General features: G+C 46.7%; 1 protein-coding gene, 1 long non-coding RNA gene, 1 other non-coding gene and 1 pseudogene across 3 annotated transcripts; 1 reads left to right on the forward strand and 3 right to left on the reverse strand.

The window, feature by feature from the left end:
* Positions 1–67,869: 67,869 nt before the first annotated feature.
* On the reverse strand, positions 67,870–905,476 carry LOC140391630 (protein diaphanous homolog 3-like). The gene is made up of 28 exons (XM_072476316.1): positions 905,181–905,476; positions 865,865–865,897; positions 833,831–833,998; positions 785,623–785,727; positions 751,048–751,184; positions 673,026–673,100; positions 672,857–672,926; positions 671,764–671,900; positions 663,463–663,568; positions 638,248–638,358; positions 637,484–637,602; positions 630,185–630,301; positions 628,036–628,154; positions 627,851–627,915; positions 626,056–626,160; positions 610,383–610,685; positions 574,992–575,106; positions 397,497–397,589; positions 397,300–397,394; positions 394,564–394,665; positions 356,673–356,912; positions 344,525–344,654; positions 273,207–273,332; positions 233,547–233,710; positions 232,850–232,985; positions 194,670–194,765; positions 194,124–194,183; positions 67,870–69,941 (listed from the first exon to the last, which is right to left on the reverse strand). The coding sequence occupies exons 1-28, from the start codon at positions 905,328–905,330 to the stop codon at positions 69,682–69,684; spliced, it is 3,537 nt and encodes a 1,178-aa protein (XP_072332417.1). The 5' UTR covers positions 905,331–905,476; the 3' UTR covers positions 67,870–69,681.
* LOC140391408 (small ribosomal subunit protein eS17-like) lies at positions 393,133–393,545 on the reverse strand (annotated as a pseudogene).
* On the reverse strand, positions 396,788–396,951 carry LOC140392186 (U1 spliceosomal RNA). The gene has a single exon (XR_011935258.1). It is a non-coding gene; the product is annotated as a U1 spliceosomal RNA (small nuclear RNA).
* Positions 818,809–850,075, forward strand: LOC140391631 (uncharacterized). The gene is made up of 3 exons (XR_011935140.1): positions 818,809–818,935; positions 835,870–835,984; positions 849,244–850,075. It is a non-coding gene; the product is annotated as an uncharacterized lncRNA (long non-coding RNA).
* Positions 905,477–1,014,627: the final 109,151 nt, after the last annotated feature.

A 1,014,627-nucleotide genomic window follows, 5' to 3' on the forward strand; every position in this document is an offset into this window, starting at 1 on the left:
TTCTTATCCGTCGGCTTCTGCATGGCCGTGATGGCTGCCACCTTGTCCGCATCCGGCCGCACGCCCAACCGGGAGATGTGGTCTCCTAAAACTTGAGTTCGGTCTGGCCGAAAGAACATTTGGCTCTGTTGAGGCTCAGGCCTTGGTCCCGTATTCGCTTAAAAACGCGTTGGAGGCGACTGATATGCTTCTGCGGGGTGGTGTACCAGATGATGATGTCGTCCACATAGACGAGCACACCCTCGATGCCCTCCATCATCTGCTCCATGATGCGGTGGACCACTTCAGATGCTGATATGATTCCAAATGGCATTCTATTGTAGCAGTATCTGCCAAATGGGGTGTTGAAAGTACACAGCTTTCTGCTGGACTTGTCCAATTGAATCTGCCAGAAGCCCTTTGATGCATCCAGCTTGGTGAATATGTTGGCTCGAGCCATCTCGCACGTGATCTCCTCACGCTTGGGGATAGGGTAATGCTCCCGCATGATGTTACGATTTAAATCCTTCGGGTCGATACAGATCTGGAGCTCGCTGGAAGGCTTCTTGACGCACACCATGGAACTGACCCAGTCGGTTGGTTCCGTCACTCTGGAAAGCACTCCTTGGTCCTGGAGGTCCTGCAGCTGCTGCTTGAGGCGGTCCTTGAGGGGTGTTGGGACTCTGCGAGGTGCATGAACCACAGGCGTGGCGTCCTGTTTGAGCAGGATTTTGTATGTGTAGGGAAGTGTGCCCATGCCTTCGAAGACATCTCGGTGTTGAGTGATGATGGCACTTAGTTGCGCCCTGAAGTCCGCATCTTGGAAGTCAGACGTGTCCTCTGGAGAGAGGGAATGTACGTGCTGCACGAGGTTGAGGAGCTTGCACGCCTGTGTGCCTAGCAGGGAGTCCTTTGAGGAGCCCACGATCTCGAAGGGTAGGGTGACTTTTCGCGAGTTGTGCGTCACCTCGAGTTGGCATGACCCGGTGGCGGGGATAACGTTACCATTATAGTCATCCAGTTGGCAATTGGATGGAAGAATTGTTGGGTTTTTTAAAAAATATATATTTTATTCAAATTTTTCGGCCAAACAAAACAATACAAAGGGTTTTCCCTTTTTACAACAATAAAACAATATAAATAACAGTGACCGTTTTTAACAAATAAATAAATAATATATAAACTAAATGGCAACTGCCATAACAAAAATAATAACTCTCCCAGATAATAAAATCAAACAATCCAATATACATAACCAAGTACAAATATCTATACAAAAACACCCCTGAGGACCCACCCGAGCCCTCCCCCCCCCCCCCCCCCCCCACCTGGGTTGCTGCTGTTACCTTCCCATTTCCTTTATCGTTCTGCGAGGTAGTCAATGAACGGTTGCCACCGCCTAGTGAACCCTTGAGCCGAAACTCTTAGTGCGAACTTTATCCATTCTAGTTTTATAAACCCTGCCATGTTGTTTATCCAGGTCTCCACGCCCGGGGGTTTGGCTTCCTTCCACATAAGCAATATCCTTCGCCGGGCTTCTAAGGACGCAAAGGCCAAAACATCAGCCTCTCTCGCCTCCTGCACTCCCGGCTCTTCTGCAACCCCAAATATAGCCAACCCCCAGCTTGGCTCGACCCGGACCCCCACCACCTTCGAAAGCACATTCGCCACCCCCACCCAGAACCCCTGCAGTGCCGGGCATGACCAAAACATGTGGGTGTGGTTTGCTGGGCTTCTCGAGCATCTCCCAAACCTATCCTCTACCCTGAAAAATTTACTGAGCCTTGCTCCGGTCATATGCGCCCTGTGCAAAACCTTGAATTGTATCAGGCCTAGCCTGGCGCACGAGGACGAAGAGTTTACCCTACTTAGGGCATCTGCCCACAGCCCCTCTTCAATCTCTTCCCCCAGCTCTTCTTCCCATTTTCCCTTCAGCTCATCCACCATGATCTCCCCCTCGTCCCTCATTTCCCTGTATATATCCGACACCCTACCATCCCCCACCCATGTCCCTGAGATCACTCTATCCTGAATCTCCTGCGTCGGGAGCTGCGGGAATTCCCTCACCTGTTCCTCGCAAAAGCCCTCAGTTGCATGTACCGAAATGCATTCTCTTGGGGCAACCCATATTTTTCCGTCAGTGCTCCCAGACTCGCAAATGTCCCGTCTAAGAACAGATCTCTCAGTTGCACAATCCCAGCTCTTTGCCATGCTCCAAATCCCCCATCTATTCTCCCCGGGTCAAACCTATGATTTCTTATCGGGGACCGCACCGAGGCTCCCGTCCTTCCCCTATGCCGTCTCCACTGCCCCCAAATTTTCAGTGTTGCCACCACCACTGGACTTGTGGTGTATTTCTTCGGGGAGAACGGCAACGGCGCCGTCGCCAGTGCTTGTAGGCTGGTTCCTTTGCAGGACGCCATCTCCAATCTCTTCCACGCCGCTCCCTCCCCTTCTCCCATCCACTTACACACCATTGAGATATTGGCAGCCCAGTAGTACTCACTTAAGCTCGGTAGTGCCAATCCCCCCCCATCCCTGCTACGCTGCAAAAAAACCCTCCTCACTCTCGGGGTCTTCCCAGCCCACACAAAACTCATGACACTTTTCTCGATTTTCTTGAAAAAAGCCTTCGTGACCATCACCGGAAGGCACTGAAACACAAAAAGGAATCTCGGGAGGACTACCATTTTGACCGCCTGCATCCTACCCACCAGTGACAGGGGCACCATGTCCCATCTCTTAAAATCCTCCTCCATCTGTTCCACCAATCGTGTTAGGTTAAGCCTATGTAAGGTTCCCCAACTCCTGGCTATCTGAATCCCTAAGTACCGGAAATCTCTTGTTACCTTCCTCAGCGGTAAATCATCTATTCCCCTGCTCTGCTCCCCCGGATGCACCACAAACAACTCACTCTTCCCCATATTCAATTTGTACCCCGAGAATTCCCCAAACTCCCTGAGTGTCTACATTATCTCAGGCATCCCCTCCACTGGGTCCGCAACATACAGCAATAAATCATCTGCATACAATGATACCCAGTGTTCTTCTCCTCCCCTGAGTACTCCCCTGCACTTCCTGGAGCCCCTCAGTGCTATGGCCAGGGGCTCAATTGCCAATGCAAACAGGGGACACCCCTGCCTCTATAAAGACGGACGTAGTCAGACCTCTGCCTGTTCGTGACCACACTTGCCACCGGGGCCCTATATAGCAGCTGTACCCATCCAATAAACCCTCCAAAACCAAATCTCCACAACACTTCCCACAGATAGTCCCACTCCACTCTGTTGAATCCTTTCTCGGCGTCCATCGCCACCACTATCTCCACCTCCCCCTCTGGTGGGGGCATCATCATCACCCCTAGCAGCCTCCGTATGTTCGTGTTCAGCTGTCTCCCCTTAACGAACCCAGTTTGATCCTCGTGGACCACCCCCGGGACACAGTCCTCTATCCTCGTCGCCATCACCTTGGCCAGGAGCTTAGCATCTACGTTTAAAAGGGAAATGGGCCTGTAGGACCCACACTGCAGCGGGTCTTTTTCCTTCTTCAAAAGGAGCGATAGCGTCGCCTCCGACATAGTCGGGGGCAACTTCCCCCTTTCCCTGGCCTCATTAAAGGTTCTCGTCAAAAGCGGGGCCAGTAGGTCCATATATTTCCTATAAAATTCCACCGGGAATCCATCCGGTCCCGGGGCTTTCCCCGCCTGCATGCTCCCAATCCCCTTTACCACTTCCTCCATCTCAATCTGTGCTCCCAATCCCGCCCTCTCCTGCTCCTCCACCTTCGGGAATTCCAGCTGATCCAGGAAACACATCATTCCCTCCTTCCTTTCCGAGGGCTGAGCCTTATATAGCCTCTCATAGAATGCCTTGAACACCCCGTTCACTCTCTCCGCTCCCCGTTCCATCTCTCCCTCCTCATCTCTCACCCCACCTATCTCCCTCGCCGCTCCCCTCTTCCTCAATTGGTGGGCCAGTAGCCGACTCGCCTTCTCTCCATACTCATACTGTACACCCTGTGCCCTCCTCCACTGTGCCTCTGCCTTACCCGTGGTCAGCAGGTCAAATTCCACATGTAGCCTTTGTCTTTCCCTGTACAATCCCTCCTCCGGTGCCTCTGCATATTGCCTGTCCACCCTCAGAAGTTCTCTCAACAATCGCTCCCTTTCTTTACCCTCTTGCTTCCCTTTATGTGCCCTTATGGATATCAGTTCCCCAAGAATTGTTGGTTTAACTCCCAGGGTTTGAAATGCTGACCATGCGAGGAGATTGGCGGAAGCACGAGTGTCCAGACGGAATCTGATCTGGGATCGGTTGACCGTCAGGGTGGCATACCACTCGTCGTCTGGATCAATGCTGTGCACCAACAGCGGCTAGTGCTTTCGATTTGGGGACAGCCTGTTCTTGGTTATGACAGCAACACGAAAAGGCTCCCTGTCCTCGGTGTCACTGGTCTGCATGAAGTCAGGATCGGACTCGGTGAAGGTGGGTTGGATTGCCCGAACAGTCCTGCGAAGCTGGTTAAATCGTTGCAAGTTGGCAGGCTGGGCTGCTCGACAGCAGGCATCATAGTGGCCAAGCCTGCCACAGCATAGGCACTGTCGCGATTTTGCATGGCATTGCCGCTTTAAGTGGGCGGAGTCACAGTTGTCGCACGTCGTGACATCAGTGCGTTTGTTGCGCCACCGCGCATGCACGGTACGGTCTTGCGTGGTGCGGGCCTGCGCATCGCATTCCTCCACGTCACCGTCCCCTCGTTTGCCGCGTACAAGCGCGGGAGGCCTCGGAAAGCGTGCAAAATGGCCGCCCTCCTCCAGACTGCGGCCCGGGAGGTGTTCGATCGTTTGGACCCATTCCGCCTCATGGGGCCCTTGCCGCGCCGTTTCAGCTGCCTGTGTGTAGGAATACCGGCTGTTGGCATTCTCATGCAGGACACAGGTCTCGATGACAGTCGCTCGGGCTAGTTGCTTAACTTTAAGGAGCTGCTGACGCAGGGTGTCCGACATGACCCCAAAAACAATCTGGTCGCGTATCATGGAGTCGGAGGTGGGTCCGTAGCCGCAGGATTGCGCGAGGATGCAGAGGTGTGTTAAATAGGATTGGAAAGGCTCGTCCTTACCCTGCAAGCGCTGCTGGAACAGGTACCTTTCGAAGCTTTCGTTGACTTCAACACTGAAGTGTGTGTCGAATTTGAGGAGCACCGTCTTGTACTTGGTCTTGTCCTCGTCGTCCGTGAATGTCAGGGAGTTAAAGATGTGGATGGCATGTTGCCCTGCCGTGGAGAGAAGAAGGGCTATCTTCCTGGTGTCCAATGCATTCTCCCTGTCCGTTGCCTCGAGGATGAGCTGGAAGTGCTGTTTAAATATCTTCCAATTTACCCCGAGATTGCCAGCGATGCGGAGCGGCGGCGGCGGGTTGATGTTCTCCATGCTGTAGGATGCCAGAATGCTGAGAAGTTGCAGGTAGGTCTCACAAGTGCTGGATAGCGGCCACTCCTTGTACCATGTTGTGTTGGGTGTTCTGGTTCACAAACAAGCCAACAATGCTGGAAGTGGTGGAACGCTATTTTATTAACTGTTCAACTATGCTAACATACTGTAAACGTGGGTATAAGCAATACCAGCTTAACTGTGAACCCTTTCCTATCACTAGCTATGGTGAGGCACTCAGCACATGGTGAATGTCTGTGATGCAGGCTGTGAGCTCTGTGCTCTGAGCTGGCGGCTGCTAGAATGAGCGGGAACTCTCCTGTCCCCTGTCTTTATAGTGCGTGTGCTCTCACTGGTGATTGGCTGCGGTGTTGTGTATGCTGGTTGGTCCTACTGCATGTCCATCAGTGTGTGTATGTGATTGCACCATAATGCACTAATGTATATTATGACACCCTTGACATCAAGGCAACATTTGACCAAGTTTGGTATCAAGGAGCCCTAGCTAAACTGGAGTCAATGGGAATCAGGGGGAAAACTCTCCGCTGGTTGGAGTCATACCTGGCACAAAGGAAGATGGTTGTGGTGGTTCGAGGTCAATCTTCTCAACTCCAGGACATCACTGCAGGAGTTCCTTAGGGTCGTGTCCTAGGCCTAACCATCTTCAGCTGCTTCATCAATGACCTCCCTTCCATCATAAGGCCAGAAGTGGGGCTGTTTGCGGATGACTGCACAATGTTCAGCACCATCCAGGACAAATGGATTGCTTGGTTGCGCCCCCTTCCACATAACCGGACGAACAGTGGCAGCCATGTGTACCATCTGCAAGATGCACTGCAGTAACTCACCAAGGTTCCTTTCAAACCCATGGCCACTACCATCTAGAGCAGCAAATACCTGGGAACCCCACTACCTGGAGGCTCCCCTCCAAGGCACTTACCACCCTGACTTGGAAATATGTCACCGTTCCTTCGCTGTCGCTGGGTCAAAATCCTGGAATTCCCTCCCTAACAGCACAGTGGGTGTATCTACACCTCAAGGACTGCAGCGGTTCGAGAAGGCAATTCACCACCACCTCCTGAAGGGCGACTAGGAATGGGCAATAAATGCTGGCCTAACCACCGACGTCCACATCCCGTAAATGGATTAAAATAAAAGTTTGGAGGAGTCCAGGAGGCCATGGGCGCAGATGTTGCATGGCATCGAGGCCAACACTGCTAGAGTGATGACCACAATGGAGAGGCCGGTGCACGATGTCGGCAACATTAGTGAAGGTATGCAAGGTGTCGTGCAGTGGGTGATGGCCACTGCTGACTGCCCCTGCAGAATGTCCATCTCACTGGGGGACATGACCCAGTACCTGGCTAACCTTGATAAGGTTCTGTGGGACATGTCCCACTCTCAGATGGGAATGGCCGAGGCGCTGCGGAGCCTGACCCAGTCGCAGGTGGGCATTGCCGAGGCGCTGCAGAGCATGTCCCAGCCACTGAGGAGCATCACCAAGGGCACCAGCACAATGGTGCGGGCCATGGGGAAACCCCAGGGCTGGCAGAGTCAGATGATGCATGGGCAGCCGAGGCTCAAACCAGCCGTCTCTCCGTCCCAGGGTGAACCCCACAGCCCTATGGGCACCGACCGTGTGGAGGGCGCACTGAGTGCCAACACGGACCCTCAAGCGACGGCCGTCAGGGGCATCAAAGGCCACAAGGTTGGCTGCCTCCACCTCTGATGTCCATCCTGGGGGCACACGTAGATGTAGCGGTAGAGCAAGGAAGGCTAAGCATATTGAGGGTCACTGAGGGCACCGGAGGAGGTGGGGTGGAGAGGAGGTCTAGGTAGGGGGCGGGGTGGGGGGTGAGGGACCGGTGGGGAGAGTGGGAGGCACCATCAGAGAATGGGGCATTGCTGGGCACCTGTGACACATTAAAATCCCTTCACCACAACTGGTACGACGCCTCTGACACTTTCTTCTGCAATCCGACTGACCTCCGAACCCTTGGCCCACCTCTCCAGGCATCAACTTCCCGCAACCGCCCATCGCTGCCCGGGCACACCACATTCAGGTGATGGGTGTGAGCACTCAGCAGACAGCCAGGGGTCAGACTATGGCATAGATTGAGGAACACCAGTGCTCAGCTCTCTGCGGGTTATCATCACCCCCCCTGCCCTCGGCAGTGACCCGCTGACATTGCCGACACAGTACCAGCACCCTGAGTGATGTGACACAGGCCGTGGGAGTGTGGGGGGGTTGGGGATGGACAGATGGGGAAAGTAACGATTAGAGACCAGGCCACGTCCTGTATGAAGTGGGTGAGTTTGAGGGCCTCCCTGGCTCTCCAGGCTTGCCGGACGCTCGCCGCTGCTGCCTGTCCTGCAGCCTCCGGCAGGCCCTCCAGTACATCCCCGGGATAATCCTCTAGCCCCTGTTGGACTGGCACGTCCTCATTATCCTCGTCCTCCTCCAGCATGTCCCAACCTCCAGCATGTCCCAACCTCCAGCATGTCGCCCTGCTGCTGCGCCAGCTTGTGGAGGACGCAGCAGACCACCACAAAAGCGAGCGACCCTCCGGGGGGGGATGTACTGCAGGGCACCACCGGAGCAGTCGCTGCATCAAAACTGCATTTTAAGCAGTCTGATGCACCGCTCAATGACAGCCCAGGTGGCCACATGGGCCTTGTTGTATCGGGTCTCCGCTTCGCTCTCCGGCCTCCATACCGGCGTCATTAGCTAGATCCTCAGCGGGTAACCCTTATCGCCCAAGAGCCAGTCGCCCAACCTGGGGTGGTCCTCAAAGGGGCTGGGGGTGACTGACTGCACCAGGATGTAGCTGTCGTACGCACTCCCTGGGAAGCGTTTGATCTTCATGTGGTGGTCACACACGAGCTGTAAGTTCAGGAAATGGAATCCCTTCCTGTTAGTGTAGGGCACTCCCAGATGGCCCGGTTAGTGCAAGGCAACATGCGTGCAGTCTATCAGCGCCTGGACCTGGGGCATCCCGGCAATGGCAGAGAATCCTGCTGCCTGAGCAGCCTGTTGGGTTTGGTCCATGACAAAGTTATATAGTTTCCACTCGGGCAAACAGAGCATCCATGACCTGTCGGATGCACCTGTGGGCTATGGCCTGCGAGATGTCACATAGGTCCCCGCTTGAGCCCTGGAATGACACGAGGTGTAAAGCTTCAGGGCTGTGGTGACCTTGACAGCCGTAGAGAGCGGGTGTCCTCCTCCACGTGGTTCCAGGTCCACAAGGATATGACACAGGTGCCGCACTGTCTCCATGTTGAGACGAAGCCTCCTGCAGCACGCGCTGTCCGTCATCTGTTCAAAGGACCAGTGATGCCTGTACACCATGGGCCATTGTGGGCCTCCCCCTCTGGGTAACTTCCTGGCTTGATGTCCAGCCGAGTCTTCAGGGTGTGGGGTGGGTCCCTGCTCCATAGGCCGCCACCTTGAGCCCCTGTCGACACTGCTGCTGCCGCCATCTCCAACGTCTGTCCACCCGGCCTACCTGCAGCACCACGAGGTACAGTTCTGCAGTGTCCAAAATATAGTCAATAGCGTTCAATATCTGTGAGGAATTGGGAGAGAGTGTTAGACTGACAAACTGAGGTATCTTCCACCCCGGGATCCTCATTCACCCATTAATTCCCTTGTCTCCCTCTCTCCCCCACACCCAGAATGCCCTTGCCGCCCACTCCAGCCGTGGCGGGGGTGGGGCACCCATATGGCTGGTTGCACTCTCGGAACCAGGGGCCAAGGTGGGTGGTCAGTGGGTACGCAGCAAGATGGTTGCCCTGCAGGCCGTGGCAATGGCGGTCCGTGCCTGGACACCGTCCCAGTCCTGTGGGGGGTCATCCCGGCCCCATGGCCCTTTGCCCGTCACCGCCCCCACAACTCAGCCGTGGCAGGGCCACCCCTCCCCCCTCCCCCCAGCCAGCCCGGTCAGTGTCTGGCCCAGCAGCCCACCGTCATGCCCCACTGTGTCCTACCCCCTCTCTCTCCCTCATCAGCCACAGCACCAGTTTCTTGATTTTTAAAAGCACAAGTGAACCTCGCCGTCGGGAAGGCAGAGAATCGCGGATGCCCGGAAGAATACAGGGTCAGGTCCCTAATGATATGCCAAAGGTGTTTACTGTAGGTGCTAATGAGGCACTGGAGAATTGCTGTGTGGCGTTAAACCGGCGCCCACCATGGGCCGGGATTCTCCGCCGGGGTGATTCTCCGTTATGCCGGCACCCGGGGGTTTCCCGACGGCGTGGGGCTGCCCCACAAAGGGAAACTACAATGACCTGCTGGCCTAACGGAGAATCCCGCCGGCCGGTCGGAGCAGAAATATGGCGCAGCGAGGCGGAGAATCCCGCCCATGATTTTAGCATGAAAAGCGATTCTCCGCCCAATCGCATTTCCTGATTACAGCATCAGCCGACGGAGAATCCCACCCCTCATTTTTGGCCTCCTGTTATTCACGGGACAGAACGGGATCAGCGCCGGATGCAATGCAGCCGGAAAATTACGGCCTAAGAGAGAGCGAGAAAAACCAGAAAGGAACTAAGATATTTTGGTTTAAAAAAACTTCAACAATTAAACCTGAAGGAATGAACTCCACACATGTTCATTTCCAGTACTACAGGAGTTCAGCTAGCAGTAATTAACACATGGCATGACGTTAAAAAGGCACTTAGACTTGAAATAGCTTCTATCAAATCAGGTACAGAAAGAGATCTAAAGTTGACAAGTTTACTTCATAACTACAAACCAACTATCGGAAATTCATTTATTTTGAAATGGGAACCAGACGGAAGGTCTGAGCTAATGTTTTAGCAAATCTAATAGCGGAGCAACATATCTCCACCGAACACTTCTCATTTTCTGTATTTAACCACACACCTGCCCTCGCCTGAAGTTACTGTACATAAATAGTGGTGAGTGCTATCAGTCTTCTTATTACTTTGACAGCAATTTTCAGGGCATTATATTATGATCGCTGTAATGTGATTGTTGTTCTGGGGACAAGATTTATATGATGGAAGTGTTTTCAAATTGGAGTTTGCTTTATAAAATAGCAAGCTGTTGATTTTATGATTATGCAATAATAACATATTTCACAATAGATGGGGGAGACGATCTTTCTGGTCCTTTTGACGTGTGCGCAAATCTCGTTATGGCCATTAAATCTCACGAGTGAAGTGATCAGGTTCATGCCCAGAAAGGACCTGAGCCTGATTTACATTTATTTAAATGCATTTCAATGTCATTAAAGGGATTGGCACCATATCTTCCAGCCCTGTGTGATGTCCCCCCCTGGCGCCGTGACATCACGCTGGCATGAATCACTACTGCTTTTCAAATTCGAAAACCAGTCATGGTGACCGCGCTGGGGGGGGGGGGTGTAGGTGCCTGGAGGCCCCGGGGTTGAGGGCTGAGGCTGGGCAGTGCCCTGACACCCTGGCAGTGCCAGGAAACAGTGCCTGGGGGCAGTTCCTGGGAGCACTGCTGGGGGCACCTCCAGGGGACACTGCAAAGGGGCACTGAGATGGGGCAAACCCTTCTCCATTGGGGAGGGGGGGACACCCCCTTATGTGTGGTGGCGGGGAGCGAAGTGAAGAACGTGCGGAGGTGGTGGGCTAAGGGGGTGAGTGCCCCTGATACTGCCATGGTGGGGGGGTGGGTCACCCCAAAGTTGTGCAGGGATTCCCCATGGCCGTGGGGCGGGGGGTGGGAGGTAGTTCAGTTTTCTCGCTGATCGTGTCCCGATCACGTGTAGCCCGGTTTGCCAGCTCCAACAGGCCCCACCCCACAAGAGCGATGGCCACCAATTTCTTTCTGACAAAGTGTCAGAAGATCGAGAGAGAACACCTGGCTGTGTTTCTGGAGAGAAAGACACCTATTTTCAGTCAGAACCTGACATTTTGCCATATTATGGGTAAATTCCGCCTGGTATAACTGTTGGTCCTCATTCAAGTTTTGTAAATATTACAGCACCCAAATTGAAATAGGTGAATTCAGGCCGGAAGGGTAACAATAATAGTGTTCTGGTTCATAATTCTTCTTCTGACATGAATATTCTTCTTTTACACGCCATGAGGTAAGAATTTCATACTTCACTTTCATTTTGTTTGTGATTTTCACTGTGTTAGATTATAAATATAGTTCCAAGATAATGTATCTGAGAGCTGCAGCTATCCCTCAGTTTAAGGAATATGTCTATTCAGGCTCATGGGTTTTGGGTCTTCCTATAACTGAAGAGGTAATTCTCGATCCATGCAGAACCAAGGGCACATGAGGCAAAATGTTCCACAAAGTAGTGTGATCCAGAGTGCAGGTTTCGCTTCATTTTCTTTCCTTAATTCTCTGCAAACCCCTCCACGTTATCATTAAGGCATTTGGACTCGTAGCATGATGTAGCCTGGGGACAAACTATTACCATTTTGAACAATTTATAACAAGTTCCTCTCAGTCAATGTTCAAGGAGAGCTTCAAAGTATCTTTGGACACTTTTCTTTGTCCTCCCCTAGGATGCTGGACATTTGTGAGTTGAGGAACAGGACATGGCAGGAAAAATACACTTCAACCATCCGGACACCGTGTCCCATCCATCAAAGTTGATTTTGAAGGAGTTTTGCATGAATGCTCGTGGAAATGGATTCAAGAGGTCACTAGCATTTGTTCAATGGTTTGAATCTAGAGGATGCAGTGGAGGTACTGCTGAGGGAGTTCCTCTGGCGCTCATATTTCTTTTCTCTATATTCGTTCACAAGGTGTGGGTGTCGCTGGCAATGCCGGCACTTTTGGCCCAGCCCCGAATTGCCCTTGAACTGAATGGCTTGCACGGCCATTTCAGAGTACAGAGTCAACTGCATTGCTGTGGGCCTGGAGTCAGATGTAAGCCAGACCTTGTAAGCATGGAGATATCCTTCCCTGAAGGATATTGGTGAGTCATATGATAATCAATGATGGTTATTATGATCCCATTACTGGTGTCAAATGCTTTGGTCAGGTTGAAGAATGCAATGAAGAGTTCCTGATGTTGTTCTCGATTCTGGCTGTGAGCAAAAGTCCACCAAGTCTGAAGGCCTCAGCGGGAATACTATTGGGGATGCAGGGTTTGTCGTTTTTCATCGATTTAATTGCTTGTTGCAGCTTTCCCATCGATGGTAGTTCACCCATGGATTTTACCACAGGGTATATAGGGATAGCCTGGAGAATATCAGCTGCCCACCGTGGATTGATGATTGAGCAGTTGTTGAAAATGTTTATTTCAACGTTGCTGGATGGCGCTGTCATCCCTCAGAAGAGGAACACCACCCTGTGAGCGAAGGAGATTTCTGCCCATTTGATCTTGGGCTATAGATGGGCCTGGTGGCTTCAAAAGAGCTTTGGATGTCATGCTGGTCAGCATTGTGCTGAACTTTGGGGCTTTATCTTCCTGCTATGGGCTGGATTCTCCCGCCCCACCCGCCGCAAGAACGCCACGGGTGAGACGCGTACAATGGAGAACTCCATCGACCTCGGGCGGGATTCTCCAGTTGACGGGCGAATGCGGCCGGAGAATCCCGTCCTATGTGTCCATTATCTTGTGAATTTGTCTTTGTATTTCAGCCTTGAACTGTTGAAATGCTCGCTTTAATCTGGTATTAAATAGAAGGAAATCACCTCAAGATTGTTCACAAAAACCTTCAGGCATGTAAATAAAACTTAGGATTTGATTCAATTATAAATAGGTTAACTGGTCTTTTGTGGGTTTATAAAATGCAAGGAGGCATGCATTGATTTTTTAAAAAATTAATTAAGCTTATTCTAACTTGAGTGTAATTATTTATTTTCATTTTATATTTTTTTGAAATAGATGCCATATAAAAATTAACTAATATTAGAGACTGTAACTTGTCAATATATCAGAGAAGGTGATTGTAAAAAATATATCGTGAATAAAAATTGAACAGGGCAATTCAGAGTTCCTTGGTCATCATTGACATATGATGAGATTCACAACACATTGTGGTACAAAAGTCCCTGTAAATATTCAGTGAATGACAATCGGCTTCAATTAAACTTGCTCTTATCCATTTCATCTCCATGGCATTTTGCCCTGAAAACTGCTGGAAATGCCAGGTGGAAGTGTTTTTAAAATTTATTCTTGGGATGTAAGTGTCACTGGCAAGGTCAACATTTATTGTTTATCCCTGATTGCTCCTGAGAAGTTGGTGGCAAGCTGCTTTCTTGAACTGCTACAATCCATGTTGGATAGATACACTCACAATGCCGTAAGGAAGGGGGTTCCAGGATTTTAACCCATCGACATGGGAACCTGGAGATGGTGGTGTTCCCATAGATCTACTGCCTTTGCCCTTCTGGGTGGTTAAGATCACAGGTTTCAAAATCATTACCCAAAGACACTTGGTAAATTGCTGCAGTGCATCTTGTACACACTGCTACCACTGGGCATCAGTGGTGGAGGGAATGAATGTTTGTGGGAGGGGTGCCAATCAAGGGGGCTGCTTTGTCCTCGATGCTGTCGAAAAATTAAAGCTCAGCCTCCAAGACTTTGGACCCCCAGGTCACTCAGTTAAGACCATCAAGGGAGCACCGAGAGGCTGGGGCTGGGTCAGGCGGTAGCTCCCCTCGCAGCCGACAGCCAGCTGTTGAATGTCATTAGAGCTGCACTCATCCAGGCATGTGGAGAGTATTCAATTACACTCCTGACTTGTGCTTTGTAGATGGTGGACAGGCTTTGAGAAGTCAAGAGGTGAGGTACTAACCACAGAATTGTCAATATGTGACAGGCTCGGGAGCCACAGTATGTATATGGCTAGTCTAGTTAAGTTTACAGTCAATGGTATCCCCCAAAGATGTTGATGTAAGGTAGGGAATTCAGCAATGGTCATGTCATTAAATGCCAAGGGGAGGTGATTAAACTCTCTTGTTGTAGATCGTCATTGCCTGGCATTTTTGTGGCACAAACATTACTTACCACTTATCAATCCAAGCTGTTGTCCAGGCCTTGGCACAGGTTGCCATGGACTATATTAACATCTGATGAGTTGTGAATGATACTAAACACCATGCAATCATTAGTGAGCATCCCTACTTCTGACCTTATCATTGATGAAGCAGCTGGAGATGTATGGGCCTAGGACAAAACCATGAATAACATCTGCAGCAACATCCTGGTTGAGATCATTGGCTTCAAACATCTTCTTCTGTGATAAGTATGACTCGAACCAGAAGAGCTTTCCTTGTATTTATGTATGTCCTGTGTTATTTCATGTATGGAACAATCTGTCTGGACTGTTCACGGAACAATACTTTTCACTGTACCTCGGTACATGTGACAATAAATCAAATCAATCCTGATTCCCATTGGCAGTCATTCTCACCTCACCTCTGGAATTTAGCTCTTTAGTCTGTGTTTGGCCAAGGCTGTAATGCAGTCTGGAGCTGAGTGGTTGTGAAAGAATCCAAACTGTGTATTGGTGAGCAGGTTGTTACTGAGTTAGTGCCATTTGAGGGCACTGTGAACCATCCCTTCCATCACTTTGCTGCTGTTCGTGGGGAGACTGATGGAGCGGTAAGTCAGATTGTATTTTTCCCGCTTTCTGTGGACAGGGGCACTTTGCCACATGTCGGGGAGATGTCAGTGTTGCAGCTGGACTGGAACAGCTTGACTCGGCTAGTTTTGGAACGCACATTTTTAGTACTAAGGTCAGGATATTATCTTGGCCCTTACATAAGAAGGGTGTTCAAGGATTTTGATCCAGTGACAGTGAAGTAATGGTGATATGGTTCCAAATCAGGATGGTGTGGGTTTGCAGGGGAACTTGAAGGTTGTGATGTTCCCATGCATTTGCTGCCCTTTTCCTCCTCGGAGAAAGAAGTCACAGGTTCGGAAGGTGCTGTTGAAGGAGCCTTGGTGAGTTGCTTCAGTGCATCTTGGAGATGGCCACACTGCTGTCAGTATGAATTGTGATGGAGGGATTGAATGTTGAAGGTGGTGGATAAGATGCCAGTCAAGCGACTGTTTTGCCCTGGATGGTGTCCAGCTTCATGGGTGTTGTTGGAGCAAATGGAGAGTTTTTCATTACACTCCTGACTTGTGCCTTGTAGATGGAGGGCAGACTTTGGGGAGTCAGGAGGTGAGTTACTCGCTGCAGGATTTCTCGCCTCTGATCTGCTCTTGTTGCCACTGTATTAATATGTCTAGCCCAGTTCAGTTTCTGATTAATGGTAACCATCAAGATATTCATAATGGGACATTCAGCAATGGTAATGCCATTGAGCATCAAAGGGAGCTGGATAGATTGTCTCTTGTAGGTGGTCATTGCCTGACACATGTGTGTCATGAATGTTCTTTGCTAGCTATCAATTTAAGTTCACATAAATCAATATGGGGAGAATGGGGATGAGAAACATATCAGCCATGATTGAATGGCAGAGCAGACTCGATGGGCTGAATGGCTTAATTCTGCTCCTACGTCTTATCGTCTTCTGGTCTAATAGAAATTAGCTTAAACAAAACTTCAAACCCAGACCACTCTACTGCTGATGGACGATCATTGACCTGAAACATTAACTGGTTCACTCTCCACAGATGCTGCCAAACCTGCTGAGTATTTCCAGCATGTTCTGTTTTGATTCCAGTAGATTGCTCCTTTGTCTTGAAATTTTTAGTTTTCATTCAATTAGCCACCATCAGGGACAGCATTTTACGAACCCGCAATTGGGAAATGCTTCAATTTTTAATGTAAGTTATGCCTTAAAATTCATTAAAAGAAAGAGAAAATACAAGAGCAGTGAGGATAATTGAATGCCCAGAAGTTTACCTTTGTTTCCTGCTGCCCATGAAAACCTGCTTGGATGGTAGAGAGAGTGCCCAAAGAATTCCAATTAGAGGAAAATTGTATTTGAGAGTTTGGGGCGGGACTAGTTTTGTGGGTGAGGATTCATCCACATGGATAGTTTGATGGACAGTAAAACGCCAAGGAGATGTCATGGTAACACAGTTCCGCAAATAACTCTTTCCCAAAAAATTCCTAGTTTTTAAATCGTGTAATTTGCTTGGACAGTGGCAAAGCAGAAAATCTGTGATAAGTGTTACAAATTAGGGCCCTCAGCACAGAACTGCAATTGATTGGATTGCACATTGGCAATTTGGACATTAAGGCCAATATGTGATTTAACACTCATATAATTCTCCAAACCATTTAATTTTAATGGACGGAAAATCTTGCAGGCTGTAAACCTGTGCCAAATTCCTGATGTGCATTTCCGACACATGTATCTTGGCAGCAGGAACAGTAATTGGTAAAAATTCCCCTTTGACACTGCATTTGTCAAGCTGAAAAAATGCCTTCGTCAAGCCACCACTTGGGTTCTGGCCACTGAGGCACGAGAGAAGCAGAAACGACTCTGTAGTAATGCAAAGAAAGCACAGTGAGTCAAGATGCGCACTGGAAGAAGACTTAATTATGACGACATCTTAGAAAAGCTCAGACTCGGAGTTTGAGAAAAGAGGGCACAATTGAGATGGCACCTTGTAGATGGATACAAATTAAGTGAAACAGAAAAGGCTAATCCTGAACATATCTGGTTTTCACCCACAACTGCAAGACAAGTAAGCCTAGTTCAAGACAAATGCCAGAAAGCACTTGTTTATGTGAAGGGCAATGACTACTTAGTATGATTTGCTGGACAGAGATGGTAGAGACAAAAAAACCCTGGAATGCTTAGCCACTGCCATAATAGCCTCATCTTTTCTCATTTTGTCAGGTAATGTTAACTGCAATGTTTTTACCAAATCTGACAGTTTGCTTTTAGTCTCTGTCCGTAAGGTACTGCGTGTGACCGTCTCCACCCCCAAAATCTTCTGAGCCTCTGAAAGAGCCATTGTCCACAACACACTCCCTACTGAAACTAGAATACCACACCTGAAAAGCACCCACAATATGCTCACCCCTCACTGTCTTTAAGTTCACTAAGCCAATCCAATAGATAGACTTTTCTCCCCCTCGAGCCCCTAATTTGTTATGGGCCAGTGTTTAGAGAACCCCAAAGTGTATCATGGAGTTCACCTGACCCACAATTTTTACTAGATTGTGGTATTGTGGTATGGGGAGCACACGGCCCACTCTACAGGTGTGGCATGAAATAGAAAATTATTTTTTAAAGCAAAACGATGTTTATTCTATGAACTCAAGTTAACCTTTTTAAAACACACAGTGAACATCTTAGCAACCATTAATTCAAATACAACCACCAAAGATGCAACACTAAGTAAACCTATAAGCTTTCCTTTTTAACATCCATACGACATAAAAACAAAACCTTTATCAGAAGCACATCAGGTTAAAGTCACTACTGAAAACATTTATAATTCTGAATTCACAAAATGATCAAGAGATAGTCTTTTGATGGCAGAGAGAACAGCAGTACACCTGCTTGGTCTGGCTTCAGCTCCAACACTGAAAACGAAACTAAAACACACCTTGCAGCCTGCTCAAAAACGAAAGTAAAAAGCTGATGGACAGGCCAGCTCCACCCACTCTCTGACATCACTGCCGTATTAAACGCCCATTCCTTATAGGTACTCTCATTACAGATATTTATAAACACACCCATTTATAAACACCCATTCCTTAAAGGTGCTCTCACATGACAATCTGATGGGAGATAATAAGGTGACTGTACCTCAGACTAAAAAAGAAATCTAGGAGGGTGGAAAAGAAATGAAAAGCTTCCAATGTCTTCACTGTAATAAACTACGCCATGTAAAGTCACAGTGTTGGTGGTTGAAGAAAAGCACTGGGAAGGCTGATGTGGTAAAACAGGATAAGACAGTGGGATTTGTTAAAGTGGTAAAGGAAAACCCAAGTGAAGCGAAGGAGGTGCAAAAGATTGTACAGCCAGATCAAGAGATCATTGATAAGAAGGTGCCAGATCTCTTTAAAGAATTTACTTGTGTGGGTAAAGTTTACTCATGTGTATCAGGAAGAGTAGGTAAAGAAGTCACAATTTTAAGAGATACGGGAGCTAGTCAATCTTTAATGGGAAGAGATGAGGAGTTATGTAGTTTGGGAAGAATATTGCCAGAAAAGGTGGTAATATGTGGAATTCAAGGTGAGAGGTGTAGTGTTCCATTATATAAGGTAAGGTTGGAATGTCCAGTGAAGAGTGGTGAAGTGGTAGTAGGAGTAATAGAAAAACTATCTTGTCCAGGAATACAGTTTATCTTGGGTAATGATATAGCTGGATCGCAGGTGGGAGTGATGTCTACTGTGGTTGATAAGCCAATGGAAAATCAGACAACTGAAGTGTTGAAGGACGAATATCCTGGGATTTTTCCGGATTGTGTAGTAACAAGGTCGCAAAGTCATAGGTTAAGACAAGAGGAGAAATCAAAGAGTGAAGGTAAAGTTGAAGTGCAATTATCAGAAACGACTTTTGATCAGATGGTTGAAAAAGACCAAGAACAGGTGGAGGATGAGACGGATATTTTTAGTTCAGGAAAATTGGTGGAGTTACAATAGAAAGATATAGAAATAAAACGGATGTATCAGAAAGCATATATGGAAGAGGAATCTGCGTGTATACCAGAATGTTATTACCGTAAAAGTGATGTATTAATGAGAAAATGGAGACCTTTACATATGCAGGCGGATGAAAAGTGGGCAGAAGTTCTTCAAGTAGTATTGCCGCTGTTGCGAGTTGCACGAGGTACCAGTGGGAGGTCATTTGGGAATAAAGAAAACTCAAGCTAAAATCCAAAAACATTTTTATTGGCCTGGACTACATAAAGATGTAGTTACATTTTGTCAATCATGTCACACATGTCAAGTGATAGGGAAACCTCAAGCATTGATAAAACCAGCGCCCTTAATACCCATTCCACCATTTGAGGGATCTTTTACAATGTTCCTAATTGATTGCATAGGACCGTTTCCTAAAACGAAAAGTGGGAATCAATATCTTTTGACTATATTGGATGTGTCTACTAGGTTTCCAGAGGCAATTCCAGTCCGTAATATTACAGCTAAAAAGATTGTGGAGGAGTTCATTAAATTCTTTACTAGATACGGACTACCCACAGAAATACAATTGGATCACGGATCAAATTTTACCTCAAGGTTATTCAAAGAAGTTATGGATAACTTAGGAAAAAAACAATGTAAATCAACTGCGTACCATCCAGAATTGCAGGGAGCGTTGGAAACGTGGCATCAGACATTAAAGACAATGTTGAGGGCTTATTGCCACGATTATCGAGAAGACTGGGATAAAGGCATTCCATTCGTACTGTTTGCAATTCGGGATGCACCTAATGAGTCAACCAAATTAAGTCCTTTTGAACTAATTTTTGGTCATGAGGTAAGAAGACCACTTAAATTGATTAAAGAAAAATTGGTGAGTGCGAAATCGGAAATTACATGATTGGATTACATGTCAAATTTTAGGGAATGATTAAATAGAACAGGTGAATTGGGTAGACAACATTTAAAAGTTGTGATGAAACGGGTAGCGGACAAGAAATCCAATGTTCGTAATTTTGCCAGTGGAGATAAAGTTTTAGTATTGTTACCAGTATTATGTGAACCTTAAAAGCTAGGTTTTGTGGACCTTAACAGATTGAAAGGAAATTAAGTGAGGTAAATTATGTGGTTGAAAACACCAGGGGCGAAATTCTCCGGAAACGGCGCGATGTCCGCCGACTGGTGCCCAGAACGGCGCCAATCAGACGGGCATCGCGCCACCCCAAAGGTGCGGAATGCTCCGCATCTTTGTTGTCCCGCCAGCTGGCGCGGAAATGACATATTGGGGCGGCGCATGCGCGGGAGCATCAGTGGCCACTGAGTTTCCTGCGCATGCGCAGTGGAGGGAGTCTCTTCTGCCTCCGCCATGGTGGAGACCGTGGTGGAGGCGGAAGGGAAAGAGTGCCCCCACGGCACAGGCCCGCCCGCGGATCGGTGGGCCCCGATCGTGGGCCAGGCCACCGTGCGGGCACCCCCCGGGGTCAGATCGCCCCGCGCCCCACCCAGGACCCCGGAGCCCGCCTGCGCCGCCTTGTCCCGCCGGTAAGGTAGGTGGTTCAATTTACGCCGGCGGGACAGGCAATTTATCGGCGGGACTTCGGCCCATCTGGGCCAGAGAATCGAGCGGGGGGGGGCCCGCCAACCGGCGCGGCGCCATTCCCGCCCCCGCCGAATCTCCGGTGCCGGAGACTTCGGCAACCGGCGTGGGCGGGATTCACACCAGCCCCCGGCGATTCTCCGACCCGGCGGGGGGGTCGGAGAATGTCGCCCCAGATAGAAGACAGACTCACTGAGTGTGTCATGTGAATATGCTTAAAAGGTACTTTGAAAGGGAAGGAGAGAAAAAGGAGGCGATTTTAATGATTCTAACTCAAAGTGATGAACCAAATCCAATGGCTGTGAATTTGACATACCTCAAATTAAATTGGAAAATGAGGATGTTCTTAAAAATTGTGATAAATTGTTGAGTTACCTTCCAGAGGAAAAACAAACTGACCTGAAAGAGTTATTGATATCACATGGGCAAGTTTGTAGAGATAAATTGTGAAGTACTAAAATGGCTATACATGATGTAGATGTGGGAAATACTGTTCCAATCAAACAACATCCATACAGACTTAACCCTTTAAAATTGGCACAGGTTAATAAAGAGATTGAGTGTATGCTTAAAAGTGGCATAATTGAAGTGGCTTACAGCCAATGGAGCTCACCCATAGTGATGGTACCTAAACCAGACGGTAGCCAACGGTTGTGTGTGGACTATAGAAAGGTTAATGCAGTTACAAGAACGGACTCTTATCCTATCCCACGTTTGGAGGGTTGCATTGAGAAAGTGGGACAATCAGCTTTTATTTCCAAACTGGATTTACTTAAAGGTTACTGGCAGGTATCTTTATCCGAAAGGGTGAAGGAGATGTCAGCTGTTGTGACTCCAGATGGTATATACCAATTCAAAGTTATGCCATATGGCATGAAAAACGCCCCAGCCACATTTCAACGGTTAACTAACAAAGTTGTTTCAGGAATACGTAATTGTGCGGTATACACCGACGATCTGGTAATTTTCAGTCAGACATGGAAAGAACATTTAAAACATCTGATGGAGTTATTCGATCGACTTCATGAGGCGGGTTTGGTGATAAACCTAGCCAAAAGTGAATTTGGAAAAGCCCAAGTCACTTTCCTTGAGGAGTTTCCGATACCCTTGAGACAAAGGGAAATAATGCGATTTCTTGGCATGAGTGGATTTGATCGAACATTTGTGCAAAACTTTTGTGGCGTAATTGCTCCATTGATGGACTTGCTGAAGATACGTCAAAAATTTCAGTGGAAAGCGGAGTTTCAACATGCATTTGACTGCCTGAAAGCTGTGATAACCAATGCTCCTGTGTTGGAGAATTGCAAGGGACTCTGTGATCAGATTAAGCTAAAGCATCTGACTTTAAAGAGAAATGCCGAGAACATAGAACATAGAAAATACAGCACAGAACAGGCCCTTCGGCCCACGATGTTGTGCCGAACCTTTGTCCTAGATTAATCATAGATTATCATTGAATTTACAGTGCAGAAGGAGGCCATTCGGCCCTTTGAGTCTGCACCGGCTCTTGGAAAGAGCACCCTACCCAAACTCAACACCTTCACCCAACACCAAGGGCAATTTGGACATTAAGGGCAATTTATCATTGGCCAATTCACCTAACCCGCACATCTTTGGATTGTGGGAGGAAACCGGAGCACCCGGAGGAAACCCACGCAGACACGGGGAGGACGCGCAGACTCCGCACAGTCAGTGACCCAAGCCGGAATCGAACCTGGGACCCTGGAGCTGTGAAGCAATTGTGCTATCCACAATGCTACCGTGCTGCCCTTGAGAACAAATAAATCTACACTATATCATTTTCCCGTAATCCATGTACCTATCCAATAGCTGCTTGAAGGTCCCTAATGTTTCCGACTCAACTACTTCCACAGGCAGTGCATTCCATGCCCCCACTACTCTCTGGGTAAAGAACCTACCTCTGATATCCCTTCTATATCTTCCACCTTTCACCTTAAATTTATGTCCCCTTGTAATGGTTTGTTCCACCCGGGGAAAAAGTCTCTGACTGTCTACTCTATCTATTCCCCTGATCATCTTATAAACCTCTATCAAGTCGCCCCTCATCCTTCTCCGTTCTAATGAGAAAAGGCCTAGCACCCTCAACCTTTCCTCGTAAGACCTACTCTCCATTCCAGGCAACATCCTGGTAAATCTTCTTTGCACCTTTTCCAAAGCTTCCACATCCTTCCTAAAATGAGGCGACCAGAACTGTACACAGTACTCCAAATGTGGCCTTACCAAAGTTTTGTACAGCTGTATCATCACCTCACGGCTCTTAAATTCAATCCCTCTGTTAATGAACGCGAGCACACCATAGGCCTTCTTCACAGCTCTATCCACTTGAGTGGCAACTTTCAAAGATGTATGAACATAGACCCCAAGATCTCTCTGCTCCTCCACATTGCCAAGAACTCTACCGTTAACCCTGTATTCCGCATTCATATTTGTCCTTCCAAAATGGACAACCTCACACTTTTCAGGGTTAAACTCCATCTGCCACTTCTCAGCCCAGCTCTGCATCCTATCTATGTCTCTTTGCAGCCGACAACAGCCCTCCTTACTATCCACAACTCCACCAATCTTCGTATTGTCTGCAAATTTACTGACCCACCCTTCAACTCCCTCATCCAAGTCATTAATGAAAATCACAAACAGCAGAGGACCCAGAACTGATCCCTGCGGTACGCCACTGGTAACTGGGATCCAGGCTGAATATTTGCCATCCACCACCGCTCTCTGACTTCTATCGGTTAGCCAGTTCGTTATCCAACTGGCCAAATTTCCCACTATCCCATGCCTCCTTACTTTCTGCATAAGCCTACCATGGGGAACTTTATCAAATGCCTTACTAAAATCCATGTACACTACATCCACTGCTTTACCTTCATCCACATGCTTGGTCACCTCCTCAAAGAATTCAATAAGATTTGTAAGGCAAGACCTACCCCTCACAAATCCGTGCTGACTATCCCTAATCAAGCAGTGTCTTTCCAGATGCTCGGAAATCCTATCCTTCAGTACCCTTTCCATTACTTTGCCTATCACCGAAGTAAGACTAACTGGCCTGTAATTCCCAGGGTTATCCCTAGTCCCTTTTTTGAACAGGGGCACGACATTCGCCACTCTCCAATCCCCTGGTACCACCCCTGTTGACAGTGAGGACGAAAAGATCATTGCCAACGGCTCTGCAATTTCATCTCTTGCTTCCCATAGAATCCTTGGATATATCCCGTCAGGCCCGGGGGACTTGTCTATCCTCAAGTTTTTCAAAATGCCCAACACATCTTCCTTCCTAACAAGTATTTCCTCGAGCTTACCAATCTGTTTCACACTGTCCTCTCCAACAATATCGCCCCTCTCATTTGTAAATACAGAAGAAAAGTACTCGTTCAAGACCTCTCCTATCTCTTCAGACTCAATACACAATCTCCCGCTACTGTCCTTGATCGGACCTACCCTCGCTCTAGTCATTCTCATATTGCTCACATATGTGTAAAAGGCCTTGGGGTTTTCCTTGATCCTACCCGCCAAAGATTGTTCATGCCCTCTCTTAGCTCTCCTAATCCCTTTCTTCAGTTCCCTCCTGGCTATCTTGTATCCCTCCAATGCCCTGTCTGAACCTTGTTTCCCCAGCCTTACATAAGTCACCTTTTTCCTCTTAACAAGACATTCAACCTCTCTTGTCAACCATGGTTCCCTCACCCGACCATCTCTTCCCTGCCTGACAGGGACATACATATCAAGGACACGTAGCACCTGTTCCTTGAACAAGTTCCACATTTCACTTGTGTCCTTCCCTGCCAGCCTATGTTCCCAATTTATGCACTTCAATTCTTGTCTGACAACATCGTATTTGAGGCGTAGAGAAATGGACGGATCATGCAAGGACCTTCTTGTTCAAAGAGACTGTCAATTGAGAAGGATTCCAGTCGGAGGAAGAAGAACAAAATGGACTATATTATTATCCCTGTTTGCGTGTGTTGTTTTTTTGAAACGAATAAGTATATTTACTATGTGCATTTCTTAAAGGATGGTGAAAAGGTGAAAAATGAAAGCATCTTGAAGTTGATGGTTTATTTTTGCTTCTTGGGGGAGGTGTCATGTGAGAGTACCTTTAAGAAATGGGTGTTTAAGAAATGTACCTTTAAGAAATGGGTGTTTTTCAGTGATGTCAGAGTGTGGGTGGAGCTGGGCTGTCTGTCAGCTTTTTACTTTTGTTTTAGGCTGGTTGCTGCAGGGTGTGTTTTAGTTTTGTTTTCAGAGTTGGATAGCTGCACTCACAGCCAGAAGCTCTATTAGAGTCTCTCTCTGTAATCTGAAGACTATAAATCGATCCTTTGGTGATTTAAAACTAATAATTCTCTCAGTAGTGACTTTAACCTTATGTGCTTCTGTTAAACTTTTTTTTAAAGTCTTATGGATGTTAAAAGGAAAACTCAAGGATTACTTAGTGTTGTATTCTTTGGCGGTTGTTTTTGAATTAAAGGTTGCTAAGATGTCCACTGTATGTTTTAAAAAGGTTAACTTGAGTTTATAAAATAAACATCGTTTTGCTTTAAAAAATACTTTTCCATTTCTGCTGCACCACATCTGTAGACTGGGCCGTGTGCTCCCCATAGCACAATCTATTAAAAGTTGTGGGTCAGGTGAACTCCATGATACACTTTGGGGTTCTCTAAACCCTGGCCCATAAGAATCCTAAATTGCCTATGGCTTGCTGGGTCATTTCGGAGGGCATTGAAGAGTTAACCACATTGCGATCACACATAGACCAGACCATATAAGGATGATTTCCTTCCCTAAAGGATATTATTGAACCAGATGGTATTTTCTGACAGTCAACAATGATTTTGTGGTCGTCATTAGATTTTTAATTGAACTCAAATTGCATTATCTACATCTAATGTGGTGGGATTCCCAGATCCCCAGAACTTTACCCTGGGTTTCTGGATTTCTAGTACAGTGAGAATACCAACCACCTGCCCTCAAAGCGTGCCATTATCCTGAAGACGGATGACCATTTGGGATCTGTCGTAACTTAGTTCCACCAGTTGTGAACGAACTATAACATTTATTAATGCAACACTATTTACAGAATGATATAGATTCAATGCTTCCAGTCATGTCTCTAAATGAGCAAAAACCTGCACTCCGCTTGGGTGATGCCGTACGCTGTTGGACGGGCGAGTCACATGACCTTTCAGAAGACCATCCCTTAAAGGGGTTAGCTACTACATCAATCCCCCTCTAAGTTCCTTACTAGAGCGGAAAATAATTAACTTATACAGTTCCCATAATTTACAACAATGATTATTTTTAACCATCACAACCTCAGTCCCTCTGGTGGCTTCCGTTTCCTCGTAGAGCAGCACAATTTCACCGACTGGGTGCTTCTGTTGGGGTATTTCCTATACAAACTGTCAAACTAGCTCTGTCTTCTGGCACTGTTGCTTTAACCTCCCCTGTTTCAGTCGGAACAGTACTCTCGCCTGCCGCAGACTGACGGGACATTTCACTTCTCGGGCTGCCAACTACACCTCCAGCTGGCATCAATGAATCAGGCTGTAACACTGGCTCCTGGGACGCTTCTCGCCCACGCAGATGGTCCACATGTTTCCTCGAAATTCTTGTCTTGTACATTCACTTCGTAAGATAACAGGTGCTGTCTTGGTCACAAAGATTCAGTTTGGGCCACTCCCAGAATCCCTCACATAAACTGGGTCATCTACTTGGAACGATCTTGCATCTTTACTCGAATCATGGTTACTCCTTTGCTGCACTGTCTTGCCTCGCCTCTCCCTGTCATGATATTCAAACACACACATCATGATAGACAGACCAACAGACCAATTAGCACACATAACACGACAGCCAATCACAGACAACGACAGAGACAGTATAAGACAAGAAACACGACACCTGGTGGTCAGTAGATCTGGAGACCAGGACAAGGACAGGACCTGATTAACAACACACTCAGAGAGTCACCCCGTGCTGAGTACCAGGAGAGATCTGTAAATAACAAGTTGAAATAAAACCGCATTGTACCAATTGCAACCGTGTTGGTTCATCTGTACCTCAGAGCACCCAACACCACATGTGTCGTGTTATGTGTGCTAATTGGTCTGTTGGTCTGTCTATCATGATGTGTGTGTTTTAATATCATGACACTCCCCACTAAATTTGCATATACCAGGCTTAGCCTGACCCTTAAACGTCGACTCATCAATAGTTCAGCCGAGATATGCCTGTGGTTGAATGTCGGGTGTACGCTCAGAGGAACCGAGCTATTTTTGTTTGCAAAGATGCAGTTGATTGTTTCTTTAAGCCGGCCTTGAAAGTTTGAACTGCCCGCTCAGCGAGTCCATTGGATGAGGGATGATACGGTGCAGTTCTGATGTCCTTTATCCAATTGGATGACATGAAATTTTGAAATGTGATGCTTGTTAAAGCCTGTATTGTGCACTGCCGTCCTGTTAGCTCTGTGTTGGGACTGCATTGTTGGATCTTTATTTCACACCAGAGGAACTCCACTCGCCGGAACTCCTCAGTGTAGCGAGAGATCAGGCAGGCACTGCCAAGATGCCAGACTGGCACTGCCTGGGTGCCCAGATGGCATCAGCCATGCCAGGATACCACCCTGCCCAAAGTGCACGCACCTGGGGGCCTACGAACACCTGGGAGATCCCCACGAATGCTGTCCATGCCGCCTGGTCCCTGTTTTTGGAGACCATTACTGAGCGGCATTCAACCAAAGTCTCCGAGGCAAAGGGGATAGATCCCAATACCTGGGGAAACTGCACATTAAAGGGAGCCTTACTTTGACATGCAGATTTGCCTAAAACGATTCCGTCCACAATGGGCAGGATTTACATCACATCTCACAACATTGCGCTAGAGCTCGTGAGCCGGGTAGATCCTGGGGTCTCCCGGCATCTATTGGCCATGCTGCGTCGCGGCGAGCTGCTTTTCAGGCGCAGCGTGGCTGTTCCATCGTGCCCTTAATCTATTGATATCCCTTTGCAGACTCTGTTTTACCCTCTTGCAATTTGCATTCCTACCTATCGTTATACCATCAGCAATTTTGGATACAATGCACTCCATCCCTTCACCCAAGCAGAACTCACCCCTGTGATACTCTACTAGTTACAGTTACCAATGTGACAATAACATATTTCTTTGGCTGAAAAAATAAAAAGGCAAGTTGGAAAGCTGATTCAAAATGCGAATGGGCAGAGGGGTCTGGGTGTCTTTGTTCATGACTCGCAGAAAGTCGATATGCAGGTACAGCATGTAATTAAAAAGGCAAATGGAATGTTAGCATTTATTGCAAAAGGACTGGGGTATAAAAGTTGAGAAGTGTTGTTGCAATTGTATAGGATACTGGTGAGACCACATCTGGAGTATTTTGCCCAGTTTTGGTCTCCTTATTTGAGGAAGGATGTGGTGGCATTGGAGGCAGTTCAGAGGAGATGCACCAGATTGGCCGTGGGGATGAAAGGGTTGATGTATGAGGAGAGATTAAACAGTTTGGGCTTATACTCTCTGGAGTTTAGAAGATTGAAAGGGGATCTGATCGAGGTGTATAAAGTATTAAGATGGGTTGATGAAGTAAACGTAGACCAAATGATCCTCCTTGTGGGACAATCTAGAACAAAAGGTCACAGATATAGGTTGAGAGGCAGTAGATGTAGGACTGAGATTTAGAACTGAGGAACTACTTCTCGCAGAGGGTGGTGAATTTGTGGAACTTGCTGCTCCATGGTGCAGTCGAAACTGAGTCATTAAATAGTTTCAAGAAGGAGATAGATATATTTCTGATTTTTAAAACGGTTTAAAGAAATATGAGGAACAGGTGGGGAGATGGATTTGAGACCAGGAAGAGATCAACCATGATCTGATTGAATGGTGGAGCAGGCTCGAAGGGCTGAATTGCCTCCTTCTGTTCCTAATTCCTATGTTCCAACTCTCTGTTTCCTGTTAGTTAACCAATCCTCTATCCATGCTCATATATTACCCCCCAAAACCGCGAACTTTAATCTTGTCCAACAACCTTTTATGTGACTTTATGGAATGATTTCTGTGAATACAAATACATTACATCTACTGGTACCTCCTTATTTACCCTACTTGTTACATCCCCTAAAAGCTCCAAATGGTTTTTCAAACACTACTTCCCTTTGATAAAACCACATTGACTCTCATTGGCTGTATTATAATTCTCTAAATGTCCTGCTACTTTTTTATTTATTTGTGGGATGTGGACATCCCTGGCTGGGCAAACATTTGTTTGCTAGGCCGTTTCAGAGGGCATTTAAGAGTCAATCTCATTGCTGTGGGTCTGGAGTCACATATGGCCAGACTAGGTAAGGATGGTGGATTTCCTTCCCTAAAGGACATGAATGAACTAGATGGATTTTTATGACAATGGTTTCAATGTCATCATTAGACTTTCAATTCCAGATTCTTGATGAATTCAAATTCCACCATCTGTCGTGGTGGGATTCGAATCCGGGTCTGCCGGGCATTACCCTGGATCACCACTCCAGCGACAATACCACCAGGCCACCGCCTCCCCTCATCTACCTTAATAATAGATTTGAGCATTTTCACCTCAACAGATGTTAAGCTAACTGGCCCAGAGTTTCCTGCTTTCTATCTTCCTCCTTTCTTGAATCGAAGTGTTATATTTACATTGTCCAGTTCGCTGGAATATTTCCAATCCAGGAGAGTTTGGAAGATTACAACTAAAGCATTCACCATCTGTATTTCTTTTAAGACTCTTTGATGCAGACTATCAGGTCCAGGGGACTTGTCAGCCTTTAGTCCCATTAGTTTTCCTAGTACTTTTCTGGTTATAGTGATTGTTTTAAGTTCCTCCCTGCCTTTCTCCCCGATTTTCCACTTTTCTTGGATTATTTTTGTTTCTTCTATTTCTTTGTTTCCCATCATTAATTCCCCAGTCTCATCCTCTGAGGAAACCATGTTTACTTCAGTTACTCTCTTCCTTTTAATATACTTGTAGAAGCTCTGTGTTTTTAAGGCCGGAATTTTAGGGGGCATTGTATTCCCCGTAGTCCCCCTGACTTAAAAGTAATTTGGGAGCCTCTTACCAAACAGAGGCTGCCCCATGGCAATTTAACCTTGGGAGCAGCATTAATTAACTAAGCGCGAGATTTACATCCCCATTTGAGGAGAAAGTCCTGCCTTAGAGAGCTACTAGCCAATACAGGCCGACCCAGGCGAAGAAGAGATTATGGAGGCTGAACCTCAGTTAGGTCCAAGGTATCGGCAGGGCCTGCTAGCAGGGCAGACCTCAGCCAGTGTGGGTGTGAGGGGTGGAGACCAGACTTGAGAGGCTTGGGTGGAGGGTTAAAGGGAGGGCATGATCTTGGGAAAGGGTGTGGTGCCTCTGATGGGTACAGGGGACCGCCAAAGAATGTCTCCCCAACCCTTGCCTGGCACCAGCTCAATTAGTAAAGGCTGCCATGCTTTCACATTATGTGGGCCCCTCCCTGCTTCAGGGAAAATTGTGATGGTGGGGCACTGAAGTGATCATTAATTAGCCGCATAATGGCCTCAATATGCCGAGGGGCCGGTGGGCTGTCTGATGCCTCCTCTCTGCCCTGTTAAATAGGAGGAAGGCAGTGGTGAGGGGAGGTGGGGGGGGGGATGACCACGCACTGCATTTTACCAGTGACCCAGTCTTCAAACACACTGGCAGGGGTTGTAAAATGCAGCCCCATATTTCTTGCAAGTATACTGGATTCTAATTTCTCATAATTATTTATGTATTTTTAGTCACCCTCTGCTGGTTCCAAAAATCCTCCCAATCCTCTGCTCGATAATTAACCTTCACAGCATTGCATGTCCATTTTTTTTGTAATTTGACATCATCCTTAACATCCTTAGTTATCCATGGATGGTTCACCTTTCCGGTCAAATCTTTCTTTCCCAGTGGAGTATATCTTTGTTGAGAATTATGAAATCTTTTTCTTAAATGTCTGCCACTTCTTAACCACTGTATTAAGTTTTAACTTAATTTTCCTCGTCCACTGTAGCCAACTCTGTCTGTATACTTGTGTCATTGCCTTTCTGTAAGTTTAAGACACTATGTGCAGATCAAAGGGCTAGATTTTCCACTCACCTGCCATAGAGTTGAAGGGGGGGGTGACACCGATAATCCTCACACCACCCCAACTTGTATGAGATTTTACAGGGGGGTAGAGGTGCCAGCAGCCCACCTAGGCCCAGTGAGGCTCTTAAACAGAACTGATTCCACATCTTCATCTTTCAGGCCAAGATTATTTCCCATTATTGACCTCATCCTTTCTTAATTAAACTACCCTGCCTCATGTCTTCCTATCTTTCCAAAATGTCCTTAAATATTAGATTCCTAGCATTCTAACCATATCACTGCAATGACAATTTTATCAGATCATTTATTTCTGTTCATAGTATCAATTCAATCATCTTGTTATGAATATTGCATGGATTCTGATAGAAAACCTTTAATGCAGTATTTTTAGCAATTCTCCCTCTTCTGGCCCTATTTGCTGGTACATTCTTATGTTTGAAGGCTCGGTGCTTTCCCGTCACGTTATGTTGTTCATTACCTCTATTACTAATCTTCATTATTGTCTTGTCTTTTCTCATTAACATTCGAAATCTCCCCACATGTGAACCCCCGCGTACCTGTTAGACAAGTACAAAGATGGAGATTGCTCCAGTGCTACCTTCGGGATTTCCAGATCTGTCTCACTCATAGTCACACCCTCCTGTCCTTGACCATGGACAAAATCTGAAGAACCTTTCTGAAGGAGTGTGACCGCTGATGTGTTTGGTCTTCTATACCTTGCAAAGGACTCCACCAAACACCTTGACTTGTCCAAATCAGGATCGTTATTGAATCACACGTGTTAAGATAGCAATCTGTTACAGAGTGTTGCTCTTTTTAACCTTAGTTTTATTCCCTCTGATTATGTCACCTTTGCTCACGAGTCGCCAGGTATCTTTCTGATACCACCACGTGGTTCAAGCTCGAGTTATGCTTAATAAGTCAGCACACCGCTTAGTAAGATTGAAATCAACGGTCATTTATTATATACAACAATTAATGCTTACACAATAAACCTACTATCTATATCGAAACCTACCACTACTGGCCAATACTTAACTTTAGGAAGGGCCCACCAGGTCAGGGAAACAAATGGCTTATCGAATCGGATCTGGCCCGCGGGATTCAAAAGGCTGATACAGGTCGATGGCTAGGAGTCTTTATCGGGTAGCGATCGCTGGAGTCAAACTTACAGTTCTTTGTTGAAGGTTCTTGCGAAGGTCGCGAGCAGGCGAAGAAGGGAGAGAGAGAGAGATCTGAACTTGGCCCCTCACTTTATAGGGCCCAGGGGCTTCCCGCCTCTCGGGGCGGCCCTTGACCCTGAGTCCCAAGTGATTGGACTTGTTCCCAATCACTGGGTTCAATATGCTCCAATAATGGGGCGATTCCTCGATCGGGGGGTGGTCGTTCACCTGTCTTTGTTTCGGCCACTGCAGGCGCAGACAGGTCTGGCTCAGCATTCAATTGCTAATATGTTGCAATTGTTCCCGGGGATAGCCGATTAAACTGCAGATGTCTGGGTTGATGTGCTGCTAATAGTCCTGAGTATCGATCTGGGCCGACTTCCCCAGAGCCGAATACGCTATTCTGTCTGCAGCTGTCCGTTTGTGTCCTGTTGGCTGCTTTTCCCATCAGCCTTTTCGGTTAGCCATTTTAAATCGGGTTTTGGCCAAATTAATAGGGAATCAGCCATTTTAGGTGGCTACAAGAGCAAGAGTGGAGTTTCCTTGTACTCCTCTGGAACTACACCTAACACGACTGTTCACCTGTTTGTCTTACTGCCATCTCCTACAACCATCTGGTGATGGCCGGATGTGTCTCCACTTATATGGGAGTCCCCGGTCACATGACCACGGTCTTGAGACCGCATGGTGTGGCTGCACTGCCGCCTGTTGGTTGGAGGTTGCACAACATGATATGGCCTACAGGCATATCACCACATCCCCCTTCCTCACAAAACATTAAGATTTGTTTACAAGCAAGATTGATTTTTTTTTTTACTTTATGCAATCATATTTGTCTAACAATGTGAATAGGTTTTACTAGGGTGCCCACAACATGATATACCTGAGACTTGGAAGTTGGTGGGGTACCTTCAAACCATCCATCACACACATCACCGTCTTGTGTTGCGTGGAATCGCAAATCCTTGGATCACCAGGTTGGTAGAGGGGTCGTTTGTTTAGTTTCTTCTATTCTGCCGTGTGGTTTGTCTTGTCTGAGGTTACCTCTAGTTCTTCAACATGCCTGGTACCATGTTGTGTTCGGTCTTCTATACCATGCAAAGGACTCCACCAAACATCTTGACTTTCCAAACTAGGATCTTTATTGAATCACACGTGGTAAGATAGCGATCTGTTATAGAGCAAGTTACCATGGAGTTTCTTTGTACTCTTCTGGAACTACATCTAACACGAATGTTCACCTGTTTGTCTTACTACCATCTCCTACAACCATCTGGCGATGGCCGGATGTGTCTCCACTTATATGGGCGACCCTGGTCACATGACTATGATCTTGGGACCACATGGTGTGTCAGCACCGCCACCTGGTTGGAGGTCGGACAACATCCATCTACAGGCACATCATCACAACCGCCTCTAAAAACAAAGGGTGGGATTTTCCCACCAGCCTGCTGTGTGTTTTTCGCCAGCGGAGGCAGCCCACCAGCAGGATCTACCAGTCCGGCCGTTGTTAACAGGATTTCCCATTTACAGCAACCCTCATCACCAGGAAACCCGTGCCAGCGTGGGACCGGAATTTCCCGCCGGGATGAACAGCCAGTAAATCCCACCCAAAACGTCCAGTGACGTTCTTCGTCCCAGATGTCTGAAGTTTGGATACAAGTTCATGAACTCTGCTCCAAATTCCTCGAGCTGCAGATCTGATTGTTGTGGATCATACATGCAACACAGAGCTCCTGCTGTACAATGCTGATCGCATTTGTTTGACTAATTAGGATTTCAAGGTTAGAACTTCCACTCAGGTGATTATTTGTGGTTAATGAGTTAAACTATAAATTTAATACAGTACTTGTATCTCCCTGACGATAGTTTAAACTACTGCCCCAGCTTATAGAAAAAAGAAACCTTACAACCCACCAAACAATTACCTAACTGTTTACTTAATTAATGCTCCAGGACTTCAGCTCTCAGGTCTCACTGTGCCCCGCTCCCTGTCAGATCACTCTGTTAAAAGTTGTGTTCCGTTGAGCTGGCCTCAATGCTTATTTAACCTGGAGCTACTCCTCCTCGAGGTGAAAGAATGGGAAAGGTTCTGTTCCTAGTGGACGGGAGGCAAGCCTAATGAAGAAGACAATGCTGGACGTAGCTGAAGAGGTCAGCAGCCGTGTGGTGGTTGCATGAGCAATGGGTGCAGTACCAGAAGCAATTCAATGGCCTGTTGGTTCTGGAATACATAAAGACAAACCCTACATGTCTTGCATTATGCCCATGAGATGTGACCCGTGCATAGGAAATGACCACCATGCATAATGAGGTGCTTCATATTACAGATCAGATCAGCCAGAGGTGGTCATATCTATCTCACTTGCAACTATCTAGCCACCTTGCAACTGGCCTCCAAGTGGTGTGATAATGGATTTTTATAGTCTTATGAGCACAGCTGGAACATAAGATGAGTGGGACAAGGTGCATTTCTATCCTTGTAGCAGAGACGTTGCCATAATGCTAGGGAGCACAGAGGAGCCGGTGGGGTGATGTGCTCTTCATTGTATAATCTGTGGCCTTCGTATAGGCGTCATCAGCCACAACGTCAATGGGTAACCTATGTTGCCCAGCGACCAGCTCCGCAGCTGGGGAGGGGTGTCGGGGAGGGGTGTCCCTCAAACATGTCGGGATCACAGATTGTGCCAACACGAACAAGTCATGCACACTGCCCGGGAATCGGGCCCCATCTGATGGTCACAGACCAACTGAACGTTCATTGAGTGGTAGCCCTTCCTGTTCATGAACAGCAGCCAGTTATCCTCTGATGGCCGCAGGCCAACATTTCACCCCATCGATGACCCCCTGGACATCGCATTCTGGCGATGCAGCAAACCCTGCAGCCCGGGCATCCTGGTCAGTGCGGTCCACAGGGTACTGTAAGTCCCAGTCCGCAAGGGCATACAGGGCGTTGGTGATGGCACGGATGCACCTGTGCGCTGATGCCCACGAGATGCCGGACAGGTCACCACTCGCCGACTGGAAAGACCCCGTTGCATAAAAGTTGATCGCCACCGTCACCTTGCCGGCCATTGGGAGCTGGTCTCCTCCCCCACTCCCCTGCGGTGCCAGGTGTGTCATCATGTGCCAGAAATGTCGGACAATCTCCCGGCTCATCCGCAATCTCCTCCAGCAGACCCGGACCGGGAGGTCCTCAAAGGACATGTGGTCGCGGTAGACCCGTAGCCTCATGCGGCGCCTCCTTGGCACACCTCTTCCTCCTGCTCGTCCTATTGGGCAGCCGCCGCTCCAGCCTGAATGGCTGTCACCTGCCCCTCTGCAGCCGGCTCCTCTGCTGCAGACTCACCTCCTCTCTGAGTCACCACCGCTCACGCTGCCACAGGGCTGCATGCAGGGCAGCGACCGCCGCCACGGCAGCCAGCATCGCTGGGTGGTGACCCAACATAATTATCTGCAGGGGTTGAAAACATGTCATCATGGTGCATACACTCTTTTTAAAAAAATATATATTTTATTGAAGTTTTTCAAACAAAGATTTTCCGTTTTTACAACTTAGTAAAGGAATATACATTAAACGTTATTTAAATAATATATTAAACTAACAACAGATGGAAAAAGAAATAAACAAAAAGCAAATATCAACAACTAACTAAGAAAAACAAAAACACGGAATAATCCTCCCCCCCCTCCCCCCAAGGTTGCTGCTGCTCTCTTTTCTGTTTTTCCATGATCGTTCCGCGAGATAGTCAAGGAACGGTTGCCACCGCCTGGTGAACCCCTGAGCCGATCCTCTTAATGCATATTTTATTCGTTCCAGTCTTATGAACCCTGCCATGTCGTTTATCCAGGCCTCCACGCCCGGGGGCTTCGCTTCTTTCCACATAAGTAGAATCCTTCGCCGGGCTACTAGGGACGCAAAGGCCAAGACGTCGGCCTCTTTCACCTCCTGCACTCCCGGTTCTTCTGCAACCCCAAATATAGCCAACCCCCAGCTTGGTTTGACCCGGACCCCACCACCTCTGAGATCACTCTTGTCACACCCTCCCAGAACTCATGCAGTGTCGGACACGACCAGAACATGTGAGTGTGGTTCGCCGAGCTTCCTGAGCACCTCCCACACCTGTCCTCCACCCCAAAAAACCTGCTCAGTCTTGCTCCCGTCATATGCGCTCTATGTAGAACCTTAAATTGAATCAGGCACACGAGGACGAGGAATTTACCCTACTTAGGGCATCTGCCCACAGCCCCTCCTCAATCTCTTCCCCCAGCTCCTCTTCCCATTTTCCCTTCAGCTCCTCTATCATCGCCTCCCCCTCGTCTCTCATCTCCCTGTATATTTCGGACACTTTGCCTTCTCCAACCCATGCCCCCGAAATCACTCTATCCTGGACCCCCTGTGTCGGGAGCCGTGGAAATTCCCTCACCTGTTGCCTCGTAAATGCCCTCACTTGCATGTATCGGAAGGCATTCCCTGGTGGCAACTTATATTTTTCTTCCAATGCTCCCAAACTCGCAAACGTCCCGACCACAAACAGGTCCTTCAGCTTCCTAATTCCTGCTCGCTGCCAACATTGAAATCCCCCATCTATCCTCCCCGGGACGAACCTGTGGTTATTCCTTATCGGGGACCACACCGAGGCACTCGTCACTCCCCTATGTCGTCTCCACTGCCCCCAGATCTTCAAGGTCGCCACCACCACTGGGTTTGTGGTGTACCTTTTCGGGGAGAATGGTAGCGGCACCGTCGCCAGCGCTTTTAGGCTCGTTCCCTTACAGGACACCATCTCCAACCTTTTCCACGCCGCACCTTCTTCTTCCCTCATCCACTTACAGACCATCGACACATTGGCGGCCCAATAGTAGTCACTCAGACTCGGCAGTGCCAATCCCCCTCTGTCCCTACTGCGTTGCAGGAACCCCCTCTTTACCCTCGGGGTCTTTCCCGCCCACACAAAGCTCATAATGCTCCTGTCTATTTTTTTGAAGAAGGCCTTTGTAATCAGGATGGGGAGGCACTGAAACACGAAAAGAAACCTCGGGAGGACCACCATTTTAACCGCCTGTACTCTGCCCGCCAATGACAGGGGCACCATATCCCACCTCTTAAAGTCCTCCTCCATCTGCTCTACCAATCGCGTCAGGTTAAGTTTATGTAGGGTTCCCCAGTTCCTGGCCACCTGTATCCCCAGGTATCGAAAATTCCTTGCTACTCTCCTCAGCGGCAGAGCATCTATCCCCCAGGGTGCATCACAAAAGGTTCGCTCTTTCCCAGATTTAATTTGTATCCCGAGAACTCTCCAAACTCCCTGAGTATCTGCATTACCTCTGGCATCCCCTCTAGCGGGTCCGCCACATATAGCAGCAAATCGTCTGCATATAGTGATACTCGATGTTCCTCTCCCCCTCTAAGCACCCCCCTCCACTTCTTAGAGTCCCTCAGCGCTATGGCCAATGGTTCAATTGCCAACGCGAACAGTAACGGGGACAGGGGGCACCCTTGTCTTGTACCCCTATGTAATCGAAAGTATCCCGATCTTTGCCTGTTTGTAACGACACTTGCCACTGGGGCCGCATACAAGACCCATTTAATGAATCCCTCCCCGAACCCAAATCTCTTCAGCACCTCCCACAAATAGTCCCACTCCACCCTATCGAATGCCTTCTCTGCATCCATCGCCACCACTATCTCTGCCTCCCCCTCCGGTGGGGGCATCATCATCACCCCCAGCAACCTTCGTACATTCACATTCAATTGTCTCCCCTTAACAAACCCTGTCTGGTCGTCATGTACCACCCCTGGGACACAATCCTCTATCCTTGTCACCATCACTTTGGCCAGCAGTTTGGTGTCTACGTTTAGGAGGGAGATGGGCCTGTATGACCCGCACTGCAGCGGGTCTTTGTCTCGTTTCAGAATTAGCGATATCGTCGCCTCCGACATTGTCGGGGGTAATGTCCCCCTTTCCTTAGCCTCATTAAAGGTTCTCGCCAAAAGCGGGGCCAACAGGTCCAGGTACTTCCTATAAAATTCCACCGGGAACCCATCTGGTCCCGGGGCCTTCCCTGCTTGCATGTTCCCAATTCCTTTGATCACCTCATCCACCTCAATCTGCGCCCCAAGATCTGCCACCTCCTGCCCCTCCACCCTCGGGAACTTTAGCTGGTCCAAAAAGTGTATCATTCCCTCTTTACCTCCGGGGGTTGGGACTTATATAGCCTCGAACAGAATGTCTTGAACGCCTCGTTCACTTTCCCTGCTCTCTGCTCCATCTTTCCCGTTTCGTCCCTAACTCCTCCAATCTCTCTCGCCGCCCCACTCTTCCGAAGTTTTTGGGCCAGCAGCCGGCTCGCCTTTTCCCCATATTCATATTGCATCCGCTGTGCCTTCCTCCACTGTGTCTCTGCCTTTCCCGTGGTCAGCAGGTCAAACTCCGTCTGTAATCTTCGTCTTTCCCTGTATAGCCCTTCGTCTGGGGCCTCCGCATACTTCCTATCCACCCTCAAAATTCCCCCTACTAATCTCTCTCTTTCTTTACCCTCTTGTTTCCCCTTGTGGGCCCTGATGGAAATCAGCTCTCCTCTAACCATACTACCCCCACCTGGACCTCCCCATCGTCATTGACCTCTAGGTATCTTTCGATACATCCCCTCACCCTTCCGCATACCGCCTCGTCCGCCAGTAGTCCCCTGTCTAATCGCCAGAGTGGGCCCTGCTCCCTTTCCTCTCCCAGTTCCAGATCCACCCAATGCGGTGCGTGATCTGACACGGCTATAGCCGAGTACTCCGTTCCCGCCACCCTCGGGATCAGTGCCCTTCCCAAAACAAAAAGGTCTATCCGGGAATATACCTTGTGGACGTGGGAGAAAAAGGAAAACTCTTTACCCATCGGTCTGGCGAATCTCCACGGTTCCACTCCCCCCATTTGCTCCATGAATCCCTTAAGCACCTTGGCCGCTGCCGGCCTTCTCCCGGTCCTGGATCTGGACCGGTCCAGCCCTGGGTCAAGCACTGTCTTAAAGTCCCCCCCCCCCGCCATTAACAAGTTTCCCACCTCCAGGTCCGGGATACGTCCCAGCATTCGCTTCATGACTCCCGCGTCATCCCAGTTCGGGGCATATACGTTCACCAGCACAACCGCCTCACCCTGCAATCTGCCACTCACCATCACATATCTGCCCCCACTATCCACCAGCATGGTCTTAGCTTCGAACGATACACGTTTCCCCACCAGTATTGCCACCCCTCTGTTTTTCGCGTCCAACCCTGAGTGGAATACCTGTCCCACCCATCCTTTCCTTAATCTAACCTGATCCGCCAACTTCAGGTGCGTCTCCTGGAGCATAACTACGTCCGCCTTCAGTCTCTTTAAGTGCGCAAATACCCTTGCCCTCTCAATCGGCCCATTTAAACCTCTCACATTCCACGTGATCAGCCGGATTGGGGGGCCATTTACCCGCCCCCCCTCGTCGACTAGCCATCCCCTTTTTTAAACCATCTCCTCACCCAGGTCTCACGCACCCGTCTGTCCCCCAGACGGCGCCCTCCCATCCCGACCACCTCGTCTCGTATCAGCTCCCCCTTACTCTCAGCAGCAGCAACCCAGTTCGTCCCCCGCCCCCCCGATCCCACTCCAGCTTGATTACTCCCCCCATATTGCTTCCGGAAGTCAGCTAACTCTGGCTGACCTCGGCTTCCCCCGTTCATCCTTTGACCTCCCTGCGTGTGAGGCTCCCTTCCTTCCTGCGCCCTTTTTCCCCCCCATAGTTTCCATAGCGCGGGAAAATACCCGCGCCTTCCTCTCGGCCCCGCCCCTAATGGCGCAGTTCCCTCATTCCCCTTCCCTGTCCCCTTTTCCACCGGCGCCCACATTTCTTCATGTCCCCCACCTCGGGGGGAGAAAAATTCCCCGTCCAACATTATTATACATTAGCCCTCCCCTCTCCCCACTTTATATTTCTGTGCCACCACCTCGCTACTCCTCTCCGGGCATCAATTTCTCAAATCTAGTCCAATTTCTCTTCCTGAATGAATGTCCATGCCTCCTCCGCCGTCTTGAAGTAGTGGTGTTTGCCCTGATGTGTGACCCACAATCTCGCCGGCTGCAGCATCCCAAACATGACTTTCTTCCTATGGAGCACCGCCTTGGCCCGGTTGAAACTCGCCCTCCTTCTCGCCACCTCCGCACTCCAGACTTGATACACGCGTATCACCGCGTTCTCCCACTTGCTACTCCGTGTCTTCTTAGCCCAGTTCCGGACCATCTCCCTGTCCCTGTAGCGATGGAACTTCACCACTATTGCTCTTGGTGTTTCCCCTACCTTTGGTCTTCTCACGAGGACCCGGTACGCTCCCTCCACTTCCAGAGGGCTCGTTGGGGCCTCAGCTCCCATTAGAGTATGGAGCATCGTACTCACATACGCCCCAGCATCTGCTCCCTCAGTTCCTTCGGGGAGACCTAAAATCCGTAGGGTCTTCCTCCTCGAGCTGTTCTCCAGGGCTTCCAGCCTTTCTATGCACCTCTTGTGTAGTGCCTCGTGCGTCTCCGTTTTTACCACCAGGCCCTGTATCTCATCTTCGTTCTCGGCTGCCTTTGCCTTCACTCCACAGAGTTCCATCGCCTGGACCTTTTGTGTTTCCTTTAGTCCCTCGATTGCCAGTAACATCGGCGCCAGCACCTCTTTCTTGAGCTCCTCCACACATCGTCGGAGGACCTCCTGCTGTTCCGGGCCCCATACCATCTGGGCTCCCTCGGCCGCCATCTTGCTTCTCCCTTCTCTTCTCTGCCGCTGCTCCAAAGGATCCTCCGCAATCTGGCCACTACTGTCGCTCCTTTCCATCCACACCCGGGGGGACTCCTTCCTTTGTCACCTCACACTGGGTTTGGCCGCAAAAAATTTCCGTTGGGGCTCCCGATAAGAGCCCAAAAGTCCGTTAAAACGGGAGGTGCCGAAACGTGCGGCTTAGCTGGTCATCGCCGCAACCGGAAGTCGGTGCATACACTCTTGCACAACCAGGTACCATGGGCTGCACGGTGGCCCCTGTTGTCACCGCGCTCCCCAGCCACACATGTCCCCCATCCCCGCACCCGGCCCTGTCCGTACCCCCGGTCCTGGCTCCCTCCCTGCTGCCAGGGCCACAGTTGATGGCACAGCCCTCACTGGGAGCTGCCGTCGGTGTGGTCCCTCGGGGTTGTCGCCGGGGAGATGGGGGTGGGGTGGCTGGGGAAGAGGGGGGGGCGATGAGGGAGTGAGGGTGCAGGGAGGGGGGTGCAAGGGGTGCCGTTTCCTTGGCGTCCACCCAGGGGTTGGGTGGGTGGCTAACAAGATGGCCGCTGTAATGAGGCTTGGTGCTTGTGCACCGCCCTGTCATGTCGAGGGCTCCCCTGCTGCTAGGCCTGCCCTTCCCCTTTCACCGCCCCTCACCCGGCCCTGGCAGCCCCTCCCCCCAGGATTTTGTTCACTTGGTATTAAATCAGATCCCTATCAGTGGATGTTTTTTGAGGCCGTTTTGGTGAGCGATGTCTCTCTATGGTAACTTGGAATGAGCTATTTTACTTTTGAAACAAAGGATAAAGTGGAGAAATTGCTTGTGATCTTTAAAACTAATAAAGAAGATTCCAAAGTGGGTAGTACATAAAAGCTATATAGAGTATGTACAGAATATATGGTGAGAATGGTTTTGATATCTGCTTTTATTTGACAGCATGTGATGTCTGGGGTCTTGGATTCATTGGTCCAGGAGGGTAAATGATCTGTAGGTATCAGCATGTCCTGTAGAACTTTAAACTGTAGAGTTACAAAAGCTAATCACAGAACTTAAATCTAAACTTAAAAAATTAAAGATGGTTACATACTACGAAAGAAAGTGACTTCTTAATTTAAACATCACACGTCAAACTGCACACATTTAATGCACAAGGCTGAATGTTTCAACACTTGTATTTGAATTTTTGAATTTAGAGAATGAAATGAAAATCGCTTCTTGTCACGAGTAGGCTTCAATGAAGTTACTGTGAAAAGCCCCTAGTCGCCACATTATGGCACCTGTTCGGGGAGGCTGGTACGGGAATTGAACTGTGCTGCTAGCCCGCCTTGGTCTGCTTTAAAAGCCAGCGATTTAGCCTAGTGTGCTAATTTTAATTGCTAGGGAGGTGGATGGTTCACCTCCAATAATTGTTCAACCGTGACATCTTGCATCATTTAAGGGTCATATATTTTTTCTCCCCTGTGGCGTATGAATGTGATGCTAAGACCAAGCCAGGTAATGAACTAGTGTCCTAGAATTCAGCATGAAATCATATTGGGTTGACATACTTTGATTATTTGACTAATATCCATAACTAAACTAAAATTAATTGTAAATAATTAGAAACCTTTTCTACAATTACAAAGGATGTGATAACTAATAGCAAAATTGGAAAAGTTAACATCGTGGTTTTTTTAAAGGATAGGATAGACCACGAAGATACAAACACACTAGAACTTTATTGAAAAGGTGTTTTCTCACAGGCTGCTACAATAGACTGACCGTTAGCTTGTCCAAACTGCCAACGACAGCATCAATATGTTACGTGATCAAACTCAAAGTTATCTTGTTCCAGCTAGGAACAAACAAGAATACACAACACTTCGCTCCCCCTTTTTTTACATTGTAGAAACCTGCAATGAAACATAGTATGGTGTCAACAATCAAAATTTACAATATGGACAATTAACAAACTCAACAGTCAATAAGTTTCACAGGACGTTCATTGCTGTGTGGTTGTCAGTGAACCTCAGGTGTCTGCCTTTTTGTGTTTGCAGTAAGTAACCTCTGGTGTTTTAGGTTGTCTGTTGTTGCCTCAACTGGTGTCGACATAGAATTTGGAGGTTGATTCGGTGTTGAAATGTCCTCAACTGAGATACTGTCTGCCACAGTTGTTTCAGGTATTGGCAGGTTCTCAGGTATGTACAGGCCTTTACTTTGGTACAGTGTGTGACAATCTCGGTTGATTCTGTCTCTGGCAAACTTGTTCTAGCTGCTAAATGTTGGTCAGCGTGTTTTCTCCACACAACATCAACCAGAGTTTGAACAGTGTAGGAGACTGGTCCTGTGTAATGCTGATATGATGAAAGGTATCCACTTCTCACTGGTGGTATAGTTCCTTGCCAATACTTCTTGGCCTTTATGAAAAACATGGGATCGGGATTCTCCATTGCCCGACGCCGAAATCGTGAACTGCGATCAGGCAGGGAATGGCTCCCGATGGCGAAATCAGGGCAGGCGCCGGTTTGACGCCAGGTCGTGATGCTCCGCTCCTCCAAATTGGCGTCATCGGGACGCATGCCTAGCGCAGTCACAACCCCGTTGGAATGTCCTTGGCTGGCCCACCCACAAAGATCAACCTCCAATGTGCTGAGACCACACGTGGCCCGCGCTGCCGAAAGACTGGCATGCCAGCTGTGGGGAGAGCGCGAGGGCGTGCGGATAGTGTCCAGTGACGCCACGTTCAGCCGAAATTCATGCTGCTGGCCAGAGGGGTTTCTGCCAGGGCTGGAGGGGTGGGGGTGGGGGTGGGGGTGGGGTGGCCAGGAGGCAGGCTGTGGGGTCGGTGTGGGTCCAGCATAGCCACCCCATCATTCCCTGCGCAAGTACAGTACGGACCCGGCAATTCTCCAAGCGTTTTCTTTTTTGAAAAAAAATATATTTTATTCAAGATTTTTTGGCCAAACATAACAGTACGTAGTGTTTCTTTTAAACAACAATAAAGCAATATAAATAACAGGGGCCAGTTTTAAACAAATAAATAAATAATATATGAACAGAAACAAAAACCAAACTAAATGGCAACTACCTGGTCAAGAATAAATACTCTCCAAAGATACAATCCAACAGTCCAATATACATTACCTAAAACAAGTGCCTATACATATACAATAACATCCCTGAGAGTCCGTCTGATTCCTCCCCCCCCCCCCCCCCCCCCCCCCGAGTTGCTGCTGTTGTCTTCTTCTTTTCCATTCCCTCTATCTTTCTGTGAGGTAGTCGACGAACGGTTGCCACCGCCTGGTGAACCCTTGAGCCGAACCCCTTAACACGAACTTAATCCGTTCTAACTTTATAAACCCTGCCATGTCGTTTATCCAGGTCTCCACACCCGGGGGTTTGGCTTCCTTCCACATTAACAATATCCTGCGCTGGGCTACTAGGGACGCAAAGGCCAAAACATCAGCCTCTCTCGCCTCCAGCACTCCCGGCTCTTCTGCAACCCCAAATATAGCCAACCCCCAGCTTGGTTCGACCTGGACCCCCACCACCTTCGAAAGCACCTTTGCCACCCCCACCCAGAACCCCTGTAGTGCCGGGCATGACCAGAACATGTGGGTGTGATTCGCTGCGTCTCTCGAGCATCTCGCACACCTATCCTCTACCCCAAAAAATTTACTGAGCCGTGCTCCAGTCATATGCGCCCTGTGTAACACCTTAAATTGTATCAGGCTTAGCCTGGCACACGAGGACGATGAGTTTACCCTACGTAGGGCATCAGCCCACAGCCCCTCCTCCCCCAGCTCTTCTTCCCATTTCCCTTTCAGCTCATCTACCATGATCTCCCCCTCGTCCCTCATTTCCCTATATATGTCCGACACCTGACCATCCCCCACCCATGTCTCTGAGATCACTCTATCCTGCACCTCCTGCGTCGGGAGCTGCGGGAATTCCCTCACCTGTTGCCTCGCAAAAGCCCTCAGTTGCAAATACCGAAATGCATTCCCTTGGGGCAAACCATATTTTTCCGTCAGCGCTCCCAGACTCGCAAACGTCCCATCTACGAACAGATCTCTCAATTGTGCTACCCCTGCTCTTTGCCATGCTCCAAATCCTCCATCCATTCTCCCCGGAACAAACCTATGGTTATTTCTTATCGGGGACCGCACCGAGGCTCCCGTCTTTCCCCTATGCCGTCTCCACTGCCCCCAAATTTTCAATGTAGCCACCACCACTGGGCTTGTGGTGTATTTCTTCGGTTGTGGTGTATTTCTTCGGTGAGAACGGCAGCGGCGCCGTCACCATAGCTTGTAGGCTAGTCCCACTGCAGGACGCCCTCTCCAATCTCTTCCACGCCGCTCCCTCCTCTTCTCCCATCCACTTACACACCATTTAAATATTGGCGGCCCAGTAGTACTCACTTAGGCTCGGTAGTGCCATCCCCCCCCGTCCCTACTACGCTGCAAAAATCCCCTCCTCACTCTCGGGGTCTTCCCGGCCCACACAAAACTCATAGTACTCTTCTCGATTCTTTTGAAAAAAGCCTTCGTGACCACCACCGGGAGGCACTGAAACACAAAAAGGAACCTCGGGAGGACCACCATTTTGACCGCCTGCACCCTCCATGCCAGTGACAGGGACACCATGTCCCATCTCTTAAAGTCCTCCTCCATCTGTTCCACCAACCGCGTTAAATTAAGCCTATGTAATGTACCCCAATTCTTGGCTATCTGGATCCCCAAATACCGAAAGTCCCTTGTTACCTTCCTCAATGGTAAATCCTCTATTTCTCTGCTCTGCTCCCCTGGATGCACCACAAACAACTCACTTTTCCCCATGTTCAATTTATACCCTGAAAAATCCCCAAACTCCCCAAGTATCCGCATTATCTCTGGCATCCCCTCCGCCGGGTCCGCCACATATAGCAACAAATCATCCGCATACAGAAATACCCGGTGTTCTCCTCCTCCCCTGAGTACTCCCCTCCACTTCCTGGAACCCCTCAATGCTATGGCCAGGGGCTCAATCGCCAGTGCAAACAATAACGGGGACAGAGGACATCCCTGCCTCGTCCCTCTATGGAGCCGAAAATAATCAGACCCCCGTCCATTCGTGACCACGCTCACCATCGGGGCCCTATACAGCAACTGTACCCATCTGATATACCCATCTCCAAAGCCAAATCTCCTCAGCACCTCCCACAAATAATCCCACTCCACTCTATCAAATGCTTTCTCGGCATCCATCGCCACCACTATCTCCGCTTCCCCCTCTGGTGGGGGCATCATCATTACCACTAGCAGCCTCCGTATATTTGTATTTAGCTGTCTCCCCTTCACAAACCCAGTTTGGTCCTCATGGACCACCCCCGGGACACAATCCTCTATCCTCGTTGCCATTACCTTGGCCAGAATCTTAGCGTCCACATTCAGGAGGGAAATAGGCCTATAGGACCCGCATTGCAGCGGGTCTTTTTCCTTCTTTAGGAGGAGCGATATCGTTGCCTCTGACATAGTCGGGGGCAGCTGCCCCCTTTCCCTCGCCTCATTAAAGGTTCTCATCAGTAGCGGGGCCAGCAAGTCCATATATTTCCTATAGAATTCAACTGGGAATCCGTCTGGTCCCGGGGCCTTCCCCGCCTGCATGCTCCCAATCCCTTTCACTACTTTCTCCGTCTCAATCTGTGCTCCCAGTCCCGCCCTCTCCTGCTCCTCCACCTTAGGAAATTCCAGCTGATCCAGAAAGCACATCATTCTCTCCTTCCCATCCGGGGGCTGAGCTTCGTATAATCTTTCATAAAATGCCTTGAACACTCCATTCACTCTCTCTGCTCCCCGCTCCATCTCTCCCTCCTCATCTCTCACCCCCCCTATCTCCCTCGCTGCTCCCCTTTTCCTCAATTGGTGGGCCAGCAACCTGCTCGCCTTCTCCCCATATTCGTACTGTACACCCTGTGCCTTCCTCCATTGTGCCTCTGCATTACCCGTAGTCAACAAGTCAAATTCTACATGTAGCCTTTGCCTTTCCCTGTACAGTCCCTCCTCCGGTGCCTCCGCATATTGTCTGTCCACCCTCAGAAGTTCTTTCAACAACCGCTCCCTTTCCCTACCCTCCTGCTTTCCTTTATGTGCCCTAATAGATATCAGCTCCCCTCTAACCACTGCCTTCAGCGCCTCCCAGACCACTCCCACCTGAACCTCCCCATTATCATTGAGTTCCAAGTACCTTTCAATACACCCCCTCACCCTTAAACACACCCCCTCATCTGCCAATAATCCCATGTCCATTCTCCAGGGTGGGTGCTGTTCTTTTTCCTCCCCTATCTCCAGGTCCACCCAATGTGGAGCGTGATCCGAAATAGCTATAGCCATGTACTCCGTCCCCGTCACCTTTGGGAACAGTGCCCTTCCCAAAACAAAAAAGTCTATCCGTGAATAAACTTTGTGGACATAGGAGAAAAACGAAAACTCCTTACTCCTAGGTCTACTAAATTTCCAGGGGTCGACTCCTCCCATCTGCTCCATAAAGTCCTTAAGCACCCTAGCTGCAGCCGGCCTCCTTCCGGTCCTGGGCCTCGATCTGTCCAGCCCTGGGTCCAGCACCGTGTTAAAATCTCCACCCATTACCAACTTCCCCACCTCTAGGTCCGGGATACGTCCTAACATACGCCTCATAAAGTTGGCGTCATCCCAGTTCGGGGCATATACGTTCACAAAGACCACCGCCTCCCCTTGCAATTTGCCACTCACCATCACGTATCTGCCCCCACTATCCGCCACTATAGTCTTTGCCTCAAACATTACCCGCTTCCCCACTAGTATAGCCACCCCCCTGTTTTTTGCGTCTAGCCCCGAATGAAACACCTGCCCCACCCATCCTTTGCGTAGTCTGACCTGGTCTATCAGCTTCAGATGCGTCTCCTGAAGCATAACCACATCTGCCTTGAGTTTCTTTAGGTGTGCGAGTACCCGTGCCCTCTTTATCGGCCCGTTCAGCCCTCCCACATTCCACGTGATCAGCCGGGTTGGGGGGCTCTTTACCCACCCCCCCTTGTCGACTAGCCATCTCCTTTTTCAATCCAGCTCCTCACCCGGTTCCCACGTAGCCGTATCTCCCCCCAACGGCACCCTCCCGCCCCGACCACCCCACCCCATACCAGCTCCCCCTTCTCCCCAGCAGCAGCAACCCAGTTAACCCCCCACCCCCCCACCCCCCCCCCCGCTAGATCCCTCACTAGCGTAATTGCACCCCCCAAGTTGCTCCCAGAAGTCAGCAAACTCTGGCCGACCTCGGCTTCCCCCAGTGACCTCGGCTCCCACTGTGCGAGGCCTCCTCCTTCCTGCTTCCCTGTTCCTGCCATGACTACCATAGCGCGGGAACAAAGCCCGCGCTTCCCATTTGGCCCCGCCCCCAATGGCCGGCGCCCCCAGCTCCTCATCCTCCCTCCCCCCCTCCCCCACGACATGGGGAAGAGAGAAAAGTTACAGGGTCGCAGGATTGACAACTTGGGAAATCATCTCTTCCCCCTTTTCCCCCTCTTCACCCCACATATTCGCCCCACCACTTTGTCCCAAACGTTCTTTTTCTAGCCCGCTTATTCCAGTTTCTCCTCGACAATAAATGTCCATGCCTCTTCTGCCGTTTCAAAGTAGTGGTGTTTCCCTTGATGTGTGACCCACAGTCTTGCCAGCTGCAGCATTCCAAATTTAACCTTCCTTTTGTGCAGCACCGCCTTGGCCCGATTAAAGCTTGCCCTCCTTCTCGCCACCTCCGCACTCCAATCTTGATATATGCGGATCACCGCGTTCTCCCACCTACTGCTCCAAGTTTTCTTTGCCCATCTGAGGACCATCTCTTTGTCCTTATATCGGTGAAATCTCACCACTATGGCTCGAGGAATTTCTCCAGCCCTCGGTCTTCGCGCCATAACTCGATAGGCTTCCTCCACCTCCAACGGGCCCGTCGGGGCCTCCGATCCCATTAACGAGTGCAGCATCGTGCTCACATGTGCCCCGACGTCCGCCCCTTCTGCACCTTCGGGAAGACCAAGAATCCTTAAATTCTTCCTCCTCGCATTATTCTTCAGCACCTCCAGCCTTTCCACACACCTTTTGTGTAGTGCCTCGTGCATCTCTGTCTTCACCACCAGGCCCTGTATGTCGTCCTCATTCTCAGCAGCCTTTGCCTTCACGACCCGAAGCTCCTGCTCCTGGGTCTTTTGCTCCTCCTTTAGCCCTTCAATCGCCTGTAATATCGGGGCCAGCAGCTCCTTCTTCATCTCCTTTTTAAGTTCTTCCACGCAACGCCGCAGGAACTCTTGTTGGTCAGGGCCCCATATTAAACTGCCTCCTTCCGACGCCATCTTGCTTTGTGCCTGCCTTCCTGGCCGCTGCTCTAGAGGATCCACCGCAATCCGGCACTTTCCTCTCCTTTTTCCATCCGTGTCCAGGGGGGATTCCCTTCTGGTTTACCGCACAGTGCTTTTAGCCGTTAAAATTGCCGTTGGGGCTCCTATTAAGAGCCCAAAAGTCCTTTCCACCAGGAGCTGCCGAAACGTGCGACGTAGCTGGTCATCGCCGCACCCGGAAGTCCTCCAAGCGTTTTCTGCGCGTTCCGCGGGTGTTTCACGCGGCACTGGTTCTAGCCCCCCAATGGTTCGGGAATCGGTGAGGGTTTTGCACCGATCTTCCTGTCGTAAAACACCACGGATCCACTTTGACATCGACACTTAGCCTCAGGAACGACGAATCCAGCCTAAGGTGTTTAGCCCTGTTCTCATGTCACAAACCTGATTCGGTTGCTTTTCCAGATCTTTCACTTCAGAGGCTAGTTCTTTAGTTCTTGCTCCAGATTGTCAATCTGCTTTTTGATTACCAACTGCTGCCCCTCCAGGCTGCATAGCAGGGTTCCCTTTCTCTGAATCTCGTGGCAAAGCCTCTGCGACACCTTCGCCAGATTGTTTTTTTTTGTAAATATTTTATTGAAAATTTTTGGTCAACCAACACAGTACATTGTGCATCCTTTACACAATATTATAACAACACAAATAACAATGACCTATTTTATAAACAAAAAATGAATGAATCAATAATAAATAACAAAAATGAAAACTAGCCCTAATTGGCAACTGCCTTATCACAAGTAACACTCTCCAAAAATATAATTTAACAGTCCAATATATAATTATCTGTAGCAACGACCTATACATATTATACAGTATATATTCACAACCCTGAGAGTCCTTCTGGTTCCTCCTCCTCCCCCCCCCCCGATCCTGGGCTGCTGCTGCTGCCTTCTTTTTTCCATTCCATCTATCTTTCTGCGAGGTATTTGACGAACGGTTGCCACTGCCTGGTGAACCCTTGAGCCGACCCCCTTAGGACGAACTTAATCCGCTCTAGCTTTATAAACCCCGCCATGTCATTTATCCAGGTCTCCACCCCCGGGGGCTTGGCTTCTTTCCACATTAGCAATATCCTGCGCCGGGCTACTAGGGACGCAAAGGCCAAAACATCGGCCTCTCTCGCCTCCTGCACTCCCGGCTCTTGTGCAACCCTAAATATAGCCAACCCTCAGCTTGGTTCGCCCCGGACCCCTACTACTTTTGAAAGCACCTTTGTCACCCCCATCCAAAACCCCTGTAGTGTCGGGCATGACCAAAACATATGGGTATGATTCGCTGGGCTTCTCGAGCACCTCGCACACCTATCCTCCACCCCAAAAAATTTACTGAGCCGTGCTCCAGTCATATGCACCCTGTGTAATACCTTAAACTGAATCAGGCTTAGCCTGGCACACGAGGACGACGAGTTTACCCTGCTCAGGGCATCTGCCCACAGCCCCTCCTCGATCTCCTCCCCCAGCTCTTCTTCCCATTTCCCTTTTAGTTCATCTACCATAGTCTCCCCTTCGTCCCTCATTTCCCTATATATATCTGACACCTTACCATCCCCCACCCTTGTCTTTGAGATCACTCTGTCCTGCACCTCTTGTGTCCGGAGCTGCGGGAATTCCCTCACCTGTTGCCTCGCAAAAGCCCTCAGTTGCATATACCTGAATGCATTCCCTTGGGGCAACCCATATTTCTCGGTCAGCGCTCCCAGACTCGCGAACTTCCCATCCACAAACAGATCTTTCAGTTGCGTTATTGCTGCTCTTTGCCACATTCCATATCCCCCATCCATTCCCCCCGGGGCAAACCTATGGTTGTTTCTTATCGGGGACCCCCCCCCCAAGGCTCCAGTCTTTCCGCTATGCCGTCTCCACTGTCCCCAAATCTTCAGTGTAGCCACCACCACCGGGCTTGTGGTGTAGTTCCTCGGTGAGAACGGCAATGGGGCTGTCACCATAGCCTGTAGGCTAGTCCCCCTACAGGACGCCCTCTCTAATCTCTTCCACGCCGCTCCCTCCTCCTCTCCCATCCACTTACTCACCATTGAAATATTAGCGGCCCAATAATACTCACTTAGGCTCGGTAGTGCCAGCCCCCCCCTATCCCTGCTACGCTGTAAGAATCCCTTCCTCACTCTCGGGGTCTTCCCGGCCCACACAAAACCCATGATGCTCTTTTCAATCCTTTTAAAAAAAGCCTTCGTGATCACCACAGGGAGGCACTGAAACACAAAGAGGAACCTCGGGAGGACCACCATTTTGACCGCCTGCACCCTCCATGCCAGTGACAGGGACACCATGTCCCATCTCTTAAAGTCCTCCTCCATCTGTTCCACCAACCGCGTTAAATTAAGCCTATGTAATGTACCCCAATTCTTGGCTATCTGGATCCCCAAATACCGAAAGTCCCTTGTTACCTTCCTCAATGGTAAATCCTCTATTTCTCTGCTCTGCTCCCCTGGATGCACCACAAACAACTCACTTTTCCCCATGTTCAATTTATACCCTGAAAAATCCCCAAACTCCCCAAGTATCCGCATTATCTCTGGCATCCCCTCCGCCGGGTCCGCCACATATAGCAACAAATCATCCGCATACAGAAATACCCGGTGTTCTCCTCCTCCCCTGAGTACTCCCCTCCACTTCCTGGAACCCCTCAATGCTATGGCCAGGGGCTCAATCGCCAGTGCAAACAATAACGGGGACAGAGGACATCCCTGCCTCGTCCCTCTATGGAGCCGAAAATAATCAGACCCCCGTCCATTCGTGACCACGCTCACCATCGGGGCCCTATACAGCAACTGTACCCATCTGATATACCCATCTCCAAAGCCAAATCTCCTCAGCACCTCCCACAAATAATCCCACTCCACTCTATCAAATGCTTTCTCGGCATCCATCGCCACCACTATCTCCGCTTCCCCCTCTGGTGGGGGCATCATCATTACCACTAGCAGCCTCCGTATATTTGTATTTAGCTGTCTCCCCTTCACAAACCCAGTTTGGTCCTCATGGACCACCCCCGGGACACAATCCTCTATCCTCGTTGCCATTACCTTGGCCAGAATCTTAGCGTCCACATTCAGGAGGGAAATAGGCCTATAGGACCCGCATTGCAGCGGGTCTTTTTCCTTCTTTAGGAGGAGCGATATCGTTGCCTCTGACATAGTCGGGGGCAGCTGCCCCCTTTCCCTCGCCTCATTAAAGGTTCTCATCAGTAGCGGGGCCAGCAAGTCCATATATTTCCTATAGAATTCAACTGGGAATCCGTCTGGTCCCGGGGCCTTCCCCGCCTGCATGCTCCCAATCCCTTTCACTACTTTCTCCGTCTCAATCTGTGCTCCCAGTCCCGCCCTCTCCTGCTCCTCCACCTTAGGAAATTCCAGCTGATCCAGAAAGCACATCATTCTCTCCTTCCCATCCGGGGGCTGAGCTTCGTATAATCTTTCATAAAATGCCTTGAACACTCCATTCACTCTCTCTGCTCCCCGCTCCATCTCTCCCTCCTCATCTCTCACCCCCCCTATCTCCCTCGCTGCTCCCCTTTTCCTCAATTGGTGGGCCAGCAACCTGCTCGCCTTCTCCCCATATTCGTACTGTACACCCTGTGCCTTCCTCCATTGTGCCTCTGCATTACCCGTAGTCAACAAGTCAAATTCTACATGTAGCCTTTGCCTTTCCCTGTACAGTCCCTCCTCCGGTGCCTCCGCATATTGTCTGTCCACCCTCAGAAGTTCTTTCAACAACCGCTCCCTTTCCCTACCCTCCTGCTTTCCTTTATGTGCCCTAATAGATATCAGCTCCCCTCTAACCACTGCCTTCAGCGCCTCCCAGACCACTCCCACCTGAACCTCCCCATTATCATTGAGTTCCAAGTACCTTTCAATACACCCCCTCACCCTTAAACACACCCCCTCATCTGCCAATAATCCCATGTCCATTCTCCAGGGTGGGTGCTGTTCTTTTTCCTCCCCTATCTCCAGGTCCACCCAATGTGGAGCGTGATCCGAAATAGCTATAGCCATGTACTCCGTCCCCGTCACCTTTGGGAACAGTGCCCTTCCCAAAACAAAAAAGTCTATCCGTGAATAAACTTTGTGGACATAGGAGAAAAACGAAAACTCCTTACTCCTAGGTCTACTAAATTTCCAGGGGTCGACTCCTCCCATCTGCTCCATAAAGTCCTTAAGCACCCTAGCTGCAGCCGGCCTCCTTCCGGTCCTGGGCCTCGATCTGTCCAGCCCTGGGTCCAGCACCGTGTTAAAATCTCCACCCATTACCAACTTCCCCACCTCTAGGTCTGGGATACGTCCTAACATACGCCTCATAAAGTTGGCGTCATCCCAGTTCGGGGCATATACGTTCACAAAGACCACCGCCTCCCCTTGCAATTTGCCACTCACCATCACGTATCTGCCCCCACTATCCGCCACTATAGTCTTTGCCTCAAACATTACCCGCTTCCCCACTAGTATAGCCACCCCCCTGTTTTTTGCGTCTAGCCCCGAATGAAACACCTGCCCCACCCATCCTTTGCGTAGTCTGACCTGGTCTATCAGCTTCAGATGCGTCTCCTGAAGCATAACCACATCTGCCTTGAGTTTCTTTAGGTGTGCGAGTACCCGTGCCCTCTTTATCGGCCCGTTCAGCCCTCCCACATTCCACGTGATCAGCCGGGTTGGGGGGCTCTTTACCCACCCCCCCTTGTCGACTAGCCATCTCCTTTTTCAATCCAGCTCCTCACCCGGTTCCCACGTAGCCGTATCTCCCCCCAACGGCACCCTCCCGCCCCGACCACCCCACCCCATACCAGCTCCCCCTTCTCCCCAGCAGCAGCAACCCAGTTAACCCCCCACCCCCCCACCCCCCCCCCCCGCTAGATCCCTCACTAGCGTAATTGCACCCCCCAAGTTGCTCCCAGAAGTCAGCAAACTCTGGCCGACCTCGGCTTCCCCCAGTGACCTCGGCTCCCACTGTGCGAGGCCTCCTCCTTCCTGCTTCCCTGTTCCTGCCATGACTACCATAGCGCGGGAACAAAGCCCGCGCTTCCCATTTGGCCCCGCCCCCAATGGCCGGCGCCCCCAGCTCCTCATCCTCCCTCCCCCCCTCCCCCACGACATGGGGAAGAGAGAAAAGTTACAGGGTCGCAGGATTGACAACTTGGGAAATCATCTCTTCCCCCTTTTCCCCCTCTTCACCCCACATATTCGCCCCACCACTTTGTCCCAAACGTTCTTTTTCTAGCCCGCTTATTCCAGTTTCTCCTCGACAATAAATGTCCATGCCTCTTCTGCCGTTTCAAAGTAGTGGTGTTTCCCTTGATGTGTGACCCACAGTCTTGCCAGCTGCAGCATTCCAAATTTAACCTTCCTTTTGTGCAGCACCGCCTTGGCCCGATTAAAGCTTGCCCTCCTTCTCGCCACCTCCGCACTCCAATCTTGATATATGCGGATCACCGCGTTCTCCCACCTACTGCTCCAAGTTTTCTTTGCCCATCTGAGGACCATCTCTTTGTCCTTATATCGGTGAAATCTCACCACTATGGCTCGAGGAATTTCTCCAGCCCTCGGTCTTCGCGCCATAACTCGATAGGCTTCCTCCACCTCCAACGGGCCCGTCGGGGCCTCCGATCCCATTAACGAGTGCAGCATCGTGCTCACATGTGCCCCGACGTCCGCCCCTTCTGCACCTTCGGGAAGACCAAGAATCCTTAAATTCTTCCTCCTCGCATTATTCTTCAGCACCTCCAGCCTTTCCACACACCTTTTGTGTAGTGCCTCGTGCATCTCTGTCTTCACCACCAGGCCCTGTATGTCGTCCTCATTCTCAGCAGCCTTTGCCTTCACGACCCGAAGCTCCTGCTCCTGGGTCTTTTGCTCCTCCTTTAGCCCTTCAATCGCCTGTAATATCGGGGCCAGCAGCTCCTTCTTCATCTCCTTTTTAAGTTCTTCCACGCAACGCCGCAGGAACTCTTGTTGGTCAGGGCCCCATATTAAACTGCCTCCTTCCGACGCCATCTTGCTTTGTGCCTGCCTTCCTGGCCGCTGCTCTAGAGGATCCACCGCAATCCGGCACTTTCCTCTCCTTTTTCCATCCGTGTCCAGGGGGGATTCCCTTCTGGTTTACCGCACAGTGCTTTTAGCCGTTAAAATTGCCGTTGGGGCTCCTATTAAGAGCCCAAAAGTCCTTTCCACCAGGAGCTGCCGAAACGTGCGACGTAGCTGGTCATCGCCGCACCCGGAAGTCCTCCAAGCGTTTTCTGCGCGTTCCGCGGGTGTTTCACGCGGCACTGGTTCTAGCCCCCCAATGGTTCGGGAATCGGTGAGGGTTTTGCACCGATCTTCCTGTCGTAAAACACCACGGATCCACTTTGACATCGACACTTAGCCTCAGGAACGACGAATCCAGCCTAAGGTGTTTAGCCCTGTTCTCATGTCACAAACCTGATTCGGTTGCTTTTCCAGATCTTTCACTTCAGAGGCTAGTTCTTTAGTTCTTGCTCCAGATTGTCAATCTGCTTTTTGATTACCAACTGCTGCCCCTCCAGGCTGCATAGCAGGGTTCCCTTTCTCTGAATCTCGTGGCAAAGCCTCTGCGACACCTTCGCCAGATTGTTTTTTTTTGTAAATATTTTATTGAAAATTTTTGGTCAACCAACACAGTACATTGTGCATCCTTTACACAATATTATAACAACACAAATAACAATGACCTATTTTATAAACAAAAAATGAATGAATCAATAATAAATAACAAAAATGAAAACTAGCCCTAATTGGCAACTGCCTTATCACAAGTAACACTCTCCAAAAATATAATTTAACAGTCCAATATATAATTATCTGTAGCAACGACCTATACATATTATACAGTATATATTCACAACCCTGAGAGTCCTTCTGGTTCCTCCTCCTCCCCCCCCCCCGATCCTGGGCTGCTGCTGCTGCCTTCTTTTTTCCATTCCATCTATCTTTCTGCGAGGTATTTGACGAACGGTTGCCACTGCCTGGTGAACCCTTGAGCCGACCCCCTTAGGACGAACTTAATCCGCTCTAGCTTTATAAACCCCGCCATGTCATTTATCCAGGTCTCCACCCCCGGGGGCTTGGCTTCTTTCCACATTAGCAATATCCTGCGCCGGGCTACTAGGGACGCAAAGGCCAAAACATCGGCCTCTCTCGCCTCCTGCACTCCCGGCTCTTGTGCAACCCTAAATATAGCCAACCCTCAGCTTGGTTCGCCCCGGACCCCTACTACTTTTGAAAGCACCTTTGTCACCCCCATCCAAAACCCCTGTAGTGTCGGGCATGACCAAAACATATGGGTATGATTCGCTGGGCTTCTCGAGCACCTCGCACACCTATCCTCCACCCCAAAAAATTTACTGAGCCGTGCTCCAGTCATATGCACCCTGTGTAATACCTTAAACTGAATCAGGCTTAGCCTGGCACACGAGGACGACGAGTTTACCCTGCTCAGGGCATCTGCCCACAGCCCCTCCTCGATCTCCTCCCCCAGCTCTTCTTCCCATTTCCCTTTTAGTTCATCTACCATAGTCTCCCCTTCGTCCCTCATTTCCCTATATATATCTGACACCTTACCATCCCCCACCCTTGTCTTTGAGATCACTCTGTCCTGCACCTCTTGTGTCCGGAGCTGCGGGAATTCCCTCACCTGTTGCCTCGCAAAAGCCCTCAGTTGCATATACCTGAATGCATTCCCTTGGGGCAACCCATATTTCTCGGTCAGCGCTCCCAGACTCGCGAACTTCCCATCCACAAACAGATCTTTCAGTTGCGTTATTGCTGCTCTTTGCCACATTCCATATCCCCCATCCATTCCCCCCGGGGCAAACCTATGGTTGTTTCTTATCGGGGACCCCCCCCCCAAGGCTCCAGTCTTTCCGCTATGCCGTCTCCACTGTCCCCAAATCTTCAGTGTAGCCACCACCACCGGGCTTGTGGTGTAGTTCCTCGGTGAGAACGGCAATGGGGCTGTCACCATAGCCTGTAGGCTAGTCCCCCTACAGGACGCCCTCTCTAATCTCTTCCACGCCGCTCCCTCCTCCTCTCCCATCCACTTACTCACCATTGAAATATTAGCGGCCCAATAATACTCACTTAGGCTCGGTAGTGCCAGCCCCCCCCTATCCCTGCTACGCTGTAAGAATCCCTTCCTCACTCTCGGGGTCTTCCCGGCCCACACAAAACCCATGATGCTCTTTTCAATCCTTTTAAAAAAAGCCTTCGTGATCACCACAGGGAGGCACTGAAACACAAAGAGGAATCTCGGGAGGACCACCATCTTAACCGCCTGCACCCTCCCTGCCAGTGACAGGGATACCATATCCCATCTCTTGAAATCCTCCTCCATTTGTTCCACCGACCGCGTTAAATTTAATCTATGCAATGTGCCCCAATTCTTGGCTATCTGGATCCCCAGGTAACGAAAGTCCCTTGTTACCTTCCTCAACGGTAGGTCCTCTATTTCTCTACTCTGCTCCCCTGGATGCACCACAAACAACTCACTTTTCCCCATGTTCAATTTATACCCTGAAAAATCCCCAAACTCCCCAAGTATCCGCATTATTTCTGGCATCCCCTCCGCCGGGTCTGCCACGTATAGTAGCAAATCGTCCGCATACAAAGATACCCGGTGTTCTTCTCCTCCTCTAAGTACGCCCCTCCACTTCTTGGAACCCCTCAACGCTATCGCCAGGGGCTCAATCGCCAGTGCAAACAATAATGGGGACAGAGGGCATCCCTGCCTTGTCCCTCTATGAAGCCGAAAATATGCAGATCCCCGTCCATTCGTGACCACGCTCGCCATTGGGGCCCTATACAACAGCAGCACCCATCTAACATACCCCTCTCCAAAACCAAATCTCCTCAACACCTCCCACAAATAATCCCACTCCACTCTATCAAATGCTTTCTCGGCATCCATCGCCACTACTATCTCCGTTTCCCCCTCTGGTGGGGCCATCATCATTACCCCTCACAGCCTCCGTATATTCGTGTTCAGCTGTCTCCCCTTCACAAACCCAGTTTGGTCCTCGTGGACCACCCCCGGGACACATTCCTCTATTCTCATTGCCATTACCTTGGCCAGGATCTTGGCATCTACATTTAGGAGGGAAATAGGTCTATAGGACCCGCATTGTAGCGGGTCCTTTTCCTTCTTTAAGAGAAGCGATATCGTTGCTTCAGACATAGTCGGGGGCAGTTGTCCCCTTTCCTTTGCCTCATTAAAGGTCCTCGTCAATACCGGGGCGAGCAAGTCCACATATTTTCTATAGAATTCAACTGGGAATCCATCCGGTCCCGGGGCCTTTCCCGCCTGCATGCTGCTAATTCCTTTCACCACTTCTTCTACCTCGATCTGTGCTCCCAGTCCCACCCTTTCCTGCTCTTCCACCTTGGGAAATTCCAGCCGATCCAAGAAGCCCATCATTCTCTCCCTCCCATCCGGGGGTTGAGCTTCATATAATTTTTTATAAAATGTCTTGAACACTCCATTCACTCTCTCCGCTCCCCGCTCCATCTCTCCTTCCTCATCCCTCACTCCCCCTATTTCCCTCGCTGCTCCCCTTTTCCTCAATTGGTGTGCCAGCAACCTGCTCGCCTTCTCCCCATATTCGTACTGTACACCCTGTGCCTTCCTCCATTGTGCCTCTGCAGTGCCCGTAGTCAGCAAGTCAAATTCTACATGTAGCCTTTGCCTTTCCCTGTACAGTCCCTCCTCCGGTGCTTCCGCATATTGTCTGTCCACCCTCAAAAGTTCTTGCAGCAACTGCTCCCGTTCCTTACTCTCCTGCTTCCCTTTATGTGCCCTTATTGATATCAGCTCCCCTCTAACCACCGCCTTCAACGCCTCCCAGACCACTCCCACCTGGACCTCCCCATTATCATTGAGTTCCAAGTACTTTTCAATGCACCCCCTCACCCTTAGACACACACCCTCATCTGCCATTAGTCCCATGTCCATTCTCCAGGGTGGGCGCCCTCCTGTTTCCTCCCCTATCTCCAAGTCTACCCAGTGTGGAGCGTGATCCGAAATGGCTATAGCCGTATACTCCGTTCCCCTCACCTTCGGGATCAACGCCCTTCCCAGCACAAAAAAGTCTATTCGCGAGTAGACTTTATGGACATAGGAGAAAAACGAGAACTCCTTACTCCTAGGTCTGCTAAATCTCCACGGGTCTACACCTCCCATCTGCTCCATAAAATCTTTAAGTACCTTGGCTGCTGCCGGCCTCCTTCCAGTCCTGGACTTCGACCTATCCAGCCCTGGTTCCAACACCGTATTAAAATCTCCCCCCATTATCAACTTTCCCATCTCTAGGTCCGGAATGCGTCCTAGCATCCGCCTCATAAAATTGGCATCATCCCAGTTTGGGGCATATACATAGAACATAGAACATAGAAAATACAGCACAGAACAGGCCCTTGGGCCCACGATGTTGTGCCGAACCTTTTTCTAGATTAATCATAGATTATCATTGAATTTACAGTGCAGAAGGAGGCCATTCGGCCCCCTGAGTCTGCACCGGCTCTTGGAAAGAGCACCCTACCCAAACTCAACACCTCACCCAACACCAAGGGCAAACGTTTACCAAAACCACCGTCTCACCCTGTAGTTTGCCACTCACCATCACGTATCTGCCCCCGTTATCCGCCACTATAGTCTTTGCCTCGAACATTACCCGCTTCCCCACTAATATAGCCACCCCCCTGTTTTTCGCATCTAGCCCCGAATGGAACACCTGCCCCACCCATCCTTTGCGTAGCCTAACCTGGTCTATCAGTTTCAGGTGCGTTTCCTGTAACATAACCACATCTGCCTTAAGTTTCTTAAGGTGTGCGAGTACCCGTGCCCTCTTTATCGGCCCGTTCAGCCCTCTCACGTTCCACGTGATCAGCCGGGTTGGAGGACTTCTAACCCCCCCCCTTGTCGATTAGCCATCACCTTTTTCCAGCTCCTCACCCGGTTCCCACGCAGCTGTATCTCCCCCAGGTGGTGCCCCCCCGCCCATCCCCTCCCATACCAGCTCCCCCCTCTCCCCAGCAGCAGCAACCCAGTAATTCCCCCCTCCCACCCCCCCCCCCGCTAGATCCCCCGCTAGCGTAATTACTCCCCCCATGTTGCTCCCAGAAGTCAGCAAACTCTGGCCGACCTCGGCTTCCCCCCGTGACCTCAGCTCGCACCGTGCGACGCCCCCTCCTTCCTGCTTCTCTATTCCCGCCATGATTATCATAGCGCGGGAACCAAGCCCGCGCTTCTCCCTTGGCCCCGCCCCCAATGGCCAACGCCCCATCTCCTCCACCTCCCCTCCTCCCCCCATCACCACCTGTGGGAGAGAGAAAAGTTACCACATCGCAGGATTAGTACATAAAACTCCTCTTTCCCCCCTTTTTAACCCCCCTCTTTGCCCCCCACATTCGCCCCACCACTCTGTTCAAACGTTCTTTTTAATAACCCGCTCATTCCAGTTTTTCTTCCACAATAAAAGTCCACGCTTCATCCGCCGTCTCAAAGTAGTGGTGCCTCCCTCGATATGTGACCCACAGTCTTGCCGGTTGCAGCATTCCAAATTTTATCTTCTTTTTATGAAGCACCGCCTTGGCCCGATTAAAGCTCGCCCTCCTTCTCGCCACCTCCGCACTCCAGTCTTGATAAACGCGGATCACCGCGTTCTCCCATTTACTGCTCCGAGTTTTCTTTGCCCATCTAAGGACCATTTCTCTATCCTTAAAACGGAGGAATCTCACCACTATGGCTCTGGGAATTTCTCCTGCTCTCGGCCCTCGCGCCATCACTCGGTATGCTCCCTCCACCTCCAACGGACCCGCCGGGGCCTCCGCTCCCATTAACGAGTGCAGCATCGTGCTCACATATGCCCCGACGTCCGCTCCCTCCGCACCTTCAGGAAGACCAAGAATCCTCAGGTTGTTCCTCCTTGCGTTGTTCTCCAGTGCCTCCAACCTTTCCACACATCGTTTCTGATGTGCCTCATGCGTCTCCGTCTTCACCACCAGGCCCTGTACGTCGTCCTCATTCTCGGCTGCCTTTGCCTTCACGACCCGAAGCTCCCGCTCCTGGGTCTTTTGTTCCTCCTTTAGCCCTTCGATCGCCTGTAGCATCGGGGCCAACAGCTCTTTCTTCATTTCCTTTTTGAGCTCTTCCACACAGCATTTCAAGAACTCTTGTTGTTCAGGGCCCCATGTTAAACTGCCACCTTCCGACGCCATCTTGGTTTTTGCTTGCCTTCCTTGCCGCTGTTCTAAAGGATCCACTGCAATCCGGCCACTTTCTCCTCCTTTTTCCATCCGTATCCAGGGGGGATTCCCTTCTGGTTTACCGCACAGTGTTTTTAGCCGTGAAAATTGCCGTTGGGGCTCCTATCAAGAGCCCAAAAGTCCGTTTCACCGGGAGCTGCCGAAACGTGCGACTCAGCTGGTCATCGCCGCACCCGGAAGTCATCTTCTCCAGATTGTTGAGTGCCTCTGTCAGGCCCTGCATCTCTCCCCTTGTGGTTTCATTCTCGCTGCATTCACCATTGCATTTTAGGTCTTGGGATAGATTCTCTATTACCTGATGCCGGTATTGGGGTTCCCGATCAGACATAAAATGGTGGGCCGCCGGCGCTAGACCCATTGCAATGCTGAGCATTCCTGCCGCTATAAGGGGTTTCCCAGTAAGCCAGCCACGCTTCCTGTCTAAACCCGGCAGGACCATGCAAATAGCTCATTTGTGGTACAAACAACACAAGAGCTTTATTGGAAGGGTGCTTTCTCACAGGCTGCTGGAATAGACTGCCCAAATTATCAATGATATCATCAATGCGTGATATGATCAATCTCTTTAGTGGCCTTGTTCCAATTAGGGACCAAACATGAAAACACAACTAACATGGATTTATGAATGGTTGACAAACCTGTTGGAGTTTATTGAGGATGCTTTTTGCAGCATAGATAAAAGTGAACCAGTGGATATGATGCATTTGGATTTTCAGAAGGCTTTTGATAAGGCCATACACAGGAGGTTAGCTAACAAAATTAGAGCATATGGGGCTGATATATTAGTATGGATTGAGAATTGGTTAATAGACAGAAAACAGAGAGTAAGAATAAACGAGCCATTGTCAGGATGCCAGGCTGTTACTAGTGGAGTACAGCTGTTTACATTCTATACAAATGATTTGGATGTGTGGACTGATTGCAATATGTTCAAACTTGTTGATGAAACAGAACTAGGTGGGAATGTGAGTTGTGAGGAAGATGCAAGAGGGCTTCAAGGGGACTTAGACAGGCTAAGTGAATGGGTAAGAACATGGAAGATGGAATACAATGAGAATAAATGTGAAGTTACCCACTTCGATAGAAAAAACAGAAAGAATATTGAGGTTGAGGAGTGTCCAACAGACCCGAGTGTCCTTGTTCACGAGCCACGAAAATCCAGTATACAGGTGCAATAACACTAAGGAAGGCAATAGCTATGTTGGCCATCATTGCAAAGGGATTTTAGTTCTAAAGTAAAGGTGAGGGGTTGGATTCTCCGCCTTGTCACATTTCTGCTTTACCCCGCCGGCGGGATGCTCCGTTACCCCAGCCGGTCAATGGAGTTTCCCATTGTGGGGCAAGGGAAACCCCCGGGCTGCCGGCACAATAGAGCATCCCGTGGTGGAGAATCCAGCCCGTGTTTCTGCAATTGTGTAAAGTCATGGTGAGACCACTCCTGGAGTATTCTGGACAGTTTTGTTCTCCTGATCTAAGGAAGGATATACTTGCCATACAGGGAGTGTAACAGAGCTTCACCAGACTAATCCCTGGAATGGCAGGATTTTCTGATCAGGAGAGATTGGGAAAACAGGGCCTATATCCTCTAGTGATGAAGAATGAGAGGTGACCTCATTGGGAGTTACAAGATTCTGACAGGGTAGTGACAGTGTGGATGCATATAGAATCTTTCCCCTGGCTGGTGAGTCTAGAGCCAGGGGACATCATCTCAGAATCAGGGGCAGGCCATTTAAGACTGAGATGAGGCAAAATTTCTTCACTCAGAATGTGGTGAATCTATGGAATTATCTGCCCCAGATGGCTATGGAAGCTCAATTGTTAAATGTGTTCAAGACATCAATAGACATCATATGGAGATAGCTTGGGAAAGTGGCATTGAGGTAATGACCAGCCATGATTTAATTAAATGGCTGAGAAGGCTAGACAGGCTGAATGCCCTAATCCTGTTCCTATGAATGTTTATGGTGGTGGATTGGGTGTCAAATAAGCAAGATGCTTTGTCCTGGATAGTCTCAAGCTTCTGAACTGCTGGTGAAAATGCAATTATCCAGGTAGTGGAGTGTATTTAATCAACTGACTTGTGCCTTACAGATTGTGGATAGACTTTGGGAAGTCAGGACGCGAGTCTCTCACTGTGGAATTCCAAGCCTTTGATTTGCTCTTGTCGTCACAGTATTTATATACCTGGTTCATTAAAATTTTGGTCAAACCCCCAGGGTGTTGATGATGGGGGTTCATTGACGGTAATGCAGTTGAATGTTAAGGTGAGATAGTTCAATTCGCTCTTGCTGGTGGTGATCATTGCCTGGCAAATCTGTGGCATGAATGTTACTTGCCAATTAGCAGCACAAACCCGATTGTTGTCCAGGCCTTGCTGCATGCAAGCATGAAGAGCTTCAGTATGTGAAGAATTACGAACAATACTGAACACTGTGCAATCATCAATGACCATCCCACTTCTGACCTTAAGTTGGACGGAGGTCATTAATGAAGCGGTTAAGATGGTTGGGGCCAAGGACACCACGCTGCACGCTGGGGAACTCCTTCAGCACTGTCCTTGGACTGTGATGATTCATGTCCTGTCCAGGAGACAGGAAGGAAAATTTCTATACATCGACATCAGCCTGGTTACTTTATAAAGTGTTTCTCCAAAAATGAATAAAGGTTTTACCCTGACATGCCTGACTATCTGTAACTCATACCAGAGGAATTTCTAGCCTTCAGAAAATCAGCAGGGACCTCGTTATCATTAAATATACGCCAATGCCCCTGGTGACTGCAGAATAAAATTCCAAATAACTGCACCAACACCCTTTACATTTCAAGGCAGAGCTCTGGCCCATGGAAACTGGATGCCTGCAAAGGGCAAAAGGGACTCTGACTCATCCATTAAACATCTCAAGATTCTAGACCTGGAAAATTGCATCCTTTATCCAAAACCCAGGACAAGTGGGAAGTGTGCAACATGGACTCCCCAAAGCTGCGAGAACTTGTAAGATTGCTATGTGGAACTGAGCCCAGGCAATCTACCATTTGATCACAGGTAGTGACAAAAAGAGCTCTGTCCAGCTGTGTCCCCTAGTTATTATCCTTCATCTCTTACTGGTTCTTTCAACATTCCTGCGTGCCCAGATTATGAGATGTCGTTCAGGACTTAACCAGTTCAGTTGGTACTGGTGCTACCGAGATACTCTTGGTGATGACCACTGATATTCTTACCCAGAGTACATCTGTGTCCTTGCTCTGTGCCTCTTTCTAGTGATGTTCAACAGGGAGCAGTAATTCCTCAGCTGAAGGAAGGTGATAAGTGGTAATCAGCAGCTTTCCTTGATCATGTTTGATCTGAATTAATGAGAGTTCATGGGGAGGGCAGCACGGTGGTGCAGTGGTTAGCACTGCTGACTCATGGTGCCGAGGACCAGGATTCAATCGTGGCCCCGGGTCACTGTCCGTGTGGAGTTTGCCTATTCTCCCAGTGTCTGTGTGGGTCTCACCCCCACGACCCAAAAAGATGGGCAGGGTAGGTGGATTGGCCACGCTAAACTGCCCCTTAATTGGAAAAAAAAATGCGTACTCTAAATTTATTTTAAAAAAGAGTTCATGGGGTCCACAGTCAATGTTGAGGACTCCCAGGACCACTCCCTTCCAACTGTACATGACTGTCACCAAATCTGCTGGCTCTATCCTGATGTCTGCCAGGTAGCTGTTTCAATTTTGTCAGAAGTACCCAGATGTTAGTGGGGAGGACTTTGCAGGTTTGACTGGGCTAAACGCACCTTTGTTGTGAGATCAATGCCAGATGATCTATCCCGTCTCATTTGATTTTTCTTCAGACGTTTGATGCAACCAGGTGGCTTGCTAGGCCATTTCAGGTGGCAGTTAAGAGTCAACCACATTGCTGTGGGTCTGGGGTCACAGGTAGGCCAGACAGGGTAAGGATGAGAAAGTAGAGTTGGGGTTGAAGATTAGTAATGATCTTATTATAGGCAGAATTGAGGGGCCATAAAGCCTATCCCTGCTCCTATTTCATGTGTCTGTGCTCATGTTCTTTGGTAAGGTCACATCTGCTGTGCTGTGTACAGTTTTGGTTTGCTCACCTGAGAAAGGGTACTTCTCTTGGGCGCAATTGTTTCCTGGGATGAGGGGCTTGTCCCGAGAAGAGGTGAAATAGAACGGGTCTCTATTCTCTGGACTTTAGCAGAAGTAAAGGTGTCATTGAAACATATAAAATTAGCAGAAGACGTGCCAGGGTAGATGCTGTGAGAATTCTTCCAATAGCTAGGGAGTCTAGAATCACAGAATTTACAGTGCAGAAGGAGGCCATTCGGCCCATCGAGTCTGCACTGGGCTCTTAGAAAGAGCACCCTACCCAAGCCCACACCTCCACCCTATCCCCATTACCCAGTAACCCCACCTATCCCCATTACCCAGTAACCCCACCCAACACTAAGGGCAATTTTGGAACTAAGGACAATTTAGCATGACCAATCCACCTAACCCGCACATCTTTGGACTGTGGGAGGAAACCGGAGCTCCCCGGAGGAAACCCACGCACACACGGGGAGAATGTGCAGACTCCACACAGACAGTGACCCAAGCCAGGAATCGAACCTGGGACCCTGGAGCTGTGAAGCAATTGTGCTAACTACAATGCTACCGTGCTGCCCAAACTAGAGAACTAAGTGTCTTAGCTTCACAATAAGTAGTTGGTCAGTAAGGACTGTAACAAAGGGAAATTTCATCACTCGTTGAGCTGTGAATCATTTTGTAATCCTCTACTCCTCAGGGCTATGGTTGTACTGTCAATTAATGCATTTAAGACCGAGATTGCTTGATTTTGGGGCACTGAAGGAATCAAAGGATAAAGGGACAAAAGCAAGGGGAGCTATAGAAGTTCAGCCATGAACTTACTGAAAGGCAGAGATGATGCCAAGGGCTGCATAGCCGATTCCTGCTCTTATTTATGTTCTTCAATATCAGTATAAGTATCCTTTTAATGATATGATAATAGTTAATGACTTCCAAGCAACCCTCTTTTGTCTAAAAAGCGTATGCAAGTGTGGACTCTCACTCCTTCAGATTGCTCATTGCTTTGAGAACTTTTTAAAAAGTCAGTTTCTCGATTAGCATCTGATTTGGCATAAGTTCAGACTCTAATTCACCCTTATCAGACTGTTTATTTCTCCAGTTTTAAAACCAATTGAAGTGCTCTTAATTTTTGAAGTTAATAACTTCAGCGTTGGGCTTGGGTTTGAATGTGACTCTATTTATGACTGTTTGGAATCAAGAGGAAGTATGCCACTTGTTTGTCATGAAATGTTTTCTTCTAGAGTCTGTGGAAGTAACTGAGGAAACTGTGTCTCATTTAACAACCCTTAAAGCTGGGGTTGCAAAGGTGGGGTAACATGAGATGATTTGAATTCAATGGCCAATAGGATTGAATTTGGACCATTTCCAAATCGCTGAGTGCTGGATAGTGAGTTGTGGGGTAAAAGTTAGGGAATTGGTGCACTCGTTGGCAGTTTTACCATAGTTTCAATGGTATACTTTTTCTGAGACAGTTCATCATTACTTCAGAGGCAGAAGGAAACAGAGTTTGCCAGTGCTGTTAGCATTCAAGGAATCCTGGACCTTTGTGGATAGAGTATCCGAGCTGTCTTCAATGTTTTTTGTTAAATATAGACATTTTACTCAATAAATTCTGTTTAATTCACAAATACTAGTCTTTCATACGCTGTAGATCAAGCATTACTGAAGACCCTAGTTTTAAGAGTCAATAATTTGGACCTTAAAGTTTGTTTAAATTAAAAGGGTTTTATACCTCAAAACCCTACACCTTGCAATATACCTCTTTGCTCTGTCAGTTCCTATGTCTTCAGCAATACTGACAGTGCTCTAACCATGCATTAGGCTGTACCATGCCTAGTTACTCAAAACAGCACAAACATTTATCTGAAACTGTAGGTCACAACATGTATTAACTTTATAAAATTGAAATGCACAATTATAACTATGACTTTGTTTGCTATTAATGGCTGAAATAGTCTAACGCCATTGCAAATATCAAACTTATTTAACCAGAAGCAACCATGGGAGCAAAATTATATGTAATTGATCCTTAATGTAACTTGATGATTTGGATTTTTTGACAATGTATTCCTTCATGCAATGTGTGTATCACAGATTAAGCGAGTTCCAGGATTTTGACCTAGTGACAGCGAAAGAACGGCAATATAGTTCCAAGTGAGGATGGTGTGTGCCTTGGTTTGAATAACTGGAACTCAGGGTCATAGAATTTTACAGAACAGAAAGAGGCCCTTCAGCCCATCACATCTGCGCAGGTCATCAAACACCAATCCATTCTAATCCCATTTTCCAGCATTTAGTCCATAGCTTGGCATGCTGTATCATTTCAAGTGCGTACCTAAATACTTCTTAAATGTTGTGAGGGTTCCCACCTCTACCACCCTTTTGGGCAGTGAGTTCCAGATTCCTACCACCATCTGGGTGAAAATGTTTTTCCTCAAATCTCCCCTTAATCCAAAAACAATTCTGGTTTATGATTTTTTTGCAATCAATCTGTAAAAAGGAACAAATGTTTCTGTATAATTCACATTTTTATTATAGAAATATTTCAACCCTACAAAATATGCCTTGTTCCTTATTCTACGATTGAGAGACAGGAAATCAGAGCATCAGGTATCATTTTAAAATGCAACATACTTAACATTTTAGGTTGTTCCACAGTGACATTGATACAAATGTTATACATTGGACCTTTTTAATACATGCGTGAATATGTTGTAAGGCGTGTTTAGATAATATAAAATTTCCATGTGAAGTCATTTGTTTGGTAATGCCCATCTAACACAGAAAGAATCGCATAATTTCCCAGATAACGCACTAACATTTTTAAACAGATTTAAGTTATGAATTGATTTGCTGGTAATATTTACCAGTAAAATAATGAATGACCAGACAGAGTTTTATATATATATGGATGTGGTCCCATGTTAGTTCTGGTATATCAACTGCTCGTAAACAAACCCAAAGCCAAAATGGACTTTTATTCCTATCCCCCATGCATTATTTGATCAACAATTACTTTTTAAAAACCATTTACAAGGTATTTTGTTCCCATTAGCACCTTAAAAGTGGACGGTGGTGAAAACAGGATTAGTTGACAGTGGAGGGAGGGATGGGCAACATTCTGGGATGAGGAACAATACACTTGTTATGCAAAATAACAAGGGACATGAGAAGAAAATTAATTGGAATTCAGTCTGCATATGCATATGTACATGTAGCACAAAACTGAGAATGCTGTGAAAATATAGGCAACAAATTACCTTGTAAATATTATACGTTAAATTATAATTGATGCCAAAAGTGTTTATACAATGATGCTAAGCAACATCTTTCACTCTATCTGACTGGAGCACACGGAGGATAAAAGCCCTGGAAAAATCCAAAATAAACTTCTGTCCAACAATCAATCAATATAATAACGAATACAAAGAATGTATAATATGCACGTTTATGTACATACAGAAACTTTTTAGGGAAAACCACATAGTTTTAGAAATAATATATGCGGTTTATGTTTTAAAAAGCAGGTTATGATATTCTTTGGTACATAAGCAATTTTCTACTGTGCAATATTTGGTCAGCATACATTCCACTGGAGTAGAATTAGTATTGTGATAGTTTGGTAAGAAAATAAGATATATTTGGTACTGAGTTTCTATTGTTGAATGTTTGTTTCAGTACTGTTAAAAACACAAATTGCCTTCCATTGTAAATCAAAATGGTAGCAGTGTGAACAATAAAAATAATCTTATTCAATGGCAAAGACCAAGTTAGTTCCATATCTAATTTGCAGCTGTTATGAATTAAAATACATTGGCAAAGAATTCACTGTGGTGGTAGAATCAAAATTTTCTTTGTAGTGATGGTGTAGGAATTATTTAAAATAAGAAGCATCGGAGAAGTAGTCATACAAATAGTCTGATTTGAAACCCTGCTGATTTTCTGCAAAGGCACTGCATGTGTTACATTGTGAATTGAAAACTTTTGATGCATATATAACCTGATTTAGGGATAAGCTATTGTGTAAACAGCAAAGCAGAGGGAAGTCAATTTGGATAAGCAGATTTCCAATAGAAATGGGGCAAATAAATGCAGCACACAAAGCAGATTCTGGATTCCTGCTGCTTTGCTAGTATTGAGAAATAGCTTCTGTACCTTAACCTCATTTTTTTTGTTACAGGTTTATCTTTAAAATCACAAAGTGCTTCTCCCAATTCTTTGGAAATTTGCATCCAATAGTATTCACTGGAATATGTTAAAACAGCTTTAACATTTCTGCAGCTTGTAAGTATTGGGTTAGACCTCCATGTTAACCTCGAACCTACAGAGCACGTAACCTAGCCAGTAGCGCTTCTACTTCAGGAACAGCATCACCCTCAGGTGTGGAAATAACAGTTCCCATCTCCTTCTCCCTTACGTCCAGAACAGCATGCCCCTCTCTTTTCCTGACAGCTTTACTCCTTGTAGTAAATGAATGAGCCTCTGTTTCATAACTGAGTTCCTTGCCACTTGGAATTCTTGCTGCACTCAAGTGGATATTCTGGCCAGAACGTGACCTTTCCAGTTGTGCCTTCTGATTTTCTGCAGTGGGAAAAAATATATGAAGGGGAATTAAGTTGCAGAATAGAAGTTGAGTAGGCTTTGAAAATTAACTGTGTAAAGAAATTTGGGGCAAACAGTATGCAGGTAGCAGGGATGTAAAGTAAAGTTGACAGAAATTACAGGAAATGTCACTTGGGCAAAGAGGCACATAAATATTACCAGTTAAGCAGAGGATTGATGGCATAAACCTGATGCTCCCAATTTAGAAATCATGTTTTTCCCCTTTAGCAAATTTTGCTCTGGGGGGAATGATGCCAGTGAAAGAGAATGCATCTTTAATAAACTGATTAGCATTTACATGTCAAGTAAGGCAGGTAGGATGAACACAATAAAGAAGTGAGAGCACCAACTGCCATTAATACAACAAAACCTTTCCGTTTTCAAACTGCTATGCTTTGAGTCTTATCTCAAATCTTTAAATCTTAGAGGTACAGCAAAAGCACAAATTAATTTTCAAACACAATCTATTTTCCATCAATCTGATATCTTTGCTGCATGTTACTAATAAATGACAGTGATCTTGACTTATCACACCTGCTGTAGTAGTCAGCTGTACAGTCAATTATTAAATGGCTTTGGCTGATAGGAGCAAGAGGCAGAAATGTTATCAGCCAGGTTGCAGACATCTAGCAAACATTATGAATTATCCTCTCCCACATCTTCAACTATAAAAAAGAGACACTCCATATTCATGTAACCTTGAGCAAAGCCTCAACAAACTTGACATGACATTTAAAGTTTTTGGTTATTCGTTGAAAGATGTTCTATCATCCAAACAGTAATGACTTTGGAACAGAAGCAGTCACTCATGACTGTGTGTTTTATGTGAAAGCTGAAAATTCCTACAGAAAACAGCTTGTAGTTTAAAAGGCTTCTGCTGAAGATATTTACTGCACTGTCATTTCATGACCAGGGGGCTCACGGTGATGGATGAGTACTTTACACAGTAGCTTGGACAATCTCAGCAAACCTCTGTAGTATGATCACCTTTAGACCAGAGGCAAGAAAATAAATGTTTTTTCCCAAACCTAGTGGCTTTGCTGGCTATCAGCATTTTAGAACTAGTTTTTGAGAAACGGTATTAGCCAGTAGGGGTGACATGATATATTGGTCTGTGATGTTTGTTGTCTGCCAGTATATCGTAGCAAAGCTCCACCCACAACCTTAATAATAGTCCGCCTCTTTGCATTGAGGCAGGAAGGAAATGCAAACTATTTGTACACACTAATATATTCAAGTTTACTGACCCCTGACTTTGAGTATTTAATGTCAGTTTGTATATCTGGAGTTCTTTTGAGGCACCTCCTGTTTGATTTATCTTAAACAGTTTTGTCGAAAAAAACAAGTTCGTGAAAATATTGAGGCATTGATACCAACACTTCAAAATGTCTGTAAAGTAGCCAGCTGGACATTGATTATATATTTTTTTAAATCAAGGTTTCCATTTTGCATTCTGAATATTATTTAATTCCAGAACAACACAATGTTTTAGACTAGATTTTCATGGATTTGGGCAACCTCTATGGACCTTAAAGATGGTGAGCAAGTCCTGGGTGCAGACGTCCCGCTTCTATTTCCAACAGGTCCAATTATTGCCAATAGTGGAAAGGGGGCAGGGTGTGATTCACACAGGAGAAAAACCTGAACTCAGCAGTCATTTGAACTCAGTTTCAACATTCCCCATTTTGGCCTTAACCGACAGTGTGAGTCACGAAGTGATGGAGTAGATGTAAATGCTCTTGAAGGGTGAAGAAGATCTCTATAACTGTCATGACTTTTAGGATGTCTTTTAAATCCCCTGCTCTATAAGTTTTGAAAACATAACAGCTTTCAACTGTCACTAAAAGTTAAAGATAATCTCTGCAGGACTACTCTGACTGACAAGCCATCTATCGCAAGTTAGAAAAAGCAATAGCTGCTGATCGTGAAGCTTCAAGAGTTTTTTGTTGAGATTTCCCCAAGGGTTATCATTATGTCGCTATGAATGTTTCGCTGCATTTTAAAAGCTACAATTATAAGAGCAAGGGGTCTGGTTCACAGTTTGATTGACAGTTGTCTTTGCTGTGGGATCTGAATAGAAGTTTGTTTTTAAGAGAGATTAATCAATTTAAAAGCTTTGAATTGATTTTCTGAATGGGGAAAATTTGCTTTATCAAGTATGTAAAAGCTGCATTTGATTATTCAAAGTATTGCTTTCATCTTCATATAATTTCTGAGGTCTGCCCATTGTGGATACTTGTTGAGCAGCCATGGAGGCGCCAAGGAGGGGAGGGCCATGGGAGTATTGGTGGGGGTGCATGAGTTGGCATGGAGGGTATGCAGGCTATGGGAAGTGGGTGGGAAGTGGGTAGAAAGGTGAGGAGTGAAGGATAGAAGGCCTAATAATTTCTAAAATAACTAGTCTGAAGTCCCAGATAACCGAGTCAGACTTTCTAATCAGCCTGCCTTGGCATTCGCCCCATTCCATGTTCTGCTTCCAGGGCTGGTGGGCCCAACTCTATCTTGCACCCAACCTTTTCCCGTCGAAGAAAAACAATATGCATTTTGGTTATCCATAGAATCCCCACAATGCAGAGGGAGACCATTTAGCCCATCGAGACTGCACCAACGCTCTGAAAGACCACTTTACCTAGGCTCACTCCCCCACCCTATCCCCGTGCATTGGTAATGGCCAATCCATCTAACCTGCATATCTTTGGACTGTGCAAGGAAACCGAAGCACCCAGCATAAATCTACACAGACACGGGGAGAATGTGCAAACTCCACACAGTCACCCGAGGCCAGAATCGAATCCGGTCCCTGGTGCTGTGAGGCAACAGTGCTAGCCACTGTGCCAACCCGGTTACCTTTTTACTGAGACGAGTCCGGCAAGTAGAGACATTTCCTGACCCGAGCTACCCACCTTCATAGCCAAAATCCAGACCTTTGTCTCAAGAGTTATTCGGAACTGAATCAGAACACTGTAATTTTCCAAGCAGCAAAATGTTAGCAGAAAGAAATAACAGAAATGACCTTATGAAATGGCACATGGCATGTGATGGAGGAAGAACAAAATAACAGTACATTGTTCGCTTCTACAATTCATGCACAGAATGCTAATTATTGGAAATGAGGAGATTGCGTAAAATCTATTTCAATTTCTCTTCACATATTACATGCTGATTGTTCAGACTGGCATGGATTTTGCCTCGACCAACATTCGATATTAAAAAGAAAGGTTAGGTATCATCAAGGGATGTTAATTATGCAAAAGCAAGTAAAACGAGTTTGATCAGAAACAGATAGGAAGCTTTTATTTCTCTCCGACAGCTGAGGTTAGAAAAACATTTATGTTAATACTGGAGCATCTGCTGATTACATCTGAAGCTGTGGGATACCGACATTAAATCACTGAACCATTTTGGCAGCTTCTAGGTTCTTTGGCTCTACAGGGGCCTCATTTCACTGGTAATTTGAAAAGAATTTCACCAAAGTTTGATAGATGGCCAAAAAACTTCATCATAGGAAGTTATTTTTGATTGTTTAAATATCACATGACAATTAAAATAAGGCATTTTAAACCAACCATAAGTAATCACCGGATTCCATTCCTCATAAATTGTAGTGCTTTACAAGTGTGTGGAATATTAAAACCTTAGGTTTTTAAAAGCTGTAATAGCCATTTTGTTGGTAGCTACATTTATTTTTATGACGTGTTTGCGTCAAGTAATTTCAACATTGCTTTGAAAAGGGCCGTTTCTCAGCATTTTACTGATCAGCTGTTTTTGGGAGAGGCTTGTGACATCAGAGGAAGTTGAAATCCACAGGCACTTTCACTTTCAAAAGAATAGAACTGAATTTGGCATTGCAGTTATCATTTTAATGGTTGCTTTCATATGCTTAACACTGTGGGGAAGCATGGTTGAGACCTGCAGACAAAGTTTTATACTAATCAACAGTGGAAATATGAATTTAAAGCTGAAAGGTTAAACAGGCAATGTTCACTGATGTAACTTTTTAATATACTAGATATAGAAAACCAAGTCCAAAATAGGATTTTTATTTTACAGCTTTTGCACTGAGGCAAAGCAGTTTTGGACATGCATCAGTGAGAAAACATGAGTGTAACTTGGAAATTAGGCTGGTTATCTGCCTTCTGATTTCACTGAAGCCAAGCCACATGAAATCTGTTCCAGCGCATTGTCACACCGCCTGGACTTCACATGGAATTGGTGTATACTTCCAACCTTGTGTGAAGCCAACTTTAACAAGTGCTCCAGCTGGCCAACTGGACCCATCAGGAGTTTTTTAAACTTGGTATGATCTTTGTTTAATGTTTAGAATTTACCATATTTCAATGGTCATGTTCCTTAACAATAAAAATAAATATTTGATAAAATATCACTCTCATTTCGGGCATTCGAAGAATTAAGTAAATATGAGTTATACGGAGAGATTGGACAGGCTAGGACTGTTTTTTTTGGAGCGCAAGAGACTGAGGGGTGATCTTATAGAGGTGTATAAGATCATGAGAGACATGGATAGGGTGAATGCACTCAGTCTTTTTCCCAGGATTGGGGAATTGAGAACTGAAGGGCATAGGTTTAAGTTAAGGGGGGAAAGAATTAATGGGAACCTGAAGAGCAACTTTTTTTACACAGAGGGTGGTACCTATGTGGAATGAGCTGCCGGAGGAAGTGGTTGAGGCAGGGACATTGACAACATTTGAAAGGTATTTGGACAGATACATGGATAGGAAAGGTTTGGAAGGATAAGGGCCAAATGCAGGCAAATGGGGTTAGCTTAGATGGGTTTTTTGGTTGGCATGGACCAGTTTGGGCTGAGGGCCTGTCTCCGTGCCGTAGATTCTATGATCTATGTTAATTAAATATGCATTCAATGGAAACTGAAGTAAAATACTTGCAGGATATCTGAGAGTATGCTCTCTTATGGGTTGTGCAAGTAGTTGTTTGGAAGTATTATCCAATATATCCACTAATATCTGGCTATCTATTATTTGCCTCAGCTAGCTCACAAATAACATGTAGGCAATAGTCTGAATGTATTTTGATATGTGATGAGCAAAACAGAACCAGCAAACAATTCACAGTACAGAAAGCGCCCCTGCAAATGAAAAGCCACACATTTTCATTTATTACCTGCAGTAGCTTTGAGGTTTTAATGCAAACCTAAAATACGTATTTTTCCCAGTTCTTGACATTTTATGAATCGCAGAAACTAAGCAGCTGCCACAAAGGGCTAATGCATATACAGCCAATAATCAATAACCTAAGGAGCATGCACATTTATGTCAATTTAGGTTTTGTTGGCATCTGTGTTTATTGACGGAACAAGTGATCAGGCATAATCTAATAGTGAAGAAGCAATATCTCAATGAGAAAAACTGTTTCGACACATTTGACAGTTTTAAATTACTGAGGGGGCAAGTTAAAATTTAAGTGTAGAGTGTTAAACTGCAACATGTTCACCATGAGATGATTCAATACTGATGCTTCCTGGCATGCTTAGCTTTATTTCAAGGAACTTAAGTCATGTGAGAAGAAATCATATTACTGTTCAAATAAAATTACAAACCGTGTTCTTAATGTATTCTAATAGGCAGCCAAATGGGATGTGTGGGGCCTAATGCATTTTTATTTTTAAAGGAATTCTTTATTATCAGAGATGCAGCATGTATTATGTTATGTATTGTATTTGCAATGCAGCTATTGATCTCTGACTAGTAACTGGCAAGAATTACAGTGAGAGATCAACATTTTTATGCTGCTGGTTAGAACTTTGGTTCTCAAATTCATAGAGCATATTGTGCATGTGTGGTTGCATTTAATACCTCAGCAATTAAGATGCAGCATCTGTATTGCCTGAACATTTGAATTAATGGAAGTAGGTTTACACAGTTGTCCAGAAGGTCAAAGGTAGCATATGATTACTTTTCACACCATTTGTAGTTATACTCCTAGCAGTGCCAAGCCACAGTGTTGTGAGACTGCTCCCTTCAGGGTATCTTGCACTGCTTCTCGCCCAATCACATGTGGTTCCAATTCAAGATTTACACCGCAGGAGTCATTTTAAAATGCTGGCTGTGCATTTCTTGCCTGAAAATGGGTGTGGAGAAAAACTGATGGACAGATTAACATCCATTTGGCAGAGGTGAAGTTAGCAAAGCAGCTACCTGAAGCCAGCTTCAGGAATCACTTTTAGGTTTGAGTATTAACTAAATGTAGCCGGTGAGCTGTAGTAATCAAATGGATGCTCTGCTGCAGATCAAAGGCTTTGAGAAGGAAGAGAATCTCGACACTGAATCAGCTGCTGGGTCCAGAGGATGGAGGTGATCCCAGGTTGGGTGCAGGGCATGCTATTTTTGTGCATCAAAAGAAGTTTCCATGCTTCACATGGCTCCACAAAAGAAAGGATTAAAACATTTGTGGCTCCTTTGGGGACCAGTCACCAGTGTTACTTTACAGATTGCTGGCTCTTCTGCTGATAGACTGGGTCTCCTGCTTCTCCATGTTAATACCAACATGTGGCATCATTGGACACTAGGGCCAGAATGATATGTTCCTTGGGCAGGCGCTTGCCTGACCCAGAAGTGTGTGAAATCGCATGAGAAGGCGTCAGGTACATATCTCAACGTCATCATGCACCCACGCAATATTTTGGTCAGCGGTTGCGCACAAGAGTCAGACGTGTGCCCACTAACAATCAAGCAGGCAATTTAGCCTGTTAAGGGGCCAATTGAAAGCAATTTTACATGGACCTTCTGCTTTTATGGTTGGTGGGTGGGTCGATTAGCCAGGAAGCCTTTATGTTTTAGCTGCAACCTTTATCGAGGGTGGGCTGAACTGTCCAGGCTGAAATAAAATTTAAAAGGTGTCTGGGGACTGAGGTTTGTGCTTGAATGTGCTTCCTAGACACTGCAGCATTTTTCCATCGGAATTTATTTTGTGCAGGTCTGTAGCACTCCATGACAGCTCTGGAGAAGCTGTTCACATGAGGGAGCCCATGAGAAGTGCCAGCCTGCACCCTCCCTTTTATTGATACTAGCCCTCTTCCCATCCCCACCAACAGTGCTCAGCCTTTCCCAGTACATGTTTCACGCTGCTGCCCATTAATTGGCCAGCCAGCGCAAAATTGCATTCTGGGGCTGACTGTGGCAGGAAACATGTTTTTTGTCCACTTCCAGACCCACTGAGTGTGCGTGCCCGACGAGTGAAAAATTCTGTCCTGGAGTAGATTTTAAGAAGGCAGGTGATTGTAAAGAAAAGAACTAGGGATTTGTCTTTGTTCTCCAGAATGATCTGGGAGCACTGGAAGGTTTGGCAGAAGAGTGAGGTCCAATACCACTTGATGTGGTCCAGCTCGATCTGGTGATACATGGTTAAACCAGTTGTGCACCAGACTGACTCAAGTGTGTAAGCCTTGAGGAAGCAATGATGAGTGCCATACGACGGGAAGGAGCCAAGATAGGAGACAGTGGAGGTTTTGCTGTGGTCAGGAAAATCAGAAGTCGAGGTGGATGAGTGGTTGATCTTTGGAAGTATTGTGGCGATTGGAGATTTTCAAGACCAAACAGTCAGGAGTTTGAAAGTACAACTGTAAGTGACCTGAGGTAGCTTTTTGCTGGGATATTGTTGAAAAGGGGTAATGAACAATACATGAAAACGACTGTTGATCATGACCGAGGGGGGTGGTCGAAGTAGCCCAGGAGATGGAAAGAAGGAGGTTGTGAATATAAGACCATGAGACACGGGAACAGAATTAGGCCGCTTGGCCTATTGAGTCTGCTCAGCCATGATTGAATTGATATTTTTCTCATCCCCATTATCCTGCTTTCTCCCCATAACTCCTGATCCCCTTATTAATTAAGAACCAATCTCTCTCTGTTTTAAAGACACTCAGTGACTTGACTTGGCTCCATGGCCTTCTGCGGCAAAGAGTTCCACAGATTCACCACCCTCTGGCTGAAGAGATTCCGCCTCATCTCTGTTTTAAAGGATCCCTTTAGTCTGAGATTGTGCCCTCTGGTTCTAATTTTTCCAACTAGTGGAAACATCCTCTCCACGTCCACTCTATCCAGGCCTCGCAGTATCCTGTAAGTTTCAATAAGATCCCCCCCCCCCCTCATCCTTCAAAACGCCAACGAGTACAGACCCGAGCCCTCAACCGTTCCTCATACGACAAGCTCTTTATTCCAGGGATCATTCTTGTGAACCTCCTCTGGACCCTTTCCAAGGCCAGCACATTTTTCCATAGATACGGGGCCTAAAACTGCTCACAATACTCCAACTGGGGTCTGACCAGAGCCTTATACAGCCTCAAAAGTATATCCCTGCTCTTGTAGTTTAGCCCTCTCGACATGAATGCTAACATTGCATTTGCCTTTCTAACTGCCGGCTTAACCTTCAGAGAATCTTGAACAATGCTTATGAAATCAGAAGCTTCTGATTTCCTAAGCATTTTCCCATATAGAAAATAGTCCATTCCTCCTCCCAAAGTGCATAACCTCACACTTTTCCACACTGTATGCCATCTGCCATCTTCTGCCCACTCTCCTAGCCTATCCAGGTCCTTCTGCAGCCCCTCCTGTTTCCTCAATACTACCTGTCCTTCTACATATCTTTTTGCGTTAAGCATTTATATACAGCAAGAGTTGAGTTTGTAGAATATAGGGATTGCTCATCAGAAGGCAGTGATATGTACTTCAAAAGCACCCTTTATGAGAATGCTAGGAGGGAGACAGAGGATGGCCAAAGGTTTATTCAAAAGTGAATCAAGCCTGCAGCAAAGCAGAGGGATAACTACAGAGTACAATGCCATTCTCTGTGCAAATATTCAAAGTGGGATCTGTGCATGCTATCTTTAGCAAGTGGTGGCATAAGAAAATTATGCATCCATTGCTCCCCAACAAAGAGGCCTCCAGGCCAATCAATTATTTCAAAATAAATGCTTTCAACATTGGACTTTAGACCTTAGGAAATCATTTCAAGAGATTAGTGGGTAGTTGTTCCAGGGCAAGAAGCATGGCTAGAGTCAGCCTTTACAATGCCACCCTCTCTCCTGATACCTGTTTATATCGCTATGAATATATTCACTAAACATGACCAGACTGCAAATACACCTGCAAAAGGTTCCTCTTGGGATTCAGACAATCTGAGACAAATGCCAGTTTGCGCAGTCCTCTGGTTCTTCATCTTTTTTTTTTTCCTGGCTTACTCCTCGTTGTTGGCCTCGAACAGGTTTTGGAACAGGCCGACGAACTGCCCTCAAGTATCCAGGAAGCCTTCCTCTGACCCTCGGATGTCGTACTTAATCTTATCCAGTTGGAGAAATTCTGAGAGGTCAGCGAGCCAGTCTGCAGCTTTGGGTGGTGCTGCCGATCGCCAGCCGAGCAGGATTCTCCGGTGTGCGATTAGGGAAGCGAAAGCAAGGGCTTTGGCCCCCTTCCCCATGTGTAGCTCTGGCTGCTCCGATACCCCGAAGATTGCCACTATTGGGCATGGCTTCACCCTCACCCCCACAACTTTGGACATTGCCTCGGAGAAGGCTGCCCAGAACCCAGCAAGCTTGGGGCAAGCCCAAAACATGTGGGTGTGGGTGGCCGGGCCCCTCTGGCACCGCTCACATTTGTCCTCCACCTCCAGGAAGAACTTGCTCATTCGGGCTCTGGTCAGGTGAGCTCTGTGCACCACTTTGAACTGCATTAGGCTTAGCCTTGCGCAGGAGGAGGTGGAGTTCACCCTGTTGGTCAGTGCTTCGCTCCAGGGTCCCCATCCTACCTCTGTCCCCAGTTCGTCCTCTCACTTTTGTCTGGTCCCGTCCAGTGGTGTTCGAGCTCTGTCCAGTAGCTGTCTGTATATTTTCCCACATAGTCCCCCTTCTCGCTGCTTGCGCCTATCAGGTCCTCTAGTAGTGTGCTTTCCGGGGCCCCGGGGTACCATACTGTCTCTTTGCGGAGGAAGTGCTTTATTTGGAGGTTTCTCAATTCCTGTCCTCTTGCTAGTTTCCACTTCCTCGTCAGTTCATCCAGTGTCGCCAGTCTGCGCCCCACGTAGAAGTCCCCGACCGTCAGTGTGCCCCCGTCCCACCTCCATCTTTTGAAGGTGGTATCTAGCATGGCTGGGGGGAATCTGTGATTGCCGCAGATGGGGGCCATAAGGGAAATTTTGGTTATCCCGAAGTGCCATCTCAACTAGGTCCACGTTCTCAGCGTGGTCGCTACCACTGGGCTCGTTGTGTACCTTGTTGAGGAGGATGGGAGTGCTGCTATGGCCAGGGCCCGGAGGGTTGTTCCTTTACAGGATGCCTCCTCCATTTGTACCCAATCTGTGTCGGGTTCTTGTACCCATCCCCTCACTTTTTCTGCCGTTGCTGCCCAGTGGTAGTATTGTAGGTTCAGTAGAGCCAGGCCCCCTCTGACTTTCCCTCCTTGCAGTGTCGGCTTGGGAATTCTCGGGTTCTTGCCCCCCCACACAAACGCCATGATTAGCCTGTCTATGTTTTGAAAAAAGGCCTTGGGGATTAAGATTGGGACGGATCTAAACAGGAAAAGGAACCTTGGCAGTACGTTCATCTTGATCATCTGCACTCTTCCTGCACCACCGTTGAAGGTCTTTTCTTACTTCCTCCACCAGGCTGGTCAGGTTCCACTTGTGGATCTGTGTCCAGTTTTGCTTCCAGAAGATTGACGATACTACAGCACCACTATGCAGTACTTGGCCCTCAGCTTGCACCTCAGTGAAGCACCCAGATAAATTTAACAGTACAAGATAGTCACCAGGAGTAGCCCAGTAAAATACGTTTTTGATATGAAATCCATTGTTCAAAATTATGTCTTTGTTTGTTTATGGGGATGCTTGAAATCCACTTTATGACTTTAAACAAATCTTTCAGCAGGCATTCTTCAACAAGCAGTGTGGTTATGCATACTCTGGTAAAAGGGTACCTTTAGTTGGTTGTAGCGTTTGGTGGAGCCTCAATGAACATGGCTCACATTTCCTTTTTATCCTTCCCTTGTGTGTCTCTATTAAAAGAGCATATATGGAATGTCACAGCGCATTCCATCGTAAGGGGATCTTAATAAAAGGCTGGAAGCAAATGAATGTCCTGCCTGGAGTAGCTGAGAGACCAATTGAACAACTGCTTTTCGGCAGCAAAATTTTAAAAATTACTTCAATCAAACCGAAATTTCAGACAAAAGTGATCACTCAATTCCTGGTTTGACAAGACATACAGGTAGCTGCTGTGTGTATCTTACAATGGGTGTAATTTTGATGCATCTGACCTACACCTCAAATTCCAATATCCGGCTGCAGCATTACCTTCATTGCAGAATTTCCTGCCCTTCATTTTTTAGTTTTGAAAACAATGGCCTGGATTTTTGCTCCCTAGATGGTGAACATTCGGGAGAATTCCCAGCTCCGCTACCCGGCCCTTTAAAAATTCCCAGTTGCGCATTGGACTTTCAGTCTGGGAGGGTGGGCTGAATTAGAAGTTGGGGCAGGTGACCCTGGAAGAACTGCGGAGACTGCTGTCGTGTTAATCACCCTGGGGTAACACGGACTGCAACTGGATGCAGTTGTACTTGAAAGTAGACTCCAAACTTTGGTGTTGGTTCAATACACTTTACTGAACTTGTTAAGCAGTGCACACAGTTCGCTGTGGGTTTGACACTCTACTAATCTAAGCGTGCTTGTTATAACTAACTAGACCAGACTAGCTCTGAGCCACATGTAGAAGGTGCGAACTGATATATACACCTTGACTGTCACTCCAGTTGTCACCAGTGGAAAGAGGCAGAGTGTTGATGCCTCATGTGTTTTATAGCGGGAGCCCACCTTCTAGTATTCTGCCTGGTGATTGGTTGTGTTCTGTTCTGTATGTTGATTGGCTGTACTAGGTGTCTGTCACTGCCTGTTTGTATCTCATTATGTGCATGAGTGCATATCATGACAACTGCTGAGTGCAGAGGTGAGCTCGGCAGAGGGTCTGCCTCGGGGATTGGGCACTGTATGCAAAAATTAAAAATACAGAATAAAACATTAAGCACCATTCGTACCCTCAAACTCCCACATGTTCCATCGATGCCACCTCATGCTCAATACCAGCCCAATTACTTCTCATGCCTTCCATGCCAATATGTATACTGTACCCACATTCCATGGCCCTCGCAGGGCAAGATCCAGATTAACATATTTAAATGAGTCATGAGGTTCATTTAAATACACCTTGGCAATGCCACCCAGGCACCCTGGCAGTTCCATCCTGGCAGCATGCCAGGCTGGTGGAAGCACTGCCAGAGTGCCAGGTTGGAAGTGCCATGGTGCCCGGTTGCCCGTGCCAGGGACTGGGTCCGGGGGTGCCCTGCCCTTAAGAGGTGGGGTGAGAAGGAACTCGAGGACCGCCTAAGAGGTATGTTGGGGGATCTGGAGGCCGCGATGGGGTTGAGTGATTGGGACGGCATTTAAAAAATGGCACCCCGATCTCTTCCTGCACCGACAAGCTCAGCTTATTTGTGCAGGAAGTGTGGCCTTGGTGAGGCGTTCCTTTGCAGAGGACCCCCCCAAAAAGTCTGTCCCATTTGATAGTTGGATAATTTGCGCCGAGAAACACCCCGCTATTCACACCCAAAGTGGGACTCTTTTTTCCGTTAAATTTTGCCCCCTCTCTCACACAAACTCTCTTTCACACAAACTCACTCACACATCTCTCACACACATTTCTCTCCCCACACCAGCAGCCAGTTCCCCCCCCCCCCCCACCAGCAGCCAGTGCCTCTCCCACCCACCAGCCAGAGTCTTTCCCCCCACCAGCAGCCCATTCCCCCCCCCCCCTAGCAGCCAGTTTATCTCCCCTAACCAGCAGCCAGTGTCTCTCCACCCACCAGCAGTCAGTTTTATTCCCACCAACAGCCAATTTCAATCCCTCCACCAGCAGCCAGTCTCCTCCCACTGCCCGATAGTTGCTCCCTTCCTCCTGCTTGGCAGCCACTCTATCCCTGCTTGGCAGCCACACCTCATTCCCCCTCACTGTGGCCACTCTATCCTGCCCCCTCACTCGGCAGCCACAATTCCCATGCCGTGTCGCTATGTTGACACTTCGCCGCCACTTTAATGCTACCTCTCCCATCCTGAAAGCCTCCCGCCCTCCCAGCAGACTCACCACTGCCGTTGCAACATATTTCTGGGCTTCAGAGTGAAAAAAGCTGCTCATCCAATTAGAGGCTGGTTCTCTCCCACACTTACTACTTATTGGTTCCCTAGTGATCCCAGCAACAGCAGATGTGGGGGAGAAATGGCCTGTGATTGGAGGGGCAGTTGTTTGAAAAATGCACAAATTCGCTTACTGACATTTTGAACATGGGTCCAAGGGTCGGATAGTGGCCTGCAGGTTGTGTGTGGGACAGCCCGGAAATAAGGGCTCATAACAATAAACATTTTCATTCAAGTGCTCTATCCCTTCCAACAACAAACATTGAAAGTCAAAGTCCCCTTTCGAAGAGTCTATAGCCACTTGTAGCTGTCAATCAAACTGAAATGTCAGATATTCTCCTATGATAATGGATAGTTGTGAAATCAGTCATGCAGCAGTAGTTCAGTAATGGAAGCCCTCAGGCTTATGTCAATAGATAGAGCAGGCAATTATTTTATTAACACTCCAGTCATTTTTTTTTTTACAAAGATTTAAAGGGCAGAACATTTAAATGCCTTGACAGCTTGGCAGCATCTTTTGACAGGTGCTTTTGACAAATTGACAGGTCTCTTTGACAGGTGTTTCTGACGGTTCTGACAGATGATTTTGACAGATCTGTTGACATTTCTTAGATTTTGGATCCAGGGATCATAAAATAGCTAATATAACACCTTTATTCAAGAAAGGAGGGGGGTAGAATGCAGGAAGCTAAATGCTAAATCTGTCATCGGGAAAATGCTAGAAACCATTATTAAGAAGGGTACAGCAGGATATTTAGATAATTACGATTTGATCAGGCAGCGCAAAAATAGTTTTGTGAAAGAGAAATCATGTTTGTAACAATTGTGTTAATAAATCTTTTGACAAAGTAATATTCAAGATGGATAAAGGGGAACCGGTATATGTGGTGTACCTGGATTTCCAAAAACATTTGATAGGGTACTACAGCCACATCAAAGGTACCACGTAAGAGCATATGGTTTAGGGGGTAACATATTAACATGGATAAAAGATTGGCAAGCTGTAGCTAGTGGAGTGCCACATGGATCAGTGCTAAGTCCTCAACTATATCAATTACTGGGATAAAAGGGAGAGAATTTATGGTAGCTAGATTTGCTAATGACTCAAAGTAGGTAGGAAAGTATATTGTCAAGAGGAAGTAGACAGTCTGCAAAAGGGTATGGACAGGTGAGGTGAGTGGGCAAAAATCTGGCAGATGGGAGTATACGGTGGGTAAATTTGAATTTGTTCATTTTGGCAGGACGAATAGAACAATAGTATACTATATACATGGAGAAAGACTGCAGAACTTAGTGGTGCAGTGGGACATTTGTTCCCTGGTACATGAATCTCAAAGTTAGTATGTGCTTAGGAAGGCAAATGGAATGTTGCTATTTATTGCAAGAAGAATGTAATATAAGGTAGGGATATTTTACTCCAGCTATACAGGGCCATAGTGAGACCACATTTGGAGTACTGTGTGAGGTTTTGGTCTCCTTGGGCGGAATTCTCCGCAATCGGCGCGATGTCCGCCGACCAGCGCCAAAAACGGCATGAATCAGTCCGGCATCGCGCCGCCCCAAAGGTACGGAAGTCTTTGCATCTTGAGCGGCCGAGCCCTAACCTTGAGGGGCTAGGCCCACGCCGGACTGATTTTCTTCCCGCCAGCTGGCAGGAAAGGCCTTTGGTGCCCCGCCAGCTAGCGCGAAACTGACTTTGCCCGGCGGCGCATGTGCGGGAGCGTCCACTCACGGCATCCCCGCGCATGCGCAGTGGAGGGGGAACTCTTCCCCCAACTCCAAAGAGTTGCTGATCTGTGGAAATCTCGTCCCCAGAATGTAGAGGAGGCTGGGTCTTTGAATGTATTCAAGGCAGAATTTGACAGATTTTTGTTAGGCAAGGGAGTCATGGATTATGGGGGGGGCGGGAGGCAGACAGGAAAGTGTAGCTGAGACCAAAGTCAGATCTTACTGAACAGTGCAGCATACTCAAAGAACCAAATGACCTACTTCCTCCTCCTCCGATGTTCCGAGTTCCAATTAGCTTGACATTAATGAGTTTATGCATTTTATGCCAACTTTTAACAATTCCAAAAGGCACCTTACATCCCCAAAACACTCCTGACCTATACCAAAGGAGTCTGGGACCAGATCCAAAGGGGTTCCTCGCCTCTCCAATGAGGTGCCCTAGCTATCTAAACAAATCCATAAAATTCAGACCTGCTCTTAGCTGGTCTAATCTGCACACTTCAGGTTTTGCACTCCAAGGCTACCACATCCCACTTCAATGGAAGATGCCGATGATTTAAATGGCCAGCTGCCTTGACAAACTGTGAATGTGTGAAATGCGGCTTGCCCCCATTCCCATCCATGCAAAAATGGGAATTCCCATGTTTGGGGTACTCTGCCATGGCAAATATCTGTCTCTATGCTCCACTTGAGCCTTCTCCCACTTTATTTTCTTTGACTTTCCCTATCAACATATCCTTCTATTCATTTCTTCTTGGTGTACTTACCCAGCTTTGGGGTGGCATGGTGGCACAGTGGTTAGCCCAGGTTCAATTCCTGGGTTACCGGTAACCGTCTGCGTGGAGTTTGCACATCCTCTCGTTATCTGCATGGGGTTCCTCCGGGTGCTCCAGTTTCATCCCATGGTCCAAAGATATGCAGGTTAGGTTGATTGACCATGCAAAATTGCCCTTTAGTGTCTAAAAAGGTTAGTTGGGATTACGGGAATAGGGTAGGGTTGTGGGCCTAGGTAGGATGCTCCTTTGGGGGGTCGGTGCAGACCCAATAGGCTGAATGGCCTCCTTCTGCATTTTAGAGAATCCATGACTTCCCAGTGGACCAAAAAGAATCAATATTATGCAAATATTTCCTCTTTCCTGCCATGCTACAAAAATGAATTGTTCTGATAATGTGGCATGATTTTACACTAATCCATTAAATTGTTGTCATGTGTGACAGGTCAGCCTAGAGGCAGTTGTTACTGCGCATCTCTTGAATATTGTTGCTGCAATAAATTTGTACAGGAATATTTAAGTAGTTGCTGCTCAGCCTAAATGGCACCTTTTTACTTAACTGAGTTATGCATCTATTTTTACAACATTCAGCACCATAAAATGCTTTAAATACATTCACTGTCCACCACAATTATCCTGAAAACATTCAAGGAAATGCAATAAAAAAACACTAAGATGTTAGATGGCTTTACATAATGTAATACTCTCTAGTACAATTTATAAACACATTTAATTTTTAAATTTATCTTTCACAGAGTGTGGATGTTATTGACTACGCCAGCGTTTATTGCGCATCCCTCATTGTCCTCGAGGAAGTGGTGAGCCACCACCATGGCCTGCTGCAGGCCAAGTGGGGTAGGTATATCTACAGTGCAGTTAGAAAGGGAGTTGCAGGATTTTGACCCAGTGACAGAAAGGAATGGTTTATAGCCCCCAGTCAGGATGGTGTGAAACTTGGAGGGGAACTTGCAGACGGTGGTATTCCTATGCATCTGCTTCATTTGTCCTTCTATGTGCGAGAGGTCGTGGATTTGGAAGGTGCCGTTGAAGAAGCCTTGGTGAATTGCATCTTGTAGATGGTACATACTGCTGTCGCTGTGCGTCGGTGGTGGAAGGAGTGAATGTTGAAGGTAGTGGATGGGGTGCCAATCAAATTAGCTGCTTTGTCTTGGATGGTGTTCAGTTCTGGTCAATGGTACCCCTCAGGATGTTGGTAGAGGGGGATCCAGTGATGGTAATGCCATTGAAAATCATGGGGAGACGGTTAGATTTTGTTTTTATATTATGGTTTGATTCTTTCTTGTTGAAGCTGGTATTGCCTGCCACTTGTCTGGCAGAAATGCTACTTGCCGCTTATCAGCCCAAGCCTGAACGTTGTCCAGATCTAACTGCGTATGGACACAGGCTGTTTCAGTATCTGAAAAGTCGTGAATGGAGCTGAGCATTGTGCAATCATCAAGAAACATCCCCATATGATGGAAGGAACCGACGGTGTAAGAGCTGAAGGTGGTAGGACCCAAGACACTGGGGAACTCTAGTAGTCATGTTCCGGGACTAAGGTGATCGAGATGAACAATCATAACCATCTTTCTTTGTGCTACCTATGAGTAAAACCAATGGAGAATGTTGCGGCCGACACCCATTCTCTTCAATTTTGCCAGGGCTCCTTGATGCCGCACCCGGTTAAATGCTACCTTTCTGTCAAGGGCAGTCACTCTCACTTCCTGAATACAATTATTTTGACTATGTTTGGATGAAGGCTGTAATGAAGTCAGGAACTGAGTGGCCCTGGCAAATCCCAAACTGAGCGCCAGTGTACAGGGTATTGCTGAGTAAGTGTCATTTGTAGGAATGTTGACAACACCATCCAGCTGTTTGCTGATGATCGAGAGTAGACCTGATGGGATGGTAATTGGTCATGTTGAATTTGTCCTGCTTTTGTGGACAGGCCAAACCGTGGCAATTTTCCACACTGCCGGTAGATTCTACTGTTGTAGCTGCACTGGAACTGCAGGGCTCAATTCTTCTGTACCATTACTAGAATGTTGGCAGGGTCTATAATCTTTACAGATTACATCTGCAATTACACAGTGTAATTTAGAGAGACTTTACGAGGAGTTATTAACCAGCTACTTCTGAATGAACTAAATTTCTGAAATACTTTAAAACAAAAATTTAAAAACTGTACCTATTTTAGTTTAATGCTATATTGTAATCTAAGCTGTAATTAAAATTGGATGAACACAAAATTTATGAAGTAAATTATGGAATTTCCAAACCCCTGTTGAACATATAGTATTGGGATATTGATAACTGTTGCTCTTACTATTTTTAAATGAATTTTACTTGTGTGAATTTCTAAACATTAGAGGGAATATCTCAAATGCCTTCTGTGGCCCTCTTTCATACTCCAAAGTTGCTAATGCTGTGGCTCACAAACTTTTATAATGGAATTATCTGCTCCTTGAATGCAGGCATCATCTTCACTTATTGTCCAAATATACAATCCTAGGAGTGGAATACACATTGGGGGCAGGCGTCAAAAGCAGGCAAAGAAATTCTACAAAATATTTTCTCCCCAATTTCCGGTTTTAAAGTGGCTTCCCGATCTCTCGCTACACTGGGAAGTTCCAGCGAGCGGCGCTCCCCAGTGTACAAAACCGGCGGGGGGGGGGGGGGGGGGTGTATTCGAAATCAAAAGAGAAAATGCTGGAAAATATCAGCAGGTCTGGCAGTATCCGGAGGGAGAGAAAATAACTAATGTTTTGAGTCCAGGTGACCCTTTGTCAAAATAAAAGACATAGAAAGAGGGAGATATTTATACTCTAGGATGGGGGAATGAAAGGTAAGTCATAGCCACAGAAACCAAGGGGAAAGAATGCTAATAGCCACAGAAACCAAGGGAAAAGATGGCAGTCCCCAGAGAGAACAAAAGGTGTGAAAGGCTAGACAGCAGAGAAACTAAGATCAGAGGGTAAGTTGTGACAGGTGTAGATGTGGTGGGAATGAGAAAATGGGTGGGAGAGAGGGGTAGGGGAAGTAAAGGGGAGAAAAGGTAAGGAAAGGGGGGATAAGTTAGGGGGGGAGAATATATATAAAAAAAGACAAAATGGAAATAAATGGTAAAAGACAGTTAAAATGAAATGGAATGAAAACAAAGGGGTCGCGATGGGGTAGAGTTAATCATCTGAAGTTGTTGAATTCGATGTTGAGACCGGAAGGCTGTAGTGTGTCCAACCAGAAGATGAGATGCTGTTCCTCCAGTTTGCATTGAGCTTCACTGGAACATTGCAGCAGGTCAAGGACAGACATGTGGGCAGGGGAGCAGGGTCTTTTGTTAAAATGGCAAGCAACGGGAAGGTCAGGGTCCTGAATGTGCACAGACAGAAGGTGCTCAGCAAAGCGATCACCCAGTCTGCGTTTGGTCTCTCCGATATAGAGACCACCACGCTGGGAGCAGTGAACGCAATAGACCAAATTGACAGAGGTGCAAGAGAAATGCTGCTTAACCTGGAATGAATGTTTTGGGCCTGAGATGGAAGAGATAAAGGGGTAGGTGCCCCACTCTACAGTATAAATATCTCCCACTTTCTATGTCTTTTAGCTTTGACAAAGGGTCATCTGGACTCGAAACGATAGCTCTTTTCTTTCCCTACAGATGCTGTCAGAACATCTGAGACTTTCCAGCATTTTCTCTTTTGGTTTCAGATTCCAGCATCCGCAGTAATTTGCTTTTAGCTGTGTGTATTCGGCCGCGCATTTTGCGCAGAGGTCCCTTATACAATGCGAATCGTGTTAGCAATTAGTTGCATTAAGCCCACAATCTGAATCGTTGAAATTAGCTAAAATTCAAATACAAATGAAACAACTAGAAATGCAGAAAAAAGAAAGAGTTTCTCAAAAGGCGATTGAAATGAGGAAACTTGTTGTGGAAATGGCAAGATTAGCAAGGGGCAATCGTGGAAGAATAGGAAAAGAAGGAGGCAAAGGCAAAATAAAAGGAAATGGAGAAAGTAGCATTGGTGGAGGAAAAAGACAAGGAGAAAGATGTTGAACTTTGGATAATGGAACTGCAAAGAAATGATCAACTTAAAAGGTTGCACTGAAATGCAGACGTTTAGGAAAGTCTAGAGGAAGGGGTTCTTAGCCAAAAGCCAACTAGGGATATGTTTAAATATATTCAAGCATTGCCAAGTGACATGACAGATGTGGAAACCTTTTTTAAAATTTCATTTGAAAAAATAGCTAACAATTAAAGTGGCAAAAACCATGTGGGCATGTCGGTTCAATTAAAGTTGATAGGTAGTGCCAACAATGTGTTTGCGTCACTATCAGAGGAGGTACCTAGAGATTATGATGTGGTGAACAAAGCCATTTTAAGTGCATATGAACTACTACCAGATGCCTACAGGCGTAAGTTTTGAAATCTAAGGAAAGAAACAGGCCAGACATTTATATAGAATTTAAAAGAGTCAAGGAGGTTAAGATCTTAAGGGATACAGGAGCAAGTCAATCTTTAATGGTGAGAGATAAGGAGATATGTAGTTCAGAAGTAGTATTGCCTGAAAAGGCAGAAAACATGTGGGATTACTGGTGAAGTGAGTAGTATTCCATTATGTCAGGTAAAATTAGAGAGTCCGGTGAAAAGTGAAGTGGTAGGAGTAATAGAGAAATTACCTTCTTCGGGTGTACAGTTTATCCTGGTTAATTATATAGCTGGATCACAGGTGGTAGTGATGATTACTGTGGTTGAAAAGCGATTGGAAAGTCACACCGAGGTCTTGTAAGAAGCATAGCCTGGGATGTTTCCAGATTGTGTGGTAACAAGATCACAACGGCACAGGTTGAAACACGAGAAGACATCAAGGGGTAAAGATAGGGAAGCTGAGGTTCAGTTATCAGAAACAATTTTTTACCAGATGACTGATAAAGAACAAGAGCAGATGGAGGATGAAACAGGTATCTTTAGTTCAGAAAAATTGGTTGAATTACAACAGAAGAATTCAGAGATAAAAGCAATTGTATCAGAAAGCATACACAGAAGTAACATTTGAGGGAATACCGGAGTGTTATTACATTAGAAATAATGTATTAATGAGGAAATGGAGACCTTTACATTTTCAGGCAGATGAGAAATGGACAGGAGCTCATCAGGTTGTATTAGCGATGGGTTATATAAAGCAGGTTTTGTGGGTAGCCCATGAGGTCCCAGTGGGGGGTCATTTAAGAGCAAGGGAAACTAAAAAAAAATCATTTTTAATGGCCTGGACTGCATAAGGATGTTTTGAATTTTGCTACACATGTCAGGTGATAGGAAAACTTTAAGAGATAATCAAACCAGCACCCTTAATACCCATTCCAGCATTTGAGGAACCTATTACTCGGATCTTGATTGATTGTGTGGGACCCCTTCGTAAGACAAAAGAGTTGGAATCAGTATTTGTTGACTATAACCGATGCGTCAACTAGATTTCCAGAGACCATTCCATTATGAAATACTCCAGCTAAGACAGTTGTAGAGGGGCTAGCTAATTTGTTTTACCAGGTGTGGACTCCCAAAAGAAATCCAATCAGATCATGGATCCAATTTTATGTCGATGTTATTCAGGGAAGTTATGGATAGCTTAGGAGTAAAATAATTTAAATCAACTGCGTATTTTCCAGAATCAGAGATAGCATTAGAAAGGTGGCATTAAAGACCATGTTCACAGTCTATCGTCAGGATTATCCAGAGGATTGGGATAAAGGAATTCAATTTGTACTCTTTGCAATCAGGGGTGCACCTAATGAATCAATTAAATTCAGTCCACTCAAATTGACTTTTGGTCATGAGGTAAGAGAACCACTTAAATCGGTTAAGGAGAAATTGGCGAGCCAGCATTCTGAGACTACCCTATTAGATTAAATTTAGATTTTTTTGTCACGGGTACGGAGGTACAGTGAAAAGTATTGTTCTGCGTACAATCCAGGCAGATGAGTCAAAAGTTAGGGAGAGATTAAATAGAGCTGGTGAATTGGCCAGAAAGCATTTAAAATTGTTACAGCATGTCATGAGAAAAGAGCCAGATAGGAAATCTAAAACTTGCAGTTCTGTTAGTGGGTAGAAAATATTAGTACTATTACCAGTAGCAGGTGAATCATTAAAAGCCAGATTTAGTGGGCTTTATCAAATCAAAAGGAAATTGAGTGAGGTGAATTATTTGATAAGAATGCCAGGTAGAAGGAAAGCTCACAGTGTATGTCATATTGACATGCTCACAAAGTATTTTGAAAAGGAAGGAAGAAAGGAGGATTTGTTAGGCAATCCAGACAATTCTAAATCTGATATTCCTCAAATTAGATTAGACATAGAGGAAGTAGTAAGAAATTTGGATAAATTACTGAGTTACCTTTCGGAGGAAAATCAGAATGAACTGAAGAGTTATTGCTGTCACATAGAGCTATATGAGGGAACAAACTAGGAAGCAGAAAAGTATTATACAAGAAATAGATGTAGGAAATACTATTCCAATTAACCAACATCTACATAGACTCAATCCACTAAAGTTGGCACAGATTCAAAAGGAGATTGAAAGCATGCTTGAGAATGATATAATTGAAGTAAGTTGCAGTGGATGGAGCTCACCTATTGTGATGGTACCAAAACCAGATGGAACGCAACAATTGTGTGTGGACTATACAAAAGTGAATGCAGTTATGAAATCTGTTTTGTATTCTATTCCTCATTTGGAAGACGAAAAGGTGGAATGAGCAAAACCTATTACCAAAATTGACTGACTTAATGGATACTAGCACGTACCTTTATCAGGAAGGGCAAAGGAAGTTTCGGCTTTTGTAATGCCAAATGGTTAATTTAAAGTTATGTCATTTGGGATGAAGAATGCGCATGCAACATTCCAAAGACTAATCAACAAGGTAATTTCTGGACCAAAGAATTGTGCAGTATACATTGACGATCTGGTGGTGTTCAGTCAAACGTGGAAGGACCATTTGGAACATTTAAAGGGATTGTTTGATCGACTACAGGAGGTTGGCGTCGTGGTAAACTTAGTTAAAAGTGAATTTGCGAAAGCTCAAGTCACATTCTTAGGCCATACAGTTGGACAGTCAGGTGGCTTCACAGAATGTGCAAACTAAAGCTATTGGGGAGTTTCAAATACCATCAATGAGAAGAGAAGTTCATGAGTAGTTTCTGCAGGAAATTCATTCCAAATGCGCCATGAAAAAAAGCACAAGAAAATTCATTGGACGTCAGAATGTCGGGAGGCATTTGGCAATCTGAAAACTGTGTTAACCATTGCACCAGTTCTGGCGACACCGAATTATGCCATGCAATTTAAGGTGACAGTTGGTGCAAGTGATATGGGCGTTGTTGCTGTACTTTTACAAGAAGATGGTGAAAGGATTGGAAGACCTGTTGGTTATTTAAAAAAAAAACTAAAAGTTCATCAAAGGAAGTACTCAACTATCGAGAAAGAGATGTTGAGTTTGGTATTGGTATTGCAAAATTTGACATTTATGTTGCTAACAATTCATCAGACAATTATTTATACAGACCATAGTCCATTGAAGCTTCTGGAGATGTTTAAAGATCGAAATGCAAGACCGTTTAGATAGGGTTTATTGCTATAAGCATTTAACATGAAAATTATATATGTAGCAGGAAAAGGAAATGTGATTGTAGATGTTTTAACTTGACTTTGAGATTTAAGAAAGATGGAAAGTTAAAGGTTGGAAAAGAAATCTGAAATTGACTATATTATTGTTTAAATTTCCATGTCTAAATATAATAAGACATGTATTTTGTAGAGTAGTAATGGTGTTTAAAGTTGAAAAGACCTCTTTTCATGTTGCTGGTTCATTTTTAAAAAGGGGGGGGGAGGAGTGATGAATGTAGGAAATTTATATATATATTATATATATGTCTGTTGCAGTATGTTATTAAAATAACTTAGGTTAAGGTATACAGATTATGAGCAGGTTTCTCCGTCCTCCGGCTGGTCAATGGGGTTTCCCATTGTGGGTCAGCCCCACGCCGTCGGGAAACCCCCGGGCTGCTGGCAAAATGGAGAATCCCGACAGCGGAGAATTCAGCCCTATATGTCTGCTGAAGCTGTGATTAATGGGTTAACAGCTAGATAGGCTGTGATGTCACTCATGGGAGGGGCTGGGTCTGTTTTTAGTTTCAGTCCTGCCCTGTGCCTGTTTTTAGTTTGATTTCAGAGTTTTGCTCTGGGTTCTGAGGAAAGGAGTGGAGTTTCTCAAACTGACTTCTGAAAGCTTCTCTCCAAGGATATTGTGACTAAATCTGGAAGCCACTATGTGTTAACTTTATTAGTAAGTGACATTTGACCTGGCTGTGGATTTTGCTTAATTGAAATTTCAGAAGTAGATGGGAAAGTAAGCTCAAGGACTTTTCTTTTTTTTTTAAAAGAACGGTTTAAATGCTAATTGAAAAGCTGTTATTTTCTTGGATGTTAATGAGGTGAATGAATCCTGTGTTGATAAAGTTTGATTTTAATAAAAAATATGCCATTTGTCAGCAGAGTCACTCCTGGGGATGCCCTCATAGTTTACAAATTGAAAAATTATTGGGGTTTCTCATCTGAGTCTGCGACTATAAATTGGGTGTCTGGTCCGGTACTGTAAAACACTTTTGATATCACCCTTAAAAATTGAACACCTGGAGGGATAAGATTCCGTACTTACAACTATTCACTTTCAGTACCTGTGAAGTTCATTGGAAACAACCAAAAATTATCATTTCACTAATAGATCAATAAAATGCTCCTCATTACTAGCCCTAAATATATGTGGCTAGCTTAGTTCATATCTCCTCACCTGAATTTGGTGTGTAGTTAGTCATAAATTATAGCGCCGATATTTGCCGCCTTGTTATTTTACAGCAGATTCTGGCTGACCATGTCACCGGCTGGAAATAGTGTGGGTTCAGGCCCGTAAGTGGACTCGGCTGATCTTAAGCCTTTGCACATATTAATCTCGATGGACATGGGGATTAGAATGGAGGCCATGAGGTCTTTTTCAGGACACATAAAACAACTTTTTTTTAACGAAACATAAAGGTCACACACACTAAATGCTACATCTTGGAAGAGTTTGTAGCTATTTTGCTTCACTCATGAATCTGATTTAATTACCCATGAAATGTGGAAAAATCGTAAAACTGTAACCAGATCAAAATTTTATCCAGTATAATATGGGATAGCATATCAGTGTAGATATCATTTCCATGAGAAATTGGGGCAGGAGTCACCGTTTATAAAACTAAGTGTTGATGCCAACGCAGGATTTGTGGACTTTCACGACAGTAAAAATGGCATCCTGAAGCTCAGAAGCTTCCTACGAAAGGAGACAAGGACTTACACACAATCGCCACAACAGGTATTACTGGAAGAGTTACTGGACGCAAGCATATTAGAGAGAGGAAACTGTAGCGACATGTACGACCAACGAGTAGAAAGGGCCGACACCGTACTGGGCGCAACAAGGAGGAAATGGGAGTTGGACCAGGGGATTGAGATAGGGTGGGGACTCTGGAGCGAAGCATTGCATAGGGTCAACTCCACCTCCACCTGCGCAAGGCTCAGCCTGACGCAACTAAAAGTGGTACATAGAGCCCACTTAACAAGAACCCATATGAGTAGGTTCTTCCCGGAAGTGGGGGACAGATGTGAACGGTGCCAAGGAGGCCCGGCCAACCACGCCCACATGTTCTGGTCTTGCCCCAGACTTGCGGGGTACTAGACAGCCTTCTTCGAGGCAATGTCAAAGTGGTGGTGATGAGGGTGGAGCCATGCCCGAAAGTGGCGGTCTTCGGGGTTTCAGACCAGCCAGATCTATTTCTGGGGAGGAGGGCGGACGCCCTTGCCTTTGCCTCCCTGATCGCTCGACGTAGAATCCTGTTCGGCTGGCGGTCAGCAGCACCACCCAAAGCTGCAGACTGGCTGTCCAATCTCTCGGAATCTCCCCAAATGGAGAAAATTAAATTCGCCATCTGAGGGTCAGACGACGGCTTCCACAGAACGTGGGAGCCATTCACCCGATTGTTCCGGGACTTGTTTGTGGCTAACAAACAAGGAAAGGCGAACCGCTGGGAGGAGGGGAGAGGAGGGAAGAGACAGGGAACAATAGAGGAGAGCCAGGGAGGTGGGGGGGGGGGGGGGGGGGAACGTTAACCAACCTGACATCCACAGGAACAGAGAAAAAGGAGAATACAGGCGGGGGACGGGAGGGCCGGCTGAAGCTGCAGCGTGCACGAGAAGACAACGGCGGCGAAATCCGACTGGGAGAAGCGAGGGGCAACACCGGCACCAGACCCACTCGAGGATTGCCCTCCGGAAGTGCCCCGCCGGCACAAACGGATGCCTACTTACATATATACAGATATATCAGATCCTGTGTACATAACGGCAAAATATACTCTGTGCAAAAATCCAATAAAAAACATTAAAAAAAAAAACTGGCATCGAACCTGGGTTGATTCAGCAACTGTGGAGGGGCTACCACCAGTGCCACATGGAATACAATAGATTCTAATGAAAAACGGTGTGGGATTCACCGGGTCCGTGATTGACATTTGGGAGGCTGACAAGCTGCAGCCGCATATACACACTTCACTCCCCAAACACCATCCCAGCCAACAAGATGGCAATGGTTGTGCTGGAGCGCACCCATACAGCTGATGGGTCGACTGGGCCAGAAGGCACCTAGCAGGGTGGCCTGGGGGAACACCTATATGACCTGTGGCCCTACGTTCACAGTGGCCTGTTAGCAGCATGCACAGCGGTATGGCTGCCTTGCAGGCTTCTGCAATGGTGTTCCATGCCCATCCACCCCAACCCCACAGTCCACCTCCTGGCCACCCACCGCTACTCCCCCCCGACCCTCGCAGAAGCTCCCTGGCCAGCGGCACAACTGACAGCGAACTATGGCGTTGTCGGACACTTTCCCTACCCCCTCTCCCTCAGCAGCCATGACACCGGTTTCATGTGTTTTAAAAGCACAAGTGAACCACGCCGTTAGGAACTCGGCCCATTGGAGACGGAGCATCACTGGGGCTCTGGAGAATACCGGGTCGGGCCAGCTAATGACATGCAAACGGTGTTTACTATACGTGCGTTCCGGACTGCATTGACGCCGCTGTTGAGGTGACGGAGAATTGCGATTTGGCGTCAAATCGGCGCAAACTGTGATTTTGGCGTCAGAACCTATTCTCGCCCAATCGCGTATCCCGATTTCGGTGTCAGCCAACGGAGAATCCTGCCCTCGTTCTTTTTAGCAATCTCTAATTCAATTGGTCATCAAAAGATACCTGTGGTATTTTCTACAAACCTACTATCCATATATTAGAGTAAATGAATGGAATAATGGGATTGCACCAAATGCAAAACAAAGGGCTGGATCCTCCGTTCCTGAGACTAAGTGCCTGCGCGAACGGAGAATCCCTAGGGGTTTCACAACAGGAAAATCTGCACGAACCTTTCACCGATTCCGGTGAGGAGCTAGCACCGGCGCCATATGAAACGTCCACGGATCGCCCCAAAATGGCTGGAGCATCGCCGGGTCCCAGGCAGCGCATGAGCAGGGCTGATGACCTGCACCGGAAAGCATGGCACTGGTCGTGCTCGAACCATAACCTGCCAACCGTGATGACCCCACAACCCACCCCCTGTCCATGCCCAGCACTCCCCCCAGCCCTCGCAGAAGCACTCCCGGCCAGCGGTACGGATCTCGGACAAGTGTGGTGGCGCTGGACACTGTCTGCAGCCAGCACAATGTTTCCCGACCGCTGGAACCGCATGTGGCCCGTGCCGTCGGGAACTCGGATCATCGGGGGCAGAGCATTGCGGGTGGACGTCTGATGACACAGCAACGGCGTTGCAACAGCTTGCGTCCCGTGCCAGTTTGGAGGGGGCAGAGCATGGCGAACCAACGTCAGACCATCGCCTGCCCCGATTTTGGCATCGGCATCCATTCTTTGCCCGATCATCAATCCCGATTTCAGCGTTGGGCTATGGAGAATCCAACTCACAATCTTTTTGTATTCCTTGAGAATATTCACTCCAGTGACAACACATGGTTAACTATCGGTGTTTTAAGGTTCAAGCTGTATTTCAGCTAGCCATTAGTAAAGGATCATTCGGGTGTGCTCTCAAATCAGTCCCTGATCAAAGGTTTGCACAGCAGAGAATGATGAGCTGGTGAAGACCTATGAACGTATATGCACTTGCATTCAAAATAGCATTCCTCATAAAACATAAAATATGTCTCAGCATGCTTCCCCTATTACAAATAGTTCTTCTTGTGCAGACTAATGGAGGATAACTGAACTGTCTCACAATATCTGAATATTAGAGTCGACTGAAACTTTAAAAAAGATATAGGTTTTGAAAATTATCTTCTTCCAAGCTTAAATAAATGAAACACATCTGACCCCAATTAGTTCAAATGGTTATATCAGTCTCTCTATCTTTCTTTGCTCAAAAGTGCTCCACTCCCTGCAACTCGAGATGAAGCACCATGGAAGAGCTATAAATTAACCTGGACCTGTATAATATGGATTTAAGACTTATGGAGAAGTGTGGTGGGCCGTAGGTAGGGGTGCAGAATCCCAACAGAGTTCCCACATCCCTGTCCTTCAGAGGCACCTGGTATAACTGTCAATGGGTGGAAGTGAACTCCACCTGAGTGCCCTGGCTGGAATCATGGGCTGGGTCCCTGCACGGGCATTGTGTTGATTCTATGTTGCACGATGACCTACACCATTGCTGTGAACTAACTTTATCATTAACACATTTTCAGAATTTGAACACAGAACTGCAAGGCAAGTCAGGTTACAATCTTTCCCAACAAGTGTTATCTGGCCTTCGACCAGAGTGTGCCGTATTGTATCTAATACTGGAATCCACTACCACAATCACCCTAATCTCATGACAGGCATTGCTGATTTTTTTTGCAAAGCTGGAGGGGAAACACCCCTCCTGCAGTCAGACACCGACTAATTGCTACAATTTGCAGTATCGGTGGTTCTAAGATGGCTTTAGTGTGCGAGTGTCTGCTATTGGCATGGAAATCAATATATTTTCCCTGCATCCTTTTAATTTTGGCAGGGTTTGTGGTGGAAGCTCTGGTCAGCCCATTTTTCTATGAATACCAGGATATATGCTGCCCACAACAAATTTTCAGGGTTTGTTCAAAGATTGGATGCTTATAATTATGGTAATTCAGTTGGTCCACACCAAAACATTCATCAAAGTTTATTTCCTCAATGGGTAAATAGTCCCATGCCTCAATTCTTTTTCAAAAACTAGTTAATTTTCATATACAGCAACCCAGGTTTTGCAACTATTATGGCTTAGCTGCACACTTCAGCACATAATCTAGGCTGACATTGAGAGACTACTCCACAGACAAAAGTGTTGTTTTTCAAATAAAATATTAAACCGAGTTCCTGTTGATATGTTCAAGGTGAAAAATGTATTGTGGCACCAATTAATTTCTCCAGTACTACTTTGTTTCACTAATACTAATTTATTTATGTTCCTCATTCCCAGTAGTCTCTTGGTTCTCTGGGAGGTTTTTGGTATCTTCTTTTTCTGACGTCAAACACAAAGTAATTATAGTTTCACTGCCATTTCCCTATTCTCCATTATAAATTCTCATATCTTTGCCTTTAATGGATATTTGACTTTCCTAATTTTGCCTTTTTATATAGCTCTTGAAGCTTTTATAGAAGTTTCCATATTTCTTACTAGCTTACATTCATTTTCTATTCTCCCTTCCTTTATCAGCTTCTTAGTCCTCCTTTGCTAAATTATAAAATCCTCCCAATCCTCAGAATTATTATGCTTTGGCATCTTTATGAGATTCTTCCTTTGATCTAATATAATCTTCAATGGGGCGACACGGTGGCACAGTGGTTAGCACTGCTGCCTCACAGCTCCAGGCTCCCAGGTTCAATTCTGGCCTTGGGTGACTGTGTGGAGTTTGCACTTTCTCCCCGTGTCTGCGTGGGTTTCCTCCGGGTGCTCCGGTTTCCTCCCACATTCCAAAGGTGTGCAGGTTAGGTGGATTGGCCACGCTAAATTGCCCCCTAGTTTCCAAAGATGTGCATGTGAGATGGGGTTACGGGGATAGGGTAGGGAAGTGGGCCTGGGTAGGGTGCTATTTCAGAGGGTGCGTGTAGACCTGATAAGGTTCTGCACAGTGGTAATCTATGGTTCTTCTGTGGTGTTCCACATTACCCTCTTTACCTATCTGAAGGCAGACTTTTCTCTTTTTGGCTTTATCCAACAAGTGAAGGGTGACATATAAAAAATGTAACAGGTTGACTAAACAATTACTTTTCAAGCAGATTGAGAATTTAAATGTATCAACTGAAAAGATATGCAGCAGTGATCCTTTTTAAATAAATATATATGCTCCACTTTTATATGGAGATTACACCAGATATAAAGAGAAGTTTAAAGAGCCAACTGAAAGGGATTTGACCTTTTCTTTTTGTGCAGTAACTAACATCACAACATTACAAGTTGAATTTACTTAATGTAGAGGAAACAAAATCAATTCTAGATTTAATTACTTTCATTCTAATTACCGCTTCCCATTCAGAATAATCATTTTGGTCAACCTTATCTTTCTTCTTTCAGACAAATGGACTCTGGGGGAATATGAACAAAATGAAATTTCATAAAGGACAACAATATTTTGGTACAAATTTAATTTTCATACCAATTAAACAGGAATCATATTTAGCAGCTTTATGTTAATTTGGTAGCCCAGTAGCACTTAATATTTCTTACTTAATTGAAAAATTCCAGTGCAAAAATGAACTGAGAAACATAATGCTGACCTTGTGAACAAGTATTCTCAGTAAATGACTGAAGATGATATATTGATGAGAGTATGCAAAAGGCAGGATTGCAATCTCTCCATATTGTACGTAGCCTCTTTAGATTTTTCATGTATATTTCCACATTTCCAAACAGGAAGTTTTGTATATATTAGATGCAGTGGGCAGGATTTTACGTCAGGCTTTGTGACCCTAATGTCAGTGTCAACGGGGGTTCCCAAATCCACACCAGCTGCCAACGGGACTGGATCAGCAGGTTTACTAAAGACGTTCTCCTAATTGGCTGCGTTTGGGCTCACCAACCAATTAGGGACAATAGACAGGATATAGATGCTGTCGGCCCAGTCAGAGGGCTGGCAGCTCTGAAGCTTTGGGAAGTCTTAGCAGGAGAGCTGGGTGCTTCTGAGGCAGATATTAGTTATCAAGAGGATGCCCTTAGAGAGATAAGTAAAACATTTAAAATTAGAATGTTCAAGAAGGCAGAACCCTTTCGACAGATCTTTGGGGACTGAGGTGGTGGTCTTCCCTGTCCTTTTCGGGGTATGGGGTAAAGGCTCAAGTGAAACAATAATTCTTACTTTGCCTGTGGTCTTTGCCCTGAACCTTTCTTTCCTTTATCCCTCTTTAATGTATGAATGTACTGGGGCCCACGTAGCAACATCCCCATCTGGTTTTTGAGTGTGTGTAAAATAAACTATCCCTCTGATTTTATCCTGTCTTGAGTTTGCTGTGGGGTTATTAATAGAGGATTGGATCATTCCAAAACAGAGGGGTTGAAAATACGCCACCACTTTAAAAGGGGAAATCAAAAACTCCTTTCTGTTTATGGATGGGCGGTCAGGGGAGAAATCAGGGTTGTTTTAAATTAAACCCCCTCCAGTCCATAACAATTGCATGGGTGAAAAGGAGGCCACGTTGCCAACCTCCTGCATTTGAGTGTGCAAATAAACTAACCCTCTCAAGTTTGCTGTGGGGTTATTAGTAGAAATTGGATCATACCAAAACTGAGGAGTTGGGAAATACACCTCCACTGATAAAGGGGAAAATCAAAATATTTTTGTGCTTACGGATGGGTGGTGAGATGAAAAATCAGGATTGTTTAAATTAAATCACACCCCCGTCCATAACTATTTTTAAAAACGTAATAGAATGAGAGAGAATCTAATTTCATGTGATGCAGAAGTGTCACAATGCTATGCCCCTTATTTTTGAAAGTATAATTTTTAGCTGACCAGAAATGTTGCAATTTGCAGTGAGACAGAACAAACTACTTAAAAATGCAAGGTCACCTTCAAAGGTGAAAACAGCCTCAGGGGTGCAGAGAGTGATATTTCCTATAATTTAGAGACCCACTGAAATACTTCATCGTCTGAGGAAAGCACATTCAAATGTAAAGTTCTGGATATTGAAACAATGGCTGCCACAGACAGATCCATCCACATCTCCCAGAAATACCAGCGCATCGAGATCTTGCAAAAATTGCCACATCCGTTAGATCTGACCGCATCCACGAAACCAGTTAATCCAAATTGGCGGAAATGGTTAAAGATCTACAGCTTAAAGACAATCATAGAACTCTTAACATATATTCTTTTTAAAAAATTTATTTATTGGATGTTAACTTCCCTTATTTCTGATACTTGCATGTGATGTCACGCTTTTATTATTATTTTTTGTCTTGGGTTTAGTGGTTCATGAATTTACTCTTTCTTTCGCTCAAGAAAACCTTGTTCAATTGATTCCTTATTGCTCACTGCTTAAATAATTAAATACATTCTGATTCGGAAAAGATATATCCTTGTGAAAAAGAAACTTAAACCTTTACTGTGACCGCCCAAGGAGGTTGAATGGTGGCAGGCCGAGGAGTATATTAGATCAAAGGAAGAGGCTCATTATATTAGATCAGAGGAAGCTGCCATTTCCCGCCTGCCATTTGCCTTTGCCGATTTCTGGGACATCTTACCGTGTGTGCTTATTTGGGCAAAATTAAGAGGTGTGAAGTGAGGTAAAGCTTCTGTTATTGACACCATGAGTGGTTCTGTTTGGTTGACACTTTTCCAAGGTTTTAAGGGCAGCAGTTTTTTTCAAGGGATGTTTGAACTAATTTTTTTAAAATAAACATTTCAAAGACATCCCACTATTTTTATATTGCGTATTGGTTCTACACATAATACATATCAGGAGACTGAGTATGGACGATATGAGTGGGGAAATGGACACAAAGGGTGGGTGGGGGATGAGGGCCAGAGGCCTTAATCGCCTTTGATACAACCGGGCCAAAGTGCCGAGAACCGTGGCAGGTCTTTTAGCTCGTCTGCCTTGGCACTCGGCTCCCTGTGAAGGCAGCAGGCCCAACTCCACTGCATCCCTGAGATGGAAATGGTGGTTGGGGCCCCATCCCGTTTAAAGGACGTCGGTTTGCTGGGTTGGGAAGGTTCTCAACTCAACCTTTCCATCCCTTGGCGAAAATCTGGCTATGTGTCAAAATTATGTAAATTATTAAAATAACAGCCTTCAATGTGACAAATGTCCAGCTCAGATTATTTCAAACTTTACAAATAAAAAGATCTCCTGTACACAAGTTCAAATGACAGAAAAATGAGATTTCAAACGATAAATAAAAATAAAAATTCCATAATCTGTGACTGGAAAGAGTTCTCTTCCTTGACTGAATAGACAACATTCATGCTATGAAATGCAATACATACTAAATGAATTTGATTAATCTGACTGGAAGCTGCAAAATAGTAAAACCAATTTCGTTGGTATTTACTGAGAAATGGTAAATAGGGTCCATGTCCACAAGTCCTTGGATCTAAGAAATAAAATTAACTTCTTTATACTGTCTACTCCTCATAATTCAAAGCCTCTGAATTCAAATGATTTGATAATTCAGATTTACTTTCTGAACTACCCATGAAGATATGCTTTATGCCAAATAATGATTTTTAATCCACCGGCTGGAAACATGAATTGAATTTTTAAAAATCAGACTTTAAAAATACAGACTAAAGTGACATGAACACGCAGTCAAGATGGCTACCTAATTGGTATGACTGTACATTCCACCTCATTTGAGGTGGAAACCCCATGTCGACAAAAGCCCATCAATACAAAGACCTCAGAGGAATGTGAATGAACCATATTTCCTATTCCATTAACATGACTTCCAGATACTCAGCACGATCATGTAATATTACTGATCATTTGGAGAGGATGAGTACATGACAAACCGATCTTTGTACGTTTTAAGCACATGTTTTCTCAGCAGAACTGGAGACAAGCATTTGAGAAGCAAAGTGAGTTTGTTCCTCTCTCTCTCTCGCTACTCAATTTCAAGCTTTTGGACCCTATCTGTGTCATGATATTCAGGTAAACATCATAGTGCAAACATACATACATACTGGTGGACAGATCAACGGACCAATCAACACATACACAACACCACAGCCAATCACAGGCAAGAGCATACACACTACAAAACAGGGAACACGACACTTCCCGCTCATTCCAGCAGGAGACAGCTCAGGGCACAGAGCTCACAGCAAGCCACTCAGACATCCACCATGTGCTGAGTGCCACTCCAGGATAGTGTTAGGAATAGGTCCACAGATTCAAGGGTTATGATCTCAGTAACCAGTTTACCACTGTAAATATATGTCAGTAATAAAACTGAGTTGTACCATTTGCAACCTTGGTTCGTCTGTGTAGCTGAGCACCCAACACATCATAGTACCAGGCTTGGAACCCAGTAACTGTGGGACCTACCTACGAATCCTCAGGAATCTGCCATCCTGCACCATGGACACCGTCAGCACGCCGCAGCCGCCACAAGTCGCTGGAAACCTCTGCGTCAATTGGAAGCTGTTCAAACAGTGCTTCCTGCTCTTCCTGGAGGCCAGCGAAAAGGAGAGCGCTTCGGACACCAGAAAGATCGCCATCCTCCTCTCCACGGCAGGTCAACACGCCATCCATGTCTACAACTCCCTGGTGTTCGTGGAAGGTGAGGACAAGACCAAGTACAAGACGGTCCTTCTCAAACTCGACCAACATTTCAGCATCGAGGTCAACGAGAGTTTCGAGAGGTATCTCTTTCAGCAGCGCCTGCAGGTAAGGATGAGCCCTTTCGATTCTTCCTTACACACCTCCGTATCCTCGCGCAGTCCTGTGGTTACGGCACCACCTCCGATTCAATGATTCAGGACCAGATTGTTTTTGGGGTCACCTCGGGCACCCTACGCCAGCAGCTCCTAAAAATTAAAGGCCTCACCCTAGCCTCCGCAATCGAAGCCGGTGTCCTGCATGAAAACGCGACCGGTCACTACTCCCAATTTCAAGCGGCCGAATCGGCGCGGCAGGGGTCCTACGCGGCCGGATCGGCGAGGCAGGCATCCTACGAGGCCGAACGGGTCCAGGCGATCGAGTTCCTCCCGGCCCGTGGCCCAGACGAGGGCGGCCATTTTGTGCGCTTTCCGAGGCCTCCCGCGTTTGTGCGCGCCAAAAAAGATGTCGACACAGAGGGACGTGATGCGCAGGTGCGCTCGACGCAAGACCGAACTGCGCATGCGCGGTGGCGCAACGAACGCCATGACGTCACGACGTGCGACAACTGGGGAGCCGCACATTTAAAGCGCCAATGTCCGGCAAGAAACCGACAATGCCTCCGCTGTGGCAAGATGGGCCACTATGCTGCCTGCTATCGAGCAGCTCAACCTGCCACTGTTCCCTAATTCCGACAACCTCGCAGGGACGTGCGGACCATTCAGCCTCCTTACTCCAAGTCGTGCCCAGACGATATCCAGACCAGTGACACAGACGACCGGGACGCCTTCCGTGTTGCGGTCATTGATGGGAACCGGATGTCTCCAGCCAGGACCCACGAGCCGTTGCAAGTGAACACTGTCAATCCGGGTGATGAATGGTGTGCCACCCTAACGGTCAACCGATCACCGATAACATTCCGTATGGACACTGGCGCCTCCGCCAACCTCATAGCATGGTCAGCCTTTTACGCCATGAAGGTCAGACCACCAATTCGGCCATCCCGTTGCAAGATGGTCGACTACAATGGAAATGTTATCCCGGCTATGGGATCCTGCCAGCTCCAGGTGACACACAACACACACACGGCCACACTCTCATTCGAAATAGTCGGATCATCAAAGGACTCCCTGCTAGGCGCACAGGCATGCAAGGTTCTCCACCTCGTGCAACGGGTCCACGCTCTTGTCTCCAGAAGGCACATCTGACTTCCCGGATGCAGAATTCAGGGCACAGCTTCAATCGCTCCTCGCCCACAACCAGGAGGCATTCGAGGGCATGGGAACACTGCCCTACACCTTCAGAATACGTCTCAAACTGGCGCAACCCCGGTCATTCACGCACCTCGCAGGGTCCCAGCGACACTCAAAGACCGCCTCAAGCAGCAGCTGCAGGATCTCCAGGACCAAGGGGTGCTATCCCGGGTCACGGAGCCCACGCCATGGGTCAGCTCCATGGTGTGTGTTAAGAAGCCCACTGGCGAGCTCCGGATCTGCATTGATCCAAAAGACCTCAACAACAACATAATGAGGGAACCCTACCTCATATCCAAACGTGAAGAGATCACGAGCGAAATGGCCCGGGCTAAAATCTTCACAAAACTGGATGCCTCGAAGGGTTTTTGGCAGATCCAACTGGATCAGTCCAGCCGAAAGCTGTGCACCTTCAACACCCCTTTCGGCAGGTTCTGCTATAACAGAATGCCATTTGGCATCATCTCGGCATCCAAGGTCTTTCACAGGATCATGGAACAGATGATGGAGGGCATCGAAGGGGTGCGTGTCTACGTGGACGACGTCAACATCTGGTCCACCACACCACAGGAGCACATCAATCGGCTCCAGCGCATCTTTGCGCGCATACGGGAAAACGGCCTGCGCCTCAACCAAGCCAATTGTTCTTTCGGACAAACTTAGCTAAAGTTTCTGGGGGACCACATATCCCGGTCAGGGGTCCATCCGGATGCAGACAAGGTGAGCGCCATTACAGCCATGCCGGATCCGGCAGATAAGGCGGCTGTCCTACGCTTTCTAGGCATGGTCAACTTCCTGGGGAAGTTCATTCCCAAATTTGCCTCCGTCAAGACGGCTCTGGGCCACCTAGTCAAGAAGTCCACGGAGTTCCAGTGGCTGCCCATACACCAGAAGGAATGGGAGGAGCTCAAAAGTAAGCTCACCACAGCCCCACTATTGGCGTTTTTCGACACATCTCGTGACACTAAAATTTTGACTGATACCAGCCAGTCCAGTATTGGGGCGGTACTCCTCCAGCGGGATGACACTGTGTCATGGGCCCCGGTCGCCTATGCCTCGCGGGCCATGACCCCCACAGAACAGTGCTACGCGCAGATTGAAAAGGAGTGCCTGTGTTTGCTAACCGGAATAGACAAGTTCCATGACTACGTGTATGGTCTCCCCCAGTTTACCGTCGAGACTGACCATCGCACCCTGGTCAGCAACATACATAAGGACCTGAAAGAGATGACCCCTCGCCTCCAGCGCATCCTACTCAAACTCAGAAGATATGACTTCCAACTGGTCTACACCCCAGGAAAGGACCTTATCATTGCGGATGCCCTATCTAGAGCAGTGAGCACACCGCCAGATCCGGAGGGGTTCGTCTGTGAAGTCGAAGCGCAGGTGGCCTTCACATCGGCAAATCTTCTAGCTGACGACTCCAGTCTGGCCCGTATTCGCCAGGAGACTGCGGCTGACCCCCTTCTACAAAGGGTGATGCGCCACATGACGGGAGGGTGGCTCAAAGGACAGTGCCCGCAGTTCTACAATGTCTGAGACGACTTGGCCGTCATTGATGGTGTCCTCCTAAAGCTGGACCGGATTGTGATTCCGCACAGCATGCACAAACTGGTCCTCGACCAACTACACGAAGGCCATCTGGGGTCGAGAAGTGCAGACGGAGGGCTCGAGAGGCAGTATACTGGCCGGGCATCAGTGATGACATTGCCAATATGGTGCTCAACTGCCCCACCTGTCAAAGGTTTCAACTGGCGCAACCTCCTGAGACGCTTCAGCCCCATGAGCTGGTGACGTCCCCCTGGCGAAGTGGGTGTGGACCTTTTTCACGCGCTCGGCAGGGACTATGTAATCGTCATTGATTACTTTTCAAACTATCCAGAGGTCATACGCCTGCACGATTTGACATCGTCCGCTGTCATAAGGGCCTGCAAAGACACCTTCGCTCGCCATGGCATTCCGATTACTGTCATGTCGGACAATGGGCCCTGTTTTGCCAGCCAGGAATGGTCGTCCTTTGCTGCTTCGTATGGCTTCACACACGTGACGTCCAGCCCTCTGCATACCCAGTCCAATGGAAAGGTGGAGAAGGGCGTTCACATCGTCAAGCGGCTCCTTTGCAAGGCTGCTGCTGCCGGATCGGATTTCTGCCTAGCCCTGCTGGCCTATTGCTCGGCCCCACAAGCCACTGGCCTCTCACCAGCCCAGCTGTTGATGGGTCACGCCCTCAGGACCACTGTGCCATCCATTCTGGTACCCACAACCAACCATGCTCCGGTACTACACAGAATGCAACAGCAGCGCGTTTGCCAGAAGATGGCATATGTCACACGGGCAACTGATCTTCCCGCCCTGGCGCCTGGAGACGACGTCCGCATCCACCTACCAGAAGGTGGCTGGTCAGCACCTGCCAAAGTTCTCCGACGCGTGGCTCCCTGCTCGTTCCTGGTTCGCATGCCTGATGGATCCATTCGCAGGCGCAATCGCCGGGGTCTTCGCCTACTTCCACGCTCGCTACGGGCACTTACACCGGTACCACGCCCTCCTGTTGTTCCTGATGTCGACTTTGTGGAGCTTCCTGCCACCATGCCCCTTCCGTCGTCGCCCGTGGCCAGGCCCATTCCTCAGCCGGTGGGTCCTGACCCACCCTTGAGGCGGTCAACCCAAATTCGTCGCCCACCTACTAGACTGGACTTATGAGCCTGTTTGTACATTGAACTCATGATACCACTGTGTTAATATGTTTCTGTTCTTCCTTGTCGTTACAGGAGTTCGTTTTGTCGTTCAACATTTCCCCGTCCTTTGTTTATGGTACAACCTCGTTGCCATGTCGCACCCGTCATCGCCCCTTGTATATAGTTTAGACCCATGTACATGCTGTAGATATTGCACACACACACATTCAGCTGCACTCAGTACACATCTCTATTTATAACCACATAGGCACATGTTCTTGTAAAAAAGGGCAGATGTCATGACATTCAGGTAAACATCATGGTGCAAACATACATACATACTGATGGACAGATCAACGGACCAATCAACACACACACAACACCACAGCCAATCACAGGCAAGAGCATACACACTACAAAACAGGGAACACGACACTTCCCGTTCATTCCAGCAGGAGACAGCTCAGGGCACAGAGCTCACAACAAGCCCCTCAGACATCCACCATGTGCTGAGTGCCACTCCAAGATAGTGTTAGGAATAGGTCCACAGATTCAAGAGTTATGATCGAACCACAGTAACCAGTTTACCATTGTAAATATATGTTAGTAATAAAACTGAGTTGCACCATTCACAACCATGTTGGTTCGTCTGTGTAGCAGAGCACTCAACACATCAGTCTGCTATTGTTTGATTCTTTCTACGTGCAGCAGACAAAGGTTTGAAAGAAAGAACTCAATTACTCAGCTGTGACTCCAGAAGAACAGATAGATTATCCACCTGTAGTTTTACCTTCCTCACTGCTGAAAGCAGAAGACCACCAAATTCATCTGAAGCCAGCCGAGTCACCAAACAATAGACTGTGAATACTTTTGAACTTTTATGGACCAACATATCCTTGCCCACTCCTTAATCTGTATTTGCGCGTGTGTGGACATCGAGTGTGTACGCGTGCATACAAAAGTCAATGCGTCATTTTTACTTAGATTGGCTGAGGTATAATAAAGATATCCTCTTTCTTTGTTAAACTCAAGAAAATGACCTTATTTTATGATCGCAGGATGTAAATAGTTAAGTACTCTCCGTATACCTTAAATCTGTAGCAGTGAAACAAGGAAAGGACAAAGAGTGGACCATTTAACCCCTCCTCACTGGGTCATAAACACGTTTAGATTTTTCTGTAATTTTACATAGCTTAATTCAAATTTTGGGGATAAACCAATCTATTTTATTCATAAATAACTTTAAATGGATCAGAAATAGGCTGTAACATATTGGGAAATTAAATCAAATATATGGGACATGCAATTAAATTTATTTATGACAATAAACATAAGTCTACTTCTCCTTGAAAGGGAGATAATTATCCAAGATTATTGAGGTTCTGAATAGAAGCACTGCCAAATACAGCAGAGTTCAATAGGTCAAAGTGCTTCTCTGTGTGAAGCACTCATAAAGGGGGCGGAGGGATATCAACTCTAAATAGTCATTAAGAGAGTGGTTAAGAGTTTTTTTAATGTAGAGAGGTGCAAGAAACTGGAATATTTTCCTACAGAGTATGGTTGCAACAGAGACCCTTCTATCTTATAGGGAAACTAAAGACTTGAAGCAGAGGAAGATATATACCCACCCGAAGAGGAAGCAGGGAATGAAACTAGTTTGGATTAGCTCAAAGGGCAAAACAGACTTGCTGAGTAGAATAACATCTTTCCGTGCTTTAAACTTTGACATTTCTGTACTGTTAATAAGCAATCCAATTTATTTATGGCCCACTTTGATTCAAATAGAAATAATAGAATAGAATCATAGAATTATCTTTGAAGATTGCAACTTATCATGGAAAGAATGAGAGGTAGAAATGGGGAGTATCTGCCTTGCATTATTTTCTCAAAGGCCGTATTTGTTCTGATATAATCCTATCATGTTCTGTTTCCCCAACAATTAAAGCCCAGAGTTTTATGAGGGGAAAGCATTGACGTTTTGTAGGTCCTATTCTTGAGGAGACCATTGTGGTGCTGAAAAGAATTCTGATAAAATGCTGCCTGAACGCTTGTGGAAGAGTTAACCCTTTAGGAAAAATATCCCTGAAAATTGTCAGCTTCAATCACTCTGAGTTTCTGCTGGTCTATTTAAAAAAAACTCTAATGTACAGTGAGCCAATTATGCAGGCTGTCATCAGCGTAAGGGAACATTCAAAGATCTAATGATATATTGCGGTTTGTAGGACAGGATATCGGAACAGATGAGATTGTACTGAATATAGACATGCCCACTGTTTCCACAGTTCATACATTTGGAGAAGTGTTGGCTTCATTGAAGACCCCAGAGAATTAGCCCATATATCTACTGTTTGATGCAATCAGCTGGTGACAAAGTTGGCCCAGTAAAACATGCGAGAAGCCATTTTTTATTTTTTCACAGGATGTGGGTGTTGCTGGCTAGGCCAGCATTTGTTGCTCACCCCTAATTACCCTCGAGAAGGTGGTGGTGTATTGTAGACAATAATATGTCAATGCAAACACATTTAAAGTATCTTTAAAAATATGATATTTAAATCTGCATAATATTTACTGCTCACAAATAGTTCTGAAAGAATATTCCATGATTTTAACAGTAACATCTTCCATCTGATTGCACTAAACTGTACTTAAATTCAAAGAAATGCCCCTTGAAAGTGCACATATGAATTGGAACAGCTGGGGAGAGAGGCCCAGGATGATTTCCACACTGTTACCATCAAATTCTGTTGCAGCATTGAGTCTTGTGAAAATAAATCTTGGGATTTCAATATACCATCTAATTATCCTTTTCATGTTACAGAGAAAAAAAGGAACAGGTCCCTCGTGAGCAATGTCAACAGAGAGGACTCATTTAAATTCATAGTTTAGAATATCTTGAAACCTTATTCCAACCTACTCTGTTCCTGTATTATTCCTTTTCCTTAAATTTTGTGTGGTCTTAAGAACGCATAAAAATTGTTACTATAAAGTAGGACAATGAAAATGGTTAAGAAATTCATAATAAATCAATTTAATATATTCACATCTAATCCCATGGTGTTGCTACTAATGAGATTTGAATTATTACTCTCCGCAAAGTGATCTTTCCATCCTCAAACTTAAATATTCTGCTAAAAATATTACAAATAGCAATCCTGTAGTGTTGCCTCATTTCATCTGACATCATATAGTTAATTAATTTCAAAAATCCTGCTGATTTCATTATGTATGATCTTCTCTATGCTCCATTATCAGTCCCATTCAGAGAACTGGAACATTTGCTTCAATGGCTGGATAACATGTGTACCTATTTTATTGTTTGTAGGAAACCTCTTTCTTTCCTCTGGCAGTGTATGGCTGGGGTAACAAGTTATTTCTATTTGAAGGCTGCAGAGATATGCAATATGGAGCTTCTGAGCTCACCCATAAGGTGTATACCTATTAATCTGAAAGGATTTCAAGCTGCAGATACTAATAAAATTTGGTGTTTTGAATTGAGACTTAACCATTAATGAGGTAACAACACAGAACAATTGTTTCCAAATCATCAGGCCCATCATATTGAAAAAGGAGAAACCCACAAATATGAAGTATGCACAAATATGAGTAGTTTGTGCTCTGGGGCGGGATTCTCCGACCCCGCCCCGCCGGGTGGGAGAATCGAAGGGGGCTGGTGTGAATCCCGCCCCCGCTGGTTGCCGAATTCTCCGGCATCGGATATTCGGCGGGGGTGGGAATCGCGCCGCGCTGGTTGGCGGGCCCCCCCCCCGGCGATTCTCCGGCCCGCAATGGGCCGAGGTCCGCTGCTGGAATGCCTGTAACGCCGGCGAGAATCAAACCACCTCTCAATGGCGGGACAAGGCGGCGCGGGCGGGCTCCGGGGTTCTGGGGGGGGCGCGGGGCGATCTGGCCCCGGGCGGGGAGGTGCCCCCACGGTGGCCTGGCCCGCGATCGGGGCCCACCGATCCGCGGGCGGGCCTGTGTCGTGGGGGCACTCTTTTCCTCCCGCCTTCGCCATGGTCTCCACTATGGCGGAGGTGGAAGAGACCCCCTCCACTGCGCATGCGCGGGGATGCCGTGAGCGGCAGCTGACGCTCCCGCGCATGCGCTGCCCGGCAAAGTCATTTCCACGCCAGCTGGCGGGGCACCAAAGGCCTTTCCCACCAGCTGGCGGGGCGGAAATCAGTCCGGCGCGGGCCTAGCCCCTCAAGGTGAGGGCTCGGCCCCTCAAGATGCGGAGAATTCCGCACCTTTGGGGCAGCGCGATGCCGGACTGATTTGCGCCGTTTTTGGCGCCGGTCGGCGGACATCGCGCCGATTACGGAGAATCCCGTCCCTGGTAGCTTAATAATATATTAATACTATTCTGGTAGTTTAATAGTACTAATATTACTATATATATAAAAATATTGTGTAACTTGCGTAGAAGGTAAGAATGACCTATGAGAGTCGGGAACAATGAGATTTCTAGAAGAAACAATTGGTTATTTTTAAAATTAGATAGCATCTTCTATGATACTGATTACAGAAGGTAAACCTAGGAGCACACAGCAAGTCAAGTACAAGGAAAAGTGGGAAATGGATAGGAAGCAAAGTCAAAACCCTTTCAAGATTAGAAATCATGAGAAACAAATGGTAAGGAGATTGAATGAGCGAATGGGTTTTTTTCTAGGCCAGTGCTGGTGTTCAGGGATTAGCAAGATGGAGATGCTATTGGAAAAGAGATATTACGTCAGCTTTTGAGGTAATTCCATGATAGTTAAAAGATAGTGCTATCTCTGCTGTTTCAATGATCTGAATTATGCTCATTCTAAGTTCCCTGTATACATATTTTTCTCACCTTTCTGGGGGAGGGTCATTAGGTTTGCTCTGATTATTCAATTTTCAGGATCAAAGCTTTTGAAATGTAGTCTTTCTTCAGACCTATCTGTCCCAATATCCCTGCCTCTACTCTCACCCTGATCACAGTTTCTGCCTGATCCTCACTTTTGATTTTATTAACTGTTGCATTTTATAAATCCTCTCCAGCCATTTGTTTCCAATTACAGAATGGTCTCAGAAAGTACATCTTTGTACCCATTCCTCACTTTCTGGAGGGCCAGATCCCTCCGGAATACATGGAATACTTCAAATTCCAACTCTCTTTTCTCAGGACCTTCCTGTTGTTAGGAAAACAAATGTAGTTTTAAGGGAATTAATTTTGTATTGGTAAACATTAGAAATAAGGTCTTGTTTTAAGTGTGTTTATTATAATGTTTCTCTGTTTGGAAGCATAAAACTGTACAGAGGGAGGACAACATGGAAGAATCAAGTAACGAGGCACTGTGGGTAGAGCTCAGAAACAGGAAGGCGGCAGTCACTATGATGGGAGTGTACTACAGGTCTCCCAACAGCCCACGGGAAGTTGAAGAACAGATATGTAAGCAGATTCTGGATAGATGTAGAAGTAACAGGGTTGTTGTAGTGGAAGACTTTAATTTTCCTCACATTGATAGGAAATCCCTTAGGGCTAGGGGTCTGGATGGTGAGGAATTTGTTAAGTGTGTCCAAGAAGGTTTTTTGGAACAATAGGTGGATAGTCCGACTAGAGAGGGGCTATATTGGATCTAGTATTAGGGAATGAGCCCGGCCAGGTCATCATAGTTGCAGTGGGAGAACATGTGGCAAACAGTGACCACAATTCCGTAAGCTTTTGGATACTCATGGAAAAGGACGAATGTTGTCCGAGGGTTAAGGTGCTAAATTGGGGAAGGCTAACTACAACCAGAGTAGGCAGGATTTGGAGGCTGTTGTTTGGGAGAGGCTGTTTGAGGGTAAATCCAGATTTGGCATGTGGGAGTCTTTTAAGAAGCAGTTGATGGGAGTGCAGGACAGGCATGTGCCGGTAAAAAGGAAGGACAAGAAAGGCAGGATTCGGGAACCATGGATGACCAGGGAAATTGAGAATCTTGTCAAAAAGTTAAAACATGGATATGTGAGGTACAGGCAACTAAAAACAGATAAAGCACTTGAGGATTACAAGGAAATAAGGTATTGTTTTAAGTGTGTTTATTTTAATGTTTCTCTGTTTGGAAAGTGGAAAAGAGCTCAAGGAGTTAGGAGGGCAAAAAGGGGTCACAAAATGTCCTTAGCAGACAGGATTAAGGAGAATCCCAAGGCATTTTATACGTATATTAGGAACAAGAGGGTAGCTAAACAAAGAGTTGGTCCACTCAAGACAAAGGAGGGAAATTATGTGTAGAACCAGAGGAAGTAGACAAAGTCCATAATAAGTATTTTGCATCGGTATTCACAAAGGAGAGGGACCCATTGATCGGTGGTGTCTCAGAGGGATGTGTAAGAACTTTAGAACAGGTCGTTATTGCGAGGGAGGAAGTGTTAGGCATATTAAAAAGCATTAAGGCAGACAAATCCCCTGGGCCAGATTGCATCTATCCCAGATTACTGTGGGAGACAAGAGATGAAAAAGCTGGGCCTCTGACAGAAATCTGTGTGTTCTCATTGGCCACAGGTGAGATCCCAGAGGACTGGAGGATAGCCAATGTTGTACCGTTATTTAAAAAGGGTTGCAAGGATAATCCGGGTAATTATAGGCCAGTGAGCTTGACGTCAGTGATAGTGAAATTGTCGGAAAAGTTTCTTAGAGATAGGATCGATGCACATTTGGAAGTGAATGGTCTTATTAGCGACAGGCAGCATGGTTTTGTACGAAGGAGGTCATGTCTCACTAATTTGATTGAATTTTTTGAGGAGGTGACAAAAATGATTGATGAGGGAAGGGCTGTGGATGTTGTCTACATGGAATTTAGTAAAGCATTTGATAAGGTCCCTCATGGCAGGCTGGTGCAAAAGATTAGATCACATGGGGTCAGGGGTGAGCTAGCTGGATGGATCCAGAATTGGCTTGGCCATAGAAGACAGAGGGTAGCAGTGGAAGGGTGTTTTTCCAAATGGAGGTCTGTAACTAGTGGTGTTCCGCAGGGATCAGTACTGGGACCTCTGCTCTTTGTAATATATATAAATGACTTGGAAGGAAACGTAGCGGGTCTGATTAGCAAGTTTGCAGATGATATTAAGATTGCAGGAGTTGCGAATAGTGATGAAGATTGTCAGAGAATACAACAGGATATAAATAGGCTGCAAAATTGGGCAGAAATATGGCAGATGGAATTTAACCCAGACAAATGCGAGTTGTTGCATTTTTAGTAGATCCAATTCAGGTGGGAGCTATAAAATAAATGGCAAAACCATCAGGAGCATAGAGACACAGAGATTTGGGCGTGCAGGTTCACAGATCCTTAAAAGTGGCAGCACAGGTGGAAATGGTGGTAAAGAAAGCATATGGCATGCTTGCCTTCATAGGATGGGGTATCGAGTATAAAAGCACAAAAGTTATGTTACAATTATATAGAACATTGGTTAGGCCACATTTGGAATACTGTGTCCAATTCACAGCACTACCAGAAGGACGTGGAGGCTTTGGAGAGTCCAAAAAATGTTTACCAGCTACGAGGGGAGATTGAATAAACTGGGATTGTTCTCCCTAGAGAGACGGAGGCTGAGGGGCGACCTGATAGAAGTTTATAAAATTATTAGGGGTATAGATAGGGTGAAGAGTTGGAGGCTTTTTCCCAGGGCGGAAATGACAATTAGAAGGGGCACAAGTTCAAGGTGAGGGGGGAAGGTTCAGTGGAGATGTGCAGGGGAAGCTTTTTACACAGAGGGTGATAGTGGTCTGGAATGCACTGCCAAGTGAAGTAGTTGAAGCAGATACGTTCATGACCTTTAAGACTTATCTGGATAGGCACATGAACAGACGGGGTATAGAAGGATACAGGAGGTTGGTCTAGATAGGACACGTGATCGGCGTAGGCTTGGAGGGCCGAAGGGCCTGTTCCTGTGCTGTATTGTTCTTTGTGTATAGTTAGATTCATGCTGGACAAAGGTGTTTGTATGTGTGGAGATTGGTTAAGTTCGAATTGTGTTTCTATTGTGTTTAGAGAGGGTTATGGTGTGAAGGATAAATAAAAAGCATAAGCATATGGGTGCTGTTGGGCAACTGGGGCCTTTAGGTTTTAGTTTAGCTAAATTGATTGCAGTGGAATTGGGGGTAGGTGGATTGGCCACGCTAAATTGCCCCTTAATTGGAAAAAAAATAACAATTGGGCACTCTAAATTTATTTTTAAAAAGAAATTGGTGACTGGATCTCAGAGTTTGTGTAAAAGCAGTTAAGACAAAGAAAACCAAACAAGTGGTGGTGTAAAATCCTAGACTGGATTCGCTTTGTTTAATTTGTTTAAAAATTGCAGTAGCTGGCCCCTTTAAGGGGCAATCTCTGAGGGATGAGTCATGTGACCCACTAGCCCAATCAGAGAAGGAGTTGGTATTTCATTGGGACGTGTTGGGACTTATCCCCCCAGCTGGACCCGAAAGCTGAGTGTGTAAAGACCGTTTTAAGCAGTCTGTAAATAATTGTCTAATGTTGTAATACATTGTGTTTTAGAAATTAACTGGTGGAGCCAATTCTTGAAGTTATTACATTAATGATGAGGTAAAGACCAGCGATTTAGATTGCAAGAATTTCTGAAAAAAGGTCCGATTGCAAAGAGTTGCAAGACAAGTCTGGCCTGCCAGGAAGAGAACAGTCGAAATGCCTCTTTTTGGTAAACTAGAGCAGTTAAATCCTGCTACAGAAGATTGGGTACAGTGTGGGGAACACTTCAAAATCTTTATCCGTATGAATAAAATAGAGGGGGAGGAGAAGTAGAGAGTCATTTTTAAACAGCATGTGAGGCACAGGCATTCAGTCTGATTCGATTGGGGGCACTACCCCAAGCCCCGAATAAATTTACAGCATCACAAGTTTAATTCAACTGGGAGAGCCCCAGTAGAAGCCATTGCAGCCTTTGTGGCAAGGTTCAAGAAGACTGCAGAACAATTTGGGGACTACATTAAATGAAATGCTATGAGATCACTTAGTATGTGCTGTTAATGATGAAGCCATACAAAAGAAGCTTTTGGCAGAATTGAAGTAGATTTTACAAAGGGGCTGGAGATTGCTTTAACATGGACAACATGGAGAAGGGTGTCCAGAAGCTACAAAGTGCTCTGAGCTGCGCTGTCCAACAGTTAGGGCTGGAAACCGCAAGCATGCAGTGGCACCAGGAGTGAAAGCACTGGTCCAAGCAAGGAAATAAATATAGGAATTGGAAGATATAGAAGACTAAACTCACAGCCCACAGGATATACCTAGAGTATGGAAAGTCTTACAGATGTGGGGAAGCCACCTCCCCAGGAGTATGCAGATTTAGTGAATCAGAATGCTTCAAGTGCGGAAAAAAAAGGACATTTGAGACATGAGTGCAAGCATAAGCAGACCCTGCCGAGCGCTAGTAAATTGATCAGTACAGCACCAGTATGTAAGATGGTCCTGAGGCGGAGCAGAAAGTTGTCTGTCAATAATGTAAAAGCGGGCAAAGTGGCCCTGATCACAGTGGGGTTATTGGTAAATAGAAGGGCGTTAGAGATGGAAGCAGACACTGAGGCCTCAACCATCATGATGGGGGAAGCAGATATATTGGCACATTCAGAAGGGGACCACCTCCTGATCTTGAAGAACACCAGGGTGATGGGGGATGCCATAAAGATAATAGACGCAATGATTACTCCAGTGAGATAGCCACAGCAATCCGCACAGCTGCCTTTAGTCATGGTGGCTGGTCAGGGACTGAGTTTAATGGGGCAGGACTGGCTGTTGGTGATCAAATTAAATTGGCTCGAGATTTTTAGCACCAAAGAAGGGGGTTTACACAAGATCATCAACACGTACCAAAATGTCTTCAGGAAGAACTGAGAAAAATAGTTAAGGTGAGAATTCATGTGAACCCAGAAGCCAACCCAATATTTTTCAGGGCTAGACCTGTGACCAATGTGTTATTGGAGAAAGTTGAAAAGGCTGAAAGACCTAGGCATCATTCAACCAGTGCAATTGAGCAAGTAGTGAAACCGGATAAAACCATTTGCATCTGTGGGGATTACAAGCTGACTGTGAACCAGGTCACGAAGTTAGACAAGAACACCATCTCCAAAATCAAAGATCTATATGCGAAACTGATGAGAGGTCAAACGTTCACTAAGTTAGACATGAGTCTAACCAAGAGGGTAATGCAGACTTTCAAGACTGGCTTTGAGAAGCAATCACCCGCATCTTTAAACACCGAGTTGATTAGGTTCCTGCAATCAAATAGGATCACCCTGTGATTGACTGCTGGAGTCTCTCCAACTGAGCCACTGATGGGTCGTTAGCAGAGGACCAGTTTGAGCCTGGCATTCCCAAACTTAGCAAGGAGGGTGGATCCAAGCCAGAGGAACAAGAAGAGGAACTATGATTTGTTTAAAAGTGCAAAGAGCATTTGAGATAGAGAATCAAGTATTTGTGAAGAATTTTGGTATCAGACCAAATTGAGTTGTTGTGGCTAGAACAGGACTGGTGTCCTATGAGGTTAAAGCACAGGAGAAGATTTTAAAGAAACATGTAGACCACTTGCATGAGTGACAGTCGTCCCAAGCCAGTGTTACAACCTTATCCAATTGTGCCAGCAGGAAGCGGTGTGGGTTCCCAAGGAGTGAACTGTCAGATCAGTTAGTAACAGACAGGGTGTTATCCCCAGGAAACAGAGGAAGTTGAAAAGTCGGTACAAGGAGCGAGATAAGGAAAAAAGTAATGACCTCAATAGCCACTTAAAATGGCCAACTCCCGATTCAAAATGGCGAACAGCAAAGGCTGATGGGAAGGTCAGCCAACAGGACAAAAACGAGCAGCTGCAGGTTGACTGTGTATTTACCTCTGGAAAGGCCAGACAAGATTGATACCAGCAACCATCAGCATAACAAAACACCAGCCATCTGCATACTAATGAGCAATCCCCGGGAACAATGAGCAACATTTAGACACACAAAGCAAAACCAGACTCTTCGGCGCCAGCAGAAGCCTACACAAAAGGAGGTGAACGACCACCTCAAGACCGCCCATCGATCAGGGAACCGCTCCAGCATTGGAGAAAATCAAACCAAGTGATTGGGACAAAGTCCAATCACTTGGGACCAGGTACAGGGTCCGCCCCGAAAGGCGGGAAGCCCCTGGGGACTATAAGAAGTGAGCCCCAAGTTCAAGGCGCTCTCTCTTCCAGCTCTCGTAACTCTTCAACAGCCGCTCAAAACTGGAAGTCTTACTTCAACGCTCGCTACGAGATAGGTGCTCCTAGCTACCAATCTGTGCCAACTTCGAATCCCGCAGGCTCAGAACCCGAACGAAAGGCCATTTGTTTCCCTGATCTGGTGGGCCAGTTCCAAGTTAAGTATTGGCCTGTTAGCTGTAGAAGTAGCTTAGACATAGAATTTGTACATGAGTAGTGATTACTGTGTACAATAAATGTGCTTTGATTTAAATCTAACTAAGCGGTGTATTGGATTATTGATCATTACTCGGACTTGAACCACGTGGCGGTATCAGAAAGATACCTGGTGACTCGAGAGCAAAGGTGATAAAACAGAGCAATTAAACTAAGGCTAAAGTTAGCAACAAACCTTAGTCACTGGAGTTAAACTCTTTTAAGAGAAAGAAGGGGCAGCACGGTAGCACAAGTGGATAGCACTGTGGCTTCACAGCGCCAGGGTCCCAGGTTCGATTCCCTGCTGGGTCACTGTCTGTGCGGAGTCTGCACGTTCTCCCCGTGTGTGCGTGGGTTTCCTCCGGGTGCTCCGGTTTCCTCCCACAGTCCAAAGACGTGCAGGTTAGGTGGATTGGCCATGATAAATTGCCCTTAGTGACCAAAAAGGTTAGGAGGGGTTATTGGGTTATGGGGATAGGGTGGAAGTGAGGACTTAAGTGGGTCGGTGCAGACTCGATGGGCCGAATGGCCTCCTTCTGCACTGTATGTTCTATGTTCTAAGTCATCACTGGACAGACTGAGTTATTGATGGACGAGTGTAAAAATTTTCAATATCATTACTGTTTTGGCAATTGTGTAATTTAATTATTCCAATGTGTAAAAAGGGACTTAAAGATGGAGGGATGTCGTCGCTAGTCCCTTTTTGGGATGTCTTTTGAGGGAGGAGTCATGTGACCCGCTAGTTCAATCAGAGACGGAGTTGGGAATTCACTGGGATGTGTTGGGACTTGTTCTGGCAGTCAGACTCTAGAGCGGAGTATGGAAAGACTATTTCTATAGTTGTAATAAATTGTGTTTTGTAAGTTAACTGGTAGAGCCAACTCTTGAAGTTATTACAAAAGTGTCATTTGCTCCGCAGCCCCGCACCAAAATCGCGTTCGACGGGGGGGGGGGGGGGGGGGGAGAACGGCCGTTTACGAGGAAATCGGGACCGGCGCCAGCGAATCGCTCACAGGCGATCTACGTGGTGCGGCTAGGGGGCCACTGACAGAGGCCCCCCCCACTGCGATTCTCCGTGCAAAACTGGCCAAGTTCCCGACGGCGTGGTTCTAACCTTGGGTAGATCGATCACCGGGGGGGACGTGGGGAGGGCTCATGGACGCCAGGGGAGCGATCGGGCAGCCCGGCACCGCAGGCGTGCACGATCTCGGGGGAGGCCTACATTTTGGATGATGGTCCGAGTCCACCATCACGCACGGCCGCTGCAGGCCACCCCTACGGGTAGAAGAATCGCTCAGGACTTTAAGGAAAGTCAAGAGTGAAACACCAGCATTTTTATGCTGGTGTGGGGACATAGCCCCATTTTTGGAGAATGCAGCCCCTGGTCTGATTTCAAAATGCAAACTGCGAAGGGAAAGTATTATATTGAGAGAACATTTTAAAGCATGTTTTTGGGAGTGGAGTTTGAAAACTTTCATGTAATCATCATCTGGGGGATTCTGAGGAGAAATCCACAGACACTAAACTTGGGCTCAGAGTGGAGAGTATATTTGACCACAGTCAGCCTGTGTGCTTCACAATGGGACAGTGTGTTAATGAGACCATTGTAGTTTAAGAAAAACTGTGTATTCCGTGTTATTCCGAAAGCCTACACGTAATTGTTAAGCTAAGAACAAAGAACAATACAGCACAAGAGCAGGCCTTTCGGCACTCCAAGCCTGTACTGGTCATGATATCAACCTTTGCCAAAACCCTCGACACTTCCTTGAGCTGTATCCCTCTATACCCATCCAATCCATGTGTTTGTCAAGATGCCTTTTGAACGCTGTTCATGTATCTGCTTCTACAATCTCCCCAAGCAACGTGTTTCGGGCACTCACCACCCTCTGCGTAAAAAATGTGCCTCGCACATCTCCTCTAAACTTTGCCCCACTGACCTTAAACCTATGCCCCTGGTGACTGAACCTCTACCCTGGGAAAGAGTGCCTGCCCATCCACTCTATCCATGCCCCTCATAATCTTGTAGACCTCTTATCAGGTCACACCTCAACCTCCGTCTTTCTAATGAAAAAGTCCGAGTCTATTCAGCCTCTCCACATAGCTAACACCCTTCAGACCAGGCAACATCCTGGTAACCCTCCTCTGCACACTCTCCAAAGTCTCCACACATCCTTCTGGTAGTGTGGCGACCTGAATTGTGCGCAATATTCCAAGTGCGGCCGTATCAAGGTTCTATACAACTGTAGCATGACTTGCCAGTTTTTATACTCGATGCCCTGTCCAATGAAGGCAAGCATTCTGTATGCTTCCTTGACTACCTTGTCTACTTGTGTTGCCACCTTCAAAGATCTGTAGACTTGCACGCCCAGATCTCTCTGACTTTCTATATTCCCAAGAGTTTTGCCATTTATGGTATATTTCCCCTTTGTTAGACCTACCAAAATGCATTACCTCACATTTGTCCGGATTAAACTCCATTTGCCATTTCTTTGACCAAGTTTCCAACCTATCTATGTCCTTCTGTATCCTCTAACAATCCTCAACACTATCTGCCACTCCACCAACCTTGGTGTCATCCGCGAACTTACTAATCAGACCAGCTACATTTTCCTTCAAATCGTTTGTAAGAGGACAGTAAATGCGTATCGTATCATCATCTAAGTTTTTCCAATTTACTAAATGTTTTTTTCTTGTTATCAAATTGAATTAGTGGTGCCATGAGTCGGTTTGTCCACATTCTATCGAAACAAAATAACTGTTATGGTCTTTTGAAACAATGTTCCACTCTGGGATCTTCCCATCTAGTTATAACATCAACTGGGATTGTAACACTGTGAAATTGCAACAGATGCAATATCTGCTGTTAATTACTTCAAAGACTATTGATCAGGGTCTTGTAAAATAAAATTTACTTTCAATTTTTTGAATTGATTTTTAAAAATTAGAATATTTCTGAAATGCAAGATTAAGAAGTTGTCAATGTAATCAAATTACAAGGTGTCAACTCGCAACACTGCACCCAGCATTTCCTTTCTCACCATTAAACAAACAGACACAACGCGATTCTCCGGAAAAATTTCGAAGTTCATTTGTGATCGGTTTTTCAGGGAGTTTCCTGCTGGCTCTGCCAGTGAGTTCCCCATTGCTATTCAATTACACTTAGCCATTTTATTTGGGCCCTGGGGAGTTTCTCACCGGTTTAGCACACACTTAGAATTTCTTTTAGCACAGGGGAGTTGAACGCGGAGATAGGGCTGCCATTTTGAAAGGGTGTCCCAATCTCCAAGTGAACTTGTGAGCCCCACACACCCCCCCATCCAAAGGCAATGTCACTCCCATATACATGGGCACTACCCCTAACCACCCCAAGTAAGGATACCCCACTATGGGGTCCCTGGGAGCACCCCCTCTTCAGCCCCCACCAAAGCCCCCTTACAGGACCCCTACTGGTCCAACCTCTCAGAGTCCCCTACGTATTTGCCGTGCACACCCCTACCCTTCAAAACCGCCTCCACCCTCCTTTCATGGGCTCTGACCCTTGGCAGTGCCACCCAGGCACCCTTCACTAGCACCCTGACACCCAGGCAGTGTTCCAGCCAGCTTGGCTGTGCCACCTGGGCACCTTGGCAGTGATAGGATGGCAGATCCAAGGTGCCAGCTGGGCAGTGCCAAAGTGCCTGCATTCCAAGGGGAGGGCCAGTGAGCCACCCTGCACTTACCCTGACCAACCAGGCGGCTCTCCGATGGCCTGGGAGATACCCCGGGTGCCGTTCCGCCTGGTCCACGTTTGTGTGGACCAGTGCTGAACGGCAGCCAGCTGCTGCCTCCCTGGGGAGGCCAGAGAATCGAGGGAGGCCAGTGTATCCCAGGTAAGTCTTCAGTTTGTTTAAGATCTACTTCCACAAGCGCATTTGGTCACTCCTCTTTTGCGCGGAGTTCCGACTCCGGCGACTCACGAGACTAGGGCGAATACCGTGAGGTGCAGAGGCTGCCTGTCGGCCCACTGGAAGGCTCTCCCCGCATTCTCCGGCTGCGTTGTACTCTTGTTTGAGCGCAACACGGCCAGAGTATCGCGCCCCAAATCCCAACCATAGTGATTTGGAACACAGGTTGGTTCGTATTTCGCAACGTCCTGTATGTTGGTCATTTTTCCCTTCGTCAAGACCAGCAAAACAACTGCAGAAACGATCAATAATTTCAAAAAGAATATTGGATGGACATTTGAAGGAAATAAACTTGCAGTGCTGCAAGGATTGAGCGAGGGAGTGGGATTGACCAGATTCCGCAAGCAGCTAGCATGATCTCGATGGAAGGAATGGTCTCTTTCTGTGCCATCAATTACTTTGACATCTTAAATATTCCTGTTTTCCTCCTACTTAGCTAGCTGGCCCTCAATCCATGGTGTGGACATTTCTCATTGCTTTTAAACATGATAGATATCTGCCGCTTCAGGTATTTCCTCGAATCTTTCATACCAGCTGCTTTTCTATCATAGACAATTAAAAAATATATTTTTTTACTGAGGCATTTATAAATATATACATAAAACACAATCAAAACCAAAAAAAAAAAGAGAACAGGAAATCTCATAACAAATAAATAACACACCACCACCCCACTCCACGCTGTTCCCCTCCATTCACCCCTTGCCTCCCCCCATTTTTACCCCCTATAATCCCCAACATCTTAACTATCTTTGAAGAAGTCAATAAACGGCTTTCATCTCCAGGCAAACCTCCCCACAGACCCTCTCAAGGCAAACTTGATTTTTTTTCCAGCTTAAGGAATTCTGCGAGGTTGCTCACCCACACCTCTGGCTTCGGCGATCCTGAATCCCTCCATTGCAGCAAAACGTCGGCCTCTTCCACCCCCTGGACTCCCGGGTCTTCCGGCACTCCGAAAATTGCCACTTCTGGCCTTGGGACAACCTTAAGCCTCAGACATGTCAGCGAACCCCCGCCAGAATCCTTCCAGCTTCGGACAGGCCCAAAACATCTGGACATGGTTCTTGGGCCCCCCTGCGCACAGCCCACACTCCTCCACCCACTCAAAGAACCTGCTCATTCTGGCCACTGTCATATGCGCCCTATGGACCACTTTGAATTGAGTAAAAGTAAGCCTAGTGCATAAAGAGGATGCGTTTGCTCTCCTCAGAGCCTCCCTCCCATAACCCAGACTTCACTTCCCTCCCCAGCTCTTCCCACTTCCGTTCAACTTCTCCTGTTGGGGCTCCCTCCCAATCCATTAATTCCTTATAAATCTCCGACACCCTACCCTCGCCAACTCCTGTTTTCGACACCACCTTGTCCTGCAGCCCCGGGGACGATAGGTCGGGAAAAGATGGCACCTGCTTCCTAACATAATCATGTACCTGTCAGTACCGGAACCCATTCCCGCTGGGCAACTCATACTTTTCCTCCAATTCCTCTAGGCTCGAGAAGCTGCCTCCACAAATATGTCCCCAAACCGCTCGATACCCGCCCACCGCCACCCCTGGAACCCCACGCCCCATCCTCCGAAACAAATCTAGGATTCCCACAGATCGGTGCCCAGGCCGAGACACCCCCAACCTCAGGTGCTGTCGCCATTGTCCCCACACCCTCAGGGCCGCCACCGGGTTTGTGGAGTACCTGGCTGGCGAGAATGGCAGAGGTGGCGTCAACAGTGCCCCTAAGCTTACAAGAGACTGCACCCATCCGCTCCCACCCAGACCCCATCCCCACTACCTAACTATGGCTATATTTGTTACCCAATAATAGTTCATGAAGTTTGACAAGGCCAGCCACTCCCCCCCCCACCCTACGTCGCCGCTCCAGCAGCACCTTCTTTACGGGGGGGGGGGGGGGGAATTTCCCCGCCCAAACAAACCCCAAAATCAGGGCATTAGCTTTCCTACAAAAGGCCTTCGGGATAAAAATCGGAAGGTTTTGAAAAACGAATAAGAATCTCGGAAGCAACGTCATTTTCACGGTTTGCCCCACCAGCGACAGCGGGAGTATGTCCCATCTCTTAAAATCCCCCTTCATCTGCTCTACCAACTGCGCCAGGTTCAATTTGTGCAATTTTTCCCATCCCTGCGCCACCTGGATGCCAGTATCTAATGTTAGTCCCCGCCACTTGAAATGGCAGCTCGCCCATTCTGCCCTCCTGTCCCCTTGCTTGAATCGGGAAGACCTCACTCTTCCCCATGTTTAATTTATACCCGGAAAACCGGTCGAATTCCTCTAAAATGTTCATGATCCTCCTAACGGGTCCAAATGTAAAGTAACAGATCGTCCATATATAGCGAAACTCTATGTTCCACACCCCCCGCACTATTCCTTTCCAGCTCCTTGACGCTCTAAGTGTCATTGCCAATGGCTCTATCGGCAGTGCAAAAAGCAACAGGGAGTGTTGCCATCCCTGCCTTGTCCCACGGTGCAATCCAAAATACCCGACATCACCTGATTCGTTCTAACACTCGCTCCGGTGCCCTATATAGCAACTGGATCCAATCCACCAACTCATGCCCAAACCTGAACAATGCCAGTACTCCCACGGATATTCTCATTCTACCTGATCAAAGGCCTTCTCCGCATCCATAGCGACCACCACCTCCTGTCCCACCTGGGGCACCATAATCACATTCTATAAGCATCCAACGTTCACTGACAGATGCTTCCCTTTTACTAACCCTGCCTGGTCCTCCCCTATCATGCCTAGCACATAGTCCTCGATCCACAAGGCCAAGAAGTGCGGTCTTGGACCCAGTGGGGGTGAATGGAGTGTTTGAAGAATTTTATAAGAGGTTATATGAATCAGATCCCCTGGCGATGGGAAATGGAGTGCGGCGGTTTCTAGATGGGTTGGAGTTCCCTATCAGAGAAAATGAGCTGGATTTTATGAGAATGGGCATGGATGTCATCGAGTCTGTAAAATGGTGATGGAATAAAGTATTGGAATACCCGCCACAATCCCGCTGCAAGAGCTTTTCAACAGCGGTGGGGAAGGTGGATGATGGACCCTCCCCAGTGGGAAGCCGTAGGGTCCCCACTCGACACCCTACCACCTGATTAAATTCCAGCCTCCAAACCTACCTCAGGGGAGCGTAAGTTCTGACCACTGGCTGTGAGGCTAGATCGCATGCTCTCTACTACGTGCAGTCTGAGCAGTGGCCAACCCAGTCAATGGCACTACTGAAACTGCTGAGCTGCCGATTGACTGGCAGCTCTTGGAGTTGGGCTCCTGGCCTTTAAAGGAATGAAAGCCCTGATGGCAATGAATTATTTTTTGGATTTACAGAATAGGCAGCCGAAAATTGTCCCCAACTTTCAGGCCAGGCCAGTTGTCAGGATCCCTGCTGCACTGACCAAATTCTGGCTATGTCTCCAGATGGTGGTAATTAGTAAGAAGGACTTACTGTCCTAAAATTAGAACCAGGCCATTCAGGAGGGAAACTAGGAAGCACTTCTCCACACAGGAAGGCAGACAGCATTATCAGAGACCCCTCCAACCCAGGCATTTCCTTCTTCCAGACCCTTCCATCAGGCAGAAGGTACAGAAGTCTGAAGACTCGCACATCCAGGCATAGGAACAGCTTCTTCCCCACAGCTATAAGACTCCTCAACGACTCCCCCTCGGACTGATCTGTTCCCTGTAAGGACACTATTCACGACGTCCTATGCTGCTCTTACTGATGTATTTGCTTTGTTTGGCCCCTTGTTCCACACTGAAACCAATCACTGTTTGTCGATGTACCATTTGTCAATGTTCTCTGTTGATTATTCTTTTGTCTACTATGTACGTACTGTGTATGTTCCCTCGGCCGCAGAAAAATAATTTTCACTGTACTTCGGTACATGTGACAATAAATCAAATCAAACAAAGGGTAGCGGAAATTTGGAATTTCCTCCCCCAAATGGCTGTGATGGGACAATTAGAGTGTTTAAGACTGATCAATTGATTTTTGTTTGGTAAAGGTATGTTAAGGAAGGCAAATGAAGCAAAGGTGCAGATCAGGTAGAGGTGCAAACCCGAGAGGCTGATTTCCTTGGGCGCAATTCTCCGGAAAGATTTCTAAGTATTGTAGCGAGCGGGAATTACCGCAAGCTTCCGGCACTCGGTCCAGTGAGGCCGGCAACGCTATTCAATGTTAATTGGTCCACTTAACGAGGCCTCACGGGCTTCTCGCCACAAATAAAGGCTCACCAGCTGATTCGCCGGCACTGCGCTCACCAGCCCCCAGCTAACAAGGTCGGGCAGCACTTAAGCTGCACTTGCTCAGCCAACCCCAGAGAGCTTGCAACAATGGCGCACAGGAGACCGGCCCCCAGATGCGGGGAGGCAGATCTGGGGAGGATGCTGGACGCTGTGGAGGCTAGGAGGGATGTCCTGTTCCCCTGACGTTCAAGGAGGGTCAGCCATAGGGCAGTCAGTGCCGCCTGACACGAGGTGGCGGCGGCTGTGAGCTTGGGGAGTGTGAACAGGAAGACTGGCCTCCAGTGCAGGATAAAGGTCAATGACGTGCATCGGACAACACGACTGAGTTGACACCAACGCCCCACTCCCACCCCCACCCCAAAAGACCTATCTGCACCCAGGGGAGCATTCACCCCTCCCCTTCAACCCCACCAACCCTTCCTCCACTCCCCCCAACCCTTCCTTCACACCCCCTGCTCCCACCACTGTAAACCACGTGCGTGACTAATGATGCCCCCTCTATGTCTGCTCAGGAAAATCTCGTCCACAATCGCCGGGAGAGGGCCCAGACTGGCAGTGGTGTGGGGACATTAGAACCCTCGCCACCCTAAGGAGCATGCCCTTCTGGTGACCGGTGTGGCTGAGGACTGGGTGGTCACCAACGCAAAGGCTGGCGGATGCCGTAGAGGTGAGGAACCAATGGGCTCCACCCGGGGAACCTGTCAAACATGAGTTATTGCCTTACTGACTGACCAATCCCTCCCACTGACCACATGTCCGTTTTCCCGCAGGTTTTCCAGCCAACGACGCCGGCCCCTTCTCTAGTCTCCCATGAGACCACCTCGGAGGAGAGCTTCGAGGTTGCCACCATAATAGCTGCGTCACAGCTGTCATCCCCATCCTCCACAAGCGCAGATACATGCACCTGGGTGGGAAATGTTAGTGGTCAACCTTCTGAGACATAACACAATCTGGTGAGCACCACACTGCTGCTGATGTCCATCAGGCGGAGGCATGAACCTTTAGGCGAGACAGCAGTCGGTGGTCTGCTGGATCCCAGAACTCAACTGGGTCCCAGCCTGATGCTGAGCCTGTGGAAGAGGTTTTCCCGAAGTTGATGGAGATGTTAGGGTGGGGCCAGGACATTCAGAGGGTGATGTCAGCTTCACTCCAGCAGATCCATAGTCAATTGGAGGAGTCCCAGAGGCTACGGGCGCAGGAGCTGTCACCAGCAACGCGTGGCACCGAAGCCAACCCTGCAAGGGTGTCGACCGCAGTGAGAGCCTGGTGCCCCACATCAGCACCATTAGTGAAGGTGTCCAAGGATAGCGAGGTCGGTGACGGCCATGGCTGAGGGTCTAGGCAGAATGTCTGCCTCGCTGGGGGATGTCACGCAGAACCTTTATGAGGTTCTGTGGGACATGTCCCAATCTTAGATGGGAATGGCTGAGGTGCTGAGGAGCTTGTCCCAGTCTTAGATGAGCATTGACAAGGCGCTGCAGAGTATGACCCAGTCACTGAGGAGCATCGCCGAGCGTGTCGACACGATGGTATGGACCATGGGGAACCACCAGGGCTGGCAGTGCCAGATGATGCAGGGCAGCCAGGCTCGGACCAGCTGCCCCTCTGTCCCAAGGTGAACCCCAGGGCCATATTGGCACTGAGCAGGAGGAGGGGGTGCTGGGTGCCAATCCAGACCCGTCCCATGGAGTGGCGACGGTGGCCACCAAATCCCCCAAGTTCCACCCCTCTGATGAGGCTGTTCATGTGCCGTCGAATGAGCCGGGGCCCTCCGGCCTCAGAGCCACCAGAGGACGCCCGCCAGGTGTATTGGAGGCCATGGGACGTGGTAAGAAGCTGGCTGCCTCTACCTCTGACGTGCATCCTGGGGACACACCTAGATGTAATGGTAGAGCTAGGGGGGCCAATCACATCGAGGTTCACTGAGGGCACCGGGGAAGGGGTGGATAGGTAGGGGTTGAGGGGGCTGGGGTTGGGAGAGAGGGCATCACCATCGGGAATTGTAAAACACAATAAATACCTTTGTGCGCAATTAGTACGATGCCTCTGTCACTTTCTTCTGCAATGCGGGCTGACCTTTCATAGAATTTACAGTGCAGAAGGAGGCCATTCGGCCCATCGAGTCTGCACCGGCCCTTACAAAGATCAACCCACTCAAACCCACATATCTACCCTATCCCCGCAACCCCCACTTAACCTTTTTGGACACTAAGGGCAATCATCATGGCCAATCCACCTAACCCGCACATCTTTGGACTGTGGGAGGAAACCGGAGCACCCGGAGGAAACCCACGCAGACATGGGGAGAACGTGCAGACTCTGCACAGACATGACCCAATCGGGAATCGAACCTGGGACCCTGGAGCTGTGAAGCAATTGCGCTAACCACTATGCTACCGTGCTGCCCCCGAACCCTTGGGCCGTCTCTCCAGGCAGGTCCCCCTCCCTGTGGCACTCACCCATCTTTTGGCCGTGGACATGTCTCCGGAGCTGTGTCCCATTCCCTGGGTGTTTGGATATTGGCCGCTGCATGTGGGGTGTTGCCTCCCGCAATGTTAAAGCACAGTGGGCGGGATTCTCCGAAATGGAGGCAGAGTGTTCGTGCCGTCGAGGTTCACAACGATTCAGGGCCCGATAATGTGCTAGGAGCGGCGCCGCGTCATTTACACGCGCCAGGCCTTGGCGCCGCGTAAAGGCGGCACCGCATACATGACGCGGCTGGCGCCGCATAACTGGCGTCACCCGCGCATGCGTGGTTGCCGTCCTCTCCGAGTCCGCCCCGCAAGAAGATGTCAGACGGATCTTGCAGGGCTGCGTAAGGAGGTCCTCCTTCAGAGAGGACGGCCCAACGATCGGTGGGCACCGATCGCAGGCCACACCCCATTTGAGGCCACCCCCCCCCCCCCCAGTGCAGGACCCCCCCCCCCCCCCCGCAGGCCGCCCCCCCCAGCGTTCCCGCGCTGTTCCCGCCGGCAGCGACCAGGTGTGGACGCCGCCGGGGGGAACCGCCGTTTTGGGCTGGCCGCTCGGCCCATCCGGGCCTGAGAATAGCAGGGGTGCCGGAGAATCGCCATTTTGGGTGTCTCGGGCGATTCTCCGGCCTGCGCTGCGCGGAACTCGACGGGGCCGTTCTCGGCGCTTGGGAGAATCGCGGGAGGGCGTCGGACCGGCGTCGTGGGAAAATTTGGCGACCCAGGCGATTCTCCCAACCAGCGCGGGAGTGGAGAATCGCGCCCATTATCCATGATGAAGGTGAGATTGGGATGCTAGGCAATGAGTCCCACATACTCCATGGCCCACCTAGCCATGGCGATCCATTTGGATTGTGAAGTGCTCATTTAACCACGATTCCCAATTAGCAATAGCCTTCAGCCGCACAACCAGAGGCCTCGACAGTCGGTGGGGGTTATGGGTGGTCGGTGGGACAGACGGACAGAGACTGTCCTGACTAACCCTGAAGGGGTACACACAGTCCAGGGGTTGGCATGCTGGTCCCGCGCTCGTTTGCCCCCGCCCCTTTTATGGCAGCCCACCCCTGTGGAGGGTCCCCCACCCCAAGTCGAGGGTCCCTCACCCTTGACAAACACTGGGGTGGCAAGTCCAGCACCCTCGGGCTCTTTGCCTGTGAGCAAAGATAGATACTCACCTCGGTTCCCCACAGAAGCCCTTCCACCAGGTTCACGTTTTTCAAAATGTGTATTAATCGGCCCCAGCGTGACCACTTGCTGGGGAGGCCGCTGAATGACGGGAAGCTGTTGGATATGGGGTGGCTCTCGTTAATTGTATGGAAATAGGGCTTAAGTGGTGATACTTGGTTTCTCGCCACGCTACGGCGAGATCCCGATTTCACCTATGGGAGCGGGCCGGTTGTATCGCAAACGGTTTGTCGCCTGGCGCGGTTCACGTTTTCTGCCTCTCCCGCTATTCACCGGCCTCATTTCGCTTGAGCGTGAGCGTAACGAGGCTGGAGAATCATGCCCCTTGTTCCTGTTTCTATTTATCAGTTTACATTCAATCTGTTAGCTTCCTCCAATTTGTTTCAACCCCACTCAAGAAGCTGGTTTAGCTCAGTGGATTACACCGCTGGCTTGTAATGCAGAACAAGGCCATGCCGGCTGAGAATTCTGAATTCTCCCTCTGTGTACCCGGACAGGGGCCGGAATGTGGCGACGAGGGGCTTTTCACAGTAACTTCATTGCAGTGTTAATGTAAGCCTACTTATGACAATAAAGATTATTATTTCTTATTCTTCCAACTGACTTGGTTCACACCGGTCTCAATTCTGACAGAAAGACCCTAAATATCCTTTTACATATGTTATCTTTACATATGTTAGCAGACAAATTGTATTTCCATCATTTGCAATTCTAATTCTCTTCCTTTGTAGATTTTGTCTACGATTTGATTCGGTTAACCAAAATAAAAAGGTAGTAAGACAATATTTTCCCAAATATATGTACAATATATGGCACCTGAGCGATGGAAAAAACCGTGGAGTTCAAAACATGTACTATCGGGGGCAGAGAAAGAGATAGAGAGAGTGGAGCTAAGGGGCAATTTTACATATTTATATATTCAAAAAATTCAAAACAACAAAAAATATCAAGGAGTGATGCCACAGGATAACAGGCAAGTGATAGGTTGATGAATACTATTGTTTTTTTTGGCTCTTTAAGCTACGGAAGTTAAATTCAGAACTGAGAAATTATAATTGTTATGAGTTTATGAAATAAATAACTTAAACTAGACAAGTAGATAAGCTAATTAATGAAAGAAATTAAAACAAAAATAATCAAATATCCGAAATCTTAATCTATTTCTGGTAAGGTTAGATAGTAGTGCAATAAATAGAGGCTTGGCAAGAGATGTCGATCCTGTTGAATACTATTCCTATCCTTGACAACCACATGTGTAGAAAGCATAGTCAGAAGGAGGAGCTCCAGCTCCAGGTTTCTAAACTTGAACAGCAGCTGGTATCCCAGCAGTGTATCTGAGACTGAGAACTGAGGAGTAGAGCCAGTGCTAAGTCCCCCACACCAAGGGTAATACAGCTGTGAAGAGGGCTGGGGAATGTTTGTGAGCCAAATGCTAGTTAGGGGTTCAATAGTTAGACAGCCAGAGGAATTTCTGCAGTCAGAGATGCAATTCCAATCTGGTATGTTCCTAGGTTCAAGGACGTCAACAAGTGGATTCAAGGTGGTTTTGTGGGGGAGGGGGTGAACAGCCTGAGGTTGTGCTACATGTCAGTACCAATGACATAGCTAGAAGGCGGGATGATGTCTTGCCGGCAGTTTTTAAGAAGGCAGGAAAGAAATTAATAAGTAGGACCTCACAGGGTAGTTTTTTTCTATTTCATGGGAGGTGAACGTTGCTGGCAACACCAACATTAATTGCAAGAAGTGTAATGTATATGATTCCAGTTAGTTCAACCAATGAGAGCACTAGGACATTAGCTTGCATTGGACCAACACAACAGTTTAGACATAAACCTAATGTCAGTGTTGATGGATGGAGTTATTATTAGTTCCTGGTGTACACTGTTTTCTTTTTGGACAGTATTTGCAGCACAGAAACAAAGAGTCATAGTGGGGCCTGTACTGTGCTTGGGCCTGCATTTTGCTTTTTCATTTAAAAAAGCATTAACCCGAGCCTATTTTGTGTACTTCTGCATTATTTAGGAACCTTCTTTTCAGACTTATAGGGCGAGATTCTCCACTCCCGCACCGGTTGGGAGAATCGCCTGGACCGCCAAAATTTCCCGGGGCGCCGGTCCAACGCCCTCCCGCAATTCTCCCAAGCGGCGGGAACGGCCCCGTCGAGTTCCGCGGGCCGCAGAATTGCCGGAGACACCCAAAATGGCGATTCTCCGGCACCCCCGCTATTCTCAGGCCCGGATGGGCCGAGCGGCCAGGCCAAAACGGCGGGTTCCCTCCGGCGCCGTCCATACCTGGTCGCTGCCGTCGGGAACAGCGCGGGAAGGCTGGGGGGGCGGATCCTGCACCGGGGGTACCTCAAATGTGGGATGGCCCGTGATCGGTGCCCACCGATCGTCGGGCCGTCCTCTCTGAAGGAGGACCTCCTTCCTTCCGCGGCCCCGCAAGATCCGTCCGCCATCTTCTTGCGGAGCGGACTCGGAGAGGACGGCAACCACGCATGCGCGGGTTGGAGCCGGCCAACCCGCGCATGCGCAGGTGACGCCAGTTATGCGGCGCCGGCCGTGTCATGTCTGCGGCGCCGCCTTTACGCGGCAACAAGGCCTGGCACATGTAGATGACGCGGCCCCGATCCTAGCCCATTATCGGGCCCTGAATCGGTCGGGATAGGGGCCGTTTCGCGCCGTCTTGAACCTCGACGGCGTGGGCACTTCGGCGCGGGAGTGGAGAATCCCGCCCCTAATTCTTACAAAGGACCTGCTGTATTAGCATAGTTCTTTTGATTTAATATTGCATGTTTGGTGCTGCTGCATTGTCATCCGAGGTGCAGATATAACACCAAGGCCTAGATGTCAGGTTCAAGCTCAGTAGTAAACACAAACCACCACACTGAAACTGATGAGCAGGACGATTACATGAAATCACGGGTTGAAAATGGGACTGAATTAGGATGTAGGCCCCTGGTCTGCACAGGAAATGGAGATTAATGCTTGTTTCAGCTGAGTTCCTTGGAGCAGAGAGCCATCTAACTTCTATGCAGCACGCGTGCATGTTCACGTCACACATCATACTGGACCCTTCAGTGACTATTTTTCTCTTGAAAATGTAACACGAGTCACAATATACTACTTCCAAGTTGGGTGAATTCAGAGGTGCTAAAGTCCAATGTAAAATAAGCAAATACATTTAAGAGAACATAATCCAACACAGATAAGGATGGGCATTCACTGAGGTATTGGATGGAATTCTTCCTTCTAGGTCCAAATCCCATGGGGGAAACTGGGAATGGGAGAATTTCCCACTGTTGAGGCTTTTGGGGATGTGTGTTGCATTGTGCAACCCCAGCTTCATTAAACATGCATGGGGGGGGTCACTTCCGGTAGCGGCCATGGTGTGAGTGGTCGCACAAAAGATGGCTCCTGCCTGAGGATTATTGTTTTGGCCCTTCTTGCCCGTTTTATGGGGGTGGTGCAGGTGGGAAAGTGATAACGTTGAAGAGGTAGGATTCCTCCTCCGGTGGGTGATGTCAAACAAACATCAGACGTGAAGTGTGTCAAGCAAGGGCATTCTTTGGACTTGGAGAACACGTAGCCCAGAAGTGGAAAGATGACGGAGGGACTTGTGGCATTGTTGCCCGCACAGTGGTCAACAGAGTAGTTGGTCAAGTTCCTTTTGGCCAAATTCAAAAAGTAAAGGCTGGCGGTCACTGAGGACATGTCGAGAGTGGCGGAGCCAATTCGGGCTGCCCTTAAGAGGGTAGAATAGCGGCCGGAGATGCAGAATGCGTCAATCCAGAAGTTGGAGGAGATGGTTGCTGACCACAAGGATTGGATTGCCTCTTTGCAGGCAGAGATGTTGATGATGTCAGAGGGGCAAAATAAGCTAAAGACGAAGATCGATGATCTGGAGAACCAGTCAAGGAGGCAGAACTAAAGGATCATGGTGCTGCTCAAAGGCAATGAATGGACGACAACCACGGAATATGTGAGCGACCTGTCAAACATTTTACTTTTGGAGAAGATAAAGTTTGCCATTAGGGTGGGGGTCCTACTCGAGGTGGAAGCTGTTCATCTCCTTCTTTAATAGTTGGTAAGCATCAGCAGCTTGGGGGGGGGGGGCAGGGGTGCTGTTATGCATTATAGTTATAAAACGGGGCATGTGGGGTAAAATAGTGGATGGGCTGTTTATAATGAGAAATGTATAATGATGGTTGGAAAGTTCTGTGTACAAAATTAAAATGTCCCGAATAAAAATATACTTTTTAAATACATTGGGGATTTTGTGACATTTCACATGGTGGGGTGGACTGGAGGGCTCAGACCCCCATCATCATATCTGGGTGCTATTTTTAAAAAAGCGGCCAGACATAACTGAGCACCATTGAAGAAAAAAGGTAGACCTCCAGGAATACTCTGAGGAAAGAAGATAGACCTCCTCATGAAAGAAATGGACTTCCTCAAGAAAGAGATGGACATCCTGAAGATGTTGTACCTCCTTAAGAATGAAAATGGACCTTCGGGATGGAAAGTATTTCATGGTTTTCTGTTGCCCTCCGCAGCAGGAAACATTCTCTGTCTCTTCCCCAGCAGGGGACTCAGTCCCAGATGGGAGGATTCTGCCCACTGTGAAAACAGAGTCACTAAAGCATCTTTCAGGGCAATATAAAAGTGATATTTTCCTTTTTTATTACTTTTGGTGACCTGAGAGGCATGAACATGGTATTCTACCCAATCTGCTTTGCGAATGACTGTCAGTGTTTCCCTGACCAACACTAGGTGTACTTGGCATTGTATTCAAATGGCATGCTCCGTGATAAAAAAACGCTCTGCGCTGGCTTGTTCTCTGTGATGAGCACTTTGGTCCACTGGCCCATTGCATGTATGAAAAGTACTCAGCTTCACAGGCCTGTTCTGGGACTGAATTATTATGTTCCAGAGTTTGAATTAAATGACCTTCATTAAATTTCATTGACATTTGTGATAACTGGCAAGCTGCTCATATCTGTGCCGTGTGTGAATGACACGCTACTGCACCAACTTGCTTTGTAAGTGGCTGGCACGCTGCCCAACTGACCTGCTCTTTGGCGCATTGACACTGGAGTAGCCAGTATCTTAAACCATCTTTTAGTTATTCTGCAAAGAGTCAGAAGTATAGATAAGGCTGCATATCTCTACTGCTCTGCTACAAGTGATTGGCACTGTGCCTGATCACCTGTTTAGTAAAGAATTGGTGTTCTGTAAAAGTCATCATCTTCATTCACCCTAGTTGTTCTGTGAGGCATTAGAAGTGCAGATAAGGCTGCAAGTGTACTTACCTGCTTTGTAAGAGATTGCCATTGTCTCTTGACTACCTGCCCACGAGGGATGATATGTGCACAAACCTGTCATGCCCAATCACCTGTTCTGTGAGGGACTACTGGTGGGGAGAAGCCTGCATCTTCACTGCTCTAGTTACTGTCAGTACTACAGGGAAACCTACATTTCTGTTCAACTCCATATTATTAAACAAAAAAATACCCAGCAGGGTTAGGTTGCAATTTATGTAAAAGAATGAAAGACGTAAGTTGCATGTGGGTCACAGAGCACAATGCTAAATTTACTTTGAATCTGCCTTGTGAATTCTGATCAGCACTTCATTTTGGGAAAGGACAATCATTAATATACTTAGAATCCAGCTGCTAACTTGCATATTTAACCAAATAACCTTCACACAATATAATGGGGTGGTTTATGATCTTTGGTTAAAAAATGTCACCTGTGCTTACATACATATCTCATCACTCTTTTATATTCCTTTGCCCATATGTTCTTTCAGAATAAGATCCACATTAGAAATGTTGTTAACTCTTTTCCAGTGTGTATCTGAGAACAGTTGCAATGCTGATACTGTGCTCCACTTATTTCAGTTTGAATATATTTACTTGCAGAAGCTGCTTTATATTTGTGTTGCAGTTGCCCATTTCCCATCAAGTAACTATTCACAGGCATGCTGACTAAATTCTTCCAATTAGTTGGCGTTAACAATTATAGCTATTTATTTCTGAGTTCTTTCTCAAAATAATTTTTCATTTCCCTCTTTCCCATTAAGGACAATAAACTAATTATTTGCCGCTGAAGAAAAATTTCAAGTTTTTTTTCTGCCACTCCTTTGCACTAAAATGATTGCGGTTGACTGCAGTCACTACTGGGTCAAGCATTCAGTAAATTATTATAGATTTAAATTGTCTTGGAGAGATATTACATCACAAAAAACAGCTTATTCTTGGCTGGTATGTAACGACAAAACAGTCATTAGGTGTACTGACATTTGTCATATATCAATCTCATTTTTGTCAGTCAGAAAGAATCTGTCAGCCTTACTCACTCTATCTGTCCCAAAACAGATCGTGAAAGCTCTTGAATATAAATGTCCCAGTAAGTTACTCTAACAAAATAGCTGTATTAGTGGGAAATTTGTTAACATTGATTTATAAACACTTTTAAACAAACATCATATTAAACACAATGTTTTCATGTTAAGGTTTGTTCTGGTAAGCTGCAATGTAATTAATTTTTGTATTGCCGTAAGGTTGACCCAGTGTAACCCCAGCAAAAACATGGTTAAGGTGATTAATGTATATCTTCCTGGAGAGGAATTTTCCTGGTGCCAACTAAATTAATTTTTTTTTGCCCTGGGAGTACTTCAATAACCGGAACTAACACTGGAGAGACAGGATATCCATGGCATCTGCACTTAAGCCCTCTCGGGTGTCTGTTGTGTTTACTGCCGTGCTGATTTCTCCTAAAACAGTTGTTCAAATTTGACACAGACTCATCTCAGAGGGGCTGGTGTCAAATTAATCTTCCTGTCATCAGTCTCTTTTCCCCAAAAGATTCCAGACAGCATCCGTTTTTAAGTCCCTAATCAACAATTGGCAGTACTAAAGCCAGGATGTACTTCTGCCCACACAGCAGCACTGCAAGCAATGCCGGCTGCTCAAACAATTTTGAACAGAGCAGCCGGTTGCCTTCAGCAGAAGTGCTTTTGGGGGCAACATCATGCTGTTAGCCTGGAGACTCAGGCAGCTCTGCAACTGTGCAAGTTAAAGAACGACAGAAGGAACAACAAATGGCTGCAATTAGCATTTGCCCTGTTTCTGCGGCAGAATTTCATCACCATGGCAACTAGAGTAGCCAAGTCATACAGGACCCTAGCTGAGACTAGGGTACTTCTCAGACATAATGGTTTGCATAATCTTGATGTATGAGCTGGTAACGTTGTGATACAACTCAGATGATAGAGATGTGGTCATTCATGCTCTGCTTACAGCAACTGGAATTTGCTTTCAAGGAGCCATAAAATGAAGCATAGAGATGCTAATTGTCATGGCTGGGAGCAATTTGATACCCCCATCACATCTGTCGCATGAACACAAAGTAGGTTTGGCTTTTAGCCAATATGCCTGATGTAGTAGAGTCCTTCAGAATAGCAAAATCATTTCAGGTGGTGTTTTCAACAGTTTGGGAGAGGCACAAATTGATATGAAAGAGCCAGAGTCACCTAATTCAACTGTTAGCAGTGACACAACCCACTTGATGTATGTGGGTGGGCAATAGTCTTCATGCTAAGTAAAGATAAGAACTGAGTACAATTTAATTATCCCGAGGCAAAGGCAGCAATTAATTTGAAATAAAATGTAATTGCCTACAAATATTTTCGTGGCTTTTGAAAGTGGATTTGAAATTCATCAGGCTGTGAAGCTTTACACCAAACAAGGATCTGAATTTTAGGGGAAGTGGTCTTCTTGAACACATAAGAGTGTGAATTGTTTCATAGAGTTTACAATGCAGAAGGAGGCCATTTGGCCCTTCGAGTCTGCACCGGCCCTTTGAAAGAGCACCCTACTTAAACCCACGCCTCCACCCTATCCCCATAACCTGGCAAACCGACCTAACCTTTTTGACACTAAAGGGCAATTTAAGATGGCCAATTCACTTAACCTGCACATCCTTGGACTGTGGTGAAAACCGGTGCACCCATATAGGCATTCAACTGAAAAACATTGTTATTTTAAAAATATGTTTTTAGGGTCTACTGTGGTATTCTGGGAAGCATGTCTGTGTATGTGTATGCCTGCGTGTGACTGATTTAATTAAACTGAAGACAGAGAGCGGAATCTTACCAGAATTTAGCAAGTGTCAGGCTCAGACTGAAAACTGGCATGTAACTTTCCAGTTGCACAGGCAGGTTTTCTCTCCAGATCTTAGGGGTCTTTAAAGAGAAAAAATGAGTGGGCATGGTTTACGGCATCACTCTGGCGGGGTGGAGCCTGATGCGTGCAACCGGGTCCACAGAGACCTGGGTGCCATCTTAAAAGAGCGCCTCATTCAGCACTGAAACCTAACAGTCCCCAGCCCCTGCCACGGAGGTATCGGGGGCTCTCCCCGCCTATATTCCCCCCCCTCCCACCACACATAAATGAACTCCCAACCCCATGGGGCTCTCACTAGGTCCCGCCCCTAGCACTGCCCCGCAACAGATTAGCAGTGCCAACCCGGGAGGCTATACTTACCTCTGCGACCGGAGGGACCCCTCGACTGATTCTCACTTAGCTGAACATATTGTAAACCTCACCAATGTGACGTCATGTTGGTGAGGTATGAATATTTAGCGAGGGAGGGATCATGTGGCAGGGGTCACAGGGTTAATAATACTTCATTCATTAAAATCTATTTAAATGAGGTTCCTGCCCTTTGCGCCCGTGAACCTCATGGCGTCGTCAGCGAGGGGCAGGGAAAATTGGGAAACACGATCTCTCTGGAGAGAATCACGTTTTACGATTCTCTCCGGATTTTGTGCTCACGTCGCCGATCCTGCACATGGCTAGTGCAAGCTCAAAGTTGCCCCCAGAATGTCTACAGAGTTGAAAACATCAAAGGTATGAAAAGCAGGCACTTGGAGTGAATACGACAGCACTTGAAGTGAATATGGCCAAGTTGGATGTTCTTCATCGAAATAAGACATGGGTAGAAAGTGCTTGGATTTCACTTGTTAACTTTCAAAGGGAACCAAAAGGTTTTACAACTTGGGAAAGGTCGCAAGTAAACTTGAAAAAGGTTATTAAGTTGTACTTGGCCCAAGAGAACATGAAGGATTTTTATATTTAAAAAAAATAAATTTAGAGTACCCAATTCATTTTTTCTAATTAAGGGGCAATTTAGCGTGGCCAATCCACCTACCCTGCACATCTTTGGCTTGTGGGTGTGAAACCCACGCAAACACGGGGAGAATGTGCAAACTCCACACGGACAGTGACCCAGAGCCGGATTGAACCTGCGACCTCAGCGCCGTGAAGCAACAGGGCTAACCCACTGCGTCGCCCCAGATTTGTATATTTTAACGGCAGTTAAGTTCTGAAAGACGTTGTAAATAATTGCTTTAAAGGTGAAAGAGAAAAAATATATTCAAGGAAAGGTTGGGAAGCTGTGATGAGGGAGTGACCATGTAAGACCTTGGCGTGCATTTCGTGCTGGAATAGATCTGTGAGAAGTACAGTGAGCTGTTTACAGCCATCCCAGAAGATGGTCTTATTGTTTTCAAAAAGCTGAGTTTTACTCTAAAGCTTTTTGGAATTCGCTACAGCGGAGGGAGAGAAGTGCTGTGACTATCTTCCCTATAGCAACAATGGATACCTTGTGATTATATTACTAGAGCTTTTATAGATTAAATAAATATAAGGACTGTTGCCTAAGGGATGTTTATTTGTGAATCCAACCAAGTAGAAGTCTTTTGGGGAGCCCTGGGTCACTGTCCATGTGGAGTTTGTACATTATCCCCATATCTGCATGGGTCTCCCTCCACAACACAAAAAAGGTGTGCAGGGTAGGTGAATTGGCCACGTTAAATTGGCCCTTAATTGGGAAAAAAAATTGGGTACTCTCAATTTATTAAAAAAAAGGGAAAAAAATAAGATTTGGGGGGAATGTTTTGCAAGACTAATTTTATATTGTAAATGTGCCCTTGTGTGTTTGTTTTCTTTTCTTTTGTTAATAAAGGTTTTAACTTATTAGTTTAAATAAACAGAAGCGTGATTGGAATTTGTGATTCCTGACTTCAGCTCACTTTTCTTCTTGTAGTCAAGTACATGTTGAAAATTGCCGTGATAGCTTGCCAAGTTTCCCTCTCGATATAGTTAGCATGGCAATTACCACCTGCCAGAACATAATAATGATCTATGAGTCTTTATTATTGTCACAAGTAGGCATACATTAACACTGCAATGAAGTTACTGTGAAAATCCCCCAGTCGCCACACTCCAGTGCCTGTTCGGGTACACTGAGGGAGAATTCAGAATGCCCAATTCACCAAACAAGCACATCTTTCGGGAATTGTGGGAGGAAACGATAGTGACATTTAAGGGGCATCTTGACAAATACATGAATAGGATGGAAATAGAGGAATACAAACCCAGGAAGTGTAGAAGATTTTAGTTTAGACGGGCAGCATGGTCGGCACAGGCTTGGAGGGCCGAAGGGCCTGCTCCTGTGCTATACTTTTCTTTGTTCTTTGAAACGGGAGCACGTGGAGGAAACCCATGCAGACACGGGGAGAACGTGCAGACTCAGCACAGACATTGACCCAAGCCGGGAATTGAATCCGGGGCCCTGGCACTGTGAAGCAACAGTGCTAACCACTGTGAAGCAACAGTGCTAACCACTGTGCTACCGTGTCACCCAAAACCTGCGTTTGGCCAACATCAAAGGGCTCATCCGGGATATGAACCTGGGACCTCTCACAAACTCGTGGTATTGTAGCCATCTGGGATGGCCACTTACAAAGGATCCTGGGAAATATGGCCACCTGCAAAGGACCGTGGGAACTATGGTCAACCCAGGACTCAGACGTTCAGAGCTTATGTATATTGGCCACTCACTTTGCTCAGGGAGCCCAAAAAACCAAGGTCAGTGACCGCTCAGGACACGCCCCGCCATCAAGTCACCTTTATTGGCCAAAATCGAAGGCAGTAATCGAAGCCTGCTGAATTATTGGGTCCAAAGCTAAGGACCACCCAAAAGAGCGCAAAACCCCAGAAGGATAAAGAGAGACACTGCCATGGGTTTGGTCTCTCTTGGCCCCGGCGCTCGGTGTCTCTTGGCCCCGATCTATGCTTGAAACCAAGTGTAGCATCACGACCAGAAGACAAGTTCAAGACCAATGATCGCTACCAGACGGATGAGCCCAGCAGAAACCAAGTCACTTCTCCTGACCCAGCCACGCAAGATCCGAACAAAGGCCTTGTTCTTCTGCATAAAAAATGAAATGAAATGAAAATGAAATAAAGCCGGGTGCCTGAAGTTAAGTACAGGTTGTTGTGGTGTTAGGTGTAATTTAGCTTGTAATGTGTTATGTTGCATGTCAAAGTAATTCTTGTGTGTAAATAGACTATCAATGAACTTGAACTAACTAACTGGTTGTTTGGTCTTTGATCGATATCCGGTAAAACCTTGTGGTGGTATCATTTGATACCTGGCGACTCTGAAAAGCAATATCATCATTTATAACTGTCATATCAGTATCCAGTTAAAAAGAGCAACATTATTGGCGTCTCCGGTGCGAATTGGCAACAGTATCCAAGCCCCGAAGCGAGAATTTTACCCTGAGACCAATGAGCCTACAACCTGTAAAATTTTAATACCCTCCCGCATGTCGGGTTTGATGGGGTGGGAGGAAAAGCATCTAATCAGACAGGAGGGTGTGGGTGGGAACCTTGCTACCTTCCTCCTCCAATTAATTCCATGATGGGAAGCCTGTGAATGGCCTTTCAGCTTCCCAGCCAAGTGGACTATTAATGTCCACTTAAGCGGCTAATCCTGGTATTAACTGGTATTAACCCAGTGGTGGGTGGACAGCTCCTGTGGGAAGAACAACAATAAAACCTGTGAGGGGTTTCTTGTCAGCGCCTGGGAGGCAGTATGGACATTCAAAAGCACTCAATGCCTGATCTAGGATCTAGCATCGGGAAAAGAGGGGGCCCGCTGCTGACATCTTAACCCTGCCCTTGCCAAAATGGAAAGACCCTCCTGCTATCACTCGGCTGTGAGCGTGGTCAATCCATGATGCAAGGCCTCGGCTGGGTATCGTACAGGCAGCAGCCGCCAGCTCTCCGGTTACATGCTGTTGTCACCAACTGCGCTTGATAGTTAAGAATGTTCAAATTACACAAATGTACATAAGCAATTAATCGTGTCAATGAATGCCCAATTAAAGCATTAATCCTCTGTTGCTCTCATTTTTAACAGGTGGTGGGAGAGGTTGGCAGCTTTAACCCTGCGAGCTGCTGGCCAGTTAAAGGGTCGGGGAGTGCCTCTTGTCGGGCTTCTGGTGTCAGAGGCCCAACCCAAACGTTTGCCTCACCACTTCCACCATTGATCATGAGCCTGTCCAACATGCCCTCCTCGCCAGGTCTGCCAACCTGGCCCCAGAAAGGTACCAGATATATCCGGGTCCATTGCTGAAACCCACCTCTTTGGTCTATCTGCGACGGCTATCGCTTCTGGTGGCTCTATCTATCTCTCTAAATTTTTTGGGCACCTTGGGCGGGATTCTTCACTCCCACGCCAAAGTGGCCGCGCCGTCGTGAACGCCGTCGAGGTTCACGACGGTGCGAAATGGCCCCGATCCCGACCGATTCAGGCCCTGACAATGGGCTAGGATCGGGGCCGCGTCATCTACACGCGCAAGGCCTTGTCGCCCGGGTAAAGGCGGCGCCGCATAAATGACGCGGCCAGCGCCGCATAACTGCGTCACCCGCGCATGCGTGGTTGCCGTCCTCTCGGAGTCCGCCCCGCAAAAAGATGGCGGACGGATCTTGCGGGGCCGTGGAAGGAAGGAGGTCCTCCTTCAGAGAGGGCAGCCCGAAGATCGGTGGGCACCGATCGCGGGCCATGCCACATTTGAGGTACCCCCCCGGTGCAGGGTCCCCCCTACCCCCCCCCCCCCCCTGCAGGCCGCCCCCCCCCCCCCCCACAGCATTCCCGCGCTGTTCCCGACGACAGCGACCAGGTGTGGACGGCCCCGGGGGGAACTCGCCGTTATGGCCTGGCCGCTTGGCCCATCCGGGCCTGAGGGGGTGCCGGAGAATCGCCATTTTGGGTATCTCCGGCGCTTCTCCAGCCTGCGGAACTGAACGGGGCCGTTCCTGCGCTTGGGAGAATCGCGGGAGGGTGTCAGACCCGCGTCCCGGGAAATCTTGGCGGCCCAGGCGATTCTCCCAACTGGCGCGGGAGTGGAGAATCTCGCCCCTTGTCTTCCCTTTCTACTATTACAACCTGGTTTCTGTGTCTCTGCCAAGTTAGTTAATCCCTCCCAATTGCACTAGCAATCGCCTAGCAAGAACATTCGTCCTGGCTTTGTTCAGGTGCCAGCCATTTGGTCGGTACATGTCCTGGGCGGGATTCTCTAATCCCGCGGCAGAGTGTCCACACCGTCGTAAACGCCGTCGCGTTTACGACGGCGTGAACTGGCCGCTGCCAGGACTATTTCTAGCTCCTACAGGGGGCTAGCATGGCGCTGGAGCAGTTTGCGCCGCTCCAGCTGCCGATCCCGGCGCGAACTGTGCGCCACATGATCCGCGCCTGGGCAGTGGTGCCGGCACCAATGCGCACATGCGCAGTGGCCTCCTTCAACGCTAGAGAGGTCAGCCCGCCGATTGGTCGGCCCAGATCACGGGCCAGGCCATATCGGAGGCGCCCCCCCCCCCCCCGGGGGTCGGACCCCCCCCTCTCCCCCCACAGGCCACCAGCCGACCCTTCAACGCCGAGGTCCCGCCGGCTCAGAGCAGGTTAGAACGGCGCCAACAGGACTCGTTTTTTTTTTCATGGCCACTCGGCCCATCCGGGCCGGAGAATCGTGGAAGTGCCGTGTACAGTGGCGCGCCAATCACGCGGGCGCCAATTCTCCGCTCACGTGCGGGCGTCGGGGCGGTGTGGCCCAGTCGCGGGGATTCTCCGGCCCGCCCCAGGGCTGGGAGAATCCCACCCCTAGTTTCCCCAGACGAAGGCGCAATGACCCAGGAGTCTGAAACCTTCCCCTTTGCTCCATCACACCAGCCACTTATTCACCTAATCTATTCTCCTATTTCTCTCTTTAGTGGCGCACAGTACTGGGAGGAACTGAAGATGACTAATTTTGAAATCACTTGTTAGTTTCTATTCTCACTTCATAAAATCTGCCTGCAGGTGTTCATCCTTCTTTCTACTTATGTCTTTGATACCGATATTGACCACGGATACTGGCAGTTCACCACCCCCCCCTTCAGACGTCTCTGCCACCTCTCAAGACACCTTGGTTCGGACACCAGTGAGGCAACATACCATCCTGGATTCAAGGTTGTGACTGTACAAATACTTGTCTGTTTCCGTAACTATTCAAGGTCATGCTATTATTACTTCCACAATCTTCCTGCTATGGTGTATTAAATATTGAATTGGACACTTTGTCCACTTGAGGCTACCATACACACATGCACCAGCAGAGAAGGTCTGCAAGGAAAATGTGATAAAGGATCTATGTTTAATAGGTCATGCAGTTTTAATTCTAAATTTCTCTGATTGAATATATAACCATTTCTGTCCCAAGAACTTCACAATGGTGACAAGATGGTGAAAAGTTGTTTTCAGGTGTGAAACGTTCGGAAATTTTGTCTATTTTCTGTCAGCAGCACTTTAAGTTGGCGATTTTGGGACGCACTGAGGATGTGTCAGATACACACAAGAAGCACTTCAGTCTGTTTTTAGCAATAAGAAAGTGGTGTACAAATCAAAAACAACCTTGAATCATTACAGTGAAGCTTCATTACTGTGTTGCTGTTCAAAAAGGCATTGCCTATGCCCAATCTACCATTATCTGTATTTCTACGTTGGCAAAAGTGGGTGGGATATTTTCATGGCATGATGTCAGGTTTACTTCTCCACTATGGCAGTGTAGAATTGGAAGCTTTTTGAGGCACACAGGCCTGACAACTCAGCAAACTATTTCACATCAAAGAAAAATACAATATATGAAACAATGTTTTTTCAATGCATTGAGCGAGAAGCAAATGAGACAACTGACCAATTTTGCACTTTTGAGGCAACTAGCAACCAAATGTGACTTTGGTGATGTTTAACATTTCGAACAGGAAATCAAAACACAAATACTCAAAGGCTGTCTTTCTAGTCAACTATGCCAAAAAGCATGCGAGATAAACAGAAAACTGCCAGAGCTTTTGGAGTTAGCAAGGTCACTATTGCTTTCAGAATTTATAGCTACTGAAGTTGAGGTTGCCAAAAGTAACAATCACACTCCAAATTTAATTCCTCTGAACATTATTCATCACTCAATTGCCAGGAAACCACCTGCAAAAGCAACAGCAGCAGTCTCACAAATAGAGTTGTGACTTGCCCAAACTTTGTTTCCACTGTGCCGATGTTGACCCACTAGACAGATTGTCTTTCTATTGGCAAACAATACAAAACCCAATCCTAAAATTGAAAAGCTAAATTGAGAAAATCCATTAATTTTGCTTTTGTTTGTCATTCATCACAGAAATCTACGACAAAAACCAATACCAACAAATACACTTAGACCTATCACAGAAAAAGGTTGAGAGAATGTAGCCAGTGTAGAGGTGAATGACCCTGAATATATTTTTGTGTTGTTTTTCCAGACACAGCAACAAGCCACAGGTGACAGTGACCTTTGACACAGATTCTTCATAAATACAGGAGCCTATGTCAATGTCCGGGGGTCTACTAATAGGAAAAGATGTCCACCATACTTCAGTGTTTATGGTTCTGAAGTGAACTATTTTCAGTTGAACAAATATTTCGTCTTATTGTATGTGACAGAGTGCATTGTTCACTCAATACAAAAGTTAAAATATGTAATAAGTTCAATATACAAGTTATACTGATGTTTAATGTTTACATTTTGGGTAACAAATCATTACAGCTGTGAGTTTGAACTTTATGGGGGTGGGGTGTGCTCTCTGACCTCCCCATCGTCGACCCCAAAACCTGGCTGACCTGCAGAGGTATTATACTGGAGGCAGCCTTAATTGAGTCAGGATTGGACTTCCGTTCCCATTTGGGAGGAAAGTCCACCTAAGAGAATTGCCAGCCAGTCAGATTGGCTGACAGCTCTGTAGTACCAGCAGTCAGAATTGAGTAGTGTCCACTTCTGGGACTACAGCCTGTCCCCATAGAAGGAGTTTCATGGATCCTGGACTTCAAGCAAGTCAAGGGATTTTGGATGGCCTATAAGGAGGGTTGGGTTATGGCACAGAGGTGCTGGTGGAGGAAGGGGGTATCATGTTTTAGAGGCTAAATGGTGATGCTTAAGGGGGAGAGGTGCCTCTGGTGGGTACAGGGCAATCCCAAAGGAGGCAACTTCCTTTTTGCCTGACAGCAGCCTTCGCAGTGAACAGTGAAAGCCTCCAGACTGCCCACCTTACATCCAATTGTCCATACCACATGTTATATAGCAGCAGAGGCAGAATGAGGCTCAAAGGCAGACTTCCTGATGCCATAGTATGGGAGATAGGTTGGCGAGGGATAGTAAAACGGTGGGCAGGCCACCCATTGTAAAACATAAGAACATAAGTACCCAGAGCAGGAGTAGGAAATTCAGTCCCTCGAGCCTGCTCCACCGATCAAGAAGACAGTGGTTGATCCCCTCTCAGTCTCAGCTCCAGTTTCCTGCCCATTCTCCATAACCCTTCAACCCATTACTATTTTTAAAATTTAGAGTACCTAATTCATTTTTTACACTACGGGGCAATTTCGTTTGGCCAATCCACCATCTGCACATTTTTGGGTTGTGGGGGTGAAACCCATGCAAACACGGGAAGAATGTACAAACTCCACACGGACAGTGACCCAGAGCCGGAATCGAACCTGGGACCTCGGCGCCGTGAGGCAGAGTGCTAACCACTGCACCACCATGCTGCCCCCTTCAACCCATTACTAATTAAAAATCTGTCTATTTCTTCCCTAGGTTTACGCAATGTCCCGGCATCCACCCCACTCTGGATGGATTGCAGAGATTCACGACCCTTTGAGAGAAGTAATTTCTCCTAATTTCTGTTTTAAATCTGCTGCTACTTATCCTAAAACGGTGACCTATTTTTCTAGATTGCCCCGCAATCTGATAAGACCCTGCTTTCAAATATGCTGGTGAGGTCAGGGGATAAAATCCAGCCCTATGTTTCCCAGCTACTAAGAAAGGGAGGATGTCATGCATTGAAAATTGCATTGTGTGTTGTGTTCAGTTGAGGCTATCATCCATACACATGCGTACCAGCGCAGGCAATCCACCAGGAAAAAGTAACAAAGGATCCATGTTTAGCAACAATTTTAATTCTAAATATCTCTGGTTGAATATGTAACTGTTTCTGTCCCAGCTATTTCACACCCTCCTGTACAGCTGAGCCAGTATGGTGCCATGGACTAGACTGCACTCCTGAGAGGAACAATCATTCTCACCAGTTTTCAGAACTAAATGTTGGTTGGGGAGTGAGATGGATTCTGGGCGATGGGGCAGACGTGTGCGCTACCTGTCTGGTCCTCCTTGACTGTTTGGCAGTCACTCAATTCTTTCGCTGCCTACACACCTCCAAGTTTTAGTGGGGTCACATCCATAAATATGCTATCCACCAAATTCTGCCTTACAGAGGTACCACAGCAATGCCAGTTGCTGCCCAAGCTTTGAAACCCAGAGCTTGAGCTTCTGCAGCTGACTACATGAGAAGTGTCCTGAAGTTCCGAAATGATGTGCATTCCATGGGACTTAGATGCCTTGCTATGCCTCTATTAAAGAATATTACATTTACAACTTAATTAAATAAGGACACACCAGCTATTCACCGGACAGCGTCAGGCTTTCCATGGGATCTAGGACATCAAGGAAGGAAGTCCCAACCTGTCTCAGCCAATCAGAGGCTGGAGGTTCTCCATTGTCGGCAGCGCCCGAGGATCGCCTGAGGATCCCAGGATACAGGTTGCAGCGAAGGGGTCCAGAGACTGGGACAGAGGGTGGCTTTCCTGATGTGCCAACCCTCTTGATGCCAGGTCCCTCGAGTGGCTACAGAGTGCCTGTCAATGAAGGAACCCCTCCAGTCCCCACGAGGCTACAAACAAGGTTTGCTGGACAGCGTCGTGAGCCATGGGAGTAAGCTGTGCCTCTCCCACCATATCTCCTGAGCCACTGAATTCCTGTGGGTTCAGGAATAATTGGTGCTGAATGGCTCATTAATTAACCTCATTCACATCTCACTGCCGGCCGGTGTATTGCTCAAATCAGGCTCTTCCCACCTCTCACCTGAATCTTCCATCCCCCGCCACAAATGCCAACTCTGGGGGCTCAACTAAATTCTGCCGACGGTGTTGGAAATCAGAAAATTATTTAAAATTTAGAATGCAATGAGTTGCAAAGGCCTGAGCCTGATTTGAACAATCAAAAGACTCAGTTAGGGCTGATTTCAGCAGATTTGTCTTCATACAGGATGATCAATACAGGGAATGAACTTTGCTGGTCGTGCAGTGGAAGCATAAACCGTGCAATCACTTCAGAAACAGTCAGACCAAGCTCAGGGTGATTAGGTTTTGCTGTTTAGTCTCTGCAGGGCATTTGCAAATACTCTGCAGAGACGAAGAAAGAAAATAGATACCTGACCCATGATTGGTCTCTAAAGAAATACATTTCACTTGCATCAATGATACTGTGCAAGAATAAAAAAATAAATCCCTATGCTCCACATTACTTCAACAAATCTGCTTCACTTAATGTACCACCATGAGGCTTTCATTTGGTTTAAAATACAGGGATTTTAAACAATTGCACAAATGTAATGAAATAAATGCACAAGGCATACACAGAGAACCATTGATAGTGGCTGAATTTCCTCTTTGAAGGGAATAAAATTACTGCAGGAAACAAATTTTTCACCTTAATGCAGATGCATGTTTCAGTGTGTACATGGCCACACTTTTATTTTGGGGGGGGAATCTATTTTCATCCACATTCGTGACCCTGTGCTATTTACCTCTGGTGTGTTTGTGGGTCAGGAATGCCTAGAGTGGAAAATACAGACACAACCTGCTGAGGTTCCCCATTTTAAACAGGGAGGAAACTTGGAAGCCCATCAAAAGCATGCTGGATTTGAGAGCTTATGAAGAAAATGGATGGAAAACCTTCTGAGGATTGGGGAGCACTGAAAACTAAGCGTAAAATCTTCAAGTGGCACTATATTGTAATGTAAATCTATTTTTAATGCGGTGATTCATCATACGGCTATGTCCTGAAAAGTTAGCCCTTATATTAATTAGCATCGTGCAATTTTCATGTACATTCCAGTACTTTTCCAATAAAAAAAGTACTATAATGTATTAAAAAATTTATAATAAAATGCCCCATAGTCACATTTTTCCTTTGATTTAATTGGACTGGTATTTATAGCTGTTTTTAATAAAATAAACTCTGATGCTGTCGGCATTAAAGAATTGTCTGCACCTTCTCTCCCTCCAATTTTTTTAAATAAATATTTTTATTCAAGTTTACTGTACAGGAGATGTTTGAAACGGTTATTATTTGCAATTTATATGCTGTTCCTTTTTTTGGCACCTCCCCTCCCCCTCCTTTTGCCCCCCCCCCTTGTTCCTGTCTGCTTTCTGTGGTCCTGGTGGTTCCCATGCGTCCCCTCATCCCCTCTCTTTCTATCCGTTGTTGGCTTCAAAAGGACCTGGAACAGGTTGATGAATTTCCCCCATGTTTTGTGGAAGCCATCGCCCGACCCTCGGATGGTGTATTTGAGTATTTGGAGAAATTCTGATAGGCCTGCCAGCCAGTCTGCAGCTGTGGGTGGTGTTGCTGATCGGCAGCTGAGCAGGATTCTCCAGCGGGCGATTAGGGAACCAAAGGCAAGGACATCAGCCCTCTTCCCCATATAAAGTTCTGGTTGGTCTGATTAAGATCCGAAGTCTGCCACTCTTGGGCACGACTCCACCCTCACCCCTAAAACCTTGAACATCACCTCGAAGAAGGCTGTCCAGAACCCGACAAGCCTGGTGTGTGCCCAGAATCTGTGGGCATTGTTGGCCGGACCTCCCTGGCACCGTTCACATTTGTCCTCCACCTCCGGGAAGAACCTGCTCATTCGGGCTCTTGTCAGGTGTGCTCTGTACACCACTTTAAGCTGCAAGAGGCTGAACCTTGCACAGGAGGAGGTGGAATTGGCCTGACTTAGTGTTTCGCTCCAGAGCCCCATCCTACTTCCGTCCCTAGTTCTTCCTCCCACTTCTGCCTTGCTCCGCCCAGTGGTGATCTTGCCCTTTCTAAAAGTCTGCTCCCCCTCCAATGACTGACAGGCACTCTATTTTGAAATGGAAATGATATCTGTTTTCTCAGTGAAGTTGAAGATTTTGTTATGGCAACAGTTCCATTATGAATGCCTGGCTGGAGGCAGCACAGTAGTGTAGTGATTAGCACTGCTGCCTCACAGACCTGGGTTCGATCCTGGCCCCAGGTCACTGTCTGTATGGAGTATGCACATTCTCCCCGTGTCTGTGTGGGTCTCACCCCCACAACCCAAAACAGATGTGCCGGACAGGTGGATTGGCCATGGTAAATTGCCCCTTAATTGGGGAAAAAATAATTGGGTACTCTAAATTTATTTTTAAAAATGAAAAAAAAAAATGAAGGACTGGCTGGGTTTAAAATGCTTCAGTTCATTCGGTGGCTTTATCAATCCAAGATCTATTGAAACCGTTACAAGCCCATAATAACAGAATAATGCCTTTTCTATATGTTTACAAACCTAAATAGCACTTAAAAGAATACAACTTTTCTTTCCTCCTTGGGCTTTTTGGTCCGTATCAATGGTGGTGGATTTTAATTCAGGGTTTTGTGAGAGGTTTAATAGCTTTCCAATGATTTTATAATAAGTCCTATTACAATTCTCGAGAACTGTACATAATACATACTGGATGACTGCATGAAGGGGTATAGAGGATGCACGATGAACATGGGGAATGTGAAGCGGTAAGGGGAATATGCGATAGCATTGCATGTGAGATGGCACAGCATATATGGTAGCGTGTGTGGTTAAGGTGACCTTTAACTAATGTTGCAGGACTACCCGTTGCGGGAATGTGCTGAGTAGTTGCATGAAAATTGGTTCTCCACCTAGAAACTTAAACCTAGGTCCTTTTTGACCCGAAAATTGATCAGTAAGCGAGCAATCCACCTCCCCCTCTTCCACCCACCCAGAAACGCCAAACATCCAAGGAAACACCCTCAAACCAGCAAAGAGGCTGAAAAGACAATAAGAACAGAGCGAGAAAAGGGGATCGAGACTACAGACATGAGGAACGAGGCAGAGAAGGATATAGCGGGTCGAGAGGAATCAACAATGCAATCGGCTCTCCTGAGGGACTCCATTAAGCAGGACCTCATGGTGACTGTGAAGTCGGTGGGAGGTTGGTGGCGGCCCAGGGATTGCTCAAGGTGGAGGTGGAAGACCAAGAGAACATGTCTCGCCGTCAGAACCTTTGGATTATTGGACTGTCCGAGTGCATAGAGGGTAGAAACCCAATGGACTGCGTGGCACAGATACTAGGAAAGCTGGTTGGGGGAGAAAACTACCCAGCCCCAGAGGTGGACAGGACCCAAAGATCGCTCTGGCAGAGGCCCAAGGCAGGAGAAGCTCGGCAGGTGATTATTGCCAAGCTCCACCGATCCCAGCACAATGGGCAGATCCACAGGAAGTCCTGCAACATTATTTAACTGGGCAAGGAACACTTGGTCCTGCAAATGGTAAGGGCACACGATTCGAATATACTAGGACATTTGGGCCAACCTGGCAAAGCGCCAGGCCAAGTTCAATGGGGCTAAGATAGCTCTATTCGGGAGCAAAATACGGTTCAGAATGCTGTACCCAGCAAGACTCTGGATGACTTACGGAAATGGGGAACACTACCTCACCATGCTGAGAAAAGCAGAGGGGTTTATCCGCAAGAACGGGCAGGGGAAACAGCAACAGTAATGGACACATATGGAACACTGATGATGATAGTGTTTATTAGTTTCCTAATAACTACGTGTCCTTGGAGGGGGTGGGACAGTCTCCTGGGGGGGAACCGCCACAATGGTGAGCGTGCTGCTTCAGTGAAGTAAGATGGGCCACGGTGCAGCTCCTGAATGGGAGGGAGAGCCTGGCAGAAGGTGGGGTGGGCACGACACTAGGTCAGGGGGGGGGGGGTTGAAAGGTAGGGGTGAAACAGCCACAGGGAAGGGGGGGGGTCATGTAAGGGAGGGGCCCGGGAAGGGGGGGGGGGGTAGGGAATAGGTGGTGGGAGGGAAGGAGGGTAGCACATTGGTTACAACAGGTCGCACATGGGGACGGATGTATCAAGGAAGTGAACGGTGGCCATCTTGGATGGCCCCCAAACAAAGGGAAACCCTTTGCAGGGGCACGTCTGCATAGTGAGTGTGGCTGACCTCTCAGGAGTGGGGGGTGGGGGTGGGGACTGAATCCCCCCATCAAGATAGTCAACTGGAAGGTCAGGCCACTCAATGGCCCCGTGAAAAGATCCAGAGTCTTCACCCATCTGAAAAGCCTGAGGGCCGACAGAGTCTTCCTCCAAAAGAAGGGGAAGGACACACTTTTGGTAAAAAAGAGTTGGATCGGACAGACATACTGTTCAGTAAGAGGATGATATTTACTGCGACAAACACGCTGTATGACCCGGGAGGATGTTATGTAGTCAGCAGTGTCCTGTGTAGGAATATAATCAGGACCTAGTTTTAAGGCCGATCACAGTGGATATCTTAAATTAAAGAATTGGGCACTTTAAAAACCACAGTCTGCAGAATCCGAATATACAGAACTCAGACAGGCTGCAGGGACATGTCTGGAGCAGCCTCTGTTAACCCATCAAATAATTATCGCTGCTCCTTGAGATGCAATGGCCTATTGTCCACAGTTCCTGATACCCCATCAAGTGATCATCGCTCCTACTTAAGATGCATTGGCCGATTGCCCACAGTTCCTGATAACCCATTAAGCAATCATCGCTCCGCCCAGGGAGGGCTCAGGTGCCCTGTCAACAGATCATCAACCAGACCATTGGGCTCTGAGACCCTGCCTCCTGAGACTCCACAAGGGCAGGTGGGTGTCGACGGGGGAATAAAAATAGGCATTCCAGACATCTAGGGAGCAAAGACTGGAAGCAAAAGACTCGAAGCAAAGACTAGAAGCTTGGTGTGTGACGTGACCTTGACAAGGCCAGAAGGAAGAAATCAAGCAAGCAACAGCCAGCGAGAATCACCTTTACAAAGAGGAACCAGAGGGCCTCAGGGATCAGATCGGCAGCTCACCAAACCACCTTTACAGGTAGTATAGTCGTGTTTCTTTTTTGTACAGCGGGTAATTTATGGGTTAACTATATTTAATAAAGTGTGTTGCATTTCATCCGTGTCCTACTTTGTTCTACTCATAAATAAAGACACCTGGGTAAACTTGAAATTTCTGAATTGAACAGATACAACACCTGTAAGGGGCAGCTGTAGTGCTGGTGAATATATACACCTCCTAACTGAGACGATGCAGACTTTATCAAAAAGACCATGACAAAAATTCCCGATTTAGACTGCCACCGACTCATCATTGGGGGGGGGGGCGGGGGGGAATGGGGGTCAGGAGGTGAGTTACTCACCATACAATTCCCAGCCATAATTTTTTGGCTGGTCCACTTCAGTTTCTGTCATTGGTAGCACCAGGATATTGATACTGAGGGATTCAGCTTTGGTAATGCCATTAACAAGGAGATATTTAAGACGCCCTCTTGTTGGAGAAGATCATTCTGACATTTGTGTGATGCAAATATTACTTTCCCTGCATCGTCTCAAACATGTTTATGTCAGGTTTTACGCTATATCGGGGCATGGCCTGCTTCAGTATCTGAGTTGCAAATGGTGCTGCAACATTGTGGAATCATCTGTGAATTTCTGCACATCTGACCTTATGATGGAGGGAAGGTCATTGATGAAGCAGCTGAATATGATTGTGTCAAGGGGCGCGATCTTCCCAAAAGGGAACAAAGTCCCTGGGCGAGAGTGTTTAGCCACGTGTTTTCCGGCACTCGCAGTGACTCGCTTTGAACAAGGGGCCTGAACGAGAAGAGCACGGCTGAGGCCGCACATAGTCCCGTATTTTACAATGGGTCCGCTCGCCGGAATTTCCCATTGTAGCGAGACATCGGGATGCCATTTTTAAATGGCAGCCCCACCTCCGGGGCCCCCAAAGAATGCCCGACCTCCGTCCCCCCTGCCCCGCAGCCTGAATGCAACATGTAGGGTCCCCCAGCTGTGGTGTTCTTTGTGTTGCTAATTTGAGGATGGTTGGCGTTGTTTTCACAAAGACCACAAAATAGCTCGAACTTAAACAAATCTATAAATTTATTAACACGACTAATTTGGATTCGACCCGTAATCCTAAAGAATACACAGTTGAGTATTAACATTTAAACCACATTCATCTACAGCTAATCTTACTCCTGATATAAATACTGATCTGCTCTCAATTATACTATCTGTCCTTCAGACTCTCTCTAGTTAACTCCTGCACACACTCTCCCACAAGGCTCAGCATCACTGCCTTATAAAGTTGTAACTGTAGCTCCCTCTAGTGACTACTCTAGACACTTCATTAACCCTTGCATGTTCTTACAGCTATGATACCACACCGGCCATACCCTCCAACACCCATGCTGGGCAACCCCAGCCCAATCACGCGTGCGTGCAAGAAATGCCAACTTGGCATCTTGGCAGTGCCCCTGCCAACTGGCAGTGCTATCTGGACACCTTGACAGTGCCAGGCTGGCACTTAGGTGGCACTGCCATGGTACCAAGATAGCACCAGCAGTGCCAGGGCACCACCAATGCAGCTGGGGGCCTCCGATCCCCTTGGAGAACCCCACGAGTGCCGTTCCGTCTGGTCCCCATTTGTGGGGACCAATAACAAATAGCGCTCACCCGAGGTCACCAAGGTGAAGGGACTGAATCCTAAAGCCTCAGGTACCTTGGGAACCTGCACATGAGAGTAAGGCATTTGCCTTGCACTAATATGCAGATTTGTCAAAAAGTGATCCCGCCCATTGAGGGCGGGATTCACCTGGCAACATCACGCAATATTGCGTTAAATCTCACGAGGTGGTGCGAGCCGGGTGGATCCCGGGAGCAGGGCCTTCCAGCTGTCATCGGCCACGCTGCGTTGCGGCAAGCTGCGTTTCCGGCGCAGCATGGCCGGAGGATCGCCCCCAAAGATGCTAACCTGCAGCAATGTTCCGGGGTTGGGATGATTGTCCTCCAATAACCCGAACAACTCCCTGTGTGCTAGGTATGACCCCAACCAGTAGTGTTTGTTAAACGTTTAGCTGCTGTTGTAAAAAGAGTCAAAGGTTCTGCTCCTTTTCCCAAACACCTTTATTTCACTTTAACAGACTCAGTTGCCCAATTAAACTTCGCAGTTGCTCTTTTTCCATCTTTGAAACCATTGCGTCTTTTTGTGAAATCCGGCCACGACTAATTGCTATTGGGCTGATGCTTTCCAAATAAGATTGTTGATGTAAAGTTGCCCCTAACTTAGTCTGTCCAATTTCCAGTCCAATATATTTAAATGAACCGGAAGCCTGACTTCCAACCCTGAATTCTTTCCTCAAACCAGAGATTACAATAGCTTCGAAATCACTAATCCCACCCCACAAAAAGTCATCGACATGCATCATAAAGATGCCAGAAAGATTTCCTTTACAGTGCTAGTAAAACATTGCCGGATCTGCTTTCAACGGTCAACAGCCTAACTTTAACAAAACTGATCTTACCGAAAAATACCAGACTCTAGATGCATCATTTAATCCATATACACATTTGTTCAACTTCCAGAGTACCCCTTCTATGTTAGCTGCCTCTTTAGCAGGACAAAGAAAAATGTCTCTCTGGAGCTGATGCCCCTGCAAAAAGGCAGCTTTTATATCTATAGATTTGCATTCCCATGCCTTTGTGGCTAATAGAGCCAAGAAGATCTTTAAAATAACCTTTCCTGCCGTAGGTGAATCTGCCCTTAAAGCCTGATCTTCTAAGTTTTCTTCAAATCCCCTTGCCACAAGCCTGGCCTTTGCCTTATAAGAACATACAGTGCAGAAGGAGGCCATTCAGCCCATCGAGTCTGCACCGACCCACTTAGGCCCACACTTCCACCCTATTCCTGTAATCCACTAACCCCTCCTACCCTTTTTGGTCACGAAGGGTTATTTTATCATGGCCAAGCCATCTAACCTGCACGTCTTTGGACTGTGGGAGGAAACCGGAGCACCCGGAGGAAACTCACGCAGACACGGTGAAAACGTGCAGACTCCGCACAGACAGTGACCCAGCGGGGATTCATACCTGGGACCCTGGCGCTGTGAAGCCACAGTGCTATCCATTTGTGCTACCGTGCTTTCCACCCGGAAGAACCTTTTCCGTGCAAATCCATCTGTGGGACAGAGCTCTTTGTCCCCTATCCGGGACTTCCGTGTATATCTCAAATTCACTCCAACTATGCAATTCTTGCTGTTTGGCATCTTTGATAACTTATTCATCGAATTTATTGGAAGCCACCAAAATCTCACATGCATGTAGGCTTCTACTCCTATTAGTATTTGTAGTCTTACTCATGTTCCGAGACCTTGATAATCTACGTCCCCTGCCCGTCTGGTATCTCGTTCTGTACTGCTACTGCTTGATCTTTCCCTTCTGCTGTGGGATGTCCTTTCAATAGTTCTCGACCTTTTCCTGCGAACCTGTTCACTACCCGATGTACTATCTGAACTGGCACCTCGTTCTTGTGCCCTCCATTTTTGAACTTTGTGTTCCCAATCCATTGTCTTGATTCCCTCCCCTGAATGCTGTACATTCAACCAATGTCTATACTTTCCAGTGGCCTTCCCTGCTCTACTAATAACAGTTGCATCCTTTCATTGACTAGACCCTTCAGGCAAGTATGTCATTTTTGTACCAACTATTGGCAGTTGTCCTTTCGGAAAAACTGTTGCTTTATCCTGTTCCATATCCAGTGTCATGTGTGCTTTCTTCATCGACGGTCTGCTCAGAAGCAAAGGTATCTCACTTGATACAACATCCGTGCTAATGAAATGATTCACTCCGGCAATATTGCAAGGGATCAGCACTCTTTTCAGCGACTTCAGAGTATTATCAGCCCCAAACCTGAATTTTGTGGAACTTTCAAATTCCTTAACCTTGTTACGATTTTCAGCATTCAAGGAGTCCAGGTAACATTTTAACCAGTCAATTCCACACACAGTAGATGTGCCGCCACTGTCCAATACAGTACAATTGAAGGATTCTGCAACCAACACCCTCATTACCGGCATAAAACTGCTTGTTAGTAGGACAATGCCTTCTTTCTGGTCACTATCTTTTTCCTCTTCTAACTCTTTCGTGTCATGTGTCGCTTCAAAAAATCTATTATAACGTGTTGGGCAGTTGAAAGCATAATGGTATTGAGAGTCACATCGAAAACATTGATTTATCACACCCCGGGCATTTCTGGGGTTCATCTTCCTATTGTGGGTTCTAACTGGGTTTCAGTCTTCATAATTTCCGGGTCCCGATCTCCTTCTATAGTCTTGGAACCTGTTCGTAATCGTGCGATTTCGCCATACTGTTAGTTGTGTATCTTCCATATTCTGCTTTACTGCAGACTGACCAATTTGGGTCATCAGAGCTATTGGAATTGAATGTATCCCCAGAAACGTTTTGAAAGCTTCTGTCATCTGATCGAATAAGGTATCCTTATCCGCAAACTGAACTCCTGTCAAAACCAGGAGCCTATCCATGTTGCTCACTCTAGCACAGTCAAGTAATTTAAAGGCCACCACAGACTGTAGAAATTCCAGATTGTGTTTCTGCAGCCTTTTATATCGTCTTCCAAATTCTATTATATAGTCTTCAATGGAGAAATCCTCTATTTTCCGGAACCTATCAAAATCCGACCATGCTTCATACACACTTAACAAGTCATCCTTTTTATAAATCTTATCCAGATAACGTAACAGAGTCTCTAGACCTTCTTCTGAGTCTAACTCTTCCAATTCCAGCTCAGAAAACACTTTGCTTCGGATTTTACTGTCATAAGGTAGAGAAAGAGCCAATTTCATACCTTGTTTTCTCTTTCCCAAGGCAGTTACCTTAGTCCACATAACTACGCACTTCTCCAGTGGTCGTACGATCCCCTTTCAGAAAATAAGGGGGGGGTAGTCATATCCAGCCATCTTTATCCCCGGTTCAGCCATATATCTTTTTTTTTCTTCTTCTCACTCACTCCTTGGTTTGGTCTGGAAATGTTGGATCTTTCAATCCTTCACAATTTCACAGAAACCATCCTCTGCTACCATTTGTTGGACGTTTAGCAGTTGTTGTATAAAGAGTCAAAGGTTCTGCTCCTTTTCCCAAACACCTTTATATCGCTTTAACAGACTCTACCCAAAACTCTATCATCACATCACCTGACACCAAGGCCACCTGAAGCCTCTTTACATATCAGTGTCAATTAATGGATACTTAACATAAATAAGACAACTAATTGGAATGTCTCTTAACCCATTACTTAACATGTTTGTTTCCCATTAACTTCACTTTTGCGAGGGCTCCTTGACGCCATACTTAGTCAAATGTTTATGTCGAGGACTCTCACCTCATGCCTTGAATTCAGCTCTTTTGCCAATGTTTAAACCAAGGCTGTAATGTGGTCTGGAGTCAAATGGCCCTGGTGGAACCCAAACTGAACATTGGTCAGCAGGTTATTAGAATTAGAATTGTTACAGTGCAGGAGGAGGACATTCGGCCCATCGAGTATGTACCAATCCTCCGAAACAGCACCCTACTGAGGCCCACTCCCCCGCCCTGTCCCAGTAACACTACCTAACCTGCACATCCCTGGACACTAAGGGATAATTTAGCATGGCCAATCTACCTAAAACCAGACAACTCGGAGGAGAATGTACAAATTCCACAAAGTCAAAGGCTGGAATTGAACCTGGGTCTCTGGAGCTGTGAGGCAGCAGTGCTAACCACTGTGGTACGGTGCCATCCTATTGTTGGCTAGGAAAACAACTTGTTTTGGAGCGCATATCTTCAGTAGAACAAATGAGATGTTGTCTTTGCTGTATCCACTGCTTTTAGCTATATCGGTTGAAGACTAGGGCTTCAGCATTAGGCTGAGATGGATGAAACATTTTCCAATTCTCACTGAAGATATTAACAAATGTTTCAACCTTTGACATTCTAGCTTCCACATCTCTGAGGGTAAGGTATTTCTGGAGTATCCTTCTCCATTTAATTGTCCCCCACCATTTACAACTGGATATGGTAAGACTGCAGAAATTTGGCTTAATCAATTAGATTTGGGATCACTTTGCTCTATTTAGCATGTATTTAGTCGTGTTGTAGCTTTAGCAGGCTAGCATTTCATTTTAAGGTATGCACTCCTCACTGAACCAGGGTTGATCTCCTGCCAGAAATATTTTAAGGGATATGCAGGCCATGGATTATTCTGGATGAATACAATTCTGCAGCTTTGATGACCCAAGCACTTCATGGACTTCCTAGTTTTAGTTGTTAAGGTTGGTTCTGACATTATTCCTTTCAGCCCGACGGTAGTATCACAATGGAAGGTATCCTCAGTTTGAAGACGGGATTTTGTCTTCACAAGGGCTGCATGGTGATCAGTCCAGCAATACTGCCATGTACAGATGCAGATGCATCTGCGACAGGTAAATTGGTGAGGACGGGATCAAGAGGGATTTTCCCCTCTTGTTTTTCTCAACAACTACCAGCAGCTCAGTCTGGCAGATATGTCTTCAGTGCTCGGCCAGCAGTGGTGTTACTGAGCAACTCTTGGTGGTGAACAGTGAAGTATCGCACCCAGAATACATTCTGTGCCCTTGCTACCCTCTGTTACTGTCAAATGGTGTTCAATATGGAGGAGTACAGCTGAGGGAATGAATGAACAAAAATGTAGTAAAATAATTAAGTAAAATTGAGAAATTATCTTTTGTTAAAAAATTAGGATTAGGCCTGAAGACATTGCTGTTCTACATGAGTAGAAATCAATTACAGTAGCCGAGAGCATTTGCACTTTTCTTGCTGAATTAATAGAAATAAAAGGACACCTTCAAGTTATTACTTCAGGTTGTAGGTAGAAATGAGTTGAAAGGGGGTCTAATACTGCAATAAAAGCAGAGATCAAAATAGCAATACTGAAGTGCATAATTAAAGATCACGGATTTCAAGGAAATATTAAATGGAAAGACAAAGCAATGCGGAAGAAAAAAAAGCACTTGAATGGTGCGGCACGGTGGCGCAGTGGTTAGCAGTGCTGTCTCACGACACTAAGGATCCAGGTTCGGTCCCAGCCTCGGGTCATTTTCCATGTGGAATTTGCATATTCTCCCCGTGTCTCACCCCCACAATCCAGGTTGATTGGCCATGCTAAATTGCCCCTTAATTGGAAAAAAGAATTGGGTACTCCAAATTTATTTTAAAAATAAAATCACGGGCTTTTAAACTGTTTACTGATAATACCTGACAGGTATTGTTTCCTATTCAGCAGTAATAGTCCCTCCGCCCTACACCTCTTGCAGCAGTTTGGCTATTTAAATGCAAATATTATGCTTCTCATGGATCACACTGAGAAAGTGCTTTTGATTCTAGGAACTGGATTTGAGGGGACATTGAGATTGAAGGTCAGTCACCTCAGTCTTGAGACATCACTGCAGAGTTCCTCAGGGTAGTGTCCTCGGCCAACCATCTTCAGCTGCTTTATTAATGACCTTGCTTCCAAAACAAGGTCAGATGTGGGGATGTTCGCTGATGATTGCACAATGTTCAGCACCGTTTGTGATTCCTTAGACACTGAAGCAGTCCGTGTCCAAATGCAGGAAGACCTGGACAATATCCAGGCTTGGACTGACAAGTGGCAATTAACATTGATGCCACGCAAGTGCCAAGCAATGACCATTTTCAATAACAGAGAATCAAACCATTGCCTCATGACATTCAATGGCATTACCATCACTGAACGAACTCTCACTATCAACGTCCTGGGGTGACACTGACCAGGAACTGAACTGAACTAGCCATATAAATACTGTGGCTACAAGAGCAGGTCAGAGGCTTGGAATCCTGTGGTGGGTAATTCACCTCCTGATTCCACGTAGTCTGTCCACACCTACAAGGCTTTGAGGAGTGTGATGGAATACCCCCCCACTTACCTGGATGAGTGCAGCTCCAACAACACTCAAGAAGCTCAACACCATCCAGGACAAAGCAACCTGCTTGATTGGCACCCCTTCCACAACATTCACTCCTCCCATCACCTCCGCACTGTAGAAGTGTGTTTCATCTACAAGATGCACTTCAGGAACTCACCAAAGCTCCTTAGGCAGCACCTTCAAAACCCATGACCACTAGAGGCTGATTTAGCACAGGGCTAAAGAGCTGGCTTTCAAAGCAGACCAAAGTAGGCCAGCAGCACGGTTCAATTCCTGTACCAGCACCCCCCGAACAGGCGCCGGAATGTGGTGACTAGGGGCTTTTCACAGTAACTTCATTTGAAGCCTACTTATGACAATAAGCGATTTTCATTTCATTTTTCATTTCATCTAGGACAAAGGCAGCAGATACATGGGAACACTATCACCTGGGAGTCCCCCCCCTCCAAGTCACTCAGCATACCGACTTGGAAATATATCACCATTTCTTCATTGCTGCTCGGTCAAAATCCTGCAAACTCCTTCCGTAATAACACAATGGGTGTACCTACACCACATGGATTGCAACGGCTCAAGAAGGCAGCTCACCATCACCTTCTCAAGGGTAATTAGGGGTGAGCAACAAATGCTGGCCTAGCCAGTGATGCCCACCTCCCATAAAAGTTATTTTTAAAAAAAGAGCCCTTCCATGGCCATTAATTGCTCGATTTGGGAAAATCTAGCAGGGTGACTGTTCCGCACACAGTACAGGCTTTTGATCCCAATTTGATCATGATGGGAGGATTCCAAACCCATCAAGAAACCCTGCCCTTGATTCCCCATCATTGCTGGAATGCTTTGCATCTATCTTCACAGTAGAAAATCCAAAAAGGCTGGAGCCGGGTGTATTGTGGTGTCAGAAACTCACCTCTGATGGAAAACGGAATTTTAAGAGGCGAGCTCTTAATTAATATAGAGATGGCTTTCTTGTCTGTTTAAATATAGTCGAGGCAAGAATATAGGTTTCAGGCATGCAAGGCAGTCATCACAGAGGCTGCTGGTTGTTCTAAGGGAGAGAAGTTTTGCCAAAGCCTGCTACCGCACACCACAGGGAAGCAAGTTGTTGCAGGATGGCATCCATGAAGAAGAGAAGGCAGCTGATCTTCTCAGAGGGTGGCAGGAGGAGGCCAACTCATTGTGAAGAATAGGTGCCTTTCTGTACAACATTATGTCCCTTCATTTCCAATTCTTCCTCCTCTGTTAGCTCCTGCATCTACCCCAATGAGCTGTCTTCTTCTAGGGTCTGAGTGTCCTCAAAGTTCATGTTTCTCTGGAGGGCCATGTTATGGAGAGCGTGGCAGACCACCACAATGATCAAGACCCTTGCATGAGGGTTTTGTAGGGTATCACCCGAGTGGTCCAGGTGCCTAACCCAATGCCTCCTGGGCCTGTGATGCAGCATCAGTTGGGTCTTGGTATGTTATCAAGCCTCAGTAAAAAAGGCATTTGTCACCTTGGTGATGCAGTTGTAGAGCCACCAGTGAGATGCCAGAGGTCCACACTAACAAGGGCATAGATGTTTGCGATCATATCCATAGAGAGTCATAGTTTACTCCAGCACTGGCTCTCAATCATGCCCAGGTCTCGTCCTTTGCTTGTAGAACCTGTGTTCAGGTTAGCATCACCTTTGTGCCCCATGTCCTCCTTTACATCCTGATGCCCAGCAATCTGCCCTCCTTATACAGACTGCAGCTCCTCGATTTCAATTTCTGAGGGTGCGTCAACCATTTCCAGCTGAAATCTTCCAATGCTCAGATGGGGTCCAAACAGCCTTACCCACTGCTCCAATGACCACACAATGACAAACGATACCAGGAGGGTGACGAACCCCTGAACTGGCAAACTTCTTAATGCTGGCTCCTCCCCTGATCTGTAATGGGCGTTGCAACTTTAACTTCAAAGGGTTAAGTTGTTTAAACTTTGAAAAGCATTTTACAAAGAACAAAGAAATGTACAGCACAGGAACAGGCCCTTCGGCCCTCCAAGCCCGTGCCGACCATGCTGCTCGACTAAACTACAATCTTCTACACTTCCTGGGTCCGTATCCCTCTATTCCCATCCTATTCATGTATTTGTCAAGATGCCCCTTAAATGTCACTATCGTCCCTGCTTCCACCACCTCCTCTGGTAGCGAGTTCCAGGCACCCACTACCCTCTGCGTAAAAAACTTGCCTCGTACATCTACTCTAAACCTTGCCCCTCTCACCTTAAACCTATGCCCCCTAGTAATTGACCCCTCTACCCCGGGGAAAAGCCTCTGACTATCCACTCTGTCTATGCCCCTCATAATTTTGTAGACCTCTATCAGGTCACCCCTCAACCTCCTTCGTTCCAGTGAGAACAAACCGAGTTTATTCAACCGCTCCTCATAGCTAATGCCCTCCATACCAGGCAACATTCTGGTAAATCTCTTCTGCACCCTCTCTAAAGCCTCCACATCCTTCTGGTAGTGTGGCGACCAGAATTGAACACTATACTCCAAGTGTGGCCTAACTAAGGTTCTATACAGCTGCAACATGACTTGCCAATTCTTATACTCAATGCCCCGGCCAATGAAGGCAAACATGCCGTATGCCTTCTTGACTACCTTCTCCACCTGTGTTGCCCCTTTCAGTGACCTGTGGACCTGTACTCCTAGATCTCTTTGACTTTCAATACTCTTGAGGGTTCTACCATTCACTGTATATTCCCTACCTGCATTAGACCTTCCAAAATGCATTACCTCACATTTGTCCGGATTAAACTCCATCTGCCATCTCTCCGCCCAAGTCTCCAAACAATCTAAATCCTGCTGTATCCTCTGACAGTCCTCATCGCTATCCGCAATTCCACCAACCTTTGTGTCGTCTGCAAAGTTACTAATCAGACCAGTTACATTTTCCTCCAAATCATTTATATATACTACAAACAGTAAAGGTCCCAGCACTGATCCCTGTGGAACACCACTGGTCACAGCCCTCCAATTAGAAAAGCATCCTTCCATTGCTACTCTCTGCCTTCTATGACCTAGCCAGTTCTGTATCCACCTTGCCAGCTCACCCCTGATCCCGTGTGACTTCACCTTTTGTACTAGTCTACCATGAGGGACCTTATCAAAGGCCTCACTGAAGTCCATATAGACAACATCCACTGCCCTACCTGCATCAATCATCTTAGTGACCTCCTCGAAAAACTCTATCAAGTTAGTGAGACACGACCTCCCCATCACAAAACCATGCTGCCTCTCACTAATACGTCCATTTGCTTTCAAATGGGAGTAGATCCTGTCTCGAAGAATTCTCTCCAGTAATTTCCCTACCACTGAAGTAAGGCTCACCGGCCTGTAGTTCCCTGGATTATCCTTGCTACCCTTCTTAAACAGAGGAACAACATTGGCTATTCTCCAGTCCTCCAGAACATCCCCTGAAGGCAGTGAGGATCCAAAGATTTCTGTCAAGGCCTCAGCAATTTCCTCTCCAGCCTCCTTCAGTATTCTGGGATAGATCCCATCAGGCCCTGGGGACTTATCTACCTTATTATTTTTTAAGACGCCCAACACCTCGTCTTTTTGGATCTCAATGTGACCCAGGCTATCTACACACCCTTCTCCAGACTCAACATCTACCAATTTCTTCTCTTTGGTGAATACTGATGCAAAGTATTCATTTAGTACCTCGCCCATTTCCTCTGGCTCCACACATAGATTTACTTACCTTTTTATACACTACCACCTCTATAATCTGCCCTCGACATGGTCCTCAACTCCATCCAGCTGGCCTGACACAAACAATGCCGAACACTAGCTGCCTCTGGGTATATTGCAAATGTTTTAAGAGACAGGCTATTATCAACACTCAACAATCTTAACTGACCTCATAATAGGTGCAGGCAGGTTTGGAGGCCCACACTCTTGCCCACCATTATATACAAAACTATCAATGCTTTAACACAAATTCCCATCAGTATTTTTCTGCTGGGAAATGGTAATTTGAGAATAAGTCTTTTGTTGTTTGCTCTCTGTAGCCAAATCTGCAACGCCGACACAAAGAACACGTTTATGATTTCAAACCAAATAAAGAATGGTGAAAAATGTTTTCAATTCAAAGACCTAACCTCTGATTAACTTGCGACAATATTCTGAGTAAATTCAATCCAAATCAACCTCCTTCCTTTAACAAAAATCCTTGTCTCACTCCATCCGCACACAGTAAAAACTGAGCAGTGCATTCAGAACAACCTGTTAAATGCTGGGAAATAAAAGAAGAATGTTTGATTCCATTAGTTTTGCAGATTGAAAGAAGAATTATTTGATACTTCAGAACCATTACTGTGTAAAGCACAAAAAAATGACTGGTCAAATTGAGCTTTAAGGCAGTCAACAATTGCTTCTAATTCAGAAAGGAAGATGATACAAATTTGTGAGAGGAGAAACGAGCTAAACTGAGCTCCAGACACAAGCTGAAGACAATTGTAACCTAAATTATTATTTTAAAGTTAAGCCGAATTAAACGGAGGGTGGAATTTTCCGATGTTTATTTACAGGTGTCAGTCTCGGAGAAAAAAACAGAGAGAATTACACTGGTGCTGTTGGAGGGAAACGTTGCTATATATTCAGCCTCTTTAGGAATAAATGTTTTTACATAAGTTTCACGCGGTGCCTGTGGCGGCCTTTCTTTGATTCACTCACCTCGCTACAACGTAATCGCTGCAATCAGTGGGGTGCACAATTTAAATGCCTGCCCAGCGCTTGTTCCATGTCCATTCGGGAGGATGGCTGTCAGAAAGACTGCATAAAGTTTGAATGAGGGAACCTGAGCAAGCTGCTGGATGGGGCTGGGCAGGGGCGGGAGACCCTCTACCACAATTGGGCAGTTATCCAGCCAGCAAGATGACCAACCCCGCCTGGGAGGCCGTGGCTGCGATTGTGAGCGCTAGCTCACTGCAATGCCTTCTTTGTGCAGCCATGGTAAGTCTGCCTCCTCATGTCTCCTGCAGCATCCCTTAACATCCCTCACTTTCACAGTCATCTCACTCCCAGCCACCTCGTGGAGTCCCAGCACTTGTCATGCTCCTCACGTCCCCGTTCCCACTCACTTCCCACACATGCCGGTTTTCATTGCCATCTAACCTGGCACGACTCCTGCCTACACTCTCCCCTTCTGTATCATTGCAGGGTAAACTTGAGCACAACTGCCGTCAGTTGGCACAGCCAGCCCGAGTGATGCCGGAGCTCAAAACTGTTACCCCCTACGAAGAATGACCCTTGGGCTTGTCGGTGACAGCCGACCTGTGCACCTGTGCAGAGGACGAGGTGGGGCCAAGAGATACAAGTCAGAACCCTCAATGCATCCCGCCATGGTGCAAGCCTCGTATGAGTTATCTTTCTCCTATCAATATTCCCCAGTCCAGCACTAATGCCACCTTGCTTCCCTTGTAGGTCGATCAGATCAGCCCAGCCCAGATGATCCTCGTGGCCCCTGGATGTCACAGACCTGAGCAGCTCCGATGGAGACATCTGGAGATCAGCATTGAAAAGGCATCATACCTGTCACCGTACCCTCCACCAGCACAGATACTCACACCTCGGCGGGTATGTAGTATTGAGGTTCCAGGTCACTCACTAGTGAGTACCTCACAACTAATGAACCACAGCAGCTGGAGGCAGGGACATCCCAGGGATCTGGCACTTGGAGGGATGCCATAGTCCAGGGGTCTGCTAAGCACCAGTCCAATGACACGCCACTGGGTTTAGTCATCTCAGAGCTGTTGGAAGTACAAAGGCAGAGTCGCGAATATCAGGAAGGGATGGCAGCATGAGGGTAGCACGGTAGCATAGTGGTTAGCACAATTGCTTCACAGCTCCAGGGTCCCAGGTTCAATTCTCGGCTTGGGTCACTGTCTGTGCAGAGTCTGCACGTTCTCCCCGTGTGTGCGTGGGTTTCCTCCGGGTGCTCCGGTTTCCTTCCACAGTCCAAAGATGTGCAGGTTACTTGGATTGGCCAAGCTAAATTGCCCTTAGTGTCCAAAATTGCCCTTCGTGTTGGGTGGGGTTACTGGGTTATGGGGATAGGGTGGAGGTGTGGGCTTGGGTAGGGTGCTCTTTCTGCACTGTAAATGCTATGATTCTAATTCTTCCTTAGACTGCAAGGCTGACTGGAGGAATCTCATTGCCTTCTGTCTGAGCAGATGGTGTCGTTATTACGACACAAGGTGACCAACACTGCGAGGGTAGCGATTGCAGGAGAGACCTTGGTGCAGGATGTGCACTCCATGGCAGGTGGTGTCCATTCCATGGTACAGCTATGACCTCCATGGCTGAGGGCATGAGCTGTATGGTTCAGGACTAATGATGCAGGCACTGATGAGAATCCATGAGTTTCAACGACAGAGGATGGCATGACTTCTGAATCTCAATCCTGCTGCCCTTCTATCCCGTGGAGGCATCTGAAGAGAAGAGAAACGGCAGGATCCACTCAGGAGACCCTGGGGATTTCCAGTGATTTGACCCCCCCCCCCCCCCCCCCCCCCCCCCGCCACTGTGAGTGACACACCTTCAGCCCTGCACACCAAGGAAGGCAGCGCTGCAACATCCGTGATTGCCAAAAGCAGACCCAGAACCTCAAGGTCCCCCCAAGGCCATCTATTGCAACAGGGTATGGAAGTCAGCAGGCTGCCTCATCCTCAGCTGTGGGTCCTGGGGATAAACCAAAATGTAGCGGGAGGTTGAGAAAGGCCAAGAAAAGTTAGGCATATTGTGGGCACGGGTGAACCTAGGCACTAGTAACGATAAGTCACCAGTGTAATAACAAGCTTGTATGAAAAATAATGTTGATCACCCATAGTGCCCCCTCATGTCATCGTGCCATGTTCTGCCAACCCCTGCGTAAAGTCAGCACTAGCTCCCTCAGCATTGAGAGGATGGCAGCACTGTGGCTCTTCCACCTCCAACACCGACGACGCAGTAATGTCACTCTGCTTCTGTCCCAGCTCCTCTCCGCTCCCCCGCCTCCTTCCCACCCAGGGAAGGATGCCCCCCCCAATGCCATCTCCCGTCTCCCCGACCCCCCAGAGTAACTCTCATGTCTGCCAACATTCTTTAGTAATGAGAATGCCACGGGCTGAACGCTTGTGAGAGTCTGTCCATCTGTCAGTAGGTGGAGATGTCCACTGGGATCCCTGACCTTGGGGGAGGCAGTAGCAGCTGAGATGTGTCAGTCAGCTTCTCTGCACCCCGTGATCACCCCATTCAGTGACAAGTCGTTCTCAGCTCTCCGTCAGGCATGAGTCAGACATTCACAGCAGATAAGGGGAGCATCACTCTAGCCTCACTGCAAATCATCATCATTCTCCAGTAGCGTCTGCTAATATCCCTTTCGTGACCTGCCCATGAATGGTTCGACCATCTTTACAGCCTGAGGGTGGGGGCTCATTCTGACTGCAATCATTATCCCCCCCCCATGTGAGGGTCTTCTGTCCTCATGTAGCTAGTAATCACCCTTTGTCAGGGTCCCCACTCTGCCCATGCAACCTGACATTTCACAGGACCTCACACAGACACCAACACAGTCACCCCTTGTGCTGAGCCTGTAATTTCATCTGTTCCCACCCAGTTTCCAACTGCCACTCCAGAAGGGCGATCCCTCAGCGGACATATCAACAGAAGCCCAGCAGGGGGAACAGAGAAGCACTACCTGCACACCAGCTGCTAGACTCCTCGAGACCTAGAGGCAAACAGCAATGAAGGGCCACCAAGGCCTGAGAGCTGCCCCCCCCCTGAACTGGAGAGACTGAACCCCCTCCCCGCACCTCGAATTTCACTTATCTGGGTCATCCACTTCCTTGCTGGTGCCCACTCACCAACTGACAACTTGGAGAATGATGGTGACCCGAGTGCTCGCCTCCAATATCCCCTTCGGAGGTGAGGTGGCCAGTTTCTATTCTTATACAGCTGTTATAAATCACATCAGCGTGACCTCACGCTGGTGCCTGATAATTATTCAGGAAGGTGGTGTGGGGGAGAGAAAAGTCCTGGCGGGCGAACTCGCGAATTATATGCTAATGTATTTAAATGAGGTCCCACGCCTTCCTAGCTGGATACCTCATTACGAGGGCGTGGAAAATTGGGAAACACGATCTCGCTGGCGAGATTTGCATTTCCCACTCTCGTGGGATTTTTGCCCGTATCGCTGTTTTCGCTGATGGCTAACACGGCCTCAAAACTCCGTCAAATGTATAATAGGGTGTGAAAAACCTATGGCACTATTCACATCACGTGATAGAATTCCAATGGGATACTACTCAGTTTGATCATATTTCCTTTTCAAGATCCCAGAGCAAAGCTTAATAATACCTGACTTAGTTCAGTTACAAAAATCCAATATAGCTCAGATGGCGTGACCACTAACTACAATACGAAGTGTAACTAGTTACTGAATCACAACCTACCAGACCATTGTTTGATTTCCTACTGAGTCAAGTGTTTTGAATCAAATACCAGAGGGGCAGGCTAGTATTTAAATACACAGTATTAACATTTTGTATTTATTGGGATTAGACAAAAGCCCCAAAATTGAAAAATTCCATTGTAGATGAGGGAGGCATGTGTGAGGGTCAGGGTATTTCATCTGTGCAACGCCCCAACTTTCAATCCTTCAAATCAATTGCAGAAAAATCAAGGAGAGCTGTGAATCAGACATGTAAACCTTTACATGGAATTCTTCATCAGTCAAGCAAGGCGTCCAGTTTTGAGTAAATTATTATAAATTCAGAGTAATTGGTCCAGAATTTGCTGGATTGCACTTAGCCAGAAATTAAACAGAAATTTACACTGATTGTGCGAATGAGAATTTATACCAAAATTTCTGGACCTTATTTGCGTAACCTTTAATAATAAAAAGGAATATCATAACTGGTATTCAACATTGAAAATCTTTGCTGGGTTATGTGTAATACTTCTTGTCCCAGATCTGACTGGTTCATTTTAGTTTCACATCGGGGCGATCTAACCAAATTGGTAGAGCCCCATGACGAGCGCATTTAGTCGTGTGTCTCCCGGCACTCGCAGCGCCAAGAAACATCACACTATCTATCGGGACTCTGTTTCAAATCAGGGCCTCAGCAGGGTGCCCTTTTCCTGCACTGGGGAGCTCTGATTGCCAGGGTGCCAGTGCCAAGGTGCCTGGGTGGAACCAACAGTGCCAGGGTGCAACCAACAATGCCAGGGTGCCACGTTGTCCAGAGGGCAAGCACCTGGAAGCCTCCGATCCCCTGGGAGATGCCCACAAGTGCCATTCTGCTGGTCCCCGTTTGTGGAGACCAGCACTGAACGGCACTTGCCCGAGGTCTGCAAGGTGAAGGGGTTAGATCCCAACGCCTCGGGTAGATCAGGGGAGTGAGACCAGCTGTCTCATTCTAATATGCAGATCTGCAAAATAGTGATACCACCCACAATGGGCGGTAGATCGGGTAGATCCCGGGAGCGTGATTCTCCGACCCTCCGCTCCGGAATCACGCCCGGCGCAGGGGCGGAGAATAGCCAACACGGGGCTGGTTTAGCTCACTGGGCTAAATCGCTGGCTTTTAAGGCAGGCCAGCAGCACGGTTCAATTCCCGTACCAGCCTCCCCGAACAGGTGCCGGAATGTGGCGACTAGGGGCTTTTCACAGTAACTTCATTGAAGCCTACTCGTGACAATAAGCGATTTTCATTTCATTTCATTCACGCCGGAAATCCGGCACGCGGTGCTTCCACAATTCTCCGCGGACCCGCCATCCCCGCACGTGCGGTTGACGCAGCGCTGGTCGGGGGCCACTGGAACAGGCCCCCGCGGCGATTCTCCGCGGTCGACCAGCCGAACTCCCGCTGGCGTGGTTTACATCTGGTACGACCCGGCGGGAGCTTGGACCTGCGGCCGCGGTGGCAGTCCTGGTGGGGGGTGGGGGGAATCTGACTCTGGGGGGGGGGGGGGCCTCAGCGGTGGCCAGGCCCACGATTGGGGGCCACCGATTGGCGGCCCATTGCGATCTGGCAGGGACCTACCTTACTCTCCGTGGGCCCGCTGTGTGGCATGCGCGGTCTGAACAGCAGGGCCCCGCTGGCAGCCAGAGGTGTGGGATGCACGCTGGGGCCCTGCTAGCCCCCTGGAAAACGGAGAATCACCCCAGACTTTTGAGGAAAAAGTCCGGAGTGATTTGGGGAAAGGGAGAATCCCGCCCTGGAAGTGGGATCTCCCGGCATGGCCGCTTTTCAGGCACAATGCGGCTGGTAGATCACGCCCATCATCTCCTCTCTGAGATTCAGTGTGCGTCTTGATTGCTATGCTGATAAAATGCAACACAATAAATGTGATGGAAGATTTTACGCCCCACTTTACCTACTGTTCAGGACTTCTCATAATACCTGGCCCATGACACAAATAATAGATCAGTTAGATCAGTGGCAACATTCAGTTTCATACTGTTGTGGTTTCAACTTTTAGTTCTGGCATGTGTGGACTCAATCTTGGCTGTCACATCGGTGCAGTACTGAGGAAGAGTGCTGCACTGCTGCAGATACTGTCTTTCAGAGGAGACATTAAACTGAGGTACCATGCTCAGGTAAACATAAAATATATGAAGACATAACTCTGGAGTATCAGAGCAAATATTTTGCTCCACCAACAGTGATAAAATAGATCACCTGCGTGCATATTGCCTACAATAGTAACTACACTTCCTAAGTAATTCATTGGCTGTGAAGTGCTTTGGAAGATGGGCTGCAGGTCAGAAGATTGGACAGAATATAAAGAACAACAAAAATGACTAAAAGATTGATTCGGAAGGAAAAATTAGAGGATGATAGAAAGCTAGCTAGACATATAAAGACTGATGGTAAGAGTTTATGTACACATTTAAAAACAAAAAGAACTAACAAAGTGAATGTTGGTCCTGTAGAACATAAGTCTGGGAATTAATCAGGGAAAATGAAGAGATGACAGATGAATTGGACAGGTATTTTGCATTAGTCCTCACTATAGAGGATACAAGTAACATCCCAGAAATAGCTGTAAATTAGGAACCAAAAAGGAGCAATCACATTGCTGGGAGTGTTCTATAGGTCCCCGAACAGCCCGAGAGATATAGAAAAGCAGATATGTCGGCATATTTCAGAGAAGTATAAAAGTAATAGGGTAGTGATAGTGGGTTTGACCTTCCGCAATGTTAACTACGGTAACCATAGTGTAAAAGGTAAAGGGAACAGAATTGTTAAAATGCATCCAGAAGAACTTTTAAAGCCAGTACGTAGAAAGACCTACAAGAGAGGCGGGGTCTTGGACTTCATTTTCAGTAACAAAGCCGGACAAGTCATTGAAGTATCAGCGGGGGAGCATTTTGTAGACAATGATCATAACTTAGTTAGATTCAAGATTGTTATGGAAAAGGACAAGGATGGGCTTGAGATCAAATTTCTAAACTGGGGGAAGGCTGATTTTAATAAGATCAAAAATCATTTGGTCAGAATGGACTAGGAGCAGACACTTTTAGTTACATCTGGGACAAAACAGTGGGACGCATTCGAGAAGTTACTAGGGAGGGTACAGGGCCAACATATTCCAATCAAGATAATGAGTGGAACCAACAAATCCAGTCAACCCTGGATACCAAGGGATATACATCATTGGACAAAGAGAAAAAGGGATGCTTATGGCAGATAACGAGGGCTCAAAACAGCAGAAGCCCGAGCGGCATATAGAATGTGCATGAGGGAACTTAAAGGATACTGGCAGGTAAAATAATGGAAAACCCTACGTTATTCTCTAAGTCCAAAAGGGTAAAAGGTAAAGGTTCATGGTGGAAGATATAGGAGGGATGTCAGAGGTAGATTCTTTACTCGGAGAGTGATTGGGGCGTGGAATACACTCCTAGCTATGGTAGTGGAGTCGGACACTTTAGGAACTTTCAAGCGGTTATTGGATAGGCATATGGAGTGCACTAGAATGATTGGGAGTAGGTTGATTTGATCTTAGTTTCAGTCTAGTTCGGCACAACATCGTGGGCCGAAGGGCCTGTACTGTGCTGTACAGTTCTATGCTCTAAATAGAGTAGGGCCCATTAAGGACCACAGTGATAATTTGTGTGTGGAGCTGGAGGATGTAGGTAGGGCTTGAAATTAATATTTAAGTATCAGTATTAGTTTGTGAGAGGTTCAGTGCGGTTATAGAAATCAGGGAGATGGATTGTAACAAAATTAAAGAGATTAACATAGTCAAAGGGGAGGCACTGAATGGTCTGGCAGGCTTAAAATTAGACAAATCTCCAGGGCAAGCTGAAATGTATCCCAGGCTGTTGAGTGAGGTAAGGGAGGAAATAGCAGGGGCGCTCATAATAATTTTCAATTCCTCTCAGGCCACAGAGGTGCCGGAGGACTGGAGGATAGCAAATATGGTGCCATTATTCAAGGAATGAAGGAAGGGTCAAACCAAGGAATACAGACCAGTCAGTCTGACCTCAGTGGTGGGGAAACTACGGGAAGCAAGTCTGAGAGACAGAAGTAATCTGCATTTGGGGAGCCAGAGATTAATCAAGAACAGTCAGCATGGTTTTCTTAAGGGGAGGTCATGTCTGACCAACTTGCTTGAATTTTTTGAGGAGGTGACCAGATGTGCAGATGTGGAAAATGCATTTGACATACTCTGCTTGGGTTTCAGCAAGGCTTTTGATAAGGTCCCACAAGACTGATAGCGAAGATAAGAGCCCATGGGATCCAAGGAAATTTGGCAAATAAGTTCCAAAATTGGATGAGTGGTAGGAAGCAGAGGGTGATGGTCAAGGAGTGTTTTTCTGACTGGAAGCCTCTGTCCAGTGGGGTCCTGTACGGATCAGTGTGGGGCCCTTGCTGTTTGTAGTTTATATTGATGATTTACACTTGAATGTGGAAAGGTTGATCAGTAAGTTTGTGGATGATACGAAAATTGGTTAGATGGTAAATAGTGAGGAGGATAGCCTTCGATTACTGAAGGATATAGACGGGCTGGTCAGATGGGTCGATCAGTGGCGAATGGAATTCAATCCGGATAAGTGTGAGGTGATGTACTTGGGCAGGACAAACAAGGTAAGGGAATACATGAGAAATGGCAATACCCTGGGAATCACCGAGGATCAGAGGGACCTTGGTGTACTTGTACACTGGCTCCTTAAGGTAGCAGAACAGGTGGATACCGTGGTTAAGAAAGCATATGGTATACTTGCCTTTATCAGCCGAGACATAGAGTTTAAGAGCAGGGAGGTTGTGCTGGAACTGTATAAAATATTGGTTAAACCACAGCTAGAATATTGTGTGTAGTTCTGGAATCCACATTATAGAGGGTTGTGATACCACTGGAAAAGGTGCAGAGGAGATTTACCAGGATGTTGCCTGGGCTGGAGAATTTTAGTTATGAAGAGAGATTGGATGGACTTAGATTGTTTTCCATGGAGCAAAGATGTCCTTTCCCCTTGGTGGAGGGATCGATGGCCAGGGGGCATAGATTTAAGGTAAGGATCAGGAGGTTTAGAGGGGATATGAGGAAAACCTTTTTATCAAGAGGGTGGTGGAAGTTTGGAACTTTCTGCGTGAAAGGGAGGTGGAGGCAGAGACCCTCATAACATTTAGTAAGTATTTAGATGTGCACTCGCGATCCCAAGGCATACAAGCCTATGGACCAAGTGCTGGAAAATAGGATTAGAATAGTTAGGTGGTTGTTTTTGACTGGCGCTGAAGCGATGGGCTGAAGGGCCTTTTCTGTGCTGCATGACAATGTTTAATCGCTTCTTTGAAGTAGTGAAATGTTTTGTAGATAAAGGGTGGCTGTCCTATACTAACGATTTCCAAAGCTTATGGCATAAGAGGATAACATACTGATGTGGATAGAAGATTGGTTCACTACCAGGAAACAGAGAGTAGGCATAAATCGGTCATATTCTGGTTGGCCAGATGTTACATGTAATGTGCCGCAGGGATACAGGGGCTTCAACTTTTACAATTTATTTAAGCGGCTTAGATGAAGGGACCAAAGGCTTGGTTGCTAAATTTGCTGATGACACAAAAGTTAGGTGGAAAAGCAAGTTGTGAAGAGGGCATAAGGAAGCGCCAAAGGGATATAGAGTGGTTAAGTTAGTGGGCAAAGATCTGGTAAATGGAGTATAATGTGGGAAAATGTGAAATTGTCTCTTTTGGAGGGAAGAATAAAAAAGAGCATATTATCTAAATGGTGAGAGATTGCAGAGCTCGGAGATGCAGAAGGATCTGGGTGTCTTACTGCATGAATCATAAAATATAAGTATGCAGGTACAACAAGTAATTAAGAAAGTTACTCTAATGTTATTTTGTATTGCAAGGGAAATTGAATACAAAAGTCGTGAAGTTATGCTCCAATTATACAAGGCATTGATGAGACCACATCTGGAACACTGTACAGTATTAGTCTCCTTACCCAAGGATGTAAATACATTGGACGCAGTTCAGAGAAGGTTTACTAGACTAATACCTGGATTGGGAAGGTTGTCTATTAGGAAAGATTGTACAGGCTTGATTGAAATATATCCTAAGGGGGTCTTGATAGAGTGGATGTGGAAAAGGATGTTTCCATTTGTCAGAGAATCCAGAATTTAGGGCCGCTGTTTAAAAATAAGGGCCTTTTAAGGCAGAGATGAAGATAATTTCTTTCTCTCAGATGGTCATGAATCTTTGGAACTCTCTTTCTGAACAGGCAGTGAAAGCAGAGTGTTAAAATATTTTTAAGGCAAAGGTAAATGGATTCTTGATAAGCAAAGGGGTGAAAGGTTATCGGGGGTAGACGGGAATGTGGAGTTGACGTTACCTCAGATCAGCCATGTTCTTATTGAATGTCGGAGCAGGCTTGAAAGGACGCGTGGTCTACTCCTGCTCCTAATTCTTATGTACATATGCCTATTAAACATCTATAGATGTAAAAAGGTACAATTTAAATGCAAGCTCTTTCTTTTGTTTATGAGGCAGATGTATATAACCTTGGCTTTCCTTCTGTGGAGCTATTATCCAGATTACATTACTGCATAAAAAATAGTTCCAGGTAAATCATCCATTGATATATTGATCAAAGTAATTATATTCTATTGTTATGAAGGTTGAGAGGAAGATTTCAGCTCTGAGACTTTACTGTTAGATGCTGGAAGTCTTGCACTATGAGAGAATGCTTAGCGAACTACAAAATTATCCCTCTTTACATTAGTAATTTCCTCATTGCTCTGGATGACAGACACACAAGAGATTTCAAGGCAACAGAGACCAAACTCGACCCCCATCCTAGGGGAGACCCCTGACTTGCACCTCCTCACCCCCAGCCCGACCCCACCCCCACCACTCGTGAACAATCCCCGATCTGCAGCTGACCTGTGCTCCCTGGTACAAAGTGGAAAGGGTTACTCACCTCCTTCCTCCCACACAAAGTCCATGGTGCCTGATCCATGTTTCTAAAGAGCAGTCGTAATTCGTGCCTGCGCGACATCACGCTGATGGGCAGGAAGATTCAACAAGGCTAGTACATCTGACTTAAACCTCGCTAATGATATTACAATGATATTTCTTGCCCTTTCTGGGTGTGAGCCTGATCAGTTCAGTGGGACGGTCTCAGGAAGATCACATTTGGAATTCTCGCTGGAGCAAATTCCATTTTTGGCTTCTCACGAGAAGTAGCAGCCATTGTGTGATTTGTGCCCGCGGCGAACAGGCCCAGAAAATCAAAGCCAAAACTTCACCAGCACGTAATGTTAAGAAATTATACATATCAGTCTTTTCAAGTATCGTGGCAAACTTTCATTGCCTATGGCGGCCTTCAAGAGGCAGGAATAACATTAAAATCCTCAGCGCACTCATGGCAGTGTGCCTGGAGCATTACAAGGTGTTTCAATGAACACAATTATCAATCGCTGGTTCTTGCATTAACTTCTGAGAACTGATCTGAATCCAGAATGTGTTATTAATGCATAGACCATCCCTCATAGAGGAACAGATTGTTCTTTAGGACACTCTGAACTGTCACTCTCAGTCATGGATGAGAGACTGTGAGTCAAGTCACTTTTGTAAACACAGAGGGAGCTTCAGTAGCACATTCATGTGATCACTGACAAGCACTCATGACCTCCCCTTTGTCTGCAGCACCCCGGGTTCACGTCCAGCATTGCCTTGGCATCTGGGTTTGAGGTGGCCCAGTCAATCTCGACACAGCATTTCGTATTACTTAGCAGCATTGTTGATGATAAAGAGTACATATCAGATGTAGTGGAGCATCACTCTGATCCGATCTGAAGTTTCCACCTTTTCATCCCAGCAGTTTCAGATATACACGAGGAAACCTGGGACACTGATGGCACGGACACAATCTGAAACCATGTTGATTGCCGACGGAGAGCTAGTTCAGGAATTGTTAAGCCATGCCAGCCAGACCTTCAGTTCCAAAGCAGCACCCTCCCATGTAAGAGTCTGGCATCAGGAGCCTAAACACACACTTCTAATCTCACGCAGACGTGGCAGACATTTCAGGAATCACCAAGTGTTAGCTGGGTCGATAGCCCTAGTCTACATCATGCAGGTAGAATGTGGGAACTATGAGTTGTGCATGCGTTCACAACATCAGGCTACAGGTTGCCATGAGCATATATTATTTGAAATATAACCCACTCAAGCCTGACAGATATTAAATGGAGACCATTTAAAGATATACCGAGGTAGAATGATTCCAATGTGGGTCACCATTAAAATCTGTAAGATCCACATTGAGTAGACTTCAGTGCAGTAGCATCAGCAGAATAAACAAAACTGCAAGCTTTATACTCATGAGGCCACTTGATACGATCAAGATATGCATTGTCCAACCACAATGTTGATGGAGCAAGATGCTTTACTCTTGTTGTTGCTGTGGATAGAAAGATGGCTCAATCTACTGAGATGGTGCAAAATAACATAGACCTGAGAGACAAAGAAAAGTACAGCACAGGAACAGGCCCTTCGGCCCTCCAAGACACAGTGGGTGATAAGTGAGGGGGGGGGGGGGGGGGGGGGCATCAGTAACGCATTACCTTGGAGCATTTCACCAGGTAGAAGAGCCATTCACTAGATGAGACTTTCAGCTAAGCAAAAATATATTCACAAATGTGCAAAGAATATATAGTGAGTGCCCTTGCCACCATTATGTTCTCAATTTTTCATCCCCCACCCCTATTTCTAAGTGTATCACTGACAAAGAAACTCTACAGTGCAGAAGGAGGCTCCTCGTCAGGCCCGGACCCTGGCCTCCAGCAGTCAAAGAACAAAGAAAAGTACAGCACAGGTACAGGCCCTTCGGCTCTCCAACCCTGCGCCGACCATGCTGCCCGTCGGAACGAAAATCTTCTACACTTCCGGGGTCCGTATCCCCCTATTCCCATCCTATTCATGTATTTGTCAAGATGCCCCTTAAACGTCACTATCGTCCCTGCTTCCACCACCTCCTCCGACAGCGGGTTCCAGGCACTCACTACCCTCTGTGTAATAAACTTGCCTCCTACATCTCCTCTAAACCCTGCCCTTCGCACCTTAAACCTATGGCCCCTAGTAATTGACCCCTCTACCCTGGGAAAAAGTCTCTGACTATCCACTCTGTCTATGCCCCTCATAATTTTGTAGATCTCTATCAGGTCGCCCCTCAGCCTTCTTCGTTCTAGTGAGAACAAACCTCATAGCTAATGCCCTCCATACCAGGCAACATCCTGGTAAAACTCTTCTGCACCCTCTCTAAAGCCTCCACATCCTTCTGATAGTGTGGCCACCAGAATTGAACACTATACTCCAACTGTGGCCTAACTAAGGTTCTATACAGCTGGCCAATTTTTATACTGAATGCCCCGGCCAATGAAGGCAAGCATGTTCTATGCCTCCTTGACTACCTTCTCCACCTGTGTTGCCCCTTTCAGTGACCTGTGGACTGTACACCAAGATCTCTCTGACTGTCAATACGCTTGAGGGTTCTACCATTCACTGTATATTCCTTACTAGACCTTCCAAAATGCATCACCTCACATTTGTCCGAATTAAACTCCATCTGCCATCTATCTGCCCAAGTCTCCAAACGATCTAAATCCTGCTGTATCCTCTGACAGTCCTCATCACTATCCGCAATTCCACCAACCTTTGTGTCGTCCTCAAACTTACTAATCAGACCAGTTACATTTTCCGCCAAATCATTTATATATACTACGAATAGCAAAGGACCCAGCACTGAACCCTGCGGAACACCACTAGTCATAGCCCTCCAATCAGAAAAGTACCCTTCAATTGCTACTCTCTGCCTTCTATGACCTAGCCAGTTCTGTATCCATCTTTCCAGCTCACCTCTGATCCCATGTGACTTCACCTTTTGTACCTGTCTGCCATCAGGGACCTTGTCAAAGGCCTTACTGAAGTCCATGTAGACAACATCCACTGCCCTACCTGCATCAATCATCTTTGTGACCTCCTCGAAAAACTCTATCAAGTTAGTGAGACACAACCTCCCCTTCACAAAACCGTGCTGCCGCTCGCTAATACGACCCCTTGCTTCCAAATGGGAGTAGATCCCTGTCTCAAAGAATTCTCTCCAGTAATGTCCCTACCACTGACGGAAGGCTCACCGGCCTGTAGTTCCCTGGATTATCCTTGCTATGCTTCTTAAACAAAGGAACAACATTGGCTATTCTCCAGTCCTCCGGGACATCACCTGAAGACAGTGAGGATCCAAAGATTTCTGTCAAAGCCTCAGTAATTTCCTCTCTTGCCTCCTTCAGTATTCTGGGGTAGATCCCATCAGGCTCTGGGCACTTATCCACCTTAATATTTTTCAAGATGCCCACCACCTCATCTTTTTGGATCTCAATGTGACCCAGGCTATCTACACACCCTTCGCCAGACTCAACATCCACCAATTCCTTCTCTTTGGTGAATCCTGATGCAAACTACTCATTTAGTACCTCGCCCATTTCCTCTGGCTCCACACACATAGATTCCCTCCCCTGTCTTTCAGTGGGCCAACCCTTTCCCTGGCTACCCTCTTGCTTTTTATGTATGTGTAAATAGCCTTGGGATTTTTCTTAACCCTATTTGCCAATTACTTTTTGTGACCCCTTTTAGCTCTCCTGACTCCATGCTTAAGTTCCTACTTTCCTTATATTCCACACAGGCTTTGTCTGTTCCCAGCCTTCTAGCTCTGACAAATGCCTCCTTTTTCTTTTTGACGAGCCCTACAATATCTCTCGTTATCCAAGGATCGCAAAATTTGCCTGTGTCGGTGAACTTAGCTGTCACTGTCTGCCTGCTGTGGACTATAATCTGTTCTATGCTGACCAGACGGTGACCCCAAGCTCACTCTAAAACTAGGTCTCACTGCGGTGTGTCTCTCTGTGCTGGTGGGGTGCAGGTGAAAGTAGTGATGATTCTACACTCAATGGGTCCTCAGGATCCTCTTCTGAGATGGTCTGGGGGCTGGCTGGTAGTGTGCCTACTCCTTTTCCTACTGGTGGCTGTAATAGAGAGAAGAGATTTTTTCGAAAATATTTTATTGAAACATTTGTCATTTTTACACTTTAACATTTCTTAAACAACCGCGCGGGCCGACACACGCAAAAACCCGAAAAGAAAAAACCCAGAAAATAACGTCCTCTATTACCTCGCCCTATTCCCCAATTACCCGTATACTAAGTTCCCTGTCCTTATCTAACATTGCCATGCCTCCTGTTTTCCTCCCCCCACCTTTTCCCCTCCTGCCCTTACTGCTGACGTTCAATTTTCCTTGAAGAAAACGATGAACGGTTGCCATCTCCGAGCGAACCCCTGAGTTGATCCTCTCAAGGCAAACTTGATTTTTTTCCAGACTGAGAAACCCTACCATAATCGCTGACTTCGGGGGCTCCGAGTCCCTCCATCCCAGCAAAATCTGTCTCCGGGCCACCAGGGAGGAGAAAGCCAGGACATTGGGCCCCCTCCACCTCCCTCCGGCCCTCGGATCTTCCAATACTCCAAATATTGCCAGTTCTGGATTCGGAGTTACTGTCCCTTCCAGGACTTCTGACATAACGTCCGCAAATCCCTGCCAGAATCCCCTCAAATTCGGACATGCCCAAAACATATGTGCATGGTTCACCGGGCTACCCCCACACCGCCCACATATGTCCTCCACCTCCTCAAAGAGCCTGCTCATCCGGGCTGCCATCATGTGCGTCCTGTGGACCACCATGAATTGGATCAAGCTAAGTCTGGCACACGACGAGGATGAATTGACTCTCTTCAAGGCTTTTTCCCACAGTTCAATTTGTAGCTATCCTCCCAGCTCCTCTTCCCACTTCCACTTCACCTCTATGACGGGGGCCCCTTCCCACTCCATCAACTCCTTATATATATCCGAAACCCTTCCCTCTCCAACCCTGTTTTTGACATCACCTTGTCCTGTAGTCCCCTCAGGGGAGGCGAGGAAAGCTTGGAACCTGCCTCCGTACAAAGTCCCGCACCTGAAGGTACCAAAACCTGTTTCCACCTGGCAACTGGGGCTGGTTTAGCACAGTGGGCTAAATAGCTGGCTTGCAATGCAGAACAATGCCAGCAGCACGGGTTCAATTCCCGTACCGGCCTCCCCAAACAGGTGCCGGAATGTGGCGACTAAGGGCTTTTCACAGCAACTTCATTGAAGCCTACTTGTGACAATAAGCAATTATTATTATTAACTCAAACTCCTGAGAAGAGATAATTATTGATGGCTGCATAGTGACCCACACTGAATCGCACTCACAGTTCCAGTGGGTGAGAGGACCAGTTTCACAGGCCTGTTGGGAGCTGTTCTCTCCTTCAGCACTGGAATGATCCATGCTCTCGCTCATCAGCCAGCTCTGCCACCTGCTCGTCAAAGTGGATGAGTGGCCTGAATTCTGGCATCTCGTTTCCTGTTGGGGATCTCCTCCTGTTGTTGTGAGTGATCCTAACCAGTATAAAGTCAGATGAACTGACTGTGAGCGGGAAGATACCAAAGCAGATGGCATCTTGCTTGCCTACTGCGTGTGCTCACTGTAAGGGGTGAAGACATGATTTATGCAGAATGAAACAAGTGATGAGATGTAAAGGTGTGTGTGAGAGAATCAGTGGTGATGTCCCATGTGCTGGTAGAGTGAGAGTTGAGAGCGACAAGAAGGTTGACTTACCCTGGCAAAGATGATCAGATCATTCATTATTTTCTGGCACTGGAGAGCAGTCCTCCTCCGCGGACTACAGGTGCTGACCACCCTTGTTGACCAATTCCCAAGCCTTGATGGCGAGGCTGGTGGATCTCTGGCTTCCATCACTGGTATAAAAAACCTTTTGCAAGTCCTCGACTGCATGGAGGATTGCCGCCAGCCGTTTGTAGCTAATTAAGCATGGTTTGACTTTCTGGCGGGAATTCTAGTGTTTACCACAAGAAGTCCTGGGCTGCAGAGAATTAATGTATGTCCAGGTTCCGCTTAAATATAGCATATGGAAATATAACGGCAGGGCGAATAAATCCTAGTCCACCCCAGGTATGATGTGATGTTTGTTACGAATATATGTATGCATACGTAATGCTGCGAAAAGCGAATAAAAAGCAACCTGTCAGGCTGGCCAGTGGGAGCCACACCGGCTTTCCCGCCCGCCACTGCACTTAGGCTGGCAACTTCCTTGGAATCGGCAAAATCCAAAAGCAGGCAGCAAAATTGGCATTTGGCTTGTCGCCGGCAATAGTAGCTTTTCACTCCGTATCATTGCACAACTTGGTGGAAAAAATTGAGAGACACGGGTTTCACATGGAAATGCTAGTGGGGCAGCCCTTGATTTGCTTGCCCCATCACAACCTCAGGTTGCCTGCCCCATCACAACCTCTGGTGGAAAGCCATGGTTTCCAAAGGGAGGAAATACGCTGCCTCCAAATTTGGTGAGGCCTCTCTCTCTCGAGCACCTACCCGACATAGTGGAGGCCTGCCGCAAAGTCCTCTACTTATGGTCTGGGTGAAGAACGTCAGAAAGTTGGAAGTGAGAATGTTCGCTGATTACTGCACAATGTGCAGCACCATTCACAACTCCTCAGGTACTGAACAGTCCATGTCCAAATGCAGCAGATAATAAAGTGCCTAGTAACATTTCTGCCAGACAATGACCATTTCTTTGACATTTGAAAGAATCAACCCATTACTCCTTGACATTCAATGGCATTTACATCACTGAATCCCCCACTATCAACAGCTTGGAGATTATCATTGATCAGAAACGGAACTGGACTAGACATATAAATACTGTGGCTACAAAAGCAGGTCAGAGGCTAGGAATCCTGCAGCGAGTAACTCACCGCCTGATTCCCCAATGCTTGTCCACCATCTGGATGGGTACAGATCCAACAACACTCAAGATGTTTGACACCATCCAAAACAAAGAAGCTTGCTTGATTGGGACCACATCCATAACCATTCTTTCCCTCTACTACTAACACATGGTGGCAGAAGTGTGTACCTTCTACAAGAAGTCCTGCAGGAACTCACCAAGGCTCTTTAGACAGCACCTTCCAAACCCATGACCACTACCATCTAGAAGGACAAGGTCAGCAAAAACATGGAACACCACTACCTGGAAGCTCCCTCGAAGTCACTCATCATCCTAACTTGAAAATATATTGCCATTCTTTCCCTGTCACTGGGACAAAATCCTGGAACTCCCTCCTTAAGAGCGCTGCGGGTGTATCTGCACCACATGGACTGCAGCAGTTCAATAAGGTAGCTCACCTTTTCCAGGGCAATTAGGAATGGGCAATAAATGTTAGCCTAGCCAGCGAAGCACACATTCCATGTATGAATAAATAACAAATCGACACACACACATGCAAATTCATAGCACACCTTGAGGAAATATCTTTTACATGGTCGTGACAGTGTTAAGTTGACTCAATATATCTGTACCCAAAATATAATGATTTACTGCTTTTTATAGTAAAGAATAATAGTATCACTATGAATAGGACAGTTTTGAACTTTGTTGGTCGGTACCAGAATCTTGCATTCCACATCAAGTATAGCAAGAATCCAGTGCAGATGAAGAAGATTATCACTTGTGCTGCCCCAATAATTTACTTTCGCCCAACCTTTGAATAGCATACCTTGCTCCACAGAATTAACCATTGCCATATTTTTGCTTGCCATATAACCTACATCTAAGGTTTCTTGTAATGAGGCTTTCAGTCAATGTGTGTTTAAGTATGTGCCGCTTTGAGAAGCATGTAGTTGGGAATTGGGCTGAATTAATTCCCTGACACAATTTCCTTGGTGTGCCGACAGCAAGCAACAATGAGAATGTCGCCCTATTGAGCAGGACGCAGGCTCTGATGAGATTCTGCTCTTAAGTGAGAGCAAATTGCAACACTTACTCCCCATAGCTCCACTCATTTTGGTGTACTTCCTGTTAAGGATTTTGTGCTGTACCTTTTTATTAAATTAACAAGTTATGCAAAACACAGAGGTAAGAATGTTGGCTTAAACCAAACAATTATAAACATGCATCAGGACAATTTCCAACCTTAATTTATCTGATAGATTAAGTAAATTAAAAAATGATTTACTCCAAATATTTAGCATTTTTTTTCTTTTAAATTATATAAATTTCAATGTAATTCTAACAAAGGAAGTAACACAATAAATTCAAAATACAAAATACTGGCACGTTTTCCTTAATACACTAACTGGGCAAAAAACAAGTGAACACAAAACTATGGGCGGGATTCTCCGGCAATGGGCAGGGTGACCCCGTACCGGCGCCAAGAGAGGTATGAATTGTTATCCGTTTTAGTTGCTGTGATATGAAGAGTCTAAAGTTCTTGTTCCTTTTCACCAAACACCATTTATTTCACTTCCGCAGCCTCTGCACAAAACTCTTAACAACACACTACCTGACAGAGGCCCCTTTACATATGTCAATTAATGGATACTTAACATAAATGAGACAACTAATTGCAATGTCTCTGAACCCATTACTTAACAGTCTCCCCTTCCTTGGAGAAAAAAAAAATTAGGCGAAAACAAAATTTCAAGAAACTCAAAAACACGCATGATTTCCCCCCCTTTTTTTTCCTCGTTTGTACGAGAAAGAAAAAAAACAGTCACAGAAACAAGCGCCCTTCATTAACAATATCCAAAAGTTTCTGTGAACTCGCCCCTCTATTCGTAAAACAGTCTGACAGTTGATAGCTCCTGTCGACCCATTTAATTTTTGTTATTTCCCCTCTGTCCAACATCTGCTTCAAACTTGCGATGTCTATCCATAACCTCTTTTCATTGACACTTTTTGTAGAGTGCACATTTTCCCACAGGGATTTATTGTCAATGTGACAGTCAATAGGTATATTACCCAAATCCCCTAATCCCAAAATTTCTGTTAATATCATACTTGTATAAAAGACCATATCCACCGCCACTACAAGGCTTAACATCTCAGCAGCCAAAGTGCTTTTTACCACTCTCCTTATTTTCTTTGTTTCCCACACAAGCGGACATTTACCATTGTTCCCCAAAAGGAAAATTATAAAACCTCCTGCGCTTGAAACCCCATCACATAAATTTGCATAGGTCGCATCACTATAAACTATGAGTTTCAAGTGCTTAAGGTCACCTAAAACCGGGAACTTCAAAACACACTCCTGCATTTTTAGTTTGGCCAACGCTTTATTTGCTCTTATTATGTCTTCCACTTTGGGATCATTCATTTTTGTACTCAACTCTAAGACATCAAAACTCACATCCGGTCTAGTCTGTCTACCTAACCAGTTCAGTTGCCCAATTAAACTTCGCAGTTGCTCTTTTTCTATCTTTGAAACCACTGCGTCTTTTTGTGAAACTCGGCCACGACTAGTTGCTATTGGGGTGATGCTTTCCAAATAAGATTGCTGACGTAAAGTTGCCCCTAACTTAGTCTGTCCAATTTCCAGTCCAATATATTTAAATGCACCGGAAGCCTGACTTCCAACCCTGAATTCTTTCCTCAAACCAGAGATTACAATAGCTTCAAAATCACTAGTCCCACCCCACAAAAAATCATCGAGATGCATCATAAAAATGCCAGAAAGATTTCCTTTATAGTGCCAGTAAAACATTGTAGGATCTGCTTTCAACTGGCAACAGCCTAACATTAACAAAACTGACCATACCGAAAGATACCAGACTCTAGATGCATCATTTAATCCATATACACATTTGTTCAACTTCCAGAGTATCCCTTCTGTGTTAGCTGCTTCTTTAGGAGGACGGAGAAAAATGTCTCTCTGGAGCTGATGCCCCTGCAAAAAGGCAGCTTTTATATCTATAGATTTGCATTCCAATGCCTTTGTGGCTAATAGAGCCAAGAAGATCATTAAAATAACCTTTCCTGCTGTAGGTGAATCTACCCTTAAATCCTGATCTTCTCAGTTTTCTTCAAATCCCCTTGCCACAAGCCTGGCCTTTGCCTTATAAGTTCCATCCGGAAGAACCTTTTCCGTGCAAATCCATCTGTGGGATAGAGCTCTTTGTCCCCTATCCGGTACTTCCGTGTATACCCCAAATTCACTCCAACTATGCAATTCTTGCTGTTTAGCTTCTTTAATAACTTTTTCATCTAATTTATTTGAAGCCACCAAAATCTCACATGCATGTGGGCTTCTACTCCTGTTAGTATTCGTAGTCTTACTCATGTTCCGAGATCTTGACAAACTACGTCCCCTCTCCCGCCTGGTATCTCGTTCTGTACTCTACTGCTTGATCTTTCCCTTCTGCTGTGGGATGTCCTTTCAATAGTTATCGACCTTTTCCTGCGGACCTGTTCACTATCCGATGTACTATCTGAACTGGCACTGCATTTCTGTGCCCTCCATTTTTGAACTTCGTTTTCCCAATCCATTGTCTTGACTCCTTCCCCTGAATGCTGTACATTTAACCAATGTTTATACTTTCCAGTGGCCTTCCCTGCTCTACTAATAACAGTTGCATCCTTCCATTGACTAGACCCTTCAGGCAAGTATGTCACTTTTGTACCAACTTTTGGCAGTTGCCCTTTCGGAAAAATGGCCTGTTCTAATTCACCAGAAGTGTTGCGTTCCTCCACAGAAACCCTGTCTATATCAGTTAATTGGTCCTCATAGTTCTGTAACACATGCGTACCAGATGACTCTGGTTCCTCGTCATGTCTGTCTGCTCTGTCTAAATTTGAAAATTTGTAATCTGTACCCATTATCCTTGATGAATGGACCCGAACAGTTTGATTACCATGTTTGAGATTTCTACCAAACACTAATTGATAAGGACTATAGCCCCCAACCATCTGCAATGAATTCTTTGCATGTACTGCCCATGCTAAAGCTGAATTTAACCTGCAATTTGGTCGATTTGCCAAAATTTTCCGAAGCGCGTCATCGATGACAGCATGATTTCTTCCACAGACACCATTACGAAATGGGCTTTCTGCAGCCGTATTCATAACTCTGATATTCATGTTTTCACACATATCCCTAAACTCATCATTAGCAAATTCTCCCCCATTGTCTAAAGCCCCTTTAGATATATGTCAATTAATGGACACTTAACATAAATGAGACAACTAATTGCAATGTCTCTTAACATCAACCACTCCGGCATCGGGGCGCCCGGAAGTTGCGGAGTCCTCCCCACTTCCGGGGGCTAGGCCAGCGCTGTAGGGGTTGGTGGCGCGCCAACCGGCGCCGAAGGGCTGCCGTGAGTTGGTGCATACGCAGGACTGCTGGCTTGTTCTGGCGCATGCGCAGAACCGCCGGCGTGCTTCCTGCGCATGCGCAGGGGGTTTCTTCTCCGCGCCGGCCATGGCGGAGCCTTACAGAGGCCGGCGGTTCATTGGGTTGGAGAATCCCGCCCTATGATTTCACAGAAATTCACAAAAAGTCACACTTTAAGCTTAAAATCTGATTTTGAAGTTTCAATAACTTTCAAATTAATGATAGTGTGGCACAGAAGGTTAAATGGCCATTGTCAGGAGATTTGATAGAGGTGTTCAAAATCTTGAGGGATCTGGACAGAGTAGATAGGGAGATGGCATATTCCACAATGACAGAAGGGTCGAGACTAGGGGACACCAATTCAAGGTAACTGGCAAAGGAAATAGTGATACGAGGAAAAACATTTTTATGTACCAAATGGTAAGGATCTGCACTGTCTGAAAGTGTAATTGTGCAGATTCAAGTGTAGCTTTCAAAACAGAATTGTGCATTTACCTGAAGAGAAGGAAATTGTTGAGTTGTGGGGAAGAAGCAGTGGATTGGGGCTGGCTAAATGGCTCTTAAGAGAGGCTGGAGGGACACCATGGGCTAAATGTCCCCCTTATGTTCTGTAACTATTCTAGGATTCTATGCATCCCTGCAGGACAGGACGCACCCTATGTCCACTTTTCATATTGCCAGTAATCCAGTCATAGAGTCCTCTCAGCGCTGAAGGAGGATAGTTGGTCCATCGATTCTGCAACGACCCTCTGAAAGAGCACCCTACCTAGGTCCACGCCCCCACCCTATCCCTGTAACCCAGTAACCCCACCTAACTTTTTTTCTCACACAGTGAGGCAATTTAGCATGGCCAATCCACTTAACCTGCATATCTTTGGACTGTGGGAGGAAACCGGAGCACCTAGAGAAAACCCACACAGACACAGGGAGAATGTACAAACTCCATACAGATAGTTACCCACGTCCGGAATTGAACCCAGGTCCCTGGCGTTGTGAGGCAGAAGTGCTAACCACTGTGTCACTGTGCTGCCCAATGGGTGAGCTTCCGCCCGCTCAAAAGGGAAGTTCATATTCCACAAAGCCCACGCTGATATCTAATGCTGATCGTCATGTCCTTTGTGGCAGCATAACATCCCCTCCCCCCTTAAGTCCATTTCTCCCCCAGTACCTCAGTTGCCAGAAAGTCCTTTATGCTGCTTAACGATTGGTCTGAGGTCAGTTTGTGGTGTTATGGGCCAGGGTTTAGAAAACTCCAAAATTTATCATGGAGTTCACGTGACCTACAACTGTTTATTGAATTTGGTTACAATGAACACAAGGGCCTAACCTTCAGGTGTTATTCAACAGAGGTCTTGGGTGCTTTTAATCAAAAAACAAGCTTTATTCTGCGAATTTAGTTAACATTTTTATAAACACACACAGTAAGCATTTTTATCAACTACAAACATAAACACCGCACACAGCTACAGTAATCTATGTATAACACTAATGAATACCCCTTAACTGTTCCAATTTAATAACAAGATCCAAATAAAAACAGAACCCCCTTTTCAAAGGTGTGGCCCAGCACAAGGCCCTCTTATTGATATAAGACTTGGTATTGATACTCTTCCTTCCTTTCCAAACAGCAGATTTGAATTCCTTCCAGAAAGCAATTATCTCTTTAAGTTACCAAGCAGTCTGGAAACAGCTTTTAAAATGAAGATAGAGAAACCCTTCTGTTCAACCTGTGTTGTACAAAACCAGTTCAAACTCCAAGCAAAAGTAAAACTCAGAGCCACCGCCAGCTCCCAACACAAAACGAAAATAAAAACTCGAGCCACAGCCCAGCTCCACCCACACAATGACATCACTAAAGCCATGTGATAAGACAAAAACATCTCTTAAAGGGACACTCCCATGACAATGGTTGGGCTGGATCTGGTGGTGTGAACCAAATTAGAAACCTTTGTTTCTGGAGGGAGTGCAGAAGAGTTAATGACGCAGGTTCCTCTTCAGTCGAGGCACCATCTTCCCCTGCTTCCACTTCAGAGTCTCTGTCCCCATTATCCGGAAGGATGGGCACTGGGTCGGCCTGGAGCCGTTGCTCGGTACTGGCAGCAGCCACCTCCATGGCTGGTAATGAGGCTTGCTCGGGAGTGGACTCCCTGCTCCTTAGGTGTTCCAGGTGTTTTTTTACGACCTTCACTCTGTATGTCACTTTCTCTATTATGATCCCAGGGATGCAGCTGGGACCATCTCCTACGTTCCTAACGTAAACCTGATCGCCTGTTTTGAATATTTGTCGCGGTTCTTGCAGAGTTGTAATTTATTTTCTAGTTCTCTTGTTGGGACTCTACCTTCCCCGCGAGGGTTGGGCATAGTAGGTTTAGTCTCATACAAAGCTGCCACCCTATGAGCAGTTCTGCTGGGGCCATTCCTGTTGTTCTGTGAGGTGTGGTCCTACAGTCAAATAAAAATTGTGCCAATTTGGCCTCTACGATAGCTGTATTTGCTTCTTCATGCCAGTTTTAAAAGTCTGCATTCCCCTGTCCGCCACTCATTTGACGACAGGTGATAAGGTGCTGTTCTGGTGTGTCTGATGCCATTGGATAGCATGAAGTTTTGGGACTCTACTGGGGAAGGCAGTGTGATAATCGGAAACCTTGACTTCTTGTATTCCAGAAGTGTAGAAACTATGTTGTAATTCCTCGATCCTAGCAAGGGAGGTAATGGAGCTCATGCGGTGTATTTCCAACCATTTGGAGATTACATCTATCAGGATCAAAAACATGGAACCTATAAAAGGCTCGGCAAAGTCCACGTGCACTCACACCCATGTGCAGGCACTCCCATGGATGGAGGGAGACTGAGGGAATGAGCATTTTCCAATTAATTTGGGTTGATTAATCCAAAGTAACACAAACTATATTGCTAAAACCTAAACTATCATAGAAAATAGCTAACACTTCCGGCTGACAATTATAGAAAAAGCTGATCTAAATGAGCAGCAAAAGAGACAATGGGCGTGATCCAGATTTGCATATTTTGGTGTGCGGCTAAACTAATTTAAATATATTCGCGCCGGATCTAACCAGCCTCGCCTCGAAGATCCCGAGTGGACGCTGTATAGTAATGGTTTCCACAAATGTGGACCAGGCGTACCACACTTGGGGGGTCTCCCAGGTGATCGGGGGCCCCTGCCAGTCCGACAGTGTCACCCAGGCACACTGGCAGTGCCAAGTTGCCCAGGTAGCATATTGCCCATGCTGGGGAGCGGGTCTGGGGATGCCCTGCCCTTATGAGGTGGGTGAGGTGGGGGGGGGGGGGGGCCGACGACTCAAGGACACCCAATTAGTAGGTTGGAGGGTCTGGAGGCCACGGTGAAGGGTCCAGAGAGCGGGGCGACATTTTATCTCTTCCTGCACTGGCGAGCTGAGCCTAAGTGCAGTCTCAGCAGGGCGCTCCTCGCCGATGTCCAGAAATGTAGCAGAGGCCTGTTTAATAGCGGGATAATTCTCGGTGCTGCAAGTGCGGGGAAAGACTTGGCTAAACCTGCCCAAAACGGGATTCTGTTTCATTTCCGTTAAATTGTGCCCAATAGTCACAAATACCCATGCATAGCATGTCAAATTATAAAAATGAAAACTCTTACATGTACAGAAAGTTGGGACCAAATCTAGGTAATTGGAATATGAGATTAAACAGAAGATGTAATGATAAATGGGCTTTGTTGATCAGAAGATGAAGCCTACTTCACAAAAATATATTATCCGTGAGATCAGAAGAGGTTTGAAAACAGCATAATAATACACTGACATAGATTTTTACTCTCAATCTTAATTTAAAATCTTCAAGATTTTTCTTTAGCCGACTTGTAGACTAAAGTATTTACTAGACCTTACTGACATGATAAAAGAAATTACATTAAATCATATACAATTTGGGTGCGTTTTCTGGCCCTTCTCACCGGTGGGATCTTCCGATCTCACCGAAGGTGATCCCCCATGGCTGGCTCTCTGGCAGCCGGACGGGCAAGCCACGCAATACTGCGTCGACTTTGGCGGGACAGGCAGATCCCACTGGCAGCCAATGGCTGAAAAGTCCCATCCTTTATGTCTAAAGGTAGCTTTAAGTGAGTGCCTCCTGTGTGCAAAAAATTAAATGAGAGTATGTGGAAAATACAAAAGTCCGCAAATAATTCACATGAATGAGGCACAATTAAAGAAAGAAACATGCATATTAGAAAGTTAGTTTTACCCTGATTCCAAGTCTTCAAAACAGGCCACTGAGAATTTGGACTTGCACTTTGTCGATTATCTGTAAAAGCCAAAACATAAAATAACGAAACTGGACTAGCAGTTAATAGTAAAATAAGTCAAAATATCGAAAAACGTATACTTTTTAGGAAATCTCTCCAGTGGTTACAAATAGCAGGCACACAAATTAAACACTTGATTCATTGGGAGACTTTGTGAATTTTGATAGTTAATTGTATCAAGGCAACAGGGATGAGTTACATATGTTTCTGAACATGAAACCTGTCACAATGAGCATGCAAAGTTTACTTCACAGCATTGATTTGCAAATAAGTACTGACAACAGCCAAGTGGAATTAATATCTTTCTGACATGAGCCATCAGAAGAGTAAGATTAATGCTCCTGGCATTGACAGGCTCTGTGTCCCACATTACTATGACTCTCTATTTTAGTCTCTTTTCTAAAAAGTTTATTTTCTGGGGAACAGCATGAGCACTATCCGCCTTAACCCCCTTAGAAGCAACATTAAATAGGTACAGAATTCACCTTTAGGCCTTGGTGTCCGTTTTCTTCGGTCTCGGAATGCAGCACCTGACTGCAGGGCCTCCAGCAGGCTATCCATCACGCCTGTCTCATCACCCTCTGTGGAAAAGGATTGAGGGAATTTTATCAGCCTCGAGGGTTACCATAGCAATGTCAAAGAGAACAGGGAAAGATCACTATGTTATGACTAAAATCAGCAATTTCTGAACTAGACAAACCCTTAAGTTTGTCATAAATCAGCTTTCTTTTTTTATCAAGATTAGTCATGTTTTAGATTTGCTCATAGCCATTAAATAAAGACCAAAGTTGAATTGATTCACCTGTGGCTATTGCTTTCAGTGGGGAAGATCAACAGCTACCATTGAACAGATTTTGTCACACAATGAGATGCTGAACAACTCAAACTGCCTGCTAGATTTTGCAGGTTAAAGAGCTTCACTACTAATAGACAGCAGTGCTGATTGAACAATTGTCATGGAAAATGAAAAGACTTATTCCACGTATCAGAAATAAAGGTCAATGCAATCTACTATTTATGTCACATTCTTGTCATGTTCTCTCTCCACTCCACTAGTCTCATAGAGATGATGAGGCTGGCATTAATGCAATCAATCATTCTTTAACACATCTCAAAAGCTAATACTTCCTGTATTGGCAATTTGTTTTACAGAGAAGCTGGCTTTTATCAGAAAACAAAGGTTTTATCTAAACAAGTCAGCTGCAAAAGGTTGAGAACATTGTTGACCTTTATTTATTGTATGTAATTTTAAAAGGCCTTGGGAGATCATCTATCATTTAAAGCAAACAAATTATCTAAATATTCCTTGAATTCAATGTTATTTAATTTTACCTGAAAAACCTATACGTGGAAGCAAGAAAATCAAATGATTATGAATGCATTTCCTGTATGATGTAGCAAGTGGTCTGGTCAATAACCAACTGAATAAGAAATTATAATAGAAACTTAATATTGATGCGTTAGTTTTGTGCAAATATTTGAAGGTAACACAACACAATAAATCTTAAATATTTTATTTAAACTATGTTACCAAAAAGACTCTATCATGTCGAGTACAATGTACATCTGTATTAAAAGCATTACAAATATTGTGGCCTGAACCTTCACTATGTTCTATGTTTTTTCTATGACAGAGATGTTCTATCCAAAATGGCATCAGAGACCAAATCTGGAAGATTTGTTCCTGAATTTGGCACCTACTCTTTCCTTGGGGCGGGCGACGCAAACAGGGGCGGCTTGTAGTTTTCACATCCATGGTTCACATAGTGAAGTGCAACTGCTTTTAAACAGATCCAATTTTCATAACTGGGATGTCCAAAACATGACTTGTTGGCTTTGGACTGTGCAGAAGGTCATAAATACCTGAGTTCTTTGCAGAGGTGGGGTACCCTTTTGGAGAGATAAGATACTCTTTTTTTAAATATAGATTTAGAGTGCCCAATTCATTTTTTCCAATTAAGGGGCAATTTAGCGTGGCCAATCCATTTACCCTACACATCTTTGGGTTGTGGGGGTGAAACCCATGCAAACACGGGGAGAATGTGCAAACTCCACACGGACAGTGACCCAGAGCCAGGATCGAACGTGGGACCTCGACGCATGAGGCAGCAATGCTAACCACTGCGGCATTGTGCTTCCCCCAAGATAAGGTACTCTTAGGGATGGATCCAGGAGCATTTATGGGAGAGGTTAGATGCCTTTAGAGAAGATGCCACCCGCGCCAGCTAACTAAAGTCGGCGAGTGAACGGAGGCGAGGTGAGAGGGCGGCTGCGGACATTAGAGCATGGTTAGCAGGTTTCAATGGGCCTACGAGGCGAGCGAGGGGCAGGGGGGGGGGGGGGGAAGCGATTGGTGCTGGGAGATGTTTTTTCAAGAGGAAATGTAGCGGGGGTTTTTAGGAGGGGGGGAAGGGGTTCGATGTTAATAATGGATAGGGGTGGGTCAGGCTCATGGGGCAGGGCCCGGTAGAATGATGATGGTGGATAAGAAGGGTGGGGAAGGGTGAGAGACCCCCAGTTAGGATAGTCACGTGGAACGTGAGGAGGTTAGGAGGTCCGGTCAAGAGGTCAAGGGTGTTTGTGCATCTTAAAAGTTTGAAAGCCGATGTAGCAATGCTGCAGGAGACTCACTTGAGGGTGAAGGACCAGGTGAGACTTAAAAAGGGCTGGGTTAGTCAGGTGTTTCACTCTGGATTTGACGGAAGGGCTCGAGGGGTAGCGGTAATGGTCAGCAAAAGAGTACGCTTCCAGATGGAGAAAGTGGTTACAGATCAGGCGAGTAGATATGTGATTGTGACAGGGGCGCTGGAGGGGAGGTTAGTGGCGCTGTTAAATGTATATGGTCCCAATTGGGACGATGTGGGATTCGCAAAGAAGTTGTTTGGGGCCATCCCCGACTTAGACACACACAAAATGATATTAGGGGGTGGGGGACTGGAACTTGGTGCAGGAGCCAAGATTGGCCGGGTCACGGCCGTGCTCGCTGGTCCCATCAGGGGGGGCAAAAGAGTTGGCTGGGCTAATGGTGGAAATGGGAGGGGTGGACCCTTGGAGCTTTCTGCACCCGAGGGAACGGGAGTACTCGCGTTTCTCAGCAGTCCAGAAGGTATACTCGCGGATCGACTTTTTTGTGGTGGGGAAGGCTTTGCTGGCTGGGGTTAATGGGTCGGAATACTTGCCAATTGTAGTGTCAGATTATGCTCTGCATTGGGTGGATATGGTGCTGGAGAAGGGGGTAGCGCAGAGGCCGGGGTGGAAATTAGATGCGGGACTTTTGGGGGACTAAGGGTTCTGTGACAAGATTGAAAAGGTAATTGAGGAATATGTATGTTTCAACTGTACGGGTGAGGTGTCGAAGGCAGTTGTCTGGGAGGCTCTAAAGGCAGTGGTGAGGGGTGAGGTGATTTTGTTTCAGGCAAGGGTGGATAAAGAGAGGTTGGAGTGGCAGAGGGTAATAGATGAGATGTTGGAGGTAGATAGGAGTTATGCAGAAGATGGGGACCCAGCGAAGTTGGAAAAGAGGAAGGAACCACAGGCGAGCTTTGACCGACTATCTACCAGGAAGGCGGTGCGCCAACTGAGACGAGCAAGGGGTGCAGTTTATGAACATGGAGACAAGGGTATATTAGCAGGTCAGCTCCGGAGGGAGGCAGCGGTAAAGGAAATTGTTCAGGTGAGGGATAGGGCAGGGACGTTGGTGGTGGCTCCGGATCTGATTAACAACGTTTTTGAGGAATTTTATGAGAGGTTGTACGGGTCAGAGCCACCTGGGGTAGACCATGAGATGCAGGAATTTCTAGATGGGTTGGAGTACCCAAGGTTAGGGGAGGGGGACAGGGCTACATTAGGAGCGATAGTGGAGCAGGAGATAAAGGATGCGATTGGGAGGATGCAGTCGGGGAAGGTGGCAGGGCCGGATGGGTTTCCGGTGGAATATTATAAAAAATTCAAGGATAAGCTGGCACCCCTGATGGTGGGAATGTTTGAAGAGGCGATAGGGAAGGGGGTGTTGCGACAAACATTGGAGCAGGCATTAATTTCCCTATTGCTAAAAAAAGATAAGGACCCGATAGGCCCATATCACTTTTGAATGTGGACGCAAAAGTATTGGCGAAGGTACTGGCGGGTAGGCTGGAGGAGTGCCTCCCAAAAGTGATAGGTGAAGATCAGACGGGGTTCGTGAGAGGGAGGCAGCTCTTTTCAAACGTTAGAAGGGTATTGAACGTCATTATGGCACCGGCGGAAGGGAAGGAAACAGAGGTGGTTGTGGCATTGGACGCTGAGAAGGCGTTTGACTGGGTAGAATGGGGGTACTTGATGGCAGTTCTGGAGCGGTTTGGGATTGGACCAAGATTTGTGAACTGGGTAAAGCTACTATATAAGGAGCCGAGGGAGAGTGTCTGCACAAACAACATCAGCTGGAGATACTTTTCTCTCCACCGTGGGACGAGGCAGTGATGTCCTATATCCCCCCTGCTGTTTGGACTCGCGATTGAGCCGTTGGCCATCGCATTAAGAGGTTTGGGGGTATGGAAAGGAATAGTGCGGGGGGGGAAATAGAGCATAGGGTGTCCTTAAATGCCGATGATTTGCTGATATACGTTTCGGAACGAGTGTGTCGATAGGGGGAATATTGGAGCTACTTCGAGTGTTTGGGTCTTTCTCAGGGTACAAACTAAATCTGGACAAGAGTGAGTATTTTGTAGTGTCTCAGCCGGGGGTGGGGGGGGGGGGGGGGGGGGGGTCTGCCATTCCGTAGGGTAGGGACTCACTTTAGGTACCTGGGGGTGCAGGTTGCCCAGGAGTGGGGGGAGGCTCCGCAGGTACAACACTTCTAGTTTGGTGGGGAGAGTGAAAGCTAATCTGGCAAGGTGGGATGGTCTCCCTCTGTCACTGGCGGGTCAGGTACAGACGGTTAAAATGAATGTGTTGCCGCAATTTTGGTTTATTTTTCAATTCCTGCTGATTTTCCTGCCAAAGGCTTTTTTCAGAGAGATTGAGGGCAGGATCACATTGTTCACATGGGGAGGGAAGGTGGCCAGAGTTAGAAAGGTGCTGTTACAGAGGGGAAGGCAGGCAGGGGGGTTGGGTCTTCCAAACCTAATGTATTACTACTGGGCGGCGAATGTGGAGAAGGTGCGGAGCTGGGTCAGAGGGGTTGATTCCCAGTGGGTCAGAATAGAGGAGAGTTTGTGCAGTGGGTCGGGATTGAAAGCACTAGCAACAATGCCGCTCCCGATGGCCCTGGAGAAATACTCAGGGAGTCCGGTAATAATAGATTCATTGAGAATTTGGAGACAGTTTCGCCAACACTTTGGGTTGGGGGCAGGGTCAAGGGAAATGCCGATTCAGGGGAACCACAGATTTGAGCCAGGAAAGTAGGATGGAAATTTTCGGAAATGGGAGGAGAAGGGGATTAAGACACTAAAAGATTTGTTTCTTAGGGGTCGGTTTGCAGGACTGAAGGAGCTGGAAGCGAAGTATGGGCTGGAGCAGGGGGAAATGTTTAGATACATGCAGGTTCGAGATTTTGCCAGAAAGGAGATACAGAGCTTCCCAGTGGAGCCGGCCTCCATATTGTTGGAGGAGATGCTGACGACAGGGGGACTGGAGGAGGGGGTAGTGTCGGCGGTTTACGGAGATATTTTGGAAGAGGAGAAGGCACCACTGGAAGGGATCAAAGCAAAGATGGAGGAAGAGTTGGGAGAGGATATGGAGGTTCTGGTGTGAGGTGCTCCGGAGAGTGAATGCATCCACCTCGTGTGCGAGGTTGGGGCTGATACAGCTGAAGGTGGTATACAGAGCACACCTCACAAGGGCGAGGATGAGCTGATTCTTTGAAGGAGTAGAAGATGTGTGTGAATGTTGCGGGGGGGGGGGGGCTAATCACGTACATATGTTTTGGTCCTGTCCACAGCTAGAGGATTACTGGAAGGAGGTTTTTAGGGTGATTTCTAAAGTGGTGCATGGGAGGCCATATTCGGGGTGTCGGACCAGCCAGGGTTGGAAACGGGTGCGGAGGATGATGTTGTAGCCTTCGCCTCGTTGATCGCCCAAAGCGGATCCTGATAGGTTGGAGAGCAACCTCTCCACCCTGTGCCCTGGCGTGGTGGGGGACCTGTTGGAATTCTTGACTCCTGAGAAAGTTAAGTTTGAACTGAGGGGAAGGATGGAGGGGTTCTATAATTCATGGGCGTTATTCGTTGTGCACTTTCAAGAACTGGATAACATTGAACATTAGTTGGGGTGGGTGGCTGGGAGAGTTGGGGGGAGGAGGGCTGGGTGTGTTAATGGTGACTATGGGTGATCCCTAATTCCTTTTTGCCATTTGTTTGTGTGAATATGCGGGCTAATGTTTGGGGTTTGGTGGGAGGATGGGATCGTTGTTATTGATATGGGGATTGACATATTTGTTAATAATTATTGTTTATTGTTGGTGAGTGTAAATTTGAGAGAAAATGTGCAAAAGGAGGAGAATAAAAAATATTCGAAAGAAAAAGAAAAGAGATGCCTTTCGGGGTTGCCAACTGAGTATGTGTTAAAAGTGGATAAACTTATTGGAACTGTCAGGCTGATTGTAATTGTCAAGCTGTCAAGGGAATTGTAAAACTGAGGAGGAGTTTAAATCTCCTGACCATTTTTTAAGTCTTTGCTGTGTCGAAGAAAATCAGTGCTTGCTATTTTATTCGCTAATGTCTGTTTCCATTAATCTGCAGGTCATCATTATAGGATTTGTGCTGCACGACTGATTTCACAACCTATTGTTATCGGAGTGGGGTGCCTCTCAGTTCAGTTTGAATGACAGCTTTAAATGCTTATAGTCTTTGAAGTGGGGCAATGGATATAAATGTATTTCTATAAGAGATTTAGTAGCTGACAGAAGGTAAATGTAGTGAAGGGGTTTTTAAAATAGTGACTTCATCAGTCGACAATTAAGAACTTTATTTTATTTCATCCTGGTATGGGTTGTGAGGTCTGCCCTCCAGTGGATACTGGATGAGATGGCATGGAGAATGTGGTGATAAAGGGTGGTGGGCAGTGGACATGTGTTGGCATGAAGAGTATGAAGGGCCAAGGAGGCCAGTTCATAGACTCTTATTATAGAATTTACAGTGCAGAAGGAGGCCATTCAGCCCATTGAGTCTGCACCGGCTCTTGGAAAGAGCACCCTACACAAGGTCAACACCTCCACCCTATCCCCATAACCCAGTAACCCCACCCACCACTAAGGGCAATTTTGGACACTAAGGGCAATTTATCATGGCCAATCCACCTAACCTGCACATCTTTGGACTGTGGGAGGAAATCGGAGCACCCGGAGGAAACCCACGCACACACGGCGAGGATGTGCAGACTCCGCACAGACAGTGACCCAAGCCGGAATCGAACCTGGGACCTTGGAGCTGTGAAGCAATTGTGCGGTCCACAATGCTACCGTGCTGCCCTTAGAGGAGCAAAAGCTGGTATAGAGGGAATGAGGGGCCATGGGGGAGTGAGACATGGGATATGGGTTAGCACGGAGTGTGAAGGGTCATAGGTGGTGGCGGTGGCATAAGTTGACATGAATGAGGCATAGGGAGTATGTGGGGCAGGCGTGGTGAGGACTGGAGGACGGTTTCTGGTTGTATTGTGTTTTTTTAACAGCTGCAACAAAGTGCGGGAGTACCAAGATGGGCCTTTTCCACAGCCTGCCTGCCTCTGCACCCAATAGCTCCTTGTGGCAAGCCTGCAAGAGTTTTCTGGGGAGGTGAGCGTGGCTTCAGCTATTACCTGCACCCCCACCCCTCGAACCTGGGATGAAAATCCGACTATCCGGGGCACTTTCTCCCAAGTTGAGTTTGCAGAGCCAGAAATTTTCCTTTCTGCAGTTTAGAATACATAAATAATGTTACGATAAGCTACAGAAGGCTGAGAATTAATGGGCTTCTCCAACTTGAAGATGGAATCAAGTTATAAAGAAACACGTATTGGCTCATTAATATCATGACCTAGGTAACAGCTACAGCAAAGGTTTTTTTTGTGGCTGTTTTCAACAAATGCCACTGAATCCCTGGGGCGAATTTCAGCCCGCGATCGCTGTCAGAGAGAATTGGGAAATCCAACACGCGTAAGAGACCTTCCTGTTTACTTCCCTTGTACCTATTTCTTTTATTTTGATATTTTAGTCCGTGGACCCATAATCGAGATGTGCCTTTATGCAGAAGAGTGCTTGCCAGGACACTGTATTCCCAGGCTTCGTGTTTGGAGAGGTGAGGCTAAACTCGGGCACCAGGTGAATCTTAGGTACTGGTTTTGCAGGAAGTCAGTTCGATTGGTTAACCGGTAACTGGTGGGTTGGCAGGGACGCTGTCAGTTATTTTTGGCAACCCCGAAAGGCATCTTACTTATCTTTTTTTCTTCAAATATTTTTCTGATCTTTCTGAGAGAACTAGGCAGAAGTTTTTTTAGACCTTCGAAGTGAAAGGAACTCTTTCTCTGTTTGCTGAAGTGAAAGAACTGCTCTATTGTTCTAAAACCAGTACACATCTGGCACATCTTTGTTGTGAACGTGAAATGATCCTGAATGCAGTGAAGGTAGACAACCTTGTCAGAGAAAACCATCTCAAGCCTAGAAAGTAGAAATACCAGTACAAAAGCCTAAACTTCAGAAAAACACTAATCGGAAATCACAGTGCATTAAGGATCTTTATCCTTTTATTTTATGAATATTTTATTTCACCTTTCCTCTCTCTGTTGTATGGCTGTGTGTATGTGTAGAGAGTGATTGTAGTTAGGAAATGGGGATTGGGAAAGGGGTATTAAGTAGTCAGTTACATTTTCTGCCCATTTAATTAGAGTATTGTACTCAATAAAAGGTTACTTTTTATAAAGTTACAACCTGGTAACTGTAGTTCATTGAGCTCAACCAAGGACAATCATCAGATATACTGCATACTCTTCTGCATAAAGGCACATCTCGATTATGGGTCCACGGACTAAAATAACGAAATAAAAGAAATCGGAACAAAGGAAGTAAACAGGAAGGTCTCTTACATGGATTTCATTGGGTATTTTAAATGAAATTTTATTCACCTGTTTTGCGACTCCGGGTCAAGTGGGGCTGGAATTGACCACGCACTGGCCCAGGGTGTTGTTACATAGTTTGGGGGCTCATCCGGGATCTATAGAACGGTAGACAGCGACGATGTAGAGCACAGTATATCTGATGATTGTCTGGATGGAGAATAAAAGTTCAGTTCTGATTGGGGTGCCCTCTGTGGACCCAGGTGCCGCAACCTCTCCCCAAGTGACACCGTTAACCACTACTTTTTTTATCATTGAAGAGGCTCAAGATCTGGAGTGAAAACTGCTCTGTGCAACTGGAGAGCAACGTACTCGTTTTTATTCTGAGCCTGACATACATGGGAGGCAAGCAGCATCTATGCAAATCTGTGAATTGTATGTGCAAGCAAATAGATTTAATCTATATTTCATTATTAGATTATAGAATTCATGGTATAATATTGAAAAGATTCAATGAAGGAGCAGCAATGTAATAATTTGAACCCGAGGGGTATAGACTAAATTGTAAAGAGTTGAGTGAGGGAAGCCCATCAATAGAGAACACTGGTTGCCCCACTGTTATTTAAGTTGGCTGTTCATAGGCTGCACATGGGTCTGCGCCCTTCTGAATCAAGAAGTCTCACCTCAGAGACCTGCCGGTCAATCAGAGGCCACTGGCTTTTCAGAACTATGGAGGCATGAGGCATGTGGCATTGGATCAGGATTTTGCTATGTGTAGGGGGCAGGGGCGGGGGGTTCTCGCCATGTGCCAAGGTGGCAGGCCACATCGAAGGCTGAGAGGAGCTGGGAGCTGAGAGGCCACAGTGAATGGCAACCTGGGTGGGGAATAACAGCTGGGGAGACCTCCAATGGGTCCAACTCGCCCATTTAGGAGAGACCCCACCCAGTTCACCATCAACATGCTCAGGAAATCTGATGGACACTTGGTGTGTGTGCCTCTCTAGCTGTTGGTTAAATCCAAGTGTCGGGGTGAGGCCCTTAAGTTGGCAGCAATTACTACTCAAGTGCCTCAATTGGCTCACTGGCAGGCGAGCCACCTGATCTACCCTTGCTGCAGGTATAATTACAGAGGATGCAGGGCTGAATAGGTAGTGGGCAGGCAAGTTGCCCACTGGATTTAATGAGCCTCCCCAAATTCAAACCCATTGGTGGATGGGCATTAAATCCATCACATAGAGATGCAATAAGCAAAATTAGGTTCCTCCTAAAAAAATGGTATTTTCACAGGCTGAGCGTGCTAACTTGGAAGAAAAATATTAAGAGTTGTGAAAAAAAACCAGTAAGAGGAACCCTGTGTTGAATATGGTCAACAATTGGGGTTGGTTTAGCACAGTGGGGCAAACAACTGGCTTGTAATGCAGAATAAGACCAGCAGCACGGTTCAATTCCCGTACCGGCCTCCCCGAACAGGCGCCGGAATGTGGCGATTAGGGGTTTTCCACAGAAACTTCATTGAAGCCGACTTGTGAACATAAGCAATTATAATTGAGCAGGCACAGCTTTCTGGTGTAGAGAATTTCAAAAATTCACCTCCCTTTGAATGGAGAATTTTCTCCTCATTTCAGTTCCAAATGGCTGACCCTTTATTCGGAGTCTGTGACCAACTAATTCTCGACTCCCCAACTAGGGAAACATCGTCCCAGCAGCTTCATTGTTGTGTCCCCGAACAATGTTATAGTTCAATCCATTCACCATTCATTCTTCTAAATTCTTGGGAATATAGGCCAAGACATATATATTGATGGGATATCAATCATTCCCCCTCCCCCACATTGTGTATCAATCACCTTGTCTCCAACCTATTATGTGGACAATGGGGCCACATTGAAATCATGTGACCAAAACTAGCAGGAGAGGGGTTTGGCACATTATTACCCCACAAGAAAATCTAGCAAGACAGTCGAGGGCTAGCACGGAAGTCATCATCCAATAAGAAGAAAGGCACCTTGCCTTGAACAGTCATTTCAGGCAATGAAAAGCAGGACTAATCTGTTTTCATCTGCAAGATTATATTTCTTCTCTACAGAAGCTCAACAACAATTTTGTATGAAAAACATGGAAACTTCCAACCTCAACTTGTTTTCAAAGTACCAACAAAAAGAATCCTTCAGGCCGGCAATGCTTTTCATCTTAAAGGATTGCTTAAGAATACAGAGTTTCTTGTTACTCTGTTAGTAATCTAACTAATAACCTAAGTGTTTGTTTCATTTCTAGAATTAATTTCTTTTATGTTAAAAGCAAATTACTACGGATGCTGGAATCTGAAAAAACAGAAAATACTGAATAATCTCAGCAGGTCTGACAGCATCTGCGGAGAGAGAAGGGAGCTAATGGGCTGGATTCTTCCGCCCCGCCAGCCGCAAGATCACCACGGGTGAGATGCGGACAAGGAAAAGTCCACTGACCTTGGGCAGAATGCTCCGGTCGCCGGGCGGGGCGGAAAAATCTAGGGCAATGTTTCGGATTACTTCTTTGCATGATTGAGGGAGTGCGTTTACTTTTTGATTGTTGAATAAATAAACATTTGTCCTTTCTTCTGATATAAACTGACCAGCAAACCTGTTTATCTCTATTCTACAAAGTCACAACACTCAAAATATTGAAACATTCCTTCTCTATATATCTTGTTGTGGTCAACCAAGAGGTGAAAGAAAAAGAGAAGAGCTATCCCACCATATCGCCCTGTCCGTATCTATATTAGTGGTTTAGGCTTGGGTGCAGAGGCTATAATTTCAACATTTGCAGCTGACACAAAACTTGGAAGTACAGTAATAACGTATGAGAGGTAGATGGTGATAGACTTCAAGAGGATATGGGTTGGTGGAATGGATGGACATTTGACAAATTAAATTTAATACAGAGAAATGTTGAGTAATTAATTTTAGTCAGAAAAACGAGGAGAGGCAATGGAATGGATTCTCCATTACCCGACACCGGTAACAAGTTTCCTGATCGGATGGAGAATGGAGCGCAGCCGAAAACGGGATGGGCAAAATCCCGTTCCAATGCTCTGGTACTCCACCGGTGAGAACAGCGAGCTACATGCCCCGTGCTAGCAGGACAATGCAAATCACCCGATTTGCATCCATTTCCATCTGATTAACAGGCTGGAAGCCTGAGTCTCCACCCCCCCCCTTCCCCAGCCCATTATGCACGATCCCCACAGCGTGGTCCTCACGAGGTGGACCATGCAGTAGATCGAGGCGGTCAGTGCATTACTGAGGTGGTCCCCAAAGTCCATCAGAAGGCCCCACTCCCCCCACAATGGAAATCTCGCCTCCTGCCCGAACTCCCACAGAGATCTCTGTTTGAAAGCTGAAGGGCAGACCAGGCAGTAGAAGAAATCACTGCATTTTCACTTACCTGTCCCTAACATCTCCTGCCTCAGACAAAAGTGCTTAAAGCAGCAGCTGTTACTGAGTCTTCCTTAAAAACCAAGTAGACTTCAAAGGGTGCAAATCCCTTGACAGCCTTTGAAATACAAATATTCCACTCATTTTCAGATAGTACATTGCATCAGCCAGTGATTGACAGTTTTATTACTCCAGCGATAGATGCTTAGTGGATTGTTGATCTATCCTTCCCTTCACGCTTGGATGCATCTCAAGTACCCTGCTTTGATGCTAACCAGAATGTTTCTAACCTCTCTTGCTATGAATGACTGTTCCTCACCACATCAAAAGCAGCTAAGTGCTTTCACTTTATTTTTTTCACAGCAGAAAGCACCTATAGTTACGGGGATTGATTGGAGAGGTCAGGGCTGTTCTTCGACGAGAGGAGAAGGCTAAAAGGAGATCTGATGGGAGGCATTCCAAATCACGAGGACTCTGGACAGAGCAGATAAAAGAGAAACTGCTTCAGTTGGCCGAAAGGTTGAGAATGAGAGGATGCAGAATTAAGGTGAGTGGCAAAAAAAAACAATGGCCACACAAGAAAACTTATTTTTATGCAGTGAGTGGTTACGATCTGTAATGAACTGCCTGAGAGGGTAATGACTTTCAACAGGGACTTAGGAAGCAGCCAAAGAGAATAAATGGGTAGGCTTATGAGGAAGGGGCAAAGAAGTGGGACTAGTTAAATTGCTTTTCATAAGAGATGGCAGATACCCAACTGGTCCAATGGTCTGTTTCTGTGTTGTAACCGTTGTGATTCTATAACTTACTGGATAGATTTTCGACAGGACTTGGGAGATTTTATGCACAGATTTACATCAATGGTGAATGGGTTGGTGGGTATGTTATATGCTGTATTATTGGGTGTTTAGTGTCAGCTAACCAAGAAAGCAATATGTCTGTGAAAAAATGTTTTAGCAACAGGATTCTTTTAACAGTTAATTGTCAGCTTTGAATAAATTGAGTGATTTCATTGCTGAGTTATTTGTGAGATGCTGGTTTGCGATTGTTGGATATTCCTACCTGTCTGTTTGATTAACTCAACAGATATTGGTTATTTGATCAATCAGATGTGATAGGCACTTTTGCACAAGCAAAGTCGAGGAAAATATGCTTATGATAGATTAATAATATTTTCTAGGTCCAGACAAACTAATTAAATCTCACTCTATTATTTTTATTAGAGAATCTCACTATGTGAACTAGAATTTTCAAAATTATATCAAAAACATCAAAATTCACATGTATGTAAACAGATAATTCAGAATAATTCACTGCCATTTCCAGTGGCCATTACCCATGTTATCCTCAAAGTGTATGACAAAGGAGATGCCACAATGATTGATTTTTCAATTATGTTACAATATATTTTCTCTATGTTAACAGCATTATAAGGTTATTTACACTCTGATAAAATCAAACCAATCGATTAGTATTCTCTGCAGAGATCTTCAATGGCACATGTGAAATAAAATGAGTCACTGCCTACTAATATTTTGTAAAGAAGTGATTTGCATTTACCGAAAGGACATCAATTGTGTAGGTTTTTAATCCAAGAGCTGATCTGACATTCCAGCACTGAGCTGCAATGAAAGGCTTGGAAAACAATTTGATGTGCTAGCAATTAACCAAACTTTGAAATAAGTTAGAAAAATGTACATGACAAGATCCTTTTCTATGCTAATGCTACTGTTTTTTGGTGAAGCTGCATTTCAATTTTTCCCTTACCAACTGTCCTTATAACCACAGTATTGGGATGATATGGAGGTAAAATTCTTCTTAAGGGTCTTCCATTGCTTAATTCTAATCTAAAGGTCTAACCGTTCCAACAGGCTAGAAAATTGATTTGATAAAAGTTCCATCCCTTAAATATTAACTTACTTGTTCTCTCTCCACAGATGATACTTGAACTTCTGAGTGTTTCAAACATTTTCTATTTTTGTTTCAATTTTCCAGCTTCTGCACCATTTTTGTTTATTTGTACATTTCTAGCCATTTCTGCTCTCATTCCCCTGCCAATCCTACTTGCTATTGATCTCTGCAAGATGCACAAGAGCAAGTTAAGAAAATTGGCTTTTAAAGTTAGTTGAGTAGCTACCTCAGATAGTTGGAGCACAATGTTAACAATGCCAAAGCCGTGAGTTCAAGCCTTGCATTGACCAATATGGCTTTGCATCCTACAAGCCAATGAATGCTCATTGCCACTGTTCCAGGGGCATAGGCAGGATAGTAGAATTGAAGCTGCGATCAGATCAGCCATGATTCTATTGAAAGATGGAGCGGATGCGAAGGGCCAAATGGCCTACTCCTATCCCTCATTTTCTTACCTCGCTTTCCATGTAAAAATGCCGAGTCACCAGGATAATAGTGTTACGTTAACATCTTTGACAAAGGTGCCTTTTCGAATTATTTACTGATAATTAACAAAGACGATTTGCTGTTGATAAAACTCTGGCATCATTCGGTATTATTCAGCAATTTTGATAATATTTAATGCAATATATGTTTGTTTTGTTCTACTATTAAGCTGGGGTCCCTCTCGCAAGTGTTAATTGATTATCAGATGAATTATACAAATTATGCTGTCATACAATTTGTGCATATATTACTTTCTGAATCGCTCACGTACTAACTTCATAAAGGTTAAAGTCAATATTTTTCTTCCTCTGTAATAGCTTTCTCTGAAAATTATTTTGAAATCTGCTATACTTCAGGTTAGACAGCATCATAAAAAGAATGAAAGCTGGCCAACAGTTGGTTGACTAAAATATGCAACACAAAAATGATTTTTTGCAGCTAACAAACAGTTTGTGTAAAAAGATTTATATTGTGGAGAGGACTTGAATATGCCATAACTGTATTCCTGAGATAATGGGTAATCAGTAAATTAAAAGGCACTGCTGATTTCTGTGTTAATTAATCTTTGCAAGCAGATTGTTATACTTATTAAAAAACAACCATGTATTGATGTAACAGATTTTCCAAAATCGTATTGAGATTTAATCAGGTCATACAGATAGTCTCAACTGAAAATGCAATAACCCAAAAGCTTGAAATCTGAAAAAGAAACAGAAAATGTTGGAAATACTCAGCAAGTCTGGCTGCATCGGTGGAAAAAGAAACAGAGTTAATTTTTCAGACTGTGACCTTGTATCTGAACTGTTTTTGGATTAAAGTGAATTGTTTTAATTTCTAGACTGTTTGTCCAGCATTACCATTTTGCAGTTATGCCAATGTTGCTATTTAATAAATAACTAATTTTTAATACAGGAAACATACTTAAATAGTAGGACTAAGATGTGGGGCGAAATTCTCCCGAAACGGCGCGATGTCCGCCGACTGGCGCCCAAAACGGCGCCAATCAGACGGGCATCGCGCCGCCCCAAAGGTGCGGAATGCTCCGCATCTTTGGGGGCTGAGCCCCAACATTGAGGGGCTAGGCCGGCGCCGGAGGAATTTCCGCCCCGACAGCTGGCGGAAACGGCCTTTGTTGCCCCGCCAGCTGGCGCGGAAATGACATCTCGGGGCGGCGCATGCGCGGGAGCGCCAGCGGCCGCTGACAGTTTCCCACGCATGCGCAGTGGAGGGAGTCTCTTCCGCCTCCGCCATGGTGGAGACCGTGGCGGAGGCGGAAGGGAAAGAGTGCCCCCATGGCACAGGCCCGCCCGCGGATTGGTGGGCCCCGATCGCGGGCCAGGCCACCGTGGGGGCACCCCCCGGGGTCAGATCGCCCCGCGCCACCCAACCCCGGAGCCTGCCCGCGCCGCCTTGTCCCGCCGGTAAGGTAGGTGGTTCAATTTACGCCGGCGGGACAGGCAATTTATCGGCGGGACTTCGGCCCATCCGGGCCGGAGAATCGAGCGGGGGGGGGCCCGCCAACCGGCGCGGCGCGATTCCCGCCCCCGCCGAATCTCCGGTGCCGGAGACTTCGCCAACCAGCGGGTCGGGATTCACGCCAGCCCCCGGCGATTCCCCCACCCGGCGGGGGGTCGGAGAATGTCGCCCTTGATGTCTAACTGAACATAATTATTTATCTTAATTTGCCCATGAAGGAGGGAAATTAGATAGGGAGCTATTGAAATGTGTGACTGGAAAAAGGGTCTGGTAGCAGGAGATGTGCATTCTGAAAGGAACAATTAATGGAAACTTCAATCCCGCTTTCACACCCACCATTGGCCTTTGCCGATTTGCAGGAAAGAAGTTTAGGCCTTTAAATTTCACAGGTTTTTTTTTTTTTTTAATCCTAATTTTTCTGTATGAATTGGAAAGTGGAGGAGAATGCACCATGTGTAACCAAATAAAAAATCTATTCTTTACCAAGTTGAAAGGACAGCACCTACGATACAAGAAATGCAGGTGGAAAACTTATAGACCACACAGGTAGCAACTTGATATTTTTTGGACTAACATTTAATTCCCATTGTAGTTGCCCATTGAACCATTGAGTTTCTAAATACAACTTGCTGATTAAATCAAAGTTGTGTGTGCTCGGAATTTTAAATGATTCAATATCCAATTTGATCACAGATTTATTTTTGAGTCATATTGACGAAGAATAAATATTTGCCGGGAGGCTGGGGATAACTCCCTTGTTCTTCTTTGAAATAGAGTAATGTAATCTCTTATGTCTACCTGAGAAGGCAGATGGCACCTTGATTTAATGTTTCATCAAAAGATGACTGGGGGTGCATCATTCCCTCAATACTGCACTGGAGCATCAGCCTTGAATTTTGTGCTTGCTTAAACTTTGCAATTGGGCATGAATCTACAATCTTTTGATTCAGATAAGAATGCAGCCAACTGAGCAATGGCTGACATTTTAACTAGAGAGAGATTTGGTGGACCCCCCAAGAGTGAATATGCCACAAAAAGGCCAGACAACATGCTACAAATTTCTCTGATTCAGGTCTGCAGGCTTTAGTGCTGGACTCGAGCAGAAGAGAGGTCCTCTACCTGCAGAAGGCCAGGATGATTTCCATGGAGAAACCGAGATGGCATTGAGAGCAGAAAGCCGATGGGGTCAATGCCAGCAATCTAGCCCTGCGGGCATGGATGCATTGCATAAGAAATTCAGTGACCTCATAACAAGAAATCAAGGTCAATGAATGCACCTTCAAAAATGAACCACTAGCCTCCCGAGTGCTCCATTCACCCCACTCTCATCACTCACCCCTGACATTATCGAGCATGACACATACTTCACATTCATAGCTTTACCCGACCCTTAGACTGCTACAATCTTCATACCCACATCTCACAGCTACCCAATCATGACAGCCTCATCACCAAACACAGTGTACCACACTCACTGACAAACCTCCTTCTCTCTGGCAGCACCAGCTAGTTTATAACCACAGGTAGCAGCACCTAAGTGGCATGGGCAGGCATTTCCACATCCCAATGGAGGCGAGTGTATGGGTTATCATAGCAGCAGCCATGGTTGAGGCTGTGACCATCAGCAGGGCTGAACATGACGATATGTTCCCAATTGATCCATGTTCGAGTACAATAGATGGGTCGTTTTTTGTACAGTGTGTGCAGGAGGGTTTCCTGAAACAATATGTTGACAGGCCAACAAGAGGCGAGGCCACGTTGGATTTGGTTTTGGGTAATGAACCAGGCCAGGTGTTGGATTTAGAGGTAGGAGAGCACTTTGGGGACAGTGACCACAATTCGGTGACGTTTACGTTAATGATGGAAAGGGGTAAGTATACACCGCAGGGCAAGAGTTATAGCGGGGGGAAGGGCAATTATGATGCCATTAGACGTGACTTGGGGGGATAAGGTGGAGAAGTAGGCTGCAAGTGTTGGGCACACTGGATAAGTGGGGCTTGTTCAAGGATCAGCTACTGCGTGTTCTTGATAAGTATGTACCGGTCAGACAGGGAGGAAGGCGTTGAGCGAGGGAACCGTGGTTTACCAAGGAAGTGGAATCTCTTGTTAAGAGGAAGAAGGAGGCCTATGTGAAGATGGAGTGTGAAGTTTTGGTTGGGGCGATGGATAGTTACAAGGTAGCGAGGAAGGATCTAAAGAGAGAGCTAAGATGAGCAAGGAGGGGACATGAGAAGTATTTGGCAGGAAGGATCAAGGAAAACCCAAAAGCTTTCTATAGGTATGTCAGGAATAAGCAAATGACTAGGGAAAGAGTAGGACCAGTCAAGGACAGGGATGGGAAATTGTGTGTGGAGTCTGAAGAGATAGGCGAGATACTAAATGAATATTTTTCGTCAGTATTCACTCAGGAAAAAGATAATGTTGTGGAGGAGAATGCTGAGCCCCAGGCTAATAGAATAGATGGCATTCAGGTACGTAGGGAAGAGGTGTTGGCAATTCTGGACAGGCTGAAAATAGATAAGTCCCCGGGACCTGATGGGATTTATCCTAGGATTCTCTGGGAGGCCAGGGAAGAGATTGCTGGACCTTTGGCTTTGATTTTTATGTCATCATTGGCTACAGGAATAGTGCCAGAGGACTGGAGGACAGCAAATGTGGTCCATTTGTTCAAAAAGGGGAGCAGAGACAACCCCGGCAACTATAGACCGGTGAGCCTCACGTCTGTAGTGGGTAAAGTCTTGGAGGGGATTATAAGAGACAAGATTTATAATCATCTAGATAGGAATAATATGATCAGGGATAGTCAGCATGGCTTTGTGAAGGGTAGGTCATGCCTCACAAACCTTATTGAGTTCTTTGAGAAGGTGACTGAACAGGTAGACGAGGGTAGAGCAGTTGATGTGGTGTATATGGATTTCAGCAAAGCATTTGATAAGGTTCCCCACGGTAGGCTATTGCAAAAAATACGGAGGCTGGGGATTGAGGGTGATTTAGAGATGTGGATCAGAAATTGGCTAGCTGAAAGAAGACAGAGGGTGATGGTTGATGGGAAATGTTCAGAATGGAGTACAGTCACAAGTGGAGTACCACAAGGATCTGTTCTGGGGCCGTTGCTGTTTGTCATTTTTATCAATGACCTAGAGGAAGGCGCAGAAGGGTGGGTGAGTAAATTTGCAGACGATACTAAAGTCGGTGGTGTTGTCGATAGTGTGGAAGGATGTAGCAGGTTACAGAGGGATATAGATAAGCTGCAGAGCTGGGCTGAGAGGTGGCAAATGGAGTTTAATGTAGAGAAGTGTGAGGTGATTCACTTTGGAAGGAATAACAGGAATGCGGAATATTTGGCTCATGGTAAAGTTCTTGAAAGTGTGGATGAGCAGAGGGATCTAGATGTCCATGTACATAGATCCCTGAAAGTTGCCACCCAGGTTGATAGGGTTGTGAAGAAGGCCTATGGAGTGTTGGCCTTTATTGGTAGAGGGATTGAGTTCCGGAGTCGGGAGGTCATGTTGCAGCTGTACAGAACTCTGGTACGGCCGCATTTGGAGTATTGCGTACAGTTCTGGTCACCGCATTATAGGAAGGACGTGGAGGCTTTGGAGCGGGTGCAGAGGAGATTTACCAGGATGTTGCCTGGTATGGAGGGAAAATCTTATGAGGAAAGGCTGATGGACTTGAGGTTGTTTTCGTTGGAGAGAAGAAGGTTAAGAGGAGACTTAATAGAGGCATACAAAACGATCAGGGGGTTGGATAGGGTGGACAGTGAGAGCCTTCTCCCGCGGATGGATATGGCTGGCACGAGGGGACATAACTTTAAACTGAGGGGTAATAGATATAGGACAGAGGTCAGAGGTAGGTTCTTTACGCAAAGAGTAGTGAGGCCGTGGAATGCCCTACCTGCTACAGTAGTGAACTCGCCAACATTGAGGGCATTTAAAAGTTTATTAGATAAACATATGGATGATAATGGCATAGTGTAGGTTAGATGGCTTTTGTTTCGGTGCAACATCGTGGGCCGAAGGGCCTGTACTGCGCTGTATTGTTCTATGTTCTATGTTCTCACATCCCATTTCCCCTTCATCCTACAATCTTTTCTGATTTGTAAGCTGTAGAGGGTCGATGTATCCACTTCTTGCTTCCCCACCACTTCCCTCATAGGAACTCTACTTTTGTGCTTTTCTCGTTCTAGAAAACCAAGAACTGCCACCTGGACAGGCAGCAGTGTGGCAACATGAAGTCCAAGAGGAACAAAAGACTGATGGAACATCATAATTTGATCTCACACTTAGTCACTAATTCAGATACTGGCACTGTAAGACTATTTTTCCTTTTTGCAAATTCAGTACTGTAACATCCCAGAAATAGTTGAACATCAGGAATTGGAATGGTGGAGAATCTCCAGGAATTTACAATTACCAGGGAAGTGGTACTGAACAAATTGTCGGAGCTGCAGTCTGACTAGCTCCTGGGTCCTGATGTTCATCCTAGGGTTTTGAAGTAAGTGGCTAGTGGGACAGTTGATGCATTGGTTTTAGTTTTCCAAATTGCCCAGATTCAGGGACGGTCCCATTAGATTGTAAAATAGCAAATGTAACTAACTCCATCATTCAAAAAGCTAGGGAGACAGAAAGCAGGAAACTACAGGCCAGTTATCTGCACAGGGAAAATGTTAGAGGCTATTATTAAAGATGTTAGTGGGGCAGAGAGAAATTTTTGGTAATCAAGCAGAATCAACATGGTTTTGTGAAAGGTAAATTATGTTGTTTCATCAATTTATTGGAGTTCTTTGAAGAAGTAACACGTGCTATGGATAAAAAGGTGAACTCCCAGACTGAAGGGACGATCGTTTAAAACTGAGATGAGGAGGAATTTCTTCAGCCAGAAGGTTGTGAATCTGTGGAAATCTTTGCCGCAGGAGGCTGTGGGGGCCAAATAACTGATTGTCTTTAAGACAGAGATAGATATGTTTTTGATTAATAAGGAGATCAGGGATTATGGGGAGAAGGCAGGAGAATGGGAATGAGAAACATATCAGCCAGATTGAATGGCAGAGAAGACTCGATGGGCCAAATAGCTTAATTATGTTCCTATGTCTTATGGTGAATGCATTGTACTTTGATTTCCAGAAGGTATTTGGTAAGGTGCCACATCAAAGGTTATTGCAGAAAATGCAAGCTCATGACGTGGGGGTAACAAACTGGCATGGATAGAAGACTGGTTAGCGAACAGGAAACAGAGAGTAAGCATAGAGGAGCCATTTTCTGGTTGGCAAGATGTCATAAGTGGTTTGCTAGAAGAATCAGGGTCGGCGCCTCTACTTTTTAGTATTTATATAAATGACCTGAACGAAGGGGCCAAAGGTATGGTTGCTAAATTTGCTGATGACACAAAGATGGTTGGAAAGTATGTTGTAAGAAGACGTAAGAAGGATACAAAAGGACATAGATAAGGTAAGTGAGTGGGCAAAGATATGACAAATAGTGTACAATGTGGGAAAATATTCAATTGTTCATTTTGAAAGAAAGAATAAAAAAGCATATAATCTAAATGACGAGAGATTGTAGATCTCCATGATGCAGAGGGATCTTGATGTTTTAGTGCATGAATTGCAAAAAGTTAGTTCGCAGTACAGAAAGAAATTGGGAAAGCTGATAGAATGTTTTCATTTATTGCAAAGAGAATCGTATACAAAAATAGGGTGGTTACGTTTCAATTATACAGGCTATTGGTGAGACCACATCTGGAGTACTGTGTACAGTATTAGTCTCCTTATATAAGGAAGGATGCAAATGTGCTGGAAGCAGATTAGAGAAAGTTTACTATACCTGGAATATGCGGGTTGTCTTATCAGGAATGATTAGACAAGCTCGGCTTATATCCACTGGAGTTCAGAAGATTAAGAGGCGACTTGACTGAAACATATAGCCAGAATTCTCCAGCCCTTCCCACCAGTGGGATCTTGCAGTCGTAGCGATATCGACACGGGTTCCCCAATGGCAGCATGGGCAAGGAATGTAAATTCCCGTCGACTTCAGTGGACCTGTTGGCAACCCACAGCGACCCTCCTCTGCCTCAGGAAAACCCACCATGAGGGGGCTGGAGAATTCTGCCCAAGATCCTGAGGAGCTTTGGCAGGGTGGATGCGGAAAGGAGAATATTATGGGAGAATTTAGAACTAAGAGTCGCTGTTTAGAAATAAGGGACTGGTCATTTAAGAGAGAAATGAGGAGAAACCTTTTCTCTCAGAGGGTCTCCAGTCTGTGGTACTCTCTTCCTCAAAAGGTGGTGGAAGCAGAGTCTTTGAATATTTTAAAGGGAGAGTATATAGATTCTTGACAAGCGAGGAGATATAAGAATATTGGGGGTAGGCGGGAATGTGGAGTTGAGGTTATAATCAGATCAACCATAACTTTAACGAATGATGGAGCATTTGAGGAACGAGTGGCCTACTCCTGCTCCTAATTCGTATGTTTGCATCAGCTCAGTTGAATATTTACTAGAGTTTTGTACACGTGATATGAAATGCTGAGAAGCAATGTAAAATGGCCAATTCAATTAATCCAAACTTTACTGGAAATGTTGTAAATTATGGACAGCCTCAAGGAAACTTCCAATCCTTTGTTCAATAAAAAATACAACCTATCCGGCAAAGAGCTGGAGACACACACTCTGCACATATTGACCCTATTAAGCTGCCTTGTTAGTTAAATGACCATGGAGCCACTGCAGCCTCCTGCGATCTTTCAGTCTCAAAGCTTTAAAAGACAAAAGGCTTAAATTGCATAGGATTAACAGTTTCATAAACGTGTGCAACAGAAATCCCTGCAAACAACAGAGACACAAATCATACGGTCATGAAGGTATTGAATTACATGCCAGCTCAAGGTATAACCTTGGCAGAACAACTAAGTATTTACTGATCAATCAGATGGTCAGAAAAGGAATTTTCACTAATATGTAACAGAGCCAAGCTGGAAACAAGTGTATAAACTAAGGATTTAGAAGACACTTTGTCCATACATCATCAAGGAAAGACTGAAATCCATCAATGGACGAGAATTACGAACACTTACAAGTTGAGGACCATGTTCCACAGCGAATATGGCTGCTTAACTCTGCCTGTTATTCAGTATTATATCATTGTGTTATTTTGATTAACATAATGAATTTTGTGACATCTTTGAAAACATATTCGTATTGAGTGTGGTTTGTAGCTCCACTGAAGGGACAGTCCCTTTTAGATCACCTCACTCAACTTAATTTGTAATCGTAAGTCTTACAATGAAATTAAAAGTAAACCCCAGATCTTAAAGGGCCTTAACTTTCATCCTCGAGGCAGGAATCCTAAGTCAGGTCATTTTCTGACAGTGTGATCCTGTCTCCTACCTGGCAGTACCCACCCATGTTGTTTTCATGGTGGGGGAAGGAATGGGCTGGAGTCAGGGCTGTTGAGTCTGGAAGCAGGCCATGGGATGGGAACTGAGGTGCTTACCTGTTGAGGCAGCCAGAGTAGAAGGCCCACCTCTATTCACTGAGACATCAGCCCAGTTGTACAAGCCAGCGTTAAGCACTCAAGTCCTCAACCACGCCCACCTTCCATGTCCCCTTTTAAATCCATGCCTCCTCGTATTTACCAGGCTCTCTCCAGGTCCTCATATCCCCTCACTCGGTATCCACTATGAACAGAACTCATGTGGCCTATAATAGCAATCGGAAGTCTTTGAATCCCTCATGAAATAATCAACATTCAAATTTCACCTTGGAAAACATTGTTGGTAGCTCAGAAAATATCACAGAGTCATTCATTCCTTCTTAATAATATCACACTCCCTTTAAGCACTAATAAATCTGTCAAACTAAACAAATATTCATTCAAAACTTCTTCAAAATATTAATATCATATAAGGAAATAAAAAAAAGTTTAATCCCCTTCACTGCTGTGCAAACAGCCCATACTGCATTAATTCATTACCACAGGAAGTAGTTGATGCTAAAACACTTGGGCGAATGGGATCAAAGATTATGGGGAGAAAACAGAGGGGCTATTGAGTTGGATGATCAGCCATGATCGTGATAAATGGTGGAGCAGGCTCGAAGGGCCAAAAGGCCTCCTCCTGCTCCTATCTTCTATGTATCTATATAAATCCTTTAGTGGGTCTTGGACCTTAGCCAAACATTCATAATAAGATTCCATTACACAACTGTATAAACAAACCCTCCAAAGCTCAATACCTATGAAATTACCTGAACAGATGGCTGTTTATTATTTTCATAGGCTCCATAGATATCTGAACTTTATCAAAGTAAAAATCAAAGTGCAGAGTTCAGATAACACATTATTATCTGATTCTTAATACTGTTGAATGCAGAACAGAACTTTATCTGCGTAGGTCTGCATGATCCACTAACTCAGAGGAGCAGTTATTTTTCTAACTGCAGCTTTGTTTTTTAAAGAGGTGTCTCTTCTGCAGAGTTATATAAATGAACAATTGTCATCCTCCCTTTGAAACTACCTGGACCTGTCAATCAGAAAGCTTGCAAAAGGCAAATGTCTGTGAAATCGAATGTAAACAATGCAGTTCAAAGCTTTTAGGCTTTTAAGCTTGCAGAGAGGCTTCAATACTTCAAAGCGCAATGACATTGACTGTGAAAAAAACCACATCAAAGGTTCTCACCACGTTAAGGGGAATACCTTTACCTTCATCTCACAAATCTTTGAACTTGGCATGCCGACACTGTTAACATGGTTTAGGGGTGCAGATGGGAACACTTTCACTTTATTATTACAGAACTGTATTTTTGAGATACTGACAGACAGAAAAAAGAACAAAGGAAAGTACAGCACAGGAACAGGCCCTTCGGCCCTCCAAGCCTGTGCCGACCATGCTATCTGCCTGAACTAAATTCTTCTATACTTCCGGGGTCCGTATCCCTCTATTTCCATCCTATTCATGTATTTGTCAAGACGCCCCTTAAACGTCACTATCGTCACTGCTCCCACCACCTCCTCCGGCAGCGAGTTCCAGGCACCCACTACCTTCTGTGTAAAAAACTTGTCTCGTACATCTCCTCTAAACATTGCCCCTCGCACCTTAAACCTATGCCCCCGAGTAATTGACCCCTCTACCCTGGGAAAAAGTCTCTGACTGTCCATCCTGTCTATGCCCCTCAACCTCAGTCGTTCCAGTGAGAACAAACCAAGTTTATTCAACCTCTCCTCACAGCTAATGCCCTCCATACCAGGCAACATCCTGGTAAATCTCTTCTGCACCCTCTCTAAAGCCTCCACGTCCTTCTGATAGTGTGGCGACCAGAATTGAACACTATACTCCAAGTGTGGCCTAACTAAGGTTCTATACAACTGCAACATGACTTGCCAATTCTCATACTCAATGCCCCGGCCAATGAAGGCACGCATGCCGTATGCCTTCTTGACTACCTTCTCAACCTGTGTTGCCCCCTTTCAGTGGCCTGTGGACCTGTACACCTAGATCTCTATGACTGTCAATACTCTTGAGGGTTCTACCATTCACTGTATATCCCCTACCTGCATTATGAAATGAAATGAAAATCGCTTATTGGCACAAGTAGGCTTCAAATGAAGTTACTGTGAAAAGCCCCTAGTCGCCACATTCCGGCGCCTGTTCGGGGAGGCTGTTACGGGAATTGAACCATGCTGCTGGCCTGCCTTGTCTGCTTTCAAATTAGACCTTCCAAAATGCATTACCTCACATTTGTCCGGATTAAACTCCATCTGCCATCGCTCTGCCCAAATCTCCAAACGATCTAAATCCTGCTGTATCCTCTGACAGTCCTCATCGCTATCCGCAACTCCACCAACCTGTGTTGTCCGCAAACTTACTAATCAGACCAGTTACATTTTCCACCAAATCATTTGTATATACTACGAACAGTAAAGGTCCCAGCACTGATCCCTGAGGAACACCACTAGTCACAGCTCTCCAAACAGAAAAGCACCCTTCCATTGCTACTCTCTACCTTCTATGACCTAGTAAGAAGTCTTACAACACCAGGTTAAAGTCCAACAGGTTTGTTTCGATGTCACTAGCTTTCGGAGCGCTGCTCCTTCCTCAGGTGAATGAAGAGGTATGTTCCAGAAACATATGTATATAGACAGATTCAAAGATGCCAGACAATGCTTGGAATGCGAACATTAGCAGGTGATTGAATCTTTACAGATCCAGAGATGGGGTAAAACCCAGGTGAAAGAGGTGTGAATTGTGTCAAGCCAGGACAGTTGGTAGGATTTCGCAGGCCAGGTAGTGGGGGATGAATGTAATGCGACATGAATCCCAGGTCCCGGTTGAGGCCGCACTCATGAGTGCGGAACTTGGCTATAAGCTTCTGCCCGGCAATTCTGCGTTGTTGCGCGTCCTGAAGGCCGCCTTGGAGAACGTTTACCCGGAGATCAGAGGCTGAATATCCTTGGCTGCTGAAGTGTTCCCCGACTGGAAGGGAACATTCCTGCCTGGTGATTGTCGCGCGATGTCCGTTCATTCGTTGTTGCAGCGTCTGCATGGTCTCGCCAATGTACCACGCTTCGGGACATCCTTTCCTGCAGCGTGTGAGGTAGACAACGTTGGCCGAGTCGCACGAGTATGTACCGCGTACCTGGTGGGTGGTGTTCTCACGTGTAATGGTAGTATCCATGTCGATGACCTGGCACGTCTTGCAGAGATTGCCATGGCAGGGTTGTGTGGTGTCGTGGTCCCTGTTCTGAAGGCTGGGTAGTTTGCTGCAAACAATGGTTTGTTTGAGGTTGCGCGGTTGTTTGAAGGCAAGTAGTGGGGGTGTGGGGATGACCTTGGCAAGATGTTCATCTTCATCGATGACGTGTTGAAGGCTGTGAAGAAGATGTCGTAGTTTCTCCGCTCCGAGAAAGTACTGGACGACGAAGGGTATTCTGTTGGTTGTGTCCCATGTTTATCTTCTGAGGAGGTCGGTGCAGTTTTTTGCTGTGGCGCGTTGGAACTGTCGAGTGATGAGTCGAGCGCCATATCCCGTTCGTACGAGGGCATCTTTCAACGTCTGTAGATGTCTGTTACGCTCCTCCTCGTCTGAGCAGATCCTGTGTATATGGAGAGCTTGTCCATAGGGGATGGCTTCTTTAATGTGTTTAGGGTGGAAGCTGGAGAAGTGGAGCATCGTGAGGTTATCCGTGGGTTTGCGGTAAAGCGAAGTGCTGAGGTGACCGTCCTTGATGGAGACGAGTGTGTCCAAGAATGCAACTGATTTTGGAGAGTAGTCCATGGTGAGTCTGATGGTTGGGTGGAACTTATTGATGTCATCGTGTAGTCGTTTCAGTGGTTCTTTGCCGTGGGTCCAAAGGAAAAAAATGTCATCGATGTACCTGGTGTATAACGTCGGTTGAAGGTCCTGTGCGGTGAGTAGGTCCTGTTCAAACTTGTGCATGAAGATGTTGGTGTATTGGGGTGCGGGTTTGGTCCCCATGGCTGTTCCATGCGTCTGGATGAAGAACTTGTTGTCGGAGGTGAAGACGTTGTGATCCAGAATGAAGCGGATGAGTTGCAGAATTGCGTCTGGAGATTGGCAGTTGTCGGTTTTGAGTACTGAGGCTGTTGCAGCAATGCCGTCGTCATGGGCTATGCTGGTATAGAGTGCCGAGACGTCCATTGTGACGAGGAATGTTCCTAGTTCAACTGGTCCATGGGTGCTGAGTTTCTGTAGGAAGTCCATCGTGTCGCGACAGAAGCTGGGCGTATCTTGTACGATGCGTTTCAAGATGCCATCGATGTAGCCAGAGAAGTTCTCACACAGGGTCCCATTGCCTGAAACGATAGGACGGCCTGGTGTGTTGGCCTTGTGTATTTTCGGGAGGCAGTAGCGATCTCCAATGCGGGGAGTACGTGGGATGAGAACACGTAGGGTGCTCTGAAGATCTGGATCCAAGGTCTTGATCAGTCTGTTAAGTTGGCGGATGTGTTCCTTGGTCGGATCTGCGGGTAACTGACTGTAGTGTTCTTGGTTGTTCAGTTGTCGGTATACTTCTTTGCAGTAGTCCGTTCTGTTCAGTATGACAGTGGCCCCTCCTTTGCTGGTTTGATGACGATGCTGCGGTTGGTCTTGAGAGCGGGGATGGCATTGCGTTGTGCTTGGGTGACGTTCGGGGCTGTCTTGTGAATGCGACTGATGAATCTGGCATTGACGCGACTCCTGACGGCTTGAGCATACATGTCGAGTCTAGGGCAGCGGCCTTCTGGAGGGGTCCAATTCGACTCTTTCCTCTTCGGTTGCCACACCGCAGATCTCTCGGTCTGCTGTTCCGGTTCATTGATAGTCTGCTTGGGTTCGCTGTTGGCCTCTTGGGGTCTGTGGAAGAATTCCCGGAGCCTCATTCGCCTGATGAATTCCTCCGTGTCTGCCGTGAGACTGATGGGGTCCATTTTGGTGGTGGTGCAGAAATTGAGCCCTCTGCTGAGGACTTCGATTTCGTCTGGTTGAAGGGTGTAGTCCGACAAGTTGACAATAGATTTCCCTGTATTGTTTTCTACTGTGGTACCGGGGGTGGCTTGGTTGCTGCTGGTGGTGATGCCGAGTTTCTCAAGCTTCCTGTTCTTGGTATGCATATAGGTGGCATAGTATTGTTGTCTCAGCTGTTTGGCGGTGTTCCGCAGCTGGTCTGGTGTGTCCTGAGCGCAAGTTGAAAATATGGCCTCTATCTTGGTTTCCAGGTTGCGTTGTCTGCTGTAGAGCTGGCGTACGAGGTGGTTGAGGAGTGTGAGAGAGGTGCGACGGCAGAGTCTCTCAGCATAGTCTGTGTTGTAGGTCGACTTGAGTGGGTTTGTGATCTGTAGCCCTTTCGGGATCTTGTCTGTTTTCTTGCATTTTTGTAGAAACTTAATGTCAGTGTCGAGATGCGCAATCTTCCTGGAGATCCTCTCCACTTTGAGTCAGCAGTTTGCGGTGTCGATGGTAGCCATGATGTGGAGATGCCGGCGTTGGACTGGGGTGAGCACACTATGACCTAGCCAGCTCTGTATCCATCTTGCCAGCTCACCTCTGATCCCGTGTGACTTCACCTTTTGTACCTGTCTGCCTTGAGGGACCTTGTCAAAGGCCTTACTGAAGTCCATATAGACAACATCCACTGCCCTACCTGCATCAATCATCTTTGTGACCTCCTCGAAAAACTCTATCAAGTTAGTGAGACACGACCTCCCCTTCACTAAACCAGGCTGCCTCTCGCTAATACGTCTATTTGCTTCCAAATGGGGGTAGATCCTGTCTCGAAGAATTCTCTCCAGTTATTTCCCTACCACTGACGCAAGGCTCACCGGCCTGTAGTTCCCTGGATTATCCTTGCTACCCTTCTTAAACAAAGGAACAACATTGGCTATTCTCCAGTCCTCTGGGACATTATCTGAAGACAGTGAGGATCCAAAGATTTCTGTCAAGGCCTCAGCAATTTCCTCTCTTGCCTCCTTCAGTGCTCTGGGTTAGATCCCATCAGGCCCTGGGGACTTATTTACCGTAATATTTTTCAAGACGCCCAACACCTCTTCTTTTTGGATCTCAATGTGATCCAGGCTATCTACACACCCTTCGCCAGACTGAACATCCACCAATTCCTTCTCTTTGGTGGATACTGATGCAAACTACTCATTTATTACCTCGCCCATTTCCTCTGGCTCCACACATAGATTTCCTCCCCTGTCCTTCAGTGGGCCAACCCTTTCCCTGGCTACCCTCTTGCTTTTTATGTACGTGTAAAAAGCCTTGGGATTTTCCTTAACCCTATTTGCCAATGACTTTTCGTGACCCCTTTTAGCCCTCCTGACTCCTTGCTTAAGTTCCTTCCTACTTTCCTTATATACCACACAGGCTTCGTCTGTTCCCAGCATTCTCTCCCTGACAAATGCCTCCTTTTTCTTTTTGACGAGGCCTACAATATCTCTCGTTATCCAAGGTTCCCGAAATTTGCCGTATTTATCCTTGTTCCTCACAGGAACATGCCAGTCCTGAGTTCCTTTCAACTGACATTTGAAAGCATCCCACATGTCAGATGTTGATTTATCCTCAAACATCCGCCCCCAAACTAGGTTCTTCAGTTCCCGCCTAATATTGTTATAATTAGCCTTCCCCCAATTTAGCATATTCACCCTAGGACCACTCTTATCCTTGTCCACCAGCACTTTAAAACTTACTGAATTGTGGTCACTGTTCCCAAAACGCTCCCCTACTGAAACTTCTACCACCTGGTCGGGCTCATTCCCCAATACCAGGTCCAGTACAGCCCCTTCCCTAGTTGGACTATCTACATATTGTTTTAAGAAGCCCTCCTGGATGCTCCTTACAAATTCTGCCCCGTCCAAGCCCCTAGCACTAAGTGAGTCCCAGTCCATATTGGGGACGTTAAAGTCTCCCATCACAACAACCCTGTTGCTTTTACTCCTTTCCAAAATCTGTCTACCTATCTGCTTCTCTATCTCCTGCTAGCTGTTGGCTCGATGTAGTAAACCCCCAACGTTGTGACTGCACCCTTCTTACTTCTGATCTCTACCCATATAGCCTCGCTGACCTCTGAGGCGGCCTCTCGCAGTACAGCTGTGATATTCTCCCGAACCAGTAGCGCAACTCCTCCACTCTATCCCCCCTGAAACATCTAAATCCTGGAACGTTTAGCTGCCAAACCTGTCCTTCCCTCAACCAGGTCTCTGTGATGGCAACAACATCATAGTTCCAAGTACTAATCCAAGCTCTACGTTCATCTGCCTTACCAGTTATACTTCTTGCATTAAAACATATGCACTTCAGGCCACCAGTCCTGCTGTTTTCAGCAACATCTCCCTGTCTGCTCTTCCTCAGAGCCATACTGGCCCTATTCCCTAGTTCTCACTCAATTTTTTCACTTCTGACCTATTGCTCCGGTACCCACTTCCCCTGCCATACTAGTTTAATCCCACCCGTGTGAGTTTAAAGGCTACAGGAAGTGCAGCCAAACTGCCCTCATCCCAGGAATAACACCTGACCTGAGCCCTTCTAGCCCAGCGCAAGACCCCCTGACCCCCACCTCACATGAAGAGCCCCTTCTCAGGATCCTGGAGGAATTTGTAGGGCGGGTACCCACCCCCTTGCCACTCCTCAAACGACAAGGTGCCAGGTTGGCAAATCTGAGGAGCTGGGCCTGAAGGGGGGGAAGGAAATCAAGGGGGAGCTGAAGGGGGGACGGTGGGGGGGCAGAAGGGAGAGACTGAGGGGGAGCCCTTGCCAGCAATCTGTGGGGAGCTGCAGCAGCATTCTGAGATTGGAGCACCCTTTAGTCTCTGAGGAGTTGGACCTGTCAGAGAGATTAGGTCCCACCCCTCTTAGGTCCAGCAAGAGCCCATCTTGGTGTGCCATTGAATGACACTTGAAACCCGATTAATGGTAAAACCTTTTTGAAGTGCCGTTGAATGGCACGTTGGGGATCGCTCTTAGTGCCAGCGGGAATCACTCTAGTTTTCCTGCTATCAGGGGCACTTTGTCTCCGATTGGGAGAATCGCACCCACAGAGTTCAAAGTCGCCCAATCCTCAGAGAAACAAATTCTCTTCATCTCTGCCCGAACAAGGCAATGTTAATTTTAAAACAGTGTCCCATAGTTCTAGATTCAGCTACAAGAGGAAACATCCTTTCCAGAAACACCTTGTCAAGACCTTTGAAGAACCTATATACCCCTTTAAAAACTGATAGACCCCTCACTCTTCTCAGCTCCAGTGGAAACAAGCCCAGTCTGTCTAACCTTTCGTCATAAGACAATCTGCTCATTCAAGTATCAATCTAGTCGACATCCTCTGAATGACCTCCAATGCATTTACCCCCTTTCTTCAGTAAGGATACCAAAATTGCACACAGTATTCAAGATGGGGTCTCACCAATGCCACATAACATCCTTTCTGAAAGAGGAGCAGAGAGGTTTAGAGGTCTAAGTACAGAAATCTCTAGAAGCTAGTCAACAAGTACAAACAATAATTTAAAAGACCAACATAATATTGGTCTTTATCTCAAGTGGGAACACAAAGGGTAGAAATTATGCTTAGGTTATAAAACACTCTGGTTAGACACCATTTGGAATGCTTTGTTCATTACTGGGCACTGCGGCCCAACAGGATATACTGGCCTTGAAAGGGGTGCAGTGCAAATTTTCCAAAAATATACTAGGGTCTAAAGGATTGAATTTTGAGGACAGGTCAGGCTTGTATTCCCCTGTGTATATATGATAAATGAAAGGCCAATTTCTGTTAAGATGATTAAATAAATTGGTAAGTTTTAGATAAAGCTATTTGTTCTGTTGGGGAATTTCAGAACAAGAAATAACTCAGACATCCAGACATATGAACAGCTTCTTCCTCACAGCTACTAGACTCCTCAACGACTCTCCCTTGGACGATCTGTTCCCTGCAAGGACACTATTCACGGTGCCATATGCTGCTCTTGAAAGATGAAATGAAAATCGCTTATTGTTACAAGTAGGCTTCAAATAAATTACTGGGAAAGCCCCTAGTCGCCACATTCCAGCACCTGTTCAGGAATTGAACAGTGCTGCTGGCCTGCCTTGGTCTGCTTTAAAAGCCAGCTATTTAGCCCTGGGCTAAACCAGCCCTGTTTGACCTTGTTCCGCACTGTAACCACTGCAACCACTATTTGTTGATGCACCACTGTCAATGTACTCTGTTGATTATTCTTTTGTCTACTATGTACGTACTGCGTATGTTCCCTTGGCCACAGAAAAATACTTTTCACTGTACTTCGGAACATGTGACAATAAATATCAATCAATCAATCATCAGAAAGCATAACCTTCAAATTAGAGCTAGGTTATTCAGGGGTGATGTCAGCAAGCACTTCTTCACACTAAAGGTAATGGACATCTGGGAACTATTTCTCATCAAAAAGCTGTTCAAAATGTCAAAACTGAGATTTGATGGATGGCAAGAGCATTACGCGTTGCTTAGCAAGGTGGGCAGATAAAGTTGAGAACAAATAACCCTTGATTTAATTGAATGGAGGAAAAGTTTGAGAGGCTGAATTGTCTTTCCCTATTTCTATGTTACAAAGACACCAGATAGCCTTACAGAAGAAAAATATATGTATTAAAATTTACAAAGGATGAAAGAACCATGTGACAGTGATAGAATGCAGAACCAACGAAAAGAATCGATTCACATGGCAAACAGCAACTAAATGCAGCAGAAAAGAAATGTGCAATATGCTAACAGAAATAGTAAGCTATTCTGATCTTGTTAGTTCAATAAAAAGGAGCTTGTTCGTGATGGAAGTGAGTAGTTTGCTGACTATTATTGATATGTTTCTTATTCGCTTCCACTTATTCAGAGTTTTTTGGTATAACCATGTAATGTAGAGACACAAAGGTTTTCGCAACAGAAGCTGAGAGAAAGGTGTAAAACATAATTATTGCAATGAGGATTTGGATTCAAAGGTTTTGTTTATCTTACTATTAAAACATGTTATAGTCTCCCGCACCAGAAAGAATAAGGCGGGAAGACAGGCGCAAGGCGGATGGGAGTTCCCCACATGGGGGGGGGGGTCGAGGAGTGAGCAGGAGTAGCCGGGGTCAGTTGAAGTCAGCTGACTTACGGAAGTAATATGGGGGGAGCAATCATGCTAGAAAGAGATCTAGCGGGGAGGGGGGGAGGGAGGGGGAGGGGGGGGGGGGGGACAACTGGGTTGCTGCTGCGGAAATCCAAAAGGAAATGGCCAAAGAGTGGGTGGGCGGGGATGGTGTGCGACGCTGGGGGAGCGAGCGGGAGCGCGGAGGCGGGATATGGGACTGGCCTAGAGAAGGTAATGGCTAGTCGACACGGGAGGGGGGCAGGTAGCCCCCTAGTGAGGCTGATCACGTGGAACGTGAGAGGCCTGAACGGACCGATAAAAAGGGCCAGAGTGCTCGCGCATTTGAAAGGACTAAGGGCAGACGTGGTTATGCTCCAAGAGACGCACCTAAAGGTGGCGGACCAAGTCAGGCTAAGGAAAGGATGGGTGGGACAGGTGTTCCACTCAGGACTGGACGCAAAGAATAGAGGGGTGGCCATTTTGGTGGGGAAACAGGTCGCATTTGAAGCAAAGAACATCGTAGCAGATAGCGGAGGTAGATATGTAATGGTGAGTGGCAGGCTGGAGGGAATGGAGGTCGTGTTGGTTAACGTGCATGCCCCAAACTGGGACGATGCGGGATTTATGAGACGGATGCTGGGGCGTATACCGGACCTGGAGGTAGGAAACTTGATTTTAGGAGGGGACTTTAATACGGTGCTGGACCCGGGGCTAGATAGATCCAGCTCAAGGACCGGAAGAAGGTCGGCAGCGGCCAAGGTACTTAAGGGGTTTATGGACCAAATGGGGGGAGTGGACCCATGGCGATTTCTTAGACCTAGGGCTAGGGAGTTTTCCTTCTTCTCCCATGTCCATAAAGTGTACTCCCGGATAGATTTTTTTGTTTTGGGAAGGTCGTTGATCTCTAGGGTGGAAGAAGCTGAGTACTCAGCCATAGCGGTTTCGGATCATGCCCCACATTGGGTGGACCTGGAATTAGGAGAGGAAAGGGAGCAGAGAACACTCTGGCGATTAGATGTGGGACTGATGGCGGATGAGGGAGTGTGTGCAAGAGTGCGGGGGTGTATTGAGAGATATCTGGAGGTCAATGACGACGGCGAGGTCCCTGTGGGAGTGGTATGGGAAGCACTAAAAGCGGTGGTCAGAGGAGAGCTGATCTCCATTGGGGCCCACAAAAGGAAAACAGAGGCCAAGGAAAGGGAAAGGTTACTGGGGGAGATTTTAAGGGTGGATAGGGAATTTGCAGAGACCCCGGAGGAGGAATTGTACAGGGAGAGGAGACGACTCCAGACGGAATTTGACCTTCTGACCACCAGAAAGGCGGAGGTACTGTGGAGGAAGGCACAGGGGAGGAGGTATGAATATGGGGAAAAGGCGAGTCGCCTGTTGGCTCATCAATTGCGAAAGAGGGCAGCAGCGAGGGAGATAGGAGGAATTAGAGACGAAAGGGGAGACACGGTGCGAAGGGCAGGAAAGATAAATGAGGTGTTCAAGACCTTCTATGAGGAACTGTATAGGTCTCAACCCCCAGAGGGAGAGGAGGGGATGCGGCAGTTCCTGGACCAATTGAGGTTCCCGAAAGTGGAGGAGCGGGGGGGTGGTAGGCCTGGGGGCACCGATTGGGGTGGACGAGGTTATTAAGGGACTGGGAAGCATGCAAGCAGGGAAGGCCCCAGGACCAGACGGGTTCCCGGTGGAGTATTACAGAAAATATGTGGACTTGTTGGCCCCGCTGATGGTGAGGACGTTCAATGAGGCCAGGAAAGGGGGGACTCTACCCCCGATGATGTCGGAGGCGACGATATCGTTAATTTTGAAGAGGGATAAAGATCCGTTGCAGTGCGGGTCCTATAGACCCATTTCATTGTTGAACGTGGACGCCAAATTGTTGGCAAAGGTACTGGCATCGAGGATAGAGGACTGTGTCCCGGGGGTGGTGCACGAAGACCAGACAGGGTTCGTAAAAGGGAGACAACTGAATGTTAACGTGCGACGACTATTAGGGGTGATAATGATGCCCCCAGTGGAGGGGGAGGCAGAGATAGTGGCGGCAATGGACGCAGAGAAGGCATTTGATAGGGTGGAGTGGGAGTATTTATGGGAAGTGTTAAGGAGGTTTGGGTTTGGGAACGGGTTTATTAGCTGGGTTAGACTTCTTTATGGGGCTCCAACGGCAAGCGTAGTTACAGGTCGACATAGATCGGAGTATTTCCGACTATATAGGGGAACAAGACAGGGATGCCCGCTGTCTCCATTGTTGTTCGCGTTGGCAATTGAACCTCTGGCCATGGCGTTGAGAGACTCCAGAAAATGGAGAGGGGTGATTAGAGGGGGAGAAGAACACCGAGTCTCGTTATATGCGGATGACCTATTGTTATACGTGTCGGACCCAGCGGGGGGAATGATAGAGGCTATGCGAATTTTGAGGGGGTTCGGGGATTTCTCGGGGTATAGGCTAAACATGGGGAAGAGTGAATTATTTGTGATACATCCAGGGGACCAGAGTAGAGAGATAGAAGGCTTGCCTCTAAGGAAAGTGGAAAGAAACTTCCGATACCTGGGGATTCAGATCGCTAGGAGCTGGGGAACCTTGCACAGACTTAATCTGACACGGTTGGTAGAACAAATGGAGGAGGACTTCAAGAGGTGGGACATGCAGCCTCTATCGCTGGCGGGCAGGGTGCAAGCAATTAAGATGATGGTCCTCCCGAGGTTCTTATTTGTATTTCAATGTCTCCCTATACTAATCACTAAGACCTTTTTTAATAAAATAGACAGGAGCATCACGAGCTTCGTGTGGGCAGGGAAAGTTCCGAGAGTAAGGAGGGGGTTCCTTCAGCGTAGTAGGGACAGAGGAGGATTGGCACTACCGAACTTGGGCGATTACTATTGGGCCGCCAATGTGGCAATGATACGTAAATGGATGATGGAGGGTGAGGGAGCGGCGTGGGAAAGACTGGAGAGAAAGTCCTGTAAAGGGACGAGTTTAGAGGCGCTGGTGACGGCGCCGCTACCGATCTCACCTAAAAAGTTTACCACGAACCCGGTGGTGGCGGCAACATTGAATATCTGGGGACAGTGGAGGCGACAGAGAGGGGTGCGGGGAGCCCTGGTGGGGTCCCCAATCAGGAACAACCATAGGTTCGCCCCAGGAAGAATGGATGGAGGATTTCAGAGCTGGTTCCAGTTGGGAATTAGGAGGGTGGGAGATTTATTTATAGATGGGACTTTTGCGAGCTTGGGAGCATTGGAGGAAAAGTATAAGTTGCCCCGGGGAAATTTCTTGAGATATATGCAGGTGAGGGCATTTACTAGACAACAGGTGAGGGAATTTCCGTTGCTCCCGACACAGGGGATACAGGACAGGGTGCTTTCAGGGGTGTGGGTCGGAGAGGGCAAGGTATCAGAGATTTACCGAGAGATGAGGGAAGAGGGGGAGGAGTCGGTGGGCGAACTAAAAGGAAAGTGGGAAGAAGAACTAGGGGAGGAGATAGAGGAGGGTATGTGGGCTGATGCCCTAAGCAGGGTAAATTCCTCTTCCTCATGTGCCAGGCTTAGCCTGATTCAATTTAAGGTGCTACATAGAGCACACATAACGGGAGCAAGATTGAGCAGGTTCTTTGGAGTGGAGGACAAATGTGGGAGGTGTGGCGGGAGCCCGGCAAACCACGCACATATGTTTTGGGCATGCCCGGCACTGGAAGGGTATTGGAAGGGAGTGACGGGAGTGATTTCGCGGGTGGTGAAGGCCCGGGTCAAACCAGGCTGGGGGTTAGCTCTATTTGGAGTTGCGGAAGAGCCGGGAGTGCAGGAGGCGAAAGAGGCCGACGTTGTGGCCTTTGCGTCCCTAGTAGCCCGGCGCAGGATCCTACTCATGTGGAAGGAGGCGAAACCCCCCGGACTGGAGGCCTGGGTAAATGATATGGCGGGGTTCATTAAACTGGAGCAGATAAAGTTTGCCCTGAGAGGATCGGCTCAAGGGTTCACCAGGCGGTGGCAGCCATTTCTCGACTACCTAGGGGAACGTTAGAGGGAAGACAGATGACCAGCAGCAGCAACCCAGGGGGACGGGGGGGGGGGTTTAGTTTAGGTCAAAGATAAAGGGGTTTTGTTACTTGTGTATTGTTTAAAATTTCTGTATTGTTATTGTTGCGTTTGCTTTGTAAGAGGGGAAAAATTGTTGTTTGGGAAAAAATTTTCAATAAAACATTTATAAAAAAAAAAAAAACATGTTATAGTCCTCAGTCAACATCACTGGTTATAGCTATGGAGAGTGTTTCTCATCACAAACATGAGACTTAAAAATGCTTGCTTTTAATCATTATGATTGACAAAATGGTCAGATGATTGGATACAAATTGACTTTTACGAATCAAAATACTATTGGTTTCTGCTTGGGTTGAGTTAGAATCAGCCCAAATTGGGCTTTGGAAAGCTTCCTAATCGTTCATTTACATCGAGCACAACATTCTCAATGGATTTCTCCAATTTACAATGCCTGTAATTGAATGAGAAATGGCTATGGAGTATTGCCAAAGCAGATGCGCATTATGTGATTTGAGAAAACTAAATAAAGTAGAATTTGTGTGAATTATTAACAGAGTCCCACAAACATGCAGTTAATCTACAAATAGGAGGAATTCAATCTACTTTTTCTTGATGATCAAATCATTGGGATGTATGGTGCATTGCCAGCAAATTAGTTGATGACAGCCTAAAAGAACTGAATTATTCCTTTCTTTTCCTGTTCTTTTTAATGGTTGAATGTGTTTTTTTTTATACCTGAATTCTTCTCCAGGAGATGCCTTTTCTTTTGTTGCCGTTCCCGTTTTTCTTTCTCGACTTTCTCTTTGGCCAATTTGGCGAGTCTCAGTTTCTCTGTTGCCTCTCTCCGCTTTACATTTTCTTTCATGGCTTGCTTCAGTAAAACAAATGAAGATTAAAAGATGATTGTATTGGATGGGGAGCACGTTTGCAGGGGTGAATGGCCTACATCACCTGTTTCTTCGGAGGTGTGTCAAAGAATAAAATTATGAACAAAAATGGAGATAGCATTCTTTGTGATTTCATTTGTGAAGAAAGAAACACCTCTGTCATAAATATTGGTTTCTGGTACTCAGTATGCTGAAGGGAAAACCATATTTGAATCTGATTAATACCTGAAGGCAGGCTAGTATTTTATACTAGCGCTTAAGTGCCAAGGTAACTTAACCTTCTGAAGATCTGAAATACATTCTTACATCTTTTCTTTTCTGAGCACTGAAAGCAAAGTAACCTAATCTGATAAAACTCTTTAGTGAGCAATACTTGAGCGTTACGTTCATATCACACACAAACTAATTAGTTCATATGGTCTGAAACAATCTTGTTAATAAATAACAAAACGTTGCATAATGCTATCACAAAATAACTTTTCATAAGATAAATCTGAAGTGCTTGCTTCTTTCTTCTCACAGTTTCATATACCATATGAACATACCATGAACATGGATCTGAAGTTACTGATATCACTGAAAAGCTCCTCTGCTGTCACTTTCTTTGGATTGATAACAAAATAGTGCATCAACTCATGGTAAAGCTTCTCCATGCTTCTGTGCATGTTAGCCAGTTTATGGTAATCTTCCCGGGCATGACTGGCAAATCTGTGATGTATTGTTAAGGAAGTGCACAGTTACTATGTCAATGTCAAAGAGAAAAAACATGAGAAATAAACAAAATTACATGTTTGGAATTTTAATAATTTGCAATCACCTCCAAATTTCTATTTTATGTAACCTTTTTGGAATGAGAGAAAAAACAAACACAGATTTAATAATATTGACATTCCAAGATTAGGTTCAGAGCATTTCTATGTCTTGAGCATTTTTTAATAAAGTAAGATGCACTCTTTTTAAATGAATCTCCACCACTTTTCTTTCTGAGGTTCGTTGTTTCAAAGAGACTGCGACAGTCAACTTGTTCAAGACTTTGGTGGATGATAATCTGAAACCAGTCAACTGGGATGTTTATCAGAGTTGCTACCTCTCTAATTTGCGCCAATATGGTGTCATGTGAGAGTAAGAAATGGGTGTTTATAAATGGGTATGTATATAAATATCTGTAGAGAGAGTACCTTTAAGAAATGGGTGTTTATTACTGCAGTGATGTCAGAGAGTGGGTGGAACTGGGCTGTCCGTCAGCTTTTTACTTTCGTTTTAGGCTGCTTGCTGCAGGGTGTGTTTTAGTTTTGTTTTCAGAGCTGATAGCTGCAGTCACAGTCAGAAGATGTATTAGAGTCTCTCTGTAATCTAAAGAATGTAAATCAATCCTTTGGTGATTTAAAACTAATAACTACTCTCAGTAGTGACTTTAACCTGATGTGCTTCTGTTAAAAGTAATTTTTTAAGTCTTATGGATGTTAAAAGGACAGCTTAAGGATTACTTTGTGTTGTATTCTTTGGGGGTTGTATTTGAATTAATGGTTGCTAAGATGTTCACTGTATGTTTTAAAAAGATTAACTTGAGTTCATAGAATAAACATTGTTTTGCTTTAAAAAATACTTTTCCATTTCTGCTGTACCACACCTGTAGAGTGGGCCGTGTGCTCCCCATACCACAATCTAGTAAAAGTTGTGGGTCAGGTGAACTCCATGATACACTTTGGGGTTCTCTAAACCCTGGCCCATAACAATGGGAAAGCACGTACGTTTTTCTCAATACAACTTAAATTGCAGACTCAATACACAGGACATTAAAAATGCAGTCTGTGGTGTTACAGATTTGGATTGCAATGGGATTTGCCAGGTTGGTAGGTTTGACATAATTTTCTGGGACTTGATCCAACACAGTTTCGGGAGCTGGGGTCAGGGGAACATCTCAGCACGGTAGCAGGGCAGCACGGTAGCACAGTAGGTAGCACTGTTGCTTCACAGCCCCAGGATCGATTCCCGACTTGGGTCACTGTCTGTGCGGAGTCTGCACGTTCTCCCCGTGTCTACGTGGGCTTCCTTCGGGTGCTCCAGTTTCCTCCCACAAGTCCCGAAAGACGTGCTGTTAGGTGAATTGGGCATTCTGAATTCTCCTTCTGTGTACCCGAACAGGCGCCGGAGTGTGGCACTAGGGGCTTTTCACAGTAACTTCATTGCCGTCTTAATGTAAGCCTACTTGTGACTATAAAGATTATTACAAAGCATCACCAGAACAAATCATTCTGCTGTCCCTTTTTAAATATTACAAGCTTTAGCTTGAACAAAATCAGCAACAAAGGAGAAAAAAAATACAGCATTAGGAGAACACTGACACATATTAGCCATTACTAACAAATAGATCTAAATGATTGAAATAAGGGACACAGTATTTTTCAAGACATTTCTATGTTACACAAAGAAACAAAAAGAATGGGAAAACACTAAGGGCGGGACTAGCCACGAGCCACGCGTGCCGGGTGAGAACGAGCGGGCAGGTTAGATAGCAGAGGCTGAAATCGAAAACCACGGCGGGCGCCGATCGGTTTACCATCTAACCAGCCCGCTTCTGTTGGTGAGCTGCAGATCCTGCCGCAAATAGACGAGAAAACAATAATTAAGACCAATCTCCATCCGATTAATGGGAAGGACCCCTATTGAATGGCCTCCTGTGATCTAACCGCCTCCCCATTGAGTGGTCACGCGGGCACTGTTTAGTACACCTATTTAAAAACGTGAAGCTAGTGGAATGGCAGCAGTGGGGATCCAAGGAGGTGAGTAGCCATCTTCGAACTTGGGCATTCAACCCGGGTGCGCAGGGCCACTGCGGCCGGGGGTACATGTGCAGGGTAAGTAGACTGGCACCCTGAGGGTTCAGTTAGAAGTCTGACAGCACCAGATTAAAGTCCAACAGGTTTGTTTCGAATCACTACCTTTCGGAGCACAGCTCCTTCATCAGGTGAATGAAGAGGTGGGTTCCACAAACACATATATAGACTTATTCAAAGATGCAACATGATACTTTGAATCCGAGTCTTTGCAGGTAATTAAATCTTTACAGGTCCAGGCGATGTGATGAAGAGAGAGATAATCACAGGTTAAAGAGGTGTGAATTGTCTCAAGCCAGGACAGTTGGTAGGATTTTGCAAGTCCAGGCCAGGTGGTGGGGGTGAATGTAATGAGACATGAATCTAAGCTCCCGGTTGAGGTTGTACTCATGCATGCAGAACTTGGCTATCAGTTCTACTCGGCAATTCTGCGTTGCCGCGCGTCCTGAAGAACGCTTACCTGAAGACTCTCCACCTGAGACCCAGAGGTTTTCGAGGAAGTGACGAAGATGATTGATGAGGGTAGGGCAGTGGATGGTGTCTACATGAACTTCAGTAAGGCCTTTGACAAGGTCTCTCATGGCAGACTGGTACAGAAGGTTAATTCACACTGGATCAGAGGAGAGGTGGCAAGATGGATACAGAATTGGCTCGGTCATAGAAGACAGAGGGTAGCAGTGGAAGGGTGCGTTTCTGAATGGAGGGCTGTGACTAGTGGCGTTCAGTGCTGGGACCCTTGCTGTTTGTAATATATATACATATATGAATAAATGATTTGGAGGAAAATGTAATGGTCTGATTAGCAAGCTTGCGGACAAATTGCGGATAGCGATGAGGACCGTCAGAGGATACAGCAGGATATAGATTGGTTGGAGACTTGCGTGGAGAGATGGCAGATGCAGTTTAATATGGGCAAATGCAATTTGGAAGGTCTAATACAGATGGGAAATATACAGTATTGATTTGCAGAGGGATCTGGGTGTACAGGTACACAGGTCACTGAAAGTGGCAACGCAGATGGAGAAGGTAGTCAAGAAGGCATACGACATGCTTGCTTTCATCGGCCGGGCACTAAATTAAAAAATTGGCAAGTCATGTTGCAGCTTCATAGCACCTTAGCTGGGCCGCACTTGGAATATAGTGTTCAATTCTGGTCTCCACACTACCAGAAGGATGTGAAGGCTTTGGAGAGGGTACAGAAAAGATTTACCAGGATGTTGCCTGGTATGGAGGGCATTATCTTGGAGGAAAGGTTGGAGAAACTTGGTTTGTTCTCACTGGAACAAAGGAGGTTGAGGGGCGACCTGATAAAAGGATTCTCCGCCGCATCGGGAACTCCACTACTGGCGACAGGGAACATAGTGGCGTAGTGGTATTGTTGCTGGATTAATAATCCAGAGACCCAGGGTAATGCTCTGGGGACCCAGGTTCCAATCCCACATGGCAGATGGTGAATTTTGAATTCAACAAAAATTTGGAATTAAAAGTCTAATGATGATCATTAAATAATGTCCTTTCGGAAAGGAAATCTGCGTCTTTACCTCGTCGGTTTCTATGTGATTCCAGATCCACAGCAATGTGCTTGGCTCTTAAATGCCCTCAGGGATGGGCAATAATGCTGGCCCAGCCAGCGATGCCAATATTCCTTGAACAAAAAATAGGCAGCACAGAATCCAGCCCTATATCTGGAGATTTTGCAGAAGGAATAAAAGCAAAGCTATAGTACTCACTGTTATTAAGAAGTAAATTGGACAGCAACTTCGAGCAGCTACATATGCATAATTAAAGGTGAAAATCAGGAAATTGCTCTTTGGCTTGTGCTGCTCTTCATTAATCTTTAATGTACCAGTACTTGCCAAAATATTTGTCATTCAAATGCATGAATGAAATGAATTTGTTACATAGCAATTTCTGTAATTTCTAAACTTACTTCCCTCAGCAACTATTTATCCAGATGAAGGTGACGTATCCACTTTAAGAACTGCCAGCCTTTCAACTGCCTCCTATTAATATATCTTTATCTCATCCAGTATCCCAGCAACCTCCTTGTTTAACATACCTTTGACAAAAAGCTTTTCCTTGGTAAACAGGGGTAGATACACTGCATACATCAACCCGTTCTGCCAGGATCAGTAGGGACTCTGTTCCCTTTCTGTTGTATCACTAAAGTAGGTTACTTTGTATTAAAGCACAATACATTTCAAAAACATCTCTGCGGAGGCATAGGTTAGAAAAAATGTTAAAGGGTGGAATTCTAGGATCAGAAAGCTGGTGTTCTGTCACAAGTTGGAAATTTCTCATCCCGGCAAGAACTAGCGGGATAGAGAAATAAGGTTTTGGGCAAGAGATGCAATATGAGGGAGAACTTTGTTTTACATAGCAAGTGGTAGTGACTTAGAACTCGATGCTCACGAGGGTGGTGAAACTGCAGACGATTAATGATTTAAAAGGTAAATTAGATGGATACTGAAAGGAAATAAACTTTCAGGGATATGGGATAGAGTGGGGTTATGAGACTGACTGGATCGTTCTGCGCAGAGCCAGCATGGACTCGATAAGCCAAAGGCCCCATCCTGTGCTGTAAATGTCTTTATGAATCTATGCAATGCACAGGGACACTTTGCAGAATGCATATTCTTTTGGCACGTCATGGCATGATGTTAATGCGAGTGTTTAAGTGGTCATTACAAGAATGCTTTTCTCTTACAGTACTACGAAAATAGCTGTCGTTTGTTCCAAAAGGATAACTGGTTGGAAATTGTAGACAGTATCATCAGTGCACATTTAAAAAAGCTTATCATTTTATACCTGTTGACTTTAACTAACTGAAAGGAGTTAAGGAGTCTGACATTGTTAGACACACCATCATTAACCCTGGGTGCTTCAACAATAATAACAATATTCTTTTCTTTTTTTTTTAATTTAGAGTGCCCAATTCATTTTTTCCAATTAAGGGGCATTTTAGCATGGCCAATCCACCTGCACATCTTTGGTTTGGAGGGGCGAAACCCACGCAAACACGGGGAGAATGTGCAAACTCCACACGGACAGTGACCCAGAGCTGGGATCGAACCTGGGACCACGGCGCCGTGAGGCAGCAGTGCTAACCACTGTGCCACCATGCTGCCCATAACAAGAATCTTTATTAGGAATAATAATAATCTTTATTCATAGAATTTAGTGCAGAAGGAGGCCATTCGGCCCATCGAGTCCTTGGAAAGAGCACCCTACCTAAGCCCATACCTCCACCCTATCCCCACACCTCCACACTATCCCCATAACCCCACCTAACCTTTTTTGACACGATGGGCAATTTAGCATGGCCAATCCACCTAACCTGCACATCATTGGACTGTGGGAGGAAACCGGAACACCCGGAGGAAACCCACGCAAACATGGGGAGAACGTGCAGACTCCGCACAGACGGTGTCACAAGTCGGCTTACATTAACACTGCAATGAAGTTACTCTGAAAATCCCCTAGTCGACACACTCCGGAGTCTGTTCGGGTACATCGAGGTAGAATCCAAGATGGCCAATTCACTTAATAAGCACCTCTCGTGGGAAGGAACTGGAGCACCTGGTGGAAATCCACTCAGACACGGGGAGAACGTGCAGACTCCACAGACAGTGATCCAAACCGGGAATCGAACCCGGGTCCAGGTGCTGTAAAGCAACAGTGCTAACCACAGTGCTACCGTGCAGCCCTAAATAATTCAGTTTCAACTGCTTGTTAATTTAGGTCCTTGGCAGAGTTTGACTTATTTCTCTTATGCATCAGTCTGTTATCACCAATACTATATTAAAAAAAGGCACCTGCAAAAACAGGTAGAGGAATTAACAAAATGAAGGTAATCGCCATTCTCATCTCAATTATTTATTTTTGGAAGGTACCAAGATCCTAAAATGGTGTCTGTAAAGGAGAACTGAAAAGTAACATTCCATAAGAAATTCTACTACATTAGGAGGAAAATTATTCCTTAAACAAAATGAATGAGTAGACATGGGCTTCAGGGCTAAATGATGGAATGACAAGTTCTGTATGACTATGCCTGTGATTCAGACAGAAGCCATCCTATGTGAACTTTTCATAACTCTCATTTCAAGCAATGGAATTTTTGCTCCTTAATTTATAGTTTTTACATAGTAAATTATCATTTTTTCCCCAGGGCTACTACACCTACAGGGACAAGGCGACCTAGCTTTCACCAACTCCATGAATGTTGCTCTGAGCATGAGGCACCTGGGAGCTGATTCTTCCCTTGAGATATGTTGCTGAGCTTGGGTCTCAGTGATATGGGTCTGCATCTACATTACACCTCTGTCAAACTGCAGGCGTCATATTAGTGTTATAAAATATGGTGGTAAGAAAACTAAACGTGGAGAGTTTTTTTCCTTGAACTCTTGACCACTGCAGAACCTTGCCTTAATAATCTTGCTTCAAAGGGGGAAAAAAAACTTCTTCCTTGATCTGACTTCAGCCAATAATATGTTGCTGGATTCAGTTGCTTTAAGTGATCTGAGCAATAAGCCGCTGAAATATAGTGCTGAGCTATTTCGTTACTTGCTTAATAAATAAAAGATTAGATAGAATGCTGCTTGATTCTTTACACAATTATCATGCAACCATGGGATACCAGAGTGGATGATCTTCCCTCAAATTTTGTGAAATTAATTTTTAAAAGTGAATGAATCAAGTTTTTTTAAAGATAATAATTTATACATTATTATATTTTATTAGAAAACCTTAATGTTTAAATGTGAAAAGCCATTGAATATGATTAAAGATAAATGTTGTTCCATTACCTGTGTTTCTGGAGATTCTGTTGATCTGAATCATGCCAAACTCTTAATTTCTGACCTGTATACTACTTATCCACATTTGAAAATGTGTTGTTTCTGTTTCGTTTGTATTCTGTCTTGTTTCCTTCGATACTTATACACTCCACATTTACTGATAGATTTTTGAAGTTGGATAAAGTCAATAACTGTTAATTTCACAGTAACGTCATTGCAGTATTAATGTAAGCCTACTTGTGACACAAAAAAGATTCTTATTAAATTGATTTTTTAAAAATTCAATATACTTTTGTCTTCTATTTGGGGGTGGGGGATGGGAGGGGGTTTATCTTCTGTGAGCTATCTTCGTGGCGACAGTGAGTGCTTAAAGACAGCTCCAGTTGGCAGGTTCTTTGGCACTAACTCTGGCCCCAGAGGTTACAACACCTGCTGGGCCGGGAATTCTTCTGAATTCGCGCCGCCAGTGTTGGCTCATTTGCATGCCCTGACATGCTTACCGAACAGCGCCCCCAACAATTGCATGCTATTCAGTCCCGGTGGCAACGCAAACTGAGCAATCTGGCCCATATTTCAGTACAAATTCCCTCGTGCTGGCAGTTTTGATGCCTTCCCAGAATTGCTGTTTGTGAGCCTAAAGGAAGTTAGAAGGTGTTAAGATACTGGAGTAAAAGGAAGATTCAAGAATTGAGTACAATCAAGATTAAAAATGAAACCGAGATAAAAGGAGAACTAATTAGTGCAGTTGGCTGAAGGGGTGGTTTGATATGTGAATTTGAGTAGCTGGAGGAAAACAAGTGCCTCCCTAAGTGACTGGGGGAAAACAATAGTAGAGAGAAAAAGTTGTTAGAACTATGGAAGAGGTGAGTTCAAAGTGGAGAGAGAAGAATATTGTTATTTATTTTTTGCCGCAAAGAGAAAACATATGGAGGTGCCCACACTGGATTCCTGTAAAACACGATGAGAGTTTTATTAAGGGTGTTGCTCAATCAAGATGGTGAACTGCCCAAAGCCCGCACAGACATTGCTGATGTCACTATGCATCACGTGATGCAGAACCAGCAGGAATGTATTCCCAGATACATAACACTCATCCCTCTTCATTAGTGCAATGACAATAATTAACATTCATACAAAACATCCCCTGATATGCTATTTCGATAAGTCAGCCTTTGTGGTGGAAGTCTTTTTCTTTTTGGTAGAATTGGACGGTCTTGCTTGAAGTTGGCTACTTATGACCTCAGAAATGTCCTCGTTCCTTTCTGTAGTTGGTACTTCTTGAGTAGTTATTTAAGTCTCTATCACTATAGGTATTGAAAAGTCCTCAGAAACAGAATATGAATTTGTCAATGTCTGGTCTCTGCTCCAAAGTATAGTTCTCTAGACTTCTAAAGGTAGAATCTCTTGACAAGTTACTGCAAAGTCACTTCATGCAGCAAATAACTAATCAGCAAGACGTCCCCAAACTTTTCCAGTATCCGTTTGTATGGTGTATGATACTGGACCTTTGCTAGGATCCTAGCTGGTACCCATTTCTTGTTAGTGATGTAACTCCTAGATAGCACTCATCCCCCGGTTGAATACTTGCTTTTTAGAGTCCTGCTCCCTCCTAGCAATTTGTGTGTTGTTGTTGTTGTTTGACAATTTCTGAAGTATCAGGTGGAATTAACAAATCAAACAGTATTTGTAGCTTCCCCCTTAAACAACAGCATTGCTGCTGAACTTTGCATGGTAGCATTCTTGCTAATGTTCCCATGTCCTTCGATGTTTTGATAGAATGTTTTAGTGATTGCATAAAATGTTCAGCCAATCCATTTGTTGCTGGATGATATGGAGCTGACTTGATATGGTGTATACCGTTCCCTTTCAACTAGTCCTCAAACACCTTTGAAGAATACTACATACCATTATCAATGACAATCTGCTCCAGTGTTACAAATCTTGTAGCTTCACCACGTGCATGGTGCCTACAGCCCAGACTCTGACTGTCGGCCTTGTTACTCACAGTCGTGGTCAAAAGTTGTGTTAAACATTCACATCCATGGTAGTGCTTCACCAGACGTGTGAGCTCGTGCGCGGGTCCAGTCCCGAGAATCTTCCATTGTTCCCGATGCCTTCTCACAGTTAGTCAATGACAATCTTCTTTACAGCAATGTTTCTGCCTCAATCCTCATTGTCAGTTTTCTCTTCTGTTATATTTCTTTGTTGCTGCATAGAAAAAATGGTAGGGAGGTGCCTATACTCTGGATTCTTGTAAAACCCGATGAGAGGTTTATTAAAGGTGTTGCTCAATAAAATCAAGATTGTGATCAGCTCAAAGCCGCGCAAGCACTCTGCTGACGTCACTCCTCAGCACGTGCCGCATAACCAGCAAGAATATATTCCCAGATACGTAACAAATATAATTTGCACATAGAGCTAAAGGCCTGGCCGATAGCATAATATCAAAGGGAAAGGACAATGTCACCATAGGAAGATAGCTGAGTACAGCAGAAGAGAAGCAGTTACCATTATATCGACACTCAGCTGGAGAAAGCAGGCTCTCCCGAAAACACACAGTTGCTTGAAGCTGTTTTTAAAACAAATTCGAACAAATAAGAACTGCTGCGCTGAACTGAAGTTCAAACCTGGAAAATAACCTGCGGTGGTAACTATATGCTGGATTTAGCTCATTGTGTTACATAATATTGGATGTTCTTTGGGAAAAGTGCTCCGTGCATCATGTGGTCAATATTAATGGGATGTGGCCTCTTTAAGGGGGAGAGCTCCATGGTCCACGTGAGCAGCTCGGGGTCAATCGCATGGGAGGGCACACACACACTGGCCAATGGAGAGTTTGTGCGGGGTTCTGGGAGCAGGACCCCAGGCATTGTGGACCAGGGAGCTGAAGTGAAAAGACCTGCAGTGTTCTGTGCTTGTTATCTAACTACCTTTCAAATTCCTTTTGTTACCTACTGGAAGCCCCCTGTATATGTCTCGAGCCACCAAGTAGGTTACCCATGCTTTAACAAACAGATCTTCCGAATGGAGGCAGGTACAGAGTGGGGAGCCAGCCATGGTTGCTGTGTCAAAGGCAACTGAATGGCCAACTGCTCAGAAGGAAGGCCCCAGCTAGCAACAGGGACTTAGCTCTTAGATTTTAGGAGGAGTGGTGATGATGGGCAACACTCTTTTTAGGATTCACCATATAAATATGTGGCTACAAGAGGTCAGAGGTTCGGAATCTTGTGGTGAATAATTCACCTCCTGACTACACATAGCTTATCCACAATCTACAAGGCACAAGTTAGGAGTGTGATGGATTACTCTCCACTTGCCTGGATGAGTGCAATTCCAACAACACTTATGAAATTTGACATGATCTAGGACAAAGTGAACCAATTGATTGGCCCCTCATTGTTAGTTCAACTTACCTAATATATCAAGAGGGATATTAAAAATGTAGCTATTTCTGATAGTTGATGGTGCACACTCACAAATACATTGCACTCATCACAGCACATATATCTGAAATAGGCCTACCACTGGAAAAAGATAATGCTTACTCCATAATGAGAAGGCTTATGCTGTTTCACAGATGTCAAACGCTAGATATAAGGTTCCAGGGATCAGTCTCAGAGATCTGGTTCAATGTTAAGTATTCCGATATTTGGTCTTCAATGCGATAATCCCTGAAAATCCTATTTCGCAAAGGTAAGTTGCAGGATAAGATATCAAAAACTTTACTGCCTGTGGGACAGTTCTGGGTATTCTGAGGCAACTGAAAGCCAAACGTCAGTCAGGTAGTTCTGAGGCAAATCCAGCTTTAAAACAGTTTTCACAGAGAGTTCCACAAGGCTGTCTTGCTCCCTCGCTCTCTCTCTCCCGAGGTCAGACCTGCAAGGATGTCATCATCAAGGCTTAAAAAAGGATGTGTCCAGTTGAACTTTGTGTCGGTAACAGGCAAGCACTCGCATAGCTGTGCTTTCAAACTTTGCAGGTGCTCTCTGATGCCTTGCTTCACACTGTTTGGAAGCTGCACTTCTGCCGTGACCAAAACATCTGCAGATCTGCAAACAAGTCCTAATTTGGCTGCTCAAGATGAATGAAATGAAAATCGCTTATTGTCACAAGTAGGCTTCAATGAAGTTACTGTGAAAAGCCCCTAGTCGCCACATTCCGGCACCTGTTCAGGGAGGCGGTTACGGGAATTGAACCTGCGCTGCTGGCCTGCCTTGGTCTGCTTTCAAAGCCAGCGATTTGGCCCTGTGCTAAACAGCCCCTGTTTGGCCCACAGCTCTATTTTCTTGATCATTGCTTCCATTTTGTCCGGCACGTGAAAAATTGTCACAGATTTTCCATGAAGACTCAGAATGAATCCATTTAAGTGACCAAAAATATCTGCCAGATATGCCAATTTGGCAAGCCACTGAAAATTACTGAAGCATTGTGAGAGTTCAACCTTTGAATCAAGTAAAAACTTGTCACTTCACCATGCAACTCAAAAAGACGTGCGAGTACCTTTTCTCGGGACAGCCAGTGGATGTCGATGTGCAGAAGTAGTTGACGCTGATCATTGCCATCTCGTCACACAAAGCTACAAATATTGGTGAATTCAGTGGACGGGCCTTCATATAATTAACTGATTTAATCGTTTCTTCCACAATGGCCATAAGATCAGCAGGCAATTTCTTTGCAGCTAATGCTTCCCTATGAATGTCGCAGCGAATGAAAGTTGCCAGCAGAGTTACTGCTCTTACCCGTATATTACAATCCCAGACCAGACCCCAACAGTGACTAGGAAATTGGACAGAAGCCCCAATATTTTATTTTAGTTTTACAAGACTATGAGGAAAGAATACCTCACTCCAGGCGTGATTGCATGAAGAAATAGGGATATGGCATATTAAAACAAAGTTTACTACTAACACAGTATTAAAATATTTAACATAACACCAGAAAATAACTTACAATTACCCTTAAACAATATTATTCAAGGGCAGCACATGGCACAGTGGTTAGCACTGCTGCCTACAGAACTGAGGACCCGGGTTCGAATCCCGACCCTGGGTCACTGTCCGTGTGGGGTTTGCACAATCTCCCGTGCCTGCATGGATTACACCCCCAGAACCCAAAGACTTGCAGGTTAGGTAGATTGGCCACGCTAAATTGCCCCTTAATTGGAAAAAAAAGAATAATTGGGCACTCTAAATTAAAAAAAACAATATTATTCAATTAAGTGAATACAATGCCCTTAATTACTTTCTCTAGTCCAACTAAAAAAATAAGAAAAAAAAGCTCAGTTTTGCCGGCAGCCCGGTGGTTTCCCGACGGTGTGGGGCTGCGCCACAATGGGAAACCCCATTGACCAGCCGACAAAACAGGGGATGCTGCCGACGTGCTGAACCAGAAATCTGGCACGGCAGGATGGAGAATCCAGCCCATGTTCTTTGAGAAAGAGAGGTCTCTTGATACTGCTTGAAAGACAAGATCTGTCTCCTGTCAGAGCCATGCAGAAACTCTGGCTGTATGTTTTCAGAAGCTGTTTCTCAGCTTGTTTCGTCTCCTCCTTGTTCTCAGACAAGCCTGCACTACTTTAAAGACTGTTAATCTCTTCTTTTTTTTTTTTGTAAACATTTTATTGAGGTATTTTTGGTTTTACAACAACAACAAAATAAACAATGTACATGAATCTATAAACATAGTGCAAAAGCCATCTCCCTCCCTTACAGGTCCCACCTCTATTAACCCCCTACTCTAAGCTAAACTAACCCCCCCCCCCTTCTGCTAATGATTAATTTTCCGCAAAGAAGTCGACGAACGGTTGCCATCTCCGGGCCAACCCTAACATTGACCATCTCGTGGCAAACTTAATTTTCTCCAGACAGAGAACGTTAGCCATGTCAGATAGCCAGATCTCCGACTTCGGGGGTTTTATGTCCCTCCAAGCAAATAGTATCCGTCTCTGGGTTGCCAGGGAAGCAAAGGCCAGAACGTCTGCCTCTTTCTCCTCCTGGATTCCCGGATCTTCCGACACCCAGAAAATCGCCACCTCTGGACTCGGTGCCACCCTTGTTTTTAACACCGTGGACATGACATCTGCAAACCCCTGCCAAAATCCCCTAAGCTTCGGGCATGTCCAGAACATGTGGACATGGCTCGCTGGTCCACCCGCACACTTTGCACACCTGTCTTCCACCCCAAAGAATCTGCTCATGCGGATGACTGTCATGTGAGTCCGATGAATGTCCTAGAATTGTATCAGGGTGAGCCTGGCACATGTTGTGGAAACGTTGACTCTACTCAACGCGTCTGCCCATAGACCATCCTATATCTTTCCTCCCAGTTCCTCCTCCCACTTGAGCTTCAGCTCCTCAGTCTGTGTCTCCTCTGACCCCATAAGTTCCTTGTAAATGTCAGAGACGCTCTCTTCTCCTACCCATCCTCTGGAAACTATCCTGTCCTGAATCCCCTTTGGTGGTAGGAGTGGGAAGGTTGAAACCTGTCTATGTCGGAAGTCCCGCACCTGCAGCTACCTGAATTTGTTTCCCATCGCCAATCCAAACTTCTCCACTAGCGCCCTCAAACTCGGAAAGCTCCCCTCTATAAACATGTCGCCCATCCTCTCAACCCCTGCTCTCCGCCATCTCCGGAATCCCCCCATCCATACTTGCCGGGGCAAACCGATGATTATTACAGATTGGAGACCAAACCGATGCTCCATTTGCTCCCACATGCCTCCTCCATTGCCCCCAGACTCTCAGGGCCGCCACCACCACGGGGCTGGTGGAGTACCATGCCGGCGGGAACGGCAGAGGCGCAGTTACCACCGCCCCCAAACTGGTGCCGTTGCATGAAGCATCCTCCATACGCTCCCATGCAGCCCCTCCCCCCACCACCCACTTCCTGATTATGGCTATATTCGCCGCCCAGTAATAGTTACTAAAATTTGGCAGCGCCAGCCCGCCCACTCCCCGATTCCGCTCAAGCATTACCTTCCTTACTCGCGGGTTCTTGCCCGCCCAAACAAAGCCAGGGATAACTGTTAATCTCTTTTAACCGAACTGCAGAGCGCAAACTGCTTCAAATCTGGACACAGCTTCATTCAGATTAGATCAGACTTGATTTCTGCAAAATGCCTGATACCTTAGCTCTACTCAGCAATGACATCATTTTACCAAGCTGAAATCTAATTAACTCCACAGAGAATTCACCCCAGGTTCCCAGGGCAGGATTCTCCGTGAATCGGTGCGATGGCCTGAACCCAGCGCCAAAAACGGCGCGAATCACTCCAGTGTCGGGCCCCCGAAACTTCGCAAATTCTCCGGCCGGGAAACGGCTAGTAGCGGCATGATGCCATTCGCGACAGCGCCACCCGTCACGGACGCGCGCGCTGTCATTGACGCCGCGCGGCGTCACTGCACAAAAGACGATCCTCCCTCCCCCTGCCGGAGACCCGGCAAAATGGCTGCACGCCGCCCAGCGCCAAGTGAGACCCCCCACTGCCTGCACCACTTTCCCCCTTCCCCCATCGCCCCATATCTCCCCTCCCCCCCCATATCCCCTTCCCCCATATCCCCCCTGATGTGTTGGGTGCCTGGATCACATACAGGTCACCAACACTTGAAATAGTGCAACACTATTTTATTGAATCATTAACTGTTTAAACAGACTCAGACTGTGGGTGAATACGATACTAGCTTTAACTAAAGACCTTTGCCTTGTCCTAACCAGTCGATGCACTCAGCACATGGTGAATGTCTGTGTTGCAGGCTGTGAGCTCTGTGCTCCTAGCTAGCTGCAAGTCGAATGAGCGGGAACTCTGATGCCCCCTGTCTTTATAGTGCGTGTGCTCTCACTGGTGATTGGCTACGTGTGTTGACTGGTCCCACTGTGTGTCCATCAGTGTGTGTCTGCACCATGATATACTGGTGTATATTATGACACTCCCTTCCCCCATATCCCCCTTCCCCCATATCCCCTTCACCCATATCCCCCCCACCCATATCCCCTCATATGGGGGAAGGGGGATATGGGGGAAGGGTCGGATATGGGGGAAGGGGGGGATATGGGGGAAGGGGGGATATGGGGGAAGGGGGGATATGGGGGAAGGGGGGATATGGGGGAAGGGGGGATATGGGGGAAGGGGGGATATGGGGGAAGGGGGGATATGGGGGAAGTGGGGATAGGGGGAAGGGGGAACAGACCCGACCCATCAGGCATACAACCCCCCCAGGACGTTCCAGAGCGGCCACGGGCCAGGGACAGACCCGGAACACCAGGCGGATGCCACCCCCAGGACATGATATACACCATGATATACTGGTGTATATTATGACACTCCCTTCCCCCATATCCCCCTTCCCCCATATCCCCTTCACCCATATTCCCCCACCCATATCCCCTCATATGGGGGAAGGGGGGATATGGGGGAAGGGGGGATATGGGGGAAGGGGGGATAGGGGGAAGGGGGGACAGACCCGACCCATCAGGCATACAACGCCCCCAGGACGTTCCAGAGCGGCCACGAGCCAGGGACAGACCCGGAGCACCAGGCGGATGCCGCCCCCAGGACATTCCAGGGCGGCCACGAGCCAGGGACAGACCCGGAGCACCAGACGGACGCCGCCCACATCTAGTGCGAGTGCGGCGACGCCGGCGGGCCACACCCAGCGACGAGGAGGGCAGCCACAGCAACAGGCCCCCGTCACAGCTGACTCAGGACACTGACGCACAGGACACTGATGCACAGCACACTGACACACGGGGCCCTAACACACAGGACACCGACGCCCAGGACACTGACGCAACGACACCCACACACCGGAAACGGATGGACAGGAATCACCACTCAAGGGGACCCCGGACTTCGGGTCGGATGAGGAGCACGCCATTACGCCACTGCTATATCCTACACCCTCCACCATCGCAGAGACACTGACCTCAGTTGGGCACTTTAACGATGAGGCACCTGGGACATAACTGGTGCGCACAACACAGCCGTCCCAGTACAGCAGGTGGAGGCAGGAGCGGTCGGAGCGCAGCCCGGCGCAGGCAACCATCTGCCGCCCAGACGGGTCCTGGGTTCCTGGAGTTACCACACCCACCCATAGACACAATGCAGTCACGGACCAAGGGATGACCGAAGGGGGTGACGGCCGGCTTGTGGCAGCTGCAGACAAACGTGGAGGAGTCCATCCGCGTGCAGGAGCAGGTAGTAGTGCCGGTCATGCGTGCCACCCAGGCTGACACCGCATGGGTGGTGCCCGCGGTGGAGGCAATGGATGCGACAGTGTCAGACATGGGTTGCAGTGTGCAAGGTGTGGAGCTTTCCGTGCAGGCGGCGTCCGTGGCCCAGGACATGGCTACCCTCTCACAGGCAGCCATGAGCCAGAGCCAACAGTAGATCGCAGAGGCGCTCAACACCGTGGCCCAGTCCCAGCAGGCAATGGCCCAGTCTCTGGAGGCCAGCGCTGAGGGCATCGGCGCCATTGCCCAGGTGCTGGCAGCCGTCGCCCAGACAGAGACAGGGATGGCCAACTCCCTGAGCTCCATGGCTGCAAACCTGCAGACCCAGCACGGGCCTCCAGGACTGGCAGCGCCAGGTGTCGGGGGGGCGTTGGGTGCTCGGTCCGTTCGCATCCCTGACCCAGTTAGAGGCCCAGGGGGCCATCGGGCACCCCGAAGGAGGAGGAGGTGCTGGGGCCAGTTCCAGGTCACTCTGTAGGGGAGGTCCCGGAACACCACAACACCTCGGACTCCCCCCCACCCCCCCCCCACCCCACCTCCCCACCTCCCCCACCACCACCCCACCCCACCATCCCCCCCCCCCCCCCACCACCCCACCCCACCCCCCCCCCCCCCCCCACCCCCGCACCACTCCTTCCGCCCCAGGTGAATCTGGTGGCAACGGTTAGGACAGGCTGGCAGCTCGCCATCCCATCGCCCGAGTCGCAGCCTGGCCCATCTAGGCCGGGCCGCCCCAGGAAACGGGCGCCAAAGGGTCCCTAGTCACAGGGCAGGAATCACAGGAGTCCACCTCCAGTTCTGCTGTACCGGCTGGGGAACGCACCTAGACATAGTCATAGGGCCCGTAAGGCCAAAATATTAGACACTGAGTAAGTTGGTACGGGCGCAGGGCACAGATTAGTTCTGGGGCTAGGATACGTGTATGAACTGTTTGTTATTAAAATCACTTTCACACCTACAGAGGCTGCCATTGTGCTCTGTCCGATGCGTGCGGGGGTGTGGTGTGAGGTGAGCGCCAGTGTGTGTGTGAGGGGTGATAGAATGTCGGTCTCAGATGAGTGTGCCCCCCCCTCCCCCCGGGTCGCCCACGCCATCCCCCCCCCGGTCAGACGACGGGACCGTGCACTGCAGTGTCACGGCCTCAAGCAGGGATGGTCTGGATGGAGGGTGGTACTGTGGCCATGGGTCAGACATTGTCCAACGATGTAGAGCCCAGAGTTCATCGCAGAGCGGGTTGTCATCATCCTCCATGGCGACCTTGTGAGCCCGGCCCGTTGTGCCGCAGGTGGATGGGCAATGGAGGGCTGGTGTGCATGCGGGAGGGGTGAGGGTGGTTGGTGTTGTGTGGGTGGAGTGAGGGTAGTAGGCTGGTGCCGTAGTGTGCAGTCTGTGCCCATATTCGGCGATTCCCCCCTCGTCCAGCTATCAGCCTGTCCCGTGCCCGCTGGCCCAGCCGGTAAAGGTGGGCAGCCTCCCGTCCATGTCCAGCCCGTCTGTCCTGACCATTGCCCCCATCCTCCTCATTTGGGGAGGTCTGTGCCTCGTCTTGCTGCTCCTCCCCTTCCCCCCCCTCTGCCTGCAGCACATCGCCCCTCAGCTGGGCTTTGTTGTGTAGGACGCAGCAGACCACAACGATGCGGCCGACCCTATCTGACGGCTACTGGAGGGCCCCTCCAGAGCAGTCCAGGCACATGGAATGCATCTTCAGTAGCCCAAAGCACCTCTCTATCACACCCCTGGTCGCTGCATGGGCATCGTTGTAGCGGTTCTCCACGCCAGTCTGTGGTCTCCTTATAGGCGTCATCAGCCACGACCGCAACGGGTAACCCCTGTCGCCCAGCAACCAGCCCCTCAGCCGGGGGGAAACTTCCCTCAAAAATGATGGGGATGTAAGATTGCGCCAATACGGATGATTCATGTACACTGCCCAGGTACCGAACGCAGACGTACAGGATCCTCATGCGGTGGTCACAGACCACCTGCATGTTCATGGAATAGGTCCCCTTCCTATTAGTGAACACGGCCCTGTTATCCGCAGGTGGCCGCACGGCGATGTGCATCCCATCGATCGCCCCCTGGACCATGGGCATCCTGGCTTGCCCGGTCCACAGGGAACTGGATGTAGTGGTCCGCAATGGCATACAGGGTGACCGTCACTGCACAGATGCACTGGTGCACCAACGCCTGCGAGATGCCGGACAGGTCCCCACTCGATGCCTGGAATGACCCTGTGGCATAAAAGTTCAGGGTCACCGTAACCTTGACGGCCACAGGGCGAGGGTGTCCTCCCCAGTGCCACGCGGTGCCAGGTGTGCCATCAGGTGGCAGATATGGGTGACGGTTTCCCGGCTCATCCGGAGTCCCCCCCCCCTGCATGCCCGGTCCGTGAGGTCCTGGTACGACAAGCGGGGCCGGTACACACGGGGCCTCATCGGGCGTCTCCGTCGCCATGGCACCACCACCACCTCCTGCTCCTCCTCGTCCTGTTGTGCAGGCGGCCCTCTAGCCTGGGCAGCTGCCACCTGCCTCCCTGCAGCACGCTCCTCTGCAGCAGCCTCCGCCGACTCCCTGGCACGCTCCTGCTCCAGCTCACCCAGGGCAACATGTAGAAGTGCGGCTCCTGCCACGGCGGCCAACATTGCTGGGTGATGACCAAACATAATGGCCTGCAGGGGGTGGGGGAGATAGACGACATGTCATCATTGCCCATCACCCCCCCCCCCCTTCAGCCAGGTGCCATGGGCTGCATGGTCGCGACTGTTGCCAGCTGACATGGCCAGGCGGACCCCCCTCCCCGGCACACACTCTCCCCAACCCACTCCCTCTCGTCACTGGCACGCACCCTCCCCAACCCCTTCCCTCTCCTCCCCAGCCCCCCTCTCCTCCTCAGCTCCCCCCTCTCCTCCTCAGCTCCCCCCTCTCCTCCTCAGCTCCCCCCTCTCCTCCTCAGCTCCCCCCTCTCCTCCTCAGCTCCTCCCTCTCCTCCTCAGCTCCCCCCTCCTCCCCAGACCCCCTTTTTCTCCTCAGACCCCCTTCTCCTCCTCAGACCCCCCACTTCTCCTCAGACCCCCCTCTCCTCCTCAGCCCCTCCCCCCCAGCTCCTCCCTCCCCCCCAAGCTCCCCCCCGGCATGCACACTCCAACGGCTCCTGCGACTCCCCCCACCACCTGTGGCCGTGCCGTCACTTCTCCGGCGGTCGCCCCACGCCGACCCCTACCTCCGCGCTGGCCTGCTTCAACAAGCACGATTGACGCCGGTTGACGCCGTTAAATAGGTGGTTTGATTTACGCCTGCGTGACCTGTGGTCACGTGACTTCGACCCATCCGGCCCGGAGAATTGGGGCGGCCCCGGGCCCGTTGCGTCGCGCCAGTCCTCGACATTCTCCGAGGCGCATGGTGCGATTCACGTCGACGGGATTTTCGGGGGGCCGGAGAATATCGCGGGACGGCCAGGCGGGATTTTTGCCGCCCCCCCGCCAATTCTCCGACCCCAATCTTTCAAACTACGATTTAAAGCATGACAAAGCAGTCAAACACATTTCATCCCAAGTTTTTAACCCTTACAGCACCAAATAACTATAATACAATCCAACTGAAATTCCTGAACAGGTAGCACTCCCATTTGTGTTGGCCTAGTTTTGTAAGGGCCCCGAAGAATCCAGCACGAGTTTTAAGGATACAAAATAATAATGTTTATTTACTATAACAATATATGCATAACAGTAGCAGTAACTTCCCTTGCTACCTTCTCCTTTCTCCTGGTTCCTGGACTGGCCAGCTTATTTATAGTAGGAGTTTCTCCACCCCCCTCATTGGGGAAGTTCATACTCCCATAGGATTGTGGGATAGTCATTAGTCAGTAGGCAGGTTATAACATCCCTCCCCCCCCCAAAGTCCAAGGAATCCACCGTAGGCCCTGGCGAAGCAAGGCGTCAAACTCGTTTGGCCGCAGGCCGGACGCCATTTGAACGCGGTGCTGGATCTGGCGGCGTATAACGAGACGGAGACCGGCGCTTCCGTGATGAACGGCGTGGTTGTACATCCACGGCCTGTGGACCCGAGGATTCCCCCTCTGATTCATCCTGTGTCTCCATCTCGGAGTCAGAGTCTGCTGCCTCCGTCATGTCAGCGTCTCTATCCCCATTCGGTCCCGTCACGACCTGCGCAGGCTTCGAGTGAGGCACCAGTGGAAGATTTGGAGGACTACCTTCCCTTGTTTCTGGTCTTTGCCGCTGTTGAACTGAGCTCCGGGGGCGGGGAATCTTTTGCGGGGATGATCTTCTGGACCGGACGTGGTCTAAATGTTTTTGCTGGAGACGGCCCTGGGCTTGCACTTGGTACGATATAGGGCCCGTTTGGCGAAAGATTACACCAGGAACCCATTGGGCACCACCAGCAAAATTCCGCACGAATACTGGGTCACCGGGCGCAAACTGCCGAATCGGACGATGCCGAGACAATCCCGGTCCCTGCTGTTCTTGTGTGCGGCGTACTTTTGCGCCAATGTCCGGGAAGACCATACTAAGGCGGGTGCGAAGTCTCCGGCCCATTAGGAGTTCTGCGGGAGCTACCCCAGTCACTGTATGGGGAGTGGTCCTGTACGTAAACAAAAACCGAGCCAGTCTTGTGTCCATTGATCTGGAAGACTGCTACTTTAGGCCTCTTTTGAATGTTTGCACTGCACACTCTGCCAACCCATTTGAAGCCGGGTGGTAAGGGGCAGTGCGGATATGGCGGATGCCGTTCGTCTTTGTAAACCTAGCAAACTCCTCATTCGTGAATGGAGTGCCATTATCCGTGACCAGCACCTCGGGGAGGCCATGCGTACTAAATGATAAACGCATTTTTTCAATTGTTGCGCAGGACGTTGTCCCCTGCATCTTATGCACCTCCAGCCATTTGGACTGGGCGTCAATTAGCAGAAGGAACATGAATCCCTGAAAAGGGCCTGCGAAATCTGCATGTAAGCATGCCCAAGGCCGCCCTGGCCATTCCCAGTAATGTAGGGGCGCGGCCGGCGGAAGCTTCTGATGCTCCTGGCAAATGGAGCAGTTTTGGGCCACCTTCTCAATGTCGGTGTCGAGGCCTGGCCACCAGACATAACTCCGGGCCAACATTTTCATCTTGGTCACGCCCGGATGCCCATTGTGCAAGTCTGATAATATCAGCTCCTGGCCTTTTTCTGGGACAATCACACGCGTCCCCCACAAGAGGATGCCGTCTTCCACGCTGAACTCTGACAGCTTGGAGGAAAATGCCCGCAACTCGCCTGGGAGCTGTCTATGCTGCCCACCATACAGGACTATGTGCCGAACCTTTGACAAGACTGGCTCCGTCTGGGTCCACTCACGGATCTGTGATGCCGTGACAGGCAAGGTGTCCATAAAATTTAGGGTTGCGACCACCTCACCGGTTGTGGGGGTCGACATGGGGCCGGTCGATAAAGGCAATCGGCTCAGTGCGTCGGCATTTGCTATCTGCGTACCTGGTTTGTGCTCCAGAGAATACTCATATGCCGCAAGCAACAAAGCCCAGCGTTGGATCCGTGCAGAAGCAATGGGCGGTATTGGCTTATCCTCTCTGAAGAGTCCCAGCAGGGGCTTATGATCAGTCACGATAGTGAAATGGCGGCCGTACACATACTGGTGGAAGCGTTTCACCGCGAAAACCACTGCCAGGCCCTCCTTCTCGATCTGCGCGTACTTTTTCTCCGCTGCAGTCAATGTGCGGGAGGCGAAAGCTATCGGTCGCTCGGCCCCGTTCTCCATCTTGTGGGACAGGACAGCCCCAATACCATACGGGGATGCATCACATGTGACGAGCAAAGGCTTTCCCGGATCATAGTGGGTTAGTAACCCAGATGAGGACAATTGTTGCTTTACCCGCCGGAAAGTGGTTTCTTGCGGCTGACCCCAAACCCAGGTGTGATTTTTCTTTAGCAGCAGGTGCAAGGGGGCCAGCGTAGTTGCCAGATTGGGGAGGAACTTCCCGTAATAGTTTACAAGACCGAGAAAAGAACGAAGATGCGAAGTGTCAGTCGGGGTGGGGCATGTTGAATTGCACGCACCTTCTCTGCGACGGGGTGCAGACCCTCGCGGTCCACCCGATAACCTAGGTAGGCTACTTCTTTTGCCTGAAATACGCACTTTGTGTGACGTAAACGGACTCCAGCCTCCGAAAGGAGTCTAAAGACAGCCTCCAGATTTTCCAAATGCTCTTGCTCCGACGTCCCTGTAATCAACACGTCATCTAGGTAGACGGCCACACGTGGTAAACCTCTCAAAATGCCCTCCATAACACATTGAAAAATTGCGCAGGCAGAGGATACTCCAAAGGGCAACCGTGTATATTCATACAGGCCCTGGTGTGTGTTGTTACATATGGTCGGGAGGCAGGGTCCAGCTCCAACTGCAGGTAGGCGTGACTCATATCTAATTTTGTGAATGAGAGTGCACCTGCAAGTTTCGCGTAGAGATCCTCTATGCGAGGCATTGGGTATCGGTCGAGTCGGGAAACTGTATTCACTGTAAGTTTATAGTCACCACACAAGCGAACTGTGGCATCTGGCTTTATTACAGGTACAATTGGTGCTGCCCAGTCAGCAAAACGGACGGGCCTGATAATACCCAAATTCTCCAAACGAGTGAGCTCCCCTTCTACCTTCTCGAGCAAAGCGTAAGGCACTGGGCGCGCCCGGAAATAGCGCGGCGTGGTTCCTGGTTCAACTTGGATACGGGTTACGGCCCCTTTTATTTTCCCCAAACCAGGCTGGAATACCTCTGGGTATCGTCCTAGCACCTCAGTCAACCCTCCAGAAACTGTTTGGAGGATGTGCTGCCATTGCAACCGCAAATGGCGCAACCAGTCCCGACCCAACAGGCTGGGCCCATGGCCACGCACTACGATAAGTGGGAAATGCCCCTCCTGGCGTCCATAGACAACAGGGGTCATTGTAGTTCCTGCAATGTCCAGTGGTTCCCCCGTGTAGGTGGCCAACCTGGCCTGTGAGTCAGTTAATGTAAGGGTCTGTATACCCTGCTTGATGCGGTCGAATGTCCTCTGGGCGATCACGGAGACCGCTGCACCAGTATCCAACTCCATCTCCAGCGGGTGGCCATTGACCGTTACTGTCACCTTAATGGGGGCCACACGGGGAGCTGCCACACAATGCAGCTGCAGGCAGTCGTCCTCCGTCTCCACGTCCTCAGGAGTGGTCGCCGCAGGTTCATCCACATGGAAGGTACGGCCTCTGGGCTGGTCTCAGTTACGGCCCCTGGGCTGGTCCCAGTTTCGGTCGGAACGACGGCGCCACTGGAGTCCCCAGGACCGCCGTCCGCGACGGGGTCGGCGCCTACAAGTCTGACACGGACATGGCTCCTCATCCATTGGCTCTGGAGAAGGCTCCCTTCAGGGAGGAATGTCCGATGGCCACTGGCGTCGGTCTGGTCGTTGCCTCGCCCAAGGTACCGCAGGAGTGCGGGGGGACGTTTTTGGGCGGAAAGGGTTGCGCCCCAAGGCATGCACTTCCATTCCCTGTAGCTCCTGTACTCCTCGCTCTGCGCTCTCTCGGGACAAGACTATTTGTATTGCCTGTTGAAAAGTCAATGTTGGCTCCGCTAACAACTTTCTCTGGGTGGCCGCATTGTTAATACCGCAAACCAAACGGTCGCGTAACATTTCTGACAAGGTCTCACCATAGTCACAGTATTCCGCAATCCCGCGTAGCCTGGAAAAATAATCGGCAAGGGATTCTCCAGGGGTCCTTTCAGCGGTATTAAACCGGTAACGCTGGACTATCGTGGACGGGGTTGGGTTAAAGTGTTGCCCCACTATATTCACAAGTTCGTCAAAAGTTTTGGTGTCCGGCGCAGCTGGGTACGTAAGGCTCCTAATCACCCCAAACGTATGCGGCCCGCAGGCGGTGAGCAATATGACCAGCTGGCGCTCGTTTTCAGTGATATGGTTTGCCCGGAAATAGTAACGCATCCGTTGTGTGTACTGGTTCCAGCTTTCCAGCGCAGCATCAAAAACATCCAAACGTCCATACAGAGGCATGGTATAATAGAAAACAACTTCCAACCTGTATCCAACAAAAATCCAGGGAGGTGGCTTCAGCAGTGTAGACAGCTATTCACTTTTACCTTCGTCGCCAGTTTTGTAAGGGCCCCGAAGAATCCAGCACGAGTTTTAAGGATACAAAATAATAACGTTTATTTACTATAACAATATATACATAACAGTAGCAGTAACTTCCCTTGCTACCTTCTCCTTTCTCCTGGTTCCTGGACTGGCCAGCTTATTTATAGTAGGAGTTTCTCCGCCCCCCTCATTGGGGAAGTTCATACTCCCATAGGATTGTGGGATAGTCATTAGTCCCCAGCCAATCGTCAGTAGGCAGGTTATATCACCTAGTGTCACACGTTTTGCCCAATCAATAACAAAGCCTACATGTGACTTCAGACTCAATGTGATTGACTCTTAAATGCCCTCATAAGAGATTGGCAATAAATGCTGGCACAGCCAGCGACGCCCACGTCACATGAACGAATAAAAATAAATCACAACCTTTAAGCTCTCCTCCAAGCCAGCCTTAAACAGCCTGATATTCATAGCAGTGTCCTCATATATTCATAGCAACCTCCTCATAGCACCTGAAACGCACTTTGAATCCACCTTCTCTGCTACCGCCTGTTCTGAAAAGAGCGATAATGGCACTGTATTGCTAACTCCTCTGTTTCGAGCATGGCCATCATCAGCTTTGTTGGGGATTTCACACAGGCGGTGATTTCACATCGGCACCCAACTGCCTTAGGCAGCTACCAACATTCAATAATCCAATCAGAGTCCTTTAATATACATAGGGCCCTGACACAATTTGGAGGTACCAATAGGCAGAATTTGCTGTGCAATGCAGTCGCCCAACTAGCAGGTCTTAGAGGAACTGCTGCACGCCACTCAGAAAAAGCACAAGTTGTCTTTTTAAGAGAGATTTTAGTAGCGTCAAGAGGAACACAAACATTTTCAGCCCACTACACACTTCATGTGTGCCCTCCCCCCACCACACCACAATTTCATACCCCAACCATCTTTAATTCATGGCTCTGTGAAGGAGATTCCAGATTCTGCAGTCACCCCCAACAGGTGAGCTACTTTCAGTATTCACAAATCAATAATAATGAGGCCTGGCTCTCAGTTTCCTGTGACTGGTTGTTCTGTTGTGCATTAAGTTACAACGAGGCATTATGAATACAATTGGAGTTTCGACAAGTATACTAACAAATACAGGACATATTACTGTCTCCGCGCCTGATAAATTGGATTAATCTATTATAGATCAATGATCAATAAATAAACAAGGTTCGAATTGACATAGGTAAAAACACTTACATGTCCCTTCCACATTCGAAAGGTACCTAGTCATACATCCAGCACTATGAATACATAATTAGGTTAACCCTGTAAATTTATGGATTTCTGGTCGCGCTATGTGGCGGAGAAGTCGCACAAATGGTAGTTCCCACCAGAGAACTTTATTTAAGTCCTTTTCGCCTGATTTTTGTCGGAACTTCCTCCCAAGGATTTTATTTTTATTTCAACGCCTTCCAATTTTCTTATCCAAATCTTTCTTTGCGACAGCCAGTAAAATGTTATCTTCTTTTATTTGGGTGAGTAAGACCCCACGGATTCACAAGGTGTTTTTGCAAAGAGATAGGCAGTCAGCTGGGTGGGGGTCTGGCTTTGCCCAATATATTATTTGGTTATTGGTCGGCGAATATTGAGAGAGTGCGGAGGTGGTACAGGGGGTCAGAGTCTGTGTGGGAACGGGTGGAGGGAGGTGCCTGCAGAGGCTTCAGTTTGAGAGCCTTGATACACTTCCTCTTCTGTTCTCCCGGGCTAGCTGAACTTCCAGTCCAGTAGTGGTGGCCATCTTGAAAATATGGAGACAATTTAGGCATTTTAAGCTGGGTGCTATGTCATTGTTGGCCCCAATCTGTGAGAAACATCATTTTATACCAGCCGCCATAGACTTGTTGTTTGTGACATGGAGAGAGGAAGGGTTGGAGCAGTTCGGAGATTTGTTTGTCGATGGAAAGTTCGCTAATTTTGAGGAGTGGGTGGGTATATACCAGCTTTCAAGAGCTAATCTTTTATCGGTATTATTAGGCACGTGCCCTTGTACGCAGGAAATTTCTTCCTTCCCTATGGCACCTCCACCCTCGTTAATGGATAGGATTCTTTCAGCGATGGATGTAAAAACATTTTTAAAAATTAAATCCAGTTCTTAATTTTTCCAATTAAGAGGCAATTTAGCGTGGCCAATCCACCTATCCTGCACATGTTTGGGTTGTGGGGGTGAGACCCACGCAGATACAGGGAGATTGTGCAAACTCCACACGGACAGTGACCTGGGACCAGGATCGAACCCGGGTTCTTGGTGCCGTGAGGCAGCAGTGCTAACCACCGTGCCGCACTTCGGTGATGGATGTAGGTGAAGGGAAGATATTGGACATTTATAGTCACCCTCGTGTCAATGGAACAAGTTCCACTGGATGAGGTTAGAAGGAAGTGAGAAGGGGAGCTGGGCCAGGTGTTTGAAGTGTGAGGGGGAATGTGGAACGGGGCTCTACATTGAGTCAACTCCACCTCCTCGTGCTCTAGGCTCAGCCTAAATCAGTTTAAAGTGGTGCATAACGCACATCTGACCAGGGCACGATGAGTCGGTTCTTCTCGGAAGTAGATGATAGGTGTGAGCGGTGTTCTAGGGGTCCGGTACACAAACGCACATATTCTAGTCTTGTTCTAAGCTTATGAACTTTTGGGTCTCCTTCTTCAGTATCATGCCGGGAATACTTGGGGTTGAGTTGGAGCCTAGCCCTTTCGTGACTACCTTTGGGGTTTCAAATTTACCAGAGCTGCAGACGGGGGTGAAGGCAGATGCTCTCGTCTTTGCTTGCTAACAGCCCGAAGTTGACTGTTGTTTAGATAAATGTCTTCGGTCCTGCTCAGTGACACGGTGTGGTTAAGTGGCCTGGTGGAGTTCTTGCATTTAGAAAAAACGAAGTATATCCTGAGAGGGTCGACAGAGGGGCTCGGAGGTGGCAGCAGTTCATTTCCGACTTCAGCAAGCTGGTCACCTGTCAGATGTTGGGGGCGGGGAAAATCGGGTGGGAGGAATTGGTTTTCGCTCTTTTTGGGTTTGGGGGCTGGGGTGTTGAAATACTGTCATTGTTCACCTGAGGAAGGAGCAGCGCTCCGAAAGCTAGTGATTCGAAACAAACCTGTTGGACTTTAACCTGGTGTTGTAAGACCTCTTTACTTGTTTGAATATGGTTGAGAAGGCGTTATATTTGAAAAAACCTTTCTTAATAAAAATATATTTTTTGAAAACCCTGTAAATTTATAACACTGGAACTTGCGACTGCTTCTTTCTCTTGTTTTCTGTCTATTAAAAGCAAATAAGTTGTACAGTTCATAATAAATGAAGTAAATTACATTTTAATTGATGTTTCACATTGATTGCCTTGTGTGAAATTAGCTAATAAATGATCATATCACATTCAATATTTCCTAAAATATTAAGTATGACTACATTATGGTAATTAATACTTAACCAAATGCAGCTGCAGATCACATTACATTTCGTGGCCACCAATCTGCAAAGTGCACTGTGCAAAAGTAGCCAGACCTGATCAGAGGAAGCCACTGTTCTAAAGGTGATGAACTATTTCACTAAACTAGTCATCTTTTTCCTTTCCTGATTTTGTTTTGAGTTCTGTTGGTTAAATTGCCTTACAGTTATCTTTTCTTGTCTATTTCAATCAGAGAACAGTTTTTTGGGTTAAGTTTTAGTTAAATAGTGTTGACCTACTGATCTAAATATTATTAATTTAAAGAGCATGCTCCTCAGCAGAGTTACAAAACATTAGTGTAATTTGCTACATAAATTGTTTATGTTACATCGCTTCATCTATAGGAAACCGAATTGAACTGAAATTAATTCTTTTTTGAGCTGCAACCTTTTATGATTGTTACAGCTACAATTATGAGATTTATCAGATGAATATATTTTGGGACTGTAGTTTTAAATGTAGGGTAAATGAAGGTGATCATGTGACCTGCCCTGTTATCTGCCCAACAGTAAACCTGGGTGGTTTGATTGCGAGAGATCAAAGGAAGACTTGCATTGTTGTACTGAGAAGAAGGTGAAAGGTATTTATGCTTGGAGACAACAGCAGCAGTGTCTGAGTTTACAATGAGTAGAACATAGAACATACAGTGCAGAAGGAGGCCATTCCCTTACCAGTCTCCCCGAACAGGCGCCGAAATGTGGCGACTAGGGGCTTTTCACAGTAACTTCATTGAAGCCTACTCGTGACAATAAGCGATTTTCATTTTTTTCATTTCACTCGGCCCATCGAGTCTCCACCGACCCACTTAAGCACTCACTTACACCCTATCCCCGTAACCCAATAACCCCTCCTAACCTGGACACTAAGGGCAATTTAGCATGACCAATCCACCCAACCTGCACGTCTTTGGACTGTGGGAGGAAACCGGAGCATCCGGAGGAAACCCACGCAGACACGGGGAGAACGTGCAGACTCCACACAGACAGTGACCCAAGCCGGGAATCGAACCTGGGACCCTGGTGCTATGAAGCTAAAAGGCCCAAAAAGGTGTTATAGGTATTGGGTTGTAAACGATTGTGCTGTAAATTGTCCACTTACTTTTAAGACGAAAGGGAGTTGAGGTCAAGAATAGCTAATTCACATTTCCACATGAATCCAAGGTTAATGTGTTTCACATTGCCATGGGGAAAGAATGCTGAGGAAGCCATTTTTTAGTTTTGGTCACAGGCTCCCCCCTGCAAATCAATTAATATCTCAGACAGCAGTAGTACGTAGCTACCACAGCAGGTTGCAGGAGGGGGACGGTCTCTAGTGGATCAGGCACACCCTGCAGCCGTCTAAAGCTTCCTGGAGATTTAATAATCATTGGGAAACGCTTTATTTATAATTGTTATTGTAAGTAGGCTTACATTAACACTGTAATGAAGTTACTATGCAAAGCCCCTAGTCGCCACATTCCAGCACCTGTTTGGGAAAACACAGAGGGAGAATTCAGAATGTCCATATTACCTAACAGCACGTCTTTCAGGGCTTGTGGGAGGAAACCGGAGTACCCGAAAGAAACCCACGCAGACACAGGGAGAACGTGCAGATTCCACACAGACAGTGACCCAAACTGGGAATCGAACCTGGGACCCTGGAGCTCTGAAGCAACAGTACTAACAACTATGCTACCGTGCCGCCTATACTAGCTTTACTGCTAATGGATTTAAGAAACTCTGTGAAAACATTAATGGCCATTCAAAGTTACTACTCGCGAAGTGGGAATAAGGGAACCATTTGGAAGCAACTGTAGACTATTTGCTATGAGGGCTGAAACTCATGGGGAGTGTGATGTGCGTTAAGCGTAACAGATGAATGTTATGTTCTGTAGTTCGAAGTACAAGTTGCCTACAAAAAATAAAAAATGCTCAGTCAAAGGTATTTTTAGTCATTTGCGACCACAAATGTTTTAAAACAAAAACTCAATGTGCCATTCTTTCAGCTTTTAATTGTAAGATTGATTGTTTAAAAAATGTATTGGTCTCCACAGAGATCGTAACATTCCTTGATTCCAGTAAGGTATTATTAAATTGTACAGGTGCATGCATATTATGGTTTTTAGATAAATATTTGATAATATGCTTACACTTTGTGAGTGTGGTGTGTATGCGTGGTATGCCTGGTAGGAGTGTTGTGTGTGATGTGTGTGTGTGTGGTGTGCGGATGGGGTGTATATTTCTATGTGATATGTGGAGAATTTTGAGGCGCAGCAGGATCCAGGTGTTCTAGTGCATGAGTCACAAAAGGTTAGTATACAGGTACAAGAAGGAATTAAGAAGGCGAATCGAATGCTATTGTTTGTTACGAGAGGAATGGAGCATAAAAGTAAGGTGTTATGCTTCAATCATACAGGGCATTGGTTATACCCCGGGTGAAATTATCCCAATATTTGTCAGCGGGTCAGATCCTGACTGAAAACAAGCATGTGCCTCTCCAGATGCACAGCTGAGTTTTCAGTCCAGATTTTCTGACACTCACTGCACAGAAAATATGGGGAGCATGGTTTACGCCGTCAGTCTGGTGGTGAGGGGGCCTCGCCAGCAAGGCCGACTCCACAGAGATCAGGACACAATCTTTAAAATGCGCTCCGCTCAGCGCTGGGAATATACGTGCCCCCCCCCCCCCCTCCCCCAACAAGCATTGGGGCAATCCTCCAAATACCATGGAGGTATTGGGGGTTCTCCAACCCCTCCCCTACCCAACAACATAAGAAGTATCGGGGGCTCTCCTCGCCCTCTCTGTTACGATTCCAGACGAGACCCTTAGGATACTGGACAGAAACCCAATATTTTATTTCAATTTTATAAGACTGTGAGGAAAGGATACTTCAGTCCAGGAGTGATTGCATGAAGAAATAGGGGTATGGTATATTAAAACTAACTTGATTACCTACACAGTATTAAATTCTTTTACATCACACCTGAAAATAGCTTACAATTACCTGTTGAACAATATTACTCAATATAATGAATACTATGCCCATAATTGCTATCTTTATTCCCACTTAAATAACAAGAAAATAACCTTCTCAGTTTTCAATCCACCTTAAATATCAATGTCACTGAGGAGTATTTGCTTTACAGTTACTTTTTGAGAAAGAGATCTTTTGACACTGCTTTACAGAAAAGAACAGACTCCTGTCAGAAATTCTGATTGTATGTCTTCAAAAGCTACTTCAACTGGCTTGTTTCTGCTCCCCCTTGTCTTCAGACAAGTCTGCATTGCTTTAAAGACTGTCAGTCTCTTTTTAACTAAACTGCAGGGAGCAAAACCTGACTTCCGGTCCCTGCTTCACCCAGAGCAGAACGGAACTGAAAACGCTTTCTTAAAAAGCGTTATTTACACCCAGCAATGGCATCATGTCACAAAGCTGAAAACTAATTAACTCTCCAGGGAATACCCCTAATCTAAACAAAACTGCATTAGCCCAAGCATTTTATGATGGTTAATGCACCTCTGGCTCCTAAAAGCTTTGTTGTATTTCAACCTAAGACTCTAACACACCAACTATCAACCCAAGTTTTTAACCCTTACTTCACCAAACACTTATAATACAATATATCTGAAATTCCTACATTCATCACAACCCCCCATCAAAAGTATCGGAGCAACCCACTTCCCCCAACCTACTCACAGGTATCAGCCCTTCCCCTAAACACACATAAGTCGAACCCCTCCTCTGCCCAAGGGGCTCCCCAAAGACCCACCTCTGACACTGCCAACCTGGCACTGACCCCGCAACCTGTGCCAGGGCATGTCCATCTCCCCCTGGGGCTATATTTACCTTGGCACACCCGGTGGCTTCCCCTTGACAGATTCCCATTTTTATAAACCTGGTGTAAAACCTTGCCAACATGCATGAATATTCAGTGAAAGGCGATCACGTGGCTAGGAAGCCCTTTAATATGATTTAAATATCTCAAAATATATGGAAATGAGGTTCCCAAGGGCGGGAACCTCGTTACGCCGCTGGGGAGATGTGGGGAATATCAGGAAATTAGAACTCGTCATTGAGGTCTCCTTATTTAAGGAAAGATATAAATGCATTGGTGGTGGTTCAGAGGAGGTTTATTGGATTGATACCTGGAATGAGCAGGTTGTAAAACTGTGACATCACAGCTAGCAGGTAAGTGACTGGCTGGTGACTGGATAGTCTTTATTTTTTTTTCTATTTTCTTTTCTTTTATTCTCTCTTGGCATTATTGTAAAGTTAACATAAGGGTTAAGACACGGCAGGAGTCCCAGACCCATGTAATACTCCACCTGTGCGATGTGGGAATTCAGGGGCCCTTCTGGTGTCCCTGACTCCTTTATATGCAGTAAGTGTGTCCAACTGCAGCTCCTGCCATACTGCTTGATGGCTTTGCAGTTGCTGGTGGATTCACTTTGGAGTCTCCGCGATGCTGAGGAAATCGTGGATAGCATGTTCAGTAAATTGGTCACACCGTAGATAAAAATTACTGAGGAAGATAGGGAATGGGTGTCCGCCAGACAGAGGAAGAGTAGGAACGTATTGCAGGGATCTCCTGCAGTCATCTCCCTCCAAAACAGATATACCGTTTTGGATACTGTTTTTGGATACTGTTGGGGGAGATGGCTCACCAGGGGAAGGCAGAGCAGCCAGGTTCATGGCACCGTGGCTGGTTCTGCTGCACAGGAGTGCAGGAAAAATAGTGGTGAGCTATAGTGATAGGGGATTCAATCGTAAGGGCAATAGATAGGTGTTTCTATGACCTCAAACAAGATTACAGGATGGTGTGTTGCCTCCCTGGTGCAAGGGTCAAGGATGTCTCGGAGTGGCTGCAGAGCATTCTGGAGAGGGAGGGTGAGCATCCAGCTGTCATGGTGCATATAGGCGCCAACAATATAGGAAAAAAATGGGATGAGGTCCTACAACCTGAATTTAGGGAGTTAGGAGTTAGATTAAAAAGCAGGGCCTTAAAAGGTAGTAATCTCAAGATTGCTACCAGTGTCAATGTGCTGGTCAGAGTAGAAATGGCAGGATAGCTAAGATGAATATGTGGCGTGAGGAGTGTTTGAACTAATATGGCAGGGCGATGGGAACCGATGCAGAATGTCGGAGGGAAGTGAGGTGGGGACAGAAATAAAAGGCAAAGGGAAAAGGGGAAGGCAGAGAAACCAAAGACAAAAACCATAAAGGGCCACATTACATCATTATTCTAAAAAGGCAATAAATGTCAAAAAACCAAGCCTGAAGGCCGTATCTCTCAATGCGAGGAGCATTTGTAATAAGGTTGATGAATTAACTGCGCTGACAATCATTAACAGAAATGATGTAATTGGGATTACGGAGACCTGGCTCCACGGTGACCAAGGATGGGAACTCAACATCCAGGGGCATTCAATAGTCAGGAAAGATAGAAGGAAAGGAAAGGGAGGTATGGTAGTGTTGCTAGTTAAAGAGGAGATTAACACAATAGTAAGGAAGGACCTTAGCCTGGACGATGAGGAATCTGTGTGGGTGGAGCTGCAGAACACCAAAGGGCAAAAAACATAGTGGGAGTTGTGCAGAGACCACCAAACAGTAGTTGTGAGGTTGGGGATGGCATCAAACAGGAAATTAGAAATGCGTGCAGTAACGGTTCAGCAGTCATTATGAGTGACTTCAATCTGCTTATTGATTGGGCTAATCAAACTGATGGAGGAGGATTTCCCGGAATGTATAAAGGATGGTTTTCCCAACCAATATGTCAAGGAACCAACGAAAGAGTAGGCTATCCTAGACTGGGTATTGTGCAATGAGAGAAGATTAATTAACAACGTTGTGGTGAGAGATCATTTAGGGAAGAGTGACCATAATATGGTAGAATTCTTCATTAAGATAGAGAGTGGCACAGTTAAGTCTGAGACTAGAGTCCTGAACTTAAAGAAAGCTAACTTTGATGGTATGAGACGCGCATTGCCTAGGATAAGCTGGCAAAAGTCACTTAAGGGGTTCACGGTAGATAAGCAATGGCAGACATTTAAAGAACACATGGATTATCTTCAACAATATTATATCCCTGTCTGGCACAAGAGTAAGATGGGGAAGGTGGCTCAACCATGGCTAACAATGGAAATCAAGGGTAGTGTTAAAGCTAAAGAGGATAAAAGGATATTTTTCGGAATGGCAACCGGTGACGAGTGGTGTCCCGCAGGGTTCAGTGTTGGGGCCACAGCTGTTCTCTTTATATATTAACGATCTAGATGATGGGACTGGGGGCATTCTGGCTACGTTTGCCGATGATACAAAGATAGGTGGAGGGGCAGGTAGTATGGAGGAGGTGGGGAGGCTGCAGAAAGATTTAGGCAGTTTAGGAGAGTGGTCCAAGAAATGGCTGATGAAATTCAACGTGGGCAAGTGCGAGGTCTTGCACTTCGGAAAAAAGAGAGGCATGGACTATTTTCTAAACGGTGACAAAATTCATAATGCTGAAGTGCAAAGGGACTTGGGAGTCCTAGTCCAGGATTCTCTAAAGGTAAACTTGCAGGTTGAGTCCGTAATTAAGAAAGCAAATGCAATGTTGTCATTTATCTCAAGAGGCTTGGAATATAAAAGCAGGGATGTACTTCTGAAGCTTTATAAAGCATTAGTTAGGCCCCATTTAGAATACTGTGAGCAATTTTTGGCCCCACACCTCAGGAAGGACATACTGGCACTGGAGCGGGTCCAGCATAGATTCACACAGATGATCCCAGGAATGGTAGGCCTAACATACGATGAACGTCTGAGGATCCTGGGATTATATTCATTGGAGTTCAGGACGTTGAGGGGAGATCTAATAGAAACTTACAAGATAATGAATGGCTTAGATAGGGTGGACGTAGGGAAGTTGTTTCCATTAGCAGGGGAGACTAGGACCCGGGGGCACAGCCTTAGAATAAAAGAGAGTCACTTTAGAACAGAGATAAGGAGAAATTTCTTCAGCCAGAGAGTGGTGGGTCTGTGGAATTCATTGCCACAGAGGGCGGTGGAGGCCGGGACGTTGAGTGTCTTTAAGACAAAAGTTGATAAATTCTTGATTTCTCGAGGAATTAAGGGCTATGGAGAGAGCGGGTAAATGGAGTTGAAATCAGCCATGATTGAATGGTGGAGTGGACTCGATGGGCCGAATGGCCTTACTTCCGCTCCTGTGTCTTATGGTCTTACATAAATTTGCCGGAAAAAGCAGCAAGCTGGAGGACTGGGAGAAATTTAAAATTCAGCAGATGAGGACAAAGGGTTTAATTTGGAAGGGGGAAATAGAATACAGGAATAAGCTTGCAGAAAACATAAAAACTGACTGCAAAAGCTTCTATAGATATGTGAAGAAAAGAAGACTGGTGAAGACAAATGTAGGTCCCTTACAGTTAGAATCAGGTGAATACATAATTGACAACAAAGAGGTGGCAGATCAGTTGAACAAATACTTTGGATCTATCGTCACTAAGGAGGACACAAATAACCTTCCGGAAATACTCGGGGACAAAGGGTCTGGCCTGAAGGAATAATTGAAGGAAATCCTTATTAGTATTGTATTGGAGAAATTGATGGGATTAAAACCCGATAAATACCCAGGGCCTGGTGCTCTGCATCCCAGAGTACTTAAGAAAGTGGCCCTAGAAATATTGGACGCATTGGTGAATATTTTCCAGTATTCTATAGACTCTGGAAGAATTCCAATGGATTGAGGGTAGCTAATGTAATCCTTCTTTTTAAAAAAGGAGGGAGAAAAATAACAGGGAATTATAGACAGTTAGCTTAACATCGGTGGTGTGGAAAATGCTGGAGTCAATTATTCAGGATGAAATAACTAAGCATTTGGAAAGTGAGGATAGGATTGGTCCATGTCAGCATGGATTCACTAAAGAGAAATCTTGCTTGACAAATCTTCTGGAATTTTTTGAGGATGTGACCAGTAGAGTGGATAAGGGTGAACCAGTGGATATTGTGTCTCTGGACTTTCAAAAGGCTTTTAACAAGGTCCCACACAAGAGATTAGTGAGCAAAAATAAACCTCATGGTATTGGGGTAATGTATTGATGTGGATAGAGAACTGGTTGGCAGACTAGAAGCAGAGCGTGGGAATAAACTGATCCTTTTCAGAATAGCAAGCATGACTAGTGGGGTACCGTAGGGTTCAGTGCTGGGACCCCAGCTGTTCACAATATACATTAATGATTTGGATGAAGGAATTGCATGTAATATCCCCAAATTTGCAGACAACACTAAGCTAGGTGGCAGTGTGCTGTGAGGAGGATGCAAAGAGGCAACAGGGTGACTTAGTTAGGCTGGCTGAGTGAGCAAATACTTGGCAACTGCAACATAATGCGGGTAAATGTGAGATTATCCACTTTGGTGACAAAAACAGGAAGGCAGATTATTATATGAATGGTGGCAGTTTAGGAAAAGGGGAAGTGCAACAAGATCTGGGTGTCATGGTGGACCAGTCGCTGGAGGTTGGAATGCCGATACAGCATGCGGTGAGGAAAGCTAATGGCATGCTGGCCTTCATAGCAAGAGGGCTCGAGGATAGGAGTAGGGATGTCTTGCTGCAGTTATACAGGGCCTTAGTGAGGCCACACCTTGAGTATTGCGTGCAGTTTTGCTATCCTAGTTTGTGGAAGGAAAATTCTTGCTATTGAGGGTGTCTAGCGAAGATTAACCGGACTAATTCCCAGGATGGCAGGACTGACATATGAAGAAAGACTGGATCGACTGGGCTTGTACTCACTGGAGTTTAGAAGAATGAGAGGAGATCGCCTAGAAACATATAAAATTCTGATGAGACTGGACAGGCTAAATGAGGGAAGAATGTTCCCGATGTTGGGGACATCCAGAACTAGGGGTCACAGCCTAAGAATAATTGGTAAGGCATTCAGGATTGAGAGGAGGAAGAATATCTTCTCTCAGAGAGTTATGAACTTGTGGAATTCTCGACCACAGAATATTGTTGGGACAAATTTGTTGGATATACTCAAGAGGGAGCTCTACATGGCCATTGCGGCTAAAAGGATCAAGGGGTAGTGGGAGTGGGATACTGAATTTTCATGCAGCCAGGAAATTGTACTGTGGAATTTAATGGGATTAATACCCGATAAATCACCTTTGAATGGTGGTACAGGCTCGAAGGGCGGAATGGCCTACCCCTGCACCTTTTTTCTATGTTTCTATGTCTTATAAGGATAGGATCGACAGATTGGGCTTGTTTCCAATGGTTCATTTTGGTTGGCACATTTCATCATTTGTCGTATCCGTTCTATTCTTCCTGCATCTTCCGATCTTTCTAGGTGATTTACTTTTGTGCATTCTTCAGAATTTGGAGTTGTTTTCCGTTTCTTCCTCTTTTGAAGTTTAGAAGAGTTCAGAAGAGTGAGGGGTGACTTAATTGAAGTATACAAGACACTGAAAGGTCTTGACAAGGTGGGTGAGTCCAGAACCTGAGAGCACTGTTCTAAAATTAGGGGTCACCCTTTCAGGACAGAGATTAGGAGTTTTTTTCTCTCAGAGATTTGTGCACCTTTGGAACTCTCTACCTCAAGGCACTGGTGGGGCAGGGTCACTGAATATTTTTAAGGTGGATGTAGGTAGATTTTTGTTAGGTAAGGGAATCAAAGGTTATCAGGGTAAATGGGAATGTGGAATTGGAAACAGATCAGTGATGATCTAATTGAATTGCGGAGCAGGCCCAATGAGCTGAATAACCTACTTTTGGCTCCTTTTTCGTTATGTTCATATGTGTGAAGATAAAATCATTGTGGAAGATAAAATAGTTTTTGTAAGATTTTGACCTTCTGGTCCATTCTCTTTAGTGCTGAAGAAACGTGGACAGGTCCAGGCATCAATAAACTGTATAGGTTAATCTCATGATTACAAGCTATCCACAGGATTTCCTCCACTTCTGCGGTATTTGTATATGTCATCTGTGAAATAAGCCTTACACAACATTCAACGCTTAAAATGAAATTAGTTTTGAAACATACTTTATCTGTAAATCATATTTAGACCAATTAGAATCACCATTATTCTGTGGTTAAATGTATTTTTAAAATTCTCCCCGGAGCGGAGAAACTACGTCATCTTCTTCACAGCCTTCAACACGTCATTGATGAAGATGAACATCTTGCCAAGGTCATCCTCACACCCCCACTACTTGCCTTCAAACAACCGCGCAACCTCAAACAAACCATTGTTTGCAGCAAACTACCCAGTCTTCAGAACAGTGACCACGACACCACACAACCCTGCCATGGCAATCTCTGCAAGACGTGCCAGATCATCGACATGGATACCACCATTACACGTGAGAACACCACCCACCAGGTACGCGGTACATACTCATGCGACTCGGCCAACGTTGTCTACCTCATACGCTGCAGGAAAGGATGTCCCGAAGCGTGGTACATTGGCGAGACCATGCAGACGCTGCGACAACGAATGAACGGACATCGCGCGACAATCAACAGGCAGGAATGTTTCCTTCCAGTTTGGGAACACTTCAGCAGTCAAGGGCATTCAGCCTCTGATCTCCGGGTAAGAGTTCTCCAAGGCGGCCTTCAGGACGCGCGACAACGCAGAATCGCCGAGCAGAAACTTATAGCCAAGTTCCGCACACATGAGTGCGGCCTCAACCGGGACCTGGGATTCATGTCGCATTACATTCATCCCCCACCATCTGGCCTGCGAAATCCTACCAACTGTCCTGGCTTGACACAATTCACACCTCTTTAACCTGGGGTTACCCCATCTCTAGATCTGTAAAGATTTAATCACTTGCTAATGCTCACATTCCAAGCATTGTCTGGCGTCTTTGAGATTGTCTATAATATGTTTCTGGAGCATACCTCTTCATTCACCTGAGGAAGGAGCAGCGCTCCGAAAGCTAGTGACATCGAAACAAACCTGTTGGACTTTAACCTGGTGTTGTAAGACTTCGTACTGTGCTCACCCCAGTCCAACGCCGGCATCTCCACATTAAAATTACTTTGTAATGGTCCCCCTATGGCCTAGTGGTGTAGGTCACTGAACTGGTAAATCACAAACCTAGAGCAATGTTCTGGGGTTCCAAGTTTGAATCTCGGTCCATGTCAGCATGGATTCACTAAAGAGAAATCTTGCATGACAAATCTTCTGGAATTTTTTGAGGATGTGACCAGTAGAGTGGATAAGGGTGAACCAGTGGATATTGTGTCTCTGGACTTTCAAAAGGCTTTTAACAAGGTCCCACACAAGAGATTAATGAGCAATCTCACCATGGTAAATGGTTAAATTTGAATTCTAAAATAAACCTCTTGTGAGCTGATTATTTTATGGAACTCACTGCTTGAAAGAATGGTAGAGGTGGGAACCCTCACAACATTTAAGAAGCATTTAGATGAGCACTTGAAATTCCATAGCATACAAGGCTATGGTCCAAGTGCTGGAAAATGGGATTAGAATACATAGGTGCTTGATAGCCGGCACATACACAATGGAGTGGAGGGCTTCTTTCTGAGCTATTCTATGACTCTAATCTTATAATACTATATGATTCATTTCTTCATTCACTCATTTATGAAGGCCCCTCAGCTTTTGAAAATTATTAACATCCGTGATGAAGCAGCAGCTTCACTGATGCACTCAAAAAAATATAAACGTATGTAAGACTTAACTAAATACTGCTCCATGAGCTGTGCAGCTGCCAGGAAGGATATGGACATCTTGGTCACAAACTTGTCATGTCGGTCCTCCGGTGGAGGAAAAGTTTCCAAATCCTTTTCAAGCTGTTGAAGCTGTTTCTCCATCTGCTTAAGGTTCTTCTCCAAGTTTTCTGCACATACTGCAAAAGGAAGACAATACAAATATTAAACCTTTTAACCTGCACGATATGAGAAAAATAAAGTCAGCTGTTTCACTTATTGCAGTGACAAATTCAGTTATACTTTTAAAATTGTGCAAAGAGTATAGCCAATGTGACTGCCACCCAGATTGTAGAAAAAGCGATTTTTGTGAACATGCCATGGTGCTCACATCAGTGCTGCAGCATAATTTAACCCTTAAAAACAGCTGGGCGAGTGAGAGGATCTCCTTTGGACAACCATTCGAGTTTGTTTGCAGCTGATAGATTGAGGCACTGAACTGAGCATCCGTATCATATTAAAACCACTGAAACATCAGGGACAACTTTATGACCATACATACTAACTATAAAATTACCAAACAGCTAAAACATTATAATGTACAAAACATTTAAACATTTCATTTGTCAACTATATTTTATCTTGTTAAACATTCCAATTTTCCTCAACATTTACTAACACATCTTCTGAGATTATATCAATTTAAAATGCAGTTTGTCCACCCTCTCTCTTCTTTGGTGATCACTCACTGACAAGTATGATTGTCCACCAAAGAAACTCTGTCTTACTGGTCATGGATTCTGTGGGGTCTTGCATGGCTGATGAGCCCGATCCTAGAGCCACATCTTTAACCACGGTTGCCAATCTGCATTTCATACTTTGAACTGTATTACCAATGTCAACACCTGGAGACTCTTACTCAGAAGAGACCTACTTGAAGGAACCCCCTGATGAAGGGACACAATTCTTCGAGGACACCCGCCGGCAAGAGGAGGCCGGAAAAGTAACTTGCATTTTAAATTGATATGGAACATAGAACATACAGTGCAGAAGGAGGCCATTCGGCCCATTGAGTCTGCACCGACCCACTTAAGCCCTCACTTCCACCCTATCCCCATAACCCAATAACCCCTCCTAACCTTTTTGGGCACTAACGGCAATTTAGCATGGTCAATCCACCTAACCTGCACGTCTTTGGACTGCGGGAGGAAACCGGAGCACCCGGAGGAAACCCATGCAGACACGGGGAGAACTTGCAGACTCCACACAGACAGTGACCCAGCGGGTAATCGAACCTGGGACCATGGCGCTGTGAAGCCACAGTGCTAGCCACTTGTGCTACCATGCTGCTCAAGCTATATAAGCTAGGAAAAGATGCAAAATGAGTTAGTAAAGTTGAGGAAAATTAGAATTGGATTGGATTGGTTTATTGTCACGTGTACCGAGGTACAGTGAAAAGTATTTTTCTGCGTGCAGCTCAAACAGGTCATTTTAATCCCACCAGTTATTTTATTTTATGTTTGGTTTTTTTGGTATGTTTGTGTGCTCTTCTCTTCTATATATATATATATATATCTTATTCTGTATACATAACGGTAAATATGCTTTGTTCAAAAACCCAATAAAAAAACATTTATAAAAAAGCCCAGATAATTTAGTACATGAAAAGAATATACGTAATAGGGCAACATAAGGTACACAATGTAAATGCATAGACTCAGGCATCGGGTGAAGCATACAGGAGTGTAGTATTGATCAGATCAGTCCATAAGGGGGTCGTTTAGGAGTCTAACAGGATAAAATATAGTTGACAAATGAAACGTTTAAATGTTTTGTACATTATAATGTTTTAGCTGTTTGATAATTGAATGTTTCCAGAAGGTGGGATCGGTCCTTGGACTTTAGATCATGGGTATTCCTTTCTCAGGTTCTTTTTCCGGGCCTCCTCTTGCCATTGGGTTTTCTCGAAGAATTGCATCCCTGCAATCAGGGGGTTCCTTCAAGTAGGTCTTGTCTGAGCAAGGGTCTCCCAGGCATTTATGTGGTGATGCATTTCTTGAAGTAAGCCTTCAGGGTGTCTTTGAAGTGCTCCCTTTGTACACCATTAGTAAAGGTGAAAAATACTCAACGAAAATAAACAGCAAAAAAACCTTGCATTTCCAAGAAATTGGTTTTGAAGATTAGTTTTCAGAAAATGAAGATACCAAATTGTGAAGATTGGGCATGCGGTTAGATGAGGTCAATCCTGAACAGGAAAATTGTATAAAACCTAGGAAATATTGGACACTGACAACTAATCGGGGCATGTTCCTGCTCAACAGCTACCTAAACTGCAGCACTGAGAGTTAAAGGCCATGTCCACGACAACATTATTGAAAATGGTGTGTAAATGGAGAAACAAACAGATCTCTGTACCTTAGATTCTAAGGAAAGGTCGCTATTATAAGCAAAGGAAAATTATTTATTTGAATGTTACAAAATAATATATTTTAAAATAAGCTCCCTGAATGTTTGTATATATATTAAGAACCCAAGTAGACACTTGCAAATAACATACTTTTCTTCCTCACTATGGAATACACAATATATACCTGCATACACAATAGTAATTTTTATGAATTGCAGAGTGCAATGCAACAATAAATCAACAAATATTTAATTTCCATTTTTCTTACATGATTTATACAATGCCACCTGCAGGATACAACAACTACTTCTATGATCTACTGACAATACTCCAACACAAAATAACAATAACAGTAAATATTCAAAGTATGAAATGCAGATTGGCATTAATGCCAGTCCAGGAGAAGCTGGTACATTTCACCTCACTCCTCCAGCAGACATGAAATATGAAACAGAGCTGGAGTAGGTCAAGCAGGTTAATCCTCTACCTCAGCTCCACCTTCCTGCATTATTCCCATATCCTTTAGCCTGAGCACCCCAAAATCTATCAACCATTTGTCGTGAATATACTCAATGGCTGAGCATCTACAGATCCCTGCGGTAAAGATTTCTAAAGATTCACAACCCTTTAAGGGAAGAATTGTCTCCTCATCTCAGTCCTAAATAGCTGACCCCTTATTCTAAAACTCTCATCCTGTGTTCTAGATTCCCCAGTCAGGCGAAATATCTTTTCAGCCTCTAACTTATCAAGTTCATTAAGAATTTTATATGTTTGAATCTCATTCTTCTGAGCTTCAGGGAACATAGACCTGGTCTGTTCAATCTCCTCTCATAGGACATCCCAGGTATCAGTCGAGTGAACATTTGTTACAATCCCTCTAGGGCAAGTTTTGTTCTTGGGTAAGGAGATCAAAAATGCACACAATACTCTAGATATGGCCTCACCAATGTCTAGTATAATTGTAATAAGAAGACTTAATTGTTATTTTATTCCAATCATGATGTAACAAAAAGAATATGCTATTTGCCGTCCTAATTGTCTGCATATTAACTTTCTGTGATTCATATACAAGAATACCCAGGGTCCCTTTTGAGTGCAAACCTTTCCCTATCCCTCAGCACTCAAAAAGTATTCTGCTTTTTATATTTCCTGCCAAAGTGGATAAATACACTTGACCCCATTGTTATCTGACCACCATATTATCGCTCCTATCTCACTATCCCGCTCTGCAACCTCTTTGTGTCCTCCTCATCACTTATTTTCCTAACTAACTTTGTATTTTCAGAAAACATAAGATACATTATACTTAGTCCCCTCAGGTGACTCATTCCTATAGTTTGTAGATGGCTGAGGCAGAGGTCCTGATGCTGCTAGTTACACCCTGCCAATAAGAATATGTCCCGTTTATTCCCACTTTCTGCCAATACAGCCAATCCTCAATCCATGTTGATTACATCCAATTCCATGAATCCTAATTTTGTACACCAACCACTTGTGTTGCACTTTATTGATATTTGAAAATCCAAATGCACTACATCCACTGGTTCCTCCTTATCCATTCCACTAGTTACATCCTGAAAAACGCCAAGATTTGGCAAAAACAAATTTGTCTCCAAAAGGATACGTTGACTCTATTTCATAGAATCATAGAATTACAACGCAGGAGGCCGTTATTTGGCCCATTGAGTCTGCACCCTTTCGAAAGACCACCCTACCTAGGCCCAATGCCCCACCCTGTAACCCCACCCGAAGGGGCAATTTAGTATGGCCAATCCACCTAACTTGCACATCACCGGAGCACCTGGAGGAAACCCACGTAGACACGGGGAGAATGTGCAAACTCCCCACAGTCACCCAAGGCCGGAATTGAACCGGGGATCCTGGAGTTGTGAGGCAGCATGCGAACCACCGTGCCACTGTGGTATGATTTTCCAAGTGCCCTATTCTCAAGTTTCTAATTAGAGATTTCAGCACTTTGCTAACTACTGATATGAAGCTAAGTTTTTGCGCTTCCTCCTTTCATAAGTAGGCAACTCAGCCTTGAAATGCAGCAATAGAACTAGATACTTGGAACAGATTTGCAACCATGGGAAACAGATTTCTAACTACTTCTCAGAACATTTATAAGAGTATATCACTAGTAAAGTTGATGCTCATTTCTATTTGTGCTCATTTTCCTGCCTACTAAATTATTGCATTTGAATGTTGTTGGCAAAACCTTTCAGAAGGTCGATGTTTAACACTTGTGGTATCTTTGGCGAATAGATCCTTGTTATGTATCAGAGAATGCATCCCTGCTGGTGGAATTTTTAAAAATTCGCTCATGGGATGGGGGCGTTGCTGGCTGGGCCAGCATTTATTGCCCAGCCCTAACTGCCCTTGAGGGGGCAGTTAAGAGTCAACCACATTGCATCACGTGTTCTGTAGTGACATCAGCAAAGTGTATTGCCCGGGATTGCAATTCTCCATTTTAGATTGTATGAGCAACATCCCCTCATAGCCTCTCATCGTGTGTATAAGTATGTGACACCTCCATACCTTTTCTCTTTTGGGCACTCAGAGAATATAACAAAAGAGAAAACTGGAGATGAGGATTGAGACAAGAAAAAAAAAAAAAAAATTGTGGGCACGAATATGGAGAAGACGTCGCGAGCGGAGAAAAGACTCTTGGGACTGGAATTATATGTTGGGCGCAGCAAAAGCCATCAATGTTGGAGGTTTAAAAAAAAAAGGAACACAACCGTAAGAAAAACTACTGTTTGAAATCTTGCTTGCTATTGAAGTGGATAGAGTTGAGGCTGCAGGGACCACGCACATGGCATAGCAAAATGGGGAACAGGGATTCTGAAGTCTTCCGACACTGTGGCCCAGCACACTCAGATCTGGTATAGGTATTGCTTGTTTCCTGTTCAAAACAACAGGATTGAATTCCTTCCAGAAAACAGTTATCACTTTTAAGTTAGCACGTAATCAGGAGACCGCTTTTAACATGCAGAGAGAGAGAGAGACTCCAAGATCCTTGTCAGTCTGAATACAGCAGCCAAATGTGAAAGCGAAAACAGAAAAATTCAGAGCCACACAACAGCTCCCAGTCAAAATGAAAGTAAAACTCAGAGCCACAGCCAAGCTCCATCCACATAATGACATCACTGAAGCCATTTGATAAGACAAAATATTTCTTAAAGGGACACTCCCATGACACTTTCCCCATCTCCCTACCATTAACTGAGTAGATCTCGCCCTGACTAGATCTACCAAAATGCATCACCTCACATTTATCCAAATTAAACTACATCTGCCATTCATCGGCCCTCTGGACCAATTGGTCAAGATCCTTTTGCAATATTATAAAGCCTTCTTCACTGTCCACTATGCCACCAATCTTGGTGTCATCTGCAAACTTACTAACCATGTCTCCTACATTCTCATCCAAATCATTTATATTATATATATATATATATATATATATATTACATAACAAATAACAGTGGACTCAGCACCGATCCCCGAGGCACACCGCTGGTCACAGGCCTCCATTTTGAAAAACAACCCTCTACAACCACCCTTTGGCTTTGATCGCCAAGCCAATTTTGTATCCAATTGGCTACCTCACCCTGGATTCTGAAAGACTTAACCTTTTGCATCAACCTACCATGCGGTACCTTGTCAAGGGTCTTGCTAAAGTCCATGAAGACAACGTCAACTGCACTGCTGTAATCTACCTTTTTGGCTACCCCTTCAAAAAACTCAATCAAATTTGTGAGAAATGCCTTTCCCCTTACAAAGCCATGCTGATTTCCCCTAATTAGCCCTAGCGTATCTGAATGCGTGTAGATCCTGTCCCTCAGAAACCTTCTAACAACTTACCCACTACAGAAGTAAGGCTCACCGGTCTATAGTTCCCAGGCTTATCCCCACAGGTCTTCTTAAACAAGGGCACAACATTTGCTACCCTCCAATCTTCAGGCACCTATCCTGTGGCTGTCGATGATTCAAATATCTCATCTAGGGGTACAGCAATTTCCCTCTTCGCCTCCCGCAATGTCCTGGGATACATTTCATCAGGTCTTAATGTGCTTTAATACCTCCAGCACCTCCTTCTCAGTAATATGTAGACTCCTCAAGACATCACTGTTTATTTCCCCAATTTCCCTAATATTCTTGCCTTTCTCAACAAGAAATATTCATTTAGGGCCTCTCCTATGCCTTGTGGATCTGCACATCGATGACCTTTTATATCCTTAAGAGGCCCTACCCTCTCCCTAGCCCTTTATATATCAGAAAAAGCTCTCAGGATTGTCCTTTGCTGTATCTGCTAAGACAATCTCATGAGCCCTTTTTGGCTCCTGATTTCTCTCTTACCTCTACTCCCACAAGTTCTATACTCTTTAAGGGATCCACTTGATCCCAGCTGTCTATGCATGTCATATGTCTCCTTTTTCCTTTTGATCATGGCCTCAATATCCTGAGTCATCCAGGGTTCTCTACTTCTACATGCCTTACCCTTCACTCTAAGAGGAATATGCTCACATTGAACCCTAGTTAACATCCTTTTGAAAGACTCCCACTTTCCAGCTGTCCCCTTGCCTGTAGACAGGCTACCCAATCAACTTTTGACAGTTCCCGCTTAATACTATCGAAATTGGCCTTATCGCAATTTAGAATTTTAACTTTTGGGCCAGAACTACCATAGCCATCTTAAAACTAATGGAATCATGGTCACTGGTCCCAAAGTGATCCCTCTCTAACATTTTCGTCACCTGCCCTTCCTTATTCCCCAAGAGAAGGTCAAGTTTGCCCCTTCGCCAGTTGGGCCATCCACATATTGAATGAGGAATTCTTCCTGAATACACTCGACAAATTTCTCTTCAAACCCCTAGTGCTATGGCTGTCCCAGTTAATGTTGGGAAAGTTAATGTCCCCTACTATTACCACCCTATTTTTCCAACAGCTATCTGTAATCTCCTTACATACTTGCTTCTCGATTTCCCTCTGACTATACAGCCCTATCAAAGTGATCTCACCTGTCTTATTTTTCAGTGAGGCGAACCTTTGGATATATCCACTCTCTGTACTGCCATGATGTCGTCCCTAATCAAAAGTGCAACTCCTCCTCCTCTCCTATCTCCTGGTCTATCTTTCCTATAGTATCAGTACTCTGGAACATGGAGCTGCCAGTCATGCCCCTCCTTTAACCATGTTTCAGTAATAGCTATAATATCCCAGTCGCATGTATCTATCCATACCCTGAGTTCATCTGCCTTGGTCGTTAGGCCTCTTGCATTGAAATAAATGCAGATAAATGGGTTTCTCTGTCTTCCACTTTTCTCCTGACTGGCATTTGTTTTAATCCCCTCTTTACTACCCTCTGACTTCCTGTTTGATGTCTTATCAGAACACCAGAGTTCACCAGCAATGCTGCTGTTCAAACGGAAACTGAGAACAGTTTGGTTTATTGATACAACCTGACAATTCAGAGATTGTCAAGTGACAACAAAAAGCACAGATAGCTAGGAGGGAACAAAACTCTAAAAAATTGAGTATTCACTCAAAGAGAATGAGTGCTAGCCAGAATCTACACTGCCAATGAGAAATGGATACCTGCTGTCGTCCTGGTAAAAACAGGTCCAAAGACGGATGATAGATAGATAGATAGAATTTACAGTGCAGAAGGAGGCCATTCGGCCCATCGAGTCTGCACCGGCTCTTGGAAAGAGCACCCTACCCAAGGTCAACACCTCCACCCTATCCCCATAACCCAGTAACCCCACCCAATACTAAGGGCAATTTTGGACACTAAGGGCAATTTATCATGGCCAATCCACCTAACCTGCACATCTTTGGACTGTGGGAGGAAACCGGAGCACCCGGAGAAAACCCACGCACACACGGGGAGGATGTGCAGACTCTGCACAGACAGTGACCCAAGCCGGAATCGAACCTGGGACCCTGGAGCTGTGAAGCAAATGTGCTATCCACAAGGCTACCGTGCTGCCCAGTGATGCAGGAGTTTGGTGAAGTTATACTGACGAACTACTCACTGAAACTTCTCAAGAAACATTTCCATAGGAAAATCTAAACAGTGATACTTCTGAACAGAGACCAAACACAGAAACAAATTCAGATCCTGTTTCTGAGGACTTTCCAATACCTAGAGACAGACACTGGAGTAACTTACCAGGAAGTGCCACCTACAGAAGGAACAGAGGACACTTCATAAGTCTCGCGTAGCCAGATTGCAGAACGTTGATGGACGTCCACCTGAGAGACTGCCTTATTAAGTTGTATAGTGTCCAGGGAGACTATCTCATCTGGTCTCCTCTCCCCGGATGTGGTCATTATTATATTCAGCAGGCATCTGATGTTTGCTGTTGGCTGTCTGCACTTGACAAACCCAGTTTGTTCTTCTGTGATGACTTCTGACAGGCAGCTCTCCAGGCGCCTCATCGGTGCTTTCGCAAGGACTTCTGCATCAGTGTTTAAGAGAGAGATGAGTCTGTATGCTCCACACTCTGTCGGGTCTTTGTCCTTTTTGGAGATCAGTAGATCGAGACCTGGGCCAGCGCTGTCGTAAAAGTCTACCGTCAACCCATCCGATCCAGACGCTTTCCCTGACTGCATGGAATTAATGCATTTTACAATTTCGCTCAGCTCTAGCGATTCTTCCAGGCCTAGTTTCCTGTCCTTCCCCACCACTGGTATACCCAGTCTGTCGAGGATCTGTTCCATCACCGAGTCTCCCTCTGGGGGTTTGGAGGAATATAGCCCTCGGAAGAAGTTGGCAAAGGCCTCATTAACCTCATTTGGGTCTGCTATGATCCTCCCACTTCCGCCCCTAACTTGCGCTATCTCTTTTGCGGCTGCCTGTTTTGTCAACTGTCGTTGACCCAAACCAGGAGCGAGAGAGAGATCGAGAGCAAGAGAAATGATGGACAGGCTCTACATAGGGTACCACATTATCTAACATTTGGAGACCACATAATTTAGCCGTGATGACCCAAGATTATTTGGTATATTACATTTTGTTTCAGAGATAAAATGCTTCCAAATATAAATATACATAGTAATGTGTCAAAGTACATTACCCTAGTTTGAACAATGCTGTTAAAATGAAATAAATTGGAAAAGCAAAAGAGGAAACTTGGAGCAGTGGCAATGAGCAGGCACTCAGAGGAACCGACTGTGAAAGTTTCTTGGGTTCAATTAAATATATGAGCAAGAATTTACGTATTCAAATTCTGTTCATGATAGCCTTCATCTCCCACCTGTAAATTGAGATCAACAGCATTAAAAAAAAATTCCAACTGGTCTAATCTATTCTATAGTCCAAATAAAACTTGTACAACTTGTACATTGTGGAACAAATCCCAATTTTGTTTGATGATTTTATACTAAATATATATCTATTAAGGTACAGCACACGGTTTAATAAAGACCCAAAAATTCATAAATTGAATGAAGGCGAAAAAAAAAAAACGAGATCCAATTATAGGACAATTCAAAATGAACTACAGTAAAGGTCTTAATATGTCCACAAAAAAATCTTCATAACCCGCAAGAAAACACTTTGCGAGTTATGAATAATCAGGCTTTTTGCAATGAGAGTGATGACGAGAAGAAAGTTCCAAGAGCAACAGCATGGAAAAGTAATATGATTTCTGAAATTGTCTGTGAATCAGCAAGAAAAGAAAGATAGGATTGGAAGTGGGTGCTCTAATCCAATCTCCAAATCTCATTGAGATTTCATGCCGGCTGGCCAATTAATGGTGAGCAGATGGGCGCCAGATCATCCAGCAGCTGGAGGTGGGCATTGAGGCAGTGACCGTGTTGTCAACTAACACAGTCCAATATGCTGCTGCCATCATCAGAGGGCTATCAGCACTAGAATGTTGGTTCAGGTCTCCTTTGCAGAGCTGCTTGATACCATCCCCTTCAAGCCAGCCGGCAGAGCAGATTGGGGATTTGGGGGAAAGTCAAGAAGAGAGGCATAATGAAAACCGAATGAATGAAACACTTGTGGCATGACAGGTGGCCCTGAGGTTCAGTGACAACTGATGGTTGATGCCTCAGATTCCACTGCAGCACAGGCAGAAGCCACACAATGTCTGGGTGCTACAGTAGAAGCTCATACTGAGGTCGTGAGATGACATGCATGACATGCCCAGTTTGGTGCCATGCAGGTTCAGGTTGCTGTCATATTGACTGCAGATACCAATGCTCACAAGGGTTTTCATTAGAATCTAGCAATCTGTGCTCCAGCAGATTGCTACTGGTGCTGAGGAGAGTCCTGAAGGAACGGCCATTGGCTTCATGATGCACAAACCTATTGTCCTCTCTGAGGAGACTTACCATGCTCCTACCAGTACAACTCTGCTAATCCTCCCATTGCTGCCTGACAGTCAGACAGCTCAGATTAAAGTCGCCCATGTGAAAATGGTACAGTCCAAAAGCAGGCCCCCAAGATCCAGAGTTACTCAAGGCTTCCTGCAAGGCCATCTGACTTACGTATTGAAATTAAGCAATCTTCTACTAAGTGTACTGCAGACACTGGAGTAGCATTGGGCAGAACTAGGCGAGACAAAAGAACCTGCAAGACAGAAGCTAAGGAATGAATAGTTGAGTATTATACATTTATTTGAAGTGTTGTTGGAGAAAATGGAAATTGAAGGATCAAAAAATAGTCTAGCTTTAGGGAGAAGGCAGCAACTGTTCCAGTTAATAAAAATGTAATTAATATAATATAATTTTTATTAGTGTCACAAGTAGACTTATATTACACTGTAATGAAGTTACTGTGAAAATCCCCTAGTCGCCACACTCTGGCACAGGTTCGGTACACAGAGGAAGAATTCAGAATGTCCAGTTCTTTTTTTAAAATGTTTTATTTAAAACAAATTTGTAACACTTCAAGAGAGAAAACAGGCCCTATGCAAAGAGCCTTAAAATAGGTGAAAACAAACAGTGGGAAAGAATAAACATGTTAATAAAGCACTTCCCCTGTCAGCTCTGTTTGCCCTGCCCCACGTGTTCAACTAGACTAACGTGGCTCCAACCCCCACCCCCCTCCCTCAGGTGCCGCTGCTGTCGGTTTCCTGCGCTGTTCCCTGAGAGTCTACAAGCGACCTTCTCCCCCGGGAGATCCCTAGACAACTTCCCCCCCCCCCCCCCCCCCCCTTGGCCACTTAAGTCTTCTCTGCTCTCCTTCCCGGCTGCCCCCCCCCCCCCCCCCCCCCACTACCCCCGAGGCCTGATCTGCCAGGCCAGCCCTGCGCTTGGCCCTAGACCACTCCTCCTCCTCCTCTCTCTGGGGCCCACTGACCTACACTAGCTACGCTGACCCCTGCCCTTGGCGCCTGTCTGTCTCCCACCCGGGCCCTCGGGCCCTCCCCCCACACACCAAGGAGCCATTAACCTGATTGTATCTCACCGTGTCCTTTCAAGTCCCTTAACCAGCCCCTAGCCCATCCCCCTCTCCGAGGTCCCGATCTCCCACCAAAAGGTACCAAGCGCAGGGCCCCCTTTGCAGGGCCCCTCTCTCTACCCCCCCCCCCCTCGATGCTATCCCCCAAGAACCCCCTACACAATGTGCCCTCCAGCCCCCGCTCCCTGTCCCGGCTGAAAACAATCTTGGTTAGAACATTACAGTACAGGATAATTTAACAAACCGCAAAAGCTTTGAGAGCCCAAAGTCCTTCAGTTCAAGTCCAGCTTCTTTTAATAAATGTCCACATCTAGTCAGAGCAAATTAGGTTAACAGATCGCTGTCACTGTGCAGCACTGAGAAAACTAAGTGCCCGTTAGTTCAAGTTCAGCTTCTTTTCTTTAATAAAAGTCCAAACCTGTTCTGGTGTCTCAAAGTAGTAGTGGAGTTCCTCAAACGTAACCCAAAGCTTCGCAGGATACAGCATTCCAAACCTCGCCTCCTTTTTGTGGAGGGCTGCCTTTACCTTGATGAATCCTGCATGCCTCTTGGCCAGCTCCTTTCCAAGTCCTGGTAGATGCGCACCTCACAATTCCCCCATCTGCTGCTCCTCTCCGCCTTGGCCCATCGCAGCACACGTTCCCTGTCAGCAAGCCGGTGAAAGCGGACCACCAAGGCCCTCGGTCGGTCGCCCATCCTGGGCTTCCTTGCAGGGGCTCTATGTGCCCCATCCAACTCCAGGGGTCGGGGGAAGGCCTCCGGCCCCATCAGCGCCTCGAGCAAACCTTTCACGTATGCACCCACATCCGACCCCTCGCAGCCCTCGGGGAGGCCAACGATCCTCAAATTCTGCCTCCTGGATCTGTTTCCCAGCTCTTCAAGCTGCTCATGCATCCTCCTGTGGCGGGTGTTCAGCTCTTCCACCTCGTGCTCCAGCTCCGCCACCATGTCCGCCTGGCTGGAGAGCTTCACCTCGACCTCCCTGAGCGCCGTCTCATGAACCGCCTGCCCCTCGACCATTCGGTCCATTGCCGCCCTCATCGGATCCAATGTGTCCCTCTTCAATTTGGCAAAACAGTTCTTAAAAAGGTCCATCTGCTGATCCCTTGGCCAGTGAGCCTCCGCTCTCTGGTCCCTGCTGTCCGCCATGTTTTGCCGCCTGGCCTGGGATCCCCGCTGCTCCCACTTCAAGCCCTGCCGCTCCACTCGACCACTTCTGGTCCAGCTGCTCATACCCTGGGGTGGGGGGGGGGGGGGGGGGGGGGGGGGGGGGGGGGGGGGGGGAGAGCCTCTTCCCTATCATCCCCTAAACCTAACCAGGTCACCAAGTCGCGCAAAAGTCCATTCAAAAGGTCCGTTTGCCCATCGCAGGCGGGAGGGACCCGATCTGCAACCTGCTTCCTCGAGGGCGCCGCCGGAAGCACAGAGTGTCTAGTTCATCTAACAAGCACATCTTTCGGGACTTGTGGGAAGTAACCGGAGCACCTGGAGGAAATCCACGCAGACACGGGGTGAATGTGCATACTCCACACAGACACTGACCCAAGTCAGGAATCGAACCTGGGTCCTTGACGCTGTGAAGCAACAGTGCTAACTATTGTGTTACCGTGCCGACGGTCGGCACGGGCTTGGAAGGCCGAAGGGCCTGTTCCTGTGCTGTACTTTTCTTTGTACTTTGTTGTTAGTATGGAAAATAAAAATGATGTAAAGAAGCTGGTATGCTTTAATTGTCAGAAGACTGGGCATATAAAAATGGAATGGTAAACTGGCGGTTGCAGTAATAGGGACACGAGGAAGTCTTCAGAAAAGGTTGCACCAGAGAAGAAAATAGGTGTTAAACCAGTGGCTATGGTATCAGTGAAACATGTTCCCTTAGAACCTCTAGAATGTGGAATGCAGTGCGGGATAGTTGAGATGATTCTTTCTTGAATACTGTTGAAGTGAATCAGATGACTTAAGATTATGGAGGTTTTATCTTTAAAAGAGAAGTTTTCCCTTACTCCTCTGATGAAACAATCAAACAATTTTTTGAGACACACTGGGTAAATTCAGTCATTGACGATGGCTGATTATACGATTTCTGTTCTAGATGATTTGATGAAGTAAAAAGTATTAATAGGGGGTATTCATGGGATAGACGAGTCTGTTTCCTTATGTAAAGTCAATTTACAAAGTAACTTAACTGGAATTGTTCCTCACTTACCCATGAAAGGGATAGATTTTATATTAAGTAATGATTTGGCCAGCATGGACAGCAACACAGTGAGTGACAGTGTTGCAGCAGTTGCTTGATCATGCCAATATTGCCAATCTCCTCAAAAATTAATGTTCCCAAGTAGCTCATTGCCAATCAGGCACAACTCAGTGTAGAGATTCAACTTTTGTACAAGAAAGATGAATTTGCTAACGAAGAATGAGAACTCGTAATAACACTGGAGTGAGAGTCACAGGAAGTAGAACGGACTTAAGAAGCCCACATGATAAACTTGTGGAAGCAAATTCAACAAAGATAAATCTTCAATTAAAACTTGAACTTCATGCATCAGAAATTTTGATTGAGTATCGTAAGAAACGTCTTGAATATAACAAGAACAGTTGCATCAGAACAGTTGGTTGAGTACAGAAGTAAAAACCAAGACTAATCAACTATGGAAACTTCATTGCGGAAAGAGAAATTAACTTCTTAAACTCTGATGCGGTTTGGTGAACAAGATGTGATGTGCTGAATGGAAGATCTGATTCAGATTTTTAAAAGTAGATGAGGAAAATGTTAAGAGACATTTTGAAGATTTAATGCAGAGGTGAGCAACCTGCAGCCCGCGAGACATTTAGTTGAGTCTGTGAAAATGACGTTTGTGAGTGTGAGGGTGGAACTGGGAACTAAAAGAGTATGAGAAAGATCGAGAGGGTGTTGATTGGTTGGTGACCATTTTACTTGTTTTCCTCATTTAGCTTATCAATACTGGTTCAATTTAATGGTAACTCTAAGGATTTCTTCATAATAAGGTTTTTATAATAGCAGCAGTAAAATTTATTGGGAGCAATAGGTTTTGATAATTAAAATAAAGATAAATAAAAAATTAAGTAAACACCTAAAACACATTCCTGTGTAATTAAGAAAGGTAGAACCTTTAATTGTAGATGGTACTAACATTGATAAGCACAGTAAATTGTAATCTAAGTGTGGCAAGTGTAAATATTTCATTTGTTTTTCCCGTTTGAAGTTGATGACAGTTCTGTTAATACATGAATGATTAAGCAGTTTATATAACTCGTTATGAAGTACTGGGCATGTATTAAACGCATTTAGTCTTATTCATGGTTAGTGCACATGACCAAATTCAATCATGTGGCTCACTGAGATGGAGGAGGACCGCTCTTGAGGCCCACTCATGAGCCTAGCCTGCCCATCACTAGACCTAGCCAGGCCTAGCGTGCCCATTACTAATCTAATGAGTGAATTGAAAAAAATCTAAGGAGCAGTCCAGTGCCTATGGAAGAAAATTTTCAAAATGAATGTAATGCCCTTGTGATGCTGTTAGGCTGGTATAATTTATCATAGAATTTACAGTGCAGAAGGAGGCCATTCGGCCCATCGAGTCTGCACCGGCTCTTGGAAAGAGCACCCTACCCAAGCCCACACCTACACCCTATCCCCATAACCCAGTAACACCACCCAACACTAAGGGCAATTTTGGACACTAAGGGCAATTTGGCGTGGCCAATCCACCTACCCTGCACATCTTTTGACTGTGGGAGGAAACCGGAGCACCCGGAGGAAACCCACGCACACACGGGGAGAACGTGCAGACTCCGCACAGGCAGTGACCCAAGCCGGGAATCGAACCTGGAACCCTGGAACTGTGAAGCAATTGTGCTAACCACGGACAAATGAATTCACTAGAGCAGTTGAGCTGAATCAAAGATCAATAAGATTGGAAAAGAATTGGAAAATAAGAGAGTAAACAAATATTTGGATTAAATTGTGAAAATGTTTAAGCACCAGTGAGAAGGAAATAAATGTGTACAGAGAGCTGCAGTACATCTCTTTGATAAACTAGAAAATGACTTGTAAAGACTTGAGTAATGACTTGAGTCAACATCTGATGTTGATCAAAACCATGAAACGACAAAATCTGTTGTGGAGGAAGTGATTGAGGAACATAATTTTGAAGCTAGCTATCAATCACGCATGCATGCTTTCCATAGCAAACTTAAAGAACCGATTGAAAGCATGTTTCCATTAACAGAGAAGAATAAGAAAAAAAAACATTTTCTTCTGTATCATGTTATGATTCACTATTCATTCACTGAGAAAGGGAGGAATCTGGAGTCATTTCCTCAAAAGAGGTTTATTCACAAAGCCCAGAGAACATAGGCTCAGAAACAGGTTCTAATATATACTTAGGCATAATGCCCTACCCTTTCCCCAGTTGGTAACAGATTCTCCCTCACAGCAGCGAGGACTCAGCTTCAAACCCAGCCCTGGGTCACTGTCCATGTGGAGAATGCACATTCTCCCCGTATCTGAGTGGGCCTCACCCCCACAACCCAAAGATGTGCTGGGTAGGTGAATTGGCTAAGCTAAATTGTCCCTTAAATGAAAAAAAAAATTGGGTGCTCTAAATTTATTTAACAAACTAACAGTTTCTCTCACTTACAACTAAAGCGTGTACTTCATTGTTGCAGAATTGCAACATTAATGTGACATACCGTAACTAATATGAATCCATCTGTGCAGAGAGGATGATCGACAGAGTATTGCATTGCCATTAAACAAGAGATACTGAAGACCCAAGGTACAAAAAAGAAACACATGCTGATCACAATGTTTCTAAATAAAACTTTAATGTATCTTCATTACCGTTGGTTGACCATGAAAAGATTATGGGAGGGGGGACGGGGGACGGGACCATGTAAAGTTGATATTCTATTCAGAGTTTACAAAAAGGGTAGAGGAGAAAAGGAAGGTTCAGATTTATGATAATTACTTGATGTTTAAAACTGATAATCCGACTCAAGTGTATTGATTTGTGTTTCGGTAAAGCTATTAACTTCAGAATCGTAAGAAGTCTTACAACACCAGGTTAAATTCCAACAGGTTTGTTTGGAATCACTAGCTTTCGGAGTGCAGCTCATTCATCAAGTGAGTGAAGAGGTGGGTTACACAAACACATCTAGTCAAAGTCAATGATGCAAGATTATACTTTGATTGTGAGTCTTTGCAGGTTATTAAGTATTTACAAGTCCAGCCGGTGCGACTGGAGAGAGAGGTATTCACAGGTTAAAGAGGTGTGAATTTGTCAAGCCATGACAGTTGGTAGGATTTTGCAAGCCCAGGCCAGATGGTGGGGGGTTAATGTAGTGAGACATGAATCCAAGGTCCCGATTGAGGCCGTACTCAGGTGTGCGGAACTTGGCTATCCGTTTCTGCTCGGCGATTCTGCGTTGTCGTGCATCCTGAAGGCCGCCTTGGAGGACGCTTATCCGAAGATCAGAAGCTGAATGCCCTTGACGGCTGAAGTATTCCCTGACTGAAAGGGAACATTCCTGCCTAGCGATTGTCGCGCTATGTCCGTTCATCCATTGTCACAGTGTCTGCATGCTCTCGCCAAGGTACCATGCCTTGGGACATCCTTTCCTGCAGCGTATGAGGTAGACAATGTTGGCCGAGTCGCACGAGTATGTACCGCATACCGGGTGGGTTGTGTTCTCACGTGTAATGGTGGTACCCATGTCGATGATCTGGCATGTCTTGCAGAGGTTGCCATGGCAGGGTTGTGTGATATCGTGGTCGCTGTTCTCCTGAAGGTTGGGTAGTTTGCTGCAGACAATGATCTGTTTGAGATTGCATGGTTGTTTGAAGGCAAATAGTGGAGGTGTGGGGATGGCCTTGGCAAGCTGTTCGTCTTCATCGATACGTGTTGAAGGCTGCGAAGATGTCATAGTTTCCCCGCTCCAGGGAAGTACTGGACGACGAAGTGTACTCTTTCAGTTGTGTCCCGGGTTCGGCTTCTGAGGAGGTCGGTGAATTTTTTTTTTTTGCTGTGGCGCGTTGGAACTGTCGATTGATGAGTCGAGCTCCATATCCCATTCTTACGAGGGTGTCTTTCAACGTCTGTAGATGTCTGTTACATTCCTCCTCGTCTGAGTAGATGCTGTGTATAGGGAGGTCTTGTCCATAGAGGATGGCTTCTTTAATGTGTTTACGGTGGAAGCTGGAGAAGTGGAGCATCGTGAGGTTATCCATGGGCTTGCGGTAGCAGATCCATAGCCGCTTGAACGAGTCCCAGAGGCTACGGGCGCAGGAGATGGCACCGGCAGTGAGTGGCACCGAGGCCAAAACTGCTAGGTGGCTACCACAGTGGAGAGCCTGGTGCACGGCGTTCCATGAGTGAAGGTGTCCAGGGCGTCACCATGGGTGACGGTCATGGCTGAGGGTTTCGACAGAATGACTGCCTCGCTGGGGAATGACATCCAGTAATAATAATAATAATAGCTTATTGTCACAAGTAGACTTCAATGAAGTTACTGTGAAAAGCCCCTAGTCGACACATTCCAGCACCTGTCCGGGGAGGCTGGTACTGGAATTGAACCCGCGCTGCTGCCTTGTTCTGCATTACAAGCCAGCTGTTTAGCCCACTGTGCTAAACCAGTCCCTACCAGGCTAACCTTGATGAGGTTCTGCAGGACTTGTCCCATGCTCAGGTGGGAATGGCCGATGCGCTGCGGAGTTTGTCCGTCACAGCGGAGCATGATTGAGGCACTGCTAACATGTCCCATTCACTGAAGTGCATTGCTGAGGGCATCGACATCATGTTGCGGACCATGGGAAACCGCTAGAGGTGGCAGAGCCAGACGATGCCGGGGCTCGAACCGAGCTACCCCTCCATCCCAAGGTGAACCCCAGGGCCCTATGGGCACCGATTGTGAAGAGGGGGCATTGAGTGCGACGGTGGCCATCAGCTCCCCCGAGGTCCACCCCTCTGATGAGGTCGCATCTCACAGGCAACACAGGGCGGCACAGCTATGCGTGTGTTGCCAAGTGAGACGGGGTCGGAATAAGGCCGATGTTCTGACTTTTGCTTCACTGATAGCCCGGAGGACAGAATTTGTTGTGTTGGCGGTATTCGGAGCCCCCGCCGAAGTCGGGTGAGTGACCTGACAAAATTCCTGCAGCTGGATAAGGTCAAGTTCACTTTACAGGGGTCGGCAGAAGGGTTCAGCCGGAGCTGGAAACCTTTCATTGATTTCCTCAAGGAGGATTGAGGGGTCAGCGAGGGAGGGGGGAAATAAGGGGGTAAAAATTGGGAAGTTGGGATGTGGAGGGTGTTGCTATTCGGGGGAGGTTGGGGAATAATGGTTGTTTGTTCACGTTGATATTTTTGTGTATTTTGTAAAAAGCCTTGAATAAAAATATTTTGATAAATGACTGGAAATTGGCTGAATTTTGGACTACAAATAACAGGGAGGTTTCTAATGCTCACCATTATTATGGAGTAAATCGAACAGCAAAACAATTGCAGAAATCCAGAAGTTGATGCATTTCCACATGCTTTGCTAAATAGTAGATTTAGCATTCAAGGACATGAAGTCCCTGTACTTACCCAGTAAATATGTCAGAAGAAGTTAATGTTGATGCATTCTGACGGAAATGAAATTTTTAAGTGTATTATAATTACTGTCAAACAACTTCTCTGGCATGAAAATATAATTTTACAAGTGCATAATCTAATTTACCGATATTTTAATTATTGTTGCAGATCGGGTACTTGTTTCTACCTTTTTTGGTTCTTTTCTCTCTTAATTTCATCTCTCTTTCACTCTTTACTTTGCATTTATGCATAATTTTACATTGAATTAAATAGTCTAATTCATATCTTATTAATATAATCGTACAGCTGCTGGGACTATTTAGACTCTGCATGGCTTAGTGATGATTCTTTAACCTGATTGATTGAAATGGCCGCACACACGCCACTGATCCCCTGTGGAGGGCACTATGTTGAAAAGGCTCTCTAAACACTGTAAGTTGCCACTCAAAAGCCAACAAATATCCGTGGGCAGCTGTAGGTGTAATAAATGGTACATGCTATTCCTTTGCCATTGGTCACAAAATCTGGGCCATTATTTTCATTCGCTTAACACCAGAGTCAGCTTTCGAGTTATTTTGTACAAAGTCCAGAACAAATATTTAGAATTTGTGCAACAGCAGTTAAATATAGACTGTGTTGAGTAATTTGCAATTCAGAGCAATTTCATCTATGTCCTGAAAAAAGATTAACTGGACATGTGCTCCCAAAAATCATTTTTGGAACCCGCTCTGAGGATAATTTAACTCTTAAATTGAAATTCTTTAATTCAGACAAATAACTAAATTTTAACAGCACCAATAAAAAAAATTAAATAGGTGTTGCACTTTGTCACTCGATACTGTATCTATAAAAAAGTATGTATTTTTCTCTTCCTAAATTTTATTTATTATTTTCTTTGTCTGGTTGATCTCCTGTACAATGTATAACTGCTAACCAAATGGCTAAGCCCATCAATGGATTACTGTAATCAATCAGTAGGGATGAATGAAACAACTTGATTCCCCATTCAGATTTTCCTCCTTGCTTCAATATCCCAGACACTATCATTTGAGAATGGAAAATTCCGGTGGATGTAAACTCTTTTTAAAAAAAATATATATTTCTTAAACTTTTTTACCAACACAATTTTTTCCCCTTACAAACAATAACCCCCCCCCCCCCCCCCCCCCGTAACAAAATAACACAAAATCGCACTGAGCAAGATATATACATGACAAAATGGTATATTTACATAGCTTTATACACTGGCCCTCTCCCGCACGTGCCAGTTTCCCCCATCCTTCATGTTATCTCCTGCTCTTCCATCCCCCCAAGCAATCCCCCCCCCCAGATGCTGCTGCTGCTGACCGACCTTCCTCTAACGCTCCGCGAGATAGTCTAGGAACGGTTGCCACCGCCTGTAGAACCTCTGTGCAGACCCTCTCAAGGCAAACTTAATCCTCTCCAGCTTTATGAACCCAGCCATGTCATTTATCCAGGCCTCCAGGCTGGGGGGCTTCTCCTCCTTCCACATTTGCAAGATCCTACGCCGGGCTACTAGGGACGCAAAGGCCAGAATGCTGGCGGTGGATGTAAACTCAAATTCAAAGTCAACACCTCATATTCCATGACATTTCAGTATTTTAATGTATACCATTTTATAATTTTGTTTTTAATAAAGCAGACTAAAGATAGCTGATGGCCAGCATTATGAAAAGATAAATTATCTGCTTAAGTGTGCATTAAACTGAGCCTCAGGATAATTAGCCTTTCAACTGTCCATGACACATCCTTGTTCTTTTCATATCGGGGATATATTAGTACAGCTATTGGGGCAGGTTTTCCAATAGTTCATCATGTCCTCCTCCAAAACCCGACTGAGTAGGCTTTAGTTGGTCTTTAACATAATCCAATGTTATATGCTTTTTCCCCTAGTGGTGGCTCACAGTTCAAGTTAATTACACCTTGTTTGATAACTTAAGCAGAGTCAATCAAAGATTCAAATTGATGGTTACTACCAGCCACCGCACAGAAAAAGTGTGTTTGCGTGTAGAACAAAGCAGAACTGAAGTGTTTATCAATTAAAAGAATAGAGCACCCTTTGTGACAATAGTACTACACTTATAACCTGCTGAATTAAACTGCAGCATAGGTTTGGGCACAATCTTATGGAGGTGACGGGTCTTTGCCCGTGACTGGAGAGCTGGTGAGACCCCTGCATTATTGCTTTTCAGGAAGGCCTGTTGCATTAAATGTCAATCAAGCACTTGACTGAATAGTGGTTGGTATTCCCACAAGAATAAGGACCCTAGAAATGGATTGCCTCGCAGCTCAACTGAATGGCAACACGAGGGGGAGAGCTGGCTACTGTCAGCATGGTACCTACCTTGTGGTGATATGCATCAATGTAAATGCATGTAGGCTAGCTAGACACTAGAGGGAGCACCAGAAACATCACACACACACACTCAGCCAATAGATCAGTTGGATAGGAGATGACCAATGGACATTCACGATACAAAAGGAGGTGACACGACCACAGGGGGGCATTACACCAACCCATATATAAAGGACACCACACACATGATCTGCCTCTTTCCAGTGGAGACAGTCAGTGAGTACAGACACAGGGTTGATTCAATATTAGACCCACCACGTGGATTGCAGCAACTGGTTAGTCAATCTGGGTAGCTATAGTAGGATTAGCAGTAGTGTCGAACCCGAGTAATAGAAGTGTAAATAGTTTAATAAGCGTGTTGAAGTTATCTCCACGTCTGAACCTTCCTTTGTCAAGTGCACCACAAGGAAGCCACTTATGTTACACCAACAACATAACAAATCATACCGAATGTTTAGGATTATTGCTAGAACCCAGGTCAGGATTATTGCTTGAACCCAGATCAGAGATGAGTGATGGAGGGAATCAGGGTCAATGGGGGGGCAGTGTCATAGAGGAGATGAAGAGGGGGACATTGACAGAAAAGGTGGGAGTGGCTCTTGACAAGCCCAACCCTTTTCCCAATTCCACATCTTTTGTCTTTCACGGAGTGTTTTTGAATCAGGGTCTCTCCTCCCTAGCCCCACTCAGAGGAGCTCGCAAGCAACTCCATAGGAATTGATTTGTCGTGCTCCCTGCATGGCAAGTCCCCTGCCCGCTACTGGGTGAAATGAGGCACTTAAGTGGGCATTAATAGGCCACTTAAGTATCTCAATTGGCAGCATCCAAGGGCACCCCTGCTTAATTAGGGCAGAGGCAGCACGGTGGCAGCTCTCCACCCATACCCTCCAGATTAAATGTCCCTCCGCCACCATAGTCAACCATGGGGAAGGGCACAAAATTCTACTGTGCACTTAGTTTTGTATAGGAGCCAACAATGACTCATCATGAATCAGGTTATTCTGGAGCTGAAACAGCCCTGCAAATTCATATCTTAATCCCTCCTCCGGAGATTCACAAGATGGCAGCCAGACATAATGAGAAGGATTAAAATGTCCTTCACTCGATAAGAACCATTCTAATTAGTTACAATAAAGGGATATTTGTCAATGTGTCAGACAAGATAGTCTAAACTGTGCACACTCTGAAAGGCAGAGAAAAAAACGGTCATTAGATTTAATTCTGTGACTTTGTATCATATATGTACCTCTGTATGGTTATTGAACATAAAGAAGATGGATTAAAGTTGTTTTGTAATATACCAGGTGGTAGAGAAGATACAGTAAATATATCAAATTCTGGACAAAGGAAAATAAATCCTTTGGGCACTGAATACCTTTATGGCTTTAAATAAAGTAAACATTTTTTCTGTATAAGTGCAAAAAATGTTTCTTCAGCAGATTTTTAGAATTGTACAGCAAAGGTGGAACAAGAGAAAGATTTCACAATGATTACTGACCTATTACTGAAAGTATCCACTTAATATGAGCTGTGTTCAACAAGGCTAATCAAATACTATGATCCATCTCACAGGCATGCGGATAATTTGAAACAGATTACTTTAAACCCTCCATAACATTGGGAAACCCACATTTCGACACTCTACCTTTAAAAGGTGGAATAGTGCATCCATATCGCATGGATTCCACTGGTTCAAGAAGCACCTCTTCTCAAGGGCACTGGGAAATAGCTGGCCAGAGATGCTCACATCCCTTGAAAGAATAAAAATGGAGAAAACCCCAATGTGATTCAGAGCATAACACTCTGATGATGAAAGTAATGAAGGTAGAGCTCAGAAACAATTATCAGCGCTATAGCTATGTCATTTCTGGAATTTATATAATGAAGAATTCATTCGCCCTGACACCAATTAAAACATTTCCAAAGCTTTTTAAAATTCTAGGGAATGCTTTTTTCACCCTACACACGTCCACTTCTGCTTGTGACTTTTCTGCGGGATGTCAATTAAGTGAAGAACCATCAAAATTCTGCACGTTGACAGTGGGTCATTATTATTTTATGAGTTTTCCAAATGTGTCGAGTAGCATATTGGCATGGATAGAAGATTGGCTAGCTAACAGGAAACAGGGTAGGCATAAATGGTTCCATTTTCTGGTTGGCAGGATACAACATGTGGAGTGCCATAGGGATCAGTGCTGGGGCCTGAACATTTTACAATTTAGATGAATGACCTGGATGAAGCCACCACAGCTTTGGTTGCTAAATTTGATGAAAAACTTAGGTAGGAAATTAAGTTGTGACGAGGACATAACGAGGCCACAAAGGGATATGGATAGGCTAAGTGAGTGGGTAAGGATCTGACAAATGCAGCATAATATGGGAAAATGTGAATTATCCACTTTGGAGGAAGAATAAAAATGCATGTTAACTAAATGGTGAGAGATTGCAGAGCTCTGTGATGCAGAGGGATCTGGGTGTCTTCGTCCATGAATCACAAACTGTCAGCATGCAGGTACAACAGGTTATCAATGAAGCTAATATTGTTAATTATGAGGGTAACAGAATACAAAAGTAGAGAGGTTATGCTTCAGTTATACTGGCATTGGTGAGACCACCTCTGTATACAGTACTGGTCTCCTTATCCAAGGAAGGAGTAAATGCATTGAAAACAGTTGAAAGAAGGTTTACGGAAAAAATACCTGGAATGGGAGGGTTCTCTTCTGATGATAGGTTGGCCAGGCGAGGCTCATAGCCGTTGGGAGCTTAGAAGAGCAAGAGGTGAATTGATTGAAACATAAAAAATCCTGAGGGGTCTTGACAAGGTGGATGTGGAAAGGATGTCTCCTCTTGTGGGAGAATCTGGACAAGGAGTCCTTGTTTAAAAATAAGGGGTCGCCCATTTAAGACAGAGATGAGAAATGTTTTCCCTCAGAGGTTAGTGAGTCTTTGGAACTCTCTTCTTCAAAAGGTAATGGAAGCAGGGTCTTAGAATGTTTAGATAGATTCTCGATAAGCAAGGGGGTGAAAGGTTGTCACCGGTAGGTTGGATTGTGAAATTGAGGTTAAAATCAGCCAAGATTTTATTGAATGGCGGAGCAGACTCGAGGGGCTGAGTGGCCTACTCCTGTTCCGAGTTTATGGGAGGGATTCTCCATCAGGTGATGCCGAAATCAGGAAAAGCTATCAAGCGGAGAATCGGTTCCGACGCCAAAATCGTGGCGGGTGCCGATTTGACATCAAATTGCAACTGTCCGTCGCATCAGCAGCGGCGTCAATACGTGCCGGGACGCACGTACAGTAAACACCATTTGAAAATCATAAGCGGGGTTCATTTGTGCTTTTAAAAATCCTGAAACTGCCGTCGTGGCTGATGTGGGAGAGAGAGGTAGGACGTGGAGAGGAGCTACTGCGGCCTGTTGTGCTTTACACTGGACGGGCTGGCTGGGGTGGGGTTCTGCCAGGGACGGGGAGGAGGAGGGGAGGTGACGGGGGAACGGGCCGTGCGGACGGGTGACCCCTCCACGGGACTGGGTGGTCCAGGCATGGACCGCCATTAACGCGCCCTGCAAGGCAACCATCTTGCTGCGCACCCCACTGACCATCCACCTTGGCCCCTGGTTCTGCAGAGTGACACCGGCAGAATGGGCGCCCCCACAGCCACACCCTACCCTCCGCATACCCCCCATCCCACCCCGCTGCCACCCGCCAGATCATCAGGCGGCAAACCCAACCCAGGGTAATGCCAACAGTAGCCCGATGGGGGTGCCGGGCGGGGACCATGGAGCGTACAGCTGGCAAGGGCAGCGCCAGCCAACTGTATCCCTGGCATCAGGGACAGTTGCCAGGGCCAGAGACCCCCCAGGTACCGGGTATCGACGGGGTCAGGGATGCGGAATTGGGGTGGGGTGGTGGGGAGAACATGCCGGGGCAAAGCCAACTGGGGCCAACCCTTGGATCTGGTTGGTCATGAGGGGTGCGCACCGTGCTAACATGATGGCCTTTCACCCCCTGCAGACAATGGACATTGGAATTCAACCAGCAATGGTGGCCTTCCTGCTCGTCGCCGCAGCCCTGGGGGATGCCCTGCGCCTGTACGAGCAGGAGCTGCTCCAGGTGGAGGAAACTGAAGGGTGGAGCAATGAGCAGCGCAGCATGCAGCAGAGGGATAGCAGCCAGCCGCCCAGGATAGAGAGCTGGCCGGCCAACTGGCTGAGGAGGAGGAAGCGCCGCATGAGGCCTCATGTGTACTGGCAGTGTCTGATATTCGAGGACCTGCTGGACCGGGCATGCCGTCAAAGGCCCCGGGCTGGGCAAAGAGACAGTACTACATTGGAGAGGTGATGGTCGCCCTGAACCTTTACGCCACGGGGTCCTTCCAGACGCTGAGTGGGGACGTGTCCGGGATTTCACAGACCTCAGTGCACAGGTGCATTCGTGCCATCACGGAGGCCCTTTATGCCCAGGCGGCACAATGCATCTACTGCAATGTGTACCGAGCCCACCAGGGTGCCCAGGCAGAGAGGTTCATCGCCATCGACGGGATGGCCCAGGTCCGGGGGATGACTGACAGGATGCACGTCCCCCTAAAAGCACCTGCAGATGACTGGTTGCTCTACACAAACCGAAAGCCGTTCCACTCGATGAACCTGCAGCTGCTATGTGAAAATCAGCTGCATATCATACATGTCCACGCCCGATGCCCAAGCAGTGTGCACAACGCCTTCATCTTGTCACACTAAACGATTCCTGACATGTTTGAGAACCCCACCCCACCCCCCCCCCCACTGTTATCCACTGCAGTCGTGGATGATACCTGTCCGGAGGTCACAGACTAACAATGCCCATACAGCAACCAGGAGCGTGATCGAGCGGTGCTTTGGCTTCCTGAAGATGCGTTTCAGGTGCCTGGACTGCTCTGGAGGGGCCCTCCAGTATAATGCTGAGAGGGTCACCCCCATTGTGGTGGCCTGCTGCATCCTCCACAATATCATGCAGCATGGAATGGAGGATGATACAACCCGCTCTGCGATGAGCGCTGGTGTTCTGCATCGCCTGATAAGGTCTGACTCCTGCCCATGGTAGCACTTTCCACCATCCACCTGGGTGATCTCTGTATGCGAGCTGGTCATTCCATCACACGGTCACATCGGAGTGACAGTGGTGGCGACGGAGGATGGGGAGAATGGGCCACCCACAACGTCCACCCATTCCCTCCCTGCACCCTCTCTGGCCGGCCCAGATCAGCCCACCCCTCACACCATCTGAGAGAGCACCGAGGCAGGTTGTAACAGGTGTTTAATGTTCACAAATATATACAGATTTGTGCCCCAGCCCCTATAACTAAACTGTGCCCTGCACCTGTGACCTGGGTCCTCGTTGGCGGGCAACATCTGAGGCGACCGGGCCTAGATGGGCTCGGCTGCTGCTCGGGTATCCCAGGTGAGGTTGTGTTCTGCCCGCTGCCCACCAGATGCACCAGGGTCAGGAGTGTGGGGGTGGTGGGATCCGAGGCACTGAGATGTTCTGGCACCACCCCTGCATGAGTCACCGGTAAGGACCCCATCACCACCTCCTCCTCCCTCAGAGTGCACGATGGCCCCGGGCTATTCCAGGAGACGGGGGTGAGAGCAGAACTTTCCCCTGAGGCTCCCCCGACACCTGGCGCTGCCAGTCCTCGAGACCACTCTGGCCTCGACCAGGGTCTGCATGCTCGCAGCCATGGAGCACAGGGTGTGGACCACTCTGTCTGGGACTGCACCACATCACGCTGCGGCTTGCCACCACCTTCTAGGTTTGTGTCACATCTGCCAGTGACTGCGCCATCTCCCTCTGGGATTGGGCCACCTCCCTCTGTGTCTCTGCCATGCCGGCCAGTGCCTAGGCAATGCCACCGACATTCCCAGCCTCGGCCTGCTGTGATTGAGCCATGGTTAGGAGTGCCCCTGCGATTTCCAGGTGGGTCTGGCACACGGCTGCCTATGAGGCAGCAACCCTGTGCTGGGCCTCGGCCAGAGCCTGCACAGAGTGCCGCAGGCCTTGGACATGCTGATCCATAGCCAAAACTGGCTGTCCAATGAATGCCACATACAGTGTTGGCCTCGGTGGCACGCATTGACGGCACCACCTCCTGCTGCTACATGCGGATGAACTCCTCCAACTGCACCTGCGGGTGCTGGATGCTCGCCGACAACCCCTCATGTGGTCCCTGGCTCTGCGACTGCATCTCCACAATCGATGGGAATGCCTGTTCCAGAAACCCAAAACCCGTTTAGACGTTAGACCCTGGGGTCGGCCTGCCCTCCAACCGTCCGCCCTCTTGGGTGTTCCTACCTCCACCTGCAGTACCGGGTCAGCTGTGTGTGATGCGCACCAGAGTGCGTCTCAGGAGCCTCTTCACTAAAGTGCCCAACCGAGGCGAGTGTCTCTGGGATGGTGGAGGGTGTTGGAGACAGTTGTGTCGGAAAGTCAGTCTCAACTCGAGCTCCGGGGTCTCTTGAATTTTGGGCGGAGGGCTGCCATCCGAGCTGCTCTCATCGCTGCTCAGCTCACGACGGGGCTCCGCTGTGGCACTTGCTGGGGACGGGGACGGGGGACGGGGGACGGGGACGGGGGCTGATGGACCCACCCCATTACCAGCAGCTTCTGCAAGACACAAGACAAGATTCATGATGAGACCGCGGGCCAGGGGGTGGTGGGAGTGAGCGTGTGGGTAGGGGTGTGGTGTAGGGCGAGAGGGTGGGGGTGGTGCAGGGTGAGGGTGGTATGGGGGTGAAGGTGGTGTTGGATGGGAGGAGTTGACAGACGTGGCATGGGGAGCCGGAACTAAGCGATGTCTCACTTCCTCACCCGCAGTCGAACTCCAGCTCGGCGACTTCCCTTTCCTCCGGGCCATCGACCACATCTAGGGCCTTCTTCTCTGCCATGATTAGGGGCCGCAGGTCCGGCGGTCCCCCTCCTGTCTTATCCCACTCCCGGCGGTTGTAGGCGGCCTTCTCCTGGGAGGGGTGGGGAGGGACACAGAAAACTACAGTGTTAGATACAGCTCAGGGGGAGGGTAGCTGGTGGCCTCAGTGGCCATGTTACCCGGTAGGGGTGCTGGGGCGGATTCTGCCACCCTCTGGGTTTGGGGGGGGGGGGGGGGGGGGGGTTTGGGGTAACGGGTGTGTGGGACAGGGGTTGGTGCCAGGAGCACAGTGCTGCCTACTCACCCTGAGGAGGTTGTGCAGTTTTTTTCGGCACTGCTGGCCCATCCGGATGGCGTTGCCCACTGCGCTGTCCGCCTCTGCCACCTGCAGTCAGGCATGATGAATGGCGGCAGCTGGCAGCCTCCTTCCCAGACTGGCGTACAGGGTAATCCGCCTCTCCTCCAACGCGCCAAGGAGGGTCTCCGGCTCAGCGTTGCTGAATTTTGGGGCTGCACATCTTGCTGCCATCTTGTTGGCTGGGATGGTATGTGTGGGAGTGAAGTGCGTATATGTGGCTACAGCTGGTCAGCCTCCTGAGTTTCAATCGCAAAACCGGCAAATCCGGTTTCTTAATGGAATCGATTGTGTTCCACGTGGCGCCGATGCTAGCTCCATAACAGTAGTGGAATCGGTCCAGGTGCGGCGGCAGTTTTGCTGTCGTGGAATTCCATGAATTCTGCGTCAACATTTAGTCTCAGAAACGGTGAATCCCGCCCCATATCTTTGCACAAACCCGCTTCCCGAGCAGTTGCTTTAGTTTAGATGTTAGGAGATTGGTTTCTGTGTGCTGCTTCAAGGAGAGGAACAGGCCACCAGGCAGCCGAAAGATTTTCGCAACCTCTGCTTTGCTTGTTAACGTGAACATAGCTTCATCGCAGCCACAAATCACCTGGTGGCATGATTCAGGATCGGCTATCTGCAGCTCTTGGAGAAGTGGTACCTGAGAATGCTCAGGCTAACTAAAGAAGTTAAATTTGATGAGAAGTTATTGATTTGAAATGTTAACCGGTTTCACTCTCCACAGATGTTGTCAGGCCTGCGGAGTAATTCCAGCATTTTCTGCTTTTGTTAAACAAATCATCACATACGTATGCCACCAACTGCATACAAATTGCAGAATTCAGCAAGTTAAAATTAATCTGACTAGTAATTAAAGGTTCCTAGTCTTGAATCTACACTTTAATGGGCTTTGCCAGGATTGCCAAAGTACATATTTGCTGTTACTTAATTTGTAGCTCACTGTAGCATTACAAACCTTGGTCGGGATTCTCCAAAATTTCGGCTAAGTGTTGACGCCGGCATAAATACTGGAGTGTTTCACGCCGGCATTAATCGGCCTCTTGGCCCAGCGATTCAGTGGCCCAGAGGGGGCCAGCACGGCGTCGCAGTGCTCCACGCAGCTCCGGCACCGATACGCGGCCCTGCACTGTCAGCGTGGGTCTGTACATGTGCGTGGTGGCCCTTTCCGCGCCAGCGCCGCGCAACATGGCGTAGCGACACAGCGGGCCAACGCAGTAGAAGTTAGGCCCCCCCCGGATCACGCGTACCCGCCAATCGGTAGCCCCCGATCGTGGGCCTGCCTGTCGTGAAGGCTCCCCCGGAGTCTGATCACTCCCGCCTCCCCACCAAGACATCCACCGCGGCTGTGGATCCGAGCTCCTGCCGCCTGGTACCATATGTGAACCACGCTGGCGGAACTCGGCATGTCGATCGCGGAGAATCGCCCTGGGGGCCTCTTTCAACGGCACCCGACCAGCGCCGCGCCGACGGTGCGCAACTGGTGACGGTTGCCGGAGAATCGAGTCCCAGCATCGGAGCGGCGTGGTGGGAATTTTCGGCGTCAACGGCGATTCTCCAAGCCCACGCGGGCCACATGTGGCCATTTTGAGACGGTTGCTGAAAAGAGAAATGTGCTACTGAAGCTTTTCACCCTGCACTCATCTGGATAAATGCAAGAATGCCAAATTACAAGCTATCATGACAATTTATACGACAAGAGAAAAGCGGTGCTGATATATTGGCAAGCCAACTCTGATTGGCTGAGTCATTTCCATGGAAAAAGCAACAACAACTATTGGCTCCCCAATTCCGTGGTAAATTGAAAAAGGCATCAAGGTTGAACATGTTCCTTGAATTTACAGAGATTAGATCCTTATCATTACCAATGTCTCTTCCTCTCTCTAGCAGTATAATAATAATAATAATAATAATAATAATAATAATAATAATAATAATAATAATCGCTTAAGTCACAAGTAGGCTTCAATGAAGTTACTTTGGAGTGAGGAGAATACTTACATCGGGTCAGTGACAAGAGCTTATGCATGACGCTTTTAACAGGGGATACTGTTGTGCTGCAGCTGATACATGATTCTGACTGACCAGGAACTTTCCTGGACTTACCATCTGCCTTTCATATATCAGAAGTATTTATAGGTTGACAATCAAACTGCTTGCACACGCCATGTGCACACATAGGTTCTGTGGCCATCAAGTCCTGGGGTGGGACCCAAACCCAGAAATCTTGGCTCAGAGATAGGAATGCTACCCACTGTGCCACAATACCCCTGACAGATGAATGTGTGTCGCTTCTAGCAAATATAAATAAGCCACGTTTGATGTTTGACAGATGATCTTCAATTGGTTGTTAATGTAGTTACACTCGGGATTGTTCAGCAACTGCTTCCCATTCATACAATCACAGCTAGCAGTAGGAATTTTGTTTTTGGATGTGGCAAGCATTTGCAGGTTGAGTACAGTCCACACCAAGCCTATTACAAACAACCAAAGAAACTATGTTGGGATCTACGGCTCACTGTTGCTTTTTCTATGGCAACACTTCAGCCAGAATTCACTAGCTAACCCATCAGCACCCTTTTCTCTTGTTTTGAATGTCTGAAATTTGGCATCCATGCGTTTATCCTGATGAATGCAAGGCAAAAGCTTTTGCAACCTCTTTTCAGCAATATTCAAGTTCTGTACTACCAAACAATTGTCTGTATACAGTTCCGTTTCATTCATAGCAGCAGCAGAAAAGACAGCTATTTTTCATCTGAGCTGATTTTTCTAAAATTTAGAAAATATAATTTATTGATTCCAAGCAATTGTGATCTACTTTTCCTTTGTGACTGTGAAGACACAGATGGTAGGCAAATACATGGACTAGAATTATGCACATCAATACTAGATATCCAATGAATTAATATGATTTTTGCATCCTCAGATAATCATATGTGGCATGAATCTTTGAAGGACAGGAAAGATTAGATGGGTGCTTCCTGGAAGATTTGCAATTCCCATTGCAACACCACTTTTTATATCACTACACAAACACCAGACTCCAAAGAACAGGTACATTACAGGTATTATGACAAGTAGGAGAATCATAGTGAGGCATGCTACCAAACATCATACTGGGTCCCTTCAGAAATCATGCATTTTTATAGCAATGCTATTTTTGGATCCATTTATATCTATCGCGATGACGACACTGCATATTGTTGACTTCTGGGACTCACATTGGACCTGCTCCCTGCTTCCAGCTCTAAAAAAACTACTTAAGACTTTTCTTTCTCAATTATTCCTTTTGCTTTGCCTCTACAAAAACTCAGAAAGCCGAACGGTAGGGTGAACGCTTGTTTATTCACGGTCATAAGAAATCTATCTAAGGCAGTACATAAACACACAGAGTAAGACCCATTGGGACAAGCAACATGCCGGTCCCTGTCCAAGCCGGCCTTTATACTATATTATAAGCCTGCTGGGCAGGCCCCTGACCACTAGCGGGGAAGCTCATATTCCATGAGTCCCACGGGGAGATCAATCAGGGTATCCCCATGGGTCTTGTGGGGGTCATTACAGCCACAAAATACATTCTGGCTGTTTTCATTTCCCTCCTGCTGCATTGTAAACTAAAGTACTTCTGTGGTGACACGGTGGCACAGTGGTTAACACTGTTGCCTCACGGTGCTGAGGACCCGGGTTGAATCCCGGCACTGGGTCGCTGTGTATGTGGGGTTTGCACACTCTCCCCGTGTCGGTGAGGGTCTCACCCCCACAACCCAAAGATGTGCAGGCCAGATGGATTGGTCACGCTAAATTGCCCCTTAATTGAAAAAAAAATAGAATTGGGTACTTTAAATTTATATTTAAAAAATAAATTACTTTCCTGCACACCATCAATGATGTAGCAATTGTATTGACAAGTACTAATGCGATCTCTGGTATAGAGAAGGACTATCTCATAGATGCACTCTATGGTTCTTCCAGGGCATGCAAGACATATTTAAGACTACACAGACCAGTTTTTATGTGTTACAAGACCAGTTGCAGGCAGTGTTCTACTTCATATCGCACTGACAAAAATGCAAAGCTTTGAACATTGCCGCAGCACAGGAGTGGGTGCCTTTTGTGTCAGTGCCATGACTGGGACTGTGCCACTATTCCTTTCTCCTCTTTATAATGTTATGACCACACGAGGAGACTTAAAATAACTGCTCTATCAGACCACTTCAAGTCTGACTGTAACAGAGTTTCTTCATAAATGTAGTACTTATTCACCACCATTTATACATCACACACATTTCTTGGGCCAACACACACACTAGTACAGATGGTAGAATAAGAGGATAGCCTTAAAAATGTTTTACAGTTCGCGAAGATAAGCAATTAAAGAAATATAGGATTAACTGCACTTTGGTGGTCACAGTGTTGTGATTCCATATTGTGGCCATTTTTTATTAGTTGTCCTCTTGGGTGTAGTTGTATGGAGACGTTTCTATGATCTTAGTTTACAGAAGATTTCAATTCTTAGGATGGTGAGAGAGAGAGAAACAGTTCTTTGTGGCTTTTTAAAATGTTCTTACAAGTCCTGCTGGCTGTATGTTCCTGAGGAATTCAATTACAATGTCTGTTGTGGTTATTCTTTTGTAGAACAGGTTATTGCATTTTGATGTTTTATCTCAAAGTTTTGAAGGGTTTTGAGGTCATGTGAAAGCCAATAGGAGACGGGGGTCTTGTATGCTCCTGCAGTGAAGGCAAGAGAGAAGAGGAGAGGAGGAGGAGAAGTTGGCATTGGATTCCTTTTGATCCCAATTTTTAAGTCCATAGATTCCCTACAGTGCAAAAGGAGGCCATTCGGCCCACTGAGTCTTCACCGACCCTCTGGAAGAGCACCCCATCTAAGCCCACTCCCCCACCCTATCGCGTAACCCCATTTGGACACTAAGGGGCAATTTAGCATGTGTTATGGGCCAGGGTTTAGAGAACCCCAAGCTGTATCATGGAGTTCACCTGACCCACAACTTTTACTAGATTGTGGTATGGGGAGCACACGGCCCACTCTACAGGTGTGGTACAGCAGAAACAGAAAAGTATTTTTTAAAGCAAAACAATGTTTATTCTATGAACTCAAGTTAACCTTTTTAAACAAATAGTGAACATCTAAGCAACCATTAATTCAAATACAACCTCCAAAGAATACAACACTAAGTAATGACTACGCTGTCCTTTTAACATCCAGAAGACTTACAAAAATCATAACCTTTAACTGAATCACATCAGGTTAAAGTCACTACTCAGAACATTTATAATTCTTGTTATGGGCGAGGCGTTTTCTGAACCCCAAAATGTATCATGGAGTTCAACCAACCTCCCCCTTTAATGGATTTGTTGCTTTTCCTAGCACACGGCTTGTTTCCTAGGTGTGGGGTTACAATTATGGACACGTGGATTTTTAAACACAAAACAATGTTTATTCCATGAGCTCAACTTAACATCTGAAATAAACATTGGATCTCTTAACACCCCTTATTTCAAAGATAACTCAGAAAATATTGCAACAATAAATAATTCCTTAAAATGTTCCTTCAAACTTCCAAGAGACTTAACATCTTTAAACAGAATCACATCAGGTTAAAGGCTTTACTATTATGAGTTTAAATCACCCAAATGATCCAAAGATAGTCTTTCATGTCAGAGTTCCAGCTCACTGTAAACACACACTCCCAAGCTCTTTTCAAACTGCAAAACTAAACTGCAAAATGGCTGACCTGACCTCAGCTCCACCCACTCTCTGACATCACTGTTTTCTTGAAGGTACATTGCTTAAACATCCATGTCTTAAAGGTACTCTCACATGACATTCTGAATTCACCAAATGACCAAGAGACAGTCTTTTCATGCTTTGTCTGGCTTCAGCTCCAACACTGAAAACGAAACCAAAAAGACACAGACACACCCAAGCTTTTCTCAAAGTGAAACTAAAAAGCAGAGCCAGAGCTCAGCTCCACCAACACTCTGACATCACTGCAGTAACATGAGCAGCCAAACATTTCTTAAAGCGACATTCTCATGACACCTCCCCCACAAGAAAAAAATAAAGAAACCATCAACTTCAAGATGGTTTCATTTTTCGCCTTCTCACGATCCTTTAAGAAATGCACACAGTAAATCTACCTTTTTGTTTCAAAAAGCATCACACGCAAACAGGTATAATAATATAGTCCATTTTGTTCTTGCTCTTCTTCCTCCAACTGAAATCCTTCTCAATTGACAGTCTCTTTGAACAAGAAGGTCTCTGCACGATCCATCCATTTCTCTACGCCTCGGCATTTCTCTTTAAAGTCAGATACTTTAGTTCAATCTGATCACAGAGTCCCTTGTAATTCTCCAACACAAGAGCATTGGTTATCACAGCTTTCAGGCCGTCAAATGCCTGTTGAAAGTCCGCTGTCCATTGAAATGTTCGACGTTTCTTCAGCACGTCCATCAGTGGAGCAATTACGCTACAAAACCTTTGCACAAATGTTCGATCAAATCCACTCATGGCAAGAAATCGCATTATTTCCCTTTGTCTCGAGGGTATTGAAAACTCCTCAATAACTGTTGGTTTCACATCCCTTGTGACCATTCGACCCTGTCCAATTGTATGGCCAAGGAAAGTGACTTAGGCTTTTCCAAATTCACTTTTGGCTAGGTTTATCACCAAACCCGCCTCCTGAAGTCGATCGAATAACTCCATCAGATGTTTCAAATGTTCTTTCCGTGTCTGGCTGAAAAATACCAGATCGTCGATGTGTACCGCACAATTGGGTAATCCTGAAACAACTTTGTTAGTTAACCGTTGAAATGTGGCTGGGGCGTTTTTCATGCCATATGGCATAAATTTGAATTGGTATATACCATCTGGAGTCACAAAAGCTGAAATCTCCTTCGCCCTTTCAGATGAAGGTACTTGCCCGTAACCTTTAAGTAAATCCAGTTTGGAAATAAAAGCTGACTGTCCCACTTTCTCAAGGCAACCCTCCAAACGTGGAATAGGATAAGAGTCTGTTCTTGTAACTGCATTAACCTTTCTATAGTCCACACACAACCATTGGGTACCGTCTGGTTTAGGTACCATCACTAAGGGTGAGCTCCATTGGCTGCAACTCACTTCAATTATGCCACTTTTAAGCATACACTCAATCTCTATTAACCTGTGCCAATTTTAAAGGGTTAAGTCTGTATGGATGTTGTTTGATTGGAACAGCATTTCCCACATCTACATCATGTATAGCCATTTTTGTACTTCCCAATTTATCTCTACAAACTTGCCCATGTGATATCAATAACTCTTTCAGGTCAGTTCGTTTTTCCTCTGGAAGGTAACTCAACAATTTATCCCAATTTTAATGAACATCCTCATTTTCCAATTTAATTTGAGATATGTCAAATTCACAGTCATTGGATTTGGTTCGTCACTTTGAGTTATAATCATTAAAATCGCCTCCTTTTTCTCTCCTTCCCTTTCAAAGTACCTTTTAAGCATATTCACATGACACACTCAGTGAGTCTTCCTTTTATCTGGTGTTTTTAACCACATAATTTACCTCACTTAATTTCCTTTCAATCTGACAAGGTCCACAAAACCTAGCTTTTAAGATTCACATACCACTGGTAACAACACTAAAACTTTATCTCCACTGGCAAAACTACAAACTTTGGATTTCTTGTCCGCTACCCGTTTCATCACATTTTGTGCGACTTTAAAATGTTGTCTAGCCAATTCACCTGCTCTATTTAATTGTTCCCTAAAATTTGACACATAATCCAATAATGTAATTTCCGATTTCTCACTCACCAATTTTTCCTTAATCAATTTAAGTGGTCCTCTTACCTCATGACAAAAATTAGTTCAAAAGGACTAAATTTGGTTGACTATTTAGGTGCATCCCTAATTGCAAACAGTACGAATGGAATTCCTTCATCCCAATCCTCTGGATAATCTTGACAATAAGCCCTCAACATTGTTTTTAATATCTGATGCCACCTTTCTAATGCTCCCTGCGATTCTGGATGGTACGCAGTTGATTTAAATTGTTTTATTCCTAAGCTATCCATAACTTCTTTGAATAACCTTGAGGTAAAGTTTGATCCTTGATCCGATTGTATTTCTGTGGGTAGTTCATATCTAGTAAAGAATTTAAATAACTCCTCCACAATCTTTTTAGCTGTAATATTACGTACTGGAATGGCCTCTGGAAACCTAGTAACACATCCATTATAGTCAAAAGATATTGATTCCCACTTTTCGTTTTAGGAAGCAGTCCTACGCAATCAATTAGGACCCCTGTAAAAGGTTCCTCAAATGCTGGTATTAAGGGCGCTGGTTTTATCACTGCTTGAGGTTTCCCTATCACTTGACATGTGTGACATGATTGACAAAATTTAACTACATCTTTATGTAGTCCAGGCCAATAAAAATGTTTCTTGATTTTAGCTTGAGTTTTCCTTATTCCCAAATGACCTCCCACGGATACTTCATGTGCAACTCGCAACTCCTCCTTTCTATACCCTACCGGCAATACTACTTGATGAGCTTCTGCCCACTTTTCATCCGCCTGCATATGTAAAGGTCTCCATTTTCTCATCACGACATCACTTTTATGGTAATAACACTCTGGTATACACTCAGATGCCTCTTCCATTTAATTCTATGTCTTTTTGTTGTAACTCCGCCAATTGTCGTGAACTAAAATTACACCCCTCATCCTCCACCTGTTCTTCTTCTTTTTCAACCATCTGATCAAAAATAGTTTCTGATAATTGCACTTCAACTTCACTCTTTGATTTCTCCCCTTGTCTTAACCTGTGAATTTGCGACCTTGTTACGACACAATCCGGAAAAATCCCAGGATATTCATCCTTCAACCCTTCAGTTGTCTGATTTTCCACTGGCTTATCAACCACAGTAGGCATCACTCCCACCTGCGATCCACCTATATCATAACCCAAGATAAACTGTATTCCTGGACAAGAAAGTTTCTCTTTTACTCCTACTACCACTTCACCACTCTTCACTGGACTTTCCAACCTTACCTTACATAATGGAACACTACTCCTCTCACCCTGAATTCCACATATTACCACCTTTTCTGGCAACATTCTTCCCAAACTACATAACTCCTCATCTCTTACCATTAAAGATTGGCTAGCTCCCGTATTTCTTAAAATTGTGACTTCTTTACCTGCCCCTCCTGATACAGATGAGTAAACTTTACCCACACAAGTACATTCTTTAAAGAGATCTGGCACTTTCTTATCAATCACCTCTTCATCAGGCTGTACAATCTTTTTCACTTGGGCTTTCCTTTACCACTTCAACAAACCCCACTGCCTTATCCTGCTTTACCACATCAGCCTTCCCAGTGCTTTTCTTCAACCACCAACACTGTGACTTTACATGGCCTAGTTTATTACAGTGAAAACATTTGAAACTTTTCATTTCTTTTCCACCATCCTGGATTTCTTTTTAAATCTGAGGTACACTCTCCTTATTATCTCCCATCAGATCACCTTTACCTTTACCACTTGAGTATTTCTCATGTCCCCAGTTTCTATTCCTCGCCGGCTGAAACTGATGTCGGAAACAAAGCTTTGATTTATTTATTAAAACATTATTTTTTTTTAAAGGTTACATGGTTTTATTTTCATTGTCATTGTAGCTTTCAGAGAAACTTTATAATTTAAAGCACCTTGTGCAATATTAGGCACAATTAATTGAAACCATTTACTATGTCTGAAATTTACATTTCACAAAGGATATATTCAGCCAATACCTGCTGCCACACCCGAGAAATATGAAACAGCAACTGCTCCAAACTAACTTTCAGAACACAAAGAAATGTTTTAAGTCATGCTTAAGAATTCTGAGTAGGCAGCCCAAAGGCGAGAAGAATATAAACTCAACATTCTTAATGAGGACAACGAAGTTCACCCTATCAATCAAAATATGAACGTATCATTGTGAAGCTGCCCAGAAATAGTGTCTTTTGTGAAGACTGCAGGACGGCTTTCATGACACTCATGTCGATGTGATCATAGAACCTCTTCAGAAAACTGGTTCAATTTAGGAATAACTCCTTTTCTCTCTGAGTGCCATTTAATTTAATAATATCATGAAGCAGTTTGAAACGTCACATAATGTGGGCTAATTGTTTATGATCAGTTCATAGAAACTTTGTAATTTAAAGCACCTTGTGTAATATTAGGCACAATTAATTCAAACCATTTACTATGCCTGAAATTTACATTTACTCCGTCTGAAATTTACATTTTAAGCTTTGATTTATGAACTAATTCATAAACATCTGTCATTTCTGCTGCTAATCTTGCAGTTTTAACCCTCTGCTCTTCCACGCGAGTTCTCACTACATCAGGAATTGAATTTTTAAACTCCTCCAAAAGTATAATTTCTCTGAGAGCTTCATACGTTTGGTCTATTTTCAAAGCCCTTATCCACCTATCAAAATTACTCTGTTTGATCCTTTCAAACTCCATGTATGTTTGACCAGGTTCTTTCCTTAAATTTCGAAGCCTTTGTCTGAAGGCTTCAGGCACAAGTTCATATGCACCGCAGATGGATTTTTTCACCTCCTCATACGTCCCAGATACCTCCTCCGGTAGTGATGCAAACACTTCACTAGCCCTACCTACCAGCTTTGTTTGAATCAGTAATACCCACATGTCCTGTGGCCATTTCATTTGTTTAGCCACCTTCTCAAATGAACTGAAAAAGGCTTCTACCTCCTTCTTGTCAAACCTTGGCAATGCTTGGGCATATTTAAATAGATTCCCTCCAAGCCTTCGACTTTGATGCTCTTTCTCACTATCCTCATCACTATCATCCAACTGTACGTTTCCCTTTACGTCTGCCAATTTTAACTGACTGTTATGTTTCATGGCCATTTTCTGAAGTTCAAACTCTCTCTCTTTATCTTTTTCCCTGATCTGTATCTCCATTTCTCTTTCTTTTTGTTCTGCTTGGGCTATTCTTTCTGTTTTCCTTTCTTCTCTCTCTTTTTCCTCTCTCTCTCTCTTTCGTATTCAAGCTGCTTTAATTCTCTCATGTTCCATTTGTTTAATTTGTAACTAAATTTTTGCCATTTCCAATGAATCAAACTGTATCTCAGGCAACTTTAAATGCTTAGCCACCACCATAATTACCTCACCTTTTTGCATTTTGTCAGATAATGTTAACTGCAATGTTTTTGCCAAATCTAACAGTCTGCTTTTAGTCTCTGTCCTTAAGGTACTGCATGTGACCGTCTCCACCCCAAAAACCTCAGAGCCTCTGAAAGAGCCATTGTCCACAACACTCTCCCTGCTTAAACTAAAATACCACACCTGAAAAGCAACCACAATATGCTCACCCCTCACTGTCTTTAAGTTCACAAAGCCAATCCAATGGATAGACTTTTATCCCCCTCGAGCCCCCAATTTGTTATGGGCCAGGGATTAGAGAACCCCAAAGTGTATTATGGAGTTCACCTGACCCACAACCTTTACTAGATTGTGGTATGGGGAGCACACAGCCCACTCTACAGGTGTGGTACAGCAGAAATGGAAACATATTTTTTAAAGCAAAACAATGTTTATTCTATGAACTCAAGTTAACCTTTTTAAAACAAACAGTGAACATCTTAGCAACCATTAATTCAAATACAACCCCCAAAGAATACAACACTAAGTAATGACTACGCTGTCCTTTTAACATCCAGAAGACTTACAAAAAACATAATCTTTAACAGAAGCACATCAGGTTAAAGTCATTACTCAGAACATTTATAATTCTGAATTCACCAAATGATCAAGAGACAGTCTTTTCATGGCAGAGAAACACTGAAAACGAAACCAAAAGATACAGACACACCCAAGCTTTTCTCAAAGTGAAACTAAAAAGTAGAGCCAGAGCTCAGCTCCACCCACACTCTGACATCACGGCAGTAACATGAGCAGCCAAACATTTCTAAAAGCGACATTCTCATGACACATGGCCAATTCATCCAAGCTGCACATCTTTGGACTATGGGAGGAAATCCGCGCACGCAGACATGGGAGAGTGTGCAAACTCCACTCAGTCACCCAATGTTGAATCAAACCCAGAGTTCCTGGCGCTGTAAGGAAGCAGTGCTGACCAGTGTGATGCCCAATTTTGTGGAATGCTCTTGTATGTTATGGCTGGCTTGCAGTCCTCCATTGTCTTAATAGGATTACAGTATACTGCATTAGTTCTAAAATCCAGCCAATAAAAGGAGAATTGCAAATTGTATCCTTTTTCAAAATAAAATGTTTTCATAACAATGTGCAACATCCTCTGGGATCCCTTTCAGTTATCAAGCATAGTTAAGAGGGTGCCATCAAGATATCCTATTACCAGCTTTAGGATCTTGTTGGCAATTGATTTGCTTTGGTACTAAAGGGTCAACAGATGCAGAAATCACCTGTATTGTTGACACCACATTTAAGAGCACCATGCGACAATGTTGCAGAACCCCGTGCTGCCATCATTTTGGCACCCATATGAGACACGGATCCCTTCTCTTGCGATGCTGCCACACGGCACTGCTGAAGGTTGGGCATTGTTGGCATTGTTGTGTGTGCAGAAGGTCTTTAAATCCCTAGATTTGAGATAGAGGTGTTTGGATTTAGCAGTTGATAAATGCAGAGTTTTAAACTTGGCCCCTCAACATAGCAAAATGTGCAGCAAGGGGAAATGGGCCGTCTGTATGATTCATATGTATAACAGATGTGCCATCTGAATGTCATATTTCCAGAAGTTTAATATCATCGTGTGGGGTAAATAATTGCCTCTGCAATATACCAAGCTCATTGTTTATTGTGGTAGATCTCTCCACATCATTTTTCAACATTTGATGCATGGGGAAAATTAATTGACTGGTTTGTTTTAATACATGCAGCATTCACCTCTTGGAGGTGGTCCTGAAAATGTCTGATTGGGCTTTGGGTTGAATTTTCGTTCTGGGATTCTGCTTCCTTCATCGGGAGGGAATGCTCATAAGCAACCCGCAAAAACTGCCGTAGGAATACAGACGGCAATTTTTGAGGAAGTAGCCAATTATATAGACTCCTTTGGGAACCCAGTCCAATTAAAGATGGAAGATGGGCTCCAAAGGCTGGAGAACTAATAGAGCTTTAGCACTGAAGGATCAGCAGGTCCAGTGTCAAAGATGGGAGCTGTTAATGGAGGTAGGAGAAAAGAGAGTGCCTCAATGTGGAGCTGTCCTCTGAAGAAGGTGGGGAGTGAATGCCAAGGTTGTGCCTGGACAGTGCAAGGGTGGTGCCCGGGCATGAACCTTTCCCCCCCTCCATGAGTATTGCACTGACCAGAGCTCTCCTGGGAGGCTTGCTCGCGAGGAGTATGTCTTGAGAGACTAGTCAGGCTTCACGCCATTCTGCCATTACAGGAAATGTACACGTTCACTGACAATGGGAGGGGACAGTCATGTCATTGCTCACGCCAACACAAAACGTGACTTTGCATTTCTCGCGATATATTCCACTCCTATTGCCAAACCCCCACGACGTGAACGGGAGCAGGAAATCCTAGCCAGTGGGCTGAATTCTCCCAAGATCACAGAGCAGGTTAGGAGGCAGGATTGAGGACAAAGTTGGAAGATAGCACTTTGGATTCCTGTCTGTATGATCTTGCCAGAGGCAGGATCAATGTGTCAGAGGTTATCCGCTCAGCGGCATTGGACAGCCAATTGGGCCCATTAATGGTTCAATTGGGAGAAAGTTGATGGCAAGCCAGGACCTTCCTGACGATCGATAGGTTTCCTGTTGAGGCCGGAACCTGACAATCAATTGGAGGCAGTCATTGATGCTTCCTCTTAATACGCTCTTACAACACCAGGTTAAAGTCCAACAGGTTTGTTTCGATGTCACCTCCAAGGCGGCCTTCAGGACCCGCGGCAACGCAGAATCGCCGAGCAGAAACTTATAGCCAAGTTCCGCACACATGAGTGCGGCCTCAACCGGGACCTGGGATTCATGTCGCATTACATTCATCCCCCACCATCTGGCCTGCGAAATCCTACCAACTGTCCTGGCTTGAGACAATTCACACCTCTTTAACCTGGGGTTACCCCATCTCTGGATCTGTAAAGATTTAATCACCTGCTAATGCTCGCATTCCTAGCATTGTTTGGCATCTTTGAATTTGTCTATATATGTGTTTCTGGAACAGACCTCTTCATTCACCTGAGGAAGGAGCAGCGCTCCGAAAGCTAGTGACATCGAAACAAACCTGTTGGACTTTAACCTGGTGTTGTAAGACTTCGTACTGTGCTCACCCCAGTCCAACGCCGGCATCTCCACATCTTAATACGCTGTCATGACCACTGAGATGCAAAAAAATAACAACTTCCTGGCCATCAGAGAGCTGCCTATGACCACAGCATGGCTGGGTAGGCACAGAGGGCCTTAAAGATTACCTGGAGCACTGCTTCTCCCATGGTCTGCCACTGGGAGGCTGGCTCTAGCCAACTGGCATCTTCCCAGTATTATCGGGCACCCACAGGCCAATTAGTAAAATCCAGTCATCGTCAGAGAAATGGCCCATTACCAACTTTAATTACCTACCCATTGCTGCTGCCCCTGATTCAGCCTCTAGAAAAATCATTAGCAGGCCGGATAGTACTGATAAACCAGCATTCTACCTGGTAGTGCAATATTATTCACTGCCTGACTGTTCTTATCCCCACATCAGGGTGAAAATTCTGTCCTTTGTAATTGCCGTTAATACACATAATTCAGTCCCATGAATTATGGGGTAAAAACGCTACAAAAAAAGCCATAGTACCAAAACTTGCAAAATTTGCATAAATGATTGTAAATTCTAGTTATAAAAATCTACATAAAGTGGGCTTCCTGTGTGCTGTTTATGCATATTTACAAAAGATGTCACATAAGACATGCATTGATAATTAATATTTTGCACTTATTTATTTCATCCTTAAATGTTCCTTAAGATCCAGTAACTTCCAGGGAAATAACCAACATAGGCCTTGAAAGCTTTCATAAAAATAAAATATGGCTTGTTTTTGAACTTTTGTTTGCCTTAGTGCGATATGTTCAGTGTGAGGTCTCAGATACTGCTTAAGCATAATTCTAAGTTATTAGTAGGGGCAACTACAGCAGTGGAAGAGATGGGAAATTGTAAAGATTTACCTATATATGAAAAAATAATCAAACAGTATTAAGCCAAGAGCATTGCAAGTGGAGTGGGAATAAATGACACCCAATGCAGCTCTTTCTTGCTAGGATAAACTGTCTTCCTCCTTCAAGGAAATCAAGATATGAAGGAAAACCCTGGGCAATTTAGAAGCTGTTGGGCATTGAATCAGTGTTGCGATTGTTACAACTGCAGTCGCCATTATCAGTGAACATGCCCTTTCCTCTGAAAGGGAGAAGCAACTTTAATTGGAAATATTTTCAGGTATTTTCAAAAATAGAAATCTAATTTAAAATAACATACTTTTTCAAAATATGCCTGGAAAAAGTATTAAAAAAGATCAAACGTAATGTTGCAGATGAGAACTGTAAATGTACATCAATTTTTAATGTAGTCAGTCACTTGAGACTAAAATAAGTAACTCAATAAAGCTTTGCATTATTGGGCATGATGCACACTTATAAATTTAATTTGACAGCTCCTGGTCCAAATACAGAAAAGGCCTGTGATTCACAAAGAAAGTTACACGTAAGATATCTTTGGGAAATGATTTATTTTGTTTAGATGGCAAATCTAAGAGGGGTGCAGTTATATTCTGCACTGAAGCAAAATTGACAGTAAAAGTCAAGAGTCAAGTTGGTAGGTGTAATGAAGCTAACAGATGGGAGACTTACTTATTTAGGATGGTTGGTGTAGTGTTCCCCAAAGACCACAGTATAGCTTTTACTTAAACAAAGCTATGATTTTATTTACACTACTAAACTCGGTTTTGACACTTCGTCCTTTTAGAATACAGAATTGATCAATAACATCTAACTACAATCATCTACTTCTAATCTCACTACTGGTGTAAATTATAATCTAACCTTCTCACACTAACTGCTCTTATGGTCTTCACTAGCTGTCTCCTGCATATACTACTCCCCCAAGGTTTAGCCTCACTGCTTTATACAGTAGTAACTGCAGCTCCCTCTAGTGGCTATTCATGGTACTACATTAACCCTTGCAATGCTGATAATTATGATAATACCACACATCTGAAGTTGGATCATATGTGGTGTAACTATATCATGGTTCACGAGACCACCAAGAAACATTGTAAATGTCCTTTTCAATATTTGCTTGTGAACATAAGGTCGAGATCCTGGCCTTGCCTAACATTAAAAATTAGCTGCCTTCAAAATGAACCACTGCACATGCATCCAAATCATGCATGCATAATGCTCTCTTGTCATTAAGCGTGATAATAACTAGTGCTGTTTCCCCTTGTTGAAGGTTGCACTGTGGAAATATGGACGGCACGATGACACAGTGGTTAGCACTGTTGCTTCACAGCAGCAGGGACCCGGGTTAGATTCCCGGCTTGAGTCACTATCTGTGCGCAGTCTTGCACGCTCTCCCAGTGGGTTTTCTCCGGGTGCTCCGGTTTCCTCCAACAAAGTCCTGAAAGACTTAGGTGATTTGGACATTCTGAATGCTCCCTCAGGTGTGCCGTAGTGTGGCGACTAGGAGATGTTCACAGTAACTTCATTGCTGTGTTAATGTAAGCATACTTGCGACACTAATAAAGATTATTATTATAACATCGGCTGGAATTTTCCCTTATTTTTGCAGAGCATTAGGTTCTGACTGAAACCCGGCCTGTAGCTCGCGAGCTGCACAGACGAGTTTTCAGTCCAAATTTTGAGCCTTTCTGGAGAAAATTTCAGTGGCATGGTTTACACCATCATTGTGGTGGGGTGGGACCTGAGAGAATCTCCTCCACCCAACCGCCTCCTGTAGAAGTTATAATCTTTCAATTGCCCTCTAAAATGTGCTGAATTAATCAGGTAGGTCAATAGGTTTTCACTATGATTAAATAGCACCAATGTATAAGCATATAAACATGCTGATATGTAAGATTTCCATAGAATGACAATTACATGTAGAATATTTAATGTAGCAAAACAACCTTGAATGCAGTTAACTGAGGGTGCCTGATTTTGGAACTGCTCGAAGTTGAAGCCAGGCCCAGCTTTAGGCTAGCCTGTTTAGGTCAGCCTGTCATCACATTTCTGAGTCCTAGACAAAGATAAAAATCACTGAAGTTTCTAACAGACGCCCTGTTTCACTCAAAATGATTTTGTTTAGCCTATGACAGTTCACTCTATAAATTTGGTAATCAGAATACTTGCACAATCATCTTGGGATAATCAGCCATTTTGCACTTTTAGATTTGATTGGTCCCCTTTTTCCTAGTATAGTTGCAGTGTTAATGTAAGCCTACTTGTGACAATAAAGATTATTGTATAGACTGTTGCATAATCAATAGAAGTGCACAGTTCCCCTATTGATCTGTGTAGATTTGTACAGCCTACAGTACTGTACTAACTTGTAACAACTTTTAATAGCTGTCAAGGGGTACATGTAATAAAGGTTTGTTTAAAAAAAACTTTTAAAAGCTTGCTGAATAAATTACATAATTCACAACAGGTTTGCACCTGGTCAACAGCCCAATATCAAAGGTCATTTCCTTCAGAATATTCCAGCTGACAACATTTTTCTCGTTATTTATGAAAAGCATGATTTGTAGTACATTTTAGTCATTTTTGTTGTCATTGTCACTTGACTGGAACAGTTTTAAGTGAGGAAAAAAAGTTTTAACCTTGAAATAGTTGATATAGTGCTTTCTTTCTACCTCTGATCATTAGCCTTGGTCTGCCCTATATCCCACCGCAGCTTCCCAGAATGTCTAGTATGTCATCACTATGATGACAGCAGTAATTGTGAGATGGAACTCTAGATTGACTGACTAATTTAGTACAATGGTATGACAGGCAATAAGAAATATGTTTGGAGCATTATTATTGTGGGTGAAACAGTCAAATGGCCATTGCTTGGTATTAAGCTGCTCAACAATTTACTTGAACACCAAGTGTAGGAGAAACAACTGTTTAAAGAATACAAATCATACTTTTCTCAACACTTTTTTCCTTAAAAGTACTACGATTTAATTAAGATGAATACCAGGTCGAAGCAAAAAAAATGGAACCAAGTAACACAGCTCACTGACGAAGCAGAATGTACACAATCAAATACATGCTATCATACCAGTTTTCCTTGTGACTGCGTAGGTTTCCTCCGAATGCTCCTATTTCCTCCCACAGTCCAAAGATGTGCAGGCTGTTGTGTTAGGTACACTGGTATAATACTGGCTGCAACTGGATGCAGCATAGATCAAAAAGATACTCCAGACCTTGAAGTTAGTTTAATCAGGTTTCTTGAACTCATAGCACAGTTAGCACAGTTCTCTGTGAGTTCGACTCTCTGCTAACTTAAGTGTGGTTACTCTGTCTGACTGAACCAGACTAGCTCTTAGCCACGTGGTGGGGGTGTGAGATTGTAACAACACCCTTGACTAACTCTCTAGATGTTCATCAGTGGAAAGAGGCGGAGTGTGAGTGCCTCGTGTCCTTTATCGTCAGATGCCACCCCTGAGTGATTAACCACTTTCTTACCTTGCAGGTCAGCTGTTCGGGAGAGAGAGGGAGCCGGGACCTTGGAAACAGCGCGGGAGTTTGAAAAAGCGCGGGAGCTGCGAGGCAGAGGGGACAGATTAAAAGGTCGCTGCTTGGGTGAGGTAAGTACTGATTAACCACTTTCTTACCTTGCAGGTCAGCTGTTCGGGAGAGAGAGGGAGCCGGGACGTTGGAAACAGCGCGGGAGTTTGAAAAAGCGCGAGAGCTGCGAGGCAGAGGGGACAGATTAAAAGGTCGCTGCCTGGGTGAGGTAAGTACTGATTAACCACTTTCTTACCTTGCAGGTCAGCTGTTCGGGAGAGAGAGGGAGCTGGGACCTTGGAAACAGCGCGGGAGTTTGAAAAAGCGCGGGAGCTGCGAGGCAGAGGGGACAGATTAAAAGGTCGCTGCCTGGGTGAGGTAAGTACTGATTAACAACTTCCTTACCTTGCAGGTCAGCTGTTAGTTTCGGGAGATCAGTTTCGGGAGCAGGCCTTTGGCTGACTGTAAATCAGGAAGGATACAAAAGGTGTGTCTGAAGTGCCTATAGAAACAGAGTGCTGGAGGCAAACAGAGTGTATCTAAGTTTGGGTAAGGCTGAGTTCGGGTAAGAGGTGAGTGAGGGCTGTGTTTGTTTTTTGGAGTTTGGTGTTTGGGGTTGAGTCCCCCCCCCCCCCCCCCCAAAAAAAAATCCAATTAATTAAGTAAATTAATTAACTAGTTAAGGGAATTTGGTGCTCATCTTAAGGAGGTGCAGAGAAGCACACCTGTGAAGGAGTCTCGGGAGCAATTACATCACAGCCAGCAGGTAAGTGATTGGCTTGTGACTGGTAAGTGATTTCTCTCTCTTTGACTTTCTCTTAGCTGTGTAGTGTAGTTCAAATTTAACTTCAGGTTTAAGTCATAGCAGGAGAGCTCAGACCCGTGTCATGCTCCTCTTGTGAGATGTGGCAAGTCAGGGACCCTTCTGGTGTCCCTGACTCCTTCATCTGCAAGAAGTGTGTCCAACTGCAGCTCCTGTTAGACCGCTTGACGGCTCTGAAGCTGCGGATGGACTCACTTTGGAGCATCAGCGATGCTGAGGAAGTTGTGGATAGCACATTCAGTGAGTTGGTCACACCGCAGATTAAAATTACTGAGGCAGATAGGGAATGGGTGACCAACAGACAGAGGAAGAGTAGGAAGGCAGTGCAAGGATCCCCTGCGGTCATCTCCCTCCAAAACAGATTTACCATTTTGGAAACTGTTGGGGGAGATGGCTCACCAGAGGAAGGTGGCAGCAGCCAGGTTCATGGCACCGTGGCTGGCTCTGCTGCACAGAAGGGTGGGAAAAAGAGTGGCAGAGCTATAGTGATAGGGGATTCAATTGTAAGGGGAATAGACAGGCGTTTCTGTGGTTGCAAACGAGAATCCAGGTTGGTATGTTGCCTCCCTGGTGCAAGGGTCAAGGATGTCTCGGAGCGGCTGCAGGGCATTCTGGAGGGGGAGGGTGAACAGCCAGCTGTCGTGGTGCATATAGGCACCAACGATATAGGTAAAAAAACGGGATGAGGTCCTACAAGCTGAATTTAGGGAGTTAGGAGTTAAACTAAAAAGTAGGACCTCAAAGGTAGTAATCTCAGGATTGCTACCAGTGCCACGTGATAGTCAGAGTAGGAATGACAGGATAGCTAGGATGAATACGTGGCTTGAGAGATGGTGCAAGAGGGAGGGTTTCAAATTCCTGGGACGTTGGGACCGGTTCTGGGGGAGGTGGGACCTGTACAAATCGGACGGTCTGCATCTGGGTGGGACCGGAACCAATGTTCTTGGGGGTGTGTTTGCTAGTGCAGTTGGGGAGGGTTTAAACTAATGTGGCAGGGGGATGGGAACCGATGTAGGAAGTCAGTGGGGACAGAAACAAAAGGCAGGAAGGGAGAGTGTGTAAAGCATGACCTGAGAAAGCAGGGCAGAGAGCAAGGAAGGTCTACATTAAACTGCATTCATTTCAATGCAAGGGGCCTGACGGGCAAAGCGGATGAACTCAGGGCATGGACGGGCACATGGGACTGGGATATTATAGCTATGACTGAAACATGGCTAAGGGAGGGGCAGGACTGGCAGCTCAATGTTCCGGGGTACAGATGCTATAGAAAGGATAGAACAGGAGGTAAGAGAGGAGGGGGAGTGGCGTTTTTGATTAGGGAGAACATCACGGCAGTACTTAGAGGGGATATATCCGAGGGTTCGCCCACTGAGTCTATATGGGTGGAACTGAAAAATAAGAAGGGAGAGATCACCTTGGTAGGACTGTACTACAGGCCCCCAAATAGTCAGCGGGAAATAGAGGAGCAAATATGTAAGGAGATTACAGATAGCTGCAAGAATAATAGGGTGGTAGTAGTAGGGGACTTTAACTTTCCCAACATTGACTGGGACAGCCATAGCATTAGGGGCTTGGATGGAGGGAAATTTGTTGAGTGTATTCAGGAGGAATTTCTCATTCAGTATGTGGATGGACCGACTAGAGAGGGGGCAAAACTTGACCTCGTCTTGGGAAATAAGGAAGGGCAAGTGACAGAAGTGCTAGTGAGAGATCACTTTGGGACAAGTGACCATAACTCCATTAGTTTTAAGATAGCTATGGAGAATGATAGGTCTGGCCCAAGAGTTAAAATTCTTAATTGGGGCAAGGCGAATTTTGATGGTATCAGACAGGAACTTGCAGAGGTAGATTGGGGGAGACTGTTGGCAGGCAAAGGGACAGCTGGTAAATGGGAGGCTTTTAAAAATGTGTTAACCAGGGTGCAGGGTAAGCACATTCCCATTAGAGTGAAGGGTAAGGCTGGTAGAAGTAGGGAACCCTGGATGACTCGAGATATTGAGACTCTGGTCAAAAAGAAGAAGGAGGCATATGACGTACATAAGCAACTGGGATCAAGTGGATCCCTTGAAGAGTATAGAGATTGTCGAAATAGAGTTAAGAGGGAAATCAGGAGGGCAAAAAGGGGACATGAAATTGCTTTGGCAAATAATGCAAGGGAGAATCCAAAGAGATTCTACAAATACATAAAGGGGAAAAGAGTAACTAGGGACAGAGTAGGGCCTCTTAAGGATCAACAAGGACATCTATGTGCAGAGCCACAAGAGTTGGGTGAGATCCTGAATGAATATTTCTCATCGGTATTCACGGTGGAGAAAGGCATGGATGTTAGGAAACTAAGGGAAATAAATAGTGATGTCTTGAGAAGTGTGCATATTACAGAGGAGGAGGTACTGGAAGCCTTAAAGCGCATCAAGGTAGATAAATCCCCGGGACCTGATGAAATGTATCCCAGGGTGTTGTGGGAGGCTAGGGAGGAAATTGCAGGTCCCCTAACAGAGATATTTGAATCATCGGCAGCCACAGGTGAGGTGCCTAAAGATTGGAGAGCGGCGAATGTTGTGCCCTTGTTTAAGAAGGGCAGCAGGGAAAAGCCTGGGAACTACAGACCGGTGAGCCTAACGTCTGTAGTAGGTAAGTTGCTACAAGGTATTCTGAGAGACAGGATCTACAAGCATTTAGAGAGGCAAGGACTGATTCGGGGCAGTCAGCATGGCTTTGTGCGTGGAAAATCATGTCTCACAAATTTGATTGAGTTTTTTGAGGGGGTGACCAAGAAGGTAGATGAGGGCAGTGCAGTAGATGTTGTCTACATGGACTTTAGCAAAGCCTTTGACAAGGTACGGCATGGTAGGTTGTTGCAGAAGGTTAAAGCTCACGGGATCCAGGGTGAGGTTGCCAATTGGATTCCAAATTGGTTGGACGACAGAAGGCAGATGGTGGTTGTAGAGGGTTGTTTTTCAAACTGGAGGCCTGTGACCAGTGGTGTGCCTCAGGGATCGGTGCTGGGTCCACTGTTATTTGTGATTTATATTAATGATTTGGATGAGAATTTAGGAGGCATGGTTAGTAAGTTTGCAGATGACACCAAGATTGGTGGCACAGTGGATAGTGAAGAAGGTTATCTAGGATTGCAACGGGATCTTGATCAATTAGGCTAGTGGGCCGACGAAAGGCAGATGGAGTTTAATTTAGGTAAATGTGAGGTGATGCATTTTGGCAGATCGAATCAGGCCAGGACCTACTCAGTTAATGGTATGGCGTTGGGGAGAGTTATAGAACAAAGAGATCTAGGAGTACAGGTTCATAGCTCCTTGAAGGTGGAGTCGCAGGTGGACAGGGTGGTGAAGAAGGCATTCGGCATGCTTGGTTTCATTGGTCAGAACATTGAATACAGGAGTTGGGACGTCTTGTTGAAGTTGTACAAGACATTGGTACGGCCACACTTGGAATACTGTGTGCAGTTCTGGTCACCCTATTATAGGAAGGATATTATTAAACTGGAAAGAGTGCAGAAAAGATTTACTAGGATGTTGCCGGGACTTGATGGTTTGAGTTATAAGGAGAGGCTGGATAGACTGGGACTTTTTTCCTTGGAGCGTAGGAGGCTTAGGGGTGATCTTATAGAGGTCTATAAAATAATGAGGGGCATAGATAAGGTAGATAGTCAACATCTTTTCCCAAAGGTAGAGGAGTCTAAAACTAGAGGGCATAGGTTTAAGGTGAGAGGGGAGAGATTCAGAAGGGCCCAGAGGGGCAATTTCTTCACTCAGAGGGTAGTGAGTGTCTGGAATGGGCTGCCAGAGGTAGTAGTAGAGGCGGGTACAATTGTGTCTTTTAAAAAACATTTAGATAGTTACATGGGTAAGATGGGTATAGAGGGTTATGGGCCAAGTGCGGGCAACTGGGACTAGCTTAATGGTAAAAACTGGGCGGCATGGACTGGTTGGGCCGAAGGGCCTGTTTCCATGCTGTAAACTTCTATGATTCTATGAGTGTCCTGCCTGCTTATTGGTCATGTCCTGTTCTCTGTGTCCATTAGCTGCTTGCCTGTATATCATTATGTGTGTGTCCGCATATCATGATACAGGCTAGGTGGATTGGCCATGCTAAATTTCCCCCGAGTGTCCAAAGATTAGGTGGGGTTACAGGGTTGTCGGCCTAGGTAGGGTGCTCTTTCAAAGGGCCGAATGGCCTCCTTCTGTAGAGATCCTATGATTTCATAGAATTTACAGTGCAGCAGGAAGCCATTCGGCCCATCGGGTCTTCTCCGGCCCTTGGAAAGAGCACCCTACTTAAGCCCACATCTCCACCCTATCCCCGTAACCCGGTACCCCACCTAATGTTTTTGGACACTAGGGGCAATTTAGTATGGCCAGTCCACCTAACCTACACATCTTTCGACTGTGGGTGGAAACCGGAGCACCCAGAGGAAACCCATGCAGACACGGGGAGAACGTGCAGACCTGGCACAGAGTGACCCACGCCGGGAATCGAACTTGGGACCCTGGGCTCTGAAGCAACAGTGCTAACTACTGTGCCGCCTCTTTATGTCGCATCCCATTGTATGGCTGTTTGCTAATTCTACATTAGAAATATGAATGTGAATTTCAGACGGTGGAATGGAGGTGATTTTGTCAGTATTTGCAAATAAAATACATGCATGGCAAGAATTGTGTGAAAGCATGCATATGCATGGAGTGGGAAAATAGAACAGTAAATGACTGAATTAAGTAAAAGAGCAAACCATAATATTAAACTTGATTCCCATACAATACAGAAACCAAGAGAAAATATTGTAGTTTTCTGCTTTAATTCTTAAAGAATATATTTTCTCTTACAATACGGATTGTAAGCGGACTATACGGTCAATGGAAGAGTCCTGAGGAAAATTGATGTGCAGAGAGATCTGGGAGTTCAGGTCCATTGTACCCTGAAGGCGTGAAGGGGTTTTAATTGTAATATGAGTTTTCTTTTTCCTCACATGCAGGTTTAAATGTACAACATTGAAATAAACTCCCATCGTGTATTACTGTGTAACGGTGAAGGAGATTTTACAGGCTAACTTATCAATCTTGGCCGTCAACAGGCCATCTCCACTCCTGACGTGCAACCTGAGGATCACCGAGAAGGAGGAGGAGGCCACGGAACAGCGGATTTTAGACAACACTTAAGTTGGTATGGAAGTTGAACATAGTGACCTGACCCCTTGGTCTTCCAGGATTCCCATCAGACGAGGCCGAGCTGCCCGAGTTCGCAACTCCCCCTACAGATCCTCAGAAAAGTCTAGAGCAGACCTCCAGGGAAGACACCGACTTCTCGCAACTGCTTTCACTAGCACCATCCAGCAGCGCAGAGACTATGACTTTGGTGGGACATGTTAGCGGCCAGGTTCCTGGGTCCCCATCTGATGAGCACCACACACATGATGCAGCACACATCAGGTGGAGGCAGGTTCTCTCGAGGGAGCGGCCATTCAGAGGGTTGCACGATCCCAGGGAACAACTGCCCTCAAGACAGATGTCTTGCCTCTGGAAAAGATTATCCCATCACTGGTGCAGATGCAGATACAGAGCCCGAATTTACAGGAGTGAGTGTCAGCAATATTCCAGCCCCTGCAAGAACAACTGGAGGAGTCCAATCGCCTTCAGTCTTATGCGATGCTGCTGACAATGCGTGGCATCTAAGCCAACAATTAAAGGGTGGCGCCTTTTAAAGGGTGGTAGAAGGCCTGGGGCCAGAAGTCAGAGCCATGTGTCAGGTCATCCAATGCTTGGGGTACACTGTGCTCGCCATGGCTGAGGCAGTGGACATGAGCGCCCAGCCACAGGCAGATTGGTCCTAGGCGCAGATAGACCATTCACAAATGGCAATGATTGAGAGCATTGGCTGGGTGCAAGTGACCTTACCTTCACAGAGGGATAGGACACAGTCAGAGAGAGAAATGACCGAAGCACTGAGGGACATGGCCCAGACACAGAGCACCATGACAGAGGACATTTACACCATGGTTCAGTCGAGGCAGCACAAATGATGTTGAGGCCTCTGGAGCTCACTCCGGTTGCCCCTCTTTCCCATGGAGTAGCCTGGGGGCCAGTGAGCACCCCAAAGGAGGAAGGGATGGGCCCATCCCGAGGGCTCCAGCAAGGGAGGTGCTGGAACACTGAGGCTCTTCTGTATCTATCCCCCACCTGACACATCTAATGGGCAGCAGGCAGAATAAGGTGACATTACTCCAGCTGTGGCCTACCAAAGTCCTGTACAGCTCCAACATAATCTCCCTGTTCTTATCAACTCCCTCCCCCTCCCCTCTGCATTTTCTTCTGTACCTTTTATACATACCACAAACAATAAGGGACCCAGCACTGAGCCCTGTGCCATATCACTGGACACAGGCCTTCAGTCACATAAACAGCCTTCTACCATCATCCTTTGTCTCCTGTTACTTTTTGGATCCAGCTTGCTGCGTTACCCTGGATCTCATCTGTGTTTCTCTTCTTTATCAGTCCCCCATGTGGGAATTTGTCAAAGGCTTTGCTGCAGTCCATATAAACCACATCAACTGCACTACCCTCATCTACACACCTGGTCATGTGCTCAAACAATTCAAATTTCAAACAAACAAATCAAATTTGCTTGGCATAAATTCCCTCAGACAAAGCCAAGTTGACTGCCCTTGATCAAACCTTGTCTCGCCAAGGGAAGATTGATTCTGTCATTCAGAATTTTCTCCAATAGCTTTCCTACCCCTGCTTTGAGACTCACTGGTATGTAATTGCCTGGTTGATTTACAAGGGCCTATGTAGATTTGTACCCTTTATATCTGTTAAAAGCTTCTCTTTTCCTTCCCATCCAGTCCTGAATATTCTTAGATATCCAGGCTTATTACTCCTACATTTCACCCTAAAAGGGTGCATTTTGTACTCTTGCCAATTCCATTTTGAACGCCTCCCCCACTGTTCTGCTATAGATTTACCCAGAAGTAGCTGCTCCCAGTCTACTTTGCCCAGATCCACCCTTATTTTAATGAAATCAACCTTCCCCCAGTCCAAAATCCTGTTTATGCAGACCATCTTTTTCCTTTACCATGACAAATTTAAAATGTATGGTACTGTGGTCACTATCACTAAAATTCTCCCCCACTGCTGCCTTCAACATCTGTCCAGCTTTGGTCCCCAGAACTAGGTCCAGCATTGCACCATCCCTTGTTGGGCCGTTGCCATGTTGCTTTAAAAAGCTCTCTTGAATGTATTTCAAGAAATCTGCTCCCTCTAAACCCTTTACAATGTGACTATCCCAATCAGTGATGGGGAAGTTGAAATCCCCTAATCTCACTACTCTATTATTGTTTTTCCACACCTCAATAAATTGTTTACATATCTGCTCTTCTGATGCCCGCTGACTATTTGGTAGTCTATAATACACTCACAGCAGTGTGACTGCTCACTTTTTATTCCTAAACTGTACATACAAAGCCTCATTAGAAGCCCCTTCCAAGATGTTGTCCCTCCTTACTGCAGTCACAGACTCCATAATTAACAGAGCAACACTATCTCCTCTTTTACACCTTCCCCTGTCCTGCCTGACGATCCAATACCCTGGAATGTTGAGCTTACTGTCCTGCCCCTCTCTCAACCACGTCTCTGTGATAGTAATACCATCACAACTCCACGTGCCCTTTGTGTGGGGTTTGCTCTGTTAATCCCCTGCTTCCTCTGCTGTCCAGGGATTGAGCATGGCCACGCCCATCCTCTTGATCATACTGCAGGCACATGAGGGTTTCCAGATGGCAGGTTAGATGGATATTTACATGATCAGGACACCTGAGCATTTCAAGGATACTGGCAGCAGTCAACAGTTTAAACAATCAGAAGCCTGCAAGTAACACTGAAGTGCTGAGTTGCAAGTGTTTTACAGCAGCAAAGGGAGGTTCAGCCACGCCGCCCCAATCCCAAGGGGGACACCCCAAGTCCACACCCTTGCCACCAAGTCGGTCCCTGCCATTCCCAGAGCTCAAGGAAAGCCCACAGACAATGAAAAACATTGCTCCCCTCAAAGGCCATGGACCAGGACCAAATCATGCCCATGTAACTCCTGCTGGTGAGGATGGTGCATAATGGTAAGTAAGGATTCGGACTTCCAGGCCGGTAATCACATTCAGTTGAATGCCATATGAACTGTTTGCATGTTCCTACTGGTTCTGACAGGAAGTCTGTGGGACAGGACCAGAGACTGGGGATAGTTCTGCCACTCAGTGCCAATACCATTTTTGGGCCGACACGGAATTCTCCGCCCGATCGAGATTCCCGATCTTAGCGGCGGAGTGGAGAATACCGCTCAAAATCAAGTTTAAAGAAAGATTAAGCTAAAGCATGCAAATTGGGAAGGGAGATTAGGGACTGAAATAGTTGAATTTAATGTTGAATCCAGGAGGTTGTAAAGTGCCTAACTGAAAGATGAAGTGCTGTTCCTGGAGCTTGTGTAGAACTTTAAGGAAATACTGCAAAAGGCCGAGCGAGAGCAAAGGGGTCAGCATGGGAACAAGGATAATTAAAATGGCAGACCACAGGAAGGTTAGTGTTCTGCTTGTGGACTGAACAGAGGCGTTCTGCAAAGCAGCCACCCAACCCATGTTTGGTCTCTCCAGTGCAGAGTAGACCTCCGTGAGCAGAGAAGGCGGTGTACTAAATTGAAAGTACATGCAAATCGTGAACTGAAAGGAATGTTTGAGACCTTGAATTGTGAAGAGACAGAAGGGAAAAGGGCAGATGTTGCCTCTCCCGTGCTTGCATGAAATGATGCTGTGGGAAGGGGACAAGGCACTGGGAGTGATTAAGGAGCGGTCATTGACTTGGTTTCACTTTCCGCATACTGTCAGGCCTGCTGAGTATTTCCAGCATTTTCTGTAAGATTTGTTTTCAATCATGGTTGATATGGCAGCATTCTTGAAGGTTCTAGGCTCAAATCTCACTCCAGAATTCCAGCACAACAATCTCGTCTGGCAATCCAATACAGTACTAATAAGATAAAAGCGAATTACTGCAGATGCCTGAAACTGAAACCGAAGAGAAAGGGTCAGCTTTGACAAAGGGTCATCTGGACTCGAAATGTTAGCTCTTTTCTCTCCCTGCAGATGCTGCCAAACCCACTGAGATTTTCCAGCATTTTCTCTTTGGTTTCACTACTGATAAGAGCGTTGCATTGTCCGAGAAGCCATCTTTCAGATGACACATTAAACCAAGGCTCTTGGTTGGATATAAAAGATCCCATGTCACTATTTCAAAAAAGAGCAGGTGAATTATCCCTGGTGTCCTGGTCTATATTTATCCCTCGGCCAAGATCACAAAGACAGGTTGTCGGGTCAATATCACATTGCAGTTTGTGGGAGCTTGCTGTGTTAAGATTGACTGCTACATTTTCTACATTACCACAGGAACTACACTTCAAAAGTGCTTTGTCAGCTGTAAAGCACTTTGAGACAAACGATGGGTGTGGAAGGTGACATGGAAATTAAGTTTTGTTTTATATATAGCCACTGGAGACGATGGAAAGAAAATTAAAAGGATGATAGCAGAAATGCATGGATATAGTTATCAGAAGAGATTCAAAAGAGAAAGCGGAGTGGTGACTTCATGGAGATGTTTATGAAACGCGAATAGATGCAAAAAGAAATGCAAAAATAGAAGCCATCAATACAAGGTAGAAATCAAATAGGGAATTCAGAAGAAACCTTTTGGCCCAGAAAATGGTGTGAATGTGGAATTTGTTACCTCAGGAAGTGGTTGAAGTGAATAGTATAAGTACACTTAAGGGTGAGCTAGGTAAACATGTGGGGGTGGGGGGTGGGAATAGAGATTGTTTTTCAATTTCTTCTTTCATGGGATGTGGGTGCCATGTGCAAGTCCAGCATTATTGCCCATCCCTAATTGCCCTCGATGTGATGGTGGTGAATCACCTTCTTGAACCGCTGCAGATCATGTGATGTAGGCACTCCTACAATAGGGAATTCCAGGATTTTGATCCCGCAACAGTGAAGGAATGGAGATTTAGTCCCAAGTCAGGATTGTGTATGGCTTGCAGGGGAATTTGCAGATGGTGTTTTCCCTATGCACCTGCGGCCTTTGGCCTTCTAGATGGTAGAAGTTATATGTTTGGAGTCTTGGTGAGTTGTTGCAGTGCACCTTGTAGATAGTACACTGCTACCACTGTATGTCGGTAGTGGTGGAAATGAATGTCAGATTGATGGATGGGTTCAGATCAAGTGGACTGCTTTGTCCTTGATGGTGTCAATGTTCTTGCATGTTGTTGGAACCACATTTATCTAGAGAAATGGGAAATATTCCACCATACTCCTGATTTGTGCCTTGTATATGATGGACAGGTTTTTAGAAGTCAGGATGTGAATTACTCGTGTCAGATTTCCCAGACTCTGTCCTGCTCTTGTTGGCGTAGTAATTTAGATGTCTGGTTGTGGTCGTTGTCCTTTTTTAAATAAATTTAGAATACCCAATTATTTTTTTTCCAATTAAATGGCAATTTAGCATGGCCAATCCACCTAATCTGTACATCTTTGGGTTGTGGGGGTGAAACCCACGCAAACACGGGGAGAATGTGCAAACTCCACACAGACAGTGATCCAGGGCCGGGATTCGAACTCGGGTCCTCAGCTCCGTAGTCCCAGTGCTAACCATTGCACCATATGCCACCCTATGGTCGTTGTCCTTTTAAGGGCAACACTGCAGCTGACCTTTAATTAAAGGTCAGATGGCCTGGGTGACCAATCGGGACTCAGTGTGAAAACACCCCATGGTGAGAGAGGCTCCTAGGCAGGGAGGTTTTTGGGAACTAGCTACAACCATGCTGCTGCTGTATAATTCTTATTAATAAATAACTTTTGTGCTCACTAATGAAGTCTATGAAAGTGCCTCATTACATCGGTCCAGTTCAGTTTCTGGTTAATGGTAACCCCAGAATGTTGACAGTAGGGGATTTAGTGATAGTAATCCTATTGAATATCATGGGAATATTGTTATATTCTTTGGTATTGGAGAAGTGTGACTTGAGCTTTACATGTCACTTATCATCCCAAGCCTGAATATTGTACAGGTCTTGCTGCATGTGGCCATGGACTGCTTCAGTATCTGAGGAGCTGCAAATGGTAGTAAACATTTGACAATAATCACCGAACCTCCCCACTTTCTACCTTATAATGGAGGGAAGGTCCTTGATAAAGCAGCTGAAGATGGTTGGGCCTAAGCCACTGAGCTCAGGAACTCCTGCAGCGATGTCCTAGGACTCAGATGATGGGCCTCCAACAACCATAACCATCTTCCTTTGTATGGTATTATTCCAACCATGGGAGAAACTTCCCTGCTAATTTCCAATTTTCCCAGTGCCCCTTGATGCCACATACCATCTCTATTTCAAGGACAGTCACTCTCACTTCAGGAATTCAGCTCTTTTGTCCATGTTTTGACCAAGGTTGTAATAAGATCTGGAGCCAAATGTCCCTGGTGGAACACAAACTGAGTGTCAATGAGCAGGTTATTGTAGTCTAAGTGCAGCGTGTGTAAGTGTCGGCTCCACCTTCCTTTTCTTTGCTGATGACGAACAAAGGTCTGATGGGTGGTAATTGACGGAATTGGATTTATCCTGCCTTCTGTGGACAGGACATACCTGGGCAATTTTCTACACTGTCGGGTGTCATCATATCCACTCATATAATGAGATACAGACAGGCAGTGACTGACACACAGAACCACCAATAAACACACAGGACACAGAACAACCAATCACCAGACAGGACACTGCAGGGGACACCACCACTATAAAACACACGAGGCATCAAGACTGTGTCTCTTCTCACTGGATTCAGCTACAGAGATAGTCAGGGTGCACAGTGCAGTGAGCACCATCTCCATGTGACAGAGAGCCAGTCTGTTCAAGCCAGACAGAGGTTATCAGTTTAGATTAATAGAGTGTCAACCCACAGCAGATTATGTACAGCAACCAGCAGGTTCAATAAAACAGTGTTGAACCATCTCCTGTGTCGGAAGCCGGTTTCTCGTCTTACTGCATCCAGTTGCAGTCAGTGTTAAACCAACTCATATAACACATCATGGTACCAGGAAACTATTAATTCTAACGAACCTACCTCGAGTGAATCTGCAACGACCAGCAGGCAACCATCCAGCGGCATTGAAAAGATTGAGCCCCCTCCGCAACTCCGGTAACCTCGGCGCCAACTGGAAGGTCTTCAAACAGAAGTTCCTCCAGTATATCGAGGCCTCCGACCTAGAGGCAGCATCAGATGCCAGGAAGATCGCGCTTTTCCTGTCGACTGCGGGCGATCACGCCATCCACATCTTTAACTCGCTCACGTTTGCCGATGGCGAAGACAAGACGAAGTTCAAGACAGTTCTGCTGAAATTCGACTGCCACTGCGAAGTCGAAGTGAATGAGAGCTTTGAACGGTACATCTTCCAACAGCGGCTTCAGGGTAAGGATGAACCTTTTCAGATCTTTTTGACCCATCTCCACATCCTAGCGCAGTCATGTAATTATGACTCGACTGCTGATTCCCTGATCCGGGATAAGATCGTTTTCAGGGTGACCCTCTCCATTGCCATCGAAACATGCGTTGTCCATGAACTTGCCAGTAATCGATACTCCCACATCAAGGCGGCAGAAAATGCAAAACTGGCCTCCCACAAGGCAGAAAGGGTGCGGGCCGTCGCAAGAATGCAAGGCCTGAGCATCACGGAGAGTGGCCGTTTCGCCCGCTTTTCCCGGGTTCCTACGCATGCGCTCCACGACCGGGAGGACGAAAACCCTACTGCGCATGTGCGAACGTCGACCCACCGCACTGCGCATGCGCGAAGGCGCACGGAACGCGCTGACGTCAGATTCATGACGTGTCAAAATTGTGTATCCGCCCATTTAAAGCGGCAATGTCCAGCCAGAGACAGGTGATGTCTACACTGTGGAAAGCCTGGGCATTATGCGGCCTTATGCAGGTCCGCTCCACTGATCAACAGCCAGCGATCCCAGCTGCAGCGCAGACATGTCCGCTGCGTACAACAAGGCATGCAGGATTCCAATCCCGAAAGCCCAACGGACCCCAATGGATCACCACACGCGAGCTGGTCTCCTCCGCTCCTGCAAAACACCTTTCAATCCTAAGTGTGGATCTTGACGACGAATGGTGTGCTGTCATCACGGTCAACCAGTGTCACATCCGGTTCAAATTGGACACTGGCGTGTCTGCGAATCTTATATCCCAGTAAGACCTCGACAGCATCCGAGACCAACCTAGAATTCTTCCACCAGCCTGCCAGCTCCTTGACTACAATGCCAATGCCATAGCTGCTAGTGGATCGTGTCAGCTAAGTGTCCCTCACAAGGCAATCAAGGCGACGTTAAGATTCAAGATCATCCAGCCTGACAAGGCATCGCTGCTCGCGCATGCAAACTCCTAAATCTGGTCCAGCGAGTCCATGCCATGTCCTCTACACCTGCGACTGCCTCGCCCAATGCGAATCTACAGGCTGAGATAGATGACATCCTCACACAATATCACAATGTGTTTGATGGGATGGGCACGCTCCCGTATCGCTATAAGATACTACTCAATCCGAATGCCACCCCAGTCATCCATGCACCACGCCGGGTGCCGGCTCCTCTCAAGGATCGTCTGAAAACGCAGCTGCGAGAGCTCCAAGACCAGGGCATCATTTCAAAGGTCACGGAACCAACAGACTGGGTCAGCTCCATGGTCTGCGTCAAGAAACCCTCTGGTGAACTACGAATTTGCATCGATCCCAAAGACCTGAATCGCAACATAATGCGAGAGCACTACCCGACCCCGAAGCGGGAAGAATTAACCTGTGAAATGGCTAATGTCAAATTCTTCACCAAGCTGGACGCCTCACGTGGCTTCTGGCAGATATAATTAACACTCCGTTAGGCAGGTATTGTTACAACCGTATGCCTTTCGGTATCATTTCAGCTTCCGAAGTCTTTCATTGAATATTGGAGCAAATGATGGAGGGCATCGAGGGGGTGCAAGTCTATGTGGATTACGTGATCATCTGGTCCGTGACGCCCGAGGATCGCTTAGCTCGCCTCAGACAAGTTTTTCAGAGGGTCCACGAGAAAGGCCTCCAGCTAAACAGGGCCAAATGCTTATTTGGTCGGTCTGCGGTCAAGTTTCTAGGTGAACACATTTTCCAGCAGGGCGTGCAACCTGATGCTGACAAGGTGCTGGCAATCAATGCCATGAAGACCCCAGAGGACTAAAAGGCTGTCCTACGTTTCCTTGGGATGGTAAATTTTCTAGGAAAATTCATTCCTAACATGGCATCCCACACCACAGCCCTCCGGCATCTCGTAAAAAAGTCCACAGTGTTCCAGTGGCTTCCCACGCATCAAGCGGAGTGATTCGAGCTGAAGGCGAAGCTCACCACAGCCCCAGTACTGGTATTCTTTGACCCGACCAAGGATACCAAAATATCCACAGACGCAAGCCAGGACGGCATTGGTGCGGTGCTCCTCCAGAAAGACGACTCCTTGTCCTGGGCTCCAGTCGCATATGCATCCAGGGCCATGACTCCGACCGAACAACGGTATGCCCAGATGGAAAAAGAGTGCTTGGGTCTCCTGACAGAAATAGTCAAGATTCATGACTACGTATACGGTCTGCCAAAGTTCATGGTGGAAACAGACCACAGGCTCTTAGTCCACATTATCCAGGAGGATTTAAATTATATGACACCTCGGCTTCAGCGAATTCTTCTTTGTCTCCGCCGCTATGACTTCGAACTCGTCTACACACCGGGTAGGGAGCTGGTAATCGCGGATGCCCTATCCCGATCTTTCACCACGACGTGTGAACAGGTCGACTTCATTCACCACATTGAGGCACAGATGCAGTTGTGTGCCAGCAACCTCCCAGCCACTGATGAACGAGTTGTTCAAATACGCGAAGAAACTGCCAAAGATCCTCTACTGCAGCATGTGATGCAACACCTCGCCCATGGCTGGCAAAAGGGGCAATGCCCCCAGTTCTTCAACGTTAAGGATGAATTAACGGTTGTGGAGGGGATCCTTCTTAAACTGGATAGAATCATCATTCCCCAAAGAATGCAAACCATGATGCTCAAACAGATCCATGAGGGTCACCTTGGGGTCGAGAAATGTCGACGCAGAGCTCGGCAGGCAGTTTACTGGCCTGGCATTAGCCAGGACATTGCCAACATGGTCCTCAACTGCACCACATGCCGGAAATTCCAACCATCCCAGCCCAAGGAAACACTGCAACAGCATGAGATCGTGACCTCTCTGTGGTCTAAGGTGAGGATAGACCTCTTTCATGCAAATGGGCGTGATTACGTGCTTTTAATCGACTACTTCTCCAGCTACCCTGAAGTGGTGAAACTGTCGGACATCACGTCAAAGTCAGTCATCAAGGCCTGCAAGGAGACGTTTGCCAGGCACGGTATACCACTCACAGTAATGAGTGACAACGGTCCATGTTTCTACAGCCAAGAGTGGTCCACTTCAGGCATGTCACATCCAGTCCCCATTACCCGCAATCAAACGGGTAGGCCGAGAATGGGGTCCACATTGTCAAGCAGCTGCTTTGCAAGGCTGCGGACTCAGCATCTGACTTTCACCTGGCGCTGTTGGCATACACGACAACCCCTCTGTCGACTGGTTTGTCTCTGGCTCAGCTACTCATAAACAGCAACCTGCGGACGACTGTTCCAGCCATCATGTTCAAGACCTTGACGACCTCACGGTGCTGCAGAAAGTGCAGCGATCCAGGAACCAGCAGAAGATCATGTATGATGCTCATGCCACGGATATGCCTGCGCTGGCTCCAGAAGATGTTGTTCGCATCCAGTTGCCTGAGGGAGGCTGGTCAGCCCCAGCTGTTGTGTAAGGCAGGCTGCCCCCAGGTCTTTCGTTGTTCAAATGGCTCCATTCTACGGCGCAACAGGAGGGCGCTGCACAAAGTAGCCTGCCTATCACCTGACCGCACTTCTCTGCACGTCATCATGCCTCCTCCGGAAATCTCGCACCACGTGGCCACCGACATGGCAGCAAGCCCGCCTGTCCAGGTGCTGGCGTCCCCCCCTCCACCTCTGAGGAGGTCGACAAGAATTTGTTCCCCACCCCAAAGACTGAATCTATAGACTTGAATCCTTTAAATTTTGTTCAGTTTGCTCTGTATCTGCACGCTAGACACCTTCCCATGTAGATATGTTCATTCACCCACCATTTGTACATAGTCATACATGTATATACAGCCACATTCAAAAAAAATTATTTCAAAAAGGGGAGATGTCATAATATCCACTCATGTATATAACGAGATACAGACAGGCAGTGACTGACACACAGAATAACCAATAAACACACAGGACACAGAACAACCAATCACCAGACAGGACACTGCAGAGGACACCACCACTATAAAACACACGAGGCATCAAGACTCTGCCTCTTCTCACTGGATTCAGCTCCAGAGATAGTCAGGGTGCACAGTGCAGTGAGCACCGTCTCCATGTGACAGAGAGCCAGTCTGGTCAAGCCAGACAGAGGTTATCAGTTTAGATTAATAGAGTGTCAACCCAGAGCAGATTATGTACAGCAACCTGCAGGTTCGATAAAACAGTGTTGAACCATCTCCTGTGTCGGAAACCTGTTTCTCGTCTTACTGCATCCAGTTGCAGCCAGTGTTAAACCAACTCATATAACACATCATCAGGTAGATGCCAATGTTGTAGCTAGACTGAAACAGCTTGGCTAAGCGTGCAGCTAGTTCTGGACCACAAGTCATCAGTACTATTGTTGGGAATTTATCAGGGCCTTTGGTTATGCTGATATAATTAGATGAGGAAAGATGTGAAGAGGGTCTAGTGGAACATAGAAACAAAGACCAATACAGCACAGGAACAGGCCCTTCAACCCTCCAAGCCTGTGCCGGTCATGATACCACCCTTGGCCAAAACTCTCAGCGCTTCCTAGTGTCCTATCCCTCTCTACCCATCCTATCCATGTATTTGTCAAGATGCCTTTTGAACGCCGTTAATGTATCTGCTTCCACAACCTCCCCTGGCAGCGTGTTCCAGGCACTCACCACCCTCTTTGTAAAAAAACCTGCCTCGCACATCTCCTCTAAACTTTGCCCCACGGACCTTAAACCTATGCCCCAGGTGACTGGCCACTCCAACCTGGGAAAGAGTGCCTGCCCATCCACTCTATCCATGCCTCACATAACCTTGTAGACCTCTATCATGTCGCCCCTCAATCTCCATCGTGAAAATAGTCCGAGTCTATTCAGCCTGTCCGCATAGCTAACACCCTCCAGACCAGGCAACATCCTGATAAACTTCCTCTGCACCTTCTGCAAAGCTTCCATATCCTTCCGGTAGTGCGGCGACCAGAATTGTGCGCAATATTCCAAGTGCGGCTTTATCAAGGTTCTATACAACTATAACATGACTTGCCAGTTTTTATACTCGATGTCCCATCCAATGAAGGCAAGCATTCTGTATGCTTTCTTGACTACCTTGTCCACTTGTGTTGTCACTTTCAAAGATCTGTGGGCCTGCACGCCCAGATCTCTCTGACTTTCTATATTTCCAAGAGCTTTGCCATTTCCTGTATAATTCCCCTCTATGTTAGACCTACCAAAATGCATTACCTCACATTTGTTTGGATTAAACTCCATTTGCTATTTCTCTGCCCAAGTCTCCAACCTATCTATGGTTGCATCCTCTGACAATCCTCAACACTATTTGCCACTGCACTAACCTTGGTGTCATCCGCAAACTTACTAATCAGACCAGATACAATTTCCTCCAAATCATTTATGTATACTACAAACAACAGGGGCAGCACGGTAGCATTGTGGATAGCACAATTGCTTCACAGCTCCAGGGTCCCAGGTTCGATTCCGGCTTGGGTCACTGTTTGTGCGGAGTCTGCACATCCTCCCCGTGTGTGCGTGGGTTTCCTCCGGGTGCTCCGGTTTCCTCCAACAGTCCAAAGATATGCAGGTTAGGTGGATTGGCCATGATAAATTGCCCTTAGTGTCCAAAATTGCCCTTAGTGTTGGGTGGGGTTACTGGATTATGGGGATAGGGTGGAGGTGTTGACCTTGGGTAGGGTGCTCTTTCTAAGAGCCAGTGCAGACTCGATGGGCCGAATGGCCTCCTTCGGCACTGTAAATTCTATGATAATCTATGAAACAGAGGCCCAAGCACAGATTCCTGTGGGACACCACTGGTCACAACCTTCCATCCAGAAAAACACCCTTCTACTGCTAATCTCTGCCTTCTGTGACTGAGCCAGTACTGTCACAGAATACCTCACCTCTGATTCCGCGTGACTTCACCTTTTGTACCAGTCTGCCAGGAGGCATCTTGTCAAAGGCTTTACTGAAGTCCATGTAAACAACACCTACCGCCCTCCCTGTATCAATCATCTTTGTCGCCTCCTCAAAAAATTCAATCAAGTTAGAGAGGCACGACCTCCCCTTCACAAATCATGCTGTCTATCGCTAATGAGTCCATTTGTTTCCAAATGGCTATAAATCCTGTCCCTGAGAATTCTTTCCAATAATTTACCAACTACTGGCGTGAGGCTCACTGACCTATATTTCCTGGATTATCCCTGCAACCTTTCTTAAACAGCGGTAACATATTAGCTACTCTCCAGTCCTCTGGAATCTCATTGACACCAATGAGGATACAAAGATGTCAGTCAAGGCCCCAGCAATTTCCTCCCTTGCTTCCCTCAGTATTCTGGGGTAAATCCCATCCAGCCCAGGAGACTTATCTACCTTAATGTCTTTTAATACACCCAATACGTCCTCCTTTTTGATGTCAATATGACCCAGACTACCCTACCCAAGAATCATCTTCCACACAGTCCTTTTCTTTGGTGAACTCTGATGCAAAGTACTCATTTAGTACCTCACCCATTTCCTCTGGCTCAACACAGATTCCCCCCACTCTCTCGAAGTGGTCCAATCTTTTCTCTGGCCACCCTCTTGCTTTTTACATATGAATTAAAAGCTTTGGGAATCATACTTGCCAAGGACTTTTCATGGCCCCTCCTAGCCCGCTTAAGTACCTTCCCACATTTTTTATACTCCTCAAAGATTTTGACTGCCCCCATCCTTCTAGACCGTGCAAAAGCCTCCTTTTTCTTTTTGACAAGGTTCACAATATCCCTTGTATTCCAAGGCTCCCTACACTTCCCATACTTACCCTCTGTTCTCTCAGGAACGAGATTTTCCTGAATCCTAATCAACAGTCGCTTGAAATACTACCACATATCCAACGTTGATTTACCCTCCAACAGCTGCACCCAATCCAAATTCTTCAATTCCTGTCTAATGTTATCATAATTTGCCTTTCCCCAGTTTAGCACCTTAACCCGAGGGTTACCCTCATCCCTATTCAAAAGTACCTTCAAACTTACGGAATTGTGGTCACGACTCCCAAAAGGTTCCCTTACTGACAGTTCAACTACCATCCAGGCTCATTCCCCAATACCAGGTCCAGTACTGCCCCTTCCCTAGTCAGAGTATCTGCATATTGCATCAAGAAGCCTTCCTGGGTGCACCTTACAAACTCTTCCCTATCCAAGCCACTAGCACTAAGTGAGTCCCAGTCAATATAGGGGAAGTTAAAATCACCCACCACAACAACCCAGAAAATCAGCAAAGGCACAATGGGCCAAACAGCCTCCTTCAATGATGTACGATTCTATGAGTTCCTGTTGAAGTCATTTGTTTTAAATGCACCAGCTGAAAACGAAACACAGTTGCACAATTTCTCTACAAAACATTGAAATTTACTTCCAGTTTTCAATCGGATATAGTATTCAGTAGGATACAGAGAGACAGAGACCCCGTGTAGCTGCCCTTTATACCCCTTTTGGTCCAGCCCTCTGGTGATCATGTGGTGCTGCTATCTACCCATTAACCCCTTGTGTGCATGCACCTAGAGATCACCACATCTCCCCCTTTTTAACGTGCTACAGGTTTTCTGTATGGTGTAACAAAAACTAAACAAACATAATGAATTAAGTCAACTGGGAACAGATAAAACAGCTTTAAGTCAGTGAGAAAGCTGCTGAATGATTCTCCTGGTCTTTGTATACGCCTGGTGAACTTGAAGCGTTCAAATGTTTCATTCACCTCCGATTTGCAGTGGGTATCGAATGTTTTTATAATTGTGTCCCACTTATTCTTGTCCTCCCCTTCGGCATAGGTAAATGAGTTATATATCTCCATGCTGGTTTCCCTGCCGCAGCTAAGAGGTATGCAATTTTATTTTTATCTGGCGCAGCGGTAATGTCCTTAATTTCCAGAAACAAATTAAATTGTTGCAGGAAAACCTTCCAATTATACTGGAGATTACCAGACGTTCTGAGGTGTTCTGGAAGTGATTCCATCTTCCCGGTTTGTGCCCAAGAGATCCGAGTGTAGCGATGCCTTCCTTGGCCGAATATCTTATCCGAGTTTTTTCTTTTTCTTTTTCTCTTGTCTGTCGAACCTAAGCTAGCTAGTTTCTATTTTCGTTGTTAAGGCCAACACACTCCGTGGTACCATGTAGTGTTACCTGCGTGGTCGATAACACGTGTTACTCAATCCTTGGCTGATGGTGAGGTCCTCTGAATCTTGTTGAAGACTCGAACTCGTCCAGTAACAACAATGGTTGACTGAGTAACTATAACTATTAATGCGTGAGTTCTTTACCTTAACATGAGAACTAGGAATTGGATAACAAGATTTAACAATTGTAACTAAATGTAACTCCACTAACTATCTATGTGATTCTGATGTTTCCCTGTTCACAGCACACCCAAGAGGGAGACAGGGACCCCGTGTGGCTGCCCTTTATACCCCTGTTGGTCCAGCCCTCTGGTGATCATGTGGTGCTGCTATCTACCCATGAACTCCTTGTGTGCATGCAGCTACAGAGATTACAACTACAAACTCCATTCCCTGGCCCCCAACTCCATCCTTCTCCCGAGCATCTATCTGTGGTTGAACCAGACTATTTGCAATCTCGGTGTTGAGCGAGGTGAGTTTATGATCATATATCCACACCACCCTTAAGATTGCCTGTTTCAATTCTGTAACATTGCCCAACACTGCCTCTGCCACAGTTGATTTGCTACTCAAACCCTCATCAATCCCCTTTGTTACCTCTAGATTTGACTATTGTAATACAATCATGGCCAGTCTCCCACATTCCATCATCCAGAAGTTTAAAATTCATCCAAACCTCTACTCATCATGTACTATGCACCAAGACCCATTCACCCAATGGACCTGTCTTTGTGGATTTACATTTGGCTTTTAGTTAAGCAGCGCCTAAATTTAAAAATTCTTGTCACTACTTTTAAATTTCTCCGTAACCTGCTCTCACTCCATAATCCTCAGATAGTTGTGTTCTTCTAATTCTGACCTCTGAAGGAAAAACCTTTTCATAAAGAGGGTGGAGTTGGAATCTGGAACTCACAGCCTGAGAGGGTGGTAGAGACGGGAAACCTCACAACATTTAAGTAGTATTTAGATGAGCATTTGGAATGCCATAGAATACAAGGGTACGGACAAAATGTTGGAAAATGTAATTAGAGTATATAGGTGCTTGATGGCCGGCATGGACACAATGGGCAAAAGAGCCACTTTCCCTGCTGGAAAAACTCTATGACTCTATCTCCGAATTTAATTGTTGCTCTGTTGTTGGCTGTGCCTGTAGTTGACTTTGTTCTAAACTTTGGAATGTATTCCCTTAAACTCCCTGCACGCCTACATCTCTTTCCTCCTTTCAGTTCTCCTTAAAACTTACCTCTCTGTTCAAACTTTTGGTCACGTGAATTAATACCTCTTAATGTGGCTGAGTGTCGAATTTTGTTTGCCTATGTTTTTTGAAGCACTTTGGAACATTTTATGATGTTAAAGGTGCAACATAAATTTCTCCTGCCATTACCCCTGTCATAATATACACATCAGTATATGATGGTGCAAAGACACACACTGACTGACACACTGCAAGACCAATCAACACACACAACACAGCAGCCAATCATCAGTTAGGGCACGGTCACTATAAAGACAGAGGGCACTAGTTTTCCCGCTCATTCGGGATGCAGCCTCGGAGACAGACAGAGCCCGCAGCCAGTAGCATAAACATCCACCATGTGCTAGCAGTATAGGCTGGTCAGGTTAGGCATAGGTCTTCAGTCAATCTAACATTGTGTCGACCCACAGTGCAAGTATGTTTAACAGTTCTTAGTTAAATAAAATAGAGTTGTACTATTACAAGTGTTGGTAGCCTGTCTAAGGTAAATGCAGTCTCCACAGATCCAGAGTACCCAACACATCAACCCCCAGACCCCCATCACAGACCTTCTGTTTCATCTTTTTTCCCCACCCTGCCCACTTTTGCTTGTTTAAAACCTATTACATCCTAACTTTTCCCAGTTCTGGTAAAAGGTCATTGAGTTGAAACATTAATTCTATTTCTCTCTCCATAGACTTTAAACATTTCCTGTTTTTATTACATGTTGCTGCAGTTGTTGTACTTCGATACTTAAGCATACGTTTACTGCACATAGTTTTGCAGCCACAATATACATTCATTATTCCATTTGAAGCAGATATTTCATAATCTAGTTGATGACATTTTAAAAAAATTTTGGGAATGTAAAAAATAGACATGTACCTTTGCTAGCTTTGTCCACATGTTGCAGATCATCTGTAAACTTTAATATATCTGGATACTTCTCCTCACAAACTTGTGTCAGAAAATGCAGAAATGTGACTTTTTGATCTGCTGATTTGGTATCATTCAGCTAAGGAACATAAAAAAAACATTCATTTAAGAACGCTTCAATCAAGTGACATTCCATTTTCTTTCATAAATCATTTTCAACAAGTTAACACTTTTGTTTTTATTTTCTTTATATCCAAGAAAGCAATAAGAAGGAACACATACAGAACTTCAGCTTAATTTTTAGGTTTTGATTTTGATTTGCAGCTTTCAGTTTTCCTACCGGTGTTACATTTTTCATTTGGCGATCAGAACTACTATCATACATTTTGAATTTCACGGGCTGAGCAATTACTAAAATGTGCTAAAGGTTACATTTTCTGCTGCTTTTCTTGATTTACAATACACATTTCTACGACAACAAACAATAGTTCAACCAATATGAACACAAATTATATTCTCGTTGTTTGATCGTATTTCCCATGAATATCAGAGCTGACATTATGCAAAAATTATTTTTGAGAAACGTGCATTAATTTGGCAGTTAATCTAAATTTATGATACCAGTATCCAAAACAGAAGACTGGCTGTAAAAAGAAAATGCAAGGGCGGCACAGTGGTTAGCATTGCTGCCTCATGGCACCAAGGACCCAGGTCCAATCCCGGCCCCAGGTCACTGTCCATATGGAGTTTGCACATTCTCCCTGTCTGCGTGGGTCTCACCCACACAAGCCAAAGATACGCAGGATAGGTGGATTGGACATGATAAATTGCTCCATAATTGGAAAAAAAAATTGGTTAATCTAAATCTATATTAAAAAAAGAAAATGGAACACACACTTTTTCAAGCACACATTTCATCCCAGTTACTATATTCATCTACCACGGCATAATTACCAGATTCTGAAGCTTTACACGCTTCTTCATCTATGTCAAATCAAAGGAAGACGTTTATTTACAGAGCACATTATACAGCATGTCCCAGGGAGCTTCTCAGCGAATGATGTACTTTTGAAGTGTAATCACAGGTGTAATGGCAGTAGCCATTTTGTTTACACCAAGGTCCCACAGGAATAAGAAGATTACCAAATAATATGTTTTATGTGTTGAGTGAGATAAATATATATATTGGCTAGGTAATAACTCCCCTTCTCTTCTTTAAATAGTGCATGGGACCTTTTACATCGACCAATAAGGACAGTAGGCCCTTGGCTTAGTGTCCTGGAGGGCCAGCCAAGATTTTATGCTCAAGTCTCTGGAGCAGAATTTAAACTTGCAATCTTTTGACTAAGAGGCAATAGTGCTAACACTGAATCATGGCTCTCACTTAACCTACTGAAGTCTCTTCACAACTGAAGGAAGCTCGATAAGCACATAACAGTTGATATGAAAAACAAAAGCTCATCTTTCAAATAAAAACAAATCCAATAATTATGCAATGTTCATCTTCCAGTTATGTCAACATGGATATGCAGGTAGGTATTTACAAATACATAAGTCAAAATAGCAGGATTTATTTGCATGAGACGATGCCCTGAGAGGAAGGGACCACAAATTGTATTATTGTGATAAATAAAAACATCAACAGTGTGAAGGCTTTATATATATATATGCCCCGAGTTATCTTAACACAAAATCTAATTTTGCTAAAACATACATGATTCAATGACAACCCTTGAATTACAAAAAATGAGGCATCAAAATGTTGCGATTTAATCTTTTCTCTTATTTGCTCCATTCAGCTGCAGATTTCACAGTACCACGATTTAGTCATATATTTAGGAATTGTTATGAAATTTACTGTTTCACTTCTAAGTTACCAAACTTGAATTACAAACCTGTACACAGTCAAGAAATTGACTTATGATCATGGATGTATAGCTGTTCACAAAACAAGACCAAAAAACTACAAATCTTATAATATAAAGGCACAATATACATATATATTTAAAAAAGTTACATATTTCTTTTTTTGGTTGAATTTAAAACGAGGTTGAGCTGAGTTGCATTTTGTTGCTTCAGTGGGGAGAGAAAGGAGGCTACTGAGCAGAAACCTATCACTACCTGAGGTTTAAATATAAATAGAGGGTGCATTGTTTCTTCTGTATAGCCAGTATTTTTCTTAAGAGTTGGTCTTCAGAGGCCTGGAACAAGTTTGAAACCGGTCTAGAGCAAGCATATAATCCTAGAGTTCTGGGTGGTGCAGGGAGGGGTTGGAGGTGACTGGTTGGCATAATGTGTTAGAAAACTACCCTTTGACTTCTGGGACCCAGCCTCAGGTTCATTCAAAGTGTTGTGATCAAGTTTCCCATCTTTAACTAAATGTTTTAGCAAACACTCTAGCATAGAAACTGGTCCTTTGGCCCATGTAATGGTTATTTCCTCTGTGTCGGCTGTTACTCTAATCCCACTATTATCTTTACTTTCTATGCCCTGCAATCAGAATCATAGAATAGTTACAGCACAGAAGGAGGTTAATTGGTTTGTCATGTCTCTGCTAGCTCTCTGCAAGAGTGAATTAATTATGTAAATCCATTGTAAAATAGATTTTGACTCTGCCGAAACAACAGCTAGTGGTTTGTAAAATTCTATCCACCTTATGTGAAAAGATTTTCTTTTAATTTCCCCTTTGATACTTTGCGATGATATTAAGTTTGTCTCTCCTTGATATTGTGTCAACGCCTAATTTGGAACCAAGTCATTCAACAATGGCTTTATTCAGAATTTTAAAGATCTTTATCAGGTAAATCCGTTAATCTTTTAACAAGTTTGGGTTAGCCTTAACGTAGTCTCTGGTAGGGTTAAAGCATCACACAAAAATGGTCATAAATTATTTGAAGAGCCAATCAACACAGCCATGTGGGGTTGGAAAACATTTTGTTGGCCCATGGGTGTGCTGGGTTACTTGGCACATCTAATACAGCAACATGGATGGTTTAAAGTGAACAGTCAGAAGAGGGCCAGTTACATTTTTGGGTTTGTTTAAATTAATGGACAGAGAAATTATGATGACCCCCCTCTGCGGTCATAAGCCTGAATTGGTGTATTCCACTTCCTCAGCTGAGCCAGCAGAGCCAAGGGTTGGAATTGAAAAATCTCCCCTTTATTGTATCTCCTGGGGTTGATATTAAGACATTATCAATGGAATAAAAAATTAAGTAATCTCTCACAATAACATTTCCACCTTGCTTTCAGCCGGGATGTTGAAACCGATAAGCCTTTTGCTTGTTCAAGTGGATGTAAAAATCTCATTGTACTATTGGAAGAAAAGCAGGAAAATTCTCCGGCTGCTCTCTTTGACATACTATCATCCAACTTATTTTATGTACTGAAGGTGTTGAAAGAAATCAAGCAAAACTTCTGGGATGTTTTACAGAGCAATAGGATTAGCAATAGGGGCTGGTTTAGCTCACTAGGCTAAATCGCTGGCTTTTAAAGCAGACCAAGGCAGGCCAGCAGCACGGTTCAATTCCCGAACCAGCCTCCCCGAACAGGCGCCGGATTGTGGTGACTAGGGGCTTTTCACAGTAACTTCATTGAAGCCTACTCGTGACAATAAGCGATTTTCATTTCATTTTTGTCATTTCATATCTGTTCTGATATCTGTTCTTTAGTGACAGATTTATCAATTGTGTATTTCTAAGAACACTTGAATCGATTTCCAACCTTGTTCCATTTATCCTACATAGCAATACAAAGTTCTTCCCACATACCCAATAAATGGTGGTCCACTTTGCATTTACGGGGAGCAGGGACAAAATGTAAAATAATGATTTCTTAAAAGGTATAGAATTCAGATATGAGTATTAGTAGGAACTTTGGATGTGGTTTAACGAGTAATTAGTGGTTACATCATTGGAGCAAATTTAGCAGTGTGCCCACATAAAAAATTTCATAGAATCCCGACAGTGTAGGAGGAGGTCATTCGGCCCATCGAGTCTGTATCGCTCCTCAGAAAGAGCACCCTACTAGTCTCACACCCTGCCCAATATCCATAACCCCATCTAACCTGTACAACCTTGGACACTAAGGGGCTTTTTTATCATGACCAATCCAACTATGCTGCACACCTTTGGGCTGTGGAAGGAAACCGGAGCACCCGAGGAAACCCCATGCAGACACAGGGAGAACGTACAATCTCCACACACTCACCCAAGGCTGCAATCAAACCCGTGTCCCTGGTGTAGTGGGGAAGCAATGCTAACCCTGTCACCCACAGGTTGAATAGGAATATTTCCCTGGCCTTTGTATGACCATATTTTTATCAGATGCTGAAATTGTAAAGCTGTGAGGTAACTTTGTGTTTCATCCTCCTGCACTAAATGTAGTTATAAAAATTTATTTCACAATTTGGTTTCCTGACAAACATCCAACTCAGGGTAGGAATGAATTAAATAACAATCTTTATTAGTGTCACAAGTAGGCTTACATTAACACTACAATGAAGTTGCTGTGAAAATCGGCGCCTGTTGGGGTACACAGAATTTAAAATGTCCAAATTACCTAACAAGCATGTCTTTCGGGACATTAGATCTTAACACATTATACATAACATGATCTTAGGATCTCAGCTCATATTTTTGTTGTACGCATCTTTATTTTCACTTTGCTGGCCATACACGCCTCTATTCCCACTAAACTGCTGACCGACTAGATCCCCAATTTCAGACCTTTCTCTGTACCCAATTTTATGTTTTTTTTGCTGGCTTGTTTTTGTTCTCTAATTTCTTTCTTAATTCCTTTAACTTTGTGTTCAGATGGTAGTTATCATCTTCAAGATACATCTTTACTTGTGCAATTGTCAATCACTTCAGCATTGCACCATGAAACGTTTTGTGATTCCATCCTTTCTGCCCTTACACAGACCCACCTTTCTGTTCTTCTTCCCACCTTCCCCCTTTCACAAACTCAATACCTATTACATTTATCTTCTCTCAGTTCTGATGAAAGGTCAGAGCCTGATATGTTAGCTCGCTTACTTCGCTATAGATGGTGCCAGGCGTGTTGAGCATTTCCCACATTTGCTGTTTTCAGCAAATACAGAAGGCAGGCATGCTTATCATCTGCTGTGGCATCCATCATGCACTGTTAATCGATATTAATGCAAGAAATTATCAACCATAACAACAGGAAGGGATCTCAGATCTACAAGGTGAAGGTGGCAGAATTGACTGGTGAACATTAGGATCGTGCCTGCAGTGAAGGCGATATTGGCACCCCCCAACATTCTAGTGAAGCCCCATCTATTCGTCTTCACCCATCTGCTGAAATTGAGTGTCTTTTAAACTTGGTGACTATCCAGCCAATTACTAATTTTCTCTTCTTTCTATTACTGGCATCAGCAACAAAAGGAGGAAAACCGTCAGCTAGCCTGTCAGCCGCAGTTCCCAAACCACCTTGGATGAGGATCCTGCAGACCCACCGGAGAGCTGTCACTGCATTCACCCACACTTCCACCAGTTCAGAGACCTTGCCTTTTCTGTCTGTCACCCAGCAACTCCAGCTCCTCAGACCGAGGAGGGTACATCTATTCAACAGCAGAAGATCCAAAGCAGGCTGGGGCCCTCCAGTTCTCTGCCGTCCAGAGGATGTCCACCATGGTAATCATGGAAAACAGGATATATCAGTCAAAGGGCTGCCTCCACCTCTGCTGCAGATGTTGGGGAAGTGACTAGGTGCAGTGGTATGCTAAGAAATTTCGGACAGTTTGAGAACATATAAAGGTGACACTGGTGTTCGCTAACTATATGTACTTTGCACATCTGTACAAATATTATGTTTCCTCTAACATTCTCATTGAGTGAATGGCTCTTCTATCTGATGCAATGTTCCAAAGTCAGACAAGTGAAACTGGTGCCTTCCTCTCCTCACATATATTCCATTGTGTCCTTCAGGTCCATCGTGTCTTGTGCAATCTCATTTTAGTGAGTCGCCTTTTCGTCCACAGCTGCGACATGAGCAAAGCCTCTTGCTTTAACAACATGGTGGTTGGGCAATACCTATCTTGAACTTGCGCCAGAGGATCATATATGTGGCCTCATGCTGGTTTTACAGTTTACTTTATTCTCCTGATGCTGTTGCACTGAAGACTGGTCAATGTGCGTCTTGTAGGTTGTAATAGTGACCCACATTGGAGTCAATTTAATGGTGCAGCTTTCTATATCCTCCATGTAAGTCGAAGCGTGGGTAACATTTCAAGTAACAGTCAAAGATCTTAAGTGCTCATGGCAGCCTGTAATGTGACGTTGTGAATGCGTGAATAGCTAGATATCACCCCTTTCTTCCATTCACCACCTGCATGATGCAGATCAATGGACCTAGCTAGCATTTGATGACTCTTGAAACGTCAACAAGACAGCAATGACTGTGGAAGAACAGAGCTATGTCTAGGCTCTTGAAGGTCTGGCTTTTGTGGCTTAACATAGTCCCACAAGCTTATGCCTTTTATTTATTCTTCACGCCACAGCCCTCTCTAAGTATAATAGAATCACAGTTTCTAACCAGCCCCCACACATACAAACATATTTGTCCAACATAAACCTAACTATAGGTTTTACCCTTCCAGGCACAGAAAAATTAAATTAAACCCACTTAGAACTATACCTTATTTCTAATATTCCCCAATACAAATATAAATCGCTTAAAACTACCTTTACTTTCCTAACATGAGTGCTTGTCAACGAGGTCACGATGGTGCTACTGAAGCTCTTTCTGTGCACGTATAGACGACCTGACTCGCAGGCCTACCTCCATGACTGTGACAGATCACTGCGTTCTAAAGAACAATTTTATGCTGGGGATCTCTGTATTAGGATGAGGCCAGAACATTATTCGTGCATGAGGGATGGCCAGTGAAGAGATGCTGCAGTCCAGATTCAGAGCTGACCTCAGACATTAAAGAGAGAACCAGCTATTGATGATTGTCCTCCTTGAAGTGCCCTGCAACGTTCCAGGCCTACTGCCATGAGTGTGCTGAGCTTTGCCAAGCGGCTCCTGCCCCTTGAAGGTTGCCACAGGCAGTGAAATGCTGCTGTGATGCTCGAAAAGACTGCACCATGTCTAATTTTTCAACAGTGAATGCCGGTGAAGTTCTTATCCCATAACAGAACAGCAGCATGCCCCAGAGGCTGCCTAGATCTTCCAAAGATGAGGCCATTGTCATGCAAGATTGTAACTACTCATTCAGAGATTGATGTTCTTTGTTGAGATACTGAAGACAGGAAAGAAGGTGTTAATGTTGAGTTTGCATGGAGGGCACAGGGGACTGTCACGCTGGAACCTTGTATTTTGATGATTTCAGGGCATGTCTGCAACCAGCCTCTGCCATGGCCTCTTCTTCGGAGGCCTCAACTTTCTTGCCATTGTCAAGCTCATCCCTATTGATAACCTCCTCATTGGATGTAACGTGCAGCTCTTCCATCTCTCCAATTGGCAACTCACCCTGCCTTTGGTACGCCAGGTTCTATCGAGCGTATGAAGCCACTATGATGTGGGAAATAATTTGGGGAGAGTATTGGAGAGTGCCACCTGACCAGTCTAGAACCTGAAACGCATCTTTAATGTGCCAATAGCTTGTTCAATCAAGGAGCAAGTTGCAGAATGAGCCTCATTGTACTCTCTGAAGCACCTTCTGGCCTCTGAACGGGTGTCATTAATCCCATATTTTGCCTTTGTCACCAATGAGCCAACTCTGGAAGTGCTGAGGTCCTCAAGCATTTACGGCACATGTGAATGACTCAAGATGCAAGAGTCATGCAAGTACCCAAGGTATCTAGCAGAGGCCTTCAAAATCTGCTTCTGGTGGTTACAGATCATCTGCACATTGAGAGCGTTGAAGCTTTTACTGCTGGTGAAATGTCGAGGCTGCTGCCAGGGAGCTCTTAAAGCTACATGAGCTCAATCAGGGGCATCCTGCACCTGTGCTAATCTAGAGGTCACAGCAAATCCGCAAATCCCACTGCTCTGAAAGCCTGGCTGTCATCATCCAAGGAGAACTGGACGTAATTGAGGGCAAAATAGGGGGTCAGTAATTTTTCAGATGCATTCATGAGCAGAGGATTGTGATATTCCGCAGAGGTCCCCAGAGGAGCCAGACAACAAGCCATTTGGGAGCCCTAGAACAAGCCATTTGCAAAAGTGTTATGTGCAGTGGTCACCTTGAGAGCCACTGGCAATGGATGGCTTCCCAGTCCCTGCAGTTTCAGTTAATTCGGATGTATGTGGCAGATGTAAGCCAACACATACCTTGGCAAGCAAAGGCATCTAAAGCACTGTGTTTCTCGCTTATCTGGAGGCATGAGAAGCACTTTTAGTACACCCTTGGTCATGTCAAATATCTCTACGTAATTAGTCTCTCCGCCTCAGCTTCTGAGTGTTGAAGGAACCTACTGGGCCATGTTCCTCAGGATGAGGTACTTCCTTTACCCTACCTGACTGTGATGGCCCTTTCTTCACGTCCTCACTGCCTGATTGGCATGAAAAAGCCAATGTTGCTTGCTCCATCTATTCTATCCTCTTCCTTGTCTCTGCGGGATATTGAACAGAACCCTGCAATCATCATCTTCCATTGCCAAGTTAGGGCATTTAGGTCAGCCATTTTGCAGGTTTTTAGTTTCAGTTTTAAAAAGTGCCTGGCTGGTTTTGCTGAGAGCAGTTTAAAAGTGCCTGGCTCTTTTGCTGTGAGCTGATTAAAAGGAGAAAGCCAGTTTGAGACAGCAGCTTGAGAAGTTCTGGTTTGGAAAAGAGCTGGGTGTGTGTGTCTGTGTTTTGCAGTGAGCTGGATTCCTGCCATGAAAGACTATCTCTGGATCATTTGGGTGATTTAAAGTAAAGCCTTTAACCTGATGTGATTGTGTTTAAAGGTGTTAAGTCTCTTGGAAGTTTGAAGGAACATTTTAAGGAATTATTTACTGTTGCAAGATTTTCTGAGTTATCTTTGAAGTGAGGGGTGTTAAGAGATCCCATGTTTATTTAAGATGTTAAGTTGAGTTCATGGACTAAAATGTGTTTTGTGTTTAAAAACCCACGTGTCCATAATTGTAATCCCACACCGAGGGAAAAAGCCTTGTGTTTGGAAAAGCAACAAATCCATTAAAGGGAGAGGTTGGTTGAACTCCATGATACATTTTGGGGTTCTGAAAACGCCTCGCCCATAACAATATACTGGTGAGATCACATCTAAAGTACTGCCATCTACTGTTTTGGAATCCTTATTTAAGAAAGGATGTAATTGCATTAGAAGCAGTTCAGAGAAGGTTCAGCAATTAATTCCTGGAAAGAGGGGGTTATCCAATGAAGAAAGGTTGGACATGTATCCACTGGAGTTCAGAAGAATGAGAGACAATTTTGTTAAAACATACAAGATCCTGTGGGGACTTGACAGCATGGATGCTGAAAGGATGTTTCCCTTTTGGGAGAGTCTATAAATAAGACGGAGCTCAAAATAAGGGCTATTCCATTAGCTTAAACTAAAGAGTATTCCATTTGAGACGGATATGAGGAGAAACTTTTTCTCTGAGGGCTTTGAGTGTGTGGAACTCTCTCCCAGAGAGCATTGAAGGCAGGGTCATTGAATTTCAATTTGGATTTATTATCACGTGTACCAAGGTACAATGAAAAGTATTGTTCTGCGTACAGTCCAGACAGATTGTTCCATACATGAAAAAAACATAGGACATAAGATAGGTAAACAATGTATATACATAGACACAGACATCGGGTGAAGCATTCAGAGTGTAGTACTACTCAGTAGAGAAGATGTGTGGAAAGATCAGTTCAGTTCATAAAAGGGCCATTCAGGAGTCTGGTAACAATGGAAAAGAATCTGTTAGCGCTTGTTCTCAAACTTTTGCATCTCCTGCCCGATGGAGGAGGTTGAAAGAGAGAATAACCTGAGTGGGAGGGATCTTTGATTATGCTGCCCGCTTTCCCAAGGCAGCGGGAGGTGTAGACAGAGGCAATGGATGGGAGACGGGTTCGCGTGATGGACTGGGCTGTGTTCACAACTCAGTAGTTTCTTACGGTTTTGAGCTGAGCAATTGCTATACCAGGCTGTGATGCAGCCAGATCGGATGCTTTCTATGGTGCATCTGCAAAAATTGGTCAGAGTCAATGCGGACATGCCTAATTTCCTCTTAGCTTCCTGAGGAAATATAGGCGCTGATGTGCTTTCTTGGTCATAGTATCCTTGTGGGTGGACCAGGGCAGATTGTTGGTGAAGTGCACTACCTAGGAATTTGAAGCTGTCAACCATCTCCACCTTGGCACAATTGAAGCAGACATGAAGTACATGATATTTTGTTTCCTGAAATCAATGACCAGCTCCTTAGTTTTGCTGACACTGAGGGAGAGATTGTTGTCATTATACCATGCCACTAGGTTCTTTATTTCCCTTATGGTCTGTGACTCATCGTTGTTCGAGATCTGACCCACTACTATCATGTCATCAGTCAACTAGTTGGAGCCACATTTTGTCACACGGTCGTCTGTGTATAGGGAGTATAGTAGGGGAGTAAGTATGCAGCCCTGCAGGACCCTGGTATTGAGGAATATTGTAGAGGATGTCTATGTATTTACATTGTGTACCTTATGTTGCCCTATTATGTATTTTCTTTTTCTTTTCATGTACTTAATGATCTGTTTTGAGCTGCTCAAAGAAAAATACTTTTCACTGTACCTCGGTACACGTGACAATAAACAAATCCAAATCCACAAGGAGTTGTTTATCCTTACTGATTGTGTTCTATGGGTCAGGAAGTCGAGGATCCAGTTGCAAAAGGAGGAGCCAAGTCCTAGGTTTTGGAGTTTTGAATGAGCTTGGCTGGGATTATGGTGTTGAAGGTGGAGCTGTAGTCAATGAACAGGTGTCTGACGTAGGAGTCAAGATGTAGGATGAATACAGGGCCAGGGAGATAGTGTCTGCTATGGACCGGTTGTTGTGGCATGCGAGTAGCAGTAGAACAAGGTATTCTAGGAGTATGGAGTTGGTGTGTCTCATGACCAACTTCTCGAAGCACTTAATGATCGATGTCAAGGTCACCGGACTGTAGTCGTTGAGGCACGTTGCCTGGCTCTTCTTTGGCACCGGTATAGTGGTGGTCTTCTTGAAGCAGGTGGTAACCTTGGAACGGAGTAGGGAGAGGTTGAAGATGTCCGCGAACACACCCGCCAGTTAGTTCGTGCAGGATCCGAGTGCATGATCAGGGACTCCGTTTAAGTATGAGTTTAGGTAGATTTGTGATTGACAAGGGAGTAAAAGGGTATAGGCAAGTGGAGTTGAGGCCATAATAAGATCAGCTATCATCTTTATTAAATGGCAGACTGAGCTCGAAAGGCCGAATGGTCGACTTCAGCTCCTAATTCAAATGTATGATCATAAGGAAGAAAGACCTCAAATTGTGAATCACATGAGGTTGCTAGATGATTTGCCAGAGTTCTGCTGTTACATTTCACATTTAACCTCCCCGGTGACATGTACATGTTGCATTTAGGCATTAGCTGACTATTAATATTCACCGCAGAATGTTACATCCATTAATTAATTATGTACCCTTTTAACTACATGATCACTATTACCCAATGCAAATCAAACTCTCTGGCCCAGTATGAATTTTCATTCCTTCAGGTAATGAATTGTTTTTGGAGATTTTAAAAACGTGCAAGTTTTACAATTATATTCCTATTTTACCTTCCAGTCCCTTTTTTCTTTTTCTTAATCAAATCTTTCTGTCTTCTTTAGTTGACAATGGTTTCACCCTCACTCTCAAGTCTCTCTTATTTTCTAATCCTATCATATCATTGGTTAAGGAGATACATTTTTTGTTTCACTGTTCACCAAGGTCTCAGACGCCCTGTTGCCCAGAAAGGTATGTCGCAAACATTTTTGTACTGAAGGATGCGGGGAAAAGTCTTTACTGGCCATGATGTCAGATCTCCTGCTGCAGCTAATTTTGCATTATGTTTTGTTTCACGAGCTATATTTGGTGAATGTATGAATTGTAATTATAACTTTTTAATCCTGATAAATCTGTATACCATTGCATTGAAAAAAAATATTTTTCATCTCAGTGGTTCTGACTGAATCTTAGAGACATGGACTCACCTTGCATAGGAAGTTGATGTTGAAGCCATATGTTTGAGCATTTCGAGACCCAGCATTCATGTAGTTTCCTATGAGCAACACCAGCTCCAGTAGGTTTCCAAATCTTTTACTCTTCTTTAACTCCTCACAGGCGGTGGTAACAGTCATAATATCAGGTCTGATGTTATTCACCTGTTCCTCAAATTGCAGCTTGAACAGAATAGCATTCAGTCGTGGACGCAGCTTCTTGATGCTGCTCATCTGATAGGGAGAAGAAAACAAATGTAAGCTTCAGTCTCATTTTGGTAGCAAGTAAATTAATGAAATCAACAATGATTTATTGATGTTGGTTAGATATCTTATAAAGTATGAGAAAAATGGACAAGCAATTGAAATTCTATTTGTGGTTGCTAATAATGTTTCTTTTACAATAACTAGTGTGTAAGTAATAAAAAGTACAGTTCTATCAAAGATCAATCCAGTCAGCCAATACACTAAAATAATATGTGCTTCTGACCCAGAGTAGCAAAGCAATCAATGTGGTAAACCATCTGGGTTACAAAGATATTGCTTAGTGTGGCATTAAATTGTGACTGAATGCAAGTAAACAAGACATCACTAACACAGAAGTAAAGAAATTAAAGCCAATTATTTCAAATCAGGAAATGTTTGGGACCAAAACTTCAATTGTGCTAACTTTGCCAAGAAAAGATAGAAGGTCAAATAAACCAATGCAAACAGTTATTAAATCAATGTAAGATAAGTGGAAATCTGAAAAAAAGAGAATGCTGGAAATCCTTGATAAGTCTGATGGCATCCAACGAGAGAGAAAAGCAAAAAGATGTACTTTCTCCCTATTATGGTGGGGGGGGGGGGTGCGAAAACCTCCTGGAGGTGGGATTGGGATCACAAAGGCTGCCTAACTGCCTTTTGAGATAAGCGAATGGTCAATTAGGACCAATTGTCAGAGGCTGATTGAATTTTCCCATCAGCCTACGGTCACAATGTGGCACACAAGCGTGCAAGCTTCCTCAAGACTTCCTCCCAGCAGCAGACCTAGATAGCAGTGCACTCGACTGTTATAAGGTCCTCCCCACCTGCCTGGTCATAGCAGCGGTCAGTCAATTTCGAAAGTCAAAACCATTAGAAGTTGTAGAGAAGGCACTTTAAGGTGGAGGCATTCTCTCTCTTAGTTAAAGGCAGGTGGGTTTGCTGTCTGAGCTGGAGGGCCTCTCCTACATTCAAGAGGCCACCCAACCTCCTTGATTGGATCACAAATCCATCCTCTGGCCAATCATTGTCCAACTTGGGATAAACCAGAGCTGGGGACAGTTCAGGGCCAGCACCCAATTTGAACACAGCATTGGTCACCTGACTCAAAACCAAAAGGTCAGTGAGTATGCTTTGGACATTCAGCATTTCCTCATTTTTATAGCACATAACTGTGGTATTATCATAACTAACAGCATTACAAGGAATAATGTAGTACCATGAGTAGCCACTAGAGGGAGCTGCAGAGAGTGCTCTTTAAGGCAGTCATGCTAGACTTTAAAGGAGGATTAAGCAGGAGACAGCTAGAGCGAGGTCATCAGTGCAGTTATTGTGAGAAGGTTAGATTAAAGTTATACCAGTAAGTGTGATTAGCAGTAGGTGAGTGTAGTTAGATGTTACTGATCAATTCTGTATTCTAATAAGGACTATGGGCGGGGTTCTCCGGGAATCGGCAGGGCGGGCCGAAACGGCGCAGTGGAGTGGCAGGAACCACTCCAGCGTCGGGCCACCCCAAAGGTGTGGAATCCCCCGCACCTTCAGGGGCGAGGATGGCGCCGGAGTGGTTTGCGCCCCGCCGGCCAGCGTGGAAGGCCTTTGGCGGCGCGCCAGCCGGGGCCGAAGGGACTCCGCCGGCCGCCGCGGGTCCGCGCATGCGCGGGAGCGTCTGCTGACATCATCCCCGCACATGCACTGGGGGGTTTACCTTCGCGCCGACCATTGCAGAGGCCTACACGGCCAGCGCGTAGGAATAGAGTGCCCCCACGGCACAGGCCCGCCCGTGGATCGGTGGGCCCCGATCGCGGGCCAGGCCACCATGGGGGCACCTCCCGGGGCCAGATCCCCCCGCGACCCCCCCAAGAAACCCGGAGCCCGCCCGCGCTGTCAGGTTCCGCCAGTAAGGGACCAACTCTAATTTACGCCGGCGGGACCGGCATAGAACGGGCGGAACTTTGGCCCATCGTGGGCCGGAGAATTCGGTCAGCCCCGCCATTCTCCGAGGCGGGCGCCGTGACTCACGCCACGCTGGTTTTTGGGGGGGCGGGAGAATTGGGAGGACGGCGGGGGCGGGATTCACGCCGACTCCCGGCGATTCTCCCATCCGGCGGGGGGGTCGGAGAATCCCGCCCATCGTGTTTAATATGAGTGGCCTTCCAGAACTGGAAAACTTTACAGATGTACCAGGTTTTATGCAAGTACACAGGCAGAGAAAGAATGGGGAGGGGAGTAAGCAGCGAAGGAAGGTGGTCCATGCTCAGGTGGAAAGTAGGCAAAATTAAATGGAGGCATGATGATAAACGGGGTGGTAATGGGATAAATAAAGAAGCAAAGGCAAGTCTAGAGAATTTGTAAATGGCAACAGCAGAATTAATACCAGAACCTGCTATCCAAAATAAAGAACAATGTGAAGAATAGTTTTGTTTTAACATGTTGAGCACTTCTATCCAGAAACAAAATTATTTATGCAATGTCTGCGATTGTAACTTTCATATGTTTTAATATAACATGCAAGTAATTCAGTTCTGGCATCGGTGGAATTAAGAAACAATAAAATAGTCTAATCAAGGCATGTCCAACCTTTCCATGTGGCGGGTGGGGGGGTCACCTTTCAAAAATGTTTGCTTATTAGCAAATTTTGGAATGATAAAGTTTGGCACAATATTAAACATGAATTTCAAAAGAAAACCTGAGGTTGGAAGAGAAAGAACTTGCTGAACAAAAAAGCGATGACTCATAAAGTTGAATGTTAGAGTGGAACAGGGTGAGAGAGTGTGTTTGCGGCTAATTCCAAAGCTCAGAGCACTCAATCAGCAACCCTCAGTGGATCAGAGTGCATGATGGCATATGTGGGTGAGGGACAATGAGAATCCCAAGACTGGAAGTCAGCCAGACTTGAGGACCCATTCTGCCCCCGCTCTTGTCCATCACCTCTACACTCATTGACTCACATGGCCTCACTCCCCAAAGCGCTCTCACCCCAGCGACACACCCCACAATCACCATCTCTTCCCCACCCCACCACACACTCACCATCTCCCCAATCGCAAACTCTCCATCTCGCCTCCCGCTCCACTCTCCATCTCCCCTCCCGCTACTCTCCATCTCCCCTCCCCCTACACTCTCCATCTACCCTCCCTACACTCTCCATCTCCCTTCCCGCTGCACTCTCCGTCTCCCCTCCCCCTACACTCTCCATCTCCCCTCCCCCTACACTCTCCATCTCCACCCCCTACACTCTCCATCTCCCCTCCCCCTACACTCTCCACCTCCCGTCCCCTACACTCTCCATCTTCCCTCCCCCATGACTCTCCATCTCCCCTCCCCCTACACTCTCCATCTCCCCTCCCCCTACACTCTCCACCTCACCTTCCGCTACACTCTCCACCCCTACACTCTCCATCACCCCTCCCCCTACACTCTTGTCATGTGAGAGTACCTTTAAGAAATGGATGTTTAAGCAATGTACCTTTAAGGAATGGAGATGATCATATTACTGAAGTGATGTCAGAGGGGGAGCTGAGCTCACTTCTGCTTTTGGTTTCAGTGTAAAAAAGCAGCTTGTGTGTGTCTGTGTGTTGCCATAGAGCTGCAGGAAGAAAAGCAAGGTGCTGGAGCTGAAGTCAACCAAGCTGATATATCTCTGCCATCAAACAGAAAATATATATATTCTGTGACCCGGTGTGTTACTGTTTTGAAGGTTTGAAGCTTTTTGGATGTTTGAAGGAACATTTTGAGGGATTGCACGGTAGCATTGTGGATAGCACAATTGCTTCACAGCTCCAGGGTCCCAGGTTCGATTCCAGCTTGGGTCACTGTCTGTGCGGAGTCTGCACATCCTCCCCGTGTGTGTGTGGGTTTCCTCCGGGTGCTCCGGTTTCCTCCCACAGTCCAAAGATGTGCAGGTTAGGTGGATCGGCCATGATAAATTGCCCTTCGTGTCAAAAATTACCCTCAGTGTTGGGTGGGGTTACTGGGTTATGGGGATAGGGTGGAGGTGTTGACCTTGGGTACGGTGCTCTTTCCAAGAGCCAGTGCAGACTCGATGGGCCGAATGGCCTCCTTCTGCACTGTAAATTCTATGATCTATGATTATCTAGTGTTGTATTATTTTCGGGGTTATCTTTGAAGTAAGGGGTGTTAAGGGATCCAATGTTTATTTAATAGGTTAATTTGAGTTCATGGAATAAACATTGTTTTGTGTTAAAAACCACGTGTCTATAATTGTAATGTCACACCTGGGGAACAAGCCCTGTGCTTCAAAAGCAACAATCCATTAAAGGGAGAGGTTGGTTGAACTCCATGATACATTTTGGGGTTCTGAAAACACCTTGCCCATAACACTCGCCAGCCCCTACACTCTCCATCTCCCCTACGCTCTCCAGCTCCCCTCCCCCTACACTCTACTTCTCTCCCACCTACACCCTCCATCTCCCCTCCCCTACACTCTACTTCTTCCCCCACCGACACTCTCCATCTCTCCACCCCTACACTCTCCATCTCCACCCCCTACACCCTCCATCTCCCCTCCCCCTACACTCTACTTCTCCCTCCACCGACACTTTCCATCTCTCCTCCCCCACACTCTCCATCTCCCTCCCCCTACACTCTCCAGCTCCCCTCCCCCTACACTCTCCATCTCTCCTTCCTCTGCACTCTCCATTTCCCCTTTCCCAACACTCTCCATCTCCCCTCCCCCTACACTCTCCATCTCCGCTCCCCCTACACTCTCCATCTCCCCTCCCCACACTCTCCATCTCCCCTCCCCCACACTATCCACCTCCCCTCCCCTACACTCTCCATCTCCCCTCCCCCTACACTCTCCAACTCTCTTCCCCTACACTCTGCACCTCCCCTCCCCTACACTCTCCATCTCCCCTCCCCCTACACTCTCCATCTCCCCTCCCCCTACACTCTCCATCTCCCCTCCCCCTACACTCTCCATCTCTCCTCCCCTACACTCTGCACCTCCCCTCCCCCACACTATCCACCTCCCCTCCGCTACACTCTCCATCTCCCCTCCCCCTACACTCTCCATCTCCCCTCCCCCTACACTCTCCGTCTCCCCTTCCTCTGCACTCTCCATTTCCCCTTTCCCTACACTCTCCGTCTCCCCTCCCCCTACACTCTCCACCCCCCTCCCCCACACTATCCACCTCCCCTCCCCTACACTCTCCATCTCCCCATCCCCTACACTCTCCATCTCTCCTTCCTCTGCACTCTCCATTTCCCCTTTCCCTACACTCTCCATCTCCCCTCCCCCTACACTCTCCATCTCTCCTTCCTCTGCACTCTCCATTTCCCCTTTCCCTACTCTCCATCTCCCCATCCCCTACACTCTCCATCTCCCCTCCCCACACTCTCCATCTCCCCTCCCCCTACACTCCCCATCTCCCCTCCCCACACTCTCCATCTCCCCTCCCCCTGCACTCTCTATCTCCCCTCCCTGACACTATCCACCTCCCCTCCTGTAACACTCCCCAGTTCCCCTCCCCCTACTCTCAATCGCACCCCCCCCCCCACCACTCTCAATCCCCCCCCCCCCCCCCCCCCCACACACACACACACACACTCCACCCTGCCTGGGCACAGCTCTCCAGTTCTTCCGCTCTTTGGGCCACTTTGACATTTGCATTTTCTGGGCCTTGCTCGCCAACCCCGCTCCCTGGCTTCCCGGATCCAGTCTTGCAACTGGGCACCGCTCCTAGGGCCAGCAGAATCCTGATTCCTCCCTGGTGGGAGCACATAGCCACCAGAATAGAGAATCGAGGCCAAGGGTATGCAAAAAGACCAAGATAAGTTGTGAAGGAATAATTGTTTTCTGAATGAGTGGTGAATCTTTCGAATTCTTTACCCCAGAAAGCTGTGGAGGTGGAGTCACTGGACGTGGCCGGTAGCTCTGATAGAACGGGGTCCAGACTTGCAAAGTTAAGTGAGCTTAACAGGCCACTTAACTATGTGTACACCGGATTGAATGGCCACCTGACATCTACCGTCCTCGCCAAGGAGACCACAACTGGGGGCTGTTTAGGCTTGCTACCCACAACTAACGGGGACCAGGTGGAACAGCACGTGGGGATGGGGATGGGGGGGGGGGGGGGGGGTCTTCCAGGCAAACGGAGGCCCCCGGGTAGTTGTCCTCTGGCCAGGCTGGCAGCCTGGTACTGTTGGTGCCACCCTGGCAGTGCCAATGCCCAGGTGGCACTGCCAGGCTAGCAGTGCCAGGGTGCCAAGATGGCATTTTACCCACACCGGGATCGGCCTGGGGGTACCCTGCCCATGGAACTCAGAGGGCCCAAGGACCCCCTTATAGGTGAGTTGGGACATCGGGGAGAGGGGGGGTGGGGTGTAAAGAGTGTGGCGTCAGGAGGGACGTTCCCTGATGGGGGCCAAAATAGCAACAAAGTGCCTTAAATAGTGGGATCGTTTCCGGTGCTTAAAAGAAATCTGATTTTTTTTAAAAACTAAATTGTGCTTATGCTCTGGGAAAATGTGAAATTGTCCACTTTGGAAGGAAGACTAGAAAAGCAGCATATTATTTAAATGGCAAGAGATTGCAGAACTCTGACGAGTCCGAATACATGAATTAGGAAATGTTTGCAGATAGAGCAAGTGATTCAAAGACAAAGGGAATGCTGTTATTTACTGCAAGGGGAATGAAATATAAAAGTAGGGATGTTTTGCTACAGTTGTATAAGACGCTGGTGAGACTACACATCTAGAGGACTGTGTACAATCTTGGACTCCTTTTTCAAGAATGCGGTTCACTCGACTGATAGCTGGGATTCGGAGGGTTGTTATTTTCTGAAGAACAGTTGGACACGCTGGACTGAAATATATTGAAGTTTAGACGATTGAGAGGCGATTTACTGAAACTTATATGATCCAGAGCAGAGGTGACAGGGTGGATGCTGAAAGGATGTTTCCCCTTGTGGGAGATATTAGAAATGGGGACAGAGTTTAAAAATAAGGGGTCTCCCACGCAAGATCCTGAATCTTTGGAATACTCGTCTTCAAAGAATGGCGGAAGCAGAGTCAAATGTATATTTTTTTAAGGCAGAGGTAGATTGACTCCCTTGTTCGTTAAGAATCTAAGGTTTTCAGTGATAGGTAAAACAGAGGCCACAATCAGATCAGCCACGATGTTATTGAATGGCAGAGCAGGCTCAAGGGGCTAAAATACCTACTCCTGCACTAGTTTGTTTTTCATGTGCATAATATCAGTACAAAGTTACCAATTTGCATTTCCATCAGTTTGCAGCATGAAAATAACTCAAACTGAATGATGAAGTAAAATATCCAATTTGGATATTTTAAGCATTTTGGTATATCCTGATGATGTGCTGAGAAACCATTTCTTCCTTTCTCTAAAAAAAACTGGTTTCCACTTTAAATTGAAATTTTATTTATTTATTGAATGCAAGTCCCCAAAGCCATTATTCTGCCACTTGGCCTCGGTAATCTTCACCATTGTTTGTGCCTTTCCACAATTGCATTAGGGTTTGTACTGAGGCCCCAGTGGTAGAAGTTGGCTGCACAGGTGCCCTGGCCTGTCCTGAACTGATTTAGCAAGCACCACTGTTCAAAGATTGTCATTTGACAGATGGAGTTTGTCACAAGGATCTGGTTAGTGACTTCTCATGTTTCCTAATCCTTGATCAAAGGATGTCTGTTGGTAGATCTAGCTCACAAAGGGTGATCCATATGGGCTTAGAGATGGAAGGTGGGGAGTAGGTGGTTGAACAGTTCATCATGGAGTGGTGAGCTGCAGCTTGGATAGTTTCAACCAGCTTGTGGGTTTTCATCAGTTGACAGATGTATGGGGGAAGTGATGTTTGCAAGGACAGTGTGCAACACTGTATCATAGGCAGCTGTGAGGTACAGTAGCACTATGCCAGTCTTCACATTCTTTTGGAAGCCATTTTTGATGTAGTTGTTCAGTGCCAGAACTTGATCACGTTTTTGCACTGTTAGAATTAGACACAGTTTAAGCAATTTATATTTGTATTGTGTATTAGGATAAGGTATAAACTGAAGATTAATTAGCATTTCTGTATTTGTGTGCTAAGGGTTAAAACTTCAGTTTAGCTTCATGTTGAACAAAGGTGCCAACAAATCTAGGTTTAGTTTTACTTTAAACTTTGCCTGCAATGTAATTGAGGTTTTACGTCATAAGCGCAATAATAGGGTTTAAGAAAACTGTTAGAGTCTGCGCAAGGTCATGCTGCAAAAAGACCTTTTGTCTCACAAAGAACTTGGATGAAATCCTAGTTTTGTTTCGATGCTAACAAGTCAGCACATAGTGATAATTGGTGGGAAAGGTTTTCTTCGAGTGGAAAAATACAGAAATTGTATCAGGCCTTTATCTCTTAATTTGACAGACAGACATTTGCTTGAATTGAATGAATTATAAATTATTTAAACCCAATCACAGCTGAAAAGGGGACAGAACTTTAAAGCTTTAAAGAGTTCAGTTGTTGGGATGAGTCCTCACCTCTTTTTCTATTGTTACCTAATTTCTGAAACGTATTGCTAGTTTTGCAAACCGTCATTTTCTTTTGTTTCGTTTTTGTATTGTACATTTTGATCCGGAGCTGAATTACCACGAACTATAATTGTATTTTAAATTCAATTCAACTTATCTGTATTTGCTAAGGACAAACAATCAATACATCTGACTAGCTTCCTGCAGGGCTAGTCGTACCTTCCTAAATTCTGTACCTGTGTGAAAATTGAAGCTTACCAGAAGACACTACTAGCTGACAAGTAGTGCTTTTAACCCAAGAAGCCTGTCTTGAATCTCTGTTATTTGGTATATGGTACGGAGTTACAGGTATATGAATAGACAGAGATCCCAAACTTAGCAACACTGAAAAGCAGAAGCTTTTGGTGTTCTGTTGGCGTGGCTGGATATCTGAAAGATTGTGTGGAAGCTTGAATGCATGTGGCAATCCAAGGCTCAGGAATACTGAAAGCAGAGGCTGAAATCCTGGAAGTGATTCCTTGGTGAAGGCATTGGAGAGAAAGCATTGCTTGGGAGAAGATTCCCAGGTGTGTTCTTTGAGAATGGAGTTTGGAAACACTTGTGTGAAGGTCAGAGCTCCAGAGACACCAGTTGGCTCACAGTGTAACAAGCATCCTTGGGGATTTGATGAAAAATCCACAGTTGTTGTTTTCAATGGCATCTGTCACTTGGTTTCAGAGTGTGGTGTTTTGACCACATTTCACCTATTGGTTTGCATGGACTGTGCACTTACTGAGAATATTAGAGTGTAAGGTAAATTTTGTAACTTGTGTTATCCTTATAAATCTGTATATATCTGTAAGGTATAGCTGGGGTGAAGGAGTAGTGTATTATAGTTAATCTTTTCTTGTTCAATAAATGTTTTTTTATTCTTTTGTTAAAAGTTAATTGGCAGTACTGTGACTGTTCATCCATGTCTCTAAACAAAAAATAAAAGCTAGGATCTATCAGGTGCCATCTTGGGATCTGACTTGTCCAGCAGTAACATCAGCTGGGATTGTAACATGCGCTCCTTCTGGAAACCAGCTTGGTCGACATTAAGGCTGGTCTCTAATTCAGTTTTTTTAAAGTATGTTATAGGTAGTATGTTTCATTTTTCATTTCCAACAGTGGCCTCACTTCATGGGGCAAAAATGACTGGCAACCTGGTTCGGGATGACTGCTGGATAATTTGATGCAGATGATTTTTGGGCTGCTTCAAGGCAGCAGCGAATCAGGCTCCAGCGAATCAGGCTGCAACTCTTCAGACTTCAGTGAGTGAAATTGAGCCCTGCTGTCACTTCCTCCCATCTGGCATGATGGGAAACATTGAGAAATTCGATGAGGTGCTTTATTATATCAGGGTCACCAGATGATTCATATTCTTTTTTAAGTGCAGTACTCTCTGCATCATGGCATGGGATGGAGAGAGGTCAATAGCAATGAGAGAAAAAGGCACCTATGAATAGGTATCATGACAATGGTGCGGTTCTAGGTCGCACTGGATTTTAGCCAATCTGCTTTATTGAGGTTCTGCCGCATCAGCTTTGCACAGGTGATGACTGGAAGGCAAAGGCCAATGTGAATGATCGGTGCCTGTGTGGGAGATCGGTGCCTATGTTTACTACGTGGGGGATCGGTGCCTATGTTGACTATGTGGGAGATCAGTGCCAATGTTGACTATGTGGGAGATCAGTGCCTATGTTGTCTATGTGAATGATCGGTGTCTATGTTGACTATATGGGAGATCGGTGCTTATATTGACTATGTGGGAGATCGGTGCTTATGTTGACTATGTGGGGTGCCATCCAGGAATAGGCACTGTTCTGGTTGGGTGTGAGCATCAAGGGAACTACCCAGCAAAGGTCAGGCGAGTAATTCCTTGTTCTTTGGGGTTGTTTGTCAGGGAGAGGTCGTTTCTGGAGACCTACTTTAGGAACTGTTCTGGTGCTGAGTAACGCCAGCACTGTCTCGTGCTGAGTAACCCCAGTACTGTCTCGTGTTGAGTAACCCCAGCTCTGTCTCGTGCTGAGTAACCCCAGCACTGTATCGTGCTGAGTAACCCCAGCACTGTCTCGTGCTGAGTAACCCCAGCACTGTCACGTGTTGAGTAACCCCAGCACTGTCTCGTGCTGAGTAACCCCAGCACTGTCTCGTGCTGAGTAACGCCAGCACTGTCTCGTGCTGAGTAACCACAGCACCGTCTCGTGTCGAGTAACGGCAGCACTGTCTCGTGTTGAGTAACCCCAGCACTGTCTCGTGCTGAGTAACCCCAGTACTGTCACGAGCTGAGCAACCCCAGCACTGTCTCGTGCTGAGTAACCCCAGCACTGTCTCGTGCTGAGTAACGCCAGCACTGTCTCGTGTTGAGTAACCCCAGCACTGTCACGTGCTGTGTAACCCCAGCACTGTCTCGTGCTGAGTAACCCCAGTACTGTCACGTGCTGAGCAACCCCAGCACTGTCTCGTGTTGAGTAACCCCAGTACTGTCTCATGCTGAGTAACCCCAGCACTGTCTCGTGATGAGTAACCCCAGCACTGTCTCGTTCTGTGTAACCCCAGCACTGTCTCGTGCTGAGTAACCCCAGCACTGTCACGTGTTGAGTAACCCCAGTACTGTCTCGTGCTGAGTAACCCCAGTACTGTCACGTGTTGAGTAACCCCAGCACTGTCTCGTGCTGAGTAACCCCAGCACTGTCTCGTGCTGAGTAACCCCAGCACTGTCTCGTGCTGAGTAACGCCAGCACTGTCTCGTGCTGAGTAACCCCAGCACTGTCTCGTGCTGAGTAACCCCAGCACTGTCTCGTGCTGAGTAACCCCAGCACTGTCTCGTGCTGAGTAACCCCAGCACTGTCTCGTGCTGAGTAACCCCAGCACTGTCTCGTGCTGAGTAACCCCAGCACTGTCTCGTGCTGAGCAGCCCCAGCACTGTCACGTGGAGAGTAACCCCAGCACTGTCACGTGTTGTGTAACCACAGCACTGTCTCGTGCTGAGTAACCCCAGCACTGTCTCGTGCTGAGTAACGCCTGCACTGTCTCGTGCTTAGTAACCCCAGCACTGTCTCGTGTTGTGTAACCACAGCACCATCTCGTGTCGAGTAACCCCAGTACTGTCACGTGCTGAGCAACCCCAGCACTGTCTCGTGCTGAGTAACCCCAGCACTGTCACGTGCTGTGTAACCCCAGCACTGTCACGTGCTGTGTAACCCCAGCACTGTCACGTGCTGAGTAACCCCAGCACTCTCTCGTGCTGAGTAACCCCAGCACTGTCTCGTGCTGAGTAACCCCAGCACTGTCTCGTGCTGAGTAACCCCAGCACTGTCTCGTGCTGAGTAACCCCAGCACTGTCTCGTGCTGAGCAGCACCAGCACTGTCTCGTGCTAAGTAACCCCAGTACTGTCTCGTGCTGAGTAACCCCAGCACTGTCACGTGCTGAGTAACCCCAGCACTGTCTCGTGCTAAGTAACCCCAGTACTGTCTCGTGCTGAGTAACCCCAGCACTGTCACGTGCTGAGTAACCCCAGCACTGTCTCGTGCTGAGTAACCCCAGCACTGTCTCGTGCTGAGTAACCCCAGCACTGTCACGTGCTGTGTAACCCCAGCACTGTCTCGTGCTGAGTAACCCCAGCACTGTCACGTGCTGAGTAACCCCAGCACTGTCTCGTGCTGAGTAACCCCAGCACTGTCTCGTGCTGAGTAACCCCAGCACTGTCTCGTGCTGAGTAACCCCAGCACTGTCACGTGCTGAGTAACCCCAGCACTGTCTCGTGCTGAGTAACCCCAGCACTGTCACGTGTTGAGTAACCCCAGCACTGTCTCGTGCTGAGTAACCCCAGCACTGTCTCGTGCTGAGTAACCCCAGCACTGTCTCGTGCTGAGCAGCACCAGCACTGTCTCGTGCTGAGCAGCACCAGCACTGTCTCGTGCTGAGTAACCCCAGCACTGTCACGTGTTGAGTAACCCCAGCACTGTCTCGTGCTGAGTAACCCCAGTACTGTCTTGTGCTGAGTAACCCCAGCACTGTCTTGTGCTGAGTATCCCCAGCACTGTCTCGTGCTGAGTAACGCCAGCACTGTCTCGTGCTGAGTAACCCCAGCACTGTCTCGTGCTGAGTAACCCCAGCACTGTCTCGTGCTGAGTAACCCCAGCACTGTCTCGTGCTGAGTAACCCCAGTACTGTCTCGTGCTGAGTAACCCCAGTACTGTCTCGTGCTGAGTAACCCCAGCACTGTCTCGTGCTGAGTAACCCCAGCACTGTCTCGTGCTGAGTAACCCCAGCACTGTCTCGTGCTGAGTAACCCCAGTACTGTCTCGTGTTGAGTAACCCCAGTACTGTCTCGTGCTGAGTAACCCCAGTACTGTCACGTGCTGAGTAACCCCAGTACTGTCACGTGCTGAGTAACCCCAGCACCGTCTCGTGCTGAGTAACCCCAGCACTGTCTCGTGCTGAGTAACCCCAGCACTGTCTCGTGCTGAGTAACCCCAGCACTGTCTCGTGCTGAGTAACCCCAGCACTGTCTCGTGCTGAGTAACCCCAGCACTGTCTCGTGCTGAGCAACGCCAGCACTGTCACGTGTTGAGTAACCCCAGCACTGTCTTGTGCTGAGTAACCCCAGCACTGTCTCGTGCTGAGTAACCCCAGCACTGTCACGTGCTGAGTAACCCCAGTACTGTCTCGTGCTCAGTAACCCCAGCACTGTCTCGTGCTCAGTAACCCCAGCACTGTCTCGTGCTGAGTAACCCCAGCACTGTCTCGTGCTGAGTAACCCCAGCACTGTCTCGTGCTGAGTAACCCCAGTACTGTCTCGTGCTGAGTAACCCCAGCACTGTCTCGTGCTGAGTAACCCCAGTACTGTCTCGTGCTGAGTAACCCCAGTACTGTCACGTGCTGAGTAACCCCAGCACTGTCTCGTGCTGAGTAACCCCAGCACTGTCTCGTGCTGAGTAACCCCAGCACTGTCTCGTGCTGAGTAACCCCAGCACTGTCTCGTGCTGAGTAACCCCAGCACTGTCTCGTGCTGAGTAACCCCAGCACTGTCTCGTGCTGAGTAATCCCAGCACTGTCTCGTGCTGAGTAACCCCAGCACTGTCTCGTGCTGAGTAACCCCAGCACTGTCTCGTGCTGAGCAACGCCAGCACTGTCACGTGTTGAGTAACCCCAGCACTGTCTTGTGCTGAGTAACCCCAGCACTGTCTCGTGCTGAGTAACCCCAGCACTGTCTCGTGCTGAGTAACCCCAGCACTGTCACGTGTTGAGTAACCCCAGTACTGTCTCGTGCTGAGTAACCCCAGTACTGTCACGTGTTGAGTAACCCCAGCACTGTCTCGTGCTGAGTAACCCCAGCACTGTCTCGTGCTGAGTAACCCCAGCACTGTCTCGTGCTGAGTAACGCCAGCACTGTCTCGTGCTGAGTAACCCCAGCACTGTCTCGTGCTGAGTAACCCCAGCACTGTCTCGTGCTGAGTAACCCCAGCACTGTCTCGTGCTGAGTAACCCCAGCACTGTCTCGTGCTGAGTAACCCCAGCACTGTCTCGTGCTGAGTAACCCCAGCACTGTCTCGTGCTGAGCAGCCCCAGCACTGTCACGTGGAGAGTAACCCCAGCACTGTCACGTGTTGTGTAACCACAGCACTGTCTCGTGCTGAGTAACCCCAGCACTGTCTCGTGCTGAGTAACGCCTGCACTGTCTCGTGCTTAGTAACCCCAGCACTGTCTCGTGTTGTGTAACCACAGCACCATCTCGTGTCGAGTAACCCCAGTACTGTCACGTGCTGAGCAACCCCAGCACTGTCTCGTGCTGAGTAACCCCAGCACTGTCACGTGCTGTGTAACCCCAGCACTGTCACGTGCTGTGTAACCCCAGCACTGTCACGTGCTGAGTAACCCCAGCACTCTCTCGTGCTGAGTAACCCCAGCACTGTCTCGTGCTGAGTAACCCCAGCACTGTCTCGTGCTGAGTAACCCCAGCACTGTCTCGTGCTGAGTAACCCCAGCACTGTCTCGTGCTGAGCAGCACCAGCACTGTCTCGTGCTAAGTAACCCCAGTACTGTCTCGTGCTGAGTAACCCCAGCACTGTCACGTGCTGAGTAACCCCAGCACTGTCTCGTGCTAAGTAACCCCAGTACTGTCTCGTGCTGAGTAACCCCAGCACTGTCACGTGCTGAGTAACCCCAGCACTGTCTCGTGCTGAGTAACCCCAGCACTGTCTCGTGCTGAGTAACCCCAGCACTGTCACGTGCTGTGTAACCCCAGCACTGTCTCGTGCTGAGTAACCCCAGCACTGTCACGTGCTGAGTAACCCCAGCACTGTCTCGTGCTGAGTAACCCCAGCACTGTCTCGTGCTGAGTAACCCCAGCACTGTCACGTGCTGAGTAACCCCAGCACTGTCTCGTGCTGAGTAACCCCAGCACTGTCACGTGTTGAGTAACCCCAGCACTGTCTCGTGCTGAGTAACCCCAGCACTGTCTCGTGCTGAGTAACCCCAGCACTGTCTCGTGCTGAGCAGCACCAGCACTGTCTCGTGCTGAGCAGCACCAGCACTGTCTCGTGCTGAGTAACCCCAGCACTGTCACGTGTTGAGTAACCCCAGCACTGTCTCGTGCTGAGTAACCCCAGTACTGTCTTGTGCTGAGTAACCCCAGCACTGTCTTGTGCTGAGTATCCCCAGCACTGTCTCGTGCTGAGTAACGCCAGCACTGTCTCGTGCTGAGTAACCCCAGCACTGTCTCGTGCTGAGTAACCCCAGCACTGTCTCGTGCTGAGTAACCCCAGCACTGTCTCGTGCTGAGTAACCCCAGTACTGTCTCGTGCTGAGTAACCCCAGTACTGTCTCGTGCTGAGTAACCCCAGCACTGTCTCGTGCTGAGTAACCCCAGCACTGTCTCGTGCTGAGTAACCCCAGCACTGTCTCGTGCTGAGTAACCCCAGTACTGTCTCGTGTTGAGTAACCCCAGTACTGTCTCGTGCTGAGTAACCCCAGTACTGTCACGTGCTGAGTAACCCCAGTACTGTCACGTGCTGAGTAACCCCAGCACTGTCTCGTGCTGAGTAACCCCAGCACTGTCTCGTGCTGAGTAACCCCAGCACTGTCTCGTGCTGAGTAACCCCAGCACTGTCTCGTGCTGAGTAACCCCAGCACTGTCTCGTGCTGAGTAACCCCAGCACTGTCTCGTGCTGAGCAACGCCAGCACTGTCACGTGTTGAGTAACCCCAGCACTGTCTTGTGCTGAGTAACCCCAGCACTGTCTCGTGCTGAGTAACCCCAGCACTGTCACGTGCTGAGTAACCCCAGTACTGTCTCGTGCTCAGTAACCCCAGCACTGTCTCGTGCTCAGTAACCCCAGCACTGTCTCGTGCTGAGTAACCCCAGCACTGTCTCGTGCTGAGTAACCCCAGCACTGTCTCGTGCTGAGTAACCCCAGTACTGTCTCGTGCTGAGTAACCCCAGCACTGTCTCGTGCTGAGTAACCCCAGTACTGTCTCGTGCTGAGTAACCCCAGTACTGTCACGTGCTGAGTAACCCCAGCACTGTCTCGTGCTGAGTAACCCCAGCACTGTCTCGTGCTGAGTAACCCCAGCACTGTCTCGTGCTGAGTAACCCCAGCACTGTCTCGTGCTGAGTAACCCCAGCACTGTCTCGTGCTGAGTAACCCCAGCACTGTCTCGTGCTGAGTAATCCCAGCACTGTCTCGTGCTGAGTAACCCCAGCACTGTCTCGTGCTGAGTAACCCCAGCACTGTCTCGTGCTGAGCAACGCCAGCACTGTCACGTGTTGAGTAACCCCAGCACTGTCTTGTGCTGAGTAACCCCAGCACTGTCTCGTGCTGAGTAACCCCAGCACTGTCACGTGCTGAGTAACCCCAGTACTGTCTCGTGCTCAGTAACCCCAGCACTGTCTCGTGCTCAGTAACCCCAGCACTGTCTCGTGCTGAGTAACCCCAGCACTGTCTCGTGATGAGTAACCCCAGTACTGTCTCGTGCTGAGTAACCCCAGCACTGTCTCGTGCTGAGTAACCCCAGCACCGTCACGTGCTGAGTAACCCCAGCACTGTCACGTGCTGAGTAACCCCAGCACTGTCTCGTGCTGAGTAACCCCAGCACTGTCTCGTGCTGAGTAACCCCAGCACTGTCTCGTGCTGAGTAACCCCAGCACTGTCTCGTGCTGAGTAACCCCAGCACTGTCTCGTGCTGAGTAACCCCAGCACTGTCTCGTGCTGAGTAACCCCAGCACTGTCTCGTGCTGAGTAACCCCAGCACTGTCTCGTGCTGAGTAACCCCAGTACTGTCTCGTGCTGAGTAACCCCAGCACTGTCTCGTGCTGAGTAACCCCAGCACCGTCACGTGCTGAGTAACCCCAGCACTGTCACGTGTCGAGTAACCCCAGTACTGTCTCGTGTCGAGTAACCCCAGCACTGTCACGTGCTGAGTAACCCCAGTACTGTCTCGTGCTGAGTAACCCCAGCACTGTCACGTGTCGAGTAACCCCAGTACTGTCTCGTGTCGAGTAACCCCAGCACTGTCTCGTGCTGAGTAACCCCAGTACTGTCTCGTGCTGAGTAACCCCAGCACTGTCTCGTGCTGAGTAACCCCAGCACCGTCACGTGCTGAGTAACCCCAGCACTGTCACGTGTCGAGTAACCCCAGTACTGTCTCGTGTCGAGTAACCCCAGCACTGTCACGTGCTGAGTAACCCCAGTACTGTCTCGTGCTGAGTAACCCCAGCACTGTCTCGTGCTGAGTAACCCCAGCACTGTCTCGTGCTGAGTAACCCCAGCACTGTCTCGTGCTGAGTAACCCCAGTACTGTCACGTGCTGAGTAACCCCAGCACTGTCTCGTGCTGAGTAACCCCAGCACTGTCCCGTGCTGAGTAACCCCAGCACTGTCTCGTGCTGAGTAACCCCAGCACTGTCTCGTGCTGAGTAACCCCAGCACTGTCTCGTGCTGAGTAACCCCAGCACTGTCTCGTGCTGAGTAACCCCAGCACTGTCTCGTGCTGAGTAACCCCAGCACTGTCTCGTGCTGAGTAACCCCAGCACTGTCTCGTGCTGAGCAACGCCAGCACTGTCACGTGTTGAGTAACCCCAGCACTGTCTTGTGCTGAGTAACCCCAGCACTGTCTCGTGCTGAGTAACCCCAGCACTGTCACGTGCTGAGTAACCCCAGTACTGTCTCGTGCTGAGTAACCCCAGCACTGTCTCGTGCTCAGTAACCCCAGCACTGTCTCGTGCTCAGTAACCCCAGCACTGTCTCGTGCTCAGTAACCCCAGCACTGTCTCGTGTTGAGTAACCCCAGCACTGTCTCGTGCTGAGTAACCCCAGCACCGTCACGTGCTGAGTAACCCCAGCACTGTCACGTGTCGAGTAACCCCAGTACTGTCTCGTGTCGAGTAACCCCAGCACTGTCACGTGCTGAGTAACCCCAGTACTGTCTCGTGCTGAGTAACCCCAGCACTGTCTCGTGCTGAGTAACCCCAGCACTGTCTCGTGCTGAGTAACCCCAGTACTGTCTCGTGTTGAGCAACGCCAGCACCGTCTCGTGCTGAGTAACCCCAGCACCGTCACGTGCTGAGTAACCCCAGCACTGTCACGTGTCGAGTAACCCCAGTACTGTCTCGTGTCGAGTAACCCCAGCACTGTCACGTGTTGAGTAACCCCAGCACTGTCTCGTGCTGAGTAACCCCAGCACTGTCTCGTGCTGAGTAACCCCAGTACTGTCTCGTGTCGAGTAACCCCAGTACTGTCTCGTGCTGAGTAACCCCAGTACTGTCTCGTGTCGAGTAACCCCAGTACTGTCTCGTGCTGAGTAACCCCAGCACTGTCTCGTGCTGAGTAACCCCAGCACTGTCACGTGCTGAGTAACCCCAGCACTGTCTCGTGCTGAGTAACCCCAGCACTGTCTCGTGCTGAGTAACCCCAGTACTGTCTCGTGCTGAGTAACCCAGCACTGTCTCGTGCTGTGTAACCCCAGCACTGTCTCGTGTTGAGTAACCCCAGCACTGTCTCGTGCTGTGTAACCCCAGCACTGTCTCGTGTTGAGTAACCCCAGCACTGTCTCGTGTTGAGTAACCCCAGCACTGTCACGTGTTGAGTAACCCCAGCACTGTCTCGTGCTGAGTAACCCCAGTACTGTCTCGTGCTGAGTAACCCAGCACTGTCTCGTGCTGTGTAACCCCAGCACTGTCTCGTGTTGAGTAACCCCAGCACTGTCTCGTGCTGTGTAACCCCAGCACTGTCTCGTGTTGAGTAACCCCAGCACTGTCTCGTGTTGAGTAACCCCAGCACTGTCACGTGTTGAGTAACCCCAGCACTGTCTCGTGCTGAGTAACCCCAGCACTGTCTTGTGCTGAGTAACCCCAGCACTGTCTCGTGCTGAGTAACCCCAGCACTGTCTCGTGCTGAGTAACCCCAGCACTGTCTCGTGCTGAGTAACCCCAGCACTGTCTCGTGCTGAGTAACCCCAGCACTGTCTCGTGCTGTGTAACCCCAGCACTGTCTCGTGTTGAGTAACCCCAGCACTGCCACGTGCTGAGTAACCCCAGCACTGTCTCGTGCTGAGTAACCCCAGCACTGTCTCGTGCTGTGTAACCCCAGCACTGTCTCGTGCTGAGTAACCCCAGCACTGTCACGTGCTGAGTTACCCCAGCACTGTCTCGTGCTGAGTAACCCCAGTCTGTGTAGTAAATGTTGGGGTCACCTATATACGTAGCTGAATGAGGCAATTTTTCTTTAAAAATGCATTTTATTACAAACATGTATCAAAACAGCTTAAAGTGAATAAACACCCAGGGAAACATTCTTCCCAACAATCAACTATACAGTCTGTATAGATGTTTCCCCTTTTTCACCCCCCCCCCTCCCCGCGTGAACAGCCCCTCAAACATGGTCACAAACATCCCCCACCGTTCCTCAAACCTCTCTGAAGAGCCCCTTAACTCATACTTTATCTTCTCTAATCGCAGGAAGTCGTACAGGTCACCCAACCAAGCCACTACCTTCGGTGGCGATACTGACCGCCACTTCAGCAAAATTCGCTGCCGTGCAATCAGAGAGACGAAGGCCAAGACATCGGTCTTCCTCCTCTCCATAAGCTCCGCCTTCTCTGAAACCCAAATATCGCCACCAAAGGGTCCGGGTCCACCGCCTCCTCTACTATCCTGGCTAAGACCGCAAACACTCCTGCCCAGATCCTTCCCAATTTTTCGCAACCCCAGAACAGGTGCAGGTGATTCGCTGGTCCCCACCCACACCTCTCACACTCATCTGCTACCCCCTGAAAGAACCCACTCATTCTCACCCGAGTCATATGCACCCTGTGCACCACCTTAAACTGTATCAAGCTCATCCCTGCACAAGAGGTCCCGTTTACCCTGCACAGTGCTCTCGCCATACTCCCCAATTGATTTCCCCTCCCAACTCCGCTTCCCCTTTCTCCTTGATCTTCACCATCCTTGCTCCCCAGCCACTTGTATGTATCCCCAATTCTCCTCTTCCCTTCCACATCCGGAAGCAGCAGTCACTCCAGCAGGGTGTATCCCGGCAACCTTGGGAACCCCCTCCAGACCTTTTGTGCACCAGCCCCACTTCCCTCCATGTCCTGTATACACTATCCATCTCTCCCGGCTCAAACCCATGATTCTCGCACAGCACCGTTAGCACCCGGATGGGGCAATATTGGCATGACTTGCTGTTCCCAGCTGGCACTTGGAGGCTTGTACGCATTTACAATATGGAAACTGATGACCCAAATTATGTCATAGGGGGACAATGGATCAGCTTCACATCAGTATGCAGGCTGCCCTGGGGAAGTTAAAGATCCTGCCTGCAGAATGAATGCCAAGAGAAAATTAAAGGACTCTGAAACAGCCCACTTGCTGAATCCCAGTCCCCCCAGACTCAAAAATGATCAAGTTCTGGCTGTATAGCAATAGAGAATGCTCTCCGAATCTTACAACTTAATGTTGTGGGACTATCAGCCACCAGGTTAAACCTCATACAATTTAATTAATTTTCAAAAAGGTAGCATGTTGAATTGTAATTTGTGATGCCAAGACATCCAATGAAATCTGCTTGAGACCTGCCCTTTTTCATGTGGCAAGTTTCTGAAAGTGCGAGATGATAAAGTCACGGCTAGGGAAATAGGATACTTGGAATATGTGTTAATAGCGTAAACAATTGTGCATCTCCTTAACCTACAAGGTTGAAAGATTGTGAAGTTAACAGCACAATGACTGAGAAGGAAGTGTAAATTAGAGTGAATAAATTTGAGTGAGTGAATTCAATGTCACATCAGGTACAGAAAAAGAAATACAGAAAGAGAAATAAAGAATGGGAAAGAAAGATTTTGTTTTATTCTTTCATGGGATTTGGGTGTCACAGGGCTAGCATTTGTTGCCCATCCTTAATTGTCCTTGAGAGCAGTTAAGAGTCAACCACTTTGCAGTAGATGTGGAGTAACATGTAGACCAAGCAAGCAGATAGCAGATTTTCTTCCCCAAAGGGCATTTTGGAGAATTGTTTGAAGAAATAGTGTGAAATAACATCAGCTATTAACTATGAACTGTTTCTGCTTAATTCTGAAAAATATTCTACATCCAGGGCATTTTTCTTTTCAGATATTAAAAGAGCTTTTCAACAAAATCTCCTATTTTCTGTTTTAATTTCAGATTTCCATTTTTTAATGTATTTATCCCTGAAAACCTTATTGAGGCATTAACAAATAAGCTGCCTAAATTGTTATGATTTATTTGATCTTACACAATCACCACAGGCTGTCATGATGAAGGTTTTATGAAAACTGCAATGCTGTGGTACTAACTGGAAAATGGAATCGGCCCAGTTCTATGTAGAAGAGCTGCCTCTGGGGCCATTTTAAATTCATATTAAAGCTACTCCAAGATGCACAAGTACAAATTCTGCTATCGTTAATAATTATTGACATTTTTTGCTTTCATTTCTAGGTATATTCATGAACTGTCATGATGTTGTATATGCCCAGCTGGTGTAATTTAATGCCAAAGTGTTCAGAAAGTCCATAGCTTAGCTGATCTGTAAACCTAATGTGGTCGATTTGACGGCAAAGAAATAAATACCAACCTCATTCACTGTTTTAAAGGCAAAAATCACACCTGCTGTTGATGTACAACCTTTTCTCCAGAAACGCCTGCCGTTATTGTTTGTGCTGTATGCAGCAGTTTCTAAATTCTGACAAATGGAAGTTCATGATTCTGCTATTTCTCATCATTTCTATGACATTGGAAAAGTGAAAACCTATTTTTATGTTCATTTATACTTTTTTTCCATTCATGGTCTCCACAGCTAAAACCGACTGCATTGTTTCTTTCAGCAATAAGGGCACAAATGTCTGGGCCTTGAACCTTCACTGACACTGCTGCCTCAACAAACACAAGCTGCATTTTCAGGTTTGCAATGCAGCCTTTACTTCCACTCATATAAATTGTTTACATAAAGTGCTCCTATGATGTTAAAATTGGAACAATAAGTGTTTTTGTTGTTACTTCTGATAATTTAACATTATTTGCGGTTATGTTATAATAACAAAGTGTAAATATATAAGATCATGACAAATGAATGGTTCTTTCTGGAAAGCATATGCCAAAATGTCAACATGTTCCCACATATGGCATTTAGGGAAAACAAATAAACTGAAGTCAAATTAAGATGAGGTGCATGTTCGTAATCGATCAAAAGACACTTAATTTAGCTTCAAGATGTTACTTTCTTTGGTTTGTTCATGTATTTTCGCAGTGCAGCATTGAACTGCCTCAAAAATATTTCATACGGTTTGTGAATTTTGATCATGAGTTGAACAAAAAGATCAAGGAACTAAAACCACTGCAAGCCACATTATAAATAAACAGGTACGATGATCTTTCACGTGGAACATCAACCCTCAACAATTATTTCTTGGCTTCTTGTTTTTATTTTTCACATCTTTTACTGTGAAAAAGCTGTTCCAAAGACATAAATGTACATCAGTGCATAAGCAACAGAGAGATGGCAAACTTTGTGCAACATCAATAATTTTATATAAACCCCTTGAATTGCTCGTTGGTGTTTGCAGACATTTTGAATGAAACATGATGGTTAAGATAAGGACGGGTATGGGTGGGCAAGACAATTTTGATCCGGCAGAAATATTCAGGGTGGAATTTTGCCATTTTCATCATGGGTAAGAAAAGCAGAGGGTAGCCCGTCGGCTGCACTGCCGGCGTTTCCTGCCATATTTTGAGACACTTTGGCAGAAAAATGCAAGGGGTGGAGCCCATGAGATCCCGTCCCGCCAGCAATTGATGTCTGTGAAAGATCCACCCTCTGGAATTTTTTCTCTTCCCCCCCCCGCCCATCACCTTGACGCCCCCCCTCATTGCCCCTGATTTGTACACATATACCCCTATGTCCGTCTGTTCCTTAACCCACTTTAGAATTGCGCTGCATTTCATATTGGCTCTCCTCATTCTTCCTGACAAAATGAGACACTTGACACTTCTCTACATTAAATTTTATCTACCACTATGCGCATTCTATCAACCTGTCTACATACTCTTGAAGTTTGTAATCACTATCCTTCTCATAGTTCACAATCCTGCCAACTTTTCTATCATCTGCAAATTTTTAAATTGCTCCCTGTCCACCAAACACTACGTTATTAATATAATTCAAAAGCAGGGGTCCTAACACCAACCCATGTGGAACTCCACCAAATACCTTCCTCCAATCCGAAAAACAACCGATCACCACTACTCGGTTTCCTGTCACTCAGCCAAATTTGTATTCATGCTGCGAGTGTCCCTTTTATTTCATGGGCCCCAGCTTTGCTGACAAGGTTGTTACGTCGCACTTTTTCAAATATCTTTTTGAAGTCCACATCCACCGCATCAACTGAATGACCCTCATTAACCCTCTCTGTTATCTCATTAAAAGCACATTCACGTTGAACGAAGATCCGTGCAAGTTTTCTTCAATTAATCCAATCATTTGTATAAGTGACTGTGATATTTGTTCTTATATAATTTCTATTACCTATCCCACTATCGAAGTTAAGATGGCTGGCCTGTAGCTGCTGAATTTATCCTTGCATCCTTTTTTGAACAAAGGTGTAATATTTGCAATACATCCAATTCACTAGAATTACTCATATATCTCTTAAAAATGGAAGATTATGGTCAGTCTGCAAATTTCATAGAATTTACAGTGTAGAAGGAGGTCATTCGGCCCATCAAGTCTGCACCGGCCCTTGGAAAGAACACCCTATCCAAGTCCACACCTCCACCCTATCCCCATAACCCAGTAACCCCAATTTTGGACACTAAGGGCAATTTAGCATGGCCAATCCTCCTAACCTGCACATCTTTGGACTGTGGGACGAAACCAGAGCACCCAGAGGAAACCCATGCAGACATGGGGAGAACGTGCAGACTCCGCACAGACAGTGACCCAAGCCGGGAATTGAATCTGGCACCCTGGAACTGTGAAGCAATTGTGCTAACCACCGTGCTGCCCTTATCTATACCGCCCTTATCTCCCTCAATGTACTAGGATGCAACACACCGGCCCTGGTGACTTATTAACTTTGAGCACAGCTTGCCCATTCAATACTTTTTTTATCAATTCTGTAATAACCTGTAGTAACCTGCACAGGACTCATCGTGCTGGGGTGATTGTCCCCCGTGCTCAATTGGATTAAGTTAACCCAGTACTTGTATAAAAGGCCGGCAGCTGTAGAGCCAACTAAGAGGGAACGAGGACCCGGTGAAAGATAACCGGGCCCTGTGCATGTATGATGTTGTTGCTGAAATAAAGGACTTTTAAGAAGCTCATTGGATTCCTCTGGCTTTATCACAAATTCTTAGTCCATCCAATGTCTTAACTACCTCCTCCTTCACTATGACTTAGGAAGCATCTTCTTCCTGAGTAAAGAGAGGTGCAAAAAATAGTATCTCAGCCATGCTTCTGTCTCCTTGCATAAATCTTCATTTTGATCCAGAATCAATCTCACAACTCCTTTTACCACCTTGTTACTATTTATAATCCGATTGAAACTTTTGGATTTCCCTTTAAGTTTCCTGCCAGCCTCTTCAATCAGTCTCTCTTTGTTTCTTTTCTTTTTTCAATTCCCTTATAAACTTTCTATTATCAGCCTGCTTGTCAATTATAATGTGCATCTGAAAGCTGTCACATTTACTGCATCATTGTACTCTCTATCACTGTCGTCATCCAGGGAGCTATGGATTAGTTTGTCCTATTTATCTCCCGTGTGGGATGTACCTCAACTGTAGACAAACCCCTCTTTGAAGATAGTCCATTGTTAGGGTAGTTTTTCCAAGTCGATCTTTGATTGCAACTTATTTGAGGCCTGGTCAGTTTTCACCCCAAATTAGTTGGCTTTCGCCTATCTAACTATATTTACTCTGGATTATACCTCGTCCTTTACCATAACTAGCCTAAACTTTCACTGGACATGGGTATCACTGGCTAGGAGAGTTTTATTTCCCATCACTACTTGCCCTCAAGAAGGTAGTAATGAACAGCCTTCTTGAACGACTGCAGTCCATGTGGCCGACATACATCCATAGCACTGTCAGGAAGACAGTTCCAAGATTTTGACCCAGGGGCAGTGAAGGAGCGGCAATACTGTTCCAAGTCAGGATTGTATATCACCTTATTTAAGGAAGAATGTAAATGTGTTGGACGCAGTTTGGAGAAGGTTTAGCAGACCAATACCTGGGATGGGTGTGTTTTCTTCTGATGAAAGGTTGGACAGGCTAGGCTTGTATCTGCTGGAGTTTAGAAGAGAAAGAGATGACTTGACTGAAAAAAGAAGGATCCTGAGGGGTCCTCACAGGATGGTTCCTCTTGTGGGAGTCTCTAGAACTAAGGGTCGCCCATTTAAAATGGCTATGAGGCAATATTTTTTTCTCTCAGTGCTGAAAGTCTTTGGAACTCTCTTCCTGAAAGGACAGTGGAAGCAGAGTATTTGAATTCTTTTTATGGCAAGAGGTGGGCAGATTCTTGGTAAGCAAGACGGCGATAGGTTATCAGGGGTAAGTAGGATGCAGATTTGAGGTTACTATCAGATCAGCCATGATCTTAATAAATGGCGGAGCAGTCTCGAGGGGCTGAAAGATCAATTCCTGCTCCTTGATCATATGTGACTTGGAGGGAAACGTGCAGGTGTTGGTGTTCCCATGCCACCCTTGTCCTTCTACGTGGTAAAGTTCATGGGTTTGGAAGATGCCATCTAAGGGTGAGTTGCATCAGTCCATCCTGTAGATTGTAATACTGCTGCTGCCATGCGTCGATGATAGATTGTGTAAATGTTAAAGTTGGTAGATAGGGAGTCAATCAAGTGGGTTGCTTTGTCCTGGATGATGTTGAGCATATTGAGTGTTGTTTGAGGTGCACTCATCCAGGCAAGTGGAGAGTATTCCATCACACTCCTGACTTGTATCTTGTAGATGATGGACAGGCTTTGAGAAATCAGGAGACAAGTTGCACTCCACAGACTTCCCAGGCTCTGACCTGCTTTAGTAGCTACAGTATTTATATGGCTGGTTTCATGCAGTTTCTGACCAAGAGTGTTGATTAGTGGGGGGTTCAGTGATGGTAATGCCATTGAATATCATGGGGAAATGGTTGAATTCCCTCTTGTTGGAGATGTTCCCCTACTGAAGGGCAGCAGGGTAGCATAGTGGTTAGCACAATTGCTTTACAGCTCCAGGGTCCCAGGTTCGATTCCCGGCTGGGTCACTGTCTGTGTGGAGTCTGCACACTCTCCCCGTGTGTGCGTGGGTTTCCTCTGGGTGCTCTGGTTTCCTCCCACAGTCCAAGGATGTGCAGGTTAGGTGGATTGGTCATGCTAAATTGCCCTTAGTGTCCACAATTGCCCTTAGTGTTGGTTGAATGGGGTTACTGGATTATGGGGATAGGGTGGTGTGGGCTTGGGTAGGGTGCTCTTTCCAAGAGCCAGTGCAGACTCGATGGGCCGAATGGCCTCCTTCTGCACTGTAAATTCTATGATGAATCATCTTTGCAATCCTTTCCTATGCATCTCTGGAACTTTTCGGAGGCCTATAGAAAACCCCCAACAGGGTGACCTCTCCTTTCCTGTTTCTAACCTCAGCCCATACTACCTCAGTAAACAAGTCCTCATCAAACATACTTTCTGCCAATGTAATACTGTCCATTACTAACAATGCCACACCTCCCCCTCTTTTACCACCTTCCCTGAGCTTACTGAAACATCTAAACCCTGGAACCTGCAATAACCATTCCTGTCCCTGCTCTATCCATGTCTCCGAAATGGCCACAACATTGAAGTCCCAGGTACCAACCCATGCTGCAAGTTCACCCACCTTATTCCGGATGCACCTGGCGTTGAAGTAGACACACTTCAAACCACCTTCCTGCCTGCCGGTACACTCCTGCGACCTTGAAACCTTACCCATGACCTCACTACTCTCAACCTCCTGTACACTGGAGCTACAATTCAGGTTCCCATCCCCCTGCTGAATTAATTTAAACCCTCCCGAAGAGCATTAGCAAATTTCCCCCCCAGGATATTGGTACCCCTCTGGTTCAGGTGTAGACCATCCCGTTTGTCATTCTACCCCAGAATGAGCCCCAATTATCCAAGTATCTGAATTCCTCCATCCTGCACCCTGTAGCCACGTGTTCAACTCCTCTCTCTCACTATTCCTAGTCTCGCTAACACGTGGCACGGGTAACAACCCAGAGATAATAACTCTGTTTGTCCTAGATCTAAGTTTCCACCCTAGCTCCCTGAATACCTGCCTTAAATCCCCATCCCTTTTCCTACCTATGTCGTTGGTGCCTATGTGGACTATGACTTGGGGCTTCTCCCCCTCCCCTTAAGGATACCAAAAACACGATCCGAGACATCACAGACCCTGGCACCTGGGAGGCAGCACAACAACCGCGAGTCTCTCTTGTTCCCACAGAATCTCCTATCTGTCCCCCTAACTATGGAGTCCCCAATGACTAATGCTCTACTCCTCTCCCCCCTTCCCTTCTGAGCAACAGGGACAGACTCTGTGCCAGAGACCTGTACCCCATGGCTTACCACTGGTAAGTCCCCCCCCCACCAGTATCCAAAGCGGTATACTTGTTACTAAGGGGAACGACCACAGGGGATCCCTGTACTGACTGCTTCCTCCCAGCCCCTCTCACCGTCACCCATCTATCTTCATTCTTCGGAGTAACTATATCCCTGAAGCTTCTATCTATGACCACCTCTGCCTCCCGAATGTTCCGAAGTTCATCCAGCTCCAGGTCCAGTTGCCTAACCCGGTTTTTGAGGAGCTGGAGATGTGTGCACTTCCCACAGGTGAAATCAGCAGGGACACTGAGTGTCCCTCCCCTCAAACATTCTGCAAGAGGAACATTGCACTGCCTTCCCTGCCATCCCCTCTAGATAACTTGCGGATAAAACAAGAAAAAGAAAGAAAGAAAGAGCTTACCTGATATTCACGACATAGACGGTCGATATAAACGGCTAACTGGAGGCTGGTTCACCCTCGACATTTACACTGGGTTGTGGGGATCCTGCCCTTAATGAATAATTGGGTCCTTTATCCACTTGACATATCTCATCACCCAGAAGCAGATCTAGTGGTGTCTCCTTGCACGTTGGGCCAGAAATATACCGTTACCATAGGTTTCCTACAGTGCAGAAGGAGGCCATTTGGCACATTGAGTCTGTACTGACCCTCTGAAAGAGCACCCTACCTAGGCCCACAACCCCGCACCATCCCCACCTAACCTGCACATCTTTAGACACTGAGGGGCAATTTAACATGGTGAATCCATCTCACCTGCACATCTTTGGACATTGTTTTAGGAAATTCTCCTGAATGCATTTCATAAACTCTTTGCCATCTCTGCCCTTTACACAATTAACATCAGTCAATATTAAGATAATTGGATTCTCCATCGTAAATACTTATAGTTCTTGCACCTCTTTATAATTTCCTTGGAAACTTGTTCCTCTATATTACTCCCACTGGACAAGTGGTCTATTGAGTACACATTTTGTGTAAAAGTGCCTCTATTGTTGCTTAGCTCTAACCAAACAGATTCTGTTCCCCACTGGGACATCCTCTCTCTCCAGCACTGTTAAAGTTCTCTTTAATCAGTACTACAATCCAACCTCCTGTCTTTCATTCCTTTTCTTTTCTGAATACCTTAGACTCAAGAATTTTGGGGGCGATTCTCCGAGCCCCGCGCCCGGCCGGAGAAACGGCGCAATCACGCCCCGACGCCCCTGTCATAATATACACCAGTATATCATGGTGCAGACACACACTGATGGACACACAGTGGGACCAATTAACACACAGAACACCGCAGCCAATCACCAGTTAGAGCACACGCACTATAAAGATAGGGGGCATCAGAGTTCCCGCTCATTCGAGCTGCAGCTAGCTAGGAGGACAGAGCTCACAGCCTGGAACACAGACATTCACCATGTGCTGAGTGCATCGACTGGTTAGGACAAGGCAAAGGTCTTTAGTTAAAGGTAGTATCGTATTCACCCACAGTCTGAGTATATTAAACAGTTAATGATTCAATAAAATAGTGTTGCTCTATTTCAAATGTTGGTGACCTGTATGTGTTCCACGGATCTAGAACACCCAACTCATCAGCCCCGACGCCGGCGCGCGATTCCCCGAGGTGCGGACAATCAACGCCATTTGCGCCGCCGCGTTTGGTGCAGCGCCGGCAGCGGGCCGCTGGATTCTCCAGCCCGGATGGGCCTAGTGGCCGCGCCGATACGGCAGAGTCCCGCCGGCGCCGTTCACCCCTGGTTGCTGCCAGCGGGAACTCTGCGCGAACAGTCGGGGGGGTGGCCTATGGGGGGGGGGGGGGGGGGGGGGCTCCTTCACCGGGGGGGCGTCCGATGGGGTCTGGCCCGCGATCGGGGCCGAACGATCGGTAGGCCGGTCTCTGTCCCCCCCCGGGCCTACTTTCTGGCGCGGCCGGTCCCTGAACACCGACGCCATGTTGAGTCGGGGCTGGCGTGCTAAAGAAGTTCCCCGCGCATCCGCAGGATGGCACGGCCCAACTGCGCATGCACGGGTTGGCGTGGCACCCGTTTGGCGCCGCGAAAGGAGGCGGCGTGAACCGCTCCAGCGCCGTGCTGGCCCGCGGGGGCCAGAATCTGTCGTACCCGGGCCCGGTTCGCGCCGTCATGAAACTCGATGGCATTCACGACGGCGCGAACACTTGGGCTCCATATTGGAGAATCGCCCCCATTGTGTATTCAGTCCTGCCCTTTACTTGTGAGGCTGGACTCCATTATGGCCATAATATCGTATTGCCACATGGCTATTTGCACCTCACTAACTTTCTAACCTTGTTTACCACAATATTCACATGGGGCTCTACCAGTGCCCTTTTCAGGAAATGGGTAATTTCAAAAATTCGTTGAAATATATACACATAGCCATGCACAGGAAACTTGATGTTTCCTTATTTAATTCCTTATTGCTTTGATCGCACTTAATATCATATAATTTCCTACTGCAGTGTTATCAGTCTCTTACAATTGTTTTTTCACCTTGTCTTTCCTCATTAATAACTTCTGCCACCCACACATTTGCCTAGTTAGTTCAAGCCCTCCCTAATAACATGAGGGCAGCACGGTAGCACAGTGGTTAGCACAGTTGCTTCACAGCTCCAGGATCCCAGGTTCGATTCCCGGCTTGGGTCACTGTCTGTGCGGTGTCCGCACGTTCTTCCCGTGTCTGCGTGGGTTTCCTCCGGCTGCTCCGGTTTCCTCCCACAGTCCAAAGATGTGCAGGTTAGGTGGATTGGCCATGCTAAATTGCCCTCGAGTCCAAAAAGGTTAATTGGGGTTACTGGGTTATAGGGATAGGTTAGAAGTGTGGGCTTAAGACTTCCGCTTGTGAGCATGGAGTGACTGGTCACATAAAGGGTTGCTCCTGTTCAAAGTCACAGAAAAGGGCTCTTCTAACCCAGATCCGGGTGGAGTTTTGATGAAAAGGCGTAGCTGAATGTTAGAGGAGTAGTTTACCCCTGGAATGGTATGTCTTCTGATCACCGGACCCGGCAGAAAACAGTGACAGGTTTGGCTGGAAAGTTGAAACAGTCCTGTGCTTCACAGTCTCTTCCAGATGCAGGCGGGGGAGGGGCAAGCTGTAAGGCCCCAGATACAGGAACTGATGACTTTCATCAAGGAGGAATTCCATAAACAGAGGAAAGAAATGCATGAGGATCATGCAAAGGCCATTGCAGAAGCTGTGGCACCCCTGAAGAATACTTTGGAGCAGATGGAGATGTGTTTGGAGGTGCAGGGGTCACAGATTCGGGAGATTGAAGGAGTGATCTCAGACCACAGCAATCGTGTGGTGGCTCTGGAGGCAGAGGTGGGGCTCCTAGGAGACCTTTGTAAAACGCTGAGGGCAAAGGTTGAGGAGCAAGAGAATACCTCGAGAAGACAGAACCTGCGAATAGTGGGCCTGCCTGAAGGAGTGGAAGGTGTGAGTGCCACGAGGTACGTCTCGAGGATGCTGGCGGGAATGGTGGCAGAAGTGGTGCTAGATAAGGCACCTGAAGTGGACCGAGCGCATAGGTCTCTGAGGTAAAAGCCTAGAGTGGGGAGCTGCCGCGGGCGGTGATCGTGAGACTCCATAAATTTGTGGAGAAAGAGAAAATTCTACGGTGGGCCAGGGAGAAGCGTAGCTGCGACTGGGAGCGAAATAGCGCCCGGATTAATCAGGACATCGGAGTTGAGTTGGCAAAACGGCGGCAGGTTTCAACAAGGCCAAGGCGGTGCTGTACCGGCGGAATTATGGGTGATGTTCGGAGGCCGGGAGTATTATTTCGAGACCCCAGAAGCGGCCAAAGACTTCATTAAGGAGCATAAACTGGGGGAGAACTGAGTGGACAATGCTTGGTAACCGGGATGCTGGCACTATGTAATGGTCGGGAGCATGTTTGAAGTGGGTGTAGGGATTGGGGGATTTTTGCCTTTTTTGGTGGGGGGAGGTTTCTATTCAGTGTTGAGATTGTAAGGAGTTGTAGGGGTGAAAGGTTTATGTGGGGATGGTGTTCCCATCCCCCCTCCTGTTTTATGGGATTGTTTGTGTTTAACATCTGTTTGTTTGCTTTTGGAGAAGGCTACCTGGAGTTCAGGAGAAGTCCTTGTTTGGGTGGGGGAGGGTAAGGCTAGCAGGAGGCCTTCTTCTTTGAGCTGAGGAGTGTGGGGGGGGGGGGGGGAAAGAGGGAGGGGGTGGTCGTTAGGATGTGCCTTTGGGAAGGGGCAGCCACGCTAGCAGGTTATGCTGGTGAACGGAAGCGAGGTGGTGGGGGAGAAGGCCAAGAAGGGTGGCCGGGGGGAGGGGGGAAAGGGGAAGTGGGGGAGAAGAAGGGGAAGGGTAAAAGCGAGGGGGGGGGGGTTTCTGCGACGCGGCAGGGGGTGAGGGATGACATGGTCAAGGGCGAAGAAAGGGGCCATCTGGGATGGGCTAGGTACAGAGTGGAATTAAAGGGGCAGGAGTTAAGTGGGGAAGATAACTGACGGTAGAGCGGATTGGAGGCGCAAGCCTCCGGTAAGGTTGGTAACGTGGAATGTCCGGGGACTGAATGGGTCGATTAAAAGGTTGTGGGTGTTCGCGCACCTCAGGAGCTTGAAAGCGGGTTGTCTTTTTGCAGGAGACACACCTCAGTGTGAAGGACCAGGTTAGGTTAAGGAAGGGGTGGGTCGGGCAGGTTTTTCACTCGGGGCTTGATTTGAAATCGAGGGGTGTGGCGATTTTAATGAGCAAAAAAATGGGATTCGTGAGTGCGAAGGAGGTGAGGGATCCAGGTGGGAGATATGGGATTGTGAGAGGGGTATTGGAAGGGGCACCGGTAGTGTTGGTAAATGTGTATGCCCCAAACTGGGATGATGTGGGGGTTTATGAGGGGGTTGCTGGCAGCAATCCCGGATTTGGCCACATACCAGTTGATCGTGGGAGGAGATTTTAACTGTGTCCTGGGGCCGAGGGTGGATAGATCAAGCCCCAGGTCGATGGGTAGGGTACGAATGGCAAGGGAGCTGAGGGGGTTTATGGAGAGGATGGGTATGGTGGATCCATGGCACTTTCAGAACCCAGGGGGAAGGGAGTATTCCTTCTTTTCACACGTCTATAAGGTGTCTTCGAGGATTGATTACTTTGTAGTGAGTCGGGAGATTTTGGTTGGGGTGGAGGGGGCAGAGTATGCGGGGATAGTTATCTCGGACCATGCACCCCACTGGCTGGATATTCGGTTCAGTACGGGACGAGAACAGAGGCCGGGGTGGAGGTTTGACTTGGGGTTGTTGGCAGGTGGAGGATTTTGTGATAAGGTGCGGTTGACGATTAGGGATTATGTGGAGTTCAATCAGAATGGGGGGCAGTCGGCGGGCATTTTTTGGGAAGCACTGAAGGCAGTGGTCCGGGGAGAAATGATCTCATTTACGGTTCGTGCGAATAAGGAAAGGAGGGCGGAACATGACCGTCTAGTGAGTGAGATAGTGGAGGTGGATAGGGAATATTCGAGGGTGCCCACCGTGGAGGGATTGGCGAGGAGGAAAAAGTTGCTGGGGTAATTTGACAGGCTGACAACGGGGAGGGCGGTAGGGCAACTGCGTAGGGCAAGAGGGGTGCAATGCGAGTATGGGAAGAAGGCGAGCCGCATGCTGGCGCACCAGCTGCGGAGGCAGGCTGCGTCCAGGGAAATATAAAGATCTGGACTGGGGCTGGGATGTGGTGTCAGAGCCAGGGAAGATAAATGAGGCATTTAGAGAGTATTACCAGGGACTTTATGAGGCAGACCCAGGAGAGGAGGGGGACATGGGGTGGTTCCTGGACGAGCTGGAATTTCCCCAGGTGTTGGAAGCAAAGAGGCAGGCGTTGTAGGAGCCCCTGGGGCTGAAGGATGGTGCTGGATAGTATCAGGGGTATGAAGTCGGGGATGGCCCCGGGGCCGGATGGGTACCCGGCAGAATTTTATCCGGAATTTGCGGCGGACCTGGGACCACATCTGTTGGGGGCACTGGAGAAGGGGGAGTTGCCGGAGATGATGAAGCAGGCAGTAATCACACTAATCCCCAAAAAAGGGAAGGATCCGGTGGAATTTCAGTCGTATAGATCCATATCACTATTGAACACAGATGTGAAAGTATTGGCTAAATAGTTGGCGGGGAGGATGGAGGACTGTGTCCCGGAGGTGGTTGCAGAGATCAAACAGGCTTTGTGAAGGGCAGGCAGCTCGCGAGTAATATAAGACGGCTGTTGAATGTGGTGATGAATCCGTTGAGAGCTCTGGTACCGGAGGTGGTGGTGTCCATGGACGCGGAGAAAGCATTTGATTGGGTGGAATGGCGGTACTTGTTCGAAGTTTTGGGAAGGTTTGGGTTTGGGCCGAGATTTGTGGCATGTGTGTGGTTGCTGTATGTGGCGCCAAGAGTGAGGGTGAGGACGAATTATATGAGCTCACAAAACTTTTAACTTACACAGGGGTATGAGGCAGGGGTGGCCGCTGTCGCCACTGCTGTTTGCGCTGGCCATAGAGCCATTGGCGATGGCTCTCAGGGGGTCGGCAGAGTGGCAGGGGATAATGAGGGGACATAGGGAGCTCTATGCCGATGACCTTTTGCTGTATGTTTCGGATCCGTTGGAGAGTATGGGAAGGATTATGGGCCTGTTGGGGAGGTTTGGAGGGTTCTCGGGATACAAGCTGAATGTAGGGAAAAGTGAGGTATTCCCGGTAAATGAGCTGGCACAGCGGGCTAATTTAGGGGGAGGATGACATTTACGGTAGCGAGGGATAGGTTTTGGTACTTGGGGATTCAGGTAGCGAGAGAAAGGACAGGGCTCCACAAGTGGAACTTAACGAAGCTGCTGGAGGAGGCCAGGAAGGATCTTACCAAGTGGTGAAAATGAATATTCTGTCGAGATTCTTGTTTATCTTTCAGGCTCTTCCGATCTTTATACCAAAGGCCTTTTTTCGGAAAGTGGACACAATCATCTCTGACTTTGTATGGGCGGGGAAAGTGCCGAGGGTGGGGAGGACCCTGCTACAGAGGCAGAGGCGTTGCCAAACTTGCTTCATTATTATTGGGTGGCGAATGTGGACAAGGTGCGGCAGTGGTGGGAAGGAGAAGGGGTAGAGGGGGATAGGATGGTGGAGGAATCTTGTAAGGGGTCTAGTTTGAGGGCTATGGTGACGGCAGCATTGCCAAAGGCTCCGAGTAGGTATTCAGGGAGCTCAGTGGTGCAGTCCACGGTGAAGATATGGAATCAGGCATTTTAGGGTGGAAGGGATGTCGGTGCTATCGCCGCTGTGCGAGAATCATGGATTTGAGCCAGGGGGGAATGGATAGTGTATACAGGAGGTGGAGGGAAGTGGGGCTAGTCAAGGTGAGGGATTTGGATTTGGAGGAAGGGTTCGCCAGTCTGGAGGAGCTAAGGGAGAGGGTATAGCTGCCGAGGAGTAGTGAGTTCAGGTATCTACAGGTTAGGGACTTTGCACGAAAGGTCTGGAAGGGGTTCCCTAGATGCCGGGATACACCCTGCTGGATCAACTGCTGCTTCCGGATGTGGAAGTGGAGGGAAGAATTGGAGATATATATAAGTGGCTGGGGGAGCAGGGAGGCGAGCAGGTGGTGAAAATCAAGGAGAAATGGGAAGCGGAGTTGGGAATGGGGATCAATTGGGGATCAAGTGAGGCACTGCGAAGGGTAAACGGGACCTCCTCTTGAGCAAGGATGAGCCTGATACAGTTTAAATGGTGCACAGGGTGCATATGACTCGGGCGAGAATGAGTGGGTTCTTTCAGGGGGTAGCAGATGAGTGTGAGAGGTGTGGGCGGGGGCCAGTGAATCATGCGCACATGTTTTGGGGTTGTGAAAAATTGGGAAGATTCTGGGTGGGAGTGTTCGCAGTCTTAGCCAGGATAGTGGAGGAGGGAGTGGACCCGGACCCGGTGGCGATATTTGGGGTTTCAGAGAAGCCTGAGCTCATGGAGAGAAGGAAGGCTGATGTCTTGGCCTTTGCCTCTGTGATTGCACGGCGACAAAATTTACTGAAGTTGCGGTCGACATCGCCACCGGGGCTAGCAGCACGGTTGGGTGACCTGTAGGACTTCCTGCGGTTAGAAAAGATAAAGTTGGGGAATTTGAGAAAAGGTGGGGGATGTTTGTGACTGTGTTTGAGGAGCTGTTCGTCGCAGGTGGGTGGGGGGGTGGGGAGATGGGTGATGGGGGGTGAAAAAGGAGAGAAATCTGTACAAACTGTATGGTTGATAGTTGGGAAGAATGTTTCCCAGTGTGTTTATTTGCTATAACCTACTTTGATGCAAGTTTGAATAAAATGCGTTTAAAAAAAGTGTGGGCTTAAATGGGGTGCTCTTTCCAAGAGCTGGTGCAGACTTGATGGGCCGAATGGCCTCCTTCTGCACTCCAAATTCTATGATTCCATGATGATTAACAAATCACCCCATAAGGATACTGGTCTTAGCTCTGTTCAGGTATAGACCATCTGGCCTGTACAGATGCCACCTCCCAAAGAACTCAAAAGCCCTTCCCTCCTGTACCATCTCCCAGCCATGCATTCATCTGTCCTAACTTCCCATTTCTTTTTTTTTCTCACTTTTGTTGTTTTTTTAATGATAGAGCCTTGTAGTACAAATAGAGTTTAGACTCTTGGACTCCTGAAGGCCACTCCTACCGAAGGCTGTGTGACCTGCAGATTGGACAAGCTGCCAAAGTCCAGCAGCTTCAGCATCTCCTTGGTATCTGGGTCCACTTCAATCATCTCCTGATCCAGAGCAGAAACCTCTGGGACATAGTTATCCCTCCTCTCCCGCTCTTCTTCCTGCATTTTGATGGGAGATGGCTCTGACAGGCCCACCCTGAATTTGCTTCATTAAGTGTGTCACATACCCGTCAATTTTGTTGACGTTTCTTGCTGGGGATGATGACAATCTTCTCGCAGACCCTCTTGGTGCTGTGGAAGTCATTGCCGAGGTGTGTGTAATACTTTTCGGTGATCACTCGGGCGGCTTTTTTTACCGTGTTAGTCCTGACACGACCCATCTTGGATGCTGACCCAGACCTAACTTCCCATTTCTATACTCACTGTGTACGGTAATCTGGAAATTATCCCCTTTGACATCCTGCTCGCTAATGTCTTTCCTCGTTCCCTAAAATCTGCCTGCAGGTCTTTGTCCCACTTTCTAATTATGTTGTTAGTACAGGTATGGCCATGGCAGTTGGCTGTTCACCATCTCCACTAAAAACTTTGTAGCAATTCAGGGACATCCTTGACCCCAACATCAGGGGTGTAACTCCTTGATGATGCTATGGGCATGATAGAGTAGACAGGAAGAAACCTTCCCGCTTGGTGAAGGGATCAATGACCAGGGGGCAGGAGGTTTAGGTGGGATGTGAGGAAAAGTTTTTTCACACAGGTGGTGGGAGTCTGGAACTCACTGCCTGAAGGGGTGGTGGAAACAGAGGCCCTCAGAACATTTAGTTGTATTTAGATGCGCATTTGTGATGCCATGACATACAAGGCTGTGGACCAAGTGCTGGTGAATGACTGGTGCAGACTGCTGTTGACCTCTTCGACTCTTAACATACCATTCTGGATTCATATCTGCACCACAGAAAAGCCTGCCTGTTCTCCTAACAATCGAATCCTGATCATTGTAGATTTCCAAATCATCCTCTTGCTTTTGCAGACAGCTAAACCAGCCATGGTGCTATGGATTTGGCTCCGGCTGCATTCCCCAGAGGAACCTGCACTCATAATTATTCAGAATTGAACATTGGTTGGAAAGCGAGATGCACTTAGGGAATCCCTCTATCACCTGCCGGATCAAATTTGTCGGCAAATTGCTATTTGGTATTACAAGCAAAAATGTCACAACAGACATTCATATCATGAGCAAATAATGCAGCTTTATATTAATGAAGTTAAATATAACATAAAACAAACATTAAATATGAATGGAAAACTATTTTCTATGGGGAATGACTCAACAGTTTGTGAAAATCATTCATAGAAGCTTAATGGGACAATTTTGGAATTTCTGGTGCACAGAATACTCACCACTACTCCAAATTGCTCGGGTTCAGACAAGCTATTGTAATCATTCTTAAAACGTGCCAAGGTAAGCACCTGCTCTTGTTCTGGTAAGTGGCTCACCAAGTTCTGTTGACATATCAAAGAGCTAGAATAAGGCATGTTTTAACAATCACACTTTAATGCATACACTTCATCTGATATTTTGCACTTTTTTCATAAACGTTTCATACATAGGAATCAAATCATGGGAAAATCCAGAAAGGTGAGCCAATGATTTATTAAAATATGTCAATACAGTTGCAATGACAATGCTTACTGTAAATTCAGTAGAGTGTGGCGCCATAGAATTTATAATAAACAAATCAAACATCTGTAATAATTGAATTAATGTAATTATACCAGTTCAAAAATACAAGAAACCAACAACAATTTCACCTTTGACATGAGACTAAGCAGAATCAGTGCACGGAGATGCCTCAATCTACAACACAAAATTGTATTCAGCATATTTAGCGGCTTGCTCAAGCAGAGGAGCATTTCTAGGAACTTAATCAGGCAGCATTGCAAACATACTTGAAAAAAGGAGAATCGGGGGCCATTCTGGCAGCAGAGAAGAACTGAAGCCCCATATATGGTAAGCAGTATCATTGGGGAAATAATATTTGTAGCCAACAAACAACTACATGCAACTTCAGCGTGGAAAAATTGTGCTTGTCATATGCTGAATTGACAGTATAAATTTGATAAATAAATGAATAATGTATATATAACAAAAACTACTAAAGGGAAAAATCTTCTTGTACAGTTTATCTGGAACTGATGGTTCATCAACAACTACTGAATGTTTAATTGAAGTGAAAATGTTGTGTTAACCACCAATCAAGTGTGGTCCCTGTGAATCAATAACAATTCTCTTTATTAGTGAACAGATGCTTTAATTTCAAGTTAAAAATCTGTTTTGTATATGATGCCAACAGTTAGATTTCATTCATGGGTCATGGTATGGGCAAAGGCTAAAGATATTCATGACACAGCAGAGGCCTTGGAGCATTCCAGGACAAAATAATGGTTGATTTGAGTTTCATTTTTGTTTGCAAATATGATATTGTTGAGGTCAGATTTAGAAAGAAGGTTTTTGGACAAAAGGTACCCATTGGCTTAGATGCCTGTATAAGAGGCAATTTGTAGGAATAAATAGCGTATAAACTATGCGTGTGATTTTCTAACCAAGAATTACTGATAACAGTTTAGGATAGACATACAATTAAAAGAAGTTACACAAAATGGCTGTTAGCTGAGTCAGCAATACTAAAGACACAAAATGGCCTTTAGCTGAATTAGCCACATTCCTGAACAACCATTAGCTGGGTTAAGTTGCAAACTGGTATAAACAACATAATTTAATTACAGACAGCAGAGTTAGTCAGGGAGACAAGAATGATTGATATCAAGGCATTGAATGGGAAACATACATGGGAGATTCTAGGGAGTACTTCACCAACAAGTGGTAACAGCTCCACAGGACAAAGAGCATTATGTATCCTCGCCAGCCCAAGGTCTCCAGGTGCAGGCAGGACAGTTAGTATGAGTGACTTCTTCATGAAGTTAGGGGCTGCTAAGGTACCAACCCACTTTACGTAATGTCAAATTTAATTGGATATATAACTAATGTATGTAATGTGTAACCAATATTATTGGACAAGGTCCAGCTGAAATGGGCTGTGTAGTTGTTTTGAAAAATGTATAAGAATGGATGTTTTCCTTTGATCGGTGGAGAGACGGTCTGGGACTTTAACAGACGCCATCTACAGCCGGCGAAATAAACCTTTTGATGCGAGAAGCAGCAGCCCTGAGCGTTGAGTGATTTCTTTGAGGTCCTCTCCCGCTAACAATATTAATTCAGAAAATACTGTCCAACATAATTTTGCAATGCACAACATTGAAATAAATAATCCTTTATTCGATTAATGCAACCTTCTGCTTTCAGTTTAATTTACATAACTTTTTTGCTAGTGAGGTAGCTACATTGAAAAGTTATTGTTTTTATATTTATAACTGATCAATACATAGCTCATACATGCAGTGCGTTTTTAAAAATAATTTCCAATATTTGTGCTTTGGCACAAACTCTAATAGACTAAAAGTTAATAATATTTATGAAAATGTGACAGGTTAATAATGACTGATATATTGCATTACATTTTCAATTGCCAACCTGCCTCTGGCATTACTCTTTTTTTTTCTTTTTCAGGGGAGAGCGCGAACGCAGTCCCCCACTACCACAAATTTTGCAGTCAAGTATCCCGCATTTGGGGACATCGCAGGCGTCAGCACACCCGAAGTGCAATGGGCTAGCCTCGTCCTGGGCGAACCATCTTTTTGATCATGGTTTCACCCCTGCCAGGTAAGTATTCTGGCGTTACTCTTATAAGCTGCTCCATACATTAAGACGTTTTACCACATAATTACTATAACTGTGACTAAATTAACAATATTGTTACTCGCTAACAAACTTTTTCAATTCTTTTAACAGACCCAGTATACATTAATTTCAAGAAAAATATGAAGAGATGCAATATTTTTCTCGTATAGTTTCAAAAGTATACCAACTTTCATAAAACCAAAAGTCTATTAAAAGTAATGCTTTGCATAAATGATCAGTGTTAGAATCAAACATGTCATAGGTAACGTGAAATTATGCTCCGAAGGCAAAGTTAAAACTGAACTCAGGAAATATTGAAGAAGACTTAAAAGAAATACCTGGATTATAGATTCAGTCAATTGTTCTTCATCCACTTCCAAAATAATCGTTTTGATTTCCTCATAAGGCATCCGAAAAGATCCAAGAAAGATGGCTACAGAAACAATTGTTGGAAGTGTCAAAGATATGTGCTTTGTTATTTTGAAACAGACTTTAAATTATGAGGTGATTAAGCATCATGCAGGCTCACACTTACAGAGGTTCTGTGCTGTCTTTGGATCTAAAACTTTAAGTTCTTTAATTCTCTTCTTGATATCTTTTTTCTCTTCATATTCCTCATCTTTTTTGCCTGCAAGATACAGATTAGTGTTTTTTTAATTCTTAAATTTCAAAAATACGAGTTCCACTATTTTGTTTGTAGTGCACATCACCAAACTACAAATGGGTTTATATTATACTGAAATAGATGCCAACAAATGTTTCAAAAAACACAAAAGTTATGACTCAAGTATGTTTCCCTTCTATCTGAAAATCGAGTTACTGGAAGGAGGAATAGCACATTCAAAATTAATTAAACTAATGATTACTTACTTTGTACAAAAAAAATAATCAAATTATTAGAAAGCAGGCTAAAATCATATTGTTAGGTAGAAATGTAGCAAAAAAAAGTCCAGAATAAATAAAACACAAAACAGTTCTTTAAATGGGGCAGATACTGGATCAACAAAAACTAACACTTTGTGATACTATTGAAGTGGGAAATGGTTCAAAAGGGCACTTGGCACAGAAGATGGCTACCTGACACACAAGATGGAGACACAGAGAATAAAGCAGACATAACTGATGCCTGGAGCCCAGCGGGGTGCCAGTGGGACAGATAGGAACAGATCCAGGACAAAGGGAGCCAGACAGGAAGATTAAGAAATACATAAATGCGGGACACCACTTGAATAAAGCTGACTTCAGCCAAGGTGTACACAATGATATGCTAATACAAAGGTCTTGGGCCATTTCCTAAAACAAAGGGACAATCGATACTACCTTCCTGCCGCTGCCTGTAACCTGTTAAACCTCTCTGACTGTGGCCATGTGTAAATGGCAAAATGCTTACAAATAGCGATGTACAATCAATAAAATGTTTAAAGATAACAAGGTGCTAATTGTTTTGTATCTGGGCTCTTTGTGAACCCAAAGTATAAAATGAATGACTGCCATTCAAACCGGGAGAAAGGCTGGCTACTATACCGCGGGGTACATACGCTTTCTCCCGAAGCTTTGTGTAACAATAAAACTGCATTTATCTGATCACAGCAAGTCTAACTCTTCAAGTGGTTGACTTTTCCCACAACACTATAAAAGTTGCTGGGAAGTACACCAAGGCATTGTCAAATATGTTTCTTATTCTTTCAGAGGTTGTGGGTGTCACTGGCAAGGCCAGCATTTGTTACTCATCCATAATTGCCCTTAAGGTGTGGTGGTGGTGAGCCGCCTTCTTGAACCACTGCAGTTCAACCAGCGCAGATACGCCAACAATACTGTCAGGGAGGGCGGCATGTGGCGCAGTGATTAGCACTGGGACTGCGGCGCTGAGGACGCAGGTAGACTCCCGGCCCTGGGTCACTGTCCGTGTGGAGTTTGAACATTCTCCTCATGTCTGCATGGGTTTCACCCCCACAACCCAAAGATGTGCAGGTTAGGTGGATTGGCCACACTAAATTGCCCCTTAATTTGAAAAAGAAATAATTGGGCACTCTAAATTTTTTTTAAAAACAATACTGTCAGGAAGGAAGGGAGTTCCAGGGTTTTGATCCAGCAATAATGAAGGAACAGTGATTTAGTGCTCAGTGAGGGTGATGTGTGGGTGTTCCCATGTGTCTGCTGCCCTTGTCCTTCTAAGTGGTCGAGGCTGAAGTTTGAAAGGTGCTATCGAAGGATCTGCAATGCATCCTTGTCATAGCGCAGACCATGGGTGGCACGGTGGTTTGCACTGCTGTCTCACAGCGACTAGGTCCCAGGTTCGATCCCGGCCCTGGGTCAATGTCCGTGTGGAGTTTGCACATTCTCCCCGTGTCTGTGTGGTTATCATCCCACAACCCAAATGATGTGCAGGGTAGGTGGATTGGCCACACTAAAGGTTGCCCCTTAATTGGGAAAAAAAAAGTGGTAGCGCAGCCCAGTTAAGGTGGCGGGCTCCAGGGACCATGTGACCAGCTCGGGCTAATCTCACAGGAACCCTGGCCAAAAAGGAATTTGCCCTGGGAGCATAGACCAGGGAGCCAAAGCGTTAAGACCTATTGTTCTGTACCCGTCACTTAACTGCCTTTGCCTTTCATCAAGAAACCCCTCTGTTAACTACTGAGAGCCTCCAGTGTATGGCTCGAGCTGCCACAATCCTGTATATGGAACACATTGCTGTCAGTGGTGGATGAGTTGCCAACCAAATGGGCTGTTTTGTCTTGGATGGTGTTGAGCTTCTTTACTGCTGTTGGAGTTGCACTCGTCCAGCCAAGTGGAGAGTATTCCATTGCACTCCTGACGTGTGCATTGTACATGGTGAACAGACAAGGAGGAGGTTTAGGAGATGAGTTACTTGTTTCAGAATTCCCAGCCTTGGACCTATTCTAGTGGTGGCAGTGTTTATATGGCTAGTCCAGTTCAGTTTCTGGTCAATGGTAACCCCCAGATATTGATATTAGGGAATTCAGCAATGGTAATACCATTAAATGTCATGGGACGATGGTTAGATTCTTTCTTATTGAAGATGGGCATTGTCTGCCACTTATGTAGTGTAAATGTTACTTGCCAGTCCTCATCCCAAGCCTAAATGCCGTTTGGGTCTTGTTACATATGGACACAAATGCTTCAGTATCTGAGGAGTTGCAATTGGTACTGAACATTGATAGCAGGAATGTCATTGGTGAAGCAGCTGGACATGGTTGGGTCTCGGGCACTAATCTGAGGAACTCCTGCAGCAATGTCCTGGGACAGAGATGTTAGGCCTCAAATAACCACAACCATCTTGGTCTGCGAGCTATGATTCCAATCAGTGGAAAGTTTTCCCCCCATGATTTGCATTGACTTCAGCCGGGATTTTGTCAACAGCATGTTAGTCCCGACTTCGTAACAGGACTGTGTGAACTTCTGCTTCCTCTCCTTTTTGTGATTATAATAAAATTCAAAGTGCCAAGGGAACGCATGTGAATGTGCAATTTAGCAGTAGGAAGAGCTTTTCAGTGGTTACAACTGCCATCAGCTGAAAATTAACTATCTGCTATTAACTAACAGCCGAGTGAGGAGCCTCCTGTTTAAACAGGGAGGATGTACATTCTTTCCAAGATGTTCCACTGGCTGAGAATAGCATAATCTTTGCAGAAATATTTTACTCTCAAGACAAACCTGCCCCACAGTTCAGCCATGCTTCCCTGCAGGATCTCCTTGACGCCGTCAGGGAAAGATGGGAAGTCCTCTTTCTTAAAAATGGCATCAAGAGGCCATCCCACCAGGCAAAGACAGCCCCGAAAGTGCCTGTGTCGCTCCTTCAACAGGAGTCTCTAGTGTGGTCACAAGAATGTTTATGTGCAAGTTGGCAGCTATGCCAGAAGATGAATGCATGATCAGCCTTATTGCAACATGGCAATTGAGGTCAAAAAGCTTGGTAGTTTGCCTTTGGTGTGCACTTGGATGCAATGTTCAAGAGGCAGGCCCATATTTGTGATTGGGATGTATGCAGACAAGGGAGTTAGGAGTTACTTGACATGTTACTAACTTTGCACTTTGTCATACAGGACAAGCAGACCCACAGTGCCAGGGAGAGGAGATGCACAGGAGAAGGAGATCCAGACCTGAGGCTCCTTTCAGCCACCGAGGAGGAGGCGATGGAGATTACAGTGAAGGAGGGAGTGTGATCGGTGGCAGACGGCGAGGCTGGACCTGCCAGAAGTGAGGAGGGTGAGGCGACCATCCTGCTGTTGGAAAATGGGCACATGGAATGAATGTGTTAAAATGTGAAGGGCTCAAACTGTGATGATTCTTAATCCAATTCTTTTTGCTGTACAGGTCATCTCCATCCTAGGACCAGACGTCACCAGACTCCCCAACTAGGAATGAAGCAGCCATTTCCCCAGAAGATGCATTGTCATCTGCCTCTTCACCCATCTCCTCCAGCACAGTTACACGTTACACCCCACAGTCCACAAAGGGGTCACGTATAGATTCAAGGGAACAATCTGGTGAACACACCACAGGCACATTCCAGCAACTGAGGGTGAATGGGACAGCTGGGTTCCCAAACGATCGGAAGACTGCTGGGACCAGACACCTGCTGAGTCCGGGCCTCTCTGGATGTGGCCACAAGAACCCTGCTAGACATACAGCAGAAGCTAGGGGAACATAAGGTTGAGGCATGAGCACATGGCTAATTCAGGAAAGAATGGCAACTGCCAGAGAGAGCCAGGTCGAGTATTTGATCCATTTGCGCTCTGACCTACATTCCATTGATCTAGTCATGCGGTCAGTGCAGCAGTGGGGAAGGTGCCAACAAGGCACCTGAAACTCCCGTCAGGAGCCCCCTGCTATCAGGGAGACAAGGAGGTGCCATCATGCATGCACATGGAGGAACATGTGGCAACAGCACCAGGGCCTTTATCTTAGGACAACCCAGAGTTAGCTGTGTTTCCTCATTCCCCTCCACCATTGACCCCAACAGCTTCAGAAAGCAAGGCGGGAAGGGATGCCCCTGCACTAATGCAGGATACTTCAGTAGGCTGGAGCCCTCATGGCCCCACACTTCCAGAGGACACCGACCACCTTGAACACTGCCTCTAGCTCACCTTTTGATCTCAGGGTAGCACTTAGACCATAGTGGGGGGAAAAAACTGAAAAGGGTGGCCTAGGCGAATTTTCAATTTTTCTGGCATCGCCTCTGCCATCTGGAGATAGTTTGATCGTGTCCTCTTGCTGTGTTGATTCGCTAGTGGCAATCTTTGATGATGCCTTCCCTGGATATCTGTATCCAGACAGCCCCCTCTCAGGTTCTGCCTGCTGATGTGGCCTCTCTGTTTTTAGACAGAAAGAGCTCTCCTTCTTTGCATTCTCTCCTTCTGCTTTTGAGGTCGCAGGAAAATCGGGTGAAAGAGACCTATGTTTATAGCAGTAATTGCACTGTGAAAAGAGGGCAGCCATAGATACGACAGCAATTATGCATAACGTGAACTCCACCCAACAAAAACCCTTCTCCCATTTCAATCTGCTTTCCTTGCATACGAACGTACTTTTACAACGAGCCACAGGCAATGGTGTGAGTCACATTACAAACCCGATCCTTTACCTTCTACCCCTCCCATTATCCAAACACTTGCTCCAATCATCATTTACCCACCCAATTTAACTTTTCCTCCACCCCTTCCATCTCTGTTGCCCTGGAGTCTATCTGCATTTTCCCACACATGCAGTTTCTCCCCGGTGTCTCCACCTGTGTCCTTCCCAATCCCCACTTTGGCCCTGGATTCTCCGGTTATCCTCCTCTATGATTTTCATCACATCCGTAACCCTCCATGAGGCCTTCCAATATCCGAACAGGACTCTGGACCTGCCCCGGTATGGAGTATAACATTCCCTATGGGCTGTGACTGTTCCCTCTGCCACCCAGCACTTTAGTTCGACCCTACCATCGACAGCACCAACCCCGCCCTTTAGGCCTTTCATCCATCTTTCAATCCCTGCATGAACCATCACCCACGTCCTCTTATAGGCCCACCACTCCCAAGATGCAAAACTGCATCTCCCTGCACCCAAACACCAATCTTTCAACACCCTGTGTCACAGAGGTCAACACGGAAGCCTGCTTACCTTTGTCACAACTGCATAAAGCTGACTGCTGCATGTTATCTTTATATTATCGTGAACTGAATGCCATGAGATTCTCATGTGCTGCAGACACTATCCCTAAGATTTTATTGAAAACTGTTCCAAGTCACAAACAAACCCCTGTCTTTGTCACAGCTTCTCAACCCGCTTTCAGGAAATCAATATTTTTCACCCTACCTAATCACCTGTTTCCCAGTTTTGTGTGCTCCATAAAGATTCCCGCTTCGATTTTGCCAAGGTTTCCTAATGCCATACTTGGTCAAATGCAGCAATTACTCTCACCTCAAGTTCAGCTCTTTTGTCCATGTTTGGACCAAGGCTGTAATGACCTGGAGGACAGACTGCAGAAACTGTACTAAAATTGTGACATATGCAAAGAGAATGGTTGCTATTTCAGCATTTGATATTCACAATAACTGATAGGAATATGACTTGTTTGATGTTGTGCTTCCCATCTTTATTAAACAGTAAGTATAAAAACACATCTATTGATTTATTAACTCTTTGAACACACTGGAAAAAATATCAGTGCCACATAAGTAAATCTGGTACTCAAAAGGAAAATTGAAATTAACATTTATATTAATAAATGGCATGCTAATAGGAAATAAATAGATGACGACTCTGGGTTGGATTCTCCGCCCGTGGGATGTTCCATTTTGCCGGCAGCCCGGGGGTTTTCCGACGGCATGAGGCTGCCCCACAATGGGAAACCCCATTGACCAGTAGGCACAACAGAGCATCCCTCCGGCGCGCTGAAACAGAAATGTGGTGCGGCAGGACGGAGAATCTAGCCCCATACATTTGAGCATATTCAAACTTGTGTAGATCTAGAATTGTTAAAAGACACCCTGGGATGGATTGTCCGAGCCAAAATCACGTTTGGCACGGGGCGGGGGGGGGGGGGGGGAATGGCCGTTTACCCAGAAATCGGGACAGGCGCGCCAGGAGTCTCTCCCATGCGAACTACGTGGTGCGGATAGGGGGCCATTGACAGAGGCCCCCCCCCCCCCGTGACTCTCCGTGCAAAACTGGCCGAGTTCCCGACGGAGTGGTTCTAACCACCTGTCGGCCGCCGGGAACCTCGCGTGGTGGCTGCGGACTCAGTCCGCATCTGCCCTAGGGGGGGGATTGATCACCGGGGGGGGTGGCATAGGCGTCACGGACCCGCGGGCGCGCACGATCTCGGGGGGATGCCTACATTTCTGATGCCGCTTCGCGGTCCCACGGGGCGGCCGCTGCAGGCCATCACCGTGCGCATGCGTGGTCTCCCGACTGGAAGTGTGGCAGCCTGTATCCGCAGCCAGAGCTGCGAGGAGCACTCTGGGGTCCTGCCAGCCCCCTGCAGGTTTCTTAAGGAAAGTCCAGAGTGAAACACCAGCGTTTTTACGCTGGCGTCAGGACATAGCCCCTTTATTGGAGAATCCAGCCCCCTATTCCTGTTGAATTCAGTGAATATCAAATACAACACTACAGCCTTTATCCCCAAAATCTAGAAGTACAGAAAAAAAATCTTTCACCTAAATAATTCCACAGTACATCATTGAATCTGTCTCATCGAGATCAGAAGACTTGTTTAACATTCATTTGTTTTCAGAAGGACATCTTCTTCTGTCAACTTCTCCCATTTTACTTGGGGTCACCCGAATGGTGGTCAATCACCCATTTTCATTTCCACCTGACAGCCACCCATTCCACTCCCTGTCCCAGTGTGTTCAAATCTCCCCCCACATATTTCCATTCTCATTGCCTTCTTCCTGCCAGTGCCATTCCATTATGCAACTGACTACATTTCGTTTCTCTCTGCGCAAAAGGTGACGATACCATTTCAATCTCTTCTCAATTACCTTTTTAGATGCTTCCACGGTATTGACCTGATCCCCTGTTGCTTATTTCCTGATTTTGTCCTTTCTCATTACTTCCCACATCTACTTCAGTATCCTCACCTCATTAGTATCTAGTCATTGTTCCTTTCTTCTTGCTATTGCCCAAGTTTCTGCACTGCATATCTCCCAGACACGGCATCCGGAGGGGCGTCCCATGGACACCGGCAGCCGGAGGGGCGTCCCCAAGACACCAGCAGTCGGAGGGGCATCAGCTGGGGGGGCATCATCTGGACACCGGCAGTGGGAGGGGGGGTCCCGGAGGGGGGGTCCCCCGGACGCTGGCGACCAGAGAGCCATCCCCCTCACCCTTCTTCCATTTCTCAAAATCTTTCAACTTGGCTACTTTACGGCTGCTTGTGCCTAAAAATGGTGCGTGGCTTCACTTCCCCTGACACGGCTACACTGCACAGAAGACTCCCAGCAGCCTGTAGGCTGCACAGTTCTTAGCAGACCTGAATTGGAAGGTCAGGCAAGAAATGTTCAGCTTCCAACTAAGGGAAGTGAAAAGGGGCGGACTGACAATCTGACTGTGATTGCCACTCCATGGAAGACCTTGTTCCAAGCTTTAGACATCTAAACTCGATCTATGTTTATTAATATGTTTAATAGCTGCCGGGATTGCTAGAATAGTGCAAAACTATTAATAACAGAATTGCCTGCTCTAAACATGCCAAATCTAAAATACAAACTAGCCCCAAATTAATTTGGTTGTCAGGAAAAATTTTCAATATCTCTAGCTTCCCGCTTTAATGATCAAACTAGCTTTAAGTCACATAGATTGTCAAAGAAAAAGCAAAATTAAAACCAAGTATACTGTAATATAAACAGGCTACTTCTAATTAATTGTCCAGTTCTTTTGCCCAAGGCTAAAAATGTCCTCTGTTAAAATAGAGCAGCTACAAGTAGATGGTTTTCTTTTGTTCACATAACATGAGACACACAGTACAAATTGCAGTCAGCTTTGTAACCTAATAACTCATCTATCTAGTAGAATGGAAGCAGTTCATTATTCTAATTACAGCAAAGTAAGGAGCATAGGTCTTTAAATAACCAACAGCTCTCTGCAGGCAATTTACTTGATCAAAGATACAATGCTAGAGATTAAAGTTCTTTTGGCAATTCAGATGATTCCAACTGAAAGCATTTGGTTGTGTTTTGCGAATTTCAAACAAAAAATTGGAAGCACAATCTCTAATTGTGGCATTTATCATGTTAAACAGGCCTGGAAACAGTTTTAAAAACAAGGCATAAAACAACTGGAATTTAATAGATCAAATGTCCAAATACTAAGCAATTTCATATTTATGAAGCACAAAGGACTCTAGAGAATTATTTAACTTTTTGTGCACAGACTAAACAATAAACCATTCATATTTAGGAACAGCAAATCAGGCAGGATTTTCCCTCTGGGGCAGGAAACAGAACTTAGGACAGTGTTCAGGTCCCACACCAGCTCCATTAAAAAGTCTGTTTCATAGGGCATCTTTTTAATTGGCCTGGAGACAGGTTTGGTGGCTAATTAGTGAAGTCGGGACCTGTTTTATCGAAACACAGGAGCTATTACTGTTTCACTGCTATACTGTCTGTTTGAAATATAACACCGTGGAAAGTCTCAGGAAAGGCAGACAGCTGGAACCCGGACAGGGTAAGCTCTCAATTCGCTGATGGCGATCTAGAAGTCCTCCTGGAGGGTGTAAGGGAGAGGAAGGAGGTTTGGTTCCTGGAGAGCAGCAAGAGGAGGCTACCTTGAGAGACTAAGCGGGCCTGGTTTGAGCTGACACAGTGAGCAGGGTGCACAGAAACTGGATGAGGTGCAGGAGAAGATTTAATGATTTGATACATTTGGGCAAAGTAAGTGCATCCCCAACTCTCAGGATTAGCCACTGGATATTCACCCTCCAGATGAAACAATAACTCAGGAGGCTCAATGCACACCCTGAGCACAGGAGGGGTGCGTGTACAGGCCACTGTGAAGCAAAGTGCGAGATTCCAGAATGTGTTGCCTGTCCTGGTGCCAGGGTTAGGGATATCTGCTCAGTGCTGGAGAGGAACTTAGAGTGGGAGGGGTGGATCCAGTTGTGGTCCAAGTAATAACATGTGTAGGACAGGGAAAGGTAGTCAGTATGAGGATGTCCACCTGAGGCATGCTCCACAGCGCCTTGGCAAGATCCACCGGAGACTGGGACATGGTCCGCAATAACTGGGACACATACCGGAGTGTCTCGGCAAAGACCACCTGCATCAAGGACATGTCCCCCAGCATCTGGACATGCAGTTGAGGCCCTCAGTCATGGCAGTCACTGACTGAGCAACACCTTGGACACCACCAGTCATATTGCCAGTAATGGGTGAGGTGTGGTGGTGGGTGCCAGGGCTTGCTGGGGCACAGATGCGGTACTGTACTCTGGGGGGGGGTGCCAACTGCTGGTTAGTAGTGGGGGAGGTGGCCGGGGCTGGCAGGTAGGACCACTGACAGGGGGCCGATGTCAACTCACCCGTGCGGCCCGGCGCAGGTCGTTTAGCTTCTTGGGGCGCTGGGTGGCCGCCCTCCGTGTGACACTCCCCGCGCTGTCGCTGCCACTGCCTCCCAGGCGGCACTGGCTTCCATGTGACGGACCCTTCGACCCCCTTGGAGGAATCTGGGCCGGGATTCTCCGAGCCTCCGTGCTGAAATCGCGCTCAGCGCAGGGGCGGAGAATCGAGCCTCAGACACGCGGCGCCGGGACGCGATTCTCCGCGTTCCGGAGAATCTTCGGCAGCCGCGAACGCGCAGGTGGCACGTGTCGGCGGCCGTTGAAAGAGGCCCCCGCGGCAATTCTCCGCCATCGACCGGCTGAGTTCCGGCCGAGTTCCGGCGGTGTGGTTCCAACCTGGTCCACCCGGTGGGAGCTCGGACTCACGGACGTCCTGGTGGGGGGGGGGGGGGGGGGGGGGGGGGGAGATCACACTCCGGGAGAGCGGGGGGCCTCCACGAGGGACGTGGCCACGATTGGGGTCTACCGATCTGCGGGCGCGCGTGATCCGGGGGGGCCTATCTTTTTCCACGCTGGCCCGCTGTGCGGCTCCACCATGTTGCGCGGAGGCCAGTGCGTAAACTACCGCCGCGCGCATGCGCGGCCCCGCGGCCAGAAGTGCGAGGTCCCGTATCGGCAGCAGGAGCTGCACGGCGCACGCCAGGGCCGTTCTCCCTCTTTAAACAGGAGAATCACTCTGGACTTTTTGAAAAAAGTCGGGAGTGATTTGTGCCTGTTTTCCGGCGGGCGTGGAGACATAGCCCCATTTTTGAAGAATCCTGGCCACGGTATTTTTCTGGTTGGCCGGATGTGACAAGTGGTGTGCCACAGGGATCAGTGTTTGAGCTTCGACCTTTTACAATTTATGTAAGTGGCTTGGATAAAGGGACCAATGGATGAGTGGGAGGTGTGTGCTGGTCTGGCTCAGACCCAGTCACCCTCATCCTCACACCAACACATGTTCACCACTCTCAAAGTGGGTGAGAGTGCGTGACGTAATACCCTGAGACTGGGAGTGAGCTGGACATACACACACTCCCCCTTTTGCACTCAAATTATTATTTTCATTAATCCCCTTTTTTATATTCAATGATTAATTTTTTGATTTGACATTGTTTTATTTTTGCTCAGCAAGTGGTTTCTTTTTGTCATGCTCAACCATTTTTTGTGACATTCATATATCTTACCAAAATCTGCTCATCGACCTCGAGTGAGAAAGACATGGAAATGTGCCCCACGCACTGGGAACTCCAGATTTGGTCATATTTGGCTCAAAATGTTAGTTCTGTTTCACTCTCCACAGATACTACCAGACCAGCTGAGTTTTTTGAACACTTTGTTTTTATTACTTTATACAATATAGACTTGGATACATCGGATTATATGGGAAATAACCCAGAACAAGCCATTCAGTTGAACCAGTTCATGTTGGTGTTTATGTTCCACTGGAGCCTCCTCACATCTTTCCTCATATAAATCTAACATCATAACCCTCAATTCATTTCCTTCATTTGCTTGTCTAGCCCTCACTGAAATGCATCCATACGATTTGCTTCAACCACTCCCTCGGGTAGCAAGTTGCACATTCTCACCACCTTTGGCGTAAAGAAGTTCCTTCTGAATTCTCTGTTGGATTTCTTGGTGACTATTGATCACTTTTAGTTATGCTCTTTCCCACAAGAGAAAATATTTGCTCTGCATCCATTTTATCATAACCTTTCCTTTAAAAAATAACAGGATAGTAGGAACAGTGTAAATGGCAAAGGGGGAAAGGAACTCCTGAAATACATACAAGAGGTTTTTTTGTGATCTTTGCATTTCCAGCCTAATGAAGGAGGAAACATTACTGCATCTAGTTATAGGTAATGAAATGGGGCAAGTGAAGCATGTTTCTGTGGGTGTATATTTTGGGGGACAGTAATCATAACTTGAAGTTCAGAATGATTATAGAAAGGGACAAGGTACAAGCAAGAATTAAAATACTTAATTGAAGGAAGACTAACTTCAATCAGTTGAGAAGGTATCTGGCCCAGGGGGCTGGAATAAAAAATTGGTGAACAAAACAGTAATCAAACAATGAGCAACCTTCAGAGAGGTGGTGCTTCAGGTGCAAAGTAGACAAATTCATATGAGGGGGGAAAAGAAGGCCTTTCAAAGCTCGGGCTCCCTGGATGATTCAAGACAGAGGTTAAAATTAAATGGAGAAAGCGAGGCTTATATCAATTATAAGGCTCATAATAGAGTATAGGACAAAGCTAAATAAAGTACTGCAAAGATCTTAAAAAAGGAGTAAGGGGGCAAAAGAGGGATTGTGTAAAAATCAACTAACTAACTAGCTTAAATTGAGTACATGAACAAATTACGAGTAAAAGGGTAGGCAAAGGAAGAGTGGTGCCAAAGAGGAATAACAAAGAAAAATTTATTGTGAAGGTATCGGGATTAATAAGTGTTTTGCATTTGTTTTATCGAGACAATGCTACCAATGTAAATATAAAGGAGGAGACAGGAATGATAAAATAAAGAGGAAAACTTAAAAGGTTATCAGTGGGTTAGTGAGAAAAACTACCTTGTAAATTGAGGAGGCTCTGATCAGAATTTGATACAACCCCCGCGGAGCTCCAAGGAATACACTTACCCGGTAATGGAACGGGGCTTCCTCTTTAATGGGGGGAGACCTCATGGTTTAAAAACCCCGATCTGGCTGCAGGTTGAGGAGGGAGACCTTTTGGGGAGTGGCGAGTATTTGTGTATTGCGACTAAACCAGTATTTGTTGCATTCTACCGACCGTTCCATGCGTGTTCGCTCTGTGTGGATTCTACACTGGCGATGAGGGTTAAGTGGAGCTGCCATCGCCGCTGAGCGCTGCGTACCAAAATCACTTCATTTCGGCCTTAAAAGGTCTCCCACCTACCAGCAGAGATGCTTCACATTGGAAAACTGCAGCCATACGATGCAAGTACTGATGATTGGGAGCAGTATATCAAAGGCAGTATTTTTTTCGGACCAATGCAATCATTAGGGACAAACGGCAAACGATAATGCCACTCACTGTTTGTGGTGGACCAACCTACAGTATCATAAAAAGTTTGAGCCACCCGGATCCACCAGATCTACGGTATTTTGCCGCCTTAGTGGCCCTTGTGGGGGAACATTTTAAACCCAAGCCTCCGATAATCGTTCGCTGGTACATGTTTCATACAGCCACCCAGGCCCAGGGCAAATCTACTGAAGACTTATTGGCCTAATTGCGCAAACTGGCTGAAGCTTGCGAGTTGGAGCAATGTTGAATGAAGCCCTGAGAGACGGCAACGCAACGAAAACCCCTCGGAGATCCACCTGGATTCACAGTGGGCGGACGAGATAGCCATTTCCCGCAAACGCACTGAGCAGGGAGTCCAGGAACTCCAAGTCAGTCCTGAAAGTAGGCCGTTCGACCAAATGTTGTTCGGCCTTGCCAAGATACAAAGAGATGGGCCTCCGGCAAGGGGGCCATTACCGCAGACCACTGCTGCAGAGGGCCAGAGAGCCTCCCTCACCCAAAAGGACCAGGAATTTGGGTAAGGGCAGGCAGCAGCAGGCCGCTAAGACCGAGGTAAAAGATGGCCCCGTGCAGGCCAAACACCCACCCACCGGACTTTGCCACGCCCCTCGTGACCGGGCTTACTATGTGGACAATGAAGACGCATTCTACCAGCAGTTACACTGTGTAGTGGTATCATGGGTGGCTCCAATCCAAGTTACACTGCAGGTAAATTGTTAATCCATTATTTTTACATATTTTTATTGTAGTTTTGACATTTTATATCACAAGATAAAATCAAAACATATATCTACAAGAGTTTACAGCAACTGCAGTTTTAGCTACTCTACATAGGATGTATCCTTCCGCTATGTGGAGTTCGTCATATAGGGTGTGCTAGCTACAGTCATAAGATAATCATGCACGATACAGACAAAGGTAATTTACAAAGAAAATGCTGCTGAACGTTTGCTGGGCCAGACCTTGGTATACTCGCTCAGTCGTGTGGGGCCGATAGCTGGCTCTGCTTCCCTGAGAGGGAGCTTTTGTATAGTTCCAGGGAGGGGTCCCTTTTGGATACTCCCAGTGGTCGACCCACTGTTGTGTGACGCACTGCGACCCACCCCCAGTCCTGGTTGCCTACTGGCACTTAAACATGCTGGGGGTGGGGGGGGGGGGGGGGGGGGGGCGTGTCCGTTGGATGCGCTCTTTCTTTTGTTGCCCTGTGTCCCTTGCAGCTCTTTCCTTTATTCTACCTGTCCTGCTTTTCCCTTCGGTGCTTTTATTCCCATCTCCTTCCTGCTCTTCCCTTCCCCCTTTCTCTTCCTTATTTCATTCCCTGTCCTGGGTCTCCCCATCCCCCCTACTTTACTGGACGTTGGTTACAAACAGGTCCTGGAACAAGTTGTCGAACAGCCTCTCTGTTTTGTGGAAGACTTCCTCTGATAATTTGGTGGGACATGTTATTTTCTCTAGCTTGAGACATTTGTGCCAGGTCAGTCAGTCTGCAGCCTTGGATGGTGCTGCCGATCAGCAGCTGAACAGGAGTCTTTGGCGGGCGATCAGGGAGGCCAAGACCAAAGCATCAGTCTCTCATCCCATGAAAAGCTTTGACTGTTTTGATACCCTGACGACCGCCACCAGTGGGCAAATTTCTACCCTCACCACCACAACCCTGGACATGGTCTCTAAGGAAGTCCAGTACCCAACAAGTCTGGGGCAAGATCAGAGCACGTGGGTGTGGTTGGCCGGGACTCCCTGGCACAGTTCATATTTGTCCTCCACCGCCGGGAAAAACCTGCTCATCCTCATCCTGGTTAGGTGTGCCCTGTGCACCACCTTGAATTGCGTTAAGCTCAGCCCTGTGCACATGGAAGTGAAGGTTGCCCTGTGCAGTGCTTCGATCCAGAGTCCTTCCTCGATCTCCCTGCCTAGTCCTTCCTCCCATTTCTCCTTGGTCTCGTCCAAGGGTGAGGATGTCTCTTCCAATAATCATCCTACATGTCCGCACAGTTTACTGGCAGTCAGTAATCTGTCCAGTAGCTAGTGTCCTGGTATTAGGGGGAATATCATAGTTTCTTCGCGTGGGAAGTTTTTGATTTGTTGTACCTCAGATCATTCCTTTTTGGCAGCTGGAGCTTGTCCGACAGTTCCCCTAAGGGTGCTACTCTGTCTCCTACTGTCAGTGTCCCTTCGTCCTGTCTCCACTTTTTGAAGGAAGCATGCGTTGTTGCAGGGCTGAACTTGTGATTTTTGCAGATTGGGTCCATGGTGGACATCTCGGTAAGACCGAAGTGGTGTCGCATTTGGTTCCATGTTCGAAGTGTGGCTACTACCACTGGGCTTTTTGAGTACCTGGTCAGGGGGGATGGGAGTGCTGCCGTGGCCAGTGCTCAGAGGGATGACCCTGTGCAGGAACTCCCTTCCATTCTGCTCCTGGTTCCTTGACCCATCCCTGCGCCCTTTCTACGGTAGTCGCCATTGCTATTTGCGCTGGCCATAGAGCCGTTGGCGATGGCTCTCAGGGGGTCGGCAAAGTGGCGAGGGATTATAAGGGGACAGAGGAAGCATCGGGTGTCACTCTGTGCCGATGACCTCTTGCTGTATGTTTCGGATCCATTGGGGAATATGGGAAGGATTATGGGCCTGTTGGGGAGATTTTGAAGGTTCTCAGGGTACAAACTGAATGTCGGGAAAAACAAGGTATTCCCAGTGAATGAGCTGGGATAGCGGGCTAATTTAGGGGGGATGCCATTTACGGTAGCGAGGAATAGGTTTAGGTATTTGGGGATTCAGGTAGCGAGGGAATGGATGGGAATCCATAACTGGAACTTAACAAAGCTGGTGGAGGAAGCCAGAGTGGATCTAAGCAGGTGGGATACACTGCACTTAATGTTGGTGGGGAGGGTCCAAGTGATGAAAATGAATATTCTGCCGAGGTTCTTGCTCATCTTTCAGGTTCTCCCAATCTTTATACCAAAGGCCTTTTTTCGGAAAGTGGACACGATCATCTTGGAGTTTGTATGGGCGGGGAAGGTGCCGAGGGTGGGAAGGACCCTGCTACAGAGGCAGAGGCAGCAGGGGGGGTTGGCGTTGCTTAACTTGCTTCATTATTATTGGGCGGCGAATGTGGACAAGGTGCGGCAGTGGTGGAAAGGAGAAAGAAGGGGTAGAATGGGTTAGGATGGAAGAGGAATCTTGTAAGGGGTCTAGTTTGAGGGCTATAATGATGGCAGGGTTGCCAATGGCTCCGAGTAGGTATTCAGGGAGCCCAGTGGTGCAGTCCATGGTGAAGATATGGAATCAGCTGAGGAGGCATTTTAGGATGGAAGGGATCTCGGTGCTAACGCGGTTGTGCGAGAATCTTGGGTTTGAGCCGGGGGGGGGATGGATAGTGTATATAGGAGGTGGGGCTGGTCAAGGTGAGGTATTTGGAGGAAAGATTTGCCAGTCTGGTGGAGCTAAGGGAGGGGTAGTGAGTTCAGGCATCTGAGGTTAGGGACTTTGCGTGAACGGTTTGGAGGGGGTTCCCTAGGTTGCCGCAATACACCCTGCTGGCGCGACTGCTGCTTACCGATGTAGAAGGGGAGGGAAGAATTGGGGGAGCAGGGAGGTGAGCGGGTGGTGAAGATCAATTAGAAACGGGAAGTAGAGTTGGGAGGGGAGATCAATTGGGGAGTATGGAGTGAGGCACTGCGAAGGTACAAGGATGAGCCTGATACAGTTCAAGGTGGTGCACAGCGTGCATATGACTCGGGCGAGAATGAGTGGGTTCTTTTAGGGGGTAGCAGATGAGTGTGAGAGATGTGGGCAGGGGCCAGCGAATCACAGGCACACGTTTTGGGGTTGCGAAAAATCGGGAAGATTCTAGGCGGGAGTGTTCGCGGTCTTAGCCTATTTGGGGTTTCAGAGAAGCCGGAGCTCATGGAGAGGAGGAAGGCCGATGTCGTGGCCTTCGCCGCTCTGATTGCACATCGGCAAATTTTGCTGGGGTGGCGGTCGGCATTGCCACCGGGGGTAGCAGCATGGTTGGGTGATCTGTACGACTTCCTGTGGCTGGAGAAGACAAAGTATGAGTTAAGGGGCTCAGCAGGGGAGTTTGAGAAAAGATGGGGGATGTTTGTGACCGTGTTTGAAGAGCTGTTCATCGCGGGGGGCTGGGGAGTGAAAAAGGGGAAAAATCTGTACAGACTGTATAGTTAAATGTTGGGAGGTATGCTTCCCAGGGTGTTGTTGTTTATTGGCTGTAACCTGCTTTGATACATGTTCATAATAAAATTTAAAATTTTTTAAAGCACTGCTGCCTCAAGGCACCGAGGTCCCAGGTTCGATCCCGGCCCTGGGTCACTGTCCATGTGGAGTTTGCACATTCTCCCCGTGTTTGTGTGGGTTTCATCCCCACAGCCGAAAGATGTGCAGGGTAGGTGGATTGGCAACGCTAAATTGCCCCTTAATTGGAAAAAATGAATTGGGTACTCTAAATTTATTTTTAAAATAAAAAAATACTCCTCTGCCTTTGCTACATATTTGCCTAATTTTTGAAATTTTACAAACACCTCAGAACTACCAGGGGGTCGACACACAACACCTATTATAGTTTTATGTATTTTTGTTCCTCAGTTCCATCCATATGGTCTCCACTAGATGCTTTCCCCTCATTATATCCTCCCTCATGATTGAGGTAATCGTATTTCTAATCAGCAAGGCTGCTCTACTCCCCTCTGCCATCTTCCTTGCCCCTGCTGTAAACTTTATAACCAGGTATCGTTACTTGCCAGTCCTGACCATCTTGCAGCCAAGGCTCTGTAATAACCACTACATCATAATCTTAAAATTGCATTTGTGCCTGCAGCTCACCTAGGTTATGTCTTACACTCCACGTGTTAGTATATAGAACTCTTTTAATTGGCTATACCCCCTAATCTGTTCCTCAGCACTGATGGTTTATTTACTTATTTGTTATTTTTCTCTTTTGGTTGAATCAGTGTATTTGTGGTTTTGCCATTAGCCTGGTCTCGTCCAGTGGTGTTCAGGCTCTGTCCAGTAACTGTCTGTATATTTTCCCACATAGCGCGTACCGCCCCCCCCCCCCCCCCCCCCCCCTCTCGCTGCTTGTGCCTATCAGGTCCTCTAGTAAGCGTGCTTTCTGAAATCCCTGGGTACCCTACTGCCTCTTTGCGGAGGAAGTGTTTTATTTGGAGGTGGCTCATTTCCTGTCCTTTTGCCAGCTTCCACTTCCTCGTCAGTTCGTCTAGTGTCGCCAGTCTGTGCCCTACGTGGAAGTGCCCGACCGCCATTGTGCCCCCGTCCCGCCTCCAGACAAAAATGGGAGGACGAACTGGGGACAGAGGTATGGTGGGGACTCTGGAGCGAAGCACTGAGCAGGGCTAACTCCATCACCTCCTGTGCAAGGCTAATGCAGCTCAAAGTGGTGCACAGAGCGCACCTGACCAGAACCCGAATGAGCAGGTTCTTCCCGGAGGTGGAGGACAAATGTGAACAGTGCCAGAGGGGCCCGGCCAACCACACCCACGTGTTTTGGGCTTGCCCCAAACTTGCTGGGTTCTGGACAGCCTTCTACGAGGCAATGTCCAAGGTTGTGGGAGTGAGGGTGAAACTGTGCCCAATCTTCGGGGTATCATGGGGAAGGGAGCTAACACCCTCGCTTTCGCTTCCCTCATCGAATGCCGGAGAATCCTGCTCAGCTGGTGATCGGCAGCACCACCCACAGCTGCAGATTGGCTCGTTGACCTTGAGGAAATTCTCCACCTGGAGAAGATTAATTATGCCATCTGAGGGTCGGAGGAAGGCTTCCTGGATACTTGGGGCAGTTTGTCGGCCTGTTCCAAAACATGTTCAAGGCCAGCAACGAGGAGTAAGTTAAGAATAAAAAACAAAGATAGATGAGGAACTGTGCAACCCGGGGGACGGGGGCAAGACGGAAGGAAGGTGAGGAAACTACAAGAGAAGAGGGGGGGGGGGGGGGGGGGGTGTAACGGGGAGGAAGGAAGAACTATAGAACGATCCAGAGGGCGGCGAAATGTATATAGAGTCAATTAAACGAAGGACAAAATAAGTCTCTCTGTACAATAAAGCAAACCAGCGCGGGTAAGAAAAATGTGATGTACATATACAATTGTTAATAAATATGAGAAATGCCAATAAAAAGATTTTTAAAAAAACGTTTTGCCATTAGCTATAGTTCCAGAAGTTGGGTCCCTGACTATTTCTTTCCTCTCTGCTCTGCTACTTGTTTTTGAAACTGTATTGATTTTACCTCAGGCCACCCCTAACTAACATGTGTAATTAGGCTTGTGGCCCATACAATTACCCCAAACCCTTCAAAATTATCTCCCAATGTCTTGCTTATATTTCAATCTTCACATCCAGAGATTCGCATTGACCAAATGTAGCATTTTATTAATCCTATTCTGCTTTCAACAGAGATGTTTTTTGTTCGAAAGAGGTTTGACATTTTTGAGAAGGTTTAGTTCCAAGAATTATAGGCTTCCTGACACCTTGATCACTTCTCCCATCAGATGTTACTAGGCTGATAAGGTAAAAAAATGATTTGCTTTGTTTGAATTTTGTTGATTCCACTGTTATCTAGATGTAATATTTTTCTTTGACATTACCATGCATAACTACTGTTTAGTTGAATGATAATCCATGGACGGGATTTTCTCAGCCCGGGGCCGGGCCGGAGATTCCCTGCAACCAGGCAACGCTGCCCCGACGGCGGCACACTCTTCTCCACAAAGCGGAGAATCGGTGCCAGTGGCATCGGCGTGTTTGGCGCGGCGCTGGTTGCAGGTCGCTCTACACGGCCAGTCCGGCCGATTCTCGGACCGAGTGGCTGCAGTTAAAACGCGGAGTCCTGCCGGCGCCGTGCACACCTGCTCGCAGCCGGCGGGAACTCTGCGTGCAAGGGTTGGGTGGCGGCCTGTGGGGAGGAGGGGGGCTCCGACCCCGGGGGGGCCTCCGATGCGGTCTGGCCCGCGTTCGGGGTCCACCGATCGGCGGGCTGGCCTCTGTTCCTCGGCCTCTTTTCCTACGCGCCGGCCCCTGTACTCCTGCGCCATGTTGCGATGGGACCGGCGCGTTGAAGCAGGCCACTGTGCATGCACGCATTGGCGCTGGTGCCACTGCGCATGCGCGGATCCCGCGGCGCCCAGTTCGCACCGGGATCGGCAGCTGGAGCGGCGTGAACCGCTCCAGCACCGTTCTGGCCCCCTGTAGGGGCCAGAATTACTCCTGGCAGCGGCCCGTTCACGCTGTCGTAAAACGCAACGGTGTTTACGACGGCGTGAACACTCTGCCGCGGGATGGGAGAATCCTGCCCCCTATTTTTTACAATTGTATCTCAGAACCTTTGCAGATTTTCTTCTGAATCTGTCATAATTACGGTTTCATCCACGTATCTCTGATTATTTCTATTTGATCCACTGACTGAAATTATTGCAAATTTGACATATGTTTTACAATCATTTCGCTGTAAAGATTGAAACGATCTGGAGACGGTACACAAGTTTGTCACACTGCTCTTTTTTGACATACATATTCATGGGTCTATTCTGACTGCTGCTATTTGGTCTCAGAATAAGTTCTGGTTAATGACAAATAATTTTTAATGCAAGTAAGATTGCTGTTCTTGATTTTCTCTCAGGCAGGAAGAATTAACTTTGTAGAATCTTTTCTCATGGGATTAAGTGAATTGGATGAAAACTATGGTTAAGCAGACAATAGTCAGTCTGTACTAAATAGGAACTAAATTTACAGTCCTCTCATAGGTCCTGAACTAAAGGAGGGGATTGTGAGGATTATCAGAAATTTATGTCAACTAAAACAAGAATGGTTTAATATCCTAATATTTGCACCAGTATCATTCTTTCTGTTGTTTTAATTGGATTTCACATATCCTGAAACAATATTCAACCAAATAAATGTTAGGCCCTGAATAAGCATGCCAATAGATTTGTTAAATGAATGACCAATAAAGCTAACAGTTTATGCAAGAAGCATAAAATCACTGAAAAGTGGGCTTCTATTTACTGAATGGTTTGCCCATCCCACTGTAAGGTAATATGCGGACTGATTTATTATTATGTAATGACTGTGTTTGCCTATCTATGCTGAATCCATACTGAACATTGAAACGGGTAGATCTGGCTCACTTGTTCATTACAATAAGTTTTCCTCAGTCCTTATTTGGTCAATGCAAAATATCAGTACAGCAGCTTCAGAACTGCAATGGGTAAAACATTCATGGGTTTCAGACTGGCCTTCTCAGTCGTGTTGTAAACTTGAACAGCCTTGATACTGTGGATAACCAAAAACTGATAATCATAAAGTTATTTGGAAAGCTTTGGAAAATAAATTTCAAGCATGGGAGGTGGTAGAAATCTACTTTTCTTATAGGTAATAAAAGTTTAAAGGAAGAAATGATTTAGTGACATTATACTATTCAAAATCATATATTAGCCATGACAACAGAAAAGGCTGAGAGAGCATGGGAAATGATCTGATAAGGAAGTCAGTTTGAAAACTGACCATACACTACAAGGCCATGTTGCAGAGTAAACTCATTGTTATCATTACTGGGCAAACATCCCAGTTCTAGAAAACATGGTGGGGAAACAGGTGGTTTGATCACACCATATTATGGAAACATATAGAAATTCTCTCATGCCACATTATCTCTTCAAACTTGATAGACAGACATTTCGATCAAATTAGATGAATTATAATTATAACCCAATCACAGTCAGAAAGGGGACAGAACCTTAAAGATTATGATTTCCTTGAGACTGGGAGAGAACCTTTTTTCTCTCGCTCTCTCCAAAATCATCTTTAATCTAACCTTTGAGACCTATTCTTTACTTTGCTTGCAAACTGCTATTTCCTTTTGTTTCATTTTTGTATTGTGCATTTTGATCTGAAGAAATTACCACAAACTGAATTGTATTTTGAATTCAACTCAACCATCTGTATTTGCGTTGGACAAACAGACTTTCTAGATTCTGTACTCTCATTTAATTGACTTGATCAGTAGACTTTTAAAACTGACACAAATAAAGCTATACTTTACTTCACCCAAGAAGCTCAGTCTCAAGTTCTGTCAATTAATATATAGTGCGGCGACACAAATATATTAACAGAGTACAGATCCATCAGGAGACAATGGCATTATTTACTTTGCTGAAAAAATAATTATAAGCAAATAAAGTACCATTGCCATGATAAAATTTCAGCAATCTAGTAACAAGGTACAAATGGAATGATTACGTTCGGACTTGTATACAGCAGCGACAAACCCTCCCAACCAAATGACCGCAATTATGCTTTAGCAAAGCATTAGTAAAGACAGGAGTGAGGTCAGACTTATTTGTAGCATTGCTGTCATTTTCCTACAGTGAACTAATGTAGTGGTCTAATACTTCAATCCTGAATTAGTACCAATCAAATAAGGCTCAGCGAAACACTGTGCACAGCTGCAAATTAAAAGTTAAGAAAAGTACTGTCAATGATAGACTATAATCAAATATTAATCCTTATTTGTAAGATACAAATAAAATAATGCAATTATCTTAATGCTTTGTGAATTGCTATTCTGATTGGTGATTTAAAATGCCAAACAAGTTTGGTTTGGGAAATGAAAGCCAAACAAAATACCATTTAATCATCTCCTGCACCAATGCTAATTGTTGGGCCAAGCTGCGGTCATTGGCAACCATCCAATGGATGAGTTGCCCTTCACAATGAAGGATTGGCAATTGTCACAATTTTAATACAACATTTTTTCAACTTCTCTTCAGCAGGCACCTCTATTATGCAGTGCTCACTCTTTTTTGTAAGCTGCATCTTAGTGGCCCTCCAGCCTCGAGCTCATCTGACATCATTAATTGGATGGCGAACATGCTCTCTTGCCACCCCAACAAAAATCGCATTGGTTGCTCAACACCAGCATCAGGACCAGAAATTCACCCAACATCAGGCGACTGACATAAAAACAATAATGTTGTTTTGGGGTTTGGAAATGGAACTAAAAAAGATCATCAGCTCTTAGCACCAAGATAGTATTGTATGGAAAGGGTTTATCAAACTGTCCCGGTCTATTGAGACTATGCTATACTGTTTTTAAGATTTTAAGATTAACACAGATCTTAAACTACAATAGTCCCATTAAGGCAAAGTCCCTTTGAAGCACACAGATTGGCTTGGTTAAATACATACACTGCTCTGAAGCCAAGTTAGTGTCTGTGGGGTTTTTTCCTCAGAATCCCCTCAGATGACTGTCACATGGGAGTTTCCAAATGCCACTCCCAAAAACACGCTTTAAAATCTTCTCTCATAAGCAGTTTGCATTATGAAATCCAGACCAGGTTTTCAAAATGACACTTTTAAACAAAGCTTCTTCTGCACTTTTAACAGTAAATCCTGTCCAAGATTTTACAGTAAATCTTTTTAGGATTTAGTTGTTTTGACGGCTGTTCAAGCTGTTCACAATTGCTTTAACTCAATTCACAGACTGTATTACCATTACATCAAACGTTTCATCCACCTCTGAAGCCTGTTGTCCCACTTCAAATACAGTTACTGCAATTGTCTCTGTAACTTTGTTTACTAGTCCTTGAATTCTTCTAAACAATACCTTGGTCTCTGTTCTCTTAACTTCAGATGTCTTAAATGTTCTTTCTGTCCCAGTTCCCTGGTTATCTGGATTGTATCTTGTTCCTTAGGAAGCTTGCATCTTTGCAACTCCCTTGTCCTGGCAGAGTTGAGAGCTGTTCCCTCCCCAGTGTCCGGTCTCTAACTACTCTGGCTTCCAGTTAAAACGAAGGAAAACACATCCCTCTGGAAAGTGGTCTCCTCTTGCTAAGCAACGATTTGCTTCTACTATTTATTCTTCATGACATAGCCCTCTCGAAGCACAGGAGGGACACAATTCAAACAGAACCGACCCCCCACACACACACACAAACAACTTTGTCCAGTATAAATTTAGTAAGAAGTCTTACAACACCAGGTTAAAGTCCAACCGGTTTGTTTCAAATCACTAGCTTTCGGAGCACTGCTCCCTCCGCAGGTGAATGAAGAGGTAGGTTCGAGAAACATAAATATATAAATAAAGTCAAAGATGCAAGACGATACTTTGAATGCAAGCATTTGCAGGTAATTAAGTCTTTACAGATCCAGAGAGACGGGTAATCCCAGGTTAAAGAGGCTGAATTGTCTCAAGCCAGGACAGTTGGTAGGATTTCTCAAGCCCAAGTCAGATGGTGGGGGGGTGAATGTAATGCACCATGAATCCAAGGTTCCGGTTGAGGTCGTACTCATGTGTGCGGAACGTGGCTATAAGTTTCTGATCGGCGATTCCGCGTTGTCGCGCGTCCTGAAGACTGTCTTGGACAATACTTACCCGAAGATCAGAAGCTGAATGTCATTGACTGCTGAAGTGTTCCCCACCAGAAAGGGAACATTCCTGCTTGACGATTGTCGTACGATGTCCGTTCATCCGTTGTCGCAGTGTCAGCATGGTCTAGTCAATGTACCTGCAGGAAAGGATGTCCCGAAGTGTGGTACATTGGCGAGACCATGCAGACACTGAACGGATGAACAGACATTGCGTGACAATCGCTAGGCAGGAATGTTCCCTTCCAGTCGGGGAACACTTCAGCAGTCAAGTGCATTCAGCCTCTGATCTTCGGGTAAGCGTTCTCCAAGGCAGCCTTCAGGACGCGCGACAACGCAGAATCGCCGAGCAGAAACTTATAGCCAAGTTCCGCACACATGAGTATGGCCTCAACTGGGACCTTGGATACATGTTGCATTACTTTCACCCCCACCATCTGGCCTGGGCTTGCGAAATCCTACCAACTGTCCTGGCTTGTGACAATTTACACATTTTTAACCTGGGATTACCCATCTCTCTGGATCTGTAAAGACTTAATTACCTGCAAATGCTCGCATTCAAAGTATCGTCTTGCATCTTTGATTTTGTCTATATATATATATATATGTTTCTGGAATCTACCTCTTCATTCACCTGAGGAAGGAGCAGTGCTCCGAAAGCGAGTGATTTGAAACAAACCTGTTGGACTTTAACCTGGTGTTGTAAAACTTCTTACTGTGCTCACCCCAGTCCAACGCCGGCATCTCCACATCATAGCATGAATTTAACTATAGGTTTTACCTTTCCCGGCACAGAAACATTAAACCCACTTAAAACTATACAATATTTCTAATGTTCACCAATACACACAAGTCCCTTAAAGCTACTTTTATTTTCCTAATGCTTCTTATTCCCTGCAATGATTTTTTTTCACTCTCCTAATTTGATATACTCAGCCCTTCCCAGAATTGGGAAAAAATGAAAGGGGTAATTGATTTTAAATTGGGGGGCAGAGACCGATGAGCATAAAAAGTGTGTGGGTCCCAGGAACCAAGCTGAGAAGCAGCAGCCTTGTCCAGAATAAAACTCAGCTAAAAGTATATGTTTGTGGATATTCCTGGCATGGTGTGGGTCAGGAATGCAGGATTGACCCTGGTAAACAAATTAGACCAACGGAGTGAGATTTACTGGCCCAGACTTCCCAGTTAAATAACACCACTCAAATTACTGACAAGAAGGAACCACTTAATAGAGTAAATATTCAATGGTTAGATCCAACAGCATTAAGCATTAGTTTTTTACATTATTAATTTGCAAATCCTCCAATTAAATTCATAGTGTGAGAAAAATCTAAGCTATGTAATCCGTTATATAAATATGAATGGTACATGCACAAAATCGTAAATTGTTACACATTGTATTGAACTATGAATTGGCCCAAGTGGATTCAATGTCAGTGGGAGGTCATTTAGTGGACAGTGACCATTGGAGATGTTTAGATGGACTATGGAAATTGACAAGGAGCAGTTCAGAAGCAGGGATAATTCATTGGAGGAAAACCTACTTTGATTGGATGAGAGTACATCTGACTTGAACGTATTGGAAGCAAATGTTGGCAGGAAAGATGGTGGATGAACAATGAGGCACCTTAAAAAAAAAAGTGCTGCAGGCAGGAGGGCAGGCAATGGCGAGGTAAATTCCTTCAAAAGGGGAAGGTAGGACAAATAAATCCAGGGCACCCTCGCTGGTGAGCAAGATAGAGGTGAACATTAAAAGGAAGGCGTGTACATATACAGATGCCAGGGAGAGAATCAAACTGAATATAGAAGGATTGGATTTCTTTCGTTTTGTTGTCATGTGTACCGAGATACAGCGAAAAGTATTGTTTTGTATACAGTACAGACAGATCATTCCATACATAAAAAAACCCAGAGGGCATACATAAATACACAATGTAAATACATAGACACAGGCATTGGGTGAAGCATACAGAGGTGCAGTACTACTCAGTAGAGATGTATGAAGAGATCAGATCAGTCCATAAGGGAGTCATTCGAGTCTGGTAACAGCGGGGAAGAAGCTGTTTCTGCATCTATTCGTGTGTGTTTTCAGACTTTTGCATCTGCTGCCCTAAGGAAGAAGTTGGAAGAGTGAATAAGCCGGGTTGGAGGGGTCTTTGATTATGCTGCGCGCTTTCCCAAGGCAGTGGGAGGTGTAGACAGAGTCAATGAATGGGAGGCAGGTTCGCGTGATGGACTGGGCTGTGCTCACAACTCTCTGTAGTTTCTTACGGTCTTGGGCAGAGCAGATGCCATAACCAGGCTGTGATGCAGCATATAGGATGCTTTCTTTGATGCATCTGTAAAAATTGGTAAGAGTCGATGTGGACATGCCGAATTTCCCAAATGTATAGGAGCTGTTGTGCCCTCTTGGTCGTAGCGTCGACATGGGTGGATTAGGACACATTGTTGGGGATGTGCACACCTAGGAATTTGAAGCTGTCAATCATTCCCTCCTCGGCACCATTGATGCAGACAGGGGTAAGTGCAATACTTTGCTTCCTCAATGACCAGCTCTTTAGTTTTGCTGACTTTGCGCAAGAGATTCTCGTTGTTACACCACTAGGTTTTCTATCTCCCTCCTGTGCTTTGACTCATGGTTGTTCAAGTACCGACCCACTATGGCCGTGTCATCAGCAAACCTATAGATGGAGTTGGAGCAAAATGTTGCCACACAATCGTGTGTGTATAAGGAGTATAAGGGGGCTAACGACGCAGCCTTGCGGGGGCCTGCTATTGAGGACAATCGTGGAGGTGGTGTTGTTTATCCTTACTGATATCCTTATGGATCAGTGGGAAAGTGTAAAACTAATAAGAAAAGAGAAAGCATGAAAAGAGGCTGGCAGCTGACATAAAAGGGAATCCCAAAATCTCATTTCGGAATAAAAAAGGTGCATGTGTGGAGTAATTTGCACCTGTCTTTACAAAGGAAAATGATTCTACCCAGTCTCAGGTGAGAGAGGAAGTTACTGGTACACTCAAAGAATTTACAATTGAGAAGGAGGAGATGTTGGAAAGGCTTTCTTAAAACTGATAAGATATCAGCATCAGGTGAAATGCATCCAAGGATACTCAGGGATCGTGAGAGTGGGAATTGCAGAGGCACGAGTGGTAATCTTCCAGTCTTCCTTAGGCACAGGGTAGTGCTAGAGTACTGGAAAATCGTGAATGCAAGTATAAAGCTCAGTTGATTTGACTTCAGTGGTAAGAAAACGTGTGGAAACTATAGCTGCAAACAAAATCAATAGACATTTAGACAAGTACAGGATAATTAAGGAAAGCCAGCATGGATTCATTAAGGAAAAAAAAATTTAAATAACTCGCTGGAGTATTTTGAGGAGGTAACATGGAAGATTAATAAGAGGAATGCTGTTGATGTGATGTATAGTGAGCAGCATGGTAGCACAGTGGTTAGCACAGTTGCTTAACAGCTCCAGGTTCCCAGGTTCGATTCCCGGCTTGGGTCACTGTCTGTGCGGAGTCTGCACCTTTTCCCCGTGTTTGTGTGGGTTTCCTCTGGGTGCTCCGGTTTCCTCCCACAGTCCAAAGATGTGCAGGTTAGTTGGATTGGCCATTCTAAATTCCCCTTATTGTCCAAAAAAGGTTAGGTGGGGTTACTGGGATAGGGTGGAGGCGTGGGCTTAAGTAGGGTACTCTTTCCAAGAGCCGGTGCAGACTCAATGGGCCGAATGGCCTCCTTCTGCACTGTAAATCTATGATTCTATGATTCTGAAAGGATTTTCAAAAGGTATTTGATACAATGCCACACAACATTCCAGCTCATGGGATAAAATAGAAAGTAGGCACTTTGCACTTGGATAAGAAATTGGCTGAGTGACAGGAAGCAAAGCAGTGATAAATGTTAGACATTTCAGTTGCTGTGATATGAAGAGTCTAAAATTCTGTTCCTTTTTCACAAACACACATCTATTTCATTCCAACAGCCTTTGCACAAAACTCTAACTATACATCCCCTGACAGAGGCCACCTGAAGCCCCTTTACATATCAGTGTCAATTAATGGATACTTAACATAAATGAGACAACTAATTGGAATGTCTCTTAACCCATTACTTAACAGTCTCCCCGTCCTTGGGGGGGGGGGGGGGGGGGGGAAGAATTAGGTGAAAACAAAATTTCAAGAAACTCAAAAACACACCCCAGGAGCGAAATTCTCCGGTATCGGCGCGATGTCCGCCGACTGGCGCCCAAAACGGCGCACATCAGTCGGGCATCGCGTCGCCCCAAAGGTGCGGAATGCTCCGCATCTTTGGGGGCCGAGCCCCAACCTTAAGGGGCTAGGCCGGCGCCGGACGAATTTCCGCCCCGCCAGCTGGTGGAAAAGGCCTTTGGTGCCCCGCCAGCTGGCGGCGCGGAAATGACATCTCCGGACGGCGCATGCGCGGGACCGTTAGCAGCCGCTGATGGCACTCCCGCGCATGCGCAGTGGAGGGAGTCTCTTCCGCCTCCGCCATGGTGGAGACCGTGGCGAAGGCGGAAGGGAACGCGTGCCCCCACGGCACAGGCCCGCCCGCGGATCGGTGGGCCCCGATCGCGGGCCAAGCCACCATGGGGGCACCCCCCGGGGCCAGATCGCCCCGCGCCGCCCCCAGGGCCCCGGAGCCCGCCCGCGCCGCCTTGTCCCGCCGGTAAGGTAGGTGGTTTAATCTACGCCGGCGGGTCAGGCATTTTAGCGGCGGGACTTCGGCCCATCCGGGCTGGAGAATCACGGTGGAGGGGGGGCCCGCCAACTGGCGCGCCGCGATTCCCGCCCCTGCCGAATATCCGGTGCCGGAGATTTCGGCAACCGGCGGGGACAGGATTCACGCCAGCCCCCGGTGATTCTCCGACCCGGCGGGGGGGGGGGTCGGAGAATCCCGCCACAGATTTCCCCCCCTTTTTTTTGTTAGGACGCGAAAGAAAGAAAAAGGTCACAGAAACAAGCGCCCTTCATTAACAATATCCGAAAGTTTCTGTGAACTCGTCCCTCTTTTCGTAAAACAGTCTGACAGTTGATAGCTCCTGTCGACCCATTTAACTTTTGTTATTTCCCCTCTGTCCAACATCTGCTTCAAACTTACAATGTCTATCCGTAACCTCTTTTCATTGACACTTTTTGTAGAGCGCACATTTCCCCACAGGGATTTATTGTCAATGTGACATTCAATAGGTATATTACCCAAGTCCCCTAATCCCAAAATTTCTGTCAATATCATACATATATAAAAGGCCATATCCACCACCTCTACAAGGCTTAACGTCTCAGCAGCCAAAGTGCTTTTTACCACTCTCCTTATTTTCTTTGTTTCCCACACAAGCGAGCAACATTTACCATTGTTCCCCAAAAGGAAAATTATAAAACCTCCTGCCTTGAAACCCCATCACATAAATTTGCGTAGGACGCATCATTATAAACTGAGTTTCAAGTGCCTAAGGTCACCTAAAACCGGGAACTTCAAAACACACTCCTGCATTTTTAGTTTGACCAACGCTTTATTTGCTCTTATTATGTCTTCCACTTTGGGATCATTCATTTTTGTACTCAACTCTAAGACATCAAAACTCACGTCTGGTCAAGTCTGTCTACCTAACCAGTTCAGTTGCCCAATTAAACTTTGCAGTTGCTCTTTTTCTATCTTTGAAACCACTGCATCTTTTTGTGAAACTCGGCCACGACTAATTGCTATTGGGCTGATGCTTTCCAAATAAGTTTGCTAACGTAAAGTTGCCCCTAACTTAGTCTGTCCAATTTCCAGTCCAATATATTTAAATGCACCGGAAGCCTGACTTCGAACCCCAAATTCTTTCCTCAAACCAGAGATTACAATAGCTTCAAAATCACTAGTCCCACCCCACAAAAAATCATCGACATGCATCATAAAAATGCCAGAAAGATTTCCTTTATAGTGCCAGTAAAACATTGCAGGATTTGCTTTCAACTGGCAACAGCGTAACTTTAACAAACTGACCCTATCGAAAAATACCAGACTCTATATGCATTATTTAATCCATATACACATTTGTTCAACTTCCAGAGTACCCCTTCTGTGTTAGCTGCTTCTTTAGGAGGACGGAGAAAAATGTCTCTCTGGAGCTGATGCCCCTGCAAAAAGACAGCTTTTATATCTATAGATTTGCATTCTAATGCCTTTGTGGCTAATAGAGCCAAGAAGATCTTTAAAATAACCTTTCCTGCTGTAGGTGAATCTACCCTTAAATCCTGATCTTCTAAGTTTTCCTCAAATCCCCTTGCCACAAGCCTGGCCTTTGCCTTATAAGTTCCACCTGGAAGAACCTTTTCCGTGCAAATCCATCTGTGGGATAGAGCTTTGTCCCCTATCTAGTACTTCCGTGTATACCCCAAATTCACTCCAACTATGCAATTCTTGCTGTTTAGCTTCTTTGACAACTTTTTATTTGAAGCCACCAAAATCTCACGTGCATGTGTGGGCTTCTACTCCTATTAGTATTCGTAGTCTTACTCATGTTCCGAGATCTTGATAAACTACGTCCCCTCTCCCGCCTGGTATCTCATTCTGTACTGCTACTGCTTGATCTTTCCCTTCTGCTGTGGGATGTCCTTTCAATAGTTCTCGACCTTTTCCTGCGGAGCTGTTCACTATCCGATGTACTATCTGAATTGGCACTGCGTTTCTGTGCCCTCCATTTTTGAAATTCGTTTTACCAATCCATTGTCTTGACTTCTTCCCCTGAATGCTGTACATCCAACCAATGTTTCTCCTTTCCAGTGGCCTTCCCTGCTCTACTAATAACAGTTGCATCCTTCCATTCACTAGACCCTTCAGGCATGTATGTCACTTTTGTACCAACTTTTGGCAGTTGCCCTTTCGGAAAAATGGCCTGTTCTAATTCATCAGAAGTGTTGTGTTCCTCCACAGAAACCCTGGGCGGGATTCTCCACTCCCACGCCGAAGTGGCCGCGCCGTCGTGAACACCGTCAAGGTTCACGACGGTGCGGAACGGCCCTGGTCCCGACCGATTCAGGCCCTGGCAATGGGCTAGGATCGGGGCCGCGTCATCTACACGCGCCAGGCCTTGTCGCCCGCGTAAAAGCGGTGCCGCGTAGATGACGCGGCCGGCGCCGCATAACGGGCGTCATCCGCGCATGCGCGGGTTGGCCGGCACCAACCCGCGCATGCGTGGTTGCCGTCTTCTCTAAGTCCGCCCCGCAAGAAGATGGGGCACGGATCTTGCGGGGCCACAGAAGGAAGGAGGTCCTCCTTCAGAGAGGACGGCCCGACGATCGGTGGGCACCGATCGCGGGCCACCCCACATTCCAGGTAAAGCCCGGTGCAGGATCCCTCCTCGCCCCCCCGCAGGCTGCCCCCCAGCGTTCATGCACCGCCCACGACTGCAGCGACCAGGTGTGGACGGCGCCGGGGGGAACGCGCCATTTTGGCCTGGCCGCTCGGCCCATCCGGGCCTCAGAATAGCGGGGGTGCCGGAGAATCGCCATTTCCGGTGTCTCCGGCGATTCTCCGGCCCGCGAAACTTGACCGGGCCGTTCCCACCGCTTGGGAGAATCACGGGAGGGTGTTGGACCGGTGTCCCCGGAAATGTTGGCGGCCCAGGAGATGCTCCCAACCGGCGTGGGAGTGGAGAATCGCGCCCACTGCCTATATCAGTTAATTGGTCCTCATAGTTCTGTAACACATGCGTAACAGATGACTCTGGTTCCTTTTCATGTCTGTCTGCTCTGTCTAAATTTGAAAAATTGTAATCTGTACCCATTATCCTTGATGAATGTACCCTAACAGTTTGATTACCATGTTGCAATATAATTGTTTTGCCATCTATGCCTATGATCTTTTCTGGGCCTTTCCATTCATTAGAATTGTCTCTCTTATAGTATACCATGCCTCCTTGCTGAAAAACGGCATCTGATGGCCGTACGTTATGTCTAAAGCTCTGCGAATTCTTTCAGAGACTTCTACTTCCAAAAAAGCTTTTCTACTGCTATGTAATGCATTTAAATGTTCAGCAAAACCAGAGCTAATTGTAGTCCCCTCCCAAGCTGGAGGCTGGTCATCCAAAATTCACAGAATCTTAGGATTTCTACCAAACACTAATTGATAAGGACTATAGCCCCCAACCATCTGCAATTAATTCTTTGCATGTACTGCCCATGCTAAAACTGAATTTAGCCTGCAATTTGGTTGATCTGCCAAAATTTTCCAAAGCATGTCATCGATGACAGCATGATTTCTTTCACAGACACCATTACTAAATGGGCTTTCTGCAGCCGTATTCATAACTCTAATATTCATGTTTTCACAAATATCCCTAAACTCATCATTAGCAAATTCTCCCCCATTGTCCGTAAGGAATTTTGCCGGTGGACCCATTCCTGTCCCTATCCATTTTTCCACGATTTGATCCAGAATTACTCTCTTTTCTTTACTTCGTACAATCATTGATTGACTAAATCTGGTTGCTAAATCTACAAAATAAATATATTATTTGCTTTATCCCAGATCTTAAGGTCCATGGCCACAATGGCGTTAAAATCCCTGGCCAAAGGTAGGGTTACTATCGGTCGTGCTGGTGTCCTTCTGTATTTCCTACAAACTTCACAGTGGTCACTAACCTGTTCTATCAGTTTAGTATAGTCGTCATCCCTTACCCCTGCATCCTTAAATAAATTTTTCAGCCTCCGAGGAGACGGATGTGCAAATTAACACATCCTTAACCACTCTAATTGAAATATTATTTGTCAGTAATGGAATACAATAGTGTCCCGACTGTGTAAATTGTAAGTCCACCGTCTTTCCAAAAGCTGTTGCCTTATCCTGTTCCATATCCAGTTTCATGTGTGCTTTCTTCATCGATGGTCTGCTCAGAAGCAAAGGTATCTCACTTGATACAACATCCGTTCTAATGAAATGATTCACTCCGGCAATATTGCAAGGGATCACCACTCTTTTCAGCGACTTCAGAGTAATATCAGCCCCAAACCTGAATTTTGTGGAACTTTCAAATTCCTTAACCTTGTTACGATTTTCAGCATTCAAGGAGTCCAGGTAACATTTTAACCAGTCAATTCCACACACCGTAGATGTGCAGCCACTGTCCAAAACAGCACAGTTGAAGGATTCTGCAACCAACACCCTCATTACCGGCGTAAAACTGCTTGTCAATAGGACAATGCCTTCTTTCTGGTCACTATCTTTTTCCTCTTCTGACTCTTCCGTGTCATGTGTCGCTTCAAACACTATCATAACGAGTTGGACAGTTGAAAGCACAATCGTATTGAGAGTCACATCGAAAACATTGATTTATCACACCCCGGGCATTTCTGGGGTTCATCTTCCTATTGTAGGTTCTAACTGGATTTCGGTCTTCATAATTTCCTTGTGTATAGTCTTGAGCCCTGTTCGTAGCCATACGATTTTGCCATCCTGTTACTTGTGTATCTTCCATATTCTGCCTTATTGCAGGCTGACCTATTTGGGTCATCAGAGCCATCGGAATCGAAAGTTTCCCCAGAAACTTTTGTAAAGCTTTTGTCATCTGTTCGAATAAGGTATCCCTATCAGTAAATTGAACTCCTGTCAAAACCAGGAGCCTATCCATGTTGCTCACTCTAGCACAGTCAAGTAATTTAAAGGCCAACACACTGTGGAAATTCCAGATTGTGTTTCTGCAGCCTTTTATATAGTCTGCCAAATTCCATTATATAGTCTTCCATGGAGATATCCTCCATTTTCCGGAACTTATCAAAATCCGACCATGCTTCATCCGCACTTAACAAGTCATCTTTCTTATAAATCTTATCCATATAATGTAATAAAGTCTCCAAACCTTCTTCTGAGTCTAACTCTTCCAATTCCAGCTCAGAAAGCACTTTGTTTCGGATTTTACTGCCATATGGTAGAGAAAGAGCCAATGCCATACCTTGTTTTCTCTTTCCCAAAGCAGTTACCTTAGTCCACATAACTACTGCACTTCTCCATTGGTTGTACGATTCCCTTTCAGAAAATAAGGGAGAATAGTCATATCCAGCCATCTTTATCCTGGGTTCAGCCATATATCCCTTTTTTTTTTCCTCACTCACTCCTTGGTTTGATCTGGAAAAGTTGTATCTTTCAACCCTTCACATTTACAAAGCAACCATCCTCTGCTACCAATTGTTAGATGTTCTTAGTTGCTGGGATATGAAGAGTCTAATGTTCTGTTACTTTTTCACAAACACACATTTATTTCATTCCAACAGCCTTTGCACAAAACTCCAACTACTCATCCCCTGACAGAGGCTACCTGACCTGAAGCCCCTTTACATATCAGTGTCAATTATTGGATACTTAACATAAATGAGACAACTAATTGCAATGTCTCTTAACCCATTACTTAACAATAAATGACTCTTTTTCAAATTAGCAGGAGGTTTGTTCTCCAATGGTCAGTGCTGGGATCCTTGCTTCTCCGATATATATTAATTATCTAGGCTGTTGAGTTCAGGACATGTAAAATTTGAAGATGATAAGAATATTGGATCAACTGTGATGAAGATAGTCTTGAGCTTCAAAAGGACATAGACCTGTTGGTGGATTGCACAGACAAGTGGCAGTTGAAGATCAATGCAGAGAAGGGCAACGTTATTCCTTTTGGCAGAAAGAATAAGGGAGAAACAATATAAAATAAATTGTGAATCTCAGAAAGAGGTGCAGAAACAAAGGGGCCTCAGTGAATATGTACATAAGCCATTGAAAATGGCAGGGCATGTGAGAGATTGGCTAATAAAGAATGCAGTATCTTAGGCTTTATTAATAGGTGCATTGAGTACAAGACTAGGGAGGTTATGTTGAACTTCTGGAAGACACTAGAAAGGCCTCAACAGGTATACTGCATTCAATTCTGTGCATCATACTTGAAGAAGAATGTGAAGACATCAGGAAGAGTACGGGTAACATTCTCAATAATGATTCCAGGAATAAACAACTGTAAATTAGAGAAGTTAGGACTGTTTTCCTTGGAGAAAAGCAAGCTGAGGAGACAACTTGATAGAAGTACTCATGATGCTGAGAGATGTGGCAGGGTAAATAGTGAGTATCAGTTCACTCAAGAAAGCATCAAGAATTAGAGGGCACGGATTTCACATTCATCCTATAGTGGATGTTCTATGATTCAATCAAGTCACTTCTTACTTTTCCAAATTCTAGCAGATACAAGGCTATCCTGTCCAATTTTCCCTCATAAGCCTATTACGATCCTGAACCAGACCCCAACAGTTGCTAGGATACTGAACAGAAACTCTAATATTTTATTTTTATTTTCTAAGATTTTCAGGAAAGGATACCTCACTCCAGGAATGATTTCACACAAAATAGGGATATGGTATATTAAGACAAACTTTATTTTTAACACAGTATATCTTTTAACACAGTAAAATATCTTCAACATCACACAAGAAAATAGCTTATAATTATCCCTTAAACAATGCTAATCAATATAGTGACCCAATAACCCTTAACTGCTATCTTTATTTACACTCAAACAACAAAGCCATCTCAGGTCATAATGCAGTTGTGAATACAGGGAGCAGACTCAGGAATAATTGCTGTAAAGAGATGTTTCAAATGATCTGCTTTACAAATGGCTGAATGTTTGGTCAAAGAGCTAGGTTTTAAGGAGCCTCTTAAAAGGAAGGAGAGCTAGGGAGGGATGTGGGGAGGAATTCCAGAGCTGAAAGCCCAGACAGCTGAAGGCATGACCACTAATGGTAGAACAATTAAAATCAGGAATAGTCCATAAGACATAGGAGCAGAATTAGGCCACTCGGCCCATCAAGTCTGCTCTGCCATTCATTCATGGCTGATATTTTCTTCTCACCCCCATTCTCCTGCCTTCTCTCCATAACCTCTGATCCCCTTATTAATCAACAACCTATCTATCTCTGTCTTAAAGACACTCAGTGATTTGGCCTCCACAGCCTTCTGCGGCAAAGAGTTCCACAGATTCACCACCCTCTGGCTGAAGATATTCCTCCTCATCACTGTTTTAAAGGATCGTCCCTTTAGTCTGAGATGGTGTCCTCTGGTTCTAGTTTTTCCTTCAAGTGGAAACATCCTCTCCACGTCCACTCTATCCAGGCCTCGCAGTATCCTGCAAGTTTCAATAAGATCCCCCCCTCTAAACTCCTTCTAAACTCCAACGAGTACAGACCCAGAGTCCTCATACGACAAACTCTTTATTCTAGGCATCATTCTTGTGAACCTCCTCTGGACCCTTTCCAAGGCCAGCACATCCTTCCTTAGATACGGGACCCAAAACTGCTCACAATACTCCAAATGAGGTCTGACCAGAGCCTTATACAGCCTCAGAAGTACATCCCTGATCTTATATTCTAGCCCCCTTGACATGAATACTAACATTGCATTTGCCTTCTTAACTGCCGACTGAACCTGCATGACCTTAAGAGAATCGTGAACAAGGACTCCCAAGTCCCTTTGTGCTTCTGATTGCCTAAGGATTTCCCCATTTAAAAAATAATCCTTGCCGAAAGTCCTCCTTCCAAAGTGCATAACCTCACACTTTTCCACATTGCATTTCATTTGCCACTTCACTGCCCACTCTCCTGGCTTGCCCAAATGCTTCTGCAGCCCCCTTGCTTCCTCAATACTACCTGTCCCTCTACAGATCTTTGGATCATCTGCAAACTTAGCAACAGTGCCTTCAGTTCCTTCTTCCAGATCGTTATTGTATATTGTGAAAAATTGTGGTCCAACATAAACCCCTGAGGCACACCACTAGTCACGGGCTGCCATCCTGTAAAAGACCCCTTTATCCCCACTCTCTGCCTTCTGCCAGTCAGCCAATCGTCTATCCATGCCAGGATCTTACCCTTAACACCATGGGCTCTTAACTTATTTAACAGTCTCCTCTGCGGCACCTTGTCAAAGGCCTTCTAGAAATCTAAATAAATCACGTCCACTGGTTCTCCTTTGTCTAACTTCCTTATTACCGCCGCAAAGAACTCAAACAGATTTGTCAGACATGACCTCCCTTTGGCAAAGCCGTGCTGACTCAGTCCAATTATTACCATGCACTTCCAAGTACTTTGCGACCTCATCTTTAATAACAGACTCTAAAATCTTACCAATGACCGAAGTCAGGCTAACCGGCCTATAATTTCCCGTCTTCTGCCTACCTCCCTTCTTAAACAGTGGTGTTACATTAGTCACTGTCCAGTCCTCTGGGACCCTTCCTGACTCCAGTGATTCCTGAAAGATCACCAGCAATGCCTCCAAAATTTCCTCGGCTATCTCTTTTAGAACCCTGGGTGTAGTCCATCCGGTCCAGGTGACTTATCCACCTTCTCAAGAGCCCAGAATAAGATGAGCTCAGATGCCCCTCCACAAGAATTTGTTACAATACGAAGTCTTACAACACCAGGTTAAAGTCCAACAGGTTTGTTTCGATGTCACTAGCTTTCGGAGCGCTGCTCCTTCCTCAGGTGAATGAAGAGGTCTGTTCCAGAAACACATATATAGACAAATTCAAAGATGCCAAACAATGCTTGGAATGCGAGCATTAGCAGGTGATTAAATCTTTACAGATCCAGAGATGGGGTAACCCCAGGTTAAAGAGGTGTGAATTGTACCAAGCCAGGACAGTTGGTAGGATTTTGCAGGCCAGATGGTGGGGGATGAATGTAATGCGACATGAATCCCAGGTCCCGGTTGAGGCCGCACTCATGTGTGCGGAACTTGGCTATAAGTTTCTGCTCGGCGATTCTGCGTTGTCGCGGGTCCTGAAGGCCGCCTTGGAGAATGCTTATCCGGAGATCAGAGGCTGAATGCCCTTGATTGCTGAAGTGTTCCCCGACTGGAAGGGAACATTCCTGCCTGGTGATTGTTGCGCGATGTCCGTTCATTCGTTGTCGCAGCGTCTGCAGCGTCTGCATGTCGCAGCGTCTGGGGACATCGCGCAACAATCACCAGGCAGGAATGTTCCCTTCCAGTCGGGGAACGCTTCAGCAGTCAAGGGCATTCAGCCTCTGATCTCCGGGTAAGCGTTCTCCAAGGCGGCCTTCAGGACCCGCGACAACGCAGAATCGCCGAGCAGAAACTTATAGCCAAGTTCCGCACACATGAGTGCGGCCTCAACCGGGACCTGGGATTCATGTCACATTACATTCATCCCCCACCATCTGGCCTGCAAAATCCTACCAACTGTCCTGGCTTGAGACAATTCACACCTCTTTAACCTGGGGTTCCCCCATCTCTGGATCTGTAAAGATTTAATCACCTGCTAATGCTTGCATTCCTAGCATTGTTTGGCATCTTTGAATTTGTCTATATATGTGTTTCTGGAACAGACCTCTTCATTCACCTGAGGAAGGAGCAGCGCTCCGAAAGCTAGTGACATCGAAACAAACCTGTTGGACTTTAACCTGGTGTTGTAAGACTTCGTACTGTGCTCACCCCAGTCCAACGCCGGCATCTCCACATCAAGAATTTGTTAGACCACACTGTGCATTTTCCAATCTGGTAGCTCCATAATGCTGATGTTTCTCCAAGCTCCTGCCATTGGTCTGCCTCCAATGTGCTGTCGGACTGCGTATAGGGCCTGCGCACATTCTCTAACACTGCTTTGCAGCATACATACAAGGGCTAAAAGCCCTTTTAAATACCTTAGATGGCTATTCGCTGCAGGCACCTGTTATCACATGGGGTTTGCCTTCAAGAAAATTTCCAGATGGAGGAACAGATCGCAATTTGCTGGTTTGATTTTCCATGCCCTCATCCTCCCACCTTCAAAGCAGCCTCAAAGCGGTTGGTAAGATTCTGACCATAATACACAGACTATAGTTTTGTACTGTAGACAGTTTGTGATAAATGATAAATAGAGCTTTAGTTTTACTCTGTTACAACCATGCCAAAATATATTCTGACGTTAATATGATGCTTATTAGAAGTATCAGGGTGAAAGGGTTGCAGATAAAGGATTTGAATTTAAAAAGATGAAAAATTAATTAAAGTTGGTCTCCAGGCAAGATAAGTATTTTGAATATGAGACATTTTGATTTGATTTACCGTCACATGTACCGAAGTACAGTGAAAAGTATTTTTCTGCGGCCGAGGGAACGTACACAGTACGTACATAATAGACATAAAAGAATAATCAACAGAAAACATTGACAAATGGTACATCGACAAACAGTGATTGGTTACAGTGTAGAACAAGGGGCCAAACAAAGCAAATACATCAGTAAGAGCAGCATAGGGCATCGTGAATAGTGTTCTTACAGGGAACAGATCAGTCCGAGGGGGAGTCGTTGAGGAGTCTTATAGATGTGGTGAAGAAGCTGTTCCTATGTCTGGATATGCTAGTCTTCAGACTTCTGTACCTTCTGCCTGGTGGAAGGGTCTGGAAGAAGGCAATGCCTGGGTGGGAGGGGTCTTTGATAATGCGGTCTGCCTTCCTGAGGCAGCGGAAGGTGTATACAGAATCAATGTGGGGGTGGCAAGCTTGTGTGATGCGATGGGCTGAGTTCACCACACTCTATAGTTTCTTGCGATCTTGGACCAGCAGTTGCCATACAAGGTTGTGATGCAGCCAGATAGGATGCTCTCTACCGCACACCTGTAGAAGTTTGTGAGAGTCGATGCAGACATGCCAAATTTCTTTAGCTTCCGTAGGAAGTAGAGACGTTGTTGGGATTTCTTGACTATTGCATCAACGTGAGTGGGCCAGGACAGACTGTTGGTGATGGTGACCCCCAGGAACCTAAAGCTATTGACCATCTCCACTTCGGAGCCATTGATGCAGACGGGAGTGTGTGTCGTGCTACGCTTCCAACAAAGAACAAAGAACAAAGAAATGTACAGCACAGGAACAGGCCCTTCGGCCCTCCAAGCCCGTGCCGACCATACTGCCCGACTAAACTACAATCTTCTACACTTCCTGGGTCCGTATCCTTCTATTCCCATCCTATTCATATATTTGTCAAGATGCCCCTTAAATGTCCCTATCGTCCCTGCCTCCACTACCTCCTCCGGTAGTGAGTTCCAGGCACCCACTACCCTCTGCGTAAAAAACTTGCCTCGTACATCTACTCTAAACTTTGCCCCTCTCACCTTAAACCTATGCCCCCTAGTAATTGACCCCTCTACCCTGGGGAAAAGCCTCTGACTATCCACTCTGTCTATGCCCCTCATAATTTTGTATACCTCTATCAGGTCGCCCCTCAACCTCCTTCGTTCCAGTGAGCTTCCTGAAGTCGATGATCAGTTCCTTGGTCTTTCCAACATTGAGAGAGAGGTTGTTTTCGGTGCACCATGCAACCAAGTTCATACATTGGTATGAAAATGCAAATATTGATAAAATGGCACTAGTTTACGTTTATTTTGCAGGTTTCCTTTGGGGGAGGCGAGTGGCGGTGGCAAGGTAAAAGGTTTTCATTTGATAACACAAGATAGTTGAGATTACAAATGATCATGCCCTGAGGTGTGTCATAACTTTTACTGCACATACAGAATTAATCTGCTCTATGGTACAACTTTCCATCTTCTTTCAAAATACATATTCATCTGGATGAGAATTTTCAATAGCTGTTGTGCAACTGTTGTACAACAATTGAAAAGCAACATTTTCTAAGGCAAATATTGTACATTCTTATTTCTGCCCTGTGCTGAGGGCATTACAAGGGGCCTAAGCTTAATGCAGTTTCTGACAGGTAACTGTTGATGCAAGCATCAATGTTGTGGATGGATCTACTGTAATCCTCTATTGTGACTTTTCTATGTATTATACCTGAAACAAATCAAATGAAAATTGGGCCTGGAGCTTTATGGTAAACCCTTTTGACACCCTGAATCCGTTAAAGATATCAATTCTGATGTTACACAGAACTTTGTGCCAAAAGTGATGTGATGTTTCATTTTTCAGTCTGGCTTTAGCATGGAATCCCACGAGAAAAGAACAACATTCTCTGTCGTACATACAAATTCCTTCAACTCCCCAATAAAGGTTCTGAGGGTGAAGATTGAAGAGCTATAACTTGTTCACCTGCTTCTAAGGTTTTTACAGCATACTCTGGTTAAAAGAGTAGGAAACTAAACCAGCCTTAGTTTATTATTGATGATCCTTCAAATATTATTTTGCAAGAATGTACATTGTTTTTTTAAACCTCGCTTGACTTATTTATCTAAATATAAGTATTTGATTTAAATTCAATAGGAACTGTATTCAGCAATAGCCTCTACTTAACTGTACCTTTAGACTGTAATGATTTTCTATTGCTGAAGTATTGTTTTACTTGTCATTTATTCACAGAATACAAGTTATAAATCGAACAGAAAAATTGAAGTGGGACATAACTCAATAATTACAATAACTTGACAAAAAGCGTCAGCAGAAAACATGCAAACAAAAAAACTGATGCAAAAACAATTGCCTGTCTTCAGCATGGTTTTCCTCATTATTTTAATAAACTAACTGTCGGTATACAAGCAATGCAATTCAAAATTGGAATGAAGGTGTTGAAGAAAGGGCAGGGGAGAGAATCATGTTGCCCTGCCAGTTTAAGAATTTAACACCTCTGGAAACATACTAATAAAAACATATAAAGCCTGGCTTCAAGTCCAAAGTAGTGGCCTGCTTCTGGCTTTTCCTCATTGTTTCTTTGAAAATGGGAACAGAGGAGACCAGGTTAATGGAGGAAAAAATTACACTGTAAATGAAACAGTCAACTACATCAACTCATCTTTAGCAATATCCAGAGGAGACAAAAAAGCGAGCATGTAGATGCTGAACATCAAAACGTCAGAGATATTTAAGTCATGTTCAGTAGGATTACATCAGAGTAGCAAAAAATTATAATCTGATGATTTGATATAAAGATTTGCTTGAAACACACAGAGCAAAAATAAATGGCCTGAATAGACAGCAATGTTTACAAAGCCGTGGCGGATTTTCCCTGTTACAATGATCAGATCTTGGGAATGCACCATTTTCCATTAAGCGTGTTGTCAAAACGTTTAATTTCATGATTCATGTGTTTTGGTGGTTGAATTTTAAATGTAGATGAATGAAAACATCCTATTGAGAAACTTGTAATCAACCCTGAAGCAAGTGCACTCCAAACAGACCTGGGGTAATTGCAGTTCGAAGGAGAAGTTTTAGCGTGTTTTGGGGATTGTTGTAAAAGTATTCACACCTAGGATTGTAATGGCTATTTTGGATTTATCTGGAGCTGCCAGTTCATCTCAAGAAATCTCTAAAAATTGTTCGAGGCGGACGAGTAAATCGGGAAGCAGAGTTCAATTATTCACATAGGTTCCCCATATAAAAGAAGCTGAAAGGAACTTGTAAACATCGGGTTATCCGATCGAACCAGTAAGCCGAGTAAAAAGACCATTATCTCCACTGGGGGTGTAAATTTTTCTTATGGGTCGCAAAAGCAAAGGGATGTTTAGAAGGCAAAAGATAATTGATTTTTACTTCTGTTGGGAACATCCAGAGTCTGCCTCAATGCGATAGGGATAGATTTCAGGGGAAGTACTCTTTTGTGTTGGGTTTCTCTGGGTGTTTTCACACAGGCAGAGAGACAGGGAAAGCTGTCAGGAGTCAACTTGGAAGGGGGGGAAAACGCAGTGGGTGGATCTGGTGCCAGACAGAAAGGAGCATGGAGATCATTAGGAACCAAGGGTGATTCTTTTTACAATCCCAATTGGTGTTATGACTGGACAGGAAGGTCAAGAATGGAATCCTGGCTCAGAAGACCGGAACGTTTTACTTTTTTTTAGAAAATGTGGGGGAACAGAAGTCACAGGATTGCTCATTAAATGTTAATAACAAAAGAAAAAACATTTATAAAACATGAAAAGTTTGATTATAATACAATACACCTTCACTCACATTTATCTTCACAAAGGTACGCAGATTTTAAGGATAACACACAGGTTACAAAATATATCTTTTTGAGAGTGGAGCTTGGAAACAGTCAAGTGACAATCATGTGGGGAGAATTTGAGGAGATATCGTTTTCGTAAACGCATGTTCCCTTTAAACCCACAGGCTGACTGTGGTCAGACAACACCCCACTCTGTAACTAAATGGTAGATGCCATTCAATTCAACTTTGGTGGATATCTCCTCAAATTCTCCCCACATGATTGTCACTTGACTGTTTCCAAGCTCCACTCTCAAAAAGACATGCTTTAAAATCTTCTTTCAAACAATGCTTTCCATCAGATATTTTCATCAAGAATCCAGATTTTCCAACTAACATTTCAAACAAACCTTTTCTTCCACTTTCTTAAATTAATATTTTAATCAAGGTATTTTTAGATAAACAATCAAAAGCAGATGAACAACCAAACACTGTAAACAGCCAACACCCACTCCCCACTGCTTCCCTAATACCTCTCCTTCTCACATCCCACCTTCCTTCCCCATTTTAACCCTGTTACCCCCCCCCCCCCATTCACCCCCCTCTGCACTGACCCCTCAAATCTCCTTAAAGAAATTAATGAACGGCTTTCACCTCTGAGTGAACCCATCCACCGACCCCCTCAAGACAAACTTGATCCTCAAGCCTCAGGAAATCCTCCACGTCGTTCACCCACACCCCCACTTTCTGCGGCTTTGAGTCCCGTCACCCGAGCAAAATCAGTCTCCGGGCTATCAGGGAGGCAAAGGCCAAAACATCAACCTCTCTCACCCCTGGACTCCCAGGTCTTCTGACACCCCAAATATCGCTACCTCTGGACTCGGGACCATCTCCATCCCCAGCACCTTGGACATTACATCCGTGAACCCCTGCCAGAACCTTGTACACGCTCAGAATATGTGGATGTGATTCATGGCCGCCCCCCACCGCACACTCCTGTCCTCTACCCCCTCATTGAACCTACTCATCCTTGCTACCGTCATATGCGCCCCATGTATTACTTTAAACTGGATGAGGCTTAACCTCGCACACGAAGAGGATGCATTCACCCTCCGCAGGGCCTCTGCCTACATCTCGGCCCCCACCTCCCCTCCGACTTGCATTTTATGGCACTCACTAGGGCCCGCGCCCAGTCCATCAACTCTTTGTAGACATCGGACAGCTTCCCTTCCCCAATCATGTCACTCGTCAGCACCTTGTCTTGTAACCCCAGGGGCGGCAGCACAGGAAAGGATGGCACCTCTCTCCTTACGAAATCCCAGACCTGCAGATACCCAAACCATTCCCCATGGCAGCTCATACTCTTCCTCCTTTAAACCTTCAAACTCGCAAATTTACCCCTGATGAACAGATCTCCAAATTGCTCGAACCCGGCTTGGCGCCACCCCTGAAACCTCGCATCCAACCCCCCCTGACGCAAACCTATGGTTGTCGTAGATCGGCGCCAACACTGAGGCCCCTTCCAGTCCCAGGCGCTGCCTCCACACCCTTAGAGCCTACACCACCACTGGCTCATGGAATACCTGGTTGGCGAGAACAGCAGAGGTGCTGACAATAAAGCCCATAAACCCATTCCCCTACACGATGCCACCTCCATCCGACCCCACGCCGACCCCTCCCCCGCAACCTATTTCGTAACCACAGCAATATTCACCGGCCAGTAGTAGTTCATCATGTTTGGCAGCACCAGCCTCCCCACCCACACACACTCACCCTCGCTCCAGAAAGACCCTCGCTCCAGAAAGATCCTCCTAACACAGTCTTTCCCACCCACAAAAACCCAGAGATCAAAGAAGGTTCACCACCACCTTCTCAAGTGCAATTCCTTGCCAGCAATACCCACATGCCATGAAAGAATAAAGAGTAGCCAACTCTATGTCGGTAATCTTTAAACAGCGCTCCCAGGATAACAATCTGTTAATTATGTTTAACGGCTGGAATTATTCTATACCTCCAAATGTTATCTCCCAAAATCAACACAACTTCAGACCTTGTTTGAAATAGTAAACAAATGTATCTTTTAAAAATGAACATAACTAACCATGATACAATGTAAATTCACATACACAGTGGAAATACTTCGCTTGAATTTCTCAGGATGAAGGATATAATCTGGTTTCATGTTTTTATACAACTATCTACAAGACGAAGAAGAGCTGAGCTACTCTTAGCCAACTATATATACCAGCTATACATTCAATGGGATAGACTGCTTTTCAATTTCAGGAAATCCCAGAAACGGTTTTCATGGATGTGTAAGAAGCTGTTTCTGGAAATTATGAAAAGAATAGTTTAAATCAACATCAGGTCCTGCACTTAGGTAGCAATTTTCTTAGTGATTCTTAAATGTGAAAGTATTGTACAAAATAATAGTTCAGCATCAGATTATTTCCTTTATTCTTATAGGGTCTATGAATAAAATACATGGTTCTAATGGTCACTTTGATACAAAAGTAATTTTTCATGTGCATTTTGTGGCTTTTCAAAAGTAATATTGATGTATACACTTCTCATAGAAAATACAAAATATTAAGAAAAATCTAACCCATATCCTCCCCAAATGTTAACATTTTATTTGCGGTTTGAATATGTACACTTGAAGATTTATGAAGCAATCAAATAAATCGATACACATTCAGCCATATATTTAATGAAAATATCACATTATGGATGTAAGTTAACATACACACTCGGAATGCATTCTTCCTTAAACAAATGCACAAAAATAATAGTTTTGAGATACAGCAGTAAAGGTAAACGTAAATATTAAAATAGCTCTGCAGACAGCAGTATTATGTGAAAAAAATGTCAAGTTTGTGCTCAGGCATAAGAACCTGTAATTAAAGTCACATTATCGCAACAAGCATTGAGAACCATGAAAACAAGTCTTGCCATTCTAGCAGTCCATCTCAAATATAGCATCTGTCATTTCTCCAGCATTCCACATGAGAAAAAAGCATTGCAGCACGTTTTAGAGAGAAGCAGAACATACGATCATAGGATTTTTACAGCAACAAGCACCAGTTCTCTCCATGTGAATCACGTTTTCTCATCTCACTCCTGAGCTAATGGAAACAATCTAACCATAATTTAAGCCTTGATAATCTTGAAATCCTTCATCAGGTCACTCCACAACTTTCTCAGCTCCAGTAAAAAAAAACCAAGCTTATTTATCTCATCACTATATATGTCCTCATTCCTGGTATACTTGTATTGTAGTCAATGAGGAGCCCGAAAATGCAAGTCAAAATTAGTTCATTTCCTACTCACAGTGGAAATACACCAACTAAGCAACCTTCCAAGTCCTAGCCTGGACCATGCTGAGGTGCCAGCTCTCTCTTGGGCCGGCTTTTATCTTTGGGAATCAATGAGCTCTGCTGTTGGGCCTCTGCCCTTCAACGGGGGACCTCATATTCCACGGGCCTCATGGGGCGATCGATCTGGTTGTCCCAGTGTGTCTCGTGCGGTTATAACATCCCTCCCCGCAAAGTCCGTAGGTCCCTCTGTTGTGGGGAGTAGAAGAGGCTGCCTTCTCTGCTTTGCCCATGGTTGCAACTCCGGCTGTTGCGGGTCTGATCGGGGGGGTGTGTAGCGTGTCAGGGGATGTCGTTTCCAGGTCAATCCTCTGGGCGGCATCGTCTGTGCCCATTCCTTGGCGAGTCCATCATCCAAAAATGCGGATGTCTGCGTCTCCATGTTGGATCCAGAATTCTCCACCTCACACAACTCAGTGTCAGGGCCTCGAGGGGGTCATCTCCCCAAACACCCTTGCGCCAAACAGGCGGGGCTGGAAAACGGTTTCTCCGGTGGGCTTGGTCCTGACAGTAGCTCCCTGTTCCGGAGGTGGTCCAAATGCTTCAGAACCATCCGTTCTCGTGTTTTTATTATGTAAAATACTGGTACAGTATGTTTTACCATGGTCCCTGGAATCCACCAGGTATCGTCTCCGGGATTCCAGACGTATATCGCATCCCCGGTTGGAAACCACTGCCCTGCGTTTGTCTGCTTCGATACTGCTCCTGGAGGTCTTATCTCTGTTCCACTTTCCCGCTAATATCGGGAAATGGGTTCTGAGAGTCTGGCCCATCAGCAGTTTCGCCAGTACCACTCCTACCGTAGCACGCCACATGTTACGATTGCTAAACAAAAAAGGCAACGGCTTCATCTCCATAGATCCTATGGCCTGTTTACTCATGCACTTATTGCAAATCTGCACTGCTTATTAAGCCAGACCATTTGAGGAAGGGTGGTATAGGGCTGTCTGCATATGCTTAAGCCGCATGTCTTCATGAAGTGTTCAAACTCCTCGCTAGTAAACGGGGTACTGTTCACTACCTCTGGGATGCCATGAATGAGAGTCGTAGAATCTCAATGGTGGCCTTTGAAGTGGTGGACGGCATTCGATGGATATCTAACCATTTGGAATGGGCATCCACTATCTGCCAGAACACTGAGCCATGAAAACGCCCGGCAAAATTTGTATGCAGGTGCACCCAAGCTTGGTCATTCCCATGGGTGGAGGAGGGTGACAGACGGGAGCTTCTGATGTTCCTGGCATATGGTGCATTGCTGGGCCAGTCATTCAATGTAGCCACCATCCAGACCTGGCCATCAATCATAGCTCCTGGCTAGCATTTACATCTTTGACATCTCCAGGTGTCCATTGTGTAGATCTTGAAGTATGGTCTATCTGCCCTGACTTGGAATCAGAACGCGAGCTCCCACAGGAGGATGCCGCTATCAATGCTGAATCCTCACTGCATGGTCTCAAAATCCCGCAGCTCTTTAGACATCTTCCCTTGCTGACCCCCATGTAAAACATGGTGGAACTTCGCCAAGACAAGGTCCTCTGTGTCCAATCACAAATTGGGGGGTTGTGACTGGCAAGGTACCCTTAAAATTTAAGGTCAGCATGACGTAGTCAGTCCTTGGTGGAGATGGGAGGGCCATTTCGGCAGCTGGAGCCAGCTCAGAGCATCCGCATTTACGATATGCGTGTCCGCGAGAAACTCAAACGCTTACACGTACGCCGCTAACAATAGGGCCCAATGCTGTATCTGGACAGATGCTATAGCGGAATCACCTTGTCCTCTTACGATAGTGAAAGAACGCCCATACACACACTGGTGCAATTTCACCATCGCAAAAACAACGGCCTGCCCTTCTTTTTCAATCCGAGCTTAGTTGCATTCGTCAGAAGCCGATGGGTAGGTTATCAGTCTCTCCATTCCATCATCCTTGCGGTGGGATAACACAGCCCCAATTCTGTCTGGGGAAGCATCACAAGTGACAAAAAGGGGCTTTGAGGATTCGTAGTGAGTCAACAACCCTGATGGGCTCTCCATGCCCACTCCCGATGTTTTTTCAATAGGGCAAGCAGCGGTGCAAGGATGGTTGCCTAGTTAAGGATAAATTTCCCTAATAATTCACAAGTCCAAAGAATGCCCACAATTCAGCCAGGTTATCAGGCGCGGGGGCTCATTTGATCGTTTGCACCTTCCCTTCTACTGGACGCAAGGCATCTCGTGACCTCTTTTGGATTTAAAAAATCTCATTTTCCTCTCTTAAGGCAGGCGCCAGTCTCTGAAAACCGGCAGAGGACTTCCTCCAAGTTGTTCAGATGCTCCTTTTAGTGGCTCTGATGACCAGGACATCACCCAAGTAAACCGCCACTATTGGTAATCGATGGAGGATGTTCTCCATGACTCTCTGGAAAATAGCGCAAACCGATGACAGCGCGAATGGCAACCTTGTACGTCTGTAGGTATTAATGGTCATGAATTTTCTGGAAGCCGTGTCTAGCTCCAATTAAAAGTATGCGTGATTCTTGTCTAGTTTAGAAAAAGTGTGTCCTCCAGCCAGTTTTGTGTAGAGGCCCTCTTTTCACGGCATTGGGTATCTGTCCAAATGTGGGGCCTTGTTCACTGTTAGCTTGAAATCCCCACACAGGCAGACAGTTTTATACAGTTTCAGTACCGGGACTACAGGTGCTGCCTAATCTACAAATTGTACAGACCGGATGATTCATAGGTTTTCCAAGCAGTTGAGTTCATTCTCTACCTTTGTCAGCAATGCATAAGGAACTGGACCGTGCCCATAAGGAACTGGGGTCATTGCTGTACCCGCGATGGCTAGTGGTTCCCCTGTGTACATTGCCAACATCGCCTTGGCATCCCTCAAGTTCAAACACTGGATTCCCGTCCTGATCTTTTCAAATATCTGGCGTCCTATCACTGAGACTGCAGCCCCGTGTCCAATTCCATTACGAGTAGGTGGCCATTCACCAGGACGGTGTCTTTCATGGGGGCAACCAGTGGCGCAGCGATGCAATTCAATTGCATACACTCACCTTCATCGGGCTGCTCTAGGTGGAGGGTCCTGGCTCTGTGTGGGCGCCTCCCTTAACCAGGGTGACACGCTTGTTGGCGGACCTGGCTTTGCTAGTCTCTGCGATTTTTCTGGCCATAGGTGCCTCACCTCAGAGTCCTCCTCTAGTGGTTCAGGGGAGATGTCTCGCCTAGCTGCAGCGGCCCTCAGCCAACGCGTCTGGCCCCAAAGGTGTTCAGGCATGAGCTGGGTCCCAGAGGTTATGTTCTTAGGGGGGGTTGCTTGTCTGGATGGGGGGGGTGTGTCCTAAGCTATTCATCCTAGTTGAGCTCCTGGACTCCCTTTGCTACGCTCTCCCATGAAAGGACGATCTCCATGGCCCTTTTTATGTCCAAAGGCGGTTCAGCTAGCAATCTCCACTGGGTCGCCATGTTGTTAACCCACACACCAGTCGGTCTCATATCATCTCCAGTAGCGATGGCCCGTAGTTGCAGTGCTTCCAGTTTGCATAAGCATACCAGAAATGCAGAAACAGATTCCCTCAGGGTTCTCACGGCCATATTGAATCGGTATCTTTGGACAATGACCAACAGCTTGGGGTTCCTTACGGGCGTCATCAATTCATCAAACGCCTTGGAGTCTGAGGCCCCGGGGGGGTGGGGGGGTTAAGCTCTTTATGTCGCTGAAAATGGGGCCCCACAGGTGGTCAAAAGTATCACCTTCTCGTGGTCCTCCCCAGTAATAGCGTTCATCATGAAAAAATAGTGCATGCACTCCGCGTACTGAGCCCAGTATTCCACGCTTGTGCAAAAGGCATCAAGTATACCAAAGAGCGGCATTTTGGAAACCGTGCCAATCTTGTTTTGTTGTGTTGAGATGCAGCTGTGGTCTGAGTGTCCAGCGGGGTCGCATGTAGTCCCATTTTATCCTGATCACCAATATTGTAGTCAATGAGGAGCCCCAAAAAGGTCAGTCAAAAGTAGCAAATTTCCTACTCACAGTTAGGAAATATAGCAAACTAAGTAACACTCCCAAGTCCCAGCTGCGACCATTCTGAGATGCCGGCTCCCATCTCGGGGAGTTAATGAGCCCCACTGTGGGGCCTCTGTCCGTCAGCAGAGGAGCTCATATTCCACGAACCCCCCAGGGAGATCGATCGGGCCATCCCCATGGGATTATAATTGCTTGTCAACCTAAACTGCATCTTGCCCACTGATTTAAGTTCTTTCTACAATGGGCTTTTAGTCTCTTTTTTGCAAAAAAAATATAATTTATTCAGAAAATTTCCAAAAGAACATTACAAAACATTTGAAACTGTATAAACAAGAAGTGCAATGATATTCCCATTTTTCACTCGCACTCTGAGGTTCTTCAATACAATAAAGAGAGAAATTATAAACATTTCAAAATGGTCATTACAGAAAGTGCAATGATATTCAAATTATCTACATGGGTCACATTGCACTCTGAGGTGCTTCAACACAGTTGCATTTACTATATACAGTCATGAAAATGTTTACAGTCAGAGGGGTTCTACAGTTACCAGCCTCTCGATGAACTTGCACCGAAAGGCTTTGCACACTGGGCTTTCCCCCATTGCGCCTTTGTGGCTCCAGTCCAAGCTAAGTGCGTCTCTCAGCACGTAGGCCTGGAGCTCGGAAAGTGGTATTCTGCAGTACTCGGTCAAAGACAATTCTTTTTACAGTCCTATCGATTGATCTGCCACCGTAAGCAATTCACATATCTGCCCCACAAGACCTTTTTTTTCTAGTCCATTTAAAACCGTACCATTTATGTTGGCCTTCCTTCCCGAACTTATTCAAGAAGCTACCAATCCTGGTAACTTGCGTCTTTTTGAAGTCCTTCACAGATGTTGCAATTTGCTATCGGAGGACAATGCTACCCTCAGTTAAAGGCCAAATCATTTTTATATATAACAGGGAGTCCAATGCAACAACACTTAAAATATCTTTCCACACTGCAATTCATTTTCTGGCTTTCAACAACGTATGCCCTTATCTTTGTCATAAGGATTTCAAACAGCACTTTATCAATTTATTTTCAGAAATCTTATGGAAATAATATCCATTGTGCTTTTCTTCATCCCTCCCTCTGTATTACTTCTCTTTTTGGCACAAATCAAACAGTTATAATGATGAAAAGAGGAATCCATTGAATATATGCTCGGGAAATCACTTAAAGGAAACACTGTAGGAGCTTTGCTGCAAGCTAAGTAATCTAGTGCTAGCCCGGCAGTGTATATATTAGCAGCCTTCTTGGAAAAATTGGATTTGATCTTTGGTCTCAGATCCCATTAAACAGCAGTAAAACCACCAGCTCCTTTATTTTTCCTGCAGTGAATTAATTTTTAAGCTTTTTAAAGCACTGTGTCCTGGGATGGACCAGTCTATCTCCAAACAATGTCACCTCAACAAACACATATTAATTTGTCATTGTTAGTTGTTTTTGCCTCTTCGATATTCCAAGTAGCAAGTTTTATTCCAACTCTAAAATGGGAAATTCAACCCTGCCTGCAAAGCAGAAACCAGGTGGACAAGCAGCTAAAATTATCCATGAGAATGAACCACTTCACATCCCACAAGTTCATACTTATCCCAGCAGGGCAATAAATATTAAGATTGGGTTCCGATGATGTCAACAGGGCTTGACCACTATTTTAATCAGGGGCTGACATGGGGAAAACATTGTAATTTTCCTGTCAGGCCAACCTGGCGATGAGATAATGTTTTAAAATGTATGTTTTAAAAATCTTTTCTTGGTTTTATTTGTGGAGCCAGAGAATCAAGACCACTCCTCTGTGTCCCACGGGAAAGTTTAGGAAGTCCCTGCCTTGTGCTCCCTTCATTCCTCAATTGCAAGTAAGGCCTGAGCTTCCTCTCTTGACTTATCTCACTACTGGGCACGGTTCCTTCACAGTTCTTCTGTTGGGTGACATTGTATGCATGGTCAATTGACAACTGCAGGGATGCAGAAGACTTCCAAGAGTTAAAAGTTATTGGCCCTCACAATATCAAGGGTGATAGTAGAAATGCCTTTCCCTGTCATGCACTGTGCATGTCATAGAATCCCTATAGTCCAGGAGGCCATTCAGCCCATTGAGTACCCACCCTTTGAAAGAGCACTCCATCCAAGCCCATGGCCCCACCCTATCCCAATAGCCCCTTAATCTAACCTACACATCTTTTGACACTAAGGGACAATTTAGCATGGCCAATCCACCTAACGTGCACATCATGTGCTGTGGTTTGCCAGTCACGTGACCTCTTATGTCTTTGTATTGGGTGACACTGTGACACAGTGGTTAGAACTGCTGCCTCGCAGTGCCAGGGACCCGGGTTCAATTCCGGCCTTGGGTAACTGTGTGGAGTTTGCATGCTTGCCCCGTGTCTGCGTAGGTTTCCTCCGGGTGCTCCAGTTTCCTCCCACAGTCTGAAAATATGCACGTTAGGTGGATTGGTCATGCTAAATTACCCCTTAGTGTCCAACGGTTAGGTGGAGTTACAGGGATCAGTCAGGGACGGGAGCGGGGCCCTAGATAAGGTGTTCTTTTGGAGGGTCAGTGCAGACGTGATAGGTAGAACGGCCTCCTTTTGCGGATTCTGTACGGATTCTATGATTCCATTCTATGAATAAAGGACTCAGACAGTAACTGTTTTTACCCATCATACGGAACATTATTTTAGGAGTGTGCAACTGAATTTGAGTGGATTTTGATAGCTGTCAAAGAGCCAGCCACTGTGGGAAACAGCAGATACTGTCATAATATACATCAGTATATCATAGTGCAGACACACACACTGATGGACACACAGCAAGACTAATCAACACACACAACACCGCAGCCAATCACCAGTTAGAGCACACTCACTATAAAGACAGGGGCATCAGTGTTCCCGCTCATTCGGGATGCAGCCTCTCAGAAGGACAGAGCTCACAGCACAGATCTTCACCATGTGCTGAGTGCATAGACTGGTTAGGACAGGCATAGGTCTTTAGTTTAATCTAACATCGTGTTAACCCACAGTGAAAGTATGTTCAACAGTTTCCAATTTAATAAAATAGTGTTGCACTATTTTAAGAGTTGGTAGCCTGCACGTGTTACGGATCCAGAGCACCCAACACATCATGGTATCAGTAGTTGAGGGATGTTAGAACTTCTTAGACCTACCTGCAAGTGATCTTCCTTCCACCAGCATACAGTCATCCTGCAAAATGGACAGCGTCCGCCCGCCGCCGCCGCTCCGCATCACCAGTAACCTTGGGGCCAACTGGAAGATATTCAAACAACGCTTCCAGCTCTACCTTGAAGCCACAGACCGGGAAGCTGCCTCAGACACCAGGAAGATCGCTCTCTTCCTATCCACGGCCGGGGAACATGCCATCCACATTTTCATTTCTCTCACCTTTGCTGATGGTGAAGATAAATCAAAATTCAAGACGGTCCTCCTCAGGTTTGACAGTCACTGCGACATCGAGGTGAATGAAAGTTTCGAGTGCTATGTATTCCAACAGCGTTTGCAGGGTAAGGATGAACCTTTCCAGTCCTTTCTCACACACCTCCGCATCCTTGCGCAGTCCTGTAATTACAGGCCCACAGCCGACTCCATGATACGTGACCAGATCGTTTTCGGTGTTCAGTCGGACCCCCTGCGCCAGCAGCTCCTCAAGGTAAAGCAGCTAACCCTAGCGACTGCCATTGAGATCTGCGTGCTACATGAACACGCCACTAGTCGGTATTCCCACATCCAAGCGGCTGAAACGGTGTGGCAAGGTCCCCACGAGGCAGAACGGGTCCAAGCAGTCGAGCAACTCCAGGGCCTCAGCCTGGATGAGGGTGGCCATTTTGCGCGCTTTTTGCGGACTCCCACGCGTGTGCGCACTGAACGAGGGACGGCGACGAACGTACTGCGCAGGCGCGCACCACGTACGACCGCACCGCGCATCAAACGTACTGACGCTACAACGTGCGGCAACTGTGGCTCCGCCCACTTAAAGCAGCAATGTCCTGCCAAATCCCGACGATGCCTGCGATGTGGCAAACTTGGCCACCATGCTACTTTATGCAGATCAGCTCAGCCTGCCAACTCTCGTCGCTCCAGCCAGCCCCGCAGGAATGTCCGGGCCATTCAACCCATGGTCACTGAGCCCGATTCGGACCTGCTACCCGATATTGACACTGAGGACCTAAAGGCGCCTTTTCGAGTCGGTATCATTACAAAAAACAGGGTGTCCCCAAAGCAAAGAATCCAGCCTCTATCGGTATACAGCATCGATCCAAACGATGAGTGGTGTGCCACCCTTATGGTCAACCGGTCCCAAATACGATTCCGCCTGGACACCGGTGCCTCCGCCAATCTCATTGTCTGACCTCCAAAGCCTTTGTGTCAAACCAGCCATCCTGCCATCAGCCTGCCAGCTATTAGATTATAATAGCAATGTCATTGCTGCCAGCGGCTCATGCCAACTTGAAGTGACGCACAGGCCACGCAAAGCCAGCCTTCCCTTTGAAAAGGTGGGCTCCTCGAAAGCCTCCCTGCTTGGCGCACAGGCATGCAAGCTGTTGAACCTAGTTCAGAGAGTTCACTCTCTCTCTCTTCTGCTGACGCGTCTGCCTTTCAGGACACTGACTTCAGGGCGTAGCTCGACGCCATTATCAACCAGTACCACAACGTCTTTGAGGGCATGAGCACGCTCCTGTATACCTACAAGATTTTATTAAAACCGAATGCCACGCCTGTGGTGCACGCACCTCGCAGGGTCCCAGCACCCCTTAAGGACCGCCTCAAGCAGCAGCTGCAGGACCTCCAGAACCAAGGAGTGATTTCCAAAGTCACAGAACCGACCGACTGGGTCAGTTCCATGGTGTGTGTAAAAAAGCCTTCCGGCGAATTGAGAATTTGCATTGATCCCAAGGATCTAAATCGCAATATTATGAGAGAGTACTATCCAATTCCCAAGCTCGAAGAGCTCACATGTGACATGGCTCGCGCCAAGCTCTTCACCAAACTCGATGCCTCAAAAGGATTCTGGCAAATCCAGCTCGATAAATCCAGCAGGAAACTCTGCACATTTAACACCCCCTTTGGAAGATATTGTTACAACAGAATGCCATTTGGTATCATCTCTGCATCAGAAGTGTTCCATGGGATTATGGAACAAATGATGGAAGGTATTGAAGGTGTTCGCGTCTATGTCGATGACATAATCATTTGGTCCACAACCCCGCAGGAGCATGTTAGTCGCCTCCAGCCTGTATTCAGACGTATACATGACCATGGCCTCTGCCTCAACAGGGCCAAATGCTCTTTTGGTCAGACAGAACTTAAGTTCCTCGGGGACCACATTTCCCAATTGGGTGTGCAGCCGGATGCGGACAAGGTAGCTGTCATCACAGCTATCAAATGCCAGAGGACAAGAAGGCGGTCCTCCGATTTCTGGGCATGGTCAATTTTTTAGGGAAATTCATCCCTAACTTCGCCTCTCATGCCACGGCTCTCAGGAACCTGGTCAGGAAGACAACCAACTTCCAATGGCTCCCCGCCCACGAGCGCGAATGGAGGGAACTCGAGGCAAAACTGACCACGGTCCCGGTCTTAGCCTTCTTTGATCCAGCAAAGGAGACCAAAATTTCGACTGATGCCAGTCAATCCGGCATTGGGGCAGTGCTACTTCAACGTGATGAGGCCTCATCATGGGCCCCCGTTGCATATGCGTCGCGTGCGATGACACCCACGGAGCAGCGCTACGCGCAGATAGAAACGGAATGCCTGGGCCTTCTGACTGGTGTTGTTAAATTTCATGATTATGTCTACGGACTTCCTCAATTCACCGTCGAGACCAACCGTAACCCGCTGGTCAATATAATACAGAAAGACTTGAACGACATGACGCCTCGCCTCCAGCGTATTCTTCTCAAGCTCCGGAGATACGATTTCCAGCTGGTATACACCCCAGGCAAGGACCTCATCATGGCTGACGCTCTCTCCAAGGCAGTCAACAGTCCATGTGACCCAGCGGGATTTGTCTGCCAGGTTGACGCCCATGTGGCATTCGCGGCCTCCAATCCACCTGCCTCGGATGAACGCCTCGTCCAAATTCGCCACGAGGCGGCGGCTGACCCCTTGCTACAGCGTGTCATGCGCCACCTAACGGACGGGTGGCTCAAGGGCCAATGCCCTCAATAATGTCAGAGATGATCTGGCGGTAGTAGACAGGGTTCTTATAAAACTGGACCGCATTGTCATCCCGCATAGCATGCGCCAGCTTGTCCTGGAACAACTACACGATGGCCACCTAGCCGTGGAAAAGTGCCGCCGACAGACCCGAGAGGCAGTATACTGGCCCGGCATTAATGAGGACATAGTCAACACCGTGCTCAACTGCCCTACTTGTCAGCGCTTCCAGCCGGCCCAACCACGTGAGACCCTGCAGCCCCATGAGTTGGTCACATCACCATGGACCAAGGTGGGCATCGACCTGTTCCACGTGCTGGGTAGAGACTATGTCCCGATCGTGGACTACTTTACGAATTACCCAGAGGTGATACCGTTGCACGACCTCACCTCGTCGGCAGTCATTCGTGCATGTAAAGAAACCTTTGCTCGACACGGCATCCCGCTCACGGTTATGTCGGACAATGGCCCCTGCTTCGCCAGCCAAGAATAGTCCAACTTTGCCAGGTGGTATAATTTTGCCCATGTGATGTCCAGTCCCCTGTCCCCCCAATCCAACGGCAAAGCAGAGAAGGGAGTACATATCGTCAAACGGCTCCTTTCCAAGGCAGCCGATGCTGGGTCTGATTTCTACCTTGCCTTGCTGGCTGATCGCTCCACCCCACTGTCCACTGTCCCGTCGCCAGCCCAATTCCTCATGAATCGCACCCTGAGGACGACAGTGCCGTCCATCCATGTCCCAGACCTCGACCACGTTCCGGTCCTTCGCCGGATGCAGCTGTCTCGTGCACAGCACAAGGCGGCTCATGACTCCCGTGCAGCTGATCTCCTTGCTCTGGCTCCAGATGACAATGTCCGCGTACATCTTCCGGATAGTGGCTGGTCTGCAACCGCTATTGTCCTTCGGCAGGTGGCCCCCCGCTCGTTCCTGGTTCGTCTACCGGATGGCTCTATTCTGCGCCGCAATCGATGCTGCCTTCGTCTTGTTCCAAGCTCGCCAAGTGATCCTCCAGTGTCACCTCGCCCTCCTGCTGACCCTGCCACAGACTATGCAGAGCTCCCTGTCACTCTGCCTCCCCCTGACTTTGACGCAGTCCTGCCCACTCCTGAACTGGCGGCTCTCGACCCACCCTTGAGGCGGTCAACCAGAATTCCTCACCCACCTCAGAGACTAAATTTATGAACTTTTCGAATTCATGGACTCTCTGAATTGTTTCGTTGCTTTGTTTGATCGTTTCCCTGGTTTATATATAGTGTTGATCTCATTACTCTTGTTGCATACTGCTTCTCTGCACCAGGCACCTTCCCATGTAAATAGCTTAGTTCTCATGTACATAGTCCTGTAAATATGGCTTCGCACCCCACACGCAGTTAGGAACATTGTTACCACACATTATTTATTGCCACAAACATACATTTTTTTTATAAAAGGGGGGATGTCATAATATACACCAGTATATCATGGTGCAGACGCACTGATGGACACACAGCAAGACCAATCAACACACACACCGCAGCCAATCACCAGTTAGAGCACACTCGCTATATAGACAGAGGGCATCAGTTTTCCCGCTCATTCGGGATGCAGCCTCTCAGAAGGACAGAGCTTACAGCTTACAACACAGATCTTCACCATGTGCAGAGTGCATAGACTGGTTAGGACAGGCATCGGTTTTTAGTTTAATCTAACATCGTGCTAACCCACAGTGAAAGTATGTTCAACAGTTTCTAGCTTAATAAAATAGTGTTGTACTATTACAAGTGTTGGTAGCCTGTCTATGTTACTGCTAAGGTAAACGCAGTCTCCACAGATCCAGAGTACCCAACACATCAGAGAGTCGATGACAGTAGCTGCCGAGGGGCGGGCCAGATGAGATGCAAGCCATGGGCCAAGGAAAGGTCATGGCTGATTGACAGGGGAGGGGGGGTAGGGTCCCCCCTGACCAGGCTGGTTACGTGGAATGTTCGTGGACTGAATGGGCCGGTCAAAAGAGCCCTTGTGTTCGCACACCTGAGGCAGCTGAAGGCGGACCTGTTGCAAGAGACGCACTTGAAGCTGGGAGATCAAGTTAGACTGAAGAAGGGATGGGTCGGACAGGTGTTCCATTCGGGATTGGACTTTAAACCAAGGGGGGGTGGCAATCCTGGTTAATAAAAATGTAGCATTCGAGGTGGAGAAGGTAGAGGCAGACCCGGGGGGGGGGGGGTAGATATATTATGGTTAGCGGGAAGCTGGAGTGAATGGCAGTGGTGTTAGTCAATATATACACCCCAAACAGGGATGCTTTTGCATTTGTCAGGAGGGTGCTGGGGAAGATTCCGGACCTCGACTCGCACCGGCTGATGATGAGGGGGGGGGGGGATTTTAATATGGTTATGGATCAGAGGCTAGACCGGTCGAGTTCCAGGTCGGGAAAAGTATCAGCAATGGCGAAAGAACTGCGGGGGTTTATGGAGTGCATGGGGGTGGTGGATCCATGGAGATTTTGGAGGCCAAGGAGCAAGGAGTATTCATTCTTCTCCCATGTGCTCAAGGTATATTCCAGGATAGACTTTTTCGTACTTGACAAAACACTGTTAGCGGGGGTGGAGGACACTGAGTATTCAGCAATCGTGGTATTGAACCACGCTCCACACTGGATAGAGGTGTTGAGAAAGGTGGTTGTAATGTAGATCTGAGTGACTTCAGCTTACATTGACATGTAATTGAGAACTAAGAGGAGTAAAAGGTCAATGGGGATAACAGTGATAATGACGTGGCAGCGGGAAGAAGCGGAAATTGCAGGTGGTTCTCTGATTCTGAGAAAAATTGTCAAGTTACATCATGGCACCGAGAGGTTTGCAGGGTAATTAATAAACATTTAATTTAATTTAAACTTAAACATGATTGTTAATTATTTTTAAATTTACAAGAATATGAACTAAATTGATAAGTGCATGGAATAATTAAATAAAGTTACCAGGACACATCTCATCCAGTAGGCACTCCTAACCCTCAATTTCAGATGTTACACAGGTCTGATCAGTGAAAGGGGGTTTGGCTGAGAGTTCGGCAGATATGGAGACCCAAGTACAATGCTGAATGAGTCTTGGCTTTTGCCCTTATCCAATGAACAGATGAAGTATTTGAAACATTCGATGTCAGAATGTTCTCATCCTTAAATCCGATTATAAATTATTGCTACTAAAAGAGATGTCAGGAGCAAACAGAGTATGGAACTAAAGTTAATCTCTTACAGTGGAAGGCTTACAATCTAGAATTTTTATCTCAAATTGTTGGCATGCATTATCACACAATTGCAGAATATATGATGATCAGGAAACATTTGTCACACAGTTTTAAATTAGAATTTGATAAATAAGTTACATAAAATACTTGGTATTGCATGAATCAGTCCAGATTAGTAGCTCTCTCACCTCGGAGTCAAAAGATTGTGTGCTCAAGTCTTACGCCAGATGCTTGAGCAGTTCAGACGGATATTCACTCCTGTACTGAGGAAATGCTGCCCTGACACAGGTGCTCTGCACTGTCAGGTGGGCATAAAAGATTCCACAGCACTATTGAAAGAGCTGGGAATAAATAATAAGAATATTAATAATCGCTTATTTTCACAAGTAGGCTTCAATGAAGTTACTGGGGAAAGCCCCTAGTCGCCACATTCCGGCGCCTGTTCAGGGAGGCCAGTATGGGAATTGAACCTGCGTTGCTGCCTTGTTCTGCATTACAAGCCTGCTATTTAGCCCAATGTGCTAAACCAGCCCCAGCTGGTTTACCAACCACAAATCCCTTGTGTCCGAGCCAATACTTATCTCTCAACAAGCATCTAAAACAGATGATCTGGCTATTCATTTAATTGATGAGTGGGGTAACCATGCAGTGTGCAATGGGTTGCATTGTTTCCTACAACAACCTGTAGCCCAAACGTGTGCAGATTAGGTGTATTAGCCATGATAAATATGTGGTGTTATGGGGATAGGATGGGCGAGTGTGCCTAGGTGGGGTGATCTTACGGGGGGGGGGGGTCTGAGCCGGCTCGATGGGCCGAATGGCCTCCTTCTGCACTGTAGAGATTCTATGGACGTGTAACTCAATTATTTAATAAGGACACAGGGAATCCATGCCTAGTAAGAATAAAAAACTTGGTTTATTTACGGTTACGTTATATACAACTCCCAATAGATCCCTTTCAGGTCTCTCCAAGTGCTGTACTAGCCGATGTTTTATACATCGCTGAATGGAGTTCCCCTCCCTTCAGTGGGGTGCTCATACTCCAAGAGAACAACAGGCAAGATAATTGTTCCCATTCCTTAAGTCCCACGTGGCATATGTAAGTTCCACAGAGATTAGTTGAGGCAAATAGTTAAGACGCATTTAAGGGCAAACTAGATACGAATATAGGGGCAAAGGAATAAAGGGTTATGCTGATTGTGTTTGATGAGTTTGAGTGGAGCATCAATACCAGCCATGGACTAGTCGAGTCAAATGGCTTGTTTCTGTGCTGTATATCCAATGTAAAACACTATAAATTGTGCTGAGCTTGTGAAAGGTGCTGTATAAATGAAAGTCTTTATTTTTTATTGATTGTCCTACTTTATAGCAGTCCTGTTTTATTGCAGTGGTAGAGTGGATAATTGTTCTTTGTAGGGTCGAGCTAAATATTAATGGCACTTCTAATCACTCTCATCGGTACAACACAAACTAAAAAGAACGCCAATTTGGAGGAAGAGGAAGTAGTGTTAATGGAAATATATTGGTAGTATATATCAGCATTGGTATTATAAAACAATTCCCAATTCCACCCCCCCATGGTTTAGTTGGTGAGACACTAACTGAGCAATAGAGATTGGAAGGTCCCAGTTTCTATTTATTATTTGTCTTTAATTTAACTGATCTCAGCTAAGATAGTAAGGGCAGTGCAATTTGCCCTGGGAATCCTGGACTAGGAAGAGAAAAACTTTAGGGTTCACTCTTGATTATATACTGCCATCTACTGGAAAAGTGTTTGAGTACACACGTGTGCTTGCACCTTTGTGTGTAAATGTCTCGGTTAAAACAAATCTGCCTCAGCTTGATGCTGAAAAGTTAAACAAATAGTCAAGCTCAAGTAACCAGACAAACAAGTGTTGAATGGCTGCATGGGTTAGATACCAGATGTATCTGGAAACATGAAACCATGGGGAAAAAGCAGCCAGAAAAGAGTGTTCCTGAAAAGAGATAAATCTGTCAGTGCTTTCACAAACTAGTTGTGTCTGTATTTGACAAATCCAATATCCAAAACCGCCACCCATCAACCTCCAACTTCCCCCTTATTTCCCCCAGCCCCGACCACTTCCCATCCCCAGTCTGTTGTCTGAATAACTAACTGCACTTCAAAAGAAATTCAATGGTTGTGAAATATTTTTGAACATTTATTTAATTCACTTTTGGATTGTGGTCATTGTTGCCCAACTTTTTGCGCTCCAAGAAGGTGGAAATGAACTTTCTTCCTGAATCACCAAGGGGCTTTTCACGGTAACTTCATTGCAATGTTAATGTAAGCCTACTTGTGACAATAAAGATTACTTTTTAAAAAATTAAACACATATAAAGTACTCTAACATAGTGCAATACATGTGAGCATCAAGGCATAATTTAGGGGATTTTATGGTCATTCTGAACGACAAAAAGTAAGGAGTTAAATTGTCTTCTCCATTTGTAATCATTTTGTGATATATAAGTTGGTTCTTTCCGTCAACAAGTTACAAGGAGTTGTTAATACAATTTTAAATCTCAATGACTCTTGATTGCATGAACATAAGTTGTAAACTTGTTAAGATGCAGATGGAAGAAACGTTGAATAAGAGCATGCATGATTGCTTCATAAATGTTAAAATAAAAAAGTGTTGGGGGGCGGGGGGGAACAAAAGACGCAGCAATCCCTCATTTTTCAAAGTATCAAAATGCTCTTGTATACTGGGTAGAAACTGTTAAGATTAATTTTTGTTGCTTAACACACACTTGGATTCCCATGTTCATTATCATATTGAAACTTAGATTGCATGATAATCAAATTAACATAATTATTACATTTCAGCTAAATTGTTTTAAGCAGACTTGTGTCAGTTTTTTTCCCACACACCTCTATTGTAACAATGAGTGTCATTATTTACATCTGGATATTTCAATTCTAGCTAATGAATTCTTATTTGGTAATTATTTGAAAGAACTAATTACTGCAATATGAAATCAGACATATCTGTGATTACACAGTATTTCACGAACAATCAACGATAATACAAGATTAGTTAAGATTCTGGGTATATTGATGTATCATTGAAAGCCTGTTTTTATCTACATTGTTACATCTACAATCTTATGGTAAAAAAAGCCTTATAGTTGCATGCTGGTCCTATTTACAAATATTTACTTTGCTTTTGTCACACTTTTACTTTTCTTCATTATAAATACTTATGTCCAAATTTATATTGGAAACTGCTCCTATAAATCATGAGAATACTCTTCTGCCAGTGACATCAATATGTCACATGTTTTAGATCTCAGAGTTCCTGGGTCTGATACTGAAGAGAAATCCCCCAAACCCCCCAAACTTCAAGTAATTCTACATCTCAATTTCCCAATTCCTGTACATTTTGCAATTCTAAATAGAAAACTAAGCACAAAATAAAAATAAGGACAACATATATAAGACTTTAAAATAAGAGGTCGTTAGTTCTGCATGGACTATTACAATGTCACTTTACTTGAGAGTATGCCTGGGCCTGGATTTACATCCTCAAGGTGTTTGAGAGAGGGGGGGGGGGGGGAGTCGGAAAAAACAATTCCTGGCTTGGAGCACACTCCCTCAGGAGAAAGTGCCGCAAAGGGGGAATTTCTATCGTCAGGGGCTGGGTGTGCAGGCTGATGTTGAGCTAGTTGATCTGGGAAACATTTCGAAGTACAAGGGCTGCTGTATACAGAGGCAGGCTGTTTAAAAGACACTCCTCAGTGGAATGGGACTTCATTCCAGTTAAAACAAAAACAAAGGCCCTCCAGCCCTTACCTCTCAAAACTCCTCACACTCCAAACACTCCCTGTGCTCCATCCAGGTCACCTCAAGCTCCCCACCCACCCCGATGGCCCCTCATGCCCTTATGGTACTACAATGCTCGTTGACCTCCAGTACACTGTATAGAGCCAATGAACCGTATGATGACAGTAGGAGGTGTAAAACAAAATTAAAATATGGATTCATAACTTTCTACTATGTGAGAAACTTGGCTGAGAGCCCAGACATCCATTACACTTTTAGAAGCTCCAGACATCCATTACACTTTTTGAAACTCCAGAGAAAACATTGTTTGATTAATACAGGCGCTCTGATCTCTGCTGTTTATTTCACAACGTTTGCTTGTAGTTTTTCTTATTGATACTTTAAAGGATCTGGATAATAGCCATTTTTATTGCCTTTACTTCTAGTCATTATGTGACATTTTTTCACATCGTAGAAAGTTACCGTCACCAGAGGTCTATACTGTGTACAGTCAGTCGGTCAATGGGCTTGAAAGTCTGATAGCTTGCCCCGAATTGGCATGAAAGACCAGAGGGGTGTGTGGAAATGCAGAGCTTGACATGGGTGTCATGGGAAGGGGTACGTGGCTTGACATAGGGGAATTAGGAGAACCTTTAAACTTGTCTTAAAGTCCCTTCGTGCAAACTAAGGTTCGCAACTCCTCCGAGGGGCCACATTTAAATATCTAGCCCGACTCCATTAAAAATGCAGTAAGACCTGCCTTTCTCTACAATGGAGCCTGCCAGGTCAAAAGTGCTGAATGCAGGCTTCTGACGAGAACCAGCTTCACCCATTAAAAAGCACCTCCTACAGCAGAGGAAGGGAGTCAGGAGTTTTGGAATCAGGGGGTGAGATTCTCCGACCCCCCGCCGGGTCGGAGAATCGCCGGGGGCTGGCGTGAATCCCACCCCCACCGGTTGCCGAATTCTCCACCACCGGAGATTCGGCGGGGGCGGGAATCGCGGCGCGCCGGTTGGCGGGCCCCCCTCCCGCGCCCCGCGATTCTCCGGCCCAGATGGGCCGAAGTCCCGCCGCTAAAATGCCTGTCCCGCCGGCATAGATTAAACCACCTACCTTACCGGCGGGACAAGACGGCGCGGCCGGGCTCCGGGGTCCTGGGGGGGGCGCGGGGTGATCTGGCCCCGGGGGGGTGCCCCCATGGTGGCCTGGCCCGCGATCGGGGCCCACCGATCCGCGGGCGGGCCTGTGCCATGGGGCACACTTTCCCTTCCGCCTTCGCCACGGTCTCCACCATGGCGGAGGCGGAAGAAACTCCCTCCACTGCACATGCGCGGGAATGCCGTCAGCGGCCGCTGACGCTCCCGCGCATGCGCCGCCCGGAGATGTCATTTCTGCGCCAGCTGGCGGGGCACCAAAGGCCTTTTCCGCCAGCTGGCGGGGCGGAAATTCGTTCGGCGCGCCTAGCCCCTTAAGATTGGGGCTTGGCCCCCCAAGATGCGGAGGACTCCGCACCTTTGGGGCGGCGCGATGACCGACTGATTTGCGCCGTTTTGGGCGACAGTCGGCCGACATCGCGCCGTTTCCGGAGAACTTCCACCCGGATCTGCATTTTTAAAAAGGCTCCAAAGAGGCCTTGATCAGGACTTCACATGGGCAAGACCATGACACACTAATTAGCATTAAAATGTTGTGAAGATGTACACGTCCAAAAATTTTAATTCCAATTGTCACAACTTTTGATAAACAAGAAATGGATACAGAAAAAGACAATGCGGTCCCTTGAATCAGCTCCATTTTTGGTGAACATCTATAATAGAAATGTGTGACCTTTCTCTCCACAAAAGAGCATGTTTTATTGTTACTGCTAGTGATCTGAGTCCATCCTGCAATGCAAATGGGTGAATTTAAGTCACCAGTCTTGAAATGGCTTGGCGTTATTAATGGAATGTTATTTTCACCATGAAACTAGTCCAAGACTATGGCTCGATATTCCCAACAAGAAGGGGAAGAGGGGGTCAGGAGAAAGGTAAAACTTTTTAAATGGAGAGCAAACATCTCCAGCCCATTACATATGCACAATCTTCCACCCCTCAAGAGGCATAACACATCATTAACATAGTTAAAATGGTGCAATTGGAAAATCCATTTAAATTTAACAGTTGGTACATAGTGCTCCACAGTTTGGGAAGCTGAACAGTAAAAGGAAGATGAAGCTTCTAGCTTAACAAGGTAAGTGCCTCTTCTAGCACTCTGTGATCCAGGACGAGCAGGAGTATTTCATAGCCCTCTCAGCAAAAGGAAAACTTTGTCCTTCCCGTTGCAAATTATGCCCCCAATTATGACCATTGGCCTATTCCCCAAACATTCATCTCTCGCTTCCTTAAAGAATCCTTGGCTGCAGCCCTCGACTGCTGGCTTCCTGTCCCAGCAGTCAGCCAACCTGTAAATTAGACAAGCTACTAGGCTGAAAATTAAAGAAAAAAAATTACCACAAGATCTTTCGGCAGGATCTGTGCATCCCTGTCCTTACTGAGTTTTCCCTGTGCTCCCGCACTCCCCTGAACCTGTAGCCACCTGGGTTGGCCAAGACCCGATTTAAAATGGAAGAACAGCAAAGGCTGAAGGGAAATTCAACCAACACAGGCATAAATCAGCAGGCGCAAGTTACTGTGTATTAAACCCTGCAAAAGCCCAGACAGCATCGATACAAGCAGCCATCTGCATAATAATGTAGCAGCCATCTACATACTAATGCGCGATCCCCAGGTACAATCGAAACATTTGGGATAAACAAAGCCAAGCCAGACTCCTCGGCGCCAGCAGGAGCCAACACAAGAGAGGTTAACGGACACCTCAAGACCGCCCATCGATCAGGGAACCGCTCCAGTATTGGAGAAATCGAACAAAGCGATTGGAACAAAGTCCAATCACGTGGAACCAGGTACAGGGTCCGCCCCGAAAGGCGGGAAGCCCCTAGGGACTATAAAGTTAAGCCCCCAAGTTCAAATCATCCTTCTTGACCGGGTCACTCAGCAACGTGAACCAACCCTTGACAGTGACCGTACCACCGAGATCCAGTAAGTCTTAAGTCAACGCTCGCTACGAGCTAGGCGCTCCTAGCTACCAATCCGTACCAACTTCGAATCCCGCAGACTCAGAACCCAAACGAAAGGCCATTTGTTCCCCTGACCTGGTGGGCCAGTCCGAAGCTAAGTATAGGCCTGTTAGTTGTAGAAGTAGCTTAGAAGTAGAATTTATGCATGAGTAGCGATTACTGTGTATAATAAATGTGCTTTGATTTGAAACTTACTAATTGGTGTATTGAGTTATTGATCATTACTTGAACTTGAACCTCGTGGCGGTATCATAAAGATGCCTGGCGATTCGAGAGCAATGGTTATAACACAGAGCCAATTGAACCAACCAAAAGTTAGCAATAATGGCTGTGGTCTCAATGGCATCAAAAATTTAAAAGGCCATGAATTACTAAATATATACAAGTCAGACACTCAAATAAATTGCAGAGAGCTATGATAGTTCTTCTGAAAAGCATTAATACTTCCAGATTTCCTCAGTGGGGGATTACAGGTACAGATATATTTAAATTATAGACCATGGAGTTGGATGAAATTAGAAAACTCATGCAAAATTAGAATATTAATAATAACGCTGCGAGTCACTCAAATTTATTACAAACATTATTCCCAATCTGCTGAAACATACACTATGTTTTTTTTTAAATGTGTCCACAGATGAAGCTATTTCCATTTTCATACCATGAAATAAGATTCAACATGGAAATGAGGTTGCCATATGTGGTGTAAAACAAAATAAATCGGTGACTGACTGAACAAACAAAAATGTATTGCGCTATTTAACTAGAACAGCTTTGAAAATCAATAACAACTTACAAAATGGATGAATTCATAACAATACCGTTGAGCAATTTGCATGAATCGACTCATTTACTGAATATAATAAAATTAACATGGAATTTACATGATACTACATAATCTCTGCGTATCAAAAATTATTCCACTAAGAATTGAAGTCATTTCACTCGGAACAACATTTGATACAAAGATTATTAAATTTCAGAATCATTTTAGCAATTTTCATGAATGCTTTGATCATTATGAAGGCAAACACACTTATACCCACACCATCTAGTATCAGTCACGATATATCATGTTTACTGCAGGCCGTAAGTAATATCATTTGATAGAAAGTAAACACTTCATATACATTTTGCACATTATTACAATACACCGCCTAAAGAACTGGATCAAGAAGCAATTCCTCAACTCCTATCTCAGACTTACTGTGACTACATTAAAATTAGTGCTGCTTAATTTGTATTTTAAGAGTTTAAATGAGTGTTTTATTCAAAACCTTTCTGCCCAAAAATGGACACCATCAGGTAAGGGTCCAATATTCAGGTTCCATTCTCATTTTCATTAATGTGTATCAACTCACACACCGGCAAAAAAAGGATTTGAAAAGTAATTTTCTTTTGAACTAAGGGAATAATTTCTTGCTTCCATTCCATTTTTCCTCCCCTTCCTTGAAAATACTGACCCCAAGATTCCAAGATAAATAAACACAAGAAAGATTCACCTCAATTTGTCTGTGTTCTAAAACAAAGTGTCCGATCACAGTGCTCAAAGTCCATGGCTTTTGCCTTCACATCATGGTTTGAACTAAGGACTCCCTGACATGTCGCAATCCACACTCTGACCCCAATGCAGGATACAGCACTGGAGATCCTGAGGGTTTCATCATCTTAGAGCAGGAGGATGGCAATGTGGTCAAGAAGAGTCGGGTCATGTCAATCTACAAGTGAAGGGCATGGAAGTTACTCCTGCCCAATCCACTCTTTATCGACACAATAATTGTCATCTAAAGAGTTTGATTGTGCTGAGGAACCTGCTGAGCAGCCTGACTATTCATTAACTCTTTATTACGTTTCCCATAAGGTCAGTTGTGGGGAAGAAGCTGGATGCCGAAGTCAAGTCGCCACCAGATCCCTCGGCAGGGAGTGATGTTCCTGAGCCAGCATCACCACATCATTCCTCTGCAGTTCCTACAGCGCAGTCATACTCAACTCAGTCACACTCATTTCTAGCTTAGAATGGGGACAACTAGGCGAGCAGCACAGCACAAGTGAGCAGGAGGCAGGGTCAGCGGTGGGAAATCACCCTTGGAGGGCAGAGGACAGGCACATCCATGGTCCGCTGGGCAGAGATGCTGGTTGTCAGCTAAGGGAAATGAGGAAGGTTTTTCTGAAGCATCAGACGTCGATGATTTCCTGAATTTTTGAGATCCCGGAGGCAGTGCAGAGCTATGGGCAGACAATGGAGTCATCTATGCAGTGCATGTGCTCAATTATGCCTCCGGTTTTGAGCACGAGCTCCTAGAACCATAGAATTCCCACAGTGCAGAAGGAGGCCATTTGGCCCATCTGCACCGACCCTCTTGAAAAAGCACCCTATCTAGGCCCACTCCCCGTAACCCCGCAGCCCCACCCAACCTGCACATCTTTGGACACTAAGGGACAATTTAGCAGCACCAATCCACCTAACTTGCACATCTTTGGACTGTGGTAGGAAACCGGAGCACCCAGAGAAAACCCACGCAGACACAGGGAGAATGTGCAAACTCCACACCCAAGGTTGGAATTGAACCTGGATCCCTGGCACTGTGAGGCAGCAGCGCTAACCACTGTGCACCATGCCGCCCGCTATAGCTTATAGAATCACAGAATCCTTGCAGTGCAGAAGGATGCCATTCAGCCCATTGAGTCACACAGACGCTCCAAAAGCGCACCTTCCTACGCTCACACTCCCTCCCTATCCTCATAACCCTGCAGCTCCAACTAATCTGTTGGACACCAAGGGCCAATTTAACATGGCCAATTCACCTAACCCTGAATCCTCAGACTGTGACCCCTGGTTCTGGACACACCCACTATCGGGGACATCGTACCTGCATCTACCCTGTCTAGTCCTGTTAGAATTTTATAAATCTCTATGAGATCCCGCCTCATTTTTCTGAACTCCAGCGGGAACAATCCTGACCGAGTCAATCTCTCCTCATGTGACAGTCCCGCCATCCCTGGAATCTGTCTGGTAAACCTTTTGCTGCACTTCCTCGAAAGCAAGAACATCCTTCCTCAGAAAAGGAGACCAAAACTGCACACAATATTCTGTGTGTGGCCTCACTAAGGCCCTGTATAATTGCAACAACACATCCCTGCTTCTGTACTCGTAAACCACTCGCAATGAAGGCCAACATACCATTAGCCTTCTTCACTGCCTGATGCACCTGCATGCTTACCTGCAGTGGCAGGGAATGGAGAACCCCAGCCTGTAACAACAGGTCAGAAGCTGGAAATTCTACAATGAGTAACTCACGTCCCAAGCCCCCAAAACTGTTCTCCATCTTCAAGGCACAAATCAGGAGTGCAGTAGAATAGTCTCCACTTGTCAGGGTGATTGCAGCTCCAATAATACTCGAGAAGCATGACACCATCCACAACAAAGCAGCATGCTTAATCAGTACTGAATCCATCTACCTTAAACATTCACCCCCTTCACCTCAGGTACACATTGACAGTAGTGTATGATCTAGCAAATTGTCAAGGCTCTTTCAATACTGCCTTTCACACCTGTGAATGCCACCTTCTGAGAGGACAATAGAGGTGTATGGGAATATCACCAGCTGCAAATTCCCCTCTGTGGTGATATGCATCACTGTAAATACACAAGGGGTTAATGTAGATACACTAGGACTGAGTAAACACTAGAGGGAGCACCCAGAGACATCATGACACACAGACATTCAACCAATAGGTCAGGAAGATAGGACACGACCAATGGGCAGTCAAGACACACCCAGAGGTGCCACTACCACATGGGGGCTACCCATATAAAAGGACAGGGCACACATGCTCTTTCTCTTTCCATAGGCGATACTCAGAGAGACAGGGGCAGATCAGGAAGCCTCACACCCACCGCATGGATTAGAGAAGACTGGTTAGTTAGATTGAGTTACTATAGCAAGATCAGCAGGAGAGTTGAACTCAAGTAGGAGAATTGTTAACTGTTCAATAAATATGTTAAACCTATCTCCAAGTTTGAACCTTCCTTTGTCAGAGTATACATCAATGAAGCAGATTATGCTACATGAAGAAGCATAACACAACACAGATCCAAGTCACGAACCATCCTGACTTGGAACTATATCCAACTAGAGTTCTTTCAGTGTTGCAAGTCAAACAGAACGGAGTGTGCCTACACCACATGGACTGCAACGATTCAAGAGGCAGCTTAGCACCACCTTCTCAAGAGCAATTAGGGTGGACTACTAATGCTGGCCTTGACATAACAAATCAAACTAAAAAAGAAATGGGAAACACAGTTACTCTTTTGGAATTGAGCCTTTTGAAAGTTTGGGGGGGGGGGGCGATTCTCCGCTCCTACCGGGCCGGTTCGGAGAATTGCCTGGGTCGCCAAATTTTCCTGCGACGCCGGTTCGACGCCCTTCAGATCGGCACAATCGCGTTTTGCGCGGCGCGGTACAGTGAATCGCCTGAGACAGCAAAAATGGCGATTCACCGGTACCCCCCGCGATTCTGCGGCCCGGATGGGCTGAGCGGCCTGCCCAAAACGGCGGATTCCCCCCGGCGCCATCCCACCTGGTCGCTGCCGTCGGGAACAGCGTGGGACCGCTGGGGGGGCGGCCTGCGGGGGGGGGGGGCGAGGGGGGAATCCTGCACCGGCGGGGCCTCAAATGGGGTCTGGCCCGCGATCGGTGCCCACCGATCGTCGGACCGGCCTCTCTGAAGGAGGACCTCCTTTCTTCCGCAGCCCCGAAAGATCCATCAGGCATCTTCTTGCGGGGCAGACTTCCGCGGAGAGGACGGCAACCACGCATGCGCGGCTTGGCACGGCCAACCCGCGCATGCACGGGTGATGTCAATTATGCGGCGCCGGCCGCATCATGTATGCGACGCCGCCTTTACGCGGCGCCAAGGCCTGGCACGCGTAAATGACGCGGCGCCGCTCCTAGCCCATTATCGGGCCCTGAATCGGTCGGGATAGGGGCCGTTTCGTGCCGTCGTGAACCTCAACGGCGTTCACGACAGCGCAAACACTCTGCCTCCATTTCGGAGAATCCCGCCCAGGAAGTCAGCAAGGAGAACAAAGTTGGCGATGACAAAGGCATGAAGAAAGATTTTGGCAGCAGAAAATATGAATTAGAAGCAGAAGTGAGCAATGTTGCAAGGATGAGAATAAGCAGGCTTGATAATGGAGGACGTACGTTCGTAATGTTTGAGTTTAAATAGGATGAGATAGTTAACTTGTTTTGATTCAGTCCAAATTAGTGGCTGGGGTTGGGGGATTGATGGTAGAAGTAACAAATGTAACAATATATTTGGTATTCTTAACATTGAACTGGAGGATGCTGTTATTCATCCATAACTTGACACCAGATAGAGAGTCTGACAGCAATGAGGAAGTCAAGAAACATTATCAGACAAGGAAGCAATCTGGTGAATTTTTGGTCTGTATAGCAAAGTAATGTTCGGCTTCAAATTTACCCACCAGGGATTTTTATCGAGCATTAGTTTTTTTCTAATGCCAAAAACTGATTTTGCATTTTTTCCTTGCTGGCCAACTGGTGGGAATTGTCATCAGAATTCTAGCTTACTAAGTTATACCATTTCAGTTGCTGGCCTGGATTATGCCCTCCTTTAGTAGCCGCTGGACTTCGGAGCGAATGAAGGTCCGGTCCTGGGCGCTGTACCGTCTGCTCCTAGTGGCGAAGGGTTTGCAATCCGGGGTGAGGTTCGCAAACAAGGACGGGGGTTGCACCTTGAGGGTGGCGAGGCCGCAGATAGTGAGTGGGGGTATGGGGCCGCCGAATTTAAACGTAAGGCTCTGTAGGTTACATTGAAAATCTAAGCCCAGCAAGGTGGGGGCACAGAGTTGGGGAAGGACGTTAAGTTTGTAGTTTTTGAATTCCCTCCCCTGTACCATTAGGGTAACTATGCAGAATCCCTGGATCTGTACGGAGTGGGATCCTGCAGCTAGGCAAATCTTTTGTGCGCTGGGGTAGGTAGTTAAGGAACAGCGTCTTACCGTGTCGGGATGTATAAAACTTTCCGTGCTCCCGGAGTCGACTAGGCATGGCGTCTCGTGGCCGTTAATTAGGACCGTTGTCGTCGTCGTCTGGAGAGTCCGGGGCCGAGCCTGATCGAGCGTAACCGAAGCAAGCCGTGGTTGTAGTAGTGGGGTGGGGTCCGTTGTTGCCGTCCAAGATGGTGTCGGGGATGGACAAAATGGCCGCCCCATACAACGCACGTGGCTGAGGGGTCACAAGATGGCGTCGGGGGTGGACAAAATGGCCGCCCCCATGCGTCGTACAGGTCGGGGGCGGTCCAAGATGGCGGCGCCCCTCCTCCCCTCGTGGTGGTCGGGACCCAAAATGGCGGCGTCTGCTGGTCGCACATGTGTGCTGGGGGGTCTGGGGAGCGCTAGGACCGCGCGGAGTTCCTATTCTGCGAGCGCCAGAGCCCGGGCGCTAGGACCGCGCGGAGTTCCTTCACTGCGAGCGCCAGGGCCGCGGGCGCTAGGACCGCGCGGAGCTCCCTCGCCGGGGACAGCGGTGGTCGGGGCCCAGGTCGGCGGCGCCGGCGGGTCAGTCGTGGGGCCGCGAGCGCTGGGACCGTGCGGAGCTCCCTCGCCGGGAACAGCGGTGGTCGGGGTCCAGGTAGGTTGCGCCGGCGGGTCAGTCGTGGGGCCGCGAGCGCTGGGACCGCGCGGAGCTCCCTCGCCGGGGACAGCGGTGGTCGGGGCCCAGGCTGGCGGCGCCGGCGGGTCAGTCGTGGGGCCGCGAGCGCTGGGACCGTGCGGAGCTCCCTCGCCGGGGACAGCGGTGGTCGGGGCCCAGGCCGGCGGCGCCGGCGGGTCAGTCGTGGGGCCGCGAGCGCTGGGACCGTGCTGAGCTCCCTCGCCGGGGACAGCGGTGGTCGGGGTCCAGGTAGGTTGCGCCGGCGGGTCAGGCGTGGGGCGCGGGACGGGGGTGAGGGTGGCGTTCGGGACGCGAAAAACCCCTTCCTCTCCGTGGAGAGTGTTGGCCAGCACCCAAATCGGGAGCGCCGGCGGCGGGTCGTACATGGACTGCGGGGAGGGGGGTTGGGGAGCGTAGGCGTCGTGCAGGGCTCCCAGTTCTCCCGGGACCACGGTGGTCGGGACCCAAAATGGCGGCGTCTGCGGGTCGCACATGGCGTGCTGGGGGGGTTGGGAGGCATAGACTGCCTGTAGGGCTCCCTGTGTCCCCGGGACGGCGGCGACCTCGCGGGATCGGCACACCACCGCATAGTGGCCCTTTTTCCCGCAGCTTTTTCAGATGGCTGCGCGGGCCGGACAGCGTTGTCGGGGGTGCTTCGCCTGGCCGCAGAAATAACAGCGGGCGCCCCGGTGCGACTCGGCGTTTGGACTGCGCAAGCCTGTGGGGTGTCCGGGGGGGGGGGGGGGGTAGGGGGTTTGCCGCAACGGGTACGTACGGGGCCCAATGGCCTGCCGCGCGGTCGGGGCCGTAGGCGCGGGTATTACGCGCGGCTACGTCCAGGGAGGCTGCGAGGGCCCGTGCCTCTGAGAGTCCTAGCGACTCTTTTTCTAGAAGTCTTTGGCGGATTTGGGAGGATTGCATACCTGCCACAAAAGCGTCGCGCATTAACATGTCCGTATGTTCGTTTGCATTCACCGACGGGCAGCTGCAGGCTCGTCCCAAAATCAGCAGCACGGCGTAGAACTCGTCCATCGATTCTCCGGGAGCTTGCCGTCTTGTCGCGAGCTGGTAGCGAGCGTAGATTTGATTAACTGGGCGAACGTAGAGACTTCTCAGTGCTGTGAACGCCGTCTGGAAATCGTCGGTGTCTTCAATGAGGGTGAAAATCTCCGTGCTCACCCTCGAGTGCAGGACCTGCAGTTTTTGTTTGTCTGAGACTCGGCCTGTGGTCGATCTGATGTAGGCCTCGAAGCAAGTCTGCCAGTGTTTGAAGGCTGCTGCCGCATTCACTGCGTGGGGGCTGATCCTCAGGCATTCTGGAATGATCCTGAGCTCCATAGTCCTTTTTAGGCATGCTTAATAAATTGTAGCGCACAAAGACTCCGTGAGACGAATAGAGTGAAGTCGATGAGGCTTTATTAAGCGTGTCTGTTCCCCAGCAGCCCGATAGTAAACTGGCCTGCGGGGGAAGGCACCGGCTTCTTATACTTCGCCTTCAGGGCGGAGCTTGAGGTCAACGGCCAACCAGGACCCGGGATCTGTCAGCCAATGACATTAGGGCTTCCAGTCCCACATGACCCCCAATACATACTACCACAGGGGCTTTTCACAGTAACTTCATTGAAACCTACTTGTGACAAGAAGCGATTATGATTATAAGTTAAACATGGGAAAGAGAGAGGTGTTTGCGCTTCAGTCGCGGCGGCAGGAAAGGAGACTGAGGGAGTTACCCTTTTAAGGTGGTGGGGAGGGGCTTTAGGTATCTGGGGATCCAGGTGGCTAAGGATTGGGGACAGCTCCACAAGTTAAATCTGGGCAAAGCGGTCGATCAGATGAAAAGGTATTTCCGCAGGTGAGACATGCTCCCGCGGACTCTGGCGGGGAGGGTGCAGATGGTGAAGATGGCAGTCCTCCCGAGACTGCAGTTTTTTTTCAATGTCTCCCAAATTTCGTCCCAAAGGCCTTTTTTAGGAAAATGAATGCGGCGATCTCAGATTGTGTGTGGGCTGGTAAACCCCCCCGAGAGTAAAGAAGGCACTCCTGAAATGGGGCCGTGGGGAGGGGGCTTGGCCCTCCCGAGTTTGATTAATTATTACTGGGCGGTCAATATATCAATGATCAGGAAGTGGGTAGTGGGGGAGGGGTCGGTTTGGTAGCAAGAAGAGGCGGATCTTGGAAGGGTACGAGTCTGGAGGCTTTATTGACGACCCCCCTGCCATTCTCGCCGGCTCGGTACTCCACAAGCCCAGTGGTAGCGGCAGCCCCGAGGGTGTGGGGATAATGGAGACAGCACATGAGATTGGAGAGGCATCAGTGTGGTCACCGATCTGTGACAATCACTATTTTGTTCCGGGGGGGCTGGATAGGGGCTTTAGGAGGTGGCAGCGGGCCAGGGATTAAGAGATTTGGGGATCTCTTCATTCAGGAGGGTTTCCAAAGCCTGGAGGCATTAGAGGAGGAGTTTGAGTTGCCGGGTGAGAACGGGTTTCGGTACCTACAGGTACGGGACTTTGTCCGGTGGCAGGTCCCAAGCTTTCCTCGCCACCTCGAGGGGACGACAGGATAAGCTGATGTCAAAAACGGGGGTTGGGGAGCAGAGGGTATTGGAGATGTTTAAGGAGTTGATGGAGTGGGAAGGAGTCCCTATCGGGGAGGTGAAGAGTAAGTGGGAAGAGGAGCAGGGAGAGTTGGAAATCGAATTATGGGAAAAGCCTTTGAATAGAGTTAATTAATCCTCGTCTTGTGCCAGACTTAGCCTGATTCAGTTCAAGGTGTTCATAGGGCCCACATGACAGTAGCCCGGACAAGCAGGTTTTTTGAGGAAGTGGAGGATAGGTACGGACGCTGTTGGGGAAGCCCGGTGAATCATGTACATATGTTCTGGGCGTGTCTGAAGTTGAGGGGATTCTGGCAAGGATTTGCAGATGTCATGTCAGAGGTCCTGAAAGGAAGGGTGACTCAGACTCCAGAATTGGCAAAATTTGGGGTATCGGAAGATCCAGGGTGGGGGGAAGGAGGCCGATGTTCTGGCCTTCACCTCCCTGGTGGCCCGGAGACGGATTTTGCTGGGATGGAGGGACTCGGAGCCTCCAAAATCAGGAGTGTGGGTCAGTGACATGGCAGGGTTTCTCAGGCTGGAAAAGATTAAATTCGCCTTGAGAGGATCAATTCAGGGGTTCGGCCAGAGGTGGCAGCCGATCATCGACTTCTTCAAAGAAAATTGAGCAGTGGGGGGGGGGGAATGGGAGGCATGGTAGTGTAAGACAAGGACAGGGAATTTAGTGCATGGGTAATTAGGAAATAGGGCGGGAGTAGTAGGGGATGTTGTTTTGGGTTTTTTTATGTGGGTCGACCCACACGGTTGTTTAAGGAGTGTTAAAGTCTTAAACTGTGAAAATTACAATTGCTTCAATAAAATATTTTCTAATAAAAAAAACAATGGCGAGCAGGCTCCCGATGATGTCAGCTCAATCACGGAGTTAGTAGCCCTCAGACCCCTGGCAAGTCCACTGAAAGAGGCGGGTGCAACTAAGGCAAGTAGATGAATGCAAAGGTGTTTCAAAATGGAGGGATCAGTGCTGCCAAAATGGTGTCTGAGGGACAAAACTAATTGGATATTTTTGGGGTGGGGAAACATTGGGGCCACCAGGCAGTCTTTCCTTCCTGTGAACCTACTAATGGGACATGGGACCTCTGGTTCCGTTGACTCCACCAGCCTGACACATGGGCGCCATCTTCATCAAATTGTTGGTGTCCCCATGTGGCTGCCACTGGCAAAATGCAATAAGCATGAAGAAAATCATCCCAGTTGAGGCCTTGATGATTTGTAAAAGCTATCCATCTCTGTACAGCAGCATTTGCATCCTAGGGAACTTCCCGGTGGCGGCAATGTATCAGGGCAATGTTTAAATGTGGTTTGCACTATTTTTCAGATGTCCACCCCTCAGGCAGCTGTAAAATTTCAAATTTCTCCCTCTTGTCATGACAAATGCTAAACAGCTCAAATCCCAAAGGGAAACTTGAGTCAGCTTTCCCAACTATTTTGCAAATTGTGTATTATGAGTTTTCTGAAGTCAGGATAAATAACTTTCCAAACAATTGTGCTGATTTTATGCATTACAGTTAAATATTTTTCAAATAAAGAAAAAAGAAAATAACACTGAAAACACAAGAAAATCTTCACACAGTTAACAATACTTTTCAAACATTTCCTTAAGGACTTTGGCTCAAATAAACTCAGAGCTAAACCCCTTTTTGATGGCAACAGGTCTTAAGAGATTTTTACTCTGACAACGGCAAATTCCTCACACATTGTGACACATTGCACTGCAACTCTGAGTGAACAAAGAACAAAGAATAATACAGCACAGGAACAGGCCCTTCGTCCTTCCAAGCCTGCGCCGATCACGTGTCCTATCTAGACCAACCGCCTGTATCCTTCTATACCCCATCTGTTCATGTGCCTATCCAGATAAGTCTTAAAGGTCACTAACGTATCTGCCTCAACCACCTCACTTGGCAGTGCATTCCAGGCCACCACCACCCTCTGTGTAAAAAAATCCCCCGCACAACTCAACTGAACCTTTCCCCCCTTACCTTGAACTTGTGCCCCCTTGTAACTGTCATTTCCGCCTAGGGAAAAAACCTCCAACTGTTCACCCTATCTATACCCCTAATAATTTTATAAACTTCTCTATCAGGTCGCCCCTCAGCCTCCGTCTCTCGAGGGAGAACAAACCCAGTTTATTCAATCTCTCCTCATAGCTAATACCCTTTATACCAGGCAACATCCTGGTGAACCTTTTCTGCACTCTCTCCAAAGCCTCCACGTCCTTCTGGTAGTGCGGTGAATTGGACATAGTATTTCAAATGTGGCCGAACCAAAGTTCTATATAATTGTAACATAATTTTCAAGCTTTTATACTCGATACCCTGTCCTATGAAGGCATGCATGCCTTATGCTTTCTTTACCACCATTTCCACCTGTGCTGCCATTTAAGGATCTGTGGACCTGCACGCCCAGATCTCTCGGTGTCTCTATGCTTCTGATGGTTCTGCCATTTATTTTATAGCTCCCACCCGAATTGGATCTACCAAAATGCATCACCTCGCATTTGTCCGGGTTAAATTCCACCTGCCATTTCTCTGCCCAATGTTGCAATCTATCTATATCCTGTTGTATTCTCTGACAATCTTCAGCAATATCCGCAACTCCTGCAATCTTATTTTCATCCGCAAACTTGCTAATCAGCCCTGCTGTGTTTTCATCCAAGTCATTTATATATACATTACAAAGAGTGCTCTCTGAGGGTGGCCGAATACTGATGTTCAGAGGTCTGGTTTCAAAACACTCACTGCCTTGTTTGAGATCTCATAGTCACCACCCCAACACATTCCTCAATGTTTCCTTAAATCTGTGTTTTCCCTTTGATCTTACACTCTACTGTTTGTACAATCCTTTAGAAGTTCTTTTTCCCCCAGAATTCATCAACCTTTATTACTTTATGGCTATTGCATTTTCAAAGTAAACTTGTACTATTTTGCCTCATGAATTTACAATCTTCCAATTGTATATGTTCCTTTTGAAATACAACAGCCTACTTTAAACCATTTATTTTGCCTTGTGTAAATTTGTATTCAAGTTCTCCTGGCGCACTGTTCATTACCATTTCAAACTACTTTACTGACTCCTTTTTCCTTTTCAGTCTACCGTCTCCAATTCAACTAAACCACTCACACCCACACAAACATGTTTCCTAGTATATGACAATAAGTCAGTGATATTGAAAAAAAACATTAAAACTCTAATTTTCCTCACACTCTCACAGATTCTGCCAGACCTACTGAGCATTCCTGTTTTTATTCTGGCCTCTTTTTTTGCTGTTTTGTTCTGACACTAATAGAGTGTGCACCTGTCTATATAGGCTGACTGCCACTATCTGTCAAATTGCACATTCCAGTCAGAGTGCTGGGCGAGTGGTGGCCAATTCCCTCCCATTCCCCGTATCATCAGGACAGTCAACACAAAGTGAAATGTTGTTGAAGGCAAATGTGTTTTTATATCATAGACACTATTAATATACTTAAATATTCTGATTTACAAATAAGAACGACATGGTGTTTTATCCTTATTCTGTTTGCAAACCAGATATTTTTAAAAGAGAGAAAACATGGTAGGTGTTTTGTCTGAGTTCAAAAACTTCCAATGGTTTCTAGTTGAAAAATGATGAATGACATCATTAATCAGTGGTTTGCTTTACTTCGATGAAATTTGCATAATCAGCAACATGTATAATATTCAGAGGCGAATAGAAAATCTGAAGATTTTGGAGAAATTAACAGGAACATTTCACATTTTTGTTTGTACACGGTCAGCAACAAATTTTGAAATACGATTAATAAAAGCCCACTGTAGCTTCTGAAACAATAGTGCAGCTGCAATTCTCCAATACATCCAAGGTCAGTAGTACTGCTACCATATCAACCCAATTATTTAGTTGGAAACACCGAACACTGCATTATCCGACATTTTCATTACTAAATCAAAAACTGTCAATCAGCAGTACTTGTTTGCATGATCTCATTAGGACATGATGCCTGGATCCGAAATGGTGAAGACAAATGTGCAAAGAGAACATTTGTATCTACTTAACCTTCATCAATCTGCATTCACTCAGGCTCATTAAAGTTGTTCATCAGTAAGCAGTGCAATGCAGCTCATAGAAAAGCTAAATTCCACCAATAATTGATCCAGACAACAGCTGGACAGGCAGGTCAGAGAGGTGAATTGTTTCACCAATCGCAAGACACCTCAATGTATCATGATTATTATAGAAGTCAGCTGCTTTCTGCTCAATAGCTCTCAAAAAAATTCATTAGTGACATGAATGACCTCATATTCTTATTGTTAAAATATCTAAAATATTCCATTCACAGACTTAGAATTTACAAAGAGTTTTGAGGCGAACAAGCTGACAAGCAATATTCATGGGATTTCATCTTAATACTTGATGTAATATTATGGATGCAGCACCATCGCTCATGAACCAATGGGAACAGCAGCTTCTCTTTTCATCAGAAGCCAATTTAAAGGCTACCTTGAGAATATGGGAAGATTCTAAACCTTCCCTGTTACAATTCATCTTTGTGGAGCTACCTAATAAACTATTTCATTCCAGTACTTCCCTGGGTGAAATTAAATGTCATGGTTAAGTGGGACACCCAATGTGGGAATGCAGTATGTCGGTGAGTAGGTATGCCACATAAATTATTTTTCCAGCTCTCTTAGCATCTGGGGGCTTTAAAAAGCTTAACAAATCAAAAGCAAGCATATCAAATTGTAGTGATAATAAATATCAGATATTTATTATTCAACTTCACTTAAGAACTGGTCTGAAATTACATTGCTGAAAGAGACCATGGATGATTTATTTTACACCGTTGAATATCATAGAAACATAGAAAATAGGAGGAGGAGGAGGCCATTCAGCCCTTCGCACCTGCTCCGCCATTCATTATGATCATGGCTGATCATCCAACTCAATAGCCTAATCCCGCTTTCTCCCCATATCCTTTGATCCCCTTCGCCCTAAGTGCCATATCTAACTGCTTCTTGAAAACATACAATGCTTTGGTCTCAACTACTTCCTGTGTTAACAAATTCCACAGGTCGACCACTCTCTGGGTGAAGACATTTCTCCTCATCTCTGTCCTAAATGGTCTACCCAGTATCCTCAGATTGTGATCTCTGGTTCGGGAACACACATCATCGGGTTCATCCTTCCTGCACCTACCCTGTCTAGTACCATTAGAATTTTATCGGTTTCTATGAGAACCCCCCTCATTCTTTTGAACTCCAGCAAATACAACCATCACCAATTCAATCTCTCCTCGTACGTCAGTACTGCCAGCCCAGGAATCAGTCATTTCATAAGATCCCGGACCAGACACCAACATTTCATAGAATTTACAGTGCTGAAGGAGGCCATTCAGCCCAGCGAGTCAGCTCCAGCCCTTGGAAACAGCACCCCACCCATGCCCACACCTCCACCCCATCCCCGCAATCCAGTAACCCCACCTAACCTTTTTGGACACCAAGGGCAATTTATCATGGCCAATCCAACTAAGCTGCACATCTTTGGACTGTGAGAGGAAACAGAAGCCCACGGGGGAAATCCACGCAGACACGGGGAGAACGTGCAGACGCTGCACTGTAGCGATCTGGGATGGCCACTTACAATAAGGAACAGGGAAGGTCGCAAAGCATAACGGGAAAAATGGACAATGCGAGATTCAGGCAGGCTCAGAGCCTGAATGTATATTTGTGAGTGAGGAATCCAGACAGTATCGAAACTCCCAACCGATTAGCATTTGATGGCCCATCTCCGCCAGACAAAGGACTGATACTTGAGCGACCGATACAATCCCAGATATTTTGGCGACACTCCCTGTACTCGGGAACCGTAAACAAGAGGGTCAATGACCGCTTAGGACACGCCCAGCCATCAAGGCTCCCGCCCCTTTATTGGTTCAAATCGAACACAGTGATCAGGAATTACCCAATTAGTGGGGTCCAAACTGAAAGACCGCCCAAAAGAGCACGAAAACTGCCAAGGATAAAAAGAGAGACCACCATGTGTTCGGCCTCTCTTGGACCTGGTGCTCTGGCAACGTCTACTTCCAAGTGCAGCACCACCAGAAGCAAGTTAAAGTTCAACGCCCGCCACCAGACGGATGAGCCCAGCTGAGCAGCAGTTACTTCTACAGACCCGATAGACACAGAATCGAACAACGGCCACTGTTCCTCTGACCTAAGCTGGGTGCCTGAAGTTAAGTACAGGTTGGCATAGTTGATCGGTGTAGTTTAACTAGTAGTGTTTATGTTGCATGATTAATTGTGTGTGTGTAAATAAAGTACCCTTGATCTTGAACTACAAAAATTGGTGTTTGGCTCTTTGATCCATACCCGGTTGAACCTTGTGGTGGTATCATTTGATACCTGGCGACTCTGAGCAATAGAATATAGATATCCAAAGAAAGGAGGGCAACCTCATTGATAGCCATATTTACAGTAGGTAAAAAAGGCACAGCACTGACAAGGACCCAAGCCGGGAATTGGACCTGGGACCCTGGAGCTGTGAAGCAACTGTGCTAACCACTGTGCTACCGTGTAAATTGTTAAGATGAGACTGGAACGTCAAACTATTTTTTTTTACATTTGTACAACTGTGAGGAAAGAATACTTCACCCGAGGAGTGATGTCACTGACCAATTAAACACAGAATGAATCACATTAACATAAAAGAAAACAGCTTCACAATTATCAGTTAAACAGTTATGAAACACAAGAAAGAAAATTCAACTTATGCCACACAACTTCACTATAAATATTCCAACCAAGCAACCCTAATACAGTACAAACATACAAATAAAGTTAACAGAACAACATTACTTGCTTATCTGTAGACGTTTTGGGGAGGGAACGTTCAAGAACAAACTGAAAATCCTTCTGTCTTGTCAGAAGATCCTGCTCAACTTGACAGCATTTGGCAAAGCTGCTGTTCAACTTAAAAACTGCGAGCAGACTCCAAAATCTATATTGAACTGCAAACCTACAGACAGACCTGGCTCCTCCCATTAATTACATCATCTGTATCCCACTATGTTCCATGAGCTGCTTAGCTAGGACAAAACACCACTCCCCCATAAATTATCTGCACTCCAGGGAATCTCCAGCAATCATATGCATTAGGCATCTCTGTAAACAAGTAAATGGTTAAAATTAATCATGACGTCACCTTTTATTGCCTCTTCATTGAAAATTTAGTAGACACACAATCTGGACTTTAACCTAGGTTTTCTAATAATATTACTGCAACAAATATATACCTAAACTCAGATTTTTTAAAAAGTCTTACTGCAACAGACATAAACTACAATATATAAACCAATTTCTGACATTCAGCATACATTATGTAGAGTAATTAATAACAAGAATATGCCAAAATGTGCCTCCGAATGAGATTATGGCTCATTTGAATGAACAAATTTAGTCCTGAATACTTACGATTGATAACATCCTCTAAGAATTCATAGTGATGCAGGCAAACTTTGACCAATGTCTTATATCTGGCCATGGCTGAATTTAGTTATCTGACATAATTTCTTTTGAGTCGTAGATATTACTGGTGGGAGTTCTATTAGTAGATATTGGAAATTACATATATTGGTATTTTCTAGATGGGTCTTCAACTATGTGCAAAGGTGATGCAGTAACAAGGTAAATATTAACCACAGAATTTCTGTAATATTATTAAAATTGTGTACTTTCGATATCAAAGTGTACTTTATTAGCTAAACGGATTCCAGGCATCTAATCCTTCCAATTGTTTAAAACTTTTCCACACCTGAGACCCATTTTCCCAACTTCCAGAAGGCAGCATCAAGTCAGTTCAGAAAATTACTGTTAAAAATGTGTTTTTCATTTCACAATGCAAATGAATAATGTGCTAGTAAATCATAAAGTAATACAAAAATGCAAAACTCTGATGAACTCGGGGACTTTGAAATCTCCAATTTTAAAACCTATGTTCTACATAAATACCATGTTAGAACCAAGTCTTTTCATACAATAATCATATGTACTTAGCAACAGAGATATATTGGGAAGTCTGATAATTTTGAAGTATGTTGGTGTAAGACATGATATTAAAGAATTCACAGCATATCAATAATTAAATCTAATCGTGTCAATTCTGCTATTCATAAATGTCCAACCAGCAGACAAAGGGCTGGATTCTTCGTTACAGAGATTAAGGGCTGACGCCGGGACTTCTATGATGACGATGGGGGTGCGACGGCCATGGCAATTTAGGACATGCAAATCAGTCAGCCCGTGTGCCACGTGGAACTAGTGTGATTTCAACAGACGCCAGTGTCGGATTTGTATAAACTCGAGAGCCTGACAAGTTGAAGCTACATGTAGGCACTCCACTGCCATTCCAGCCAAGACGATGCCACCTCTTAGAGCGGTCCCGAGATTCGCCAATGCAGAATTGGAGATATTGCTGATGCTGTGGAAGAGGCGGGACAACCTGTTCCCCGGGATGGGATGGAGGCTGCTATCCATCTACGTTAACTGGGCCTGGGAGCAGATGGCAAAGTCAGTGAGCCACACTGCCAGGACTGGGCAGCAGTGTCGGAAGAAGCTACGTGACCGCCTCAGGGTGACCAGGGTGAGGCACCACCACCACCATGCCCCGACACCACCCTGTCCCATATGCCCCGCCCACCTCCCCTCCCTCCCCACTCCCATGTGCCCACCTCCCCCAGCCCCCGCTCCTCACCATCCCCATGCGGTCCGCCAGCAGGCAGACCGGCAGGCAGTGCTGACCCACGATGGGCAACCGCCTGGACAAGCGTACTGAGCCACCACCTCCATGTCCCTGGCACCACCCCTGCAACACCCCACCCCCCTCCCAGAGGGCGACAGCACCTCACCCACTGCAACCCGCAAGCATCCCACCCTGCACCACATGCCAACACCCAAACCACCTGCCATGGCCATGGGCATTGCTCAAGAGCGGGGCCCAGGCACAACAGGCCATGGATATGTGCACTGAGAGCATTGGCCTGGCGCTGACAGACCTCACCAGACACAGTGACGTGTTCCAGTCCCAGAGGGACGTGACCCGGTCCCTGTGCTCCAGAGCTGTGAGCTTGGAGACCCTGATCCAGAGTGCAGGCCTCCAGGACTGGCAGCCCCTTTTGCGAGTGGCTACCACTCATGCAGGGATCACCCGGGCAGACAGTGTAATGTGACACCAGGGCAAAGTCAGACATTGCAGAGCATCAAAGCTCAATGCAGAGTGATAGTCATCATCTCCACCCCATGGACTAGACCCTCTGATGGTGCTGACCCAGGACCACCACCGTACGGTGAAGCTGGTGGGAAGTTTTGAGGTGGGGTGGGGGGATAGGGTGAAGGGAGGGAACCGTGATGGACGAGTAGGGGCAGTTGCCGGTGTGGGACGGGATGGCGGGACGGTTCAGCTGCCGTGGCCAGTTCCCCAAGTCGGAGATGATCAGGTGGTCTTGTATGCAGCGTCCTTGGTGCACACGTTGTGCAGCCTCCTGTGCCTGGCCAGGCCCCATGTCCTGCCAATCCTGGCCTGCCTCCGCATCCACCTATTGGACGAGGCATGACATTCCTCCACCTCCTCTTTCAGCATATCGCCCCTCTGCAGTGCAACGTTGTGGAGGACGCAGGAGGCCACCACGAAGTGGGAGACCCTCCCAGGGCTATAGTGGAGGGCCTCTAGAGCGGCCCACCTGAAGTGCATCTGAGGACGCCGATGCACTGCTCAATGATGCCCCTGGATGCTGCATGGGTGTCATTACAGCAGTTCTTCGTGTCGGTCTGAGGCCTCCAGACAGGTGTCATCATCCATGACCGCAGCGGATAATCACTGTCGCTAACAGCCAAACTGGCACCCACGAGTTTGCCTCAAGGGTGTTGGGTACTGTCAAGTTCACCAAGACAAATGCGGCATGCACACTGCCCAGGTTTCGGGCGCAGACGTGTACGATGTGCATCCAGTGGTCACACACCAACTGCACATTGGGCGTGTGGAATCCCTTCCGATTTACGAATGCGCCCCTTCATGCGTTTTCCCCGCAGGGAGACATGAGTCCCGTCGATCAGCTCCTAGACCCGAGGCATGCCTGCGATGGTGGCAAATCCCGCTGTCCAGGCAACCTGGCGGGCTCCGTCCACGCCAAAGGCATACAGGGCATCCGTGAGGGCACGGATGTCCTTGTGCACGGAGGTCTGAGAGATCCCAGACAGGTCCCCGCCCGGCTTCTGGAAGGACCCCATGGCAAGAATATTCAGGGTGACTGTCACCTTGACGGCCACCGGGAGTGGGTGTCCTCCCCCATACCCCTGCGTCTCCAGATGCTTCATGACCCCACACAGATGTCGCATGGTTTCCCTACTCAGCCTCAGTCAGCGGTGGCACGCTCGATGTGATGCCGCCTCCCCTCGGCCTGTTGGGTGGCCGGCTCGGCATCTTCACTAGCTGGGGCCTGCGCCTCTGTTGCAGGCTCATGTTGAGCAGGGTATTCCCTGAGCAGCTCCTGCTCGTGCAGCCTCAGTGCATCTGCCAGGACTGCAGCAGCCAGGCAGATGCCAACCACACCCGGCTGTGCACTGAAATCCATTGTCTGCAGAGGGTAAAGGACAGACATGTTAATTCGGTGAGTACTCCCTTGACAAACAGGTCTAACGGGTTACTCTGCGGCCTCTGTCCTGCACCCTCCCATGGGGTCTACCGTGGGTGCTCTCCTTGGGTAAGCCGCATGCTGGAGCTTTGTGTGGTTGCGAGCGTGCGGGCAGGGACCGCAGACGGGGCTGGATGATGGGGCTGGGAATCTGTTGGGACCGTAACAGTAGTGTGCCACGGGTTCTCTGTACGACGCAAGGGCTTTACCCACCTGTCCGGGGGCAGGGACGCAGTGGGCAGGCGGGGTCTGCTGTTCCTGCGAGGTGGGCTGGCTAGTAGTGCCACTGGTGGCGCACATGCCCTTCGAGAAGGGGGGAGGCGGTGGTGCATGAATCAGGAAGCATGACAAGGGCCACGGTGCATGCAACCACTCTTCGGGATGTGCTCTGCACCCCCCACCCTTTCTTTCCCTGCAGTGGGACACAATAGAAGCGGCAGTTGGGAAAGCTGTAGTTGAGATTTGCGAGAAGAGAGGTGTCAGCACCTGGTTGCATGTTCCATTGATGGGCCCACATTATGTCTTGGTGAGCCGAGGGGGTGGCTTGGTGGGGGGGCCATGGTGGCGCTCTGTACATTCACAGGACAGGGTGAGCAGTCACTCGAATGCACAGCCAGATTGTTGCCAGGCCACCCTTGTCTGGGGAGGTGGGGGAGGTACCCCCACCCCAGGACCCTTCTCCTGGCCGCTCCCTGCAGATGCTCCCCCAGCCAATGGTACAACTGGCAGCCCGCCATTGCACCTCATGAAAACTTTACTTCCTCCTCTCACTCCCTCATCGGCCATGGCGGCCAATCCCCGTTTTTAAATCCCGCAAGTGAATCTCGCCACCGTCCCTTCCACCTAGCGAAGGCAAAGCATTGCAGGAGGACAGAGACTATAGATTTCAGCCCATTAACGAGATGCTACCGTGCAATTTGCATGCCCATGTCGGCGCGTGATGTTGAACGCATTCATGCCACTATCGAGGCGCTGGAGCATGGCATTCTGCTGGGTGCCCACCCGGTGCCGAAGTCGATTGTCAGCTGACGCGCAATTGGTTGCCCGATCGGGGTTCCGGAGTCGACTGACAAGAGAGTCCAGCCCAAAACCTGTGATTAGAAATTTTTCGATTGACAATTAAGCACATGCTGTTTGTTACTAGTTGCTACACAGCCCCAATAATGTGCTAAAAAGTTCATTAGGCATTACTACAAACGTTCCAGAAGTTCAAATGACTATTTATAATTCAGTTGCTTTTTCTTAAGAAATTTTTTATACAATTGCAAATATCAGAATTTATATCTCATATTGTCGTTACTGATATATTACCTTTTTACGCTGTCAGTAGTAAAGGAGGAATTCTGCATCTTTAGCTTATTCAGAATCGATAACTCACAATGAGAAGCTGTAGTTTCTCCTCATGGCCTTTCCGAGTTAATTATATAAGAGCTCTTGCACCTCCTGTTTTCTTAATCCTTTTCTCACCCAACTGCTGACTGCAGACCTGCCTTTCCAGACCTCCGTGCGAGCTGACGTTAGCAATGATTCTCTCTCCCCAATCATCATTCATTTTCCTTTCGGAACTGCCAACATCGCTCCATCATCAGAAAATTAACCGTTTTGTCCCTTCTATTTACTGCATCATGTCCAACTTCTCTTACCACCCCAATGCTCTTCTCGCAAATCCCTTTTGAAATGCTACAATTAATATGAATCATTCCTCAGGGTGTGGTCATCACTGCCCTGTTTCAAGTCACTCCAGGCACAGGTAAGGACCCCATTGTCATGATCATGGCCAACTACAGAACCTGTAAATTTTCAGTAGTGGTGGTAAAAGAGCTAGAACCTCGAAGTGACAATGGTGTGTACGCCACATGGGTGAGCCTCGGCACGCCAGGGTTTCCCTTTGTTTTTGGACCCACCAAAGTGGCTGCTTATTGTGCCATCTTGTTTCATCTTCCCGAATCTGACCTGGTGAAACCAGTCAAGAGCGCCCCCCCCACCATCCTTTGACCCCCTCGCTAGGTAGTTTCTTCCTGCTGGGAAATGCCCCGTGGCCTCTCCTCTCTCTCAAGCTTCTTGGCACTAGCTTTCTACGGTAGTGTGGTGGGCCCCCTCCCAGGGTTGTTCTGACCCCGCCTATGCCTGTTGTCCTCTGTCTCCTCCTCAACCCCCCCCTGCTGTCTTGCCCCTTCCTTCCTATGAGCTAGTTCCCTTACGCATAGAGAGGCAGTGCAGTCCCAAACAAAATTGTCCATTTCCATCACTTTTTCTCGGAGTCTCCCTCACCACTGCCTTGTGCGCTTTTTGTCCTCGCCATTCGTACAGATGAACACGTCTGCCTCTGCTGGGGTAGTAAAATAATATTCCTTATTCTGGTATGTCACCCAGAGACTGGCTGGGAATAACACCCCGAATTCAACATTGTTTTTGTACAGGGCCGTGGTTGAACTCGGGCCTGCGCTTTACCAGTTCCAGTTTAATGTCCTGGTATACTCTTATCCTATGTCCCTTGTAACTGCTTGCCTTTGTTTGCTGAGCCCAATGCAGGATACTCTCCTGGTCCTGGTATCTGTGCAGCTTGGCTATTATCACTCTCGCCTGCTCCCTGGCCTTGGGCTTTGGCTGGAACAACCCATGTGTCCTGTCGATCTCCGGTGGCTTGGGGAAGCTGTCCCTTCCAACCAAGTTGCCCAGCATCTGGGCCACGGAGTCGGTTGGATCTCTGGCCTCAATTCCCTCTGACAGGCCCTTTATTCAAATGTTTTGTCGCCTGGATCAATTCTCTCAACATTCCCTTTCCGTCTTCCTTGGATTGCCACCAACCTCTTTACCTCGGCTTCCGAGTTGATGATCCGGTCACTCTGATCTGTAAATGCCTTTTTGAGATCTTGGATCTTTTTCCCCTGGCCCTCCAGTCTCTTCCCATCCCATTGAGCTCCGTCTGCATGGCAGCCAGTGCCTCTGCCACTGTCACCTTGACCGTCGTTTGGATCTCCACCTTGATCTCGTCTTTCATTGCAGTCAGTTCCTTTGTTAGGAACATTTTCCAACCACCTCCACGTGGGGGGAGGAGGGCCTCTGTCCGGGTCGCCAGTGTCCCTCTCGAGGGGGTGGCCAGGAACCCCTCGCCCTGTGGGTCTGCCGACAAGCTCGCTCATTGCTCCTACCCTTTTCCACAGTTTCTGGCCTCTCGAGCTACTGCTTCCTGACTTTTCTTCTTCTCTCTTCTTAACATAGAACATAGAACAGTACAGAACAGGCCCTTCGGCCCTCGATGTTGTGCCGAGCATTGTCCGAAACCAAGATCAAGCTATCCCACTCCCTGTCATTCTGGTGTGCTCCATGTGCCTATCCAATAACCGCTTGAAAGTTCCTAAAGTGTCCGACTCCACTATCACAGCAGACAGTCCATTCCACACTCTAACCACTCTCTGAGTAAAGAACCTACCTCGGACATCCCTCCGATATCTCCCACCCTGAATCTTATAGTTATGCCCCCTTGTAACAGCTACATCAACCCGAGAAAATAGTCTCTGAACGTCCACTCTATCTATCCCCCTCATTATCTTATAAACCTCTATTAAGTCGCCTCTCATCCTCCTCTGCTCCAAAGAGAAAAGCCCTAGCTCCCTCAACCTTTCCTCATAAGACCTATCTTGCAAACCAGGCAGCATCCTGGTAAATCTCCTTTGCACCCTTTCCAATACTTCCACATCCTTCCTATAATGAGGTGACCAGAACTGCACACAATACTCCAAATGTGGTCTCACAGGATCATGTATAGTTGCAGCATAACCCCACAGCTCCTAAACTCAAGCCCCCTGTTAATAAACGCTAACACACTATAAGCCTTCTTCACGGCTCTATCCACTTGAGTGGCAACCTTCAGAGATCTGTGGACATGAACCCCAAGATCTCTCTGTTCCTCCACATTCCTTAGAACCCTGCCATTGACCCTGTAATCCGCATTCAAATTTTTCAACCAAAATTAATCACCTCGCACTTATCAGGGTTAAACCCCATCTGCCATTTTTCAGCCCAGCTCTGCATCCTACCAATGTCTCTTTGCAGCCTACAACAGCCCTCCACCTCATCCACTACTCCACCAATCTTGGTATCATCAGCAAATTTACTGACCCACCCTTCAGCTCCCTCCTCCAAGTCATTGATAAAAATCACAAATAGCAGAGGACCCAGCACTGATCCCTGTGGTACACCGCTGGTAACTGGTCTCCAGTCTGAAAATTTTCCATCCACCACCACCCTCTGTCTTCTATGTGATAGCCAGTTACATAGATTACATAGATTACATAGAACATACAGTGCAGAAGGAGGCCATTCGGCCCATCGAGTCTGCACCGACCCACATTAATCCCTCACTTCCACCCTATCCCCGCAACCCAATAACCCCTCCCAACGCTTATGGACACTACGGGCAATTTTTAGCATGGCCAATCCACCTAACCTGCACGTCTTTGGACTGTGGGAGGAAACCGGAGCACCCGGAGGAAACCCACGCAGACACGGGGAGAACGTGCAGACTCCACACAGACAGTGACCCAGCGGGGAATCGAACCTGGGACCCTGGCGCTGTGAAGCCACAGTGCTATCCACTTGTGCTACCGTGCTGCCAATTGGCCAAATTTCCCTCTATCCCACACCTCCTTACTTTCTTCATGAGCCGACCATGGGGAACCTTATCAAACGCCTTACTAAAATCTATGTATACGACATCAACTGCTCTACCTTCATCTACACACTTTGTTTCCTCCTCAAAGAATTCAATCAAATTTGTGAGACAAGACCTACCCTTCACGAATCCGTGTTGACTATCCCGAATTAAGCTGCATCTTTCCAAATGGTCATAAATCCTATCCTTCAGGACCTTTTCCATTATCTTCCCCACCACCAAAGTAAGACTAACTGGCCTATAATTACCAGGGTCATCCCTATTCCCTTTCTTGAACAGAGGAACAACATTCGCCACTCTCCAGTGGCATTATCCCCGTGGACAGCGAGGACCCAAAGATCAAAGACAAAGCCTCTGCAATCTCATCCCTTGCCTCCCAAAGAAGCCTTGGGTATATCCCATCTGGCCCAGGGGACTTGTCGACCCTCAGGTTTTTCAAAATTGCTAATACATCTACTTCCTCCAGCCTACCCGCATGAATCACACTCTCATCCTCAAAAACATGGTCCAGTGAACACTGAAGAAAAGTATTCATTCAACGCCTCTCCTATTTCTTCTGACTCCATGCACAAGTTCCCACTACTGTCCTACCCTCACCCTGTTCTTTCTTTTATTTCTCACATAAGAGTAAAAAGCCTTGGGGTTTTCCTTGATCCGACCCGCCAAGGACTTCTCATGCCCCCTCCTAGCTCTCCTAAGCCCTTTTTTCAGCTCATTCCTTGCTACCTTGTAACCCTCAAGCGACCCTACTGAACCTTGTTTTCTCATCCTTACATACGCTTCCTTTTTCCTCTTGACAAGACATTCAACCTCTTTTGTGAACCATGGTTCCTTCACACGGCCATTTCCTCCCTGCCTGACAGGGACATGCCCATCAAGGACACGCAGTATTTGTTCCTTGAACAAGCTCCACATTTCATTTGTGCCTTTCCTTGACAGTTTCTGTTCCCATCTTATGCTCCCTAATTCTTGCCTAATCGCATCATAATCACCCCTCCCCTAATTATAAACCTTGCCCTGCCGTATGGTCCTATTCCACTCCATTGCAATAGTGAAAGACACCGAATTGTGGTCACTATCTCCAAAGTGCTCTCACACAAACAAAGCTAACACTTGGCCCAGTTCATTACCCAGTACCCAATCCAATGTGCCCCCCCCCCCCTCTTGTCGGCCTATCCACATATTGTATCAGGAAATCCTCCTGCACACACTGTAGAAAAACTGCCCCATCCGAACTGTTCGACCTATAGAGGTTCCAATCAATATTTGGAAAGTTAAAGTCACCCATGACAACTACCCTGAGACCTCCACACCTATCCATAATCTGTTTTGCAATTTCTTCCTCCACATCTCTATTACTATTTGGGAGTCTATAGAAAACTCCTAACAACGTGCCCACTCCTTTCCTATTTCTAACTTCGGCCCATATTACCTCAGTAGGCAGATCCCCTTCAAACTGCCTTTCTGCAGCCGTTAAACTTTCCTTGATTAACAATGCTACTCCTCCACCTCTTTTACCACCTTCCCTACTCTTACTGAAACATCTATACCCCGGAACTTCCAACAACCATTCCTGTCCCTGTTCTAACCATGTCTCCGTAATGACCACAACATTGTAGTCCCAAGTACCAATCCACGCTCCAAGTTCACCTACCTTATTCCGGATTCTCCTTGCATTGAAGTAGACGCACATCAACCCATCTTTCTGTCTGCCGGTACACTCCTGCGACCTTAATACCCTCCTCAGTGCCTCATTACTCTCGACACTGGCTTCTGGATCACAGCTCGTTTTCCCAGCCCCCTGACAAATCAGTTTAACCCCCCCCCCAAAGAGCTGTAGCAAATTTCCCTCCCAGGATATTGGTGCTCCTCTGGTTCAGATGCAAACCGTCCTGTCTGTACAGGTCCCACCTTCCCCAGAATGTGCTCCAATTATCCACGTACCTGAAACCCTCCCTCCTGCATCATCCCTGCAGCCACGTGTTTATCTGCATTCTCTCCCTGTTCCTCACCTCACTAGCACGTGGCACCGACAACAAACCAGAGATGTCAACATGGTTTGTCCTGGCTCTCAGCTTCCACCCTAGCTCCCTAAATTCCTGTTTTAAATCCCCGTCCCTTCTCTTACCTATGTCAGGGGTACCGATGTGTATCACGACTTATGACTGCTCCCCATCCCCTTTAAGGATTCTGAAAATACGGTCCCTGGCACCCGGGAGGCAACATACCATCCATGAGTCTCTTGTGGGTGAAGAGATGAATGAGTTCGATTTTCCAGGCTAAATTCGGCCAAAAGTGCCTGTTTTCTTGTGTTCTGGAGGAGTGCCACCTGATGTGCAACTACTCAGCATATCCCAGTCACCGAACTCCCAATGTGACAGTTTTTATAGCATCATGGCGTGTGAATGAAAATGATTGGCACAAATTGTGTACAGTTCTCTGGCAGTCTAAGAGTTAATATGCCATTCCTCCACACTCCCAAAATAAAATAAAATGTAAACTGCTCACTTGGGAAATGAGCGAACGCAGCAAATACTTGAATTTTTCTGAAGAATAAAATTATGCTCCACTAGTGATCTAGGGGTAGCGCTAAACCATGCAGGTCTGAAATTTCTGGTTTAACGCCTGGCCTGCACAGATCTCAGTTTTGCAAAAGCCAGGTATAACAATTTTCTTCATTGTTTAGGATTAAGGTGAGTGTTACGAAATAGAGATTGTTGAAAGCAATTTGTATTTGCATTTATGGGTGCTAGGAATAAGAATTAACTTTAAGTTTATTTTATCATTTTTATTTATAGTTCTAAGTTGAAACCCAGAACAAAGAACAAAGAAAATTGCTGCATATGAACAGACCATTCAGCCCTCCAAGCCTGCACCGACCATGCTGCCCGGGTATCAGACGCCCGATCGTAACTGCTCTTCTGATTCAAGAATAGAATCACTATAGCAGCCCCACCACAATGACTACATTTTTGCCCGTTCTTGTCGGTTGCTCAGGCAGTGGAGGAACGGCGTGAGACCGGCTCTGCCTGGGGACCCCCCCGTTGGTCAAACACGCTCGGGTAGGGGAGATACGGCATTGGTAGCCGTCCTACCCGGGGACTCCATCCAAATCTTACCCATCGCGGCCCACAGGCACCTCATTTGACATTCTTTCATTTCAAAAAGTTTTATTTGTCCAGGCGACCTTTAGGTTGCTGCCATCTGCTGTTTACATCCTGGAACATTCGGATGGTAAATCAGCACTGGTCCGTCATTGGGAAGTGTGCCGTGTCCTAAAATTTGTTTTTGAAAAAAAAAAATGAGGGAGTCACACATAGTGACCAATTATAAGGGTATAACTGGCCCCAAAGGACAGACACACTAACACACCGGATATTAAACCAAGGTAGTTACAGATACTATGCTTGTTTTTACAGAACTCCAGAGGCTCCAGGACCGGAGAAAACAAAGAACACAAGAAGGAAAAGGAAAGAGGACAGCCAGGACAGCCATGAGGACTCCCTTCATCGTGCTCAACATGCTTTTTGTGGACATTTGGTTGCGCGGGAACGCGAACCCCATTACTTCAAACCTCCCTGCCGTTAATGTTTCACTGCCCCGCAGTACCCAAAGCCCAGTCACCAGTGACACTGCATCTTCCTGGTGTGCCGGGTTCATAACCTGGTACTCCCTGTCCTACGTGATTGAAGCACGGTTAGCGTTGGCGATACTCTGTGTAGTGCAGTCTATACGCCTCCGCAAGTGGAGAAGGAGAGCATACCGCGCTCGAACCCCGGTATATCGGATCAGATCCCCTATATTTGGTTACGACCAGACCCCCGACCCCCGCGATCTAGAACAAAATAATAAAGAGCATTCACTTGCGTTATTACTGTGAATAAAGAAATGTACAAATTTTTCATGAAAAACACTCTATGATCCTGAGCTTGACTGCCAAGCCAGGAAAGATTATGGAATAATGTGATTTTTGTTGTATGTTTTAGGAAGATAGGATAATGCAATGTTTACCGAGTATAGTGTTATAAGGTTAAAATAGAGGTTCCAAGTTTGTTATTTTGTAAATGCATGTCCCTGTCTGACATAGCGCCCTTAGAATTGTTAGGTAAAAATTTTTGTGCATAGCTAGGGTCAGAGCAGAGGCCATGTAGGAGGTGACCCCCCCCCGGTCGGGAATGGAAAGAACAAAATATATATGATCCTTCACGCGTCGCCTTAGGATCACAAGGAGGGTCTGTAGCCACCTAAAAAGGCTGATTCCCGATTAGAATGGTCAAACCCCGATCTAAAATGGCGAACGAAAGAGGCTGATGGGAAAATCAGCCAACAGGACTCAAACGGACAGCTGCAGGTAAAACAGTGTATTCGGCTCTGGGGAAGTCAGCCCAGACCGATACCTGCAGCCATCAACATCACAACAACCCAGCCATCTGCATATTAAGCAGCCATCCCCGGGAACAATTGCTACACATTAGTAACATAAAGCCGATCCAGACCTTTCGGCGCCAGCAGTGGCTGTGACAAAGGAAGGTAGACGACCACCCCCCGATCAAGGAGTCACCCCATTATTGGAGCATATCGAACCAAATGATTGGGACCAAGTCCAATCACTTGGAACCAGGTACGAGGTCCGCCCCGAGAGGCGGGAAGCCCCTGGGAACTATGAAAATAGGGGCCACGTTCAGATCGACCCTTCTTCTCCTGCTCGCAACCTTCGAGACCCTTCGACAAAGAAAACTGTAAGTGTTACTCCAGCGATCGCTACCCGATAGGCACTCCTGACTATCGACTTGTACCAGCCTTTGAATCCCGCAGGCCAGAACCAATTCGATAGACCATTCATTTCCCTGACCTGGTGGGCCATTTCCAAAGTTAAGTATTGGCCTTTAGTGGTAAGTAGTAGTCTAGAAGTAGGATTATTGTATAAGTATTTATTGCTGTATATAATAAATGATCGTTGATTTAACTTTTACTAAGCGGTGTGCTGCATTATTAATCATTACTTGAGCTTGAACCACGTGGCGGTATCAGAAAGATACCTGGCGACTCGTGAGCAAAGGTGACAGAATTAGAGCTAATAAAACGAAGGCTAATAAGAGCAACACCATCTCCGAGCGATCCTGCCCCTGACGGACCCATGCCCTGATGTCGGGGAGAATGAGGCTGAGTGTCCGGACACATTGCCCCAAAAGCAACTCCAGCTGTGGCATGGGGTGTCATACGGTAACAAAAGATAAATCGTGCCAACCACATTGCCCAAGGTCCCATGGTCAAGTTCTTCATGATCTGCTTGAATGTTTGAACTATTTGTTCGGCTAGTTCGTTGGAGGCGGGTGGTAAGGGGCGTATGCATGTGCCTGATGCCATTCTTGGCCATGAAGAATGCAAACTCCTGGCTTGTAAATGCCACCCCATTGTCGGACACCAGGACTTCGGACATTCCATGCATGCTAAAAATGCCCCGGTCTGTCCCTCGTTGCTCGTGTGGTTGTCATTGGGATCCGGTGTACTTCAAGCCACTTGAGTGAGCGTCCACGAATATGAGGTACCTGTTCCCCAGAAATGGGCCTGTAAATTTGATGTGTACCGGGACCAGTGGTTCCCGGGCCACTTCCAGGGGTGCATTGGGGCCCCCAGTGGGGCCTCTGGTGTTCCTGGCATGGGGGGCAATTGCAGGCTACCAACTCAATCTCAGCATTCAGTCCGGGCCACCAAACGTGGCTTAGTGTCCATTATGGTGGTCGTTCAACAGGGGCACACACTCCCATTTGGGTACGGCCATATGTGTTCCCCACAGGAGAGAATCGTCTTCGCAACTCATTTCGAGTAGCTTGGAGGTGTAGGCCTCAGCCTGTCTGGTGTCGCCCTAAATCGGGCCTCATATTGGACCCTATGTTGGACCCTTGATAACTCGGGGTCGGTCTGGGTCCATTCTCGGATATGTGCTGCCGTTACCGGCAAAGTGTCCAGGAAATGGAGGGCGGCTATCACCTCCACGGCTGCAACAGGATCTGCCAGCTTTGTGTGGAGGGGCAGGCAGCTCAATGCATCCGCATGCGGAATTTTTTTACCCGGGTGATGCTCTAAAGTATACTCATAGGCGTATAGAAGCAGGGTCCACCGCTGAACCCAGGCAGATGCTATCGGTGGAATCACCCGATCTTCCGTGAACAACCCCAGCAGGGGCTTGTGGTCGGTATATACTGCAAATCCCCATCCATAAATGTACTGGTGGAATTTCCTCACCGTGAACCTAATGGCCAAGCCTCCCTTTTCTATCTGTGCTTAGTTCTGATCGGCGTCCATGAACATGTGGGACGCAAAGGCTATTTATCACTCTGGGCCGTGGGCATGCAGTGTGCCAGGATTTGCCCGACGCCAAAGACGAGGCGTTGCATGTGAAGAGCAGGGGTTTGTCCAGGTCGAAGCGGGTCAGCAATTCATCTGACGAGCAACACTGCTTCACCTCTTGAAACGCCTTCCCCGGGGCGGGGGTCAGTCCCACTTCTGCCCCCTCTTCATCAGTTGGTGGAGTGGGCTGAGCAGCATGATCATCTTGGGTATGAACTTCCCACAGTAATTCACCAGGCTCAAGAAAGAGCAGAACTCCATTTGGTCAAGAGGGATGGGGGCCTGGCGGATCGCCCGTATCTTGTCCTCCACTGGATGGAGGCCCCTGCTGTCGATTCAGTAGCCAAAGTATGTGACCTCCGGCAGTTCGAAAACGTACTTCGCCCTCCAGAGGCGGACCCCGGCACGAGCAAACGTCTCGAGGACCTCCGTTACGTTCTCCATGTGTTCCTGATGCCAGGTCCCGGTGAGGCGACCATCGTCCAGCAAGATGGCCATCTTTGGTCGCCTTCATAAGATTTTCTCCAATCTCCTACTGGAATTTCGCCGAAGCCAAGGAGACTCCTAATGGCAAACGATGTCCACGATGGGTATTGATCGTCACATATTTCCGGGTACTCGGTTTGAGCACCAGCTGCATGTACTGGTGACTCAAGTCTAGTTAAATGAGCATTTTTCCTACGCTGAGCCGGCGTAAAGATATTTGATCTGAGGGACCGGGTAACGGTCAAGGCTGGATACTCAGTTTACGGTCATTTTGTAGTTCTCACAGAGCCGTACTTACGCATCTGGCTTCAACAAGGGGACTACAGGCGTGGCCCAATTGGCATAGTAGACGGAATGAATACTACCTAGCTGTTCCAAATGGTCCAATTCCTAATCTACCTTGATGCAAAGTGCGTACGGCACAGGGCAGGCGTGGAAATATCGAGACAGGGCGTTCTCTTCCACATTTATCGTGACAATTGCTCCTATAATGGAACCGAGGCCTTTGGCGAAAACCGAAGGGAACTTGGTCAGCACTCCATCAGGTCCATGGGGGTATATCTGGCACATGTGTTGCCAATCCAAATGTAGTTGACACAGCCAATCACGCCCCAATAGGCTCGGCTCATCGCCGCAGACCGCCACCAATGATAGACCAGCGGACATGCCTCCATCTGCCTCAGGCACATGGGCAGTGTCTTCGATTTTGAAGGGCTCCTAGGTATACGTGGCCATCGGACCCCCAGTCATGGAGTTCCAGCATCTGAAGACCCATTTGGATGGCAATAAATGTGCGAAAGCTAACAACAGAAACCGCCGCTCCTCGGCTTCCAAGTCCTCCAGGAAATTTGTACGGCCTCTCGAGGGTGGGGTTTGAGAGAGAAGATGATGACCAGTCCATTGCCAGGGACCAACTCCCTCACATGATCGCCCGGAGCCTCGTTCCTGGTCTTGACATCCCGATCGATACTGGTGGCCACAATCTGGGAACGTTGATTCGGGGAAACTCCATAGTCGCTCCAGGGTGATTCGCGGTGGCAGTTGCGGGATCTACGGTGACTTCCACCCTGGGACAGTCCCGGCACCTCGCGCCCGGTGGTCGTCGGCCGGCATCTTGGCGATGCCCAATGTTCAAGACTGCTAGGCCCTGGAGTTCTTGGGAGTCCACGGTTGCAGCTTTCCTGCGAGAGTGCTAAGTCAACGGCTCTGTCGAGGGTCAGAGGTGGCTCCATTAGTAGCTTCTGCTGCCTCTCCTGGTCCTCAGGTCCGCAAGCGAAGCAGTCTAGTAGTGATTCAGCCAGGGCAGCTCCAAACTCGCAGGGAGCATCGACTCCTCGTAAGCGCACCAAGTATTTCCCAGTGGACTCCGCCGGTGTCTGTGAAGCAGTATGGAAGCGATACCGTCGGATCATAATGGGGGCTGTGGACTTGGATGACAGCCCAGCCGGTCGATCAGCGTGGCGAACAGCTGTCCATCCGGCCCGGGTACGTCAAGTTCCTTATCGGTTCATTAAGTGGTCCACCAACGCGGTCTGTAAGGTGATGGTCTGTCGCTCGTCAAAGAACAAAGAAAAGTACAGCACAGGAACAGGCCCTTCGGCCCTCCAAGCCCGTGCCGACCATGCTGCCCGACTAAACTACAATCTTCTACACTTCCTGGGTCCGTTTCCCTCTATTCCCATCCTATTCATGTATTTGTCAAGATGCCCCTTAAATGTCACTATCGTCCCTGCTTCCACCACCTCCTCCGGCAGCGAGTTCCAGGCACACACTACCCTCTGTGTAAAAAATTTGCCTCATACATCTACTCTAAACCTTGCCCCTCGCACCTTAAACCTATGCCCCCTAGTAAGTGATCCCTCTACCCTGGGGAAAAGCCTCTGACTATTCACTCTGTCTATGCCCCTCATAATTTTGTAGACCTCTATCAGGTCGCCCCTCAACCTCCGTCGTTCCAGTGAGAACAAACCGAGTTTATTCAACCGCTTCTCATAGCTTATGCCCTCCATACCAGGCAACATTCTGGTAAATCTCTTCTGCACCCTCTCTAAAGCCTCCACATCCTTCTGGTAGTTTGGCGACCAGAATTGAACACAATACTCCAAGTGTGGCCTAACTAAGGTTCTATACAGCTGCAACATGACTTGCCAATTCTTATACTCAATGCCCCGGCCAATGAAGGCAAGCATGCCGTATGCCTTCTTGACTACCTTCTCCACCTGTGTTGCCCCTTTCAGTGACCTGTGGACCTGTACTCCTAGATCTCTTTGACTTTCAATACTCTTGAGGGTTCTACCATTCACTATATATCCCCTACCTGCATTAGACCTTCCAAAATGCATTACCTCACATTTGTCCGGATTAAACTCCATCTGCCTTCTCTCCGCCCAAGTCTCCAAACAATCTAAATCCTGCTGTATCCTCTGACAGTCCTCATCGCTATCCGCAATTCCACCAACCTTCGTGTCTCTGCAAACTTACTAATCAGACCAGTTACATTTTCCTCCAAATCATTTATATATACTACAAACAGCAAAGGTCCCAGCACTGATCCCTGTGGAACACCACTAGTCACAGCCCTCCAATTAGAAAAGCATCCTTCCATTTCTACTCTCTGCCTTCTATGACCTAGCCAGGTCTGTATCCACCTTGCCAGCTCACCCCTGATCCCGTGTGACTTCACCTTTTGTACTAGTCTACCATGAGGGGCCTTGTCAAAGGCCTTACTGAAGTCCATATAGACAACATCCACTGCCCTACCTGCATCAATCATCTTAGTGACCTCCTCGAAAAACTCTATCAAGTTAGTGAGACACGACCTCCCCTTCACAAAACCATGCTGCCTCTCACTAATACGTCCATTTGCTTCCAGATGGGAGTAGATCCTGTCTCGAAGAATTCTCTCCAGTAATTTCCCTACCACTGACGTAAGGGTCCCAAAGGGTTGTGAATCTCTGGAATTCCTTGCCCAGTGAAGCAGTTGAGGCTCCTTCTTTCAACGTTTTTAAGAAAAAGATAGATACCTTTCTAAACAATAAAGGGATTTGGGGATATGGTGTACGGGCCGGAGAGTGGAGCTGAGTCCACAAGGATCAGCCATGATCTCATTAAATGGCGGAGCAGGCTCGAGGGGCCAGATGGCCTGCTCCTATTCCTAGTTCTTCTGTAAGGCTCACCGGCCTGTAGTTCCCTGGATTATCCTTGCTGCCCTTCTTAAACAAAGGAACAACATTGACTATTCTCCAGTCCTCCGGGACATCACCTGAAGACAGTGAGGATCCAAAGATTTCTGTCAAGGCCTCAGCAATTTCCTCTCTAGCCTCCTTCAGTATTCTGGGGTAGATCCCATCAGGCCCTGGGGACTTATCTACCTTAATATTTTTCAAGACGCCCAACACCTCACCTCGTCTTTATGGATCTCAATGTGACCCAGGCTATCTACACACCCTTCTCCAGACTCAACATCCACCAATTCCTTCTCTTTGGTGAATACTGATGCAAAGTACTCATTTAGTACCTCGCCCATTTCCTCTGGCTCCACACACAGATTCCCTTGCCTATCCTTCAGTGGGCCAACTCGTTCCCTGGCTACCCTCTTGCTTTTTATGTATGTGTAAAAAGCCTTGGGATTTTCCTTAACCCTATTTGCCAATGACTTTTCGTGACCCCTTCTAGCCCTCCTGACTTACTGGCGGAGGCAAAGACTCCACAAGAGGCCAGTCTGACAGGATACAACTCCATTTATTCTCATATTACATACAACAATCGCTCTTCTGCACCAACAGCAGAGTCACCTTCCCGACCTGCTCCGCCCTCTAGTTTACTAATTTACTAAGATTAGCTCTGAGGTGTAGATGGGGAATTGGGTGCAATACAAATTCTGTCCCTGTAGGGAGGTCGTAACAGTAAGCACTTGGATTAGGGAAGTCAGTTTGAGGGGTGGGGGAATTGGTGATGAAGTGTGTTGTCAGGGGGTTGATGGGATGGAAGGAGTCATTGGGGCTGGAGTGGTTGGGTTGGGGGTGGGGAGAGGAGAGTTCGGTGTCAATGCCTGAGGTTTAGCAATGAGGTCCAGGACCTGAGAATTTGACAGCGAGGCACGAGGGTTCGCCGACAATTGCCGGAGATTGGGAGGGTGAAGTATAAAACACGAGACTTGGGGTGGTCTTTGTGTGGAATATAAACCTGAAGAAAAAAACTAATTAAGAACTGATGGCGATCTAATGCTGCTCTCTAGTATGTATAGCGGAAAGTTTTTTGGACTAAATGAAAAAGCTGAATTAATTCAGATATAATTGAAGTAATTAACTTCATTGTATTCTTCAATGCAGTTTGCTGAGTATATCTGCCATTTTTGATAGCATTGAGCGAATTTGCTAACTTCAAGTGCACTCTATGCCTTTGAGCACCTTTTGGTCGCATTCAACATCAAAGATAGCAAAAAACATTACTCACTGCATGAAATTTTTTTTTGTGCAACCAAGCTGAAGATAAAAATAAACCAGATAGATAATCTCAGACCCGTTCCACCGCACAGCACCAATTAATATTTTGGATCGGAGCGGTGTTATACAGTAAGAAATTTGAAACCTATATGGCAGGGTAATAAAATCAGAATGTATTCACTGAATTACTGCGTTCTAAATGCATTTTCTTAAGATGTATTTCCTAAGGTTTTGTTATGATGTTTATGAATTCAACCTTCGTAAAATGAAAGTAGATTTGGTCTCAAGAATTACGCGATTTATTTTGGCACGAAAGGAGTTAACTTAAAATTATTGCAGCATGAGCCAGACAAACTGGAAAAATCAATATGGTAAAACATTTATGCCAATGAGGTATATCGTCATTACTTCTGATTTACATGGTTACAAAATAGATATAAAGTTTTATATAAAGATATAAAGAAAATTAATTGGTAGGACACATTTTGTAATTAATTTTTGATTTGAAATTGATTTATGACTGCTCAATGAAAAGTAAAACTAATTGTAAGAAAAATTCCTGATGCAAAAAAAACCATGCTGACTTTAGAGAGCAAGGGAGGAGAGGAGCGAAGAAGAGAGGAGGTGCAGAAAGAAAAACAACATTTTCTTTATTTGTTCATGGGATATGGCCAACACGGGCAAAATCATATTATTGCCAATCTCAAATTTTCCTTGAGAAGGTGCTTATGAGCCAACTTCTTAAACATCTGCAATTTATGTGGTTAAAGCCACCCACTATGCTGTTAGAATATAGAACAGAAAGAAAAATACAGCACAAAACAGGCCCATCGGCCCACGATGTTGTGCCGAACTTTTGTCCTAGATTAAGAACAAATTAATCTACACCCCATCATTCTACCGTAATCCATGTACCTATCCAATAGCCGCTTGAAGGTCCTTAATGTTTCCGACTCAATTACTTCCACAGGCAGTGCATTCCATGCCCCACTACTCTCTGGGTAAAGAACCTACCTCTAACATCCCCCCTATATCTTCCACCATTCACTTTAAATTTATGTCCCCTTGTAATGGTTTGTTCCACCCGGGGAAAAAGTCTCTGACTGCCTAATCTATCTACTCCCCGATCATCTTATAAACCTCTATCAAGTCGCCCCTCATCCTTCTCCGTTCTAATGAGAAAAGGCCGAGCACCCTCAACCCTTCCTCGTAAGACCTACTCTCCGCTCCAGGCAACAGCCTGGTAAATCTCCTTTGCACCTTTTCCAAAGCTTCCACATCCTCCCTAAAATGAGGCGACCAGAACTGCAAACAGTACTCCAAATGTGGCCGTACCAAGGTTTTGTACAGCTGCATCATCACCTCATGGCTCTTAAATTCAATCCCTCTGCTAATGAACGCTAGCACACCACAGGCCTTCTTCACAGCTCTATCCCTTGAGTGGCAACTTTCAAAGATCTATGAACATAGACCCCAAGATCTCTCTGCTCCTCCACATTGCCAAGAACCCTACCGTTAACCCTGTATTCCGCATTCATATTTGTCCTTCCAAAATGGACAACCTTACACTTTTCAGGGTTAAACGCCATCTGCCACTTCTCAGCCCAGCTCTGCATCCTATCTATGTCTCTTTGCAGCCGACAACAGCCCTCCTCACTATCCACAACTCCACCATTCTTCGTATCGTCTGCAAATTTACTGACCCACCCTTCAACTCCCTCATCCAAGTCATTGATGAAAATCACAAACAGCAAAGGACCCAGAACTGATCCCTGCGGTACGCCACTGTTAACTGGGCTCCAGGCTGAATATTTGCCATCCATCACCACTCTCTGACTTCTATCGGTTAGCCAGTTTGTTATCCAACTGGCCAAATTTCCCACTATCCCATGACTCCTTACTTTCTGCATAAGCCTACCATGGGGAACCTTATCAAATGCCTTACTAAAATCCATGTATACTACATCCACTGCTTTACCTTCATCCACGTGCTTGGCCACCTCCTCAAAGAATTCATTGAGACTTGTGAGGCAAGACCTACCCCTCACAAATCTGTGCTGACTATCCCTAATCAAGCAGTGTCTTTCCAGATGCTCAGAAATCCTATCCCTCAGTACCCTTTCCATTACTTTGCCTACCACCGAAGTAAGACTAACTGGCCTGTAATTCCTAGGGTTATCCCTATTCCCTTTTTTGAACAGGGACACGACATTCGCAACTCTCCAATCCCCTGGTACCACCCCTGTTGACAGTGAGGACGAAAAGATCATTGCCAACGGCTCTGCAATTTCATCTCTTGCTTCCCATAGAATCCCTGGATATATCCCGTCAGGCCCGGGGGACTTGTCTATCCTCAAGTTTATCAAAATGCCCAACACATCTTCCTTCCTAACAAGTATCTCCTTGAGCTTAGCAGTCTGTTTCACACTGTCCTCTACAACAATATGGCCCCTCTCATTCATAAATACTGAAGAAAAGTACTCATTCAAGACCTCTCCTATCTCTTCAGATTCAATACACAATCTCCAGCTACTGTCCTTGATCGGACCTACCCTCGCTCTAGTCATTCTCATATTTCTCACATATGTGTCAAAGGCCTTGGGGTTTTCCTTGATCCTACCCGCCAAAGATTTTTGATGCCCTCTCTTAGCTTTCCATTCCCTCGCTTCAGTTCCCTCCTGCCTATCTTGTATCCCTCCAGCGCCCTGTCTGAACCTTGTTTCCTCAGCCTTACGTAAGTATCCTTCTTCCTCTTAACAAGACATTCAACCTCTCTTATCAACCACGGTTCCCTCATTCGACCATCTCGTCCCTGCCTGACAGGGACATACATATCAAGGATACAAAGTATCTGTTCCTTGAACAAGTTCCACATTTCAATTGTGTCCTTCCCTGACAGCCTATGTTCCCAACTTATGCACTTCAGTTCTAGTCTGACAGCATCGTATTTACCCTTCCCCCAATTGTAAACCTTGCCCTGTTGCACGCACCTATCTCTCTCCATTACTAAAGTGAAAGTCACAGAATTGTGGTCACTATCTCCAAAATGCTCCCCCACGAACAAATCTATCACTTGCCCTGTTTCATTACTAAGTACCAAATCCAATATGGCCATACTGTGTTAGAAAAGCTTCCTGGACACACTGCACAAACACCACCCCATCTAAACTATTTGATCTAAAGAGTTTCCACTCAATATTTGGGAAGTTGAAGTCACCCATGACTACTACCCTGTGACTTCTGCACCTTTCCAAAATCTGTTTCCCAATCTGTTCCTCCACATCTCTGCTGCTATTGGGGGGTCTATAGAAAACTCCCAACAAGGTGACTGCTCCTTTCCTATTTCTGACTTCAACCCATACTACCTCAGTAGGCAGATCCTCCTCGAACTGCCTTTCTGCAGCTGTTCATCCACTTATCTCTAATTAACAATGCAACCCCCCCCCCCACCTCTTTTACCACCCTCCCTAATCTTATTTAAACATCTATAACCAGGGACCTCCAACAACCATTTCTGCCCCTCTTCAATCCAAGTTTCCGTGATGGCCACCACATCGTAGTCCCAAGTACCGATCCATGCCTTAAGTTCACCCACCTTATTCCTGACGCTTCTTGCGTTGAAGTATACACACTTCAACCCATCTACGTGCCTGCAAGCACTCTCCTTTGTCAGTGTTACCTTCCCCACTGCCTCACTACACGCTTTGACGTCCTGAGCATCGGCTACCTTAGTTGCTGGACTACAAATCCGGTTCCCATTCCCCTGCCAAATTAGTTTAAACCGACCTGAAGAGTACTAGAAATCCTCCCTCCCAGGATATTGGTGCCCCTCTGGTTCAGATGGAACCAGTCCTGCTTGTACAGGTCCCAACTTCCCCAGAGTGCGCTCCAATTATCCAAATACCTGAAGCCCTCCCTCCTACACCATTCCTGCAACCACGCGTTCAACTGCACTCTCTCCCTATTCCTAGCCTCGCTATCACGTGGCACCGGCAACAAACCAGAGATGACAACTCTGTCTGTCCTGGCTTTTAACTTCCAGCCTAACTCCCTAAACTCGTTTATTACATCCATACCCCTTTTCCCACCTACGTCGTTGGTACCAATGTGCACCACGACTTCTGGCTGCTCCCCCTCCCCCTTAAGGATCCTGAAGACACGATCCGAGACATCCCTGGCCCTGGCACCCGGGAGGCGACATACCTTCCGGGGGTCCCGCTCGCGACCACAGAATCTCCTATCTATTCCCCTAACTATTGAGTCTCCTATCACTATTGCTTTTCTATTCTCCCCCTTCCCTTCTGAGCCCCAGAGCCTGACCCAGTGCGAGAGACCTGGCCGCTAGGGCCTTCTCCGGTAGTTCATCCCCCCAACAGCATCCAAAACGGTATACTTGTTTTGAAGGGGAATGGCCACGAGGGATCCCTGCACTGTCTGCCCACTCGTTTTCTTTCCCCTGACTGTAACCCAGCTACTCTTGTCCTGTAACTTGGGTGTGGTTACCACCCTGTAACTCTTGTCTATTACCCCTTCTGCCTCCCGGATGGTCCGAAGTTCATCCAGCTCCAGCTCCCTAACAAAGTCTCTGAGGAGTTGAAGTTGGGTGCACTTCCTGCAGGTATAGTCAGAGGGGACACCGGTGGTATCCCTCACCACCCACATCCTACAGGAGGAGCATGCAACTGCCCTAGCCTCCATCCCCTCTTACCTTATAGAATATAGCTGCCCTGTGGACCAACTGGAACTCTGCCCTCCGACTCTGCTCCCAGTCAGCTGCACTCTCTGTAAACTCCCGGCTCCCTTCACACTCTTTGAGGAAATGTTGGAAATGAAATGAAAAGAGCACCTTACTCCATCCTCACTTCATTCCCTCAGTCACCAAACTCGCACTATAGCACTCAAATGCACCCAAATTCAGCACTCAGTGCAAACAAAGTCTGCATTGTTGCTGGTTCACCTTTATACTGTGAATCTAGCCTCTGAAAACTGGCCTAATCCAATTAACAAGCTCCAGCTGCAAGTAGCTACATGTAGAACCTTTTTTTAAAGCACATTGAAAATTCACCACCTTCTAAACCAAACAGCAACTTTTAAGTTAATTAACTATATAAAAGAAAGACTAGACTTTAGATTAAAACCAAACCCTTATTATCCCTCAGTCACCAAACTCTCACGAAAGCTCTCAAATGCACCCAAATTCAACACTCAGTTCGTCCAAAAAGTTAGATAGGGATTTCTAAGAGGTTGACACAGTGTAAATGAAGGAACAATGATATATTTGCAAGTCAGAATGGTGTGACTTGAAGGGGAATCTGCAAGTAATGCAATTCCTACATATCTGCTGTATTTGTCCCTCTAAGTGGCAGAGGTTGTGGATTTGGGAGGTGCTGTCAAAATAGTTTGGGGAATTGATGCAGTGTATCTTATAGGTGGTACACACTAGCCGCAGTGCACAGGCGATGGAGGAAATGAACATTATGGATAGAGTGCCAACCAAGTGGTCCGCTTTGTCCCAACGGTGTTGAGTTTCTGGAGCGTTGGAGCTATACTTAGTGGCAAATGGAGAATATTCCATCACACTCCGGACTTGCGCTTTGTAGATGGTAGAAAATCTTTGGAAAGTCAGGTGGTGAGTTATTCACCATAGCCCCTGACCTGCTATTGTAGCTACAGTATTTACGTGGCTGGTTCAGTTAAGTTTCTGGTCCATGGTAACCGTCACTGCATCCCCAACCAAGGATGTTGATGGTGGGAGAACTCTGTGATGGCTATGACATTGACTGTCAAAAGGAGGTAATTTGACTCCCTCTTGTTGGAAATTTGCCTGGCATTTGTGGTATTTACCACGTCTCAGCCCTAGCCTAAATTTTGTCCAGTTCTTGCTACATGCAGGCACAGGCTGATTCATTTTCTGAGCAGTTGGAACCAGAACTGAATATCATAAAATGATCAGCGAACGTTCCATTTCTGACCTCATGATGGAGATAGGGTCATTGATGAAGCAAATGAAGATGGTTGGATGTAAGACACTGCCTGCAGCAAAGTCTAGAGGTGAAGATGTTTCGCCATGAGCAACTATTGCCATCTTCCTTTCTGCTGGGTCATGTTTGTCCTTCAAGTTGAAGATAACCATGTTCATCATTTGGGATGTCTTGTAGCATTGCAGGTGACTTTTTAAACGGGGAAAGATCCTTGCACGACAAATCTCTGTGATGTTCATTTTTGAGTAAGTGTTAGCCCAATGGACTATAGGAAGGCCGATTTGCTTGGTGTGACCACCAATTTACATCAACTTCAATTTTCAAGGTCTTTGATACGCCATACCATCAACTGCTACCTTGATGTCTTATCTCACATCTGGAATTCAGCTCCATTTGCCTAGGTTTGAACCAAGCGTATAATGAGATCTGGAGTCAAGTTACGCTAGTGGATTTTAAACAGGACAGTACGAAGTCTTACAACACCAGGTTAAAGTCCAACAGGTTTGTTTCGATGTCACTAGCTTTCGGAGCGCTGCTCCTTCCTCAGGTGAATGAAGACCTCTTCATTCACCTGAGGAAGGAGCAGCGCTCCGAAAGCTAGTGACATCGAAACAAACCTGTTGGACTTTAACCTGGTGTTGTAAGACTTCGTACTGTGCTCACCCCAGTCCAACGCCGGCATCTCCACATTTAAACAGGACACCAGTGAGCCAGTTACTGGTGCATTAGTTCTGCTTGATATTAGTATCAATGTCCCTTTCCTTTGCTGGCAATTAGGAGTAGGCCAATGGGGCTGTAATTGGCAGGATTGGATTTGTCCTACTTTACATGGACAGGACATAACCCGGGCAATTTTGGTAGATAACAGTGCAGTAGTTATACTGGAAAACATGGCTGGTGGTGCAGCTAGTTCCACAGCACACATTTTCAGTATTTTGCTGAGATACTATTGAGGACTATAGTCCTTGTTATATTCAATACACTCAGCCATTTCTTGATATGAAGTAAAGTGGGTGAAATTAACTGGCTTCTGTGATGGTGAGGACTGCAGGAGCAAGCCAATATGAATCATCAACACAGAATTTCTGGCTGAAGATGGTGGCGCACACCTCGGCCTCATCTCTTCAGGTCACGTAGTCACTGAGGATAAGGATATTCATGGAGTCTCCTCATACTGTTTGCTGCTAAATTGCCCACAACTGCTCATGAACAGATGCAGAAGACTGCAGAAATTTTGTCTGACCTGCTGATTGTGGAATAATTTTGTTCTGTCCTTTGCATATTGCTTCAACTATTCAGCATGTGTGTAGTCTTGTTGGTAGCTTCAGCAGGTTGGCATCATATTTTCAAGTACATCTGGTGCTGTATGTTCTCCTGCATGATTTCATGAACCAGAATTGGTCCTGTGATGGGTAATGGTGAAGTGAGAGATGTGCCAGGCCATGAGGTTACAGATTGTGATTGAATACAGTTCTGCTGCTGCTGCTGATGGCGCTCACTGCCTCAGCGATGCCAAGTTTTGATGCTAAATCTGCTTGGAATTGATCCCACTTCAGAAGATGACACAAAAGGGTGTCCTTGGTGTAAAGACAGGATTTCATTGCCACAAGTACAATGTAGTGATCACTCCACCCGATGCTGTCATGGATTGATGTATTTATGACAGGTAGAATGGTGAGGATGAAGTGAAGTAGGTTCTTACCTCTTGGTGGTTCTCTCGTCAACTGCTGCAGGCTCAGTTTGGCAGCCATGTTCTTTGGGACCAAAGCAGCTTGGTCAACAGCGATGCTGCCGAGCCACCCTTCGTGATGAACATTGAAGAGCGAGTACATTCCAAAGTACATTCTTTGACCTTGCTACCCTCAGTATTTTACTACAGGAAAGAACACTAACAAATTAATTTAGAGAGGGCAGGAGGTGACAATCAGCAGGAGGTTCCCTCACCAATATTTAACCAGTGCCATGAGACTTTTCTCTTTTTTTTTGTCAGAAGTAGGCTTACATTAACGCTGCAATGAAGTTATTGTGAAAATCCCCTAGTCGCCACACTCCGGCGCCTGGTCGGATACACTAAGGGAGAATTCAGAATGTCCAATTCACCTACAAGCACATCTTTCCGGACTTGTGGGAGGAAACCGGAGCACCCGGAGGAAACCCACGCAGACACGGGGAGAACGTGTTAACTCTGCACAATAGTGATCCAAGCTGGGATTCAAACCCGGTGCTAACCACTGTGCTACAGTGCCGCCCACTTTGTAGGGTGAAGTCAATTTTAAGGACTCAGAGGGCCACTCCTGCCTGACTGTGTAGCACTGTGCTTCCGTCTCTAGTGGGTCAGTGCTGTTGCTTGGGTTAGGACATAAGCAGAGACGATGATGGAGGTGTCTGGGATGCTAATGTAGAAAGTTCTTGTTGCTCTCCCAATTTTAACACAAGTCTCCATGTGCTTATGAGGAGGACTTTGCAGTCTACTAGGCAAGGTAGGCTGGTCAATCTAGAATTTAGTTTGATGTCTTGGCTATTGAACTGAGTAACCTGTTAGACCATTTCTCGAGGGCAGTTAAGATCCAGCACACTGGTAAAAACAGCAGATTTTCTTTCCCAAAAGACATTAGTGGACACTCGATGGGTTATTACAACAATCTAGCAGTTCACGATTACCATTACTGACATTCTAAACAGAACTTAAATTCCCCAGATACAGTGTTGGGTTTTGAACTAGAGGGCACGACTTAACTAAAAGTAAAAGAGTCAGTTCTGTGCAGGAATCGAGGGGTCGTTTCTGGCGCTTGACCCAGATATTTAACTCTTTCTTCTTCGACCCCCAGCAGGATCACACATCCTGCACTGAGGAGCTCCAACTCGCCGGTTGTGGGGTCGTTGAGTCCCACCACAAGCCAGCAGGGCCCCCCGGGCCTGGTCATCAGTGCAGGCGAAATGCCAGCTTGGAACCTTGGCACTGCCAGCCTCGCACCCTGGGAGTTCCCTGCCAGACTGCCAGTCCAACCTGGTAACCCTGGCAGTGTCAGGATGGCACCCAGGGTGCCCGCATGGCACCAGCAATGGCAAGGTGCCAGTCTGGCCAGGGACCAAACACTTAGGGGATCTTTGATCGCCTGGGAGACCGGGTGGCCCTGCAAACCGACGGCAGCATAGCTAAGTGAGCTTTTAGCTATGCGAGTCTGTGTCCCACCCATTGCGAGTGGGTACCAGATCGCGATGTCTCGCGAGTAACACCATCAGGATTCTCCAGGAGGGGCCTCTCCCAGGATCTACCGGCCGCGTCCCGTCCCAATTCCCGCAGATAAATTGGATTCAATGTCTCCAGATCATTTGCCCAAGCCTCTGAACTATTAGTCCAGTAATACGGACTTGTGAATTTGGAGTAGGCCACCCAGCCCTTCAAGTCTACTCCGCCGCCATTCAATAAGATCATGGCTGATCTGATTTTAATGTCAACTCCACATTCCTTGCCTACGGCTGATAATCTTTCACCCCCATGCAAATCTATCTAGATCTGCCTTAAAGATATTCAAAGACACTTCTTCCAGCACCTTTTGAGGAGGAGTTCCACAGACCCATGACCCTCCGAGAGACAACAAACAATATTCAATCCAGAAGTGACATACACTCAAGCGCAGCCCATTGTCCCTTGATCCACAAAGATGCCACTGATTCCTTTTACCAAAACACATTGCTTCACACTTACTGGATTATTGGATCAGAATTTGTGAAAGGGCAAACAAGTAGAAGAAATTTGATGCGGATAATGCTCCACTGTGGGAGATTGATCAAGCAAATCCAACATTAATAGTATTGAAATTGTTAAAAAATGAATTAAAAGATCTCCATCCTAACAGGCATTATCCTTAAAATGTTCAGTCACTGCTGAACAGTAATCTACACAGCAAATAGAATCTAAAAATAGACAGCCAAATAAAAGTAGAAGTCAAAGATTTTCATATTAAAACTGTCAGAGGACTAAGTTTAAAGGAAAATTTGAAGAAACCAATTAATTTTAAAACGTGTTGTCCAAGATAGACCTCAGAAATAAATGATAAAAGATAGGTCTCGAACACAATTTCAAGTTAAGCCATCATACAAGATGATAGTGTTTCAAACTGGGAAAAGATAAATTTAGGAAGCTGCGCTTCATACAAAGTGATAAGCGTGTGGAATAGCGTTCTTAGTAAAGAACTAGCAATCTTCATTCAACAATTTAATGGGTATTATGAGAAATGAGAACCATAAGTTTCTTCTAGATAGATGTATGTATCTTGTAAAAATAGATAGGGAATTGTATTGTTCTATCGTAAATAATGAAGTAAACTTGATTATCACAGCAGTTCAAAACAGCTGGAACAGCAGCACTTCGGTTCATGTTTTTTGATCACAAGAACCCACTGTCTATTTGCCATGTCACACTGCCAACAAAATACAAACCTCAACATGTGAAATAAAATTGACTTATATCATTTATCAGTATTTGTTATGCAGATTAGCAAAGGTTGTAAACAGAGGCTTTGTCTGTGCCATTGGTTTACAACAGCATCCGTCAATAAAGAGCAGACAGTTCTACTCCTCTGTGCCGCAATCTATCAATTAATAGCACCAAAAATAGACTGGCTAGTTATTCATCTCATAGCTACTTGTGGGAACTGCTGGCACAGAAACAATGTCATGTTTGCCTACATGGCAATCGCTGTATTACAAAACATTATTCACAATGCAAGGCTGTTTACAATTTTTAAGTCAAAAAACAAAAGCCTAAATTTTGCAGACAGCACGAATAAACAGCACCAGCTGTTCATTTGACTTACTCCTGCCCACAGGCATTCTATGGGCTTTTGCACCAGAACTTAGAAATTCAAACAGCATGAAGTCCTCTAAAGGGGATCTGAGACCTATGAACATTGTAAACAACTGTGCATCTCCTCAACCAACCAGATGAAAGAATAATTGCCAAGGCACAGAGTCTGAACAAGGAAATGAAAGTTAGAATAGTTAATTCAATGCCAAATCATGTACCGAAAATTAAATAAAGAGAAGGAAAAAATGATGGAATTAAGGTAGAATGATAAAGGAGATGGAAAAAAAAAGTAAAAAATGTTTTCTTTAAAATCCCCCTCCTTGTAAATGTTTGTGGTAATAATAGAGTTCAATTAATATAATGTCTCCGAAAACCTCTGTGATCATCGAGACTACCCGATATCTATCAACACTCAGAACCCTACCAGGGAGGCACGGTAGCACAGCGGTTAGCACAGTTGCGCCACAGCTCCAGGGTCCCAGGTTCGATTCCCGGCTTAGGTCACTGTCTGTGTGGAGTTTGCACTTTCTCCAAGTGTCTACGTGGGTTTCCTCCCACAGTCCAAAGATGTGCGGGTTAGGTGGACTAGCCATGATAAATTGCCCTTAGTGTCCAAAAAGGTTGAGTGGGCTACTGGGATGGGGTGGAGGTGTGGACTTAGGTAGGGTGCTCTTTCAAAGGGCCGGTGCAGACTTGATGGGCCGAATGACCTCCTTCTGAACTGTAAATTCTATGAATTCCGAAACAGAAGCTGTCCTATGATTTCTTCCACCCCTTAAAGGTCTCTACTGATGGAGTGTATGTGTCTGGAACATGTCATTCAGTTAGTCTTAAATTTATTATGAGGAACTTGGTAACTGGGCACTCAGAAAATCCTAATATTATTAGAAAGAATCAATACACATTTATGAAAGGAAATTACATTTGACGAATCAGAGATTTTTTTTTGGGTGGGGGGGGGGGGGGGGGGGCGGGGGGGGGGTATAATCTGCAGATTAGATAGGGGCAGGTCTCTGCATTTTCAAAATGCATTTGATTGGGTAGATTGGATTGGAGATACTATATTAACATGGATTGAGGATTTCAGGTTGACAACTGTAACTGCAATATTCAGTGCTTGGTCCTGAGCTATTTATTATCTACACAAATGGCGAAGATGGGGGATCGAGTGTGATATATGCAATTTTACTGACAGTGCAAAATTAAGTAGACGAGTAAGCGGTGAGGGTAGCTGCAAATGGATATAAGCCAGGATGCCCTTTAACTAAGGCACAGCATTAACTTTCAGGTTCCCAGTCAATCAGGCGGGCAGGAGCATAAACCGGATCTTTCAGAGGAATCATTTTTAATTAAAGTGACCCTAGCATGGGTTACAATGCACTTCTCAAGGGAAATTAGGGATGGGCAATAAAGGCTGGCCAAGTCAGGCGCCACACACATCCCATGAACAAATAAATGAAAAAAATGTTTTTTTGAGCCTACAGCAACTGCAGGAATGGAGAGAAAACCTGGGGAAACTGCTTCCCACTTCTCTCACTTACCTGGAGGTTCTGCTGCGGGATCTCAGGGGCTGCAGTGAAGTGATCTTTCCCAAGGACAGCAAGAAATGGACAACCTCCCCAATCAACCTGGTATGATGGAAGTGACGGAAGTAGTCAGCAGCAGACGTGCGGACCCCCCAATTTGGAGCCAGTGAACCAAAAGGTCCGAGGATCTCAAGAAGGTGGGAAATGTGAATAGCAGAGCAGTATCAGATTCCAAGCCCCATTCACGGAATTTCCCTAAATTCTCCTGCACAGCATTCATCAGTGCAAAACATCTTGTAGATATTATCAATGACTTAGATGAGGGGACAGAATGAAATCGATCCAACTTTGCTGACGATACACAATTAAGTGAGCAAGTAAACAGTGAGAAGCAGCTGCAAAGCGATAGACAGGTTGCTGAAGTTTTGCTCTGACATCACATCACTGGATTAGCCGGTTTCCTGCACTCTGATACAGGAACATGACTCCCTTGTAGATACATTCATCCACCATTTGTGACATTAAGGAAATGATTCGATACAATAAGGAGAAAGGTTTGCAGATCCACATCATCAATGAGGTAACTTGCAGCGGTGCACTCATTCCTCTCCACTGGCACCTCACATTCCAGACCTCCGTGGCAAGTGTCTTCATTGGTTCAAGGGATAACCAGAGATATTTCATCAGAATAGGCACACAAACCTTTAGCCTAATGCCCTCTCACACCCATGCTTTAGTCACCTTCCACAAATGTACTTTTATGCACACAAACCAGTACTAATACTCATAACTCCCTGCTTTCTATCTTTGCAGAAGAAAACACACAACCTCAGGGAGAGAGATCTTGACGGTCACTGGAAACGCATGCCCACCTGGACGATAGAAAAGGAGTTTTAGGAGGCTGCAGATGTTAGCAATGACCCTCCTGGGCTTATACATGCTGAGAGAGATGATCCTCTCTGCCTCTGGACTGTGTTGGTGGATGGGGTGGAGAGTCTTGTTTCAGCTTGATTTCGGTGTCCGTTCACTCCACCCTTGGAGCAGTATGTGGATGAGGGTGGACAAATTGGCTCTGCTTTTAGTGGTGCTCCCATTGCTACTAGTGCAGATAGTGTTACTGCTTCTATTGTTTTTCATTAGAGGTACAAGAAGAGCTGCACAAGCTTCCTCTGGGCTATAGTGAAGACTGGGAGCAGCTTATCAGCTGAAGTTAAGTGAAATGCAAAACAGATGAAATGACTTCCAACAAGTTTCACTTATCCAAGGCATCCTAACTTGTCAGTTTCACTGGAGAAGCCCTCCGCACTGTGTATTTACCAACATCTCGGGGAAACAGCCACTGGCTGTTGAAACCAGAAAACCTGGTTAAAAAAGTATTTAACTCATTATTAAAATATATTAATGACTTGTCTTACAACTACATGGGGGTTTCCAGAGGTAGGCTCTATCATGATATGCAGACACACACATAATGATATACAGGCAAGCACAGACAAGCAGCTAATGGACACAGAACAGGACATGACCAATAAGCAGGCAGAACACTCAGGGGTGGGATCGGACTATAAAAGTCACGAGGCACTCACACTCCGCCTCTTTCCACTGATGAACATCTGGACAGTCAGTCAAGGGTGTTGTTACAATCTCACACCTCCACCACGTGGCTAAGAGCTAGTCTGGTTCAGTCAGACAGAGTAACCACACTTAAGTTAGCAGAGAGTCGAACTCAGAGAACTGTGCTAACTGTGCTATTAGTTCAATAAACCTGATTGAACTAACTTCAAGGTCTGGAGTATCTTTCTGATCTAAGCTGCATCCAGTTGCAGCCAGTGTTAGACCAGTGTACCGAACACGACATGATACCAGGGGACTACTAATTTAAGGTGGCTTGCCTCAGTCCGTTCCGTGACGACCAGCAAATGTATCCCGGCACCATGGAGAAGATTCAGGCTCCTCACCAGCTCAGGACCTCTGGCAATCTCAGTGCCAACTGGCGGACATTCAAGCAAAAGTTTCTGCTGTACATCGAAGCCTCAGATCTCGAGGGTGCGTCTCTCAACCGCGGGTGATCAAGCCATCGAACTCTTCAACTCGTTTAACTTCATCGAAGGCCAGGACAAGACAAAGTTTCAGACCATCCTGGACAAGTTCGATAGTCACTGTGAAGTGGACACCAATGAAATCTTCGAGCGCTACATATTCAAACAACGTCTTCAAGGTAAAGGTGAATCTTTCAATGCCTTCTTAACTAATCACCGCCTGCTCGCGCTGTCCTGCAACTTTGGTGATATTGCGGACTCCATGATCAGAGACCAAATCGTGTTTGGAGTTCACTCTGATCCTCTGAGAGAGCAGCTCTGAAAAATCAAGCATATGACCCTGCCAGTCGCATGAGCATGCAAGAAATCGGTATTCCCAATACAAATCGGCCGAAAATGAGAAATTTGCCTCCCACGAGGCAGAGAGTGTGCAGGCCATCTCCCGGATGCAGCGCCTCAGCATTGAAGACATCTCGTGCGCTTTTCCTGGAGCCCCACGCATGCGCGATCGAACGGAATAACGAAGCGGCCGACACCCACACTGCTAAGGTGCAGAAGTCTGTCGGCCGCACTGCGCATGTGCGACGACGTACACCGCGTCACAAAGCCGACGTCATGACGTGCCGGAACTGTGGCAACGCCCACTTAAAGGGACACTGCCCTGCAAGAGGCAGGCGATGTTTCAACTGCGGTAAGCCTGGACACAATGCAGCCTTGTGCAGATCTGCACCACCAGTCAGAGGCCAGCGCTCCCAATTCAGACGACGGCGGGTCCAGAATGTGCAACGACGATTACAGGATTCTGATCCTGGCAGTACAACGGATCCAGAGGACGAGTGCCTGGAGTCCGCCTACCGAGTGGGCATCATTACCACACATGAACATGCCACACCTAACTCATCTCGCATTCAGTCCATCCTCACTGTGGATTCGGAGGACGAATGGCGTGCGGTGATGCAGGTCAACCGCTGCTCCATCCAGTACAAGCTGGACACAGGTGCTTCTGCCAACCTCCTCTCACAGGCAGACTACAAACGCATCAAGAAGCCCCCCAAAGTCCTTCCAGCAGCCTGCCAGCTCCTGGACTATAACGGTAATGCCACCACGGCACTGGGGTCCTGCCATCTATTCATCTCCAACCGGAATACCAATGCACGGCTAAGGATTGAAATTGTCAAGCCAGACAGGGCATCCCTACTGGGCGCGCATGCCTGCAAAACGTTAAACCTGGTGCAGCGGGTTTATTCAACAATATCCTCCAACGTGGATCTTCAAGCTGGCATTGACGACATCCTCGCTCAGTATCCAGATGTTTTTGACGGGATGGGCACTTTGCCATATTGGTACAAGATTCTACTGCGACCTGATGCCAAGCCAGAGGTCCATGCACCACGCCGGGTCCCGGCTCCGCTGAAGGAGCGCCTGAAGGAACAGCTCAAGGAGCAGCAGGGGATCATTTCCAGGGTAACCAAACCGACTGACTGGGTCAGCTCGATGGTGGTGGTTAACAAACCCTCTTGCGACCTGCACATCTGCATTGATCCCAAGGATCTCAACCAGAATATAATGCGTGAACACTACCCCATGCCAAAGCGGGAGGAACTCACCAGTGAAATGGCACATGCACGGATTTTCATGAAGTTAGATGCGTCACATGGATTCTGGCAAATCCAGCTGGATGAGTCCAGCAGAAGGCTCTGCACCTTCAACATACCGTTTGGCAGGTACTGCGATAACCGTATGCCTTTCGGCATTGTCTCGGCATCGGAGATATTTCATTGCATCATGGAGCAGATGATGGAGGGCATTGAAGGGGTTCGTGTGTACATGGACGACGTCATCATACGGTCCACGACCCCTGAGGAGCATGTTTCCCGTCTCCAGCAGGTATTCCGCCATGTCCACGCCAATGCCTTGAAGCTGAACAGGGCCAAATGTTGCTTTGGCATGTCGACACTCAAGTTCCTAGGAGACCAGATCTCTCAGCAGGGCGTGTGCCCCGACATAGACAAGGTCAAGGCCATCGCAGCCATGAAGGTCCCGGAAGACAAGAAAGCAGTATTGCGCTTCCTGTGCATGGTAAATTTTCTGGGCAAGTTCATCCCAAACATGGCCTCACACACCACGGCCCTAGGAAACCTAGTGAAAAAGTCCACTGCCTTCGAATGGAAGGCGGCCCATCAGGCAGAGTGATTGGAGATGAAAGCCAAACTCACCACTGCACCTGTATTGGCATTTTTTGACCCAAACAGGGAAACAAAAATCTCGACAGATATGAGCCAGGATGGCATCGGTGCGGTCCTGCTGCAACGCGATGACACTTCATCCTGGGCACCGGTTGCCTATGCATCAAGGGCAATGACGCCCACCGAACAAAGGTATGCGCAAATCGAGAAGGAATGCCTGGGCCTTCTCACTGGCATTCTCAAGTTTCACGACTATGTCTACGGCCTGCCGACATTCACAGTCGAGATGGATCACAGGCCCCTGGTCCACATTATCCACAAGGACCTTAATGACATGACGCCTCGGTTGCAGCGCATCCTCCTCAAACTCAGACGGTACGACTTTGACCTGGTCTACACGCCTGGCAAGGAGCTCATCATTGCCAATACACTGTCCCGCTCCGTGCCTAGTGAACCACTGAACGTCATCCGGCAAATTGAGTCACAGGTTGAGTCACAGGTGCAGCCCCGGCATCTGAAGGTGATTCGTATCCGTGAGGAGACAGCCAAGGACCCCTTCTTGCAGCATGTTATGCAACACCTAGCCAATGGCTGGCAAAAAGGGCAGTGCCCTCAATTTCTCAATGTAAAGGACGACCTGACGGTGGTTGATGGTATCCTCCTCAAACTGGACCGGATTGTAATCCCACACAGTCTCCAGAGCTTGGTGCTCCGTCAAATCCATGAGGGCTATCTGGGTGTGGAAAAGTGCAAACCCAGAGCCAGGCAGGCTGTCTACTGGCCCGGGATCAGCCAGGACATCGCGAATATGGTCCTTAACTGTGCGGCCTGTCAATGCTTCCAGCCAGTGCAGAATAAGGAGACACTTCAGCAGCATGAAATCGAAACCTCTCCATGGTCCAAGGTTGGCATCGACCTCTTTCATGCAAATGGTCGTGATTACCTGTTAATCATTGGTTACTTTTCCAATTACCCTGAAGTTGTGAAGCTCTCAGACCTCACATCTCGGACCGTCATCAAGGCCTGTAAGGAGACGTTCTCCAGGCCTGGTATCCCACTCACTGTCAGGAGTGACAATGGCCCGTGCTTCAGCAGCCATGAATGGTCTCTGTTTGCCCAGTCGTATCAGTTCATACACGTCACTTCCAGCCTACACTATCCGCAGTCAAAAGGAAAAGTTGAGAAATGGGTGCACATCGTGAAGCAGCTCATCTGCAAGGCCGCGGGTCCTGCGTCTGACATTCACCTTGCACTGCTTGCGTACAGGGTGACCCCACTGTCCACTGGCATGTCGCCGGCTCAACTCCCGATGAACAGGGACCTGCGAACGACACTTCCAGCCATACACGTGCCCAACCTCGATCACCGCCCGGTGCTGCAGAAGGTGCAGCAACTCCGAGATGGGCAAAAACAGGGCTATGATGCTCATGCCACCGATTTGCCCGTGTTATCCCCGTCAGACACTGTTCGGGTCAAGATCCTTGATGGAGGATGGTCAGCTCCAGCTGTTGTTGTTCGACAGGCTGCCCCTCGCTCGTGCATCTGGCTGATGGTTCTGTTGTGCGACGAAACAGACGGGCACTGCGCAAAGTTGCCTGTCCGCAACCACATTCGTCTCCGTTTCCTTCTGTTGTTTTGCCACCTCCTGATACCTCGACACACGAGGCCACCAGTCAGGCTTCAATTCCGCCCATCAAGGCACTGTCTTCCCCACCACCACCTCTCCGGCGGTCGACCAGGATCAGACGCAAGCCACAGAGACTGGACTTATGAACATTTGTTCTGTTTGCCATGTTGTGTGTTCTCACATTAGACAGCTGTTTTCACATGTACATATGTTCACATCCACTGCATGTACATATGTTAATATTGGCCTATTCTTGTAAATATGTTCACATATGTCAATCCAAACATTAAAAAAAAGGGGAGATGTCATGATATGCAGACACACACAATGATATACAGACAAGCAGCTAATGGACACAGAGAACAGGTCATGACCAATAAGCAGGCAGGACACTCAGGGGTGGGATCTGACTATAAAAGACACGAGGCACTCACACTCTTTCCACTGATGAACATCTAGAGAGTCAGTCAAGGGTGTTGTTACAATCTCACCCCTCCACCACGGGGCTAAGAGCTAGTCTGTTCAGTCAGACAGAGTAACCACACTTAAGTTAGCAGAGAGTCGAACTCAGAGAACTGTGCTAACTGTGCTAATAGTTCAATAAACCTGATTGAACTAATTTCATGGTCTGGAGTATCTTTCTGATCTAAGCCGCATCCAGTTGCAGCCAGTATTAGATCAGTGTAGATCAGTGTACCTAACACGACAGGCTCAACCACTCAATACAACTTTTGGGAATTTTATTACCTGCACAATCCCAAACCCCTCTTGCTTTGCCTGTAAAGAAATTTTGTCTCAGTGTAAATGCACAAGGTACCCATGTCATATATGGTACAAGAGAAAGCAAGAGTAAAGCTTCTCATTCTCTTGTGCGCTGGTGTGGCTTTTTTCCACCATACCAACCGTTGTCTGCTCAAAGAGAAATTGGCAGTTAGCATTAAATTAGGACAGTGTGCATTTTCGTATCCCTGTCCACAAGGATCAAGATTGGCATGTTCAGTTTAGATGCAACTCCTAAACAATCAAGCAGAATTAACATTCATCCTATCAGTTTGACCAAGGGGTTGAATCATGGGAGTCAGCACATCAAATGGCTGCGTTTCTACTTTATCGAAAACGCGCTCATAAGCGAGGAGAAGCAGAAGGTGATACTTCTGACAGTTTGTAGGCCCCAAGCATATAATTTGATTCAGAACCTCATCCCTGGAGACACCCAACTCGAAGACCTTTGAACATAGTGAAATTGGTTGAAGAAAATTACAACTCAAGGCCCTCGATTATCGTCTAATGTTATGAGTTTAACTCTGCAGTAAGGGACCATGAAGAATCTGTCTAGGCCTTCATAGCTAGGCTTTGCCAGCTTGCTGAGCACGGAGAGTTTGGGACCGTGCTTAGCGACATTTGTGGGCAGCGCAGTCGCACAGTGGTTAGCAGTGTTGCTGCACAGTTCCAGGGTCCCAGGTTGATCCCCGGTTTGGGTCAGTCTCTGTGGAGTCTGCACGTTATCCCTGTGTCTGCGTGGGTTTCCTCCGGGTGCTCCGGTTTCCTCCCACAAGTCCCAAAAGACATGTTGTTCGGTATGTCTAAGTGTGGACTGCTATCATTGCTGGCAGGATTATCCCCAGGAGACCTGTCATGTTCAGGAGTTTGTGTGCTTCCATTGCAAACAAAGGGGGTGCATTGAACTACATTGCTGCATGAGGCAAAGCACGCCAATGAAAAAAAAACAGCAGCAGTCCACAGTGCCACTGAACATAGTGCAGAAGACGTCTGAAGAAGAGCCTGTAATGCATTGGCTGAATGCAGTCCAACTGAATAATACGCCTCAGTTTGAAATTGCCTTAAGGGTAAATAATAGACCCCTTGAAGTGGAAATCAATACCGGGTCTTTGGTAACAGTTGTGGGTCAGAGCTTCCAATATCTGTGTGCAGCAACACAGTCTTTAACAGTTCAAAGTATTTTTATTCAACAAATTTTCAACAGTTTTACAATTCACAATGACCCCACAAAACCCCCAAACTCACCTAAACCCCTCCACACCACCATCACCCTTCCCTCAACAGTCAATGGTAGGCAACTCCCAAAAGTGCATGATAAACACACCCCGACAACTGTAGAACCCATCAGCCCCTCTAGAACAAATTTCACCTTTTCCAGGGTCAAAACATTCCAGCAAGTCCCCTGCCACACCAAGGCACAGGGGGGAGAAGCTGCCCTCCACCCCAACAAGACCCGCCTACGAGTAAAGACAATCTTTCAGCTTGAAGAGCCAATCTTTCAATGTACACCACAGAGATTTTATAGACCCTCGGAACAGACAAGACCCCAGTGGCCTACAGAGGGCAAGTGGCCAATCTGCCTTTGGAAGGATATAGGCCCAGTTTGTTGGGAAGAGATTCAGTTTGTTGGGAAGAGACTGGTTACAGAAGATTAGGCTCTACTGGCAGGAAATGTTCAAAACATCTGACAGTGTCCTCCAAGATATCTTAACAAGGTATGAAGACACCTTCCCCAAAGAATTGGGCAAAAACAACAATAGTCTTTATTATTGTCACATTGTACATTAACCCTGCAATGACGTCACTGAAAATCCCCTAGTTGCCACACTCCGGTGCCTGTTCGGGTACACGAGGGGAGAATTCAGAAAGTCCAATTCACCGAACAATAAGTCTTTCAGGACTTGTGGAAGGAAACCGGAGCACACAGAGGAAACTCACGCAGGCACGGGGAGAACATGCAGACAATTGTGCTACCATGCCGCAGTGGTTAGCCCTGCTGCCTCACGGCGCCAAGGACCCGAGTTTGATCCCGGGTCACTGTTCGTGTGGAATTTGCACATTCTCCAAATGTCTGCATGGGTCTCACCCCCACCAACCAAAGATGTGCAACGTAGGTGGATTGGCCATGTTAGGTTTCCCCTTAATTGGAATACAAAATTAATACTTTAAATTTAAAAAAAATAAGAAAATGAATTCAGCCAGATTAAGGGTATAAATCTTTTAGGGCAGCACGGTAGCCTTGTGGATAGCACAATTGCTTCACAGCTCCAGGGTCCCAGGTTCGATTCCGACTTGGGTCACTGTCTGTGCGGAGTCTGCACATCCTCCCCGTGTGTGCGTGGGTTTCCTCCGGGTGCTCCGGTTTCCTCCCACAGTCCAAAGATGTGCGGGTTAGGTGGATTGTCCATTCAAAATTGCCCTTAGTGTTCAAAATTGCCCTTAGTGTTGGGTGGGGTTACTGGGTTATGGGGATAGGGTGGAGGTGTTGACCTTGGGTATGGTGCTCTTTCCAGGAGCCGGTGCAGACTCGATGGGCCGAATGGCCTCCTTCTGCACTGTAAATTCTATGAAAAGGCAAGATACACACCAATCTGGATTCAACACCTAAATTCTTCAGAGCCAGACTAGTGCCATACACATGGCATCAGAAGGTTGAAGCAGAGCTAAAGAGATTGGAAGAGCTTGGTATAATCAAGCCGGTTCAATTTTCAGAGTGGGCAACACCGACAGTCCCTGTCCGTAAACCTGTGGGTCCATAAGCTGACCATAAACCAAGCTGCCCAGGTCGATCAGTATCCGATTCCCCAAATCAAAGACCTCTACGTCAAGCTGGCGGGGGGCCTCACTTATTCAAAACTGGATGTCAGTCTTACCTACCTGCAACTAGGGTTGGATGGGAGTTTCAAAAGTTTGCGACAATCAGTACCTAAAAGGCCTCTTCCAGTATCCCAGACTGCCATTTCGCATTGCTTCAGCCTGTGCTATCTTCCAGCTATTAAGGAAGAATCAACAGTGGAAGTGCAGGGGGCCTCAAGCGGAAGCCTTTTGAGTTGTGAAGTAAGCATTGCAGTCTTCAAACCTCTTGGTGCATTTTGATCCGTGGAAACCAATCATGCTGACATGTGACGCATCGCCTTACAGTATAGGGGCCATTTATCCCACAAGATGAAAAAAGAACAAAACAGCACAGGAACAGGCCCTTTGGTCCTCCAAGCCTGTACCGTTCATGATACCAACCTTTGCCAAAACCCTCAGCACTTCCTTGTGCCGTATCCCTCCATACCGATCCTATCCATGAATTTTCAAGATGCCTTTTGAACGCTGTTCATGTATCTGCTTCTACAACCTCCCCTGGCAACGCGTTTCAGGCACTCACCATCCTCTGCATTAAAAACCTGCCTCGCACATCTCCTCTAAACTTTGCCCCACAGAACTTAAACCTATGCCCCTGGTGACTGACCCTCCACCCTGGGAAAGAGTGCCTGCCCATCCACTCTATCCATGCCCCTCATAATCTTGTAGACCTCGAACAGGTCACCCCTCAACCTCTGTCTAATGAAAACAGTCAGTCTATTCAGCCTCTCCACATAGCTAACACCCTCCAGACCAGGCAACATCCTCTCCTCTGCACCCTCTCCAAAGCATCCACATCCTTCTGGTAATGTGGCAACCAGAATTGTGCATAATATTCCAAGTGCGGCCTTACCAAGGTTCTATACAACTGTAGCATGACTTGCCAGTTTTTATACTCGATGCCCCATCCAATGAAGGCAAGCCTTCCATATGCTCTCTTGACGACCTTGTCCACTAGTGTTGCCACCTCCAAAAATATGTGGACATGCATGCCCAGATCTCTCTGAATTTCTATATTCCTACGGGTTTTGCCATATACGGTATATTTCCCCTTTATGTTAGACTTAACAAAATGCATTACCTCACATTTGTCCGTATTAAACTCCATTTGCCATTTCTCTGCCCAAGTCTCCAACCTATGTATGTTCTGCTGTATCTTCTGACAACCCTCAACACTATCTGCCACTCCACCAACCTTGGTGCTATCCGCGAACCTACTAATCAGAACGGCTATATTTCCCCCCAAATCATTTATGTACACTACAAACAACAGAGGCCCCAGCACAGATCCCTGTGGAACACCACTAGTCACAACCTTCCATTCAGAAAAACATCCTTCTACTGCTACCCTTTTCCTTCTGTGACTGAGACAGTTCTGTATCCATCTTACCACCTCACCTCTGATCCCGTGTGACTTCATCTTTTGTACCAGTCTGCCATGAGGCACCTTGTCAAAGGCTTTACTAAAGACCATGTAAACAACATTAACCACTCTCCCCTCATCAATCATCTTTGTCACCTCCTCAAAAAACTCAATTAAGTTAGTGAGGCATGACCTCCCCTTCACAAAACCATGCTATCATTTATGAGTCCATTTGTTTCCAAATGGGTATAAATCCTGTCCCTGAGAATTCTCTCCAATAATTTACCTACTACCAACGTTTCCAGGATTATCCCTGCTATCTTTCTTAAACAGCAGTACCACATTAGCTATTCTCCAGTTCTCTGGGATCTCACCTATAGCCAATGAGAATACAATACAAAGATGTCAGTCAAGGCCCCAGCAATTTCCTCCCTTGCCTCCCTCAGTATTCTGGAGTCAATCCCATCCAGCCCAGGAGACTTATCTACCTATGTATGTTCTGCTGTATCTTCTGACAACCCTCAACACTATCTGCCACTCCACCAACCTTGGTGCTGTGGGCCGAAGGGCCTGTTCTGTGCTGTATTTTCTATGTTCTATGTTCTATCCGCGAACCTACTAATCAGAACGGCTATATTTCCCCCCAAATTTCCTCCCAGCCCTCCAAATTTCCCAGCTTCAGTATCTTCCTACTTTCTTTACACGCCTCAAGTGTTTCGACTGTCCCCACTCTTCTAGACCATACAAAAGTCTCCTTTCTCTTTTTGATGAGGTTCACAATATCCCTTGTAATCCAAGGTTCCCATACTTATCCTTTGTTCTCTCAGGAACATGACTTTCCTGAATCCTAATCAACTGTCTCTTGAAAAGACTCCCACATGTCTGATGTTGATTTACTATCCAACAGCCGCACCCAATCCAAATTTTTCAATTCCTATCTAATGTTATCGTAATTTGCCTTTCCCCAGTTTAGCACCTTAACGCAAGGGTTACCCTCATCCCTGTCCAAAAGTGCCCTAAAACCTTCGGAATTGTGGTCACTCCTCCCAAAACGTTCCCATACTGAAACCTCAACCACCTGTCCCAGCTCATTCCCCAATACCAGATCCAGTACTGCCCCCTCCCTAGTTGGACTATCTACATATTGCATCAAGGCGGCTTCCTGGGTACACCTTAAAAACTCTGCCTCATCCAAACCCCTAGCACTAAGTGAGTCTCAGTCAATATAGGGGAAATAGAATCCCCTTCCACAACAACCCTGTTACTTTTGCACCTATCCAAAATCTCTCCACCTATCTGCTCCTCTGTCTCTTGCTGGCAGTTGGGGGCCTGTAATAAACGCCCAACATTGTGATTACCCTCTTCCTGTTCCTGAGCTCGATCCAGATTGCCTCATTGTATGAGCCCTCCAAGGTGTCCTCCCGCTGTACGGCTATAATATTCTCCTTAATCAGTAATGCTACTCCCCACCCCTTTTATATCCCCCTCCATCTCTTCTGAAGCATCTATATCCTCCAATGTTCAGCTGCCAATCCTGCCCTTCCTTTAACCATGTTTCTGTGATAGCCACAACATCGTAATTCCAAGACTAATAAGTGCTCTAAGTTCACCTACCTTACTCGCTATACTTCTGCCGTTGAAACAAATACACTTCAAACCACTGCCTTTGAGAAACAGGGTGATGTTGTTCTCTCATTTTTGTTGTCTATTTCCCCTTCAGTTATTACACCTTCTAAGCTGCATTATCCTCATATTTCTAGCCTCACTGGCACGTGGCACAGGGAGTCCTGAGATTACAACCCTAGAGGTCCTGCTTTTTAGGTTATTGCCTAACTCCCTGAACTCCTTCTGCAGGACCTCATCACTCTTCCTGCCTATGTCGTTAGTACCTAGCAGCTGGTTCAGAACGCTCCATCGCCTTTGCCTCAAGGAACCTTTCTGAAGTAGCATGTAACTACACCCAGATTGAGGAGGGTTTAGCAGTTATAATCGTTGTGAAGTAATTCAACCAGTAAGTGTAGGGTTGATGGTTCGACATAGTGATCGATCACAAGCCATTACTGGGCCTGTTTGGGGAAGCTAAACCCATACCCCCATAGCCTCGGCGATAGTGCAGCATTGGGCGGATTACAACTATACTTTTCAGCATCAGCCTGGGACGCAAGTTGCTAAATGGATGTATTGAGCCACCTGCCCCTATCCAAGAGCATTCTGCCACCACCAGTACCCCAGGAACTCATTCTTGCCCTAAAAATTCTAGACACTCTACCACAGTCAGTTGGACCCAAAGAGACCCTATTCTTTCAAAGGTCAAATGAAGGATACAGTCTGGCTGCATTACGAGAAGTCTGAACAGCTGAAGCCTTACTTCACTTATCAAGACAAGTTGACATGTGAAATTAGTGGGTTTCTGTGGAGATCAGGGTTGGTCGTCCAGCCTCCGGCCAGGGCGGCCGTCCCTCAAGGGTTACACAGTACCGACCAAGGAAGACAAAGATGAATATGCTGCCGCGCAGTTACATCTGCTGGCCAGGCATAGACAAAATAATTGAAGTACCAGTACAACAGTGCCACCCTTGCCAATTGCAGCAATCTCTGCTGCCTTCCACCACCTTCACCCCTGGGAACGGCCAGGTCACCCGTGGACCAGGGTTCACGTTTACTATCCAGGCCCGTTCCTGGTTAAGATGTTTTTGGTGCTCGTAGATGCTGAGTCGAAGTGACCATCAGTTACAAGAGATCGGAATCACTACCTCAGTGACTACGATAGGTGCCTTATGCCGATTGTTTACGATACATGGGCTTCCCGAGTCAATTGTTTCGGACAACAGCACCCCCTACACTGGCGATGATTTCCAACATTTTTTGAGACCAAATGGGAAAGAATACATGAGGACATCCCCCCCCTACCACCCAGCATCAAACAGTCTGGCTGCTGAATGGGCTGTTCAAGCCTGAGAAGGCAATAAAAAAGCAAACCATTAAACCATTGCCAGAGGTTGGATAATTTTGTTGTTGTTGTACAGCTTGACCCCTCAATCAACCGCATGGATCACACCAGCCGAGCCGTTAATGGGCCGTCAGTTGAGAACCCGGTTGGATCTGGTATTTCCAGATTTGGCAGGCAGGGTGGAGGCACAGGCCTCCCAGAAGAGTCGCCAGTCAGAGCAGAGAATGGACAGGTCGATTTGGGTGGGAGACCCACTTTTGGTCCGAAATCTCGCTGCCGGTTCGCCTTTGTTAGAAGGACAAGTTATGGCCCACTCAGGCTGGTGTCTTATGTGGTTGATGTTAATGGGAAGACGTTAAAAAAAAAACATGTCGACCACCTGGGGAGTCGAGGGGTGGTAAACCCCCCCCCCGATGTGGAGTCAACAAGTCCAGCAAGCATTGGAAATACTCCTGTAGTGCAGCCATGGGGAGACAGGGACTCCCATTTCTGTTCAACCTGCTGCACCTGTCGAAGCCAGAAGCTAATTCGCTCCTGAGGAGGCATCGACTGTGGACCACTTGATTGGCCAAAAACTGTTGAGCCTGCGGCTGGGATGTGGAAGTCCAGGAGGACCAGGAGGTCTCTGGACCAATTGACTAGTGTTGCACTCTTTCCTTGGTTGTCCCCATCAACAATTGTAAGTTCTGTATATAGCTTTGGGGTAGTGTGTTACGAGACTTAAGGCGGAGAAGGGGCAGGAAGAGGGCAATGTGGTAGGATGACCCCTTTAAGAAGGTGGGCTCCACAGACCACATGACCAGCTTGGGGCCAATCGCTTAGAAGCACGCAAACCCCAGCCAATGGAGAGTTTGTGTGGGGTCCTGCTGCAGGATCCCAGTCAGTGCCGACCAGGGAGCTGAAGGCCTGTTGTATAGTGTTCTGTGCCCGTTATCTAACTGCCTTTGGCTTTCATCAATTAACCCCTTTGTTTACTACTGGAAGCCTCCAGCGTACGGTAGCACAGTGGCTAACACAATTGCTTCACAGCTCCAGGATCCCAGGTTCGATTCCCGGCTTGGGTCACTGTCTGTGCGGAGTTTGCACGTTATCCATGTGTCTCTGTGAGTTTCCTCCGGGTGTTCCGGTTTCCTTCCAAAGATAAGAACATAAGAACTAGGAACAGGAGTAGGCCATCTGGCCCCTCGAGCCTGCTCCACCATTTAATGAGATCATGGCTGATCTTTGTGGACTCAGCTCCACTCTCCAGCCCGTACACCATATCCCCGAATCCCTTTATTCTTTAGAAAGGCATCTATCTTTTTCTTAAAAACTATTAAAGAAGGAGCCTCAACTGCTTCACTGGGCAAGGAATTCCAGAGATTCACAACCCTTTGGGTGAAGAAGTTCCTCCTACACTCCGTCCTAAATCTACCTCCCCTTATTTTGAGGCTATGCCCCCTAGTTCTGCTTTCCCCGATCAGTGGAAACAACCTGCCCACATCTATCCTATCTATTCCCTTCATAATTTTATATGTCTCAATAAGATCCCCCCGCATCCTTCTAAACTCCAATGATTACAGTCCCAGTCTACTCAACCTCTCGTCATAATCTAATCCCCTCAACTCTGGGATCAACCTAGTGAATCTCCTCTGCACTCCCTCCAGTGTCAATATGTCCTTTCTCAGGAAAGGAGACCAAAACTGAACACAATACTCCAGATGCGGCCTCACCAACACCCTATACAATTGCAGCATAACCTCATTAGTCTTGAACTCCATCCCTCTAGCAATGAAAGACAAAACTCGATTAACCTTCTTAATCACCTGTTGCACCTGCACACCAACATTTTGCGACTCGTGCACCAGCACACCCAGGTCCCTCTGCACAGCAGCATGTTTTAACATCTTACCGTTTCAATAATAATCCATTCTGCTGTTATTCCTCCCAAAATGGATAGCCTCACACTTGGCAACATTGAATTCCATCTGCCAGACCCTAGCCCATTCACCTAACCTATCCAAATCCTTCTGCAGACTTCCAGTATCCTCTGCACTTTTTGCTTTACCACTCATCTTAGTGTCGTCTGCAAACTTTGACACATTGCACTTGTTCCCCATGTGATGTGCAGGTAGGTGGATTGGTCATGGCAAATTGCCCTTAGTGTCCAAAAAAGGTTAGGTGGGGTTACTGGGTTATGGGGATAGGGTGGAGGTGTGGGCTTGGGTGCTCTTTCCAAGAGTCGGTGCAGACTCGATGGGCTGAATGGCCTCCTTCTGCACTGTAAATTCTATGATTCTATGTCTCAAGCCATCACAAACCTGTCGATAATTTTCGCATTTTCATTGACGGTATCACAATCATCAACTTTTAAGAGGCCCATATTTCTCCTCTTTTAACAAATGTAATATAATATAAATATTGCAATACTCTGCCGTACAAAGAGATGCGTGTCCTGGTATATAAATCACAAAATGTCAGGTGTGCAGGTACAGCAGCTTTTAAAAAGGCAGAAGGAATGTTGTTGCTTATTGCAAAATAAATTGAATCTAAAAGTGGATAAATTTTATGAACAATTGTATAGGCCATTGGGGAGACCACGGGCGGGATTCTGCGGGAATCGGTGGGGCGGGCAACTCCGGCGTGAAGGAGTGGCGTGAACCACTCCAGCGTGGTGCCGCCCTAAAGGTGTGGAATCCACCGCACCTTCAGGGGCTAGGCCGGCGGCGGAGTGGTTTGCGCCGCGCCGGCTGGCGGGGAAGGGGCTTGGCGCCATGCCAACTGGTGCCGAAGCACCACCGCCAGCGCGAGTTGGCACATACGCGGGTACGCCAGTGTGTGCTGGCGTCATCCCAGCGCATCCCAGTTCATCTCCGCGTCAGCCATCGCGGAGGAGCGCAGCGGCCGACACGGAAGAATAGAGTGCCCCCACGGCACAGGCCGCCCGCGGATCGGTGGGACCCGATCGCGGACCTAGCCACGGTGGGGCCACCTCCCGGGGCCAGATCCCCCTGCACCCTCCTGAGGCTCCCAAAGGCCGCCTGCGCAGCCAGGTCCTGCCAGCAAATACCTGGTGTAATATACGCCGACGGGACTGGCTGAAAACTGGTGGCCACTCGGCCCATCACGGGTCGGAAAATCGCCGGGGGGCTGCTGCCACGCCCCGGCAATTCTCCGACCCGGCGGGGGGGGGGGGTCGGAGAATCCCACCCCACATCTGGAGTTATTTACACAGTTTTGACCTTTTTACTTAAGATACAATATAATACCATCAGAAGCAGTTCAGAGATTCACTGGATTGAATCTTCAGATGAAGGGGTTATCTTATAAGGATATTTTTGACAGGTTGGACCTGTATCGATTAGAGTTCAGAAGAATGAGAGGTGATCTTATTGAAACATACAAGATGCTGAGGGTAATTGACTGGTTGGATGTTGAAAGAAAGTTTTCTCTGTTTCCTTTGGGGGATAGACTAGAGTTTAAAAATAAGGGCTCTCCCACTTAAGATTGAGATGAGGAGTATTTTTTTTTCTCTCGGAGTCATTAGTCGAGTAGACAAAAAAATAGAGTTGACAATAGCTCCAAGTAGGTATTCAAGGAGCCCAGAGGTGCAATCCACGGTGAAGATGAGGAGGCATTGTAGGGTGAAGGGATGTCGGTGTTAACGCCTCTGTGCAAGAATCATGGGTTGGAGCCGGGGTGATGCCAGTGTATTCAGGAGGTGGAGGGAAGTGGGGCTGGTGAAGGTGAGGGATCTGTATTTAGAGGAAGAGTTTGCCAGTCTGGAGGAGCTAAGGGAGAGGGTAGAGCTGTCGAGGGGGAGTGAGTTCAGGTATCGGCAGGTTAGGGACTTAGCGCAAAAGGTTTGGAGGGAGTTCCCTGGGTTGCCGGGATACACCCTGCTGGAGCGATGCTGCTTCCGGATGTGGAAGGGGAGGGAAGAATTGGGGATATATACAAGTGGCTGGAGGAACAGGGAGGCGAGCAGGTGGTGAAGATCAAGGAGAAATGGGAAGGGGAATTGTGAGGGGAGATCAATTGTGGAGTATGGAGTGAGGCACTGCGTAGGGTAAACGGGACCTCCTCTTGTGCAAGGATACAGTTCAAGTTGGTGCACAGAGTGCATTTGACTCGGGCGAGAATGAGTGGGTTCTTTCAGGGGGTAGCAGATGAGTGTGAGAGGTGTGGGCTGGGCCAGCAAATCACACACACAAGTTTTGGGGTTGCGAAAAATTGGCAAGGATCTGTGCTTTCTTTGTTTTTTTGTATGTTTTTTCTTTTAATATTATGTTATATTTCACTGCCAATCATCCAAGGTTGGCCTTTTGGCAAGTAGAGGTTTTGCCCCTCAGGAATAAAAACTGGTTGCCTCTCACTGATGTGAACACTCCTCTCCAGTGATCATCGGTTCTTTTACCTAATACCAGGTCTTTGGTTTCTGCGTCATTACATGGAAGCCAGCCTTACATGTATCCAGAATCTTCGGTAACTGTTTTGCATTTCCCCTTTCCAATAATATATTGAATTTGATCATATTATCATCACTATTAGATGAATTATTGCTCATCATTAAGATGTTAATTGAAACAGGCTCATTAATCGAATATAGCATACCCCCTTGATGTCTCTAATGCATGGTTCCAGAAAGCTATCCCAGACACATCGAAGAATTCATTTAATATGTTTCTGACATGTGCTCATATGCTTATCTCAATCAATATGAAAGCAAAAATCTGCTGTTATCTTGCTGTTACATACTTGTTTAATCTCCATTTGTATACAATCTACCGTTTCACAGCAGTCAGCAGGACAATACACAACTCCACTAGTCTTAAATTGTTCCTAGTTCTTAATCGTCCTCAAAACCTGGGGAATTTGGTGAGTAAGGGAGGCACTGTTCTGACATTTGAAATGAAATGAAAATCGCTTATTGTCACAAGTAGGCTTCAAGTGAAGTTACTGTGAAAAGCCCCTAGTTGCCACATTCCGGCGCCTGTTCGGGGAGGCTGGTACGGGAATTGAACCGTGCTGCTGGCCTGTCGTAGTCTGCTTTAAAAGCCAGCGATTTAGCCCAGTGTGCTAAACCAGCCCCTGACATTTTAAAATAACACACGGAGTGGTCCGAGATAAGGGTGACAGTGACAGCCGTGAGCGGAGGTCCAGAGGCATTAATTAAAATCAATAGTTTAAACAAAGTCTTAAGATTCTAAGAAAGGGAATATAGGTCTTATTTTGGATCATGAATGGGCTGCTGCGACCTGTTGTCTGCAATTCCTGTACCACGTGGGAATTTGGGGCACTTCTTGCCTCTCGGCAGAACCACATGGGATGGAAGTACCTCCAACCGCTTCAGCCCAAGCTCAGAATTTCTAAATTTGAGGATCAGCTGCAGTCACTGCAGAGCATCAGGGAGACAATTTTTTATGGATCATATGGACGTTCCAGGAGGTGGCCATCCCACAGGTAATTACCTGCTAATTCATTTTAACTGGCTGTGTCTGAGTTTCTAGAAGTGCTGTGAGTGTTCTACTGCTATTTAAAGTTGATCAGGTTTGGTATAGTATTGCACACTCACCACACTTGCTCCTAGACATGTTTGCTGTAATTACGATATCCCTTTGCCTGCAGATGACTGGGAGATTAAATAAAGATAGGAGGTGGAGGGTGCAGGGAATGCAAAAAGTCCTGCCCACACAGTATCAGAGGTAATTTTTCTTTTGTCTACTCACCAAGTGTGCATATGCAATGACTCTATTTTATATAGTAGGGACTCACCGAGGTCTGCCACCTCTTGCTGGCAGACCTGCAGCCTCAAAGTAAAGACAGTGCTGCCAGTAATTATAAAGGTGACCGTAGCAAGGAATATCTTCATGTTCAGATCCTTTTGAATTGGGGAAAGTGACATATCTAACACCTCCAAGTTTTCCATCCACCACTAAACTAGGGAGGTGACAGAGACCCCAATGTCAGGAGAAGGGAGTACAGAAAATTCTCTTTTGCCAGACAGAAGCAGGATCAGCACGTGTGGCTTTGCCTGCAAAACCTCCGTAGTGCAGGAAGCCATCAACTGCACACATTTTTGTGTGCGTCTCATATAAATTCAGACATGTACTGCAGCATAAAGGGTGTGCAGTTGGTGTGTCATCAGCTCTAAGCTCTGCATAAAGTTCAGTGCCAAATTGGTGTCAGGCTCCTCTTTGCCCCTTGACAATAATCACAGGCTTTCTGGAAATCCCACCAATGCAGCAAGCACTTTACTATGCATATCAATAGCCTTGCTTTTTACACCACCAATCAAATGTCTCTCATGAACAGAATGTGTGTACCACCTTCCCTCCAGAAAGATGGTACCTGAACCACCTAGTACTACTCTGGCCGCAGGTCATTCATGCCCTGTGACTCACCTTGTACAAATCTCGCCTCTGTGCGACTCTGTAAAGTACGTATAATGCCTGTATTTGAGTTATTGGTTACGGATACAAGATCAAATGATGGTGTTTTATCATCATCAATCTCTTGTTCCTCTTGAAGTCCACACTCCCTCGGGAGTTGATTTTAACCATTTTTGCAAAAACGTATTACAAATGTACATTAGAAAAAATTCCAAATTCAGAAAGACAAACTTAGCGTAGATATTTCAAATGTAGTCAGTGGTCTCAATTTCAACTAATTTATGCATATTTTCCAATAAATATTAATTATCATTTCTGCAGTAAGTGTCCATTTGCATAGTGAAGTTCATATCTTTCATGTATTGCTGACCTAGTTTTAACACTGTAATAGAACTTTAGTTTACAGATCTATATTATGATTTGTTGCAATCCAATGGATGCTTAATTAACCATATCCCATTTGTTTTTGACATAATATAAGGTGCTCCTATTTACTGTTGTAAATGAATACTTCAGTATGGCTGTGTCAGGAGTTTCAGAACAATACAACCTGCCAAAGTTGATAACTCTTTTCTGCATTAAAAGTACCTTGTAAAATGGGTCCAACGACTGGAAAGGGACTGGTCTACACTGTAGTTTCCTGGTCATTCATAGGTTACCCTTTGTGCCTTCACTCTGTTCCCCAGCTACCAATGAGATTTGTTAATGCTCAAAAATTCAGTATTTCACCCAGGTTATAAAATCTGCAGCTCCTGTTGTGCATAACCAGTTCATAATTCATGTTTCAGAATATAACCCCTTCACTCACCATTGCCTGGACCCCTCTTCAATCGGAGGTCTCAGGTGGTTCTAGTACTGGCAGCACCCACTCCATGCCCAGTGGTGCTGCAGAGTACTGAAGAGCTGTCAGCCTTTGATTGACCAGCAGCTCTTGGTTGGCAGAACTTCCATCTGGTTAATAAGTGCCTCAGTGGCACAAGATGCAAAGAGATGACACAGGGCTCTTGCTGACGGCTGAGTTCCCTCTGGCCTCCACCAGATTCTACCCAAGAACGCAAGAGAGCATGTCAAAAGTAACACCGGGCACACCAAAAAATAACCAAAGGAAGCTACAAGACTGAAAAATGAAATGAGAGTCATAATCCCAGAGGAGCAGCGGCTGCTCTCCCCTTTTGAGAAAATGCTGACTGATGGTGATTTAACCCGAGGGTCACCACACCTCAGGCGAGGAGCAAGGTTGAGAGGACAGGGCCTTCATGAAAAACCTCAGCCAGTACAGGAATTGAACCCGCGCTGTTGTCGACGCTCCACATTACAAATCAGCCATCCAGCCAACCCCCAGAATTCAAGCAGCATGCGGTGGAACAACGACTAACAAATCAAAGCAAAGCTCTGTAGTCCTGCCTTATCGAGTCGAGAATTATAGTGGATAATTAAACAACTAACTGGAAGAGGAGGATCCTCAAACATCCCCATTCTCAAAGATGGGATAATCCAGCACATCACTGCAAAGGATGAGGCCAAAACATCTGAAACTATATTCAGCCGAAGTGTCAAGAGGATGATCCATCTCAGCCTCCTTAGATTCTCAGCATCACAAATGCTGAGCCACTTTGATTCACTCCAAGTGGTGTCAAAAAAACAGCTGAAAGCACTGGATACAGTCCCAGTTGTAGCACTGAGGACTTGTCCTTCAGAAATAGCGACAAACCTAGTCAAGTTGTTCCAGTGCACATGCAATATTCATTCATCCAACATTATTAAAAAGGCATGTCCTGGCAACAAAAAAAAAAGGGGAATTCCTACTTGGCTGATTACCATCCCATCAGTCTACTCTCAAACATCAGGAAGTGATGTGAGAGTCATTAACAGTGCTATCAAGCGGCGCTACTCGGCAATAAACTCCTTACAATACACACTTTGGATTCTGCTAGGAGCATTCTGCTCATGACAGCCTTGATCCAAAAAATGGACAAAACAACTTAATCCCAAAGGTGAGGTGAAAATCATTGCCGTTGACATTAAGGGTAGCATTTGACCAAGGTTGGCATCAAAATTGATTGTACAGACCAATTGAGAGTATAGACCGTACCCAACCAGCTCGGACTTGCCAAACCCAAAATGTCTACAGTTATATGCACAATGTTCCATATCATTTGCAAACACCTCAGACACTGAAATAGTCCATGTCTGCATGCAGCATGCAAGTATCATTCAAACCACTCAAGTGCCATCAATGAGCATGTACAACAAGAACATGTACGGAATGATCTGTCATGTACGGAATGATCTGTTTGAGCTGTACGCAGAACAATACTTTTCACTGTACCTCGGTACACGTGACAACAAACCAATCCAAGACAGAAACTAACAATCTTCTTTGACCTTCAATGGCATTATCACTGGTTAATCTGCCCAACATTAAAATCCAGGGGGGTTACCATTGACCAGAAATTTAACTGCATCAGATATACAAATACTGCAGCAGCGGTTCAGAGTTCTGCACTAAGTAACTCACCTTATGACTCCCACCATCTACAAGGCAAAAGTCAGGAATGTGATGGAATAGCCTGCACTCGCCTGGATGAGTGGCCCTCAAACAACACTCAAGAAGCTCAACACCATAGAGATCAGAGCAGCCCACTTGATTGGCACCACATTCACCATCTTAAACATTCACTCCCTCCACCACCGATGCACGGTTGCAGGTACATAAGGTGTGCATCCCAGTGCTTGGCTGATCAAATTATGGGCAGTACGGTGGCACAGTGGTTAGCGCATCAGGGACCCAGGTTCATTTCCAGCCTGGGGTAACTGTCTGTATGGAGTCTGCACATCTCCCCGTGTCTGTGTGGGTTTCCTCTGGGTGCTCCGGTTTCTTCCCACAGTCCAAAGATGTGGCTCGTTGGATTGGCCATGCTAAATATCCACTTAGTGTCCAAAGATATGTAGGTAAGGTGGGTTTGCGGGCGTAGGGTAGGGGAGTGGGCCTGTGTGGGATGCTCTTTCGGAGAGTCGGTGCGGACTCAATGGAGCGAATGGCCTCCTTCTGCACTGTAGGAATTCTATGAAACAACAAGCTTGTTGGTTGTTCATAACAGACACTGTACCAACTGGACCCAACCAGCCCATGCTTGCAAAACCCAAAATGTCTACTATCAGATGTGATTGCGCGATTGGGAAAAAGTTTCCAAACGACTCAGGTACACGAACAGCCAATTTAAGATAGTCAGTCAAGTCGTAACGTGGCTTATTGACGTTTGCTAGAAGTGACATGCATTAATATGCAAGGACCTATCCTCTGCAAACAAAAAGAATATCTTCAAGTCTTGCGTCCTTTTTGAATTAAGCTAGGGCTTTGGGAGCCTACAATCCCAGTTGCTTTCTCCATGGCAATCCTTCGGCCAATCGGAGTGGACCTGCCAACCAAGCACACCATTTTATTCTATAGGATAAATGAGCTTTTGAATTTGGCATTCATGCATTTGTCCTGGAAAGAACTGCCTTGAAGAAGCTATATTCCACTTCAAACATTGGTGGTATTCTCACATCCGGGTGCCATGGGATGGGGAGTGTTTCCCACTGCAGAGGCTGATGGGAAACCATGCCGTATCTTCTGTGCCCAGCGTAATTAATTGTGCATCCAGGGGTTTTGCTCCGCCTTCTGTGATGAGGCGGGTGGCCCTCCTGCCGAGGGAGGGTGGCCCCCCTGCCGAGACGGGGTGGAACCCCTGCCGAGACGGGGTGGACCCCCTGCCGAGACGGGGTGGACCCCCTGCCGAGAGAGGGGGTGGACCCCCGCCCGAGAGGGGGTGGACCCCCGCCCGAGAGGGGGTGGACCCCCGCCCGAGAGGGGGTGGACCCCCGCCCGAGAGGGGGTGGACCCCCGCCCGAGAGGGGGTGGACCCCCGCCCGAGAGGGGGTGGACCCCCGCCCGAGAGGGGGTGGACCTCCGCCCGAGAGGGGGTGGACCTCCGCCCGAGAGGGGGTGGACCTCCGCCCGAGAGGGGGTGGACCTCCGCCCGAGAGGGGGTGGACCTCCGCCCGAGAGGGGGTGGACCTCCGCCCGAGAGGGGGTGGACCTCCGCCCGAGAGGGGGTGGACCTCCGCCCGAGAGGGGGTGGACCTCCGCCCGAGAGGGGGTGGACCTCCGCCCGAGAGGGGGTGGACCTCCGCCCGAGAGGGGGTGGACCTCCGCCCGAGAGGGGGTGGACCACCTCCCGAGAGAGGGTGGACCTCCGCCCGAGAGAGGGTGGACCTCCGCCCGAGAGAGGGTGGACCTCCGCCCGAGAGAGGGTGGACCTCCGCCCGAGAGAGGGTGGACCTCCGCCCGAGAGAGGGTGGACCTCCGCCCGAGAGAGGGTGGACCTCCGCCCGAGAGAGGGTGGACCTCCGCCCGAGAGAGGGTGGACCTCCGCCCGAGAGAGGGTGGACCTCCGCCCGAGAGAGGGTGGACCTCCGCCCGAGAGAGGGTGGACCTCCGCCCGAGAGAGGGTGGACCTCCGCCCGAGAGAGGGTGGACCTCCGCCCGAGAGAGGGTGGACCTCCGCCCGAGAGAGGGTGGACCTCCGCCCGAGAGAGGGTGGACCTCCGCCCGAGAGAGGGTGGACCTCCGCCCGAGAGAGGGTGGACCTCCGCCCGAGAGAGGGTGGACCTCCGCCCGAGAGAGGGTGGACCTCCGCCCGAGAGAGGGTGGACCTCCGCCCGAGAGAGGGTGGACCTCCGCCCGAGAGAGGGTGGACCTCCGCCCGAGAGAGGGTGGACCTCCGCCCGAGAGAGGGTGGACCTCCGCCCGAGAGAGGGTGGACCTCCGCCCGAGAGAGGGTGGACCTCCGCCCGAGAGAGGGTGGACCTCCGCCCGAGAGAGGGTGGACCTCCGCCCGAGAGAGGGTGGACCTCCGCCCGAGAGAGGGTGGACCTCCGCCCGAGAGAGGGTGGACCTCCGCCCGAGAGAGGGTGGACCTCCGCCCGAGAGAGGGTGGACCTCCGCCCGAGAGAGGGTGGACCTCCGCCCGAGAGAGGGTGGACCTCCGCCCGAGAGAGGGTGGACCTCCGCCCGAGAGAGGGTGGACCTCCGCCCGAGAGAGGGTGGCCCTCCGCCCGAGAGAGGGTGGCCCTCCTCCCGAGAGAGGGTGGCCCTCCTCCCGAGAGAGGGTGGCCCTCCTCGTGAGAGAGGGTGGACCTCTGCATGAGAGGGTGGAACAGTTAAATGCTGGTCTCTGCTAGAATTTCACATCCTCCATGGCGGGCAGTTTCGGAAGGCTACACTTCAATTTCACGCCAGAGTGAAACTGTTTTTGGGCTTCCCGCTGAATTCCAACCCCGCCCCCCACAGATGTTACCAGACCCATTGAGTATTTCTAATCACCTTTTGTTTTTAGTTCAGATTCACAATATCTGTAATATTTTGCTTTTAATTTTAATCCAATATTTTACTCAAGTTTCTTATTTCTCCTGACTTGGTTTCTACATCTTTTGGTATTCTTGTGGTGGCAAAAGCGCAATTTCTGACAGTTAGTCTGATCTCTTCCCTTTTTAAAAACTTTTATGCACACGTTTTCCACATGAGCTCTCCCCCCATAACTTACTAGTTTACAGTCCTTGTGACCAGCCTATTTGTACTTTACACTGGGACCCTTCTCAGCTGGAGCTCTTCTCAATGGTAGAGTTCCTTATTGCTGCAATACTGGTGCCAGTGTCCCATGAAATGGAACGCCACTCTTCAGCAACAGGTGCATGCTCCTTATTTGCTTAGTCCTACTTCAATTTGCACTGGCTCGGGTAATCATCTAGAGATTCTAGTCCTTAAGGTTCTGTTTTAAAATCTTGCTCCCGTTTCCTGGTACTGTCGAAATGGAATCTTTGACCTACTCTTACACAAAAGTAAAATACTGCCAATGTTTATGTTGTTGATCCCAACATGTTGATCACAACGATTGGATCTTGCCTTTCCCTCTTTAATAGCCTTCTGACGACAGTTTGCGATGCACCTCACCCTGGAACTAGTGCAGACAGGCAATCTGTCCCTCTAATTAATGAATTCATCACAAATACCATAGCATGCTTCCCATAGCTCTATTTGGACAACAGCCTGCTTGAAGGTGTAAAATTCTGTGTATTGGCGTTAATTGGCTAAATCGCTGGCTTTTAAAGCAGACCAAGGCAGGCCAGCAGCATGGTTCAATTCCCGTACCAGCATCCCCGAACAGGCGCCGGAATGTGGCGACTAGGGGCTTTTCACAGTAACTTAATTTGAAGCCTACTTGTGACAATAAGCGATTTTCATTTCATTTCATTTCTAATTCCGACATTCTTTACCGTTTTGCTCACAGGCAGCAAGTACAGTGCATTTGTTGGATAGGGCAGTTTCTGCAGAATCTCATTCTCCATCTTGCCTGCGCTTCCTTCAGTCTGTTCACTATTAGTTACACAAATGCCACTCTGAAATAGCACCTCTCTGTGTGAGCAAATTCTAGTTTTTTAATATAAATTTAGAGTACCCAATTCTTTTTTTTCCCAATTACGGGGCAGTTTAACGTGGCCAATCCACCTACCCTGCACATCTTTAGGTTGTGGGGGTGAGACCCATGCAGACACGGGGAGAATGTGCAAACTCCACACGGACAGTGACCCAGAGCAGGGATCGAACCTGGGACCTCGGCGCCGCAAGACAGCAGTGCTAACCACTGCGCCGCCGTGCCACCCAACTGTATTCCATACATGCAAGATGTTGTGTCATATCTTTAGTCTGCATTATTTAAATTATTTATTGCAAGTTTTTTTTCTACACACTAAACTACATAAGCACTAAAACACTGAAAAAGTTATATGCCATTCCTTATTAGACTATTATCGGATTTACCAGAAATAAAAATGTACCTCATTAGATTGAGAAAACAAAACTTACAATTTAGCTTCTTCCTTTCTCATGACATCACTTTCAATGTTTATTTTTACCTCTCTCCCTGGTGCTTTGCTGTATTACCTCTGGGCTCGCCAATTGCGGCCCACTCGGGTACTTGTTACATCTCACCATGCCCCAACTCCTCACTGCTGCTCTCATATCGATCGCTCAGATCAGTAATTCTCTCACCTCTAAGCTATTTATTCTCTCTTCGAAACAAAGGTCTGAATAGACTGAGATACCAACAGTATTCGCACTGACTCTCACACTGTTTCCCTCAGGCTCATTCTTTCATTCTCCCTCAGGCGCATTCTTTTCATTCTCACTGACTCTCACACTGTTCCCCATGGACTCGATTTCTTTCACTGAGTCACCGCTCACTCGCTCCACTGTTCTTGACTGCCAACACAATTATCTACTGGCCTCTCTCATTTGATAAGATTCAGCACAATAGGTTATTCACAGGAGTATGAGGCTCTGTAACTGGTTAGGAGACAGAGTAGAGCTAGATGTTTTGTTTTCTCTGATTGGCAGGATGCGACCAATAATGTGCACCCCAAAATCTATACAGGAACTTTTCACCATATATATCAATGACTTGGATGAAAGAATAGGAGAGTTGTATATACAAATTTTGCAAATTATAGCAAGTTTGGAGACGAGCACAATACATGCTGTGTGAATGGGAATAGGAAATTACAAAATTGACACTGACAGGTTAAATGTTTGGGCAAAATTATGTCACATGGAGTTCAATGTGGGGAAAGGTGATATCCATTTTGATCTGAGAAGCACAAATTGAAATACTTCCTATTAGTGTGATAAGAGGAGTTGTGGAGAAGCAAATCAATTTAGGTATTCATGTACACAAGCATTAAGTGCTCAGGTCCAAATGATAATGGAAAGGTGAATGGAATGTTGCCCTTCATCTCACAGGGGTTGAACTTCAAAAGTGAGGAAGTGATGCTTCAACAGCGTGGGGCCTTGCCCAGATCCCATCTGGAGTGTGGCATTCAGTTTTAGACTCTAAACATCACGAAAGGCATACTAGCCTTGGAAAAGGAACAATGCAGATTTTGGACAAGTTGCATAAACTTGGCTTGCATTCCCAAGTTTAGAAGATTGTGGCTTTATCTATTTCCAATGTTTAATATAATAACAACATTTGATAGTTTCTCGCTTTATCTGCCCAATCTCCTCTGGAAGTAAATTCAGGAAAAAAAGGGGCACAATCTTAAAATAAAAGTTCAGATATTTAGTAGTGAAATCCTGTTTAATTTTTAAAACTTTATTTTGTACAAGAGGAAAATATTGAGAAATTGCAAACGAATGAATGACTGCAAGATTAAAGGTGCAGCATTCACAACACTTTGATGCCTTGAATGGCAGGGAACATGGGAGTGAAAATGTAAATATATCCTGGGAACAATGTTTTGAATCTTAGTTGAGAACATAATTTCAATTGTCATTGCAGTTAAAATTCAATTTGTTTTTTTCCTAAAAATTACAAATTGATATTTAATTGCTCCAGCTAACTGAAAATCAAAGCCATCACAATTCACAACCATTACAAATCTTGTACCCTTGCCACTGACCCAGCACCTTCCCTGGTGATTATTGCAAGCTAAACTAGAATGTTCATAATGTTAAATGCCCTCCTTGAACCTCAGCTGAACTTTTGACACAATATAACCTCCATCACAAACAGTGCCTACTTCAATCTCTGTTACATTAATTTCCACCACTCTGTCAATCCACCTGTTTCTGAAATTATCATGCATGTCTTTGTCATCTCCTCATTTAATTAATTAATTGTTATCGGCTGACCTCCTATTTTCTACCCTCCATAAAATGCTGGCATACAAAACTCTACTACCTGTATCTGTACCTGTACCAGGAGGGAGATAGAGAACCTAGTGGAGTGGTGTAGCGACATCTCCCTCAATGCCAGCAAAACTAAAGAGATGGTAATTGACTTCAGTGTGGTGTTGGGTGTTCTAACACACAGAAGAGCCAACACAGTTGCATATGGTACAACACTTGTTTATTTAAACTCACTATTTACAACTTGGTCTTTGCACTCTGCACGTGGGGGGCTCCCTGCTTGTGGTGTTTCAACAGCTCTTTCATGCTTCCTTCTCCCCAGACCTACTGACCTCCAGGTGTCGTGCTCGTGCTTTTTATGTGGTTGGTGTTCTTGTCTGTGATTGGTTGTGGTGTTGTGTACTCTGATTTGCCTGTTAGTGTGTCCATCATGATGTGTGTGTTTGAATATCATGACATCCCCCCTTTTTACAAAGATATGTGCCTACGTGGTAATAAATATGATCGTGACGTGAGTGCATCTAAGAGTGTGTGTGTGTCGTGTGCAGCATGTGTCTATGACGGAACTATGTACATGGGGCGATGTCGAGTGCGTCACATGAATCCAGTTGTACCATAACATAACAGAAATGCGAACGAGAGAAGAAGAAAAAAAATTTTGAACAGTTGTCCAGTCAGACGACATCTGGAACGATAAACAACAACAGGTTATCATGTAAAATTGTCCAACTTATTAAACATATGAACTGTATTATAAGTCCATTCTAATGGGTTTGCGACGAATTCGGGTTGACCGCCTTAAGGGTGGATCAAGAACCACCGGCTGCTGTGCAGGCATGGCCATGGGTGGCGATGGAAAGGGCGTGATGTGCGGCAGCTCCACAAAGTCATCCTCGGAAGCCTGTTGAGGATCTGGCGTGTTGTGTGGCTGTGAACGTGGAAGTCGGCGAAGGGCGCGCCGATTGCGGCGACGCACGGAACCATCCGGCATGCGAACCAGGAACGAGCGGGGAGCCACTTGTCGGAGGACTTCGGCCGGTGCTGACCAGCCACCATACGGTTGATGGACGCGTACTTTGTCTCCGGAGGACAGGGGGGGCAGGTCCGTCGCTCGTGTGTCGTACCGACCTTTCTGGCGATCACGCTGCAGTTGCATGTCCCGAAGAACCGCCTCATGGTCTGTTGTCGGTGCCAGGACGGAAGGTACCGTCGTCCTGAGGGAGCGACCCATTAGTAGCTGCGCTGGCGAGAGGCCCGTGGATAACGGGGCCGATCGATAGGCCAGCAAGGCAAGGTTAAAGTCCGATCCGGCATCAGCCGCCTTGCACAGGAGCCGCTTTGCGATGTGGACACCCTTTTCAGCCTTCCCGTTCGATTGTGGATGCAGAGGGCTGGATGTCACATGAGTGAAACCATATGCTGCGGCAAAGGACGACCATTCACGGCTGGCAAAACAAGGTCCATTGTCTGACATGACAGTCCTTGGAATGCCATGGCGAGCAAACGTTTCCTTGCAGGCCCCAATGACTGCGGACGACGTCAGATCATGGAGAGGCATGACTTCCGGGTAGTTTGAGAAGTAGTCTATAATAACAATGTAATCTCTGCCGAGCGCGTGAAATAGGTCAACACCCACCTTCGCCCAGGGGGACGTCACCATCTCGTGTGGTAGAAGTGTTTCCGGAGGTTGCGCCGGCTGAAACCTCTGACAGGTTGTGCAGTTGAGCACCATGTTGGCTATGTCTTCATTAATACCCGGCCAATATACCGCCGCCCGGGCCCTTCGTCTGCATTTTTCGACACCCAAGTGGCCTTCGTGTAGTTGACGAAGAATCATCTGGCGCACACTGTGTGGAATGACGATCCTATGCGATTTCATAAGGACCCCGTCTATATTGGTGAGATCATCTCGCACATTGTAAAACTGGGGGCACTGCCCTTTTAGCCACCCTTCCGTCATGTGGCGCATCACTCGCTGCAGCAGAGGGTCAGTCGCCGTCTCTGCGCGTATGTGGGCCAGACAAGGATCATCAGCTGGCATATTTGCTGCTGTCAGAGTCACGTGTGCCTCAATTTGACGCACGAACCCCTCCGCATCTGGTGGTGTGCTCACTGCTCGGGAAAGAGTGTCCGCCACTATGAGTTCCTTCCCCGGAGTGTAGATCAGTTCAAAATCGTACCTCCTGAGTTTGAGTAAGATGCGCTGGAGGCGAGGAGTCATGTCGTTCAGGTCTTTGTTAATGATGTTGACCAGGGGGCGGTGGTCAGTTTCGACCGTGAATCGTGGCAGGCCATACACATAGTCGTGGAACTTGTCCAGTCCAGTTAACAAGCCCAGGCATTCTTTTTCGATTTGCGCGTAGCGCTGTTCGGTAGGGGTCATGGCTCGTGAGGCATACGCAACCGGGGCCCATGATGACGTGCTGTCTTTTTGCAGGAGTACCGCTCCAATACCAGATTGGCTGGCGTCTGTTGAGATCTTTGTAGGGCGAGTCGCGTCAAAGAAGGCCAGCACTGGTGCCGTGACCAGTTTGTGCTTGAGCTCCTCCCATTCCTGCTGATGCGACTGGTGCCAGTTGAATTCCGTCGATTTTTTTACGAGATGGCGCATGTTTGTTGTATGAGAAGCCAGGTTGGGAATGAACTTCCCAAGGAAGTTGACCATGCCCAGGAATCTTAAGACAGCCTTCTTGTCAGCCGGTCGTGGCATGGCTGTGATGGCGCTAACCTTGTCTGCATCGGGACGGACCCCGGACCTTGAGATGTGGTCCCCGAGGAATTTCAGCTCCGTCTGGCCGAAAGCACACTTCGCACGGTTGAGACGCAGGCCATTTTGCCGTATGCGGGTGAAGACACGTCGAAGACGATGCATGTGTTCCTGCGGAGTGGTGGACCAAATGATGATATCGTCCACATATACACGTACCCCTTCGATGCCTTCCATCATCTGCTCCATAATGCGGTGGAATACTTCAGATGCCGAAATGATGCCGAATGGCATCCGGTTGTAGCAGAATCTGCCAAAAGGGGTGTTGAATGTGCATAGTCTTCGGCTGGCCGGGTCCAGTTGGATCTGCCAGAATCCTTTGGACGCATCCAATTTAGTGAATATGTTGGCTCGCGCCATCTCGCTGGTGAGGTCTTCTCGTTTTGGGATGGGATAGTGTTCCCGCATGATGTTGTTGTTCAGATCTTTTGGATCTATACATATACGGAGCTCGCCAGAGGGCTTCTTTACACAGACCATGGAGCTGACCCATGGCGTGGGCTCCGTGACCTTGGATAGGACCCCTTGGTCCTGAAGAATCTGCAGTTGTGCCTTGAGGCGGTCTTTGAGAGGCGCAGGAACCCTGCGAGGTGCGTGAACGACAGGGATGGCGTCCGGTCTGAGTCGAATCTTGTACGTGTGTGGCAATGTCCCCATGCCTTCAAAAACCTCCTGGTTGTGAGCGAGGAGGGAATGGAGATTCGCGTGGAACTCAGCATCCGGGAAGTCGGATATCTCATCTGGAGAGAGAGACATGATGCGCTGTACCAGGTGAAGGACCTTACACGCTTGTGCGCCCAGTAACGAGTCCTTTGATGAGCCCACAACTTCGAAGGGGAGTGTGGCCGTGTACCCCTTGTGAGTCACCTGTAGCTGGCAAGATCCTACGGACGGGATAACGTTCCCGTTATAGTCAACCATCTGAAGCCGGGATGGTGTGATGAGTGGTTTGACCTTCATGGCCTGGACTGCAGAGTAAGCAATCAGGTTGGCGGATGCGCCGGTGTCCAGACGGAAGGCGACGCGCGATCGGTTGACCGTCAGGGTGGCACACCACTCATCGTCTGGATTGATGGCATTGACCTTGTTGACATCAATGACGGCAACTCTGAAGTCATCCTGGTCATCTGCATCACTTAACTGGAAGTCTTGATGCGTGGGCTGGACGGTCCTGACTCGTGTGCGAGGTTGTCGAGGATGCGCCGGATCCATGGGTTGAGCCGCACGACAGCGGGCTGCGTAGTGGCCTATCATGGCACATCTGTTGCACTGTTGGTATTTTGCAGGACATTGCCCTTTTAAGTGTAGACCTCCACACTTGCTGCACGTCATGACGTCACGGCGTTCGTTGCGCCACTGCGCATGCGCAGTGCGATCTTGCGGTGGGCGCGCCTGCGCAGTGCGTCCCTCGTTGTGGCCGTTATTCTTGGCGCGCACCTGCGCGGGAGACCGCGAAAAGCGCGGGAAGCGGCCGCTGTCGTCCGGGCCGTGGGGCGGGAAGAAATCGACGGCCTGGATGCGTTCAACGTCGTGGGCGGCCTGGCTTGCCGATTCGACGGCTGGGGACCCCCTCCGTGCCAACTCGGACGCCTGAAATCGGGCAAAACGGCAGGCAGCATTCTCATGGAGGACACAGGCTTCCACAGCAGACGCTAAGGTGAGGCTCTTTATTTTAAGAAGCTGCTGGCGTAGGCCACTGGAGGCAACGCCAAAAACAATCTGGTCCCTGATCATGGACTCTGTGGTGGTGCCGTAACCGCAGGACTGCGCCAGAATCCGGAGGTGCGTCAAAAAGGGTTGAAAAAGCTCCTCCTTACCTTGCAGGCGTTGCTGAAAGATGTATCTTTCGAAAGTTTCGTTTACTTCAGTTTGAAAGTGCTGGTCCATTTTGAGGATGACCGTGTCATATTTGGCCTGGTTTTCGCCTTCCTCGAACACCAGTGAATTAAAGACATCATTTGGGTGGGGGCCTGCGTAGAAGAGGAGCATTGCAATCTTCGAATCATCCGAGACATTCTGTTTTTCGGTGGCACGGATGTACAGGTCAAATCGCTGCCTGTAGAGCTTCCAGTTGGTGCCTAGGTTCCCCGTGACTTGCATCGGCTGCGGTTTGCCGGTGTGGTCCATGTCCAGAATGGCAGGTTGGTAGGCAGGTATCGATCCACTCCTGTACCATGTGGTGTTGGGTGTTCTAACACACAGAAGAGCCAACACAGTTGCATATGGTACAACACTTGTTTATTTAAACTCACTATTTACAACTTGGTCTTTGCACTCTGCACGTGGGGGGCTCCCTGCTTGTGGTGTTTCAACAGCTCTTTCATGCTTCCTTCTCCCCAGACCTACTGACCTCCAGGTGTCGTGCTCGTGCTTTTTATGTGGTTGGTGTTCTTGTCTGTGATTGGTTGTGGTGTTGTGTACTCTGATTTGCCTGTTAGTGTGTCCATCATGATGTGTGTGTTTGAATATCATGACATTCAGGAAGCAAAGTACTGTACACACCCCTGTCAGCATCAACGGGGCCGAGGTGGAGATGGTTAGCAGTTTCAAATTCCTAGCGCTGCACATCTCCAAAAATCTGTCCTGGTCCACCCACGTCAACGCTACCACCAAGAAAGCACAACAGCGCCTATACTTCCTCAGGAAACTAAGGAAATTTGGCATGTCCACATTGACTCTTACCAACTTTTACAGATGCACCATAGAGAGCATCCTATCAGGCTGCATCACAGCCTGGTATGGTAACTGCTCGGCCCAGGACCGCAAGAAACTTCAGAGTCGTGAACAACGCCCAGTCCATCACACGAACCTGCCTCCCATCCATTGACTTCATCTACATCTCCCGCTGCCTGGGGAAAGTGGGCAGTATAATCAAAGATCCCTCCCAACCGGCTTACTCACTCTTCCAACTTCTTCCATCGGGCAGGAGATACAGAAGTCTGAGAACACGCACTAAATGACCCTCTTATGGACTGATTTCATTAACACTACACCCTGTATGCTTCATCCGATGCCAGTGCTTATGTAGTTACATTGTATATGTTGTGTTGCCCTATTCTGTATTTTCTTTTATTCCCTTTTCTTCTCATGTACTTAATGATCTGTTGATCTGCTCGCAGAAAAATACTTTTCACTGTACCTCGGTACACGTGACAATAAACAAATCCAATCCAATCCAATCCAATCTTAAACCTAGTCTCAAATGCTCAAAATCCAGCACACATGGGCGGCACAGTACAACAGTGGTTCGCACTGTTGCTTCACAGCTCCAGGGTCCCAGGTTCGATTCCTGACTTGGGTCACTGTCTGTGCGGAGTCTGCACGCTCTCCCGGTGTCTGCATGGGTTTCCTCTGGGTGTTCCGGTTTCCTCCTACAGTCCAAAGATGTGCAGGTTAGGTGGATTGGCCATGCTAAATTGCCCTTAGCGTCTAAAAAGGTTAGCTGGGGTTACTGGGTTACAGGGATGGGGTGGAGGTGTGGGCTTAAGTAGGGTGCTCTTTCCAAGGGTCAGTGTAGACTCGATGGGCCGAATGGCCTCCTTCTGCACTGTAAATTCTATGATTCCATGACATACACTGGTTCCTAGATTCTCCAATGTCTCAAATTTAAAATTTGCACCGGTTATTAAATTCCCCTATGTTCCCGTCATTTTTGATCTCTGGAACCTTTTCAACCCTACAATGTTCCCTTGAACTCTCTTATTCTTCTGATTCCAGTCTCCTGCGTATCACCTCCCTTTCTCCCAGTTTTGCAGCCGGCTAGATTCCACTCTTCGGAATTTTTCCTCCTTATACCCACTTGCACTCCAGCTCCCTCTTTCTTTCAGATCATTACTAAAATCTGCCTTTTTGATCAATATTTGGACAAAACCTCAAATCTCTCTTTGGCTTGTTGCCAAATCTTTACTCATTCCTCCGTGATGCCTTGGGACATTGTCTCCATGAAGTGCAAACTGTTTTTGAAGATATTTAATCTTTTCATTTTGCTGTAAACCTAACAATTGGTACAGCAGGAAAAGGATAATAAATCCTCCTGAACAGTCGCTGGGAGGGGTTTGAAATACACGTTAATACCAATGCAAAATATTTCCATCTATGGCAGAAAGGAAAAGGAAATCAGCAACAGCAGTTGGGAGACCCTCTGATGAATAAGAACAATTTGCATTTATATTGTGCCCAAATGTTCCAAGGTGCTACCCAGGACTGTACCCAAACAACATTTTATGCTGAGCCACATAAGGAGACATGAGTTTGAAATTTTAAACAGCATTTCAATCAATAAATCATAATAGTTACAAGCACCAAGGGAGGCCGTTCATCTCATTGGACTGGATTTGTATTGTCACGTGTACCGAAGTACAGTGAAAGTATTGTTCCGAGTACAGTTCAGACAGATCATTCCATACATGAAAATAAAATACACAGGGCAAATACATAGATACGGGCATCGGGTGAAACATACTGGAGTGCAGTACCACTCAGTAGAGAAGATGTGTGAAGAGATCAGATCAGTTCATAAGAGGGTCATTCAGGAGTCTGGTAACAGCGGGGAAGAAGCCGTTTTTGAATCTGTTAGTGCGTGTTCTGACTTTTATATCTCCTGCCCGATCAAAGAAGTTGGAAGAGTGAATACGCCGGGTGGGAGGGGTCTTTGATTATGTTGCCCGCTTTCCCAAGGCAGCGGGAGTAGATAGAATGGATGAGAGGCGGGTTTGCGTGATGGACTGGGCGGTGTTCACGACTCTCCTTAGTCTCTAACGATCTTGGGCCGAGCAGTTGCCACATTAGGCTGCGATGCAGCCAGATAGGATGCTTTCAATGGTGCACCTGTGATGGGAAGCGTCAGTGTGGACATACTAAATTAATTTAGTTTCCTGAGAAAGTATAAGCGTTTTGTGCTTTCTTGGTCGCAGTGTCAACGTGGATGGACCACGACAAATTGTTGGTGATGTGCACGCCTAGGAATTTGAAGCTGTCAACCATCTCTACCTCGGCCCGTTGATGCAGACAGGGATGTGTGCGATACTTTGCTTCCTGAAGTCAATGACCAGCTCTTTAGTTTTGCTGATATTGAGGGAGAGATTGTCGTTGTTACATCACTCCACTAGGTTTTCCATCTCCCTCATGTATTCTGACTCATAATTGTTTGAGATCCGACCCAATATGGTCGTGTCATCGGCAAACGTATAGATGGCTTTGGGAGTCAAATTTTGCTACGCAGTTGTGTGTGTCTAGGGAGTTTAGTAGGGGGCTTAGTACACAGCCTTGCGTGGCCCCAGTATTGAGGACTATCATAATAATAATAACATAATAATAATCATCGCTTATTCTCACAAGTAGGCTTCAATGAAGTTACTGTGAAATGCCCCTAGTCGCCACATTCCGGCGCCTGTTCGGGGAGGCCGGTACGGGAATTGAACCTGCGCTGCTGGCCTTGTTCTGCATTACAAGCCAGCTGTTTAGCCCACTGTGCTAAACCAGGCCCTAAGTCAAAAGGGTAGTGTTGTTGTTCATCCTTAATGATTGTGGTCTATGGGTCAGAAAGTCGAGGATCCAGTTGAATGAGGAGCCAAGTCCCAGGTTTTGGAGCTTGATATGAGCTTTGCTGGGATGATGGTGTTGAAGTCAATAAAAAGGAGTCAGATGTAGGAGACCTTGTTGTTGAGATTCTCCAGGGATGAGTGTAGGGCCAGGGAGATGGCATCTGCTGTGGACCGGTTGTGGTGGTATGTGAATTGCAGTGGATCTAGGAATTCTGGGAGTATGGAGTTTATGTGCCTCATGACCAACCTCTCAAAGCACTTCACTACAATCGATGTCATTACCACCGGACGATTGTCATTGAGGTATGTTGCCTGGTTATTCTTTGGTACCGGTATGCGATGGTGGTCTTCTTGAAGCAGGTGGGGACCTCGGAACAGAGTAGGGAGAGGTTGAGGATGGCCGTAAACACATCTGCCAACTGTTCCGCGCAGGATCGGAGTGCACGACCAATGACTCCGTCATGACCTATCGCCTTCCAAGGGTTCGCTTCAAGAAGGCCGATCTGACTTTGGAAGCTGTGACGGTGGGTATGGGTGTGTCCGGGGCTGCTGGGCAGTTGATGGTTTCCTGCTCGAACCGACATGCATTGACTTCATCAGGGAGGGGTGGGCTGCTGCCGGAGAATCTGCTCGGCTTCACTTTGTAGCCCGCTATGTTGTTTAACCCTTGCCACATCCAACGAGAATCCAAGACATTAGTCTGTGACTCGAGCTTGGTCTGATATTTTTTCTTGACATCCCTGATGACTTTGCAGAGACTCTACCTGGATTTCTTGTATACTCAGGATCACATGACTTGAATGCCTCAGACTTGGCCTTCAGTAGGGGTTCAATCTCCCGATTAAGCCATGGTTTCCGGTTGGGGAGCGCAAGTACTACTTTCTTTGGCACACATTGGCTGAGAAAGTCTGTGACGGTGGTGGCATACCCGTTTAGGTTGGTTGCTGAGTTCTTAAATATGGACTAGTCCATTGACTCCAAGCAGTCACGCAGAAGCTCTTCTGTTGCCTCGGACCAGCACTGCATGACCTTCTTAACCGAATTCTCACGAATTCTCAAGTTTCTGCTTGTATGCTGGGAGAAGGAGCACCGTCTTATGGTCCAATGTTCCAGAGTGCGGTCGGGGGATGGATCGTTAGGCGCTCTTGATTTTTGAGTAGCAGTGTTCGAGAGTGTTGACACACTTAGTGGGACAGGCGATGTATTGATGGAATTTTGGCAATACACTCTTGAGGTTGGCCTGGTTGAAGTTCCCGGCCACGATGAACAAGGCCTCCGGGTGTTCTGTTTTATTGTCATTTATAGCTGTGTACAATTTGTCCAGCACCTTCTTCACTTCCGCCTGGGGTGGGATGGAGACCGCTGTGAAAATAGCTGAAGTGAACTCCCCTGGAAGGTAGTAAGGACGGCACCTCACAGTCATCAAACCCATATTGATTCACTGCAAGAGCAATTTAGCTGGTGCTATACCCTTTTCCTGTATCCTTGCAAGCATTTCCTTTTTGAAAACCATGATTGAATTACCATCCTTAATGGTCCTGTTGTTTTACCAAGGACAAAGTTGATAAAATTCTACCATTAATTTAGGGTGGGGACAGTGCAGAAGATCAGGAACTCACAGGGTTGGTTGGTAAAGGGCGGGGGGAGGAAACGGAAGAAGGAACTTATCCAAGTCTAAAGTGTGGGAGGGGGAAATAACAGCATTATGTCATTGAAGTGGGAAGGTACATACGTATTCCGCCACATATTCAGCCTAGATCACATTTTACCACTCCCTCCCATTTTATACCTGCACTACTTCATCCCCATCTTCTTCTCCAGATCCACTCTCCATCAACAGCCTGTCATCAGATGTGGATATTATAAAGCACATAAAGGGTTAATGTAATGTTACTAGATGGTGCTATAGAGCAACCATATAAATATCACATGCCTCCTTGACTTCTGGGAGATATATGGAGATAGAGGGAGAAAGTGGAAGAAAGCAAGACAGAGTAGTTGTGAGATAGCTGAACTAATAGTATAGTTAATAGTGTAGATGTGTAGTGTAATCTTTACTTAACTAATTCCTTAGTAATATGTTCAAATATAATTCAGTGCAGTGTAATAAATTAGCTTTGTTTATTAAACACAGCTTGATATTGTTTGTCAACACTACAACCTTCACCATCCTAAAAGAACTAAAACAAAGATCACAACACAGCCATGAATTGATTTCTTGAAATGTTCAACATATGTGTGGCAAATATGACATCCTTGAACAGGACAAAGTCCAGAAGTAATGGCCCAGATTTTCTGGTCTCTGGATGGTCAGATGTATCCCTCAAAATGCTAAGAGGGGGTGATAGTCACGGGTGGGGGAGCTCTTTATTTAGGGGGTCTTTGTCTTTACAGAGTCACTTTATTTAGGGCGTCTCTGTGAGGGGGGTGGCGGTCAAGTCACCCCCATACTGGGGGAGGGGGGGGATGAATTACACTGCGGCGATCAAAATAACCCAATAGTGGGAATTCCCAGGAAATCCCTCACAATCTTCCCAAGGATTGGGAATCACTTTGTGATTTACGCTCTCAGCCAGCAGGACCGCAAATCAGGTGCAATTCAGCTCTGGCAGGACAACACAGTCTCCCAAACGGAGAATCTGCCCATTGTGTTTTAAACATCCAGGGCAAGTGCGTGATAATAAATAACCTTTTTTTTTTTTTTAAATCGCCAAAAATCCTGCTTCTGGAATTTACTTTAAATTAGAAAACAAGCACTCTGAGGGAAAGGAATAACTTACTCCTTACATACAAATATCCTGATTAAGAACCATATAAATTGTGTCCATAACACTGTCTGCCATTATTTTCTTTGGGTCAGGCAGATTTTGGAAGGTATTTGAAAACCCACTTTGTTTTTTTCCAATGTGCCTGGAGTTTTCTTTTTCAACTGAATGGTTGTGTTTTTGAGTGTTACAAGTGTACTTTATTCATGTCCATTTCTATTGCTATTACATGGCTCCTGAGGACTGTACACAGGGTGAGTGGTTATAGGAGATACTTGGCGCTACTGTAGACCCAAGGGGGCAAGGGGGGCATGAGGGGGTGTGGGATTAGCAGTTTAAGGACTATGTTAGACAGCTGTCTCTTCTCACCATCACGTCTCCGCACCTGCATTCTGCTCACACTTCCTTGGGAGTTGGGAAACCTAAACCCTGCCCATCTATATCTCCAGGAGACAAAAATAAGGCTCAGACAGGGATAACGAAACTGTGTGGTGCAACTCGCGTGGGGTCACAAAACAGGATTTTATGGTCGGGAGCACTAAGACAGCAATGACTGCCCTGGAGCTTGGGCTGATTTCTGACAGCTCCAAGGCCCCATTAAATATTTGTATTTTTTTTGGTGGTGGGCAGGCCTATTGAAATCCTTCATGAAGCCCTATTGCTTCTGCAAAAAAAGCTGGTAAAAAGGTTAAGTGGTCGTTTTTTTTGTAGAAACCCAATTACTTCAAAATCAGGAACATCTTGCATGAATAATCAGGATCATATTGCATACATATGATTCTATTACATTAACAAACTCATCAATAATAAGGATTTGATTACTCCAATACTCAGAGTCCTGTTACATTAATAAAATTGTTCCAATTACATTCACATTCAGTCTTATTTCTTTAAAAATCATGATGCTACATAATAATCAGCACCCTATTACGTTAATCAACAGCGTTTGATTACATTAATAATCAGGATCGAATCACACGGTTCCTAGGAATTAACAATCAGCTGCCTATTGCATCAATAATTAGGAAATTATTGCATAAATAATGTAGATGCTAATACATGAATAATTTGAATTATTTCAATTAATAATCAGAGCCCTATCGGGATCCTATTGCATTAAAGTAATTTGACAATTGTGTCAACAATCATGATCCTTTCAGGTAATACATTAATAATCTGTATACTTTGTAATTAATCAATGACCTATTACATCAATAATGTGGATCCTATTACATCAATCAGAGTCCTATGACATTAATAACCAGAATCCTAGTATATTAATAATGATGCTCCTATCACATTCATACTAAAAGTCTACTACTTCATAATTCAGGTTACTATCACATGCCTTTTCATAAACTGCCCTGACTCCCATACACACAAATCGTATTCACTGCCACTCCTCTTGACCTCCCCACCCAACCAGTCAAGAACTAAAGCCCCACCTGCCTGCCGCCTCCTACTCAGCAACTCTTGTAACCACCAAATCTTCACTGGGGCCAAAAGACGTCTGAGGCACTAAAAGGGGGTCACACTGAAAAAGTTTGGCAAGCACTGGGCTCAGGTTTCTAAGGTCAGTAAATAACTCAAGGCGCATTTCCCGAAGCCAACACGAACATCCAGTCCAATATAAATTGAATTTTGAAGGGATGTGCACTCAAGATCTTGGGTGTGCAAACATTGACACGACAAATTCAGAAGGCTGTTAAAAAGGCTTGCAGGATCTTTGGTTATATAACAGAGGCATGGTGTACGGAAGCAACAAAGCCTTTATAAACCACAGCAGGAGAACTGGAATCTTTTATGAGTACGTCACCTCAGGAACAAAGGTCAAGGCCTTAGAAATGATGCAGAGGAAATAGACTACAGTGGTAACAGGGACGGAAAATGTCAGTTACATGGAGAAACTGGAGTTGTTCTCCTCAGAGCAGAGAAAGTTACGGGAAGAATTGACAGAGGCACTTAAACTTTTGAATGGTTTTGATGAGGAAATAAAGAGAAACATGTGTATTCATACTGTTCTTCGTGTTTCCTCACAGGTAACCTTGTAGCTGAGCAGGGGCATTTTAAGAGAACAATTCTGTGACATTATCAGCCTTTTGTGTGGGCAGTCTAACATCAAAGCCTGCAGCGTTAACATATTCTAAATAAACCTCTACATTTTGGTTGAACCACCAAGGCATGCAGACTCAATCTTGAATTCATCATCACTTTAGGCTGGGGGCGGGGTCAAGGGAAATGCTGATTCGGGGGAATCACAGATTTGTGCCAGGGAAGTGGGATGGGAGTTTTCGGAGATGGGAGGAGAAAGGAGTCAAGGCACTAAAGGATTTGTTTCTAGAGGGCCGGTTTGCGTGACTGAAGGAGCTGGAGGCGAAACCTGGATTGGGGCAGGTGGAAATGTTTATGTATATGCAGGGCCTAGATTTCGCCAAGAAGGAGATATAGAGCTTTCTGGTAGTGCCAGCCTCCACACTGTTGGAGGAGAAGCTGACGACGGGAAGTAGAGAGGGGGTGGTGTTGGCGATTTATGGGGCGATTCTGGGAGAAGAGAAGGCACCGCTGGAGGAGATTAAGCCAAAGTGGGAGGAAGAGTTGGGAGAGGGCATGGAATGGGGTTGCGGTGGGAGGTGCTCCAGAGGGTGAATGCCTCAATTTCATGCACGAGGTTGGGGCTGATACAGCTGAAGGCGGTGTACAGAGTACACCTCACAAAGGCGATAATGAGCCGACTCTTTGAGGGATAGAAAATATTTGTGAACGTTGCGGGGGGAGCTCGCAAACCATGTTCATATGTTCTGGTCCTGTCCAAAGCTGGAGGGGTATTGTAGGGAGGTTTTCAGGGTAATTTCGAAGGTGGCACATGTGAGGCTTGAGCCGGGTCCTCTGGAGGCCATATTCGGGGTATCGGATTGGCTGGGGGTGGAAGCAGGTGCAGAGGCAGATGTTTTAGCCTTCGGCTTGCTTATCGCCCGAAGGCAGATCCAGTTAGGGTGGAGGTCAGTTTCTGAGCCCTGGCATGGTGGGGGCATCTGTTGGAGATGTTAACACTCGGGAACGTGAAGTTTGAGTTGAGGGGAAGGATGGAACGGTTCTACAATTCATGGGCTTTGTTCTTGTTGCACGACCAATTACACAAAGACGAGAATTGGATGCAATCGAGGCTTTATTACACTAAGATGTGTGGCCTCCTACAGCAGCTGGCGAAATGGCTGCTGTACGAGGAGCACACATATTTATACTCCGCCTACTGGGCAGAGCCAGTAGGCAAGGAACTACCCCCGTACCTGCAGTACAGGGCCTTACTTGACAACCACATTCACCCCCTGTTAAAATTGAGTCCGGCAGGGGTGGTGGAGAACTATATACAACTAGATGTTTTAAAGTACAGAAAAAAAAATTGAGTCCAGCGGGGGTGGAGGAGAGCTATACAGAAGGAGGATTTATTTTATTTATTTATTTTTTATCAAGTTACAGGTTCAGTCGGTCCGGAGCCTTGATCTGCCGTTGGGAGCGCCGCCGTGATGGCGACGATTCCGGTGTCGATCTGGTCTTCGGTGACTCCGGGAGCGTGCCAAAATCCTCTTCATCCTCGGGAGTGGGCAGGGGGAGGACGGATTGTCCTGGTGCGGGGGTTGCGGCTGGGTGCACCGGGGGAGGGGAGGGTGGCGCCAGGCCGGAGGGGTGTGTATGTGTGTGGAACCAGCTGGTGCCAGGTCCCGGAGGGAGACGGTATCTTGGCGGCCGTCGGGGTATGCTACGTAGGCGTAGTGTGGGTTGGCATGGAGTAGCTGTACCCTCTCAACCAACTGGTCCGCCTTGAGGAGTCGTACGGAGGATTACGGGTCCTGGAGCTGCGAGCCAAGTCGGGAGCGACATCCCGGAGGTGGACTTCCTGGGGAAGGCAAAGAGATGTTCACGGGGTGTGTCATTAGTCGCCATGCATAGGAACGACCGAATGGAGTGCAGTGCGTCGCGGAGGACCTCCTGCCAGCAGGAGGCTGGGAGATTTCTGGACCGTGGGGCCAGCTGGACGGCCCTCCAGATCGTCCCATTCTCCCTCTCCACCTGCCCGTTTTCCCGGGGGTTAAAGCTGGTCGTCCTGCTCGAGGCGATACCCTTGTTGAGCAGGAACCGACGCAGCTCATCGCTCATGAAGGAGGGTCCCCTGTTGCGGTGGATGTAGGCGGGGAAGCAGAACACGCCCATCGATTTTCACGTTGGTAGAGGCCGTTGCAAGGTTGTGTGGGAGGAACTGGTCAATCGTGACTGAGACGAGACGCAATGAGGTGCCCGGGGGGCATGGGTCTTGGTACGATGGTGGCGCCCACGGGTCGCACGTGTCGTGGGGGAAACAAGATGGCGGTGCCTGATGATCCTGGGAGGACAAGATGGCGGCGCCCACAGGCCGCACGTGGTGGGGGTCGAACACGATGGCGGCGCCCACGAGCTGCACGTGGTGGGGGTAGAACTAGATGGTGGCGCCCACGGGCTGCACGTGGTCCGGGGAGGGGTGATGGCAGCGCCCACTGGCCGTACGTTGGGGGGGGGGGAAAGAGGGTCGGAACAATAGCGGCGACTGCGCGGGCCTGGCACACCGCAGCAAAGCGCAGGCCTTGCAAAGGGTGCTCCGGGCCGGGCAGCGTTGTCGGGGGTATTTTGGCTGCCAACCCCGGGGTTGGTTGGCTGCCGCGCAGCACAGGCGTGGGGTTGGCTGAGTGGTGTCCCCGATGGGGCAGCCATCTGCGGAGTCCACGATGCATAGGAGGGGTGGGCCGCGCGGCCGACGGTGTAGACCTGGATGTTGCGCGAAGCGACCGTCAGCGAGAGCGCTAGCTTTTTGGTTGCCGTGAGGTCGAGCGTGGCCCCTTCTAAGGGGGCGCTGCCGGATGTAATCCGACCCTATCCCCGTAACAAAAGCGTCTCTCATGAGCAAGTTCGAGTGTTCTGTGGCCTGACAGTCACAGTCTCTGACTAGGGGAATTAGAGCACGCCAGAAATCTTTCACTGACTCACCAGGAAGTTGAGTTTGAGTGGAGAGGATGTGTCTGGCGTAGAGCGTGTTAGTCCGCTGAGCGTAGGTTTCCTTCAGTAGCACCATTATGTCTTCGTAGGTCGGCGCGTCCTGGATAAGTGGAAAGTCGTTGGAGCTCAGCCGCGTGTAGAGGATCTGAATCTTCTGAGCTTCCGGAATTGGGTCTGGTGCAGACCTGATGTAAGCTTCGAAACAGGCTATCCAATGTTCAAAGTCCTTTTTGGCGTTGCCTGATTGCGGATCCAGCTGCAGGCGATCCGGCTTGATGTGGAGGTCCATCTTCTGAAAACTTTAGTGTAATACATTGATGCACGATCAATTACACAAAGACGAGAGTTGGATGCAATCGAGGTTTTATTACACTAAGATGTGTGGCCTCCTACAGCAGCTGGCAAAATGGCTGCTGTACGAGGAGCACACATATTTATACTCCGCCTACTGGGCGGAGCCAGCAAGCAGGGAACTACCCCCATACCTGTAGTACAGGGCCTTACCACAAAGCACCTAATATATACATCAGTGGTGACTACCAGTTCTTTTGCACTTTCAAGAATTGAATGAAATCAAACATTAGAGGGTTGGGGTGGGGGGGTTTGGACTGTGTCTGTTGTTGATGACTATGTATGGGTGGATGGTGGATTCCTGATTCCTTTTCTTTGTTGTTTGTATTTAAAATGTGGGGGATTGTTTGGGGGTTGGTGGGAGGAAGGGATTGTTTATTTTAAGGAAGGGCGGGGGAGAGACATTTTACATCCTGAGGAGACTGGTACAGCTGCAAAAGCCACGCACAGAAACCCATGAAGAAATAGCAGAAATTTTGCAGATCCACTCTTCACCAAAGCCTTTAGTCATCGCAGAAAGGTTTAGGTTTCCTAAGCACAACTAAGAAGAAGGTGAATCAATTACATAGTTTATAGCTACCCTGAACAAACTGGCTGAACACTGTGAATTGGGGAATGTGTTAAACGATACCATCAGAGATAGATTAGTCTGTTGTTTAAGGAATGAAGCAATTCAAAAGCTGTTGTTAACCTAAAGCAACCTGTCCTTAAAGAAACCTTTGGCAGTTGTATCCATGGAATCAGGAACCAAAGAAGCTCAACAATTGAGTTTTGAGCACAAGAATTCACACAAGATGTCGGTTGAATGCAAACACAGAATCAAACTTGCCGTAGGTGTGCAAAAAACGGGCACATAGCAGCAGATTGTTGTTGCAAAGAGATCATATGCAAAAACTGCACTTGTTGGAAACACGCTTCAGGCAAAAGTTGCAGGAAGTAAAAGTCGAATAAAACAACTGGCAAACATAAATCAAGGAAAATAGTATCCATGTGGTATAAAAAGGATGTGAGAAACTTGATTCGCAGTCCGAATACAAACTGTCACTTAATGCACCAGCTATTGTTGGTACAACAAAACGATTTGGGTCGCTCCATTACTGGATGGTCAACCAGTGAAGACGGACTGGGCAGTGGGGCAGCCGTCACGCTGGTGATAGAGACAGTTCTTCAAGAAAAGCTCCGACATTGTGCTCTGCAATCCTCAAAGGCAGTGTTAAAAACCTACACTGGAGAAGTGGTTCTGTTGAGGGGCTGTATTGAACTAATAGTGCAATTAATTGGACAGTCAGCAGATTTATCCTTGCACATAGTCAAAGGAAATTATCCGGCACAAATGGGAAGAACTTGACTGGAAAAGATCAGGTTAAATTGGGCCGAGGTAAATCTCGCGACAGATTCCAAATCAGGTCTATCCAAAGTCTTGATGAAACATGGCATTTTCTTCAACAGTGAGCTGGGAAACATGAAGGATATCTGAGTAAAGCTGAAGAACAAGGAAGAAAGTCAGGTGAGATACATAAAGGCGAGGTCAATGCCATATGCAATGTAGAGGCAGAGATAGAACATCTGGTCAGTAGGAGTCCTTGAACCCATTAACTTGAGTGATTGGACTACGCCAATCGTATCCCTGATTGAAAAAAGACCTATCAGTACACATTTGTGGCGATTTTAAGGTTACTATTACTCCAATATAGTTTGCAAAGCAGTAACCTCCACCTCTGAATGATGACCTTTTCGCTGGGGTGGCCGGAGGACAACCAGTAAAATCAACCTCCATCAAGCATATCTTTAAATGAATGTGTATCGGGATTCACAACACTTCTTGACAATTGTGACAAAAGGTTATTTGAATACAAAAGATGACCATTTGGCATCACTTCAGTGCCAGCGTTGTTCCAATGAGCTATGGACTAAAGCTCAAGTGAATTAGACGGAGTCCAGTATTGCCCTGATGACACCTTGGTTACTGGGCAGAATGAGGAATGACATCTCCGCAACCTAGATGCCACACTCCAGAGATTAAAAGATTATGGATTAAGAGGCCCAAAAATGTGAGTTTTTCCAATCTGGGTTACGTCATTGACGCCAAGGGACTGCATAAGTCAGCTTCGAAGGTCAAAGCCATTACCAAGACACCTGCATCTCAAAATGTCAATTAACTTCGATCTTTCTCCGGTTACTAAATTTCTACACAAGGCTTGTCCCTAATCTGGCAACAATTATAAAACCCTTGCACAATCTACTACCTCAAACTACAAATTGGAAATGGGGGGATAAATGTGAGAGAGCAGTCGCGCAAGCCAAAGAGGCGCTACTCAAGTCAGAGGTCCTGACACATTTTGATACAAATTTCCACATGCAACTGGCATGTGACGCATCACCTTATGCGGTTGGGGCAATGGTTTCCCAAATAATACCCACAAGTGAAGAGAAACCGATAGCCTTCAGGTTGAGGACCTTGAATAAAGCCGAAAGCAATAATGCGCAGATAGAGAAAGAAGCCCGAGGAATCATTTCCGGAATAAACAGTTCTACTAATTTCCGTATGGGAGGAAATTACATTTATTGACCGACCATCGTGTTACGGGTGCCTGGTCAGCTCTCAACAGTGGTTAGGAGACTGGGGCAGGTGCCATAAAAATTTTAATTTTTAAGACAGAGCAGAAAGATCAGTTCGTTCCAGGAGTGATAATATAAAAAATAGGGCTTGGTTATTTTATATTCAAACTTTATTTAAACAAAAGAAAATAATATTTAAACTTTTACTTCAGCTCTAGCACTAACAGATTACATGCAGTTTATAAACCTGAACATACTAGTTCCCATTAAACATCACTTTAATAACCATGCCACTCTCATGTCGCTTACAGACAGGCCAAGGTAATACTTGCATTTACAAAGCAACGTTTTTTCTGTTAGGGACATTGGCAGCAAGGTAGCATTGTGGTTAGCACAATGCTTCACAGCTCCAGGGTCCCAGGTTCGATTCCTGGCTTGGGTCACTGTCTGTGCGGAATCTGCACGTTCTCCCGTGTCTGCGTGGGTTTCCTCCGATTGCTCCGGTTTCCTCACACAGTCCAAAGATGTGCAGGTTCGGTGAATTGGCAATGCTAAATTGCCCTTAGTGTCCAAAATTGCCCTTAGTGTTGGGTTATGGGGATAGGGTGCTCTTTCCAAGAGCCAGTGCAGACTCGATGGGCCGAATGGCCTCCTTCTGCACTGTAAATTCTATGATTCTATGATTTGTTCAAAACCCTTTTTCAAAACCTGATTCGGTGGCAACTTTCATGACCTCTGGTCGATTTCCACAGTTTTCTATGTTGTAACTGTGCAGGAAAGCATTCTTTCTTTCTCTCTCTCTCTCGCACTCTCTAAGCTTCGCCCCGCCCCTCAAACAATGGTTCTCTCGGGTTTCCAGACTTGAACCTATCAGCTTAATTTTGAATGATTGCCCACTCCCGTTTATACAAAAAAAACAGAGCAAAGCTAGTGATATGAAACTAACCTTCCATTGACGGGTAAATAGCATCATCAGACTCTCATGTGCTAATGGCTGGTAAAACAAGGTTGCCAAATGACAATGGATCTTGAGTGGATGATCCGGTCTGAACTGGAGCATCCTGTGTATTCCCACTAACGAGGTTAAGCCTGAATGGGACAAGGTAACGCAGGATGTGGGCGTATTCCTCTCAACTCTGCTGCTAGCAGGCTTTTCCCTCACTCTGTTTAACCCCTAATTTGCCTGCTACATCTTGGACCCCATTTCTGGAGCCAAGTTCCTAATATCTCCCTATTATGACAGCCATCCACTAACAAAGATTTTTGGACTCATAGCGGGATTCCATCACTGGCAGCGATGAGACTGCAGGGGTGGGCATTGCTCTTGTCAGCGCACACAAGCACGAGCAAGTATCGCCAGACAATGCTTCATGGGAACGCAGATGGACCTTCCGGACTACCCTTACCAAATAGTTTGTCAATAAGCAGTGTGTGTGGAAACATATTCTACTTTATGAAAGCAGATGACACTCCTATAACTGCAGGAGAGGTGAAGAAGCATCTAAAAGGTGATCCAGTACTGTCAGAGTTTATGGGCATGGACCTTTGAGGCAAGACTTCAGAAGCCAACCCTAAGTTAAAGCCATATTCTATCTGAAGACTTGAGTTATCATACAGGCACGTTGTCTCCTCTGGGAAATTAGAGTTATCATCGCACCATTACTAAGAAAACATGTATTAAACAAATTACACAAAGGCCAGTGTGGTATTGCAAGGATGAAGGAGATAGCCAGGAGCTATTTTTGGTGGCCGGGTCTGATGCTGAAATCAAGGAGAAAGTGGGAACGCGTTTGTCTTATGCAGCCATTGACCCCATTGCACCCATGGGAACAGCCAGAAGAGGCTTGGCAATGAGTTCATGCTGATTACGCCTGGCCATTTGAAGGGTGTATGTTTCTCATTCTAGTCATTCTAGTCAATGCCTACCCAATGTTTTACCCATCGGACAAAACAATAGAAAAATTGGGTAAAATCTTCAGAAGATTCAGTTACCCTGAACAACGTGAGCGCTAATGGACCGCAGTTCATATCTCAAGAGGTCAGAAACTATTTGAAGGAGAGCGGAATTAAGCGCATCTTGTCCACTCCTCATCGTCCTGCCACAAATAGGTTGGGAGAACGTTTTGTACCGACAATGAAACATTTGTTAAATGTAACCAGAGAACAAGGTTCATTGTTTAAATATTTGAGTCAAGAATATGGCGTGCTCAAAGTTTATCTGGCATTGTAATGGTTAAATTTAACTATGCACAGCATTTGATTTGCTAAAACTACCCAAGACAAAAGAAAAGGCAGCAGGATCAGGTCATGTGGCGCAAGAACAAGGCAAAACCTTGTGTTTTTCGCCAGGGTCAAGAGGTTCTGGCAAGAATTTATGCTACAAGTAGATAAGTAGATACGGGCAGCACGGTAGCATTGTGGATAGCACAATTGCTTCACAGCTCCAGGGTCCCAGGTTCGATTCCGGCTTGGGTCACTGTCTGTGCGGAATCTGCAAATCCTCCCAGTGTGCGCGTGGGTTTCCTCCGGATGCTCCGGTTTCCTCCCACAGTCCAAAGATGTGCAGGTTAGGTGGATTGGCCATGATAAATTGCCCTTAGTGTCCAAAATTGCCCTTAGTGTTGGGTGGGGTTACTGGGTTATGGGGATAGGGTGGAGGTGTTGACCTTGGGTGCTCTTTCCAAGAGCCGGTGCAGACTCGATGGGCCGAATGGCCTCCTTCTGCACTGTAAATTCTATGAAGTAGATTCCTGCCACCACCTTACCACAGACAGGACCGGTCTTCTCCACCACACAACCCGAGACAATGTAATATGGAGAAGGCATGCGGATCAACTATTGGCGTCACGAACCAATCCGCCAGAGGCAGAATGGACAGTATGTCCAAATTTCAGCTGTGCCAAGAGATGATCTGGACCTTCCCGAGAACCTGACATTAACCAAACCAATTGGGGAAAACAGCACCTCCATTGGAAATCAAACACAGAGTCAACCTCAGATCACTACATCTGCTCCAGTTAAGATAAACACTGACACAAAGCCTAAGATATCAGTGGTTGCAGAAAGTACTAAAAAGCAGACACCTGCGATTCGCCAACAACCACATAAGAGAATGATGACCTCGGGGACTTCTGACGCATTGACTGTTGTTGTTGATTGTTTGTCCATGTTGCAAATCGATTCTTATACTGCTTGTGTCAGGGACCTTTGATTTAAAGGGAAAGGAAATGTTGTGTATTCATAGTGTTTTTGCTTTTCCTCACAAGCAACCTTGTAGATGAACAGGGGCACTTGAAGAGAACCATGACATCATCGTCATTGGCTGTTTGCAGGCAAGCGGGCAGTCAACATTGCAGCCTGTAGTGTTAAGATCTTCTAAATAGGGCAGCACGGTGGCACATTGGTTAGCATTGCTGCCTACGGCGCGGAGGACCCGGGTTCGAATCCCTGCCCTGGATCACTGTCCATTTGGAGGTTGCACATTATCCTAGTGTCTGTGGGTTTCACCCTCACAACTCAAAGATGTGCAGGGTACGTGGATTGGCCACATTAAATTGCCCCTTAATTGGAAAAAAATAATTGGGTACTCTAAATTTTTTTTAAATCTTCTAAATAAAGCTCTACGTTTTGGCTTATCCTCAAAGGCCTGCAGACTCGATCTTGAATCCACCACAAAACCATTTCCCACGGAAAGGGTCAGTAAGCAGAGGATATACATTTAAACTGATTGGCAGAAATACTAGGGGTCATGCAGAGCAAAAAATATCATGCAATGATTTATGAATTTACTCTGCCTGCAAAGCTGATGGAGCAGGAAGCCAATCAATATAACTTTGAAAAGGGAATTTGATAAAAACTTGAAGTGGAAATATTTTCTGGGATATGGAGAAGGGGCAAATAAGTGGATCTAATTGTATACGTCTTGCAAAGTGCGGAGGACTTAATGGCATCCTTCAGTGCCGTATCACGCTATGGTTTGATGTGATTTATATAAAACCCGCATAATTACCAAGGAGTCCCAGTAAAATTGAAGTCAATGGGAATCAGGATGGAAAGCTCTGACTTGAGTTATACCTTGCACAAAGGTGGCTGTGGTTCCTGGAGACCAATAAGCTCAACTGCAGGAGTTACTAAGTGGAGTGTCCTGAACCCAAACATCTTCAATTGTTACATCAATGACTTTTCACTCATCATAACATCCAAAGTGGGAATATTACGACTGCTTGGTGTTGGGCTTCCTTCAGATAATGAAGCAATCTCTGCCCACATCCAGCAATACCTCAACAACAACCATGTTTGGACTGATAAATAGCAAGTAACATTCACACCACAAAAATGCCAAGGAATGACTCTCCAAAAGAGAGCGAGTCAAACTACATCCCCTGACATTCAATGGCATTACCATTGTTAAATTCCCCACAATTAACATTCTGAGGGTCACCAGTGACCAGAAATTGAACTGAACCAACCAGATAAATACTCTAGCCACATGAGCCGGTCAGTGAGTGACTCACTTCAGACTCCGCAAAGACTTTCCACCACCCAAAGTTTGCAAGTCAGGATTTCTTTTTTTTTCTTTTTTCCAATTAATGGGCAATTTAGCAGAGCCAATTCACCTACCCGGCACATGTTTGGGTTGTGGAGATGAGACCCACGCAGGCATGGGGAGATTGTGCAAACTCCACACAGACAGTGACCTGGGGCTGGGATCGAACTCGAATCTTCGGCGCCGTGAGGCAGCAGTGCTAACCATTGCATCACCCTGCTGCCCCAGCAAGTCAGGATTATGATGTAATTCTCTCCAGTCACTCAGATGAGTGAAGCTCCAGCAACACTAGAGAAGCTCGACAGCATCTAAGAAAAGCAGCCTGCTCGAGTAATCACAAAATACCCACTCCCTCCACAACTAGCACACCACGACTCTAGTGTGCAACGGGAACAAGATGCACTGCAGCATTTCACCAAGACTTACTTGACACCATCTTCCCAACCCGGGACCTCTACCATCCAGAAGAACAAGGGCTACAGATGTACATGAACAAAATCACTTGCAAGTTCTCCTCCAAGTCACTTACCATCTTGACTTGGGGATATATTGGAATTCAGTCATCGCTGCATCAAAATCTTGGAACTCTCTATTTAGCAATACCAAGAGAGCGCCTGCACCACATGGACTAAAGTGGTTCAAGAGGCATCTCCCTGCCACATTCTTGAGGGAAACTGGGGTTGGTCAATAAATCAGTAGCCTGCGAATGAGCAAATATATCGTTTATGAAGAGCATATTGTGTTCGTCCCACCAACATAGATGATAGAGTGTTAGCTATGTGGAGAGGCTGAATAGACTTGGACTGTTTTCATTCGAAAGACTGAGGTTGAGGGGTGACCAGCTAGAGGTCTACAAGACTATGAGGGACATGGATAGAGTGGATGGGCAGGCATTCTTTCCCAGGGTGGAGGGGTCAGTCACCAAGGGGCATAGGTTTAAGATCCATGGGACAAAGTTTAGAGGAGATGTGCAAGGCAGTTTTTTTACGCAGAGGGTGGCGAGTGCCTGGAATGCGTTTCATGGGGAGGTTGTGGAAGCAGATACATTAACAGCGTTCAAAAGGCATCTTGACAAATGGATAGGATAGGTATAGAGGGATACAGCACAAGGAAGTGCTGAGGGTTTTGGCAAAGGTTGGTATTATGACCGGTACAGGCTTGGAGGGCCGACAGGCCTGTGTCTGTGCTGTATTGTTCTTTGATGTTACATTTGTGTTCATTGCCAGGCTCGATCATTTCAAAACTCTCTTGGCAGCCTCCTAATGTCTACTCTCAATGAACTTGAGCTCCTCCAGAACTCTGCTGCATTCACCCCATCATGCAGCAAGTTTGGTTCACCATTAATCTGGTACTCATTGACTTACATTGGCTCACGGTCCATCAACCACCTGATTTTACAATCTTCATCCTCACCTTGAAATCTGTCCATTGTCTCAGCCCTTCCTATCTCAACTCGGGAAGGTAAGAGCTGTTCATTCTCTGAAATCAGTAGCATGAGCAATGCAAAATCTCTGAATTCAAAAGTGTAAGCACATTTGCTTGAACTCAGGGTCTGAGTATTGTACGTGTTTGCAACTCGGGAATATAGTTACTACCCATTCTCTAAACTTGGGAGTGGTAGTGCTCTGCATTCTCTGGACTCGGAAATGGCAGCGCCATACATTTCCTTAAATCAGTGGTGCAAGTACTGCACATCCTCTGGACTCAGAACTGTTAGACTTGTGAATTCTCCAAAATCAGTAGTGTGAGCATTTTGTAATCTCTGGTCTGAGGAGTGAGAGCACTGTACATTCACCAAACTCTGTAGTGCTAGTGCTGTACATTCTCTGAACTCATTGGTGTGAGTGTTGTTTGTTTTCTGAACTTGTGAGATGGTGCACACTGTGCATTCAGGCGTATGTGTCTGTAAATTTGCTGAACTTGCAAGTTTGATCTCTGTATATTCTCTGAATTCTGAGTGTGAGCCCTGTATGGTATCTGAACTTGGATGTATGAGCACATTGAGTGCTCCAGAACAAGGAGTCTTAAGCCTGTCTGTTCTCTGAAGGTTGGGTTTACCTGCACTACAAGTGGGTTGGGTCACATTTCTGACTGGCCCCATTGGGAGGAGAAGTCACAGACAATAGTTTGTCTGGAATGTATAATTTTAGATTTTGCTGTAATTTGATCCAGTCATTGTCAGGCAGGCGCCAGAGTGTGCAAAGCCACTGTTTTCAGAGAACGGCTTTAGCTGTTGCCCTCAAATACATTTCTTTCTCTCTCGTAGTCCAACAGAAAATTGGTGGATCTTACTAAAGTTCGAGACCAATGAGCAGCTTCATGATTTTGAAATAAAAATCTCATACTGGACTATAAAAGGCATGCATAAGCAAAATAATTGATATTGCATATAATGAAATACCTCCGCTTTAATAAGAAATAAAAACATTATTTCACAGGAAATTACTTGCAAATGGATTATAATTGAATTAAACAGTTTAAAATTGGATAATATTGGATGTCAACTGATACTTTAATTTAATTTGCCATTACTCTCACTTTCCTAATTAATTCATTTTGCCAATATGCACACCATTTTACATTTCATAGGTGTTTGCTCTCATGTTTGCCAATGAAATCCAGCTTAATTACCATGTTTCCATTATTATGAGGTCCTCCATTTGTGTTTAATCTAGCCATTCCATTCGATTATATTTCTGTGGGACAGCTTAAAAGCATTAATACTGACAAATAAACAATGAATGTTACAACTTTGTTTCCTATGTACAGATCATCACATACATACCTGAGGTTAAACGAAAATGAGCAAAAATAAGCTTGTGACATGGTTTAGTAATTGGTTGGGTGGAAAGAAATACATAAGAGAAGTAAACGGTTACTATTCTGAATGGCAGAATGTGACAAATCGTGTTCTTTGGATAAAGGGCGTTCAGGTACAGATCAGTCATGATCTAATTGAAAGGTAGAACCACCTCAAATCATAAAATAGCCTAATCCTATGTTGAACTTCATATCATAAACATTATTTTTAAAAGTACCAAATATGAAAAATCATTTCTTAATCACTCTTTTATCTTGTTTTATGCTTTAAAACATTTGGTTCACAAGCAGTGTGAGGTAATATTTCATTGTGAACGTCTCTTACTGTGATATCATGAATCACTGATCACTAGCCAAAACTTCATTTTTATTGCAAAATGCAATATGACCACAATGCAGCTTCAGATGGTAACAAGTAATTTTAATATACATGCTACCCCTTGACAACATCATCTGAAAACACGGTCAATTTCCACACGTACTGATAGCACCCAGTTCTGCTTCACCATCACTTCCTTTCCATTAGCTCTAAATTGTCACAAGGCTGACCACGTCCAGTATTGGGTGAACAGAAACTTACTCCATTGGGAAGCACAAAGCCATTGTCTTGGAACCATGAAATCCATTTCCAAGTTACCAACTCATTCCTCATACCTGGCAACTGTAATAGGTTAAATATTGTCATCTTTGACTTTTAGATGAGTTTCCAACCACATATCCGTGCCATTATCCAACTCCACCCCGCATTTGTTACTTCTAGATTTGACTATTCCAATGCACACCTGGCTGTCCTGCCACATTCTACTCTTCGTATTTGGTCTGTTTGGCTGGAATTTCTAAAGATTGTGTCTGTTCCACTAGAAATGTTACTGTCTATCACCTTTTTTTGCCTCCAGCCTCAGAGCCAGCCAGGTCCAGCCAACAAGGCCCACAGTTGACTCAAAATTGAACTATGAACCTCATCTCATGTGCGAGCTGCCAGCACACATTACGACTCCTTCTGTGATGAAACTACTGAAGCTAAGTCCTGGAATGAGTTCCTGGACGCTGTAGCGGGTCAAAAGCCCAAGTTTCCACCCTATCCCCGTAACCTCACCGAACCTTTTGGACACTAAGGGGACTAAGGGGCAACTTAGCATGGCCAATCCACCTAACCTGCACATCTTTGGAAACCGGAGCACTCGGAGGAAACCCACGCAAACACAGGGCGAAAGTGCAAACTCCACACAGACAGAGGCCGGAAATGAACCCGGGTCCCTGGAGCGGTGATGCTAACCACTGTGCCACCGTGCCGCCCATTAGCAAATTATGTCAAGAGAAAATGTGATTAAAGGCACCAGGCATTGGATGAGGCAGTGTGGATAGGGTCATTCAGAAATAATGTGGAATCGAGATGCATTGTAATTCTAAAAAAAAAATTTTTGTTGAAATTATACATTCCTAGAGTATTGCAGAATTGGTGATATGATACATTATCAACCTAAAAAATCCAGAATTTCTTAAGTTTTCATAATGGGACCTTGTGATACAAGCATTCTGACTTTTCAAGTTTTCCCATAGGTTTCTTGTGACATTGCTAAGGATGTGTAGTTTCTGCCATTTATAATGATTCTGTGACAGCCAAATGTTCAATGGTGCAATTACAGCAATTCTACTGAAGCAAAGCATTACAGAATTGCAAACAATCAAAAAATATTGCAGATGTTATCCTGGAATGACAGAGATCAAAAACACAATATTTGTAATACTGTTTTCTAACATTAACCATGCCTCAAATATTTTTTGCATGAGACCCAGACCTGCATTCACCCACACTTAAGTCATTGTTTTTAAGGCTTGGTGGGTTTTTCACCGGTCTCGCCCACACTTCGAAATTCTTTCAGCAGCGGGGAACTAAACATGCCACCCAGGTCGGCATCTCTGGGATCGAGGTGCTCCCGATCTCAAAGTAAGCTGGAAGGCCCACCCCCACACACCACAGCTATGGTCATCAACACCACCCGCACTTGCTCCCCAGGCTGACTTCCAGGCCTCCCAAACAGGTCACATGCCCCTTCTCCTTCCCCCAACCTTCATGACATCCCTTCATACCCCTCCTTCATCCCACCAGCCTTTTCCTCCTCAGGCCCCGACCCTTGGCAGTGCCAACCTGGCACCATGGTAGTGCCAAACCTGTCCTGTCCGATCCCCAACCACCCACTGTCATCCAAGATCCCTGGAGTGTCCAGTACTAATTGGCACCTTGGTGAGGCCTCGCTGGTGCAGCCAGTGGCTCCCAGGAGCCGGGGGAATGCAACCTCAACCTAGCCATGCACATTTAAATAAGTCTAATGGTGCATTTAAATATAATTACCTGGATCATGCCAAGCACCGCAGGCCTGGTGACCCGCACGTGGTTTTGCCCCCGGCGCAACAGGGTGGGAAAATCGTGACCAATGTTTTTACATTGAATCTGTCAATCATCCTTCCACTATTTGTCTCTGCATAGTAAGTTGAAGATTGGCTTCCCAGAATCAAGAGCCATCTCTTGCACAATTAGGAAAAACAACTACTGGGAACCCGTGCAGGAGCAGAGCTCCACCACTGATTGATCTACGGTTAAATAGGTAGGGCTCTTAGATCAAGCAGACCAATGATTATGTTAAACAATGGTTTGGATACTTGGGGGCAAACATCCTCGAATAGAACTGAGAAAGAGCATTTGTATTATCACGTGTGCTATATGTTGCTGATAGGCTTTACATTGCAACGAATGATAATCGATGGAGCCACTGTTGGAAGAGGGCCTTCGGACGTGAAAGTAGGGGTCAAAACGTTTTGACACACAAAACAATGTTCATTTGCCCCCCCTGTTTAACATGTACATCCAACACCTGCCCAGTCCGATCACCCATTGGAAGCTGGCCTATCATAATTACTTAATGCTTTATCTACCGTTCCCAAATCCTGAAATGATTCAAAGTGATAAATAACCCTTATTGATGTAAGTTTCTATATTTTATTCAGTATAAGGAAGACTTGACCTATGCAAATGTCTGAGTAGTAATATCAAAGCACAGCAGCATTACCATTTTGCTTTCGATAGAAGCATGATTACCACACACCCACTCCCTAGTCATGCCAGTCAATGTAGCATGCATACATGCGGTCCGACTGCTAGCCCCGTTTTGTTGTGAGGATCAGTCTAAGTGATGGTACCAAGTTTCCTCTGGCCAAATATTTCTCCCTTTCCTTGCCCAGGGAATTGTTTTTTATGCTTACCTTTCACAGCAAAGTTCCCGTACCAGCCTCCCCGAACAGGCGCCGGAATGTGGCGACCAGGTGCTTTTCACAGTCACTTCATTTGAAGTCTACTTGTGACGATAAGCGATTTCCATTTTCATTTCATTTCATTTATGGAGACTAATTTAACCCAATCTTTACCTCACTAGTATTTGAATGGCCCAATTACAAAATATGTCAATGAACTATCTTCCTGCCCAAGCTTGGACGAACTCTTGGGGCTGGTTTAGCACAGTGGGCTAAACAGCTGGCTTGTAATGCAGAATAAGGCCAGCAGCGCGGATTCAATTCCCGTACTGGCTTCCCCAAACAGGTGCCGGAATGTGGCCACTAGGGGCTTTTCACAGTAACTTCATTGAAGCCTACTTGTGACAATAAGCGATTATTATTATTACTTTTAAGATCTCTGGCCTCCCATGCTCAAACTCCTAGCAGTTTGAAGCATTTGAATGCTAAGCTTAACTAAAGCAAGAAAAACATGATACCTTTGTAGTCAACTATTTTATCTCGGCTTTACACACATCCGAGTTTTTGAAGTTCTGGTAAGATGTTTATCTATTAGTTCTCATATAGCAGGCTGAGATTTATGCTGAAGTTTACCTTCACACAATTTGGTCCCTTTCAAGACCCTCCAAGGTTAAAAGCACTTGGGTCAATTGAGGTCCCAAACAATAATTCCTCACAAATCACTCTAAACCTCATTTAACCAGGGTGTACTACAAGCAAGATTAAAATTGTAGTTCAGAATAATAATGAAATTAACAGAATGCAAGTTAGTTTTTATTAATTAGCACGATAACCAAATGGAGAATTCCCAGGATACAAAGACAAAAGCGTCTGGCGAAAAACTAATATTTTCAACTTGCATTACAAGATGACCAGCCACAACAGTAACACGCTCTGCATGCAAAGACCTCTAAGATCATCCTATTTTTAATGGTTTACAATTTCTGCCTATATTGTTTTTACTTACTCCAGTGTTTCTACACAAACCTCTTCCAATGGATATAATGCGAAAGGAGGTAGGTTTCAGTGTCTCAAGTAAGGCCTCATGAAATGTTTGTCGTCGGTGACCTGTAATTCTCTAATCAGAAACCTGCTCTGATATCTTCCCAACTGTCTCAGATAGCCTCATTACACTGTGGCAACTATCTTTGCCACCAGGACAACTTCCTGCAGCTCACCGGTCTTACCTTCATGTTTTGGCCACAAATAAAATTTCAATTTAAGCTGACGCAGATCATTAAGAAGTAGCACTGGTGCCGGACATCCTGCTCCTAATCATCCAGCTGCCTATGGCAAGCTCTTATTATTGCTTGCATATGCCTGACAACCTGGAAAGCAGAATGGGGCCCCACTGACTCCCTAGCAGCAATTGGTTTTGACCATTAAACTCTTACAGGTTGTACACCAACAGACCAAAATTGACTCCATGATATTTCAGAAACGGTTGTACGTGAAAAATAAATGCTCCTGTTTCTGGTGTTAAACCCTTGTATCTTGGTAAGAAATTGACACAAGCTATAAATAATTTAGGATGTACTGTAAATATATAGGATATGCTTGGTCTTTCTATTTACTTTGTCATTCCAAAAAGCTTAAGACTGGTTTATTTATTTGATATTTAAGTGAAAACAGGCACAAAGACTTGCTCATTTATGTACTGGAATATGACCTATTAAATGTGACGGAGTTAAAAGTCACATGCATGCAAACAGCCAGGTTACGCTATAAGAAATTTAACAAACGTATCCAGTGACATTAATGATCAAAATTTCTTCTGGAATTTGTAAACTATTTGAATACAATCCACAACAAAATCATATCTTTCCGATGTTCACAAAAACCTGAAGGCAGTTCCATAAATTCAGACAGAATCAAAGAATGGTTACAGCTCAAAAGGAGATCATTCGGCCACCAAGCGTGTGCCGGATCTCTACAAGAACAACTCAGTTCATCTCTCTCCCTAAAGCCCTGTGATTTTTCCCTTTAAGCTGCTTATCAAGTTCCTGTTGAAAGCCACAACTATGTGTCCTTCCACCAGCCTCTCATGCAATGCATTCCAGATGCTGCATAATAAAGCTTTTCTTTACTCTGCTTTTCATTATTTTGCCAATCACAATCCATACTCTCGAGCTCTCAATCTTTCCACCAATGGAAACAGTTTTCTCTCTGCCTTCTTTGGATGGACCACTCATGATTTTGAGCAACTCTATTCAATCGCCACTGAATCTTCTCTCCCGTAAGGAGAACAACCCACCTTCTCCAATATTCCATGTAACTGAAATCTCTTGTAATAACCAGCACGGGACATACGATGTGGGAATGATTATTTTCCCAATGCCCCAGAAGGAGTACAAACTCCCCCGCTAGGGGCAGGGTAGCTTACCTATACTTGTAGGTAAAAGGTAGGCCAGTGTGGAACCAATGGAGTGAGAGAGTAAGCATCCGGTGAGTTTTAACCAGCCTCATTTATACAAGTGTTGTTTAAATAAAAGTCTTTTACTTTTACTTGCTGTGAATTTCCTGTGCCTTACTAAATCTCTCCACCTTACAAACCTTTTCTGAACCCATCACAATCTTCTCTAAACCCGTTAGTTCATCCCTGAAGGACGATGTGGAGAATTGGACACAAACCAGTTGGAGCTGAACAAGTATTTCTTGAAGGATTATTATAACTTCCTTACTTTTATACTTGAGGCCTCTATTATAAAGCTAACCCTTGTTTTTTCAACCTGCCCTGTCACCTTCAATGATTTGTGCTTATATATACCCATGTCTATATCCCTACGCCTCGTTAACAGTTGTAGCTATTACTTTATAGGCTATATTTATTTCTGCCACAACCTTAGGGCAACCCTTCCTGCACATGGATGCATTTTCAGTATCAGCCTGTGACACAGCTATTAAAATAAGAATATTTTTCGGAGCAGCTCTGTTTTTTGAGACTGCATTCTGCATTTCCGGCAGGTTGGTGGCTTATAACGGTCTCCTTTATAACGACGATGGACCTGGGTGGCATGGTGGCGCAGTGGTTGGCACTGCTGCCTCACAACGTCGAGGATCCGGGTTTGATCCCGGCCACGGGTCACAGTCCGTGTGGAGTTTGCACATTATCTCCGTGTTTGCGTAAGTTTCAACCCAAAGATGTGCAAGGTAGGTAGATTGGACACGCTAAATTGCCCCTTAATTGGGGAAAAATAAAGAATTGGGTACTCTAAATGTTTTTAAAAAGAAAAAAACCCAACTATGATGGGCCTTACTTTGGATCGTTACCTATCATCAAAGCTTTTATTTAAGTTAATTGCATCCCAGGCATCTTGTACCTTTTCCCGATTGGAATAACTATTAAATAAACCAAAATTGTTTTATCAAATAGTTATTCCAGTCATGGAACAGTACAAGGTGCTGGGATCAACAGGTAGATACATTTTTAAAACAGATTGCTGGTGAAAAAGTAGGAGAAATATAAAAACATGTTAAAATATTTCAGATAAATTCATCGCTGAATGTGGGCTCAAAATAATGACCCTGGGATAAAGATTTCTATTATCTACCAACTGAGTTACCCAGCCATTAAAAAACTTATCCAACATGTTCACTGGTTCTAAAGACAGCTCCACTAGTGAGCCTTCTTAAATTTTTCCATGGAAATGGGAGTGAATACCTCGTTTTTGTGCACCAAAGATAAAACTAATTCGAGCAAACAGGTCAGGGTTTTCATATTTATCATCATTTGCTTTTATCCAGAAGCAGTTCTCAGGCATTTCAAGTGGTCTGATCTGTGGGAACAAATCAAAAAATCAAAATTTGAGCAGTGAAATATCTGGTTATGATGTGTTTTATTTTTGATTAAACAAGTTAATTGCTTGAAACAAAGTGCATAAAATTTGGACAAAAACATTTCAGTAGTCATGAGGAAGAACATGTCAAATTTGATGCAACACAATTCGACTTGATCTTTAAGAATCTTGAAGCACCAAATTCTTGAGCCCCAATCATGGCTACAAAGGGAATTAACGACTTATCAACTGACAAGAGAAAAGCATGCAATGATACATTGTTGTATTTTGTTTGGAACATAAATGTTAATATTTTAAGAATATTGAAGGTTTCCGTATGGATTGGAGGTTTATTTTCATTGCAGATATTTCTGATTAACCATTAACACGTCTGGTAATACCAGTATGTGATTAACTTCTGGCCTCTCTCTTGATATAAAGATAATCAAGAGCCATCTAAACTGGCCTAGCTGTACAACAATTTACATGTGATCATATTTATTTTAAGAAAATGAGTTATAAAGTATAATTTTGGAGGTGGATCTCTATTATGCTTTTATACAAGTAAAATATCACGTTAATTATTACAGGTTAGATATGTAAAATATCAGTGGAATAACATGCATAAATACACTGTGGGAATGAATGACTGTGACTGTAGCTTTAAGTTGTACAGTCAATTAAATAAATATCTATTTATGACAATTGTAGACATCTAGCCACTACCAGTCTATTTAAACTCAGATAGATTATTGGTATTCTGGTAATAGTGCAAAATTGTTATGAACCCCGTAGAGACTTCTAAAAAAAAATCTGAACTTCCAGTGAATGCCTGAAAGGATCATAGAATCCCTACAGTGCAGAAGGAGGCCCATCGAGTCTGCACCGACCCTCCGAAAGAACACCTCACCCAAGCAGATTTCCCCTCCCACCCCAATAACCCCTTAACCTAACCTACACATCCCAGGACACCAAGGAGAAATTTAGAATGGCCAATCCACCTAACCTGCACATCTCTGTCATCACACATCAAGATTACAAGTAGAGTATCCTTAATCTGTAAATCAGAATATCTAACACATCAAACCGACTGCGCACAACCTTTAACTCAGGCAGAACAGAGCCCATACAAACCTCGCCGACAACATCCAGCATTTACCGTGCAACGTCTCTGACCAAAGCCGGAATAAACCTCACCGTCCACACCTAACATTTAGCATGGAGGTCTGGTTATTTGCTTGCATTGTTTATTCTGCAATTCTTGTCTACACGGTTTACCTTGCGAACCCTCTCCTCTCAGCAGAATTGCAGATGGCGCCACAGGTGGAAACTTATTACAGGGACCTGATATTTATTATTCAGTGATTTATCTTACTTTTATCGCCAATATGGCTTTGGCCATTGTAATGTAAGTGGGCCTGGATTCAAACACATATCCGAAAACCAAAATGATCTGAAATACAATCGGCCCCATGGATTTCCAATAACGGATACTTGACCTTCATAATAAACGGAAAGCAATGCTGACTAAACACTACTTCAGCAGGCAGCTTATGCTCTAAACCAGTGTTTATCATACTCAGGGTCGCGGATAGGTGTCAGGAGGGTCGTAACAGTCCCGATAGCGGGAGAAGCACCTGCGGCCGCGACCAGCTTTTTAAAATGCCAACTGCGACCGGCTGGTAGGTTGAGAATGCCGTCCGCGACTGCCAGTGGCCGCAGCATTTTGCCTCGCTCCATCCGATTGCCACCCAGATTGTTCAATGGGTGATTAGCTTTACTGAGGTTACATTCGCCACCCCATTGTTCCGCTGACCCATAGGAGAAGGCGGTGGGGCTGTTGGAGCTCAGGACCGGTGAAGGACACGGAGAGCAGCCGAGTGAAGTTTGTATGAGGAGTGAGAATGGCGGGTCATGATGCTGGCAGTCAGCACCAGTTCACTGGCTTCCACAAGTACTTCAATGCCTACACCATTACAGAAAGAAGGAATTATGTGATAGCTACATAAACAGGGATTGCAATAATTTGTTTGTTCTTCAAACAGAGATCCAAGAAGAAGGCACCAGCAGCAATCACAGAAATAAATACGGTGTGGTTTTCCTCTGGGACAGGGCAAGTAGAATCCAAGGACCAGTATGTGAAATCTGTGTGAATGTTTGAAACCTCTGCAATCGTGTCACCATAATGGTGTATTATAAGTAATCAGACTTCACAAATCAAACTCATGGGACTCTTATGTGCTGTTTACAAAAAGGAGAATGCCATCCGCATGCAGTCTCCTCAGGCAGATCCAGCAGTGCCCAACGGGGCAGACTGCCACTTCCTGACATCAGCATGGTAACCCAGTATCATCTCCTCTTGGCAACAGCGTGCTCTACCAGTACCAAATTTCTTTTTTAAAAAGGCAGAGTCGTCCCACCAGAAGTGGCAGCAGAGAGCAGATCCCGAGCCAGGCACATACACTGACATACACTGTGTAATGGCCACAGAATCATGGAGAAGAGATTCCTCCATTGTGTTGCAAAGGTTGGTCAGCCGGTGTGGATCCCGAAGGATGGCTGGTTGATAAAAATGGGTCCCAGGCAAGAAAGTTTGAAAAACTGCTCTAAATTATAGAAAATAACCCCACATTTAACATTTCAAACAACTGAAAATCTCCCTCCAAGGAATTCTTTACTCTGCCCTTTAAATGGCCCCTTAAGTGGACACTTAATTTCCAAGGAAATAGTCCAGAGTGCGTCTTAGCTCTTTTTGCCTTTTCCAGCCAGACAATTTCTTCACCCCTAAACTTGCTTTCATGATGAGGGTTAGCCTGACGATAGCCAAAGCTATGGAAATCTTCCAGTTTTGTTCAAACTTTCACAACCTTGGTCTCTTCAATCTGAACACAAGCTGCCATCCATATTCATGAGTGATGAACGATTCGCTCTCAATCTGTCGATCACTCTGATTCTTGCAATCTGAACCTGACTGTGGTATGTTTTGGAAAAACTCTAACCCAGTCCTACAATAGCTTCCTATACAACTTTCCCTTCTCAAAGCTCATCACCATGGAAATGTGAATCACATAGACCTGTATCAAAGTAAAAATGTTAATTAGCTTCCAGCAGATGCCGACTTCATTTGATTTTGAAAAGTAGACAATTTTCAAAGAAGTATCACACTTTCCTAACATCACTGTGGTACACTGCAAAACATGCTTGCCTGAGTGTCAAATTTAATTAAACTGAAGACAGTTAGACTGCTGTGTTAAAAAGGTCAAAAAGGGGTAGGTGTAAAACAAAGCATGTTGCAGCAGAGGTAAGCTGTATGAGTTGGAGTGGCCATGATATCCTGAAGAATGTGCTGTGCTAAAAGACAGCTTTGAAAGAAGCAGAGAGTCCTCGCTACCCTCGCAGAGAAAAGTATTTTGTCTGTGTTTCGATACAAGTCTTGGATTTCCATAATCATGTGAGAGAGAAAAGCCCTGTAATACTTCCTCTATAGCCGCAGTGGATTTTTGCAGTAATCGCCGGGTGAGGCCGCACTGCTCTTGGCAGAAAAGATGACTGAGGTGATTGTCGTGGAACTTGAAAAAAAGTTCACAAAGCACATGGAGGTGACGAGTAAGGAGATGGTGGTGGTATTGAAGGTGCTGATGGAGGAGGCGATTGCCCCGGTGAGGGAGGAGGTTTCAATTGCATCGGCCGAGGTGCGGGACCAGGATGAGACACTGAAGGAAGTGGAAGAGACATTGTCGCAACACAGTGATCAACTCACCTCGATGGGTAAGGAGCTGCAGAGGGTGGTGGAGGTCAACAAGAGTCTACAAGCCAAAATGGAGGAGTTGGAAAACAGATCTAGGCGGCAAAATCTGAGGACTGTGGGTCTGCCCGAAGGGGTGGAGGGCCCGAGGCCGATGTGGTATTTTGCCAAGATGTTGGAGAGCTATTGGGGGAGGGGGAAGATCCCTCTCGGTACGAATTGGGTCGGGCTCGTAGGACGGAGGCCCATACCAAAGGCGAATGAGCCGCCAAGAGCAGTGACTATTTGTTTCCGTAGGTACTGTGTGAAGAAGAAGATCCTGTGTTGGGCAAAGCAGAAGCAAGAGGTGCAGTGGGCTGGAGCTGGTATACGTATATACCAGGACTCTACTGTGGAGTTGGCGAGGAGGCAGGCGGCCTTCGGCCAATTGAAGACGGCACTGTATAACAGCAGGGTGTGGTGCGGCATAGTGTATCCTGCTAAATTGAGGGTAACCTACAAATCCAAAGGCTTTTATTTTGAGCCGGTGGAAGCGGCGGAGGTGTTTGTGAAGGCAGAAGGGCTGGGGCAGAATTGAGAAATGGGACTGAGGATTGGTCTTGTATTGAGGGTAGGGGGTATTTAAGAGTGTATGTAGCTTTATTTTTTCACTGCATGTTGGTATATGTGCTAAATGAGTCGACGCTGTCTATTTGGACAAGGTAAGAGTTGGGATATTTCTTTGTAATGATGGTTCTATGGGGTTTGTGTGTTGACACTGCGGTTGTGTGTTGAAGGGGATTTCTTTGTTTTCCTGTGAGCGGGCAGGGGGAGGGGATTGGAGGGGAGTGTGGCCTGGGCAGGGGCCTCCACACTGGCTAGTTTAGGCTGGCCAGTGAACGGGAGTGTGGTGGGTGAGGGTGCTGCGGCCATCAGAGCCTGGTAGAACAGGTTTTGATGAGCCTAGGAGGGGTGAAGTTGGGGGAGGGGACCGATACTGGGTGAGGTGCTTTCGAGAGGAAGTGGAGGGGAGGAGGTTGGGTGGGGGGGTTCTACAATTCATGCGTGTCATTCATGGTAAGATTTCGGCGATTGGATGGCCTTGAATATTACCGGGGGGGGGGGGGGGGGGGGGGGGGACGACGACGTCTATATATGTTAATGGTGACTATGGACGATTCTTGATTCCTTATTGTTTTTTTATTTGATGTTTATGTTGTCTGGGGGTTGGTGGGAGGATGGGATCGTTGTTGTTAATAAGGGGATTGACATTGTGTTCATTACCGTTTACTGTTTGTTGGTGGGTGTAAAGTTTGAAGAAAATGTGAAATAGGAGAATAAAAAATATATATAGTTTTTTTTGATTTTATAAAAGAATGACAAAAAAAAATTGTTACTAAATGTTTTAATTTAATATCTCCGAAAGTGGTTTTGCAATTCTTGTTTCTGACACCAGAACACCTATTTCCTCATTACAAATTGCTAATCATTGTGACAGCTTGTCCAAGTTTCCCTTTGTAATTTAGGCAGCCTTGTAATTATCACCTGCCGTATCATAACAGTTTAAAGTATAACTGTTTAAAAAAACCTGACATTTGTAACATTTTCTTGAGACTTTGGAGACCAACAGTCTATCCACCACCAGCACAGATATTTGGTCATTTTCTACAGGCATTTAATACCTTGCATCTTCTTCCCAATGAAACAACATGGGTCCCACTATAATCTTTAACACCCAAGCCACCCACTTTTCCTCTCAATGGAATTCAGAAAATGTCACATGATCCTCTTCATTGCTTCATTTTCAAATTAAATACAATGTTCCAAGACATTACAATTTTATAAAATCTCACAGTTATAACATGTAGCTTTTCATTATCAAATACACAGCTAGCAGCAATGCAAGGCACTTCTCTGAACCACACATGGCTATTTTGTCTTGGTGTCATACAGTATCACATTTTTCTAAACCTTTTCATGTGTTTTTTTTTTGCTAATCGTTTGTTCCTTCCTAATCCTATTCTAGAACCAACAAAAGGAAGTGCATGCCACGTCATGTGCTGTTAACACTTTTGTTTAAAATGAGAAATTTAGAGCCCAAAAGAACAACCATTTTTGGGGATAGGAGTTGCATAAAGTATTTAAATGTTAGAAGGCAAATCTGTCAATGTAATAGCTCAATTTAAATGTTTTATTACCCTCAAAGAAAAGGGTTAAAAGAAAAGCGATAGTTGAAGAACTACGGGAGTGGAGGTGAGAGGTGATGCCAGTCAGAAGACCTGCAAGAAAGAGAGCAGCAAGAGGGGGATTATCTATGGGAGCAATAAAAACATTAAAAGATGCGGATTTACTGCAGATTGTGCCTTTCACTCTCAGGCCAACTCAGATAAAGAAATATTGTGGAAGAGTAGTGACCGTTATAATGTAGAAAAGAGGATGCCAGACAATCTATAGAAAGTAATCAATCCCTCCTGTATTATGGGGTATAATCCTTTACATAATCCAGCTTCTAGTAGATATAGGTTCTGTTGGGTTCTTTGCCAGGTAACCAACTTGACAGCATCAAGAAGTATTACTCAAGCAGCCATTATTTACAGATCAATTCAATGGTGGGTGTCAGCAGGTTATTTGTATATAGTTTGTATATAGTATGACTCTATAAAATCTAGAATTCTCCGTTTGGGAGACTAAGTGTTGACACCAGGACTGAACTGTATGTGGTTCGAGATCCCGTTGGGGTGCTATTCTGTGTGAGAGTCAGGACATGCAAATGCCACTGCACTCTGCCAGCGCAAATTCAGAGCAATTTCAAGTCCAGCCTGTCGTGTTGGGTGTTCCGATATACAAACGAACCAACACGGTTGTAGGTGGTACAACTCTGTTTTATCATTCTGTATAATAACAACTGTTAACTTCTGGCTGTGGTTCATACTTCACCAGTTAATCTGTGGACCCAGCCCTAGCACTATCTTAGAGAGGCACTCAGCACATGGTGTATGTGAGTGGCACGCTGTGAGCTCTGTGCTCTGAGCTATCTCCAGGTGGAATGAGCGGGAACTGTGGTGTTCCCTGTTTTATAGTGCGTGTGCTCTCACTGGTGATTGGCTGTGATGTTGCGCGTGTGTTGATTGGTCCGTCGACCTGTCCATCACTGTGTGTGTGTGATTGCACCATGATATGCTAATGTGAATATCATGACATCCCCCTTTTCACAAGAATATGTGCCCACATGGTAATAAATATTGGTGTGTACTGAGTGCGGCTGAGTATGTGTGTGCAATATTTACAACATGTACATGAGGCTAAACTATATACATAGGAAGGTGTCAGGTGCAACATAGCAACGAGGTTGTACCACAAACAAAACAAGTGCACTCATCAAATATCGAAAGAGAACTCCTGGAACAACAAAAAGAGAAACACGTAACATTGTTGCACAACAATTCAGTGAGTCCAATGTGCAAACAGGCTCATAAGTCCAGCCTAGTAGGTGGGCGATGAATTTGGGTTGACCGCCTCAAGGGTGGGTCAGGATCCACCGGCTGAGGAATGGGCCTGGCCACGGGCGATAGAGGAATAGGCAGAGTGGCAGGAAGCTCCACGAAGTAGACATCAGGGATAACAGGAGGGCGTGGCACCGGTGCATGATCACGTAGCGAGCGCGGAAGCAGCCGAAGGGCCCGCCGATTACGCCGGCGAATGGAGCCATCAGGTATGTAAACCAGGAACGAGCGGTGAGCCACGCGGCGGAGAACCTCGGCAGTTGCTGACCAGCCACCCTCTGGTAGGTGTATGCGGACGTTGTCTCCAGGCGCCAGGGAAGGAAGATCAGTTGCCCGAGTGTCATGTGCCACCTTCTGCTGAGCACGCTGCTGTCGCATCACTTGCAGTACTGGAGATTGGTCAGGTTTAGGAACATGAATGGACGGCAGTGATCCGGAGGGCGCGACCCATCAACAGCTGGGCTGGTGAGAGGCCTGTGGACAGTGGGACCAAGCAATAGGCCAGCAGGGCTAAACAGAAGTCAGATCCGGCATCAGCAGCCTCGCAGAGGAGCCGCTTCACGATATGGACGCCCTTTTCCGCTTTGCCTTGCCATTTGACTGGGGATGCAGAGGGCTGGACGTCACGTGTGTGAAGCCATGTGAAGCGGCAAAAGAAGACCATTCTTGGCTCGCAAAACAGGGCCCATTGTCTGACATGATGGTAAGCGGAATGCCATGGCGAGCAAAGGTTTCTTTACATGCTCTGATTACAGCTGATGATGTAAAGTCGTGCAGGCGTATGACCTCCGGATAATTGGAAAAATAGTCAATTATGATGACGAGCGCATGAAAAAGGTCCACACCCACCTTTGCCCAGGGGTACGTTACCAACTCATGGGGCTGAAGCGTCTCAGGGGGTTGTGCCAGCTGAAACCTTTGGCAGGTGGGGCAGTTGAGCACCATGTTGGCAATGTCGTCGCTGATGCCCGGCCAGTACACAGCTTCTCTGTCCCCCGCCTGCATTTTTCAACCCCGAGGTGGCCTTCGTGCAATTGTTCGAGGACAAGCCGGTGCATGCTGTGTGGGATCACAATCCGGTCCAACTTTAGGAGGACACCATAAATGATGGCCAAGTCGTCCCGGACATTGTAGAATTGTGGGCACTGCTCCTTGAGCCACCCTTCCATCATGTGGCACATCACACGTTGCAGAAGGGGGTCAGCCGCAGTCTCACGGCGAACGTGGGCCAGACTTGCATCAGTAGCTGGCAGATTGGCCGATGTGAAGGCTACTTGTGCGTCGACCTGACAGACGAACCCCCCCGATTCGGGCGGTGTGCTCACTGCACTGGTCAAGTCATCCACGCTGATGAGGTCCTTTCCCGGGGTGTAGACCAGTTGGAAGTCGTACCTCCGGAGCTTGAGCAGAATGCGCTGGAGACGAGGGGTCATCTCAATAGAGGTCCTTTTGTATGATGCCGACCAGGGGGCGATGGTCGGTCTCCACGGTGAACTGAGGAAGACCATACACATAGTCGTGGAATTTAACAAACCCAGGCACTCCTTCTCAATCTGCGCATAGCGCTGTTCTGTGGGGGTCATGACCCGCGAAGCACAGGTGACCAGGGCCCATGATACAGTGTTGTCCCGTTGCAGGAGTACCGCCCCAATGCCGGACTGGCTGGCATCAGTCGAGATCTTTGTATCTCGAGTAGTGTCGAAAAACGCCAATACCGGGGCGGTGGTGAGCTTGATCTTGAGCTCCTCCCATTCCTTCTGGTGTGCGGGAAGCCAGTGGAACTCCGTAGTCTTCTTCACTAGGTAGCGAAGAGCCGTTGTGTGGGAGGCATAGAACATTACAGCGCAGTACAGGCCCATCGGCCCTCGATGTTGCGCCGACCTGTGAAACCACTCTAAAGCCCATCTACACTATTCCCTTATTGTCCATATGTCTATCCAACGAATATTTGAATGTCCTTAGTGTTGGCGAGTCCACTACTGTTGCAAGCAGGGCATTCCACGCCCTTACTACTCTCTGAGTAAAGAACCTACCTCTGACATCTGTCTTATATCTATCTCCCCTCAATTTAAAGGTATGTCCCCTCGTGCTAGACATCACCATCCGAGGAAAAAGGCTCTCACTGTCCACCCTATCCAATCCTCTGATCATCTTGTATGCCTCAATTAAGTCACCTCTTAACCTTCTTCTCTCTAACGAAAACAGCCTCAAGTCCCTCAGCCTTTCCTCATAAGATCTTCCCTCCATACCAGGCAACATTCTGGTAAATCTCCTCTGCACCCTTTCCAATGTTTCCACATCCTTCCTATAATGCGGCGACCAGAATTGCACGCAATACTCCAAATGCGGCCGCACCAGTGTTGCATAGCTGCAACATGACCTCATGGCTCCTAAACTCAATCCCTCTACCAATAAAAGCTAACACACCGTACGCCTTCTTAACAACCCTCTCAACCTGGGTGGCAACTTTCAGGGATCTATGTACATGGACACCGAGATCTCTCTGCTCATCCACACTGCCAAGAATCTTACCATTAGCCCAGTACTCGGTCTTCCTGTTATTCCTTCCAAAATGAATCACCTCACACTTTTCTGCATTAAACTCCATTTGCCACCTCTCAGCCCAGCGCTGCAGCTTATCTATGTCCCTCTGTAACTTGTAACATCCTTCCGCACTGTCCACAACTCCACCGACTTTAGTGTGATCTGCAAATTTACTCACCCATCCTTCTACACCCTCCTCCAGGTCATTTATAAAAATGACAAACAGCAGTGGCCCCAAAACAGATCCTTGTGGTACACCACTAGTAACTGGACTCCAGTCTGAACATTTCCCATCAACCACCACCCTTGGTCTTCTTCCAGCCAGCCAATTTCTGATCCAAACTGCTAAATCACCCTGAATCCCATGCCTCCGTATTTTCTGCAGTAGCCTACCATGGGGAACCTTATCAAACGCTTTACTGAAATCCATATACACCACATCAACTGCTTTACCCTCATCCACCTGTTTGGTCACCTTCTCAAAGAACTCAATAAGGTTTGTGAGGCACGACCTACCCTTCACAAAACCGTGTTGACTATCTCTAATCAAATTATTCCTTTCCAGATGATTATACATCCTATCTCTTATAAACCTTTCCAAGGTTGGGAATAAACTTCCCCAGGAAGTTGACCATCCCGAGAAAGTGTAGCACTGTCTTCTTGTCTGCCGGCTGCGGCATGGCTGCAATAGCTGTCACTTTGTCTGCATCCGGACGCACCCCTGACCGGGATATGTGATCCCCCAGAAACTTTAGCTCAATTTGGCCAAAAGAACACTTCGCTTGGTTGAGGCGCAGGTCGTGTTCTCGTATCCGAGCAAAGACGCGCTGGAGACGATTGATGTGCTCCCGTAGTGTGGTGGACCAGATGATGACGTCGTCAACATAGACGCGCACCCCTTCGATGCCCTCCATCATCTGTTCCATGATTCGATGAAACACCTCGGATGCCGAGATGATGCCAAACGGCATCCTATTGTAGCAGTATCTGCCAAAGGGAGTGTTGAAAGTACACAGCTTCCTGCTGGACTGATCCAGCTGAATCTGCCAAAAGCCCTTTGAGGCATCAAGCTTGGTAAAAATTTTAGCCCGGGCCATTTCGCTCGAGATTTCTTCCCGTTTGGGTATGGGATAGTATTCCCTCATGATGTTATTGTTCAGGTCTTTAGGGTCGATGCAGATCCGGAGTTCGCCAGAGGCCTTTTTTACGCACACCATGGAGCTGACCCATGGCGTAGGCTCCGTGACCCAGGAAAGCACTCCTTGGTCCTGCAGATCCTGCAGCTGCTGCTTGAGTCCTTCAGTGGTGCTGGGACTCTACGAGGTGCGTGAATGACCGGGGTGGCGTCCGGTTTGAGCTGTATTCTGTAAGTGTAGGGCAGCGTGCCCATGCCCTTGAAAACCTGCTGGTTGTGGGCGAGGAGAGAGTGGAGCTGTGCCCTAAAGTCTGCATCCGGGAAATCGGACATGCCTTCTGGAGACAGTGTGTGTACCCGCTGAACGAGGTAGAGGATCTTGCACGCCTGTGCGCCTAGCAGAGAGTCCTTCGAGGATCCAACTATCTCAAAAGACAGTGTGGCTGTGTATGAATTGTGTGCAACCTCGAGCTGGCAAGACCCCATGGCCGGGATAACATTACCGTTGTAATCGACCAACTGACTGCGGGATGGCCGAATCGGTGGTTTAACCTTCAAGGTCTGGAAGGCTGACCATGCAATGAGATTGGCGGAGGCACCAGTGTCTAAACGGAATGTGATTGGTGATCGGATGACCTTTAGGGTGGCACACCATTCATCGCCCGGATTAATGCTGTGCACTGGCATCGGCTGGTGGGTCCTACTTGGGGACATCCAATTTCTGTCTATTACCGCAACGCGGAAGGCCTCCCGGTCGTCGGTATCATCGGTCTGTACGTCGTCAGGGTATGACTCGGTGTATGGAGGCTGAATGGCCCGCACGTCCCTGCGAGGCTGGCGGAATTACGGAGCGTTGGCAGGTTGAGCTGCTCGACAGCAGGCAGCGTAGTGGCCCATCTTGCCACAGCGGGAGCATTGTCGAGTTTTGGCTGGACATTGCCGCTTTAAGTGTGCGGATCAACAGTTGCCGCACGTCGTGACGTCATGGCGTTCGTTGCGCCACCTCGCATGCACAGTTCGATCCTGCGCAGAGCCCGCCTGCGCGTCACGTTCCTCTGCGCCGACGTCCCCTCTTTTGGCGCGTACAAGCGCGGGAGGCCTTGGAAAGCGCGCAAAATGGCTGCCCTCGTCTGGGCCGCAGGCCGGGAGGAACTCGATCGACTGGACCCGCTCGGCCTCGTAGGACCCCTGCCGTGCCGATTCGGCGGCCTGGAATTGGGAGTACAGGCTGGTCGCGTTTTCGTGGAGGACGCAGGTTTCGATGCCGGTGGCTAGGGTGAGGCTCTTTATTTTGAGGAACTGCTGGCGTAGGGTGTTCGAGGTAACCCCAAAAACTATCTGGTCCCGAATCATGCAATCGGAGGTGGCCTCAGCCGCAGGACTGCGTGAGGATACGGAGGTGTGTCAAAAAGGATTGAAAAGGCTCATCCTTACCCTGCAGGCGCTGCTGAAGAGGTACCTCTCGAAGCTCTTATTCACTTCGACGCTGAAGTGTTGCTCAAGTTTTAGAAGGACCGTCTTGTACTTCATCTTGTCCTCGACTTCCGCGAATGCCAGGAAGTTGTCGGTGTGGATGGCGTGTTGCCCTGCCGTGGAGAGGAGGAGGGCGATCTTCCTGGTGTCCGATGCATTCTCCCTGTCTGTGGCTTCTAGGAAGAGCTGGAAGCGCTGTTTAAACAGCTTGCAGTTGACGCCGAGATTTCCAGCGATTTGGAGCGGCTGCGGCGGGCTGATGGTGTCCATGGCGCAGGATGGCGGATCTCTGAAGATGTGCAGGTAGGTCTCACAGTTGCTGGCGAGTTTCCAATCCTGGTATCATGTCGTGTTGGGTGTTCCGATATACAAACAAACCAACACGGTTGTAGATGGTACAACTCTGTTTTATCATTCTGTATAATAACAAATGTTAACTTCTGGCTGTGGTTTGTACTTCACCAGTTAACCTGTGGACCCAGCCCTAGCACTATCTTAGAGAGGCACTCAGCACATGGTGTATGTCTGAGTGGCACGCTGTGAGCTCTGTGCTCTGAGCTATCTCCTGGTGGAATGAGCGGGAACTGTGGTGTTCCCGGTGTTATAGTGCGTGTGCTCTCACTGGTGATTGGCTGCGATGTTGCGTGTGTGTTGATTGGTCCATCGACCTGTCCATCAGTGTGTGTGTGTGATTGCACCATGATATGTTAATATGGATATCATGACACAGCCGGCATCATAGTACTGGGGCCGAAGTAGGCACGAAAGAGCCTGGCAGCTGGAGCGACATTTAAGCACTCCACTGATCACACACTCCCTACAGCCATCAAGATGGCTCACAGAAGGGCTGCCCCACAAGTTTGGGAGTCAGAGGTGGACCCACAGCTTCATGCCAATGAAGACAGAAGGTACAGCGCCTCTTTCCCAGGGTGGGCCGCAGGTTCAAGGCGGCCCTCCTGAACACCGCGTGGGAGGTGATGTGCCAACCTCACCAGGAGAAGAAAGCTGGTGATCCAAAGGCATGGGGGTCATTTGTGAGGCCTGTATCCGGAGAGGGGCAGAGAACCAGGGAGGGCTTGCAAGGCCACAGTGCAGGTGTCTGTAGTAATATGCATAAACAAGTGTATGTGTAAATATGTATAGTCTCCAACCAGTAGGTGTCAGGCAAGTTATAGCGCGTAACACTGTAGCCTGGAGGGAGGGGTCAGCTGTGTTTGTATTAGTTCCAGTTTGATAGCATTAGTTTCTTACCCACAGTTCATTATACTTTAATAAAATTAACTAGTCTTGGACTAGATGTTCTTTAGTACGCCGACTCAGTAATTGTCTCTGTACAAGAACATAACAGTGTCCTCTGATTGGAGGCGAGCTCTGCTGATCCCCTGCTTCCTCTGCAGTGTGACATCACTTCTAAGGAGTGCCAACACCTTGTTGGCCACGGACTGAGCTTGGCCATGCCCATCACCTTGATGATACAGCTGGGGTATAAGAGTGTCCAGAGAGGCAGTCTGAGTGCAGATGACCAGAGGCATTCAAAGCATACATGCAGCACTCAGCAGTGTGAGCAGCCAGGAGCATATAAGAAGCACCAAAGGCGTGCGTTTAAAAGACAGACTGCTGCAATGGTAGTCTGAGACAGGCCACCCCGATAACAAGGGCACGGCACCATGTCCATCGGCACGGCACCAAGTCCCTCCCTGCTACTGCCCCAGGCCCAGACAGCCATCCTCCAGCATGCCTGACAGTTTTCATTAATTTTCAGTACTTTTTTTAGCCTCTCCATTGCCATGGTGCCCACTTCCCGCATGTAAACACTTGCAGTAATTTGCGTCCTCGTGACCTCCATCTGAGAGGGAGGGAGCATCGCGGAAGCACAAGCATACTGGGTCCAACCCGGTAAGTACATTTAAATGAATGCAAATGCCGGGATTGCATGCCCTCTACAGCACGGGGTGCAAACTTCAATTTTGCCACCGGGAGGGACTGGAGCATGGTGCCTGAATCGGCGGCGGGCGTCAACCTCTATTTTTACCAGACGCGCAATTCTCTGCCCGATTGCAATTCACATTTCCAGCGTAACGAGGTAGAAAATCAAGCCCCTAATGTCCACACGTCATAGCTAGAGCCGCTTCATTGGTTAACAATCAAGAGTAGGAACACTCGCTCATTTTTGCCCTTCCTGGCACTGTAGCCAGTTAAAATGGCAAACTCCCGATTTAAAATGGCGAATGGACACAAATGAGCAGCTGCAGGTTGAGTGTGTATTTACCTCTGGAAAGGCCAGACAAGATCGGTACCGGCAACCATCAGCATAACAAAACACCAGCCACCTGCATATTAATGAGCAATCCCTGGGAACAATGAGCAACATTTAGACACATAAATCCAAACCAGACTCTTTGGCGCCAGCAGAAGCCTACACAATGGGAGGTGAACGACCACCTCAGGACCGCCCATCGATCAGGGAACCGCTCCAGCATTGGAGAAAATCGAACCAAGTAATTGGGACAAAGTCCAATCACTTGGAACCAGGTACAGGGTCCACCCGAAAGGCGGGAAGCCCCTGGGGACTATAAGAATCAAGCCCAAGTTCAAATCGGCCCTCTGCTTCTCTGCTTGATCGGGTCACTCAGCAACGCGAACCAACCCTTGACAGTGACCGGTCCAGCCATCGCTGATATCTAGTAAGTCTTACTTCAACGCTCGCTACGAGATAGGCGCTCCTAGCTACCAATCTGTACCAACTTCGAATCCCGCAGACTCAGAACCTGAACGAAAGGCCATTCGTTTCCCTGACCTGGTGGGCCAGTTCCAAGTTAAGTATTGGCCTGTTAGTCGTAGAAGTAGCTTAGACGTAGAATTTATACATGAGTAGTGATTGCTGTGAATAATAAATGTGCTTTGATTTAAATCTTACTGAGCGGTGTATTGGATTATTGATCATTACTCGGACTTGAACCACGTGGCGGTATCAGAAAGATACCTGGCGACTCAAGAGCAAAGGTGATAAAACAGAGCAATTAAACTAAGGCAAAAGTTATCAACAGCACCAAGTCAAATGTGGCGTTCCTGTTGCTGCCCTACCGGAGATTGGTTAACTCAGAACAGACCAGCAAACAAACCTGAGATGCTCACAGTATCTTCGCTTACTTATTCACTGATTGGACACATTCACTGATTGGACTTGTACAATCAACACTTGGTGGCAAGCCTTCCATCTTGCAAAACATCAACAATATGGTATTCCCAAACCCACCAAAAATAGACAGGGCACACAGGTCGCTCCTACCCAAGCCCAAAGCAGAGGACCAGCCCAGAGCAATTATTGCAAGGCTACACCGGTTCCAAGACCGGGAGAGAATCTTAAGGTGGGCCCAGCAAATGAAACAGAGCACGTGGGAAGGGAAGAACATCAGGACATTGGGGTGGACCTGGCCAAAAAAAGGGCTGAATTCAACAAGGCGAAATCAGCACTGCACAAAAGCAAGGTAAAATTTGGGATGTTATTCCTGGCCAATCTCTGGGTAACATTTGAGGGGAAAAAGCTGTACTTTAACACCCCAGCGGCGGCTGATGAGTTCGTTAGAGCGAATAAACTGGGGGAGGAGCACACGCGACCGCAATGAAAGACATGGGGACGGAAAAGGAAGGGAAAACCAGAACAAACAAGACTGCAAACAAGGACAATGGACTCTTGAACTGTGCACATGTGTTTTATGCTTTGCGCGGGATTGTGCTGCCTCATTTCAGAGTTGTCTCCTCTCTCAATGCAATGGGCGGGAAATGAGGGTGAGAAAAGCAAACAGGAGGGCGAGACAAGGGCCAGTAGGAGGAAGGTTAAACAGGGCCAGAACTGGGCGAATACTGGGAAGAGGGCCACCGCACTAGCGAGGAGGGACAGCACAGGAGGGCAGGAAGGAAGGAGGGCCGTGGACGCCTCTCAGGGGAAGGGAAGCGCCTGGCACGAGGGGTGGGAGGGGCAGAAGGGTGGGGGGGAGAATGCAGTGGGGTGGGACAAAGAGACAGGAGCTCTTGGGGGGGGAGGGGAGGAGTCTGGGGAGAAGGTAGAACAAAAGAGAAGCAAACAGAAGGGTGAGATAGTGAAGCAGTACAGACATAGACATCGGCGGGCATGGAGCAGGGCGAGGAACCAAGACTGCGCCGCAACAGGGCGGAGGGAGATCCCAGAGCGCAGGGGCGCACCCGCGTGGCATACACACAGCTGGTGGCCACACTGTGTGCCCCCTGGGCAAAGGGAAACCCCAGAGCGATGGGGCCCGACCCCATGGGGAGAGCGGTGACCCTGGCCATTTTGGATGGCCCCCCAGCAAAGGGAAATCGCGGAGTGCAGGGGCCGTCCACCAGGTAAGTATGGGTGATCCCACAGGACCGGGGGTTCAGAAACCCCCCACCAGGATTGTTACCTGGAATGCAAGGGGACTCAATGGTCCAGTGAAAAGATCCAGAGTGTTCGCCCTCCAAAGAAGCCTAAAAGCAGACACAATCTACCTACAAGAGACGCACCTGAGGGAGAAGGACTAACTGCTGTTAAGGAAGGGCTGGGTGGGTCAGATGTTCCACTCATGCTACGGGACGAGGGCTAGGGGGGTAGCAATAACAATTAGAAAATGGACGAGTTTTAAAGGAACCAAGACAGTTACGGACCTAGGGGGAAGGTACCTCATGGTCAGCGGTTTCCTGGAAGGGGCACCGGTCGTACTGGTAAATGTGTATGCTCCCAACTGTGACGACTCAGAATTCATCAAGAAGACCATGGCAGAAATCCCTGACCTTGACACACACTGACTGATTATGGGGGGGCGACTTCAACTGCGTGCTGGACCCACTGAACGACCAATCAAACACCAGAACGGGTAAAAAAGTCTGGCATGGCTAGGGAGCTAGGGGCCTTCATGGAACAGATGGGGGCGGTGGACCCATGGAGGTTCCTGCACCCAGGAGAAAAGGAGTTCTCGTTCTTTTCGCAGGTGCACAAGGTATAGACACCCAAATCAACTTCTTTGCAGTGGGGAAATCGGTGTTTCCAGGGATCACGGGAACGGAGTACTCCGCGATCGTTATCTCCGACCACGCTCCATACTATATGGATGTGAGGTTGGAGACAGGCCGGGCCCAGCGCCCCAGGTGGAGGCTGGACACGGACCTCCTGGCCGACAAGGCTTTCTGCCCAAAAATGTTGCAGGCCATAAGCGATTACGTTCGTAACAACCAAAACGGGGAGGTCTCACCCTCCATGTTTTGGGAGGCACTGAAGGCCGTGATCAGAGGAGTGATCATAGCTTACAAGGCAAGCAGAGATAGGGAAGTGAGGGTGGCCAGGCAACAGCTAAGGACTCCATTCTGGAAGTCGATAGAAAATACTCCGAGGCCCCGACCGTAGGGCTGCTGGCAGAGAGGAAAAAGCTGCAAATGAACTTTAACCTGCTATCCACTAGGAAAGCAGTGCACCAACTCCGCCAGCCACGGGGGACCTTCTACGAACACGGAGACAAGGCAGGCCGCCTACTGGCTCACCAGCTGAGAAAGCAGACAGCCTCGAGCGAAATAGCGCAGGTTAAGGATAACAGAGGCAGACAGCTAACAGAGCCAAAAGAGGTCAATCGGGTATTCAAGACCTCTACCGGGGACTGCACACCTCCGAGCCCCCCGAGGGGGATGCGGGAATGAAACAGTTCCAAGACAGACTGGAACTACCAGTGGTGGGGGAAGACAGACGGGGGAAGCTGGAAGCACCAATAGACCTGGGAGAAATCATGGAAAGCATCAGCTCCATGCAGGCGGGGAAGGCACCGGGACCCGACGAGTTCCCGGTGGACTTCTGCAAAAAATTCGAACCAGTCCTGGCCCCACACCTAAGGGACATGTTCGCGGACTCACTGGCAGGGGACACCCTACCCCCCCCCCCCACACTAGCGCAGGCCACAATCTCACTGATACCCAAAAAAGATAAAGACCTGACAGAATGTGGATCATACAGAACCATTTCACTGCTGAACGTGGATGCGAAAATGTTCGCAATGGTCCTGGCCAAAAGACTGGAGGGCTGTGTACCAGAGGTGGTCGCAGAGGCTTTGTCAAGGGTAGGCAGCTCACAGCAAACATCAGGCGGCTGCTGAATGTGATAATGACACCCCCCCGCCCCCCCACACACACACACGGAGAGAACACCAGAGGTGATCGTCACCCTGGACGCAGAAAAGGCCTTTGACAGAGTCGACGGTAGCTATCTCCTTGAGGTACTGGAACGGTTTGGGCTAGGAGCGGGATTCACCGCCTGGGTGAGGCTCCTGTACATCACTCCCAAAGCGAGTGTCCGAACTAACACCACCAGCTCTGAATACTTCCAGCTACAGAGAGGAACAAGACAGGGCTGCCCCCTGTCCGCACTCTTGTTTGCGCTAGCGATTGAACATCTGGCGATAGCCCTGCGGGACGCAAAAAGCTGGAAGGGAATCCGGAGAGGAGACAGAGAGCACAGAGTCTCACTCTATGCAGATGACCTGCTCCTCTACGTCTTGAATCCACAGGAGGGACTAAAGGCAATACTGCAAATATTGAAAGAGTTTGGAACCTTCTCGGGCTACAAACGTAACCTGGGCAAAAGCGAGACATTCCCAGTGAATCCAAAAGGGGGAGGGACAGAGCTGAAGGGGCTCCCATTCAAAACGCCCAGAACAGATTCCGTTACATGGGGGTCCAAATAGCCAGAGACTGGACACAGATCCACAAGTGGAACCTGACCAGCCTGGTGGAGGAAGTAAGAAAAAACCTTCAATGGTGGGGCTCACTCCGACTCTCCCTGGCAGGAAGAGTGCAGACGATCAAGATGAACGTACTGCCAAGGTTCCTCTTCCTGTTTAGATCCATCCCGATCTTCATCCCCAAGGCCTTTTTCCAAAACGTAGACAGGCTAATCATGGCGTTTGTGTGTGTGTGTGTGTGGGGGGGGGGGGGGGTAAGAACCCGAGAATTCCCAAACCGACACTGCAAAGAGGGAATTGTCAGAGGGGGCCTGGCTCTACCGATCCTACAATACTACCACTGGGCAGCAACGGCAGAAAAAGTGAGGGGATGGGTACAAGAATCCGACACAGATTGGGTACAAATGGAGGAGGTATCCTGTAAAGGAACAACCCTCCAGGCCCTGGCCACAGCAGCTCTCCCATCCTCCTCAATAAGGTACACAACAAGCCCAGTGGAAGCGGCCATACCGAGAATGTGGACCCAATTGAGACAGCACTTCGGGATAACCAAAATGTCCCTTATGGCCCCCATCTGCGGCAATCACAGATTCCCCCCAGCCATGCTAGATACCACCTTCAAAACATGGAGGCAGGACGGGGGCACACTGACGGTCAGGGACTTCTACGTAGGGCACAGATGGTGACACTGGACGAACTGACGAGAAGTGGAAACTAGCAAAACAACAGAAATTGAGACACCTCCAAACAAAGCACATCCTCTGCAAAGAGGCAGTAGGATACCCCGGGGCCCCAGAAAGCACACTACTAGAGGACCTGATAGGCGCAAGCAGCGAGAATGGGGGACTATGTGGGAAAATATACGGACAGCTACTGGACAGAGCCCGAACACCACTGGACGGGACCAGACAAACATGGGAGGACGAACTGGGGACAGGGGTAGGATTGGGATTCTGGAGCGAAGCACTGAGCAGGGTGAGATCCACCTCCTCATGTGCAAGGCTAAGCCTAATGCAGCTCAAAGCGGTGCACAGAGCTCACCTGACCAGAACCCGAATGAGCAGGTTCTTCCCGGAGGTAGAGGACAAATGTGAACGGTGGCAGAGGGCCCCGGCCAACCACACCCACATGTTTTGGGCTTGCCCCAAGCTTGCTGGGTTCTGGACAGCCTTCTCCGTGGCAATGTCCAATGTTGTGGGCTGAGGGTGAAGCCATGCCCAATAGTGGCAATTTTCAGGGTATCGGAGCAGCCAGAGCTACACATGGGGAAGGTGGCTAACGCCCTTGCTTTTGCTTCCCGAATCGCACGCCGGAGAATCCTGCTCGGCTGGCAATCGGCAGCACCGCCCAAAGCTGCAGACTGGCTCACTGACCTCTCAGAATTTCTCCAACTGGAGAAGATTAAGTACGCCATCCAAGGGTCAGGGGAAGACTTCCTGGATACTTGGGGGCAGTTCGGCGGCCTGTTCCAAAACCTGTTCGAGGCCAGCAACGAGGAGTGAGCCAGGGGAACAAAAAAAGTTGAAGACCCAAAGGACTGCGCAACCCGGGGGGGCCACAAGAGAAGAGGAAGGGTGCTGAAACCAATGGAAGGGGGGGGGGGGGGATATCATAGACCGATCCAGAGGGCATCAAAATCTACGTACAGTTAGTCAAATGAAGGACAAAACAAACCTCTTTGTAAAATAAAGCAAATTAGCACAGGCAAGAAAAATGTAATGTATATAAGCAACAACTGTTTATAAATATGAGAAAAGCCAATAAAAATATTTTTTTTTAAAAAAAGCTTTGGTGGGCAGCCTATTTTCTCCAGCAGATCAAATAGACTGCCTCTGCTCACACGGTTGAATGCCTTGGTGAGATCAATGAAGGTAATATATCATGGTCTACTTTATTCATGCTCTTGCAACTGCTGAACTGAGACATTCATATCAATTGTAGATCTTTCAGTTCTGAAACCGCGCCTGGTTTTGAGTAGATGTGTTCAGCTAGATCCTCAATCTGACAAGGACAACATGGGAAAATACTTTTCCCACGATGATTAGCAGGGAGTTGCAATCTCTGCGGTTGCCTTGTTCCCTGGTACAGGGTCACAACTTTGCGTTCAAATCCATGTGGCTGTATTTGGTGGTCCACGATCACCAACAACTGGTTTATGTCCGAAAAAAGTTCATGTACAACTCTTACAGCCAGCATAGAGAGGAGATCTTAAACTCATCAGCCTGATCAAACTTTAATCCAGTTATGAATTATTCCACTCTCTCACTTAATCCACCTTAAATCATGTTCCCACATAACAAGAAGAAAATGCGAAAATGCGGGAAATAATCAACAGGTCAGCATCATCTGTGGAGACAAATAATTAGCAATTCAGGTTGATGGCCTTTCATCAGTAAAAATAAATGAATGCTTACTTGATGTAGGGTGCTTCAGTTAAGAATTTGCTACTTTTTTCCCCTGGTTCAAGGACTGGTTACTACGCACTGATGCTTCTAATCAAGAAATGCAGTGCTTTTAGGGAACTATTCAATACTAATTACAATTAGAAAAATGCTTTCAAGTTATTGAAAAAGGAATTTTACTTGCCGTCTAAATTTACTTCTTCAACAACGACAAATAAAACAACCAAGTGCATTGCGTACTAGCTATCTACCTTTATCAAATTGTAAGTGGCTTACATGTTTCTGCAGATTAAAAAATCTACTTCAAGTCTTTCCTCAAATAAAGCATTTTCAATCGGCTTGACCTCTAAACTTTTTAAAAATTACAATGGTTCATTGGCTTGCTATTAAGTGGATTTAATTAAATACCATGGTTTACATTTGAAGAGTTTTGAGGCTTTGCTTTAATCTGAAAAATCAATGAAATATTTAGGCAGCCAAAGAAACCCCATAAAAACAAATATAAATTGGACAAGACCACAAAATTGTTTCAAATACATACATATGTGACTGAAATACAAATTAAAATTTCTGACTAAAAGCAAATGTTGTGTAGAAATAGATAAAATTTTACTGCCCCTTCAACCGGCGGACAGTGATCAATGAACTTTTGAAGCCTCGCCACATTTCCCAGCCCCGCCCCTGCCAGAACAGGGCCAAAAGAAGTCTGCCTGGTGTCTCTGCAGCTTTCAGAAATGAACGAATGTGATTTTTGCATGTAAAAACCGATGGTGCAATTTTTTACTCCCGCTATCAGCGAGAATCATTGCAGGCAGGGGCACTTAATCTGACAGGAGACAAAAAATCTGTTACCCGACAGCAGGATTGTTGGAATTCTGTTCTACCAACTCTCAAGGCTAGTTAAAGGTGAAAAATGTTGGGAACTAGATTTGTATGAATTAGCGTCTCATGCATGCTCATTAAAAGTCACCTTGCCAGAAGAGTCACCTTGCACTTCAGAGAGTCATGAACACCGCCCAGTCCATCACACGAACCTGCCTCCAACCCATTGACTCCATCTACACCTCCCGTTGCCTACAAAAGCGGGCAGCATAATCAAAGATCCCTCCCACCTGGCTTACTCACTCTTCCAACTTCTTCCATCGGGCAGGAGATACAGAAGTCTGAGAACACACAGGAACAGGCTCAAAAACAGCTTCTTCCCCACTGTCACCAGACTCCTAAATGACCCTCTTATGGACTGACCTCATTAACACTACACCCTGTATGCTTCATCCGATGCCAGTGCTTATATAGTTACATTGTATATGTTGTGTTGCCCTATTATTTATTTTCTTTTATTCCCTTTTCTTCACATGTACTTAATGATCTGCTGAGCTGCTCGCAGCAAAATACTTTTCACTGTACCTCGGTACACGTGACAATAAACAAATCCAATCCAATCCAAGTAGGTTTGCCCTACAAATTAAGGTCCCCGCCAATAAGAAATTACAATGTTCAGTTTTACGTCTGCACATAAGAATCGTGCACCTTGCAAGCTTCACCTCTACAGTGACTTTGAGATCCGTAGATGTTGCATTCCCCTTCTTGGAGAGCACATATAACTTCATTCAACTGCTTCATGCAAATTCTGCACTAAGGCTGAACAAGGGAGGTAGGCAAAGATCAGGTAGATTGGAAGGATGGTGCGAAGGTTGGATAAGCTGATGGGCAAATAGTGGGGAAATGAGGTAAATGGCTGCGTATGGGGGGCAGGAGAAAGAGCCTGCAGAATGTGAAAGAGAGAGAGTAATTGCAAGTCCCGGGAAGTGAGGAGAGGACGGGAAAGTCCATGGAAGAGAGAGTGTCCAATGGAGAGGGGTTGGGGAGCATCTGGAGAAAGGGGGATGCGAGTGTCTCAAGAGGGCAAGGTCAGTGATGTTGACTGTGTGGCCCTGGGGAAGAACTGTGGGTCATGGTGATTGGGGGGTATAGTCACTGTCAGAGAAGAGGGTGGTGATGTGGTGTTTTATGTGATCGGGTGGTAGGGCTAAGTTGAGAGCCAGGCAGATGAAGGTCTCATTAGAAGTGATGGAAGGGGACAAAGCAGGTGGCTCAGAACAGGAGGAGGCAAGGTCAGGCTGCGCATGGGGACGGTAACAGGTGTCATGTGAGAGTACCTTTAAGAAATGGGTGTTTATTACTACAGTGATGTCAGAGAGTGGGTGGAGCTGGGCTCTGTCAGATTTTTACTTTCATTTTAGGCTGTTTGCTGCAGGGTGTTTTATAGTTTTGTTTTCAGAGCTGGAAGCTGCAGTCACAACCAGAAGGTGCATGAGTCTCTCTCTCTGTAATACCAAGACTGTAAATCGATCCTTTGGCGATTTACAACTAATAACTGCTCTCAGTAGTGACTTTAACCTGATGCGCTTCTGTTGAAAGGTTGTGTTTTAAGTCTTCTGGATGTTAAAAGGAAAGCTTAAAGGATTACTTAGTGTTGTATTCTTTGGGGGTTGTTTTTGAACTGATGGTTGCTAAGATGTTCACTGTTTGTTTTTAAAAGGTTAACTTGAGTTCATAGAATAAACATTGTTTTGCTTTAAAAAAAATACTTTTCCATTTCTGCTGTACCACACCTGTATAGTGGGCCGTGTGCTCCCCATACCACAATCTATTAAAAGTTGTGGGTCAGGTGAACTCCATGATACACTTTGGGGTTCTCTAAACACTGGCCCACAACAAATTGGGGGCTTGTCTGGGATAAAAGTCTATCTATTGGATTGGCTTAGTGAACTTAAAGACAGTGAGGGGTGAGCATATTGTGGTTGCTTTTCAGGTGTGTTATTTTTGTTTAAGTAGGGAGTGTGTTGCAGACAATGGCTCTTTCAGAGGCTCTGACGTTTTTGGGGGTGGAGACGGTCACCCGTGGTAAGGTATGCATAGAGACAAAAGCAGACTGTTAGATTTGGCAAAAACATTGCAGTTAACATTACGTGACAAAATGTGAAAAGATGAGGTCATTATGGCGGTGGCTAAGCATTTAAGGTTGCCTGAGATACAGTTTGACTCATTGGAAATGGCAAAGATTCAGTTACAAATTAAACAAATGGAACATGACAAAGAATAAAAGCAGCTTGAATACAAACGAGTGAGAAAAAAGAAAGCGAGAGAGAGGAAAAAGAGAGAGCAGAAAGGAAAACAGAAAGAATAGCCCTAGCAGACAAAAAGAGAAAGGGAATTATAGATCAGGGAAAAAGATAAAGAGAGAGAATTTGAACTTCAGAAAATGGCCATGAAACATGACAGTCAGTTAAAATTGGCAGACATAAAGGGAAACGTACAGTTGGATGATAGTGATGAGGATAGTGAGAAAGAACGTCAAAGTCGAAGGCTTGGTGGGGATCAATTTAAATATGTCCAACATTGCCAAGGTTTGACGAGAAGGCGGTAGAAGCCTTTTTCATTTCATTTGAGAAGGTGGCTAAACAAATGAAATGGCCACAGGACATGTGGGTATTACTGATTCAAACAAAGCTGGTAGGTAGGGCGAGTGAAGTGTTTGCATCACTGCCGGAGGAGGTATCTGGGTCGTATGAGGAGGAGAAAAAATCCATCTGAGGTGCATATGAACTAGTGCCTAAGCCAACAGACAAAGGTTTAGAAATTTAGGGAAAGAATTTGGTCAAACTTAAATGGAGCTTGAAAGGCTCAAACAGAGAAATTTTGATAGGTGGATAAGGGCTTTGAAAAAAGACCAAACGTATGAAGCTCCAGAGAAATTATACTTTTGGAGGAGTTTAAAAATTCAATTCCTGATGTAGTGAGAACTCATGTGGAAGAGCAGAGGTTTAAAGCTGTGAGATTAGTAGCAGAAATGGCAGATGATTATGAATTAGTTCATAAATTAAAGCTTGGTTTCCAACATCAGTTTCAGCCTGTGAGGGATAGAAAGCACAGGGCTAAATCGTCAACTTTGAAAGCAGACCAAGGCAGGCCAGCAGCACGGTTCAGTTCCCGTACCAACCTCCCCGAACAGGTGCCAGAATGTGGCGACTAGGGGCTTTTCACAGTAACTTCATTTGAAGCCTGCTTGTGACAATAAGTGATTTTAATTTCATTTTTCATTTCAAATTGGGGATGTGAGAAATACTCAAGTGGTAAAGGTAAAGGTGATCTGATGGGAGATAATAAGGAGAGTGTACCTCAGATTTAAAAAGAAATTCAGGAGGGTGGAAAAGAAATGAAAAGTTTCAAATGTTTTCACTGTAATAAACTAGGCCATGTAAAGTCACAGTGTTGGTGGTTGAAGAAAAGCACTGGAAAGGCTGATATGGTAAAACAGGATAAGACAGTGGGGTTTGTAAAAGTGGGAAAGGAAAGACCAAGTGAAGCGAAGGGGGTGCAAAAGATTGTACAGCCTGATCAAGAGGTGATTGATAAGAAGGTGCCAGATCTCTTTAAAGAATTTACTTGTGTGGGTAAAGTTTACTCATGTGTATTAGGAAGAGCAGGAAAAGAAGTCACAGTTTTAAGAGATACGGGAGCTAGTCAATCTTTAATGGTAAGGGATGACAAGTTATGTCGTTTGGGAAGAATGTTGCCAGAAGAGGTGGTAATATGTGGAACTCAGGGTGAGAGGAGTAGTGTTCCATTATATAAGGCAAGATTAGAAAATCCAGTGACGAGTGTTGAAGTGGTAGTAGGAGTAATAGAGAAACTATCTGGTCCAGGAATACAGTTTATCTTGGGTAATGATATAGCTGGATCGCAGGTGGGAGTGATGCCGACTGCGGTCGATAAGCCAATGGAAAAATCAGGCAACTGAAGTGTTGAAGGACGAATATCCTGGGATTTTTCCGGATTGTGTAGTAGCAAGATCGCAAAGTCACGTGTCACAAGAGGAGAAATCAGAGAGTGAAGATGAAGTTGAAGTGCAATTATCAGAAACGATTTTTGATCAGATGGTTGAAAAAGAACAAGAACAGGTGGAGGATAAGGCGGATATTTTTAGTTCAGGAAAATTGGTGGAGTTACAACAGAAAGATGTAGAAATAAAATAGATAGATCAGAAAGCATACACGGAAGAGGAATCGGAGTGTATACCAGAGTATTATTACCGTAAAAGTAATGTCTTGCTGAGAAAATGGAGACCTTTACATATGCAGATGGATGAAAAGTGGGCAGAAGTTCATCAAGTAGTATTGCCGGAGGGTACAGAACGGAGGTGCTGTGAGTTGCACATGAGGTACCAGTGGGAGGTCATTTGGGAATAAGGAAAACTCAAGCTAAAATCCAGAAACATTTTTATTGGCCTGGACTACATAAAGATGTAGTTAAATTTTGTCAATCATGTCACACATGTCAAGTGATAGGGAAACCTCAAGCAGTGATAAAACCAGCGCCCTTAATACCCATTCCAGCATTTGAGGAACCTTTTACAAGGGTCCTAATTGATAGCGTGGAACCGTTTCCTAAAACAAAAAGTGGGAATCAATATCTTTTGACTTTAAATGTATGTGTCTGCTAGGTTTCCAGAGGCCATTCCAGTATGTAATATTACAGCTAAAAAGATTGTGGAGGAGTTACTTAAATTGTTTACTAGATATAGACCTCCCTCAGAAATACAATCGGATCAAGGATCAAATATTACTCAAGGTTATTCAAAGAAGTTATGGATTGCTTAGTAATAAAATAATTTAAATCAACTACTTACCATCCAGAATCGCAGGAAGCGTTAGAAAGGTGGCATCAGACATTAAAGACAATGTTGAGGGCTTATTGTCAAGATTATCCAGAGGATTGGGATAAAGCAATTCCATTTGTACTGTTTGCAATTAGGGATGCACCTAATGAGTCAACCAAATTCAGTCTTTTTGAACTAATTTTTGGTCATGAGGTAAGAGGACCACTTAAATTGATTAAGGTAAAATTGGTGAGTGAGAAATCGGAAATTACTTTATTGGATTACATGTCAGATTTTAAGGAACGATTAAATAGAGCAGGTGAATTGGCTGGACAACATTTAAAAGTTGCACAACATGTGATGAAATGGGTAGCGGACAAGAAATCCAAATTTCATAGTTTTGCCATTGGAGATAAAGTTTTAGTGTTGTTACCAGTGGTAGGCGAACCTTTAAAAGCAAGGTTTTGTGGACCTTATTAGATTGAAAGGAAATTAAGTGAGGTGAATTAAGTGATAAAAACACCAGATAGAAGGAAGACTCACCGAGTGTGTCATGTGAATATGGTTAAAAGGTACTTTGAAAGAGAAGGAGAGAAAAAGGAGGAGGTTTTAATGATTCTAACTCAAAGTGACGAGCCAAATCCAGATGACTGTGAATTTGACATACCTCAAATTAAATTGGAAAACGAGGATGTTCTTAAAAATTGGGATAAATTGTTGAGTTACCTTCCAGAGGAAAAACAAACTGACCTGAAAGAGTTATTGCTATCACATGGGCAAGTTTGTGAAGATAAATTGGGAAGTACTAAAATGGCTATACATGATGTAGATGTGGGAAAGACTGTTCCAATCAAACAACAGCCATACAGACTTAACCCTTTAAAACTGGCACAGGTTAACAAAGAGATTGGAGTATGCTTAAAAATGGCATAATTGAAGTGGGTTGCAGCCAATGGAGCTCACCCATAGTGATGGTACCTAAACCAGACGATACCCAACGGTTGTGTGTGGACTATAGAAAGGTTAACGCAGTTACAAGAACGGACTCTTATCCAATCCCACGATTGCATTGAGAAAGTGGGACAGTCCGCTTTTATTTCCAAATTGGATTTACTTAAAGGTTACTGGCAGGTGCCTTTATCCGAAAGGGCGAAGGAGATTTCAGCTTTTGTGACTCCAGATGGTATATACCAATTCAAAGTTATGCCATTTAGCATGAAAAACTCCCCAGCCAAATTTCAACAGTTAACTAACAAAGTCGTTTCAGGATTACCCAATTGTGAGGTATACATCGACGATCTGGTAATTTTAAGCCAGACATGGAAAGAACATTTAAAACATCTGATGGAGTTATTCGATCAACTTCAGAAGACGGGTTTGGTGATAAACCTAGCCAAAAGTAAATTTGGAAAAGCCCAAGTCACTTTCCTTGGCCATACAATCAGACAGGGCCGAATGGTCCCACGGGATGTGAAAACAAAAGTTATTGAGGAGTTTCCGATACCCTCGACTCAAAGAACAAAGAACAAAGAACAAAGAAATGTACAGCACAGGAACAGGCCCTTCGGCCCTCCAAGCCCGTGCCGACCATGCTGCCCGACTAAACTACAATCTTCTACACTTCCTGGGTCCGTATCCTTCTATTCCCATCCTATTCATATATTTGTCAAGATGCCCCTTAAATGTCCCTATCGTCCCTGCTTCCACCACCTCCTCCGGTAGCGAGTTCCAGGCACCCACTACCCTCTGCGTAAAAAACTTGCCTCGTACATCTACTCTAAACCTTGCCCCTCTCACCTTAAACCTATGCCCCCTAGTAATTGACCCCTCTGCCCTGGGGAAAAGCCTCTGACTATCCACTCTGTCTATGCCCCTCATAATTTTATATACCTCTATCAGGTCTCCCCTCAACCTCCTTCGTTCCAGTGAGAACAAACCGAGTTTATTCAATCGCTCCTCGACGGGACACTCTTGGCATGAGTGGATTTGTTCGAACATTTGTGCAAACACTTTGCAGCGTGGTTGCTCCACTGATGGACTTGAAGAAACGTTGCAAATGTCAGTGGACAGCGGAGTTTCAACATGCATTTGACTGCCTGAAAGCTGGGATAACCAATGCTCCTGTGTTGGAGAATTACAAGGGACTCTGTGATCAGATTGAACTAAAGTATCTGACTTTAGAGAGAAATGCCGAGGCTTAGAGAAATGGACGGATTGTGCAGAGACCTTCTTGTTCAAAGAGACTGTCAATCAAGAAGGATTCCAGTTGGAGGAAAAACAAAAAATGAACTATATTTTTATACCTGTTTGCGCGTGTTGTTTTTTGAAATGAAAAAGTATATTTACTGTGTGCATTTCTTAAAGGATAGTAAAAAGGTGAAAAATGAAACCATCTTGAAGTTGATGCTTTTTTTTTTTCTTGGGGGAGATGGCATGTGAGAGTACCTTTACGAAATGGGTGTTTATATCTGGGTGTGTATATAAGGATCTGTAGTGAGAGTACCTTTAAGAAATGGGTGTTTATTACGACAGTGATGTCAGAGAGTGGGTGGAGCTGGGCTTTCTGTCAGCTTTTTGCTTTCGTTTTAGGCTGTTTGCTGCAGGGTGTGTTTTAGTTTCGTTTTCAGAGCTGGAAGCTGTAGTCACAATCAGAAGGTGTATGAGTCTCTCTCTCTCTCTGTAATACAAAGACTGTAAATCGATCCTTTGGCGATTTACAACTAATAACTGCTCTCAGTAGTGACTTTAACCTGATGAGCTTCTGTTGAAAGGTTTTGTTTTAAGTCTTCTGGATGTTAAAAGGAAAGCTTAAAGGATTACTTAGTGTTGTATTCTTTGGGGATTGTATTTGAATTGATGGTTGCTGAGATGTTCACTGTTTGTTTTTAAAAGGTTAACTGGAGTTAATAGAATAAACACTGTTTTGCTTTAAAAAAATACTTTTCAATTTCTGCTGTACCAGAACCTGTAGAGAGGGTCATGTGCTCCCCATACCATAATCTATTAAAAGTTGTGGGTCAGGTGAACTCCATGATACACTTCTTTAAACCCTGGCCCATGACACAGGTGTCAGCTCTGAGAGGAGGGATGGTAAATGCAGCTGGGTCATGATGGGGTACAGGATAACAGGAGAGGTTCATGGGTGACAGACAAGAAGTTGGTGGATGACAGAGGATAGAAGGTAGTGGAGTAAGTTTGAACAGTGACGCACACCATGTCTTCCAAACTGACCTTGGCCAAGCAGTTAGTCATTCACTGAGATCCTTTGAAGTGGGTGCAGTCTTTTCAGGTAGTTGGAGTTCAAGGTCAGCACAAGTGGCCGGTTAAAGGGACCCCTTGGTAATGGTTCTCATTCAGCTGAGAAGGAGGCCACATCACAGGTTGGTACAAGGCCAGGAGAAGCAAGATTATGAGCAGTAAGAGGCAACAAGGCCTCAAGAAATCAAAATGCTGGCAGCCACAGTACAATGCAACACCGAGCAATGATAGGTGCATTGCAGGTGGCATTCTTATCTATATATGAGGGAAAGACAATGACGGCAGGGATGTCATACATCCTGGAGTATGGTTGCAAACGTATGGCAGCTTTTCCCTTACAAGCTGCACCCATAAGGACTCTAGAAGTGTAATGTGAAGCTCATGGCTTCCATTGAACGTGTGCATCGAGGTGTCAAGACTTTTGACCCCATGAGATAACTGTGGGGGAGGCTTTCTGCTCGCATTCAACAAACTCCTCGCCTATGCGCAACGGTTGACGATCACACGTTCAGTCATCCTGTCCCCCCAGCTGGAATCACACCAGCTTTTCTGCCCGCCACGGGATTTAATACGCCAGAATGATTCTACCTTAAGGTTCTGATTATGTACTGAATAGTAGCTTCCCTTAAGCATCACAGATGATACAGGTCTCACAGGGAGCACTAAAACTGTGGATTCCAGTTCTCTTTTGGTGGTCATCAATTCACTTCCCCAAAATCGCACCTCAATGTTTTGTTTTATTAAACTATTTTTTATTCTCCTCCTTTTTCACATTTTCTCCCAAATTTACACCCAACAGTAAACAATAATCAGTAACGAATGTAATGTCAATTCCCATATCAATAACAACGATCCCATCCTCCCACCAAAGCCCAAACGTTGTCCTGCACGTTAACATAAATAAATGACAGAAAGGAATCAGGAATCACCCATAATCACCATTCACACATACAGCCCCCCTCCCCACAACCCTCCCAGCTCCCCCAATGTTCGATGTAATCCAATTCTCGAAAGTACATAATGAATAACTCCCATTAATTGTAGAACCCCTCCATTCTTCCCCTCAGTTCAAATTTGACCATTTCAAGCGTTAAGAATTCCAGTAGGTTTCCCCTGCCAGGCCAGGGCACAGGGTGGAGAGGTTGATCTCCACCCTAACAGGATCTGCCTTCAGGTGATCTATGAGGCAAAGGCTACAACATCTGCCTCCACACCCGTTTCCAACCCCGGCTGGTCCGACACCCCGAATATGGCCTCCGGAGGGCTGGTTTCACGTGCACCACTTTAGAGATTACACTAAATGAAATGAAAATCGCTTATTGTCACAAGTAGGCTTCAATGAAGTTACTGTGAAAAGCCCCTAGTCGCCACATTCCGGCGCCTGTTCGGGGAGGCTGGTACGGGAATTGAACCGTGCTGCTGGCCTGCCTTGGTCTGCTTTAAAAGCCAGCGATTTAGCCCAGTGTGCTAAACCAGCCCCTCCTTGCTGGCTCATCCTTGCCCTTGTAAGGTACGCTCTATACACCACCTGCGACTAGGGGCTTTTCACAGTAACTTCATTGATGCCTACTTGTGACAATAAGCGATTTTCATTTAATTTCAGCTGTATCAACCCCAACCTCGCACACGTGGAGGCGTTCACCCTCTGGAGCAACTCACACTAGAACGTCTCCTCCATATCCTCTCCCAACTCTTCCTCTCACTTTGCCTTGATCCCTTCTAACGGCACCTTCTCCTCCTCCAAAATAGTAAACCGCCGATACTAACCCCTTCTCCAGTCCCCCCGTCATCAGCACCTCCTCCAGCAATGTGGAAGTTGGTTCTACTGGGAAGCTCTATAGCTCCTTTCAGGCAAAATCTCAAACCTGCATGTATCTAAATATTTCCCCCTGCTCCAGCCATACTTGGCTCCCAGCTCCTTCAATCCTGCAAGACGAACCCAAGAAATAAATCTTTTAGTGTCCTAATTTCTTTTTCCTCCCATCTCTGAAAAATTCCATCCCACTTCCCTGGCTCAAATCTATGGTTCCCCCAAATCGGCATTTCCCTTGACCCTGCCCCAACCCGAAGTGCTACATAGATACATAGAAGATAGGAGCAGGAGGAGGCCTTTTGGTCCTTCGAGCCTGCTCCGCCATTCAACACGATCATGGCTGATCATCTAACTCAATAGCCTAATCCTGCTTTCTCCCCATTGCCTTTGATCCCATTCTCCCCAAGTGCTATATCCAGCCGCCTCTTGAATATATTCAAAGTTTTTGCATCAACTACTTCCTGGTGTAATGAATTCCACAGGCTCACCACTCTTTGTGTGAAGAAATATCTCCTTATCTCTGTCCGAAATGGTTTACACTGAATCCTCAGGCTGCGACCCCTGGTTTTGGACACACCCATCATTGGTAACATCTTCCCTGCATCTACCCTGTCTAATCCGGTTAGAATTTTATAAATCTCTATGAGATCCCCCCTCATTCTTCTGAACTCTAGCGAGAACAATCCCAACCTAGTCAATCTCTCCTCATATGGCAGTCCCGCCATCCCTGGAATCAGTCTGGTAAACCTTCACTGCACTCCCTCGAGAGCAAGAACATCCCTCCGCAGAGAAGAAGACCAAAACTCCACACAATACCTCAAGTGTGGCCTCACCAAGGCCCTGTACAATTGCAGCAACACATCCCTGCTTCTATACTCGAAACCTCTTGCAATGAAGGCCAACATACCATTAGCCTTCTTTACCACCTGCTGCACCTACATGCTTACCTTCAGCGAATGGTGCACAAGGACACCCAAGTCCCGCTGCACACTCCCCTCTCCCAATTTACAACCATTCAGGTAGTAATCTGCCTTCCTGTTTTTGCTTCAAAGATGAATAACCTCACACTTATCCAAATTATACTGCATCTGCTATTGGTTTGCCCACTCGCCCAACCTGTCCAGATCTTGCTGTAGGATCCCTGCATCCTCGTCACAATTCACCCTCCCACCTAATTTGGTATCATCTGCAAACTTTGAGATGTTACATTTTGTTCCCTCAACCAAATCATTAATATATATTGTGAATTGCTGGGGTCCCAGCACCGATCCCTGCGGTACCCCATTGCCTGCCAATTTGAAAAGTACCCATTAATCCCTACTCTTTGTTTCCTCGCTGCCAACCAGTTTTCTATCCACCTTAATACATTTCCCCCAATCACATGCGCTTTAATTTTGCACAATAATCTCTTATGCGGGACTTGTCAAACACCTTCTGAAAGTCCAAATATATCACATCGACTGGCTCCCCCTTGTCGACTGTATTGGTTGACTCTTGAAAGAATTCCAACAAATTTGTCAAGCATGATTTTCCCTTTATAAATTCATGCTGACTCTGACTGATCCTGCCACTGCTTTCTAAATGTTCCGCTATAAAGTCCTTGATAATTGATTCAAGCATTTTCCCCACTACCGATGTTAGGCTTACTGATCAATAATTCTCTGCTTTCTCTCTATCTCCCTTTTTTAATATCGGAGTGACATGAGCTACCCTCCAATCTGCAGAGACAGTTCCAGGTGCGTGGTGGCCTTTATCGTGCCGGCACCGCACAACATGGTGTAGCGACACAGCGGGCCCGCGCGGAAGGCCCCCTCCAGATCGCACACACCCTGATCAGAAGCCCCCGATCACGGGCCTGGCCGTTGTGCAGGCCCCTCTCCCGGAGTCTGATTCCTCCGCCCCCCCCATCGGGACGGCCACCGCGGAGACGGGACCGAGCTCCCTCCGGGTGGTACCAGGTCATCCCGGAAGATGACCACCAATGCATCCACTATTTCCAGAGCCAGCTCCTTAAGCACTCTGGGATGCAGATTCTCAGGCCCTGGGGATTTATCCGCCTTCAATCCCATCAGTTTTCCCAGCACCATTTCTCTACTAATGTTGATCTCCCTCAGTTCTTCCCTCTCACTAAACCTTTCATTCTCCAACATTTCTGGGATCTGATTTGTGTCCTCGTTTGTGAAGACAGAACCAAAGTACGTATTTAATTGCTCAGCCATTTCTTTGTCCCTTATTATGCATTCCCCTGTTTGTCTACAGTGGGCCTACATTTCTCTTTACCAATCTCTTTCTCTTCACATATCTGCCGAAAGTGTCAGTCTTTATGTTCCTGCAAGCTTCCTTTCGTACTCAACTTTCTCCTTCTTAATAACTCCCTTCGTCCTTCTTTGCTGAATTCTAAACTGCTCCCAATCCTCAGACCTATTATTTTTCTTGGCCAATCTGTATGCTTCTTCCTTGCAATGGATACTATTTCTAATTTCCTTTGTAAGCCATGGATTGGCCCTCTTACCCCCTTTGCTTTTGTGCCAGACAGGAATGAACAGTTGCTGTAGTTCCTCCATGCGTTCCTTGAATGTTTGCCATTGTCTATCCATTGTCATCCCTTTTAAGTAACTCTCCCCAATCTATCAAGGCCAACTCACGCCTCATAGTTCCCTTTATTAAGATTCAGCTCATCCCCAAGGGGTCTCATACAGCCAGATTGGCAATGATTCCCTTCTCATTACACAGTACCCAGTCTAAGATGGCCTGCTCTCTAGTTGGTTCCTCCACATATTGGTCAAGAAAACCATCCCGTATACACGCCAGGAATTCCTCCTCTACGGCATTGTGGCCAATTTGATTTGCCCAATCTATGTGAAGATTAAAATCACCCATGATCCCCGATATTCATTTACTGCATGCATCTCTAATTTCTTGTTTAATGCCCATAGTTTTTTCATGAAAAAAGATAGTCATATTATTAAGACGATATCAAAAAGATTGTTTCATCACTGTTTATGGAACAGTTTCCATTAAAGCATTTATTTTTACATACCTTACACCAGTTGACTCTCTTCATGTTGATATCAAGTTTGAATTTCTTTTTAGGTTTCAATCCATGTGGTAGTGTTTGAGGTGTTGGAGACCAGTGTCCTTCCTTAAACCCTGTCGCTGGTGGTGGCGGGGGAGGTGGTGGTGGAGGCGGTGGCGGAGGCGGAGGCGGTAGAGACCCAGATATCAATGAAGGCGGTGGCGGTGGTGGCCCTCCATGAAGCGTTGAAGAAAGAGAATTGTTGTGTCTGGCTTTGTTTTGTGCGCCAGTCACAGTGGCCCTTACATCAGGTGGCAATGCCGAAAGCTGAGAGAGAAAAATAGATATAAATAAAACATAATAATAAATAGAATTAAAATTTAACATTGCATGAAAATATTTTTGCCAGTCTCCTTCCTCCCTTGGCTTCATGAAGGTTTGAACTCCTTGTTGATTACGGTTCCATTAATACTGCTTGCCCTCAAGCAAATGGCTGAGACACCGGCCGGGATTCTCCGAGCCTGCGCCGGGTCGGAGGATCGTCGGTGACGCCGGAAATTCCCACCAAGCCACTCCAATGCCAGGGCCCGATTCTCCGCGGCAATTCTCCACGATTGACCGGCTTCGTTCCCGCTGGCGTGGTTCCAACCTGGTACCAACTGGCGGGAGCTCAGACCCGCCTCCACGGTGGCCGCCCCGATGGGGGGGCGGAGGGATCAGACTCCGGGAGAGGGGCCTGCACAACGGCCAGGCCCGTGATCGGGGGCTACCTATCAGGGTGTGCGCGATCTGGAGGGGGCCTTCCGCGCGGGCCCGCTGTGTCGCTACACCATGTTGTGCGGTGCCGGCACGATTAAGGCCACCACGCGCATGCGCAGACCCGTGCCAGCAGTGCAGCGCTCCGGTACTGTGCTAGCTCCCTGTGGGCCACTGAATCGCTGGGCCAAGAGGCACGTTGACGCCAGTGTGAAACATTCCAGTGTTTACACCGGTGTCAACACTTGGCCGTGATTTTGGAGAATCCTGGCCTGAGAGTCTGGCAAGCTGTTCGTCAGTCGGAAGCATTTCCAAGTGATATCACTGGCTGACCATCAGAAGTGAATGGTTCTTATTTCATAACCCAGACAAAGTAAGGCTAGTGGCAGTACGCCTTTTGCAGTCCCAAGAAAATACATGAGAGGCTGTGGACCAAATCCAAGATCTTTTGGGTTTATACAGCTCTACTTGTCATTATGAAAATCCACTGAATTATCGGGGAACTCAATGACTGTTCATGCCAAACAAGCAAGAACTATTCTTTCACGACAGTCAAGATTTCATTTCTTTCCAGTTTAAAATTTGCAAGTTCAGGATGTTGACTGAAAAAAATAAAACACACTGAAGCTCACAAATTACAAAAGTGAGACATTTACACAGTATAACACGAAGTCCACATAGTGTGACAGGAAATCAGACCGACTTAGAAACAGGGGCGAAGCAATGAACAAACAGAACATTTTTGTGAAGATAACAGTATAGTGAAACAAGGCCATCAGTCACTCGAACCTGGAACATGTCATCATCACTTTCAGGAGGCAGGCTTTCACTACCTTACTTAACTAAAATCATAAAATAATTTCTATCCACACTTTCCTTCAAGTATCCTGTTGTAATAGTATACAGCAACGTTGCTTTCATTTTCCAGTGCTTTTTGTTTCCGATTGCCCAGTACAAGACCATAATACACTTACGCAAAGTATTAATCAACTAAAGTTGTCCAGTTAGCCTAAAGTGAAACCTGGAGTTCCCATGTGGCGCAAGGTATGTACGTGACAGGACTGAGGTGTCTGCTAAGCGACCATTTATCCATAGAGGTGTTCCTGTAGAGCATAATGAGACGATTCAGTCCATCGTGTCCATGTCGGTCAACAAAGATCTGACTACACTAATCCAATTTTTCAACATCGGGCTCACAGCCCTGGAGTAGGGCAGCGCAAGTGAATAGCTAAAGGCTTCTTAAATGTTATGAGAGTTTATGCTCAATCACCCTTTCAGGTAGTGAGTTCCAGACTCCCACCATCCCCGGAGTGAAAAAGTTGCTCCTCAACGTCCCTCTTAAGACTTCTACCTCTTAAAACTATGCTTCCTGGTTATTGGCCCTTCTACTAATGGAAAAAGTGCCTTCCCATCCACCCTATCTATGCCCATTATAATCGTATACCTCTCTGTCTGGTCCCTGTCAACCTTTGCGGCTCTAAGGAAAACAACCCCAGCCTATCCAATCTTTCCTCATAGCTCAGACCCTCCAGCCCAGCCATGATCCTGGTAAGTCTCCTCTGTATCTTCAATGCAATCACATCCTTCCCATAATGTGATCAAAACTGCAGTTGTGGCGTCATAATATTTTATACAGTTTCAGCATGACCTCTCTGCTCTTGCATTGTGCCTCAACTAATAAAGGCAAGTATCCTACATGTCTTCTTAACCACCTTATCTACCTGCCCTGCCATCTTCAGGGATCTGTGGATATGCACTCCCAAGGGTCCTCTGATCTTCAGTACTTTCCAGGGCCCTAATAATAATCTTTATTAGTATCAACGGTAGGCTTACATTAACACTGCAATGAAGTTACTGTGAAAACCCCGAGTTGCCACACTCTGGCGCCTGTTCGAGTACACCGAGGGAGAATTCAGAATGTCCAATTCACCTACAAACACATCTTTTGGGACTTGTGGGAGGAAATCGGAGCACCCGGAGGAAACTCATGCAGACATGGGGCAAACGTGCAGGCTCCACACAGTGACCAAAGCTGGGAATCGATCCTGGGACCTTGGCGCTTGTGAAGCAACAATCCTAACCACTGTGCTACCATGCCGCCCTTATCATTCATAGTTATCATTTTCCTTTTTAGGCCTCCCCAAGTACATTGCCTCACACTTTTCCGGACTGAATTCCATTTGCCATTGCTCTGCCTAACTGATCAGTCCATTGATATCCTCCTGCAGTCGACGGCTACCCTTTTCATTATTTATCACCCTAGCAATTTTTGTGTCTTCCACGAACTTCATGATCATGCCCCCTACATTTAAGTCAAAATCATTAATGTACACCACAAATATCAAGAGCCCCAGTACCGATCCCTGCTAAGCCCCACTGGAAACAGACTTGCAGTCATAGAAACATCCTTCTACCATCACCCTCTGCTACCTACAAATAGACCACATCAAATGCAATACCTTAATCAACACTCCTGGTTACCTCCTCAAAAAAATTGATTAAATTTGCCAAACATGATATTGGAAGGAATTAAAGTGGAGTCCTGGAGACTGTTGAGCTTTAAGGAAAAGTCTTTATTTCACATGCATATGGGAGTCACAGCTGCTCAGGCCTGAACACTGCAGGTTCCTGCGAGTCAGTGTCTCTCCCCAATTGTACATTGCAATGGTCAGTTATACTGTCCGATGTCGTAAAGTTCAGTATTGATATGTAAATTGTTTTACTGAGCAAAGATAGTTGGAAAAACATTGCAAAACTTATTAACATATTTACTGAATGCCGGATTGTTCGCATAATCTTGTTAAGTACGGGTAAGCATTCTCCAAGGCGGCCTTCAGGACGCGCAACAACGCAGAATCGCTGAGCAGAAGCTTATAGCCAAGTTCCGCACACGAGTGCGGCCTCAACCGGGACCTGGGATTCATGTCGCATTACATTCATCCCCCACCATCTGGCCTGCGAAATCCTACCAACTGTCCTGGCTTGACACAATTCACACCTCTTTAACCTGGGGTTACCCCATCTCTGGATCTGTAACGATTTAATCACCTGCTAATGCTCGCATTCCAAGCATTGTCTGGCATCTTTGAATCTGTCTATATATATGTTTCTGGAACATACCTCTTCATTCACCTGAGGAAGGAGCCGCGCTCCGAAAGCTAGTGACATCGAAACAAACCTGTTGGACTTTAACCTGGTGTTGTAAGACTTCTTACCAAGCTCACTCCAGTCCAACACCGGCATCTCCACATCATTGTTAAGTACAGACATGGTTTGAACAGCCCTGATAATTGCATCTCCGGACAATTCCTGGCCCCCATTTAGCATGTCAAAGGGTTCTTCTTAGCTGTGATGTGGTGTTAATGGCCTCCCCTGTATGTTCGTCTAGAGATAACGATCTTTCCTGGATTTTCGAATAGCCTGTCTGTCTTAGTCCAGTTTCCCTGATTGTTTTGTTAATTCAAACGGGTCTTTCAGGCTCTTACCATTGTGGATGTAGATAGCCTGTGTTGATTGCTGCCTGCCTGGATGTCTGAATTAACCCTTCCCTATTTTCTAGTGAGGTCAGACTTGCTTTTGTGCGTTTGTATATTTATCCCGCGATTAAACTAACATTTATCCCGCGATGAAACCAACGTTTATCCCACGATTAAACCAAATGTGAACCGACATGTGAATAAATAAATATATATAATACATGGTCCCCGATATTCTCCTACAACACGCGACCTTCCCTTAACAAATCCATGCTGACTATCCCTGATTATTCCGTGTCTATCTAAGCACAGATATAGTCTGTCCCTCAGAATTCTTTCTAGCAGCTTCCCCACCACCAAGGTTAGATTGACTGACCGATAATTTCCTGGTCTATCTCTACCTCCATTTTGTAATAATTAGACAAGGTTAGCAGTCCTTCAATCCTCTGGCACCTCACCTGTGGCCAGAGAGATTTGGATGTGCCACTGATATCTCGCCCCTTGCTTCTCTCAACAGCCTGCGATACATTTCATTCGGGCCTGCGCATTCATCTACTTTTAAGGCTGCCAAACCAGCTAGTACCTCCTTGCTCTCTCTAGATTAATTTCCTCTAACAGTCCTCCAACCTGATGTCTAAACCTGCATCATCGTTTTCCATTGTGAAGACCAACGCAAAGTATTAATTGAAGACTGTACCCATACCTTCTGGGTCCACACACACATTACCAATATGGTCCTGAATTGGCCCTACTCTTTCCCGAGTTATTCTCTTGCTGTTTATATAGTTTTTAAAATTTCTTTGGGTTTTCCTTTTCCAAAGCTTTTCCAGGCCATTGCCTTCCACTCTCAGGAGCAGGGTGAAGAGGCAACACTCCACCCCTCCATCACTTTCACCTGGTCCATCTCAGACACTTCCCTTCCCTTCCTTGATCTTTCGGTCTCCATTTCCAGTAATAGACTATCCACTGATATCCACTATAAGCCCACTGACTCCCACAGCTATCTGGACTACAGCTCTTCGCGCTCTACACCCTGTAAAGTACTCCATCCCTTTCTCTCAATGCCTTCGCCTCAGATGATGCCACTTTCTAAAATGGTGCTTCGAAAATGTGTTCCTTCTTCCTCAACTGTGATTTCCTACCTACAGTTGTTGACAGAGCCCTCAACAGTGTGCGGTCCATCTCCCGCGCCACTACCGTCGCCCCCTCCCCTCCCTCACAGAACAAGGATCGAGTCCCCCTCGCTCTCACATTTCACCCCACCAGCCTCCGTATGCAAAGCATAATCCTCTGCCATTTTCGCCAACTCCAGCGTGATGCCACCACCAAACACATTTTTCCCTCACTCCCTCTGTCAGCATTCCGCAGAGACCGTTCCCTCGGAGATAATCTAGCCCACTCCTCCACCATAACCAGTACCTCTCCCATCACCCATGGCACCTTCCCATGCAATCGCAGAAGGTGTAACACCTGCCCCTTTACCTCTTCCATGCTTAATATTCCAGGCCCAAAACACTCATTCCAGGTTAAGCAGCGTTTCACATGCACCTCTTTCAATTTGGTCTACTGCATTCGCTCCCAATGTGGTCTCCTCTATATCGGAGAGACAAAACGCAGACTGGGTGATCACTTTGCTGAGCATCTTCGGTCTGTGCGCATTCAGGACCCTGACCTTACCGTTGTTTGCCATTTTAACAAAAGACCCTGCTCCCATGCCCACATATCTGTCCTTGGCCTGCTGCAATGTTCCAGTGAAGCTCAACGCAAACTGGAGGAACAACATCACATCTTCCGGTCGAATTCAACAACTTCAGATGATCAGCTCTACCCTACCTGGACCCATTTGTTTTCATCCCATTTCATTTTAATTGTCTTTTACCATTTCTTTCTTTCCTAATATATATTTAAAACCGTCCCCCCCCCCCCCCCCCCAATCTTATCCATCTTTCCTTAACCTTTCTCCTCTTTGCTTCCCCATTCCCCTCCCCCCACATCTACAGTTCAACCTCTGAGGTTAGTTTCTCTGCTGTTTGGCCTTTCACATCTTTTGTTCTCTCCGAGGACTGCCATTAGCACTCTTTCCCCTTGGTTTCTGTGGCCATTAGCACCCTGTTTCCCTGGGTTTCTGTGGCTATGACTCATCTTTCATTCTCACTCATCAGTATAAATATTTCTCACTTTTTCTGTCTGTTAGCTTTGACAAAGAGTCATTGTACTTGAAACGTTAGCTCTTTTCTCTCCCTACAGATGCTGCCAGGCCTGCTGAGATTTTCCAGCATTTTCTCTTTCGAGGCAAGTCCCATGTTTAGCTCAGCCAGAACAGGAATCAAATTCACATTATGCTGGTGTCATTCTGAACCAAACATTAGCCATCCAGCCAACTGAGCTAACGGACCTCAACCTTGTGATATGGATTAGCAACTGACTGGAAAGTAAGAAACTGATTAGGGTTAAAGAAAACAGTGCATGATTGACGAATTGTGACAAGTGATGTTCCCCAGTGAGCTATAATAGAGCCTCAGCTTTTTACTATTATACATGAATGATTTGGATGAAAGAGTGGAAAGGCATCGGAAATTGCATAGTTAGGGGCATAACGTTGCAAAGAGATATAGACAAATTAAGTAAGCAGACAAAATTACAGCAAATAGAAATTAATGAGAGGGAGCTATGAAGTCATTCGCTTTTGCGCCCATCAATAAATCAAAATATTTTCTTGATACCGAGAGAATGGCAGTTGTGCAGGAGTAAAGAGATTTAGATGCTATTGTGCACAAATTACTAAAAGCTAGTGCACAGGTAAAGAAAACAATCAAAACATCTTTCAAAAGAGCCAGCAGAGACTTGACTGGCTTTGAACAATACAGCACAGAAGTGGGCCAATCATTCAATGGAATATGAGCTTTTATTTCAAAAGTGTTCAAATACAAACATGAAAAAGCGATACTTCAGTTGTATTAGATTCAGATTGGAGTTCAACCTCAAGAAAGATATATTAGCCTTGACGGTACAGTGCAGATTCAACAAAAATACTCGGGCTTAAAGGATTAAATAAGGACAAGTTGCCAAACTTGGCATGTATTCCCTGGAATACAGAAGATTAAGTAGTGATCACGTTCATGTACTTAAAAGTTTTAAGGGATTACAAAAAGGGTAGGTGATGATAAAGAGGTTCAATAAAGTGGATAGAAGCGATTTCCTCTGGTGGCGAAAATTAGGAAAAAGGACATATAATTTATATATTAGCCTTCTGCAATCTTAGTCACCCTGCAATGCATTTCCATAATGGCTATTATATCAAATTTATCTCCATTTGTGCCATTACTTCATCTATCTTGTTATGAACGTTTTGAGCATTCACATAAGTGCCTTTAATGTTAACTTCTCATCATTTTCTTTCATTTGTTATTATTGATGCACTGTTAGACATTGAGGCTGAGATTTTGTGACCCATTTTGGGATTGCAAGGAGTCAGGATTTAGAAAGAAAATAGTCAGTGAGTCTCTGGCTATGTTCAGCAGTTAAAGGGCTGGGTGGTACCCACATGCTGCACGTTAGGCGTTCGCGGCATAATTCTGGAAATTGGAATTTTAGAACTTCTGGATTTTATCGAGTTGGCTACATTTTGGAAGTCCTCTTAAATAATGCCTGGAAGGAGTAGACTATGAATCGGAGGCAGGAAAGAGTTTAAAAGGTTAGCAAAGTGGTGTTGCCTCCTTTAGTTTATCATGAAATTCCACAGCCTAAGTTATATCTACGTCGTCCGAAGTGAATGGTGACAGTATTATGATTGGAAAAGGCAAGGGACCATTAAATAATGGGGTTGCCAGTTTGTTCCTTCTGACAACCGGCTTGCGGTCAAGTGAAGAATAACACTGTAAAAATGGAAAAATCTTCATTAGTCTAGATTACTCACTGGATAAAGAGCGACCCTGCTTTGTACAATATTGAAAGGCTAGCCCAATGTGAGATCCAAGATAATTGTTAAAACTCTCTGCATTACTTTCATTCATTCTGTGCAGATCAGCTCAGCAATTGTTTGGATTCTTGAAAGCTTTGACAGATGTATGAGCTTTTCCAGCATTTTCTTTCTCGTATGAGCTTTTGGCTTCCTTCCAAATTACTCGTGGATTATGTAGTGAAGGGTTAGTTTGTACAGACCATAAGACATGGGCCCATCGAGTCTGTTCCGCCATTCAATCATGCCTGATATTTTTCTCATCCCCATTCTCTTACCTTCCCCTTATAATCCCCGATCCCCTTATTAATCAAGAACCTATCTATCTCGGTCTTAAACACACTTAGTATTTGGCCTCCACAGCCTTCTGCGGCAATGAGTTCCACAGATTCACCACCCTCAGTCTGAAGTAATTCCTCCTTATCTCAGATTTAAAGGATTGCCCTTTCAGTCTGAGGCTGTGGCCTCAGGTTCTAGTTTTTCCTATTAGTGGAAACTTCCTCCCCACGCCCACTCTATCTAGGCTCCTCAGTATCCTGCAAGTTTCAATAACATCCCCCCTCATCCTTCTAAACTCCAACGAGTACTGGTTGATTGATTGATTGGTTTTTATTGTTGCATGTTCCGAAGTACAATGAAAAGTATTTTTCTGCGGCCAAGGGAACGCACAGTATGTACATAGTAGACAAAAGAATAATCAACAGAGTACATTGACAATAGTACATCAACAAATAGTGATTGGTTACAGTGCGGAACAAGGGCCAATCAAGGGCAGCATAGGGAGTCGTGAATAGTGTTCTTACAGGGAACAGATCAGTCCAAGAACATCCTTCTTTAGATACGGGGCCCAAAACTGCTCACAATACTCCAAATGGGGTCTGACCAGAGCCTTATACAGCCTCAGAAGTACATCGCCACTCTTGTATTCTAGCCCTCTCTACATGAATGCTAACATTGCACTTATCATAGAGTTATCATAGAATTTACAGTGCAGAAGGAGGCCATTCGGCCCATCGAGCCTGCACCAGCTCTTGGAAAGAGCACCCTACCCAAGGTCAACACCTCCACCCTATCCCCATAACCCAGTAACCCCACCCAACACTATGGGCAATTTTGGACACTAAGGGCAATTTATCATGGCCAATCCACCTAACCTGCACATCTTTGGACAGTGGGAGGAAACCGGAGCACCCGGAGGAAACCCACGCACACACGGGGAGGATTTGCAGACTCCGCACAGACAGTGACACAAGCCGGAATCGAACCTGGGACCCTGGAGCAGTGAAGCAATTGTACTATCCACAATGCTACCGTGCTGCCTTCCTAACTGTCCTGGCAAATGAGAATTTGACAGATTTAAGAGTTTCTGAAAAGGATACTGGTTTTATAAATTCCTATTCAAGTGATGTTTGTTTATTTGGACAGGTTTATGAACTTCTGGCAAATCTAATAGTTTTCCAAATGTATTTTAAGTGCTTTTTTTGACAAATTTATGAGATTCTAAAAAGTATAGTGGCTTTGTAGACCCGAATTAAGTGACTTTTGTTTATTTTGACATTTAGGAGCATTGGAGGAGAAATGTAGTTTTCTAAATGCTTTTTCAGTGATACTTATTCATTTTGATATATTTATGAAATCAGAATCTCAAATAACTTTTAGTGCCTAATCAAGGGATGTTTATTCTTACAAACATTTGTACTTTTTAACAATTGCCAGTTTGGCTTTTGCGTGAGCAGGTTGAGAAGGTAGATAAATGAAAAGGGGTTGAAGAAGGTAGGATATGAGGGAGTAAAGAGTGAGGGGATGAAATGCAGTGAGTGATTGAATGGGTTATGGGTGAGGGGGACTTTACACTGATCTGAAGAATTTGTTCGATGTTTCTCGAAATAGAGGCAAGCATTTTAACCAAACCTTTTCTGCATTAGCCTGCCTCTGCCTCCCCATTGGGCACATCACTGGAGGCAGTAGGTATGACTCCAGACCTCTTCTGTCTACCGCACTGCCAAGATGGAGGTGGGATTGCAACATCAGAATTAATCCCGCTTCCCATCCTCCAGTGGTAAAATTCTGGCACTTGCTCCTTCCTGTTACTTGTTGAAGTTTATGCAAATTGCTACACAGCTCGAAACCTCGACTTTTCTTTAATCGTCCCTCGTCTGAATTCCAGCCCCATCCTCCACCTTTTTCATTCAAAATCAAAGTTCCTTAATTTGCCAGAACACAGGTCCCAGCCTGGTTAAATGGGCCCATCCCAATGGAACAGCTCTCTTGTCTTCCAGTTCTGATGTCAGTATCCTTGGATGAAAGCCCATTTCTCCCATATTGCTCTGAAGTGGGAAATGGTTCAGAAGGGCACTTGGCACAGAAGATGGCTGCCTGACACACAAGATGGAGACACAGAGAATAAAGCAGACATAACTGATGCCTGGAGCCCAGCGGGGTGCCAGTGGGACAGATAGGAACAGATCCAGGACAAAGGGAGCCAGGCAGGAAGATTAAGAAATACATAAATGCGGGACACCACTTGATTAAAGCGGACTTCAGCCAAGGTGCACACAATGATATGCTAATACGAAGGTCTTGGGCCATTTCCTAAAACAAAGGGACAATCGATACTGCTTTCCTGCTGCTACCTGAAACCTGTAAAACCTCTTTAACTATAACCATGTGTAAATGGCAAAACGCTTACAAATAGCGATGTACAATCTATAAAATGTTTAAAGATAACAAGATGATAATTGTTTTGTATCTGGGCTCATTGTGAACCCGAAGTGGCTGTTTAAAGATAACAAGGTGATAATTGTTTTGTATCTGGGCCCATTGTGAACCCAAAGTATAAAATCTGCCATTCAAACCACGAGAAAGGCTGGCTACCATACCACGGGGTACGTATGCTTTCTCCCGAAGCTTCGTGTAACAATAAACTGCACTAATTGGACACAGCAAGTCTGACTCCTGAAGTGGTTGATTTTCCCACAACAGCTCTAAGAGCCAAACATTCAACTCTGATCTGTTTGACCCTGTGCCAATGCATGTGACTGACGCAGTACTCCAGAGATGACTGCGGAGGGAGAGATAACCAAGGTATCTCTCCCCCTTCCTGATGGCTCACAATATCTGCAGCACGGACCCCAGATCAACAACTCTGAAATTAAGTTCTTCGAGATGCAGGCACTCACTGCAGATGCTTTCCACAAATTCTCATATATTTCAACTGCAGGAATCGGTCATCCTTTTTTGCCCTTGGTTTATTTGTTTAATTACGTGGATGTATATAGCCAATCAAGCAACAGTTTTAGGTTTTTCTTCTAATTAGCTACCTGTTCTAGTTTCAGTTATTGGTAAATCAAATTAAATATTTATCTGTAATGCAAACCCAAAATTTACATTTCCATCCCCCTCTGTACCAAATTGCTCTAGTTGAATACCACTTCTTTGGCAAGCACAGACCAGCTATCTATGGGCTGATTATGTGTTCCTCATGCTGCTGGGCACCACATAAAATCCAGTGTGCAGCCTGCCCGTTGCCTACCGCTCACCACAATTTTACCAGCAGCAGGGGTGGCACAGGGCTGCCAGCCTGCATGTGAACCAATTGAGGCCCTTGTAGCCCCCAATTAATACCTACTAATGGCCATCATCTGGTCATAGCAGGAAGTTAACCCACGGAGAAGCCCACACCAAGTGTCTATCCTAAAAGCCAGCATGATTTGATTAAAAAGGACGAGCAGGTCTTGCAAGGAGGCCTAATGTCAGAAACAACCACATTCTGTAGTAACCAGTAGTGTGCATTCTGAGAAGACAATAAGTCAATCAGCCTGGTCATCCTAACATGAAGCTTCTGATAAATAAAGTTATGTCTGGCTTCTAAAACACGATCAAGACTTGTGGCCACATAATCTGAGAAGATAACCCACAAGAGAATTGAGAACTGTGGGAGGGAGAAACCAGAAATTATAGCATCGGTGGTGGTGGTGGTGGTGGTTGGGGGGGGGGGGGGGGGGGGGGGGGGTTGTTGTTGTGAGCAGTGTTTTGAAGCAGATGGACAATGCGAGGAGCCATCTCACTCAAAAGGAAAAGGAACAGTACACCCCACTGAAGCTATAAAACCAGGAACACACGAAGCGTTCAACAGGAAGAACAAAAGAGACAGAAGCAGCAACTTAATCAACTGATTATATTCAAGATGTGGACTGATCATCTGCTGTGGGTTTTTTTTTTTTTTAAATTGGGTCCCTGGTAAGGCCAACATTTGTTGCCCATCTCTGCATATTCTTGAACGGAGGGCAGTTAAAAATTAACCACAATGCTGTGGATCTGAAGTCACATGTAGGTCAGATCCAATAAGAATGGCAGATTTCCTTCCCTAAAAGACATCAGTGAACTCAATGGGTTGTTATAACTGATGAGAGATGGCATGGTTATCATTGCCATGATTAGTTTTATATTCCAGATTTATTAATTGAGGGCAGCATGGTGGGTTAGCCCTGCAGCCTCATGGCGCCGAGGTCCCAGGTTCGATCCCGCCTCTGGGTCACTGTCAGTGTGTAGTTTGCACATTCTCCCAGTGTTTGCGTGGGTTTTGCCCCCACAACCCAAAGATGTGCAGGATAGGTGGATTGGCCACACTAAATTGCCCCTTAATTGGAAAAAATGAATTGGGTATTCTAAATTTAAAATTAAAATTTAAAAAAGATGTATTAATTGAATTTAAATTCAATCAGCTGCTATAGTGGGATTTTAACTCGGATCCACAGAGCATTAGCCTAGGTCTCTGGGTTTCTAATTCAGTGATATTACCACACCACCATCTCCCCAAGACTGTAAGAAAAGGAAACTCATAGCCACAATATTGTAAGCTACCCATGAAGGCTAAAATTTGGACAATAAATTCAATTTAGAAACTGCATAGACTCATAAGTCAATTTTGCAATCCTAGAGTAAAGGAATTTGCAAAATATCTGGGCATAGATTTACCTTACAAGGGACCTTGTCCACCTCAGTAAGTGGGGAATTATCAGTTGAGGAAAAAGATGACAAATCAGAAGTGCCAGCATGGAAGGTTGCACTGTCCAAAAAGATGCAAAGGAGATGGAGAAAGTGGGAAAATGGAATAGTCCTTTAAGACGTAGGGTGCAAGAAAGACCTTGGACGAGGTACTTTGGGTGAAGTGGGGGGTGGGGTGGGGGAGGGGGGTGGGGTCCGGAGGCCACAGTGCTGAGGGAGGTCTAAAGGTCGGGGCTGCCTTTAAAAATGGTGCCCCAGTCTGCGAGTAGGAAAGGACTTAGAGTGGCCTCGACTGGGAGTTCCTCGCTGAGGCTAAAGAAAACAGCAAAGTGCCATTGAATAGCGGGGTCAAACACACCGCCAAATGTACCGTTCAGCAGACTTTAACTTGAATCTACTGAATCGCGCACATGATTTAACATGCTGGATGATAGTCCAAATTTTAATTAAATTAGATACAACTACAGAAGCCAAAGAACATTTGTGTTTTAAAAATGATGCACAAAGTCTAAACTGTCAGAGATGGATTTAATATATTTGTCAATCCATAACTATTTGAAGTGTGGATTATCTTGTGCATACATTTGCTAAACTTCACCAGCTATAAATTTATTGTAGTGCAGATTCACTGCAAATCCTTTATAAATGATCCAAAGATGTACTAGACCATCAAGTGAAACATCAGCATAACTTCTAATACAGAACACATTGGGTGGGATTCTATGCTTCAAATCTAAGTGCTGACATCGGGACAGAATCATAATGTTCTACGATCCTGATGGCGACGCTGGTCCCGGAGCCATTCAGGTCCGCACCGATGCCACATGGAACTAGTGCAATTTCAACATATGCCGCCGCGGTACATGCGTCCGCGTGTAGAGGCATGCTGCACGGCTCCTCTGCTGTCCCTGCAGTGGGCAATGCCTCAGATTGGCACACTGGGATATGCCAATACCTGGTGGGCCACGGACTGCGCTGGACCAAGCCCATCCTGCTGAAGGGTAGACTGGGATCAGTGGCCTTCGAGGGGGGTGGCAACTATATGGACGGTGGCGCTCTGCACATCTACGGACCACAGTTGGCAGTCAGTGGGGCGTGCAGCCAAATGGCTGCCTTGCAAGCCGCAGCAATGGCTGTGACCTCACGGCACATCCCCTGGTCGACCCCTGCTACTCCCCATGGCCCTGGTAGGTGCTCCGTGACCAGCAGTACAATTGTCAGCCCACCTTTGCACTTTAGGGGACATTACCTACCTCCTCTCTCTTCCTCAGCAGCCACCGCACCCAATTCCCTATTTTAAACACCACAAGTGAACCTTGCCTCCCGCCTGGTGGAGGCGGAGTATCGCGGGAGGCTGGAGACGATCGTGTCAGGCCCGATAATGAGATGTTTTTGACTGCTATTGTACGTTTTGCATGCCCACACCGGCGTGGGGCGTAGATCGCATTCACACCGCTATTGAGGCACTGAAGCATGACGCTGCGTCGCCGATCTCGATTTTCGGCTGACGCCCGATTCTCCGGCCGATCGTAAATCGGGCGGCGCTGGACGGAGAATCCCAGCCAATATTTCCCAGTGCAGCAAGCAGCATTTTTATTCTCCACTTGTTCAACTCCAGTCTTTCAGGCAGCCTTTGATGAGATTGAATAGAAACAGAAACTTCTGTACTTTTGACTCTTTGTCGGTATTAGTGAGAAACAGCCTTGATGACTGCTTCATTGAAGTCTGTATTTGTTTCCTTAAAAAAAAATGCCATGGCTTTTCGAGTTTTTCCAGTCTGCCTCTTTAACAGTTTATGAAATGCAAATGTTTCTACATTTCTGAACAAAACTGTTGCAGTATAACCTTTTTCCATTTGTCAATAATAGTTAAAAATAAAAATAAAATACACAGCTCTTCAAATAAGGCACATCCTTAAGCATCCTCTCCTGATGCTGTCTCAATCCTTCAATTAATTGCAGTTCAGCCTGCCTGAACTATTCACTTTTGAAATTTACTTTTGAAAATGGAAAAACTTTCAGAATATTCTCATTCAATAATGTGTTATCTTATTCTGTACAGAAACCTCAACCATGGGGCGAACCAAATAAATAACTGAAGAAATAATTTCCTGTATTAGGATAAAGATCTGTATGTGCAATGATTCTCAGTGCAGTGGACTCTCTACCCGCTGTGGTTAATTACTCAGGAAATGTGTGACACCAGGCGCTAACACCAACTGAAACATGAGCAAAAGGTTTAATTAGCAGAAGTCCAAAATAAAACTTGAAATCAATCTTGAACCAACAATGTTAATTAATATTGCAGAAACCCTGCATTTTACAGCCTTAGGCATTTTGGACAGAAGTCTGCAAGACGACAGCTGGCAACATCTTGAAAAATTCCAAACTGTAGCAGAATACCAAAATAAATACTTTAATTTTGCACATTGTAACTCGTTACTAGATGGCAAACACCAACAGTTTGGAAATCAAAGAAACCATTTAATAGGCTCCATTACCTGAACTTTGAGATTCTGCAATTCAGCTTCAAGCTCATTGATTTTTTCTTCTTTCTTCTGCATTTGGGCCTGTGCCTCTTGCCGGGTTGTAAATTCTTCATCAAACTGAAAGATAAAATAACATTAACTTTAAAAGTGTCAGATTCTGTTGATTTTAAACATCTCAGCCCGGTCACGCGTGCTTTTAATATTTAGAATGCTGTGGTGCCTACATAATCAGCGTAAACCAGTTCTGATTATTTTTTGTGAATTCTTTATAATGAATTTAAAACAAATCTATTTGCACGATTCTTTAGCATGGTGAACTGAGAACACTTCCACAGTTTTAAATTTGTAACATATTGGCCTAGACTTAAGAAGGCACACAGATAAGGACTCATGGAGTTGAGGATTATATTATTAGATGGAAGACTGGGTAGTAGACAGGAAGCAAAGAGTATGGATAAATGTGCATTTTAAAGTTAGAAGGCTGTGATTAGTGGAGAGTGACAACGATTGGCGCTGGGACATCAATTATTTAGAATCTACAGCAGGCTTAGACAGAAGCCAACAGTGTGTATTTAAAATTTGATGATGTTAAGCTAGTTAGGTATGGAAGCTACGTGGGGAACACAAAGATGCTGCAAGAGATAGAGACAGATAAACAGAGTGGGCAACAGAGTAGCAGCTGGAATTTAGGGTGGGAAACTGAGATTATTCACTTTGTTATTAAGAATAAAAAGAAAGAATTTTTTGGGGGGAAAAAGATGTTAAACTTGTAAATGTTCATGTGCATAGGGATATTACAGGGAATATATAAAGTTAGCATGCAGGTACAGTAAGAATTAGAAAGGCAAATAACATGTTGGCTTTTATTGCAAGGGGACTGGAGTAATGGAAGAAGGAAGATTCACTATAATTGCAAAGGGCTTTGGTGAAATCATGTGAGAAGCACTATAAGCAATTTTGGTTTTCATCTCTCCACTTTCCTTGGAAGCAGTAGAAAAAAGATTCATGGGAGCGGTTCCTGGAATGAGACGGTTGTCGTTTAATGAGTAAATTGGGCCTATCCTCACTGGACTTTAGAATGGGAGATAATCTCATTGAAATATATATGGCAGGATTTACTGGCTGTTCACGCCGGCAGGGGATTCCGATGACATGCCGGCGCACAGGTTTCCCGGCGATGACAGGTGATGTTACCAGGAAAGCTCATTGACAACGGCAGGGTTGGTAGGTGCTGGCGGGCCACCTACATCACCCAAAAACATGCGGCGGGTGAACACTGCCCATTGGATAAACGGAGGTTATTTCCCCCGGCAAGGCAGTCTAGACATGGTGGCACAGCTCAAGGTACAGGACCAATCATTTAAGCCTGAGATGACGAAAAATATCTACACTCAGAGGGTTGTGTATCTTTGGAATTCCTCAACACAGGGAGGCCCCATTATTGAATATAATCAAAGCTGAGGTAGATAATATTTTTGACCTCTCAGAACATCAAGGGATTTGGGAAATGGGCAGAAAAGTAATTCAGGCAGAAGATGAGTAATGAGTGTATTAAATGGACTAGCAGGTTCAAAAGGGCCATTGAGTATTCCTATTTCTTACCTTTCTTATTGATACCCATTTGGAATGATATTTCTTATTTGTGCACAGTTAAAAAATGCTGAAGCTGCCTGTCATCACAATATTTATTCTGTTAATTTGTCTTTCTTGTTACATTAGGAAACATTTGACATGACATTATCAAGCAAATTAAGGCAAAAAAACATTCTTATGACAATAGTATTAAATATACAGTAGTATTCCTTACTTTTCTTGTAAGTTCAGAAAGTCTTTGTTCACACTCATCGGATCTTGCTTTGTCAACACAAATATCTGCAAATAAGACAAGCAGGTAATCCAATTTTATAGTCTTATTGGTATCAACAAGAAAAGTTCCCATGCTGATGTATCAATTAAATCTAATTCAATTCCATCTACAGAAATATTGCTCACCAACAAGATGATCAAAGTTTACATCTAATCGTTTGCGGTATGTGAAGTCAGGATCCATGCCACTGCGGTGTAACACTATCTGGGAAACACATTCTTCTATTATCTTGAAATACTGTGGCCTACAAAAAAAAAGAGAAGCAAATGAACTAATTACTTCAGAGTAAAGCTCTGGGCAGCACGGTAGCACAAGTGGCTAGTACTGTGGCTTCACAGCGCCAGGATCCCAAGTTCGATTTTCCGCTGGGTCACTGTCCATGCGGAGTCTGCACGTTCTTCCAGTGTCTGGGTGGGTTTCCTCCGGGTGCTCCGGTTTCCTCCCACAGTCCAAAGACGTGCATGTCAGGTGGATTGGCCATGCTAAATTGCCCTTAGTGTCCAAAAAAAAGGTTAAATGGGGTTATTGGGTTACGGGGATAGGGTGGATGTGAGGGCTTAAGTGGGTCGGTGCAGACTCAATGGACCGAATGGCCTCCTTCTGCACTGTATGTTCTGTGTTCTAAACTTGAAATACACAAATTGCTTTGACTATGTCCAGTATTAATGTGCAGAATAGTAGTCTAACTTCACCATTGTTGGATTATACCCAGTGACTGTTTTTTGATTCTTCGAAATAAGCTTGACTTCCATTTTCAGGTAAGAATTGCTGTCATCCACAATGAAATCACTTGATAAATGTCCCAAATGAGATTGGTTTACTTACCAGTTAATTGCTATCTCCCTACTCTGCTATCCAAATCTAGATTTGCTATGTCTCCTTTGCTCTCTGGGAGGCAGCATGGAGGTGCAGTACAACACCATGGAAATGTCACACCAAATAAAAATCTTCAAATAATGCCAGGACAGAAGAATGGTATAAACGACAAGAAAACCTCTTGCAAAGAATGAGGATGCCTTACAAATGGACATTTCACAAATTCCCTCTTTAATTTAACCTCCACTTCATTGCCTGGAATCTGTGTGGCATAAATGTTGTCACTTTTCAGCCTAAGCCTGGATATTTTCCAGGTCTTGCGGCATTTAAACATGGAGTGCAGTTCTGTGGTTGTAGCTTCACCAGGCTGACACCTCATTTTTAGGTATGCCTCCTGCACTCCTCATTGAACCAGGGTTGATTATTAAGTATTAGCCTGTTGGTAAAAAATTTCCTTCAACAATTAGGATTTTAATTCCAGATTTTTTTGTTGAATTCAAATTTCACCAGCTGCCATACTGGGATTCGAACCCAGGTCTCCTAAGCATAACCCTAGATCGCTAGATTATTAGTCCAAGGACAATATCTTCCCTATACTGTACATAAAACACAATGAGACCGAAGAAGAGAGAGCAAGGGAGAGAGAAAGGAGACAGAAAGAGGGAGAGACACACACACAGAAAGGAGGGGCAGTGAGGAAGTAATGGTGTTACAAACAAGAAGATGGAATCAGAAAATAAAACTTGAAAGAAAGGTAGATCAAAATAAATTGGCTTTGTTCTGAAATGAATTTCCGAAAGCTTCAAGTGCTAAATGCACCAACATGGTAAAGGATTGAGACCCATGAGGTGCCACATCGCAGCATTGGTCCCAAGAATGTTTCAGAGATTGTTCTTCAAGGGTCTGACACGAGGGTTATGTGGGACTGAGCACAGTACCACTCACAGTGAGGTACATGACCCAGACCCAGGGTCTGTGTTGTTAAGTGGAGTCAAGTAAAGATCTAACCATGGAGACAGCTCCTAGCTTGTATGCTTTTATTGTACAGGTGTAAATAGTTCTAGTAGTTAATAAAGACTTACAGTTAACATACAAAATACTAGACATCTTGAAGACATACAGTTCTGGAACCAACACCCTCTCAACCGAGACCAGCAACAATGATGAGCAAGTAAATAGTGCAGAACGAGCTAAATACAGGGCTGAAACTCTAAATAACTTTGGTTATTTAATTATGTTTGCCCAATCCACAATGTGTTTGCGTTGGTAATAAGATTGCGCAATGCCGAAGTGGCCACATAAAATTCAAGTTTGACTTTCCTAACTTCAATTTCTTAATTAAGATCAGAAGGTTCCTGCCTCCCACCACGAGTGTGCGGGGTACGTGTGCATATATATTCGACAAATGAATTGCTGACACTTACAAATCCATACAGAATATCACAAATAAAACCTTACCTCACAAAATAATCATTCCTGATCAACAACAAGTGTTGAAGAATGGAAAGAAAGTAACTTTCTGCACGTGTGTCCTTCACTGTGTTGAACAGCATATTATAAACATCATTCATTTCAGTAGAGCGAAGGTTAAGGAAAATATACTACAGACTGTAACAGATTAACATATATTGACATGTTTTAAAACATTAGTCGAGAGGGCAGCACGGTGGCGCAGTGGGTTAGCCCTGCTGCCTCACAGCGCCGAGGTCCCAGGTTCGATCCCGGCTCTGGGTCACTGTCCGTGTGGAGTTTGCACATTATCCCAGTGTTTGCGTGGGTTTCGCCCCCACAACCCAAAGATATGCAGGCTGGATGGATTGGCCACGCTAAATTGCCCCTTAGTTGGATAAAATGAATTAGGTACTCTAAATTTATTTTTTTTAAAACATCAGACGAGTATTTCCAAATCAGAAGAGAAAACTTTGAAAATAATACTTTCCTCTCTACCAGTTCAATTGTCGATCAGCACTATGGATAGCATCAGTATTTCAAAGACCAAGGAAACATTACAATGAGCCGCAACTTCCAGGCTTCTCCAGCGTCGATTTGAGCGTTACCCCAAACATGCTCGGAACTTCCAATGCAAGCATTTGCATAGCAATTGTCCAGAAGCGTTAACCTCGGAGGCAATTGCACCGAGAAAGCAATTCAGTTGGTTCTGCCAGGATAACATTAATACTGCTCAGAAAAAGTTGGAAGAAATAAAACCTCTTCTAAATTATGGACATGGGATTCCCCCTATACCCCGTGCCGCCTGGGGACTCCACCAACCTGTAGCCTAACCAACTTGTCCAGACACCCCCAAACGGTATTCCTGACACAGCTAGACACTCCCCACACAGCCCAACCTGAACCCCCGCCCCCCCCACACTGCTGCAGCCCCCACCCCCACCCGATGCCCGAGTCATCTACCTTCCCGATCCCCATCCCCAGACCTCCCCCAAGCTCCCCGTCAGAAGGCCCATCTCCCACCCACCGATATCCAACCCCCCAAAATTACAAATCCCCCACCCTCCAAATCCCATTCACTTACCTTAAGAGACCTATTTTCTCCCTGGCCTGTCAATTTCAATCGGAACTTTAAACATACCTGCTTTACATCAATTGGTGCAGTAAAAGAAGGGATGTGGCCTCCTTCGCTTCAACTGTTAGATTTCGACACTGGACCTTGGTGAAAGCTGCTAGGTGGATTGCTGGGAGCTGCTAGGAGCTCGCCTGGTCCGAATCAGGAAGATTGAGCGAGACAGGCATGGAAGAAATTTGGTGCAATCAGTAAGTACAGGATGACAACCCGATGCTGATTAGTTACCGCCCAAAATTGTTAAATAGCAGCAATCTGTGACATGACTTCCAATTTTCAACTTTAACTTTAGAAAGCTGCCACACGCCATCTTTATGACTTTTATCTAACTGGTATAAATAACCAAAGATTACAAGTTAACTGTGCTGGTCAACAAAAATATGGACAAGCAGATATTTCTACCAAATGCGAAGCAGTCATCCACACAAAACCAACAAAAAGACTACGGCCGGGGTAAGGGTTGCCTCTTCAGGGGCAGAAGCAGACTCGGTGGCCAGAGCAGCTGGAGAGAATGGTGTCAGAGTCAAAGGAGATTTTGAGTGGCTGCACACGTTTGGAGTGTCCTGAGAGGCGGCCCAGGAATGCTTGGCTGATGCTCATCCTCCCTGTGGGTGCCAGAAGGCTCCACCCTGACTCTTGCAGGAGAAGGTGCACCGCGAGAGAGGTCAAGGTGTCTTGTTCCCATGTCTACATTTTGATGGTGCCCAGTGCAGCTTCGAGCACAAATCTGGCAAAACTTGCTGGACCAAGGTCTCCATGGTGGTCACCAAACATCCGATCGGGGGCTTGAGTCTCTCATATGTCAGAGCCACAACTTTAGACAGAATGCGGATGGTCTCCTCCATTGTTCACTCTAATCTGTTGAGTGACTGTTGAATCTCTGCATAATGTTCCATTATCTGAAATTGCATCGCCAGCACTCAGTTGGCGGCCACTTCAAGATGTTCATTATCTGACTCAGACAGAGCAGGTGCCTGATCTCTAGCAGCCTTCTGAGTGCTGGGGACCTGGGCTGGCCCTGCCTCATACTGTTGCAGGGAATTGGCAGTGAGGTGTTCTCCAGCAAGTGAGCCTGAGCCTAATCTACAACTGTGCTCCACCAAGGTGTGTGTCTGCACTAGTGAAAGGTGCAGGTGAACAGGGTGACAGTTCTTCCAAAGCTTCCTCTTCAGACACAGTCTGGGGGCTCAGACTTCTGCTTGGCTGTCTTGTGGGGCTGAAATTCTGGTGCCGAGGAAATAGAGGATATAGTTTCAGTTGATGAGCATGTGCCATATAAAACTTCATGTGACTCAGTGATTGTCAGGATTTGATGAAGTGATGCAGTTGTGATTCATACTCAGTTGCTGGGAGAGGCCAATCTCCCATTCCCCACAGGAATGATCCGACTCCTCAGCCAGCTTGGCTGCAGCCTCCTCAAACTGACTGAGGCAATGATGTCAGCCATCGCTCCTCCAGTCCATGTTATTTCATGCCAGTTATGTGCCTGCTTGGCCTATATTAAGATTCGTACCAACTTTTACAGATGCACCATAGAAATCATCCTATCTGGCTGCATCACAGCCTGGTATGGCAACTGCTCGTAAGAAACCACAGAGTCGTGAACACAGCCCAGTCCATCACGTGAACCCACCTCCCATCCATTGATTCTGTCTACATCTCCCGTTGCCTTGGGAAACCATCTTCCATCGGGCAGGAGAGACAAAAGTCTGAGTAAACACACTAACAGATTCAAAAACAGATTCTTCCCCACTGTTACCAAACTCCTAAATTACCCTCTTATGGACTGATCTGATCTCTTCACGCATCTTCACTATTGAGTAGTACTGCACTCCTGTATGCTTCACCCGGTGCCTGTGTCTATGTATTTACATTGTGTATTTATATTTGCCCTATATATTTTCTTTTCATGTATGGAATGATTTGTCTGAATTGTACGCAGAACAATACTTTTCACTGTACCTCGGTACACGTGGCAATAAACAAATCAAATCCGATTGAAAGACCACCCTACCAAGGCCCAATCCCCCGCCCTGCAACTCCACTCGAAGGGGCAATTTAGCATGACCAATCCACCCAACCTTCACATCTTTGGACTGCGGGAGTAAACCGGAGCAACCGGGAGGGAACCCACGCAGACACGGGGAGAACGTACAAACTCCACACAGTTATCAGAGATCAGAATCGAAACCGGGTCCCTCGTGCTGTGAGGCAGCAGTGCTAAACTGTGCCACCATCTCTGCTGCACTGTTCAGTCTCGAACAAGATTAAGAGTTAAACAATGAGACATAGAAACATGGAAAATAGAAGCAGAAAGAGGCCATTCGGCCCTTCGAGCCTGCACTGGAATCATGGCTAATATCTTGATCCCGCCTTCCCCCCAAAACCTTGATCCCTTCAGCCCAAGAGCTATATCTAATTCCTTCCTGAAATTACACAATATTTTGGCCTCAACTACTTTCTCGAGTAGCAAATTCCACAGATTCACCACTCTGGGTGAAGAAGTTTCTCCTCATCACAGTCCAAAAAGGTATATCACTGATCCTCAAACTATGAACCCTAGTTCTGGACTCTTCTCACTCTTTTAAACTCCAATGAATATAATCCTAACCGATTTAGTCTCTCCTCATTTGACAGTCCCACCATCCCAGGAATTAGCCTGGTAAACCTTTGCTGCGCTCCCTCTAAAGCAAGAACATCCTTCCTCAGATAAGAACACCAAAACCACGCACAATACTCCAGGTGTGGCCTCACCGATGCCCTATACAATTGCATTAAAAAATATAATTACATGCAAATTTGTGCTCATCAAGGTGAAGTACGTCATTGTTTAGGAAATGGAGGATGTCTATTGTTGCCATGCAGTAACAGCATCCTGCACAGTCCGATGCAGAGTGAAGCTCTGTTGAACTGCATTCCTCATCTCCTTCTGTGTTGATTTATTCGCTTTATTTAAATTTTTTTTAAACACCATCTGAAGTGAAACAAACAATTTAACCATAAAACAGTAAATTTTGAATTTTCCCTCAGTGGGAACTAGATTGAAGTTACTCAAACCAACTGAACTTGGAAAACTCAAAACAAGCAGAAAAACTACTTTCAGTACAACTGGAAAAAAATGAGATGTAGCCCACAACCCTGCCCACCAAACTGAATTAAACAGAACTGAACCCACAGATATGGCTACATTCTACCCTGAAGTAGGCAAATTTGTAAACTGGTAAAGATTTTGGGAGTTCCTATTCGCCTCAGTAAGTTGTGACATTATAATTCGGATGATGGACATGGTTTTATTGCAGAGCTCTTTTTACTTTACAATAAAGGGTTTTAAATTTTCCATAAAGTTCAGCTTTTACCACTGCTATTTTTTATTTACTCGTATAGATTATCTTTGCATCAGGAGAAAAATAGTTCAACAGATGTTCAATCGTCAAGGGAAGCCTTTCCTTTACCCATAACTCTTGTCTCAACACTCGTTAAGTCTCAATATTCAGAATTTCAGTATTGAGGTAAAGAGTAAACTTCCTCCACTTCTTAGCTAGTTTTAGAAATAGATTATTTTTTGCAAACATATTCAGATCCTGAAGGTGTTTAATACTTTCAAAGTTGTGAAAATGACTGAAAACAAAAACAAAGTTGTGGTGTCCCAAGGATCTCAACTAGTTTTGATTTACAGTTTAGTCTTACAGATTGGAATCACAACAAAGTGCTAAGAGCATCTTTGCTCTTGCTAGAACCGTACAGGGCTTTAGTGAGACTGCACCTGTACAGTTTTGTACTCCTTATGTAAAACTGCGTACAGCTTTGGTCTCCTTACCCAAGGAAGGATATAACTGTATTGGACACAGTTCCGAGAAGGCTCAGCAGGTTGATTCCTGGGATTAAGAGGTTGTCTTATGAGGAAATGTTAAGCAGATTTGGCCTATACACACTGGTTTAACAGGTGAACTTATTTAAACATAGGTTTTCAGGAGGCTTGACAGGGTAAATGTCAAGATCATATTTCCTCTCGAGGAAATCTGCAGCTAGGAGACACAGTTTAAACACAAGGGGTTTAAGATGATGGTGGGGAGAAATTTGCTCGGAGGGGTGCCAGTATATGGAACTCACTTTTCTTAGGCCCAACCATCTTCAGTTGCTTAATCAATGGCTTTTCTTCCATCATGAGGTCAGATGTGGAGATATTTGCTGATGACTGCACAATGTTCGGCACCATTCACGACTCCACAGACACTGAAGCAGTCCATGTCCAAATGCAGCAAGACTGGGACAATATCCAGGCTTTGCCTGATAAGTGACATGTAACATTCATGCCACACAAGTGCTAGGCAATGGCAATCTCCAACACAAGAGGATCTAACCATTTCCCCATGACATTCAATAGTATTACGATAACTAAATCCCCCTACTATCAACATCCTGGGGGTTAACATTGACCAGAAACTAAATTGGACTAGCCATATAAATACCTTGGTTACCAGGGCAGGTCAAAGACTCGGAATCCTGCAGTGAGTAACTCATCTTTCCCCCCACCCCCCCAAAGCCTGTACACCATCTACAAAGCACAAGTCATGAGTGTAATGCAATTCTCTCCACTTGACTGATGAGTGCAGCTCCAACAACACTAAGACCTTTTACACCATCCAGGGTAGAGCAGCTTGCTTGGTTGCTCCTCCACCCGCAAACTGGGAGGTCCCTGGACCGTAGGGCCAGTAGGACGGTTTTCCAGAACGTGCCGTTCTCCCTCTCTACTTGCCCGTTCCCCCGGGGGTTGTAGCTGGTCGTCCTGCTTGAGGCTATGCCCTTGCTGAGCAGGAACTGGCGCAGCTCGTCACTCATGAAAGAGTGTGGACGTCGCTGTGGACGTATGCGGGGCAACCGAACAGTGTGAAGATGGTGTTCAGGGCTTTAATGATTGTGGCCGCGGTCATGTCAGAGCAGGGAATGGCGAATGGGAAGCGGGAGTATTCGTCCACCACATTAAGGAAGTATGTGCTGCGGTCGGTGGAGGGGAGGGGCCCTTTGAAATCCAGACTAAGGCGTTCAAAGGGGCGGGAAGCCTTAATCAGGTGCGCACCATCCGGCCTGAAAAAATGCGGTTTGCATTCCGCGCAGATGTGGCAGTCCCTTGTGACTGTACGGACCTCCTCTAAAGAGTATGGGAGGTTGCGGGACTTGATAAAGTGGAAAAACCAAGTGACCCCCGGGTGGCAGAGGTCCTCGTGGAGGGTTTGGAGGCGGTTAATTTGTGCGTTGGCACATGCCGCGGGATAGGGCATCGGACGGCTCGTTCAGCTTTCCGGGACGATACAAGATCTCGTAGTTGAAGGTGGAGAGCTCGATCCTCCACCTTAAGATCCTGTCGTTTTTGATTTTGCCCCGCAGTGCATTATCGAACATGAAGGCTACCAACCGTTGGTCGGTGAGGAGAGTGAATCTCCTGCCGGCCAGGTAATGCCTCCAATGTCGCACAGCTTCCACTATGGCTTGGGCTTCCTTTTCCACTGAGGAGTGGCGGATTTCTGAAGCGTGGAGGGTTCGGGAGAAAAAGGCCACGGGTCTGCCCGCTTGATTAAGGGTGGCCGCTAGAGCTACGTCAGAGGCGTCGCTCTCGACCTGGAAGGGGAGGGACTCGTCGATGGCGCGCATCGTGGCCTTTGCGATATCCGCTTTGATGCGGCTGAGGGCCTGGCAAGCCTCTGTCGACAGAGGGAAGGTCGTGGTCTGTATTAGGGGGCGGGCCTTGTCTGCGTACTGGGGGACCCACTGGGCGTAGTATGAAAAAAAACCCAGGCAGCGTTTCAGGGCTTATTAGACAGCTTTATGATTTACAAGGGAGTCCATGGGTTATGGGGGGCAAGCAGGAAAGTGCTATTAAAGCTTCAATCAGATCAGCCATGATCTTATTGAATGGTGGAGCAGACTTGATGGGCCAAATGGCCTATCCTGTTCATATTTCTCAGTATCGATGATCTTGCTAGGTAAGCAAAAAGAAAATCCATCAGTTGCATCATATTTTGGCAAATGGAACATAGTTCAGTGCATTTTCCAAACAAATACATTTCTCAAACTTCTCGCCCTTTGATAAATCATTGCAGAGATTTGCTTTGCATTTATCTGTAATATTCCAGTTTACAGAATGATCATGGAAATAGTGTTCTACAAAAAAAGGATATTCTAATTCGGATCGAATATCTTCCAGGCGATGTGAAAATTCAATCAAGTCTTCTTCTTTGTGCTCATCGAATACTTTTAGTTGGATATCCAGTGCATCATTTTTAATTAATCTCAACTCCTATGGAAGATAAATTAGCAAACTTTATGCATTGCAGCCTAATTCATACAGAACGAGAGAGAGAAATTAATATCAATGTGGAAATTAACCAACATTTTTAATACAGCAGTTCACGAGTGTGATTGAGAAATAGTCTTTTATCATTTAAAAATAATTTTTAACCACATTAACTTAATATTTGAACCAAGACTGCACAATTTACTTGTTAAACCAATTGATTGTTATTATTTGAGCCCTGAATCCATTTTATTGCTTGTTGGCGAAATGTCAAAGTAGCAAACATCATGATCAGGTTAAAATTGGATAACGGAGAAGACAGCAAAGAGAAGAATCAAAGGCAAATGGTGGACACAAATTAAAATAAATATACTGTCACGCCCCTCCTATTTGGAGTCTTGGAAATAGATATTATGGAAGTCCACAGTCCCAGCCAAACCGACTTCTCAGCTGGATGATATGCATGCCATTAATCTTACTATTGGTTATAAAATAGGAGAATGAAGAAAAGAGGCTAACTAGCAATTTTGAGATCCATCTCAGTGCATCTCATTTTCTTTAACCCATGCTGTCCAGAGACAATTAGTAAATCAATATAATCACATTTATCCACATTAAACAGATATTAACTCCTCATATTGCTCTTACCAGTAGTATCTCTCTCAGTCCACAACGCACAAACTCATTTCGAATATGCATCCTCAAGTCTAAATCATCAGGAGTGGTCACAAGTGCATTAATAAACTGCATACATGCCACCTAAATATGGGATAAAATATAGAGTTGGAATCCTGTAGCATAAAATTAATCCATATCACATTATGTCAAGCTGTTTGGAGGTTAGGGCAAGGCAGAAACAAAATATTAACTAGCAGTTGAGTATGCTGCATATGGACTGATCACAATGGGAAACTCACCACTTCATTTTTCCAGCACTTAAATTTGTGAGAGGCTCCATTATTTTTGACTTATTTAATTTTAATCAAAGATTGTGGTTGAAACTTGTGGAAGCTATTCAACTCGGGAAGAGCTCAAAATACAGATTAAATGCAGGAAACTATTGACTTTGACAACACTTAGCTGGGTTTTAAAAAAGATGTTCATGGGATATGGGCGTCGCTGGCAAGGTCTGCATTTGTTGCCTATCCCTAATTGCCCTTGAACTGAGTAGCTTTGCTAGGCCACTTCAGAGAGCAGTGTCACCACATTGCTGAAGGTCTGGAATCACATGTAGCCAAGGCCAGATAAGGATTAGTGAAGTCGATCGATTGTTACAACAATGATTGATAGTTTCATGATTGCAATTGCTGAGACTAGCTTTCAAATCCAGATTTATATACTAACTTAATTGTTTTTCATTTTACCAGCTACCTTGGGTGAGATTTGAACCAATGACTCCAGCACATTACCCTGGACCTCTGAATTACTCCTCCAGTACCATTACCACTATACTGCTGTCTCCCCAATGCCATATTTCATGACAGATAAACAAAGTTACTGGCAAAACTTGCAGGCATAAAAAGTTATAAGATGGGTTGAACACGATAAACAAACATGAGTAAAAGCAGTGCTTTGCTTTGCTCTAAGCTCAGAACAGTGTGTTACAGTAACAAGATTGCTTCTTCAGGTTTCCAGCTCTGAACACGGCAATGAGAAGATGCAGAGGTCCAATGGAGATGAGTGACTCCTTATCACACGAGATGTGAGTGTCCTCAAAACCCTGATGTGTAGCACCAACCACCCAAACAGCTGGTGCAAAAATGATCACAGCCATGGAAGAGGCAGCCATCAAATATAGGGGTGAATGTAAAGATATGAAAAATAAGTAAACGGTCTCTGGATCTGTTTGTTTCAAATGTTTGTTTCAACTTAGCATGTGCTTGTGAAATCACTTCACAAGTATATTTTGGGGCAAGTACAACTAGATTTTGTTCCAATAGACAAAATTTAATTAGATCACATAGCAATATTTTTCAGTGGAACTTACAATAGTGTCTGCTGGCCAAATTGAGGGTATTAGTACTTATGATTAGAAGATTGAGTTCAAGCATGACTCAAGACTTGTGCACACAATGCAGGTCAGCAATTTGTACAAAATCATCCATTCAAGGGTTGTGCTGCATTTGTCGAGTTAAAAACAGATCTCCATTTTCACTGAATACAAAGCACTTTGAGACGTTTGACAGATATAATAAGGTGGTATTATTAACATTATAAACACAAGGTATTAATCTAATTCGGCCCTTAAGATGACAGAAATCTTTCTTAAATGCAGTACCACGTGAAGATGTGTTTGCGTATATGAATGAAATACAAAGCACAAAAAAGGCACTCTCAACTTTATCTCCAATTTATGTTCTGTAGTGAACTCTCATTTTGGAGCTTTCATTTGTTCCATGTAAGAATTGCATCACATGCTGGACAGGAGCTAATTCTGAACAGCTGTAATTTCAGTTAGTATACTTTCAATGCATAAAGCGCTCGTCAGATTGCCTGCACTATATGATACACAAGTGATTTTCTCTTCTATTTGGCATGAATTAACAGTAAAACTCAAACTCAAAGTTTGATGAAGTATATTTTATTACTGAGAATTCATTTACAAAGCTTACAGCAACAACAAAAAAATGATTCATCAAATTGATTACATCAATTTTGTTACTTGAAATGTGCAAAAATAATAAACTTGCAACTTATACCATTTTTTCAGAAATGATACATGCATATCAAATTTGGATTTTTTTGTTTAGATATTACATGCTTCAAAGAACTGGTTAGAACTGTTTCAACGCTATTTTAAAGCTTTCAAGATATCATCTCACATGATCTGGCAATATCATTTTCAAAATATGTATTTAGTGTTAACTATAAAACCTAAAAGACGAGAAAATAAAACTTTTTTTATTTCTTTCGGCAAGACTTGATAATAGCAGAACAGTGGAACTCAATCCAAGTACATGACTGTTGTGCACAATTCAGAACAGGACACTAACTCCCTTTTGCTTACTAAATCAAATATAGATTTCTTTATATAATGGGCAGAATTATACAAGATGCCCAATTCCTCGCTGCCCCCCGGCCCCCAATGGGATAAAAGGTTGGTGGGGAGTCCGCCAAATGGAAAACCAACATCTGCCGCAGCCATGTGAATTACCACCAGTCCACCATATGGGCAACATAGAGAGCAGCACACACCACTGGTCATTATAGGATTCATTCTCCTCAAAAGATCATTGATAAGTGCCTTGATATTCCTCCATCTGTAATCCTGTCTGCTGTGTAATGATGCAGCAAGCCATGATGATTCTGGAGAGCCTCACTGGTGAGTATTGAAAGGCACCTCCAGACCAAAGTGCACCTTCAAAATGAACAACGGCTTACTCAATGATACATGTGGTGGTCAGGTAGTTCCCTTCAGAGTACTCTTAAGCCTCACTTCTGGGATTCCGCAATGGTGTTACAAACAAAATATGATGAATTGTCCTTCATCTGCTACGAATTGGCTCCAAATTCTATTTCTTGATACAGAGGAGTTTGGAATGTGGGACTGCCACAAGTGCATCGTAACAGTTCCCACAAAATCTCTTTTTGCGGTTGTACACAGTTCATGGAATGCTATCTCTTGCAATGGAGACAGTAAAGTACTGGTTCAAATATCACCACGGCAGATGGTGGAATTTAAGTTCAACTAACTAAGAACTTGCCTTAGTAATGGTGACCACAAGCTATCAGATTGTCAGAAAATCAACATGGCTCACTAATGCCTTTTAAGGACTGGAATCTGCCATTACCTGGTCTGGCCAAAATGAGACCCATACTCACCTAATCTTACCCTACCTCCAATGTCACAGATTCCTCCATCACCATTGGTACAATCCCAATAGAGCCCGATAACTTAAAAAGTTAGGGGAATCCCCAGTAACTGACTGGCAGGAACACACAATACGATTTCAAGGTGTAAGAGTTTTACTGGAACAAACTCAAAATTAAATACTACTTCAGTTCTGTAGAAGAATCATTTAGACCTGAAATAAAGGCTCCAGAACAGAGAATCCCAGCCAAAATACTCCCACCAGCAGAGAATCGGGACTGGTCACTGGCAATGGAAGCAGGGCCCAGGTGAGAGTCTCTCTCCCTTACCATGCAAATATATGCATGGTGGAGAGTTTGCCGAGTTCTTGACTGTCATTTTGAGCTGATGGCCCAATCCAGAAGTCCAGCATGAGGCCCCCTTCCCTCCCACAGCGCTAATCATGTCCCCTCCCCCCCACTCCTCTGCCCCCTCATGACAAGGAATGGCAGCCCCCCCACACCACGGGAATAACGGGTCACCCCCCCGCTCCCCCCTCCTCCATCTGACAGGGGTGGGGCGGGGGGGGGGGGGTCAGGGCCCTCTCTCTTCAGCCTAGCGCTTCATTAGTGCCCTGATCCCTCAGACTCTACCGTGGCAGGGATACGCTAGATTAAACTCGCACCAAAGCCTGCCCGATGGGAGTTCTCGGTGAGGCGGTTGGACCATCATGGATGGTCCCGCTGGCATGAGACCCTCCATTCTCTGCCCAATCGGTATTCCCGATTGCAGTAGAGGTTAATGGAGATCCCCAGCCATTAACTCTGTTTTTCTCCATAGAAACTGCCAGACCTGTTGAATTTAGGCAGCATTTACTGTTTTTATATATTGACTAAATACCACTGATGTAGGTAAACCACAAAGAAGAACTTAACTTTCAAAAGGACCAAAAAAAATCCCCCACCATAGTTGCACTTTACTCTTGACCCTGATGAGGTCTTAACATTTCTAGGAACCTGCTCCAAGTTATTCTCAGCATTCAATGCCTTGCTTGCTTTTCCTTTTTCAGCTGGATAACTTCCAATCACCAAACTCACGTGCACTGAAACTCTTGTCGCCAAATCTAGACAAATCTTCCAATATCAGCTTCAGGAACTTGGGCTCTTCAATCCAACCACAAGCTTCCTCCCACTTTCTGCGTAGTTAACAATACAGATTGGTTGCACCTATATTTCTGCTTTCTCACAGATTCCTGCAGACCTACCTTGACTGTGAGGTGCAGGGATATCCCACGAAAAAACATGTAGCCCAATAATACAATGGCATGGACTATTCCCTCCTAAATCCCACCCCCATAGCAACATGAATCACATGGGCTTTGCATCCAAATAAAATGCTAATTAACAATCCTTTAAATTCCCAACTCCAGTTTACCTCGAAATTAAATAGATAATTTAAAATATACCCATTCAGAAAGCCTGGCATTCATAACACGTCGCTGTGAGATTGTAGACAAACAATCTAACCAAGGAGAGTCAGGTCAATTCTTTTGCCATTTTCTACAGCTGTGAATATCTAATACCATCTTCCCAGTAAAATAACCAGGACCTCATTGTCCCCATTGTAATCAAGCCACATTTGTGCAGGGAGTGATGAATGTGCTTATGGTTGAATTATGACGTATCTTTATTACATCAGCAACTTAAAGTGAAATTTACTTTTCTATTTAAAGTACGTAATTAATGTTCAATTTGCAATAGTTTTGATTCGTGTTGGAATAAAAAGTACAAAAAATGAAATCTTGTTGGCAATTTCTTCATTTGAGGGTTATCTGGCAGCTTTGATTAATTTGGTTTATGGTGCTGCCGCAGGGATTGGTAACAGTAGACATAGTAAAAGGATGGTAAAAAAGAGAAATGAGGTTGATAAGGGACCAAAAAGAGGATTTATATATAAACGGCAGTGGACTTGGCAGCGTAAATAATAAAGGAGTACTTTACATCTGGTTTTACCAAAGAAGAATATGCTCCCAAAGTAAAAGCAAAAGAGAGGGTCGATGACACACTGGATGAGATTAAAAATTACTCAAGAGCAAGTATTAGAAAAGCTGGCTGCACTTAAGTTGATAAGTCTCAGGACCAGATGGAATGCACCCAAGGATACGGAGGGAAGTAGAGGTCAGAATTATAGGGCACTGATAATAGTCTTCCTGTCCTCCTTAGATACGAGGGCAGTGCCAGAGGACTGGAGAATTGCAAATGTTCTACCCTTGTTCAAAAGTCAGTTTAATCTCAGCAGAGGGAAATCTTTCAGAAATGATGATCTGGGACAAATTACTGTTCATTTGGTCAAATGTGAATTAATCCAAGGACATATCCTGTTTGTTAAGGATATATCCTGTTTAGCTAATTTTATTGTGTTTGTTGTGAGTGTAGCTCCTAAAGGCATTTGATAAAGTGCCACATAACAGATTTGTCAGGAGGGTTATAGCCCATGAAATAAAAGGGCCTGCTGCACCATGGATATACAGTTGTCTGAGTTACAAAAAACAATGGGCAGTGCTCCATGGTTGTATTTCGGATTGGAAGATATTATATTGTGGGTTCTCAAGGAGCCAACATTTGTCTACATGAATTGCCTTGAGTTGGGTGCATAGGGCAATTTCAAAGTCTGCATGTGACAAAAACGTGGGAAACATTGTGAACTGTGAGGAAGACAGTGGTAGACATGAAGAAGAAACAGGTCAGCAGGTGCAACGGGTGGACACGCGGCATATAAAATTTAGTGCCGAAAGGTGTGACAATGCATTTTGGTAGGAAGAACAAGGAAAAGCAATATTAAAACAAGTGAACATGGCACACAGTAGAGTATATATCTGCCTTTGCTGTTATTATGTTACTACAATGTTATTACAATTACACAGCTATTCTTTGAGGCTCTTCCCTGCCTCGCTGATGCCCTGTAACTACAAAGCTGAAAATAGATATCTTTTCAACAAAATGATCCAGTCACTGAGGAAGCTTCAGGCCAATCCCACAGAAAGCTCTGCTATTTGGACAGCTGTAACAAATTGCAATGCAGCAGCTGAGACAATCCACTACATTCTAAGCAAGCAATATTCTCAATTAAACAACCCACAACATTCTTTCAAAAAGACAATTCACCCAACTCCTATTTTACAGGTCCATCTACCTGTTTCCCTGTTCATGGCGTCCCACAATGTCCGACCCATGGAGTGCACAAGCAAGGAAGTTACAGTGAACCTTGATAAAACAAGGGATCTTCCTCAACTGGAGTTTTGCATCCAGTTATGGGCACTATATTTTAAGAAGAATGTGAAGTCATTGGAAAGGGTGGAAAAAAGGTTAACAAGGATCCTTCTTGGGATGAGGGACTTCTGTTATGAGGATAAACTAGAAAAGCTGTGCCTGTTCTCTTTTAAGAGATGATTGAGAGGAGGTTTGATAGAGGTATTGAAAATCATGAGGATTCTGGACTGAGTAGATTGGGGGAAAACATATTTAAGTTGACAAAAGAACCAGAGATGACATGCTGAAGTTTTACACAATGAGTTGTTAGGATCTGGAATGTACTGCCTGACAGTGTGGTGAAGCCTGTTTGAATGATGGTTATCAGAAGAGAATTGGATAATTAACTGAAAGAAAAGATTTACAGGGTTATGTGGAAAAGCAACAGAGTGGGACGAGCTGAATCACTTTCGCAGAGAGCCAGCACAGACAGGATGGGCCAAGTGGCCTGATTCTGTGCAATAAACATTCTATGATTCCATATTAACGACTTCAGCACTCTCAAACAACATTTCTAATCCTGCATTAACTGCTGCTCATTTGTCACTTCAGGCACAACTTCTTTATTAATCTTCACAAATCTCTATCCCTCCATCCGGCCCCACTGCTCCATGCTGCCCTAATCTGCCCCACACAAATGCTCCCCCCACCCCCACAACAGTATAAATCTCATTGTATTTCCAGTTCTCACTAGCTTTGAGAAATAGTATTCCAGACTCGAAACATTAGCTCAGTTCTTTCTCCACGGTTGCTGTCAGACCTGCTGAGATTGTCAACGTCTTCTATTTTTGTTGCTGATTATCACTACTTTCCTCCTCTAGCATAGGCAATTTTAAATCCATGTCTATAGATCTGCCAATGACCTCAGCATGCTCTACCCTAGACAACTTATTTTACCTTATTCCAACAAGACCAGTCTTGTCCTCTGACTCTAGTACCTCATTAGTCAGCTTTGCCTTTCATTTCAACACTGGTGGCAGAAATTTCAGCCTGCACTTGGAACCCCATACTTTAATCTTTTCTAACTCTGCCATTGCTGAAAGCCTATTAAATTTTAAATCACCCCTTGTAATCCTTCCCATCAAGAGATTTAGATTTTTTTTTAAGCCAATGCAAACCCTTCTCCCCTGCATATCTGCTGATGCGCTAATATGTATATTCAACATCATTCGGAGAGCTGAACTATTGCAAAAAGACCAGCACATTTCAACCAGATTAGAGTCTTAAATATTATAATTACAGGTTATCTTTGAGAATAAGAATAAATTGTACAGCAAACTTTCCAAATACAGAAATAGCATGAAATTAGATGCCATTCACAACCTATGGCTGTGACATTAACTGCCCACCATCCTTAATTGGACGGAGAACTTGTATTCATGCCAATTCTGAGGGCGCGATAATCAAGGGCAGCACGGTAGCATTGTGGATAGCACAATTGCTTCACAGCTCCAGGGTCCCAGGTTCGATTCCGGCTTGGGTCACTGTCTGTGCGGAGTCTGCACATCCTCCCCGTGTCTGCGTGGGTTTCCTCCGGGTGCTCCGGTTTCCTCCCACAGTCCAAAGATGTGCTGGTTAGGTGGATTGGCCATGATAAATTGCCCTTAGTGTTGGGTTGGGTTATGGGGATAGGGTGGAGGTGTTGACCTTGGGTAGGGTGCTCTTTCCAAGAGCCGGTGCAGACTCGATGGGCCGAATGGCCTCCTTCTGCATTGTAAATTCTATGAACTCTATAATCAATCCCAATGTGGACTTGAGGAAAACCCCGGTTTAAATTTTCTGTAAAAGTCCAGTTTTTCCCTTCCCTGTTCAATTCAAAACACCAGCAATCTGGATCATCCATTTCTCTCAAAACGATGAACGTTGGGATATTGTTTCACCTCCTCCAAACAAAAACGTTTCAAATGTAAACAAGTTCACATGTGCACAGGCATTCCTGAACAGAGGTTCACATTTTCATGGTATCCTTCTATGGCTCAGTTGATAGCACTCCTGAAATGAAATGAAAATCGCTTATTGTCACAAGTAGGCTTCAAATGAAGTTGCTGTGAAAAGCCCCTAGTCGCCACAGTCCAGCACATGTTCTTGTCTTCGAATCAGAATGCTGTGGGCTCTAGCCACATTCTAGGAGTTGAATTCTCCACACAGCGGTGGAAAGCAGAAGTCAGGATTGTGTCTGGGTCCCAAAACCAACTCAGGAGAAAAACAGTAACTCTTTGAAGTGTTCCAGGGGGCGCCCTCATAATTGGCATGAATAAAAGTTCTCTGTCCAATTAAGGATGGTGGGGTGGGCAGGCTCTTAAAACTGCAGACTCAGAGGGTGCGATCTTCCGGCCTCGTTGCACTCGCGCTCAAGTGTAACGAGGCCGGTGAACAGCGAGAGAGGCCAAAAACGGGACCAGCATCAGGCACCAACCAGTTTGCAATGTAACCAGCCTGCTGCCACAGGCAAAATTGGACTCTCGTCATAGCGTGGTGAGAAACCAAGTTTCACCAATTAAGCCCTATTTCCATACAATTAACAAGAGCCACCCTTCATCCAATGGCTTCCTGTCATCAGCGGCATCCCCAGCTAGTGGTCACGCTGACAACGTTTGGTACTCCTTTTGAAAAACGTGAACCTGGCAGAAGGGCTTCCGTGGAGAGCCGAGGAGGGAACAAGGAATCTTTGCTCACAGGTAGAGACCAGCGGCGCTGGGCTTTGTTAGACGTTTAGCTGCTGTTGTACAAAGAGTCAAAGGTTCTGCTCCTTTTCCACAAACACCTTTAATTTACTTCAACAGACTCTGCACAAAACTCTAACATCACATCATCTGATACAAAGGCCACCTGAAGCTCCTTTCCATATCAGTATCAATTATTGGGTACTTAACATAAATTGTTTTTTTTTTTTTTGTTTGTTTTTAAATGTGACACGTGTTTTTGGAGTTAAGATTACTACGTTCTCAGAGAATTGCTATTCTTTGGTAAGTTTTAAAAGCCTGTAAATGGCCAACAGTAATGTTTTTAAAAAAATCTTTTTATTAGCTTTTCTCATATTTATAAACCGTTCTTGCATTACATTTTTCTTGCCCACCAAATTTGCATTATTTTGTCCTCCATTTGACTAACTGTACGTACATTTTGCTGCCCTCTGGATCGGTCTATGATATCCCCCCTTCCTCCTCCCCAGCCTCCCCCCCATTGGATTCTGCACCCTTCCTCTTCTCCTGTGGTTTCCCCATTTTTCTGCCCCCACCCCCCACCCTCGCGTTGCGCAGTCCTTTGGTCTTCATCTTATTTATTTTTCCCTGGCTTACTCCTCGTTGTTGGCCTCGAACAGGTTTTGGAAGAGGCCGACGAACTGCCCTCAAGTATCCAGGAAGCCTTCCTCTGACCATCGGATGGCGTACTCAATCTTTTCCAGGTGGAGAAATTCAGAGAGGTCAGTGCACCAGTCTGCAGCTTTGGGTGGTGCTGCCGATCGCCAGCCGAGCAGGATTCTCCGGCGTGCGATTAGGGAAGTGAAAGCAAGGGTGTTCACTTCCCTAATGTGTAGCTCTGGCTGCTCTGATACCCTGAAGATTGCCACTATTGGCATTGGCTTCACCCTCAGCCCCACAACTTTGGACTTTGCCTCGGAGAAGGCTGTCCAGAACCCAACAAGCTTGGGGCAAGCCCAAAACACGTGGGTGTGATTGGCCGGGCCCCTCTGGCACCATTCACATTTGTCCTCCACCTCCGGGAATAACCTGCTCATTCGGGTTTTGGTGCGCTCTGTGCACCACTTTGAGCTGCATTAGGCTTAGCCTTGCACAGAAGGAGGAGGAGCTCACCCTGCTCAGTGCTTGGCTCCAGAGACCCCATCCTACTTCTGTCCCCAGTTCATCCTCCCATTTTTGTCTCGTCCTGTCCAGTGGTGTTCGGGCTCTGTCCAGTAGCTGTCCGTATATTTTCCCACATAGCCCCCTCTTCTCGCTGCATGTGCCCATCAGGTCCTCTAGTAGTGTGCTTTCTGGATCCCAACATGAATGAGACAACTAATTGGAATGTCTCTTAACCCATAACTTAACAGTCTCCCCTTCCTTGGAGAAAAAAATAATTAGGTGAAAACAAAATTACAAGAAACTCAAAAACACACACGCAATTTCCCCCCTTCTTTTTGTTTGGAAGAAAAAAAAACAGTCACAGAAACAGGCACCCTTCATTAACAATATCCAAAAGTTTCTGTGAGGTAGCCCCTCTTTTTGTAAAACAATCTGACAATTGATAGCAACTGTCAACCCATTTAAGTGTTGCTATTTCCCCTCTGTACATTTGCTTCAAACCTGCAATGTCTATCCTTAATCTTTTTTCATTGACACTTTTTGTAGAGTGCACATTTTCCCACAGAGATTTATTGTCAATGTGACATTCAATAGGTATATTACCCAAATCCCCTAATCCCAAAATTTGTCGATTTCTGAGATATATAAAAGGCCAGATCCACCACCTCTACAAAGCCTAACATCTCAGCAGCCAAAGTGCTTTTGACCACCCTCCTTATTTTCTTTGTTTCCCACACAAGAGGGCAACATTTACCATTGTTCCCCAAAAGGAAAATTATAAAACCTCCTGCGTTTGAAACCCCATCACATAAATTTGCTTAGGACGCATCACGATAAACTGAGTTTCAAGTGCCTACGGTCACCTAAAACCGGGGACCTCAAAACACACTCCTGCATTTTTAGTTTGACCAACGCTTTATTTGCTCTCATTATGTCTTCCACTTTGGGATAATTCATTTTTGCACTTAACTCTAAGACATCAAAACTCACGTCTAGTCTAGTCGGTATACCTAACCAATTTAGTTGCCCAATTAAACTTTGCAGTTGCTCTTTTTCTATCTTTGAAACCACTGCGTCTTTTTGTGAAACCCGGTCATGGCTAATTGCTATTGGGCTGATGCTTTCCAAATAAGATTGCTGACGTAAAGTTGCCCCTAACTTAGTCTGTCCGATTTCCAGTCCAATATATTTAAATGCGCAGGAAGCCTGACCTCCAACCCTGAATGCTTTCCTCAAACCAGAGTTTACAATAGCTTTGAAATCACTAGTCCCACCCCACTCAAAATCATCGACATGCATCATAAAGATGCCAGAAAGATTTCCTTTATAGTGCCAGTAAAACATTGCCGGATCTGCTTTCAACTGGCAACAGCCTAACTTTAACAAAACTGACCTTACCGAAAAATACCAGACTCTAGATGCATCATTTAATCCATATACACATTTGTTCAACTTCCAGATGACCCTGGTAATTATAGGCCAGTTAGTCTTACTTCGGCGGTGGGGAAGATAATGGAAAAGGTCCTGAAGGATAGGATTATGACCATTTGGAAAGATGAAGCTTAATCCGGGATAGTCAACACGGATTCGTGAAGGGTAGGTCTTGTCTCACAAATTTGATTGAATTCTTTGAGGAGGAAACGAAGTGTGTAGATGGAGGTAGAGCAGTTGATGTCGTATACATGGATTTTAGTAAGGCGTTTGATAAGGTTCCCCATGGTCGGCTCATGAAGAAAGTAAGGAGGTGTGGGATAGAGGGAAATTTGGCCAATTGGACAAGTAACTGGCTATCACATAGAAGACAGAGGGTGGTGGTGGATGGAAAATTTTCAGGCTGGAGACCAGTTACCAGCGGTGTACCACAGGGATCAGTGCTGGGTCCTCTGCTATTTGTGATTTTTATCAATAACTTGGAGGAGGGGGCTGAAGGGCGGGCCAGCAAATTTGCTAATGACACCAAAATTGGTGGAGTAGTGGATGAGGTGGAGGGCTGTTGTAAGCTGCAAAGAGACATTTGTGTAGAGTGTGTGGGTGTGGACTGGACTGCCTGCTGTGATGGTGGAGTCGGACACTTTAGGAACTTTCAAGCAGTTATTGGATAGGCACATGGAGCACACCAGAATGACAGGGAGTGGGATAGCTTGATCTTGGTTTTGGACAATGCTCGGCACAACATCGAAGGCCGCAAGGGCCTGTTCTGTGCTGTACTGTTCTATGTTCTATTGATAGGATGCAGAGCTGGGCCGAAAAATGGCAGATGGGGTTTAACCCTGATAAGTGCGAGGTGATTCATTTTGGTAGGAAAAATTTGAATGCGGATTACAGGGTCAACGGCAGGGTTCGGAGGAATGTGGAGGAACAGAGAGATCTTGGGGTTCATGTCTGGATCACATGGATCTCTGAAGGTTGCCACTCAAGTGGACAGAGCCGTGAAGAAGGCCTATAGTGTGTTAGCGTTTATTAACAGGGGACTTGAGTTTAAGAGCCGTGGGGTTATGCTTCAACTGTACATGACCCTGGTGAGACCACATTTGGAGTATTGTGTACAGTTCTGGTCACCTCACCATAGGAAGGATGTAGAAGCATTGGAAAGAGTGCAAAGGAGATTTATCAGGATACTGCCTGGTTTGCAGGATAGGTCTTATGAGGAAAGGTTGAGGGAGCTAGGGCTTTTCTCTTTGGAGAGGAGGAGGATGAGAGGCGACTTAATAGAGGTTTATAAGATGATGAGGGGGATAGATAGAGTGGACGTTCAGAGACTATTTTCTCAGGTGGGTGTAGCTGTTACAAGGGGGCATAACTATAAGGCTCAGGGTGGGAGATATAGGAGGGATGTCCGAGGTAGGTTCTTCACTCAGAGAATGGTTAGGGTGTGGAATGGGCTGCATGCTGTGATCGTGGATTCGGACACTTTAGGAACTTTCAAGCGGTTATTGGATAGGCACATGGAGCACACCAGAATGACAGGGAGTGGGATAGCTTGATCTTGGTTTCGAACAAGGCTCGGCACAACATTGAGGGCCAAAGGGCCTGTTCTGTGCTGTACTGTTCTATGTTCTAATACAGCACAATTGAAGGATTCTGCAACCAACACCCTCATTACCAGCGTAAAACTGCTTGTTAATTGGACAATGCCTCCTTTCTGGTCACTACCTTTTTCCTCTTCTGACTCTTCCGTGTCATGTGTTGCTTCAAAAACTCTATTATAACGTGTTGGACAGTTGAATGGCATTGAGAGTCACATCGAAAACATTGATTTATCATGCCCGTGCATTTCTGGGGTTCATCTTCCTGTTGTAGGTTCTAACTGGGTTTCTGTCTTCATAATTTCCGGGTCCCGATCTCCTTCTATAGTCTTGGAACCGGTTTGTAGCCGTACGATTTTGCCATCCTGTTTGTAATGTATCTTCCATATTCTGCTTTATTGCAGGCTGACCTATTTGGGTCATCAGAGCCATCGGAATCGAATGTTGCCCCAGAAACTTTTTTAAAGCTTCTGTCATCTGATCGAATAAGGTATTCTTATCCGCAAACTGAACACCTGTCAAAATCAGGAGCCTATCCATGTTGCTCACTCTAGCACAGTCAAGTAATTTAAAGGCCAACACAGACTGTGGAAATTCCAGGTTGTGTTTCTGCAGCCTTTTATATAGTCAGCCAAATTCGATTATATAGTCTTCCATGGAGAAATCCTCTATTTTGAAAATGAAATAAAATGAAACGAAATGAAATGAAAATGAAAATCGCTTATTGTCACAAGTAGGCTTCAAATGAAGTTACTGTGAAAAGCCCCTAGTCGCCACATTCCGGCGTCTGTTCGGGGAGGCTGGTACGGGAATTGAACCGTGCTGCTGGCCTGCCTTGGTCTTTTTTAAAAGCCAGCGATTTAGCCCAGTGTGCTAAACCAGCCCCTTCCGGAACCCTATTTTCCGGAACCTATCAAAATCCAACCATGCTTCATATGCAGTTAACAAGTCATCCTTCTATTAAATCTTATCCATATAACGTAATAGATTCTGCAGACCTTCTTCTGGGTCTAACTCTTCAAATTCCAGCTCAGAAAACACTTTGCTCTGGATTTTACTGTCATAAGGTAGAGAAAGAGCCAATGCCATACCTTGTTTTCTCTTTCCCAAGGCAGTTATCTTAGTCCATATAACTACTGCACTTCTCCATTGGTCATATGATCCCCTTTCAGAAAATAAGGCGGGTGGGGGGGGGGGGGTTAATCATATCCAGCCATCTTTATCCCAGGTTCAGCCATATATCTTTGGGTTTTTTTCTTCTCACTCACTCCTTGGTTTGGTCTGGAAAAGTTTTATCTTTCAACCCTTCACATTTGCACAGCAATCATCCTCTGCTACCATTTGTTAGACGTTTACCTGCTGTTGTATAAAGAGTCAAAAAGTTCTGCTCCTTTTCCACAAACACGTTTAATTTACTTCAACAGGCTCTGCACAAAACTCTAACATCACATTGTAGCCACCTGGGTTGGCCACTTCCTGACTTAAAATGAAGATCTGCAAAGAATGCAGGGAAATTCAGCCAAGCCAGGAAAAACTAGCAAGTGCAAAGTCTCCTGTGTATTAGAACTTGCAGAAGCCCAGACAGCACTGAAACTCACAGCCATCTGCATACTAATGAGTGATCCCCGGGAACAATTGAAACATGTAAGATGAATAAGGCCAAGCCAGACTCCTCGGCGCCAGCAGGAGCCAAGACAAAGGAAGGCCAACGGACACTCAGGGACCGCCCAGCGATCAGGGAACAACTCCAGTATTGGAGAAATCGATCCAAGTCATCAGAACGTAGTCCAATCACTTGGAACCTGATACGGGGTCCGCCCCGAATGGTGTGAAGCCCCTGGGGGCTATAAAGTAGAGCCCCCAAGTTCAAATTGGTTCTTCTTGGCAGGGTCACTCAGCAGCGCGAACCAACCCTTGACAGTGACCTGCCTAGCTGCCGCAACAACCAAGTAAGTCTCCAGTCAACGCACGCTAAGAGATAGGCGCTCCTAGCTACCAATCCATGCCAGCTTTTGAATCCTGCACTCAGAATCGAATGAAAGGCCATTTGTTCCCCTGACCTGGTGGGCCAGTTCCAAAGCTAAGTCTAGGCCATTTAGTGATAGAGATAGTCTAGTAAGTAGAGTTTTATGCATGAGTAGTGATTGACTGTGTATAATATATGTGTTACCCAACGGGCAACGAATTAAGAGCCAACCAAAGTTAGCAACAACATCACCGGACACAAAGGCAACCTGAAGTCCCTTTACATATCAGTGTCAATTATTGGGTATTGAACATAAATGAGACAATTAATTGGAATGTCTCTTAACCCATAACTTAACAGGCTTGCCACCCCAGTGCTCAGCGGGGGACCCTCTGCAGGGGTGAGCCGACCAAGGACGGTGGTGGTGGTGGGGGGTGGGGGGGGAAAGAAAGAGGTGCTAGGGGCCAATTCACTCGTAGGACCGCCACATCAACCCTTGGATCCTAACCCCATTCCGGGGGTAATGCCTGTCCTTGCCCGTTTGCCACACCGATCAACCATAACCCCCACTGACTGTTGAGGCCTCTGACTGCACGGCTGAAGACTATCGCTAATAGGGAATTGGCAATCGGGGTTAAGTGAGCACATGACACATGCCAAGTGGGTTCTATGGTTAGGCGGGCCATGTAGCATGTGGGAGTCATTGCCTAGCATTCCGATCAAACCTTGATGCCTTAACACTGTGTGGGCGTCAACACCACACACACAGCAGATAATATCCGAACACCCTGGGGATGAAACATAGCTCCAGGACATGACCACGGCCGGGGGGGGGGGGGGGGGGGGCGGGGGTTGGGTGCCACAAGGAGAAGGTGTTGCCTGGAGAGATAGGCAAAGGGCCCGCATTGCGGAAAAAAGTGACAGAGGCATCATAACGTTTGTGCAAAGATTTGTTTAAAGTGCTGTACAATACCCCATTCCCGATAGTGCCGTCCCGACCAGCACCCAACCCTACCCTCTCCCCATCCCCCTACCCTGGTGGCCTCAGTGATGTTCAATGTGCCTAGCCCTCCTAGCTCTACCACTAGGTCTAGGTGTGTCCCCAGGATGCACATCTGAGGTGGAGGCAGGCAGCTGCTTACCTCGTCCCGTGGTCTTCGATGCCTCTGACAGTCGTCCTCTAGGGGCTCTGGGACCAAAGGGCCCCAGCTACTTGCCGACGGCACATGCACAGCTGTGCCTCCGTGTCCCGCATGCTGACCCCGAGACGCGGTCTCATCAGGGGGGTGAAACTCGGGAGTGCTGGTGGCCACCATCGCCATTCCATGGCACTCAATGCCCCTCCTCCCAATCGGTGCCCATAAGGCCCTGGGGTTCACCTTGGGACGGAGGGGCAGCTGGTTCGAGCCCCAGCTTCCCTTGCATCATCCGGCTCTGCCAGCCCTGGTGGTTCCCCATAGTCTGGACCATCGTGTCGACGCCCTCGGCGATGCTCCTTCGTAACTGGGTCACATCCCCCAGTCACCGGGCCATGCTCTGCAATGCCTCAGCCATGCCCATCTGCGACTGGGAAAGCTCCACAACGCCTTCCCATCTGAGAGCGCGACATGTCCCGCAAAACCCCATCAAGGTCGGCCTCCCATTGAGGCAGACATACTGCCGAGACCCTCAGCCATGGCTACCACCAACTGTGGGCCGCCTTGGACACCTTCACTCATGGTGCCGTGGTCGTACACCAGACTCTCCACTGCGGTCACCACCTTAGCAGTGTTGGCCTTGGTGCCACTCATTGCCGGCGTCATCACCTCTGTCCGTAGCCTCTGGGACTCCTTCAATCGTGTATGGATCTGCTGGAATGACGCTGACATCTCCCTCTGAACATCCAGGTTGGTCCCCATCTTCCCCATCAGCCCCGGGTAACTCTGTTCCAGAGGCTCAGCATCAGGCTGGGACCCAGCTGGGTCCAGGGAATCAGCATAACGCCAATTGCTGTCTCGCCTGGGGGTTCCTGCCTCCACCAGATGTAAATTAGCAGCAGTGTGATGCTCACGAGATTGAGTCCCAGAAGCCTGACCACTAACATTTCCCACCGAGGCGTGTGTAACTGCACTGGTGGAGGGTGGGGATGACAGCTGTGCCACGGCTATAACAGTTGCATCCTCAGAACTCTCCTCAGAGGTGTTCTCCTCGGGGTCAGGAGAGAGGCTGGAGGACATGCGGGAGAATGGACGTGTGGTCAGTGGGTGGGATGGGTCAGTCAGTAAGACAATCACTCATCACATTTGACAGGTTCTCCAGGTGGAGCCTGGTTGTGCCTCACCTCTGCAGCATCCGCCAGCCTCCGCTGGTGACCACCCTGTCCTCGGCCACACCAGTCACCTCCAGGGCCCGCTCGTCGAAGGAGGTGAGGATTCTCAAGTCTGGCACACCACTGCCAGTCTAGGCCCTCTCCTGCCGATTATGAGTGAGCTTTTCTTGAGGGGACACAGAGAGGGCATCATTATCCAGTTGTTGGGGCAGGTGTGAAGGATTGGGGTGGAGGGGCGGTTGAAGGGGTGGGTGGAGTGAATGCTGAAGGGAGGAGGGGGAATGCTCCCCTGGCGGGGGGGGGGAACGTTGGTGTCTACACGGTGCAGGTCCTTGTCCTTCTTCCGACACTGGAGCCCAGTTCTCCTGGACACACTGCCCGAGCTGACTGCTGTCGCCACCTCGTTCCAGGCAGCACTGGCTGCCTTGTGGCTCACACTCCGGGACCCTCGGGGGAACAGGACTCCACTGTATCCAGGAGCTACCCCGGGTCAGCATCCCAGTAACTTCACTGAACGGTAATCAAAGATCCAGACAGAGGCTCTGGGGACAGTGGTTCAAGTCCCACCACAGCAGCAGGTGGAATTTAAATTCAAATGCCATCTAATTGCAAACCTTATTGTAAAAGGGTGTGAATCAAGCACACTTTTCCTCATTATGGCTTAATTAACAAAGCCCCTGATTGTTCATTCATTAACAGGCCAAATAAACATATAGGCATGCCATAAACACATTTTTCACAGCAGGTTTGGATGCCTAGTTAATTTTGTAGCCTGAAGGCATGTGCACCCAATTCTCATGAAAAATTTATATCTTGAATTATTGAAAAGAAAAGTGCAGGTAATTAATCATGTTATTTAGAGAGTTTAATATGAGTAAAAAGGAAATAACAACAAAAAGCAATTTTATCCAACGGTGTGAGTGTGTGGGAGGTTGAGAGTGTGTTGAGGTGGGGTCAGTGCATGGGGTGGAGTCAGCGCATTGTGCAGCGCCAGAGAGTCGGGCGGGGCTGATAAATAAACGGGTTAAAGGATATGGGGAACAGGCTTGGAGGTGGATTTGAGACCAGGAAGAGATTAGCCATGATCTGATTGAATGGCTGAGCAGGCTGGAAGGGCTGATTTGCCTACCTCTGCTCCTAATTCCCATGTTCCTACATTCCTATGAAAGTGATTGAACATGGCACCAAGGAGCAGAGTAAATCTTATTCAATTAAGATCAGGGAAAACTTACCAGTGACTGAAGTCATAACCAGCACAAAGAAATGTGGTTGTGTTTCTTGGTGATCTCTTATCTCAACCCCAGGGTTGTGTCCGAGGCCCAACTATCTTGATCCTCTTCATTAAAACTTCCCTCGATTATGGTGCTGTTCACTGATGATTTCACACTAACTCCTCAGATACAAACCCATCCATTTCTTCATGCAGTATGAACAGCTTCAGTGCTTGGGTGGATAGATGGCAACTAACACATGCAACACAAGTTTTTTTTTTTAAATTAGTGCTTACAGGGGGGTCACTTAATGAGTGGGGGAATAGCTGCGTTTCTGTGTGCTCTGGCTCCTCATTCTTTAATCCTCTCAATTATCACGCAGCCCATACTTACTTAATTGGGAGTGAAAACTCCATTTTACGTCCTTGGGAAATTTCTGGCTAAACGTCGGTGACAAAATGCAGAGACATTTTAAGAAAATCGTCGACAAGAGAGCAGTCAGAAGCAACTGAGGTGGAGCTGAACCTCAACATGGTAACTTAATCCTTGAACGAGCTCTCAATCCGGCACTCTCAAAGGCATTACAGCTGATGACTGCTAATATTATTAAGGTCATTTATGAAAAACATAAGCTTATAAGCACAGAATCTCAGTGCTCATTCTATAGAATTGCAACTTCTTTGGTTGAGGTCCGCTTGCAATCTTTGGAAAACCCACATGTCAGAATTTCTGTACGATCTGATCTGGAAAACCGAGGCCGGAGGAAAAATGTTGGGGTTGTCAGTATACCAGAAAGAGTTGAGGGTAAGCTCCCAGTTAAATTCTTTGAGAGTTGGCTGCCATGTTTTCTTCATCTGGAAACCAGAGCTGGGTGGAGGAAAGTCTCTTTTCTCCAAGATTTCTCGGTGGCGACACAACAGAGGCGCAAATGTTTCGATGAAGGCTATTCGAGTGCAACATGCCTTGCTCTATCCTGCTACACTGAGGGTGATAGCCAACAACTCTTAAAGGTGTTCGACAATCCAGCTAAGGCCAAGTCCTTTGTGAACTCCGTGGAAGACAATAATTTGGAGCAATAATCTGAGTTTGCAGTGAATCCTGGATTCTAACCCTTGTCATTATAATTACTTCCTGATTCTGTATTATTTTATCATGCGGGTAGGCATGATTTAGTAACTGAGCACTACAATGAGTGTTATATCGTTAAGAAAACCAGCGACATCTATTTGTTTTGAATGGAAAACTCCCTCAGCATTCTCCTTCTAGTTAAGGAGTGTGTAGTGCATCTTGTATGGTACAAGAGCTGTGTGTTAGATATCCGTCTTTTCTTTTTCTTATCCATATGTTTGTCATGGTAGTATATGTTTTATGGTCTCCTTTGCTTTAATCATGATAAATATATAAGTAGCACCACGGTTGGGAGGTGGGCGAGTAGCTTAGTCCTTAATGAGAGGGGTTAGAATTCAGAAAGGGCATTCGGCACTCATCCTTATTGCGGTACATCTTACTTCCTCTTTTTTGAAGGGAGACTCCTTGGTGTAATAATGGAAAGTCTGGAGAAATAGCTCTATGGCTTCTCACAATTGGTGAAGAATACCCCCTTAGAAATAACAAACTTTGTGTATCCTTTTTTATTTCTGTGTTTAAGAATCGTTAACTGCTCCCTGCAAGGTTCCAGGTAGGTCTCATATCGTGGCAAAATATTTATAATGTGTCAATGGCACATCTGGTATGAGAGATGGGGAAGGTGTGTTTTGGTGCATGCCTGAGCGAGGTGCAAAAATCTATGGCTTGTAAGCCTTCTTTTTCAATATCCTGTATTCTCTTTGGCTAAATAAGCAATGACAGTAGCTACTTTGAAACTTCACTCCGAGAACAGCATGTGGAGAGTAATATGTCTGAAGTGCATGATGGAGATCTTCTGGCACACAAGGGAATTGAAGCAATTAAATTGCTCAAAGAAAACAGTTAATGAACCCCAGGTATGACATACTAGAGGCGGGCACATTTGAATATTTTAGTTACTGGATGAAAGTATATAAAAGTAGCGGTTTGAAGCCTCTCGTCAGCGACAACTATGCAGACCAACCATTGCACAAGAGCAACAGACTTTGAGCCAAGGGATTGAAGGAAGATCGCCCGTTGGATATTGTGCATCATTGGCCATTTCCAGTTACAGGTAATATTAGAGCTTTTAGTTGAAATTGTGTAATTGACAAGTCAGGGGGATGCATCAGCGATGCCAAGAGGCTAGATTGGATTGGATTTGTTTATTGTCACGTGTACCGAGGTACAGTGAAAAGTATTTTTCAGCGAGCAGCTCAACAGATCATTAAGTACATGGGAAGAAAAGGGAACAAAGGAAAATACATAATAGGGCAACACAAGGTATAAAATGTAACTACATAAGCACCGGCATCGGATGAATCATACAGGGTGTAGGTGTTAATGAGGTCAGTCCATAAGAGGGTCATTTAGGAGTCTGGTAACAGCGGGGAAGAAGCTGTTTTTGAATATGTTCGTGCGTGTTCTCAGACTTCTGTATCTCCTGCCCGATGGAAGAAGTTGGAAGAGTGAGTAAGCCGGGTGGGAGGGGGTCTTTGATTATGCAGTCGTTTTCAAACTCGAGGTCGTGAACAGCGGGTGGATCGCAGCAGGTGTCAGGAGGGTCACGGAGTTCCCGATCGTGGGAGGAAGTGTCCAACAGCTGCGACCGGCTTTCAAAATTGCCGATTATCTCGCTTATGCATGCCCCTCAGCTGGATGTAGCAGTGCGCAGTACCAGAGCCCAACGGAGTAGACCACCTCCTTTGTACGTGAGTGCGCTGTCCCAGGAGCTAATTTTGTGGGTTTTTATTTTTTATTTTATTTTTTTAATTTATTATTTTTTTTAAATTGATTAGGCAGCAGAGAGCAGGTTGCACTCCCGGGTCATTGCCATCACGTACTCTGGGCGCAAAATTACAAAATTACTGAGGAGAGCTTCCACCATTTTGGAGCTGCCAGCAAGCAAGCAACAGGACGATGTGAAGAACTGAAGATGGATCTTTTTCGATTAAGGAAGAGAAGACCAGAGACATAAACAGGCCAAGATCTCACAAGTGAATCTGCTGGATAGAGCGTCACAGGAGAGTACACGGCAGGATCTCTGATGAACAACCCATAAAGAAATGTAACCATAAGACATACGAGCAGAATTCGGCCACTCAGCCCATCGTGTCTGCTCCGCCATTCAATCATGGTTGATATTTTTCTCATCCCCATTCTCCTACGTTCTCCCCATAACCCCTGATCCCCTTATTGATCTAAATCCTATCTATCTCTGTCTTAAAGACACTCAGTGATTTGACCTCCACAGCCTTGAGCGGCAAAGAGTTCCACAGATTCACCACCCTCTGGCTGAAGAAATTTAACATTGAATGACAAAGCAAGTGAGATCATGAGGACCAAGCAGGCTCTGAAGCAGTAAATAAAAACGGTGGGTCGGGAAGGTCAGCCGGCGTGGGTTCCAAAGGTTGGCCGGTAGTTAAAAATGGGTCCCCGGAAAACAAATTTGAAAACTACTGATTTTGAGTACTCAAGTAGTGTGTTTAATGTAGGATCAAAAGTGAAGCATCTTGGATGCATTAAATCGATTTAACGGGGGGTACGCGGCTTCCCTCCCGACAGGGAATCAGGTACCGGGTTCAACTACGAAATACGGTGCAACCGGCTCGCGCCGTCCAAGCGGAAGAGGCACGACACAGGCACGGGAGCTGTGCGCGACCCTTTAGTTCTTCTGAGAACATTCTAATTGAATAAAATAGAATTACGTTTAACTCGTGTGGTCATTGTGGGTAACCAAGTCAACAATACTCACTAGAGTACTGCATCGGGAGGAATCCAGAGATTAATATCTTTGAGGTCCTACTACCTTCAAAACCTTCGGTACCAATATGGACCAGGACCTCTGATTGTTCATCTTCCCTGTCAAAGTGCTGTTTAGATAAAATTATATCCTGAACCCTGCAACAGGGAAGCATCATGTCATCCTGAAATCACCTCTACAGCTGCAGAAACATCCATTTGTTTTCCTAAATTATAGAATTCCCTATTTCTTTGCTTTCCCAATTTGCACAACAATAGGTTCCAGTCTGTAATCAAATTAAAGAGAGCATTATCGAGGTTGAGAAATATGTTTGCCATTGGCCCCGGAAAGCAAAGATGACCCGCATAAAGATTGAAACAAGCACAATATGGGCAAATAATATTTCAGTATCTTGTCTTCTGTGTCAAACACATCTCATACAAATTCAAGTAAAAAAATTGGAGTAAGAACTTAGCATCGTATTCAAATATCATGTAATATCATAGAATATATTTTGGGTGGCACGGTGGTTAGCACTGCTGCCCCACAGCTCCAAGGACCCATTTCCGATTCAGATCTTCGGTGACTGTCTGTGTATAGTTTGCACGTTCTCCCCGTCTGCATGGGTTTCCTCCCTCAGTCCAAAGATGTGCAGGTTAGGTAGATTGGCCATGCTAAATTGCTCTTTAGTGTCCAACAGTTAGGTGGGGTTACAGGGATAGGGCAGGGGAGTGCGCCGAGGTAGGCTGCTCTTTCAGGGAATTGGTGAGGCCTCGATGGGCCAAATGGCCTCGTTAACTCTGTAGGGCTTCTATGATTGATGACATGAAGCTAATTAATTTTCCTTAGGAAAATAAGAAAAATGGCATAATTGCCTTATAGTAAAGAAATGCAAAGCTGTCATTACAAGCAATGATCTCCGACCAGTAAAGTTCAATGCTCTATGTGGCAAAAATGAGATCTTACTTCTGGATCTGCCTTGAACTGGTTTAACACTGAAGAGGTAGTATGCATGTCCAGAGCTCAACTCATTGGTCAGTTACTGTGAGACGAAAAGAGATGGGAAATTCAGATATAATTCTGACGGCCATTATTCTGGCGGCTTGTGCGCTCTCTCCGACACTTAGACTTTGCTTCTGTACGTTCCCGACGAAGTATCTCGATATGTTTGGTGCCTTCCCGAATAAACCTCCTCTATTTTGACTGGTCACAAGCCAGAAACTCCAATGAGTCGGTAAGGATGTGTGATCTTTTCAGGGATGCTCTGATACCACCCTCAAGGCATTTCCACTGCCACATTGGGAGGCTCATGCCACGGCTGTACTTTGAGAAGAACGGTTACTCTGGGATTCCAGTCGGTGTCAGGCATATGAATGACATGCCCCACCCAGCAAAGCTGGTTTTGACTGATTTCTGGCTCGATGCTGGACATGTTAGCAAGGGAGAGGATACTGCTTTTGGACCATCTTTCTTGCCATCAGATTTGTGGGATTATGCAGAGACACCACTGGGGGTCTTCTCAAGTGCTTTGAGGTGCCTGCCGGAAGTTGCCCAAGTCACTGAAGCATATAAAAGCACAGGGATCACGGCTACCTAATAAACCATGACATTAGTCTCAGATTTAAGATTCTGGTCTGCAAATATCCTTTTGTTCAGTCAGCCAAAAGCTGCTCTGGCATATTTAGAGGCGATGATGAAATTTTTCATCTATGTCTGCCTTCATTGAGAAGAGGCTTCCAAGACATGGAAAATAATCCACATCGTACAGGATCTCAATACTGATCTTAATCAACGGTGCTGTGTTTGTGCTGTGGCAGCTGATTGGTGGAGGACATACATTTTCTGGATGTTAAGTGAAAGGCCCATTTTCTCGTATGATTCAGAGAAGTCAACAATAAACAAGAATGCAGCTTCTGCGTAAGCTGTTGCAAATATCTTGCTCATGATTCACATGTCTTAGAATGTAACTTTTAGTTTTAGATATTAAAGTTTAAATTGTAGAAAATTGGGGTATCTAGTTGAGAACCTGGTAAAAGTAACCCCCAAATAAAAGCAATTCAAAAAAGCTTGGAGGTTATTAACTTAAAATATTATGGCCAAGTTAACTGAAAGATCTTGTAATTGTCACGCTGTGAAGATCAGTCTGGGATGTCTCTCAAAGCATAAAAACCACACTACAACTCTGGAAGAGGCTCTTTTGCTATCAGGAGGAGGCAATGGAAGGGGATCCTTGCACAGGCGACACTTTTCCCAGCTATAACAAGGTAAATGTATACCTGATGTGCATCATTATGAAAATTCACCATATCCAAATGTGGAAACAGATGAATCGGTTCATAAATCAAAGCAAAGCAATAGTGAAACATTTAAATTAATGGTGGAGAATCAGGTATTGTGGCTCAGTTTTTTGCTAACCACCACCTAGCTCCAGGAGCGCTTAACCAAAGAACCAACTGTGATCAGCAAAATTCTCCTTTAATGTTCTGAATTGATAAATTGATTACTTCAAAGTAGTGTGTTTATCCATTATTTAGCAAATAATTCACATTCAAGATTAATGTATGCTATATTCCAATAGTGCATTCTCAACTGTTAACAAACCTTTAATTGAACAGGGGTGTCATGCAGACCTTCCACAATGGGGTAGAATCTTTCCCACTTTCTTAGTTCTCCTGCTGTAGTTATGGCTTCTAAAACATTTTCAAGGCTAAAAGAAAATTCAACACCATGTCAAATGCAAAAAGAAATGAGTGCAAAAGTACATGTATATTATATAGGGTAATTAAATAAACTTCTCAATCTATCATCAATTTACAACTTCAGATAGTAACCTGCAATTTTTAATTGACACAGATCATTTTTAATGATACAGCAAAAGGAAGTGATGAAAGTGGGAGGACCAGAGATGTATTGGCTCGCTCTTGCCATGTGTAAAGTAACCATTAAAGGGGAGCAATACCCTCATGGGACATGTTTTAAACCCAAACAACAACAGTTGGTTTTCATCTTGTAGATAACATGCAATAACCTTTCCTATTTGAAGATCAAAAGAAACATACTAGAAAATATAGAAATGACAAGAGGACTATTAAGCACATTCCTCAGGTGTATTAATTCTCTAATCACATTATCTGATCTTACTTTAAAACAACCCCAATATTTTTGCCACTATGAACTTGCTTGATGCCTTTTTCTTGACAGCAATTCTAAATTTATTTTTGCCCAAACTCCACTTACTGCTTCTGGTCCTATTCTCACATGATGTGGCTATTATTTCTAAACCTTCAAAGCATTGTGTGTTACTTATGCTGATGTTTTGTTTAAGGACATTTGGGCAAGGGCCAAGCTTGCTCATCCTTTAATTATATATTTTATTTTTTCTTGCAATTTTCAGATTACAGTTCATATCCAAATCTTACTTAAAATAATTAATACCCAATTAATAACACATTAATAATAATTTACATCCATTAGCATTAATGAATAGAAAAATGTTGACATCTTGTGTTGAATATTTTTACTTTTGATTTTCAAATGCTAACTATGCTTGCAAACATTTTTGTTTTCATGTCAAATTTTTTTTCATGTATTGAGAAGCTATTTTTTTTATTTGCTAACATATTGTCACTGCAGACATAGTATGAGATTTAATGAGTACAATTTAATAAAGTCTATACCTAAGATTGCCAAATTAATTTCATCTTTATAGAAATTTACAAAATTGCACTTACAGATATTCAAAACGTATCACTAACAAGATAGGTTAATTTGCGTGCCATCCTTCTCTCACATCAATGCTACATCAGCTACCCAATAGTCAAAACTAATTAAATTTTAATGAGGTAATACATGTGGGGAAGGCTATGAAGAAAGCATCCACAATAAATAGTAGGCTAATGAGAAGCATAAAGGAACTGGGGCCCTTGGTTGCCTATCCACATGTCTCTCAAGGTGGCTGGACAGGGAGATGGGGTAGTCAAGAAGGCATAGGGGTATTTACTTCAGGCTAATGGGGATATTTGTTGCTTTAGCCACAGAGTAACTGGGATATTTGTTCCATTGATCAAGGAGTAAAAGAGCTGGGAGGGTATACTTGAACTATATAAAAAAACTAATGAGGCCACAGCTGGAGCACTGTATATAGCTCTGGTGACTGCAGAAGATGAGATTCCTCTACAGATGATACAGAGGAGATTTAGGAGGATGCTGCCTGGACTGGAGAAATTTGGTTATGAGGAAAGATTGGATATCCAGGATTGTTTCCACTGGAACAAAAGAGACTAAGGGGTGGTCAGTCCTGCGTGTTGCACTGCCTGCAGCATGTGGGAATTCATAGATGCTCCTTGCAGTCTGGATGGCCACATGTGCGGGAACTGCCACCGGTTTGACCAACTTGAGCTCTGGGTTTCGGAGCTTGAGCATTGGCTGGAGGCACTGAGGTGCTTACTTGAGGCTGAGAGTTACATGGATAGCAGGTTTTTACACTTGGTCACCCCACAAAACAAGAACTGCAGTCAGAGAAGGAATGGGTGTAGAAGGGAGGAGTTTAGATTCCTGGATCACTAGGTTCATTTTTGGGGATGTTGGGACCTGTACAAATTGGAATGTCACAAAGGAATAGAATGGGAAGGCTGGATGGCATTTATTTAATGCAAGGAGTCTTGCATGTATGGCAGATAAATTGAGGGTGTTGATGAACACATGGGAAATGATATTGTTATCACAGAGGCATGTTTGAGGGAGGGGCAGGACTGGCAGCTCAATATTCTGAGGTATAGAATCTTCAGGCAAGACAGGGGTGGGGGAGGAGGGGGTGTAAAAGTGGAGGTGGTGTTGCAATGTTGATCAAGGAGTCAATTACTGCAGTAAGGAGGGATAATATCTTAGAAGGTTTCTCAAATGAGGTCATATAGGTAGAACCTAGAAACAAAAGGGGGCAATCTATCTGTTGGGAGAGTACTATAGGCCCCCAAACAGTCAGGGAGAGATATAAGGGCAGATATGTAGGCAAATCACTGAAAAATGTAAGAATAGTAGGGTAATAATAATAGGGGATTTCAACTTCCCCAATATTAACTGGGATGGTCAATGTGTGAAAGGCTGAGAGGGGGCGGAATTCTTAAAAGCAAGCAGCAAATATTTTTATGCCAGTACGTTAAAAAGCCCTACATGTGAGAGGGCGGTGCTAGATCTAGTTTTAGGGAATGAAGCCGGGCAAATGGTGGAGGTTTCAGTGAGGGAATATTTTGGGGACATTGACCATAACTGTCAGATTTAAGATAGTTTGGAAAGGGGCAAAGACGGACTGGAAATAAAGTGCGTCCCCACAATGGGCAGGTCCTAAATTTGCATACTTATCTCTGCCAGAGCGAACCAGCCCTCAGGATCCAACAGCCTCATCAAGGAAACCCCAGCCAGGCACCGTTTGGCACTGGTCTCCATAAAAGGGTACTTGGGGGGGGGGGGGGGGGGGGGGGGGGGATTCCAAGGCGATCGGTGGTGCCCGGGTGGTCGACTTCTTGGCAGGGTGGCACGCTGTCACTGTTGATGCCACCCGGGGACCATGGCACTGCCACCTGGGTGCTGCCAATCTGGCACTGACAGGGTGCTCGAGTGGCATTCTGCCTGCACCAGGATGCTCTGTACGGATGAGCTGGGGTGCGCGGGGCTCGAAGACCCCCCCCCCCCCTCTATCAGAGTCAGTGCATTGGGTGGAATCGAGGGGTTGTGTTGGGGGATCAAGAGATCGGAGCGCCAGTTGCGCTCCCCCGCCAACGCCTGAAAAAATAGAGTCTCATTCAATTGTGGGGTCTTTTCCAGCCCAACAAGGCCAGGAAAAACCTTGTTAAACTTGCCCACAACCCAACTCCTTTTTTCATTAAATTACGCCCAAAGGATCTGAATTGGGGGTAGGCTACCTGTCTATTCTTCTGCTTGTTTGTTGGCCACAAACAAGTCCCGGAACAATCGGGTAAATGGCTCCCACGTTCTGTGGAAGCCATCGTCTGACCCACGGATAGCAAATTTAATTTTCTCCATTTGGAGGGATTCCGAGAGGTCGGACAGCTAGTCTGCAGCTTTAGGAGGTGCTGCTGACCGCCAGCCGAACAGGATTCGACAGCGGGCGATCAGGGAGGCAAAGGCAAGGGCGTCCGTCCTCCACCCCAGGAATAGATCTGGCTGGTCTGAAACCCCGAAGACCGCCACTTTCGGGCATGGCTCCACCCTCACCCCCACCACTTTGGACATTACCTCGAAGAAGGCAGTCCAGTACTCCACAAGTCGGGGGCAAGACCAGAATATGTGGGCGTGGTTGGCCGGGCCTCCTTGGCACCGCTCACATCTATCCTCCACCTCCGGGAAGAACCTACTCATAAAGGGTTCTTGTTAAGTGGGCTCTATGTACCACTTTTAGTTGCGTCAGGCTGAGCCTTGCGCAGGTGGAGGTGGAGTTGACCCTATGCGGTGCTTCGCTCCAGAGTCCCCACCCTATCTCGATCCCCAGGTCCTCCTCCCATTTCCTCCTTGTTGCGTCCAGTACGGTGTTGGCCCCTTCTACCAGTCGGTCGTACATGTCGCTGCAGTTTCCTCTCTCTAATATGCTTGCGTCCAGTAACTCTTCCAGTAATGTCTGTCGTGGCGGTTGTGGGTAAGTCCTTGTCTCCTTTCGTAGGAAGTTTCTAAGCTGCAGGTACCTTAGCTCGTTCCCCCTGGTCAGCTGGAATTTCTCCGTCAGTTTGTCCAGTGTCGCAACCCTGCCATCGGTGTATAGGTCCCTGACTGTCAGTGTCCCCTCGTCCTGTCTCCACCTTTTGAAGGTGGCGTCAGTCAGTGCTGGTGTGAACCTATGGTTGTTACAGATGGGAGCTTTGTCTGACATTTTGGTCAGGCCAAATTGCTGCCGTAGCTGGTTCCAGGACTGGAGGGTGGCTATCACCACCGGGCTGCTGGAGTGTGGGAGTGCCGCGTGGCTAGGGCACGGAGGGAGATCCCCTTACAGGAGGCCTCCTCCGCGCGCACCTACTCGGCCTCTGGCTTCTTGATCCATCTCCTTACTCGCTCGGTCGTCGCCGCCCAGTGGTAGAATTGTAGGTTTGGGAGGGCTAGCCCTCCCCTTGATTTTGTTTTTTGTAAGACCTTCTTTGTGAGCCTAGCATTCTTCCTCCGCCACCCCCCCCCCCCATACGAACGCCATGATTAGTTTGTCTACTGCTTGGAAAAAGGCCTTGGGGATGTAGATCGGGATGGCTCTGCGGAGGAAGAGGTACCTGGGCAGCACGTTCATTTTGATCGACTGTACTCTCCCCGCCAGGGAGAGTGGGAGTGTGTTCCATCTTTGCAGGTCCTTTTTTACTTCCTCTGTCAGACTGGTGAGGTTCCATTTGTGGATCCCTTTCCAGTCGTGGGCTAATAGGATCCCCAGGTAGCGGAATTTGAGTCGGGCTTGTTTAAACGGCAGTCCCGTTAGTGCTGCCCCACCTACCTGTGGGTGTACCGGGAAGGTCTCGCTTTTGCTCATGTTGAGTTTGTAGCCCGAGAAGGCTCCAAACTCTTTCAGGAGCGCGATGATTCCGTCCATGCTGCTTTGTGCATCCGAGATGTAGAGGGGCAAGTCATCTGCATGGCGTGAGACTCCTGTGCTCTCTGCCGCCCCTTCGGATCCCCCTCCAGCTTTTTGCCCCTCTGAGGGCAATTGCTAGTGGATCGATCGCAAGAGCGAACAGCAGCGGGGACAGTGGGCATCCTTGTCTGGTGCCCCTGTGCTGCTGGAAGTATCGGGAGTTGGTGTTGTTTGTCCGTACGCTCGCCATGGGAGCGTTGTAACGGAGTTTTACCCAGGAGGTGAATCTTGTTCCAAGCCCGAAACGCTCCAGTACCTCTATGAGGTATTTCCATTCGACTCTGTCGAAGGCCTTTTCTGCGTCTAGGGAGACGATCACCTCTGGTGTTCTCTCCCAGGAGGGGGTCATTATCACGTTCAGCAGGCGCCTGATGTTGGAGGTAAGCTGTCTACCTTTGACAAAGCCCGTCTGGTCTTCTGCGACCACCTCTGGCATGCAGTCTTCTAGCCTTTTGGCTGGAATCTTGGCCAGTATTTAGATCTGGCTAAAGTTGACTGAGAGCAGCTACTTGTAGGAAAATCTGCAGAGCAGTGGGTTTCAGTCAATAAGGAAATAGAGCACTGAGTAGCATGTAAAGGGTTGGAGCAACAAGTTCAGGGTACCCTGGATGTCAAGGGATATCCAGGGTTGGACAAGGAAAAAATGACAGGCTTATGGCAGATACCAAGGGCTCAAAACAGTGGACGCTTCGGAGGAGTATAGCGTGCAGGGAGTTACTTTAAAAAGTTAGGAAAGCAAAGGGGGGCATAAAAAAAAGAACATTGGCAGGTAAAATAAAGGAAAATCCAAAGGTGCTTTATAAGTATATTAAGAGCAAGAGCTCTTAATGGGCCGGAGCTCATGGAGAGGAGGAAGGCCAATGTCTTGCCCTTCGCCTCTCTGATTGCACGGCGGCGAATTTTGCTGGAGTGGCAGTCGGCATCACCACCGGGGGTAGTGGCTCGATTGGGTGACCTGTACGACTTCCTGCGATTAGAAAAGATAAAGTATAAGTTAAGGGGCTCTTCAAGCGGGTTTGAGGAAAGGTGAGGGATGTTTGTCATGGTGTTTGAGGGACTGCTCGTCGTGGGGGAGGGGGGGGGTGAAAAAGAGGAAAAATCTGTACAGATTGTATAGTTGAGTGTTGGGAAGTATATTTCCCGGGGTGTTTATCCGCCATAACCTGTTTTGATGTTTGTAATAAAATACATTTTTTTTTTTTTTAAAGAGCAAGAGGATGACCAGGGAAAAAGTAGGGCCCATTAGGGATCAACATGACGGTCTGTGTGTGGAGCCAGAAGACAAAGGGGAGGTTTCAAATGGGCACTTTGCACCTGCGTTCACTGTGAGGATGATGTAGGTATCGAGATCAGGGAGGGGGACTGTGATGTACTTGAACTTACATTGAGAGGGAGGAGGTATTAACGGTTTTCGTAGGCTTAAAAGTGGATAAATCCCTAGGCCCAGATAAGATGTATCCCAGGCTGCTGTGAGAGGCATGGGTGGAGATTGCAAAGGTTCTGACAATAATTTTCAAAACTTCTCTGGCCACAGGAGAGGTGACAGAGGACTGGAGGACAGCTAAGGTAGTGCTATGATTAAGAAGGGAAGTAGGGGAAAGCCAGGAAACTATAGGCCAGTGAGTGGTAGGGAAACTATTGTAAAAAAGTCCAAGGGGCAGAATTAATCCCCACTTGGGGAGGCAAGGATGAATCAAGGATAGTGAGCATGGCTTTGTCAAAGGGAGACCATGTCTTAATTTGATTGAATTTTGAGGACATGACTAGGATAGTGAACTTGATGTAGTCTACATGGACTTCATTATGGCCTTTGGCATGGAAGACTGGTCAAGAAACTAGGGGCCCATCGGATCCAAGGCAATAAGCAAATTGAATCCAAAATTTGATCAGTGACAGGACACAGAGGGTGAAGGCGGAAGGTTGTTTTTGTGACTGGAAGCCTGTATCCAGCGGTGTTCCGCAGGGATCGGTGTTGGGTTCCTTGCTGTTTGTAGTGTACATTAATGATCTCGACGTGAATGGAGGGGGTATGGTCTGTAAAATTGCAGATTGCACAAAATTGATGCGGTAAATATGGAGGATGAAAACCTATGATTACAGAACAATATAGATGGGCTGGTTGGATGGGCAGAACAGTGGCAAATGTAATTTAACCCTGACAAATGCGAGGTAATGCATTTTGGGAGGATGGACATGAGAATATACAATGAATCGGAGGACCCTAGAAGTACAGAGGAACAGAGAGACTTTGGTGCATGTCCATAGATACCTGAAATCAGCAGGACAGGTAGATGAGGTGGTTAAGGCGGCATATGGGATACTTGCTTTTATTAACAGAGGCATAGAGTATAACAGCAGGGAGGTTGTGATGGAGCTGTATAAAATGCTGAGTAGGCCACCGCTGGAGCATTGGGTACAGTTCTGGTCGCTACACTATAGGAAGAATGTGATTGCACAAGATAGGGTGCACAGGAAATTCATTCACTATGATGTTGCCTGGGTTGGAGCGTTTCAGCTATGAAGAGAGACTGGCTAGGTTGGAGTTGTTTTCCTTGGTGCAAAGAAAGCTGAGGGGGGATGTGATTGAGGTGATTAAAATTATGAGGGGCATAGGAAGGAACTATTCCCCTTAGCAGAGAGACCCAGAGGGTGAGAGACGGAAACGCTCATAGCATTCAAAAATACTTGAATATGCACATGGAAGTGTCATAGCCCACAAGGTTTCAGACCAAAAACTGGATAGCTACTCGTCGATGCACAATGGGCTGAATGGCCTCCATCCTGTTGTAAATTTCTATGATTCGAGACATACTAAAGAAAACACTGTTGAATACTAATAGTGACTGATGGATTTAAATTGCAAACACATGCTTAAAACACAAATAATACATTGATGTGACAGTAAACATAATTGTAATTTAAAACAGAGAGGATGAGCATCGACTTTAAATTAATCTAATGGAGGAAAAATCAATATTAAGAAGTGCATCACCATGGGATCATATGTTATATTTTCTTTCTTTGTCCTTACATAATGGCAAAATATTATAAACAAGCCCAATTAAGGGCAAGTAAAATTATGTCCTTCAATAAACAGAGCACGTTATATGTTCATTTGAAAATGCATCCCAATTAAAAATAAACATCATCAGGTAAACTATAAATAATTAGGTTCCTGGTGTAATTAATAAGTGTTATCTTTTCAAACGTTATATGTAATAATGTTGACTGCTGTGAACCTCACTCAAAAGAAGCAACAAAAGACACACATTGCAACTTACATATTTTCTTCTCCAACAATACAAATTGCTGAGAGAAGCTTGATTGCATCTGTCATCATATTAGGCTGTTTTGGATCAATAGCTCTGGCCAGCAAGAATATACTTCGTTCTTCCCCCAAGATTCTTTCCAATCCATACTAAAATTAGTGAGGTGGCAGATTTATTGCATATTAGTCACAAAATTACTTTTTCAGGTTTACTGAGTAATTTGCAATCAATACTAAATAAATACATTTGCTTTTATTTTCTAAAGCAGTTATAAAAGCTTGCTGAAGTCCATTAGTTGCAGCTCAATGTGTCTGCTAACGTTGCATATGCATGGATATATTTTCACAATTGGGCAAAAGAATAAATAAATTGCAAAAGGTTAGATTGTCTATTCAATATGTTTGGCCGTGATCCGGATAGGTATTCACCCACACTTACATGTTTTTGAAGGTTGGGGAGTTTCTCAAGGATGCCCAAACCTCAAAGTGAGGTTAAAGGTCCCCCACACCTCCCACCCACGGACATCTTGACCTCTAGCAGACATGGGCAACACAGCCAGCCCTGGGGGAGCAACCTCACCCCATCACTAAAAGTCCACGTGACCCCACCCCCAAGGTATGAAGGAGACCCCAACCTTACACTCATTCATCCTTCTAGGCATTGGGCACTGCCTAGGTGCCAGGATGGCACTGCCCTGCTCTCAAGCATCCGGGGGCTCCAATGGCCTCAGAGTCCCCCAGCGTGGCCATCATATCTGGTCTCCGTTTTTGGAGACCAGTACGAATTCGCGCCAGCATGAAGCCTGGCCAGTGCGGCCGGTGACTACCGGGAGCCAGCAGACGGAGACCTCAAACAGATGCGCATATTTAAATGAGCCTCATGACTCATTTAAATATACTTATCTGGATCACGCCCAGCGTGGGTGTGATCCAGATTGTGTTGGCTATAGCAGGTCGAGTGTATCGCACCCGTATAGAAGCTTGTAAAGAAAAAGTGGCAAATTATGAAAACATTTTTAAATTGCTATGTATTTGTGGAAAACATACAGCAAATCTGAAATAAGATCAAACGTCACAGCAAAATCACTGTTAAATAATTAAGTTACCTTGTTGTTCATGAATGCCCTCAAACACTGGATCACTTTATGTTGGCACTTGCGGTCATTTTTTTCTTGACTATCATGAAGATAAACAAAACTTTTATTTTAATTCAACAACATTTCAATAAGTAGATGATTGGACAACTTGAAAAGCAGCATTAGGAACTGCACTTACTGCTTCTTATTGAGTAATTTCTCCAGGATATCCAGCAGCTGGTTCAAACCTTCATGTCCAAAGCTTCCTACCCAACTGGGGAACAGAAAAACAAATAAATTCAACCACAAAATGAAAACCTCGGAAGGTGTAAAAGGTGGAAGCAATCAATCATGGTGCACTATTGAATATTTTTCAACAAAAGAACACAATTATTCTATTCCAAAATAAGAATTTGCAGTAAATATAACTTCACAGTCGAAGACATCACTCATGAGTATAAACAATATAAATTTAAAATAATTTATATCAAATATTTGTATTTCTCACTATAGCAACTATAGCCAGAATTTCATTCCCTGGTAGCAGAGTGGCGGAGGGTTTCACTTAATTGACCAGGTAGATACAGCAGTGGAGAGCTGTTGGTTTCCTCGGTCTCTGCTCCCTCGACCACCCTGATTAAGGCAGGAGCAGCGGAGGTCGGGCTCGATCTTTGCACTCCTAGATTAATTGAGACTCTTAAGTGGCCCATTACTGACTACTAAAGGGTCTCCTTCCACCAGCTCTGGTATTTAATGGCTATGGCAGTGACCCCCATCAATCGAGCAGAAAATCACTGGCGACCCCAAAGTTGCCATTTCCAAGAGCCCATGCCATATGGCAAGACCACAACGTATGCCTTAGCAACCTGCCTGAGGACTCAAGAGGTGCCCTTGCTGGGGTCTGGCTGACTGGCCCTGGTGAGACAACCGCACTTACCTCTATTCCTGTCCAAAGATGTGCAGGTTAGGTGGATTGGCCATGATAAATTGCCCTTCGTGTCCAAAATTGCCCTTAGTGTTGGGTGGGGTTACTGGGTTATGGGGATAAGGTGGAGGTGTTGACCTTGGGTGGGGTGCTCTTTCCACGAGCCGGTGCAGACTCGATGGGCCGAATGGCCTCCTTCTGCACTGTAAATTCTATGATCTATGACCTCCAGTGAATGTGCCTGATCTCAGGCCTACTGCTGTACCAGTAGTGGCCACTGCTCCCAGTGGTGCCACTGTCACTGAAGAATTGCAGGCCTCTGATTCACCGGAAGATCTTAGAGACAGAACTTTTGCCTCCAAAAGCCCAAGAACAACAACAGCATACAGTTAAGATGTGACTGATGTTACAAAGACTGACAAAGATTTGGGCAACACGGTAGCACAATGGTTGCTTCACAGCGGCAGGGAACTGCGTTCAATTCCCGGCTTGGGTCACAGTCGGTGAGGATAGTGCACGTTCTGTGTGGGTTTCTTCCGGGTGCTCCGGTTTCCTCCCACAATCCCGAAAGGCATGCTTGTTAGGTGAATTGGACAGTCTGAATTGTTTGTCAGTGTACCCAAACAGGTGTCGCAGTGTGTGGCAACCAGGGGATTTTTACAGTAAGTTCATTAATGTAAGCCTACTTGTGACACTATTAAAGAATATTGATTATTATTATTAATCACATCAGGGTTGCAGAAATGACAGGGTTACCAGGCTATCCAGCCAGTTGACGGGGTGACTACCGCAGCATTAAATTCAGCCCTTAGTGAACTACAAATTGTCTTTGTCAACCATTGTCATGGCAAACATTTAAATCATTGAACTTCAATGTTTCAATGCAAAACTCAGGCCCACTTTTTTTACAGTACATCTTTTCAAACAACATAGAAGTAGAGCTCTGAAGCCTGCATTCCTTAAAAAGACAGTGTTAAATGTATTCTCCCCACCAAGAATGAAGTTGCATTAAATGTCTTTGAAAACAAAGGTCACAGACAAAGAAAAAATTATGGAGAGAGGAACTGTTATGACCCCACAAGGACCATGGGGAAACAATCATTGATCTCCCTGTGGGGCTCTTGGAATACGGGCTCTCTAGGTAAGCGGCAGAGGCCAACCACCTGGGGCTTGTTAAGGCAGGGGATAAAACCAGTCCCAACTCTGGGCCTGATGCAATCAATCCTCCCAGCAAGTTCTGCACTGGGTGTTTGGTAGAAAAATTAGAGGGGATATTAGGAAAAACCCTTTCACCCAGAGAATGGTAGGTGTTTGGAATTCACTGCCCAGATTGCTGGTTGAGGCAGAAACACTCAATTCATTTAAAAGATACCTTGATCGGCACATGAAGTGCCATAACCTGCACGGCTAAAGACCGGGTGATGGACAAGATAGACTGAATAGCCTGGTTTTGTGCCACACCTTTTCTGTGGCTTTATGGTAATGTTGAGCACTTAGTAGAATTATAAAGCATGAACAAGCTAGAGCTGTTGGGGAGGGTTGAAACTAATGTGGCAGGAGGATGAGAACCGATGCAGGAAGTCAGAAGGTAGTAAAACAGGGACAGAAACAAAAGGCAGTAAGGGGGAAAGTGGAAGGCAGAGAAGCCATAGTCAAAAATCAAAAAGGGCGACAGTACAAGGTACAGTGACTATGGGGAGCTCAGTGAATAGGCCCAGTAATACTAAAAGGAATACAACGGGAAGTAAAAACATAAATGGTAAGCGACGCAGCGGGTTGTTACATGAAGATATGGGTTCAACGACAAGGAAAATTAGGAGAAAAGTTAAGAGGAAATATAACTTAGGAGAGGTTACTGATCGAGGTGTTAAGATTCAAAACAGAGGCATAAAAGCCAGCATAAGTATACTTTACCTGAATGCTCGTAGTATTCGGAATAAGGTAAATGAGTTGATGGCGCAAATCATCGTGAATGACTATGATTTAGTGGCCATTACTGAAACATGGTTAAAGGATGGTCACGACTGGGAGTTAAATATCCGAGGGTATCAAACCTTTCGGAAGGACAGAGTGGATGGTAAGGGAGGTGGTGTAGCTCTGTTATTTAAGAATGACATCCGGGCAATAGTAAGGGATGACATCGGTGCTATGGAGGACAAGGTTGAATCCATTTGGGTGGAAATCAGGAACAGTAAGGCGAAAAAGTCACTGATAGGAGTAGTCTATAGGCCACCAAATAGTAACATTATAGTGGGGCAGGCAATAAACAAAGAAATAACTGACGCATGTAGAAATGGTACAGCAGTTATCATGGGGGATTTTAATCTAAATGTCGATTGGTTTAACCACATCGGTCAAGGCAGCCTTGAGTTTATAGAATGCATCCGCGATAGTTTCCTAGAACAGTATGTAATGGAACTTACGAGGGAACAAGCGGTCCTAGACCTGGTCCTGTGTAATGAGACAGGATTGATTAATGATCTCATAGTTAGGGATCCTCTCGGAAGGAGCGATCACAATATGGTGGAATTTAAAATACAGATGGAGGGTGAGAAGGTAAAATCAAACACTAGTGTTTTGTGTTTAAACAAAGCAGATTACAATGGGATGAGAGAAGAACCAGCTGCGGTAGACTGGGAGCAAAGACTTTATGGTGAAACAGTTGAGGAACAGTGGAGAACCTTCCAAACGATTCACAGTGCTCAGCAAAGGTTTATACCAACAAAAAGGAAGGACGGTAGAAAGAGGGAAAATCAACCATGGATATCTAAGGAAATAAGGGAGAGGATCAAATTGAAGGAAAAAGCATACAAAGTGGCAAAGATTAGTGGGAGACTAGAGACTACGAAATCTTTAGGGGGCAACAGAAAGCTACTAAAAAAGCTATAAAGAAGAGTAACATAGATTATGAGAGTAAACTTGCTCAGAATATAAAAACAGATAGTAAAAGTTTCTGCAAATATATAAAACAAAAAAAAAAAAAAAAGAGTGGCTACGATAAATATTGGTCCTTTGGAGGACGCGAAGGGAGATTTAATAATGGGAGATGAGGAAATGGCTGAGGAACTGAACAGGTTTTTTGGGTCGGTCTTCACAGTGGAAGACACAAATAACATGCCAGTGACTGATAGAAATGGGGGCTATGACAGGTGAGGACCTTGAGATGATTGTTATCATCAAGGAGGTAGTGATGGGCAAGCTAATGGGGCTCAAGGTAGACAAGTCTTCTGACCCTGATGGAATGCATCCCAGAGTGCTAAAAGAGATGGGTAGGGAAATTGCAAATGCACCAGTGGTAATTTACCAAAATTCACTAGACTCTGGGGTGGTCCCGACGGATTGGAAATTAGCAAACATGACACCACTGTTTAAAAAAGTAGGTAGGCAGAAAGCGGATTATTATATGCCAGTGAGCTTAACATCGGTAGTAGGGAAGATGCTGGAATCTATCATCAAGGAAGAAATAGCGAGGCATCTGGATGGAAATTGTCCCATTGGGCAGACGCAGCATGGGTTCATAAAGGGCAGGTCGTGCCGAACTAATTTAGTGGAATATTTTGAGGACATTACCAGTACGGTAGATAACGGGGAGCAAATGCATGTGGTATATCTGGATTTCCAGAAAGCCTTTGACAAGGTGCCACACAAAAGGTTGCTGCATAAGATAAAGATGCATGGCATTAAGGGTAAAGTAGTAGCATGGATAGAGGATTGGTTAATTAATAGAAAGCAAAGAGTGGGGATTAATGGGTGTTTCTCTGGTTGGCAATCAGTAGCTAGTGGTGTCCCTCAGGGATCAGTGTTGGGCCCACAATTGTTCACAATTTACATACATGATTTGGAGTTGGGGACCACGGGTAATGTGTCCAAGTTTGCAGACGACACGAAGATGAGTGGTAAAGCAAAAAGTGCAGAGGATACTGGAAGTCTGCAGAGGGATTTAGTGGGCTAGGGTCTGGCAGATGGAATACAATGTTGACAAATGTGAGGTTATCCATTTTGATAGGAATAACAGCAAAAGTGATTATTATTTAAATGATAAAATATTAAAACATGCTGCTGTGCAGAGAGACCTGGGTGTGCTAGTGCACGAGTTGCAAAATGTTGGTTTACAGGTGCAACAGGTGATTAAGAAGGCAAATGGAATTTTGTCCTTCATTGCTCGAGGGATGGAATTTAAGACTAGGGAGGTTATGCTGCAATTGTATAAGGTGTTAGTGAGGCCACACCTGGAGTAGTGTGTTCAGTTTTGGTCTGCTTACCTGAGAAAGGACGTACTGGCGCTGGAGGGTGTGCAGAGGACATTCACTAGGTTAATCCCCAGAGCTGAAGGGGTTGGATTACGAGGAGAGGTTGAGTAGACTGGGACTGTACTCATTGGAATTTAGAAGGATGAGGGGGGGTCTTATAGAAACATATAAAATGATGAAGGGAATAGATAGGATAGATGCGGGCAGGTTGTTTCCACTGGCGGGTGAAAGCAGAACTAGGGGACATAGCCTAAAAATAAGGGGAAGTAGATTTCGGACTGAGTTTAGGAGGAACTTCTTCACCCAACTGCAGCTCCTCACAGACCGCATGGTTCGGTTGGAGCAGCAATTGGATGCACTTAGGAGCATGCAGGTGGCGGAAAGCGTCATAGATCGCAGTTATGTAAATGTGGTCACACCCAAGGTGCAGGCAGAGAAATGGGTTACCACCAGAAAGGGCAGGCAGTCAGTGCAGGAATCCCCTGTGGTTGTCCCCCTCTCGAACAGATATACCCCTTTGGATACTGTCGGGGGGGATAGCCTATCAGGGGAAAACAGCAGCAGCCAGAGCAGTGGCACCACGGCTGGCTCTGATGTTCAGAAGGGAGGGTCAAAGCGCAGAAGAGTAATAGTAATAGGGGACTCTATAGTCAGGGGCACAGATAGGCGCTTCTGTGGACGTGAAAGAGACTCCAGGATGGTATGTTGCCTCCCTGGTGCCAGGGTCCAGGATGTCTCCGAACGGGTAGAGGGAATCCTGAAGGGGGAGGGCAAACAGGCAGAGGTCGTTGTACATATTGGTACTAACGACATAGGCAGGAAGGGGCATGAGGTCCTGCAGCAGGAGTTCAGGGAGCTAGGCAGAAAGTTAAAAGACAGGACCTCGAGGGTTGTAATCTCGGGATTACTCCCTGTGCCACGTGCTAGTGAGGCTAGAAATAGGAAGATAGAGCAGACAAACACGTGGCTAAACAGCTGGTGTAGGAGGGAGGGTTTCCGTTTTCTGGACCACTGGGAGCTCTTCCGGGGCAGGTGTGACCTGTATAAGATGGACGGGTTGCATCTAAACCGGAGAGGCATAAATATCCTGGCCGCGAGGTTTGCTAGTGTCACACGGGAGGGTTTAAACTAGTATGGCAGGGAGCAATAGGTCAGAAGGTGAGAGCATTGAGGGAGAACTAGGGAATAGGGACAGTGTGGCTCCGAGGCAGAGCAGACGGGGAAAAGTTGCTGAACACAGCGGGTCTGGTGGCCTGAAGTGCATATGTTTTAATGCAAGGAGCATTACGGGTAAGGCAGATGAACTTAGAGCTTGGATTACTACTTGGAACTATGATGTTATTGCCATTACAGAGACCTGGTTGAGGGAAGGGCAGGATTGGCAGCTAAACGTTCCAGGATTTAGATGTTTCAGGCGGGATAGAGGGGGATGTAAAAGGGGAGGCGGAGTTGCGCTACTTGTTCGGGAGAATATCACAGCTATACTGCGAGAGGACACCTCAGAGGGCAGTGAGGCTATATGGGTAGAGATCAGGAATAAGAAGGGTGCAGTCACAATGTTGGGGGTATACTACAGGCCTCCCAACAGCCAGCGGGAGATAGAGGAGCAGATGGGTAGACAGATTTTGGAAAAGAGTAAAAACAACAGGGTTGTGGTGATGGGAGACTTCAACTTCCCCAATATTGACTGGGACTCACTTAGTGCCAGGGGCTTAGACGGGGCGGAGTTTGTAAGGAGCATCCAGGAGGGCTTCTTAAAACAATATGTAAACAGTCCAAATAGGGAAGGGGCAGTACTGGACCTGGTATTGGGGAATGAGCCCGGCCAGGTGGTAGATGTTTCAGTAGGGGAGCATTTCGGTAACAGTGACCACAATTCAGTAAGTTTTAAAGTACTGGTGGACAAGGATAAGAGTGGTCCGAGGATGAATGTGCTAAATTGGGGGAAGGCTAATTATGACAATATTAGGCGGGAACTGAAGAACATAGATTGGGGGCGGATGTTTGAGGGCAAATCAACATCTGACATGTGGGAGGCTTTCAAGTGTCAGTTGAAAGGAATACAGGACAGACATGTTCCTGTGAGGAAGAAAGATAAATACGGCAATTTTCGGGAACCTTGGATGACGAGTGATATTGTAGGCCTCGTCAAAAAGAAAAAGGAGGCATTTGTCAGGGCTAAAAGGCTGGGAACAGACGAAGCCTGTGTGGCATATAAGGAAAGTAGGAAGGAACTTAAGCAAGGAGTCAGGAGGGCTAGAAGGGGTCATGAAAAGTCATTGGCAAATAGGGTTAAGGAAAATCCCAAGGCTTTTTACACGTACATAAAAAGCAAGAGGGTAGCCAGGGAAAGGGTTGGCCCACTGAAGGATAGGCAAGGGAATCTATGTGTGGAGCCAGAGGAAATGGGCGAGGTACTAAATGAATACTTTGCATCAGTATTCACCAAAGAGAAGGAATTGGTAGATGTTGAGTCTGGAGAAGGGGGTGTAGATAGCCTGGGTCACATTGTCATCCAAAAAGACGAGGTGTTGGGTGTCTTAAAAAATATTAAGGTAGATAAGTCCCCAGGGCCTGATGGGATCTACCCCAGAATACTGAAGGAGGCTGGAGAGGAAATTGCTGAGGCCTTGACAGAAATCTTTGGATCCTCGCTGTCTTCAGGGGATGTCCCGGAGGACTGGAGAATAGCCAATGTTGTTCCTCTGTTTAAGAAGGGTAGCAAGGATAATCCCGGGAACTACAGGCCGGTGAGCCTTACTTCAGTGGTAGGGAAATTACTGGAGAGAATTCTTCGAGACAGGATCTACTCCCATTTGGAAGCAAATGGACGTATTAGTGAGAGGCAGCACGGTTTTGTGAAGGGGAGGTCGTGTCTCACTAACTTGATAGAGTTTTTCGAGGAAGTCACTAAGATGATTGATGCAGGTAGGGCAGTAGATGTTGTCTATATGGACTTCAGTAAGGCCTTTGACAAGGTCCCTCATGGTAGACTAGTACAAAAGGTGAAGTCACACGGGATCAGGGGTGAACTGGCAAGGTGGATACAGAACTGGCTAGGCCATAGAAGGCAGAGGGTAGCAATGGAGGGATGCTTTTCTAATTGGAGGGCTGTGACCAGTGGTGTTCCACAGGGATCAGTGCTGGGACCTTTGCTCTTTGTAGTATATATAAATGATTTGGAGGAAAATGTAACTGGTCTGATTAGTAAGTTTGCAGACGACACAAAGGTTGGTGGAATTGCGGATAGCGATGAGGACCGTCTGAGGATACAGCAGGATTTAGATTGTCTGGAGACTTGGGCGGAGAGATGGCAGATGGAGTTTAATCTGGACAAATGTGAGGTAATGCATTTTGGAAGGGCTAATGCAGGTAGGGAATATACAGTGAATGGTAGAACCCTCAAGAGTATTGAAAGTCAAAGAGATCTAGGAGTACAGGTCCACAGGTCATTGAAAGGGGCAACACAGGTGGAGAAGGTAGTCAAGAAGGCATACGGCATGCTTGCCTTCATTGGCCGGGGCATTGAGTATAAGAATTGGCAAGTCATGTTGCAGCTGTATAGAACCTTAGTTAGGCCACACTTGGAGTATAGTGTTCAATTCTGGTCGCCACACTACCAGAAGGATGTGGAGGCTTTAGAGAGGGTGCAGAAGAGATTTACCAGAATGTTGCCTGGTATGGAGGGCATAAGCTATGAGGAGCGATTGAATAAACTCGGTTTGTTCTCACTGGAACGAAGGAGGTTGAGGGGAGACCTGATAGAGGTATACAAAATTATGAGGGGCATAGACAGAGTGGATAGTCAGAGGCTTTTCCCCAGGGTAGAGGGGTCAATTACTAGGGGGCATAGGTTTAAGGTGAGAGGGGCAAGGTTTAGAGTAGATGTACGAGGCAAGTTTTTTACGCAGAGGGTAGTGGGTGCCTGGAACTCACTACCGGAGGAGGTAGTGGAAGCAGGGACGATAGGGACATTTAAGGGGCATCTTGACAAATATATGAATAGGATGGGAATAGAAGGATACGGACCCAGGAAGTGTAGAAGATTGTAGTTTAGTCGGGCAGTATGGTCGGCACGGGTTTGGAGGGCCGAAGGGCCTGTTCCTGTGCTGTACATTTCTTTGTTCTTTGTTTGTTCAAACTTGTGAATCTATGGAATTGCTTGCCCAATGAAGCAGTTAAGGCTCCTTCATTAAATGTTTTTACGATAAAGATAGATCATTTTTTGAAGAATAAAGGGATTAAGGGTCATGGTGTTCGGGCCAGAAAGTGGAGCCGAGTTCACAAAAGATCAGCCATGATCTCATTGAATGGCGGAGCAGGCTCGAGGGGCCAGGTGGCCTACTCCTACTTCTTATGTTCTCATGTTCTTAACATGTGTTCTACATCAACCAAAAATGAAAGCAGAATTATTCAATCCTGCAGGCGACAGTTGCTCAGTTATTACTTTATTTTCACACATGTATTTATTAGAATCTATAATGATTCTTCTGGAAAACAACTTCTAATTTCATTTTGAAAGATGTTTGACAAAACCCTCAGGGATGCAAAAAGGTTGATGTTGTATACAACAGCTATTGCATTTCCCACACTCCATATTCTGCAATTAATTTCTGTAATAGTGTACATTGATACAATAAACATACTCGCATCAGTGTGGTTAAGATAGAATAAAACTATTAAAGCTGTGCTTGTTCTTAATGAATTGAGAGGTTGTAAATATACTTGTGCTCCAAGGAATAAGATTAGGCCAAATTGTGGCTCATTAGCTTTACCCGGCTATAATAATATGTGAAAGTAAACTGTAAGCTACAAAGATCTTACAGATTGAAGTACCATGTAAAACATCAAGTTGTTGTGTAGTTCATTACTGGCACATAGCTTGCATATGAACAACTAGTAAATCAACATACATCATTCCTGCCAAAATACTCAATTAAGTTCAAGTCTGCAGTCAGTCAATTTTAAGGTCCAACAAAAGATCATCATTCCTCAGATGAAAACATCTGAAAAAGTGCAGGAATGATCAAATCAACTGTTCAAATCAACTATCTTAAACATTTGGCATACCTGAAAGACACTTTTTAGTTCATGTGAATTTTTTTGCGAAAAATATGAAATGAATCCATCTTACACTTGATATCACTATAAAAGGAGCCGTGTGTTTTAATGCTGGTCAGAGTGGTCATTGGTCACAGCAACTAAATATATTTGGCCCTTGCACTGTCCAGTAGCATATGGCATTTGAAAGGATCAAAGAGAATCTCTCCCAACATAAAGAAAATGCACAATTATCACAACTACTCCCAAAGTAGAATCCTATATCATTTACTGTCAGGAAATTTGAGGTTTATTTCTGAAAACATTGATCACAGAGAATCAATCTTCCAATGCTATCTATTGGTTTTCAAGTACATTCGGCATTCTGGGAATGCGATCTTCTGCTTGGGCAGTTCCTCAGCATGAGTATGGCTTGCTTTCACTCCGGGGAGGTGGGTTCTGCAGTGGCTGAATAGTCCAATCTTGGATCCGCAGACTCTGCCACAGGTTTGGCAGGTAGTGTTTGATGAGATGAGTGGGATGTTCTGGATTCTGTGCTCGCCTTTGTAGCTATGTAAAATGACTAACTCCTGATTAGAATGGCCAAACCCCGATTTAAAATGGCGAACGGAAGAGGCTGATGGGAAAATCAGCCAACAGGACTCAAACAGACAGCTGCAGGTAAAACAGTGTATTCGCCTTTGGGGAAGCCAGACCGAATCGATACCTGCAGCCATCAACACAACAACACACCAGCCATCTGCATAGTAAGTAGCAATCCCGGGAACAATATGCTACAAATTAGTAACACAAAGCCGACCCAGACTTTTCAGTGCCAGCAGGAGCTTACACAAAGAGAGGTGAATGACCACCCCTCGATCAAGGAATCGCTCCAGCATTGGAGAATATCGAACCAAGTGATTGGGACCAAGTCCAATCACTTGGAACCAGGTACAAGGTCCGCCCCAAGAGGCGGGAAGCCCCTGGGGACTATAAGAATAGGGGCCAAGTTCGAATCGACCCTTCTTCCCTTCGTCTCCTCTCCGCACCGTTGGAGACCCTTCTGCTGACCTTCTACAACAGCCGCAAGAACCTAAGTCTTATTCCAACGCTCGCTACGAGATAGACACTCCTGACTATCGACCTGCACCAGCTCTGAATCCCGCAGGCTCAGAACCCATACGAAAGGTCATTTGTTTCCCTGACCTGGTGGGCCATTTCCAAAGTTAAGTATTGGCCTGTTAGTTGTAGGAAGTAGCTTAGAAGTAGAATCAATGTATAAGTATTGATTACTGTATATAATAAATGTGCGTTGATTTACCTCTTACTAAGCGGTGTGTTGGATTATTGATCATTACTCGGACTTAAACCACGTGGCGGTATCAGAAAGTTACCTGGCAACTCAAGAGCAAAGGTGACAGAACAAGAGAAATTAAACTAAGGCTAAAACGAGCAACACCTTCCATTGTTTACACTTGGCCTCGGCGTGCTCCACCCTGTGATGCTTGAGGTGATTGTCACCTTCGCGGATATTTCTTCTGCAGCTTATGCGTTCGAAGACGAGCGATTCCCACGTGTCGAAGGGGATGTAGCAGTTATCTAGGGAGGCTTTCAGAGTGTCCTTGCAGCATTTTCCCTGTCCTCGTTGTGATCGCTTGCCATTGCAGAGCTCAGAGCAGAGCACTTCTTTTGGGAGTCTTGTGTCAGGCATGTGGACAATGTAGACCACCTATCGTGGCTGGTCGAGCATGACCAGTGCCTCATTGCTGAGGATATTGGCCTTGGAATTGACGCTTACGTTGGTATGCTATCCTGCCAGTGGGTTTACAGGATTTTGTGGGGGCAACGTTAGTGATATCGCTCCAAGGGATTTGAGGTGCCTATGTTTCTGATGCATACAGGAGGGCTGCTCAGTAGACCATTAGCTTGCCGCTGGATTTGCGGTCTCGGTCTTCGAACACTGTCCGAAGACTGCACTGGCTCATTGGAATCGATGCTGGATTTCATCGCGGATGTGTGCTCACGCCGAGAGGAAGATCCGAAGGTGTGGGAAATGATCCACATTGTCCATGTGTGTGTGTGTGTCGGAAGCGACTGGTAGAGAATCTGTGTTTTACGGATATTTAGTCTGAGGCCCATTCTCTCGTATGTCTCGGTGAACACATCAACGATGATTTGTAGCTCGGCCTCTGAGTGTGCGCACATGTGGGTATCATCTGTGTGCTACAGCTCGATGATGGAGATTAGGGTGGTCATGGATCTGGCCTGCAGGCATCAGAGGTTGAACAGTTTCCTGCTTGTCCGGTAGCTCCACTCCAGTATTGCAGCTAGAAAGATGGAAAAGAGCATTAGTGCGACCGGTTTGACCCCAGTTTGCACATGTATTGGGTCTGTGTGGTTCCATTGTGGAGAATTACAGCTTGCAGGTCATCATGGAGCAGGCTGAAAATGGTGACAAATTTCTGGGGATAGCTGTATTTAAAGAGGCTGCTCCACAATCCCTCACAGAGTCAAGGCCTTTGCGAGATCGAAGGAGGCCAGGTACAGAGGTTGATGCTGATTTCTGCACTTTTCCTGGATTTGTCACACGCTGAAGATGTCCACTGGATATGATCTTGATGGGTGGAAGCCATACTGAAACTCAGGGAGGAAGTCATCAGCCACTGGGAGGATGCGGTTGAGGAGGATTCTCGAAATGACCTTTCCCGTGGCGGAGATTAGGGAAATCCCTCTGCAATTTCCACAGTCGGACATGTCTCCTTTCCCGTGGCGGACAGTAGGGAAATCCCACTATAATTTCCGCAGTCGGACCGGTCTCCTTTCTTGAAGATGGTCACAATTAAGGCATCTCTGACATCACCCAGCATACTCGGTTCCTTCTAGACAAGGGTGATGAGCTTGTGGATTCTGATCAGGGGCACCTCTCCGCCACATTTTAATATTTCTGCAGGGATTCCACATGCACCAGAGGCCTTGTTGTTTTCCGGCTGTCGGACCGCTTTTCCGACCTCACGGCGAACTGGGATTGCACCGAGACGGTGGAGGGGTAGCGTGTTGCAGGATGATGTCGAGGGCACTTGCATCAAAGGCTGTGTCTTGGTTGAGGAGGTCCTCAAAGTGCTCTCTCCAGCAGATGTAGCCTGCCTCTCTGACTTTGATCAGTGCCTCTCCGTTTTTGGCTCTCAGTGGGGTGTGTCCCTGGGTACTGGACGAGACGAAAGGAAGTATTAGAGTTTCCTACTTCCAAGAGTATCTATTTAATCGCTGCTGAATAGGGTAGAAGCATGGAATTTGAGTGAGAACAGAAATCAGCTCAGATGCTTAACTGCCAAAATTTATTTTCTTGAAAAATTAATCACTAACATTAATTACTGCATTTTAGGTTGACCAAACTCTCTTCCTTTTATTACACAGGATTTGCAGTTGTAGTAACGGCAAAGCTTTCAACTTCAATGCTGTAAGAAGCTATCAGGATCAACAGGAGATCCACAAGAGTCAAGCATAAAAACATTCGCTGCAGCAAGAGAAAGGTCACGGATGTACTGTTGTGGAAAGCATCAAAATGACATCAAGTTCTGCAATGATCAGTAGTATTAAATTGAAAAGCATGATCAGTTGTTTTTTTAAACTGCTGGAGACATTTTCACTTTGCCATTATAGCCCTTCATTAAATTGCCAACAATCCTATTGTATCCAGAATAGAAGGAACCAATATTTTATTCAAGTTATCATTGTTTATGGGGGCGACACTGTTGTGCTGTGGTTAGCACTGCTGCCTACGGCGCTCAGAATCCGGGTTCGATCCCAGCCCCGGGTCACTGTATGGAGTTAGCACGTTCTCCCCGTGTCTGCGTGGGTTTCACCTCCACAACCCAAAGATGTGCAGGGTAGGTGGATTGGCCATGCTAAATTGCCCCTTAATTGGAAAAAAATAATCCGGTAATCTAAATGTATTTTTAAAAAATCATTGTTTATAATTAAGCAATGTTTACATGCTAAAGGAATCCAAATAACCATCTATTCCTACATAATGTGGATTGAAAAAGTAGAAAATAGGGTCAGCGCTTTGACCCATCAAACCTGCTCTGCCAATCACTGTAATCATGGCTGACCCTCTATCTCAAAGCCTCTATCTCACTCTCGCTCTCTCCCCATACCCCATGATGTCTTTAGTGTCTAGAAATCTACCTATTTCTTTCTTAAATATATTCAGTGGCTTTGCCTCCACATGGTTATGTGGTAGAGAATTACACAGGTTCGCCACCCTCAGAGTGAAAACAATTCTCCACATCTCAGTCCTAAGTGGTCTTCCCCGTATTCCTAGACCAAGACACCTTGTTCTAGGTCCCTCAGTTATGGGAAATATCATCCCTGCACCCAGTCTGTCTGCGCATCAAGAATCTTATACGTTTTAATGAGATCCGCTCTCATTCTTCTCAACTCCAGTGAATACAGGTCTAGTATTATACTTATTACATATAACTTAGATAGGTAGTTGGCTAATTATCTTTGTTCTCACATGCCTTATGACACTTCCCACAACCTCCACAACTCTGCAGAATATATGAAACTATAAATGCGAAAGAAAATACTCATTAAGCAAACATTCAGTGTGCTCAAGCAAGGTGTTATGACATCCTGGGTTAGTGCGTGTACCTGGAGTCACAACAAAATTGAAATTAATTCTGAATTCCTAGAAAATACCCAAAGTCTTTGGTCTCTGGCTGCCCAATAACTACAGTCACCAGGTTTGTATGAATAAAAATACCTGTAATTAAATAGGCAGCAAATACAACTGTTTAACTATTATCTAATTCCTACCACCCCCCCCCCCCCTCTCTAACTCGTCTCACCCTCTACACACTCACAAGACAGACAAACAGAGATGAAAGTGGGGGTAAAGAAAATATCACTAAAAGGGAAAGTACGAAAGTCTCCGTTTCAGATGGATATCTTCCAGTACATCTTTTTTTTAATCTAGGCATTCAGTTGGGTGTTCTTGCTTTCAGTGTGACTTCCCTGCAGATTCCAAAACCAGTAGGCAGGAAACCTTTTTGGAGAGAGCAAAGGAGGGGGAGGGGGGCACGCGTGCAGGGGACATGCAAGAGGGAGGCGCGAGAGACGAGACGCAAGAGGGCAACTCGCAGCTTCTTCGCTCAGCATTGAAGTGCATTCCGTCTTCTTCCTTGGTCCTCTGAAAACCTCCCACCTGACTGAGGCCAGTCACTGACTGTTGCTGGGCCGAATACGGTTTTTGGCCAATCCACTGGCCACCAGCCAACCAACTGAACCAAAGCCCTCTGATCTCTTGGGTGCCAGAAAGTAGAGTTCTTCTGTTAAAAATCTAAATCTTTATAGCACAGTCTGCTATTTTGCAACTTAGTTCCTCACTTCCTCTGCTTGATGTAAAGGTATATGTCCATTAAATATCCATGGATCAAAAAATGATAACGACAAAATAAAAGAAATGGGAAATAAGCAAATCAACAGGAAGGATCCTTGCAAATGCCTCAATTCCGCTTGCTCCACAAACAATGCACAAAGAATCATTAATTGCAACATGATATTACCATGAAACTCTCTTTTCTTAAAATCGAAAATATAGCCATCCATCTAAGTTTTCAACCATTCTTTTGGTAATTTATCATTTTATTCTTATGGAACTTTGTGTCCCGATAGAAATCTTTTTTGATTACATCAAGGTACTCTTGTTATCATATTAGACAGAACTTGCACTTTACATGCCCGCGGGCATCTCAACGTTCTTCATAACTAATAAATTACTTTTGAAATGTGCTCACTATTGTCAGCCAGGCAAACTATCGAACCAATTTGCACGCAAGATCCCAAAAACAGAACATGTGATGAATGATCTATTTTTAGTTGTCCTGAGCAAAGGAAAAAAGGAAAAATGTTGATAGGTTGTTCTTGGAATAGTGTTGTAATATCTTACACAATCATCAGAAATGGTCAAATCTGATAACCAGCAAGTCGAGCAATGCAACACTCCTGCAGCAATGCCCATATAACATCTTCCTATATTTCTATACAGTACTGAAGTCATGGAATTGGAATTTGAACACAAACTTGGATTTCATCCATAATAGGAAGAACTTTTGAGTAGTTTTAAGCTGGGACAAGAAGAATCTGGACAGAACAAGGAAGTTACAACGAGCAGACTTCCCCAAGAAATGTCCAGAAACCAAGGAGTTGGGACAAAAAGTATTTCTCAAGAAGACAGTTAAGTTAAAGGAACAAAGAACAAGATGTTGAACAAGGTACTGTGGATAAAGTTAAAATAAAAAGCTGAGGAAGTGCTCTGAGCTTCAAGAAGCAGATTTAAAGTGAAAATCTGGATATCCAAGGTAAATCAAAACATCTTAATACAGCCTGAGAAGCAGTAATGTTCTGTTGGCATAGCTAGGTACCCAAGAGATTGTGTGGAAGCTTGAATGAAATCCAAGGCAGAGGAATACTGAGAGGAGAGATTGAAATCCTGGAAGTGGAACCTTGGTGAAGGCATCTGAGCGAAAGCGTTGTTTGGGAGAAGGTTTTGTTTTGAGAATGTAGTTTAGAAATACTCAAGTGGAAATCAGTTCCAGGGAGAAGAGTTGGCTCACAGTGTGACAAGCATCTGGGGGAGATTTGGTGAAAAATCCACAGAAGTTGTATTGGGTGTCATCTGTCACTTGGTTTCGGAGTGTGGTGTGTCTAACCATGTTTCGTCTATTGGTTTATATGGACCATATAATAACCGAGAACATTTGACTTTAAGGTATTTTGTAACTTGTGTAATCTTTATAATGTGTGTATACCTGTAAAAGGTGAAATAGGAGTGAGGGAGTAGCATATTACAGTTCATCTTTTCTTGTTTAATAGAAGTTTTATTCTTTTGTTAAAAGTTAATTGGAAGGTCTGGCACTGTTCATCCACATCCCGAAACAAAAAATAATAAATTTATGGTCAATTGAACCAGGGTTCCATTTGATGGAGTCCACTCTCTACAGCTCACACTGCTCTCTCTCACTCACTGTTTTAATTATAGGTGGGTTGAGTCCGCATGTATCCAAAAAAACATTGGATACCCTGTCAAGTGGCTGTCCTTCCTTGTGCAGGCCCAGAAAAGGAATGCCAACAAATGTTGTACTATCAGATCTTGTCACAGTATATGTGCATATTTAATAGCAGCAATCACATGACAGTGACCATAAAAACATCTCTAAGTAATTTTCTTATCCAATGCTTCTGGTACAAACTATATTCCAAATTCTGCCTCAGTTGATTCCAAAGAAGAAGAAAAAATCAAACTTGTAACTCTCTGGGTTATTACTGTAAAGAGTGATGTCTTCATTAATAGTCCATTGGAAGAAATTTGCATAATTTTATTAACCACAGCTATTGTTAAGTATCAATTTGGAATGGAATTGCTGAACCAAACTAAAGTTTTCACAAGCACATTTACTTATACCATATGATGAAAATTGCTATTTGCATGTGGAAGAATTATAGAGAGAAAAGTAATGGGCGGGATTCGCGCCAGTCTTTTGCCAGTCTCGCTGGCGTAAATTGGAGTAGGTCCCTTACCGGCGAGACCTGGCGGCGCGGGCGGGCTCCGGGGTTCTTGGGGGGGGTGCGGTGGGATCTGGCCCAGGGAGGTGCCCCCACGGTGGCCTGGCCCGCGATCGGGGCCCACCGATCCGCGGGCGGGCCTGTGCCGTGGGGGCACTCTATCCTTCCGCACCGGAGGCTGCACCGGTCCGCCATTCCCGGTGCGAAAACAAAGCCCTCTGCGCATGCGCGGGGATGACGCCAGCACGCGCTGTTGCTCCCGCGCATGCACCAACTGGCACTGGCCGGCGGAGGCCCTTCGGCACCAGTTGACGTGGTGCCAAGCCCCTTTCCCGCCAGCCGGCGGGGCTCAAACCACTCCAGGGCGGGCCTAGCCCCTTTGGGGCGGCCCGACGCCAGAGTGGTTCACTCCACTCCGTCCCTCCGGGACCCCCCATCCCGCCGAGTAGGGGAGAATCCCGCCCCCATAAATTTGACAATTTGCATGTGGAAGAATTATAGAGAGGAACGTAATAAGTTTGCAATCAAAATAAATACAAAAAATGCTAGAAATATGAAGTGTTACAAATGTGAGGTTGAAAACATTGTTGATGTTCATGATGAGCGCAAGAATATTTGAAGGAAAAGAAAGCCAACTTTGTGTGTAAGAAATGCACTTTGGACTTTGAACAACAAACATAACTGCAGCTACCTGACAACCTTCACTGGAAATACAAAACGATTTATTCATGAGAACTGTCCAGCAGTACAGCTGCACTTAGTCTCCTGCCTAACAGAGGACCCCACCGTTGGGGTGATTACCCACCAAGTCCTAATTGGTCACCCAAGCCATGTGACCCTCACTCTGCTGTGTTGCCCTTAATTCACTGCCTAGTCGGAGCCATTGGGAACAAATCTTGCTTCCAGGTCATACTCTTTGCAGGGAGGCCAAGATATTTGCGGAATTGCAGAGATTCCCTATGCCTTCTCCAAAATGGCACCCGACCCCCTCCCTCCATCCTCCCTCCTCCCCGATTCCTTCCCAATCCTCCCTACGATCCAAGCTAACCTCACCGCATAACCACTCTGCCACCCTACCACCTAACCCACCTAACCACTCATTCACTAACACAGTGAAAAGCTATTTACATGTCCCAAAGCTTTTCAATGCATGAGTGAATGAAGATACAGCAGCTAGTGCCATAAGTAGGAGGCGTGGCATAGCTCCTCCCCAACGATCCTGCCCTACGAAGACAGGCTTTCAAAATGGGCATTCTGCATTTCTGAAGAGGCCTACTTTGAAATTCCAAGCCAGAAATGAGGAGTTCCAGTTCTGTGTAAAAACATAGGAACGGTGTGGCAGTCCAATGGTGATTATCATTCCTCGGAAATTCCAGTCCCATATTCCATCTAATAAGCCTATGTAATTGTTTTTCTGGTATCTGTTGACGGTTCTGAGCTTGTCCGGGCTTTTTAGCCTGGCAGAGGGTGACCGGTGAGCAACACCTGTTTTACTAATGCTCCTGAATTCATAGTTATTACTGTTACTACTGTTCTGCCGAGTTACTGTTTTTGTCAAACTTTGTTGTTTATTTACATAAAGAAGTTCCTTCTTTTAAACAATGCATTCGACTACCCTCTTTGTGGTCTCAGGTTACCACAGAAACCCTCGGGTTTCTTTGAACTGAATCTAGGAAAGTCAAAGGCTACATCAGGGACTTGTGAAGCAGGTTTTCTGATTGTGTTAATACTAAAAAGGGAGTGGGCAGCACGATGGCGTAGTTAGCACTGCTGCCTCACGGCGTTGAGGTCTCCGGTTTGACTCAAGCCCCGGGTCACTGTCCGTGAGGTGTTTGCACATACTCCCCAGGTATGTGCCGGCACATACAACCCAAAGGATGAGCAAACGAGGTGGATTGGTCACGCTAAATTGCCCCTTAATAGCAAAAAAAATAATTGGGGACTCTAAAAAAAAAAATTTTTAAGTAAAAGGGAGAGATCAGTTCTATAGTTTAAAGTATAAGTTTCATAAAATAACAGGGTTTAGTCAATTGTCCTATTAGTCTGTTTGTAAAGTCTTAAAATGTGAAATCTTGTCATGTCACCATTTCAGCTATCAACTGGAATTTTTTTTAAAGTTATCGGCCTCTACGGGATCGTAACAAATGTAAGCTGAAAGGTAAAGACTAGTTACTTTTCTGGCTGCAATCCTTCCATCAGAACTCGTATCATCAATAGAAAGAAACCTAATGTAGGCCTGGGCAAAAAGTGCCCAGGTCAGGGGAGCATAATAGGGTGGGGATCACAGAATGACAGGTATGTTACGTTACTTAAGGAAAAATGGAGCATTTAACTGCATACAAATAGATTTTTAAATGCTTGGCAAAAATGGAACATGCCATGTAGTATAACAGAAGAGCAAACTCTTCATGGGAAGATGATCAGCAAGTTCAACGTGGCTCCAAAATAGAGATAAGGTTGACCAAAGTGAACATAACTGAAAAGTCAAGAGGCAACTAGAATGAAATTCATGTTCAACCATAGGGTCTGAAAAGTACCAAGAGGAAGGTGTGACAATGAGTCAGACATTTGTGCAGGGCCTAGAACTATGGCAGTGCTTTAAGGATGGAACATTTTAGTCAGTTTGGAAACTCAGGATCTGGTTTACAAAACAATTATGGAAAAGTTCTGGCAGCAGGTGGTGCAGTGGTTAGCACTGCTGCCTCATGGCTCCGAGGATCCGGGTTCGATCCCGACCCTGGGTCACCGTGCAAACATTCTCCCCTTGTCTGCGTGGGTCTCACCCCCACAACCCAAAGATATGCAGAGTAGATGAATTGGCCACGCTAAATTGCCCCTTAATTAGAAATTCAGTTGTGAGTAACTAACCCCCTGACTCCCCAAATCCTCTCCCACCACCACAGAAGTGTGATGGAATATTGCACTTGCTTGAATGAGGGCAGTTCCAAAAACAACCAAAAAATGCAATGCCATCCAGGCAATAGAAGCCTGCTAGATTTACACCCAAACAACAACCTTAAACTTTCATTTCCTACCATTTGCACACAGCAGCAGCTGTGAATACTAACTGCAAGTTGCACCACAGCAACATGCCAACACAGCACATACAAACCTTGAATTCCACCATTTGAATGGACATGGCCAGCAGGTTTCTGGTAACACCACTGACTGCAAGTTCCCCTCCAAGCCACATGCCATCCTGATTTGTAACCATATTACGGCTCCTTCCAGTATCAAAATCCTGGAATCTAGGGCAGCATGATGGCACAGCGGTTAGCACTGCTGCCTCATGGCGCCAAGGACCCAGGTTCAATCCCAGCCCTGGGTCACTGTCCATGTGGCATTTGCACATTCTCCCCGTGTCTGCGTGGGTCTCACCCCCACAACAGAAAGACGTGCAGGGTAGGTGGATTAGCCACGCTAAATTGCCCCTTAATAAAATAACAAAATCCTGGAATCGCCTCCCTAAAAGCACTGTGGGTACAACCACACCACATTGAATGCAGCGGTTCATCAATGTGGCTCACAACCACCTTCGCAAGGCCAATTAGGGATGGGCAATAAATGTTGACCGTGCCAGGGAGGCTCACATGCCATAATGAATTTAAAAACTTAGCCTATCAGCCTAGAATTTATGCTAAAGCTTGCAGTGGGGACTTGAAATCACAACTTTCTGACTCAAAGGCAAGAGCTACCAACGAGCCATAAACTGATTTTTACTACAAAAATTGATGCTGACTGTAATTTTTCAGCTAATTTAGTGACATAGGACTTAGTGGTTTCAACAGTGTTGGTCCTTCGATCATTCAAATGCGCCAATTAGAAAAAAGAGAAAAACAGTGTCATCAAAAAATTAAGAAAGCATAATATGGTAACTATAATCATATCAATTCAGGAAACAATAATGCTGTCAGGGTCAAAAAATAGATTATGCTGATCAAACAATTTGGTATCAATTTATGCATTTGAAAATAGGCTTCACCTTATAAAAAAAGCTACATAGCTGCAAAGGTTGCATCAAGCATAATGTATTAATGAATTAGTCATCACAGGCCAATTAAAGTCCTACTCCACTTGTACATAATCTATATCTGTTGACACCTATAACTAAAGCAGATGAGCTAGTTAGCTAGCTAGCTATGAAGGACTTACATTTTTTTACATCATTTGTACTTTTGTCAATTGTTTAGGCAGACCTGTAAAGCCCAATTAGACCAGTTCCATTAACAAAAAGACTGTTGTGTGAGATCTCACTCTAAGGAGATCATTAACACAACAAAATAAGAGATAAATGGTCTTAAAACAGAATCTCAAAGACTCCGATTTTAACTGCCCTTAAATTATAAATGCATTTTAAATCCATATTATTTTGCTATTGGCTGATTTATGTGGTATCCCTTTGTCCCCCGCATTTGTGAGCTTTTCGTGCAGGCTTGTTGGGCCCAGCTTCTCCTCTCCGTCTTTCCCCTGTCTTCCATCGTTTGTCTTCTTGTCCCCCTGCCTGCCATAGTAAACCATCAATCTACCCCCAGTTTGGACAGGCCTCCTTTGACACTGTCCCTCTTGTCTTCATTCTACCATTTACCCACCATTGTAAGAGGTGCAACCTGACTTTAAACCGACGGGTTTGCGACTTTTTGGCTGCAGCTAGACACTCTATTCCCATTCGATATCAAATCCGCTGGAGAATTCCACCTGATATATTATATACTCTTGACTCGCATCTGGGTTCTCATTAAAATATATTGGGAGCAATGTCCCAGATACTCTTGGGAATACGAAACTTGGCACAGTTTGAATGTGAATCTGATTGGGCAAAATTCAGTTTTGACTTTGAAGCCAAGTTAGCACCTTTTCTGTGTTGACGATTCCAAGATGACCAGATTTTGGATTGTTTTATCAGGAAAAAAAATGAGACAAGAAACTAAGTTATTACATAACGAAGATCCAGATGATTTAGTAAAAGAATAACATTCATATTGATCATTTATGTTCTAGATTCTTGACATATAAATGAGTAGGATAAGAGACAAGGGCGGGGCATCTCCGAGCCTGCGTTCTCGCCGAGACGGCCCACGATGCCGGGACATGAACCACCGGCGACCGGAGAATCACCGGCAGTCGCGCTCACGCGGTCGAGGCGCTGCCGGTCAGGGGCTGTTGAAACAAGCCCCCGCGGCAATTCTGCGCCGGCAACTCTCCGAGTTCCCGCCGCTGTGGTTCTAACATGGTTCCACCCGGCAGGCATCCAGAGTCGCGGCTGCGCTGGCCGCCCTGGTGGGGGGCGGGGGGGAGCCTCCAGGACGGCCAGGATCGCGATCGGGGGCCACTGATCGGCGGGCGCGCTGGGGGGGGGGGGGGCGCCTATTCCTTCGGGGCCAGCCTGCTGTGTGGGTCCGCCACGTTGCGTGGGGCCTGCGCCGCAGTCGGCCATCGCGAGCATGCGCGGACCCGCGGCAAGCAGTGCAGGGCCCGTATCGGGAACCGGAGCTGCATGGAGCACTCCGCCGCTGTGCTGGCCCCCTGTGGGCCACAAAATCGCTGGGCCAAGAGATCCGTTGACGCCGGCATGAAACGCTCCGGTGTTTACGCCGGTGTCAACACTTAGCCGCCGTTTTGAAGAATCCCGGCAAAGGAACTCCAACTACATCCTGCTACAAAATTAAGTGTCTTCATCACTGCCCTGGTAGATTTATCCAGACATGTGCACATTGATAACATGGAGAGAAACTAGCATGGCCAATCCACCTAACCTGCACACCTTTCAACTGCACATCTTTGGACTGAGAGGGGAAACTGGTGCACCCGGAGGAATCCCACGCAAATACGGGAAGAACGTGCAGACTCCGCACATATAGTGACCCAAGCCAGGAATCGAACGTCAGACCCTGGAGCTGTGAAGCAACAGTGCTAACCACCGTGCTACCGTGCTGCTCAGTTTGAATAACTCATGTCAGGGAAATGAAAACTTGTAATAGTTTTCCCAATTATATAAACAGCACTCTCGGAAAGCAGTAAGGAGGGATTCAACCAACTTCTTGTAATCCTAGTTTTAATAGTCTTTCAAAAAATGAGGGCAATTCTGGGTAGTTTTATAAACAAAGTACTATGGAGTCATTTCAATTCATAGTCTACTTAAAAACAATATTTTTCTCATATCAGGGCATAAAAATTGGTATATTTTACCGAAATCATTCCCACTGGGTGCAATTCACAAGTTAGCAATACCTGCAAACCCAGAGCTAAATACTGCAGAAATATAATGTATGAATTCTGTTGCAACATTAACAGGAATTACCTAAACATGTCGCAATTTAGTGAAAATGATCGAATTTTGTAAGTAATGCCAAGATTAAAGTGCTCCAACGCATTTATATACAAGCAGTAGATATATTTGATCACTTGTTAACAAATCCAATTACAATATTTCTTGGTGCTGTACAAGTTTATAGGTTAAGCAATCCAACAGAAATGTCCACATGTTCCTCTTATCATTTTGACTATTTTTCTGAATACCATACCAGTGAGCAAAGCACCCATTATTTATAAACCACATTAGATACAATTATTTTAAACTCGAGAAAATGTATACCACAGTATATGTGACAAAATAACAAATTTGGTACCTTCAACTTGAAGGTCAGCTTCAATATAATATCAAAAACCAATTTCCACTCCTCTGTCAGAGTCATTTATCACCCAAGTTTAATACAATAATAGAATATTCCGAGCTTTCAGTTGCACCTCCTCTTCCTTGATCTTCTCGATGGTAGAACACTGTATTGCCTTGGAGACTTTATGAGAAGCAACACTGATGCATAAATCAGAATGCAAAAATAATCTCAATATGAAATAAGTGACATCGCTAAAATGAGGAGAGCAAATGACAGTCAGACACCAAAAAGACTACTTCAGGATCCTTAGATACAAATATGATGTGCAAAGATGCACTGTGTCAAGCATATAAACTCAAAATGTTAAAACCCTTCACCCCTTCCCCCAACCTGACTCCCCAACAAGAAAAACAACTTTTCAATTACAAAAAGCCTGAGGGAGAGGAGATTCCAGGCAATGGCCAGGATTGTTTGGATGGCGGAGCTTCCCACTCCGCCACCCGAAGAATCTGCAGGGAACGCATCCCCACAGATAGAGGCTGCTTCACAGCCATTTAATGCTCCATGCACTCATCTAAATTAATTTCCTCATCTGGAGAGAACATCTGTGGGTAGAAAATGAGGAACAGTGTTTACAGATGGATGAGTGCACTCAGCATAAAACACAAGTTACTGCCCTTTCTGTCCCCTCTTCCACTAGATAAGAGATCACGGAGATGGAGCATGCAACCTTTTCCCAAAAATGTATCCATGATCTCTTATCTAGTGGTATATCAGAAGGTATTTCAACAATGATCAAAAAGAGACTTTCAGTTGAACTTTGCATCCTCCCAACAATATGCATTCATATTCTCTTCACATACCTCCAGCAATCTGACCAACAAAACCCCAAAGTGGGAAAAGATGAAAGCTCCAGTTGCACCAGTCCTTCTTGTCATGCAACGTTAGTTGCTGCAGACTCAAAATTATGAAGTACAGTTGTATTAAACTTATTAAATGTTATTGAAACAAAAGCTTCCTGGTGGCTCACTTTATTTAGCAACAAAACTCCAGCTTCAATGTCTGCACTGTGCTGAGCTAGGTGATCCTCAGCTGCCATAGGGTGGTTGCATTATCGTTAAAGGTAGCACCATTGAATTGTACAGGGGAAATTGAGGAAGACTCCCACTCTGGATCGACATTTAGCAAACCCTGCTCTTAAGGCACCTGTATAATCATCAGGCGACAGCAAAATTAGGTTCAGCTGCAAGAATCCATCACGTATAAAATCCTGCCAGCTTTCACGGTAAAGATTCACACATCAATAATGACCACAGCATCACATCAGCAGGTATCCTGTATTATTACGCTTGATGAGCCAAAGGTTACACACATTCCCTAGACAAAGTGATGTGTGACTCTGCGAAATGGGCAAATGAAAGCATCCATGGTGACATGAAAAGTAGCATACTTGTGTGGATGTTGAAAAAAAGAGTCAATTTTGAGCATGACAGTGTTTGCAGAATATGGAAGTGGAAAGTGGAAGAAGGTGCTCACCAGCTCGGAATGAATTTGGAAAGCTTCTATCTTCCCAGAGACAGAGAAGCAAATGGTCCTGCAATACAAATACTGTTTTTCTCACTCGCTCAGGGAGGTAAGTAAATGGATAAGAGTTAAATAATGCATCCATTTATAGGATCAATATCATCTAAACATTCCTGTTTTAAATTAGCATTGTTGAAAATTTTGTCCGTCAAGTAGGAAAGTGGTTCCAAATAATTGTTGAATACAGTAACCCTCTATGTCCGCCAAAGATTGTTTAAAATCATTGAATGAATTTCTTCCACTTGATGCTGCAAGTATGATCCATGGACTATTTGAAGGCCAGTATTTTACTCGCCACAATCAATAGAGTACCTTTTATCTCTAAATTATCTACTCAACCCATAGGCACTCGACCAATGCTGGATGGTTCTGAACTTAGTTTCTTTCAACAGTTGAGAGAGTACATCTCATGTCTAGATAGTAAAATTGGTTAGACACTATTCAAACTGTTTCCAGGGTGATATTGACAGACAGATAGAAGACAAACAGAAATATAAAGGGCCACATTTTTAGGGGTGGGCAAACAGCTTGGAAAAATAGTAGCAACAGCATGCACCCTGATGTACCATCCTCATTTCTGGCGTCATGAATTTTCTAGAGAGTAGAGGGACCACAGGCCTGTGAACCTACCCATGCTCTTCAACAGGCCACTGACATTATGAAGGGCTTGTTCAAAGTACGTCACTGCTGCTGCTTTATAGTTTCCTGGGGGCAGTCAATGTTTTAGAGCTGCCCATCCCAAACCAGTTGAAGACAGGTGGAGACTATGTCAGGGGTGAGTTATGGAGGCCAGAAAAATTCCAAAAGGTTAAGGTACATATTTATCAAACATTAAAAGAATTTACCCCTTTGAAGGAAAAGTTGCAGCAGCCCTTCGGTCAAGGGAGGAATCAGAGTTAAGAACTTTGCCAGTTCAGGGGGTCATCAACCTTCTGACACTACTTGGGGAATGGAGCAATGGGCAAGGCAATTTTGGTGCTACTTCGGGACTAGGAATGTTGCAGTTTGAAATGGATCCAGAAATCGGGGCCATTGGAAACGAGGAACAACGGCCTGCATAGCAAGGGCATAGCATCAGGAAGTCAGAATAGAGGAACACGGGACTCGAAGGAGAGGAGGCAGAAGAGCCCTGAACACAGAATTTACAGGCAGAAGTAAAAATACCTATGACGGAGAGCCAGTGCCAAAGGAGACTCAACATTCTAGGCAAATGGTCAAAGGCATCTGTGTTTTAGCCCATGCGCACCCGACCTCTGTAGTATCTCACAGGTGGCTCTACACCAGTGCAGCACCAGTGCAGATGTCCTCTCCAATGAGGCTGGACCACACATTATATCACAACTGAGGCATTACAGGCTCATAGGGCTTACTGTCTGGGCCAGTTAGGTGGCACCCTGCAATACCATCCTTTAAGAATTGTGGTCAGTGTCATGGTCTTCTGTACTCTCCATAACATGGCACTCCAGAAAGATGGGGAGCCTAGAGGATGATGAGGCCCTGGAAGGGCCAGTTTGAGAAGCAATAGCTAAGAGAGGAGAAGCCATTGGAGGCAGTAGCAGGTGAGCCCCTGCTACATGACAACGTTGTATCCTCCTGCCACCCTCAGGATGAAGATTGCACTCCTCTCCCTCATGGGTACCAGGCCTCTGGCTCTCCTATGATACCTCACTTTGCTGTGGTGAAGTGGAAGGCTGCACACAAACCTTGTGCCAAAGGACAGCCACCAGCCTCCATGTTTGCTGCCATGGAGGTCTGAACGAGATTTTTTTATTCATTTGCGGATTCTGGTCATCTCTGACTTGGTCAGCATTTATTGCCCACCGCTGCTTTCTTAAATCGCCGCAGTCCCCAAGGTGTAGGTACACCTCAGTGTTAGGGTGGGAATTCCAGGATTTTGACCCAATGACAGTGAAGGAACAGTGATATATTTTCAACACAGCATTTTGAGTGACTTGGAGGGGAACTTCAGGTGGTGTTGCCATGTGCCTGTTGCTCTTGGTTTGTAGATGGTACCGGTTGTGGGTTTGGATGGTGCTGCCTAAGGAACCTTGGTGAGTTCCTGCAGTGCATCTTGTAAATGGTACACACTGCTGTCACTGTGTGTCGGTGGTGGAGGGATTGAAAATTTGTCCCTCACTCTATCCGATCCACTTCCAATCCTGTTCCCACCAGTTTTAATGAACAGCATACCTTTTTCTCCAAATCAATTAAAGGTTCACCCTCATGAAAATCTGAACTTCATTCAATTTCTCCACCAGAGGCGGTTTTCTGACAAAAATAGACCCATTTTGGCTCCCGGCCTCCATGGCGAAAATCCAGCCCAAAAAGAAAGAAGCAAAGACAATGACAACCAAATTCCATTCCCATAACATCTGCCTACTGCTTTTTTTTCTGACTACATTGATTCATGAATGATTTTCCCAAAAATCATGACAAATTTACAGGCCTATAATACCTTGATTTTCCGGTTTATTAGTTTCACTGTCTAAAACAAGGATAATCTGAGAGAAAGAGATTTTCGAATGAGATTGTAATTACAAATTTATATAAATGAAACACAGCATGTTCTGCAGCTTACAAAACAATTTAATATATTCCACCACGTAAAACATAAAGCCTGATGACGATAGAGTGTCAAGATCTTTGAATTAACAATTTGGAAGGAGGAACTGACGGCATTGATGCGAAGTTTACAGATGATACAAAGATATGTAGAGAGAAGGAGACATGTGGGAGCATCGGCCTGGTCCCCAATCTGCAATAATCACAGGTTTGCCCTGGGGAGGATGGACGGGGGATTCCGAATTTGGCGGAGAGCGGGGATTGAGAGGATGGGGGACTTGTTTATAGAGGGGAGCTTTCCGAGCATGAGGGCTCTGGAGGAGGTTTGCATTGGCGGGGGGAAATGAATTTCGGTATCTGCAGGTGCGGGACTTTCTGCGTAGACAGGTACCAACCTTCCCGCTCCTACCACTAAGGGGGATTCAGGATAGGGTGGTTTCTAGAGGATGGATAGGAGAGGGGAGCGTTTCTGACATATATAAGGAGCTTATGGGATCAGAGGAGACGCAGACCGAGGAGCTGAAGCGAAAGTGGGAGGAGGAGCTGGGGGGAGAGATAAAGGAGGGTCTTTGGGCGGACGCTCGAGTAGAGTCAACATGACCGCGACGTGTGCCAGGCTCAGCCTGATTCAATTCAAGGTCGTGCAACGGGCTCACATGACAGTGGCCCAGATGAGCAGATTCTTTGGGGTGGAGGACAGGTGCGCAAAATGTGCTGGAGGACCGGCGAACCATGTCATTTTGGCAGGGGTTTGCGGACGTCATGTCCAAGGTATTAGATACAAGGGTGGCATTGAGTCCAGAGGTGGTGATTTTCGGGGTGCCGCAGGATCCGGGAATCCAGGAGGAGAAAGAGGCAGGCGTTCTGGTCTTTGCTTCCCTGGTAGCACGGAGGTGGATATTACTAGCATGGAGGGACTCAAAGCCCCTGAAGTCGGAGACCTGGCTATCGGACATGGCTGGCTTTCTCTGCCTGGAGAAAATTAAGTTTGCCATGAGAGGGTCATTGTTAGGGTTCACCTGGAGGTAGCAACCATTCATTGACTTCTTCGCCGAGAATTAATTGTCAGCAGAAGGGCAAGGGGGGGGGGGGTAGGTTAGCATAGAGTAGGGGGTTAAGTAAAGGTGGGACCTGGGGGAGGGAGGCAGTATTTGCACTATGTTTATATTTTTATGTACATTGTTTATATTGCTGCTGTTACAATGCCAAAAAAATACCTCAATAAAATGCTTATTAAAAAAAAAGATTTGCAGAGAGACAGGTAGTATTGAGGAAGCGGGGGGGCTGCAGAAGGATTTGGACAGGCTAGGAGATTGGCAAAGAAGTGGCAGATGGAATACACTGTGGAAAAGCGTGAAATTATGCACTTTGGTAGGAAGAATAGAGGCGTAGACTATTATCTATATGGGGAAAGGCTCTGGAAATCTGAAGCACAAAGGGACTTAGGAGTCATTTTGAGAAGGCAAGAAGACAAGGGCAGGCTGTAAAAGGATCTGGTCAGACCCCATTTGGAATATTGTGAGCGGTTTTTGTCGTGTTGGGTGTTCCGATGTACAAACGATCCAACACGGCTGGAAATGGTGTAATTCAATTTTATTAACTGGTTAACTGTAACAACACACTGCTAACTTGGGTACGTGCATTACCAGCTAATCTGTGGACCTTGTCCTATTACTATCTGGGTGAGGCACTCAGTACATGGTGAATGTCTGAGTGGCAGGCTCTGAGCTCGGTGCTCTGAGCTGGCTGCTGCTGTAAGGAGCGGGAACTGTAGTGTCCCCTGTTTTTATAGTGCGTGTGCTCTCACTGGTGATTGGCTGCGATGTTGTGTGTGTGTTGGTTGGTCCTATTGCATGTCCATCAGTGTGTGTTTGATTGCACCATGATATGCAGATCTAAATATCATGACAGTTTTGGTCCCCATATCAAAAAAACGAAGTGCTGGCCTTGGAGGGGGCTCCAGAGCAGATTCACAAGAATTATCCCGGGAATGAAGGCCTTGTCATATGAGGAACAGTTGAGGACTCTATACTCGATGGAGTTTAGACAGATGAGGAGGGATCTCATTGAAACTTACAGGAAACTGAGACACTTGGATACAGTGGACGTGAAGATGTTTCCACCGGTAGAAGAGACTAGAACCCAAGGGCACAGCCTCAAACTGAAGGAACAATCCTTTAAAACAGATGAGGAGGAATTCCTTCAGCCAGGGGTGATGAATCTGTGAAACTCATTGCTGCAGAAGGCTGTGAAGGCCAAGTCAATGAGTGTCTTTAAAACAGAGATAGATAGGTTCTTGATAAATCAGCAGGATTCTAAACAACAGCTATTCCAAAATTTGAAATATGTTTACGCCAATGTATTTTCAAAAATTAAACTGTTACGGCTGAAAATGCAACATACAAGTTCAATATCTTCAATTTACAAACAAAATCTTTAAATGTCAAATAAATATATAAGCAAATTAATTTCTAAATGAGCCTCGTCATCTGGTTAAGCAATATGAAAACATGGTTTCAGAAGTATCGTCCGAGATCACTCGGAAAAGAACAAACTGCAAACCTTTCTAAAAGGTCAATGAGAAAAACTGACAAATTCATATAGTGCCTTTGATGGGACCTTTGTTTAACTTCTCACCCAAAAGATGCACAACTAATAGGGCAGATCTTCCTTAGCGTTACATCACAGTGCCAGTGTCCAGAGTGATTTTGAACTCTCTGCCTTCTGGCTTAGAAGCGAGAGTGCCAACACTGACCTCTTCTGGATTTTAGCTATCATTCACTGCTAATCTTCAGAAAAGCAGGACACACCTGTGCTTTTACCACGAAAGAGAAAATGCAAGTCTGGCAGCATGTGTAGGGAGAGAAAAGAGCTAACGTTTCGAGTCCGATGACTCTTTGTCAAAAGCAGTGCTTTTACCAGCTGCTCTGAAACAAGTTAGCATAAAGATTTGCCATGTAATATTGTTTTTGCTTAAGATAGGCAAAATGTAATTAGTTACATATTTATTTATTCATCATTTAATAACTTTGTGTAATAGTTTAAATCAGAACAGAGTGATTTTGAATCACTGAGCAACAATAGGTGGCTGTTACCCTTGAGCCACAACAATTGCTCTCTCGTGGTTCCCAGGGCTCTGAAATAATTACACCTTTTGACACACAGACTGGCATTGACATTAGTGTATTTCTCTGGATATCACCATGTGGGTTGTGGAACGATACATTGGCAGTTTAGTACGCAACTGTAGTGAATGATGTGCAATCCTGGTACATATGTACACATGCACATCATAATATAGTTCCTAACTCCTACCACCTAATAAAGGAACAATAATATTCCTTGATATTGGGAACATGGTGGCACAGTGGTTAGCACCGCTGCCTCACGCGCTGAGGTCCCAGGCTCGATCCTGGCTCTGGGTCACAGTCTGTGTGGAGTTTGCACATTCTCCCAGTGTTTGAGTGGGTTTCGCCCCCACAACCCAAAGATGTGCAGGGTAGGTGGATTGGCCACACTAAATTGCCCCTTAATTGGAAAAAATTAATTAGGTACTCTAAAAAAAAAATTTACAATCAACTATCGTAATTAAACGGAGAACCTCACGAGTCTTTCACAGCCGATATTCTTCTCTCAAAACCATTATTCGCATTATCGCTTAGGTGGTAGGATGCTGTATCATAGACATCACTCTCAAGTGATGATTGTCACAAAGCTGGTGATGGTGCATGTGTTGCTCTTGGTGTTTCACAATTTGTGCTGGATTTTGAGCCACTTGGCAATGCTGTTGATGTTGTCTTGCTGGTTAGCACTGCTCTTGGTGTTGTTATCTTTTCTGGTTCCACAGATTAGGGATCCTGCTCCTTCTCATTTGCTTACAGTTTCAATCATGATGATGTATGGCTAACACTTTTTGTTGGGTTACAGGTTATCATTGCATCCTGTACACAGTTTGACCTTTCATCTCGATTAAGGATCTGGCATACCATTTTAAATGTTGACCTCCTTCTACCTACTCATCAGTGAATCGTTGACTTACTACCTCCTGATAATTCGGAGCCATTGTCTTGTACTTGTTGTCATTGCAGGCATTTAAAGTCAGCTTTGATAGATTTTGCTCGAGTGACAATAAGGCAAAGTTTGGGTTTCGTCTCTCAGAATTTTGTGATTCTCTTCACCATCTCGGTAATATGGTGATGAGGTGATGATGTTGAACTGTCATACTGTTCAGGAAATTCCTCAAACTCTTGAGATAAGGTGAACTCTGTTCCATTATCTTATATTACTCCTTCAGGAAATCCTTACTCAGCAAACAAAACTCATACTGTCGAGATGATTATTGAGCTCTCAAATCTTTCTTCGGTCTGATAAAAAGAGAACTTTGAGTAATAGTCTGCTACTATACTATTCTCGATTGTGGTTGAATAAATCAGCGGCAACAGTTTGGCGGAGTCTGCGTGGTACTTCAATAGCTACAATTCCCTCTTTCTGTAATGCATTTGCATACATCAGGCGTGTACTGCATTTAGACACCATCCTTTTAATACCTTTGTAGATGTCAATCCAGTACACAGCTGATCTGGCTCGGGGCTCTATTTCTCCATTTCCATGTGATCTTCACATATCTTCTGAAAAGGGTCCCTTTGCATATTTTTGGGTATGATGATTCTGCATCCGGCTAGCAAAACACCATGGGAGGGATTCTCCGACCTCACACCGGGTCGGCGAATCGCCGGGGGCTGCCGTGAATCCCGCCCCCACCGTGTCCCGAAGTGTCCGCCACCAGAGATTCGGCGGGAGCGGGAATCGCACCGCGCCGGTCGGCGGGCCCACCCCCGCCGATTCTCCGGCCCGCGATGAGCCGAAGTCCCGCTGCTGGAATGCCTGTCCTGCCAGCGTGGATTAAACCCACCTTTTGAACGGCGGGACAAGGCAGCGCGGGCAGGCTCCGGGGTCCTTGGGGAGGGGGGGGGGGGCGCGGGGCGATCTGGCCCCGGGGGGTGCCCCCACAATGGCCTGGCCCGCAATCGGGGCCCACCGATCCGCGGGCGGGCCTGTGCCGTGGGGGTACTCTTTTTCTTCCGCCTTCGCCATGGTCTTCACTATGGCAGAGGCGGAAGAGACCCCCTCCCCTGCGCATGCGCGGGAATGACCTCAGCAGCCGCTGACGCTCCCGCGCATGCGTCGCCCGGCGAAGACCTTTCGGCCCCAGCTGGCGTGGCGCCAAAAGCCTTTCCCGCCAGCCGGCGGAGCGCAAACCACTCCTGCGCGGGCCTAGCCCCCCAAGGTGAGGGCTTGACCCCGAAAGGTGCAGAGACATCCGCACCTTTGAGGCGGCCCGACGCCGGAGTGGTTCCCGCCACTCCATTACGCCGTAACCCCCCGCCCCACTGGGTAAAGGAGAATCCCGCCCCATACTCGCGTGATTGACCAATAATGCCACATTGTTAGCTGTGTTTGCTGAATATAATTGGGCCATCACCGGACCACTTCGTGAGAGAGCATCAGTAACTTGTCTCAATTGGTCTCCTCTCTAATTTGAATCAGTTTCAGTGGTATTATGATCACCAAGAAATTGAACTAGATTTTTTACCTCACATTTTTCATGTGGCAACAGCCATCATTTCTCTTCCTGGCTTGTATACAAGAGTGAAATCATAACTCGGAAGCCACAAGAGCAACCCCGACCAGTCTTGCTGGTCCTTTGCACATTCTTCTTGTAGATCTGCTCCAGTAGACAATGATCATTCTCCACTATGAACCTTTTCCCATAGAGATATGTATGGAATTTCTCACTTCCCTACAAGACTGCCAAAAGTTCTCTTTCTATGTCGGCATATCTGGTTTCAGCTAATGGTAGAGCTTTGGTGTGAGTTTTCCCTCTTGTACCAGGCTAGTCTCAATCCATTTGTAGAATCATATATTTGCATGGTGACTGGTCCCTCGCTGTTGTAGTATGAAAGTCTTGTTTTTTAACAAATAATTAGAATTTGTTGAAATTCCTCTCATGGGACTCTGACAACTAACACTCAACATCTCTCATTAGCTCGCTTAGGTTGGTCTGATATGTGAGCCAAGAAAGAATTCATGTGGTGGATCCAAGCCAAGGAAACTTCAAAGTTCTTAACCCTTCCATTTCAAGGATAGCTATATAACGTTTACAGGAGTCCGCTTGACTCGATCAGACAGCCAACACACATGTATTCAATGTTTTAAGAGTCCTTGCTGATGATTCACTTAGTTCCCTTTTAGTTTTTTTAACCGTTATCAGTTTGATCCATCGGTGCTTAATGGACATGTATCTTTAAGTCATGCAACTGAGAAACTGCGGAATTTTAAAAATTGCACATAGTATTTGGTGCTGGTTTTCAAGCAATGGAATTCTGTGGCAGGGATTAGGTAGGTACAAGACTAGGTTGGAGAAGATGAGGTTGCTTGCCTTTGAACAAAGGACAGTGAGGGGAGACTTGAAAGAGGTATTCCAAGAGTCCTTCCTGTTTATTTCCTTTGTTCCCATTTCTTTTATGTTACTTTATTACTTTGGTCCGTGGGCCCATAATCGGAATGTGCCTTTAAGCAGAATACTTGAGGTTGAAGCAACCTGCTTGTGCTCCCAGGTTTTTGTTTTTGGAGAAAAGAAGCTGGACTATTCGCCACCGAGTGGATCTTCAGAACCAGGTTTAGAGGCAGAGAGTTGACAGTGTTCTGCCTGACAACGGTCAGTGATTGGTTCCTGTGTGATGTTTTCTGAGAGAACTGCGCAGAAGCATTTAAACCTTGGAAATGAGAAGACTCTCTCCCTATCTTTCCTGCTGGCTGAAGTGAAAAAAACTGCTTTAGTGTTCTGAAAGCAGTAGGTGCCCTACACATCCTTTGCTGTGAACCTGGAATGATGCTGAGTCTGCAGAGAAAACAGACAATCTTGCCAGAAAACCATCTCAAGCCTAGAAAGAAGTACCAAAATCAAAAGCCTGAACTTCAGAAAGATACCAGCAGAAAATCATCCCAATGCATCAAAGATCTTTTGTGTGTGTGTGTGTGTGTGTGTGTGTGTGTGTGTGTGTGTGTCTCTGTGTATATCAGAGAGAGTGCGAGGGTAGTTAGGAATATGGAATTGAGAAATGGGTATTAGGTAGTCAGTTACATTTTCTGTCCATTTAATTATTAATAAAAGATTACTTGCGTTAAAGATACACACCTGGTGACTGTAGTTTATTTGGCTCAACCAAGGACCTCCGTATTTTAAATAATATCTTATTTCACCTGTGTAGCGATCCAGGTCAAGTGCGGCTAGACTTGATCGTGCACCAGGGTGCCGTAACAGTGACAGTATACAATATTAGCACTGGGATAACGTAAACTAAAAAGAATGGGTCCCATTAGCTGATGATAAAAGGATTCAGAGACACAGATTTATGATTAAAGGTAAATGATGGGGGAGATGAGGAAACAAATTTCGACATAGCAAGTATAACATCCTGGACTTTGCTGCCAATTAGACTGGTGGTAGCAGAGATTATGAAAGATTTCACAATGCAATTGGATGGGCATTGGAGGGAAATAAACTTTCAGGGCAACGAGGATAGATCAGGGGAACAGGAATAATTGAATTGCTCAACCAGTAGGCAGCATGGACTTGAGGGGCTGAATGACCTCCTTCTGTACTGGAATGACTTATTGTCTCTGTATGACAGTTTATGTAGCTGTTGCATTGTTGTATAATTGGAAAACAATTGCTTGACTCCAAGAACAAGTAGCATTTATTAGGCATCTTAAAAAACATATTAATTTAATTTTGAAGAAATGTACACAACAACTTATACTTACAATGTCATAAACACAAAACTTTGTAAGACAATTAGGTTTTAAAATATCCCCTGTAACTAGAGGTGAAACAGAACATTCTGAAAACAGAGATAGTGAAATCAAGATAAATTCCTCAGTACAAAACAGGCACCTAATATCCAGTTGCAATATGGAGAGAATCTCAAACACAAATCCACTAAAGCATCAAGTGCCAATTTTTCACAGTAGCCCAGAAAAAGACTGCTGCTGTTTGAAAGGCAGAGACAAGGAAGGTGCTGCTGTGGCAAAGCAAAGGAAACGGTCTTGTGTTAGGCTGCATCTGCTGCCAATGCCATGCATGCACAGTTGAATACTGATGATAGGCCAGGGTTAGCATTCACTATCCCTGTGGGGGCTACGTGTAGCGGGGTTCATTCGTGGATATTACTGTCCCGAGCAGGAGGACAGCATGTTTAGAATTTCTATCCTGGACTGACAAGTGATAGATTTTGGAAATTCCTCCTACAGAGAATTAGAAGAGAATGATTTGCTGCCGGTCTAATAGGCAGCCACATTGGTTAGTGTTTTTAAACTCTGTCTCACTAGCCCAGTGAAGTAAGTGGATTGTAGGTTCCTGTAAGTGTAGACTATATTGCATCTCCTCATTCTTCCCCCTTTTACCACACTGAGTTGCCGGCTGCAGGCTCCAGCAGTGAGGTCATTAATTTCTATGCGTGAACGGACCAATTTTCACGCACAGACTGGTATCAGTGATCATCATGCATTGGCAGAAGACACAGTGTCTGTGTCACAGGAAGCTTGGAAGAGTTGTTTTTCTGTTTGGAAAAAAGGAAACAGAAATGGCGAAGCTCTTCAAAATTTAAGGAACTGAGAGTCGCCATGGTGTACCTTGGAGTTGGTAGCCATATTGCAAAACACAAGCGGAGTAAAACAACAGTCAATGAACGCTGGAAGTTTTGACCCTGCCTGGCAGGGAGAGGTTAACACGCTAGAGGATTTCATAGAAATTACAGTGCAGAAGGAGGCCATTTGCCTCATCAAATCTGCACCGGCCCTTGGAAAGAGCACTCCTCCTAAGCCCACACCTCCACCCTATCCCCACACCTCCACTCTATCCCCGTAACCCCACCTAACCTTTTTTTGGACACCAAGGGCAATTTGGCATAGCCAATCCATCTGACCTGCACATCTTTGGACTGTGGGAGGAAACCTGAGCACCCGGAAGAAGACCACGTAGACATGGGGAGAACATGCAGACTCTGCACAGTGACCCAAGCCGGGAATCTAAGCTGGGACCCTGGAGCTGTGAGGAACTGTGCTAACCACTGTACTACCGTGCTGGGGCTGTTCTTGTAATACTGCATATCTGCCAGAAGCATGACACTCAGTGAAAGGGTTTTGTAAGACATCTCTCGGGCGCCTTAGTTAATGCTAAATGAGCTCTTATTGATGTATTAGGTATCTGTTAATTAATGTTTGATTATTGTTGGTTTTAATTTGTTTATTGCAGTAAAAAGTCTTACAGACATGAAATCTTGTCTTTGTAATTATTTCTGTCAGTCACTGGGAAAATCTCTCTCTTTTAAAAAGTTGTTGGTTTCGACACGGGTCATAACAATATAGCAGCTTTAAAATAATTAAAATGTTCCAAGCCTCACAGCAGCATTAGAAAACAAAAATTCTGATGTAGAGAACAGTTGTTGGCATCATGCTCCTTATTTGCAGTGACACCCAGACTATGAAGACCCCAAGCAGACATCATCCTAAAATCAAGATTTACTGCCGCCAATGATAAAACAAATTATGACACTGAACTACATAGGAAGACAATAGATTACAGCGAGAGAGAGAGAGAGAGAGAGCAAGCAGGCTACACTAAGATGCATGTAAAAATCAGTTTTTCTGTTTGGAAAGAAGACATAACAGACTAGACCTTTGGAGATTTAGGAATCAAGAGGGAGGCCCCAGCGTGGACCACGCGACTGGCAGTCAGGTTGAGGATGCTCAAAGGACTGAGGTGAACGGACTTACAAAACACACTAGAACATTTCATCCCAACATGGAAGGAAGAAGGGGGAGAGTGTGGTGTAATGTACAACCGTGGTGTGGGGTTTTTGATTGCGTTAATAGGGAAAATACCTTTTCTGTAGTTTATTGCACTAGTTGCCTTGGTTAGTCAAAGTTGATTTTAGTCTGTCACAGTAAAATCTTGCACAATACTTTCCTTTGATCGGGCTGGAATATTCAGATCTCTTTAGTTAGCAGTCTCTACAGGGGTCATAACACAATAATTACAAATATTCATAAAGTGAACTTATAAACATCTATGGCATTCATCAGCTCTAAAAGTAAAAATAAAATAAGATTGTCAGTAAGAACAGCTTTCAGAACCATCAATAACATTTTATTTGTCGAGACCCCACATGCACAATACCTTGAATTTAATCCACAAAACAGATTGCCAGGGATGTCAACATAAATCACATTCGCAAATCATTTGACAACATGAGACAAGGACACTAAAAAGGAAATTAAACATCTAAGCAAAGATAATTGGACTGAAGGATATAGAAATCCTTCAATATAGGGAGAAAACTAATTGTCCATTAGACAATATCTTGATACAGTACTGCACCTCGTGATAAACAAAAAGCCTTAATCTTTATCTCATACCATCAAAACAGAAGCATTCCTTTGTCTATTAAAGAAGCTACAGACTCCATGTTCTGAAAAAGATTATTTTTTATAATCCTAATCTTCTTTTCAGAGAATAAAATATCAAGGTGCAAAATTAACTTCTTACATAAAAATGCTGTGTTTTCCTGCTGGGACTCTAATCATACAAAAGAAAACACAAATACCTTGATCAAAATTTGTCCATAACCAATGCAAGCCACCCAATTTAACTTTAATACTAAGCTAAATCCTTACAGATTCAAAGTTATTAGTACTCATCATGATCCATGACTTTATGCAAGTTCTTTAACTAATTCTCCGAATTCAGGCACTTTAATCACAGTTGTACCGTCGTCTTCTGCATGTTATTCATTTCAAACGAACTGCAGCAAAGATTCTTGTGAGCAGATGTGTTGACAATCAAGCTTTTTTAGATAAAATCATCAGAGACAAGGGCATTCAATATATTCTCTGAGCTTGATGAGTTTACAATCTTAAATGATCTGCATGATTATCTATGCTGAAACTTTCTAAAGCTCCCACAATTACACTTTCTGGAACTAAGCACTTTGGGAAGAAAGAAGAGTGAAGTCCGACTATTCCCACCTTTAAATTCAGATCTCAAAATTTGAAATCTGATTTAATCACTCAATTCTACATGTTATGAATATTCCTTTGGAGTTCTTAACCGCTATTGCAAGACAAGTATCCCGACTGATTTGAATGGGAAATTCACTCAATTCAGATTTTAAGATTTCTTTGCAGCTCAGTAATTTATGGCAGTAACAAAGCAGAAGAGAATTGCACAATGAAAAGAAACAAATATATGCATTTATATTGTGCATTTCATAACCACAACATCCAAAGTACAAATACTTTTGAGTGCAGCCCAATGGCTGCATTGTAATATGCGCAATGTTACAGCCATTTTGCTCAGAAAGAAGATCCTTAAACAGCAATGTGATATTGACCAAATAATCTACTTTTAAGCTTGTTGGTTCAAGAATAAAAATAGGACACCGGAGAAGATGAACTTGGGGATCCAGTCAACACTACATTTACAAAGGCAGTTTCAACTGCAAAATATAAGACGCAGGTGCGCTTATTTGAAATATTTCTCAAATTGTTGAACTGCAGAACCTGAGACTGACATGGAAGTATTTTCACATCATCAATAAATAAGTTTACATTTTACCATTATTAAATATCTGCCAACTTTCAGTATTACTATTGGGTGGCCAATGCTGAAAAAGTGCTAGAGTGGTGCAAAGATTCGGAGGAGCTATGGGTCTGGGTTGAAGCAAAGTCTGTAAAGGGGTGCATTGGTAACTGCTCCACTCCCAGTGGTACCAAAGAAACATTCGACTAACCCGATGGTAGTAGCCACAATTAAAAATTTGGAGGGAATTCCATAAACATTTCAAATTGAAGGCTCCCTCCAGGCTAGCTCCCATCTGTGCAAATCAGTTATTTGAGCCTGCTAGGTCAGATGTGAAGTTTAGGGAGCGAAAGAAAAAGGGGTTGGAGAAAGTGGGAGTTTGTTTTTAGAGGGTTGGTTCACTAGCGTGGGAGCACTGAAGGAAAAATATGGGCTTACAGATGCTAATGGATTCAGGTATCTCCATATGCGTAGCTAGGTCAAAGGGCATTTTCCAGCCTTCCCAGTGAAGCAGCCTTCTACCTTGCTCAAACACATTTTATCCTGCTCAGGGTCAGAGATGGCCAGTATGTCGGGCATATACCAACAGACAGTGGGGGAGGAGATGTGCTCGGTTGAGGGCGTGAAGGCCAAGTGAACAAAGGAGCTGGGGCTGATCTTGGAAGAGGAGGTTTGGAGCAAGGCACTGAGCAGGGGGGGCGTGACCTCGTTTTGTGCGAGGCGGAGTCTTATCCAGCAAAAAGTAGTATTTCGAGCACACCTCACAAAGGCTCGAATGAGTCGGTTTTTTGATCAGGTGGAGGATAGTTGTAATCGGTGTTAGAATAGGCCGGCGCACCATGTGCACATGTTCTGGTCGTGCATAAAGATTGTAGGCTTCTTTCTGAAGGTCCTTTTTTGATACTATGTCGCCAATCCTGGACATTAGGCTGGAGACTTGGTCACTTGTGCCAATTTGGGGGGTTTTGGATGTGCCGGAGCTCCAGATGGGGCGAAGGCAGATGTCCTGGCGTTTGCCTCGCTTGTGGAAAGGAGGTGGATCCTCTTGGACTGGAGATCAACTGTATCGCCAAGGGCCTCAGCGTGGCTTGGTGACTTGATGGAGCCTTTGCACTTCAAGAATGTCAAGTTTACCATGAGAGGGTTGGTGGAAGGGTTTTACATTGATGGCAGCCGTTTGTAAAAGTTAGTCACTGTTAACTGTTATGGGGTGGGGATGGGGTTTAGTGGTGAAGTTATAATATTGTAATGGGAAGTGGGGGTTCTTACTGTTTGTTTGTTATTCTGTGTTATTGTATGCTTTGTATAAAAGTGGTTAAAAATAAAAATTTTAAACATTTCCAAATAAAATGAAACATCTGCAAATACAAATGTTTGTTTTTTTAAACTGTGAAAGTACCTGTATATAATACAGTACTGTATCAGAACTGAACTTTAAGTGCAAGTTATACACCTGAAATGTCACGTTTGCCTGATTTCATTACCCATGAAAAATACTTTTCACTGTACCTTGGTACATGTGACAATAAACAAATCCAATCCAATCCAATCCAATCCAAATGAATAGCACAGACCAGTTCTCAAATTGTAACAACAGATTGTGAAAAACATTTGGTTTGATAGTCAATCCCCATGAAATGAAAGTTGCCATAGTCCCAGAGGACAAGAGGTTGTTCCCCCCTTACTGGTACTGATTTAACTGGAAGGTCACCACACCTCAGGCAAGAGACAAGGTTGAGAAGGAGGGTCCTTAATGAATAACCTCAGCCAATACTGGAATTGACCTGCGCTGTTAGCGTCTTGCTGCATCACGAACCAGCCGTCCAGCTAACCGACCCCAATCCCCAGAAGAGCTTCAGAAGCACATTAGAAAATCATGGCAATGACATGTAAGTCTAATGATGAAAAGAAACTGTGAAAAACAGAAAAAGTAAAGCTGGCTATTTCTGAATTCCACCAAAGAAGCCGATGCCCACCTTAGCAGTGTGGAGCATGTGCTCAGACTGCACCTGCAGGCATAAGTTCCATTGGTGTTATTTGTGGGACTTACAAGGTGGAATTTCCAAAGAAAACACAGAGGGCGCAATTCTCCCATTGGGAGACTAAGTCCCGACACCGGAGTGAGAACCGGAGTGTTTCACTCTGGCGTCGGAGCCCGCTCCCAGGCTCCTATTCTCCCGCCCCCGGGGGGCTAGGAGCGGCGTTGCACATTTACATGCGCTGGGCCTTGGAGCCGCGTAAAAGCGGCGTTGTGTAAATAACATCACCCGCGCATGCACGGTTGCCGTCCACCCAGGGGCCGCCCGCAAGAAGATGTCGGATGGATCTTGCGGGGCGGCGGAGGAAAGGAGGTCCTCCTTCAGAGAGGCCGGCCGATCGCGGGCCAGACCCCTTTTGCCCTCCCTGGTGCAGGACCCCCCCCCCCCCCCCCACAGGCCGCCCCCCAACAGCGTTCTCCCGCTGTTCCCGCCGGCAGCAACTAGGTGTGGACGGCGCCGGCGGGAACCTGTCGTGTTGGGCAGGTCGCTCAGCCCACCCGGGCCGGAGAATCACCGCTCGCCCATTGCAAACAGCGAGCGGCGATTCTCCCAGCGGCCAGCCGTGATTCTCGCCGCGCCGGTTAGGGGGGGGGGGGGGGAGGAGGGGGGGGGGGGGGGGGGGGAGGAGAATCGCATGCGGGTGCCAGGGCAGCGTGGCGGGACCCGTGCGGCGCCCCGGCGTGGTGGGGGGGGGGAATTCCGCCCAGAAACTCCCATAGTCACATGTGAGGGGTCAGGGAGAGAAGAAGGAATTGGGCAGAAGATACACCTGTAGGTTTTCCCACTGAAAGATTTAAGGGTCAATGACATGAGGAGAAATCCAGGAGCAAACTGGTTTGGAAAATAAAGGTAGTTTGAAAGGATTTAAATATATATTTTTTAAATTATTTTAGGGGATGTGGGCGTCATTGGTTAGGCCAGCATTTTTGCCCATCAGAAGTGGTGGTGAGTTGCCTTCTTGAACCGCTGCAATCCTTGAGGTGTAAATACACCCATTGTGCTGTTAGGGAGAGAGAGTTCCAGGATGTTGCCACAGCGGCAGTGAAGGAACGGCGATATATTTCCAAGTCAGGATGGTGAGTGACTTGGAGGGGAACCCTCCAGGTAGTGGGGTTCCCAGGTATCTGCTGCTCTTGCCCTGCGAGATGGTAGCGGGTGTGGGTTTGCAAGACCCCTGTTAAGCAACCACTGCTTGTTTATTTACTCTTCATGCCGTAGCCCTCTCGAAGCACTGTAGGAGTTTCAGAACGGTGAGCAATCTGATGGGCAGACTGTGACCTACACTCATAACAGACTTGTTGACCATGAATTGCCATGACCAAATTTGTAACCAAAAGGCATGACAGAATGGAGTGCTCCAAAAAATGCAAAATGTATTAGAGCACCACTTACTGGAATCACGTGGAATTACAGAAGTTTTTTTGTATTTACATTTTACTATTTATATCGATGACTTGGAATTAGGGACCAAAGATATAGTTGCTAAATTTGCAGATGACATTTCAGGTGTATAACTTGCACTTAAAGTCTGTGTGGGCCACGAAGGGTCAAACAGAAAGTAATTTTTATTTACGACAATATTTACACAGCACCAGTAGTTCACTATTGGTTCACGCTCTAGCCGGTACCACTGGCCAGTTCTATTTATACAGCTGAAAGGTGAACAATTGCCTCTCCCCCTACTACCCTCATCAAGAGTCATTGGGTAACCAACCCTGCCATTCTTGGGATCTTGTGGAGTTGGTGTTCATGTCTACGTTCAATGTTCCTGGCCGTACTCCTTTTTTAGTTTCTTGACTACCCTTTTGTTGAAGTTTTATTTGCATTGTCCCATGCTCCTGATCTACAGGCACCCTGTGTCGAAAGGGATGGGGAAGGCAGAGGACCTGTTCCTGGGCCTGGCGAAACTCGCTATCAACAGGTCGAGGCAGTGGATATCAGGTCGGACTGTCTGCCCCTCTTCCATGACTGTGTTCGTGGCGGGGCTTCCCTGGAGAGGGAGCATATACTGTCCACGGGCACCATCGAGGCCTACTATGTTGAGTGGGCACCGCAGGGGCTGGACTACTTAATAGATCCTCTTAATCACATTTTGATTTGATGTTTGGCAAGTTTCTGTTGCTCTTTGTTTTGTTTGGGCAGTGCCCCCACCAGGAGAATCCCCTTTTAATTTGTCTTAGGAGGTTGGACAGGTTAGGCTTGTATCTGCAGGAGATTAGAAGAGTATGAGGCGGTCTCATTGAAACATAAGGGTGCATGTGAAGGGTATGTTTCCTCTTGTGGAAAAATCTAGAACGAGGGGTCACGGTTTAAAAATAAGAGGTCGCAAATTTCAGACAATTAGGAGATATTCTTTCTCAGAGGTTTGAGAGCCTTTGGAACTTTATTCCTCAAAGGCGTGGATGCGGTCTTGGAACATATTCAAGGCAGAGCTGGGTACATTCTTGGTTAACAAGGGGTGAAAGGTTATCAGGGGATAGGCAAGAATGTGGAGTTAAAGTTACAATTAAATCAGCCATGATCCTATTGAATTACGGACAGGCTCAAGGGACCAAGTGGCTCAACATAGTCAACTCCTGCTCCTAATTCATATGTTCATAAAAGAGAGGTCATGGGCAGAAGAGAAGAAATGCAGATATAAAGGAGATGGTGAAGGGGAGTGGTTGAAGAAAGTATCAGGGAAGAGTGGGAGTGAGAGAGAGGACCATGAAAGAGAAAGGACAGCGAGAGCTTTGAGGGAGCATGGAGAAAGGGGTTGGGACCTCAAGAGGTCATTTCATCAATGCCACCTACCACTTTTAACAGATGTGACATGGAATGTTGCTATCTACCTTTCATTATTGTGCAATCAATGCTTAATCTGTGTGGAGACTGCACTTTCTCCGAGTGTCTGCGTGGGTTTCCTCCAGGTGTTCCGGTTTCCTCCCACAGTCCAAAGATGTGCAGGTTAGGTGGACTGGCCATCCTAAATTGCCCCTTAGTATCCCAAAAAGTTATGTTGTAGCTACGGGGATAGGGTGGGGCTCTTTCAGAGGGTCAGTGCAGACTGGAGGGTCGGATGGACCCTTCTGCACTGTAGAGATTCTATGAAGGTTTATGGCAAAAGAACGTTCAGAAATCTTTAAAGTTGATCTTCAATGCCAATGCAATACTGTTTCTTTAAGCTTTTAATTTAAGATCCGGTGCTACAAAAATAGACTATCATTTATCATCAGATTACTCTAACTTCACTCTGAAGTGAAGGGTTATTGACAAAAAGGTATTCTAAGGTCTGATACTTGCTATCATGTTCATTATCTTAGTTGATCGTGGGCAGCATGGTGGCACAGTGGTTAACACTGCTGCCTCACAGCACCAGTAACCTAGGTTTGATTCCAACCTTTGGTGACTGTTTGCATGTTCTCTCAGTGTCTGCGTGGGTTTTCTCCGGGTGCTCTTGTTTCTTCCCACACTCCAAAGATGTGCAGGTTAGGTGGGGTTACAGGGATAGGGAGACGTGAGCTGTCAAGTGGACCTGGGTGGAGCGCTCTTTCGGAGGGTCAGTGCAGATACAATGGGCTGAATGGTCTCCTTCCACACTGTAAAGATTCTAATAATAATATTATCATAGCGTACTGCTTTTCCATTCTTCCTGTCAAAGTGAACAAGTTCACATTGACCAAATTTATACTCCATCTGCCAAACTTTTGCCCACTCACAACCTGCCTATATCCCTTTGCAGACTCTCTACCTCCTCACAATAACATATTTTCCGACATATGTTGGAAATTTAGCTACCATACATTTGCTCCATTTATCCAAGTCATCGATAGATTGTAAATAATTGAGGACCCAGCACTGATCCCTGTGGCATTCCACTAGTCATAGCTTGCCAATTCAAAAACAACCCATGAATCCCTATTGTCACCTTCCCGACGAGTCCTTTTATCCATGCTAATATGTAACTCCCTGTACCCATGTTCTTTTATCTAGCATAGTACCTTATCAAATGTATTTTGTAAATTCAAGACATCACATCTACCAGTTCCCTTTTATTCATCTCGAATGTCACTTTATCAAAAAACTCGAATGCATTATTTAAACACGGGTTCCCTTTCATAAAGCCATGTTGGCTATGCCTGATCAAATCTTGACTATCTAAATATCCTGCTAAAACCTTCTTAAATAGTTTATTCTAGCACTTCCCCGATGACAAATATTGGGCTAAAAAGGTCTAATATTTCCTGCTTTCTGCCTTCCTCCTTTCTGAAATAAAGATGTTACATTAGCATTTTCTAATCCGCTGGAACCTTTCAGAATAAGGAATTTTGGAAAATTATATCCAATGCATCGGTTATCTCCGCCACCACATTGTTTAAGGCCCTAGGATGCAGACCATCCAGTCAAGTTCCCCACCACTATCTAATGGCATTCAGTCACTTTTTGGGGCCCTGGGGAGTTTCTCACCGGTTTAGCCCAACTCAGAATATTTTTCATCACTGGGAGCTGAAGCCAGAGATCGGGCCGTCATTCTGAAAGGGTCCCTGATCTCAAAGTGAGCTTGTGGGTCCCCCCCCCTATGGGCAATGTCAACCCCACACAAATGGGCATTACTCCACCCCCCCCCCCCCCCCCCGCCCTTTTCAGGCCCCTACACCTCCTTCCAGGTCCTCCACCTGCCAACACTCCAATCTCCCAGAGGCCCTTACTTACCTGGCCTGCAACCCCCCCTTCCTTTCACCCTGAACGTTGGCAGTGCCACTCTGGCACCTTTGCACTACTCTCACTTGAGCACAACGCCACCAGTACATCGCACCCAAGGTCTCTCAATGCCGAATTAATGCTATCCTTAATTAGTAGAGCTACCCCACCATCTTTTACCAGCTTCCTATCATTCCAATATGTCAAAATCCCAACAACATTCAGCTCCCAGCCTTGATGACCTTTCAACCATGTCTCTGTAATCTCCATCAGGTCGTACATATTTATCTCTACCTGTACTAACAATTCATCCCTTTTGTTACAACTGCTACATGCATTCAGATATAATAAAGAATAAGGATAGTAAGAATAATCACCATTGTACAGGTGCAATAAGTGGAAGAAGGTCAGAGTGGAGGAACACAGATTTCTTGTAGGGTTGAAGCTCGAATAAATTCTACTAAATGCTGAGTTATGATGATCTCTGCAAAAAAACTTACTGATCAATAACCAAAGCTGTCAAGTCTGAAGAATGTAAATACGGATTTTACTCTTTCACAAAGCAACAATTAATAACCTTGCTCCACACTTATTTGCTAAAAGCAGCTATGGTCATTTCACACTTCAATACAGCCAAACTACTATCAATTTGTTAAACTGCAGGCTATTGCTTGCAATATTCATTAATAAAGACTCAAAAATTAATCAAGCTTGAGCTTAGACTTTATTTAACCGTGGCCCCAGAATACTCCTAGAACCAGAAGGGTCTTCAATATGGTTTACAAGTTATTTGGACAACAGAACCATTGTGACCCCAGTGCCCAAACTGTCAATGGCATCATTTTAACCATCCATCCAACTTTAACGACATTTTGTCACACACAATTCTTACTGTGACAATATGTATATTGTATCGTAAATGAAGTGTTCACAATTTGATGTGAATGCTTCCAACCACTAGGTGGTGATCAAGAGCACATGTAAATCACATGATGCCTTGATTCTGGGACTAGATGATTAGGCGGGATAGAGAATAGTCATGTTTTCAGAAGCTCTGTAGATAGATTAATAGTCTTAGTATATTTTGTAATATTTGTATCTTAGTAAGTTGGTTCAAATCTAGTTTGGTTGTAGTGTTAATAAATAAGCTTTATTTGAAACGTAGCTTCATGTTCTTTGTAAGACACAACAATTCAAACTCATCATCATCCACAAAACAAAGAAGCATCTACCTCTGGAAATAATTTGTGCAGTAACTAAGTGCATATTGGTATTATGGCTGTAAACAATTTTCAGTGATTGAATCTTAAGAGACCAGGGCTCGTGTGGACATGTATTTTTTTTAAATAAATTTAGAGTATCCCATTCATTTCTTTTTCAATTAAGGGGCAATTTAGCATGGCCAATCCACCTAGCTTGCACATCTTTGGGTTGTGGGGGTGAAACCCACGCAAACACGGGGAGAATGTGCAAACTCCACACGGACAGTGACCCAGACCTGGGATCGAACCTGGGACCTCGGCGCCGTGAGGCATCAGGGCTAACCCACCGTGCTGCCCGCCTTGTGGACATGGAAACAACAATTGGGGTACTAATCCAACAAACCAGAGTTAGATATTAAAACTATATTTGAATACCCCGATCAGCCTTCGGTTTACCTGTTAAACGTAAACTTACCCATCATATAGTACCTCTTTTGCATTTCCACTTTCTCTACCAAGCCTAGCGTCCATTCAGGATTCAGCATGCCCAAGCCATGAACCAACATCTTTCTCTTCCATTCTCAAACTCATTTTGCCCTCAAGATCCACCCATCCCCTATTCTTTCATCCCCAAAACTGCTGACCACCCAACTCCCTTTTTGATCCCCATGCCAGATGATATCACAAGTTCCCTCTGTTCAAATGCTGTTGCTCCCAATGCAAAATCTACCAGCTTCGCCCAATTCTGAATAGTTTGTCAAACTACTCCTTCAGCTTCAACTCCCCTTTCCCTTTAAAATCCATTCATGTGCTATCATCTCATTTGTGATTTCTATTCCTACCCTTGCAACCTTACTCTGAAGTGCCCAAAGAATCCATCTTTGGCGCAGACCTCCACTATTTTTTATCAAATATATGGTGCCAAAGCAACATCATAAAATGACGTATTCTATCCATCCGTCATGTATCTTATCCCATGCTTCTGTTTATCTCTCCAAATCCTCAACCATGCTTTTGCTACCTCCAAACTCAACTCTTCAACTGTGTCTATGGACAGCCACCCATCTTCCGGCCCACATTAACTTGAGCTCATCTAAAACTCTACTACTCATATCCCTACTCACACTAAGTTCCACTCACCTGTTTGCTGACCCACATTGGTCCAAGACCTTGATTTTAAAATTATCACACTCGTGTTTAAATCCCTCTATGGTCTCACCTCTCCTGTCATCCGTAACATGTGTCAGCTCCTCCAAGAAACTGTGTTCCCCCACTCTGGCTTCCCTTCACTCATTGCACCTCACCATTAGTGGCTACACATTCATTTGTCTCGGTACTAATTTCCTCCATGAAACACTGCTTCTACACCTCTCAGTGAGTTTGAGACTCATTGAAATCCATCTCTTTTCTGAAGATTTTAGTCACCCCTCCTAATATTGCCTCCTTCAGCCCATTATTAATTCAATGTTTTATTATGCCACTACAAAGTGCCTTGCAACATTTTCTTATGCTCAAGGCACTGTGTAAATCTTGTTGCTGCTGTAGCAAAAGCACATTGGATGCCTCAACTGCATAGAATACGAATTTCAAAATGATTGTTTAAATGAAGTCATGTTAAAAATAAAAATAATTTGGGTAAAGAGAAGCATGAAACAATGTAGATAATTACAACTTTCATTCAGTGAGCACGAACGTTGCATGAATTTGAGGTTTATGAGTTTGCAATTACTGGACGAGAAAGAAAATGCTAGAATGGATTAAACCAATTGTAGGGTGAAGCTTTGGGTCAATAAAGGAAGAGTTAAAACGGCCAAGTGGTCTGAAGGGAAGTGCCTGCAGGACACATTCTGCACAAGTCAAGTGAGAAATTTGCACCTGCATGTGATTAAATATTATCCTTCAAGGAGGAAATAAAAGCTCCTTTGCTAACTAAATTCAATATTAAGTAGATTGGATTATTTGCAAGGTCAATCGGAACAGTTAATTACCTGACCAGGTCATGACATGTATGAACATTGACTTTTATTTTACAAAACAGCTGTTATTAGAACGTGTCTGCCCACAAAAAGAAAAAAACCAGTAAAGAAAAGGATCTGTGGAAATAAATGGAACTAAAAACAAACTAATACTTGGACGCAAAGGCAAGCATTATATCTTTGCAGCTATCCATTTTTAAAAATCTAACGATGTATTGGTTTTGACCTTCCAGTTCTCTAGGTAATACAATGTTTCCCATGGATTGGAAGATTTCAGATGTAGTCCCACGGTTCAAGAAAGAGAGAGAGAGAGAAAACAGGAAACTATGGGACTGTCCTCATATCAGTGGTAAGGAAATGTTGGAATCTATTTTTTTTTTAATAAATATATTTTATTCAAATTTTTTGGCCAAACAAAACAATGCAAAGGTTTTCCTTTTTACAACAGTAAAACAGTATAAAATAACAGTGGCCGTTTTTAACAAATAAATAAATAATATATAAACTAAATGGCAACTGCCATATCAAAAATAATAACTCTCCAAAAATAAAATCAAACAATCCAATATACATAGCCTAATACAGATATCTATACAAAAACACCCGAGGACCCGCCCGGGCCCTCTTCCCCTCTCCCCTGGGTTACTGCTGTTACCTTCCCATTTCCTTTTATCGTTCTGCGAGGTAGTCAATGAACGGTTGCCACCGCCTAGTGAACCCTTGAGCCAAACCCCTTAGTGCGAACTTTATCTGTTCTAGTTTTATAAACCCTGCCATGTCATTTATCCAGGTCTCCACGCCCGGGGGTTTGGCTTCCTTCCACATAAGCAATATCCTTCGCCGGGCTACTAGGGACAGCAGCCACTTTCGTCTCCCGCACTCCCGGCTCTTCTGCAACCCCGAATATAGCCAACCCCCAGCTTGGCTCGACCCGGACCCCCACCACCTTCGAAAGCACCTTTGCCACCCAGAACCCCTGTAGTGCCGGACATGACCAAAACATGTGGGTGTGGTTTGCTGGGCTTCTCGAGCATCTCCCACACCTATCGCTACCCCGAAAAATTTACTGAGTCTTGCTCCGGTCATATGCGCCCTGTGTAAAACTTTGAATTGTATCAGGCTTAGCCTGGCGCACGAGGACGACGAGTTTACCCTACGTAGGGCATCAGCCCACAGCCCCTCCTCAATCTCTTCCCCCAGCTCTTCTTCCCATTTCCCCTTCAGCTCATCCACCATGATCTCCCCCTCATCCCTCATTTCCCTGTATATATCCAACACCCTACCATCCCCCACCCATGTCCCTGAGATCACTCTATCCTGAACCTCCTGCGTCGGGAGTTGCGGGAATTCCCTCACCTGTTGCCTCGCAAAAGCCCTCAGTTGCATGTACCGAAATGCAATTCCTTGGGGCAACCCATATTTTTCCGTCAGCGCTCCCAGACTCGCAAACGTCCCGTCTACGAACAGATCTCTCAGTTGCACAACCCCAGCTCTTTGCCATGCTCCAAATCCCTCATCCATTCTCCCAGGGACAAACCTCTGGTTATTTCTTATCGGGGACCGCACCGAGGCTCCCGTCCTTCCCCTATGTCGTCTCCACTGCCCCCAAATTTTTAGTGTTGCCACCACCACTGGACTTGTGTATTTTTTCGGGGAGAACGGCAACGGCACCGTCACCATTGCTTGTAGGCTGGTTCCCTTGCATTACGCCATCTTCACTCTCTTTCACGCCGCTCCCTCCCCTTCTCCCATCCACTTACACACCATTGAGATATTGGCGGCCCAGTAGTATTCACTTAGGCTCGGTAGTGCCAGCCCCCCCCTATCCCTGCTACGCTGCAAGAACCCCCTCCTCACTCTCGGGGTCTTCCCGGCCCACACAAAACTCATGACACTTTTCTCAATTGTCTTGAAAAAAGCCTTCGTGACCATCATCGGAAGGCACTGAAACACAGAGGAATCTCGGGAGGACTACCATTTTGACCGCCTGCACCCTACCCACCAGTGACAGGGGCACCATGTCCCATCTCTTAAAATCCCCCTCCATCTGTTCCACCAATCTTGTTAAATTAAGCCCGTGTAAGGTTCCCCAACTCCTGGCTATCTGAATCCCTAAGTAACGGAAATCTCTTGTTACCTTCCTCAGCGGTAAGTCATCCATTCCCCTGCTCTGCTCCCCCGGATGCACCACAAACAACTCACTCTTACCCATATTCAATTTGTACCCCGAAAATTCCCCAAACTCCCTGAGTGTCTGCATTATCTTAGGCATCCCCTCCACTGGGTCCGCAACGTACAACAATAAATCGTCTGCAGACAAGGATACCCGGTGTTCTTCTCCTCCCCTGAGCACTCCCCTGCACTTCCTGGAGCCCCTCAGTGCTATGGCCAGGGGCTCAATCGCCAATGCAAACAGTAACGGAGACAGGGGACACCCCTGCCTCGTCCCTCTATGAAGACGGAAGTAATCAGACCTCTGTCTGTTCGTGACCACGCTCGCCACCGGGGCCCTATACAGCAGCTGTACCCATCCGATATACCCTTCTCCAAAACCAAATCTCCTCAGCACCTCCCACAGATAATCCCACTCCACTCTGTCGAATGCTTTCTCGGCATCCATCGCCACCACTATCTCCGCCTCCCCCTCTGGTGGGGGCATCATCATTACCCCTAGCAACCTCCGTATGTTCGTGTTCAGCTGTCTCCCCTTAACGAACCCAGTTTGATCCTCGTGGACCACCCCCGGGACACAGTCCTCTATCCTCGTCGCCATCACCTTGGCCAGGAACTTAGCATCGACATTTAAGAGGGAAATGGGCCTGTAGGACCCACACTGCAGCGGGTCTTTTTCCTTCTTCAAAAGGAGCAATATCGTTGCCTCCGACATAGTCGGGGGCAGCTGCCCCCTTTCCCTAGCCTCATTAAAGGTTCTCGTCAAAAGCAGGGCCAGTAAGTCCATATACTTCCTGTAAAATTCCAGCGGGAATCCGTCCGGTCCCGGGGCCTTCCCCGCCTGCATGCTCCCAATCCCTTTTACCACCTCCTCCATTTCAATCTGTGCTCCCAGTCCCGCCCTCTCCTGCTCCTCCACCTTAGGGAATTCCAGCTGATCCAAGAAACACATCATTCCCTCCTTCCCTTCCGGGTGCTGAGCCTTATATAACCTCTCATAAAATGCCTTGAACACCCCGTTCACTCCCTCTGCTCCCCGTTCCATCTCTCACCCCACCTATCTCCCTCGCTGCTCCCCTCTTCCTCAATTGGTGGGCCAGTAGCCGACCCGCCTTCTCTCCATACTCATACTGTACACCCTGTGCCCTCCTCCACTGTGCCTCCGCCTTACCCATGGTCAGCAGGTCAAATTCCACATGTAGCCTTTGTCTTTCCCTGTACAGTCCCTCCTCCGGTGCCTCCACATATTGCCTGTCCACCCTCAAAAGTTCTTTCAGCAATCGCTCCCTTTCTTTACCCTCTTGCTTCCCTTTATGTGCCCTTATGGATATCAGTTCCCCTCTAACCACCGCCTTCAACGCCTCCCAGACCACTCCCACCTGAACCTCTCCATTGTCATTACTCTCCATTGTCATTAAGCTCCAAGTACCTTTCGATGCACCCCCTCATCCTTAAACATACCCCATCATCCGCCAATAAGCCCATATCCATTCTCCAGAGTGGGTGCTGTTCTTTTTCCCCTCCTACCTCCAGGTCTACCCAATGTGGAGCGTGGTCCGAAATAGCTTTGGCCGTATATTCCGTCCCTGTCACCTTCGGAATCAGTGCCCTTCCCAAGACAAAAAAGTCTATCCGTGAGTATACTTTGTGGACATGGGAGAAAAATGAGAACTCCTTACTCCTAGGCCTACTGAATCTCCAGGGGTCTACCCCTCCCATCTGCTCCATGAAGTCCTTGAGCACCCTGGCCGCTGCCGGCCTCCTCCCGGTCCAGCCCTGGATCAAGCACCGTATTGAAGTCTCCCCCTATTACCAACTTTCCCGCCTCCAGGTCCGGGATACGTCCCAACATACGCCTCATGAAATTTGCATCATCCCAGTTCGGGGCATATACGTTCACCAGAACCACCGCCTCCCCTTGCAATCTGCCACTCACCATCACATATCTACCCCCACTATCCGCCACTATGGTCTTTGCCTCAAACAGTATCCGTTTCCCCACCAAGATAGCCACCCCCCTGTTCTTCGCATCCAAACCCGAATGAAACACCTGCCCCACCCATCCTTTACGTAGTCTGACCTGGTCTATCAGTTTCAGATGAGTCTCCTGCAACATAACCACATCTGCCTTTAATTTCTTTAGGTGTGCGAGTACCCGTGCCCTTTTAATCGGCCCGTTCAGCCCTCTCACGTTCCACATGATCAGCCGGGTTGGGGGGCTCTTTACCCCCCCCCCCCCTGTCGACTAGCCATCCCCTTTTTTAACCCAGCTCCTCACCCGGTTCCCACGTACCAGTGTATCCCCCTGACGGCGCCCTCCCGCCTCGGCCACCCCATCCCATAATAGCTTCCCCCTTCTCCTTAGCAGCAGCAACCCAGTTAACCCCCCCCCCTTCCACTAGATCCCTTTCTAGCATAGTTGCACCCCCCATGTTGCTCCCAGAAGTCAGCAAACTCTGGCTGACCTCGGCTTCCCCCCTTATCCTCGGCTCCCACTGTGCGAGGCCCCCTCCTTCCTGGGTCCCTGTTCCCGCCATAATTACCATAGCGCGGGAACAAAGCCTGCGTTTCCCACTCGGCCCCGCCCCTAATGACCAGCGCCCACAGTTCCTCATACTCCCCTCCCCTCCCCTCCCCCCCCCCCCCCCAACATGGGGAAGAGAGAAAAGTTACAGGTTCGCAAGATTAATAAATTGAAAAATCATCCACCCCCCCCCTTTTTCCTCGCCCCACATAATCACCCCACCACTTTGTCCCAAAAGTTCTTTCTCTCACCAGACTTTTCCAGCTTCTCATCCACAATGAATGTCCACGCCTCTTCTGCCGTCTCAAAGTAGTGGTGCTTCCCTTGGTGTGTGACCCACAATCTCGCCGGTTGTAACATTCCAAACTGGATCTTCTTTTTGTGAAGCACCGCCTTAGCCCGATTAAAACTTGCCCTCCTTCTCGCCACCTCCGCACTCCAATCCTGGTATACGCGGATGACCGCATGCTCCCACCTACAGCTCCGAGTTTTCTTCGCCCATCTGAGGACCATCTCTCTGTCCTTATATCGGTGAAATCTCACCACTATGGCTCGAGGAATTTCTCCAGCCCTCGGTCTTCGCGCCAAAACTCGATAAGCTCCCTCCACCTCTAAAGGGCCCGTCGGGGCCTCCGATCCCATTAGCGAGTGAAGCATCGTGCTCACATATGATGTCCCGACGTCCGCCCCTTCTGCGCCTTCGGGAAGACCCAGAACCCTTAAATTCTTCCTCCTCGAATTATTCTCAAGTACTTCCAGCCTTTCCACACACCTTTTGTGCTGTGCCTCGTGCGTCTCTGTCTTCACCACCAGGCCCTGGATTTCGTCTTCATTTTCAGCAGCCTTTGCCTTCACGACCCGAAGCTCCTGCTCTTGGGTCTTCTGCTCCTCCATTAGCCCTTCAATCGCCTGTAATATCGGGGCCAACAGCTCCTTCTTCAACTCCTTTTTCAGCTCTTCCACACAGCGCCGCAGGAACTTTTGTTGGTCTGGGCCCCATAACAAGCGGCCACCTTCCGACGCCATCTTGCTTTGAGCTTCCCTTCCTTGCCGCTGCTCCAGAGGATCCTCCGCAATCCGGCCGTTATCCTCTCCCTTATCCATGCGTGTCCGGGGGGATTCCCTTCTAGTTTACCGCACAGTGTTTTTGGCCGTTTAAATTGCCGTTGGGGCTCCTATTAAGAGCCCAAAAGTCCGTTCCACCGGGAGCTGCCGAAACGTGCGACTTAGCTGGTCATCGCCGCACCCGGAAGTCGGAATCTATTATTAAAATGTGTTCAAAGGGCACTTGTAAAGTCACAACTTCATTAGGCAATGTCAACTTGGTTTTCTGAAAAGCAATAATCAATGGATATTGTGGGCTGGATTCCCCACCCCGCCGCATTTCTGCCTCGACCAACCGGCGGAATTCTCCATTACGCCGGCCGGTGAATGGGGTTTCCCTATTGTGGGGCAGCCCCACTTCGTCAGGAAATCACAGGGCGCCGGCAAAACGGAGAATCCCGCCGGCGGAGAATCCCGCCCTGTGTATCTGGATTTTCAAAAGCCATTCAATGAGGTGTCACGTAATAGGCTGCTGTACAAGATTATAATTTAAGCAACTCGGGATAATATGTTATTATCAATTGAGGATGGGTAAAAAGCAGAAAACAGAATATCAAAAGGGGTCATTTTTGGCCTTGCTGATTGTAACTGCCGCAGTGGCCTGAATATAATGTTCCCAAGTTGCTACCAATACAAGGTTAGGTAGGAAAGTAAGCTTTGAGACAGACATAAAGAGGTGGCAAAGGGATATACATAGGTGACATGAGTGAGCACGATGGTGGAAGGTAGGTGACATGAGTGAGCACGATGGTGGAAGGTAGGTGACATGAGTGAGCACGATGGTGGAAGGTAGGTGACATGAGTGAGCACGATGGTGGAAGATAGGTGACATGAGTGAGCACGATGGTGGAAGATAGGTGACATGAGTGAGCACAATGGTGGAAGATAGGTGACATGAGTGAGCACGATGGTGGAAGATAGGCGACATGAGTGAGCACGATGGTGGAAGATGGGAGTATAGTGCACAGAAATGTGAAATTTTCCACTTTAAAAGGAAGAATGGAATGGGGACTGTCAACAGTGAGAAACTGGTATGTGCTTGGATTCAAAGGGATTTGGGCGTCTATGTCATGAGACACAGCAAGTTAATATGCAGGTACCACAAACAATTAGGAAGAAAAATTGTGTTGTAATAAAAGCTATGGGGTTGCAGTATGGGGTTGTAGACGTGGGACCTCTACAGACAGGATGGTCTACATCTGAACCTGGTTCATTACCCAAAACCAAATCCAATACATCTGAACCTGCGGGGCACAAATATCCTTGGGGGGGGGGGGGGGGGGGGTGGTTGGGGGGGTTTAAACTAATGCAGCAGGGGCATGGGAACCTGGATTGTAGTTTTAGGGTAAGGGAGAATGAGAGTACAGAGGTCAGGAGCTCAGATTTGACGTTGCAGGAGGGGGCCAGTGTTCAGGTAGGTGGCTTGAAGTGTGTCTACTTCAATGCCAGGAGTATACGAAATAAGGTAGGGGAACTGGCAGCATGGGTTGGTACCTGGGACTTCGATGTTGTGGCCATTTCGGAGACATGGATAGAGCAGGGACAGGAATGGATGTTGCAGGTTCCGGGGTTTAGGTGTTTTAGTGAGCTCAGAGAAGGAGGCAAAAGAGGGGGAGGTGTGGCGCTGCTAGTCAAGAGCAGTATTACGGTGGCGGAGAGGATGCTAGATGGGGACTCATCTTCCGAGGTAGTATGGGCTGAGGTTAGAAACATGAAAGGAGAGGTCACACTGTTGGGAGTCTTCTATAGGCCTCCAAATAGTTCTAGGGATGTAGAGGAAAGGGTGGCGAGGATGATCCTGGATAAGAGCGAAAGTAACAGGGTAGTTATTATGGGAGACTTTAACTTTCCAAATATTAACTGGAAAAAATATAGTTCGAGTACATTAGATGGGTCATTTTTTGTACAGTGTGTGCAGGAGGGTTTCCTGACTCAGTTTGTTGACAGGCCAACAAGAGGCGAGGCCACATTGGATTTGGTTTTGGGTAATGAACCAGGCCGGGTGTTGGATTTGGAGGTAGGTGAGCACTTTGGGGACAGTGACCACAATTCGGTGACGTTTACGTTAAGGATAGAAAGGGATAAGTATACACCGCAGGGCAAGAGTTATAGCTGTGGGAAGGGAAATTACGATGCCATTAGACGTGACTTGGGGGGGATAAGGTGGAGAAGTAGGCTGCAATTGTTGGACACACTGGATAAGTGGAGCTTGTTCAAGGATCAGCTACTGTGTGTTCTTGATAAGTATGTACCGGTCAGGCAGGGAGGAAGGTGCCGAGCGTGGGAACCGTGGTTTACCAAAGAAGTGGAATCTCTTGTTAAGAGGAAGAAGGAGGCCTATGTGAAGATGAGGTGTGAAGTTTCGGTTGGGGCGATGGATAGTTACAAGGTAGCGAGGAAGGATCTAAAGAGAGAGCTAAGATGAGCAAGGAGGGGACATGAGAAGTATTTGGCAGGAAGGATCAAGGAAAACCCAAAAGCTTTCTATAGGTATGTCAGGAATAAGCAAATGACGAGGGAAAGAGTAGGACCAGTCAAGGACAGGGATGGGAAGTTGTGTGTAGAGTCTGAAGAGATAGGCGAGATACTAAATGAATATTTTTCGTCAGTATTCACTCAGGAAAAAGATAATGTTGTGGAGAAGAATGCTGAGCTCCAGGTAAATAGATTAGATGGCATTGAGGTACGTAGGGAAGAGGTGTTGGCAAATCTGGACAGGCTTAAAATAGATAAGTCCCCGGGACCTGATGGCATTTATCCTAGGATTCTCTGGGAGGCCAGGGAAGAGATTGCTGGACCATTGGCTTTGATTTTTATGTCATCATTGGCTACAGGAATAGTGCCAGAGGACTGGAGGATAGCAAATGTGGTCCCTTTGTTCAAAAAGGGGAGCAGAGTCAACCCCGGCAACTATAGACCGGTGAGCCTCACGTCTGTAGTGGGTAAAGTCTTGGAGGAGATTATAAGAGACAAGATTTATAATCATCTAGATAGGAATAATATGATCAGGGATAGTCAGCATGGCTTTGTGAAGGGTAGGTCATGCCTCACAAACCTTATCGAGTTCTTTGAGAAGGTGACTGAACAGGTAGATGAGGGTAGAGCAGTTGATGTGGTGTATATGGATTTCAGCAAAGCGTTTGATAAGGTTCCCCACGGTAGGCTATTGCAGAAAATACGGAGGCTGGGGATTGAGGGTGATTTAGAGATGTGGATCAGAAATTGGCTAGCTGAAAGAAGACAGAGGGTGGTGGTTGATGGGAAATGTTCAGAATGGAGTTCAGTCACAAGTGGAGTACCACAAGGATCTGTTCTGGGGCCGTTGCTGTTTGTCATTTTTATCAATGACCTCGAGGAAGGCGCAGAAGGGTGGGTGAGTAAATTTGCAGACGATACTAAAGTCGGTGGTGTTGTCGATAGTGTGGAAGGAAGTAGCAGGTTACAGAGGGATATAGATAAGCTGCAGAGCTGGGCTGAGAGGTGGCAAATGGAGTTTAATGTAGAGAAGTGTGAGGTGATTCACTTTGGAAGGAATAACAGGAATGTGGAATATTTGGCTAATGGAAAAGTTCTTGAAAGTGTGGATGAGCAGAGGGATCTAGGTGTCCATGTACATAGATCCCTGAAAGTTGCCACCCAGGTTGATAGGGTTGTGAAGAAGGCCTATGGAGTGTTGGCCTTTATTGGTAGAGGGATTGAGTTCCGGAGTCAGGAGGTCATGTTGCAGCTGTACAGAACTCTGGTACGGCCGCATTTGGAGTATTGCGTACAGTTCTGGTCACCGCATTATAGGAAGGACGTGGAGGCTTTGGAGCGGGTGCAGAGGAGATTTACCAGGATGTTGCCTGGTATGGAGGGAAAATCTTATGAGGAAAGGCTGATGGACTTGAGGTTGTTTTCGTTGGAGAGAAGAAGGTTAAGAGGAGACTTAATAGAGGCATACAAAATGATCAGGGGGTTGGATAGGGTGGACAGTGAGAGCCTTCTCCCGCGGATGGATATGGCTGGCACGAGGGGACATAACTTTAAACTGAGGGGTAATAGATATAGGACAGAGGTCAGAGGTAGGTTCTTTACGCAAAGAGTAGTGAGGCCGTGGAATACCCTACCTGCTACAGTAGTGAACTCGCCAACATTGAGGGCATTTAAAAGTTTATTGGATAAACATATGGATGATAATGGTATAGTGTAGGTTAGATGGCTTTTGTTTCGGTGCAACATCGTGGGCCGAAGGGCCTATACTGCGCTGTATTGTTCTATGTTCTATGTTCTATAAGAATAAGGAAGTCATGCTGCAATTTATTGGGCTTTGGTGAGACCACACCTCAAATGCAATACTGTGCATAGTTTTTGTCTCTTTACACAAGGAAGGATTTACGTGCCTTAGTGTGGATCAATGGCAGTTCACCAGTAGGGTGAGTGTTTCCACACAAGGACAAATTGCAGAATTCCCTGGGACATAGAACATACAGTGCAGAAGGAGGCCATTCGGCCCATCGAGTCTGCACCGACCCAGTTAAGCCCTTACTTCCACCCTATCCCTATAACCCAATAACCCCTCCTAACCTTTTTGGACACGTAGGGCAATGTAGCATGGCCAATCAACCTAATCTGCACATCTTTGGACTGTGGGAGGAAACCGGAACACCCGGAAGAAACCCACACAGATATGGGGAGAACGTGCAGACTCCGCCCAGACAGTGACCCAGCAGGGAATCGAACCTGTGGCTCTGGCGCTGTGAAGCCACAGTGCTAGCCTCGTGTGCTACCGTGCTGCCCATAGTTCAGGAGAAAGTGAGGGGATAGTTGTAAAGGTTGGTTTGGTGACTCCAGACTTTCCATATAATCTGAAGGCTTGGTATGGTTAAACAAAACTCATTTATTGTTAACCCATAACGATATACATTTCCATAAGACTGCCATGCACGAGTGCTGCCTCTATGCCGGCTCCTTTCAGATTCTATTCAGTCTGTTATCATGTGACTCTCCACATCATACCATGGACGGTACAGTGCTCCAGGCCCACATTAATCCCCACTCTGCCGAACATCATTACACTTTACTGGCACGCTCTTATTCCTTAAAGACATACCACATAACACTCCTTCCTTTTTTGAAACAAAATTTCCCCTTTTCCAATGAAGTCTAACTATTTACAATACATTTACTTTCTGCTCCTCCTCCACTCCACTCCACCCTCCCAAAAGTCTCCCAAGGTGTCAATTTAAGAATTGAGGCTCGACAATTTTTACAAATATCAGTATGCCATATTTGCAGGAATGGTAGTCTCAGTTGCTTTAGGTCGATTTTGTCTGGCGTTGAAATTATAGTACTGTGCGTTTCCGGTTTATCATAGATATCACAGAATTTACATTGCAGAACGAGGCCAGAGGCCATTCGGCCCATCGCGTCTGCACTGGCCCTTGGAAAGAGCATCCCACTTAAGCCCACACCTCCACCCTATCCCCGTAACCCAACCTAACCTTTGGCCCACACCTCCACCCTATCCCCATGACCCAACCTAACCTTTTGGACAATAAGGGACAATTTTATCATGCCCAATCCACCTAACCTGCACTCCTAGATTGTCTCCATCGGATTCATTTCTTGTGCTCCTTTTGAGTTTTGTTTTATCGACAACCAGTCTGCTTTGTTGAGAAACCATGGGTTGATCGGGTTCCATCTAGGGTGAATGTGTACTCCATTCAATACAAGAGTCGACTCACATTTTCTTTTCCTCGGAGGTCTGCCATGTTCTTCCTGGACTTTATACTTCAAAACAAAATGGAGCCTCCATTTCCACTTTCTTTCACACTTTCAGCCAAATATTTATTTACATTCTTATTTTCTAATGCTTTTGAAAGTTTATGAATCTTTTCAGCCACTCAGCAACTACTCGGGTGAGATCAATTGTTTTTGTTTCAGAACTACTTGTGAAATCCTTATACACACTTAGGTTCACCACCAGGGCATTCAGTTCCTTTCAGGAGTCGTTCTGTCATGATCACTGACTGCTCCTTAGATTCTTCCAATTCACTTATTAGATTGTCACTGTTTATGACAGTTTTCCTTTTCTGCATTTAAAGTCAGGATTTCCCCTTCCATACTGTGCATTTCACATTTCATGTTCTTTAGATTTTTTTATATCGTGTGCAGTAATCACCAAGCAAGACAATAGTTAACGCAGTGGCTAAATTGAGCTCTCTGAGCAGCCTTGGTCGCTGCAGGAACAGTTCAAGAGTGCCCAATGTGGACGGAGCAGTTGAAGCCAGGTGAATGGGCTGTGGCATCTGTGATGAGGAAGTGGTTTTTAATGGCGACATATTGGTTCCATTCCTGCTATCACAGGGTCTCTACTGCAGATCCTTGTAACATGTGACAGTTTTTCAGCAAATTGTCCTTTGCTTTGCAAAACATAATTGCCTTCATTTAGGGTTTTCTTGTAATTAAATAGAGTTTCCTTGGCTTTCTTCTGCTATTCGTCCATTCTGCTGTTTAAGACAGTCTTAATTTTGTCGTGCTGAAGGGTTGTTTTGCATTTAATCTTAAAGGACAATTATCTGCTTTTTCAACTGCTAACATCTTGCCAACTCATTTCAATTCAGTGCATTGCTTTGCTTCTACTGATAGCAAAGTTGCTTTCGCTGATATAGCAGACAACATTTGTTTTTCTAGCTCCTCTTGTTTTTCCAAGGCTATATTGATTCTTCAAATAGTCTTTCAGGGCAGCAACTTGTTTGCATGTCTTTTCTACCTGCTTGTACAGTTGGTTAGGTTTTCCAGCTCCCACTCCGATTTGCCAACCATGGAACTGAAGGTCATTATTTCCTCTTGGAACTCGTGTGTTGTCTCTGAAATATGTTTCTGCAGATCCCAAACAGCTTGGTCTATTGAAAACTGTAGTCCACCATGGGTCTCCAAAGATACATACCAGGGATAGGAATGGATGTTGCAGGTTCCGGGGTTTAGGTGTTTTAGTAAGCTCAGAGAAGGAGGCAAAAGAGGGGGAGGTGTGGCGCTGCTAGTCAAGAGCAGTATTACAGTGGCGGAGAGGATGCTAGATGGGGACTCTTCTTCCGAGGTAGTATGGGCTGAAGTTAGAAACAGGAAAGGAGAGGTCACCCTGTTGGGACTTTTTTATAGGCCTCCTAATAGGTGGTGGGATGTAGAGGAAAGGATGGCGAGGATGATTCTGGATAAGAGCGAACGTAACAGGGTAGTTATTATGGGAGACTTTAACTTTCCAAATATTAACTGGAAAAAATATAGTTCGAGTACATTAGATGGGTCATTTTTTGTACAGTGTGTGCAGGAGGGTTTCCTGACTCAGTTTGTTGACAGGCCAACAAGAGGCGAGGCCACGTTGGATTTGGTTTTGGGTAATGAACCAGGCCAGGTGTTGGATTTGGAGGTAGGTGAGCACTTTGGGGACAGTGGCCACAATTCGGTGACGTTTACGTTAATGATGGAAAGGGATAAGTATACACCGCAGGGCAAGAGTTATAGCTGGGGGAAGGGCAATTATGATGCCATTAGACGTGACTTGGGGGGGATAAGGTGGAGAAGTAGGCTGCAATTGTTGGGCACACTGGATAAGTGGGGCTTGTTCAAGGATCAGCTACTGCGTGTTCTTGATAAGTATGTACCGGTCAGACAGGGAGGAAGGCGTCGAGCGAGGGAACCGTGGTTTACCAAGGAAGTGGAATCTCTTGTTAAGAGGAAGAAGGAGGCCTATGTGAAGATGAAGTGTGAAGTTTCGGTTGGGGCGATGGATAGTTACAAGATAGCGAGGAAGGATCTAAAGAGAGAGCTAAGACGAGCAAGGAGGGGACATGAGAAGTATTTGGCAGGAAGGATCAAGGAAAACCCAAAAGCTTTCTATAGGTATGTCAGGAATAAGTGAATGACTAGGGAAAGAGTAGGACCAGTCAAGGACAGGGATGGGAAATAATGTGTGGAGTCTGAAGAGATAGGCGAGATACTAAATGAATATTTTTTGTCAGTATTCACTCAGGAAAAAGATAATGTTATGGAGGAGAATGCTGAGCCCCAGGCTAATAGAATAGATGGCATTGAGGTACGTAGGGAAGAGGTGTTGGCAATTCTGGACAGGCTGAAAATAGATAAGTCCCCGGGACCTGATGGGATTTATCCTAGGATTCTCTGGGAGGCCAGGGAAGAGATTGCTGGACCTTTGGCTTTGATTTTTATGTCATCATTGGCTACAGGAATAGTGCCAGAGGACTGGAGGACAGCAAATGTGGTCCCTTTGTTCAAAAAGGGGAGCAGAGACAACCCCGGCAACTATAGACCGGTGAGCCTCACGTCAGTAGTGGGTAAAGTCTTGGAGGGGATTATAAGAGACAAGATTTATAATCATCTAGATAGGAATAATATGATCAGGGATAGTCAGCATGGCTTTGTGAAGGGTAGGTCATGCCTCACAAACCTTATTGAGTTCTTTGAGAAGGTGACTGAACAGGTAGATGAGGGTAGAGCAGTTGATGTGGTGTATATGGATTTCAGCAAAGCGTTTGATAAGGTTCCCCACGGTAGGCTATTGCAAAAAATACGGAGGCTGGGGATTGAGGGTGATTTAGAGATGTGGATCAGAAATTGGCTAGCTGAAAGAAGACAGAGGGTGGTGGTTGATGGGAAATGTTCAGAATGGAGTACAGTCACAAGTGGAGTACCACAAGGATCTGTTCTGGGGCCGTTGCTGTTTGTCATTTTTATCAATGACCTAGAGGAAGGCGCAGAAGGGTGGGTGAGTAAATTTGCAGACGATACTAAAGTCGGTGGTGTTGTCGATAGTGTGGAAGGATGTAGCAGGTTACAGAGGGATATAGATAAGCTGCAGAGCTGGGCTGAGAGGTGGCAAATGGAGTTTAATGTAGAGAAGTGTGAGGTGATTCACTTTGGAAGGAATAACAGGAATGCGTAATATTTGGCTAATGGAAAAGTTCTTGAAAGTGTGGATGAGCAGAGGGATCTAGGTGTCCATGTACATAGATCCCTGAAAGTTGCCACCCAGGTTGATAGGGTTGTGAAGAAGGCCTATGGAGTGTTGGCCTTTATTGGTAGAGGGATTGAGTTCCGGAGTCGGGAGGTCATGTTGCAGCTGTACACAACTCTGGTACGGCCGCATTTGGAGTATTGCGTACAGTTCTGGTCACCGCATTATAGGAAGGACGTGGAGGCTTTGGAGCGGGTGCAGAGGAGATTTACCAGGATGTTGCCTGGTATGGAGGGAAAATCTTATGAGGAAAGGCTGATGGACTCGAGGCTGTTTTCGTTGGAGAGAAGAAGGTTAAGAGGAGACTTAATAGAGGCATACAAAATGATCAGGGGGTTGGATAGGGTGGACAGTGAGAGCCTTCTCCCGCGGATGGAAATGGCTGGCACGAGGGGACATAACTTTAAACTGAGGGGTGATAGATATAGGACAGAGGTCAGAGGTAGGTTCTTTACGCAAAGAGTAGTGAGGCCGTGGAATGCCCTACCTGCTACAGTAGTGAACTCGCCAACATTGAGGGCATTTAAAAGTTTATTGGATAAACATATGGATGATAATGGCATAGTGTAGGTTAGATGGCTTTTGTTTCGGTGCAACATCGTGGGCCGAAGGGCCTGTACTGCGCCGTATTGTTCTATGTTCTATGTTCTATACCCAGATTTAGTCTTGTGCTTAAAACTCCCAGTTCAGCTTTTATACAAACATTCTCTGATTGCATTTCTGCTCTGGGTGCTGCAGAACATTTTCCTTGTTGTTCACTACCGGCTGCTGGTACAGTTATAGAAACATGTCTGTGTCCTCGAAGAGTAAACCATTTGGGGCTTCTGTCTCAGCCTTACCAACAAGATAGATTCCTGGGATTTGCAGAAAGTTCTGTGCCTTTCTGGCATCTTCTCAGCGTTTTGTTTAGGGACCGTCTTTTGCCTTTGCTGGAGGCTTTCTATACCTCTTTATAATCTACATAGTCTTCAACTTGAAGTTTAAAACATTCATCAAAGGTATTTATTATTTCAAAGCTGGTTGAGGATTTATCAATATGCTGAATTAGGATTACTCCATCAGCAATTCACCAAGTGTAAACAGGCATTAATCTGGACTTCTTTGGAATGTGTGCTTAGACATGATGTACTCGGTTTTTTTTTAGTTCTAAGATTCTTAATCTTGGGTCTGGTTGTTTTAATTTTCGATCAATGGCCATTTTTTCTCATAGGTAAATTCATCTAAATTATTTTTTCTATTCAAGATGCCTCCACAGTTGCCATTTTCCCCCTCTTTTATGATCCTCCCACGTTTGTTAGGTTGGCTGACCATCGTTACACTACGGGGCTGGGTTTTTTTTCCAACTCTGCACAGCACAAAAAAGTATTTGCTTGCAATTTGCTCCTCAGGCCTTGATATAATTTTTCTTTTTTTTTTAAAAAAACTTTGCCTACCACTTTTTAAAAATATATTTTCTTCAAATTTGCTCAGCCTTTTGTGAGCTTGACCGATTCCTTGACTCTGCCTTCTTCAATTAGGTCTGCCAATGGAGTGTCACATGACCCCCAGTGTCCTCCAGCCTCCCCATCTGAATGGAGCTTTATATTCAAATAATCCCCAACTGTGTCTTGAGTTTAAGCTACTTGTCTCAGTCAGGCTTCTGTTGCTTTAGTTTTGATGCTTTACGCATCTGGGTTCCTTCTTCAGCTTCTCTGGTGTTTTGTGATCCAGGCTGAACTGCCACCAGGCTATACAGATCCATTTGATGACTCAGAGGTCTGGAGGTTTATATGATTAAAAATAAACCACTAACCCATAACTATGTATAATTTTAATAAGCACAAAATCAGGCCCCTGTACTTGATTATACATCAAATGCCCAGTAATGCATGTGTTGATCAGGAACTTGGTAATCACGATCATCAAATTTTAATATAACTTGCCATATTCGGGCGGGTCGACCCTGTCAGATGGGTATCAGAGGTTCACTGGCATTAGTTTAAAAAAAGAAAGGAATTTCTCATGGTATCCTGCCCAACATCTATCTCTAAAATAACATGACCAAAAATGGATTATCTGATCATTTACCTCATGGTTGCTTGTGGGACGTGTTGTTAGCAAATTGACCGCTGCGTCTCACTGATTAAAAGAGAAACTGTACTTCAAATGTAACTCATCAGCTGCAAAGTGCTTTGAGTATCCTCAAAACAATAAAATGTGCTATATAAATGTCTGTTCTTTCTTTCTTAAAAGGGCTGTTGATCTGACACTTCAGATCAGATTTTTCCCCCCAATGGAGATGCAAATCGGAATTGTGAAACTCGTAACTTAGCTCGTTTTCCCACTGGAAAAACAATTTTTCCCTGCCTTCCCTGCTGCACACCATTTTTTCCACACGTCAGGAAAGCCTTGTGTGCAAAATGCATGTGCACCCGTTGCAAGGTCAGGTCCCCATTGTGAGGACCACAAGAAAATTGCATTTCCTCCCGCACACAAATGCCCTCTGAAATGGAGGGCAGTTTGGAACGGGCAATAAATGCTGGCCCAGCCAGCGACGCTCATGTCCCAATGGGAAAAAACACAATTCCCGTGTGCTTACGGGAGTTTTGGAAGCCCTAACAAAAAGTGCACTTCGCAGAGAGTTTGCAACCATTGCTGAGGAGTCAGGAACATTCTGAAAGGAAAGTGTTAAATGTTTTGACACCTTTATTTGTCACCAACAGATGTTATATTGTAATGTAGATATGTTTTGAATGCAGTGATTCATCATTGGGATCTATCCTGTAAAGGTAAGCTGATCATTACATTGACCACCATTGTGTAATTACTGACATGCATTTCAGTACTTTTCCAATTGTCAAGAGAGCTGTAGTGCATTCAAAAATGTAAAAGAATAGTGATGACCAGCCACTGCGGTCATATATTTTGCTGTGATGTAATTAAATGACCACTTTGGCTGTTAAAAAAAATGCTGCTTTTGAAAATTGAAAAAAATCTCCACAGCTGTTTCTTATCCTTGATTGACAGACACTGCTTTGAAGTGGAAAAGGGACCCCATTCTGTTCTCTTAATCGTGACTTAAAAGGATTACAGTTTTTGTTGCACTGGAATAGGTAGTTTTTTTTCTCTCGTATCAATGATAATGGGCTTTAATTCAGGGTTCGATTAGATTGTAAGAGGTTTATTTTGTTCCACTAATATAAAATAATTCCCAATTCTATTGCATGGCTGAGGATCACATATAATGCATATCGCGTGAGTGGCTACGAAGAATACATTGGTGCATGGAGTGGCAGGGGTGAAGGGGCATGGCATGGGTCATCTGAGAGGGCATGAGGCGAGTGGAGGTTGGGGTAGGGATGCCATGGGGGAACTCAAGGGGCATGGGTAGCACAGCAGTGGGCGTAAGAGGGGGTGGGGGGAGATTTCAGGAGGCTCCTGTGTTGGAGAATCAAGTGGGCATTCACACCGGCACATCTTCAAGCCCAGACTCCTCACAAACATCCATCGCGGCTTGCAAAAAGCACTGTAATTCCCATCCAGTGATTTTTTTTTCCTTCTTTCATGGGATTTTTTAAAAAATTAATTGATCCAGCAGAGGGCAGTAGAGCGGACCTGCTGATTGGCTGTTGCGGGGGCAATTTGCATACGTCTGTTGTGCTCACCCTAACTTGAAGGTGGTTTGTGGAGGAGCTGTTGTCAAGTGACACTTAAACCCGAAACACTTCTTCAGTGTTCCCCTCCCTACCCCCTCCTCTAACCAAAAAAAACAACTGCTGTAAAGATCAAGAGGAAGGCTCGAGGGCAGGTAGAAGTAGAAAGAAGTGGAACCGTGAAGTCATAGCCTGCAGGTAAGGGATTGGCTGGTGACTGGTAAGTAGTTGTTCTTTTATTTTCCCTCGGGTGTTATCGTGCGGGGCGCAGAGGTTGCTGAATGAGTGCTTGCTGAAAAGGGGAGTGAATAACAGGTAAGCTCTTTCTTTCTTTTTTTAATTAGAGGGGATGGCTGGGAAGGTAGTGCAATGTTCCTCCTGCAGAATGTTTGAGGCGAGGGAGGCCGTCACTGTCCCTGCTGATTTCATCTGCGGGAGGTGCACCCATCTCCAGCTCCTCAGAAACCGTGTTAGGGAACTGGAGCTGGAGCAACTTTGGATCATTCAGGAGGCAGAGGTGGTCATAGAAGCTTCAGGGATGTAGTTACTCCGAAGAATATAGATAGATGGGTGACGGTGAGAGGGGCTGGGAGGAAGCAGTCAGTACAGGGATCCCCTGTGGTCGTTCCCCTTAGTAACAAGTATACCGCTTTGGTTAATTTTGGGGGGGGGGGGGAAAGAGAGAGAGAGACTTACCAGGGGTAAGCCATGGGGTACAGGTCTCTGGCACAGAGTCTGTCCCTGTTGCTCAGAAGGGAAGGGGGGAGAGGAGTAGAGCATTAGTCATTGGAGACTCCATAGTTAGGGGGATAGATAGGAGATTCTGTGGGAACGAGAGAGACTCGCGATTGGTGTGTTGCCTCCCAGGTGCCAGGGTGCGTGATGTCTCGGGTCGTGTTTTCAGGATCCTTAAGGGGGAGGGGGAGCAGCCCCAAGTCGTGGTCCACATAGGTACCAACGACATATGTAGGAAAACGGATAGGGATGTAAGGAAGGGAGTTATGGTGGAAACTTAGATCTAGGACAAAGTTATTATCTCTGGGTTGTTACCCGTGCCACGTGAAAGCGAGACGAGGAATAGGGAGAGAGAGAAGTGGAACACATGGCTACAGGGATGGTGCAGGAGGGAGGGTTTCAGATTTCTGGATAATTGGGGCTCATTCTGGGGTCGGTGGGACCTCTACAAACGGGATGGTCTACACCTGGACCAGAGGGGTACCAATATCTTGGGGGAGAAATTTGCTAATGCTCTTCGGGAGGGTTTAAACTAGTTCAGCAGGGGCTTGGGAACCTGAATTGTAGCTCCAGTATATAGGAGGTTGAGAGTAGTGAGGTCATGAGTAAGGTTTCAAAGTTGCAGGAGTGGACCAGCAGGCAGGAAGGTGGTTTAAAGTGTGTCTTCTTCAATGCCAGGAGCATCCGGAATAAGGTGGGTGAACCTGCGGCATGGGTTGGTACCTGCGACTTTGATGTTGTGGATTTCGGAGACATGGATAGAGCAGGGACAGGAATGGTTGTTGCAGGTGCCGGGGTTTAGATATTTCAGTAAGCTCAGGGAAGGTGGTAAAAGAGGGGGAGGGGTCGCATTGTTAGTCAAGGACAGTATTACGGTGGCAGAAAGGACGTTTGATGAGGACTCGTCTACTGAGGTAGTATGGGCTGAGGTTAGAAACAGGAAAGGAGAGGACATCCTGTTAGGTGTTTTCTATAGGCCTCCGAAAAGTTCCAGAGATGTAGAGGAAAGGATTGCAAAGATGTTTCTGGATAGGAGCGAAAGCAACAGGATAGTTGTTATGGGGCACTTTAACTTTCCAAATGTTGACTGGAAACACTATAGTTCAAGATTGGTCTGTTTTTGTCCAGTGTGTGCAGGAGGGTTTCCTGACACAGTATGTAGATAGGCCAACGAGAGGCGAGGCCATATTGGATTTGGTACTGGGTAATGAACCAGGACAGGTGTTAGATTTGGAGGTAGGTGAGCACTTTGGTGATAGTGACCACAATTTGATTACGTTTACTTTAGTGATGGAAAGGGATAGGTATATACCGCAGGGCAAGAGTTATATCTGGGGGAAAGGCAATTATGATGCGATGAGGCAAGACTTCGGATGCATCGGATGGAGAGGAAAACTGCAGCGGATGGGCACAATGGGAATGTGCAGCTTGTTCAAGGATCAGCTACTGCGTGTTCTTGATAAGTATGTACCTGTCAGGCAGGGAGGAAGTGGTTGAGCAAGGGAACCGTGGTTTACTAAAGCAGTTGAAATACTTGCCTCCTTCTTCCTCTTGACTTATGTAAAGATGAGACATGAAGGTTCAGTTAGGGCACTCGAGAGTTACAAGTTAGCTAGGAAGGACCTAAAGAGAGAGCTAAGAAGAGCCAGGATGGGACATGAGAAGTCTTTGGCAGGTAGGATCAAGGATAACCCTAAAGCTTTCTATAGATACGTCAGGAATAAACAAATGACTAGGGTAAGAGTAGGGCCAGTCAAGGACAGTAGTGGGAAGTTGTGCTTGGGGTCCGAGGAGATAGGAGAGGTGCTAAATGAATATTTTGTCGTCAGTATTCACACAGAAAAAAGACAAAGTTGTCGAGGGGAATACTGAGATTCAGGCTACTAGACTAGAAGGGCTTAAGGTTCATAAGGAGGAGGTGTTAGCAATTCTGGAAAGTGTGAAAATAGATAAGTCCCCTGGGCCTTATGGGATTTATCCTAGGATTCTCTGGGAAGCTAGGGAGGAGATTACTGAGCCTTTGGCTTTGATCTTTAAGTCATCTTTGTCCACAGGAATAGTGCCAGAAGACTAGAGGATAGCAAATGTTGTCCCCTTGTTCAAGAAGGGGAGGAGAGACAACCCAGGTAACAAGAGACCAGTGAGCCTTACTTCTGTTGTGGGCAAAATCTTGGAAAGGCTTATAAGAGATAGGATGTATAATCATCTGAAAAGGAATAATTTGATTAGAGATAGTCAACACGGTTTTGTGAAGGGTAGGTCGTGCCTCACAAACCTTATTGAGTTCTTTGAGAAGGTGACCAAACAGGTGGATGAGGGTAAAGCAGTTGATGTGGTGTATATGGATTTCAGTAAAGCGTTTGATAAGGTTCCCCACGGTAGGCTACTACAGAAAATACGGAGGCATGGGATTCAGGGTGATTTAGCAGTTTGGATCAGAAATTGGCTAGCTGGAAGAAGACAAAGGGTGGTGGTTGATGGGAAATGTTCAGACTGGAGTCCAGTTACTAGTGGTGTACCACAAGGATCTGTTTTGGGGCCACTGCTGTTTGTCATTTTTATAAATGACCTGGAGGAGGGCGTAGAAGGATGGGTGAGTAAATTTGCAGATGACACTAAAGTCGGTGGAGTTTTGGACAGTGCGGAAGGATGTTACAAGTTACAGAGGGGCATAGATACGTTGCAGCGCTGGGCTGAGAGGTGGCAAATGGAGTTTAATGCAGAAAAGTGAGAGGTGATTCATTTTGGAAGGAATAACAGGAAGACAGAGTACTGTACAGGAATAGTGCCAGAAGACTGGAGGATAGCAAATGTTGTCCCCTTGTTCAAGAAGGGGAGGAGAGACAACCCAGGTAACAAGAGACCAGTGAGCCTTACTTCTGTTGTGGGCAAAATCTTGGAAAGGCTTATAAGAGATAGGATGTATAATCATCTGAAAAGGAATAATTTGATTAGAGATAGTCAACACGGTTTTGTGACGGGTAGGTCGTGCCTCACAAACCTTATTGAGTTCTTTGAGAAGGTGACCAAACAGGTGGATGAGGGTAAAGCAGTTGATGTGGTGTATATGGATTTCAGTAAAGCGTTTGATAAGGTTCCCCACGGTAGGCTACTACAGAAAATACGGAGGCATGGGATTCAGGGTGATTTAGCAGTTTGGATCAGAAATTGGCTAGCTGGAAGAAGACAAAGGGTGGTGGTTGATGGGAAATGTTCAGACTGGAGTCCAGTTACTAGTGGTGTACCACAAGGATCTGTTTTGGGGCCACTGCTGTTTGTCATTTTTATAAATGACCTGGAGGAGGGCGTAGAAGGATGGGTGAGTAAATTTGCAGATGACACTAAAGTCGGTGGAGTTTTGGACAGTGCGGAAGGATGTTACAAGTTACAGAGGGGCATAGATACGTTGCAGCGCTGGGCTGAGAGGTGGCAAATGGAGTTTAATGCAGAAAAGTGAGAGGTGATTCATTTTGGAAGGAATAACAGGAAGACAGAGTACTGTGCTAATGGTAAGATTCTTGGCAGTGTGGATGAACAGAGAGATCTCGGTGTCCATGTACATAGATCCCTGAAAGTTGCCACCCAGGTTGAGAGGGTTGTTAAGAAGGCGTACGGTGTGTTAGCTTTTATTGGTAGAGGGATTGAGTTTCGGAGCCATGAGGTCATGTTGCAGCTGTACAAAACTCTGGTGCGGCCGCATTTGGAGTATTGCGTGCAATTCTGGTCGCCGCATTATAGGAAGGATGTGGAAGCATTGGAAAGGGTGCAGAGGAGATTTACCAGAATGTTGCCTGGTATGGAGGGAAGATCTTATGAGGAAAGGCTGAGGGACTTGAGGCTGTTTTCATTAGAGAGAAGAAGGTTAAGAGGTGACTTAATTGAGGCATACAAGATGATCAGAGGATTGGATAGGGTGGACAGTGAGAGCCTTCTTCCTCGGATGGTGATGCCTAGTACGAGGGGACATAGCTTTAAATTGAGGAGAGATAGATATAAGACAGATGTCAGAGGCAGGTTCTTTACTCAGAGAGTAGTAAGGGTGTGGAATGCCCTGCCTACAACAGTAGTGGATTCGCCAACACTAAGGGCATTCAAATGGTCATTGGATAGACATGTGGACGATAAGGGAATAGTGTAGATGGGCTTTAGAGTGGTTTCACAGGTCGGCGCAACATCAAGGGCCGATGGGCCTGTACTGCGCTGTAATGTTCTATGTTCTATTTACGGGATGTGCGCGTCGCTGGTTAGGCCAGCATTTATTGCCAATCCCTAGGTGCCCTTCAGAAGGTGGTGATATACCTTCTTGAACTGCTGCAGTCCTTCAGGTGTAGATACACCCACTGTGTTGTTAGGGAGGAAGTTCCAAGATTTTGTCCCAGCGACAGCGAAGAAACGGCGATATATTTCCAAGGGATGTAGGCCTCAAACCAGATTTGTCCATCACTAATGGTCCTTAAACTGTGTGGCTGACTGGGCCATTTCAGAGGGCAGTTAACCAAATTTATGGATCTTGAGTCACATGTAGACCAAACCAGGTAAGGATAGCAGATTTCCTTCACAAAAGCGTATTACTGAACAAGATGGAATTTTCTGATCATCAATGATAGTTGCCATGGTCACCATTACTGAGACCAGCTTTATACCCCAGATTTATTAATTGAAGTTCCACCAGCTGTCACGGTGGGATTTGAACCCATGTTCTCAAAGCATTAGTCTAGGTCTCTTAATTATCAGTCCAGTGACATAACGGTTATGTTATCATCTCTCCTTGTGAAAAGGCAAAATTCCCAGGCAAAGTCTCATATGGGTTGGGTGTGCATTTCAGAAGATGCAGAAGTGCAAAGGTCAGGTTTTCCTGAGCAGACTGGAAAACGTAGGAACTTCCTTTGAAACAAAAAGCTTTTAAAATTCCTGAAGAATGAAATACATAAGTCTGATGTATTTTTTAAAACTGGAAGTCAAGAACAGTAAGTTGTAAACTGTTGAATTAACTAGTTGAATCTCTTTTTTACAAGAACGAGGACAATGCCAGTGTTTAAGGTTAGAGTCAATTATTTTCATAGGCAAATGCTTTAGTGAAACACACTTATTCAAAGTTACATATAATACAGGGAATGAAGAGCACTCATATCATTTTAATGCAAATGTTCAAGCTTACAATAGACCCATTATGTTCCATTTAAAATGGTGCAGCTGATCTTTAACATGGTTTGATTTACTCAAAATTAATCCAACACTAGCAGTTTGCGCAATTTGCTTTAATTCATTGCTCGCTAATTCTCTCCAGTGTTTATCCTCAGGGTTGACACTTAAAGCACTGGGAGGAAATGAGATACATTTAGAGTGTGAAGAACAATTATGTTTCAACAGTCGAGCAAGAGTTGCCTAGCACACTATCATGAACCATAAAATTCTTCTCCGAATAAATTTGGTATGTAGCAATATCAGGTTATTACCGAAATAAAAACAAAATGCTGGAAAACCTCAGCAGGTCTGACAGCATCTGTGGAGAGAGACACCAAGTTTCTCCAGACCATAATGACTCTTCTTCGGAACTGGTTACATTTTATTTCAAATTTCGAGCATTTCCTGTATTTTGCTTTTATTTCAGGTTATCACTGTCTCCTTCCCTTTTTGTCACAACATAAACACTATAAAAGGTTTCATTTAGAAATAATTTTTCATCATCGTTCATACCTATTTCTCAACTAAGCATGAAATTCACGGTGGGGATAATATGTCTTACTCATTGATAAAGTATGAGTAATGATATAAGAAACAAAATACATAATGGATTGCTAGAAAGTACTAAAGCTTAGATCAATTTTCAAATTGGCTGTACAGACAACTCATTCAACGCAAATCCATTTGACTATGCTGGAAAATCAGGTCACTTTACAGTTATATAAATAGATACTTTCCGAAAACAAATATGGTTTGGGTTTAATGAGCCAAAAAAATGCAAAAATGTTCTGTCATAACAAGAAATATCTTTGCATGTAGATCATATTTTCCCTGGAATACTTTTAACATGGTTTTCCTCTCAATGATGCAGGACAGGTTATATCAAGATAATCTATGTTCAATTGTGGTCTCCTGCAACGCTTGCATACTGCATTTCCAAACACCTTATTTGAACACATGAATTCCCATTTTTAGGTTGGTTTGATCATGTCAACACTTCCGAATCTACCAATTAGGAATTTATTAATAATAGTCTATCTGCATGCTGATTTCGTCATTGCCAGAATTTGAAATGGAAATCTGGTGGATTCTATAATAGCCAGGTTATGTACCAGAGGTTAAACCTATTCCCAATATTTCTAGAAAAATATCACGTGGGGTGGGAATAAAGTCTTGAGAAACAAACAACAGAGGTGGATGCCATAAACACTTCTGAATAAGAGTTCGCTAGTTACTTGTGTTGTGATCCCAAGCTGATGTTACTACTGGACAAGCCAGATCCCAGGATGGAACCGGACTTGATAGAACCCAACTTTCACATTTGATTCAGATACGTGGAGGATAATTTCTGAACAGTCACGGGACTGCCGATAAAGTTTTAACAAAAGAATCAAACATTTATAAAACAAAAAAATAACAATAATACAGTACTTCTACACCTCAGCTATGCCTTCATAGAGATACAAAATAAAAGCAAATTACTGCGGATGCTGGAATCTGAAATCAAAGAGAAAATGCTGGAAAATCTCAGCAGGTCTGGCAGCGTCTGTAGGGAGGTAAAAGAGCTAACGTTTCGAGTCCATGTGACCCTTTGTTTGATTTTAGTTACTCTGCTGTTTGGACTTTCACACCTTTTATTCTCTCTGGGGACTGCGATTAGCACTCTGTTCCCTTGGTTTCTGTAGCTATGACTCATTTTTCAATCTCTCACTCTACAGTATAAATATCTCCCAATTTCTCTGCCTTTTAACTTTGACAAAGGGTCATCTGGACTCGAAACGCTCGCTCTTTTCTGTCCCTACACATGCTGCCAGACCTGCTGAGATTTTCCAGCATTTTCTCTTTGGTCTTTATAGATATATACAGGTTATAAGGATCATACAAGTTACAAGATCGATCTTAAACTCTTACGTTCCCAATAAGTACACAGTGCACCAAAACCAAAAGGCAAACTGTGATCCAATACCCAACTCTGAAATCAAGTGACAGATGCCTCCCAAAATGACTTCCATGGATTTCTCATCAATTCCCCCTTAGATGCTTGACACACTGAGCCAACTTGGTCTCACTGGAAGTCTGTCTTCCACACGAGAGTTTCAATCTCTACCCTCAACAAACATGCCCTGGAATCTTCTCCCAAGCAACACTTTCTCTCACATGCCTTCATAAAGCATCCACCTCCAGGATTTAAATGTCTCCTTCCGATGTAACACTCCCTTGGAACACCATGTGGAGTCCAGCTTCCTTTCCAAGCAACCTCTCAGACATCCAGCCATGTCAACGGAACACCTTTGCATCGCAGGCCTTATTAAGATGTCACCTGGGCAGCACTGTGGCGCAGGGGTTAGCCCTGCTGCCTCACATTGCCGAGGTCCCAGGTTCGATCCCGGCTCTCGGTCACTGTGTGGAGTTTGTACATTTTCCCCGTATTTGCGTGGGTTTCGCCCCCACGACCCAAAGATGTGCAGGATCGGTGGATTGGCCACGCTAAATTGCCCCTTAATTGGAAAAAATTAATTGGGTACTCTAAATTTTTTAAAATGTCACCAATCTTTGCATTGCCTCAGATCTCTGGCTTCTCGCAAGCCGACGTTCCCAAGTCGGTACCTTACAGCCCGGCCTTTGACTTGGATCCTCGCCCTCTGCTCCTCAATCTCGACTTCATTGAACAAGATTTTCTTTCCAGTTTCCTGTTTTTTGTTCCTTCGACCGGCTATTCTTGGAACCTGCTTCAGTCCCTCTCCCTGGTTTCTGGGACTTGGTTTAGTTTCTGGGATTTGTTTTCTGTACCTCTGTATTGCCCTGCCTGTACTGGCAGTGCCTGGGGGATGTTCCTTGCCTCTGGGTTACCTGGTTCCAAAATTGACTCAACTGCTCTTACTGTTTTAGAATGGGTTCCTGGTCAGTAAGCAACAGCCTAGTTATTTTATACCATGTATTTGTTTTAGGGGTCGTTAGACCTCATTACAATGCAAGCCTCTAAACAGACCCACAGACTTACAGGCAACTTTTTTAAAAATGCAGCCAAAACCCAGGATCTTAACCCTTTTTTAACATGCAATTACAGAAACAAAAATTAAGCTTAAATTTAAAGCCATACCTTATTCCTAACATGCAAATACAAATATAAATTACTTTAAACTATTTCAATTTACAGGATTACAGATCAACAGTCATCCAACAACAAAATCTGTAACAACAGAAGTCTACAGGAAAACAGCAAAGGAGAATATTTCAGGGCAACCCTTCAGGACTAGAGACCAAGGGCTGAAAAGCAGGACGAGGCTCCTTTACAGTTTTAGCTAGATCATACATGATGGGTCGAATGGTCTCCCTCTTTTCTATGTCTCTAAATGATCACAAGACTAAATTAATTGATGTAAAGACAGGCCACATTATTTTGGAATTCTATATTACAAAACAATAAAACCAGCATGAATGAATAGCTGTCAGAATTACAAGCTACATAAAATCAAATGCATCTTTCTCTGACTACACGAGTAGTCATTTGAACATTGAATAGTATGTTAGTTTTCTAAAGAACTTTAGTTTTCTAATATGAACAATTTATAATGGCCAGGAAAAATGCTCATAAATTATTCTGACTTGCTATTGTGTAGCAAATAAATATTTATGGAGCCGTGATTAATGTCAGTTTTACTCAAACAAGAAATGTATTATAAAATTAAACAAATTGTAAGGCTGCAGGTTCAGGGCATCTGTAAAGTTTATTCTGAGTGCCTGATTCACACACTTGTAATGTCTCCATTACCTGATAGGATTGCTGCTCAAAGATACCCGGAGGGATTCCAGAGAACTGAGAAGTCTTTCATCTGCAACACCTGATTTAAGCTCTTGGATGAATTCGTGGGGTAAGATAGCAGTGAATTGTCTGTTCTTCAAACTGCCCTGAAAAATAACAGATATTACACTGAAACATTTTGTTTGATTAGGTTAGAGATATAAGAGTGGCTACCCATCTTCTGTACTCAAAGAAAAAACACAGTGCATAAACTGTTAGATGATGTCATAAAGGGAGGCAGTGGCACAATGATATTGTCACTGGACTAGTCATCCAGAGATCCAGGATAATGCTCTGGGGACTTGGGTTCAAATCCCATCACAGCAGATGGTGGAATTTCAATTCAATAAAAATAAACGATGATCACATAACAATTGTCAATTGTTGTTAAAAATTCATCTGGTTCACTAATGAAGGAAATCTACCAAAGAACTTACTTGGTCTGGACTACAGCAATGTGGGTGACCCTATGAAATGGCTGCTTGGTTCAAGGGCAATTAGGGATGGACAGAAAATGCTAGCATTACCCTTTAAATAATTTTTTTAATGATCTATATTCCGTGAATTAACTCTGCTGCATTCTGCTACGAGTTTTGTATTTTTAATTCTAGACCAAGCTCGTCTAACCTCTGGGTCACAATTCAGACGGCCAAGCCTCTGTGTCCAGCCTGGGGACCCAATGTTCAAACTACAACTGAGTTCAATGAAAGACCTACAAAATCCACTCCTCCATTCACAGGCCATTTCTCTCTCCTCCCCCCGCCCAACATTTGCTTCGGATAGGCTCACCCCAGTGAGCTTATTGGGAGAGAAACAGCCCCCGACTGAAGGAGCAGGAGGCAGTCTGATGAAGAGTGGTTTCTCTTTTGTCTTCACCATGTGCAATCTCTCTGCCTTTGGCCTTGGTCTTTCTCTTGCCTTCCCATTCACTCCAACCCATTAACGGAGCACAGCAGTCAAGATGGTGGAGAGAGCCAAGTAAACCATAAGGGACAGCAGAGTCACGGCAGCGGTACCAATCTGGTCCCCTGCCTGCTCGGGAAGCTGGAGTCTCCAACAGGACAGAATGATGAACTGTATCTTTTCATAGTATGTTCAAATGTCCTAGTCATGGGCCGGAGATGGGGTCTGTGCCTGGGAATGCACCTGTCCATGACATTATAGCTAGGAGTGACCACAGAGCAGTCCTTGTGAAGGTGAAGTCCTACCCTCACACTGAGCATATCTTCTATTGAGCTGTGTGGCACGACAAAGGTGGTAACCTGGATTGACTCCAAACAGATCTAGCAGCTCAATGAGGCCCTGTGCGCCATTAGCAACAGCAGAACACTATGCAACATTACATCAAGTCACGGTCAACACTGCTTCAACGAAGAGTACAGGACATGCCAGGAGCAGCACCAGCTATAACTAAAAATTAAGTTTCACTCTAGTGAAGCTGCAGCACAAGGTTAACATGGATGCCAAATCCATGCAGAAACGTGTGATACAACAAAGCGATTCCACAAACAACTGACCAGGTCAAAGCTCTACAATCCTGTCACACACAGTCGGGAATGGCTGTGTACAATTAAACAACTAAGTGGAGGAGGAGGGTCCACAAATATCTCCAGCCTCAAAAATGCGCATGGCTAGCACATTAGTGCAAAAGACAAGGCTGAAGAATTTGCAGTTACCGCAATTAGTGCCAAGTGGATAATACATCTCAACCTCTTCCCAAGCTCCACAACATCACAGATGCCAGACTTCAGGCAATTCGATGTATTCCACATGACATCAAGAAACAGCTGAACACGGTATACTGCTAAGGCGACAGACCCTGACAATATCCTGGCAACAGTACTAAAGACAAGTGCTCTAGAATTAATTGTGCAATAAACAAGCAGTTCCTGTACAGCACCAATTCCGGCATGCACCAAATAATGTAGAAAACGCCCCAGGTATGTCCTGTTTATAAAAATCAGAACAACACCTCCGGGGACTGGGATGTGCTGAGCAAACGCAGGAAAGTTGGCTCTCCTCCGGGAACTCAGAATATTGGCACTTTTAGCCCAAAAATAGGCCACTAAATCTTTTGAAACATCTCCCACCCCCCTCCAAAGCCACCACAACTGCCGAGAAATGCCCAGGAATAACACTAGGGCCCGAAAAGATGGTAGAATCAGCAAAAGCCAAGAGAGTAAAAACGGGGTATTACCGAGCACGCGGGACAAGTCGGAGCTGGCCATACACAAGCAGGCTGGGTAGACGGGCTTACGCCAGCCTACCCACCGATAAGCGAGTGGATGGACCTCCCAACTCAGGAATTACTAAAACACGGACGCCATCAAGCACAAAATTATGGCAACAATGAAGGTGCCGGTCGCGGACGCACTGGCCACCTTCAATGTTGCGCTAGAGGACACAAATTACACAACAAAAATAGAAGGTAACTATGGGGCTATAAAAGTGAGGAACCCTATCAGCAGAGATAAAGTATTGGAGAAACGCAAGGGATAAAAACCGACAAAACCCCAGGGTCTGATGGGCTACATCAAAGGGTTCTAAAAGAAATAGCTCCAGAGATAGTGAATGCACTGGTTAAGATTTTCCATTCATCTCTGCACTCAAAAGTGTTTTGACTCAAACTCAGACAATATTCCTACTGCATTTGATGAATATGCATTGTCTGGCCTTGAAAGACAATGGTAGACAAATCCACAGTGCTACCCAAACAGCCCAAAATTCATTTGACATAAAATGCATACCTGCATTTCAAATATGCAGGTAAATTGGAATGGTGATCACGGTGAACAGGTTATATCTTAAGCATTAAGTTTTGTCAACAACTGATGATAGTATAAAGATATCTGCATAATTGCCCAAGGGTGCAGAGATGTAAAGATACAGAAATTACTTGCAATTGCTACTGACCTTAAAATATTTATTCCTTCAGGTACTGAACTGCATTGTTGAAACTGTTGTTGCTCATGTTAATAAAATTAAGCAGAATGGGACATCACATTAATTCGTGAATGTGCCATATTCAAAGTGCAGAGGCTGCTATAAATGGGACATAAGGAACATGAATGGCATCTCGGTAACAAACAGCTTCCTTCTTTGTTAATCAATCATCTGTCACATCAGACTTTTCATAGACGACTGCTCGGAGAAGTCAAGACTAACACTAAATTGGTTTTCTTAATAACGTAACCAAAAGCCACTCAGAATTTCAAATGTTGAGGTTTTCATAAATTACATGCAGTAACTTTCTGTCTACACAATCAGTCGACCCCAAAGAGAAGTTTTAATTATTTGCCTTTAAATGGGAATGTTTGAATCACAATATCAGATTTCAGAATTTAACTACATTCAAGGAATATTTATTTACTGGTAGATATATCATTTGCATATAATACAGTTTTCAGTCAGCCTTTCTCTTAAAATAAAAACTTGATTGGATAGAAATGATTTTATGGACTGAATACACGACTCACTACTCTGCAAGGATTCAAATTCTTAAAATATTACAATGACTTGCAGAATTTGTACAAGACAGCAACCTCGACTCAACAAGACACAACAATTAACACACGAGAAGCTAAAATTCATAGGACTACAGAATGTGATTGAGGATAGGAATCTGGAGAGGGAGACTTGGAATGACAAAGTTACAAGAGAGAGAGACTCTGTACCTGCTGACTATGTAAACAAGGGTGGCATACAGACAAGAAATAGAAAGAAACTATGGAACCAATGACAGACAAGTCAGACCTTTGGATAGGAGATCATTCACTTCTCAAGCCTGTCCCACCATTTAATCAGGTCAAGACTAATGTGTATCCTAGTTCCATTAAGCCACCTCAGTTCCATATCCCTTAAAGTCCTTGAACAAGTAAAATTCTATCAACTTCTAATTCAAACGTTTTAATTGAGTTACTGTTTTTTTTAAAAAGGAGAGTCCAGAGGTAAAGGTGAGAATGTGGGAGAGAAACCATTGGCAGGTGTTTAAATACAGTTATGGTGACTTCCGGGTGCGGCGATGACCAGCTAAGTCGCACGTTTCGGCAGCTCCCGGTGGAACGGACTTTTGGGCTCTTGATAGGAGCCCCAACGGCAATTTGAACGGCTAAAAACACTGCGGTAATCCAGAAGGGAATCCCCCCTGGACACGGATGGAAAAAAAGAGAGGAAGGTGGCCGGATTGCAGTGGATCCTCTAGAGCAGCGGCCAGGAAGGCAGGCACAAAGCAAGATGGTGTCGGAAGGAGGCAGTTTAATATGGGGCCCTGACCAATAAGAGTTCCTGCGGCGTTGTGTGGAAGAACTCAAAAAGGAGATGAAGAAGGAGCTGTTGGCCCCGATATTACAAGCGATTGAGGGGCTAAAGGAGGAGCAAAAGACCCAGGAACAGGAGCTTCGGGTCGAGAAGGCAAAGGCTGCTGAGAATGAGGACGACATACAGGGCCTGGTGGTGAAAACGGAGATGCACGAGGCACAACACAAAAGGTGTGTGGAAAGGCTGGAGGTGCTGGAGAATAATGCGAGGAGGAAGAATTTAAGGATTCTTGGTCTTCCCGAAGGTGTAGAAGGGGCGGACGTCGGGGCATATGTGAGCACGATGCTGCACTCGTTAATGGGATCAGAGGCCCCAACGGGTCCGCTGGAGGTGGAGGGAGCCTATCGAGTTATGGCGCGAAGACCGAGGGCTGGAGAAATTCCTCGAGCCATAGTGGTGAGATTTCTCCGATATAAGGACAGAGAGATGGTCCTCAGATAGGCAAAGAAAACTCGGAGCAGTAGGTGGGAGAACGCGGTGATCCGCGTATATCAAGATTGGAGTGCGGAGGTGGCGAGAAGGAGGGCAAGCTTTAATCGGGCCAAGGCGGTGCTGCACAAACGGAAGATTAAATTTGGAATGCTGCAACCGGCAAGACTGTGGGTCACACATCAAGGGAAACACCACTACTTCGAAACGGCAGATGAGGCGTGGACATTTATTGTCGAGGAGAAACTGGAGTGAGCGGGCCATAAAAAGAACGTTTGGGACAAAGTGGGGGGGTGAATATGTGGGATGAAGGGGGGGAAAAGAGGGAAGAGATGACTTCCCAAGTTGTTAATCCTGCGACCCTGTAACTTTTCTCTCTTCCCCATGTCGTGGGGGAGGGAGGATGAGGAGCTGAGGGCGCCGGCCATTGGGGGCGGGGCCAAAAGGGAAGCGCGGGCTTTGTTCCCGCGCTATGGTAATCACGGCGGGAACAGGGAAGCAGGAAGGAGGGGGCCCTGCACAGTGTGAGCCGAGGTCACGGGGGGAAGCAGAGGTCGGCCAGAGTTTGCTGACTTCTGGGAGCACCATGGGGGGTGCAATTACGCTAGTTTGGGAACTAGCGGGGGGGGGGGGGGGTGGTTAACTGGGTTGCTGCTGCTGGGGAGAAGGGGGAGCTGGTATGGGGCGCGGGGGTGGTCGGGGCGGGAGGGCGCCGCTTGGGGGAGATACGGCTCCGTGGGAACCGGGTGTGGAGCTGGATTGGAAAAGGAGATGGCTAGTCATCAAGGGGGGGGGGGGGGGGTAAAGAGCCCCCCAACCCGGTTGATCACGTGGAATGTGAGAGGGCTGAATGGGCCGATTAAGAGGGCACGGGTACTCGCACACCTAAAGAAACTTAAGGCAGATGTGGTTATGCTTCAGGAGACGCATCTGAAGCTGATAGACCAGGTCAGACTACGCAAAGGATGGGTGGGGCGGGTGTTTCATTCGGGGCTAGACGCAAAAAACAGGGGGGTGGCCATACTAGTGGGGAAGCGGGTAATGTTTGAGGCAAAGACTATAGTGGCGGATAGTGGGGGTAGATACGTGATGGTGAGTGGTAAATTGCAAGGGGAGGCAGTGGTATTAGTGAACGTGTATGCCCCGAACTGGGATGATGCCAGTTTTATGAGGCGTATGTTAGGACGAATCCCGGACCTAGAAGTGGGGAAGTTGATAATGGGTGGAGATTTTAACACGGTGCTGGACCCAGGGCTGGACAGATCGAGGTCCAGGACCGGAAGGAGGCCGGCTGCAGCTAGGGTGCTTAAGGACTTTATGGAGCAGATGGGAGGAGTAGACCCCTGGAGATTTAGTAGACCTAGGAGTAAGGAGTTTTCGTTTTTCTCCTATGTCCACAAAGTTTATTCACGGATAGACTTTTTTGTTCTGGGAAGGGCACTGATCCCAAAGGTGACGGGGACGGAGTACACGGCTATCGCCATTTCGGATCATGCTCCACATTGGGTGGACCTGGAGATAGAGGAAGAAAAAGAACAGCGTCCACCCTGGAGAATGGACATGGGATTATTGGCAGATGAGGGGGTGTGCTTAAGGGTGAGGGGGTGTATTGAAAGGTACTTGCAACTCAATGATAATGGGGAGGTACAGGTGGGAATGGTCTGGGAGGCACTGAAGGCAGTGGTTAGAGGGGAGCTGATATCTATTAGGGCACATAAAGGAAAGCAGGAGGGTAGGGAAAGGGAGCGGTTGTTGAAAGAACTTCTGAGGGTGGACAGACAATATGCGGAGGCACTGGACAGGGAAAGGCAAAGGCTACATGTAGAATTTGACTTGTTGACTACGGGTAATGCAGAGGCACAATGGAGGAAGGCACAGGGTGTACAGTACGAATATGGCGAGAAGGCGAGCAGGTTGCTGGCCCACCAACTGAGGAAAAGGGGAGCAGCGAGGGAGATAGGGGGGGGTGAGAAATGAGGAGGGAGAGATGGAGTGGGGAGCGGAGAGAGTGAATGGAGTGTTCAAGACATTTTACGAAAGATTATATGAAGCTCAGCCCCCGGATGGGAAGGAGAGAATGATGTGCTTTCTGGATCAGCTGGAATTTCCCACGGTGGAGGAGCAGGAGAGGGTGGGACTGGGAGCACAGATTGAGACGGAGGAAGTGGTGAAAGGGATTGGGAGTATGCAGGCGGGGAAGGCCCCGGGACCAGACGGATTCCCAGTTGAATTCTATAGGAAATATATGGACTTGCTGGCCCCGCTACTGATGAGAACCTTTAATGAGGCGAGGGAAAGGGGGCAGTTGCCCCCGACTATGTCAGAGGCAACGATATCGCTCCTCCTAAAGAAAGAAAAAGACCCGCTGCAATGCGGGTCCTACAGGCCCATTTTCCTCCTGAATGTGGACGCTAAGATTCTGGCCAATGTAATGGCAATGAGGATAGAGGATTGTGTCTCAGGGGTGGTTCATGAGGACCAAACTGGGTTTGTGAAGGGGAGACAGCTGAATACAAATATACGGAGGCTGCTAGGGGTAATGATGATGCCCCCACCAGAGGGGGAAGCGGAGATAGTGGTGGCGATGGATGCCGAGAAAGCATTTGAGAGTGGAGTGGGATTATTTGTGGGAGGTGCTGAGGAGATTTGGTTTTGGGGATGGGTATATCAGGTGGGTACAGTTGCTGTATAGTGCCCCGATGGCGAGCGTGGTCACGAATGGACGGGGGTCTGACTATTTTCGGCTCCAGAGAGGGACGAGGCAGGGATGTCCTCTGTCCCAGTTATTGTTTGCACTGGCGATTGAACCCCTGGCCATAGCATTGAGGGGTTCCAGGAAGTGGAGGGGAGTACTCGGGGGGGGGGGGAGAAGAACACCGGGTATCTCTGTATGCGGATGATTTGTTGCTATATGTGGCGGACCCGGCGGAGGGGATGCCAGAGATAATGCGGATACTTGGGGAGTTTGGGGATTTTTCAGGGTACAAACTGAACATGGGGAAAAGGGAGTTGTTTGTGGTGCATCCAGGGGAGCAAAGCAGAGAGATAGAGGATTTACCGTTGAGGAAGGTAACAAGGGACTTCCGGTACTTGGAGATCCAGATAGCCAAGAATTGGGGTACATTACACAGGCTTAACTCAACGCGGTTGGTGGAACGGATGGAGGAGGACTTTAAGAGATGGGACACGGTGTCCCTGTCATTGGCAGGTGCAGGCGGTTAAAATGGTGGTCCTCCCGAGATTCCTTTTTGTGTTACAGTGCCTCCCGGTGGTGATCACGAAGGCTTTTTTCAAAAGAATCGAGAAGAGTATTATGAGTTTTGTGTGGGCTGGGAAGACCCCGAGAGTGAGGAGGGGATTCTTGCAGCGTAGTCGGGACAGGGGGGGGCTGGCACTACCGAGCCTAAGTGAGTACTACTGGGCCGCCAATGTTTCAATGGTGTGTAAATGGATGGGAGAAGGGGAGGAAGCAGCGTGGAAGAGATTGGAGAGGGCGTCCTGTAGGGGGACTAGCCTACAAGCAATGGTGATGGCGCCGTTGCCGTTCTCACCAAAGAAATACACCACAAGCCCGGTGGTGGGGGCTACATTGAAAATTTGGGGGCAGTGGAGACGGCATGGGGGAGGGACAGGAGCTTCGGTGCGGTCCCCGATAAGAAACAATCGTAGGTGCGTTCCGGGGAGAATGGATGGGGGATTTGGAGCATGGCAAAGAGCTGGGGTAGTACAACTGAGAGATCTGTTTGTAGATGGGACGTTTGAGAGTCTGGGAGCGCTGACGGAAAAATATGGGTTGCCCCAAGGGAATGCATTTCGGTACATGCAATTGAGGGCTTTCGCGAGGCAACAGGTGAGGGAATTCCCGCAGCTCCCGACGCAGGAGGTGCAGGATAGAGTGATCTCAGAGACATGGGTGGGGGATGGTAAGGTGTCGGACATATATAGGGAAATGAGGGATGAGGGGGAGATCATGGTGGATGAGCTGAAAGGGAAGTGGGAAGGGGAGCTGGGGGAGGAGATTGAGGAGGGGCTGTGGGCTGATGCCCTACGTATGGTAAACTCATCGTCCTGGTGTGCCAGGCTATGCCTGATACAATTTAAGGTGTTACATAGGGCGCATATGACTGGAGCACGGCGCAGTAAATTTTTTGGGGTAGAGGATAGGTGTGCGAGATGCTCGAGAGGCCCAGCGAATCACACCCACATGTTCTGGTCATGCCCGGCACTACAGGGGTTCTGGGTGGGGGTGGCAAAGGTGCTTTCGAAGGTGGTGGGGGTCCGGGTCGAACCAAGGTGGGGGTTGGCTATATTCGGGGTTGCAGAAGAGCCGGGAGTGCAGGAGGCGAGAGAGGCTGATGTTTTGGCCTTTGCGTCCCGAGTAGCCCGGCGCAGGATATTGTTAATGTGGAAGGAAGCCAAACCCCCGGGTGTGGAGACCTGGATAAACGACATGGCAGGGTTTATAATGTTAGAACGGATCAAGTTCGTATTAAGGGGTTCGGCTCAAGGGTTCACTCGGCGGTGGCAACCGTTCGTCGACTACCTCACAGAAAGATAGAGGGAATGGAAAAGAAGAAAACAACAGCAGCAACCCAGGGGGGCGGGGGGGAGGAATCGAACGGACTTTCAGAGATGTTATTGTATATGTATAATATGTATAGGTAGTTGTTATAGGTAATTGTATATTGGATTGTTGGATTGTATTTATTTTGGACAAGGCAGTTGCCATTCAGTTGTTTTTGTTTATATATTATTTATTTATTTGTTTAAAACTGGCCACTTATTTATATTGCGTTATTGTTGTGTAAAAGAAACACTACGTACTGTTATGTTTGGCCAAAAATCTTGAATAAAATATTTTTTTTAAAAAATAAATAAATACAGTTATGGTTTAAACCATGTAAAAACGGTGGCATGGAAGCATCGAATGGAGAACTGGCTATGGAGAAGGATAGAGATCAAGGAGGACATGGGATAATCATGGCATGAAGCTTGCAGTCACAGAGAACGTAACTCATGGCTAAGTGATATTATTGGGACAAAAGCCAACTGGAGAGATTAAAATAGAGATTTGAATGACAGATAGGTACAGAACTGGAATACAATGACATGTTCAGCAGCTCTAAAGAAAGGAAGGATTAGAGATGGGTAATAATTAAAATGGATGGATAGGTCAATTTTAGGAGGGAGAGAAATGGCACTGACTTTTATGGGAAAGGGAAAGGTTTGAGGGAAGGAGTCATTAACAAGGTAAGTGAATAACATGGATTCTACCATCGCTCCAATGGATGAATGTTCAGCAAAGAGACCAACCATTATCCATCTCATTTGATGTTGCCTCACATGCGGTGTTAAATAAAATCTTGATTTATAGCTGTGTGGGCATATGGGGCAGCACAGTAGCACAAGTGGATAGCACTGTGGCTTTACAGCGCCAGGGTCGATTCCCCGCTGGGTACCTGTCTGTGCAGAGTCTGCACGTTCTCCGTGCCCGCGTGGGTTTCCTCCGGGTGCTCCGGTTTCCTCCCACAGTCCAAAGATGTGCAGGTTAGGTGGATTGGCCATGATAAATTGCCCTTAGTGACCAAAAAGGTTAGGAGGGGTTATTGGGTTACGAGGATAGGGTGGAAGTGAGGGCTTAAGTGGGTCGGTGCAGACTCGATTTTCCAGGTTAGGTGGATTGGCCATGATAAATTGCCCTTAGTGTCCAAAATTGCCCTTAGTGTTGGGTGGGGTTGCTGGGTTATGGGGATAGGGTGGAGGTGTTGACCTTGGGTAGGGTGCTCTTTCCAAGAGCCGGTGCGGACTCGATGGGCCGAATGGCCTCCTTCTGCACTGTAAATTCTATGATAATCTATGATAATCTATGATGGGCCAAATTGCCTCCTTCTGCAGTGTATGTTCTATGTAGCCACTGTTGGAGGTGTGGGTGAAGGTACTGGTTTTGCAGAATGCTTGCTTGTCTTGTTGCGATGTGACTCTCTTCTCCTCAATTGTTGAGATTGATCGCTGACAGAAGCCCGTCCAATTGCATCTGCCTATGGTTATTTTTTTCCTCCATATAGTGAGGTCCAAATTACAGGCTCTGAGAATGGCGCTCAGAAAAATTTAGGACAACTATTGTGTAGGTTCCTGTGCTCAGCTGGCTGTAGAACAGTCATTTTTGAACTCAGGGTCGCGACCAACGGGTGTCAGGAGGGTCACGGAGCGATGGGTTATTGGGTTCCCAAGCGCAGGACGAGGTGCCCAACGGCCCCATCCAGCTTTTTAAAATCCCAGCCGCGATAGGCTTTCAAGAATGCCAGCCGTCCCACTCATGCGGCACCCCTCCGCCGGATCTAGCAGTGCACAGGTCCACAGCCCAACGGGGCAGACCACCTCCTCCCAATGGACCCAGGATCAGTTTTTTTTTTATAAATCAACCGACCCAGGATCAGTTTAAAAAAAAATAAAAAAAAAAAATCAATGGAGTCCTCCCACCAGAAACAGCGGCAGAAAGCAGGTCACGCGCCTCATAAACTGACGTCACGTACTCTGGGTGTGAAATCACACTTCCTCCACTTGTTAGCTGCCAGCAAGCAGGCAACAAGACTGTGAAGAACTGAAGATGGATCATTTTGTAATAAAGGAAGAGGGGGTCGTGAGAGACACAAACTGGCCAGGATCTCACAACTGAATCTGTTGGAGAAAGCTTCTCAAGAGAGTCCATGGCAGGACAAAGCAGTGCTGGTGTGAGCTATACCCTGAGGTCCAGGGCCTCTGGTGAACAAACAATTAAGAAGAAATGGAAATCAGGAACAAAGCAGTATAAAAACGATTCCTTGAAGTATGGCACTGTTAATTTTGTTAATGCAAATCAGGAAGCAAAGCCCATGTGTTATATGCAGGGAGGTATTGGCAAAGGAATTTGAAGAGTAAGCATGGCAAGTTCGAGGGCAATCTTGTTGATTTTTTTCATAGGTGCAGCGAGAACTTAATCATCAGCTGAAGTCCTGAGCAGGAATGTAACATTGAATGACAAAGCAAGTGAGATCATGAGGACCAAGCAGGCTCATCCATTGCATTAAATGTAAGCAATAATGGTGGGTCGTGAAGGTAGGCGTGGGTCCGGTTGGTAAAAGTGGGTCCCAGGAAAACAGGTTTGTAAAATGCTGCTGTAGAATATCGCCTATGGAATGCAGGAACCCTCCTTACGAACCAGATAGCCAACCCAGCAGAGCTCTGATGAGCATGCTCTGGATACCAGGTTTTCAGCACCTTACTTGATATTTCACAAGAATCTTAAGCAGCAAAGATAGAATGCACCTCATTGTTTGTGAGACGCTGGTAGGTTGTTCATGCCTTGCACCCATATAGAAGTGATGCAGAGTCCCTACAGTGCAGGAGACTATTTGGAGCATCAAGTCTGTAACACCCCTTGGAAAGAGCACCCTACTTCAGCCCATGCCTCGACCCTAATCCCATAACCCAGTAGCATCCAGTGGCAGTGCTAACCACTGTGCCACCATGTCATCCAATATAAGAACCACTGCTTAGTAGATTTTGATCATTGTTTTGATACAAACTCCATGGTCTCTCAAACGTCTGTTGGTAAGACTGACGAATGCCAAACTTGTTTTTGCCAGGCGATGGACGATGAAATCATGATGCTGTTGGGAATACAAGGAATTTTGAGAAATCTTGTTTCTGAATATGCTGCAAGGCATTTTTAATATCCCTTGTATTTCTGTTTTTAAATAAAATAATGCAGTTGTGGTGTGAACCAATACGTGCAGCTCACCAAGTAGTAGGAACATGGAGACGTCAGGACAAAGGAAGAATAATTCTGACCGAAGATGGGCTCATCTTGACTTTTTCAAAATAAAGAAAGAGTTTAACTGAACAGGGACACAGATAGGCCAGTACATGCCATTAAGGCAGTGGCCCAGACAAATTGAACCCAGATACGGTCTACAATAACTCTCATAGACAATGGCCTCTGAGTATGTGTAAATGGCTTTCTTCATGCCTTAGCTTGATGCAGTTTGCTCTATGCACCTGGAAACACCCTCCTGCTGAGGGCAGGAAAAGTCAACATGCAGGTGGTCTTGCAGCACTATGGTGGGATTCATAAGGCACTGAAACCTAATCGGATGACCCAATTCGAGGTATGTTAAGTGACCAGGATTAGAAAGGATAATAATAATTCGTAATCTTTATTAGCGTTACAATGGGGTGAGCCACGTATGGCTGCGTAAAACTGTTGTATATATGTTCTACTGTTCTATTAGTATTGTTATCTCCACTGTTGTATATACCTATTGTTATTGCTGTTCTGTTATTGGTTGTTGCTGTTGGAATGTTATTATTGGTGCTGCTGTTGGCTCCGCCTGTGGCTCCGCCCAGCTGTGGAGGTATAAAGCCTGTTGACCTGGGTCAGCCCTGAAGTGCGGGAGGAGCTACAGGTCGGCACCTATTTAGCTTATTAAAGCTTCACTGCTTCTCAGCGTCTCACCTGAATTGATGTTTATCAGACAAGTCGGCACAAATTAACACTGCAATGAGGTTAGTGAAAATCCCCTAGTCGCCACACTCCGGCGCCCGTTCGGGTACACGGAGGGAGAATTCAGAATGTCCAATTCACCTAACAAGCACATCTTTCGGGACTTGTGGGAGGAAACCGTAGCACCCGGAGACACCACGCAGACACAGGGAGAACGTGCAGACTCCACACAGACAGTGACTCAAGCCGGGAATAGAACCTGTGGCACTGGTTCAGGCGATCGTTTTTTTAAAAAATGAATTTAGAGTACCTACTTCTTTTTTTCCCAATTAAGGGGCAATTTAGCAGGGCCAATCCACCCACCCTGAACATCTTTGGGTTGTGGGGGTGAGACCCACGCAGATACAGGGAGAATGTGTAAACTCCACACAAACAGTGACCTGGGGCCATGATTGAATCCAGGTCCTCGGCGCAATGAGGCAGCAGTGCTAACCACTGCACCACTGTGCCACCCATTGTTCAGGAGATAGTTAAAGAGCTACTCGCGGTGAGAGAGAGAATCGTATTCCTGTTCAATGGAACATTTTACTGGCTGCTGAGAGAACAAGTGTCAAACCATTCATTTGGGGGATATAGACAGATCGGAGACCTTATTGAGCTTAAAGGTCATAATTTTCAGCAGCTTCTTGGAAGTTCTACAAACTTGTTCTCCCACCATTCATTCTTCCCGTACCAGCCTCCCCGAACTGGCGCCGGAATGTGGCGACTAGGGGCTTTTCACAGTAACTTCATTGAAGCCTACTTGTGACAATAAGCGATTTTCATTTCATTTTTCATTTCATCAGTCTTAGTCAAGCATGGGCGGTGAGCAATTAATAGATCAGGACATGGGTCTCATGAAAGACGCGAGCAAGCAGAAGGATAGGGGATGAGAGAACAGTCTAGATAATGATTTGAGGCTAGTGGAAGAGTGGAGGGAGAAAAGGCAGCAAACAAGATGACAACAGAGAAATATGTATATTTGGTCTTAAGCTGGAAGATGAAGAAGTCCATGAGGTCTTCACACACATTATCCATGGCCTGAAATCTTCCCTGAAGACACCCAAACCTCGACACTATATTTGGACCAATGATGTACACAAGGTTAGCATTATCTTTTAGCTCTTGTCCTCTTAAATCTCCATTTGCAAAACCTAGGATAATCTTTTTAAAAATACTAACCACTTTTATCAGCTTTCAAAAGTTTTTGGATCTGAACCCCAAAGTTTCCTTGTTCCTTTACTGATTTTAAAACATGAATGTACATGTCCTTATCTTACACATGCACTCCAAAATTTCTAAATTACAGTTCTCTGCACTAAATACCATCTGACATGTACTCTCCAATCCAATCAATCTGAACATGTTCTAAAAAAGCTGCTTACTCCACCACCACAATCAGGAATTCTGTCTATTTAATCTAGAAGGCATTTGGGGGAATTTATATTCAGATATAACTACTGATGTTGACCTATAAAGGATACACTGCATACGTAGATTACAATTCAGTTGAAATGTATATCCAAAAGGGGATTCCAAAATTTGGTCCTAGCTCTGAAGAAATTTACCAAAATACATGCGCTTCATTTGTAACATACTGGTTTTTAAAATGTAGCCTTCAGGATATCAATTTAGTGCAATTGAGGCAGAAAACTGACATCAGTGCAATAAAATAGATGTTCCACAACATTCAACTTGACTTGTATACTAATATACTATCCCAACATCATTGACTCTTATCTTATAAAGTAACCTTATGTGCAGTGCCTTATCGAACGTGTATTGGAAATCTAAGTATACATGGTTGCCCTTATGTAACCTTCTCGTTACCACCTGAAGAATTCGAATAGATTTGTCAGGCATGATTTCTCCTTCATGAAGTCATGCTGACTCTACTGGATTATATTATGTATTTCTAAATGCTCTGCTATTATGCGCTTTATCATGGACTCTAACATTTTCCCAATAACCGGTGTTAAGTTAACTGGCCTATAGTTACCTGCTTTTTGCCTCCCTCACTTTTTTGAATAAGTTATGTTGTTGTTTTTTCAATCCCCTCAGACTTTTCCAAACCTTAATAATTCTTGGACGATTACTACCAGTGCATCCACTTTCTCTGTAGCTACTTCCTTATCCTATGATGCAACCCATCAGGTTGAAGGGACTTATCAGTCTTTAGCCCCATTTATTTCCCTAGCACATTTTCTCGAGCAATATTGTATCTGCAATGTTATTAGTGTCTTACACCGTGAAGACTGACACAAAATATTTATTTAACTCCTCTGCCATTCCTGGCTCCCTATTATTATTTCCCCAGTCTCTCATTCTCTCAGGGGCCGATGTTCACTTTGGCCTCCCTCTTCCATTTTAAATATTGAAAGCAGTTCTTACTGTCCGTTTTTATATTAGTTACTAGCTTACCCTCAGTTCATCATCTCCCTTTCTATTATCGTTTTGGTCGGCTTTTGGTGGTTTTTGAACAGTTCCCAACCCTCTGGTTTACCACTAATCTTTGCCACATTGTAACTTTTTCTTTCACTTTAATATTGTCCTTCACTTCTTTGGTTAATTGTGGTTGATTTATCCCCTTCCGAGAATCCTTGTTCTTCACCAGGATATATCTTTGTTGTGATTCATAAACTATTCTCATAAATATCTACCATTGCTGATCAACTGTCTTTTTTTCTGCTAAAGCCCTTTACCGGTCCACTCTGCCCTCATTCCTTTGTAATTAAACATATTTAAGTTCAGCACAGTTGTTTCTGACCCAAGTTTCTAACTCTCAAACTGTTCTCAAATGCTAATTTATACGATGTTATGGTCACTGATTTCTAGTGTATCTTTTACTCTGAGATGGTTTATTAAATCTTTGGATCCACACCATATTTTTCTAGGAAACCTCCCGAATTCTTCCTCACGGCAACCTCTGCTAATCTGATTTTGCCAATCCACTTAACAATAATAATAATCGCTTATTGTCACAAGTAGGCTTCAATGAAGTTACTGCGAAAACCCCTAGTCGTCATATTCCGCCGCCTGTTCGGGGAGGTCGGTATGGGAATTGAACCCGCGCTGCAGGCATTGTTCTACATTGCAAACCAGCTATTTAACCCACTGTGCTAAACCAGCCCCTTGAAGATTAAAATCACGACTTCCGGTTGCGGCTATGCGGAGCTAAGCCACACGTTCAGCAGCTCCCGCTTGGAACGGACTTTTGGGCTCTTTTCAGGGCCCCCAACGGAACATTTTTGACGTTTCCCGGTGTGGGAAGGGGTCTACAACAGCTTCCCGTCAGTATATGGCTTCAACCAGGAGCGGAGCGACAAAAAAGGTGGTGGTGGACCTGAAGAAGGTGCGAGGGAAGAAAGACAAAGTGGCGGCGGGCGGAAACCAGGCAGCGTGGATGCAGTGGGCGGAGGAGCAGCAGGAGGGTATCCAGCGCTGCTTCAGAGAGATTAAAATGGACTTGTTAGAGCCGATGAAGGCTTCTATTGATAAGCTGCTGGAGACACAGACAGCCCAGGGGGTGGCGATCCGCGAGGCTCGACAAAAGATCTCTGACAATGAGGACGAGATCTTAGGCCTGGCGGAAAAGGTGGAGGCGCACGAGGCGCTCCACAAGAAATGGAGCGGTTCAAGGAGATGGGGAATCGGTTGAGGCGGAAGAATCTGCGGATTCTGGGCCTCCCGGAGGGGCTGGAGGGGCCGGACGTGGGGGCCTATGTGGTCACCATGTTGAACTCGCTGATGGGAGCGGGGTCCTTCCAAGGGCCCTTGGAGCTGGAAGGGGCCCATAGAGTGCTGGCGAGGAGGCCCAAGGCTAACGAGCCTCTACGGGCGGTGTTGGTGAGGTTCCATCGGTTCGTCGATCGGGAGTGTGTGCTCAGGTGGGCCAAGAAGGACAGGAGCAGCAGGTACGCGGAGGTTCAAATATACCAGGACTGGAGTGCGGAGGTGGTGAAGAGGGCCGGGTACAATCGAGCGAAGGTGGCGCTGCACAGGAAGGGGGTGAAGTTTGGCATGTTGCAGCCGGCACAACTGTGGGTTACCTACAATTACCGGCACCATTATTTTGAGTCTCCGGAGGAGGCGTGGGCCTTTGTTCAGGCCGAGAAGGTGGAGACAGATTGAGGGTTGGGATGGACGATTGGGGACTGAGTTTGATATGTTATGTTTAATTTTTTATTTTATTTTTTTCTAGGGGGGGGGGGGTGGGGGGGTGGGGGCCTTTGTATTGCTCCGGGTTTCTTTTTCTCTGTGTTTTTCTCTTTCGGGTTAGTGAGGGTAGCTGGGGCGGGTTGGGCATGGTTTTGGTTGGGTTGGTCGGGGGGGCTCTTGGAGGGGGGTAGGTAAACGGAACAGGAGTGGTGGCCGGCGGTGAGGTGGGGCCCCGCGGAAGAGGGGGAGGCCAGAGTCAAGGGTGAGGGGACTGGGCCTGTAAAAGGAGCTGTGTCAGAGGTGGCGGGGCCGGGTAGGTGGAAAGCGCGGGCTTTTTCCCGTGAAGACAGGAGGGTGCGGGGCCGGGGCGGGGAAGCGAGGGCGGTTTCCCGTGCTTAGAACGGAAGGGGGAGGAGGGAGAGCCTATGGATGGGGAACGGGAGAGGAGGGTGTGCCACACAATGGGAGGAGTTGAAGGAGAGGCGGGAGCGCCCGGGTCAGCAGGAGTCAGCTGACTTGTGCAATGGGGGGAGTAAATCAGCTAGGATGGGTCCTAGCCAGGGGGGGGGATCGAGTTGCTGCTGCTATGGTCAAGGAGGAGCAGGAGCAAGTGGGGGGGGGGGGGGGGTCGAGACGGGGTATGCCGCTGTGGGGAACGGGCCGGGTGTGGGGTGCGGGCGCGTGGCTGGCCGAGGAGGGGGTCATGGCTGGTCGGCAGGGGAGGGGGGCGGGTAGCCCCCTGATCCGGCTGATAACCTGGAATGTAAGGGGACTGAATGGGCTGGTTAAGCGTGTTCGCAAACCTGAAGGGACTCAAGGCGGATGTGGTTATGCTTCAGGAGACACACCTGAAGGTGGCAGACCAGGTAAGACTGAGGAAAGGGTGGGTAGGTCAGGTGTTTCACTCGGGGCTAGATACCAAAAATCGAGGGGTGGCGATCTTGGTGGGGAAAAAGGTGTAATTCGAGGCGTCGAGCATTGTGGCAGATAATGGCGGTAGGTACATAATGGTAAGTGGTAAGTTGCAGGGAGAGAGGGTGGTACTGGTCAATGTGTATGCCCCGAACTGGGACGATGCGGGTTTTTTGCGGCGTATGTTGGGTCGGATCCCAGACTTGGAAGTGGAGGGCCTGATAATGGGGGGGAGACTTTAACACGGTGCTGGATCCGGCACTGGATCGCTCCAGGTCTAGAACGGGTAGGAAGCTGACGGCAACTAGAGTGCTGAGGGGGTTTATGGACCAGATGGGAGGGGTGGACCCTTGGAGATTTGCAAGGCCGGGGGCGAGGGAATTTTCATTCTTCGCACATGTCCATAAGGCTTGTTCCCGAATCGGCTTTTTCGTTTTGAGTAAGGCGCTGATAGCGAGAGTAGAGGATACGGAGTATTCGGCAATAGCCATTTTGGACCACGCCCCGCATTGGGTGGACTTGGAGATGGGGGAGGAGAGGGACCAGCGCCCGCTGTGCCACTTGGAGGTGGGGCTGTTGGCGGACGAGCAGGTGAGCGAGCGGGTCCGAGGAAGTATAGAGAGGTACTTGGAGTCCAACGACAACGGGGAGGTCAGAGTGGGGATGGTATGGGAGGCACTGAAGGCGGTGGTGAGGGGAGAGCTGATTTCCATTAGGGCCCACAAAGAGCGGAGGGGGCTGGGGGAGAGGGAGAGGCTGGTGGGGGAAATGGTGAGGGTAGACAGGAGGTATGCACAGGAGCCCGAGGAAGGATTGGTGAGGAAGAAACGTAGCCTGCAGGCCGAATTCGACCTGGTGACCACCAGGAAGGCGGAGGTGCAGTGGAGGAAGACCCAGGGGGCGATTTACAAGTATGGGGAAAAGGCAAGACGGATGCTGGCGCATCAGCTTCGGACGCGGGATGCAGCTAGGGAGATCGGGGGAGTTAAGTACAGGGGAGGGAATGTGGTGCGAAGTGGGGTTGGCACCAATGGGGTCTTCAGGGACTTTTACGAGGAATTGTACCGATCCGAGCCCCCACGGGCGGAGGGCGGGATGGGCTGCTTCCTGGACCAATTGAGGTTTCCAAAGGTGGAAGAGAGACTGGTGGCGGGATTGGGGGCCCCGATTGGGCTGGAGGAGCTGATCAAAGGGATAGGAAGCAAGCAGGCGGGGAAGGCACCGGGGCTGGACGGTTTTCCGGTCGAATTCTATCAAAAATATATGGACCTGTTGGGCCCGCTGTTAGTCAGAACCTTTAATAATGGCAAGGGAGGGGGGGCCTTGCCCCCGACGATGTCTCGGACACTGATCTCCTTGATCCTGAAGCGGGATAAGGATCCCCTGCAATGTGGGTCTTACAGACCCATTTCCTTGCTAAATGTAGATGCCAAGGTGCTGGTGAAGGTCTTAGCCACGAGGATTGAGGATTGTGTGCCGCAGATCATCCATGAAGACCAGACGGGGTTTGTGAAAGGGAGACAGTTGAACGCGAATTTGCGGAAGCTTTTGAACGTTATCATGATGCCGGCGAGGAGGGGGAGGCGGAGATAGTGGTGGCGATGGACACTGAGAAAGCCTTCGATAGGGTAGAGTGGGGGTACCTGCGGGAGGTGCTGAAGAGGTTCGGGTTTGGGGAGGGGGTTGTCAGGTGGGTTAGGCTGTTCTATGAGGTCCCGATGGCGAGTGTGGCCACAAACAGGAGGAGGTCCGAGTACCTTCGGTTGAACAGAGGGACGAGACAGGGGTGTCCCTTGTCCCCCCTGCTCTTCGCACTGGCGATTGAACCACTGGCTATGGCATTGAGGGAGTCAAGGAACTGGAGGGGGTTGGTGCGGGGTGGGGAGGAGCATAGGGTGTCACTTTATGCGGACAACCTGCTGCTCTATGTGGCGGACCCGGTGGGAGGAATGCCGGAGGTAAAGAGGATTCTTAGGGAATTCGGGGACTTTTCGGGGTACAAGCTCAACATGGGGCAGAGTGAGCTGTTCGTAGTTCATCCAGAGGACCAGGAGAGGGGGACTGGCGAGCTCCCACTAAAAAGGGCGGAGAGGAGCTTCAGGTATTTGGGGGTCCAGGTGGCCAGGAGCTGGGGGGCCCTGCATAGGCTTAATTTTACAAGGTTGGTGGAGCAAATGGAGGAAGAGTTCAAGAGGTGGGACACGTTGCCGCTGTCCTTGGCGGGTAGGGTGCAGTCAATCAAAATGACGGTGCTTCCAAGGTTTTTGTTCCTGTTTCAGGGGGGTTAACAGGAGTGTAATGGGGTTTGTGTGGGCGTGAGGGACTCCGAGGGTGAGAAGGGTGTTCCTGGAGCGGAGTAGAGATAGGGGGGGGGCTGGCACTGCCCAACCTCTGTGGGTACTACTGGGCCACCACTGCGACGATGATGCGCAAGTGGGTGATGGAGGGGGAGGGGGCTGCATGGAAGAGGCTGGAGACGGCGTCTTGTGTGGGTACGAGTTTGGGGGCGCTGGCAACGGCGCCGCTGCTGCTCCCCCCAAGGAGGTATACCACGAGCCCGGTGGTGGTGGCTGCCCTCAAAATTTGGGGGCAGTGAAGGCGGCACAGGGGGGAAGTTGGGGCCTCGGTGTGGACCCCATTACGGGAGAACCACCGGTTCGCCCCAGGAAGAACAAGTGGAGGGTTTGCGGGGTGGCACAGGGCAGGAATACGAAAGTTGGGGGACCTGTTTGTGGACGGGAAGTTTGTGAGCCTGGGTGAGCTGGAGAAGTACGGGCTCCCCGCGGGCAACACCTTCAGGTACTTACAGGCAAGGGCGTTTGCCAGATGGCAGGTGGTGGAATTCCCGCAGCTACTGCCACACACAGTACAGGACAGGGTGCTGGGGGGGGGGGGGGGGGGGGGGGGGGGGGGGGGGGAGAGATATCTTGGAAACCTACCAGGTGATGCAGGAGGAGGAGGAGGCCTCGGTGGTGGAGGTAAAAAGTAAGTGGGAGGAGGAGTTGGGAGAGGAAATTGAGGAAGGGACGTGGGCAGATGCCCTGGGGAGGGTGAACTCTTCCTCATCGCGTGCGAGGCTCAGCCTCATACATTTAAGGTGCTGCACAGGGCACACATAACCGGGACAAGGATGAGCCGGTTTTTTGGGGGCGAGGACAGGTGTGTTAGGTGCTCAGGGAGCCCAGCAAACCACACCCATATGTTCTGGGCATGCCCAGCGCTGGAGGAATTTTGGAAGGGCTTAGCGAGGACCGTGTCGAGGGTGGTAGGATCCAGGGTCAAACCGGGCTGGGGGCTCGCAATATTTGAGGTGGCAGAGGAGCCGGGAGTGCAGGAGGCGAAAGAGGCCGGAATTCTGGCCTTTGCGTCCCTGGTAGCCCGGCGAAGGATTCTTCTTCAGTGGAAAGATGCGAGGCCCCCAAGCGTGGAATCCTGGATCAGTGATATGGCAGGGTTCATTAAGTGGGAGGGGGTGAAATTCGCCTTGAGAGGGTCGGTACAAGGGTTCTTTAGGCAGTGGCAACCGTTCTTAGACATTGGTCAATGGCAGCAGCAGCCCGAGGTTGGGGGGGGGGGGGGGGGGGGAAGAGGAGAGGGGGTTTACTTGATTTTTGATATTGTTATTTACACTGAAGGGTCTGAGGGGGTGTATATACCTGTTGTGTTAAGTCGGGGTGTTAATGGTAATTTATTATTTATGTACAGGGGTGGGGGGGAGGGGGGGGGGGTATGGGGGGTTGCTTTTCTAGATTGTGTTTTGTACTTAACCCTGTTGGGTTCTTTCTTTTTCATTTTGTTATTGATATTTTATGAAAACCTTTAATAAAAATGTTTTTTTTTTTTAAAAGGAAGATTAAAATCACCCATGATTAATGTACAGCATTTTTACATGCCCTCATTATATCCTGATTTATTAGCCATCCAAGTATAGCTACTGTCAGGACGGCTATATTCTACTCCCTGGATCTATATACTACCCCTGGATCCTTCCCCTTGTTATTTTTTTACAAATTTAGAGTGCCCAATTCAATTTTTCCAATTAAGGGGCAATTTAGCATGGTCAATCCACCTTCCCTGCACATCTTTGGGTTGTGGGGGCGCAACTCACACAAACACAGCGAGAATGTGCAAATTCCACACAGACAGTGCCAGAGTTGGGATTGAACCTGGGACCTCGGTGTTGTGAGGCAGCAATGCTAACCACTGTGCCGCCATGCTGCCCGCCCCTGGTTATTTCTTACCTCATATGGATTCTATATCTTCCGATCCAAGATAATATCTTGCTATCACATTTATTCCATCTCGTACTACCCAAGCTATCCAACTTCCCTTGCCTTCTTGCCTGTCCTAGAAAAACTCAGCAGGCTGGCAGCAGAGATGGAGAGGGAAACAGAGCTGGCGCTGCTCGGAAGAAGAAACATGTGGCGTCTGCTGAGTGATTCTAGTATTTTCTGTTTTTATTTGTTGCCCATCTCCATTTGTCCTTGAATTGAGTGGCTTATGAGGCTATTTCAGAGGGCAGTTAAGAGTCAATCGCATTACTGTGGATTTGGAGTCACAAGGTAAGGTTTTCAATTCCAGATTTTTTATCAATTTAATTTCCACCGGTTGTCATGGTGCGATTTGAACCCATGCCGTCCACAGCATTTGCCCGAGTCTTTGGATTACACGTTCATAGTACAAATATGACAGTTTCCCTTTTCTCAAGCTCTTCCTTAAACTCTATATAAATAACCTCATTCCATTCCTTTCACCAACTTTCTCCATTACTTAACCAAACAATTCAGGTAGATTGTCAAGCACAATCTGTCTTTGCATATACATACTTGAAATCGACGTCTGGTCAGCTCTCAGCAGTAGCTGAGAGACTGAACCAGAGCATACTAAGTTTTAAGACAATGCGGAAACATTGATTTGTTCCAGGAACGATAATATATCAAATTGGACTTGATTCTTTTGTAAGCAAACTTTATTAAAACAAAGGAAAACAATATTTAAACTTTTAAACTTCAACCCTAACAATAGCAGATGACATGTAGTTTCTGAACCTTAACACACTAGTTCTCAAACAGCATTTTACAGAACAGACAGCTCTCATGACACTTACACCGGTAGACAAAGGCAATACTTGCATTTACAATGCAATTTTTCTTCTGTTAAGGACCTTCATTCAGAAACCTTTTCCAAAGCCAGCCTCGTGGCAATTTTCATGACCTCTCTTGATTGATTTCCAAAGCCTTCTTCTCTGTAACTTTCAAAACAGGATGATTTCTCTCTCTCTCTAGGCTCCGCCCAGCCCTTCAAAGAAAGGTTCTCTGCTGGGGTTTCCAGGTTTGAACCCACCACCGTTATTTTGGCTGTTTGATTGTCTTCTCCCGCTTAAGAACAGAGCCATGCTATTGATATGCACCTAACCTTCCATTGACGGACAAAAAGGCCATCAGACTCTGTATTGGGCTAATAGCTGGTCAACAGGAGTGTCATGAAGAACAATGGTTTTGGGGCATCCTGTGTATTCCCACTAACGAGTTTAACTCTGACTGGGACAATGTAACTCGGCCAGGTGTGGGCGCATCCCTCTGACTGTGCTATCATGTTTTTTCCCCCTCAGTCTGTTTAACCCCTAAATTTCCTGCTACATTGGAGTCCCATTTCTCATATCTCCCTCGATAACACGCTGGCTCTCCTTAATTGACTCAAACCTCTTCTGCTGCTTTCCCCCTGTTTAACGTTTCTAACGCCTTACCTACCACTGCTGTTAAACTGACTGGCCTGTGGTTACTAGGAATGTCCTTAGACCTTCCTTGATTATGCGTGTCACATTTTGTCACACTCCAATCCTCTGGCATCTCTCCACTGTCATGGAAGATTGGAGAATTGTGGCAAGGCCTTCCGCTTTCTCACCCCTACTTCCCTTAGCAACCTGGTATGCAAGCCATCTGGATCAAGCGACCTATCCACTCAGTTTTGCCAGCCTTTTACGTACATTCTACCTATCAATTTTCACCCCATTACCTCTACCAACTCTGCCTGTGCGGATAGTCAGCATCTCCTCTTCCTTTGTTAACACAAATACAAAATACTTACTGGCCCAGACCTTCTGATCGCCAGATGGCCAGGGACTGGATGTACCTCGTAAGGTCTGCTGTGGACCCCTTGGAAGTGCCAGCACAGAGATCTGTGCGAATTACCCAGGAAGTTTGAATTGCCGATGGACAATTCCCCTGTTTTCCCAGGACCACACAAAAAATGTCACCAAATCGGAGTTACCCAATGTACGTTACACAGAAATAAAACACAAATCGATTTCCTGATAATTATACCCCACAGTTACACACAACTCCCACCTCCAAAAACCTGACCTGTCAAGACCCCACCATCCAAATAGCCTCCCTGATTCAACTGGCCCCACCAATCAACTCCCACTGGCACCAAGCACCCTCCCTGACCTAGCTTGCTCCTGAACGAACCTCCGCCACCCGACCTTCGACTGCAGCTCCGCCCCCCCCCAAATCCAACCAGTGATCCCCTTGAATCACCCTTGAACCACCCCTCCCATGCCGCCAAAGTCTCCAACCTGACTAATGCCAAACTACCCCACTGAACCTCGACTCCACCAGTGACTGGACCTAAAATGCCCGAACCTTACAACTCCTCCTGAACCAACCTGAGCCCTGACCAACTCACAAATTGCCACCCTCTCCATCTTCCTCCCCACACAGCTACTATGCCCACCTCAACCACCTGCCACCCTAACACCTCACCCATCTGCCACCTACCCAATTACCACATGTAGCGCACAAAGACTCCGAGAGACTTATAGAGTGAAGTCGATGAGGCTTTATTAAGCATGACTGTTCCCCCGCAGTTCAGTAGTAGACTGCCAGCGGGGGAGGACTCCAGGTACTTATACTCCGCCTTCAGGGCGGAGCTAGAGGTCAACGTCCAACCAGGACCCGGGATCTGTCAGCCAATGACATCATGGCTTCACAGTCCCACATGACCCCTAATGCATACTACCACATTCACCCCTTGTTAAAAATGAACCCGGCGGGGTGATGTTTCGCATGGTGGTAAGGGTTTACAAGGCTGGTCCTGGGAGGAAAACGTTCGCATGTTATTACAGTGTGTACAAGGTTTTTTTTTGTTTCAAACTATTTACAGTAATCGTCAGGAAAAGACAAAATGTTCTCGTTAAAAGTCCACATATTGTACTGTTAGATCGACGCCACGAATCGGTCGGGCGGTCTGGTCGTCCGTGTCGATCGCCTCGGCCCCGGTGGTGGTGCTTGTTCCGGTGTTGTCGTCTCCGGGAGCCTTACGGTTTCAGCTTGGGCTTCATTCCTGGTCGGGCCTGGGAGGAGGACTGATCCTCCTGGGAAGGGGGCGGTCGCGGGGTGCGGCGGTGGCAGGAAGAGGGGGTTTGGGTGATTGGTGTCGGGGGGGTGTGTGTGTTGCCGGCGGGCGCCAGATCTCGCAGGGAGACCGTGTCCTGTCGGCCGTCGGGGTGCTCCACGTAAGCGTACTGCGGGTTCGCGTGGAGGAGGTGAACCCTTTCGACCAACGGGTCCGACTTGTGCGCCCGCACATGCTTTTGGAGCAAGATGGGTCCTGGGGCCGCCAGCCAGGTCGGCAGCGACGTTCCAGAGGAGGACTTCCTGGGGAAGACAAGGAGGCGCTCATGAGGCGTTTGGTTAGTGCTAGTACAGAGGAGTGACCAGATGGAGTGGAGGGCGTACGGGAGGACCTCCTGCCACCGTGAAACTGGGAGGTCCCTGGACCGTAGGGCCAGTAGGACGGTCTTCCAGACCGTGCCGTTCTCCCTCTCTACTTGGCCGTTCCCCCGGGGGTTGTAGCTGGTCGTCCTGCTCGAGGCTATACCGTTGCTGAGCAGGAACTGGCGCAGCTCGTCACTCATGAAGGAGGACCCCCTGTCGCTGTGGACGTATGCGGGGCAACCGAACAGTGTGAATATGGTGTTCAGGGCTTTAATGACTGTGGCCGCGGTCATGTCAGAACAGGGGATGGCGAATGGGAAGCGGGAGTACTCGTCCACCACATTAAGGAAGTATATGTTGTGGTCGGTGGAGGGGAGGGGTTCTTTGAAATCCAGACTGAGGCGTTCAAAGGGGCGGGAAGCCTTAATCAGGTGCGCACCATCCGGCCTGAAAAAATGCGGTTTGCACTCTGCGCAGATGTGGCAGTTCCTTGTGACTGTACGGAACTCCTCTAAAGAGTATGGGAGGTTGCGGGACTTGATAAAGTGGTAAAACCGAGTGACCCCCGGGTGGCAGAGGTCCTCGTGGAGGGTTTGGAGGCGGTTAATTTGTGCGTTGGCACATGTGCCGCGGGATAGGGCATCGGACGGCTCGTTCAGCTTTCCGGGACGATACAAGATCTCGTAGTTGAAGGTGGAGAGCTCGATCCTCCACCTTAAGATCTTGTCGTTTTTGATTTTGCCCCGCTGTGCATTATCGAACATGAAGGCTACCGACCGTTGGTCCGTGAGGAGAGTGAATCTCCTGCCGGCCAGGTAATGCCTCCAATGTCGCACAGCTTCCACTATGGCTTGGGCTTCCTTTTCCACTGAGGAGTGGCGGATTTCTGAAGCGTGGAGGGTTCGGGAGAAAAAGGCCACGGGTCTGCCCGCTTGGTTAAGGGTGGCCGCTAGAGCTACGTCGGAGCCGTCGCTCTCGACCTGGAAGGGGAGGGACTCGTCGATGGCGCGCATCGTGGCCTTTGCGATATCCGCTTTGATGCGGCTGAAGGGTCGACAGAGGGAAGGTCGTGGTCTGTATTAGGGGGCGGGCCTTGTCTGCGTACTGGGGGACCCACTGGGCGTAGTATGAAAAGAACCCCAGGCAGCGTTTCAGGGCTTTTGAGCAGTGCGGGAGGGGAAATTCCATGAGGGCGCGCATACGTTCGGGGTCGGGGCCTATTATCCCATTGCGCACTACGTAGCCCAGGATGGCTAGCCGGTTGGTGCTAAAAACGCACTTGTCCTCGTTGTACGTGAGGTTCAAGGCTTTAGCGGTCTGGAGGAATTTTTGGAGGTTGGCGTCGTGGTCCTGCTGATCATGGCCGCAGATGGTTACATTGTCGAGATACGGGAACGTGGCCCGCAACCAGTGTTGATCAACCATTCGGTCCATCTCTCGTTGGAAGACCGAGACCCCGTTTGTGACGCCAAATGGGACCCTTAGGAAATGGTATAATCGCCCGTCTGCCTCCAAGGCTGTGTACTTGCGGTCACTTGGGCGGATGGGGAGCTGATGGTAGGCGGACTTGAGGTCCACGGTGGAGAAGACCTTATATTGGGCAATCCGATTGACCATGTCGGATATGCGGGGGAGAGGGTACGCGTCTAGTTGTGTGTACCTGTTGATGGTCTGGCTATAGTCTATAACCATCCTTTGCTTCTCCCCTGTCTTTACTACTACCACCTGTGCTCTCCAGGGACTATTGCTGGCCTGGATTATGCCTTCCTTTAGTAGCCGCTGGACTTCGGACCGAATGAAGGTCCGGTCCTGGGCGCTGTACCGTCTGCTCCTAGTGGCGACGGGTTTGCAAACAAGGATGGGGGTTGCACCTTGAGGGTTGCAAGGCCGCAGATAGTGAGTGGGGGTATTGAGCCGCCGAATTTGAAGGTTAGGCTCTGTAGATTGCACTGGAAGTCTAACCCCAGTAATGTGGTGGCGCAGAGTTGGGGAAGGACGTAGAGCCTGTAGTTTTTGAACTCCCTCCCTTGCACCGTTAGGGTAACTATGCAGAAGCCTTTGATCTGTACGGAGTGGGATCCTGCAGCTAGGGAAATCTTTTGTGCGCTGGGATGGATGGTCAAAGAACAGCGTCTTACCGTGTCGGGGTGGATAAAGCTCTCCGTGCTCCCGGAGTCGACTAGGCATGGTGTCTCGTGCCCGTTTATCAGCACCGTTGTCGTCGTCGTCTGGAGTGTCCGGGGCCGAGCTTGGTCCAGCGTCATTGAAGCGAGACGTGGTTGTAGTGGTTGAGCATCTTCTTCGAACCCCGTGGAGCCGTCGACACTGGGGTCCGTTGTTGCCGTCCAAGATGGCGTCGGGGGTGAAAAAGATGGCTGCCCCCATGCATCGCACATGGCTGGGGGGTCACAAGATGGCGGCGGGGGTGGACAAAATGGCCGCCCCATGCGTCGTACAGGTCTGGGGTGGTCCAAGATGGCGGCGCCCTTCCTCCCCTCGTGGTGGCCGGGACCCAAAATGGCGGCGTCTGCGGGTCGCACATGGGGCGCTGGTGGGGTTGGGGAGCGAGAGTGGCTGCGCCTGCGGGTCGTACATGGGGCGCTGGGGGGGGTTGGGGAGCGTAAACGGCATGCAGGGCTCCCTGTTCTCCTGGGACAGCGGCGACCTCGCGGGACCAGCACACAGCCGCGAAATGGCCCTTTTCCCCGCAGCTCTTACAGATCGCTGCGCGGGCCGGGCAGCGCTGCCGGGGGTGTTTCGCCTGGCCGCAGAAATAGCAGCGGGCGCCCCCGGTGCGACTCGGCGTTTGGACCGCGCAAGCCTGTGGGGTGTCCGGGGGGGGGGCGGGGTTTGTCGCGACGGATACGTACGGAGCCCAATGGGCTGCCGCGCGGTCAGGGCCATAGGCGCGGGTATTTCGCGCGGCCATGTCTAGTGAGGCTGCTAGGGCCCGTGCCTCTGGGAGTCCTAGCGACTCTTTTTCTAGAAGTCTTTGGCGGATTTGGGAGGAGTTCATACCTGCCACAAAAGCATCGCGCATTAACATGTCCGTGTGTTCATTTGCGTTCACCGACGGGCAGCTGCAGGCTCGTCCCAAAATTAGTAGCGCGGCGTAGAATTCATCTATCGATTCTCCGGGACTTTGCCGTCTCGTTGCGAGTTGATAGCGAGCGTAGATCTGGTTTACTGGGCGGACATAGAGACTTTTAAGTGCTTCGAACGCCGTCTGGAAATCCTCTGCGTCTTCGATGAGAGAGAAAATCTCCATGCTTAACCTCGAGTGCAGGACCTGTAGTTTTTGGTCTTCTGTGACCCGGCCGGTGGCCATTCTGAGGTAGGCCTCGAAACAAGTCTGCCAGTGCTTGAAAGCTGCTGCCGCGTTCACTGCATGGGGGCTGATCCTCAGGCATTCCGGGATGATCCTGAGCGCCATAGTCCTTTAGTCACGCTTAATAAATTGTAGCGCACAAAGACTCCGAGAGACGAATAGAGTGAAGTCGATGAGGCTTTATTAAGCGTGACTGTTCACCCGCAGTTCAGTAGTAGACTGCCTGCGGGGGAGGACTCCAGGTACTTATACTCCGCCTTCAGGGCGAAGCTAGAGGTCAACGTCCAACCAGGACCCGGGATCTGTCAGCCAATGACATCATGTCTTCACAGTCCCACATGACCCCTAATGCACACTACCACACCACACTACCACTTTATCCACATATTTCCCTACCCCTTTAGCCACACTATACTCCTTTACACTCTCGGCTTCCCTACCCAACCTTTCAAAGAAGTTTTGAGACATTTATCTTTATTTAGAGAATACAGTAGCTGGTGCCATAAGAAATTGGTGAGGTTCCTGTGCGTGTTCTCTCTGCTGCTCCCTCCGCAGTGTCCTGTAATGACTGCCTTTTACAGAATCATCCATTGGAAGAAAGCCCTGAAAAATTGGAGGAAGGAAGTACATTACCCGTTCAGAGTCAGAAATAAGGGATCTAACCGAGAACAGAAGATTCAAGCTATTAAGTATTATAACCTTACCCTGCACTCTAAGCATATAGTTGTCCCTAATATGACCCACCCAACCTCTTTTGACCCACTTCCTATTTATATGCCACTATAAGAATTTGAGATCCCTTTTAAGTGCTATTAGATTATCTCGTCACCAGTCTTATTTTCTTCTTCAATTCCCCTCTCTGCATATTAGACGCGATTTAACAGAAAAGTTTCTAGGTATCATTTCAGGCGGATTAGGCTGGGAGTTTCTCCCCGGCTCTTGTCGGCGATTTCCCCAAGATTATCTCACCACACTTAGTCACTTTTTGGGGCCCTGGTGAGTTCCTCTTAGGCCTAGCCCACACTTGCAAAGTTTTTTTAAAACTTTTTTTTTTTTTTTTTTTTAAATCACTGGGAGTCGAACCCACTGGCCAAACCGGCTCCTCAGAGATCAGGCCACCATTTTAAAATGGTGCCCTGATCTTTAAGTGAGCTCAAGAGTCCCCCACACACCCACCAATGACACCCCCGCACACGTGGGCATCACCCCCCCCCCCCCAATCCCCACCACTCCCCCAACCTTCCAGAGGTCCCTTCATACCCACCCTTCACCTCCCCCACCCTTCATGCCCCCCAAATACCTGTTTTCTTGAGAATGACCCCCTTGGCAGTGCCATCCTGGCACCCAGGTACTGCTCCTGCCAGCTTGGCAGCACCAAGATGCCCAGACAAAAGGGGAAGAGCCACAGTGCCACCCTGCCCTGTCCCTGACCACCCAAGGGCCTCCAAAGGCCTGCCTGGGAGTCAACCCTGGTGCCGTCCTGCCTGGCCCATGTTTATGTAGACCATTACAAATCGGCACCCGGATGGGGTCTCCCTGGGGAGCCCGATAGATGCCGGGAGCCAGTTAGATCCAGCGTCAGCACGGTTAAGTGGGTTCTTAATCTGATTAGATTTTGAGAGATGCAACAGCTCTCAGGAAGCCCAGGTAGGCCCCTCCTGGCATTTACCGGCCACATCCCACTCCAATTCCGGCAGGACACAGGGGGTAAATCACACCCATTGTCTTCTGTTATGATCCTAACTGGGTTTACAACTGACTGGTCAGGTCCCGGCTCAATGGACCATCACAGGACTGCCAATTAACTTTTAACAAAAGAATGAAACGTTTATTTAACATGAATAGCTTGACTATAATAATATACTCCTTCACCCACCTATATCTTCACAGACATATATAAATTTTTTACGTTAACACAAGTGTCAGAATACATCTTATACATAATGTTCTCAGCATGTACTTAGTCCACATAAACCAACAGGCCAACTGTGGTGAGACACACCACACTTTTAAGCCAAGTGGCAGGCACCACCGAATGCAACTTTTGTGGATTTCTGATCAAGTTCCCCCAGATGTTTATCACACGGTGAGCCAACTGGTCTCACTGGAACTCCTCGCTTGGGTCACTGTCAGTGCAGGGTCTGCATGTTCTCCCCGTGTCTGCGTGGGTTTCAGTTCAGTGAAGAATCCGATTGATTGATGATGATCAGATGTCCTGTCACTTGGCTTCAGTCTTGCCATGGGATGGTTCCAAATTACAATTAACAATCTGGCTGGCTAGGCCCATGAGTTGTAGAACCCTACCATCTTCCCCCTCAACTCGAACTTTATTTTCTCGAGTGTTTGGAACTCCAGCAGGTCCCCCCCCCCGCCACGCCGAGGCACAGGGCAGAGAAGCCAACCTCCACCCCAACAGAATCCGCCTTCAGGCAATGGGAGGAGGGGGGTGGGGGGGGTGTTTGGAATGTATAAATTAATGATTATTCTTTTTCATCAGTGTTTTGTATTCAAAATGTTGGGAGCTGTTTGAGGGTGGGTGGGATGAGAGGATTGTTTGCTAGGGGATTGCCATTGTATTTGTTGTTATTGTTAATTATTTGTTGTTGTAAATATGAAGAAAATGTGAAAAAGGAGAATAAAAATATTTATTAACAAAAAAAAAACGATCTGGCTTCTTGTTAGGATGTCTGTCAGCCCACCAATCCACTGTATGTCTCGCACCTGGGCTCTCGTATCACCCATCACAAAAGGCACTCTTTCTTTGCACTATCTGACTGATCCTTCCTGGTAGTTGGGATGTCTATGTTAATTTCAGGTGCGTTGCATCCCGTTTATACACCCGCCCGCGTCCCCGACTGGTTCAAGTGGTGATAGATTCGGAAATGTTGATATACAAAAAGGACCTGGGTGTCCTTGTACACTAGCCACTAAAAGCAAGCATGCAGGTGTAGCAAGCAGATAAGGCAGCAAATGGTATGTTGGCCTTCTGGCCTTCAGTGTGTTATGGACCAGAGTTTAGAAAACTCCAAAGCGTATCATGGAGTTCACCTGACCTACAACTGTTTATTAATTTTGGTTACGATGAGCACAAGGGCTGCCTTTCAGGTGTTATTCAACAGAGGCCTTAAGCACTTTTATTCAAAAACAAGCTTTATTCTACAAATTTAGTTAACACTTTTATATAAACACACAGTATTTTTATCAACTACCAACATAAATACCCCACACAGCTACAGTAATCTATGTATCACCCTTAATAAATTCCCCCCTTTAACTGTTCCAATTTAATAACAAGATCCCAGAAACTAGAAACCCATTTCCAAAGGTGTGGCCCAGCACACAGCACTCAAGACCTGATATGGATGCTCTTGTTTCCTTTCCAAAACAGCAGGTTTGAGTTCCTTCCAGAAAGCAATTATTTCTTTTAAGTTATCAAGTAGTCTGGAAGCAGCTTTTAAAATGAAGATAGAGAGACACTCCAAGATACTTCTCTTTCTGAGTACAACAGCCAAATGTGAAAACAAAAGCAAAAACACTCAGAGCCATCAAAACAAGCCCCAAACCAAAGCGGAAGTAAAACCAAATTCCAGAGCCACAGCCCAGCTCCACCCACACAATGGTAGCACTGAAACCATGTGATTAGACAAAAACATTTCTTAAAGGGATACTCCCATGACAAGTGCAAGAGGAGTTGAGTACAGAGGAAAGATGTTTTACTGCAGCTGTAGAGGGCCTTAATGGGACTACACCTGGACAAGGTGTACAGCTTTGATTTCCTTCTCTAAAAAAGAATACACTTGTCATTGAGAGAGTGCAGTGTAGATTCTTTGGACTGATTCCTGGAATGGCAGGATTGTCGTATGAGGAGAGATTGGCTTAACCAAGCATGTATTCCCTGGAGTTCAGAAGAATGGGGGGGGGGGGGGGGGGGGTAATTGAAAAGTGTAAAATTCTGAGAGGACAGACTGAATGATGTTTCCTCGGGCTGGGTCACAGTCCCAATGTTAAGGGGTAGACTATTTAGAACCGAGATGAGAAAAACCTCCTCACTCAGGGGGTGGTGAACCTATGGAATTTTCCAGAACAGAAGGCTGTGGAGACCAAGTTACTGAATATATTTAATAAGGAAATAGATTTCTCGACTCTAAAGGCATCAAGAGGTGTCAGGAGGGCATGGCACCTCTGAGATAGAGGATCAGCCATAATCACATTGAATGGAGGAGCAGGCTTGATGGGCTGAATGGCTTACCCCTGCTCCTAATTTGTGTGTTTCAATGTCTGTTGAAAAGAATAATCATCCACATTTTATATATCTGGAAAGATTACAATATCAGCCCTCACTTTATGGATATTTGCAGTAAATTGAAGTTTCTAAAGGTAAATCCACATGTCCCATGGACTGACAATTTTTAAGTATGCAAAGGGCAGAAGCAGCATACATCAGGACAAACAATATATACACCGTTACGCCACTGAGTTATCCAATAAAGTTCAGGTGAAATATCCAGTACACATTCCTTATCACTTTGATACAATGAAAAATAATCTGCTTTCAAAGAATATTGTTTCGACTGGAAGTAGAAATCAGATATAGCACAAGGAAATGTCATTCATCCTAAGTAAAAGTGAGCAGTAGTCATTGGTTGCTCATATCAAGACGTCAGAGACATTAAAATTATAAAGTTACAACCAATTTTCTGTTGCACTTAAAAAAATGTTTTAACATTTATTCCTCAAGTAAAACAAATACATCTAAACTTGGGGAAAATGGCTAACATTTACTTTCCATATATTTATTATAAAATCGCAAACGATATATAGTGCAAGAATATGGCCAACAGAATACCAAGACATAGTGCAGATTGTAGATGATTGTAGATGAACGTAGTTTTGAAATGTTTGCCCATCAGCAGCAGCAGGAGATCCCAGTTGGATAACTTTAAAAAGACCAGTCAGTGAACCAGATTTCACTTTGAGAAAGCATTAATTGCATTCAGTTACACTTAAGATTGCTCAGCTGGATGATATCTGAAAAGACCAGCGATGCACACAAAATATCTTTGTGGTTCATCTAGCTTGACTCTTTAAAAACAGATCAAATATATTGAAAGTCAAACCATACAACTAAAATGAATTCAAAAACGGCTTCACATTTTACTTACGGTATTGGCAGTTCCACCAATGTATTGCACAACCATTTCCCTTTTAATGCTCAAGTCTTTCTTGCGCAGAGGAGCCTTCCGTTCTTCATTTAAGTTCATATCTTCCTGTGAAGATAATAATTAGCTGGATTAACTTGCTGAAACACTGTATATTGCCAAGTTATTAGTTATGACAAGCGAACAAATCCCATCATAAAACCTATATTGACTGGTGTCACCTCATGTCTATTGTGACCTTTACAAGCAATTTTTAAACACAAAGCTCAACTTATAATTTTCCAGATTCAGGCATCCAAAAGATAATCTCCTAAATTTGAGCGAGGAATCTCCTGAAAGACAGTACAGCTTGCACTTATGTTGTGCTTTTCTTCTCATTCTCAGGATGTTTCCAGTACAGCCAAAAAAGTAATTTTTTTTTTTTATTTGATGAAAGTGTACATTCCAGAGTTACATTGATAAATCCAGCAACTAATCCTTTTCTAATGGCTCCACAAACAGTGAGAACCAAATCGCCTGTTGAATTATGTCATCTACAAATGGAGCAGTAATACCATTGCTCACTCCCTCCTGTTTTAGAGTTCAGAGCCCTATCTCTGTTACATTGAGGAATCCATCACAAATATAGAAAATTTCAGTTGAAAGGAACTCTGCCTACTTATATTACACTTGTGTCAACAGTCAGAGGTTCCGGAGAACATTCTCAAATCCTAAAGCAGCATTTGCATGGATAAAAACACAAGGCTACTGTTTAAAAAATTATCTCAGCCACTAACAACAGTGAAGAATTTAAACAGTGAGCCCTCTATTTTTAACCTATCATTGAATTTTAATTTGGCCAAAAGTTAACCTCTACTGCATAACATTTGTGTGTGCGCGTGTATGCACACATGTAAAGGTCAGGATATGTGTTTACCTTTTCAAATATCTAAAGCCTTTTGCCACCGACAAAGCCTTCCTGCCTGTGGTGTTGGGTGTTCTAACACACAGAAGAGCCAACACAGTTGCATATGGTACAACACTTGTTTATTTAAACTCACTATTTACAACTTGGTCTTTGCACTCTGCACGTGGGGGGCTCCCTGCTTGTGGTGTTTCAACAGCTCTTTCATGCTTCCTTCTCCCCAGACCTACTGACCTCCAGGTGTCGTGCTCGTGCTTTTTATGTGGTTGGTGTTCTTGTCTGTGATTGGTTGTGGTGTTGTGTACTCTGATTTGCCTGTTAGTGTGTCCATCATGATGTGTGTGTTTGAATATCATGACATCCCCCCTTTTTACAAAGATATGTGCCTACGTGGTAATAAATATGATCGTGACGTGAGTGCATCTAAGAGTGTGTGTGTGTCGTGTGCAGCATGTGTCTATGACGGAACTATGTACATGGGGCGATGTCGAGTGCGTCACATGAATCCAGTTGTACCATAACATAACAGAAATGCGAACGAGAGAAGAAGAAAAAAAATTTTGAACAGTTGTCCAGTCAGACGACATCTGGAACGATAAACAACAACAGGTTATCATGTAAAATTGTCCAACTTATTAAACATATGAACTGTATTATAAGTCCATTCTAATGGGTTTGCGACGAATTCGGGTTGACCGCCTTAAGGGTGGATCAAGAACCACCGGCTGCTGTGCAGGCATGGCCATGGGTGGCGATGGAAAGGGCGTGATGTGCGGCAGCTCCACAAAGTCATCCTCGGAAGCCTGTTGAGGATCTGGCGTGTTGTGTGGCTGTGAACGTGGAAGTCGGCGAAGGGCGCGCCGATTGCGGCGACGCACGGAACCATCCGGCATGCGAACCAGGAACGAGCGGGGAGCCACTTGTCGGAGGACTTCGGCCGGTGCTGACCAGCCACCATACGGTTGATGGACGCGTACTTTGTCTCCGGAGGACAGGGGGGGCAGGTCCGTCGCTCGTGTGTCGTACCGACCTTTCTGGCGATCACGCTGCAGTTGCATGTCCCGAAGAACCGCCTCATGGTCTGTTGTCGGTGCCAGGACGGAAGGTACCGTCGTCCTGAGGGAGCGACCCATTAGTAGCTGCGCTGGCGAGAGGCCCGTGGATAACGGGGCCGATCGATAGGCCAGCAAGGCAAGGTTAAAGTCCGATCCGGCATCAGCCGCCTTGCACAGGAGCCGCTTTGCGATGTGGACACCCTTTTCAGCCTTCCCGTTCGATTGTGGATGCAGAGGGCTGGATGTCACATGAGTGAAACCATATGCTGCGGCAAAGGACGACCATTCACGGCTGGCAAAACAAGGTCCATTGTCTGACATGACAGTCCTTGGAATGCCATGGCGAGCAAACGTTTCCTTGCAGGCCCCAATGACTGCGGACGACGTCAGATCATGGAGAGGCATGACTTCCGGGTAGTTTGAGAAGTAGTCTATAATAACAATGTAATCTCTGCCGAGCGCGTGAAATAGGTCAACACCCACCTTCGCCCAGGGGGACGTCACCATCTCGTGTGGTAGAAGTGTTTCCGGAGGTTGCGCCGGCTGAAACCGCTGACAGGTTGTGCAGTTGAGCACCATGTTGGCTATGTCTTCATTAATACCCGGCCAATATACCGCCGCCCGGGCCCTTCGTCTGCATTTTTCGACACCCAAGTGGCCTTCGTGTAGTTGACGAAGAATCATCTGGCGCACACTGTGTGGAATGACGATCCTATGCGATTTCATAAGGACCCCGTCTATATTGGTGAGATCATCTCGCACATTGTAAAACTGGGGGCACTGCCCTTTTAGCCACCCTTCCGTCATGTGGCGCATCACTCGCTGCAGCAGAGGGTCAGTCGCCGTCTCTGCGCGTATGTGGGCCAGACAAGGATCATCAGCTGGCATATTTGCTGCTGTCAGAGTCACGTGTGCCTCAATTTGACGCACGAACCCCTCCGCATCTGGTGGTGTGCTCACTGCTCGGGAAAGAGTGTCCGCCACTATGAGTTCCTTCCCCGGAGTGTAGATCAGTTCAAAATCGTACCTCCTGAGTTTGAGTAAGATGCGCTGGAGGCGAGGAGTCATGTCGTTCAGGTCTTTGTTAATGATGTTGACCAGGGGGCGGTGGTCAGTTTCGACCGTGAATCGTGGCAGGCCATACACATAGTCGTGGAACTTGTCCAGTCCAGTTAACAAGCCCAGGCATTCTTTTTCGATTTGCGCGTAGCGCTGTTCGGTAGGGGTCATGGCTCGTGAGGCATACGCAACCGGGGCCCATGATGACGTGCTGTCTTTTTGCAGGAGTACCGCTCCAATACCAGATTGGCTGGCGTCTGTTGAGATCTTTGTAGGGCGAGTCGCGTCAAAGAAGGCCAGCACTGGTGCCGTGACCAGTTTGTGCTTGAGCTCCTCCCATTCCTGCTGATGCGACTGGTGCCAGTTGAATTCCGTCGATTTTTTTACGAGATGGCGCATGTTTGTTGTATGAGAAGCCAGGTTGGGAATGAACTTCCCAAGGAAGTTGACCATGCCCAGGAATCTTAAGACAGCCTTCTTGTCAGCCGGTCGTGGCATGGCTGTGATGGCGCTAACCTTGTCTGCATCGGGACGGACCCCGGACCTTGAGATGTGGTCCCCGAGGAATTTCAGCTCCGTCTGGCCGAAAGCACACTTCGCACGGTTGAGACGCAGGCCATTTTGCCGTATGCGGGTGAAGACACGTCGAAGACGATGCATGTGTTCCTGCGGAGTGGTGGACCAAATGATGATATCGTCCACATATACACGTACCCCTTCGATGCCTTCCATCATCTGCTCCATAATGCGGTGGAATACTTCAGATGCCGAAATGATGCCGAATGGCATCCGGTTGTAGCAGAATCTGCCAAAAGGGGTGTTGAATGTGCATAGTCTTCGGCTGGCCGGGTCCAGTTGGATCTGCCAGAATCCTTTGGACGCATCCAATTTAGTGAATATGTTGGCTCGCGCCATCTCGCTGGTGAGGTCTTCTCGTTTTGGGATGGGATAGTGTTCCCGCATGATGTTGTTGTTCAGATCTTTTGGATCTATACATATACGGAGCTCGCCAGAGGGCTTCTTTACACAGACCATGGAGCTGACCCATGGCGTGGGCTCCGTGACCTTGGATAGGACCCCTTGGTCCTGAAGAATCTGCAGTTGTGCCTTGAGGCGGTCTTTGAGAGGCGCAGGAACCCTGCGAGGTGCGTGAACGACAGGGATGGCGTCCGGTCTGAGTCGAATCTTGTACGTGTGTGGCAATGTCCCCATGCCTTCAAAAACCTCCTGGTTGTGAGCGAGGAGGGAATGGAGATTCGCGTGGAACTCAGCATCCGGGAAGTCGGATATCTCATCTGGAGAGAGAGACATGATGCGCTGTACCAGGTGAAGGACCTTACACGCTTGTGCGCCCAGTAACGAGTCCTTTGATGAGCCCACAACTTCGAAGGGGAGTGTGGCCGTGTACCTCTTGTGAGTCACCTGTAGCTGGCAAGATCCTACGGACGGGATAACGTTCCCGTTATAGTCAACCATCTTAAGCCGGGATGGTGTGATGAGTGGTTTGACCTTCATGGCCTGGACTGCAGAGTAAGCAATCAGGTTGGCGGATGCGCCGGTGTCCAGACGGAAGGCGACGCGCGATCGGTTGACCGTCAGGGTGGCACACCACTCATCGTCTGGATTGATGGCATTGACCTTGTTGACATCAATGACGGCAACTCTGAAGTCATCCTGGTCATCTGCATCACTTAACTGGAAGTCTTGATGCGTGGGCTGGACGGTCCTGACTCGTGTGCGAGGTTGTCGAGGATGCGCCGGATCCATGGGTTGAGCCGCACGACAGCGGGCTGCGTAGTGGCCTATCATGGCACATCTGTTGCACTGTTGGTATTTTGCAGGACATTGCCCTTTTAAGTGTAGACCTCCACACTTGCTGCACGTCATGACGTCACGGCGTTCGTTGCGCCACTGCGCATGCGCAGTGCGATCTTGCGGTGGGCGCGCCTGCGCAGTGCGTCCCTCGTTGTGGCCGTTATTCTTGGCGCGCACCTGCGCGGGAGACCGCGAAAAGCGCGGGAAGCGGCCGCTGTCGTCCGGGCCGTGGGGCGGGAAGAAATCGACGGCCTGGATGCGTTCAACGTCGTGGGCGGCCTGGCTTGCCGATTCGACGGCTGGGGACCCCCTCCGTGCCAACTCGGACGCCTGAAATCGGGCAAAACGGCAGGTCGCATTTTCATGGAGGACACAGGCTTCCACAGCAGACGCTAAGGTGAGGCTCTTTATTTTAAGAAGCTGCTGGCGTAGGCCACTGGAGGCAACGCCAAAAACAATCTGGTCCCTGATCATGGACTCTGTGGTGGTGCCGTAACCGCAGGACTGCGCTAGAATCCGGAGGTGCGTCAAAAAGGGTTGAAAAAGCTCCTCCTTACCTTGCAGGCGTTGCTGAAAGATGTATCTTTCGAAAGTTTCGTTTACTTCAGTTTGAAAGTGCTGGTCCATTTTGAGGATGACCGTGTCATATTTGGCCTGGTTTTCGCCTTCCTCGAACACCAGTGAATTAAAGACATCATTTGGGTGGGGGCCTGCGTAGAAGAGGAGCATTGCAATCTTCGAATCATCCGAGACATTCTGTTTTTCGGTGGCACGGATGTACAGGTCAAATCGCTGCCTGTAGAGCTTCCAGTTGGTGCCTAGGTTCCCCGTGACTTGCATCGGCTGCGGTTTGCCGGTGTGGTCCATGTCCAGAATGGCAGGTTGGTAGGCAGGTATCGATCCACTCCTGTACCATGTGGTGTTGGGTGTTCTAACACACAGAAGAGCCAACACAGTTGCATATGGTACAACACTTGTTTATTTAAACTCACTATTTACAACTTGGTCTTTGCACTCTGCACGTGGGGGGCTCCCTGCTTGTGGTGTTTCAACAGCTCTTTCATGCTTCCTTCTCCCCAGACCTACTGACCTCCAGGTGTCGTGCTCGTGCTTTTTATGTGGTTGGTGTTCTTGTCTGTGATTGGTTGTGGTGTTGTGTACTCTGATTTGCCTGTTAGTGTGTCCATCATGATGTGTGTGTTTGAATATCATGACACTGCCTTTCCCCCAATGTTGAGTGAAATTCACTGTGAACTCATTAGCCTAAACCTTGGCTGATTTTCTAGGGCACCCATTGTGGTGAACCACTGTAATAGGAGATGTAAGGTAGGACCTGCACTACAGGTTCGCCGATAGCTCCTGCCGGCTGGTTCCGCCCACGGAGAACTGTGTCAATATGCATGACCTCCAGTGCCCTGCCATTTCGCCAGCTGCAGCAGGAGGCCACGCATCTGACTGTAATAAAGCCACAGTTGTACCCAATTTTTTTCTTTGTGCAATTGATCGTGCATCACCCATCACAATCTGTGAATTGACGATGCCACTAGAGCCCCAAGTCAATAATCTCGGTGGAGGCCAGTAACATGTTTATTTTTGTTTAGAATCCGATAATTCAAGTGTTTAAGAACGAAAACACGAGGTTTAAAACAAAAGAACTTTACTACACCAAAACCAATGAACATAAATCTTATTGACTACATCCTTAGTCACTTATGTTTGAGATTCTATGAAATCTATTACATACAATCTAAAGTCGATCTCCTTATATCCACTTTCTTTATACATCCATTTAACTTACACTCCAAACTCAAGCCAGATGCTTCAGCGGTTCATGTAAGGGTTTATATTTCTTGGGCTTTCCACCACTTCTGACAAGTTGCTCTCTTCAAGCCAGACAATAGTTACAAACACTCCGTTCAACACTGGCATATAGCCACCTCAGGTCAGAACACTATAATAAATGCCAAATACTGCAGATGCTGGAAATGAAGTTCTGAAGCAGTCATGTTGTACTTGAAACGTGATCTCTGTTTCTGTCTTCACAGATGCTGCTCGACCTGCTGAGTTTTTCTTGCCCCCCGACCGTTCGCGCAGAGTTCCCGCCGGCAGCGACCAGGGGTGAATGGCACCGGCGGGACTCTGTCGTAACGGCGCGGCCGCTCGGCCCATCCGGGTAGAGAATTGGCGGCCCCGCCGATTCCAGTGGCCGGCGCCGCGCCAAACGCGCCTGCGCAAATGGCGCCGATTCTCCCTAACTTGGAGAATCGGGCGCAGGCGTCGCGGCACAGTTACGCCAATTCTCCAACCCGGCGCAGGGCTCGGAGAATCGCCCCCATAGACACCAATTAAATGAATGCCGGAAATCTGAAATACAAACAGAAAATGCTGGCAATACTTTGCAAACTATGGCCTAAGCCCCTTAATGTTGCTATCACCTTCCCAATATTTCCAGCATGTTCTGTTCCTGTTTCAGCATGGAGAAAATGAGAATTAATATGAAAAATCTCAGGTCAAGATTCAGAAATATGCCTCCCTTCTTTCAGCCTAAACTATGTGAACTAATTTTTCAGATTATTGATCAAACAAGGTGTCTCACTAGCTTCTGACTAGGTATCTCACTAACCCCTTTTCCCAATGTCCTCATCTTTCCCGAATCCTTGGTCCCAATCATGTCATTTCCCTTCTTTCTCCCAACCATTTAACTTCTCACTGATGTTCCTTTCTAATTTAACTCCACTCTCTTCCCCTCCACCACATCCCAGTCATACTTCACAATCCCTATCCTTCCAGTTCACTCTCGCCCTTTGTGGACTCTCTCATTGATCTTTCTCAATTCCCTTAATCCCACCCCATTTCTCTCAACCTTCATACCTTCCCTTCTCATTCTACTACCTCTCTGTCACTTATATTTTATTGTGGTTGCAATTGCCACCTGTGAAATTTCAATTGCTGTCTTCCCAGGAAACAGAGGAATGTCACGAAGGCAAGTTTTCTGTTCCAGACAGGAGAGAAATGGCTAGATAACTTCTCCTCTTTTTCCTCACCTGTCGGTTGTGCACGACAATGTGTTTATTTTAAAGGAGTTTTTTAAAATCTCGAGTGTTGTAATTTTAATAATGGACTGGCTTTCTAGTATTCACACAATATTCAGAAATGTAAATGCAATGAAACACTCACTCCCTCAAACACAAACAATCCCCAGGGCCAGATGGCATCTACCCCAGATTACTGTGGGAGACAAGAGATGAAATCGCTGGGCCTCGGACAGAAATATTTGTCTCTTCATTGGCCACAGGTGAGATCCCAGAGGATTGGAGGATAGCCAATGTTGTACCGTTATTTAAGAAGGGTTGCAATGATAATCGGGGTAATTAGAGGCCAGTGAATTTGACATCAGTAATAGTGAAATTGTTGGAAAAGATTCTGAGATAGGGAGCGGGATTCTCCCTTCTGGGGACTAAGTCCCCACGCCCGTTGGAAAACGGGCGAGAATCACTCCGGACTTTTTCCTCGCAGGTCCGGGGTGATTCTCCATTTTCCAGGGGGCTCGCAGAACCCTGGCGTGCGCCCCGCAGCTCTGGCTGCCGGCTGGGCCCTGCGAGCTACAACGCGCGGCCGCGCATCTGCGCGACGGCCCACCTCAGCACAGGCGTCGCCGACATGGAGGAGTCACACAGCGGGCCCACGCGGAGGAAGGTAGGTCCCTCCCAAATCACGTTGGCCCAACGATCTGTGGCCCCACCACCGCTGAGGCCCCCCGGAGTCAGATACCCCCCCCCCCCCCACCATGACCACCACCGCGGCCGTGGGTCCCAGCTCCTCCCGGGTGATACCACATGTCAACCACGCCAGTAGGAGTTCGGCCAGTCGACTGCGGAGAATGGCCGCGGGGGCCTGTTCCAACGGACCCCGACCGGCGCCACGTCGACAGCGTGCGCGGTACTGGTCGACCGCGGAGAATCGCCGGCGAGGAGGGTTGCAGAATCCCGCCCAGGACCTGTGCACATTTGGAAGTGAATGGTCTTATTAGCGACAGGCAGCATGGTTTTGTACGAGGGAGGTCATGTCTCACTAATTTGATTGAATCTTTTGAGGAGGAGACAAAAATGATTGACGAGGAAAGGGCTGTGGCTGTAGCCTACATGGACTTTAGTAAAGCATTTGATAAGGCCCCTCATGGCAGGCTGGTGCAAAAGATTAGATCACATGGGGTCAGTGGTGAACTAGCTGGATGGATCCAGAACGGCCATGGCCATAGAAGACAGAGGGTAGCAGTGGAAGGGTGTTTTTCCAAATGGAGGTCTGCAACTAGTGGTGTTCCTCAAGGATCAGTTCTTAGACTGCTGCTCTTTAAAATATATGTAAATGACTTGGAAGAAAACGTAGCGGGTCTGATTAGCAAGTTTACGGATGATACTAAGATTGCAGAAGTTGGGGATAGTGACGATGATGGTCAGAGAATACAACAGGAAATAGATAGGCTGCAACATTGGGCAGAGAAATGGCAGATTGAATTTAACCTGGACAAATGAGAGGTGACGCATTTCGGTAGATCCAATTCAGATGGGAGCTATAAAATAAATGGCAAAACCATCAGGAGCATAGAGACACAGAGAGATTAAAAGTGGCAGCACAGGTGGAAATGGTGGTAAAGAAAGTATATGGCATGCATGCCTTCATAGGACGGGGTATCTAATATAAAAGCTTTTAAATTATGTTACAATTATATGGAACGTTGGTTAGACCACATTTGGAATACTGTGTCCAATTCTGGTCACCGCACTACCAGAAGGACGTGGAGGCTTTGGAGAGAGTACAGGAAAGATGTACCAGGATGTTGTCTAGTATGGAGGGTATTAGCTATGAGGAGAGATTGAATAAACTGGGATTGTTCTCCCTAGAGACGGAGGTTGAGGGGCGACCTGATAGAAGTTTATAAAATTATTAGGGGTATAGATAGGGTGAACAGTCAGTTGGAGGCTTTTCCCCAGGGCAAAAATGACAATTACAAGGGGGTACAAGCTCAAAGTGAGGGGGGAAAGGTTCAGTGGAGATGTGCAGGGGAAGCTTTTTACACAGAGGGTGGTGGTGGCCTGGAATGAGGTGGTTGAGGCAGATACGTTGGCAACCTTTAAGACTTATCTGGATAGGCACATGAACAGACAGGGTGTAGAAGGATACAGGCGGTTGGTCTAGATAGGACAGGTGATCAGCGCAGGCTTGGAGGGCCGAAGGGCCTGTTCCTGTGCTGTATTGTTCTTTGAACATACGCAAGATGGAATTAGAGAGCCAAAGCATGCATTTAGGTGTCCCCCCCCACCCCCGCTGACGTTCACTCTCCCGCGAAGAAGTCGATGAATGGTTGCCACCTCCGGGTCAACCCCAGTACAGATCCCCTCACGGCGAACTTAATTTTTTCCATACTCAGAAAACTTGACATGTCCAAAAGCCATAGATTGGTCTTCGGGGGTTTTGAGTCCCTCCATGCCAGCAGTATTCGCCGCCGGGCTATTAGGAAAGCAAAGGCCAGAACATCTGCCTCGTTCTCCCCCTGGACTCCCGGGTCTTCCGAAACCCCAAAAATTACCACCCCTTGACTCATCACCACCCTTGTTTTCAGCACCCGGGACATGACCCACGCAAATCCCTCCCAGTATCCCCTAAGCTTAGGACATGCCCAAAACATGTGAACATGGTTCGCTGGCCCTCCCGCGCATCTAGCGCACTTGTCCTCTACCCCAAATAATTTGCTCATCCGAGCTACCGTCACGTGGGCCCGGTGAACAACCTTAAATTGAATCAGGCCGAGCCTGGCACATGTTGCGGTTGAGTTTACCCTACTCAGGGCTTCCGCCCACAGCCCGTCCTCCATCTCCCCGCCAAGCTCCTCCTCCCATTTGAGTTTCAGTTCCTCCGTCTGGGACTCTTCCCCCTTCGTGAGCACCTTGTAGATATCCGAGACTCTACCCTCTCCTCGAGAGACGATTCTGTCCTGGTTCCCTATTGGCGGGAGGCGTGGGAAGGATGGGACCTTTCTGCGTACAAAGTCCCGCATCTATAAGTACCTAAAGTCTGTGGTGATGTGCATCACTAAATACATGTAAGCTAGACAGACACTAGAGGGAGCACCAGAAACATCACACACACACACTCAACCAATAGATAAGCTACATGGGAGGCGACCAATGGACATTCACGATACACAAAGAGGTGACACGACCACAGGGGGGCATTACACCAACCGATCCATAAAGGACACGACACACATGATCACCCCTTTCGGCCAGTGGAGACAGTCGGTGAGGAGAGGCACAGGGTTGATTCATTATTCCACCCACCACGTGGAAGACAGCAGATGGTTAGCAAGTTAGGTAGCGATAATAGGATTAGCAGTAGTGTCGAACCTAAGTTATAAAAGTGTACATAGTGTAAATAAATGTGTTAAAGTTATTTACACGTCTCGACCTTCCTTGACAAATGCAACGGAAGGAAGCCGCTTATGTCACGATGGAAACATAACAAAACAAAGTCATTTCCCCTTACCAGCCCAAATTTCTTCTCCAAACCCCTCAAACTCTCAAAGCTCCCCTCCAGGAACATATCGCCCACCCTCCCCACCCCCCGCCCACCGCCATGTTCGAAACCCTCCATCCATGTTCCCGAATCGATGGTTATCGCATATTGGAGCCCAGACAGACGCACCCACCTCCCCTATATGCCTCCTCCACTGGCCCCATATCCGCAGGGCCGCCCCCACTACCGGGCTGGTGGAGTGCCTGGCCGGCGACAGAGGTAGGGGAGCAGTGACCAGGGCTGCCAAACTGGTGCCCCTGCACGAAGCCACCTCCACTCGCTCCCAGATAGATCCCGTACCCACTTCCTTATCATGGCTATGTTAGCCGCCCAGTAGTAGTTGATCAGACTCGACAATGCCAGTCCCCCATCGCTGCGGCTCCTTTCAAGCATCGCCTTCTTCACCCGCGGAGATTTTCCCGCCCAGACAAAGCTCATAATGGTTTTGCCAGTCCTTTTGAAGAAGGACCGTGGGATAAAGATCGGGAAGCACTGAAAGATGAACAGAAATCTAGGGAGGATTGTCATCTTTACAGTCTGCACCCTCCCCGCCAGTGACAGCGGGAGTGCATCCCATCTCTGAAACTCCCTCTTCATTTGTTCCACCACTCTAATCAAATTTAACTTGTGCAGCCTGCCCCAGTCTCGTGCAACCTGTATTCCCAAGTACCGGAAACTTTCCTCCACCAGCCTAAATGGCAGCTCCTTCAGTCTATTCTCCTGGCCCCTTGCCTGCACCACAAACATCTCACTCTTGGCCATATTTAATCTGTACCCTGAAAACCGGCCAAACTTCCTCAATGTTTCCAGTATATTTTCCATCCCGGCCAGTGGGTCCGACACGTACAGGAGCAGGTCGTCCACATAGCGAGAGACCATATGTTCTTCCCCACCCCCCCCCCCCACCTAGTCATTCCCTTCCACCCCTTTGCAGCTCTCAACTCCATCGCCAACGGCTCTATGGCCAGTGCGAACAGCAACGGGGAGAGTGGGCACCCCTATCTGGTCCCGCGATGTAGTCTGAAATAATCTGACATTATCCTGTTCGTCCTAACGCTAACTTTTGGGGCCTGGTACAATAGTCTGACCCAATTAACCAGTCCCTCCCCGAACCCAAATCGTCCAAGCACCTCCCACAAATAGCCCCACTCCACCCAGTCGAAGGCCTTCTCAGCGTCCATTACCACCACTACCTCCACCTCCTTGCCCATCGGGGGCATCATGATCACATTAAGCAATCTTCTCAAGTTCGCTGTCAGCTGCTTGCCTTTCACAAACCCTGTCTGATCGTCCCCAATCACCTCCGGTACGCAGTCCTCAATTCTAATCGCCAGGACCTTGGCATCCACATTGATCAGGGAGATTGGCCTGTATGACCCGCAGAATTCCGGGTCCTTGTCCCGTTTCAATATCAGCGAGATGGTGGCTTGCGACATTGGCGGCGGCAGGGTCCCTCTGTCCCTTGCCTCATTAAAAACCCGTGTCAGGATCGGTCCCACTATCTCCAAGAACTTCTTGTAAAACTCTACTGGGTATCCATCCGGCCCCGGGCTACTGGGTAGCCATCCGGCCCCAGCTGTACAGACAAACCTTTGCAGGTGTTGACAAATTAGCTCCTCTCTCAATGCCTGGGTTGATTGGTTGTATTTCTTTCTTCTGGTTGAAGCATGGTCCCTCTTGTTCGGTTAGTGAACAGACTGACTTGCCTCTGACTAGTTCTTGGAGTAATAGGATTTATTAACTGAAAGCCGGTTTCGATCATGTCACCAGATGATTAATGTTTCGATTGCATATACAAAGCATTTGAAATTGGATGTCATTGCCTCACAATGGGGGATATTCACATTTGCTTGTGATAAACCGGTTTCTCCACACTTACTTTGTTAAGTTTCAAGCTTGCAGACACGGAGATCACCGAGATGGAGCTGCTGATTTTGAGTTTTGGTAAATACCCAGATAACAGAAGTGTCAATTCATAAATGGTCTCATTTTGAATGCCTTTTCAAGAGAGGATCTTCCAACTACAGACATTTACATTTTGATACGTCTCCCAAAGCATGTTCAGACACAACTTAACCCTTTTTCGTCCAAAAATAATCCGACCTTCAGCGGCCATATTTGTAGTGCATTGACTTTACCTTTAAACAAATAAAGAGCCCACATTGAATAACGTCCATATCTTGAAAGTTAGCAATATGATAGATTATTTACTGGGCATGTTTCCAAGAATCTAGAACATGTTCTATGTTCTATAAGTGAAAGTCTTTGACTTTAATAGTGGGCTTCCACAGGTCTTGCAGATTTTGGAATGCAGAATATTAAACCAAAGCTAACGAGGTCACAACCCACAACCAAGAGATTGCTGCTTAGAATTGGGCGTATAAACCCTTTTTTTCGTGTTCCAACATCAGGGACACCTCTTTGACAACTCTCCACTCTTAGGAACCTGACATGTTATGATAAATTACCCAGATTGTTGGCCACAAAGACAGCAACAACTTACCATCGAGAAACACCAGAAATAATGACCCTTACAAACTCTTGATTTCTCCAATTACTGGTCAAATAGGCCGTATATTCCCAGTTAATGCTGAATCAATTTTTTAATACAAGGAGCAGAAGCACTAGTCAAGCAACAATAAATAGATAAATTCTGGTTACAATTTAAAACAAAGTGTTTCTGTTCAAAATTAGCTTGCTATTGGGTTCTTTTATTCAGTCCTCGTAGATTAGGAAAGCAGGACTTCCGGTGACGGTGATGTGCCGAGCGGACGCACATCAAGTGGTTCTCCTCCGAAACAGGACAAATAAAAGGCACTTTTAGCTGAATATCTTGTCCAAATTTTCTTCCTGCAGGAAACATACCTGAGGGGGAAGTACTGGGTGGGACCGACGTATCATTCATGCTACATGACGAGGGCTTAGGGGAGTAACCATAATGATTAGTAAGAGGACGACATTTACGGCGGAAAGGATGGTTACAGATTAAGGGGGACGGTACTTCATAGGCAGCGGTATCCTGGACGGGGCACCTGTTGTCCTGGTTAATGTGTACGTGCCCAACTGGGACGACACAGGCTTCATAAAAAGACCATGGTGGAAATCCCTGACATTGACACACACCGACTGATCATGGCACACACCGACTGATCATGGTCGATGGACTGGACATGCCAGTCATGGGGGACGATAAGTGGGGGGAGCTGGAAGTACCAATAGGACTGGGAGAGATCATGGAGAGTATCAGCTCCATGTAGGGGGGGGGAAGGAGTCAGGACCAAATAGGTTCCCTGCGGACTTCTAGAAGAAATTTGCAACCAGCCCTGGCCCCCCACCAAGGGACATGTTCGCAGATTCGCTGGCGAGGGGCACCCTGCCTCCTACGCTACCACTGGGCACAATATCGCTGATACCCAAAAAAGACAAGGATCCGACGGAACGTGGGTCATATAGACCCACTTCACTGCTGAATGTAGACGAAAAGATACTCACAAAAGACCTGCCAAGAGACTGGAGAACTTCATACTAGAAGTGGTTGCAGGGGACCAGACAGGCTTTGTCAAGAGTAGGCAGCTAACTGCGAACATCAGGCAGCTGTTGAATGTAATAATGACCCATTGCGGGGAGAGAACACAGTCTCCTCGATGCAGTGAAGGCCTTCGATTGAGTCGAATGGAAGTACCTCAGAGGTGCTGGAGCGGTTTTAAGCTAGGGACATGATTCACCTAATGGGTAAAACTCTTGGACAACGCCCCAAGGCGAGCGTTCGGACCAACACCACCAGCTCTGAATACTTCCAGCTACACAGAGGCACAAGGCGGGGATGCCCACTGTCCCCGCACTTGTTCACCCTGAAAATTAAACCACTGACGATCGCTCTGCGAGATGCGAAAAGCTGGAAGGGTATACAAAGAAGGGTCAGAGAGCACAAGGTATCGCTCTACACAGATGACCTGCTCCTCCAAGTCTTGGTCCCACATAATGGCCTGAAAGCAATCATGCAACTTCTGAGAGAGTTTGGAGCCTTCTCGGGTTACAAACTCAACTTGGGCAAGAGCAAGGCATTCCCAGTGAACCCAAATGGGGGAGGGACACAGCTGGAGGGACTACCATTCAAATCCGCCCAAAACAAATTCTGATACCTGGGGATCCAGATAGCCCACGACTGGACACAAATCCACAAGTGGAGCCTGACCAGTCTGACAGAGGAAGCAAAAAAATGCACCTGCAGAGATGGGACCCGCTCTCATTTTCCCTGGAGGGGAGAGTGCAGACGATCAAAATGAACGTACTGCCGAAGTTTCTCTTCCTGTTGAGATCCATACCGAACTTCATTCCCTAGGCCTATTTCCACAAAGTAGACAATATGATTATGCTGTTTGTATGGGGGGTAAAAACCAGAGGCTCACCAAATCAACATTGCAAAGGAGGAAAAACATGAGCAATCTAGCCATGCCAAATCTACAGTAATACCTCTGGGTGGCCATAGTCAAGAGGACGAGGGGTGGATACGAGAGTCAAACACGGAATGGGTGAGGCTGGAGGAGTCCTCCGAGCACTCGCCACAGCAGCTCTCCCATTCCCCCCCATCAAGGCACACATCCAGCCCAGTGGTGGTAGCCACATTGAAGACGCGGAACCAAATGAGGCAACGTTTCGGTTTAACCGAGATGTCCTCCATGGCCCCCATCTATGGTAGCCACAAATTCTTTCCAGCCAAGCTCCGCCACCTTTAAAAAATAGAGACAGGACGGGAGGAACGCTAGTGGTGAGGGACCTCTACATAGGATACAGACTTGCGACCTTGGACGAACTGACAGAGGACCTGGACCTCCCGACGGGACAGGACTCGGGCACTTCCAAATTAAACACTTCAAAGGAGATGGCAAATTACCCCAGGGATCTGAGCGACACTCTCTTAGAGGAGCTAATCAACACGTACAATGAGGAGTCTGGGGAACTGTGGGAACATATACAGACAGTTGGACAGGGCAAGACTACCTTTGGTCAAAACTAGACAGAAATGGGAGGACAAATTGGGGAAAGTGGGTTGGGGACTCTGGAGCGAAGCACTGAGCAGAACTAACTCCACTCCCTCCTGCGCTAGAGGGAACTTCGTGCAATTTAAAGTGGAGCACAGAGCCCATCTGACTAGAACCCAAATAAGCAGGTTCTTCAAATGCCCGGCCAACCACACAACATGTCCCCAGACATGTCGGGTTCCGGACAACCTTCTGTGAGGCGATGTCCAAAGTTGTGGGGGTCAGGGTGGAGCCGTGCCCGAGAGGGAGTCTTCAGGGTATCGGACCAGCCAGATCTTCATATGGGAAAGGGATCCGAATCCTGCTCAGCTGGCGATCAGCAGTGCCACCCAGCTGTGAGAGCTGGTGGAATTTCTCCACCTGGAGAAGATCAAGTACACCATCCGAGGACTTCCACAAAGCGTGGGAGCCATTCTTCAGCCTGTTCCATGATCTGTTCAAGACAAACAGCGACTAGGAAGAGTTGGGGGTGGGAGGGAGAAAGAGAGAGAAAGACAAGGGAGGACACGCACAAGAGACAGGGGCGGGAGGAGGGACCGAAAGAAGGCACAAAATGAAGCGGGGGGGGGGGGGGGGGGGGGGGGGGCAAGGGGAGGGGGCCAGCCAGGCCCCATTCCTAACAATAAAAAATAAAAACCCCAGCAGGTGGGGAAAAGAAACAAAGCTTGTAAAAACCATTGTACATAAGACACAAACTTGCTTGTAAGTGTCAGAAACACCTGAGCTGCTATTTTGTAAATATTCGGTGCTGTACATGTTAAACTGTTATATTGTTTGTCGTGTTGGGTGTTCCGCTATACAAACGAACCAACACGGTTGTAGATGGTACAACTCTTTTATTATTCTGGATAACATCTACTGTATACTTCTGGCTGTGGTTCGTACTTTACCAGTTAACCTGTGGACCCAGCCCTTGCACTATCTTAGAGAGGCACTCGGCATATGGTGTATGTCTGAGTGGAACGCTGTGAGCTCTGTGCCCGGAGCTGTCTCCTGCTGGAATGAGTGGGAACTGTGGTGTTCCCAGTTTTATAGTGCGTGTGCTCTCACTGGTGATTGGCTGTGACGTTGCGTGTGCGCTGATTGGTCCGTTAATCTGTCCATCAGTATGTGTGTGTGTGTGTGTGTGTTTGCACCATGATATGTTTATATGAATATCATGACACTGTTAAAGTTGGAAAATGCCAATAAAAAGATTTATTTTAAAAGGTTAGGAAATCAGTTGCTTTACCTGAAATCATGTCCCATCCGTAATCAATATGACACTTCAATTGTTAACCAGAGATCTGGGCAGGTTTCTCAAGGAAAAACACCAAGCCCCACAGTCAGAGACAGTTAGTAAAATGCAATCAAGACTTTGTAGCAGTTTGGGGTATAATTCACCTGGAGCTCAATCATATTAGAATTTGATTTGAGGTCTGTGAAGGGGGGTCAGGGATATAAAATACAAGAGGCTAGCTATTTAAATCATTGGAAGTCTCGGGCCTATTCATTTTCCATGCATGTTCACAAAAAACACTTCCTGTGAGCAAACACATTTGGGCTAGTTCGCTCTGGTTTTGCCAATTAAGCATCTAGTCAAGAAAAGATAAATTGAAAAATCTCTGAAGTTTGGCAGTTTCCTCGAGGGTCCACAAGAAATTTATGGTTTAATTTTTAAAAGTAGACAAGGAAGTCTGCATAGATCTTCAGTGCAAGGAGTTAAAAGACATGTCAGAGTTGCTGTGATTTTAACAAGAAATTTGTGGTGAGGACCAACTGCAAATAAATTGTGATTAGAATAATTGTTGGTTCAAAATCAAATAGATTCTTTTATACTGTTGAGCAAGACCTTCTGTGAATTTCTCTTTACTTTTGTAAATGTAATGGAAATCTTAAACCATCTCATGGTAATAGACTAAGTAACAAACAGATTAAGCTGAACCTGATTAGAATTCCAGGCAATTTTAGACAATGTTATGATCCCTATGAAGATAACAAACCACAGTCCATATACATTATTAATTACACATTAAATAACAGCAATGTAGGAAGTAGGAAGAAGCACTATTGTTGTAGTGTAGGAAGGAGGAAGGAGCAGTGCTCCGAAAGCTAGTGTTGAAACAAACCTGTTGGACTTTAACCTGGTGTTGTAAGACTTCTTACTGTTATAGTGTAGGAAACAGGGAGTCAGTTTGCATAAAGTAAGCTCCCAAAAACTGTAATGTCCAGATAATCTGTTATTGAATCGTTGATTTAAAAGCCAGGAAACCAGGGGTAACCTCCTTACTCTTCTTTAAAATAGTGCCATGGAATCTTTTACATCCACCCTAGGAGCAAGTCAAGGCCTTGGCTTATCACATCCAAATGGCAGCACGTCAGAGTATGCACTACATCCTCAGTACTGCTTTGAAGTGTGAAGCTAATTTTTTTGCCCAAGCCCTGGAGCCTGTTATTTGTATACCAACTGGGTTTAATTATCTGCAGGTTGGAGGACATCTCTATGATTCTCTATGAAATTGGCAGAATTCGACATGCCAGTTGTTTCCATCGATGACAACAAGGCGTGACTTGCACATTTCACAGAAGCCTCATATTTAACTTGTTATCGAAATTTAAACTTGCATTTCACCTCACTGTACATTCAGCTTGTGATACCATTTCACCTCACTGTCCATTTTATTTCAATGCCCAACACATTTGGTGCTGTTTTAATTGAACAGGACTATGTTTTAACTAAACAGCAAACTTCTCTGTTGCAAAAGTAGCCTGAAGTGAAGAAAGGGGTAAAGCAGCATGGGTCAACAAGACTATAGCGAGGTGTTATCAGTTTTCTGGTGATAGTAGTTGAGACTGTACGCCTGCCACTGCCATCAAGGTGCAATGTCTCATCTTGAGGGCTCTTTTCTTCTGCTATTCCAATTGTCAAAAACTGATCCTGGTGTCTCTTGATATTCACAAAACCCGTCCCTTCTCTGTTGTCCTGTCTTTCATCCCTACTTTTCAATTTTGCATTTGCATTGGCTGTCATTTCAAGCACAAATTTCTTTAGGCAAACAAGTGGCAGAAGGAAGTTAATGCAGGGAAGTGATTAATTTTGGTGGGAAGAATAAGAATAGGTGCCAGGAATCTCTTCCTTAGCCATAAAGTTCTGGAGTGGGACTTGCACCCAGAGACCTGGCTCAGAGGCAAGAACTCTACCCCATAATGTCTATTGCAACCATTATCTTCCTGCTCCCAATTAGATCTCTCCACCCCAAATGGCAACCTCATTCCGTTTCTCTCCATTGCTCCCACTTACATGTGCCGCCCCCCCCCCCCCCCCCCCCAGAGGATCAGTTTGTCCATCCTTTTTCTCCGACTGTCTCTATCGCACACATCTGCTAGCAATCAGAACTAGAGGTCTGTGTAAAACAGGATGAGTTGTCCAGAGTTCAACCCACTGAAAATATGGACAAAAATATGTAATTATTAACGGCTGAAAGAAATACCTAACCAAAAAACGCGACAACAAGCATTTACAGTCTGAAGATTGGTGTCATCATGCTGCTATTTAAAGATACAAAAGGTTGATGTGAAGCTTTAAGATGAAACCAGCAGTTGAACACATCCGAAAAGGGATTTTATTTGTTCATCATCCTGAGAACACTACGAAATTTGGAAAGATTGTTCATACATGGATACTCTCCAGGGTCTACAGAGCAAGGCACACTTCCGCAGGTAATCAGCGGCACAGCCAATATACATCTAGGAGGTATGAAGCTTAAGAGATTCTTTATAATTATGTTGAACATATAACCCAAAATCCAAAATGATTAAAACATATGGAATTCTGAAATGGCTGCAGCGGTCATTGTGTGGTTGGAGCTGGAATGTGATTCTGTCCTTTACTTTCGTATTGAGCTGGAAGCTGCTTTGTGTTTTACTTTCATTTTAGGTAGTTGGGAGTTGCTTTCAAGCAAGAACATGCATTGATCTCTCTCTCTGCAATCTAAAGAATTTCTTCAGCTCACTTGATAATTTAAAAGTAATATCTGCAGAGAATTCAAACCTGCTGTCTTTGTTAAAAAGGGTATGTGACTTATGGATGTTGCTAGGAAAGGTATTAAGGGTTACCTATAGAGTATTGTATCTGTGGGGATTATCAGTGTTGGTAGTTGATAAGATGTTTACTGTATGTTTATAAAATGTTAACTAGATTCATAGAATAATGTTTTTTGTTTAAAAATACTTTAGCTCTTTGTTGCATCACACCTGTAAAGTGGGCCCTTGTGCTTCCCATAACCAAAATCTATTAAAAGTTGTGGGTCAGATGAACTTCATGATATACTTTGATGTTCTCTAATAAATGGCCCTTAATAAATCTAGCATCCATCATGTTTACAAAAGTGTTTCACTATCTCCAGTAGCAAAGTAAATATTCACTGAAGAACCGGGGTCTGGTGACAAAATTGTCCACTCTTCGAAAATTAAAATTAAATTAAATCTAAATTCTCCCTGTATCAATCTGTCAATTCTGCTACAAGCAGCAAGGTGGTTTCTTGGATATAGACCATAAGACATAGGAGCAGAATTAGGCCACGTGGCTCATCGAGTCTGCTCCGCCATTCAACCATGGCTGATATTTTTTGCATCCCCATTCTCTTGCACTATTCTGTAGCCACCTAAATTGGCCAACTCCCGATTTAAAATGGCGAACGGCAAAGGCTGATGGGAAAGTCAGCCAACATAGACAGAAACCAGCAGCTGCACGTTTGCTGTGTATTTACCTCTGAAAAGGCCAGACAACATTGATACCAGCGACCATCAGCATAACAAAGTAGCAGCCATCTGCATACTGATGAGCAATCCCCGGGAACAATAAGTAACATTTTGGACAGACAAAGCAAAGCCAGACTCTCGGCGCCAGCTGGAGCCAACACAAAGGAGGTGAACGAGCACCTCAAGACCACCCATCGATCAGGGAACCGCTCCAGTATTGGAGAAAATCGAACCAAGCGATTGGGACAAAGTCCAATCACTTGGGACCAGGTACAGGGTCTGCCCCGAAAGGCGGGAAGCCCCTGGGGACTATAAGAGTTAAGCCCCAAGTTCAAATCGCTCTCTTCTTCACCTCTGCGTCCTGCCCGGGTCACCCAGCAACACAAACCAACATTGACCGTGATCGGTGCAGTGACAACTGACAGAAGTAAGTCTTAATTCAACGCTCGCTACGAGATAGGCGCTCCTAGCTACCAATCCGTACCAACTTTGAATCCCGCAGACTCAGAACCCGAACGAAAGGCCATTTGTTCCCCTGACCTGGTGGGCCAGTGCCAAGTTAAGTATAGGCCTGTTAGTTGTAGAAGTAGCTTAGACGTAGAATTTGTGCATGAGTAGCGATTACTGTGTATAATAAATGTGCTTTGATTTAAATCTTACTAATCAGTGTATTGGGTTATTGATCATTACTCGGACTTGAACCTCGCGGCGGTATCATAAAGATACCTGGCGACTCGAGAGCAAAGGTAATAAAACAGAGCAATTGAACCAAGGAGAAAATCAGCAACAATTCTCCCCATAACGCCTGTTCCCCTTATTAATTAAGATATCAGCCTCAAAAATGTTCACTCAGGAATAAACTACATCAGGTCGGAGTACCTTGTGATTATGATCCATACATCTGTTTGGTCATAAATAATCATAGTTTATAGAAACAGTTCTTTCTTGCAGTAATGAAAAATATCTCAAGTGTCTGATCAACCAATAAAAATCTAATGGCCAAGTGCCATGACAAATCAAGTAAGCAGACGGCAACAACAATCCCTGAGGTCACATCTTTATGCATTATAAATCAGGCCAGGCAGAAGCAATCATCACCTCAGAAAGCATCAAAAGAAACCTGTCTTAATTTTCCCATCTTAACCTACTAACAAACTACCAGGAAACAAAATAAAGAAGTTCTTAAGGCTGAATACAATCTTAAATCCTGATCATGATTACTTGTGATAAACTCCCATTAATTGTAGCAATGTTAAAGGGTGCCGAGTTACTCAGGATATTTAATAGCCATCTTGGGGTAGGAATCACAAGACCAAATCAGAGCTCCAAAGGATGGTCTAACTATTTTAGCCAGTGTTTTTACAAACTTTTTTCCTCCAGTCCCACGTTTTACCACTTTTATGGCCAACCTTCGGGACCCAGGCCTGCCGCCCTTCGCAGTACACTGTTTTTGTTTACCTTTAATGCAATAGGTGAGGGCAATGTGCATATTAGGTGCAGATTTCAGCAAGTTGCTCTGTGCCGTTTTCATCTTTGGGAGGACGGAAAATCCAATTCCACACATGTAGGTCATTGTGAAGCGCAATAGTAACAAAATGCTGCTTTTACTCAGCACTGGATTCTCCTCGGAGATGATACTCCAGAATGCTGGCAGCCTCATGGTGCATTTTTAATATACTGTCACAGGTGAGGTGCAGAAGTTGAGTGTTGTAGCCATCTGGGATGGCCACTTCCAACTATGTGCAGAGGAAAGACTGGCGGGTAAAATGGACAAGCCAAGAATCAGGCAGGTGTGGTAAACCACTGTTGTACCTATATTAGAGGACGTACGGTAGAACCTGCACTACAGGTTCGCCTGTAGCCCCTGCCTGCTGGCTCCGCCCAGGAGGCATGGTATAAATATGCGTGACCTCCAGTTCGCAGCCATTTCGCCAGCTGCTGTGGGAGGCCACACATCTGATAGCAATAAAGCCTCAGTTTGGATTCAACTTTCGTCTTTAGTCCAATTGATCGTGCCTCAGCAAGCTCAGAGCCTGAAATGCATATTTGTCAGCAAAAGTCCAGACGGTATCGAAACTCCGTCCCATTAGCATGTTAATCAGGCTGATTAGCATTTGATGGCCCATCTTCCCCAAAACAAAAGGACTGGCACTCCAGCTACCGGGACAGTCCCAGACATTTCGGCGCCACTCCCTGTTCAAGGGAAACGCAAACAACGGGGTCAGTGACCACTTGCGGCACGCCCAGCTATCAAGATCCCCGCCCACTTATTGGCTAAGGAATGGAACAGAGTGATCAGGGATCACCCAATTAGTAAGGCCCAAATCGAAGGACCGCCCAAAAGAGCGCGAAACCCCTCTCAGTATAAGAAGAAGAGTTCGCCATATGTTCGCTCTCTTTTGGCCTTGGTACCCCGATCACGGTCATCGCCAATCGTAGCAACACCAGAAGCTGTAGAATCCCAAGTTTCTTTACCCGTCAGTCTGGCCTCAATAAAAGTCGAGATGGATTTGCAGGTACAGCATTAGTTATTTTATTTAGCTTGCAAGCGTTCCTCAATTCTCAGGAGCACGAAGCACATTCTGCTCCATGGACTTCTGGAATCAAGTGAGGATATGGAACAAAGGAATCTGTACTGATACATTCAAATGGCATCAAGTTTCACATACACGATGCCCATAGGTCATCCTATATCCCTCCTGACCTGTTGATCTATTCTGATTGGCTCACTTCCAATCCCTTCCTCTGGCCCCTATTACCCAGCATCCTTTTCTCCTGCTTTGGTGGACACACCTCTTCCTGCTTTTCCAGGCGGTCTGAAATCCTTTGTCTGTGAACTCACCAGAATTAGACTGGCCTACCTCTACATTACATTAACTAATATCTCTAAAGTAACTATTTTATATCACATTCGTCAAAGCGAGTCCAAGTTGAACGCCCGCTACCAGACGTATGAGCCCAGCTGAGCAGCAGTTACTCCTTCGAACCCGAAAGATCCAGAATTGAACAGCGGCCACTGTTTTCTGACCTAAGACGAGTGCCTGAAGTTAAGTACAGGTTGTCTTAGCTGATAGGTGTAGTTAACTAGTAGTGTTTATGTTGTATGACTAATTGTGTGTAAATAAAGTATCCTTGACCTTGAACTAACTAACTGGTGTTTGGCTCTTTGATCGATAGCCGGTTGAAACTGGTGGTGGTATCATTCGATACCTGGCGACTCTAAGCATTCGGACATAGATAGCAGAGAAAGAAAGGCAAATTCACTGGTTGCCCTAATTGGAACAGAGCCACAGAAAACCAAGTAGTTAAAGAAACCAGCAACAGACTCTTCATTTGTAGTCAGCTGTAAGTTAATAATTGACTATGGGGTCTCAAATTCAAAAGGATTTTTCACCCATCTCTTCTTTCAAAATCTGAAACTTCTCTGGAAAGTAGCGACAAAAATGGTTCCTCAGCGCAGCCAGATGCAACTGAATAAGGCTTAACAGTCCATTGAGAGTTCCCTTACTAACACTGTTTTCTTCGATGTGTCCTAGCAGTGTGTGGGACATGCAATAGTTTTGGCTTTGGTTTTGTACTTGCACTTGCCAAACTTGCAATGACTTTTGGAAAACATCTATTTCTCCAAAGTGCCAAAAGCAATCATCCTTCCCTTGCAATTTGACATTCAGTTCGTTTAGAATTTAAAAGATGTCTGCAAGCTAAGACATAATTAGCATCAAACTCTCATTTATCAGTACTTCCCTGCATATAACACACCTATACTTTGCATCCTGATTTCAGCTAAAATACAATGAATAGGGTATATGCTTATCCACAATGGAGTAAAACTTCCAGCAAAACTTCCAACTTTCCGTGACAGCCTCCCCGAACAGGCGCCGGAATGTGGCGACTAGGGGCTTTTCACAGTAACTTCATTTGAAGCCTACTTGTGACAATAAGCGATTTTCATTTTTTCATTACATTTCATTAGAAAACAACAAAAACAATAAAGTTTGGTCACTGTTCCATTCATTCTATTTATTTTCTGCATTCTAAACAGCTTCAATTTCAAGTTGCATGGATGCACCCTGGACTGATATCCAGAGATCCCTGAAGGTGGGCTGGAATAAGGAATAAAAGGACCTCTCTTCATTAGAGACAGGCGATTGGTTGTACAGGTTGAAGGGCACCACTCCACTTCAAGCATGTGGAAAGGCAAGGAGGCAGACCTCCATGAACTACCACAGGCCATGAGGATCCATGCTGTTGGTACCACTCTACACCACATACTATCCACTTAGCCAACTGAGCTAACCAACCCTCATAGGAACCAGGCAATGACCAGGACAGGGTACGGCCTACTGGAAACCAAAAGGGAACTTGTAGGTGGAGGCGCAAGACGTACCTATGGTTCTTGATGAATATTTAGCATCTGTCTTCACAATCCAGACATCATAGTTAAGGGGGAGCATGAAACAGTGAATGGAATGAACATAAGGGGTTGGTTTAGCACCGTGGGCTAAACAGCTGGCTTGTAATGCAGAACAATGCCAGCAGCGCGGGTTCAATTCCCGTACCGGCCTCTTCGAACAGGCGCAGCAATGTGACGACTAGGGGTTTTTCCACAGTAACTTCATTGAAGCCTACTTGTGACAATAAGCGGTTATTATTATTATAGTGGGGGAGAAAATATTAAAGGGCTTAGAATTCTTCTAAATAGACAAAGCGTCATGCCTTTACAAAATGTATCTCAGCCTGTTCACAGATGCAAGGGAGGAAACAGTGGAGCCTTGAATCACCATTTTCCAATCCTTCATGGCTACAGGCATGTTGTTGGACCGCTTGTGTTGTTTTGCCATTTAAAGGAGGAAAAAGAGATAGCCCAAATAATTACAAGCCAGTCAGGCTAATCTTGATGAAGGGAAAATCATTGGAACACTGAGGAACAGTGTTGACTGTCATTTAGAAACACACAGATCAATCATGGATGGTCAGCATTGGATTTTTTTTAATGGTAAAGTCATGTCTGAATAATCAGACTTAAATTGAATTTTTGAGGAGGTTACATGTGTGTCAATGAGGGCAGCACATTTGATATTGCCAACATGGTTTTTCAAAGTATCCCATGACAGACTGGTCAGTGAAGTAAAAATTTATGGGATCCAAATATTAATGGCAATATAGATTCAAAATTGGCTATGACAGGAAGCCAAGTATAACAGTCTAGGTGTTTTTCATGGAAGGTTGATTCAAGTGGGGTTCAGCAGGACTCTACTAGGTCCTTTGCTTTTTGTGGTTTGCATCAATGATTTAGATTTAAAAGAATGTGATATAATTCAAAAGATTGCAGATGGTATGAAAATTGGCCATTTTGTTGATCGTGCGAAGAAAGCTATAGATTACACGAACATCTCAAATGAACTTCACATGCGTCCAAAAACGTACAAACAGAATTCAGAAGTGAGAGGCAATGCATTTTGAGATGGAAAGCAAGGCACGGTTGATTACGGAGATACACAAAGAAACAGAGGGACCTTGGAGTGGGCATCCACAGTTTCCTAGAGATTAGACAGGTTGTAAGGATAGTTAAGAAGGTATATGGGATACTTTCCTTTATTGACCAAGGCATAAAGTATAAGGATTTGGAGATTATGCTAGTCCTGTATGAAACACTTATTTGGCACAGTTAAAGTATTGTGTGCACCACACAGGAACAATTTAATCCTCCAGAGGGTACCAGAATGTTGCCAACAATGGAGAATTTTAGATATGGCCAAAAATTGCATAGGCTAGGGTTGCCTTTGGAATGGAAGAGGCTGAGGGGAGATTTATTTGAGATGTATAAAATTATGAGAGGTCTAGAGTGGACCTATTAGGGCAGACAATTGGCCATCATAGGCTGTTGAAGGAAGTGGCAGCAGAGATAGTGGATCCATTGGTTATGATATTCCAAAATTCCCTGGACATGGGAAAGGTTCCAGTGGATTGGAAAAATGCTAACATAACACCCTTATTGAAAAAGGGAGGACGATAGAATGTGGAAAATTACAGACCAGTTAGTTTAACATCTGTTGTTAGAAAATCGTTAGAATCAATTATCAAGGACGTAATATCAGGACATTTGGAGAGCCAAAGCGTTATCTATCACAGTCAGCATGATTTTATGAAAGCCAAGTCATGACTAATTTGTTAGAGTTATTAGAAGATGTAACAAGCCTAGTAGATAATGGGGATCCTGTAGATGTACTATATCTGGACGGTATTTGATAAGGTGACGCACAGAAGGTTAATTCACAATGTGAGATCACATGGGATTAGGGATAATTTATTAGCTTGGATAGAAGACTGGCTGACGGACAGGAGACAATCGGGAAAAATGGATCTATTTCTGGATGGCAAGATGTAACTTATGGGGTACCACAGGGTTCGGTCCTTGGGCCCGAGCTATTTACAATCCATATTAACGACTTGGATACAGTGATAGAAGGTTCTATAACCAATTTCGCAGATGACACAAAAATTGGTGGGACAGTAAGTTGCAATGAGAAAATAAGAACCTTACAAATTGATATAGATAGGTTAGGATAGTGGGTCAAATTGTGACAGATAGCGTTTAACCTGGATAAGTGTGAGGTCATCAATTTTGGTCGGTAAAATTGGGCGTGGGCAGCACAGTGGGTTACCACTGTTGCTTCACAACGCCAGGATCCCAGGTTCGATTACCAGCTTGGGTCACTGTCTGTGTGGAGTCTGCACATTCTCCCAGTGTCAGCGTGGGTTTCCTCCGGGTGCTCTGGTTTCCTCCCACAGTCCAAAGATGTGCAGATTGTGTGGATTGGGCATGATAAATTGCCCTTGGTGTCCAAAAAAAAGGTTAGGTGGGGTTACTGGGGTACGGGGATAAGGCAAAAGTGTGAGGATAAGTGGGGCAAGACCTATGATTCTACTCCTGCGCCGAGTTAATGCGCTCTAGGGAGAAAATGCTCTAGCTGATTTTCATAGAATTTACAGTGCAGAAGGAGGCCATTCGGCCCATCGAGTCTGCACCGGCTCTTGGAAAGAGCACCCTACCCAAGGTCAACACCTCCACCCTATCCTCATAACCCAGTAACCCCACACAGCACTAAGGGCAATTTTGGACACCAAGGGCAATTTATCATGGTCAATCCACCTAACCTGCACATCTTTGGAATGTGGGAGGAAACCGGAGCACCCGGAGGAAACTCACGCACACACTGGGAGGATGTGCAGACTCCACACAGACAGTGACCCAAGCTGGAATCGAATCTGGGACCCTGGAGCTGTGAAGCAATTGTGCTATCCACAATGCTACCATGCTGCCCCAATTTTGCATATCAACCATGATCGAATGGTGGAGCAAACTCAATGAGCCGAATGGCATAATTCCGCTCCTACATCCTATGGACTTATGAAATATTTTAGTTAACAGAAAGGCCAATGACCAGGGAGAACAGATTTATAGCAATGAAAAAAGGATTAGAGGAGAGTTAAGGGGTAATCTTTTCACCCGGAGATCTGGAATTCACTGCCCGAAAGCTGATACAGGCAGAAACCCACATCATCTTTAAAAATCACTTGAAGCACCTAACCTGCAAGACCAGATATTTTATTTTCTCATTCATTAACTTCAGAAGAAGTATCAACATGACAAATACCCACCAACAAATGCACCAAAAAAATTACAATTATGTCTCCCAAGTCCCCTCCCTCAGTCCAAACAAAATTCAATATCTTACTACATTAATGATCTGCCACCTAAATTGGAAAAACTGACAATGAGCAGGTATGTGATGTAATTCATAATATTAACATTCAACTACAGCAGATGATACTAATCATTTAAAGCAAACATTTGATTTTCTCTTGCACGGTTCACAATCTGATCTATTATGTTATCAGGTAAAAGAAAGCCACCTGTCTAAATTTGTGTCAGTCTGTGGAGAATATCAAAGATTTCCAACTTCTTTCCTGCTTCCTTCTGTGGTACCCAGCCACAATCTTCATTTACTCAACATGTCAATCTATTACACCAGATTGTATTCAAATTAGTGAGTAGCTGGCATTAGTCAATGCTGCAATGAAACCAACATTTCATAAATTCATGATTAAACAGCCACAGTTTAGAGTGATTTATGAAAAATATTCACCAGTGTAAGGTATGAATGAGGTCATAAACTGTTTGAATCAAACCTTACTTTCTGCTCTGCTCATTTAAGAATGGACTTTGCTGGACCAAAAACATGGCTGCTTCATAAAGTTAATTCCAGTTCTGGAAACTTACAACAGTAACTTCAGAACAAAGATCAACTTTCATCTTTGTGGAATCTAGTAACCTATCATTGTGTGGTCCCATTACATTCAACAAAGCAAGGGAGCAGCAGGCAGCTGTGCCCTCAGCCTGGGCTTAGAGCAAAGAGAGAACGGCATCAAAACTCGATATACTTACAGAGGTGCTAATAGCCACTGTCGAAGGTGAACAATAGATTGTGATGTGGAGATTGTCGTGTTAGGTACACTGGTATAACACTGGCTGCAACTGGATGCAGCTTAGATCAGAAAGATACCTTGAAGTTAGTTCAATCAGGTTTATTGAACTCATAGCACAGTTAGCACAGTTCTCTGTGAGTTCGACTCTCTGCTAACTTAAGTGTGGTTACTCTGTCTGACTGAACAGACTAGCTCTTAGCCCCGTGGTGGAGGTGTGAGATTGTAACAACACCCTTGACTGACTCTCTAGATGTTCATCAGTGGAAAGAGTGTGAGTGCCTCGTGTCTTTTATAGTCAGATCCCACCCCAGAGTGTCCTGCCTGCTTATTTCTCTGTGTCCATTAGCTTCTTGTCTGTGCCTGCCTGTATATCATTATGTGTGTGTCTGCATATTATGACAGAGATTGCGACCAGACATAGAAATAGAGTATTAGCCGGAAACTAATTCATCAATGAGCAACACCACATGACCTCAGCTTCTTTCTTTTTTGGAACGTTTTCATGCTACTTTGCTGGACTCCCAGGCAGTTTACTGCGAATATTTTCTGCTAAATCCAAAGCAAGACTCCAGGCTGACAACAAAGATCTGCCTCAAGCATAAACCTCTTTGAAACCTGGTTCTCTGGAAGATTCCTGCCATTGCCTGTAGAGCAAACTAAATCTCTGTTATCAATTCCATCTTGGTGTGTCATTACCAATCTTGAAGAAATGAGAGAGTCAGTTTGTGTGCAACAGCGTGTCTGTATGTGTGCGCACAACGGTGTCCTTGTGTGTGTGTGTACGTTGAAGCATAGAACCATAGAAACCCAACAGTGCAGGAGGCGGCCTTCGGTCCATTGAGTCTGCACCAACCCTCTCAAACAGTACCCCATGTAGGCCCACTCTCCCACCCTATCCCCAAAATCGGAGCACCCGGGGAAACCTACACAGACACAGAGTACGTGCAACCTCCAGTCACCCAAGGCCGAAATCGAATCCGGGTCCCTGATACTATGAGGCAGCAGTGCTAACCACTGTGTCACCGTACCTATCGCAAGGTTGGAATGAGTGAATAAACATCACTTCTGATTTTTTAAAACAGACTTGTTACTTGGCAAAGTGTGGGACTAGAATATGGGTGACTTCAGGACTGATTAAATAAATGTACAATTCCAGTGGTGTACCTCCCCTGGTCAGCTAGGTCAGGAAACCATGGCTATATTACTTATGGTATCCCAATATGTAAGGCCAGTGAGTAAGGCTAATCAGCATTTGCAATTTTAACCCTATTATGGACACTGTGAAAAGCACAGTAATGTCATGATTTTAGTATCACTTTATTGCTAAACTAGAAAGTGTGCAGAAGAGATTTATGAGGATGCTACCAGGACTTGATGGTCTAAGTTATAAGGAGAGTCTGGATCGGCTGGGACCTTTTTTCCCTGGAGCACAGAAGGCTTAGGGGTGATCTTATAGAGGTCTATAAAATAGAGGAGCATAGATAAGGGAGATAGTCAACATCATTTCCCAAATGTAGACGAGTCTAGAACGAGAGGGCATAGGTTTAAGATGAGAGGGGAGAGAAAAGAAAGAGACCAGAGGGGAAACTTTTCACACAGAAGGTGGTGAGCATCTGGAACGGGCTGCCAGAGGCAGTGGTACAGGCGGGTAGAATTCTTTCCTTTAAAAAAGTTACATGGGCAGGGTGGGTATAGAAGGATATGGGCCAAATGCGGGAAAGTGGGACTAGCTTAGTGATAGAAACTGGGCGGCATGGACAAGCTGGGCCGAAGGGCCTGTTTTCATTCTGTAAACATCAATGACATCTCAGAATCGGGAGGAAAATTCCACTCTAATCTAAAAATTCAAACAGCTAAGCGGTGAGAAAAATAAAGGAGTTAATTTTGCCTCTCTTCCTATTCGTAACACCAGAGGTAAGAGCACAGTGAATAATCACACCAGATCAGAAGCAAAGATTATTTGTGTCCAGTGGTGTAATACAATTTTCCCAGCTGCATAATATCTACAGTAAACTGCGAACTGCATTGCTGTATAAATACTTGACATTAATGAGGCATGTACACCTTATTTCATATTGCAGTGCTTCAAAATATCAAAGTGATTAAAGTTACCCTTTCTTCAGTTCTCTGAAATCAATCAGCCACTTCGGGGAAACAGTGAGTAGCAAAAAATATAAGCACTTTAGAACAGCCTTAAGATGTGCAATTTCATTCTAAATGCAAATAATTTATTTATAAAAGCAAAAATTGAAAGTTAGTTCATCCGCCTCAGAGGCGGCGATTGATGATGGGGCAAGTTTCATGGGCTATCTAAGCTGAGAACATATGGAGAGATGGGGAGAGGCGGATTCAGTGCTTGGTCATGGAGGAACTTGAGGGGTTGTGTTTCATGGGAAAGAAATTACATTAATCTACAATTGTTGTGAAAGCTGAGGGGGTGGTGTGTGCAAGAACAGACATTTGATACTGGATGTCAGGAGTTATCTTGCTCTCTGCGATGATCCAAAATAATAATAGAATTTGGCAGATAAAGAATGTGGCTTGATAGCACTTACCATGGTCCAGCACAATCTCAATAGATCACTGAAATAATTGTGCACCAGATACATCCAGGTTTGGACCCCTTGGTTACAAGGGAGCAGAGATGAAGACCAGGCCTGGAGAATAAGCAAGGTGGGAGAGTATAATTGTGGAAGGGAAGTTAATGAGTTACCAATTTAGAAGCATGCTGGGAATATTAACTATATTTTAACACTGTTTTTGAGCAAAAATAAGGAGGTCAAGTAATGTAAACCAAACACTGCTTAGTATGTGGCACTGGCCTTATTATGATAATAAGTTGTTCTTCCAAAGGAAACAAAATATGTACTCGAATTGTTTTTAAACCAAAGGCAAAACATTCATATTTCCTCTTGTGCATGTTCCCAAGCTTTATCTCTTCAAAGTTGTTTATTTCAACCTATAAATATAATGGTTTTTGACTGCATAACTCAGAGTGCAGTGCCTTGGCTTTGCAGCTGAAACACTCTCTCTCCACAAGTATATTTGTGTAAACAAATTTCCTTAAATCGAACCTCGGTGAATTTGTCTTTATTATGATCTCCACGACAAATTGGCGTATCGTTGCAGTTTCCCTAATTTAACGGGACGTGAACCCCGAAACGAATCTCTAAACGGGACTTTCAGCTGAAAGGGAGAGAGCCATAGCGTAACCCCAGCTGAAAGGGGGGTGTGCGGCTCGGCAGCCTTAATTACTGGCCAGTGACTCATGCTAGGAGAGTTATCTTAATTAATAAATTAATGATAGCTGCATGGGAAGAAAAAGGTGCCTTAGAGACTAAAATTTTTTATTTTTTAAAAAAAGACTTTGCGGTTCGTGAAAGGATAAACACCGGTGTGCGCTCCCTGTAGCATTTGTAAATGATTTCCGCGGTCGTTGTCATTGTTATATATATGTTCTAAAGTATTTTGCAGAAGGAACGATGAGCACTAAACTCGGTGCCCCCTCACAGGTCGTCCCGAAGCCTCGATAAAGATATCCGGAGCGAGAAAGAAGGTGAACTCCTTAAAGAGGACAGATAGGGGAGTCAAAATGAGTAAGAAAATGAAAAGAAACAATCGTAAAGCAACGGAATGAGGTAGGAAAACCTATATGTCCTGCATAGGAATCTAATGGCTGACCCCCTTTCGGAAAAAACAACAGGGGAGTAAAAATAAATAGAAGATTAAGGTAAAAGCGTAACAGATGGGTTCCTGTAGAGAAAGGAAATTCAGATTTTCTGTAGCCGTGAGATAAGGCTAACGGTTAACTGTGATATTTGTGAGCTGTGAGAATCTGTGTTTTGTTTATCCAATTAATTTTAGTCAAAGCATGAAGTGGGTTGTATTTTTTATCGTCTGTCTTTGTGAGTCAGAGATTATAACTTCAGTAATTTTTGTTGAGATTTCTCTAATGAATGGAAACATTGGAAATTACGATTAGTTGAAAAGAAAGAAAGTGCCTTTACGAATAAAAGTAATTGAATATGAATAAGTTTTTAGATGATGTGAAAAAACGTAAATGGCATCATGCCAAGTTCTCCGCCCCTTAGATTCTGCAGGAAACATTAACCATTTTAGCAGACAGTTGATCTTTTCTGAATTGACAAAAAAAATATATACGTCTCTAAGAATAGCTAATGCCTATAAAATCAATCATTGGAAATTGACTTAAATGTGTGCTATTCATAGCCCCCTCCCAGGGGATGTTTTGCTGCTTCCAAAATACTCTTATGGTGCATCTTTGTCAGCTTTGAATTGCAGTCCCACCCGGCATAAATGGGGAATGGGTTCCCAATAATAATAATCATTTGAATGAAGGAAATGAGTCCCTCGAACACTGGTTACCAAATAGAGGGAAAGAGGCTATCATGCAAGGGGCCAAGGAGCATTTAACCCCCAGGAAGGATGTACTGCAACTAGCAACACCTGATTAGGCAGACAGACACTCTGCAAATTAGGAGCGGTAATAGCCCACCAATGGGTCTCAATGGACAAGCTGCAATTCTGTCAGAAGACAGTTCAGTATTTGGGATTTCAGCTGCAGCAAAGCCAGCAGAGGCTTGGGTCTGAAAGAATACAGACTATAGCAAGGGTTCCAACTCCGCGTACAAAAAAGGAGACCCTTACCTTCCTCGGCATGGTGGGCTATTGCAGGCAGTGGATCCCGGACTATAGAGAGATGGACACAGTATTGCGAAAGGCTACCCCTGCAGGATGCCCCTTCAGTTGTTACCAGGATCCCAGAGAGGGAGCAAGCATTTCGTAATTTGAAACAAGCCATGATTAGCGCCCCTGCCTTGGGACTTCCTAATTTCAGCAAACCCTTTACTCTTTATTTGAATGAAGCAGGGGGATTTGCAACAGGGGTCCTGGTGCAAGAGCATTGAGGAGGGAAAAGACCCCTTGCCTATTACTCGGTGGCCCTATGTGCTGTGGTAAAGAGTATGCCAAATTGCTTAAGAGCAGTAGCAGCCACAGCAGAAAAAAATCAGTATTGCTGCTGCTTAATTCATCCGCAACATAGCATTTTACTGCGGCTCGACACACTGGGTACAAAGTAATTTTTACGTATTTTCCTCTCTTAAACCAACTTTACCTACAAGCGAGCGCCAGCTGCCAACCCTGCTACACTCTTACCCGCGCCGTCGGAAACAGAACATATGGATGATCATGACTGTTTACTATTGGTTGAAGCCACCACAACCTCTCGACCTGATTTATTGAGTCACCGACGAGAAAATCCAGACATCATCTTCTCACCAATGGGTCAGCAAACCGACCAAATGATATGACCCTCCTGGCCGGTGATGCAATAGTAACTCCATTCAAGATAGTGGAAGCTTTTGCTCTGCCTTCGGGAACGTTTGCTCAAACGGCCGAATAGTTTGCCCTTACATGTATTCTAGCTGAAAATAAAACAGTTAATATTTATACTGATTCCCGATCCGCTTTTGGGGTAGTACATGATTTTGGCCAGTTATGGAAAAACAGGGGATTCATAACTTCCTCCGGCCAACCTATTAAACATGCTAAATTGGCTATAAAATTACTAGATGCTGTTCAGCCCAGCAAGATAGCCGTTTTAAAGTGTGAAGCGCATACTACCGCAGACGATGAAGTTTCATGCGGCAATAGATTTGCTGATAAAATAGCAAAAAAGTGGCTCTCAAACAGCAGCCACAACTACAAGCTTCTGCAGTTGAACTTCCGTCCACCATAACAGAACCAAAGTTAAAACAGGCACAGGAGCAAGCCTCTCTACAGGAGCATCGCTCTTGGCTAAAAGCAGGTTGCGATCAAGACAATTTTGATAGGTGGATAAAGGCTTTGAAAATAAACCAAGGTGGATAAAGGCTTTGAAAATAAACCAAACGTATGAAGCTCTCAGAGAAATTATACTTTTGGAGGAGTTTAAAAATTCAATTCCCGATGCAGTGAGAACTCATGTGGAAGAACAGAGGGTTAAAATTGCAGAAATGGCAGATGATTATGAATCAGTTCATAAATCAAAGTTTGGTTTCTGACATCAGTTTCAGCCTGTGAGGGATAGAAACTTGGGACATGAGAAATACTCAAGTGGTAACGGTAAAGGTGATCTGATGGGAGATAATAAGGAGCGTGTACATCGAGGGCCGAAGGGCCTGTACTGCGCTGTAATGTTCTATGTTCTATGTACCTCAGATTTTTTTTTTTTTTAATCCAGGAGGGTTCCAAGAAATGAAAAATTTCAAATGTTTTCACTGTAATAAACTAGGCCATGTAAAGTACAGTGCTGTGGTTGAAGAAAAGCACTGGGAAGGCCCACAGCAGTATAAACCTCATCCGATTTCCAATTTTCTCGAGCTATTACAAAGAGTATTCCAGGCTCATGTTAGCTCCCTTCTCTCTGCACAGATGCTGTCAGACCTGCTGAGATTGTCCAGCATTTTCTGTTTTTGTTTAAGCCAAACTACAGTTTATTTCAAAGGCTGTAGTCATCTGGGAAGGCCACTTACAATAAGAAACATGGACGGTCGCAAAGCATAATGGGAAAAATGGACAATGTAAGGTTCAGGCAGGCTCAGAGCCTGAATGTATATTTGTGAGCGAAGAATCCAGACAGTATCGAAACCCCCAACCAATCAGCATTTTGATGGGCCATCTCTGTAAGACAAAAGACTGATACTTGAGCAACCAATACAATCCCAGACATTTTGGCGCCACTCCCTGTACCCAGGAAGCATCAACAGGGTCAATGACCGCTTAGGACACGCCCAGCCATCAAGGCACCCGCCCCTTTATTGGCTCAAATCAAATACAGCGATCAAGAACTACCTATTTAATGGGGTCCAAACCGAAGGACCGCCCAAAAGAGCGCGAAACTCCCCAAAGAAAAAAAAGAGAGACCACCATGTGTTCGATCTCTCTTGGACCTGGCACTCCGGCAACGTCTACCTCCAATTGCAGCACCACCAGAAGCAAGTTCAAGTTCAACGCTCGCTACCAGACAGATGAGCCCAGCTGAGCAGCAGTTATTTCTCCAGACCTGATAGACACAGAATCGAGCAACGGCCACTGTTCCTCTGACCTAAGCTGGGTGCCTGAAGTTAAGTACAGGTTGTCATAGTTGATAGGTGTAGTTTAACTAGTAGGGTCTATGTTGCATGATTAATTGTGTGTGTGTGAATAAAGTACCCTTGATCTTGAACGAACGAACTGGTGTTTGGCTCTTTGATCGATATCCAGTTGAACCTTGTGGTGGTATAATTTGATACCTGGCGACTCTGAGCAATATAATATCGATATCCAAAGAAAGAAGGGCAATCTTATTGATTGTCATATTTATAGCAGGTAAAAAAGGCAACAAGGCACTGTTTGAGGATAATTTCTCTGAACATGCCCATATCTGGCAATTTAAATTAAATTTTAATAATGATCTAATGGCTTCACAATTTCTTTTAAGAGCCATAGGACTAGATCTCGATGTTGCACATAGAGGGCACGATTTTCCCAAAAAATGACTAATTGTTATTTTGGGCGGGTTTCACGGGGTCATTCCCCGCAGATGCTTGGGTGTGATCCAGATCACAATTCATCCACACATATCTTTTCTGGAGTGGGGAACTAAAGGCGCTGGTAAGGCTGATTCCTCAGAGATCGGGGCATCGAGAAACTCCAGTCTCGAACTAGCGGTGCATATTTAAATGCCCATAAATATGGGCATATAATGTGTCACAGTACTGCAGAGTGGAAGGAGACCTAAAGGGTCGTAACGTCTGGAAACATTAAATATGAACATCAGGAGTTGGGAGTCCAAGGGAAGAACCAGAAGCTTGGTTGCAGTCTGGTAGATTGCTGGAAGAGACAGTCTTCATGTTTGGGAACATGGAGAATTTACCACGGAACGATCACAGCAAGTACAAAGAAGAGTGATGTCGGAGACCAAGAGCATGATCAGAGGTGCAGGAGTTATCTGAAAGCAGTGTCAGTTTTGACAGTGATGGGAAGGTGGATTGGAAACATGTCAGCAATGAGGTGATCATAACAAGGAATGGGATTTCTGAAGAGATGGATTGCAAGGAATAGGATCTGTGGATTACAAGCAATTGCACCCTTTCCACCAACGGGCCCGCCTTGTGGAGTCGGACATGCCTACAGAGCAGGACGGGTCCTGGAGCTGCGAGGTAAGTCGGGAGCGACACCCCGGATGTGGACTTCCTGGGGAAGGCAAAAAGACGTTCATGGGGTGTGTTGTTAGTGGCGGTGCACAGTAGTGACCGAATGGAGTGTAGTGCATCAGGGAGGACCTCCTGCCAGCGGGAAGCCGGGAGGTTCCTGGACCGTAGGGCCAGTTGGACGGCCTCCATACAGTCCCATTCTCCCTCACAACCTGTCCGTTTACCTGGGGGTTGTAGCTTGTCGTTCTGCTGGAGGCGATACCCCTGCTGAGCAGGAACTGACGCAGCTCCTCACTCATGAAGGAGGATCCCCCGTCACTGTGGATGTAGGCGGGGAAACCGAACAGAGCGAAGATTGTGTTGAGGGCTTTGATGACAGTGTCAGACGTCATGTCGGGGCATGGGATGGCGAAGGAGAATCTGGAGTACTCGTCGACCACACTGAGAAAATAGGTGTTACGGTCGGTGGGGGGGGGGGGCCCTTTGAAATCCACACTTAGGTGCTCAAAGGGGCGGGAGGCCTTCACCAGGTGCGCACGGTCCGGCCGGGAGAAGTGCGGCTTGCACTCCGCACAGACCAGTCAGTCCCTGGTGATTGTCCGTACTTCCTCGACAGAGTAGGGCAGATTGCAGGCCTTTATGAAATGGTACAACCGTGTGACTCCCGGGTGACAAAGACTGTCGTGCAGGGTCGGGAGTTAGTCAACCTGTGCGCTGGCACATGTACCTCGGGATAGGGCGTCTGGGGCTCGTTGAGCTTACCGGGGCGATATAAAATCTCGTAATTGTAGGTGGAGAACTCGATCCTCCACCTCAAGATCTTATCATTCTTGCTCTTTCCCCGCTGTGTTTTGTTGAACACGAAGGCTACCGACCGTTGGTCAGTAAGGAGAGTGAATCTCCTGCCGGCCAGGTAATGCCTCCAATGCTGCATAGCTTCAACGATAGCTTGGGCCTCCTTTTCGACGGGTGAGTGCCGAATTTCTGAGGCATGAAGGGTGCGGGAAAAGAATGACACGGGCCTGCCTGCCTGATTGAGGGTGGCGGCTAGGGCGACGTCTGATGCGTCGCTCTCTACTTGAAAGGGCAGTGTCTCGTCTACTGCGTGCATGCTGGCCTTGGCGATATCGGCTCGGATACGGGCGAAGGCCTGCTGTGCCTCGGCCGTCAGGGGAAAATGGGTGGGCGGGCCTTGTCCTCATAGTTTGGGACCCACTGAGCGTAGTACGAAAAGAACACCAGGCAGCGTTTGAGGGCATTGGGGCAGTGGGGGAGGGGGAGCTCCATGAGGGGGGGCGTGCAGTTGGGATCGGGCCCCAGAACTCCGTTCTGGACCACATAGCCAAGGATGGCTAAGCGGGACATGCTAAACATGCACTTCTCCTTGTTGTAGGTGAGGTTTCGGAGAGTGGCGGTGTGGAGAAATTTGGCACGGTTGGCGTCGTGGTCCTGCTGATCATGGCCGCAAATGGTGACGTTGTCTAGGTATGTAAAGGTGGCCCGCAAACCGTACCGGTTGACCATTCGGTCCATCTCCCTTTGGAAGACCAAGACCCATTGGTGACGCAGAAGGGAACCCTGAGAAAGTGATAGAGGCGGCCTTCTGCCTCGAAGCAGTTTACGGACGGTCCGATTTACGAATGGGAGCTGGTGGTAGGCGCATTTGAGGTCTACAGTTGAGAAGACCCGGTACTGTGCAATCAGATTGATCATATCAGATATGCAAGGGAGGGGGTACGCGTCGAGCTGCGTGTACAGATTGATGGTCTGGCTGTAGTCCACGACCATTCTGTGTTTCTCCCCAGTTTTAACTACTACCACTTGGGCTCTCCAGGGGCTGTTGCTGGCCTCGATGATACCTTCCCGAAGCAGCCGCTGGACGTCAGACCTGATGAAGGTCCTGTCCTGGGTGCTGTCCCGTCTGCTCCTGGTGGCGACGGGTTTGCAATCCGAGGTTAGATTTGCGAAGAGAGAAGGCAGATCGACCTTTAGGGTCGCGAGGCCGCACACAGTGAGGGGTGGTAGGGGCCCGCCGAATTTCAGGGTTAGGCTCTGGAGGTTGCAATGGAAATCGAGGCCTAACAGTAGGGCAGCGCAGAGATTCGGGAGGACGTAGAGGCAGAAGCCGCTGAATTCTATGTCCTGGACTGTGAGTGTGACCACACAGTACCCCCGGATCGCCACGGAATGCGATCCGGAGGCCAGGGAGATTCTTTGATTGGCGGGGTGTGCCGCGAGGGAGCAGCGCCTTACCGTATCCGGGTGGATGAAGCACTCGGTGCTCCCGGAGTCCAGCAGGCAAGAGGTCACGTGTCCGTTGACTTTCAGGCTGGTCGATGCGGTGGCCAGGTTGTGCGGACGAGACTGGTCGATGGTCACGGAGGCTAGTCGCGGTCGGTCGTCGCTGGTGTAGGATGACGGGGAGCCCGGGGTGCCCTGGTCCTGGAACGCTGGCGGTGCCCAAGTGCCGTGGGGGAGGCAAGATGGCGGCGCCTGAAGATCTCAAGGAGGGCAAAATGGCGGCTGAATATCTAGAGGAGTACAAAATGGCGGCGCCCATGGGCCGTAAGTGGCGGAGGTTGAACAAGATGGCGGCGCCCATGGGCCGCACGTGTGGCTCGGGGGGGGGGGGGGGGGGGGGAAGATGGCGGCGCCCACTGGCCGCGTTGGTCTGAGGGAGAGAAGATGGCGGCGCCCACTGGCCGCGTTGGTCTGAGATGGAGAAGATGGCGGCAACCACTGGCGTGATCCGGGGAGGTGAAGATGGCGGCGCCAATTGTCCGTAAACGAGGGGGGTGGGGACGATAGCGGCGACTGCATGGGCCTGGCACACCACGGCAAAGTGCCCCTTCTTGCCGCAAGCTGGCCGCAGAAATAACATCGGGGACCCCCAGTGTTTGCTGTCTGGCGCGTGGCGCAGCCGTATTGGCTGGATAAGGCCCCCGCTGGGGCGGTCGTCTGTGGTGTCCACGATGCGTAGGAGGGGTGGGCCGCACGGATGGGGGTGTAGGCCTGAACGTTGCGCGAGGCGACCATCATGGAGAGAGTTAGTTTCTATGTCTCCGCTAGGTCAAGCGTGGCCCCCTCTAACAGTCGCTGGCGTATGAGGTCCGACCCAATCCCCGTAACAAACGCGTCCCACATAAGGAGGTTTGAACGTTCAGTGGTCGTAACGGCCTGACAGTCACAGTCCCGGACGAGTGGGATTAGGGCCCGCCAGAAGTCTTCTATGGACTCACCAGGGAGTTGAGAGCGAGTGGCGAGTACGTGCCTGGTGAAGAACGTGTTCGTCTTCGGAGCGTAATTCTCCTTGAGGAGCGTCATGGCTTCGGCGTAGTTCGGCGCGTCCTGGATTAGCGGAAAGACGCTGGAGCTCAACCTTGAGTAGAGGATCTGTATCTTCTGAGCCTCCGAGACAGGCGTGGCTGTGGGTTGATGTATGCCTCGAAGCAAGCTAGCCAGTGTTGAAAGTCCTTTTTGGCGTCGCTTGAATGCGGATCCAGCTGCAGGCGATCCGGTTTGATACGGAGGTCCATCTTTTGAAAATCTTTGTGCAATTGATCGTGCATCAATTTATTGGTCTAAGACTGGAGTTGGGTACAACTGAGGCTTTATTGCTCCAAGATGTGTGGCCTCCCACAGCAGCTGGCGGAATGGCTGCAGCATGGAGGACACACATATTTATACTCTGCCTACTGGGCGGAGCCAGCAGGCAGGGACTACCAACGTACCTGTGGTACAGGTCCTACCATACATCCTCTAATAGAGGTGCAACAGTGGTTTACCACAACCCCCTCTCCTCGCTGATGTCTTGCTCTTTATAACCCCCTCTCCTCATTGAGGTCTTGCTCTTTATACCCTCTCTTCGCTGAGGTTTCACTCTTTATACCCCCTCTCCTCGCTAAGGTCCAGCTCTTTATACCTCCTCTCCTCGCTGAGGTCTTGCTCTTTATACCCCTTCTCCTCGCTGAGGTCTTGCGCTTTATACACCCGCTCATAACTGGGGTCTCGCTCTTTATAATCCCCTGTCCTTGCTGAGGTCTTGCTCTTTACATCCCTGTCCTTGCTGAGGTCTTGCTCTTTCTTCCCACTCTCCTTGCTGAAGACTCACTCTTAATACACAGCTTTCCTCACTGAAGTCTCACTTTTTATACACTGCTCTCCTAGCTGAACTCTTGCTCCTTACACCTCGCTCTCCCCACTGAACACTTGCTCCTTATATACCATTCTCCTCGCTTTCCATACCCAGCTCAGTTCTCATTCTTTACTTTGAAACCTTCAACATTCATTCTGATCAAAGGAGAACTGAAAGCATGTCACTCAAACAACACTAAACGTAGTAAACTGGAATAAAATTACACGTACATGAATTTGATTGTTTTGTAAAGAGAAAACTTTGGCTTTAATAAATCAGAGATTAAACTGGAGATAGAGTATGCGTCACAAAAATAAATGCAATTCAAACAGAAAATATGGCAAAAGGGAATAATAACCTGTTCACACATTATCAGGCTCATCTCCCCCAAATGGCTAACAATATAAACAACCAATATCCATTAAACAAGCCTCCATTCAGAAGTTGCTGCTTCGTCAGTATTATTTCTGATCAGTTCAGAGCACTATAACTGACTGTTTGTGAAATTGATCGTTACTGAAGTATACACCATGCTTAGGTTTGAAATAGTAGAATCTACACTTCACATTGGCGGGGCACATTAGCACCGTGATTAGCACTGTTGCTTCACAGCGCCAGGGACCCAGGTTCGATTCGCGACTTGGGTCACTGTCTGTGCGGAGTCTGCACATTCTCCCAAAGTCTGCTCCAGTCTCCTCCCACAAGTCCCGAAAAACATGCTTGTTAGGTGAATTGGATATTCTGAATTTTCCCTCAGTGTACCCAAACAGGCACCTTAGTGTGGCAACTGGGGGATTTTCACAGGAACTTCATTGCAGTGTTAATTTAAGCATACTTTTGACACTAATAAAGATTATGATTACATCAAAGGGATAATACTGACAAATTAGATTGTCAGGACATGCCTAAGCACTTAAGAGCCACTGGAGTACTTTGGAAGTATCGCCATCTTCAGTTACACCCTGATATCATGCCATTTATTACTTGAAAAATAAAATTCAAACCAGATTTATCGAAGTCCAATTTTTCTCACTTGCAATTCACACAGGTTTCAGATTTGCTCTAAATCTCCTGGAAAATTGCGCATCTATGATTATGTATTTGTCTATGTTAATTTATATACGATTTAATTGTGGATTTAAATGTGGAACTTTTAAGCCTAGACCAGAGAGATTTGGAGTAAGTGTGATAATTATATCAGGTTTGTCACATCCCCCAGATAAGGAACACACATTTTTGCAGGTGGTAATTTATCACCATACTTAGAATCATGGAATCCCTACAGTGCAGAAGGAGTCCATTCAGCCCAACAAGTCTCCACTGGCCCTTGGAAAGAGCACCCTACTTATGCCCATGCCTCCACCTTTCCCCGTAACCCTACCTAACCTTTTGGATACTAAGGGGCAATTTAGCATGGCCAATTCACCTAACCTGCACATCTTTGGAATGTGGGAGGAAACCGGAGCACCCAAAGGAAACCTGCACGGACACAGGGAGAAAGTACAAACTCCACAAGTGACCCGAGGCAGGAATTGAAGCCTGGTCCCTGCAGCAGTGCTAACCACAGTGCCACCATGCCGCCCCAGCACACCCTGACACCCACCAGTACAACCCCTCTGTGGCCAAGAGCGGTTCCCACACAAGCCACCTGCCATAGACCCGTCACCGATGCATCAAGCGTGCGGCTCAGAATGCCCCCTCAGTCCCCACAGATAATAAGCGGGAAAGGGTCCAGACAGGCGTTCAGAGTATCAGAGTCCTCTCCCGCGATGTGGAACAGGTCCTGGATATCACAGAGTTGGCCGAGGAGAGAGCGGTAACTGACAGCAAGGTTAGCTTGCACGTGGAGGTGAGGATCCACTGTCCCTTCACTCAGATGACCTGTCTCAGTGAGTTGTTCATGTCAGACAGAATGATCTTTCGCTCTCACCGACCACATGTCCATTCTCTCGCAGGATATCCACCTGATAGGGCTGGGCCATCCGGGGTCGTGTCCACCACACAACAGAACACCTCGGAGGACAGCTCCAAGGAGACCACCATTGACACAGCTATCACCCCCAACTTCTAACAGCAGTCGGAGATCTGCTGGATCCCAGAACTCAGCTGGGTCCTAGTCAGATGCCGAGCCTCTGGGCAAGGTTAACCTGGAGCTGAGGCAGACACTGGGGCACAAACTTGAGATTCAGGAAGCGGTTTAGCGACTCTCAGGCAAGTGCATAGCCAATTGAAGGAGTCCAAAAGGCTGTGAGTGCTGGAGATGGCAGTGGCAGTGCTTGGCACCGAGGCCAACAAAGCCAGAGTGACAACCGCAGTGGAAAGCCTGTAGCACGACATCAGCGGCACGAGTCCAAGATGTGATTCAGTCAGCACCAACCATGGCTGAGGGCCTTGACATCATGTTCCAGTCTCCAAGGGATGTACCACAGATGCAGGTGGACATTGCCGGGATGCTGCAGAGAATGGCCCAATCACCAAGGAGTGTCCCAGTAACTGAGTAGCATCGCCAAGGGCGTCAATACCATGGCGCAGACAACGGGGAGGTACCAGGACCAGAAGAAGCAGATGCCACAGAGGACACTGGTGCTCACTCCAGCTGCCTCTCCATCCCATGAAAATGGCCAGAGTCCTCTAGGCACCATCTGGGAGGAGAGAGCGGTGGAACCAACCGGGGGCCTGCCACCAGGGAGAGGATGACAGACTCTCCCTCATTTGAATCCCTCCCTCCGGGCAACGGCAGGTCTCAATGTCAGCGGGCAGAACAGGGTGGCACGTCGATGCCAGTGACACTTTTAAGTCGGCTGGACCCTCCGGTTCCAGGTCCCCCAGAGGAGGTCCACAAAGGGCCATAGGGTGCGAGAAGCAACAGACTACCTCATCCGCTGATGTGCATCTTGGGGATGCAACTAGACATAACCATAGAGAAGATTAAGATTGAGCATCACTGAGTGGGTACCGGGGGGCACCACCTAGGAATGGGAGCTTTGTATGCTCACTATTAAAACACGTTACACCTGATACTTGTGAAGCTTCCATCATGTTATTCTTCACAACAGGCCTACCCCTCCGAACGTAACCACTTACCTTACGCAAATCCAGCCCTCCCATCCAAGAGCAGCTGCCGACCCAGGAAGCGGGAAAAACACCGGTCTGAAGGAGAGATTTAAATTACGCGGCTTCAAGACTCCCCTCCCCAGCGTACCCCTAGCAAACGTCCAAGTCATTGAGAACAAGCTGGATGACCTCAACGCTAGATGTCCCTCCCAGAGATAAGTGAGGAACTGCTGTGTGCTCTGCTTCACCGAGACATGGCTAACTCCAGCCACACCAGACTGTGCCATCCAACCCGAAGGCTTCTCGATCCACCGGATGGACCGCACAATGGCCTCAGGCAAGTTTAAGAGTAGGGGTGTTTGCCTCCTCACCATCACCTCCTGGTGTTCGGATGTGGTGTCCTTAGCGTGCCTCTGCTCCCCGACCCAAAATACCCAACAGTGAAGTGTCGTCCTTTCTACCTCCCACGTGAATTCACCTGTGTACTCATCACAGCAGTTTACATCCCACCCCAGGCAGAAGTGAAGAACGCACTTGACGAACTGCACTCCAATATCAACAACCAAGAAACAAATCACCCTGCAGCCCTGACAATCGTGGTTAGAGACTTCAAACAGGCCAACCTCAGGAAGGTTCTACCCAAACTCCATCAACATATCTCTTGCCCCATTAGAGATCCCTGTTACACAAGCATCAAAGGTGCCTACCACTCCACACCCCGACCACACTTTGGCAAATCCGACCACATGTCGGTACTCCTAATTCCGGCTTACAAACAGCAACTCAAGCATGCTGAGCCAGCCAAGAAAACAGTTCAGTGCTAGTCAGAGGCATCAGGGGACATCCGCCGCGACGGCGCAAGTCTGTGGATTGGTCCATATTCAAGACCGCGGCAGCTAACCTGCAAGAGTATGCAACCACCGCCACAGACTTCATCAGTAAGTGTGTCGAGGACTGTGTACCAAAGAAGACAATAGAGATGTTCCCCAATCGGAAGCACTGGCTTAACCCAAGGGTTCACTCCCTGCTCAAGTCCCGGACGGAGGTTCAAATCTGACGACCCTGACCTATAAGAAATCCGGGTACGACAGGGGTAAAGCCATCAGGGATGCCAAAAGACAATACCGGATCAAACTAGAGTCGCAAGCCAATGACACAAACCCACGACGTCTATGGCAAGGCTTACACGAGATCACAGGGTACAAAACAAAGCCAGGCGGAATCTCTGGGGTTGGCACATCCCTCCCCGATGAACTTAACAAGTTCTATGCCCGCTTTGAATAATCAGTCAATACATCAGTGCCACCTGCCCAAACAGCACTGGACACACCAATACCCACTATTACAGCCTCAGTGGTAAGAGCTGCCTTCTTGAAAGTGAACCCGCGCAAAGCAACGGGCCCCGATGGAGTCCCTGGGCGAGCACTCAGATCCTGGGCAGACCAGCTAGCAAGTAAATTTGCAGAAATCTCCAACACCTCACTTATCTGCTCCAAGGTCCCTACCTCCTTCAAGACCACCATAATACAAGTACCAAAGAACAACAAGGTAGCCTGAGTCAACAGATGTCAGGGCCACCGGTTGGCAGTCGTTTTCATGAAATGCTTAGAGCGGCTAGTCATGAGACGGATCAATGCCAGCCTCCCAGATGGTCTTGATCCACTGCAGTTCGCCTATCGCCACAACCGGCCCTACAGTCAATACACGAACACTCGACAACAAGGACACCTAGGTCAGAGTGCTGCTCATAGACTATAGCTCCACCTTCAACACCATTATCCCGGCAAGACTAATAACCAAACTCTGCAATCTTGGACTTGACCCCTCCCTGTGCAGCTGGATCCTTGACTTCCTCACCAACAGACCGCAATCTGTCAGAATAGGTAACAGCATCTCCTCGACAATAGTCCTCAACACCAGGGCCCTTCGAGGATTTGCTCAGTCCTCTGCTGTACTCCCTATACACACACGACTGTGTGGCAAGATTTAACCCCAATTCGATCTAAATGTTTGCGGGTGATACGACTGTGGTGGATCATTTCTCAAACAACGACGAATCAGACTACAGACGGGAGAGAGATCACTTGGTTGCATAGTGTACCGAAAACAACCTCTCTTTAAATGTAGGCAAAACTAAGGAACTGATCATCGACTTCAGAAAGCGTAGCACGACACACACCCCAGTGTACAAGAATGGCTCCGAAGTGGAGATGGTCGGAAGCTTTAGGTTCCTAGGGGTGACCATCACCAACAGTCTGTCCTGGTCCATTCACGTTGATGCAACAGTCAAGAAAGCCTAATAACGTCTCAACTTCCTACGGAAGCTAAAGAAATTTGGCATGTCTGCATCGACTCTCACAAACTTCCACAGATGTGCATCCTATCCTGCTGCAGCACAGCTTGGTATGGCAACTGCTCGGTCCAAGATCACAAGAAACTGCAGAGTGTGGTGAACTCAGCCCAACGCATCACACAAGCTTGCCATCCTCCCATTGATTCTGTATACACCTCCTGCTGCCTCAGGAAGGCAGACAGCATGATCAGAGACCCCTCCCACCCAGGCTTTGCCCTCTTCCAGACCCTTCCATCAGGCAGAAGATACAGAAGTCTGAAGACCCACACACTGAGGAGTTCCAGTGAGCAGAGCTCCTCACTACAGTAAACGGAACTAAATGCAGCCATGGCCACGCATTCTTTGACGAGGTCCTCGATCTATGCAAATGGCCGTTGATAGTGTGCTGTTTCTCGCCGCTCCGAACGCCAGGAAACACCCAGTTAATCGCACGCGCTATGGGACTCTGTTCCCATTTGGCCAGATTTCATCCCAAGTGTGGGTAAATACCGGTGTAGATCTCACTGAAAAGCCGCCAGGAAACATGCCACCAAACATGACACTCCGAAAATAAATCTCCCCGTTGTCAGAAAGTGTTTAAAACAGGGGTTATCTATAATTCAATGCATCTTCAAAACATTTGTTGCACATCTTGTATTACCATTACTGAATTTAAAAACAAGACATTAATTTTGTGAACAAATTTACATACAACTCTAAAATTACCAAATGGGTCGTAACTTTGGTTCAAAGGAAACAAATAAAACATTCTATGGAAGTAGCAGTCTGCGAGGTTACAAAAAAAAAAACTCACCATCATTTTTTCAAAGAGTAAAATTACTTCCTGCTCTGGCAGCTGCTTTGAAGAATCTTCATCTTCTGGCGATTGTGCAGGCCAATCACGACCGGAAAGATGTGCTTGCTTAAGAATTGGCCTTCCCCGTCTGCTGCCTGTAACTCGGATACTGGCAAACCTGTCCAGCTACAAAAAGTTAAAAGAATTTACAACCAGGTTTGTTTGTACATTCTAGTGATTCAAATTAAAACTTTAGATAAAAGGTACACAAATCCACAATAAGTCTACAAAATACGATATCTCTTCTATCTTATAGAATCATAGAATTTACAGTGCAGGAGGCCATTCAGCCCATCGAGTCTTCTGTACCAGCCCTTGGAAAGAGCACCCCATTTAAGCCCACATTTCCAATCTATCCCTGTAACCCAGTAACCCCACTTAACCTTTTTGAATACGAAGGGCAATTTAGCATGGCCAACCCACCTAACCTGCACATCTTTGGACTGTGGGAGGAACCGGAGCACCCAGAGAAAACCCACGCAGACGTGGGAGAGCGTGCAGACTCCACACAGACAGTGGCCCATGCCGGGAATCGAACCTGGGACCCTGGAGCTGTGAAGCAACTGTGCTAACCACTGTGCTACCCATTATAATTAAAGTAACGTGGAAACAGAGCAGTAGAAACATTTTTCACTATGCCTGGTATGCTTATTATGCACCATCCAGGGAAGTGACAAATATAACTCACAGCTTGTGAGTAATGAAGGTCTCAAATTCCTTCAGCACTATTGTCGCAAACAAATTCTGAAAGTCCCACGTACCAGAAATAAAACATATTAGTAATTCAATTCTAAAATATTTATATGCCACCAATTTTCTCCAAGCTCCTAAATCCAATCTAGTTCCTGATCAAAAAGTCCACCTAAATCAAAAAAATCATGAAGTGATACACTGAGAAGAAACCCAAGTCATATTATTCCTTTGTACACCACATGGCTATGTTAACCCACTGGAGCAAGGTTGTCAAATAAAAACTGGTTGGTATCAAAAGCAATCTCAGATACAAAAATACAATACCAGCAAACTCCTCATTATGGAATATAGCACCACGGAAATATATATGCTTGGGCACTACTCTTTTACTGCAGTAAACTGCAAGCTCAAGAGCATCATGATTTTGAAGTGGGGAGCAAAAATAAAAAACATGCATCCCCAAACATTTGGGATTGGGCATTAACTGGCAAGATTCATTCAATCCAGCAATAATTATTTTTGCTTTGGTGTTTGTTTCAGTTTTAGCCACAATTTTATTTTGACAGTTGTGTTCACTAAATGTATTCACTTAATACAGCAGTTTCAACAGATGGCCTTTAATAGGCGATCTGTACTTACATTCAAGAGCATACACTTATTTGGAGCCTGCGATAAATATGCTTATTTAAGCACAACTGCAGTCTGCAATTCTCATTCAACTTATTTTTGCCACAAGACCACACTTGCTAAAACTGAAAGAATTAAAGATACCCCGTGGAAGGATCAGGACTGGGTACAAATGTATAAAATACAAGGAAAATGACTAGGTTCAATTTCAATGTCAAGAAAATATAGATAGTTATGCTGCAGGTTTGAACTGGAAGAGTGTCCTGTACTTCCTTTAAGGATTGGTTTATTCATGAAAGTGACATTTTGGGGCATAAATTCAAAGTTTAGGCAAAGTAATGACTGTACCCAACAATGTCTGTGCTTGAAAAACTCAAAATGTAGTGTCAAACGTTAAATGTGATTCTGCAATTGGACAATACCTGCTAACCAATCTTGATTGTGCTAAAAATTACACTGCCAACTAATTTAAGAATGTAGAAACAAGTACTATCTAATGCAATCCACTTTTTTTGTACAGTGTAAGATTGAGATAGATCTAAGATATTGATTTTCAAGAAGACCACAAAAAAAAGCTCCCAACCCTGAAAACAGTACCAATGATTTTTAATTTGGAAAAATAAGATAATGAAGGAAGAATAAGGCAACTCAATCCATGTTAATTTGTCAATCCACAGATGATGTGCCCAGTACAGCATTCAACTAGCTCTTCAATGATTTCAAAGCAAAGGACATTGAATGTCAGAGGTCTGGGACTGGAAGTTTCCGAACGTTGTATTGCTAAAGAAAAAGGTGAGAGGGATAAACCAGCCTAACATCACAGATGACAAAGTTTTTGAAAATGAACGTTTATTTGCAAAGGCAATCAAAGGGAGTCACCTCTGAAAGGCAAATCGTGGCTGACTAACTTTTTCAAAAATATTTTCATTCAAGGCTTTTTACATATAGTCAGAGAACTATCAGAAGACCAAACCATCAACATGAACAAAAACCACAAGCCCTCAACCTCCCACGGTACCAACACCCCACCTCACTCTCCTACTTTTTCCCCCCCTCATCCCTCCCACTCCCAACCCTTCAATCCACCTTGAAGAAATCAATAAACGGATTCTACCTCCAGGTGAACCCCACCTCCGACCCCCGCAAAACGAACTTGACCGTCTCCAATACCCGCGTCTTCGAGTCCCGCCAACACAACAAAATCCATCTCCGTGCTATCAGGGAGGCAAAGGCCAACATGTCGGCCTCTCTCCCCACTTGGACTCCCGGATCTTCCAAAACCCCGAAAAACGCCACCTCCGGAGTCAGGTCCACCCTCCTCCCAGAATCTCAGACATGCATCTAAGAACCATTGCCAGAACCCCCTCAACTTTGGACGCGATTGCCCACCGCGCCCCCCACATACACCTATTTCCACCCGTGCAAACAACCGGCTCATCTTCGCAACCTTCATGTGGGCCCGATGCACCTTAAACTGGATGAGGCTTAACCTTACACACGACGAGTATGTTCACCTTCCGCTGGCCTCTTTCCACATCCCGGCCCGCACCTCCCCACCCAATTCCTCCTCCCATTTACGCTTAATTTCATCCAACAGAGTGTCTCCCGCTCCATCAACTCACTGTAGATACGGATATGTTCCCTTCTCCAATATAATCCTCTGACAACAACTTGTTCTGCAACACTGGAGGTGGTTGTTATATTACGTGATTGTAACACGTTGTTACTCTTTTGCTTACTTCCAGAATGGTCTGATGGTTGTAGTTCAGTGAAACTATTAGTCTTCAAATTAAGCAAATAACATTTAATGAATAACGAACGAATATCAATGAGTTTGTTTACTCTTCTACAACTAATGATTAAGTAAATAAGAAGTATAAATAATGTTTAACCACACGTGCCAACTAAGCTATCTCTCTCCAACACTCTGCTATCTCATCACTCCTGATACAAAGAGGCGGGAAGAACCTCCGAGTTCAGTTTATACACATGGATCTAGTGTTGCCACCTAGTGGTTGTCTAGCAATAATAATAATCTTTTATTGCCACATGTATGAAGTTACTGTGAAAAGCCCTTAGTCGCCACATTCAGGCACCCGTTCGGGAAGGCCGGTACAGGAATTGAACCCGCGCTGCTGGCCTTGTACAAACCAGCTGTCCAACTCACTGAGCTAAACCGGTCCTATAATAATAACAATCTTTTATTGTCACAAGTATGAAGTTACTGTGAAAAGCCCCTAGCCACCACATTCCGGCGTCTGTTCGGGTAAGCCGGTATTGGAATTGAACTCACACTGCTGGCCTTGTTCTGGATTATAAACCAGCTGTCTAGCCCACTGAACTCAAACCAGCCCGATGATACAGTTGTTAACCCTTTACATACCAGCAGGTATACAGATCACTACAGGCAACCCCGGGAAGGACAGCACTTCTCGCCTCAGAAAACCCCTCTACTGCAGGTACCTAAATCCATTCCCTTTTGGCAACTCATATATCCCCAGCCCCCAAAACCTAACCCCTATAAACAAGTCCCCGCCTGCCGTCACCCCGGAACACACCTATGATTGTTACATATCGGCACCCACAACGACACTGCTTCCAACCCGAACTGTTGCCTATGCTGGCTCCACACCAACGCCAAAATCACCACTGGGCTCACAGAGTACCTGACCGACGAGAACAGTAGGGGAGCCAAGGGGAGCCAACAGCAGTGCCCTCAAACACATGCCCCTACACGACAGCGGCAACATATTCCACCTCTTGAAATCCGCCTTCATTCTCTCCACCATTTGTGCCAAGTTCAATTTGTGTGGCTGAACCCAGCTCCGCGCGACCTGGATTCAGAGATACCGAAAATCCGCCCCCACCACCCAAAACGGCAACTCACCTAACTTCCTCTCCTGCCCTCTATCATTGATCAGGAATACCACACTCTTCCCATGTTCAATTTGTACCCTGAAAACCAGCCAAATTCCCCCAAGATCTCCATGATCCTTTCAAAGCTGTCCACCGGGTCCAAAATGTATAGCAACAGATTGTCCGCATACAGCGAGACACTGTTCTCTGCCCACCTCCTGCTTAATTCCTTTCCAAACCCTCGACAATCTAACTGCTCTGTCACCTCAGCGAAAAGCAACAGACAGAGCAGGCACCCCTGCCTCATCCCCCGATGTAGCCCAAAGCAACCCAAACTTGTCCTGTTCGTCCAAACGCTAGCCATCGGTGCCCTGTTCAGCAGTTAAACCCAACCCACGAACCCCTGGCCAAACCCGAACGACCCAACACATACCCCTACTCCATCCAATCAAAGGTTTTCTCCACTTCCATTGCCATTACTACTTAGACTTCTTCCCCTCCAAACGCATCAGCCTTTGCACATTCGGCAACAACTGCCTTCCCTTCACAAATCTTGCCTGGTCCTTCCCTAGCACTCCTGGCACACAGTCGTCTCTCCATGTCACAAACACCTTCACATCACCATTAAGAGAGAGAGAGAGAGAGAGAGGCTCCCTTCTACCCCTCGCCTCATTGCACATCCTCGCTAGCAGAGGGCCCAGCTCTGCACCAAACCTCCTATAAAAATCCACTGGGGACTCAGCAAGCCCAGAGACTTTCCCTGCCTGCATCACACCCATGCCGTCCTTAGCCCTACTTGGTTCCCCAGTCCCTGCATCTCCCCACCTCCACCCTGGGGAACTCCAACCCGCCCAGGAATCCTCTCATACCCTCCTCCTCAAGCGGGGTCTTTTACTCGTAGTGTCTTGAAGGCGGCCTCAAATACCCAATTCACCTCTTCAAGGTCCGCCACTCATTCCTCACCCTCCCAATCTCCTTCGCCGCTTCCTCTGCTGGTGGGCCACCTTCCTACTCGCCTTTTCCTCATACTCATACACTGCCCCTCTGGCCCTCCGGAGCTGCCCCATCACATTTCCTGTGGACACTAACCCAAACTCCATCTGGAGTCTCTGCCTCTCCTTTAACTACCCCTCCTCCGACACGACCGGAGTACCTCGGATCCACCCTCAGAATCTCATCTACCAGCCTCACACTCTCCTCTCGTTCCACCCTATATGCCCGGATCAAAAGAAATTTGCCCCAGCTACCTCCTTGAGTGCCTCCCACAGCATGGCAGACATGACCTACCCAGTGTCCAGCAGTTCCACATAGCCGTGAATGGTGGTCCGCACCTGCTCATCCGCCAACGGTCGCACGTCCAACCTCTACTGCGGCCATTGGGCCTCTCCCTGAACCACCCACAAATCAACCCAGTGCAGCACATGGTCGGAAACCACAATCGCCAAGTACTCCAAGTCGACCGCTCCCACCAGTCATCAGCCTCCCAACACCCCCCTCCCCACCAATCATCAGCCTATGCATGTCCAGGTCCAGGATCTTCCCGAACACCCGTCTCAAAGTCCACGTTGTCCAAATTCGGGGCATAAACATTCACCAGGACTACCGGCATCCCCTCCACCTTCTCACCGACCATAACATATCTACCCCTGGGTCGGGCACAATGCTCCCCACCTCAAACGCCACTTTCTTATTTTAAAAAAATATATATTTTTATTAAGGCAAAATTTTTGTAACAATAACAAAAATAACAACATTAACCTGGTAAAATAAACATTTCCACACCAGACCCAATCTTCACACACCTCAACCATCTAACACCACCGACCCGCCCGCCGCCCCCCCTTCAGAATGCTGCTTCTGCCGACATTTTAATTTTCCCCGAGAAAGTCGACGAACAGCTGCCACCTCCGAGAGAACCCCAACATTGACCATCTTAAGGCAAACTTTATTTTCTCAAGACTGAGAAACCCAGCCACGTCACTAACCAGGTCTCTACATTCGGGAGCTTTCAGTCCCTCCACATTAAAAGGATCCGTCTCTGGGCTACCAGGGAGGTATAAAGGCCAGGGCGTCGGCCTCTTTGACTCCCTGAACTCTCGGATCTTCTGACACTCCAAAGATCGCTACTTCTGGACTCGGCACCGCCCGGGTTTCTGGCTCCGGGGACATTGCCTTCGCAAACCCCTGCCAAAACCCTCTGAGCTTCAGGCATGCCCAGAACATGTGGACATGGTTTGCTGGGGTTCCCGCGCATCTATCTTCTACCCCGAAAAACTTGCTCATCCTCACCGCCTTCATGTGTGCTCGGTGGACCACCTTAAATTGTCTTAGGCTAAGCCTAGCACATGATGTGGAGGAATTGACCCTGCTTAGGGAGTCCGCCCATAGACCCGCCTCTGACTCTCCTCCTAGCTCGTCCCTCCACTTGCCCTTAAGTTCCTCCACCGGGATTTCCTCTGCCTCCAACAGCTCCTGGTAGATATCCGACACCTTCCCCTCCCCCACCCAGGTACCGGAAACTACTCTATCCTGTATCCCCCGTGGCAGCAGCAGCGGAAAGGCCAACACCTGTTTCCTCAGGAAGTCTAGCACTTGCAAATATCTAAAACCATTCCCTAGCGGCAGTTTAAATTTATCCTCAGCGCCTTCAAGCTGGGAAAGCTCCCATCTATAAACAGATCCCCCATCCTTCGAATTCCTGCCCTCTGCCAGCTCTGGAACCCACCATCCAGCCTGCCCGGTACAAACCTGTGGTTGTTACAAATCGGGGTCCAGGCCAATGCACCCTCCACCTTCTTATACCTCCTCCATTGCCCCCAAATCCTCAGTGCCGCCACTACCACCGGACGTGTGGAGTATCGGGCCGGCGAGAGCGGTAGAGGTGCCGTCACCAGTGCTCCCAGACTGGTGTCTTTACATGACGCCGCTTCCAACCACTCCCATGCTGACCCCTCCCCCATTACCCACTTCCTAATCATGGCTATATTAGCCGCCCAGTAGCAGTTGCAGAAGTTCGGCAGCGCCAACCCACCCTCCCCCCGACTACGCTCCAACAACATTTTCTTCACCCGCAGGGTTTTATTCGCCCACACAAAACCCGAAATCATCTTGTTCACCCGCTTGAAAAAGGCCTTAGGGATGAAGATGGGGAGGCACTGAAAGACAAACAGAAATCTGGGGAGGACCGTCATTTTCACGGTCTATTACCCTCCCAGCCAGTGACAACGGGAGCATGTCCCATCTCTATAGTCCCCTTCCATTTGCTCTACCAACAGGGATAGATTAAGCTTATGCAGTGCCTCCCATTTCCGAGCCACCTGGATTCCCAGATAGCGAAAGCTCTTCCCTACCATTCTAAGCGGCAGCTCTCCCAGTCTCTCCTCCTGCCCTCTAGCCTGAATCACGAACATCTCGCTCTTCCCCCATGTTCAATTTATACCCCGAAAAACTGCCAGATTCCCGCAAGATCCGCATAACATCCCCCATCCCCTCCAACGGGTCCAAAATGTACAAAAGCAAATTGTCCACGTACAGAGTGAGAGAGCCGGTGCTCCACGCCCCCTCCCCCCCCCCCCGAACCAGTTCCCGCCAGTTCCTCGAAGCTCTTAACGCCATGGCCAGAGGCTCTATAGCTAGAGCAAACAATAACAGGGAGAGGGAGCACCCTTGCCTCATCACTCGATGTAATTTAAAATACCCCAACCTCAGCCAGTTCGTAAGCACGCTCACTACAGGCGCCTGGTAGAGCAACCGCACCCAGCCAATAAAGCCCTCACCAAACCCAAATCTTCCCAGTGCCTCCCACAGGTACTCCCACTCCACCCGATCAAAAGCCTTCTCCGCATCCATCGCTACCACCACCTCCCCTCTTTCTGAGGGCATCATAATAACATTGAAGTCTCCGAACGTTGGCCTTGGGTTGCCTGCCCTTAACGAACCCCGTCTGGTCTTCCCCATCACCCCCGGAACGCAGTCTTCTATCCTGGTGGCCAATATCTTAGTCAACAACTTGGCATCCACATTCAAAATCGAGATTGGCCTCTATGACCCACACTGCTCAGGATCCTTCCCCCATTTCAGAATAAGTGAAATCAAGACATGCAACATTGTTGGGGGAGGATTCCCTTCTCTCTAGCCTCGCTAAATGTCCTCACCAGCAGTGGGCTCAATATCTCGGAGAACTTCTTATAAAATTCCATCGTCCGGCCCCGGAGCTTTGCCCTCCAGCCCCTTGATTATTTCCTCATTCTCAATCGGGGCTCCCAGCCCCTCCACCAGATCCTCCTCCACCCTCGGAAACCTCAACTGACCCAGAAATTGCCTCATGCCTCCACTCCAGCCGGGGGTTCCGACTCATATAATTTACTGTAAAATTCTTTTAAAACTTTGTTCACCCCCCCCCCCCCCCCCCCCGGGTCCAAGACCATGTTACCATCCCTATTCTTCACTCTACCAATCTCCCTGGCCGCCTCGCTCTTCCAAAGCTGTTGCGCCAACATCCTACTCGCCTTTTCCCCGTACTCATAAACCGCCCCCTTTACCTTGCTCAACTGTTCCACTGCTTTCCCTGTGGTCAACGACTCAAACTCCGCCTGTAACTTCCGCCGCTCCCTCAGGAGCCCCGCATCCGGGGCCTCGGTGCATCTCCTGTCCTACCTAGCACACGCCTCAAATTCCACATCATCCCAGTTCGGAACATATATGTTCACGAGCACCACTCTTACACCCTCCAACCTTCCACTCACCATTATGTACCTATCCCTCTTATCTGATACGATTCTCCCAACCTCAAATGCCACTCGCTTACTAATCAAAATTGCTGCCCCCCTGGTCTGAGTCCAGCCCTGAGTGGAACACCTGGCTAACCCATCCCTTCCTCAATCTCGTCTGATCTATGACCTTTAGATGTGTCTCTTGTAGCATTGTCACGGTTGCCTTCAGCTCCCTTAGAGCCCTCTTGACCGGCCCATTCAGTCCTCTCACGTTCCACATAATCAGCCTGGACGAGGGGCTACTGCCACCACCACCACCACCACCCCCCCCCCCCACCCTGACTAGCCATCACCCTTTTTAGGCCAACCCCGAGCCCGCGCCCCCCGCTTCCCCGAGTACCCCCATAAGCAGTAGTCGTTCCCGACCTCCCATTTATTCCCCGATAATAGTTCCTCCCCTGTCAGCAAAGCAGCGTCCCCCCCCCCACCACCCCCCCCCCCAGCACCAGAAACCTCATCCCCCAGGTCAAGTACCAGCTTAACACTTGCTCACCCCCCACTGCGCTTCAGAGAGTCAGCTGAACCATGCTGACCCCGATAACCCCCGCCCCTGGCGCCAAACAGTCTGTCGCCCTATTGTTCGAACATCTCCTCCCCCCCCCCACGAATAAACCTTTTAACAGCATCACATTCCCCAGTAAGTAAACAGCCGCAAAAAAAAGAAAAAGAAATTAACATAAACCAGTGAAGAGACAATCACTTAAAACAAAACCCTGTCTCCCGAAGAATAGCTCTAACTTCAAGACCCCCTCCACCCCCCCCCCCCCGCATCAAATCCCTGCAAGACAAAGCACCCTCCAACAATCACCACAGCCCATTATTTCACCCAGAATGACATTAAAATAAAAAATAAAATGTTTATGGTACAGTATTACGAACCACCGCTACAAAACTTCTCCATAGCTTAAATGTCCTTTAAATCGTCTCCAGCTTCTTTTCTTTAATGAATAAAGAACAAAGAACAAAGAAATGTACAGCACAGGAACAGGCCCTTCGGCCCTCCAAGCCCGTGCCGACCATACTGCCCGACTAAACTACAATCTTCTACACTTCCTGGGGCCGTATCCTTCTATTCCCATCCTATTCATATATTTGTCAAGATGCCCCTTAAATGTCCCTATCGTCCCTGCTTCCACTACCTCCTCCGGTAGCGAGTTCCAGGCACCCACTACCCTCTGCATAAAAAACTTGCCTCGTACATCTACTCTAAACCTTGCCCCTCTCACCTTAAACCTATGCCCCCTAGTAATTGACCCCTCTACCCTGGGGAAAAGCCTCTGACTATCCACTCTGTCTATGCACTCATAATTTTGTAGACCTCTATCAGGTCGCCCCTCAACCTCCTTCGTTCCAGTGAGAACAAACCGAGTTTATTCAATCGCTCCTCATAGCTTATGCCCTCCATACCAGGCAACATTCTGGTAAATCTCTTCTGCACCCTCTCTAAAGCCTCCACATCCTTCTGGTAGTGTGGCGACCAGAATTGAACACTATACTCCAAGTGTGGCCTAACTAAGGTTCTATACAGCTGCAACATGACTTGCCAATTCTTATACTCAATGCCCCGGCCAATGAAGGCAAGCATGCCGTATGCCTTCTTGACTACCTTCTCCACCTGTGTTGCCACTTTCAATGACCTGTGGACCTGTACTCATAGATCTCTTTGACTTTCAATACTCTTGAGGGTTCTACCATTCACTGTATATTCCCTACCTGCATTAGACCTTCCAAAATGCATTACCTCACATTTGTCCGGATTAAACTCCATCTGCCATCTCTCCGCCCAAGTCTCCAGACAATCTAAATCCTGCTGTATCCTCAGACAGTCCTCATCGCTATCCGCAATTCCACCAACCTTTGTGTCATCTGCAAACTTACTAATCAGACCAGTTACATTTTCCTCCAAATCATTTATATATACTACAAACAGCAAAGGTCCCAACACTGATCCCTGTGGAACACCACTGGTCACAGCCCTCCAATTAGAAAAGCATCCCTCCATTGCTACCCTCTGCCTTCTATGGCCTAGCCAGTTCTGTATCCACCTTGCCAGTTCACCCCTGATCCCGTGTGACTTCACCCTTTGTACTAGTCTACCATGAGGGACCTTGTCAAAGGCCTTACTGAAGTCCATATAGACAACATCTACTGCCCTACCTGCATCAATCATCTTAGTGACCTCCTCGAAAAACTCTATCAAGTTAGTGAGACACGACCTCCCCTTCACAAAACCGTGCTGCCTCTCACTAATACGTCCATTTGCTTCCAAATGGGAGTAGATCCTGTCTCGAAGAATTCTCTCCAGTAATTTCCCTACCACTGAAGTAAGGCTCACCGGCCTGTAGTTCCCGGGATTATCCCTGCCACCCTTCTTAAACAGAGGAACAACATTGGCTATTCTCCAGTCCTCCGGGACATCCCCTGAAGACAGCGAGGATCCAAAGATTTCTGTCAAGGCCTCAGCAATTTCCTCTCCAGCCTCCTTCAGTATTCTGGGGTAGATCCCATCAGGCCCTGGGGACTTATCTACCTTAATATTTTTTAAGACACCCAACACCTCGTCTTTTTGGATCACAATGTGACCCAGGCTATCTACACCCCCTTCTCCAGACTCAACATCTACCAATTCCTTCTCTTTGGTGAATACTGATGCAAAGTATTCATTTAGTACCTCGCCCATTTCCTCTGGCTCCGCACATAGATTCCCTTGCCTATCCTTCAGTGGGCCAACCCTTTCCCTGGCTACCCTCTTGCTTTTTATGTACGTGTAAAAAGCCTTGGGATTTTCCTTAACCCTATTTGCCAATGACTTTTCATGACCCCTTCTAGCCCTCCTGACTCCTTGCTTAAGTTCCTTCCTACTTTCCTTATATGCCACACAGGCTTCGTCTGTTCCCAGCCTTTTAGCCCTGACAAATGCCTCCTTTTTCTTTTTGACGAGGCCTACAATATCACTCGTCATCCAAGGTTCCCGAAAATTGCCGTATTTATCTTTCTTCCTCACAGGAACATGCCTGCCCTGTATTCCTTTCAACTGACACTTGAAAACCTCCCACATGTCAGATGTTGATTTGCCCTCAAACATCCGCCCCCAATCTATGTTCTTCAGTTCCCGCCTAATATTGTTATAATTAGCCTTCCCCCAATTTAGCACATTCATCCTCGGACCACTCTTATCCTTGTCCACCAGTACTTTAAAACTTACTGAATTGTGGTCACGGTTACCAAAATGCTCCCCTACTGAAACATCTACCACCTGGCCGGGCTCATTCCCCAATACCAGATCCAGTACCGCCCCTTCCCGAGTTGGACTGTTTACATATTGTTTTAAGAAGCCCTCCTGGATGCTCCTTACAAACTCCGCCCCGTCTAAGCCCCTGGCACTAAGTGAGTCCCAGTCAATATTGGGGAAGTTGAAGTCTCCCATCACCACAACCCTGTTGTTTTTACTCTTTTCCAAAATCTGTCTACCTATCTGCTCCTCTATCTCCCGCTGGCTGTTGGGAGGCCTGTAGTATACCCCCAACATTGTGACTGCACCCTTCTTATTCCTGATCTCTACCCATATAGCCTCACTGCCCTCTGAGGTGTCCTCTCGCAGTATAGCTGTGATATTCTCCCGAACAAGTAGCGCAACTCCGCCTCCCCTTTTACATCCCCCTCTATCCCGCCTGAAACATCTAAATCCTGGAACGTTTAGCTGCCAATCCTGCCCTTCCCTCAACCAGGTCTCTGTAATGGCAACAACATCATAGTTCCAAGTAGTAATCCAAGCTCTAAGTTCATCTGCCTTACCCGTAATGCTCCTTGCATTAAAACATATGCACTTCAGGCCACCAGACCCGCTGTGTTCAGCAACTTCTCCCCGTCTGCTCTGCCTCAGAGCCACACTGTCCCTATTCCCTAGTTCTCCCTCAATGCTCTCACCTTCTGACCTATTGCTCCCGTGCCCACCCCCCTGCCATACTAGTTTAAACCCTCCCGTGTGACACTCGCAAACCTCGCGGCCAGGATATTTATGTCCATACATCGTCCAGCGTCTCAAAATAAAAGTCCCGTTCCTCGTGCGTAACCCACAGTCGCGCTGGGTACAGCATCCCGAACTTCACCCCCTTCTTGAAGAGGCTCTCCTTTGCCCGATTGAACCGAGCCAGTCTCTTGGCCAACTCCGCTCCCAGGTCCTGATAAATATGCAACTCACAGTTCTCCCACTTGCTGCTCCGTTCTTTCTTGGTCCACCACAAGACGTGTTCCTTATCCGTAAAACAGTGAAAATGTACCACCATGGCCCTCGGCGAGTCATTCGCCCTGGGCTTCCTCACGAGGGCTCTGTGCGCTCTATCCACCTCCAGGGGCCGAGGGAACATCCAGCCCCCATCAGCTTCTCCAACATGAGGTCCCGACACATGTGCCCTCGCATCCGATCCCTCACTGCCTCAGGGAGGCCAACAATTCTGAGGTTCTGCCTCCTGGACCTATTCTCCAGGTCCTGCAGCTTCTCCTGCATACTCTTCTGGCGGTCGTCCAACACCTCCACCTTGTTCTCCAGCACGGTTATATAGTCCACCTGGTCGGATAACTTTTGTTCGATCTCCCGTATCGCTTTCCCAGGATCTCCTGATTCAAGACTACTTGATCAAGGTCCCCAAGTCTCTCTCATCTTTTCTGGCTGCTCACCAACATCCGCATCTCGCCTCTAGTGAGGTCAGCCAATCCTAATGCTCCACCACCAACTCCTCCACTTTCTGATAGTCAGGCCCTGCTTCACCTGGTCGATCGCCACCCTAAGCGGCTCCACCACCTTGGCCAAACCTCCCAAGGCCTCCTTGCTCGACTGCTGGATTTTGCCATTAGGAACTCCACCAGTTGCTCTGTCGGCCAATGGGAGGGCAGATTTACTCCCTTGCTTTCTGCCATCTTCACCCGTGCTGCACCATGAAAACTTTTCCTGCTCCAACTGCTCTCTCTCAGTACTGGCACTCCTCGTACGATGAGATATACACTAGCTCTTTGAGAGGATTACTCATGCACCTTTTGCTCTCAAACACCATAGTATGGGTGGGGAAGGACCGAACAAATCCACCTTGAGCAGGAGCCACCAAATCGGAGACCTCTCACTCCATGGTCGCCACCGGAAGTCGTGACTGACTAACTTGATTAATAGTCTTTTCGTACCAAACTGAAGTATTGCTGCAAATAAAAACACCATCACACCTTCTTGTCTTACATTCATCAGGACAGATTTCAAGAATAACTACTGTAAAGGGAAGAACAATTTTTTTACTTTTAAAAAAATCTTTTTATTAGCATTTCTCATATTTATAAACAGTTGTGATATATATATATATATCACACATCACATTTTTCTCGCCTGCGCTAATTTCCTTTATTATACAGAGGTTTAGTTTGTCCTTCGGGGAAGAATAATGTATACTGGATGAGAAGAGAGTGCTGATCGGTTGGCAAATGGACTCTGATTGGCAGAATGCATGAGATAAATTCAGTCTTTTGGCAACAGATTTTTTAAAACTCAAATAATAATCTTTATTAGTGTCACAAGTAGGCTTACATTAACACTACAATGAGGTTACTGTGAAAATCCCCTAGTCGCCCCACTCCGGCGCCTGTTCGGGTATACGGAGGGAGAATTCAGAATGTCCAATATATCTAAAAAGCATGTCTTTTGGGACTTGTGGGAGGAAACCGGAGGAAACCCACTCAGACACGAGGAGAACGTGCAGAACCGCAGAGATAGTGACCAAAGCTGGGAATCGAACCTGGGTCCCTGGCGCTGTGAAACAACAGTGTTAACCACTGTGCTTACGTGCTGCCCCTGCAGGCTTTAAAAAAAAACAATTAAGTGCAGGATATTCAAATGCCTTGACAGTTTGATACTTCCAATAATTTTATGCATTGTTAACAGCAGCGTGGCGCATTCGTTAGCACTGCTGCCTCACAGTGCAAGGGTTCAATTCTCACCTTGGTTGACTGTCTGTGTGGAGTTTGCACATTCACTCCATGTCTGCATGGATTTCCTCCAGTTTCCTCCCACAGTCCAAAGATGTGCAGGTAAGGTGACTGGCCATGATAAATTGTCCCTTAGGTGTCCAAAGGTTAGGTGAGGTTACGGAGATAGGTTGGGAGCATGGGCCTGGGTGGTATGTACTTTTGGAGGGTCAGTGCAGACTCGATGGGATTTTATGTCTACATCATGTCTACTTGAATATTCCCATAGTGTACTTGACCTCTTTCAAAAAGAGTACCCTCCAAAGAGAACCCTCGCTCTCCAAATAACTCCATTTGTATCCAAATAAATCCATTTGAAGGCTGCTGCACTATAGCTGCCTCCATAAACCACAAATGTACAAACTACAACCTTCCCACCCACCCATTTTCCTCCAGATACTATGCTTGTTCCCTTAGAAAGATACAAAGATACTCGAAGGCGAAGGGTACCCGGCATTTCAGAGAACAAAAAAAGACCCAGTATTGTGCTTCGCGCTGAGGATCAAGAGAACGGCGTGTAGCCATCTGGGATTGCCACATCTAACAAGGTGCAGAGAAATTCGCAAAGCCTGGCGGGTAAAATGGACAAGCCAAGACTCGGGCATGCTCAGAGCCTGAAATGTATATTCGTAAGCCAGAAGTCCAGACGGTATCGAAACTCCATCCAATTAGCATTGTAATGGGGCCGATTAACATGATGGCCCATCTTCACCAAAACAAAGGACTGGTACTCAAGCAACCGGGACAGTCCCACACATTTCGGCGCCACTCCCGGTTCAAGGGAAACACAAACAACAGGGTCAGTGACCACTTGGGACACGCCCAGCCATCCAGATCCCCATCCACTTATTGGCTAAGGAATCTAACAGAGTGATCAGGGATCACCCAATTAGTAAGGCCCAAATCGAAGGACCGCCCAAAAAAGTACAACCCCCCCCCCCCCCCCCGAGTATAAGAAGAAGAGTTCGCCATATGTTCACTCTCTCTTGGTCCTGATACCCCGGTCATGGCCATCGCCAAGTGCAACAACACCAGAAGCAAGTCCAAGTTCAACGCTCGCTACCAGACGGATGAGCCTAGCTAAGCAGCAGTTACTCCTTTGAACCCGAAAGATCCAGAAGCGAACAGCGGCCACTGTTTTCTGACCTAAGCCAAGTGCCCAAAGTTAAGTACAGGTTGTCGTAGCTAATAGGTGTAGTTAACTAGTAGTGTTTATGTTGCATGACTAATTGTGTGTAAATAAAGTACCCTTGACCTTGAACTAGCTAACTGGTGTTTGGCTCTTTGATTGATAGCTGGTTGAAACTGGTGGTGGTATCACTTGATACCTGGCGACTCTAAGCATTAAGACATAGATAACATAGAAAGAAGGGCAAACTGGACTTCCGGGTGCGGCGATGACCAGCTGAGTCGCACGTTTCGGCAGCTCCCGGTGAAACGGACTTTTGGGCTCTTGATAGGAGCCCCAACGGCAATTTTGACGGCTAAAAACACTGTGCGGTAAACCAGAAGGGAATCCCCCCTGGATACGGATGAAAAAAGGAGAAAGTGGCCGGATTGCAGTGGATCCTTTAGAACAGCGGCAAGGAAGGCAAGCAAAAACCAAGATGGCATCGGAAGATGGCAGTTTAACATGGGGCCCTGAACAACAAGAGTTCTTGAAATGCTGTGTGGAAGAGCTCAAAAAGGAAATGAAGAAAGAGCTGTTGGCCCCGATACTACAGGCGATCGAAGGGCTAAAGGAGGAACAAAAGACCCAGGAGCGGGAGCTTCGGGTCGTGAAGGCAAAGGCAGCCGAGAATGAGGACGACATACAGGGCCTGGTGGTGAAGACGGAGACGCATGAGGCACATCAGAAACGATGTGTGGAAAGGTTGGAGGCACTGGAGAACAACGCAAGGAGGAACAACCTGAGGATTCTTGGTCTTCCTGAAGGTGCGGAGGGAGCGGACGTCGGGGCATATGTGAGCACGATGCTGCACTCGTTAATGGGAGCGGAGGCCCCGGCGGGTCCGTTGGAGGTGGAGGGAGCATACCGAGTGATGGCGCGAGGACCGAGAGCAGGAGAAATTCCCAGAGCCATAGTGGTGAGATTCCTCCGTTTTAAGGATAGAGAAATGGTCCTTAGATGGGCAAAGAAAACTCGGAGCAGTAAATGGGAGAACACGGTGATCCGCGTTTATCAAGACTGGAGTGCGGAGGTGGCGAGAAGGAGGGCGAGCTTTAATCGGGCCAAGGCGGTGCTTCATAAAAAGAAGATGAAATTTGGAATGCTGCAACCGGCAAGACTGTGGGTCACATATCGAGGGAGGCACCACTACTTTGAGACGGCGGATGAAGCGTGGACTTTTATTGTGGAAGAAAAACTGGAAAGAGCGGGTTATTAAAAAGAACGTCTGAACAAAGTGGTGGGGCAAATGTGGGGGGCGAAGAGGGGGGTTAAAAAAGGGGGGAAAGAGGAGTTTTATGTACTAATCCTGCGATGTGGTAACTTTTCTCTCTTCCACAGGTGGTGATTGGGGGGGGGGGGGGGGGGGGGGGGGAAGGTGGAGGAGATGGGGCTTTGGCCATTGGGGGCGGGGCCAAGGGTGAAGCGCGGGCTTGGTTCCCGCGCTATGATAATCATGGCGGGAATAGAGAAGCAGGAAGGAGGGGGCGTCGCACGGTGCGAGCCGAGGTCACGGGGGGAAGCAGAGGTCGGCCAGACTTCTGGGAGCAACATGGGGGGAGTAATTACGCTAGCGGGGGATCGAGCGGGGGGGGGGGGGGGGGGGGGGGGGGGGGAATTACTGGGTTGCTGCTGCTGGGGAGAGGGGGGAGCTGGTATGGGAGGGGATGGGCGGGGGGGCACCGCCTGGGGGAGATACAGCTGCGTGGGAACCGGGTGAGGAGCTGGAAAAAGGGGATGGCTAATCGACAAGGGGGAGGGGGGGGGGGGGGGGGGGGGGGGGGGGGGGGGGGGAGGGTAGGAAGCCCCCCAACCCGGCTGATCACGTGGAACGTGAGAGGGCTGATAAAGAGGGCACGGGTACTCGCACACCTTAAGAAACTTAAGGCAGATGTGGTTATGTTACAGGAAACGCACCTGAAACTGATAGACCAGGTTAGGCTACGCAAAGGATGGGTGGGGCAGGTGTTCCATTCGGGGCTAGATGCGAAAAACAGGGGGGTGGCTATATTAGTGGGGAAGCGGGTAATGTTCGAGGCAAAGACTATAGTGGCGGATAACGGGGGCAGATACGTGATGGTGAGTGGCAAACTACAGGGGGAGACGGTGGTTTTGGTAAACGTATATGCCCCGAACTGGGATGATGCCAATTTTATGAGGCGGATGCTAGGACGCATTCCGGACCTAGAGATGGGAAAGCTGATAATGGGGGGAGATTTTAATACGGTGTTGGAACCAGGGCTGGATAGGTCGAAGTCCAGGACTGGAAGGAGGCCGGCAGCAGCCAAGGTACTTAAAGATTTTATGGAGCAGATGGGAGGTGTAGACCCGTGGAGATTTAGCAGACCTAGGAGTAAGGAGTTCTCGTTTTTCTCCTATGTCCATAAAGTCTACTCGCGAATAGACTTTTTTGTGCTGGGAAGGGCGTTGAGCCCGAAGGTGAGGGGAACGGAGTATACGGCTATAGCCATTTCGGATCACGCTCCACACTGGGTAGACTTGGAGATAGGGGAGGAAACAGGAGGGCGCCCACCCTGGAGAATGGACATGGGACTAATGGCAGATGAGGGGGGGGATGTCCAAGGGTGAGGGGGTGCATTGAAAAGTACTTGGAACTCAATGATAATGGGGAGGTCCAGGTGGGAGTGGTCTGGGAGGCGTTGAAGGCGGTGGTTAAAGGGGAGCTGATATCAATAAGGGAAGCAGGAGAGTAAGGAACGGGAGCGGTTGCTGCAGGAACTTTTGAGGGTGGACAGACAATATGCGGAAGCACCGGAGGAGGGACTGTACAGGGAAAGGCAAAGGCTACATGTAGAATTTGACTTGCTGACTACGGGCACTGCAGAGGCACAATGGAGGAAGGCACAGGGTGTACAGTACGAATATGGGGAGAAGGCGAGCAGGTTGCTGGCACACCAATTGAGGAAAAGGGGAGCAGCGAGGGAAATAGGGGGAGTGAGGGATGAGGAAGGAGAGATGGAGCGGGGAGCGGAGAGAGTGAATGGAGTGTTCAAGACATTTTATAAAAAATTATATGAAGCTCAACCCCCGGATGGGAGGGAGAGAATGATGGGCTTCTTGGATCGGCTGGAATTTCCCAAGGTGGAAGAGCAGGAAAGGGTGGGACTGGGAGCACAGATCGAGGTAGAAGAAGTGGTGAAAGGAATTAGGAGCATGCAGGCGGGAAAGGCCCCGGGACCGGATGGATTCCCAGTCGAATTCTATAGAAAATATGTGGACTTGCTCGCCCCGGTATTGACGAGGACCTTTAATGAGGCAAAGGAAAGGGGACAACTGCCCCCGACTATGTCTGAAGCAACGATATCGCTTCTCTTAAAGAAGGAAAAGGACCCGCTACAATGCGGGTCCTATAGACCTCTTTCCCTCCTAAATGTAGATGCCAAGATCCTGGCCAAGGTAATGGCAATGAGAATAGAGGAATGTGTCCCGGGGGTGGTCCACGAGGACCAAACTGGGTTTGTGAAGGGGAGACAGCTGAACACGAATATACGGAGGCTGTTAGGGGTAATGATGATGCCCCCACCAGAGGGGGAAACGGAGATAGTAGTGGCGATGGATGCCGAGAAAGCATTTGATAGAGTGGAGTGGGATTATTTGTGGGAGGTGTTGAGGAGATTTGGTTTTGGAGAGGGGTATGTTAGATGGGTGCAGCTGTTGTATAGGGCCCCGATGGCGAGCGTGGTCACGAGTGGACGGGGATCTGCATATTTTCGGCTCCATAGAGGGACAAGGCAGGGATGCCCTCTGTCCCCATTATTGTTTGCACTGGCGATTGAGCCCCTGGCGATAGCGTTGAGGGGTTCCAAGAAGTGGAGGGGCGTACTTAGAGGAGGAGAAGAACACCGGGTATCTTTGTATGCGGACGATTTGTTACTATATGTGGCAGACCCGGCGGAGGGGATGCCAGAAATAATGCGGATACTTGAGGAGTTTGGGGATTTTTCAGGGTATAAATTGAACATGGGGAAAAGTGAGTTGTTTGTGGTGCATCCAGGGGAGCAGAGTAGAGAAATAGAGGACCTACCGTTGAGGAAGGCAACAAGGGACTTTCGTTACCTGGGGATCCAGATAGCCAAGAATTGGGGCACATTGCATAGGTTAAATTTAACGCGGTTGGTGGAACAAATGGAGGAGGATTTCAAGAGATGGGATATGGTATCCCTGTCACTGGCAGGGAGGGTGCAGGCGGTTAAGATGGTGGTCCTCCCGAGATTCCTTTTTGTGTTTCAGTGCCTCCCGGTGGTGATCACGAAGGCTTTTTTTTTTTTATAAAAGGATTGAAAAGAGCATCATGGGTTTTGTGTGGGCCGGGAAGACCCCGAGAGTGAGGAAGGGATTCTTACAGCGTAGCAGGGATAGGGGGGGGGGGGGGCTGGCACTACCGAGCCTAAGTGAGTATTATTGGGCCGCTAATATTTCAATGGTGAGTAAGTGGATGGGAGAGGAGGAGGGAGCGGCGTGGAAGAGATTAGAGAGGGCGTCCTGTAGGGGGACTAGCCTACAGGCTATGGTGACAGCCCCATTGCCGTTCTCACCAAGGAACTACACCACAAGCCCGGTGGTGGTGGCTACACTGAAGATTTGGGGACAGTGGAGACGGCATAGGGGAAAGACTGGAGCCTTGGGGGGGGTCCCCGATAAGAAACAACCATAGGTTTGCCCCGGGGGGAATGGATGGGGGATATGGAATGTGGCAAAGAGCAGGAATAACGCAACTGAAAGATCTATTTGTGGATGGGAAGTTTGCGAGTCTGGGAGTGCTGACCGAGAAATATGGGTTGCCCCAAGGGAATGCATTCAGGTATATGCAACTGAGGGCTTTTGCGAGGCAACAGGTGAGGGAATTCCCGCAGCTCCCGACACAAGAGGTGCAGGACAGAGTGATCTCAAAGACATGGGTGGGGGATGGTAAGGTGTCAGATATATATAGGGAAATGAGGGACGAAAGGGAGACTATGGTAGATGAACTAAAAGGGAAATGGGAAGAAGAGCTGGGGGAGGAGATCGAGGAGGGGCTGTGGGCAGATGCCCTAAGCAGGGTAAACTCGTCGTCCTCGTGTGCCAGGCTAAGCCTGATTCAGTTTAAGGTATTACACAGGGCACATATGACTGGAGCACGGCTCAGTAAATTTTTTGGGGTGGAGGATAGGTGTGCGAGGTGCTCGAGAAGCCCAGCGAATCATACCCATATGTTTTGGTCATGCCTGGCAGTACAGGGGTTTTGGATGGGGGTGACAAAGGTGCTTTCAAAAGTAGTAGGGGTCCGGGTCGAACCAAGCTGGGGGTTGGCTATATTTGGGGTTGCACAAGAGCCGGGAGTGCAGGAGGCGAGAGAGGCCGATGTTTTGGCCTTTGCGTCCCTAGTAGCCCAGCGCAGGATATTGTTAATGTGGAAAGAAGCCAAGCCCCCGGGGGTGGAGACCTGGATAAATGACATGGCAGGGTTTATAAAGCTAGAGCGGATTAAGTTCGTTCTAAGGGGGTCGGCTCAAGGGTTCACCAGGCGGTGGCAACCGTTCGTCGAATACCTCGCAGAAAGATGGATGGAATGGAAAAAAGAAGGCAGCAGCAGCAGCCCAGGATCGGGGGGGGGGGGGGGGGGGGGGGGACCAGAAGGACTCTCAGGGTTGTTAATAAATACTGTATAATATGTATAGGTCGTTGCGACAGATAATTATATATTGGACTGTTAAATTATATTTTTGGAGAGTGTTACTTGTGACAAGGCAGTTGCCAATTAGGGTTAGTTTTCATTTTTGTTATTTATTATTTATTCATTTTTTGTTTATAAAATAGGTCATTGTTATTTGTGTTGTTATAATATTGTGCAAGGGATGCACAATGTACTGTGTTGGTTGACCAAAAATTTTCAATAAAATATTTATTTTTAAAAAAAGAAGGGCAAACTCACTGTTTGCCATAATTGGAACAGAGCCACAGAAAAGACAAAGTAAAAGGAACATGCATCAAGACGCACCTCCGCATGGAGGACCAGGTTAGGCTCAGGAAAGGGTGGATGGGTCAGGGTTGTCACTCTGGGATTTTATTCAAAGTTGCGGGGGGGGGGGGGGGGGGGGCAATTTTGAGGAGTAAGAAAACAGGTTTGTGAGCACGAAGGAAGTGAGGGGCCAGGGTGGGAGATATGTGATTTTGAATGGGGTATTAGAAGGGACTCCGGTGGTGTTGGTGAATGTGTATGCACCGAATTGGGGTGATGTAGGCTTTATGAGGGGTTTGCTGGCAGCAATCCCTGACTTGGCCATGCACCTGTTGATTATGGGATGAGATTTTAATTGTGTCCAAGAGCCGAGGATGGATAGGTCGAGCCCCAGGTCAATGGGTAGGATACGAATGGCAAAGGAGCTGGGGGGATTTATGGAAAAGATGGGTATGGTGGACCCAAGGCGCTTCAAGAACCCAGGGGGAAGGGAGCATTCTTTATTTTCACATGTTTACAGGGTGTTTTCCATAATTGACTCTTTTGTGGTGAGGCAGGAGATTTTGGTGGGGTGGAGGGGGCAGAGTACGCAGGGATCGTAATCTTAGACCATACGCCCCACTGGCTGGAGATTCGACTTAGATCGGGACTGGAGCAGAGGCCGGGGTGGAGTCTCGATTCGGGGTTGTTGGCAGATAGAGGGTTTTGTGACAAAGTGCGGGTTATGATTAAAGATCATGTAGAATTAAACCAAAAAGGGGAGGTGTCGGCGGCCACCTTATGGGAAGCTGCTAAAAGCGGTGGTCCAAGGGGAGATTATCTCGTTCAAAGCTCATGCGGATAGGAAAAGGAGGGAAGAATGTGAACAGCTAATGAAGAAGATAGTGGAGGTACACGGAGTACTCGAGGGTGCCCACCACGAAGGGATTGGCGAGGAGGAAAAAATTACATGGGCAATTTACTAGACTGACAATGGGGAGGGCGGGAAGACAGCTGCGTAGGGCAAGTGGGATGCAGTAGGAATACGGGGAGAAGGTGAGTCGGATGTTAGCGCATCAGCAATGAATACAGGCTGCGTCCAGGGAAATGCTGAAGATACGGACTGGGATGTTGTGTCGGAGCTGGAGAAGATAAATGAGGCATTTCAGGATTATTATAAGGAACTGTACAGGGATGACCCGGGGTGGGGGTGAGGAGGTGGACATGGGTTGGTTCTTCGATGAATTGGAGATTTCACAGCTGGAGGAAGATAAGAGACAGGTGCTAGGGGAGCCCCTGGGGCTGAGGGAGATGTTGGGCAGTACAAGGGGTATAAAGTCAGAGAAGGCACTGGCATCTGATGGCTATCCGGCGGAATGTTATGAGGAGTTCGCGACGGACCTGGCGCCACATCTCTTGAGGACAGTTAATGAGGGTTGGAGAAGGGGGTGCTGCCGGAGACGATGACGTAAGCAACAACCACGTTAATACCGAAAAAGGGGAAGCACACGTTGAAATGTAGGTCGTATAGACTTATATCGCTGTTAAATATTGATGTGAAAGTGCTGGCTAAGTTGGTGGCAGGAAGGATGGAAGGTTGTGTCCTGGGTTGCGGAGGACCAAACAGGCTTCGGGAAGGGCAGGCACCCTTCTAGCAATATAAGGAGACTGTTAAATATGATTATGACCCCATTGGAAGCTCAGGTACGGAGGTAGTGGTGTCCATGGATGCGGAGAAGGCATTCGACCGAGTGGAGTGGCGGGTACCGGTTTGAGGTGCTGGGAAGGTTTGGGTTTGGGCCGAAGTTTGTTGCATGGGTGCGCCTATTATACGTGGCACTGAGGACGAGTGTGCGGACCAATTACATGGGTTCACGGAACTTCGAATTACACCGGGGAACAAGGCAGGGATGGCGCTGTTGTTTGCGCTGGCTATAGAGCCTCTAGCAAGGGGTTCAGCAGACTGGCAAGGGATTACGAGGGGACGGAAGGAGCATCGGATGTCGCTCTGTGCTGACTACCCACTATTGTATGTTTTGGACCAGCTGGAAAGCATGGAGAGGATCATGGGCTTGTTGGAGAGGTTTAGACGTTCTCAGGATACAAATTAAAGGTAAGGACAAGTGAAGTGTTCCGGTGAATAAGTTGGATCATCGAGCCGATTTAGGAGGTTTGCCAATGAGGTTGCTAGCTTTTTAAATATTTCTTTATTCTCCTTCTTTTTCACATTTGCTCCCAAATCACACCCACCAACAATAAACAATGATCAGTAACAAATATGTCAATCCCCATATCAATAACAACGATCCCATCCTCCCACCAAACAACAAACATTCGCCCGCATGTTCACATAAACAAATGATCAGGAATCACCCATAGCTACCATTAAACCCCCCCCCCCGCCCCCACAACTAATGTTCAAATGTTATCCAGTTCTTGAAAGTGCATAATGAATAATGCCCATGAATTGTAGAACCCCTCTATCCTTCCCCTCAGTTCAAACTTAACCTTCTCAAGAGTCAAGAGTTCCAACAGGTCCCCCCACCACGCCAGGGCACAGGGTGGAGAGGTTGCTCTCCAACCCATCAGGATCCACCTTGAGGCGATCCAACAAGGCAAAGGCTACAACATCTGCCACCGCACCTGTTTCCAACCCTGGCTGGTCCGACACCCAAAATATGGCCTCCCGGGGGCCCGGGTCCAGTTTCACGTGCACCACTTTAGAAATTACCCTAAAAACCTGCTTCCAGTAATCCTCTAGCTTTGGACAGGACCAAAACATATGAACGTGATTAGCGGGCCCTCCCCCCCGCAACGTTCACACGCATCTTCTACTCCTTCAAAAAATCGGCTCACCCTCGACCTAGTGAGGTGTGCTCTGTATACCACCTTCAGCTGTATCAGCCCCAACCTCGCGCACGAGGTGGAGGCATTCACTCTCCAGAGCACCTCACACCAGAACCCCTCCTCCATACCCTCTCCCAACTCTTCCTCTCACTTTGCTTTGATCCCTTCCAGTGGTGCCTTCTCCTCTTCCAAAATAGCTCCGTAAACCACTGACACTACCCCTTTCTCCAGTCCCCCTGCTGTCAGCACCCCCTCCAGCAATGTGGAGGCCGGCTCCTCTGGGAAGTTCTGTATCTCCTTTCTGGCAAAATCTCGAACCTGCATGTATCTAAACATTTCCCCCTGATCCAGCCCATACTTCACTTCCAGCTCCTTCAATCCTGCAAACCGACCCCTAAGAAACAAATCTTAGTGTCTTAATCCCCTTCTCCTCCCATTTCTGAAAATTTCCATCCTACTTTCCTGGCTCAAACCGGTGGTTCCCCTGAATCGGCATTTCCCTTGACCCTGCCCCCAACCCGAAGTGTTGGCGAAACTGCCTCCAAATTCTCAATGAAGCTATTATTAGCGGACTCCCCGAGTACTTCCCCGGGGCTATCGGGAGCGGCGCTGTTGCTAGTGTTTTCAATCCCGACCCCCTGCACAAACTCTCCTCCATTCCGACTCACTGGGAATCAACCCCTCTTACCCAGCACCGCACCTTCTCCACATTCGCCGCCCAGTAATAATACATCAGGTTCGGAAGACCCGGCTCCCCTGCCTGCCTTCCCCTCTGTCGTAGTAACTTTCTAACTCTGCCCACCTTCCCTCCCCATATGAATTTAAGGTGGCTAGAGACAGTACTTGGGGATTCAGGTGGCGAGGGAATGTGCGATAATTCGCAAATGGAATTTAACAAAACTGGTGGAGGAGGCTAGGGAGGATCTGAAGAGGTGGGATATGCTGCAGTTGACTTTGGCGGAGAGGATCCAAATGGTAAAGATGAACATTCTGCCCAGGTTCCCATTTATTTTCCAGACACTTCAGATCTTTATACCGAAGGTTATCTTTCAGAAATTGGACACAATTATATTGAACTTTGTATGGACAGGGAAGATGCCAAGGGTAAAGAGGACCCTGTTACAGAGGCAGAAACAGCAGGGAGCATTGGCGTTGTCGGACCTGCTACATTACGACTGGGCGGCGAATGTGAAGATGACAGCACAGTAGCACAAGTGGATAGCACTGTGGCTTCACAGCGGCAGGGTCCCAAGTTCGATTACCCGGGTCACTGTCTATGGAGTCTTCACGTTCTCCCCATGTCTACGTGGGTTTCCTTCGGGTGCTCCGGTTTCCTCCCACAGTCCAAAGACGTGCAGGTTAGGTGGATTAGCCATGCTAAATTGCCCTTAGTGTCAAAAAAAGATTAGGCGGGCTTATTGGGCTACGGGGATAGGGTGGAAGTGAGGGCTTATGTGGATCGGTGCAGACTGGATGGGCCGAATGGCCTCCTTCTGCCCTGTATGTTCTATGAAGCGGTGGTGGGAAGGAGAGGGGGCAGAATGGGTTAGGATGGAGGAGGAATCCTGGAGGAAACCAATGGTATTCTGCAGTTAGAAGGATAGGCAAAAAAGGAAAAAGGAGGTGGATCGCACTGTTTATGAAGGATGGGATCAATACATCGAGTCAGGATTCTAGATCGGAAGATCAAGGTGTAGAATCAGTTTGGGTGGAGATACAGCAAGGGACAGCAAACATTGGTGGGAGTTGCTGATAGGCCACCAAACAGCAGCGGTAATATAGGGCATGGTTTAATTTAGGAAATTAAAGCTGCATATAACAAGGGTGATATAGTAATCACAGAGACTTCAATCTATACATAGACTAGGTAAACCTAATTAGCACTAATGATGAGGACGACAATTTCCTGGATTGTATACGAGATGGTTTTCTAAAACAGTTGTTGAGGAACCAACTGGAGAAACGGCTATTTTAGATCTAATATTGTGCAATCAAAAAGGGCTCACTCTAAAGGACCCTTTAGGGAAGAGTGGCCATAATAAGATGGAATTTTAAATGAAGTTTAAAAGTGATACAGCTCAATCTGAAACTTGAGTATTTAATCTAAACAAAGGAAGCTGTGAAGGTATGAGGGACGAGTTGAGCTGAGGTAGATTGGGTAAATTGCACAAAGTTATGACAGCAGTTCGGCAATGGTTAGCAGATAAACAATTAATTCATGACTTTTGACAAATTTAATTCCTTTAAGGTACCAAACGCCAGTAGGAAAAATGATCCTACCATGGCTAAGAAGAGAAGTTTGAGTTGCTTTCAGATCAAAGGAAGAGGCCTCTGAAGTTATCCAAAAAGTGGTATGCCTGAGGATTGGGCACATTTTAAAATTCAGCAAAAGAGAATCAAGAAAGTGAAAATAGAATATGAAATCAAACCAGTGATGAACATAAAAAAGACTGTAAAAGATTCCTCAATGATGTAAAAAGGAAAAAAAAATTAGTAAAGGCAAATGTGGCCCAATTACAGACAGGAGAATTTATAATGGGTAATGAGGAAATGGCAGAGAAACTAAACAAATACTTTGTGTCATTCGCCACAGAGGAATGACAAAAAAGCTCCAAGAAATACTGGGGAGAAATTAGTATGAGTAAAAAAGTAATGCTGGGGAAACTAATGGGGCTGGAAGATCATAAGGGCCCCGAGTCTGATGGTCTCATCCCAGAGTGCCGAAAGAGGTGGATGCATTGATGTTCACTTTTCAAGGAAGATTCTGGAATGCGGTCAACGTATTGGGATGGTCGCAAATGTGAAAAATGTGCCGGCGGAGTCAGGAAACACTTTTTTCCATGATTTCAGGAGATGGGGAGTGACATCACTAATCTGGAATGTGCCCGTTTGTCCATTCGAGACAGTGTGGTAGATTTTGAGTCCACAGACCAAGAGTCTGGTGACCCTCGGCAGCCAATTTTGCAGTCCACCATGGTTCATTTTAATATGGAAAGTCAGTTCCCGAAGACTCCATGCCAAATACAGTTTATGTTTTAAAAGTTATGAACCTAACATGCCTTTACTGGGCTTGACAGCAGGGTTCTTCTAGATTATTATAAGACTGGCAGGCAGTTAGGCCCTGACAAATAAGGTGGGCAGGGACAAGTACACATGTCAAACAGGATTTTATACTGAATCAATATTTATTTTAACATTTTTGGCTTGTGCTTTGGAATTAGTATCGAAGTAATTTTTACATACAAGAGAGCTGTTAAATGGGACGTCCGGTGGCGGCTATGATGGGGTAAGCCGCACATTTGGTGGCTCCCGCTCCGGTCGGACTTTTGGACCTTTCCCTCGTTTTTCTACCGGACTTGAATTGTAGAACGGATGTTAGTGGCAATTGTTTACTGAATTCACACTTGGGTGCATGGAGAGAAGGACTAGAAGTGTTCGTAAGGGCAGAAACAAAAAGATAGAGAAGGCTTGGGCTGTCGCTGTAACAGAAGACAGCATGGCGGAGGTTCGGACGTCTGGCTTGTCGACCCAGCAATTTATGGGGCAGCTGATGCAAGTCATTCAGGAAAGCTTTGCTATGCAGAAACAGGACTGCTTGGACCCGATAAAAGAGTCGATTGAGCAGTTGGAGCATATATTGGACACCCAGGATCAGACGATCCAGAAGGTGGAGAAGTCGCTGGCTGAGCAGAAGGAACATCAGACTGCTGTGGAGCTGGAGGTGGGGATGCTGAGGGAACTGCAGAAGAAGCTTCTGGAGAAGGTGGAGGACCTAGAGAATAGGTCCCGCCGGCAGAACCTAAGAATCGCGGACTCCCGGAGGGGTCCGAAGGAATGGGCGCTGGGGCACACATCGCAGACATGTTTGAGAAGTTGCTGGGGGATGGGGCATTCTCCCAGTCCTTGGAGTCGCCCGAGGAAGCATTGGACTTTGCAAAAAAGGGCTGGTGGTGGATTGAGAACTTTTGAACTTGGCTGCAGCATTCACGTTTTTGTTTCTCCCTTTTTGTGAAAAGTTTCTCGTTTTGCGTTTCAGGGAAGAAGATGTTTGTGATGCCGTTTGCATTAATTTTGAACCAGCAGTAGAGCTGAGTGAGTTACGGTTTTCATTTGCACTGTTGGGGGATGGATGTGTGCTTGTTTTGTTCTTGGTGTTTATCTGTTGGGCAATTGTGTGAGGACTGTTTGATGTTGGAGTTTGTTTGTATGAGCAGGGGACGGACAGACAATAGGTGGGAGGCTATCTGGCACCGGGGATGGGGGGGCCACCAAGCTAGCTGGGCGAGGTAGGTCTTGGAGGCGTAGTGGGGGGGGGTGCATATGTTTGGTTTAGGAAAGGGGTTGGGTTACAGGGTGTTGTTACTGGAAGGGGGGGGGGGGGGAAGAAATGTTCTGCTGATGAGGGAGGGACTTGGGCTGAGAGACAGAGAGGAGGTTGGGGGCGGGGGCTGCCTGGGGATGGACCGGTGGAGGAGCGGAGCACGGGCTGGAGGCGGGCCTAAAAAAGTGGACGGTGGAGGAGGGGGCGGGGCAATGAGCCCCCCAACTAGGCTGATCACCTGGAATGTTCGAGGGTTAAATGGGCCGGTCAAAAGGGCACACGTGTTGGCGCCTCTTAGAGGATTGAAGGTGGACGTGGTAATGTTGCAGGAGACGCACCTTAGAGTAACGGACCAGTTTAGACTGATTAAAGGCTGGGTCAGTCAGGTCTTTCACTCGGGACTAGATTCAAAGACTAGAGGGGTCGCGATCCTGATCAATAAGCGGGTGGTGTTTGAGGCGGGTAGAATAGTCTCGGACGTGGCAGGTCGGTACATTATGGTCAGTGGGAAGCTAGAGGAGGTGCAAGTGGTATTAGTTAATGTATATGCTCCAAATTGGGATGACGTGGAGTTTACGAAGAGGATGCTGGGGAAGACACCGGACCTGGACTCGCACAGGTTGGTCATGGGAGGGGACGTCAACAGAGTTATGGACCCTGGCTTGGACCGGTCAAGCTCGAAAATGGGCAGGGTGCCAGCAATGGCAAAGGAACTAAGAGGGTTCATGGAGCTGATGGGAGGGGAGAGGCTCCATGGAGATTTGGGCAGCCGAGGGTGAAGGAGTTCTCCTTCTACTCACACGTGCGTAAAGGGTACTCCCGGATTGATTTCTTTATTTTGAGCAGGGCCTTGCTGGCTGGAGTGGTGGACACTGGGTACTCAGCGATTACAATCTCAGGCCATGCTCCGCACTGGGTTGACCTGCAGGTTAGTAAAGACAGTAACCAGCGCCCGCACTGGAGGTTGGATGTGGGACTTTTGGCTGACGAAGAGGTGTGCGAGCAGCTGAGGAAATGTATTCAGAGCTACCTGCAGGTCAATGACACGGGGGAAATTTCAGCAGCGGTGGTGTGGGAAGCATTGAAGGGGGTGGTCAGGGTGGATGGAAATTGTCCCATTGGGCAGACGCAGCATGGGTTCATAAAGGGCAGGTCGTGCCTAACTAATTTAGAGGAATTCTTTGAGGACATTATCAGTGCGGTAGATAACGGGGAGCAAATGGATGTGGTATATCTGGATTTCCAGAAAGCTTTCGACAAGGTGCCACACAAAAGGTTGCTGCATAAGATAAAGATGCATGGCATTAAGGGTAAAGTAGTAGCATGGATAAATGATTGGTTAATTAATAGAAAGCAAAGAGTGGGGATTAATGGGTGTTTCTGTGGTTGGCAATCAGTAGCTAGTGATGTCCCTCAGGGATCAGTGTTGGGCCCACAATTGTTCACAATTTACATAGATGATTTGGAGTTGGGGACCAAGTGCAATGTGTCCAAGTTTGCAAACGACACTAAGATGAGTGGTAAAGCAAAAGGTGCAGAGGATAGCGGAAGTCTGCAGAGGGATTTGGATAGGTTAAGTGAATGGGCTAGGGTCTGGCAGATGGAATACAATGTTGACAAATGTGAGGTTATCCATTTTGATAGGAATAACAGCAAAAGGGATTATTATTTAAATGATAAAATATTAAAACATGCTGCTGTGCAGAGAGACCTGGGTGTGCTAGTGCACGAGTTGCAAAAAGTTGGTTTACAGGTGATTAAGGCGGCAAATTGAGTTTTGTCCTTCATTGCTAGAGGGATGGAATTTAAGACTAGGGAGGTTCTGCTGCAATTGTATAAGGTGTTAGTGAGGCCACACCTGGAGTATTGTGTTCAGTTTTGGTCTCCTTACTTGAGAAAGGACGTACTGGCACTGGAGGGTGTGCAGAGGAGATTCACTAGGTTAATCCCAGAGCTGAAGGGGTTGGATTACGAGGAGAGGTTGAGTAGACTGGGACTGTACTCATTGGAATTTAGAAGGATGAGGGGGGATCTTATAGAAACATATAAGATTATGAAGGGGATAGATAGGATAGGTGCGGCAGGTTGTTTCCACTGGCGGGTGAAAGCAGAACTAGGGGGCATAGCCTCAAAATAAGGGGAAGTAGATTTAAGAATGAGTTTTGGAGGAACTTCTTCACCCAAAGGGTTGTGAATCTATGGAATTCCTTGCCCAGTGAAACAGTTGAGGCTCCTTCATTGAATGTTTTTACGATGAAGATAGATCGTTTTTTGAAGAATAAAAGGGATTAAGGGTTATGGTGTTTGGGCCGGAAAGTGGAGCTGAGTCCACAAAAGATCAGCCATGATCTCATTGAATGGCGGAGCAGGCTCGAGGGGCCAGATGGCCTACTCCTATTGCTTATGTTCTTATGTAAGCAATTCACTTTAACAGTATCCTTGGTTCACAAACCTCTTCATCAGTGTTGGATATGAATCACCAGATTTTAGTCACCACATAATGCTAATGCAGTGCCCAAGCTGGACACTGCTGCCATCTGCAGGACTGACAATGATGAGCCGTGAATCTTAAATTAGTGCCCAAAAGAAAATATGTACAAAAAGTACTAAAATATTCCAAACCAATTTATTGATTTAAGCATGTGCAGAAACATGAACATTAATCCAATATTAACAGACATTCAATTTGAGCTGCAAAATCAAATTGCAACTCAGTAACAACAGTAAAACACAAGGATATTACTGAAACATAAAAAGGCCTCACCATATCATCGGTCAACATTTTGATATTCAAGTTCTGCAGAAGAAGAAAAAAATGACAATATTTATCCTCAGAATAATAAATATGCACAAATGCTCACTCAAGAGATACAGGGAATATGACAAACATTATTAACTTTTGAACAAAATTCTTGATTTTAACCATCCTATTGCCAATTTTCTTTCAGGTTCAGTGACACGGGCTGAAGGCAGGCCTAAAAAAGGGGATGGCTGATCGGCGGATGGGGGGGCAATGAGCCCTCCCAACTAGGCTGATCACCTGGAATGTTCGAGGGTTTAATGGGCGGGTCAAAAGGGCACGTGTGTTCGCGCATTTTAGGGGATTGAAGGCGGACCTGGTAATGTTGCAGGAGACGCACCTTAAGGTAACGGACCAGGTTAGACTGAGGAAAAGCTGGGTCAGCCAGGTGTTTCACTCGGGACTAGATTATAAGAATAGAGGGGTTGCGATCTTGATCAATAAGCGGGTGGAGTTTGAGGCGGGAAGAATAGTCTCGGACGTGGGAGTTCACTACATTATCGTCAGTGGGAAGCTAGAGAGGATGCAGCTGGTATTAATTAATGTATATGCGCCAAACTGGGACGATCTGGAGTTTATTAGGAGGCTGCTGGGAAAGATACCAGACCTGGACTCGCACAGGTTGGTCATGGGAGGGAACTTCAATACAGTTATGGACCCTGGCTTAGACCGGTCAAGCCCGAAAACGGGCAGGGTGCAAGCAATGGCAAAGGAACTAAGAATGTTCATGGAGCTGATGGGGGGGGGGGGGGGGGGGGTGGATCCATGGAGATTTGGGCAGCCGAGGGTGAAGGAGTTCTCCTTCTACTCCCACGTACATAGTGTACTCCCGGATTGATTTCTTTATTTTGAGCAGGGCCTTTCTGGCTGGGATAGTGGACACTGGGTACTCGGCGATTACAATCTCAGACCATGCACCGCACTGGGTTGACCTGCAGGTTAGCAAAGACAGTAACCAGCGCCCACATTGGAGGTTGGATGTGGGACTTTTGGCGGATGAAGGGGTGTACAAGCGGTTGAGGAAATGTATTCAGAGCTATCTGCAGGTCAATGACACGGGCAAAATTTCAGCAGCAATGGTTTGGGAAGCACTGAAGGTGGTGGTCAGCGGGGAGCTGATCTCCATCCGGGCTCAGAGGGAGAAGGTGGACAGGGCAGAGACGGACCGACTGGTAAAGGAGATACTACAGATTGATAGGAGGTATGCGGAGACCCCAGAGGCAGGGCTTTTAAGGAAACGGCGGAGGTTGCAGGAAGAGTTTAGCTTGCTGATCACAGGGAGGGCGGTGGAGCAGCTGAGAAAGGCAAGGAGGGCGATTTCTGAACATGGAGAGAAGGCACAGCAGCTTAGGAAGAGTGGGCAGCTAGGGAGATAGGGAAAATAAAGGACGGTGAGGGGAACCTGGTTGGTGATTCAGTAGGGGTGAATAAGGCATTTCGGGATTTCTACAGCAGGCTGTACAGGTCGGAACCCCCGACGTGCAGGACGGGATGAGGCACTTCTTGGAGGGGCTGAATATCCCAACGGTGGACGGAGAGCAGGTAGAAGGGCTGGGGAGCCCCAATTGGGCTGGAAGAGATAGTGGAGGGCTTGAAGGCGATGCAGGCGGGTAAGGCCCCGGATCCGGACAGGTACCCAGTGGAGTTTTATAAAAGGTTCTCGGGGATATTCGGGCCGGTGTTGTTGAGGATGTTCAATGAGGCAAGGGAAAGAGGGGTGCTGCCCCCGACGATGTCACAGGCAACGATTTCGCTGATTCTTAAGCGGGACAAGAACCCGGAGCTGTGTGGGTCCTGCAGTCCGATCTCCCTGTTGAATGTAGATGCCAAGTTGCTGGCCAAAATCTTGTCCTCCAGGATTGAGGATTGTGTTCCGGACGTTATTAGGGAAGACCAGACGGGGTTTGTTGAGGGCAGGCAGTTGGTGGCCAATGTAAGAAGGCTGTTAAATGTGATCATGATGCCCCCGGAAGGTAGGGAGGTGGAGGTAGTGATCGCAATGGATGCAGAAAAGGCTTTTGATCGGGTAGAATGGGATTATCTGTGGGAGGTACTGGGATGGTTCGGATTTGGGCGGGGCTTTATTGACTGGGTCAGGTTACTGTATCAGGTTCCTGTGGCTAGTGTACGGATGAATAGGACAACTTCTCACTATTTTAGACTGCACCGGGGGACGAGACAGGGATGCCCCCTCTCCCCACTGTTGTTTGCGCTGGCTATAGAGCCGCTGGCAATTGCTCAGAGAGCCTCAAGGGGCTGGAGCACAGGGTTTCGCTCTATGCAGATGATCTGCTTCTGTACGTTTCGGACCCAGTAGAGGGGATGGAAGAAATCATGAAGATTCTAGGGGAATTCAGCCAGTTTTCGGGGTATAGGCTAAATATGAAAAAGAGCGAGATGTTTGTGGTTCAGGCGAGGGGACAGGAGGGGCGACTGGATGTGCTGCCGTTTAGGTCAGTGGAGGGAAGTTTTTGGTACCTGGGCATCCAAGTGGCGTGGGAATGGGAGCGGCTGCATAAATTGAATCTGGCCCGGCTAGTGGACCAAATGAAGGACGATTTTCGGAGATGGAACGCGCTTCTGTTGTCTCTGGCCGGGACGGTGCAAACGGTGAAAATGACGGTCCTCCCAAGATACCTATCTGTATTTCGGTGTCCTTTTTTAAGCGGGTCAACAGAGTGATCACGGGCTTCGTCTGGGCGGGCAAGACCCCGCGGGTAAGGAAGGTAATGCTTGAGCAGAGTCAGGGAGAGGGCGGGCTGGCGCTGCCAAATTTTAGCAACTATTACTGGGCGGCTAATAGCGCCATGATCAGGAAGTGGAAGATTGTCTCTTTGTTCTTCCAACTAAAATGTATTTCTCCGCATTAAATGTAATTAAATGTCTATTCTACTAGCCTGTCTATATCTCAGAGTCTAGTCCTATTTTCAATGCTTCCAAGTTTTGTGTCATTCACAAATTTTGAAAATGTGCCCTGTACACCCACAGTTAGGTTGCTTAATCCTTCCTCCAACAATTCACCACTACTCTCTCTTTCCTTACATTCAAACAATTTAATATCCATGATGCCGCTGTCCCGTTTATGCTATGGGTTTCAAATTTGCTGAAAAGACTTTAAGGTGATGCTTCGCTAATACCTTTGGAAGTCCAAGTGCACAATATCAACCACATTACCCTCATCAAATGTCTCTGATCCTTAAGCAAAAGATTGAATCAAGGTATCTCAACACAACTTTGTGCTGGCTTCCATTAATTAATTCACATTTGTCCTGGATTATCATTTCTAAAGGTTTTTCTGAAAGCTCCGTGGCTGCTCGGCTGATCATTAAACCCCTTTTTGAACAATGTGTAACACTTGCAATCTTGCAGTTCTCTTAGGAGGATTGGAAGACTATGGCCAGAACCTCTATCACTTCCATTCTTACATCCCTCAGTATCTTGGGGTGCATCTTCTCAGGTTCTGGTGATGCATCAGCTTTAGAACAACCAATAGTAACTCTCCAATAGCAACCTATAGCCCATCCAGTGCATCAACCACCTCCTCCTCTTCCGCTAGGACTTGTGCAGCATTTTCTTTCTTGGTTCAAACAGCTGCAAAGTATTAATCTGAGCCCTCAGCTAGATCCACTGCCTTCATGTTTAAATTTTCTTTCTAATCCCCAATTGGTTCCACTTTGCTTTTTACCACCCTTTTACTATTTATTTGTCTATATTTGGATTCTCTTTTATGTTGCTTGCCCAACTCTTCTTACCCTTTCTCTTCAGAGGGTCCAAGGGCCTGTTCTGTGCTGTACTGTTCTATGTTATGTTATTTCTCTTTTCTGAACTTCTAGGTATTATCTGCAATCATCCTGGTTCTCACTTGCATTAATCAAATGGGCATCAATCCTGCACACTTTTTCTGCTTCATCTTACTCTCCATTTATTTAGTCATCCAAGGAGCCCTGGTTTTGTTTTTCCCAACTTTCCCCCTTGTGGGTATGTACCTCAACTCGACTATACACAAACAAAAGGTTCTTTAAAGACTGCCCATAATTCCGTTGGGCCAAATCCATCCTCACCTGACTGAAGTTGCCCCGCACCTCCCGATTAAGTACAGGCCCTTTGGCCCTCGATGTTGCGCCGACCTGTGAAACCACTCTAGCCCCTTATCGTCCATATGTCTGCTCAATGACCATTTGAATGCCCTTAGTCTTGGCGAGTCCACTACTGTTGCAAGCAGGGCATTCCACACCCTTACTACTCTCCGAGTAAAGAACCTACCTCTGACATCTGTCTTATATCGATCTCCCCTCAATTTAAAGCTATGTCCCCTCGTGCTAGACATCACCATCCGAGGAAGAAGGCTCTCACTGTCCACCCTATCCAATCCTCTGATCATCTTGCATGCCTCAATTAAGTCACCTCTTGACCTTCTTCTCTCTAACGAAAACAGCCTCAAGTCCCTCAGCCTTTCCTCATAAGATCTTCCCTCCATACCAGGCAACATTCTGGTAAATCTCCTCTGCACCCTTTCCAATGCTTCCACATCCTTCCTATAATGCGGCGACCAGAATTGCACGCAATACTCCAAATGTGGCCGCACCAGAGTTTTGTACAGCTGCAACATGACCTCATGACTCCGAAACTCAATCCTTCTACCAATAAAAGCTAACACACCGTACGCCTTCTTAACAACCCTCTCAACCTGGGTGGCAACTTTCAGGGACCTATGTACATGGACACCGAGATCTCTCTGCTCATCCACACTGCCAAGAATCTTACCATTAGCCCAGTACTCGGTCTTCCTGTTATTCCTTCCAAAATGAATCACTTCACACTTTTCTGCATTAAACTCCATTTGCCACCTCTCAGCCCAGCGCTGCAGCTTATCTATGTCCCTCTGTAACTTGTAACATCCGTCCGCACTGTCCACAACTCCACCGACCTTCGTGTCATCTGCAAGTTTACTCACCCATCCTTCTACGCCCTCCTCCAGGTCACTTATAAAAATGACAAACAGCAGTGCCCCAAAACAGATCATGGTGGTACACCACTAGTAACTGGACTCCAGTCTGAACATTTCCCATCAACCACCATGCTTTGTCTTCTTCCAGCTGGCCAATTTCTGATCCAAACTGCTAAATTACCCTGAATCCCAAGCCTCCTTATTTTCTGCTGTAGCCTACCGTGGGGAACTTTATCAAACGCTTTACTGAAATCCATATACACCACATCAACTGCTTTACCTTCCTCCACCTGTTTGGTCACCGTCTCAAAGAACTCAATAAGGTTTGTGAGGCACGACCTACCCGTCACAAAACCGTGTTGACTATCTCTAATCAAATTATTCCTTTCCAGATGATTATACATCCTATCTCTTATAAACCTTTCCAAGATTTTGCCCACAACAGAAGTAAGGCTCACTGGTCTATAGTTACCTGGGTTGTCTCTCCTCCCCTTCTTGAACAAGATCTCAGTTGGTTATTGTGCCTGGGGCGGGGAAGTTCCAGTTAAAGTTGGTTCAAATTAGAAACAGTTCCTGTCCCTGGCACACAGTTTTGACAGCGTGGCCAGGTGGGCCAGAGAAATTACCTCTGAGCTTCATGGTGAGACTTGTTAAATTCTTGTTTTTAAAGAGGGGAGCGGCCTCTCCCTATGAATTAAAGAATCGTCAGAGGCTCTTCGACCCATCTGAGAACCATCCATGACCCACCCACTTTGAAAAACCCTGACATAGACCAATCACAGATTGATCATGCACCCCTTAAGCCAATTAAGAAGTAGCCCATCTCATTTTGGTAAATCAGAATGCAATGTAATGATCAGAGTTAAATCAGCAGAAGCTTTCACGGAGCAAGTTAGAAACTGAAGAGCCTGCTGTCCACAGAAGTAGTTGTGGGACAGAACAGAGACCCAATGTCAATCTGCACCCAAGGCTGAACTGGAAAACTAAAGAGTACACGAGCTAAGTATGCCTGTTATTGATAAGTATTCATCTACAATTTATCAAACTTTTCCTGAGTTACTTCACCTGTTGCCTATATGGCTAAAGTCTCAAATTAACACAATAATACCGAGAACTTACACTGGGAAGTCATGTGACCCATGGGGTTTGATTGTTCAAGATCAAAGGAAGTCTCAGATTATCTAGCTGAAATGGTGGTGCGAGCTATTTATGCTTGGAGACCATACAGCAGAGTTGACAATAAGTAGACTGTGAATCTCCTAAGTCCCAGAAGGGTGTTGTTTGTATCAGATTGTAAATAATTGTGCCTTAAACTGGCCATTTACCTTTTAAGATGAAAGGAAGTGGGGATCAAGAATAGCTCACATTTCTACCTAGGTACAAGATTAACATGTTTCAGTTGCCATGAGAAAGTAGGCAGAGGAAGTCATTTTTGAGATCAGTTTATATGCTTCCCGACAAGTCAATAAATATTACAGACAACCAACAATTTTGTGTGGTCAGCGGAAGGAAGCTATTGCTTTGCTTTGAGAACTAGATAGTCTAAGAAATGCATCAACTTTCCTTGCATAGCCGGGGGAGGAAGAATCATCCGAACAGCCTTTACTGCCGCTGATGAATTGAAGAAACACACCAAACTTTGAATAAAGCAGCTGGAGGTGGTTACTTGAAGTTATTACTGGATGAAACAAGGGATACAGAAACCAATTGGAAGCAACTGTGGACTGTAACTTAGCCCAAAGTGGAATGGGTGTTAAGTATACATGGGGAAAGTCACATTCTGCAGTGTAACATGCAAGTTTCTGACAAAAAGAATGTAGTGTTTAGTCAAGTGTCTTTTAAGTGGGGGGGAGGGGGGAAACCCATTTTTACCAACCAGCCAACTTTCACAACCCACACCGGCCGACCTTCGCGACCCACCTTGTTTGCTGCTGATAAAAATGGAGGAAATGGTTTTGGGTCCCTTTGGCCCTCGTACACGCTCCTACAATGGAACCTGTTGGATAAAGGTGAAGCCTTCCTGTGTTGGAAAGTATGGAGTCTCCATCTGTCCAAAGTTCTGCATTTTTTCCGTAAAATTTTATTAAATAAAACCCCCTTGAACTTGTAAAAAAAAAAAAGAAAAATTAAATGAATAAATGAATAAAATAAATGAATAAAACCCCCTTCCGAAGTTGTAAAAAAAAAAAAATGATTAAAATAAATGATTAATAAAATGAATTTTAAAAATCCAAACTTGAAAAACAAAAGGCTGCGACCGTTTAAAAAAATAGCGGCCGCACTGCGCATGAGCACCCATGCCCGATCATTGGCACGCATGCGCATAGTTTTGCGCATGCACGCCGATGATCGTGCATGCATGCGCAATGCGGCCAAATTGTTTTTACATGTTCGCGGCCATTTTAAAGATCGCTTGCAGCCGGCATTATTAAAAGCCGGCTGCTGTGCAGGGATTTGCGTGATCGGGTGCACCGTGAAGGATGGCTCCGCGACCTGCAGGCGGGTCGCGCCCCCGAGTTTGAAGAACACTGGTTTAGATTAGAGTAGGGGGGGTCAATAAGGGTGGGACCTGTACGAGAGGTAAATGGCTTTTGCACAATGTTTATGGTTTCATGTAGGTCGTTTATTTTGTTGTTGTTACTCTACCGAAAATACGTCAATAAAATGTTTATTAAAAAAAAAGTGTTTAAGTAATCTGTTACAGTAAAAGTCTTTAAAAGTTGAAATCTTGTTGTGCTTGTAAATGGAAACACAAATTTCTTCATAAAAATTATCAATCTCTGTTGGTCACATAAGTAAAGCCTCCTTCAACAGAATAAAGAAATTTCTGGAACACACCGCAAAAACTGCTCCTCCCCTCTGCCCTTTAAACTCTCACTATTACAGTCTATATTAGGATAATTAAAGGTTCCCATTATTACTGTAATTTTTGCATCTCTGAAACTTCAACCCAAACCCAACTTTGTTCATCTATATCTTTCACACTTGGAGGCCTGCAACGTACAAGACAGCATGCTTTTGAACACAACTTTAAATGCACCTTAAGGAGATACAATAATTTATTTTATTTAACCACTTTTCACAAAGTTGCAAATTCAATATTCAAACAGTTGAGCTATGACTGCCCCCTGCTGGGATGTTTAGAGGGTTTTTACAAATTGTGAGGGTAGTTAACTTCTTTTCAGGCTGCTCACTGACATACCTTGCCAGCATGACATTAAATCCAATAAAGGCAGCACCTTGCAGGCTTATCCAAACAATGTTTTTTGTGACGGCATACATATAAACGGCTAATTTTCCCTAAAGTTTGAGAATTGTCCAATGGTCTCAGTCATTGCGACGGTCATGATATTCAGATAAACATATCATGGTGCAAACACACATACACACTGATGGACAGATCAACGGACCAATCAACACACACAACATCACAGCCAATCACCAGTGAGAGCACACGCACTATAAAACGGGGAACACCACAGTTCCCGCTCAGGGCACAGAGCTCACAGCGTGCCACTCAGACATACACCATGTGTTGAGTGCCTCTCCAAGATAGTGTTAGGGCTAGGTCCACAGGTTAATGGGTAAATTACAACCACAGTCATAAGTTTACAGATGTTGTTATTAAGAGTAATAAAACAGAGTTGTACCATCTGCAACCGTGTTGGTTCGTCTGTATAGCGGAACAGCCAACACAACAGCGACCAAGCTCGGAAATTTCCCATTCTAACTTTATAAATGATATCCAAGAACAATAGGCTACAAGCAACAAATGAAATGCAAAAAGTTTTTACAGTTCACGTGAACAGACAAAACTCATCCATGTCGTGGAAACCATTTTCAACCTCTGTTCAAGTGTCCAACTGACAGAAACAAAATATGGAAATGTAAAATATGTGGTAATAACCAAGGGCACAAAAAATATCACTTTTGTTTTTAAGAGTCATTGCTCAGGAGTTAGCCCAAGCAATCTGCATTGTCAGCACAGTCATTAGAAATTGTATGGGTCTCAGTGAATGAATGTGAACTTCGTCACAGGCACTACCCTGAATGATTCTGTTGCTTACATGCAATTTAATACTTGAAATCTAATTTTATCAGCAAGGGCAACTTTATGGTTATACCAAACTAGCTACATTTAGAAAATAACCAGCTGCTGCACGTCACATATTTTCTGATTAAATTCTCACCGGTTATCGGCAAGTTAATCGATAAATAAATAAGTAGATGATTCACAGAAATAATGAAAGCCCAGTTTCAACCAAACTAGTTAGAGTTAGGCGATCTTGGTTTGCAGAATGGGTGCTATTCTGGGTCCCCATCATAGCTGGGTGAAAAACGGAAGAAAAAGAGCGTTCTACTGAGAGATCAACAAACTCTTGCATGACGCGCTACCAAATTACATTGACAAGACTTGTACAAGAATAGCAGCCAAATGTGCCTTATAAGAGGGCAACAGGATTCCACCAACTGAGAACTGGAATATTTAAACACATGTAAATCGAAGAAAAACTATTAGCAGGATTGCATTCCCTTCAAACGTTTATACAATTATACATTGAAGTCTTTAAGAGGTTGATTTATTAAATATCAAACTCTTACATCATGATCTTGAGATGAAGTATATGGCACTTTTACTATATATTAAATTTGAAAAAAGCAACATACATAATGTGCAATCTACAAACTTAATATTTAATTTAGAACGTACATTGCTTTAAGAATATATGATTATGAGAAAAGGATACCAGGAGAAATACTTCAGGAATTCTGCTGCGTAAATTAAATATTTTTTTTAATATTTGAAATCCGCAAATACAAACAAATTTCTCCAGTCCACAGATTTCAAGCATTAAATTAAATGCATTGCATGCAAGCAGCATAAAATCATTCAGCATAGTGGCTGCAACAAAGTTTGCATCCATTCAGAGACTCGTACAATTTTTGACAACTTTGTCAACAATCCAATACTCTTAAAGATGATAGATTGTTTAGGGCAGCTCCAAAGTGCTTTTAGATATAATGTATGTCTTTTGAAATTGGTCTCAGTAATTTAGGAAATTGTGTCTCATTCAATAAGGCACTAGACATGCTCTATCAAATTGATACTCAAAATGTCAGATTGCTCACTCAAAGTATGTTTAAAACACAAAGTAATTAGCGCCATCACTTGTGGTTCATATGCTACTCCTCACAAAATCAACTGGACCTTGCAAATCTCACTTCAAATTTTATGTGAAGGACATCCATGGTACAGGCTTCAGGAAAATTAAATAGTTAGATTCAATTAAACAAGGCCTGACCAATATGCATTAACAGACTGGTCCAAAACAAAAAATATTCAGCTCGTAAAAAGTGAATGCAAGTGGATGTTTCATATCTTTCTGGTCAAAATGTCACCATCTCAACTCACTTCTTGAAACTATAAAGCGTACCTTTGTTTAGTTTTAGGCAGCGCTTAAACCATTTATTACACAGATGGTGCTGAAATCACTGGTGTTCTGGAGGCATATAATCAGTAGCAAGGGCATTTCAGGGACGTGACTGTGGTATTGCAGAGCAAGAAGCTGAGCAGGTCAGGGTGAAGAGGTGGGTTTTGTGGTGACTGTCCTTTAAAAGGACAACATAGCAGAGCAAGGGTCACCTGGCTTGGGGTACCAATCAGGATTGAGAGTGGGTAATCACCCCAAGGGGTGGGTCCCCTCTTCGACAGAAGACATGCAGGGAGCTCTCAGCAGCTGTGTGGCTGCTGTATAATTCTATTCAATAAATCGTTTTGTGTTTCTAATGAAGCCTGTGAAAATGCATTGTTACAGGTTTAAAATTCATAAGGATTTACTGCATTGGTTGTTTGTACAGTTGATCATACGAAGGACGGATGCAGAAAACAGTCATAATTTTCTAGTCTTTCTCAGACTCAGCAGTGGTGGCAGAAGATTGGAAAATTGCAAATATTACAACCCACACAGTTGTTCAAATAGGGTGTAAAGAAAAGCCAGTAACTACAGGCCTGTCAGTTTAACCTCTGATGGGGAAGCTTCTAGCAATAACAATTATTACAATCCCAGACCAGACCCCAACAGTGGCGAGAATACTGGGCCGAAACCCCAATATTGTGCTTTATTTTAAGGCTGTGCGGAAAAAAATGATTCACTCCAGGAGTGATTGCCTGAAAAAATATAGGGTTTTAGTATTTCTTAAACAAAACTTTATTATAAATACAATATTAACTTCAAACCCGAAAAAGGAACAGCTTACAATGACCTTTGAACACAAGTATACAATTTCCCATTAAAGAACAAGCAGCGAAACATACAGCTCTCAATCCAGCTTAAACTAACATGGCATGCAGTAACACTTGCATTATAGTATGGATTCTGGTCTTACAAAAGAACAAAGAAAATTATAGCACAGGAACAGGCCCTTCGGCCCTCCATACCTGTACCAACCATGCTGCTCGTCTGAACTAAAACTCCCTACCCTTCCGGGAACCATAACCCTCTATTCCCATCCTATTAAAAGCAAATTACTGCGGATGCTGGAATCTGAAACGAAAAAGAAAATGCTGGAAAATCTCAGCAGGTCTGACAGCATCTGTAGGGAGAGAAAAGAGCTAACGTTTCGAGTCCAGCTGACCCTTTGTCAAAGCTAAAAGACAGAGAATGTGGGGAATATTTATACTGTGGAGTGAGTATGAAAGATGAAAGAATGAAAAAAAGGAGGAGGTATTGGGGGTCTTGAAAAAACTTTAGTAGATAAGTCCCCTGGGCCTGATGGGATATACCCAGGATACTGCGAGGGGCCAGGGAGGAAATTGCTGGGGCCTTGAGAAATCTTCGTATCCTCACTGGCTACAGGGGATCCTCCTCCTCCATTCCCATCCTATTCATGTATTTGTCAAGATGCCTCTTAAAAGTCACTGTTGTATCTGCATCCACTACCTCCCCCGGCAGCAAGTTCCAGGCTCCCACCACCCTCTATGTAAAAAAATAAACTTGCCTCGTACATCTCCTTTAAACATTGCCTCTCGCACCTTAAACCTATGCCCCCTAGTAATTGACTCTTCCACCTTGGGAAAAGCTTCTGACTATCCACTCTGTCCATGCCCCTCATAATCTTCGATCAGGTTGCCCCCTCAACCTCCGTCATTCCAGTGAGAACAAACCAAGTTTCTCCAACCTCTCCTCATAGCTAATGGCAACATCCTGGTAAATCTTTTTTGTACCCTCTCCAAAGCCTCCATACCCCTTTGGTAGTGGGGCGACTGGAATTTAACACAATATTCCAAATACGGCCTAACAAAGGTTCTATAAAACTGCAACATGACTTTCCAATTTTTTAACTCAATGCCCCTGCCGATAAAGGCAAGCATGCCGTATGCCTTCTTACTCCACCAGCGTTGCCACTTTGTGACCCGTGGACCTGTACACCCAGATCCCTCTGCCTATCAATACCCTTTACGGTTCTGCCATTTACTGTATATTTCCCATCTGTATTAGACCTCAAAAATACATTACCTCACATTTGTCCAGATTAAACTCCATCTGCCATCTCTCTGCCCAAGTTTCCCACCGATCTATATCCTGCTGTATCCTCTGACGGTCCTCATCGCTATCTGCAATTCCACCAACCTTTGTGCCGTCCGCAAACTTACTCCTCAAACATTTTCCGCCAAATCATTTATATATATTACAACCAGCAACCGTCCCAGCACGAATCCCCGAGGAATGCCACTAGTCACAGCCCTCCATTCAGAAACGCAGCCTTCCACTGCTACCCTCTGCCTTCTATGACCAAGCCAGTCCTGTATCCATCTTGTCAGCTCACCGCTGACCCTGTGCGACTTCACCTTCTGTACCAGTCTGCCATGAGGGACCTGGTCAAAGACCTTACTGAAGTCCATGTAGACAACATCCACTGCCCTACCCTTATCAATCATCTTTGCCACTTCCTCCAAAAACTCGATCAGATTAGTGAGACACAACCTCCCATTGACAAAACCATGTTGTCTCTTATTTCCAAGTGGAAGTAAATCCTGTCTCGAAGAATTCTCCCCAATAATATCCCTACCACTGACACAAGGCTCACCGGCCTGTAATTATCTGGATTATCCTTGCTACCCTTCTTAAACAAAGAACATTGGCTATTCTCCAATCCTCTGGGACCTCCCCTGAAGCCAGTGAGGTTACAAAGATCTCTCCTTTTGGCCCCAGCAATTTCCTCCCTAGCCCCTCGCAGTATCCTGGGGTATATCCCATCAGGCCCTGGGGACTTATCTACTTATGATTTTTCAAGACCCCCAACACCTCCTCCTTTTTGATCTCAACATGACCCAAACTATCTACACACCCTTCCTCAGACTCATCATCCACCAAGTCCTTCTCTTTGGTAAATAATGACACAAAGTACTAATTTCACACCTCACCCATTTCCTCTGGCTCCACGCATAGATTTTCTCCTCTGTCCTTGAGTGGGCCAACACTCTCCCTGGTTACCCTCTGGTTCTTTATATATGTATAAAAAGCCTTTGGATTTTTCTTAAATCCTGCTGGCCAATGATTTTTCGTGACCCCCTTTTAGCCCTCCTAACTCCTTGCTTAAGTTTCTTTCTACTTTCCTTGTATTCCACACTTGCTTTGTGTGTTCCCAGCCTCCTCGCCTTGATAAATGCTTCCTTTTTTTTTGACTAGGCTCACAATATCTTTCATATCCAAGGTTCCCAAACCTTGCCAGTCCGTGCCGGTCCTGAATTCCTATCAACTTGCACTCGAAAGCCTCCCACATACCAGATGCCGATTTGCCCTCAAACATCTGCCCCCAATCTACAAACTTGTCATATATATCCTTCATCCTCACAGGAATATGCCGGTCCTGAATTCTAATCAACTGATGTCTGAAAGACTCCCACATGTCAGATGCTGATTTACCCTCAAACAGCCTCAACAGAATCTAAGTTCTTCACTCCTGCCGAATATTGTTGTAATTAGTCTTCCCCCAATTTAGCACCTGCCCCCTGAGGACTACACTTATCTTAATCCATCAGTACCTAAGCTTACTGAATTGTGGTCACTGCTCCCAAACTGCTCCCCTACTGAAACATCGACTACCTGGCCAGGCACATCCCCAATACCAGGTCCAGTATGGCCCCTTGCCTAGTTGGACTATCTACATACTGTTTCAAGGAGCCCTCCTTAATGCTCCTTACAAATGCTGCCCCATTCACGCCCCTAGCACAAAGTGAGTCCCAGTCAATATAGGGAAAGTTAAAATCATCCACCACAACAACCATGTTCCTTTTACATATTTCCAAAGTCTGTCTACATATCTGCTCCTCTATTTCCCTATGACTGTTGAGGCCTATAGTAAACCCCCAACATTGTGTCTACACCCTTCCCATTCCGGAGCTCTTCCCATATTGCCTCGCTCTATGAGCCCTCCGAGGTGTCCTCCCACAGTACAGCTGTAATATTCTCCTTAACCAGTAGTGCAACTCCCCCACCCCTTTTACATCCCCCTCTATCCCACCCGAAACATTTGTATCCTGGAACGTTAAGCTGCCAATCCTTTCCTTCCCTTAACCAAGTCTCTGTAATGGCAACAACATCATAGTTCCAAGTACTAATCCAAGCTCTACGTTAATTTGCCTTACCTGTTGCACTTCTCGCATTGAGACAAATGTACTTCAGTCCACCAGACCCTCCTTGAGCAGTAACCACACTCTGCCTGCTCTTCCTTTAAGTCTTACTGGCCCGACTCTCTAGTTCCCCTTCAGTTAACTCATCTTTGCTTTGGTTCCCACCCGCCTGCCAAACTAGTTTAAATCCTCCCATGTGACACTAGCAAAGCCCCCAGCCAGAATATTTATGCCCCTCCAGTTTAGATGCGACCCATCCTTCTTGTAAGGTCCCATTTGCCCCGGAAGAGATCACAATGGTCCAGGTATCTGAAACCTTCCCTCCTACACCGGTATTTTAGCCACGTGTTGAGCTATACTATATTCCTATTTCTAGCATCACTGGCAAGTGGCACAGGGTGTAATACTGAGATTACAACCTCAGAGGTCTTGCTTTTTAACTAACTCCCTAAACTGCTGCTGCAGGACCTCGTCACTCTTCCTCCCTACGTCATTCGTACCAATATGTACCACGACCGCTGGCTGTTCACCCTCTCCCTTCAGAATGCTTTTTGCCCATTCAGAGACAACCTGGAACCTGGCACCAGGGAGGCAACATACTATCTTAGAGTCGCTTTCACGTCCACAGAGGCACCTATCTGTACCCCTAACTATAGAGTCCCCTGTAACTATTGCTTGAGCACTCTTTGTCCCTCCGTGCTTAACAACAGAGCTAGCCGTGGTGCCACTACTCTGGCTGACCACAGGGATTTCTGCACGGACTGCCTGCCCCTTCTAGCGGTCACCTATCAGTCTGCACCATGGGTGTCACCGCATCACTAAAACCCCTGTCTATGATGCTTCCGCCACTTTCGTGCTCCTAAGTGAATCCAACTGCTGCTCCAACCTATCCATGCGGTCTGTGAGGAGCTGCAGTTGGGTGCACTTCCTGCAGATGTAGTCGTCGGAGATGCTGGAAGCGTCACGGATCTCCCACATCTAGTGCAGAACTTAACCCCACTGACCAACATTTCTATCACCAATTAAATTATTGAAGAAAATTTATTCAACTCTTACCTTCACTTACCGCTGCAGATACCCGAGTTGGATCTTTAGATCACTTACCTTCTCAGGATGCTGTCTGGACCTCCATCTCTTTAATTACCAAACTGCTCCAAATGACCAAATTCCAGTCCCATTATGGCTGCCTCACTCAGGCCGTCTCCCACTTCACGTGCCCAAAGCTTACTCTTCACGTACGCAAAGCTTAGCTCATTAGATCCACTTCAGACTCTGGCTGAATATCTTCAAATGGCTGCTTCAATGGGGATTTTTAGCCTCTTGCCTTCAGACGAGACAGCTCTGCTTTAAAATATTACTCAGCCCCCCCCCTCACCCTATCCTACAGAAAATTAAAACTGCCTTTATCTGTGGTCTAAATCACAAGGGTTGCCAGATCAAACTTCACTTCCAAAAGCCTTTTCTCCATTACAACTCTCTCCCCAACTTTTCAAAAAACTGCCTCTCCACAACTTCTCAAAAAAGGTCTCTCTGCCTTCCTTGGCTCCACCCAGCAATGACCTCATCTGCCCAAGCTGAAACACAAATTATCTCTACAGGCAGCAAAGCAAATTAACTCCCCAGGGCTTCCCCAGACAAACCACTATGTTTTAGCCCAGACTGAAAAATGTTTTTTTGTCAATTTCATCTGCTGGTTGCTAAAGTCCACCCAGGCTTTGCAGAACAAAATTATTTTTAAACAAACACATTCTAATCCAGCCATTAGCCCTTCAATTGCCCGCTGGATTTATAATCCAATTTTCCTAACATCTTCCAATCGTCACATCTCCCCCTTAAAAATAAAAATAAATGAACCAGCAATGCAAACAGATGGTTTCATTTTTCTAAAACCCTTTCAACGTTAAACATTTCTTAACATCACATACAACTTGCATTCTATACGATATATCGTATTACATTTTTCACGAGGCAAACATCACATTAATATAGTCTATTTTCATCCTCTCATGTCACAGTTGTGATAAAGCATCAGCAATCACATTTTCTCTTCCTGCCATATGGAGAATTTGTAAATTAAATGAACTCCATCTGAATAGTCTTGCATTTTGGGTTTCAAATTTGTCCAAGAACTTTAATGGATTACGATCCGTAAATACAAGTATGTCAAACAAATTGTTGCTAACGTGTCAAAATTTTGTAACGCCAATACCAAACTCGAATATTTCTTTTGGTGATAGTTGAGTTCTCTCGAAAAATACCCGATTTGTCTTTCAATTCTTTCATCATCTTCCTGCAGCAGGTCAGCAGTAACACCCACATCACTTGCATCAATTGCCACCATAAATGGTTCAGCATGATGAGGCGTACCAACACTGGTGCAGTGGTCAAGAGTCTTCAGATTATCGAATACCCCCTGACATTCTGCTGGCCACTGAAATTGTGTTGTTTTTTTTAAGAAGCTCAAGTCAGTGGATCAAAAACACTGCTAAAATTTGGCACGAATTTCCAGGAGAAACCACTCGTGCCCAGAAATCGCAGAACTTGTCTCTTATTCGATGGCATCTCCAATTCAATGGTATCTCCAATAGCTTTTGTCTTCACATTCCATGGAGCCATCTGACCATGTCCAATAGTATGGCCTAAGAAGGGACTTGAGCTTTTGCAAACTCACTGTTCACCTAATCAACCACCAATCCAACTTTCTTTAATCGATTGAATAATTGGTTTAAATGTTCCAAATGCTCCTTCCATCTTTTCACTGAACAGCACCGAACCGTCAATTTATACTACACAATTGTTTAGACCCGAGATGACCTTATTGGTTAATCTTTGGAATGTTGCTGCCGCATTTTTCATTTCAAATAGCTTGACCTTAAATTGATACAGACGATTTGGAGTCACAAAAGACAAAACCTCCTTCACCCCGTCTGATTAGTACTTGCTAATATCCTTTAAGTCACGTTCGATAATAAAATGTGCTTGTCCAAATTTTTCAAGTCTTCAAAACGAACAATAGGGTACGAATCTGACTTGTAACTGCACAGACCTTTCTATAGTCCACACACAATCATGTTTCATTCCATTTTGGTACCAATCAGTCAGCTCCAATCGCCGCAACTCACTCCAATGATATCCATCTTAAGCATGTTGTCAATCAGAAGGAGGACCCTCCCTCTAATGACCTGAACAGGGCTCATGGGTCGCCTCAGCCAAATGCGAATGAACCACCCAGAGCCATGATAGTTTGCTTTCATAGCTACCAGGTGAAGGAAAAACTTTTGAGATGAGCAAAGCTAAATGGTCAGGTGGGAAGGCAGTGGTATTCAGAAATACCAGGATCTCATGGTGGAGCTGGCAAGACAGCGGGAGGCTTTTGGTCGGGAGAAGGCAGCGTTGTACAAAAGCATCCTGTGGTTTGGGATAGTCTACCCGAAATTGAGGGTCACACACAACTCCAGAGACTACCACTTTGAGACGGCAGAGGAGGCGGAGGCATTTGGGAAGGCTGAAGGACTGGGACTGAATGAAGTTTGGACTCTGTGGTTCTTATTTTTTTCCCCCTTCTTTCTTTCAAGTTTACCTGGGACGGGATTTGCTCCTTCTTTGTTTGGAGGACTATTGTGTTGGTGGTTTGGAAGGTCTGAGTGGGAGGGACCTTGTGTTGGTTTTCTTTTTGGTATTTGTTATGTGATGGAAGGGCGTTCTGGCATGGGCCACCTCGCTATCAAATGTAAGTTGGCTAGTGAACGGGAGCGAGGGAGGGGGGCTGCGACTGTTGGAATCTGTATGTACACGTTTCGATGGGCCTGGGAGATGTGAACGGTGGGGGGGTGGGACTGATACAGGGAGAAGTGGTTTCGAGAGGAAGTAGCTCGGAGTTTCTGGGAAGGGGAGTGGGGTAGTGGGCTGATAACAACTATGGTAGGGCTGGGTCCCGCCGGCTGGTCGGGGCCAGGAGTGGCGGGTATGACTGATGGCAGGAGTGGGATACCCCCAGTCCTTATGGGGTAACGGAAACATGGGAGGGCTGAGGTGGCCAGTGAAGGGAGTGAGAGTTTTTTCACATTTGAAGTGCTTGAAAGCCGACATAATGCTGCTGCAAGAGACCCATTTTAGGGTGAAGGACCAGGTGACGCTTCGGAAAGGCTGGATGTTCCACTCGGGCTTTGGTCGTAGGGCCCAGGATATTGGTGGGTGAGGGAGTGAGGTTTCAGATGGAGAAGGTGGTGGCTGACCCGGGGTTATGCTAACTGGTGCTTTGGAGGGGAGGTTGGTGGTGTTGGTTAGCATGTACGCCCTGAATTTGGATGACGTAGGGTTTAAGAAGATGTTGCTGGCTGCCATACCGAATTTGGATATGCACCAGTTAACACAGTGGGGGCCTGTGTGGAGGTTGGATGTGGGGCTGCTGGCGGATCCAAATTTTTGGCAAAGGGTGAAACAGGTGATTGAGGATGATGTGAGGTTTAATAGGAATGGGGAGGTTTCACTGACAGTGGTGTGGGAGGCTTTGAAAGTGGTGGTAAGAGGCGAATTTCATCTCATTTAAGGCTCAGGTGGACATGGAGGCAAGAGAGGAGCGGCAGCAGTTGGTAGAGGAAGTTTTGGAAAGTATGCTGAGGATCCTACTCCAGTTCTTCTGGTGAGGAGAAAGGAATTACAGGCAAGGTTTGACAGGAAAGGCAGTTCGGCAGGCGAAGGGTGCTGTATTTGAGCATGGGGGACAGCCAGTCACTTGCTGGCAGTCCAGCTCTGCCAGCAGGAAGAGATTGTTTGGGTCCGAGATGCGATAGGGGCGTTGGTGGTGGCACCAGGACAGGTGGACAAGGCATTTGAGGAGTTTTAAAACATTGTAGAGCTCAAAGCCCCCGGGAGATGGGTCGGACACAAGGGATTTTTGGGGGTTTTTGGAGTGTCCGAGGGGGCAGGGCTGGAAGAGCCAGTGGGGATGGAAGAGGTTCGGGCATCGATTGGAAAGATGCAGACGGGTTAGGCACCGGGACTGGATTGGTTCCCAGTGGAGTTTCATAAAAATTTCTGGATATGATGGCGCCACTGTCGGTGGAATGGTTTGATGATGTGGTGGTTAAAGGGGCACTGCCAGAGACGATCAGACAGGCATCCATTTCATTGCTGCTAAAAAAGGAAATGGACCCGGTGGAGTGTGGTCACATAGGCCAATATCTCTGTAAATGTGGATGCCCAGATTTTGGCAAAGGTGTTCACGCGTTGGTTGGAGAAGTGCCTAACAATTGGGGAGGATTAGACGAGGTTCCTAAAGGACAGGCAGTTGTCGTCGAACATGCGGCGTCTGTTGAATGTTGCTTTCTCTGGCAGAAGGGAGGGAGTCGGAGGTAGTGGTGGCACTGGATGCAAGGAAGGCTTTTGATCATGTGGAATAGTTATTTGTTTGTGGTTTTGGAGAGGTTTGGGATTGGGCCTTTGTGGCTTGGGTTAAATTGCTGTGCAGGGAACCAAAGACGAGTGTTCCCATGAATGAGGTGAGTTTGGGGTATTTTCCGCTGCATAGGGGAATGAGGCAGGGTGCCCCATGACCTCCCTCCTGTTTGCGCTGGCGATATAGGGCTGAGGTGATCAAATAAATGGAAGGTGATAGTGAGGGAGGGTGGTGGCGCATAGATATCCGTGTCGGTCGGTGATCTGTTGTTGTACATCTCCAGTCTGGGTTCTTGGGTGGCGGATACAACGCGACTGCTTAGGAGATTCGGGGCCTTTTGAGGGGGGTGGAAGTGGGCCTGGAGAGAAGAGCTGGTTTGGGGGGGGGGGGGGGGCTCCCGTTTGCTTTAGAGAAATATTTGAGAAGTCACGTGTTGAAGTGGCCATGTTGAAGAAATGGAGGCAGTTTCGGTAGCGCTTAAGGCTGAGGGCAGGATCAACGTGGTTGCCGTTCCGAGGGAATCATGGGTTTGAGCCAGCGAGGTTTCAGGGATGGGAGGAGCGAGGGCGGAGGGAAATCCAAGGAAGTATTTCAAGATGGGCGGTTTGCAAGTTTGGAGGAAGGGGGGGGGGGGGGGGGGGAGAAATTTGAGATGCCGCAGGGGTAGGCTTTTTGCAGGTACGGTATGTCGCAGAGGTTTTCGCGACTTTCCGATGGCCCCGCCCTCCTCGCTGTTGGAGGGAGTGCTGTCATGATGGGACGAGGTCATCTCGGCGATCTACGGGAGGATACAATGTCTCTGGAGGGGGTTGAGGCCAAGTGGGAGGAGGAGCTGGTGCTGGAGGGGTTGTGCTGTGAGATGCTGCCGAGGGTGAATGCATCAGCCTCGTGTGAGAGGCTGGGTTGATACATTTAAAGGTGGTTCATAGAGCGCACATGATGAAGTTGAGGAAGAGCCGTTTGTTTGAGGGGTGGAGGACATTTCTGAATGGTGTACCACATACATATGTCTGGTTCTGTCCGAAGATGGGGAAATTTTGGAGGTCATTCTTCAGCACCATGTCAGAGATCTTGCACATGGATTTGGAGCCCAGTCCCCTGGGGATCATATTTGGGATGTCGGGATTGCCGAAGCTGCAGACGGGAGCGGGGGCAGGTGTTTTAGCCATCGCTTCACTGATTGCTCGCAGGGGTGGAAGTCAGCTTCTCCACCCTGTGCCTCGATATGGCTGGGAGATCAGTTGGAGTTCCTGTATTTGGAGAAGGTGAAATTTGTTTTGAGAGGGGAGGGGCGAGTGAGGGATTCCACAACAGATGGGGTTTGTATGTACTACATTTTACAGTCAGCTGTTAAGGAGGGGTGGGGGACAAAGGGGGGTTTGTGTTGTTTTTTACTTTTTGTTATGTTGTGTCATTAAAATATTAAAAACTTGAATGAAAATATATCTTTTAAAAAGCATGCTGTCCATCTCCTTTTGTACCTGTGCTAACCTTCGTGAATTAAGCCTGTATAGATGTTTAATGGGAATAGCATTTCCTATATCTACATCATGCCTAATTACTTCCGTACTTCCCAATTTATTCCCACGTACAGCTCTATGTGACTGTAATAATTCTTTTGGGTCATTTTGATCTTCCTCCAGAAGCCAACTCAATAATTCATCCCAACTTTTTAAATACTTCCTCATTATTCTATTTAATTTGAGGGATGGCAAATCCAGAATCGTCTGGATTTCTCTCTTCTCCCCGAGTTACAACAAGTAACATTTCCTCCTCCTTTCCTATCAAAATACTGTTATAGGCCAGGGCTTAGAAACTCCAGCGTATATTATGAAGCTCACCTGACCTATGACTTATGTTGAGTTTGGCTAGGGTGAGCACAAGAGCCTTCACTTCAGGTGTGATTCATCAGACTTCCTCGACGTTTTTATCAAAACAAAGTTTTATTATAAGAATGTAGTTAACATACATAAAACAGTTAGCAAGGTGGTTCTCAATTACAAACATGAAAAAACACAACAGCTACAGTAATCTATGTATATAACTCTTAATGAATCCCCCTTAGTAGCTGTTCCAATTGAATACAAAATCCAATAAACCAAAACTCCTTTAAAGGGTGTGGCCCAGCACACAGTCATCTCACTTGAATGGGACTGGTCCTTTCCTCGAGTTCCAGCCTCCAACCAGCAGAATCAAAACTCCTTCCGGAAAGCAACTCTATCTTTAAAGCTACCAAGGCAGTTTGCCACACCCAACTCAGTTCACTGGAACAGCTTTAAAATGAAAACAGGGAAATACTGCTTCTCTTCTGCAGTCCAAAGCAACAAACCAAAACTGAAAACCAAAAACCTAAACCCCCTCTCACCTGAAAGTCACACCCAGCTCCACCCACAAATGACAGAACTGAAGCTGTGCTACAAGCCATGCGGTCAAACAAAACCTTTCTTAAAGGGACACTCATATGACAATACCTTTTGAGTATATTAACATGACAGTTTTTCTTCTGTCTGGCATGATCATCAAATAATTCACCTCAATTAATTTCCTTTCAATTTGATAAGGCCCATTAAATCTTGCTTCTAATGGTTCACCTACCATTAATAACAACATTAGTATTTCCTCCCCACTAACATAACAGTTTTTTGATTTCTTATCTGCCTCTTTCTTCATCACATGTTGTGACACTTTTAAATGCTTTCTAGGTACCTCACCAGCCCGTGTCAATCTCTCCCAAAGTTTGACACAGTCCAACAATGTCGTCTCCAAACGCTGACTCAATGTATCTGGTCAATTTAAGTGGTACTCGCATCTCATGACCAAAAATCAATTCAAATGGACTGAATTTAGTTGATTAATTAGGTACATCCCTATTGCAAATGGAATTCCTTTATCCCAATCCTCTGGATAATCATGACTATAGGCCCTCAACATGTTCTTCAGAGTTTGATGCCATCTTTCTAATGCCCCTTGTGATCCAAAATGATTCAATTGCTTTACTCCTAAGCTATCCATAACTTCTTTGAATAACTTCAACATAAGAACATAAGAACGAGGAGCAGGAGTAGGCCATCTGGCCCCTCGAGCCTGCTCCGCCATTCAATGAGATCATGGCTGATCTTTTGTGGACTCAGCTCCACTTTCCGGCCCAAACACCATAACCCTTAATCCCTTTATTCTTCAAAAAACTATCTATCTTTATCTTAAAAACATTTAATGAAGGAGCCTCTACTGCTTCACTGGGCAAGGAATTCCATAGATTCACAACTCTTTGGGTGAAGAAGTTCCTCCTAAACTCAGTCCTAAATCTACCTCCCCTTATTTTGAGGCTATGCCCCCTAGTTCTGCTTTCACCCGCCAGTGGAAACAACATGCCGCACCTATCCTATCTATCCCCTTCATAATCTTATATGTTTCTATAAGATCCCCCCTCATCCTTCTAAATTCCAACGAGTACAGTCCCAGTCTACTCAACCTCTCCTCGTAATCCAACCCCTTCAGCTCTGGGATTAACCTAGTGAATCTCCTCTGCACACCCTCCAGTGCCAGTATGTCCTTTCTCAAGTAAGGAGACCAAAACTGAACACAATACTCCAGGTGTGGCCTCACTAACACCTTATACAATTGCAGCATAACCTCCCTAGTCTTAAACTCCATCCCTCTAGCAATGAAAGACAAAATTCCATTTGCCTTCTTAATCACCTGTTGAACCTGAAAACCAACTTTTTGCGACTCATGCACTAGCACACCCAGATCTCTCTGCACAGCAGCAGGTTTTAATATTTTATCATTTAAATAATAATCCCTTTTGCTGTTATTCCTACCAAAATGGATAACCTCACATTTGTCAACATTGTATTCCATCTGCCAGACCCTAGCCCATTCACTTAACCTATCCAAATCCCTCTGCAGACTTCCAGTATCATCTGCACTTTTTGCTTCACCACTTATCTTAGTGTCGTCTGCAAACTTAGACACATTGCCCTTGGTCCCCAACTCCAAATCATCTATGTAAATTGTGAACAGTTGTGGGCCCAACACTGATCCCGGAGGGACACCACTAGCTACTGATTGCCAACCAGAGAAACACCCATTAATCCCCACTCTTTGCTTTCTATTAATTAACCAATCCTCTATCCATGCTACTACTTTCCCCTTAATGCCATGCATCTTTATCTTATGCAACAACCTTTTGTGTGGCACCTTGTCAAAGGCTTTCTGGAAATCCAGATATACCACATCCATTGGCTCCCCGTTATCTACCGCACTGTTAATGTCCTCAAAAAATTCCACTAAATTAGTTAGGCACGACTTGCCCTTTATGAACCCATGCTGCGTCTGCCCAAAGGGACAATTTCCATCCAGATGCCTCGCTATTTCTTCCTTGATGATAGATTCCAGCATCTTCCCTTCTACCGAAGTTAAGCTCACTGGTCTATAATTACCCGCTTTCTGCCTACCTCCTTTTTTTAAAGTGGTGTCACGTTTGCTAATTTCCAATCCACCCCAGAGTCTAGTGAATTTTGGTAAATTATCACTAGTGCGACAATCTGAGTATAGTCTATATCTAGTAAAAAATATTGGTTCAGTCCTCTATAATCCTGTAAGATGTAATGTTTCTTAGTGGAATTGCTTCCAGAAATCAAGTTTAAAAATCCACTATGGTCAACAGATATTCAGTCCCATTTTTGGTGTTAGGCAGGAGACGCACACCATCAATTAGGACTCTGGAAAAGTTCCTCAAATGCTGGAATCAGTTTGAACCGGTATGATTACTGCTTGAAATTTCCCTCTTACCTGACATGCGCGACTACATCCTAATGCAGCCCAAGCCAATAAAATTATTTTGCATTTTTCTTTGATTTTTCCTTAGTCCTAAATGACCCCCTATTGGAACCTCATCATAGAATCCATACAGTGGACTTCCGGTGGCGCTCGCAAGCGGAGCAGCCGCATTAAGAAGAGGCTCCTGCCAGTCCACGATATTTCAGTCTTTTTCAGGGGTTTGCCCCGTTAGTTTTTTTTTCAATTCAAATTTCTTCGGCCTTTCGGGCCCAAGGGACAGGCACCGGATCGGGCCGGTTTGGAGTCGGTGGGAAGCCCCACGGGAGTGTCCGGCGGCCAGAACAGGGGCATGGAGCCCGAAGTGAGCAGCAGGGGCGGAGCTTGACACGAGGCAAGGCAGCCGGGCCAAACCCAGGGCGCGATGTAGATGGGGAAGTAGAAGGCATCGTGTGGCTCCCACTGAAAATGGATGATTGAGAAGTTTGAAGTCCGGTCCCGGGGGAAGAGTTTCTTTTTATTTTTGAATTTTTTTTTTTAAATTAGTACTTTTTTAATTTTATAATTTATTTAAATTTTGAAGAAAGGGGAAAATTATAAGTCGTTAAAGATGCCAAAAAGAGCTGTGAAGAGGGGAGGAAACGCAGGTTCGCCGTCGAGTTAGAGGACCAGTAAAAGCGCTGACAAGATGGCGGATGCCGGACCGAGTGGTAGGGCCGCACTACATACGGTGGAAAAGATGAGCGAGATGACGGCTGTGGAGCTTGAGGAGCAGTTTGCGAGGCACATGGAGGCGTTGAGGAAGGAGATGGTGGTCGCACTGAAATCATTGGTGGAGGAGACAATCGCCCCGGTGAGGGTAGCTGTAGCAAAGACATAGGTGAGAGAACAAGGTGAAAAGATGAAGGAAGTGGAGGAGGCAGTGCCGCAGCACAGCGACCAGCTCACCTCGATGGGGGAAGAGCTGCAGAGAGTGGTGGAGGTCAACAGAGGATTCCGAGCAAAGCTCGAGGGCTTGGAGAACCGCTCGAGGCGGCACAATCTGAGGATTGTGGGCTTGCCTGAAGGGGCAGAGGGCTCAAGGCCAACAGAGTATTCGCTGATGGAGGAAGGGTGAAGATCCCACCTGGTATGAACTGGACCGAGCTCATCGGTCGTTAACGAGTAACTGAGCCGCCGAGAGCAGTAATTATCTGCTTCCATAAATACCATGTGAAGGGGAAGATGTTAACTGGGCAGAAGCGGGAGGTGCCCTGGGCTGGTGCTGGAGTTCGGATTTATCAGGACTTGATGGTGGAACTGGCGAAAGAGACGAGCGGCGTTCATCCGAGTGAAGGCGACCACTGTACAACAAAGGGGTGCGATTTGGTATGGTGTACCCGGCAAAGCGGAGGATATTTTTATTTTGAAACTATGGAGGTGGCTGAGGTGTTCATGTAGGCAGAAGGATTGGGACAGAAGTGAGGAGTGGAGGTGGAAGCGAGATCGTGGACTGCATTTGGGGAGCTGAAAAATGTACAAATGTTATAACTTTCTTTTCACTGACCTGTGTTGTAACTTACTTGACTTCACATTGTTAGAGTTAAGTTTTTGTTTGGTTTGATTGGCACTTTTGTTCCCCTTATTTTGTTGCAACGGTTATATGTTATTTTATTGAATTGTATGGGTTAGATTGTTTTTTTTCTCCTTTTTCTTCTGGGACTGGGTGGGAGGTGACGGTATGCCTTATGGGGGGGGGGGGGGGGGGGGGGGGGGGGGGGGGGGGGGCACCTGCACTAGCTAACTAAAGTCGGTTAGTGAATGGAGGGGAGGGGAGAAAAGAGGGCTGCGGACATTGGAGCCTGGTTAGGAGGTCTTGATGGGCCTACGAGGCGAGCAAAATGGGGGGGGGGGGGGATTCTGGAAGGGAGGGTAGGGGGTTCAATGTAAATAATGGATCGGGGCGGGGACTTCCGGTGGCGGCTATGAGGGAGTAAGTCACACACTTGGTGGCTCCCACTCCGGTCGGACTTTTGGACCTTTTCCCCCGACTTTTTTGCGCTGGATTGGAAAGTAATAGCACTCAGGCACTGAATCCATACAGAGGGGTATGGAACTAAGTAGGAGGAAGGATCGCAAACAGCTGAAGAAGTGGACAAGCAAGGGCAAAGGGGAGGCTGTGAGTGAAACCAATACGGCCGATGTCCAGACCAGGGCACCGCCAGCTCAGCCGACAATGGAGCACCTGTTGCAGGTTATGCAGGAGAACTTCCTAGCACTGAAAAGTGATCATTTGGAACCGCTCCAGAAATCGTTTGACCGAATGGAGAAAAGGCTGGATGCCCAGGCTGGGAAGATCCAGGAGCTGGAGAAGACGGTGGAGGAGCAGGTGGACTTTCAAACAGTGGCGGACATGGAGATTCGAAGGTTGAGAGGCCAACAAAAAATGCTCCTGGAAAAGCTGGAGGACCTGGAGAACAGGTCTCACCGGCAGAATTTAAGAAACGTTGGCCTCCCAGAAGGGGCCGGGGGTTGGATGATGCCACGTATGTGGCAGATGTGTTCCAGAAGCTGCTGGGAAAAGAGGTGTTCCCTCGCCCGCCAGAGGTGGACAGGGCACATAGAGCGCAGGTGTGGCAGCCGCGGCGAGGGGGTCCCTCCCTCACGAGTGGTGGTCCTGTTCCACAGGTTCCTGGATAAGGAGCGGGTTCATCAATGGGCCATGAGCACGTGGAGCTTCAACTGGGACAATAGCACCCTGCGCGTTTACCAAGACCTGAGCGCAGAGGTGGCCAGAAGGAGGGCAGGCTACAGGCAAGTTAAAGAGATTTTATATAAGAACCAGGTGAAATTTGGGCTGCTCTATCGGGCGCGACTGTGGATTACGCACGAGGGCCAGCACCATTATTTTGAGGAACCCGAGGAGGCGATGGACTTTGAAAAGAGGCAAGGGCTGGTCCCGAGCTGAAGACTGTTGGACTCGTGTTGGAACTTTTAATTCTTTCTCCCTTGCTTCTGAGATGACTGCATGTTTTTTCATGCTTTTGTATCTTGGTTTTTATGTGTTTTTTGTCTTTTTTCTCTTCATGTCTCTTTTTCGTTTTTGTGTTTGAGTTTTGTGAGAAAAAAAGAGAATAGTTAGAATGGTTCGGGTATGGGGGGGGGGGGCGTTTTTCGGGAATTTTTGCAAATGGTTGACAGTGCCTGCTATTTTGTTTTGTATGACTTAAATTGCACTACTGTTGGGACTGTCTCTGTCCTGTTTAGAGTATTTGTTCAAGCAGGGCTGAGTTGGGGAAGTGGTGTGGATGGGCCGGAGCCAGAGAACAATAGGTGAGAGACTCGCTGGCGCCAGAGTTGGCAGCCACCAGGCTAGCTGGGTGGGCTATTCAACAGAAGCCAGGTGGGGGGTGTTCATTTAGCTAGTTTATGTCAGGGGTTAGGTTATAAGGTGGTGTTGCTAATGGGGAAAGGGGGGGGGGAAAGAGAGGAGGTCTGCCGACGATGTTGGAAATTGGGCATGGTAACAGTGAGGAGGTTAGGGGTGGAGGCGGCCAGGAGGTGGGCTAGAGGAAGCGCGACACATGGCTTGGGGGCTGGCCAAAGGGGGGGGGGGGGGGTGAGGTGCCTCCCGACCAGGCTGATCACCTGGAATGTTAGAGGGCTAAACGGGCCAGTCAAGAGGACGCGTGTGTTCACGCATTTACGAGTTTTGAAGGTGGACGTAGACATGTTACAGAAGGCTCACCTGAAAGTGGCTGACCAGGTCAGATTAAGGAAGGGCTGGATTAGTCAGGTCTTCCATTCGGGGCTCGACACTAAGACCAGGGGGTTGCGATCTTGATCAACAAGCGGGTCCAATTTGAGGTGAAGGGCACAGTTGCAGACGGGGGGTGGCAGATTTGTTATGGTCAGGGATAAGCTCGAGGGGATGAGAGTAGTCCTGGTCAATGTATATGCCCCTAATTGGGATGACATAGATTTTGTTAAGAGGTTGCTGGGGAAGATCCCTGACTTGGACTCATGCAAACTGATCATGGGTGGGGACTTTAACACAGTTCTTGATCCTGGCCTGGACCGGTTGTGTTCAAAAACAGGTAGGGTGCCAGCGATGGCAAAGGAACGGAGCGGGTTCATGAAGCAAATAGGGGGAGCTGACCTATGGAGATTTAGTCGGCCATCGGCGAAGGAGTTTTTGTTCTATTCTCACATCCACAAGGTGTATTCCCGAATCGATTTCTTTATCATGAGCAGGGACTTGCTGACAGGGATGATGGGTGCAGAATATTCGGCAATTACCATCTCGGACCATGCTCCGCACTGGGCTGATCTGCAGATTTGCAAAGATAGTTTTCAGCGCCCACAATGGAGGCTGGAAGTTGGGCTGCTGGCGGACGAGGCGGTGTGTGAGAGGCTGAGGAAATGCATGCATAATTACCTGCAGGTAAATGATACTGGAGAAGTCTCAGCAGCGGTGCTCTGGGAGGCGCTGAAGGCAGTGGTGAGAGGGGAGCTGATTTCAATCCGAGCCCACAGGGACAGGACAGAAACGGACCGACTGGTTAAGGAAATTTTACGGACGGACAGGAACTATGCGGCGTCTCCGAGGCTAGAGTTACTTAGGAAACGATAGAGGTTGCAGACTGAGTTTGGGGTGTTGTCCACAGGGCTGGCCGTAGAGCAGCTTAGAAGGGCAAAGGGCGCAATATACGAGCATGGGGAGAAGGCTAGCAAAATTAGTTGCACAACAACTAAGAAAGAGAAAAGCGGCTAGGGAAATAGGAAAGGTAGTCAACAGGGAGGGAAACCTGGTGGGGGACCCGGTAGGACTGAACAAGGTGTTTAGGGACTTCTATAGCAAGCTGTACACCTCTGAACCCCCCATGGGACCGGAGGGGATGAGGCGCTTTTTGGACGGACTGACCTTCCCAAGAGTAGGTAGGGGGTTGGTAGACAGGCTGGGGCCCCGATCAATACTGAAGTAGTACTGGGGGGCCTGAAGGTCATGCAGTCGGGTAAAGCCCTGGGGCCGGATGGATATGTTTTATAAAATGTTCTCCGAGATAGTGGGGCCGATGCTCGTCAGGGTGTTCAACGAGGCAAAAGACAGAGGGGTCTTACCCCCGACGATGTCGCAGGCCACTATCTCGCTTATACTGAAACGGGATAAAGACCCGGAGGCATGTGGGTCCTATATGCCGATCTCTTTGATTAACGCAGACGCTAAGTTACTGGCAATGATCTTGGCGTCTAGAATTGAGGACTGTGTACCGGAAGTGATCAAGGGACTGGAAAGGGCTGGTCCAGTGGGGAGTGGAACATAAAGTCTTGTTATATGCGGATGACCTGCTGTTATACGTGTCTGACCCAATGGCGGGGATGGACGGAATCATGGAAACCCCGAGGGAATTTGGTCCGTTCTCAGGATATAAATTGAACATGGCAAAGAGCGAGATGTGGGTACTGCAGGCGAGAGGTCAGGAGAGTAGGCTGAGGGGCTGCCGTTCAGGCTGGTAGGGGGAAGCTTCAGATATTTAGGGATACAAGTAGCGCGAGACTGGGGCAAGTTGCATAAGCTAAACTTGTCCCGGTTGGTGGAACAAGTGAGGGACGAGTTCCGGAGATGGGATGCGCTCCCGCTGTCATTGGCGGGGAGAGTGCAGACGGTGAAGATGTTGATTCTCCAGAGATTCTTGTTCATATTTCAGTGTCTCCCCATTTTCATTCCGCGGTCCTTCTTTAAGAGGCTAGATAAAATTATCCTGGGATTTGTTTGGGCGGGAAAGTCCCCACGAGTGAGGAAGGCTATGCTAGAGAGGAACCGAGGGGTTGGCGTTGCCGAACTTTAGCAACGACTACTGGGCAGCTAACATAGCCAAGGTAAGGAAATGGATAGTGGATACAGGGTCGGTTTGAGAGCGGATGGGGTCAGTGGAGGCGGCATATAGGGGAAGTGAGAGCATCGGTTTGGTCCCCAATCTGCAGTAACCACCAATTTGCCCCGGGGAATGTGGACGGTGGTTTCCAATTATGGTGGAGGGCGGGGATTGAGAGGATGGCCGACCTGTTCCTGGAAGGGAGCTTCCCGAGCAAGAGGGTGTTGGAGGAGAAGTTCAGGCTGGCGAGGGGGAATGATTTCAGGTACTTGGAGGTGCGAGATTTCGTATGCAGATTGGTACCATCCTTCCCACACCTCCCACCAAGGGGAATCTAGGACAGGGTAGTTTCCAGAGGAGAGGTGGGAGAGGGGAGAGTCTGCGACATTTATAAAGAACTAATGGGAGCATAGGAGGCACAGACTGAGGAACTGAAGCTTAAGTGGGAGGAGGAGCTCGGGGGGGGGGGGGGGGAAAGAGAAGATAGAGGATGGCATATGGGCCGACACTTTGAGTAAAGTAAACACGACCGCTACAGGCGCCAGGCTCAGTCTGATCCAGTTCAAGGTCGTACATCGGGCCCACATGACGGTGGCCCAGATGAGCAAATTCTTTGGGCTGGAGGACAAATGTGCTAGATGTGCCGGAGGACCAGCAAACCATGTACACATGTTCTGGGCGTGTCCTAAACTAAGGGGGTACTGGCAGGGATTCGCGGACGTCATGTCCCGGATATAGAAAACTAGGGTAGCAATGAGTCCTGAGGTGGCAATATTTGGGGTTTCGGAGGACCCGGGAGTCCAGGAGGAGAAAGAGGCCAACGTCTTGGCCTTTGCTTCCCTGGTAGCCCGCCGACGAATACTGTTGGCATGAAGGGACTCAACTCCCCCAAAGTCTGAAGTATGGCTTTCGGACATGGCAAGCTTTCTCAGGCTGGAGAAAATTAAGTTCGCCTTGAGAGGATCGCTGTCAGGGTTCGCCCGGAGGTGGCAGCCCTTCGTTGACTTCTTTGCGGGAATTAATCGTCAGCAGGGGAGGGGAGCAGGGGAGGGGGTTTACGGGTAGCGTAGAATAGGGGATTGCTTAGGCAGGTTCTTGCGAGAGGAGAGCCAATGCTTGCATTATGTCTTATTTGCTTTTTGTACACTACGGTAGAATGTTGCTGTTTTATATGCCAAAAATACCTCAATAAAATTGTTATCAGAGAAAAAAAAATAATGGATAGGGGCGGGTCAGGCTCATGAGGCAGGGCCCAGTGGTATAATGATGGAGGATAAGACGGCGGGGGGGGTGGTGGTCACGTGGAACGCGGGAGGGTTGGGAAGTCCAGTTAAGAGGTCAAGGGTGCTTTCACATCTTAAAAGTTTGAAGGCCGATGTAGCAATGCTGCAGGTGACTCACTTGAGGTGAAGGACCAGATGAGACTTAAAAAGAGCTGGGTTAGCCAGGTGTTTCACTCTGGATTTGACGGAAGGGTTCGAAGGGTAGCAGTAATGGTCAGCAAAAGGGTACAGTTCCAGATGGGGAAGGTGGTTGCAGATTAGGGGTAGGTATGTGATTGTGAGAGGGGTGCAGGCTCGTGGCACTGGTAAATGTATATGGTCCCAATTGGGACGATGTGGGTTTCGCGAAGAAGATGCATGGCGCCAACCCCGACTTGGACTCACACAAACTGATAGTGGGGGGACTGCAACTGGGTGCAGAAGCCAAGGTTAGACAGGTCATGGCCGTACTCGCTGGTCCCATCAGTGGGGGGGGGCGAAGGCGTTGGCTAGGCTAATGGTGGAAATGGGAGGGGTAGACCCTTGGAGGTTTCTGCACCCGCTTTTCTCAGTTGTCCACAAGGTATACTCGCATATCGACTTTTTCGTGGTGGGGAAGGCGCTGCTGGCTGGGGTTAAGGGGGCGGCAATTGCAATATCAAATCATGCTCCGCATTGCGTGGATATGGTGCTGGAGAAGGGGGTGGTACAGAGACGAGGGTGGAAATTAGATGTGGGATTGTTTGGGGACCGAAGGTTCTGTGACAAAACTGAAAAAGTAATCGAGGAATATGTAGGTTTCAACTGCACGGGTGAGATGTCGAAGGCGGTTGTCTGGGAGGCTCTAAAGGCGGCGGTGAGGGATGAGGTGATCTTGTTCAAGGCTAGGCTAGACAAAGAGGAGAGGTTGGAGCATCGGAGGGTAACAGATGAGATGCTAGAGTTGAATAGGAGGTATGCAGAAGATGGGAACCCAGCAAAGTTGGAAGAGAGGAAGGAACTACAGGCGAGCTTTGACTGACTAGCGATCAGGAAGGCGGTACGCCAATTGAGGAGAGCAAGGGATGCAGTTTACGAGCATGGAAAGAAGTATGTTGGCAGGTCAGCTCTGGCAGGAAAATTGTCCAGGTGCAGGGAAGTTGGTGATAGCTCCAGATCAGATTAACAAGGTCTTTAAGAAATTCTGTGAGGGGTTGTACAGGTCAGAGCCACCTGGGGGAGGCCGGGAAATGCAGGAATTTCTAGATGGGCTGGAGTATAAGTTGGTACCGCTGATGGTGGGGATGTTTGGGAAGGGGAGAGGGAAGGGAGGTGTTACCACAAACTGGTGCAGGCATCGATTTCGCTGTTGCTTAAAAGAGATAAGGATCCAACGAAGTGTGAGTTGTATAGGTCGTTATCACGTTTAAACGTGGACACGAAGATATTGGCGAAGGTACTGGCAGGTAGGCTGGAGGAGGTGTAGATCAGACGGGGTTTGAGAGAGGGAGGCAGCTCTTTTCGAACATTAGGAGGGCATCGAACATGGTTATGGCACCAACGGAAGGAGAGGAAAAGAGGTGGTTGCGACATTGGATGCCGAGAAAGCGTTTTACCGTGTAGAATTGGGGTATTTGATGGCAGTTCTGGAGTGGTTTGGGATCGGACCAAGATCGGCGTATAAAAAGGAGCCGAGGGCGAGTGTCCGCACAAATAACATCAGGTCGGAATACTTTTCTCTCCACCGTGGGACTAGGCAGGGATGTCCTATGTCGCCCCTGCTGTTTCCACTCTCGATTGAACCGTTGGCCATCACGTTAAGAAGTTCGGGGGTATGGAAAGGGGATGGTGCCCGGGGGAGGGAGGGGGTAGAGGATAGGGTGTCCTTGTATGCCGCTGACTTGTTATTATATGTGTAGGAACCGGGTGTATCAATAGGGGGAAATACTGGAGCTGCTTCGGGAGTTTAGGTCTTTCTTGGGGTACAAATTAAATCTAGACAAGAGTGAATATTTTGTAGTGTCTCAGCCGGGCTGGGGGGGCTGCCATTCCGCAGGGCACTTTAGATACCTCGGGGTGCAGGTTGCTCAGGATTGTGGGGGGTGCTCCGTAGGTACAACATTTCTAGTTTGGTGGAGAGGGTGAAAGCTGATCTGGCAAGGTGGGTTGGTCTCCCGCTGTCACTGGCGGGTCGGGTACAGGCTGTTACAATGATCTTGTTGCCGCATTTTCGGTTTATTTCCCAATGCCTGCCGATTTTCCTGCCAAAGGCATTTTTTGGAGAGATTGAAGGGATGATTGCCTTGTTCATATGGGGAGGGAAGGTGTCCAAAATTAGAAAGGAGCTGCTACAGAGAGGAAGGCAGGCAGGGGGTTTGGGTCTTCCAAACCTGATGTATTATTACTGGGCAGCGAATGTGGAGAAGGTACGGAGCTGGGTCAGAGGGGTTGATGCCCAGTGGGTCAGCATGGAGGAGAGTTTGTGTAGGGGATCGGGATTGAAGGCGCTAGCAACAGCACCGCTCGTGACGGCGCTGGGAAGATGCGCAAGGAGTTTGGTAGTAATCGCTTTGTTGAGAATTTGGAAGCAGTTTCACCAGCAATTCGGGTTGGGGGCAGGGTCAAGGAAAATGACGATTCGGGGAACCACAGATTTGAGCCAGGGAAGTGGGATGGAAATTTTCAGAGATGGGAGGAGAAAGGAATTAAAAGATTTGTTCCTTGGGGGTCGGTTTGCAGGATTGAAGAAGCTTGGAGCGAAGTGTTGGCTGGAGCAGGGTAAAATATTTAGATACATGCAGGTTTGAGACTTTGCCAGAAAGTCGATACAGAGCTTCCCAGTAGAGCTGGCCTCCACATTGCTGGTGGAGGTGCTGACGACAGGGGGAGTGGATGAGGGGGTAGTGTCAGTAGTTTACAGGACTATTTTGGAAGAGGAGAAGGCACCGCTGGATGGGATCAAGGCAAAGTAGGAGGAAGAGTTGGGAGAGGGTATGGAGGAGGGGTTCTGGTGTGAGGCGCTCCGGAGGGTGAATGCCTCAACCTCGTGCGTGAGGTTGGGGCTGATACAGCTGAAAGTGCTGTATAGACCACACCTTACAAGGATGAGCCTGCTCTTTGAGGGGATAGAAGATGTGTGTGAATGTTGCGGAAGGTACCCTCATTTGTTCAGGTCCTGTCCATAGCTGGAGGATTACTTGAGGGAGGTTTTTAGGGTAATCTCTAAAATGATGCATGTGAAACTGGACCCGGGCCCTTGGGAGGCCATATTCGGGGTGTTGGACCAGCCGGATTTGGAAAAGGGTCCGGAGGCAGATGTTGTAGCCTATGCCTGGTTGATCACCCGAAGGCGGATCCTGTCGGGATGGAGATCAACCTCTCCACCCTGTGCCCTGGTGTGGCGGGGGGGGGGGGGGGATCTGCTGGGATTCTTGATTCCAGAGGTCAAATTTGAACTGAGGGCAAGGATGGAGGGGGTTCTACAATTCATGGGCTTTATTCATTATGCACTTTCGAGAATTGGATTACATTGAACATTTGGGGGGGGGGGGGGGGGATGTATGTGTTAATGGTGACTATGGGCGATTCCGGATTCCTTTTTGTTATTTGTTTATGTTAACATGCGGGCTGCTGTTTGGGGGTTTGGTGGAAGGTGCCCATGGAAAGAGCACCCTACTTAAGCCGAAGTCTCCATCCTAGCCACGTAACTCAGTAATCCCACTTAGTTTGGACAGAACAATTTAGCATGGCCAATTCATCTAACCTACACACCTTTGGGCTGTGGGAGAAAACCCACACAGACACGGGGGGATAAGTGCAAATTCCACACAGATCGTCACCCGAAGCCAGAATTGAACCCAGGACCTGGAGCTGTGAGGCAGCAGTGCTAACCCCACCATGCTGCCCGCAAAATCTCCTTTCTATAACCCACTGGTAATACCACGATGAGTTTTTGCCCATTTGTCATCTGCTGGGAGTACATAACGATCACATTAATACATTATTTGTAATGTAATAACACTCAGGAATACAGTCAGATTTAATTTCCATTGATGCTTTCTGATAGAACTGCTTTCTCGGAGTCTTTCTGTTGCAATTCAATCAACTTGCTTGAGGTAAGGATATCCACTTCATCCACCACCTGCTTTTGTTCTTTACCAACCATCTGATCAAATATGGTTTCCGACAACTGAGCCTCAGCCTCCCTATCGGCACTCCTCAAGATCCTCCTGCCTCAATCTGTGGCTTTGTGATCTGGTTCCCACGCAATCAGGAAACTCCTGGATATGTTTCTTGCAACATTTCAGTTGTTTGAATTTCCACTGGCCTTTCAAGCACAATAGGCTGCGCTCCGATCTGTGACCGAACTACATCATTAACTAGGATAATTTTGTACTCCTGAAACGGTAATTCTACTATTACTCCTAGCACCACTTCTCACTGGACTCTCTAACCTTACCTTGAAAAGTGGCACACTACTGTTCTCACCACTAATTCCACATATTACCACCTTTTCTGACAATGTTCCAAACTCCCTCACAAATAGAATCCTTAGAAAATGTTTCTTCTTCTCCTCCTCCCCCCTAAATCTATTGGCTGTTGGCTTCAAATAGGTCCTGGAACAAGCTGCTGATTGGCCTCCACATTTTGTGGAAGCCATCCTCTGACCCTCTTGATAGTGAACTTGATCTTCTCCAGGTGGAAAAATTCCAATAGGTCTGCCAGCCAATCTGCAACTCTGGCTGGTGCTGCTGATCGCCAGCAAAGCAGGATTCTTCGTCAGCGGGCGATTAGGTAAGCAAAGGCAAGGATGTCAGCCCTCTTCCCATGAATCATTCTGGCTGGTCTGATACCCTGCCACCCTAGAGCACAGCTCCACCTTCACAACCTTGGACATTGCCTCGAAGAAGACTTTCCAAAACCCGACAAGTGTGGGGCATGCCCAGAACAGGCGGACGCAGACATGGGGAGAATGTACAAACTGAACATGGAGTGTGACCCGGGGCCAGGATCAAACCTGGGTCCTCGGCGCCGTGAGGCAGCACTACTGACCACTGCGCCATCGTGCCACCCATACTGTACAGGAGTTTCACCCAGGCACTGAACCCTGCTCCAAGCTCAAACCGCTCTAGTACCGCTATGAGGTACTTCCATTCGACTCTGTCCAGGAAGGTGATCATCCCTGGCATTCTCTCACAGATTGGGTCGTTATTACATGCAGCAGGCGCCTCATGCTCAATGTCAGCTGTCTGCCCTTGACAAAGCTAGTTTGGTCTTCTGTTCCCACTCTGGTATGCAGTTCTCACCCTTTCTAGGGTATCAGCGAGATTGAGGCGGCAGGGCATAGGTGCGGGGCAAGTACCATTGCAAATTATTTGTTGAAATCGGCCAGGAATAAGTCTGGTCCTGGCACCTTCCCTGCCAGCATGGAGTTAATACTCTCTATCACTTCTCCTAGTTCTGGTGGTGCTTCCAGCCCCTGCTTTCTATCTTCCCCCACAACTGGCATTGTCCCCTGCTGGGGTCTTGGAAGTCTATAGCCCCGGGTAGAAGGTCCCAAATGCCCCGGACTTTTTCTGGCTAGTTTGCCTTTGCTGTCTCTAATCTGAGCTATTTTCCTTGTGGCTGCCTGCGTTCTCAGCTGGTGAGCCAGCAGGCGGCAGGCTTTGTCTCCGTGCTCGTACAGGGTCCCCAGTATCTGCCGGAGGAGTTGGTGCACTGCTTTCCTCATGGAGAGCAAATCAAAGTTTATTTGTAGCTTTTTCCCTTTCCGCCAAGAGCTCTATGGTCTGGGCCTCGGAGTCTTCCTCCAGTATGGAGTCGACTAGCTGTTGCCGAACCACTGTCTCTTCCCTATCTCCATGTACCTTGTTCGTCAAAACGTTGATGAGTCTAAGACTAGGAACAAAAATATAAGATAGCCACTACAAGGCAGCACAGTAGCATAGTGGTTGGCACTATGGCTTCACAGCACCAGGATCTGAGGTTTGATTCCCAGCTTGGGTCACTGTCTGTGCGGAGTCTGCACGGGTTTCCTCCCACAAGTCTCGAAAGACGTGGTATTCGATCATTTGGAGTCTGAATTCTCCCTCTGTGTACCCGAACAGTCTAGGGGCTTTTCACAGTAACTTCATTAGTGTTAATACAAGCCTACTTGTGACAATAAAGAGAAGTGAATTAAATGATTCTACAGCACAGAAACAGGCCATTCAACCAAAATAATATCGGTTGATGTTTATGGATCCTCATTTATCTATCCCTATTAGTAGATCCATGTATTTTGTTCTCTCTGATATAGAACATACAGTACAGGAGGCCATTGGGCCCATCGAGTCTGCATCGACCCACCCAAGCCCTCACTTCCACCCTATCCCGGTAACCCAATAATCCCTCCTAACCTTTTTGGTCACGAAGGGCAATTTATCATGGGCAATCCACCTAACCAGCACGTATTTGGACTGCGAGAGGAAACCGGAGCACCCGGAGGAAACCCTCGCACACACGGGGAGAATGTGCAGACTCCGCACAGTGACCCAGCGGGGAATCGAACCTGGGACCCTGGCGCTGTGAAGCCAGTGCTATCCACTTGTGCTACCGCGCTGCCCTGGTTACCCATCTTCCCCTTAAATTTAATCTACGTTATTTGCCTCACCGACTACTTGGGAGATCACATTCCACATTCTTACCACTTTTAGGTAAGAATTTTCTTCAGAATTCCCATTTAGTAATAATAAATGCAATGGGCGCACAGCAAAGACCCACAAATAGCACTATGGTAGTCTCATCATCTGATAACGTTGGTGGAAGGGTACATGTTGAATGGGACACCAGGGAGAAGAAACGGATATTCTTCTAAATACTGACACAGGGTCGTTTGATTGATTGAAAGATTGATTTATTTTAGTTAGCGACCCCATTATCGCCTGACAAAAAGGATGGCAGAAGACAAACTAGTCAGAGCTGGGCCGAGCAACTCCTGTCAAAGTCAGCTGACCTGTCAACATAGACAACAACTTCCCGGGAAAGAGACCCAGCCTCCTTCCTCCAGTTATACCGCCACGTCTTTGTTCTTGCAGATTAATCCACACTAATAGAGCTCAAAAAACTAAAAATAAAATATCTAATCATCTTAAATTTGGACAACAATTTGTTACGAACCAAAACATTAATACGGCATCATAGCGATGTATTTAAACGAGTAGGCTAACTGTAAAATTAAAATTACGTAAAGTTTAAGTACAGCTCCAAGTTGCCCCGCATGTTTGGGGATAGGTGCAGGCTCCTGCCATCACCTGTGCCTGTGGTTAAAGATTCCAATTTCAGTTCCGAGTATCATTAGCATCTGCAATGTCGGAATACAGTAGATCACTCCCCAAAGCAAAACTGCCCGACGTGAATGAAACTAAAGTTTGTTAAAGTACTTACGAATTTGTTCCTCCTTTCTGCGTCTTCACGCAGCGGCCCAGGGGTGGCCTCCCTGTCGCGGAGACCAGGAGCTGCCAGCATTTTTTTCCGATGGGCACTGCTCTCTCCGCCATGGGGGGAGTGGGGGCGCTGACGATTATATCGCTCCATGTTTATTTAATTCACTCTTGTTCTGGAAGAAAATCCCTCCCCCCGACCTGGTGAACTCGGTTTAATCCTGCTTCACCTCTCTGGTCCGGATAGCACCCGCGCCGAGCTTCCTGCGTTCACTCACTCTCCGTTGGCGGCTTTTCTCCCCCCACCCCCTCTCTAATTGAGAGCGAATAACCCGCCGTCGCCACTTGGACCAATCAAATCAATCGCACAGTTGACCAATCGGAAAGCAGGCTGGGCGGGGCCATGACATCATGTGCTAACGGCCGCCGCGCGCGCTTTCCGGACTTTCAGGCTGAGAGTTATCCATCTGCCTCGCTGACTGGCCTTACTCCTCTCGATCCTGGCTTCATTTTCGTGTGATTAAACTAAAAAGGCAAGATTGCCAAAGTGCCGCCAATGCAATGAACAATGGAAATCTAAAGGTAACTTGACAGGAACCGATGATTCGCAGTTCGGGTGATAAAACGTACTTCGACAGGGTCATTATCAAACCAAGTGCAGACGCTGCCCCATGAAAGGAGTGAATAGCCCAAACTTTGCGGCGGCAATAACACTGCTGCTATTGATTACCTCAGTGCATCACGGCTGCCAGGGAGCCAAAATAACGCTCAAATCTGGAAGTTGCTGTGAGTCAGAAATGGTTGCATGATGATGCCTGGCAGCGGCTGTAAGTACATAAACTTGGGTTCAATGCCCTGGCCTAACAATGTTATCGACACTGAACTATTTGGGACTGGAGGCATACTTCGAGCACAGACCTTTAAATTAGGAATGTTAATTAAACACTTCCAGTACAGTGATTATTTGGCACTGCAGCCTCACAGCGCCAGGAACCCGAGTTCGATTCCGGTCTTGGGTGACTGTGGGGAGTTTTCACATTCTCTCCGTGTCTGCATGGGTGTCCTCCGGGTGCACCAATTTCCTCCCACAGTAAAAAGATGTGCAGGTTAGATGGATTGTCCATGCTAAATTTGCCCCTTAATGTCTGACGATATGCAGGTTAGATGGATTGTTCATGCTAAAATTTCCCCTTCGTGTACAAAGGTGTGCAGGTTAGGTGGGTTGGGCATGATCAATGCATGTGGGGTTACGGGGATAGGGCCAAGGTAAGGTGCACTTTCGGAGGGTCGGTACAGACTTGATGGGCCAAATGGCCTTCACTGTAGAGATTCTATGAAACACCTGACTGTATCCTCAGCTCAGTTCTCTACCTGGCAGCCCTGACTTTGCTCACTACCCCCACCCAAGCCCTTGGTACTCTGCTCGGCTCCATCCCACCCATGTCCCTGGTTTGTTCCCAAACCCCTTGCCTCCCTCACCCTCGAAAAAATAGCCACCAGACCTGTTAGCAACTGTGTTTTGGGAAAGTTGAACCACAATTTATCCCCAGTCAGTGCACAGGGCCGCCCTGGCAGGCTGTAATCAGGTTGATTACTGTTAACGGGTAGTTCAAAACCAGCTGATCCACGGATAGCAGACAGCTGACCCCAGCTGATCCATGGTGTGTAAACAGTTGGCCTGAGCTGGTTGAAACCGGCTGATTCCACTAGCAGGCACTCTTCCTCCACTAGCGGGTACTCGTCCTCCGCCGAGTTGAAAAGCAGTTGGTGCTGATTGCCAGCTCATTGAGTGATAATGGTTGGAGGCAGTAATCCCAAGTTGTCTCCCGAGGTGAGCACTATGAGTATGATATTATTGGTGACTCCACCATGGTGAAATCGGTGCTTCCCTACATCATTGCTGTGTGTGATTGTGAAAATCCGGTTAAGACACAGGCTGAGTTAGGTTTGAAGCTAGGTTATTCGGGAAAAATTAAATTAAGCCAATAGAACTGCTGTTTAGGTGTATGAATTCCTAATTTCCCAGAAACCTCTGTTTAGATCCTGGACCAGACCCCAGTATTTATGATACTGGACCAAAACCTCAACATTTTCAAAAAAATGTTAAACTGTGAGGAAAGGATAATTAACTCCAGGAGTGATTCCACTGACTAATAGGCAGCTGTTATATTAAAACAATCTTTATTCTTAACACAGGATGAAACACATTAAAATGGCAGAAAATAGATTTTCAACTAAAAGTTAAACATTTCTTGAAATAGAAGGAAATCCTTTTTATGACTAACTTATATCTTCTATGCCTCCAATTAAGCAAAGCCCATCACAGGTCAAGTACCACTTATAAATGAAGTTAGTAAACGCAGCGTTACTTGCTGTACACTTGGTGTGACCTTTTTTTTTAATAAACATTTTATTGAGGTATTTTTCGTTTTACAACAACAAATTAAACAATCTACATGAATCTATAAACAGTGCAAAAGCCGTTTTCCTCCCTTACAGGTCCCACCTTTATTAACCCCCTACTCTAAGCTAAACTAACCTTTCCCGCCCCCCCCCCCCCCCTTCTACTGACTTAATTTTCCACAAAGAAGTCGAAGAACGGTTGCCACCTCCGGGTGAACCCTAACATTGACCCTCTCATAACGAACTTAATTTTCTCCAAACAGAGAAAGCAAGCCATGTCAATTAGCCAGGTCACCGACTTCGGGGGCTTTGTGTCCGTCCATGCTAATAATAACTGTCTCCGGGCTACCAGGGAAGCAAAGGCCAGAACGCCTCCCTCTTTCTCCTCCTGGATTCCCGGATTTTCTGACATCCTGAAAATCGTCACCTCTGGACCCGGTGCCACCCTTGTTTTTAACACTGGGACATGACATCTGCAAACCCCTGCCAAAATCTCCTAAGCTTTGGACATGTCCAGAACATGTGGACATGTTTCGCTGGCCCTCTCGCACACTTTGCACAACTATCTTCCACCCCAAAGAATCTGCTCATCCGGGCCACTGTCATGTGAGCCCGGTGAACAACCTTGAATTGTATCAGGCTGAGCCTGGCACATGTTGCGAGCGCGTTGACTCTACTCAAAGCGTCCGCCCATAGACCGTCCTCTATCTCTCATCCCAACTTCTCTTCCCACTTGCGCTTCAGCTCCTCAGTCTGTGTCTCCTCTGACCCCATAAGTTTCTTGTAAATGTCAGAGATGTTCCCTTCTCCTACCCATCCTCTGGAAACTACCATGCCCTGTATCCCCCTTGGTAATAGGAGCGGGAAGGTCGAAACCTGTCTACATAGGAAGTCCTGCACCTGCAGGTACCTGAATTTGTTTCCCCTCACCAATCCAAACTTCTCCAGCTCCCTCAAACTCAGAAAGCTCCCCTCTATAAACATATCCCCCATCCTCTCGCTCTCTGCCATCTCCGAAACCCCCCGTCCATACTTCCCAGGGCAAACCAGTGATTATTACAGATTGGAGACCAAACCAATGCTCCCTCTACTCCCACATGTCTCCTCCATTGCCCCCAGACTCTCAGGGCTGCCACTACCACGGGGTTGGTGGAGTACCGTGCCAGTGGGAACGGCAGAGGCGCCGTTATCAACGCCCCTAAGCTGGTGCCCTTACATGAAGTCGCCTCCATACGCTCCCATGCGAACCCTCCCCCCACCACCCACTTCCTGATCATGGGTATATTCCCCGCCCAATAGTAGTTATTAAAGTTTGGCAGCACCAGCCCGCCCTCTCCCTGGCTCCGCTCAAGCATCCCCCTCCTTACTCGTGGGGTTTTACCCGCCCAGACAAAGCCAGTGATCACTTTGTTGACCCGTTTACAAAAGGACCGCGGGATAAAGATGGGGAGACACTGAAACTCAAACAGGAATCTCGGGACGATTGTCATCTTCACCGTCTGCACTCTCCCAGCTCATGACGACGGGAACGCGTCCCACCTCCGAAAATAGTCCTTCATTTGGTCTACTAGTCGGGCCAGATTTAGTTTGTGCAGCCGTTCCCATTCCCGCGCCACTTGGATGCCTAGATATCTAAAGCTCCCCCTTACCACTCTAAACGTCAGCTCCCCCAATCGCCTCTCCTGTCCCCTCACTTGGACCGCAAACATCTCACTTTTACCCATATTTAGTTTATACCCCCGAAAACCGGCCAAATTCCCCCAGATTCCTCATGATTTCTTCCATCCCCTCTGTAACGTCCGGAACACAATCCTCAATCCTGGAGGACAAAATTTTGGCCAGCAGTTTGGCGTCCACATTTAATAGGGATACCGGCCTGTAGGACCCACACAGCTCCGGGTTCTTGTCCCGCTTCAGGATTAGCGAAATCGTGGCCTGTGACATCGTCGGGGGAGCACCCCTCTCTCCCTTGCCTCATTGAATGTCCTCCTCAACAACGGCCCCGATATCCCAGAGAACATTTTATAGAACTCCACTGGGTACCCGTCCGCCCCCGGGGCTTTACCCGACTGCATGACCTTCAGACCCTCCGCTACCTCTTCTAACCCGATGGGGGCCCCCAGCCCTTCTCCCAGCTCTCCGTCCACCTTCGGGAAGTTCAGTCCCCATAGGAAGTGCCTCATCCTCTCCGGCCCCGTTGGGGGTTTCGACCTGTACAGCCTACTATAAAACGCCTTAAACATCTTATTCGCCCCTGCTGAGTCTCCCACCAGGTCTCCATCCTTTACTTTCCCTATCTCCCTGGCTGCCTCTCTCTTTCACAGCTGCTGTGCAAGCATTCTGCTGGCCTTCTCTCCATGCTCATAGATCACCCCCCTCGCCTTTCTCAGCTGCTCTACCTCCTTCCCTGTGGTTAACAAACCGAACTCAGCCTGTCGCCTCCGCCGTTCCCTTAAAAGCCCTGCCTCTGGGGACTCTGCATACCTCCTATCAATCTGTAGTATCTCCTTTACCAGTCGGTCCGTCTCTGCCCTGTCTACCTTCTCCTTGTGGGCCCGTGTCGAGATCAGCTCCCCTCTAACCACCGCCTTCAATGCTTCCCAGACCACCGCTGCCGTAATTTCTCCCGTGTCGTTGACTTCCAGGTAGTTCTGAATACATTTCCTCAGCCGCCCGCACACCACCTCATCAGCTAAAAAACCCACGTCTAACTTCCAGTGCGGGCGCTGGTTACTGTCTTCACTAACCTGTAGGTCAACTCAGTGCGGGGCATGGTCTGAGATTGTGATCGCCGAGTACCCATGTCCACCACCCCCGTCAGTAAAGCCCTGCTCAGAATAAAGAAATCGATCCGGGAGTACACTTTATGCATGTGTGAGTAGAAGGAGTACTCCTTCACCCTCGGCTGCCCAAATCTCCATGGGTCTCTTTCTCTCTTCCCCCCCCCCCCCCCCCCCCCCCCCCTGTTCCATGAACCCTTTTAATTCCTTTGACATTGCTGGCACCCTGCCCATTTTTGAGTTTGACCGGTCTAAACCCAGGTCAATAACTGTGTTGACATCCCCTCCCATGACCAACTTATGCGAGTCCAGGTCTGGTATCTTCCCCAGCATCCTCTTTATGAACTCCACATCGTCCCAATTTGGCACAGACACATTTGCTAGTACCACCTGCACCCCCTCCAATTTCCCACTGACGATAATGTACCGACCTCCCACATCCGAGACTATTCTTCCCGCTTCAAACGCCACCCGCTTGTTGATCAGGATCGCGACCCCTCTAGTCTTAGAGTCTAGTCCCGAATGAAAGACCTCACCGACCCAACCTTTCCTCAATCTAATCCGGTCAGCTACTCTAAGGTGCATCTCCTGCAGCATTACCACGTCCGCCTTCAGTCCTCTCAAATACGCGAACACGCGTGCCCTCTTGACCGGCCAGTTGACCCCTCGTACATTCCAGGTGATCAGCCTAATTGGCGGGCTCATTGCCCCCCCTACGCCGATCAGCCATTACCTTTCTTGGGCCAGTCTCCAGCCTGCGCTCCGCGCCTCCACTGGCCCGCCCCCAGGCAGCCTCCGCTCCCGACCTCCTCTCTGTCCCTCAGCCACAATCCCTCCCTCGTCATCAGAACATTTCCCCCCCAACAGCCCAATGTAAATCGACCCCCTTTGATAAGCCTAACATCTGCTCACCCCCCACTACGCTGCCGTGAGCTAGCCCGCCCAGCTAGCTTGGTGGCCCCCACCCCTGGCGCCAGAAAGTCTCCCACCCATTGTTCCCCCCCCCCCCACTCATACACACATATTCAAATGACAAACAATCCCAACATAATTGCCCAACAGAAAAAAAAAACGCTAAACAAAGAAAAGATCAAGCAAGAGATTCAACATTTAGACAAGCACACCTCCATCCCCCAACAGTGCAAATGTAACCTTTAACTCACTCAGCTCTGCAACTGGCCCCAAATAAATACAGAAGGCATTACAAATAGCATCCACAAAACAAAAAAACGAGAAACTTTTTGAAACATAAATGATGCAGCAAAGTTCAAAAGTTCTCAGTCCGCCACCAGTCCTTTCCTTTTCGCGAAGTCCAGCACTTCCTCAGGCGACTCAAAATAAAAATGTTGCTCCTCGTACGTGAACCAGAGACGGGCCGGATACAGCAGTCCGAACTTCACCTTTTTCTTAAAAAGGGTCGACCTGATCTGGTTAAAGCCCGCACTTCTCCTGGCCACCTCCGCACTCAGGTACTGATAAATCTGCAGGATACTGTTGTCCCATTTGCAGCTCCGTGTCTGCTTGGCCCACTGGAAAATGCGTTCCTTATCCAAGTACCTGTGGAATCTCACCACCATTGCCCTCGCGGGGGGGGGGTCTCCCATTCGCACTTACCTCACGAACGCTCAGTGAGCCCTGTCCACCTCCAAGGGTCGGGAGAATGCCCCAACCCCAGCAGCTTCTCAAACATGTCAGCTATGTATGCCCCAGCGTCTGCTCCTTCGGACCCCTCCGGGAGCCCAGCGATTCTCAAGTTCTGCCGGCGGCACCTATTCTCTAGGTCCTCCACCTTCTCCAGGAGCCTTTTATGCTGGTCTCTCAGCATCTCCAACTCCACTGCAGTTTGATGATCCTCCTGGTCAGCCAGCACCTTCTCTACTTTCTGGATCGTCCGATCTTGGGCGTCCAATCTAAGCTCCAGCTGCGCAATTGACTCTTTAATCGGGTCCAAGCAGTCCCACTTCTGCTTGGCGAAGCCCTCCTGGATAACTGGCATCAGCTGCTCCGTTGACCGCTTGGTTGACGAGCCAGAGCTCCGGTCCTCCGCCATGCTTCCACCCACCGCAGCTTCAGTCCAAGCCTTCTCCATTCGTCTGTTTCTACCTTTGCAAGCACTTCTAGTCCTCCTCTCCATGCACCGATGTGGGAATTCAGTACACAATTGCCCCTGTCATCAATTTTTCAATTCTAGTCCAGTAAAAAATCGGGGGCAAAGGTCCGACCCGAGCGGGAGCCACCAAATGTGCGACTTACTCCTTCATAGCCGCCACCGGAAGACCTGGAGTGACCTTTCTTGGAAAGTACTTGAAGAGAGAGATCTTTTCAGGAAACAGCTTGCTAATCCTTCTGTCTGTATCAGACTACTGCTTAACCAGACAGCCTTTGGCAAAAGCTGCTGCTCAGCTTAAAGATCCTTGCAGACTCCAAAGCTAAACTGTCTGCCCTATATAGCTGAACAATTAGTCTTTGTTGGAATGAATGCTGATCTAACTTCTGTGACACCTTAATTGCACCTTTTGCAGACACACAGTCTTCCTGTATGTTAAACCAGGATTTTAAAAAAATATTACTATATACCTGAACACAGGCTTTTAAAACATTACTGCAACAGATAAAACATACAAACTATACCAAAATGTCCTACATTCATCATAATCCACCCTGAATAATGAAATAGTCTTTAAGTGTGCAGAATTACAACTAAACTGTTGATTAAGAAAATTAAGAGGCAGCAGCTGACTTCAAACCTTTATTGTAAAGACAGTATTAAACAGTACAAAACTGAACTGAAAGAATTATATTATTTGCAAAATTAAATACAATTTTTCTTAAATTTATTCAACAGATGTGGGCATCACTGGCTAACCCAGCATTTATTGCCCATCCCTAATCACCTTTGAGGTGGTGGTGAGCTGCCTTCTTGAACCACTACATTCCATGTGGTGTTGGTACACTCACAGTGTAGTTAGGATGAAGTTCCAGTATTTTGACTAAAGCACTTTACATATGGAAAACGGCTTCTAGTTTAGATTCCGATTTATTTTCTGAAATGTGATCATTCAATTCTCTTTGCTGGATCCTCTGCATTTGAGCCCTGAGCGTGAAGGTGGAGTATGAAGCATGCTGATGGGCAAAGAAGACAAGAGTCAGAATTTTCCAGCCGCTCCCTGCAGAAGAGACAACAAGCTATTAGCCACTGGTGGGATCTTCCGGGCCTGCCATAGTCCATGACAATTTGCGTAGCTTGCTGGCCCCACCGCCGGGAGTCAACTTCAGCTGCAGGGAGGGTTGGAACATTCTAGCCAAGGATTTTTTTTTTTCAAATATTTTTATTCAGAAAAGATTTTCATTATAACAAAGTAACAACGATACAGCAAACTCCCAAAACAAACTACACCCACCCGAGCCCCACCCATCCATAAAGAAAGCAACTATTTAACTAAAAGACCGCCCCCCCCCCCCCCCCCCCCCACCCTCGTCAACCCCAACAGCTGATGGTAACCAGTTCCCTGAAAAAGCAGATATTCCTGTCCCCAGCCCAAACCACTCTAGTACCTCTATGAGGTACTTCCATTCGACTCTGTCGAAATCCTTTTCTGCGTCCAGGGAGACGATCACCTCTAATGTTCTCTCCTCGAATGGGGTCATTATTACATTCAGCAGCCGCCTGATGTTCGCAGTAAACTGCCTTCCGTTGAGAAGGCCCGTCTCGTCCTCTGCGACCACATCTGGTACGTAGTTATCCAGTCTCTTGGCCAGGACTTTTAGATTTTCTTTGCGTCTACATTGCGTAGCGAAATGGGTCTGGATGATCCGCATTCCGTCGGGTCCATGTCTTTTTTGCATATCAGCGGTATCGTGGCCTGTGTTAGCACAAGAGGCAGGGTGCACCTCGCTAGCGATTCTGCAAACATGTTCCGTAGGTGTGGAGCCAGGGCTGGTGTGAATTTCTTCTTGAGCCTGCCGGGAACCCATTGGGTCCCCATGACTTCTCCGCCTGCATGGAGCTGATACTCACCATGGTCTCCCCCAGCCTTATACACGGTGCTTCCGGCTCCACATTTCTCCCCCCCCCAAATCTATCGGCCCGCACGACTGGCATTTCCAGTCCACCGAGGAACCGTTTCATCCCCACATCCCCGTCGGGGGGTTTGGAGGTGTACAGTCCTCGGGAAAAAGTCTTGAACACTCAATTGATCTCTTTTTGCTCAGTTTCACACTGCTTCTGCTGTTCTTCACCTAAGCTATCTCTCTCGTGCCTGCCTGCTTTCCCAGCTGGTGAGCCAGTAGGTGGCCAGACTTTTCCCTGTGTTCATAGAACGTCCCCGTGTCTGGCGGAGTTGGTGCACTGCTTTCCTGGTGGATAGCAGGTTAAAGTCCACGAGTACCTTTTTCCTCCCCGCCAGAAGCACTACGGTTGGCACCGTGGAGTATTATCTGTCAACCTCTAGAATGGAGTCGATCAGTTACTTGGCCAACCTCTCTTCCCTGTCTGTACATGCCTTGTATGCTATAATCTCTTCCCTAATCAGGCCTTCAGTACCTCCCAGAGTTTGGAAGGTAATATCTCCTCGCTCTGGTTATTTGTGGTGGACTCACCTGTGGCTTGTGATATTTTCTGTCAGAAGCCCTTATTGGCCAGGAGGTCCGTGTCCAACCTCCATGTAGTGTAGAGCGTGGTCGGAGATAACTATGGCAGAATATTCCGCTCTTAGTATTCCTGGAAGCACCGCTTTCCCAACTGCAAAGAAGTCTATTCTTGAGTACGCTTTGTGGACCGGTGAAAAAAACGAGAATTCCTTCTCATCAGGGTCTCAGAACCACCAAATGTCCATCATCCCCGTCTGCTCCATGAATGTTTCTAGCTCCTTAGCCATGCCCGACCTTTTCCCAGATCTAGGGTTCAATTGGTCCGTCAGCGGGTCATGTACACAGTAAAAGTTGCCCCCCATGATCAGTTGGTGCGTATCAGCATGGGGATTTCCGCCATGGTTTTTTTAATGAAATCTGCGTTGTCCCAGTTGGGTGCGTACACATTTACCAGTTCTACCAGTGACCCGTCCAGGACACCGCTGAATATGATGTACCATCCCCCTTGGTCCGTAACTGTCCGAGTTGCCATGAATCTCGTCCTCTTGCTAATCAGTATGGCTACTCCCCTCGTCCCATAGTGTGAATGCTACATCTGTCTCACCCAGCCCTTTCTTACCCACAGTCGGTCCTTCTCCCTCAGGTGTGTCTCCTGCAGGAAAACTGTCGGCTTTCAAACTTCTTAGGTGGGTGAAGACTCTGGATCTTTTCACTGGGCCGATAAGTCCCCTGACGTTCCAGGTGATAATCCTGGTGGAGGATTTCTGTGCCCCCCCCCCCCCGCGCGAGTGAAGGTTCGCCCGTCGAACAAAAGGGTCAGCTCGGTAGCTGGAAAGATGGCAGAGGCTGGGTCGCTGGGTGAGGCCGCACTGCTTATGATAGAAAAGATGACCGAGGTGATGCCTTTGGAACTTGAGAAACAGTTTGCAAAGCACATGGAGGTGATGAGGAAGGAGATGATAACGGCGCTGAAGGTGCTGGTGGAGGAGGCGATTGCCCCGGTGAAGGTGATCGTGTCGAGGACTTCGGCTGAGATGCGAGAGCAGAGAGAAAATTAAGGGAGTGGAGAAAGCCGTGTCGCAACACAATGATCAGCTCACCTCGATGGGTGAGGAGCTGCAGAGGGTGGACGAGGCCAACAAAGGGCTGAGAGCTAAATTGGAGGATCTGGAAAACAGATCGAGGCAGCAAAACATGAGGATTGTGGGCCTGCCCAAAGGGTTGGAGGGCCCGAGGCCGACTGAGTACTTTGCCAAGATGTTGGCGGAGCTGGTGGGGGAGGGAGAAGATCCCTCCCAGCACAAACTGGATTGGGCTCATCGATCATTTAGGCCTAAGCCAAAATGAATGAGCCGCTAAGAGCGGTGATTATTTACTTCCACAGGTACCAGGTGAAGGAGAAGGTCCTGAGTTGGGCGAAGCAGAAGCGGGAGGTGCAGTGGGCTCGAGCTGGTATACTTATTTACCAGGACTTAACCATGGAGTTGACAAGGAAGCAGGCACCCTTCGGCCGAGTGAAGACGGCACTGTAGAACAGTGTGCAGTTCGGCGTAGTATACCCAGCTAAGTTAAGGGTGACCTACATCTCCAGAGACTTCTATTTTGATACGGACCAAATTGGGGGTGCCGCCGCTTTCATGATGCTCCGCCCCTCCAAAGCTGCGTACTCTAGGAGTAAGCCGCGCCACGTATCGACAGCCTCAGGACATTGCCTGAGGCCCTCCCCTCAATGCTCCGCACAAGGGCCCACTTTACAGGTGTGATGCCACAGACATCTAAAGTATATTTAAACAAAAACAATGTTTATTCTATGAATCCAGATAGCATTTTTTAAACACACAGTAAACATCTTATCAACTACCAACACTGATAATCCCCACAGATACAATACTCTATAGGTAACCCTTAATAACTTTCCTAACAACATCCAGAAGTCAAAAACCCTTTTTAACAAAGACAGTAGGTTTGCATTCCTTACAGAAATAGGTATTACTTTGAAATCATCAAGTGATCTGCAGACACATCCGGTGGTGGCCATGGAGGAGTAGTTCGCACATTTGATAGCTCCCACGTGACAGACTTTTGGACCTTTTCCCCCCGTTTTTTCCCGGCTTTTATGGGATAAATCAGTGAAGAGTGAGACAGTGAGGAGAAATCCTCCTCCGGTGTATGGTGAATTGGACCAGAAGTGGCCGTGTGAGAAGACAAAGTCCTATAAGAAAGACGCAAGCAGAGCCGGTAACGCGGGAAAGCATGGCGGAGAGCAAGGGAGACGGCACAGTGGTCGACGGAGCAGCTGGTGAAGTTTTTCAAAGATTGCTTCACTAAGCTGAAGAAGGACACGCTGGATCCCATTAAGACTTCGATTGGTCAAGTTATGCAGAATCAAGACATCCACGGAAGAGCGATCCAGAAGATGGAGAAAAAGGTGACCAAGCACGAGGAATACATAACCGTGCTGGAGACCAAGGTGGAGATGATGAATGACCACCAGAGAAGAATGCAGGAGAAGCTGGAGAACAGGTCCAAGAGGCAGAATATTAGAATTGTCGGCCTCCCTGAAGGCAGTGAGGGATGGGATGCGATGGCTTATATGACGGACATGCTGGAGATGGTGATGGGGGCTGAGGCATTCCCTCTGTCCCTGGAAGTGGATAAAGCACACAGCCCTCGTGAGGAAGCCCCGAGTGAACGAGCCTCCAAGGGCGATGGTGGTACGCTTCCAGCGATTCCTGGACAAGGAACACGTTCTGCGGTGGGCCAAGAAGGAACGGAGCAGCAAATGGGAGAATCGTGAGCTGCGCATTTATCAGGACCTGGGCGTAGATTTGGCCTGTGGAAGCCGTCGTCTGACCCTCGGATGGCGAATTTGATTTTCTCCATTTGGAGAGATTCCGAGAGATCGGACAGCCAGTCTGCAGCTTTGGGTGGTGCTGCTGACCGCCAGCCGAACAGGATTCTACGGCGGACGATCAGGGAGGCAAGGGCGTCCGCCCTCCTCCCCAGGAATAGATCTGGCTGGTCTGAAACCCCGAAAACCGCCACTTTCGGGCATGGCTCCACCCTCATCCCCACCACTTTGGACATTGCCTTGAAGAAGGCTGTCCAGTACCCTGCAAGTCTGGGGCAAGACCAGAACATGTGGGCGTGGTTGGCTGGGCCTCCTTGGCACCGTTCACATCTCCCCCTCCGGGAAGAACCTACTCATACGGGTTCTTCTTAAGTGGGCTCTATGTACCACTTTTAGCTGCGTCAGGCTGAGCCTTGCTCACGTGGAGGTGGTGTTGACCCTGTGCAGTGCTTCGCTCCAGAGCCCCCACCCTATTTCAATCCCCGGATCCTCCTCCCATTTCTGTCTTGTTGCGTCCAGTACGGTATCAGCCGTTTCTACCAGTTGGTCACACATGTCGCTACAGTTTCCTTTATCTAGTATTCTTGCGTCCAGTAACTCTTCCAGTAATGTCTGTCGTGGCAGTTGTGGGTACGTCCTTGTCTCCTTTCGTAGGAAGTTCTTGAGTTGTAGATACCTTGGCTCGTTCCCCCTGGCCATCTGGAATTTCTCTGTCAATTTGTCCAGTGTTGCGATCCTGCCGTCTGTGTATAGGTCCCTGACTGTCAGTGTCACTCCATCCTGTCCCCACCTTTTGAAGGTGGCGTCAGTCAGCGCTGGTGTGAACCTACGGTTGTTGCAGATGGGAGCTTTGTCCGACATTTTGGTCAGGCCAAATTGCTGCCGTAGTTGGTCGGTGGAGGAGCTTAAGGGCAAGTGGGAGGACGAGCTAGGAAGAGAGTTAGAGGCGGGTCTATGGGCGGACACCCTAAGCAGGGTTAATACCTCCTCATCATGTGCCAGGCTTAGCCTGATACAAATTAAAGTAGTGCACCGGGCACACATGACAGTGGCTAGGATGAGCAAGTTTCGGGGTAGAGGATAGGTGTGCGAGGTGCGCGGGAAGCCCAGCAAATCATGTCCACATGTTTTGGGCATGCCCAAAGCTTGGAGGGTTTTGGCAGGGTTTTGCTAAGGCAATGTCCACGGTACTAAAAAACACGGGTGGTGCCAAGTCCGGAGGTAGCGATCTTTGGAGTGTCAAAACAGCCGGGAGTTCATGGGGCGAAAGATGCTGACGTCTTGGCCTTTGCCTCCCTGGTAGCCCGGAGATGGATCTTGCTAATGTGGAGGGACTCGAAGCCCCCGAGTGTAGAGACCTGGGTTAGTGACATGGCTGGTTTTCTCAGCCTCGAGAAGATAAAGTTCGCCTTAAGAGGGTCAGTGGTCGGGCAACTGTTCGTCGACTTTCTCGTGGAAAATTAAAATGTCAGCAGAAGCAATATTCCAAGGGGGTGGTGGGGGGGGGAAGAGGGCCGGATTGTTGTTTTATGGTTGGGGAGTGTGAAGATTGGGTTGGGGGTGGTAATGTTTATTATACCATGTTTATTGGCGCAGTGGTACACTGCAGCCTCACGGCGCCGAGGTCCCAGGTTCGATCCCGGCTCAGGGTCACTGTCCGTGTGGAGTTTGCACATTCTCCCCGTGTTTGCGTGGGTTTCGCCCCCACAACCCAAAGATGTGCAGGGTCGGTGGATTGGCCACACTAAATTGCCCCTTAATTGGAAAAATGAATTGGGTACTTTAAATTTATTTTTAAAAATTTATTTTTAACATTATACCATGTTTATGTCATTGTTATTATAAAAAATTTCAAATACCTTAATAAAAATATATTTTTTAAAAAGTGATCTGGAGACATTCTTTAGTTGGCAGAGAGAGAGAGACCTAAACACCTCCTTGGTTTGAATGCCGCTCCCCAACTGAAAATGAAACTAAAACTCAGAGCAAAAAAACAGCTTCCAGCTCAAAAGCGAAAGTAAAAAGCAGAGCAGAGCCCAGCTCCACCCACACAATGACATCACTGCAGCCACTTGAGAAGACAAACATTTCTGAAACTAACTATTTTTTATAGGTAAAAGAGGGTTAATTAATAAATTGAATTAATAATTGATTTAAAAGCTCAATGATAAACCATTCAAAATGGATTCCATCATGACTGCAAAATATATATCTGTTTGCAAGAAGCAAACAGCTTGCAAAAGAATTAAGCCAATACAACATTTCTAACGAAGGTCAGGTTGACACTAGAACGAATATGAATCCTTTGTCCGAAAGAAGGAATTGGCTAACATCCAATTACGTGCCCTGGATAAAACTCATACAGTATACAATAAGCACAAATGTCACATACCAATGTACGATAAAGCCCTTCTGAAGAATTTCTAGAAGCAACATAAATGTTAATTTTAAGTTTGCCTCCCTGGCACTGTTCACATTTGTCCTCCACCTCCGGAAAGAACCAGCTCATGCGTGTTCTGGTCAAGTGCGTCCTGTGCACTAACTTGAAGTGCATTAGGCTCAACCCTGCACATGAGGAGGTAGATTTTGCCCTATACAGTGCTTTGATCCAGAGTCCTCCCCCTATCTCTATGCCTTGCTCTTCCTCCCATTTTTCCCATATCTCGTCCAGAGGTGACTGTACCTCTAGCACTCAGCCATACATGTCAGCGCAGTTACTGTCCCCTAGTAGGAAGTCTCCTGGTAGCTGGGGGAACGTAAAGGTCTTGCGTAGGAAGTTCCTTATTTGCATATACCGGAGCTCATTCCCTTTCAGGAGCTGGAGCATGTCCATTAGTTTCCCCAGGGTCGCTACTTTGCTGTCTACATGTAGGTCACCTACCATCAGTACTCCTTTGTCCTGTCTGCACTTTTTAAAGGAGGCGTCTATTGGGGGTGAATCTATGGTTCTTGCAGATGAGAGCCATGGTGAATATTGCAACCAAATTGAAGCGGTGCCTGAGTTTATTCCATGTCCTCAGCGTGGCCACTACCACTGGGCTTTTTGCATACTTGGCTGGGGGAAATGTGAGTGGGGCCATGGCCAGTACTCATAGGGATGTCCCCGTACAGGAGCTCTCTTCTGTACTTACCCATTCCGCTCCCAGCTCTTGGATCTACCCGTATGCTCTTTCTGCGTTAGCTGGTAGAATAGGATGTTCAGAAAGCCGAGGCACTTGTAGGACGCACTTGTGGATCCGAGGGTTCTTCCCGCCCACCCCCCAAACACAAACGGCATGATTAATTTGTCTACTTTGGTGAAGAAGGCTTTGGGGATCAAGATCGGGAGAGATCTGAACAGGAAGAGGATGTTCATGTTGATTGTCTGCACTCTCCCCACCAGGGAGAGCTGGTGTGAGACTCATCTCCGCAGATCCCTCTTTACTTCGACCACTAGACTTGATCGGTTCCACTTGTGGATCCATATCCAGTCGTGAGCTATTTGGACCCCAGATATCAGAATGTGGTTTGGACCAGCTTGAACAGCAACCTCCCCGGCTCTGATTACCTCCCCCCACGGGGCCGATTTTACTCTTGCTCTCATTGAGTTTGGAACCTAAGAAGGCTCCGAACTCCCTGAGGAGTTCCATTCTTGCTGGCTAGGGGGTTTGAGACATAGAGGAGCAGGTCATCGGCATAGAGTGAGACTTTATGCTCCCCATCTGGATGCGTTCCCATGTGCGACTTGTTGTAACCAACATTCTACCCCCCCCCCCCCCCACCTAATCCCCAACCCCCCCTATCCTGTCTACCATTGGTGTTCTCTCTACCCCTACACCTGGTGCCTCCCTCCGTCCTTACACGCCCTCCTTTATTTTGATTATTTTGTCCCCAACTTCTGCCAGGGCTCCCTTCCTTTGCTGATCTGAGGGCGATAGAAAGCTGCTCAATTGCCAGGGCGAATAGCAGCAGGAATAATGGGCATCCCTGCCGCATATCTCTGTGCAACCGGAGGTCTCCCTCCCTGATGAGTTGGTGGACGTCTTGGTCGGGATGTCTGCCACGGTTTTGTTGATGAAGTCTGCGTCATCACAGTTAGGGGTGTATATATTCACAAGAACTACCGGTGCCCCTTCCAGGACACCGTTGACCATGACATACCGTCCCCCTGGGTCCGTCATCGACCATTCGTCACTGTCAAGGTCATCTGTTTACTATATAGTCTGGCCAACCATCTCGCCCTCATACCGAAGCATGCTTGGTAGGTCTATCCCATCCAGCTCTTTCAAACCTCAATCAGCCCCTCTCCCTCAGGTGTGTGTCCTAGAGGAAGACTATGTCGGTCCTCAGGCTTTTTAGATGGGAGAAGAATCTGGAACTTTTCACCTGGTCGTTGAATCCCAGGTGACTATTCTGATGGGGGGGGGGGGGGGGGGGGGGGGGGGGGGGGTCTGTCCTCCCTGCCTCCTGCGGGATCAGCCATACTCACCACGTCGACATGCCTGTGCATGTCGGGGTTTCCCTTTGTTTGTGGACCATCCAAGATGGCCACCGTTTTCTCCTTTGCTTCAGCGACTTGTTGTAACCAACATTCTACCCTTCCCCCCCCCAACCTAATCCCCAACCCCCCCTATCCTGTTTACCATTGGTGTTCCCTCTTCTCTCTACCCCTATACCTGGTGCCTCCCTCTGCCCTTACACGTCCTCCTTTAACCTTCACCCTCCCCTTCCCCCAGGTTGATTATTTTGTCCCCTACTTCTGCCAGGGTTCCCTCCCTTTCGGGAGCTGTGCCACGTACCCCCCCCCCCCCCCCCCCCTTACCACCTTTCATTAGCAGCTCCATCTGCCCTCAGTCTATTTTGTTCTCGCCCTTCTCGCTTCGGTGTATCTCTGCTTGTTTCCCAACCCCGAGGTTTTGTATGTGTTTAATCCAGAAAATGAAAAATTACAATTAGTAGTTCTTAGATATCCCAGCCCGTTTTTCTGGATAAACTCATTTGTGTCCTCTGGTGTTGCCGTAGGTTACCCAGAGCCAACATTCCAAATCGCACCTTGCTTTTGAATAAAGCCACCTTGACCCCATTAAACTAAGCCCGGTGCTTGGCCAAGTTGGCCCCAATGTCTTTGTAAATGTGGATTGTATGTCTTTCCTACACGACCACATGCCCTGTTCAGTTCCCATTCTTTATCCTGCAATTTATGGAGTTTTTGCTATGATTTCCCATGGTGGTTCCCCTGCTTTGGGCCTTTGCCGGAGAGACCTGTGGGCTCAATCTATCTTTGGGGGTTTGGCAAAGCCTTCCCCTCTGACCAGCATTCTGAGCATCTGAGTGATTTCCTCCGTCAGATTTCTAGCCTCTGTGACCTCAAGTAGCCCAATAATTCTTAGGTTGTGGCGGTGACTCCTGATCTTCCACCTTTCCCTTGAGCGATCTCTGGGCTGTTAGTAACATTGCCACTTCTGTCTCGAGTGAAGTGACCCAATCGCTCTGGTCAGTGGCCGCTTTCTCATTTTCCCGCACTGTCACTTCCTGGGTCGCCAGTCTCTGCTCAATTCTTTCCAGCGCTTCTTTGAAGGGGACCAAAGCTGACATGAGGTCATCCTCAATGGAGTCCCTATGTTTTTAGAACTCTATTGAAAGAAGCTCCATCCACTGCTTCGTTGGTGGGTGGGCTGGCATTCGCGTGCATTGGCGATCCCACTTGGTTCGCCATGCTCTGTTTCGCTTTGTTCCACCTGTCTATTCACCCTGAGCCTGGATCTTCCTCTGACGACTTTTACTCATGCTATTTTTCCGGCTCCAAGGCTGGTTTAAGGGCATTTCCTCGGATGGTTGTTATCTTTAGGGTTTAATTTTGGTGTCCGACATATGGGTTAAAAGGGCGCAAATTGAAGTTCCCAATGGAGAGCCACCTTTAGTGCGACCGCTCAACAGATCGCCACCACCGGAACTTCACCATCCAAAACTCTGATTTAAATTGCAAACTCTAGAAAGTTCCAACTATATTACATCAATAGTTACCCAGGAAAAGTTAGAAGAATTAAAATCACTTCTACTTTCTGGTTAACTATAGTACTGACACCCTAGCACTACCTCCACGGCCCCTGGATGTCTGTCAGTTGGGTGGTGATGAAGGTGTAGACGTTCTTGGATGAAATTTTCAAGAAAGATGATCTGTTAAAAGTCTATAAGACTGATAGATTACAGAAAATGAGGAATATATCATAGATTCTAAAAGATTGATGACTTTCAATTTCCTGGAGCAGTATTCACATTTAAATTGCTAAATGGTATAAGGTCTGTCATAGGGGCAGCTTTCTGGCTCTAACTGGTTTTCAGTTCTTGGTTCCATTCTGCTTCGAAAAAAACTGGGGAAACAATCATTTCCTTCAGCCATTATGGAGCAAATTGGGGATTCTGTGACAACAAGGGACTGACTGGCCAATGAGATTCATCAACACGTCCTTCATGTCAAATTGGTTTGCGACCACAACAAGAGTGTCCTGCTTGTGTTTCCTGGCAGCTACCTTGACACCTTCATGCTTCATTTGTTGAGGGTCATGCAGCCCTTCATTCCACCCCCCCCCCCCCCCCCGCCCCCCCCACACACACACACACACACAAATTATCTTTTGCCCCACTTGGAGGCTTAGCAGTAAATTGCAGCCCAGGCAAATACAAATTTTAAATTAATTTGCTATTCTCAGTTGTAGATGAGAGCTTGCAAGACAGCTGCACAGCAGAATTTATCCACACTGGTAATCTCCTAAATCATTGCTCATTACATCAGAATGATGCAATGCCCTGTAAGGATAGGGGTATCCTGCAGAATTCTCCCGAGTTAAAAACAGAAAATGCTGGACAAACTCAGCAGGTCAGGCAACATCTGTGGAGAAAGAAAGAGGTAACATTTCAAGGCTGTATGGAATGTAGAAATGTAATGGATTATGTGGAGGAAGTGGGACAGAATAGAAGGTCATGGATAGGTTGGATTGATGAGATTGACGAAGATGTCATGGACACAAGACAAAAGGAGTGTTAATGGTAGTGTTAAGTGCTAATAATGGCATAAAGGTAAAATAGAATAGAAGAACAAAGGTTGCTGCTTAGTGAAAGCAAAACTGAATAACAAGTGACAGTTGGCCCTCTGGAAGGGGGGCCGAGTGTTTGCATTTGGACAAACCAAGGAAACAAAAATCAAAAAGGGGGTCAAGATAGAGGGAAACAGTCTAAAATTGTTGAACTCAAATGTTGAGTCCAGAAGGCTGTGATGTGCCTTATCAGAAGATGGATGGGGTGTTGTTCATCCAGTTTCAGTTGGACATTACTGGAGCAGGTCAAGCACACTTATGTGGGCATTAGGTACAACATATTCGTAACACTATATAAAGGGAGGTGGTGGCGTAGTGGTGTTGTCACTTGACTGAGACCTAGGGTAATGCAACCAGAGTTCAAATCCCACCACGATTAAATTGAAAGTCTCATGATGGATGTGAAACCACTCATCTGTTCACTACCCACTAATTTCCTTTCTTAGTTGGTCTGACCTACATGTGACAAGCCAGTCATTTGTATTACAATCATTAGAAAGTCCAAAAGGACCATCAACCTAGGCACTTGAAATGGCAATGGTAAACTCAGCCAAGTTGACCCTGTAAAGTCCTCCTTCCTAACGTCTGGGGGCTTGTGCCAAACGTAGTGCTAGACAAGTCAAGCTTAACATAACCATATTCACAAAATCCTATCTTATAGGCAATGTTCCATCACCATCCTTGGGTATGTGCTTCCTATCCCACTGGCAGACATATCCACCAGAGGTAGTGGCACAGTGGATTACAGTTGGGAGGGAGTTGCCTTGGCAGTCCTCAACATTGACTCCGGACCGAATTCAACAGAGTGAAGGCGACCCTAATCAAAATTGTGTTGAAGTTTGGGATGTTCTACCCAGCCAAGTTATGGGTAACCTACCAGGGCAATGAGCATTATTTTAAGGCCGCTGCAGAAGTGGACGAGTTTGTCCAAAACAACGGCTGGGAAAGCAGCAGCAGAAATAGAGGTGAAGCCGTCACTCTGAAAAACTGCGAGACTGAAAGGTGTAGCCAGCTAAGATGGCCACCTGCAAAGGACCATGGGAATTATGGCCAACCCAAGACTCAGACAGATACAGAGCCTATGTGTATCTGAAACATAGGCCTGATCGAAACCCCCGCTCGTTTGCATTTTAATGGCCCATTTTCCCAGGACAATAGAACTCCAATCAAGCAACCGGTACAGCCACAGACTGATCGGCGCCACTCCCTTTACTCAGAAAGCCCAACTACCAAAGTCAATGACCGCTAAGGACCCTCACATCCACCAAGGCACCCACCCCTTGGCCGAAATCGAAGACCGTGATCAGAGCCCTGTCGAACTATTGGGTACAAGGTTAAGGGCTGCCCCAAAGAGCGCGAAATCCCAGAGGAATAAAAGAGGACGCAGCTATGTTCAAGACCAACAATTGCTACCTGACGGCTGAGCCCAGCAGAGACAGAGCCACTTTCTTCGAATCAGCCAAGTGAAATCCAGATAAAGGCCTTATCCATTTGCACAGTGCCGGTCACCCTGAAGTTGTATAGGTTATTGTAGCTGATCGGTGTAGTTTAACTTGTAGTAGATATTGTGTTTGCATGTCGAGATAACTCTTGTGTATGTAAATAAACCATCTTTTGGACTAACTAACTGGTTGTGTGATCATTTGATCGATATAAGGGAAGGCTTGTGGTTCACCAACATTATTAATACAGCAACAAAGGCATTTTGTGTGGGACTGTACAGCCTCGCTCTGAAACCGAAAACTAAGGCACAGAAAGTCGGGGTTGAGGGCACTGGGGCCGAGGAAAAAGCAAGAGGAAAGAAAAACAGCAGGTGAGGGATAAGGCTCCAACCGACCTTGGGAGGGAGGGCGGGGGGGGCACCACCACACTGGCAGGAAAGCTAGCGCCAGGAGGAGGTATGAACGAGGGGGCAGCTGTAGCTCATCTCCCGTGGGGAAGAGAGCGCCTGGCGACGGGGGAGGGTAAATATTACTAGAGGGGGGATGAGCAGAAAGAAAGAAAGGGGGACCACTTGAAGGATAGTGGGGAGATAGATGAGGGGGGGGGGGGGTGGGGAAGGTGCATAATCATAGAGGGAAGAGCTCTGGCTGCCTACAACAGGCCACATGGCAACAGGGAACAAGATGGCACCGCAAGATGACTTCGCAAGGAGCCACTTTGGACGGTCCCTAAACCAAGGGAAACCTGGAATGCATGGGCTCACCCACATGGCGTACACATAGTTGGTGGCCATGTTTGGTGGGTCCTTGACAAGGAGCGCAGCGGCCCAGCCTCATGGTGAGTACAGTGACCACGGCCATTTTGGATGGCACCCAAACAAAGGGAAACCCCAGAGTGCAGGGGCGCATTCGCAAGTTAAGTATGGCTAATTCTGCAGGGGGACAGAACCCCCCCCCCCCCCCCCCCTGCAATCAGAATAGTCACCTGGAACGTCAGGGGACTTAACGGCCCAGTGAAAAGATCCAGAGTTTTCATCTATCTGAGACGTATGAAAGCCGACATTGTCTTCCTCCAAGCGACGCACATGAGGGAGAGGACCAACTGCGGGTAAGAAGGTGCTGGGTGGGACAGAAATATCACTCTTGCTGCAGGACGATATTTACAGGGTACCGTTCTGCTAAGTAAGAGGACAATGTTTACGGTGACGAGGACAGTTACAGACCCAGGGGGACGCTGCGTCATGGTCGCTGTGGCCTGGATGGGGCACCAATGATCCTAGTTAACGTGTACGCACCCAACTGGGACGACACGGAGTTTATAAAGAAGACCATGGTAGAAATCCCTGACATACGACACATCTTTGGAGGGGGACTTTAATTGTTTACGGGACTCACGGACAGACAGGTTGAACCCCAAAATATGGGTGCTGTGGACCCATGGATGTTCACGCACCCAGAGAAGAAGGAGTTCTTCTTCTCCCAAGTCCATAAGATATATTCTTGCATTGTCGTCTTTGTGGTGGGGCAAGGGGTGCTGCCAGGGATAATAAGAGCGGAATACTCTGCAATCGTGATCTCCAACCACGCTCTGCATTACATGGATGTGAGGCTGGAGACTGGCTGTGCCCAACTCCCCCCATGAAGGTTGGGCATGGCCCTCCTGGCCGACAAGGCTTTATGTGAGAAAATATCACAGGCCATAGATAGGTACATTACCAACAACCAGAATAGGGAAGTCTCACCCTAACCGTTCTGGAAGGCTGTGATCAAGGGTGAGATTATTGTACTTGAAGATAGGGAAAAGAGGACAGATGGTCAACTAGATACTGGAGATAGACAGACGATGCTCAACCTCAACCGTGGAGATTTTGGCAGAGAGGAAAAAGCTACAAATGGACTTTGACCTGTTCTCCATGAGGAAAGCAGTGCACCAACTCCGCCAAGCACAGAATTTTTACGAACACGGAGACAAAACCAGCTGCCTGTTGGCTCACTAGCTGAGAAAGTAGGCAGCCATGAGGGAAATAGCTCAGATTAGGGACAACAAAGGCAGAAAAGGTCAACGCCGCAACCGAGGCCTTCTACCGGGGCTGTACACCTCTGAGCCCCCTCAAGGGTGACTTTAGGATGAAGCAGCTCCTTGATAGACTGGGAATGCCAGTCGAGAGGAAGGATAGGAAGTGGGGAGGATAGGAAGCAGGGGCTAGAAGCACCATTAGAACTGGGGGAAGTCATGGAGAGCATCAACTCCACGCAGACGGGGAAGGTGTGGGATTCCCGGTGGACTTCTACAAAACATTTGCGACAGCACTGGCCCCACACCTGCGGGAGATGTTCACAGATTCGCTTGCAAAGGGCATCCTGCCGCCTAGGCTAGCACAAGCTTCAATCTTGCTGATACCCAAGAAAGACAAAGACCTGACAGAATGTGGGTCTTGCAGACCCATCACATGCTCAATGTAGACGCGACAATACTGGCCCAAATCCGAGCCAGGCGACTGGAGAAATGCGTACCTGAGGTGGTGGCAGAGGACCAGTCAGGCTTTGTTTAGGGTCAACAGCTAACATTGAACATCAGGCGCCTGCTAAATGTGATAACCCCATCCAGGGAGAGAGCACCAGATGTGATCACCTCCCAGGACGCAGAAGTCTTCAACACCGTAAACATTGTCCTCTTACTTAGCAGAACGGTACCCTGTAAATATCGTCCTGCAGCAAGAGTGATATTTCTGTCCCACCCAGCACTTTCTTACCCGCAGTTGGTCCTCTCCCTCATGTGCGTCGCTTGGAGGAAGACAATGTCGGCTTTCATACGTCTCAGATAGATGAAAACTCTGGATCTTTTCACTGGGCCGTTAAGTCCCCTGACGTTCCAGGTGACTATTCTGATTGCAGGGGTGGGGGGGGTGGGGGGGGGGGGGGAGTACTTCTTTGAGGTACTGGAGCAGTTTGGGCTTGGAGCAGGGTTTACAATATGAGTGAAAGTTCTGTACAACGCCCCTATGGCAGGCTTGTAGACAAACGCCACCAACTTTAAGTATTTCCAGCTGCAAAGATAGAAGAACTGCTGGAGAGGCTTCAACTGACCAGGGGAACAAATTACAACACATGCAAGTCAAAATCTTCTTGCACAGGGAAACAAAGACACACCCACGGGCACCGGAACAATTGCTATTAGAAAATTGTTAGTAGTGGGTAACTTGGGGCCAGTGGGGGGGGGGGGGGGGGGGGGCGCGGAACTGCGGGGACTTGTATAGGGGACTGTTGGGAAAAACACGCTCTCCACTTGACGAGACAAGAGAAAAATTGGGAGGCAGAGTTAGGGATTTAAATAGAGTGGGGACTCTGGAGCGAAGCAGTGAACAGGGTCAACGCCAACTCCACATGAGTACGGCTAGGCCTAACACAGCTGAAAGTGGCACACAGAACACACTTAACGAGAACCCGAATGAGCAGGTTCACCCCGGAGGTGGAGGACAAATGTGAAAGGTCCCAGGGAGGCCTGGCCAACCACACCCACATGTTCTGGGCATCCGCCAGACTTGTCGGATTCTGGACAATCTGGCTCGAGGCGATGTCCAAGGTTGTGGGGTGAGGGTGGATTTGTGCCCAAAGGTGGCAGTCTTTGGGATATCAGACCAGCCAGAACTATTTATGGGGAAGGGGGCTGATGCACTTGCCTTTTCCTCCATAATTGCTTGCCAAAGAATCCTGCTCAGCAGACAATCAGCAGCACCACCCACAGCTGCAGACTGGCTTGCCAACCTGTCGGAATTTCTCCAACTTGAGAAAATCAAATTCACCGTCACGGAGGGAGGTTGGAAGAGGGCTTCCACAAAATGTGGAGACCATTCATCAACCTGATCCAGGAGCTGTTTGTAACCAACAGCCAATAGAGCAAAGGGGAGAGGTGACCACAGAAGGACCACAATCATCAATGAAAAGGCAGAGGGGAGGGGTGGGGGGAGAGAATAGCAAGGCACATGTGCCGACCACACACCAACCCTCCGCCCCCCCCTCCCCCCCTCGGAACGATGCTTGTAAATGCAGGCAGCTGAATAGGAGTAATCCACCACAATGAAATGTATGCGTCGCTACACAACCCCATTATGTATGACAATAGCAAACCAAGAAAGAAAACATACTATATAATAAATAGGGGGAAGGGTTTTAGAGAACAAGAGGAGTGGGATTTTGGAGGATAACTATAATACGGGCTTTTACAAATGTAATAGGTTTGCACAGAATTGTTCAATTTTTTATTGTGTATAAAAGGAAAAACTAATAAAAACATTTAACAAAAGAAAGGGGATGTTCGCTGATGATCACACAATGTTCAGCATGATTCACAACTCCTCAAATACTGCAACAGTCCACATGCAAATGCAGCAAGACCTGGACAATATCCAGACTTGGGTGGACTGCAAGTAACATTTGCGCCACCCATGTGCCAGTCAATGACGAGAGAGGATCTAACCAACTCCCCCTGACATTCAAGATTAAAGCAAATTACTGCGGATGCTGAAATCTGAAACAAAAACAGAAAATACTGGACAATCTCAGCTGGTCTGACAGCATCTGTGGAGAGAAAAGGGAGCTAATGTTACAAGTCTGGATGACTCTTTGTCAAAGCTGACATTCAATGGCATTGCCAATGCTGAATTTCCTGCTATCAATATCCTGGGGGTAACCATTGACCAGAAGCAGAACTGGACCAGCCATATAAATACTGTTGCTTCAAGAGCAGGCTAGAGACTAGAAATCCTACAGTGAGCAACTCACTGCCTTGCTCCCCAAACCCTGTCCACCATCTAAGAAGCATAAGTCAGTAGTAATGGAATACTCTCCAATTGCCTGGATGAGTGCAGCTCCAACAACATTCAAGAAGCTTGACACCATCCAAGAAAAAGCAGCCCACTTGATTGGCACCCCAACCACAAACATTCACTCCCTCCACCACTGACCCACAGTGGCAGCAGTGTGTACCATCTGCAAGATGCACTGTAGGAACTCACCCAAGGTTCCTCAGGCAGCACCTTCCAAATGCACAACCACTGCATGTGCATGGGAATACCACTAGCTGGAAGCTGCCCTCCAAGCCACACCATCCTGTCTTGGAAATATATTGCTGTTCCTCCACTGTCGTTGAGTCAACATCCTGGAACTCCCTCCATAACAGCACTGGGTGTCACTACATCACATGGGTAGCAGCACTTCAAGAAGGCAGCTCACAAGGGGGTACTGTCGGCGAAGGGGGCAGTGTCGGCGGTTTACGGGGCTATTTTGGAAGAGGAGAAGGCACCTTGGAAGGCATCAAAGCAAAGTGGGAGGAAGAGTTGGGAGAGGGTATGGAGGAGGGGTTCTAGTGTGAGATGCTCCGGAGAGTGAACGCCTCCACCTCGTGGGCGAAGTTGGGTCTGATACAGCTGAAGGTGGTATATAGAGCGAGTGGGTCGCGGGCAGGGGTTGTGGAGCCGTCCGTCGCGGCACTCACGATCGCGCAAATTTGCGCACAACACCCACAGCAGCTGGCTGTTAATAATGCCGGCTGCAAGCGGCCTTCAAAATGGCAGCGAACATGTAAAAGAAATGCGGTCGTACTGCTCATGCATGCCAGATCATCAGGGCGCATGCGCAGTGCGGATGCTTTTTTTTTTTTCAACAGTCGCAGCTTTTTGTTTTACAAGTTCGGGGGGGTTTTATTCATTTTATTTTTATTTTTTTCATTTAATTTATTCATTTAAAAAAAATCTTTTTACAAGTTCGGGGAGGTTTTATTTGATAAAATCTTACAGGAAAAAAATGCAGAACTTTGGACAGATGGAGACTCCAGGTAAGAGAAAATGGTGGGTCGCGCAGGTCGGCCGGCGTGTGTCGCCAAGGTCGGCCAGGTTGGGTCCCAAAGGTTGGCCGGTTGGTAAAAATGGGTCCCCGGAAAAAAAGTTTGAAGAACACTGCTATAGAGCACACCTCACAAGGGTGAGGATGAACCGGCTCTTTGAGGGGGTAGAAGATGTGTGTGAACATTGTGGGGGAGGGGGGAGCAAATCAGGTTCATATGTTTTGGTCCTGTCCAAAGCTGGAGGATTACTGGAAGGAGGTTTTTAGGGTAATCTCCAAAGTGGTGCATGTGAAACTGGACCCAGGCCCTCGGTAGGCCATATTTGGGATGTCGGACCAGCTGGGATTGGAAACGGATGTGGAGGCAGATATTGTAGCCTTCACCTCGTTGATCGCCTGAAGGTGGATCCTGTTGGGATGGAGAGTAACCTCTCCACCCTGTCCCCTGGTGTGACCTGTTGAAATTCTTGACTCTTGAGAAGGTTAAGCTTGAACTGAGGGGAATGATGGAGGGGTTCTACAAATCATAGTCATTATTCATTGTGCACTTTCAACATCTTACATTAGTGGGGAGAGGGGAACTGTATGTGTTAATGGTGACTATGGATGATTCCTTATTCCTTTTTGCTATTTGTTTATGTTAACATGCAGGCAGTTGTTTGGGGGTTGGTGGGAGGATGGGATTGGTGTTGATATGGGGATTGACATATTGTGGGTGTAAATTTGGGAGAAAATGTGAAAAAGGAGAATAAAATTATTTATTTTTTTAAAAGAAGGCAGCTCACTACCACCTTCTCAAAAGCAATAAATGCTGACCTAACTAGCGACACCCACATCCCATGAATTAATATAAAAAATATATCTGATTGTTAGTGATGCTAAGATATGTCAGGCTGCCCAAGTCCCAATGGGAACCTTGAACAAGCTATCACAATTATTTGCAATTTGTACTTTGAGAAGATATCTAAAGTCAGGAGAAAGAATTTCAAACCACTTGTGAAGATTTTAAAGACTAAATTTAAACATTTTTTCAAAAAAAGAAAAATAGATAAACTTAAAGACACAAGGTTACATTAACACAATTTACATTACTTCTACAAACATTTCTTAATTTCTGTTTAATTAAGAAGTCTTACAACACCAAGTTAAAGTCCAACAGGTTTGTTTGGAATCACTAGCTTTCGGAGCGTAGCACCTTCATCAGGTGAGTGAAGAGGTGGGTTACACAAATACATATACAGACAAGACCAATTATGCAAGATGATACTTTGAATGCGAGTCTTTGCAGGTAAAGTCTTTAAAGGTCCAGGCGGTGCGACTGGAGAGAGTGATAATCACAGGTTAAAGAGGTTTCGATAAGCTTATGCAAAGCTAAAAAGACAATGCCCAAATACAATAGAGGATCACATTCATCTCAGGATAATCTAAGAGAATAACAGAAACAGCGAACCAATAATACAACAGCTAGCCTATTAGAAAGAGAAGATTGTACCCATAATGCTCATTATCAAAGGAAGATAGTCTGAATACTCAAATGCTGGAAATTTACAAGAAAAACATTGACTACATCTACAAGTGAAGCAAGAGCTTTGGGGATAAGGCAGGAAAGTGGAGTTGAGGATGATATCAGATCAGCAATGATGTCATTGACTGGTGGAGCAGACTTGATGGGCCAAGTGGCCGATTTCTGCTACTTCTCATGGTCTTATTATAAGCTTGCTATAATTTCGACTTTGAACATAACTGTTAAATTGTTGTTAAGTAAAACCCATTTAATTACAAAATGTCAGGATATATTAAAATTATTGTTGTAACAATGGTGATTTACACTTTGTATAATGTGTGTATATAATATAGATTAAGATTTCTAACTCTATTGTGTCACTTCATGTTTAACCCTATCATATTAATATGCCATCATAGGATTAAATAAAGCTGTCTTAGTTAATCCATTTGGTTTCGTTTTTGACTTTGTCAGCAGGGAATTATGTACACTTCATTCAGTGCTGTACTGCATCCTATGGTGATCATTTTGTAAAGTATATTAATATAGGAATTTCATAAGCCTATGTGAATATAGGCTGTAAGAACACTATTCACGACGCCCTATGCTGCTCTTGCTCATGTGTTTGCTTTGCCTGGCCCCTTGTTCCACACTGTAACCAATCACTGTTTTGTCGATGTACCATTTGTTAATGTTCCCTGTTGATTATTCTTGTGTCGGCTGCAGAAAAATACTTTTCACTGTACTTCGGTACATGTGACAATAAATCAAATCAAATGTTAAATTCTAGTCCAATTTTCCAATGAACTTTTATCAGGATATGAGTGACAAAATTCACTTAATGCTCCTAACGTCATATGACTTTTTAAATTTCAAATACAATAGTCAGTTTATTCAGTTATGTTTCAACTTTATTTTTCAAGATGTTGTGAAAACCAATCTGTTATACATACATTCACAGTTGTAATGGTGTGATTCACTCCCATAAGCAGACTTGGGGAATTGACCTACTGCCTAACACCTGTTTGTATGATAGCATGCTCTAAGTTGCTAGCATTTTTCAACCTGTAATGGACATTTGTGGCTTTCTCACATGTACATATACAATCTTTCTTCAGGCAGACAGAAGGAGCAATTGGCGGGGTGAAGCCAGATTAGAACCGTCAAGCTGCTGTGCTTCAGAGTAATGTGAAAATAATGGACAGCTGTTATACCGGAGTTGAATTTATTCAACTGTACAATTTATCTTTGTGTCATAAGATACATATGAAGATCGTATGGTTTGATGGCAATGTGAAGGAGGAATCTACGGTTTAGCAGAAATTAAGAACGAAATGTGGCAGCTTTAGTAAATGTAAATGTGCACATGCATATAATGCAATGCACAGGTTTTGTATCAAAATTCATCTCATAAAATATATTAAAGGATTTTTTTTTTGTTATTTTTAAATAAATTTAGAATACCCAATTCTTTTTTTATAATTAAGGGGCAATTTAGTGTGACCAATCCACCTACCTTGCACATCTTTGAGTTGTGGGGCTGAGATCCACACAGACACGGGGAGAATGTACAAACTCCATCTGGACAGTGACCCGGGGTACCACAGTGCCACCCAAAATATATCAAAGGTAATGCTCATTTTCACCATGTCCATGTTGGTATTTGCAACGAGTTTCATAATTCTAGCCCAAAGAATTTGGAAAGTAGTTATGATTTCATCCTGCAGCTGTGCAATGCTGTTTGATTGCCTTCAAGGGATGGTGAGAAATTTCCAAAATTGTCTCTGAATTTGTTTGAAAGTTCTTTGCTCTTCTCTGCTTCACCTCGGAGGTGAAATCCAGATCCATCATGGTTAGTGGTGTCCTGGAATGGGGCACCAGTGGTACTGTTAAACATGTACGCTCCCAACTGGGACAACACGGATTTCATTTAAAAAACCATGGCAGAAATCCCAACATAGACACACACTGACTCATCATTGGGGTGGGGACACACAGACACTAACTCGGACAGGACCCACAGAGGGACAGGTTCAGCCCCAAATCGGGGAAACTAACAAACTGGCAAAGGAGCTCAACATCATCAAGGAGCAGTGGACCTTTGGAGGAGGAAGACTCAGAATCATAGAATAATACAGTGCAGAAGAGGCCCTTCAGCCCATTGAGTCTGCACCTGGCCTACCTAATCCCATTTGCTGGCACCTGGCCCATAGCCTTGAATGTTATGACATGCCAAGTGCTCATCCAGGTACCAGCCTCTACCACCCTCCCAGGCAGGGCATTCCAGACCGTCACTACCCTGTGGGTAAAAAAAAGCTTTTCCTCAAATACCCCTAAATCTCCTGCACCTCATTGCCCTTTGCAACTGACCCTTCAACTGAGGGGAAACAGCTGCTCCCTATTCATGCTGCCCATGTCACTCATAATCTTGTACACTCAATCAGGTTGCCCCTCAGTCTTCTCTGCTCCAGTGAAAACAACCCAAGACTATCCAACCTCTCTCCATAACTTGGGAATTGCCTCTGCACCCTCTTCAGTGAGAGAGGGTTCTTCTTCCAGGTCGACAGGGTCTACTCAAGGATCGGCTTCTTTGTATTGGGGAAATTGGTGCTTCCAGAGGTAGTGGGAGCGGAATAATCCACAATTGTACCATGCTCCACGCTACATGGATGTGAGGCTGGAGCCAGGCTGGGCTCAATGTCCTCTATGGAGGCTGGACTCGGCCCTCCTCACCAACAAGGTATTTTGCGATCAGGTATCACAGGCCACAGATGGTTATGTTTTTGCCTCCTCAAGGATATTCCCTCTTTTCAACACTATAATGTCTCCCGAATCAATACAGCTATCCTCTCCCTTTTTTCCTTTCCTATCTGTCCCGAACACTTTATAACTTTGAATATTAAACACCCAGTCCTCACCATTTCTCAGGCACATTTCCATTATTGCCACTATATCATATTGCGCATGGTTATTTGTGCTTGCCGCTCACCAACCTTATTCATTACATTTTGTATATTTACAGAAAGTTATGTCGCTGTTGTCCCAGATGAACATAGAACATAGAAAATACAGCACAGTACAGGCCCTTCGGCCCACGATGTTGTGCCGAACCTTTGTCCTAGATTAATCATAGATTATCATTGAATTTACAGTGCAGAAGGAGGCCATTCAGCCCCCTGAGTCTGCACCGGCTCTTGGAAAGAGCACCCTACCCAAACTCAACACCTCCACCCAACACCAAGGGCAATTTTGGACACTAAGGGCAATTTATCATGGCCAATCCACCTACCCTGCACATCTTTGGACTGTGGGAGGAAACCCACGCAGACACGGGGAGGATGTGCAGACTCCGCACAGACAGTGACCCAAGCCGGAATCGAACCTGGGATCCTGGAGCTGTGAAGCAATTGTGCTATCCACAATGTTACCGTGCTGCCCTTAAGAACAAATAAATCTACACTATATCCTTTTACCGTAATCCATGTACCTATCCAATAGCTGCTTGAAGGTCCCTAATGTTTCCGACTCAACTACTTCCACAGGCAGTGCATTCCATGCCCCCACTACTCTGGGTAAAGAACCTACCTCTGATATCCCTCCTATATCTTCCACCTTTCACCTTAAATTTATGTCCCCTTGTAATGGTTTGTTCCACCCGGGTGAAAAGTCTCTGACTGTCTATTCCCCTGATCATCTTATAAACCTCTATCAAGTCGCCCCTCATCTTTCTCCGTTCTAATGAGAAAAGGCCTAGCACCCTCAACCTTTCCTCGTAAGACCTACTCTCCATTCCAGGTAACATCCTGGTAAATCTTCTTTACACCTTTTCCAAAGCTTCCACGTCCTTCCTAAAATGAGGTGACCAGAACTGTACACAGTACTCCAAATGTGGCCTTACCAAAGTTTTGTACAGCTGCATCATCACCTCACGGCTCTTAAATTCAATCCCTCTGTTAATGAACGCGAGCACACCATAGGCCTTCTTCACAGCTCTATCCACTTGAGTGGCAACTTTCAAAGATGTATGAACATAGACCCCAAGATCTCTCTGCTCCTCCACATTGCCAAGAACTCTACCGTTTCCCTGTATTCCGCATTCATATTTGTCCTTCCAAAATGGACAACCTCACACTTTTCAGGGTTAAACTCCATTTGCCACTTCTCAGCCCAGCTCTGCATCCTATCGATGTCTCTTTGCAGCCGACAAAAGCCCTCCTTACTATCCACAACTCCACCAATCTTCGTATCGTCTGCAAATTTACTGACCCACCCTTCAACTCCCTCATCCAAGTCATTAATGAAAATCACAAACAGCAGAGGACCCAGAACTGATCCCTGCGGTACGCCACTGGTAACTGGGATCCAGGCTGAATATTTGCCATCCACCACCACTCTCTGACTTCTATCGGTTAGCATAGGCTGCTTTCCCATTTGAGGTGGAGAGCTGACTGGTGGTGATTTAACCTGAGGATCGCCACACATCAGGTGGCAGGCAAGGTTTAGAAAGTGGGACTTCAGGATAACATCAGCTGGAACGGGAATTAACCTGCGCTGTTGACCTCATTCTGCATCACAAACCAGCTGTCGAGCCAACTGAGCTAAACCGGCCCCATGCATTGTAAATCTGTCTTTGCATTACTTGTAGTCCTTCTTTATCCATGCTTTCTAATATGGAACTGTTTCATTCTTTCGACTGTTTAATACTCTTGCTCCCTTATGCATATTGTGGTGATCCACTGTAATAGGAGATGTAAGGTAGGACCTGCACTACAGGTTCGCCGGAAGCTCCTGCCGGCTGGCTCCACCCAGGGAGAACTGTATAAATATGCATGACCTCTACTGCCCTGCCATTTCGCCAGCTGCAGCAGGAGGCCACGCATCTGACTGTAATAAAGCCACAGTTGTACCCAACTTTAGTCTTTGTGCAATTGATCGTGCATCAATTTATTACAGTCAGATTTTCCACAGAATGGATATCCGAATTAAGCCCGATCGCCTGCAGCTGGATCCTGTTGCTAACTTTGCCTTAGTTCCATTGCTCTTTTTTATTACCTTTGCTCTTGAGTCGCCAGGTATCTTTATGATACCGCCACGTGGTTCAAGTCCAAGTAATGATCAATAATCCAATACACCGCTTAGTAAGGTTTAAATCAAAGCACATTTATTATACACAGTAATCGCTACTCATGCATAAATTCTACGTCTAAGCTACTTTTACAACTAGCAGGCCTATACTTAACTTGGAACTGGCCCACCAGGCCAGGGAAACAAATGGCCTTTCGTTCGGGTTCTGAGCCTGCGAGATTCGAAGTTGGTACAGATTGGTAGCTAGGAGTGCCTATCCCGTAGCGAGCGTTGAATTAAACTTACGATTCGATCTTCACTGCTCCGGTCACGGTCAATGTTGGTTCGTTGTTGCCGGGTGACCCGGGCAGGACGAAGAGCTCAAAGAGGTGGAGAGGAAGAGAAGAAAGCAATTTGAACTTGGGGCTCAATTCTTATAGCCCCTGGGGCTTCCCGCCTTTCGGGCGGCCCCTGTACCTGGTCCCAAGTGATTGGACATTGTCCCACTCACTTGGTTCGATTTTCTCCAATGCTGGAGCGGTTCCCTGATCGATGGGCGGTCTTGAGGTGCTCGTTCACCTCCTTTTGTGTAGGTTTCTGCTGGCGCTGAAGAGTCTGGTTTTGCTTTGTGTGTCTAAATGTTGCTTATTGTTCTCGGGGGTTGCTCATTAGCATGCAGATGGCTGTTGTTTTGTTATGCTGATAGTTGCTGGTATCGATAGTGTCTGGCCTTTCCAGAGGTAAATACACAGCCAACCTGCAGCTGCTCGTTTGTGTCTTGTTGGCTGACTTTCCCATCAGCCTTTGCCATTCGCCATTTTGAATCGGGAGTTGGCCATTTAAAGTGGCTAAATACCCTCCTTGTGATCCTAACGTGAAAGATCACATAACTATGTTGCTTTCCATTCCCTGACCGGGGGGGGGGGGGGGGGGGGGGGGCACTTCTTTTGTGGCCTCGACACTGACCATAACTTTTTAAAAATATATATTTTATTCAAATTTTTTCCGGTCAAACAAAACAATACAAAGGTTTACCTTTTTACAACAATAAAACAATATAAATAACAGTGACCGTTTTAACAAATAAATAAATAATATATAAACTAAATGGCAACTGCCATAACAAAAATAATAACTCTCCAGAGATAAAATCAAACAATCCAATATACATAACCAAGTACAAATATCTATACAAAAACACCCCTGAGGACCTGCCCGAGCCCTCCCCCCCCCCCCCCCCTCCCCCCCTGGGTTGTTGCTGTTGCCTTCCCATTTCTTTTATCGTTCTGCGAGGTAGTCAATGAACGGTTGCCACCGCCTGGTGAACCCTTGAGCCGAACCCCTTAGTGCGAACTTTATCCTTTCCAGTTTTATAAACCCTGCCATGTCATTTATCCAGGTCTCCACGCCCGGGGGTTTGGCTTCCTTCCACATAAGCAATATCCTTCGCCGGGCTACTAGGGACGCAAAGGCCAAGACATCAGCCTCTTTCACCTCCTGCACTCCCGGCTCTTCTGCAACCCCAAATATAGCCAACCCCCAGCCTGGCTCGACCTGGACCCCCACCACCTTCGAAAGCACCTTTGCCACCCCCACCCAGAACCCCTGCAGTGCCAGGCATGACCAAAACATGTGGGTGTGGTTTGCTGGGCTTCTCGAGCATCTCCCACACCTATCCTCTACCCCGAAAAATTTACTGAGCCTTGCTCCGGTCATATGCGCCCTGTGCAAAACCTTGAACTGTATCAGGCTTAGCCTGGCGCACGAGGACGACAAGTTTACCCTCCGTAGGGCATCAGCCCACAGCCCCTCCTCAATCTCTTCCCCCAGCTCTTCTTCCCATTTCCCCATCAGCTCATCCACCATGATCTCCCCCTCGTCCCTCATTTCCCTGTATATATCCGACACCCTACCATCCCCCACCCATGTCCCTGAGATCACTCTGTCTTGAATCTCCTGCGTCGGGAGCTGCGGGAATTCCCTCACCTGTTGCCTCGCAAATGCCCTCAGTTGCATGTACCGAAATGCATTCCCTTGGGGCAACCCATATTTTTCCGTCAGCGCTCCCAGACTCGCAAACGTCCCGTCTACGAACAGATCTCTCAGTTGCACAACCCCAGCTCTCTGCCATGCTCCAAATCCCCCATCTATTCTCCCCGGGACAAACCTATGATTATTTCTTATCGGGGACCACACCGAGGCTCCCGTCCTTCCCCTATGTCATCTCCACTGCCCCCAAATTTTTAACGTTGCCACCACCACTGGACTTGTCGTGTATTTCTTCGGGGAGAACGGCAACAGCGCCGTCACCAGTGCTCGTAAGCTGGTTCCTTTGCAGGACGCCATCTCCAATCTCTTCCACGCCGCTCCCTCCCCTTCTCCCATCCACTTACACACCATTGAGATATTGGCGGTCCAGTAGTATTCACTTAGGCTCGGTAGTGCCAGCCCCGCCCCCCCCCCTTTCCCTGCTACGCTGCAAGAACCCCCGCCTCACTCTCGGAGTCTTCCCGGCCCACACAAAACTCACGACACTTTTCTCAATTTTCTTGAAAAAAGCCTTCGTGACCATCACCGGAAGGCACTGAAATACAAAAAGGAATCTCGGGAGGACTACCATTTTGACCGCCTGCACCCTACCCACCAGTGACAGGGGCACCATGTCCCATCTCTTAAAATCCTCCTCCATCTGTTCCACCAATCTTGTTAAATTAAGCCTATGTAAGGTTCCCCAACTCCTGGCTATCTGAATCCCTCAGTACCTGAAATCTCTTATTACCTTCCTCAGCGGTAAATCATCTATTCCCCTGCTCTGCTCCCCCGGATGCACCACAAACAACTCACTCTTCCCCATATTCAATTTGTACCCCAAAAATTCCCCAAACTCCCTGAGTGTCTGCATTATCTCAGGCATCCCCTCCACTGGGTCCGCAACATACAGCAATAAATCATCTGCATACAAAGATACCCGGTGTTCTTCTCATCCCCTGAGTACTCCCCTCCACTTCCTGGTGCCCCTCAGTGCTATGTCCAGGAGCTCAATCGCCAATGCAAACAGTAACGTAGACAGGGGACACCCCTGCCTCATCCCTCTATGAAGACGGAAGTAGTCGGACCTCTGCCTGTTCGTGATCACACTTGCCACCGGGGCCCTGTACAGCAGCTGTACCCATCCAATAAACCCTTCTCCAAAACCAAATCTCCTCAGCACCTCCCACAGATAACCCCACTCCACTCTGTCGAATGCTTTCTCGGCGTCCATCGCCACCACTATCTCCGCCTCCCCCTCTGGTGGGGGCATCATCATTACCCCTAGCAACCTCCGTATGTTCGTGTTCAGCTGTCTCCCCTTAACGAACCCAGTTTGATCCTCGTGGACCACCCCCGGGACACAGTCCTCTATCCTCGTCGCCATCACCTTGGCCAGGAGCTTAGCATCTACATTTAAAAGGGAAATGGGCCTGGAGGACCCACACTGCAGCGGGTCTTTATCCTTCTTCAAAAGGAGCGATATCGTCGCCTCCGACATAGTCGGGGGCAACTGCCCCCTTTCCTTGGCCTCATTAAAGGTTCTCGTCAAAAGCGGGGCCAGTAGGTCCATATATTTCCTATAAAATTCCACCGGGAATCCATCCGGTCCCGGGGTCTTCCCCGCTTGAATGCTCCCAATCCCTTTTACCACCTCCTCCATCTCAATCTGTGCTCCCAGTCCCGCCCTCTCCTGCTCCTCCACCTTCGGGAATTCCAGCTGATCCAGGAAACACCTCATTCCCCGCTTCCCTTCCGGGGGCTGAGCCTTATATAACCTCTCATAGAATGCCTTGAACACCCCGTTCACTCTCTCCGCTCCCCGTTCCATCTCTCCCTCCTCATCTCTCACCCCACCTATCTCCTTCGCTGCTCCCCTCTTCCTCAATTGGTGGGCCAGTAGCCGACTCGCCTTCTCTCCATACTCATATTGTACACCCTGTGCCCTCCTCCACTGTGCCTCTGCCTTACCCGTGGTCAGCAGGTCAAACTCCACATGTAACCTTTGTCTTTCCCTGTACAGTCCCTCCTCCGGTGCCTCTGCATATTGCCTGTCCACCCTCAAAAGTTCTTTCAACAATCGCTCCCTTCCTTTACCCTCTTGCTTCCCTTTATGTGCCCTTATGGATATCAGTTTCCCTCTGACCACCGCCTTCAGCGCCTCCCAGACCACTCCCACCTGAACCTCCCCATTGTCATTAAGCTCCAAGTACCTTTCAATACACCCCCTCACCCTTAAACATACCCCCTCATCCGCCAATAAGCCCATATCCATTCTCCAGAGTGGGTGCTGTTCTTTTTCCTCTCCTACCTCCAGGTCTACCCAATGTGGAGCGTGGTCCGAAATGGCTATGGCCGTATATTCCGTCCCTGTCACCTTCGGAATCAGTGCCCTTCCCAAGACAAAAAAGTCTATCCGTGAGTATACTTTGTGAACATGGGAGAAAAATGAGAACTCCTTACTCCTAGGCCTACTAAATCTCCAGGGGTCTACCCCTCCCATCTGCTCCATGAAGTCCTTGAGCACCCTGGCCGCTGCCGGCCTCCTCCCGGTCCTAGACCTCGACCGGTCCAGCCCTGGATCAAGCACCGTATTGAAGTCTCCCCCCATTACCAACTTTCCCGCCTCCAGGTCCGGGATATGTCCCAACATACGCCTCATAAAATTTGCATCATCCCAGTTCGGGGCGTATACGTTCACCAGAACCACCGCCTCCCCTTGCAATCTGCCACTCACCATCACATATCTACCCCCACTGTCCGCTACTATGGTCTTTGCCTCAAACAGTACCCGTTTCCCCACTAAGATAACCACCCCCCTATTCTTCGCATCTAAACCCGAATGAAACACCTGTCCCACCCATCCTTCACGTAGTCTGGCCTGGTCTATCAGTTTCAGATGCGTCTCCTGCAACATAACCACATCTGCCTTTAATTTCTTTAGGTGTGCGAGTACCCGTGCCCTTTTAATCGGCCCATTCAGCCCTCTCACGTTCCACGTGATCAGCCGGGTTGGGGGGCTCTTTACCCCGCCCCCCTTGTCGATTAGCCATCCCCTTTTTTAACCCAGCTCCTCACCCGGTTCCCACATACCCGTATATCCCCCCGACTGTGCCCTCCCGCCTCGCCCACCCCATCCCATAACAGCTCCCCCTTCTCCTTAGCAGCAGCAACCCAATTAACCCCCCCCCCCCTCCGCTAGATCCCCCTCTAGCATAGTTGCACCCCCATGTTGCTCCCAGAAGTCAGCAAACTCTGGCTGACCTCGGCTTCCCCCCTTATCCTCGGCTCCCACTGTGCGAGGCCCCCTCCTTCCTGCGTCCCTGTTCCCGCCATAATTACCATAGCGCAGGAACAAAGCCCGCGTTGCCCACTCGGCCCCGCCCCTAATGGCCAGCACCCACAGTTCCTCTCCCCCCCCACCCCCCAACATGGGAAAGAGAGAAAAGTTACAGGATCACAAAATTAACAAATTAACAAATTGAAAAATCATCCCCCCGTCCCCGTCCCCTGTAATCACACCACCACTTTGTCCCAAAAGCTCTTTCTCTCGTCAGACTATTCCAGCTTCTCGTCCACAATGAATGTCCACACCTCTTCTGCCGTCTCAAAGTAGTGGTGCTTCCCTTGGTGTGTGACCCACAATCTCGCAGGTTGCAACATTCCAAACTGGACCTTCTTTTTGTGAAGCACCGCCTTAGCCCGATTGAAACTTGCCCTCCTTCTCGCCACCTCCGCACTCCAATCTTGGTATACGCAGATCACCGCGTTCTCCCACCTACAGCTCCGAGTTTTCTTCGCCCATCTGAGAACCGTCTCTCTGTCATTGTAGCGGAGAAACCTCACCACTATAGCTCGAGGTATTTCTCCAGCCTTTGGTCTTCGCGCCAGAACTCGATAAGCTCCCTCCACCTCCAAAGGGCCCGTCGGGGCCTCCGATCCCGTTAGCGAGTGAAGCATCGTGCTCACATATGTCCCGACGTCCGCCCCTTCTGCGCCTTCGGGAAGACCCAGGACTTAAATTCTTCCTCCTTGAGTTATTCTCCAGTGCTTCCAACCTCTCCACACACCTTTTATGCTGTACCTCGTGCGTTTCTGCCTTCACCACCAGGCCCTGTATTTCATCTTCGTTTTCAGCAGCCTTTGCCTTCACGACCCGAAGCTCCAGCTCTTGGGTCCTCTGCTCCTCTTTTAGTCCTTCAATCACCTGCAATATCGGGGCCAACAGCTCCTTCTTCAACTCCTTCTTCAGCTCTTCCACACAGCGCCGCAGGAACTCTTGCTGCTCCGGGCCCCATAGCAAACGGCCACCTTCCAACGCCATCTTGCTTTGAGCTTCCCTTCCTTGCTGCTGCTCCAGAGGATCCTCCACAATCCGGCCGCTATCCTCTCCCTTTTCCATGCGTGTCCGGGGGGATTCCCTTCTGGTTTACCGCACAGTGTTTTTGCCGTTTAAATTGCCGTTGGGGCTCCTATTAAGAGCCCAAAAGTCCATTCCAACGGGAGCTGCCGAAACGTGCGACTCAGCTGGTCATTGCCGCACCCAGAAGTCGACACTGACCATAACTATGCAAACATTTTTAACTGACAGTTCTAAGGGCGCTATGTCAAACAGGGACATGCATTACAAAACAATAAACTGGGAACCTCTAACTATTCTTAATACACTACACTCACTTAAACATTTCATTAGTCTAACTTCCTCAACCATACAAACAAAATCATAGCAGTTTATACACAGTTTTCCTGGCTTGGCAGTCAAGCTCAGGATCGTACAATTTGCTCATGAACAGTTCTTTACATTTCTTTATTTACAATAAAACGCAAGTGATCGCGGGGGTCCGGTCGTATCCGAAAATAGGGGATCTGATCCTATATACCGGGGTTCGAAAGCGGTAGGCTCTCCTTCTCCATTTCCTTAGACGCATAGTCTGCACGATGCAGCAGAGTATTGCCAATACTAGTAAGGTTTCTATTACATATGACAGAGAGTACCAGGTTATAAACCTGGCACACCAAGGTGATGTGGTGTCGCTGGTGACTGGGCTCTGGGTACTGTGGGGAAGTGAAACATTAACGGCTGGGGGGCTGGAAGTCATGGGGTTCACGTTCACTCGCAACCAAATGTCCATTATTATGAGGATTATCCATGTGAAGGAAGTCCTCATGGCTCTTATCTTTCCTTTTCTTTTCTTCTCCGGTCCTGGAGTTCTGTGGAAACAAGCATAGTGTCTGTAACTATCTTTGTTTAACATCTCGTATGATAGTCTGTCTGTCCTTTTGTGCCAATTACTCCCTTTATAATTGGTCACTATGTGTGACACCCTCATTTTTTTTTTTCAAAAATCGAATTTTAGGACAAGACACACTTCCCAATAATGAACCAGTGCGAGCCGTCTCGCAGACTGTGCGATTTACCATCCAAATGTTTCAGGATGTAAATAGCATGTGGTTGGCAACCTAAGGGTTACCTGAAACAAAACAAAACCTTTTGAACTGAAAAGTGCCAAAATGTGGTGCGTATGGGCCGCGACGGGTAAGAGTTGGATGGAGTCCCCGGGTAGGACGGCTACCAATGCCGTATCTCCCCTACCCGAGCGTAGTTGACCAGAGGGGGTTCCCAGGCAGGGCGGGTCCCAAGCCGTTTCTCCACTGCCTGAGCAACCGACAAGAACGGGCAAGAAATATAGACATCGTGGAGGGGCTGTGGTTCTACCTTCGAACCAGAAGGGCAGTTACAAATGGGCGTCTGGTTCCTGAACCAGTCTCTGCAGACAAGCTAGTTCTGCTGAACTAGTGTCTGGCAATAGTGAGTCTCTGTAGGCAAGTCCTCAGAGGTTTCGGCCGAATAGGCGTGGGGCAGTGAAAAAGAAATTCTCCTGTCGGACATACAACATTTAACAAACTTCCAAACAACATAAAACATTCTGCAGGTTCCATCAGAAAGGACACCACTTCTCCCAAGCGGTTCCTTTTAAAACATCATCTGGACACCTCAGTTCTCGGTTGCGAACAGGGTCGTAAAGGGGTTATCGGTTTGGGAGTCAGATCCAAGGTTGTCATCTTCTCCCGGGTGCCAAACTCTTGAGTGTATCAGGGCTGAAAGGGCTGCATGGTGTGAGGTGGGGTCGCTCTCGTCGTTGCGGACGAGTCAGAACGAGTTATCTCGGTGCCAATAATTGGTATCTAGTTGTGTGGGGACAGAATCGGGGTCGTCATGGTAGTTCGGTGGTCGGTGGTGGGGTTTGTTCCGGAAAGTGATCATGAAGGGATCACTCGGATCGTAGTCGGATTTGCTGGGTGTGGGTCCTGTTGCATGGGGATAGTAGGGGGGCGTGCTGTGGCTATCGTCTATGTCACAGTCGCTGTCTCTGCTGCTGCAGTCTGTGGGCGTTCCGGGGCGGAGTGTATATTTCGGGGGTGGAGTCAAGGTCGAGTCCGTGGCTGGGCTGGACGTGTTGGGGGATGGTAGGGTTACGTTGGCTGTGGGCGGGGCGTGGTGTGCTGCGTCGAGCATGAAGTCGTGTGCGTAGTTCGACTGTGTTCCATATGCCTTTAGCTGGTTTATAAGGAACCACGCAGTCTTACCGTTGGGGTACATTATTTTATATACGGAAGGGCGTACTTTGTCCGCAATGGAGTATGGACCCGAGTATTTTGGTGACCGGAATGTGCAGGGGTTATATACAGAGAGCATAACTTGCTGTCCTATACTGTACTCAGTCACATGCACAGTCTTGTCGAAACAAGCCTTGCTCTGTTTCTTTCTGGTGCCCAATTTTACTGCAGCTGCTAGCTGAGCCGTTTTAACATTTTTAACTAATTGCTGTACTGCTTTCTCGTGTGTGAGGGCCGTCACTTCGGGGCTGGTCAAGTCTAAACCTAATAAATATTCAGTGCCTTTCATGGGGCGTCCGGTCATGAGGGTGTGTGGGGTGTAACCTGTGGAAGTAGAAATTGTGTTACGCAAAAATATCAGCGCAAAAGGGAGGACTGAGTCCCAAGTGGTGTTGTTCTGCTGGAGCATTTTTCTGAGGGTGGATTTTAGGGTCCGATTCATGCGCTCCACGATACCACTTGACTGTGGGTGGTATGCTATGTGGAATTTTTGGGTGATGCCAAATATCGTGAGGACGTTCTGCATGACACGTCCCGTAAAATGGGAGCCTTGGTCGGATTCAATGCTGTGGGGGAGTCCCCATCTTGTAAAGATGTGGTGGGTCAAAATCTTGGCTGTGGTTTTTGCAGTGTTTGTGCGGGCTGGGAATGCTTCCACCCATTTTGTAAATGTGTCAATTACCACAAGTACATATTCATAGCCATTCCTGCAAGGGGGCAATGGTCCTATAAAATCAATCTGGAGGTTAGTCCAGGGGCCATTAACAGGTCGGGTGTGGCTGAGTTGAGCCTTTTTGGCATATTTGTCCGGATTATTCTGGGCACAGATAAGACAATTCTCGATGTAATGGTTTACATCTTCCTTTAAATTCGGCCACCAACAAAGTTGCTTGAGATGGGCTGTAGTGGGATTGATTCCCTGATGTCCATGACCGTCATGGAACAAACAAATCAGTTGATTCCTGTCCTGTTCAGGAACCACATAAAGGGTGTCTTTTAACACCACACCGTCATGTGTGGTCAGTGCATTTTTGAACCTCTCATAGGGAGCTGGATATTTTCCTTTTACAATCTCCCTGAGATTGCTGTCCTGCTTCTGGGCCTCCACTCGATCCTCGATCTTTGTCTGTGAGACCTGAACTGCACTCACTGGTGCACTTTCGGGGGGTGTCCAACAATATCCATGCCTGGAACCTGCTTTAGCCAGTGCGTCGGCTTTTACATTTCCAGGGGGGGAGGAACGATGGTGACTGCGAACTTTGATTATCCCAAAAGTCCTGTTCTGGGCTCTCTCTAAAATGTAACGGAGCAATGGGGCTGAGGGGAGGGGTTTTCCGTCTGCGGAAACAAATCCTCTTGCTTTCCACGGGGGCAGGAATTCCGTGAGACTGTTGCAGACATAGAGGCTGTCCGAGTATATGTCTGCTGGGCTGGGGAAGGAATCTGGGTGTTCCAGTATATACGCGATGGCCGCGAGCTCTGCTGCCTGCGCGCCTAAGTGGCCTGGAAGTTTTAACGATATTTCCTCGAGGGCGCGTCCCTGCGCTTCCTCGACATAGATACCGTAACCTGTTATGCGCTTCCCATCCAAGACTGTGGAAGATCCGTCCACATAGATCTTTATGGGCTCACACGTGTCTGTGTGCTGGGGGCTCTGGGTTGAACGACCTATCTTTCTGGGGGGTGTTTTAGCGATAAAGGGGCCTGTGTTGGGGTGTGGAGAGATAATTTCGCATTCATGGGGGGCTCCGGGGTACTGTAAGTTGTCGGCTAAAAAGGTGTGCGTCTTTGTCCGTTTAACAGTGATGTCCCGTCCCTGCAAGAGAAGGGTCCATCTAGCTGCTCTAGTCTGGTTGACTGTACCGTCCTTGAGTCGTCCGTCCAGTAAAAGTTGGGTGGGGGTGTGTTCGGTGAGAATTGTATTGGGGTTCAGTCCGGTAATATATGAAAAATACTGCACTGCCCAAAATACTGCGAGCAGGTGCCTCTCACAGGCTGAAAATCCCTGCTCCACAGCATCTAAAATTCTGGAGGCGTAAGCTACGGGCCTTAACTGGTCATGCCGTTCCTGAAGGATCACGGCCAAAAGAGTGCGGTCTGTGGTCGCTACCTCTATGGCGTAAGGGGAAAGCGGGTCTGGAACTTGTCGTGCGGGGGCTGCTATGAGTGCCTGTTTTAAATAGTCCACAGCATCCGTATGCTGCGGAAGCCATTCCCAGGGGGCTTCTTTCTTTAGGAGGTCTGAGAGGGGTGCTGCCTTGCTGGCGAAACCGTCAATGTGGTTTCGGCAGTAGCCAACCAGTCCTAAAAACGACCGGAGAGCTGAAACGTTCTGGGGAAGGGGCAAATTAGCAATCGAGTCAATCCTTTTATGCTCGATCTCGTGTTTACCATGTGTGATAATCGTTCCCAAATATATCACCTTTTCTTCCAAAATCTGGGCCTTTTTGGGGTTGACTTTACAACCGATTGAGTGTAAGAGTTCCAGGAGTTCGGACAGAAGCTCAATGTGCTCTTCCTTGGTGTCTGTCTGCAGTAGTAGGTCGTCTACGTACTGAACCAGACATTCGGGACGAGAGAATTTTGCTAAACCATTTACCAGCTGTCGGTGGAAAATGGAGGGGGAGTTGTGGAAGCCTTGTGGCAGACATGTCTGTCATGATATTCAAACACACATCACAACACACACATCATGATAGACAGACCAACAGACCAATTAGCACACATAACACGACAGCCAATCACAGACAAGAGCAGACACAGTATAAGACAAGAAACACGACACCTGGTGGCCAGTCCATCTGGAGACAGGACAAGGCCAGGACCTCATTAACAAGACACTCACACAGTCACCACGTGTTGAGTACCAAGACAAATGTGTAAATAACTAGTTGGAATAAAACTGCGTTGTACCAATCGCAACCGTGTTGGTTCATCTGTACCTCAGAGCACCCAACACCACAATGTCCACATGTACTGCTGTGCTTTAAAGGTGAAGGCAAATTGTACTGGCACGCCTTTGCTAATGGAATGGACCAGAATCCATTACTGACATCCAAAACCGTCAAGAATCGGGAATTGAGTCCCTGCTTGAGCATGGTCTCGGGACTTGTGGCTACTGTGGGGGCTGTTGCAGGAGTGATTTTGTTGAGTTCCCGGTAATCGATGGTCAGTCGCTATAATCCATCGGGCTTTCTCACTGGCCAAATCGGGGCATTATTAGTGGAGGCTACTAATCTAAGTACGCCCTGCTCTACTAAGCTTTCTATTACCTTGGAGATTTCTTCCTCTGCCTCTTGGGGAAATCCGTACTGTTTTTGGGGTCTAGGGTCAGGTCCTGTTACTTGTACGGAGCCAGTCATCCGTCCACAGTCGTGCTTGTGGGTCGCGAATGCTGCCCTGTTCTTTTGCAGAACTGCCCTAACCTGCTTGTCCGTACTAAGCGTGGTCGGGTTGAACCAAAATTCGCCTACTGCGCTAGTTTTGTTCGCGTGCTCTCCTGTGTTGAGCATTGCGGGGGCTCTTGCGGATTTTGACATCTTCCAGACACACTGGTTGACTGGATCAAATGAAAGATTATGGGAATTCATGAAATCGATTCCCAGAATGTGTTCTGCTGTGTGGGGCAGGTCAACTAAAACCACGGGGTGCTTGGTGGTGATGGTACCGATTTGAATGGGTACAGGGGCTGTGATGTGTCCCTGCTGTGAGTGGCCTGTAAAGCCGCTGAGGGTGATAGTGGCTGTAGTGGGCCACGTGTCCTTTTGGAACATGGTGGAGGAATTTACTGTGGTGCGGGACCCTCCTGTGTCCCAGAGAAATTCGATGGGCTATCCCCGAATTTTCGCTGCAACTACCGGTCATCCGGACCTATCCCAAAGGGTGTCGCAGACCCAACTGGGGGAGCCCGTACACCGTCAGTCCGTTCCGGTCAAGTCCGTCTGATCTGAACAGGCGCTAACTCTATGAATGGGCACTGTCTTTTTCTTACTCAGAGTGCCTGTCTGCTGGGCTCTCTGTGGCTTTTTAGGGGCATTGCACTCTCTTGCGAAATGTCCCAACTGTCCGCAGTTGTAGCACTCCTGTGACTTGGGTGGGGGGGCTGTTCTTTCCCTCATTCACCCATGCGGGGTTGTGGTGTGTTGTTTTTACTGCCTGCCTATCTGCGCCGGCCTGCTTTTCCTTGGTATTCTTAACTGCGGGTTTACCTTGTATAGATTGCTCCCAATCTTTTCACTACCCACTTCTCGTTATGGGCCTCCTCTGAGGGATCATAACTCGTGCAGGCTTTCTGTCCTGTTTCTGTGGCATGGGAGATAAGGATGTGGGTACATTTGGCCATGTTGTCTGGGGACAAATGGGCACGGTCTAAGTCTCCAAAGACTGCTGCAAAGTGGATCCACAGGCGTCCAGCAAACGCTGTGGGGTGCTCGGATTTCTTTTCCCTGCATTTGTTGAGGCCATCTACGGGGTCACCCCGGTTATACCCGATCGCATCCAGGATCGCGGTATGTATTTCTGCAAGGGTGCCTCCTCCTACAAAGATTGTAGTTTAGTCGGGCAGCATGGTCGGCACGGGCTTGGAGGGCCGAAGGGCCTGTTCCTGTGCTGTACATTTCTTTGTTCTTTGTTCTTTGTACATTCTGTGGGTCGGGAAGGGCTGCTGCTACTGAAGGATCTGAACCGAAAACGGTGAGCTTTACATGCTCTCGCTCATCCAGGCCGTACATGGTCGCCTGATGCTTAACTGTGGCAAAGAAATGGTGGGGGTCTGAGGTGGGGAAGAACGGTGTGATTTTCTCGCACGCGTCCCGTAATTGGGTCACTGTTAAGGGGGTGGAGTATAGAAATTCCACATCGTCCGATGTGGCTGTGCAGTGGGTGGTTACTGGGTTCATTGGAGCTTGATCTATCTGCTGTGTGGGGGGTTGGGGCGCTTTCCTTTTTTGTGGCTTTCCCTGCGCACATGTTCCCTGAACATATCTCTGTGCTGTTTCGTTCAATTCTTCCCAATCAGGGCCGTCTTCCTGATCTAATTTTTCTCCAAAGGTTTCCTGGAAACCTTTCTGAACTGAAAGCAGCGATTGCAGCTCTGCAATCTGCTTCCGGCACTTGGCGTGATCTAGCGTGCTTTGTCTTTGTTCTGTGGTGGCAGCATGGAGTGCTCTTAATGCTGCCTTTAGGTCACTACACTGTCTCTGTAATGCTTCTACCTGTTTTTCCGTTTCCTCACATACCAGGACTGCACATTGCGTGTCCTGATAGGCCTTTTCGTATTGAGACTGGAAGCTGCTTAAGTGCACCAGACAAGACTGGTGTGCCCTTTTGGCATCCTCCACCCCTACATCGTTTGCTGCCAACTTCCTTCTCAATTCCAAATTCTCCTTTTCTACCTCGCTTACATCGACCTTACTCATTCGATATACGCCCTCAACTTCTTTCCAGAGCGTCCTAACAACCTCCTCTGTGCCTCACAATTGTGCCAAGCAAGACACGATTGCCATCGGCTTGCGAGCTTTCCCTAAGCTCTTTTTGTGGATCTCACTCGGTCTCCCACCAAGTATGTCCTATACTCCCGGGACCTGATTCCTCGTTATCACAGAATTCATTCCAAAGGGGCCATCCTTTCCCTGATCTCTTCCTCCCAAATGGGACATTGTCCCACTCTACTGCTGCTGGTCGCTGCAACCGCAAATTCCTCTGGGTTCATTAGGTGCTGCATTGCCTGCATCGCCATCTTTCCTATCCGAATGCTGCTCTTCATATTTGGCGACAGGGGTATTAATCCGAATGCTGCTCTTCGAATTTGGGACAGGGGTACTAAGGCGGTGCTGAAAATACGGGTACGGCTTTCGCTACTTTCCGAAATACAAACTTCCGACAGTTTTGTCGCAACAAAAAATCTATCAGTTTTACCTTATCGCCTGTTAGTTACGCATGCATACACACACTTCCGAATTATGAGTATTGATCAGAACTGCTTGAACACTTGTGGTTTTCTGTTTCCAATTGGATCTCTAATTCAAATTCTGGGTTCTCCCGGAGTGGTTTTCCACTTCTAGATCGGGTCCCGTCAGGAAGTCGCCAAATAATGTTGCTAACTTTGCCTGACTTCAATTGCTCTGTTTTATTATCTTTGCTCTTGAGTCGCCAGGTATCTTTATGATACCGACATGTGGTTCAAGTCCGAGTAATGATCAATAATCCAATACACCGATTAGTAAGGTTTAAATCAAAGCACATTTATTATACACAGTAATCGCTACTCATGCATAAATTCTACGTCTAAGCTACTTCTACAACTAACAGGCCTATACTTAACTTGGAACTGGCCCACCAGGTCAGGGAAACAAATGGCCTTTCGTTCGGGTTCTGAGCCTGCGGGTTTTGAAGTTGGTACAGATTGGTAGCTAGGAGCGCCTATCTCGTAGCGAGCGTTGAATTAAATTTACGATTCGATCTTCACTGCTCCGGTCACGGTCAATGTTGGTTTGTTATTGCTGGGTGACCCGGGCAGGACAAAGAGCTCGAAGAGGTGGAGAGAAAGAGAAGAGAGCGATTTGAACTTGGGGCTCAATTCTTATAGTCCCCAGGGGCTACCCGCCTTTCGGGCGGCCCCTGTACCTGGTCCCAAGTGATTGGACTTTGTCCCAATCACTTGGTTCGATTTTCTCCAATGCTGGAGCGGATCCCTGATCGATGGGCGGTCTTGAGGTGCTCGTTCACCTCCTTTGTGTAGGCTTCTGCTGGTGCCGAAGAGTCTGGTTTTGCTTTGTGTGTTGAAATGTTGCTTATTCTTCCCGGGGATTGCTCATTAGTATGCAGGTGGCTGTTGTTTTGTTATGCTGATGGTTGCTGGTATCGATAGTGTCTGGCCTTTCCAGAGGTAAATACACAGACAACCTGCAGTTGCTCGTTTGTGTCTTGTTGGCTGACTTTCCCATCAGCCTTTGCCGTTCGCCATTTTGAATCGGGAGTTGACCATTTTAAGTGGCTACAATCCTCACTCGCCCGACGCCAGGAAAGACTTTACTCACTGGCTAGCATCTTTCGAGGCTTACATCAACGCGGCGGACCCCGCGCCAACGGAGGCTCAGAAGATCACCGTCCTGTACGCCAGACTAAGCGCCAGCGTGTTTCCCGTTGATCCAAGACATACAAAAAAGCAATGGAACTCCTCAAAGAACACTACGCGCAGAAGGCGAACACGCTCTTCGCCAAGCATGTACTTGCCACCCGCTCGCAACTACCTGGTGAGTCCATCGAAGACTTCTGGTGGGCCCTAATTCCACTCATCCGGGACTGTGACTGTCAGGCTGTCACGGCCGCCGAAAACGCGAATCCCCTCATGCACCAAAAGCCTTCATGACGGGGATTGCGTTGGACCGCATCCGAGAACGATTGCTGGAAGGGACCACGCTCGAACTGGCGGAGACAAAAACCTTGGCGCTCTCCATGACGGTCGCATCCCATAACGTACAATCGTACCTCTCCCGCCGCACTGCCCACTCTTCCACCCCTTCCTACCCTTCCTGGACCCCGCCGACGACCTCCTCAGCCGGGGCCTTTCCTTCGCAATACGCCTGCGCCGCACGCCGATCCGCGCACCCCAGGGTTCCCCGCTGCTACTTCTGCGGTCAGCAGAAGCATCCCCGCCAACACTGCCCGGCCCGCACTGCAGTTTGTAAAGCCTGCAGTAAAAAGGGCCACCACGCCATGCGCACAATGGGAGCCACCATCTTCTCCTCCCGGGTCCATGTGCGACCAATGGACGCCGTCATCTTGTCCTCCTTCGGCCTCGTGCGCCCCATGGGTGCCGCCATCTTGTCCCGACCCCGCAATGTGCGCACCATGGACGCCGCCATCTTGTCCCGACCCCGCAATGTGCGCACCATGGGCGCCGCCATCTTGTTCCCCGCAGGGTCCCCGGACATCCCGACATCGGAACCGCACACGCTCGCCACCCAAAGCATCCGATGGCTACCCGCAGCTCACTTCGATGACGCTGGACCAATCTCGCCCGCTCAACCTGGCCACAGCGTCGACGACGGTTAAAGTCAACGGCCACGCGATCTCGTGCCTGCTGAACTCCGGGAGCACCAAAAGCTTCGTTCACCCAGATACGGTAAGGCACTGCTCCCTCGCGGGCCACCCTGCCAATCAAAGGATCTCCCCAGCCTCCGGATCCCACTCCGCCCCAATCCAAGGTTTTTGTACAGTGATCCTCACGGTCCAGGGCGTAGAATTTAGTAACTGCCGCCTCTATGTCCTTCCTAATCTCTGCGCTGCACTCCTGTTTGGCCTGGACTTCCAGTGCAACCTCCATAGCCTCACCCTCAAATTCGGCGGGCCCTTACCCCCACTTACCGTTTGCGGCCTCACGACCCTCAAGGTCGATTCTCCCTCCCTTTTTGCCAATCTAACTGTGGACTGCAAGCCCGTTGCCACTTGTAGCAGACGGTACAGCACCCAGGACAAGACCTTCATCAGGTCCGAAGTCCAGCGGTTGCTTAAGGAGGGTATTATCGAGGCCAGCAACAGTCCCTGGAGAGCCCAAGTGGTAGTGGTTAAAACTGGGGAGAAACACAGGGTGGTCGTGGACTACAGCCAGACCATCAATCGGTACAAGCAGCTCGACGCGTACCCCCTCCCACACATATCTGATATGGTCAATCAGATTGCGCAGTACCGGGTCTTCTCAACAATTGACCTGAAATCCGCCTACCACCAGCTCCCCATCCGGAAGTCGGACCGGCCACACACTGCCTCGAGGTGGATGGTCGCCTCTACCACTTCCTTAAGGCCCCTTTCCGGTGTCACAAATGGGGTCTCGGTCCTCCAACGAGAGATGGACCGAATGGTCGACTAGTACGGTTTGCGGGCCACCTTTCCGTACTTAGATAATGTCACCGTTCTATATGCGGCCATGACCAGCTGGACCACGATACCAACCTCGATAAATTCCTCCGCACTGCCACTCTTCTCAACCTGACCTACAACAAAGAGAAGTGTGTGTTCAGCACTACCCGGTTAGCCATTCTCGGCTATATAGTCCAAAACGGACTTCTCGGGCCCGACTCCGACAGCATGCGCCCCCTCATGGAACTTCCACTGCCCCAAGGCCCTCAAAAGCTGCCTGGGGTTCTTTTCCTACTACGCTCAGTGGGTCCCAAACTATGCGGACAAGGCCCGCCCACTCATGCAGTCCACCCAATTCCCCCTCGCGGCCGAGGCACAACACGCTTTCGCCCACATCAGAGCAGACATCGCCAAGGCCGGGATGCGCGCAGTGGACGAGTCACTGCCTTTCCAAGTAGAAAGCGACGCTTCAGACGTCGCCCTTGCCGCCACTCTAAACCAGGCAGGCAGACCCGTGGCATTCTTTTCCCGCACCCTTCATGCCTCTGAAATTCAACACTCATCCGTCGAAAAGGAGACCCAAGCTATAGTTGAAGCTGTGCAGCAATGGAGGCAATACCAGGCCGGTAAGAGATTCACTCTCCTTACGGACCAATGGTCGGTAGCCTTCATGTTCAATAACACACAGCGGGGCAAGATCAAAAATGATAAAATCTTGCGGTGGAGAATCGAGCTCTCCACCTATAATTACGAGATCTTGTATCGCCCCGGTAAACTCGACGAGCCCCCAGACACCCTCTCCCGAGGTACATGTGCCAGCGCACAAGTGGACCAACTCCGGGCCCTACACGACAGCCTTTGTCACCCGGGGGTCACTCGATTGTACCATCTGGTCAAAGCTCGCAATCTGCCCTACTCCGTCGAGGAAGTAAGGACAGTCACCAGGGACTGCCAGGTCTGTGCGGAGTGCAAGCCGCACTTCTACCGGCCGGACCGTGTGCGCCTGGTGAAGGCTTCCCACCCCTTTGAACGCCTCAGCGTGGATTTCAAAGGGCCCCTCCCCTCCACCGACCGTAACACGTACATTCTCAGTGTGGTCGTTGAGTACTCCAGATTCCCCTTCGCCATCCCATGCCCCGATATGACGTCTGCCACCGTCATCAAGGCCCTCAGCACCATCTTCGCCCTGTTCGGTTTCCCCGCCTACATCCACAGTGACAGGGGATCCTCATTCATGAGCGATGAGCTGCGTCAGTTCCTGCTCAGCAGGGGTATAGCCTCCAGCAGGACGACCAGCTACAACCCCCGGGGAAACGGGCAAGTAGAACGGGAGAATGGGACGGTTTGGAGGGCCGTCCAGCTGGCCCTACAATCCAGGAACCTCCCAGCCTCTCGCTGGCAGGAGGTACTCCCTGACGCTCTACACTCCATCCGGTCACTATTGTGCATCGCCACTAATAACACACCCCATGAACGTGTTTTTACCTTCCCCAGGAAGTCCACATCCAGGGTGTCGCTCCCGAAATGGCTCGCTGCTCCAGGACCGGTCCTTCTCCGTAGGCACGTCCGACTCCACAATGCGGACCCCTTGGTGGACAGGGTTCACCTGCTCCACGCCAACCCTCAATATGCCTGCGTTGAGTTTCCCGACGGCCGCCAAGATACTGTCTCACTCAGGGACCTGGCACCGTCAGGTTCCACCCCAACACCCCCCCCCCCCCCACCAATGCGCGCCATCTCCCACCGCACCGCCAATATTGACCCCAACAGACCACCCACCTCTCCCCTTTTCCGCACAAGAGGACGAAGAGGACTTCTGCACGCTCCCGAAGTTCCCCGATGACTGGCCAGCATCAGCACCGCCATCGCTGCCACCTCCAGCACCGACTTCGCAGCCACCATTACGCCGCTCCCAACGAAGCACCAAAGCACTGGACCGGCTGAACCTTTGACCGAGCCCGGACCGTCAACACGGACTTTTTTTCCCTACCACTGTACATAATTGCACTAATTGTATATAGTTTCACGTCACCACCGCCGGACTCATTTTTAACAGGGGGTGAATGTGGTGATCCACTGTAATAGGAGATATAAGGTAGGACCTGCACTACAGGTTCGCCGGTAGCTCCTGCCGGTTGGCTCCGCCCAGGGAGAACTGTATAAATATGCATGACCTCCACTGCCCTGCCATTTCGCCACTGCAGCAGGAGGCCACGTATCTGACTGTAATAAAGCCACAGTTGTACCCAACTTTAGTCTTTGTGCAATTGATCGTGCATAGCACATTATTCCTCTTTTCTTCTAAACACTGCATTGATCCTCCTTTTCTTCCTACTTCTACTATCGCTGGCATGTGGCACTGGGAATAATCCAGAGATAATAATCTCCCAAAGTTCCTACTTTGTAACATGCTCCCTTAGCTCCTGAAAATCTGACCACAGGATCTCAATATCTATGTTCTCTAAGTTTTGGTCTTTTCCTGTCCTTTTTCAAACTCCATTTTCTATCAAGACAACTCCGTTCCATTTCTGCAACATTTGGGTTTTTTTTCTTACAAATTGAGAGTACACAATTATTTAATTTTTTCCAAATTAAGGGGCAATGTAGCATCGCCAATCCACCTAACCTGCACATCTTTGGGTTGCGGGGGTGAAACCCACGCAGACATGGGGAGAATGTACAAACTCCACATGGACAGTGACCCAGGGCCGAGATTCGAGCCCGGGTCCTCAGCGCCACAGTCCCAGTGCTATCCACTGCGCCACATGCTGCCCTTCATTTCTGCAGCATTGCTCAACTGTCCCTATCGCAGTATGGCTTAAGTTTAAGGGCAGTGAATTGTGCACCAACCAAAGGGAAAAATATTCCAATTACAAAAATAGGGTGGATATTGTTTTCTTGGGAACTATGGGCTGGATTCTCTGCTGTACCAGCAGCCTGGAGATTTCCCGATGGCGTGGAGCTGCCCACAATGAGAAACCCCATTGGCCGGCTGGTGAGACGCAGAATCCCAGGGGCGTGCTGCATCAGAATTCTGGCTGCGGCGAGATGGGGAATCCAACCCTATATGTGCGTTTCAGCTAAATTTTAAAAAGAGAATGAATGGGTGAGGAACTGCTTCCAAACAAAATTAAAATAGCTTGTTACAGGTGACAAGCCAGATTATCAAGGATATTTTTCTTCAAAAGCACAATAACATCTTTTACATCCAGTTGAGTAGGCAAATGGGGCCTCAGATAAGCATCTGGGACAGCACCTTTGACTCTCAGTATTGCACTGAAGTGCCAGCCTGGGTCATGTGTTGAAATCTCTGGAGAGGTCACAACCTCAGGTGTGAGAGTACTCCCAAAGAGTCACAACTTCAATGCCACCTGGTGAAATGTTGACTTTCAGTCTTCTCTCAGTGATATTTTCAACTGTTCATTCTCCTGTGTAAAATTGGCCAATTGGCACGATTCTGTTGTGTAATGTGATGACATTGACAATATTCTCTATGAAATTTCCTTATTGGCAGACTGTGCAAAGACTGATTACATTTTTTCCTGCCATGTTGTCTTAAATGTATCCATGGTGGCTTTCAACCTGATACCTGGAAAATAACCTGCAATGCGTTACCACAAATTAAATTTTATAAAAACAAAATCAGATTATATTCACTTCCAAATGTTCCCTAATTATAGTCAATGATTATCTCACAGCTGCTTTTGTTTTATTTACATAACTGCCAAATGTAGCCAATTATTTTTGCTCATTTTCATAATGTAAACTTAATCATGGAAAAGTACTTGGGTTGAAGGCATGTGTGGCAGATTGTTCAGGTTGTCAATTTTATTTAGTCCGTGGTAATGCGCATTTATTTACTGTTAGTGTCCAATATTTATTTTATGCATTCTTGGGATGTAGGCATTTCTGACAAGTTCAGTACTTATTGTCCAAATTTCAAAAAATAATCTTTTCTTGGGGGGAAAGATATGAAGGAATATGGAACTGGGAAGTAAATAGATTTTAGGTACAGATCAGCCATGATTTTGTTGAATGACAGAATACATTTGAGGGATTGAATGGTTTATTCATGTCCTATAAAGTAACTCCAAAAATATAACTAGAGAAAAAGAGAAGATCTAAATGTGTGAAAACTTTGCACTTCTATAACCTCAGGACTCCACAAAGTGTGTTGAAGGCAATGAAGTACTTTTAAAGTATAATTACTCTTCTAATGTGGGAAAGGTTGCAGCCAAAATCCAGACAGCAAGATCCTACTAACTGCACCATGATAGTGACCATATCATCTGTAGATTTAGGGATAATGGTTGGCCAGAAGTCCACTCACCTCTTCAAGTAGTGTTGTGGCAGCTTTTAACTCCAACTGAGTGAACATGAGAGGTCTTGTTTGAACATTTCATTGAAGAGACTGCATTACTGACAGTGCAGCTCCTCCTTGGTGCTGCATTGGTGTCAGCCTGGATTATGTGCCGAAAATTCTGGAGGACGATTTAAATGCACACTTTCCTACTCCGAAGCTAGACTATTTCCGTTCAACCAGGACTAACACTTAAATATAATGATATATACACTGTGCACAGCAATGTATGCTATATGTGACAAAATAACAGATGCACTGATTCATGGAGCATCATGTCATGAGAATCCACCAGTTATAAAGAATGAGTTAATGTCACAAAATATTAAGAAAACGTACTCCAATTTGTTCATCAGCAATATCACTTGTAACAAACAGACATATTAAAAAAATTATAATTTTCTTGATGTTGTGTGCTCTTCTGCAAATAAAGGAATCGTATTGCATTTTTGTTGTATTCTGACGATAATTTCGTGAAAATGCTATGGAAATTAGAAGCTGATATTATTGGCACCTCATCCATGAACATTTACTTCCTCCAGCTCCAGGACACAGTGATACCATCCACAAGGTGCACTGCAGCATCTCTGCAAGCCTCCTTTGACAGAACCTTCCGAGCTTATGACCTCCATCACCTCAAAGAACAAGCAAGTCAGGAGACACATGGGGCGCAATCGAGTAAAGAAAAAACAGAGTCCATTCTGGGCAGGATTAGAGGGGAGACGACGGGAATGTCCCACTAATGGCACTCTTTTAATTGAGCCTCAACTGGGCTCTGCTCGTCAGTGCAGGAAGAGATCGGGAGCCATTTTTAAATGGCGCCATGATGTCTCGGCCCTGCAACATGACTCTCAGACCGCCTCCCCATGCCCAACTCGCCTGTTCGGGGACCTCGAGCCCCCCTGCACCCCACCTCATATGGATAGGCCACCCCCCCCCCCCAGGCCTGATTCCTGGTGTGGACACAATGGCACTTGGGTACTGCCAGCCTGACACTGCCAGGGTCCGAGGATGGCAGTGTCAAGATGCCCAGGTGGTATCAGCAGGGTGCCACCCTGCCCAGATACCAATCAGCCAGGAGCTTATAATTGCCAGGGAGATGCCCCCAAGTGCCATTCTGCCTGATTCCCATTTGTGGGGACCAGTGCTAACGCTGCCGGCTGGGGTCTTGAACCGGTGAGGCTGGTAGATCCTGGGAGCTGGCTAGACCTGTGTCAGTAGAGGTAAGTGAGATTTTAAGCTCACTTAACTCTGCAAGTCTGGGTCCCGCCCATTGTGGATGAGATCCAGGTTGCAACGTCTCGCAAAATCACACGAGGCCTCTCTGGGATCTACCAGCTGCACCCCATTCTGATTGCAGCAGGATGCGGCTGGTAAATGGTACCCATGTCAACACCACCACCTACAAGTTTCCATTCAAGCCACACATACCATCCTGACTTGGAAAAATCACTATCACTGGGTCAGAATTCTGAAACTCCCTTCCTAATATCACTGTAGGTGTACCTACACCATATGAACTTCAGCAGTTCAAGAAGGATTAGATTGGATTGGATTGGATTGGTTTATTGCCACATATAAGGAGGTACAGTGAAAAGTTTTGTTCTGCAGCTCAAACAGATAATTCCGTCCATGAAAGGATAATACATAATAGGGCAAACATAAAATTCACAATGTAAATACATAGACAGGCATCGGATGAAGATGTGTGAAGAGATCAGATCAATCCAAAAGTCCACAAGAGGGTCATTTAGGAGTCTGTTAACAGCGGGGAAGAAGCTGTTTTTGAATCTGTTAGTGCGTGTTCTCAGAGTTTTGTATCTCCAGCTCGATGGAAGAAATTGAAAGAGTGTGTAAGGCGGGTGGGAGGGAGGGTGGTGTGGGGGCTCATCGCCACATTTTCAAGGGCAATTAGGACTGGGTAACAAACATTAGTCCTGCCAATGGCGTTCAAACCGATTAAAGAATATTTTCTAAAGTAGCATTTGTGGAGAGGCCAAACGGGTCAATAATAATTAGATCTTACTTATTTTTCCCCCAGTCTAGTCCCTGCCAATCAGACGCAATCTCAGTCTATTCCTACTGTGAGATTGACCCCTGACCCACAAGGCTATTGGCAGTAAAAACCACTATTATGTCTGATTATGATGTATTTTTTAAAGCACTATATGATATAGTAACTCTGTTTAAAATTGCCCTGGTTCAAATTGTTCCACTTTAACATCGGTCAGTTAATGAGGCCTGTATTCACGCTCGGTGAAGGGTGTTTCATTTTAACATCGGGCCTGATGTAAGGTTGGGTGACCCGATTGACACCATTTTTGGAGTGGCTTCTCCTGCTAAATTTCCCTCTGGCCAATCTTTCTGGTTGCTATTGACTTTCCCCCTCACTGATGCAGAGGGTTCAGGAAAGGGAAGCGCCGAGAGGGAGGGTTGGTGAGGGGGAGGGCCAGCGAACATGACCGGGAGAATCGGGGAGCAGGCGAGGCAAGGAGCCAGAAAGGCAGTCTGTGGGAAAGAAGAGAGCAGAAGTAAGTGGAAAGGGTCAGCATATTTCTTACATATATTTTTTAATTTATTAAATTTACAAATAGATATTTAGCAATGTAAAGTATTTCAACCTACATGGTATGTTTTTCTGAGTTTTTTTCTGATGAGAAAGGTTGCACAGAACTACAGCTTCCACATTGATTACAATGGAAAAAGTTGGTTCTTTTAACATTGTTTATTAAAAGCTACTGTTATAACCTGCCTTCTTACCATTGGCTGGGGACTAATGACAATCCCACAATCCTGTGGGAGTATGAGCTTTCCCAATGAGGGGGGCGGAGAAACCATTAGTAAACTCCAAGTATAAATAAAGCTGGCCAGTTTGGAATCAGCAGGAAGGAGAGTGCAGCAAGGGAAGTTGCTGCTGCTGTTATATATATATATGTTATTGTAAATAAATGTTATTACTTTGTATCCTTAAAACTCGTGCTGGATTCTTCATGGCCCTCACAAAACTGGCGACGAGGGTTAAAGTGAATAGCTGTCTACACTGCTGAAGCCACCTCCCTGGATTTTTGTTGGATACAGGTTGGAAGTTGTTTTCTATTATACCATGCCTCTGTACGGACGTTTGGATGTTTTTGATGCTGCACTGGAAAGCTGGAACCAGTACGCACAACGGATGCGTTACTATTTCCGGGCAAACAATATCACCGAAAACGAGCGCCAGGTGGTCATATTGCTCACCGCCTTCGGCCCGCATACGTTTGGGGTGATTAGGAGCCTTACGTACCCAGCTGCGCCGGACACCAAAACGTTTGATAAACTTGTGAATATAGTGGGGTAACATTTTAACCCAACCCCGTCCACGATAGTCCAGTGTTACCGGTTTAATACCGCTGAGAGGACCCCTGGAGAATCACTTGCCGATTTTCTATCATGCTACGCAGGATTGCGGAGTACTGTGACTATGGTGAGACCTTGCAAAAATGTTTCGCGACCGTTTGGTTTGCGGTATTAACAATGCGGCCACCCAGAGAAAGTGGTTAGTTGAGCCAACATTGACTTTTCAACAGGCCATTCAAATAGTATTGTCCCGAGAGAGCGCAGAACGAGGAGTGCAGGAGCTACAGGGAATGGAAGTGCATGACTTGGGGCGCAACCCCTTCCATCCGAAAACGCCCCCCTGCACTCCTGCGGTACCTTGGGCGAGGCGACGTCCGGACCGACGCCAGTGGCCGTCGGACATTCCTCCCCAAAGGGAGCCTTCTCCAGAACCAATGGGTGAGGAGCCATGTCCGTGTCAGACTTGTAGGCGCCGACCCCGTCGCGGACGCCGGTCCTGGGGGCGCCAGAGGCACCGTCGTTCCGACCGAAACTGGGACCAGCCCAGGGATCGTACCTTCCATGTGGATGAACCTGCGGCGACTACTGAGGACGTGGAGACGGAGGACAACTGCCTGCAGCTGCATGGTGTGGCAGCTCCCCGTGTGGCCCCCATTAAGGTGACAGTACGGGTCAATGGTCACCCGCTTGAGATGGAGTTGGACACTGGCGCAGCGGTCTCCGTGATCGCCCAGAAGACATTTGACCGCATCAAGCAGGGTGCACAGACCCTTACATTAACCGACTCACAGGCCAGGTTGGCCACCTACACGGGGGAACCACTGGACATTGCAGGAACTACAATGACCCCTGTTGTTTATGGACGCCAGGAGGGGCATTTCCCACTTATCGTGGTGCGCGGCCATGGGCCCAGCCTGTTGGGTCGGGACTGGTTGCGCCATTTGCGGTTGCAATAGCAGCACATCCTCCAAACAGTTTCTGAAGGGTTGACTGAGGTGCTAGGACAATACCCAGATGTATTCCAGCCTGATTTGGGGAAAATAAAAGGGGCCGTAGCCCGTATCCAAGTTGAACCAGGAGCCACACCGCGCTATTTCCGGGTGCGCCCGGTGCCTTATGCCTTGCTCGAGAAGGTAGAAGGGGAGCTCACTCGTTTGGAGAGTTTGGGTATTATCAGGCCCGTCCGTTTGGCTGACTGGGCAGCACCAATTGTACCTGTAATGAAGCCAGATACTACAGTTCGCTTGTGTGGCGACTATAAACTTACAGTGAATACGTCTTCCCGACTCGACCGATATCCAATGCCTCGCATAGAGGATCTCTACGCAAAGCTTGCAGGTGGACTCTCATTCACAAAATTAGATATGAGTCACGCCTACCTGCAGTTGGAGCTGGACCCTGCCTCCCGACCATATGTAACGATTAATACACACCGGGGCCTGTATGAATATACACGGTTGCCCTTTGGAGTATCCTCTGCCTGCGCTATTTTTCAACGTGTTATGGAGGGCATTTTGGGAGGTTTACCACGTGTTGCTGTCTACTTAGATGACGTTTTGATTACAGGGACGTCGTCGGAGCAGGAACATTTGGAAAATCTGGAGGCTGTCCTTCGACGCTTTTCGGAGGCTGGAGTTCGTTTACGTCGCACAAAGTGCATATTTCAGGCTAAGGAAGTAGTCTACCTAGGTTATCGGGTGGACCGCGAAGGTTTGCGCCGCGTCGCAGAGAAGGTGCGTGAGATTCAACAGGCCCCCGCTCCGACTGACACTTCACATCTTCATTCTTTTCTTGGTCTCGTAAACTATTACGGGAAGTTCCTCCCCAATCTGGCAACTACGCTGGCCCCGTTGCACCTTCTGCGAAAGAAAAATCCCACCTGGGTTTGGGGTCAGCCGCAAGAAACCGCTTTCCGGCGGGTAAAGCAACAATTGTAGTTGTCTGGGTTACTAACCCACTATGATCCTGGAAAGCCTTTGCTCGTCACATGTGATGCATCCCCGTATAGTATTGGGGCCGTCCTGTCCCACAAGATGGAGAACGGGGCCGAGCGACCGATAGCTTTCGCCTCCCGCCCATTGACTGCAGCGGAGAAAAAGTACCGCAGATCGAGAAGGAGGGCCTGGCAGTGGTTTTTGCGGTGAAACGCTTCCACCAGTACGTGTATGGCCGCCATTTCACTATCGTGACTGATCATAAGCCTCTGCTGGGACCTTTCAGAGAGGATAAGCCAATACCGCCCATTGCTTCCGCACGGATCCAGTGCTGGCCTTTGTTGCTTGCTGCATACGAGTATTCTCTGGAGCACAAACCAGGAACGCAGATAGCAAATGCCGACGCACTGAGCCGATTGCCTTTATCGACCGGCCCCATGTCGACCCCCACGACCGGTGAGGTGGTTGCAACCCTAAATTGTATGGACACCTTGCCTGTCACGGCATCACAGATCCGTGAGTGGACCCAGACACAGCCAGTCCTGTCAAAGGTTCGGCACATAGTCCTGTATGGTGGGCAGCATAGACAGCTCCCAGGCGAGTTGCGGGCATTTCCCTCCAAGCTGTCAGAATTCAGCGTGGAAGACGGCATCCTCTTGTGGTGGACGCGTGTGATTGTCCCGGAAAAAGGCCAGGAGCTGATACTAAGAGACTTGCACAATGGGCATCCAGGTGTGACCAAAATGAAAATGTTGGCCCGGAGTTATGTCTGGTGGCCAGGCCTCGACACCGACATTGAGAAGGTGGCCCAAAACTGCTCCATTTGCCAGGAGCATCAGAAGCTTCCGCCGGCCGCGCCCCTACATCACTGGGAATGGCCAGGGCGGCCTTGGGCACGCTTGCATGCAGATTTTGCAGGCCCTTTTCAAGAATCCATGTTCCTTCTATTAATCGACGCCCAGTCTAAATGGCTAGAGGTGCATAAGACACCTGCGCAACAATTGAAAAGATGCGTTTGTCCTTTAGTACGCATGGCCTCCCCGAGGTGCTGGTCACGGATAACAGCACTCCATTCACGAGTGAGGAGTTTGCGAGGTTCATGAAGATGAACGGCATATGCCATTTCCGCACTGCCCCTTACCACCCGGCATCAAATGGGTTGACAGAGCGCGCAGTGCAGACATTCAAAAGAGGCCTAAAGAAGCAGTCTTCGGATCAATGGACACGAGACTGGCTCGCTTTTTGTTTACGTATAGGACCACCGCCCATGCGGTGACTGGGGTAGCTCCCGCAGAACTCTTAATGGGCCGGAGACTTCGCACCTGCCTCAGTATGGTTTTCCCGGACATTGGCGCAAAAGTACGCCGCACACAAGAACGGCAGGGACAGGGATTTTCTCGGCATCGGCAGTTTGCGCCCGGTGACCCAATGTTCGTTCGGAATTTTGCTGGTGGTGCCCAGTGGGTTCCTGGTGTAATCTTTTGCCAAACGGGCCCTATATCTTACCATGTGCAAGCCCAGGGTCATCTCCAGCGCAAACATGTAGACCACGTTCGGTCCAGAAGACTATCCCCTTAAAAGATTCCCCACCCCCGGAGCTCATTTCTACAGCCGCAGAGACCAGAGACAAGGGAAGGTCGTCCTCACAATCTTCCACTGGTGCCTCACTCGAAGCCTGCGCATGTCGTTACAGAACCAAATGGAGAGAGAGACGCTGACATGACGGAGGCAGCAGACTCGGACTCCGAGATGGAGACACAAGACGCATCAGAGGGGGAATCCTCAGGTCCACGGGCCGTGGATGTACAACCGTTACGCCGTTCATCACGGAAGCGCCGGTCTCCGTCTCGTTACACGCCGCCTGATCCAGCGCCGTGTGCAAATGGTGTCCGGCCTGCGGCAAAACGAGTCCGACGCCCTCCTTCGCCAGGGTCTTCGGTGGATTCCTTGGACTTTGGGGGGGGAGGGATGTTATAACCTGCCTTCTTACCATTGGCTGGGGACTAATGACAATCCCACAATCCTGTGGAAGTATGAGCTTCCCCAATGAGAGGGGCGGAGAAACCATTAGTAAACTCCAAGTATAAATAAAGCTGGCCAGTTTGGAACCAGCAGGAAGGAGAGTGCAGCAAGGGAAGTTGCTGCTGCTGTTATATATATATGTTATTGTAAATAAATGTTATTACTTTGTATCCTTAAAACTCGTGCTGGATTCTTCGTGGCCCTCACAAAAGCTACACTCCACAGGAATGCAAGATCATTAAACAAGGACCTCCAGTGCTGCTTTTGCCTGCAACCACAACTACAGTTTGTAATTACAGTATGAAAATACAGTGGGATGAAATTGGGCTCAGTAGCATTTATTTTATGGGAACCATGAGGTCCTTTCTGGTTCCAAAACAGCATTTGTAGTGTTGACTTGAATCACAAAGTGCCATTTTGTTAAAAGAATTAGAGTGTGGTGTGTACCTAACTCTGCCAGCAGCATGTAGAGCAATTAGCATAATTTTCAACCCCAGTTTACATCTACTCTTAATTTTGCAGAACTGAACATGACATTAAGCAGCATGACAGACAAGTCACCAGGACTACTGAAAAAGATCATCAGCTACTTACAGGTTAATTGCTGTATTACTTCTTCACGGTCAGGCAGGGCTAAAGTGCATTTCTTTTTTTTAATATATATTTTATTCAAAATTTTGTGGCCAAACATAACAGTACATAGTTTTTCTTTTGAACAACAACAAAGCAATATAAATAACCGTGGCCAATTTTAAACAAATAAATAAATAATATATAAAACAAAACTGAGTGGCAACTGCCTTGTCAAAAATAGTTACTCTCCAAAGATACAATCCAACAATCCAATATACATTACCTATAACAAGTGTCTCTACATATACAATGACATCCCTGAGAGTCCATCCGGTTCCTCCCCCCCCCCCCCCCCCCCCCCCTGGGTTGCTGCTGTTGTCTTCTTCTTTTCCATTCCCTCTATTTTTCTGTGAGGTAGTCGACGAACGGTTGCCACCGCCTGGTGAACCCTTGAGCCGAACCCCTTAATACGAACTTGATCCGTTCTAACTTTATAAACCCTGCCATGTCGGGGGTTTGGCTTCCTTCCACATTAACAATATCCTGCGCCGGGCTACTAGGGACGCAAAGGCCAAAACATCAGCCTCTCTCGTCTCCTGCACTCCCGGCTCTTCTGCAACACCAAATATAGCCAACCCCCAGCTTGGTTCGACCCGGACCCCCACCACCTTCGAAAGCACCTTTGCCACCCCCACCCAAAACCCCTGTAGTGCCGGGCATGACCAGAACATGTGGGTGTGATTCACTGGGCTTCTCGAGCATCTCCCACACCTATCCTCTACCCAAAAAAACTTACTGAGCCGTGCTCCAGTCATATGCGCCCTGTGTAGAACCTTGAATTGTATCAGGCTTACCCTGGCACACGAGGACGATGAGTTTACCCTACGTAGGGCGTCAGCCCACAGCGCCTCCTCAATCTCCTCCCCCAGCTCTTCTTCCCATTTCCCTTTCAGCTCATCTACCATGATCTCCCCCTCGTCCCTCATTTCCCTATATAAGTCCGACACCTTACCATCCCCCACCCATGTCTCTGAGATCACTCTATTCTGCACCTCCTGCGTCGGGAGCTGCGGGAATTCCCTCACGTGTTGCCTCGCGAAAGCCCTCAGTTGCATATACCGAAATGCATTCCCTTGGGGCAACCCATATTTTTCCGTCAGCGCACCCAGACTCGCAAATGTCCCATCTACAAACAGATCTCTCAGTTGTACTACCCCAGCTCTTTGCCATACTCCAAATCCCCATCCATTCTCCCCGGAACAAACCTATGGTTATTTCTTATCGGGGACCACACCGAGGCTCCCGTCTTTCCCCCATGCCGTCTCCACTGCCCCCAAATTTTCAATGTAGCCCCCATCACCGGGCTTGTGGTGTATTTCTTCGGTGAGAACGGCAACGGTGCCGTCACCATTGCTTGTAGGCTAGTCCCCCTGCAGGACGCCCTCTCCAATCTCTTCCACGCCGCTCCCTCCCCTTCTCCCATCCACTTACACACCATTGAAACAGTGGTGGCCCAGTAATAGTCGTTTAGGCTCGGTAGTGCCAACCCCCCCCTGTCCCTACTACGCTGCAAAAATCCCCTCCTCACTCTCGGGGTCTTCCCGGCCCACACAAAACTCATAATACTCTTCTCGATTCTCTTGGAAAAAGCCTTCGTGACCACCACCAGGAGGCACTGAAACACAAAAAGGAATCTCGGGAGGACCACCATTTTAACCGCCTGCACCCTACCTGCCAGTGACAGGGACACCATGTCCCATCTCTTAAAGTCCTCCTCCATCTGTTCCACCAACCGCGTTAAATTAAGCCTGTGTAATGTACCCCAATTCTTGGCTATCTGGATCCCCAAGTACCGGAAGTCCCTTGTTACCTTCCTCAACGGGAAATCCTCTATTTCCCTGCTCTGCTCCCCTGGATGCACCACGAACAACTCACTTTTCCCCATGTTCAATTTGTACCCTGAAAAATCCCCAAACTCCCCAGGATTCCGCATTATCTCTGGCATCCCCTCCGCCGGGTCCGCCACATACAACAACAAATCATCCGCATACATAGATACCCGGTGTTCTTCTCGTCCCCTGAGTACTCACCTCCACTTCCTGGAACCCCTCAATGCTATGGCCAGGGGCTCAATCGCCAATGCAAACAATAACGGGGACAGAGGACATCCCTGCCTCGTCCCTCTATGGAGCCGAAAATAATCAGACCCCCGTCCATTCGTGACCACGCTCGCCGCCGGAGCCCTATACAGCAACTGTACCCATCTGATATACCCATCTCCAAAGCCAAATCTCCTCAGCACCTCCCACAAATAATCCCACTCCACTCTATCAAATGCTTTCTCGGCATCCATCGCCACCACTATCTCCGCTTCCCCCTCTCGTGGGGGCATCATCATTACCCCTAGCAGCCTCCGTATATTTGTGTTCAGCTGTCTCCCCTTCACAAACCCAGTTTGGTCCTCATGAACCACCCCCGGGACACAATCCTCTATCCTCGTTGCCATTACCTTGGCAAGAATCTTAGCATCCACATTCAGGAAGGAAATGGGCCTATAGGACCCGCATTGCAACGGGTCTTTTTCCTTCTTTAGGAGGAGCGATATCATTGCCTCTGACATAGTCGGGGGCAGCTGCCCCCTTTCCCTAGCCTCATTAAAGGTTCTCATCAGTAGCGGGGCCAGCAAGTCCATATATTTCCAATAGAATTCCACTGGGAATCCATCTGGTCCCGGGGCCTTCCCTGCCTGCATGCTTCCAATCCCTTTCACTACTTCCTCCGTCTCAATCTGTGCTCCCAGTCCCGCCCTCTCCTGCTCCTCCACCTTAGGAAATTCCAGCTGATCCAGAAAGCACATCATTCTCTCCTTCCCTTCCGGGGGCTGAGCTTCATATAATCGTTCATAAAATGCCTTGAACACTCCATTCACTCTCTCCGCTCCCCGCTACATCTCTCCCTCCTCATCTCTCACCCCCCCTATCTCCCTCGCTGCTCCCCTTTTCCTCAGTTGGTGGGTCAGCAACCTGCTCGCCTTCTCCCCATATTCGTACTGTACACCATGTGCCTTCCTCCATTGTGCCTCTGCATTACCTGTAGCCAACAAGTCAAATTCTACATGTAGCCTTTGCCTTTCCCTGTACAGTCCCTCCTCTGGTGCCTCCGCATATTGTCTGTCCACCCTCAGCAGTTCTTTCAACAACCGTTCCCTTTCCCTACCCTCCTGCTTTCCTTTATGTGCCCTGATAGATATCAGCTCCCCTCTAACCACAGCCTTCAACGCCTCCCAGACCACTCCCACCTGAATCTCCCCATTGTCATTGAGTTCCAAGTACCTTTCAATACACCCCCTCACCCTTAAACACCCCCCCCTCATCTGCCAATAATCCCACGTCCATTCTCCAGGGTGGGTGCTGTTCTTTTTCCTCCCCTATCTCCAGGTCCACCCACTGTGTAGCGTGGTCCAAAATAGCTATAGCCGTGTACTCCGTCCCCGTCACCTTCGGGATCAGTGCCCTTCCCAAAACAAAAAAGTCTATCCGTGAATAGACTTTGTGGACCTAGGAGAAAAACGAAATCTCCTTACTCCTAGGTCTACTAAATCTCCAGGGGTCTACTCCTCCCATCTGCTCCATAAAGTCCTTGAGCACCCTAGCTGCAGCCGGCCTCCTTCCGGTCCTGAACCTCGATCTGTCCAGCCCTGGGTCCAGCACCATATTAAAATCTCCACCCATTACCAACTTTCCCGCCTCTAGGTCCGGGATGCATCCCAACATACGCCTCATAAAATTGGCATCATCCCAGTTCGGGGCATATACGTTCACTAAAACCACCGCCTCCCCTTGCAATCTGCCACTCACCATCACGTATCTGCCCCCACTATCCGCCACTATGGTCTTTGCCTCAAACATTACCCGCTTCCCCACTAATATAGCCACCCCCCTGTTTTTTGCGTCTAGCCCCGAATGAAACACCTGCCCCACCCATCCTTTGCGAAGTCTGACCTGGTCTATCAGTTTCAGATGCGTCTCCTGCAGCATAACCACATCTGCCTTAAGTTTTTTTAGGTGTGCGCATACCCGTGCCCTCTTAATCGGTCCGTTCAGCCCTCTCACATTCCACGTGATCAGCCGGGTTAGGGGGCTCTTTACCCCCCCCCCCCCCCCCGCCTTGTCGACTAGCCATCTCCTTTTTCAATCCATCTCCTCTCCCGGTTCCCACGTAGCCGTATCTCCCCCCAACGGCGCCCCCCCGCCCCGACCACCCCACACTATACCAGCTCCCCCTTCTCCCCAGCAGCAGCAACCCAGTTAACCCCCCCCCCCCCCCCCCCCCGCCGCTAGATCCCTTTCTAACGTAATTGCACCCCCATGTTGCTCCCAGAAGTCAGCAAACTCTGGCCGACCTCGGCTTCCCCCCGTGACCTCGGCCCCCACTGTGCAAGGCCCCCTCCTTCCTGCTTCCCTGTTCCCGCCATAATTACCATAGCGCGGAAACAAAGCCCGCGCTTCCCATTTGGCCCCGCCCCCAATAGCCGGCGCCCCCAGCTCCCCATCCTCCCTCCCCCCTCCCCCACGACATGGGGAAGAGAGAAAAGTTACAGGGTCGCAGGATTAACAACTTGGAAAATCATATCTTCCCCCATTCCCCCCCCCCCCCTTCACCCCACGTAATCACCCCACCACTTTGTCCCAAACTTTCTTTTTCTAGCCCGCTTATTCCAGTTTCTCCTCGACAATAAATGCCCACGCCTCTTCTGCCGTTTCAAAGTAGTGGTGTTTCCCTTGATGTGTGACCCACAGTCTTGCCGGCTGCAGCATTCCAAATTTAACCTTCCTTTTGTGCAGCACCGCCTTGGCCCGATTAAAGCCACCTCCGCACTCCAATCTTGATATACGCGGATCACCGCGTTCTCCCACCTACTGCTCCGGGTTTTCTTTGCCCATCTGAGGACCATCTCTCTGTCCTTATATCGGAGAAATCTCACCACTATGGCTCGAGGAATTTCTCCAGCCCTCGGTCTTCGCGCCATAACTCGATAAGCTCCCTCCACCTCCAACGGGCCCGTCGGGGCCTCCGATCCCATTAGCGAGTGAAGCATCGTGCTCACATATGCCCCGACGTCCACCCCTTCTGCACCTTCGGGAAGACCAAGAATCCTTAAATTCTTCCTCCTCGCATTATTCTCCAGCACCTCCAGCCTTTCCACACACCTTTTGTGTTGTGCCTCGTGCATCTCTGTCTTCACCACCAGGCCCTGTATGTCGTCCTCATTCTCAGCAGCTTTGCCTTCACGACCCGAAGCTCCTGCTCCTGGGTCTTTTGCTCCTCCTTTAGCCCTTCAATCGCCTGTAATATCGGGGCCAACAGCTCCTTCTTCATCTCCTTTTTAAGTTCTTCCACGCATCACCGCAGGAACTCTTGTTGGTCAGGGCCCCATATTAAACTGCCACCTTCCGACGCCATCTTGCTTTGTGCTTGCCTTCCTGGCCGCTGCTCTAGAGGATCCACCGCAATCCGGCCACTTTCCTCTCCTTTTTCCATCCGTGTCCAGGGGGGATTCCCTTCTGGTTTACCGCACAGTGTTTTTAGCCGTTAAAATTGCAGTTGGGGCTCCTATTAAGAGCCCAAAAGTCCGTTCCACCGGGAGCTGCCGAAACGTGCGACTTAGCTGGTCATCGCCGCACCCGGAAGTCTAAAGTGCATTTCTGTCATTTATTTTACGCAGTTGTTTCCAAATATGGGTAGATGAGTAAACATTCCGCTTGCCATTGAGCAGGGCGGAAAGAATGAGCAATAAACATGCAGCCCAAAATAAGCTGCAAGAAGAGGGAGGAGGGGAAGGGTTCTCAGCTAGTGGCCATATTCTCAGAGGGTGTTCAGGGAGAAATGTGTACACCTGAATTGCAGCGGTGACCAATGTTTGAGGTGATTGCACTTCACAAAAGAGACTGTCACTGCAATTTGCCAATTGCTGCACCATAACTCCCGAATGTAGTTAAAGAAAAAGGCGAGAGGAAAGGTGAAGATTGCAGTGATATGCTATACATCCATGGTTAGTATTGGAGAAATTAGTTACATATGGTAATTCGCAGCACACTGCTGCAATAAGCAGGTAATTGGTGCTCTCTTTTCAAAAAGAGATAGCATTATTTAATTCCCTGTTAACAGAGAAGTAGGTGAAATAAGCATGAGGATTTATGAAGACTGCAGGCATCCCCATGTTGTGGGGTGTCTTTCACTGATGTTGTTCCTCATGTTAAGTCTACCATTTACCTGAAGCAGAAAGGATTTCACTCACATCATGCAGGCCGATGCCGATAACCTGGCAGCGGTGATGATATATTCATTCTACAACAGTACTCTGTAGCAGTTTCAACGACTAAAGCAGACTAAAGAGTGGCTACCAGCATTCACTCTATTTTATGGAATGCACATGCAGTTTAAACAAGAGGTGAGTTATTCGTCATAGGATTCCGAGCCTTTGACCTGCCCTGGTAGCCACAGTATTAATGTGGCTAGTCCAGTTCAGTTTCTGAATAATGGTAACCCCCAGAATGTTGATTGTTACCAATGCACAAACCGTGGCACATACTCCAGAGACTGCTGATACTATCCACCATGTGGACAATAACCCAGATGCATCACAAGTACAGCCAACTAGTGTAATTACACACAGGTCAGGTGAGTAGACAGAACCCCCAGATTATGTCCTGACCTAGGTGTATATGTGCTGTTTTTTTTTATAAAAAGGACAGGGAGGAACATACTTGGGCTTGTGGCCCAAGCTCTGTGCAATCTAAATATTCAATGCTTTTTACTGCATTCAACATCCTTCGCAAATAATTTTAAACTCTTTTCAATATTGGAAAAGAACATTCATCGGAAGCATTTGTGACAGTCACTGTTAAAAGTATTTTCAGAATGTTTTCCACATTTGGAAAGGTTGCCTGCAAACCATCATGTACAAGACTGTAAAAATCAGTTGGTACTCTAAGCACAGTGCTCATTATCATTAATAAATGAGTTGTTTCACCTTCAAAAAGATTTCTGTCTGTGTCCACCTGGTAGAATTCATTTAATTTCTTACTGCAGTGGCTTTTAGCATTTTCATCTAAACTTCTGTTGAAAAGCATGCAAACGAAAATCAAGTTTTCTTCTGAGATTCACAATTGCACCATTAATGTACCACAAATAATTTTCAGTCTTAACAATGATTTTCTCTTTCTCTTTCAAAGTGATTTCATTGCCTCTAGTTTCATCAAAAAATAACTTCCATCGCCTTGTACTCTTCTCATCAGAGGGACCTGTACTCTTCGAATCAGAGGGACTTGTATTTCTTGTTAATGTTAGTGCCTCTGCTTCCTCAGAGGTATAGTAATTTTGAACTTTGCTGACAAATCTTTTAACTGAGGATAACAATTATTCAGCATTCAATAAAGTTGTAACATTTTGCAGCATAATGTGGTGACAGCATTGATTCTTTGAAGTAAACGGATCCACAAAAGAGTAAAAACAGCAATATCGTACTTTTCAATCTTCTCTGCTCAGGATTTTGCTTCGGCTTTCACACATGGGTTTCTGAATTTGATGAGGCTATGTACAATAAGATTTCCTTTATATCAGCAAAGTTAGTTTTGGAAGCCAAAAAAACATCTGCACGAGCTGCACAAGGTGTCACAAATTCTCTTGACCATCAAATGTTTTCCACCTTCCAGTTCCAAGTGTGATTGCAACAAATTCCCCGATGTGTGGAAACCGAAAAAAAAAGGTTTATACGTTTTGAACAAAGTCAAAAATATGTTCTACTTCCTCACAGGATTCAGCTGCAGAATTGCAAATGAAATTCGAGGAGTGACTGGAACGTGGGATGAATAAACGTAGGGCTTTTATTGTTCAGTCTTGCTTGTAGACCCGAATATTTTTCTTCCCTATTACAGGTATTATAGAGGCTCTGCCCATGACTATTTTTGATGTCCAAAAGTAATTTGCAATGATTTCCGAAACAGTTGCCTCCAGACACCCAGAAGTGTGGGATTGTCGCTGCCATTATAGTGATGAAGTCATTGTGGGTTTGGTGCATTAAAAAGTTTATCTTCCCTGAGCCACAATACTGCTAACCTTTCAAACGCTCTTTGAGAAGCTTGTCAATTTTACTTAGATATTCAAGGTAGGTTAAAGAAATTACCTCTTCGTGTTGACAATAATGACTCATCACGTCCTCTTAGAGGTCGCCCCAAAGAAGACAGCAGTTTGACTGTGTCTCAGCACTTTACTCCAATAAGAACACTCCTTTTGAAATTGAGCCACCAGCATAGAATCAATTCTTCTAGATACTTTACATTTTGAACAAACTCACACATAGCTTTAACGTGAGCTTCGGTAGTTTCATGATCAGTAATATCTCTTCCAACATTTCTCCAGAGTGCCCGTCGATGAACGCTTGTTTCTCTTTATTTGGATCAGGGAATAATTTGCAAACAGAACAGTAGACTGCCTTAGAGGTTTCAGAAAATATAAACCAATTTCTAATTTCCGTCATCCAATTTCTATTCACGCTCAGAAAATGGGGCTTATGAAGAAACCTAACATGCTTTCAGCTTCCAACCTCAACATTTTTTCTTACATTTTCCATATTGCCTATGTTTTCTGGTTTATTTAGTGCAAAATATTCTTAATACCCAATGGAACAGATTTTGGCCATCAGGTAATGTCTTCAGGAAAGGTCTCTTCCATCACTTCAACAGAAGAATTAACAATATCTTGGAGTTCCGTTCTCATTTCAAAGTCCACTTCTTGTTTAGTTCTTTCAGGTAATGTGGTATCTCTGGATATCAGCAAGGCTAAGTCATCAGGTTATTCACCCATACTTTTGTGGATGAGGATGAATGTGCAGTTTATGCACTTATCAATACTTGAAACTTTTTAAAGTAAAATGAAAAAGTACCGTTTTTGCCGACCTTCATCCTTTTGCCTCACCTTCAGTTTCTGCAGTTTTGACAGTCAGATTGATAGTGTTGCTTCATATTGCTGAAGAAACTGATCATTTTCTGAAATTTCAGCTTTTGTACAGTCAGCCCACGTTCTGCAAAAGTCTGCAAATATTGGATTCATCTTTTAATTATGAAGCTCTGACTTGGATTCTAAACAACACTCACTCTACTCTTCTCCTGCCCATTTCCCACTAACAAACTTTCCTTCCCTGCAAAATTCAAACCGGCCCTCACACACTCTTCTTCCCTTCAAGTCTGCAACCCTGGTTAATTCCCTCTCACACACTCTCCTTCCTCGGTTCTCCACACCGTCATACTTCCGTCACACCCTCAATCCCCTCACAATCATCCTCACCCCCACACCTTCCCATTCTCACAATGTGAGACGTCACTTGCCTGGGGTTTTCAACGCAGCCTTCTGCCTCACTGTCACTCCTCAAGCCGGTAAGGCTTGATTTGACTCCTCGCACCTCGCTGTTGCTGGCTGGCCTTCCATGGCTTTGGCTGAGTTGAGTCATCCCACACCTGCTTCCCATTGCTGCTCGACAGCTGCTGACCGGCTGGCTCACCTTGGCTCACGGTTTTCATCCAACACCTCATCTCACTGTTGCTGACTGGCCTACTCTCCTCAGCCCTGGGGAAACCTGCTGACTGCGACATTTTTTGAAAGAGTAACACATGATCTTTTGCCTCTGCCTCCCTTCCTCCTCGCCTAGTCGCCTCCTGTTCCTTGTGTGCATGCGTCTCAATGTTCGGACTGGTCTGCTTTCCCACTCTAAGGGCACTTGACCAATCAAGGTCTGATGTCACTCTGCATTGCCTGGTGATCGACTCAATAACTATCAGTAAATGCAGAATTATCAGGTTCTGATTGTGCCGGCTGGCGATTGGAGGTCATCGTGGCCCAGAGTCGGTCATCTTGCACGCTGGCGGACGTGCCGCGGGACAGGGCATCTGGGGGCTCATTGAGTTTCCCAGGACGACACACTATATCGTAATTATAGGTGAAGAGTTCGATCCTCCACCTCAAGATCTTATCATTCTTGATCTTGCCCCGCTGCATATTATCAAACATGAAGGCTACCGACCGTTGGTCAGTGACGAGGGTAAACCTCCTACCAGCGAGGTAGTGCCTCCAGTGCCGCACAGCTTCCACGATGGCTTGGGCTTCTTTTTCGACCGAGGAGAATTTCGGAGGCGTTGAGTGTACAGGAAAAAATGCTACTGGCCTGCCCGCCTGGTTAAGGGCGGCAGCAAGGGTGACTTCCGGCACGTCGCTCTCCACCTGGAAGGGGACGGACTCATCCACCGTGCACATCGCAGCCTTGGCAATATCTGCCTTGATGCGGCTGAAGGCCTGGAGGGCATCAGCCGCCAGTGGGAAGATGGTGGCCTTGATAAATGCGCGGGCTTTGTCCATATAGTTGGGGACCCACTTGGCATAATAGGAAAAGAACCCGAGGCATCTTTTCAGGGCCTTGGGGCAGTGGGGGAGTGGGAGTTGCAGGAGTGGGTGCATATGGTCGGGGCCGGGTCCTAGAACTCCGTTTTCCACGACATTGCAGAGGATGGCTAGATTGGTTGTGCGGAAAACGCATTTCTCCTTGTTGAAAGGGAGGTTGAGGACTTGGGCGGTTTGGAGAAATTTTTGGAGGCTGGCGTCGTGGTCCTGCTGGTCGTGGCCGCAGATGGTGACGTTGTTCAAGTACGGAAATGTGGCCCGCAGCCTGTACTGGTCCACCATTCGGTCCATCGTTCTTTGGAAGACAGAGACCCCATTTGTGACGCCGAAGGGGACCCGGAGGAAGTGGAAGAGGCGGCCGTCTGCCTTAAGGGCCGTGTAGTGGCGGTCCTCCGGGCGGATTGGGAGCTGATGGTATGCAGACTTCAGATCCACTGAGGAGAACACGCGGTAGTGTGCGATCTGGTTTACCATGTCTGCGATCCGGGGAAGTGGGTACACATCGAGTTGCGTGTACCGGTTTATGGTCTGGCTGTAGTCTACAACCATCCGGTTCTTTTCCCCGGTCCTGACGACCACCACCTGAGCTCTCCAGGGGCTATTGCTGGCCTCGATGATCACTTCCCGCAAGAGTCGCTGGACCTCGGACCTGATAAAAGTCCTGTCCTGGATGCTGTACCTCCCGCCTGCTTCTGGTGGCGACTGGCTTACAGTCGGCGGTGAGATTTGCAAAGAGCGGGGGACGGTCGACCTTCAGGATCACGAGGCTACATACGTTGAGTGGGGGTAGGGGCCCGCCGAACTTCAGGGTTAGGCTCCTGAGGTTGCACTGGAAGTCCACTCCCAACAGGAGTGGAGCGCAGAGGTCGGGGAGTACATATAGTTTAAAATCGGCGTACTTGGCGCCCTGTATTGCAAGGTTTGCGGCAGTGTACCCCCCGATCTGCAGCGAGTGCGACCCAGAAGCGAGGGAGATGGTTTGACGTGCAGGGAAGATTGGGAGCGAGCAGCGCCTTACCATGTCTGGGTGAATGAAGCTCTCTGTGCTCCCGGAGTCGAACAGGCAAAGCGTTTCGTGTCCATTGACCCGGACGGTCATCATAGAGCTCGGGAGGTGTTTTGGTCGCGCCGGGTTGCGGGTAGCCAGCGTGGTCAGAGGTGATAGGGTGGTCCCAAGATGGCTGCCCCCGACGGTCGCACATGTCGGGCCGAGTTGCAGATGGCGGCCAAGATGGCGGCCCCCATCAGTCGCATGTGTTGGGCGGTGAGGAAGATGGCGTCCAAGATGGCGGCCCCATGCGTCGCACGTGGCGGGCCGCGTGGGAGACGGTGGCCCCGTGAGTCGCACATGTTGAAGATGGCTGCCCCCACGGACAACACGAGGCAGATGACGCGTCCAAAGGGGGCGGAGCCAGCAGGTACGCAGCCACACTGCAGGGTCTGCGAGCCTGTGAGTCTGAGAGTCGGGCCTGTGATTTTGAGGATTTGGACCTGGCCAGGCAAACTTTGGCGGAGTGTCCCTTTTTGCCGCAGTCGCTGGAGTTCGCGTTCCGAGCCGGGCATCGCTGCCTGGGGTGCTGGTGCTGGCCACAGAAATAGCAGGGTAGCCCTCCGTGTTGGGCGGGCAGCTGCACGGCACAGGCCTTGGGTACTCTCTGGTCGGGGGTCCACCAGAGGATCGCGTGATCAGACGGGAACGCGTTGAGGCTTTGGGACGCTACTAGGGAGGTGGCTAGCTTTACCGTCTCTTCCAGGTCGAGGGCACCTTTCTCGAGTAGGCGCTGTCTCACGTAGTTGGACCTGACTCCAGCCACGTAGGCGTCCCGGACGGCGAGGTCCATATGTTGAGAGGCCGGATTGGCCTGGTAGTTGCAACTTAGTGCGAGGACTTTGAGGTCGCGTAGGTACTCCTCCAGCGATTCCCCAGGGCGTTGGCGGCGAGTGGTGAGGAGATGCCACGCGTACACCTCGTTCACTGGCCTTACATATGGGCACTTCAGCATCGCGAGGGCGTCTGCATATGTGGAGGCTTCCTCGAGTTGTACAGAGATTCGATGGCTCACCCGGGCATGGAGGAGGCTCAGCTTCTGATCGTCGGAGACAGAAGGCGAGGAGGAGGCGGCGAGGTAGGCCTCGAAGCAGCGGAGCCAGTGCGAAAATATCCCTTTGGCCTGTGGGTTGAGTTCCAGTCGGTCAGGTTTGAGGGCCAATTCCATTGTGGTGTTGTCGTCGATTAAATTGATGCGACCATCAATTCACACGAGACAGAGAGTAGATGTAAACTGTGGCTTTAATCGACTAGAACAGTGCCTGCCTGCGACTGCTCTACTAGCGAGAGCCGCCTAGAGGGTTGCTGCTCTTTATACCTCCCTTCAAGGGGCGGAGCCAAGGGCGGAACCCACAAGGGCACCAACATGATGCATTCTATGTAATATCGTACAATGGTCCATAGGTGGAGCCCACATGGGCAACAGCGTGATACAGTGAACTACATGGTGAATGGTTAATACAATACATTCACCACAACACTCAACATCCAGCGATGATTGGTTCACTCCAGAAAATCAGATGGTTGTAATGACCTCCAATTGGCATTATTGGTTGGCCAATTGGAGTATGAGCTCCCTCAATGATAGCTCATTGAGGGGCCCCATGTAAGCACCTGTGTAGGCTTTGTGAGGCAGTCTTATGTTGACTGGAATGCTGGCAGCACTGTTTGGAGCTGCTCTTGTATATAGTTATTGCAAATAAATACTGGTGTAGTGCCTCCTGTGGATCATTACAATGGTAAACGGTGAAACTGGAATCTAAATCGCTACATGCCGTAAGATTTCCAGAGTTACACATAACAAGCTCACACCGTCTAATCTGACAAGTTTGTCTATTCATTACCTCTTTTGAGGAACCCATAACCAATTAAGTGTCCTCTTAATTTGTAAGAAATACAAACCAAAACTTTAAAGAAAACTGAGTAATTCAAATTAAAATGGTATTCCTGGGGTCAATAATACATTCCATTCATTTACAGAATAGAAGGAGGCCATTCGGCCCATTGAGTCTGCACCGGTCCTTGGAACGAGCACCCCATCCAAGCCCACACCCCCACCCTATCCCTGGAACCCAGTAACCCCACCCAACCTAACCCAATCTTTTTGGACACTAAGGGCAATTTAGCATGGCCAATCCACCTAATCTGCACATCTTTGGACTGTGGGAGGAAACCGGAGGTCCCGGAGGAAACCCACGCACACACGGGGAGGATGTGCAGACTCCGCACAGACAGTGACCCAAGCCAGGAATGAAACCTGGGACCCTTGAGCTGTGAAGCAACTGTGCTAACCACTATGCTACCATGCCCCCCTTATGCCTGGTACCCACTGTGGGAGGCCTCACACATGGACTCTGCATGCTCAATTTCCAGTGTTAAAAATTGGTGAAAATGAAGATGAAGAAAAAGTAAATAGGGAGTTGATTAGAGGCAGACATCTGGAGAAATGATGGAATGTGAATTCGCCTATCAGTGGAAAACAAGTATTTTACATGTGTGATTAGGGAGAAAAATGGGGTTATAAAAGTGGTACCTTAAAAGTGGAAGGACAAGCCAAAAGCCAACTCCAAAGGGTGAATAACATCAAAGGGAAAGGAGTAGCATAACTATAGAACAAACCGAAGAAAAAGAGAAAGACAGTTAACATCAGAACTGCATCAAGTCTTCCAAAAGAAGCATCCATTTTCTGCCATCGCTGAACCTGAAGACTATTTCCCAGATGTGACCACCTTGACCTGCTTGTGGTAATTATTTGCTGGATTTAGCTCATTAAGTTACTTAATATTGCATGCTGTTTGGGAGAAGGGGTGTCTCAGTTAACGTAGGGTCAGGTAACCTAGGTTTGGGGATCAAGGGATAGTTTCATGCAAAATTATTTGTGCATAGTCATCATTCTAATTAAATGTCATTCTGTTTTGGAATCCTTCTTATAGTGTACGTTTTTGATTTTCTTTTAAGTTAATAATATATTCTTTATTAAGTGTTCACACAACAGCTAGACTGTTCCTCACTGGGTTATACACCGTTCCTCACATTATACCAGAATAAACACGCTGGGCAGGATTCTCTAGTCTCCAATGCCGAAATCGTGTTTGGCGATTGGCTGGAGAATCCCTCTTTGCGACGGAATCGGGGGCGGCGTCATTTTGAGATGCTCCACCCCCTCCAAAGCGGTGTACTCTATGAGTACGCCTCACGCCGTATGGACTGCCTCAGGAAGTTACCCGAGGCCCTCCCCCCCCCGAAGCTCCACCCCCAACTGGCCAAGTTCCCGATGGTGTGGGTCTCTCATGCTATTTTGTGGCGGGAATTCGGCATGGCGGCTGCGGACTCAGTCCAGTGCCGCTACAGTCTAGGGAGAGCCGATCCGCTGGCAGGGGAGACATTGGTATGGGCTGGGAGCACCAGTGTTCCGGGGGTGGCGAGCCTGGCTTAAGGAGGGCACTATTTGGCAGCCTGAGTCCACGCACAGCCAGTGCCATGTTGCACAGCGTGGCCGCTGCAGGCTGCCGCCGTGCACATGCGCGGCCACGGACCCGGCAATTCTCCGGCCGTATCAGCATCTAGAGCTGAGTGCTCTACGCTGCCTGCCTGCTAGCCCCCCACCAAATGGAGGATCGGTGGCCGTTTGCGCCGCTTTTTCGGTCATAAAACGCCACCGTTCCCACGCCAGCGTCAAGGCATAGCCTGAAAATCAGAGAATCCAGCCCTATGAACTGGTGTTCCAAGTTACGCTTCTGGGTTTTGGGATACCCTCACACTGAGCATCAGCATTGTTCGTAACACCAGGGACACCCAGGTGGTGATGTAGCCAAAGAAGTTGGCAGGCATTCAGACTTAGTGGCCCCTTACCATTAGCTGTCTGGACCTGGTATTGGCAACCTTGGCTTGGCCCAGGAGCAGTCGCAAAAGGAGGTCAGCTGATTTACCTGCCCTCCTCTGCACTGAGTGGCTAAAGGAGTGTAGAACTGAAGAGCAGCCAGAAATTGAGGAACAGCCCAAAATAATGGAGGTGAGGATTCAACACCTCCACTCTGAATAAAGATAAAACACGGACTCGTCCAGGTTGCAGAAATGGTGTAAGAGTCCATGAATAAACTAAATTATCTGTTTGATAGGGTTGCCAAGTGCAACACCATCTGAACATCATAAAACAACAATGATAGTGTTATTCTGTCTCATAACAGGGGGATCATGTGAATGACCAAATAATGCTCACCACTTGCCCACCATTAAATGCAATTCATAGCAATTACCAGGTTCCTTCTCTCTCCTTAAACAGAAATTAAGTTAATATGCACAACCAAAATTTCAATACAAATTAATTCAGTAATCTCCAAATGGCAAAGCTGTTTGCCTTTGGTTACCTCAGAGCATAATGCACCGATTTCAACAAACCTGGTTCATGGTGGGTCACGTGATGTGAGCACGGGGCGGTTACATGTGCCATGATGCAGGAAGTTCCTCATTGATCTATTTGTAGGAAAGAGCCGAGAAAAAATGCCTAATTCCTTGTTTATGTTCTTGTGGAGGTTGAAGGGAGCTGGGGTGGCAGGGTTTCTGCTGAGCGGCCTCCCACCTTGGTGCTGTTGTGTGCATTGGATGATGGCTGCTTCAAGGTGTTGTCTTGATGAAGAATCTTTTCTCTGCAATGCAGATTATGAAAACTCTCTTTGCGGAATTACGGGGTAACTTTAAAAGAGTGGTGTATGCAGAGGGTTCTTGCACTTGAAAGAGTATTGCTCCTGATTAGAGCCTGTCTTGTTGCTAACTTTAGCCTTAGTTTAATTGCTCTTGTTCTATCACCTTTGCTCTTGAGTCGCCAGGTATCTTTCTGATACCGCCACGTGGTTCAAGTCCGAGTAATGATCAATAATCCAACACACCGCTTAGTAAGAGTTAAATCAACGCACATTTATTATATACAGTAATCAATACTTAGGTAAAAAATCTACTTCTAAGCTACTTCCTACAACTAACAGGCCAATACTTAACTTTGGGAATGGCCCACCAGGACAGGGAAACAAATGGCCTTTAGTATGGGTTCTGAGCCTGCGGGATTCGAAGCTGGTACAGGTCGATAGCTAGGAACGCCTATCTCGTAGCGAGCGTTGAAGTAAGACTTACGATTTAAGCGGTTGTTGCAGAAGGTCAGCAGAAGGGTCTCGAAGGGTGCGGAAGGATGAAGAAGGGTCGAATTGAACTTGGACTCTATTCTTATAGTCCCCAGGGGCTTCCCGCCTTTCGGGGCGGATCCTGTACCTGGTTCCAAGTGATTGGACTTCGTCCCAATCACTTGTTTCGATATTCTCCAATGCTGGAGCGATTCCTTGATCGATGGGCGGTTTTGGGGTGGTCATTCACCTCTCTTTGTGTAGGCTCCTGTTGGTGCCGAAAAGTCTGGGTTGGCTTTGTGTGTCTAATTTGTTGCACATTGTTCCCGGGGATTGCTAATTAATATTCAGATGGCTGGTGTGTTGTTATGCTGATGGCTACAGGTATCGATTCTGTCTGGCCTTCCCAGAGGCGAATACACAGTTTTACATGCAGCTGTTTGGTTTAGTCCTGTTGGCTGATTTTCCCATCAGCCTTTTCCGTTCACATTTTAAATCGGGGTTGGCCATTCTAAGTCGGGAGTTAGCCATTTTAACTGGCTACAGTCTTTGTGTTGGGTATCCTGATGGATTCGGGTGATGACGGCTGGGCAGGATGTCCACCTCAACCCGCTCCCAGGTGAGAGATGGGAGATGAATTCCCTCTTGAGTTCGGGAATTGGCTGCTATGCTTTGGTAATCTTGATTTGGAGGCTGGGTTGATCAGATTCGATTGAGCACAACGTATCCTGTCTGCGAGGCCAGGGGTCAGTAGGGCCCACTGATCACTGACCTATATAGCCCTATTCCCGATGCTCATCGTGAGGGGTTGGAGGTAGCCGAGCACATTGAGTCATTCCCCCCTGAGGCTGTAGACTGCCCGGACATCAGTGCAATCACGGAGACCGCTGCTCCATCTCAAGCAGGTGACCATTGACCCGCACCGCCACCTTAATGGGGGCCACATGGGGAGCTGCCACACAATGCAGCTGCAGGCAGTCATCCTCCATCTCCACATCCTCGGGAGCAATTGCCACAGATTCAACCAAATGGAAACTACAGCCCCTGGGCTGGCCCGAATTTCTGTTGGAACGACAGCGCCTCTGGTGCCCCCAGGACCGGCATCCACAACGGGGTCGGCGCCCACAAGTCCAACACTAACATGGCTCCTCATCCATTGATTCTGGAGAAGACTCCCTTTGGGGAGGAATGTCCGGCGGCCATTGGCGTCGATCCAGACACCGCCCCGCCCAAGGTACGGCAGGGGTGTGGGCAGACACCTTTCGACAGAAGGGGTTGTGCCCCAAGGCATGCACCTCCATTCCCGGTACCTCCTGCACTCCCCGTTCTGCGCTCTCTCAGGACAGCGCTATTTGAAAATCAATGTCGGCTCGGCTAACTACTTTCTCTGGGTGGCCGGGTTGTTAATACAACAAACCAAACAGTCGCATAATGTTTCTGACAAATGTTTCAGTCACAGTACTCTGCAATCCTGCATAGCCTGGATAGAAACTCAGCAAGGGATTCTCCTGGGGTCCTCTCTGCGGTATTAAACCGGCAATGCTGGACTATCGTTCACGGGGTTGGATTAAAATGTTGCCCCATCCGGGCAGCACAGTGGCGCAGTGGGTTAGCACTGCGGCCTCACGGCACTGAGATCCCAGGTTCGATCCCGGCTTTGGGTCACTGTCCGTGTGGAGTTTGCACATTCTCCCCGTGTTTGCGTGGGTTTCACCCCCACAATCCAAAAATGTGCAAGCTAGGTGGATTGGCCACACTAAATTGCCCCTTAATTGGGAAAAATGAATTGGGTACTCGAAATTTTTTTTTTTTAAATGTTGCCCCATCAAGGTCTCAAGTTGATCAAACCACTTGGTGCCCGTCACAGCTGAGTACGTATGTCTCCGAGTCACCCCATGCGGGCCACAGGTGGTGAGCAAAATGACCACCTGGCGCTCGTTTCTGGTGATGTTATTCGGCCGGAAATAGTAACACATCCGTTGTGCGTACTGGTTCCAACTTTCCAGCGCAGGATCACAGATATCCAAACGTCCCTAAAGAGACATGGTGTAGCCACCTAAATTGGCCAACTCCCGATTTAAAATGGCGAACGGCAAAGGCTGATTAGAAAGTCAGCCAACACAGGCAGAAACCAGCAGGTACTGGTTTGCTGTGTATTTAACTCTGCAAAAGCCCAGACAGCATCAATACCAGCGACCATCAGCATAACAATGTAGCAGCCATCTACATACTGATGAGCAATCCCCGGGAACAATGGCAACATTTGGGACACTCAAAACTAAGCCAGACTCCCCGGCGCCAGCAGGAGCCAACACAAAAGAGGTTAACGAACACCTCAAGACCGCCCATCGATCAGGGAACCGCTCCAGTATTGGAGAAATCGAACCAAGCAATTGGAACCAAGTCCAATCACCTAGAACCAGGTACAGGATCCGCCCCGAAAGGCAGGAATTCCCTGGGGACTATAAGAATTAGGCCCCAAGTTCAAATCGCTCTCTTCATCCTGCCCAGGTCACCCAGCAACGCGAACCAACCTTGACCGTGACCGGTGCAGTGGCCACCGAAAGAAGCAAGTCTTAATTCAACGCTCGCTACGAGATAGGCGCTCCTAGCTACCAATCCATACCAACTTCGAATCCCGCAGACTCAGAACCCGAACGAAAGGCTATTTGTTCTCCTGACCTGGTGGGCCAGTCCGAAGTTAAGTATGGGCCTGTTAGTTGTAGAAGTAGCTTAGACGTAGAATTTGTGCATGAGTCGCGATTACTGTGTATAATAAATGTGCTTTGATGTGAATCTTACTAATCGGTGTATTGAGTTATTGATCATTACTTGGACTTGAACCTCGTGGTGGTATCATAAAGATACCTGGCGACTCAAGAGCAAAGGTAATAAAACAGAGCAATTTAACCAACCGGAAAGTTAGCAACAATGGTGCAACAGAAAAAAAACTTCCAACATGTATCCAACAAAAATCCAAGGTGGTGGCTTCAGCAGCGTAGACAGCTATCCACTTTAACTTTCATTGGCAGTTTTGTGAGGGCCACGAAGAATCCAGCACGAGTTTGTAGAATCGAAAGAAATAACTTTATTTACAATTACATATATATATACAACAGCAGCAGTATTCCCCCACTGCTCACCCCTCTCTTGTTGGTTCCACACTGGCCAGCTCTATTTATGCAGGGACTCTGCTAATGATTTCTCCGCCCCCTCATTGGGGAAGCTCATCCTCACTAAGGAGTGTGGGGTTGCCATTAGTCGCCAGCCAGTAGTAATTAGGCAGGTTATAACACTAGGCTTTCAGTTTGAGGTTTCTGCTTTCAGTCTGTAATGGTTTCCACTGCAGATCTATCCAGGTCCTCTGTAGGTTCAGAAATACCGCAGCTATGCATCTTTTCTGGAGAAAGAGAGAGACAATCACAGCTTCTTCTCTGAGCGTCCAGACTATTCTTTCCTTGGTTCTCTGCAAACCATCCCATTCAAGTAGGAACCAATCACCCGCCTGTTACTGGGCAGAATATGGCCTTTTGCCAATTCATTGGCCACCATCCAACCAATTGAACCAAATCCCTCCTATCGATCGGGTGCCAAAAAGTCTGAGTTCTGCTGTTCGAACGCTAGCACAGTGTACTATTTTGTAACTTTTGAGTATCTCACTTCCTCTTCTCGACTTAAGGTATAATGGCAAAATGAAAGAAATGGAAGATAATGGAATCAACAGAAAGGGCCCTTACATCATCCCTTCATTCAGGTGTGCAGGTGTTGTTTTTTTTTAACCTGATCTGGCTCCATTGCTGGGGGTCTCTGTGTTTGTGGTGGGGAGGAGGGAGTCTGTCCTCCCTCCCAGAGCACCTAATTCTTGAGTGTTCTAATGATTGCTCTACTTCTTGGGCGTGAGCTCCCTCCCTCTTGGCCGGGGCTGGAACACTCATCTTCTTGAAGTGCATTGTTTTGGATGGGGCTGGAAAGATGAGACTGTGATGTAGAGTTTTTTTCTTTTGGGTGTGTTAAAAGCCCTGGGGGTATAGCTTTTTTATTTGTGCATCGGTTGGCGCTTGGCTAGGCCAGGCCCGGTGCTGTGGCTGTTATCCTGAGGGACGTCCCTCTCTGAGGGCGTGAGGAGGTGCTTCCTGGGGGTTGTTTTCTTTCCCCCCTTGCCTCTCTGTGTGCTCAGGGGCCCAGGGATGGGCTGAGTTTTGCGCCTTGGTGACTATCCTGTGGTTTCCCTCTGGGAGGTGGGTGCCCCCCGCCCCCCCACCACCAGTTTTTGTTGATCATGTGGCTTGTTCTCTTCTTTGCTGGTGAGTCATGTCATCTGGTGGGATAGTCAGGTGGGTCTGTTTCTTCGCTCTTCTTTCCTTTCATTTCAGCTATGGGAAAGCCAGTGGGCCGGACTATAGTCGGAACAAACTGTCACTTTTGCCGGTCCTCTCTTCCTCTCCTTTCATTTTAATTGTGGTTCAGCCTTGGGCAGTGTTTGGAGTTTTGTCGCATAATGCAGTGTGTCTGTAACCCCTCATAGATCTGGAGTTTCCGTGCATTTTCTTTTGTTTGTGCAAGGGTGGGCATAACAAATCCATTCCTTGCTCCTACATGGGTGCAGATGGTCTGGATCTGGGAAGAGAAGGCTGTGTTGGATCATTGAATCATGGTATTAAGCTAACTGTGATGTCATTCTCCTGTTCCATACTGTGTTCATGTAAGCTGTGTCTCGTTTGTTTTTGCCCTTCCTTGCTTTGGGTGCTGTGTAGTTTTGTAAATCTATTGCGTACTTTTGTTAAAAAATGTAAAATCTCAATAAATATTATTATCTAAAAAACTTGATCCACAAATAGGATATGGCTGAAGGAAGAACGATACCATTTTTGGTGAAGGTGCTGACTCTGGATTCCGAATTCTTTCAAAGATCTGTTAAATAAAAGATAGGGCAAATTGTCCTTTTTCAGAATGTTATGCTTTTCTTTTAGAATGTTGTGGATTGTCTCAGCTACTGGGGTGCAATTTGTTATGGCTGTCAACATGTGAACAGAGCTTTCAGAACAGGTTGTTGGTTGTGGATTGGCCTGAAGCCTCTTCAGTTAAATGGAAGCCCTGAATAGCAATATTTATTTTTTCAGATTTGCAGTTACAAAGTGTAAACCAGTTAAGGAAAAGCCTCAAGGAAGAGCTGCATAATTAAAATAACATTGAGTTAACACAGCATGGAAGAGGTAACTGCTGCACTGAGTGCCTCTCCAATTGTTCCCTTTGCTTTTCCCACTCTTATTAGCTTATCCCCAGGTTCATTGATAACAAACAATCCTTAACTGTCTGAAAGACTTATTCTTCTGGTTTGGTTCCAAGACCATTTTGTGGCCTTTATTACCTCTGCACCGGGTCGGAGAATCAACGGGGGCATGGAAAATTCCCGCCACGCCGCTCTGACGCCGGGTCGCCAATTCTCCGCGACGTCTGTTGGGGGCCGCTAAAGTAGGCCCCCACGGTGATTCTCCGTGGGTGACCGGCCGAACTCCCGGCGATGTGGTTTACATCTGATACCACCCCCGCGGGAGCTCGGACCTACGGCCGTGGTGGTGGTCCTGGTCGGGGGTGGGGGAATCTGACTCCGGGGGGGTGCTCAGCGGTGGCCAGGCCCGTGATCGGGGGCCACCAATCAGTGGGCCATCGCGATCTGGGGGGGACCCACCTTACTCTGCACGGGCCCGCTGTGTGGCTCCGCCATGTCGGTGGCGCCCGCGCCTAAGTGGGCCGCCACGTGCATGTGCGGACCTGCTTGCGGCTGCCATGCGCATGCGCAGCCGTGCGGTCTGGACAGCAGGGCCCCGCCAGCTGCCAGAGCTGCAGGATGCACACCAGGGCCCTGCAAGCCCTCTGGAAAACGGAGAATCACCCCGGACTTTCGAGGAAAAAGTCCGGAGTGATTCTTGCCTGTTTTCCAGCGGGCGTGGGGACTTCGTCCCCAGAAGGGAGAATCCCGGCCCATGATTTTGACACTTTGTCTGTTTGTCTGCAAACCATTTATTTCAAAAGCAAATGAAGAGATTTAAACAAAATCTTTATTGTATGCTGATAGGATATGGACCATGGAAGAACTGGTCAGTTTTTGGTAAAGTTACAGATATGATCCTGAAATTCTTTAACGATTCGTTAACGTTAGGAGATAGGGTGAATTTACTTTTGTTTTAAGAATCATAGAATCACGACAGTGCAGAAGGAGGCCATTTGACCCATTGAGTCTGCACCGACCCTCTGAAAGAGCACCCTAACTATTCCCGTAACCCAGTAGCTCCACCTAATTATTTGGACACTAAGTGGCAATTTAGCATGGCCTATCCACCTAACCTACAAATCTTTAGGCTGTGGGAGGAAACGGAGCACCTGGAGGAAACTCACGCAGATATGGGGAGAATGTGCAAACTCCCACAGTCACCCAAGGCCAGAATCGAACACTGGCCCCTGGTGCTGTGAGGCAGCAGCAGTAATAACCAGAGTGCCACCGTGCCGCCCCCAATATTACTGGTTGTTTTATTTTAAATGTTGTTAATCATTTTAGAATGTTGCAGATTGTTTCAGCTACTGTGATGCAATTTGTCACAGTTATCAAAGTGTGAGCAGAGTTTTCAGAGAAGGTTGTTAGATGTGGTTTGGCTGAAACCTCCTCAGTGAGATGGAAGCTCTCAATGAAAAGACTTATTATTCAGCTTTGTAGTTGCAGAGCATCAGCAAGACAGGGAAAAGCATCAAGGAAGCGTTGTGAAATTGTAATGACATTGAGTCAACATTGCATGGTCATGTATGCCGTCTTCACGTGTTCCCATTATGTAATCTATTAAAGCTATGGTCTCAACTTGTACTTTTACGTTTGTCGTGCTTATTACTGTAAGATCACCTTTTGAACGTTGTGTGGATCTGTCTCCAACATCATATAGTAATGGTCATATAGGAACATAGGAATTAGCATCAGATGTAGGGGCAGCACAGTGGCACAGTGGTTAGCACTGCTGTCTCAGGCACCGAGGACAAGGGTTCGATCCAGTCCCTGGGTCACTGTCCGTGTGGAGTATGCACATTCTCCCCATGTCTGCGTGGGTCTGACCCCACAACCCAAAGTTGTGCAGGTTAGGTGGATTGGCCACGCTAAATAGCCCCTTAATTGGAAAATAAAGAATTGGATACTCTAAATTTATTTTATAAAAGCATGAGAAGTAGGCAAATCAACCCCTCAAGCCTACTGAGCCATTCAATCAGATCATGGCTGATCTCGTCCTGGTCTCAAATCCACCTTCCTACCTATTCCCCATAAAGTCTCAAGTCTGAAGACCCGCACATCCAGACATAGGAATAGCTTCTTCCCCACAGCTTCAAGACTCCTCAACGACTCCCCCTCGGACTGATCTGTTCCCTGTAAAAACACTATTCATGACGCCCTGTGCTGCTCTTGCTCATGTATTTGCTTTGTTTGGCCTTTGTTCTGCACTGTAACCAATCACTGTTTATCGATGTACCAGTTGTCAATGTTCTCTGTTGATTATTCTTTTTGTCTACTATGTATGTACTGTGTACTTTCCTTCAGCCACAGAAAAATATTTTTCACTGTACTTCGGTACATGTGACAATCAATCAAATCAAAATCAAAAAAATCAAAATCAAATCAAATCCAATCCTTTAATCCATTTTTAATCAGAAATATACCTATCTCCTTCTTGAAACCATTTAATGACTCAGACTCCACCGCACTATGGGCCAGCGAGTTCCACAAATTCACCACCCTCTGCGAGAAATAGTTTCTCTTCATCTCAGTTCTAAATCTACCACCTTTCAACCTATAACTGTGATCTCTCGTTCTAGATTTCCCCACAAGGGGAAGGTTTGGTCTACGTTTGCTTTATCATTTCCTTTTAATATTTTATATACCTCGATCAGATCCCCTCTCATCCTTCTAAACTCCAGCCAGTATGAGCCCAAACTGTTTAATCTCTCCTCATATGGCCTCATTCTGGCCCAAACGTTAAAATTCTTAATTGGGCAAGGCCAATTGGAGGTGCCTATTTGCAGGCAAGTGGAGAGCTGGTAAGTGGTAGTCTTTCAAAAGATGTTAACTAGGGTTCAGGGTGAGCACATTCCTGTTAGAGTGAAGGGTAAGGCTGGTAGAAGGAGGGAGCCCTGGATGACTCTGGATTTTGATGCCATGGTCAAAAGGAAGAAGGACGCCTATGACATGCATACGCAGCTGGGATCAAGTGGATCCTGTGGTGATGTGCATCAATGTAAATGCATGTAGGCTAGCTAGACACTAGAGGGAGTACCAGAAACATCATACACACACACACTCAACCAATAGATCAGTTAAATAGGACACGACCAATGGACATTCACGATACACACTGAGGTGACATGGCCACAAGAGGGCATTACACCAACCCATATATAAAGGACACCACACACATGATCTGCCTCTTTCCAGTGGAGACAGTCAGTGAGTAGAGTCACAGGGTTGATTCAATATTACACCCACCATGTGGATTGCAGTAACTGGTGAGTCAGTCTGGGTAGCTATAGTAGGATTGGCAGTAGTGTCGAACCCGAGTAATAGAAGTGTAAATAGTTTAATAAACGTGTTGAAGTTATCTCTACGTCTGAACCTTCCTTTGTCAAGTGCACCACAAGGAAGCCGCTTATGTTACACCAAGAACATAACAAACCATCACCAGGTATTTATGCGAGCAGCAATCCTGTTTCCAATTTGACAAGCTTCAATGGTTCTCAGCAGGATCACCCTTCCAGCACAGCATGTGGCCAGAACTAGCATATCCATGACATCGAATGATACTGTTGATGGTACCTCTTCAACGTCAACACCTTATCAGCTACAAGATGCCATCCGACAGCATCATCACAAACATCGAAAAAAGAAAAGGATTCCAAATCAGACAGCGAAGTGATTTGACCACTTCTTGGTTCCTGTCGCACAGGGACGTTGATGGCGTTCATAACCAAGACAGACATTTGACCATGCTGATTGATGGTTTTTGGACTCACACAAATGATTTGGACGTATTGTTTAATCACTGTTCCCATGACTTGTATACCTTAAAACAGACCAGACTCCAGATGGGGAGCAACCAAATGCCGACCTTACCTTACCTTATATACCTTACCTTATCTACCTGTTCTTTGTTCAATTTTCTGAAAGTGTACAGAAAATATGTAACATATAAAAAAGGGGGGATGTGGTGATGTGCATCAATGTAAATGCATGTAGGCTAGCTAGACACTAGAGCGAGCACCAGAAACATCACACACACACTCAACCAACAGATCAGTTAGATAGGACACGACCAATGGACATTCACGATACACACAGAGGTGACATGACCACAAGAGGGCATTACACCAACCCATAGATAAAGGACACCACACACATGATCTGCCGCTTTCCCGTGGAGACAGTCAGTGAGTATAGACACAGGGTTGATTCAATATTACACCCACCACGTGGATTGCAGTAACTGGTGAGTCAGTCTGGGTAGCTATAGTAGGATTGGCAATAGTGTCGAACCCGAGTAATAGAAGTGTAAATAGTTTAATAAACGTGTTGAAGTTATCTCCACGTCTGAACCTTCCTTTGTCAAGTGCACCACAAGGAAGCCGCTTATGTTACACCGAGAACATAATAAATCATGGTACCAGGACTGAACTGTTTCAATCCATAGAGCCATACCTCAGTGTACAGTGACAGCCAGCAACGATACCCAGGCAAGATGTTCGAGATCCGGGTTCCGCAGCAGCTCCAGTGCCACGGCGATCTCCACAAAAACTGGCGGGTATTCCGTAAAATGTTTGAAATCTTCCTGGTAGCAGCCGAACTAGAAGACCTGGCCGATGCTGAAAGGACAGAGCTTCTCCTCACCATCGCCGGTGCCAGAGCAGAAGAAATCTTTTAAAAATTCAAGTTCTCCAAAGGGCAAAACAGGAGCGACTTCCAGGCAGTCCTGGACAAATTCGGCAAATACTGTGAGGAAAACACATTCCAACCAGCCAGAAAAGGTAAGAGAAGCGCCAGTACTCACCACGAGGCCGAGATCCCGGAGCAGAGAACAATTTTGATCGGCGGCCATCTTTCTAAAAGGACTGCACTTGCGCAGTTGTGAGACGCCGCGCATGTGCAATCACAAAAACGGCCCCCGGTACAGGAACAGCGAACGCTTCCCACGTATGATGTCACATGCGTCATGACGTCAGAGGCCCCGGACCACGGCCATTTAAAGGGGAAACGTCCCAAATCAAACAAAAATCTTTTAAAGCCATAAAACAACCTTCCTTCACCTGGAATGACAGCACAATGCCTCAAATTGAACCAGGAAATGAAATTAACCTCCGAAGAACCCTGCAACAAGCAGTTACCTATGATCAAAACCGATGATTCCGACCTTGAATACTTCAAAACCGACCTTTACATTTTCTCTGGACCTCGCGAGTCCAATGCGAGCTCCGACGCAAAGAGTGATGATATGGTCCTAGAAGGCTACGTCTCGGACGAACCTTTCACCTTGGGAGGCTACCCCAGTACCAAATCCGAACCGCTACTAGACGTGTTGCACATTGACGACCCCGACGACGAGTTCTTCGGATTTGAGGATCTTCAGCCCAGCAGATATGACATCCCGACACGTGAGTGCAGGATTATGCTGCGGCCTGAAACCAAGAGACAGAGAGCAGTCCAAGCCCACAGAGAGCGGCCTGCTGCCACACAGAGCCTGGTCCACGCACCGCTCAGGGTTCCCGACTCTAAGAAAGAAGACACGCAAGACTCCAGACCGCAGTCCTTGCATGAACAAGAAGTGACTCCAGTGTCACAAGCCTACACAGCAAGATCGTGGACAGACTCCACAGTTTCAGAAACGCAAGACTCCAGAGCGCAGTCCTTGCACGAACAAGAAGTGACTCCAGTGTCACAAGCCTCCACAGCGAGCTCGTGGACAGGCTCCACAATTGCAGAAACACAAGACTCCAGAGCGCAGTCCTTGCACACACAAGACGTGACTCCAGTGTCACAAGCCTCCGCAGCGAGCTCGTGGACAGCCTCCACGATAGAAGCAACGCAAGACTCTGACGCGCAGTCCTTGCAGGAACAAGACCATGAGGGTCTAGCAACCTCCTCTGACCAACTAGCGGCAGACGATGCGGTTCTGCCATGCTCAAGTAAACAGCAAGAAGACTATGACAGTCTACCACGCTCCAGTGCACAGCAGGACAACCATGACGGTCTATCACGCTACAGGGAAGAACAAAGCGACGATGACAGTTCAAGCCCAAATGAAGGACAACAGCAAGACAATGACAGTCCACCCACATTGTTTGCGCCACCAGATGAAGACTCTGACAATTTACCCAACCCAAGTGAACAACAAGCAGCTACTGAGGATCTACCCACGGCATGTGAGACGAGTGACGACAGCATCCCACTTCCCATGCAAGATGTGCAAAGTGACAGACCTCAGCTAGTGTGTACAGAGGCACTCGATGATCACTGTGAGACCACTGGTGACTCCAGTGACACCATGATATGTCCACCCTCATTCGCTCGAACCTCTCCACAAGTCAGTGCATTCCTGCATGTTCCGACTCCAGACGTGCAGCTTCAAGAAATCTCAGCTGACTCCAGTGAACCTGCTGAGACTCTGGACGGGGAGCATCAACAAACCAACACTGACTCAGTTAAAACAGACCAGACTCCAGATGGGGAGTAACCAAACGCCGACTCTGATTCACGTAAGCCGGACTTTACTCCAGACAGGGAGTGCCGCAACCTCAGTGATGGCACGCTCAGGGTGACAGCAGATGCCACTATGACAGGAGATGGATCACTTAACAATTACATTGGGTTAGTAATAACAAGCAGCGACCACAGTCCAAGAGGAATACACCAATATTCACCACAGCTATATCCACACATTTTTTCCACACCAGCAGTGCAGCCAATGACAGCTCATGCTGGACAAACCCAGTATTCAGGCACACCGCAGCCAGCAGTCTATGCAGCATACTCTTAAACAGGCCAGCACTACGGATTGCCCACTAATGGAATCAAGACCGAAGGAGGACTACCGCAAGCACAATCTGCACTACAGACTGGATGCCTTAGTTACAGCCCAGGATTTGCTGCACCCCAGCCTGGCCAGACGGCATACTCCTATCAGATGCAAGATTCTAGTTTCACACCATCACCAGGTATTTATGCGAGCAGCAATTCTGTTTCCAATTCGACAAGCTTCAATGGTTCTCAGCAGGATCACCCTTCCAGCACAGCATGTGGCCAGAACTAGCATATCCATGACATCGAATGATACTGTTGATGGTACCTCTTCAACGTCAACACCTTATCAGCTACAAGATGCCATCCGACAGCATCATCACAAACATCGAAAAAAGAAAAGGATTCCAAATCAGACAGCGAAGTGATTTGACCACTTCTTGGTTCCTGTCGCACAGGGACGTTGATGGCGTTCATAACCAAGACAGACATTTGACCATGCTGATTGATGGTTTTTGGACTCACACAAATGATTTGGACGTATTGTTTAATCACTGTTCCCATGACTTGTATACCTTAAAACAGACCAGACTCCAGATGGGGAGCAACCAAATGCCGACCTTACCTTACCTTATATACCTTACCTTATCTACCTGTTCTTTGTTCAATTTTCTGAAAGTGTACAGAAAATATGTAACATATAAAAAAGGGGGGATGTGGTGATGTGCATCAATGTAAATGCATGTAGGCTAGCTAGACACTAGAGCGAGCACCAGAAACATCACACACACACTCAACCAACAGATCAGTTAGATAGGACACGACCAATGGACATTCACGATACACACAGAGGTGACATGACCACAAGAGGGCATTACACCAACCCATAGATAAAGGACACCACACACATGATCTGCCGCTTTCCCGTGGAGACAGTCAGTGAGTATAGACACAGGGTTGATTCAATATTACACCCACCATGTGGATTGCAGTAACTGGTGAGTCAGTCTGGGTAGCTATAGTAGGATTGGCAGTAGTGTCGAACCCGAGTAATAGAAGTGTAAATAGTTTAATAAACGTGTTGAAGTTATCTCTACGTCTGAACCTTCCTTTGTCAAGTGCACCACAAGGAAGCTGCTTATGTTACACCAAGAACATAACAAATCAGATCACTTGAAGAGTATAGGGCTTATCTGAGTAGAGTTAAGAGAGAAATCAGGAGGGCAAAAAGGGGACATGAGGTTGTTTGGCAGATAACACAAAGGAAAATCCAAAGAGGTTTTACAGATACATAAAGGGTAAAAGGGTGACTAGGGTGAGGGTAGGGCCTCTTAATGATAACAAGGTAATCAATGTGCGGATCCACAAGGGATGGGAGAGGTTCTAAATTAATATTTCTCATCAGTATTTACTGTTGAGAAAGGCACGAATGTTAGGGAAATTGGGGAAATAGAAAGTGATGGCTTTTTTTTGATAAACAATTTTAATGAGGCACTTTTTGGCATTGTAAACAGTAGAATTACAGAACGAGAAAACAAAAGGACTGTACAATAAACAAAGTACATAGTGCAATTGCCGTAACCCGTCCCACCCAGATCTGCCTAATTGACCCCCTATACTACATTCACCTAACCCTCCATACCCTCCCCCCCACCCCTCCCTGCCTGCTGACAATTAATTATCCGCAAAGAAGTCAATGAATGGTTGCCACCTTCGGGCAAACCCTAATAATGACCCTCTCAAGGCGAACTTGATTTTCTCCAAGCCCAGGAAACTCGCCATGTCTGACAGCCAGGCTTCTGACTTTGGGGGCTTTGAGTCCCTCCAAGCTAGAAGTATCCGGCTCCCGGCTACCAGGGAAGCAAAGGCCAAACGTCGGCCTCTTTCTCCCCCTGGACGTCCGGGGCCTCTGAAACCCCAAAAATCGCCACCTCTGGACCCATTGCCACCCTCATGTTCAATACTCTAGACATGACTTCCTCAAACCCCTGCCAGTATCTTCTAAGTTTTGGACACACCCAAAACATGTGGACATGGTCTGCCGGTCCTCTCAGACACTATAAACACCTGTCCTCTACGCCGAAGAATCTGCTCATCCATGACACTGTCATGTGGGCCCAGTGGAAGACCTTAAATTGAATCAGGCTGAACCTGGCACATGTTGCAGTCCCATTAACCCTGCTCAGCGCGTCCACCCACAGGCCTTCCCCAATCTCCCCTCCCAACTCCTCCCCCCATTTATGCCTCAGCTCCTCGATCTGCATCTCCTCCGCCCCCATGAGCTCCTTGTAAATATCCGAGACAATTCCCTCCCCCGCCCATCCTCTAGACACTACCCTATCTTGGATCCCCCTTAGTGGCAAGAGTGGAAAAGATGTCACCTGCCTACGCAAAAAGTCCCGCACCTGAATATACCGGAATTCATCCCCCCTCATCAACCCAAACTTGGCCTCCAGCGCCCTCAAGCTAGGGAAGCTCTCTTCCAAGAATAAATCTCCCATCCGCTCAATCCCCGCCCTCCGCCATAACCAAAACCTTCCCCGTCCAACCTCCCCAGGGCAAACCACTGGTTGTCACATATCGGGGACCAGACCGATGCTCCCGTTGCTCCCACGCGCCTCCTCCACTGTTCCCAGATCCGAAGGGCCGCCACCACTACAGGACTGGTGGAGAAGAGCGCTGGTGGGAACAGCAGAGGCGCCGTCACCAACGCCCCAGACTGGTACCCCTACATGAGGCTGCCTCCAGCCGCTCCCAAGTCGACCCCGGGAGCACATCCCACCTCCGAAACTTCCCTCGCATTTGATCTACCAGTCGGGACAGGTTCAGCTTGTGCAGTCGACCCCAATCCCGCGCCACTTGTATTCCCAGGTACCTGAAACTGTCCCCAGCTAATCGGAACGGCAGCTCCCTCAGCTGGTCCCCTTGGCCCCTCTCCTGAACTACAAACATTTCACTTTTTGTCATATTCAATTTGTACCCCGAAAAGCGGCCGAATTCCCCCAGGGTCGCCATGATTCCGTCCATCCCCGCCATCGGGTCCGAAACGTACAAAAGCAGGTCATCTGCATACAATGAAACCCTATGCTCACCCCTCCCCCCGAACCAGCCCCTTCCAACCCTCTGAAGCCCTCAGAGCAATTGCCAGCGGCTCTATAGCTAGCACAAACCGCAGTGGGGAGAGGGGGCACCCCTGTCTCGTCCCGCGGTGCAATCTAAAATAGTCGGAAGACATCCTGTTTGTCCTCACACTCACCTCCGGGCCTGATACAGCAGCCTGACCCAGTCGATGAAACCCACCCCAAATCCAACCGTCCCAGCACCTCCCATAAGTAGTCCAACTCTACCCGGTCAAATGCCTTCTCCGCGTCCATTGCCACCACTACCTCCACCTCCTTTTCCTCTGGGGGCATCATGATCACATTGAGCAATCTTCTTATCTTCGCCACCAGTTGCCTACCTTTAACGAACCCTGTTTGGTCCTCCCTAATAACACTCGGCACACAATCCCCAATCCTAGTGGCCAAAAGCTTTGCCAGCAGTTTGGCATCCACGTTAAGAAGGGAGATCGGCCTATAAGACCCACACAACTCCGGGTTCTTGTCCCGTTTTAAAATCAAGGAGATGGTAGCCTGCGACATCATCTGGGGCAACACCCCTCTGTCCCTTGCCTCATTAAAAACCTTGACCAGCAGCGGCCCCAATATCCCGGAGAACGTTTTATAAAACTCTACCGGGTACCCATCCGGCTAGAAAGTGATGTCTTGAGGAGTGTACATATTACAGAGAAGGAGGTGCTGGACGTATTAAAGTACAACAAGGTAGATACATCCCCGGGACCTGATGAAATGTACCCCAGGACATTGCGAGAGGCCAGGGAAGAAATTGCCAGCCCTAGCTGGGATATTTAAATCATCGACAGCCACAGGAGAGGTGTCTGCAGATTGGATGGTAACAAATGTTGTGCCCTTGTTCAAGAAGAGCTGCAGGGATAAGCCTGGGAACTACAGACCGGTTAGCCTTACTTCTGTAGTGAGTAAATTGTTAGAAGGTATTCTTTTTTTTTAATAAACAATTTTAATGAGGTATTTTTGGCATTACAAACAGCAACAGTGGAAGAACAATGTACAAAGAACAACAAACATAGTGCAATCACCGACTCCCATCCCGCCAAGACCCGTCTAATTGACCCCCTATTGTACGCTACCCTAACCCCCCCCCCCGCCTGCTGACGATTAATTTGCCGCGAAGAAGTCGATGAATGGTTGCCACCTCCGGGCGAACCCTAACAGTGGCCTTCCCAAGGTGAACTTAATCTTCTCTAGGCCGAGAAAGCTTGCCATGTCAGTCAGCCAGGTCTCCGACTTCAGGGCTTTGAGCCCCTCCAAGCTAGCAGTATCCATCTCCGGGCTACCAGGGAAGCAAAGGCCAGAACATCTGCCTCTTTCTCCTGGATTCCCGGGTCTTCCGACACCCCAAAATTCACCACCTCTGGACTCATTGCTACCCTTGTTTTCAATACTCTGGACATGACGTCCGCAAACCCCTGCCAATATCCCCTAAGTTTTGGACACGCCCAGAAAATGTGGACATGGATGGTTCGCTGGTCCTCCCGCACATTTTACACACCTGTCCTCCACCCCAAAGAATCTACTCATCCGGGCCACTGTCATGTGGACCCGGCAGTACCACCTTGAATTGGATCAAGCTGAGCCTTGCGCCTGTTGCGGTCGCGTTGACTCTGCTCAACGCGTCCGGTCATAAGCCATCCTCCACCTCACCCCCAAGCTCCCCATCCCACTTACGCTTCAGCTCCTCGGTCTGCGTCTCCTCTGCCCCTATAAGTTCTTTGTAGATGTCCGAGACGCTCCCCTCTCCCACCCATCCCCTTGACACTACCCTATCCTGGATCCCCCTTAGTGGCAGGAGTGGGAAGGATGATACCTGCCTGCGCAGAAAGTCCCGCACCTGTAAATATCTAAATTTGTTCCCCTTTGCCAGCCCAAACTTCTCCTTCAGCGCCATCAAGCTAGGGAAGTTCCCCTCTAAGACCAGGTCCCCCTTCCTTTCAATTCTCACCTTTCGCCATACTCGAAACCCACCATCCAAGCTCCCTGGGGCAAACCGGTGGTTGTCACATATTGGGGACCAGACCGATGTTCCCACTGCTCCAGCGTACCTCCTCCACTGACCCCAGATCCTCAAGGCCGCCACCACCACGGGGCTGGTGGAGTACCTCACCGGCGGGGATGGCAGAGGTGCCGTTATCAATGCCCCCAAGCTGGTGCCCCTAAATGAAGCTGCCTCCATCCGCTCCCAAACCGACCCCGCCCCCACCACCCACTTCCTGATCATGGCTATGTTAGCTGCCCAGTAGTAATTACTGAAATTTGGCAGGGCAAGCCCCCCTTCCCCCCCAATTCCTCTCGAGCATCACCTTCACTCGTGGGGACTTACGCGCCCATGCAAAGCCCAGGATGATTTTGTTAACCCTCTTAAAAAAGGACCACGGGATGAAAATTGGGAGACATTGAAATACAAATAAAAATCTCGGTAGGACTGTCATTTTGGCCGTCTGCACCCTCCCAGCTAGCAACAGCAGCAGCGCATCCCATCTCCGAAACTCGCCCCTCATCTGTTCGACCAACCGGGACAAGTTCAACTTGTGTAACCGGCCCAGTCTCGCGCCACTTGTGTCCCTAGGTACCTGAAACTGTCCCCTACTAACCTAAACGGCAGCTCCTTCAGCCGACCCTCCTGACCCCTCGCCTGGACTGCAAACATCTCACTCTTTGTCATATTCAGTTTATATCCCGAAAACCGGCCAAATTCCCCCCAAATCGCCATAATTTCACCCATCCCTGCCCCGGGATCTGATACGTATCAGAGCAGGTCGTCCACGTACAGCGAGACCCTATGTTCCAACCCCCCCCCCGAACCAGCCCCTTCCAGCCCCTTGAAGCTCTCAGAGCAATTGCCAGCGGCTTTATATCTAACGCAAACAGCAGTGGGGAAAGGGGGCATCCCTGTCTTGTCCCCCGGTACAGTCTAAAATAGTCCGAGGTCGTCCTATTCGTCCTTACATTAGCCTCCGGGGCCTGGTACAACAGCCTAACCCAGTCGATGAAGCCCCTACCGAACCCAAATCGTCCCAGCATCTCCCATATATAGTCCCACTCCACCTGGTCGAACGCCTTCTCCGCATCCATTGCCACAACTACCTCAACCTCCCTACTCTCCGGGGGCCTCATAATCACATTGAGGAGCCTTCTTATATTGGCCACCAACTGCCTGCCCTTGGCAAACCCAGTTTGATCCTCCATAATCACATCCGGCACACAATCTTCAATCCTGGAGGCCAAAACTTTGGCCAGCAACTTGGCGTCCACATTAAGCAGTGAGATTGGCCTATATGACCCGCGTAGCTCCGGGTTCTTGTCCCGCTTCAATATTAACAAAATAGTGGCCTGTGACATTGTCAGGGGCAGCACCCCTCTATCCCTCGCCTCACTAAAAACCTTGACCATCAACAGCCCTAATATCCCCGAGAATTTCTTGTAGAATTCCACCGGATACCCGTCCGGCCCCGGGGCTTTACCCGACTGCATTGCCTTCAAGCCCTCAACTATTGCTTCGGCCCTATTCGGGGCTCGCAGCCCATTTACCAGCTCCCTATCCACCCTTGGTAAGGTCGGTCCGTCCAAAACGCGTCTCATCCCCTCAGGCCCCGTGGGGGGTTCTGAGCAATAGAGCCTACTATAAAAGTCCCTGAATGCCCTGTTTAGCCCTGCCGAGTCCCCGACCAAGTTCCCATCCCCCTCAACCACCCTCTCTATTTCCCTGGCCGCCCTCCCTCTTCCTAAGCTGCTGTGCCAGCATTCTGCTGGCCTTCTCACCATGTTCGTAAAACGCACCCCTCGCCTTCCTATGCTGCTCCACTGCCCTACCTATGGACAGCACCCCGAACTCCACCTGCAGCCTCCGACGTTCCCTTAAAAGCTCGACCCCTGGGGTCACCGCATACCTCCTGTCTGTCTGTAGGATCTCCTTAACCAGTCGGTCCGTCTCTGCCCTATCCGTCCTGTCTCTATGAGCCCGGATCAAAATCAGCTCCCCTCTCACCACTGCCTTCAGTGCCTCCCAGACCACCGCTGCTGAGACTTCCCCCATGTCATTAAACTGCAGATAGTTCTGCATGCACTTCCTCAGCCTCTCGCACACTGCCTCGTCCGCCAACAAGCCCATGTCCAACCTCCATTGCGGGCGCTGGAAGCTCTCCTCACTAACCTGCAGTTCCACCCAGTGTGGGGCATGATCCGAAATAGTGATGGCCGAGTACCCCGAGTCCACCAACCCCGCCAGCAAATCCCTGCTCAAAATGAAAAAGTCAATCCGGGAATAAACCTTATAAACATGCGAATAAAAAGAAAACCCCATCCCCGTCAGCTGCCTAACCCTCCATGGGTCGACCCCTCCCATCTGTTCCCTGAACCCTATCAGTTCCCTTGCCATTGCTGGCACCCTCCCCGTTTTTGGACACGACCGGTCCAGGCCGGGATCAATTATTGTATTAAAATCCCCTCCCATAACCAACTTGTGCGAGTCCAGATCAGGTATCTTCCCCAGCACCCACCTTATGAATTCTACATCGTCCCAGTTTGGCACGTACACGTTAACCAAGACTACCTTCCTCCCCTCCAGCTTACCACTCACCATGACATAACGGCCCCCCCCCCGTCCGAGACTATACTGCCCACCTGAAATTGCACCCACTTATTGATTAAAATCGCCGCTAGTCTTGCTGTCCAGCCTCGAATGAAAGACCTGACTGACCCAACCCTTCCTTAGCCTGACTTGATCCGCCACTTTCAGGTGTGTCTCCTGCAGCATTACCACATCCACCTTCAGAGCCCTCAGATGCGCGAACACACGTGCCCTCTAAATCGGCCCATTCAACCCTCTGACATTCCAGCTGATCAGCCTAGTTGGGGGGCACCGTGCCCCCACCCTCCGCCGATCAGCCATCCCCTTTCCAGGGCCCGCCTCCAGCCCATGCGCCACGCCTCCATCGGCCCGCCTCCTGGCAGCCCCCACTCCCGACCTCCTCTCTGTCCCAAATCCTAAGCCTCTCCCTCATCAGCAGAGTAGCTCCCCCCCACTAGCAACACCGCTTTGTAACCTAACCCCTGCCACATATTGATTTATAAGGTATTCTGAGGGACAGAATCTACAGGCATGTGGTGAATGTATAGTGCTAATAATTCACCAGTGCATTTGTATCATGTTCTGCTGTTGTGTTATGTTGTTAACCCTGTGGGATCCACCTATGGGCTATTGTGTGGCTTCACCCACAGGGGGATGTGTTGGGGTATGTACGGGCTCTGCCCATGGCTCCTCCCCGTAAGAGGAAGTATAAAGAGCAGCTGACCTACAGGCAGTTCCCAGTATTGTACCAGTCGCAGGCAGACACTGTTCTAAGCTGATTAAAACCGTGGTTTACTTCTCCTCGTGTCTTTGAGTGAATTGATGATCGCATCAAGGCATTTAGACAGGCAAGAGCTAATTAGGGAAAGTCAGCATGGCTTTGTCAGAGGAAAGTCACGTCTCACAAATTTGATTGAATTGTTTGAAGGGGTAACCACGAAGGTAGATGAGGGGAGTGCGGTCGACGTTGTCTACATGGACTTTAGCAAGGCCTTTGACAAGGTACCACATGATAGGTTGTTGCAAAAGGTTAAATCTCACAGAATCCAGGATGAGGTCACCAATTGGATACAAAATTGGCTTGGCGATCGAAGCCAAACGGTGGTGATGGAGGGTTGTTTTTCAAACTGGAGGCCTGTGACCAGCGGTGTGCCTCAGGGATTGGTTCTGGGTCCACTGTGATTTGTTATCTATGTTAATGATTTGGATGAAAATATAGGAGGCAAGGTTAGCAAGTTTGCAGATGACACCAAGATTGGTGGCATAGTGGATAATGAAGAATGTAAGATTGCAACAGGATCTTGACCAATTGGGCCAGTAGGCCAATGAATAGCAGATGGAGTTTAGTTTGGATAAATGTGAGGTGATGCATTTTGATAGATTTGGTAGGGAGTTGGGGACAGTTACAGAACAAAGAGATCTAGGGGTACAGGTTCATAGTTCCTTGAAGGTGGAGTCGCAGGTGGACAGGGTGGTGAAGAAGGCATTCAGCATGCTAGGTTTTATTGATCAGAATATTGAATACAGGAGTTGGGATGTCTTGTTGAAGTTGTACAAGACATTGGTAAGACTGCACATGGAATACTGTGCTCAGTTCTGGTCACCCTATTATAGGAAGGATATTGTTAAGCTAGAAAGAGTGCAGAAGAGATTTACGAGGATGCTACCAGGACTTGATGGTCTGAGTTATAAGGAGAGGCTGGGACTTTTTTTCCTGGCGTGTAGGAGGCATAGGGGTGATCTTATGGAGGTCTATCAAATAATGAGGAGCATAGATAAGGCAGATAGTCAACATCTTTTCCCAAAGGTAGAGGAGTCTAGAACTAGAGGGCATAGGTTTAAGGTGAGAGGGGAGAAATACAAAAGACACCAGAGGAGAAAATATTTCACACAGAGGGTGGTGAGCATCTGGAACGAGCTGCCAGAGGCAGTGGTAGAGGCTGTACAATTTTTTCCTTTTAAAAAACAATTAGACAGTTACATGGGCAGCATGGGTACAGAGGGATATGGGCCAAATGCGGGCAAGTGGGACTTGCTTAGTGATAGAAACTGGGCGGCATGGACAAGCTGGGCCGAAGGGCCTGTTTCCATGCTGTAAATATCTATACGTCAACCCTTTCATCCCCAGATTCAATCTGGTGAACCTCCTCCGAATGGCCTCCAATGCCACCACACCCTTCCTCAAATGTGGATAAATTTGATTTATTTAGATTATTTGATTAAACGTGATTTATTTAGATTTCCAGAAGGCCGTGGACAAGGTGCCGCAGAGGAGATTGTTAAATAAGTTAAAAGCCCGTGGTGTTAAGGGTAAGGTCCTGGCATAGATAGAGGATTGGCTGATTGACAGAAGGCAGAGAGTGGGGATAAAGGAGTCTTTTTCAGGATGGTGACTAGTGGTGTGCCTCAGGTGTCTGTGCTGGGACCACAACTTTTCACAATAGATATTAATGATCTGGAAGAAGGAGCTGAAGGCATTATTGCGAAGTTTGCAGATGATACAAAGATCTGTAGAGGGACAGGTAGTATTGAGGAAGCAAGGGGGCTGCAGAAGGATTTGGACAAGCTAGCAGAGTGGGCAATGAAGTAGCAAATGAAATACAATGTGGAAAGGTGTGAATTATGCACTTTGGAAGGAGGAATTTAGACATAGACCATTTTCTAAATGGGGAAATGTTTAGGAAATCAGAAGCACAAAGGGACTTGGGAGTCCTTGTTCACGATTCGCTTAAGGTTAACGTACAGGGTCAGTCGGCAGTTAAGACGGCAAATGCAATGTTAGCATTCATGTCAAGGGGGCGAGAAAAGGGATGTACTTCTGAGGCTGTATGAGGCTCTGGTCAGACACCTTTTGGAGTATTGTGAGTAGTTCTGGGCACCGTATCTAAGGAAGGTTGTGCTGACCTTGGAGAGGATCCAGAGGAGGTTCACAAGAATGATCCCTGGAATGAATAGCTTGTTGTATGAGGAATGGTTGAGGACTCTGGGTCTGTACTCGTTGGAGTTTAGAAGGATGAGGGGGGGATCTTGTTGAAACTTACAGGATACTGCAAAGCCTGGATAGAGTGGACGTGGAGAGGATGTTTCCACTTGTAAGAAAAACTAGAACCAGAGGACGGCATCGCAGACTAAAGGGACGATCCTTTAAAATGTGAGGAATTTCTTCAGCCAGAGGGTGGTGAATCTGTGGAACCCTTTGCCGCAGATGGCTGTGGAGGCAAAATCACTGAGTGTCTTTAAGACAGAGATAGATAGGTTCTTGATTAATAAGGGGATCAGGGGTTATGGGTAAAAGGCAGGAGAATGGGGATGAGGAACATTTCAGCCATGATTGAATGGCGGAGCAGACTCGATGGGCCGAGTGGCCTAATTCTGTTCCTATGTCTTATGGTCTTAAATAAGGACGCCAAAACTGGACACAATACTCCAAATGTGGCCTCACCAACACCCTATACAATTGCAACAACACTTCTCTACTTTTATACTCCAGTCCTTTTGCAATAAATGCGAACATTCGATATTCCTTTTTAATTACATGCTATACCTGCACACCGATTTTCTGCAATTCATGAACAAAGACACCCAGATCCCTCTGCCCAGACACATTTTGAATCTGTTTTCCATTTAGATAATAATTTGACTTTCTATTTCTTCGGCCAAAATGGCTAACCTCACACTTATCCACATTAAATTCCATCTGCCAAATATTGGCCCAATCTCCTAGCCTACCTATATCCGACTGTAAAATCTTTATTACAACACATTTACGAGCACAAGTGTCACTTCACAGCCCATTATCAGTACCTGCATTGTGCTTTCTTGTTCTCCACTCTTTTACACTATTCTGCAAGTCATTAGACCTAGCGTCTTCGCCTTCTACTTGAACATTCAACCAATATTTAAACTTGTCCATGGCTGTTCTTGCATGTCCTACATTTGCGAATCCCTCAATTCACTCGACCCCGCTGGACTTTATAACATCCAAGTATCCACATTCAGTGTTTCAACTTTGGATGTGGTAACAATGCGCCCGGCTCACTGACATTTTTGTTATTCAGCCCTTGGTCTACCATTTATCTTCCTCAGGACCTCCATCAGAAAACATATGCTGAATTAATCTCTATCTCAGAAAGAATCATATGATGCCTCACAGCTTTCTCAATTTTCTCAGAGACCTCAGCCTTGATGAAAGTCCATCTTGCACGCGAAGCATTCAAATGTGCAGAAAAAAATGAGTTGTTTTACCTTCTGGAGCAAGAGGGCTGTCACAAAGCACAGGAGACAATTAAACTAATTGATAGGCATTATACCCTCTAATCATGGCGAGTTAACTTTTTGTATAAACCTCCCATGCCAGGGCAGTTGTCAATTTGCAGTCTACTTAATCAGCTAAACTTTTACACAGTGTTTCACGACAGCATGATTCCTTTCACAAAGCCCATTGCTTTTTTAAAAAAATAACGTAGAATATTGTCATGGGAGTGTCCCTTTAAGAAATGTTTTTGTCTTATCACATGGCCTCAGTGATGTCAATGTGTGGGTGGAGCTCGGCTGTGGCTCTGAGTTTTACTTTTGCTTTGAGTTTTGGACTGGTTTGAACTGCACAGGTTGAAAGAAGTGTCTCTCTATCGTCATTTTAAAAGCTGTTTTAAGCCTGCTTGATAACTTAAAAGAGATAATTGCTTTCTGGAAGGAATTCAAACCTGCTGTTTGAAAAGGGGAATAGAATATCAATAACAAGTCTTATACCAGTAAGAGCGCCGTGTGCTGGGCCACACGTTTGAAAGGGATTTCTGGTTTTACTTGGATTTTGTTATTGAATTGGAACAGTTAAGGGGAAATTCATTAAGGGTAATACATAGATTACTGTAGCTGTGTGGGGTCTTTGTGTTTGTAATTGAGAAAAGCTCTTGCTGTCTTTGTTTATACAAATGGTAACTAAATTCTTAGAATAAAGTTTGTTTTTTTGATTAAAAGTGCCGAAGAACTCTGTTGAATAACACCTGAAAGACAGGCTCGTGTTCTCCAAAATCAATAAACCAAAATCAATAAACAGTTATAGGTCAAGTGAACTCCATAATATATTTTGGTGTTTTCTAAACCCTGGCCCATAACAGTATCCAATTATTTTTTTTACCAATTCAGGGGCAATTTTGCATGGCCAATCCACCTACTTTGCACATCTTTGGGTTGTGGGGGCGAGACCCACGCAAACACGGGGAGAATGTGCAAACTTCACACGGACAACACAAAGCCCATTGCTGAAATAAATTTTGGTTGTGTATTTATGACTTTGGTGTTCATGTTTTTATGCATCTCTCTGAACATAGCTGTATTGGGGAATTTGGCAGTCAAAAACTTAATCTGTTCTCCAAGTCTGGTTTCTATCATTTCTTCATGCTTTTGTCTATAATAAACCTTTTGCCTTCACTAAGTGTTATTGTAGAAAGACCGAATCTAGTCGGCAAGTCTTCAACATGTGCAATGAAAACATTTCTGGCATTGTCCCATACCTTTAGACCCCAGATAACAACCTCATTAAAGGCACATGCCCAATGGAAGGTTTCAATGGCAGTGTCTTCCGATAATTTTCATGGATTTTAGACTTCTCCCTCAGCTCTTCTATTGGTCTTGTTTACAAGAAGTGAAATCAGAAGTAAAGTATTTTGTGAGATGGATGTCCATCAATGAGATTGTGCTATAGGTTTGGACCTTCTATAAGAGTTCTTGGATGAAATTTCCAAGAAAGATGATCCATTAAATGAGTTGTTAAAACTACTTAAATTGCTATTGTGATCGTAAATAAACGAGATGTTAATTCTGTTTAAATTCCTGTGGAAAGAATAATCTCCTTAAGCCTTAATGGAGCAAATGGAGCATTCCATGTAGAATGGATGACACAGTGATTTCAAAATTTTGAAGTGGGTCAGATACTGGTCGCAGGTGTCAACATCTATAAAGGCTGAAGGAAATGATTGTTTCCTCATGAATACTTTCAAGACAGAAGAGGGTCTCCCACTCCGAGAAACAAATACCAGTTAAACCAGGAGCCTGTCCATAGGTGACACATTAGTACAATTCAGCACTCATCCTGACCTAGGGATCCAAAATTTAATTTTGTCAATTGTATATAAAATCTGGACAAACTTATTATTTTTTGTCCAGGGAATGATAATGTGTTTTCTGAAATCCATTAGAGTCTGACAATAATTCATAGGCATTTAACAAATCATCTTGCTTGGAAATTTGATCCAAGAAGACTTAGAGAATGTCCAAAACCTCAACACTGTCCCACTGATGGGCGTCCATCTCACAAAATACTTGACTTTTGATTCTACTTCTGGTAGGAAGCAACCACAACAAGGCCATACCTTATTTTCTGTGTCATGTGAGAGTACCTTTAAGAAATGGGTGTTTAAGAAATGTGCCTTTAAGAAATGGAACTGCTCATGTTACTGAAGTGATGTCAGAGTGTGGGGGGAGCTGAGCTATACTTCTGCTTTTTGAGTTTCAGTTTGAGAGCAGCTTGGGTGTGTCTGTGTGTTTCCAGTGAGCTGCATGAAGAAAACAAAGGGGCTGTAGCTGAAGTAACCAAAAGCAGCAGAATGGTTGAACCCTTTCTCACTATATATATTGAATGTAACATAATGTGCTCCTGTTTGCAGGTTGGTTAAGTCTTTTGGATGTTAAAAGACCAGCTGAAATTATTACTTAGTCTTTGGGGGTTATCTTTAGTTAATGTGCGTTAAGATATGCAATGGTTGTTTTAAAAAGGTTAACTTGAGTTGATAGAATAAACATTGTTATGTTTTAAAAAAACACTTGTCCATTTATGCTGTATCACATCTGTAGAGTGGGCCGTGTGTTCCCACACCACAATCTATTAAAAGCTGTGGGTCAGTTGAACTCCATGCTACACTTTGGGGTTCTCTAAACTCTGACCCATAACAATTGGGGGCTCGAGGGGGATAAAAGCCTATCTATTGGATTGGCTTAGTGAACTTAAAGACAGTGAGGGGTGAGCATACAGTTTGGTTGCTTTTCAGGTGTGGTATTTTAGTTTACATGGGGAGTGTGTTGTGGACAATGGCTCTTTCAGAGGCTCAGAAGTTTTTGGGGTGGACATGGTAACACGCAGTACCTTACGGACAGAGATTAAAAGCAGACTGTTAGATTTGGCAAAAACATTGCAGTTAACATTGCCTAGCAAAATGCGAAAAGCTGAGGTACTTACCGCGGTAGCTGAGCATTTACATTCGCCTGAGATACATTCTGACTCATTAGAAATGGCAACACTCCAGTTGCAGATTAAGCAACTTGAACATGAAAAAGAATTAAAGAAACTTGAACATGAAAAAGAATTAAAGCAGCTTGAATATGAAAAAGAATTAAAGCAGCTTGAATATGCAATGAGAGAAAAAGAAAGAATAGCCCTGGCAGAACAAAAAGAAAAAGAAAGAATAGCCCCAGCAGAACAAAAAGAAATAGAAAGGGAGATACATATCAGGGAAAAAGATAAAGAGAGAGAGTTTGAAATTTGGAAAATGGCCATGAAACATGACAATCAGTTAAAATTGGCAGACGTAAAGGGAAACGCACAGTTGGATGAGATTGATGAGGATAGTGAGACAGAGCGTCATAGTCGAAGACGTGGTGAGGATCTATTTAAATATGTCCAAGCATTGCCAAGGTTTGACGAGAAGGAGGTAGAAGCCTTTTTCATTTCATTTGAGAAGGTAGCTAAACAAATGAAATGGCCACAGGACATGTGGGTATTACTGATTCAAACAAAGCTGATAGGTAGAGCTAGTGAAGTTTTTGCATCACTACCGGAGGAGGTATCTGAAACATATGAAGAGGTGAAAAAATCCATCTTAGGTGCATATGAACTAGTGCCTGAAGCTTACAGACAAAGGTTTAGAAATTTAAGGAAAGAGTTTGGTCAAACATACATGGAGTTTGAAAAGCTCAAACAGAGTAATTTTGATAGGTGGATAAGGGCTTTGAAAATAGACCAAATTTATGAAGCTCTCAGAGATATTATCTTTTTGGAGGAGTTTAAAAATTCAATTCCGGATGTAGTGAGAACTCATGTGGAATAGCAGAGGGTTAAAACTGTGAGATTAGCAGCAGAAATGGCAGATGATTATGAATTAGTTCATAAATCAAAGCTTGGTTTCCGACACCAGTTTCAACCTGTGAGGGATAGAAACTGGGGACATGAGAAATACGCAAGTGGCAGAAGTAAACGAGATCTGATGGGAGATAATAAGGAGAGTGTACCTCAGATTAAAAAAGAAATCCAGGAGGGTGGAAGAGAATTGAAAAGTTTCAAATGTTTTCACTGTCATAAACTATGACATGTGAAGTCACAGTGTTGGTGGTTGAAGAAAAGCACTCGGAAGTTTGATGTGGTAAAACACGATAAGACAGTGGAGTTTGTTAGAATGGTAAAGGAAAGCCCAAGGGAAGCGAAGGAGGTGCAAAAGATTGAGAAGAAGGTGCCAGATCTCTTTAAAGAATTTACTTGTGTGGGTAAAGTTTACTCATGTGCATCAGGAGGAGCAGGTGAAGAAGTCACAATTTTAAGAGATACGGGAGCTAGGCAATCTTTAATGGTAAGTGATGAGGAATTTTGTAGTTTGGGAAGAATGTTGCTAGAAAAGGTGGTAATCTGTGGAATTCAGGGTGAGAGGAGTAGCATTCCATAATATAAGGTAAGGTTGGAAAGTCCAGTGAAGAGTGATGAAGTGGTAGTAGGAGTAATAGAAAAAGATCTTGTCCAGGAATACAGTTTATCTTGGGTAAGGATATAGCTGGATCACAAGTGGGAGTGATGCCTACTGTAGTTGACAAGCCAGTGGAAAATCAGACACCTGAAGTGTTGAAGGACAAATATCCTGGGATTTTTCCGGATTGTGTTGTGACAAGGTTGCATAGTCACAGGTTAAGACAAGAGGAGAAATCAAAGAGTGAAGATGAAGTTGAAGTGCAATTATCAGAAACGATTTTTGATCAGATGGTTGAAAAAGAACAAGAACAGGTGGAGGATGAGGCAGATATTTTTAGTCCAGGAAAATGGGCGGAGTTCCAACAGAAAGATGTAGAAATAAAACGGATGTATCAGAAAGCATATGCGGAAGAGGAATCTGAGGGTATACCAGAGTGTTATTACCGTAAAAGTGATGCCTTGATGAGAAAATGGATACCTGTACATATGCAGTCGGATGAAATGTGGGCAGAAGTTCATCAAGTAGTATTGCCAGTAGGGTATAGAAAGGAGGTGCTGCGAGTTGCACATGAGGTACCAGTGGGAGGTCATTTGGGGATAAGGAAAACTCAAGCTAAAATCCAGAAACATTTTTATTGGCCTGGACTACATAAAGATGTAGTTAAATGTTGTCAATCAGGTCACACATGTCAAGTGATAGGTGTTCTTGGCGAGGTGTTTTCAGAACCCCAAAATGTATCATGGAGTTCAACTAACCACTCCCTTTAATGTATTTGTTGCTTTTCCTAGCACACGGCTTGTTCCCTAGGTGTGGGATTACAATTATGGACACGTGGTTTTTAAACACAAAACAATGTTTATTCCATGAACTCAACTAAACATCTTAAATAAACATTGGATCTCTTAACACCCCTTACTTCAAAGATAACTCAGAAAATATTGCAACAGTAAATAATTCCTTAAACTGTTCCTTCAAACTTCCAAGAGACTTAACACCTTTAAACAAAATCACATCAGGTTAAAGGCTTTACTATTATGAGTTTAAATTACCCAAATGATCCAGAGATAGTCTTTCATGGCAGATATC

The sequence above is a fragment of the Scyliorhinus torazame genome, chromosome 15 (genome assembly GCF_047496885.1).
Source record: "Scyliorhinus torazame isolate Kashiwa2021f chromosome 15, sScyTor2.1, whole genome shotgun sequence".
In the NCBI taxonomy this organism is placed as follows: domain Eukaryota; kingdom Metazoa; phylum Chordata; class Chondrichthyes; order Carcharhiniformes; family Scyliorhinidae; genus Scyliorhinus; species Scyliorhinus torazame.

Excerpts from the sequence above, each read along its gene's own strand:
- LOC140391630 (XM_072476316.1), bottom strand. The coding sequence starts at position 905,330 with ATGGAGCGATATAATCGTCAGCGCCCCCACTCCCCCCATGGCGGAGAG. Across the intron at positions 637,603-638,247 it reads GACTGAGAGAGATACTACTG|GAGTTGAGATTAATTAAAAA; the intron begins GTAAGAGCAATA and ends TATCTTCCATAG. Across the intron at positions 628,155-630,184 it reads AGGAATGATTATTTTGTGAG|GCCACAGTATTTCAAGATAA; the intron begins GTAAGGTTTTAT and ends TTTTTTTTGTAG.